Source organism: Anser brachyrhynchus (assembly GCF_964034855.1).
Source record: "Anser brachyrhynchus genome assembly, chromosome: 4".
Lineage (NCBI taxonomy): Eukaryota > Metazoa > Chordata > Aves > Anseriformes > Anatidae > Anser > Anser brachyrhynchus.
The window spans coordinates 3174711-4298559 of record NC_137698.1 but is presented as its reverse complement, the minus strand read 5'-3'; the positions used below and the strand labels follow the sequence as shown (position 1 = coordinate 4298559).

Here is a 1123849-nt window from a genome sequence, read left to right as displayed (position 1 = left end):
CACATGTTACGCAGTACAGGATTTCCCAAAGAGCTGCTCGTCTTACCTGCCAAGATGGCACAGAATCACCAGAAAACCAGAACATTTAACTGTTCTGGAAAAAAAAAAAAAAAAAAAAAAAAAGAAAAAAAAAAGGAAAAGCATTTCACTTTCAAATATCCAAATAGATTGCCTCCTGCCACTTTAAATTTAATATAAGCACATTAAAGTACAGCATACATGATGCAGTACATTAATATACTTAGCAGATGGATAACACTTACTCGTGATTTAATGCTTAGATATACTCATTTCACATCTACTGTACAAACACTCCATATATTTGAATCTTTAAGTCAGACTTATCTTCAGACTAGAGGCAATTGAGTCACATGAGCATAGGATTTAGTTTATTAGTTCCATAACCTTGCTGGTATTTTGGCAAACCTGATAAAAATAATAAAAATAATAATAACAAAAACCCCTTGCATCTGGATTTTAATATATTTCACAGGATTTCCTTTTTCAACATGATGAAAACAGTTCTGCTAGACCCACAAACTGACTGATTCAAGACAAAATTCAGACACTGTATATCATTTTTTACTAAAATTCACGAGCGTTTTTCATGTGAATGTATTACAAAACACTTCATAACAGATACACTGACTACCTTGCATTTTTCATAGCCTCAAATACTTGCTCTAAAACGCAGCCGACGCTTGGGACATTCTGGCAGGGCTTCCACTGAGCGGAGAGCCATAATCAGAAAGGGAACGAGGAGACCAGACTCGAGAAGCTCAGAATAAAACAAGGCTTCCTTGCCCTGACTCCAGGCCAATTCACGTCTCTTGGTTCCCTGCTCTGTTTATCTGTCTGTAAGCAAAGGCTGCTGGAATTGGAGGGTCTTTGTGGAGGACTGTGAGGATGAAGTTGGGACGAAGAGTTTCTGAGCCTGCAAAGCCCTGTATTAACACATAAGGTTACTCGTACGCCTAGCCGGACCCAAATCAATGGGATCAGTCACGAAAGCAATCCTGCACATGTGCTGGAGTGTTTGGAGGACACAGAAATGCTAAGATGAGGGTCAAGATGTAGGATCCAGCATAAAAAGCAAAGGATACAGCAGGGGATTTTTCTACATCTTGTTAATTCCCAATTTCTGTTTGTTTTTTTTTTTTTTTCTCCTATTATTTTATGTGAGGTCATTACTAAATTTCTGTATGCAGAAACAGTTACGTTTAAGGAGAAATTTTATTTCCTAGAGAGATGACTACAATAAAGAGTAGAGGGATCACAGTGGAAACCACCTCTGAAAAAAGGCATCAGTAGCTCTGAGGATATTTTTATGCCCCAGCACACAGGCAAAAAATACTAGAAATGTGAAGGTGAAGAGCACAGGACATTGGCAATTATAGCTTTGTGGCAATCATGATAATGCAGATAACTAACATCTCTATAAGTATTGTCAATGATTTACATCCTTAAAACAGGTTAGTTGTAGCAGGAATTCTTCCCTTGGCTCCCAGTGTCCTCCAAATGCTTTAAAACAGAAGAAGTCTGGTGTTGTTGGGTGTGGTTTTTTTTCAATTTTGAATAATAACTATCATTATTATTCCAAATAATACAAAATTACGATAAATAAGTACAAATGAAAATGAATAATACTAATTCCAGCTAGCTTATTGGAATAAAATAACTTCTTACAATCACTCCATATTCAGGAATGTGCTTTATTCTAAACTGTCCTCCTCAGCTCTGCTTGGGGCCATGTTCCTCTCTCTAACCAAATTACTATGGTGAAAACAAGTGGAAATCCTTGTCTTTTCCCAGCAGTGGTTCAGTCTCTCATTGTTAGGATATTTTGAACAGATCAAAGTTGGTTTCAACAGAAATCCAAATTTTAGTACTTGTTTGTTTGTTTGTTTGTTTTTCTCCACTAATCTCCGATTTGGCTACCTCTATCAATGTTGGTCCCCTCTTCACTGTTCAAATACAATTTCAAAATGCTATGTCATTAATAGTACAAGATTTAACCCACTTTCAAAGGACATGAGCATTTTTTTTGGAAAAAAAAAAAAGAAATTCTTTGGGGAGGAGAATGGGCAAGCATACTCGTGATGTCTGGACAAAAATTAAGTCATTATCATGAAAATGATGGCACTAGCATGTCACTGGGCACAGCCTCTGAGAGCCACAGCCCCACAGTACACTGGCAGTCAGAAGTGTCTGTAACCCAATCGGGAAATTTAGGACATTTTTCCTTTCCACGAGTAGAGAGACAAAGGAGGCCAGGAAGGAGATATTATCAGCTAAAGAATCCATAGATCTCCTGTAGATTTCACAAGTGTTTATGTGAATATGCAAAATAAAGTAGCCCGGCTGCTTGGGATTACAGGTCCCGGCCTTGTGTCTGCATCATCTCAACCCCGCCAGGCCTCCAGCTGCCAGACACCTCACTGGGTCTTTCAGGGGCACAAATTCTTCAAATTGCTGTCACTGACTTCTTGTAGCTGTCATATGCTTAATACTACTTCTATTATTTTTATGTCAAAGGCAAATCCAAGCTGTTTTGCCCTCCAGTTTGCTGTGCCAGTAAGAAAATTTAAGTCCTTGATGACAGTGCTGGCTGTGGAGGCCCAGCTTGGTGAGAACAGCCTTGAGGGAGCAAGGGGCCATGAGGTGACCTGTTAACTTGCCATCCCCAGTGTCAGTCATGCTCCTTGGCACCAGATCTTTTCTGTGGGGCTTCTATTGTCCATAGCCCTGCTTTTCTTCTCCCTAACCCAGAGCCCTCCACACGTTTGCTCCCCAGCAACTCGCCGTGTTGCATTATAGATGTCTGCTTAGGAGTTAATGTGAGCTTTCCCGTTCCTTTATCTTTCCAAGATTGCACTGTCAAAACCGGTCAGCTGAAAGGTACACGAGTTAAATGCCTGCTCTCATTCTCTCAGGGAGCAGAGAGAGATGCTGTCTTTATAGGAGAGCAGGAATACATCAGCAGCTGGTCATATAGGACCTACAGTAAACATCAGTGAGGGTGAGGGCTGATAAAGGGGAAAGCTGGGACAGAAGGGCAACCCCGTGATAATGCTGCAGAAAGCAGTAACGTTTGGAGGGAAGTAAGAGGAAGGGGAATTTGTTATGGACTACCTGGCAGGATGAAGCCAGCTTATCTGGGCTCAGCAGACGACAAGATCTGCCCTGTACCTGATGCTGGGGATGTCTCACAGCAAGAAAGTGTGCCAAGTACTTAAGGAAGAGTTTTCCAGCTGAGAGCTTTGTTTTGGGTTGGTTAAAGCCTCTAAAAACTTGTCCTTCTGGCTGTTTCTGGTTAAGGACAGCGAGGGTCTAAAATTACAGCAGTCCCTGTTGCAGGGACAGAAGCAGATCCCAACAGGCTTTGGGAGCGACATTCCCCTGGTGGGGCAGGAAAGGGAATGTTTTTTATCATTGCAGCTGAAGTATTTTCTGCTTGATGTGGAAGGCCAGGTGATGTGAGCAGAGACAAGGCGTGCAGAAAAGCTCTCTGGAGAGGGGTCTGCTCTGCTTGGGGTCTGCTCTCCTGGATGAAACAGAGGAAGAAAGGTTTGGGGAGAAGACTTCTTCATGGGTACTTACTCATATATCTGCTTTCTGACACACACATACCCCAAATCACTTTTCCAGTGGTGTTTGTTTGTTTGTTTTTGTGTCATCATATTTAGATAAACCCTCCTCCTAGAACAGCATGGTGCTTTGTGTATAATTCTTCATTACCACTGAGCATGGACTTGCATCCATTTAGGAAATCCCACGCTCTCCATTTTCTGTTCCATCTTACCCTAGAGGATAGTTTGGTCCTACTGAATTTTCCTGTATGTTTCCATCATCTGTGATTGCAAGTGTTTAAGACTTATTAAATGTAAAAGCTCTTTGATATCAGCTGGAGCACAGCTGAGGATTAAGCCTGCCCCTCAACGCTGGCTCTGCTGCTTGTGCGTGTAAATCCTGCACAGGAATCGCTCCCTTCCACAGAAATCGGCCATAGCCTGTGTGAAACACAGCAGATGCTTTGCAAGACAGGTTTGAAAGGAAGTGAAGATACCTTTTCCAATGAACTTCGTGATAAAATCCGGCATCAGTGCTGTTCCCCTCAGGAAGCCAGCAAAGAGGTATCCATAACTCACAAAACATGTCCTGTAGTCCTCAAGGGATGGGAGCAAGTGCCTGACAGCTTTCTGCTGCACAGGAGGGGATGGGACAGACCTACGATGTGCCCAGACACCACGCTGCACACTGGCATATGGGCAGGGAGTCTGCATCCAGGAGTCAAACTAAGGCTGACCCCCTAGGCTAACCTGAGAAACCCCTCAGCATCGCAGTCCTCGGTGCTATGACTGCAGGCAGTTGCACATCAATCTCCAGAACATGAGAAATATGTAAAAGTTACCAAGACCAAAGTAAACTGGTAGTATCGGTCATCAAACGGGTAATAAAATTTGGCTGTAAGGTGGGAATCTACTTTTTTCTGGCAGTGCTCTAATATTTTGCTGCCAAGGTTTCATCAGCTGTACTATATGTTTTAGTTATTTGAGTCTCCATTAACATGTCTGTTCTGGAACTAATTTTTAGGTGGTTTACCCACAGGAATACCCAGCCCATGTGCTTAAAATAAAATGGGGGAGATATATATATATATGTAGGGAGAGAGAGAGAGGGAATATAATCTTTTTTTTTGCAAGTGATAGCATGCCTGTATATGATTACAATGTGCAAAAAATACTCCAAAGCCTTTCCCTCGATCCGTGTTTATAGGAAAAGTCCCATATACTTCTAAAAGAGCAAAGAGTTCTGAAGCCAGCGCCATAAATCAGCTGTAAAACTCTATGCCCTACAAGCATGATGTAAAGCTTCCTGCACTGGCTCTTGTTTAGGTAGCCGTGCTGTGGGCTGCCAGGACTCGCGATAACCGCGCTCCTGCTCTGGCTTTAGGGGAGCTGCCTGTTGCCTTAGTGATTTCATCTGGAGGATGTTTTTTTTTTATTTATTTATTTTTAGATTCTGATTTGAAAAGATCTGTTGACAAAGCAGTGCCGATATGCCAGGGGCAGGCTCCTGTTAGGGCCACTCGCACCCTTGCAAATCAGGCAGCGCTGCAGGACCCAGCTTCCCGGGGGAGCCTGTCAGAGCACTGCTCCTTCCGGACTTGAGGCTAACATGTATTGGTTTTCTGCAGTCAGGAGACCCATCAGAAATAAGCACACTCTGGATTTACTTCCCACCTTTGCTGTCATTGCGGCAGAGTTTATCCCTTCTCCAGCTGCAGCCACCCTTTCTGCACCATCCAGCTCTGCAGGCTGCTCGAGCTCTCCTGCTGAGAGGCACTGGCCCCTCACGTCTTCCTAAATGCCTCCAGCAAGCTCTTAGCTCAGTACAAATATCTGTGGTGCTGTCTCTTGGGTTATTTTCCTTCTGGCTAAATAAAAAGGTGTGCAAAGATGTGCCTCTTCCTTGCAGCATTTATCACATGGCATGGCGAAAAGGGGAAGGAACATTCTTTATAGAAATGTGCTGCCAAAAGTGTGTGTGTCTTTGCAGTTATCTGCTGGCCAGAGTGAGCAGTAGCTGTTTGTTATGGGCTACATAATTAATGCAAGTCAAGGAGATCTACTAGAGGCAAGGAAGCTACCTGGATTTAGGGTATGGCCCTTACATCAATTATCTCTTTATTTCCTCTGTTTTATTGGACTTATTTTATTTTCCCAGTGGTTCATGCTGTGCATCTGCACTCCACATTTCTTTACAGCTTAGGCAGCTACTTTCAGCTACCTCTTGTGCTGCTCCAAATAGCAGGGTCCTATTTAAGCACATAAGGGTCTCTGTTCTTTCCCCACGAGCTGTGTATTTAAGTCCCATTAATATTAAATAAGATTTGAGGGAATACGTTCAGGGAGAATAAACCTCTTAAACACCTTCTTTTACCATACCTATTTTATTTCTTTGGCATTTCTCACCTCTTGAAGTTATTTTCTTATTTCCCTGTCTATACAAGCACAGATCGCATCTCACCCGACTAGCAAGACCCCTTGCCTTGCCTTGCCTTGCCTTGCCTTCCCTTTCCTCTGGTGAAGTCTCTCAAGCAAGCCAGGCATACAGTGTTTTCATTTGCACTTCCATTTAAGAGACACATTTTGGTTCCTCACTAAACCCATTCCCATTTAGAGACCAAAACTACTTTTCCTCTGGCTTGCCCTGAAAAGGAACACGCGCTTGCCTGAAACCATACGAAGATATAAAACTAGCGTAAAGGCTCATTTCCTTATTAGCCTTCTTTGAGCTATTTACAAATATTAACATTATTTTACGTTATCTTTCATCCTTACCTTTCCACAGCTAACCGACACGTGCCGTGGGACGTAGGGCTGAGCAGCCCTGCTGGGGTGGAGAGCTGACCGTAGGTCCTCTTGAAGAGGAAGCTCTTTGAAACGAATCCAGTCTCTGCCATAAGCGGTGCCACTGATTTGTGGCAACAATTACGGTGGGCAGAATTAGGAGTTAATACACAGCTTCATGTGCTGTTTTGTTCTTGGAATGACGGCCTGAGACAGAAAGCGACATTTCTGCACACAGCCAGCATAATGAACAGCGTTTCTGTACTCAGATGAACCGTTCAGCTTCAGTCTCTGATTCAATTGTTTTTCCATCATCCCAGAATGAACTGCTAAATGAGTTGAAAATCTGTTCTGAGCTAAAGATGTCTTTTCTGTGGTACTAATTGCTAACGAAGTGAAATGGAGTAGCAGGACAGAGGAGGATAGAAGGTCACTTGCATACAATTTAATTAAAAAAAAAATCTGGAGATATGTGATTTTGGGGATGTTGCAGTTTATCATGGATTAATTCTGCTTTAATCACCTGTAAATAGCTTCCAAAGATGCCTGTATAACTTCATACTTTACAGTTACCTGAGTAGTATGCTAGTCACAACTTTTGGCTTTGGGTGACAATTTCAAGGTGTCTCTAGCTTAGTCATTACTGCTGTTGCAATGCTTGTTAGTTAATTTCATCTATCTCGGGTGCCTGTGACATGAATCTGTAATTGTACGGGGCCAATTAACCTTTATTTCCCAGGCGAGCAGGTAGTTGACTGTGTAATGAAGGAGTGCTAAAAGAAAGCATCATCCGAGCTGGAAAAGTTACAGCAGGAGGGAGAGAGAGACCAAGGAGCCTATCATGCCGGGTACCTCTTAGGGGGTGTGCATAACGAAGGGGCTGTGTGAGCAATACACACCAACTCCAGTAATCGCCCATTTGCTTTTGGCTCTTTTTTCCTTTTTCCTCCTGCGAGCCGTGGTCTTGTGAGCACCACAAAGCAAGCCCTTTGGTTTGTGCTCACGTTCAGACCACCACAGCTGTTTGCTGGGGGGCTGCCCCTGGCTGGATGCTCGCAGCAGAGCCTCAGCTGCTCGCAGGCACAGCACTGCAACCCGTGGAAAACTGGCAACCAAAAGAGCTTCCAGACCCATCACCAGCGTGCAAACACGCTGGCCTGTCGCTGGCCTCCTGACATCAAAGATACCCCCAGCCATCATCCCCTTGGTGTTCCTCTTCAGGCTTTTTTTATGTCCTTATTTCCCTGTCATATTGTTGGTGTTTCCTTCGGATGTTGAGCAGGGCTGTGCTGCCAGCGGTTTGCAGATGTCTCTGAATGAGCTCTGATCCTCCTCTGCGAGGCAGATGCCGTGGATGCCGCTCCTGCTGTAGGTGCATGGGCCAGCCACAGGGAAGGAAGGCTCCTCTGAAACCTGGTGCCCAGAGCCAGGATTGCACAAGAACCTCTTTAATTTAAAAAGAGAAAAGAAAGAGGTAAGTTTGTGCCTTCCACATTTTGGAGGAGGTTTAAAATGCAAGTGCTAAAGGCTGAGACCACAAGCGAACGTGAAAATAAATTTGTCTTGTGTACTTTGAAGATTCATAGACAGTTCTGTGATATTTTTATGAAGACCTGCCTGATTCATGCTTTTTGAATTCTTCTTGTTGGTGGAACAGCTGATTTACCTTCCGATTCACTCTCACAGACATTAGTCCCTCAAACACATTTAGTAATACAGGCAGTACATAAGGAGGCAGAGGGTTTGGGTTATTCTGAAAATTACAGGGAGTCACATCCATCTGAGGAGAGGAGAGGAGAGGAGAGGAGAGGAGAGGAGAGGAGAGGAGAGGAGAGGAGAGGAGAGGAGAGGAGAGGAGAGGAGAGGAGAGGAGAGGAGAGGAGAGGAGAGGAGAGGAGAGGAGAGGAGAGGAGAGGAGAGGAGAGGAGAGGAGAGGAGAGGAGAGGAGAGGAGAGGAGAGGAGAGGAGAGGAGAGGAGAGGAGAGGAGAGGAGAGGAGAGGAGAGGAGAGGAGAGGAGAGGAGAGGAGAGGAGAGGAGAGGAGAGGAGAGGAGAGGAGAGGAGAGGAGAGGAGAGGAGAGGAGAGGAGAGGAGAGGAGAGGAGAGGAGAGGAGAGGAGAGGAGAGGAGACCCCCTCCTGCTCAGCAAGCCAAGGGCCCCTCACAAGAGCATTCCTTCTGCATGAGGGGAGCGCACTGGGCTGTTTCTTCTCTGCATCTGCACTCCCAAGGGAACAGTGCAGGGAGGAAACAAGATGACTCCTCCTCGCTTAATGGGCTGGAAGAGGGGATGATTATGCCGAGTATCCAGGAGAGCTGTTAGTCAGCACGCTATTAAATAAAATGGTGTAATTGTCGCAAGCGGCACGACGCGTTTCTGTGATGCCCACTGTGCTCCATAAGCAGATGGGGAGCTGCGCTAGCACGCGGTCCGTATGTAAGGTGGCACACGAAGCACTGCACGCACAGACAGCACGTGAGCAAACCGAGCTTTTCTGCATCACCAGGTCACCAACAGAGAGGCTGAAGGGAGAGGGGCACCTTTCGGCAATGCCCCTGCCTGCAGCAACAGCAAGAGGTGCTGAGCAGCTGCAGCTGCACCAGCCTGGGCATACATTACCGCTTTATATCAGGCCGTGAGCGTGCTTTGGAAGTAAATATCCTGATTATACCCCATTACCAGGCAGCTGGGGTGCACGTGGGCCAGGGGCCTTGCTGGTGGAACCAAACCAGATGATGCAGCTGGGGGTGAAGCCCCCAAAGCCTGTGCAGTGTTGGGGCAGGGGGAGCACCAGTGGCTCTGCCCTACGGCTGTGCTCTGCCTGTAGTATGTGTGTGTGTGTGTAACGTAGTGAAGCTATTACGTTATTTTTAGGCCCGGTTTTCACACGTGAGGTGTGAACATGGGCTTCGTTTTGATTTCAGAGGTGTGACTCTTCCTCCACAAGCTGTTCTAAATACATGCCTCAGTGTTTAATATGCCAAAATAAATGTTCTGCTACATTCTGATTCTGTTTCGGATTTGGCTTCTGAGTTTTAAGCCAGTGACATGCACAATGACAAATTTGATAGCAGTGTTCAACAGCATCAGATACATGATATTTCATGGCTATGTTGTTTTGGTCATCTTTCTTCTTCCACTTCATTAAGTTATTGGCTCACTCAGTGCTAAGAAAAATAAGGAAAGGGGAAAGTCTTAGAAAGAGAGAGTCATTTAAATCCCCAATATGAACCCAAACCCTTGGCCAAAAGCTTTATTAAGAAAAAGACTACTTTTCAGTTAGGTTTCAGAAAAAGCCTCATATTTTTTAGTGAGATTTCTGACCATGCCAATAAAGGTCTAGCAATCATTACTGACTTCGTTTACTTAAAACCTCAACTGCTCAGGTAGCCACCAAAATAGCTGAGCTCTTACGAGAACATCTTCTAGCATTGTTTAAGTTGAACCCAAACCCTAGTCTAGAGTTTCATACCACAACTAGTCTTAAGGCAAGTGAGAATCTGATCTGGAACCAAGCTCCACATCTGACCCAGCTCCAAATATGTCAGAATCCCAGAATACATTTTAAGTACCCCACATGACAGACTCCTGGAACATCGCAAAAAGTAGTGTGAGGAATATATCCAAATAGGGATGCTGTCACAAATTAAAGAGTTCCTGCGCCGCCGAGGCCTTCTGCCACGGCAGGGCCAGCCACTTGTCCGCCACACAGCCCAGCATGGCTCGCAACCTGCTCGCGTCCCCGTGCCCCACGGCCACGTGTGACCAGCAGGCAGCTGGGCGTTGAGATGAGAAGAAGAAGCCAAAAGTTCCAAATGCCACATCCAGATGGCCCGGGGGGCCCACGCCACCCACCGCTGATCCTCGGGCCAACTGCCCGGCACCGGCGAGATGGGGCCCGGGCACCCGCACGTCGCCCTCCTGTGCTCTCCGGCAGGTGATTTCCAAGCAACGAGGCCACTTCAGGCCCAAATCGTCCTCTCTGCTGCTGCATGGAGGCACCAGACACAGCTGCTGCTATCAGGAGGGAGAGAGAATGGGTCTGGGGGAGGGTGGGAGGAAGGCGGCTGTAAAGGAAGGGGGCTTGTACCAGCGCTCTCCCCACAGCCCCCTCGGTTCCTGCACATCAGCTGGTGGGCACTTGGAGATACTCTCTGAGGAAAATTCAGGGATCTGAATCCATTCATGTCACAGCAAATGAGATTACCGTGAAAGAGGAAAGATCCCAGATGCTTGCTCTCCTTGCAAAAGAGCAAATGCTCTTGCGTTATTTTCTAGACGAGGTAATTGTAGCACCTGCCTCTGCTGAGTTGTGTAACAATGTAGCTCACCCTTACAGTGACCTTCAAAGAAAAAAAAAATATAAAAAAAAAAAAGAAGAAGAAGAAGAGGAAATAGCTTGTATGCAGAAATACCTATAACATCTTGCAAGAAAAGACTCGGAAGAGAGATTGCCTGCTGGCTATACCGCATATGAGGGAAGTGGGGGGCTGGGATTTCATCCCGGATTCTCACACCATTCCTCTTTTACAACCAAAGAAGGTGGCTGGTTTCTGCTTTTTCTTAGCTGCTTTTCCTGTGGCTGGACTTGTAGCCTGAATAGGAAAGTGGTGCAGCTCTTCATCCCGCTCACTGCTACAAAGGCATCGTGAATACGCACCAGAGAGGCAAAAGGGACTGCCCAGGTGAGAGCCGGTGGCAGTGTGGCGAAAGGAGGCCTTGCTGTGCCTGCTGCCCCCTACCACACGCTTCTGCAGGAAGGCCTGTTTCTGGCCAGCAGTGCCAGCTGCCCCTCGAGCTCTGAAGAAACATTTCTGCAGCCCATGAAGGATGCGACATGAGGGGAAAGAGCGGTAACAGGCAGGACGTCCTCTCCTCCCTTCCACATCTATGTAATTTAGCCCCTTGCTTCCCATCTCACTGCCCTTAGCTGTAGTGCAGTCAGAAGAAGCCCCGTCTTTATTTGCTAATTGGCTTTCTCAGTCGCATCGCACACCTGTTCTTCAAAGGAGCTGCCTAAAACACGCACACACAGGTTGTCTGCGTCTTGGGTGCTCAATGGACAGGACCACCCTGCTCATGGGGCTCAGAAGGGAGCTCGGGAGAGCTGATCACTGTCTGAGAGCGCTCAACATCTCCTCAGCAAAGCCCCCAGGCTCACATTCAGTGTGGAGCTGGTGAGGGTGTCTGGGGGGCCTCACCTGGCGTGCTGGAGCGGCGGGGTGGCTGTGTGGCAGGCGTGCTGCTCACAAAAGAGGTGAAGCAGCCCATTCTTCCCGCTGCCACAGGCATTCCCGCAGAGGCAGAGGGCCTGGGGGCTGCCAGCTGCTCTGCCCTTTGCTGCTGGAAGAATGTGGCCAAATCTGAAAAGTTGTCACCAGGCTGGATCCGCGACACACCTGTCTCCCCTGTCAGTCTCCCATGGCAAAGTCTCTCGGGGACTTAAAAACTCAAGCCGTAAAAATGGGATTTAACTAGACTTATCCTAGAATGCAGTATGTAACATACATGCTCCATATGTCCCGTGACGGGAATGTCCTTCTAAACCATGATATGTAAACAAGGCAGCAGCTGTGGAATGGCATGAGCTGCCCCGCATTAATTCAGAGAAGAGTTAGACAAAACTTCAGAGGAACATTCCTTTTTATTAAATACCTTCATCCAGAGCAATGGGAAGAATGTGCGATGGGATCGGCGTCATCTCCTTTTTTATCAAGTGGCAGAGCAGTGGGAAACCCTTTAGAAGGATGAAAATGGCTCCTCCAGCAACGGGAATGGGAGAAAATATTTCCCTTTTTCATGTCGTTAACAGTCTTGCGTCTAGTCTGGGAAGACAGCAACTCGGTGAGCTCCCAGAGCTCACCTTTTGTAGGTCAGCAGTGTGGGAGCCCTGGAGGAATGTACTCTGGTAAATGTACGGGATCGGCTGGCTGCAGCTGAATCAGTTGTTGCCTCCCTGGAGATAAATGTTTGCCTGTCCTTTTTTTTCCTCTTTCTTAAAGTCTAAATAAGACATTGCCATAATGCAGAGAAATTTCCTGATACTTCTAGTAAACGCTTGTGTAACAAATGCAGTAACAAGCACTGCTCAAAGAATCACTTTTTCTATTAGTTAGCTGAACTGAGAGGAAAAGGATTGTAGTTTTGCATTTGTTCCTTTGGTGGGCTTTTTTTTTTCCCCACATGAACACAAATATATTAACCTCTGGTTAAAGTAAAGGCTTTATTTAACTATAAATCAATCATCTTTGCTGTTTTTTTCCCGTTTCCTTTATTAAACTTGGATAAATTGAAGCTAAGCATCTCCAAATTGCGGGTCAAGATGCTTGACCATTCTTTAAAAAAAAAAAAAATCCCTAAAGCATCCCAGTGGATGATTAATTTGACTTTAACCTGAAAATAATTAGTTCTACCAAGCTTTCGTTATTGGTTAATAAAATTTCTAGCACTATAAATTTCTTCTCTTCTAGATACTATATACTTACTGGCTTTTGTAACAGGCACTAAAATTTGTTATCCTCCTAGGCAAATGTTGACCAAGACAAGAGGTCAATATTAACCTGTCAAGTCAATAAATCTAACCACTCACATTCACAGAAGTTAACCTGCTTATACTTATTTCAAAACAAAACGAAACTGAAAGCCAAGATTATCAAACTTGAAAATGCTGAAGCTCAGAAATATATTTATTTATCACATCCTTCGCAAAACTAGCAGTGAGTGTTTGCTTGTGACATGGATGTTAAAAGTTAAGGTTGTCATAAATCTTATCTACTTAGAGCTGAGCAGAAACCAGGGATCATCATCACCCAGACAGTTTTCACTTGAGTATTTAAAAGAACATTTGACTTGCAATTTTAGTGCCCGTGTGAAGGCATACAGGGTCAAAAGTGAGAATTAAGCCCTCGCTCTCCAAATATGCCAGCTCCGCTAAATGCCCTGGCTAAACCCATTTGCACTGACACGCTGGTAACTCTGGGGGAAGAAAGAAAACTCTTGCGGAGGGCAGGAGAGATTTTATCAGAGCAGTTTCTTCAAAGCTCTGGGTAGGAAGCCAAAATCTGCATTTGTGAAGATTTTCAGTGAGGAAACAAGTACAATGTGTCCATCCTAAAGAGCTTTCCATGTGCAATGATGGAGCAAGCAAGGTTTCCCAGCAGTGGTTCCAACTTCCACTAAAATCTGCAATTTATGATGGCCTCATGATAAAAAGTTAATGTGCTGTCTGAGTTGCCAGAAATGGGCATTCACCTAATCAAGCTTTCAGAGAGGATTTTGAAAATAATTTCCCACTTACTGCATTAATAACCCTGTGTTTGAAAGAGTCCAGAAGCTGAGAGCGGAGGTAGAGCAGTATTCTTTCTCCTCTGCAAAGCACATCATTGAATAAAACATTTAAGGTCTCCGGACCCTTTATTTTAATGTCTAGAACTCAAGCAACATCCTTGCTGTGGATTATCTGTGAGCTGGAAGTGCAAATTACCATGCAAATGAGTACCCTTATTAACAGAATGGCAACAAAGTCTTTTCAAGGAAAGAGAGGGGTAGCAGGCAAGGAGAAAAGGTTCCCGTGGGTCAGCTATGGGGTTAGCAGAGGGAATTCACGACTTGGAGCTGAACCATCAACAATTTCTCTCCACTCTCACAATGGGGCATTGTTCAAGCATCTCGGTGATGTCCTCTGCTAATAATGGTGTATCCTCTTTGAGTAGTCTGCCCCAGAAACTGTATAGATTAGACATTGAGTCCCACACACTTTAGCAAAGGGGAAAAGAGAGAAAATGTAGAAAAGCTGGGCTTGCTCTTTCATTCCTTCACTGTTGAGGGCAAAGGAATAACACAAAGCATGCAAGAAAATATTCTTAATAAGGTGTCTAATCTGGTCGTGAAAAGGGGAGGGGAACTACAGCTGTAACACTACAAGATTGATCCTAGCTTTCAACATTGGGATCATGGTTTTATTCTCTGCCCTTTGTATTAATGCAGCTGAAGTGGAAAAGGTTTGTGGAGTGCCATTTATTTCAGGTGTCAGCTGTAATCATGGTCACCATCACTTGTACGGTGGCTATGGCCCCACGTATCGGGATAGGGGTCCCCCATTCAGCTAGAACCTGGTGAAGTAGGAAGGACGTCGATCCTATCCCAAAGAGCTTAGCACCCAACCAACAGACAGCAAGCCTGAGACATAAAAAAAAAAAACCAGTGAGGAGGAGGAGGTATTAAGAAGTTTATAGCATTTCTGGGTTACAATGGAGAGCTTTGTACCCAGCCCAAGGTGTCTGAACAATTTAGAGGTGTTGAGCTTATAGTAAAGTAAGTAATTAAATGATAAAATCTCTACTCAGCCACGGTTCGACAAGGTCCCTGCGCATGCCAATCTCTAAATACGTGGTAAGTCAGGGAGTTCAAGCTTAGGTTGCGTCGAGGCTTTGCTTTTCTCAGACAGCTCCAATCTAACTGCTACCAAGAGCTGCAGGGGAAGATAAAGCCAGTCGTGGAGGATGGAGGAGGATGGCCACAGAGAGCACCAGCAGCAGCTGGAAATACAGCAGTGGATGCAGGGTGAGGAGCCACCATCTCCAGCAGTCTAACGGAGTGCTGAGAGCTCAGAGACCTGCACGTGAGAGCAGGTGCAGCAGCCAGCACGTCCTCGGGACATCTCTTTGCCAAGTGGGCAAGATGTAACAAGTGACTCTCAAAGGCGAAAAGGAAAATACATCTGCAAGCATACTCAAAAATTCGGCACTTAGGAGAAGCAGCATTACGGGAGGTGCAAACTAAGCGGGTGGATAGGCTGTGGGCTTGTCTACGGGGGAGATTTAGTACCGACTGAGCTAAGGTGTGAATTTATACAGCCCTTGCTGCTCTGCACGGGCTTCCTGTGTGGATAGCCTTAATCTGCACTAAGAAGGGTTTTGCGAGCACAATGAAACATTTACTACAGAGTTAACGGCGAGCAGCTAACATGCTGCGAACTCCCAGCCCGGCTAACTCCTTCCTTCGTGCCTTGCCCTGCCGATCCTACAGACGTGCTTCCTCAGCACAGGGCAGCCGGGGAGAGTTCTTCCAAATGCCGGTGCTACCTCGCAGACAGGGGCCCCGGATTCAGAAACAGGTAAAATGATTTACTGCTTGAAAATGACCCCTAATCTCCTGACATCGAGTCCTGTTCTTAGGGAGTCTGACTGTGATAAACCATGGTTTTCTGGCTTTGTGAAAGGCCAGAAAAGCTGAGACTTTGGTCCAGTTATGGATCCGAATTTTGTAGCTGAGGCACTGCGGTAAATGATGATGCTAGTGAAAAACAGCGCTTGCTGGAATGCATTAAAAACAACACTTAAAAGAAAGAGGCTCTTAACAAACCCCAGTCACTTCTGCAAAATGTTTGCTTTAATCCTACTGACGTTGCTGAGCCCCTTAATCCTGGAATTGTCTCGCTTACTCGAGTCCACGCGGGCGGAGAAAAATCTGGTCCTATAGAAACAAACATATCCTTTTCATAAGTGATAGGTTAAGCACGCAAAGTCTGCCATTACCATAATGACAAGAGTGATGCTGCATGAAGAATACTAACGCACCCACGCTCATCCCATCACGGAGGGCATGTCACTTTTAGTACGGAAAGCTGCTGATGTGGATAACATAAAAAAGTTTCTCCACGTTTCCTGTTTTGCTGGAGAGTAGGTCACACTGTCACATCACACTGTTACATGATCTGGTAACGAAACACCGTAATGCACTTGCACATGGAAGCGGACTCAAGGATACGGAGAGTACATTAGCCCCAAATTGTCTGGCCTTGGACAGCCTAAATCTCAACCTTCTGGATGCTTTATTGTCTTGCATAAATGCAAGAAGTAGTATTCGGAACCAACAGCTAGCACCGGCCACAGGAAGGTAACATCATCCTCTGCGAAGGCGGACAAAAAAGCGCGCCACTGAGCACAGACAAAGCGGGTGCTTCTCAGAGGCACTCCACCTGCTCCTCACTCTACCTGATTTTACCTGTCATGGTTTACAAACAAACATCCTTCCACAAGCACTCCGCACAAGCGTTCAGCGCTGCTGCGTTACGCTGCAGTTATATAAAGAAGCTGCGGTGTGCCGGTTTGCAGGGGTGAAGCTGTTTTATAAGTGGATGCTCCAATAGAAAACATCTGTCCTTTATTTACGGGCATGCTTTAAGCCTTTAAAGCACTGATTCTCTGTTCCTTCCTCTCTCCTTTCTCATAGTGGCCTATCCTACGCTTTGCCAACAATTTACAGCATATTCTAGACGTTCTTCTCTAGTTTCCAGACCTGAAGTAAGCCACGATATTACTCAATACGTTGACATTTCTGATGCTTTGCATCTAAGGAAATGTCTGCTGATTTCTTTTCAGCTCAGACAAGATTAGTACGAAGCGAGCAAATTCCTCAGGACTCCAAGGTAGCCAGGTCACTCCGGCAGGGAATGGTTTGGTATTACCATATCCCATTTGCAATGCTATCGTTACATGGTTGAATTGCAGTTTTCATTATAAGCCTCATTTTCCGGGGTTTGTAGCTCATCCGTAACTGGCCATTAAGGTTGTCAGCCCTGCAACGAATATTATTCTAAGACCTTGTTAGAAAATTGGCTTAGCTTGCCTTTTTTTTTTTTTTCCTTTTAAGAGATGAAGTATAAAAATAGATTTTAGATGTGGGTTGTGAAAATCTCAATAGATCGCAATGCCCTCACCAAAATACCACGGGTGCTTTGACGCACACTTTCGGCAAGCAGAGCCGCACAGACTGAAACATGGTTCTTGAATTCAGGTTAATTGAATATCGTGCTGCATCTTGTGTGCCACGCTGCTCCATTCCTGGCCTTCCAGCTCCTATTAGAGACGCTCCCTATATTTAGCTTTCCCACACTAACCCCATTCGGTCTGCCTGTTGGACTCAGTCTCACAGTCTTTATTTGGTTTAGTTTTGCTCAATTTCAAAGGCAGAAACGAGCAGGGTTAAAAGCTCTCAGTACATCTCCAAGGAATGTAAAATAAATTCCATGCTCAGATGGTAGTTCAGAGCATTATCATTGTTTACAGTTGCGAGTTTCATCCTCCCTCTGCTACCAAACTATATTTGCTTGTACATCTATGTAATCTTTTGCTATGTGCATCTATGCCTCCACTGAGCAAAAGGGATAGGGAGCAGGAGGTACTTTTTGTTCATGTTACCAAGGTTGAGGGAAGAACAGTGCTCGTGCTCTTGTACAAGAAAGTCGTCAACTTCTAGGATCCCTAAAGCTTTGTGAAACCTGTATACAAGAAATGTGAGCCATATTTTTGGATGCCTTTCATCTTTCCTTAGGCTCTGGGGTCCTCACTTTTTCCCGCAGCTCTCAGACAATGTGTCTTCTGATGGATTTCTCTAAATGCTTGATTCGTTGCTGAATTTCTGTTGTGTGGAAGGGTCATCTCATTCCCTCCTGAGTTTGCCAGAGCTCCTCTGCAGCCACAGAAACTCTCCTTCAGATAGTGTGAATGTGGCAAGCTATCTACATGCTGTTGGAAAAGACTTGCATCCATTTCTTAAGTGAATTCCATGTCATGGTTTGACTGTTAGATTACAGACACTTCAGAGCTAGGACCTGCTTTTGATTTCTTTGCAAAATAGAGTGAACACTTGTAACAAAGTCAAGGAAATGGCAAAGATTTTGATACACTGATAGCCTTGGCAATTGCCGGTGGAAACCAAAAATTCAAAGGAATTCAAGTGGAATTCCCCTACAGCAGTACCATTCAAAAAAGGGGCAGGACAGCCAGCTGGGGCAGTCAGGATTTAGTTGCCACTGCTAAGTCTGACAGGGATCACACACCAGAGCCCTCAATTCCATCTACATTATTCACTCATGCTGTATTAACTCATTCCTATCATCTTTTACTGCTTTGGCTAATATATGTGGATATCATATTGCTTACTGCTTAGACGAGCTTGCTTCAGACCGCAATTGGAGGGAATTCAGAAAAAAGCAAGAAAATGAGTTTGTCACTAACTCTTCCTGCAATGGCATGTCCAGGACTCGGGCATAATTAGTCCAGGATGCCGTAGAGGGAAGTATTGCTGTCTCCCTGCTCCACATGCACAAGTAAATCACATTTCCTTAAGTAAACTCAAATACACAGTAGAAAACCGAAGCTTTCCCCCAAGTCTCCCTTTTGCTTGTTCAGTTTCTGAACTCTTAAGTTTTATTTCTTTTTGGAATGCCACTGCTAATGTAAAGGAAATTAAATATCAACATTTCTTTCAGCACTTTTTAATCATATGCTTTGTGGTTAGAACTTATGCTGTTAGTAAATGCATGTTAAACCTTGAGAAGACTGCATTGCAGCCCTGGGATTCCAAGAAGCTAAAAGAAAATAACCAGTCATTGTCCCATTATTACTTTACAGCTACCTAGAGTGTTCGGAAACAGAAAATTAATCCTGATTAATGCGTTCCTCTGGTTTACTCTCAATGCAAGAATGAACTAACAAATTGAAAACTAAAGTAATTTTGACAGGAATTAAAGTTATTCCATCCAAATTTATACCTAAAGATGGTCAAAGCCATCTGTTAGAAGTGGAGCAAAACACAATATCTCTAAACCCATCGCTTTCCTAGCTTCACAGAACAAAGGCAGACCTGCCCCAAGTGAGTCCAGCTTCCTGCAAATAAGAAATAGAAAATTCCTTCTAGCAGGTCTGCAACTTTGACACATTTTGCTCTTGTTTGAACTTAAAACTGTGTAGACAGTAACCCTCCTTTAAAAGAAAACTGTGGTCGTAAAGGAAATATGAATAGGGAAGCGTCAAAAAGAGCAGCAGCATATATCAGAAAATTAAGCAATATCCTACTAATAACTTGTCCTTTGGTCCGTCCCTGACCAGAGCTCTGAGCAGCTCTTCTTCCCTGGGTGCGTGTTAATCCAGGTCCTCAAACACCAGCTAACATTTCAACAAAGTGGGACACTGCCACAGACTTACCACGTCAGCAAAAACCCTTTAACACTGCTGTCTTGTTGATGTTCACACCCGAGTCACGTTGGAAGGAATGTTTTACAACGGGGCGTGCAGTCCTACAAAAATTACCATCTCTTTTAATTACCTACAAAAATTACAGAACAGCAAGGCTGGTGGGAACCTGCAATGTGCAGCACAACATCTGAACTGAAAGAAAGAGTGACAAAAAGGTTTTGCTAATTTAAGGTGTAAGTCAGTAGAAAAACAAAGATGCAAATAGTGAAGTAAACTTGGATTTGATAATTTCTGGATGCAAAAGACACCGGAACAGATTCTTAATGGGAGACCGGATAGAAGAAAGGTTAAAAAGCAACTAACAGGAGAAGTTGTACGGGGGTCTGGAAGGCTAATTTTTTTGAAGGTAATTTCTTCCAGGATTTTCTTGCTAAACTCACCTATTCTCACAGCACAAAGTTAACGCTTTTTTCACATGTATTACTGTAGAAAACATTTACTGCAAACAACACTGCTTTCCCACATATACCTAGTTATTAAGCAATTTGCACTCGAGGTGCAATATCTATCGATACTGAAACAAATTCCTCACATCTTACTAGTGATTTATTTATTTTTTTCTGGCTTTAAGGGGTTACGACAGCACTAGAGTATAGCGTATGAATATACACCATACCAGTGCTAAACTCCATTATCATGGGACTTATTACAGGTTGCTTTCCATACCTGCTTGTTCTCAGTAGTTATGATTTCAGTGTCAGGACCAAATGCCAGTAGTCTGACTGTCAACCTTTAAAGGAAAGGCTGCACAATCCCCCCAACACTTAGTCTTAATGCCTCTGCACAACACTCATCAAAAGGCAAGCAGCCCACTTCTTTTCTGAACTTTGTGGAAGGCAGTTTACTTTTGCATTTCAGGATATAAACCACTAAACCCAGCACCGTTGAACAAAACAGTAAAACTCTTCAGGGTCCCTGGGAAACTAATATCAGTGCATTCCCAACACTGACCCACAAGAAGAGTCCCAAAACAGAGGAGCCCAAGGCCAGCTGGTTAATTTTACCGAGGTTTGGTTCCTGGAAAACTACTGCATGTCACCTCCACAGCTGGGAACTGAGGCAGTGAACTGCAGCTGCCCCCTGAGAGACCTATGGGCTCTGGCAGTATACACATATTTCCCACGTGTCAGTCTGAGACCTCGGTGAGGTCTGGGCAAGCTTTGCTTCAAATCCTCACCCACACCAGAGAGCCCTATTTGAGTGCTCGGCTCTAAAGCTTCAGAAACATCTGCACTAAAAGCCACCCCGTAGGCTCGCTAGGTGAATTCTGTTCCTCTGCTTTCCATCAAAGAAGGGGAGCAACTCCCAACAGTAACACAGAAGCCTACATATCCTCTAAAAGCATATTTTTCTTTCCGCTGCAACCGAGATACACTGCCTTCCCAGCTCTCTGTGCAAGGCCAAAATATATGTTATCGATTTATTACAAGACCAAATTGAAATAGCTTTGCTTAGCAGAGCTTTGCTATTCTGCGGGATAAAGAATCCAAGAAGTATGGCTCGAAGGTGATAGAAGATAATTACTTTCCAGAAAAAAAAGTTATAAACAAGCCGTATGCTATCTGTAACACCTTATTTCCTCATTCACAGCTGAATCCTTCCTCGTGAGAAAACTTAGAGGGGACTTTGCTACCATATTTATGGTGAAACCACAGTAAATCCAACAGGATATTCCACTCAAGGGAGAGATCCAGGGGGGAATGGTATAAATTGCCAGCAAAAGCAGAACTATTTCAGGGTGGTCTACTTAAAACTAACTTCTCTGCTTGTTGATTATGTTGTTGACGGTTGGCCAGGAATTTTTTAAGAAGTACCTAAAGTTAGCTCAAAAGATCATGCTTAGGAACGCAAATAAATGGCCCAAATTGCATACATTCTGTGCTCCAACAGCTCAGCAACTGCTTCAGCTATGAAGGAAGCATGCTACTTATTCGTCTCCCAAAACATTTTGAAAATCTTGGCCTTTGATTTTCAACCCACTGCAATGCAGCCTCTGTGTAATCAACAGCTCTTAATTGATTCCGGCAAGAAAATAAGTAAAACTCTGCCTACGAGACTGTAAAAGGCATAAAAACAATCAGAGCAGTGAAGCTCGTTTCCCCAGAATGGCCAATCCAAGAGCAAGTTTCCAACATTCCCACTTTTTAGGTGTCTGCCAAGATCGGAGAGCCTGTTTCAACCCTCGGTACGAAAAGTCTAGCGTGGAGGATGTTAGCCTTGCTTCGCGGTGTCGTGTTGTTGAGGGACCTTGCCAGGAAGCAAGTGCATGGAATTAGATAGCGAAGGAGAGACCGAAGGATCTGAAACACAAGTGGTGGGATCACAGTGGGGTAGCACTGAAGTAGCTGGCAGAGAACCAGAGAGCTGTTTGCAGTAACAGAGGAGAAAATTACTACAAACCCTCATCCTCATTCCACAAGAGCAGTTGGTAGCTGTTCACTCTAGTGAACTATAGTTCAGACTATAAAAGGAGAATGAGAACCAGCCACCTTCAGCCAGAAGAAGAATGAATAAAATGCATTAAGTGTCCTGCATATGAAGAATCAGAAACCTATACAAATAAACTATTTCTGCGACAGGCACGGTGCCAGCAGCAACAGTCTGAGCTGCTAGTCTGCTCTGACAGCAATGAGAAATGGCAGCTACTCAGAAGGCATCACCTTAAAATAATAGCAGCAAAAAGCGCCCCAAATCTGCATATGGCACTCACTGTCTGGCTTTTTTCGGAACAGAAATACTTTGGCCATAGATAGATTAGTTTCTGGGTTTGGATTTTGAGCAATTGAAGGAATCAGGCAGTGATTTAAGAGGAGAGAGTGGATCACCCGAAGTCCATACACGGCTTGGCTGTGTTAGCGGAGCTTACAGCTCTTATCTCATCTCTCTTGATTTGAAAAAGACTAATCATCGACACAGCAGGGTGCATGCAGAAAACCAAAAGGTCCAATTCTGCAGTTCTGCTGTTTGTAAAAGCCTGCAGTAACTCACATGGGTGAGTGGTCAGTAGAAAACCCATATGAGACAAGGATCTGACCCCTGTCTGGAGAGTTTTATGGCTATTAAAGGGTCAGAGAAGCAGGACTACTATTAATTTTAACTGCATTTATAAGTCCAGATTCCTCCTTTTCCTGTGAGAATGTGTTCAGATGCACCAGCGTATTAAAAATAATGAAGAGAGCCCCTATAAATTCACACAAACTGAGCTGAACTTTGCAGTGGCGTGCAGTTAAAGTAAACAGTGGAGAATGGGAGAGCAGAATGACCGGAGCCTCCATTTAGCTGTTCTGATTCCTTTCTTCCTCTTACATTTATTTCATTCCTTCCTTCCTTCAGTCTATGTATTTTCCTTCTCCAAATTAATCACTAGGGAAAGATATACTTTTTAGAAAGGTTAAAGTAGTGCTGGCAGTCTCTGACAACACAAAACAAAAGTGTCCGAACGCAGCTCCAAGAAGTTCTCAACTGCTCCAGTGAGCACTGAAAACACCGGGATCTGCACATCAATGGGTTTTCCATTTCCCCAGTGCCAGCTTGAAATTAATTTCATACAAAATACTTCATATAATAGCAGACCTGTTTGCAAGAAGAGCAATGTTGGCATCGATCTCTATCTTTAGTCCCTTTCTCACTCTCCGTGACTGTAGATTGGTTGATCCAGATTCTTGTCCTGCTGAGTATGTCACCCATTTTGATGCTCCTAGGAGCACTGTTAATCCTCCTTCCGAAGGAGGGCATACATTTAAGATTAACTTTTGTAAGAACTCGCCGTGAAATGCTCACGAGCAGCCAAGGGACTTTTCAGGCTTGACACTTGCAGATCAGATATCCTATGATTTGCTTGGTGAGACTGTTCTGAATGTTGTCCTGTCATTTGTGGATCAAGTCGAAACATTTCATCATAACCTCTCACGTGCAAAGCTCCCGCCACTTCCTCCTTCAAATCCCTCCTTAAGTGCATTTCCTTTGAAAGGCTTCCAGTGTTCCCCTGCTCACCAATAACATCTGCACCCACTTTATGGTAAAGTAATAGCGGTGGCTTGTGCCTAAAGTAGACTTTGTGCTGCCTGTGGCAGGGCCCACTCCTCCACGTGTTCAAAAAGCACACACATACCTTAAGACCATCCCCTTCCTTCCCCCCAGAAGCCACCGGACACCGAAACAACCCAGGATCGGGTTCTGACGGCAGAAGAAAACAGACCCATATCCCAACCGGTTTCCGAGAGAAAGAAAAAAAAAAATACTTCTATTGCCCATAGGAATGTTTGGAAGCAGCGTGAGTACACTTCTCACACAGGGGACATTTGCAAGTCTTATGAACAGAAATAGCAAAAAAGAAACTATTTCTTACTAAGCTCCCCGTTCTACACACATACTTTTCCTGGTTGCTTAGGGCTCATCAGCACAGATTTTTCCCATCGAGAATAAGTTTTTCAGCTTACCCAAATAAGTGTAAACAGTTACTTTATCCTTTCGGTGCACTTTTATCTCCCTGTCTCCTCCCTGCACAGCACCATGGAATGAGCTGGCTTATTGGCAAGGCCGACCTGGCGTTGTACTGTAACACCTGATTGCCGCTGACCGATGGAAGAATATCAAATGTCTCAAGCTGCACACGTGTCCCCTTCACCACATCGATTTCCATCCTCCTTGGACCCTCAGCCCCCTGCTCCCCACACACGTGCCCGCCTTCCACACTGCTGATTCTGCCACGGGCCGGTGCCTTGTTTCCTATCGCTGCTGCCATGCCCACCTTCAGCAGCAGCTGCCGGTGGGATCTGGCTGCAAAAATGGCAGCAGCAGCAACGGAAGCAGTGGCTGAGGAATACTTTTTTTTTTTTTCTAAAACGGTACCTTAAAAAATATACACTTGCTTTAGGCTCACGCTATAGTATATGCATGGGGAGGGGGAAGCATAAACACACAAGGAGTTGAGTCTGACTGGGAACTGAGCTACTTATTTATACACTATTCTAGACTTAATTCTATGTATTTAGATAGCCAAAAAAAATGGCCTCTTTTTCTGCATGGCTGAAAACTGCATTTACTAAATATGGAAATAGGGTATCTAAAAATAAACATGCAAGTATGAAGATATTAGCCTTATTCTATAAAATGGGGGCGAGAGAACTGCAGAAACTTACATGTCCAAAATACCTCTAAAAAATATCCCTTCTCCCACCTGACCCTCAAGGAACCCAGAGCAAAACAAACCAAAAAAGCATTCACAAAAATTCCCAGAGTTGAATGAACATGTCAAGAAAGGCACAGAGAAAAAATTGCTGGTGGTAAGTGGGCTCCCTGTGGATGAATAGCCATTCACGTTGCCAAAGGGCAATAAAAATTCTACATTGTTTTAGTAATTTTCCCATTCTTCGTTTTATGGCCGAAATCATAATAAGAGAGCAAAAGACAATACTATCTAATGGCAAACGAACAATGCAAGCACTCATGGAATCCTGAGCCGCTGCAGCGGGTGATAAAGCTGCACAGCATCTGGAGTTTGCTACAGCGACAAGCAAATATAAACACATAAATGAAGTTTACAGTTAATCTTCATATTTTTGGAAGTCCTTCAACATGGCTCCAGCAAAAGCTTTTTCAACACCTTAGATTCAAACTGGAATCACCATTAAACCTATCAGGTTTCTGCCCAGCCACAGGAAAAAAAAAAAAATTGAATTCCCAGGAGTATTTCTAATTTCTCTGCTTAATTACATCCCTGAATTTTTATTTCATTTTATCCTGCAAGTTTTTTCAGTACATGTTTAAGTCATATAATTGCGCAGGCTAAACCCTTCCACACAGAGAAACACAGCTCTTTTTGTTACCCAAATCCCAGCAGTCAATATTCTAGATCAGAGAAGAAAATTCCTGGTTTAGTAATTTATATAAGACCAAAAGGCAATGCCTTTTCTTAAGTGCTAAAGTGGCCCTCCCAAATTACCGAAAACTGTGAGTTACTGTTTCACTCAACACAACAGTCTTGTACATATTTCTGTCTCAAATTTCCCCTGTAAATGCCTACAAAAAAAAATGCGCCGTGGCTCAGTGTGTGTTGAAGCATTTCTTCCTTCCTCTCGTCCTCTATTCGTGGTCCTATTCCACGTGCAGCAGCATCTCCTAGCGGTCTCACCGCCCCTGCTCAGCGGGAAATGCCACCAGCAAGGGGATCCCTGCTTTCTGTCGCTTCATTCATTACATCCCCATTTGTTTGTGCGGTAAAGAAGGCATCAGATGGGGTCGGGCGCTGGAAATAATGACACACGGCACTATTTACCTTTGGTGCACTGAGGGCTGGTGCCTGAGTTACAACAGGCTCTGGCACTGTGCGGGTCGTAATCCTGCTCGCCAGCTGCAGAGGAAGGCAGGGTGAGCTTTGCCAAGCGACCCTTTCCGAGGGTCCTTTGCGGGAAGAGTTCCTCCAAGTCTCAAATCAGATATCGGGTCTAAATTTGCACTAATTTATAGCAGGGTAATGCTACTAGCTTCCTGGCTTTTATCAGCAGGAATGGTAAATGTATCCACTTCCTTTGTACGCGGTTTATAATGAAGAACTTACTCAGCTGAGAAAAGTGCTCGTATGAAATTATAGAAGTACCGCGGAGAATTTCTGGACAGCCAGCAGTTTACAAAGAGTCGGGGGAGTACTTCAGCACTTTCTGCAGAAAGGTGAGAGAGATGCGGAGGATTTCAGCACGCTCAATGCAGCAGAGAGATTACAGGCGCTGCTAACACCGGCTCTAATCTTTAGCTAGCAGGCCGGAGCTAGGCTCATCAGTGTGAGCAGAACCACGCACGGTGTTTTCAACACTCCCAGAAGGGACATAATCCGCTGAGCTGCTGAATGCCCACTGAATTCCCTTTGGCCACTGCCAGCGCTGGGCACGGCACAAAAGGCGCGTGTTCAAGACACGATCGCTATTCAGGGCAGTATAAGCACCTGCTTAGTTCCTCTTGAAGTCAAGATTAAATGTCAGGCACATGCTTCAGCACTTCCCTGAGTCCAGGCAAGTCCATTACTTTGAAGGGAACTTGCCTCCCGAATTCATGCCTAACTCTGGTCATCAAAGCCATGCTTGCACTACCCCAGCCCGTGACTGAGCTTCAGTCTTGTTTTTTATTGAAGCCTGCTGAAGAACCTTAAAACACGCCAAGTATTTTACCTGCAGTGGTAAAAAAAAAAAAAAAAAAAAAAGGCAGCAAAATACCATCTACCTTGTGCAGGAGTCTGCTCTCATGTGGTTTCCTGCCTTCTGCCCAGATAAACCAGAGAAGTATTTCCTTTTTTTTTTTTTTAATTTCATATGCATTTTGATCTCTGCTCCACTATAATTTCTCTGGCAAGGGAAAACATCATGCAGCAGTAACCAAACCGGTATTATTTATTTATTGAGCGCTCCCTGTGTGATTGACATTTACAATACACTCAGGGAGACGCAGGCCCTGTCTCAGTGGTCTCGCAGCCTGGAAAAACAATACAGCTTAGAGTCATTGGCCAGATGATAAAAGCCAAACAAGTCAACCTCAAACAATTCACCACTTACATCTAAATGCTGCCTTTTTAGACAGATTAATATAGAAAGAAAAACAGCATGGGGGGGGGGGGGGAATGAAGATAGACTGCAAAGTAGAAAAGGCAAAGAAAATGCTATTTTCACTGCATCTGGAAAGGAAAAGTTCACTTGAAGAACTAGGGGGATCAAATCCTCAAAAGAACTGAATGATGATGCTCCTTAATAGGTAAAATTAAAAAAATGTATATGAAAATTAACTGCACACATCTTCGGTCTGAAGTGAGAATTAGAAATGTGTTGAGCTCATGTGATCTTGAAGTCCAGGACCAGCAGCACTCTCTGTATTCCCCTCTCCATCTCTCTCCCCACAGGACTCCTCTGTTAACCGGTATTGTATTCTCCCAGGTAGGAGAATCCCACCTAAATCTAAACTCATTCTCCTCTTTTTCCACCAAAGCAGCCCAAAGACACTGCAGCACACAGGGACCAGGATTGTCTCCGAGAGGATTATGAAGTAGGAAGAAGCTGCTGCAGAGATTGCAGAGCAATCAGTTTTCTCTGAACTATTGTGAAACCTAGCAAACTAGGCAAGAAAAAGCTCTTAAGTACTATTAGTAGCTAGCATCACTGGCAATGCTGCTTCGGTAAATATTAATTTGGATGTGGCACGTCATACTGGTTTGCCAATCATTCCATGCCAGCAATGGAGCTATATTGTACACTGCTTCGGACTTGCTATAAACTAATGGAAACATAAAAAATTCCAGCGTATTTTTTTAAATTCTGAAAATAAATTATTATTTTTTTTTAAATAAAAGTTTTTTTTTTCTTTATGATGTTATTCCCTGACATTTGTTGATAATCAGTGACTTCTTCTAATTAAAATCCACACAACCTACAGACACATAAAATGTGAGTCTTGGGGATGGATTCATGTCCAAAGTCAGCAGAATGCTTCTTGGTTATAGCTCCTGCAGATGTGAAATGTGAATGCCTGCCACTCTTTTGGGGGATCCATTTATTTATGTTCCCCCTGTACTTGGCCAGCTCTCTTCATGAATGTACTCCGGGAATAGTAAAATAAAATCTTTGAGCACAGGCTTCTTAGGTGCTCACAGGAAAAAGTTCCCTCCTATCTCTCCTTTCTCCACTTCGCATGAATGTAAGGTTTTGGTTCTGCGGCACAACCCTGGCATATAAAAAGCAAACAGGAACTACAGAAGTTGTCACTCCTACAGGAAGCAACAGCGTGAAATTTTGTACATGAAGGCTAAGTTTAACCCCAATTGCCCTGCTCAAGTCTAGCCTAGAGGTGGAAAGAAAACAGTGGAGCGCTGTCGCATGGTGGTGTTTGCTTCTTCCTTAACAGCTCCAGACTCTCAGGGGGGAATGAGCTCTCAGCTTCAGAGGCCTCGGATCACGTGGGGTTAATTTATCCCCTATAAATGCAATCTCCACTCTTACAAACAATCAAATTGTGGGAAAGGTGCCTGTCCAGTTGATTTTTTCTCCACATTTTGCCCTCAGAATCTACACTTAGACTTACGCATCCTCAGTCTAGAAGGTACTTAAACACACCATTAACTTTGGGCACATGTTTCTGAAGCAGAATACTGGTTTAAATACGAAAATAAGTACAAGAAAATGGTTGTTTTGATCTCCTGGCCAAAAAGAAAATAATAATTTTTGGGGGGACAACTAGGTATGAAAATGTAAAAGGCTTTTTGACATCTAGGAGAAAAAGAAGGGTGACGGGGCTGAAGCCAGTATGTATCATTCAGTTACATTTCAGGTGATACCCATACTTTCATCATCCTTCCTTTATTTTTACATTCTACAAGCGTCCAAAGTGCTAAAGATAATATTTCTGAAACTGAAAACATTCAATCAAACTCCCAAATGGTGTCAATAGAGAGCTGCCTTTTTTCAGGTAGAAAATAATTCGCCAGCAATTGTTCATCTACTTCTGTAAGTGCCCGTGAACTGGGATCTCACTCACAACTAAAGCAATTAAAGGTAGAGCTCCAAGGAGCTCCATACGTATAACTGAGGACTGAATTTAGCTGTGAGGAACAGTCAAGCATGTGAGCTTGCAGCTGTGTTCTTAACTTTTTTTTTTTAAATCTGTTTGCTTCAGGATAGATTGTGCTTGAACTTTAAGCACTATTAAAGCAAGCAAGAGTGGAAATAAAGAAACGCTGGTCCAGGTACAACCCTTGCAGGGGACGCAGCTCTAGCATCTCCTGAGGCAGAGGCAGTTCTGCAGATGATTTCAGCTGCAGCTTCTCTCAAGACATAAACCGGCTGCGCAGGCAGAGAGAAAAACCAGAGACTCCTCTCACTCTAGGCCAAGAAGTGGCAGTGTCTGCTTCTCCTAAGTCATAGCAAACATCTAAAGAAAAATAGTTCACCTCATAAATTGCGTTACAGATCATGCTACTTGTTCTTTCGTAAACAAAATGCTTCCCCTTTGTCCCTGCAGGTGTGATCTGCTCCTGCGCTATTTCCAGTGCAAAGTGAAACCACACCGTACAAGCTGCTCCTAAAAGATAAGATGGCAGAGAGCCATTTTCAATTCTTTTTAAAGCAAAAGCATCACACCAGAAGTAAATTGATCTTTACGTATGAAAAATTGCACTCTACGTCAGAAAAATGTTTAGACACAGGCGCTTTATTATTGAAATAATATCACTAAATTTTTGTGTTGCTGGGTATTAAATGTTGCAGTGTTTAGCAAAAGATGCGCTTAATAGAGGGGCTTACTCCCCTCCTTCCTGCTGAGGACAATTTGAAATTACAGTGCCACCACTTATTTCAACAAAAGTCAGTGGTGTAAAAATAAACAGTTAATTCCCAAACTACTAAATGAATAAATAGATTAGAAGGTAGCTGCTGGAAAGAAGCTACAGATGGGTGAAAAGACACAGTTAAAACAGCTAAAGTAAGACTGAGACTGGTAGGGCTGTCAGAATAACAATAAACACAGAAGGCTTTTTTTAGATGGGCAGTTTACATGTCTGAAAAGATTAATACAAACATGTCCTTCTGTGTTAATACTACTAGTTATTTTTTGCTTGGAGATGAAACTATTACTGTTTAATTTCTTTTTTTTCATGTATATAATGTTATATGACTCACCTTCTATTATTGCAATCTGTAAGCTTTCTATTAATTACCTTTATTTATCCTTCCACACAGTGAAAGGTACTCTCCATGCTCCTCCCTTGGTTGAAAGCAGTGCAGTACTACTCATTAAAATATCTGACCTTAAATAAGTAGTACTTGATGGAGGACTATAAATATACAACTGCAAAGGGAGAATGTGTTGCTTGCTATTATGCCTTTGAGTAAAGTCTTTTCTAAGCAGCATGGAGTTTCAGGTGCCTCCTCATTGTTAGTCCCACAGAAGAGGACAAGGCAGTAAGAGCAGAATCTAGCCCTGGTCAACCAGAGTCCGTAACATTTAACTGCCGTGACATACTTCCCAACTATTGCCAAAACATCTTGTGAGAGGAATTTTTCAATTAGTTTCGGAGGGCATCAGTCTCTTCAGATAAATATAGAGGCAATTTCAGCTTCTTATGTTGTTTCAAATGTACACAGAAAACCAGAGTTTCTAAAATGTTACTGCAACGTCGTTCAGGTTTATGGCATTAAGCTGCTAATCCACAGCATGGTACTTTTAAGTTTTAATTGTGCTTGAATGGTTTAATTATCTTCTATTTTAGTTTGGACGGTTTGATCTGCAGTTCACATGAGCCTATCTCACTGCTCTCATTCACATGAGAAACCCTTTGAAGCCAAGGGTGTTGCCATATGACTGAGCTCCTCGGGACCCACGGCGTACATACACAGCGGTGCCTGTGCAGTCATGTAATGCAGGGGAGGAACTTTGTCTTCTGGTTTGAGTCACTAGATTTCTTAGTGCCCATGCAAAGATACAAAGGGGACCGGTTAGTCAGACATCCAGACTAACAGAGAAACTATTTTTAGACATAGGTTCACCCGTTTGCACCACATTGCTCTTTTAGATGTAATGGCAAGGTTAGCTTTGGGGGCAAGCTGCACATCTGGAGCCACCGGAGGAGGAAGGGAGCTGCAATGGTTTAGATGAGTCATTGTTCCATCTTAATGGAAAACCTATAAAAAACTGCCAGAGAGTAACAGATCTTTCAGGGGTTTATTAGCTTTACAGGTCTTATAAAAATTACCAGAAAAATATAAAACTTTAATAGCTGAAAACTCTAAAGGTTTCATGAGCTTAAGCTCAGTCTGTTTGAATCAAGGCATAGCTACACTTCTACAGCTGGGATGTGGCAAGCACACTAGCTGCAAAAAATTCCCCAGATTCTCTTGCTTTTGTTCAGCTGTCCTCTAAGGTCACACAAAATCTTCTATCCAGAGTTTCTCTTTGTACAAAAATCTCATGAAAATATTTAGACCTCTGGTTATAGTTGACTTGCAGGCTCTTCCTTAGCCACAGCTTGCCTGGTGATTTCTAATTATTAATGCCGGAGACAGAAGTGTGCAGCTGATGAAACCACTCCAGAGTATTACAAGTATAGATAGAGATATGTATGTTCACCTACACTGCATACTCAAGGGGCTTACCAGGCATAATTGCCAATTGGGAGTATGTATTCAGAATCCTAGAATCAGAGAACGGTTGGGGTTGGAAGAGACTTTAAAGATCATCTGATTCCAACCCCCCTGCCATGGGCAGGGACACCTCCCACTGGACCAGGTTGCCAAAGCCCCATCCTGCCTGACCTTGAACACTTCCAGGGATGGGGCATCCACAGTTTCTCTGGGCAACATCTACAACTTCTCTGGACAGAAGTAAGAATGTAAGTCATGTTAAGTAAGAATATATGTCATATTTCCTGATTTGAAGAGGTATCACAGAAATTATAGACCAGCCTGTAAACACAAGAGACCCATCATTAGGTTACAAGGTGGAACTACTCTGACTTTTAGTCTTGTGACTTCTCGGACACAAACGCTATAATATATAGCTATATTCAGCAATTATCAAATCAGCTGTAGCAGTTTGCAGAGCTCATAGCCCTGGTCCAGAGGAGAGCTAAATCATCCTTTTATGTCACTTATAGCCACTCTAGGACGATGACAATCAGACTGTTGCTGATGCCAGGGTAGTCAATGGTGGCTGGAGCACTACCATCATGGTAATGGCAGTGACAGTTCCCTTTATCCTGTAGTTATATTCATAGGGACTAGTAAAGATGTTGTTTGTATAGAATGCACGTGTAAGGTTTTCCTGAGAGCTGGTGAAACTACAGTCAGGGAGATCCTGTTGCTTTCTAAGCCTTTTCTATTAGAGGCACAAATACCCCACGAAAAAGAAAAATAGTCTAAAATTAAGCACAGCTCAGTCTTGTGTACCCAAACTGAATATGTCAAGTGCTTGAGGAAGACAGACAGAAGCCCTGCTCATTGCTGAGATAAAAAAAATTCCTCTGATGTCCCTAGGTACCCTGAGAGGGGCAACGGCCAGGCAACCACACTCCTCCTTTGGCTGTAGACCATGCCCAACCACAAATCCAGGTGAAGGAAGATCTCTTCACAAAGAAGCACTGGAGATTAAAGAAACAGCTATGGATTACAAAACAGGATTCTTTTCCCCTGCATACCATCAGCCAAAGAGAGGGTGAGCAGCATTACTTGAATAATAAAGGAAATAAACCGCACGGAAAGGAAATCTGCACTTGTAAGAAAGCTGAGTTGTGTCACAACTGATTTCTCTTTCTCTATTAGGTTTTAGATCTTCCAAAGATTTTTACTTAAAATGGAACATGATTACCCTGGGGCCTCTTATACTAATTAGCCAGCTACAAATGAAGTATAACACATAACTCATCCAGTAGATCCAGGGATTTATCCTTCAGTCAGATGCAGAGGTCACCCAAACAGAGACACACTTTATAGTGACATTAAGATTTTTGATTTGTCTTTTGCATTCTGGAAAGAAATTGTAGTATGGTGACTACAGGCGACTTACCGAGATAGAACAACGGGAATGCAGCTTGGGACTTCTGACTGTGAAAACATGAAGATTTTTCACTTTGCACTGAAGTGGCCTACTTCCTGTAAGAAAAGCAGGAAAATAGTTAGAAATGTATTAGTGAACTAGGGTGACCCACAGCTATATATTGTTGATGGAGATAATAAAAGCACCTAATTTTGGCATTCTGCTTCTGAAGTATATGGTAAACTGTAAGAGACTTGGCTTAGTTTTGTTAAAGGTCAAAATTATTTCTAACACAGCTTTAAATGATTTTTGTTCCCAGATTTTCCCCATTGCAAAAATAACTTTTGCTCTCTAGGCTTGGACATTTAAAGCCCCCTTTATCAGATTACAGGTAATGAGATACACTGTCATGTTTTCCTTCCCCAAACCCAAGTGACAGAAGGACCTTTTTGTGTCATTTCAAGACTTCCTGCACCAAAGGTCAAGAGAAATCTGTTAGCAATTAAGCCTTACCACCTGGCTGAAGAAAACACAATCTTTTCTTAACTCTGACATAGAATTTCCTAACAAAAATAGAATTATTCCAAGTAATATGTAAAGTTGCTTATGTCTGCAGAATCAAGTCTTTAAACATAGTAGTTTACAGATTGGTGCATAATGACTGATATATTTCTACTCTTTTAAATGGAGGCTAAGAGTTGTATTCATACGCATATTTAGGGAACTTCAGAGTAATACAAAGGAAAATGAGCCATGTGCACCTTGGAATAAAATAATTGACTGGTAGGAGCTACACATTATTTTTTTTCTCGTTTTTGCACAAGTGGCCACATGCGTTATGGCCATTTTCTCATTCCTCAGAACCATAAAGAATCTCTTACTGCTCTGAGCTTGTTACCAAACTAAGTGTAAGTAACGGCCTAGTTGAGCCAGCTTATGTGTTATTCCTTTCATGATAGCATTAACTGCACACATTAATGCTAAGTTCTTGCTAACGCATTCAGATTCATTATAAATGAGGAAAATAAAATTAATGGATTTGAGTTTATGGTGGATTTCCATTAGGGGCTTGTGTTCTAGCTGCCAACACATCTGGATTTCCTAGGAGTGAATGGGTTTAACCACCATGTAATTATTGTTTGTGGAAAATAATTAATTAACCATGCAAAAGGTTTTGTAAAAGCATTTAAAACAATGGGAAAATTTGCAGTTGCTTTTAGCACAATGATATTTTAGCCCCGTGATATATTTCCCTTTCTGTTTGAGCAGACATTGAAATATTAAAATAGGTACTGCAGTAATTTTCTCAGATTGTGATACAGGATATATTCACTGTCTCATGGTATGATTAGGGAGTTAGAGAAACAAGTCTTTGGAAGGGGAAAACCTTTGTTAAAATACAGTTTCACATGTGCTGCATGCTGTGGCAAAGGACAGTAGTAGTATCATGAAGCATTCCCGCACCTTTTAAGATGGTACCGAGAATGAAAAAAAAAAATAGTTGTCCTTATTTCTGAATAATTTTGCTGTCGTATACTTCCCACAAATACGTTTTGGGGATGGAAGATGGGTTCTAAAGAACAAGCTCCAACAGTGGAATATGTCAATCCTATCGCAACGACACAGCCCTGGCAGGTGCTCCAACAGGTCACCTGCACCAAAGCTGGATGACAACAGGACCCTCACCATGTTTGTCTTACCTGTTCAGAGTCCTTTAGTTATGGCAACGTCACACCACTCCCATGTCACCTAATCCTTCAGTATCTTCAGGTAATGTTTTTTTCTTAATAGATCACCTGAGCTTTGCTGCATGTTGAGCCCATTATTTCTTGCCCTAGCTTATCAGGACATGGTAAAGAAACTGTTTATTTCGCTAGCTTAAAGAAATCGTTTGTTCAGAGATGGATTTACAGTCTCTCAGATGACTAATGGAGGCCTGCACAAGTATCTGGCACCTCTGCATAGTATCAGGGGGTGTGCAGGCCGAGACACTTTCAAATACAGTCAGTTTCTCCAATACTTAGAGATGCACTGCATGCTTTGAACGAGTAACTGTAACAGGGCTGGATCATATGCTTAGCATATGGGCAAAGCAATTAACCACGTATTTAATGACAGACACGCATAACTAGCAGGAAAAACAGCATGCAGACAGGGAAGGAACTGGTAAAGTGTTTGTAACAAGTAAAGATGACTCAATGTTGTTGGTCTTTATGAGGGCTGCTACGATCACCAGTATGTATTTTTGCCCTTTCAGCTTCATTACAGAATGAAGTACTTGAGCAACGCACCTAATAGTGCCTGAGAGAATGCCAGGTGACTGGTTGTAGAGGCAGGGACACAGTCAAAATGAGTATGGGCTGTAAGGAATGGTCCAGCAATTCGTGCCACTAAGGGCTTTGAAGGGTTAACATTGAGGCCTGGGTTTAGGTGATGAGAGAACAAAGGGATTTTTAGGGAAAAACTGCTGACTCTGCACGGACGTGCAGTAGCTTCTGACATCCGGCCAAGAGACCACCAGATAAGGAGGAAGAATATGAGCCTTCTGCCCGAGAGACCACCAGAGACTGATACGCGGGCGCCCCTGGGAGGACTTCAGATTTGGGAAACCAATTATAATAACCCTGCCTCTTCTAGAAGTAGCAATGAATATGTATTAGCCTAGGAGGATAAAAAAATCAGCCGTCTTGCATAACGGGTGTGCGTCTTGGTGGAGCAGAGACTCCTGGCGCACCCAGCGCTGTTTGCTTGCCTCTATTCATTTAATAAATTGTAAACTTTGATTGCAATCCTATTTGGGACTCAGTCATTTATAACATGGGCTGTGTGTGACTGCCTGTGGAAAGCGCTGAACTGGAAGGAGGTCCTTTGCCAGCTGAACGGGGGCAGCTCAACAACACTTTTGATTCTGTTTAGAGAATATAGAGCATAAGGTCTATATGAAGGGCGAAAAGCCTTGCCTCACTATTCCTCATCAAGGCCTTGATGAGGGAAAGCGAGATGAGGCTTTTCAGCTTTCTTGATGAGGAATAGTGTGGTGACATTTTTCAATCTTGTTGATGAGGAAGGACATCAAAGTCATGGAGTGTGTCCAGAGAAGGGCTACAAAGCTGGTGAAGGGCCTGGAAGACAAGTCCCGTGAGGAGCAGCTGAGGGAGCTGGGGTTGTTTAGCCTGGAGAAGAGGAGGCTCAGGGGAGACCTAATTGCTTTCTACAACTGCCTGAAAGGAAGGTGTGGGGAGCCGGGGGTCGGCCTCTTCTCACAGAAAACTAGTGATAGGACAAGAGGGAATGGCCTCAAGTTGTGCCAGTGGAGGTTTAGGTTGGAAATTAGGAGACATTTCTTCTCAGACAGAGCAGTCAGGCATTGGAACGGGTTGCCTGGTCAGGTGGTGGAGTCACTGTCCCCGAGAGCGTTCAAGGAAAGGTTGGCCGTGGCGCTTAGGGACACGGTTTAGTGGGTGACATTGGTGGCAGGGTGATGGTTGGACCAGATGATCTGAGAGGCCTTTCCCAACCCTAATGATCCTGTGATTCTACGATTCTCAGCCCTCATACAGAGACCACACTCCTTCCACAGAAAGAAACCCCTCGCCACAGCGCTCCCTGCCTCCCCGAGGCCTTTCCCCTGCCCGCAGCCCCCCCCCGCGGGCGGGGCCATGCCCCGTGGGGCCGCCCGCAGCCGGGGGAGGGCGGCGCCGGCAATGGGGCGCGGAGGCTCCGCCAGGGGACGCTGTGGGCGGCGGCGTTAACGGCCGGCAGCGGCGGGAGCGGCGCTCGGGCCCGGCCGCGAGCCCTGCCCGGCCGTGCCCGGTCCTAGCGGGGCCCTTGGGGCGACCCCCGGCCGCCGCGGGGGCGGAGCGCTGCGGGGAGCCATGTCCGCGCCCGCCGGGCTGCCGCCGCGGCCGCCCGCCGCCATGTACCCGGGCGGGCCCGCAGCTTCCCGGGAGGCCGCGGCGACCGAGGGCGGCGCTCCTCGCTGCCACAACGGTGAGGGGCCGCCGGCCTGCGGGGCTCGGGGCTCCCGGAGGGGGGGGGGTTCGTCTCTTCTGCGCCTCGGGTGTGGAAACGGGATGGGTTTGGGGGAGATTCTGGGGGGGGAGGGAGGAGAAGGCGGGTCGGGGCCTTGGTGCTGCGGGGTCAGGGTGCCCGTGCAGCGGGGGAGTGGGGCTGGGGGGAGCTGTGAATCGTGGCTGGCCGGAGAATATGAAATATTGCCAACTCCCGAAGCAGTGGCTCGCTTTTCGCGTTGCGAGGTATTAACTCCTTGCTTTTAAACCGCGGGGGCTGCGAAACCAGTTCTTTGTTAAGTTTTTAGAAAGCCTGCCTCTGCTCCATCCCCGCCTAACGATGGTCTGGCACCGACATCGGGCCTCCTCGTATCTCCCTCGGGATTTTGGCTCCGGTTGGTAAACCTTTTATCTCGCAGCCAGGCTCGCTGTGCACAGGCGGTGTTCTGCGCAGGCTGCTGTTGAGGGTGATGACCTACAAAATCTTCTCTCGTGGATATTGCTCGTGTCCAAAGGGTGGCTCGTTGGTGGGCTCCTACGTGCCTCCGAAGGAGGTTTTGCCCACAGGTAGTGCGGTGAATGAAGAGGGAGGTAAGCACGTAGTTTAGGGAGAAACTAATGCCTCGGATGCGCTCTTCAAACTTTAGTGTTATAAAGCTGAAATTTCTCTGAATTACCCACAAAATTCCAACTTATGTGGCTTTTAGTTAAAATACCACGCTGTCAGGACTCTGATACAACCTCCTCAATGAACTGGAGGTATGTTTCACAGAAATAAACAGAAACTGACATTGCGTATTCCCCTTGTACTTTTAACTGAATGAAACAGTAATTTTAAAGGGCCATCATTAGGATTTATTATTTTAATTAGTTGGTTTCATGTTGCTGTCAATATTCCATCTTTTAAACCTTCTAGTAAACTATTTGTTTACTGTGAATCAAACATATGCTTATTTTTTTTTAATTCTGAGAAGTTTTATAGCGTGTAGTAATTATCTTGCATTTTTATCATATAACTTGCTAACTGCCCAACTTACCTTTGCCTTCCGTGTTCATAAGATGCCTACAAATCATCAGATATATACCACAGTAGGCTAAGAAATCTGAATTTGTGATTTCGTGTGTTTTAGCAACGCTATTCCAAAGCTTTTAGATGAGTTTATCGGTCTTCTTCAAGGACTAATCTTGTGAAGTTGTAACACAGGATTTAATTATTATTTTTTTTTAACAACTGTAATAGAAGGGGGAATGGGGGGGAATAGCGACAGAAAAAGAGTATTGGAAACTTCTGTCATACAGAAACTGAATTTCACAAAGAAGATAGTCATTGCTTTTGAAATTTATTTTTACATCAGTATAAGGAAGGTTAAATGTAAGATACTTTAGTGAATACAACTATTTCTATATTGGCTGTAAAATAGACCATAGCATGTTGTTTCAGTTGTTTGCAGAGTGCTATACATGTTAGTTTCATAAAATCTAGATTTTTCAGATTAAACCTTTGAAGTTATGGGGATCTGATGAAAGAGAGGCTGTTTCTTACAGAAAGAAAGAAACTCATTGCATGTATAGTGATATTTACAAGGATGTTCAGCTTTGTGTTTAATAGGATTTACCCAGTCCAGTGACCACATTCATTTGAGACCTTTGGGGACTTTAGTGTTAGTGTAAGTTTAAAAAAAAAAAAAAAAGTTGTTTTTTTTTTTTCCTCTCCATGTATTTGGTTTGATTCCATTTTTAAATTCAGTAATTTAAAAAGAAAGGGGTCATTACCTGGTATTTTGTTCATCAGTCAGGGGCTTGTACTAGCAATTCTTCTGAATAAAGTTTTGCAGGTTCATGGAAATTTTATTGTAGCGGTTTTACAGGTAGCTTTATACATAACCAGAAAATGACTTGTTTCCGAATACCAGCATAATGAGATGTTGCTTGTTAAATTAGTACTAAAAAATGATGTATTTTTCCAGTGGCCACTGGAGACTTCAGTGTTAACAGTATAATGTGTTGAAATTTGTAACTCTGAGAGGTTAACTCTTTTGAATTTCCATGTTTCTAGAGAAGTTTTTTTGACTAGTGTTATCTACGAGTGTTTTGTGAGATTACAGTTAGTATCATCAGGATACTGATGATATATGATATATTTCAGGATCATCATTTCAATTATGAAGTCCTTTAGGACTGGTTTTCATCCCTCCCCACAAGTTTGATCTTCTGGATAGTTTCAGTTAAATTTGATACCGGGGGTAGAGGTATGAAATTCCTGAAAGCTTTGTGAAACTGGGAAGCTGACTGATGCCGTCACTGAGCTGCTGCGAGAGCTCAGCAGTGACTTGATTTTCTGGGTCCTTTGCTGGCAATTAAGGACGTGCAGAGTTTGACGAGATGTGGTCAAGCTGCCCCATGTCCGTCTGGTTAGAGAGAGACCAGGGAGCTGCGGTGAGTGTTCTCTGCAGTGGACACAGAGATGATAAAAGCTGTGGACACCTAACAGGTATTCTTGACTAGAAAGGGCGGTTTTATTGTAGGGATACGTACCTGGAGGGTGCGTGGCAGAAGGCTCAGCTATTCAGGTAAGAAAAGGCTTGGGCATGAGTACAAACACACGCGACACTAGAAAGCCAAACTTTGCTAATTTATATAGGTGTTCGTATAGCCATGGCACTTTTTTTTTCCCTCCTATAGTGGTTTTTTTTCCTTAAAAAGTGATACGGCTTTCAGGGTTCTCCTACTAATCCACATGTACTTACACATTATAAGGTATTAATTTGTCTGTGGAAGGAGAGTTTCCTTGCTTTCCACTATGGAGATGGCATTTTAGCGGTGCGCTTTCTGTGTGCAGATAAGTTTTTCAACTCCTCTTACATTTCTCCGGAAGAGAATTGTCAAGTGTTTTGAGAGGAAGGTATACTGCCTGAGACACCAGCACAGATCGTGCAGTTAACCAGATCTCAAAATGACACCAAAAACGTACCCACATTTCCAGTGCTAAAAACGGCCCAATTATCTAGTCATCATTAGCAGCTTCAGCTACTAATTGCACTGAAAAATTACTTTCTGTTCACGTTCTTCATGATCAAATGGACAAAAATCTCAGTTCAGATAATGGGAATGATCTTTCTTCTGTAGTTGTAAAAACTTGCTTTGAAAGGCCAGGATTTTGAAATCCAAAAGACTGCTTTTCAAATGTCAGCTGTGTCTTTCTTAATGAGTTCTTGATGGGATTCGTACTCTCTTGTGCAGTTCTAAACTCCTAATGGATGTCAGGAATAGGAATAAAAGCAACTTGGACATTCTGTAGTGTGGTAACTGGTATCTTGTACTGGTAATATAATCTCTCCTTATGGTATGTGTTTTTAAACCAGAGCTGGATACTGCAAGACTTTATGAGATGATTTGATGTGCAGCCTTTTATTTAAAGTGAGGTGCTCCTAAACCAGTTTCTAAATTATACTTGCTCAGTTAGTTTATTCAGCATACCATACCATAGTAGAACAAATGCGCAGACTCTTCAGCTAAAACAACTTTCCTTGCTGCCTTCGATGTTGTAGCTGCTTAAAGCGGTAAGCCGTGACAGACATATGTTATTTGTGTATTTTTCAGTTTGCCCTTTCAGACTTCCAAAAAGCAGGTTGAAAGTCTGCTAAAGGTCACGTAAGTGCAGGCTGTAGTTAGTTGTCGGTGAGTCACTAACTTGAAAATCATTCTCCCTTAAAGGAGAATAAGCTACAGAGCATTAGGAAGCAGCTCCCACTTTTTCAGAAAAGCAGTGAATCAGAAGCATAAAATTACGTATGGCTCCAAGTTGTTAGTACGTCTCTGTTTTTTTTTCTTGTCTGTATTTTCTTAAGCTCCTTATGCTTATTCCCTAAAGGCCTTTCTGTTTCTTGGCCCAGCGGTCCAAATCACTCTTGTTTGTTTGTTTGTTACCTTTCTCTTCTGCTCAGTGTTCTGGGTTTGTCACTTACGAAAAGTCATTTTTAATTTTATCAGAGAACAATTTTGGACAGTATGTTCCTTGCTTACAACATTCTGTTAACAAATCATTATTAAAGTTGCCTTGCAAGTTAATCATAGACCACCTGGATGTTACTTTGAGAACAGTGACTTTTCTGAATTTGATTCTTCAACAGAAGCACGTACAAGAGAAGTAATGCTTGTATTTTGTTATCATAGTAAATATAGGGGGGCAAATCGACAGTTCATTATTGCCACAGCTGCTGTTTAATGTGAGTGGCACGGTGTCGTGCTGTGTGTTTCTATTCACTGAGAGCTGGGAAATAACACGGGCACACAGCGGGATGTAAGCAGTAGGGTGTGGTGAGTTTAAAGGAAATGATCCAGGGAAATGCATGTACGGTTCACTAGAAAATAAAAACAGGGTGCAGGAAAAGAAATTGAGGGAGGCTTTAAGATTTACCATTGATCAATTAATAATAAAAATAATAATAATTTTAAAAAGGACATACTTCATGTTTGGTCTGTAACAAGCAAGTACTTGTTCTACCCTTGCAGGACCAGTATGTAATTAACCTCTAATGTTGCAGAGGCAGTTGCAGTGACAGCTGAGGTCAGTTTCTCTGATACAAACATCTCCACTACCTGATGTAAGTATCAGGCTGTAAACATAAGTGCCTTGTCAGGTACCTCGTGGTTTCATAAAAATGATGGTTTTTTTTGTAAAAGCATAAAATAACATAAAGGAAAATAAATGCTCTAAAGCACTTTATCTTGGTCACCATGTTGGGGAGCTGTCAAGACAATGTTGACATACCGATGTGTCTGCAGCTTTTCATTTTCAGTTCCTGTAGGGTGTATTGTTATGTTCAGACACTGAAATACCAGTTTGGTGCTTACCGTTGCTCACTACTTGCTTAAATATTTTCCTAAAACCTTAAAATATTCAAAATAGAGCTGTGATGCATAGGATCTTGGCATGGAAAGGATCCGTTTTTCTGGTACTTTCATGTGTTTGCAAATTACTTCAAACATGGTATTCCACATGCATTGTACTTGGTTTGTTCTTTTTGTTCTGTTGATGGACATTGACCCCAAAGATAGGGAGGGAAATCAAGAAGAAAGCAGTTGTTTGTTAGTTGCAGTAGGTACAGAGTTCGTTGGCACTACTAGCAGATGCACCTTTAATATATCGAGATGTTTTCTCTTCATTTCAGGTCCTGTGCAGAGTCCGATGCAGTTCCCTTCTGGCTATGGCTCGCATCCTCCAAACTACAGTGCGCCCTCAGGACACTATTCCCAAGTGCCCAATAAAGCTGTTTCTCCACACGTGGATGATCAGTATAGAGCTAGTTACCACTCCACCTACTATTCAGCACCAGCACAAAATGTCATGGCCCCTTCTGTGGGCACCAACGTGTTGAATACCCGGGAATCGCAGCAGTTCTACAGCAAACCTCCCCATGCAGCGGGGCCGGCTGAAGGACCTGTTCAAGGAGCAACACCACCTGCATCCTACTTGCATACGAGTGCTCAGCAGTCATATTCAGCGTTTGGTAATCATTACAGCACTTCTGTCAGCTCTTCAGTGGCATCTCAGGGATTTCCCCTTAATTCTGATCGTTACGCTATGCCCGTGGTTTCTAGTGCCATGTATCCTAACGTTTCCTATCCTCCTGCAGCTACTGGCAGCATGTACGGGCAGGCGTTTACTTCTCAGAGCCTACCTGCTGCCGGACAGTTCAAAGAGACAAATATGTTTTCTAGCCCGAGTACATCAGTACCTCATTCGCTTCAACAGCATGTTCCTGTGGGATATAATTCAGCGTTACCAACCGTTTCATCTGCTCAGCCCATTCAGGACAACCTCAGCAGGAATCTCACTGGATCAGTTGCTAAAGTAAACAACCAAATAAGTACAGGTACAGTATTAGTTGAAAGATAGTGAACTTCCAGATGTGCCTGGGAAACATCAGAAATCACAGTTTTGTTGTTTTGTACTTATTCAGTACGTAAAATTCTCTATCACAAGTTTGAATTCTCTTTATTGGTTTTTGAGGCATTTCTCATTTGGTTATCACAGTCTTGACAACAGCGGCTAATCATATCACTGACATGTTCCACTGAGCGATGCAGCGAAAGACCCTACTGGGCAGATGGTTTTAGGGTTTTGGTTTTTCTGGTTGGTTTGTGGTTGGGTTTTTTTGGTTGTGTGTTTTTGTTTGTTGTTTGTTTTTGCATTTTTAAGTTGGCTTGGAAGGGAAGTCTTTTGTGCTGTTTTGAAGGAAGGTGTAGATTCTTAGATATGTCTATTGAAAATGTAATTTTTTTTTCAATCTCTGTCTAGAGAGTTCTATTGTTAATTCAGGAGTTAAATTTGTTCTGTAACATTTACCTAAGTGAACATGCGTGTGCTCTTCTCTTCAGAAATTTCAGAAAAAGTGGAATCCTAAATGGGTTAGGGGGCAGTTAGTTGTGTGGTTGGTTTGTTTGTTTGTTTTAATAAGCATTTGAATGAGACAGCCATTTAGGTGTTTTTAGATGATTTTTGTAAGCAACAGCACAATGATTTTCACGTGGATGCAGCAGTAGAGAATGAGGTGGTGAGGACAAGCAGACTGAGTCCTTGCAGGTAGCTGCAGCTTCTGCTGCTTCGTGGGAAAACTGACAACAGCTTTGAAGGGTAAGAAAGGTGGAAGGGGTTAGAGATGTGGGAGGGCACGCACAGGGAAACATTTTGCTCTTCATCTGAATGAGGCTGTATTCTCCAAATAGTGCATGCAAGCAAATTCTGGTTGTCTTACTGTGCTGGTAATGTTCTGGTGGTGTGTAGTTCTCACTTGTAAGCTGTGCAAGACTAACAGTTTTCCTTTCTGATGAGACAGATGTTTGAGAATTGTAGAATGTTTCTTTTTTTTTTCATGCCAGTTATTTCAGATTATAGTTAAGCATTGGAATTGTTTTCAGAGTCCTTGTAGCCTAAGACCAAGGACTTATGAAAAACATGGTTTTGATGATGGTAAAGCTTTGACTGGGGAAACCAACAGAGCTTAAATCAAGTTCATACAGTACGTGTCAAGGTTGAACTCATTTTCAGTGTTAGTTGTTTTTTGTTATTGTTTTTTTTTTCCCGAAACTGTAATACAGAGTGGCATCCTTTAGCACAGTTTTAGAAGATGAAATAGTAGATTTGAACTCTGTCTCTATATGGTGTTGCAATTATATGATTTTCCTTAGTATTTCAAAAATGAAACAAAATACTGTTAAGAAAAGTAAAAGGGAGAGTTTTAAAAAGCTTCTGAAATTAATGGTATTTCAAGGCTGAGCATAGAAAAAATTATTTCACGGACTAAAGGTTTAAAAGTATGTCTGAAAAATAAACTCTGTTGGGTACAGAATGTATAGCTGGACTTTACAGAATGCAGGTATCCATCTAGGCTATTGCAGTAGTTGTATGGAAAAGATTTCTTGTTTGTTCAGAATCCTTCCAGAATAGATTTGCAGTAGTCGTATGAAAACCATCTATTGTTTGTTCAGACTGTAAATGCTTTATTTAGAAGTCTTTCATTTAAGTGCCTATTATTTTGCCTCCTTTTTGTTTGAAATCTTATTTTTTCGTATCTTTTATAGTAAGGAACAGCCGTATTGAAGGTGAGGCAACATAGCTGGCCAGACTCTGAAGAACAGTCACGGATGCCTTACTCCTGAGCCATTCAGTGCACTTCTTAAGGGAGTGATTGAGTAAACATGTGGCCTCGAGAAGAAGTAATAATTTCATGCTTAAATTTCCAAGAGCTGATGATAGAACTGATTGTGGTAGTAGTGTGTAATAGGTACATGCTTTGTAGTTATGAAAATAAACACTAATCCACGGTTTTTGTTACTCTTATTCAAACTCCTTTTGAGCTGGTAAAGCTCTGAGATAAGCATGCCCCCTACCTTTGAGTAAGGTACCTTACTCAAAGGTAGGGGGCATGCTTATTTAAAACCCAGTGAACTGGGTTGTGGAACTGATTTATCTGGAGCCTAACTTCTTTCTTTTCAGCCTGAACCAGTTTCCTGGTTCATGCTCAACACGCAACTGACTCTGGATTTGCTGACCGGGAGAGAGCAAATTGAGGTAGCAACCAGTAGGTGGACTGAAGGGAAAGTGGGGCTGTTTTGCTGGCAGCATTGGTTTGGCAGGCTGGAAATCTTGCTCAAAGAGCAGCCTTGGTGCAGTTTCATAGGAATTTAAAGCCTGGATTGACGTGGTCCCACTCTTATGCTAGTACTTGGCTGCTTTATATGTCACTGTAGGCATCTGATCAAGTTGAATTGCCACATACAATTGATTAGATACAGATTTAATTCCAACTGCACAATTAGGATTCATAGAATACCAGCCTGTCAGTATTTAATTTTACAGAATGACATCACTTACGAAGTCTGAGGCTAGGCAGACTGCCTTTGACAAAGCCTGACCATTTTTGTTGTGTGATTTTTTTTTTTCTTTTTAAGTGTAGAATTCAATATCTTTGGCTAAAATGCATTAATAATTCAATTGCTATAACACCAGGCTAGTAGAAGATGCCAAATGAATGTTTGGTCCTGACGTAGTTTGAGTCACTTTTTGGGGCACTGATATACTTTCTGAATTTCCCAATGCAGTTTTACAGTTCTCAGGTGGAGTACTTCCTATAGAATTTGAAGCATTAGCACCCTTCAAAAAAAAAGAAAAAAAAAAAAAGTAATCTTGAAAATGACTTGCCATTTCTTGTACATCTTTGGAAAGAGTATGAATATAACACACGAGGAATTTAAGGAAATTATGATGGTTTGTAAGAAGGAATGTTTCATCCTTCCTGCTGTTTGTTCTCCAGGAGGGAAATGATGGAAAACGATTGCAGTCTGTTCTGCGTGAAATTGTTTGAGTGTTGTTTGATATGTTGAAATTCCGAAGTATGCTTTCTAAAACTGTTCACGTAAAGCAATTTTTATTACCCTCTCCTACTCCTAGAATACTGAGAAGGCAGTTTGTTGTCATTGCTGCTGTGCTATGAAAGAAGACCCTTCACAGACCTTAAATTATAGATAAGTACATCTTGGAAGGACTCAGGATGCTACCGACTTACTGTACTTCTTCAATACTAGTTTTGTGCAGTTAGTGAACGCTGAGAGCTCTCTGAGAGGAAAATGGGACATGCTTTATAGAGAAGAATGTTGTGTTTTGAATAAAATAAATATTGAATAAAATCCCTGTGTTTACACGGGACTTGCCCAAGAAACTCAGGTTGGCATAACTTTCTGAAATGTGGTAATTTCTGTGTTTTACACTTGAGTTAAAAAGTTGTAAGTGTTGTACTTACAATCGGATTTTTAAATAAACCAATTAAAGAATAAGTGCACGGCCTTTGAAAGCCCCAAATTTGCTGATGCCTGTTAAAATCAAACCACTGAGCTGAGGGCACAGGAGAAGATCGTGTTGTATTTCTAAAACTTCGTCAGCCACTATCTGAGATCGTTAAAGTATTTTCCGTGGAGCTTGCTGAAATTTCAGCGGAAGAAAAGAAGAAATGTAAGAAGAATGTTTTTCTGGAAGCTGGCCTGTTTTGATGAATACCAGCCAGTAAGAATAATTTTATTTGCTTTAGGGAGTGCAAATTAAGTAGGAAACAAATATTTAAGATTTTCTTCTGACTGGTTTAAACTAGTTTCCTCTAACAAAAATGCCCTCATCTAGTTTTAAATTCTTTTTCAGCATAGCAGTATCGGTATGAATCTATATGGAAACAATGATGTCCTATGTAAATAACACATGCTGTATTACTTAGGCTTTTTGTTTTTCTAGGTCAGTAGCTTTCCTTATTGTTTTTTCCAGCTTTTTCAGCTGAAATTGGTGCATTCAGACTTTCTTGGTACTTTCCAGTCTGTGTGGATCCATGTATTTTGTCAGCAAGGATGCCCAAATTTTACTTGAGTCTCCCCCGACTCCTGAAGGGGGGGGGGAAGTGAGAGAGGACTCCTGAGGGTGCCTGGTATGGATTTCTCTGCTTTATGGATCTTGTCGACTGTGCTGTGGGCAGGCAGCTTGAGCTGGAGACGCTTCAATTTCACGATCTCATGAACGTACTTGTACTTCCCTTTATGTCAGATCAGGGTCTCAAGTCCTCACTGCCCCACATCTGTAGGAGTTTAAGGTATAATTCTGTAAATCTAGCAGCATAGGTGTGGTAGGAAAAAGGGGAAGGGGCTGCAGCCAAGGTGTAGAAAGTTGTGCAGATAGGATGCTGCTGAAAACCAAGCTGTGGGGAGCTGGTAAATGTCTTGGTAGAAATTACGTGCTATATTGGGGGGAAATAAATCAATATTGTGGATATAGCTATATTGGGGGGGAAATAAATCAAGATCATGCATATAGCAACTCAGGATGGTTCTCCTATCTCTTCTTAAACACAAAGATACTACTATGATTTACTTTGCTAGTTTAGGTTTCAAGTTGGAATGAAAACTTCTGGGGTAGTGCATAGGAAAAATGAGGATTTACCTCTGATTTACAGAGCTCTGTAGATCGTGTCCGTAACATACCTTTTACCTGTAGATCTTTATTGGTAGGTGGCCTTTGCAACCGAGTGGTTGGTTACAAAATCATTTGCTTTTTTTCAGTCCAGGAGATTGTTCATGGTTGAAAGGCACGAAGGAAAAGTCAGTGCACATTGAAGGAGGGAGGGAGTATTGGGGGAAATGTAGAAAATTCTGTCACAAAGCGTTTGTGTTTACTGCAGTCTGACAAAGGTCTTGGCTTTATGTGCTTCTCGTGACAGCGATTGTCGGGATGTTGCATGGGCTAATTGGGCTTGTCCTGGATGAGCTAACGGGAAACTTTAAACTGATGGTCAGCCCAGTTTTGTCTTGATCTAGAATCCTAAATTGCATCATCCTAAATTGATCAGCACTTGTGTAACAGGGTGCAATCTTGTTACCGGCTAGACCGAGAAAAAACAAAAAACTGATAGCATGTTTCCTTTAACCGTAGATTGTCTCATGAGATGAGTTACTAACAATGCATTTTTAGAGATAAAATTTGTTCAAGTTTCCATTATAATCCTTTGTATTTAGTTATGTATGGCTTCCCAAAGCTTTCTAGGGTTGCAAAATAATTTGTAATTTTGTAGGTTGGATTTCTGTAAGAAGAAAAAAATAAATATCTTTTTGGTCAAAGTTTAAAAACATTTTCTCACAGTAAGTCTGAAGGAACTGTGTCATTTATAGGATACTTTGGATAGATTATGCTTGAGAATAGAAATCTTGGACTTGGCAAGGAAGTATTTCATCTTCGGCTAATCCAGGTGTAAACAGGTTTTGGCTTTGGTTGTGACACCAGAGTTTATCATGCTCTGCAGCAGTACAGGTATCTAAAGCTGCAATTATCACTCTATCGCCTTGGTGTGGAAGATACCCAAACCCCATATGCAGCTCTTTCTGCTACAGAAGCCGGGTAGATGCACTAATGTGAAAGATCCTCCCTCGTCGTCTACTGGATCTTGCTTGAGGAAGCCGTGGAGCTCTCTAACAACATTTCTGCTCACAGGTGCTTCTATGGGGTATCCACAAGACATCGTGTATAGAAGCTTAAGTTACAGCAAGTACATTTCAGTAGAAAATGCTGTGTGTCTACTTGGAAGAAGTATGTATTTTAATTTAGATTTTGATAATACTCGCAGAAAAGCAGTAGGCATAGCTCCATGCTATATTTGAAAATTGCACTGCAATAAAGGGCCCATTAAGATGGTGAAAATTTTGCTGTCGATTTTGAAGGTAAGTTAGAAAAGCAGGAGAATCATCTTAAACCTCCCCTTTTTGCCCCTCTAAAGGAAGCCTCAACTTCCCCATGAAGTCCTTTCAAATGCCAGCTCCATTATTTAGGAGGAAGTCTGGGGCTGTATGCGCTGCTCAGCTGTGTGTGCGGAGGAAGCCGAGTTGCAATTACATGCGAATCCTCTAGTGATTTCGGTAACCTAAATTGGTACTCGGCAAATAAAAACATCTGAATCTCGTTGCTTAATTTCTGTGTGTTTGCTGAGTCAGGTTGGTCAAATTATTTTCTTTCTATTCTTGTTTTTAACAGTTTGGTCCGTCAGTAGTTTATAGAAAGGAGTAGTTTTTAAAAAGAATCATCGTATGATGATTTTTTCCAATTTATAAACAAGGAGAGACTCTCTTTAAAACTAACTTAATTGAAGTTATATTGTCCTTATCTGATAGGAATTTTGACTGGACTGTGTTAAATCTCTCAAAGCACTAATCTGACTTTTTTTTTAAGCAGATTATATCTAGTCCAGATGTTTAAAACACATCAGAAGTTCTGTGGCATACTCAGGGCTGATTGAAGCAGATTGCTTAGAATATGGGTCTCATAATTGAGTAACGAAATTGCAAAGCTTCTAGCCTGCAGGGGAGGCAGATTGCTGCTGTGCTACACAGCTGCCTCACAGGTTTCCTGCTGCTGAGAGGAGTATTGTCGGGGAGGGATCGTGCATGGGCTCTGTTCCTCTTACCTAGGAAGAGGAACCTGTGAAAGCATCGTGTTTTGGGGATGGAACAAAAATGGATTAATTCAGCTTCTGCTTGATTTTTTAATACTGCATTGTGTCTTCCTTTTTTGCTGTTGAACACTCTGTTAATTTTAGTGGAGTTCTTTAAATTGCAAACATTTAATGTTAAAAAAGATAACCTCCTCTTTCCTGTTTACTTGTATGATGACATCTCTCCGAAGTACTGTGTTCTTGTAGTTACTGTGAAATCAATATTAAATACAATTGCTTGCATTGTGTAATTGCCTGTGCAAATACAAACGGTGTTTGTGCTTTCTTCCCTTTTCAGGTGGCGTTGATTCTTTACAGCCTGTGCATTCCGCAAGCCAGAGCATTCAGTTTACCAAGCCTGGGGTTGGAACATCTGCTTCCCCTGCTGTGATCTCCTCAGCAAGGACATCTGCTTCGGGACTTTCTTCACAGCCACGATCGTCCCCCTCTGTCACACAGTCACCTGAGTCAGCTCTTCAGGAAGGTACTAAAAGGGAATGGGAGGATACAATACAGACTTCTGCCCTGTTCCACGTGCACATGTGAATGCTGGAAGCTTTATTGCTCTTTTATGTTTGTCTCACTAGAGTACTGCTCTTGTGTCTTTGTCAGGCTCCTGAGAGTTCTTGTTTTGTAGGTCTGTCGTTCTGTCTTTTTCTTTTTAGCTCTTCTGTTTGATTTCCTAGCTGTACTCTGTCTTCGGCTTGCCTGTGTCTCTTCCTTACAAAGCCTTTCTCTTAGCTCACTTGTTTTTCTAAAAAGTTTCTCACTATTTTGACTTCTTAGAAGAAGGTCCTAAAAGGATCTTTTGTAATCAGCTTGTTGCAAAATCAGACTTAAACTAGAAATAATGAAATTGTCGTCTTAATCCCTAGCTGCAAGCTCCTTTGGAAAGCTGCTGCAGGGTTTCTTGTTGGAGAACAGGGGGTTCTTACTGAGCTTCTTCCTATTCTCACCTTGGTGGCCTGTTGGCAAAGAATCAGTTGGGTCTTGGGCCTTTTGCCATGCTAATTTTACCCTGATGTTTTGACTTGCCTTTTAGACTGTTAAATGTTTCTGTGTCAAGTATTCCAAATCTATTTTATTGCAGTGATTTCATTTTGCTGTGTTTTCTCTTGGTAATTTCAGGATTTTAAATTCTTTTGGAGACATAACTTAGTGTGTAGGGCACAAACAGACAATGATTCTTGTCCAGAGCAAGGTGGTATAGCTGGCCTTCAAAATAATTCTCAAAATCATTTTTTGATAGTCACAGCATGCTTTTTACTCTTAACTTTCAAAGCCCCCTGACATAAATGTCCTAATTTCTCCTTTTCCTCCTTTTCTTCTTTTTTTCCGGTGGGGTAGGGACTGTAAAGAAATAATTTGCTTGTGAATTGATTCTATTTATCTTACAAAAATAATTATTCGTTGCTACCAAGACCTATCTGCAGTGTACCATTTCAAGGAAAACAGTTCAGTTTTTCTAATTGTGCTTGTTTCTTGCACAGTTTTATAGTTTGCTTAGGTACAGGATAGAATTTAGTTGTTCCGCAAATGTGTTTGCTCAAAAAAACTCTTGCTCAACTTCCAAAGAAACAGCAAAAATGTTTCAAATGACAAAATGGATTTCAGCTGTTTAATTGTGCTTGCCATAATGTGCAGTATGTATGAAGATGAATAAGCATGCTTTACAACCGACCCTATATACATATGTGTGTCAGGAGCATATAGCAAAGTCAATAAGAGTTTGAACCCATCTGGTTGTATTTACATTAAGCATTAGTAAATCCATATCTGTCATCACACATGTCTCTGTACTTAGGTGATATTTTTATAAAACATTAGAAAACTTTAAAGTTTTTGCAGTTGGATTCTTTTTAGGACTCTGAAATATATGATGTATTCTTGTAAAACTTTATCAACAATTAAGTGTGATAAATTCATTTGCTGAAATTAACACCCTGAAAAAATCGAACGCATCTGAATATTTCTCTGGGTTGTTAGAATTCCAAGTGTTTCTCAGGCAGTGGTGAAATAGACTGATTTTTTTTTTTAATTTTGTCTTTTTTTAGTCATGTTATGCAGTAGTGTTGTCTACGTGGAAGCATTCTGGAAAAACAATTTGAATTGTTGGTTTGTTTGTTTTAAGCCCCGGTGTGAACATTCTTATGCAGTATTAAAGTATTGTAATTATTTAGTTGGCTGAGTTCTAACAGAGGCAAAAAAAAAAAAAAAAAACACTTAAACTGTATTAAACCTGTTTCATTCATGTTTCTTATATAAATATCCATACTGAGTTATGCAGATAAACCTATCCACTTGAAAATGACATCGTAGAGATGAACTTCTGAGTGCGTGTCTCCTGTCGGACCTTACAGACTTCCTTAGGTTTTGTGATGATGAGAGGAGCTGTTGAGTAAATGAAAATAATGTAAAGCAAAGAGTTTAAGAGTGGGGAAGAGGAGGGTTCATGTTGTAAAAATTACTGTTGGGAATAGAATAGTAGGGTGTTTTTAATGTCATGGTATGTGCATTGGAAAATATGAGGGTTAATGAGTAGAGAGGCAGTTAAAGAGCTTTAGAATATAGTATATTTTTGCATGTAGTTATTTCATTTTTGGTGGGGCTTCTATTATGAAACGTAACCCATGTGAGTCTTTTGTGATGAGTGGTCGTTGCTTAAGATACCTAAATAGTTGGTTTATTTCATAGACAAACGAGTCCTTAACACAGTTTAGCCTTTTGCTTCCTCCCACAGATGTTTACAGGTGTCTGTAAAATAAGGTGGGATAAAGCATTAGTGTGCTGTTACTGTAATACAGGTGCACTAGTAACAGGGTTTACAGCTGTTACAGTTTACGTCTGTGGTTGCATTTTAAGCCAGATGTGTGAAGTAATCTCATTCAAAATAAATAATGGTCTCAAAGTAAGCTTTCACACTTTTAAGAGTGGAAGATTTTAACAAGTTTTGGCCACTGTAAAAGAATACTAAGCAGAACTGGGTTGCACAGCTGAGCGTGTGGTTGGATCGATATGGTGGCACTTGAATTGCTGTGTTCAGCCACCCATGGGTGTCCTTCGGTTGCTTTCTCCCACGTGCTATCCGCTGGGGCTGTCTTGGGGCTGTGGACCAGGATGGGAGGCTTCCCCATCTCAGCCTGACTTTTTAAACTAGTTTATTTTTTGGCCAGATCAGCTCCCAGAGTTGTTTGTTATTCTGGAAAGTTGTGCTAGCAGAATGCTACGGTATCCTACATGCAGAAATTGGGAGTGCTGCTGGCAACAAAAATAGAAATACACCCAAACTGCTTAGGCAGCTGAGAGTCAAACCAGTCCTGCCTCCAGACCTCATAATGGCATAGTTTGTCATTACTTAATTCTGTCACTTGCATATTTCTATCGCTTCTCTGTATTCTTTCTGACTTGTCTACTTCATGTCTATGACCAGTAACTGGAAAAGGGAGACTGTTAGCAATAGGATTTTCTTTGCTTGCTCGTTTGTTTTTCCAAAAAGCATTCCTCCAAAGGGGCGTAGCAGAATGACTGATTCACTCCTTTCCTTCTGTTGGCCCATGCTTGGCACGTTTGCATTGCTGTGCCCTTTCCAGGCACACCTACTTCCCTTCTTGCCCTACTGATGTGCTGTATGGCAGAGCTCTGTCTTTGCACTCATGCTGGGCTGAGCATCTTTCGCTTGGGCTCTACGTTTATGTTACACTGCTTTTCTTGTTATCCTGTTCTGCTCTGAATCTTCTTCCCATTACTTGCACATTAATGGTTTTAAGTTGATTTTTCTCCTTCACCATAACACAGAATTCTCCTAGGCCTGAGAAAAAACGTGTTCTCTTCAGCTGTGGTCTGGTTTGGGGTTGTTTTGTTTTTTTCCAATCCTCTGTATCGAGTGCATCCAGTGCCATCGTAAAAGATGAGAATAATGAAGCAGTCGAGTTAGTCCTGTGTGTTAACAGCACAGAGAAACTGAAGTATTGTGCCTTGGTTGCCTTCATCCTTGTGTCTTGTATTAAGGAGAAACTTGACCGGAGTCACGGGAGCGATATGCGCCAGATGAAGTGAAATACTAACAGCGTCTTCTTCCTCTAAACTCTGTATCAAAGTTACAGCTTCCCAAGAACGTTGTGATAGGGTTTTGTTCTATTTTCTTTTTACTTTATCTGTAAACAGATGCTCTTTGCCTTGACTATGTTGTTTTTCTTAAGTGAAATTGAAGCTGTCCTCTTGGGTTCATTCGTAACCTTTTTTAAAAAGACAGGAAAATAACAGCATTTGTAGGCCTTGTGTTAAACAAAACAAAGATTGGTATAGCAGATATAAGTTTTGGGTCAGGGGAGGATGAATTACCGCAGTGGTTTCAGATTGTTTAACGTAGCTACAACACTTCTGTAGTGCATTATAGTGTTAAAATAAAATTAGAAAAAAATACGTAACAGTGATGCTGACACAGTGTTTCTACAGGGGAAAAAAAATCCAAACTCCTCAATTTTGAAGCCTTAAGATATTTTCTTGCAATAATGGCCCACTGGATTGCTGGGAGAGAAAGTTGCATTTCTTCTTAGGATCTCTCTGCCTGACTGCAAACATGTATTAAAATCTTTTCTAACACTGCCCCACACCAAGAGAAGCTTGAGATTTCTTGGAAGTGTTTAGGCTGCATTAGTAATGTCACACATTAATTATAAGCCATTGCTGTGTGCTTTACTGTGTTTAAAAATGGTATGTGTATGTGCTGCTTTTGTGTGTTGTTTACGTATGTTTGAAGTACATACTGTGTTAAAATATATACATGGTTTGGAGGTGCCTGTGAGTTGTCACCAGTGGACAGTGTATTTAGGTGCTCAAATATGGTCTATGAGCATGAATTTAGGCACCATTTTAAAATAACACTTAAGTTTCCAGGTTTACCTGATTTAAATTTCACTGGATGTGTTGCTGGAGTGTACGTTTGTACTCTTAACACACTGCAGCAGCAGTTTGTTTCATTGACATCTGGCAGCGTTCAGAATTCCAAAGTGAGTGCCTGCTGCCTTAAAAGGGCAGGTGTGCCAAGCAAAAGTTGTATATCAGTGTTTTAATAATGCAACTTAAAGTTACCTGGGAAAGAACACATTTATATATGCATATCACTTTATGAAAGTATTCCAGTGACCAAACTGATACATACACATAGACTTTCTACGTATGTTTTTAATAATTTACACACACACACAACTTTCTGCTAACTTCTGTATGCTACTAACACTTAACTAGCCCACTAAAAACTGCTTCTGCTGTACATAGTTCACATATGAACTATGGGTCTAGTGCTGTAGATGGTCGAGAGTTGTAGATTTAACTATCTGCACGTTGGGATTTTCTCTGGAATGGCTGATTTCTCTCACTTTTAATGCAATGATTTGTGACTTTTGTTTTTCATCTTTCCTGTCTGTCTGACTCTTATGTTTGTGCTTTCCACTTCACAGGCATGCAGTATGGTGGATATGTTAATAATCAAGCTAGCTCTGCACCAGCTCCCTTGTCATCAAGTTCAGATGATGAGGAAGAGGATGAGGAGGATGAGGAAGCAGGTTGGCTTTAGCTTTACACCAGTATCTTGTTCTCTTCCTACTCAAGTTTTGTTCCATATTTGCATCCTCTGAAATTATTTTTCTTCCTTTAAGGCAGAAAGTTGCTCTGACTCATCACGAATCGAATTAACTAGAAATTTTCCAAATGTTAATAGTAGAGTAAGCAAAAAGGGGTTCAGCAGTGGCCATCAAATGTTTTGGTGTGTTTTTTTTGTCATATTAATATCAGATGTTTTATGTATCTCATTACATAATATTCACAACTTAAAAGACTCCCTGAGTTCTACCATTTCGATTTTCAGTGGGTTTTAAACTCTTAAGCAAAGATACCAAGCCATAGAAGTACAGACTGATAATTGTTTGTTTTACAAATTAATCAACTACATACCAATTTTATCATCATGTTAAACAGTGTTTACCTGGCTTCCCATTCTATATGTGGAGAAGTCTTATAATTAAGGTAGTAAATACTGAAAGGTGATAAGGGTGTTTATTTTAAGGCAGTGAAATCATTTGTGCTGCTTTTCTTCCTCCTCCTATGGCACATCTCTGCAATTCAGGAAGATAGGTTAAGTTTTATCCTGCTTGCTTTGTGGGGAAATTAAGTGCATTTGATGTTTTTAAGAAGCAGTTTGTCCTGCTTGATTGAAATGTCATGTTCTTGGCTGCAAGGATTCTGTCTGTATTTGTCAAAATTTCCTGGTTTTAAAAACTAGCTTAGTACCTCTTGCTACCTTAGTTTCTTGAGTCGTGTTGGAGTTTTTGTTTTTTTCTTCTGACTAATGCAAAACAAAGTTTGTTTTGGCAGTTTTGATGCGGCTGCTGTTTGGACCAGTTCTTCAGAATAAGTTAAAAGAACTGGGAGAGTTGTGGTTTTTTGGTCTTTTTCTTTTTTTTTCTTGCAGGGCTCCCTAGTGAGTGTCCTGCAGATAAATATCTTTGTCCAATCTCATCCCAAGGCTTTTGTCAAAGGAGATGTCCAATTTTTGTCAGCTGCAACCTTTTTCTCCTTACATTGTTCCTTAAACCTACCAGAGAGAGTTTTCATGCTTTCTGCCACCTGTATTTCTCAAGTTCTGTACTTCTGCTGAAGTCCTAGCCTTTGAGCTACCGTTGTAGTTAAATCTCTTATGCAAAAGAATGAAAGGGCACCCAGGCAGCCCATAAACTTCCTGGTTTATGCCCTATCACCAGGGGTGAATGTAAATCCTAACAGATTTCTAGCTCAGGATATGCAAGTGGTTTTATGAAAAACAGGTGTTGTACATCTGGTTGTCTCTGTTTACACAGCTTCTCAAAGCTGCTTTTTTTTTTTGGTAGTTACATCTTTGAGTATGTTGCAAAACAGTTTAACAAACTGTGTAAAAGTGTAAGTCGTATTGATGTAAATAATTACATAATCCTAAAAGTATTTTATAAGCATTGTTTCTGTCTAGTCAGTTTTCTATTTTTTTCCTTTATAAACCTTTTCTTTCCCCTTTTTCCTAATGTGTTCTCTTGCTTGGTGCTTACAGTACTAAAGTAAATTGACAGCTGTCGTAGTTTAATTTAAGCATAGGACAACTGTTTCATTTTGTGCAAGTTCCTGTGTTTTTTGTTGAAGAAGAATCGGTGAGATTTCAGATACGTGTGGCCAGCTTAGAGTCTGAGCCTAGTGTGCAGGAAACTGCACAACTCATTGTTTTTGTAGACAACCACATATTCACCAGGAGAAAACAGAATGGGGCATAATTCTTGTGGGCATCAGTGCCTTAAAAAAATTGAATGACCTTGAGAAGGAAAGGGCTTATGTGTAAGGTCTTCAGTAAGTATATAGGATGCTCAGTAAGAATTCATGTTCTTTCATTAAGCAGACCTTTTTATGTTTTGAAGTATCTGAAATATTGCTTTGAACACAACTCATCTGTATGTTTAAAATGAGGCTTTTTTTTGTTCATTTTTTTTAAGTAGAAATACGACTAAGCTGATTAATTATAGCATGCATTTGAAATATTTTCTACTTTTACATATTTGCCAGATTATGCTGGAACTCTTACCTGTTCCAGCAGGACTTGAAGTATATAATATTTCCTTTTTAGCAAGTCATTGTGTCATTAATATCTTGTTAGGGAAAAGAATAAACAAATTTTACATGGAGCTGTTTTAGAGATGGTTAAGATTTTATGAATACAACTTACTGTGGAGAAAACTGTCTGTAACCAGTGACATAATAGTTAAATCAGAAAGCTTGAACTAGTCTCAGCTGTTCCAAGCTGTGCATATATCCTTCTGGTATTTTTTGGAAATGCAGAAAAATTCTTCTGGTCAGATGAAAACAATTAGTTGGAAACTAAAATCTTGATCTTGTTGACCTAGTAAAAGTGTATTTTGGCTTTTCAGTATTAGGACTTTGCAAACCTAGAAAAGCCATGTTCTTATTCGTGGTAGAGCACAAAATAATGAATCCTGTTTCTTTCACTTTATAGAATAAATAAATAATAATAATAATAAATAAATATTGCACTTACATTAATTTATAACGCTCAAAACCAAAGGGAAAATTGAGGGTGTGGGGGATACAGGACTGGAAACTGATGTATAAGTTTAACAGTGTTATTTTATATATATGTGTATATATATATTATTTTTTTTAATGTAAAATCTATCGTTAATTTTTGGACCTGTTTTTCTATTTCTTACCTGAATGCTTTAAAGACAACATGCTCAAAAATATTCTGTACAGTCATAATGTTGCCTTGGTATTAATAATGTTTCCCAGATTTCAGCGATGTTATATTCGCACAGCTGCAGGAGCATCTTTACTTGGAAACATCAGTTGAGGGGGGATTGAATCTCAAGTGTTTGGCCACTGAAGTGTTTCCCTTGAAATAGTTTTGGCTTCACAAAGGGATGTGTGGTCACGGTTGATCCTTCTGAGTAGAGCAGTATCAGCATCTCTCCTCTGCATCTGTTCTGCTTGTCTTGCCACAAAAATTTTTTACTTTTTTTTTTTAAATTTTGACTTACTATTTCATTTCTGTTAAATTTCATGGCCTGTTTTTGTTAAGGAGCACATACATTTAATCTCCTTGACCCTTTTTCTTTGGAAATGTACATAAAATGGCACCAGTAGAAATATTTTAAAATATATTTTCATGTAATGTTTTACAGTCAGATATTCAGAATATGTGCATAGGGTGAACTACGAATTAAGCATTAGCAGTCCCTCCAGAACCAATCAGCATGTGCTTGTCCATCTCCTCTTTCTAATTTCGACTCCTTATTTTCATTACTTTAGCACAGGTACTTTTTACATAGTTACTTTTGGCTGTACCAGACTTGTTCGTTCTATTTCAGTAGAAATTAGCTTTACATCAAAAACAAAAGAAGCTCTGAATAACAACAGTAGAGAAAGGAAGAAAGAATTAAATGCATCCGTTTTGCCTGGAGTGGGAATGGTATGTGATTGTTCTGAAGACAATAGGAATCTTGTGTCGTGGAGGAAGTCATGACAGAGACTAGTTTAACAATGTCATATGTTACTTCATTTCACCTAGTCTAGAAACACATGATAATTTATTAGAAAAATATTTTTTGTTTCAAGGAACAACTTTTTTTCATTGTTTTTGCCCTCCTGTTTTTCCTTCTTTTGATGTTTGGTGTGTGTTTGCTTAATACCATGCTGATTATTTGTCTCTTTTTTTTTTTTTTACCCTCTCCTTTTTGCAGTGATAATTGCTTTCAAGTCATAGGGCTGAAGTGGTCTTCCCTTTTTCTTTTCTCACCAGAATCTTTCTTCAGTTTCTTATATAAGTTTTTTTGAAAATATCTTAGTCTTTCTTAAAAATTTTTCAAAAATTTGCTGTTTCTGAGTCACCTAACTTTATTTTTTTCCCTCCCTAGCAATTGATAGTTCTTCTACTACTAGCAGTGCCTCTCCTGTTCTGAACAATTATGATGCCCTGGAAGGAGGTGGCTATCCAGGTGAGCCGTTTGTTGTTGCATGTTGATTTCAAATTGTTTGCTTAAATTGACTTAAATGTTTGCTATGATTTTTTTCCTGATTTTGATGTTGATTACTATTAATTAACAAACAGTTTAGAGGAGTTGCCTTTCACCTATGTATGGAAGGGGGCAAATCATCAGAGAAAACCAAGCTTGCTTTTTAAAAATCTCACAGTTTTAACGCTAAAGTTGGACAAATAGTTTAATAAAACCTCCCTGTATCATAAGTCATACTTTCTGTTGTAATATTGAGGCTAGTGCCGAAAGTATGCTCTGTGTGAAAGCAGGTATCTTTCTCTAGGTTATGCTGTTTGCCTGATTGTGTTGGCATTAGTAGCCGATAATAGTTGACACACGCCACTGACGTTTTGAGAGACCAAAGATAACAGTTTGCAGAGATGCTTGGATCAGGTTATTTTCTTCTATTTTTTCTACATACAAAGAAAATGTGAAAAATATGGATGCTATGTCACTTATTTTTATCTCTAGAAATATCAGGAATGTCAGGTTTATATTATGTGATCTTACTACCAGACTAACTCAGTCTTGAAATCTCATATTGGGAATAGGTGGCAAAGATGCTGTTCCTTGTAGATATGTTAGTCAATATTCTAAATGATTGGATTAATTTTGGGGGTGTCTGCCTCTGACATTGCTCTGACCTGGGAAAATGTCACAGTAGTTTGCGTACGTGATGGGTTCCTATTTAAAGTGAAGTCTGTCAAAATCTTGATGCAGCTGTCCATATAGGGTCTAGCCCTTGCAGTTAAGGGCAGAAAAGGCATGGCTGCAGGATTATGAATTTTAATTTCTTAGCTAATAAATAAGCTTCTTGGTCCTGCTGAAGGTGTATTCTAAAAATAGCTTGTTCCTTTTGTTTTTCTTGAAGAGTAACAGGGTCAGCTTTTAGTGATCCCCGCCCCAACTGCTCAAGCCAAACCTAGTTTCTTAGAGGTTGGGTTCATGAGTGATCCACCCTTCACTTCCCTGCAGATTTTTACCAAGCCTGAATCCTTCTGAAACTTATCTCGTATTTGAAGGCATTAAATTCTTGAGTATCACAGAATCATCTAGGTTGGAAGAGAGCTCCAAGATCCATCTAGTCCAACCTCTGACCTAACACTAACAAGTCCTCCACTAAACCATATCACTAAGCTCTACATCTAAACATCTTTTAAAGACCTCCAGGGATGGTGCCTGAACCACTTCCCTGGGCAGCCTATTCCAGTGCTGACTATCAGCCAATACTTCCAGGTCCTTCTCTGCCAGGCAGCTTTCCAACCACTTATCTCCCAGCCTGTAGCGCTGCTTGGGGTTGTTGTGCCCCAGGTGTAGGAGTAGTTCTGTCTCTTTACAGCTGTTGGATTTTCTATGATTTGAGGACTATATGTTGCTTCAATTTAATCTTTAACAACAGTGAGACCAAACTGTGCTGCAGGGATATACTTGAGTTACTTCAAGAAAAGAACTCTCTCTACATTTAGAGAATAGTTCTTTCATGTCAACCTTATGTTTTAAAAGTATTCATAAGTAGCTAGAGAGACTGAGCATGAATAGTCTCTTCTGCAATTTATGTCAAGGGCAAATCTTGGAATATAATGTAGTTACAAGGATGGGGTTGGACTTTATATATATATATATATATAATATTTACTTTTTAGTTGCAATGCTTGTCTTTTTTGAAAGCTGTGGGTTTGTTTTGTTTTGGTAGAACAACATTTTGAAGTTTATCTTAATAAACACATAGGTCTATGGTTGTCTTCCCAAGTGTACCCTCCTTATCAGCATCAGCTCCAGTACTCTGACTTGCTAATGGCTTACAATTTTTTATATAGTCAATGAAGATTAAAAAAATCTTGATGGATAGTGCGAAAAATTATAAGTGGAAAAAGTGTTGCTTGTTAAGCATTCAGGAGTTTACATAGAAACTAAGAAATAGAAAGTATATTGAGTATCTGTGGGATTTTTTTTTTTTGTCCTTCCAGAGACACGTTCTGTGACCAGCAGCCCAGTTCCTGCTCCATCAGCCCCCCAAACATCAAAAACTTCCAAGCCCTTTGGTTATGGATATCCAGCACTGCAGCCTGGCTACCAAAATACAGCGCCACCTACTCCTGTGCAGCAGCCCAGTAATCCAGGCCACCATCCTGGGTTTCAGCATTATCCACAGGTTCATATTTTTATTCTGAAAGTTACTTGATGAAGTAATGAAAAGTCTTTCCAAGTCTTATTTTTACAGCTTCTGAACCATTAAATTCTGAGTATAATGCTTGTGTCATAGCGCTGGTGTTAACTTCTTATTAGAAGGCTTCTGAAGTAAGATTTTAAGTGTATCTCCAAATAATCAGGCTTTGTCGGTTCACTTTACTGGTTATTGATAGCAGCCACAATTTTAAGGTTTATTGTTTTAAAGGCCTATCCTTTATTGATAGGAAACTGTGAAGAAGTGTAATGAAGTCCCTTATCACCTAGCACACGTTTGCTCATAGCAGTACCCCTGGTATAGAAAACCAAACCTTCTGTTTTGTATATCCCATTCTTTCTGAAATAAGGCCCAGCAAGCAAATCCACCAAAACTACTGCTGTTCATGATCAGAATTCCTTATTGATCTGAGCGTAATACAATAAGGAAGTATGTAATAGTCAGAATTGAGGGCTTTCATTGTTAGAGAGGTAGTGTAAAATCTCACAAAGTATTTTTTTTTCCAGTTGAAAGAAGTAATTCTGTTCAACATAGCTTTGTCTACCTATTCTTGTCCTTTTTTTGTGTGATTTCAGGGGTAAATGGCACTAACTTGAGTACTGGCAGGTGTTAATTTGGAAAACTTACAGCTTAGTGATCTCTCTAAAGCTGTGTTAATCATCTTTATTATGATAGCACTGTTTGAATTCAAATACTATGTATAATGAATCTGAAATTGTTTTAAATTGAAAACTCAAAGCTTAACCTAGTTTTGAGCTCCTAAGCTTGCAACAGCTTTGTAATGTTCTTTCATAGAACCAGCAAGGCTTATGATGAAGTCCAAGACCTCTCTTTCATTGAGGAGACATAATGAGAAGGAGGCATCTTAATTGCAGATTCCAACCACGTAGCAGGTGGATGATAGTGAAGATGCAGCTAAGTTATTTTCCAGAGCACACTGTTAAAGGACAAAAAATTGCTAGGTGCAACAGGTGAAATTCCAGTTGGATATAAAAAGTGAAAATTCTTCAGAGTTTGCTTTTGGGAAGCATTAGAGTAAGTGGTGCTGTGAAATCTTCTGTCCTTGGGGACTTTGAAAATTTGCCTCGTCAAGGCTACGAGCAACCTGATCTAACTTTGAAGGTAGCCTTTCATGAGCACTGCTGGCTCATGTCAAGCTCTTCATCCACCAGAACCCCCAAGTCCTTCTCTGCAGAGCTGCTCTCAATGAATTCTTCTCCCAGTCTGTGCTCATGTCTGGGATTGCCCTAACCCAGATGCAACACCTTGCGTTTGGATTTGTTGAATCTCATGCAGTTCACGTGGGCCCACTTCTCAAGCTTGTCCAGATCCCTTTGGATGGCATCCCTTCCTTCTGTTCTGTCAACTGCACCACTCAGCTTGGTGTCATCTGCAAACTTGCTGAGGGTGCACTCAACCCCACTGTCTATGTCATAAGTTATATAAACATGATTGTATATTTATGATTTGCAATGCTCTTGCTTTTTTCCAGCAATATCCAGGTGTGAACCAGCTGTCCTCTTCCTTAGGAGGGTTAAGTCTACAGCATTCTCAGCAGCCAGAAGGCTTGAGACCAGTAAACCTTACACAAGACAGGAATATTTTGCCTGTATCTTCAGTTCCAGCTCCTGTGCCTAACTTGAATTCTGATCTTAGGAAATTAAACTGCAGTCCAGAGTAAGTATAGTATGTCTAGAACAGCATGTTACGTTTTTCAGTTGCTATTAATTATTTAAACCATCAAAAAATGTGTAAACAGGCCCCTAATTTGAAATCTTAAAGTTAATATAATCCTGTTCACTTGAAAATAAGTATCCTCTGCATCGTTATGCAAAACTTGAAGTTGTCCATGTCAGAACATATGCAGTGTGAGTATAGTTTACTTATTAAAAAATTAAGAAACCTGCTAAATCTCTGTCTTGTTTTATCCATCTAAAAAAAAATCTGCTAATAAACACTTTCATGTTATGCAGTACATTTCATGGAATATTTTTATAATATTGCATAGGATTTTGTTCCAGAAAACTATGATGATCATGCCTTAATATACTAAATCAACTGTGAGTATGTTCTATCACCATCATACTGCAATTACGTTGAATACTTTCACCTCTAATTATCATTAATCTGCTTTCCCAAGTCAAGTGCAGCTAGGTACAGTGAAAATTGCTCTCCCACAAAGATGTTAATTCTAATTAAAATATAAAAATCCACTGCCCTGGATTAACTCAGGTGACTGCCATATTGACAGTGCATGGTCCCACCAGAAAAAAGAAGGCACAGCTGGGTGTCTCAAAATCAGTCTTAGGCATGGAACACTTTGGACAGTACTATCGATGCCTTGGGCTTCTTTAGCGCGCTTTTTTTAGCTTGAGGTCAATCCTGCTCTTTACATACATGAACAAAAATAAAAGGCTGTGACTCTTCCAGTATTTGAGCTTCTTTTCTACCATATTCTTACATAAATTTTACTTTCTAAGAACTAGTAAATTTCGTATTCCTCCTTTAGTTCTTTACTTCATCAAAAAAAAAACTTCAGAATGAATAAAAACTGTCATTTTAAATTGAGCATTGTACCTAAAGCAGTTTTTTCCTTTGTTTTAAGTTTGTTTTTCTGTATTTGCATTGCTGAAATTGGGGGGATTTTTTTTGATTCTTCAGGAGGATTTTTAATCACTTTCCATTACTTTTATCTTTAAATCAGTTTCATTAAATCTGTGGTTTCTTAAATGTCAAAGTTCTTTAAAATCGGGTGTTAATATGATGTTTTTATCATCTTTTGAAAGTTTTCAACTAAGTGGTTTTAATTTCTTTTCAGTTCATTTCGATGTACGCTGACAAATATTCCACAGACACAGGCTTTGTTAAACAAAGCTAAGCTTCCATTGGGTTTGTTGCTACATCCCTTCAGAGACTTAACGGTAAAGTAGCTTACTTTTTTAATATATGTATATTTGATGCACGTGTATGTCCCATTTTGGTTTAGACAGAATAAAATGTAATGAAGTATAATTGCTAAATTTAGCAATTCAAAAAAAAAGTTTGCAAATGAAAAACGAGGCAAAAGAAAGCTTGCAATTGCTACCTCACTGAACTTTGTAAAGACTTTGGACATGCCTGCCCTTACTTTTTTTTTTCTTGGAATGACTAACCAAGATTTGCTTGCTACTAGTAGTTCTCTGAAGCTCTGAATTGAAGTTTTGATTGTTGGACTCAAAACTGTCATATACCTCTTAAAAAGGTGTTTACTTTGCTCTCTTGAAAAGAGGTGCTAATGGGACTATTACTGGCATGATAATTGCTGTCAGTAGAATCTGAACACAATATATGATTGAAGCCTTGTTCAGAACTCTTAAGCCACTCTTCTCCCTCTGGTTTGTTTATAATTATTTAAAAGGTGAATAACTATCTAGTGCAACCTTTTTTTCGTATCCTGTGTGTTCTTTGACATGTAAGGTTTGCTGTCTAGCATTGTTAGTCAAAGTCATCCTGTCTTTGATAATTTCTCTTACCATAGTAGGCATGTTATCATGCCTGTGTAATTTGATTTCATTAAAGATTTTATTGCATTGAGAACGAATGAGATTGGATTAAGATAATTTTAAATATTACTTACGATTTTAAAGGGAATTTTTAATAGGCATTGTTACTGCTACATGAAAATGGCCTAAAAAAAGATAGAATGAAAGATGATAGAGTATATAGGCTTTTGAAGCTTTTATGCACTGTACTGTACAATAATGTTCTTCGTAAAATGTATTACATGCCTTTTGTTACAGTTTTCCGTTGTTTCTTTTTAGCAATTACCAGTAATAACATCAAGCACGATAGTGAGATGCAGATCCTGCAGGACATATATCAACCCTTTTGTTTCTTTCATTGATCAAAGGAGGTGGAAATGCAATCTGTGCTACAGAGTTAATGATGGTAAGTTTTGTAGCAGAAGATGCTTGCATTAATATCTCTTTCAAGTATTTGCATCATATCCACCCATGGGGTACTCCAAGTGGATGCTAGTATAGTTCTTAATGTGTTTTTTAAATCTCTAGGTTTTAAGTCAGACATAGCGTGCATTTCCTGAAGGAAAAGCTCTTTTTGCAATTCTGTGGGAGACAGAGAGGATGTAATCAAATTACCCTGATTACTTCTGTAATAAAATGAACTTACTCCATCAACTGCTGTTGCAATATGCAAATGGTAGGATGATGACAGCTAATGTCTGCAACCTAAGCCAGATACTATCATAAACAATACAGATTGAAGCTTGTTGTGAAATACTCTTTGCATTTCTGTTTTAAATTTGGAGCTATATTACTACTGAAAATAAAGCTTTTTTTGTTTCTAGCTATTTACCTTTGATGTTATGTGGGATACTTGAAATGTTATATATCCTTAATCTGAATTATTTTTCTTTAATTAATTGCAATGTCTGCATTAGTTTAGATTCCATAATGGTTTTTGTTTGGTGGCAAACATAAATTTTGGAAACTTTTTTTGTAGTTCCTGAAGAATTTATGTATAATCCCCTGACACGATCTTACGGAGAGCCGCACAAACGTCCAGAGGTCCAAAATTCTACAGTGGAATTCATTGCTTCCTCTGACTACATGGTAAAAAAAAAAAAAATGTTTTCATGGCGATTTTCCACAAAATTGCACATTAATATAAATACATTTGAAATTAACATTGCGTATTACTCCAGTGGTACATATTAATTTTCCCATGAAGGTCCTCTAAGACCAAAGAAAAGTTCATATTTTGTTTTTTGGCAAATATGTATATTGAGAGATTTGTCAGTTAAAGGCAATTACAATGTATGTAGCTGTCCTGTGCAGTTTAACATTGTATAGTCTGTTTTGAGTCTGATGCAATCTAGCTTCTGGGTCTTTCCCACATTATGAAGAGGTTTTGAAAGACCGATAGTGAATAATGAAAGAATTAAATTAGGTTCAATTTTTTAATTAGTAATCTCACAAACATGATCCTAACTAGGAATCAACCTATGATTGCTGCGGCAGTATCCTTGTTAGAAGGATAAACAAGGCGTGGAAAGAGGTCCTGTTCATAAAGACACTATAACCACAGCAAAAATAAATTGTTCTCTTGAATTAGAATTGGAACAGGGTAGCCAAGATATTTCAAATGAATAAATACAGCTTGTTACGTGGCTGGAAAAAGGTTGTAGGTAGAATATTGCAACTCAGATTAATGGATAGCGTTGTCCACATTCAGAAAGAATAGTTTTGAAGAGCAAATTCTGTATCTGGCATAAAAAAAAAAACCACTTATGTTTGAGTTTACTGTTGGAAGGAAAGATTTAAATATCCGATTTCCACTCAGAAGCGTAACTTGTGCTTATTGCAAATAGGGTTTATTAACCACCGAGAATTGTGTTCAAATCTATTCACATGACTGTTAGTTGTTTAATTTCATTTTATTTCATGATGTGTAGTTTGTATTATTCGAAGTATTCCCTTTGCCCACGTCCCTTTCTAATAACTAAACACTTTTACTATTTCTTTTAATATGATTTTTGAATTATTTTATTTTATTTTTTTGTTTGTTTTTTACTTTGTAGCTTCGTCCTCCTCAGCCTGCGGTATATTTATTTGTTTTAGATGTCTCTCATAATGCAGTGGAGGCTGGATATTTGACAATACTCTGCAATTCATTGCTGGAAAACCTAGACAAGTAAGATTATAAATAACCTTTTCAAATTACCTAACAGGTGATTATGAACAATACTAACCTACAGTTTTGAAGAAAACTTGCATATAACGTTTAAATGAGCTGTCTCTAAAGGACAGATGTTCTGTTGCATGAGATCCTGAAATGAAACTTATGTATCTTAAAGCCAAGAACAATAATAAAAAAAAAATACAACAACCCAGCTGAGAGGCATCTTCCCTTTATGTGATTAAAGATGGATCTGCAAAGAATTTGCTTAAAGAATATTTATTTGCAAAGAATGTTTAGCTGTAACTTGTAACAACATGTTGATTCTACAAACATCTGAAGTGCTCTTTTATGTTTAAGAACAACAAAAATAATTGAATTACAGCAATTAAATTCGTCAGGTTTTGTGTGCTGAAGCAGCTGAGGTGCTGCATGCTGGAGTGCTGTGACCACTAGTGTGGACTACCTAGTTGAACTGTGTTGTCAGTTGGGTTTTTTAAATCACAGTTACCTAGATCAACCAGTGCCACTTTCTGTATGTTCCTCATTTTTGCACTGGAACAATATGTGTGGGATTTTTGTTGGTGCTTTTATGTGAGGATTGATAAACTTCACTATGGTCATGTCTTCTGAAAACTAATTTTTCATTCTGTAGAGGATGAAAAGAGGATGAAACTCTGAAAATTATTTTCTACAAAGTTGTCTTAGGAAATTTTTCTTTTTGATAACGACACCAGCATGTACATATAATTCTTCTCTTACATTTATTATATTTTTTGTTCAGAGTATTACTCGTATTTTGTTAACAGATTCTCAGAAGTATACTAATTTATTTTTTAGAAAAATTCATGAAATCTCATGCAAAGCCTACACAAAAATCAGTACATCCAATTAATTTATATCCAGATGGCAAGAACCAACTTTTGCCTCTTACTTTTGTTGAAAGTCAAGGTTTTCAGCACTTGATGAGTTATATTTGCAGACCCATTTAGTCTGCAAATTCTAGAAATTCCATTTAGTTTTTCTGACTGTGTTTTTAATGCTATATATAAAAATATGGTCCACAGGATAAATAATATTACATTGTAGAGACACTGGATTTTGGTTTAGAGAAATTTAGGGCTTAATGGTTTGTTTTGTTCTGTTTTAATGTTTCAGGCTGCCTGGAGACTCAAGAACAAGAATAGGGTTCATAACTTTTGACAGCACTGTTCATTTTTACAACTTGCAAGAAGGTTTATCTCAGCCTCAGATGCTGATTGTTTCAGATATTGATGGTAAGTAACTACATTTTTGAGAAGCTCCTTTTTTTTTTTTTTTTTTTTAACTCCAATGGAAAGATTGCCTCTTACATATTCTGGTATTAGGGTAATTTTATTAAAATGAGAGGGAATGTATTTTTCAAAAAGAGTCATATACTTTTTGCAGAATAGTTGGTATTTTAACAAGTGAAATTCAAATATTAATTTTTTCTTTGAACAAAGCAAGCTTTGCTGAGATTGCTTTTCACTCTAATATGTTATCAGAAAAGTAGACCTTATTTGGTGGCACTTGTATCTGTGGACAATGAGCTGTTTTGTTCTATTTTAATGTTATTTTTTATTTACTAAAGTGTTTTTTCCCTTTTCCCTACAGATATTTTCCTTCCTACACCAGATAGTTTACTTGTAAATCTCCATGAAAGCAAAGAGGTATGACTACTCAAAATAGATCACTACATTGAAGCAGTTAAATATTCAAAATAGATTTTTTTTAAAAAAACTTTTAATTCAAGACTATATGTTATGTGTAATTCCAGTGTTACTTTTTAATTATAAAAATATTACACTTTGTTCAACACAGTGTAGTTTTAAAAGTTCTAACTGTTTTTCCCAATTTGTTTAAACTGAGCTGAAATATTTGGTACAGATTGTTCATCATTTTGGTGGTGGCACTACAGCTTTTTAGAAATAGCAGAAAATCTTAAGATTGTAAATCTCATAAGCCGCTTTCAATCTATTTTGCAGCTGATAAAAGATCTACTGAATGCATTCCCAAATATGTTCACCAATACAAGAGAAACACACAGCGCGTTGGGCCCTGCTCTTCAGGCTGCATTTAAACTGATGTCTCCAACAGGAGGTCGGATATCTGTGTTTCAAACACAGTTACCATCCTTGGGTGCAGGGCTTTTGCATTCCAGAGAAGATCCCAATCAAAGGTCAAGCACAAAGGTATAAAAATTTCATTAATTATTCATCTCAGGAGCCTAGGGACTGGACGTTTCTGACTTACATCGTCTACAGACCAACTCTTGTTTTTTGTTTATAGCAATTCGCTAACTTTTAAATATTCGGTGTCTGTGCATGTATGATCAATAATTTATACATGCGTGTGTTTCTCGACAGCAAAACCTTTTTTTCTTGACAGCGAGAAGAAGCTGCAAGTATGTTTTGACTCAATTTATTATCAACCAAGGCTTTGAATATATATATATATATATATCATGTGTATATATATATATAAAACTACACCTAAAACACGATTTCTTATTATTTTTGGCATTGTAAATAAAGTATCTAGTAAATGTTAGAGTTACATGCATGTTTATTTGTATGAGAGTGTAAACTTCTTTGAAGTGAGTATTATACCTGCTTGTAAAGATGATCTAAAAGAATGTGCAACATAAAATAATTTCTGCGGGTATTTTGAAATGCCTATAAAATTTTACTTAAATGAAACTTACTTATGATACTTTGCTATTGAATGGTATATCTGTTGTTCCTTAAATTCTTATGGAAGCACAATCACTATTTTAATTCTTTTCCATGTAACTTTTTCACCAAAGGTGGTCCAACATCTTGGTCCAGCTACGGATTTTTATAAGAAGTTGGCATTGGACTGTTCAGGCCAACAGATTGCTGTGGATTTATTTCTCTTAAGTTCGCAGTATTCTGATCTAGCTTCTCTTGGTAAGGAGTGCCTAATATATGTATTTGTTCCTTCCAAAGTGTTGTCTGTCTTTGAAAAGCACAGGCTACCTCAGGAATTCTTTGATCTTGTAAGTCTTTATGCACTCTTGTAAATGCAGCTAATACTGCATAGGAATTGACTTAGAAGTTGATATCAGAAAAGAACAGGAGTATTGGATTGGTAGTATCAAAGACAATTTATTCTGAGATTTCAGTTTTAAACTAGAAAGTACTCTTCTGCTCAAAAATAGAAAACAGGTAGATGGCAGGAAACGAATAAAGTTTAATCATAGCAGGAGAACGCAGTACTCACCTTTCAGTATTAAACTAGGATTTGTCTCTGCACACACACTTAGTTTTATGTCTACGTCATCAAATATTCTTGCAAGCACTCCGTACTACCTTTGGCAGCTAAGACAGGTTATTGAAGTAAGTGTATATTGAGCTAACTGTGTATTGGAGTGACTTGTTAATGTCTTCAGTGGCCTGAGTCAAGGGCAGCTCTTGTCGTCTTACAGATGTGGTTCATATCAGGAAAAAGGTCAATATAGATGTGACTTGAAGAACATTTTACACAATCTTCATGTCCTGACCTCACGGTTTACCTTCTAACATGTTTTCTTCCTTCACAGCTTGCATGTCCAAATACTCTGCTGGGTGCATCTATTATTATCCGTCTTTTCATCATATCCATAATCCTGCTCAGGCTGAAAAGTTGCAAAAAGACCTTAAAAGATACCTTACGAGGAAGATTGGTTTTGAGGCAGTTATGCGCATAAGATGCACAAAAGGTATATTGTAAATACTCTTACATATGGGAAAACACATGTAAACATGTTAACTGTCATTTTGAATGTGCTTAGTCTTCAACAAGATTAAATTTCAATCTGTGTTTCTTTCACTGAAGAATCATATTTTTGTCACCTTTCCATCAGTATGTGCTGTTAGCTTTTGCTATTTGGATATTAGTTGTTTTTTTTGTTCCAGTTTTTAGTTAAGACTGCACCATCTCATTTCAACCACGTTGAAATGTGTAGTGTAAGAGCATCGTTCAGTTTGGAGCATTCAAAATTGGACATGAAATGTATGGGATCACTCTGAAAGGTGTGATGATTCCTATAATAACCGATTCTGCTTAATATTTGGCATAAATATTTTTTACTGTATTTTTAAAACATAAGGACTGTGGGCTTTAATTATTGAAGGAAGTTTTTCATGCTGTTACAACCTCATTGTCTGAATTATTTCATCTGCTTCTAGGTCTTTCTATACACACTTTTCATGGGAACTTTTTTGTACGATCAACTGATTTATTATCCCTTGCCAATGTCAATCCTGATGCTGGATTTGCAGTACAAATGTCCATTGAGGAAAGTCTCGCTGACACATCCTTGGTTTGTTTTCAAACAGCTCTTTTGTATACTTCCAGCAAAGGTAAAGGCATTCAAATGAATTGACCACTGTTTTTGTTTGGTTTGTTTTTAAGGTAATGTTTGTATAGCTCTTTGCACAGCCTTTTGTTGATCTTTATAACTTAGGGGAATCTTGTCAAAGTTAGGGAACCTACTTGGCAGTTAGTCACATAACATAAAACTTCATAAGCTCTATTTTGATGGAAAAATGGAATTTATCTCAATTTTACGTAATCTTGTTCAACAACTTTCCTTAAAAGGCATATCATTGTTATAAGCAGTAACATATTTGGCACTTAATTTATCCAAAATCACAGAGCCATGAAAGTGGTGGATGCTAGTGTACCGGGTGGGCATAAAGAATAGCAGCTACTTTCTATTGTGGAGGATGCCACAAATTTTAGAATGGCAAACTACATACTTCATCTGTGCAGTCAAAATGCTTGGTGTGGACATTATAAAGTAGTTCATGTTATGAACCTGTGTTGGTTATTCAGTTGAATACTTGAGAGCATTTCAGAATTTGAGACAGGAGTGAGAAATGGCATTACAGCAAACTCCTGACTGGTGTGTTTTTACCAAGAGTGCATCTTGGACGAGAGGAGATGCGCTGTAATGACTGAATTTGGATACCTCTTCCTACCAAGCAGTACTGTGTGATGATTTCTACTTATTTTTATTAGGTGAACGTCGAATTCGAGTGCACACACTTTGCTTGCCTGTAGTAAATTCGTTGGCTGATGTATATGCAGGAGCAGATGTACAAGCAGTTGTATGCCTCTTAGCAAACATGGGTGAGTTTCAAATGTCTTTTCAGGTGTTCTCTTTTAAAGTAGCAAATGAAGCCTGGCTATTCATTTTCCTGTTTTTTTTTTTTATGCTTTAAAAAAAAAAAAACAGGAATGGGGAGTACTTCTGACATCTCCACTTTCTGTGTTAGTTTTCCGTGCTTTCAACCTGCCATTGCTAGATTGAGGATCCTTGCTTATTCCCTACGCATGGGCCACAAGTGGATGTTTCATAGATTGATCTCTGCTTGTGAATGTTATGGCTCCGTGCAGGATTTTAGTGTATGCCATGTTGTATATTAGTAGTCAAATGAATTACAAAAAATGAACAGTACTTCTGTATCTTGTCTCAAATGTGCATTCAGTCCAGCAGGTGGCTTCCTCCAACCAAAAGATTTGCAGCTTTTTCTTAGCAGAGAAAGATGGAACTTAAGTTGCACAAACTGTTATGCTGTGGAAATGATGAGAGAACATTATTTTTGATTTTTTTGTCAGAAGAATTGTTGCAAATCATCTTGGATGTACAATAGCGAATAATTTAATCAATAGCTAACCTACTTGCATAATATTTAAAACATGATGTGTACATAGTCTCGTGTTCATACTACAGCTTAAATCAAGTATTAAAACTCCTATTTTTATTTTTTTAAGCATTGTAAAAGGAAGCTTCTGTATGGAAAATGGAACGAATGAGGTAAACTCTACTAACCTTTTTTATTCTTCTAATCCAACAGCGGTGGATCGCTCAGTTTCATCTAGTCTTGCAGATGCAAGAGATGCCTTAGTTAATGCTGTGGTAGACTCTTTGTCAGCGTATATGTCCACTGCCTCAAATCTGCAGCAGTCCATGCTGATAGCACCAAATTCCCTCAAGTTGTTTCCATTGTATGTTTTGGCTCTTCTCAAACAGGTATGTGTAAGCTAGTAGTAGTGACGTTTGATTCATTGTTTCATTGGAGGAATTGAGCAATGTCCTTTCCTATAATTATCAAAATAGAGTTTTCCTTTTTGAACTTACAGGACGGAAACAAAAAATGACCAAGCTTATTTTAACTGATTAGTGCCTGAACAGTTTTTTGTTTTTACATGAATTTTAAAATATAGTTTGTTACTTGATTTTACAGTGAAAATCATAATATATATTGTAGCAGCAATTCTTAGATTCTTTTGGCAACTAATTAAAGTTGCCCAAGGGGGTTGTTGTAAGTCTCTTATTAGTACTTCATTTTATTTTGTGAAGGAAAATCATACAGTTTTCAGTGCACGTGTTTGTATTTTCAGGTACTAAGAAGGAAAATTTAATTTCCATGGAAATGAAATGAAACATATTAAAGAAGCTAAAGTGAACAGTTTAAAGTTCACATAAAAGTAGTTACTGCTTTTTGATTTTTTTTTAATATATTTTGTGCTAACAAAAGTCATACTTAAATATAATGAGAGTTTACTGCAGGGTTTTATCTTCAATAAATCTCATAGCTTCAAGGTATTTAGTGCTTGACAGTTGAGTGTTCATTTTTTCTTATTATAAACAAAGATTTATATAAATTATGTAAGAAATATGATCATAATCATTTATTTTTATTTGGCTTTGTGATGATTTTAGTGTCTAATATACTGATTAGGACTTTTTAGCACTCACGTAAGTAAAGCAAGTAATAGTGGGGGAAAAAAAAAACAGCCCCATGTAGTATCAGGGGAATCTGGGTAAAAGATAGCTTAGAGTAAGAGCTGCTGAGAAAATAAGTAATTTTTAGAGGTTTTACCTTTATTAGCAATAATAAGAAACTAAAACTGGAAAAAGAGGATTTGCATACACAGCTTTGGTGGAGAGGTGAATTTGCACATTGATTGTAGGAATATTCTCCATTCAATCAGAAGATGGTGCTTTCTCCATTGTGTTGTTACCGAGAGAATAGTCTTATCGGTTGCTTCTGGGGGAGAGCTGAAAAATCCAATAGGATGGAGAGTTAAGAAATAAATCTTTATTCTATGAGAGCCTGGTTTCTGCTATAAGATACGGAAGTATATTTCCATTTTTTTCTTACCATTTTGTCTTCGCTAATATAAAATCAGATTCCATCTTACTCTCCACTTGAGTATCATTTTTGAACCCTGCTGGGCTCTCTTCTTCCTATGTCATTGTGTCAGTGAATTTCAAAGGCCAGTAACCACTCATAAAGCATGAAAATGTGAAATGCTGGTCCTACCACACAAACATTTTACACAGTGGGAGATTTTTTTTAATCTTTCTTCTTTTTCATCAGTAAGGAGGGAGAATGGATAAAGTTTTAAAAGGTATTCAACTTGTATGTAATAAGGAATTTTCTAACGTAGCGTATGTTTTTATAATAAACTGGGATTTTCTGATGTATCTAGGTAAGATGCATGTCTTTACAAAAGCTTTGTTATCTTTAATTGACAATCCCCCAAAATAGGAAATACACTGTTTAGGTGTGACATAAAATACAGGTTTCATGATTAACAATATTTTCTTACAGAAAGCCTTTAGAACAGGCACTAGTACACGCTTGGATGATCGTGTATATGCGATGTGCCAGATAAAGAGTCAGCCTCTCATTCACCTGATGAAAATGATACATCCCAACTTGTACAGAATAGACAAGCTAACTGACGAGGTAATGTACGAAGCCTGTTTTGTAATATTTTCTAGTTTTAATGGAGTGTCGCTGAATGTGCTGTAGTAATTTATTTAAAACTTGTTACTGTAATGTAAACTGGGCATTTTCCATAATTTATTACATATATATACACACATATATATATTTATATGCAAGTACAGTAGTATGTTATGAAGAGATCTGTGTTTTTTTTCACCTTCTTTCAGTGATCACGATAATTTCAATTATATAAAGAAAGCGGAGAAGATTGGATGCCTTAGATGGCTATCCAGTGTTTTTGTGTGTTAGAACTCTCAGTGGGAAATGGATAAAATTTGTTAGAGAATACTAGGTATTGTATATTGAAACCAGATAAAGTTGCATGAAATAACAGAGTTTCAGTGGTTCCTCTGACTGATGTGAATGAAGCAATTATACTTCTAGATTGTCATGATCAGAGTGAGGAAGTACTTTTTTACAAAACGAGTTTTTATTAGTAAGCCCTTCGTGAAGGGAGGCAGCCTATGAAATGGATGCATTTATTTCTAATAGTAAGAAGTAAGACTAGGTACAAGAAGTAAGACTTAATAGTTATTTAGTCTGTGTTATCCAAGAGGGGAGGCAGTCTTGTCACAGTCTGCTTTAATGTGAAATTATGCTGGGAATTTCTTTGGTGGTGTTTTGTTTTGTTTTGTTTTCTTCAGCATTGCTCTAACCAGATTGACCTGATCAATTTTAGTGCCGTGTAGCCATTCCCATAAATTAGTTTGAAGGTGTTTTTAAACAAATTGGTTGATCTAAGTGAACGTTTTAGATTTAACATGGCACTTTGTTATATGAGAATTCTCAAAACATTTGTAGAGATTACCAGTGTTTTTCTTCCTATTTTCTCACCCCTGCTTAAGACAAAAATACCGAATTACAATTTATTATTATTACGGTATTATTGACTGTTGTTTTCTTTACAGAGTACAATACATGTAAATGACAGAGTTGTTCCTCAGCCTCCTCTTCAGAAGTTATCTGCAGAGAAGTTGACAAGAGAAGGAGCTTTTCTTATGGATTGTGGTTCAGTAAGTGACCAGTTTTGCACATTTCTGTTTTTAAAAAATAAAAGATAAAATAATGCTTAATTGTTGAAAGCAGCCAACTCAACCTTAGCAGTATAATGAATCAGCATCATAAGTAACCTGGGAATACTTTGTGTTCCAGTAAAAGGCTTTCATATTTTTGATCTGTGGAAAATCTCTAATCGAGATTGCACATTAAGGTTTCAAAGGTTCATTTTTTCATGCTAGACAAATTGAAATATGCCAAGAGTTCATATCAAGTTGTTTTTTGTTTTTGTTTTTTCTGGAAATAATGGATTTCCATTTTGAAAATTTTCTTTTAATGGTTATTAAATTGCATGTACTATAGTCTGTTTATAACAAAGCACTTGTCATTGAGGGAGGAACTTTTTCAGTTACACACAAATGTAAGTAGTTTTATGGTATGTGGCTCGTGGCATAAGAGTTGCAAGAGTTGAGGGATTTGTAGAGAGTGAATAAAACCTGTAAATACAGTTTAAGTTAATCATAGGAATTACGCTAGAAACACTTAATGGGATATAACATTATGCTACTCTAATAATGCAATAAAATAGGCTGCTGTAATGGCACTGCAGAAGGAAAGTGCATTGAAGTTCAGGGGCTGAGTGTGAATGTCAAATTAGTTTCTGTCTTCAGATGTCCAAAATAATTATTTCAATGTGTTTTGGTAATTAGTGCTTTATTATAGCTTGTTGAGATTGGAAGTCAGTGTGAAGTAACTGACAGAGTTGTGTGACTTTATAAAAATCTAGTTTTTGTATTTTAGGAGGTAACATATATTAATTGTACCAATATAGACATGTCTTGCATCCTTTCAGTATTTGTTTTAACTGGATTTTGGACATTTAATCATCTTTTTTCCAAATGGTACCAATTATTACTAAGTCGGTGTACAAATAATGAATATAGAGATGTGAATTGCAACTGGAGCTCTCAGGTGATTAATTTGCATGACTGGTGTTTCCTGGTAATATTCCAATTTCATTAGTATTTGTCTCTTTCTCTAAAATGTATGCAAGGCCTTTACTAAAAATGATTCTGACATCTTACAGGCTTTTTATATTTGGATTGGAAAAAACTGTGATAACAACTTCATAAAAGATGTCCTTGGATACCCAAACTATGCGTCAGTACCACAGAAAATGGTAGGTGTTTTAATGATCTGTGCTGTATAATGCTTACATTTGGAAGCTATATTTAATCTATTTTTTTCTGAATTGTCAGTTTTTAATTATGTAACTGTGAATTAGTTGGTTTTTTTAATGGACACAATCTAACTTCTTGCCAGCTTTATAGAAAACATAAGTTGTCAGTTAGTTTTAAGGAAAGAATATAAATGTGTTCACTTAATGTCAAAAAAAAATGTTCCATAATATAATTGGTTTGGTTTTTTTTGTTTTGTTTTGAAACGCATTTGGGCCTACAAAAATATTGTGAAATTGTGTAGACCACTTCTTGATTCATTTCTTTCACAAACGTTAGTTGTTCAGATTGAAGGGGTTTTTGTTGATATGATTTTTTGAAATCTTACGTGAACGCAATGTGATATACCAGGTCTATGATATTAGAGGATAGGTCTGTATGTGAAGGGTAATATATAAAGGTCTGTATGTCAAGTAAAATTAGGTTTTGTTCAGCTTCCAGGCATGAGTCTGGACAAACAAAATGCTTTTAGCTATTAGAACATCGAAGACCCTTCAATGTGTGTTTTGGCATAGGAATTTTTATGTTGTAACCTGTGTCTATGATCTTCTATGGGAAACGAAGCAGCAATTCGAGAGGACTCCATCTTCTGTGGAGAGTGGTTCCAAGATATCAACAACTGGGGGATAAGGATGAACCCTGTTGAGATACTCTAGAAAAGTTCTGAATTGAATGGTTATATTCAGATAGTACCAAAAATGTGTTAGGCACTGTGGAAACGTAAGAAGATACAAAGGGAAAAAGCAAAAGAAAGCAGTACTTCTGAGAACAGGTCAGAAAGAGTGGTGAGCTTTAACACTGCTATAAAACTGGACTGCTTGTTCAAGGTTTTGTATTTTGCTTGTATTAGCAAGACAGAATTGTTCCCTCTGATCTACCAGTGGTATTATCAATAGTGTTTTCAGGAAAAACTTTAATAAACAAAGGATGGCTTTTTTTTTTGAGATGTTAATTAGCATTTATTGTAATGAAAAATTAGAGAAAAAAGTAATGTACGAAGTTGCCATCTTTGCTTTTAAATTATATTCCCCATTCATTTACTACAAAGGCAGTAGTGGATGTAACACAAAAAATCCTCCCTGTTATAGTTTTGTGCTAAATTATATTAACCCTGGAGTTGGTATATTTAGTTCAGTGAATGCCTCAAACAAGCGCTTTTGTGGTGGTGGATTTTTTTAAGCTCATTCTCCAACGAGATAATCCCTTATCTTTGCATTGAACTTTGCTTACAATTCAAATTTTGTTTCTCCATGTTTCATTCATCTTTTCAGTGATGCAAAAGACAGCATGTAGGAACTTGGTTGATAGCGAAAGAAGGCAGGAAAACTGTGAAAGCAGCATTGTAAAAAGATCACTGTTTACATGAGCTCACTTTGCAAAATCTTTTGCATGTAAAAGGCAGTTTAAGATAAAGGCGTACTACTTCCTATAAAACAGATATTACAGAATTGTATTTTAAGCTGAAGAAAAAATGTGTATATGTAGTACATGGTAATTTCATAATAGAAATGGTGGTTATTCTGTCATTGGGCCATGTCATGAATATGAGGATCTGTTCTTTAAAATAGTTCTGATAATAAAAGATAATTTATTTCAATTACCTTCAACCAGACACAACTCCCTGAGGTAGTTGCACTTTCTTCAGAAAGGACGCGGTCTTTCATAGCCTGGCTGAGGGACAATAGACCTTTAAGCCCAGTTCTTCAAGTAATAAAGTAAGTATTTCTGTTAGATACCGAGTGATTATTGGCAAGTCGTACTTACAGTTTCTAACTGACACTGAAAAGTGGGGGTGTCTAGCTCAGAAGAAACCAAATACTATCTCCTCTACGCTTGATAGAGTGTTGTTATCTAAAACCCCTTTGCAATGGAGATCTGTAAATTCTGTTGTCAAATGAGGAAAAAAGGAAGAAAAAACATTCAAATTCTGTATACACAGATGTAATTTTTTCTGGGTTTAATCTTTATCGGGATTAATATAACGCTTTCAGAATTCATTGCCATCAGCATAATTGTGTACATCTAAACACTAGATCATTTTTATGCTTCTGTTCTTGTGTTTCTACAAGATACTTTAAGCGCTATTTCACCTACCTTTCTCCCATGTTATGCTTGTTAAAAAGATGCTGCTGTTTGATAGTGATCAAAGACTCCAGGGGCTTTTTTTCTTAACTCTGGGTTATTTGTACTATACTATCTTGGGGCTGAATCTAGACTTCAAAACACGATAAGCAATTCATTAGAATTTATGTCTCTGCTTGAATTTACAGTGTATCTCTTGCTAAATGACTAAAATATGTTCCTCTATCTATTCTTTCAGAGATGAAAATCCTGCCAAGACAGAGTTTTTTCAGCATTTAATTGAAGATCGGACAGAAGCAGCTTTCTCTTATTATGAATTCTTACTTCATATTCAACAGCAGATTTGTAAATGAGCAAGGAGTAAACTAGAAGAAAAATCCTGACTCCAGATAGAAGCTTTGGCTGAGAGAAGTATATGGAAAGTTACAAAAGTGGATGTTTGTTCTTCACAATATACAGTAGTCGGCACTGGTTTGGAAACTTTACAGCTAAAGGAGGAGATGTATACATCTCCAGAAGAGTTTTGCAGATTTACTTCAGTCTAAAAGTGCTAGGAGTGATGAAGCTGTTTTCAGTAGTAAACTTTAAATTGGTTTATCCACGTTTCCAGTAGTGCAGCGGTATGGTGCTCTGTTTATTGCAAGCTGGTGATTCTATGTAGCTATGTGGGATGATATTTCTTAATGAAATGTACAATTAGGTAAAGCCTTTTTTTCTTACGTTTATTATGGTAGGCCTTCAAGATTCAAATTCTTAACAGAGATGTCAAAGGGCAGTGCTGTATGTTGGCTGTTTATATGAATTTCTTCTTAAAAGGAACGATTCATATTTAGTAAAGACTTCAGCGAATTCCCTTTGAAAGTTGTAGAATTTCACTAAAGTAAATGAATTGTAGAAATAAAATATATAATGTACATAAGTATTACATTTGTAAAGAAAATGTAAAAATGTAACTAAAAAAAAGACTTAGCTCAGTGTGCTGAATTGTTGAGTGCTCAATGATGAATTGTTTCAGTCCCAAGCTAGACAGTGAAGTTGACTATTAAAACATGCTTAAAAAAAATCCATGTAGAAGGAACACAGCTTCTTGTTCTGTTTAATTTTTAGGTGGATTTATTTATGATTGGCTTACTAATTAAAAATATTTTGCTTTATCATGTGTTTTGATATTTATGCAAATACTATCTTTCTGCAACTGAACTATATATTGAAGAGAACATGTTTACCACTTTATTTTGCAGACCTCTGGAAGGGAGGAAAAAACGTTGCACTCTCTGAAATGAGCTATCGATACAATACAATAGTTAAAGTTCCTAAAACCCTCCTTATATATTATCCTAAAGAAGACATATCTGCTAACCTTGTTTTACGTTTTGTAAACTGCTGTAGTCTTGGTCCAGGTTTTCTGTAACTTTTGTCTGCTGTTTAGAGTAAGCATGGGTAATCACTCAATCTAACTTGACGATATGATTTCTGCTGTGATCTAAAGGGGGAAAAAAAGGTGAGGAGGGGTGTAAAAATGAATTAGCTTGCAACAAGGGAAGTAAAGGCTTTAAAACACCAAATTTCAAAATGCAGTCACATAGTCACATTCTTACATCTTTCCAAAACCTTGTTCTTGCTAATGTTTTGGTAACTTAATTGTGAAGTTTCAGATGGATTTAGCTCATATTTTGAAACTTTGTTGTGAAATTGGGATGGTTTTGTTTCAGTTTTTTTTAGTGACACATTAGAAATAATTCACAAAGTATAGTCACTCATACATAGTACTTTTTGTTCGTTTGATGAAATATAACTAAAATGATTAAATACGAAAAAGTAAATAATAATTAGTATGATTACATTTTATTTTACAGTAGTCTTGAGAATGTTAACATGTTGCGTAACTGCCGTATCCCCTGAAAACGGAACTTGAATAGTTGAGAAAAAATGTTATAGCTATGGTTTGCAAATGCTTTAAAAAAGTTACCCTAGTTAAATTGTTCAAGCGATGTTACTCTTCATGTTAGCATCAACTCATTGTTTGGGGAAAATATAATTTATGTTTGTGTTGTCCTTAACTAAATGTTTTTAAGTTACCTAAAAGAAACTTACCTAGAAGAAATTACTTGAGAGTTTTTTTTCCATTTAGTAAATTATCATGTAATAAATGTCTGAGGTGATGTTGAATGTTGTCCCTAAATCAGACCACCAGGATTTCGGTATTGATATTCTTGTTCATAGATGGCTTCACAGTGGGTGAAAGCTACACACTGCTGAAGACTGGGGCATCTCAAAAATTATTTGTAATTGCAAAGATGAGAAGAGCATGTTACAATTTAAGTGCCCCATGACTTGTGAGCTTGGTATTGAATACCTAGGAACATCCTATTCCATGATTAATTGCAACGTGTTCTGTAAAACCATTATTTAAGGCTTTATTCTTCTATCATTTTTTGTATATAAAAATTATAACAAGTACAGCAAGAGCTATTTGTTCAGTAAAATCCTAACACAGCACAGAATCTAGGGTTTTTGTTGTTGTGAGTTTTTAAAATTAGTTAGTGGAGCACATACGCTTCCTGACTGATCGTTGTTTTCAAATTTAAGACGACAATCCCATAGAAGTATTTTGAATCAAAACATCTGTGGATTTAGCACTTTGATTGTAGTGTTTTGAACAACAAAGTATCTGTAGGTATGGGAGTAGCGTCTGAAAGATGGCTGTACTTACAGTGGCTTGGATCAAATCACTGTACTGAAGGTGCATGCCAAAAAATGAATCCCCATGAAGACACACTGTGAAACTTGAAAGACTTTTGCCCACTGGATAATATTTTGGTGAGGAGATAAGAGGTAAGCTTTTGTATCTTTTTCAAGTGTTGAACTGTCCCAAGAGGATCTCTTACTGTTTTAGGGATTCATTTTTTTTTTTCCCAAAAAGCTTTCAACTCTGTGTCATATGAATCACGCCTGTTTCATGAGAAGTTCAGAATTAGCTAGGGGAAAGATATACCAGCCCTGGCTAAGTAAGTCTTTTGGGGAATTGATTCAAATTCTCTATATTTTAAATACAGCTGGCATCCCTTTCCATTTCTTAGTTCTAAAAGCAGCATCGTTTACATCTTTTAACATCAAAGGAATATGTGAATTACTGATGGAGAAATTACAGTCCAGGAGGCTCTTAATAGTAAAGACATGTAATGTAGCTCCTGGAGAATTAGTAGTAAACATAATTTTGTATTAAACTTTCACACACATCAGAAATAAGCCTATTCGTTAATTTTGATGTAGAGCTTCATATCTCTGGAAAAAAAAGATGAGTGGGCGCAGTTGACTTCGGCTTTCTGTACATTTTGTCAGATACTGACAAGATGTTTTTCAGTCATTAGTGGTGGTGTTTGTTTTAACAAGCCAAAATCAACTGTTAGTCATCCTGACAGTCAAGAGCTCTTTAGTAATTTCAAATATGAAGTATTACTTTTTTGACCCCAAATACATTTCAAGAACTCTATTTAAAAAAAAAAAAAAAACTTTCCAAGATAGTGGGACAGACCTGGATTTTTTAGGGTGTACTTATAACCTCAGTCATTGATTTCAGTAGCTGGTGTTAACTCATGTATAAAGGACTTGCACGATCTTGAGTAAAATTTTTGACCATATTTTGTCTCGGTGCTGTCTTCTGATCTTGGACAGGATGTAATCCTGCAAAAGCTTGGTGGCCAGTTTCAGTGAGTGACTGAAACAAGGAGGAGGTTTGGAGGCCTGAGGCTCTCACTGGCAATCTTTGTCTTGCTCACATAGAAAATTCTCTTTACCAAATTCTTTATTCTGGAGGAGGAGAAGTGGCCTTTTTTTTTTTTTTTTAATTAATAGCATAGGTCATTGATTTGCGTTCCTGCTGCTCATCCAAGAAAGTTCTTTACAGATACGGGTAGAAGAAACTGGAAATGTACGGCATAGCGGCCAGAGACCTCCCCGTGGTGGTACTTGCATGGTGTGAGCAGTGCATGAGCCGAGAGCTGATTTCAAGTAAAATGAGTTTATGCTGAAGCCTATCCTGAATTTTTGAGGAGTGGCAGCAGCCAGCCTAGTTTAGAGAAGCCATCTTCTTCCTCATGCTCAATTTCTAACAGACTTACCTGTGGTTTCATTCCCTGTGCAAAAGCTGCGCTGTTGCACAAAAGATTGCCTAGTCCCTGAAAGAGGTCATGAGCGCAGGACCTTGTAGGTCTGTTCTCTCACGCTGGGAGCAAGCAGTGAAGGTACAGATACTGGGCATTAGCAGGCTCCAGTGTTTTAATAAATACCTCAAACAACACACCAGAACTCAAACAATTGTTTCAAGTCTCCCAGCTGATGCATGGTGTAGATTTTGTTCAAGAAAAAAAGAATTTATTGAATACCTCAAGTATATCAGTTTCTATGTCAAGAAATACTGGAGTGACTTTTTCTTTAAGTGCAGTTCTTCAGGTTTTAATGTGTTAGTTTTTTGATGTATTGTTTAAAAAAAAAAGTGGGGTCTACATATGGTATCATGTTTCAGGTTTTCATAAATGAGGTAGAATATAATCACTTTTGCAGAATTACAAAGGTTAAGTTCCAACTAAAAGCCTGCTGGACCCAGGTAATTCTGAGATTTAGTGTAACACTTTTTCTTCCTTTTTTTTTTTTTTGGTACATTGGTACTGGGAATTTTAAATGCAAGTGGAGAGAGAGACTGTGATGATTTATTGATGTATTTATCTGCCAGTTCCCTAGAATTAAAAACAGAGCAGCCTTGCTTGCCTTTAATTCGATTGACATTGTTGTAGTCAAATGCAGGAGTCTGGAAAGTTTGGCTGCTACTACTGCAAGTAACTGGAATTTGAGGTCTCTTGAGAGGAGAGACCTTGCAAATTACTGATGATTCATTTGCACAGCAAATTCCAAAGGCATCCTGTGGGGTTGAGTGTCGCAAGCGAATTCTCACATGGGTAGTGCTGCATACAAGAGATTGTTACAAGAGCAATGAAAATTCAAACAAACACGTTATCAATGATTCTTCAATTTTTACTCCAATCCTGAAGTCTGACCGATTACAGGTTATCTGCTTGCAGGGCCTTTGTCTTTCCTTTACAATTTTAATAACAACAACAACAACAAAAAGCATTAAATACTTCACCTATTTTTTTTTAATTTTCTTCTGAAGATCTTTAGCAGAAGTGATAACTTTTATTGGAGATGCCTAATTAGGAATAGCAATCATGCACAAGATTGAGTGGCTGCATGCTTCTGTAAGAGATAAACTGGAGAGGGGAGGTGGCAAAACTTCTGGAAACATTTCAAAACTTGTAAAAAAAAAAAAAAAAAAAAAGAAATGAGTTTTAGTATTGTTTCTCTTGTACCAATTTACCTTTCTGATTTCTGTTGTATATTTTCTAAAAGTACTGGGTATTTGATTTTCAACTGTCAAGAGAACACCACCCCAGAGCCATCAGCAAATACAGATTTCAAATTGTGTAATCATTAAAAGAAAAGCACCAGATCAAAAATTATATATATTTTTGACTGTTTCCGGTAGGAAAGAAGTTGATTTTTTTTTCTCTGTTGGGCAATAAAGTAGTGTAATATTTTTTTCTTGTGTTTTATCTTTTTGCCACATGTAGGAAGCCCCCCTTGTGAGACACTGAGGCTTTGAGAGTTTCTTGAGTGAAGTTTGCTGTCACAAAAATGCTCAAGCATTAGGAAGAGTTGGTGATGATTTACCATTTTAGTAATCTACTAGCCATTGAAAATGTCATTCTTATCAATTGTTTGAAAAAGATTTTTTTACAAAAAAAAAAAGATTTATTTTTGTGTTAGAAAATCACTGAGGGGTAAAATAACATCTAGGAATATACGGTCATTTGTTACTAACTTTTCTAGATACCGTGCTTTCAAAAAGTTTGACCTACTGTAAACCCTAGCTTTTATGAATACAAAATGGTACTAAAAACTGAAGCTGAAGCAAACAAAAAACTAAATGTGTCCGGACTGTCTATAGTTAAGGGTTCTTCTCTGCTCCTTGGCTCTTGTGCACCTGAATGTGCTGCCTTTGTTGTCCGGAGCAGAGCTTAGGAGAAGCCACGAGCAGGACCGTGCTCCCTGCTCTGTGTCGTCTGCTCTGTGTAGATTCCTGTGTTGTGAGCTGGGGGCACCTGGAGATGCCCGACTGCTCTGTGCCAGCCTGCCTTTGATGCACTGGTATCTTGTCCTCTTGTTAATTTGCTTTTCTTGGGCTTTCACTTTTTCGTGTTTAAATTTTTGATGGTGTTCCTCAGATCCATGAAGTGATTTACATAAAGATGGGATATCACTGCCCTTTCCCCTATTCTATTCTTTTTCATCCTCATGTGTTGTTCGGTGAACTTTGAACAGTGCTACCTCGGTCTTTTAATCAGTGTGTGTTATAAAAAAATAAGTTGTTATATGGCTTCTGGTAGAAGTTTAAAAACAAAAAGTGAACTATCTTCCCTCCTCAATGGTGGTTTCTTAGGTAGCAGGAACAATGTTTTGGCTTCTCCCTAAAGCAATACTTTTGGAGTTTAGGACTTGCTTTATTCAAAAAATAAAAAGTAAAACCTTGCAGAAAGTGTGTGTGTGTGGTGGGAAGGGACTAGGCCAGGCCTGCGGGACTCAGTGGAGCAAGAGTTAGGACTTCCATGAAGGATAATGTCAAAGGGAGGGATAACTCCTACCCCAAAAAGACCATTGCCAGTGTTAGTGCCTGCTGCATAAGGGGCTGAAATTTCAGCCACTGAAATTGTACCGAAATTGTTAATAAGAATTCATGCTTCCAGTTCAGCAGAAATTAATTTACAAGACAGAAAGCACGCACAAAAGCCCAAGGAACCACCGAGGCACAGTACAAGGCTTCAGTAGAGGGAGGGAAGAGCAATGACCAGATGAGACAAGCTCCTCACAGGCATGACTCAGGCCTCAGCGAAGTGCTCCCCTGCTGTTTGGACAGCCTGGCAACTCAGTAGTAAGAGCATAATTTATGATCCTCCCTCCGCCCAGTTGAAGCACTTCCTATTCCTGGAGTAAGAATTTCTCTCTGTAATAAAAGTCCAGGTCTCTTCCCCTGTGGCAGCATGCCTTCCGGCAGCCTGGTTTGGGAATCCTACCTGCGTGACACACCGCTCCCTAAAAAATACAGAGCTTTAGTCTGTCCTGGGTGAGCTGGGGAGGTGTCTCACCTTGCTCCTCTCCTAGAGCAGGAGGATTAGTAAGCTGACATGTTGCAACGAGCTGCTCTTCTGTGCTTTGAAGAGATCTTTGCTCTCTGTGCACTGGGAGGGAACATAATTCTCCCTGGTGGGGGGGGGAAGAAAAAAAAACAACTGTCTTTGCACCAAATAGCCATGGTCTTGTTACCATGCCCAGAAAGGAGCAAAAGGGTGTTATATGCTCCCCTCTTCACGAAAACATAGGAGTCCAGGTTTCATCCCTGTGACAATGTGGAAAATTCAGGCTATTCAGTAATGGCTCGGGGACAAGCACTAGGATTTGTTTTTTTGGGAGGTGCATCACCTAACTTTATTCCATTCCGCTATATTTACTTTCATCCTAAAAGCTGACCCCCACTTGAATAGCCTGCAGGTCCAGACCCTGTTTTAGTGGTTGTGCTAAAGCACCTTTGCCATTCACCCCATTTTATACCCATTTTATGGTATCTGTGACTAGTGATGTTTCACTTTTTTTTTATACGTATAATGTTTGTGTGTGAACAGAGAAATACAAGGATGATATTTACGTAGACCTATCCTTGTCAAGTGTTAATGATATGTGGTAGTTTAGAAGTATTGTGCAGATACCTTTATGAGGTATGAGAAAATCGAAGTTACAGCCAACAGATAATATTTAATGGAGGAAATTGAAAGATGCAAAACAGGCCTTGCTTGGAGAACAAAGCAGAAGTTACCTCACAAAGCAATCTGAAAGGTGAGAAATGTAAACAGAGGGTAGGTTTTTTGAAGAGGCAAAGTCATCGTTTTAAACGTGGTAGTGACACAAGCCCCAGCTGGTAAAGTGTTCTGTTGGCTCTCTTGGCCAATGGAAAAGACACACGGTTTATTTCCTAGTGCCCCGAAAAGGCTAACATTCACATTTCCCTTCCAGAGCTGGGGAAATGAACGAAGTGGGGGCTTATTTAGCCCCTGGAGCCATCAGGTGTCCAAGCAGTCATAGAGTTTTTCCACGCTCCACAGACAAACTCTTCAGGGCTGCAGCAGCCCAGTTTCTTCAAGACCCTTCTGTCAGCGCAGGGCAAAGCTGTGTGTTGTTGTATGCAGCGCTGGTGTGGAGGGACGCTACGAAGAGCAGAGAAAACAGGCAAATCCAACACTTCCCTGGGTTTCACCGCTTCGGTGGTTTGCACTGAACACGAACAGCTGCGTTTGTGGCGATAAGAGATGTGAGAGATGCTGATGTGGAACAAATAACTGCCAACAATTTCCTGTAAAATAGAGCTCTCTTGGAAATAATGAACTTCGGCAGGGCTCGCTTTTGCGTTTGGCCGCTCAGTGCTGTGACAGCCGAGCGCGTTTATCCCGCCGAAACACAGAGGGCAGCGACCCCCCTGCGCCTCAAAAACAGGCGCTGTGGGGACTGAACAGTACAGAACCCCACCTCCAGGAGGTGCGGGGGTTGGGGTACGAGCTCCCTCAGCCCTGTCCACCGTTTTCACGGCGAGGGGCAGCCGGCCCTACCCACAGGGAGCTACCCACCCTCCTCTTCCTCCCCGGCGGCGGGCGGGAAGGGGAAGGACGCCGAGCCCCACCGCCGCCCAGCCCCGGCGGCAACGCCCAGCGCTCGGGCTGGCCCACGGCGGCGCTGGAAGAAGAAGAAGAGGAGGAGGAGGAGGAAGAGGAGGAGGAGGAAGGCTGGGGCGATGCTGGGGCGGGCGGTGCGGAGCGGCTGGCTGCCGGGCGAGCGGCGTGGCCGGCTGCTGGCGGGGGGCTTCCCGCCCCTGCCCGCGCCTCAGGTGAGTGAGGCGGGTGGGCGGCGGGCACGGGCTGGGCTTCCCCCGCCTCTCGCCTGCCTCCCCCCGGCCCTGAGGGGCTCGGACGGGGGATTTGGGGCGCTGGGGGGGGCCCGGGGAGGGTCGAGCCGGTGGTGGCTGCTTGGTTGGAGCGGCGCTGCCCGGTCCTGGCGAGGCGTTGTTGTGGAAGTTGTCTGTGCGAAGGGCTCGGGGCTGTGGGTCCGCTGGGCTTGGACAGCCCCAGCAGGTTGGGGAGGGTGAGGAAAATAAAAGTTTGCTGCGACTTCGGAGCGTCCAGGAGGTGCGGAAGGCCCGTGTGGTTGCGTTCCCAGAGTGGTTTAACCCTTGGTTACTGTTTTTAGTAGCAGCCATCCTCAATGCGCTTGAAGACGTGGCTGCGATAATAATAAAAAATAAATGCAGCGCGACGCTGTCCCTGTTGTGTTCACGAGAAGGAAGCCCCAGGGCCCAGTGGCAGAAGGACATGCACTGGGCTGGCTTGTGCGAGCCCTGGGACCCGCCGAAGGGTCACATCGTGCTCCTGAGCGAGCTGCTGGCTTCTTGCTGAGAGCTCGAGCCACAAACCCTGCTCAGAAACCCGTCTGCGTGATCCCATAGTGTTAATTTGCCCCTGCTCCGCTAATCTGAATGGCTGCTCTCTGGTTTGGCACATGTGGGTTATGAGGACACTTAAGGAAGGAAATTAAAATAAATACTGGCGTAGCCTCCTTCATCTTCTACGGTTCAAACACAGAGTGCTAAAACATCTTCGCTCTCAGAGAGGGCATTTACACTGCCGTTCAGCACACTCTGGCATTACGTAGTCAGTTCATCACCTCTGACTTCGCCGGGGTACCGCTTTGCAGGCAAGCTTCATGCTTTTCGAAGGCTCCAAAATAAGGCTGAAAGCTCAAGAAGATGGACCAAAAAGGAGAGGAAGAGGAGGAGGAAAAGCTCTTGATTTGGCACTCCTGCCATTATAGGAAGGAGCAGAAAAACGAACAGCTCTGTGGCTTGCTGGGATGGAACATGACAGCGACGTGATCCAGGAATTAAATTCTTATGCTTTTCTAGGCTAGGGAGAGGGGTGTTGTAATGTCGAGGAAAACTCTTAAAAATTTGGAAAAAATGTTAAATAGGAGATCTTGTTCATTTCTAAAGTAGAAGTGTTGGGAATGTATTAATATAGAATGCTTTTTATATGTGCAGTCCAGAGTTCCAACTTTTCTACAGAGCCGTTAGCACGACAGATGATGAAGCATGTTTACTGATTTTGCCCCTTCCTGTTTTCATCTTTGGGTGCCTTTCAAATTTGTGAATACGTCTCGGCAGAACAGTTAAGGCAGTTAAAATATTTGTTAGTATAAAAATTAAATTAATGGCCTGTAGTTGTAATTTCAAGCTAATGGAAAAATGTTACTGTGCTTGTTTAGCTCTTTAGATGTTGATGTCGAGCAGAACGTCAGATCATGTACATCTTGTCCAGTGCAAACGCTGGTGTGACTATTTGATATTTTTCCCCATCTGCTTTTTCTTTCATTTTCTGGGGGGTTGTATTTGCTCGTGTGCGTTGCTAGTTCTTCTGTTTGTCGTAATCATTCAGTTGAAGAAGTGTTTTGCCTCCATCTCTGGAAGGAAAGGCTGGAGCTCTTGTGGTCAGCTCGGGAGAGCAGAGCTTGGTTGCTTGTTGCCTTCGCCCTCAGTGTGTGCCGGTGCTGTCTGTGGCCCCGTGATCCATAACAGGGATCATGCGCCATAATGGGGATCGGTTTGCCCAGATACCTGCTGGTGGCACCAGCTGGGGGTTTCCATTTGCAAAGCTGGAGGTGATGCTGCTCACAGGGTTAGCCGTCACGTGCTGCAGAGATGGGTGCGCAGCTGGTACCGTGCCGACAAGCAGGTGCGTAAGTACACGGCGTATTTGTGTGCTCTGGTTTTGACTAATAAATAAGCTGCCCTGGGGACAAACGAACCACTTTAGAGACCCAGATTTGCTGTAATTTTTCTGTAAAAGCAGGGGTTCCTGTCCTAAAGAGCGGGATCCTCCATTGTCATCTTCTCAGCTCAGCATTTAACCAAAATCCACACCTCCTTTGATTAGCTGCTCTGCTTTCAGAGCAATGTTTATGCAAATTCCACTTAATTTTATAAAGTTGAATTTTCAGTTGCGTGATTTGATTTGTGTACACGGCTCTTTTATCTTTCTGAGAAGTGTTCAGTATTTATACAGGCACGTAGTTTTTCCAGCTAAGTGCGGCGTGTTGTTGTGTTCTTTGGACAGACCTCGTTATTACTACCCATAATATTATTCCCAGAAGGATGCGATTCGTTTTGGTAGAATCCCAGATTTGTAATGCTGCAGTTATTTGGTATGTGGTGAAACCCAGGGGTTGCCAGCTATTTCGCTTCCTACTTGGCTTGCAGGTTTTAACTCCCGCTGTTCGTGCTGTGCTCAGAGAAACGTGGTGACTCCACGGCCCTCAGCAAGGAAAAGTTCCTCTCACCATGTCACGACGGAGAATGGATGTGTTAACCAGGATCGAGCTGAAAATTGCCATTTTTCCTTGTCTCTTCATGAACTGTTCGAGCCAGACAACGTTGCAGGGGCTGATTTATTTATTTATTTTCTCTTTTTAAGATGATCTAGTTAGATTCAGCACTGCAGAGAAACTAAAATTGTGTTGCTTTTTATGGCCATTCATATACATGAGGCTCACAGTTTAGTTCGTGCCGTGGGGGTCTGCAGCAGGCTGCCTACAGCGCCGGGGATGTTCTGCAGCTGTGGAGGATGCAGCCTGTGCTAGGCAGTTTCTCTTGGCTTAAAACCAGGTTCACTTGCAGTTGCACGGTCCCCTCTGGCAAAAACTGTTTCTGTGCTGTATGGAGATACTGCGTAATATGGTGACAGCATCTCCTGCAAAGGGCAAAGGGCAAGGCGTGTTTTGAGCAAGTATGCGTGAGGAGGAGGGAAGTGAAATGAGAAAAACTTCCATTTTCAAAGCATTAGTTATATTTAACGCGGTTAATTCAGAAAGCATTCCGCTTTTAGGTGTGAAGCTCTAAAATCATGCATCTGCAGTGTGGAGACACGGGGAAGGATTGTGTGTCAGCTGGCAAGATCAACTCGCAAATGCTTCTGTGAGAAATGTTGGGCATTTGCTTTCTTCCCGAGTTAGGATATCGTCTATGCTTGTTGCTGAGGAAAAATTTCTTCCTAGTGGCAAACTGCAGACAGTTGGAGAGCCATTGTTCTTGATTATCTGCAAAAAGCAGACCAGGGAGCTTTTTATTCTTGTTTTGTCAGTTCCCAGTGCCATCCGTATCCGTCAAAAATGTTTCTTTTAATGCTTTCAGCTGATAAGTTTGTTGACTGCCCCATTCTTCAGACTGGGTCTAATATTTTCCTGTTCTTCCTTTTAGTAACTTTTAGTTGTTCTTGTTTACCCCCAAATTACCGTCATACTTCTAGCATTAAACATTTCCAGTTTGTCCTTAGGTTTTAGGCAGCATTGGGAGTAACGCCCTAGATGTGTCCAGACAGCCACAGGATAATTTAAATGTGTCTTTCCTCTTTTCCCTGTGTTTTTCCTTTTACCCCTTCCCTTTTGCTCAGTTGGGATCTGTAAGATACTCTGCCAAGGCAGCCACGCCGGGACATCACAGGCAGCTACCAGAGTGGATTATCTTGACTGTGCTGTGCAGCTGAGTATTTCACTTAAATGTGGTTGAAGTCCCCGCTGTGTATTTGCAGCCTACGCAGGCCCTTTGGAAATTGAGGTGTAGTTGAAGCCAAGACTGGAAATAATTTGTGGCCGCTGGGCGTATCTTCCCCTGTCTTTCCTTCCCTTTCAACAACAAAAGTTGGCGTCGTGATCCAAACCTTGCTTTCTAATCAGAAGCCGTGTGCTTGTGCTGGAGGACATCTATGAGAACACACACCCCACTGAATTGTTTATGGAAGAAAGCTCACACGTGTGAACTGATAAATATGAGATATATGTATAGCAGGTATGTAGGGAGGTATGTATGTATCATGGAAATTCATCATCCTTTGTATGTGTATGCTCATGTATATACAGCTCTTCTGTGTAGCTTCTCTCTCCAGTGTAGAGTCTGCAGAAAGTGAGTGGGCTGTGAGATACTCGCAGGTGCCGGTGTAATTATCAAACGTCTGTAGGTGTAATTCCCAGCAAAGCACCCGTTTGCTTTGAGGTTTAGGGAATTTCTCATAACCGGCTTCACTCAGCGTTTGAAACTGGCATCGACCGTCTGACTCCCTGAAATTGGTGGGGGCTTTTTCCGACAGGGTAGGTGGCAGAAAAGCAACAAATTTGAATGTTTAGATCGAAGGAGCTCTCTTTGCATGGAATATTAGACCAGTTTTCTGCTTATTCTGAGTGTCAGTAGATATGCGTGTTTGACGTTTGTGTGACTATGGCTGTTCCTCGGAGAGAAAACAAAAAGCACCTTCTGCAAGGCTGAGGAATGGTCATACCACAAAATGGTACCTGTATCGGGCATGCTGTGGTTGTAAGGTAGAGGACAGAAAAGGGTGCTGCGACTTTTTCTGGAGTGGGTGCTGCCATAATCCCAGCAGTGCTGGAAGCTTGTGTGAATTCTTATCCCTTACGGGGTGAGGAACATCCGAGTCCAGTGCTGTTCCTTCTAGCGCTCTGAGCAAGGCTTTGCTATCAGGTTTTTCTGTACCTGGAAAAAAACCTGATACTAGACCTCTGGAGGATGTCTGAGAAAATTGCTCTGCAAATGTCTTGGGTGCTCTGAAGGTTTACCATAAATCATTGCTAAAGCACCGAGTACTTAAAGCTGTTTACAAAAGTTGTGTGTGTTTTAAGAGTATTAGTCTCTTGTAATAGTGCTTGTTTTGCTTTTGGTGCTTTTTTGTGGTTTTTTAATCTTGTTTTAAAGCTTAAAGGTCAAAAATCGAGAGCCTGTTCCAGAGCTTGTAATATCTTAATTTCTGAAAGGGTGGGAGAGGAAGGAAAGGGATTGATAGTTTTTTGTTTGGCTGTTTTGGTTTTGTTTTGTTTCTTTGTGTTGAGGACTTGACCTTCTGAATTATTTCTGAAGTTTATGGCATTGGAGTGGAAGCAAACGGTACACCTGTTCTCGACATCTAGTTAAGCACTCAAATCTTGATTCACCCCCGTGTCCCTTCCCCATGAAGGGAAATGAGATAAAGGGGAATTAATGGGACAGCCGGGCTTTGCTGGGCTCACTTTCTCCAGAATCTCTTTTTACCCTGGCAGCATGCTTGCACATCAGCAGCAAAGGTGAGCACCTTGAGGTGCTCGTCGGCAGGAAGGTTGTTGCAGCTGGGTGAGAAGACAGCAAGCTCTTTGAGTCTGGAGGAGGGTCGCTGTCACTTCTGGGCCTCGTTGGAATACGGCGTCGATTATGAGAGGTCTCTGTTAAGGGCATCTAGCACTAGCTGTTGCCCTGGGTTGCTTACTTCTCTTTTGCTCTTTTCCAGAAAGGTGAAAGGAGAGACAGGTTCTCCGTGTGCCTTGTCTTCTGCCAGGATGTTGGTAAAGAACTCGGTGGTGAGGTTTTCAAGGGGAAGAGGTGGCGTTTTGGTGAGATCAGTTCTGCCTTGCTTACAGTTGCTCACCGTGTCCCGGGCTGAAGCGACGAGCCCAGGGAACGATTAATTTGAGCTCTTTGTTCTGTGAACTTGCGCAGGGAGGCGAGGAAGAGGACGGTTTTCAGGCCTGCCAGTTACGTGCTCTGACCTTTTCCGTCCTCGGCTGACCCATGTGTCCTGGCTCATCCTGAAATTGCATCCAGTGCAGGTATTGCATGCTGTCCCCGATGCACTTTGTCTTTGCCAGACCAGCTCTTCCTTAATTCCTGCAGCGTGCCCTGTAAACGTACCGCCGGGCACCGCTTGTAACTGAGCCGCTTTACGAGGCCTTTGTAGTCCGATCGCTGTGAGGATAGATGGGAATACAGGGAATGCTTGACCCAAACTCCACGATCCCCAAGCGTTGGGAAAGTGTGGATTTAGGCTCTGGAAGGTCAGATCCATCACTAGCAAAGTAAATCCCTCACGTTAGAGTGGCAGTATTTGCTGTAACACTATAGCTGAAGGCAGCAATGGGAGTTAAAAGTGGACGTGGCTGGCTGCTTGCCTGCTGAAGATTAAACTTTTTTTGGTCCATAAACCAATTCTTTACCATGCTGGCTTGGGGAGGAGCAGTCTCATGCTCTGTGAGGACGTGGCAAATGTCAGCAGGCTGGGTAAACGTGGATAAACAGCTTTGGGCTTGTGTGGCGATGGCCGGAGGGCACAGCCTCTGCTGCTGCTGAGGAAACCTTTAGTCCTTCCCCAGACTGAAACCAGAAAAAGTTGTTCACTGTGAAAACAGGAAACTTAGGCTTTTAAGAGTGGTGTTTATCATGATGAGCACAGTCAGTGCATCTTCAAAAGGGCAGAAACATTGAGTACATTATGCGCAGGCAAGATCATAATTTACTCTTTTTTCCTTCAGAGAAACAATTTCGAAGCAATTATCTTCACATTTACTGTCTGGTCAGTTTAGATAAAAATGACTTCAGTCTTCACGTCCTAGTCAGATGGAGAGGGAATAAGTTGTCTGCGTAAATGAAACGTGTTGTTAGTTTGCAATGCAGGTAGCGATTTCATCCTCCCAGTATCTCCCTGTTGTCGCTTCAGAGTAGAGCGAGAGTCCATGAGGTTGATTTGGAGATCACAAAAGCGTCTGTAAACGTATTTGCCTGAGTGGGGGAGAAATCACATTACTCTTCTCCCTGGCAAATCAAATGTTATGTGTCATCAGGAAATCAGTTTGGTCAGACTGCTCTACTGCGGGTTGTTCTCCGTGGGGGGCACGCTCACCTACCTGTTCTGGGTGGCCTGCGGTGCCACAGTGTTCGCAGAACAATGTTGCCATGGTTTCTGCAAGGTTTTTTTTTTTTGTTTCTAAGACCTGCCTCATTCTCGGTACCTTCTCATGCAGCCTGTTACTTGATGTCCTTCCCTTGCTTCTTGAACCCGCAGAGCACCACCATATCCCGCGGTGTGAGCTGTGGAAGGCAGATTTTGTTTGCTTGGTTTTTTGCTTTTCGAGTAAAACATTTCCCTCGCCCGTATGTCAGGGCTTAAGTTACAGGTATGAAGGTGCCCAGCCCCTGAGGTGCTTTGCTCCACGTCTGGCCTCTCCCGTGGAGCGTGGCCGTGGCAGCTTTCCTGGCCCGCAGAGCAAACCTGGCACAAACCCGAGCTTGCGGCTGAAGGCTGCAGCTGCGGGGCAGAGGGAGAGTTGGTGGTGTTCTGCCGGTGCAGTGGGGTCAGTCGCCAGGCTGGGTGCTGAAGGTTTTCTTTGCCCAGAAGTGGGGCAGAGGTTTTGGCTTAGCCTGGTGCACGTGGTTGAATAGGCGTGTTTGTGAATGGACAAATTTTAAGTTAATTGCAATAAGCGAAGATGGATTAAACCGTCTGAAAAATTGTAGAAGATGACGAAGCCACTGTGTAACCACGGGGTAGCTCAGTTTCCTTTTCTGCAGATCCTGTTTCTGCCTTGCCCAGAAGAAGGAAAGAAGGTGAAGGTGAAGGGAGAGATTGCAAACAGTGAAAGGAAAACACGGTTACAAAAATAACAACCTGGTGGATGAAACACACCTGTAATACAAATGTAATGCCTGAATGTGTTAGTTTACTGCACCAGTAGTGCAATAAATGCTACGTGAGGAACTGAAGTTACGATCTGGCTGTCCTGAAGTGCTGTGCCCAAGGATAGTAATGCTGAATCAACTGGGCACTGCTGGTCAAGAGTCTTGACCGGTGGCTCAAGTAAATGCTTAACGCTGTTAACATCGATAAAATAGGTGAAACTCGAAGCAGTCATCTTTCTCCGCTACACTGTAAGAGCTGTGCATCTGGTTTGTATAACTGACGTGGTTGAGTAGGCTGACTGCCCGTGAAATGACAAGGTTATGAGTTTGTCTTAGCTTCCCAGTGGCTCAGCTTCAATTTATTGGCCCCTTTCTGCCCCTCTCCCTGCAGCTTTTCAGAACGTTAAAACTCCAGATAAAGGCAACAGGGCATCGTTCACCATCGTTCATTCGCCAGCTTCTTAAAAGACAGTATCGTTTTTTAAAGTTCACCCCAGGCTCGTCAACTGTTGGAGCTGAGGGAGATGACTTCACCAGCTCTGTCACTAATACTGGCCTTTCAGAGCACGACTCCCACTAATATTTTTAACTAAAAGCAGGAAGTCTGCTAAATCTGGGCTGGGAGGGGACTGAGGCGCAGCAGCTTGTGATCTTGAGCAATCTGTTTTCTTCTGCTGCCAGAACCAAGAGTAAGTGCATCTCATCTGCCTCGGCCACATGTTTGACAGGAGGAACTGAATCAAGCATCAGGGATCCTTCGTGAGGAACTTTTGTGCGAGGTAACCGAACCCCGGGATTAAACCCCACGTGGTACCTGTGTTAGGCGTGAGCTTTATTTTAGTTCACGCCTTCCTGCTTAGCCTTTTATGCTGCTGGTTGTATCCTGGATTCTTGTTTGTGCATTCTCCAAGGCTGTTTTTAAATGAATCCCAAGCTGTCCAGGCATCACGGTGCCCGTACTCGTGGCATACATTTTGGCAGCTTGCGCCTTGGTTTGGAGACGTTTTGGAAGCTGTAGTGTTCCCCCTTTAATATCCAAAGCGGAAGCCCTGCTAAAGGTGCAGCACAAGGAGTCTGTAAAGGTTCAGAACGGGTGGGCTCCTGGGGCTTTGCCCTCGGTTGAGCTGGGAGGTGACGCGCTGCAGAATGACTTAAAACTCCTGTGAGCTGAGAGAAGTGTGATAAAAATCTCGAGGAAAGATTCCTGCCAGGATGTACGCCCAGGCACTGGCACCACGGCAGTATCCTTTACCTGCAGTCAGTCTGACCGGTACGGTTTCTCAGCTGGCTGCTCTCAAGGAAAAGTAGTTTCTTATGAGACAGGTAATACTATTTATTTATTTTCCTCCTCCAAAGTTGGAGCTAGGCCCAGTTCAGTATGCAGACAGCTAAATTTCTGCAATGAGAGTTCCATCGCTTCTTTTCTCGTTGTAATCTGTTAGTTGTGAGAGTGCTCTCTGCTATTCCTTTTTATGGTCACTTTAAATGAGAACAACCTGTGTTCGAAGCCATAAAGTCTGACACGCTGCAGCGTATGAAAGCACAGTTCATATTTAGGTCTGCGTGCTTTAGTCAGCAGCCAAAGGTGTGCGCTCGGTGGCTGCAGTCTTGTTGGTGTAGTAAAACCAGGCGTGCTCCAAAGATCACAGTCCAGAGCTGTGCGCTTTCGGGCTTGGTCCTGCAGTGCCCTGTCACTGCGAGCACCCTGGAAATGGGACCGAGCTAAAGTAATGTAAAGGGACGTGAGGTAGCCCTGGCCCTGTGAGTGAATTGCAGCTGTTAAGCCACGTGTGCTCCTTGAATCCTAACCCCAAGCTCTTCGTTGTGGCAGTGAAAGTGTAAATTGAGAATATTCTGCTATAGTTCACACCCTGATGGGACTTTGATCTGGGCAAGCCCTCACAGCAGAGCCATTCCTCAGCATTTCCTAATGCAGCGTGCACATCAGCTTGCTTTCTTGCGTGGTGGTTGCCTTGCCTTCTGCAGTGGCCGTGCTATTTTTCTGCTTAACGGGGATGTAATGGCCTTTGGGGAGTCCCTGTTCCAGCCTGTGCTAAGTGTATTTGTGCTGGCATTCGAGTACAAATACAGCCTGGGGTCGTTGGGATGTAAGATCTTGTAACCATGCCCTCCACCACAAGCGTGGTTTGTCTTGCTTGGCATTAACTATCAGTAGTTAGTAGTTTTCTTTGTGTATAACAAAAGTTTTCTTTTAAGTTGGGACTATTCCTAACTGTAGTACAGCAGGTAACTGCACGAAGCAACATAATAAGGTAGATGCTATCAGAAGTTATTAACAGCCTGAACGAAAAGGTTCATGTTGATCATTCATATGCTGATCGTTTGGGATGCTGTGTAACACTTAGAATTCAAGCCCTTAGGTACTGCTCTTGGCTTTTATGGTTTTCCTAATAGTTTCTAGGGTTTGGAGGAAGCTCGGTATCAGTGAGCGAGCCTGCTGTGTAGTCCTGTGACTCGAGGAGCTGAGCGTTACGAAAAATACACGGGATTTTGTGGCAGCTGTCAGATGGGCAGGAAAAACTCAAGTTCGGGAAAATATGGTTGAACCCCAGCAGCACTTACTCAGAGGGAGGGAAATGTTGAACAAAAATGCTTATTCAAAGGTGAAGGTGAAAGAACAAAAGTGCTGGACCACTGTGTTTAGCCCAAACTCTCAGTATTTAGCGAGCAGTTTGTCTGCATGGGTCCTGGCTTGTAGCACTGTGCTCTGCTCCCTACAACATGTTCTCTGTGGTCTTTATATCCCCTCCTAAGTGCAGAGCTGTTCAGGCCATCCCTTTGAGTTTAAATTACTGTTTTGTAGCCTTGATGCCTCTGCTTAAATGTGAGTAGTTGGCAGGTTGCTTCAGAGACTCCGGCTGCAACAAGTAGATAGGGAAGAAGGCAGATTTTGAACTGAACTTCAATTGTGTGATTCTAAGTGGAAGTAAAACACAGATATGGGGAAAACAAGTACAGAGACTGATCGGCCTCTTGTGCTCTGCAGACCCGCAGAACAAGTGATAGAAGAGGTTTTTCAGTACGTTCATGAATCCATTTCAAATGCTCACTCGTGGAGCTGGCATGCTACAAAAGCAGATTGCAGCAAAATATGTTGGTGTCGAAGAGATTGTGACTGCTCTTTCCCTTGTGTTTTTCTTCCATGATGGCACATTGTAAACACAGTTATGTGTCTGTATTACTCACTTGTTGCTAATTAGATACTTTTTTCCTCATTTGCTAGACTGTTAGTAAGCCAGCCTTGAAAAATTCAGATGTTCTTCAGCACTCCAGGAAAACTCTCTCAAGTCAGAGGGGTGTTTGGTGTAAGCTACTGCAGCTTCCTCAAGGCTCTGTATTCTCAAGAAGATGCAGATTTTCTCACTTGAGAGATTTACAAGAATCCTTTTACTGTGTATTTGTGGGGAACTTTGCTCAACTTCAGCATCTGTCTTCATCACAGCAAAGCAGCAGACCATCTGAGAGCACAGGTGATGCCATTTTCTCCATGGCTTTTTCACGTGGCTTTTTGTCAGAGTATCGAGTTCATGAGGTAAAATTAATAATTCCCTTAACCACAGTCGGTTATAGGGCATGGAGAACATTTTCCTTCTTTCTAGCAATGCATGGTGCTCTCAGTGTCCATGTTCAGTCACTTGACAGCAAGCAGTCCTTGAGTATTTTGTGTGTGTTTTTATAATGTCACAATTTTTCAAAAACATTAGGTACTTATTTTCTACACAAAATACAGTGTAGCTGATGGGTCTGATTTGCGTTCTGGGACTGGAATTCTGTTTTTTACCTTGGTCAGATGTGTGGGCCTGAGTTAAAGATTGACTTGGCTGAATGCAGGAGGTGTTGTCTCAGAAGAGAATAAGTTTCAGCACCAAACTTTAGAGTTTTGTCAACTGCTTTTTTCTGGCACAAGATCAGAGTTTCTTCAAAACTGAAGGAAAGTCGGTTTCTTTTGGTGCCAATGAAGTAGATGAAGTACCTGTTTTGCCCAGGTTGCAATGGAAAACGGAGTCTCGAGCTTTGTTTTAAACTTTTTCCAGGTATGAGCTCTGTCATTTACTGATTTTACTCAGGATTTTTTGCTTCATGTTCTGGTTGCAACTGTAGAATGACAGTTATCAGAGCAAGAATAGTTAACTTTTTAAAAAACTTAATTTGATCTGATGTATGCTGTAGTAGCTAACTGGCTGCCATACGTAGGTACAGCCCCTGCCTATTGAGAAGTTGCCTGTTGCTATCTATATCAATAAGCCCTTCCTGCTGCTGACAATGCCTTAGCAGACCTAATGTGAAAACATTAAAAAAAAAAATCATTAAGATCTTAATTGCATTGAGGCAAGGCCTAATGAAATGCTGAGCCTGCAGGCCAGCGATCGCGTCTCTCCGGTGATGCTGTAAGTCCAGGTGAGCGGCTTGCCACGCGCGGTGCTGTCACGCTGCCGTTCCCTTTGCTGAGCAGAGGTAAGCACGCTGACTCGGTGGAAGCCAGGTGTGCTGTCCCTCAAACAACAGAGCTTCAGAGGATTCGGTGCAATCTGTTTTTCTGGGGAGATGCAACCGCTCTTGCTGCTGCAAGTGTGATTTTAAGAGACACGAGCCAGAAGGGAAGAGAAAATGAAGAGGGCGAAGTGACAACTTTAACTCCAGCCTCTCCCTCTTCCGAGTGCCCCGAGGGAGGAGAAGGGCAGGTGCTGTAATCCCTGCTGTGCGGTGCTCCGGGTACTGCCGGGACTCAGGACTCGGTTGGCATCCTCTGGGAGGTGCAAAAATCTGGGCTGCTCTGTGCTTACTGCCGGCCTTAGCCCATGGCCCCAGGGGCCTGGAGTTGGATGACTTTTTCCATGTCTGTCCTTTCCTGCCCTGGTCTATATCCGTCCGGGGAACAGCTGATCCGTAGCTGCAAAATGTCACCCCTCTGTCTCCTCCAAATAATTTTGAAGAATAAGAATTGTTCTCCCTCTCAGCTCGCAAAAAGAGCAAGTTTTTTTCCTGACGTGGGGAGCCGAAGCTCCTGAAGCAACACGAGTAGAACAAACGAACATCCAGGTGATTCCTTATCTGAACAGACAGGAGGAGCGACTGAAGTTCACGTTGGATTAAACACTGTTTTAGTCTTCTGGCAGGATCTGTTTGCATCCAGTCGGGAGAATACACCTGCGTTGTTGAATAAGATATGCCACCAGCTTCAGCCCTGTGGTGAAGATCAAAGCATGATGCCAAAGTATAGTTAAGGAGAATGAAGCTGAGAAATAGGTTGACATTATTCCGGTGGTTAATTATTTACCTGCGGCGGACTGCTCTTAGTCTCATTTTTCTTCACCCGTCAGCATCATAAGGTAATAAACCATGCAGAGATCACATTTCTCTGGGGAAATGGTTGCAAAGGGCCCTGCTTCTTCAGCAAGGACAATTAATGTCTGGTTCCTTTAAAAAAAAAAAAAAGAAAGAAAGAAAGAAAGCGGAATATATTGAATATTTGTTGAGAGTCTCCAGAAAACAAAGTTTCTGCTTGAGCTGTACAGTTGGTGAAGCACAGTGTGAGAGAGTTTGCTGCCTTGGAGCTCACTCCTGTGAACGTGAGGATGGGAGCTGGCTGTATTGGGGTGGCTGGTAAAGTGGACACGAGTGTAGTGGTTTAATGGGGTCGGATTTTGCTGCTTAAATTAAACAGCAAGTCCTCTTTAGCTTGCTGTTTGCAAAAGAGTTTTTAAGCCCACTCTCCCAATGGTGGTTTGTGTTAGTGTTACATCAGTGAGTGCAGAGACCAGGCAAGGGCTTCTCTCCTCTTCATTAACTGCTTTTGCAGGCATGGCCGTGGGTTTGCCAGCTTGTTTTGGTGTTGTCACAGCACTTTCACCCCTGAACAAAAGGTTTTAATAATGAGGACACCACGTGAATGTGCTGGGGTGCTGGGAAAGACCAGTGTCCTTTTGGGTTGTGTGTGGAGGAGGAATTGTTTCAGGGGACAAGGGAATAAGAGCACTCATACGGCAGTACCTGAAATAGTAAATTTGCTTTCAAGCTTCCTAGTACCATAAAGATAATGATGATTGAAGGGAACTCACAGGCAGTGTAAATGGTTAGAAGCTGCAGAGATTAATTTGTTAGGAATCATGTAAGGATTAAATAGACATAACTGGCCTAAGCAGTGAATACAGGGGTTCATAAATCTCACAAGCATGAGAGGTAGAAGCACAGAAAATAGAAAGGAGCTGCCTTTTGTGGTTTTGGTGCTGTGCATTCTTCTGGACATGTGATCTGCTACGCACACAGCAAATTGGACAGCACCACAAGCAAACACACACACACAAAAACAAGGTGCTTTGATCAAAACAGAATTGAATCAACACAATTATGCAGATTTATTTTTATATATATATATAATAGATTTAAAATGAAGACAGATGGACGGTTCAAAATGTAATGTTTATGTCAGTTGTTAGTATTTTTCTCTGTTGGGATGAAGCTTAGGTGCTGGAATAAGGAAGCACATGGTGCGTGCTGTTTCATAGATGCTGCAGACATGGCACACAGGTTTTGTTCTTTGCTCCACCACAAGCTTTGTGTGTTACCTTTGGTAAGTCATTCCAGCTGCGGTGCTGTTTGTTTTCTCCTAATTTGGATGAAGTAGGTAGTTGTACTTCCCTGCCTGCAGCGGTTGTCTGAGGATCAGAGACAGAGATGCTCAATTAGACTGAGAAGAGACTTCTAATCAAATTATCTCTAAGTGCTCTAAAGATTAAAAACATGTTTCCTGCCTCTAACCATTCATCTTTTACAAAAACATTTAAAAAAAAGGCTTTTGGCAGACTCGGTGCTTTGTGGTTGAGGCCCGACAGCCGTTGGGTGCGGGGATGAGCTGTCTGATAGCTGTGCCTGAGCACCCAGCAGCTGACGGTGAAACACCAGGAGGCACGAAGACACCGAGCGTTCGTCCTGTTTCCTCCTGAGGATGCAAACTGTGAGTGCAGATAAATGCCTCTAATAAAAATTCTGTCTCTCATTTGCGTTTTTCGAAGATTTTGAAGCGTCCAGGCTTGTCATCTGACTCCTGTTTCAGTGGAAGCCTGGCTGATTTTCCTTGCAAAGTAAGGAGGAGGAAGCAGATCGCTGCCTAACTACACGGGCTGTAAAAGCATGCAGCAGTGGAGGAGTTTGTACAGCGTAGCTGCCCGGCCGCAGTGTCTGCAGGCCGGTGGTTGAAACTTACTGGTTTTGTTTTCCAAGGGCACTGTCATGGGAACGGTTGTGTAGGTTAAATACACACCGCTGCTGTGGAAGTAGAAACCCAGCAGCTGAGGTCGGTTGTTTCCTGTCTGAGTTCTTACATACAAATTAACTTTTTAGATGGAGGAAGTTAGAGGAAACGGTGCCGTTTTACTCTTCTGCTTGGCTCGGTGTGGAAGCTCTTCCTTTCGCACTCTTGGGAGAAGAGGAAGGGGATGTGGAAACGGTCTTGCTGGGAGCCAGGTGAAGCTGTGTTATGAAAGAAAATGCAGACTGGAAAGAGGACAGCTTGGAGAAATATACGAAACATCTGTGAGCAGGACATCACCCTTCTGTGCAGGAAGGACAAGGATGTTGTCTTTGTCTGCCACTACGCAGTGTCCATCTCAAAAAAAGCTGCTGAATACTTTTCTTGTCCCATTGCAGTGGCTTTAATTTCCCTTTCTGTCCTGTTAATGCTTGTTCTGTGCTGTTCTTTGTAGAATAAAATGAAAACCAATGAAAGAAGCAAAAGGTAGAGTGTTTGGGGAGAAAGCTCAGGTTCTGAGGAATCAGATGTATCTTGGGAGAAAGGAACACACTGTCGGTGTTCCCTGTGGCTTGCAGGTTGTGGTTGGCTTTGCTGTGCTCGGGTGTTACTTAAGTTTCTGGATCTGTGCATGTCCCAGCCCTCTAAATCAGTGTCTGCAAATCTTCATTTGAGCCTTTTGGATATTTGGTCTGAGCCTTCTAGAAACTGGTATGTAGTCAGCTAGGTCAGAGACTCTCCTTTTAGGAAAAAGGCTGTTTTTTCCTTTCAGAGGACACTTGACTTCTACTTATTTTTTGCGTCTGTTTTTCTTTTCTGATCTGATTTAAGATATACAGGTTCCCGTAGGTGACTTCTTCAAGATTCAAGGAAATGCTTTCGAGCACCTAAGGCTGGCTGGGCAAGCTGCAGGAGTACTGGGGCTGTAGAGCGGCCCTCCCAACAGAGATTCCTCGAACCCTTTCTGTCCTTCTCCTGCTGGATCTGTCCCTCTCTGCTCCACGAAGCTCCTGCAGCAACGTTGTTTATCCTTGTTATGGAAGGTCTGCCCGCTCTGGGTTGCTCTCAGTAGTCAAATCTTGAGTCTGCAAACAAACAAAGCCGCCTTAATTGGGAGTTAATTTTTGTTTATGTCTCAGACACAGGAGAAATGCAGGCTGTACCTAATTGCTGTAATACTGAGATGGTAATAGTAAAGTACAGACGAGATCTTAGGGGTGATTAAAAGGCAAATTGGGAGTCAGGGAGGGGTGTCGCCACGGGCACAGTGGCAGTGGCGTTGGATGTGAGATTGAGGCACGTGGTAGTGTGGTGCTGGTCCCATCTGCCCTGCTGAGCTCCACTCCTGTAGGGTTAAACAGTAAGGAAAACACAAACGTGTGTGTAAAGGTGTGCAAAGTAACTATTAAAAATCATGTGGACGTTCTTAAGAGGAATCAGGTACTTCATGGTTTTGTCAATGTTTGCTCTTACAAATTAGGTAAATGAACCTGAATCCCTCCCAGATTCACGTGTCCAAATCAGAAGCGTGTGCGATTTGCGCTGTGCAATTAATGCCGTTGAATTTAGTGTTTTAATAATGATACTGGAACGAACATAGCACATCAACCACAACTTAAACAACATCAATACGTAACTGCGTCTGGCAAGAATAAATATCTGACATCTTTGATGCCAGCTGTACAGAACGTGAGGCAGAAGCCAAACAGATGAATTTGAGCTGGAAGATTAATAGTTTTGCAATGAATTTGCTGCTTAAGAAATTGCCTTTCAGCCAAAAGCACTAGGCCATCTTTCTGTCCGGGCACAGGCAGTGTGCTGGGCATTTGAAACCACAGGTTAGAGCCTGTCTTCTAGTGTCTGTTTATATGGAAGTAAAACTGTGGTGTTTATGTTATGATGTGAAGCAAGCCTTACTAGCCAGAGGTTTTTTTGTTTCCTAATCTCGTAGGCAGTGAGAAGGACTATCTGTTTTGCTCAGTGCAGAGAGACAGAACAGATGGCAAACAGAAATGTTTGTAATTCTGTGTTTCGATTATTTTCTCCTGTTGCCGCCTTGTTTGTTACTATTTGGCCGCTTTGGTCAGGTGGATTTGGGTGAGTGCTGGGGTACCTGATGGATCTCTCCTCTGTTCAGCATGCTGGTAGGAGTGTGACAGACATCTTTTAAAGGAAAAAAAAAATCTTTAGCCTGCTGAGGGTCTTTGGGAGCTTCACGAAGGAGGTCTCGATGTTTGTGTTCCTGTCTGGTATGAATAAATACCGAGTTGCCTTTGTCTCTTGATACTACAAGTCATCTCTTGATAATGCCTATTATTATTATTCTCACGTACCAAAACTCCCATGTAAAGCTACTGGAAATGCAGGAGGAAGGAGCAAGAAATACTAGCACAGTGGAGAAGGTGGCTGGTGAAGAAGTGTGGGGCTTCAGCATCTCTTTCTGACGGGTGAGGACTGGCAGCCCCTGGGGCCGCTGCTCGCCTCCCTGCCCGGGGAGCCGAGGCAGTGTGTGAGCTTTTCCCCTTGCTGTTTGGATGCTGTTCTGGGAGGTGAGCCTGGAAGGCAAGCAGTAAGGTTCTGCAAACAATGAACATGCTTGGTTGGCAGCAAAACAGAGATGGATCATGTTGAATAAACCCAAAATAATGTTACCATTCCTTACCAGAATAAAATCTCGAAGTGAATTGGGAGTTGGCTGAGCCCAGTCCACGTGGTTTTCAGGGTTTCATTTACCTGCCAGTTAATGTGAAACTCTGGCTGAAAAGGGTTCTTTGATTTGCTGCTTTAATCCTCTAGAGATAACGCTTAGTGTTCGACGTAGCCTGTCTTTCCATGGAAGAAAAAGTTGAGTCCCTTAAAGTCAGTAATAGTTTTACTTCTGACTCCACTTCGCCTGCATGTGAAACATGATGAACTGCGAAACAAAAGCGAGCTCTGTTTTAAAATGATGCTAAAGACTTTCTGCTGATTGCTGGGGAACCGCCTGCAGCTGTCGGCTTAGGATTTCAAAACAGAAAGGCAGGGAAGTCAGTTACTCACTGTTTGACAAAGGCTGGGTTCCGCCTGGTATGCAGTTTTGTAAGGAAACAGGTAATCATTCACGCCATAATGGAGGTATGAAATAGCAGGCTGGCTTGACCAAGAGGAGAAGAAAATAAGCAGTTTTCTCCTGATTGCAGGGAAGCCGTAAGCACCGATTATGTTTGTGCTGTTTGAAATCTTCTGCTATTATCTCTATTGCATTTCGTCTGTGATTTATATTCTTGGAGCCGATTCTCCTTGTAAAATTCACTTGAAAAATTGTCTTCCTCCTTTCTGTAGAAGGAGTCTGCAAAAGATAGTATAATCCGTTTAAAATCTTGACGTTTGACAAACCTGAGGTAGGAACCAATAAAGCCTAATGGAGCTACTGATACGCTGATTGGTAATAGCTACTAAATTGTACTTGTCGTATTCATAAATAAGATGTCAGTGAAGTGAGAATACAAAAGTAACTGAATTCAGTGCTGCCATGTGTTTCAGGGGGCTGTGAGGAGCTCTTGCCCGCTGGTGTGTCTTGCTGCGTTATGCAGCACGTCAGGCAGGATCGATCCCACTGGTCCACTCTATCCCACGTGTCTCTGGTGTGTTTTTTGGTCTGTACTGATGCTGTTTTGATTGTCTCGTTGTTTTTAATAACAGCCAGGATAGGAGGGGGGAAAAAAAACCACCAGCGCCTGAAGTTTTTTGTCTTCTCCTTTCCATACGATGCAGTTATCAAGGTAAAGTTCCAACAGGCGGCGATGCTCTGGTCTAAGTATGTCCAGTGCTAAACGGGGCAAGAATTCAGGGAGTTTCTTGTACAATAGCCAGCACTGACAAAACTTCTCCCTGGACTCTAGTGTTGTTTCAGTGGCAGAGGGGTGTGTGCGTGTGTGTTTTGGTGGTGTGCGTGTTTTTTGCACGTGAGACGTGGACACCGGATCGCGACCCGCTGGCATGCGATGCGGAGCACTGGGGAAGGAGCACACTCAGGCCTCCCCCAAACGAGTAAATTTTGGTGGAAACAGGGGTCCCTGCCTTTTGATGCTTTCTTTGGTTGCTCAGGAGGTAACTCAGCTGAAATAGTGTTGAGGCAGCTTAAATAAGGTTATGTGCTCGGTTGCATTGGGAAGCATGCAAACGATGCTAATGCGTTGCGATGCGTTGCATGCAATTCTTTCTAATAAAAAGCTGGGAAAATAAAAGCTCATAACAGAGCTCTTTGCCATCCTCATGTGTGTAATGCTCTGCTGTTTGGCTGATCGAATCAGGCATTTGATTATATTCAGTTTTTATTACTGCAAAGGCTCGAATTAAGCTTTCAGTGTGGTTGTTTACATGAACTTCAATTCACGTATATCCTAGATAGCACGTTTGGGTGCTAGCTCAACAGATTAATTTGTCTGCTTGTTGCCTGTTGAGCTTTCAACCTTCAATAAAAAGTAAGCTTTACTTGTGGCATTTCGAACGGGGGAGAATTAATTCAGATAACGTTAGTGGTGCTCTGTCACTCAGCCACAGCGAGAGGTACCCGTGGGTCTCATGTGAATTCACTGATGCGGTGTTTGCCGTAGGTGTTTATGCCCAGAGCTTTCATTGTCTGGCACCCCCCCTGTTCTCCTCAGCTAGCCGTTAGTGCATTGGGTACGTTATCTGCTTTATCCTTTTGGAAACGTAAATCTCAAACATCTTCGAAGAGTATTATTACCAAAAGGCTGAAGGTGGCTTATTGCTTCTCAGAGGAGACGACTGGTGGAGAAGAAGGGGAGGGAAAAAGAAAAAGAAGAAACAGGATTGTTGTCTTGCGTGTTTTCCATACACTTTCTTACATGCAAACATTTCTGCTCTCCTACGAAGCTGAATATACGTATCCAGTATAACAGTCATCCAGATTTGACATCTCCATTAATGACCTGTAGCACAAAACCAGAGTGGTTTTTCTAGAGAAAATTCTTAAAATATCTTACTCGTTAGAGTAACGTTGAGGATATTCTTTTTTTCTAGATAGGTACCTTCTGAGATTAAAGAAGGGGGTTTAGAAGTGGACATCAATCCAACTTGGAGGAGGACATAACACTTAGTCACACCGATATAAAAGCCTGATGCACAAACATATGCTTTTGTCTTCATTTCTCGTCCCATGCAGTAATGAAGCAAACACTTTAGGTGATGGATGTAGCCCAGATCCCTCCAAGTGTGCATATGGAAATCTCAAGGCCTGATTGCTGCAGCTAACTCTGCTAGGTGGAAATCCACGAGCTGTCTCCTTCAGCCTCCAGCAGTTCTCCTGATCTCCACAACAACCTCAGTGAGCTGCTGTTTTCTGAGAGAGGGCTTCTCCACCACGGCCGAGTGCCTTTTCAGTTGCTGGTTTGTGTTGCTGTAATGTCTGTGGGTGGCTGGAAAACCTTGTAAGCCTCAGCAGGAGCCGGACCTTTCCCTGTGGAGCTTGTTCCGTGAAGGGTGAGGAGCAACATGGGTCTTGGAGCAGTTGGCCTTTGGTGGCATGCAGCACGGGACCTGAGCCCACCCGTAGCTACCTGGTGTGCTGAGAAAGGGAAGGAGGTGGAGGCGATTTGTCACGAGCTGGGAAAATAACAAACAGCAAGGAAAGGGTCGTCATTAAAACGTGGCCCGTGGGGTGAAGGAGGAGGAACCTGTGAGTTCACATTAGGTCTGGTGCTTTTGGTAACCTGTTGCTGGTAGGTGTTTGGAAAAGAATTTAGAAATAAAGAAAAAAAAAAGGCACAAAAAGGGAAGTGCCTGGTGCACCGTGCAGTCTCTTGGGGGGATTTGCTCTCCCCTCAGCAGCACACGTGCCTGGGAAGCCGTGCGTCCCCTGCCTGCTGAACAGAGCCCCCTCCTCACGCCGAAGCCTTCACACCACCGCGGTGAGCCTCCAGCGGGAAGCGGGGGAAGAAATGCCTTGAAGTTCTTCTAAATACAAATTAATTGCTGTTTGAAGGATGCTGTGTAAACGCAGTAAGGTGGAGCAGCTCACGCTTGCTCCTCAGCAGCGTTGCTCCTCCCCGTTATTTGGTAGCACCGAACGGCAAGCTTGCTGCCAGCAGTAAGCAGATGTTAAGTGTCACTTTTGAGTAACCTCCTTGTAATCACATTTAATTTATAATTAACAGCTCTAACGTGCAAACGTTATGTGCGTCCTAGTAGGAGGGATGTAGACTGTTGGATCTTTGAGCACTTGTTAAATATTGATGACTGAGTGGCTAATGGCCGTGCAGTTAACTGATTTCCTGTCGTAGCAGAGGCTTGCTTAGAGCAGGCAGACATACAGCCTGATGATGTCTTGTTCCTTTACAAACCACAATGCCGCAGCAGAAGGAAAACCCAGATGGTCCATAACTCCAGGTGATAGTCCCAGCCTGAAGCAGGGCGTTAAGGAGTGGGGTTTTCCCCTCTCCTCCTGTCGGCGGAGTTTGTAAAGCTTTGAGCTGCCCCCAGTGAGCTGAGAAATTTCACCTGGAAAATATTCCACCACTTGGAAATTCAGAAATTTAGATATATCATAACTGCCTCATTTAGGGAGACTGAAATACGGTGAAGATGCTTTAGGTTCCTTCAGAGGAAGGAGTTTTTGCAGCTTCTGAGGTGACCTGTACTGTACATACTCCTTCAGATCAAAGCTGACAAAAAGGAGAAATGGGGTCCCTATCTTTTAGGGACGAGGTATAACTTTAAATTCAGCTTGTATACTTTTCCACTTTATAGTCATTAGCTTTGTTAGTCATTAGCATTAGCAAATGGTTTAGTTAGCGTATCTAAAATGAAGGTTGTCCTTGTGTGTTAGTGTTCTAAGGATGATTTTTTTTGCTCTTATCAAGAGAAAGTGGATGCAATGTGCCCAACGTGAGTTGTGGCTTGTTGCGTAGGACGGGCTGTAACCATCACAAGCTGACGCAGAGCACTCTGCTGGATTTATTTACCTTATTTTAGGGCTCGTTTTAGCGATGCTTCCACTCAAATGGGGACACCTCTGGAGGCAAAACTGGGCTTGAACTGCCAGCTTCAATTGGTGAGTTAGGCAGGTGAGAGGATTTACCGGAGATGGCTTAGAGGAAAGTTGCCTGCATAAAGCAGACTTTATTTGGTGTTGCACCAGGGAGCCTGCTGGCCGCAGCGGCCCAGTTCCTCCGTGGCAGCTTCGTGTAGGTGTATGGAGCTGGGTAAGAGATGCTGCCTTACCGTCGTTGCATTAGAGCATCTGGGGATAATCTGTTTGCGTTGGAAGAACGACATCTGACAGATGCCGATGCTTTGGTGGGCCTGGGGAGAAGGGCGGGAGCTTTTGGCTGCTGCTTTCCCTGCCTTTTGCACCAGCCCTTCAAGTAAATGTCCTGAGTGAATTCATAGAGGAAGAGGAAGCCGAGCAGCTCCTAATTGCCTGGAGTTCAAAGGCTCTGGGGTGAAAAGCGAGCAGCTAGCATGCAGATTTGCTTACCCCCCCGAGGGCACGGCGGGTGCATCCGAACACACCATGCAGGGCATACGGGGGCTTTGATCTTCTCTTACTGGGTTTAATTGTTTTTCTTAGGATAATAAGCTTTAGAAAAAGCCTATGGAGATCTCTACTGCAAATGTTTCTTTGTTCTCCTTGCCTGCTCTGCAGAAAGGCTACGAATGTGCAGGCTTCTCGTCCAGTCAAGACTTTGAAGGGTGGACAGGTGTCAGCAGCGTGGAAGCTGGCAGCATCAGCAAAGCCACAGCCTTTTGGTGTGTTTAGGTGAAAAGTCTTCTTCCATCACCATTCCAGAAGCTGAGACTTCCACAAGAAAGATGGAGAAGGAAGCAAAAGTGTCTTTTCTTGACATCTGGCAACACTTTGGCATGTCTCTTGGGGCACTGGCAAGGTTGGAAACCTCTGTCCACGAGTATTTGATAGTGGTAGGTCCTTAGACAGAAGTCCTCAAGTGCCAGGAGATGCTCATCAGGACCTTTGCTGAACTCTTGGGTAAGTGTGGCCTCAACAAGCACGGCTGCACTTCTTTCATCCCAGAAATGGAAGTGGATTTTCTGGGTGTCTCTGCTCTAGCAGCAACCTTTATTTGGCGGTCGCCCTTCTGGCAGGAATGTTTTTGAAGCTCATTCTCCCAGCAGAGCTCTTTTCTGAGAAGACAAACAGGTCATCTACTCAGATGAGTTTCATAGTTTGATGGTTCTTCTTTGCTTTGTTTTGGTCTAATGCTTATGTAGACCTCTGAGGAGTTGTCCTCCCAGGTAAAGTGGTGCTGTAGCTGGGGTGCTGGTGCTGAACCCAGCTTGTTGCTGCTGTTCGCTGAATAAAGGCTGGAAGCTCGTGACCCTACTGGTCACTGGTGTGCTTGTAGTGGCCCCTTGGATCTTGTTGCTTACAGGTTATTACCATTGTGGCTTTTGTCTCTCTTTTTTTTTTCTTTTTTTTTTTAAATATCTGTATTTTTTTTCCTGCTGCCAGGATCTAATAAATGGCAGCTTTACAGTTCCTGACAAAACTTGTTGAAGTTTCTTGTAAGTTATATTCTTAAGTTCTCTGGTTTCTGGCTGTGGATGTTCTTATAGTGGCTGCCTTAGACATTTTTTTGATGTTGCCCATCAGAAGCTATGGGAAGGAGAACGATTAGCCTTCTGCTTACTTGCCTTATTATGCCATTGTTTTCTCTGGTTAATTTTTAACAAGATTAAAAAGTATATTAAGCACTCCCTGCAAGTAGTTTGAGCATCCACAGTGCAGTAACAGAATACAAAGCTGGAATATAAACTAACCACTGAGTTCCTTTGGGGAATTACTCTACAGTTGTCTGTTATGAAGGATGTAAATCTTTGTACATGCATATTAATACCAACCACTGACAGAGAAGGGCTTTTGATTTGCTCTAATCTGTCAGTTCTTCCATCCCTGCCTATTTTTCTTCAACTAATCAAAAGAAAATTGTAGTTTCCCATTGGAAAGCTACCTATTTACAGCTGCCTGCCCTAAGTCTTTGGGCTCATCTAACTGCAGACCTTTAAAAAAAAATAGATGAAGGAACAGAGGTATGGGTGTTTGTTATAAAGACATCTTTTTATGGTCTGTTGTTTTTAAATAACTATATGGACAGGTCATTCCTGGAAACGTTGCTGCAGGCTGTGTGCTGCTTGGCTGCCTGCTGGGCTCAGCATGGCCGTGGCTGTATCCGCGGGATTTTAACAGGAGCACAAGTTTAACTGATGGGAAACGCTCTTCAAAAGGTAACTAAATAAAATTTAGCTGCTGACACGTAAGAAGCATGCAATGAATTATTTTTACGAATGGAAAGGTGAGCAATGGTTGCCGCTTGGGTTTATTGGCGTGTCAAGATTCCCCGTGGTTTGTGGTCAAACCCTGGGGAGGTCCAAGAGGTTACAAGACAGGAACACGCGAAGGGAACAGGTCGTGTCCACAGCGGGGAAGAGGTGAAGTCTGCTAGAGAGGTGGGGAACAGAGGTGTTGTCAAGCAGTGCCCGAAGGCATTGAGCTGTGAGGCATTGGAAGTCTGCACAGCGAAAGTAAAGAGCCTGGGAATACAGTGCTTAAACAACTCAGAAGTTCATCTTTTAGGTATATATAACACCCCCCTGCTTTTTATTGTTTGGGGATGGGTATGGTTAGTTGTATGCTAAATAGAAGAGTCCATTCTAAATGGAAGTGCTAAGGAGCAGCTCTCTGTTCTGAATTACTTCCTTTTTTTTTTTTTTGCCTGTGTGCTACAACCTGTCCGGTGCCTTCAATCCCAAAAGCCCTTTAAGAGAAAAACGAGAGTTGGCTAAAACTCCGGTAAACCTCTAAGTGTATAAATCTGACTCCACATCCTTCTGTTACTTCTCTTCTCTTATCTCGTTTCAGCTGAAATATAAACAAGCTTTTTCCTGGCTGGCAATTTGAAGAATTACTGTTTCTCCTAGAGATGAGTTGGAGCACTTTTTTGGAGGGAGATATGGAAACAGCTGTGTGCATTAAGATACTCTCTTTGTAGGATCTTTGTAGGAAGAGATGCAGCAAGCCCACTTTTCTTATCTCACGGGATCTATTATAAGCATATTTTTGAAAGCGAAGTCCCTCTTGGTACCCTTAAATATTGCAGCATTTCCCAGGCCAGGATTTCTGAAAGCATGGCAGCAGAGCAGAGATGCATTATGCAGGACAAATGACAAATCCTGTCTGTGCTGACAAATTAATCTTCGGACCTGGAGTGGTGTTGGAGAACAGATGGCACAGCTCTCGGATGTAGGCTTGCTTTCACTTTTGGTGAAGCGCAAATACATTTTCACGCTGTAATCCCTCCCTCTCAAAACCTCACCCCTTTAGGATCTGCAGACTTCCTTCTAGCTGTTGGATCCTGTCTCCCGTCCTGAAAGTGAAGCAGGTTGGGAAGAACAGCGGCTTTCGGGCAACCGGGCTCGATCGCAACTGGATAAAGATGCGAGATTTCTGGTGCCTTGGACTTGGGAAGGCTTTTAGATCTGCTTCCCAGTGTAGGAAGGGAAGAGAAAGAAGGTTTGATAAAATAGCGAGAGGAAATACTGGGTGGTTCTTTGTGTTCCTCCTAGTAATACGTTTTCCTTGTATAGTTGTCTCACTTCAAGGCCCGTCCTTAAGCTTGTTGGAAGTCATCTCCCTCTGAAAAGTGAGGGCCAGCTGCGTTGCCATTCCTTCTTCAAGATCACCGGGACATATTTACACTGAAATCACTGCTTTGCTGCAAGAGGCCTCTGGGTTACTTTTTCAAACTTGGATTTGCCCCGAGGAAGGGCTTAAAAATACTCTGGGGCTTTGGAATGAGCTGCAGGGTCGAGATGCACGTGTTGTAGTGCAGTCCCCATAGAGCCACGTGGATCATCTGGCAGGAGGTGTGGTAGGTCCCTGGTAAGGCAGGAAGTCTGAGTCAGGGGAAAATAAGGATATTTGTCATTGTTTTTATTTATTTATTTTTTAAATTTAGGAAGGAGAAGTACATCCTGAATACTCCCACGTGTCAGAAGTGTCATCCCAGGGTGAAATGCAGCCTAGCACAGCACGGTTAGCCCAGAATCTGTGCTGTCTCCTGCGGGGGGTTGTGTTTGGCCTGAAGCCTTCCAGAGGACGCAGCTGAATCTCAGCAACGTGCCTCGGAGCTGCCACTTGTGCTGAAGCCGTTGTTGCACGATGAGCTATGACCAGTAGAGAAGCAATGTAAGCAAGGGGGCAAATTACTGAAAAGTTGAAGAGAGGGAGGGAGAAGGTGTTTTTGCAGCTCAAACGAGCACTTGCAAAATGATGGTAGGTGGCTGCTAGGGCTCCTGATACCTTGTTTTCTTGCTTGTGTGATTGCTTATAAGCACAGCACAGAAATCTAACAGTCGATATCTCCAAAACAGGCCGTGGTGACTCATTTTAGAAAGGGAAATACATTCTGTGCAGTTATCGCAAACCCGGGCTGAATACAGATTCATTGTTTGGTAATCGCGGTTGTTCGAGATCTGCCAGCCCAGTGGACTGCGACAGCACCTGCTTTTTTCCTCCTTTCACTTGGTTTTTAACCTTTCTGGAATGTCTGGAGATAGCTTGATCTCGAATGGCAGATTGTTACTCCGTGATGAATTAATTGCTCAGTTCGTTTCTCTTAGAGTCAGGCTGGAGCCGACACCATTCAATACGCAGAGACCTTCTGGGTGTCTTTATTAGAGATGAAGAAAAAAATATATATGCAAGACAGTACAGAAGATAAAAGCAGCTATCTGTAGCATGTCTCTCCACTGAACAGTGGCTAACATGGCTTTTTTCCCCTCCTGATAAAACAAGGAGGCAGCATCTGGAGCGGTGCCTTCCCTGCGCTCCCCATCGAGTCCTACCTTGCCCCTTCTGGTGGCGCTTGGAGGCCCCAGGGCTCATCCTCAGGCATCGCAGCTGGTGATTTCCCCCAGGATTTTTACCTCCTCTCCTGCCCAGGGAAAAAGTGTAGCGCTGGGTTGCTGTTGGAAGGCTCGCTGCAAGATAGGTTTTAATTACTGTGTGTTTTAATGCAGCGTAATTAAAATAAAGGGTGGAAAGCTGACGCTTAGTGGAGCAGTGTGTTGTGTTAGTGTGCTTTTCTTTCTTACCATTGCCTTAGAGAGCAGGAAATGGGAACATGGGAGACCATAGCGTTGACAGTAGCAGGCTGTGGCACTAATTTTTCTGTAAAGGCTGCTTTGTGAGTTTGCCTTGAGGCACTGCCGAGCCCCCCTCATGCTACAAGAACAGGAATTGCCTGGCTGCAACGAGCAGCTTCGGGCAGCTGAGAGAGGACCTGAGCCTTCCGGGAGTAGTACCCCATTTTTGCTGTTGAAATAACAAAAGTGCCCTATCTTCTCAGGTTTATACAAGCAAAGAAAACAGATTTAAATACGTAGTTGTTGGTCGGCTGCGTTTTGATTCAGAGTTTTTCATAATCTTTTGGCAAGGCAAACCAAAATGGAATAAATCAAATGGTGTTCTCAGAAAGTCCACAGGTGATTTTTTTTTTTTTGTAGAATTCCTTATGCAAGGTAGCTTTTTCATGAGAAAAGTGCTCTTTTTGTTCTTGCTTTCCCTGCCTGCGTTGCAATTTTCCACAGAGCAGAAGTTATGGTTTGTATTTGCATATGCAGTGCTGAGAGAGATCGGAGGCTTTCATGCTCCCTCCTATAGTGAGGGTGATATTAGCTCCTTACATAAAACTGGTCACGCAGAAATTTGAGCTTAAGTTTGCAGCAGCAGTCACCCAGCCTCGTAAAAGATTGCTCACCGGATCAGTTAATTTCAGAAAATACGATGTAGGTAGGTTCGGTGGTTTGCCACTCTCAAAAGTGGTGGATTTTGGTGGTATGTTTGATTGAAATTACGCGTTTGTTAGTTTGTTTTCATAAAATAAAAGCAATATTGCTGTTCTCGTCTCTCCCCCACCCTGTTTCTGGCTGCTTGGCTCGGTCGTGCTGCTGCACTAGTGCCTGAAGCTGTGCTGTGACCCAGTCACCGAAGTGCCACTGCTGAGGTCGGAGAGGCGGCGTGCCTGCTCTGAGAGACAGGAGGTACCCTTGGGAACCTAAGCCCTTTGGAACCTAAGGAGACCCTTAGGAATGGAAATATTTCCTTAAACTCTGTACGTATTTTCCATTGTGCACCAGCTGGTGTTTCCACGCTGACTACATTGGGTTGCTCCAATCGGTTACCATGCCGTGTGTTAATTTCGTGGTGGCTTCTGCTGGCAGGGTCCTACCCTCAACCCGTGCCATTGTGCCGTGGCCGAGCACTGCTGCCAGGCGTCCTGTGTGAGGTGAGGACAAAAACCCCTGAACAAACCCCTGAATGCTGCTCACAAGCCCCTGGCCAGATTTCAGCACATGGCTGTGACTGCACTGTGGCTGCTTGTAGCCAGACATCCTGCCAGGTGCGTGCGTTTCTGTTGCAGAAAGGCTTAAAAACATCTCTCTTTAGCCTGTCTGTGGCTAGGTGAGCTCTCACATGTAAGAGAGTTAGCAAGATCGTTCTTACGGGATCTCAAGGCTGTGATGCAGCCATCTCGGGGCACGGCTGTTCCAGCTGTCAGCAGTGCTCGTGCAGGCGGTCGTGCCTTGGTCCTGCAGCGCAAAGCCCTCCCTTCAGCTGCGGTGATGGCTGCCTTCATTTCCTTGTCAGTGGCACAGCAGCTGCTGTTCCAAGCAGCGTGAAAAGGGCACGGCAATTCTGCTGTAGGGGACAAGCACATGATTTAATAACTTCGCTGAAACTGGAGATTTAAATCCGGAGGCCTAGGGAGAAGGTTAATTCAGCCCCTCGTGCTTCCCAGTTAATCCACCTAGTGCTTGCAGAGAAAGAGTTCATTACCGGGAGCTCAGTTCAATTCTACTGGTCCATGGCTTTTGCTTTTCTTCACAAATTCTTTGCTGGTGGTTTTAATGGATAGTCTTCTGCATACAAAGATGCTTTCAATGGATCATGAGTGGTAAATGTTAAAGTCTAGGGAATAATAGGATTAAATACCTTAACAGATCTCATTTTGATAAACTGAATTGAACATATTAAATTTTTTAATTTAATACATTTATATTAGTTACTAAATATATTAAAATATATATTCATTGTTGAATGCATTGTTTCCTCCATAAACAAAATAGATGCCCAAATTCACAGCAAAATCAATGAATTAACCTTCAGATACAGGCAGGCTGCGGTTCAGTGTCTGGGGAGGGCTGGACAACAGGCATCTAGACTGTGATGGCAAAGTTGCATGTCAAGAGTCTGTGTTGTAAAAACAAACCCAAACCTGTAAATAACCCTTAGAAGAAACAAGTAACACACGTTTACAGTTGTATGGAAGGCTACTGAGTATTACCACGGGCTGTTATAACCTGCGTGCTTCAGGGTCTTCTGCGTAAAACAGATCAAATTCTGAACGTCTTCTCCTTGCTGTTAGGCTGTAAGTTTCTAAATTTGTGTGTGTGTGTAATTGCCTCCCACAGACGGAGTCTGGTGGTAGGTAAGTATATGTGTGCTCTGTTGCAGGGAAACTCTTCTACTTGGGTGAGGAAATGACCAAATTACAGTGTGTATTGTAGCTTTTTGGCTTTCTTGGGCTGCTACCCCTTGTGTGTGTTTAATAATACTCGTGTCTAAGGTATTTTGCTATTTCATCTAGGTTTCTGACTGCCTTTGTTGCCTGAAGGTTGCATTACACAAATTTCTCAGTGTTGGACATCCCCGGAGTGGTTTAGTGTGGTTTAGTTTATTTATTCCTGAAAAGTGCTTGTTCCAGGTAGACACCCAGGGCAAAGTCAGTGTCTTTGAAACACACGATGCATGACAGATTCATTTATCACAGATAAATGTTGTGTTTATCCTAATGGGACATTCGTGTCCAAGCAGTCGAGCTTGTGATTCTTTAAAAGCAAATCACGTGAAGGCAACAAGCAGTTTCAGTGAAGAGACCTTCTTCACTTGTAGCTTGCCTTTCCTGCCTTCTCAAAGGGGTTTGGCCTGCAGATCCTGAAATGCTTTGGCCTTCAGACAAATGTGGTATATCATCCCTAAAGCTTCCCGGAGGAACGAGTGGTCCTGGTCATCTCTGCCCACTACTCCGGGGGTGTAGCGTAGAGGGGATGCTTCGTGTGTGCCTGCCAAGCTTTGGCAAGCTGCGTTGTCAGTGGCGTCTTTTAATGCCATGCATGTCAATGGCTAACTTCTGATAAATAGTATGTAATCATGAAGCAAAGGGGAGCGATCTTGGGCTGTAGTGGCTTTTATTTTATCCGATATAATTGAGTGCCATTCTGTTATTCGGCAGTAAGACTCCAGGTAAACGTCGTGCCCGCTTTTAGGACACGTTGCAGATGCCGGGGTGCTGCAGAACACCAGGTGGGCTGGGTGCTGCCTTTGCCGAGACCCCCCTTGCACCCTAACCTTTCTGAAACGTGCTCCCTGTGTTTGTGCTGCAGGTGCAGCTCTGGAGGCAAACCGGGACCTGGGCGCGCCGGGAAGGAGCCCGCTACAGCACGCTGGTGCCATCTGATGGTAAGGCTCCTGGTGGGGTCTTCGGACAGCTTCCCCGGGACAAGGGTGCTTGTCTCCATCTGCTAAGGAGAGAGATGCAAGCACGTATCTCACGAGGCTCGGTGGTGTGGCTTCTGCTCTGAGATGAAGTTAGTTGCTTGTCATACGTATGTTCCAGAAGACATCATAATGCGTGCATTAAGGAAATGTAGAATGTAATGCTTGGTTTTCTTTATTCATCCTGTACTTTAAAAACAACTTTTAAAGTTAAGCTGCAACTTACAATATTTTTTTTTCACTCCGTTTGTTGTTGTTCTCCCAGAAGTGACTATTAATTACAGGCATGGTCTTCCCGTGATAACTCTGACGTTGCCCACAAGAAGGGAACGCTGCCAGTTTGCTGTTAAACCAATGGTAGCGACAGTGGGGGCATTCCTGAAAGATGTACAGAGAGAAGATAAAGGAATTGTGAAAGCAGAAGTCTTTGCAACAGGTATCTTACATTCCTGTCTGTCTTCAGTTGATTTAAAAAGGAATTAATTCATTTTGTACTTCTCACTTGAAACGATTTCAGTCCTCTATCACGTTTAGCATCATTGCTTTTGGGATAGTTCCTGAATACTTCTGAGGTTTGCTGGTGTTTCAAATTCAGTATCTGAGTCTTTTTAGAAAGGCTGATTTAAAATGCAGAATTGGACATATTATAACTTCCCCAGTAGTTTCCTAGTTTCCTCTATTATTTTTTTTTTCTGGTAGCTTCTCTTTGTCCTGCTGTTTTTGAATAAATGAGTCTCTTCTGGTTTCCTTGGTATCTGTTTCTGTCCTTGTTCTCTGTGACTGTTCTGAAAGGCAACCAGTCTGGCTCCTAAATACGGTGTCTGCCAGTTGTTCCCTGTTCTCTGGAGCTGGAAGAATCTGTTTCCCCTAATGCAAATGTGAACTCCTATGTAAAATGTATTAGGAGCTAAGCAACCAGATAATGTGTGCAATGATAAAGGGCAGCTCTTTGAAACTCAGAGAGGTTTCATTAATCAGCTGGAGTACCGTATTTCGGGGCCCTTGGGTTGAAAAGAAAAGGCTATACTTACATGTTAGCATTGATATGATTTTTCTCCTTGTAGCATGTTGTTTATTCCATTGTCCCATTCATTCCGGTAATTTTCTTAAGCTCAGCGTTTTCATGTGTTTTGCTTCATTGGTCTACTCATTGCTGAAAGGTAACATCCAGTTAGTTAAACTGGCTTTCCACTTTATTTCTGAGACAACTTGGTTTGTATTTTGATGGCACTCTGCAGTTTTTGCACAGCAATTCTGAAAAGTTGGGTGACTCCTGCCCTAGGAGAGGACTTGATCTCAAACATACAGCTGAAGTGCAGCTCTCTTGGCTGAATCTGACACAACAGATGCCTGAATTTGGCTTCCCCTCATTTTCAGCGAATGCAAGTGGTTATTTCTGGGGAGGTGTGCAGCCCTTTAACTAAAAGCATTTGTTTCCTCACACCCAACTCCTCACCACCCTTCAAAAAAAGATGGTATATCCCTATTAAAAGATTTATTTTCCATCAGATAACACACAGAAGAAAGGATGGGGTCAGGGCAGGTTGTCCAAAGGTTCATAACTGTGTGCACTCTTAATGTGCCCTTTCTTCCTGGTTGATAGTTCAGGGAGCTGCAGGGACTGAAAATAGATCGATGCTTCTAGATTAGGAAGCCATGGATCTTGGAGAAGCTGTTTTGGTTGTCTTTGAAAGTTGACTTAGTAAAGCAGAAAAATATCACATAGAGCAATGTATTTGCATTCTCTAGATCAATGGAGGTGTGATCTGTGTGGATCCCAGCGCATGCGTGAGCTTCATGTATGCCAGAGCTTGTGCATGGTTTTGATTTTATGTTCTATCTGCTGGATAGCAAAGGTAGAAAATTCTCTTTAAAAAGATAATTTTCTGAGAGTGTCCTGTATTTTTCAGAAGGCACTGTGGCAAATCATCATTGTCAGCAGCTGGCCTTCCCCTTAACATGCAAGTTTTCACTGAAGATGATTCCTCAGGAGGTTGAGGCAGGGCTAACCAAGAACATGCAAACAGTCACCTCTCAGTACTGCTGTCTCTGCAGAAACATCCATGAAATAAGTGTCTGTGATTCAGTGATGAATCCCATCTTTCTGTGTTATGTCAGGAAAGCTCCACGTTAACTACTCATTCTGCTTCAGTGCGAACTTCAGTTGGTTGTGAAGCACAGTTCAGGCTGTTTTCACCTAGTTCGGGCTGTTTTCATCTGTTTAAACCCCCAGCTTTGGAGTAAAAACCCCGTCTGCTCTGATTAAAACTGTTTTGGTTCTCTACTCTGTATTTTCAAGTGACGGGTAATTGTAAAGGAGGAGATCAGCTTAGATGTTTAATTCATTAGGAAACTGATACTGTAAAGAGAAACTATTGGTCAAGTGTTCAGAGTTGAAACATTTATTACTAAAGAAAAATTATTAAGTTTTGATTTAATGCAGACACTTTTCTGTGTCATTTAGCCAGTAAATGAAGCCCAGCCTTAAATGAAAGCATTAGTGCTGTACTTGATGGCCCACTTTCGTTGTCGGCAGATCTGCAGAATTTCTGTAGACAAAAAATATCCTTTTGTCCACATTTGAACACCTGTGCTTAGGTGTAGGAATGCCCGTATGGAATTTTCTGAAACAAAACAAGCCCTCCTCCCCAAACTTTCCTGCTTTTCAGCTAATGAAAGGTTGGACAGGTTAATAAATGTGTGTTGTATCAGATCCAGAACAAAGAGCCTGTCTGGCATTTTTTTCCAAAGGATTTTTTTGCTTAAATGTCACTTTATAAATGTCACCTTAATTTACATGCAAATGAGGTTTCATGTTCTATTACACCGTTTAAAAGAAAAGGGGGGGGTGGGCAGAATAAGTGGATGGGCACATTAACATTTCAGATTTTGGACTGAAAGCAATAGCCTTCCGGGTTTGCTTTCTTACCCACGTCAGGTGGGTCGGGGAGCCAGATGGTGCAGTAGCTCGTGGAGTTCAGCAGCCTCCATCTCAGCAGCTGGGGCCAGGGCGCAGAGTTACAGTGAACAAATAATTGAAAAAACAAACAAAATACAAACAAAAAAAGTCAACCAGGACAAGTTTTTGCATGCAAAAATCTTCATCGTATTTTGTAGCCTGATCATAATTCATCTCAAGAATAAAGCCTCTGTTTCCTGCTACTGCGCACCCCTCTGCAGGGGCAGGGGAAGATGCCACACGCAGGAAATGAAGACCAGGTCAAACAGGAATTGGGGAGCAGCTGGGCTCTGGCTTTTGAGCCCCGCATGCCACGGTGATGTGTCCAAGGCTTCTTTAGCCACCCGACCCCCCGGTGGTGCTGGGTCGCTCTGGGACCTGCTGGGCTCAGGCCAGTGAGAGCTCCAGGGAGCCAGCGCTACGTTTTGCTGCTGCTGACTCCGGGAGGGCCTTTGCTGTCTCTTCAGCTCCTCGTGGGGTGCGACGTGTTCCCGTGCCTCTTAGCTGCGCTGAGCTGTGATAGGCACTGACATGAGCAGGTGAGAATAGCGGTAATGCACTAAAGAGAGGTGGTGGGTTTTGCTGCTTCAAACTTCAGGCCCCTTCAAACAGGGAAACAAAAAACTGGACAGAACAGATCCTTCAAATTTCAGCAGAGGTTTTGAATCCCCTCTGCCCTTTCTTGTTGAATGTCAGATAGGAAGGGATCCATTTCTCACATGGATGCAACTTGTTGTTCAAGACACCACAAGTCTACCAGTGTGTGAATTTTGCTAGGTCGGCTGCGCTGGGAGTGCCAGTATTAGTCATAATCATAACACAAGAGAATACAATATGCCTGCTCATATTAGGGACAATATCATTATATTTCTATCCATTTTTATATTCGCAGATCTGATTTTTACATTCAATGAGGCTTTTAAAAGTAAGCCCTGAGCCTCCTTTTCTAAAGGCTTGCTCAGATATGCATTATGAAATCTCTTATGAGAGACACTTTCTTCATTAATGACCGCTATATATGTTTTTTTTATTATTTATTATTATTATTTGTTGAGTGGGAGTTGCTTGGGGAAATAACTTTTTTTTTTTTTTTCAAAATTTCCTGCATGCTTCAGGTCCTTGGTTATGTGTGTGTTTGTGTTTTGAAGGTCTGCAGCCAGATACTGTCTCCTTTATCCAAACAATGCAAATAGAGATGCTAATACTGAAGAGCATGGTGAAATTAAATGTGAGAAATGTGTGTAATACAGAGGGACAGTCGCATTGGGGTAAAGCACTGAAGACCACCTAGTGAAACAGTAGTAAAAGTAGTAGTAAAACCTAGTGACACTGAGAGAACTGTAAAGTCCGAATGCTACTTGTAGAGAAGGCATTAGGCACACACTCAGTATTAATGTGTTCCTCCTTACTGTTTAGTATCAGTTACTGGGTAATAATGGCAAACATTAATGAAAATCAGGTAAGGTTTAAGATTATTTTCAATTGGAATACTTTATGGCTTAAATCTTTCATCCGCAGATGGTAGCAAGGTTTCTGATGCAACCTTGATGGAGGTCTTACTGAGGAATGACTTTAAGCTTCTTATCAACAGCACAGCATACAGTGTGTCACCTCCTGTAAAAGGTAAGAGCCATGCTTAATAACTCTGATTATCTCACTTCATCTAGTGAGAGTAGTGGGAAATCTCAGACAAGTGGAACCTCTCAGGAGAAAACAATTTCTCTGTGGTTTTGTACCATTGGATGATCCTACTTTTGGGGTTGAGGTGGGGAGAGAGAATGGAGAGGGGTAGATTCTTGAAATGTTTCATATGACAAACACTTTCTCTTCAGATAAGCTGAGTAGTGAGCATGCTACTGAAATGGAAGATATCAAATCCTTGATTCACAGACTGTTCGTGGCTCTGCATTTAGAAGATCACCAGATCAGGAAGGAGAGAGAATTGCTACAGAAACTGGACCACCTGAAAGAACAGCTGATGCCTCTTGAACAGGTTGGAAGAAGAGGGTGGGGGGTTGTTTATTTATTTTTTTAAAATACAAAAGCATTTCCTCTTATCAAGAGTAAGTCCTGTGATAGAAGAAGATCAGCATGAAAGGCTAGGGTGTGTCTGCTGTGTTTGTCACGCAAACAAAGTCAATTCAAATTCAATTCAAATAATTTTCAGTTCAGTTCTTTCTCCCTCCTGCTTTGTGTGTTCCCTGGGTAGAAACCACAACACCTGGACACATGGCTAGCATTGGGATTGAGCATCCACTTTGCTGGCTGAGTTCTGAGTTCATTACAGAAAAAACAATAGTGAGATAAAAATCATCTGTGGTTTAGGATAGGGTTTTCTGTGTCAACAAGGCATCAAGGCAGATTGTGTGGACTAATGGTTGCTGTAATCCAAGAGGAGAAAGTATAAATGTTGATCTGAGGCAAGTTAAGGTAACCAAACTTGAGCAGAGGAAGCCAGAAAGAGCCTGACAGGATGGGCAAAAACTTTTCCTTGGCTTCAGACCTGCTGCGTGGGGACAGCCTCAGCATCAACCAGAGCTGCCTTGAATGATAAGTGGAAATCCAGCAGATGTAAATCTCTAGTAGGGGAGGGGAGATTTGACAGCAGCATCTGTTGGTGCACAGCAGTCAAGAGGTCTGGTTGCCCTTGGATTTCAGTCCTTTTCTTACTTGACAGGTTAAGTCAGTGAAAGGAGAGTACTGAAGAAGAATCCAGCCCAGCAGGAGTAAATATGGTGCAACTGACAAGCAGCTCCTCAACTACTGTTTGTTTGAACAGGGTCCCGTATTTCTTCTCCCTAGATGAAAGCCAAAATCATGGACAGTGCAGATGCAAAGACCTCCAGGCTTCTGTGGGTTGGCTTAGCTCTGATGTCAACACAAGGTGGAGCATTGGCATGGCTCACGTGGTGGGTCTACTCGTGGGACATCATGGAGCCGGTCACGTACTTCATCACTTATGGGAGTGCCATGGCTTTCTATGCCTACTTTGTTCTTACTAAACAGGTGAGTCCTCCTCCTGGAAATGTCTATTGTATTGTAAAGAAGAGTATTGTAAAGAAGAACTGATTCTGAAAATCATAATGTTTTGGGCTCTGATGAACACATAATTTGGTATGAAGCCTTGCCATCAGATGAGGGCTTGTTTGGTTTCTGATGGGACTGATACAACACCTTACGTTATCTGAAGTCAAGCCAGGTACTGTTACATGTGCACTGCAGACCAGGTGCTGAGCAGAACTACTACTGCCTGTAGGACTTCATAACCTAGGGAATGAGAAGTGATGAATGAAATCTACCTTTTATTTTAGATCTTGGTAGACCATTTTCAATAGTAAATGGCACCTGGCTCATTGCTGTAAAGGGAGAGCAGCTAGTAATGCTGTGCCAGTTCATGAACAAAAAGCAAACAAACAAAAAAAACACAACAGATCTTAACTGAGCTGCACAATACAGGCAATCCTGTAAGACTTAGCTTCTTTTTCCTATTTTAGCTCTGTACTTTACTCCCAAAGTGGACATCTGGATGTCCGACTTTGTGATACAAAACTCTTTTGTTTTCTAAAGAGCTATGTGGAAGAGTAACCACTGCTTCCTTCTATAATACCAATGGATCCATAGACCTCATGAGATGTCAGTTTCCTTTAGTGAAAAGGGGGGATGTGTCTATTCTTATGAACAGCTGGCTCTGAATTTTACTCCTTCTCACTGATTTGTAAGAAGGGCTGAGGTATTCCTACTTTACGTATATAGATATACATAAATCTCTAAATACAGAGATTACTACTTGGCTTTTTAGAACAGCCGTTGGCACCTTTTCTTGAGATGGAAAGTCTTGGAGAAATAACTGTTGAACTTTCTCTGCCTCCTTGGAAAGTCATATCCATTTACTCAGGTGGCTTCAGTCATGAAGATCAAGCTATGTCATTATTATGATTGAGAATTCCTGTAGATGTGATAAAAATGATTTCTACCATGTGTCTGAAAGGCTCTTAGGATCACACCTCTACATGTAGCTTCTTAACAGCGCACGTATTGTGTGTGCATCTGTGCACACATCTGTTGAACTAGATAAACCTTCCTGAAACAGGCTGAATTTTTCTGACCTCTACTTGTTTTTCTTGCTAACCTCTTATCCGTGCCCCTCTTTCTTCACCAGGATTACCTTTACCCTGATGTTAAGGACAGGCAGTTCCTCCACTACTTCTACCGGAAATCAAAAGCCAAGCACTTCAATGTGGAACAGTACAACAAACTAAAAGAAGACGTAGCAGAGGTATTTAAATACAGTCCTTAAATAATGTAGTAGCCTCTGGGTTAAGACTTCTTCAGTAAACTCTCAGCTAACAGAAATTGACCTCAAGGTTTGTTACATTCAGAGCAGCGCGTTGCTTATCAACCAGTTTGAGCTGTTTAACCATCCAGTGTTTGCCATTGACATGTAGACTACTTTAGTACGTCGTCGGTAAGGGAGAGTGCATGAGTTAAATTTCAGACAGGTTAGTTTTTGAGCCCTGCACATCTGCTTTTTCCATACTTGACTATGTTGCATTCCCAGCAGTTCTAATAGAATAGCTGTGTTGCTTTCTGAGGCTTGCGGCGCTGATGAGGTAACACAATCTTCTCCCTTCCTTGGAAGGAGACATTCCTGCAGAGTTCAGCATTTGACAGCTTAATCCTACTCCTTAGGTAAAAGATTTCCATCCGGTCTCCTGTATTGTAGAAAAGGTGGGGTGTGTGCTTGGGAGAAACAATGTGGTCTTCATGGGGAAAAAAAAAAAAAGTAGCAGATCCTACTCCTCAATTCTTATTTTCCCATCCCATCTCTGACCCAGTGTTCAGCGTGTCATTAAAGAATATTGAAACTACCCCTAATTTTGGTTCAAGACCTGTGGTTAAGGGTATTGTTTCATGAGTCAAAGCTGGCATAAGGTTAGATAGTCTAATACTTTTTCAACAGACTGCGAGTATGGGTTTTGTAATTGTAATTTCAGGAAAATAATCCTTTGGGGAGGGTGGGGGAAAGGTGGTGTAACAGGGCATACACTGCTCTCTGGAGATGGGCTGAATGACCTGTCTGTAAATGTTCAGCGTCCTCCATGTGATTCGTCTGGTTTCTTGCACAAGACCAATGTCTTCTTTCTTGTGCTGCAGGCAGAAGAATCCCTGAGGCGTCTACGCCAACCTCTGCACCTGAGACTTCCGATCCAGGAAATTACTAACAAGGACTGACGTTGTTTTGGTATACATTAGAATTGTCCTTTCAAACCTGATGTGAACATTTAGTTACCCTATAGAAACTGGATATTTTTGACCACTATAGTTTTGAAAATTACAATAAATATCTATAAAAATGATTTGCTCAGTTGATGGCTTTGTTTTGTTTGCCGTTATTTTTATTTGCTCTATGTTTTCAGTCCCTTAAGGAAGTTGCTGAAGCAACGTTCTTCAGATATTTGTCAAATCGCTTCAGTAAAATGGAGGTATTCTGCTTCCTGGTAAAAATGACAGGGATGTTTTTTAGAACAAGGGCTGTCTTTTTAGGACTGTGACTATAGCACAGCGCTAGCGCTAGCTTAGTAAATAAGTAACTCTTGTATTAAGTATTACTGATTTGCTTTCTGTTTCCTTTTCACTAGCTCTGTTCTCTGATTTTGTTTGTTTAACACCACTGGTGGAGGTTAGACTTGCATCCAAAGTAAGCTGTTTGTTTTAGTCAATATTGCTGGAAAACTAACATACATCAGACTCATTTACTGTAAAATTATTTGTTTTATTGTTGCATTTTATTGACAGGACTTATCAAAACATTCACACATACATGATTTATACAAAGCTTCTAAATAGCCCTATTAAGCCTAAATATCTGTGACTCAGAACACAGTATGCGGAAGGACTTAAGTAAAGCAGAGCCAGTAAGTCAATTATTTTATACCCAGGAAAGTGGATTAAGCCACTTTGCTCAGCTTGAGTTCTCCATCATCCCCCCGAGTTAAGCACGTGTACCAATAACGTAAAAACTAATTAAAAAAATAATGATAATTTGCTTCCATTACATATGGAAGTACTTCTGTTACATATGGAATTGCAATTACTGATGCTGCAGTTGCAGCAACCTGCAACATCCTATGGTGACAAACGTGCTGTCAGTTTTGTATGCAAAAGGACAGTGTACAGCCGAGCTCTGGAGCCGAGGGGAGGCAGAGGCTGATCCAACACCACGGCCTGAAGTATAAAGGTGTGTACATGTTGTAATTTACAGAGCTGCTAGAGATATCCAGCAGAGTTATAAGCGACCCTGGACCCTATAAATGATTTGCTTTGAGATCTATACAAGATGAGCTTTCACCACCACGGAGTGTATTTGTACCCAAAGTACGTAAGCAAGCTATTCGTGGTCTCACTTCACTACTGCTCGCTCTACTCCTTGCAAAGCACCAGCAAGCTTTAACTGTAGCACAAATGTAAATGATTTGCAAGCAGAAGAAGCACTTTATTTGCATTAATACTAAATTGCACTCAAGGAATAAAGTTCCCTTTTAGTGTTGAGAGAAAATTAAAACAAAAAAAGTCTTAAAAAATCATCCTTGATAAATCAATAAAAATTGGAAGGCAGATATGACCGCACACAGATTTAAAAAGATGTCTTAGAAATGTATTCCCTGTAAACAGTGCTCTTTGAGCAAGAAAAGTTAACCTAATGCAGTATTTAAAAAGGTTTGGAAATAGTAAAAATGTGCCATAATTAGAAAGCAAGCAAGCAAAAATCTTACTTTCTTCTTTAAAAGCTATCTACAGTACTCATTTCAATGAAATCTGAGCACCTTTTACTAGTCTTGCACCAGCAGACTTTTCCCAATTTCCCTGAGAGGAACAGAGCTGTAATACTATCTTTAAAATCACTTTAAAAATTTAGAAACTATTGCCTATACCAACTATAAGATTTGAGCTCGGTGTTTTTGCAAATAATCGTATAGAATATTTGTCTCCTGATCTAAGATAGTGTTTTTCTCACTTCTACAGCCAGTATTAAAAACTGTCATTGCTAAATAATAACCTACTTAGATTTTGGATGAAAATACAATTTTTTAGTTAACATTGAGGCAAAACAAGGAATCTGTTTTTTTCCTATAGCATTTATGTCCTTGCACACATCCACTTTGCGATGCGATACTTTTCTGTTAACGACAGTGAGAAGTTCTGTGAACTCCAAGGAAGAGCCATGCTTCTTCAGCGCCTCACACAAATCTTGAATGTACCAGGAGCCATTTATGGTTTCACGGTGAGAAAAGTAACCTATTGTAGAACAGGAACATAAAATGATACTCAGTTTTAAGTACCCACTGCCACCCGATAAACATTCACGAATTACTCCTTGCTAGCCTCACCCATTAAGTATAATCATTGAGATTAATAACGGGTGTAAATCTTATCGTGTCAATTATGCAATTTTTCTAGAAACTGTAGACAGGAAATGTCCTTGAGATCACTTATAGTGCTTGGCCAAGTGGAGTATGGTTCAGGGACAGGTGGCTTATTGTACACAGGACTGTATCTGCAAGTTGCAAGAGAGCAGATGGGACCGAGGACAAAGATAATGTGGTGGACAGGGGAGGACAGCCATGTAGTACAGGGAAACTTAAAAGGCACCAGCGTACTACAGTCCTGGAGAAAAGGGAAACGCTCGCTGTCAGAAGACAGCTCAGCAACAAGATTATGACAAGAACGTCTCTGCTTGGCAAATTAACTGCAATTTTGATGGTTTGTTTTTACTTTTTCCTTAACATATGGGGCTCCTTCTCAGATAAGACGTCACTTATCAGACATGCAAAACAGATGACCTGGAACCGTACTCATTTTGACTGCAGAATGAGGAAGTGTCCAAACTTGTTATTGAAGTATCAGACACACACATGTAAAATAATAGAACTTTACCTTGTGCCACAGAATAGCACATGAGAAAGTCTGCACCAGCAGGCAGGGTGTAGACACCAGCTGCATCCACTTCAGTCTCGTTAACAATGGTTTCTTCTGTGCCGTCTACTGTATCCTGAACAATAACTGGATCGTCATGTTTATCACCTCGACATGCCTGTTAGAGAGAGAAGGATAAGTCTGCCCTCACTTCTGTGAAGCTCACCTTTGTTTCTACGATGCTTTTAAGCAGGGGGGACTCCTATTCAGTATGTTCCTCATTAACCGTGAATGTGGACCCATAATGACCCATTTCGATCTCTATCAATTAAAATCTCGGTGATGAAGTCCACTAAAAGCTCTGAGATGATCATGGAATCACTGAGATTGGACGTGGGACCTCTTGAGTTCATCTCACCCAAGCCTCTTAGCTCAAGCAGGATCAGCTAAAGCAAGTTGTCCAGGACAGGACTATACCCAGCTGGCTTCTGAGCATCTCCAAGGATGGAGGGAAACTCTACAACCTCTCTGGGTGACATCTTCCGCTGTTTGACCACCCCACATAGTTTAAAAAAAAAGTTCCTGTGTTGAGATGGGGCTCCATGCATTTTTTGTGCCCACTGCCTCTTGTTTTGTCACTGTGCACTGCTGAAAAGAGTCTGGCTTCCTTTTCTTCCTTCCCTCCCATCAGGTATTTACATACATTGATAAGATCCCCTTGAACCTTCTCTTCTTTAGGCTGAACAATCTCAGCCTCTCCTCGTATGAGAGATACCCTCCAGTTCCCGAATCATCCTCACAACCCTGTGCTAGACTTGCTCCTCTAAGTCCTTTTCTTTCACGTACTGTGGAGCCCAGAACTGGACACAGGACTCTGAATGCAGCCTCACAGGTGCTGGGTAGAGAGAAAGGATCACCTCACTTAACCTTCTGCCTGCACAAGCATTGAATAAATGCTCTGAAGCACAGCCATCATTATACACTCTCTAGTTGTTAGTTGCAGGATTATTTTTTTTGGTAAGAAGTCAGTAAATTAACCCGGTATTACCAGTGTTGCAGAAAAGCTACACAGGGAGAGTAAGAAGGTAAGAACACACTTAAAAGGTACAAAGCAGGTAACAGGCATTAGTTAAGAGATATCACATAAGAGGAACGTGAAAATTTTCTTTCCTTTACAGTGATGAAGTTCTGTCCTTGCTGTTTTCTCTGTGATTTCCGAAGGTAAATATTATACTGATTGTTCTTTTTGCTGTAAAAGAACTCAGTTTATGAACTGGACTAAGTGAATTTGCTTTTTGATGAGTATATTTTATAAATGTTTCCAAGTACTACTTGTAATATGAAATATACAAATATTTTCCATCTTTGGCACCAGATTATTTTTTTTAAAAAAGCTAAATGAGTCCTAATGAAAAAAATTATTATCCATGTGGTGATTTTCATAGCAGCCTTGTGCTTATGTCAGCTTTCATTTGAAAAAAGGTAATTCTTAGAATCACTCTATAAACAACTAAAGTACAATCTGGTTCTCATTTGAGTTTGCTAGTTGTAACCTGGATAAAGACGGGCTGAAGCCCCAAGTAACTTGGTTTGACCCCATAGCTGACTGCTGCCTACAGGAAGCTGGACCACAGACCTCCTGAGATCCCTTCCAACTTGCACTATCCCTTGAATGAAGGACTGAAACAGCAGATTATGTATGGGTTTTATTTGACTGCTTAACACCAGCAGTATTTCTGAGCCAATAAAGCCTTAAATTGATTCTTTAAATTCTACAGAGACGCTGAATATTGGTCATGGAATGAAAAAAAAATAAATAAAAAGGAAACTTTCTCTTATGGAAAGACTATTTCAGAAAAAAACGATTTCTCTATTACAAGAAGATGACACAGGTCAGTGTCAACACCAACGAATTCAGAAACCTTACCTGAATGATAAATATCTTCGGCTTTCCTACCAGACTCGGGCACTTGTCTCCCCTGAACATGTTTGTGATTGTCTCAATTTTGATTTGGCCATCATGTGCATAAACATGATCATTCTCACCGTGACTCAAGTATACACAAACAAAGCAGTCGGCATCGCTGTGGTCATCCAGAGAGGCTGAAATATCAAGTGGTGTTTAGATGACTAGAAAGTGATCTTCAGGTGTAAAAAACATGGCACATTTGTATCCTATTATTTAATCTCAGATCAATCATTTTTCAAACGAACCCTATTTTCAGATAGCGTAATACTGCAGAGATGTGAAGTTAAAATAATTAAACATGGCTGAAGAGTAATGCCACTAAAAGTAAAAAGAACATTATTAACTTCTAGCTGCAAGTTAACTACTTTCAGCTCCTAGCAACTTTGTTGGTTCTCCCAAAGAAGATTGCTTACATTACAATAAAAGTATCTTCAGTCTAACACTTAAGTCCCTTTAACGTTAAGCAATTCCACTGGTGCACAAGAAGTATTTTAAGCTAGATGAACATAGTAATTGGAAGAAAAATATATCTAGAAATTCTGCTACAAATAGACATAACCAATATATAGTATCCTACCTTCATGAACTTTCTGCAGCACATCTTCTGCTTTCAGGTCATCAAAATCTCTGACTTCAAATCCTAGGTCTGTCAAGCTGTTGTTAAAACACATAAGCATTAGTAAAAACCTTTTCTCAAATTACATGTCAGTTCCTACCAACTTAATTGCTTTCACTGTGAGAGAATGAGTATTCATGTTTATGCATTATTTATGAAAAAAAAACCAACAAAAGTGAACTTGATGTTGGTCTCAAACGGGTGTCCAGTGCAGGTGTAGTACATAAAGTTGCTTTGAAGACCCTCTCAAGTCACAGGACGTGCCAGCAGTTTCTGTGACTAAGAGGAATGTTCCTTGAAGCTTTTTTATGTCTTTCTTTACCAAGGTTGCACAGGTGCTTATGTCTGTGAAATATTTTCTTCTGTTCTTAAACATAAGATCTAGGTAACTGCTTATTTCTGAAGTTTATTTTTTTAAGCTTTGGTGGAGAAACCAAGTTTCTTACCTGCGTTTCAGATTGTTTCTGTCTGCAGAAGTCCCACGTCTTTCTGGCAGCATTAACTGCCAATAAAAGCGCTCATGATTGAAGATCAGTGCAACTCCTCTTCTTTGATGGTTCATTTTGTATTGCTCTGCAGGGTCATATGTTTGTCTGTTGCCAGGGATGGAAAATTTTCTTGATGAGTTGCTAGTTAAATTCCCTTCCCATATTCCTGCTGGCTGAGGCTTCTGAACTTGACTAGAAACTTTGAGAATCCAATTTCAGAAATGCAAAATGTGTAATATTATAGAAAAAAACTAAATCATTGAGTCTTTTTGAGAAGCTTGGGCACATTAAGCTGTTCAATAAAAACACGCATTGTGTAGGTTCAAGGCTCTATCAGGTAGTGTTGAATAGTTTATCTACCATGTATTTGCATTTACAGTTTTCAGGAGGCTGTCTCATTAGTAACACAGTGAGGCATATAAAAGACCTTCAGATTTGGCTCCAGTTCTCCACACTGTATTTTTAGCTAAATATTATTTTAGCATAGTTGAATGGCGCATATTTATTTATTTGGAATTTTAACTGTGTGAGGTTTGCTTCAAGTTCTAAATAAACCGAGTGCTGCATCATAAGCAATAGGCTATGTAGTGTATAGTGGCTGATGAGGTGGTATACGCACTGTTTGCAAGAGGAGAATGAGTTGGTATTATTTACCCTTCCAAAATGAAAGCTCAGATGGTACAACTGTTCATCTAAGTGTTTAACAATTAAGCAACAAAGCACTAAAGCTGAGAGACAGTGCTGGCACAAGCACAAATGATCAACCCAGCTTCTGAGTAGAAGAATTTTAAATATTAAGGCAACAAATAAAGAGTTTGGAGTAGCGTTCAGTGATTTTGTTGTTTTATGAGCACACATAACATAGAGGTCTGTGACAGCATGCTATGGACTGTACGCCTGGACCCAAAAGGTCCTTTCCAAGCTTTGGCATGGATGTATTTAGAGGGACAAAGCATACAATCTTGCTGCTTCTGTTGACAAGAGGCGGTGGCGCAGGGAACAGAAGCTAAAGGACTTCTGCCAATAGCCCTGGCAACAGATAAGGCCAGTGTTATAGGTGTACAGAATGACACTCCAGGTCATGCTGCCCTAGAAATGTCTGTAGGCAGAGCTTTAGTATTTGGCATGTTACTGTTTATTTCCTGCTGTGTTCAGTTTTGGTGCAATTTGTGGAGGAAGTTCAGAACACTTGCCTGCAGAAGTTACTTAAAGATCACAGTTTATTCCAAAATGCTTTTGTTTCACTGCAGAGTGACGGAAGTGTTTCATTAAGTATTTCTACCTCTCCACTTTATTATGAGCAGCTGGTTAATAAAACTTTTTGTAAGATCTGCAGCAGAATTCAAGAACAGTTCTACATCTCATGTAGTTAAAACTAAGAACATATTCTATAAATGGGTGGGGTTGAATGAATAATCCATTCACGCTTTTAATAGAAAGTAGGCAACTTTCAACTGACTTCAGTGGGTCATTTCTCTATCGTTGCCATCAGAACTTTACCTTTTGTTAAGAGCATCTACTTCAGTGATGTTCTGATTTCTGTCTGTTAGAGAGATTTGAAAAAAATCATTAAGAGAAACAATTTTAAACTGTGCATCCAGCCATAAAGTTTAGCTGTTAGCGTAAACCAAAAGCTCATTCACACATCAGCTGAGTAGGCATGCAGTTTAACAGCTTCATTAGCATTTGTACCCCAAAATTTTGGAGGCTGTTCTTAAAATTCTGACCCCAACAGTCTGAATTCTAGGTGGTCAAGATGTGAATATTTTATATCTAGCTAGCTATCTATATAGCTATGTATTCAGAGGTTATGATTGTATATAAGTAGCTACCTGGCTGTATTTAAACAGAGTCTCCTAAGCCCAATAGTTAGGATTTTACATAATCTAAAAATACCCCGTGTTTGTGTTTTTTTTTGTTTCAGTGGTGCTGCTGATACAGAACTGAGTGTTCTCTTTGAGGTTGGGACGCAGCATATCAGTCACAGAAGGCACTATAACCATACATATAGCTAACAACAGCTGAAAAGATGCAAGATTTGTACCTTTTCTTCTGCTAAGCTATACAGATATATGTATCTCCAGTAGAAGAATGCACATAAAGGTAACACTGTGGAAACAACAGGGAACATGCACATGTTGGGAGGCTGTAAAACTGAAGACCTGCAGATGTTTAGGCCAAAATATTTAATCCTTTTGCTTAAACATCTCAGTGGGCTACAAAATCACAGCTCCTCCTACTACCACTGGAGACTAACTACCCCATTATGACAGCTATATACTATCTTTTACCTGTGGTGGTTAATGTAGATCTGCTATCCAACTGAACATGGCCTGCAATTAGAACAGAAAAAAGACATGGTCACACACACACACACGCATATATTACAAACTATTTTGCATACACGATACTTGTTGTTTTTTTCCCTGTTTTTTTGCATCTGACTAAAGTCTTTTGCAAAATGAACTAACATATATATGCACTGATAGAGAAGAAAAGTTCATAAAGACGTTAGAAAAAACTTGCAGAAATGTAGAACTGACTTTAGAAGCCCCTGTGTCGAACTCCATAGCAAAGGAGACTGGGGGACAGCTCAAAGCCAGTCAGCATTACTATTTACTTTAAGCATTACTATTTACATGTAAATTTCCCATTTGTAAATATCGATCATGCTTGCAAGTGGTGGGTTTTATGAATATCACCAGTGACCCAATGCATAAAGAGCTATTTCAGTTTGCTTGAAACAACACATAGGTCAGATTAATGACAGAAATACAGAAAACAAGTATAGATAAAATGTAGCAACAGTACTTGTGCCAGTGGCTTTGTTTATAACATGAGCCAGAGAGCTGTATGTTTAAATTGACACCGTATTTTTGCTTGTGTACCTGAGATCTGTCTGATGCTTTTGCCTCAACTTAAAGAGAGGGGGGAGGGAACCCCTAAAAACCCTAACAGACCTTAAAAATGTTACAGTCAAACTTTTAGACAGAAATGCTGACATATAGACATAAAAAGACCACAGATTGCCTGGGCCAAAGGAAATTAGAGAAGGATGTTTTACTTGTTCTTTTAGTTCTGTTTAGTCGGTTAGCCTTGAGCTTTTTATTGCTGCTGTCACATTGCAGCTTCATTCAAGTAAACACTACTTTAAAAAAAAAAAAAAGGAAAAAAAAGTGGTTTATGGAAAGCTTTCTGCTTGTCTCACACAGGCTTCTTCTAAAAACCATCTGCTCTCAGTGGGACTACTCGTCTTAAATCTTGTGGACTGTTTCAAAGGAATCCAAAACCAGGTACGCACTGAATTTACCCTGGGATCTGACAGCATGTTTTCCTGGATACATTTTAATCTCATAATATTTCAAAGATACACTTGGGAAGTACTGGCAGCCACATGGCACAAAGACTCTACAGCACGCCTAACGGCATCTTGGGGAACCCAAAACATACTGAAAATAATGCTAACGAAGAAACAGTTTGTTTTACCAAGGTCAGCTTTGCCTCCTGCTATGAAAAGGAGAATGCCAAGGGTTGGAAATTTAAAACATCCAATGCAAGGTTTTACTATGTGCGGCGAAACGTTAGTGCCTTTGTTTAACGCCTAGAAAGCGTGGAGTATTCTCAAAGAAGGGGAAACCCAGAGGAGAACCGTGGGCCCTTCGTCCTGAGGGGTGCAACCCCCATCAGCTGCTGCCTGTCCTTTCTCACCTGCGCCGGCCCTTCAGGTATCCTGCTGTAACTCGCCTGGCTTCAGCCACAGGGCTCAGCACCCAAGCCCTAGCAGTCCGGGCAGGAGCCTTTCAATACAAGCCTCATCTCACCGAAACCGAAAGCTTCCCTCTGTAAGTCTTACTTTAATTTTTTACCCTTCCAGTAGCCCGTGTTTTGAACGAAGCGGTGCTTTGGTGACAGGACCCGAGCCGCCTCCCCCCGAAGACGCGAGCTGCAGCGGCTCACAAGCCCCTTCCCAGCAGTACCCCAGCCCGGCGTTTGCCGTCCCGTTTGCCCTCGGCCCGGGCCCCTCTCCCGGTCCCCCACGTCCCCGTCTCCGGGGGTCTGCCCGGGGCTCACCCCGGCCCCCCCCAGAAGCCGCTTTTGGGCCCCGGGGCGGGCGGTCGCCATTCCGCCTCCTACCTGCCGCCCGCCGCCGCTCGGCGCCCGACATGGCGGCCGGCCCGCTGGGTGCCTCCGAAGGACGCGGGGCGGGAGAAGGAAGGGGAAGCCTTCGGCCTGCCCCCGGCGCCCCGAAGGTGAACGGGAGGAATGGCTTCCTCGGGATGGAGCCTGTCGTCTGCTGAGGCGTCCCCCTCGGCGCTGGGGAGGCGCTCAGGACCGTGCGAGGGGTCCCCCTAAAGGCGCAGGCTGCTTCCTTCGCCTTGAGGCTTCAGGCGCCCGACATGCGTCTTCCTCGGGGCGCCCAGGCGTGAGGGGAGCCCCGGGGGGTCAGGCTGGAGGTGGGTTTGTAACCTCGGATTGTTTGTGCAGCACATCGCCCTTGGTCTTGGCTGAGAAGAGAGCCAAGGGGCCGACAGAGCGTGCCTGGGTGCCTTCACAAACGCCCGCCTTGTCAGCCCCTTCCTTATGGGCACCGATCACTGGGCGATGACAGAGCCGGGATGGTTTGGGGACAAAACCACCCTTCTGTAGCAGAGCTCAGGAGATTTGTAATGCTGTGGGTCTGAATTTCTGTGGCCCTTGGGTATGCTTAGCCTTCTGCAGATCAGTGCTGCTACAGGCACCAAAGGCGGTATGTGTAAGTGTGAACAAGCTCCTAGAGATCAATGCTGCTACAGGAGGTGGCTTTAAAGGGGGATTTGGGGTATTTTTACCTTGTCGGGCTTGTTTTACGCAGGTTTATTCCGTGAATAACATGGTTTAGACAAGGTGTCTCCCTTTTGGTGGAGCTACAGGTAATTTTAACTGTCTTTGCGTATTTTCCCCTTGTTTGGACCTGTCATCCTCAAGCTGCTGTAGTCAGCTAGATCAAGATAAAATTGTTTAAAATGGTTTTGTGTATACTTCAGTCAAAACAGGATGCTATTTTATAATAGCATCTTTCTTACGCTGTAAAACATTTAGTCTCTTAGCAAGCAGATTCATTTCTTTTTCAAACTGCAGCCCCCAGACCTCTCAGCTCCCACCAGAGCTGCCCCTAAGCCCCCAGCTGCAGTAATTCTGTATGAAGGAGCAAACGGAGAGCCTAAATTTTGGGCTCCGAAACAGCTCTGTTCAGCAGTTTGCATTCATGTCAGCCATATTCCTTAGTCCCGCAGTTAGCTTAGATCTCAAGAAGCCCATTTTAAGTAAACATTTTTTTTTTTTCACTTTGTTTTGCTAGTGGCTAAGAGCATACTCAGTCAGCCATTGCGTTCAGCTGAGTCACCAGTAATTTGAGCACACATAGGAAGACGGAGGTAATGTTTGACTCTGGTGTGCATTTCCAGCTTATTTTAATGTGTTTTTGTTATACCTGCACGTACATGTTTAGAAAGTCTTGGATTGTTGCAGTAGCTCCACCCAAAGTGGGTATTATTTATTTATTTATTTATTCAGAAAGCATTGTGGATGTATCAAAACTGCAGATTGAAGAAGGTTGTTTGATTTTGGACATGCTACTGCTGCTCAAGTCATCCAGACAAGCAAAACAGCCTGAGGGACATAATCGTATTAAAACCTGTAAAAAATAAAAAAATCAGTGAGACATTTAAAAATAGTGCTATTGCCTACATGAAAGCACACAGTAATGAGCCAAATGCCAAAACTGCAATATAATATCTATCTATATATATATATATATATAAAAGTTGTTAAATGACATTAGTAATCCTGAGGGTGATATCTAGGTTTCCCTTTGGCATTGTAGCCTGTAATATGTTTGATATAATTTGCAGGAAACTATAACCAAGGATTTCTGCTACAGGCAAAACTTAGGCAAAGGCTCCCTCAAATATAAATGCTTCCTTTGGTTTATTATCAGAACTATTAACATGTCATCTGTCATGTTACCTAGCCATGTAAAGGCTCTTTTTAGTATTATAAATAGTTTGAGGGAAACTATGAAACACTTTCATGATGTATTTGCAGGTTAATACAGAAGGGAACAAAGCCCAGCTCTTCCCAACAGTGAAAATTTTCTTCTATGTTCATTCATATAAGCACATAGTTGAAGTTCACTTTTACCTGACTTACCTAGTCGAACTGTGATATTATTCTGCACTCCCTGTGATAATGCATCATAGTTTTAATTTTAAGCAATGAGGGTAGTTCAGAGTCATTTCAATTCTATGACAAAATGAATTTCACCGAATTCAGAGGAACCACAAGTTCTTCAAACACAGTTCTATAAAACTTGGCAGTAGTATGTCTCTTGCAGCGTTACTTAGTAGTCACAAACACAAAAGTATGGCCAAAGAACTTCAGCAGGAACTTTATTCTGAGGCACTTATATTGCATCATGTACAGTAAGCTCTAGTGAAAAACAAAAACGACACAAACAACCGGTAAAGCAAAAACATATAAAAGCACTTCCAGAGAGAAATCACAATTCACAAGTCAGGTAAATTTTAGGCTTTCTACACAGTCTCTGCTCCCCGTTCACCGATGCAGTATCTTGATTTTCAGTCGTCTTCAGTGGATTTCTAAGGCAAAACAGAGCAGCAGGACAGGATCTAATGCAAAAGTTAACTGAGGTCTGACAACTGGAGATTAGCAACAAAAGATCAGGACGGAGGACAAATCCCAAATAATACAGATATCTGATGATTTCAGCTAGAGATGTCACAGAAGAAATCGATGACAGAAATAAAGGCTCAGATGTTTGTCAGCCTCACAGAGGTCATGGGAATACACGACAGAAATACAAGCTCAAATTTCTGCCAGTGTCACAGCAGGCATTTTAAATAAAAAGGTTTGTTGGACATGCTGACCCTATCCGTGGAACCTTCTTCTAGTTTTCAATCAGAACTGACTAAATGAAAGCAAATATGAACACAGTAACCAAGTGGTGCCACAAAACAAATATAAATCAACCTCTTCGAACAATATATCCTTTCTATGCATATAATACACAACACGTTTTATTTGAAAAATAAACACTTGAATCGTTTTTAGAATTATGTAACATTACAAATACATTCCAGCAGTTTCTCAAATCAGAAGTATATCCTTAGGTTGCAAACTGTTCATTTTAGCAGTCAAGCCTTAGAAGGATCAACTTATTTGATCTGAAAAGTGCTGCAAAAGTAAGTTTGATACAGAATCAGGTAGAAATACATAGTGCAGATATATACCCTTGCTTAGGGCTTTTTTTTGTTTTGTTTTAAAACAAACCCACAGGACAGAATACGTCGGAAAGAACTGAAGGCAGTTGTACCAAAAGCATGAAAGTATTGGCTATGCAAGATGCCATATTAACTCACACAAAACACTCTTTCCTGATAGATCTTATCAGAAGCATCAACTGCTCGGAAACCTAACATTTGACCTACATTAAAAATCACCTGAGAATTCAACTCTTCTGTGCCTCTGATTTCCTCACTGTGCATTTTTGTTTTAATTTAAAATAGCACTGGTGTTTTACAATAGCATACCCTCAGTGTATGTCCACCAAAGGAATCTAATTTCAGTTTCCACGCTTCTAGTGTAAAGGGAAAGATAACGAAGACTTGATACTTTTTTTTTTTTTTAAACATGAGGAAGAATATCACAGTAACTTTCAAACCAGTTATTCACATCAGCATTTAACATATTACTTCCTGGAAAGTGTAAAGCTTTAGCTAAAGTCTCGCTTCATTCCAGCTGAGTCTTTTACTTCATTCTGAACCGTAAGATGTCCGTATCTTTCAGAGATCTGTCTTATCCTCATACCGACACATACAGGCAGCTCTCTGGCTGTCCAGGTATGGCTTACATCCTAAATGTATAACTGCATCGAACAACAGCTGGACAGTTGATTCACAAGCTGCAAGCAAAGAGAAGTTAAGTGAGAAGTACTCTTTAGATGGACTATGAAACTACTAGACATGACTCTGGTAAACTGAGAAGGATTTTAAAAAGCAATCTGCTCTGGGCATAGCGAACAGACTGTCAAACCAACGACTGAACCAATACAGAATCATTAATGTTGTGAATGAAGATATTACTTACGCCAATGAAAACAAACAAGAAAGTTCATTGAATATCGTATGTTATCAGTGTTAGAAACATCACTTAGTTCTGGCAAGATAAAAGAACTGTTTTATCCCTCGCTTTTTGCATCCCGATTTATGCAAAGGTTGCTACCTTTAACAGCAACTCAACAGAATTGAGCAAATATTCATCAGTTTTGACACAAAGCACTAGCATGATGACTTCTCTGCAGTTGTGTGGATCTGAGAAGTTCAAACGGAGGCTTGTTCTAAAAACTGATTGTTCTCGGTGGGACTACTTACTGTAAAAGTGCCATTGTCCAAGTTAAGTGTGGTTATGTCATGCATTGATCAGATGCAGGCCAACAATCAGAAGGAATCCAATCATAGGATTATGGGCTGTTCAGGAAAAACCTAAAATGTATGCACTAAGGGACAGCATTAACTGCTTCCACTATAACAATGTATTATTCTAGTATCTTATTTCATAAAAGGAGACAATTCAGTATTGTCCTACTGTTTACTAGCAGTGACACGTAGTAGACATTTAGAACTCAGCCAGCAAAACAGTGAATATTGAGCTACACTACAGCAAATGCAACAATTACAGTTATACGTATGTTTTGATCAGGTTGTATTCCCGTCTAGGTACTCCTACAAGGGAATCATTATTTTTTCCCCATTTTAGCCCTGATCATTTTCCTATGCTGTGTCATTGCTCAGCTGTACGAGTGTCTGGGCTGCGTGACAGAGGGACCGAACAAGGCATCTTTCAGCAATAGCTTCAGCTTAAGAAAATGTGGCATTACTGTGCTGCACAAAGATTCTTTGCCAAACAAGCTCAGTTAAAGCTGGAAAAACAAAGGCATTTTTCAAGCTTACCCTGTACGCTCTCCGATATTCCAAGTGTTTTCTGCACATCTCTGCAAATTTTGGAGAGGCAGGACTGAAACTGCTCATCACAGTCATTTTTTTTATTGCCACAAGTATCGTAACATCTGTCGTGGTGATTGCAGCACTTTGTCATCGAAGGGATCCCGATGTCAAACTGTGAAGAAAATCCCCCCCACACCATTGGTGGTACAATTAAGATTGGAATCTTGAGATATTACATAAGGAAGATACAGTCTATGAATATGATAGAATACAAAAGTTAGAAATTAAGAACTAATGCAATCACTCCAGCTGTCATTCAGTTATCTCTGTAGTTTGCTGTTCACCGCTAGTAAGCTGTGCTGACTTGACCCCGGCCAGCAGCCAAACACTTACACAGCTGCCTGCTTAACCCCTGCCCCCTCACAGGACAGGGGAGAGAATAGGAAACGCAAAGGCAAGACAACACATAGTTCTCGATAAAAGTTTAATAGGTGACCAAAAGAGGGAAAAAAAAACCAAAGCAGACTGATGCCTAGCATGTTCCAGAGCAACAGCCACCTTGGAAGGTAACTCCTTCCCCTTGCTCCCTTCTTTTTCCACTACGCCACTTTTACTGCTAACCAGGATGCTACACGGTACGGCATATCCCTTTTCTGAGTCAGCTGTCCTGGCTGTGTCCCCTCCCAGCTTCCTGCCCAGCCCCAGCCTGCTTGCTGGGCAGAGTGGGGGAAAAAAGAGAAAGCTGTAACGCTGTGCAAGCATTGCTCAGCAACAGACAGAACCAGAGGTGTGTTACCTATCGACACTGTTTTAGCCCCAAATCCCAAACACAGCATGATGCAGGCTGCTATGAAGAAAGTTAGCTCCATCCCAGTCAGACCCAGTACATAAGACAACCCATATTTTCTTTAAAGGAAAATGGATTAGCGTTGGTAAGGTGGGAGCCAAAACCTCCACTCTCACAGGGCTACTGTTCAGTTGTTCGGTGCTTTTAAGACTGTGAGAACGAAACATTTTTGGTTAAAAGATTAGAAGTTAATCATCATCACTATTTTATCCCTATAATATTTATGATGCTGATGAAAATATTTACATTTTGTTCATTTATAATACTAGTATTTCCCATGTGTTGTTACCAAGCACGTGCTGGAGCTGATAAAGGCAGGGATTTAGTACATGGGTGATGTCTCATCCTTAGAATATGGAAGAAAACACCCGCATCGAGGAAATTCCATGTCTGAAAATCCACACGCACAAAGAAACCCCAAAATGGACTTACCTGAACCCCAAATAGAGGGGATCCACAGCCATTTGGTGGTGAAGGTTTATACCCGTAGCGAGGAAAGGGCTTTGATCCTGTAAAAGGCAATTTATAATACCTCAGATATATTTTTCCGCAGAATTTTAGTACCGTCAAAACTCACCGCAGCCATTTGCTGGGCTTGAGACGGCTGTATTTTTGGCATAAGCATGTATTCAAGCACCTGAATATCACCAAGTCTTTCCAAATTACGGCTTAGGAGCACTAAGCACTTTGTCAACAAGGGGGGATAAGACACCTGAGTAAGTATTCACTTTAGTTTCTATATTAAGAAAAAAGAAGTCTTGAGTCACTACAATCGATGCATGACTTGTGTGCAATACACAGGATTATATTTAAAAGGAATGGCTCTTCGAAGTACTAATGAACTTTAAAGCGCTCCATGCTTTGTACGCAGCCAGTATGCAGGCAATCCTAAGGGTTAAACGAAAAACACACGGAACGAAACGGATCCAACAACAACCCTCACCACCCGGGCGTTTACACCTCCGCAGCCCGCTGAAGCCCCGTCCCCCCGCCAGGGCGCAGACCTCGCGCCCCGACCCAATCCGGATCCGAATCCGGATCTGGGAAGCGACCCTTCACCTCCTTTCGCTACCTCGCGACAACAAGGCCAGGGCACGGCCGCGGCCCGGCGCTTCCAGGCACCGCCAAGGAGCCTGGCCCGGGCGGCCATTTCCCTCCTTCCCCGCGGCGGCCCCCTCACCGTCGCTGCACTTGTAGTGGCACAGCCCGTCCTCGCCGCCCAGCAGGTCGAGGGCGGCGTTGAGGTACACGTCGATCTTGTGCACCCCGTTGCGGATCGTCTTCAGCGTCAGCCGCCAGTCGGGGGTCCGCGGCGCCTCCTGGCTCGCACCCAGCCAGGCGCAGGCCAGCAGCGGCAGCAGCAGCGGCAGCAGCGGGGCGCCGGCCATGCCCGGGGCCGGCCGCTCGCCTCGAGCCCCCGCCGCCTGCCCGCCGCCATCGGCCCGCCGGGCGCCGCCCCGAGCCCGCCTCCGGGGAGGCGCCGCCAAGCCTGAGGCGGCGACCCCAAGGCTGAGGGGACGCCCCTAAACCTGAGGGGACGCCCCAAAACCTGAGGGGACGCCCCAAAACCTGAGGGGGCCGCTGGAGGAGTGGGGTGGCGGGGTAGGGGGTGGCCGTTCCTCAGTGCTGAGCGCTGGGGATGTGGGGTCTGTGGCTGCAGAATAGCGACCGAAATGAGCCCGCTTGCTAAACCTCCCAGTCCATACCCATGCCTGTCTATATATATTTAAATCCTACATGCTCCTTAGAGGGGGTGAAGTGGAGCCGTGTGGGAGCTGGCTTAGTTTTTGTAATGAAATCTTTGTTTTAAGGTGCATGGGATTGCCCCGAGCGTGCTGGCATCAGGATCTCAGGAGAAAAGTAACTGTGGTGAAAAACGGGAGATGGAGAGAAAACACTCCAGATAGACAGTCAGAGTGGGAAGATACACGGTAAATACGGTTTTTTCTTTGCACCCTCTGCATTTAGTATTAATCAGAGTTAACTGAAGAAATAGGTGGCAAAAGTTGACGTATGCTAAGTCAAACAAAAGAGGGAGCTCTTCCTACACCTGTCCTGAAAGCAGCCTTTCCCTATGATTACTACATAAAGACCCTGATTCAGCAAAGTATTTCCAAGGAAGAAATATGCTTAAATGCTTTCCTAAATAGGAAGCTTTGTTAGGGGCAGGTAAGAGTAGTAATCCATACCCTTAACTTCAGCTATTGGTGACTGACAGGGTCCTTACTTGATAAATTCGTGCTGATTTTTCTGCGAGACAGTGGAAGATAAAGAAAAGTCAGGGAAAACATAAAACTTCTGTCTGAAGCAGACAGTGTTGAATTATTAAAAAACATAGCCACCAGCAGCAAAAAATGCAACAAAACACACAAAAAGCACCTCCCTCCCCCTGTCAACAACTTGTGTGAACAAATGCTATTGATTGAATGGGATAATTCATTGAGAGAGATAAAGTAAAATAGATATTAAAACTCTTGTAAATTAGAATCCAGTGAAGTATGTTATAAAACTCTTGAGCGGTTTGACAGGACTGAGATGGTCCTGAAGTCATTTAACAGTTCTGTGTTGAAAGTACCAATCCAAAAACCGAATTCTGGCCCTTTTAAGAGCACAGTGCTAGTGTCTCTTCTGGTTGACTGCATAATTCTTTTTGTGGATAACCCTTGCTGAATGTCTCAGCTTCCGTGTCAGTTAATGCAGTGGCACAATTCCCCCTGACTGCATAGTACAGGATCTGGCCCTTGTAAGGATGTGGTTTGGTGTTTTTTTGTTTGTCTTTTTCTTTTTCACATTATTTTTTCATGCTTCTGTATATTGCTGTAGGAAGCTTGTGCTAATTTGAGAAACTTTTTTCTGGCTGAGAGTATTCATTTTAAGTTAAGGTCTGTAACTTGTTTGTGTAGAATTAAATCTATATGCGTAACGTACAGACTTTTTATGTATTTATATTGTTTTATAAATGTGTACACAAAAAAACCCTATATGATGTCAAGAGTTTGTCAGATGCTGGAAATACACATACACAGGCAACCTAAGACAGTAAAGACACTTTTTATTTAGTTTATGTTAAGTCTTGAAATTCCTCTGTTCTTTGTGACTAGCTGTGGTTAAATTAATACAAAAATTGCCCTAAGCTAGATGATCAGACACAGTGTACTAACTACATTAAAAATTGTCTGAGTTTTTAGTTGAAAGAATTACCACCAGAGTAATCTTTGAGTAAGAAACATCACGATCATATTCAATCCGTCAGTTAACAGGGGGTCTGAAGTCTAATTTCTCAGTAAGCCTACAGAATTGACTGCCAAGCAAAGCAGCATCCTGAGGGTTTCTAATGACCTAGACCTTGAGATGATGGAATTCTTTTCAAGTTCTGTGCTTGCTGTCCTTTCTGCGATGCTTGCATATTGCTGCTGCAGTCATTTCCCAAGCACTGCTTTCACTATGGTTGTCCATTTAAAATAAATAAATAAGCAACAACTGCAGCTGAAATACAACGTGAGGTATGGAGAGAGGAAAAAAATAATGACAAGAAGACAGACACTTCAAGTTCCCTGCAGTAAGCATGGTTTTATTAGAGAATTTTGCTGTGAAGTCATGTCACCATAAAATTCTTTTTCTACAGGCTTCTGCAAAATTGTGGTATTCACAGAGAATTAAGCATTTTCAAAATACATTATTTCAAGATTTGTACTCATAGTTGCTAAGGCACATGGCTGCTGATTGTAAAAAAGGACTAGTGTTCATTATCGCATGGATGATAACAAGGAAGTATTTCGTTTCCTGAGCTTCAGATATTATACCGTGAAATGAGACTCCTTGTCACGTGATGGCTAATCCAATCATAATAGCTGGCGACTTTTGTGTAGACACCAGGGTGACCAGCCTCCCCGCAGTTTTCACCCCAGCTCACAACACCCCAGACATACGCCACGTTTTCTGCATCAAAACAGACCAAGGGTCCTCCTGAATCCCCTTTGCAACTGTCTATGGAGCCATCATAAGTACCTGGAGCAAAAAAGGAAACAAAAACAAAAGTTCATATACAAGCGAGCACACAAAGGAACGCACAGGAGTTTTTTTAGGTCTGTGTCACTGCCTGACAGATGTTTGCCTAATGGTCACCAGTACTGGAGGTTCCTAACCTCTTTGGTCTATCACTTCCTATTTCTTTTCACGAAGGGCCCCTCTTTATAATTGTGACTGGCCCAAATGCTCATTTGCTTTGACATCAGTGATATGTTTCTTGGTTTACCCTGTGCAATAGAGAAGAATTCAGCCATATTGCATATTATATCATTAGAAGAAGCTCATAAAAAGTGGAGGAAAGTTAGAACAAAATGGCAAAAAAGATTTGTAGGCTGATTCCTATGGAAGTGAAGCTACCATGATGTGTGTATGCTGAGGTGTCTGCCGTTGGTGTCCTCTCCACCCAGTAGTTCATTGGCCAGTTTCATCTGAACTACACGGAGAGGTAGCAGCCTCAAAATTAATTGCTGTACAGGCCTTATGGAAAGAGGTGGGCAGGCCAAGGAGAAACGTGAATGATGGGATGGGAGGGAGCGCAACTGTCTTCAACTGAGTCCTTGCAGTTAGGACACTTATTGCGGACCTTCTGGAGCAGCAGACAGCAGCCCTGAGACACAGCGTGTAGGCTCAGTGCTCCTTACAAGCTTCAGAGGTCTCAAAGCTGCTTGTTTTGCACTTCAGCAAATTTAGTGCTCCTGAAGAAAAATGAATTAAGATTGAAGGGTGTGATACTGACAAAAACATTGCCAGCAAGCTAGAATACAATTTATGCTTTGTCCTGGAGACTCAGTTAAAGTGTATTAATTTTTAACATCCTTACTCCTCTTTTCTGCTTGGTTGTTTGACCTAGTAGTACGAGGGAACCCACACTCAGCATGACCCTGTGTTTTTAAAAATGTAACATCTTTCTCAAATCTCTACATTACCAAGAAAGAGCATTCTGAACGTTTGAGAATTGGAATGACTAATCCTATAAAGCTAGATTTTGTTGCCCTTACTCAGTTGAATTAATAACTTGTATAACTTGTATAACTAACTCCAGTGGATACCCGTCCCTAATTCCAAAGTTTGTATCCGCGTCAGCCTCATGCTTATAAAAACTAGATATAAAAGCCAAATCATTTGTGATTTTTTTTTCGTGGTAAGTAGTTTGTTTAAATATTGCCTTTACTTTCAGAGTTAAACAACAGTTGAAACTATCTGTCCTGTAAGTTGAATGCTCATTGTTCTTTTAGAAGTGTATTTGGCAATACCTTTTGTTACTTGAGAAGCAAAAATGTGTTCTCAAAATGCTTATTTTAGTACTAGGAGTGACAACCGGTTTCCTGGCCAGACTAATCTTGGTTTGAAAAGTTTATAGTATTTTTCCTGGGGTGCAGTTTGCTGGTAGCAAATGTCCAAGCAGATAAATGGTCATATCCTAGTCAACAGAACTACGAATGTCCTCCAAGAAAGGCACTTGCTTAAAGATGTTCCCGGATCAGGATAAAATAAAGGTTGGAGGAAGTTCAGTGGGCTGCAAAGTGCTTGTGTGTTTAGAAAACACAACTCCAACTGCATGCTGAAATTTGCCCACAAGGACCAAAACTTGGCATACTGTCATCATAACTGTTTATATATAGCTATGGAGCAGTGGTGCAGATAGGCTGCAATGGCTAGCGTTTTGCTAGTGGTGACACAGTGGCATTTGGTTTATCGTATTTTCCAAGTCTAAAAGATTTCCCAGCCAGTAACGTCAGACCTTGGAAACTGTGGGTTTGATAGTAAAGAAATTATAGTAAGAAAGTTCATGCTTGCCTGCACATGCCATTTTCTTAAAAAATCGTCCTGGATACAATTCAGAACAATTCGGAAATAAATTAACATTGCCCCACTTGAGCACATACTGTTTGGTATAACCTAGAAAAGAAAAGCATAATCTTTTCTAAGTTAAAAATGATAAATGCATGACACATTTAATATCATAAATTGAAAGTTACATATTTGCTTATCTATTGAATATAACCTTAACTATTATAGACGAGGTATGTTAAACTGCCACTAACACTCACCCCATACGTAATGCAGTACCTTGGCCATATGTATCAAAATAAAAGCAGCGTGGTTTAATTGCAGCATTAAATACAGTAGTTTCATTTTGTTGTATTTTTACCCTTTCCCTTTTCTTGTCCTCCTCAATTTTTTTCCATGTTTTCCATATCAAGGTCTCCATACACCGGGAAACCAGTATATTGTTTTCTACGAAATGGAGAAATGCCTCCAATCCTCCTTGTCACCTTTTTTCCCAGTTCTTCTTTTTGAGAAGAGGGGCCCAGACTTTGAAGATACAGGTGAACAATACATTACAAGGTTAAGGACGTTCTCTGTTTTGTTCTCTGTCCATTTGCTCATAATTCCCAGCTCTGTATTTGCTTTAAGGACTGCTACCGAGTTTGGACAGAAAAAGCCCCACAAACAGCACGCGGCAGCTCTGACACAGGGCTGCAATCATTCTGTGATATGAGACAAATCTTTGAAAGTGCGACTGCATTGGACCGCTCCGTCCCCGTGCAGCCCTCCTGGGGTTGAACTTGTACACGGCTAAGATGTGCTCGGATGTGCCAAGTTTTGTAACTGCTGGCTGAGGCTCGGGTCCGGGGACGGGGCAGTGGCTGTGGGCCATGGGTTCGATGCCATTACCAGCTCTCCACAGCTAAGGTAAATCTGAGATCCGTAATTTCAGCCACCTCTGGATGCCTAGGAGGTACTGAAACGCTCTCATCTCCTTTGAGAAGCGTGTAGGGGAACAGCACAGCAGTTTCCTTGCTACGTGCATGTCCTCCAAATGCTGCCATCTGACTCCTGCCACCCCGCTCCCACTCCCACGCTCTCTGCTCCGCTACCGACACCAATGCATGTGCTGCCAGGGGGTCATCCTGCTCAGGGAACTGAACGTTTCTTTTGGTCAGGGCAGTTCTCAAACAGAGGTGTTCTCCACAGCAATTTACTTAATAGTTGAGACAACAGAGGAAGCAGTGCAGAAAAGAGAACAAAGTGGCAGCCCGGTGCCAAAGCACGACCGATGTTCTCTGTGCTCAGCCTCCTGTGAGCATTTTCAAAATGAAAGCTGACCACACTTTGAAGCACGGTGATAAAAATAATACATTCTAGTAGTAAGCACTAAATCAAATACCTTTCTCAAGTCCCCATCCAGAAACCTTGCATTTATCACCAGTGTTGAACATATACTCTGACCAGGGAATGCAGGCAGGCGTGCTGTATTTCATGGAGCATTCTCCTTTCCCATGACCTTTCAGCTCCATCAGAGCAATGTCATTTTCATACGTTGCAGCATTATAATTCTCATGGATTATCAGTTGCTTTAGCCTGTAGGTGTCTGTCTCTCTGTCGTACCGTATTGTATCCAACAGTCCAATCCAGACACGGTACAGGTGAACTCGAGTTGCTCTGGAAAAGAAACGATGAAATAAAATATGTTTTGTAACCTAGCACAGGCACTGTGTGTTTCACTTAGCCATAAACTTTTGCATCTTATCAAAGTTTCTGTAGAATAAAAATTCATACTGCGTACATATAGCTTCTTTCTGGACTTGATGTCCAGGTTTTTCTAAAGTGTAGCAAACGCAAGGCTGATGACACTTACTGCTGAGTACTGCAGCTAACACAGGACAAAACCCCTAAAGGCCATCCTCTGTGTTTAGTGCTGTCTCGTTAAACTCATCAGTGCTTTTTCATCTTTCTACTCACAGCCAAAACTCTCTTTCTCTGAATCTCCCCTGTCAGTAATGTGAGTGAGTCGCTGTCTTCAGTTGTTTTATTCAATAGGCAAACAGGAATTAGCAAACAAGTAGCTGAGAAGGGCAATAATGTCCAAATTAATCTTTCTACTTTGCAAAGGAATCATTTCCCAGGTTGTTGTTTTTACCTGACACAGTGTGCAGCAGTCAGAACCCAACAGCCACCAATATAAACCCCTCCACAGTACACTGTTGCACCTTCAGTGCCAGTTTCTTTAATTGCCACTTGCCAAGGGAATTCACCCTATTCAAACAACAAAAACCCAAATAACGTGAAATTATAATTGTACTGTTTTTCATGCATAAAGGGAAAAACAATCCTTTGTATCACCTCATCTCCTTGACTAAAGCTGACTGTAAATTCAAAATCTGATGTTGAGAAATTGCCCATAAATTGGGCTCTACCCAATATATAGGGTATAATTAAATAGGATATAGTATAGGACATAAAGGGTGCATATTCTAAATTACAGCAGTTTTGCTCAATCTTCTGACTTTGTGCAATGCCTCCCTCCCCCCAGCTTTCTGTCATGAAATTCCTAGTCAGAGGAACAGATGTAGAATCTGATCTGGTACGATCAAGTATTACATTTGTCTGTATTCTGTTCTGTTAGAATTGTCATTTCTAGCTACATTTTTAAATATTCTGCTGGATCCTGTAATGCTCCTTTTTGCAACCTGGTGTTTTAGTTTATAAATTGTGCTCCTCTTCACATTCATTCAGTGCAGCGCCAGTACTGCTGCAAAACATGAAACCAGTGTTGTTGCTGATTTTGTTATTTCTGCATATTTTAACAGAAGAATGATAAAACCCATTTAATTTGATACTGAATGAATGCAGATGAGCACATATTTGTTAAGGTTTGCTTGTTGTTTTTACCTTGCTTGCAATTTCTCCACCTACGATTCTTTTCCGTCGAGTTAACGTGTGATTAACAACACCACAGTTTATTTGGGGAAGAAATGTCTTTGTCAGTTTTCTTTCTTTAACAAAAAGGAAAAATGTGTCTCAGAATTCAGGCATTCATTCTCTGTTTGGAGACAGGTTTATCTTTATCTTGAAATCACAAGTGCTGGGAGTATGCGAGTAGCTGAAGCAGCAAGAAAGCAAAGACCAAAAATTTCAGCATCTGTTTTTGCTTTGAAAATTGCTTATGTCTTAGCATCACATTATTTCTTTTTATTTTCCACTGTTGCTAGCGTTCAGAAAAAAAAAAAAAAAAAAAAAAGCAGTTCCCATAGATTTGCTTGGAGTTTACCTCTGTCAGCTGCCAAAACATGCAGATGTGGATCCTCGGCCAGGATAAATTATTATGGCATTCTTGAAATTAGTGGAAAGTGAGGCAAATGGTAAGCCCCTGAGTGTGTACTCCTAAATCATCAAGTCCACATATCTGAGTGTTCTGAATCTGGCCAGCTGGCTGGTAGCTAGAAAGCCACTAATAAGCAGGTATGGGGTGTTTTTGGGATGGTTAGTTACTTACCTGTATCCATACTGTAATATTCAACACGCTTTGCTTTGCCTGTGGTGGAATAATAAAATACTAAAAATTTTTGCAAATATTTAAAATTGCTCTGTTACTTAAATGTACGTTTGTGTGCCAAAATCATGGTACACTTTTAAAATGTGTAGGTGTGCACCATTTCACACGGACAAAAACATCGTTTAAGCATGGTGCCTACCGTTTCCTTTACTAGGCACTCTTTGGCTGCCACAGCCTACAAGTGACCTACATCCAGCAGATAGACACTTGTTTGTAACTATATGACATCTACTCTTATTTTCTTGCCTACAGAACTCTTCTGCAAAGGAACCCTGTGAAATGGCCTCCTTTCTTTTTTGATCTCTACAGCGATAGCCCATTCTCCTCCACCAGGAAACACCAGAAATTCCTCCTCCTGCCCCACCAACTTTTTGGAGCTTTCTGAAGCCCAAAGGAGCGTTAGATAAAAGGATTATTTTTTTTCTTTCTGATTTAGATGCTGCTTCTGTATTCTGTGTACCTCCTTTAATAGAGTAAAGGAGGTTACTCAACACGAGAATAAATTAAATGCTTCCCGAATCTGGTTTGTCAGCTTTTATTCAAACAAAATGCCCATTGAATTCAGTTCCTAAGTAGGGGCTGAGGATTGGGTCTGTTCTCATATTACTGACAACAGTGTTTACCTTTCGAGTTCAGTTTACCGATTACCATGTACCAAAAATGTTTACTTTTTGGCTTTAGACTTTGTCTCTTAGCAGAGCAAGGAAAAACATCTAAGTTCAAAACAAAATCTTTTCGATGGTGAGGAGAACAGCACAGAAGAATTATTATATTAACTGTTCATTACATGTGAGGAAGATATTCCTGCCAACTCTGTCTACATTTTCTTCAGAAATATGAGATATCAGTTTGATAGATGGCCAAATAAGCAAAAGACATAATCTGCTTTATATCTCCTAAAATGTCACCTGTTTTTTATTTCATTTAGTTTTCTGGCCATTCTTTTCTAGAAGGAAGGCAAGGAAAAGTACCTAACCTTCTCTTAGTCTCCTAGTATGTAGAGCATACCATAACATCAGAAAGACTAATTCTCGCACGCATTTCGATTTTGCTAACCTGTTAAATAAGTTAATAATATGCATTGTGTAGTCTCTAGGTGTAACTTAGCATAATGAAAGGAAAAGAAATAAAAATATGTCTCAAATGGAAACCTGAGCAGAAAGCTTGAGCTTCATCCTCTCCTGTGAGGCAGTCAACTTCTTTGTTACAGACATTCTTATTTGGAATACATATATTTGACCGACAGTGGAAACTGTTGTTTCTGCATTCTGTAATATAGGAGAATTCCAACTTAAAATGTGAACACAATATAATATCCATGTTATGGGGGACTTGGCTGTTCATAAATAGATCGTGAAAGCAGGCTCTGTAAGTGTAAAATGAAATGAATACTTGGCTCTCCTCATTTTACTATCTTGATGTTTGTTTTAAGACTTAAAAAAAAAAAAAAAGTCTCCCTACAAGTTCAGTACTGTAGTTTTAGACATGGGTATCACTCCTTACCAGTTTCACCCCCATGTGCCTACACTCAACCTCAGCCAAAGGACCTCCAGTTTTACCAGCATTATGGATCATCTCAGATGAGGAATTTATGATGCTTGGCTCAAATTTCCCTCCAAAATCAGAGTCCGAGTTAGGCTTTTGACTGAATGGTATACACGTAGCACTAGGAATTGAGTCCTATTTTGAAATTACTGGCTTTAGTAACTTACTTCTTCTAAAATTCTTCTTTTTCTAAAATCCATACAGCTGAAACAGAACTATTTTGGTCAAATGGAATTTGAATAAATGTCCTCTAAATATATGAAGCCACAGGTACTTATTATTATTTCCAAAATTCCTGTCGCTACGTTTTCATGATTACCAGATTAAATGTACTGACAATTATAAAAATACAAAATCAAGATTATTTAGGGGTAGTGATGGTATTTGTAACCCACATTACAGTTTGGCGCCTAAAACCCAACTTCTGAACGTATTCTCCTGCATTCAGATTATGCTAGATCTGCTTTTAATAAAAGGTGTTACAGCTGGAATTGCAGGTGCTGAAAGAATGACACGAACATGAAGGTGTTAATGAACACCTATGCAACGGGAACTGTTCACACACATTCTATGGATAATCTTGTATTAGTAAGAAATTTAAGAAAGATCTTACTTTGGATTAGAGGTAGCTCATTGGAAACAAACAAACAAACGTTTTTGATTAATTACTATTGATTTTGACTTATGAAAAATACATTTCATTCTATTTAACACAGCTCTTTTTTTTTTTTACTTCTTTTTTTTATTTCTTTTTTTTTTTTTTTTTGTATCAACAGCCCTGTAAATAATCTCATTGTATTTCCTCATCCTCAGAGGAAATCCAGATCCTCAGAGATCACCTGCCTGCTTCAGAAAATAATGTACTTTTTTTTTTTTATTATTTTCCTATACAGAAATTATGGTTTGGTTGCCTTAACGTAATGACTTTGCAAAAGATATTTTATTGTTACATCACTGTAAGTACTCTTTGGGTGTGGTTTTCTGCTGAAATGATTTTCAAATAGCTAAGAAAGGAAATTATTACCTTTACAGCACAGTTCATCGCTTAGGTCTCCACAGTCATTGATTCCGTCACAGGTTTTGGTCAAAGAAATGCACTTGGCATTTGCACAAGTAAACTCGTCAGCTGAACATTCTGTGCAGCAGGATGAAAACAAAGTTAGCGTGGAAATGCCTGTAGGTTCACAACTGCCCAAGGAAATACTCAGCTTACACATTTTATTCATTTAATAGTTTGGCCTATCAACAGTTGGCGTTGTGGGACCCAGTAATGTAAAGAGGAGTCTTTTTTTATCCTTTCCATTGCCTCCTGTTCAAACTTTCAGTGTGACCACTTATTTTCTACCTCCATCTTTCAGTAGCGTGGCAGAAGTGAACTTCATTTCTTGTAGACAGGGATTAAATAAGAGTTTCGAACCCCCTGTAAATGATTTATGTGATTAAGGTGATGCATGTTCCCCCTCTTGAAGGAACTCATCAAGTGTCTCTAAGCTGCTTCTGTGGCACAATTAAAAACTGAGACAAACCATAGCTCTCGGGCTGACTGATGCTTATCAATGCCAAAGAAGTCACACTACAGGGACAGGAAAGCTGTTAGAAGTCAGAACAAAGACTCGATTCCTGTTTGTATCAGTGAGAAACTGAGGAGCCCCAGATGTTCCTGGAAGGTACTAGCAGTTCAGATACAGTCGCACTTGTCTGGCTACATTGCGACTGGCGTCCTAATTGATCTCCCTGGTAGACCAAGCAAAGAGGAGGAGGTCATCACCTGTCTCCTGACGAGTTAACCTGTGAGAGGCAAGACTTGCAGGGTATAATATACCTCGGTGCCTTTGGAAAGATGAGGGAACAACCAGAACCGCGGGTGAAATATGTCCACTTTGGGGCACCATCTGCCAAATATTCTAGGAGCAACAGTGAATTATTTTCCAAGGTCATGAACTCAAGACTGCCTCAGTTATCTTAAATGTTGCAAAGGATTATTTAAAAAGAAAAAGGTTTCATTGCAGGTTTGCCGTGGCTGACAGTTCAACAAAATAGGTCCTAAATATATATACTTAAAATAACATGAAGAACCTTAAATAAATTTTTAACCCAAAACCTACTAACCTCGGAGAATTTTCTGGCACTGGAGTCTAACAAATCCATCACTACTATTCCTCAGTTTCCTCTTTATAAAACATTCGGCAAGACTTGTCTCTAGGCCCTTGCAAGTTATTCGGAAACAGTATGACGAATTTAAGGTGTATTCTGTGATGTTGAAGACAGTGTGGTAATATTCAGCACCTCTGTGAAGACAGAAATAATAACAAGTTCTGTAATTTCACAATGGATTAGCCACTGCTTTTATTGTTTAGAATTTATTTGATTTTCCCAATGGCTAAGGAAAAAAAGCAGACTTCCCTTGGAGTGGTGCAAGAGTAAGTACGAGATACTTTGGAAGAAAAGTTTTTTGCCTTAAGGCAAATTTTTGCCTTAACAGCTGGCTGTGACTGACCCTTATATAAGCATCACTACTTTCTCAAATCCATTGCAGTTACTGGGAGATAAATTCCCCAAACTTACGATTCAAAGCCAAGGTGCCTGCAGGCCACATTTGCTTCATTCATAGTCCACTTACTGCCACATACAAAAAGGTTCTCCATATTCACAGGCTTTACTTGAAGCAAACTTGAATTCTTATACTCCGAGATTTTAAATGTTTCTACAAAAAAAAAAAATCCAAAAAATCCCAAATAAAATTATATTATGTAGGTGTATTTAGTGGGAAGACCACACAGGAATAAATGAGACATAAAGTATCCAGCAGACACCCAAAGTTCATATGGGAAGAACAGTAGGTTGGGACTCAGGAGCTTGATTCTTGATTTTTCTGAGGACTGACTTTATGACTTTGAGCCTGTCACTTTTTCAAAATATACCAGTTTCAGGACAAATGAGGATAATGGTTCATGCCACGTAGGAGTATTGGAGCTCTGCTGAGGAAAGGTTGCGTCTTAGCCTAAGACTTTCATCAGAGAACTTTTGATAATCAACCAGCAACACTTCAAGTGAGATGGCCAGATCCTGTTTCTGTTACCTTTGGAGTAAAGCTTATGCTGCTTGCCGTGGAGCCAAGACCCACTGCTTCCCCCTGCCTCGACTTATTGCAGCTGTATGGGGAGCACAGGAGGAGCGCACGGAGTCTCTCCAAGGCTTTTCAGTGGAATATGCAAAGGCAAATTTTGCCTCCCCGAGGACAACGGGCTGAGCTGCTGCTTCTGTGGGGAAAGAGAGTTGGACGGCGCTGGAGCTGCCCCTCCTGCCAGCAGGAGAGGTGGGGCTGGAAGATGGGTAGGAACGGTGGCTGCTACTGCTGACATTTGCAGAGCCCTTTTTCTGTGTACTTAGGCAGAGGCTGAGCTGACAAAGTCAGGGACTGAAAAGCAGCTCGATGCAGCCTGCCAACGTACAAATCTGCTGGTTTGCAGGGGAACACCTTTCTGTTCTGATGAAATCTGCAGAGTGAAGACTGAGGTGACCGTGCCTTACCTTCTTCCCACGTACCCCAGCCCGACCTCAGCGGCAGGACTCTGTTCCTTGGACTCTTGCTCCCCAAAATATACCCTCCCTGCTCATGTGCTCAGCAGGCCCTCTCCCTCCATGCCTCCCACCATGCTCAGCACCCCCACTGGAAACCTTTGAGCTCTTTTTCCTTTGTCTATTTCTTCCCTTCCTACCTGATGATTTGAGCAAGCTACCAGCAGCAGCGTACCCTGGGCCTCTCAATCTCTTTATTTTTAAGAAAATCATCAGGTACTGTCAATTTTCAGGACTTGTCACTTTCCGTTTCATATTTCTACTAGTACAAGGAAATGAACAAGTTTTCTGAGCTGTAAAAAAGAGTAAAGCACCCACTTGGCCAAAAACGAATGACTGATACATTTTGGAAGAGGAGATACTACTACCTGTAAACATGCAGTTTCCCTTGTTCAGAAACTTAGCTTCAGGACGTTGGCACTCATAGCTCTTTAGGTGACAGTATGTGCTGAATTGCTTTCCGTTGGTGGAACAAACCGAAGTGCCATTCTTTGGGCACTGGTAGGGAAGCTTACAGAGGCATTTTCCATCCACACATCGTTCCCATGGGTGACAAAAAACTTTCGCACAGGACTTGTGCGTGTATTTGTTGCTTACGCATTCTTCTATGAGGTAAGTGTCCTGCTCAACTGGCTCAGCAGGCCCAACCTGTGAAAATGGTTCTTCTGCAGAATAATGTGTTGCGTTCTGCAAGGCACAAAGTAAATAAAAAAACAGTGAACAGGACTAGGAATTGCACCAACATTTCTGCAGATCCCCTACTGACCTCAACAAAGCGTTTGTTTGTAAACCTTTTCCTACCTTATGAGCAAAGAAATGCTAAATATTTATGGTGTTTATCTCCATGTCTTGGAGACCTCATCTTTCTCAGTTTTTCTTCCTTTTAAGATTGTTCCACTGGTGTGACCTTCACTTTTACTGGTCTCCCACACACTTTATTTTCTTTACTCTTCAAACATTGGCTGAAGCACCCAACAGATGATAAATATTTTAAGCCAGTGGTTTACAACGCTCCACAACAATGGGATTGTAAACAAGTTAAAACATAAGGGGACTTAAACATCAGAAAAATAAAATTTTAAAAAGTAGCAACTTGATTTTTTTTGAGACCTTTTCATTGGTCCAGTTGGCTTTGAGTTTAACTACCACTTATAAATATTTAGGAACTACTTAGAAGCGAATAAAGAAGTCTAAAATTAATTATTTGTTTCAAGGCAAGACTGCTGAAGCAATAAGTGTACGTATCTTCAAGAAATGTGAAAAATAAATGCTTCTCCTTATCAGTTCTCTTCCTCTATCTCGCAGAGCAGTGGATTTGTGGTGGGGTTGCTGGCTGTTACTGGACCGCAAGTATGGATCCTGATCCTCCATCTGACTGTCTAGGTGAGCCATTGCTGGCTGCGTGCTTTTGCTTACTAAGATCTATGAGTAGGAAGAATGTTGAAGCTTGAAAAATGTATGGATGGACTTTGCATAAACGCGGGAGAGAAAGCCAGTCGTCAAATGGGATTTATCAGCTTTCACTGTGTCCACCGAATCAATAGAGCCTAAGTTTAAAGTTCTCGTGAAGAAATCCTGGCCTGAGTAAAGTCAGCGGGGATGTTGCTGGGGCAGAAATTAATCCTCCCCCCACTGCCCACCCCCCTTTAATGACTGTATGATCTTAATAAATTCTTCCTGCTCTCCTCAGGTCAGTAGAATCCAACGCATTCTTCTTGGATTCACATGGCAAAGCGTGAGCCAGATCTGGCTTGGCACAACTCCCGTATCGCACTAGGCGTTTCTCCCAAGTCCTGAGTGAACAGCCATCAAAAAGCGTTGCTTTTTACCTGGGGGCTTCTCTGAAAGGCTCGGGGTTTGCTGAACACCGAGCCTGCCTGGACTTCATGACAGACTTCTGCTGGAAGAGGTTCCCCAGCACAACCTCAGGCCTTTCAACACGCGGCGTCGCCACGCTAGAAGTTAAGGCTGTGGTCTCATTTCTCAGAAAAGGGGGAGAGGGGAAATTGCTGCACCTTTGTGGGGTCAGCCATGCCTGCAAATTGGCTCCGGGATGGGATCACAATTAAAACCTTTTCCAGAAGCCTGTTCATGTAAACCCCTGGCAGAATCGATATGCGAAGTAGCAAGACTCAGATAGGCAAACCAGGCTGGAGAAAAACGTATGAAATACAACAACTGTGAAACTTTTTAGAAAAATCAGCTGGCTTTGTTTTCATAGTAACGACCTTCTAACTGCTTTACGAATATCATTTAATTAAGTTAATGATCCCCCAACGCAACAAATCCTTACCTCCGCTCCACAGACCCAAAGGAGGGACAAGCACGCCACGAAAACCGCCCTCATGGCCGAGCTTTCTCCTTGTCCGCAGCAGAGCCCTGCGGCCGGGGTCCCCCTGGTCGCCCCGTGGCAGATCTGTGTCTAATTTTTAACCACCAGCCCGATTTTTTTTTTTTTTTTAAAAGCGGGCGTGAAAACGGCGCAGGGGAAGCCTTAACCATTAACCCACGGACCTGCCCTGGCCACGCGGCTCAGTTTAACTCGTTTTAGCGTGGACGCGAGATAAGAAAACGCAACAAGCGGGAGATAAGAGGATGTAAACGCCAGGTGGGAGACGACGCCAGGACAACCCCCGGCAAAACCTCCCCCCTTTTGCGACACTGCCGCGCGGCCCTCGCTCTCCTTTGCGGCAGGCGGAGCGCTTGGCGGGCCGCCCTGACAACGCCGGCGCCCGCGTGTGCAGGGGTAGGCGCGCGTGGGGCCCGGCCGTTGCGGCCGTTAAAACCGTTAGGGCCCTTGGGGACCGGCCAAACCGCCTCCGAGCCGGGAGGGGAGACGGCCCTGAGGGAAGTCGGGCCCGGTGGAGGGGCTGAGGGTGTCCGCTGCCCCCCCCATGTCTGTCCCGCGTGTTTTTAGCCAGGGTAGAAGCAGCTAGCCATCGCACAGGGCCGCCGGTGACCTTCGTTCGCACCTCATCAACTCGTAAATGTCTTTTGCTTCTTAACCAGGTGGTTTTGTGCCTTCGCAGCTTAGGAGGAGGTAGACGATGAGTTTCCGTGGGAGAGGAGGTGGAGGAGGAAGAGGTGGCGGAGGAGGAGGAAGAGGAGGCGGCTTTAATCGTGGAGGAGGCGGTGGCGACAGAGGTGGCTTTAATCGTGGTGGACGAGGAGGCTTCGGACGGGGAGGCGGCCGAGGAGGCTTCAACAGAGGCGGATACGACCAGGGGCCTCCAGAAACGGTAGTTTGTAAGTTACACGAAGAGATTCTGTTTCTTTAACGTAAAAGGACTATTCAAGATCTTCAGCTTGTTTGTCGTTTATTTCAGTATTAGGAGAGTTCATGCATCCGTGTGAAGATGAACTCATCTGTAAGTGTAAAACAGAAGAAAACAGGGTGCCTTATTTCAACGCACCCGTGTACCTGGATAATAAGGAACAGATTGGCAAAGTGGATGAAATCTTTGGACAGCTACAAGATTTTGTATCCTTCAAAAATATGTGTGACGTGGTGTTTGCTTTTTAAGGGCTGATTGACCATTCAAAAGGTTTGATGTAGAACTTGAAAACAGTTCATTTTCCTGTCCCTCTCTAAATGGGGAGCAAACACACAGGTTTAAAACCTTCTCATAGTCTGAATGTATTAACTTACAGGTTTGCTTTCTGCATCAGGATTATTTGAGCTTCAGAAACTTGTTTTCCTCTTACAGTGTACCAAGAAATAAAAAGGGGGCTGGAGTGTATTTTGCAGCTCCTTGGTTCTCCAAAGAACCAAACCAAGAACCAAACTCCAAATCTTGAGTTTTATTGAGCAGAGTTGGCCAGCAGCAGCTCGCGATCTTTGGGAACTACACACAAATGCCCTTACACGCTGAAGAGTCACAGGATAAGTAGAGGGTTGCCTGTGGAGCTGCAGAGTGGCCACCACATCCCTGTAGGATAAGGATGAGCTTGTGCTTGTGTTGAGCAGCCCCTGCTGCCTCATCTCATCCCCCAGCCAGGCAGTCGTACGAGCCAGCACAGCAATAGCAAAGGCCCTGCAGCATCTCTGCTGTTCCAGATACACCCTGTGGTCACCCTGGAGCTATAGAGATAGTTACTGGCCAAGCAGATTTTTCTTTACAATTACTGGTGAAAAGAGTATATAAAAATGTATGTTCTTTTTTATGCCTTGATACATGGGAAGAAAAACAATTTACCACAAAATACAGCGTTTGTAACTATGAGGAAAAATTAGAAATGTTTTTTACGGATCTTTCAGTTGTAACTTTAATTTGTGGTGGTGATGTTTACCTTCATTTGTAAAAATGCTAATTTAGATATTGTCTGAAATGTCTGAATTCCTTTGTGTGATAATCAAAAGTGCGATTCTAATGTTTTATTCCTGGTGTGTTCCTTAACGAAACTCACAGTATTTTTCAGTGAAATTGTCTGAGAACATGAAAGCTTCTTCATTTAAAAAAATGCAAAAGGTTAGCCAATCTCAGTAGCACAATTCTTGTGTATGTTATCAGTTAGATATGTCATCAGTTAGATTATAATACTTTATTAAGAGTGTTTATTGACTTTTAAAGCTACGTGTACTTTGAAAATGTGTTCATTTACTCATCTTTCTCAATTTTGCAACTTTATGCTCTTTCCTCTCCTAAAAAACAAAAAAGGAAGAAAGATGTAATGAATGAAAGCCATTAAATACAAATATCACCCATATTTTAATGATTTCCTAACATTTTGTTATTATAACAATGGGTTAAGATCAGACTGTGAGTGTTTGAAAAGAAAGAGAGATGTTAAAGTGCCCTTTAACCTCAGTGTTCTCAAAGCCTAAAGTAACTCTCTTCCTGCAGTTTTACATTGATCCAGCAAAGCTGCTCCCGCTTCAGAGGTTTTTGCCAAGGCCTCCTGGAGAAAAAGGTGCTCCCCGAGGAGGTGGTAGAGGAGGACGTGGTGGTGGACGTGGAGGAGGAAGAGGCGGCGGCAGAGGTGAGATCCCAAAAATGAAAGCCGCAGAACATTTGCTTGTTTGTTGTTGGTAAAGTTACAGTTAAATAGTTGAATAAACAGTTGTGTTTATTAAAGAGAAACATTATGCATTTTTCTGTTTGATAGCTCAGTGGAGGAGACAGTGACATCCTTCCAAAGGCAGGAGCTTGTTTTTTGTAGCTAGCTAAGTAATTGCTTCAAAGTGCAGGGAAGAGAGTATACTGATATATAACGAAGAGAGAAAGCATGAGCACTAATTAACTTGCGGTAAAAGGCAGTGGATTATACCCACACAAACCAGCAAAAGCTGTATTTGTAATACACTCTAAAAATCTCGTTTGGACAAAATACTTGAAATGCAGTGTTTTGAGAGAAGAGGTGAAGATAGGGTAGATCTCATCCGTCCCTGCTTGTTGATCATGATCTGTAACGTACTACTCAGTTAAAGCTGGAATTAAGTATTTTTCTTACTAGATTTTTTTCTTTTTCCTCCCCACCCTGCCCCCTTTTGTGCAGGTGGGAGGCACAAATACTTCAAAGTTCGTTGTTCTATTGATTTCACATATCATAGTTGTGGTTAACTTTTTTTTTATGACAGCCAAAAATTATCTTGGAGTTTCATTAGCGTGTTTAGAATTTTAGACGCTGGATACTCAGCAACACCTAAAATGCTGCAGATGCTCCCTACAAGAGAAGGTACCAGGATGACACAGTTAACCATTTCTGGTTGTGTTTGGTTTTCTTTTCAGAAGCTGTAAATGAAGTAAGTTGTTACACTTCTTAGGAGCAGGTAAATTGTTTGTTATGTGTAATTTCTTTCCTTTGTTCAGGAGGAAGAGGTGGAGGAAGAGGAGGAGGAGGATTCAGAGGAGGTGGAGGAAGAGGAGGAGGATTCAGAGGAGGAAGAGGTGGTGGAGGAGGCTTTCGGGGTGAGTGTGCAGTTCTTATATTTCCATAATAAGAATAGCTCCCAATTTTGAAACTTTTAAATATTAAACATTTTTATCTCATATCGGTATTCGTAGTTTTATGCAAAAAGGTTGCTGTGCATCACAGTAGCTAGCTTAAACCAAAGCTTGGTATTCCGTGTTCTTTGATGCTTTGTAAAGACCATGCTAGTTTCTGCATGAAAAAGGACTATAAGTTGAAGAGTTAACAATGAAGAATTATTTTACCAATTCATATAGTTTTGTGTCTCATTTATTTGCTTTAAAAGCATTGAGGTTGTGAATTATTCAGTATATTTTTCTTCCTTAAAATAGGGAGAGGATATTAAGAACGGAACAACGATTATCTTCCTGCTGTCTTACCGTATCATCTACAGAGGTGAAGAGCAAGAAAAAAAATCCTAAAGGATCCCGAAAATTTCTTTTTATAAAGAACTTGAAGCTATGGAATGACCATTATTGTTAAGTTAATGACTATTTTTCAACACGGGAAGAACTGAAGCTTGCTTCGAATATGCTTCAACATTTTAAACTAAGCCAAGATTCAATGTTATTCTTAAACTGTTTGCTTCTGACAAATGACTTAGCCAATGCTTGACTTCGTGTTGGAGTCTGGAGTAAACAATCATTTGAAATGTGTTTTAGAAAAAGAAACAGCAGGTTCACTACTTGCACATTTGTCAGTATGAACCTGTTACCATGTGTGACTGATCCCTTGTTCTCATCCCCTTTTTACGTGGAGTCTTGGTTGCTCTAAAATGGACATGCCTTTTAAATAACCGTAGTGAACTATTTTTTACCAACTTAAAAACTTTGTTTACAGATTTTTTTTAATGCGTAATAACATATATGAAAGAAGGAAGATGGCAAAGAGTATTTTATGGGTTTTTATGTGTGGATCTCAATGAAAGCCAAAGGCATTAAGACCTGTTCTCAGAAGATACCGTCTAATGAACAAAACAAGGTTAATTCTATTCTTAAGTCACCTAATTGTATCAAATTACACCAATACTAAACTTGCTAAGGGTTTTTAACTGCCCTCACCTTCTTAGCCTGTTTCTCTTGGGGTTTTGATGTTCTGGTGCTCTGAGCTCGCGGAGGGCTGATATTAAATAGCCCTTCACAGGGCTCCTCTGCATGCAGTGCTTTCAGTTAAGCAGAGCTTTAAAAAGTCTTGGAAAAAGGCAGCATGAGCCTTCAGTACAGATTCGGTCTTTTTAATCAGACGCATTGTCGGGGGTGTTGAAAAGCTAGTAACTGTCTCTTCTTAGAGCATGGAGAAGCACCCTGTGTTTCTCCATCCTTAACTTTGGAAATGGAATATGAATAGGGAAGCAGAATCTTCCTCCCTGGATTTCATCTGGAGTGGGGAGTGTTGGCAGACCCTTATACCAAGCATTTTTGAAAAGACGTTTGTAGATTAATCTACATGGAAAATATGTTGAGCATGTGGAAGGGAGTACATTTTGAAATTGATCATACCGTTATACTTCCTAATAATGAACACAGTTGCAGGAAAATGAGTTCTAGTAGCCTTCTGCTTAACAGAAACAAAGCAAGGTAATCTGTCAGTGCCAGAACTGGACACTTACTGGTCATTTCAACAAACATGACTCCTAGTTTTGAATCATCTCTGAAACAAAACTTGAAACAAGCTAGGAAGAAAGCTTCAAGGATTCAGTTATGCAGTCTGAACGCATGCTATGTAGGATAACAGATAAAAATGCTTTTCGGTAAAAGCAAGAATATATTGAAACTTCTGCTAGATCTGCTTTCATAAGAAGAATTGAAGTCTACTATTCAACCACAGCACAATTGGGAAGTAATAGCAACAAAATAGTCGGTATCCCTTACTACAGACTTAAATTTAATTGGGTCAATTAAATACAGACTTCTAAAGGCATTTAGACTTCCGTTACTATGTGTTGCCAGGCCTAAGCAACTTAGGGCTCTGACTTGAGGCATGGTGGGATTAGAATTGCCCTTCATCCAGACAAAATCTTGTAGCTATTGTAAGCTCTCTCTGGGATACGACATTGCAACTAAACAATACTGATCTGCGTTGCAGCTGGAATTGTCAGAACTGTCACAGCTGTGATTGCATCCTCTGCTGTGCCATGTTCCTTCACTGAAGCTTCAGTGCCTAGTTGTGGGTAGTTGCCATAGCTCTTTCCTTATTTTTCTGGATTTGGAAGACTGGGGTAACGCAGTCCTCGCTCTTGTTCCCAAATCTGCGCTGTGTAGTGCCGTTCTCACTGCCTGCTCTCAGCCGACTGCTGCTGTCACCTTTCAGTTGCGTTGATGTGGCAGCTGGTGAAGTGCCGGTACTGCAGCGTAGGAGACGAAGCATATGCTTTGAATCTCACAGCAGGTGGAGCAGTGAGTCGTGCTCAAGTCTGAAGCCGTGTTGCAAGGCAAAAGAAGACTTTCATGTCAGAGAGTAAAGAACAATGTTAGCCATAGTAGTCCTAGAGGAAAGATCTGGCTCTGATTACAGGGAAGTGGATTACCTGCCTTACACCTGTAGGCAAAGTTGGATGGGATAAACACACATATCCAGAGAGAATTCGTAATCTTAAATCTTTGAGGAGGTTTTAGGACGTTCAAATGTTGATAGAATCATATTCTTAGCAACCGGGTGTGAAATGAGCTGCCGTATGAGGAAGCAGTGTCTGGATTCATATGTTGACTTCTGCTGTGTCTGCTGTGTGGTGGTACCTGTCTTTTTTACGAGGTGCTGGGTAAGAATGTATTTAGTTGTGGTAGGGCCCCTCCAATCTCAAGTCTGCCTTGCCACCTCTGTGCTATGGCACCTGATCCCACCTAACCTGAGCACTTGCTAGTTGTAATAGAAAAAAAAGAAATATTACTGTCTTAAAAAATGTCACTTCTTGTCTGCAATGTGATGCTGAATGAAATAAAATACAGGGTCCATGATTTTATATGCCACCTTTCCCCCTCTCCTGAGCCTTTTGTTCAAATCCTTTCTGTGGTTCTGCCGCTGTGCTCCTGATCCCAGTATGCAAAGTGTTTGGGTTTTATATTTGTGCAAATCACACTGCAGTCTGAAAGTGCGTGCGGGGAGGGGTGGCTTAATGGTGCTGAAGGCTTTCAATGACAGTTTGGTGCTCCTTAGCTTTCTCCTTGCCAGCAGCAGCCTCGGGGGCAAATGTTTGGGCCACCTGAAGAGCCTCCTGAGTGTCGCTTGCTCTGGCAGTGAGCTAGGAGTTGCAGAATTCCTCTGAAGCTCAGGAGCAGCTTCAGCGTGCCCCAAAAGCTTGGATTCCCTGCCCAGGACCCTTGCAGTAGCAGCGTCCCCTACCTGTGTCCTTGCCTGCTCGTCAGTGCCTGCACGTGCTCGCTGCTGGCTGAGGCAGCACATCTGATAACCGAGCCCTGTTTTCAGAACGTGGCTGCAAGTGAATGTGTTAGCCACCGCAGTATTTGACCCAGGCAGAAGGCTTAACTTTCAGCTGACTGGCAGCTGGTAAATCACTGGGATCAGATTGCTTAAGGTATCTTGAACCTGTTGTCTGTGCCACACTCAACTTCTGGTTTTATATATATATAATTTTAATGTGGGATCTAAATTTTTGCTAAACAGAATAACACACAAAGCGTACAGTAAAGCTTCCTAGCTATTAAGACTGAATGTCTCTAAAAGTCATATCTGGAGGGATGTTTCTGTCCTTGTCTTTTCTGTAGTTGCTGTGGGAGGATCGTTTAATAGAGCTCACAGATTTGTTATGTTACTTTGACAGAAATTTGACAAAGTGCAGAAGATAATTGGGATGTTTTATCCCAGGGCTGCAGCACCGGCTGTTGTGGAACGGAATGCACCGTTCTAGCACTCTAGCACTGACAAGAAGTCGTGGACATCTTCCTGAGGCAGTACTTGACAGTCACTTTTATAGTGGTGCAGAGCTACGTTCAGTAGTGCAAAGTATTGTCTTGGCAAGAAAAGGTGTACCGAAAAATGGATGGTTAATGTATCAAGCATGACAAGTAAAAAGGTTTTTGGAGTCCCTTACATTTTTCAGGGTGTATTGTTCAGCCAGCTAAAAGTCTTTTGCTTACAGACTCAAACTTTTCTAATCAGCAGTTTAAATCTAGGGACTTTGTGTGGGAAGTAAAGATATAATTTATTAAATTGTTTGCCTTCAGTTTTGAACCATTTAAATGTTTACAGAAGTAAGATTAAAGGGAAGCACTGCCTTATACAGCCCTCTAGTGTTGATACACTTAATAAATGTGAGGTGATTTCTTTTTAATGCAAACAGTAAGTTTCTCTACTCTTACTACCTGTGGATTGAAATATGCTTTTGAATACTTTATATGTAACTGAAATGTTTGCAACTTGCTAAGCCCCGTAATGAGTCTTGCATTGCCCCATATCTATGCAGGTATCTACAAACCGAAGAATCGACTCAAATAGAAATTGCATTTTGTTCCTACTGATCTGGGCCAAGTAGAACGGAAAAGCTCTGTCATTTGAGGTTATTAGTGTATTTTAATAGTGAATTTCTCTATATTTTGGCTTTGTTTTATAAACTGTTGTGTTCTAGAAAAAAAGTTACTTTTAGGTAATCTGTCTTTAATTTTGACTTTTTTCCTCTCAGTTCCTGTTACTTTAATATTAGCCAAATTTAAGCAGAGATGGAAACAGGATGGACTGCACATATTAGAAATTCTGATTTTAACCAACAGGTATGTATAAAATCTGCATGGTCTCATTAATTCTGCTACCCAAGTCTGGAATTCTGTCTGAATAAGAATAGAGATGCTTTGCTTTTTGAGGCGGTCAGCATTGCAAGCTCCAAGTTCTGTGGAAGTTTTGAGATTAGAGATGCTTTTGTAAACCTTGCCAAAGTTTCAGGGGAGGAAAGTGAAGGTATTAAATTTTCATTATGCTTTTATCTTTCATGGCAGGACAATGGGGCACTAGGGAAGTAGCTTTGTTGCTGAACAGATCATTTTCCCTTTCGAATCCACTCCCACCCTGATCCTGCCTAATTCTCTCCTGACAGGAAAAATAGTGTATTAATACGATTACCCTGGGAACTGAGAGTGGATGAAGGTAGTTCTGTGCCATAAACAACTTTGCTGGTAGAACTGTGACTTGTGATCCTCTGTAGCAATGACGACTAATTGTCATGACTGCATAAGTTTTAGATCAACATTTGCTTATACCTTTAGATTGAAATAGCCAAAAGACAGAGGATGTCTGCTTTGGAAAGCTGAGGAGCGGGAGGGAAAGCTTTAAGAGTGTTTCACAGGTTAGAGATGAGTAGCACTGGTTGTTTGTCCTTGTGACTTTTATCCCCACTATAAGAACAAAACTGTAAAGAGGGGAGCTGGTGGTAAACAGCTTTGATTGCTGAGACTGATGCTGCATTTAAGCTCTGGGCAAGGGTTTGTTGCAGCTAATATTTACACAGGGTTTTACACAAGGCCTTTAGCATCTCGCTGGTGTGCTGGTACCTCATCACCGAAGAGAAGAAAACCATCTCCCACTGCTGGAGCCTTTGGAAAATGTCTAATTATTTTCTGCTTAGGAAAATTTGCCCAAGCCTACCTGTGTTTGTCTGGGAGGGAAAGTGTGTTCAGGCTTGTAAGGCACGTTCAACACCTGTTTTCTGCAGACCGGGCTGCTTGAAAAATATAACAACTGAATTTTCTGAAAGTCACACTGCTTTAGAAAATACTGGACTGTTCTTGTGGGTGTTGTCAGTTTGGGTGTTTAAATCAAACTAAGAGTCTTGAGGAGAAAGTAGGTCTTTATGTATTTGAAGGGATGGACTTCAGAATAAACATACCACGCTTTTTAAAGAAATCAATATTTGTGCTTTTATGTTGTGTGCTCTCTGGTGACTGGAAGTACTTCCAAGCCAGGCTGATGACCAACTGACCCAAGTCAATTTTTACCGAGGTTTCTGAAGCATTGCACAAGAGGTTTGAAGCAAAAAGTTTGGGGGCATGTGACACTTAATCTCTTTAGCAGTGAGAATAAAGTTTAAGTATCCTGTTGGAAATGTACGCAGTTCTGTGCTGTTCTTTGTTTTAATTAACGAGCTTTTCTCCTGCATAGATTGGGAGCATAAACTTCTTTGCACTTTAGTCCAATTAAATCATTCTTGGAGGCTGTCAATGGTGGGGCAGCTCTCCCCCGCCTCTTTTTTTAATTGTTCAGTGAGTCTGTTGGATAATGAAAGAATTTGCCTGACAGGGCTTTGTAGCGTTTCTTCGTCTTGATGAATGATTGCAGAGGACAGACGGCAGTCTCTTTTGTCCAAAATGCATTGGAATGATTCATCCGGTTCCTCACAAAGTGACAATGAAGCTCATTCAGCCTTTACGCAGACTGAGCACAACATAGTTGCAGCTTACTTAATAACAGCAGGTATGGGCATTGGCAAATTGTTGCATAACTTTTTTTTTTTTTTTTAAATAGAACTAGATTTGAATGCTCATTCTGTATAGTAACAGCAATGGTATTTCATTTTTGTGTTACACGTCTGATAGCTTTTATCCATAGTTTTCTGACAATAATCGGGCTGAACGAAGTGTGCAGAAACATAAGTTTTCTGGTCTGTGTTTGAAGCCAGCGTTGTGCGTTGAAAAATACATTTTGTTGATATGTAATTATAGAAGAGAGTGAGAATTAACTTATGCCAGCTTGCAAAAGAGATAAAAATAGGACATAGCTGTCACATCTTGCATTTTTCTGTGATGTGCTTGAAGCTATCTTGAGATTTCTTTTGGGCCACATGTTCGTGGTCATATACGTGTAGTCTGAGCATGTGAGGGGTGTCTGTTGGGGGGATGTAAGGGGAAGGGTTGGAATGTGACGGGGAGGGAGGGAGCTAGTCATTAATCAGAGAAGAGCAGACTCCACCTGCAGCTGTATTTTTCATTGATGACATGTTGGAAAAAGCACACTGGAAGGCTTGACATTTTGCGTTGTCTATGACTGCAATGGCCTTTAGCTAAACTTGAATGATTATGGATTTATTTTTTTTTTTAAACATTCTTATTGTTATAGCTGCAGCTATGTTTTTCTGAAGCCTTGACTGCTGTAGCAAAGAAATATCATCCTGACCAAATGCTGAAACCTACTGTTTGAAAAGAGGCCTTCTATACTTTTATTACGTAAAATTACATTTATAAATACTTTAATCATAGACTGTATCGTACATTTTCTACATTTTAATTGCCTTTTGAATTACTCTAAAATATTAATGTACTTGGGGTTTATATGAAATAGTATTGATGATGGTCACGTCTTATTTAGCATATCTGTTTGAAGTGGGAAGTATCAAATCCCTGTTCTCATAAAGAGAATATTTTTGAATGCAAAGGCAATAGGTATTTTCAGATTTTTACAGAAATTGGTAGTTACACAGGTAACTAGACCTATTGAGAAGCTGTGGAGATGAACGATTGTGAAGTATTGGAAGACTCGATACACTCTGCAGTGCTACCATACTATTTGCAGGTAACTGGATCTGTTAGCTGCTGCAGATATGTATGATACTTGGTTATATTTTAATTAAGATTGATTACACTGTATGTAACAAGGTGGTCTTTTCAGATAGATTGACCATCTGGTGTTAAGGATAAAAGCTATTGCACTGTTAGCAGTGGGGTTAACAGTTATGGAAATTAAATGTCTTTAAAAAGTAAACAAAGACAAACCAAAAAAACACACCTTGGGTTTATTTCTTATTATAACTGGGGAATCTAAGAAGTCTTTTGGCTGTGACTTGAACTTTGCTTACTTTGTGAGGAGTGTTTTTGACAGTAAGGTCTACAGCATCTTTGAAAGTCTGATTGTTTGCTTTTCAAATGCCTTACCATGGCAAATCTCACATCTGGAAAATGTGTTAATAAGGAGATGTCTAAGAAAAAGGAATGAAGGACAGGTACAGTGTTCATCATTATGTTGCTTTTTAAAAGTCTTGAATACTTCTTTCTTTGACAAGTAATTTCTTTATTTTCTGAGAAAGGAGTCATTGCTAGGTATTTTAGTCTGCGATGGTCAGCATACTAATTTTAGGCATACTCAGCCTGCGGGAAGAAGCCTTATGGTTATCTTCCACCTCGTAATGGTGAACTGCTCTGGTATCATTTTTAAATGCTAACTGGAAAAGTAAATTCCATGTTATACATGGACCTAACCTAACCTACTTCGTTATTTTGATGCTACTACCCACGTGTCCTGCTGTGTTGTTGGGGCTTGTATTTGCATTCAGTCTACCTTTAGTTTTCGTTGCTTCACTGGGAAGAGGAACAATAAGAAAGTCTTCTGTCCCTGATCAAGTCATATATGAGTTTTTTATCTGCATATTGAAAAAAACACAAGATTTAATGGGAAAAATATGGGAATAGTTGTCTAGCCCTAAGATATTTCACAGGCCAAATGGCAGCATCTACATGCTTCTTCTGAATCCAGTGAGTTTGTCCTGGCTGACAATATCAGGTTACTAAAAGTCTTGGGCTCACTCTGCACTTTCTGCCCTCTAAGAAATGAGCTCTCGTTAACTGCTGCCTGGAGAAACAGAGAGCTGGCGGAGCTGGCATTGAAGGCGCTGCTTATTTCACATCTGGTCCCTAGCTTCCCGCTTTTGTTCATTTTAGGGGCTCATGGCATCACAGTGTTCCTGAAATGTGTGAAATACAATAGGTGATGGCATCTGTGTGGCTATGCACCTCCAACATCATCTGTAACGTTAGTTTTATATATGCAGGAGACTTCTACCTGAGAAAAGACATGCTTGGGGTTTTAAAAAAAGAGAATGGAAAAGAGCAATAGGTGAGAATTAATTATCATTTTTCCACTTTTAATTTTAAAATCAAATCAGCTGAATCTCTTAAATGAGCTTCTTTTAATGTAGGAGATAGGTATGGATTAATGAAATGTTGCAGTGGAACTCCTTTTTGTGAGTGTATTTGACTCTAGGAAAGTCTTCCTCGGTTTCGTGCACTGGGGGGTGTGCTGGTATTTATAAATCCATGGGGTATGTTCATTGACACCAGCAGAAGTTTTCAAAATTCAACCGTAGAGCTGAAGTGCTTGAAACTGATTTTTTCTTTTTTCTTTTTTTTTTTTTCTTGCTAACCCTCTTGATTTGATGTTAGTATTTGAACACAGCATGTTTGTAGCCTGACTACAAGCTGCTGCTAGAGACTTTTAACTGTTCTGCAGCATGGGCAGTGACAGGGGTGGAAGAACATTGTATAAAACTTAAAAACCTCAGTGCCCTTTCCACAGAGGTATGTCGGCAAAAGCTGAACACCGTGTTGATGCTTGGCGGAGCCAGTAGAGGAGCAGAAACCTCATCAGAGAGGGTGATGTATTGCCAGGAGCAGCGTGGGCAACAACTGACAGAAGATGGGTGTGCTCTTCAGAGTCCAGAGTTGGAGAGGACGTGAGGGTGTGAAAGTGTTACCCTGTGCCTGTCATGGGACCTGTGAGAGCAGTGCAGACCTTATTTCGCTTCTGAGGGCAAAGGTTGGGTTTCACTCTGCCGGGTAGCCTGCTGCTCTGATTTCACCGAGCCCAATTGTATGTACTTCTCTGTGTCTGCTAGGCTGTACAGCTGTGGGAATAAGGATGCAAAGGTAAAGTCCTGTGTAGAGCCAGATGCTGTTATTTTGTATTTTCTTGCACTACATCCAGGGAGACGGCTATTCCCTCAAGCTCCTTTCAGAATTACCCCCCCAGTTCTGTAATGCTGAAAAGTACAGTGTTTTGCTTCAGGGGTGAAATGTTTTAACAGAAAAAAAAAAAAAAGAAAATTTCTGAGGGGCATTTCCGTGGTTACTGTGGTGTTTGACTTTTACCAACGTAACATTCCATTCTGCACTTGCAATGTAAGGTGCTCAAGTTATACAAGTGTTTGTAAGTTTGGCATTTGGTTCAATGATATTGTGACTGCTGTATGAGACAAGGAAATCTATGAGCAACTTACAAATTCCTGTTACTATTTACTTTTTTTGTTTTGTTTTGTTTTAACGGCCATGTTTTCTTGAACATTCTGGAATTCTGCTTTTCTGATAATAAGGTTTATGAGGCTTTCTCTGGTGAGGTGCAAAATGGTATTTGTAACCTTATTAGCTCTTATTATTGTTATTAATGATGGGCTGGTAGAAGTCTACAGGATAGTCGTTTGCTCTGAATATTTCTGAGTCTAAAGAGAATGAAATCAGAACAAAAAACCACCCCATTTTGTGGGATTGCCATGTAAACTTATTTCAAGGGCCGAGCAGTAGGATTTGGCTAGAATAGGGAGGAAGAGACAGAGAAAAGAAGAATGTGGGGTTTTTAATATAGGTCACTAGGATCAGAAAAAGCTTGCTGATTGCACAGGGTCCTGATCAGCGTCCTGCACACCGTGGGTAGCATTACTAAGTCCCAAACAAATTCCAGAGTTGTTGGACGTGAAGACTGGAGGGTGTAGATGCTAGCTTTAGTACTGTATTTCTTTATTACTACTCTTTGTCTACTGGCAATTTCTTGTGTTGCCTAATAGTAGTCTTTGGGCACAGTCCAACTATGCTCAGTGCCACCTGTGTTGCATCTGTCTGAAGAATTTAATTGTAAAAGTACTTACATTGGGGTTTGGGGAATGCTTATTTTTAACTTCCTGGGGCATATGGAGCTTGGGTTCTGGAGTCCTAGTTCTGCAAAGAAAGCAGAGGCCAAACCTGTGTCAGAAAGGAAAGAAACAAGGTAACAAGACCAAGTCCTCCCAGAAAGGTTTGCAATTACGGGGATTAGTGAGGCAGGAGGATGTTCACAAACTGGCCTTGTTCCATGGTTGTGATGCAGCCCTAGAGCTTGGAGCTGCTCAGGTGAAGAAAACAGCTCCGATGCAGGCCCAGCTAGGCCGCTGTGGCAGGCCGCAAGGATCATCCACGTTGCTTGATGAGGCTTAGAAAATGCGTGGCTTGCGAGTTATCTAATAAGAAAAGCTTTTCTCTCTTTCAGGTATCTTTCTGCTTTGCAAAACTGTGCCTGACTGAATATAAAACTTGTTTAGGACTTAAATATTGCAATAGGCTGCGTTTTCTTTTGTAAGTGCGCTGCTGGCTTGTCTTCATCTTTTGTAAAGTTTCTCTTTCTGTTTCTACAGGAGTGATAAGCATTTTCAGTAACATTGTTGTGCTAGGGATCTTTGTTAAGTACAAAGAACTTCGGACAGCAACCAATGCAATTATTATCAACTTGGCTTTTACTGACATCGGCGTCAGTGGCATTGGCTACCCCATGTCAGCTGCCTCAGACCTTCATGGAAGCTGGAAATTTGGATATACTGGATGCCAGGTATTGTAATTCAGTCAGGGAGAAAGTTTTGAGCACTTAAACGCAAACTGAGAAATGAGTAATAGCTCTACTTGGTAACAGTTCTTTTAAGAGGTGGAGATGCAAAATTTGACTCTAGACCTGCAGCTAATGTTTTGTGAAGTCAACAATTTCTGCACGTAGGATCCGGTTTTAATTCCATTCCAAACTTGTAATTTCAAGTCTGAAAACTTTGACGTGTAACCTTACATTTATCAACCTTAGATATTTTAAAATAGCTTTAAAAAAATCTTAGGACATGAAGTCCTGAAATGAAAAAGATTGTAATTTGACTTACTTGACTGATTTGGTTGGTAAAAGACTTTGGATATGGCTGCTGTTTTGGTGGTGAGCATGACAGACCTTAATGGGTTTTGCTTAACAAACACATCTTCCTCAGGATGGAACTAAGGATTTCCCAGGTGTAGGCCTGAAAGGCTATTAAAGGGCTCCATTAAAGATCTGGCTTAGCTTTAATAGTTATCTATTTTTTAAAAGTTAAGACTAACTGACAAATTGTGCTTCTGTAGCAGAGAGGGAGTGCCATTTGCTCACCGTGTATCGTGATTTAAGTCTGCTTTTAAACAGGCTGTTGGGCTTAAGTGCTCAGAAAAATGAGCAGTAATATGAAGGTATATGCTGAAAATGTGATTTGAAAAAAATTAACAGCACTATATATTTTTGACCTGTATATAATAGGTATTTATAGCAATCTGACATCACCTGCCTGGGTATCCAATTATTTCAAGCTCAAAATTTGTGTCATTCTTTAACAAGAAGCCTTACTTTTAATATCCTTAGATCAAGACTCACATTGGGTTGCAGTTGATGTGAAATCTCACTTCCAAAGCTCTGGGAGTTCTTGAGGTCATATGAAGCACAACTCATGCCAACATAAACCAAATAAAACCTTGTTTAGGAATTCTGATGAGCAAATAGGCAGGTTGCTTATGAAACGTTTAGTTTTAAATGATCTACCTCTATGTTGCATTGAATTAGTTCATTCTGTACTCTTGTTTACAGAAGAGAACACTGTCTGAATATAATGTATCATAGTGCTTTAAATTCAGTTCACAAATTTATGTTTGTACCTTTGAAAGATTTCTCAGAAAGGATATGTTGCTTATTTATTATTTTTTTTAATTTCAGATCTATGCTGCCTTAAATATCTTTTTTGGGATGGCGAGTATTGGTTTGCTCACTGTTGTTGCAGTTGACCGTTACCTGACAATCTGCAGGCCTGATATAGGTACTGTATTTTTAGTCAAAAATCATTCACTCGCAGACTTCTATGAACTAAGACTCAAACTGTATTGTTTTATTGTGCATGACAACAGTTTGTGATTGTGTGTGTTCCTTTGCAGGAAGAAGAATGACTACCCGTACCTATGCCACCCTGATCCTTGCTGCTTGGATAAATGCCATCTTTTGGGCTTCCATGCCTACCGTAGGCTGGGCTGGCTATGCTCCAGATCCAACTGGAGCAACATGTACAGTAAATTGGAGGAAAAATGATGCGTAAGATTCCTTCTCACCCTTTCTTTTAAATTCCTTCGTATTGAGGGTTCAGACTGTTTAATTTACTACTGTATTTAAAAAAAAAAAAAACACAAAAACAAAAAAAAAACCAAACTTCTTGCTGAAGTATGAAGCCTAATTTATAAAAGTCATTTAAAAACAATGGAAATAATCTAGAGCAACTCCAGAAAATAAGTTAAAATAAGAAAATGAGCCATGCTCGAAAACTGCAAGACTTGTAGCTGCTAATAAAAAAAATAAGGCTAAAGAAATTTTTCCTAATTCTGTAAAAGCTTATTTTGAACTTCATAATGAAATCAAAATATCATATTCTTCAGTAACTTTTCATGGATGGATATTTGCAAGTTACTGTGTTTTGGTTTTCTGTCTTATCAGGTCCTTTGTTTCCTACACAATGAGTGTAATTGCTGTTAATTTTGTTGTACCCTTAACAGTCATGTTTTACTGTTATTACAATGTTTCCCGGACAATGAAAAAATACACCAGCAGTAACTGCCTGGAGAGCATCAACACGGATTGGTCTGACCAAGTAGATGTAACAAAGGTATGGTAAATGAGGGCATGTTTCATTTTAAGCATGTTTTTTTGCCCCAGAGTTCTGAGGGCAAAGGAACAGCACAGCATTTCTGTTTCCTTCATTCTCTCTTTTCCTTTTTTCTTACTAAATATTAACTGAAATTTAGCCTTGGCGAAAACTCCTGGTTTGACTTACAACACTGGATTCCTTTCTCTTGGTCTAATACTCTTTCCGGATAAATAGCTACTTTGAAGGCTGGGAGCCATGCGAATTTGCCCTGCTGCTGCCCTCTGTCATTGCATAAAAATGTACCTCAGGGATGTCCTAGGAGGATTCTCTAAGATAGTTTTACTCTTTTTGACTGCGCAGTCCTTAGGCTCTCTGCCAGGTTCACAGGTGTAACTGGTCAGAAATGGATTGGTCAACTCTGATTTACACTTATGGCCTACAAATGAAAGCAAATTTCTAAGCTCCCAAGCTGTGCAGTTCTTCTGATCCCTTGTTCTTTTCAGTCTGTTGAGCTTCTCTCTTTCTTAGGTAAAGAGTAGCAAATGTGAATTATGGCATAGAATTATACATCCTGCCTGGAAAGTTAACATTCTTTTAACATTTAAGAGTCCTTGAGAAATCTTTAAGTGCACTGGCTCCTTTGATTTTGTGTAAATATATGGTTTATGGTTGGACACGAGAAAAAAAAAGCCAGAAATTAGGAGTAGACTGAAAAGAATGTCCTTAAGTTTAAAAACTTAACATTCCTTGGAAAATGTTCTCATTGATAAATTCTGGAAAAAAAAAAATTGACAAGTAATAATTATGAACATCTCACATTTCTGAAGAAGTTTCAAAATGCATTAAACTGAGGATTCAATTATAGGTTTACACTGACATTGGTGAAGAAGATGCATTTTTCATGCTTTACCGTTGACCATGAGTTACATTTAAAAAAAAAAAAAGGGAAAAAGACCAAAGTTTTGGAGTTCAGCATTATCCTTCTTTGCAACTGGATTGCTTAATTTTTCACAATTTGGCATCTTTTAAGCTTTCTGTGCACCAAACTCTTCTAAATGAAAGTGTTCTTTGATGTGAAAATCACTATTCTTTTGTAATTATCTGTAGATATTGTGTTTGTGTTTAAACAGGAATCTTCTGTGGAGAGAGTCACAGCTTGCTTGTTGGTGATACTCTAGAACAGCTTGCACAAAGTAGTTGTTTATTTCTTGTTTCTCATTTTCTCCCTCACTGATGGACAGAATATGGGTGTAGGTAAACAAAGCTAGGGCATCCTGTGCATACAAAGAGCCCTGCTGTTTTGTTTGGTTTCCTGGTGATTTGTTTTGTCATCTTGATTAATTTGTGATTTCCATTCCAGTTTCAGTTACTGATTTATGTCCCTGACAAAAGCCAGAGAAGCCTGTCCTAGTTGATTCCACTCCTGTCCACTTGTGCTCTCCAGAATGAGCAAAATGTTGCATTCTGACTTCTTTTTCTTGATGCGTATCTCAGGTCTATTTTGAAGGGGAACCTGTCATTCTGGCAGAGCCTTTTATCTTCAGGAAACAGCTTGTGATGTTCTCTCTAGCAAGGTTAGAAAGTAAATTTCAGGTTGCCTACACCTGAACAGAAAACAGAGGAAGTAGCTGGAAAGTGGTTAAACAAGGATAATTTATGGAAAGTTGGTATCTTCGATGACTTAGATAATGTTGATTACCTGATCATTTTTAAATGTGGCATTTTATTTTCATAGATACCTACCCTCTGGTGGATATTGGGGTGCACCTCTTTCCAGATATATATGAGAATGAAAGCGGTGGTACAGTTACTGTAACATGCATTTTGGAGTAGAGGATTTGCTGGTATCATGCAGTGCATTTCCGCCTCTGAAGTGGCGGCTGTAATTCATGTGTGAAGTCTTCTGTGTCCCTTTAATTTTTTGATGGATGAATTTACATAATCATTAATGCTAACAATGAAGGAAAATTGTATGTAGCAAAACAACAGCATGGCAAAATAAAGCATAATGTGCACTTAAATCCCCAAAGTGAGATTTTATTATAATATGTCAAAATTTGTCAGATGTGCTTATTTACATGTCATTATTTGGTTCTGGGTAGCTCCATTTTCACACAGGTGCATATGCTTTTGGAGTTACGTTGTAAGATCTTAATATTCAGGTTATTTGTGTATTCCTCTTGTTTTACAGATGTCTGTTGTGATGATTGTAATGTTCTTGGTGGCATGGTCTCCCTATTCCATTGTGTGTTTATGGTCCTCCTTTGGGGACCCAAAGAAAATTTCTCCTGCAATGGCCATCATAGCTCCTCTGTTTGCAAAATCTTCCACATTCTACAATCCATGCATTTATGTCATTGCAAACAAAAAGTAAGTGATCCTAATTTAATAATGGTCTATTTCATGATTTTAGCATACCATGTAGCCATAGAAAGATCATCTGTAAAATACAACAAATTGATTGGTGAAGAGGTGAAAGGGTAAGCTGCTGTTGATTTACCAAAGGTGACCTTTTGTACGGGAAAGCCTAAAAAGAAATTGTTTGGATCAGCATCAGAAGATACTAAATTGATAAAGATTTTTGAGAACACATTATTGAAGATTTTGTATGGTCATTTTGACCACAAACCCTTGTGGTTTCACAGAGGGACTCATTGTGGAAGGTGGGTTCATCAGCAGTAGACTAGTTATTTTAAGGACTAAGGTCAAAAATTGTAACATCTCGGTGATGTACAACTTCTTAGGAGTTCCTTTCTTGGCTTGGGATGTGCCACATAGTGATTGATTAGGATGGATTGACACTTTCCATTAAAGTGAGTAAGTTAAGCCTATTCTGCTGTTTTGAGCAAGTATATCAAATGCTCTAACCAAGCCATTGCCTCCAAGTGGGAACTGGGTTTTGCAAGGAGGCGTCCTTCCTTTCTGTACTACCAGCCTACAAGCAGAGCTTGCGATCTCTTCCTAGGTTATCTGGTCTGATCCTGCTGAACCAAAGAAATTACATAATCTTTTTTCCTCATTTTGTAAGTTTTCCTTTGTTGTAGCTATACCCAGTCCTGGGATAAGCAAAAGCTGCTGTGACCCTTGTTGTGGAAGAAACACTTGACTGAGTTATCCCTGAACATGAAAAAGACTCAGATCCTTTTGAATTCCAAATACACAACCTTTTACTAAGCAAGTTTTACTAATATCAAAAACTGTTGTAATACTTAAGGCCATCTTATCCACTTTTTGTTTGTGCTTGTTTCTCCAGCTGATGACCTTTCCGATTTCCCTTTCTTGTCCTTTGCAGGTTTCGGAGGGCAATCCTGGCAATGGTGCGGTGTCAAACAAGACAAGAGATAACTATAAACAATGCCTTGCCCATGAGCATATCGCAAAGTGCACTGACATCGTAAAACTCATTTCATTTGTCTGCATAGATTATGTGGAATGGAGTCAAGTCTGGGTTATAATTAATCTTTTGGAACATCAGTTTGCCTCTTTCATCCATTGGTTTTCTGTTAATCAAATTTTAAAGTGGTTTTTAGATAGGTTAAAAATAATAATAATAAAAAAGAAAGACTTTAGTTTTCAACAATGAGGCTTATTGGCCTGATATTTCTGGCCCAAACAAAAAAGGTCAGTAAAGTGTTCAGTGTGACTCTTGCAGGGTTGGAAAAGGTGACATTGGGCAGAGAGAAACTGAAGCGGGAAGTGCTTAGGTTCAGTAGCATAGATTTTGCACCTCTAATTCCTCTTGTAAAGGACTTTCTCTCAGCTTCCCTTGAAAGTTTCCAGATCTGAATTGCTGTGGATTCTCCATACTTGTATTTATTTCTATACCAAGTATCTGTATTGACAAGCCTTGCGAAGTTTTGTTTCTGTGAACATGTTAAGTTTATCAGAATATCTAGCTAAACTCTATAGGACCTGATGTCAGCTTTCAGGATTTTGAAAGAGTTTAATGACATTTCATGTATTTTTGAAATTTTGTCTCAGAGAATCAAATGAATTTGTGGGAATAGAAAATGGAAAATGAAATTGTAGTGCTTGTGACTGCATAGCAAATCGTGAAAATGAGACAAAATGCATCCTTAAGCTTGACACTCAGATGGCACATAAAACTGAGTAAATCTGTACAGTGATTTTTAAAATTTCTAAGTCAATCTCATGATTATATAGGTCTGTTGTATATTTTTCAAAAAATAACTTGCACAGTGAGAGCAATGAATTTATTCAGGATGACTGTGTATAGAATTAGTTATGGATGGGTATTGCATGCATTCTTGATGATTCTCAGGTTTTGAGAATAAATATCTTCTCAATGGCCAATCCGAAGTCTGTGGTCCTTCAGACAAGTCTCAGCCACCGTGACTTTACGCAGCTAAAATTAATTTCCCAGGTTCTTGTTCTTCTAAGAGCTCTAGTGTCTGTCTGATGGAGTGCCTCGTTAACTGATACAGTCATTTTGGAAAGCTAAATATTCAATTAATTAATTTGCATCAAATATAGAAAAACAAAATCCAATTACATTATTTTTTTGAGGTCTCCAAAAGTGGTGGGAAAATGATACTTTAGAAAGTGTATTTTAAACCCGACCACATGAGATTTAACTTCACAGGACTTTTGAGTACAATTTGCACTAACAGGTGATTCATTTCCATCACTTTATTTTGATATTATTATGTATGCATACACCTTAAGTGTGGCTTTGAAGTGTGTAACCGTTATTTAAAATACATGCGTGTTATTGTTAAAACCCATCTCTACAAGATCTTTTGGAAGTTCTAGAATCTAAGCTTCCTTTTAATTTGTACTTTTTGGTATTAAAGTAAATGTCATGCGATATCCTCTTGCTGTACTAGCTTTCTTCCTGGAACCTTGTAACACCATATGGACAGTAGCTCCTTCAGAAGGAGCAAAGAAGTATTTTATGTACTAACCCTGCAACCACAACTGCATATTAAAATAGCCTTGAAACATGTCGCATATAATTTGAAACAGAGTGCCTTCTTCTGACATGGTAACGAACAAGCAGGTTTAACTGATCCCTTTCAGGATACATTTGAAGGTTAAGCAACTTCAGATCTCAGCTAATCTGATGTAATCTGCTGTTACTAAATGGATGTCTACATTCACATTTCTAGCACACTGCACATGAGTGCATAGGAATAAAGTTTTCAATTTTTATTTTTTTTTTGTGTCAGTTCTGCTGGGAGGAAGCGATGTATCTGTTTTTTTACTTACACCTCATAATGAGCTTTCTTGAAGAAGCGTGTGGTTTTTGTCCTTCGCAATGCACTTGCATTTACCATGGCAGAAGTGATGGCACTGGAACAAGGTATGCATTTTATTATTTGTTATACAGGGCAATTTATAAGCAAAAGGACTGAGGACACTGGAAATAATATTCTCTTGTACACTGCAAATTACAGTTTAGCATGGTTACTTAGAAATAATGGCATAATTTACTTTAGTGTTACATGGCTAGCAGTGTTCCTGAATAGGAGCAGATGGTCATTATGCTTTGTTTTAATGGCTTTGTTCTTAACAGCTAGCTACTCTAAATCTTCAGGTTTTGCACAAGGCAATTTTTTTTTGCTGCTCCTTGATTTTCCTTCTCCTGTAATGTCCTTTCTATTTCTACAAAACTGTTTGTCTACTGTAAAGTGATTCTGGTTTAAATAACTACAGTAGATTCTTCTTTTCTTAATTTGTAGGAAAATCATATAATTTTGGGTAATGAAGAATTAGGTTAATTTGATGATATTGATGTTGTCATGTCAATTTTGTGAGATACTGTTTCACCTATTTATTGTCACAACATATCTAGTATAAAGCTGCAGGAGGAGAAAGTAAAATGGAAGAAGAATATAGAGGAAAAGGTGGAGAAAAGAATTAAAGACAGGTTTCTTGACGGGACGAGAATCTTTAAACTAATTGTGTGCACACAACATACCTGAAAGGAAGGGAAGCATCCTGATTCTTGAAGATGCTGAGAAATCTCATTTCACTGAAATCATGGGAACAGAACATCCTTAGAACCTTCGAAAAGCAGGTTGTTTCTATTAAGACACCAGAAATATGGCTAGAAATCTCTCATTTAGAGAAATATGCAAACATTCTCAATTTTTGGTCTATTCTGAAAGGTAAAGGAAGATACATAAATACTTTGACTGTTCACCATGCAGAAAAATTAGTATCTAATAATCTTAATTTTAGTAAAATATGTCAAGTAGCTCTCACTTGAGGTACATACATGTATTATTCCTTATACAATTTCTTCTACTTCTCAGTTGCCAGTAAAATGATAGAAGATGTTGCTTACGCGCTTTAGAATAAAACAAATCTTGATTTCATATAGAAGTATCATTGCTATTTATATTCATTTTTCTCTTTAGAAAATCCATGTTTGTCACCTTAAATTTTAAATGCAGACTGTTCTTGATTAGTCACTTTTTATTCTGCTGCTAGTGTTGCAGAAATTAATAGCACTTGCATTTAAATCAGAAATAAGTTTTGTGATAAAGAAATGCAGAACTCTCTTTTTTATTTTTGTTGTACGATGCTAGGTCTGTGCTCTGCAATGACCCTGACATGTTTGAGATTCCCGTGAATGTTCCTGTGGACACTGTAAAACTTCGAATAGAAAAAACTGTCATACGAAGGATCCCGACTGAAGCCTTTTACTACCTAGTAGATCTCAAGTACCTGTGGGTAACTTACAACTGTGTAGCCAACATCGATATCAGCAGCTTCTACAACTTGAAACAGCTGCACGAGCTACGGCTAGATGGTAATCTGCTCTCGACTTTCCCCTGGGAATCTCTGGCAGAGATGCCGAATCTGCGGACTCTTGACTTACACAACAACAAAGTGACCAGCATCCCGGCCGATGCTGGCAGGTACCTGAGGAACCTCACCTATCTGGACATATCCAGCAACAGGCTAACCACCTTGCCATCAGACCTGATGGACATTTGGCCCCCCTTCTCAGAAGCTGTCCCCCCCAAGAGCACAGACGTTGTGCCGACCCAGAGGGTCGTTTTGGGTATGTTAAAGAGCCTGTCTTGTTCCTACCTAACGTGTACCTAAATGTTACGTAGCAAGGGGACCCATCTGGGATTCAGGAGGGTTTTAATCCAGGTCATCCTTCTGGTTTGCTCTGCAATTAGTTTATTTTCTGCTGGTGACAGAAAATTTTAAAACAAAGATAGTGTCCACTTGCTCACAAGCCAAATGAGTAGCTAGAGTCAATGCATGAAAGTCTGTCCTGAAATACAGTGCTGCAGAGAGAGGTGGTTTGAGAGGGGGCAGCTCTGCTCTTCCCATGACTCGTGTTGGCTTTGCATTGCTTGCTCTAAAGCTGGACTGATTGTCCTCAAGTTTTGCCAATTTACTTTGTGAATACAAGAGGAAAAACAGGACTCTAACGCATACAACTTCACAGTACTTTTTGTAGTATTTAAGGTGAGGGTTTAAGAATAGCTCGGCCAGACTGTCATGGTTCATAATTTTATTCCATCTCTAGTTTCTAGTAGACCACCATGTCAGTTCTTTTCTTTGTGACTTTGTGCTCTATTTCTGTTTTTGATTTCTATTTCTATTTTCTCACTTTCTGTTCATTTCATAGCCTTTCAGGTAACCCTTTTCTCTTCAGTTTCAGAGCATGGCTGGATCAGGTCCATCAGTAGCTTTCTTTTATGTCATGCGTAAGTGCATGTTTTGGCATTTTTGTAGTGTAGTGTAGCAGGCAGAAGGGGGGAAAACCAGCGCCACGTAATAGCTGGCTCCCCATAAACTAACTGCAGGAGTGCTGTACCCATGGGTGGAGATCTGCCCTGCCCTGTGCTGCCCAGTAGTCCCACCTGCTTGATATAAAGCCACTACTCAGCGTTCATCTGTTCAGCTGCTTTGTTTCACAGCAGAAACTGTAACGCGAAACTCTTTTTCAGATGAGATTGTACGTAATTAACTTAATAGAGGCCCGTGGGCTGAACAAGTTCCCCACATACACGGAACTGTAGATCTGCAGCATTGAAAGGATCTTGGTTTATGCAGGGTTTTAAAAAAAAAAAAGGCTGTAAGGCTGTAAGTCCAGCTTGGTGTCCCTGTCCTGTCCCCACACTGAAGGCTAGAGGAGGCAATAGCTTCGGAGCTGACTGTGCTAGATCTAATCCTCCTGATGATCTGTCTCCTCATGTGGGAGTCCCAGAGGTTATTCGGCTTCCTTTCCTTACGTAGCCCTTGCTGCTGCTGCTACTACTAAAAATATGTATATATATAAATAATAATAATAAAAAAATTATATATATATAAACAAACAAACAAACAAAAACAATAAACCACACACTCTCCTCCCCTTGCCTGCCTGCCCTCCCCCTCTGCCCACACATCTGCAGGCTGTTTGTGCACACACTTTGCCAGCTCCCTTTAGTCCTGGCAACCCCTCTGGTACAAGCACGGAGTTTTCCAGAGACTTAGGGTGCAACCTTTGGATCATTTTCATTTATGAACTGTAACTGGGCACAGCTCTGCAGAGAGGAATGCACGCTGGGTACAAACTGAGCCTCGCTTCTCCTTTTTTAATATTACACTCAGAGGGAGGCTCTGTGCAGTCATTATAGATTTGGATCTGAGACTATGGTTTGGTGGGTAGTACTTCCATTGTCCATGTGCTGAGTCAGTCTGCCTTAGGCGAGCTGTGGACAACTTGCTGAATTTTCACTTGTTGATGGTGTATAGCCTTCATATGCCTGCTTCTCAGTGCAGACGTACAGAGCTTGCTGTATAAGAAACTCTGTAGTGAATAAAAAAAAAAAGTTCCCCTCCTCTGGAGATTAGAAAGTGTAATGCTTTCAATGTTGCTGGTTATTTTGACAAGTTTACTTAGTCTCGACTAGGTGTAAATTTTATTTATATTAATAGATAATAGTTTGCAACGTTGTAGTTATGCCGCTCACACCCATTGCCAGAGGCTCATCCTTAGGTTGTTGTCGATGGACAGTTATAGAGGAGTCAGTTTTTTGGAATGTATGGTTGGAAAAAAAAAAGCAAGAAAGTTGCCCTAGGAGTCGAGGTGTCTGTAATGCTCGAGCCATAGGAGATGTTGTCTTAGAACAACTGGAGCAAGGTGTGACGTGGCTTCCTCTCCGACACCCCTCGTGTCTCCGCGAGGACTGCTGGAGGCTGAGGGAGGAGGGTCATACCCCACAGATGCTCTTTCTCTCCTCTGAAGCGGAGGTAAGGAGCACAGAAGCATGCAATTAGGAAGGATTTCAAAAGGGCCTCTGTCCTGCTGGGATGCAGATCCAGGTGAACTGAGCTCTTCCTAACCTTTGGCCAAGTCGGTGCTGTTCTCCAAGCCTGCGGGCAGACCACTCCAGAGCCTTCTCTGGTAACCTCATCCAGTGCTTATCTAGCACAACAGTGAGAAAGTTTCTCTTAATATCCAACCCCAATCTCCCTTACTGCAAACTAAGCTAATTACCTCTTGTCCTACATGAGATGGGCATGCAGAAAAACTAATTGCCTTCTCTTACAGTAACCTTTCAGTTATTTTCCTTTCCCATTTGCCTTTTCCTTTCTCAGCTAGTCGCACTGTTTCTATCAGCTGTTTCTTATAGACGACTATGAGATTTTCCATTTCCTACCATATTTACTGATTCCCTCTAGACTCTTTTTTAAAAGTTTCTCTGAAAAATGTGATGCCCACAATCGCACACAGTGCTCATTTTGGTGCTCAAGAGTGGTGCTCTGTGGGAGCATTCGGTCTGGCCCGTGCACCTACAAGGAATGGTAACTGCAGCCAGAGCACTGCTAGAAGCTGGAACCCAGAGCAAATAAATGCTGCTTTTGTCTAGTCAGGAAAACAACAGTCAGATTCTGCTTAGTGCAAGCAATTATGGCTTGAACTAGCTCCTCTCCTACTTCTGGCAAAACAAGATTGTCACTTGTATTTAATTAACAGCATCAACAACTGCAAAGCCCCCAAACTCATTTGCGCTTATGTATTTCCTAACACCAGGAGGCAATTTTATCTGTAATGTCTTGACTGAGCATCAAGAGTCGCATGTAAGAGAAAGTTTATGGTCCCCCGCGTGCGCTTTGAGGCCTCTTGGAGAAGCCATGGGCTGCTTTTGCCAGGTGACTGGCAAATTAGCACCTCCCTGTGCCAGTTCACAAACTCTGCACTTCAGGGTGGTTCGATCGTACCATGCTACGTGGTGCCCCTCAATGTGGACACCGTGCTATAAGGAAGGGGCTCAGGGAATGGTTCCTGGCCCCGTGGCTGAGTGGTTCTCTCTGGCTCTCATCCTTAGGGCCAGCTCTGGTTTTAAAGCTAGTTGGCTCTTCCGTGGTTTGTAGGAATTGCCCCTTGGTTTTCTGTGGGCCTGATGGGATGTTTCAGTGTCTCTAAAATGTAAGCGGGTGGCAGTAGTGTATTTTTCTCAACTCAGACTGGCTGAAGTAAAGCAAGAACGGCATTGCAAACCACAGAACAGTGCCCTTGTACTACGACACAGCACCTGTGTTACATGCCTGGCGGACTGGCAGGCGCACAGCGTAGTTTGAAGGTTCAAAGCCTGCTGGGCTTGCACTGGGAGAACAAGCAGGATGGAGGGAGCCATTCTTGATGCGGTCTCACCCATGCTCCCTTCAGGCAGCGGTCCCCAGAGCACACTTGGTTCCTGCTTTTGTCTTGGTTATCACCCTTTGGAACAGTTCAAAACAAAGCTGTGGAATGAGCTGACAATAAACAGTGGAAACGATCAAGGGACCCGGGTGTGAGTTCATCTGGCCCTCTCTTGGTTAGCACTGGAGCTATGACCTAATTCTTTGATCCAAATCACAGCTAAGTTTCAGCATTGGCTGCTGTACAGAGATTGATATTTCTGGCGTGAATGATGGTAGCAACATTTTCCATATGGAAAATTACATCCAGTGAGTCACTGAGAGGAATGGAGGGGTCCAGGATTTGACAGAGTGACAGATGAAATCTTGCCTCTGTTACGTGTAGAGGTGCCAAAAATTGGAAACTCAGCAGGTCCATCAGGATCCCACTGGTTATGCTGGGCTATGGGGTAGATGCCACTCTCCCCAAAATTACTCCCTAGCAATTACAGTGTGTCGGACACAGTGACAGAAGTGGGATTTACTGTTTAGAACCATCGATCAAAAATTCTGTAGCTTCAGCTAGAGGATAGCCTTGGGTAGGTTGGCCCAAGCTGTGGTGAATATTTCCATTGGCCAAAAACGTGGATATTTCATGTACTTCCATTTTGCAGCAACTGAAACACAGTATATAGTACGAGCTATGGTCTGAGACTGGTTACTTATTTACAAAGGAAATTTTGCTCATAGCTATTTCAAACGCTAAAGTCCATATTGACACAGCGTGGGGAAATCCTGCTTACTGAGAAGGCTGCAAAAATATGCATGCAGTCACACATACATATATACGTATTTGCCCCTGTACAAGCAAGCATACATATAAATCTGTGAGCATATTTAAAGTATGCTAAACCTAGATCAAAGGACGTTGTTTGTTTTTTTTTTTTAATAGAACAATTTATAATCCTTATTTGATGTTAACATACATTGTGTTGGTATATCGCAATGCATAAATATTTATCAACATTTGCTTTGCCTTGGTTAATATTTCTTACTCAGGTCAATAAGCTGCCTTAATATTTCTGCAAAAGAAGCCAGAATTTATAAATACTTGGTGTTCTAACAGATACATATGCTGTTGGGGACTTATATTTATTTTTATATTCTCTTCTTAGTATCCCCTCAGGAAAATAATTTCCTATTTCATTGCTTTATTAGAGCTCCGCATTTTTTTTCCAGTTTCTTCAACTTCTACCTTTTTGTAACCTTTTCTTTATTCTTTCATGTGTTCTTTCTCACTTCTACCACCTTGTAAACACAAGCTGTGAAATTGCAGAAGTTTACATTCCCATTTGTTTTCCCTTCAATAGCTAACTGAAGTGTAATCAAAATCAGTGTTTTATCCTTGCTTCCAAGTCAATTGTGGTTTCATCTTTTTATTTTGGGAATTTACACAATTCGATGACTTACAATGGCTGTGTATGTTTTACAGCAGATAATGTGTATACTGCCAGGTATTGGCAAGACTCAAATAAATAGAAGGAATGAGCCATGGAGGCAAGGAAGGAACTCCTGTGGCTGTATGTATTATACGTATTTATATATGTCCTGCTTCTTCAGCCAGTTCCACTGGGCAACATGATGGATGGGGAGATGAGACAACTAGCTGAGACAGCTCTTTCCTTTGCACTGAAACACAAAAGTAGTGTCTCTTCTAGGATGACAGCTTTCTTCGTCCACTGAAACCAGGCTTTCAGAATGATCTGAGATGATCAAACCTGTGTCCTAGACTAAATGCCCACCTATTCTAATGGCTTTGCTTTGCCATTCCTTCTATTTTGCCTGTTTCTGTTACTCTGTTCAGATTGCAGAAGCTTTGGTTCTCCTCTTAGACACTGGGAGAACATGAAAGCCATGTGTTTATAGCTTTGAAAGATCTTTCAGCACTGCATTACTATTAGAAGCAATAATAATAATAAAATCCTTTCCTGTAGCAAAGCATGCAGGGGACAGAAAGGTAGCAGAAATATTTTTAGTATCGTTCACTGTAAGGGAAAGCCTGCTGCCTTGCATGTGAGATGTGATCCCTACCAGTGCTGCAGATCAGTCCTGATTAATGCTGTGGACCCACAGTTTCCTGCCCTTCCATCCACTTGTAGCCCAGCAGCCCCGTGCTTCTGTCCTTTCCAGGCAGTACCGAGGATGTACAGGAGAGTTCCCATGCTTTTCCCCAGTATTTCTTACAGGGGACTCTCAGTTGAGTCCTTGTTTCTGGGGGACCTTGTCTCCCTTCTTATACCTTAAGGGGAATTTCATTTTCAAATGCACTTATGGTCTCTCCTTCTTAACACAGTGACGAAAACTGGCCCCTTATAAGCAAGTGAGAATGAAAAAAATGTTATCTCTAGCTCACAAACTAAAGCTCCCATAACTTAAAAGATGAGCACAAATAGTGACATGCTTATACTTGATTGGAAATAATTGATGTGCTTAGACATATGGAAGACATTCAGGTGATACCTCTTTTGCTTGTGAATGTTTGACATTCGCAGGAAATCAGTTGTATATTTTGGAGATTATTCTTTTGTTCTTTAAAGAAAAGTGGCTGCTGATACAGTTTCCTAGATTTCTCCTTCTCCTTTCCTGAAGGCAGTAGGTGGTGAATAGATGTAAAATCTCTTGTGTCTGGAAGGGGTGAAATTGGATTGTGACGTCAAAGTCACGGAATCCCTTCAGGTCAGGTCTTGTTTTAAAGAGCGGGGATTAATTGGGGTTTACCACTGTTTTAACCAATCACTTCCATGATGCTCAAAATAAACTAATCTCGGTCAGGTGATCGAAGGAACTGCTAGTTAATTATTCATGTACTCTTTCATCAGTAGGTTTCTTCCAAAACGAAAAGCAGAATTTTCCCATTAGCTGAATTGATAATTCCTAGAAATACTCTGAACAATAATGGCAAGTGTTTCAGTTTTTTCTTTCAATTTTAAATTAATTACTGTGACTTGTCTCTTGCACTAATCAGTAAATTCAGTAGCAAAAGACTCTTGCATACCATCCCTCGTTTTAGTCTGTAAGTTCTGCTTATTGTTAATGCTAGAATAAAATGAAAAAGTTATGCCCAAAAATAGAAATCAAATGAGAAAATATTTGAACTCCTGAGTGATACGCTAGGTGGTGTTCTACCTGGTAAAGTGGGTGTTGCTCTCTTGAGATCAACATAGCCAAGTAATGGACACCAGCTGCGGTTTTGGACATATTTCTCAGAAATAGCTGCCCTGTTTTGCCATGATAACTTCATCAAGAGGGGAAGCCTCCTGTTCAAAGATGTCGGAACCAAGAGGCAAATGTTATAGCCTATAACAGAAGAGAGGGATTGTTCTTGTATGCCATCATGAAAATGTTATAGCTGCCAACTTTTTCCAGGGTCCTTCCCATTTTCCTCTGTTCTCCTATTTTTTTGAATGTATTTCAGAGACTGTCCTAAACTAAAACCAGATTTCTAAGAATATTGGTGTGCTTCAGAGTCAGAAAAGAATGTTATTGGCCTAAATCTTTTTCTCCTTAGCCCATATCCTTTTTTTCAAAGCGCAAATATATTTGCGTAAGCTCTAAACCCTTAAATCGTCATGTTCTCTGCAAGCATGGAAGAAAGGGCTTGAGAAGATCAAACTGTAAGAGCCCAAAGGGGCATTAAGAGCAGAGGGAAGTGACAAGGTGCAACAGCCTGAGAAGCTCTTTCTTCAGAAGCTGCAGGCAGGTGAAAATGTATCATCGGTCTTAAGACATCTTTCAAAGTGCTTTTTTTCCTATGAAAATAGGGAAGTTAAGCAAAGGTAGTGCCATCTTATTACTATGCTCCTGTAAATTTATGTGAAGAAAAGGTTTAACTTAATAAACATCTATAATTTTTTTCACATCTGCAAAACGTACCCCACTAACTAACAAAAAAAAAAAAAAAAGAAAAATTGAAAAAGATTGACTCAGAACAGGCCCATGTCTCTGCTTGATTATACTTGGTGATAGTCATGTGTCATACTGTAATCACAATATTCAGATATTGCCTAAAAACAATATTTTTTTTCCACTCCCTTTCTTCCTTCAGGTTTGCAGGACAACCCATGGTTTTGTGACTGTCGCATTTCAAAGCTAATTGAATTTTCCAAAATTGTGGACACCTCAGTTGTCCTTCTTGATCCACTGGTTTCGTGTAGCGGACCTGAGAACCTGGCAGGGATCCTGTTCCAGAGAGCAGAGTTAGAGCAGTGTCTTAAGCCATCCGTGATGACATCGGCAACAAAAATCACCTCCCCGCTGGGAAGCAATGTTCTGCTGCGCTGTGATGCAACCGGGTACCCAACGCCACAGCTTACGTGGACTAGGTCAGACAATATACCAGTGAACTATACAGGTATAATAGCTTTTTTATAGGAATAGCCATTTTATAGGAAATGGGAGAGCCTGAAATTATTGGGTTGCTTGTGCTTTGAGATCATTATCCTAAGTGACAGTGGACCAGGTATTGCACCATATTGGCTATTCTTTGTCTAGGTCCGACAGACTGTTCTGATTCTGGTTGTGGTCTGTAATAAGAACAATTTGTGTGGGGAAGAAATGGATGAAGTGGGGGGGGAGAATAAGAGGAAATAGAGGTTGGGATAGCTGGGTACCAATTCGGAAGCTGGAAAGCAGAAAGGAACATTCATTACTGAAATCTTTTTGGTTCAAAATTTTCATGATAACAAAAAAGTTAGTGAGGCTGTAACTGAGCCACTTAAAACACAGCACTATAAATGTGGGATTTCCCATAAACATGTTTTCTACGTTATTTGAAAATATTTATTGCTTATTTGCAGTGCCTACCTGGAATGCTAATGAGGCTGTGATTGTCTAATACCGTTCTTGCTGTGATGTACTGTGATGGATATATATGCAGTAACAAACAGAAAAGTTTCTTGTTAGGTCAAAGTAGTTAGCAGTTATCTTAACTCTTAGTTCTGAAGAGGGTAGTAGTCCAAAGTATTGAATTATCTTATGACAGAGGTAACTTCCCAAAATTTTTTAAACAGCTAGTGTGCTCAGTGTTACTTGTATTTACTCAGTGAGACTTGTATTTCATAGTTAATTGGCTTTGTCATTTTGATTTCTCCTTACTTGTTTTTCTTTTATTTAATAAAACTGCTAACTCTCTTGTAATTCCTCCTGACATTCTATTCCATTCTGACCTAAACTGAGCACTTTTCTGCAAGAATATAATATGGCAAGGAGTTCCATAGTTAGTGTAAATTTGTTGATTTTTTTTTTTAATGTTTAATACGTAGGATTCCTTCTGGTAGAAATAATTCATAGGAAAAAAAAAAAACCAAGTCGAAAAATGTTTACTTTTTTCTTTATCTCCCTTTTTATAATGTTTTACTCTATTTTTCTACAGTAATTCAAGAAACACCTGGAGAGGGTGTCAGATGGTCCATAATAAGCTTGACAGGGATTTCATACAAGGATGCAGGGGAATACAGATGTAAGGCGAAGAACTTGGCAGGAATGTCAGAAGCTGCCGTTACCGTCACAGTGGTTGGTGTAGTTACCACAACTGTGTCGCCACAGAAGTATGGAAGGAAGCAGGAGGCAGAGAGACAGAATGCCACAGCGGGGGAATCCAAGAAGGGACCTGAGAGAACCACCACACCTCTTCGCACCATGTCAACCAGCACAGCACCGGTTACCACTGAAAGATCAACAAGTGCCAGGGTTACCGACAAGAAGCAATCCAGGCCCATGGTTGATGGAAAGAAAATTTCAAAGGCGGTGACAAATGGAAGCAAAAAGCAGTCTGGGGAGATGAGCAAGAAAGGTGAGGAGACAAAGCAGATCGAGGAGGCAAGTGAAAAAGGTGAAGAGACTTCACTGAAGGCAGCAGCTATGGCTGAGCAAAATGTTACTGTGAAGAACCTGAGGGTGATCAGTGAAACAGATGAAAGAGTGACCCTAACTTGGAAAACTGCCAATGCCTCAAGCAACTCCGCAGTGACTGTGTTGTATTCAAAGTATGGAGATAAAGACATGTTGCCTCTGAGCACGGATCCTAGTAAAAACAAAGTCACGATTGAAGGTTTGCAACCTAGTACTCAGTATATGGCATGTGTCTCACCCAAAGGAGTGCCACCTACAAAAGAGCAGTGCATTATTTTCACTACTGATAGGTTAAATGATGAAAGCACATCTCAGTTTCCTATTTTGATATTGGCCAGCAGTGCAGCATGCGTGGTTGTTTTACCTTTGATAATTTTCTTACTATACAAAGTTTTAAAACTCCGTGTGAAACCCAAAACTGCTAAGGAAGCTGACCTTGCAAAGGAGACCTATGTAAAGTTTGAAACACTCTCTCTCAAGCCTCGAGCAGTGAATGCAGGAGGAGAGCTCTGGGCACGAAGGTACACAGATGAATCAGAAAGACTTCTCCTCTGTTCTAGGTCAAGCATGGATTCTCAAATGACTTTCAAAAGTGAAGGCTCTAGATCTGAGTACCTCTGTTGAACGTGGGTGAGGATGGAGGAGATGAAATATGTAACGGGTAAAATTAGTCCAAAGTGATGATACTGCATCTGGAAGCAGGTTGGTGCCAGGTGGTGGTCAGAACATATCATCTGATATCACGAACTCTACTGGATGGGTAGAGAGGTGGGTAGGAGGGGGAACAGAAGGAAAATGTTGCCTAATGATTTTTCGTTTTTGTTTGTGACTTTGGATGTGGAGGAATGACATTCTTTGAAAGATGAATACAGCATGAAATGTTTACTTGGTTAAAGATATTCTATTTCATCGTTTCATTAAAATATTGTTCTGTTTTCTCTCATTTCGCTGTATGATGTGCTCATTTGAATCAAATGTTAATCATGACTTTCATAAAAACTATGCATTTTGAAATAATAGGAAAACAGCTCAAAATACTTTGATTGAGGTTGAAGCTTTGTTTAAAAATGTCATACAGCTCTGTGCAGTATATTGAATTGGAAGTGATTTGGGGCCAATCAAGACTGAAACTAGGTAGCCGCAGTTTATGAACTCTTGAGAGTTTTGATACATACATCATATCATCATTTTGGAGATGCTGTGGTGAAGGAGCTTCTTTAGTATTCTGAAGCTCAGGTAAGCTATCACTATGAGTGACTCTAGGAGAGATACTAGATATTAATTGTGTGAAATTACAGTAAATGATCTTGTTGCAAAATCCCAGCCTTAGAATTTAATTGTATGCAAATGGCTGTATAAAGCAATTTCAGAAATTTCTGTTGAGAAAATTTTGTGACATTGTGTAATACAAGGCAGACTGTTACATGGCTGTATGTTATGTAGATTTACACAGTATTATATACTACACTGTAGTATTATAGTGTACTTTGAGATAGAGTAGGATGACGTCTTGTCCTCAGGTCATGTTGAATGTGTAGCAAAGTTTAACAAGCATAATGAAAGTTAATTATGAGCATGCTTCCTAATCTGTAGAAAATCCAGTGTTAATATTGATGATGATAATGAATACAGAATTGCCTGTTACTGACAATAATGAACTGCCTATTCTGAGGCTGCTTTTTCAATGCCTGAAGTAAATAACAGGGCTTTGTTATTTTAGGTTTGAGTATTATGGTTAGAAGTATGTGTGAACCGGGAACGACAGTATTTCCTAAAGATGAAAACTGTACTCTTTTCTTGGATCTTTTTATACCTAGAAGAACTGTTTATTTTGCTTGGAAATTGGGCATTCCCTCTTTCCAGAAGGAGAAATATTGCTTCAAAGCTGAAAACCAAAGCTTAGTTAGTTAACTTCAAAATATCATTTGTTGGTATCATTGAATATCATTTGTTGGTATCATTGATGTAGGATTAAATTTTGCCTGTTGGAATATTGGAGAGCATGACTTTTAAGGCCTCCTTTCATGAGGGAAAACAATTTTCCATAAACCCATGGCAGAAAATAAACACACTCAAAAATCTCCATAACATCTACGTGTTTGTGCTCAGTAGTCAAGGATAATAGAATGAGTATCTGAGACCATGGGAGCTATGCAAAGGAAGCAGGTGTGGTATTTGAGAGTACAAAATTAATTTGTGTGTGCTTTTAGGATTAACCTAGATGTTTCATTCTGTGTTATTAGTAAGTGTGTTTAAAAAGTAATCTATCTTCTTTTTTTCTATTTTTTTTCCTGGATAATTTTGATTGCAGTGAAAACATTTTTAGTTTTCTGAGTGAAGTATTTTGACATTGGCACTTTTCTTGAAATTTGGGATTTTTTTTAAGGGAAAATAGATTCTTCTTGTGTCAAAAACATAGTTTAGTTTATCACAAACAGTTTTTCAGACGAATTTTAAACAGGAGATCTGATGTGTTAACCTGAAGTGTTACACTGTTTGCCTTCTATTCTCCATGTAGATAGTATAGTCAGTAGTTGCTGCTGAAGGTGTTCCCAATTAAAAACACTGTGTTTGTCATAAATAGGAGCGATTATATTTACTTTTCAAATTTCTGGAGAATATTTCATTTCAGGTTTCAAAACTCTGCAAGAAACTTGAATCTAATTCTGGAGTTCAAAAATGCCATCACCTGGTTTTTAGATGGTGTATCAATATATCAGACTGAGGCAGTGCAAAGCTCATTTGAGAGAGCTCATTTGCAAATGTGAAACCTGTTGGTTTGACTAATCCTTGTGGAATTAATATGTCCTAAAGTTAGGAGTGGATCTCCGTGACCACGTGTGCTAGCAGTATATCAAAGATGGAATATATCATAAAAGGCACGTTCTTTCAATAGAACACCATATACATTATTTTTTCCACAGTTCTTGAGACAATGGATTTATATAACCTGGACATGCTTCTGCACCTCATGTCAAAACAGCACTTCAGCTGGGGAATTTTGATAAAAATTGAGTACTTAATAAAGATATGCACCCTCCATCACCCACAATTGGTGTAACTGAAGAGCTGAAGAAATACTTCTGGTAACATGCAAATGTTTATATTATAAATTCTTAAGATTCATAGAACCATTATGAGATAGATTTTTGTTACCCATAATCAATTTGTGTAATGTCTTCTGAAATGCAATACTGAATGATTCATCATGATGAACAGTTGAGGATCATAATCTATGCTTGGCTGGTAGGAATCATTGGAGAGGCATTGACCAATGTTTATGTATCGCCTTTCATATATTTTTGCACTTTATTAGCTCAGTTCATTCTGTGTTTCACTAAAAAGGCTAGATCTCTTTTTTATATGTTACCCGCAACGGGTGTGTCAAAATTGGATGGTTAATGAAATAACTGAGCTGAATTCTGAATAGACCCCATTTTTACTGAAAACTTCAGTGGGTCTCAGCACTTAGAGTTGACCACAATCCTGTCTTCAAGGTACACTTACTAAGCCAAACTTTAGGTGCATCTCTTTTAGTCCTCGCATTTGCTTGCAGTCGACTCTGTATTTGTATTCCTTGCGCTATTGTAAGATTCTAATGCTTTTCTTGGGTGGGAGATTAGGAAAGAAAACTCTTTCATGTGTACTCTGAAAATGTAATAGCAAAACAGTTCAGACTTGGGCTGTTTATAATAGATTAAACAGAGGACATTTTAAACTCATTACCTTTTCAAAGCAGTAATTAAAAAGGTAGTTGTTTTGATGTGAAAATAAAGCAACGCTTTTATATATGACCGTGTACTTGCCTGACCCTTCCTTCTTCATTTATAGCTTTAGACTGTACGCTATGAGTGTAGCTGTTGAGGATAAGAGCAAGTCAGAGAAGAAACGAGAGAAAATACAAAAAGAAGACTGAGAAACCTGGAGGTGTAATACACTAAGGAATGCTGGTACCATGTATTACAAACTCTTTTGCTTGCAGTTCTGCTACGTACACAACAAGGGTGTGGGGGTATCTGCAGACAGGTAACGATAAAAATACGGTGAGGATTCTGCCTGCATATTATGAGTGGAGCTCCATATACACACACAATTTTGACAAGGTTGGGACAGCTATAAAATTGGAGTATGCAACAAGGGCACTGGGGAATTTAAAGAATTTACTTGAAGCTGGTATTAAAGCCTGTGTCCCAGTGAAAGTTGTGAGAGCTTTTTGAAGAGCATTGCCTATCAACTGAAAAGGGGAGAGTAATTTATGCTTTCCTGCCCCCCGTCCTCCCCCCCAACAAAGAGGGGTATGCATCAGTAGCAACTCTGGCTGGGGTACGAATCCTGGATGTAATGCACCACAATAGTCCGTTGTGATCTATGATTTTCTTTTAAAATCCATCCCATTTGTTTGACTTGTGGGTAGAAGGTAGACCAATTCGAATTTCCTTTATGGGCACAGAAGAAGTGTCAAAACAAACCCTTTTTAATTATCTAATTGGTTGTGGACTGCTGGCGTGGATACCTTCTCTCACAGAATTCATTGCGCTGTTTTAGATGTTCGAGGCAGCTGCAGAAGCTCCAGGCTAGCACTGTCACTTTCTTTTGCTGAAAAGTAAAGTTTTCAATAGAATAAATGTTTTCAATTTTCTCTTTAAATCACTGGAAAAAAAAAAAAACTTTGAATTTCAGAAAATCAGAATTTGTGTCAGAATGGAGGCATGATTAATGTCTCATTTTTATAGACTATTTTTTACACACCTCAAAGGCTCCCTTGCTAAACAGTGGCAAATCCAAGCTGAAATATTAGACTGAAACAGTGAATGGCAAGGAGAGAAGCCTCTCTAGAATGCTGGGTACTTTTCTTATCAATATTCAGTATGAGATTTTTTTCAATCGGTAATGCAGAAAGCAAATATGAACAAAAAGATATTGTCTTTCCCGAGACCTCAAAAAAAATATATATTTTTTTTAATGAAATAACATCCCAATCTTGTGTTTAGAAAAGAATGTGAAATTGTTCCAACTATTGCAGGAAGTTTAGTAGCACTTGTCAGGTATGTATGTTCAATATATTTGGTCTAATTTAAAGTCTGGTATTTTTGAAATACACTTGATTGACTTAAGAGTGTTATGGAAGGAGCTGACTGAACAAACAACTGTAACCTCTCATAACAGTGGAATACCAGTTTACCCACAATGTGGTAATTACCACATTTTGTAGAAGACACTCTGACAAGAAAGTATTTTATTATGGAAGTGATGAGTAATAAAAGATTTGGCACATCTTTTTAAGGAGGTGTGAAAGGAATTTGCTAGTGGCATAGGGTTTTTGTTTTTCTTTTAATGGAAAGGTGACTGGGAGGACTTAGTAAAATATTTCATGTCCAGAGAAGACTAAAATGGAATGTTTTCTTCTCTCTTAATACAGGAGAGAAGGACTTTATGCATGTGTGGATCGAGGGCAGGAATAGAGTATTCTAGTGTTACCTAACGCAGAGCTGAAGTAGTTTCTTCTGAGGCCTCTGGTACTGGCTGTTGGTACCTGGGACGTGCTACTGGACTAGATGGAAAGTAAGATCAATCCAAAATGACGGTTACTAGTAGATTCAGTGCAACTAGGCTGTAAATTCAATGGCTTGCTTATTCAGTAAACTAAACAAGTGCTTCATTGGTATATTTATAGTTTTTCCATTCCACTTAGACATGCAGTTGTAGAAATCCTGTAGAGTCCTCAAACAGCTGTTTCTCTAATCCTTCCATAGGTAAATTCATAAACAAATCTCAAAATCATGTTCTTGCTTAACTCTCTCACGTTTATTCTCCGTTCGTTTTGGTAAACAGGATCAAAACAATATGTGCAGTCTGCTTTGTAATATTTTCCAGTCTCTGAAACAATTATACCTTTGTTGAAGAAAAGGGAAATTAAGTCCAATACTCCTAAGTACATTTTTCTGTAAGAACCTGATTTAATTATTGACGCTCAAGTCTAATGCCTTGGGCTGATCGGATCAACTTCTGAGTCATGTGTCCTGAATTTTATGCTGCTAAAGTTTGGCCAAACATTTGAGCCTCCAAAAATAACCCATATCAATTATATTTTTTCTTTCATAGCCCAGTCTGTTGTGTTTAAGATTATCTGGAAATTTAAATCATGGAGGGAGAAAGAGGTCAATATGAGAGTATGGTAAATGACCAGCTAAAGGCATGGCAAATTAAATTCAGAATAATATCACTCTTTCCTGAAATTCTTTCAAATTTTATCCTTATTTGACCTTTTATAGAGTATTCCATGTTAGACTAATCCTGCAGCGTACTGCTAGCTTCAGATTACACATGAATGACATTGTGGGTGTTTTTGCAGAGCACGCTCTTAGGTCTTGAGAAACCTGTTCTGTTTTCTCACTGATTGATTTAGAAAAGGAAAATACTTTGGCATTTCCTGTTCTTTCACATTAAAGTGATGTGGTGGAGCGATTTCCTTCCTTCTGAAGCAGGAGGGTGAACGCCGGAATCGTAACACTTCTGCTTGTTCTGGAACTCAAACTTCATAGCTGAGAATCACTTGCACCTTGCAGTTGCAGCGCTTGCTGCCCTGTCTGCATTGCATCAATATGCACAAAACGCTCAATTCCTAGAGGTCTCTGCCAATCATTCTGAGTTCAGCCTAAAATATGAGCATTTTTTTTTTTTTAGTAGAAGATCATCCCGAATTATTTCTCAACGTTAGGAAATAATTTCCCTAGAGGGGTGCACATTTTTGTGCACAAAAGTGTTGCTTTTTTATTCCTTAGCTTGCTTGAACATTCTTTACTCTTTGACGGAGGAGCAGACATTCCCTTTGGATAGGGTAATCAGCAGCAGAAACAATGCAAGCCACGTTTTTCACAAGCCAGAAAAATAACGTTCTTTGTTTTGGTCAGGCACAATGACTGAATAGACATTGTCCAAAATCTACACGAACTATTTCTTTATAAGAGGGAATTCATGAGGAGAGGTTTGGAAGGAGAGCTAATAAAATTCTTTGTCTCTTGATAGAAAAAAGTGACATTTTCTTGTATATCCAACAATGACTTATTTCTACAGATTGCCTCAATATGAAATGTTTCAAAGAAAAGCTTGGCTTGTCACAAAATGGATAAAGTATCACATTAGTTTCAGTATCACATTAGTTAAGATTTGCATAGAAGTGAAGTGTATGGATCAAATGATATGAGAGAAGAAAAGTTGATTTTTAAAGCTTTCTGGCCTTCATAAGGAAATGAAAAGAATGGTCATGAAAATTTTTTCAAGGGTTGATCAGCCTTGTGGTGCCAAAAAAGCAAGCAAACCAACAAAAACAGAGTAATGGTTAAATGATTGCTTTTTTTTTTTTTTTTTATAAATGACTGGAAAGGCCCAGAATCAGTACATAAACCTTTGGAAAGGAGCTCAGCACAAGCAGAACACACAAACAACTTTTTTGGTGGCTGGGATATGAAACAAGAATTTATGATATAGTTACTTACATGCAAGTCTGCCCTGGAAGAGAGCATTAAATGGCAACCTGATCAAACAGATCCTAAAAAAAAGGATTCAGCTGTGCTGAAGGAGAATGCATGAGTAGCAAAGAAAAAATTCCGATAGGAAACACAGAAGTAAAATCAAGTAGAAAATAAAAACACCCTGCTGAAGAGCACTCAGTTCTCTGTGTGGAAATACTTAATACGTCAATCTTTTGGCTTATAAAATTGCAGGCAACAACTGCAAGGACGAATACTGAGAATGAGCCAGTTCCAATAAAAGGATCCTCCATGGAGCTGAGAAAAATTTAGTGTAGGGGACAGAAGACAGTTGTCTTATACAAGATCTGTGCAGTACATTTAATATTAAATCAGTAGGTGAGGTGACTGCTTTGTAACAAGACTTGTGGGAGGGAGAACCCTAGACTTGGGCTGAAGGAAAGAAGAAGGAAGTTGGCTACTTGAATCTGATGAAGCTACATAGCCAAAGAGCTGTGTGATTGACATCTGTGCCATCAAAGGAGCCTAGCAGAACTATGACAAATGAGATGGACCACACGTTAAGTTAGAACAGCTAGGACAGTATTCAATAGCAACTGCCAGCTAGACAGATAGCTGGAGTGAAAGTGGACAGCGCTGCCTGAATGATTTTCAGTCTTACTGAGACTGAAATTGTTTCAGCATTCTTACTGAAACAGAGTAGAGAAATAAACTATCAAGGTGATGTACTTCTATAAGACCTCTTATAGTCAAAGCATATCCTTTTGTATATTCTGATCCTTCGCAGTGATAGGAAGTTCTGGTCAGGGTGAATTCACAAAACTTTAACTTTAGGAACCCTGTTACAGTTTGGATAACTTGTGATTCATCAAAAGGGCAGGGGGACAGGCCTGGAGGAAGTTGAAGTCAAATACCACCACCTAAAAATATATCTGAAATGATGAGGTTTCTTCCTCTGATGAATATTTGGAGTAAATTCCACAAAAGGCCATGCTCTTTTTTAACTGTGTGATGCCGACCTTGTGTGGGCTGGGGATAAAACATAGGAAGGGGTTCTGAAAAGATGCTCTAAATAACTTATTGACCACATCCTGGGAACTGGCATTTGATGATATTTGTAAGCCCACAGCCATTTCAGCTGATGCCAGTAGTTTGTGGAGCAGTATTCCAGTTACAGTGAGATGAATCCCTTTGCACATTGTTTCAGGCAGCTTTCAGACACCAAAAATAAATACACACAAATAAGGAGAGTGCCTGCCGAGAAGTTGGGCCATGGGAGATTCAGAGGATGCTTCCACGTCTCGAAAATTTCAACATTGGGACAAGTAGATCACAAGCCGCTTGCTGCATTGATGGAATAGTAATAGTTAGACAAAATACTCCGTACTAATGCGTTTCAAACCTATCTCAAAAAATGACAATACCAGGAAAGTCTCCGAGTATCACTGACCATCCATTAAGGAGGCTGTAGATGACCAAGATTTTTCACGTGATAAGGGAGCCTGTGCAAATGCAACTGAATGTTCTCTTTTTACATTGCTGCAAAGATCTGATGTGTGTAAATAACCGCTGATATTCACAGACAAATAAAATCTATTCACATTTTTATGAGCTGGTCTAGGTACTTATCAGGAACCTGTGTTCTGCCTGGCGTTTGTACAAAAGCATGGAGCTCTTTGTTTGTCTTCAGTTCCACCATCCTCAGAGGTCAGCAGCTTGTGAGAAACACTCGGGGCGCTGCCACAAAGCTGCTACTCACAGAGTTTGACATGTCCATTGCCTAAGTAATGAGGCTGCAGAAAGGTAAAGCGACTGCCATTTACAGTGTACCATACCGCTTCCTCCTCCGCAATTGGCTGACTGCATTTTCTAGTTTTGTGGAAATTCTGCTTCTCAGTAACAGTGCTGTTCAAGGGGATCTCAGAAAAGCAATTGCTTGGGGTTCAGCATTCAAATCTGAAGAGTATTGCTTCAAGCCCTTACCACTTTGCCTGAGCACTGACAGCCAAGGACTTTGCTGCATCAAAAAGACTTGTTTTCGTTTTCTAAGCTAGTAAAAGTTGGCCACCTTGCTTCGAGGAATAGACCAGCTTGTTAGTTAGGAGAAGTCACCACCAATTTGGAGGTAAGATTTCATCTTAAAATAATCTATATTAACGTGTAAAGCTGAGATGTGGTAGTCTTCTCCTCTTTGTGCATTTGTCTGAATTTGACCATACACTTAATCTGATGGGTCCTGGTGAAATCACTATGATGTGAAATATTAATGTTACCATTTATCCCTCTCGGGTGCGGCTGTAACAAGTGCTCTTAACAGCCATGCAGCAGTACAGGCTTTTAATCTTAAACATTTATGATGCTTTCCTCTTTTGAATCTTTCTCCACTTAAGAGATCTTCATCTTCTGACAAAAGCATTAGTAATAGCAAATACCTAATTCACACAATACTATGACATGAAGAGTTTTTAATAACTGATCATTTCTCAAGGTGTAATTGCTTTGTTGTGTAGCTGTACAGTGTCTGTTAGTGGTAGCAGAAGACAAGGAACTTTGATATTGATTGCTAGTTAACGTGTGTTGCTGGGACCTCCCTTGGGTACAAGCTTGAGAAAAGAAATGTCCATTTCATACGCTCGCACAATGGCAATGTGTTTGGGACAGGTGTAAAATTACATAGCCTGAAAATCATATCCAGAGACTTAATCAAAAGTTTCTTTTATTTTACCTTTAATCTTGCTAATATTTTGTGAAATATGTATTAATATTTATGTCATTTCTGAGTATCAGGGTTGCGGTACGTTATACAGGTCTAAAAAAATACTTCAGTGGCTGATGGAGACCATACAGTTAAGATATTCTCTTACCCAAGACCCTGATCTCTTTTGGTTTCTGTGGGAGGAAAAAGGAAATGTGCTTATTTAGAGCTGTGTGGATGTTTTAGATGAGAAACTGCCCCTTCTGTAAAGTACGTTTAATCCAATGGGATTTTAATGCAGTCTAGGGGAGTTTGATATTGACTTCAGTTAGCTCAGGATCAGTTTCTCCTCATTGTCTGGAAGCAAAATGCTCTCACCCTGCGTATTTAATCCTGGAACGTGAAGATGAGCCTGTGATCCAAGAACATTTGAGGAGAGTCCCCGCCCTTGGTCCGCATGTTTTGCAGCACTGAGCAGCTAGGAACACTGAGAATTTATGCAGGAATCAGTCTCTCTGACTTCTATGCCAACATCCGTAAGGTAGGTCCTTCTATAAGTCTGTCTAGAGATATGTAGATGGTATTACAATTTTACTGCTTGGCACAGGTATTTTAGGTATTTAAGCTTCTTCATGTGATGCATTCTGCCTTGCCCATCAGCCCAGTTATAAATAAGGCAGCCAAACGCAAGGGCACAAATGGAGAGGTTTCTTTAGCGTTGGTAAACACATGCAAACTCTCAGAATAGAATTCCCATGCCCCTCTCTCCTTACTAGAGTCTTGTTTCTGGCACCTACGGCTAATTTTCAATACACTGCCCAAGAGGTACGTCAAACCCTCTCATACAGGCATTACTGAGAAGGATTTGGGTGGGTACTTCATTTTATAATTTTGTCCTAATGCCCAGTTGACCTTAACTGCAGTAGGATTTTAATATCAGGAGAGTGGCCCTAAAGCACTCTAGTTTTTAATAAAGATGCTGTAACAAATCGGGGTAGATCTTAAAAATGGTGATTTTGCATTAACTACTCTATTCATTATAATCGTGTTTTCAGTATGGTAACTCGTGAAATGATTTCAGAGAGTGAAGTGTTTTTTGGGGTAGTGTATAAGGCAATGAGTCTCAGAAACACTCCTTTATTACTTTCTGCAAGCCATTGTATTGCTACTGACGTGGTGTGCTAGCTCTAGTAAAATCACAGAGGGCTTCTCTGGTTTTATCTCTTAGCACTAGCAGGAATTTTATTATAATAAACCAACTTTGCACTTTGAGAAATAGAAGTTTCTACAACAGTGTGATGGTTTTCAGTAGAAATGAAGTATAAGCAGTTACCTGTCTCCTGTGAGGAGGAGTATTTTTTCGTACTTTTCTATATAGAAATAGACTTTTATTTGTGCTAAGAGTAACAAATAAGTGGTATTTAAAAGTTTTCAGTACTTTGCAACACCACTTGGGAAGATGATTATTTCTTTATTTCTGATGCAAATAACATACCAACCCAAATTATTATTATTTTTTCTTCTTTTTGATGGCCTAATTTGTTCTGTTTGTGATCTTAGCAGTAATAAACAATTATTTTACAATTTCAAATACTACCTTACATACCAGGATCTCAGGGTACTTTATAACCACTATTAAATTACAAATATCCCTCCTTCAAGCAAAAGAGAAGTATAGATCCTTTTTACTACAAAAGGGGATTAGTGAAGGGCAGAGATCATACTCAGTATGCCAAGAGCGCTCGGGAAGCCAGTGGCAGGGACGTTGATGGGATGAAGGAATCTTGCAATACCCTGCACACATGGTTACAGCAGGCACACAGTTTGTCTGTACATGCACAGACATTTTAATTTGCTAAGTCTAACTGTGCCTGATTTTACCATTGCTTTTCGTGGCTTGTTAGCTGACAGCCTAGCGTAAGTCAAAGGCTACCCCAGCCAATACATGCCGGCAACTATGAAGGAGGTAGCTGTATCTTTCAGCAGTCTGTTTGCTCACTCCTCAGCTAGGCAGACATTGCTCGTTGCCGTGCTGCTGAGTAGACGTTTTGTAAGAATGTATGTGATTGTTAGTGAACACTTTGCTTGCAGTCCTGTTTGCTGGTTCTGCAATCACTGGTACGCCGGTCTGTTGCAAAATTATTTTCCCCGGTCCTTAATGCTTAACCCAGTGTTCAATGGTCTCAGTCCCTAAGACCAACCCTCTCCTAGGTTGTGCCGTTTTTCTTCAAAAACACCATGGGAATAATGCTCTCTCTGGCTCCTACAGGTAATTTCAGGGGATTTCTGAGAAGCAGCAGAGTTTTGCAGGACACAGGAGGCTAAGCAATCAATGCTAAAATATTTTTTCCCCCTTTTCTGAAATAACTCTTTGCTCAAGTCTGAGCTGGAGCCTCTATGTTCACACTCCCACCAGCAAGACAGGATCTGCCCCTGGGGAATGGAGAACCACTATCTGAAACTTTAATATAATGTGGGCTATTGCTTGCGCTTAGTGCCCCTGCCTTTTTTTTCCCCCACTGCTCTTCTCTCTGCGTCTCTGTCTAGGTGGAGAATTGACAGCTGTGGCCTCAAGCAGGGTGTGTTTGGTAGCTGCAGGATTTGGATGCCAAGTTCTGGGATATCATTCGCTCGGCGGCATTTGGGTCAGCGATAGGCTCTGGCGCTGTGCTCCCTGCAGCTGCGAGGCTCGCTCTGAGGTGGTGTCGGGTCAGGCTGCCTCCTCCACGGCACAGCCGCTTGCAGATCGCTTGCCTCTTTCTCTACCAACTTCTTCCTCATATGGTATAAGAAATCCACGTGAGGGGCTCTTATGGCCACTGTGAGTAGGGTCTGACATAAATATATATATTTTTTCTTTTTGCATTAAATCTTCAGTGTGCCTTTTAAATTTTTCCACACGGTAAATGCCATCGTATCAAGAGCTAACATTCAGCAGGGTCTGGGCAAATTCTTGGGGAGATTCTGCTGCTCAAATATGTATTAATTAGGACATATTTGCTTCTGGAGATCTCCCGAGATGTTCCATGAACAGCAGGGAAATGAACGTTCCCAGCAGTTAGCAGTGCGTTTGATTACACCTGCTCTTGGACACCCACCAATTCAAGGACTATCCCCTCTGGCACCACCTGAATGGCCAAGCACAGGAAAATGTTAAATTTATATAAAGGGAACATCATTTGCAGCGTGCTCAGGAAGTTACCTCCTTCAGGCCAGCTATGCTTGAGGCCAAGAGCTTCCAAGTCTGGCAGCCACGGGGAGCATCCTGCAGTCTGCTCACAGGAGCTCAGTGCCAGGCAACGAGTGCACCTCTGGTAATTCCAGTCTCTTGACTTCATCGCAGGTGCTTTTGCTGTGGAAGGCTGGGTATAGCACTGCCTGTTTCTACCTCTGTTTGTTATCCATCTTGTTGGATCCTGCCTTTGTGTCAGCGGTGTGCAGATGCAATCTTATGCAGTTGTGTGTTTATTCAGGCACACCAAACTGAAGTGAAGGTGAAGTTGAGTTAATCTAACAAAGAAAGTGGATTAGATTGGTAAATTGCAGTGATTTTATTCCACATGGCCAGCGGGGCAGCTATAAAACAAATGCATAAAATGTTCCCTGGTGTATTTGCTCAAAAACCAGCAAGATCACAAGAGGAATGAACCAGCTGAAAAAGTCTGTAATGTGGATACGAAAGTTGACTGAAATAGTCATTTTAATTATTCATCTTGACAGCCAAGAACTCATGGGATAAAAAGAGGAGGCAAAAGTAGCAATATTTCTGATAGATAGGCTTTGGAATAAGAACCTACAGACTGATATGTATAATCCTGGTCTCTTACTGGTATCACTGGAAACCTTAAGTGCTCAGCAGCTCTGAAAATCAGCGCCAGATTTCAGTGAGTGCCTTTGTTTTGAGAGTTCTGCTGGAGTGCCTGCTCTAATGCATGCATGAAAAATCATTTTGCTGTGGGTGAACTCTCTCTGGGATGGAAAGTAGCTGTGAAGCAGAAAACATGGGGAGGATACATTTTTTTTGGCCCTGATAGTGAAGTAATGCCATACCTGTTACTAAGAGCTAAGATCTTTTAAGTGTTCTTACAAAAAGCTGCATAGACCTTATTCACGTTAACTAATGACTTACTTTATCTTCAGTTTTATCTCCACTTCAGAGAGCCAAATGACTCTTTCAACATGCTATTTTAACCACTCCTTTGTGTCTGCTAACATAGAGGCCTAATGTAGTCATCTAACATTGATAAATGTCATAAGTCAGTAATGTGCTGTGTGGCTTCCCCAGAATGTTTCGCTGTTGTTCTTACTGTCTGGATGCGAGAGAGAGCATATTTAACTTTCTTTCTGGATCCTTCTTTGGATGCCAGTGTGGTCTATCTGGTGAAATGAATATTCACAGCACAGCAACTGGTGAAAGGTGCCTGTCAAAATGTTAAATGTAAAAGGGCTTTAAAAAGATAGTATTGGTTATAGTAAACAGTAAAGTTTCAGTGAGTCTTTTTTTTTGTCTTTTCCTTAAGATCAGATTGTAGCTGGAAAATGTGTAACCCTAGCAGAAAAGATGTGGAATTCAAACTGCCAAAAAATCCAGTGGGTATTTGTTGTAATTTCTGCTGTGAAATAAATTGAGACAACTGGAAAGAGATTACCTACAATAGCACTTGGTTTTCGTAATGCTTTCATGGTTAAAACCCTGCTCTTCTATTAATTTTGCTAATAAATTAAATTAAAATGTTCTGCCAGCCAAATATCATCTCCAAATTGTTGAAGAGAACAATGAGTGACATGCCTGAGGCCAAAAAAAGAATGGCCGTCATACCTCGGGAGGAGATTTCAAGCATTCCTGGCTTTTAGAGATCACTAGAATATGCTGCTCTCTCCCACTGGGCCTCCCTCCTGCTCTGCTTGGCAGGCACTTTAATGTGTCTTAATGTCCCTTTTGTCAGAATTATGCACCATGTAGGCTCAACCTGCTGAAATGGTGTCAGCAGTACGGGATCGGGCACTGCCATGCCAGAGGAAGGAGGGTGGTCAGAGCGGGCAGTCCCCAAACTGACACTGAGGTCAGGCTTAGGTAAGTGCAAGGCACGGCTGACAAAAATGTGGGATTTTATTTTTATTTTTTTTTTCTGGGCCTGTCTGTTTTTTCTTTCCTGAAGGCTATCAGAAGTCCCCAATGTCATTAAAAGTAGCCTGTGTCCATCAGCTCCTGCAGTGGTGGCGAAACCCCTGCTGAAGAAGTCTGTGTCCGCAGGCACTGTGACCAGGGCTGGCGGATTCCCTGGGGCCATTGGGACGGATCTGGGGTCTGGTTTTGTGGGGATCTGAGTGTCCCTCTCTGTTCTGCCCTCTTGGTGTAAGGAATAGCCCCTACACATTTCCTACGCGATTTCAGTGAACTCTCGCATAGGATCGTTAACCTGTGTTGGCAGTAATTGGTATTGTGATGTCTATAAAATATAATTTTAACCAGATCAGAATATGCCTGAGGCCAGGATCAAACTTCTAGAGGCTGACAGGAAAAGAAGTTGAAGTGCTGACAAGCTAGCATAACGTCTAGTAAGCAAGAATAAAAGCCAATATATGATTCAAACAATGTGCTAATTAAGACAATATAGATAGTGAAAGCCCTGGGAAACTGAGGGAGGGCTCCGTTTCGTTCACAGCTTTGGAACAGCCAGAACATACCGTCCTTGAACTCGGGAACAGCAGCTTTTTGCCAAGGTAGGGGACAAGACCCTCTCCGGTAGGATCACTAGCTGGTCTTTACCAGCTTTGGCAAAGCAAACCCGCCAAAGCTGGATGAAATAGTGGAAAGTCCAAAAGAAAAGAAGAAAAGAGCATTTGCTTATTGTTAGTTCATCAGTTACCAAGTCAGCAGGCCAAATTAAACTAAGTCGCTTCTTTGCATTTGATGTACTGGGACAGATGATTATAAGATCATTTGGGCTGATTGTGTGGTGAGTACCACAAGAGAGACTACCCTGCTATTTTAGTCTAGTTTATTGTATGAATGCTAAGCTGAAATAAACTTCTGTGCTTAATGCCTGTAGGTGGGCACAATAGTTTGCTTTATTATAACATATTTGAAACGACTTCTTCATTGATGAGTGACTTCAGGTGTGAAGGAATCATTGTGTGTGCCATGCTAAACCACTTGGTGAGAAATGGTATGTTTGAAAAGTTTAGCTGTGGTACAGCCGGATGGATTTCATACTTTGGAGAGAAGTTTCTGATTTTATCTAAGGGGAGGTGGTCAGTTCTATCTACTTTCAAGCAAATTATGCACATCCTCAGGCCTGGATCATATCACACAGTGGGTCTGGGGGTTAGGTTTGGTCAGAGGCACATGTGGCTCGTGAAGGTTGAGAAACCAGCTTCCCCTCTTAAGAGTTTTTTCTGCCTGTTTTTAAACCATTCCTTTATTTCTAGGATGGTGAAGTCAATGACTTTATAAACCACTCTTCATCTGACTGCAGAGAAGGGATATCTTCTTCCAGAAAAGATCACTGTGGTATTGATGTGTCAGACAGTTCTCTCTTCACTGTTATTTAGAGAAAAAAGTGCAGTTCTGGGACATGCTTTTGACCATGTTTTGAGTAAAGGAAAAAAGAGGAAATGGATGGCGGGGGGCGGGAAGACTCTAGGAGATGTTTGGAAAGGACAATGCATGTAAATGAGAAACTAAGAGAACATTAGAGCTTCTGGAGTAACACAGAAATTGCTTCTGGGTTTTAATACGAAAGGGAGATCTTGTTGATTTTGTCTCTTTCAGGGAGTTTGCCTGGAAGAGGTCAGAGCTGTGCCGGGACTAGCAAACACTCTCCTGGTGGTTACTCACAAAGAAGTGAGACATTCCTTCTGAGCTGTCCAGGTTGCATGCTCCCAGCTTGAACACTGACGAAAATCATGTTGGGAGGAACCAATTTAGCAAAATAGACTCAAGTGGCATGTCCGTGGTTCCTGGGCAGGATCCTGTAATCCTAGATGGGATGGCACTGCTGCACTTTCCCGTTGGTTGCCCTTTTGTATTCCAGGGAACTATTTGGAGAAGCAAATACTGTTTGGCATGAGTCTGGCCCTGCATAATTTACATTACTATTATTGGATTTTATAGCACACAGAATAGAGACTCAGTTCTGAGCAGAGTATATGAAAACGTGGCTCCCATTTGTCAGTCCGGGTTTAATTAGTTGCGTTAGCTGCAGCAGTGAAGATCGAGCAAACAGAATGTGGCTACACACAGACCCAAACCATCAAGAAACAGTTGCTTTTAGTGGAGAGTGGTCCAGTTTATAAGCAGTTTTTGTGCTTCTTATTTTCTGTCAGTGTAAGTCTGGACTCTTATCGATTCAGACCAATATAGGGGAGGGAAATTCTCAGGGAGAGAGTCTGCACAGCTGCAGGTTACTGTCTGTACTGTCTGATGCTGCTGTTCCCAGCTGTCGTGTTAGCATTTATCCTAGTGCAATACTGTGGAAATAATTAATAATAATAATAATAATAATAATTAATAAAGCAAGAGAACCAAAATGCATTACAGTAGTTAGTGCAACAAAGCCCAGTGGAGTCAAATACTTAAACACCTGCTTAAATCTCAGCACATTCAAAATTGGGCAAATTACTTGCATTTGTGCCTGATTTGGGAGACTGATGCTCCTGGAATTTCTCTAGTGCATATACATCAGCAAAACAGGTGTAAAAATGCATTGCACCACAGCAGTAGCCTTCTACAACACTGATGTGCACATACAAATGACTGGGATGTGGGTGGGAGTTGCAGGCTCATAACAAGTTACCTTGGTCTCTGGCAGCAGGTATTTTCCTGGAACTGCAGAAAGGCCAAATTCAGACCTGAGAGAGGTGGCTGCAACTTCCTGTTGTCAGAAGTCAGATGTCAGAATCACAGACGCATACCCTAGATCTGAATTTGACCTTAAGACAATTCATATTTCCCATTACTGGAGAAACTGGAAGGATTTTCTTTTTCCGTTTTGCATAGAATGTTTTAAAGACAACATTTGTTTCTGGTGGTAAAACACAAGATGATATTAAAATCAATGCAACTAATCACGATTGAACAGGCAAGGTATAAATCAGGCTGCAGTCCATGAGAAATAAAACTTAGCTGTCACGCTGTAGGTACTTCTCAAGCATGAGGGGCTGCCTTTCTAAATAGACTGTATTTATTATGGGTGACTGGGTATCAGCATTCTGGCTCGGTTCCCTGTAGTAAGGAACTGACCACATTACTATTTGCAAACACAGGGTTCACTCAAGTGGTACTAAAAAGAGAAGAGGTGGGGCAAGTAGAGCTTTAAAAAGCAAAGAGGAGTCCGTCCGAGCTTGTACGTAAAAAGCAACTGCATTTTGGAGGACGGTACCTGGAGATCTCACTCCCTGTACTTCACTTAGAGCAGCGGTGAAGTTTTCTAAATTCTTTGCTTTTAAGATTTAAACAGCAGCTTTGCTTGTTGGGAGGAAAATGACAGCGATCCTTGCGAGTGTTGCTTTTAAGCTGTGTTAAATTTGTGGCAAGAGTGTCAGGCATTTCATACTTGGCTTCCAAAAAAAGAAAAAAAAAAAAAAAAAGAAACGAGAGAGAGAGAGAAAACGACGTGTGTGGGGAAGAAATCTCCCAGGAATTTCTTCAAGGTTGTAGTCAGACACAGTAAGGACTAAAGTGACAAGAAAAGCAAGGCAAAGATAAAACTTGGTATTGTGATAAGATGTCTGAGTGTAAAGCGGGAGATTGCAGAAACCTTTTGGGATTACACATGTTCATTTTGTCCTGGATATGACTGCGTACAAGCTAGTTCTTCTCTAGTAACAGTTTAAAAAAACCTCAAGATTATGTTTCTCTTCCTTGTTGCTTTTTTGCCAGTGGTTTTTAAAATTGGTTTTGTCAGCCTCTCAGCTCTGCAGCACTGGAACTGTCCTAATGGATACAGATTAAAGACTGAAAACTCTGCCTGTATAGGTAAGTAGCTGACCATTCACAGAATAAGAAAGCCGCATTTGTATTCTCTTAATTGAACTTCATAATTGTTAATGATTTTTTTTTTCTTTTTTAACCAGACTGTGTTGTACTGGCAGAATTGATAAAGCAACTTTTCAGTATCCCTTGCTTCTCATAATGAACAGAACTCATTTTGTTTAGTTTGTTATTCAGAAATCAGTCACTTGTGTGTCGGTTTAACTATCAGAAAGCAGGATAAAGATTTATATGATCATTAAGAGGTCTGAACGGAATGCTAGTCACTAAAATTCCTTTCCATAGCTTTAGTGTCTCTTTATTTTTGACACATCCACACATGTATTTGTGCTTTTATATGTGTATCATTTGTGCATGGGTGTATTTTTATATTTCTATATTTATTTATTTTAAGAAAGTATTTTTAAATATTTTTATATGTATTGGGATATACTTCGATGTGGGCTAGATAATTTTAAAAACTACTTGTTCTGTGTTCATACAGGTAGGTGTAGATGTGTGATAATGTATAATGAGTGTCTCATACAATACGTGAAACACAGATGTGTTTGATACAGCAGTGCTAAAGTCTGAGTGAGATGTATGATGCCATTATTAGTATAAAGATCCTCCAGTGACTCAGAACATGTGAAATGCAGATTCTTATTCTTTACCAAGTGTAAGACAAAGCATGACAGAACCCTTCTTTTCACCCTGCTACCCTGAAGGCCAATTTTCTGTATTTATTTATTTCTTTAGAAAGCCAGGGCCAGTGAAGTTGTGGGCTTTTGGAGCAGGAGATGAGGAAATTCCCTGGAAGCCCAGCAAACAGACCTAATACTTGGAGTTAATGCTTTTGCCTTAGTTGCTTGGGCTTCAGAGGCCCTGACTCAGTTCTTGACATGATTCCAGTGATTTAATAACAGGTGCCTTCTCTGTGTGCTCTGCCAAGAAATACCAGCTTGTAAGCAGAAAATAGAAGTATGCGTGTTAAATGCCCTCATATTGAGAGAGGAGGAGCTAGGCATTTTTTGTGTACAAACGACAGACTTGACCAAAGGTTTGTCAGAGAGCCAAACACACCTAGGGTACTTCGATGCTGATGCTTGAATACAAATGAGGAACACCCTCCTGAAACAAATCTCTATACTGCTGCCTCTTACTAATGCTTGTGTTGATATTATGGAGTAGTCTCAGAGTGCATGGACTGGGTTCCCTTTAGGCCAACATAAACCAGAAGGTGTACCCTAGGAGAGCATCTATTCTCATGGCTGTTGATAGCCATTTGGTCCACAGGCCCAGACTAGACCTGGTTCTCCATAACCCCACACTGAAATGTATGCAGTCTGTATGCCAGATCCTCAACAATTGTTGCACTTTACAGAGCCTTTCTATAGGTCCATGTTATTTGCTGATATGAACCTGGTTTCCATGAACTAATTAGGATGTATATTAGTTATGACTTCTACATTATTGGGTTGCCCAGTTGACACCTCCATTTCAGGACAATCCTCCTGAAATGAAGTATATTGGTTGGCTTTTTTTTGTAGGCCAAAATGAACTCTAAATATTGAAGTTCAAAGAGCTACGGGATTATTTTTATTTTTTAAGTTCAGTTGATTTACCTTGCAAATTAATGTGTATCACTCTTCCATTAATGGAGAAAACTTTTGTTGAAAATTAGATGTTTCAGTTGCTCTACTAGTCTTGGGGGGGATTCTAGGTAAAACACCAAAACTGAAGGACTGAAGGGACAGTAACTCAGCAAACTGTGTAAGAAGTAGTAATAGAAGTAGTCTTTTGAGTAAGAGCTGACATTGCTATGAGCTATTTTGTGTAACATATAATAAATGAAAAATGAGGTGTGCTAAGGTATCTTTTTATTAGAGATTTGCAAGGGATTAAGAAAAGGCAAAGGTTTGAAGTGAAATATCAGACTGAAGGATACTTTGATGGCTGGATTTCCCCTCTTCTCTGTGCTTGATGCTCAAGTTCCCTTCTGACCAGAAGATCGGATGTATGATATTCTAGTTCATTAATTACGTGAGATGGAGGGTGTGCAGTGGAAGCAAGTGGTAGGAAGCTGGGGGCAGGCTTTGAAGGTAATAGTGGGGATAAAAGTGGTGAGTGGGAGACATGACTCATACTACTGAACTGTGAACAATGACAGCAAGCTGAACTGTGGCTTGGCGACCGTTCTCAGTGAGCTGTAATAAGTATACCAATTGTAAAGTGTTCTGTGTCGTCCGTGACCGTGGTGGCATCCTGCCAGCCCTAAGGGCTACCCTCAGCTGAGAAGGTGCCTGCTCTCTGTTAGAGAGCTGTTACAGGCAACACTTGCTGTGAAGTGTTTTTCTAACTTTTCTAGATTCGTTTTTCCATACTACCACTACAGATGAAGGTCTAGGCTTTGCTCTTCTTACGTTGTTAAATATCTTGCTTCTTAATTAGTTCCTTTTATTTCTTGGGGTATTCAAAGATCAAAGGCCTTCTCATCCTGTGGAAGGATAGTGAAATCCAACCCTAAATGTTTCACATAATTTTATACAGTTATTTTAAGAGAGATTATTTGAATCCTGACTTGGTATGCCAAGAGAGGAAAGGCCTTGAGGGGGGGAGAGGGGCACGTAGCCCAGAACAGCACAGTTTATAAGAGACAAAGTATGGGAGAACAAATCATGAGGTCAAAATAAGGCTAGTCTGGTGCATGAGCATATCCATTTATCAAAAATTTATGATACTATTGGAAGCATTTCTGCAATTCTTGACATTGTCATCTTGATTTAATCATTTATTTTAAGCTGATGTAAAGACTGGGGACTCAGTTACCATTCAATGACTCATCTTCCTTAGACTCTAGTGAAAACAGGACCTTCTACCTCTAAAAGAAAAATAATCTTGGCCACACAGTTCTTCCTGCAAGGTAAAGATGCATACATAGTTGGTACTGGGACAGCTTCTGTTTCTAAAATGTTTGACCATCTAAGCATAAACGGTACACCAGGGGATGGGTCTTACGCCTGTTGGAAGTAGTTGATTGTCCCTTCCTGAAGTACTGCTTTAACAACACTGTGTTTTATAATGGTATAAATACCAATATATATATAAATATACTACATTCATGGTATACAGATGCTTTCCTTACTTGAAACAAAAATAAAAATCCCCAGATGGCAATGTTTATCTGAAGACACCCATAGAGCAGCCCCTCGCATTACTGATTTTAGATTAGACACTAGTGCCTGTTAGCCCTGGGCTACCCAAGGTAAATATATTTATTTTCTGAATACTGAAAGGCAATATATAAAAACGCTGTACCTTGGCTTCAGGGCTGACTTTAAGTATTCATTTTGTAAGCTTTCAAGGTGAAGAAAGATAGTTATTTAAAAATCAGAAAACAAAATTGTAAAAAACAAACACAACTCACACTAGTAAAGTTGTACCTAACCATAGATCCTTAAATTCTGCAGGTCTCTGCTAACTTCTGACATTATCTGATCAGCCCTTGTCACTTCTTCAGGGCTAGCATGCTACACGTTCCTACAAAGCTAAAGGCTGCAATTGAAGGTGACAACTGCAGCTATCTAGGTCTACTCTTTTAGTCAGATGCTTCTTTCTGTGTCTCAAGCTTTCCTCCTTTCTTTCTTGCTGTTCACGACTCTCCTGTCATAGAACACTGGTTTTATGGAATATTAAATTATTCCTATTTGTATTACGTCTTTAAATTCACCTTAGTTAGCTAAGTCCTGGTTTTAGTTTGCTCCATACAGCCTTCTGAAGACACACTGTTAAGACCTCTTATGTTGTACTCTGAAGAATATGAAATGTCAAAACCTTGCTGATTCACAGCTACCCTTTCCCTGCAAGTATTGCGTAAAGAGCAATAAGAGACAGTGAAATGAGGAGCTGTGTTGTCTACCCCTCTCATGACATAGCTTTAGGGATAATCCTTTTGAAACCCCACTGTAACCCTATTTTTCAGAAGAGATGCAGTCGAAGCATGTCTGCTTGCTTCTTTTCAGTAGTTGTCTTCCATCTAGCTCACTTCATATTCCATTGCCTTGGGGAAAAGAGGGCTGAAAATATTGTTACCAAATAACAGAAGGGAATTCTTCAACATGGGTCTGAGCCCAAAGGCCAATTCATGAGAAGATTCCCACTGAATTCTCTGGAAATTGGATCCAGCTGAATGTGGACGAATACTATCCTTAGCTGTAAGAAACTGCATCAAAATAGAAAGGGGGTAAATATGTCACAAGAAATGACAGAAATGGCATCATACTACACATGAAGTTTAATTGTGAAGTGGGCTGAGGAGTAGACTCCAGGGCCAGTGACTAAGACTCATCAATGTTTTTCTCATTGGAAATGAAAAAATGTCTTTTTCAGTGGAAAATAGCAGATATTAATCTTATGTTCTGTTTTGAGCAAAACCCTTCTACTTTCTAGTATCTAATTTGAAACCTGCTGGAGCTGGATGACAATATTTGCTGATGCCTTTCAAAAAGGGACAGATAACTGCATCATGAAATTCGTCTTTGAAAGGCAAGCCAATAACACTATGTTGAAAGTTGAACTACATGATCTGGGAAGTAGAGGCTCACTAGAACTACATTTTTTTTCAAATTTTTGCCTTGGATATGATTTAGAAATTACTTATTTATGCATACAATTTATTTATAAGGTAAAACAACAATAACAAAAAAGTGTATTTTTTTTCCCCATTCTAGTGGCCGAACTCTTGAGATCTGAGTTCAGAAAGGTAGAAAACTAACGATATCATAGGACTTTGGGATCTTTTTTCCATTTTTCTTCAAAATGTTTACAAATGGTTTCTGAATTTGAATTCAATTCTAAATTTGATTCTGCTTTATGCAGAATGGCCCTGAACTGGAAGAGTCCAGGAGCTAATAAACACCTTATTGCATTCACATTATATTTCTTACCACGGTATAGAAGCACTCCACAGCCTCTACCCTAGCAAAAACTGAGAGTGATTAGGTTGTACTTTGAACCTCATTTAAGAACTTGGGAGCAGAGATACTGAGCTGTGCTACTTCTATCTTATTGTGACCTGCTGGTAGCTGGAGCATTTGTAACCCAGCTGAAATTTCGTGTTCAACTTTGTTGAAAAGATTATGGTGGTGGCTGGGTATAGCAGATTGAATTCATTCCCAGTTCAACTCCACAGGAACCATGTTTGAGTGAAGTTGAGTGTGTGTATGTGCACGTGTATATTTTATGTACATAATCTATGTGTTCGGGGCTATAATGAAAGGTGGCCTCTGGATCCCTGTGGTTTCTCTGTGTCCCTGCCAGGCATACTAATGCTTCACCTTCTGCAATCAGAGCATTTCTCAGGACTCTCAACAAAGTGGCATATTTATATGCAAAGTTATTGAGGGCTGCCAACATCATGATGACATGATTCATCGTTTTTGCTGATTCTCAAGGCATTTTCTGCATAAAGAAGCCTTTGAGAGCTGAGCAGAACCTCATTCTTCCTTTCAGAACTGGCTGTCAGGGCACTGCAGACAGCTTTTGTGTTTCCTAAGCCGATTTCTTTCACAGGGTGAAGTTCCCACTGGGGGAAGTGGTTGCCAGGAGACATAAAACAGCCACAGCAGGATGCGACTGTGTGCTTCGCTTTGGCACAAAGAGTGCATGCAGGTGAAGGCATTGCTACTATTGCTACTTTCACCTGATGGATGGTTTTATGGTCAAATTCTCCTAAGGTTTTTTTTTTTTTTTTTTTTTTTTTTGGCCTTCACAAAATGTTAGTTTTGTAGACTCATATAGCTTAATGCTGGAAAAGACCTCCCTGTAAATCACAGGCCATTGCCCAGTTACCTTGGTGCATAGCTCAGTAACTTGTGCTTGGTTAAAGCACGTCTCCCCATTCTGGCTTTGCCTGGAGACCATCCACTGATGGTTTTCACAACTTCACAGTTTTTCTTGGTAGCTAGTCCCCTTAGTGAATCACATTTTGTGTTAAATGTGAATTGAATTTCTAAATTGATTTCCCTGGCTTCAGTGCTCAGCCATCGGTCCTTGTTAAGTCTTTCCTGCAAAAGATTAAACTGTCCTTTAGAAAAGCTGATGCTTTTGCTTTGTGAAGACCCTTGTACACTGTGATCAAGTCCTCTCCCAAATTTCTTTTTGATAAACTAAACAGAGATATTTGTGTCTCACTGAAAAGTTATTTTTCTTACCCTCAAACCATACTTTTTAACCTTATTGTATCCACTTTCTAATTTTTCAAGATTCTTTAACAAACTATATCTGAGAAATACAAGGAGCATTCCAATATTGTCTGACCACTGCCGTATACAGAAGTAAAATTGTTTCCCCACTGTCATTCATTTCTCCTGTGTGTATATGTATTTTGATTTGACTTTTCTTGTCCTGTAACTTGCTAAGCAGTCAGATATTTGTCTAGAATGAATGCAAATCCTCTTTAAAGTAAGCAGTCTTCCAGATACAATCTGCAGGTCAGGCCTATCTTTTTATTCTTATTTAATGTACTCTATTGTGACTGAATGATAGTTCTTTCATTAGTGCTTCACATTGCTTTTTCAAATGACTTCTGTCTTTAATAATCTTACGTCTACACAGTTGCCTTTAGCACCCCTAATTGTGATTTCCTCAAAGGAGTAACATCAGGTTTATTTAACAGGCCACTATTGTCATAAAAGTTATATTGACTGACGTGAATTATATTATAGCCTTCATCAGCTGAGTCTTGCCCTTGTTCATCCAGCTTAGCTAACCAGTTACTCCATTCAAAAACCAGTGCTTCAGGGTGAGATACAAGCCGTGTTCGTGTCCACAGACTCCTTCACATCTCTGTTAACACTGACAGCAGCTGTGACAATGAGCTGAGGTCACCAAAGCACTCCTGTATAGGCTATCAAAGAGCTCTTTGATTTTAATGACATCCAGGCAATGTCAGCCAGGAGTGGCTGATTTTAAACTGGCAACCTAGAACTCCGGGTTTCTGTAGCCCATTGGCAAACTTCTAAACCATCCAAACCTTTCTGGAGGGCATTTGGAGGAGTTACTCCTTTAATCCATGGAGAATGGCATGTGCAGCCCTAGTATGTGTGGGAAAATATGCTCCTGAAAGCTGATTTTGTGAAGAAGATTGGGGTTTAGAATTAAAGTGCTTTATGGAATTAAGTTGTTGGAAGTGTTTCTGTTTTACCTTCATACTCTGATCAACAAAAATCAGTTGCACGTGGTCTGATTACATCTTGTATGTTGCCACATTGTTATGTGCTTTTATTTATGTATTGTTAAATTATTATTGTTGTCTGCTATATGGAACATACATTGTGGAAAAACTCTGAAAACGCCACAGAAACATTCCCTAAACTGTACAGATACATTAAATGGTTGTAACACATCCACAATCTTTAACAACTTTGATATAAGTCTTCACCAGGAATAAAGACAAAAAATGTTCTAAGCTATACATAGAACAATACATATCAGTAGTTCTCATAACGGTCTGGTGTCCTCTAGTGATTTAATCAAATGTGTTTCTTGAAAAGAATTCATTTTGGTTCCTTTTTCGTGTATGTACAAATGCAGATTTATGCTAATGACAAAACCCAGAAGTAAAGCCACTGACATCGAATAGATCCTGGGCAGGGGAGAAGCTGCTCCTCAGAGCATCCTTCACAGTGGTTGTCCAAGAAATACACAAGGGTATGGTACTCCAGATGCCAAGAACCTCAGCAAGCTGCTATCAGATACATTTGATTTCGGTAGGATGTGAAGTTTCTTTGAGCCTTCCAGGCCAGCCATCTGTGGTGCTGAGTACTGCCAAAGGAGTCAACTTCTTTCTCCCTTAGTGTAAAATGTGCTCCTCAATGGTGACATTTTTTGGAAAATGAAGTCCTTCCTTATCATATTTATTGTCTCAAACTCTAATAAAACACCATAAATACATCAAATATCTTCTAATTTCCAAAGGTTTTAGCTTAATCTATCAGTTAAAAGTCAAATTTCTAATTAATTTGTTTGCTATTTGTTTGCTGCTGCCTTGGTTTGTTGGTTTGGGCTTACTGCTCTCAGAATGTAGTGGTATTTTTTTTTTTAATGTTTTGTATGTGTTTTTGAAACTTAAAAGAACTCAGAAATGAGCTCAAGGTGGAGCTCAGTCCTGTGGCAGTCTGTTTGCAGCTTTGCTGTTTTGCAAAATTTGGTAATTTATTTGTAAAAATGTTATTGTGGAAAGAGGGATAACAATAGAAGGAAGCAGCTGCAGGCAGCATTTGCATAGCAAATGATAATGCAAATAACATAAATTGTGTACGAGATAAGTCTGTTCCCTGTGTTTGGGCAATCAGAGACCATTTGTGTAGAGTGTCCAGACACAAGGGAGAATGGTAATTTCTAAAAAAATTACATATAATAACTGTGCATGTGAAAACAAGCAAGGCAAATGATCCTGAGACCAATGCATAAAGCAATACAGATATTCTCCTTTCCTCTTTTAATGATGAGAACTTACATTTTCTAACTAGCTTGTTATCAGCTTTCTATGCCAATGGTATTCTTTCTGTTTGCTTTGTACTGTTGTTGCTCATCAAGTTGTCCTGATTTGTTCAAAACCACATTTCAGATATTGATGAATGCCTTGAAGGTGGTTTGGGAGCCTGTGGCCAAACCTGTATCAATGTGCCAGGGTCCTATATCTGCTCCTGTTTGCCTGGCTACACCTTGGATATTGACAAACGGTCTTGCTATGCGAATGGTAAGGTCATTTTCTGTTTGGTGATTAAAACAGAGCTTTAGAGTCTTGGATTTATTTAGCAGTTGGCATTATATTTTGAAGTGAGCCATGCCTGTCTGGTCTCAACTCACAATGCTGACTTAGTTTCTGGACAGCAACTGGGGTGCTTTGGTTTGCTGATGGAAAAACTGCCTCTCCTGCTGTGCAGGTAGGTGGCAAGAGTGGAAGTGGATGCCACAGAAGAGTGATGGTGAAGAATGGAAAATATAGTGGTGGAAAGAAGAATGAACAAACAAAAACAAATAAAACCAAATGAAGACTTCTTATTCAGTAAAGCTACTCTCTCTCTGTTTTCCTCTCCTTACTACTTCCAGGAACAGAGGGCAATGCATAAGGTCTTGCTACTGTTGAGTCTTTTGGGCTGTTGGCATTGATGTCTGTCTAGTGTATTTAGGTTAGGGACAGTGCTGTGAAATGTTAGGCAGGAAGCCCTTACTTTAGGTTTGGTCCATAGGAAATAATCACAATAAACATGAGTGCTACTGTGAGGCCTTTCCTATTGTCCCAAAAGTTTAAATTGATTTTTGAACACATAAGCTGCATCCAAATTTTATAAGCTTTTAGCCCTTCTGAGGGGAAGACATCCATAGTTATGGTCTCTGAATAACCTTAATTCTGTTCTGCACTGATGCTACTCATAGAAAAAAAGATCTAGTTAGATTTTATTAATTGTTTTAACTTTATATTGCATCTAGAATATGAGGTGGGAGTGCTCTGAAGTTCACCTCTCCATTTTGGTTTCCTGAATGTCTGGTTTTGGTTCCTGTCTGGGATATGCTAAAACTCCTTTCTGGTCCAGGAGTTCAGGTTTTCTTTTTCTGTCTAGTGTTTACCTGGAACTCTCCCTAATGTGGAGATAGGATATGGCAGGACAGGTTTTTGACCCAAGAAGTAGGAGATATACTCCAGTCCCTCTGGGTGTAGCCTCTGGGACCATGTACAACAATCAGAAATATTCTTTGCAGCTCCCAAATTTTCACCAACAGAGTTACCTCAGTCAGCTCCTAGAATCACTCTTAGTGATAGCAAAGTATGACTTTTTTTTTTTCAGTCCTGCCTAAATAGGTTTAGTCCTTTAAATGGATTTTTTTGTTTAAAGAATATTTTCTAAACTCTTCACTTTTGAACTGAAGAGATACAAAAACAAACCTGTTAACTTACAACAATATTTCTGCTCAGCTATCTTTCAAAGCATAATCCCATTTTATACATTATTGGAAGTTTTCAACCTTTTTTTTTTTTTTTTTTAAGTTATTACTAACCTTTATAGCACCAGAAGTGATGGATCAGGAGCTACCGTGATGGATAAGGAACCCTATCCTTATGCTATGTATAAATTCTTCTGTTGGGGGTACACAAAGTGATATGTCCTCATGTTTTAAATACTGGAAGGTCTTTTATGCAGGTGTTGTTTATCTGATCATTAAACCCCTGATAAAATTAAGTCCCAGATCTGGCTCGCCCCTCTGCAGTCAGATTTGTTCAGTCCTCATTCACAGGTTCCTGGTGGGAAATTCAGAGAGCGGAAATGAAAAAAACACAGTATAAAAATGTTCTTGGTCAACTAACTGGCAAAAATGCTGGCAGTACAGCTGTCAAATTCCTGAGATAAATCAACCTTGCTACACTTCACCGTTCATTTACATAAAATAAGTCTTCATAGTTTAAATATTCTCACATGGGGTTTCTCTGAACAAATAGCAGCAGAAAAAGGGAGACACTAACATCCCAGAAGTAGCTGTTATAACTGGGTAATACCTTGAAAACTCCAAATGAACACCAGTGTATTAGTATAGAAGTCAGAAAGCTGACCACCGTCCTTGTGAATAGCAGTAAATTACATCCTGAGTGCTCGTCAGAACTTGTTGTTCACCACAGAAATCAAACTTGGTCCCTTTCCTCTGCTGTGAAGGGGGTTGCATCAAACAACCTTGCAACCATGGTGAAGGTATGGCACCTGGCTAAAATTTGTAGAAATGGTGTCAGCTGAGTTTAAAGCCTTATGTTTCATGTTAATAATGAAGGTACTTAGTTAAAAGGTTGCAAAACTGATTAATAAAATGAGTTTAGTTATCAAAAGCATATGTGCAAGGAAATTGATTTCAGTGCATCCTTGATGACAGCCATCCCTGGTAAGCAGAGAGTTACTTCTGCATTCCTGGAAAATCAATTCAACAAGTGATTAGATGGGTTTTAAAGCTGTCATTCTGTTGGATCTATATTAATAATTGTATTTCAAAGTTGCCTGACTAGAGCATTTTTTGTGTGCCATGATCTGTTGTTTCAGGCAACCAGGTTATAAATCCCCCCAATTACCAACATAATGGGACTTTCTTCTTTGAATGTGGTTTTAGTGGTAAATTGAAGACTGAGCTATGTGTTCTGAGATATAATATTAGAAAAGACTAAAATGTGGCTGGCTACCCAAAAACTCCTTTCCTCTGCTACACACCATATAGATAGATATCCATGATATTCAAATTACCTAAACAAAAAACATTCTGTTTTGGAAATGCAGTTAAGTTTTCCTGGATGATCTTAACCCTGTCCTGTGATGATACCCTAAAAAATAACAAATAAGACTTGATAAAATTGGTTTAGTGTAATCTGCAGCCCCACCAACCATTATAACCCACTAACTCCTTCCATAGTTACCACCTGGTTTTAAGGCCATGATAAGGCTGTTTGGCCCATCCTAGTTGCTCATCACTTCAACCTTAATTTGATTAATAGAGTTTGGGTCATAAATGGATTGAGTTTTTCATTTTAAAATATTTCATGTTAACTTACTGATATGCCTATACCTTTCAGTCAGTGTGAATACAATTTTTGTTTGTAATGAGTTGCTGCTGTTGAGCTGTAGGAGTTTCAAGTAAGGATCCTTTGCTTTCCTCCATCCCTCTATGTCACAAGAAACCTCCACATTTTGTAGCTTCTTCCTTTGCCCTACCTTGGGATCTTCAGTTTCCCTGTTTGGACAGTTAAAGTGAGACCCCAGCCCATCTCTTTGTGAAAAGTTCCTGCTACGGAGCAATAGTTGGAATTGGTCTTCGTCTTGGAGATGCATCCATGGCATAATTTTTCTAACATCTGCTGGCATGCATGTGATGGTTCTTCTGACCTCTGACTAGGCTGTAGGGTTTGGAATTAGTGGTAACAACTTTTTCTGCAGTCTCAGTTTCATTACTCATATTTTTTAACCTAAAAAATTCTCAGCAATAAACGTGAAGGGACCATTATGTTTACATCATATTGACACTCTGTGATGTGTTTGGAAAGTCATCATTAAATATGAGAGAAATGGTTAGATCCTGAACTTTTCCTAGTATAATACTGATGAGAACTTAATGTAATGTAGCAAAAGCACAACTTCTATCTATTAATAAGTTTCTCATTTATTTATTTTTCTCCACACCAGACCCTGTACCATTCCTACTTTTTAGCCATGGAAGTGCCATCTTTAGAATTGACACTGAAGGGACCAATCACGAAAGATTGGTGGCTGATGCTGGTCTGTCAACACTTATGGACTTTCATTATACAGAAGAGAAAGTGTATTGGGTAGACTCAGAAAGGCGACTTCTGCAAAGAATTCACCTGACTGGCGCAAAGCGAGAGGTAAAGTTATTAGTTCTCTGAAATTTTCTGAGTTCCTGGGCATAAAACCCTGTAAAAAAACCACCTGCTCTTTAGGTACAGTTCTGGAGTTCCTGTTCATTGGTTGTCACTTCGGACTAATTAAACAGGTTTTGGTGTTGTAATAGTTCTAGTCCTGAGTCTATGCTGTTTTACTCACATTCACAATACACGTAGTGTTTTCCATGGATCAAATGAAGGGGAGGATATTGAGACAAACTGAAGCTTTGAAGACAATAATACTTCTATCAATTTTAAATTAATTGTTATGGAAATTTGTCTTCCAGATTACTGTAACTCAAACTGGCACAAATGGTATGCGTGGAATGTGCTTGAAATCCTACTCTTTTTTTTCTCCAATCTTTTAATGGTTTCTATGGTTGCATAAATGCTTCTTTTAGCACTCCATCTTTTGTTCAGAAAAAAACTGTGCAGTTCATTGCCTCTGGCTGATTAAAAGGGAAGACAGGCTGTTGTTGCTGCACTTTAGTGCTGTGAGAGCCTTCTTTTGTTGGAGAGAATTTGCAAGTGTTGTTGTACCCATGTGGAGTCTTAACTGATATATTTTATGCTGATTTTTAAGAATCAGGGTCCAGCAAAAGTGTGTTAGGTTTTCCCCCATCTGTAACAGTGCAGGTCTGGGTACTTCCTAGTTTGTGAAATGTAGGAAGAAGTTATAGCTAAAAGATCAGTCCAGTGTATCGCTGATGGAGAACAGTTATCCATTTTTTAGGGAGTTACACAGCTCAGAAGGGGTATGTATAAGTGCAAAGACCAAATGAAAGTGATTAAAGAATAAGAAAGAGAAGTAACTACAGGTCTGAGAGAAAATGAAGCAGGCAGTGGAATGAGATGGGAAGCCTCAGTCTAGCACAGTAGTCCCTATACTGAAAGTCAAGCCTAAATTATTACATATGCTTCTTGCAAACTTGTTTTTTGCTTGTTTACAGAGACTGTGTTACATAGACAAAGGCATTTCAGGTTTTGCTATTGACTGGATAAATCAAGACATCCTCTGGGCCAACAGGCAGAAATCAACCATAGAAGCAACAGACATGAATGGGAAGAAACGCAGAGTTATTCTAAGAAATGTTGGTCGTCCCACAAAGATTACCATTGATGCAGAGCAAAGGTAATTTTAACTAGGTTAGTAATTTCATGAAAACGGTCTCAAAATATGTCAAGTAATAAGACTGTGGTTTCTAAGGATACTCTGTGCAGTGTGTTATCTGTATCCCAATACCTCCTTGACCGTTGACAAAATAGGCTAAAATATTGACAAGTATATGAGAGAACCAGAGAAATGTGTGAGAAAAGCCCATCAAAGTCTAATGCAGAATCTATACCTATTGGTCATCAGGGAGAACTTTGCTAGTGAGGACAGCTGAGGGAAAAGAAGCAGTGCTGGTCATTTCTCGATGAAAGTTTCAGGGTAACAGAAACTAGAACTGGAGCACCAAGGGCTATGATGCCTGCAAATGCTGGGAGTCCCTTGTGCTCCAAACGTGGCATACTTAGAATGTTAATTAGTATATTTTCAGGAAAAACAAACAAACAAACAAACAAAAGTTCCTATTTCCTCTGTTCCTCAGTAGCTCTGAATATTGATTCTGATTCTAGAGTTGCTGCTTTTTGTTATCAGTAATTTGACCTTCATAAAGATGCTTCTTTCAGCTTCAAGCCATTTGCAGTGAGAACCATGGCTAAATAAGAGTTTTGGCATCCTCAGAAGTTATTGATATGAATTTTCACAGTGGTCTCTCCATGCTAATTTCTCTTGACATGTAAATCTCTTCAAGTCTGTGAAAATAAAAGATAAGGAGACTTTGAGATGCTATGGTACAGCAAAATCACATTTTTGTTGCCACTTTTAACTTGCAGTAAGCTTGCTCTGCACTGTGGAAAAATATTTTAATATTAAGACTTGTGTGTATTTTCATATTGCATTTATACATAAAATAGTTTTCTGATGATAGTAATATTAGTAGTATTCCTTGGAGTCTTGTCATTTGGGTAGGCTTTAAAGACCTGAACATCAGCCTTTATATATATATACATATTGCTGATTTGCTTTTAATATAGTACTTACCAGTTTTGGAAATATTCACGGATCCTTAAGTCCACTGTCAAATGCCACAGAAAGACATGTTACAAATAGCATTATAAGAGTGTATTTGCTGAACTTATGCAGAAGTTTGTGGAGACTCAAGTGCGTATATTCACCTAGGTGTGATTCACCAAGCACTGAAGCTGTACTTATGTGCTTACTGAAAGACCAGTAAGCCAGTAATGAACTGTAAAGAAAGTAGGCTCCAAGGAGTCTAACATCATTTTTATGTCCTAGTGCATTTTGCTTGTATGCAAACTCTAAGGGCTCTATTTTTAATGTGAAGTGAATTTAAAAAATAAAAAACAGTAGGTTTATCCAGCAGATATAAACATGCATTAAATCTGATTACAACAGTGTCTTCCCTAAAATATGTGCAACTCTTAAGTAATGAAGGTCAATATGATATCCTAATAACAGTTTTTCTCAAAGAAAGGGTCTGGATAAGATTATTAGCAGTGATAAGATTATTTTGCTACTAATAATGCAACTATAGCTATAAGATTTATATATATATGTATAGAGAGAGAGAGAGAGAATGGTGTTTAGGAATGATGAAAAGTAAGGATTCAAAATAAAGGGAAAGAGAGGGCAAAGAAGATAAATGCTGGCAATTACTCAAGCTGTTCTCTAATCTTTTTTCTTCTGTCTTTCTGTTTGTTTATACCATTTTATGTCCACATGCTGCCTTGCAAAAGATGTGCACAGAGACTATAACCACCTTCGTTTCTTAGTTTCCTTATTAATAAAAAGTGAATCCTAGCATTTATCCAACCTTCCTGATCACTGAAATTTCTTAAATAGCAGGTGTTATAGAAATGTAACTAGATATTAATGAAGTGCTTAAAAATGGCAGTAGAAAATTGGACTGTTCTTGTGGCCATATGTTTTTGCCTATACATTAATAATATATGATAATTGTAGACCATGTAAAAGTGAGGAAAAGCCATGGGCAAGGACTGATTCTTCCTACTTGTTTAGTACAGTCCCTTACCGGTGAGATCTAATCCTGTTTTTGGCCTTATAACAATAGTTTACATAAATATAGAAAAGCTGACTTTATGGCACACTGTTTCATACATATAAATCTTTTAATTTTGTGAGGACAAGGCAAAATCATAAAGCTTCCTGGAGTTTTTTGTGCAAAAGTATAAGAGACTAAAGCAAATAATCTGAACTCAAACCTTAAAAAATAAAATATACAATAATGACGGGTAACTTGCCATGTTGGAAGGAAGAATTGTTGCTAACCTTAGTCACATCAGTAAATCTGGGTTCTGATCCATGAATAACCTGAGCTATAAGTAGCTTCAGTGCATAACTGATTTGGGTATTGGAGCTGCATTTTGACTGTCTTAATTCAATGACAGCATAGTCTGGCTGCTATAACCAGCAAGAAGGTAGAAATAAATGAAAACAATAATAGACATGGTATTTTTAAGTTAAGTACCACTGTGTGACATGTTGGACTAGAATTTCTGGAGATGGATTCCTCCCCAGAGGCAGAGGGCAATGCACAGCTGCCTCAAAGACGTGCCTTTTCCTAAGTTTGCAGGAGCCCCCTGCAGATCTGAGTGGTTATTCCAGTTTCCTTCACTGACTGCATGGCTGAACAAAGCAGAGAGAGAGACAACACCACTTCATGGTTAAGCTGGGCTGATTCCTGCTTGACCTACATGAGATAAATTTCAAATACCTCATTGCTTCCTGAACGGTGTCATAGAGTCCCTGATAGAAACTTGTTTATTAAAACAAGAAAACAACTGTAGCAAAAATGTAATGGTAACTGTACTTCCATTAAACAGACAATGCTTTGTTGTCAAAAATGTTTCCATTCTTAATAGAGTTATGTTAAGGGAGAGGTATATGGGGTTTTCCTGAAATAGGTCAATGTGTATTGAGAAAGCCTTTTGCTTTATGATTAGTTTTGGTTCTGGAAGCACTGTGGTAAGACTGAAAAATTCTGTATACAGGAGCAACTAAATAAGGAATGTGTAGCAGTGATATGATCTTGTAAACATATACATATATTTTTTCCAAAACACGCCTCTCTTGCCTGCAGGTTGTTATTTTGGTCATCTGACAGCACAGTTTCCAGTATATACCGAGCATCTCTCAATGGAAATGATGTGAGAAATATTTTAAGAACCACAGAAAAGATAAAGGCCATCTCACTAGACTTGGTTGACATAAGGCTCTACTGGATCCAGCATGACCATGGGAAGGAGATTTCCCATATTGGATCGTGTGACTATGATGGAGGAGCCGTTCATTTGCTTCAGAGTTCTGGCCGGTGAGTTTTTCTGAGTTTGTCAGAAATAAAACACTCATTTCCTGGGTATCCAAATAAAAGGAAGACTTTTATTTTATCATTTTATAACACCATGAGGAGTACAAAGTGTAGCAGAAATGACGTGTAACTGTAGATCTAAAACTACAGATTTGAAAATGGAAAAAAGACACTGTTGCAGGGATAATACTGCCACTGAGTACTCCATCTTCTAAGCTAGCAAACGATAACCACTTAATCCTCAGAAATCCTCTCTAAATGTTTATTAGTGGCCTTTTTCTGCAGATAGAGAAGCCAAAAGCAGAGAGATTAAATGATTTGTCCAATGTCACGGTAGGTCAGCTCAGGTGTCTGAGCTATGCTCAAGAGCTTGAGCTCCACCAGGTCGTTCCTATCCTTCCCTAAGCCTGTTGTCCTCCTCAGCTGTTGGTCAGGGAGGCTTGGAGAACACCCTGTGCTCAGGCTCTCCAGCAAACGTCAGCAGATGTGGTGAAAATGTCCTATACAACTTTTGTGTACCCCTCTGCTCCCCATTGCCTAGCTGAGCGCGCTCCTGATGGGAGGGATGCCCATCAAAAAGGGCACTGAAAACTGAGAGACAGGGAGACTTACCTGGCCTAAATCCTTCAACAAAGCAGGTGCCCATTTTAGTTGCTGGGTTCAACAGGCTGCAGGGTGATACCTAGGCTTTCCGTGTCAGTTGGGTCAGTCTGGAACAACAGTTCATGTAACTGGTGAGAAGTGCCCACCAGTTTGCAGGTGTTTCTTGCAAATCTGCAGATTCTGGACTCTGGGGCTGTCTCTGGCACTTCATCTGACTGTCATATATACCTATAAGATGACATAAGATATATATAGAGGAACACAAATAAAAGGTATTTACAGTGAATTGACTGAACTCAATGGTCAGAAAATGTATAGTGAGTAAATAGACAGGGATCAGGTAATGTGCCATCTCATGTTGTTTTCTCTCTGTTGCAGACATCCGTTGCTTGGTATGTCTCTCTTTGCTGACCACCTGTACTATTCAGAGTTGAAATCTGGTATGATATGGAGAGCCAACAAGTATACTGGAAAAGTTGTAGTCACAATTAGCCTGAAACCATCATTTTTTCCACCAGTGGAGATAAAAGTGGTGCATCCATTTCGACAGCCAGGTGCAAGAACAGATCTCCAGGATTTTGGTAAGTAAACTGTAATGATACAGCTATATTTGTGAGAGTAATAATGTAATACACTCTGATCTTTTACAGTAATATTTTATTTTCAGCAAAATGTGTGCTGAGCATGAACTACTCATGTCATTAATCTGAATATATGTGTAGACGAATGTGTTTTTCTCCTTGTCTTTTCTTTTTTCTTCATTTTTCCTCACAAATATATTGTTTATACTTTGCTAGTAAATGCGCAGAGAGTACAGCTTTTTTTTTTTGCCTTTTTTTTTTAAATTCTTTGTGTAGATTATCTTCATCAAATGTCTATTCTCTTCTGGAAGTTTTAATGCACTGCACATCTAAATACCTCCAATTGATTACTACGGCACTGAAGTTTTTTAAGAAGTATGTAGTGTGCCCTGCAAGTGATAGTGCGAAAGTGTCAGCTTCACTTTGAAAAGACTGGATTAAGAGTCATCCTGTTTGAGACAGACCTGAAGTTTCCGTAGTAACTATCAAATGAGAGCCTTAGGTGTCTTTAATTACTATCGGTTGCAGCCTACACTGTGAGGTGTCCATGTCACTGCATTTCACCGTGGGATCAGGAGGTGAAAGTAGTTGGCTATGGATCGCTTACCCTGCCTGAGTATTCCTGCTGAGGCAGTAGGAAGCGGGAGGTGCCCAGGGAAAATAATGTCTTGTTCTCTGTTCTCTGGAAAGCAGATGTAGAGTATTATTGATTTAATCGAACAGCCTTTGTCACCAGTTTTGCTTTGACGTGAAGAATTGAGCAAACAGAAGGCAGGCATCTGGGAGTGTCAAGCAATGATTGCAGAACTCCGAAGTGAAGAGTCTTGGGTTGCCAGAGGTAGAGGTGGTATAAAAACATTAGAAGAAAGCAGTGTGTGTTTGTATGAGCAAAAATGAAACTGTGTATGTCTTGCTTGAACAATTTTTAAATACCTACTGTATTCATCTTCACCTTTCTACTGTATTCGGCTTCATCTTTCTTCATGCCAGCTGACAGCTTTATATGATACTATGCTGTATCTCCTTCCTCAAGTTTGGTCTGAGTGGGAAAATCAAATCTTTAAGGGAACTTTCACTTTCAAATGCTTTGTTTGCAGTGCAAAGATCTGTTGACACGAAGAATAAAAAGTGCTCTTGGAAATCAAACTTATGTGTGTAAACGCAGGGAGCCTTCATTCAGAGACAATACCTATTCTGTGTTTCCTTGGAGGAAAACAGTCATCTTTTCAAACTAAAGCACTTTCTTCAACTTACACACTTGGTGCTCTCACACAGAGAAACTAGGAAAGGGTGCGCATGGTGACATGCCCACACAAGGCTTAGGGTGGTTGCAAAGAGATTTGGAAGGCCCTGCGTAGTCTCAGGAAACCCCCTTGGGTGTTGTCTGTCACCATATTTACAATTACAGGAAGATGGAGAGGGAGAAATAGTGACCAAGAAAGGTAGTTCATGACAGCAGTCTCCTGAACCTCAGGATCATGTTTCATATGTTCTCCATAAGAGAGATAAGTTCTCCATAAGAGTATGCATCGTGTTGCACTTTGACTACGGGCACTTAGCTTTTATTCCTCTCCCAGAAGATTAACTCCCCTCCTTCCTCCAGAACGTGCTGCTTTCCAGTGTTTCTCTTTCCACTGGAAAGAGGTGTTCCCCACTTTCCTTTAATAATTTAATTACTAGTGTTTTTAAATGCCTTGCATTATTTAGCCCTATATTTCTAACATGTCTTACAAAGTACGACAGTAATTGTTTTCAGCAATAGTTCTTTTTTATTCCAAATACCTTCTTGTAAAAATGTCTGGGAAGTGATGGAGTAGAAAGAAGCTTAACGGGCTGAATCCAGATGAACCTTTTGGACTTTGCATGTACATTGCTTGGCTTATCCAGTGCAAGAACTGGGATAAAAGAAGGACTAATGAGCCTGGAGTACAAATGAGATTTATAGCTGATCTTACAACAGAGAAACTCGAAGATAAAAGCATACCTTGACTAACTGGATGCTCTGTACAAGCTAAGAAAGTGTATGTTTCACTGTAGTGTCAGCTGTGAATTATCAGATCTTCTTTAAAACAGATAAAAAGTGAGTTCCTTCAGATAAAAAGGGAACTGACAAGAAGAGCTCAACTGACAGGACTTGATTTTTGACAGGAGTTTGGATTATTTACTTTACTACTTAAATTCCTTATGTTCCCTCTTCCTTTTCTCTCTCAAAAGGCTTTCCTGAATTGATCAGGACCAATAAATAGACAGAAGAGCATTAATTCTCCTACGGGTTTTCTATAACCCCATACAACTTTGGTATGGCAGTAGCTGGAAGATGGCCTCCAATTTACCTCAAGCCTCTTCAATAACTAACCCTAGATTTGAAGTCAGCACGTGTATTTATAAATGGCTGCTGGAATACTCTTCTCACTTTTATTAATGGCTCATAAGACACCTAAATTACCTTACAATCTAAAAGGCTGCCTCTAGATATTTTTTCTTAAGTCTTCTCTGACAGGTTAAAATTAAGAGGAAATGATATTCAGAACACTCAGGATAATTATATTATTTAATTTTTTTAACATAAGGAATTACCTTGTGTTTCTTTCCAGTGTGAGATACTGGTATCAGACTATCATTTGAAAACACCCATTTCCATTTAAAAAAGGTGATGGAGTGGGTGGTGGTGGAGAAAATACGTTTCATAGTGGCTGTTCTTCCAGAAAAGATCATCTTAAAGCTTTGATCAATAACTTAGTCACTATTCACTTCTAGTTTTGAGATGTGATAGTTTCTTTCTTCTTTTTCCCTTCCCCTTTCCTTCTTTTTTTTTTTTTTTCTTCTTTTTCTGACATATTGCTTTGGCAATATTGAGGTCTAAAATTATTGTGTTAAAGAATATCTTTCTGAGATTTCCTAGACTGCAAAATTGTTTGCTATGGTATTTCCATTGTAACATCCAGGTTTATTAGGTCTCATTAGACCAATAATGGTACAAGTAAGGAACAAGAAAACATACTGGTGATAAGCATGAGATGATCTTGTTGCTCATTCGTATTGTTTTGAAATTGCATGTACTTGCACTGCTACCTCTGTAATGAGTTCTGTATTGGAAAGTCAGACACCCCACCATGGTATATGCTTGATTTGACTACAACAGGGACAAAGATTAAGGGTCCAGTAACATAGATTCAAAACTGGTTCTACAAAAAGAGAAGTGAAGCTAAAACTACATAAAATTCAAGTCTCTGATAGCCTAACATGCTTAACGACATAGATAATATCCATCTAATCATCCATTCATTATTTTTCATTCAATCTTTTTAGAGAAAAGTCAATCGGCTTCATCTAAATAAGTCCAATGCTGATGCTTTCTGCCAAGCTGAAATTGTCTGAAAATTACATCTAGGAAATTATTTCACTCTTCTATAGATGTGGTCTGTCATTCCAACAAACGGCCAGCATTTTCTCCTCTGCGGCTAGCAGAAGACTAAACACTGAACTCATATATTATGCTGCTTTCCATCTCTTGGAATTTAGAGGGTAAAGTGGAAATAGTGCAAGAAATTTGTTTGCATACAAGTGTCTTCCCTGCCTGTATGAGCCTATGATTTCCTCTGCTACACAAACAACACAGGGCAAATACAGAGTTGTGGGTGGGTGGCTGCATACCCACGTGCAGTAACAACAGTTCATCTATTCTTAGCTTGGAAAAGGGGCAAGCAACCCCAGAAGAAGATTAGGAAGATTAAAACAAAAATAATAGTTTGTGATACAAAAATAAAGACTGTGAGTGTTGCATATCTATGAAAGCACCAGCTGTGAAAGACAGCCAAGCAGAGACACGTGGCTCTCCCAGTCCTTCCCATGGAAGGTGTACCTGTTTGCCTTATTCTATGAAGCAAGAAAAGCAGGAAGGCTTCTGAAAACCTATTGAGTGCTCTTTTCTGCTTCCTCTGAAGAAACTTTGTACATAACCTTTTAGGGCATCAAAAACATTTTGAGATTTAAATCTGACTACAAGATTTATAATGTGTGCATTTCTAATAGTCAGGAACCCAGGATCCATTTCAGTACAAAGATTCTCTAGGCTGTACTAATAATTTTAAAAAGAAAAATATGGTCATTGTCATCTGTCCAGGCTTTTTTATTGTTTGCTTGTTGTTTTTTTTTTTGTTGTTGTTTGCTTGTTTTTTTTTTTTTTAAGTAATGTAAGACCTAAGCACTGCTTTGTCCTAATTTCCAGACTATTTCTTTCTTCCCTCATTTTTTGTGTGTCCTGTCTCTTCTTTCTGAGTGATTTACAGAGCCTGATAGCACACAATATTGTTCATAACTGGCTGCATATGAAGCCTGCTACACAGGTTTTTCCCTTTCGTAGCCACTAGAGTTACTCACCCAAACCAAGCCATCCCCTGCTCCAAGGCTCTTTCCAGATCTGCCTGTGCTGATGTGGAGCTAGAAATGACCATTCATAAAAACCTACTCTTATTCCTACAAGTACTTTAATTTTATAGTGACTTTTTGGCCTGATTTTACCAATCAAGATTAATAGAGATTGTTTTCTAATAATAATAAGTTCCTCAGGTTGAGCAAATAGCTGTTGAGAAGGAGAGGACATGTCACTGCATCTTTGATCAAAGTAGTTCCTCCTTGAGCAGAAGATTGACGTGGTAAGAACTCCATTTTATTTACATTTACATTTACATTTACATTAAGTTTGTTCTTCCAGAAAGAGGAATCTGTGATATAACAAAAGAAAAGTGCAGAAGAAGAACTTGCAGGCCAGACTCGAGGACCCATCGGTGTAAATGTTCTAGTGGCTTTGTTTTAAGTCGAAATAAGCAGTATTGTGAAGGTAATATATGGATCTACTGTCAGCTTTATTCCATCAGACAAAAATTTTCTTCTGTTCTTTTACTTCATTTATTCTTATATTGAGCAATATGAAACACTGAGAGGTCTTAAAAATTCCAGTTGGTGTAAATTTTTAATGGGTGTAAATGTTTTAATCTGGATTGCTTTAATCAAAATTTAATATTATTATTATAGTTAAGTTACAACTTTTAGAAGCATCTTTTTTCACTACAGAACCAGATTTGAAAAGATGCAAAGACATGAAAATTATGAGTTTATAGCATTTAAAACAGCCATCCACCCATCCACTTCAGGATTTTTCTCAGGAAATTAGCCAGTATTGTTTTCCGAAAGGAAGCTTCTAATCCACTTCTGTGTTTTGAGAATTTTACTTAAGTCACGTTGGAGCCTTTTTTTAAAAATAATAATAATAAAAAAAAAATTACTGTCTGAATAAAGTGTCTAATGTGAATTTTTGGTGTGCACACAGGATTTAACTGGCACCAGATTCTCTATGGGATGGCATACTTTGCTTCTGGCTACCTATGCTGGACTCATACGTAGTGAATAGGTTACTTAGAAGGTTTTTGAAGCTTATTTGAATGAGGTCTGCAAACTTGATTTTTTTTTGGCATTTACTAGGACCAATATATTTTATAAAATGAATGGGCAAAACAGTCTGGAAGACTGCTAGTTTGCTTCATTAATCCAATTCCCTGATGCTGGTCGATGACCTTATTCTGACACAGCATGTTTCTTTTCTCAGATATCAATGAGTGTGGCTTCTGGAATCATGGCTGTACTTTGGGCTGTGTGAACATCCCCGGTTCCTATTACTGCACCTGCCCAAGAGGTTTTGTTCTGCTGCCTGATAGGAAAACATGTCACGGTAAGTAGCAGTGATGCAAAACCATCTCCAGTATGATATTGGAGATGGTTCTCATATAACACCAAAACCTCTGCCAGTTTTATGTGTTGCATTGCTCCCTTCCAATCCCTTATTATGTAAGTAGGATCAGCTTAAACCAAGTGAACCAAAGACAGATGGCAAGTTTAAGGAAGTGTAAGTCACCCATAAGTAATCAAGTATGAGCCTCTTGGGGAGCAAAAAGGAGTCAGGTTTAATGCATCTGTGTGTCTGGTTCTAGATGCCTGCATGCAGTCCTCATGTTGAATTACAGGCCTAGGTTTAATGGTGTTTGGGGAGTTGTTTGCCAGCTAGCACCCTCACCTCTGGGGATCTTGCACTCTGTCAAGGTTTGTCTGTACAGTAGCATGGCTTGTGCACTGGCTTTTCTTCAGCAGCAAAAGCGAGCAGCACAACTTATGCTGGTATAATATTGAAATACGATAAGTGGGGCAAAGAACACAGACTGTCATTTTCTTGATCATCGAGAGTCATTAGGGATAACTGGACAGTAGACCATTTGGAGATGCTGATAAAGGATGATAATTTGATTAGTCACATACAAGTAATGAAAAATCTGATTATGGTATGAATGCACTTGTAAGTAGGTATCTTATGGGCCTTAAACCCCAGCCTAGAGAGACCTCTCTGCTCAGATTCAGCTCTGTGGCACAGTACAGGTGCATAAGCAATTACATCATTTTAAATGCAGTCTCTGAATTTGGCTCACTGTCTAACCTGCATAATGATTTGCGTAGTCTCTGAATGAGCACCTTACAGCACCGTCTTTTTTCTTGTCAGGTCAGGGTTGATAACTTTGCTAATGTGCATGAAATCAATAAAATTAAATGCATAAGCAAGTTTACAGTGAGCAAGACACATCACATTGTTTATTCTGGGTGGCTGCTGTACTTTGGGAATGTATTTTTTTTTTCTTTTATCAATTAAAATGTGTATCGAAAATATACTTGAGAGAATTATCCATATAACATAAGTGGTTATAAACTAGGAGGCTGTCTAAACCTGGACAAATGTGGAAAAACAAAATGCAGAGAACACAGTTCGAAGGAAATAACAAAGATCTATGTTTGAGCAAGCTTCAAGGACCATGTTTTAGTCATAGTAAGAGTCAGAGGTGAAAAGTTTTGTTCCTTCATCAATTTTTGTCTGAAACCTCAAGCAGGCACTTCTCTTGCTCCGTTAAGGAGGATCCAGGAGCAGGATTTAGTGGCCTAAGCATGGGTATCCAGGGTGTGGGAGACAGCTGCACAAGGCAGCCAGATGTGACAAGGACCTACAGGAGACCTGCAGCCAGAGGCTGTCGGGTGGTGGGATATCCCTCTGTGTCCAAAACAACACGTAGACACTGTGCAACTTAGTCCTACTCTGGGCGACTAGATGAACCATATGCCTACATTTTGGGTGCCTCAAATTAGATAGAAAATAATGTCTTTCTAACACAGGCTAGGGATGCAGCATGGGCAGTATAACTCCATAACTACTGCAGCACAAGGCAGATATGTCACCATCAACATACCTTGAGAAAGAGAGAGATGCAAAGTGAGAAGTCCACGTGCTGACCAGACGTTTTGATGCTTAGTCTTCCAAGTCCTGTACGAAGCTTTTCATCCAAAGCCACAAGCTCTGGTCAGAAAGAAACAAACAGTCCATGAGATCAGTTTCTTCACCCCCTTCACTGTGTTTAAAGCATTAGAGCAACCAGGTCCAGAGTGCAGCTGCCTGGGAGAAGGCAACAGCTACAAACCGTTTAAGCTGGTGTATGCAGCTGATTCAAAAAAGGAGCCGTGGGAAACCTGTGTTAATTCCAGTCTGCCAGGGGGTGCTGCCATATGGTTCTGGAGGGGGCACAACGAGATGCAGCACTGCAGGGCAGAAGGTGAAATGAGGATATCCTGTAGAACTGCATAGAAGAGAAATAAAATAACAATAATAATAAATCTTAAAAAAATTGTTGGCACTACAACTATTATAATAGAAAGTAAAAGGAAACTCTTGCTAGGTGCTTGGATGGTTTTGCCCCTATAGCCTCAAAAATTACCACTAAGGAACATGGTTGTATTTCTGGAAGGTTCATCTCCTATTTTCATTGCTTTTAATTCAGTCACCTTGGGAGAAGTAGGGAAGTAGTTTTTCCTTATTGTCTTTCCATTTAGCACTTATTCTTTAAGTCTACCTTCCTCATGATTTTTGAAGCCTGATCCATTTTGGATGAAATGTAAAAAATAAAAGTTTTGTAAATTATTTCTATTTTGATAACACTCCTTCCTAAAAATTTGGAAAATTTAAAGCTGACCATTATAATGACTTCATGACCCAGCAACAATTTCAGATTTTTCCTTTGCTGTAATTAAGAGAGGGTGGACAAAAAAGGGAGGAAAAAAATACCATCAAAAAAACAAACAAACAAACAAAAAAACAGCAAAGAAACAAAAACCCAGAAGAAAAAAAAAAAAACAAAACAGAACTGTTGTTCTCTCTGCTATCACTTTCCTTTTCCTCCTTTTTTCTTTTTCTTTCTTTCTTTCTTTCTCTTTCTCTCTCTCTCTCTCTCTCTCTTTCTCTCTTTCTCTCTCTCTTTCTCTCTTTCTTGTATACATGAAAATGTTAAGAAATATTTTAAATTTTTTTTGGTGAGGAGTAGTAAAAATGTTTCCTCTCATTTATGATTTTTCCCCCTCTTTACATTGCTTCAGAGCTAATTTCCTGTATAAGTAATGACACTGAATGTAGCCATGGTTGCCTTCAGACATCTAAAGGGCCTGTTTGCTTTTGTCCTGAAGGATCTATACTCAAAGTGGATGGCAAAACATGCACGGGTAAGTATTTAACATTTTTCTAGCTGTAGTGATTGCCAAACTCTGTTTGTTCTTGACACTGAGAGCCAGAAGTAAATGGTGGCATTTTATACTCATTTTGCACAGCTGTAAATGATTGTACAAGATAGGAGGCAATGGAATGTCAGGCTCTTTAAGTGCTGAGATGTGCAATATTCATCTTCATTTTTAATAGATGTTTCTTAGCAACAACATCCAATATTTACAAGCCAAATTCTTTTGTAGTCAGCACAGACCAAGGCATCTCCCAGATGTTTGTTGCAGGAAAAATCTGCAATTTATATTTGAGAGGAATCATAGGACAGATGGTACAAAATTAGGGCTTGGGTATAAGCTGAAGACGACTTTATCAACATCACGAAACCCAGGATCTGACTCACTCTAACTTGCACCCATTTCATGTAATTACCCACAAATCGAATTTTTGCAGCCAGAGTATTTGGAGCTGCTCCACCTACTTAACTGTCATTCCACATTCCAGCAAGCTTTCCAAATTCAGGAAGCTGTAGATTTTCGGTTGTATTTCTTCAGTCTGTGGATCACGACAGCTCCATTAATGCCAGCCTTATGCCTTGACAAATCCTCTTCCCCTTTTACAACCCATACATGCTTTGGACTGCACTGTATATGTGGATTCAGTCAGTGTTGCTGTTTCACTGGGGACGCTCCACTGCGTAAGCTCAGGTTGGCACTGCACAGCCCCAGGAAGGAAGAATGATTTCATTTCGTATGAAATCTTGGCTTGTTGTATCAGAAAGCCATTGTATTTCATCAGTTCAACATCCTATCCTAATTAACTTCTGGGGAAGAATAGCATTGACTAGCTGCTGCTTTGCATGGAGTGTAGTCTCTGATAGAATTTTTGTTTTACTTTGGATGAGATTTCCATGGGACAAAGAGTTATCTGGGATAATCAACACATGGAAGCCCTGGTCATATATTCCACTCTCCCTGCATTCCCAACTTTTGTTATGAATTTTCTGTAAAGGCTCTGGAAGAAGCTGAAATTAATTTGCTTTCATGTCACTAGACTTCTGCTTTCAACATGAGGCCTTTCAGGAAATCTCTTGGTCACTGAGAGGCTTTACACTGTAGAAATCCTAACCAGAGTGAATCATTTTCTTGCTTATACTTATGATTTTGTTGTATTTTTTTCTTAGGATGGCAAAGTTAAAATTTTCAAATGCTCTGTTTAAGGTTGCACATCTCCAGATAATGGTGGCTGTAGTCAGATATGTTCTTCTTTAAGCCCGTCCTCCTGGGAGTGTGCTTGCTTTCCTGGATATAAGCTTCAGGGAGACAGAAAGCACTGCACTGCTATAGGTCAGTATCTTGATATGCCTATATGTTACTGCCATAAAAGCAAAAACATTTCAGAGGCTTTCAAAGTGGGTAGCGTAACCAGGATGCATTTTTGTACGAGTTCTAGGTTACTTTGTGAAACTTGGGAAGTATTTTTGTTTGGAAAAATAACCTGTTTTAGAAATGTGTTAGAACAAACACCATAAGTATACAACTCAATCCCCCTCACAAGAGATTCTGTCTGTTATCCAGCTTCTGCATTTCGCTTTGGGCCCCTGTACAGCAGTGGTGTATCTGCAGTAGTCAGGTGGTTGTGCATTCGGATAAGTGTGGGTGTAATTTCTGCCCAGTGACAAAAAGCTGGGGTTGAAGTGTCTACATCTGGAGAACAGGGCAGGGAATAGGCTGTTGAAGTACCTTCCCTACAAGGATATTTCTCTCCCATTGACCCCAGAAAAACCAAGTATTTAACATCCATGTCTGAATTCCAGATCCATCAGTTCCTTCTGAGATAAGGTCAGACCCCGGTGAGCACCAAGATATATGCAATTGCAGGGGAGAGAGGATGAAAGAGAAGCTTGTGATCAGCTTTAGCAATAGGAGAAAAACTTTATTTGTTGGGAGACAGCAATTTTCTTGTTTTTAATGCAAAAAGGCTTCTCATAGACAATAGATGAGTGTTCTTGCATTTATGGTGATGTTGTGAAATGCAAAGGGATGGCTGTCTTGATGCTAATTCCCTGAGCGTGCCATGCAGCGCAGACAGAGACTGCCTTTATCACAAATTTTGAGGATGATCTTGGGCAAGACGTTTGTCCTGAAAGCCTGTACACTTATTTATCTTTGTCAGAGGCAAGCAGGATATAAGGCAAGGGTATAGGGCATTTCTTCTTACTTCTGTTCCCCATTTTGTCTTCTACTGTTACCTGCTTACAATGCTAGCTTTTTGAGTCGAGGACACTTACGTTACATTTGTACCGGGTACAATTAATCCCAAGCTTGCCTTTAGCTTAGTTATAAGAACAGAAATAATGTTCTCTTGGGAAATAGTTTTAGACTGCCAAATTAACAAATTAAAGTGATGCATGAGGTTATCTCAGATCTGTGTGAGATTTAAATCTAGGATCCAAAGGTGATAAATCTAATACAATAATATAAAATACTACCAAATTCATTTTGTCCTTCTCTGTTATATGCTTAAGACATTTATCTGGCATTGGAGATGGGAAGATGGCTTAAAGTCTGAATTTTACTTTCAGGTTTTTAAATCTTTTTGTTTCTTTGTTACATAAATAACATCTTGGTTTGCGTGGTTATTTACAGTTTCACAGAGTCAAAGCTTCCATTGCTCACTTGGGGTTTGCCTCCGGTATTTACTATAGTTAAATGAGGATGAAATTAATTTGTTCTGAAAAAATGTTCATGATTATACAGAACAGAAAAAAACATGAAATAGGAAAGAAACAAACAAAAAAGTAGCACCCAGAATTTTCCTTCTTCAGTAATTAAGACATTGCCGATTATATTATTAAAGCAGCAAAAAGAACGTGGAGTAACAGACTGTATGCAGTAGCTGTCACTCCCACTCAGAGCATCCTGTGTAGCGATGCAGAACAGAGATGACTTTGAACCTGGTGAAACTAATGTATGTGCAAATTTTCACCAACAGGCCCCAGGCCGTTCCTGCTGTTTGCAAACGGCCAAGATATCCGCCGGATCAGTTTTGATGGAACGGATTACACAAGTTTACTTGACTGGCAGATGGGAGTAGTCTTAGCTCTGGATTCTGACCCAGTGGAAAATAAGGTAAGGTATTAAAAATGAGAGGATTTTGAAGTGTTGCAAGGACAAATGGATTGGGCTTTCATATGCCTTAACCTTTCTGCTGTCAGTGATCCAGATTACACGTGCTGCGTGTTGCTCTTTCGCCTGTGCAGGAGCACTGCTGGTACAGGATGCCAAACACTAGTTGAAGAGTTTCATCCTTTGCTTACTAATTTAATGTGCTTTGTACGTTGACATGGCTAATTCACAGGAAATTAGGATTTCTAAATTCCTGCATGACTTAAATTTTGTGTGATTGATTGTTTTCTGCCTTAGGATTTCAGTACTGTTTCCTGGAAATATACTGTTTGTTTTTCCACGGGGTAGCTGTAAAAACAGCAGTGCATTTTGTTCTGTGCAGCTCCTTGCCACAATCTCTGCTAAACCTAGAAGTAATCATAACAAGAATTAGATCCTTATGTCCCAACACTACTGAACAAAACTGCTGAACACTTGCTGGGTTTATTGTTCTTATGATATGTATTCCTCATATTACAAGATATTCCTGTTGGAAAGAGGAGTCTTCTCTGCAGAAAGAGCTCTTTGGATGTGTGGCCACCTCCCAGTGCCCTGCACTCTGCCTGCAGAGTTTGGAAGAACAGCTGAGCTAAACTTTGCTAAACCTTCTGTGGCAGATGATAGTCATTTTTTCCAATAGTGAGGTTCATTTACACTGTAAAAGTGATAAAAAACGGTACCGGATGGTAAAGTGAAAGGCAATGAGGAGCTCAGTTAAGCTGCTGGAAATGTCTCAAGGCCTGGGTGGACACAGCTAAGCAAACGGGAGCGTTACCAGATCCGCGTTACAGGAGGATCATTTCAGGCTCTGCTGGAACACGGCCACCTGCCTCTGAAACAGGGCCCTGCTGAGGAGCTCGCAGTTGTTCTGCACTGTACCGAACGTGAAAAAAAAACACTGCGGTGGCAGGGGAAGTGCACATTTGTTGCCCTGTGAGGTCTGCAGTGCGGAGGTGAGGGGATGCACACTGAGCCAGCAGGAATCCAGCAGTCCTGTCCTGGCAGTGCAGGGTCGAGGTGCAAGGTAAGCTTGCTCTGCAAAGCTCTGTTGCTCCCATGGTAGTTGAATTAGCTGGTTTAAGGCAAGAGACTTCTCTTCTACTTCCTTTGGCCTCATGTTTTCTCTTTGCTTGTTACTATTTGCAAAGAAAGCCTCAGCATGGTTTTGTATATGGTTCTGCTGTACAGTGTTTGGAACCCTCTGGATGTCAAATGCAGGACAAATTTACTTTTTCCTCATTGGAAAATGTGAAACTAGTTCCCCCCCAGTAGAAATCTTTTATTTTAACCCAAACCTGAGAAGCCTCTTCTGGAATTGTTGGAGCCTTACAGAATCAACACCTGGTAAGAAATGCAGATATACGCCGCCTGAAAGAGACAAAACAGAAGCACACTGTATGACTCCCTTTCCCCTTCCATCTCCCTAACACACATACAGTACTACTCCCTCCTCTGACTCCCCTTTTTCAAATGAGCAGGCAGTGAAATGATAACATGCTTCCTTTTGCCTGCTCCTGCTTTTGCTTTCTCAGTGGTTCTTCATGTGAGGTAGCTGCTCACTGCAACAAAACCATAGGATATTTAAGGGACTGTATGTAGGGCAGCCAGGATTTACAGCTAAGCACAAGCAGCCTGTAGAAGTCATCCTGGCTGAAGGATATATGCCCTTTATTTGTTCAGGGATCACAGGTTACCCATGCAGCTTTCCGTGAATAAGCTGTTCAGGGAACTTCCAAGATGAAAAAGTTCTTTCAGAAGAGGAAATATGAGACAAGGAAAATAAAGCAGAAAGTGCTTTGGGAACTAATCATACCTCATCTGTTATTTCTTCACAGATTTACTTTGCCCACACTGCCTTGAAGTGGATAGAACGAGCTAATCTGGATGGCTCAAATCGTGAAAAAGTTATTCATGAAGCTGTAGATATACCCGAAGGCCTTGCTGTTGACTGGATTAACCGTAAATTGTATTGGACAGACAGAGGGTACAAGCTCCACTGTGCATTTATGTCAAAGCATGCCATAAAATATTTGGAATAAATGACTGGTGATACAGGAATAGCTGAGATATCACTCTAAATTCAGTAATGCTTCACATTCTGACTGGATAACTGTAATCTCCAGTGTATACAGTTGGAAGGCTCTCTAAAACTAAAATGCTGGAAGTTCACTTTGTCTGCCATTGTATTTTTATCTTCATCTTTCCAAGGAGCAAGAGTTTAGACTCAGCTGCAAGGAATCTAAAGCATGTACTGCATATATACATATATGTATGTGCAGATGCATGTGAATGTATGTATACACTCAGACATACACACTGTGTGTCTGAGTGTGTGTATATATATATATATAGGTACATTTATATATATACTACAGTATTATGGCACTGAGTACATCTTGGGCAGAAGTCAACATTGTTTACAGCCAAACTCATGCCCCTTAAAGCTGAGGGAGAGTCTTTGTCAATTCTCTCTTACTGAAGGGGAATGACCACTGACAGACGGTATGACTTCATGTTTCAGTCGGTACCTAAACTTACATGTGGAGAGAGAGAAACAAAATTCACCTTTGATAAAAAGGCAGAGTCAGATAAGGACATGCAATGATGACTCCTTGAAGAGCAGCCATGATGCTTCAGTATAACCCATATTTTATCAGTTAACAAAACGTGATTTTAAAAGTCCCGAGCACCTTCCCTCTCCCTGTTAGAGATGCTGCTAGGCCACTTCCTTGCTGTTAGGTACAAACTTGCCTGCATGGTCATACTCCCGTATAAATGTGAAATGGGAAATTGTGCTGCTCATCTCCATAAGACAAGAGCCAAGGAGGGAGCCACGAATCTATATCTGCCGCTTCCTTTTCACTCACTGGGTTTGCCTGTTTATATTACACATATATTGAAAATGTGTGTGTGCATGTATATATATATGTAAATTTCTCCTTCCATCCTCATGTGGATTTTCTTGACATGGAAAGCTATAGGCTAGCTTTCAGGGTAGAGGCTGATATTTATTCAGCAAGGTGGCTTTTCTAGCAATGAGCATCTACAGTTTTCTGAAAAAAAAATTGGATTGGGGAACAGGCAACACAGGTTCTATATTTGACTGCTGTAGATTAGACTGAGTGATCATAAGGACCTTTGCTTCATTCCTCCCTGTAAAATAGATATGCTATGTAAATTGTCCGGAGATTTCTGAATGAAAAATGCTATTGAAAACAAAAATTCTTTACACATTTGATAATGCTATTTAGTTAGGAGCTGGTTTTCTTCTTGACTCCCTTTAAAGCTTAGATTAATCTATTAGTGATCATACTTCCAACTCATTATTTGCCCAAAAAAGGAGAACTTCAGGTCCTCGGTAGAATAGCAGGTATTTTATCATCATGCCCTGGACCAGATAATGAAGCTGTAACATGAATTACTTGTAGATAAAACAACTGGACACTCCACAGCAGCAGGATTACTTACTGTCTTTGCAAAATTATTTATTATAGTTTTGTGCTAAATTAAAGCAATGCAAAAACTTAGTACATTCTTCCTGAGAAGGTAATTAAAAAGATAGCAGGGAGGACCTAACAGTGCTCTGTGTGTTGCAGGAAGGCATGCATTGAAAAGAGCAATTTGAATGGAATGCAAAGAAAAATGATCATCTGGGAGGATATCTCCCAGCCCCGAGGGATTGCCATTCACCCATTTGTGAAGTAAGGAGTGATAAACATGGTTAATTGTGTAATACTTAGGGAGGTTTTTTCAAAATGGGCACACCAGCCTTGCCCTTTTGGCAGACAAAAAATGCATTAAGCCTCAGGTTCGGACAGTGGAGTAAAATGAACTGCAGTGCTTTATTGCTAGTTTTTTATTGTGGTCTGGGACATGTTGATTTCCCATATAGATTTAAAAAAATATCAGAAGCATTAAATATATTGTATACAGTTTAAGCTAAAGAAAAGCAAAATCTGCTGAAGTCACCCTGATTGAAAATCACTTTGAGTTTCCATATGTATCGGTGTGAAGAAGATACAGACATTTTTTTGGCCATGCTTCAGTTTCCTCCACAATCTATGGTTGTGGAGGTGTGCTGATTTAAATGCACCTTATACCTTCTTATCTAGTGCTGAGATAACCACAGAAATCCTGAATGTTCAGAACTGTTGATGAAATTCTTAATCAGTGGCAAAGTCCCACAACTTTCCATCTATATAACTGTAGTAAGATGGTTTTGAAGGGATTCAGAACTCTTCTGGTGAGGTTTGGTTTTTTTTTTTTTTGATGCACATGTTCTGGTGTTACTAAGTACTGATGAATGAAACCAAATTGAGAGGAGTGTTTTGTTAGCTATACTGTGGACATAAAAGATCTGAAGGAAATTTTCTGTAGAGGTGGAACATGGTAGAGATGTTTTGCATGAAATATTTAAGAATGGGTATGTTCGGGGAGATTATTTAAAGTGTCAGTAGAGGCAGAAAATTTGTACAGCTTGAAAGAAAGTCTACAAGTGGAAACAGAGAAGGAAACATCACTAAAACCTCCTTTATTAGAGCGTTAATGGCGAAAGGAGCAACAATGTCCAAAACAGTAAAGTTCATACTAAAGAGGAATCTGAGACAGATACAAGACTATCAAGAATACTGATCCCCGCATTGGCTACAGCAAAATTACTCATGTAAATAAACCTAAGCAAATCTGTGGGTGTCCCTGTAAACCTGACAAAGGCATCTAATGCCTTGGAAGGCTGGAGTCCAAAATTCAAAAGCAATTTGTGGTTTTGGCTATCTATGATTTGAGCTACTGTCTTGCACTGTTCCTTGAAAAACATTCAGTGGGATTCAGCATTCCTTGTGTAACAGTGAGGACTCTAGAGGGAGACCCTGAGAACTGGGATTTTACTAAAAGAAGAGGTGAGACTTGTTACTGGTTTATTTTTTAAAAACAAAATAACCTGAGGACTGTTGTTTGCTTTCCACAGGCGGTGGGTAACTTGGGTTGCGTTTGTGCGTTGCTGTCATTTAGCCAAACAGCTGGCTAACGCAAGTCCTATATGAGGACTTGTTAGAAAGTGTAAGTGGGAGTTGTTTTTCAAAGGCCTTGTGCCGATGAACATAGTGGGGATTCTGCATAATTTATGGCAAGTTTTAAAAGATCAGCAGCTAATATATTTGCTTGAAGCACATACCTTTTCTTCCAAGCCTCAGGCCTATATTGTGCTGATCTGATCTTCCTGCTTTGAAAGAACTCGGCGGAGTGGATGAGTGACTTCTTGTGTGTGTTTTGTTTTCTAAAGGAGATTATTCTGGACTGAAATGGGGGTCCATCCCCGGATTGACAGCTCTTCATTAGAAGGCAGCGATCGTCGAGTTATAGCCAGCACTGGGCTAGTGAGTCCCAGTGGAATAACTCTTGACTACTTAGCCAACAAGTTGTACTGGTGTGATGCTAAGCTGTCGGTGGTTGAGAGTGCAAATCTGGATGGTTCTGATCGTCGAATTCTTGCACAGAATGATGTAGGTGAGGCTTTGAGGTTGATAATTACCTACTGCTCTTGTCGGTATGCCTGTGTGTGTGCTAATATGACTCTGCACGTGAATTACCCATCACTGGCTGTGCTGTAGGTCCCTTGCAACCCTGTGCTAAGGTTAATGGCATCACTTTATTCTCCATTCTGTCACCCAGATGACTTTTGCATATTCATTTTAGCAAAAGAACACCTTTCTAACACTCTCTGCTTTTACAAATCAGCCACTTTGCATTATACAGAGATCTCCTCTGCCTTCACCAGAGAAGTAAAAAGAAGGAAAAAATTAAAAACGTGTTTCGCTTGTTCCATGCATGACTGCCTAGTTTAATTCAGGTTTTGCTGTGTTTATTAAGCCAGTGAGTTATATTGACGTAAGCTGGAAGAGAATTAATCTTGGCCGTTAAGGTTCTTGAGCAAAGAACCTGCATCTGCACAGTGCTGAACACTGGAACGATTCTAAATACACAATAGGCATTGAATGGAAAAGTGATTTATGCAATATGCTGGTAGTTGTTATTGCTGAGATTGCTATTGTTTGACACGTAATTGTGTTTTTTTGGAGCAAGAGAACAGAAGTATTAGCAATGAGGAACTGATGTTGTATCATGTCTAAAGTAAAACGTGTTTAAGGATCTCATACATGGTAAATTAACTTCTGGAGAGGTTAATTCCTTTTTGTGTTTGACATCTCTCTGGGGACCAGACTTGTTTTGTTGGTGTACATACAAAACATGGGCAGAATGAGGACTCTTGGCTCAATACCATGACTGGCATGGTAGAGACTTCACAGTTCCTGTTAAGCTGATGCTGTTCTAGGCTCTGCTCTGCGAAGGACTGTGTTCATCTCCCGAGCCAGATGCCCCCTCACTTGTTTGGAGGTGTGCAGGGTGAGATTTTGGAGGGAACAGTGTTCTGCAGTCCATAAGACATCGAGAGCCCTGAGCAGTGACTTGACACACTCCTCTTCCGCTGATGCACGTGTTCTGGTGTACACTCTGCCTTGCAGCTGACCTGTGAAGGAGGACGTGGAAGCCTGCTGAATGTTTCACTTTGTTTCTCCACAAGGAATAGGGCAGTGTCTTATGGGGAGAGAACAGAGAAGGAGAGCTAGGAGCGCTGGAGAACCACAGGGTATGGGAAAGGTGTAGGTTTTGGACAGTGATATATGGATGAGTGGAGGTGGGAGAAAAGGACATCGATGCCTGTATGGAAAGGAGTGAAAGAGAAGTGAAGACCAGCAGGGGAGTGAGACTTGATACCCTGAAGTTATGCTAAAGTTATTAGTGAGACCAGAATTCAGCTCCTGTTCTTGGACAGCTTTACCGTGGAAGAAGGGAAGGCAGCATCTCTTCATACACACACTGCTGTAGCACGAATCTTATTACACCAGCTCCCTCTAGTGCCCCTGTACTGAGAATTCATTCAGTATAACTGCATGTAAAATAAGTAAGATTAGTTCTGTTCTTGTCCTAACCCCATTTTTAGCTGTAAGTAAAACAGCTTGTAAGCACTCATCCAAGGCATTAAACAACACAACCATTCTTTTTCTTTATGTAATGGCTCAGGTTTGCACTGTTTTGGAAAGGCTTCTGCTTACATGTGACTATTAACTTTCCTCTTCCTGCTATACCATTAATGGCATTGCACTTCTATTTTTAATCCTTAATGTATTTATAAGTGGAGAGGTTAAGGAATTCCTGGTCAAAGCAGGGTGTTCTTTGTTGGTAGTGCAAGCTATAGATCCTCTGAATGTGAATGAATGTTTGGATGGAGACAATGTGTAGATCTTGGGCTAGTTGCTCAAATTTAATGAAATGAAGAGCTAAGAACCATGACCAGTAACCAAGCACAGTTCAGTGGAGGTGGTGAAATGCTAGCAGAATAAAAATATGCTCTTAAACTTAATACTTAAGAACATTTAAATAATGTCTTAGAACTTTTCTTATGTAGGATTGTGGTATTTTAGCTCATTTGTGGTGTATTTAAAATATATCAACACATATCATTTCTCCAAGGTTCTAATTTATCAAATTAATTTGTTTTGTTTATTAGCTCTGTTTTTTTTTTTTTTTCTTTTTCTAAAAACCAATACCTCTTAGGGTCTCACATTCATTACTGAGGTTAAATAACATCTAGTTGAGACCTACATCCAAATATAAAAGCACTAAGCATAAAATCACATCTAAAAGACATCTGTAGATTTCTAGCACAGATAACATTGGGTTACCAAGGAAAAGCTGCTGTACTCTGAACTTGGGGTCTAAACAGGTGTCTAGATTCCCTTAGTAATTAATGAAAAGAGAAAAGAAGCTTCCTGGATGACCTATTGCGTCCTATAATTTGTATCAGTTGCTGCTGTTAGCTAGCTGACAGTGGCTAACAAGTCACAGCCTACTGCTGCTAGTGGGCTGAAGTAAGGAAAATGAATTTCCCTCTTGAATTTTGCTCTGTGATGAATTGGCTAGTGAACGTGCATGTTTATGTGTACGTGTGGACCTCTGTCTTGCCCTTGCGTGTGCTCTTGGCACTTGCAGAGAAGACATAGTGGCATACTGGCTGCCTGAAAGCTGCCCGTGGAGACATGTGCCTCAGCAGCTCTGAGCTGGGCCACTTGTTGGCAGAAGAGGGAGGAGCTCCACTTCTGAAAGAACAGCCCCAATGCTACTTCAAGAAATTATGTCTGAAATAGAAGCATACTGTGGGCTTGGTTTGGTTGGAGGTCACTAGCAGTCTAGAGACTGGCCTGAGCCAGGCAGGTATTGCGGCCTCCTCTGCTAAGAGCATGAGTAACAAATGCCCGTGGTCCTTGATTCATGGATGCTTATTCCTCCCCGTGAGACTTCAAAGTAGAGAAGCCACTGTGATAGAAGTAGATACTTATTTTGTTTACATGGTTTCTTATGCGTGTTCTACAGATGTGGAAATGAAGAATCTTATTTCTTTGTAGGCCGCCCCTTTGATGTAGCAGTGTTTGAGGATCACCTTTGGTTTTCTGACTGGGCTAGGCCATCACTAATGAGAGTGGACAAGAAGACCGGCCAAAACAGGGTACGTCTTCGAGGCAGCATGCTGAGACCCTCATCAATGGTTGTAGTTCATCCTTTGGCGAAACCAGGTATACTGCAAAAATTAAGCAGTCATTCCCTTCCAGCCTCCTCTTGTTGTTAACTGATGTCAATAGAATAGATGTACTTTTGTCCTTGGGAAGACAATAATTTTCTAGAAAGCGGTTCTTTAAAGGCTTCACGTAGTTCTGCCAGCATTCATTGAAAGCATCACCTGGACATAAGTCCAGGAATACAAAAAGATTTTGTGTATTTATAATCACGCTCAAGAATATACGCTGACCAATTTCCACAGGCCTACCACAGCCTTGTAATTCCTACTTATCCTAGTTTACTAGCACGCCTCTCATGCATGGATAATAACAAATGACATAGAAAAAAAATTTTTGTAAGATACATTAATTTTGGCCAAATTATTTGATTTTCTGTTGGGAACAATCTCCCTGTAAGCAGAAAAAAAATCAAGTAATTCAATAGACCATGACAGAGAGAAGGTAATCATGGGCTCCCTATGTCCTTGTAATGTTCTTTCAGGGAATGCTAGGACTCTAAAAATTAAAGGAGAGACAATAAGGAAATTAAAAAAAGTGATACATTTATTAGATGAAGGGTATGCAAATCTGCTTTCCTGACAGAGGGTAGGTTATAACTTTTATACCTTACTATACACATCTATTTTTAATCAAAAAACAAATAAACTAGAAAACTTCAAGTTTTTGTCAGTCCTTATTGTTTTTCCAAATGCTCCGACTGTGCACAGTTAAGAGGAGTTGTTGACTGAAGAATCCACTTGTTAAGTTTCCTGTTTTTCTGTGCTAGGGACAAATCCTTGCCTTTATCAGAACGGAGGCTGTGATCAGATCTGTGAAAACAATTTTGGAGTTGCCCATTGCATGTGCCATCCAGGATTTGTGAAAACTCAAAATGGAAAAACCTGCCGTGCACTGGATGCTTCCAACACAACAGCAGGTACAATCCTCCACTTCCAGACAAAGATCCCTTTAAGGACACTGGCAGATAACACTGAAAAGTATTCACCTTGTTCTACAAAATGAATGAGAGCTTCTCTGAAGAATTAAAATATTATGTATTTTCCTTTATAGGCATTAGTTTCACACTGCTGCTTACCTTCTTTTTCTTTCCCACCCACTTCCCCCCCCCCCCCCCCTTTTTTTTTCACCATCCCAAGGAGGCTGAATTGTTCAAGCTCTGTGACATAATTTTCCCATGCATAGATAGTGCTTCCATATCTTTGATTAGGATGTCGTAATTAGAACAATGTCTGGCTTTTACAAGAAACTTAACAAGCTCCACTAGTAAAACAGAAAGCTAATTGACATGATATGGCTCAGGTGTATAGTCACTTGAGTTTGTTTGGATGTACATACTACAGGAAGAAGAGTAGAGCATTTGATGAAGTGATAAAGCTTGTGTGAGGGCGGAAAATGCTTCACTGTTCCTATTTAGATGTGTCGGAATGAACCACCCCTTCCAACTCTGTCTTTGTACTTCTGTGTTTTGAACCACAACCCTGGGCTCACAACTGGCAGCTCTGCCTCTGCTGTCCACCTCTTTCTCCTTCCTGTTGCCAACAGCCGATGGTTGTTGTCTGAACATGCCACTCCTTCCTGAGGGACTAATGCATCTAAGATGCTTTTTCATGAATGCTTTAATGTGTTCACAAGAAGCAAATAGAACAAATCTGTAAGAAGTACTGGGGTGTTGTTCTGGGGCAATACCATGTAGTCTGACTATTTCATTTTTCCCTTGACACTATCAGCAAGAGAGATGCCTGCAGGGCTGACATGAGTTGCCTTCCTTTTCCTTTGCATTTGAGAAAACCCACCCGTGGGCGTTTTCAGGAATAATTTGAAGCCAGAAACAGGCTAGTCTGGGAGGAAACTTTTTAATTTTAAAATGAAACCACTGTGATTAATGGAAAGTAGATCATAGAGTCCTTGAAAATCAAAATGTTTGTTCAGTAGATTTAAATAATCTGTGCCTTCTTTTTCTTGTCTTTTTCAGGAAGTATCTCTGTGCACAAGGAGGCAGGGCCAGTGCCAACACCAGAGACCCTGCTCCAGAACACACAAGGCAATGCAATTTTCAAGGATATTGACAGTGGGGAAAAGAAGAAAATCAACATTTTGTTGATGGCTGAAATCATGATATCAGGTAGAGTCTGATGATTTCCTTCCTTCAAAAAGAAATCATAGGTCTTAAAGGAAGAAAGGCTCAATGTCAAGACTGATGGCATTCATTTTAACACTCTTACAACAACTTTGGTCTATGCAATTGCGCCAGGTAGAACTGTGTTTGTTTGTTTGTTTGTTCCTGTGTTGCTTTGCTTTGTCAACAAAACTTGTTATTATTATCCAGGTCTAAAGATCAAACATTTCTATTCTATAAAAACATGTGAAAGTCTCTCCTTTACAAGTATACTAAATTCCTCTGAAAAAACAACAACAACAAAAAAATAAATCCTTTGAATTCTACATATGTTCAATGACACTAACTCATAAAATTGTACAATAGGTTTTGCATACAATATTCAGAAATCCCAATACTAAATGACACTTCAACTCTGTCTATCCAGACAAAGACAACAGCCCTGATGATTGTAGTGGTTTGTCATCATTAACCCTGGAGAGCTATGCTTCAAACTAAGACCCTATGCTCTGTTTTTCTTATTGATTTTTTTTTTTAATATAGTATCTTCTTTGATCTGTACAAATACATTTTTTTTCTTTGTGCTATAGATCAAGATGACTGCACTGCACTAGAATGCGATGTCAATGCATACTGTGTTTTGCTAGAAGACGGTGCTGTGTGCCAGTGTTTGAAAGGATTTACCAGGAAGGGCAAATCATGCTATGGTAATGAAAAACACAAATAAAACCTTCAGGAAAAATGTAAAAGTGGGAAGAGAAAGAAAATCTATCTTTTTTCACATTGGCAGCTCTGCTTCATGAGCCATCACAGAAAGGTCAACAGGATTGCATGTTTTGAAAGGGATGATGAGCAGAGCATGTGAGATGAAATGCCTGATTATCACATGGCTTATTTTCCCCTGAGTCATAAGCATTAATCTTATTAATATTAATGAGCAATAATGGGATAATAGAAATAAAAGCATAAAGTATTTATTTGTAAAAATTGTCTAATTATAAATGCTCAGTCCATAGACCTGATAGTTGATATATAATTTAGAAGTATGTACTAGGGAATCTTTTAAAAGTCAGTACTTCTGCTGTAATAATTATCTAAAAGAGCTGCATTTGTTTTTTTTACTAGCACTTGGAAGAGACTTTAACAATCAGACAGCCCTTTGCTTGGAGTGGTCTTTAAAATAACTTTTTGTTAACATAACATTTACATACGGTGTAAATGGAAACGTTTTGTTCTCTCATAATGACCAAGAAAGAAACGCATGAGAAACAGAACAATTTACCCTTCGGTGGCTAAGCATGAACACTCACAGGAGTCTATGTTGTCATGGAAAGGGGGTTAAAAAAGGAGGGTGGAATTGGTGTAAATTTTATTTTCTGTGAGCTGTGGTACTTTTTCTTTTTTTTTTAACTCCTGTTCTTTCTCAATATGAAGTTTGTCTCTGAGTAGGGCTTAAGATGAGAAGGATATAAGACTAATTTTGAATAGGATAGTTCCCTTCAAACAGGGGGTACTTCTAGGGTTTTTTGTTTGTTTTTGGTTTTAGTTCTAGTGTTTTTTGTTGTTGTTGGTTTTTTTTTAGAAACAAAATAACTTTTGTTTCTTTTTAGTGATTTGTCTGATGGTTTCATGTGTCCCTTCTCACAGATATTGATGAGTGTGCTGCGAATACGGACGGCTGCAATCAAAACGTGTCAGGCTGTATCAATACAGAAGGGGGCTACTTCTGCAAATGCCTGGAGGGCTACACAGGAGACGGGCTCCATTGCTACGGTATGGGAATGTGTGAGGGCCGTGCTGCCTCTGGGAGGCTGGGGCAGGAGGAATGAACAAGAAACACGTCTCATGATTTGGGCTAGATCTGCATCAAGCCGTGGAGCTGACTTGTGTCCATGATGATCTGTTCTGTCTCTTTTTGAAATATTGGTAAGGGCAGGGATCTTAACAGTGGCTCCCCCAGACAGCTGACATTTATCATTTCTTTCTTTTTGATCCTCTCCTTCCTGTCTGAAGTGTGGCAACCTCAGCAACTGATCAATATTCCAAGCCTCTGTTTGTCAGTGGATACTTTCTCTCCATGTTTGCCCTCTTTTTAGTAGCTATAGCAGGAGAGAGAGGATGAGTGAAGAGGAGGAGGGAAATGGACGTGAACCAGTAGAGTTTTATTGGAAATCGTTGCCATGAATATAAACGAAAGCAGGTATTGAGTGTGTCATAATACTCATCAAATAATTCCAGGTTGGTTTAATAGGCATGAGGTTCAGAGTGTTGACACTTACAGATTGAGTACATTTAGAGTCTTGTTAATAATTAGACCTGCTGATTCTCCCATCCAGCTCTAATGCCAGGTCTTCAGTTCATTCCCTATGTTTCTTATTTTTTAATCCATTTTAGCAGCAAATGTGAAGGAACAGCAATCTTTTTTTTTTTTCCTCCAATATTTGAGTAGCACAGTATGTTCAGAACTTTATGAGAGTCTTGACTTCTCTTTTGTCCTTTTCTTTTTTCTTTCTCCTTTATAGCCCAATTCAAAGCCTGTTAAATTTGACCCAATTCTTACATAGTCTTTACTGGACTTTGGTTCTTCGATGCAGATAAGAATGACTGAAAAATTAAGTCCGATATTATTATGGGCAAAATGTTGGAAGTGTCAAAGACAGGGGGGTTGAGGAAGTGTTCTGCCTCCAGAGGTCAGAGACAAGTCTTTGGGGATGTCTGGGAGTGCAGACAGAAGTGACAAACCTCCTGTTGCTGTCCCAACCACCTACAAGGCATGTCCCCAGGCAGCTGTGGGCTCTCACTGTGGTTTATAGATGATCAGCTAGAATGATTGCGGTACCTACCACTATTACGGAAAACCAATCCATTATCTTCTTTAACTCCAGGATATGGTCAGATATGTTTTAACAGCATTTTAGGAATGATGAGATTTGGCTGTGATGTAAACAAAACTGAAACTACTTTTGCATTTGGTGAGTTGAAATGTACTATAAGAAAAAAAAAACTGATGTGTGAGGGGTTTTGTACTTCAGTTTTAGATGCCTGCTTGCATGAACAGTGTCTAGAAATTTATTGGTACATCCAGCGATGGCACAGGATGAACTCATCTTGTGTTTCATCATTTTTTTTTGGAATATACTTCAAAAGTTTTGTTCCTCTGGTTTTACTTTTAAAAGTGCTTTGAATTTTCCATGCTGTTTTGAGCTGGATCCTATGCTATTCAGTTTGCTGTAGAAAGAGTCCCAGTAGTTTAGGCGAGAATTTCACAGAAATTGAGATGGCAGGTCTGTGCAGGAGCTGCCTCTGTGGGCTGTGCTCAAGAAGTTGCGGAGACGACATGAGAGTGTGCAGCAGGATGCAGGTGACAGGCATATATGAGCCTAACGCGGGCTCTGAGCAAAGTCTGGAAACTCTTCTTATGATATTATTAGACAAACCTCTTCATAGTAATTCAGGTGCTCACTTCATTTAAGTGTTGGCACAAACGGAACAAACCTGTAGGTTTCTAGACCTTTTCCTTCTGTCTAAAGCTTTCATCTAGGCTGGACCAGGTGGGTGGTGCAGGGGTGTACAGCTCCCCGCTCCCAAACCCTCCTGCTCTCTTAATGCAAGAATGCCAACTGACCATACTCTAGTACACATCCAGGGTGCAGGCTCGGACTAGAAAAGTCAGGAGAATGCACCTAGTAGAAGTGAATCTTCTCTTCAACTCTTCTGTACCCATTACATTTTATGGGGTGACTTCTCCTTGCCCTCTCCCTACAGACAGCTTCTGCAGCAATGCAGCATGCTCTGAGAGGCTTGGTAGGCTGTGATCACTTGGTGTAGAAAGCATGCTGGTTACTCTTCTGTTACAATTTCTACCAAATTTGCAGAGGGAAGGTCTACGGCATTTTTCCCCCCTGCCAGGAGGCTGCAATGCTGCTGCTGCTGCTGCCCTTTTAAGCGATGCTCTGAGGTGTTTCGTTCTTCTAACTGCAGACTGTTTGGGTGACAGATATTGATGAGTGCAAGATGGGGTCCCACACCTGTGGAGAGAACAGAACCTGCACAAATACAGAAGGAAATTTCACTTGCTCCTGTGCTAATGGTGCTTCTGGAACTACCATGGGTTGTGGTGAGTAAATGGAGTGAGCAATTAATATAAAGTGGATCTTAGCTAAGATCTGTGCTCTCAGCTGAACTGATATACTGGGAAATTAAAGAAAGACTGTGTAGTGACATACTGGGCAGCTTGTGAATGAATTCAACACTACTTTAGGAGGTTGTTTTCCAAGCAGCTGTTTTGAGGTGGGTTGATGAGACTGGATCTGAGCTTAGTTTGGAAATGTCTATGTTAAGTTTCAGTACTAATTTGTACAGCCTAAATGTAATGACACATCTATCTAACGGTCTTTGAAATCAAGAGCAGAAGTAAATGTTCCTTGAAGATGATGTTTTGGGGCTGATTTTGGGCTGTGTCGTTCTTCAAACTTGGACTGCACATAATTTAAGTCCCATTTCATTCTTCAGAATAAGTTAGTTCTCAGATCCAGTAGCTAATTTTTCAGAGGGTCTCTGAAATGCTTCAGAAAATCTGGTTGCTAATTCAATGAAGGGAGCAGCTGAAGCTTCAGTACTCATAATATCTGACCCTTGTTTCAGTGCCTCACTGTGACAGCAGTGTTCTCTGAAAATTTGGAGCTGTGACACATCATCTTCCTCCGTGTCAGCCCTCGTCATCAGGGTGAATTTTACTCCAGATCAAGTGACTGTTTGATGACAGAAGGACACCGTATTATTGTCACAGATATTTTTCTGCAGAAAAACAGAGGGAAATTATGGCTTTTTAAAGTAGAACATCTATCAGGATCCTCACCCTCCTTCTCAGTCATTTAAGCTTTCAGTAGTTTCAAGTGTCACTCAAGAAATGATGATTTTAAATGATGTATGACTTGGAAGTAATGCCTTGTAGATCCCTCAGCTGTAAATATGATCCCAGACATCTTTGTGTGTGTGCTAGCACACTGTTTTAGTTCTTTGCCTAGTAAGCTCTTTTAGCAGCCTGAAATTTTCCTTGCAGAATGCAGAACACCCGGGGTTCACTGATATCACTCAGTCCTTTCCAGTTTGGGCTCTTTGCCCTGACAGTTCTCCTGCAAATGAAATTTTAAAAAAACAAATGTCATTAAAGGTCACGCTGCAATAAAACTGGTGTGAGTCATAACACTGATCCCATAAATGTGTGGGAGCGATTAGGTTTGTTGCTGCTAAGCCACACTGCTAGAAATTCTTTGCCATGTAGATGCTAGGTTCTGGCCTGCAGATTCAGTGTAGCACTGAGGTAGGCAAAAAAGTGCTCCTGCTCTATAGAGGCATCTCTGCAATGCAGGTCATGTTGTGCAGAGATATCAGGGCTACCTGTAAAACTAGCTAGTTTGGATGTTTTTGTAGGTGACGGTGTGTGCAGTTCAGAGCAGGCTACACAGAAGCTTTTGAGGAATTGGGTCAGTGGAGTGCTCTGACTGCCAATGAAGCTGTTACCTGTACCTTTAAACAAGCTAGCTCAAAAATGTGATCTGCACTCATGCACAGATGCAGTCAACTGGCTGGCAGAAGAATAGAAACATCTGTGCAAAAATGTCTGTTTGCATGTGAAAACTTTTCAGGCCAGGACCCAGATGCATGAAGTGCAGTCACCCTTCGCCTGTGCATCTGACTCTGACACCTTGGGAATGGTAGAGATTTACTGTACCCTAAAATTGCTTATGTTGCGGAAATAATTCAATTATGAGCAAATAGACAGTCAATATAGTTTCATTTTCCAGAGGTGTACTCACACATCTAAATAGACTGAACACAGCTAACCTCTGTGTGTTTTTCACTGTGAATCTAGAATCAAGCATATTTACTATTTTGATCTAAAAACCTGCGTGCTGAATTTTCATAAGCAAAATAAGCAAATGGGTAAAAACAAAAACAAGTATTTGGTTGAAATTAGAAATTCTTACCTACTTTCCTATCTTGGAGTGCTGGACCTCTTTCATAAGATCACATTGCCAATGCAGCAAACAGTTTGAGATGTCCTTGTGAAATCCTGTGTTTCAGAATCTACTTTGTCCCCTACTGTTGTCAACAATGAATATTCTACCCACCCTGTGCAAGGCGATTCCATGGGATGCCCGCCTTCCTATGATTCATACTGCCTCCACGGCGGAGTGTGCAATTATGTTTCTGACCTACAAGACTATGCCTGCAAGTAAGTACAGAATTTTATATTGTCTGTGCTGATGAATGGTGTCCTTAGGGCACAGCTGAGTGCAGGCAATGAAGTACTTGTCCATAAATTTTCCGTTCATCACCCATGCTGGTAATTATCGTTAGACTTTGGTCTTTTCTGTAAGCGATCACTCCATTCACACCCAATGCAATTGATAGTAGGATTGGATTTGTTTCCTGAGCACTTGATTCTTTGCTTTGGAAATGGGAGGTAAATTGTTAAATTACTTAGTGCTCATGGCATTAGAGGTTCCTGCTCTCTCTCTCTCTCTCTCTCCTGTATGCATCATGCCAACTTGCACCTCCCTGTCGGCCTTGCTGCTCATTTACTGGTATCACCTGCTGAAGCACTCACTGGGGTGGAAGAGGACACCTCTGTCCTGCCTTTTCTGACTGGGAGCAGGAAGGTGAAATCTGGTGTCAGCATCTTCCCTTACAGTTTGAAGAGTCTTCCTCCCTGGCAGAAAGTGCAAAATACTGATGGTCCTCTTGAAAGCAGGGAGAACGGCAATGAGATCTGAAAAACATTTCCTTCCTTCTGAGGATGTTTTGTGAAGCCTAATTCCCTGATCCTTGAATGTAGTCACTGATAAAAGCAAAGAAAATCTTATGTTTCCGAAAATCAGCCTTCGGCTGGTCAGTGTCACAACCTAAAGCCATGGGGTAATCATTTCTTCAAAGCCATTTTTGCTGGAATTTAACTGATTACATCTCAATATTTGTTACACATTTCTTCAAAATCCAGCATAAGCACAGTGTTTACAGTGGGACAAATCCAGTGGCTGCCCCCTTCCCTGGGGTCTGACCGGGTATGTGAGGACCTGTGCAGGGGACTTTCTGTGGTAGGGAAACCTTCCTTTGCGGCTCTTGTGCGAGGAGAGTGAGCTTGGTGGGGAACAGAGAAGTCCTTCATCACAATTCCCCCAGATCCCCCTTGTTGTTCCAGGCCATTTCTGCAAGCATCATCAAATCCGAGGCTTATATTTAATTGTTATTATTGTTATTAGTTATTAATGTGAGTGGTTTTCCCTGCCCACAGACCTCTCTACCCACAGGAACAGGTGGAGAGTGTGTTTCTATGTGCATGCAAAGTAGATGCTTTGTGCTGTGGGCTTGCTAAGATCCACACAGCCATTGCAGGAGGTGGTATGACTTATGTTTATTTCTGGTATGTGTTGTGCTTTTTTAGAATAAATTGTAGAGTCATTAAAAGTTATTTTTTTCCTCGTTGAGTTCCTCATACTGAAACTGGAGAATCTACCACTGCAGAACTTTTAAATTAGAGTCTGTCCATGTTTTCTAAATTTTGTTAAGTGTTAGTCCATAATAAGAACCCAAATTTCCGCATTTTTCAGTACTGGAAGTGGAAGCTGTTAAATAAATTAAAGCCTAACCTTGCTTAGCAGTGATCTGCCAGAGAGATTTGTGTTGAACTATCTGATTCCTCACGGTGTGCACTAGATGGCAGCATTCATTCGTGATATATTAAAATAGCAGAAGGAAGTCATGGCAAAACTTTGTCAGAATTTTCACACATTGCCAAGTGTATTAATTAATTAATAGTTTTGTGGTTTTTTTTTTCACTTTATATTCATTTTGATACATGGGTTTCATGCCCTGAAATGATATTTCAATGTTGGAATTTTTACAGTGTTAAGTGAAGAAAAAAAAATAACTGAGAGAAGTAAACCATAATAAAACTAAATTTTGAAGATATTTCTAACCCATACAAGTTATAAAAACACCTTTGTTCCTCTTAGTAAGGATTCAGATTAAAATTTGGCTCCCTTAACCAAATCACTCTCAAAAAGTTGATAAATTGTATTTTGTCTCGTTCAAAGAAATGGGAACCTTGCTGCTGGAAAGGGTTAAATAGAAAATCTAAGGGAAACAGTCTGTGGATTTTTTCTTTTTTTTTTTTTAATGTTTTATCTACTGGTATCTGGGAAGTATAATCTCACTGTATAACTCTGGAGAGTTCTTCAATAGATTTACATTTAAAAAGCATTTAATAGTGAATTTTACAGGATTTGACAGACATTCCTTTAATGCCATTTTGTCTTTACCCCCAGCCAAATTCAACGAGATATTTCCGTGGGGGTTGCCAATGACAAATCAATACTCCAGGTGACCGAGTTGATGATTTGGGTTGTTTTCTCTGCTGCCAGTTACAAAGTGCCCGTGCTTCCTTTCGGCAGCTGTGTGACGGGCTACGTAGGGGAGCGGTGCCAGTTCAGCGACCTGGAGTGGTGGGAGCAGCAGCACGCCGAGAGGGTGAAGGTGCGGAACATCACCATCGCAGTGTGCGTAGCGGTGCTGGTCCTGCTGCTCCTGCTGGGGACCCTGGCCGCCTACTGCTCCAGGTACTGCTCCCAGACATGTGCTGGGAACGCGTGGCGGAGGGACCGAGGTGCTATCGCAGGTGGCTCATGGAGAAGAACATGTGCTGTTCCTCAGCCGGTGGAAATCGCCATCACATCCTTGCTCCTATCTTGCTTTTCTGTAATGGGGTCTGTGAATAATTCACAAGTGTTCTGGCTTGTCCCTTCCCTGCAGTACTCACATGGTTGTTAGAGTGACATGTGCCTGAGGAGAAGAATAGACCTGATTAGGTTTGAAGAGGAGCCATAATTTGTATTGATGAGAGAGTTAAAGAGCATGCTATTTACTTCTTCCTTAGCTTCCCTTAAGAGAGACAAATGTCTGAAACTGTTGTGGTAGGGCTTTGTTCTTCTCTGCTAGCTATTATCATCAGTTTTGTTTTACAACCCTTTCAGAGTAGAACTGTACCTGAATGTTTCCTTGCAAGGGAGAAAAGCAGAGCATTACCCTTCCAGTAGCACACTTCTACAGTGATGTCTGCAGCAGCGAATGTGAAAGCAGTTTTCCTGGTAGTAGAAAGTAAAATCAGGGATGTGAGTATAAGGCACATCTGTTGTAAGAGTACTCCCTGGCATTTTCCATGGCTGTAATGAATTGTGCAGGTTTGAGATTCTTCTCATGGCAAAAAGAATCCCCATAGTCACTATTTAAGAACCCAGCCTGATGTGAAATTAAATGTTGTTGATGTCCCTTGGACTGGAAAGTATTCAGCATTTAATAAGTTAGTCTTTTGGCCATGACCTTGGCAGACAACTGTTCTCAGAGGCTCTTGTTTAAATGTACATTTTTATTTAGCAAGTAACAAAGTAAACAAACAAAAAGCCAGAGAGCAGCCAAATTTACAGTTTCCCGCTGCATGCCTACCTGCCTTCCATACGCAGAGGTTTTGGTTGCGGTTTAGGCTAATTTTAACATTAGAATCTCCTAGGCATAAAACGTTAAGCTGAAAAAGAAGTTAGCTATGAAAGCTAATACTTTCCACTCTTATTTAATGGGTCCTAGCATATTTAGCCCATAAAAGTAGATAAGCTGTTACTTTTCTGGTTTTCTACTAGCTAATGGTAGAGCTCGAGAGTTAAAGCTAAGTGCAAGCTGGTTTGTTCTCATGACCTGGGATTCAGAAGCTAATCACTGGAATGATATATGTGGAATAGACAGATCATGAGACTCTTGTGTTTCCCATATTTGTCTTTTAAACTGCCATGGAAAATAGCCACAGTATGTCGGGTTTTAAGGTGTGAAGATATTCATTCTCTTCCCTTCCTCTCTCTTTTGTAATTTCTCCCTGATTTACTTTTCTTTCTTGCCAAATGCTTTTGATCAATATAACTATTTACCTCAACAACAAGTTTTCAATTACATGCTCGACTGCATTTGTACTGCAGCTATTACTCACCTAACTAGATCAAAATGAAACCGCTGATCTAAAATCCCTGTTTAGCCAGAGTCTGGAAACCAATATTTGGCTTGAAATCACTCTGCTGCTTTTTCCCCCCATGATCTACTGTATTTTGAAATGTACCAATCAAGTCTATAACAATCCTGTTCCTTCCCCTGCAAGATGCAGGCTCGTATCTCCTTCTAGTTGGAGGAAATGAAGTTGGTGAGCTACACCTACCTATTCGAAAGCTGCATGAACTGGAGGCCAAGGGTACCGGAGTGTTGTGTTTGTTCAGTGGCTGTGGCCTGCTGAAGGGCATTGTGTTAATCTTCACGTCAGGTTTACACAGTCTGAACGTACAATATGCCAGGTTTCCTTTCTTACTTGGGATGGAGGGAAGCAATTTCTCTTCCAACAAAAAAAACAACAACCCTGAACCACAGATTTAACACCCACAAATTGGCTGAGGTCATGCAAAAATTAGCAGTAGAGCTGGGATTAGGATTGGGAAATTCTTGGCCTGCTGCCCGCGGTTCAGTCAACCGGATTTCACCGCGGCCTCCTGCTTGTGCTCACGGAGACCCTCATGCCCGCCGTGTCAACCTGGCATCTGCTGCTCTGCGTGCTCTGAAGTAAGCCCCGGAATTAGAGGGATCCTCTCGGGCAGGGCATCCTGCTGAGGACAGTGCCTACGTGCTGCGTGGGGGATTTTAGCCATTGAGTAACGGGCTCGAGTTGGGTTCTGTCAGCGCTCTGAGCTGCAGTGCCGAGGGGCCATATCGAGGTGAGGGTTAAAACACAAACAGCAGCCATGCTGCAGTGCCAGGAAGGCCAAAACGGAGTAACTTACCTTGTTGTTCAGCATTCTGTGCTGTAGACTTATCCTCAGATCTGACACCTACCTGATTTTGTGTCATCAGTCCCAGTCTTATGCTCTGTTGAGAACCACGAGAGTTTTTCTTTCTGGTTGAAGGCATAGGGAGGAGTGTGTTATAGAGAATCTGGGGAGAAAATCCATGGTGCAGACAGGTAGGTCTTTCCTATTTCTAACAGAAGCCAAATCTCGTCTATGTTGGCTTTTCTTTAAGGGAATAACGTATGATAATTATGGAATGATATATATTCCCAGTTAGTGTATGACTGTGGCATAGGAATAAAAGGAAAACTCCTATTTTCTTAGATAGATGTCGATTGAATTTCATTTAAAATATATCAAGTAAAAGGAAGTTATAACTTGACACTTCTGGAATTTGAAGAGTGAAACATTACTTTTGTTATCTGATGTCTAGGAGAAGAACAATTGTGTGTGTGATGTCAGTAAAACTGTACTGATTTGAATCTCAAGAAGTGTAAATGAGCTCTTTTTCTTATGACTGTGTTTTCTGCGTAGGGGCCTAGATTGGATTTTAATACTGCCTTACAAGTGATCACTGTTTAACTTCAAAAATAACAGATTTTGAATTTATGGAACCAGCTACTTGGAGCTAACTATTCACAGCCTTTTTCCAATTCAAGATTGTACTCTGGCTTTATTTCCCCCTCGTTTGAGCTAATTGTGTTAGTCATGCTTTTTTTTTTTTTTTTTTTTTCCAGGAAATAACTTAGTTCCAAGCTTTTTGAGGACTTCAATTTATTTATTTCATAGTATTTTCTAAAGTTGTTGTCTTTCGTAAATGATGCAGCTGAATGCAGAAGTGATTTTATAATTGTAACTACCAAATGATGTACAAAAATACAGTCACATTTTTATTTCTGAGCTTCACCCACACTATTCATTGTATTGGCTAAAACTTAAATCTTTGTAAGAGGAATGTACTATAGTTTGAATAATATAAGAAAATAGAAGGGGGTATTTAAAATTAATTATTTTCTTTTCCTAATGAATGACCCTTTACAAATGGCACGTTAAAACAAGTATTCACTTCTTACTGACTTCTATTTCTGACAAGATGTTTGTTTTAACCACTGTGCTGTAATTAACACTAATACAGCCTTTCAGAAGAATGAAAGAAAAGAAAATGTATGTCCCCTCTGTAAATACCTACAGAATGAAGTGTGAAAAGAAGCAGCATCTGTTCCTCCTGAAGTGAAATAATTTGTTTCAGCTTTTGTTCTGTTGCAGAAGTCAAAACTTGTATAAGAAGAATCTCTGTGCAGAAGCGATAAGAGATGCCAGCAGCCACGCTGACAATGAGAACGTGACACTTACTTGCAACAAGTCTCAGGTAACTGTATTAATGTGGAGAGGGAAGTAGGAAGGATCAAAGAGCGTTAGGGATCCACTTGAGATTATCCATCAAATAATTCACATCTTAAATACATTAAACAAGTGCTAGAGTCATCAAGTGCTTTGCTGTGAACCCTAGTTCATCTTACCTCATTGTTATCCCTCCAAGTTCACAGCCGCCTGGATGTATTGCAGCCATTAGCTGGTGTTATTGTTAGCTTTGAACACAACAGTTGGGGAGCTGTGTTCTAAATTAAGGAAATGGCAATGTGATGACATGGCATATCACAGAGTTATTTTCACAGGGAAGTATGCCCTCTCTATAAAAGATTTCTTGGAAGCCAAGTACTGTGTGTGGTACCCGAGATGCTGAACTTTATTTTGGGGGTGGATGCAATTAAATGTCTTGGTATTAGAAGCTGCTGCCTTGCAAAGAGAACCTATCAGGATGTTATCAGGAAGTTTGGAAGGGAATTTAAAATACTAATTGTGCACTGGTGTAGGTAGAAGTGCCATCATGATCTGCTTGCTCTGGCCTGTTTCTATTGTCAGTTTTGAATGTGCATTAGAGATTTTGGCCCCATGAGATCTGATCAAGGGATTTGATTTTCACTGGCATTAAAATGTCATTATGCTGTTGGGTGACTGCAGTTGGAACCTGAAGTCAGCAAAAAGGACGTAATCAGCATCTGTGGCTATTTCTGTGCCCAGACTGAAGCTGCTCTGTCAGAATGGCACGACTTATCCTGAGATCGTCTGCACGCTCACATCATGCAGCACTGAATAAGCTGCTGTAATGCAGGTGTCACAGTACATGTCTAGGTAGCATCACATTAGATAAGCAGCATATGCTCTCCGAAATAGGCACAGTTATGTCAGTGGAAAGGACTGCTGGAAAAGTCTATACTTGCACAGGATTGGAGTTAAACTCCAGTGATGCACCTACCTTTTTACTGTGGTAACTGCACGCATGTTTTTCTAGCATGGGTATTACTGCAAGGATTTAAAGCCTTTCACAACCAACCATAGCTGGAAGGGTACAAAATCCGTGCAGAATAGTCAAAGTTGCAAAAGAATTTGGCTTTATACATTTACTTTAATGATAATGGATACTTTAGCTTTAAATCTAGATTTTATTCATCTATGCTTAAAGTTCAACTCTGCTCCAGATCTTTGTGTCCAGAAAGGGATGAATTTGCTCTGCTTGGGGGTGGCTGCTTGAGGGGTTGAATATCATGGAATATCCATAGTGCAAATTGAGCATTTTTAAATCAACCAGAAGAATGCCTCTCAGATGGTTTAGATTAAGTATCTGGCAGGATTTGTGAGTGGGTAGCTGCTGGAACACACTATTAGACATGTGCAGGGAGTACTGAATTGACTTCACCCCAGTTATAACATGAAATAGTTCCACTGATGGTCTGTCGCATGGTCTTGTGGACCTTTTATTACTAGCTGCTGACCTGGCCAGCACTTGTTCCTCCAAATAGTAAGCAGCAGATGTGCTGAATCTTAGCGACGCCATCATTTGTTCACAGCAGAGGCAAAAAACATGGTTTGCAAAATATCTGTGGCTGGCAAAATCAGAAGCATTTGTTGGGACTGAGAACAGCTTGTTGCCTGGGAGCAGTGCTCTAGGAGGCCTGCAGCTCATCACTTCTGTCCCCACCTGCTGTTGTCCCCACAGTTAATGCTAGTCATTAATGACATTTTTGCCGAATATAGGACTAATTAGACAGCTAAGCAATGGACTGAGTCAACAAAAACAAATCTTACCTACTCATCTATTACACACTCGGGTTGAATTTCACCACGCATTCTTCTACTGGGAGACATCAAATACATTAATAAAGTAATTCATTGCAAATGGCTTGTTGCAGACTGGAAGAGGAAATCACTGACCCTTTGCTAATTATTGCTTCTCACACAGTAATGGATTCCTGTGGTTTCGTGCATGTGATTTTCTCTGTGCTGATGCAGCCATGAGTGTTAAGTTCACTGGGGCTTCATTCATGCATGCACTCAAGTTAGAAACTGTAGAGCTGCCAAAAAGCAGCAGGAAGTTGTCTACTACTGTTCACTTTAAGTGGAGATTATTGGGGAGCTTTGTGATGGAAAAAAAAAAAAAAAGAAGAAGAAAAAATCATACTACACTGGGGCAGAAAACTATAGCTCCTCAACTCTTACGGTACTTGTGTAGGTCTTTGGGTGCTATTGATGTACCCAGCATTAGTAATTCTAATGCAGGATTTCATATGGGACTGGGTGGTATGTGTGAAGTAACTGTAAAGAGCTCATTAAATTCTTTCCTTTTGTAACCTGTAGTATGCTTGCCCATTTGTGTAGCTAGGGAGAAGAAGTGCAAAGACTTCTTGATAGTGCCCATCTAGGCTAATGTAGAGGATAATGAATTTTACCCTATCGCACACACCAAATGCCAGGTATCATGATACCAAAAGAATACCTACAGTTTGCCCAAAGGTCATTCACTTTTTCATTTATTTCTATTTTGCCAAGGGAAGCTACATTTGGGTGAGAGTATGCCTGGGTATTTTTCTCACATTTGTGTTAGAGATCTGTAAGCAAGGCTAGATTTGTCCCAGGAATACAGAAGCCTTGGTAAACTTTTGCACATGCCTGGATGCACATGCCTCAACCACTGGGAAGTGGCTGAGTCACCATCCCTGGAGGTCTTTAAAAGATGTTTAGGTTTAGAGCTTAGTGATATGGTTTAGTGGAGGACTTGTTAGTGTTAGGTCAGAGGCTGGACTAGGTGATCTTGGAGGTCTCTTCCAACCTAGATGATTCTGTGATTCTGTGGATTTTGAGGCTATTCTGAGACTCGTCACTCAGCAAGTGTTGAGCTTTGCACAGTCAAAGATATTTTGCAGAACTGTGTGTAGCTGGATCTCCTCTGGGGGTCTGCCACATGTAGGTTAGCAGCTGTAAGCATACAGATTTTATGCAAATGAACTGATACCTAAATATTCACGCCTGTTACATGTGTGGCGTGTTCATACCATTCCCCAGTTCTCCACCTACACCATGAATCTGCCAACAATCTTCTGTTGGAACATCTTACTTACGGACATTTTCTCTTCTTCCTTGTGTCTGCTCTTTAAATGCCCCCTTTTAACTATTCCTTAGCTGGGTTTCTCTGTTCACCTCTATCCTATTTCAGCACATTGCTTTCCTCTTTTCTTCTCTGCTCTTTTCAGCACAGTCCCTCAGAGGGTGCTGGCTTCAAGGCACGGTGTAGCTTGTTTTCCACTGTCACCACGGGACGATGGAATTGCACCCCTAAGGTGCTGCTTGGAGCTGGGAAAGGGAAGCTTGCTTCCTTCCCTGCGTCTGGCAGGGTTTCCTGCTGTCTGGTTACAGGCCTCTTTAATGCTTTAAAAGTGGCCCAGATACTGTGGAGAGGGTTGGTTTTCATGTACTTTTCTTCTTGCATCTGGAAAGGTTGATTTGCAATGCTAGAGTGTGGGTACTTCTTTACTAGGCTAGGACTGCACGCTTTCCAAAGAAAGACCAGGGCTGTCATCAACTGCAATGTTTAATTATCTGCAGGGGAAGGGTCATCCCAGAAGCCAGGATGACCTTTTTCCCCCTCCTGTGGTTGGAGTGTGTGGCCCTTCCAGTCTGCCTCTTGGGTTTCAGAAAACTGGTTCATTTTATATTAATTTGGGCTCTCTGTGTTTTGTGCATATTGTACGTATTTGCAGTTTGCGGTTGTCAAGGAGTGTAACAGTCCTCTGGAGACTAAAGCGGTTGATCTAATTGAGTGTGAGACAGCAGACCCTCATCCTGCCTGTCCTTCAGAATATGGTGAGTAGGATTTCCTTCCCTATTACATCTCTCCTCACCTTTGCACCAGCAGCAGTGGTGGCTAGTCCAGGAGACAGAGAAACCAAATGATACCACTGGCTTGTTTAGAGCACTGTGCACCGCAGAAACCATGTTTGCATTGCTGTGAAGAGACCATACAATCCTTCACTTTGCAGATTATTTGTGAGAAATTACAGTACAACAGTGCTTTCACAAGCATAAGGAGCCAGATGCTTCTCATGATAGTAATAATATCATGTTTTTGCGTTTTTGTAAAACTTCATAGTTTTTTTCTTTTTTTTTTCTTCTTTTTTTTTTTTTTTTTCCTTCATAGCAATGAGTTATGTGCATCATACTAATGGGAAAAGTGTGTCCCTGAGAAGATATACTTTGACAGTCCTTATGCATTTAGGCAGGAAAACTGTCAGGGTGTGAAGAGTCCAGACCTTTTGCCCTGTAGCAGCAACAGCAATTCTGTTTTTTTATTTTTTGTGTGTTAAACAAGCTGTTTGACTGCCTGGGGAGTGTTTGGTGCTTAAACAAAGATGAGATGAATGAAGGAGATATTCCTCCCACCGCTGATGCAAAGGCGGCAGGCAGCACAGGAACACACAACAGGCTTCCATGGCCCACAGGTTACCAGCTGGATCACTCTGAGTTTTAGCAAATCCTGCCTTGTATAGAGGCAACTGAATTTCGTAATGGCTCACGTGGTGAGAAGTGATGGGGAAAGACTGATATCCTTTAAGAGTTTGTCTTTAATGTATTTACTGCCTGTTCAGAGAAGTTACCAGACAGCCTGGTTTGCATTGGCCATTTAGAAATACCCAAAGACAAATGTTTGAGGATATTGAATGGGCAGGCATCTTGCAAGATTTTCATAATTGCCCATCCTGTCCTTAGATATACGTTGGGAAATCAGTTTATTCATCAGTAGAAAATGTGCCTCACGTTTACTTGGTTGAACTAATACTGTGAACATGTGTAGAACTGTATTGCCCAGTGAAAGAAGCCTGATGTTTCCCATTAGGAGACTCTGTTCTCATTTATAGGTTTATCAGATGCAGCTTTTGGAAGAGAAATTTCCCGTGACAGGCGTCTTTTTTTTTTTTCCCTAATTGAAAATTTTAGCAAAAGTGGTTCAGCTGCCTTAGAGAACAAGACTAGTAGATAATCTGATGTCTTTTCTAAGATGTCAGTGAATAATTCTAAGACCTTTGACTTTGGAGCAGGGAATTTAATTTCACCAGGCAGGTGGTCTTCCTGTCTTGGGCATGCCTTTTTCTTGTTCTTAGGTGTTAGAATAGAAAAACATGACATTTTCCTTGGACAAGTCACTTCTTAAAATCTGAAACAAGTTCTTGACTGTCTCTTTTTTTTTTTTTGACATAAGTTCTTTTTGTAATTTTCTGTGTTTGATGCCTTGCTTCCTTTCATAGCTTTCCTTCAAAGCTATCATTAACTTTCCTTTAGCCTAGTTGTTGTGAACCTTCCCAGATGGCTTTCAATAACGTATATCCATTTTGTTCAGCAGAAGAACAGCCTATAACATATGACAAAGCAGCAGAGACTTTGGCAGAAGAGGAGAAAGAACAAGGCTGCCGACAAGAGGTTCCTGGTGGTGAGAAATCGTTTCAGCCCTCGGGAGCAGAGAAGGGTCCCCCCCAGGCTCCTTGGGGAGCCCACCCCAAGCCCCTGCAGGGAAGGGAGCCCTGCCTGCCTGCCCCAGCCAGCCTGCTGATGCAGCCGGACTAGAAGAAGCTTGGGCTGAGCAGGAACAGGAGGAAGGATGAAGCCAGTGGAGAATGGGAACTTGCGAAACACTGAAGCAACCCTCATTTTTGTCTTCAAGCTGTGCGCTAGAAAAAGAAAAGAAAACAAAAACACCGAACAGAGCAGAAAAGTTCTTGCCACTCCTTGCCTACCATCTCTGCTTGGAAGAATTGCTGTGAGCAACGCATTAACCACCACTACTCTATAAGTATCACTTTAGGGGTCAACACTGCGAATTTCATTAACTGGCAGCTAAAAGGACACTGAGGGAAAACAGACCAGTGGGTGGTTTGTTAGAGGTAAACATTTTCTAAAGGAGTTTATTGCAAGTGATAGTCTTTACACATAGATGGAGTCCGAAAAACTGCCCAGAAAGTGGGTCATAAGGGACAACTGCAGAGAAACTGGAATGGAAGACGATGCAGGAAAACAAGTTCAAATGAATCTTTTTGTTAAAATACTGTTCATGGGCACTATAAGTCTCTCCCCAGCACTGCTGTCAGGCCACTGTAACATCTGGGACTTCAATGGGGCTGTTCTTGTAACCTAAGTTCTTCCGTAACTGAGCACCAGATGTGGGACTGTGTTTCTCGGATTTGGTGGGTTGGAGGATTGTTTGTAAGCTCATGGTATTAACGATGGTCCCATCTATAGCAATTTAGGTGATTCTTCCATTCAATTTTCCACTCTACACCATTTCTTTGGAGGATCACGTGATTGTTGCTGGACGGGGACAGCAGGCCTCAGTCTGCTTTCAGCCCTGCGAGGGAGCATGTGCTGGAGCTTTCTTTGCCTCACAGAACTGTGGCTGGCAGCAAAATCTGTCTCACTATGTAGGACTTAGTGTGGCAGAAGAAGTCCAGCCAGTTCCTGTTCCAAAAGAACATGAGAAGTGGGACAAACAAAAAAAAATGCCCCCTCAGTTTGGACTGACATCCATGTCACTGATTTGCGCTGCCTCAAAATCCATGGGATCGATTGGAAAACATCACCCATTTTTCTTGAAACTGACTTTCTAACAGCTACGGTTCCCTTCCAGTTATTTGTTAAGAAAAACTAACTTGCTTATAAAGCTCTGTCATATACAGAGTTGTAACTTAGTTGTTTATCATCTCAAGTGATTTTCACCACCGCTCTTGAACTTCTGAGGCTGGTTTCAGAGTGTTTTGGAAGATATCTGGAAATCAGCTATGTTACTGATAATGTTTTCTTTGTAGAGGATCTTCTCTGTTTGTGAAGTCTACTGCTATAACTATTGGACACCTTCTCTAAGCTCCACTACAGTGCCCACTACTAGCGCTCCTCATAATTCATTAGCTGGATAATAGTTGTTAACGTTATTCATTTGTGTGTTTGACATCCTGCTGTTTGTTTTTGGAGTTCCACCAGGAAGGTGTGATGTGTTGTAGGCTGGTTACCAGCTCTGTATGCCAGTGATGGAAAAGAGTATTAAAAGGCTCTTATCTCTTGTCCAAAATAGTTGCATGCTTGAGTAACTTTGTGGAGTTAAATCTTGTAATCATAGAATGATAGAATGGTTTGGGTAGGAAAGGACCTTAAAGGTCACCTAATTCCAACCCCCCTGCCGTGGGCAGAGGCACCTTCCACTAGACCATGTTGCTCAGAGACCCATCCAGCCTGGCCTTGACCGCTTCCAGGGATGAATTCTGATTTATGCTGGTGAAAGCAATAAAAACACTGAGCCTGAGGTGTCTGAATTACAGAAATTGTAAGGCCTTGATTTGTAGATAGCATAACAATTAAGGATAGTTGTTTATCCTTCTAAAATGATCTTTTTGTGGGTAGTTTTGAATTACTAAGTCAGTTCTGAATTCAGATTGAACTTCTAAAATAGGCATTTCCAAAGGGTGGTTGGAGTTAGCAGTAAGGAAGACACATGCTCTTGTGTGAATGGAGAATGTCCATGAAAAGTGAAGTGATTGAGGAGAGTTAACCTACTAGATTGTGCTCAGAGGAGGGCAACCACTGGGCTGGACCATTAGTATTTAGTAGACTGGATTTTGAGTTAAGCATAGTTTCATTTTGTTAACCTTGTTAAAAGCATCTAGGCTGGGTTCCCTGGTCTTCCACAGTCCATCAGGGATCTTGTGCATGTTGGTGGGAAGAGAGTCCAGCTATAAAGGCCCTGATTCAGTAAATCAGTTTATTTTCATGAGAGCTAGACAGTAAAATGATTTTTATCCCTGCACTTTCATTATCTCTGGTGAAATATGTTTCTGTGCTTAAAATCAAAGTGCCGTGTTGAATGACAGTCAACATTTAGTTGGATGTTTCCCTGATCACAGAAAATAAAGATTTGTAACTTTGAATCTTGTCTAAACAAAGATGTTTCAGACTCCTTACAAATTAGTTTTATATTCTGCCCCTTGTTTTGTTTACTTTGCTTTCTTTCACTCTAAGGATCAAATTTTAAATTCGATAGTGTTCTTTAGAGAATGAGATGTTCCCTATTTAGTGTTTCAGCACTAAACTCAAAATAATCTTTAATGTTAAAACCTTGAGATGATATTTCAACATAAATATAATATATTTGGTTTATTTGTATGTTTATAAAACTGTTGATTTATAAAAATAATAATAAAGAAAGATGCTTGGTGTCCCTCTTGTTTTAAAAGAAGTGTGTACAGAACTCCTCAGTTAAACCATGTCATTCTTGTCGATAGCTCCATTGGTTTCATCCAGCCACAGTGTCATGTGTTGGTACAGCACATGCAGGTATCATGGTTTTTTCCTTCACCACCTAAAGGATCTTTACAAATGAGGGTTATCTTCTGCAGCTCACAATTAGATCCCTGCTTGAATATGGTAAGTTTTTACTTATGACTTTAGTTATACTATTCCCATAGACCAGTAGAAGCCATATATTCATTTTTGTGTGCATTTAAATGTCTCTCTTATGAATGTTGCTACTTGTTTGTCTAGAAATATTACTGATGGTTTCACAATACGTTTTCAAACTGGCCTCCAAGGTGTAATTCTCAGGCTTTACATGGAAGTCAGATGGCATCAAATGGTAAAATGCTAGAGGTACCTTGTTTGGTTATACTTTTTGTTTGTTTGTTTGTAAGGTCATCTCAAAAACTTTTAAATTATTAGACTTTCTGGGTATGCAGCAAACTTAGTATTGACCTCAAATTCTGTTGGCGTACTCTGACTTTTAAAAATGAAATTAATGTGTGTCATAATAAGCTGCAAAAGAGGAATTTAGAAACAGTGTGAAAAACCTTGACAAGCCCAAAGTGAGAAAACTATTAGGCAATTCTGGAGGGCAGGGGAGAAAATGAGTTTGTTTAGTTTAGTAAATCCTGACTTTATTGAACCTGACATTTCAATTCTCCAAAGCCAGATTTTCATCATAAATGAATGAGGAATGATTCATGTTCATTCATAATGGGCAAAGGCAATGTGATGGTTCCCAGTCACAGGAATGTATGACGCATCCCATTTTAAGTCCTTCTTTGCAGTCACTTGCAACTTGCAGAATTTTATCTGTTCAGGCAAAATTTTTCCACCCTGGGAGTCTATTTCAGGATGGAAGTATTTCAGAAAAATTCTATGAAAAAAGTGCGTAAGAGTTCAGAATGGGATTAAGGAAAACCTCTGCCTTGCTAATATATTTTGTGGTTTTGTCTTATTGGGAGTAATTTTATCTCATGTTATTTCGGGGTGATGCCTACACTGTTCAGTTAGTCTTCAGGACACACTTGGTGTTATTGCTCTGCTGCCTGATAACTTGCCATCTTTATCTCTGTGCTTGTGAAAAGAAAAGAGGTTAGTGGCATTAGAAGCCTCCCCCAGAGCCCCAGGAATGCACCCCAAACACAATCTGGAAGGATGATAGCCTAAGTTGGCTCACGTTCCTCTGATCTTTTATTGAGACTGCTGTTTAATGCTAGTTTTGATGTGGACCAGGAACAGCCAACTTTGTGAATACCATTCATCATGGGATTAACTTTCAGGCACTCCTCAGTACCGAGGTGGACTAGATTCAGCCCGGTGAAAAGCCTTACTCCCTTCTGGCCAGCCTTAGGGGCCCTCAACATCCTGCAATTTCAAGGCTTTGGACCTTGACTTTTGAAGCAACGGTTGCAGTAATAATCTTAAAAGACGCAAAAACCCTTCTGTACTGGGACTCTGGCTGCTATCGCAATTTTCTCTTCAAGCCTAGACGTTACAACCAAAATGTCTTCTGCCTACTCTCTTTTAGGAGGGGATGGTTCTGACTCTTTCGTTCTACTAGATACAAGCAGGAGCTAAACCAAAGACTAGGAGGAATTTCTGTGCTTCATAGATCAGGACCCTGAAGTCCGGTAGCAGCTTTTCTACCAGGTAAGAAGTTGAAATAAGTCTGAGGTGAATCTTAAGAACACCTGAGTCCCAGATCCTTGTCTGTGCTTGCACCAACTGCCACATGCCACTGATACCTTTCCAGGCATCCAGCTTCGAATTACATGCCTTCCAGGAGCTTTGGTTTGTAGATGGTCTTGTCCATGTTACCGCTAATCTGGCTGTCAGTCTGGCCCTCACCATACGCCTGGTATGGGCTATAGGATCCTGTCTACCAGCCAGTTTTCAGTCCGTGTAGCTATATTGGCCTCACCCACGTGGCCTTTATCCAAACCAGTTTGTAATGGTTTTAAAAAGAGAGTCAAAGACACCATGCAAAGGAATTTCTCACTTTTATGTGAGCAGCTACTGGAAACAGAGCAGCTGGAGTCCTGGACTAGTCCCCTAGGTATTAATATGATGCAAACAATGAAAAGAATACTTAATAATTTATAAAAGAATTAGCTACTCGTGCCCATTTAGAGAAGAGAGTTATTTAAAAAAAAATCAGGTTAATAGCTTCGTAGTTTCATGACCTAGCAATTTTTGTGCAGCTCTGGGCTTTTTACTGATTAAAGCCAACAAGTTTTATGTGCTGTGTTCATCCTCCATAACTTTGTGCGCATTTTAATGGACATGATCTTTGTTAATATTGATTGCACAAAATAATATGTTTGAGAGTGCTGTAACAAAGGGAGAGAATGCACAGTTGATATTTCATTAGTCTATTAACAGTAGTTAGTCATTATGTAAGAGTACTGAAAGTGTGCTAGATATAAATTTATTGTTGTTGGTTTTTTTTCCACCACTCAGGAAAGAAATAGTGAATGAATTATTATTGCTCTGATCCTCTATAGATGTTTGCAGGTGGTAATCAGGGATGCTGCTTAGGAAGTGTAACCTAAAATAATCTTGTTGCAGTGCAACTCAATTAAAACTATTTAGACTAAGATTTTACAAAAATTTTACTGTTTGTTTCTTGTTTGCAAAAGGAATTTGGGCCCATTTCTGTGCAGCCTTTGTGCACTGTGTGCCTTTAAATATTAAAAGTTAAGAAGAAACGTATTTTAAATGGCTCTTGAAAGGTAACCGTTTAAGAAAGCAATCGATAAACTAAATACAGCCAGATGCTGAACATCTCACTGGAGACTGAAAACGCTAATAATTATGGGAGATTCAAGGATCCCTACAGTATTTGTATGAAATAATAATAGAGTTCAAACTTATTTCCGCTGACCTTAGTGTTGCTCATTAAAGGTTTTAGCAGAGACCTGGATACAGTCGCATTCGAGCGAGGTGTTTGGAATTAAAATACAGATAAAAGGAAAAAGGTTAATCCAGGTCAAGGGAACAGACCAAAACTGGGATTGCATAAGATTATAGTATCTTTCCTCATTTCTCCAATGGTCAACATCAGTTAGTTTTAAGTAACACTCTTCTCTGCAAAATCTCCTAAATGGGAGCCTAAACATAGTATTAACTGTCCATCCTTCGGCTTTGTCAGTATCCTTAATTGCTACACAATCATTTTTGACCTCTAAGAGAATTTTGCTTGCCTGAACCCAGAAATGTGCTAAACGCCACCTCCAGGGGACTCAGATATGTAACAAGGCAGCCCCTACTGCTTATTCTGTGCTTTAATCCTAATAGCTCTTTTCTCCTTTCTCAAACTTAATAATGTTCATCACTTGTAGGAAGTGAGTACATCAAAAAGCTATGAGCTTATTTTTGTAATAGTGAATGAACCATGACCCCAGAACTGAACACTACCAACTGCTGAGGAAGTTGGAACTGGATCTGATCTGCCTTGTGGCTGGATGTAATAATAAAACAAAACTAAGGTCTTCGTCCAGCCAGTGGCTCTCTACTCTTCTGTGTCCCATGTAACATTTCCTCAAATTGTAAATTCAGAGCTTTGTGGTTGAGGATGCTGCTGCATTAAAGAGCAGTAGAGAGTAATCAGGAGCACGTGGCTCTCTTCCTCACTTCACTGCTCATGGGAGGGCATCAGAAAAAACACTCAACAGGTCCTTGCACATTGCTACTTGGGGAAGGAAAAGAAAAAAAAAAGAGAGAGACCAAAAGAGAGACAGAGAAAGGAACATAAAAATTCTTACCTGTATCCTATTAGTTCTTACTGTGGCATGGTTTTTCATCTCTGGAAGAGATTCCCATAGAAGGGCTATTCTTATAAACAAATCTAACATTGAATTAGTGGATTTGGAATCAAGCCGATTGAGATTTACATTTCTCGTTGCTTCAGAACCAGATTAAGACCTAGCTCGAGCGGGCATTGCTTTAACATTGTTAATGTTGCCTCATTTTATATCTGAATCTATCCCCACTCTCACATTATTATACACACAGGGTGGCTACTGTGCATCCTAACTCACTCCATGTTTTATTTGAATGATATTAACTAATCTTGGTAAAAAACAGCCCTTTGTCTCGAGCCCATTCACTGTAGTTTCCAACTCAAACACTAAACCAGTGAAACTGTGCTAACCTTTTGTGCAGAGGTGAATTCACCTTCTGTTTATGTGTGTAATGCTAAGCAGACCCAGATCTAAGACTTTAGAAATGCTTTACAGAACAGAAGTACTGAAGCTCTACATCAGGAGGCTTCAACAAGCAAAACACAGGTATGTTTGCCTCAGTGTATATTTTAGGATAAGGAGAGCATTAGAAGCATTCAAATGTATCAGTGCAAGGTCTTCTGATCTGCAATAACACAAAGCACGCAGTGTGAAGTCTGGTTCAAGAGTCTGTTCAGTTACAGGTTTGAAGCAGACCTGTAGCGTGTGAGCTGGGTTATGCGAATATGTTGTATGCCACCCAGCTTGCTATGAGCAAAGGAGGCGAGGGTGGCTGGGTTCTTTAAACAGTTAGATCTAACAAATGACACATTTGGAAGTCTTAGGAAAGAATGTGTGCTAGAGTGCACTAATACTGGCAAACAACAGAGGAGAAACGGATACGGCCAAAAGTTGGCAGATCTTCCCTTGGAATGTACAGGGGGGAAAAAAAAAAAAGAAGCTAAGAATAAAAAGTCTAGGTGTTATTCTTTCCACATGTGTTTATAGAAAAGGGATAGATTTCATGTTTCACCTTTTTCCAGTTTAATGTGCTTTTTTTTCTTTCTTTTGGTTTGTTTTCTGCTACTTCTCTCACCATCCATTGTTCTATTACAGGTCATTCAGCCTTACATTTGATGGCTTTGTGACCTAGGCCTCTGCTTCCCATCTGCAAAATCAAAGGGTCATATTTAGTCCACTACTAAGCATTCACATTTATCCTGCATGCTACGCATAGATAACAAGCATCCACAGTCTGCTTCTTCAAAAACATGAAAGCTAAACAAATGCCTGGAAGGACAGGAAACATCTTAAATGAGAATGGCTGGCAGGTTTCGAATCTCCTCATCATAAAAATAAGAACGGAATAGGGAGTTTATTTATTCTGCAAATGCTCTAGAAGAGGGAAAGAAGAAACAATGGTTAAAGGCATCGGTTCATTATAACAGGACTTCCTGAAGACATATCTAAATCATCTCTCATATGACATAAAGTCTTGTAAGCTCTTCTTTATAGACCTCTCTTTCTATCATTTCCATATAGGAAACTACCACTGGCCAATGGGTACATCAGAGGAATATCACAAAGTTGAATCCGGAGTTCAGAGGAGCTAAGCTCTTTCCAAGGGTACAGTGTCTCACTCTTTCCTCAGCCTGTGGATGAACGTGTCCCTACTGGTACTCATAGCTGCGGCACACTTTTCTTTAAATGTAAAAGGTAAATATTATTTTGTGGATAAATGTTTTGCCAATTATTCTGTAAATAAAAATTGTTATAATTGGTCTTCTTGGCTGCTGGATAGAGAAGTGACGGTAAATCTGCAGCAGCATCTCTGTCTTGCCAGATGTATAAGCACTGCAAAAACTGAGAGGCCTGGTGCAGATCTTGGGGGTTTGGCCAAGCTTCAGAGAGTCATGTGTCTGTGCAGCATCTTAGCTGAAAGGAGCTCACTAAGGTTCCCTTAATTGCCACTGCAGCCCATGGTTGTGTAGAACTCTCCAACTGTTTTTAGGCTTTAAGCATTTGCATTCATTTAAAACTTTCTGTTCTTTCAGAAAGTTTTAAAACTTTCCTGTACTTTCAAACTCCATTTTTTTTAAATCAAATTTCTAGCTAAGGGCAAGCCTCAGCTCTGGGGGCAGAGCAAAAAAAGACCAGATCGAAATGAATGACTGAATGCTAGATTTACAGTAGAACACTTACAAAAACCCACAAAGGAAATCCATTTATTTACTAGCAAAGTTGATCAATTGAAAATTACTAAATGTGGTATTCAAAACTGCCTGTCCAACACGAATTGAAACCCCATTTTTATATGCATTACATTCACTTATTTTTTCTCCCTCTGGATTTTTGCTTCACTCATGAATGAAATTATTAAAAATAGATTTACACTAGAAAAATGATTTTGGTGCTCAATCCTGCCTGCATTCTACCAGAGAAGTCTCTACTGTGGTTTTAGAGAAAGGAAATGTAAAATAATTTAAATGGAATCTTAAAAAGTATTAACCTATTTTCAGGTAGAACTTGCATTTGAACATCAAGGTGCTTTACAAAACAAATGTGCTTTACAAAACTGACACCATTTTGTAGACTATTAGCAATGATGTGTTGTTTTGTTTCTTGTTCTGTATTATTACCAGTGCTCAAGCTGCTTCAGCAGGAAGCCTCAAAATGTGGGATTGCCTCCAGAGCATCACCTAACTCCAAACCTGTAGGCCTGTTGTGTACAGCCTTCAGCTGAGGGCAATGAGGTTTTTGTCTTTATGAGGACTGCAGAACCTGCTCACATGTGAGTTGCAGAATTAAGTGCAATGGGTTTAGGGAAGGATGGAGTTCCAGCTCGAACTGTGAATTTCCTGACTTCTGATCGAAACCAGATGCTTGGTACTGTTATAGCACAGAGTTTTATGGGTGAATACAGCAATATTTTATTTCATAAATGTGTGCTTTACAACAAATCTAATGGGAATTGTAAAGTAGTACCTGACAATATCAATGTTTAAATGTCCCAGCATAGCATATTAAAACAATAGCAATTCTTTGCTCATGACACAGCTGAGGCACAAATCCATATGCTGATACCCTCTGCAAAATGTGTCAGATGGAGGAGAGAAACACAGTCTCTCAGGACAATATTTCAAGGCCAAACGCAGTCTCCTATGGGATATCTTTACAGATCAATTTCTTAGGACTACGAAAAATGAATGTAAACATTCTTGCAAAAGTCTGTCCGCATTTATGGCTTTGCATTATGTATCACCTCTGTCCATTTAAGGCAGAAAGAAATGCCACAGCGTGTCATATGGACTGGATGCTGCCTCTGTGTGTCAATGGGATTTCAAAGAAAATGCTGTCCAGTTCTTTCCAAGAAACATTTCATGTCCTTCTCCAAGGGGAAAATCCCACATGAAGCACTTTTACCCCCTTCTCCCTTACCCCTTCCCCTTTTCTGCCCACCTCTCCTTTTGCTCCCTCTGCTTTCATTGATGTTTCCCCAAAGCTGGTAAGAACACAGGTGTAAGAAGGCAGGTTTCACGCCCGTAAGTGGGATGCCATGTAGGCAGCAAATTTAACACGCACAGTGTTTACTCATGTGGACTCTCTGGTGTCTTGTAGCAGAGCTGAGCACAGGCTACAACCTTCCGCATAAAGCAACACTGTTTTTGCTCCCTCACTCCTCTCCCTAGCTGCCTATTTTAAGGAGAAAAAAAAATAAAAATTAAGATCATCATATATTTGAGCTCTCCATCTCTGGCACAGCTACTCAAAACTGACCCAGAGGTACAAAAGCAAGAGATGGCGAGAGCTGACACAAACCATCCGACACCAATTTTCTTCAGAACAGGCCACCACTATGAAGTGTCTTCATTTCAGAGCTACAGCAGTCACAGTTCTGCAGGTTTTCACCTGTAAAGCTCAATTCCTAAACTGGGCGTTATGCTTTTGTCTCACTTCACAGCTGATATGGCTGAAGTGGAGAGTGCTGGAACGGGTTAGTGCCTACAACCTGCCTCCTGGTTTCTGTGCCAGAAGGTCCACCCTTCTACAGGGAGTGAAAACGAAGGCATTATGGGGATGAAAGTCTGCATCATCCTGGGCAAGGTCCATCACTGTAAGCTTTTAATCTATGGGGGAAAAAAAAAAAGTCCTACTACATTAGATCTATTTGGTGTTTGCGAAGACATATGGAGTGAGAATATTGGAAACCACATGCCCGCATTTATCTGAAGGTTGGGGATTACCTTCCTGACGGGTGAGAAAGAAGTTGTCTCAAATCTCATTCAAATGTTTCCTTTGTTTCGGTAATTCTTGGAAGAGAGACAAATTATAGCAAATAAATAATTTTGACATGAAAAACAGTCCAAAAGAGCCCGCAATGAAACCACAAATTCCCTTCAGCTAGGCATGGAGATTAAGTGTGGCTCTCTTGCAAATGATCCGCATGTTGAAATTCCAAAGGTTGGTCTTGCTCTCTTTTTCTCTTTTTAATTGGAAAAAAAAAATCTCTCCTCGAAGTGGGTTAAAGCAACCCTTTAAAATCATTTCAAACATACGCAGATGTCAGCTTGTTGAAGGTCTTGCTACGAAGTGTCAAGTCGCAGGTGGTAGTAAGAGCAGACCTCAAGGAGGGCATCCTCATGTGCTCGCAAACTCTCTGACTTTTACTATAACAGACATGGCCTAAGGGACTTCATGCACCGATGCAGTCCAGCAACTTTCTCTTCTGGTCCCAATTTCACCATGTAACTGCTCTTTGATGTTGGACGATGTGGTAAATGCCCTAGCTGTTACGGAGAATTATCCACACGTGGTAATAATGAAAATAAAATGTACAGTGTTGTTGCAGGATGCAGCACTAGCAACTAGCTAGAAAATAGCGTTTCATTTTTTGTTTACTTGACCTCCGCTGATGATGGCAGGCATGTCCTTGGTGGGGAAAAAATCGTATCACTGAAATAGCTATGACAATTACCAAACTAAATGATCATTTGCACCAGCTCATTAGTCCTGCAGAATGTTCTAATGTTAAGCATTAATATATTTCAGTGAGAATCAGCCGTCCACATATTTTTAATAGTATATACGCTGTAACATCACTGCTCTCAACACTAGAAGGTGACAACAGACTGAGAAAGATAGAAAGCTGCTGTTATTTCATCATCCTCTCCTTTCACAGTGAAGGTCCCATCCCTTTACATGGTACCTTTCGAATTGGAGAGCAGAATTTTGCCTCTTGTCTTGCTGTGGGTTTATTTAAAGCAGATGTAGACACAAAGGGCACTGGTGACGGGCTTTCTGATCACAACAGCAGCACGAGAGCAACTCTGTGTCATTACTTTACTTGTGTTTTCTAGTTCTTCATCATCGTCTCTTAGGATGTGCTGGGGAAAGTAAACCGAAACCAACCCTAAAGTTCCTGTGTAAGCAAAATAGGATGTTAGGTTAAACAGTCTACTAGGACTGACTGAAAGCTCTGCATTAGCGGGCATGCTGCTTGTCGAATGGGTTGGAAATGGTGCGAGGAGGAATCTGCAAAGCACATCGGTACTTCTGTGAGCTCTGTGCAGGCCTCGGGAGGGAGGGAGGGAGCCTCTCTCTTTTATTATCTGATGAACATCAGTCCCTTTGGTCAGACTGCTAGGCGCCTCCTGGAGCTTAACCTCAGATTAACATCTGCTTCATTTCAGTGTCTGTCTGATAGCGATATCAATAAACATCATCATCTTACAGTAAAAACTGATAATTAAATCTGTGCCTGCTGACTTGTTATCTGTTGTGCCCAGGGGAATAATTGCAGATAGAAAAGTTTTAATAGAAATATTTTATATTTCACTGAATAATGAGTATGAAGCTCTTGTAAGCATGATTAGGGATTAGCCACATATAATATGTGTCTATAGATCACTGAAGCGCAGAGGGAGACAGGCTGAGTGTCCTCATGTCGGTTTAGACCTTCTGTCAGTGGGTGCACCCTGTTGGATTGGGCAGATTTAGACCCTTTGCACCAGGATGGTACCGGCTGGCCTGGCCCCTGCCTCCCTGCTGCTCTGCAAGGTCTGCGGCTACTGCAAAGGAGAGGTTGGAGGGAAATCCCAGGTCAGTACGGAGTCACGTTGCGTGTGTGCCTGTAACTAAGAGCTCTTGCATGGTTTAGTAGGCAAATTCACCGTCAGGCTTTAGTTGGACAGAACCGCTTTTGAGCTACAAAAATACATTTTTTATGACTTCCCTCTAGACTGCCCAATGGTGTCTGGTAAACAGTCTTTTGAGCTGCTGGGATTGCACCTCCCGACAGTGATGAGGAGCAAGAAACCTCCTGAAGGAAAGCACTAGGCAAAAAATGCTTTGAGCGAGGCACTTTCTAGTATTACATGTGAGGCCCTGCTAGCAACCACACCTGCCTCAGCAAGGAGCCTTCGGCAGCTCACCTCAAGCTGGCAGAAATGGCAGTCCTGCCCTCCACATGGTAGTGGCTGAGCACTGTGCTGAAATCAAACGGTGTCGGCCACCATTCTTTGCTCTCACCTGCTTCTGCAGTCCATACAATGCTGAGCATAGAAGACCACAAGCCTTGGAAAGGTTTATGTAGGCATTTAATTTAGTGCACTGCCAGAAGTTTCTTGGATGGTGCTGCAGGCTTGAGTTGAGGGCTTTGGGTTGGTTTGTTGGGAAGACAGAAGGGGGAAAAGAGAGATAAAGAAAAAAATCATGTATTTAATTTTGCTTTTTAAGCAGCCAGACTACATTTGTGCTTTCAGAAAATGTCACTGTCAGAAAATATAAATGCAAAGGGTGAACCAGAACAAGAGTACAATGATGTAGCTCTGCCATAAGCTAGAGAAAATGAGGCTTCTTTTTTTAAATTTTATATTAAATTCTGTCCTGCTGGTTTGGGAGAAAGACACAGTAGGGATGTTAAACTGGTTTGCATAAGCACTGATTCTTAAATAAGTGTAAGAAAAGGTTAAAATGATTTGATCATGTGCATGTTCATCTTCTTCAGTCTACCTGTTCCAGAGGAGTTTGTGCAACTCAACTGATGTCATCAGTTTTGGAGAGGGCCTGAGGGAAATTATCAGTCCTTGTGCAACTTGGGCACCATGTCACTGAACCTGCTTGAGAGTTGGGACTCGCCTCTGGCATGGTGTGTGAGGGGCATTTGGGGTGCTGCTTCCAAGTAAAGTACCTCTGGGTTTGGGATCTACTCTGCAGCCCAGGTTGAGCTGGTGCTGTAACTCAAAATGTCCCTGAAATCTGTCAGGCTTTAATCTGAAGGCCTGAATTTAGTGCAGTCCGAGTTGTTTATGATTGAGGATATTTCAATGTCTTTGCTAGACATTCCTAAATGATTACGTTACAGTTAAAGTTTATTTAGGTTTAATTAGAAATCCTAAACACTACTTCCCCGCCCAATACCCCACAGTTCTGCACTACCACCGACTCTCATGAGATTAAAGCAGATGTGGGTGCAATGGGGCAGCGATCTAATGTGAGACACCCACAAAAGACAGATCTGAGGACTCATATTGAAGGAACCTTTAGAGATCTGAGACAAGTGCTTCCTACCTTAGCTAATCGCTATCATTAAAACACGTGAGTTTATTGTGGATTGATATATACCACATGAAAACCTGATTGGTGGTTAAAATCAAAGGTAATTGGGCATTTGATCTTAATGGGCTATCATTTCAGTTATTTAAATAATTTCTACCTTTAAAAAGAGAATTGTTTGTAGCTCTGAATGTATTCAACACAGAGAGTCATCCAGAGATCAATAACATGTACTGACATTTTGCATAATGCTTCAGAATGAGGCCCAGCCGGCAGTGAAATGGGGGTGTGAGGAGAGATAATAGGGCACATTAGTCAAAGTCTTCATTGACAGGACAAATCTCCTTTGCTGAGGTTTAGGCTAAAAGCTTTTGCTTCACTTTTCCCATGTGGATAGTCCCGGTGGTTCAGCCACTTGCATTAACCCATTTAGCTGCCCAAACAGGTCTGTTTGTTGAGAGAAGGGAGAAAACCTCACTCTTTCTCCTCTCCCCAGAGGAGAAGAGGGGACACTTGAGCTTTGTTTGGTTTAACCTGTTTATAATTGTATTTTGCATTAGGAAAAGAAACTTCATGTTTAGGGATAGGTAAGAGTGGCAAAGCTTTGGGGAGGCTGTGTGTGGTCTCAGAGGCCTGGATTTCAAGTCGTGCTTCGCTGATAATTCGGTGGTCTTCAGTGATGCACAGAACTGTTCGGAGGCAACCAGGGAGTCGTCCACCGCAGTGCTTGGAGCTTGTGTGGACACTCTGCTCTTTCAGCTCTTGGAGAAGAGCTTCCGCACCTGTAACTGGGAATAAAGATGTGGGGGGGATGCTGCACGAATCACAACCCCATCCCTCCCTACTTGCTGAGTCTGAGGCTCAAACAAGGCCTTGTCCTCCCTCTGGGGCCACGTTGTGTGGGCTTGTGATGCCGTGCCATGGCCTTCTCCCTGCTCCAGGGCCCGATCGGCCCTGTGAGGGTATTTAGCAGTTCCTGCAAGCTGCTGTCCAGGTTTGCCCAGCACACAAGGGCTGAAGGCAGCTGGCCAATGCAAGGTCGTGCCACCCATCTTCTCCTCACATGGGGTCCCGGCCATGCAGCAGGCAAAGAGCTGGCTGGTGCGATGGGGCAGGAGAAACCCTAGCAGCTTGGATTAATTGGGTAATTTGTGCATGTTGCTTTGAACATATAAAGAGCCATAAAATGCCAATTAATGTTATGAGGTGCCTAACAGACCTTTTTAATTTACTGTTGCTGTTTTCTTTCGTGTGCATTTGTAAAGAGCTTCTGGCAAAAGGGACTGTTATTGTTAACATTCAGAAAGGAAAATTTTGGGTTACATGTCCAGCACTGTCTTGGAAAAATTATATCTGATAACTTGCCTTATTAAAGTGAGACCAAATTAATGGAGCAGGGCTTACATTAATGGAGCAGAGCCAGCTCTCAGCCTTTGCTCTCTGAGCCCTTTCGAAATTTCTAGAAGTGTATAGATCCCCCAGAAACCTTTCTACTTCCCTAAGTGTATTTCAGTTACATTTCTTAAAGGAATGGTAGCTCAGTGTGCAATATTATTGGCCTATATTTTTATTTATAGAGAAAACGCTTCCATCCGAACCCTTAAGTGCTTTACTGATGTTAATGAATCCTGGCTGGAGAGAAACATTATTTGTATTTATGAATAGGGCACCTGAGGCAGAGAGAGAGAGTGAGCGGTTTTGTGGAGTTAATGCATTAGGTCTGTTGCGTATCCCCCAACAGGAGCCAGCAGGCTGCCGCGAGGAGGCCTCACCCGGCGCCGCCGACGCCTCTCCCTGGGCCTCACACAAGGCTGCAGCCTCTAGGCGGTGGGGCCCCACGGGCTCCCTGGCCAGCTCGTGTGGGTGAAGGGAAGGAGCTGCAGCCGGGCCCCGCATGCAGCACCTCGCCCACGCTTTTCCTCTCCCCCGTGGCAAGGTTTGGTTCTCCTGCCACGCCGGCCTCCGGCCTGCGTAGTGTGCTCGCCTTCGTGGCGGCATGGACAGCATTTGATTCCGCGAGGGGCAGCAGCACCCTCTTGGGTCGCATCAGCTTTAACCCTGGTCTCTCCCAGTACCCAGTGCTCTCACACCTAAAATACAGATGACAAGCTCTTTCAGTGATCTAGCTTCTCTGCAGATTTCCTGGTGCGTTTTCGTTGCTTTCTGGTTGGGCTGCAGCTTCCACAAACAGGCACGGTGGACAAAAAGTCACTCCTGATACCAGGAGTGGTGCCTAAACTGGGAGCCCCCTGAGGCCTCCTGCTTGACTTGGCCAAGTTTGCTGCCATCTCTCAGCGAGACAGGCACACATCCACACTGCTGGCAGCCTTTGGTTGCCAGAAAAAAGTGCAGAGGAGAGAGAGGAGCTGTGGCAGCCCCAGCCCAGGCCCTGTGTGGATCGACAGGGCTGAACCACTCTGGGCCCTATGAGAGCGTGTGTGCAGTCAGGCAGTTGTTCAGCGGCAACGTCCTGAAGACGAGTGTGCTCTCCAAGCCTTTTTTTTTTTTTTTTTTTTTCCTTTCTTCTTCTTCTTGAAGGGTATCTGAGGGAGCTGGGGCGTGTGTCTGATGTTGGAGACGTGTCAGGATCACGGCCAGTGAGTGACTGTTCAGCAAGGCAGCGGCACAGGTTCTCTTCCAACAGGGGCTTTCAGTGAGGTGGTGCATCAGAAGGCAATACATCTTTATATCACTGTTACTGAGGAAGTATCTATTTCTTTTCTAGGTCCTGTCTCTGGTTTCTGGATTACCACTGCAACTTTTGCATCTGAAGCTTAGCCTGAGTGCCAGAAAGACTGCTCAGAGGCAGCAGAAGGATCACTACAAAGGTGGAGACCTCTCAGGTGAGTTTACTGATGGCTTTATGCTACAAACTGTTTCCTCTCTTGTTTTCTTCTACATTTTCTGCAAGTGATAAACATGTCTGTTATTGACACCTGGCAAGTCAAAATGCACAAATTCAGGTTGCAAAACTAGGTGATGGACTTCTGTGAAGCTTCATAATAAGGTACTATTAAAAACCTCAGCCTGAAGTGCTGCCAGACAGTGTCATTAAACAAAGATCTGTGAACTAATTCATGTAACTTAAAAAGAGTGTTTCTCCTAAAGCTCATATTAAACTTTTTGGGAAGAACTATGAGAATTTGGCAATTTGATGCATCTTTGAGAATGCGCGTAGCAACAGCTTTGATATGCTTGGGAATTTGTGCTGATTTTTTTTTTTTTTTTATGAAAAAGAGGTATCTACAGCAATTTTTTTTAGTTTTGTTTTCGTACAAAATTCCCAGTGTGCCAGAAGGTACTGGAAAGGTGTGAAAACCAAGTAAGGATCTGCACAAGTTCTTCTTCATCTCCAGTAGTAAATACTCTCCCCAAACTATCAATTGTGAAAGAATTTCTTGAAATGTGCACAAGAGGAATAGGGAATAGAGCAATTGTTTGAATGTGACAGATATAAAGGTGAGGAGAGAAAGAGCTTATTTAATTTCCACACTGAAATATGTGACTTGAGAAAAGAAATGAGGATTTAGGGGGCTTAGTTTAGAAAGAAGTTATTTTTCTTACAATAAAATTTGATTATTCATATTCAAAAAAAAAAATAAAAAGTGTTTGCCGCAGTCATTTCTTAATCTTACAAACTAGTAGGAAATAATTTGGGTAACGTGAAAACAGATAATACAGACTATATAAACTGGGCTATCCACGAGCTATATGCACTCACCTTTGAAAACCTTGTCAAGAGATTTTGGAAGGTATCGACGGCATCTATAAACCACAAGAGGTGGTGTGGCAGTTGGGGCTGTGTGTGGCGCTGCCCTGAGTGGTGGCCAAAGGCTTTGGTGAGAAAGCAGGACCCTGCTGAGCCTCAGCCTGGATCATCTGCCCAAGGGCAGTCTGGAGCAAACTGCAGCTCTGATAAAGCTGTCTAACGCTCGCTGTTTAGTTCGCCTAGGCGTTCGGTGTCTCTTAAGACTTCAGCGTGTGTTTCTTGCAGAGAGACCAGGAGATTGGACTCTAAACTCTGTTGGAGAGATGCTAGGTGGTTTTCATTTTACATAGGTTAAATTAGGATATACCAGTTGTTCTTCAGACTTCTATTCAAAAGTAAGTACATTTAAAGGAAAAAAAATGTAGCATTTAAATAAAGGAGAGCAACGAGCATATGTCCAGGGGCAGTGGCACCTCAGATAAGTGCAAAGGCAAGTCTAGCAGAGTGCTAGCATGCTCTTCATGTGTTAGTTTTGCCCAATGCTTGATATTATCAGGAATCCAGGAGATGTTTAACCTGAGCCAGTAGAATAAAAGATATATTGGAATATAATGCTGATAGGTGTTCGGGATCTCGTATCCCCAAGTATATTGGGAAACAGTGACATCAATCAGCACATAACAGTAAACACAGATCTATTTGCCATGTTCCAATAGCATATATATTCAGTAATAACATATATGTCAGGACAGCTGGGTTAATCTTTTCACCTGGATTTATGAACCTGTTAACAAGCCTTCCTACTCTCTTTGAAGGAGGTTGGTAAAAACACCATAATTTAATCGTACAGATTTTGGCTTTAGCACTATCAATGAGAGGCTTTGTGGCTGGCTGAGGGTGTACAGCCGTGTCCTTGAAAGTGGGTATTGCAAAAATATGTATGCCATGAATTAAAAATTGAGTGAGTTCAGGCAGCTAGTTTGTCTGCTCTCTGGTAACAAACTCTATAAGTACAAATATTTGTTAAGAGTTAAAGTCAAACTCTGACACAAAAGTACTCAGCAAAACAGAAACATATATTTGCTACACAACTATTTTTGCTCTCCCAGCCAACGGCTGGAACCAGTCACAAGCATGATCCATCATAGCTGAGTAAGTCTCAGTCTGGAAGATAAGTATTTGTTTACAAACAGACTTGGTAGATAATTATACATGTACTTCTTGAAATAATTGGTAAATTAAACATTTGTGTGGATGTTTGCAGGATGGTGCTTACAACTACAGTTTAAAGAGCAAAATAATTCTTTCTGGAATGGTAGAACAAGAAATACGTTTGAGGAAATTGCAATTGGTCTCAGATATCCTGCAAATTAAAAGAGACTGGATGCATCCATCACTGGATGCATTACTCGTTGAGAATGAGTTGTTCCAGCTCCAGGTGTGGATGAAAGACTGAACTTAAACTGATGGAAAATTACACAGAGCCATAACTGTGAGGTTTAAAATTCAAGTAGGTGAAAGCTCAGAAAATGAAAAAAAAAGTTATTTCCACATGGCTGAATTGAGATAACAGCCCAGAATGAGTTCACTTTGACACAGCCTTGGTCTGAGCAGGTAATTGCTTGGAGGGAGTGAAAAAGCCAGATCTTCAGAGTGCACAGGAAGAAGGAGGAGACAAAAGGATAAAGTTAGCAGCACGGTTTCAGACTTGAGCAAACATTTTGGAGTTCAGGGAGCTGAGTTGTGGTGGAAGCTTTGGGCAAGGCCTCTTCTGCCTGATTTTTCATTAGTTTTCCATTTCCAGGAATTTAAAGACAGCAGTCAGGAAATGGGACGTTAGCTAACATCTATAACCAAAGCTTGTGAGTTTTTGTCGTTGTTTTGTTTTTGTCGAAGTTAGTGAGCTTTAAAAGTACACTTCGAAGAAGATTTTACTAACTTGTGTGTTTTCCACCTGGATCCTGAAATCAGACTGGCAGGGAGAGATGATATCTGCAGCAGTAAAGCAAGAAACAGTACCTGCTCTTGCCCATGTGGAACACACATCCCAGAAAATAAGTCGATTCAGGGCTCAGATTTTTATACTTATTTACAATGTCTTTTTCATAGGAAAGGGACATTATTAATCTTCATTGCTTTCCAGGAAAAAGGAAGTTTGCTGAGTGATGGTTCACTGCAAATAGTTTGAACAGCTGTACAGACTGCTCCTTCTCTTACCTTCCTTTAGGGTATGATTTCTTCCTTCATCTCTTTCTAAGTCTCCAACCCTATAATGTTCTTTGCTGAAACTGTGCCACCTCTTCTACACTGATCACTCTCTATTACAACTTGATGCCTCCCTGCCATTTTCACCTGCGCTAAAAACGTCAATTAAATTCCTTCCTCTGCTAATGAGTCCGTATGCAAAGCTATTTATAGGTGTAAGCCTTTCCTTGAGTACCTTTGCCTCACATTCTTTTCACTTAAACCCTTACAAAATGACAGAGCTCCTTCCTCCTCAAGCGTATGTTTCACCTACTTTTTATTCTCGCTTTCAAAAAGCTTGGATCCCTTCCTCTCCAGTTCGTCGCGTTGCTCACTGGGTGTGCTGTACTTTCTGTCTTTGTGAGATGACGTCACACTGCTCCAGCAAGCCGTATTTAGGAGAGATTTGTTGCAAACTAACCGTAGCCCCTGTGTTTATTTAAGTTGCTGTTGTGTTTGGTCTCCATCGAGTCAGAGCAAGTGGCTGCTTTACTGCTTCTCACTTACGTGCTTGTGTAAAACGTCGTTTTGAGTACGTGTTGTAAAACTGCACGGTGAAGGTAATCCGTTTGGTTAGTCCTGAAACAAGAGACTCGTCTCCCTGGCCATAAGGAAGGCTCTCACACAGGCTGTGTGAGTGACTGCTATGGTCAGGCTGGATGCTCAGTGCGTGGTTTTGTACCCTAGTTAAGTGCCTGACAGGAAAGCTCACACTGACACTACAGCGTAACTCGGTTTACTGTGAAGTCTGGTGGTAATGCCATCAATTTTTGTCCAGCCGGCACTCACGGGTCTTCCATTTCTTGCACGTTAGAAGCTACCCTGCTGCAGGCAGCCGCTTATTGATAAGAGCTGTATAAACTCGTGTCCTGATGCGGTACGGAGCACCTGGATCGGCGCCACCCCTGGGGGCAGCTTTGGCACGGGGTGTGGGTCCCCTGCATGGACAAGGGGCTATTGGGAACCTTTCCTTGGAGCCAGGATGCAGCTGGGGGAAGGCAACCCCTCCACCTACTTGTCCATTTTGGGGCAGGGGAGGGAGGGATGATGCTGTAGGTTTGTGAATCACTCACATGTCCGGCTGGTCCAGCAGAGGGTGCTTTGACACAGAGGAGCAGCGGCCTCACGCGTGCGGTTCCTGGCACCCAGGTGCAAGTGCTCCGGCATCAGAAAACAGCAGTCTGACCAGAATTCACTTACAGCAGTTAGTAAGTAAGCACGGTGATGGCTTTATTAGATCAAATTTGTGGTGCAGGAGGCTTTTGGCATTTCTCGTTTGTGTCTGGACGAGGCATCTCAAGGCAGCAGATGCAGAATTGTTATGTCTGGTAACAAAACGTTCCCCCTTTGCCTCTCCATCTTCCCAATCATAGGATGTTTCAGTAAGTGCTAAAAAATATGCTCACACTGAAGGATAGCGCCAGGGATACGATCTTGGAGGAATTATTAATCTAAAACCTCAAAAGGTTTTAGAATTGAATTTACAAGACACCTGGAACTGACCCTCTGTAACACAGAATAAGCTTTATTTATTACTTTGAAATGTCTGGTTTGATTTTTAAACTAGTGGTCTGCATATAGAAAATTAAAGCTCTATGAAATGAAATCAGGTCACTTGTGCAAACAGGGCCTTGGTGATGAAGAGAAGCTTATGACCATGCTTTTGACTGCTCAAACTCCACTCCTTGCAGCCAGTCCCATTGTGTAAGCATGTTGCCTTTCCAGGTTTCATTTATACGTCCCAAAAACACGTGTCAGACTTGTAAATGTTAAAGTGCGCACTCTAGAACAATTCCTCGCTCCTCCTCTGCTCAGCCTGCCTCTGGGCAGAGCCGTGGGCAAGCTCTCCCCTGGTCATGACCAGGCTTTAGAAAATAGCCAATTTTAAAAAAAAATAATAAAATAAATAAATAAAAGCCAAGCTGTTTTATTTCATGCAGAGGTAGATCTGAATCATGACCAAAAATATCTATTTTCAGATATTTCTAGCGTGATTGAAGGTTACGTACAGGCCATTTTAGAAGCAGAGTGGGAAATGATGGCTAATTTAAGATGGGTTCTGTGGCAGGGATACACTAGTTATTGAAATCCAGATAGGACTCCCACTGGCTTTGCATGCCCCTGTGCAATGTGTGTTTTAATCTCCTGCTGCTCGCAAACCATTCATTTTCTATGATTTTTATATACTGCTGCATATACAACTGTAAGTATTCTAGGCAGACTCAGCTTAACATCCTAATTGTGCTAATATTTTTGTACTTATTGTTGTTTGAGTTACTTGTTTTTCCTTGCTATACATGCTCTTTCATTTGAACTGGTTTGCAACCTGCATATTTCTTTGTTCTGCCTCCTCAGATATTGCCAAATAGCATTCAACAAGGGGTAACAGCAAAGCATGCCATTCATGCCCCTCTGCAGACACTTGCACTGGTCCTTGCTTGGGAGGGAAGGATCCAGGATTGCTCCCTCATTCAGAAGAAAAGAACTACTTAATCTTGCTAAAATTCCGTATATCATTTACATCATCGTTTTAAACATGCTGCAAAAAGAGAGGAATCACTTTCAGTGAAGCCACTGGGTCAGTCCCAGGACTCAGCATTAGCTCTGGGTAAGTCTCTTTTTCTGGGCAATTGCTCTCTTTCTTCTTCTTCTTTTTTTTTTTTTTTAATTTTAATTTTTATTTTTATTGATCACTTACAGTCACATTAATTCTTGTTCTTGTTTACCACATTTTATGTTAGCGTAGTCATTTATTTTCTCAGTGACCTTAACTCCTGAATCAATTTAACTAAGTCTTGCGACAGGAGTTTTGTCTTCCTGTGCTGTAACTCAAATTAAAAGAAAATAGATCATTCACAGACAGCACAGGTATTGCAGCAGCTTGTTTCATTTTTCTCTTTGGCAGAACTGAAAAACTTACAAATTCATTAGCCTGGAATAGACAAGTGATGTACAAAAGGATTGGCAAACAGCACAATTTCACAGAGTCAAGGTCCCATAGCACTTCTGCAAACTAATTTCTCCCAAGAGCTTCTCCTTCTCAAACACATTTACATTTGTTTTTGTTTTTATTTTATTACATAAATAAATAAATAAATAAAGAATCCCCACACACACCTCCTGGGAACCCTGCTGGCAATTTCCCACTGCTTCAGAAGGAGGAGGGAAGAAAACTCATGCTCGCTCGAGGGCCAGTTTTGGGCAAGGCCTCCGGTGCCTCCTTGCACAGCTCTCCCCCATTCACTCCAGTCTGCACGCATCTTTCTTGATCCCAGGGACCAGGATCCCTCAGGATTAGCCCCATTTCCTAAGGGCTGCTCTGCCCATCGGGGCTGCTGGCTTGCTGCGTAGTTTCTTCAAAGACAGAGTTTCACAAGGCGTTATTAACAGCAGTATGCAATGTTAATCTATGAAATATCAAGGAGTTTTGCTTGAATGTTAAAAACTTTTCAGAGGAAAAAGTGTCTCTGGGCATTTAATCCATAGGGGATGGGAAGAAACTGGCCTAGGAGTCTTTCTGCTCTCATGTACCTTTCTGAGTCTTCTCAGGGGGGTGCTGTCATCTTTCCCAATTTGCATTGGACGTGCGGTTCCCACTGACTAGCTGGCTGACCTGTGTTATTTATGCAGTATGAGCAAAAATTTTGTCAGCCGTGGCTTAGCAGCTGGCTCCAGCTGTAAGGGACTGGGTCTGTTGCTTTGATGCTGCTAGCAGGTTGTGCTGACTTGGTCATCTACAACTTTACGTGAGCACCTCCTGATCTCCTACAGACTCCTCCAAATCGTGTGTACAACACAGGGAACAACTGGCAGGAAATCACGCTACCAAGGCAGAGAAGCTCCCAAGGCTGGCTCACTGTTGTTTGCACTGTGTGGGTGTTGAGGACTAACCCACAAGCACGGGCGACGTTTGGGACCTGACGTGTTGGTTTGTGCATCAGGTGGAAGAACAACCCCTGGGTTGACCCACCTGCCATACGTCCGATCTCCTCCTGGTCGGCTTGCCGGGGACAACGGACGGGAGGAGTGAGAAGGGAGCGAGGATGTAAAGGTACAGCAGGCGGGAGCACGGATGCGCATTCAAGGTGCACAGTCTTAGTTAGGGCTTGCAGAGAGACCTAAACCTGACGTACCCATATACCACCCAAGGACGTTTCCATTCCGTTTGTTGGCTCTGAGCTGGTACAAGTGTATCTCCTGTGCACTTTCTAACAGGGAGAGGGAGAGGTGCTGGCAGGAGGCTGTAGGAGGGCTTCCCACGGCCAGGGCCCTGCTGTGAGGCCCAGCTGCTCAGGAGCACTCTCTGGCACTCCTGCCGGCCTGCTCCGCCTGCCAGAAGCAGCGCTGGGTGTGAGCAGACAGGACAGGAGCTGGGCTGAGGTGTCACAGCCGGCAGGCAGGGCTTTCCTAGGGACGTGGGAAGCGCTGCTGCGCTTGATTCATGTCAGGCTTGGTAAAGTAGGAGTTACTGATTGATCCGACAGACCTCCAGGCTAGCAGCTGAAGAGGAAGTGAGCAGAAGAGGCTTTCTTTCCTGCTACAGTCCTTCCCTTTTACACACCCAGTGCATCTACGGGAGCAGGAACTCCAGCTGTGGTCATCTACAGAGGAAAAGCTGATCCAGCAAGCCACTGAGGGAGCTGCTCCGTTGCAAACTCTCTCTGCCCCACAAAGTGATGATTTTACCTATCCATCAGGAAGCAGGCAATTAAAGAAAAGGTCGGAACAGAAAAGTGCTGGTGGAAGGCGTGGGGCAGGCGGTGCTCAGGCAGCGTTTGCTCAGCTCCCTGTCCCTGAATCTGTCATGTTTAGTGCCTGTAACATTGTCCTGCTGAGTGAGGATTTGACAAGGAAAATCGGTTTAGTTAACACTTTTTCCAGCAGAATTTCTTAGAAGGTCAGTTAGCAAACTCAGGAGTTTTCCTCTCACTCCTGCAAGAGGGCAATGGGGCAGCTCTCACTTCGAAGGCCCACATTGCTTTCAGCAGGCTGTCCGCTCTCAGGTGCGTGTCCTACAGAGCATCCAAACCGCTGCTGAGATTTCTTTGGTATTTCACCACGTTACACAGGACAGCCTCACTGGGCAGACCCCTCCTTGTTTGGCTCGGGTTTGGGTCACATTTCTGCAGCAGCACCATGCGCCTCACACATCTCCAGGGGTAGTTGGGAAGCATCACGTAGGTTTTTACTTACAATAGCGCGTACTTGAAGCACAGTGCTCTTCCCAGAAGCATCACGTAGGTTTTTACTTACAATAGCGCGTACTTGAAGCACAGTGCTCTTCCCACGGCCGCCTGCTCCACACTGCCCCGCAGGCAGCGTAAGGGAGGAGTGCAGCATTGCACCGTATGGCATCCATTGCTTTTCCATTTTAGCTTCCGTAGCAAGATAAAACCAGCATTCCTTCCCTCTCAAAATGCCTGCTGTCCTCCTCTTTAGGGCTACATACCTGGGTGATTAAAGAAAGCCACAGAGACATTCACTTTCTTCTAGTGATTGTACCTGTATCTCTCTTACGTCCTCATTTGCAGTCACTGCCTAGCTCCCACCTGATCTTAGCTCTTGTCTAGAGAGCAGGAATCTGGGGGTCTGGGAGGGTTTTCCCCTTATTAGCGTGTCTGAAAGGGTTGTCAAGCAGGTATTTTTCCTCTGGCAGCTCTGCAGCTTTTGGCAGCCAGGCACTCTCCCAGGTATTTTGTCCTCTTTCTCCCAGGCATTTTCTCTCCCATTTTGCCCATTCCCTTGTTGAGCACTCAACTCAGGGACTGCAGCGTACCACGCTGCCCTGTGGAAACACGCTTCAAATTACACCTCATCCATGCCCTCCACACTGCAGGTTCATTGCAACATGGTGCTCCTGCTGGAAACTTGCTTCTTCTTTTTTTTTTCCTCCTTCAAATTCTGTCCAGAAAACCTCAGTTAGGGTTATCTGATCGTGCCATTTGATCTCAGAATACAAGCTAAATGTCTCCAGTGAGCCCATGGGTCACATGTCCTGCATCAGCAAGGGTTGTTTATTTTGATTTCTGGGCTCAGAAAGGAAAACCAGTACTTATCACTGAGAATCTTGTGCAGGAAAAGGTCTCTTTCCCATGGCTTCTCCAAAAAAATATTTAGCATTTAATTTAGAGTTGTTTTTTTTTAAATTGTCTTTGTGTTTTAGAAGCTAGGCCTCGCAGAAACTGTTTAGGCATCTCAGCACCTCATCTCCTCCCAGACAGAAAGGAAGGAAGAAAAGGAACACAAGAGGAATCCTTTGCTTCCTCCCCACTGAGTATCTGCATGCTTCCTTCCATCAGTGCTCACCTTCCACGAACACTCCTTTGCATACTTGCAAGCTCCTGCAGATGCAAACATGCGCAATCCCTTTCCAGAGCCCGAGGAAGTGGTGTTTCCTCTCTTCTGCGACCGTGATGAGACAGAATATGAAATGACAGCAGGGCAGGCAAATTACAAATCCTTTGATACCTGCTTCAGAGGTTTGTGCCCTGCTTTTCTTGGTCTATTCTTGCAGAACGGCCTGGGCAAGATATTCTTTTCCCCTGCAGTAGCAGCCCCAGCCCTCCTGGCTCCTCCAAAATAACCACCTTGGGAGAGCGTGGCTGCAGCACTGACATTCTTGCCTTCCAAGTTGTGATAGCAAAACCTTAGGCAGGTTTGGAATGGTGGTTGTTTTCCATTCTTTTATAAACAAATATCCTTTATTAAAAATTGATTTCTTTAAATCCTGATGCCTGAGGAGTGGGAAAAGGAGTTAGCACAAGAACAAAGCAAAGCTTCCATTAAAGTTCAAGCCCAGAAAGCTGAAAACACAGTAACTTGGGGTCTCGATTTGGGATGAAAGCTCTGATCTTTTTTTCTTTTCCTTAAATGTCAGATTCCAGAAAGTTTTTAGGGAAAAAAAAATCTTTTTTGTGGTTTCCAGGTCTAGCAGGCAGAAGGAAGCTAAATAACCCCTCATGCAGTGAAGCTCCATGTCTGGAGAGAGGGAGCTTGTGTGGGGCAGCATCCACGGGTCAGCCAGGTGCAATCCAGACGTAGGCTCACAGGACACCGCAGAGCCCTCTCCCCCCTTCTAAACGTGCAGACAGCAGCATCCCAAGTGCCTTCACCTCTCACGTCCCCTTTTTGGGAGGATTGGCAGCAACCGAGAAAGGCAGGTCAGCAAAAAGCCCGAAGGTGGGCTGAGCATCCATGGCCATTTTGTGCTGCAGAGCAGAGGCTGGCAATGCCAGCACGGTCTCCCACCATCCAGGAGCGATTCTTCGAGGCATCTCTTGTGAGTGTCTGCTGGGTGACCTCCACATGGAGTGAGGACAGCCGCCTTCAAGTGAAACCTGAGCGAGGTAATGAGCAGCAGGAGCTTTGCTAGAAGAGGAATCGTGCTTGGAGGATGAGATCACACAAGCCCAGTAATTATGTACTACCCTCTAATTAGGACATCAAGATGTGCATTTTGTGGCTTTGAAAACAAGTTTAAGAAGTGCTAAAGTAGTAGTTACTCCAAAGTTTAGGATTCATAAAGTGGCCCTGCTGGTGAAATATATATATATATATGTGTATATATATATGGAACAGTTTGTCTCTCATTTAACCATTTACATGACCGATGAAGAGACCAGCTTTAGTTAAAATACCAAAACATTTTCATTTGGGTCTTTCTATGTACTGGCTTTAGAAGTTTTCCTTGTTGGTAATAACTGTAACAATATCTGACTCACGCTGCAACTGAGGAAGATGCTTAAAGAAAGAACTGATGAGTCACTCGTTAATGAATGCTACTCCTTAAAGTTTTATAATTTAACTTGACTTCATCATTTTAATTATTCCTCTCTCTACAGAGTTATAATCGTTGTAAGGTATACATTGCTTAACAGTGCAAACAGTCTGCATGAATTCAAGGAAGACTATTTGTACTACTCTTGTGCAATTTATGACTACTGCCACGGACGTGAATAGGTACAGGCGAGTGCGACTTGCAATAGCTCAGCCAAGCAGCAACGGGACTGGAAGTTTCACACTCGAAGCCCTTGTAAAGAGTTATGGAAGTCAGTGAATAATACCACTGTACAGTTTTGAACAAGTGAAGGCTTGTTCTGCATCTAAATGGAGAATGCCAACAAAAAGAGTAACAGATGATGAATTAAAGGGATAGCTAGCAGATATTTGAGCAGAACTTTGCAGGAAATGTTAAATAGATGAATGTTAAATGCATACTTCAAGCTCTGGAGGCCCATAAAACTACCACCACTGCCTTGCCCAGAAGGTGGCTGTCTTATGTAGGCAATTTCGGTAAAACCAAGAAAGTCTGAAAATTTCAATGTGTTTACTTCAGACAGATGGTGAGGACAGAGATAACTGGGTTTGGTTCTGATGTAAATGGGGCCATCGGTGTTGAGAGCTCATCAGTAACTGCACTTCAGCCCGGTGTTACCAGAAGGGGGAAAAAAAACCTAAAATCTATCTACAAACATACTGTGGCTAACAGCAGGATCACAACTGACCAGCTACAAGCACTAACACACATCTCACCACGAAGATGGGCTATTTATATCCCACGTCCAGAGTTTGGGAAATGAGCTGGTCTGATACATTGCAATGCTACACTCTCGGCTCTGTTGGCTTCTGCACGTGCTAAGTCTTTGCTAGTTATCCTGAGCACTTTCATTTCATTGATGTATTTGCAAAGGAAGGTCTACATAAGTGCAGTGCAGCTCTTAAAACTGCAGAGTCTGCCATCCTGTAGCATTAAGCTTATCAGTAGGGCTGAAGGGCAGTTTACTTAAAACAATGGTCTGGACTTTTTCTTTTCAACCGATGTTATTGTTTCACTCATTCAAAAAGTAAGTGACACCTGCGTAAAAGCAAGTTGTTCATGTCTGGTGAGCACCCATCATGCTGCAGGCTGTGGGTTTTTCACTGCTGAGTTATTTTCAGCACATTCACAGAGCAGTGGCAAGTGCATGCTGCATGCTGGCTTGTACAAGGCCTTTTGAAGGTAGCATCCTGAAAAAAGTCATGTTTTGTAAACTTACTTTATACTTTGGTTGCAATTTCACAGCTCTGCTTGCAACACAGATTCAAAGTCTGCAATAGATACTTGCAAGCAGTGAACAGTAACTCTAAATGCCCGTTATATGTTCCCTTAAAAGCCTTCTGACTTTAAGAGCAAACTCAGGTGCTACCTTTTAGGAAAATAACTCCAAAAACTTTTGGACACCAAATATTCACCTGGAAACTTTGTAATTAATATATTTTGGTGTTTCTGTGCATAAATGCACACATACTTTTGATAGGTTTTATTGATCTCTACAGAATCTGAACAGTAAAGTTAGCTAGTGCCAAACCTTGCGTGAGGCACTGCATGGGTTGGTTTTTCCAGGGTGTGACAGAGACTTTGGGTCGGATTTTTTTTTTTCTTTTTTCTTGTTGTTGTCATTGTTATTTTCTCTTCAAAGCTCTGTTACCCGTAACTTTCTGTATGCCAGGGATTGCTCTCTGATCTGGGCACTTGGAGCAGGGCAGGTGTTCCCAGCCTCTGTATGCAAATCCACACATCCCACCACAATTATGTGCTGACTGCAATGATCCTGGCACGCTGCCACCTCTCATTTTAGGTATTCTTCTTCTGCTTGAAGGAACAGGTTCTGCCTGATTTAAGTCAGACAAGCCCAAGATCAAGCAGAGAATATACCAGCTCGAAGGTGTCCACTTGGAGAGAGAGATACCGCAACGGGAGCAGACATTCTGGGAGTTTGTTCTGTGAGTACAGTCATAATTACAAACGTTTAGCTTGCACAGATTTCTGCCCTGCCCCACCAGATGTGTCACACACCTCCTGGATGGGTTTTCCTTATGCCTGCACGATGCTGGGACCAGCACATCTCCTGCACCTGCGCTCTCTGGCTCCAGCTTGCATCATTGCCAGATGCGGGGTAAATGAGGGGATGTTTACCTGGGCCTTCAGCGATGTTAAGTCCTTCCAGCCTAAGTCTCAGTGAGCAGGAGGAGCTGTGGGATCAAGTCAGACGCAGCACAGGGTTACGTTCATCCCCATAAGAGATAACAGGCCTGAAGTGCTTTTATCTCCCTAGACCTGGCCTTGATTGCAAAATAGAAAAAGTGATCCCAAGTAAACAGTTCTCCCCCCAAAATCTGTGACCTTATGCATCTTACAGACAGATGCTCTGAATGTTCATCAGCCAACATGTGCTGTTTATCTTATGTAGATAAAGCCACGTTGAAAGAAAAACTCAAGTGAGACAGCAGAAGAGGTGAACAGCAAAGCCTTTGTTAAGCTGTATTTAGCTATCTGTCTAAGGAGCACTTGGGAGAAAGGGTTTAAATGCCTTCAGCAGTTTCTGTGCCACCATCAGGGTGTAAATTGCATTGTACAGCAATTGTACAACAGCATTGTACATCTCCCCAGCCACCCCAAACACAGGGCTGAACCAAACCTAGGATTCCCGATACTTTTTGTAAAATCCCAGAGGAGAAAAATACCAACTTCTGCCCCCCACCCCGCAAATCCTTTATCTGGGACCTTCGAAGCGTTTTTAGCAGTAATAAATTACTCTATATGACATACTCCAAAATCAATATTTTCTATTAGTTTCCTTTATTTCCTTTACCCACTACCATTTTGAAGGCTAGATGAGTTAGATGTAAAATACAGAAGAATCCACGTGGCTTGTTTTTAACAGGTGCAGCTAAATCAGCTAAATTTCTGTATCATTTGACACTGGAGCTCATGCAGTAAAGCATTGGTGTTTCATCATCTTTTTTTTTTTTTTTTTTTTAGGGAAATGCAGTATCTCTGTGAATGGTGAATTATTATAACAGCGTGATCTGAACAGGCAACACCACGCTCTGCATCTTCACTCTTACCAGAGGCTCCAAATGGCTTTATCCAGGTAGGACACAGGGAACCCGAGTAAAATTTTCTTCATCATCTGCCCCTTGGCTTGGTGGAGGTGCAGGCAGTGCTGGGTGCCGTGGCTGAGGCTGTGTGGCAGGAAGGATTTAAGCAACGATTTCTTCATCTCGCAGCCCCACGTGTGCCCATCATGGGCTCCCCCCATGCTTTTGCCCTCCTGCCTCCACCTCCAGCTCGCAGTGCCTTTGCTCAGGAGCCTGCGGTGGGGATGGGAGCGTTTCGGCAGGGATCTGCTCTTCCCAGGCGCCGGGGAGAACATCCATGGGCAGCGGGAAGGGACCACGAGGGCCGGGAACGGCGATGGGTCTGGTAACATGCCTGGGTAAAAGTGATGCTCACACAGTAAGGGACACGTGAGGGCTCGGATTTTGTTTCTTACGGGAAATGCAGAGATTAGGATTTCCAAAGTGTAAGTGTAAATAAACAGGACATTCAAGCACTGACTGAGCTACGCTCAGATCATACAGAGTCACGCACACACACAAACACAAAGAAAAAGCAGATAATGCTTCTGCTTGGCACGTGAAAATATGAACTGGGCAGAGGTTTGCTGGGAAGCGACAGGCAGAGTAGCCACGTTGTAGTCCCATAGCCAGGGAACGGCTCCTCTTCCTCAACAGCTGGACTTGATGGCAGCATGGAGATCTGAGTGGGTGTTACGGATTAATAAAACACAGAGAGGTATTTTGTTTTGAACCAAAAGTTAAAATTTTATTTGGAATATCAATATACCAAAAAAAATAAAAATAAAAACTTCCTTTTATGTAGTGAAATAGCCATTTGAAAATGGTAAAATAAAGATATTTCTCATACTATTCTCTCCTAGCTATTGTACATGTATTTTTTTTTATTTTTTTTTTTTCTGAACAGAAATCTAGCTTGAGCTTTAAGGCTCCTTAAAGCCTAAAGCACGTAGTGGCTCTTTTGAGAAAGCAGATAAGTCAATCAAAGCTGTGTTTCTTCAGCAGACAGGCCTGTTTGAAGCTCTCCAGAGCCGGACAGATGTGAAACTTCTCAGGAAGCTGCTGTTTCAGGGGAATATTATTTTTTACCCATTGGGAAATACTCTCTAATCCCACTTCATGCAGCATTTTATCAAGCTTTATGATGCACTGGGGAGGCCCCTGGTCCCCCTTAGCTGTAGCGCTCTTGTGCAGAGCTGATCCTATTTGTGTTTAATTTAAGAAATCGTATTCTACTCTGTGGTGGTTGCTCTGCTAGAAAATAAAGCCTGCAACAAGGCACTGATCCTGCCCTTGCCCCTGTAAGCAAAAGGTTTCTGTGCCCGTGTATGGCTGCACTGACCACAGTGGAGCATTTGTGGTAGCAGGACAGGGAGTTGTCCTTTAGCTTGCTTTTAATAAAATAAATGGAATGGAAACTGTATTGAAGTAAAAGCGTGGAAACAGACCAACAATGAGTTGTAATTCTTCTCTTTTAGAGGACTCATGGATGTGAGGCTGGAAAATATGACTAAGGACTGACATCAGGGTCTGAGTGATGCCCCGAGTGATTCGTGTCACCATTAACCAAACTCAGGGGGATTTAGGTCTGGCATCGCCCCTGCCACTGGGCTGTGATGGGCCAAAGCAGAGCTCTCTGAAAGCACTGGGCATCTCACCAACAACCTCATTTCCAGGAGGTATTCGGCCAGGTCCTGAGCTAACGTGGTATGGTCTGCAATCTGCTGAGCTTTCTTCCTTGACCAAAGCCATTTTTGTAACTCAGAGCGTATCTGCGATTATGATTTATATATAAATGCTTCTGTTATTCGTTCTGAAGCACAGCACAGCGTGCAAATACTGGAGATACGATTGCACTAATGTGTTATATCTGGCACGTGCTTACAAGGCTACTGTTTCACGGTCACAGTAATTGGTGCCTTATACTGCCTGATACCCAAAAACCTGCTATTGATCCCCGAGGTGTCGTCATTCCCAACTAACCCATTCTCCCAAGCTTTTCTTTAAGGGAGAGAAAACCAATATGCGCTCAGGCCTCTGCTCCCCCGAACCAGCCACAGCTTTCGGGTCAGGAGCAAGGTCTCGTGCCGCAGGAGGGTCCCTCTGCCTCCAGCCTCCTCCCAGCACAGCCCTGCCTCCACTCAGCCCAGCCTCGCCGCAGGAGGAGCGGTCGGTGCGAGGGGCGAGCCTGGAAAAGCTTCCTCAAGGGTACCGAGCAGCTCTCCTCTGCGCTTTCCTGCAGCCTGCGCTCCCAAAGGAACGGACTTTATCCCTGCCACTCTGCTGGGCTTTTCTGAGTGATTCCTTCTGCACGCTCATGCTCTTATCTGGTGAGTAAAATGCTTTTATTCGTTTCCTGTGAAGTCTGGTGAGAGATGTCTTTGGGAAGCAGCCACTCGTGTTATCAGTGATCCCAGACACACATCACTTGTGACTCTGAGTCAAGGTTTGTCAGCATGAGGGCTTTCCTTCTCATCACGGGCACAGCTTGAGGAGGCTTCCGAATTACCCAACTTCGCGTTGTTTCCCTAACTAGTTGAAAATATTTTCCTTTAAATGTTCACTGCACAGAAGCAGTGCTCAGGAAGAACCAAATATTGCTCGTAACTGCCTAAGCACAAACCTGTACCAACTGCACTGTTTTTATTTCAGTGCACTGGATTAGTGTGTCAGAACACAAAACACAGACCCTGGCCCTGGCAGACTGACCTTATCATCGGTGTAACTTTCCTGACTTCAGCAGTGCACCCCTTAACAGCGTTTCCAGCATTTGTGCTCCTTGCCACTGGCCCCATAACGTTTAGTATGCCGTGTGAAGTTTGCATTTCCCAAGGTGTGTGTGAATGCAACACAACTGCAGCTTTTCTGAAAATCAATAGGAAAAAAAAAAGAAAAAAGAGTCCTGCCAGGGGACAGAAAAGTATGAAAGTGTGACCTCCCCCCCCCAAGGCTCAAGCCATGGGAAGTAAGGAGGACCCAATTAGCCGTGTTTAGGTTGGAACAGCTGGAATATTATGGAGGTGTCACTGCCTTAGGGTTGGCTGCCGTGCTGTTCAAGTACATGTGAGTGGGTTAGATGTGATGTCTAAATATCATGCATGCACTTTTTTAGGAAAAAAAAGGAAACCAGTATGTGTTGGCTTTGGTCTCCCTCAGCTTCCATAATGCCAGTTGCCACATCTGACTCCAGTGGAAAACACTGGAGGAAGAGCCCTATGGTATGGGACGGCAAGGGCACAGAGCTGTGGGTGCTGGGATGCCAGCTCCTGAGGCAAATGGCGGCGTGACACCCAATTTCTAGTGTGATGGGAGATGAACCCTGATTTGTCCCTTACGTGTCTGATCTTGCTGCCCCTTCCCTATATGTGTGCTCGCCTGCAGACTTGTCCTCCCCTTGGACTCCCACTGAATTCAGCACCGGCTTCCCCTGCACATCTGGAGCACATCTGTACTGCATCTGGAGGGGGCCTGGTGGGCCGGTCCCTGCACTGGAGCCGCTGCCCAGGCAGTAAAGAAGGGACAGGGCCCTTGGCATGGCTGGGGACACCTCCAAGCCCCCCAGGAGGCTCGCAGGGAGGCGGGCAGGTCAGGAACAAACAGTAGAGAGGCACCCATGAGGGCTTTTGGAGAATGGGCTAACGGAGGGTGAAATGCCTGCTCCACTGAAGTCAGTGTCGGCATCTCCAGCGTTTCCATCAGGTACGCACAGAATGCTTTTTGTCTGCTTGTTTTTTTTTGTTTGGTTGGTTTTTGTTTGTTTGTTTTGTTTGTTTGTTTGTTTCTTATGCAATTAAGGAAAAGGGTGTATGAAACATGGTGGGTTGTTTGCGCACTCATGAGCAACCCACCCTGTTTTCTGCCTGCTCAACTTTGGCTGCAGCTCTTTACCTAGCTACGAGTTGCTTCGTACTTGTAAAGTTTATTGTTTTTTTAAGCTGTTAACTGCAAGCCTCCAGTTACCAGGGGATGTGTGCAGCTCTGTGCATGGCACAATGGGGCCTCTACCAACACTTCCCATCTAAAGGTAGGTGACTCTAATTTTGCCTTTTCCCACTGTTACTCAGTCTTCATAACCCGCTTCTTAGCCAGGGCAAAATTAAGCGTGAGGAAAAAGGCTTATTCAGCATTATAATTATCTACTCCCAAGCTGTAAAACAAAATGGTTTACACATTTAATTGGCGTTGTCTAATATTTCCATGTATACAGTAGTCCTATTAATGAATATCATAGCTTCATTACGGAATATCACATTTTGCTATTTGTTGTGTACCATAAAAATAACGTCAGCACATCAATAACTTAAATAACACAAATGTAAACTTATTTTCTGCTTGTTGTAATTATGATTTCAGCCTATGGAGGCTTGTTGATTTGTAAGACCATTCACATAACATGGAATGTAACTTTATTTGTTTTTCTTTTGTATATAATGAGACACCAAAAGCCCTTGTCATCTCTTAACAAGATACTAAAGCAGCTCTGTTTCATGAATGACAGCACAATTAAAGCTAAAAATCATAATTAAAAAAAAAAAAACAAAACCCTTTGCACTGTACAATCTCAAATTAAAGCAAGGAAGATAATGACAATCTTTTGCATTAGCCAGGAAACGTGATTCTCTGCCACTGGGCTTTTTTTCTTGTTGACAATTCACAGAATGTGTATATGGGTGTAGTTATAGGTGTGTATATCCTACGCAGAACAGCAGTCCCTATTTTGTTGATCTAGTTCTTCTAATTGTTTAGTTAAGCTACCTAACTGATACAATTTAGAGTACTACATTAACACATTTAACATCAAGTTTACATACTTGCGTCTTTGAAATACTAGGAACTTTTACACATTTTATTTGGCTTCGTAAGGACTGGAATATCACAGATAATGCAATCTACTCGTCTTTGAGAGAATATGGCTGTTATCAACTAGCTCTCTAAGGTTCAGAGTGAAATACGTTTCTCCTTATTTCTGTAGCTGACTTCAGAGAAGAAAAGGGTCTTCTTAAGTGGTCAGTCTGATGTTACAGTACAGACTCTGCAGAGAGAGAGATACACGTTTAGTGAAGGACGATTCCCTCTGGACATTAGAGCTAAGCCGTTGCAGCAAAATCACTCCATTCAGACCGATTCCCTATACAAATCTCAAGAAAAACCTATTCCGAGCATCTTTTGTAGTAATATCTCCACATGACCAGAGGAGGGCTCTTGGCACATCTTTGCCCAGCCTGGCAGGTCGCCTTGCCTCTTCCCAGATCCACAAAAGCGCACGGCGAGCATCCGTCGTACTGCTGGCTCTGCTCTGAAATCAGCGGGTAGAGACGTCGCTCGCTGCTCGCCAGCTAGGCTGGCTTCTCATTTCCCCCATTCGATTCCGTGTCGCTGCGGGTTAATTTGAGATTAGCGGATAATTCTTAAAAATCATGGTCGGGGAGTCGCCTCCCCCTCCTTCCTGAACATTCATCTGCTATTAGCCCCTGGTAATTAAGCAAATATTGATTGATTTAACCCTCTATGACTTATCCTGCTGCAGAAATTCCTTGCCTTTAGCTGAAAAATGCACTTGGAAAATGCACTCGCTGAGATATGTATTGCAACAGTGCATCTTTTCACATCAAGCTCTTGTACGAGTACTGCTCCTTCCTGCCACCCAAGCGAGGTGACTGCCTTCCAGCTCTGCTCCCCTGGCACAGTACAGAGCGGAGAAATCAATCTCGTTTCGCTTCCGTTCACAACCACGATGATGTTCAACCACTTCTACACAGGTGTATGTGACATCCTTTTGGGTTTTGTTTTGGCTAAAGGTATTAACCTTTTATGGAAAAGATTTTAATTTTGCAATCCTACTGGTATCGTAGATAGATTTTTTTTGTCACCTCTCTGCTTTGTTTTGTTCAAGTTTAACACTGAAAAACTATTAGAAAGGATTTAGAAACTCGATTTTCATAATAAAAGTCTCTCTTCCATCCTGGGGAAGCTTACTTTATGTACTTTTCCCCCCTCAACATTACTCCTTTTCTCTTTTCTTCTTTTTCTTTCCTTTTTTTTTATTTTTATTTTTTCTATTTCTCCTTTTCTCCTTTCTTTTCGAGAGCAGACAGGTACAAGAAGGAAGAAGTCTTTCATCAGCAGTCCTTTGAGATAGAGTAGATTTCAGTGAGTCCTCACCATGGTAGGATCATAAACTTACTGGGTTAAACCAAGCTAACTTTCCCTAAGCTGCCATGTTTGATCTGCACCATACATATATGTGTATCCTTGTGCCATTTCTTTTCTTATAATTTTGTTTTTCTTGATGACCCTGAGCTATGGCTTCTGTCTCATTTCTACCACTAGTCAACCTTCCTTGCTTTTGTCGTTTTGCCGATATAGGCCTCAAAGAAAAAATGGCAGAAGAGCACAAAGTAGCTGAGGTACATGAGAGAGGACCAGATGATGTTCTGCACGTGGGAATGGCACTGGCCATGCTGCATCCAGGAGAAGACCAGGTAATTGATTACACAACCAACCAGCATCTGGGTGATCTGCGACAAGGTGATGAACATGGCAAACTTGCGTGAGACTCTGAAGCCAGCAGCCCGCAAGGCATAGTAAGAGTACATAACGGCGTGCACTCCATAGTTCATGGTCATAAACCAGCCACCGCCAGCCACCATGTCCTTGTAGGAATACCAAGAATAAAGTAACACAGTAATGTGATGGTACCAGTGTAAGAAGATGAGCTTCTGTTTCCTAAGAATAATGAATATTGTATCTCCTGTAACAAAAAAGAAAAAAAAAAAAAACAGAAGAAGAAAAAGGGAGGGGAGGAAATGAGAAACATATTGAACAGTTCCACAGTTTCTGAATTCTGCAAGGCTCTCTTCCCATTGCTCTTTCTGGAGTATACACTTCTGGAGCACGAAAAACCACCTCAGCTATTGACCTCAGAGCTTGTCTAATTTGACAGCCTACTCGGGTCTTATTTCTCTGTGATTTATGCCAAACCAGAGTATCCCCATTTTGTTGTGTGGACAACCCCTGTCTGAAGACTCCACAGGTCTTTTGCTGTAAACACAGTCTGTGAAAGCCTGAAGTGACGCAGGTGGATGTACGTGCATCACCTCAGGCTGTCAGACTGTCCATCACACACTGCGACTAGAAGAGCAAAACAGAGAGCAGAAAACCCAAGGAGGAAGCAGCAGTGTCCTGCCATTCAAGTGCCTACCTGCATACCAATCCTAATTAAATTTAACAGCGTCTTTTGAGTTACTATGCAAAAAGCTATTGCATATTCAACCTGTGTTATTGAAAGGTACGTAATTGCCAGAAAAAATGCTTTTAGAAAGTAATTTGTTCACGTTGAAATGCATATCCTTTTCTGCAAATTTGTGTTACTGTTGTAGAAAAGTAGATTTTATTCCAGATTCCTGCCTTTTTCTTTCTTCTGCTTCTTGTGATTGCACTCAGCATCCCAAATAGATACACTATATACGTATGCTATTTGTTTGTTGTACAGTGATTCCAAAAAGATCCCTAAGCTTTGAATCAGGGGCCTTATTTCTACATATATGTATCCCTGAAAATCCAAATTATGAATGACAGTGATGGTTGGAACTGAAACTGCACTGTCTGCACTAGGTCTGCAGTAAGCCATAATGCTTCTGTTTATCTCATTAGCTGCAAGATGTTGATTCACATTTTAATAAGTAATCACATGATCAATTTATTGTTGACGTGCAGTTCTAGCTGACATTTTCTAGTTTCAACCAAACTCGATTTCAGTGGTTTTGCAGTACTTTAAGCAGCAGGAAACCAAAGGGTTCTGACACAGCAAAACAACCGGTGTCTGTCCCCTCACTGTGTTTATGCTGATGAATTGCCGTGCTGTAATTTGCTGAATCAAATTCTCTGCTGAAAGGTAAAGACTTAGTTTTGCTGTACACCTGAACACGGTGAGTTCTGCAGCCCTTTGAGGTTTCGTAAGGGTGTCCTCTGAAAGGAAAGCTGGAGGGCTGCTAAATCACCCCTTCCTCCTTCCCATTAAAACAATCCTTTCTTACACTAATAAGCTGTGGGATAAGAACACCTGCAGACAGGGTATGAGGTTGGCTTTGGCAAGTCTATAGTAAGTATCATTCCAAATAAACTGCTGGAGAAACAGCAGTCTATAAAAATCCACATCACACTGGAATGGGGATTGGAAAAGCCAGAGATGTTGTGGGAAACTGGTTTCTATTTGGAGACAGCCACAGCTTTCAATGTTTAGGGAGGAAGCACGTTACTGTTCATAATTGTACGCCCACACGTATATTTAAGGATGAATGTTGCAGAACGGAGGTAGGATCTGACTCGAAGCCGCTTGCTGACACAGCTGCTCTAGCCCAGCCCTCACTTCAATATCCATGGGGTGAGTGGCTGCTGCTGCTGCTATTCAGATCTGTCTGTAATCACTGATGGCTTCAGAAGCAATCGGCCAGGCCCGGTAATGCTGAGGGAAATGCCAACTTATCCTTTGCTGTGGGATCAGGACATGTCCTCACAAAAGTTTCATGGAGAGCAAAAGGGATGTGATGTTTTCTCATCAATCGCATCATGACCATAACGTTGACCAGTCCCTCAGGGCTGAGCCTGGACCTACAGAGGTCATGGCTGAACTTGCAAAGCGTGAGAGCCCAGCTCAGAGCAATACTGGACTTGTGTCTCCTGCTACTGACAAACACAAAAACACAAAGCATATGAAGTGTGCTTGACTGGCAGGCTCAGGTATAAAAAGGGTGGTGGTGAATTCCTGGCAAACTGTTGTGGACTTGAAAAAAAGTCTCTGGAATTCAAACTACAACTTTAACTACGGTTTCTCGATGGAGACTTATTAGCTTTTCCTGGTTTTCATTCTTCCCACAGCTCTTACTCTGTAGGGAAGCCAAATACCCTTGAGCCATGGCCACTTGCAGATGAAGAAAATGTGCACCAGCCGGAGCTCTAAGGAGGACTGGGAAAGCCTTTTGCCACTTACAGGATGCCTTGCTGCTGTGAATCAATGGCTGATGTCCCGTTGCTGTTACAGATAGATAAAATCCATTGCTGGCAGGTGGGCTACGTGAATTAATTGACAGGTTGGTGACAAGGCAGACCCCAGTCCTTTAAATACACTGGAGCTTAGCGAACTTCACGTTTGAGGACGTGGACCTACATGTTTTTGTTACATGAAACCAGCATCATCGTAGGTATGCTGAAAAAGGCTAGGAGAAAACTCAGAAAGCTGAGCTGTAATTTCAGCTTTGAAGGTTTGTCTAAATGAGTCACACTGTGGAGACTTGGAGCAACCTAGATTATATATGTAAGTACCTGAGACTGCCCTGTATTGCTAGGGCAACCAGCTGAGGGGCTTTACACTTTGCCACATGAATTGAAAACGTGCAGTTTCAAAACAATGGGAAAGACCCAGCTATTTTCCAGGAGGACTGAAAGAGGCAGAGGAGAAAGAATAGCGTTGAGCCTGATGGCATCTAGAGAATGCTCTCTTCGTTCTGCTCTAAATAGGCGTGGAGAGAGAAAAAGGGAGAGAGGTTACTCACCTAGTTCGGGTGCTTTGCTTAGCACAAATGCATATGCCCAGAATTTGCTGACAGGTCCAATGTAAAAACTCTGGTCACACACTGACTGCTTCAGGCCTTTGGTCATCAAAATGTACAGCATGAAAGGAGCAGTTCGAACAGCACCAAGTATACTTGAAAAAAAAAAGAGAAAATGAAGAAAGTTGAGTAGATACTTGACATCTATATGCCATCACTTCGAGTCATTATGAGAAAAAAGAAGTCATAAATGTGCTAAAATAATAAGCTTAACAGCCTTGGAGTAACTCTGCCAGCTTCTAGGAAGTTATTCTGAACTCATACGTGCAAAGTGGATTGCAGTAATAAAGTATTTCCTGCTGAAAGTCTGGAACAGTAACATCAATGGTTTTTATTTCATTACTACAGGAACGAGCCTTCAGTTTTCAGCACAGTCGGAGACCCCTACTTCAGCTGCAAACAACGTGCAGAGTTTTGATGCTGGTGGCTGGAAGACTACAAGAAACAAGTTAATAATTAAGAGCTGTCATCAGCTGTCATCCAGGACCAACTCCCTCCTCTGATTTCCTGAGTTTTCTCCTGTCTCTCCTTGTGCATATTACATCCACAGGAACAGCGAAAAGCCCAGGTAGGATGCACAGACTGTGGTAGGGTGCTGTGGTCAGGGCTAGCGTTTTGGTGCATGTGCTGGCTTCATCTCTTAAGGGGTCATGGCTAACAGAGGAGCTGACTGGTTGAATGGTTGTAAACAGCACAGATTCACTCTCACCTCATCAAAGCCAGATGCAAGGTAACAGTGTTTTGTAAATAAGGAACATTATGAGATTTGCAGTGATACTAATTGGTGCAATTACAGAGGGGATAGGTTCAGATAACAAAAGACATCCAGCTGACGTAAGGAGCTTCTGTCTCAGCAGTGAGGTGCTTTGCAGAAGTAATTGCCTTGCTGTTCTACAGCAAGAACATGCTTGCCCATTATTTAACACTGTGGTTTGGTTGGCCTTCAAAAATCATGATGAATACTGGGTGAAACAAGAAACTTTCAGAAAAATGGAGCAAAGAAAGGCCCAAGCTCCTCTGGGGCTGAGTATATCTTTATGCCCATATCATACGTCCCTCTGCTTCTACTCAGCTCCATCTTATCTCCCCTCTAACTTCTCTGTGGCCCTGTCCTACTCACGAGTTCTCTGGTTCCTGCTCTGCCTCGGTGTCTTTTGTGAGTATCGCATGGCAGCAGGCCAACCAAGCCACCTGACACTGATGTGTGCTGACACGTGTGGACAATGCAAGCTATCAAATACGCAAAGTAGGTGAAAAAAGGAACACTTCATCTGAAGCTGCAGATTCTCTATCACTTGTCCTTGTCTTGTAAAGCCAGTATTCTTTAAAAAATGGTTTTTAAAATCATCAAGGCAGCCTCAGAGTCGTGGTCTATGGCAATTCTTACTCGGTCAGAGTGGATGGTTCAAGTACAGCTGCTGAGCATAAAAACTACTGATCATTATTTTATATATTGATCAAATATATATTGATCAAATATTTTATTTGCATAAAGTATTTAGATTTCCAAATCTGCATTATTAATATAACCAGTCTAGCCTGACTGTTGTTAGCAGAAGCAATGCCCTTTGCTTGCTCCTGTCCACTGCATGTACTCTGCAAGCGAGTGGAGCACCACGCTAGGAGGCTCTAAAGCCATGTTGTGCATGGGGACAAGTGTTATGTCCTGGCTCCTGCACCACGTTTTGTTGCATCAGGTCTGACTGCGCCATCAAGAAATTCAGACAACAGTCAACATTGCTCAGTTCTCCCAAGAAGCTACTATTATTAGCTGCTGTTTGTATGGTGGTATTTGCTTGTGGGTTCTCCTGCCAGCCAAGTCCTCCTCTGCTATGTGTAAATAAAAAAAAAAACATCCTGCTGTGGTACAGGTTTACTGAAGTTCAGGTAAGTCTGGGTTTCCCAATAGCGCTGCCCAAAGTTATGCATATATTATGCTTAGTTATGCTTAGGCAATACAGTAGTTGCAGTCTCTCACATACAGATTTTGGATTCATCCAGCCCTGCACAGAGAAGAGAAAGAGTGAAGTATTCTGAGCATCTACGCAGCCCGTAGTGCATCTTCTCCACGGCGGGGTTTTCCCTCCCAGAAATGCTGTCTGTGCATGCTTTTCTCACGTCTTTCTGGCATCAGTCCTCACTGTGCAGAGTGCCCAAGCTTGCTGTAGGAGTTTTGAAACTGGGTGCAACTTGTTCTGTGTCTTCTCTTTAGCATTTCACACATGTTGTGTTTTCCCAGGAGCTGCATTTCTCGTTCCCAAGAAGACAGGAGATCCTCACGGAGATGTGATCTGATCACTTCCTGAGGCAGTGAACTCCTCAACTTGGCCAGGGCAGGCTGCTGCTTGCTCTTGCATTTTGGGTGGTGGCAAAACTGGGTGGAGGAAGATTGGGCAGAATAGCTAAAGATACACAGCTGGTAACCTAGTTCTCCCATTAGCAAATACTTCAGTGCTGACATTAAAATGGGAAAAAAAATAGGAAATTTTAAATTAGTAAATCAAATAGCTGCAAGTAATGGGCCTTCGCTTGCACAGAAACTATACTGCTGTTCTAAAATACTATATATTTTTGAAGTTTTAAAGCCAAAGAGAATTCTGTGCCGTAAGCACATGCTCAGATAAGAGCACTGGTTCAAGCAACAGGCAGACATTGACTTAAGTGCAGGTGACTCAGTGTGGATGGCCGTGGACTTAATCTGGACTGATATGAGAGCAGAAGAGTATTCGCCTTGTGGGGCTGGCACAGTTTCACTCTGCTGTCCTTGGGACTGCAAGGATGTAACTCTTCCTGTCTTTCTGTTTAGCAACAACTGCAGAGCTCTCCTTGGAGTGTACACACACACACACACACACACACACACACATACACTTTGCTAATTGCAGCAGGAGTAATTTCATGGCACGGTGGCATCCTCTAGGTCCATGACTCCAGAAGAAGTGGCTCTGGCTACTTCTCTACATGGTGTGAGTCAATCTGGTCTGAAATTTTTATCAGTAAAGAACAAGTTAGGTTTTAGCATAATTCACAAGGGTGGCATACTGGAAGCAACTGATTCAACTACCTAAATACGTGCCACGGGAAAATAGCTGTTTATGTGGTGTGCTGCACACCAAAACACCGGCTTGCCGACAAGCACACGCCCCTGGAGAGAGAAAAAGATCGAACACAAGTCTGCAAATATGCCTTGGACACGCAGAGACATTGCTGCCTGGAATGCTTCTGCCACTTAACCTTGTTTGCTCTGTAAGGTAAGATCAACCAACAACTTTCTATCTTGCAAAGACATGATGTGCAGCAGAGTGATGACACGGCTTGCTCAGTAAATCACTTCTGCTTCATTTTGTCCTCGCCCTGCTCTGTGCTGTAGCCTTTGTGAGGTATTGAAATGAACTGCTTACCAAAGCAGTCTGTCTCGCACGAATCATCCGCAGGGATTTTAGAAATAAGGTAGCAGTGAATTACTGTACAATTACAGCCTTTTGCAACTAGAGAGACTGATCAGAAACAAACTGCACTGGCTAATGCAGCTTTCTCATCTATTCAGACTCAAAATGTCCTACATTCGCCTCCCTCCAGGCAGTGGCTGCTCTGGTAGACTAATGAACGCCCAACTGATATTTTACTGTCTATAATGTGATCAAAATATATCCGTGAGTAAGATAAAATCTAAAGTTTTTTCCTCGCAAACTCAGTTTCAAATGAGGGCCTCAAAACCCATCATACGTATGGGTTTAGGACAGCAGTTATGAAGGAGGGAAACAGAGGGTCAGGAGCTATCTGATGTTACAGAGGACGACAAAGTAGGCACTAGCAGCTGAAGGCTATCCACTACTCCAAGTCAGAAGGGAGTGAAGCACGTGTTTTTCAAAAGCCTAAGAGGGCGGCAGGTAGTTCAAGTCTTCTGTCCAAACCTGGCTGTCACTGTGGCAGGCTTGGCCATGCTCCTCCTCACGCAGGTACATTCCTGCACTTGGCTACTGGCACCCCTGCCCAGGATCAACACGGCAGCAATCAGCAGGGAATGTGACTGCAACTTTAAAAAAAAATATTCAAAGAAAGCTAAAGAAATGCAGTCTTCCATTTATCCCACAGCAATGGCATTATTGCGTTCTGTAATGTCCTACCCAGATTTCCTACTCATTTTGATATTCTGCTTTCACATCTAGAAACAAGCCCACGCCCGCATTTTTCAGCACATAGCCATGGACAAGTTCAAGTTCAGCACAGAATACATCATTTTCTGAAAGCACTTTAGTGCTGTGATAACCACACAGTGGAAGCCTTTTGCTCAGGTTTGTGTCTGAGAAAACCCAAACAAGCTGACCGAATGCTCTGTGCGAACCGGCCTTGTCTCTGCAGACTCAGGCAAAGCCTGGTGTCAAAAGTGGAATGTCGTCTTTTGTTTTCCAAAGTGTGCCCTCCTGTGCTGTAATCCACCATGTGGCACCAGCAGAGAGCAGCAGGGAGCCCACGGCAAGCAAGACCATGCCATGCTGCCCAAAATTAAGGAATTACAACACGGACTCCCAAGCAAGGCCCTCCTGGTCCCCACTGCTGCACATGGCCGTGCTGGCCCGGCACCCAGAGCTGCAAGGCCTTGCTGCGGGAAGGCCAAACTCCAAATTTGTGTCTGCCTGCTCCTGTGGTGCCTCACGGGGTCCCTGCAGGTGTCACCTCCATGTCCTACCCACACAGGGGGGTGGCTGAGAGCATGTGGCCCTTGTGACATCTGAAGTGAGGAGACCCAGGCCTAGCAGCGCAGGCCTTCCTCGCCGGCATCACCGGTGTTCCAGCCCTTCTTTGGCACTGTGTGACAGAACAAAAAAGGAGGCCACTTTTTTTTTCTTTCTTGTTTTAGCATGCAAAATATTTACGGAGGAAGCATTCTGTGTTAAAAAGAGATGTTCAAAGGTCAGCCCCGCTGAAGAATGCGGTGCTTTCTAACCCTTCTTTGTGATGAACCAAGCTGCGTTCAGCTTTCAGTCCTGTTCAGCAAGAGTACTTTGCTGGACGTATCGAGTTCCCCTTCTGCTGCTAAGGAGCTGGTCTCTTAACAAAATCAAATGGCCTTTCTGTGCCCCGCTGACTGAAAACCTGCCGTCCTTACACAACAGCAACACGCTGCGGTGCTGGTGGTGTGGAGGACGTGCATGGGGTGCACAGATTCCCCTCAGGTGGGCAGCCTGAAAACACACCTAGAGGAGTCAGTTACTGTACAAGACAACAAAAGATATTTTCTGTGCTCAGCTGAGCAACAGAAAACACATAAAATGTAAACAGATACAGGATAAAACAAACAGAGAAAGCACCTACCAGAGAAGCAACCTTCTGAACTAAGTTTCTTGAAATGAAACACAGCTGAAGCCACCTTCATTAGACGAATTCTTAACTCCCCAGCTGGACAGCTGCCCCTGAATCTGAACCAGACAAAAACCTCAGGACCCCCTGGTATTAACAAGCAGCATGTGCCCAGGTGGCTGCATCTCCAGGTAGAGGAAGGGCTCACATCTTTCAGCCCTGTTTGCTTCTTGTGCTCTTTGATTAGGTCCTAAAAATAAGTTTGTGAGAAAGCAATTTTGCAGCATCACCGGGATGCTTTTTTTAATAGTTGAGAGTATTTATAGAGCTTTCCTCTCCACTTGGTAAGGGTGAGATTCTTTCAAATCACTCACCTTCTGTAGTCTCATGAAACATGGTGCCAGCATACCAGGCGATCAATGATACCCACCAAGCAGATGACACAGCAGGAAAAGGGCTGGGTGACAGCTTTCTTAAAAACTAAAGGCTTATGTTGCCTGAGATTAAATTGTTTGCAGGAGATTTCCCATGAAAACCTGCTTTGGCCATGCAAAAAGGAACAGTAGCTTTGGATGACCCAGAAGACACTGAGGTGCCTCATGAGGATGAAAAATGTTGAAGGGGCCACTCGTCTTGCAAAACAGCAGAAGTTTTTTTCTAAGCCTGGCACAGAGTTATTTTTTTTATATTAGCTAGTTTTTATATATTGGCTTCAGGTGCTGCAGGAGCAGAGTGTTCTGGGAAATTGTTAGTCTTTGTGTCAAAGACCAGAAAACCCTCAAACAAAATTTTACTAGTTAAATCAGGAGGTTTATAGGGGCCTGCCCTCAATCTGTGAAAAAAAAAAAAAGAAAAAAAAAAGAAAAAAAATGAAATGTTTTTTCTTCATCTGGCTGCAGTGAGGGTAATTTATTGTTAAAGCTGAGCCAAAATAAAAGGGAATTTCTATGTTAAAGCAGTTACCTGGGTGGTGCGAAACAAGGAAAGGATATTACGGCTGGGACTGCACCTACTGGTTTTCACTGGTGACTGGGCGCCCATTTGAAGCCTATTGTTCCCAAATCCTTTGTGGGTAAACATGCCAGACAGTTTCAAGGCTGGGGGGAGAATTAAAAACATGACGATAACCTTTCAAGAGTCTGCCAGACAGAAATGGCACTCGTTCCCATGCAGGGAGGAGACCAGTGAGACCTGCTGAGAAATACCACCCTTCTGAAATACGGAAGCAAAGGCTGAGCAAGAAATACATTTCCTGACTAACTGCCCTTAAACTTCAGTGGATGACTGCAGGAATGTATTCTTGTATTTAAACAGGTGTAGATGCTATAAGGCTGCTTTAGGCCTATCTGTGATTGTAAAATCCTGGTATTTTTACAATAGAGTGAGCAACCATCCAGTAAGAAACCGATCAATAATTACAAATGAAACGTGGGCAATGACTGAGAGAGATCTTCTGGCTGCCGTTCAGTGGCCTGCGTGGAATTAATGGATCTTATCTGGATCTCAAGGAGCTAGTGAGAGTCATGGCTAAGTCAGCACAATAGGACATGTTCTCTAATCTCAGAGAAAAGCCTAGAAAAGGATCTGGCACCCAACATCCTAAATGGTCCACATGGCACAAGGACAGCATCTATGAAATCTTTGCAATTTATTTCAATACATTAATAACTGACTAGGAGAAACAACTTTGTATGTCTGCACCTGGTGATTAAAAATATTCTGCTAGGTTTGTTGAACTGAAGGTTACAGTTTTCAATTAAATGAATCAGCCTCTTGGTCAGTGAAGGATATACACAGCGATAATGTATTCTTCTAAATTATCAAAAAAGTTCGAAAAATAATAATACTGACTACATTATTTGGTCTCTCTTAACTCTAATGTAATGAATCATTTTACAAGCATTTAAAAGAGAAGACTTCTAAATAGTCAGTTACCTTGAAATCCTAGAGAGACACTTGTTCAAATTACAGCTGATGGACCTAGTCCAACTCTTATTTTTGGAAAAAATGGCAAACAAAATTAACATAATTAGGCTGTCCTTCAACACTTCTGAGCTGCTTTTGAGCAATGCCAAGGCTAGTGATGAAGAGAGACCTGACCCTGCAGAGACTGTTCTTGTCAAACACTTGCAAACCCTGTTTCACCTCCCAGAACTGTTCTACGTATCTTCTACAAGATCCTGTCTCGTCATCGAATCCGCTCGTAATGAAAAGTCATCTCCATTTTCTCCACAGCACAGACCTTCCTTGTTACTGTACCAAAATTTTGGTCTTGTCTGCTTCTCAACAGCCAAGTGATTTACCACCACCAGTTTGGACTATCCCAGAATTACTAATGCCTCAACAGTATCTAGACCAACAATTGCTTTACGTCAGATGTCCTCGTGTAAAGATCTGTCATGGACAAAGCTGTTCTTAACTAATTCAGGTTCAGATCTAACTTCCTCCAGGCTTCTTCTACCTGTGTTGGCATCTCCAAGGCTCTTAGCATTGTGAATATTTCACAGTCCTTAATGGTGTTTACTCTTGTAACAGCCTTGTAAGGTGGCTAAGCATTGACCCATTTTGAAGAGGTAAGGCTGACTGAAATTTAAATGTCCTGTAAAAAATTCTCTGCCTGAGCCACGATAAGAAATGATGTGCAACATCACAAGTTGTGGTTCAGTGCCTTGTCCATGAGGTCCATTTGATGAAAGCAGGAAGAGGTGTGACCTCACTTTGTATCAGTGAATACAGTATTATTAAATCAACATTAAACATTCCAGTTTTCAGAGAAAGTCTTCTGACCTGCTATAGATTTTTTTTTTCCAATTTTTAATGTTACTCTCTAAACCTTCAAGTCCCTTACTCTCTGTCTTATTTACCTCAGGCATACCTGTATCTTTAAAGATAAACAGTTTATAGAAAAAAAAGAAAAAAAAGATATACAGTTTCTAGACACACACTTCTTAATTTTGCATTTTCATCACCTGCACATCTGATATGTTACTTACTGCCCTGCCCAGAAGACCAGGTAAGAGCAATCAATACATGTCTGCAAAAGACTCAGTCATACTCCTGCTTTCCCTGTGTTTTCTCTTGGCATACTAGACAAATACAAGCGTGGATTTCATCTGATGCAGCTGGACACAAGCTGCAAAGAACATGAGCCTATGGAATGAGTTCTAAGAGCATCCCTACTTCTATCTCTCTGTCACTGTCTTGCCCCCCAAATTTATGTAAGACCAGGCCCCAGAAGCCTGCCCTGTGGTAGGAGAAAATATTTGGATTCTTTTCCCTTGTGGAATTTCTGCCATTGTTCTAATTATTGTGATTGTTTTGTATTAATGCTCCTTGCTGACTCCTTTACTTGCACCAGTGAACTCCAAAAGAAAATCAGGCATTTAAAACCACCCCCCTGCTGTGGATCCCAAGCCATGCCCAACTCTTTGTGACAGGGGCAGGTACAAAAAACACACTAGTGGGGTGGAAAAATCACTGCTGACATTCGTAAAAATTCATGTTTTCCTTTGCTAATGACCTCAGTTGATAAAACTACAAAAATGCAGATATTTAATCCCATACAACAGCAACTGATACTGTGGGACTCTCATTTCTAAATGCTTCTATCCAAGCCTAGGAAGAAGCCTGAAGACATAATTGAGCCAACCACAGGTGCAGCAACCTGCACGGATGAGAAACTCTCACTGTAAAAGGAAAATTTCTCTATTTTAAAGTCAGTCTTGGGATTTTGCAGAAGACTGCAATGCTTGGTTTTTGTACGTTTGGGATTTAGAACTATCATGACGTTACCATGCACCTAAGTTGAACTTGTTTCTGATCTATGTTGTTTGCATTTCACTGAAGAAAAATACACCAGCTATAATTTCGCCATATATTGTTTTAACTAAATTAACTTTGGGCACAGATATGAGAATGTTACCAACTCCTCCCTGGTGCTGATAAACCATGGTAACAATTTATGCACTTATTCTGTCTATAGCGGTTTTAGTGTAAAACTAAATTTTAGTGTAAAACTGCGCTATCAGAAAGGAGGTTTCTGCTGCCATACTTTACTACTTTGCAACTGTGTTTAGACGTCCTTGTGCTCGGTTACCACTATTCTGTTGTCCGCAGATAATTTTGAGCACAGTAACTCCCTTGTGCACCTGTGTTCTCCAAGGCCTAGCCTATTGACAAAATCATTTGGGACCATTAATTATTCTCTTGCAATTGGCAGGAACAAAAAAAAAAAAAAATGGAAAAACCACCTTGGTCCCATGATGTCCCTTTTTCCTATGACATCTGAACACCCTACAAAGCATGTTTTCAAAGATTATGAAACCTTCCTTTGAAGAACACTTGTGTTAGTCTAATACTTTAAGAAGAACATAGAACTCAGTTCCTTTAGTCCACGTATCTGAAAGGCTGTAAGGTACCTATAGTCCTCTCACGAAGTCCCACTGATGAAACCTTCCTTCTAAGGTCCTACTGTCCTGCTGCTCCTCTGCCTCTCCCATCTCCTGACTGGGATGGAGAACAGATGGGTTTCACAGCTTACCCACAGAGTCTCTCACCCGTCTTAAAGGTGATGGAGTCCCATTCAGGGTGGGGTCCATCCACAGTATTGTTAAAAAAAAAAATTAAGAAAAGGAGGCGATGAATAACATATGCTTGTCTCGGCGTGGCACTCACTTACCCTAAAACTTAGCGGTCAGCCGTACTGAAAGTGCATTATGATGGGGTGCTCTAGCTCTCGGTACCACGTGTGTGAGCAGAAGTTGTGCTGATCTTTGCAGTTTTTATCCCTGGTTTTGGCAGAAGAATTTTCTTTGCATAAGTTCACGCATACTTTGAGGTTTGGGCTCGGTCCTATCAAAATCCCAAAGCAAAATCTGAGAGACTTCCATCTCTGCCCCCCAACACTGAACTGAACACACAAACCTTGCATTTCAGACCCTTCTACTGTATCTGATCCAGATGTCTCTCCAGCAAGCTTTTCAATGCAAATCATTTTGAGTTTTCAGTGGGGACCAAAACCTGAAGCCATGCCAGCTCAGACTGATTTAAAAATTGTGCAAATATTTTACATGGCTCTAAGAAATAATATATCATCTGTGCAAGTTTATATACCCATAAGCATATGCATACAGGCCTGGGCGGTTATCACTTTCCCATGTGATAAATTACTGGGAGGGAATGGAGGAATTGGAGGTATGTTAAAGTGACAGCTCACTCCATGGTTTCAAGTGAGGGCAGATACTGTGCTCCTTGCATCAGTCTCTTTCTCTCCCCTGCAATAAATCCTTCTGTGTGGGGCCACTCCCTTCAACCGTTCCCACTCATCATCACATTTCCTAGTCACATCTCACCTGGTTCCTAAAACCATCTTTGTCCTTTTTATTGACAAAATTAGGAAGGAAAAAAAAAAAAAAGGCTAATTTCCTCCCCTCCCCAGGGACCTCACTAAGCATCCCAAACAGTGACATCTCTGCAGGGCTCCAGATCAATGGACACTGTCATCTGGAGATTTTAATCACGTTAACACCACAGCAGAGTAAAATCCATCTGATTCTCCCTTGCTAAAGTGCCAAGCTCAACAGCTCTGCCAATTGCTGCAACTACTACTCAGCAGGCTTATTTATGTGTGGATGAAAATCAATCTGCCACAGCTACTGTCTCCCAGTCCCTCCTCACCAAACCCAAATTCCCCCTCCAGGAAATGCAGTTTGATCCCCCGGACCTGCCTTCTTTATGACTGGGATTAGCTATATTCAGGCAACCCCAAGGAGCAGAGTACGAAAACAATGCAGCCACACTTTGTGAGCTGCTGGAAGGAAGCAGAGCAGAAAAACAAATGCCAGGACCAGACTCTTGCAAGTGGTCTTTACAGCAGCTGACACTAAAAAAATGGTGGAGAGTCTTACACAGAGCACTCGGCGGCTATGCAAGGCCCGTTGGGCTTTGCTAAAGAGATGAAGAAGCTGTGGTCAGGCTGAAGGGCAGTGGTACTCAATCATCACCCCAAAACCATGAGAGAACAGCAAAATTTGCTCACAGGGACACCAGTGAAACCACACACTGCTGAAAAGCATGTAACTGTTTTCTTGCAACGAATGAAAAATAATTTTTCAGCTCTACCCACACATCCCTGCATTTCACCTGACTTCCAAAGAGTTGGTTACAACCTAATCAACAGTAATTACCCACCATTCATTCTTGTGCTCCTCGATGCGCTGTTACCTGACGCTAGTCCCTGATCATCTGGCACGTAGGGGGTAGGAACTTGCAGGAACAATATTTCTTGATGAAACCTATCATTTCTCAAGCAATAACTCACTCTTCCATCGCTAAATAATAACTGGACTCTTGTTGGAGCTGAAGAGCCCCAGCATCCTGTGAAGGCTGTATACTTGGGCAGGTAATTTTCTGTCAAGAAACATTTCCTAGTTCTTAGATACTTATTTCAGCAAGTTTGGACTGTGGCTAAACTGCTAAAAAAAAAAAAAAAAATATCAATTTTCAGCTTAAGCCCTGTGTTTGGTGCAAAATCTCATAAGAATTAAGGAATCCATCTAAGGATTTCTAAAGCAGCCCATGAGGATTCATAGGCACAGTGTAACTCTTAAGCGATCCTTAATGAATGCTTCAGGGGCATTTGCACTTGCTCCTGTGTCGTTACCAAAATTATTGTCAGCATCAAACATTATCTCAAGAAAATTCTAGAATAACTGTAATATTACAGTGATTTAAATGATAATCTAAAAAAAGTGACGTATCTATTTCTGCAGGATAATTCAGAGATACTTACAGGATCAAATGTATCAAGATGGCAGAGTAACCATCATGTATAGCATTGAAATGTATGTATTCAGGAGTTTGAAATTATCCTGGGCAAATAAAGCCAAAATGTAATAAAGTAAAAGATTTAGCGGAGAATCAAGCCAACCAATGGAGCTAGCAATCACTAAAGCTGTAAAACAGGCAGATAACAAATCAAACTCAATCTAAGTTACAGATAAAGACTAGCATTTGACAGAATAAAGAAGGCTTAAAGAAGCTAAAAGTTGTAATATGGCTGTAATGAGCTGCTCAGCTCCATAAATTAAATGGCAGTCGCAGGCCCGGAGTCATTCGTCTTCCTTATTCGCTCCGTCCTCCCTGCAGCAGCGCTCCTGTGAGCGTCCAGAGAAGCTGAGATCTCCAAGTGCCCGCAGCTGCTGAACAGTAAATACATTTGCTTAGAGGAACAGCTGAATTTGTTGGGTGGTGGTGACTTTGGTAAACCGCGGGTTGACATCCGTGTGCGGCTCTGCCTGTGTTTGTTAACGCACCCAGCCACGGCTGAAGTGCTGGATTTGCTAGGCCGGGCGAGTTCCCACCTCTCAGCACTTCATTCCCGTTGTATCCAAGAGGCATAAGCTGTCGGGGACTCACTCAGAAGACATCACACGGAGATTTCTGTTCCCTGGTGATTTCTCCTCTTCCCCACCTGCAGCGGGGAGGACACAAGCCAGGCACCGAGGCTCCTTTCTCCCTCGTACAGTCCCTTCCTTAATTTAAAATTGAGAGGAGAAGTCCGCTTCCAGGGGGCCGTGCTTTGAGCAGGGCACTCCTGTGGTCTGGAGCAGGAAGATTTCACAGGAAAAATATCATTTAAGGTGACAAACAGACTGACAGATCTCTCGCCGATTGAGAGCGGACAGAATAGGGCCAAGCAAGTGCAGAAGCTGGTTTCCAAACAATGCACTGCATTTACTTTGCTGAGGCCTTCCGTTTTCCAGCAACAACGACGACAAAAATCTCCAGAAAAGCAAATAGACAAAAAATAAAGGAGAACTTTTTAAAGAAAGGCTGCCCAGCTTAGCACTGAAAAAAGAGATTTCCACAGGAATTGTTTAGCCAATGCTATCCATATCTCCTTTAAACTAGCATCAGCCAGGTCTCACAGGGAATCCCTGATTTACTTTTAATCATGCCTGATAAGGTAAAAACAGTAAAAACTTTTTATATTCAAAGTAACTTTGACAGGCACAACATAGGCCACAGCTGTAACAGCAGAGCGAACGAAAAGATGAGATTTCAGAAAAGGATGAGCGCATCTTTTTGTCACGTGGCATCAAGCACAATTCTGGGAATAAAGATATTTGTCATGGGATGCTCTTCTTACTTAGAATAAATAAGGTACATATTGGACATATGTCTTCTTGACAGTACTTTATTGCTCTTAGTCCATACGTTTTTATCACCCCTACGCTGTATTTTTAATGCCAGCCAGCATTTCTTTGCAATTTATAAATTCACCCTACATAGCACTGTTTGTATTTCCCTACTGGGATTACAGTTTAGCTTACAGAAAATATTTTTTTTCTTCTTAAACTGTTCTGTATCATCCAAGGGATTTTTGTTTCTCTCCAACCATTCTGAACTGCTGTTCACCCAGTTTTCAACTTTTGCTCCAAAATGGTAATTAAAAAGATGTATCCAATATCTGTTGCATAAAAAAATCAGGCAAGCTTGTAACGGTGAACATGGCCCAAATGAAATAAATTGTTAGGTATATATTAAGCACTTTATTAATTTGGGTTCTGAACCACGTCTTGTTGAAAATATGCATCAGCGCTTTGCAAATATAGGGAATACTTCATATGGCATTCTCTTGCTTTTAACTGTATGAGAGAGAAGATAATTCACCTCAAATGCCACTTATTAATCTTAATGCTATTTGGCAAATACTGCTCTTTCATTAGTTCGTTTTCTCTGTCAACGTACTTTCAGGACCCATGTAAAATTTCAGAATATTTTAAGATTTTGAGGGGTTGCTCAGCAACATACGAAATTAAGTTGTGTTTTAATCTCCATGGCGAGGCTCTGTGAATGGCGGACCTTGAGACTGGACATAAATTTGAATCACCGTTCATCAGTTTTCTTATGTATAAGGCATGATAACTAGAATGTATTTCAGAGTCACAAATCCAAGCAATTGGACTCCTGTTCATAAACTTATGTTCAGTCTTCTTTTTCTTTTTTTTTTCTTCTTTTTTTTTTTTTTCTTCTTTTTTTTCTTCTTTTGGGTTATGTTGTTGGGAGCTCTCTGCAGAACAAGTGCACACCGTTCCACAAAATGCTGCTGTGCTTGCAGAAACAAACCCATTACAGCAGTCTCATGAAAGAAAAGTGAGTCACCTTTTTCCAGTGAGACTTTCTGGTTTTCTCTTTCGAATACAAGAAATGTTGCTGCTGAGATATTTCACTTCTGAGGCTTTGTGGCAAGCAGCTAGTGGCCATTGATACCACTCCTACTACTTTGAGACAAAGTCTTTCCCAAGAAGAAAGATGCCTGCAAACCCTGTGCTGACGTGAATTGATTTTCACCGTGGCTACAAAGTACAGCTGAAGCTGGATTGGAATCTGCATGATCTCAGCTGATGATAACAATATTATGAGTGTGTGGTTTAGGCTTGACAGAGACAAATCACACCTGTCACGGCACCAGTCATGGTCAGGTTTAGCTTCTCCCTACATACAACAGCATCACGTTGGATGCTTTAGCTTCCTTCTCTCCTCTATCGACGTGATCACGTTCCTTAGGGAAAACAACATTTTGCTATGATTAGTTAGTGCCCTGACCCTGATTCTTCTGTTGGCAGCCCTTTAAGGATGGAGAGTGAGTGAAAACAGTGCCATGCTGCTGCCTTGTGTGAAGGAGCTCCCCTGAGTGAGCTCCTGGGTGGCAATGTTACCCATACACAGGCTCTAAGGCCCATTAAAGGAGCTACACAAATCCGGCTGAGATGCAATCAAAACATGAGTTAATGACTTTGTATCCTCCTGCGAGAGTCCTGGTTGCAGCTCTGCTGATTCCTGGAGATGCCAGCAGGACACTTTTGATATGCTCTAAGTAAGAAATTCTTTGGTGTCAATGAATGACCCTAACTTTATGTTCAAAGTGGCACGTACATAGAACTGGCAATTCAAATTCATTGTGGTTTTGCAGGTTTTTAACCGCTGGAAATATTCAGAAATACAGAACTGACAGTCACTTTGATGTGCAGATGGATCAGCAACAGTTTGCTTGAGGTCTTACCAATCTGAGAAAGGAACATTTGTGTCAGCTCCCTAACAAGGGGCTCCCATTGACATGGAACAGCACAGAGCTGCTCCAGCAGAACCTCAGTGCACAACAGGATGGGTGCAAACACTCAAAGTGTATGAAATGGAAAAACAAAAACAAAGCCACATCATGTCACACAACAAATCTTCAGTGCCTGAAACAGCTCAACAAACCTGCCAGCAGGAAAAAGAACAACCCCCCAAAATATCCCAAACTAATTTCTCAACAAACGACTTAAAAGATCGTGTTTTCACAGTGGTTTCAAAGGGAAAAGCAAGCTTTAGTGTTGCTGCCTTTACAGAGGTATTCATGGAGCAGCAGTAACCCTATCCCAGAGACAAAATGTTCGAAACTAGCTGATAGCTTCCAAAGGGAAATAAAGCTGCTTTTCTGTCTCACAAATCCTGCTGGCTGCCAGTGTTGACACAAAACTCACTCTGAATGCTCAGCAAGCTGGGTAGGGTGGTGTAGTTGTTTTGTTTGTGTACAGGCGTGGCAAGTTTCCTACCAGAGCTGCTACCACATTTAAATGATCTTGGCAAAAGCAAGGCGGGCAGGATTCATTGTGCAGGAGGGCCAGGTCATTGCCTGGCAGGCAATTTCCCTTTTTTTTTTTTTTTAAAGTCCAGAACACATTTTTCCAGCCTCTGCTAAATGTTACTATTTCTGATGATTTCTGAAGTAGGTAAAAAGGTAAAAGTGTTAGAAGAGAGATAAACAAGGACTCTGAAAAAAAGACTCACTCTGACCTTGAGATAGAACACTGAGGGCTCTCCAGGCAGGTTTTTCTTCCTCATTACAACCATTCATGGCAGACACAATACTTACAATTTCTGAAAGGTATTGTAAATGTCATAGAATTTCAAAAGCTAGCAGGGAAGACTTAAAACTGAGGAGTATTTTCCTGGATCTATAGTGAGTCTGAAGGTGGAACAATAGCATATAAATCTATCCAAATGGACCTTCAAAGGAAGCAGAAATGTCTTTCAGACTAAGTATATGTAAATGAAAGACCTAGTCATGTGAGGAGCCAGAAAAAAAAAGGGTTATTTGGAAAGTAACACCTAAGTTACATGGGAAGTTGATGGCATTCAAAGTCTAGTAGAGCTGGCTACCAGAGTCTGTAAGGCTGGGAGTGACTGCTGGCCCTAGCAAGGACAGCCATGGTGAAACGCCAGGAGATAGATGTTCCAATTAACACTTCTTATAGCAACTTTCCATGTCAGGTTTTAATGAAAATTTTCTTTGAATTCTCTCTGAAAATTTAACGGAAGTGCATTTCCTCTTTTTTTCCAGTTAAGATGTGAAGGGGTCTTGTGTTTGGGTTGGTTTTGTACGGGATTGCATGTTACTGCAGAAGCTAAGGAGGTTTCATGCTCTGCCTTGCTGTAAACACCATGCCCTCAGAAGAGCACAACTTTATAGGTGCAGCTGCACCATTCGTATAATCCACTGGTCCCCAAAAGCAAATCCAGCAGCTTAAATGCTCCATGTAGTCTGAATGTCTCACACTTAGGGTTCCTCCATCTCCTTTCCACCCCCGCCATCTCATTTTCTGATGTGCAGAAGGAAGGGTGAAAGCTCTGCAGTGCTCAGGGACATCCCTGGAGCAGTACGACTTGAGTTGATGTAGGGAGCAAATCCCACAGGGGTGAATCTCTCCCAGGCTGCACCCTCCTGGTAAGCGCTTCTCACCTTCAGACGCCGAGCTCAGTGCAGGTGCCTGTGCTGCCAGGAGAAGGTGGTTTCTGTGGTTGGTTCATGCTGGCAGCTTGCAGCTTCACAAAGATGATGTCCACGTTTTAGATCTTAGCCAGACTCCCTCAGCAGCTGCTGCAGGCCGTGCGATGGATATTTCGTTTGATTATGATGGGAAACTCCAGTTTGCAAGTAATGAACGTGTTGATTCAGTCTGAATGTTTTCAGTCCACCTACACAGCACTTTCACAATGTAGTGTACATTGCTGCTGTTTGTTGATGAGCGCATTGCTTTGACTTTGGTTGGTAACTAATTAGTGAAATTGCTTAAAGGCCCCACACCGTGCACGTCAGCCACAGAGCCACCCCAAAGTAGTGTGGTTTTAAAAATCATGCTAGTGACCCTCTGCAAAGGACAGTTCTGAAATCAGGCCTCCTGCCTGTAGATCGGGAATTAAACTACAACTGCTTTGCAAACGTCAGCTGCTTTCTAGTGGCTATGCTCAACAGGAAAGCGTAATTGGAATATATACTTTGGAATCCAGCTGGCTACAAACCACTCTGCAAAGTGATACACAAATGACATGCCACCTGGGAAGCAATTCAACACTTGCTGAAATTCAGCGAAAGATGGCAACTGTGTACAGGACACTAACAGCAAAACTATACTAGACACAAAGCCAGAAGCACAGCACCAAATGCCACTAAACAAAAATTATACATTTTTTCAGTATTAGAACTTGCTCTCAAAGTTATCCAGAATGCTCAAAGTTTTGTCAGCACTATTATATATATATATATATTTAGGAATCTATGAACTATTAAAATCAAGCCAACATAGTCTAGACTTCTACTGGTAGCATGTCCTAGCTGAATGAGACAAGTTAAAATACATTTTATTTCCCCTTGTTCGCGTTTTAGGAAGAGCCAGTGTGACAGAACAATTTTGGACATGAAAGGAAATAAATACAACAAGGCAAAGGAAACAAATTTCTCCATTCCTCATTTTGCTCTGTAGCAACTCTCAGCTCAAACTGTTCCCTTCCTGCAAAAACTCATTCAACATTCACAGCTGCTCAGTAAGCAAATCTGCATTATGCACCTGTGAACTAATATAGTCAGTAATTATTATAAAGGTATTAGAAAATGATCTGGGTATCAGTGTTTGATAATGGTTTCCAAATGGTTTCTATACTGTAGAGTGAACTACAACTTACACTCCCAACAGGCATTGAAATGAATGATAATCTTCAGGTCTTGTGTGTACTGTAAATTCTATCAATAGTTTGTGTGTTTGTAAAGGTTATTTTTAAAAGTATTTGTTCATTTGTTTGTTGATGTTCTGTTTTGTTAAAAATTAATATATTAAGCAGATAAAGTGGAATTTGGGTTGGTCGGTTTTATTCCTGACTTTAGGAACTAAGAAGAATCGAACCTGATGGTACAGGGGCAACACAGAACTAGAGAGATGTGCAGCGATAAAACACAGCCTTTTCCCTGTTGAGCCACCATTTTGCTATATTCATAAGCTCTTTGCTTCTGATGGAATACCCAGAAGCCAGATTTTGATCTCAGTCAGGGAGGTCTAGGCTTATCTCATTGTAATGGAGATCAGAGTCTTGACTAAATATTCCATAAATACACCCATATAAACCTAATACCAACTAGCACATGAGAACAAGACTAGCATCTTAATGTGTTTATTTCCATTTGTAGTTTGCGTGGTAAATTTACTGCAATGATATGTGCTTTTTCTCCTGTCCTCACTTTTTTTTTTCCCAAACTTTATTCTTCAACATCATTGATTTCTCTCCTCTCTAATGCTGTATGATCCAGCAAGCCAAGGAGGACCATTTCAATGGTGAGGAGTGGATCAGGACATAGCCCTGGACAGCAGAACTAAAAAAGGTCCATTTCTGGGTGAGCTCGTTGCCTTACTAGCACTACTGTTGCATCTGAAGAAACCAAAACTTTTTTCAGGGACTACTGTCAAAAGCCGTGGATGTGAAGAGACGCCTACCTGAAGACGGCAAGGCTCATGGACCAGAGCACTAGTGGTTTCCGCAGTTCAAATTTTGCTCGCTTGTTCATTAGGTGCCGACCACCAAATATAAAGGCAGCGTACAGTGCTGAAAATAGGAATGATTTCTTCCTGCAAAACAAAAACAAAAAAACACCTGTCAAGTGCTGCATTAGTACCAGACAGTCAGAAGATAACTGCTGCGTGCTCGTGCATTTCTGTGAAAGGAAACTATTGAGGACATTCCCGCAGCCCAGTAGAGACACCTGTTACTGCACCAACCTACACGCCTGCACGTAGGTCTAGGTATTACTGCAAGCAAAACTGTAGTTCTCCTGGAAAAGGAGAGCCAAATTTGGTTCCTCATCTGTCCCAGTTTGTGTAGACTGTTCTTCTGTGAAGATTATAGACACAGCATAGCCCGCGCGGGTCCTTTGTCCAGACACACCTCCACAAACACAACACGGTCAATACCTGCACCAACTGACTGTTTTTTTGTGGCTCATTCACTATTGTCATATCATATTTTGTGCTACCTGGCAACTTTCTTTTCCATTGTTTCCTCCAAGAAGACACTTAAAGACCTTGAGCATCGCAACCCAGTAAGAAAAGACCCACGAGAAGTGGAGCACCACCAGCGAGGGGTCAACAGCCCCATTGAGCTGCGACGATGCTGAGTGGAGTTGCCCTCTTGCAATGGTCAGTTCAAGAAATCCAGTGAATACGCTGAAAGATCAAGCAGGGCTCCGCAGAGGAACTTCAGTGATACTGGTAAAATTGCAAGCCTTATTTTTAAAACTGCCTGCTAGTAGCCCAGCTCAGCAATAATCAGCAAGCATTTGAACTCTGGTGCCGTAACTCATTGTAGATCTCATTGTAGATTAGAGGTCAAAAATAGATTCAGTCTGGGATTCCTTCCCACACATCACTATATTACACTGAGTAATACTTAATACACCATTAATGCACAGCTCTAAGGCAGGTGGCCTGCCCTGACTGGGTGGCTATATATTTAGGAACACATTTTTCTCTACAAAAGCTCTAACTATATACACAAATATCAGCAGACTATGGCTTTGCACCGGGAGGTGCTGGTTCTTTCTGCATCCCCAAAAGAAAGACACAAACACTCTCAAGAATTCATTAATCTGATAGCACAACTGCAGTTTGGTGCGGCTGGAGGCGAGTAAATGTTTGCTAACCAGGTTGGGTAGCGATGAACCGCTCCAAACTTGCTCATACTGAACTGCCCAGCTGCTAAGACAAAACTGAAGGGCTACGGGACAGGAGGAGACTCCCGGCGTTCAGTCAGTTGAATGAGGTCAACAGCTACACAGCTACAACAGCGACAGCTCATTTAACTAGAACAGATAAACTTGAGGTCACTTCTACCAGCTTTCTAACAAGTTCAGCGCCGTTTGCAGCGGTGGTAAAAGGCATCCCCCCAGCAAACAGCGCTGTGCTGGTGGTGCCAGCCGCGAGGTTTGGCTGCACGCGGGGAGTGGGCTTCACTGCAACATCTCATTACTACTATCTACAGTTACTACGTTACTACAGTTTAGAGAAACTAAACAGAGCAGAACACCAGCAAAAAAACTAAACCTTGAAACTTCAAAGAAAAAAAAAAAAATCCCCCAAAGTAACTCAGTGGCAGACTCGCATCCAGTAGCTTCAACGCTAGCACATTCATGTGTTTGTCGTCAACGCTGTGCTGCAGGGTAGACATAAAGACAAGGCTGCCAAATCCTCCACATTTTCCTGGCATTTCTGTTTCTCACAGTTGTCTCCCACCTTCCTACATTTTCAGACTTCGGGGACTAAGTACTATCTATACTGAATACAACTCCATGTTTTGCAGTTAAAGGTGCCAGCTTGTTCCCCCAAAAGGGAGGCAGGGGAATTTTCTAGAGAAGCTGTAGGATGCTCTGCTCGGTCTGGGGATCACTGCAAAAAGGGGAACGCAGATTTTGGAGCTACAGGCTGAAAATGTGAGGCACCCTTCTTGCACCCAGGGGCACACTGACGGAGGACTTGGGCTGCCCACACTGCACAGAGCCTCAGTCACGTCTTCCAAAAACCCCACAGCAGGGAGAGGCAGTATTGTCACCATCGGGGCCACAGGCCACCATGTCTGATTCTCCCTTTACGGTGAACACTGAAGAGAGGTTTTGTGTTTTATTGCATCCTGACGGACGGAGGTTTGTGCACTGATGTGCTTTTTAGAAGCTCAAATCCTTCATTAGAAGAGCAACGGAGACAGGAAAGAAGAAAAGGAAAAGAAACCTAATTGAGAAGAGGGAGGCAGAAGAAGATGATTTGTGAAATACTGTACGTATTAAAAATACCACAGCATTCAAAAATGACAGACCGAGGCCTTGCGGTGAGCCTTGTGCACAGCAGCACGAGCCATCCTGGCACCTCTGACACGAAGAGAGGTAGCCCTGAATATTGCCGTGCCTCTGACGAGGGGCTGCAGCCCAGCTGCACTGTTGTCATTTATTTATCCTGAAAATAGCAGCCTGAGTCATTATTGTAGCGTTCTCTGACGCTCATGAGTAAACTGACATAGGTATATACCATAAAATACAATATTTCCAAAGCATTTTCTTTAACGGTTAAGGAAAAACCTTGTAAGAACACTCAAAGGAGAACCTTTGCTGATCTTTTAACATAATGATCTGTAACATAACACAGGATTATCCCCATAACAGCATTCAGCAGGGGCACAGTAAAGTGAAGCAGCGTTATCCACCTCTATTTACCTTCTATAGGTTTTTAGAAACGTTTTTTATCAAGACATATATACCTTGCACCAGCAGAGCTCATTCTTAAATTCATTACCACTTCTGCATCATAGGCTGTTAAGGGAGCACAACAGGTAAAAAAAAAAAAAAAACCAACACTGCAGTTGCCAGAGCAGAGTGCTTCTGGCAAGGAAACAGGCAATTTCAGGCTTCTGATGTTTTTCTTTTGACATTCTTCATCAGCATTTCATTTGCGTTTGTAAAATAATAGATTTTACTAAAAAGGATAAGAAAAATGCAGGATGCTTTGTAAGGTGACAGATAGGATGCTTTTCTTACCCGTTTCTCACAGCTTTCAACAAAAAACAATTACAGCCAACCGTGTTTACTACTGAAACTCCAAACTTGAGAGCCTAATTGCAGTGCTTCAGCCGAAACCAGTGTAAATCACACAGCACATCCACGTCTGCAGTCCACCAGCAGCGCCTGGTAGCCTTGGCAAAGCTGCTTTCTCTCTGATGCTTGTTTAAATATCACACCTTCTGTACGTACAAAAAAAGGGTGTGAAAACGCTTCGCAGTCTCTCGGGGTGTCTACTTCAGAAACGCTGTCAAAGCAAACCTTTCTCTCCCTCTTCCTAAATTCAGCTCTGACAGCACAGCACAAAGAGATGCAACGTGTGGATGTGTCGGATCTGTATATGGAAACACAACCCGTGCTCCTGGGCTTGATTTGCACTTCTGCCCTCGCTTCCTATCGACCATGCCAGCCCTCGTAACGGAGCAAGTGGGAAACGTAGCAGAGGAAGACCGGTCCGATAGGCACACGCCAAGGTGGTCTGATTTACTCCCACAGCTAAACATCCTTTGACGTTTATATTTAGAGCAGCACGGACGACAGTCAGACACACGGGTAGGTGACTCACCGATGATGCTCTTTGACGTAACGGGCTATGAGAGTGAACAGGGACGCATCTCAGCACGATCAGCTGGCCCCCTGATCTCCAAAACCTGCCTCTCAAGGAGCACGCGGGCCTTCAGCCTCCTCGTGACGGGCCCTGCTGGGCTGTGCTCCCCCTGCGGCTGGGGCAGCTCCCCAGGCACCCCCTCTGCCAGCGGCAAAAGGAAGGGGAGTCGGGGAACGAAGCCTGGGCAGGGGCTGTTATTCTCCCACAGCTGCCTTCCCACTGGGGTCCTGTGCCCGTTGCCGTATCGGCATGGTCATGAGAGAAAATTATGCCTCAAATGGAAAGCACTTCAGAAAACAATCCCTCAAGCTGAGGGTTTTGACACCAGACAGTTTCAAAACTGTGGGTTTGGAAAAGTTTGCTATCACTGAAGGCAAAGCAGCTTCATCTCTGGCTCTGTCCCAGATTTCCTCCACTTCTACGCTGTGTTTTGAATGGGGACCACCTGGTGGAGATGGTGGGTGATGGTGGTCACCTGTGTGCTTTTACCTAGCACAGACATGGAGTAGAAACTACCCAGCAATGGAAATTAATGCAGAGACCTCTGGTTACCAGAGGTAATAGCAGCAGAGTGTCTCGTTGGGCCCACCGTGGGTTTCTCCAGGATTTGCTGGGGCTTTCAGGCAATTGCTGAAGCGGTGGCAGAGAGCAGGGACACTAATGCAGGTCACAGGCACTGCAGCTCTGATGAAAAGCTACAGTACTTTCACTCCTAATTTCGTCAACGTAATTTTAACTCTGGCCTCTACAGTAAAAACCTGGAGCTAGTAAACAAACTCAACTACAAGTGAACTCGGGGACTACTAACCTACATCTCTCCCAGTTAAAGCCACGCTGTACACAGGTCTCACCTGGAAGCAGTTAAGGATGATGCACGTGGAGGTATGTCATAGAGGCACGGCCTGAAAATAACAAGATTTCCATATCGCCTTACTCATTTGATCTTTTTATCTGATCAAATGAATCAATGGCTATGACATTTAATACATTTATACTTTAAGTAGTACATCAACGTAAGGCCTTCAGATGCAGGAAGACCCCTTAAGCAAGTCATGAGGGTTATTTGTATAGGCAACTGCTGCTTGAGTCACCGCTCTGGGGGCAGATATTTATTTATTTAACAGGATCCAACACAACACTAGAAATAACGCATCAGCAAGAATACTTTACTAACGCTACCTTTGCCCCTGCATCCACAGGAATGCCTGTGCACCGCAGTGGGGTCAGGTCTCGCTACCTTTGCAAGTGCAATAGTTGTGGAAATAGTAACTGTTGGATCTCAAAAGATACTGAAGTGGGGGAAAAAAAAAAAACGAAAAAGTAGTTCAAAATGAAACAGGAAAAATGAAGTGATTGCAAGCAAGCAGCGTGTTGTTTGTCTGTCTGTCCTAAAAGACATTCCAGCAAACGTTGCTCCCTTCCAGCCTTCTGCAACGCTACCTCAAAATGATGTTGCTACAGCTGCCAGTGGATTGCACAACACAAACAAACAAAAAACGTTTTGATTTTCCTGAGAGGGTTCCCAGCCAGAAGAGACGTGCAAGATTCTCCTCTGGAGCAGCGTGTAACTGTAGAAACAGGGCAGCCGTGAGTCCTGTACAAATAAGCCCTTATATCTCTGGCTCGATGACCACCTTTGGACAGGATCACTTCATAACTCTTTCAGTGCTGGCAAAATTTAAATTGTCCTCGAGGAAGCCAAACTGAGGGGATGCCTGAAAAGCACAGAAAAATAGAATATACACTCTCCAGCCTACTCCTCCCCATCTGAAGACCTAGACCCAGAGAGAGGGATCTGAGCAAGCCAGAGATGCCATTTTGTGGCCTAGGTCTGATGAAAAGGGGGTATTGGTACCGGTGACATCCCAGCAATGGAGCTGCAGAGTGAAGTGTCTTGCTTTCAAACCTTGTAAATACTTATTGACCCGTGGCGGGGGCGGGAGAGAATGGAGCTCACAAAAAAAGTACATTTTGGGCTGAGAAAGAAAAGAAGGAATATTTTCCATTATCCACCAGTGAAGAAAAATCAGGTCACCTGGAGAACATCAACCTGCTCTGAGCAGTCCTGCAGTACCTTTTGATGCATGATGTCAAGGACTGCTTGATGTATCTAAAATCTCAGGATATCTGACCTTCGTCTGCTGCTGAGAGATCAAGGACAAAGGACACCGATGGAGAAGGTGCAGACCTAACTCTTGACTGACAGGAAACTAGCAAAGACCAGAAAAAACGGTGCAATCTCGCCAAAATCTTTTCAGCCACCTCTCTAAAACACAGAACGCTTCCTAATAGTTTTTCCTCCTCTTTACCAACTGGGTAGCAGGTCGGGGAAAACGTAAGGGTGTTTCAGCAGTGCTCAAAACTTGCAACAGGGAGAAGTTCGGAGTAGCCACGAGGCAGGTTTACACGTCACTGCCTCCTTACGACACCACGGGCTGCCACTGGTGCCACCCATCCACCAGCAGGGAACGCGTTAGAGGGCTAAGTAATCATTACTGAGTGACATTTTCATGAACTGAACTCCACCGCTACTTATGTAAGAATTTCACGCTTTTTATTCCCAGTGGAGGCTTCTGTCCCCGGAGTAATACATTAACAAATTTCCTAGTACTTTCAGTCCATCACCATTCCCATGTCATTGGCCGTGACCTGTAGCTTCCTCGTTAAATCCAGAATCGGCCTACTTGAGATCAGTAAAATCAGTACCTTTAAAACAGGCCGTTGAAAAGATAAAGGAAGGGGGAAGCTGGTCTGAACCCAGATAAGCTTAGTTGAGAAGTAAATGTAAAACACCCTGACAAATACTGCCAACGGAAAACCAGAAGAAGTAATTTTCTCATTATGGTCACAGCTCTCAGGACCCAATTTAGATGAAATGCAAGTGTCAGGATGACGTTGTCGAAACCTGTGGTGGAAAGGGCGATGGGGCAGGGACACGGCAAACACCACGCGATCCCCAGCACCCCTTCCTCAGTTAATCCCGTAGCCAGGCTGTTTTCCGGGCTTTTACTGCAAACATCCTATTTGCAGTCCTGAGCCAGCCTGCAACGGTAGGCATAAAGCAGCAGGAGCGGCACAAGGCAGTACAAAGTACACGGTATTAATATGGCTTATCTATATCCTGTCAGCAATATGGTTATGACGGCTTGTTCTGGCTTTCCACCCCTGCCTAAAACTTCACGCTTGGCGCAGGCACCCCATTAGAGGTGACGGGACCCGCCAGCTCTGCCCAGCCAAAGAGCTTGCGTCTTCCCTTCTGCTTCCACCCTCAAGGCTGTTCCCTGCCCTTAGTCACCGCCTCACCTAATTAGACGGGATGCTAAACTGCTTAGCAGTATTTCACTTTCCATCGCGGCATAAAGAACCCAGGTTGCTAGAGGATTAGCAAGTGTAACGTTAAAGTGTTACGTACACACGAAGAGGCGCACGTCCTGGTCAGAGAAGGCCTGTTAAAACGGGATGTGCCCAAAGGAGAGAACGCGTGGATGTGAACCTGGGCTAGGATGGAAGTGGCTGCACACACGATACTCTAAGAAGGAAAACGGGCCTGGCCAGGATGGAGCAGTATTTGACATCCAGCTCCTCAAGGCACACGGACAAATGAACGAAAGGAAGGAAATAAAACTGTTTTTAAACAATTTAAACGTAACAGTCAGAATTTAATGACCATGGTCATTAAGGCGAAAAAAAACCACAACAGTTACTGTAAATGATACAAAAACCTGTTAGCATGTCAGTGATACCACTTCAGATTTTTTAAAGCAAAAAGTGGTCTCCCAAGAAGGTAGGGAAATTAAATAAATGATCCGACCTTTGTGTTTTCCCAAAGGTCACATAACCAAAATTTGTTTTACATCTCCAAACATATTCCTTTTGCAATCCCGTTTGCTAATCGGATAGTGCACCACCGATCCCCTCTGTAACTGTTGGGTTTTTCTCAAACTTCCCTCCGAGGCAGGTTTGCTAACTTATGGCTGGTCTTTAAAGAGGTTAAAAAAAAAAAAAAAAAGAAAAAAAGAAATCTGTTCTAGTAAAGAGCCAGGGTACTCCTAAATTAATGTTTATGTCCCAAAGAGGGTATAGCACAATGCCCTTTTGTTCTCGTCGTAGCCTTACCCTGTTCTTTCACATGGCTTTTACAAGAGCACCAGCAAACCGGTGCCTCTTGCCTCCAGAGGCCGGGCGCTCCGGTTCTGTGCACGTGTGCTCCGTACACATTAACAGCAGCGTGCTTTTCAAGTTTCTCTCCTTGGGAAAGGCAAATGCTATCTCTGAGGGTGGCAATGATCAATGCAACTGCACGCCTGCCACAAGCGCCCAGAGAAAAATGTGCAGCAACGTGTATGCAACAAGTTTTTCCACTTCCCTGACACCCTAGAGCAGTTTGCTAATGCTTACTGCTTTCCTTTCTATTTCTTTCCCTTCACCTGTAGCCTGCTTTGAGATTAACAGGTCTAAGAGCAGTATAAATGCAGAGCAGAGAGTTTCACAATTACTCTGTGTTTGCACCAAGATTTCACTACAGCATGTTTTCCGAAAGGCAGCCAGTCTCAAACGCAAACCGCCAAGGGGAAAGGTTTTATTCCCACTCTAAGAGCCCGTGACAGTGACTACCTTTCCTTCCCACCGCAGTTTTTATTTTGTCCATTTATTTTAATTTGCCTGGCTTCTGGATCAACAACGACTGACAAACATAGATGGGTGTCCCTGCGCCTCGCAGCTACCCCTGGAAATGCAAAAGCCGCTTCTCGCTAGCCGGCATCGCCGATGTGGCTGGCCATGCAGAGGGAGGTGTGGAGGAGAAAGGCCTCTTAGCACGAAATGTTCAGGTGGCTGAGCTTCTCCTCCACACTTCTGAAGGGTGCCGGGCGCACGCTGCGGCCTCCACTTCCAATCCCGCCCCACCCCGGTAGCTTTTGCCCTACATAAAACAAGGGTGTTACGTGGCCACCGGCCAGGCACTGGATGACTTTGACTCCAGTCACAGCCGTACCAGCTCTTACTACTTAAACCGGTGTTTCCTTCTCCTTTGGAGGTGTATTTAAACAGTGTGCCGGTATACGCCACGCTCCCCATAGCACTGTGACACGCTGCTAACTCCTCCACAGTGCTCTTGTTTGCTTGGATGGCAGGAAGGATAAGTCCCACTTTGTCTTCCCACTCGCTCCTGTTAAACACTACCTATAGTACTGATAGCAACCAAATAATACTGCTAATAATACGACCAGTAATGCACCAAGTGATCCTGTTAAATAATAAAGAAAATCGATTCACTAACCAAATAGGTAAGCATGCTACAGTCAGGCCCTAGGTAGTAGATTCAACCAGCTAGATTCAACCAACCAATGCTAACTTTACATTCAAAGGAAGACTGAAAACTTGTTTTTTTGTTTTTTTTGAGTAAAACTATATTCAAATGATTTGGCTAAATTTGGAGCTCACACGGTGGGCTTAAACCCTTCTGAGAAGGCTCAAGAATCGTTTCTGTCAGCCCTGCTAAAATCTGCAGGTGACAGGAGGTGTCAGTCAGTGAGAGCCAGGAGCTCCCAGGGACCAAGGAATTTCCACCTTAATAACATAAACAGCCAGCAATGATGGGCCTTATCTGAATTTCGTGACCGTAATTATCCAATGGAGAAAATATTCTCAGGCAGCTGCTTCTCTTTCCCACCATGGTATACAGAGACACTTTAAACCATTTTAGGGGTGGCATACGTCCTGCAGCCAAAATGAGAATGTCTAACTGAAAGGTGCCAGAATACAGGCTTGATGTCCCAAGAGATGCTGGCATAATTCATCCTTGCATGCTGGCCCATTCTGGGCAGCGTGAGCTCTCCTGGAAACTCCTCTGTCCAGGGCTCCCCAAACCCAAGGGGACTGCGTTGGAGACAGCCCTAGGAAACACACGCGCCGTGGCGTGGCTGTGAGTCAGGTCAGCCAGCTACAGAGCAAAGGCAGGGCCTTTTCTTCTCTCTAGTCAACGCCAGACTTGTTTAACTAGGCTCTCCTTGGCGAATTTGCTTTTACAATTAACAAATGAAAAGGAAACATGCTTCCCTGCATTAAAAAAAAATACCACAGCTGCCTTACACAAGTCATTTCCATTTCTAAGACTGGAAAAAGGCTTTGCTGCCTCTGCTTAAATGCGGTGTTATTTTTCAGCCTCGGTTAATTTGGGAGGGAGAGGGGGAACGAGCGAGTGTTTTACATGATTGAGGATTTTTGCATTCATATTAAATGATAAACTAACAAAGCAGCAGCGAGACAGTCTCCAGCACGCAGGCTGGGACAAAGCTATCACGACAAACACAACGGGTGGCTGATCTGAAGGACTACCCCGACCCTTACCATGCACGAACTGCATAGGCTTTAAATAAAGATAAATAAATAAATAAGGATCCCTCGATGCCTTAGGTAGGCTCTCGCAACACGTCCCTGCAACATGTCTATTAGCAAAGCCTGGCAGGTTGAGCTCGCTCCCGTGCAAGGGGAAGGTGAGGAAGGCGAGGAAAGCGTGCATTCTCTGGCACCAGCACAAACCCGCAGACGCCAGCCAGGGCTGCCTGTAGGCTGGAAGGCGATTCCCAGCCACAGGGACACCCGAGCTCCCGGAGACTCTGCTTTCTAAGTGCTGATGTGTTTGCCTGCATCAAAGATGGGTCTTGGGAAGCTTGTGAGAAAGGTTATGGACCAGCCGCGGGGCTGCGGGACCCTGCAGGTCACTTACCCAATGCTGCTGGTCCAGGGCCTGGGCCTGCAAGCGAGTCTCATGTCCAGGGTGACTGTGCTGAAAACGGTCTCTGGGAGAGCAGACCAGGAGAGGAAAGGCTCCCTGGTGCATGGGATGGTAGTGACGTTTCACCTCTCTCCTGTCACAGGCCCAAAGCACACAAACCCAGCAGCTTTACTTTGCAAATGCTTCTCCTTTGCCTTCTGGCAGTTCCTTCACTGCCGAGCGAGCTGTGCCAACGCAAACCCCCCACCAGGCTGCAGGGCTGGGACTTGCTGAGCAAGATCACAGCACCACAGAGCCACCGAGGCTGGAAAAGGCGCCTCCAGATCACCCAGTCCAACCATCAACCTGACCTACTGAGTCCCGTCACTAAACCGTGTCCCCTAGCACCACGTCCGCACATCCCTTAAACACCTCCAGGGACGGGGTACGCCATTTCCCTGGGCAGCCCGCTCCAGCGCGTGACCATCCTCTCCACGAAGAAATTCTTCCCGATATCCGCTCTAAACCTCTCCTGGTGCAACCTGAGACAATTTCCTCTCCTCCTATCACTTGTCACCTGAGAGAAGAGCCTGACACCAAACTCAGTTCGGCCTGCCACCAGCCAGGGGTCTGCAGAGATAAATACAGCCAAACACAAATGAAGTTAGAGCCACGTTCCTGTGGGTCCGACTCATAAAAGCAGCACGTTCTTCCTGTGGGGCTGTGCCTCCCTCTCCCCGCTGGTTCGTGTCCCTTGGTGGCACAGCGAAGCACCGGGGTTTGCCCAGGAGCAGCCTCCCCGCGCCGCCCCGAGCTAAGGGCGACTTTGCTCGGTGCTCCGCATCAGCTTAGTTGCACAAATGCAGTGTTGAAACGTCTCGCTTGGGAAACCTGCCTGAGCTGTGCCCGTGCCTGGATTCCTCGGCTTTTATTTTCTTTCACTGAAGCGCTTTGCTGCATCAGTGCACTGATTTGGCTGACAACACCGTGTTTCTGGTAACGAAATAATAAACTATTTGCTAGCTCGTTGCAAGCAAATATGTCATTTGTAATTAGAGCAGGTGTTTGGTTTTTGTCTCGGTTTGCATCAGCGGTTATGCACTGCCGCAGAACATGGCCAGAGCAAAGAGTTCAGGGTTCGGTCCTACACTGTGTGTGCAGAGCGGAGCGAGAAGGCAGCCTGGCTATTACGGACATTACAGACATCCATCTTTAACAGCCTGAGCTGGGCTGGAAGTCTTGGCGACCACAAGTTTTGACCACTCGATGCCGACAACTCTTCAGGCATCTCGCTTCCCAAGGGACCTCACAGAGGACAGCACTGCCCTGACGGCACATGGCAACCTCGGCCACCTCCACAGTGGCCATCAAGAGGAGCAGAGGGGAACAAGCGGTGTTGCTCTGTCACTCTGGGTCGGGTCAGCCCAGGTCAGCGCCGAGATGCTGAGGAGAAACCTGCACTGCCCGGACAGTGGGGCTGCCAAGCCGTCGTCCATTCCCATAAATTCACACACAGAAAAAGCACACTCCGTGCTTTTGCAGAGTCCTCCATCTGCGGCAGTAAATACATCAAGAAAAAATTGCAGTAGCATAGGTTGCTGCAACTTATTGGGTGGGGAAAGTGGGAACAACCCTTGCTCAGGGCATAAAGATCTATTTCTACAGCTGGGAAATACAGCTCGGCAGCTCCAAGCCAAACCTAAATGCTACAGGCAAAGCAGCTCTGCTGCCTATCAAATAACAAACAAATGCGTATCCTGTCTTCTTTATCTGCATAGGCCAAGTGGGAAATAACAGAGCGAGGAGGCCAAAGGCTGCCAAAATACATGGTGAAACTGCAGAGGAGCTGGGAGTTCACAGCCTTCTCCCATTGCCAGAGAAGTGCTTAGGTCTGGTCCAGCACTCAGAGGCATTAATGGAAAATTCCCTTCCAGTTCAGAGCATTTCAGGAAAGCTGCGTGTTAGCTGGTGGATGTTGCTTTTGTCCTTTGCCACACCTAACTCAGACAGCAAAACTCGATAGCTTTAACAATGTGACTTGATTTCCTGCTCCCCCAGGTCCCTCACCTAGTACCTCTCCTTGATTAAACAACCCTTCCTAAGGGATTAACTTGCAGTGATCTCTCTTTCTCTGTGACCTCTTCATGGGCAGACATCAGCTGAAAACGTCTGTTCCCCTTCCCTGAGGTTCCTTGAAATCTCTCTTTATATGTTCAATATTGTTCTTTGCTGATTTGGTTGGCAAGACTGCCCTTCCCTGTGTGGATGTGTTCACTGTATCTACTATCGCTTATTAAGCGAAAAAGAAACATTTGAAAAAGTTGTCCCTCATCTAAAAACTCCTTTTTGCAAGGGTCAGTTAAACAAAGGTGTCTCAAGACGGGAACTACGCATCTGACCACATTCCGGCTTTGGTAACCTGGAGTCAATGCAAGCCATTCACAAACTGTATTCTCGTGACAGTCAGTAGCAGGGAGGAAGAAGGGGTATGACCGCTGCTTGCCTTCCTGCTCGCTGGAAATCATGCTGCATCACTCCCACTGCCTGCACGCAGGTGGTGTCCGCAAGTCCTGCCTACAGCTCCAGATGAGCTGAGGAGACCCAAGGCTGCTAAGAAACGTTCCAAGTGAAGCAAGAGCAAGGTGCTCTCTACTAAGGAAAAACAAACAACAACAACAACAACAACAAATTGTCTCTTTCTATTCATTTTTGGCCTGTCCGATCCAGCTGAACCTGTTACAGTGCGTTTCACTGGCAGTGGTACAAGACCATATTTGCACCGGTGCCAGGTTGCCGGTGTTGTGAATATGCACTGAGCAACTCCTTCATTACAGTTAGTCTAGCACAGGTTTATCTTGCAACAAGACTCCGGAGGATGTCTGAAGACGCAGAGCTTACTAGGAGCAAAGGTGACTGAGCTTCACCTTTGGTTTCCAACAACAGCTCATTGGATATAGTACGCACGTTACATACGTACGTACCACCTCATTAACTTCACTGTAGGTCTCTTGAAGTATCTCAGTTGAGTTGCCCAGATGTACAATAAATACACGATGAGACTTTCAACATCTGCCTAGTCTTCTTAAACTTGGGAGACATAGTCTCCTGCAACACGTCTGTAACAAAAATGTGTTTGGCTAGAGCCTGTTGACAACACAAAAACAGCAGACAGCAAAGCCAAGGGGGAAATCTGCTTTTTCCCCTAACTTCTCACACCTGTGCAGAACTCTAAGCCAGCATCATAAGACACATGAAGACATTTAAATCCGGACAGATTTACAGTCATAACTAGCAGTTACTTCTACTGCATACTCATACGTACTGTACACTCATATAGAGTACTTTTCCTAACAACAGTGGGTTGTTTGCAAATGCAGCTGACTTCATGCCATAATTACTTTACAGACTGGTTCATCTACCTTAAATACCTGTGTAACCTTGTTACTGCTCACACTCTTTAATGTTTTTTTTTTTCCTATCTGCAGAAAGGACAGTGCATTTGGAGAGACAGGAGACAGTGATACAAACATAGAGCTGGCCACATTCCCATCTTTGCTTTTGAGTTTCTTCTGTGGGAGAATGCTGTCCAGTGGCAAGAATTAGCAGAAGCTGATTTATGGCTTCTTCCCCCTTCTCTCTGTCATCTTTTACTTGCTTACCCCAGGAAACAGATAAACATAACTGACTCGATCTGTAAAGCAAATAATTTCTCACAGGGTCTAGGATCATAAATACAGTGACCTCTGATGATCCTTAGCTAAGAACTGTTTCTTTGAGGTAAATTCAGCCAAACCTCGGCCTCTAAGTGCAAGGGAACAGCTTAATGGCTTGGAATTGTCTTCATACCGCTTTCACCCTCCACTTAGTCCTGGGCCTCACATGGAGCTGCTCTCCCAACTACCTGCACACACACACGGAGGGACAGGCCATCTCCCTGATCCCACTGAACACGTCTTGGACCATAACTGACCACGCAATGCAGATGACTTTGTTTTCCATTCTTACAGGCAGCAGGCACCTCCCTGCGTGTGCCTCCACCGCTGCCCGTGGGGTGCGTGCAGGTTCAGGAAGACACGGAAAAGGAAGAGGCCTCGCATTACATGATGACAGCAACAGTAAACAGCGGTCCTTGCGGTGGCACTGGGACCAGACCTGATCTGACGTGCTATCCTGGGTATGGGAGTAATGTGGTGGACACGTTCACATGCTCTCAGCAAGCCGGAGTCACTGCAGCGTTGGGTTGTGGGATTAGCACTCAGGAAACTTGAGCTGCTCCATCGTAAGCTTCCTGTGATCTTGAGCAAAGAAAATCTAACCATGTCTTCAGACATAATCAGGTGTCATAACCCCATGGAAGCAACTTGAATAAACACCTGTTGGGCTCTGGTCAGATCTCCGCAATAGATCAATGTCTCATTTCTACATATCTGGACTAGTTCTGGTGCTGGGTTGAGTTTGATTTTATCCAGGTCAATGACAACCCTGTCCCCCAGCCTTTTTTATCTTGCTGACTTTCCAGTGCCTGAGGTAGGAGATAAGGCACAAAGTATCACCCAAGACCCTCCTCCCCTACTCAAACACACTTCTGATTATTCATTTCACTAATTGATTGCATTAGGGAACTGCAGCATCAAGCACATCACATTTAGGACACATCTGCATTCTCCCTTTTAATACCTCTTCATGATTTGCAATGTATTTCTCTCATTTAGAGGCAGAATAACATTTCCTAATGCAGACTGAATTTATTCAGAAGCACAGAAGTCAGTTGCCTTTACTACTGACAGACGCACTTCAATGTAATTAGTTTCATGACTATTAATGAAATAACTCATTTGACCTTTTGCCACTGAAATGTTAATGAGTAAGACCAGAGAGAGGTTTTGTAATGGGATATAGATCCTATTGCCTCCACAGCTTGTTAGTTCAGATCTGGCCCATGTCCACAGTGACCAAAGGTCGTTATTACCTGAAGACTATTTGATAATCTGCGTGAGACGAGTTGGTAGCATTAAGCCCATGTTCAGCCAGGAACAGTCCTACAATTTGCTCTCAGCAGAAAAGCAAAACAGAGAAAGGTCACTGTAGCGTGCTACTTTTATATAGCTGTGGTCAGAAAAAATTCAGTCCTTACGACTGTTTACCCAGAACCTTTCACCAGCAATGAATTCAACGAAGGCAGAAGAGAAATAATCTGAACTGAAAAAGCTTGTGGATTTTTTGTGCAAGATACAATTAGCCTCTCTGACTCACTGCTGCAGACTGTTTCCTTTTAGCATGCTCCTAAAGAAAAACTGGAAAATAACTCATAGAGTCACAGAATGGTTTGGGTTGGAAGGGACCTTAAAGATTATTTAATTTGAACTCCCCTGCCATGGGCAGGGACACCTCCCACCAGACCAAGTTGCCCAAGGCCCCATCCGGCCTGGCCTTGAACACTTCCAGGGATGGGGCATCCACAGCTTCTCTGGGCAACCTCTTCCAGTGCCTCACCACCCTCATAGTCAAGAATTTCTTCCTGAGATCTAATCTAAATCCACGTTCTTTTAGTTTAAAGCCATTCGCCCTTATCCTGTCACTCCACTCCATGACAGAGTCCCTCCCCAGCTTTCCTGTAGGCCCCTGTAGGCACTGGAAGGCCGCTATAAGGTCTTCCTGGATAAACAGTAAAACTCATAAAAGATCACGCTTGACGTTTCTAAGTTTTAGCCAGTCACTCATTAGGTTCAAACAGTTAAGAGGCAAAATGTGTTATTCCTAAGCTCCTGGTATATTGTTCACTGTCACCAGTAAAGCAAACCAAAAGGTTACACGGGGTGTTCAATAGTGGCCAGCACATATTGCATCCACAGGCTTTCAAAAAATGATGCTTTTCTGTTCGGGTAGTGATACAAGCTACCCCATAAATAAGCACATCGCAAAAGGAACAAATTCACCCTGACGGCAGATGGGTGCAAGCCTTGCGAATGACCACTACCTCCTCACAGACTCGCAGCAAAATGATTTGCTCACGGACTTACAGAACTGGGACAGGTTCCATTTTCCTGGGGAGCTTTAGGTAGGGTACGCACAACGTAATAACACAAACAGAGCTTCTAGCACTATACCCAGGCTGGAAACCCTTCTCTTAGGACCCTACATGGTCTCAACCCAGGTTGTGTGTCTCACTAATAGTATGATACCTCCAGCACCATATTCCCTTGCATTGCCAGCTCACGGCTGCCTCTATATTGACTCAAAATGTGGCCACGTAATGAACCCTGAACAAGTCCCTGAAGCACTGATTTTCGGGCAGATGAGGAATATTGTCATTTTGCTAATTAGAACCCAAATGCAGCTCCCTAGCTTACCTTTCTCTTATCTTTCCCTTTCTGTCTGTAGGCTCCTAAGAATACACTTTTACTAGGACTGGATTATCTTCTAAAAGAGATCACTGGCGAGAGATCTCACAAATCCTCACCATTCATCTCGGCCATAGAAAATGAAATGAAAACTGCCGAATGTCACCTCAAGCCTGGACGGATTTGACACTATGACAGAAGCGCTCTTCCAAATGTAGTTATGGCCTACAGTCTTCGAATGCCTGTGTGTGCAGATGGAAGATGAATGAAATGCTTGTAAGGGGCTGGTATTCCATGAATTTTTTAAAATAATGATCAAGACTTAGGTTTCAGTTTTGCACTTTCTTTTTTTTCCCCAAAAAAGTCACGTTATATAAGACAGCTATTTTTTTTTTCTTTGAAGGAGAGTCACAGCTTAGATAAAAATCAGTCACTGATCTAACTGGGCACTGTCATTTATTTACAAATGCATACGTGTATGCCTGTGATTGGGGTTTCCTTAGCAATATACAATACCTCGAAGAGCCAAGAAGAATTTATTGAGCAGAATTATCTTAGGTTTCACAGGGGGCAGGGACTGTACATGCCTGCATTTTTCAGATGCCAACATCCCCGTAGCGAGCCTGGTTTTTAGAGTGGAGCTGCTCTACACCTTTTGCAACCAGATTCTTATAAAGCATATCTTTGTAGGAACCCACTGGGGAGGTATTATAACCACTAGTCACCTTCAAAACCTTGAGACAGCAGTAGGGTTAACGTCTCACTCCATGCACCTTTCAAAGGCAGACCTTCACATTACATCCAGCAGCCTTAACTCCATTTTTTTGTCCATTCAGAAGCAGTATTTTCCTTCCACTTCCAGCTTTCCTACAAATGGGTGAGCCTTACACGTAACGGCCAAAGAAACAACTCACTAATTCATTACGAAACCTCCACACCCCACACCAATGTGCACAACTGCACTTTTCCCCACGTTATCCTTGGATAACGCCCGTGCTCCTTGGATAAACTCCTGGTTGCGCTGAGCCTGGGACTGGCTGGCTCTGGGAAAGCCCTCGATACTACTAAAGGCTCAAACCAGAAACCCCACCACTAGGTACTGCATCGTGGTGGCAGGCTAGTCCTTATAGCCAGGAAGCCACGCTGCCAGCCAGTGTTGTGTTTTTTAAGCACAGCCGCATTCAAATGGTTTGTTTGTCAGCTTTAATACTTAATCCAAATAGCCTGCACACATATTGATATTACCAGCCAAGGGTATCAGAAGGATTACCTCGGCGGAGCAAAACTCTTATTTGTCTTAATTCAGAGACTCGACAGGAAAAAGCGCTGCTTCAATAGCACTGCTGGAATGCTATGCTTTGATTCTCCAGAAATGGGCCGTTTTATTCGGTATTTATAATTTCCTCAAAGAGCAAGCTATGGCACTATTTTCCTATTGACAGATTTTTTTTTTTCTGTTTGCGGTGATGATTCCTTTATTTTTAGTATTTGGGCTTCATCTAAAGTGGGATCTTCTGCACTTCACGGTGACGTTCCTGAAATAACTTTGAAGAAGAAATAATGAGCCTCCCGTTACTTTACAGGTTCTCTAATACAACGTAAGCAGCTTTACAAGGCTTAGCTAGTCTCTGCTGACCTAACTGCACATTTCACTCCTACAACAAACTAAAATAAACAGGCTGCTTCCAAAACAATCTGCTAATTAACACAGCGATTTTGGTTTTCCTTATTAAAAAAAAATAATCCTAGTCTTTCAAAAAGTCAAAGTCAGACTTATCAAATAACAGTGGATCAGATTATAAGAAACCTCTCATGTTGAGAGCGACAGCCTTCATCTTAAGCAGCATATCAACGTTGTGCTAAGGTTGTGCGTTGGCTGCTTTATTTTTAATATCCAATAATTCAGGGTGTTTTTTTTCTTCGCCTCCGATTTGTTTTGTGAAGAGCAGACACTGTGTTCAAATCCCCGCTGGCTGCTGTGCTTGACTGCTCGCCAATCAGCACGCCGGTGTTTATATAGGATGTGTCTGCTACTGCGTCCCCGCGTCCCCGCAGAGAGCATCAGGTCGCTGGCGGCTGGGTCTGAGCACCAGCAGAGCCTGCCCAAGCTGAGCCGGACCCTGGCAATGTCTCGCACACGAGAGGCAGCCTGCTGTCGCCTGCCTGCCATAAACTTGCCTGTGTTTGCTCCAGAAGAGGCCAACAACCGTCTTTTTATTAACGGACATATTTAGGAGAGATAAGCTCGTGGAATTTACTATCCGGACTATCGACGTCTACGGCACTGTGCAAAAGGGAAAGAGGCAAGGCTCTAATGCCTCCACGCTGTGTATATATTGATATTGGGAACTATTTGGAGGAAAGGGCATTTAATTGGAAACGAAAAAAACAATTTTCTCAACCTCCATTCATCACGCCCGTAACGGCAGGCAGCGTTCAGACATGATGCCCCCAGCCCAGCTCCTAAAGGAATCAGCAAAAATGCCTTTAAATTGGTACGATTAAACTTCTGAACTGGTGCCTTGTTGGAAAACAAAACAAAACGGAACAAAACAAAACAAAACAGGCAACACTTAATTCAGCTCAGCCTATCAGGCAGAAAACTGCATGTTGATGGAAACTGACTTCACAGTGGTTTAGTCATTTTCAAGGAGTTAGTTTAGCTGAAAATGTGGTTTGTGAAGCCCCGGTGGCAGCCCTGAGGAGCAGTATTTGACCAAAAGCATGCTGTTCTTTGGCTTTGCCCACTTTGCCACCCATAACCAAAGCACACGGCCACAGGATTTTTCAGTTTCTCCTTCTCAGAGCTTCACCTTCGGGCTGATTCATTCAGGCAAAGGTTGAAGTGAACGAGCCTGACAATCCAATGGGAACCGCAAGGCAATGGTACCTGCAAGCATCGCTTCACTCACAGCAAGTAATAAAACTGTGCAGGTATCAGACTAAACAAACACTTGAGCTGCTCCCATGAACTACGGCGAGTTAGAGGAAAGGAAGAGATGGGGATGGAATCCAGCAGCTGCTTACATGGCAATGAGCCTCATCTCCCTGCGTGCCACCATCAGCACCCATAACACACGAAATGAAAAGCTGTGCATGGCAGGTAGATTACTATATTTTTTTTAACCTAGTTTCATTCAAAAAAAAAATCCAGAAACACACTGTTAGAGGCTTCTAGGTAGGCGTTTGTAAGAGTACATGCTTTTTGTAAAGATTTGGCCCTCTTGAGAAGAGCTGACAGGAAATACTGCTGAAAAGGGCAAAATCTTCCAAGGCGCCCCATTTTTTTCCACTGCTCTCACTACGCACCATACCACACCTCTACTAAACTGGCTGGTGTGTGTTTATATTGGAATCATCAGGATTTTACTAGGACTGGGTTACTTCGGGTTCAAATTCAGACCAGCCTAAGGGCCAGCGGGGACCACAATCTAATTTGACTTTCTGAACATCGCAAGTCCTTAGATTTAATCCAGTAACTCCTACGCTGAGACCAAGAAGTTAGGCTTGGCTAAGGCATATCTTCCAGGCAGACATCTGCTCTTGAGAGGAAGAAATCCAGCAACAGGAATGCACCAATTCCCATAATAATTTGCTCCAATGCATAACCACACTCATCACTACTCACAATTGCTGCGCACAGTATTTTACTTCAGGCAGCAGCCCTTGCTCAGCATGCCTTTTCAAGGTAGAAGAGCTCTTACTGCTCAGTATTTTCTTTCCTTTCTGCTGCTGACGTGCTGATTTTGGATAAAATCACCAGATAAATGCTTAATTTTTTTTCCTCAGAGGGCATCCTCAGCAGTTCCTTTGCAGACTCTTTTACAACTTCTCCAATCTTCCCTTTCTGTGGAAGGAAAAACCTGCCTAAAATAATATCATCCCCCCAAGAAGCTGTTTGAAACCACAGGACCTCCAAGAACTCCTTTATGTGTAATCAGAGACCATAAATGCAAGCTGGACCTGCTCGTTTTCTCTACTGGGCACTTCACCTAAGATGAAAAACATAAAGAAAAGCTGGGATTTCTTCTTTATTGGCTATAAAAAACAAAGACCAAAGCACTCACCAGCTCGGTGACACATGACAAACTGCAAAGTGGGTGACTACCCAAAATATTTCACAGGAAGACGTTCTTAGCCCTTGGGAAGCAATATCAAAGAAGAAAAAAGATGGCAAAAATTAAAAGCACAGTATAAGGCCTTAAGTCCTGCCTCATCAGGAGGAAAAAGCAAGGCCCAGAACAGTTCAAGCACCCTGCAGCTCAGCACATGTTTACCACATCTTTTGTGTGTGCTTCTCAGGGTAAGACGAATCAAAGGAAATGCTGCGCAAACAACTTGCCATGCAACTTCAAGGTGAAATTTTAATTGCACAAAAATAAAGGCCTTTGGCTTTATCATTACAAAACCAATTTTACCTTCGTACTCTTGCATGTTTGGATTTCTCTTGATTGTGCAAGTGAATACATCACCTGATTGTGCAAGATCTGGCAAGGTGACATTTATTCAGCAAATATATGTAAGAGACTGAACTTCTAAAATGTTAGATGCATAAATGTAATCATTTGCTTTCCTGTAATTATTTCAGGCTGTAATTTAAATACCATCCCTCCAATACAACTATGTATAAAAGATGAGTTCTCCACTGAGCACATAGATTTGAAAGGCATCCTTTCAAATAGCTATGGATATATTAGCTATTCAGTCTCATATGTCAATTGGATGTTCATAAAATGCTATTTAATTAAAATTTATAGGGCAGGAGCACAGTGGCACTTCACATGGGAATGTCTAAGCCCTACCACTATATCTTCACACATGTACATCAGTAATATTGAGAAGAATCATCTTGCAGAAAAGTGCACGTAGCACCAGCCAAAAGAAAAAAAAAAAAAAGACATGGATAATTAAGTTAGAATATGGTAGTTTTTGTTCTTTCCCTTTCTGTGGCTTCCAGAGCACTCTTTGGCAGTATTTCCCCTACTGTGTTATACTGTGTTATTTCATTTTTTCTCCATTTAAACTGTCACTCAGAAGTTTGCATTTATGTATCCATCCATACATCACAGCTATGTATGTTGAATAATTGAGATTATTCATCCAGAAGATATTAAGAAAACCTACAGCTTTTATTTGCAGATGCACAGAGGGACTTCAAGAACCTTCACTTTGAATCAACACTACACACTTACGGAAAGAGAAGTTTTCTGGCTTGTGTATACGCAGTCACAAATTCTCCTCTCTGAGCTAACGCATTTCTGAGGCCAACTTAAAGTCCAATACAATTCTGAGATCTTCACCAGGGAAAATACTTATCGTTGGCATCTCAAGAAGAGTTTGATAGCATTTAACACTGCCTCTTCTCTCTCTACTCCTCAGTCAATAAAATGGACATACCAAGCAGTTGCCAGAAGAAAGCCAAGCAAGACTGATGCCCAGCTGCTGCTCTGCTTTGGTTACTGCTATTAATTATGCACAAATTCCTTCCACTTTCAAGGGTTTATGGATGTCTTGATGTCCTGGTTTCATTTCGCTGCCCCTTATTAAAGTTTCAAAGACTTGCCTGCCTCAGGTGGTCTTTTCTTCTCCTGATTTGGAGCTGTGCCGTTACCACTGCAGCGCCGCAGAGAACAGGAGCCCCGAGGCGAGCAGAGCAGCTCCTCCTGCAGAGCTCGCAGGATGACACATGGAGCTCTTCCTCTGCGCAACGCACACACCACATCCTGTGCCACCAAAGGGCTGCGGTGGGCAGCAGGGGATCCCCAACCACCCGCTGCAACCACCTACAGCCTGCACAAGCCCTAATCATGCAGATCCTGCTCTGGGGATGCCTGCAAGGAGGATGGTGCCAAGCCTGCGGTGTCCCACCTCCCTCCCGCGGCCGGCACCACCGGTGCAATCTCTCTGCAACTCCTCTTGCGTCACCACCTGAGACTGAATTCAGCCCTCAGTATTTTTAGATGGCAAACTGTGCCGAAACACCTTTCATTACGTGAGGCGGCTTGCCTGAATCAGTTCCAAGCAGGTGTGTGGGGGCACCACGCAAAGGTGATTAACACACCTCACACAACCAAGCCTGCAATTAAGGGGAAAATTCCCAAACGGCTCAACCCACAGTTTTGCACAGGAAATGCAATGGAAGTACAGCACCACATTTCTTCTCTAATTGTTTCCTGTTTACACGAAACCCAGCATTGAAGGGATCCAATCACAGCGAGCACCATGGTAGCTAAGCACTGCACTGGTTAATTATGTTTTGCGAAGAGTTCAGGCCATGCTTCAAAGGCTGTCCTCTCCTCTTCCAAATTCTCTCTGTCCTTGACTAGAAGGAAGAGGCTTCAATATGCACCCCTTCCTATACTGACCATTAGGCACACTTAGGTCAGCAGTCTTTATACTTGGGAAGACTTCTGAAGAGAGATCCAAAAAGACTAGACAGAAAACAGTAAATTTTTCCTGGCCTTGCCGAAAATAGCAGTCTCGAGTCCCTTGCAATAGGGCTAATTTTCTCAGCTTTTGAGATGTTGACCAGGTGGGTTTTGGTGATTGTTTCCCCCCCCGGACTCATCCTCCGGTCTTCCTGCTTGTTTCTCAGCTATTTAATCTGCCTAAACTACGCTGGATCGAACTAACTTCAGTAAAGAAATATGTAACCATTCTGACAACAATTAAAAACTGCAGAGCTAGCCAATCCATTCATTACGATCTTATAAAACAAGTACAAAATTTGACACTTGTGAAAATGGAAACTGCCTCTAAAAACATCACAAACCTGTGTTTTTTCTCTCCCTAGGCAGGCACTGAAGCGCTGGGAAGAACAGATTGATCTCTCTGCAGTTCTGCAGGCTTTGGGAAAGGATGATCGGAGTCCTCGTGACTTTACAGCTGGAGTTGTCCACCACTCTTGTACTGATAGATAGCAAAGAACAGCGTTATTGTAATTCTGTATTGGGCACTCCAGGCCCACTAATCTGGGCATGACAATTTGTTGTTGCTGAAGGATAGCTTGTGTAAATGCTGACATATGACTTTATCACCTGCTAAAAGGTTTCCGTTTAAATACAGAGCTAAGTCTGCCTCTACGCTCGATTCTTGTGCAAAGTCCTGTGCAAAGCATCCAGGTTCCCACGCACCATGTGCTGAAGCTGCCATGCTCTCAGGGACTTGGCTATCTGATTTCACCTTATTCTGTCTATAGGAAAGCCTTCGCCTTGGGAAAGACTATTGCACCTATATTTGCTCTGTTATGCCTCTTGTATGGTTAGCTTTCATGGTCACATCTGTGGCGAGCAAAAGGAGAAGCACCAAATAAAGGCAGAAAGTGCTGGTGTCTCCAGTAAAATGATTATTTTATAACCAAAGAGTAATTGTATTGTCTACTGGTAGTAGAGACAGTACAACTATGTACACAGAACAACCTAAAGACAACTGTGATCTTTGGAGAGCTTTTTCTGCAAGGTGAGAACATTTCACATCTCATTAAAACCTGAAATGGTCTTGTGCTTTTTGCTTCTGGAAGTCTGTACTTTATGCTTCATTTCCTACTTATTTGACTTAGAACCTGGTCCTGACTTTTAAATCTACCTGCAGAAAAGCATGAAAGTGAAAAGCTTAAAACTTTGCTAGTACAATACAGCCCACATTGCTACAATGGCAGAGCTTTAAGAAATGTTTTAGTTCTCCCAAATTAACCTCTTATCAGATCTTGTATGGTTACTCAAGCGACATCAAAAATGACTGTCGTAATGCATTGCTATAGAAGTTACAGAATTAAGTTACATAGAAAAGGGCAGAAAATGTAGTTGTTCTACCTTTCACTCGGAAAAAAATAACCCTGTCAGGTTTGAAACCACCTCTGAATTCAGTGAAATGAACTTTTATGAACTTTAAAATGCATGGTAAGCTGGGACGTGAGATGTAGCTCACTCTTTTGGTGAGGAGTCCAAATACGCAGTTATTTACCTGGCTTGGGTTAGAAATATGATTACCGTTTAAGTACGCTTAAATGCCCGCTGGGACGAGCTGTTTCACACGGCAGTTATGGAATGGTACAACTGGACACCTCTCTCCACAAAGCACTGGACACATTACAGAAATGTTTTTTGGTTTTGTTTACAAGCTCAACATCAAAAGCTGTATTAAGCTGAACAGATCATAACCCGATAAAGGCGATGAGCAAGCAATGAACATCATATGGATGCAAGAGTGGCAGCAGGTCCCGAGTACTTCAGATTCAGTCAGATGGGTTTCATCATACACAATTTAGCTGCTGAATTGAACCAGTGAAAACGCTGCAGCCCATCATGAACTAATAAACTGCCAGGAGGAATCTGGAGGCGTACTGAATTATGGTTGACTAGTAGAAAAAGCAAATTGTGTTAATACTTGCCGAACTGGTTTAGTGCAACTTCCACAAAAAGAAACTGTAAGGATTTGAAGGAAAATACCTCAGCTGGTGCTTCCACTGGGTGCAAAAGTATTTGTCGTGTTTGGGGAAGAGTCAGTGGAGAAATCTGTCAGATGCAAGTAACAGCAACATGACTGCAATACATCAGCACCTCTTTAGACTCAAGCAAAGATTTGAACAAAGACTGGAAGGTATTTACTCATAAATCAGTCAAATATGTAAACCCCAGGATTTGCACACATTACCTCCAGTTATTAGGCAATGAAAGCTAATCCAAGGAAGGTCAGCAGGCACTTAATGCCAACGTACTTTTAAGAAAACAAGACACAGAAAAGCCTGACAAAACATTTAGGAAAATCATAAGAGGATTACCTTTGTGAGAGAATCAAGCCTTGATATAGATTTGAATCTCTTGCCTTTTCAAGTTAGCATGCTCTTAGGGCTGTTCCTGGTACAGAAAAAAAACTTGTCCTATGCCAGTTGTGGAAGCTTTGGCTCAGCCAAGTGTGGCAGGGCTGGGTTTGCTAACTCAAACACGGTAGCAGAAGTGTAGCAGCCACACGTACACACATAGAAGGTTCTTCTGAACATGTTTCCAATACCAACCACTAAAGGTATCCCTCAAAAGAGATGAACAATCAAATGGAAAATGCTCTCTGAAAGCTTAGCTGCAGTGATACAGCAGTAATTCTCAATAACCTGGGAAATCATTACTAATTTTAACTTTGAAGTCGATACACTGACTCTATTTTTTTTAATTGAAGCAGATGTATATGTAATGTGCATTCAGTTTAAAAGCTGATTTAAAAGATCAAAATATCAGAATCCTGGAGTACCACCAAATCCGAGCTAGATTCATTCTTAATCACTGCAAATCGGGATGGAAACTGTCAACTACTAGTGGGCAGATTAAATTCCAGTGCAGTCCAGAAACTCTGGAACTTACAATTGAACTGCTGGAGTAGCAGGTTAATGCCAAAAGAAAAGATGTCCCAATAAACCAGAGAAAAGTAGAGGCCGGTAATTCCTCCGTCGTGCTGTAACCAGCGGGATGTTTCTCCCTGGGAACCCGAAGAGGGCTGGAATCACCCAGAGCTCGGTTTCATCTCAGTGAACGAGGCTGTACAGTCTTCTGGACAGCTTCTTAGGCTTCCTTGGCTGGCGTGCTGTTTTATGCCTCATTTGAACCAGCCCAAGTCTGTTTCCCTCTCTCTCCCCATCAGCCTTCGTATGCCCACTAAGTGTCTGTGCCGGGCAGACACGTCCAGGCACCCTTCCCAAAGTCAGCCAGCGATGCTGCTTACAGCTACAACGTCAGGAAGCCTTGTGCATACGGTTTTAAACTGTAGTCCAAATGCCGAGCTGTACCCTACGTTGGCTAACGACAGCAGAAAGAAATTCATCCAAGTAGCTGGGAAATACAAGTACTCTTTCAGAGAGCTGCCAAGTCTGAAGCTTTAGAAAGTATCAACATACCATGCAGGCCAGTAAGTAGTACTGGATTAAACATGAATGCTAAAGGTCTATTAAAGTCATTAAAATTAACTTAACAGCTTAGACTTAATAACATCTAAATGCATTAAGATGTCTCTACATGCTTGTAAAATAAAAAGCTGGAAAATCTGGCCTAAGATATAACTAATATATGGATGTTTCCCTGACTCTGCCCATAGCCCCAAGCATCTTCGAGAGGTACCAATCACTTCCACGTATCTTAAACCAAACGTCTGGGGTGGAGGAGAGATCCCCCTTCCTGGGACAGAGTGCCACAATGAAGACGAAGCTTACTGTTTAACTTAGGTGAGAGAAACGAAGAAATATTTTACTAGAGGAGATCTCTACAGAGTAGTGATAGCACCTGCTGATAAAGACGACGCACCTTTTTTAAAGCTCTCATACTACTGTCTGTTTTGGGGCTGGTTTCTCTTTGGTTGGGTAAAATGAATCCAAATTTATCATTTACTAATAGGTGGTGCCAGATGTTCTTTGCCAGTAAGTACGACAGAAACACAGAGGAAGCTGGGATAGAAAAGATGGACTAATCTGATGGAGAACTTGCAGCTCTGGTCATCATTTAGTCATCGCTGCACGGGTCCATGGTACCAGGCACTGCTTTTGAGAACCAGTAAGTAAAAGTAGAGGGAGTACAAGCACACACCCTCCTGATATTGCTTGCAAACATATTTGGCCCAATACTCATTCAGAATCAGCGACAAAAAGTAAATCCCAAACCGAGTAAAGCTGGTCTCAAGTCCTTAGTGTTGCCACCGAAATGCCTGGAGGGCTTTCAGCGCCTGGTTCAACAAGCCACCAGTCACTTCTGCTATGAGGAAACATTTAACAGGAGAAAACACCAGAGCAGCTGCGAGTTTAACGCCCTCCAGCACTTGCAAAAGTCCCAAGTGAAAAGCGCTAAGGTTTCCAAATCGTGAATTTCTGTTTGCAAATGCCAAATATCCCCGCTGCGACTAAACCTGCAATGCTGACACCTGCAATAAGCAGTACCGTAAATACAGTTTAACAGTACGTAAATACGGTGTAGGAAGAAGAACTGGTGCGCAGAGACCATTGCTTCAACACAGGGAGGGTTTCAAAGGAACCACTAGCGCTGGATTACGCTCGGTGACATTGGGGAGTGCTGGCTGTCCCCTCCTGGTGTGACACACAGCTGATGAGCAGGAAAGGGAAACGGGGGAAAAGCACACTTCATCTGCAGCAATGCTGCTGCAAGGTGACCCCGTGCGGTACAAGCTCTTGCGAACAGGCATGTAACACTCTGTGAGCCATGAGGGGAGAAGCTGTCTGCTAATTAGCTTGCTGGTAATTGGCCATGCAATGTCATTCCTTGAACGAGGATTGCTGGGAAAACACTGGACATCATCTGACCAAAAAAAAGATAAAAGAGAGTTATGGGATAGTAACTTAATGAGATGGGCTTCAAACTGGCCTTAAACAAGTTGGACTAAAAACCTACAGGTGGATGAGAAAAAACGGTGACCTGATCAGAAGAGATGGAGAAGACAAGATGGACACGACCATCTGTGATACCCATAGACAAGATTTAGGAGCCTGGGCTGTAAAGGGTAAAAAACCTGAAGGTGTAACTGTCCTTGCATGTTAACCTGGATCCTCATAGATTTTAGGGGTGTTGCTTATGACTGGTACTGACGGTATTTGGGCAGATATGCAGGAAATGAGCTGTGCCTTGAGAGGTACTGGAGCACTGCACATCAAGAGCAGACACCCTTTGAAGTGGCATCGTTCGATGGCTCCGTGTGGAAGATCAAAGCAGGAAAACACGCAGGGCTGCGAGGGCACAAGGCTCCAGGAGCCGGATGAAGCTCCTCTAGGAGCATCCTACCAGCCTTTGACTCCCTGCGCAGCGATGGCAGAAGCGGGACAGCAGGGCCCTGCCATCCCCACATCTCCATCGTGCTCCTCAGCCATGCCCTGGGACGGCTCCTGCACTGCTCAGTCTGGAATTGCTTTCAGATGGGGACAGCATCAGAGCAGGGGACAATTTCCCAGCCATCCCCCCGACGCAGGGGCTTCAGCCCCTTCATTTTGTCGCTGTTACTCGCTTGCGGGTGAGCGATATTAACATTCGTCTCCAAAGGCTCGTACCTCCCACCACAGTCAGACGCAAACACAAACACCCTGATCACACAGTGTCTGGGGCGCAGCCCTGGTAGCAGCGATAAAAATCAACACATCAGGGAACAAGAGGGAAAAAGGCAGCGCAAGCGTGAGTCAGCAGGCGAGCCTCTTCTGAAGGCACTGCAGACACTGTCGGTGCGTGCAGTCACAGCACCGTAGTGCCCCGATAATCCCAGCGACACGTCGCCCCTTCTGCTGTGTATCTTCCTGCTGCTTCGGGGAAGGCTTTGCTGCAGATTTCTTCCACCACCTCCCATGGTCTAGGAAAAAAAGAAATCTACGCCGCGTTCAGAGACGGGAAGGCGAGTGAGGAGATGGGGTAACGCAGAGGACGACGGCCGTGCCGCTGTGTCGCTCGTCACCACAAAGACTGACAGTTTTCAGAATTAGCCCCTTGGCTTTGCAAGCCATAAAACGCTCTGCTGAGCCTGTTTACAAAGGAGCCTGTGCTCTGGCTCATCCTCTGTGTGTCCCTGCAGAAGAAGTCACTCGGGCCCCCAGCCCGGCCCTCTCCCCTCCTCAGCACCATGCTCGCTGGCTGCAGCTGCCGAAGGCAGCGAGTGGGAAGAGATGGCGAGGGACAAGGCCAGGAAGTTTTGCAGAAGTCACTGGGTTTCAACTCACCGGCAAACTTATCGCCAGTTTTTCCAATCTAAATAGTGGTTTTCTGGCACTTTGACTCTAATTAACTCACATCTGTGTATTTTCTGATACCCTGAAGAGGATACTTGCTTTCGTAAACGATATTTATAAAGGCATGAACTATTTAATAACTGCTTAGCACATATCCATAAGCTTTGAAATGCCTCCTCTGAGCCAACACCCAGACTTTGACCTCTTTCCCCTTTCTGCTCTCAAAGGCTTTGCCTAGCCTGTGGCCGTGACTCCTGAGCATGGCCGGAGGCAACCTGGGTCCCTGTGCAATCACCAAGTGGTTCAACACGGAGAGGGGTTGGTTGACTCTGGAAGAGGAGCACTCGAGCACGGAGGATTGCACACAAGCCAGCTCTAGCCCGTGTCCCCAGGAAACAAGCCCTCAGCAGTTTAATCTTTGTGGACTTCCAGTGATCCTCCATGTATCTCCACCTACTCCATACCCATCGCTGTCCCTCCTCTTCATCCCTAGTCCTGCAGGAAGCCCGTGGGACTTCAAAGCTAATGCCAACACAACAACGTGAGCCCCCGCTGACTTGAATGAATCCCAAACGCCAATTCTAACAGTGAGGGTCCTTCCGAGCCTGCAGCTCTCTGAGGGGGTGCCTTCCCCCCTGCACGAATGAACCAGGCCGAGTGGGTCAGTCTGGGGAGCAGGCCGCAGGGCATCATCATGGCAGACTGCAAGAGCCAGCTAGAGAGGATGTTCTCCTCACTCACAGCTTAGAGCTTTTGTCCCAATGTGGGCACCCAGAGGCCACCCAGACTGTGTGCGTGCAACACTTTGGGTGCGTGAGCCACATGCGTGCTTCCATGCTACTAAGCACCAGAGGACATCTCCACACCGTGCTCTCTGTGGGGCTTCTTTTGTGAAGGCTGTAATGGCGGCTTCCAGGAAAGCCAGCCGGAGCAGTCGGATGGTTTACTGCCTCCATCAGTCCTTTTCGCTGCTCCACAGTAAGTCACAGCCCCAGGAGAGGCCGTGTCAGGTGGCCCGGGCCACCTGATTGCAGCCACGATTGCGTGGCATGATTAGTGGGGCAAGAGTAGAGCCCCAGGAAGCTCCTCCAGCACCAGCAAACACTGCCAAGGCAACCCACCTTGACACCAGTTCCTTGCGCAAGATGCGTGACAGGGAGGCTGTCACTGTTGCCTCACAGGCTGGCTGACATTCAAGGGGCAGAATTTGATCCAGCGGCCAAGGAAAACACACCAAAGTTTGTATGAAGTGCTTCGGCCTACTGTATGCGCCACGGGGGGTTCTCCAAAGTGCTGGAAATCAAAGCCTTGCTTTCCTTTAACGTCACATAGGACTTCGGAGCTAAGAAGAGACACCTCAGCTGAAAGTCGATGGAACTGGTCTACCTCGCCTGGTGAGACTTCCAAGTTGCAATGGCTTTGAGCAGCCCTCAAAGCAGCACCAGGAGTGGTGCCGAAACACCACTCCTATCATTAGAGATGTTACCTAGCTGTCTGTCATTAAGGCTTCTAACTCACCTAGGATGTGACTGCAGGATACAGTCTAGACCTTAGTAAAGGGCAAAAAGGATACTAAAATACGGTAACTCTCCACAGTAACACAATGAATACAACAAGTCTCGCGATTTTAACAGCGCAGGATCGACCTGAAATTCCACCAAGACTCATCCTTGAAAATGTAAGCAAGGCAAATGGGCTAAAGAAGTCTGAAGCCAAATTCACGTCCCCTCTAAACAGATGAACTAGTTTAATGGAACCGGACCTACTATTTGCCTGTAATAAATTCGGGTTGTGACTAATAAGGTCATCAAGACAAGGCCTGTCAAGCCAAAAGGCTGGAACATAATTGTAAAAGAAAAGTGTAGGTAAGATATTTGAAGTCTGTCGTGAGCCTCCCTCAATCGCATATGCCACTTAAACTGATGCAATTCAAAACTGCTCACCTTACTGACAAGAGTTCACCACGATAAAGCCAAGGACCACCCTCAGTAACGTGTGTACCCTGCATGTCCACCCCGGAGCCACCGGCATTTCACCAGGGAAGACGCTCCACGGCTTCGCAACGGCTGAAGTCATGCGGACTGCTAAGGCAAGAAAAGCTCTTGGAGAGCCTAAGATGGAAATCTGTGCTCCCAGCTACGCTGTCAATACACGAGAGATGCTAACAGATCCTGTTTTTCTTACCCTAGTCTGTTTTCTTTCTTGGTCAAGGGCACGCTACTGCAGATGGCACAGGGAAGAGCTCTGCTTGTTCACCGTGCAATAAAATGATGTTGGCTGTTATAATTACTATTTCTCCCTGGATTGCCCATTTTATCAGCCTGGTGTGCATTTTTACTAAATGTAGACACAAACTCTTTTCTCTTCAAGTCCTTCTAGCATCTTTTCCAATTATTCCACTTACAGTAATGAGTATTTAAACATATGTACATTGTCACGATAATTTTACATACCAGATGCTATATTACATTTATCCAACACACACAAGTTTAGGATCTCTCTCTCTCTTACATTGAAGCCAACAGAAGTTTTACTACAGACTTTATTCAGGACTTTTCCAGCTGGTTGCTGGAATGTGGTTTGTAAAAGAGAGCTGCCTTTCATAATGAAATATGAGGCAGGCTGAGCAAAGCCACAAACAAGCAGGCTTCTTCTTTTGGTATTGATCTATTCCAGAAGTCAAGGACCAAGCAACTCCATCAGAAGGTAGCAAACCTGGGCAATGCCTTGGACAATGGGCATCTCAGTTAGCGTCAGATACCTAGAAATATGGCAGCATAAAGGCAGTATGATTGGCATCAACTGCCAACACAAGCAAGATTAAAAAAAAATAATATATTTAACTCCACGGTATTTACAGAGCTCTGAAACAACAAATAATGATTTAACAAAACAAACTGATGGTTTGTGTACACAGAGCCATTGCAAAAGGGAATGTCACTCCCAGACAGTTCTGGCGTGAGTGGTACCAAAAATAGTATTTTTTTTTTATCATGCATGAGGTCAAAAAAGGGTATTTAAGCACAGAGGTGACCAAGAGACAAAAGGTTGAACCGGGTCAGTATCCTGCTTTAGATGGTGGACAACAGCTGTACCTCATGAAAAAATGTAACGGGGCAATGCTCTCACAAAATAACTGGCTCTTGAATAACTTGTTTCATCAGGGGTCCACAATCAACGTTGTGTACCCAAATCGGTGGTTCGCTTAACACGACCGTGTGATTTCAGCTTCTAACTAGGAAACGCGGTGAAATCACCAGCTGTCAATCCAAGGGGCAATGAAGAAACACAAAGCGAGGAATCCGAACCTAAGGTGTCCACAGATTTCTCAGCTAACAACAACGCCTCTCTTGGTTGTGACCTGCAAAGATGCGAAAAAAGAGGTGGATAGCCAGCCCCTGCAGGGAGAGCAAAAAGGAAGAAAATCCAAGGCTTTCAGCTGCCTGGGTATGTCATACGCTCAAAACCACAAAACTCCCATTAATGTTTACAGAAGTCCTGCATTCAGCAGATGCACGAGGGAACAGGAGACCTAGAGGGAAAATTCCCAATTAAAGCTAAAAGGAAAGCTACAGAAGAAAGAAGCCAGACTTTGTAAAGATTTGTTAATAAAACCGCTATCTGAATGGGACAGTGCAACAACTTTGGCATCCCGCTTTTGTTTATACCGAGGGGATTTTATTACCATCCTAAGTACCTCTTAACAGCTGTAAATGAAAAAGAAAAAAAGAAAAAGAAAAAAGAAAACCAGACATTTTTATTACCCAGAGGATCAGACTCCTCAGTAATACCATCCTGGTGTTTTTACTGACATGAATTTGGCCCATTGTTTCTTTCTCTTAAAATGTTAATTGGAAACCCCTAGGATTGTTCTTTCTAGGTGTATTTATTTGACCGAAGGCTCAATACATACAGGGCAAATATCCGTCCTTAATAATGCTCAGGACTGACTACAGATTTCATGTCCAGCGGTAACTGAGGCCACCAGATATCATAATCAACGCATTCAATTTGAGGAGCTCATGATCGTGGATGATAGTCAATTCATTTTTCACTCCATTTGCAGGTTTCATAGGCTGGAACTAATTACTAGCAAATTTTAAAAATTCTCTTTAAAAGTTACCATCAGAGGATGTTGAATAGTCTGAAGTTTTATAGGACTATCTGAAGGACGATTCCTTCCACAAATTTGCAATTAAGAGTGGTCTGTACTTTTGCAGTTTAATCCCACGGTAACAATAAACTGCCTTCCCTCCGGTATTAGCTCAGCTCTCCTTACTCCTTGGTTACCATGATCAAGGAGACAAACTTTGCCCCACAGCCCTGCCAGGAACGGAGCATTCTTCAGTGCTAGGACAAGTGTAAAGCTGCATAGTATTAGCGTAAAACAGTCATGGTTTCTAAATTCTTGTCATGTAATTACTCATATGGGTCTTACCACCTCAGGACCTCCTTGTAAGATGCTTAAAAAAAAAAAAAAGAATGAAAAAAAAAAATAATAATAATTTTGAACATCCCCAGAAAGGAATTGCTCCCCATTTTACAGCTGAGGAGCTGAGGCACAAAGAGCAAAGAGATGACAGAAGTGCCTGACTTCCACTGAAACCATGGGACTGAGGCGCTTTCCGAAGCACTGTTCCTGGGTAAGGGATGCCTGGCTTGTGCAAGATGACTACTGCTATGCTCAGTTTGAAGCCAGCTTCTCTGTGTCCTCAGAGATGCACTCAGCATGCCTCACTGCCCTGCATGCTGCTCTGTGCACAAACCACGGCATGTCCTCTGCAAAGCCCCAAGATCCCTGGCGTGAGGCAAACTGCTGACTTGTGTTATCTCCTCCTCCTCCCCACTCCAAACAGCAGCCCTCCCCACAGAAGGTCAAAGATTGCTTGGCACGTCCAAGATCTGCCCATCATTTCATCACTTCACGGCAGTCTGCTCTGCAACACCTTGGCCACCTCTGCGGCCAGATTGACGTCAGACTGCTTTTGGAGTCCTTTCACCGTGCTCCTGGTCCACAACTAAGCCTTATGGCAATCAAAAGGTAATATTGCTGCCCCCACAAGAGTCAACAAGGGCTGAAATTGAAGATTTGCAATGGGGCACACTACAAGAGGCACAGGGAAAGGCAGTGTCATGTGGCACTGCTGCTTGGGATCAGAAAGCAATGCGCGCTACCACTTTGGCCAAGCTCCCGAGTGGAGTGATACTTTCTTCCTTGAATTAGCCTGGGTGCGATCACCCGTGCTGCCACCCACCCTGCTGCTGGCTGGGATGCCACTAACCTGCCTGTCCCTGCACCGGCGTCCCGTGGCAAGCCCAGGGGATGCTATGCTGTGACACGAACGTACGGGAGTGGGGACAGCAGGACTTGCAGCACCAGCAGTGCCGGGAGGCTTCGGTCAGGGATGTGCGCTAGGCACTGCGTCGGTACAGAATAAACGCAAAATCTTTCTGCTCTGGCTCGAGACAAGACTCAATTGGGCTGACAAAACTGTTTGCAAGAAAAAAAAGCATTGGGTAGCAGTACATGGGTAATGTGGTTGCTCTAATAGCTCGCATGTTGATAGCCTGAGTCATTAAAGAGTTTATTTTACATTTCAGCCAATGCCAATTTACATTTTAAAATAATAATGTATTTTAACCTCTTCTAAAATCCATTAAAAAAGCATCTAAACTCTCTCTTGATTCAGCTTTCAAAATAGTGTTTTCTGTCATCTTGCCCTGTGGGCCCCCAGCGGACCCTGTGATACAAAATCACTCTCAAAGCTGCAGAAACTTCCATACGCACTCATAAAGTTTACCCCCGCAGCAAAAAGAGAAATCCCAGCTCTGCACCTCCTGCACATTAACAAAGCCTGAAGCAGAGGGGTCTCCGCGTTCACTGCCGGTCTGTCCCGCTTACCCGCACCCCTAGGGCAGCAGGGGAACCAGCCTGCTGGTGCTAACACACTCACAAAAAGAGAAGCACTACAGCTTCTTCCCTTACAAAACTTCCACCGCCCCTTTTTAATCTCTGTACTTATTGCGCAGAGTCAGCAGATCAAAGTCAGCTGAGAAGGGCTTGGGAGAGACACTTGAGCCAGGGGCAGAAAGTACGGACATAAAGCACGAACAGGTGCAAAGCATCCCTTTAGCCCCGGTACTCCTACAGGCTGCCGTGGAGAAGAGTCCAAAGGCAGAGCATCCATTTGTGAGTTCAGTAACTGGCCAGACCTCACGCTGCTGAGACCAGCCGGCACGTGACCAGGCTTTAGTTTTTAAGGAGCAACAGATGCCCTGGACATGAAGCTGACTGTGTTTTCAACACTTCAGTCTGGGAGGAGGCCAGTTATATGAGGTGCAGCAGCAAATGGAGCAATCAAGAGCCCTAGCCGTGCAATGAGTTACACACAGCAATCTCCTGCTTAACCCGAGCCCCAGACGTTAGAAGGCAATGTCTACCAGTACAGAGTTCATTGGAAGATCAGGATCTAACGAATTACTGTAGCCTGCCTGAGGTGCTTCTCTTACCAGCCTACAGTTAAACCTCGCTGTGCCAGCTAGGAAAGGCAAGTATGGAGCTGCCCCCAATTAAATTTTATTCACTGCTGTTAGAGACAACATTTTCTGAAGATTTCTAGGCTGCAAGGTAGTCTCTGTCTCATAAAAACTAACAGTAGAAAAGTACACACCAACCTAAACAACAGCAGCACATGACCAACGTGTGACTGGAAAAGGAAAGTCAGGAAAGGGATGCTGTTGCAATGTCTGGGAAGAGCCCAAAGGCATGCACATACAACATAAGAGCAGAACTGCCAACAGCAGGTCACCTGCATTCACGTGAACTGCTGTCTTCTCAAAGTGGAAGGACAATCGGGGCTAAGCAAGGCCTTTGTGCTCCCACTGCCTTTGCCTGGGGCACAGAAGGACCCTTGGAAGCTGACATCAGCTTGTGCCTTTGCCCATCCTTGTGAAGCTACGCCTTGGGAGAGTCTCGCACCAGTGTGCAGGGTGCCTCCTCCTCCAACTCTGCACAGACTTTGACAGCAAAGGCCAAAGGCTGGTTCTTTTTGTCTGTCTGGCCAAAGGTTGGTCGGTCCGTCTGTCTGTCTCCGCAAGCGTGCCTGTATCTGCAAGCCAACAGAAATATCCATAAAGGTGCAAACAGTCTCTTCCACAGGGAGAGATTCTCCACATTACATCAGGGCTAAGACATTTAGAGGAGATAGGGAGGACTCTGCTTCTCAGTCCCAGAAGATCAGAAGAAGATCAGCTTCTTCCTGCCGCTCCTTTGCCCACCCACAAAAAGCACCCTCACTCCCGGGACTCTTGACACCACTTGCTGTCTCTGCTGCCAAAACATGTGCCTAGTTGAGGATGCCAGTTGCATTTTCAAAAACGCCGAAGTAATTCAGCATCCTACATCTCTGCCTTAATGAAAGTGTTCCTAAATGTTCATATTCACTTTTGAAAATGATGACAATCTCCTAAATTACTTCATGCTGGCCATTCTTACAAGTTTGTTATTCCCACGAGCACACAGCGTTTCACACACAAAGTAGAAGAGATGTCTTCACTCCCAGAGGCTTAAAATTTCACGAAGCCACATGACGAGAGACATGCTCAAACTCTAGGGACAGGGTGAGCGAGTGAAGGGCCACCGCCTACATTTCAGTGGCAGACCGAATCCAGAAGACACCAACGTATTTATCTTGAGGATGACATTTTTGTGCTGCCATCCCTTCTGCTTTTTTTTTTTTTCTCTCCAAGCAAACACACAGAAAACACTGGATCATCTGAACTCTGAAATGACGTGTACCGCTACTCCCCACTGGCTCCGTCCTTGTGCTTTCAGGGCGGCAGAGTGCTGCGATACTGCAGTACATTGGCCTTTTGCTCAGGAAGGGATGGAGGAAACATGAAGAAGCAGGTATTCTCTAATTCCTGTGGCACCCATGCTGCTCTGTACTGCAAGGAGGACCCTTAGAAATCCTTCAGCCTGTCAGCTTTATAGCCAGTTTGCACGTAAGAACAGCAAAAAGCCCCTTTGGGCACTGCAATAAACGTAAAGGTGGGCTGCGTTCTCAAGATGACTGCACTTGCTCAAGTAAAACAGCTTCCATGGTCAGGAGCAGCTAATCATCTGCCCTTTGCGTCCTCGCTGTCACACACGAGAGAAGGACAGGGTGACTGCAGCATCCCTCTGTATCCTCCCCTGGCATTTAGAAAGCACTCAGGGAAAATAAAAAAAAAGTAATTTACATCAGTTTTTGGCTGCCACACACGTATGCCTGGAGAGAGAGACAGGCACAGCCTCTCATTCTTGATTTTTGCATGAGGCAAGAGTAGCTTAAGTGGATGAAAGAAGCTTGTTCTGCATTTAGGAAACAAACCTGTCCAGAACGACGGTGCCTACGTGAATTATTAAAAGGCAAGCACATCTTCAAATCCAAATTAGCTGACCCTCTGCTCTTCCACGTCTATTTTCAGCCTTGACTGGAAAGAGAATTACAACAACACATGAATTTCTCCCAGAATCAGAGGCACTCACTGACTCTTGCCAAACGAAAGTTTCAGACAACAAGAGGTTAAAAACAACTTACTGCACTAGGGTGTGGGGTTTTTTAAACACGCAAATATTTATACTAATCTAAGACTCACAGAGTTAATTTCACAGTCCTGTTTGAGTTGCCAGTGCTTTTAAAAAATAACAATAATAATAAAAAAAAACCAACTACTGGCTTTTCACAGTGCTTCACTCTTTCCCAAAGGTTCATTAACGAAAACAGGCACTTTTTGTAGCTCAGCCCCACGACATCCTTGGGGAACAGCCAAGCGGGGCTTTCATCCTGCTCCTGCTGCCACCTGAGAGCACGCTGCTGGCCGCCAAGGGTTAAAGGAAGAGGAGAGAAAAGGGAAAGGGAGCACCCGGCAACCGAGCGCTCGGGACAGCATCCCCGGGGCTCTGCCGCAGCCGGCAGAGCAGCAGCAGAGGAAAAGTTTCTGCGATTTTCGGCAAGCCCTCGCGTGACGTCACCTCGGACAGATAATCTCGGCGCAGTCAGCACAGGCCTCCTGCCTCCCCATTGGCGAGCCCCTCGTCAGCAGACATCTGAAGATAATTATTATTGGCCAGACAATTATAACAGGAACAACTGTCACCCGGTGCCCATACCCCGACCTGGCGCTCTGCGGCGCGACGCGGGGGGACCCCGGCGCTCACGGCTCCCGCCACCCGCTTTCTGTCGCCGCCGGCCGCTTTTTGCCACCTCACGGCCTGCAGCTGGGAGCTGGGACCGCGGCGCTGCCAGCCCGCTCGCTGTACGCCCGCCGGAGCCGTGAATTTCCTGCAAAAAATGATAATTTATTTGTTCCCAAGAAGCGAGGGGGCTGGAGCTGCATTCCCCCTCGTGCGGTAGTTCGATGAGAAAAATAAAACAAAAATCCATCTGCAGATGATTTGCTTCATCCCTCTTTGAAGAAGTTTGGGAGGAGGTGCTGGGAGAGTTTGATCTGAGAATTCGTTTTAAGCAATTATTTTAATAAACGCCTGACTTAATCCTGATCTTACTGAAATCACAACTCCCACAAGGCGAGCGCGATAAGATCAGCGAGGTGCTGTACCTTCCATTAAGAGCTATCTATCTGATGGCACTGCAGGCAGACGCAGGCAAACAGACTCCCCACAACGTGACGTGTAAGGAGCTCGATGGGAGTAAACGGACCCGTCGGATCTTTAGCCTCCTCAAAAGCGGTCACCACTCGCTTGGGGAAGAGAAGCGACCCGTGGTGCCTACCCTGAGAGAGCAGCAGGCGGCGGGGTCGCCCCTGCAGCCTCTGGCAACTCCTGCCTCCACACCGGGGACAGGCACATGTCAAGGTGAGCACTGAGGGAGGCACAAAACCCATCTGCTTCGAAGCACTGGGGCATGGGCTGTCCCTTTTCCCTCAGTGCCAGGACGGCGGCCTGCTGATTTAGGCCCAAGCCCTAAAGAGGTCCCTGCGCGATACACGCTGCAGGACGAGAGCCTCCATGAAGCGGAAGGAGGACACGCGATTCCAAGCAAGGAGGACCTCATTTACTGCTACGAGACCTCTCCGCCATCAGAGGGGCCACATTCATGCAGGCTTCAGAGAGAACATTTCCAGAGGAAGATGTCGGAGTGAGGAAACCAACCCTGGCACGAAGGCGCGCTGAGGAAAGCTCACGTACCAGCCATCGGTGGCATATCTGGTATGCAGGATGTTCATTTGCCCCATGGAGCCACGGAGATCGGAGCAGGCTGGATGGAGGCAAAGGAGGTTCAGCTTTGGCCGATGAGAAGCAGCCATTTCATTCCTTGCACCATAATCCACCCAGACCAACCCTGCTGGTACCTAGGGGCACGCTGCTAACCCCGGGCTTCGCGTTCAAGCTTTTCCAGCTCTTGGCTCACTCAGATATAATTAAAAGGGCTTGTGAGTATTTAAGCAGCCCAGAACCCAGAGGGTACATAAAGGGATTAATGTCCTGCCTAAATCTGGGCTATGTCTTCATACGTGATGTAGTCAGGCTCCGAAGATGCTCCTCAAAATTCAGAAGACACGTTCAACACCTAGGGCCACTTTGTCACCCCTACCGTGCTACAGACCTTTTTTTTTGGGGGCTTTGTAAGATATCAAGAAATTTTTCTACGACAGAAGCAAAATAACAAATGCCACACCTATAGAATTTGTTTACCTCCATGTTAGGGTGATGCATTGCTTTCTAATTTAAATGACTATTACAGTACAAAATCTTGCACAGTATTCTTTGAAGCTAGACCACCTAGTCCATCTTCCAGTCCAAAGAGCAAACAGCCGTGTTTATCCCTATAAATTACTACTTAGGAACCTCATCTTATGTTAATGATGCATACATTAAAGTTATGCCTACAAAGCCAAGAAGCCAAGGACTGCCATCGACGCCAGTGCAGGCAAACGTACAGTGTCATCCTGAAACAATGCAGAAAAGCCTTCTTGCAAGGCCCTTAGCCACTGCATGTTACCAGCTAGTTTTCCCCTATAATATCAGCTGCTGGAACAGGACCTGTTCCATTGAGCGAGTAAGTTTCCTTAAGATAAAAACGCACAACTTAACTTGAAACTCGGAAGAAGCTTCACCTGCATTTTCAGGAAAAGAGCGCTATTACAGAGACCTCAATGGGCACAGCACCACATCACTTGCAGAAACCTTCCTGGGCCACAGGCAGGTTGCTCTTCTTTACTTTCAGGTGAATGAAACATACTAATTCACCGGTTCCCTTACAGAAGGCAAAACTAGACTGCAAAGCATGTGTGCACAGACCGTCGTGCCTCTTTAGCTGTACAGCAGAAGCGCAAAGCTGATGGTCTCCTCCTCTGAACCCGGAAAGTGGGAGCCTCACGTTATTGGAGTCCCAGCTGGCTAACCTCTGCAGCAAATGAGACAGTGAGGGAGGCTTTAATAGCACTGCTTAGCATTTATATAGTGCTCGACGTCCTCCAGGCCCTCCGCAAACACTACCTAAGTCATCGAAGCGCCCCAGGAGGGCATTTCAGCATTATTACCCCCATGGTCTCTCCCAGCTGGGGAAACTGAGGCCCAGGAGAGGTTATGTAATTTTCTCAAGGTCACATAATGAGGTGCAGGAGAGCCCAAAGATAACATGGGAGTCCTGGTTCCTAGTCGTGTTCTTTAATCTAAACTGCATCTCTCCTGGGTTATTACCCAGCTAATACACAAGCTCAGATATCGCCCCCTCCATCCTCTTTTACCCGTTTGCCCTATTCTGACACCAGTTTTTTCTCCCGGAACACGGACAAACTGGGAAGCATCCAGCACTCCCAGCCCATGCACATCTACGTGCCCTCATTCCTCCCAAAACACCAGCGAGGCTGGGTACCCCTCGCCACCTACTGAGCTCACCCGCGGGCCAATGGAGCACTTTGGTGGCCGTTCCCTTTAGCCTACCCTCAAAAAATCCAAACCACCCTAGCAAAATAAGGGCAGGATGCCCTCAAGTCCCCGCCTGGGACCCTCCGGCACCGCCCGTGCCCACGGTGGGGTGCCAGGTCCCCAGCGCGGGGGGTGACAGCAGGACAGCGAGGCAGGGCTGTGTCCATCTGCAAGCGTCCGTCAGTCCGTCTGCCACCCCGGGGCTCCCCACGCAGGGAAAGTTAATGGGGGCTGGCTGCAAATGAAGTTTGAGGAGGGGCTGGGGGGAGATGGAGAGGAGGAGGAGAGGGGATGGAGAGGAGGAGGAGAGGGGATGGAGAGGAGGAGGAGAGGGGATGGAGAGGAGGAGGAGAGGGGATGGAGAGGAGGAGGAGGAGGTGGAGAAGGAGAGGGGATGAAGAGGAGGGGGAGAGGGGATGAAGAGGGGGATGAGGGGGGATGAAGAGGGGGATGAGGGGGGATGAAGAGGGGGATGAGGGGGGATGAAGAGGGGGATGAGGGGGGATGAAGAGGGGGATGAGGGGGGATGAAGAGGGGGATGAGGGGGGATGAAGAGGGGGATGAGGGGGGATGAAGAGGGGGATGAGGGGGGATGAAGAGGGGGATGAGGGGGGATGAAGAGGGGGATGAGGGGGGATGAAGAGGGGGATGAGGGGGGATGAAGAGGGGGATGAGGGGGGATGAAGAGGGGGATGAGGGTGAGGGTGAGGGTGACGATGAGGAGGCAGGGGGAGGCCGGCACACCGCCACCGCGTGCCCGGCAGGGTCGGGGCAGGTTAGCGGCGGCCGCGGGGCCGCGCACGGCGCCTCGGGGCCGCGCGGCGCGCCCGCTCGCCACTCACCAGTTCTCCTGCATCCACTGGATGGCCTCATGCTCGTTGAACTGCTTCTCGAATTCGTATTCCTGCAAAGTCAACACGGACATGTTCATTGGCCCGGTGGCTGCGCAGCCGCTCCCCGCGCCGAAATGCTGCCTCCTCCTGCCTCCTCCTCGGGAGCCGGGCCCCCGCCGGGGAGCCCCCGCCTCTGGCCTGGCCCGCCCCGCCTCAGCGGTACCCCGGCTTTGGCATGGCACGGCTCGGCTCGGCACGGCTCGGCTCGGCTCGGCACGGCTCCGCGCCTCTCCGCCCGGGCCCGCCGGTCTCCTCCTCTTCTGCAGCCGCCGCGCAGCGCCCGGGGGCGGCGCGGTCTTAGTGCCCGCCCGCCGCCACCACAGACACCGCCCGGGACGCCCGCCCCCCGCCGCCGGCACCCCCCCGAACCCCCGGCCCAAAGAGCCGGGGAGACGGCGAGACACCCCCTCACCCCCCCACCCAAACGGCGAGACACCCCCTCACCCCCCACCCCCCCCCCCCGAAATCAAGAAGCACGGGATGAGGTTAAGCAGCACACGCCCCCCCCCCGCCCCCCCCCCAACCCCCAAAATAATAATAAAGCTCCCCAAAATAAAATCCAGCCCCCTGCCCTTCTCGCGTCTCCGTTCATCATGCACCTGCTCTGCAAGGGAAGGGGTTGCCCCTGGGGTGGGCGACGTCCTGCGGGCCCCCAGCCCTGCTTTTGGATGCCGTCAGGTCAATGGGGCCTGTGGAGCGTGGACCCTCGCCTCGGGGAGACCCTAAGCGCAGAGCCATCTCCCACTCAGCTCCTCGTAGGGCACGCAATGTGTTTATGTGTCCTTAATTTTCCGCATAGGGCACACAACGTGTCCTTAATTTTGTCTTTCCTGCCGCATCTGCCACATGCTGGTGTCTCCAGCTGAGCTCCTCCAGCACCCTGGGCGTGTTTTACTGTAAGAGCTGGGCTAAAATAGCGGTCCCCACTGGGACCCCACTGGGCTTGCAGTCCGAAGGCAGAAGGATTGCAGCCTTTGTGCCCAGAAAGCCAGCCATAAATGCGCAGAGCCGGCACAGCCCAGCACACTCTTGAGTCTCGTAGACTTCACTTCTCATTGACATGGAGGTGCGTGACATCGCCCAAGCACTGAGACAAAAAATGAGTTGGAGCCCTCAAGTTGTGGGATATCAACAGCTAGCCGGTTTGATGTTCAAGATGTTTGCATCTTGACTACCATGCTTGTCAGTCATGTTTTTTGACATTTTTTTTTTCCCCTGACAATTAGAACTCTTCTTTCCTAATGTGGACTGTGTTTATCACATCATCTGACTTGGGTTTTATACAAAACACACAGCTCATACTGAAACACCAAGGCGGTGTTAAATTATTATTTATTACTACTGCACCCAGAGGCCCTCAACGAACCAAGGTCCAGCAGTCCTGTCCTCAAAGAGATTACTGTCTGTATAGACGCGACCAAGGGGGAATTCTTGTTTTCCAGACAGAGAAGGGAAGCTCAGAGAGCTGGAGGAGTTTTCAGGACAGCTTCACATCAGCTTTCCACAGCCACTGAACTGGCTGTTGGAGCAGGGTTTGGGTAAAGCTGCATTCGTTTGCACTCCTGCTCCAAACGACCTGCCCCTAAAGGACCACGTTGGTCTTCCAGATGTCCACCAGCAGGCAGCTTCGGTGGACAGGGAGGGAAGAAGGAGAGAGACATCTCCAGGGCAGCCACGGACAACATTTTGTGGATGTTTGGAAGCACAGGGTGAAGCGCTCCTACAGCTGCAATGCTCGGGCTCTGAGACATGGGACTGCTCCTTGCCATCATGGTGGAGGAGAAATGCCACCTCCAGCTGAACAGTGGGGTGGCAGTGCCCTCATCACAGTGTGTGCCTGTGCTTACTCCAAGGGCGGGCACCACGAAAGGCTGCAGGTGATATTACTCATGCGTCTGAATAATATTTTTAGTAGAGATATGTGGAGAAGTTCATTTGCGATACAACAAATGCTGGTGTACGTTAACGCTCTTTCGTCAAGAATCATGGAATCATGGAATCACAGAATGCTTTGGGTTGGAGGGGACCTTAAGGATCACCTAGTTGCAACCCCCTGCCTTGGGCAGGAGCACCTTACATCAGACCAGGCCTTCTGGGCTGCAAGCACACATTGTTGAGCTTCTTGTCAAGCAACACCCCCAAGTCTTTCCCAGAGCTGCTCTCAAACCATGCTCAGCCTGTACTTGTGCTTGGGATTGCTCCAGCCCAGATGCAGGACCTCGCCGTTGGCCTTGTTGAACCTCGTGAGGTTTGCACAGGCCCACCTCTCAAGCCTGCCCAGGTCCCTCTGGCTGGCATCCCTTCCCTCCAGCATGTTGACTTCACCATACAGCTTGGTGTCATCGGCCAACTTGTTGAGGCTACACTTGATCCCACTGCCCATGTCACCAACAAAGATGTTAAACAGCACCAGTCCCAAAACCGACCTCTGAGGAACACCACTCATCACCAGTCTCCACTTGGACATTGAGCCGTTAACCGCAAAAATTTGAGTGTAACCATCCAGCCGATTCCTTACCCACCAAGAGGTCCATCCATCAAAACCATATGCCTTCAATTTAGAGACAAGGATATTGTGCAGGACAGTGCACAATACCTGGACTTCGTGCAAGTCCAGGTAGCTGATGTCAGTTTCACTTCCCCTATCCACCAATGCTGTAACCCTGTTGTAGAAGGCCCCCAGATTTGTCAGGCCTGATCTGCCCTTTGTGAAGCCATGCTGGCTATCACCAATCACCTCTTTGTTTTCCATGTGCCTTAGCATAGTTTCCAGGAGGATCTGCTCCATCATCTTGTCTGCTCCATCATCTTGCCAGGCACAGAGGTGAGACTGACTGGCCTGTAGCTCCCCAGGTCTTCCTTTTTTTTCCCCTGTTTAAAAATAGGGGTTATGCTTCCCCCTCTTCCAGTCAGTGGGAACTTCACCAGACTGCCACAACTTCTTAAATATGATGGACAGTGTCTTAGCAACTTCACCTGCCAGTTCCCCCAGGACCCACGGATTCATCTCATCAGGTCCCATGGACTTGTGCACCTTCAGGTTCCTTAGATGGAGTGACTCTTAAACAAGCAAATCTGGACCCCAGCTTTGAGAGAATATTTGGGTATTATGTAAACTTATTCCTATGAGCAGCAAAATATGTTTCTTTTGTCTAAAAATAGAGTTGTTACAGCAAATCCATACCTTTCTTTTAGCAAGCTTAAACTCACATTTTATAATCAGGCAGGCAATCTTGATGAATAGATCCAAAGGATGTAATAAACCCTCCTGATTTCTTACAAAACCTTGTCCAATAATTCTTGAGTCAAGCCTATTTATTAGTTTTTTTGGTTTGTTTTGTTTTTGTTTGTTTGTTTGTTTTGTTTACTTTGTGAGACAGCAGCACTGCCACGCTTCTACTTTTTGCCCAAAATAAACCCCCATACAGGTCCTTTTAGTTGTTTACAAGGAAAATATATTTCCACATTTACAGCAGAAAGGCTTATTCTGAAAAAGTGATTAAACAGGACTGAATTTCTGGAGTTACCAGAAATTTGAATTTGAGAGAAAAAATATCAACATCCCCTTTTTGCAAGTCCAAAATATTTTGCTTTAGAAACTTGAGTGGCTTAATGGCTTATCCCATCTGATTATTACACGAGTATCTGTTGGGTTGAAGTTGATGGTTTGGGGTTTCTCCCCCAAGAAAACAGTTGTTCAGAACAGAAGTACCCTGTATGCAAAGTTCCCAGAGTGCATCGAAGGACTTCAGCAACCCCAAAGTGTAAGATTAGCCAGAAGCTTTGAGTAAGACCTTCTCCCTTGCCAAAGGTTTCCCAAAGTCCATGTAAGAGCTGGCAAGATGTAACAGAGCTAAGCTGAAGGCTGTAATGCGCCTGCAATTTCTGCCTGGAAGGAGCATCTCCAGGACACCAGCTGCTGTCCAGGCTTGGCAGAGGATCCGTGTGGTGTTTGGGGCTTGTTCGGGAGCGCTGACATTCAAGTCCCAGCAGTGCTGGAAAATCAGCTGCTGCCATTTCAGGAAACAGAGCCACAAAATGCCAAACTCCACTGAGATTCAGAAGAGTCTCAAAAGCACAGCAGGGATTTCTCCAGGTTTGCCATAGCTCACAGGACTTCTACTTAGGTCAAGCAATCTGCAGTGAGTCCTTCTTCCCTTGCTGTCCCAGTCCCGTATGGGCTACCTGAGAGATCCTCCTACCACATGGCTATCTGGAAGTTAACACTTCAGCTCACCAGCATTTACAAATATTCACGGATACTGGAAGAAGGTATAAAAACCTCCATGGCCTTGAGGAGTTTGTAAGCCCTGCTTCTAGTTGCTTATATCAGCTGTATTTGAAAAGAGTAAACAAAAATATATAGTCTATTTTAGGGAAATATAACTTTTACGTACCATTTTTTAAAGTAATTTAATTACTTCTCACATGAAAGCAGTACCTAGAAGTGAAACTTGTAAATACCTTGCATGAGAAGGGATGTGGAGAGAATATAAAGTTTCAAAATGAAACGTTCAAAAGACAGACAACACACAACCTTAGTCAGTCCTTCTGCACACATTCATGTACATACTTGTATTTTTTTTTCTATGGGTTCCTTGTCTCATTTAGTAAATGGCCAGTTATCAAGAATGACTTTTTATTCCCCTCATTCAGTGTGTCTCCTAAGGCTGTACAAAATGCGTAGCAGCTAAATGCTGCGTTTTATACCGGATAGACATTAATGCCATTTCCATTTTGCCCAAGACCCTTTGGTTGAATAATGCAAGTTGGTTGAATAATCCTGAATCATTCAGGATTTACAAAGAACTGTCTAATCAGGTTGGGCACCTTACCATCATCATTCCCATTACTAAGCAAATACTTTTTCCTCCCTGTCATAGTGTTAAATTATTACAGAAACCATTAGGCTTCTATTGCTGTAAGGAGCAATTTTGAACAGTTTGCCGTACCGATGTATAGCTAAGTCTGGACTAAACTCTTAGCAGCTGCTGGGAAATGAGGTGCTATATTGCTGACAAGTCAACATAAGGTATAGTAAGTGGCAATGAGAGATGGCATCGTGATTTAAGCATAGCATCAATTACTAAAACAAACAAAAACTTGAAGGAGGCCTGTGCGTTTAAAGCTTTTTTCCAGCTGCATCAATTAAAGGATTTAATTCCTTTCCACTTGAAAGCAAAACAACGTGCAAATAATGGAAGCCATGGAAAACTGGGGGTTCCTGCGTACCCCATAATCTAGAAAAAAAATCAGTGGTGCTCTTGGATGAAGGTAATGGCAGCTGGTGTCAAGAACGAAGAAGGGAGGCCTCCCTAGGACTACTAGCCGGTCCTGACCGGTCCTACGAAACAAAATGAAAGCTTTCATCAAGTGCCAGGGAATAAACAAAAGAATGGCCAAGGGCTGTTTATCGTCAGCCCAAGTCTCTCTGTCAAAGCAGGCCTGCAAATCGGGTTAGTGTTGTGCCACTGCATTACGCCTGGACTCAGCCACTGACAGCTGGAAAGTTGCTTGGATGGAGGCTGTGGTGAGGCTGAGCAAATCCCGTGAATAAACTGCTGCACTTGGGCAGCATCAGCTCGTAATAAATCATTAGTTAGCCCCAACCAGAATTAAAATGTCGTAAAGGAATTTAAAGCAGAATTATTGTGTCATCCTTCAGATCTATAAAATAACCCATGTCCCAACATACTCCTGTTCTGTTGTACTACAGTCGTCAAAGACAACAGCTTGATCACATACTTAAAAACCACCTGACTGCTCTGAAACCACCAAGCTCTAATCTCACCTGCAATATTTTTAATATTAATGCAGCTCGTGCCAGTTACAAGAGAAATGAAGACAGACGGGTAAACTGCAGCTTAAGGGCCAGGCAGCAACTCCAGGGTGCAGCTCTCTTGGGTGGCTCAGACAGAAATCTGCCCCTCCTGATGGCCACGGCAATGGCTTGGCTTGGCCAGATAGCATCTCTCTGTGGTTACAAGCAGGGCAATTATAGCAGCGTCTTCACACGGTTCACCTTCTCAGTCCCCACCCTCAGTATTTTCTTCAGTCACAAGCAGCAGAAGCATTTTTCAATTCGTGCTTAAGCTACGGGCCACGGTTCTGTGGCAAGAAGTGGAAAACCTTTTGTGGTTACAAAGCGTGCAAAGTCTTGTGCATAAACTGCAGTCCCATGGCAAGACCTCCCACATTACAGCCATTTCCATTTAAATCACAAAATTTGTATTTCCCATCTTTCCATACACTAGTAGCAGTTCTGAGGATGCCCCAGATGGTATTCATTCATAGGCAAAAGGCATGATTTATTTTTTTTTTGTCTACATTTTCTGGAAATATATCTGTAGTGTTTCATCTCTACAAGCCAGGGAGAGAACACCACCGAAAGCTTACTTTCCTCTCTGGACTCCTGGGTTTGATGCTACCAGTAGATTTTAGAGAAAATAAATTCCTCTTCCTTGCTAAGAGGTCAACAAAAATGATCTATTTTTTAAGGGAAGGAGGCGAGATAGAGCAGTGAAAGACAAAAAGGACGTGAGCACAGAAGCCTGTAGCTAGGTACCTGTGCTGGACCACCTAAGTCTGCATGCTGAGTCTACAGAAAAGGTTGGAAGAGGAATCAGGTTTTATAGTGTTTGGTGCTGGATGGCAATACACGTGTTTGCTTGACATTCCTACATATTACTTTTTAATTTTATTAGGTTAAAAATGGGGAGGGTGGTTGAAATAGTGGGTTCTGTGCAACCATGCTCTAAAGACTAATTCATTCTTACACAGCAGTACAATAAAGTCACAGAAGCAGAAGGGACTGCTTCAAGTGATCGGTGCTGTTATTGTATGTGTGTATTTATGGGTAGGCATGTGCATATTTTGGGTGACGAGTGAGGAGAGATACAAAGGCACCGACGAGTGTGTGTACCTCAGCCTTAACTTCCCATACTTTCTCACACTCTAAACTTCTTGAAAGCTTTTTTATTGCGTCTTGCACAATTTTCGAAAGAGATCAAAAAAGGCTGCCTGGTGCTTGGATGGAGAGGCTGCATATCAAAATGCAGGGCATCCTGAAAATCTTGTGGTTGGGTTTTTCTCTGCACGGTTTCAGTCTCTAGCACAGAGCTTGTCTGCCAACAGTGATTAGGAAGGTTTCATCGAGCAGGCTTGGACTCTTCACCTACTTCTGCTCTGTACAGGTTTATCTGCTTCCAGAGCCAGCATAACTGATATTGCTATCTCTCCTGAATAAATCAGCTCTCTACACTCCCTTCCATAAAAAAAAAAATAATAATACGCAACAGTGGTATTGCCAAACTGCTCACAGGCTCTATCCCAACTATCACAGCTTGTAGTACATAGAGAACTTGATTCTGCTATGGGTTTTTGTGCTGTATCTCGCAGTGGTCCCAGAAAGTCCTGCTGACCTCGACAGGGCCAGAATGCGTTGCAGTGCTTGCTGTCAGAGGCAACGGAGGCAGTAATGGCATCTGGAAATAGTGCTCAGCCCACTTGCTGTCCATTAAAAGATGAGAGCCATCACCTGGAATCCCTCAGCAGGAAAGCAATAACAGGATTAATTCCTGGTAATTACTACTTAACTGTTATGGTTAATATTACTATTACTTACTTGTTATTAAATCAAATACGTATGTGCTACACAAATCCCATGCAGAGACCATTACAACGAAGGACAGGACTCAGCCATCAGTTATGCTGCATAATCTCTCTGATGGGGCTGATGAGAGCATACAGGTATGCACAAAGGCTCACTGATTTGAAAGGGGGAAAAAGAAGGTCTCACACTTCTATATAACAATGTAATGTTTAACAGTACAAATATTGATTATATTCCATTTTAGTGATCCCCCCCCCCCCAAAAAAAAAGTAAAAAAAAAAAGAAAAAAAAGATGCCTAGGCTGCTGCTCCAAAACTGAAAGAGAAGTGATTGCTAAGCTTTTCTCTTGTTCTTCTGCTTCATCGGTTAGCCTAATCCTACAGTCAGTGATGAAGGGGGTACGAAAGCTGAGTATATCTTTATAGTCACCTCCTTTAAAATCTTTAGCTTTACATAGCAAAGTCACTTGCTCTGTGCCATCTGGAATCTGTGCAAAAATAGTCTATAAAAGAACTTTACTTTGCAATTTAGAGTTATGTGCTCTTTAGAGTACAGGAAAGAAAAGTCATGGAGAAAAGTAGTTGTATAGAAAAGTAGTTGCACAGAGAATCTCATTTCAAAGGTCTGCCTTTAATTTTTAAATATATCTTTGAACATCTTCTGAACCATACAGGTATTTTTTGGCCTCAGAAGTACTTTTTGTTGGCATTGGAAAAAAAGAAAAAAAAAAGAAAAAAAGAAGGTCTGTGTTAGCATTAGACATGAAGAAATAAGAGCAAATTAAGATGATAACTGCCAGAATTTTTGTGGGAAGTCATTGGGGTCAAGAGGAAGCGTTTGTACCCAGTTGCACATTCACTCTATTGTTACTATTACAGAGGCACAGGGAAGTCTGTGGGTGGGCGCTGCCACTTCTACTCCAGCGCGGTACTACCCGATCTCCCAGGCAGTTTTATCAGTGTAGATGGAGCTGTGCTGTGTCAGAGCTGTCATATCAGTCACTTTGGGCTTAAGGCACTTTCAGAGACATGGGTGCCTCATAGCACCCTTTGAGATGTCCTCCAGCATCCCACCCGGCCTCCTGCAGCTGTTCCTCTGAATCTTGCATTCTGCCAGCCCCAGGGGTGTGCTGGCTGCCCTAGCCCACCGACCTCTGGAAGCAGACCTCTACGTTTGGGTACGAGAGCAATGCCTGCCTACCAAAAGTGGTTCGCGTTCCACCAGAGGTGCCACAGGAATGACTCTTCTGGAGGCTGCCGGTCATGTGAAGGATGAATGCTACCTGGGGAGTGTTCCGAAATAACAGGTCATCCTGCTCTCTGCACCCCGATGGATTGCCACACCAGCAGGAGAAGACTGCCTGGGTGGAAGGGCTGAGCCAGCCTTGTTGCCACAGAAGGGGAGTTTCTGCTGCCTGCTCTCCTGTTGGTCACGCACCGGCCCTGCTCCCCCACCTCTGACACTCCCCTGGTCCCTCCATGAGCTGATTCAGCTCATTAAAGGGGATAAGTCACCTAAAAAAATTAAGTAAACAGCTTGTGAAGTGAATTGCATTGGCCTGGTGTTGCCCAAGGATAAGTCTGCAGTAGCATAAATTTACAGCAGAAACAACTTCCCACTAGTAAGAGCAGGGTGCTTGAAACAGATTAGCCCTGGGGCAACTATTCCAACTAGGAGGTAAGATTGGGTTTGCTTGGCTTGATTGACCTGCACTCAGTGTGAGAGAGGGCCCTGTTGCAAGTGATCCTGATTTGGAAAGCAGGGTTTTCAGAGTTCTAGTATTATGGATTAAGCCATAAATTGTCCTACGGGCATAAGGTGGGATGTGAATACAACTGTTTAAATACTATTGAATATGAAGAAAGGATGATAAAATGTGCAACTGCTGTTTTTATCTATTTATTTTTTTGTTGTTTTTGTTTCCTCAGCAAGCTAGTTTTTTTCCCCACCTATCTAGTTGTAGACAGTGGGAAAAAATCTTTCCAGGGATAAGAACTACCTTCCTACAGAAATGCATAGAAATATATCACTGTCTTTGACCCTGTACTCATTTTTCCAGTCATTTCCTTCTCCCCTTTCCAGGACAATACAAAAATGAGAGAAGAGTTTGCCAGCATGATCACAATTATCAGATTATCAGTCTGATAATCATCATGATTGTCAAAGGAAGGTTTGAACATGCAGAGGTCAGGCATGACCACTGATCACCAAGAGGAGCTGAGAAAGGAAGAGTCTTTCAATGTCTGCCCAGGGTTCTTCACTAGCTCCCTGAGGAAAGGATGGCGAATACACACATTTCTTATCTGAGCACCTCACCTGTTCAAACCACCACACAGAAAGGAAAATGACTTTATCACTTGCTTCACGAGCATGAATTTTGTACCTAGAAGACCATGGCCCAAGCTCCAAAGGTCAGAGTTCTTAATTACTGAAATCATCAGAATATTTGTTGGACTTCAGTCAGACTTCAGACAAGTACAAGTACAATATATGATTATTCCACAAAACTGAGAAATGAAGATTTGCATTCATTGACTCTAAATGGGTTGATGGTAAAGTTTCCAGGACACTTCTGGTATTTCTCTGCTTCAGTTTTTCTCTGAAAACCGAAACTACCAACAGATATATTGAGACTAATTTCATTATCGAGTTTTAAAAGTTTGGAAAGCCTCCAAAGGCAATTGTTATGTTTCCTTTTGGTATGGAGGTACAAAGCATAACTATAATGTTGCCGATCTGCTACATGCATTGTCCACAAAATTACGAAGTGTCATACACGTATTGTTAATAGTCTATATGCTTGTCTGTGATTGCGGTCATCAGTGAAGAAAGATCTAGATGCCAAGGCACTGCAGCAAGGTGTTAATTACTACCATGTTGCATAATGTCAGTGTTGTGCTTACCGTGATTATCTACTGAGACACACAGAGAAAACTCAAGGCTTTTAATCATGCTGCAGAGGCAGAGCCCTGCTGGGGGGGGCGACCATTAAAGTGAGCGTTGGGAGGCACTGCAGGAGGAATGGCTCCCTGAGTAAGGAGGGCATGTCTCCTGATCTGTGCCTGTACGAAGGTTGTGTGCCAGTGTCCCTGCACACACCGTTTCAAAAGGTGTCCCCTTCTGCTTGAGCCCCTCTGAGGTGCCACAGGGACTGATGGAGGAGAAAGGGGCAGAGCCCGTGTGCCCCTCTGGGAGCTGGGGGGGGGGGGGGTGGCCGAGCCACCGAGGTCAAAACTGATGTTTTTAATTTTTCTCAGTGAAAAACAGAAATCCCTGAGGTGGGTTGGGAACCAGGCAGCCCCAGCGGCTGAGCTGGGTGGCTGTGCCCCCTGCTGGAGCCCGCGGAGCTGAGGAGGGAGCAGAGGAAGGGCCGGGCACCAAAGCAGGCCTAGGCCCAGCCGTAGAAAATGGCGGGCCGGGAGCAGGGCGGTAGGCCAAGAGATGTCCTTCACGAAGCCAGTTTGCTCGTGAGAGACAGATTCAGGTTAAGGGCCGGAGTCACCAGGGTTGGCTTTTACTTTGGTGCAAGCGCTTCAGCTGTGTGGAGGATGGCGGAGATGGGCATTTTCCTCCAGCTGAGCCCCTCTGTTGTGATCCCCCGAAAGTCTTTTCCTCTGCTGACAGCAATGTTGGGAAGGGCTCTAAGGAAGGATTTCAAATTCACATCCAGTGCAAGCATGCCAAGTCACGTTTTCATTAGATAGTTTTGCAAAGACCTCCTAGGGACCAAAATGAATAATAAAACGTGTTACTGGCTTTCTCTCTCTGAGTTGCCTTTATTGACGCACATAATGTGCAACTGGGGATAGCTTCTGCTCCCACAAGAAGGGGTGTGGATCACCTTGAATTTATCTCAGAACAGTTTAGCATTTCCGAGAGGAGACTTCTCATTACAGAAAAGCTGCTCCATAGCAGTTAATACTCATGCACACTCACAATGTATAGGGTCCATGCACAGCGATGGGACAGATTTTGATCTGATTGCAGGCTGATACTGGAAAATCCTCCCATGTTAATAGCATTAATAGCATCCTAGCATAAGTGAAAGCTTCCAGACCAACTTTCTATGGGCAGTCTAAAGCGTCCCCTCTGGAGCCCTGAAGCTGGTGCTACACGTGTCTATGCTGTGGATGCTGCCTAGATAAACAGACTTGGAAGCTTATCAGTCCCACAGCTTACATAGGTCCCAGTTGATAAGATTCACTCAGAAAAATAGGAAACAGAAATATATTTTCCGTATTTGTTCTTCAGTTCTCAGACAGTGACAGTATTCTAGGATCCCTTCCCTTCCCGTTTCATTCCATTTCCTGATTTGTTGATCTGACACCTGTCAACTTTCAATTCACTCCAAACTAGCAAGCCTTGATATTGGAATAGGTAGGAAATGAAGATGACAAACAGAACTACACACTCTAGATTAAATTATTACTCCAAATTAAAAACAAACAACAACAACAAAACCAACACAACAAATACCAAACAGAGCAGAAAGAAATCACATCTTTCTACCCATCTGCACACACATGCCCCAGAACCTTTCAAACACGCTTGGCATTTTGTACTTCTGCACCACAAATTTTTGTGAGTACATTGGGCTAAATACATTCTTGGTGTAACTCCAGTGACGTTAATGCCTGGCTTTAACAAGGGCTGCATTAAACCTCAAAGGTTTAATGCACTTGCTGGGATCAGCGCTGCTCAGAGGAGATCTTCATCGTTCTCAGTTTCAGGCAAAGTGGTCCAATTGGCTGTGAGACTACTTGTGGCTTGTATCGCCCGGGTGGACCTTTGGAAATATCCTGTGAAACACTCTACCTAAGTGCATTTACAGTAAAGACCTGAATTTCCACAGAAGCCCCCAGGCTTTGTCGTCCAACCCTCACTCTTGTGTTGCGGTGGCCAGAAAGAAGATCTGGAATGAAATCAACCCCTTTGTGAAATCTATGGCAAAACTCCTCACCCGTGTCTTCTTCACAGAGGAACCTATGCTCAGGGTTTGAAAGCAAAGACCACCAGCAGCAGCAGCTACTAAAGATCCATGAAGAGAGGAGAGAAAGGAGACCAAAGGAAAAGTGGAATTATTCCTGGGAGACTGTTTAAACAACTATATTCATTCAGCTCTGTCAGCATTGATGTACAGAAATACTTAAGGGAAGAGATCAATTTCTTTTCTATACCTGTGTGATAAACAAACATGCATCTTACTTTATGATACACCTTATTAAAGGTAAACAACACTTATCTTTAATATAATGCATTTCCGAGGTATTTTGTTAAATACAGTGTAGTGTGCGATAAAATAATATTTTGTATATTGTAACCTGTTTATAACACTGAGATAAAGGAGTTCCAGAGATGAATTCAGTGATGTATTTACGTACATAAATCAGAATTTACCATAGACATGCCTTTCATTTTTGACAGCTGAAACTAACGACAGTTTTGCTACTGATTTTTAGAAGGCATTCACTTGCAATTTCAGCCTGGAAGGTCATCACCCTGTTTTTCTAGCAGGACAAACCCTCTCTACAAAAACCTGTGCAGTAGCTCAAGCTGCAGGGAAGACTGAATAAAAGTACACAATGATTACAGAAATGGAGGTTTCTGACTTTCATAGCATATCTTTAGCCTGTGTCCTCCTGCTGGCCATAATAATCACCACCTTGATCCAGCATCTGTTACTTCACTCTCCTCACGTTTCCAGAACCTGGCTGGCAAATGGTGACCTGAGTCAGATGTTAGGGAGCTGAAGCCGTCATCTGTTGGTTGATATCTCTTTTATTCAAATACTACGTAAACAGAAGCGGCATAAGGACCTTACCTGCAGAAGATACTTCAAGGTCAAATCCTGCTTTATAGATTATAAGCACACTTCTACTCCTTAGGTAGAGTATTTCAGTGATCTTCTGGTACCAAAGGCCCAGGTGATTTTGACTTGTCTAATTTGACCAAGGCCAGTACTAACATTTTTAAAAGCCATCTGTCTGTACCAAAATCAAGTCTTCAAACATGCAATTTGTCATTTTCATAACTTGTTTTCTTAAAAAGCAAAAATTATTTCAGATCAGAAATCTTCTTTTTTTTTTTTTCAGTAGTAAGGAATAAAAAATAAAAGGCATGCAAATTTATGGAATTATAGAAGTAGCATTAAAGGCAGGCAAAAATATGTGGGACCTATCTAGACTACATTATGAGCACACTTGTACCATAAACTTCAATTATTAAACAAAAAAAAAAGAGCAAGCCTGGATGAAATTTTGTTAGCAAATGCAGCTAAATGTAATAGAGCATTCAGTCCGAGACAGTCTGAGCCACATGCGTCCAGCTGAATTCAGTTATTAGGTTGGATCCCATGCTCCCGTCTGCCCCCATTAACATATTTTAGGGAAATCCAACATTTCATCTCAGCACCTTTGAAACATAAAGGTTTGCGTTTTCATTTTGAAAAGTGTTTTCTTTTTCTTTCTTTTTTTTTTCTTTTTTATAGAAAAAAAAAGAAAAAATAAGAAAGGAACAAAAGACTGTTGTAGATCAGCTACAAGCTCATTTCAATCTTTATTTCCTGATTTGCCCCTGAACTGAAAACTCAGTCACCCTGCCAGCCTTTTGACAGGGGAGGAAGCCCCCAGCTGTTCTCCTCTGGGCCACCCAGCCATTCCCTGGCTCTGCTCCCAGTGCCTGTCCTGGGCTCCCTGTGCCATTGCTGGCTCCCCTCTCCTGTCTTCCCTACCACCTGTGCGTGGCTCCGGTCCCTGCTACTACCTTGAAGCATTCAAGCTGCACTGCAGATATTAACATGGGAAGCACTGACCAGCTTTAGCTGTTGCTGGCCTTTCTGGCTCATCTGCTCCCATTTATGAAAATGAACCCTCTTACTCTTTCTCTCCACGTCAGAGTGCTGGGAATAGGTACTGGCAGAGCCAGCGCTGAGATATTTGCGCTGTCCTGTACGCACCTAATTAAACCTGTGTGCAGGCACAGCTGCAATTTGTGAGGTGTGCACTGGAGCACGCCAGCAATGATCCCAGCACCTTACGTGACTAGCTGAGCAATACAGCGCCCTCCCGTGCAGCTCTGCCACAGGCAGCTTCCTTGTCTCTGCCTGAAGAGCAGAAAGCCAAATTTCCACAGCAGGGTGTTGCTGGTGGAGGTGCCAGCTTGTGGGAGGAACCACCTTGTTCTCCACTGAACACAGGAGCTTAAGCAAGGAATAGCTTTAATGGGCACCCAAATTCCATTAAATGCGGATGGAAGCAAGTGCATTCCGTTTCATTCATAGCTGGACCCTGATGGAATTGGTCAGTATATCCTGAATTTCAGCACTTCAGACAAAACCCAGACTGGCTTTTGAATTTTGGAACAGAAAGCGTGTTTTTACTCGTTTTGTAAAAGTCTGTGCGTGTTATTCTTAACAGCCAGATTTCTTGCACTCTTGCAAATGAAATGGACTTCTTCCTTCCACTCCTATTGCACCCGCAGTTCCCGTTCAACGAGGCGGTGAGGTGTCCTCGAGAACTTCTGACTTCAGGACCGAAGGCCTCTCCTCTATCTCCAGAAAAGAAGTAGCGAAGGTAATGTGCGCCATCGTACTGGCCTCTAGTTCAGTTCAGTTTCCAATCACAAATGCTTGCTTGACGCTGCAACGAAGTCCAGTCACGGATGTCTGGGATCTGGGTGTTCATCTCATCATCAGAGCTGGGCTGCCAGCTCTTGCCGGTTTTTGGTAGTGCATGACAGGCAGTGATATGTTTTGGTCACCGTTGTTTGGGATTATATACCTTTAAACCAATGATCTATAATGGAAACATTTTCCCTGTTGCTTTCCTCTAAAATGACCTGGACATCCCAAGAAACTTCTCTGATGTGATCGAGGCTCATCAGCTTGTCGCTGTCACGAGCCCTCCCTTCTCCTGCGCTTTGCACTGTGCTCTGATCGTTGTGAGTGGCTTTGCAAGGGACAATCAGTGTGGTTATTTTTGTGCCTATTTTCTGTGCCTATTTTGTTCCCAATTTCATTAAGGCATCCTGGGAAAAGTTCTGATCCATTTTCAGTGTCTACTACCTTTGCATTCCTAGGTAACGTAGTTGCAGCAGTTGCAGCGACTCCTGTAGCTACCTGACTATGCAAGCAAGAAATCGGGTCTGTGCTCTTCGGCAAAGACAGCATTTTGCTTCTTCGTGAATTCAGCCTGCCTCGGGTCTAGCAGTGAACAACTGAATGGGAATAATTGGCAAAGGAGGATGTCAGCCAAGAAAGTGTGGAGGATGGCAGCACCATTAAGATTGTAAAAAGTCCGTGCTCTAATTTCAGCATCTCTGAATTTATTGTGACCCTCACTTAATGCCCGTGTTACACTTACCAAGCGAGCTAGCAGCATGCTTTGTGCCACTCCGGGAGCAAAGGTAGCTGCAGTCGCGCAGACACAATTTACGCACTGCCACATTTGCAAAAACCTCGCAGTGGTTCTGACAGAAGACAGGCGCTGGGGTTCCTTAACGAAGTGGCGGCTGAAGAATAATATTAATTTTTCCCTTTGGTACCCATCTTGTCTGCTTTAATTGGCTCGTTGGGAGCGCACTCGGAAAGGCGGCAGCAGAAGAGCAGCACGCCGTCTCCATCAGCGCGGCTCTCCGAGGCACGGCTGGGTGCTGGCAATCAGCAGGGACATCTCAAACTCAGGTGGCAGCGGGGACAAGGCTGAAGGCAACAGATAAGGAGAAGACAGTGGTGCCTGTGCTCATTTCCATTTCGGTGTGGTAGCGAGGGTCAGGGTAAAGGATTTTAAACCACTCTTCCCTACCTCTGCGGTGTGCTTACTGCCCCTAGAGCGACATCCTGCCAACAAAGCCTGACACGGGATACAGACGATCTGGACATGGCTACTGGCCATGAGCAGTCACCTGGCTTTACACATCATCCTGAGCAAGAACTTCCATCTCCTTTCCTGCCCTCTCTCTGCCCTTTTTTTTGGAGGGGGCTGTAGTTTTGTTTTGTTCTGTGTTTTCAGAGGTAGGGGCTATTTTTTCTTAGGTGCTCTTATATTACTAAGAAATAGTAATATAAGGTAATATAATGGGACTGCCATCCAGAGTTAAGATTTTATTATTGTTATTGATATTGTTATTATTGTTAATTATTATTGTCATCGTCATCATACAAAGCTGTCCTGGAAAAACACGACTGGCAATCACAAGCCTGAGTTCTCCTGCAATACAGTTACTTCCTCCAGAACTGGATTTGGCCTATTTCAAACGACACTGAAACAGGGAAATAACCTAATTTCTTGGTGTAAGAACATTCCAGTGGGAAAGTTTGCAGTCATTACCTTTAAAAAATTAGGCTTCGAATTTTTCTTTGACATTTTCTAATGAAAGTTCGTAATCAGTAATTGCAGCTGTTTTCTGGTAAGATTAAAACCAGTGGGGGGAGGGCAGAGCAGAAAAAATCCTTTTTTTTCACTACACAATGCTGAATTAACTGAACATGAAATGCTTTGCAAATGTGTGTCTGTGCCAGCGAAATTTAGGAAGGAGGAAAAAAAGATCTCTCAGGCAGGTTTGCTGCCTGCCCCACTTCCCAGTCACTTGGCAGCTCTCTTCTCTGGGGAAAAAAGATGCCAGGGAAACTAGTCTGCCTGGCATACACATCCCTGACAGGTGGGCAAAAATTCTGGGGACTTCCACGGCTGAAGGCTCGAGCAGAACCTGCTATGCAGCCTACGTTAGTCAAGGGTAAGGATATCTTCAGTGCTTTCCTCGAGAATTAGGGCAAAACCAAACTGCGAAATCTCCAAATCCTCAACGGCATAGGATTGCATTTCTCCGCATAGATTTCTGATTTTGGATGAATCCCTAATTACATTAGGAAGAGATTTATGAGTGATGGCCAGAAAGGCGATCAGAAATATTCTCCCATGGTAAAAGCTTGGCTTTCATTATGAAAGGCTTCCCTGCTTGTCAGCAAAGCCCTACATTCAGTATATTGTATTTAAAAACATACACTGCTTGTATAGTCTTGATTTTTCCACCATTAAAGGTTAATCAACCAGAGGAAAATAGAATTTCACCTCCATAACAATGGTAACAAGATGACGAAGTGATTTATTTTTCCTTGTTATTTTCTTTCAGTGGCAAAGCTGCTCGCGCTCCCTGGACAACAAACTACCAGGATTTATTAAACTAATACTAATAAAATCTAATAGTCACGGGGAAATTGCTGAGTGAGTAACAAGAACATGCAAATATTACTGTTAATGGAATATTCTAGCCGCTACAGAACTTGAGAAAAAAGAGGTGTGATTGCTTTTTACTGCCTCTGGGCACCCCCTAATTGCATACTGTAGTTACAAGCATGCTTCCTTAGCTATTGCAGAGCGTAGGTGTGTAACGAGAGTGAACTCTAATGGTAACTCAGTGCAACAAGTATGTCACATCTCTTTATTTCGAGGACACTGGTGTCTTGCAGATGTCCAGTTGGTGGCTGTGAGCTATCTGCTGCTGGTCTAGCACCAGTGTGGATGCATCCGGCTGCTTCAGCAGCTGCACGCAATTTAGAGGCAATACGGGGGCCTGCGTAGCTCTCATTTTTGCTGTGCTACAGCTCAATCTGTGAATAATAGAGCCCGTAACTGTGTGTGGCAGATTTGAAAACTGATGAAATTGTGACTGATGATGCGATAGAAGCTACTGCTACGGAAGGAGCAGCATTTCAACATTGCGGTCCCGTGACAAGTCTGTGGCCTTATCAGCACGTCAGGCAAAGCAGCTGTTGTAATCACAAGTGATGGCTTGAGGTGCCTGGGCTCCTGAGGTCTCCAAAATGACTCGAGATTCACAGGCTGGCCTTGTTTCCCCCTCTGGCAGAAAGGAGGAGCTCATGCCCTGATGCTTACCTTGGCCGTGGTGGGGAACATCAGTCATGCAGCCCCTTGAGTGATGAGGAAACCCTTGCCAGCCCCAGCCAGCAGGTATCAGGGTGGTACATCAGCGATGTTCAGAAAGGCAGGGAAGAGCCTGGGCTGTGCACGGAGCTGCTCGGGGGCACATCTGCACCAGACCAGCACGGGAAGGCTGGCTGCAACCTCTTACAAACACAACAGGAGAAATTCCTCCCATGCAAATACAATCAGACTTATATCACCTGTTCTTGTTCTTTTTCTTTCTTTCTTTTTTTTTTTTTAAATTTCTTTTTCATTCTATATATCATATATTTTTAAACTAGTAAACACTGCGAATAGTTAGAAGATATCTACTTCATTCATTTTCCTAACAAAGCACCTGCTGCACTTCCTCACATATATTAGACAGGCATTAGGTGGCAGTATGGACTGGAGACTTCAGCATGGGGCAACAGGCAAGATGTTCGTGCTCCTCGTTCCAGTTTTAACATGGAAGAATTCTCTAAACTTGCTTCTTCTGTCTGAAAATGGAGGTGTAAATAACGATCTACTGACATCCTGTGAGGATTAATTAGCTAATGTCTTGACAGAGCTCTGTGCTTGAAAAAATGTACTCCACGAGCAGAGAAATAGTCAAGTAGAGGCTTTTTCTTTGACATCAGTTTAATGTCACACATTTTGTCCTTGGTTCCTGCAGTGACACATTTGATCCATAACTCAGCTCATACATTCTCAACTATTCTATTTTTGGATTTCAGAGAGACTCAGACAGGAATTTATAGCTAAATCTAACCTCCCAAACAGCAATCTGACAGGACTGATCAGAGCTAAGTACACAGTAGTTAGTGAGGAGCTGGCAAAGTGCTTTCATAAAGTCATCACAAGTTAAAGATGGAAAAAGCCTAGTAGGTCATCCAATCCATCTCCCTGCATCTGAAAGATTTCCTTTGTTGCACATTTTACTGGTGCTTCATCAAGGCTGGTACAAATATCACTAGAAGTTTTCTAGAGGAATCCCCTGTCTGGCAGCCAAGCAACACCCAGGTCTCCAGATCACTTTTGGGCTCATTTTCCCCCAGTTTCAGCCCCAAACTTCTAGCAACATGTCTCAGACAAATCCTCATCGGTTTTCATACAATCACTTCAAAGGTCAGCTCAGATAAAGCCAGTGAAATACCAGAATACCCCAGCTAAATTCTGATCCAAATGTCTTTTGACCCACGTCTGGGTGAGAGTAGCCCTATGAGACTCATTTCAGTCTCTCCAAGTGTGCCGTGTATTGCTGCTATTTCAGCTCGCAGGGCTGATGACGTGCTAGAAGTATCTCTGTACCCAGGAAAGCAGAAGAGAAAAGCAGATGCTGTGCCTGGGAATGTGCAGCGGACCTCCTAGAGGTAGAGCCTAGCCCCTCAGCTTGTGTTTCTACACCTGAAATCCCGAGCTATTGCCAGTATTAAAACCTCTATATCACACCACAGGCTCGTGTCACTTGCTCTGTGCTCCCATCTTTGCACATTTCTTATCTTGCAGCCTAACCGCTCTGTAGAGTTCTCCCTTCCTTTGGATTATTTCCATCTTTCCCTCTGCCTCAATGAGGTAATTTACATATTTTCTCTGCAAGTCTCACAGTTATTCTATGCGCATGTTGTATCCTCTACAGCCTTTTTGTCTCTTCTTTTCTATTGCCTCCATGGCAGCTTCTTATACATCCAGATCATCTGCAGTTTCCCTTACTGTCTCATGACTGAGGACACCTGTGTAAAAAGATGTTTAACACAAATCCCTCCCTCATTTGTTTTCCTTTTAGGATTCGTTTCACCTTTGTGTATTTGTGAAAAACTTCACTTCTCTCAGACCTCTCTGGGTAGCAGGAAGTTACTCAGCTTCTCTGCTACTTCTGTTGCCCCAGTCCTTACCCATGTTATTTGCCCAACCAATCCTTTCCACCTCCTGTTTCATGTTGTTCTCAGACACCCGAACCTTCTTATATCCCACAAAGCAGGCAGCGTGCTGGAAAGGTGCCTATTTTCTATACACACGCGAGAAGCGTTCAACAATTTCCTCAACTTTCAAAGCAGGGGAAAGAACTGATTTTATGTAAGGCCCTGACCCAATGCCTGTATTTATCAGCGTGCGAATGATCATGCAATTTTAACTCACGTATTGTTTTGCTGGTAGTTTTCTGAGATGTGTAGCTCCTGAGGCCAGCAGGGATGACCGCTGGGCAGCACTCCCCCATCTTAATTCTCATTTAAGTGTGGCTATAAGAAAAACAAAACAACGACAAAAATAAAACTGTTTTACAAATTGCTGCCATAAACTTTAACTTCACTGTTAAATTCTGTCTTATTTCTACTCCCATTTTTCTGGCTTCAAGACTGCAGTACGGAACCATTACCAAAGCTTTCCTCCCCAGTAGGCTCTTATGAACTGCCCATAACTCACCCTTTAGCTTTCGTTTGATGAGATAGATACTAGCTCCTAGATTCAGGATTTTCTGCCCATAATAATTATTTTCCAGCTTTCTAATCGTCCTCATAGCTCTTCTCTGAACCTGTTTCAGCTTGCCAATATCCTTTTTGAATGGTGGGTGAGAGAAGCGGACGCAGTTTCCCACTAATGCTCTCTCCAGTGCCAGGCACACAGACAATATCCTCACGCCATCGCTGCTGGAGCTACCGGTGTTTGTACCTCCAAGGGCTGCATTACAGACTGCCCTGTCAAGGACAAGCTCAGATTACCCACTGTTGCTTCCAGTCCTTCACAGAGACACCACTGCCTGGGGAGCAGGAAGATTTCCTCCCCTCACGGTTTTTGTCTAAATTGCGCCCAGATTATATACGCGTGTAATAAACTTCAGCTCATGACTATATTGTTTAGCTTATTCTTACTTTATCCGGAGAACCACATTGCTCCTTACGACTTTTAAGCCCAACCCTGCTGCCATCCCAATCATATTGGTGGCGTTATATCCGTAATAATACATACCGTTATAGACATACCTCTATAGCCCACGTGCACGTGGCCATGAAGCAGACACCAGCCGACTACGCTGGAGACACAGACCCTTGCTCACAGCTACCTGCTCCATGGCCACGACTGAAGAGCTGTTAGCTATCTTATTTTTAACGTGTGCTAGGGGGATTTTTGTAGCATTCTTATCTTTTATTCACAACGTTGTGTAAGATGTAGTCAAATCCTTACCGGCTGTCTAAGCACAACATATCCTCAGCGATACCCCAGCTGATAGTCTCTCTAGCAATCTGTTTCAAATGTGAGAGCACCCACTGAAGCTGTTTAATAAATAGTAATAAGTAATAATTATAAATCCATTAATTCCCCCCTCCATTTGTTTTATTGAATCTCATTGAAAATATTTTACCCAGAATTAATGTCAGAATGAGACATAGCAGTTGAAAGCATCTGGGGCATACCATCTTCTGTTTGTAAGTATTGGCACGGCTCCAGAGATTCCTCCTTTGTCTAAAGAGCTATTTAAAATCCATCTTAGAAATACCCAGCTCTTCAACCAGCTCATTTAAAACTCCTGGGTCCTCAGAAAGCCGAGCAGTTTCTTTCTCTCACTTTAACAGAAATGTTTAACAAAGCTTTTCTCTGGAATGTCTCGGATCTGCCAGGGGACACAGTGGCACTAATGAACCTGTGGTACCGTACGTTTCAGGCAGGTGCCCTCAAGATTTCCCCAGCTGCCACCTGCCCCTGGAAGCAGCAGTATCCCCACTGCATCTGCACTCCTCTTTTGGGACTAATTCCCTCAGAACAAGCAAACTAGCATTTCACTTGTCTGCATACTGGCAAGTGCGGCTCACACAGGTGTCCTCCACAGGGACGGGACAGGCATCTTCCAAAATCCCCTTCGGTTTGGGCCTTTCACAATGCAGAGAGCCCCCATGCCTCCTTCCTGGGGAAGTGACCTGCAGTGTGAAAGGCAGAGACACCCGCTCCAAGGGGCTGCTCCTCTTGGGTGGTGAGACAGGACCTGGTTGTGGCCCTTGTCTCCAGGGGAGGTTCCTCTTTGGAGCATCCCAAATGGATTCCCACCAGCCTGGATTTTAAATGAGTGAAGGATTCCAGCCACACTACGTAAAACATCCATCTGCAGAGCTGGGTACAAGGCAAGTAGCCTGTTCCCTCTGCTGATGGCCTGGCCAGTGATTAAATAAATAAATAAATAAATAAATAAAAGACTCAGATCCCATTTCATGTATGACCTGGCCTCTGGCCTTATCCAGGGACTTCTGCGTCAAGACAACGTTCAGCAGGCAGGGGAAGGCGAGAAGAGGGTGAGAAGCTTGAAGTTGTTTTGCTTCTATGGGTGAGAATAAGTTATACAAAAATAATCCACCTAAAAAATCAGTAGAAAAATAATGCTAATCCTATTTAGACGTGGTAATTCTCACTATATGCTTTATTTATAGAGCCCTAATCCTGGAGCAGTAATAGTGCTACTCTTTACCCTCCCGTGAAGATAATGGGGTAGAAAGAGAGGTCTGTAGCATGCAAAAAAAAGGCATACTAAAGGAAGAAATTGATCATGTAATTAAAACAGATTTTTTTTTTTTCATGGAGCTTAAGCATGTTTTAAAACAGTCTTACAAAATGGAGATTTACAGGGGATGCCTTCACAAAATATACAGTGCACTAAAATGAAGAAAAAATTATCCAAACTAGGTCTATTTCAACTATCAGACACTGCACAAGCAGCCTTTGTCAATTGTAAAATCAGGCCGTTTCAGCTGAGATTTGTTAGCAGGAACAACTGCAGCTACTGCAAGCAGGAACAGGCTTCTGTGCACCTGTGTGAACACGAGCTGCAAAACCTCCTCATCTTCTCCTCAGTTCTTTCTGTGCTGGCTCCCAAGGACCACTGCATCCAGCAGTCCCCCTGTGTTTTCCACCCTGGGTCTCTGCCCATGATGCACTAATTGAAACTTGGCTGGGAGAGGGAAAAGAAACGAGGGAGAGCTGTGGCTAGGTCAGACACCGAAAGTGCAATTTCCTGGCTGGCCAAAGAACTGAATGAGGGATGTCCTCTTGTAACCAATATCTGAGAGACTGGCCCCGTCTTGGGACGACAATATTGGTTTTGTGCCAAAACGGGGCTCTAGGTTGAGCTGAAAAAGAGTACAAATACCTACAATGCTTTGACCTGCCCCCTAGCAAAATGCAACATTTAATTAAAGACCCTGTTCTAGGCTTTATTGACCCAGATCCTTATTGCACCCTATGAGGCAGCAATCAGTGATGGCCCAGAATTAAGCAGATCTGACCTCTGAATCCAGCTGATCCCGAAGTCCCTGTTAGGAACCCCACCTTTATTCATTTAATAGTCAAGATTTGGGTTTGAATTCTCAACCCACAGGAAATATTGTAGAAACACCTTGTCTCCTGAAGCACATGACAAACAACCCTTTCCTTTGCTGTGATGGTGGTTTTCTGGGTGTGGGATGCCCACATTTCCTACCCCATTTCTCTTCCAGGCTCTGCAGGGACCACTGGCTGCTCCCCCGTAGCCCTCTGCCCCCACTTTCTTTGGGGGGAAATATTCAATGGGGCCACATCCCACGACTGCCTTGCTAGAGCTTGACCTGTAGGCTTTGTGCTTGCAGAAAACACCGCTGCTCAAAGGTATAGGGTCTAATGCTTTAACCTAAACCTGCTGCTGGGAAGCTAAAACCGCTCCCTCGTGTGGATCAGTGAACTTCCCCCAGCCAGGAGAAGAGCTCTGCTTCAGCTGGTCCCCATGGCTTGGTGCTTTCATTCTCCTGAATCGGGAGCAGTTTCCACAGCTATCACAAATGCCGACTAATTCTGAACTAAGCGCTTAATGCTTTTGTTATTCATTTTCTAAAATGTATTAAGGGATTGGGTAAAGCAGTGTTTAATTCAGCAAACAGCGTTATCGCAGTCTGTAGAGGCTGGAACCGGAGGACTGAAAGGCACAGGAGCGTGTGCACGGCGCAGTAATCAGCAAGCATTGTTGTGATGTGGTGGTTTTACGTGCACGTGTGTGCTCAGAAGTGCTGCTACTCATCTGCACAGTGTGCAACGTGGCGTGTTTCTGGCAAAGGCAGGAAACCGGTGGTGATCTACTTCAATGAAAGGTATGGCCCATGCTTATAGGCTTACAGGAGCATTTCCCAAGTCTCTGTTGTAGGTGAAAGGAAAAATCCATTGGTATTTCGGTCTGGCTTTTCCCTGAACCTGGAAGAGGAGCTGAGGACTATTTCTGCCATCTAATTGAAGTCGACAAATGGACTGAATTTACTTGCGTGTTTCCAAGTCTGCCCTTTGCTGTGGTTCTCTGACGGTTTTAAGGTAGCTGCCAACCCGTTGGCACTGAGGAAGAAGACAGACAAGGATCGTTCCTGGGCGCGAGCACACAGACCGATGGCCCTGGGCTGCAGCAGAGTGAAGGTGAGGTGGGAGCAGAGAAGAAGCCGAGACTCTGCAGACCTGAGGGGATGGCACAGGAAGGGCCGGATTTAACACCGCCAGTGCCGGCTGTTGCACAGCTCGATGGTTAGCTCCTGACAAGACAGATGAGCTGGGTTTTTATCACTGCTCCACTCGGGCAGGCACCGCTGCCTCAGCAAGGAGTGCAGACACTCCTCAGGTAGAAACCCTTTAGCTTAGCTCCCGTTGCAGCGGTTTTATTGCTGCAGCGTCAATCCCAGCTTGATGCCACCGCTCCATAACTCGTCCAGCTTCTTCAGACACGCTCTGCAGCACATCGTGGCTGGGTCGTTATCTGCTCTGTGGCTAACGAAGCCCACCTGATCCAGCTGGGGACACCACTGCCCTGCAGAGCAGCGTGAACGGCGAGCGTCTCTGCCTAACAATTCACGTCCCTGTCCTGCCTCTGTACCATGAGAATACCAGGGACTGCTGCTTACCTTTGGAGTGCTCTGAGGATAATAACATAGACAATTTTCTACTCGTCAATTGTATTATGCTTTAGGAAGTCAGCTGGTGCGCAGGGAATCTGATTATACAGGACTGGAAGCAGTGTCTACCCACGAATTGGAAAGAAAACCCTTGACCTTATCTCCTTGCTTCCGTGAAGGCCATCTGGTGGTCACTTGTGCGTTGGTTATGCAAGTGGTGCTGCGTGCGTGCAGGGAGAGGCTGCCTGGGAGGGCACAGCACTGCAGCGCAGCTCCTTCAGCCCCTGCTCCGAGGCTTGCAAAAGGACAGAGCAGAAGCCTGCTCCCCACGCAGCGCTCGGGTGGACGCCAGCAGCATTCCCAGACTGGTGACATCTGCTCCGAGCCCCTGCATGCACGCACAGGAACTTCTGCTGGCCATTTCCCAAAATGATCCATTGTAGTGCTTTAAAAACCTGTCCTTAGCAGAGGCCAAAGTACTGCTTGCAGTCATGAGGGCTGCGAGCAGAACAGGAAGGGGCTGGGATTCACTCCTAGGCTGGCCTTGGCATACGTGGTGCTAGGTGAAGAGAGGGGGCTTTCCAAATGAAAAGGAGAAAATCCCTTTTTAAAATAAATAGAACTGCTGTAACCTGTCTGCTCGAATTCCAAACCATCCCACTATCCACGCATTTTTTTTCCTGTTACAAACAGCCATTCACATGCAGCACAACCATTTACAGATCGTGCTAAACTATCAGAGAAATTTTGAGACTCCCGAGTAACTTACAAAGAAATCAGGCTGCTGTTCAACTTTCAGTCTGGAAAAAAGAGACATCCTACACTAGGAGAATTTGGATCGGATGAGACAGGGGCTGGCTACTTTTGAACTACTGCATATTTCAGTGTAGAGCCACTTCAGAGTTGTAAGTAAGCGGGATGCCTAACTAAGAATTAATTCCTGAATTAGATTGCTCTCTCTCATATGACTGTATGGCAATCAACTTTTCTGCTCGTGGTCAGTGATCATCTCAGCATCAATCCCTACTGCAAGACCTCTTCTTTCCATTGCGCAGGCTGGGCTGAGGCACCTTGCTGGAAGTCTGCACGGCGGAACCAACATGAAAAATCATTTTGCTGGAAACAGGGCGGCTCATGGAAATGTCACTGTGTGGCTGCCTTTGGTTTTTGAGCACTGGTAAGACTCCAGCTGGTCCTTTCATCTGCTTGTTAATGGCAACTGGGGGCAGCTACCAACTAAAAGCCTGCCTGGTGTTTGCCTCTGGACACTTGGTATCACCAGCAGTCATATGCCCATGCCCATACAGACTGCATACTTCATTTTCAGCAAGAAGCCTCAAGCAGTCTAAGGGGATGAAGACCCCTGAGTTACAGTTTTACTCTACAGATGAGTAACAACTTTGCCTTGGCAGTAGCTCTATGGGAAAAACACGGTGCCAGTTACACAACATAACGCTGACATCTTCTGTCTGCGTAGGTAGGAGGGAGCACTGTCACCTGGGCAGAAGCTTGCATGTACAACAAGCTGAATTTCCCTTTGGAGCTGTCGAGGCACATAGGGAGAATAATACCCTGCATCTACCAAGGACTTGTCCTGCCTTTCCAGTGCAGCGAGGAAGCCGAGTCACGGAGCTCTGCCTGTGCCTCAAACATGTTGCAGGAGACTCCATTCTCTCCTTACCTGCTGTTGAGACCGTGTCATACAAGCACATTTCATTACTTATTTAGAAGTTTGTATGCCCAGCACTTTACTCCTCCACTTACGGCAACTTCTTCAACGAAAAGCTGAGTTCTGTTGTTGTTGGCCCAGTTCCACTCCCATCGCCAGAAAAAAGATGTAAAATGAACGTCGCAGGATAGACGCTCTGCTAAAACTTGTGCTCAGAAATAAGGGGTTTTTCACAGTCACAGCCCACAGCTGAATTTAACAAAGTCAGAACTGGTGCCAGAGCTGAATTAGCTGCTCCAGCAGGACGGTGCACATAACTGTGCCCAGGAGCGCTGGTGCTGATTATAGCCGGATGCTCCCAAATCAATGATGGCTGGCTCACGAAATTAGCGCTAACTACAGAGAGGCATTTTGGAGCTGATCCCAATACTTGCTTGTGTGTGTTTAAGACAGAACAGGGGAGCAACTGAAGAAAAAATATATGGAAAAGACCAAATAACGAAAGAGAAAATGCATTGCCGGAATTGTTACCCACTTTTCTCTTCCCACGTTGCACGGTGAAATTAATCCCAGTATACAGCTGGATACTGTATGAAGCCGAAGGATATTGTATTAGATCACTGTGTACTAGGTACAGGTAAATGCCATTTTATTCCAATGCCTTCTGCAATGTTTTAAGTGGAGTGAAATTAACTATTAGTTAAATATTTTTAGTTAAAATTAAATCAGTGATGCTTTGTTTCTTTTCCCAGAGTGAACGTGCTTTGCAAGATAAGAAGGTACCTTCTTTGCTTTAGGTCAGTTGGATATTTACATCTTGCTTCAAGTATACAAAGGCATTTTGCTGCCCTAACTCCTCCTCCCCTGTCCTGACAGAACCAGCCCCTAACTCTTACTATATAGTCCCAGTGGGAGAGGTAGGTCTCGCCAATGTGCATGGGGCTGTCAATTATGGAATAAAACAGTAATACTTTGGAAATTATTGTATCTCCTACTTCCATTACAGAACTTGGCTTCAGGACTTGTCTGACTCAGCAAGCTTTTTCCATTTAGAAATTGCCTATCAATCTTTTTCTTCTTGAAAATAACAACAAAAACCCTCCAGAAACGCTTATCATAACATTTTATCCAGGATTAGGAAAGAGGTGCATTTGCTCTTCCCAGGACATGAAGATGTTTGGCAAAGCAACTTTCAGGTCTCATTTCAATAAAAAAAATAAAAAGCTACAAAGTACAACAGAAGTTTGAACCAGTGTTTGATCAGCGTGAACGAAGGGAGCCTGCAAGGTCCATGTCCTCAAACCACTGCAAACCCCTCAGGTCCCCCCCCTCCATCTGACTGCTTGTTTCAAAAGCTTATCTGAGAAACAAACATTTCTGGAGTAGCAGAAATGAATGAGATTAAAAATAAAATCAAACTATTTTTGTGTTCAAAGCTCCTTGACCGACAGTCTGAGAGAGTCACTGGAAAAGCACAGACTTCCTCCCCCACTTCCCCATAAATATGCCTCAGCACTTGACAGGCTGTGTAAGTAAGGGGTAGATCAGTGACCTTGAATATCTCAGCCTTAAATCAGTGCCTAGCAGTACTACCAACCTTGCTTTATGTAATCAGATAACAATAGGTGGCAAACTCTATTTACTATCAGGCAACCAAGTGCGAGATGTATGAAGAGTTACATCTGCTCTGCTCTGTTTCCTTGGGCAGGTTTACAGGACGGGCTAAAGGCATGGGTGATTCCAACATCTACGCTATATCAAATCTACGGAGACCTATTAAAAAAAAAAAAAAAACCAACAATGAGAAAGTGTGGAAAAAATTTAGTGTTGTTTCTCCCTGTCTTGCTTGAATTTCTGCTAACAGAGACCTGCTGCCCTCCCTGGTGACCAACATTGGGCTTTAAGTTGTGGGGATTGCATTTCTTCCCAGCAGCATCTCATGACTACTAAGGGACGTACTCATGGCCCTTTCAGATGGCTGAATCTTCTTGAGGGATGGTTTTCTATTCGGAAATCCAGTTCTGACCAAAAGGGCACTGCTCTGCTGCTTGTACCGAGCAGTAGCAGCAGGCAGTGAAGACGTGGGGCAGTCACGGGCATGGTATGCAGGAGCAGAACAAAGCCTACAGATTTATGCGAGTGAGCCAAGAAGTCAGTGCTAAGGGTCCTGCAATCGTGCTGGATGTTTCGATACCATCTAAATTACTAACGTTCTTCTGTTGAACTTGCCCGACAGAAACACTGCCTTTCGGCTAATTTCGTGGAAGGAGGAGCATGGCATGTATGAGTTGCACTGCCTGCCTGCAGCTCTGCCCCCCAACAGGCAGAGAAAAGATGGAATGACCTAAAATAAACCGTTTCCTCCAGTAAAACAACTTAATCAAAAAGGGGCTAGCAATATGCTGTCTCTAGCCTTTTCTGCCTGTATTTATTTGGATTTTATTCTACATCCCGTCTATAAACCTTGCCAGAATATCTGGACTCCTTTTTTATTTGGCAGCAGATAAGGCAGAGAGGCCTTTAGATTAAATATAGCTTAGAGATAAGAGGTGATAATGCATCTAAACGAAAGTGCTATATATCTGAAGTTTGCTCACTTGCCCTGACTCCCTCCAAAGCTCCAGATGCCCGCAGTTAGCAGTATCACCCTTAGCCCTCCAGCAGTCCCACGGCACAGGACACCAGACGGACACGATAAGGGACAGCCACTGCCCCAAAGCAGACAGGACAGGGGGTGGGAGGGAGAAGGATCTCGCTGGCTCGAGAGGGGAGGAGGAGCTGTGCCTGCCCCCGCAGAGCCCACGGAAGACCCTGATAAGTGTTTTGATTATCTGCTTTCTGGCACTTGCCTGGAATCTTTGATGCTCGTGCTTGAGACGTAGCTGCAAGCCTGCTAAAAAAAGGAGCACTCTGACAGCACTGAAATTCAAGCCACGCATCGAACATTAACTTTTACTACTCCTTTGTAAATAAGGTTTGCAAAGATGTTGATAAAGAAGAAAGCTCTGACAACGTCAAAGCTGATCACGTACTGCAGTTTGTCTCCCAGCCGCTCTTTGAAAACTCTGAGAGTTTTGGGATCCAAAAATAATTTTTCAGCTCGTGAGACAACTAGGTGCTTCCTGGAATGACCTATTTTCACCGTAAGCTTCAAGAAAATAAAAAATAAAAATCTGCATTAGCCTGGTGAGACTTAAGAGAACCAGCGTTACAGTGAGTGGAAGGGCAGCCCCTCAGCCTGGCCTTGGCAAGGGATGAGCCACCAAAGCTGCTCTTTTTTCTGCCCTCTGTCTTTGAAGTGTGCTGCTGATGCCAACACCAGGCTGCTTTTCACAGCTTGAGCATGGGTTTTTTGAGCTGCTGAATCGGTCAAGGCCTCCTTCCCTCTGCCTCAGTCTTGCTGCTGCCAAACTCACTTTCCTCTCCTCACTCTTTTCACCTTTACTCTCTTCTCCTTAAGCTTTTTGCTCCTGTGTCACCTCTCTTTACCTTGCTTAGCCCTCTTGATAACGAAATGACTGTTTAGATAGCTGCAAATTGCAAGGATGCTCCAGAATATTATGTATCCTTATCGGAGGTGTTCATAATTTAATGTTGCGTATTGCAGTTAGCAATTCTTTCTTGGTTTTATTTAATTAAATTTGAATTCCCATTATCTGTGGAAAAAATACCTATTATTCTTACTCAGCTTGTGTTCCCAGACTAAAATATATACTTGGGCGCAGTGTTATTTCACCTGCAGAAATCCAAAATCTTTCTCTGTTAGTCCAGAAGAATCCACCCAGAGTGCAATTTAAGTTCCTTTTGCAAATAAGCACTACGTGATTATATTTTAAGAGAAGGGGAACTATTCTTTATGGACAAAAGCACAGTCAATATCTTTGGGGTACTTTAATGAGATCTAATCCCAGCTGAATAAATTAAGATTCAAGAGCGAGTAGAATGAATTATTATTATTTTTTAATTTTAAAAAGGCATGCTTTAAAAGTGAGAAACTTTAAGAAATTGGTTTAAGATGACCAAATGGTAAAATAGTCCTTCTCTACCTACTATCAAGTTAAAAGAAAACAAAACAACAGCAACAACAACCAAACCAAACACAAAATGAAAAATAAATCTCAGGCTTTCACATTCAGTGGTGCCAAAAAAAAAATTATAAAGAGCAAATCTCAAGTAAGTTGTAGGGAAGAGTCAACAACTGAATAAGGACAACAGCTGTGGCAGCAGTCAAAAATGCATCCCCATTTCTCATCACTCACAAAACAAACCTTAAGGTTTAATAGCTTCATTTATTCAGTTGTAACAGAGGACAGCGGCCCCTGTGGATTCAGCTGCAGGTTCAAAGCCACCAGGACGGTCTCCACTCTGAGAGGCCACGTCCTCAGTGAGCCCTTTTGGGACGTGGACAGGATGCAGTCCTGCAATGAGGCACCCTGAAGAAAGAAGCCGGAGGAGTGCTCCTTACCAGGAGAAGCAATTGCAGACAGGAGGTACAGGATGGGCAGCTCTTACCCTGAACAGCGACTTCTTGGGTTTGGCTAACTTGGATCCCACTTAGAGAGGTTTAGGGGGATTCCTGAGGTCATAGCTGATCCGAGCCTTGGTGGCAACCGAGAGAGAGAGGAGGTCACCAATATTGTACACAAGGACATGGCACGGGTTGCCCTGGCTACCTTGGTGGGGACATGTGTCTGCTTCTGACTGATCTCATTCAGCAAAACGCCACTCAGAGAATCTTTACCTCCTCAACAGTCCCAGGGAGATGAGTTAATTAAATATTTTGTTTCTGGTGTCCTCCCAGTATGTTGCACGAGGTGCCCCAAAGGAAATAAGTAGGTAAAGAGAGCCAAACCTCTCTGTGAAGGCAACGTCCAGGGAGGGAAGACAACACAGGATCGATGCTCCCAGGAGTTCCTTGAAGCTCTAAGTGAGCTGAAACTCGGTTGCTGTTAGGAGAGAGTGGCTTTCTTCTGTTAAGGGGCATTGCTCGAGCTCATCCCACTGCACCAAACGCTTGCGTTATTTTTCCAATAGGGAGTTGGATGTGAAAGAGCAGAAAGCTCAGCACCGTGCAGCCTCACCTCCTGTTTCAGGCAAATACAGAAAGAAGAATTTTGCTGCAGTTATTTCTAAAGGAAAATGGTCTGAAATTGGCTCCCATGTGGCACGGTTTGCTCTCAGCTTACTTTTCTTAGATATTGCTTTTTTTTTTTTTTTTTGCCTGCTTCAGATAAATGACGAGAGCCAGAGGAGTGATCGCGCTATGCCGATACTACAGAAAATGCAGAACTACTAATACTTAACACCTACAAGCAGCTTTCAGCTGCAACACACTTTGCAAATCCTGATGTTCTGGTTTGCATTGAGCCACACAGAGGCAGACCCCCAAAAATCTGAAGAGAGCTTCATGCAAAAAGGCACTACGGACAAATACACTCACTGTGTATTAGCCATTTCCAGCAACACAGCTATTCACAGCACAGGAAACACAAGTGGCTAAATGCAGTAGCTTGAAATCCTGCCCCAACCCTGCACCTACAAAATGCCTACGAGGTTGCTGTGGTGGTGACACCACCATTTACCTGCCTGGGAGGTTCTGTTCTAGCAAACAAGTAGTACTGCTGAAAAGAAAGAGATCTGCGTGCCAAGATACCACAGTGGAAGTGGCAATTAAGAGCACATAGCACGCTGCCCTCTTTATGATAAACACAATTATATGATCTCTTTATGCAGTGATATTTTTCACAGCCTGCTTTTGCATATATGCCATCTGAGAAACACAATAAATTATCTGGAGGTGCTCGCTCTTCCTGATAGATTGGACTGCCCGAGGCTACTCACATACTAGAGATTCAATGCTCAGAAAGCTTTAAATAAACTCAGCCCAAAGAAAGGAAAAGAAATCAAATGCACCACTAGAGGAATAGAAAAGGATTTATTTTTCAAGGCGGTACTCGATAGGAGTTGTGAATCAACTGCAGGTGTAAGTACAAAATGAAAACAGTGGCTTCCAAGCTCAAGGATGCTGCTAGATGGGAATTGCTAATGGTGTGCTGGATGCATGTTACATCTCACCTGCTTCTCTTGCTTTCACCAAGCGAAAGGGGACAACTCTTCCCAGTTCCCCTCAGTCTCACAACCCTCTGTTCCTTTTCATGCTAAAGACATGAAAGATAATTGAAAGGTAATGGAAAGAGAGACACAATTATGGCCTGCACTTAATTTCTTTCCCTCAGCTCTGTGCTGTTTGATGGCAGGGAAAACAAAGGGTGGAGGGTAGACTGATAATGACTATTAACGAAAGCTTCCTGCTTGACTTGTAAACTAGTGAAAGAATGAGAAGTCCCAAAAAGCTTGCAAGAGAACTCAGAGTGTGCTGGTCTAGTCTGCTGCTCCAATCGTAGTAAATCAAAACAAGTGTAGGTCTTCACAGGGAAAGGGAAAATATACGAGTAGTGCCTTCAGAATAGGCATTTGCAGTCAGGATATTTCAGACAGATCCTGCGGATTTATTTTTAACCCACTTCAATAAATTCACAGTCAACATCAGATTCTTCATCTGTATGAGTCTATTTGGAGATTTCAAGTTTATACTGAGCACTTGACCCGTTTTCAGGAAACTCAGTCTCGTTTTCTGTACAAACTCCAAAGCAGGATTCCTCAAACCTTTTGCTAGTGCGTCTCCTTTTGGGATGCCTTCCTTACTAAGTGTTTATACAAGCCAGGAGGAAAGCTACATTTAACTGCTGACAGGACATCAGTCACAGCAAGGTGGGCATTAAGCTCAATTGCAATCCTGACTGTAAATGTAAAGATCCTGGGCTGCTCCTCTTTGATCCCAGACCCTGGCATGGTTTTGTTCAGCAGGAGAGCAGTGGAGAGATTCTGTGACCTACGGAAAAGTGCTGGAAAAAACATCCCAGTCTTTGCAGAAGCCCGCACAAGAGAACCACTCCAGAACGCTAGCACTTAGAGGGAAGGCACTGCAGTGTTTAAAGGGTTTTATTGTACAATCCCCTCTGGGCTGCAGACTAGACCTACAGTTTAGATGTATTAGAGATGAGAAATTTTAAAGCAAGAAGCTAACATTTACAAATGGAAAAAACTGTCGTTGAACTACTCGTCAGCATGGAGGTGGTTTAACGAACTAGGGGAAGAGATTTCCAGCTTTACACAGGACATCTCTATAGTAGGGCTACGTTTGTTAAACTCGCATTCAATTTGTCACGGGCATAATCCCACTGACACAAGGCATGGGAATGCAGCCATATAGGTTGGGGATACCCAGTTACTACAACTTCAGTTAGATCCATTTCCTCACCCTGTGCCTAATCAAGGAAACACAGACACGCGGCTCTCAAAAAGGGAAAGAAATCAGAAAATGCTGAACGAAGAGTGAAGCACAATTTTGATGTTATAGCCAAAATTACAACTCTGAGCTTGCAGTCAGGTACTGCTGCACATTATGTCCACAGGTATTTCACTGGTCCCCCATATTTGACATAGCTGAGCATCAGATCCTAAACTGTGCCCAGGAGAAATCAGGGTCCAGAAATTAGCAGGTTTTGGCTTAAAATTCTCCGTAGCCCTCAGTGCAGTAGGTATTTCCAGATTCCTATAGGAATCCTGAAAACAACATCCATCACGGGATCTGACTGAAGAAAACGTATTTATTCCACACCATTAAACAAATCGACAAGGGAAGAGCAGCTGTGGGTTAAGCACATAGAGCAATGACGGGGTTTGAACACCTATCAACCATCTTCAGTTCATTTATGGAAGGGAGGAAGCGCTGCTTTGTAGGCCATCCTTGGGTGTCACACCAACACATAAATGCACGCTATTTATAGAATCCAAAGAAAAGATACCATATAAATACGTTATACAAGAGTGAAATCCAAGGATCGGTTTACTATCCTCCATTCCATTTACATATTTACCTTGGTTTCACGTGTTCCATCTATTGATTGAATCTACCTTTTATCTAGAGAGTTATTACATCAGATATATCATGCCATTCATTTACACCACATTTACGAACAAGATTTTCAACTAAAAATAAATGTTTTATGACAAAAACACTGACCATGTGAAGGTCACCTGAGGTTTATGGGTACTTAGCTGGGAGAAAAAAGACAGACGGGATTTTTCCAGCTTAGGTAACTGGAGAAAATCCATTCCCAAGCCAAACTGTAAAATTTACAATTGCATGTATGAACCAAACCATTTTTGTTAACTAGGTGCAATGATGTTGAGATCTGCTTTTATTTCTTTTTCAGTATTACAGAAAAGATATCTACAGACCAATAGCTAATGATTCCAAATTCAAGATAAAATCCCCACTCTGCCATCAAATTCTGATTTTGCCATTTTAATAGAGCCTCAGTAACTTAAATGACTTCAGCTGAACCTTAAATTGCCTTCACAGGTCTCTTTTAGTTTCTTTAATCATGTTTCAGTCATTTATATTATGAGAGCTGCTGAAGTATGTTCCATGTAAATTCAGACTTGGCCTTTTGTACAGATTCATAATTGGAGATGAACATTCAGGAGTGATATAAATAGCTATCACAACCTAATTGAGGACAGCCTCAGTGTAAAGAACTTAAAGATAAGAATGAGACTACACAGAGATCCTTAAACTTCTGATTTAAAAACTAATTAATACAATTTATTTTGAAAGAAAGAGGAGAGTGATAAGAAAGAAAAAGGTCTTCTGAAACAATTTCAAAGACTGCAGCTGAGAGAACTCTGTCATCCAGACAAAACAAATGGGGTTTTACAGTCAGGAGAGGAATTCAGTAAACATGAGGAGGGTGTCACTTGGCCAATTAGATCAGCCCAAACTGTAAAACTGCAAAGGTCATGCCAATTATAATGACAGTGCTAGGAGAATTAATTAAAAATTTGAGAATTGATTTCCTCAAAGAAGCAAAAAATGAAGAAAAGACAAGAAAGAAATTAACACCAGCAAAGACATACAAAATTTTAGGGAAGAGAAATAAAAGGGCACACATTAAACACGTTGCTAAAAATTAAGGAAAACCCAAAGAGTTCTGGAAATGCACATTAGCTTTGCAAGAGAGATTCATCACTTACTGCTTTGACATCAAAGCCTTATCTCTCCTGAAGATGATACACTTGAGAAGTTAATCTTAAGGCTAGATGAAAACCGAATTATTTTAACAGACAGAACACTTAGTGGATGAGAATTTAATTCCAGTTCCTTGCGAGCAAATTTCAGACTCTGAAAGGGAGAAGTTCCTCATATCCATTAAGGATTACACATTTGGTGGTTGCTGTTGATGTGGAAAGTGATAAGATGGAAAGTGTAATGGTGTAATGTTGCACAACAGGAGCATGAGACTGATAAATTTGCTCCAACTTTTTTTTTTTTAAAGAACATTATTTTTTAAATGAAAAACCAGGTCGGTTAATTCCCAATATTTTTAATGACTTTTAAAATAACGTTTACATCTCTAAGCTACTTGTACTTCTGAGGAAGAAGAAAAGATCGTTTTTTTCACATGTGCTACAGAGGTCACTAGTTCTACCTGCAGACATCAGTTAGGCACAGCTCATCAAGATAGTTGGGTGGATGAGCAACAACCAGTGGTTGAGCTCTGGAGATCCACATAACTGTTTGCCTTTTAGCAATCTGACAAGAAGGCTTCCAGATATCTGAATGAGATTTTTTTTGTGACAATTGAAGTGGTTTCAGAAAGAAGCCTAGCAGAAGCCAGGGCTTTTATTGCCAGCAGAGAATCCTGGCTAAGCCTTAAGAGGTGCCACTGAGAAAAGTTAAGCTTCACAATGAGGAGACGTAAGAGCAGGGCAGCCCCAAAATGGTTGTACCACATCCTTCTGTGTCAATGAAGAATACTCCATTTTCAGTGGACAGAAAGCATGATCAAAAATGGTTGCTAGTGGTTGTGAGATCACAGGCCACTGGAAGAAGAGCTCCAAGAGGAGGTTTGTAAGGAGTAAGAGGAGACCTTGACTACAGGTATAAAAGGAAATATTACTGTTATTTACTAGAGCTGTTTTTAGTTTTCATAGAATTTTCTAGGAGTTCCAGTTCAAAATAAATCATATTTTGTGTTGGTGAACAACTGCTTCTGATGGTGTCATACCTACACAGACAAGACAGATAACTCCAATACGAGACCAGTTGAGAGGTGAAGCAAAGAAATGAGCAGTATCATGAACATGGGGTAATTTCAGACTATTAATTACAGCAACTCAATTGATTCAGCACAATTGTAATAGGTCTAGAAGGGATACAGCTACCTGGAAAATAAGATTAAGTTTTTTACAGTTGCTTGATTTGCAAAATTTCTTTCAGAAAAAACAATAGACAAAACGTGTCTAGTCAGAGAGAAATGCAAGAGAACATCTCATCTTATTCATCTACACCTGACCTACATACTTCAAACATCTCTCTAAAATTAAGCAGCAAACATTACTACTTCAGAGCTTTTCTTCCAGAGAGAACGTTCCTGACAATCAGCAAACACATCCTACTGATATCATTGGGAGGTGGGCCTTTCTAACATGGTCTAAAGCTTACAAGGTACCCTTGCATTTTGCATTTGGACTAGATGATCTCTGAAGGTCCCTTCCAACTGAACTATTCTGTTCTTACGCTAGTGAGGCATGAGCTTGAGCTTCACTGAGAACTTGTGTGTCAAATGAAGATTAAAAAAAACAAACAAAAAAAAAAACAAAAAACACCCAGTTATCGTAGCAAAAAACAGCTAATCTTAAAGACAACTAGCAAGGGCACTGAGTTGTGACATTCCATAAATGCACCGGTCCAATATCCAGGTGTAAACTTACTGACTAAAGATGCAGAAATCTAAGATTTTGCATCATTTTTCAGTGAAAACATCAACAGTGGATTTTTTTTTTTCAGGGACAGAAGGTATTTTTAGACCTTTTTCTCCCTAAATAAACATTATAGAGGAAGAAGGAAAACTTAGGAGGGCTGGTGTAGAAGAGACCACTGCAGCCGCCTGAAAGGAGAGCACTGAGAAGTTCCATGTTAGCAGCCTCTAAGTATGCAAATGCTCTTCATTTGCTCCCAAATCCACAGCAGCTGGGCAAAACACATTGGGCTTACACTGATTTAGGAGGATGGACTAGATAACCTCTCAACCCTCATCCCTATTATTTTCTATGAATCAGCAGAAAGTGAAACTCCCTTCTTGTGCAAATCTCAGTTCTTGCAGCTCCAAACTCCCATTTTTCTTTTCAGGTGTCTGAATTACATAAACACAGGAATCTTATCATTAGACATAAACCAGACCCAACACTATTACAACACAGATCAGTTATCAGCAGATTCTTGTTCCTGCCCCTATTGAGTTCACTAGCAGAGAAGTGCAAACAAAAAATACATGATGCGAACCTCATCACACAAAAATAATAGTAATAATCACTCTGGTGAATATGTTCATTGGATTCGGTCATGTGTAATTTTGCCATTTTTTTTGTCATCAATGGAAGTCCATTTTGTTCATATATTATCCATGTGAGCCAGGAAGCTTTCCAGGAATCTAACAGTTACTGCAGACGCAAAGTCTCTAAAAGACCATTTACTTTGTGCCCAACTTCATCTTTATTCATCACACGGTACTCTATAATTACACACACTCAGAGATTTTAATAAACAGATTTTCACTGCCACAGCCATCTTCACCATATAAAAGATGTCTAGTCGAGCTGGCAAGCTTCCCTTTCCTTAGAGCCGCTTCTACTGTGCATTGAAAATGAGACTGTAGGACAGCAAAACCAGGTGAAAGACTGTGTTGAACACATTCTGAACATAAAGCTTTGCTCCATCCTCCCTGACATTGCAAGCTTTCCTTGGGCTGCACCATGTGCTCATTCATGAAAGTCACTTTGTGGTTATTTGTGGTGGTCCCAAATCAGCCTGAGCTGGTTTGTGGTGAAAGAAAACCTGTCAGTTCCTTGGGAAAGCAAGACAATGGCCCCATAAATTATAAGCTCTCCAAAGTAAGCCATATACATGTTTCTTGTTTCAGCCTTGTCAGACAAGCTGCAGAGATCTTTCATTCCCATTATTTGTAACTGCCTGGAAATCAGGATAAACTGTCCATATGGGAAATTTGACAAAGCTGTCAATAATGCCTGTTTCACTGTAGATCTATGCCAAAAAACCTTCTGCTCATACAAAATTAGACAATGATTTTACTTTTCCCTTTACTTTCCCTCCTAAGTATTTTAGGAACAAAGAAATGAGCCTACAATTATGCAGGAATGTAAGTCAAGGATGTATGCGTAAGGAAAGCATAGGCAGCGCTGCAGAACCAAACTAGGAATCAAAACACTGTATCCATTACTGAGCCTCTGGGCACACATTTGGTTGAAGCTACTTCTGGCAGCTTACACATTTTGCACACAACTGATAATTGAATTGCGTGCCCCTAGTTCTGGGGTTTAGGTGGATTTAGTTTGGTGTCTGTTTATCAACAATATATAGGAAACACTGGAATAATTTGTACTCCCATAGTACTGCTATAAATGCAGAGTAATGCAAATTTAAACCAGTTTACAAGTTTGCATCTGGGACATTGAATTCGTTTATTGCATAGCTGTGCAGTTTATTTTTGAAGTATAACCCAGACTCTGTTAAAGTCAATAGGCATTTTACCACCTGCCTCGGCGCAGCCCAGATTTTAGCCTTATGATGGGTGCTTGCACAGCAGTGGGAGAGAAAAAAGAGACCAACAGGATGTTTTGCATTTCATATTTTTGGCCAAATGGGACTTCTCACCAACACACAGCTAGAGTGAAGGATGGGAAAATACTCCTCTTGCAATTGCAGCTCTTTACCCAGAAGACTCCACAAAAGCTAAGCCACTTACAAATTTTGTCCAGAATTGGATATGACTTCCCCCTGGGCATGTCTTGCATCTACTTAGGACTGCTGAACATATATAGCTGTCCTAACCAGCCTATGGTACATGGAGGGGATTGCGATTTGTGTTAACAGTAGATCTGAGGATGTATTGCTTGGACTTCAGATTTGTGATGTCCTGCACGCATCCCTTACACTTAAATACAATCAGTTAAGGACAATAGAAAAGCCTGAAGCTGGCACCCACTTGGCACCGGTCATGATGCCACCAGCACGTCATTGGCTCTACCCTCAAAGGAAGCTGCATGTGTTACTTCTAAGAAAGTCCTGTAAAAACTCTGAAGCACAGAGCGCAGGCAAACCTCATCCCAAATGGGAAGTCCACGCAGCATGCTGGGCCCTAGGCACAGGTTGGCCTGATGCTGTGTCATCTCAGGGTTCCCAGCATCAGAAGAGACAAGATTTTACAACTTGCTGTCGTTGTTCATGCTGAAGCAGCACCTCTTAGTGCAAAACGATGTAGCAGCGTGACTTTTACATCCTCACTTTCTCCTCATACACTGCTAGGGGAACACCAGGGAAGCTAATTGGTGTTGCTCAGCAGAAGCAAGGGTAGGAGGATTTGACCCTAAACCCTGAAAGAAAATTGTTAAACAATTTTCCTACTTTGTCATGTTTCCACCTGCTTCTTTAAAAACTTTTATCCACCCAGTCAAAAATCCTACCCTGCATTTAAACAGTCAGAGGTACCAGTTTAGGCATGCTCAGGTTCGATAGCAGAGCTTTTCGTGGAGTCAGGTTGCAGGCTGCAGCTGGGAGAGCTATCCTCTTCTGAAATGTATCCCACTGAATTTAGCAGCGGTAGGGAAATGGAAACAGGGCCTGTGCTTATTTAGGAGCACAGACAGGATCCTCGGTGTTTAAGTTGTCACTTGCAATGTGGGGGAGCGATGGTTCGGAGCTCAAAAGAAGAAAGCAGTCAGAAAAATACGTCAGCAGATGCCAAATTGACAGCAGACATACATACACAGCATGCTTGTATCTTCCTTGACTGTAAATTTAGCGTCAGTGGTAAGGCACTTCAGTCTGGTGCGTTTCAAATGCTTCCCCTGTATTTGGATATACACACGGGATGCTCAGAAGAGCTTTAAAGCAGAATTTAAGACTTTTTAAAAAAGCATGTAGAGCGTATCTGTTACTGCCCAGTTTTTATTTATGCCTTTTGCAGGGCAGCGCTGTGGCACAAACTGTAAGGAAGCCCATTTTTGCTGAAAAAGAGCCTGAGCAGCAGTTCTTGCTTCTCAGCAAATAGTCCGATATCTACTCGTGGCTATAAAACCTGCCACAAACAGCAAACAGTTGGCCTTAGTTTATTGTCCTTCAATAGTCTGTATCTTGGAACAAACGGCTTTTCAAAGGCAGGAGTCTCAAGAAGATCTGGAGTCTTTAAAGCAGGCCTTTCCATTTTCTGTGTTAAACACAGCACTGCATTCCTGCCTTAAAAAAAAAACTTGTTAGCACAGCTGAGAAAAAACGCTTGGTAGAAAGGCATAAGCCATCAGCTCTAAAGATGGGATCAGCACAAAGCATATGGAACTGAATTAAGACAAGAAAGCTTCCAAAAACATTTAAGGGAGGCACTGATTTTCTGGTTTCACGCTTCTTTACAGGCCTATCATGAGCCTTTTCTTCCTCATTTATTTTGTTTGCATATCTTTCATTAATTTCCTCTTTCCATCATGTAGATGTCTGCTAAGCTCCACATTGTTTGAACACATTTTCCTCTTTCTCTCCACCTAATTTTTCTTCTTCCGTTTCCACTTTGTCCTTGCAACTTTAGATGTCATTAAGACTCCTTAAGAGTTTATTCCTCCAGGCTGGTCACACTCTAGAAAGGGAAAGCCGACAGCTCATTGTGCCCACAATCTTCTTGCCCTGGGAGAAGGTGGATTTCTCCTCCCGCCCTCCCCACGGATGCCGACAGCAGAGAGCCTTTATTCCCTTCTCCCCATTCTTGGGCCATTTTGTGTATTCTCCACCGCCTGATAAATCCTCCCTCGCTTGGTGCCAAGGGCAGAGACACTTCTGTTCGCAGATGGTCAGAGAAAAAAGCCAAGGCACAGTGGGATTAGAACTACCCCGCTCCTTACATGATTATTATGAGTTCCGAGTAATTGGTGCTGCAAGAAATCAGCCAGATGCCCCCATGCCTCGTGTTTTCCAAACAGGTTTCTGCTTGGGTGCTGAGCACAGCAACCCCATCTTCAAGCAGGAGCCTGGATTGTCAGGTTTCAGTGGAAAAAAGTACTTTAAAAATGTACCTTCTGCCTCCTGGACTGACAGATAACAGTAGGCTGGGTGCAGAAACAAGCAGACACCGCACGGCTTTGCTCTGTGTTACTGCGGGACAACAGGCAGCTCTGTTAGATTTCCTAATCTCTCAGCCTCTCGCCACACACAGACACACGCGAGAAGTACCTGTAGGCTATCATCACTCTGGGTGACAGAAAGCAAAAGCTTTTATGCAGGGAGCATCAAACGGGGCGTTGTGTGATGTGACATAGCACACATGCCTGGGAGAAGAGAGGTCAGAGAAGGAAGCATGTAGCAGCTGAGGCTTGTTTCAGCCGTGCTCGGGCAGCACCGCTGGGTGCAGCTGTACAGGGACTGCTCGTGAGCCCTGCAACAGGCTGGAGGGGTGAATTCCCGCAGCACCTCTCCCTGGGGGACAGGGCCTACGGGAGGAAGTGTTTTGTTATGGTGACACCAACTCTGCAGGTATGACATTCGCCCCCTTGCTCGCAGACATCACCGGTCACTGTAACACATACATATGTTCTCCCCCACCTTTCCAGCAACTTAATTTCCACGGCGATATCACCCTGAGGGCTTCCTCCTTCACAGGGGCGTACATCCCAGAAGTCTTAAAACTAAATCATTACGTTCCAGATTAGGACACCAAAGAGGTGGGGCTGAGGTGAAAGCAACCAGCTCAGAAGCCCTACACAGGGTCTCAAGACCCACTTTCCAGTTAGGAAAACTGGGCAAAGGAACAGGATTTAACATTGTGATAGAGAAGGGGTAGAAAAAGTTCAAAGTGAAAGAAATGCTCAGGAAACAGGCCAGCAAGCACAGGGTCTCGTTTTAAAGCTATTTCCAAGTGGATATACTGAGATACAGTGTATTTAATCATCACACAACTGGATGCACACTGAGCTTCTTCCAGGCTGTGCTAGCACCCTGATACTGGCTGGTTGCTTACTGTAAAAGTTCAGGGCTGTACCACTGGCTTTGCAGGTGGCACAAGGCACCTTCCAAAACATCTTCCCTGTCCCCAGAGCTGTGTCTAATTGCCCTCAGAGCACTGACAGTGCATTGATAACTCAAGACTGTCTGTCATCAGCTGCTTTCTACCCAGCACAAGGTAGGTCTTCCCTCACTTGAAAACATTTGGTGTGCCTGGAGAAAGTTAAACCAGAAGCATTAGTAATTCTGCAAATCATTAGTAATCCTGCAAATCTCAACACTTCACAGTCATCCTTGCTGTGCTCAGAGCATGAGGGTTTAGGCAGGACCAGCACAGGAATGGAGCCGTCAGCAAACTGAGTGAAGAATGCATTTTACATCATCTCCAAAATTGAGGACCATAAAACTGACGGGAGATGAAGACCCACAGTGCTAAAAATAGGGCATTCTCAAACGCTTTGAAGTTCAGATGTACATTTGAAAAGCCTAAAAAAACCCTAAGCTTGTGATTTCCTTCTTCATCTGTAATTCCTATTATTTATGGAATATTGTAATTTACTTTTCAAAATCTTGTTACCTTGCGAACACAGCTGAATCTGAAGTTACCCCACTGAGGCATTGCTAGCATACAAACACCTCCAAATCTCGGAGATTCCAGATGTAGCAATTCATCTTCGTCACCATGGTTCATTCAAAACCTGCCTGTATCCTCCTGAAAGCAGGGCCTTCCCCCTCCCTGCATGATAGATACCAACAATCATCATGAAGACAAAGACTGTTTTGAGGCCAAAAGTGGCCTGGGCCTCCTGAAATCTGCATTTATATTCTGCTCTACTACAGGTCATCTTTGTAACATTGGGCAAATCATTTGATCTTTCCTTGGCCCATTTTCCTTCTCTGAACAGAAGAGAAGGATATTTCCATACCTCACAGAAGAGTTATGAGCATAAATTAATTCATATTTATGAGGTACTGAAGGGATTCTGATGAGTACCATAAGAAGGCTGACATATATAAAACCCTCTGTGTTCTGGCTTTCCACTGATATAGCTGTTTTCCTCTGCTCCTTAAAGCAAGGACTTCTGTTCCCAGAGCAATATTTTTCACTTGTGACACTTCTTGATTTTACCTCAGAACAATAAGTACTTGTACACTGCAGTTGCAGCAATTATTTTTATGCATGATGTGCTATATATGAAACTTTGTGTCCTTTATAGCCAAACAGAACAGAAGAGTTTCTTTTAAGATTTATTTTTAAAGACTGTGAAAAAGCACCAGGCTTGCAGCTGACAAGGCTGAAGCATGGCACCTTTACACAGTAAAACAGAGGGAGGATGGGAAACAAAAGAGCACTGCTTATGATTGCCGTTCAGTCCTAGGGGGACTCACAGTGAGACAGCAGAACAAGAGCCAGGATGTGTAACCTACACCTCCTCACTCCATCTGCAAAACACAGGTTTGTAGGGGGTCACTGGCTATTTTTCAAGCTTCGGGTGAGAACCAACATATAAACAAACCAGGCTGAGGAAGCTGAGAAAGCCAATCTTCTGTTCTTGACCTTTGTACAGGTGAACTTGAACCACATCATTGGCACACAAGATAAGAAATCTTTGGCAGAATCCACCGTACAAAAGTATTTATCCCTTCTGGCAATTTGGGCAGTCATCTATTTGTCCTACCTGAAGATGGGGCTGCCCCCATGGGGAATAAGCAACCTTGGGAGCTGGAGAAGGCAGTGACACCAACACCTTAAATCATTAAGATTAAATCAGGTCACAGTCAAGATGGGTCAGCAGAGGGACTTGGGAAGCATTAGAAATGTGTTAAAGGTGTTGCAAAAAATTTATTCTCCTAACAAAAAAAGTTAACATCAGCTTTGCAAAGGATATCACATGTGCAAATTAAGTTTTTTGTCGCCTGAATGTACTTATTTGTCAATGCCTATTTATGGTGAGACCCAGGCATTATAGCAGTTTGAAGTAGTACTGCATAGCTAAGTTCACACAGGTAAATGAAAGTCTTCAAAAGATGCAGAAAGAAGTCTGACTGCTATGTAAATCAGCTTTAAAACAACTTGAGAAAAGAAAGCAATTCAAAGTCTTTTCCTACGCTTGAGCAGTATTAGGAATAATAGGAAGCTGTATGACACCGTTCAGACAAGAAGATTATCTGGTACTGACTCTGGTAGCAAGTAGGATGCAGTCAGAGCTCCGATTATCCTCGCCTCCGGATGTCATTGAGCCAGAAGAGAGAGCGCCAAGGAAGAGAAGCATTTTAAGCCATATACTGCCACTTGCAGGTCAAAGTCAGTCCATGTCAGGACAGAAGCACACATATGCCTGCACATGTAATGCAGAGTCTGTAACGGATTTGACAAGTGCACTCTGGAAGAATTTGACATCTCCAGAGAGCAAGTTTGGACAAAGCTAGCTTCACTGCCTGTGAGGAAGCGTTTAGCAGCAAGCACATCTCAGTAGCTGGGATTGTGTTTGGGTTACTGGCAGCTGAGAAGGACATCCAGATTTTCACAGCCCTGACAAGAACATAGAAATATCCACATGTGGAGAACACTCTTGAATAACCCAAAGCGATGACAGCACAGAGTTGGTTTCGGACTGCACTAGGGTAAGTTGTAGCCTTTGTGTAAACGCACGTGCGCCTTTCCCAGTCTTGGTCCCACTTTGTGGGATCTCTTGCACTTGGTGCACATCCACACTGCCATAACAGGGCTCACACTGCACCAAGCAGCTGCTTTTCTTAAGCAGCAGCTGTGAGGCTGCCTGTGCCATGGGCTTTGCCATGGAGAAGCAGAAGTTCAGGCTGTGGAAGGCTCCAGGTGCTGTGTGCATAGGAAGCAAGAGAGGACGAGCAGTCAGCGAGGGGAGAGAGGGCAGAAGACCTGCCATTCCCAGCCCACCACGATGCCTGGAGGCTCAGAAGCTGGCAGAAGGGCCAGGGTGACAGTAGTTCAGCATGTCCCACTTGGCGCAGTCCCCAGTGCTGAGGTCCAGCAGCGTCACCTTGGGCAGCACTTTAAAGCTACTGGCTGCATTTGAAGGAAGGATGGCTGGTGCTCCAGTGCTCTCCAGGCCTCAAGAAACAAAACCCAGCAACGTTCACCTCCAAGTCTTCATCGCAATGCCTATTTGAGGGGAATTCAAAGGCATCCTGCCATTTTAGAGGGAGGCAGGGAGAGGAGAAAACTAAATTTAATGCAGCAACATATGCAAGAGGTGGCCCCCACCTCACAGCAGGGGTGCATTCCTGCTGACATTTTAAATTAGTAATTCATCAGCAGGGCCTGAATTACCTTGTAAATATCGTATTACTGCATAGCCATATTAAGCCTGCATGATTTCATCACAATAACATCCCAGTCATAATTTTGGCTGCTGTAAAAAATAAAAGCAGTAAGAAGTGTGAGATTATGAAGGCATTAATTGCTTTCCTTCCAGGCAGCAGAGTGGCCATGCACTGCACTCCTGCAGCACACACTGACAATACGGGATTTGTTCTCGTGCTAGTATACTGCTGTACTCCCACGTGCTCCAACAAGTGGGAAAGTTTTTTCATCCTGTTGAAAAGGTGATTGAACCTGCTTGTCTTTGGGGTACATGGCCGGCTTATTGCAATAAAATGAACAAATAACTATGTCTGCTGTTTCCATTGAGTACTTTGAACAGCTGAGAAGCTAGGAAACTTAAATAACTGCCTTCATGAAATTAAGCAGCAGTGAGAAAGATGCTGTGGAATTAATTGACAAGGGTAACTGAACGTGCTCCATGATGTAAGATTTAATTGCTCCACTTTCAGAAGATTATATGCATTTCATTCATTGACAGAGGCATAATAATCATTGGACTTAAGCTCAAAGTCATTACTTGCTACTTTCAGATCATTTTGTTCTTGCATTTTCTGTAGTTAGGGATTTTGTCTCAAGCATCCTGAAGTAGTTCAAATTTGTTTACACTTGTATAGGCTGCTCCCCGACAAATTTTTGTAGAAGTTTGCTATTTTGTACCACAAGTTAGAATCCCACTGAACACTAACAAAAAGTGTTACATGCACATGCATACAACATTAACTTGAAAACTCAGAAGATTGCACATCTCCAGATTTATGTTCATTTATTATGACTGCAACATAGTATTTCTATTTCTAAATATTTTTATTTCTAAGTATTTTGACAATTTATTAGTACAAGTACAACAGCATCTCAAGCATGATAATAGTGTATTAGTAATCTAAGCTTGAGCTCTTTGTTTTCTACAATTAGCCCTTCTTGAAAAAATATGAACTTATCCGGAAAAAAATAAGTTACTTCAGAAAGGAGGAAAAGGATAATTGAACTTAGAAGCTTATATGTTTTTCAGTATAGACCTTACCTATACTTCGATGCCATTCAATTCTTCAAATGTGTCGTTCAAACAACTAATGGGAAAGGAAAGAACATCCACCTAAGGATGTTCAACCATATTTCCTAAAGAGAACTGCATGCAGCCTGGTTGTTTGTATCTCTGGTTAAGAGGGACAAAAACAATATACACACAGTTCTGCACACCACATGGCTCCATTAGCAAGCTTTCACTGCTCTCATACTGCAGACCATGCCTGGCTTGATGTTGTAGGCATCCAAACTGAGTCAGATTTCTACAACCAAAGGGTGAGGGAAAATTAGAACACAGTCAATTAAGCCAAACCTCGCTCTGTAACCTTAGCATAACTTCATTTCCCAGAGCACGGGTGAGCAATTTAATTCTCGAACATGGGTTTTCTGAAATTACTTTCTACTTTCCTCCTCTTAAAATTTAGCTTCATCCCATATCTACTGTTTTGGAGTCTAGACACTGGGTGGAATTAATATTGACCCTGAACATGAACCAAAAGAAAAACTAAGTAAAAGAAAGTCAAGGATTTTGACTCCTAAAATTTCTTCAATAGCATATCACTGTAGGATTGTAGTTCAGGATCATAAGAAAAGCCCTGAACACCTGAAATTCTTCTTCCGTGTCCTTAGACTGCTATAATATAAATCAAGCACAACCAAATCAGAAGGTTTACTTCAAAGGTTTCAGACAGCAGCAGCTACATGTTTTTGACAAACTTACTGTGTGCACCTATGTCTGTGCCCTGCCACATCTCATCTGTCCTCAGGTCACGCTCAGCCTCCCACCCGAAGACCAAAGACAATTGTCAACCTTTGCAGACAGCCTGCTGTGCAGAGCTCATCGTTACACTTCATCTCTAGCTTCATATGCCAATCAGAAAAGTTGTATATGTGGATACTCTACCTCAGTGGCCCTGTAGCCTGTGAGCCAGAGAATCTACAGAACGTGCTCAGCACAAAATCGTGTGGGGCAGATTTTAGAAAAGGCCTTCCCCAAAGCCCCAAGACACTGATGTAAAAGAAAAACACCTGAAACCCCAAAGATGTGTTCCCATTTGTTAAACAGATAAGTGAAATATGACATTTTTATAAAAAGGGGAGGAAACGCAGAGGAGACTTAACCACAGGGTTTCAGAGGACAAACCAAAACACTGAGTCCCCCTTAAAATTTCTTAAACTCAGATCAAGATCATAAAGGTTAGGTCAATCTAACTTAAACACACATCCAAATTACATAAACCTAAGGCCACTGGCAAATACAGACATAAACAGCACCTGTATTAAAAAAAAGAGTTCTGAAGGAAGAACTTTTGTTTTAGAACATCAATAAAATAGGCTCCTCACGTGAATATGCCCACAGATGAAAAGTATTAACCCCAGAGAAATGTTTCAGAGACAATTCCTATTATACACAATTCCATGGGCACAATTTAAAAGTAAATATATATATATACACACACACATATATAGTGGAGTAGTGTGCAAGTATCAAGAGTATTTAAAAGCCTGGTTACCCAAGACAGGAAGAAAGTTCTGCGATTCTCCATAGATTAAAAAAGATAAACATAATTAATTCCTGTGTAGAAAAGCTCTAATTATTCATTCAGGCTTTTAATGGCTTGAATAAAGCAACTGCATTTATTAAAGGGAAGAGCCACAGAAGGAACTTGAGAGTTTGGGGTCAAGAAGCAGCTTCATCCTTCTCTAATAGAAGAGCATTCTTCAGTTATTCAATTCTTGGACATTTTAAGTTTGTTGTTAGTTTGAAGACCAGTGTTAGGAATGTGGAAAAATACTTACAAGCATTGTTTTAAATTGTAGAGAGTGAAACTGAAATGATCAAACACCTCAGTCTACTGCAGACAGTGGTATAAAGTAAAACCCTAGATCTAAAGTATGTTTTTCCTCAGGCAGCTTAATGTCAAAGAAGCATTCGTACCCGACTTCTGTCACACTTCCCATATCAGTAGGACAAGACATTTTGATAACTATCTTTGACCTATCCAACTGGAATCATCATATAAATGTCTTAAGACAATCAGTAAAGCAAGAAGTCTGGGACTAAGCAGGGTCATCGGTTCAGGTGGATGCAGTGCTGGTTTTATTTCAGGTCTCACAGATATTGATGCAGTAGCAGCCCAGCTCCTGCTAACAGGAATGTCAAGTTCAGTTGTATGACAAGTAAACCTGTAGCTTTTCTAATTCAAGGGACAAGTCCAGAATTTCACACACACACACACACCTGGAAACGTCCAAAGACAAAGAACCTGATGTATCTTAAAGCATTTGTCTTTTCTATTGCAGCCCCATGGTAGCTGGAACCTGACCCCCTGATATTCAAACACTTTACACTTCTGCATTGTAAAAGAAAGCAGAGGAATTAGCATGAAGATTCCTAGAGTGCATCATTTTTCTGCACCTAGCAGAACAACGCTGAGTTGCAGCCAGAAGTCCCCTGTTTAGGCTGATAGGGAGCCAAGTCCTTTGGATTCCTGTTGCATTCACTTAACACAAACACAGGGCAAAGACGCTGAATTGCTCTGCACGCAACGAGCTGAGAGCTAGCACAGCCAGCTCCAAACCAGACATACCAAACCTAGCTGGACTCGTGCTTTACCATATTTGCCAGGTTTGAGGTTACGGTCCCTCAAAGCCAGCTTCGGAGCAGTGCTGGTTCATTCAGTAACTGGACCTGAGGGGCTTTGCACAGCCTGCTTGCAGGTTTGCACCCAGTTCCATCAGTCAGGGATTTAGTAGTTGCAATGGAGAGCTGAGCGCTCTGGTACCAAACCCTGTCAGGCACTCGGCACCTCCCCACTGGTACTGAGGCCCCAAATGTTCAGTCCTTTAAAGGCCAGGACAACGTTCCATTGATTTTGTTCCCCTAGTTCTGAATCCAATATTAGTGCTGTGCTTGTTAGTTGGCCAGCCAAATGAGGCAGTGACTATTATAAGTCAACAGCTCAGAAGCCTGGAGTTTAATACTTCATATAAATTCTGGCACCACTTTATTTCCTCGATAACATGTTCTCACAGTTGACTGAAATTCCAGGGGGGAAAGAAGTGTATCCATATAGTAATGGTAAATGGGAAATGCCAACTCTGCCTCTGATAAAGTTCCTTTAACCAGATGTATAATTTTGCTCATTAGCAAACTGACGAGGTATGTATTTTGTTACAGATGCAAATGTAACATTTGTATGGATCAGTAAATACTTTTCCACTGCAATGTAAATACACTCGACAGTTTGAATCTGCCAAGAATTGCAGTGATAATTATGTAAATGCCGTACAATACCACAGGAAAGCCGTTTCCTAAATATTCATGTGGGAATATTTATGTTATAATTACAGCAAGATACGTACAATTAGAAGCGTACTGACCATAAAATATCTGACAGTTCTGTTCTGCAAGAGCAGTAAGGAAAAACCTCAGTGCCTTCCTTCTTAATTGTGGCCACAAGAATTATTGCTGATCACTCTTATTAATCTGCCTCCAGGAAGCTGGCTGCATCCACAAGCGCTCCCATAGCTATATGTTGCCCTACAGACTGTCAGAAAATGTCAGTGTCACCACCACTGTACACCAGACTGGGTTACCTGAGGTCATGCTCGCTGTCAGTCTGAAGGAAAACATTATCTGTGACAACAGCATCTTGTGTTTTCTGGACCATTTTAGGAAAATTCTCATCTCTTTTGTGTGGCTGCAGATTAACGAGGCTTGCTGTCTTCGTGGGAGCCTGAAGACCAGTTCACAAGAGAAGGTGATGAACTCCACACACTGAGTGTTAGAAATAGTGCTTCTATTATTACAATAACAGACCTTTCAGATGCTCATTTAATACATGAGCATCAGGTGTAGATTAGTAGTGGACACAGCATTAACCACTTCTGCCTCTGCACTGTCAGGGAACCCAGTGTCAAACCAGCTTCAGCTAACAATTACAGGGGATACACAAGAACCCATCAGGCCCCTTGGCAGAACGAAGGATTCCTGGCATTTCAACAATAAAAAGCTTCTGGTCTACTCCCATTTTTTGTTTTGATGAAGTCCTATTTCCAGGTAGTAAAATATTCTGTCACATCAAGAAATCAGACCACCATATCTACTACCCTAAGTAGATACTACTGAGGTAGCAACAAACCCCCTTCTCAAATAACCTAACTGGGTCACCATTATTAGTGAGAATAGGAAGAATTACACATCCTGTCCCAGCCTGAAGGCTGAGAGCTCCTTAGAAATACACCAGCATTAACTGGCCTATGATTAATACTATACTCTCTGAAGTTTCCTGATTAAGGTCATATTAAAAAGGGCCTGCTTATAGAGTTTGTTGCAAGGATGGAGTGTTTTGATAACTACTCAAACCTTTGAATCTTAAAAACCTCATAAGACTAACAAAACCTGTTTTTAAGGGCCAGAGGTTAAGAGAGATAAGGAAAATTTATCACCAAGGTAAAGAATATTGTAATCATAGAAGGTGATGAAACAAGTAAAAAGAACGTGCTTAGAAAAACCCCATCACCTGAATTTAGAGAGACTTTAAAACGCTTTAAAGATGAAACAACTTGTTGTCCAGACCCTTTTCTGCTTCAGACCCATGATGAGAAGGCAAGGCAACTTGAGATCTTGCTTCTCAGTACCTCTTTCCACATACATGACAAGAAGAGAACTCCTTACCTTGCGCCTGAACTTACGACTAGTGACACAAGGAAGAGCTATTTTTGAACATGGTGCTAAAATTCTCCTTTTTAGGAGGAACATAAGTTTCAGACACAAAAGACTTCCCCAGCTGAAGCCGCTTGAATATTTGGTATACACACCTGTCAGGACAAAGGTTTCTTGACTCTCTCAAAGCCAATGTGATTGTTGTCATTGAATTTTTGGCCTTCTTGGGAAAAGAAATCAGTGACAAAGCACCAGTTGTTGGATTGTCAGTGCTTAGACGACCATCCTCTTTCCTAGCAAAGTTACAGCACTTCTTGTTTCAGTGGATCCACCAGGATTTCATTAGCTCTGGGATACCTGCTGAAGATGTGGAAACTGAGCAGCTGCTAATAACCCCTCTGAAGATACAGAGAACATTTTTCACTGAGGGCCCTGGAAACACAAACAAGAATGTTTACTTGTAATTTGTTCTCTGACCCTGTCATGCCACTATGATCAGGTTTCCAGCATTTTAGATCACTATCGACAATAAGAGGCCTTGTCCCTGTGCCAGGCCATCGCTGCATGGAAGTGACTGTGCACCATGAGTGGTGTGAATGACGCTTATGTGAGCTCTGCCTTAGGCTGGAAAAGTTTGTTATAAGGAAGGAAGTGGACTGACAAAAGAAACAGGACCATGCCTTGGAATACTTCCTGGACCTTTCCTATTAACTGAACTGGTCTTCAACAAGAAAAGTTGGTTAAAGGTTGTCATGATAGGGAAACAGTGAAAAAATCCAAGTAGTTATAATCTTTACTGCATTAATCTTGTTAATAATTATCTCCCATCCAATTGTTGCCAACAGCAAATTACAGAGCAGATTAAAAAGTCTAATTTTTCATCTAAGCCTACCATTCCCTCTATATTTCTTGGTGTCACAGCTGCAGAAGCTCTTCCTGAACTGTCTTTCATGTAAGACAGTATGGCTACCTTTCAGTTTTATAAGGCTAACCTGCATTAGCAATAATACTGACCTTTAATTCAAAAATATCTAAGAAGGAGCAGGACATACTCTAAATTAAACATTAAAAAAATGTAGTCTAGATTTAAAGGATGCAATCAAGTATGAGACAATTTAATATAGTTTTCCAGTAGATTCCAGTAGAAGTTTGTACTATATGAATATTACCTAACTTAGACAGTACAGAAAAGCTGACTTAACAGTAAGTATATATCTTTCTTTGCACCATGTAGGATGTCTTCCTGCATCCTCCAGATATCTCTAGCTACTGTGCTGTAAGAGGCCCAAAGTACATAAAAATAAGCATTAGAGCTTTAGCATGGTAACACCTGTACAAATTCAAGCCTCTGCCTCTGGAATACTTTCTTGCTACCCTTAAATTTGGATTCAAAGTTAATATCATGCCCCTCAGCTAGTAACAGCACAGGAGAGAAGGCAGCATTCAAGAGGAACGTACAACACAGACCAGGGCAATGGGGTGCTCAAATCTCTTGTACCCCTATGATCTAGAGCCCTCTCACTTTTACAGAGAAGCAGTACTACTAATCAGCAGCCATGAGCTTTTTTTTTGTAGTAGGGAGGACACAGTTTGTCTACCACTCTGGCATTCACCTCTACTCAGACAGCTTCCTCCCCTTTGGACAGCAATACCCTCCAGCTAGAAGTCTGCCCAAGCCCCACAAGCAAATGGTACCCAGCTCTCATCTGCCCCAACACAAATTTCTGGCTGTAGTACAAGAAACTGTATTATCCTATTCCTGTTATGTCCTCCTCCAGCCAAAGGAAAGCTGAAAACTGAACGGGAAGGGAAAATTTCCTGCCAGTCATCTTTGCAAGCTGGGACAATATGGCACTTTGGAAATGAGAACAGAAAGACACTGCGGTTTTATGATCAAAAACTCACACTTTAAAGAATATGTAAAAACAGGTATTGTAAATACCCAGATATCTACCCAGGGTACATCCTGTCTTAAAATCAAAGATCTGAACAATTAGGGTTATGTAAAGCTAATTTTGCCTTAGATATGGACCAGGAAGCACTGTTGCAATAGTTCTCCCAAGGGAGAATGTACAATTGCAATATCCCAGCACAATTGCGAGGCAGCTGAGCACAGATAACAGTTATGGAGACATTCCTGTCAAGTGTACAGCAGAGGGAGAACCTGGTAATAAGTTAGCAAAGCAGTTAAAAATAATTATTTTTATGTACATAAAAGATCTTGTTCACAACTGTAGAATACGTGGCATTTTCCTTGCTCAAACAAGCTTGCATATGCAATGCAGTAACTGCACTTACTTGCTATCAAAAGACAGTATAGAAAATGCATTATCAAGTGATAGCCTGCCAGATTAGGCTGATTACTGCTATTTAAGTAACCTGTCTACAACACAGCAAAACATCGCATTACTTATATTAACACCTAGAGGTGTCTGCCCAGTTTCTCAGTGTATGGTAGTCTGACAGATTTCCACATAAACATTAGACATTGTTGAAATCCTGAAAGGTTATGTTCTACAATTTGTCCAAGCTCAAAGGAGGTCTGCAACTGAGAAGCTTGTAACAGAGACATTTTGTGGGTTCACCTATCGCTTCAGGTTCAAGAATGGATAATGCTTTCCCTGTCTGATCTTCCCAGTCACTTGGACTTCTCATAAGTTCAACAGTAAATTGATTTAATTAAATGTTAAGGTGTGTAGGGTCAATAGTCTAAATCTGGAGGTCATGAAGATATTGACATTTATTGGCTATAGATAAAAGTGTTGTTTTAATATAGGTGTGCCAAGTACAGTGGTGCTATAACATTCTTCACCTCAATATCTGTGGAGACTAAGATAGCAGCCGTGAAATTTCTGTCAGCATAACACCTATTTAGAACGCAGTAACTTATAAACGTGTCTTCAGGCACCTTGGAGCAAACTTGGTGCACCAAGATGTGAGAGTTTTTCCTTCCAGAGAGGAAACTGACATTTCTATTGCTTTCAACAACCTGTAGGTGGATGGGGGTCCCATTGATTAAATAAGATCAGTTTCAGTGAAGAACCTGCACCTCTTCTTTTAAGAATCTAGTATATATGTTAGCTTTTATTCTCCTTGACAGTTCTGCACTTCAGCAGCAACTTCAGACTTACTGCTTGTGTCTTCTACAGCCTTGGTATCTCAAGTGACGTAACTGTGACACAATCTGACCGGTCTTTACTGCAGTCATGAGACAAAAATACTCGTGTACTGTTTTCTCAGCTGCCTTTTGGTCAGAAGTAATTAGCATTGGTAGATTTTATAGTATATAATGCATCTATCTATTTTGCAGTGCTGCTGTGCTTTAGAAGAATTACGTTACTCTCAAGGAAGATCATTAAATCATTAAAATCTTGCAATAAGATAAATATAAGTAAACACGTTCAAGGTCAGAACAAGATGTAGGAACAGGTAGAAGCTGAGCACTTCTGTCTACACTGTAAGAAAAGCACTTTGTCTCCAGGAATAGATGACAGGAATCCCACTTCCAGAATACCAAAACCTGTTCTCACCAATACAGCAGAATCCCACTGTTAAGACTTTCTGCTCAGAAGCCCTGAAACCAAGCCAAAGCATCAGCATTTCTCTTCCAATGCCTCTGCCCTTTCAGTAGGGAAAGTACAGATACTGAAACAAAAACATTGGTTGCGGATTGAGTGAAACCATGCTTGCTGGAAAGCTTTATTAGCTTTAGCTAATAAAAGTAATCCTGACAAGGAATAGTTAAAAGCTGGAAAGTGGTGAGAATGAGCACCAATAACTTTAACAGAAGAGGCTGCATAAGGATTTGGCTGCACCGATTGAGTATAACCCAAAACACTCCTTGGAACTTTGTAGTCAAGAACAGGAACAAGGGAAATTATAGTGACAGGAGTAATAAAACAAAGTGACAAACCTGAAGAATACAAGAAGTCAAGGAAGTACACTGTCCTTGGAAATAAAATATTGCACTTATTTCTAAGGGTGTGGTGGGGAAGAGCAATGCGAGCAATTAGGCTCCTTTGGAAGAGCTAGCCAACAATGTAACATTCAAACTCTTTTGATGGGTCAGCTTTCGCCTTGTGTTCACGCTCACTGTAAGCTCTAGTTATGTTTCTCCTTTGTGTCTGTTACATAGCATACAGATATCAAAGGCCAAGCTATTCCCAGCTGCCACGTGAGCAAGCAAGGTTGCAGAGTACGATGTCCTTCCCTTGCTGCTTCTACTCCAATGGCAGGAGAATGAGCCCCAGCACTGAATTCAAGGAAGAACTAGTCCCACATGTAAGGTGGAAACGAAGCACCCAGTTCACCTCTTAGGCAGGCAGCAGAGGTCAAAGAGCATACTTCGGAACATGAAAGCCACCTGGTTTCCATTTCCTTCTCCTGCAGCCCCTGCATTTGGAGGTCAGAAGTCCTGCCTCCTACAGAAGTACTCTCCTCTCTACAGCCTGTGCAGTCCCTGCTTCCTGCAGGTAACAGAGCTGAACCATAACCTCTCCAGGCCATGCTGCTAGTGCAGTGCAGGTCATATGGATGCCCCCATAAAGTGTTATACACGTGGAACTTCACACATACACAGTCCTACTGCACCCATTCACATTTTCTTCCCATGGCCCTGAAGTCTTAACACTTACAAAGCTTTTTCTCAGCCAGAACAGATGTCTTAAGTCACCATTCATCTGGTGCACCCGCAGAAGTTCTCTGGTGCCTGTCTTCCATGTACTTTCATACCCTTGCAACTTCCACAGTTCCCTGACAAGGCATACCCTGCAAGCAGCTATTCTTCCAGTCAGTCTAGCTACTTCTGCAGCCTACAGAAATTACACTGGGCATCCATGCAGTCTTTCAGCTCCACTAATAGCTCTAACTTCTCAGCCATTGGACCCAGCGCTTTCTACTTATTCTGCAATACTGAAGCAAAAAGCACACTAGATCTTCAGAGATCACAAGGCTACATATTAGGAATCCCAAATTCTTATTCCAGCTCTGACACATCTCTCATTGTACTACACGGGGGATAATCAAGAGAGTTCATTTGAAACAGGACTGTAGTAGGTAGATGACTACCCACCAGGTCACAGAGCTGGCGGGAGTGTCCCAATGCAAGCTCAGTACAGCACTGCATAGTCCAACCCACAACTAATTATCACCAGAGAGACTGCTAGACTCTTGGTTCACTGTGTCCTTATGGAGTTGAATCCTTTTGCAATGCTGTTTCACATACACTATAGCCATGCAGAAATTACTGTGATAACTATTTGAAAGTGTACAGCAGTTAGTCATTTGGACATCATGCATTTCACTAAGCTTGCTTTTTCTTATCTCCAGTGCCTTTCCCATCTGTAATTCGGAACTTGGCAGTTGCTACCCAGCTAAAGGTAAAATGAGTTTCTTACAGCAGTCTCTTGCTAAGCACTTTCCTATTCACTACTAAACAAGCAACTGCATTTTTTGCTTTCTTGTTCTGAAGTCGTTACTGCTGGTCATGGAAGTCAGCACTGTGGCAAAACTTCCCTTTCAATTTCTCAAACAGTTCCTCAGTCATTGTGTTGTGTTAGATCTCACTGTTAGAAACCCGGAGAATGTCCCCCATCCTCCAGCATAGACACACATCAGCCATTTCAAAGCTTTCCAAGACAGAAAAGTAATTTTTGCACCTGCAAGGCCCCAGGTGCACCAACGGGCCTTAATGGCATTGACCAGGCCTTTACTCCCTTCCAGCTCTTGTCACAGCCTGAGCCCAGCCATGGACCCTACCACTGTGGACTGGCTTCCCAGCTAGACCTTCACCCTGCCTTATCACCAAGGCTGCGCATGGTGACAGGGCTCTCACCTGACCCCTTACCACCCCAGGGCTTGCCTTGCTCAGGTTCTGTGGGGTGGCCAAGGCCCCTGCCCTGCCAGCTGCCTCATCTCCTTGCTCCCCATCCCTTAGAGAGCAGCTGGCCCCTGTGGTACCCTGGTGCTCCATCGGGAATCTCACTTGTAAGGAGGAAGACATTCCTCCAAGGGATGCTGAGGTTTAGGTGCTATTCCCAGGATGTCTGTGGCTTCACTTCCTTTTGAGCAAAGACAGCTTATCCCTTCACATCAAAAGCAGTCTACTCGAGAGTCCGAAACTGAAGCAAATTAAATAATTAAGGTTTGAGTAGTGCCAGTTCTGAAACAGGATAACTTTGGTGGCCAAAATTTTGCAAGCTTTCTACTGGAGATGGAGTAGGCCGGGAGGATCTCAATCTCAAATCAAAGATGCCTCCAGGCTGAAGAAATGTTTTCTACAAGCTTACCTGCAATCAAACTCCAAGGCTATGCTCTAATATGTAGTTTTATTGAACAATAAAACATTTTATTGTTTTTCTTCAGCTAACCTTACTTAACTTGGAGACGACGCTGGTTTGATTTTAAGTACCTCACATAAGAATGTCTTGTCTCAGCAGAAGCGTTCATGCAGTGAGCTGCAGGCCGCCAGCAGTGGGTGTGACATCTCATGAAGATGCCTCATGCTGTGGAAAGAAGCATTCATTTGAAAGGCACATCTTTGTACCAATTTTACAAGTGGCTCAAAGAATATTGATGCCCGTGTTTTGGTATTAATTGAACAGTTGTATACTTCACAACATAAGTTAGGCAATGAGCAAAATAGACAGAAGTTAAATACTAATCCAGGAACTTTCTGGGCATTGAAACTGATATCTTGTATCATTAGTCTTGTACCCAGACGTAGTAATAAGATAATTTTATGGAAGCATTGAGTTTGACTTTTAAGAGATTACAGTATTCAGATCTCCCAAGCCATGAACATTTCTAATAACCACCAACATCAGTAAAGTTATTTCTTCTCTTCATATTCTAGAAGCTTCAATGCAAAAAGCAAACACTGTACTAATCATCACTAGCATAACTTTAGAGAAAATAGTATGTCAAGTAACTTCACTATTTCTTGGAAGCAGTGCAAGCCAAGAGGTCTCATGTTGCTCTCAAAAATGCACATTGCCTTTGCTCACAGCAGTTTCCTTCTCCTTAGATTAAGCTCTCATTCACTATCATATCAGTTGGTCAACATGAACATGAATCTTGATTTGACACCCTCCCATCCCCATTAAAAATGTCATCTACTTACTTGCAAGACTTCTCATTTGCTAACCCAGAGTACCAGCATGTTTTGCCTGTCTGCAGCCCAGCATTTCATGGCAAGGCAAGCTAAGCTGTACTACCTTCTGTGTAGCCTAATACAAAAAGCCTGCAGGCTTTTCCTCCTTATTCTTCCCTAAAGATGATGATTTCTGTCATTTTCTGATATGCCACGCTGGAACTACCAGTAAAGATAGTATTTTCTACGGACACAGAAAAAGGCTTCCAAGCACTTCTGCAAAAATTGCTCCCTCCCATAGCTCTTAAAAGAGATAAGATTGCATGCTGGAAAATACCAAGACAGACACAATGAAGACCTTGACAAGAAGTACTACACAGGCATATTATTGACCAGGATTCAAAGGCAGTCATAGCATAGTGGAGCTGAGGAGAGTGACTTCAGATCAGGTAAGAAAGTAATTGAAGTGTACCTCCCACAGCTTCAGAAAGCTGACTGCAACAGCAATAGTGTCAGCAAAGTATGAACTGAGACCTCAGCCATTTTAGAAAGCACAGCACTTCTAGGATGGTACCAGAATTGATTTGGAAGATCTAAAAAGCTAAGCTGTTGGGTGCCTGTGTATTGTCTTGCAAACGAGTCCTGTGCATGTCAGCACCTTTACTTTAATGGAGTAGGTTCCTTTTTAATTCCAGAGAAATAACTAAGTTATCAGGCACAAGCAAGAGCACAGTTGAAGTTACATAGTAACGAAACGCTGGAGTCTGGCTTTAAGAACAGTTGTGGTGTAAAAAGAAATAGCACAGTTCACTTCACAAAAGGCCATTTCAGAATCAGGAGGACTGAGGACGCCTTCAGTATTAGAAATATTAAGCATTTAACTTCAGAACAGGATGACAGAAAAACATCCTGCTGTTTACAGCAGTACAGGGTTGTCATATATGCTCTAAGTGCCTGTCCTTTTAGCCTTCTGGTTTTGTTTAAGAAAAGCGATCAAAGGGTACGCACAAAGCACAGACAGTAACAGTCATGTAACAGGGTAATCTCCCAAATAAAATAGCATTGTTCAACTTAGTGTCTTGTCCCTACAATTTTGCAGTTATTTAATTCAAGTTAACTTGAAATCTTCCTCTGGTAACAAACATTCATACCAGTTATTTATACCTTCCCCACTTTCTGTATGTGGGGAATACACTAATACTATTTGTGTGATCTCATGACCATTACAGCCGCTCCCCAAGAAGGAATAAAGTCCATTAACACAGAACACAGCAGGACCATTTCTATATCACTTCAAAATGTACTGGTGAACACTGAGTAAACAAGCAGCCTCTAACTAGACGACGAACTGCAGTACTGAAGCCCAGGAATCCCTCTGAAAATGAACACCCACTTTCCAGCTAAGCCACAGCTGCTCTCAGAGCCAGCAGCTGCAGCTATCTACACTGAAAGTAGCGCAAATCTATCAGCATAAGGAAACCCGACTGTGCCTTGACACCTTTTGCATAATCAAGCGTACTGACTCAGGTTCCCTCACTGCCACCTTCTTACAGCTGCAAAAAAGTCATCTGTTTTGTACCGCTGGGCACTGGGGAGAACAGGACTGTTAAATCCGGATGCTCTGGGGCAGCTTACATGGGAGGGAGCACACCCCACAGCCACCACTCCAGCCTGAGTGGCTGGGCAGCAGGGAAGTGGATTATCTTCACAGAGAAGCTAGTGTGAAGGAAGGGAAACAATACTAAAGCAGGAGGAAATAATTTCGTTCTCCACACCTGTTCTTCATTGCTCCAAGTGAAGCATCTGTTCCTATTTATAAGCAGTGAAGTTGCCCCAGAGTAAGACAATGGAAGCTTGTCCTCATGAGAATAGCACACGTACCTTTCTGAGACAGACAGCACAGGGCAGCAGTGTGGGTTTCCACTTGCTGGAACAGGAAAGTAAATCATAATCTGTTACAAAAAATCCCTCAGCTCCACACTTCCCCTGCCTCCTCGTCACTTAGCTCAAGGCTTTTGAAACTCAATTCTCTGAAGTACAGAATTAATCACACAGCTTCGGGGAAGCAACACAAACACAGGCCTGGCCCTAGCTGCTCTTGTGCTGATAGGGGACGGACACAAGGGATCACGGGTGTAATGTTAGCATGAGGGAAGTGAATCTGAAGTGTTACACATCTGTCACTGAGTCACAGGGATGCCAAAAATAAACCAAGCAAAAACTACTGGGTTGCCTCATTAACTGTCCATTCAGGGAAGATTTTTTTGTTTGTTTGTTTTATAACATATCCACCCTTGACAGCAGCTGTGCAGAAATCTGTCATCAGGCTGCACTTTAGAAAGCAAGTTCCTTTTGCCACCACCTCCTTTGCCCACTCTCCCCCCAGCCTGCTTAATACAGAGCAGTTGAGGCAGTTTCCTCTGCTCCCTGCTCATTGCCTGGCTTCACACCCCCTGCTTTCTGGGTAAGGCCAGTAAATCCCATCAGATCAAGGGATTTGGAACTGTATTTAAGAGACCAGTTCATCATGTTTGCAGGGGGAAGGCAGCTTTAGTGATTTGCTGCCTAAAAGCACTTTCTTTCCCTTGTTACAGTGATTTCTGACACTCCCAAAGCTGACAGTGTGGTCTAGAAAACACCCAAGAAACTGATTTTTTAGAATTTTCCCCAGGGTAAAGGAATTGGCAGGTGGGGTCTTTATCAAGCCTGAAAGAAGAGCACAAAGACTTTGGGAAGTTGTATTTCGCACTGCAGAGATGCATTGGATGCAGCAGAAATGATGGGCTGTTTGAAAGGAACCAGCCAGCAGGCTGTTGGGGCTGCAACCCATCTGGCTGCTCAGAGGAGCTGCGATACAGGGCTGGACACAGGAGAATCACCCTGGTCCCCAAAACACCTGGAGGTCTGCCCCGGGTGAGGCTGCAGGGTTCTGGCATCAAGTAGATTAGGGCTGACTTCTGTTCCCTGGTGGGATGACAGAGCCAGGTATCAGGATCCTTCCTCTGAGCACTGCACTTGCAGTCATTAGTTATGAAGCACTAACAGGCCACAGAAAGAATTTGCCAAGACACTACTGCTGTTCACATGCATCACCTGAAGCAACGTAACAGCTTTCCCCTCCGCAGTGCTCTTTTGGTGTATTGCAGGAGACAAAGTCCTGACTCCTGCTGCACTGCAAGAAAGGGCTGGCACAACACAAGCACAGACACCCAGTCCAGCGCGGCCGTAGCAATAAGCCAAGTGATCAGGTGGAGCATAACCAGAACTCATCTCTTTACTAAAACAGGGCTGCATTTTTCCCTGCAAGTCAAGGTACGGTCAGGAACATAATACTTTTTGGTAGGGTTCCAGGAGCCTAGAGCTGTAGCATGTGCCACACAGAAGCTTTCAGGATAACCTTGGAAAGCAGGTAGTGAAGGTGCTTTTTTTTTTTTAAAAAAGTTCTGCACTGGTTTTCATCAAATATATATATATTTTCCCTGAAGACAGTTAAATTAGGTGCTTAAATTTGCAATCAAGCACTTCGAAAACTGGGCCACTTGTTTAAATGCTTCATGTGAATCTGGGAGTCTCAGCTGAACGCATGCCAAAATATTGCCACAGAACAATAGGGAACAGCTTGTGCAGCATGTTAAACTGCAGCGAGTCCGCCTGAAAGCAAGGCTGTGAACTCTGTGTTCTCTCCAGCACTAAGTGTGCAGTTACACATTATAGGAAAATACACCTTGGGAAAGCCAGCCCCCAACTTAGTAAAACAGAAGTATCTTCTGTTGCTCTCGAGAACATTGTTTTTACCTGTTATTTTTAAAATACCACTGTTAAAGTGTTCCATATAGCAATCTAGGTAAAGTAGCCTCAGAATATCAGCAATCCAGGATTATAGACAAGTAGACAAACAAGATGGAAGAAGGCACCATAGCTCCTGGAAAATATTTACTGACCCCCCAGCTGTAGTGAGCAGACTGAGATCAACTTGTGCCGAGATGCCCTTTCAGTCATCTTCATGCACAATTTTTATATAAACTTAAGTGATTTATCTGAGATTTTTTGTTGTTGTGAATCACTGTAGTAGTGTATCCTCCTCAAAAAATGACATTTCCATTCTAAAATGGAGACGGAGCTTTAAGATGCAAGATGGAATTAAATAGATCAAACCTTACATTATTACCCTAAGCATATGCTTCAGAAACAAATTTGTTTTCTTGGAGAAATAGAGTATGATCACTGTAGAATTATGCCAAACAGCTTGTCTTTTTTTTTTTTTAAACCTTGAGACCAATGCAGCAAATTTGAAGAATGTTGTTGATTGCACCATAAATGAGTGTTGGTAATTTAGCTGGAGATTGCTTTGTGTGAGAGTTTAATAAGTGCTCTTCTCAGATGAAGAGATAGATATATACAAAATAATGGATTTTTTTTTTAAAAAGCTTCACTTAAAGGCTTGTGGCTTTATGAGATGCCAGTCAACAGAATGAGCCTATTCTCATATTATATGAATTGTGTTGATTACAAGTAATCAAGACAAATAGCACATATCTACCTACCTGTACAGCTACACCAATATAGTCATCCTATCACTTCATTGCATTCTCCCTTTTCATTCATTAGTGCCCTACTTTTTTGGGGTCATATTTAACATCAGATGTACTTTCCGGGCAAGGACCAAGTCTCCATTCTAAAACCATTAGGTTGCTCTTGAACGCAAGTATATAAATAGAGAAAATTTCTGTGGGGAAGAAGCAAACATCCTGTATCTAAACCTTTCTTCCCTCAGACTTGGTAATTAACATAGACCTGAACTTTTGTTCTGCTTCTTGGCTCTCACAGAGAATGGAAATACTGACTCCAGAAATAGGCTGAAAACAGCAAACAGAAGTAGTACTACGAGTTCCTAAAAGACATTAGGACATAGATTGACAAGTTAACTTTTATACCAATAAACAAGAGTGGATATTTGTGTCTTCTATTGCCAGAATTTCTAGGAAAGGAAGTTACTTCTAAAAAAAAAGGAAAATTCCTGCCAGAATCTATCACTGAGGTTTGAGGGAAAGGAACAGAGTGAATTAAAGTGAGAAAGGAAAGCCTTGCAGGAAATACCTGGCTGTACAACAATATCTCGTCCTGTAACAATATGCACCAGTACTTGAACTCCTCCAGGGAAAGGAGAGGCATTAATCATGCAATTTTAGGTGAATTGTTACATGCAATCTAAACTCATTTTAATTTAGATTATCAGTGGAGAAGGACCTGGATGTTGGGATTAAAACCCTGAATTGGATCCAGATAGACCAATACACTATTTGATCATTTCCAAGTCTAAGCCTCCATATCCAGCACCCAATGGAGCCAAAAAGCATGCAACTCCTTAGCTAGTTTTATAAGATTAATTTTGTTTTGATAATCTGTAGGATAAGAAGTTCCTGGGTTTCACTGCTTTTGCTGGTTTTTATCAGTGCAGTCTTTATCAAGTGCTAAATTTTGCTGGTCTGTTCCTTTATGCTCTTGGCAAGCTGTACTGCTGCACACAAGCTCAAATATGTTGTATGCCTGAAGAATAAAGATGCCCTCATTCTTGTGTAGAAACTCACTACTTTGGTCGCTGCTGCTCATAATAAATCAATTTATATGTGAGGACTTAACTGTTGGCCCATAAAATTGTACTCGCAGATTATTCAGTCAATTAACAGATTATTCAGATTACCCCATGCTAGGGATGTAAAGGGGTGAAAAAGTGTGCTTCCTGACAGGGAAAAAAATGCACACTTCTTAGCTCATCTAAACTCAAGTAGAATATATTCCAAATCCCCTTGGAAAAACATAGTAGAACATTGTAGGATGCTGTTCACAATGCTACTTTGGGATAGTGGTAGGATTAACCACTAGAACTGGCTGTCCTAAGCAAAGCAAAAACCCTGTCAGGGTCCATTACTAAGTTAAAGATGTCCTTGCTGTATTTACCTCAGATTAAAAGATATTACTTTGCCACTCTTTTTCCTTCTAAGCAGTGTCTAGGCCTCCAGATGATGTTTTTATTGCTACAGGAAACTAGAGACTCCCAAACCTTTCTTAGTCTCAGAAGAGAAAAAATGATTTCATCATTACTACCAATTTTATCAGCAAAAGATTTTTCTAGTAGCACAGTCCTTAGTGCTACCCCCGAACCCCAAAACAACATAGCACGACTGTTTCCATCAGTTAGAAATCGAGGATACTTCTTGATTACCAGTGTGAATGCAAAGTTTCTGCAAAGTTTAAGTGGTTATCCAGAATTAAATGAGGGAGATGATCTGTTAGGTATCCCAGCTAAATGCAGAAAAAAACTCCAGAACTGTAGAGATTTAAGCCTTTCAGTGAAAAAGGCTTCTAACACACCTGCCCTCTATCTGTCCTTACAGCCACTGCAAAAAAAAAACTTTAATCTTTAACATCATGCTTTATGCTGGTTCCCCATCACATACCTCATCATTTTAGGATATTCTGATACCCCATCCATGTGACCTAAGGTGATGATCCCTATCTCCTGTTCTACTTAACCATTGCAGAAGCACGGAGATAAGGACTGACGAAAATTAAACTATTTATTGAGAGAAAGATTCTGCACAGGGCAAAACAGAGTAAACATGGCTGAAGTCCCAAAGACATAGCTTGTTCTATTTCCATTTCACAGGAAAATAAAATCATTTAAAGGGGAGGAAGGAAAGGAAGCCAGATCTGTAATTGATTACTTTCATCCTCCAATCTCCATTCAGTTTCAAATACATTAATATAGCTACAATCCTGTTTACAAAGGGGGAAAAGGATTATTTTTTTAAATATTATAGACAAATTAGAAAGTTTATGACACCGCAATTGCTTTGTTTTATCAGCTTCATCATCCTGGCCAAGAAAATGAAACCAAGGGCAAATGCAGATGTAACAGGTTTGCAAGTAATCTAAATATACACTGGTAAACTCCCGAGATATCTCCAACTAAATAAAGAAAGTTGGACAGTTGTTTCCTCTTACGTTAACTTGGTTTCACTCACAGGACTCCTTTTGTGCCAGAAATCGTATGAGCAAGTTTTCTGTGACTTGTCATGACTTCTGGTGCATCTTCAGCAAAGGAAGGCATGAATTTATCAGCAGAACAAATCAAAGATCTCCTCGGTCCACTGTTTTGCAGAAACATGTCAGAAACAGCACGTAACCCCTCGTTACAGATACCTCAAGTGAGATACAAGATTAACTTGAAAGGTTCTCTAATCCGAGAGAAACTTGTTACCTTTGAAAACTGTATGAGTCTCCTTGTTATTATATTCCAGATAGGCAAGTTATCTTAAGGTAAGCCTTCCATTATTTTTACATATGATATCTTATTACTCTTTTTGCAGATTTTCAAGCACTCTGCTGTTGACTGTTAGAGAATTGCTCCCCGTGCACACAGCTGTAAGAGAAAGAAGTGTTTTAATCTCCTCTAGTGATTAGAAGGATGATTGATCCTTCCACTCTGTCTCCAGTTAGTTTAATGCTTTCTTTTGTTTCCCCTATGCTTCCATTTTTGAGTAAAACAAGAGCCTATAATTTACTGTAAGTTAAAACACGCCATCAGCTGATAACACATTTTCCACAGTAACCTCCATCACCTGCTCAGTGAAGCTAGTATGTTACCTGGGTTTAGTACTATCACTGCATGCTGAGCAGACATCATTACAGGCCTGGCTAACACTTCCTTATTTATTTGGCCTCCAAGCTCTTGCTCTGCTTCTAGAAGAGGGGAGCAGCACAAATGAGCCTGCCCTGGAGGTCAACAGTTCCAGGCTGCAGACAGGCAAGGTGGGAAGAGGATGTTATACCTCTCCTCCATAAAAAATGCTTTTTTCCCTCATGCCCTGCTGTTAGCTACAGAAGCAGATCAATATAGCTGTGCACCGAGTGACACAGCAATGCTCAAGGGCAGAGGTGGCACCTCAGAGAACTGCAACTCTTGTGAAATAGATTAAAATGATTGCCCTGAATTGCAAGCGGAGAGAAAGTCTAAGGTGTCACCCTCATTCACAAAGAGAAAAGAACGCAAGTCTCTCAGTACAAGGATAATATGCCTCCACAAGCTCCTCAGGGAATTTCCCTCTGAACATTTCTGGTTTTCCTGTGGGCCTGGTGGTGTCACTGTACATCCTAGAGACTGCATTGTAAAAGCTGGTTGCTTTTCTCACTTTTACTTAGGAAGTTGTTAAATAGAATGTATAATGTAGCAAAGAGATGCTCTCTTGAGTGAGCTTGAAAGAAAACCTGTATAAGTTTAACTGTGTTTTGTTGATACAGCAGAAGTCAGCTCAGGCAGGTTTTTAAAGACAAGAAGGAAACTCCATATCGGAAGCTAACCTTTGAAGTGCATTGCCATAACCTGTAACTCCTTTAATGACCAGCGCTAACAAGAACCACAGTACCAAGGAGTAACAATAATAAAGCATAATAGGGTTGTTAAATACCAAAAAGATTCACCAGAATCCCCGGAACTATTATGGTTTTGGATTAGAGATTAATGACTTGCACGAAGGGATCCAAGCAAGGCAGTAGAAGATTAAACAATACTATAGAGCAAAACAAATGAATAGTCTCACTTACCTTGTTAACACAAGGAATGTAAGAGATGACATTCACATTTCAATACACAGAACCTGTATCCAGAAGATAGAAGTAGGAAAGAAAAATAATAATAAAAAAAAACTTGTAAGGGCAACTCATAGTTCCCCCTTGTGAAGAGGCTTTGAGATAAAGCCCTTCAGCCTCATCTCAAGGGATAAAACAGCCAACATCAGCATACTGGAGAAAGCCACCAAAACAGATGGTGGGACTGCAAGTGTTATATAGAGAGCTCGTCAGCCTGCAGCAGGAGATAACACAGTCCTCCTGAGCCCCCCCAGCCACCAATCTGGCACAGCTGAGGCTAGCTTTCAAAGATTTTACTGGGGGGAAACAGCAAGGATTGAAGAAAGTCCAACTGTCCCTCTCAAACCAGCTTGAAACATTTGTATTTCCACAAAGCGCAAATCCAGGCTGAGCTGGTTTATAGATTAAAAACTCATAGAACAGACTGTGAGCGGAACAAGGACCAGCATAAGCCAGACTTGAGAACCTTCTAGGGAATTCATGAAAGCTACAGGGTATTCAAAGCTGAAGACGAAGACGTAATCAGTCATTACAGACATAAGAAAATACAGCACGGGGGAATTATTTCTTGCACAATTCCTTTGTGACCTGGTGGAACACCACAATCAGTTTCGCATCTCTCAAATCCATGTCCTGAACATTTTTCTGGGGGTAGGGAGCCACTGGGGAGAAGTTTACAAGAGCAGCTCTGCCAGAAAGCAGTCACTACAGCAGATTGCTTCATGCCTTTTTTTTTTTACTTTTTTCCTGAAGTCACAGTTTTAATGAGGAGTGTCAGTTTAACGGAAAGAGAGCCAAATAGCTCCTGATGGAGGGGCAGAGGGGCTCCATTTATTACAGCATCCCATAATTTCATAGCAGGGGCAGCTGAGGAACAGGCAGGAAATTAGAGGTCCTTTGAATCTGTTGCCCTCATGTTGCCTTAATGTCCCTGGGCACAGGGAGCCAAGACATCCTTGGCATGGGCCCAGCAAGTATTTCATGTTATTCCAAGGATGGACTTGGCTCGGGGGAGTTTCTTTTGTTGTGATTTGCCATGGAGTTTGATTTTTATTATTATTTTTTAATATACTTTGTTTATTTCCATGTCTCTGACACTTTCCAGAGCAGCTCTTTGCACATTGTCAGCTTCAATTAAGGATTTCCTGGGACTGTGTCACTTCTCGCTAAAAGCCTGAAGCAGGCCTGCGCTAGTGCTGCTCTTGGCTGTCACTTGCGGAAACCTTATTCCGTTTTCTGAACTTAAAATTGGAAATGATCTTGGAAATTAAAGGCTGACCATTTGGGGGATAAAAATTAGGATGCATTTACATTCTTGGTAGTTGTCTGAAAAGACCTTTGGATGTTGTTCCTACGGTCACGTGCGTGTCCCCACCAGCAACGTCAAGACAGAGCAGGGTGACTTTATACCCACCTCTTTTATAGGTAGCCAAAGGGGCAGGGCTGAACTGGTGTGGTAACTCCAGTTCAGACTGAGAACTGAACCCTAACTTAAGGTGAAATCGCTTCAATTAAAAATCAACACCAAACGAATGATAGCAGCTATTAGCATTGTCCAGGTGACTGACAAGATTGTTGTAATCCTTTTCCAGTTTTCTAGAATGAAACTAAAACAATTTAAAGCCCTCCGAGCTTGGCCAGCACTTGCCAGCTTCAAAACAGTTGTGCTTGTGGTATGTGCAGAAGTACCTTGGGGTGAGCTTTCTTTCCATATTCATCATCTTAGACTAGTGGGAAGAGCAGAGAAAAAATATCTGTAGCTTTGTGATGAGGGATCATGGTAGTGGTCTGCACAACCTCCTCTCTGGGGAGGCAGGTCCTGTTCCCTGCCCCTTTCTGCACAGGGACAACCACGCAGCAAGTGCACTCGCACAGCCCTGGCGTGCTCTGCACTCATTTATTGCTTCTGTGGAATTGATAGCTCCAGCTCTGTTCCATCCCTGGATAAGTATATGAGGTTATTGCTCCCCGGCTGCCTTGGCAGCTAGGCAGCATCTTAGCACAGCCGCTTGCTGCTTCCTTCTCTGTCCCTGCCCCATTGGTGCCAGCTAGGAAATCAGCATATTTCTGATATGGGAGGAATAAGCCTGCTCTTAACTACCTCTATCAGAAACACAGATACCTATTTTTGGCTGTAGCTAGGCTTCAATTTCAGCGTTTATTAAGAGAATATCAATGCTGATAACTCATGTATAACTGCACTACTGCTCTTGACTAGCAAAAAGACACTAATAATCTCTGCTATTTGTTGAGCTAATACATTTGTCACTCCTCATTAGTTTGTAATGGATTTTACTGCTACTGTTGTTTTTAAGGCTTTGGATAAGACACACATATATTTTTGCTACTTAGGACCAGCTCATCCAGATATGTTTTCTAGCTCTTCCCTGAGGGTGGTAATTGTTAGCGGGGAAGAAATCTGTAAGTCTCTTCATAATTAGAATAAATAACCTGTTCTGCAACCTATAGACTTAACATTTAGCAGAAAACCTCTTGGCTATGGAGGAGGAAAATCGTATTGATGTAAAAAGCATGCTTGAAATCAAGACACATTTACTATCTCATCACTTATGGCCTGCTTTGGCTTAAGATGTCTTATTTAAAATCTATTCTCACTCTGTTTTCATGTCATCTTCAATCAGAACAAAAGAAAAGCAGAAATGGTTTTAAATGTTAAGACTATGATCTTCAATGCTGGCTCTGTTGCTGGAAGTTAAATTCTTACCCAATCCGTTAAAGGGCACTGGTTTCCCATGTCATATCTAGTTTTGATCACGAGAGGGAAATGGGAAACAATAAAACCAGACATAATATGAAACAGATTTTTAGCTTTCTGCTTGAATTTTTTTATTTTTTTCCTTTTCCTTTTTTTTTTTTTCACTTTTGAAAGTATCTGAGTAAGAGTTAACTTGATGCTCTGGAAAAAAAAAAAAAAAAAGACCTTTTCTTTTCTCAATTCCTGATGGAAAACTTTGCCCTTAAAAGAAGAAGCAATATAAATAGTAGTGTGCTATAAGAGTGCTGATGTGGATTGGGTGGCTGAAGTTCCTGGTGGTGGCTGGCGAATATTTCAAAGGGAGACTTACAAAGCTTGGGAGCAGATTCATTTCTAAAAAGACTGAATAGACTGGATGAAACCTATTCTGGAAAGGCTCCTTCCCTGAGACAGTGTGTCTCACTGGGAGCATGTGTTCACTAATTCTAAGTCTCGAATCTCCCTGTCCAGGTAAAACTTTATCTATCCTAAAAGAAAAAAAAAAAAAAGAGGCTCAGTAGTCAGAGAATTGTAACTGATGTGAAGAGCAAAGTTAATCTATCTCATTATAAACTAAAACAGGAGGCACGAAGCCAAACTGATGTGCCTGATTTAAAACCTACTGAAATGGGCTCTGTAAGTGGAGGAAAAGGGTTAAGAGAGCTGAAGACTGCGGTTTCTATTCTATTGTTTTCCTTTAGTTCTATGTCAAACAAGGTCAAGACTCAGTTTGGTGTTACATTTGCAACACCTTGCTTGCAAGCTTAGCAAGGCATTACTTATAATAAGGTTTTCCAGGCAGAACTGGGCTCTGTTCAATTAATTTGTTTCAATGAAGCGCCGCATTGCGATGACATGCAGTAAATGCTGAGTTAGATTTTTAGTACATAAATCATCCAACTGCGTATTTAGAAGTGTCCCTCCCAGCGAGGGTTCACGGGCAGCTCTGCAATTGCACTGACCAACAAGGCAGCCATATCCCAGGCTGCCTGTGCATGCACGGTCATGAGCAGTCTCCTGGAAAATTGGCCCTATGAGACAAAAAGAATTGGACATGTTTTAAAGTTTGAAGTCAGCGATGAAGATTTATCATTCCGCTGTACATTCTTCTGCCTGCAACTGCCTCGAATTACACAGCAGAGGTAAATGAGCCTAGAAAAGAGGGGAAACAGTTGAAAAGCCCTTGAAAGATGTATGTGATTTTGCTGGATTTTTGAGACTTTAGAGATGTCATTTCACAAACTATAGGGTGGAAGTTCAAGGAAATCCTTGCTAGTAAGAGGGAAAAAAAAACCTGCAACCTCAAAAACCCAAACAAGACACAGCAAGGTAAAAAAACGGAAGAGGCAGTGGCAAAGGTTGAGGTTTTGGAGCAGTTACACCTCTATCTGCAAACTCCTTCTGAAAGCTGCTGACAGAGCTTTGGCATCTGATCATCTCCTAACTGCTGATTAACATAGCACTGTTTTATATTTAACTCAGGCCGGAGCAGGAGGGGCTGGGGGTGGGGTTGTGCTGCTTATAAGGGGAGTGCAGTGGGAACAATGTTCCTCTGTGTCGGTTCCCTCGGTCTCCCTGCCCAGCTGCACTCCTTTTGATCATTCATGTTTCCTCTAAATGCATGTTATCTTTAATTAATTGAGTGCCTTGCGGAAAGCGAGGTGGGGGAGACAGAGAGAGAACAGCTATAGCTACACAATTAACGTACAAACCAAGTCTGCTGAGTTTACCGAAAGCAAGTGCTGAATTGACTAATAAGCTTTATATGGTTAATGTTTTGCTCTGAGAACAGACCCGGGAGCTGAGATGGAGGACATGGATCTCGAGGATAAGAAGCCCAAGAAGTACTGCATGAAGACAAAGCATGTGGCTGTTATCTGTGGCGTTGTGGCCATTGTAGGTCTTGCTGTGGGGCTTGGTGTGGGACTGACCAGACCTAAATCGCAGCAGTCTTCAGCGGAAACAGATAAGCCAAATCAGCCAGATCAGCCAACAACCTCTCCTCCCACAGCGGATGCAGGTTCCTGTCCTCCTAAAAATGATGATACTGGCGAGTGGAGACATTTCAGACTACCCACTTACGTGAAGCCTTTCCACTATGACCTGGAAGTGAAGCCTGAGATGGAGGCAGACATTTACACAGGGACAGTCAGTATTTATATCACTTTGGAAAAATCTACCACCCACCTGTGGCTCCATCTGCGAGAGACCAAGATTACAGAAAGGCCCACGCTCAAGAAATCCTCAGGACAGCAGATTGCTGTGACTGACTGCTTTGAGTACGCACCACAAGAGTACATAGTGATGAAGGCAGAAGCGGAGCTCCCTGTCACTGATGAGAATGACCCTTATATACTCACCCTGAAGTTTCAAGGCTGGCTGAATGGTTCCCTGGTTGGCTTTTATAGGACCACCTACACTGAGAACGGACAGACTAAGTAAAGGAAATTTTCTTTTATTTATTAAATGTTCTTCTCTATTCCTACTTGCTGAGACCTGCTCTATTCCTGTGTCAGCTTCTCAGTCTTGTCTCTCACCAACTTGCTGACATTTCTGGGCTGTTCTTTAATTTTGTCATTCCCCTAAGGAAGATGTTGTATTCAAAATCTTTTGGCTGTTGACAAGAGTGCGCTGGAGAGCTGGGGGCTTCTGTTATTATTTTGAAAATTTGAAAAGCTTTTCCAAACTCTACTGGTCCCAGGTTACCCTTGAGCTTTACAAAAGGCTCCCTCAGAGAGGTAGAGGGACTGAGGCCTGTTTTTTAGCTCCATAGTCCAATAAATAACATACAGCTCTCACAACGCACTCCCCAGAGTAATAGTTTTGGTGTGAAATGCTCTTGTGATACTTTTCCTGACATTGTGCCTCCTTGATGTTGCAAGCCTGAGGAATATCCAAACTCTGTCCCTTCTGTAGCTGGTTTAAATTATGAGTTAGGGAGATCCGAACTATGAAGGTTATCTTTGACTTGAAGTTTCTCTGCTCCAGCTCTTCTTTTTTAACATATCAGTAGTTATTGATATAAGCTTCTTGTGGTGCGTTTAACCCACTTCACTTCCCAGTTTTGCACCACTTCAAGGGGAAAGCCTGAAAAAGCCATTTCTCAGTGCTCAGGGGCAAAACTTCTCACTTAATGCATGGAAAGGGCACAATACCATCCATTTTACAGTATCTACATTTCTGAAGTGACTTAGGCCAGCCTTTAAAACTAGAAGATAAACTTGGCTAGACTCTTCTAGGGTCTTGTTTCAGGAACACAAAGCCAAACATTGGTCTGTTTTCATGGCACTTTTTTTGCCTTCCTGGGGCAACAGTGTCATGAGTGAGAGTTGCATCAGCTTCATTCAACCGCTGGCAGGCAGTGCCAGGAGTAGTAGCAGTGACAGGCACCAGCAGCAGAAAATTCAGGAAGCAGAGAAAAAAGCAAGCACTCATTTTTATGTGTAAACATGGTTATTGGGTCTGTGAAGAAGCCATGGAGGGAATAACTTGAACTCCTGCCAGCTCCTTCCCTCTTGTTCCTCCGTCTAGTACCACTCAGTATTGCTCCGACTTGGAAGGCGTTTTGGTTTCATACTTTGAGCATCTGACGACCCCATGGGAGTTTCAAAGTGTAACCCTTTTGCATCTTTATAAATTGGGGTGTGTTATTTCCATTTTAATGGAAATTTTAATGGTGAAGGAAACCTAGATATTGAATGAATTGCCCCTGGTCTGTCCCAACACCGGAACAGCAGAACCAGAGCACAGGTCTCCTGGGTCACAGAGCAGGAGAGGTGAGTGCTTATCCCTCAGATCCAGACAGTGTAGAAAGACAAGGACCAAGCATCTGCGGGCAGGAAGAAAGGAGAACTTCATATGCTGAAGAAAGTATGAAGTGAGCACAGTTCAAGAGAGTTCCTACTCCTTGGTTTGGATGCTAGGAGATACTGTATTGCAAGGCTTATCCTAGCTAGCAGTCTGCAAATGCTCAGTACCGAAGGGAACTTGAGTGTGTGAATTTGTTTCTTAGGCTTGAGAAGGGCTCTAATAAGTATGAGTGAATGGTGATTTCTGATAGGGTTAAGTTTGTGTAGATAGTCCATTGAGGTGCAAGAGATGATGTATGTGATAGTGATAAGTAAAGCTCTGAAACGTAAGCAACTACTAGCCAAATTTCAAGATGCTGCTACTTGGCATGAGGGTAGGTGGTAGAAGGGGTTAAGGAAAGGTGGTGAGGGAAAGGTTTTCATACTTATTAAAAGTGCATTTTTCCCCTGGCTTTCTAGTCAAAAACGATGCTGACTGAAATTAGCTTTTTGCTTTACCTTTGCCTGAGGCAGATTATCACCCTTGCAATATTTCAACCCAAATAGTTCATTCTTTGTTATACTGGAAGTAAATACAGATTGTATCAGGTAATAGCGAAAGTCAAGAAAGTCTACTAATAGCAGCAGATGCTAGACAGAAGAGGGCTGAGGTGAAAATGAGAGCCAATTTGTAATTAACCAACTCCCCCATCCTTTCTGGGCAGTATTAGAAGCAGTGGGACCTTTTGAGAAAATAAAGGACACTGAAAATTCAGTTTCCAGACCGAGCTTCTCCCCAGCTGTCTATCTGTGAGGGCAAAGGTTTGCCAAAGCATAGCTATAACGACTTTTGTTTACAAAGCGGGCAGAAGTCCAGGTTCTGCTGTTGCTTAGATCCGAATCTCCCACTACATTTTGTGGAAAACATGGAGACATGGGCGGAACATGCCTGCAAGTCCAGGAACCTTGGGAGGCTTAGGGAGAACACCTCATTTGTGAATCCTGTTCAGACGGATTGCACAATCCCCATTTTTTTAAGGTACTTTTAGACTTGCCCAGAAATGGATCTTGAGATACCTTGGGAACACAACTATTTAAATTGATGTGAACATGCAGGTAGGGAGCAGGAAAGTAGAAATTTTGAGAATGCAGATTTTAAACAGACCTGCCTAGATCCTCCTGAGAGTGCCTGAATCCAACGGTAAGCACTGGAGTCCTTTTGTAAGGCTATTCCAGTGTCTCTGTGCATTTCATTTCTTCATTGACGAAAGGGGAATAACAGTCCTCCCCTACTTTACATGATGCAGTGAGTAAAAATATATCACAACTGTGTTATTTTCAAATATTGAGGAAGGGAGCACAATAAGAGTCTCTGCCTGGTATTATTGATTCTTTTAACTCACTGGTTCCTGAAAAGGAATGTGCTAATACCTTCCTTTATTTTCACCTTGATATTACAGATAAAACAAACATGTCAAGACACCTGATTTTGATTTTGAATTACTATTTGTGACAATGTATGGTTTCCCTTTTATAGGAATTCTCTCCGTCCTCCATAGGAGAACAAAAGGCTTGTAAAAGATACTCAGTTGGGCACATCTCTAACAGATAAGAAGAGTTTCATTTAGGATTTTATTGATTAGATAAAGGCACGATTGTTGTTGTTACAAGGAAATAGCGCTCTTGCATCTCAAGAGCAGAATTTCTCAGAAGAAGCAATGGATATGAATTTAAGGAAACACTAGGTACAAAAAAAAAAAAAGCATTACTCAGCTCAAGGGGAGCACTTTTGCAGTAAAACCCTGTGTTTGGGGTGGGAAAAAAATGGAAATTAATCATAGTTCTAAATGCAGACCTGTTTTATTTTGGAAACAACAGCTGGATGCAGTCTCAGCCAGGTCTTCACTCCCTATTACTAGGATATTTACAGCTGTCACCTCAAGTTCATATTTAAAGGTCTGGACATCAACAGCAAGTAGAAGGGTGGAATCCATCAAGCAACGAAGAAAATCTTATCTAAAAACTACGTTACACAGTCTGGGAGGAAGTTACAACATCTCATGTTTCTAGTGCTACTTGCATGCCATAGCCTGGAGTACTGATCATCTACCCTATTGGAGAGGTAGTGCTGTGGTTTTGCACTGCTGCTGTCTGTCTGCCTCCACAAATAGATGAGGATAGATAATCAGCTTATAAATCAGAAGAGCTATCATAGTGTTATCCATCTTTAGGAACAAGATATAAATGTGTCAAAATATACAGCCAAATTTTTAAGCAATATATGTGAAGCATTGCCCTGGGGACTTGAAGTTAACTTCATTGTGAAATAGCTTTGAAATCCAACCAAAAGTAGAGAGTTACATCAAACAATTTACCGAGCAAATGAAACTCTATTGAGCCTGAAGTTATGTTAAGGTGAGGGTTCGTTATGCTTTCTGCTCATGAACTACAGAGTTACTATTCCAATGAACATGAATGGTGAGAACCCAGACATATTACCTCATCAGGCTTGTAAATGAACCTTGCTGCTACAAGTTCCTAATGACCAGTTTAGTATTTAACCATCACAAAGAAAAGCCAAGGGCAACAGAAACACTGAAAAATTGGTTGTCAAGTGAGCTTGTAGGATTGCTGCAGATCTGTAATTTACGATGTACACTTTTAATTACATTTTGGAAAGAAAAACTACCTTAATATAGTTGGAGCAGCTGTAGAACTGCTGTCAAAAAATGCTCAACATTCCAGATTAATTGAAGAAGCATCTGTGATCTCTTTCACCATTAATCACTGAAGAATATGTTCTGCCACTGAATGGTTCATTAATGGGGGAGCCCAATGTCACTGTGAGAAGCAAGCACACAATAGGAACTTTCACAACCTTCATCTTAATTTCTTCTGTGACCCCTTATTCTCTAGTTCTTCTGGTTGTTCTTGTTTAAGTGAGATGGCTTGCTAACCCCCCTTGAGAGAGCTAACATAGCATCAGTTTTGTGCTAGGATGTTTACCTGGACTTCCCATGTTTTCTCAAACACTTTCTTTATTGGAGTCAGAGGAGCGTAACAGCACCAGCAGAAAAGTGTATGTGGTCACTGCAGAGAAAGAAACACATAGGTAGGGTGAATTTTCAGGGGCACTCAGAGAATTCCAAGGTGTCTTCTTGGAGATGCTTAAGACTCCAATCCCAAGATGAACTCTAGATGGTAAACAACACATGGGATTACTTAAGTAAATAGCTCTATATCAGAACCTATATTTCCTTTTATAGATTATACCAACAGCAGTTTATTTTAGGCACAGAAATCAATGGGAATACTCATAAGGAAGGCAAGCAAAAGTTTACCATCCAGGATGGGTCATTTGTATCTTGTTACCTGGCTCCTAAAATATTTCTTGATAATTAATTGTCTTTAGTTTTTGCTCTGAACCCTAGAGGAAGCTGACGACAGAGTTTGAGGTACATATGCTCCACATGCCTCTATGATTTCTGCATTTCTGATGTCACCTACTTTTATGAATGGACGAGTACACAAAATATTTGTACTTGATTTTAGTTTGTAAAGTTGCTAAATACTTATGCTTAGAAAGTGCAGATAAGATTTGAAAGGTATGCGGTGAAGGTTTAGAACAACCTGCCAATCTGTTGTTTATTTAAGGAGCATTGCAGCTACTGACCACGAGCCAACAGATGCACGGAAATCATTTCCTTGCTTTGATGAACCCAACAAAAAGGCAACTTACAATGTATCTATCATCCATCAAAACACGTATGAAGCACTTGCCAACATGCCAGTACAGGTATGTATTTCCCAACTCTACTGCCTAAGAGGGATGGTTCTGTAAAGCCACTGGACACAAGGTCCTTGTGCATTCTCAGTCTCTACCACCCAGACGCTGTAAAGCTAATGGTTAATAAATATTCCATGAAATCTGACTGGTTGTTTGGTTAGGACTCCCAGTGACCAGTCAGTACACAAGATAGCAATGCAGAGCCAAATCCAAATCAGAAATGAAATGTGTCTTCTGTCTTCAGCTAGCTGACCCTCTCTTCAGATATGCTGTATGAGCATCCACTACTAACCATAAATAGGTAACAGCAGGCTCTTCAGTCAAACCGGGTGGACTCTGAGAAGAAATGCTCTGAAAGACAGCTGCTTCCCGGATCAGGAGTCTCATAATAATCACTAAAACTGCATTATGTTCCAGTGCAAGAGCCTGCTGATCACAACCTAACAGCAAAGGATCCTGCTAGCAAGAAATAGTCTAAGACTATAGTGTATATAACACAATCTAAAATCCCATCTGTCAGATCATGAGTGTGGACACTTTTCAGTCCACTATGGCTTTAATTTTCTAAATAATCTATTTCTGGACCTGCTAGGTCAAATTCCAAGTTTGGGATGAAATTCAATGGCACCAATTATCTACCTCTGGGCACTCTGGAAGAAGATTGAATGGCTTTCAGCTGAGAGTTTCTAATGAATAGTTTAACTGAATGTGTCATCCAATGTTTAATTTCTAATGACTACGTTCTGAAGTGGGAGATAAAGTGCCAAGTTTAAAAAAAAAAAAGCTTCCAGCCTCCAGGCTGTTGACATTTGCATCTTCCTGATCACTCCCCACCCAGAAAACAAACAAAGATCTGCTTTGCTGTGTACTGTTTTATTTAAAGAGTCCCCAAACTTTAACTATGCATCAGAAATGTGGCTGAGAGAACTATTATTGCTGTGATACAGCTGCCTCCCAGACCCTTTGCAAATTTAAAGCTCTGAACTATTGTTATTAAAAAAAATATGTTTATGATACCTAGAAGAGCAGCAGGTACTTTGATGAACAACACATGAAACAAGAGTGTTTGTGGTACCTTTACACATAGATCTCAGATAAGTGAGGGTATGGACGGTGGGGGGGGGGGTAAAACTAGCTGTTATCAAGATTTAGTGGGGTTTGAGATTTGCTTTACATCTCTAGGCGTGTATTTTGTCTCTAAAATGGACATAAAAAATAAGCTTTCGAAGAGCTAGCTACTGCTTGTTAATTAATTTGCTAAAACCCAAGTACAGGGAGGGATACAGATTATCCTGGGTTTGACTAACAGATGACAGGAGAACGTTTTTTCATCTGGTGTGGTCACAAGGTTGGTTGCTCTGTTCTTAGTAGTGGAGGATCTTTGGGGAATCATTTCAATGGATGGAAGTTAAAGTAGTTTGTAAATGTAACGCACGTTGTGTGTTACACATTCTGTAGTAGTTTTGGTGGTGGGAAGTTTTAGAGTCCATGTGGCAAAATCAGTTCAGCAAAACCAGGATCTTGTATATTTCATTTGCATTTTTCACTGGAGTGAATTTTTTTAAAGCCTTTTTTTTTTTTTCACTGAGATTCTGACTTTGTTGAAAGACCAAAAGATACCAAATTAGAGTCAAATAACAAAAAAGTAGATTGTGAATATATCTGTGAAAAGGATTTTTTAGCTCATGAATTCATATCACCAGTAACATGTATGCTTTATTTACATTGTACTTATAACAAATGAATCTCATGAAGTATTGTATCTCTAGAAGAAAGTTAGTGTCTTTTATATACGGCGTGCTTTTCTCCTATTTTAGTCATCCAGATAGAAGCACAAAAATTTATTAGACAGGTGACAGATAATGCATAGCAGAAACAAATTTTCAGAGTATAAATTTCATAGAAAAGGTTGTGGATTTGGTCATACAGTTCACTTGAGAAAACCAGGAATGGTTTTAAATTGATTTAAGAAAATAAAAACTATGATCACTAAGCCTTTTGTACGTTTAAACAGCCCACCAATTAGCAGTGCTAATTTGTGTCTGAGCAAGTTCAGGATAGATTTATTAATTTGGTCTTTACCCTAACTAACATCACTGCACCCCCTGACTCCTGCGTGATGCACATATTTAAGAGGACAGAATCCAGTCTCTTTGATCTGTCCAGTGATGTTATTTTATACAACTATTTCAAGAACAAAAAGTATTAAAGTACACTGGAAAACTATTGGCAAAATTCCCATGCACGTGAATGGTTTCAAATCCTTGATGCAAAATTAGAACCAGGTAAACTTATTTAGTGCAGAAAAACAAAGTTTCATTTTATGTATTTTGTCTGTTCTCATGCCATCAGCAGTGGGATGCCAGAAGGGGTGAATCTGGAGAGGTGATGTATCATTCCTGGCTAGTTTTAGCCTTCATGAGAACGTTATACCCGATTTTCCATGTGTTTGTAATTTCAAAATCAAATTAATTATTTTTCCATTTCTACAGCAAACTGTACAGGTGGAAGATGGCTGGAATCGGACAACTTTTGAGAAGTCAGTTCCCATGAGCACTTACTTGGTATGCTTTGCAGTGCACCAGTTCAAGTTTGTAGAGAGGCAGTCTGCTAGAGGAATACCCGTAAGTCCTGTTGCAGCATGAACATGGTTCAGATGACAGATGTACAGTGATTTGCATTTTTTTTAATGAATCAGCTCTTTTTATAATACAAACAAGAGTTTTCCCTTTCCCATAATGTATTTTAGGCAGCAGATCAGATTAGGTGTTCACTGTGCTCCCTCTGACCTTGTGTACATAGAGTATTCTGCAGTTTTTCCCTGTCTCCCATCTCAGTGAGATCCCAGCTGGCATCACCCATACAGGCACGTGGGTGAGGAAGGAGCACTGTTGCTCTAACCTCATCTTTGACTTAAAGCCCAGAGCCTGAGGGAATGTCCAAATCCAAGGGTACAAGAGATTCACAGGCCCTGGATACAAATACTTTACATTTTTGGGGGGGTTAAAAAGCATGAATCTGTATTACATTTGATGTCTTTCCTATTTACAGTCCTGGAGACATAGGACTACAATGCTATGTACAATTGCATGTTGGCTATAATATTCTTTATCTTGCAACAGTGGCTAAAGGTAATTTGCCACCGTACAAATACTTTACTAAACCATACAGAAGTGACAGGGCCTGGGTATTTGGCAGGTGCTCTGATGGATTATGTTTGAATCTGAATCCATAAAATCACAGTAGCTCCTTGGTTTAGATGCAACAGACACAACTGTTCCAATCCAGTTCTGGCTTGGATTCAATTAAAATCTCCTGACGGTGCAGCTGAACAGGCATAAGCAGGTAAGATATTCTACTGAATAGCCGAAAGCCTGAAGAGAATTTGTACCTCAGCCTAAGCTCCTCATTTAGCCTACAACTAGTCTGGGATGCTCAACCCACTCTTGATTATTTATTGGTTTACATTGCCTTTCATCCGAGAGAGAGGGTGATGCCACAACTGCGTGCCCTGGCTGCTTCCCCTTCCTTTCCCTACCTGAAAAAGCATGGCACATTCAGGCTGTCCGTCGGTGTGAAAAGCTGCCTTGTATAAAGTTCCGAAGTGCTGATCCTGCTCTTAGCAAAGACTTCCTGACAGAGCGCTGTGCCGAGGCCTCCCTCCTCAACGCCTTTGCTAGCATCGTGCTGTACGCTTGTCTTACTTCTTGACAAACAACTGAGGCTAAATTGCACTTAGCCAAGGAAATGGAGCCTGGCTTGACATAGTGATGCAATATTCTGAGATCCCCACTGTTTGGCTGAGTAATCTGCAAAACAGGAGAATGTTTTAGGCCACTCAGCCACGCATTTTTGTTAACAAGATGCTGTTTGGCTTGGCTGCTCCACTCATTGTCAAGAACAAGAGTGGTTCTTTGGCCTCAACAGGTATTCTCTAGAGTTTAGTTATTTAAAAAAACTGAATTTGTGCAGCTCTAGAATCATAGAATCATTTAGGTTGGAAAAGACCCTCAAGATCATCAAGTCCAACCATCAACCAGACCTACCAAGTCCCATCGCTAAGCCATGTCACTTAGTGCCATGTCCACATCTCCAGGGATGGGGAATCCACCAATTCCCTGGGCAGCCCATTTTAATGCTTGACCAACTTCTCTGTGAAGAAATTCTTCCTAATATCCAATCTAACCCCCCCTCCACTGCAACTGCAGACCATTTCCTCCCATCCTATCACTTGTTACCTGAGAAAAGAAACAAAAGAGAGCTTTATAGAACATAGTGTTGTAGAAAAAAAGAAAAGAAAAAAAATAATGAAGACCTGAATGTTGAAGAAGGCAGAAAACTTCATTTTCTAGATATAAAAATTAGCTTATTATCTGCTCATCCACACCACACTCCAGAATACGGCCATAAGGCCAATACTTGTTTATTTTTTGACTCAAGCAAAGTCATAAAGCACAAAATGTTATTGAGCAGTTGTAGCTTTTCTAAAGAGAAGGGAGTGTTCACTGAAACGTGATAATTAAAGTGTGTGCATGTACGTGTGTGTGTGTGTGTTCGTGTGTGTGTAGAAGTGGGGGTATTTGTGTCAGTATAAAGGTTGCCTGAAGAAACTCCTTCTAGTTGAGGCTTTGGTTATTATATATGTTACTAATGATATTCACTAAACAATGTCTGAGGACTTGCCTGCACTAGAAGACCTTTTTTTTTTTTTTTTTTTTTAGTGAAGTAAACCATAACTGCTCCCTTTCTTTTAGTATGGACATATTTTAGCGATATAAAGTAAATGTATAAGATTGTTTTAAATTAAGGGAGCCACATAAACATCACTAAAAACGATCTTTTTACCAGTAAAAGCAGGTCATCTTTAGAGTTTTTAATCAGATAGTAAGAAAGTCCTTCTCCTAACTAAACACCTCCATGCAAAAAACTTTGAAGTGTTGCCAAGCCATGAGATATTGAGTTGCTGATTGTTGAGAAAAACATTCTATAGTTTGCTATATAAATCGTTAGTAATAAATCATGCACCCAACAGAAATTATCCGTGTAATCCATATATTGCTTGCATAAACAACAGCAACAGCATGCAACTCACGTGATACGATCCACTATTTAAAAACTCTGCCATTAGCTCTGAAAATCATTACCCTGACAAAGACCTTGATGGAATCAACGGTGGAAAATGTGCCCACAGCTGGAAACAACACTCCTGAGCTGATTACCTGTCAGGTACCAAATGTCTGCTTTGGAAAATCGCAGAGGAGATTACACAAATGAAACTCAAAGTCGGTTCTAGTGCACGCTAAAGGTTTTGGAACCCATTAATATGGATCAGCTAGGGGACCAAAGATTGCTAAATTGGGTAAAGAGCTTACTGAAGTGGAAATTACGGATTGTAATTGCAAACTGACCCTGAGGGAAATCCCCTGGCTGGGATGGATTCCCAATTGAATTTCATAAGCTTTTTTTGGTTTTGCTTTTTTCATTCCATCTTTATTTCTGACCACTCTCCCATCCTCCTCCCTTGTTGGAGGAAGTGTAATTTCATGGTATTGAAATAAATGTGTTAGGCTCAAAAGAGGCTCCTAGAGTAGGCCAGCTCCTTTGCTAAGTTTGGACCCTAAATGCCTGGCTATGAGACGGGACTGAGGAGTAAACAAGCCATGCCAACAACGAGGCGCCAACAACGCAAAAAGATGGATCGGTTACCCCAAAGCCAGCAATTTCACTCCACATGAAGATCTCTCACTTTCCACGCTGGAAATATTGGGGGACAGGGAAGGGGACAGCCTACAGCTCCTGCAAGTGCAGCACTACAGTTCAGGTCTGGGGAAAGAGACCTGGAAATTTTGGGACAAAGAGATTGAGGAAAAGACCCCCCCAAAAGCTCCATGAGTTCTGAAGGAAAGCCTGGTCTTCCCAATGTGGAGATAACATCTGAAAAGGCTTTCTCAAGCTGTAGGCCTCTTCGTCATGATTATGAGTGCCATACAGACTCTAGTCTTCCTGGGCTTGAGCAGTAATAGCTCATACACCAAACCTTTGGGGTGGAAGGGTCAGCACTCAAGACAATGTTTTTTGCCTTCATCAAAAAATGCAAGCTCAGATACACAAGAAGAGCACAGAAATGGTCAGCCATCGTGCACAGGGATGCCAAACGTGCCTCCTGAAATTGATCTGTTGAGATCAGTCTAAATCAATGAGCTGCTCAGAACAAGCGGATTCCTTTCACTTGTGCTTGTGCAGCGTTTCCTTCTCGAGAAAACCGGACCTTGGGAGAAGGGTGGCTGGTAGGCACTCAGGCCTTGCTCCAAGCTTTGGTGTTGGGAGATGGCTACTGTGAGCTTCTGGGCATGGGTCTTGCCAGTTTGGAAGTTCAGGCATGGTGTAGGAAGCATGCACATATTATGTTGACTTGGTTTCTTCTATGCATGACGTTTGAAAAACCTTTTTGAATAAATAGGTCAGGGAACAGAAGTCATTGCTTAGGCCAATCTCTTAGAGAAAATCTGCAGTGTTATAGGTATGTATGCTGAATGACTTTTCAATGCTTGCCACCTCCTAGTTTCTCTTAACTGAAGATTGCTCTAATTGTCTCTCTCTATTTTACAGCTGAGAGTTTATGCCCAGCCACTGCAATTAGACACGGCAGAATATGCAGCAAATGTAACAAAAATTGTATTCGACTTCTTTGAAGAGTACTTTAATTTGAGCTATTCTCTTCCAAAACTAGGTGATTATTAGTTTTTCATTTTGTTAATTTACTGTCGTGGTTATGTTTCTCCTACAAGTTCCTGTATTTTGTTGGTAAACAGAGTATGAAAGTGTTTGGTTGTTACCTGCTGATATTACATCAGGATGCTTTAAAATTGTACCAATGTAGTTTGAGATGTTCTTAAGTGTCATGATGGAAGCATTGCTCTCAGCAACAGTTCCATTAGCAGTTCTCAAAAATGAACTGAAGAACTGCTCTTGGCATGGATATTTTAGAGAGTTTTGTGGAAAATCAGGGGAATCATTGGTGACATCAGCAAAGGAACATTATGAGCTAAAACAGAGCCAGATGAAGTTTGAGAAAAACAAGTACCACTTCCATGGGAACTTCTGGACAAAAGTCAGCAATGAGATAAGTGAAGATGCAAATTGCCAGAGAGTATGTCATACTATTTACTAAGCTTAGTGCAAAGTGGGTGTGTGACCATTTCTTAGAAAGATGAATGTGGTCCAGTGTATAATTTGTAGTTACTACTGCTGGGCTGAATAAAGACACAGAGCTTGGGTATAGGATTAAATTTTGCCCGTGGTTACAAAATAAGCTACATATATATATAAGCTATATATATAAATATATACATATATATATATATAAAAGAAAAGTAGTGCATTTGGGCATCCTTTAATTTGGGCTATCTGGTCTCTGGATCTGATTTGTGCAGCTTGAACTGGTAAAGTAGGGAATGTAATCAGAGTTGTGAAAATGTGTTGGAAATGCCCCCTCCTATGACCTAAAGAGGTAATGCAGTCATGTTGATAAACTTACAAGGATCAAGGAAAAAAAAACAACAACAACAAAACAACTACAAACAAATATATCTAACAGTCTAACCTGTATTACTTTAGCAACAGATTTCTACCTCCTTTCAAAACATCAGTTGAGTTTACTGGAAATATCTATTTGCGTGTCAACAGTACCTGAGTTTTAGGGAAACTAGATGTTGTCCTTTTGCGCACCGGTTCCAATTAATAACTGGGACTATATCTTAACTGTGCTTCATACCCAAGCTTTCATTTCCATAAATGCCTGATGATTTTGCCACATCAGGGGTCTGTCTGCACTGCAGGGTGGACTGGCAACCCCAGGTCAGCAGTATAAGAGGGCAGATGCTCTTGTAGCTTGTATATTGTTTTTCTGAGAATATCTATTTGTTGGATCACAATTCCTGACTTACTATGTTGTTCCCTCAGTATTAGAAGTCACCTAGATCAAACCTGATGAATCAAGTGTATTTCTGCAAAATATTTAGATATGTTTCACATTGAGTTATGGCTTCTGGCATTGTCATTCCCATTGTGATCCTCATTTTGACTCTCAGTGGAGCCCTGGCCAGACTACCAGCTCAGATTCTATAATCAAGTTGTTTAAATTAAAATGATTAATTCCTGTCTTCTGTTAGGGTGGGGTAAGGGTTGTTTGTTCTATTCAGTTTTAAATCCATCTGTACTTTTTCACTAACTCACACAGAAAGGCTGTGGTCTTTATTTGCAGAAGAAAATGCCAGTCCAATTTAGTCCACAGTTCTCATTTAAACCTGTATTGATTACTGACCATGAAGGAGTGACCCCCACAAATTGCCGGGAATAGAAGCAGATGTTGTTCACTGCATGGGGGATTTACTTCGGTTAACACGTCAATAAATATTTTTAATGCGACAGTGTGACAAACAATGACATGCCTCATTATGCTACAGATAGTTTCAGGTGGTTTACTGCCTAGAGCACATCCCCAGACAATACTATTAATTTTGGGAGCCAAAATTAAGTTCTGTGTGATATGCACGCTCCCAGGAGGTGGCACAGCATCGTCTCTCAGGACAGATCCTCAGATAGTGCAACCGGTTGTAGCTCTACTAATCCCAGCAGAGCTTGGGCACTTGCTATGAGCAGCTGTAGGCCAGTCCCCTGCTTCTTAAACACGTTATAGGCTGCAGTCCACAGCAGTAAGCCTGAACCACATACGGCAAGCAAAACCAGCCATGAATAAGCAGAAAAGAGGGTGATTTAAGTGGCTTAAGGGGTACAGTGGTAACCACATTCTCTTTCTTTCAATGTAGATAAAATAGCTATTCCAGATTTTGGGACAGGTGCTATGGAGAACTGGGGGCTGATCACATACAGAGAAACAAACCTACTTTATGATCCCAACGAGTCTGCCAGTTCCAACAAACAGCGAGTAGCAGCCGTGATAGCTCACGAGCTCGTTCACCAGGTATGTTTTAGGACACGACTCATTTTCAAAGTTCTTTAAATGTTTAGTATCAATTATTTAATCAGGAAAATACTCTTATTAATCACGACTCAGGATCTTCTACGTGTGCTCACACTTTGATTGCAAAATACCATGCTAAAACTGTTCCCTGTTAGAGCTCTAAAGTACCAGAACTACTGCCTTTGAATTTTTCTCAGGAAATTAGATGCTTGGGTCCAGACGGTGAGCCAGCTTATGAAAATCTGTCGAAAATGTCTTAAAGGAACTCATTTGCATGTGCAGATGTCTCTTTTGGGCAAGCAAATAAGGACAGCTATACACTGTGGAGGCTGTCTGAAAACATATCTGTACAAGCGCAAATCAGCAAATCAAGAGGAAGAAACTAAAAATATTTTCAGTGGCACATGAATCATTAGCAATTTCCCCAGTAATATGTAATTTGATAATAAAAGTGATGTTTTAACATCAGGCAAGGCCTGAGTTCCTATTTAAACCCCAGCATTAGGATAATTTTCATCTGGTAACAGGAAGAAATGTAAACAAATGAATGTACTATGTGGAGATGTGAGATACAGAGATATACATTTACCATTTGGCTAACACTACATCTTTCAATGTTGATAAATTACAGTGGTTTGGAAATATTGTGACCATGGACTGGTGGGATGACCTGTGGTTAAATGAAGGATTTGCCAGTTACTTTGAGTTCCTGGGAGTCAATGCTGCAGAACCAGATTGGAAAATGGTAATTACTTCTGTCTTGTGGAGGGTTGGTGGGGCTGGGGGGAGCATTTTGAAAGGGTGTAAAAATTAGACAGGAATGATGAGGATTTAAAATATATTTATATTTTTAAAATGTAGTGCAATGCAATCTAAAGAAAATGTTGGCTTAAGCTTTTCCACCTCCCTGCGTTGTGGTTTGAAACTAATCAAAGTAAACTTTGAAAAGTTTTTGTCTGCAGGGAAGAGTCATCCTTTTTAACAAGTGTGTGAAGTGTTTGGTTCTTGTTATTGCAAATAATACGTAGGTGGACTCTGGGCAGTGTTAGCAGTTTTTAAAAGGTTGTTCAAAGTCCAGCCCTAGAAGATGGAGAATGCCCTTAATTAGGTAGCTGGACCGTAGTCTCTCTTCACAGGGCCTGCCTTAGGATCATTACTCAACCTGGTGCGGGTTGGGAACCCCAGCCTGTCCCACAGGTTGGGCTGTTTGTCAAGGAGAAAATCAGCTCCCCCCTATCTGCTGCCAGCGTTTTAAATGTCATTTCCAGTGCTCCAGCTCAAGAGCATGTGTAATCTGCACAATGCAAAAATAGGTAGTGACAGGGGATGTCCTGTGGTACTATGCAGCAAGAACAACTCCATTCGCTTTGCGGAGTTGCAAAGAGGGCAGCCTTCAATATGCATTATGCTCTGAGGAATGATAGCAGCGTGTGAGTAAAGGGAAGTTTCTTGCTCTCTCCTTCCTCCCTTCCCAAACAGATGTGATGGCACTTAGCATTCATATTTCCCCCAGCTGTCCAGGACTAATGATTTTCTGGCTACTAAAAAATACATAACATATGCCCCTGGAAGGAAGCGGGGTAGGTGTTGCACAGGCTGAGCCCACTGACAAGCCGAGAGACATCTGGAGCAGGCAGCGCCTACCCTGCGCTTCCCCTGCCTCCCACAAATCGCTCTTCTCAATGCGTTATGTGAGACTTGGGATGAAATCATTCCTGGATCACTTCTTTTGCACTTGAAGTAGGAGATCTGTTGTGCTGCCTATGTAAGCAAAAATTTCATTACTGAGCCTAGAATTTAAAAGCTGTTAAATGCAGATACCATGTTCATTTAAGACCTTGCACCATTTCAGTATTTTCATCCTATCAAGCATTGGAAGAGGAAAACTAAATAGAAATTGTCTTTTTTTTTTTTTTTTCCCACCAACACTGATTAAGAAGTAAGGGGATTTTGACCAAAGGTTACTTCATATTTTAAAAAAAATAATAATCACCTGTAGGATGGAGAAGCCTGCTTCCTTCTTCCCTTCTTCCCTCCTTACTTTCCCCCGCTCCATTTTTGCAAGAGAAGCCCATAATGCTTTGAGATATTGTCACACTGCTGAAATTGGTAATACAGCCTCCTTTTGTGCCTACTGAGTGTTTTTTTTTTTTTTTTTGTGTGTGTGTGTGTGTGTGTGGTATCATACCCATGGGAAAATAGGACTTACAAAAGGTGATTTATCATAGTTAAGGAAAAAGTGTATCCCTCCCCTCTCAGAGGTAAAGCACGAATTTGCAAGTCTTCTTCAAAGGAGGTGAAATTTCATTCCATTTCCAACCGCCTCCCTCTAGAGAAGCTGCAGCTCAAGCTACTGATTTTGTGAAGTTAGGTGTACAGTCCTGCCTTTGTTTTTATTCTAACATCTTCTCCTTCTCAGCTTGACCAGGTTTTAATTGATGACGTGCTTCCTGTAATGAAAGATGACTCTTTGCTTTCTTCCCACCCAATTGTGGTCAATGTGTCATCTCCAGCTGAAATCACCTCTGTGTTTGACGGGATTTCCTACAGCAAGGTAGGACGTCCCCCTGCGGTGACTTGGGCTGCACAGAAAGTGGAGGCTTGGGAGAGGTGGCAGAAGTCAGGGGAGCTCGTAATCGTAGTTCCTAAGCCAGCGTGAGCTGTGTCTGCACAGAGCTTGCTTCTAGGACATTCCCTGCTGTTGTCTGTGATAATTCAGCCAAAATTGACGGTTAGAGGAGCGATGCAGCCAGAGCCCTGGTTGGCCACCATGTTCCAGGCAAACCTGCTCACGGAGGAGCAGGGAAATGGCAGTGTCAGCAGTGTCTGCTACGAGAGTTGTTGGGTTTAAAATTATCCTAAGCCAGATACTAAGCACACTCCTCTCCCATCACCTCATGTGTTGATGCAGCCCAATTCTGTCAAGCCACATAACCTGATGCAAGGGCAGATGGCCAGGTGTCCTCTCTCTCACTTCTCCATTGCACCTTTGGGGCACCGTAACTTCTATTTTTAGGAAGCCAGGCAGGAAATCAAGCAGTGAGAATAGGAAAGCAACTTTTTGTCTCACGTTGCTCACAGGATCTCCAGCCCCCTAGAAGCCTTAGCAAAGATGGGCAACACCAGCCTCTAGTGGCATTGCCCCTAAACTGGGAGATGTTAGCTTCACGTTTCGCTGCCAGTTGTGGAGCTCACATCTGACTTGGACTAAGTCTGTAGCCCAAGAGGTGTTAGAGGGCACCCCTGTTAGGTCTTTGACATGCATTATGATCATCCTGAGGCTGTCCCTCTCAGTGGTGGTGGGGACCTATGCCTCTAAGGGGTCTCTCTAGAGCCAGCTGGAACCAACTGGGAGAATCCCCCAGGTCTGCCTGCCCAGTGAGACTCCAGGATGCCTGTGCCATCCAACATCTTGGTCCTTACACCAGTCCTGGGGCTCTGTTCACTCTCTCGTCAATGAGCTATCTCCCATACCGTGTTGCATATGACCCTGATACACCGTGTTTGTGTTAGCAGCTTCTTGTATGGCTGACAGTGGCTCCTATCTGATGTTACAGCAACTTTCCACAGAACATGCAAAATCCACCATTATTAAATCCTGTTTGTTCCTTTCCTCTAAGTTCCCATTATCAGCTAAACAAGAAGTATGCATTTCATTGACTTTAGCTTTTGCTGTGCTTCAGCTAAAATCCGTAGCCATAAGTATTACTTTTATTAGCTAGTCTTGATCCATCCATTTCCATCAGTTTTCTGTTTTCAATTGTTAAATCCTCTGTCCAACAATACAATCAGTATTTATTGCATCATAAATGCCTCACAGTCAAATCATAAACCATGTGAAAACCTGCTTTGTGTAACACTGATGTTCTTAAATCAAGCTAACAAAAGTCAAGAAACATACAGAGCTAAATCAAATGTTCTGGACCAAAACGTATTTTAGTGGTGAGCTAAGCAAGTGGCACACTTTCGCATGGTCTGAAAACAAAATGGAGAAAAAAACCCCTAGCATTAACTCATCTCTTTGTGCCTAGATAATTGCTACATGAATTTTTATTTTTTATTTTTTTTAGCAAAACACTTGAGGACTCATGCATTGTTTGGGAATAGACTGCTTGGGATATAATTTGGCGTGGGATATAATTTGGCTTGAATGAGAAAGTCTTCGCATAGATTTAGCTCAAATTACTGTTGGTATTTATATATAAATGCGTGACAAAATTAACTTGTTTCTTTTTGGTTCTATTTTGGCTTCTCTTTAGCATTTTTCTTATAAAAACAATCTTCTCATGATAATATTCATCAATAAACAAACAAAGTATAATTTGGAATGCTCTCTGTTAGTTTTACCAGAGCAATTACAGGGCTTATACACTCCTAAAACCCTAATGAAATGCCGAAGGATCTGTGGAGCCCTTGCAGTGTATTCTGTAAGTGAACTTCTGACTGCTGCACGATCACAATAGCACTATGAACATACTAGGAAACGTTCCTACTAGGAATGTAGGAAAGCTGTACTAGAGTAGAGCTGGTGAATACACAATTAATATACATAATCCACACTTTAAAAGAAATTGCACTTCACCTTTCCAGTTTAACCATCTCCCTTAATTTGAAAGATTGTGTTAAAATAACAATGAGATTTTTTTGTCCTTGGAGTTCAAGCATTGATTACCTTTTTGGAAAACAGCTATTTAGCAGTTCTGATAGAAATTTGCTCTTAGGAGTTCTGCATTTTTGGAACTAGAGAAGGTTAAGCTTAAAAGCTGCACATTTCTACCACATACTGTCTTGTCATATACTTGGCACTTAATACATCTCGGTAATAAGTAAAGACATCACAATGAGATGAGGTCAGCTATTCAAATCAAGGTTGCTCTCTTGAACCTTCCCAAATATTTGAAAGAAAGGAAAGTTATGAAAACACCGGGGTTCCTATAACTAGTGATTTTGTTAGCATGAGTTTTTCTCAAAAGCACTCAGTCACTAACTTCAGAGGACGCACAGTGGTCAAAGAGACTGAAAACCAGTTGTATTAAGATGCAGGAATTAACTGTATACTGCAAAAAGGAAATCTCTGCTGCCCCTAAATGCTTGCAAAAGCGCACAGTTCTACTCTTATTTTTAATATAAATGAGAGGGGATGGACTATGAGAGGTGGTATCAGATAAGAAGTGGCTGAAAGATAAAGCTGAGGAACTGAGATATCACAATGCATAAATGTGGCCTTATGATCACTATTAATCATTAGCAGCTGTTTGATAACCACTAATGGATATCTGTTCTAAGTTCTACTCAATCATTTCTTGAACATATTTCATGGCAAACACATTAAATTACTGTATCAGAAAAGTCATCTGCTGACCAGCTTGACTCTGCAACAATAGTTTGGAAAGCAGTCTGAAGCTTATCTGTTCAGTTACTATCCTGCTACTCGTGCAGCCAAGTTTTTATTCTCAGACACACAAATGGAGGAGACAGGATTTACTAAGAACTCAGATAACATTCTTTTTTTCATGGGACAACTGGATTTTTAAACCATTCATAGCATTAGGCTTTCAGCTGCCCTTTGATTTAGTCGGGAAAATGAAAATATACTGATCTTAAGATCATATTTTGCATTTTGGAATTGGTTTGCATTGATTCTGTTTTTCCTCATTTTGTGCCTATACTGTTCTTTGTCCCACATGTTTGTTTGTTTCACTCTCCTGTATTCCCTTTGTTTCTTTCTTCTTTCAAGGTCGTAATTGTTTTATTTCCTCGACCCAAATAAGTCACTTCTCTGATCCCAATTCTACCCTGTTTCAGAGACAAAAGCTCTTACACTGGTCCTAAGCAAAGCTCATTCTGAATCTGGAGCTGGCATCCCCAACAGGTGGTGCCCCAGACTTGCAGCATTTTAGGAGTTCCCTACCTGCTGGGCACTCTGCAGAGCTCTCTTCCTTGCTCGGGCTGGATGGGGCTGGTTCCCCAGATGCCCTCTCTCCTGTTCTGTTGCGAGTGAAACAGGGAGCCCTGCTTGTACAAAGTGGCAGAGGAGTGGGACAGTTACCCCCAGCTGCAAGGCTCAGGGGTGGGCATCTGATCTCCACAAAAGACCAGCCCTCACATGCAGAATTAATCTCCAGGTCTGGGCAGGCAGGCATGCAGTGCCGGGAAGGGGTTAGAAAAACCACTTCTTTAGTCAGATGGATGGTTTCTGCTTTGGCGTTATAAAACATTCGTTCACACGTTGCTTTTTAGGTGAATGGGAATACAGCGTTAGAGCAGCGTGGAATGACCTTCTTCCCTTTCCCTTTGTCCTCAGGGTGCATCGATTCTCAGGATGCTTCAAGACTGGATTACGCCGGACCTCTTCCAGAAAGGGTGTCAGGTACGAGTGGCACCAAAACACACCAGAAAGGCAGCCCTTCCTCAGGTGGCAACAACAAAGCCGTTGTGCAAAAAGTCAATACCAGAGACTCTCTATCAGCAGCAGAAATATTTAACTCATTTCAGTACTGAGCGGACAATGCCAAGGGGACGCTCCACACTCCCACAGAACGGGAATGTGAACTGCAGGAAGATTTGACAGCCCATCAGTGAGGTCCTAAATTCATGACAGCCGATAGTAGAGAAATTTCCTCAACCCCGCTGTTTGCCCTGCTGTCAGCTAGGATCCCCTCACTCATCTGTAAAGCATGGCTTTGCAGTTTCATATGGCCATAGCCTCCCAGTCCACCCATGCCCAATATGCAGGGAGACTCTTCCTCTGAATTCCCCTGAAAAGTTACAGTGCAGGTTTATCAAATTTGCTCTTAGCTTCTCCCCTTCTAGAAAGCACTTTTTTGGCCGCTACAGGAAAGTTGTATTTTCCTTGTATTTTTTCCTTTCATATATTCAGTCAGGACAGTTCTACAGTATGGGAAAATGCAGCCACCTTGTCCACAAAAGTCAAATACTTCCTCTTTACTCGGAGCTTTCAAGAACACAAAAGCAGGTAGCTGTGGCTAACAGTGAGACAAACAGCACCATCTGCTGACTAAACCTCACCAGAATCCAGTTAACAGGGTAGGAAAGCACACTTAACGACAGGCAGGTAAGGCTAAGGAGAGGAACAGCGTTTAGGATGGGCAGACGCTTACCCAAATACTGTTATTCCTCGTAATGGACATTATAATCACAGCTTAGAGGTGGCCAGCCTGTCCTGCTACCACTCCGAGTCCACAGATCGTGAAACCTGAAATAGCTGCCTCCTCCGAACAGCCTCTTTCGTTAGACAGAAATTTGCAACAGAATAAATACACTGGTGTCCATTCAAATAAAACACGAAGAACTCTTCAAGTACAAATATATTTCATACTAGTGAGTCACACTGGAACTTGCTGGCTTGTAGCGTTACAGGATACATTGGAAGGCAAAGGAGCTTTATCAGACGAATATGGATCCATTTAACCTCCCACGGCAGCACAGGGCGGATGTGCTGGGGAGCTTTATGCACAGAGCCAGAAATATCTCTTCAGTGAGCAACTTTATCTTCCGTGATGACACTTTGGTCTTTGCTGGTTTTCTCTTTGAGGTGGACATATTTAAAACAATAGTTCATAAGAATTGAAGTTGTCTCCTGAGAAATTGATGTATTTATGTCTGTCTGTGTGTGTAAAAACCAATCATACCATATTATGAGTGATTTAAAACATTTCAGTACTTTCCCACCTACAACATTATCACTAGGAAATACTTTTTATTCAACGGAATGACCTTTTCAGTATTTCTCTGAGGAACTTCTCCATGTTTTCAGCATACGCAAAGCTACAAGGATTGCTTAAAGCAACTGGCTGTCTCCTGTACTTAAGAAATTAAGACAACAGATTTTTATTTATTTATTTATTTATTTTTAGAACAGCCTAATATATTTGTAGCATATCCTACAGGAACCCTGTGTGGTGAATGTTGCCAGTAAAGACAGAGAAATACACCAGTGTATCTGTAACTCAAAGTCCCTCCAGGTTCAACGCACTACCCCCACAGATATTCTGTACAACTGATCCTATTTGAATGTGTGTATTGTTTTCACAGGAGAAGAAAAAGAGCTGATAGTATTTTCACAGTCTTCTACCTCTCTCTAGGCATATTTGAAGAACCACCATTTCCAGAATGCCAAGACACAGCATTTTTGGGAAGCTCTGGAAACGGTATGTTTTGCGGCAATCAAACCCTCACTAATACAAGCTTCAGATCTCACCCTGCTGATTTCAATTTCCCAACCTTTTTGTATTCTGTAGCTCTTCTGTCAATGAGAGATCATAAGCTAGGCAGCATCCCAGTGTATTCCAACGCAACTCATTTCTAGCGAGTATATATTATTTCTTCAGTTTTGGCAGAAGAGTGTGAGGAGTGGAGTAAGAAAAAAGAAAGGAGGCCTTGTTAACAAATTGACTGCTTCTGTAGCATCTCCCCTCCAGTCCAAACTCATTTGATGGGTGAAAACACTCCACATTCACCACACACTTACACCCCATATTCTCCTTCATCTCTAACAAGAGTCGTCAGTTTGAAAGCTCTCAACAGTATCCATTACCAAGAAGTTTTGGTGCTTGTCTCCACCTCCAGCTTCTGAGTCCCATCTGGGTCATTCTCTGTGCCATCACTTTCTGCTCTTTCCATTTTTATTTTTTTTTTCATTTTTTTTTTGGTCTGGACTTTTCCTTTCCATCTATCTCAGTGGCAGCTTTCTCCAGCTCCTGTCTCTAGTGTAGAAGTTTGTGCTCCACAGTAGGGATCAAATTTGATATTAGCGTAGCTGCTAGTGATAATAATGTCTCCTCCTTCACACTCAAAATGCTGCAAGGTAACTGCTGGCTTTGAAGAAAAGGCTCTTTATATCCTTTCTGTCCTCTTCTGTTCCTTCCTCAGGAAAAAAATGAGAGACTAAGAGTGTGCAAGGGGCCTCAAAAGACACTCAGTATTTCTTGTCTGCGTTACTAGCTAGTCTCCTTTCCATGTACTTCTCATTTCCTCTGGCTGTGTTCAAGTTTCTAGATCATTCCTTCTTTCAGAGATTGTTTTGTTGTTGTTGTTGTTTTTCCTCTTTGGCCTGAGTTTGTTTTTTCACTGCAACCTTCTCCCACCATTCACAGGCCAGTAATAAACCTGTGAGCGAAGTCATGGACACATGGACTAGGCAGATGGGCTACCCTGTACTGGAGATGGGAAGTAATTCAGTATTCAGCCAGAAACGTTTTCTCTTGGATCCCAGTGCAGATGCTTCTTCTCCTCCCTCTGATCTTGGGTAAGAGCCTACTGTAAATGTCTGTCCAAACCAGGTAGAAATACTGTAGAGGTACGCACCCTCTCTTACTGATGTGAAAGTAGGCAGTTTAATACCCATTATTGGTAAGCTTACTCTCAGAGCTTGTTTTTAAAAGAAACTAACAGGATTTTTGATGCAAATATTTCAAATTTAGCACGACATCAGACCTTTTCTCAGGGCTTCATTCTCAAACACAGCAGAGTGAAACTGGACAGGGTCTCTCACAAGATCTCAGTCCCATGCATGGACAGCTCAGATGACTGCAAGACATCTGCTGAACAACTACAAATTACTGTCTGCCAGAACAAAGAAAAATGGCACAAAATTGTCTTTGCCCAGAAACCAGATACTATGATCCAGGTATCTTAGACCACGAAAGCTTATTCCTTTTCCTGTATTGCAGAGGATGTACAATATATCACAGTACAGGGTCTTCTCTACATCTCTTAAAAACATGAATTACTGTGAAATAGCTGGTCATGTATAAATGATATGAAACCTCATCAAGAGCTGTTTTTTTTTTTCCTCCTGTTTAGCTCGGGGTGGTATTGTTTAATTTTAACCATATATACAATAGTCATAAATAGCCTTCTCAGACTTAATGTGTCCAGACAACCAGCTGTAGATATACATCTACCCTCTTCAAGACAGCTGGGATACTGAACAGAAGCATATTTGTTAATTACCAGATGACCAGCTTAAGGGGAGATGAACCCTGCCTGTGGGGTGGTGGAACAGCATGGAAAAATGACTCTGCTACACCATAGCATTAACCAGCTGAGTTACTGTTCCAAGCTGCCATTGTGTATATTCTTAGCCAGCCTCAATTTTGAGGCAATGCAACTTTGCTAATGCTTCAGTGAAAAAGATTCAAATTACCCCATATTAGGAAAGTCTTGCTCATTCCTTGAACTAGCCCCGTACAACTAAACCAGTAAAAATTGCATGTATGAACAGGAAGCAAGTTAACCCAAATGCATTTCCCACTAGCTTTTACTAGTTATTTTAATACAAAGAGCAATAACAATGAGAAAGCAAAGAAACAACTGTGTTTCTGCTTTAAAAGAAAACACTTGAGCAATGGGAAGACCCATGGCATTGGCAGTTTTGGATAGGTATCAAAAGAGTCGGGATGAGATTATTAACCAAGCATTTGCGATGTTGTACTTCTCCCAACACAAGCAGAAAAGTTTGCTGGTTTTGAAGCACCACTAGCTGCAAACTCCAGCCCTGTGCCAGATGAAGACTGATGTTACAGACTATTCAAGCAAAAATTACCTCTTTGTGTTAAAAATCTCGACTTATTGCACTATGCTCTGAGATAGCAGACTCAGGAATCTGACTTTTGCCTGACTTCAAGACTTACAGTACCTTGTCATTTGTTATTTTTTGAGAAGAAATCCCAGCATGGTTCCTACCTTAACCCGTCAAGAACCTGAGCTGTGCACTGCGCCTGCCATTTCTAAAGCAATAGGGAAATTTGATTCTCAATGTGCAGTTTTTATAAATGACTTAGAAATGAAATGCAGTAATAATACATATCATTATGCTGATATTATCTATCCTGGGACAGACTTACTCCCTTGCCTAAAAGTCCATTGAAAGTCATTACCTCCTCCTTCAACCCTTGGAGATGAGAGTGAGAAAGGTTTTAAAGAGATCCTACCAGATCCAGATGAGGCTGGCCCACTTCACATCTGGATGCACTGTTTTGATTTAAGCAGTGAAGAGTCCAAGTCTTGTATATGCTTTATTCTCTGAACCCTGCAGGGATGGTATCATAAGCTGCCTGCTTGTTTCAAGTTTGTTTGGCTTGAAAGAGTCCTCTGCTGCATGCTGGCACTCAAAAGAAATAGTAGTTTGAAAGCTTGTGCTCTTACAATAGTGCTGCTGGGCAAATATGTGGCTGCAGCATAGCATGTCAGGAACACGTCCTCAATGTGCACAGGACATTAAGAGGACATAGCTATTGTATCAGATGCTCAGGAAAAGTATTTATGCATGTAATCTCAAGAACATGCAAAGAAAACTAAATAAAATTCCCACTACTAAATGCATTTCCAAGCCTTTTTTTTTTCTTTTTCTTTTTTTTTTCTTTTAAATGTCTTTTATGGGCTTTCTCCCGAGGAAACACAATACTGAGGCTTCTGGCCAAACAATAACCTTTCAAAATTCCACAGCAGTAAGCTCCATAAGAGTACTAGTAAAAACTCAAAGTGTATAAATCTGTTAAAATGTTTTTGTTTAGAAGATACAAAACAATAGCTGATGTTTCTTCCTGGAGGCAGCAGGAGATGCCATAACCCTCATTTTGGTATTTCCTAGAAGTTAATGACCATTCACTTAATCCAGGGCTGTAAAGAAGGCTCACGTTTTCCTGGAGCACTTGTCAGCAGGGCACTTCAGATGGAATAAATACCTCCTTGGGATGGACTGTAATGTTCTAACATGGAACAAAATAGCTTATTAATTTTAGCAGCCCTGTGTAGGTGGCAGTGCAGGTGTGCCCGTGGCTTGCTCTGCTCTCCTACTTCTCTGACTGTCCAGTCATACTCTTGGTCGGGCTGTGCTTACAGCCCAAATGTCTAAGCGTTGGGCTGTCCTCACTCAGCTTGGACACAGGGCATAGCCCAGGCTGAGAAGCCTGCACTTGGCCACTGGGGGTATTTGTGGAATCGAGGAGCAAGAGGTAAGGTCACGCTTGGCCCTCGGTGCTTTACAGTCAAGGAATTACGGTTGTCTCAGAGAAGGAGAAGAGGGTGGAAATGGCAAGAGGTCTTACTGGCTGTACGGCAGTGGTTGCTTAAGCTCTTTCAGTTTTCCCATCTGTAGAAAGGGTTTAATAACACTTAAACACTTGTTTCAAGTGAGCGTTATAAAGGTTATCTGGTGTCTGCAGAAAGCCCTAGCCATATTAACACTGACATGAACCATCCACATATAATCATCTTTTACTAAATTAATTGGTGTGTGCCCTGCTAGATTATTATCTGATATGACATAAAGATACTACTCAAAGCTGCGTGTTCCAGAGTTATGATAATTAGCTACACAACAGAGTACACCAGAAATTCATCCACACAATCTCTCTCTGATTACAGGTAATTACTCTCTCCAGCACTGTTACCAAGAGATGAAGAATGATGTATTCTGAACTGCCCTAGCAGTTCCATTGATTAAAAAAAAAAAAAAAAAAAAGAAAGAAAAAAAAAAAGAAAAAGAGAGAGAGAGAATCTGGCAGATCGTGCAGCTGCCATACGTTAGACACATAATCAAAAAAAAAAAAGCTGGGGGGGGTTACAAGGGGTATTTGGTATATTTATACATGCATAAATACACAGTTGGCTTCATAAAACACGGCGTACACATTAAGCCCATTAGAAGCATACACTGGAATTTTATTTTTAGCATTTGATTTCAAATGTCATTTGATTCTCTTTCTCTTTAAATAATTTCAGTTACAAATGGAATATACCAGTGAAATGGGGACTGGGGAATTCAACGAATTATACTTTGTACAACACATCAGATTCTGCAGGTAAACTTCCCCTACTCTTTTACTAGCAATGCACTGATAAAGCTTTTCAATGTCAATCTTCAGCCTAATCACAGAGGTCTCCATTTTAAATTTAAAAACTAGCCAGCCTCAAGTAATTACCACAATTCCCTATTCTAACACAAGTGCTGGTATCCATTAATGTCTATAATAACTCATTGTTCCTCACAGCCATTTATAATAACAATAATCATAAATATAATAATTATAATTGAGGTCTGGATCTTATTTTGATGTTCATTAAAACCAAATACTACTTTTGGAGCCAAGACATCTCCACTAAGTTCTATGTCATATCAGATGCACAAACTGATCACTGTTGGTTTGTTTTGCAGGAATTACAATAACATCATCTCCCGATTCTTTTGTGAACGTGAATCCAGACCACATCGGATTTTATCGTGTGAATTATGATAATCAAACCTGGACCGAGTTAAGCAGGCTTCTGCTCAACGGCCACGGAGTGAGTGTCGTAACATTAACTTGTCTGTTTGGTGTCTTACAGAAGTCTGTAGAGACAGTTTGTATCTGGAAATAATCTATACATTCTTGATCACCCTCTTCCTCTTTTCATACAGAATTTATCAGCTGCTGACCGTGCGGGGATTTTGGATGATGCCTTTTCTTTAGCAAGGTAAACTAATTCCCTGCAGAGACTTCAACACAGGTTTTTCACTTTCCATTGCCTCTTAGAATTAACTCAGGTGATTGAAAGAAAAATTCTGAATTTTTTACTTTTTTTTTTTTTTTTTTTACTTATATTGTCCTTTCAAAAGAACAAATACAAGTATGCATTGGTAACCTGCAGTACTAACATAGTCAAGAGAAATGCTCCCTCTCTGCTCAGTGGAAGAAAAAGGAGGAGTTCTTAGAAAGGGGTGCTTTTGCCATGTAGGAAGCAATGATGGAAGCGCTCCAGAAGAAGCCAGGTGTCCAGAAAATCAGAGGTATGCCTTCAAGGCACAGCGTGGACATTAGGAAGTTCCCACCTCAGCTACCTTGTTCAGAAACTTGCTTAGATACTTCTAGCTCTTGCTCCCAGCCATGCTGACGCAGATAAACTTTAGGTGAACTCTGTAATAGCCCGTAAGTCTGAAGCTCTTCAGCCTTTCAGCATGTCTCCAGAACCAGCCATTTCTGTTGTGGGACACGATTTAATACACTCGGTTGAGGGCTGCCCACTTGTGGGTGCACTGGGCTGCTGCACAACATGGGCAGCTTCTCATTACAGTGAGAGCTCCTGCAGTTAGGCATTGGCCAACAGTGGTCCTCAGTGATCTCTTTGTAAAATGCGTCCCACATTACATACCAGACTGTTTCCCCCGTCAAAATTTATTATTTCGGACCTTCTAAAGTGAGTAGCCTTCTAGTATCTTTAAAGAAGTGAGTTCTCCAAATTCATTAAAATAACAGAAGTTATGTTTTCTCCTTCCTCAGAGCTGGACTTGTGAGTTACTCTGTTCCTCTGGAGCTCACAAAATACTTAACAAATGAAGCAGACTATTTACCTTGGCATAGAGTTATATCATCTGTAACTTACATCGCAGATATGCTTGAAGACGATACAGATCTCTATCCCCTGTTTCAGGTGATGAAGCAAAAATACATTCCTGCATGGCACTACTGGATCTGACAGTTCAGTATCTGTAATGGCAATAATATTGAAGTTCAAGTGATTTTCAGTGTTGCTGAGCTATCAGGATTTACTTTTTGTTACTGTACTCAAAAAAGTGCTGAAAGCTGCTTAGTACCAATCTCTGAATTACCTGGATCAATTCAAGTCTATGTACTTGGAGGAAAGAAATTATGCCTAATTATTCGTATAATCCATCACCATAAGCCACAATACAGTCATTTGTTTCTGAAGGCTGCTCGGCATCCACTAAATAAGGATGTATTGGGCAACAAGATCTCTGACACTTGTCCTCAACGTGAAGAACGGCTACGTCTCAACTTGTCAGTCAGAAGGTTTGATAGTTGAGCTGAAGCTGAACAAGATTCAATGGTCACTAAAATAACTATGTCCTGAATTCAGGATTACCCCTGGAAAAAATGTTATGGCAGTGTGCCTTTGCTATACCTTGGTTTTCATTTTGGAGCATGGGCAAAGCTCGAGAGAAGCAGACTCTGCCGTTCTGACTGACTTCGCCCTTCAGTCCTACAAGCAAGAGTGTGTGAGCATGCTGTGGCGATCTGGAAAGATTGTGTGTGTGTGTTTGTATTACTTTTTGTTTAAGAGATGCTAGTTCTTGGAAAATAAATGAGAATAACCTATAAAGATAAATACGCTGTTCTTTAATGAAATCTATACAAATAACCAAACCCTGTTTCTACTTCAGGAATATTTTCGCCATCTGGTAAAACCCATTGTGAATAAACTGGGCTGGAGTGATTCTGGAGGCCATTTGGACAGGTTGAAAAATCTTTCTTTCTTTCTTTCTTTTATGATATTATTGGTGGTTTCAAAGAATGCTAAGCAGAAGGAATATTTCTCTCTCTCTTCCCTTCTCTTTCTTTTAAAGGCTTCTTCGTGCATCTGTTCTCGACTTTGCGTGCAGCATGAATGACCCAGAGTCTCTGAGCAGTGCTTCTCAACAATTTGAGCAATGGCTACAAGGAACAACGTGAGAGCTCATGATTTTTGTGGCTGGTGAATAACACTGCCTGTGACGTGGTCACAGATCTCAAGCAGGAAAGGGGGAAGAATATTAAAGTGCTTTTTTCTTTATGCTAGCATTGCTGTAAATCTCCGACTCCTGGTATATCGCTATGGGATGCAGAACTCCGGCAATGAGTCATCGTGGAATTACATGTTCAAGATGTACCAGGAAAGTTCATTAGCACAAGAAAAAGAAAAACTGCTGTATGGCCTGGCGTCAGTGAATAACATCAGCCTTTTGGACAGGTGATTTACATACACAAAGATTATTCTTTCCCTTGAGACGCAACTATTCACCGTTTGCTCATTCACCTCTCCTCTCTCCTGTGCTGTCATTTTGTCAGATTACAGCATGAGGAATGCAACACATTTTAAAGCACAGTTATCTAACACCCCCCTCCGAGATTGTGCCATAGTAGAAAAAAAGCCTTGCTCCTTTAGTGGAAAGATGTTGAACATGTAGTTGTTTCTGCATGTGATCAACAGCCTTCAGCTTTTCCAGCAGTGCCTTCATCCTGTGTAATTTTAGCTGCCTCATAGGCAGCAGGAGAAAAATATTCTTCTACATTTCTTCTATAATCAGGAAAGGGAAGCAAGACTTACAGAGCACTGTTCATCCCAGACCAGGAAAGGGACTCAAAATCAAAGGGTACCGATGCACTGATGGGGAACCTGATTGCTGTGCCAGGCTGGTGCAGCCGTCAGACTGGGCGAGCACCTCCCCTGGCTGTGACTCTGCATGGCCACACCAATTCCTTTAAGCTTATCGGATACCTTTGTGTGCAGTTGTACCACAGAGCAGAGCCGCAGGCAAACATCTTCACTGGGACCATACACCACTTTGCTGGAGCTCTGTCTAAATATCATAAAAAGGAGCAGTCTCTGCGTGAATGAGACCCAAGTTTAGACAAGATGAAACAAGGAAGTACAGGAGGTTCTGGAAGAGTAAATAGAAGAGTTGGAGTAATTAAAATAGTGGTAGGAGGCAGCTGTATTCATAAATTCTTGTGGCCACAAGAGCCATAACCTAAAGCCATTCAATAAGTAATCACTGACATGATGAAGGCATTAATTAATTATCTAGATCAACCTAAATTTGCAAAAAATAAAGAATCCCTCCTAAAGCAGGGAAAATTTGCCTCTTAATTTATTATTAAAATACCAAGGGAGGGAAAAAGAGCAAATGGTTTGATAAATTGTTCCTGGCACCTGCATATAGGAAAAAAAAGAGACAAAACATAATCCCAACACATGACAGCCAAAGGCTCTGCTGCTGAGAAGCCATGACCATGCTCCTCATTGCCCTGCACACTTGCATGCTGAGGGATCCCCCCTCTGTAGCCATCAAAACTGTATTCACAAATAAAAAAATAAAAAAATAAAAAAAATTTGGGCTATTTTCAAGTAACTTAGCGGCATGAACTCTACTTCTTTTCTAAACAGATGCTCAACTGTCCAGGTTACTTTCAACACTCTATGATCTCTTAATACAGTTTTCAACAGGTAGTTATGTTTTAGATTGGTGTACTTCACCATTAAAATGCTTTCGACAAAAATAATATTCCTGCTTGGAAATGACTGTAAATTGTGGTGGCAAATGCTTGAGAAACATAGGCATTAGCACTGCATTAATTCTCTTTGACATCAGTGAAGTCTGCATTGAAAGTATTAACTTATTGTTTGCTTTCCCTGGTAACAACCATGAAAGGCACTGATTCTTATGGGATTTCCTTTAGGTATCTGAAATATGTTTACGACACGAACTTCATCAAAAGCCAAGATGTGTTCACAGTCCTGAGATACATCTCCTATAACACCTATGGCAAAACAATGGCCTGGGACTGGATTCGGCTTAACTGGCAATACTTAGTTGACAGGTACGTTAATGACCTCATGGAGCAGTTTAGGTCTACAGGCCTTTCTCTGTTGTCACTGTACAGCCATAATCACTGTCCTCTTCTTTTCTCTGGAAAGGTAAAGTTTGTGAGTTTCCTTTCATTTCTGTAAAAGCAACCAGTTCTTATGCTCAGCTTCTTTTCATAATGAAAACCAAAAGCATAACCAACACAATTACAGCCACCTTCTGTGAAAAAGTACTTGGCTGCTAACTCAAAAACCATTCTTTCCCTAAATGACCATTACCGATAAATGGTGATGAAAAAGTATAGAAAGTTCCACTAAACATGTAGAAATCTCTTCTTTTTGCATGGAAATGCTCTGCAGTAGTCAGTCATGTCTCCACTCTGATGTAGAGTTTTCCTTCTCTTGATTTCATAATGAGAAGACAGTGTACAGAGCAGTAATTTTAGAATTAAAACCCTTCTGGTGGTAACAGCAAGCAGCAGGAGGTACAGACGAGCAGTGGAAGTAACAACAAACCTCTTAGTTTTGCTCCTCCCTGTTGGAGTGACTTCCCTCTCCTTCCTTCCCGTATCTAAATGCTGGATGAGGGCACAGAAACAGAACCCACCTGCTAGCCTAGAGCTGCGAACCAGGCAGTGTTTGTATTGCTAAGCAGTTCATTCCACAGCAGGAGATAGACCTGGGAGGACCAAAATGTCTTGAAACACCCGATTTCCAATGTGAGACAATAAACCATAAGTTAAAATAATAATAATCCCCCAGAAGAAATCATTCCATTACTAGACTTATTTGAGAACAGTATAGATATTCTCTAGGAGTACCATTTTTCACGTGTTTCCAAAAATGCTGAAATATGGGTGCATCTATTTTATTATAGGGCTGTTAGAAGTTTAAGCTTCAGATAATTACTTCTGTCTTTTATTTTGAACAGCTTTGCATCAAACATTATTATTATTATTATTATATTTTTTTCCCTAGATTCACCATAAATGACAGAAACCTTGGCCGAATAGTAACCATCAGCCAAACCTTTAACACTGAACTCCAGCTTTGGCAGGTATGGTGCCAGCACTTCTCTTGGTTCTAAGCCACCACATTTTAAAAGCTACTGGTCAGAAAACTGGACTTTTTATTCCCTAAGTATCTAGAGCAGTATGAATTATTGTAAAGCTTTACCAGTGCTACTAGCTTGAGCTTAAATATCGCTCTCACCCCCAACTGCACTTGATCTGGTCCCCATAAAATCCTACTTGCCAATGACGGCGTTATCTGCTTCATGCCAATTCTTTCTCTCTCTCTTTTCCAGATGGAAAATTTCTTTGAGAAATATCCTAATGCTGGGGCAGGAGAATCACCCAGGAGTCAGTCAATCGAGCAGGTGAAGACTAACATTCAGTGGCTGAAAGATAACAAGGAGGAGATACGAGCATGGCTAGAGTCATGGAAAGGCCCTTAAAGTCTTAGTTAAAAATACCAGGCCCTCATTCTGGGCGTGCAGATCCTCAGAGATATTTAGCAATGCGGATTTCTCACCTAGGTACTTTAGGGGACCAAGGTCTAATATTTTTTCTGCAACCACTCAGGAGACCACTGCCAGAGCAATGTTTGTGTAGCTGCTGATCCTGGATCCTGCCAGCGCTTGTGCACATGAATAGCTTTATATTTTGAGAGATTCATTTGCCTGAATAAACAGGACAAATATTTCAAGTTACTCAAGGCAGAAATGATGGCAGAATTGGGGTCCTTGCTTATCAAGCGGCTCTCAGGCCTTCCATATACCACTCTGAAAAACTACTTCGTGGTTGATACAGAAGTACACCTACTACACTCAGGGATTCCTTTCCATGTGCACCTTGTGGGAGCTTTGTTCTGGAGAAAAGGGAATTATGCAGTGATTTAAACTTTGCCTGAAAATCGCCCCCTATATTTATATTCATTTACAAAATCTACATTTGGGATTTAGCTTTGCATTCTTATCCTACAGAAAGGCCGGTTAAGCTTCCATCTCCATTGATTTTTGAAGTTTAACTACTGGTACACAAGGGATCAATATTATCAGCTACTTTTTCAATGTTATTAGTTGGGATTCGGTAGCTTGGGGAAGGGGTTGTCTAGTTATTTTTGTCTTATTTCTAAATCTTGTCAAAAGAACTTGTGGCAGCCTTTACTGCAAAGAAAGACAGATGGTACTTGCTGTCTCCTTTCTTAAGGAAAAATAAAATTTAGAAAATCTACCTGAAAGTCTCAGTCTCTTTCTAATAAAGTGGGAAAACTGCATGGCATATAGAAAAGCAGCCATTTCATAGCCCAGCTATGGGGTACATATAGCTTCAGTGACTTTTAAGGGGAAAACATCTACTCCCTCTTCCGAGGAATTAAAAAAATGGCAAAGTCAGGCAGAGGACTGCAAATCAGTAGACAGCAGAAGCACAGGCAGCAAAGAAACAACTCTCTGTTTCCAGTCCCTCTGCCACTGCGATGCTGGGGAAGGCACTGGGGCCACTCTGCCTGCCTCTGAGCTGCGTCTTGACACCGTGCAGGCAGCAGACGTGAGCATCGGCCCCATCCTCACCGCCTTCTCCCTGGTCTCCTGGGTGGAAAGGAGCAGCAGAAGGGAAGCAGCTGGAGCTGGTCCCTGTGCGAATGCCCCGGGAGCAGGGCCACAAAGCATCTCCCCGTAGGTAGATCTGGGAGAGGTGAGGCACAGCTGTCTGGGAACTGCAGTGAGATGGGATGACAGAAGCACGGAAAAGCACTTCTCTTCCCTTTAGCCTGCAATGCTATTCAAAGGAAAAGCTGGAGATGCTGAAGAGGTGTCTCTGATGTACAGAAATGCTGGGGTACAAGCTCTGCTTGCCTTTGGGCTTCTGTTCAGCACAGGGGGCTCCAGAGAAGCACATATAGTCACAGGTGGAAACAAACACTTTACCCTACTCCCCCAGGAGATTCAGGGCTGGTACAGTTTTGGGCCTCTCCCTAGATACCCAAATAGCTGCAACAAGCCCAGGCTGATCTGGTGACCAAGTCAGCCGTCCTGTCAAAGGAAAATGTCAGCAGCCATTTGCCTCCCACAAACAAAACATGACAGGATGCTGACTAACAGCGGTAACAACTGGCTATAGGCACCAGCTTCTCTTTAAGGCCAAGAGGCAGCAGAGGGCCAAGCAATTTCTGCCAGGTTTTCTTATTTTCAGATTGATACACAGAGGACAGCGAGAGTGAAGCAAAACCACCAGCAGATCAGGCCATGGGACCGGCCTTGTTCAGCTGCCTGCTCGGGAGGAGATGTATGGGTTCGCCTCCATCATTCTCCATTTTCAGGGAGTGAATTGGAAGCCCAGAAAACGAGTAACACCTCTCTTGGTGTCAAGGTCACAGACTGGTTTGGCCACCCCACGCTGTAATGCTGTCAGCACGCTGTAGTGCTGTGACTGGGCAGTAGTACCTACGGTCAGGGCACAGAATTTCGCTTGGGCTGCAGGTGCTGTTTGTTTTAGTGACAGGTATTTAACTCCTGCTGACCACCATGTGGAACGATGCAGAACTGACACAAAGATGCTCAAGGAGCTAGCTCAGCAGTCTTCCCTTTAAGAGAAGGCACTGAAATCTGGCAGAAAGAACTGATTCTTTAACTGTTCCTATGCTTCTGCCTCAATTTGCTGTAGGAAGAAATGTGTGAATGGGCTAAGATTAAGCAGTTAGTTTAAGAGATTTCTAACCTTTGTAATATGTAGGTGCTGCTACCGTGGAGTGGGCTCAAACTTGTCTACCTTGTTAGCTACAGTGGTAGGCTTTCATCAGGGAAAGCACAAGAAGGCACAAAGATTTGCTGCGGTGCTCGAAAGCTCTAACAAAATCAGCCTTCATCCCAAACCCACAGACACAGCACTATTCAAGACAAGGCACATATCGGTAGTACCGTGCACTGCTGTCGTGGAAAAAAACCAAAAAGGTCAATCAGAGAGAGACAACAGAAAAATACCACTAAGGCAAAGAGAGAGCAGGAAGCCAAGTACAAGCCTGAGCAAGAACTGGGTGCATGACCCTGCGTGCATGGAGGAGAGAAAGGGATTTAAAGTAGTGAACCAAGAAATTGCCTCCTGTCATTGCAGTCCTGCCCCACTCAGGAAGACAGGAGGACCACGTGCAGCTTTTGTGCCTGAGTGGTACTTGATCAGAGAGACATTTGGCCAGTGCTTGGGTACTTCTGATGTTACAGAAAGGTTTGTTGGATGTCTGCATTGATCTTAAGTAGGTGGGTGAACGTGGAAGTAAACCGAAAAGCCCCAGAAGAAGGCTGCTTTTATAGCACGATAAAGGTTCTGTCAATTTTAAATAATGTTCTCTAGATTATGCAGTGCTCTTGCTACCCTAAACAGTTCATGGAGAATGTACTGTATGGCATGTGCCTCTTTCAGACTGTTTGTCCTAGACGGATAACAAATCTGGTACATGCTAAATCTTTCGGTCAGGAACTAGTGCATTTACAAATGGTCTGTGATAAGCTTAAGAATGCCAATTTGAAACTGAATCCAAAGAAATGTGAACTGTTTTAAAAAGAGATAATTTTGCCTTGGTCATTCGATCAGCGAGGAAGGAATTTCCACTGATAAAGCCAAGTGAGGGAGTGCAGAACTGGCTGGCCCCTCAGACCCGCACAGCTTTGGAGGCTCTGCTGCTGCTGTTGTACCGGAGCAAAGGCTATTGCACGCAGAGAGGTAAAGAAACGCTTTGAGTAACCAAAGTGCAGTGTGGTGGACTTAAAGAGGGGCCATTTGTGACTGTTGCAGTGTTGCCTTACACCAGCCCTACAAATCTTTTTCATATCAGCCACAGCTGTGTGTCCTATAGAGCCTGAGCCTGTGTGCCCCGGGAGGCTGTAAATTTGATAGGTACATGAAAATGCTTTATCTTGATGATTCAGGTAAAGAAAGGACTGAAAACATCACATTATTGCACAGAAGAACACAAAAAATGAATAGCACCAATGCAAATGCCAAGGGGTTTACAACTCCCCAGCTGAGTCAGGTTCTAAAACAGCAGTTAAGATCACTACACAGTATGCATACATAAAACCCACCATACACCTACGGTATGTCTCTCTGTTGAAAGAGGACAGGATTAGGAAGTAGCCCTCCCGTCATCCTGCAATGACCAGTGCCATCTCCTAGCTACCATCATGTTGGGTAATGGCATCTTCCAGCAGTCTGGGGGGCTCACGGTGAAAAGTAGCTTGTAGAGGGCACGGGAGAGCCCAGCCAAGTGGGATCAGAAGCACGGGGCCTCATCCCATTGCTATCAGCAGCAATACTATGCTGTCAGGTTAAGACTTCATCTTGTGTTGTTATACATATCCAATTATGAAAGTTAGTCAAACAAGGCTGTGTTTGCTTTCCCTAGTGTTTAGGCAGTTGACCTGGAGGTATTCCAACTTCACACCCACATTTACAGCACCTAAATGTATGCCTGTATGTGGAAAACTGGTACTGGAGCATACAGCCAGATGAGACTAAGGTGTTCTCCAGCTCACAGGTACCGCAGTGACTCATACGGCTGCCCAGGTGTCTGAGCATTTCCAAGGTACATTCTGGAAAAAAAAAATAAAATCTATTTATCAAAGCACCTGAATTGTATTAGGTTCAGATAAATCTGAGAGGTTCTGGCTTCACAGAGTATATTCTAAAGAGCTGTGAGTGAAGAACAAATCCTGAGAAACACGACCATGGCACAGTATCTGAGAGACCTTGCTCTTAAGTAGCACTCACTAGCTGTTTCAGTAATCTCTCACATACGGAAATCCTTTCAATATCAACCCTCTGTTCTTCACACACTGATGTCCAGGGATTTCTGTCTGTTTGCTGGTGGTTTAATGACGCTGAAGCAATGTGTACAGGTGGTCTCAAGAAGCAGGCAGACAGGGAAAGGAAGAGATCCAGGCATGAGAGAGCACTGGAGTCTAACTCTACAAAAGGGAGGCTGGGGATACAAGATTCTTATTTTTAATAAGAATTAAACCTTAATTTTAAGTAGATGGTGGAGTCGTATGTGTGATATCCACTGTACAACCTTTGCTTTAGCTTAAATTATCAATGCTAACTTTTCTTTGGAGATGGATGAAATGGCCAGGTGACCTCTAAATATCCTTTCCAGCACTTCTGAATTTTTTTAAACAACTTGCAGTGAACAAGAGTCTAGTCACAGATATATTTTCTTCCAGGGAGTGCAAAGCCAGTTGCATATCATGAGGTCCTGCCACAGCAGCTTTCCCATTCTGCATTGTCTGCTGTCAAATTCATTCAAACAGCTTGGTGAAGAAGCCAGTCCAGCCAGGAACCGCATGCCACAGAGCTACAGATCTCATACCTGTAGCAGGTCTGCAACTTCAGGGTATTTTCATGTCTTTTGCAAAGAGGGAGCCTGAAACAAAACAACTGCAGGACACTCTCCAGAGGATAGTCACTGTAGCTATAGCCAGAGAAAAAGTTGCAGGACATTATGGCAAGAAGTTGTTAATGCCGCAGATCAAGTTCTTATGAGCCGAAATAGTTGCTGTGGCAGTCTAGGAGGCAGATTTTGCAGGTGTCTGGTGGGCAGCCAAAAACAGATTTGATTCATTTATTTTAGCAAATGCTCTCTTTCAGCAAACTGAAATTATGGCCCACCCAGGTTCGTTAAGCAAGTTCAGATGGAGAAAACACTGCGGACCTGAAGCTACAAAATCACTGATGAAAAGTCACCAGCTCCCTTTTTCTTAGGCTGGAGCACTTACAAAGAAAGCAAGCAGATCAAGGCTTGGTTCCATCTCCTCCACAGAAATGCAAGAGAATTCTTCCACGTGACAATATAACAGGCCTGGTCGTTCAAATTCCCACGTGGTACTTAAATAATAGTCAGGACTAAAAGCAAATGAGTAGCTTTCTAGTTTGGTCCTTCACATGAGTATCTGAAAACACAGGAATGCCAGACTGCTATATTTTATTATTACTTTAAGTACAGATGGATGTCCTCAACAGAGACTGCTAATAAGCTCAGACCTGCATTAACAGGCCCTAAGCAAATACAAACGCATAGGATCAGAGTTGTAGAGTACAGCGGTTTGAGCAACAGCCCGAAAGGGAAGGCATGCGGTTTGAAATTCTCTCCAGCAGAAACAATAATTCACCAAGTCTTCCACCTCCCGCACAAGGTCTCCGACCGCTGCACGTAAGGGGCGTTCCTCTGCTCTGGCGCTCTGGTAAAGGCAGCCCTTCTTGTACTTTACCACTTCAAGGACCCCAAACCAAAAGGCTGAGCCCTGTGGAAGGGCACAGTTCTGTGTCAGGCTAGGCAAGATTTCAGCTTTTCATTTCCCCTGCCCAAAACAAAGCTCCATTCAAGCCGCACAGGCTCACTCCTCTCCTCCCTAGTTCAGGAGAAAAACAAACAAACAAAAATGTGCTCCCCTAGCGAGTGCCCCAAAATAACACGACTGCTGGCTTCACACGCGGGCTGCCGAGCTTCCCGGCCAGACTGCAAGGGAGGAAAGACAAGCTCCAGGCAGGAAAGTGAACCAACACAAACTGGGAGGTGAACCAGAGCAAACTACACCCTCAGGTATCGCCCTAGCCACAAAACAGAAGCACACAATTGCGCAATTTGAGAAAGGCTGATGCAAGCAGGGGCAGGTTTTCATGAACACTGTCAGTCACTGCTTTATTACAAACACGGAACAGCCAGCAGAGCCAACAACATGCAATTTGCATTGGAACAACACAACCTAGGAGAAGGTCAGCCATGGCAAAGATCAGATTGCAGGAGAGGGAAATCAGTTAGGCAGCCAAACAGCATGTCGTAGTTGGCATCGGAGCAGCCTGGCCAGAAAAGTCAGGGCTAGGATGAAGGACGTTGTTCATGTGAGCACACTATGCTAACAAGCCAATGCGGCTTCCAGAGCAGAGCTGGTGCCTCCTGCTCCAATTGCTCCACACGCTGGACAGACTGCTACCCACGGCCACATCTGTGGAGGCATGATTAAAAGAGAAGAGAGCAAGGAGAGAAACGTTTGGTCATCTGTGCATTTTGAAAGGCTGGAGAACACAACATCAGTCCAAAACAATCTGCTTATTCTGATCTGATGGATGGGTGATTTCACTCGGGAAAAAAATAAAAACAAAACATTTCTGGAGTACCTTCCGGGCTGTCCAAGTGAACACGGAAACAATGTGCAGGACTTGGGACCAGAGAGGCATTTAAGTTGACAAAGTAGTTTGACAGACATGTCCTGGTGACACACGTCCTATCCTGGGTGTTGTTTGTTTAAACATGCCTATTTTTGACGTTAACAGCTCTGCACAAGTTATTGAAGAGTTCTTGAAATATTTTAAAAATTGTTTTAGAGGTAGTTCCTTACATAGGAGATGAATGCAACCTATCAAAGACAAATCAGATGGGGAAGATTAGGACAGAAAAGAGTAAGCATCAGAAAACATGTTAGAGAAATAACAGCATTAAGTTTTTGCTATGGGAAAGGTATTGCCCCCCCAAACATATATCAAAGTAAAACATAAACTTGTAGCAAAGTAAAAAGTAAATGTAGTAAAAAGTAAAGTAAAGGTAAAATATTAAAAGGTTTACTACTATAATTAGGAGCTATTGCTCAAATACATCTTAACAGGCAACTCGAAAATTATAATCTATTTTCTGTGTGCACCAGAAAAAATGAATATAGTGATCTGGGAAATGTGGTTTGTCTGTGCATTTTCTAATCTCACGGGGTTGTAATAGCTAGAATGAGTTTATGGTTAAAAGGATGGAAATAAATAGGATATTCATGCAGAAGCATCATGGAGATAGAAATGAACTTTTTTCCGCCTCGTAAAAGAAAAACAACAGCAACGACAACAAAAACCATACTCCTTTGTCGAAGACGAGAACATGCAGTGAAAAGATTTTCCTATTTTTATTTCTCCGCAGTGTATTAAGAGCATCCTCTAGTGACGGTTAGCAGTCATTGCATTTAATTATACCGGCTTTAACACAGCGTGCTTAACTGTTTGAAATACATCTTAAGAAAACAAAGTTGTCTTAAGGATCTTAGGAATAACACCAGTCAGGTATGCAGGCACGTCTAAGTAACACCACGTAAGACTACTTAACCGAGAATAAATGCCAATCATTAAGCTAAAATTTGTAATCATGCAAGTCAAACAAATAAACAACAAAAAATAAAACCCCTATAAGATAAGGTTCTATGTTGCTTTTGAAAATTTTGTTTAGCCATTCAAGTCCTTAGAAACTGTTGGAAATGCAAGTTATGTTTCAAAAAATGCTGGGCACTACTATAAAGGACCAGGAAGCCAAACACTCAGAACCTCAGACAGTTGTAAAGAACTGGCTTGCACGCCTGGGCTCAGCAAGCAAATTGAGCTTGAGAGTGATGGTTTTTACCTCAAGGAGTTGTTTGCAGCCAAAGAAAGTTTTTTAGCAAAATCAGGCACGTGTCATTTGCAGCGATCAGAAATGCACATAAACTCAGACCATTCTGTGCCAGGTATTTGTTAGCTCCTTCCACTTATACCACCTGATTCCTTAAGAAGATATTACATCTCCTTGCAAGCTTGACTTTCTTTACGAACATACACACGTGTGTGTTTCAGGGAGCTCTGGAAAAAAAAGCACCTGCCGATGATCTGACTGGATAACCCACTGTACTCAGGAAAACGTGGTGGGGCTGCAGCAGGAGCCGTGCTGCCTTCAGGAACAGCCTCTGGCGTGGCAGAGCCTGGGCTGAGGAGCCGCATCCTCCCCCAGAGGACATCTGTCCAGGACCACGCCACCCGGCTGACAGTAGCCTGCAACAAAGCGCTTTCAGTCTGAGCTCAGTATTTCCAAAACAGGTTTGTGTTTGTCTTTTTTAATCCATTGCTTTTAAGATTGATATGTTCTTTCATTCCTCGCTGAAAAGAAGTTAAGAAATATTTATTTAACAAACCTTACCACCTGCCTTTAAGTCATTATGTCATTTACAGAAGAACAGCTCAACCATCACTGTCCATGGCTGTTCTCCCACAAGTATGAGTCTGCTTTGACCTCTGAAGAGCCGTTCAGGTGAGCTGAGCTTTGCTGTCAGAAAAGGGACCCATGTTCACCACCACGTTTGCAGCCCTGGCAACTGTGAGACTTTTGTGCTGTCATAAAGGGGAGGGTGAAGAGCAAGAGAGAGGCTGGGAGACCAGGACCCACCGGGGGGAGAGCCCCCAGCCATCATTCACCCATTCCCAGCAGCGCCAGGCAGCTGGCAGGGCCTCGCCATGGTGCCTCGGGGCGCTGAAGGAGAAGGGCCCCTCACTCTGCTCAAGGAGGGATTTTGGAGATGAGTTGTGCTGAACAACTCATCCTAAAGGAGGGGTGTCGAGTTTGCCCTGACAGAAAAGCAAGCACGAAGCACGAGGCTGCCAACACTCTTAACGTGTCCGCCCTCTCATATCCCACAGGCCTACCTCTCCCACCAGGCGGCCTTTCCCCGATGTGGTCCTGGGAGGGCCGGCGGCCTTTTCCAAATCCTTGCTTTATTACAGTTGTGCTGCACAGAGTTCGATTTTTACTCTTTTAAAGAAAAAGCCCCTCCCTGGGAGCATGGCAGAATTTTGGCCTTTCCACTCATGGCAGCAGGCCTCACCTGGTGGCGCCATCTTGACAGGTGCCGAAAGGAGAGCTAACTCCGTTTCCTTTTAATGTCTTTTTGCTTCAGGGGTCTTTTGAGGACTCTGCAAAGTTAATATTTTTTACTTTGAAAGCCACTGGGTGTAGGGAGGTGTCCTGAAGAACTCAGCTCATATTTGGAGCCAGGTCTACTTTTAACTGGATTTTCTTTTTCTAAACAGCCCAGAGCTGAAAAAAGAGAAGGAGAGGGTGATGGCAGTGTTGTTTGTATGAAACTCGTCCACAGCAAAAACTTTAGCATTCGGCGAGCTCGTGTGGTTCTCCAAAGGTCTGCTGGTTAATTGGCCTGATCTTTTAGGGAAGGTTTTAACAGCGTAGGAGGCATAAGCCTTTGTAAATAATTTTATCTTAAATGCAGAAGGCCTTATTGAGCACTCCTTGCTCAGGGAAGGCTCCTCGTAAGCTTGTCTGGAGCAAGAACCAAGCCGGCGAGGGGCTGAGGTCTTGCTGGAGCAGCACGTAGAAACTCACCCAGGCCGCCCCCCACATCTGCCAGGCATCAGTACTACGGCGGTCTCACTAGAGGGAGCAATTTATTTTGAAATATTAGTCAATATTAGCTCAGTGCTTAGCTGGGCCACCAGTGGGTCAAAATTAAGAAGGCTTTTCTGAAGCAAATAGACGTTTTAAGATAAAATGACAAACAAGGGGAATGGAGAAATGAAAAGCCAGCTCTAGTTAACGGTCCTGGTTCCTGAAACAATGAGTTATGAATGAAAAAAGGTATTTATGCAACATACAGAGATGGTTTTTTTTTGTTTTGTTTTTCCTGCTGAAACATCTACAGTAGAGTTTTTGTCCCTGTTTCCAGTAGAGATCCCTGTTTTCAGGGATTGCAGGTCATTTTGGTTGGCACTTGCTGTGAAGTTTTGTGCCTTTACTTCAAAACATGCATAGAGATATTCTCTTTTTTATCATAGGCTGTAAAAGGAAATAAATTCCCAGATGCATCGAGATTTTTAGATGTATCGCTAGCAGTCAGGCTCTGTCAACATTTCCACCTTAAATCATTATTTAATGTTGAGTCATAAACACTTTTCTGTAAACATTTATTTAGTGCCTGACAAGGTCTCCCCTCTGAAGGGAGTGGGGGTGGTATTGCTCCAAAAAACAGGATTTTAAAATATTTTTAATGATGTCTTTAGCGGACATGTTCTAAATCTGTCACGATTCAATGCTTGCCTTATTCAAAGTCTATATCTGGGTAAGTTTGTTCTGGACTTGTATGGTGCCTAGCACAGTAAGGTTCTCAGAGACCCGAGGCACTGAGGCGTAAGCAAATAATGCAGATTTAATACTGACCGTGTTTATGCAGCCTGACCCCAAGTACCTCTTAGCTCCCGGGTCTTGCTGTCTGCCTTGGCTACGTCTTGCCTCTGTGTCAGGACAAAATGTGGGGATGTGGTCTCTCTGCATCTCCAGAATTAAAAACTTTGTGCATCTGGGGGAGTGCAGAAGCTGGCTCTTTGTTTCATGTGCTGAGCAAAGAGTCACTGAAGACAGAATTTCTGAATGTGTTTGCTTCAGTGGGTTTTGGACACAGCCTTTAAAAGCCATAAACCTGCCATTCAGTCAGCTGAAGAGGAGCCTTCTCTCTGTGGAGCAGCAGCCGTGTGATAAAATTTGAAGGGCTGGAGTTGAAAAGGTCCACATGTGAGTGGGCGCATTAACATAGCTACCCCCCTATGTTGTGTACAATACGACATTAGACCAAAGTTATCACTATTAGCAGAAAGTATCAGCATTGCAGTTATGTTTGGTGATGATGGAGGCTCTGTGCTTTACCCGAATAGGAATCAATGTTTATTCTTCAGATCTGCCTTATGCAGAGGACAGACTACAACCACAGCCTCGCTGCATTTCAGGAGGCCGTCCACAGGCTGGATGGAAGTATGTGCTCCACACTAGGCGCTAGCAGCATGCTGGTACAGAGAGCATGATGTTATACTTAAGGAAGCCGCACTTGCGATACAGCAGGATCCTGGATCTAAGTGCCATTTATCACAGCGTAAGGAGCTGAAACAGAGCCTGAGGAAGGGAAGAGGAAAAGAAGGGCCGTGCAATGTTTATCTCCATCACAGCCTAGAAAAATAGCCTTTCTTTTACAGTCACGGACATTTTGCTGTCAAGAGAATCGAATCTCCGTTTTCACTGGAAGCTGTTAAAAGAATAGCAAACACAAGGAAATGCAGAATTAGGGCTGCCCCCGAATGTGATTGAATAGTGCGAGAAAATAACTTTTTGTAGTCTTAATCTCTACTAATCCACCATTTTTTTTGAGTCCAGACTGAGATTTTCTGGTAATACTTCACACACACACACACACACAAAAAAAAAATGTCCTGCTTTTTTCTACTTGCCTTACTCTACAGGTGAATGGAGATTTAGTAGATGTGGTGTCAGGCAAGGAGGAAGTAAATCTGACAGACTAAGAGAACGTGACTAATAATCGGTTCATACAGAAAGCCTTTTTGTTAACACTGACGTAACTCCTTTGCTGAGTGAGCAGGGAAAAAATCTATTTGGTTCTTTCAGCAAGGTACTGCAGCACAAGCTTAGCTTTAACTACATGAATAATGCCACCAACTGAGTTCAGTGTTAGAAATTTAAAAATATTAGCAGCTTCAATTAATTGCTCAGGGATCTCCCACTGTTCTGAGAAAATTTCCAGAAAGAAAAATCTGAATACCAAGGGAAGTTTAAAAAGTTTAAATAAAGATGGGCACAAATTGCCTTCGTGTGTTACCCCCCTCTAGCTTTCCATCATTTCTGGTGACACCAATCACAGTATATATATTTCCATTTTCTTAGTTGCAGTGCCTTCATTGCACGTGGTCAAACAGTACTGATGTGACCAAATGGTTGGTAGTGCGTAGGAGAGCATGTCACATGTAAAAATGTCTTTAGCAGCATAGCTCAACTCAAGCAACAGCAACAGCTTGGACTCTGATTTGCTTGATTTCTATTAATGAAAATCCAGAGTGCCTAAAAAATCAAGTTCTATATGTAAAGTACAAGAATATTTAATATGTAATAAATCCATAACATTTTCTTGTCTATTTCATAAGCAACTTCTATTTGGACCAAGGTTTGTTTGGACTAGCGGCAATGTTTACAGGACAAAGTTAGCCCTGAACATAACAAATTTATGATTTTATTCATAATCTAATGTTTCTCATTAATGTGTGTTGCCATTTCAACAGAGACTGAGATTCTTAGCATGACAGACATTTTCGTAAAACTTCAGAAGGCTCTGTATTTCTGTTAGTTTAAAATGTGTGTTATTGCATGTAGAAACGGAAAAGTTACATCTAAAAAAAAATACAGCTTATTGTATTTTTTACAGTTCTGAACTTAAACACAAATTCTTGCCATCCCCACGCATGGTTGCGGGGAGAGAAGGGAGTTTTCACATTCACCAAACTACACCTAATTCACACAGCCAGAGTGCTCTACAAAACCAACAAAGGCATCAAGTAATCAATTCTTTAGAGGAAAGTGGGTTCATCTATTTCTGCTACAAGAAAAAGTTGTGCTTTGCAGAAAGCCCTTTGCCCTTTGCCATGCGAATTAGCAGTGCACCGCTGGTAATCTAAGTGGATTAAAGAAGGGTAAAGGCTCCTGGCCCATGAAAGCCGGCTCTACAGGTAGATTTTGTACAAGTGTAACTGTGTCGGTTGCGTGGGAGACTTCGGGGGGGAAGCACTGGGGGGTCTTTTAACTGCATCTACAGCTCCTGGTATCAATTCACTTACAGTGGCAGGAAGGTGCTTGCAATTCATTCCTTTTCCTGGCAAGGAATAATAATACCGGTATGGGGTCTTTATGCTGGTATAATGGCAGACACGACATGGGGGAGAGGGGGAAGGTTGTGCCGGTGTCCTTACGCCCGAGCGGTCGGAGCGAAGCAGCTTCTGTGTGGAGCGGGGGCCGAAATGGTGGGTTTCCCAAGAAAGACAAGAGAGGCAGCCTGCAGCTATAACGCACCCGGCTTAAGAGTTTTGCTGGTGAGCATATCTAGGAGCTTGGCATGCTGACTAGATAAATGTTTAAAAATAAGCCTAGTGCCCAAGCTGACGAGCTTGTGCCTTCTTGAATATATTTGTTTGAAAAAGAAAATGGGTTTATCTGGGAGTCTGCTTCATTTGACTCCGGCTCTCATCAGAGATGTAACGCTGACTTGCCTTTTTCCTTACTCACCTGAATATTTTTGGTATCTGGAACAAAGAAGATAAAGAGGGTTGTACTCTATTAATCACGCTTGTCTTTGTTCTCAAGCTACCTCTCTTCCTTCTATCCCTCCTCCAAGCACACCTCCCTTGCCAAGTCTTTAGCGAAAAAAAGTAATCGCTGCTATATTCTTCCAGGGACTCCAGCACTTACTGGTACAACATGTAATACTTGTGTCTGATTTGTTTTGTTGGTATCTGAATGGGAGCCAGTAAAAAAAAAAGAAAAAAGAAAGAAAGAAAAAAATCACATAAAAATTGAATTTTATAAATAACAGATGTGAGCTTTTTTATGAAAAATGTTTGGTTTTGAAAATGTTCAGAGTTTTTAAGAAAAAAAAAATCTAATTCTGTTTTCTTTTTTTTTTTTTCTTTTGTTCCTGACTCTATTTTCCTGAGGGTAGAGGGTGAATAAAACTTTCCTGGTGAAGAAAAGAAAGGAAAAGTATTGTCTTTGTTTTTAACTTGGTGAAATGAGCACAGAGAGGCTAAAGTCAAGAAGTTTCCACAAAACTGGGATAGCTTGGAGGTGACACCCCATTCTTGGGGTACTCACTGCTACGTGGTACAAATCCTGCTGATATTATTTACCAGCCACACATCTAGCAATTACTTCCATTGGATTCAACAGGGTTTCAAGAAAGGATTTTGCAGAAAAATGTGGTGTTCCCTTAGAGCCACCACTTCTGACAGCCTTCTGCTTCATTGCTTCAGGAGCTGGATAGCTGACTCCAAAAACCGGATTCCAAAAACTGGTAGCCTGTCCTGACGTGGGCTGGGGACGTGACTGGGACCCATACTTGTGCTGTGGAAGTCTAAACCACGCTCAGACCTGAGCACGTAGGGACAGTCCTGGGTACCAAAGGCCTCACACCAGTCGATACAGTCCCTGAGCAAAGACATGGCTTGAGGCTCCTCAGCTGTGCAGCAAGCCACTCGGCTGAGCTGCTTTCCCTGGCATGCTCTTTTCCATGCCAATGAGGATGTCCTCTAACTACAAGCAGTGCTCTCACCTGCCCTACCCACGCTGATTGCCCTCTGCTAGTGCTTACAAACTCCAGAGGGGATGCAAATCATTGCGGTTCCTCTTAATGCCATGGTGCCCTTGCCTGCGCTGTCTCCCATGGTCCCCAGCTGGGCATGGCCATCCATCTCAAGCTCTCTGTCCCGTCTGTGGAGAAAGCGCTCAACCCTCAATTTCAGCCTGGCCTGGGTATCTTAATTCTCTTGGCAAGAGCAGCATTACATGTCCCTTGACTGTGTCTCTCCAGATGCCCACTGAGATCTGCCTCCCTGCTGCACTCCCACGAGCACAAGAGTGGCGATCGCAGCAGCCGCTTGGCCACAAACCCTCCTCAAGATCTTCCAAGCCTGGGCTGGAGAGCTGGGGTTCAAAAGTGCAGCCTCGGGGGCTGCTTGAAGGATTACTGGCTAGTTCCAGAAAGTGAAACAAGCAGCAGCCCCCAGCTCGCCATCATCACGGGGAACCCTCTGGGACGTGCTGCAGCGTTTTGGCTCTGTAACGCATCGATGTGTGTTTCCTACAACAGCCGTAGCCTGATGAGAGCTGGCGGGGGCTACGGCACGTGTAACCTTCAGAGAATTGAGCTGCCCGGCTCTAACAAGGCTCTCCAAACCACGTCCAAACCAGAATATCACTGTTTTGGCTGATATTATTTAGGAAAGCAAAGGGCACGTTCCTGACACCACAGTAACCCTGTCAGCAAATTCACATCCCTGCTCCCGAGCACACGCAAGCTAGCGCTCTGCAGTGGGACGGAGGTGTTTTCCTCCCTTTAGAAAATGGGCCGAATGACAGATTCATTTCGTTACCCCTGGAAATAATGGCTGAGCCATTTCTGCTGAATCTTTAACCAAAAGATAAATAAATCACCAACCGTAAGATAGACACCCTTCAGGGATGTTTTTAGTAGGAAGGAAAGCATGGAAAAATGTTGAGTGCCTAAAATAGTCTTTTACGAAAGGAAACTCTACATTCTCGTGGATGCGATGTAGTGCAATGTTTCCCAGTAACCGCGTTTACTATTACAGGCATCTGTGCCACACCTTTTGCCAAAGCACTTCTTCAAGGAAAAGGAAAAATGTTTCACAAGTAGTGAGTTAAAAATAATCTTGCTCTTCTTAACCCGTTAGCAGTTAAGCATGCTTCAGGGTGGGATCTTCCCCCAGCTACTCAGATCCCTTTGCTCAGAGGACCATCTGCGTGCTGCCTTCCCCTCCCCTGCAGAGACAAATTAAGCTGTCCCTGTCCCGTTCTCGTCCTCCCCTTCTCTCAGCTATGGCGAGGGAGTTTTCCAGTCGAGAAACCAACTGAGCTGCAGGCGAAAATATCATTGGCTCCTCTGGTCCTTGGAGGCATCTGAGAGAAGACCCATGGACTGGGTGGACCAGCATCGCCCTTCCCTTCAAGGGGCTTTGGGGGAGCTGTGGCCAGCAGCCCGCCAGGAACATGGTTCCTGTGCAACTCTGACAGCTATGTCTCATCCACTGAATTATATGATCCCTTAGGATTTGCTGAGCTCCTCGGGGATTACGTGGATTCATTGAGAAAAAGCTTCTCCCCACATCTTCACAAGCAGATCTCTTTTTCCTGAATCCTGTCCTGAGGAGGTTCAAGGAATGGGGGCTCTGGTAGAAGAAGCATCGTTATGTGAACTAGAAATCATCACTGCCTTCTTCATTCATGGATGCATTGAGGCAGAAGGTTAAGTGACTTGCTCAGGGCTACAAAGCAACAACGTGGTAGAGCAGAAAAAGTAATCTGGCACCGTGACTCCTGTTTGTCCCTAGTTTCTATTCTCTCATTCTCTGATGCCTTCAAATCTGTGGTTAACATCACTATAACGCATTTAGAAATGAAGGGAAAATAAATATTTTTTCCTGTGGGTAATAAAGATGGGTTGATTTTGCCTAGTTGTAAAATTCAGTTATGTATAAACGATTCTTTATTTTATAATAGCTATTAGAGTGTTTGTTTGCAGGATTTTCTTGGGGTGGAAACTTCAGAAGAAGCATTGCTTTGAGCTAATCATTTAGCAAAGGACAAAGATGCCTTAGATTGCTGACTCGTCCTATAGTTAATGGTTGTCTCAGGCTTTTCTCTGTCAAATGTGGCAACTATGACATCAAATGTTATCTCTGTAAACACATGCCAACTTAAAATAGCACATGGGGGGTGGGGGGGGGAGCTCCTTATCCTATATTTTCGCCACGATTATGGTCACCAGCGTGTTCGTCTCACCATGTTAAAAAATAGACTTCGGGATAGCTACGCTTTCCAAAAGTTAATTTTTAAAAACAAATGACTAATCTAACAAACCCTTCCGCTTTCAAATTAGCCACCTTAGGGACTCCTACTAGGAGCATATAAAATATGGAATCCTCATTTCTGGGATGCCAGAGGTGATGCTGTGATATATCGTTTGCACAGCCTCACCGTGGGCACAAGGACAGCAGGAGCTATTAGAGCCTTTATTCCAAGGATCTTGTGGGACAGCAGACTGGCAGGTCAGAGAACCAGACAGCTTTGTTGATCTGCCACTGATCTGCCATGTGACCTTGAGCAAGTCTTTTCACTTTTCTCTAGCTCTGCTTCTCCTCCTACAATTTGCCTTATCTATTTAAATGGCAGCCTTTCCGAGCAGGGAATTTCTCACCTTGCCTTCGCTAGCAGTGCTCAGCTGCATGTGAAGCCGTCTTCCTTGGGGTTATTGCATTGCAAAACTAGCACATTGTGCTACCAATCAGAAGCATTAGTATAAAATTCTAATCGGTTATTTTTTCAGAGGGATCTCCATGGTGGTCAGAGGAGCAGTAAAGCCCCCTTCTCCAGTATTTCAGCCCTGATGCTCTCCCTATCCAGGAGCTGGAGCTGTGAGGCAGCATCACCGACGCTGCCGCTTTCCAGCGAGGTTTTTGTGGGCAGCACAGAGCAGGGCAGGCCATGCTGTGGCTGCTGAGCTGCACTCCTCCCAGGAGCAGGTCGAATCCGCTCCCATGCTGGGATTTATCAAGCAGGACGAGAGGTGCTCCTAATCCTGGCTGTGAGTGAAAGTGTGCCCGGGGAGCCGCCAAGACTTTCCTCTGACGCTGGCAATGGACCTCAGGCTCCTGCCCTCACCATCCCACACCGGGGCTGCGTGTGGCCCCAGGGCTCGGGGACCACCAGTGGCGACCAGCTCCAAGGAGGGACAGGCCAGCTTTGCCTCATGACACAGCCCTGCTGCCCACTGAGAGCAAGGCCACAGAGCGTGCTGCAGGCGTAGCCCTGCGCCTTCAGCCTGCACACCCATCCCGAGCAGCAGAGGAGTGGTGAAGTAGTGAAATACACCATGAATTAGAAGAGGTACAGGCTACAGAGATTTGCCCTGCACGCCCTCTGGGCAATGGTGCATGTCTCCAGGATCTATGCTCAAAAGCCTCAGACGTTCATTTAGTGGAGCATTTGTACGTATGGCACCTGTTCCTGGATGTTGGGAAAAGTACAAAGAGAAAACCAGACCGAGGTCAGGCTTTTCTTCATTCCTCACGGCACATTGTTGGTAGATGTCTCCATGCCAGCAAACCGTCTCCTCGGTCAGGGACTGCCACCGATGGACCAGTGCTGCAGGAAAACTCTGTATTCAGCCTAGATCGATGGTATTAAATGCAAGTTGGAACAAGGAGGCTTTTGGGGGCTGAACCATGATTTTTGGATGGAAGGTATGCTTTGGTCGAGGGGATAGTGTGCTGAAGCTAATGTTGACTTTGGCCAAGTGGCTTATTATCCTAACTAGGAGATGTTTGTAAATATGCCCAGAAATATCTAATACATTTTACTAGCCAGGCACAAGCTGTCAGCCTACGGCATATCTATAGCAGAGCAGTTTCCTCGGCATTTTTCCTCTAAATTAGACAAATTGCCAGACTATTTCAGGCAGCAGCACACTGCCCAGACCAGGATTTCTTAACCGAGTCCTGGGAGATATGTGCCCACCTACCTCACCAGCATGCTGCGGGGAGCTGAGGCTCACGTCCCAGCAGCATCCTTTTCCCAGCCAAGCACACGCCTCCTCCCTCCATCTGCAAGCTGGGAAGAGTCAGGGTAGGAAAGCTGGGGCTGTGCCTTCCTCTGGCGCGCGCACACAGCAAATCCCAGAGCTTTCTGCCTGTGATCCCCCTGAGTCAGCGAACAGCTGGGTTTCTATCCCAGTCGGGAGGCAGCTCTCGGAGGAACATCTGGCTCCGGTCTCTGTCTTGTCTGCTGCTCCTTCACACATCTACTTCCTTGCAAAGAGCTTACTGGGGGGAGCAGGAGGGGAAACCGGCTCCAGGTTCTCTGCGCTGCTTAAACAGGACCACCCCGCTGCACTGCAACAAACAACATTTTTCCTACGAAAATACAGCGCACAAATAAGGGAGATGAGGAGATGCGGTTGCATTTGTCTATTGCCATGCAGCTCCGGGATCTCTGGCACACAGGGGAAGGTTACGTGCAGGGATGGCGCGTGCGGCACAGGAGAGCCGCTCGCCTTCCCTCCGGTTTGAGCTCCCGCGGTGTAGAAGAGGGCTGCCTGCGTGGAGAGGGCAGGTTGAAAGCTCAGAGCGTGTTCTGGGGCTGTACGAAATGCTAAGCAGGGAAGCCAGCCCGGCCAGCCTCGCAGATGAAGCCCTTGCCTCGCGATTTGTCCCAGAAGAAGCTAGTGGAGATCTTTTCAGGGACTCATACTGCTCAGTGTGAGTAACAGCGGCCGAGTGTCCTCTCCAGCAATTTCCAAATGAGTGCAAACCAAATGAGAGAGGGGAAGAACAAAGGACGCTGCTGTGGGGCAATAGATTTGAGGGAAAAAATTGTGATTTTGTGGTCAGTCAAATATGGAATGTGCTGATGGTTCCTTAAGATTTTCTAATGGAAAAATCATAAGCTGCAAATAGTTAAATCAGAGTCTCTATTTCTCAGCAAACATCTTAAATTACACATAAAAATCTCTTAAACGCCTCAGCTTAAGGGAGGCCCTGGCTAGCTCGAGATCCTTCGCCTTTTGGGGATTTCACAGCAGACCACCCACTGGGAAAATGAGAAGTTGGCATCTCCACCACTGTGGCACTTTTTCTGGAGACGAGTCTCTGAAACGCTGCGCTCTTTTCCCCGGGGAGATGAAAAGAAAGTGTCTAACTTGGTCTATGTGATTTTGACAAAGTAGGGAGGCATAAATCACCCGCGACGTGGCTTTCTTTAAACTATTAGGTACTCTATTTACGCGCATTTGGACCAAATGTCCTGCTTCACCCTGCTACTTACATGTAATGTAATCAGCCCACACTTGTGCAAATAAGTCTAAAATTTCACGCAGAGACATGCTGTGTGCTGTAGATGCCTTGTCTCAGATAATGAGCGAGTTGTATTAATTATTATAAATCTGTCCCAGCCTATTAAAGTCTTTCCTTAATGATGCTGTAGTGAGGTGGCTGCTTCGTTCTGAGTCAGCTGCTCCTGCAGCTATGCTTACCTTTTTGATCGAAACCTTTTGTGGTGCTTAGTGCAGGTAGGTTATTTCAAGCTGACGGGCCAACAAATCACTTTGTCTGTAGAGCCTTTTATGAAGATTATGCTCTTACCTGTGTAAAAGCCTGGAGTTGAAAGTGCTAATCTTACGTATGCCAGTAAAAAAATATTAACTAAAACGAATGCCTGCATTATGCCCAGTAAGTACCCATTGCTAGGTAGAAATTACGGATGCAATGTCCATATAGCGAAATGCTCTTCCTCACCAAGTCAGCCGAGCATTTCACAACCACTCACACACTTTTATCTTCACACCATGTGGAAAACAATTGTTATTCCAGTTCAGGTGAGAGCAGGCAAAAGTGGTACACGATGGACTACATCTGAACCAGGCTTGCACACCATATGAATCACACAGTGCTTTCCGGGTGCCGGTCTGGAAGCAACCCATATCCATCACCTTAAACACACCTTTCTGGCTTCACCTCGTCCTGGTGCCTGAAGCAGGCACCAGCCTTGGCGTCTGGCGTTTGGCTGATTCAGCAGATGCACAGCCACTGGGACACCCAGTCTGCTGGGATGAGCTTTAGGAGTTGCTGCTGCGAAGGAGAGGCCAGCAGTCTGCATGTAGGAGGGTCCAGGAGATGTGGTGTGCCCACCTGACCCTCTCTTCATGCTGAGGATTTGAGATCACCCCACACTTGCAAGCATCAGGCCCAGCAGCTGGCAGATGTCCTCGCTGCATAAGGGACCCAAGCCTGGGGTTGCGCTGCTTGTCCTCAGAGGGAATTGGGGCAGAAGAATTCACTTTTGAGGAAAAGAGAGGTCCCTGAAAGATAGGTCAGTACACTTGCCACTCCTGCAGGAGTGTCTAAACACAGCCTAAAGCATGAAGCGCCCTTTGGGGTCCTGCAGCCTCCCCCAGCAGTGGTGAGGGAGCTGGGCTGCAGGAGAGCACGTTAAAGCCAGGGGCCACCCAGCCAGGACCCTGTAGCTAATGCCCTGAGGAGTTAAGTACTGTCAGAGTAGCGTTATGCGCAGAGGAGTTTCAGAAGCAGCCTTGAATTCCTCTCCAGGATATCAGTGACTGCTTTCCGTGATTTTATCCTTCCTGCCGGTTTGGCTACGGCCCGTGTTGGCAGCCTCAAGCCGGGCGTCTCCTGACGGGCAGAGCCAGGCTTTTCTTTGCCCTGCTGGAGACCGCGCCACACCAAGGACGGCCCCCTGGGCAGGTTCTTCACAGAGGGAAGGGCCCCACAAATCCCTCTAACACAAACTGTGGTGGGGCTGAACCTTGGGTTTTCATTTTAGGGCCTGCACTGGGCTCTGCAATTCTCCTCATAAAGGTCTTGCAATGGTCTGGATATTCGTGGTGGGCATTCTGCCCACATCTCCCCACACACTCCACTTTCATGTTTGTATAGTCTTAATTTTGCTGTGAAATTACTTGGGTGCCATACAGAGTAACAATAATCAAATGATGAGACTCGTCATCACCGTTACAGAGACTGCATTAGGGTCACCAACTTAGTTACCCCATTTTCCCTCCACAAGCTTATTTTGACCATATTTTTTGAAGAAATGTGAAGGCTGTCATTAAAAAATAATCAGTAAAACACGACGGATTGGGTGCTATCAATAAAGAATGAGATTCGTAATTATCTCTCCTGTAGCACAGCGTGCCGAGCTGATCTGGACAGCGTATAGGCCTTTCTTAATATGACCACGCACTGGCCTCTGCGGTGATGTATTCAGCAAAGGTGACAACCTCTGTGCCAGAAGCCTCAGAGGAACCAGAAACAAGACCTCTTTACCTCTTCCCAAGCTGCTTCACCCTTTCTTCTTGCTCCTCCTTTGCCTTTATTTGTCCCACCAGAAGAGAAAAGCGACAGGAGGGCGCTTCATAACACAGCCTGCTTGCAGCCCAGGCCAAGCTCAGCTCTTCCTCAGCCTGCAGCCATGCTCGGCCTGCTCCTGCCGAGCCCCGTCAGACCCACGAGCCCGTCGCGGCCCCTTCTCCCGAGCGAGCGGGGAGGAAGGCAGGGCGCTGAGCGTGGCGGGCCTGTAAGGCGGCCGTGTAAACACTGCTTGCCGGGGTCCCGGAGCCGTGTTATTTATGTCCCCAGAATTCCCAGCTCCACCGGAGGGGATTTGGGCCGTCTCCAATGGCAGTGTCTGGCCGTCGCAAGAATTAAGCCTCCTATTGTCACAGGGAGAGCTGTTAGAGCTGCGCTCCAGCTCCTGAAGCCTTTTTGTTACGAAGACAGAAAAATGCAACGTTCCCTGTGCCCTAGACAATTAAAAGGAAACACCCTGTAAGACGCTGAGAGCCTGCGACTGTCACTAAGTCAGCCATGAGGCTGCTTCTCAGGGTAATTAATATCCCTTTTTGCTGGAAAAAAAAAAAAAAAACAGAAAAAAAAAAAACACGACACCCACTGCTGCCAGCGGGAGCCATTTTGTCCACTCTCTGTCAGGGGCTGAAGCCTCACACGACAGCCCAGGTGCCCCTCTCTGTTTCCCTCGCTTTGGCCGCGAGGCCATGGCTGTCAATGCGTGGGGACGGCTGTCACCCCGACGGCATCACGCCACCGGGTTTTGGCAGGGACGTGACCAGCCGCCCCCGCACCGCTTGAGCCCCTGCCCTCGTGGCTCAGCCAGCAGTCACAAGCCCCCTCAGACAGGACGAAGGTGTCCCTCAACATCCTCATAAGCCGGGAGAGCAAAGCTTGGCCGAATGCTGGCGTTAACAAAACACGTGGCGCAGTTTTATCTCTGGAAAGCTATTTCCTATTTGTAACACTACTTGAAACTGCTTCCAAGGCTTCATTTGATGCTAGCCGTGTTCGTAGATTTTGTGTGTCTTGTTTTCATTTTCCAAATATGTTTATTAAAAAATGTTCTCAGGGTAACAGCCCTTGTGGTAGGAATTTCTGTTTTTGGGGGAAGAATACCAGAGTTGGAGGTTTTTGCCAGCAGGATGTGAAAGCTGAAGGAAATAACAATGACTGGGGCTAGAGATTTGTCACAGCGAGTTAAAATGCAAAAATTTACAGTCTGGCCATGAGACAGTCCAGGCTAAAGCCATGAATTTATAGGAAGCATTGCCAAAAGCTGGATATTATTATTTTAATCAAACTCTGTTTTACTTTGCACTAGGAAAAAAAAAAAAAAAAAAAAAGTGAATTGCCAGAGATTTGGGCTCTGCAGATAGAGGAGAAACAGCAGAAGAGCCACCTCTGTCTCCTTGGGTCTTCCCATCCCCACCAAGGGGTGGGAAGCATGTTTGGCCTTCCCCGGAGTCACGCCGGGAATCCGGCTGCCCCAGACCTCGGAGGGAGAGTCCCTGCTTGCCTGGGAACTCCTCTCCCACCCCGTGGTGCTGCCAGTTCAGACTCTGCGGACTTCAAAGGAGCACCACGGCGGCCGGGCCCCCTCTCACACCGACATGCCACCCAAGTTATCGCCTAGCTCTTCGGGCCCTGCATCCAGCAAGGCTGGTGTGGGATTTTGTGTCTGGCAAGACTGGGAACGGGTTTGGAACTAAAGCCGGGGTGCGGGACTTGCAGATCACTGCTCCTCTCCCCGTAATGCAGCCTCGGAAGTGCTCTGTGAGGGTTTGCATAAGGGAAAGGCTTCATGCTCCTTTATGCTTGCATTGTCCCGGTGATCTTAATTGGGGTGCGTGTGTTGGTTTTTATTTTATTTTATTTTTTTTTTTAATGGAATGAAAGAAAAGACTTGTGTTGGCTTTTATCTGTACAGTACAGGGTCTGGATCTGCTGGAAAATTACTTGCGAGACCTCTGGATCTCTATTTGCACAGAAGTAGCCACTTATATTTATTGCTTTACATATGGCCACAATCCAGCAAATCATTCAAGCATGCGAATAACTTTAAGCATGGAAGTAGTCCCCTGCGAGCCCGTGGGACTACCAGCGCACTAAATATACACATCAAGTGACGAGCCCGGCTCCACCCTCATGTTTCCCCGGGCGCTGCCACTGCTCCACACGCACACCCAGCAGGCCGGGGCCTTGCCCAGCGGCTCCCTCCCCGCTTGCCTAAACCTCGGTCACGGCCTTGGGCTGCTGGCGGCATCGATCGCTGCGTGCTCATCGATTTTGACTACCGAGGCTGTGCAACTCCAGATTAAAAAAAAAAAAGAAATAAATCTTTTTTCTCTTTCTTTCTTCTTTTTTCCTTTTTTTTTTTTTTATTTATTTTTTTCCTTTTTTTTTTCTTTTCATCCTTTTTTATCTTTTTTTTTCTTTTTATCTTTTTTTTTCTTTTTATCTTTTTTTTTCTTTTTATCTTTTTTTTTCTTTTTATCTTTTTTTTTCTTTTTATCTTTTTTTTTTTCTTTTTATCTTTTTTTTTTCTCTTTCTTTTTTTCCTTTTAACCCAGAGAAAAACACCTAACGAATTTGCACCGGGGAGCCCGACCGAGCCATATAGGGTCCTGCTGCTATATAGGGGCATCTCTTCGTGACCCACATGCACCCAATCGGGCCGAGGGGGGCGAGGGGGCAGCCCCGCGGGGCCGTGCCGTGCCGTGCCGTGCCGGACCGGGGGGCGGCTCTCCCCCTCCCCACGCCCCACCCGGGCCGTGCGGGGCCGGGGTTAAGACCGCAGGAGGGATTTGGGGGGAGGGTGGGAGCGGGGGGATGGGGGGGGGGGGCAAATACCCCGTCGCAAGGGCAGGACGCGAAGCGCATACCAAGATTTATAGGTGGACTTTACGGGACGTTTTACTGGAAGTCGGGAGACGACCCGTTCCTCCCCGCAGCGTGCGGGGCCGCTCCGGCCGGTAGATGTTCACCTCGGGCCGACTGGGAGCAGGGCTGAGAGAAGGGGAAAAACCTCGCCGAGAGCTCGTGGAAGCAGACAGGGAGGGTTTTAGGGGAGCCCGGTGCGTGTCCCAGTCGGGGTGCGCCCACCGAGCATCCCTCCGGACCCCGGGAGGAGAAGGGCGGGCGGGCTGCTGGGGGCTTTGCTTTGGGGCTTTTATTTTGTTCCTTTAATTTTTCCCCCTTCCCTGTCCCCGTCCCGGTGCCTTGGCCGCGGAGCATCCCCCGCGCTGCCCCCAAGGCTGTTCCCGGCCGAGCTCCCCGAACCCGACCTCGGAGACCTTCAGAAATAAAAGCGCTAAGAATAAAGGCTTTGCCTTTATTTGGGGAGGATCTTTATCTACTCCCCTCTATTTTCTTCCTCGAGGAGAAGACGCGGCCGTCCGGAGCAGTTAATTCCAATCCGGGCTCGCAGATAGAAAACGAACATTTCGCAGCCGATTAGCCCGGCGTTGGACGGAGCTAATCGGAGATGGAAATCCTTCGTGGGCCGTGGGTCGTGCTCACCGACCCGCTCGGCCGGGCGCGCAGATTTCAGACGTCCCCCCGCAAAACACGCGTCCCACGGCGGGCGTTGAGCAAGGCGAAGGTGGGCTTCGCTCCCAAGCTGGCCCCATCCCCACCCCTCGGGGGGCTGCTCGGACCCCAGCCCCGCAGCCGCGCATCCCGCGGGACGGGTCCCCGAGCCCTGCCCCGGGCTCCGGTGCGCGTCCTCCGTTCCTCCGTTTCCCCGGGGAGGTCGCTTCCCTCCAAAAATGCTGCTGCGCCAATAGCGAGAGGGGTAAAAACTCTTTTATTTCGTAGGCAGAAAAAAAAAAAAGCGCAGGTAGGGCAAGAGCGGGAGGGATTTGGGAAAACACAGGGGCGGCAGGAAAATAAGGCGGAGAGGGCAGAGGGGGAAGGAGGGAGGCAGCGGGCACCGGGGGAACGGCGGCGGGACAGGAGCGGGGCTGCTCCCTGCACACCGCCAGGGTTCAAAGTGCGCCGGGGAGGCGGCCGAAAACAAAAGAGAGCAGCGGGCTCGGCGCCCCGCAGCCCCGCAGCCCCCCGGCTTTGCGGCGGAGGCTGCGCGGGGGTTGCGCGCCGGGATGTGGATTGGGGGCAGACGGCGCAGCGGGCGGCCGGGAGCGGCCTTCCCGGAGGGGCGGGGGGGGGGTCTGGGGGTCTGGGGGGGTTGGGGGACGTTGTTTGAGCCCCCCGCCCCTCGCTTCCCGCAGCGGGCCTTGTGCAGAGTCCCCATTTCGTTGTGTTTTCCACCGCCCCCCCCCCCCCAACCTCCTCTGTACGGCCTCCATTGTTCCAGGTTCACACTGCCACCGCTGATAAGGAGGAAAGCCCCCGAAAAAAAAAAAAAAAAAAAAGGGCAAGCAAGAAAGAATGAAAAAAAAAAAAAAAAAACCACCGCACAACCCAAGATTTTGATTTACGACCTAATCAAAACATTATATCTTTGGTCAAGTGGCGCAGAAAAATGATGACCCTCAAGGCTTCAGCTAGGGGGAGAAAGAGAAATTCAGATTACACTCGGAGTGATTTATGTCCTCTCTGAGCGGTCACGTTGATTTTTCATCGTTTGAGCCATTACACAGTAGAGTGGAAAACTCTGATCCAATATATTTTTGGTCCGGAAACGGTACAGATTTTATTCCAAACGTGTGCGTGTGTGTATATATATATATTAGATATGTATATTCTTCCTCCGCGCACGCACGTCTTCTAAATATATATACAGGCATTTTATGGAGCGAGGGGAGGATTATAAATAGCCGATGGCACGGAGAAGAGCGGCGGGGAGAAGGCAGGGTGCCGACACCCCCGGCTCGGGGGGGGGCTGCAGGAGGGCACCCGCCTGTCTCCGGCCCCCGGTTTCGTCCCCGGCCCCGGCAGGAGGAAGAGGAGGAGGAAGAGGAGGAGGAGGAGGGGGACATTTTCGCAAGCCCCCGGCACTCACCCTGGCGAGGTGTTGAAACGGCGCAGGAAAACCGACGGGAGCGGCGTTCGCCGGGGAGGCGGCGAGGCAGGGAGAGGCGGCCTCGGAAGGGGGGGGGACACCCCAAATTTCCCCCCCGCCCCGAGCACGGGGGCTGCAGGCTCCACCGGCACCCCGACCCCGCAGCTCGCACACGGGAAAAGAGCACGGAGAGAGGCGGGGGGCCGGGGAAAAAAAAAAAAAAAAAAAAGTAGGAAATAATAAATAAATAAATAGAAGGGAAAAGGAGAAGAGAGGAGGCTGGGGACTCCGCTTTCGGGTTGGGGGGAGGTTTCTCTGCGGGCAGCCGCCGGGCCTGACCTCTCCCCCTTTTCCTCTCCCCTCTTTTTTCTCCCCTCTCCCCCTCTCTGCTCCTCTCCCAGTCCATCCTGGCCCCCCCCCGCGGCGGGCACCCCCCTCCCGCCGCCCCTTCCTCCGGGTCCCCCCGGCCTCGGGGGCGAAACCAGCTCCGCGGGGAGGGACGGGGGACAGGGGACGGGGGACGGGGAAGTCCCGCGGCCCGCACCCCGCTCCCCGCACCCCATCCGCCCCCGTGCACCCCGACGGCCCCCGGGAGGCCGCGGGGGCTTCGCTCCCGGCCGCCCCCCGCGCACCTCGCCCCGTGCTGTCGCTGCCGGTGTCGCTGCCGGTGTCGGTGTCGGTGTCGCTGCCGGTGGTGGTGGCGGTGGTGGTGTCCCTGCGGCCGCCCCCCGCCCCCGCCGGCCCCTCCTGGCCGCCCGGCTGCGAGCCGATGGGAGGGCCGAGCGGCAATTCATCTTGATTTGCCTTCATTGTCCGGAGCTGGCGAACTATAATCCTGTATAATTTCACGAACAAGCAGGTTTAGAATTAATGGGTCACTATTATTTAAAACAAAACACGCGAGAGCACGACCTTTCCCTTCAACTACACGCTGCAGCGCCGAGCCGCAGGAAACTCGGGGCTAACCTCTCACCCCCCGCGCTCGGCGGGGCTGCGGTTATTTGGGCTGCTCTTTGTTTCTCTTAATGTCTGCGAGGGGATTTGGAAGCAGAAATGTAATATTACATGAAGGATCTCCCCGCTTCGGGGAGAAGGTGATCGCAGGGGGCGGCCGAGGGGACAGATTATTTCGCACGGGAGCGGTTTGTTTGCAAACCGGCTTTGCTTTTTCTTTTCTTTCTTCCCCCCCCCTCCGCCCCCCCCCCCTTCCCCTCCTCCCTCTCCTTTAATGTAATAAAAGCTTCCTTCACAGAGGGAGAAATTTATGCTCGAGATACAGCAACTTCGGGGCTGGCAATCCTCGAGGCCGGCGATGTCAAATAATCCATTTTCTCGGGGCTGCGCAGGGGAGCAGTGGCAGCCCGGCCGCCCGGCGCACGCAGGAGGCAGCGCTTCTCGTATGCGACTTCAGCGTGAGTTTTATATATACATTTTTTTTTTTCCACGCGAAAAACGCTGGCATTTGTTCCTACAACCTAAAGCGGTGCCCCTAAATCAGTTTCGGGGAACGAGATCCCGTGGCAGCGACCGGTCGGTCCCTGCAGACGAGTCACCGCTGCGCCCCTCAGAAAGAAAAAATCCAGACAAAAGCGTATGCTGTATATTTTTACTCCCATGAAATAAAACACATTTGTCATGTTCGCTGAAAAGGAAAACAAGAATATTGTACGAAATGTTATACACAGGGCATGTTTTACATTGCAATATCAGAAACATCATTGCATCCACCAGAGGTACTATTCTAAAACTGATATTCACACAATGTTTTTTTTTTTGTTTGTTTGTTTTTTTTAATAATTATATGTTAGAAACATACAGTGCCGCATTTAGTATATACATTCCCTTGCTCGCAAGCGAAAAAATCCTAATCGCTTCTGTGTAACATGCTTTATTTTAAAGCCTAACCTTTTAAAAACACTGTTGTGATATTACTAACAACTGCTTTTATAAAATTAATTTGACATTTCGATATATATACATCCTTTCAGTCATTTTTATGTTAACAATGCTAAACTTAAAAAATAACAAGCTTATAGTAACATTAAAATGTCATATCATATCCAGTCAAACATTTGTCCATATATATATATATATATGTCCTTGTAACTGCTGAAATACTCTTAGCGAAAGATCTCAGAATCTGTAGGAGGTCCTTTGAAAACAAAGGAACTATCTTATTTCAGTGGTTTCCTTTTTTTTTAATTTTTTTTCTCCCCCCCCCCTCCTTTTTCCCTCTTTTTTTTTTTTTTTTCCTCTCTGTTTTCTCCTCCTTTCTCCCGCTCTCCAGTGCCCATCACTTTCTAGCGCGTTTCTCAGTCTCTGGGGGGTTTGGGGAGGGATTCCCATGCAGTGTTTCGTGCTGCTGCCTCTCACACGGGTCTGTCCACGGCGTACTGGCACGCACTCAGGTTGGAAGCGGGGTTCTGCACGCTGGCGTAGCCAAAACTGGAGTGCTGCTTGGCTTTAAGTCTCAGACTCGCCAAGCTCGAGTTACATGTGTCCCTATAAACGTACGGAGGTGTCGGAGGAGCATAAGGACAGGCTGGCGTCGGCACGGCAGAATTCAGGGAGGGGTTGCTCAAGTTGTTCAAGTTATTCAGGCTGTTGAGGCTGGAGCCGGGGACCCCGGTGACCGCCGAGGGTACCATGCTTGAAGACATACTCATGGAGGAGATGGAGTTTGGAGGGGAGAACATGCTCTGAGAAGACAGAGGGTTGACATTCATGGAGTTGAAGAAGGGAAAGCTTTTGGTGGAGAGGGAGGCGGAGGTCAGGCCCTTGGCCGCCCAGTTGTTGTAGGAGTAGCCGGGGTACATGTCGTCGTAGGGCTGCATCAGGCCGTTAAACTGGGGGCCGAAGCCGTTTTTGCACAGCTCGGCTTGCTGGTTCCTTTCTCTCTTTCTCCATTTGGCTCGGCGGTTCTTGAACCAAACCTTTGGAAACGGGGGGAGAGGGAAGGGAGATGCGAGACGCGGGTTAGTGGGGAACCGTCACCAACCAGCACAGCCCGGGCCGCGTCCCCGCGTCTCCGTGCCCTACAGACACGCAGGTGGCCGTGGGCTTCTCCTCCTCCTCCTCCTCCTCCTCTTCCTCCATGGAGCCCGGCATCGCCGCCCCGGCCCCGAGCATCCCCGCACCCGGGGCCGCCGGGCACGGCCGGGCCCCCCGCTCCGCGCCGCGTCCTTCTCTGCTCCTTAGCTTTTTGTTCGTTTCTCTCTCTCTCTTTTTTTTTTTTTCCTCCCTCCTTGGCTTATTCCAAACTGCAGTCGTCCAGGGGAAACACAAAAAGTGCAAAAGCGAGGGCAAAACGCCTGGAAAGCGGCGGAATTTTAAGGCAATGTTTCCTATTACGGGGAGGGAGAGGGAAGCCAGCAACTAATAAATCGTTGCTTCAGTTTGTTAAAGCTACAAGTTCCTCCTGAGCGAAAGCTTCCAGAGCCGAAAACCACTTCTAAACAAACTTGTTCGACTGCTCTTTGGCAAAAAGGGGGAAAAAAAGAAGGAAAAAAAAAAAAGGAAAAAAAAAAAGGAGAAGAAGAAAATCGCCTTTTAACAACGTGCTAAGGAAGATCTAAGGGACCCTCCCCGCAGACAATGGGGGAAACGTGCCCTTTCCCAATCCACATCTGGGTGTCTGATCCGTCGGGCAGCCGCCGGCAGCAGCCTCGCTGTGTGTATTGGAGCCCCCCCGGGTGTTTACACGAGCCCCCCCTGGCCGGGGGGGGGTTCCCCAGGCGGGCCGGGGCTGCCCGGAGCCGACAGCCCCCGGCGCCTGTCCTGCAGCCCTGCTCCAAGCGGAGAGAAGGATTGAGGTGGGATTTCCGAAAATCTGGGGGTTCGACCCTTTTAAAAAATATATATATATTATTTTAATGTATTTTTTTTTTCCTCTTCCCCGCAGCGTTTGCACGCGGGCAGGATCTGGCCTGGGGATCTGCGTAGCGCGGCGCTGGGTCCCATAAATCTCGGAGGGGGGAAAGGGCGGCGAGGCGCTCGTCGAATTGTGAAACCAACCGCGGGAGCAAACGCAAGGAAGGGCACGTCGGGAGCGCCTCCGAGTGAAGCGAAAGCCCTTGTGTATTTTACATCTTTTTCTCATTAGAGGCGGCGCAGGTTGCAGCCTGTTCCAAGTCGCTTTCTTGGCTAATGTTTTCATTAGGGTTTCGATCAAAAGGAGCAGGACGCGGCGCTCGGCGAGGGCGAAACGTTCAGCGAGCCGGAGTCCAGGGAGAGAGAGAAAGATCCCAGTCTGTCTCGCCTTGACAGAAACGTCCCGCTCCGCGCTGCTTTTGTGCAAAGGCTCTGAGGCTGGCGTACGACCCGAAATCGAAAGCAGCTGCAAACCTCCCGGCCCCCTCCCCTTCGCCCCCCCGACCCCCGCCGGCCGGAGCCGGGGACTCACCCTAACCCTGGCCTCGGTGAGGTTGGTCCAGACGGCGATCTCCTCCCGGGTGGACATGTCCGGGTAGCGATTCCGCTGGAAGGTGGCCTCCAGCTCCTGCAGCTGCTGGCTGGTGAAGTGAGTCCGCTGCCGCCGCTGCCTCTTCTTCTTGGAGGGGTCCTCGGGCCCCGCATCCTCGCTTTTGCTCTGCTGGCTCTTCTCTTTCTCTGCAAGGGCGAGGAGAAGGAGAAGGGGGGGGGGGTGTAGAAAAAAAAAGGACGGGACCAAAACCGAGTTCACCTCGGCCCCCGAAGCCTCGCCTCGAGAGAGGCTGGGTAATGATTAACCCGCGGGGACGGCCTCCGCCGGCGGGCCTCCGCCGCCGGCACCCATGGGTGGGCTCCCCGCCGGGCGCCAGCAGCCGCCGGGGCCGCCCCGTCGCTCGGTGCCTTGCTCGCCCCCCGGCCCCGGTGGCTCGCCCGCCTGAGCCCGCGGTGTTCGCCTGTCCGCGGCCGGATTGCTCGCCCCCGCGTCCGCACCGCTCGCCCGTCTGTGTCCAAATCACTCGCCCGTCTGTGTCCAAATCACTCGCCCCCGCATCCGCACTACTCGCCCGTCTGAATCCAAATTACTCGCCCCCAACACCCACATTACTCGCCCGTTTGTATTCGCACTACTCGCCCCCGCACCCACCCTACGAGCCCGTCCGAATCCAATTTATTCGCCTCTGCAGCCGCACTACTCGCCCGTCTGTATCCACACTACTCGTCCTCTACATGGACACTAGTCGCCCGTCTATATCCAAATTATTCGCCTCTTCATCCGCACTACTCACACGTCTTTATCCAAATTATTTGCCCTCTGTGTAGAAATTACTTGCCCGTTTGCATCCGCATTACTCGCTTTCTGTATCCAAATTACTCGCCCTCTGCATCCGCACTACTCGCCCATTTATATCCAAATCCCTCGTCCCTCTGTATGCACATTACTCGCCCATTTGTATCGAAATTACTCGCCCGCCTGTATCCACATTACGCCCGTCGGCATCCACGTTATTCTCCCATTTGTGTCCCAATTACTCGCCCGTCTGCATCCACACTTCTCGACGATTTGTATCCAGATTACTCGCCCGTCTGTATCCACAGTACTCGCCCTCTCCGTGGACGCCACTCGCCCGTCTGTACGCATACCGCTCTCCCCCTGCACCCAAACCACTTGCCCACCCTCTACGTGTCCCCGCCGCCACCCCACACGCCGGGGCTCGGAACCGGGGCTCTGCGAAGGGCTCCCGGGCAGGGGGGCGACGTCGCGGACCGCGGCCGCTCGCCCCCTCTTACCTGCGGCCTCGGGGCTGGAGGTGTCGGAGATGGTGTGCACCTCCAGCCGGTGCTTGGCGGACTCCAGGGAGGAGCGAGCCTGCCCCGGCGCCAGCGCCGTCGCCATGGCCAGCGCGGGCTGGTGGTGGTGGTGGCAGGACGACGAAGAGGAGGAGGAGGAGGAGGAGGAAGGTGAGGAGGAGCACAGCTTAGTCCCGGCTCCCAGGCGCTCCAGGCTTAACGGGTCCTTCATGCAGCTCATCGGCGACAGGACGCCGGATTGGGGGATGACAGGAGGAGGCGTGCGTGCGCCGGGGGGTGTCGGGGGGCAAGGGGGCACCCGTGGCCGCTCGGGGGGCTAGCGGCGGGGCGGCCGGGCGCGGCCGGGAGCCCCCGGTGGCGGGGACGGGGAGGAGTGGGGGGGGGGGGGGAGGGGGACACGGTGGCAAGCTATCGGGGGGCTCCGCTCCGTCGAGAGCCGTCAGGGCGCCCCCGCTGCTCCCCGGCCGGCGGCCCCCGTCCCGCCGCGGGGGCTCGGCGGCGCTCGGCGGGGCGCTCGGCGGGGACCCGCGCCGCGCCGCCCCCAGCCCCGCACCGCATCAGCTCAGCCGCTTCCCTCTTGGCCTGACATCTTAAACCGGCGGCGGCCTTCCCCGCTCGGCACGTCACCCGCGCCCGCCCCTCTCCGCCCCTCCGCGGGGCTCCGCGCCCGCCCCGCTCCGCGCCCCGCCCCGCGCCCCGCCTCGCCCGCGCCCCGCCGGGGGGAGCCGGAGCCCCCCCGGGCATCCCCGCGCCGAGCACCGAGCCCCTCGGGGGGCTGTCGGCCCCCGGAGCCCGGACCCCGTGTGCGCCCTGGCGGGGGATGCGGGGCGAGGAGGGAGAGGCGCTGGACGAGGTGGCCGGGAGGGGGGCGCGGGGGTGGGCGCCCCCGGGTGGGCAGCGCAGCCCCAGCCCCGTCCCCATCCCCATCCCTGTCCCCATCGCCATCCCTGCGCCCATTCCCATCCCCATCACCGCACCCGCACCCGCTGTTTTTCCCCTTTCCCCCCCCTCCGAGGTCCCCTCCCGGTCGCCGACGTCCCCGGGAGATCCGCATCCTCCCCTTCCCTTCTTACTTATCGCCGAATTAGCCGTATTACTTTCGCGGGGGCTGTTAGTAAAGAAGGTTAAATTAATTTACATTCTGCTCATTATCTGGTGTTTAAATGACGTGTTTTTATCCCTGAGATTTGGCAAAGAATCTCTTCCCTCAGACCCCACAGCGTTTCGACGGAGACAATGCTCTTACATTTGTAGTGGATTTTAATCTGATAAGACTCTAATTTGCTTAAGTCTTTTAAATAGGGGGTTTAAAATGATTCTAGCCGTTTTCTTATTGAATTTCCTCTAATTCCCCCAAGATCATAAAGTATATGTGTAAAGTAAATATTTCCTCCCTTTGCACCGGCAGCAAATGACCTATAACTAAGTCAATATGAATCCGGCTCCGCTCCGCACCAGTTGTTTACCAACCGGATCCCCGTTTCTCCTCAGCCTCCCGCTCCCGCCGTGCTCCTGCACCCAGAGACCCCCCCACCAGGCCCTTCCCTACCGTGTGGGGGCCGCGGGCGTCCCCCCGGGCAGGGGGGGAGGCAGGGATGGGGGACCCGGTGCCCCCCTCCCTTTCCTTTTTTTTTTTTGGGGGGGGTACTCACATGAAGGAGCGCAGCCCCCCGGCAGCTTTCGAACGAGCCCGATTTCTATTTTTTTCCCTTGTATTTATATAGCTTTACTTTGGGAAGAGTAACACGGGGCCCCGGCCTCCCCTTTGGGAGAAGGGTGAAACTCCTCCACCCCGGGCAGGAGGGGAGCCACCCGGCAGCGGTAGTTGTCATGGTGACCATAAATCACGGAAATCCAAAAATACCCACCTATAAGCTCACATGAAGCTTTTATTTCCCGAGTGAAATCACATTTTAAAAGCTGTCAGCCAACCGAAAAACAACCTAATTGTAGTCGCCCAAGCAATGTATTAGCGGTAAAGGTTTCAATTAAAACGTCAGAAGTCTTTTTTCTATTTTTTTTCAATTGTTTTTTTTTTTTTCTCTTGCTGGGCTCGGCTCACCTGCGTACCAACCGGGCCACGCTCGCTTCTATTCTATTCTATTCTATTCTATTCTATTCTATTCTATTCTATTCTATTCTATTCTATTCTATTCTATTCTATTCTATTCTATTCTATTCTATTCTATCCTATCCTATCCTATCCTATCCTATCCTATCCTATCCTATCCTATCCTATCCTATCCTATCCTATCCTATCCTATCCTATCCTATCCTACCCTACCCTACCCTACCCTACTTTATCCTACCCTACCCTACCCTACCCTACCCTACCCTACCCTACCCTACTTTCTCCTATTCTACCCTACCCTATCCTACTTTATCCTGTTTTTCCCGAGGGTTTTCCCGAGCTCCCGCCGCCGGTGCCAGCCCTGCCGCCGTGCCGGGGGATGGGGAGGGAGGTGGGGGGGGAGAGAGCCGCCCGCAGGTATTTATTTTCCCACTTTTCCTTTATCTACTTATGGGATCATTGTTTCGAGGCGTAATACTCTCCTAAATGGATAAATCGGTTCTTCTGTGGAGTCTCCAGCTAGTCCTGTTGTCTTTTACCTTTGGCTTGTTGTCTTTCGCCTAGCTCGGATTACCGGGTATTCTCCGAGATGAAGAGCCATTAATTACCCATTCAGTCAATATTAGGAAGACTACAGAGCTTTTTACATAGGATTAAGAAGACATCAGATTGTTCCATTAGTATATTCCTACTCACGAATAAGCTTTCGTTATACATTTAGTTTTCCCTGGAGTGAGGCTAACAACTGCTGCATATATTATCCTCAGACGCCGGCGGGGAGAGAGAGAAAAAAAATAATAATAATAAAAAAGAAATTACACGTCGGAAGCGCATCGAATAACTTCTATTTTGCATTTCTATTTTGGCCAAGCCGGGCGCCCACCGGCTCCCCGCTGCGCCAGGACACCGGGCACCTTCCCTCCGGAGGTCTGGCTGAATCAGCTCCGTTTTTTAAATTTTATCTAAATTTTTTTTTTTTTTTTTTTTTCAAGACGATGCTAAGTTAGTGCCTACTGAGCCCGAGGAACGATTTTGTTTTGTTAAAAGGGTTGAAACAATCAATTCGCGATGCCGGCTGGCGCTACAAGGCGGTATGTAATTTCAGCGCTTTATCTCGGGAGGCTGCTGCTTCAGCAGTCCCCGCGTTATCGATTTCAGGCAGGGATTCCTCCAGCAGAACTCGGGCACCTAACGAATTCGGCTTCCACCCGCACAACTCCGCGCACGCGGCCGTAATTTCAGCGTCCCCCCTTCCCCACCTAAAAGTTGGCGGGATAAACCCCCCCAGAAACCAGCCCGCCTGCCGGGTGCTTCCCGAAGCGTAACCGCGCGGGGCCGGGCACCCAGAAGCCGATTTTTGGCGACCCCCTCGCCGCAGGGTTATTTCCGTCCCGCCGCATTTCGGGTGCCCCCCATTCACGGACGGCCCCGGGGCCGCTTCTCCCGCAGCCTCGCCGCACCCCGGGGAGCTCCCACCCCGTTTCTCTCCCGCAGAAGCGCTGCTTTGCCCCAAATCTCCCATTTCCCCCGTTCTCAGCGATAGCGCCAGCGAGCGGCTCCCCGCCTTGTGCGCCTATTTTGCGCAATCACCTCCCCGCAGCGGCAATTTCCCAAAAGGTTCGCTGGCAGAAGAGGGACCCCCCCCCCCCAAATCCCTGCCCTCTTGCCCTGCCCCTATATCGGGCCGACAGACGGACGAGACTTTTTCCTTTTCCGACGTAAAGCCGAAGTCCTGGCACCGCGGAATCAACGGGCGCTCCGTAATTAAACGCAAAGCGAAGCAAAGAGGCGAAAAAAAAAAAAAATCCCGACCAAACAAAATAACCAACAAAACGCGGCCGAACCCTCTCGGAATCGGAGGAAAAAAATCGCGATTTTGGTTGTGCCCAGGCGGCTCCAGATCTGCACCCGCACATGGGGAGGTTTTAGGGGCCAGGCAGCCCGACGTTACTCCAGACTTCTCTCTTAATGAATGGCATTAAAGGTGTTTAGATAGAGATTTCCCCTCCAGCCCGACGGGTAGAAAAGCAGTCTGCCTGATACGGTAACGAGGCAGGAAATTTTACGTGTACGACAATAATCCGGCTTCATAATTGATGGTTAAGAAAATAACCATTTGTTTCTCGGCAGGGGAAGTAAAAGTTACCATGTCAGGGAGCATATGTGGCTATTACTTTTATAAATACTTAGCCGAATAAAGCTGGCGTGGAAGGGCTCATAAATTTATTATATCAGAAAGGTCCCCACTTTCCCATTAGATCGCGCTAAGGGCTTTGATTAAGACCACCTGTTCAGCGGGAGGAGAAGTCAGGGGAGGGTAAAAAGGCCTTTCTTATTTCCAAACCATATATAAAGCGATGTCACCCTTCCTTTCCACATTATTTAACACTTATTACGGGCGGAGGGAAGAACTGCCAGGGCCCGGTAAAGCCTATTTGCGCCCGATTTAATATCACGTATGTTTCCGGGATTAAAAATTATTAGCTCCTAATGCCTCCGCGTTTGGAATTACCCCGGATTTCGCTCGCTAACCTTCCTCTAGCCTCATTTCTTCTCCTTCCCGGGGCTTGCGGAGCGGCTCCCAAACCGCGCCCCAGGTCCTAGCGGGAGGGTGGGACCGGGATGGGACGTGGCTATTCCCCAAACGCCTGCCTGTTGTTCGAGCAACAGCGAGCTGTTTGGCCAAACAGGGTTAATGCAGTGTTCTTACGAGGAAGTGTTTAACCACGAGACCAGGCATACGTACATTATTAATTCAGTCTAGTTTCCCGTATTATTAATTCAGGTTAATATATTTTATTTAAACAAAATTACGTTTATCTTGGATTAAACAGTCTCTCGGAATACAGAGCGCTTGTTTTCTTCTTTGTAATGTGTTTGCATTGCTGTTTTGCTTTACCGCCCCTCGGGCTCGCCCACCCGGCTCCCCAAAAAGGGGCTCGGGAGGTGCCTGCACCAGGGGGGTGCCGACCTCCGGGGCTGGGGAGGGGGGGCCCGAAAGGAAGGGCCAAAACCCCCAAGCCGTCCGTGCGCGGGGGGGAGCGCTGACTGCGCTTTTTGGGGAGCTGCGGCCGCAGCCTCCCATCGCCCCCCTTGCGCGGAGCCGCGCACCTCGGCGCGCAGCGCGGTGCGGGCAGCAGAGGGCGCCGTGGTGCCGCGCAGGAGGGCGCGCAGCGCAGCGGAGCCTCCCGGCCCGCGGAGGGACGCGGAGGGGCCGCCGATCGACCACCGGGACCGGGGGGCGGCCGGCTGCACCCCTGGGGACAGGGGCGACACGGGGGCAGGCCGTCAAGCGGCGGCCGACGCGCGGCGACGAGCGGTGGAGCATCCCGGCCGCGCTGCGCGCCCCGCTGCGCACCGGCCGGGCCGGGGTCCGCGGTGACAATGGTGTGTCTTACCTAGCTGGACGCAGGCCGAGACAAGCTTACGGCAGTTGGACTCCATCACCCGGTATCTGCAAGAGACGAAGGGCGCTGGGTTGGTAAAACTGTGGTTTCCTCACTCTCCGTGAAGAAAAATGCATATACATAAGCAACGATAATAATAGCAATAGTAATGATAGCAATAGTAATGATAGCAATAGTAATGATAGCAATAATAGTAACAACGATAATAACAACAATAATAATTGTAACAACGAAAACTACAATAATTATAGTAGTAGCAGCAGTAATAAAGAAGCCCAGCTGCCCAGGAGATGCCTCGCAGCGCGACCTGCGCATCTCCCGAGCGGCCTCTCCCCGCTGGGAAGCAGCCTCGGCCTCCCTCCCTCCCTCCGCCCCTGTTTTTTTGGGGGAGGAGGAGGAGGGTCGCCAGCCCCCCAGCCCGGGGAGCCCTGGCCCTGGCGAGGGTACCGGCGGGGCTCTGCCCGGAGGGAGATGCGCGACCGCGGAGGCTCCGCGCCTGCCCCGGCCGGCGAGGCTGGGTAGTAAAATCACGGGATTAGCGCCTGATTGAGATGTCTGTTCGGGAGATATTACAAAATTCATTATCGCAGCTCCCTACTAACTCGATATGAAGTAACACAGATGGGATTTTATTAGCCCAGGCTTCAAGTGTTTACTTATGGTAATTTCGGGGGAAATTTGCATGGCACCATCATTTCGGCGAGCCTCCTTCTTCGCCTCCTTGCCGACGGGTGAAGCGGGCGCGCTGCTGCCCGGCCATGCGAGCGGCCCCGGGCTGCGCACGGGCGAGAGGGGGACGGGGAAAAATAATAAGCAACGAAAAAAAGGAAGAAAAGGGGCGGAAAACGGGGAGTCCCGAGAGCCCCGATATGACACAGCGTTTCTACCCGCGGCCTGGGAGCAGCTCGGCTCCCCAAGCAGCCGGGCCTAGCGCAGGAGCCGCGCCCGATTTATTTGGGACGGCGGCGAGAAAAGCGCCGCCCGCCCCTGCTCCGGGACGGCCCCGGCTCCCCGCCGCCCTACAAAACTCCCCGGTCCCCTCCGAGCCCTGCAAAGCTCCCCGGTCCCCCCCGCAGGGCACAGCCCTGCCCGGCCCCACTGCCACCGCCCGCTCCGGCCTCACCTCCAGGCCCCCTATATTTGATTTTTTTATTTTTTATTTTTTTAAATTTGGAAAGCGCAGCGCAGAGCGGGGCCGGGAGGAGCGAGAAACATTTTCCTATTGTCTCCTGCCCGGCGCCTCAATTAAAAGCGGCTCCGCTCGCCGCTTGCCTTTCCATTTCCATTTCTTCGTGCGCTCCCCGCTCACAATTCGATGTTTTGGCAGCCCCACACTCGCAGCCCCAGCGAGCGCACACACCGGGCGAGCTTTTCTTTCCCTTTCCTTTTCCTTTCCTATTCCTTTTCCTTTCCCATTCCTATTCCTTTTCCTTTCCCATTCCTATCCATTTTCCTTTCCCTTCCCGTTCCTATTCCTTTTCCTTTCCCATTCCTATTCCTTTTCCTTTCCCATTCCTATCCATTTTCCTTTCCTTTTTTCAGTTCCTTTCCCTTTCCCATTCCTTTTCCATTCCTTTCCCGTTCCCTTTCTTTTTCCATTCCTTTCCCATTTCTTTTCCTTTCCCTTTCCCATTCATTTTCCATTCCTTTCCCATTCCCGTTCCCCTTCCTTTCCCCCTTTCCCTTCTTGCTGGGCCGGCTCCGCTCAGGAACAACCTGCTCGCAGCCCCGCCACTATAAAAACGGCAGGACGCGAACAATAAAGTGGTGCCGCACGAGATTTCTTTCCTTTTTCCTTTTCTGCTTTTTTTTTCCCCCCCTCCTTTTTCGTACCTATCGCTATTCTTTCGAGGAAAACAAATCAATAAATACACAAACTAGCCGAGCACCCCCGGCAAATATCTCAGCGGCGCCCGAAATAACGAGGCCGGTGATTTCGGCGCAGGGCTTTGCCCGGGCGGTTCGGCTCCGTGCGGGCCCTCTCCGCTCCGCAGCCGGGCCCCGCCGCTCCCCGGGGGCGATACCGGGCCCAGGCCCCCCCCCCCGTGAGCCCTCCCGGGGCCGCCGTTTGGGGCTCCGCGCGGCGGGGCCGGCTCCCCGCTGCCCGCCCCACCGGAGGAGGCCGTGGCACGGCGGGGACCCGTCCCCGCGCCCTCCTCGCCGGGGTAAAGCGCCACGACGGAGCGGGGTAAAAAGCCAAAATTAGGCTCCAGCGGGCCGGCTGCTACCCCCCCGAGCCCGGGCAGCCTCCGGGGACGAGCAGCCGTCCCCTCTGCCCCCCCCCCCCCTTATCCCCCTTTAACTCACCGGGCCGGCCTCGCTCCGCTGCTGCCGCTGCTGCAGGGGGGGGGGGGCGGCGGGGCCGCGCCGGGCTCCTGCGCTGGGCTGCGGGGCCGCGGAGCCTCCGCCGCCTCCCTGCCTCTTCCCGGCCTCCCTCCCCGGCCTCCCCCCGGCCCCGGCCCCCGCCCCGCCCCCGGCCTGACGTCAGGGAGCCTCCCCCGAGGCCGCCAGCCTCCCCCGCGGCGAGGCCCGGCTGCGCGGCGCTGCGCGGGGCGCGCAGGGTGAAGGGGGCAGGAGCGGCAGGAGGAGGAGGAGGAGGAGGAGGAGGAGGAGGAGGAAGGCGAGGAGGCGGCGGAGCAGCGGCAGGAGCAGGGCTCGGTAGGCAGAAGAGACGCGAGGTGAGCGAGGACGGCCCCGGGGATCCCCGCGCCCCCCCCCCCCCCCTCGCCTGGGGGCACGAATCACTGCGGGCAAAGCCTCCCCGGCCGGCGCTGTCCTGGCTCCAGGTGTGCGAGGACGAGGTCTCGAGGTGCCCCACACCTCCCCCCTTTTCTTTTAATATTTCTTTTTCTATTTTATGTTATTTTTACCCCCCCCCCCCGGGTGTCGCCCGTACACGCTCGCTCAGCGCGGAGCCGCAATCCCGCCGCTGCTCCGCGCCTTTCGCAGACGCCAGCGAGAAAATAGCACGGCTGCTTCTCTGCCCCTCTTCCCCCCCAAAACGACACCGACTTTGCGCCGGGGAGCAAGCCGATTTCGTTTCCGTGCCGCTTTCGACGCCTCCCAACCTAACGAAGTCGGGGTTGTTCGCTGGGAGCCGAGCGAAGCGATCGCTTCTCCCGCAGCGCCTTCAGCGGGTTTTGTTTCCAGAGGGACCACCGAGGGAAAAAAAAAAAAAAAAAAGGAGAAATAAAGGATAAAAAAGGAAAAAAAAAAAAGGGGGGGGGGGAAAAGGAAAAAAAAAAAGAAAAAAGGGAAAAAAAAACGAAAAAAAAGGAAAAAAAGAAAAAAAAGGAAAAAAAAAGAAAAAAAAGGAAAAAAAAAGAAAAAAAAAGAAATCAGGAGCTTTCCCAGTTCAGAGGCTGCACCTGATCCGTTTGAGCCCCTCCCGGCCGGGGGTGGCTCGGAGCTGCCGCTGGGCAGGGGCAGGGGCAGGAGCGGGGCGGCTGCCCGAGGGGGCTCCGGGAGGCCGAGCCTCGCCGCCGGCTCCCTCCGGGAAGGGCAGAGGGATTTTACACGCCAGGAGGAGCGGAGGCTTTGGGCTCCCCTCGCCGGCCGCGCAAACGTGAAACGGGAGTTTTCAGTTGGGGGGGGGGGAAATAAATGAATTAAGCGTGTCCTTGGCTGCCCGCGTTTCTGTCCTTGGGGCGGCTCTGCCGAGCCAAATCCATTTTCCCGGCGCTTTCTGCAGAAGGCGAGGGAGCGGGCGGCATTGCCGGCTCCTGCCGGGCTGTTCCCGGGAACCGGCAACGACTTGCGCGGGTGCGCAGCCCCCTCGGAGGCTCCCCCTCGCTGCGCGCCCGCGGAGCCGAAGTGAGCAGCTGGTGGGAAATGCAAATGGCTCCCGGAGAAAACATCGGCCGGGGGGGGGGGGTGGGTGGATTTTCATCGCCTCCGAGAGCGTGTGGAAGGAGCTGGACATACGTTCCACGCTCCTAATCCTCCTTTTACATTTTTAGTCATACTCCTATTAAACAACTAATTAATGCCCGGAGTCAGCGGGGAATACATTAGCCATGCTGCCGTGGAAGAGGGGGTCCAGGGTGGCTGGAAACCGAGGAGCCGACTTAATACCAGGATTTCCATTTTCCTCCCCCCTTCTGTCGAAGCGATAAATGTGGTCGCAGTCGGCCGGCCGAGCGGAGGCCGCGGTGTCGGTATGTAGAGCCCGGCCCCCCCAGCCCCGACACCCCCGAGGGGCTGGCACCCACTCCGGCCTCCCTCCTTCCCCGGCCTCCCTCCGTCCTGCCCGGCCCGCCCGGTGGGCAGCCGCCGAGGGGTTTTGCCCGGCGACGGGGGAAAGGGAAGGGAATAAAATAAAGAAATTAAAAAAAAAAAAAAAAAAAGGGGGGGGGGAGAAACGGGCCACCCACCAAAAGCAGGCAGGCGCTGCCCGGCCGGGGCGCTGCGTTTCAGGCATCCCTCGGCATCTTCCAGCGGCCGAGGGAGCGGAGGACAAGGGAGTTATCCTGGGAAGTGCGTGCCGGGGCAGTTCCCCTCCAGTTACTTTCTTCATTCCCGGATCGTGGTCGCAGCCCTCGCAAGCAGTCCTTTCCCTCTGCCCCCCTCAGCCTCCCCTCCCACCCCTCCGAGCTCCTTATCTGACAGCAAAGGAGCATGTAAATACCTACAGCTCGCCGTGTTTAACACGCTCAGGCATTATAGATCTGTCGGGCTGCCCGAATATTTTCTCCCTGCCCAGATCTGGTTTTCCGACCCGCTCGTCCGGACGGCTGATCCCGACGCCCCGCTACGATAATTGTCAAAAAATTAAGCGTTTCGTGCGGACCCACCGATTTGCATATAAATTAAAAAGACCGTGCCTCGCGGATTTTATAATCGTTTCGAAATTAGCGCTTAACCACTTGAGCTAAAGGAACATGTAAACGTCCGTATTGAGTCCCTAATGAGTCTCCTAATTAAAAGGTCCCGGGTTTGGCTGTCGATCGTTAGCAGGCTGCTTAAACCGGGGCGCATCGGGAGCGAGGACGGGGTGCGAACCGGAGCGGGGCGATCCCCGTTAACACGCAGCACCCCAAGCTCCGCACCGCGAGTCCTGTGTTTGTTTGTCCTCGCTTCGATCCCTCACCCCTCTCCCGTTATTATATATATATATATATTAAATATATATATATATATTTTTTTTTCCCGAAGGAGAGGGAAGAAGAGGCAGCGCCGGCACCGCAGGGCTGCTCGGCGCCCCTGCTCTCCGGGGCCAGCCCGGTGCCGGTGTCCCCGGGTGGCAACCGCACGGCGACAGATCTGCGAGCAGAGAGCTTACCTCCGGCATGAGACCAGCAAGAAAAGGCAGCTCCTCGGCGAGAGGCAGTGCGAATGCGAGAGAAGTTCAGGGAAGAAGAAAAAAAAAATAGAAAAGAGCGGCGGTGCGAAAATCTGTAGCCTCGGGGGCTAGCCGGCAGCCCCTTTCATTTCAAGCGCTTATTGATTTGCTGTTGTCATCTTTCGCGACGCAGAAGGACACTTGAAAGAATTTCTGATGGGGCTCTGATCTGAGAAACGAGGTGACCTGACCGGGCTCTCACCAAATTCTTAATTACCGCATCAACTGCCTTAAAAATAAAAACGGAGCGGGGGGAGGGAAGAAGAAGGGGGGTGGTGTGTGTGCGGGGGGAGAATCTTTGACAGCAGCACAGTTTGCTCACCGAGAACTTTTTTTAACCGTTCAGAAACTCCTCTTGCCTCCCGCTGCCACCGCTGCCATCGCAGCCTTGCATCCGTCGCCCCCTTCCCCCGCAGCCCCGAGCCGGGCTCCCAAGGGTGCGGGGTCCCAGGGGTGCGGGGGGGGGGTGGGGGAGCACCCGTCCCCCCGGGCTGCAGGAGGCAAGGAGGCAGGTCGGATGCAGTGGGGTGAGGACTAAAAAGGGAGAGAGATCAGGACCCGGGGTGCGTGTCACACGCGAGCCTGCCACTTGTCTGCAGGGGGTATCACTGAAACTGGATGTACAGGGCTTGAGGAGGGGAGCCAAAAGGACGACTGGGATGAGGGAATCGACACGAAAAACCTGTTACCGACAGCACTAGAACGAGCATCGTGCTCAGTGTTGCTTGTACGCAGACATACAGTGCTGACAGATGTCAGCAGGGCTCTTCAGCAGGGCTGGAGACAAATACGCTGCCTTTGTCCCACATGGTGTGCACACACAGGCACATTCCTTCTTCTTCCTGCTCTGGCTGCTGTTTCTCCAGGACAATGCAAACCATCCTTTCTGGGCATCTTCCCCCTCCCTCCCTCCCTCTTTTTTTTTTTTTTTTTTTCCCTTCTCTGTTTCATATGTGTTTGCTTTTTGTTTCAGTGTAAAGAAGCTGTGGGATGGGATTAGCACCTACCTTGGCCTCTCTCATTCTGTCCACCCCACAGCAGCATCCAGACCCGGGCTGCGAATGCTCAGCAGGCTTTTGTTTAGTGTTTTGGCTACGCTCGTTATTTTTGTGGCGGCACTGTCCTTTCTCAGCAAATGCCAGTCCAACCAGTTCATGTCTCCCCTCAGAGCAGGGCTGGCAACTTCCCTGTTGTCAGCGTGTGCCACCCGTCGGTGTGTGTCTCCAGTGGCTCAGCTGCTGAGCTATGGCAACCAGAATTGTCTGGTTAGACCCAAGCCTTACACTCTCTGTTGAGCCTCAGCTCCTCAAAGTCTGGTTTGTACGGTGGCAACACTTATCAATAAGGATTAGGCGGCCTAGCACTAGTTTTCAAGCCTCATTGTATGGCTTCAGTCATTTGTGACAGGACTTTTCAGCCCATAGCTTGCTCATATCCCGTGTCCAGCACAGTATACTTAACATGTTTGTCTGCTCTCTAAATGTCTGACTCTGCAATACTGTCACTGGACTTCCTTGTCAATAGTGTCATGTTGTAGCCCAGGGAATGAATGAAACTACTCCTTGTTATTTTATAGGAGCTGGATCCAAATTTGGGGGATTTGGGAGCTTAGCAGAGAAACCCTAGAAGGGGTGCCACTTAGAGCTTTTTTGACATGGCTTTCTATGCTGCTTTGAAGATCTCTTCCAAAGCTTACAGAAACCTGGGATCTCTCTGTAGTTGCTAAATTCATTTTCGTCCATACTTGGTAAAATTAGACCTTCTGCTATGCGCTGCAGGTGTAGGCTGAAGGGGATGTCACATTTTTCAAAAGACAGGTATAGCGCAACAGTGCTGCTGCTGTTGGAGCGTCCCAGCTCACCGGCCTCTCTCTTGCTCTTGTCCGGAAAGCATGCAGATGTCACACCTTCTGTCTGCCACGGCGTGCAGGGACTCATTCCTCATGCTGTGAGTGCTCGCAGTATTTGTGCTCACCCTCTTCAGGGAGCCTCTGTCGTGCTTGTCACACAACCGCTTCTCCTGTACTTCGCTTTTTTTTTTTTGGTGCCATTCCATCCCTCAAGCTGTAAAATGTTCAGCCTAAAGTGTTCGTGTGTGGTACCTGGCTGCGGCCTGTAAATGTTTCTGAAGGAGAAGAGGGAAAATGATGATCCCAAATCATCCAAATATTATTTTGTTACAAAAGAGAGTATTTCTTCTTACTTTTATTTTGTTTGTTGGGTGTGAAGTAACTATGAAGAAGCATATTGAAGAAGATGAGGTATATATGTATCACGCCTCGCTCTCCTCTCATAGTTTTGTGTTCATCCAATGTGATGATCTGTGTCCAGTCTGTTTGTCGTCTTTGGTGTCTGCCGAACCGTATGTTGCTGTGGCCAAAAAGGTTGATGTGCACAGTAAGTATCCACCTGATTTCATGTTGTCCCTCACAGCAAATAATTTTCTCTTCTTTCTACTTTCCAACACCTTCAAGTTGCCACTAGTCCATGGTTTTTGTGTAAAACGACCTAGGGCTGAAGAATATGTCAGAAATCTTCCATCTCTCACCACAGATCTCTTCTCCCCACACACACAATTTCTCACTTAAAGAGTCAGACAAGCCCAAGCAAATAACATCAAAATAAAATTCTCAAAAATGAGTTGATTTGCTAAGAGAGTTAAGATTTATTTATTTTTTTTCCCCTTAGCAGAATTAGAAACTGTCCTTATAAAACACCCACCTCGAACTTAGCCTGGTCACTGAGATCACTGCAGTAGTGCTCCAACTGCAGCTCATGCCACACACTATAAAGTATTGAGGGTCTTCTCTGTCTGTGATCATGTTCCCTTCCCCTGCTTCACCTCCCACCAGCCACGGAGGGAGAAAGCTGACGTTTCAGGTTGCACACCCTTTTCTGCCAAAACACTCCCTGCGCTGGAAGGTGATCGGCGGTATGGCATGGATGCGGCCACCTGCACTGTCAAGATGGCACGTCCATGAGGGAAATGGCACCGGGCTTCCTTGAAAGCCATTTTGTGGCTGTGGTGGGGCAAGACAATGTGTGGGTCGCCCCCCAGACACAGACTCTTTGGGGTGTCCCTGCCTGGTGTGGATCACCACAGACCTTCAGGGCTGTCCCTGTCACAATATGGCCACAGTCTCTCAGGAGCATGTACTCCCCACCCACCACGGAGGCCCCAGAGTACGCCTCCCGCCCCATGGCTGCGATCTTTTCTTTGTAAAAATGTTTGGAAAGGGGTGCTGTGCGCATTTGAGAAATTCTGAAGTATCAGAGCAAAAGATTTTGAAGCACAATGGCCCGGTCCCACTGCCCGTCTGGAACGCGCCATGACAGGCCTGGGCCGGCTCATGGCCGCCTCACGGGCAGCTGCCCGGCAATTCTGCCGCCACCACGGTGCCACCGCCAGCACCTCGCTGCCACCGCCACCGCTGTGCCTCCTCACGGGGAAACGGGTGCAGGCGTGCTATCGCCGAACACTGTTTCCTGCTGGGTGTGAGAGAGAAGAGCAGCACCCAGCACTGGCCTGGCCTAGTGTCTCGGCCTTCCCCAAAGTGCCCCGAAAAGGTTAAAATATTAAGCGGTGATTGGGGAAATCGCTCGTGTAAGGGCAAATGCGGTGGCATCCAGAGGGTTGTTCTCTGTCTGGGAGCTCGGCCAAGCCCGCTTACTCACTGTAACGTAGCGTGTCAAAGAGCTGGCTCCTTATTAGACAGCGCTTTTAAAAAGTGTTTCGCTTGGAAACGTAGTGGTAAATTTTCTTCACCAGTTCAACACCGCTTCATTTTTTTTTCTTCCCCTTTTACTACTTTTATATGAAGCAGTTCTGGCATTCCCCCATCAGAGAAAATGTTAAATGCTTTTAGAAAAATATTTGTTCTGATGGAATTTATGATGTGATCTGTTATTCAAATTTATGGTTAGCTTAACATGGTAGGTTAGATAAAATGGCTCCTGATGACATAGTGGCAATCACATAAAGCCATACTTTTAGGCATGTTTGGACAGCTTATCAAAATGTGTTTGGAAACAGAATGTAGGTATAATAAAATGCAGGGTAAAGTTGGAAAGATATCCTGGTTAAAAAAAGAAAAAAACAACAAAAAAAAAAACACCAGCAAAATGCCCAAACCATAAACTGAAAGACAAGTTTATAGGTAGACTATAGGAGTGTCTTCGTTTCCCCCAGGCAGAAAGACATTGACTTGAAGAGGACAGATAAAGGGTTCTTAGTGCTCCTTTTTGGCAAGCATGGAGAAACACAAACCAACCGACAACAACAATAAAACCCCACGACCCAAACATTTGGTGTGTCCAAACCACTCGAGTAGACAAGGAAGGGGAAGAGGAGAACCCCTGAGCAGGTTTCTCTCCCTTCAGGAGCCTTGCCTCCCAGGACAGCGAGGTGCCCGCTGGTGCTGCCGGCATTACCCTGCCCTCCTGAGCACACGTGAGGTCCGTTACGGCGTGTAGCCCGCTCCTTTCCTGCTGCATTCGCTGGCGGTATCGGTGCAGCCTTGTGAGGACAGCCTGCCATGTAAAACACTTCTCCACTCAGCCAGGCCATCCCCGATCCGCCAACCGTAACTAACTATGCTCCGTGGATTATCGAGGAATGTGTGTTTATGGAGTCGCTCGCAGTAACTGCAGCCATCGATCTCACGACTGAACTCTTTCCACACGGGCGTATCTCACTTTTTCCGTCTGCTGTCTACTGGCCTTATTTTGCAGGCTTTTCCCGTCCTGGACTGGGTTTACTCATGCCACCATTTCTGGGGATAAGAGTCACGCTGCCTTCCTGTGCTTAGCGCTGCGCTCCTTAAATGACCATATTCCCCATGTACCCTTTGGGGAGAAAAGAAAGAGGCCTTTTAAATTTGGCAGACAAAAATTGCAGGGGTCATAAGGAGATCTTTCTGCAGCTGATTTCTCTGTCTCTGCCTGCTCCTGGGCAGCTATAGCTGATTCTGGTTATTGTTTCCCCTCCTGATTTCTGTGACCAAACATTTTCACACAGCCCATTTGACTTTAATTTATTTTCCTTTTTGCCTCAGAGCACTGGGAACACAGGGGCAATGAATACTTTGTGGCAACCACCTCGCCATGAAATGAAAGCCCAAATTAAAGCAGGGAGGCTCAGAAAACATTGCGTAGTAAGAACAGCCAGGAAGTTATTTCTGTCCTCTTGGATTTTAAAAGCTACTGAACATACCTGTGATTATAAGTGAGCTGTAGGTCAATAAAAATGTCTGTTAGTGCTTTCATTATAATCTCAGTTGTTGGGAGTTTACATAGCACAAACATTTGCTTTGTGGTAAAAGTACAGCATGTAAGCCTTTTGATCTACAAGCAGTGAAAAAAATAACTTTTTTTTTTTTGCTTTGTTTTCATTCCCCCCAAACACTCTTTACAAACGGAGTTACAGCAGGAGCAGTCTGATGTTTGAGCTATAAAACATGGCATGAATATAGATGACACTGGCCACTCCCACTTTGCTTGGTTTGGGGGAAAAATCCTTTTAAAAGGCACGATAAGATCTCTTCTGAGTACGCTCAGTAGCAGACTGCACTGTCTCTGCAAAGAGATGGGAAGCCTGAAATATAGGCTTCTCCTTATGTAAAGCCATGCGATGAGTAACAGGCAGAGGCACTGAGGCACTCCCTCTGCTGCTCTGAGACCTGCAAGAGGGCAGAGAGAGGCTCAAGATACGGTGAGTGTGAAGATTCTGCGATTCTTCAGTTCATACAGGGTGAGAGAGCAAAAAAAAAAAGTCTCAAGTTGCATTTCATTTTTTTTTTTTAATTTTATTCAATTTAATTTTTTTTCAGTTAAAAAGGCTTCTCTTCTCCCATGAAGAAGGAAGGCAGCCCACTTGTGGCTTCTCCAGGCCTTCCCAAAGAAATCAGCAATGAAATGCTGAACAGCTGGGCTCCTTCTTGGCACTTCATAGACAAGGGGGTGAAAGGAGAAAAGATTTCCAGATACTAAAGCAGGAACTGCAGCTGCTGCCATGGCAGAAGTTTTCCTGGGAACAAGCAGGTAGGCAGCTCAGTAGCGACTGGGCAGGATGAAAGAGTGGCAGTGAGCAGAGAAATGGGTGTGATACGCAGCAGCATCGCTGTCTGCCAAACTCTGGCTCTTCCCAGTACCCAAAAAGGCCCAGCAATGTCAGCTTACGTGCAGCGGAGGCAGTACCTGCCCAGTCTGTATCAAGTGTCAGGCTGTTTCTTTAGGAAACCTGTCTGTGCATTTTTCCTAATCTCCTGAAGCACAATGAAACACAAAGCGTTCCACTTCGGGACTGCTTGTCATGCCTGCTGAGCTATGGTACAAACAGTAAGTAATCCTGTATTTGCAGATGATACGAAGATATAAAAGGAAGGCGTATTTAGGTCATTTAAGCATTCCTAAAGTTTTTTGTGCTTGACTGAGAAGGATGAACTACAGAGTTGATTATGATCTTCCTGTCCCAGTGTCCTGCCAGAGGACTGGCTTTATGAGCCTCTTTCCTTGTCTCTCTGGTCTCTCTCTCCCACACCAGCTCTCCAGACTCTGGGTCTCACACATCTACTCCAGCTTCCCATTTGGGGAATGTTTACACATAGTTTCTATGAGGATTAGAATTTAGCCTGATGTATTTTCCTATGGAAAACTTACCCCCGTGCAGAACCAGACCTCCCCCCAAATGCTAGGTCTTATTTAAAAAATGTTGATATGCTGAAACTTCTCAAGATTTGACACATTTTTATTTATGTATAATTTTTCAGTATAGGAAAAATACTTTGCCCTTTGTCTTCTTCTGATAAACATCAGGCTTATCAAAGGTTGACTTTTTTTCCTCTTAGAATGCTCTTTTAGTACACAAACATGTTGTCTTCTTGCTTAAAACTTAGCATTTTTACAGGCAACCAAAAAGAATGGTCTAGCAACAGGTAGTTTAAGGGAACTGTAAGTAGTAGAGGAAAATACACCCATCAGTAATCAACAGCACCATTTCTGTAACTCCTAACACCTGCTGACCAAGTCAGGTGTTGGATCTTTAAATACCATCTCTGAGAGGACTATTTTTGTTGGGGGATGAGGATTTCTTCAGTTTGAGAAGTTCAGGGCTTAAACAGGCTGTGTTCTACCCTTAAAATATATATTTCAGTTGGTTTTTTTTAAGTGATTAGCATTCTCTGCTTTTGCCTTCTCTTTCGTATCCTAAAGGCTAGTGAGAGCATGCATAGGTAAGGGTGTATATATATTTACCTGGAAGATCTGATACTCCTGAGGGATTTGATGTTTGCTGGAAGTTTCTTCTTTTCCCCTTGAGGTAAAGTTTACTTCCTTGCACATCCTAATAACAGGCAGAACAAGGTTTTGAGTTTATAACCGGAAGAGAACTTTAAAATTAAGTAACTCTGTTGAAGAAGTTATGCTGTAGATATTATAAATTAATAGTGCTGATGTCTCGCCCTGCCTCCCTCTCAAAGTTGACATCTTTGTGTGGATGGCCAAGGTAGTTCATGTCTCCTAATAGCTGCATTGTGCAAACTAGGGGGGACTAGAACGTTTTTGCTGGTGTGATGCTGTGCCTTCTGGATAGCTAATGTGACAAAAGGGGAACTAGGATGCACTGCGTGTACATGGAGTAGGCTGGGTTAGCCTATTGCCAACAGGATTTTACCTATGGAAGACATAGTAGGTAAAACCTGTAGGCTGTTCTTAGCTAAGTCTATTTCTACTGTGCTTAAAAATACTGCTTCTCTGTAGTCTCAAGACCTTCCTTACCACTAGGTTTGGCAACTTCTGTGTATAACTGAGACACCAAGTTTACGCTTTTATGTTATTTCACTAGCTCTCTAGGTGGCATAAAGTTTTCAAGGGAAAGTGACACCAGGGGTTTTTAGAACGTTTTTATTTCTGCTCTTTAGTACAATGGCCCTCTGTTTTACCTGATATTTTCTGTTATTGTTGCAAGAAAGGAAGGAAAATATACTTTTTCGTATCTCCATTTTGCCTGTGTTATTAAGGCCTCTGATACTAAACTGAGTTCACTCAGACTGTAGCATTTCTCATCTAACAATGTTAATACTTTGAGTAGATGTAAATGAATTTGTAAGTGACTTGTACAGTATTCTTATAACAGCAAGTAACAGGAAACAACTCATCTGCTTTCTCTCTTCTTGTTATATCCTTGTCTTAAATATGTTGAGCTCCTTTCTGTTCTCTTTCTAAAGGTTAGACAGGCCTAGTTTTAGAAGTAATGTGATTTTTTTTTTTAAGCAAAATAAATCTGAATTTTTAGTGTATTAGGGAATTTTAAGCTTATGTTGTCAGGCTAGCATTTTAAAAAGATTTTTAGCAAAGCTTAGCACTTTAAATCATTGAGCTGTTATGTTTATTAGAATTGAATCTATTGTATAATACTCCTAAGTATTTTGCAAATATTTTCTTGAGATTAAAATGTCTGCATGTTCTTCTTGAATATAAGGAACCGATAAACTGCTAACTCAACCCACAGTTTGAAAATCATTTTGTTTGATGTGCAAGCTAAAATATCAATTGGGTATCTGGAGGCTGCTGCATCTTTGGTGGGTGTTTGTTAAAAGCACCTGTAGTATTAAAATGTACCCTTCAGTTCAGCATACAGCCTGACTTGATGGGAAGGAATTACATGTAGCAATAAGAATATGTCTAGAGTCAAAATTCCAATACAATCTGCAGCTGTGCTAAGTGGTTGTTGCTCCTACTAGTGTCAATAAAATAAAGATGTGGTGGGAGGGCACAACTAAAAATTTACTCTTCCTACTCAGATGACTGGGATAACAGTACTACTTTTACTTTGCAATTCTGGAAGCTAATGCTTTCTTCTATCTGTAAAATAGATTTTTATTTTTTTTTAATAGAAACTGAACTCTGTAATCAGAGAAGAATGTGACTTGGAGGCAAAAATGCAAGATCATAGAACACTGATCTCCTCCCACCCTACTTCCACACCCACTTTCCTTTTGCCCCAGTGTGTTTGACCAACATTAAGAAGATTTGATGGGGACTTCTAGGTTTCTGTTAATATTTATTAAGTGAGCGTACTCTTATCACTGTTGTTTGAAGTCCTGGATCTTTTCTGGTGCACCAAGACAGAGCTTCTTTGACTCATGTGCTGATAGAAGCTGTCAATTGTTGTGCAGAACCAGGACACACTTTCAGATCCCACAGCTGAAGGTTGCCATATACTTCCAGCATGTTCTTGTCTGCTTGAAAAAGTCCACAGCTGGTTAGTTGAATGATTGCTTCCAGAAAAAATGGAGCAACTTTCCTCCTTCATTCTGCAGATGCTGCTCACTCTAGTGAGCTAGCAGAGTGGGAGAATAGGATGATGAAATGCAAAGTGGAGAAAAATATTAATTGAAGACCCCCAAATGCCAGGTTTGGAGGCTTGTGTAAGTCATGATTCAAAATCAGAGGAGGATTCCCGTTTTCTTTTCTGAAGCAGAATTCCCTGCCATACTCACAACTTGATACCTATAAGAGAAGTGAAATGACCCCTCTCCCTATAGTATCTGAATAATTGATGTGATGCAGTTTTAAAGATAGTTTTCCTCATTCAGAGATCGTTCTTTGCTACTCGTGAAAGCCAAACATTTTGTACTGGCTCAAAGAAGATGCCTAAAATTCATAGTTGCCTTTGAAAGTCCTTGGCTTTTCAGGCAAATCTTATGAGTATCGAGAGATGTTGTGTTCTCACGGAGTATTCTCTTTCATTGTGCAAGCATGTGTTTTTAAAAATAATTATCAGCTAGAAGGAAATGGTAGTTAATGGCTTGGTTTCTTGGCCAGGACAAAGGTTTGTTTCCTTTTGTTATTAGCTCTGTGTCATCACAAAAAGTGGGCTAACTTTATTGTGAGTTTGTCTTTTTTTGTTTTCTTGACATATTGGGATGAATAGCTCAACATAACAAATTATTCTATGTGCTTTAGTTTCAAGTTTTTCATGTAGAATCCAAGTTCTAGCATCAGGATTCAATTAAATGATAGTTTGATTTGACTGAAAAATTAATGGTCCAGAACAGAAACCCTCTAGTATTTTTTTTGAAGTTCTTATTTTCAGTACTTCTGTTTTAAATAAAAATCTGGACTCAGCCCAGTAACATAAAGCTACATGTTCTCTCATCAGCTAAACATACATAATGATTAAATTTAACAGTGATTGTTTGCTTATTGCTCCTTTTGGCTGCATAGGTATCTTTTTGCATACATAAAACTAATTCCCTGGCTATAAGTGGCACTGCACTGAGTTGCTGTGAAAAGTTTGTTGCTACTGTCTGTTGCCCTTTTCAGGAAATAATGATTTGCCAAGTACAAATCATATTCTATAATTATATGTCATCTTCAATGACAGCTTGAACATTCAACTCCTGTTTACGCTCGAATCAGGCATATTGATTTTTCATTTTAATGATAAACAGATTGGCATGTAATGCATTTGATGATACATCTGCTTAAAACGTGTTAAGATCCCTGAAAGAAAAAAAAAAAGAGTTCCAATGTAGGCTATTGGAGGCATTCAGGCCGAACATAAAATGAGGATGCATGCTACTCTAGGTAATTCACATCAAAAGAGTGCAGTTCCTTTAATTTGGTATCCACACAGGCATATTTATAATTTGCTTTTCTGGTTTGCAGTCTGTCTTTTGGCCGTGAGAGTGTTCTTGCAGCCAAGAATACTAGGGGAATTAAGAGGGGAGGAAAAAATAAAAGCAAATTACTGGGGCTTTATTTGAAAAAATGGTTTTGATTTTGAATTTTGATTTGTTCTCATCAGAATTTACTGCAATTTAAAATGGACCTTGTCCAAACTGTGCAGTTTAACCTCTTGTTACCTGTGCATTTCCTTCTGGATGTTTTTTTGGCATTGTTTTATAGAGCTGTATGCATGCACCTTAACATTTCACAGCAGTGTGTACAATACTTAACTGTATTAAAAATCTCTCTACTGAATAGTTGCTCTTATAGTATCCCAGTAAGCATGCATCTTTATCTAATTTTCCCTATGGTAAGTGTTAAGTAAACATTATTTAAGATTTCTTTAGAGTATAAACAAATACTTTAAAACACATTTGATCTGAAAATCTCCTGTGGACTTGCATGTGAAACTGAGAACTTGGCTTTATTGTATACTGTCTGAATATTATATAAAATCCCACTATCCGCTTCTGGTTTGAGCATGTCCTGGGATGTAAGCTGTATGATTATCAGGTTTGGCAGCAGGTACAAAACAGAACTATGCACGTGTTCACAGGGTGTATTTACAAAGGCAAACAACTTGTTAGGGTTCTCAATGCTTTGGATAGAGCAGTTTTGACCAGAAAATAACTGGCACCCTTGGAGGGGAGAACACAAAGAAAACCCGCCTAAATTGTGATGGTAAACCTAGCTTTCATGGAGACAATAAATAAATATTTTAAATAAGGCCAGTACATGCTTTCTGTTCTGTAATTTGCAAAATACAGAATTGAAGACTAGAGAATCTTGAGATGTGTACTTCTCTGTGCTTCTTGTCACAGAGAACACCATGACATTCTTAGCCATCAGTAAGGCCAGCAGATATGCTCTGTGTTGAAGTATCATTGTCCTTGATGATTTTTAAGGCTGCTTCTTCCTTTGGACTTGCATGATTTGGCACCTAAAGACAAGTGGTTTGGAGCCCCCTACCACAGATGGATGTCCTCTTTACTTTGTTGTTGCTTTGAAACCATTTACACTTATTAAAAGTCATTTTGCTGCTCAAAGTGGGGTAAGCCCTCAATACCTGACTTTTTGTATTCCCTATCCTCTGTTTCCTGTCAGTCTCTTTAGTAGGCCCCTCATAGACTGACCTTGGTATATAGGACTCTTAAGTCTGTTCTTCAACACAACGGTGATGTGCTGATTTTTCTGAGGGATCCAAGGCACCAGATGTCCTCAGTTTGTTGCTAATGTAATTCTTTTTTGACCCTGCGCTCTTCTGTCTGCATTCTGCCAACCCTGTTCTTTCAGTTCTTCCTCAGTTTTCTTTGATCTCAATCCCTTGTATTTTCAGGATGCTGCTCTTATAAGTACATCTATATTTGATCACGCAGAAGGTACATCTCTGGGCAGGTTCTATGCTCTTTGAGCATGGCCCATCACAACGCTACCTCCGTCAGTGAGGATGAGAAGAGGTAAAAGCTCAATAGATTCAGTGTGTTCCTGAGCTTCATTCGACTGCTCCTGTGCAAAGCCTGGGAAGCACAGTATCCATGTTTGCCTAAAAAACCTGTAAATTGAGTATTGGTTAGTTGATGTCAGTAAGGAAGGTGTAGAGGATGTTCTAAGAAATGTAGAGATGTAGAGATCTACAGATAGTTTGCTTTTGCAATAGAAAGGTTCTTCCTTGAATAGAAAAATGTCTTACACTTTCAAAAAATCAACTGTTGAAGGGAAATATAAAGCAGCAAGGAGCTGCCTGTTAGACTTGTTTATATCCTTGCCCTAGCCAGCAGTTCAGCACAGCAACACATCCAGGGCATAAACCCTGGTTCTGTAGGTGAAACTCCTGTAGGAGTCATGTGGAGAAAAGCTATATAAAGACTATCGGCTTTCCAGGTGACTGTGCCCTGGAGTTAATTGTTAATGTTTGCTCGTGTTCTTGACTTTGTTTGGAATTTGGTAGGTCTGATTCGGGAAGGCTTTCACCAAGCCGCTTTTATTTTGCATGTGTGCCAGTGGGACCCCTTGTCACAGACTGTGCAAGGGGAAGCATTACGTGCGGCCCTACCTGAGAGACAATCCCCACTCATCTTCTGTTTCTTGGCTCTCCTGTCCGCACTTCTAAAACATAACTCTGTCCTCTTCTAATGAAAGATCAAGGTCACAATTCTTCTCTAACCCTCTGGGGAGGGTGCTGTTAGGCACTGTGGTGCAGGATGAGTGTGGAGCCCCATGTAGGTCCCTGCTCCAGACAAGGGCTGGATTGGATTGAATATTGTTACCTATCATACTGAATATTCTGTATTGCTGTATTTTCTAAATTTATTAGACCGAAAGACACTTGTGAAATCTTTGTGTTATCAGTTTGACATGTAATGGATGCAAACTCACTGTAGCTTCCAAAATACAGGAGCAGGAGCATGTTGTCTCTCCCAAGGAAATGTAACTTTCCCACCGGTCAGACAGCTGACTTGGGGAGGGGTAGAAAATAGACAAGCTTTTAGGCATGTAAGCCTTTCTTCATGCTTGACCAATGCACAACAGATCCTTTAGGCACACAGGTTTGCTACAGGATACTTTTATTCTGCAGTAGTATAGGCTTTTTCATGTAAATTAATGAATTCAAGCGTATAAAATATCAGATGGTATCTTAAACTTGTCATTAGTAAGACGTATGTCAAGTTATCTCACTAATGAGAAAATTAAGATGTGTTACTAGAGACCTAGCCACCGTGGCATTATTTATGTTAACTGATAGAGCATAAGAGTTTGAAATGTACTGGGGAGATGTGGAGGGAAAGGAGAACTTACACAGCTACCTACTGAAAGAAGCGGAGTTTGGGCTACTCATTAGGTTTTAAGTGGTTCTTAAGTATAAGAGAAACATTTTGATTTTTATCCTTAAAAATTAAAATAAAATCCAATTTTTTGTGGTTTGGTTTTAGGCAGTTCAGCAGCTGTTTTGACTTGGATTTGCATCCTGCCCTAAACAGCAGCATTTGGAATTGCCATTTGAAATAGCGGTTCTTATTTCTCCGGCTGTGAAAGCGTTCCAGTTCCTGGGAGCTCCTTAGTGGGTGGATGTCTGCCCACTGATACATAGCTCAACAAGGTAGAGATCTAGTGCCACGTGTGAATAGTAAAGAGTCCATATTTTTTATGAACATACCTTTGCTAGCCACAACTGAAGGGTAGGACAGGAGCCACCTGGCGATGTCCCCAGCACATCCCAGGGCACTGAAGCCTCCCAGCGGAGACAGGGGGGAGGAAGGCTGGCATCGTAACAGACTGCCTGGTGCAGAAGCATGTGGGCAGTCCTGGGGGAAGCTGTTGCCTAGAGGACAGCTCCAAAAACAATGGAAGGAGATAACTTGGCTGGAGTTGTTTAGCATGCAGCAGAGGTCAGGGTCTCCTTGGCAGACCCTTCCTCCTCTTCAGTAGAACCCACAAATGTAATAGAAGTGGGCTGCTGCCAGGAAAGGAAAAATGGATGTTTGCAAAGGGCATTCAAAACTGGCAAAACCTAAACAGCACCAACTAGTTGAGCTGAGCCCTCCCTCTGTCTCCTGCTGATTTTAATAGGATTGAGTTACTTGAGTAGTTCCTATAGTCAGATTACATGTGGGTATTTATAATTATTATCCCTGATATTTCTTTTTTTTTCCACCCCTCCCCACATTTGCTTGCACTTTTTCTCTAGTTATGTTGCAAACTCTGCACAGGAGTGGGGAAAACAGAGTTAGATGCTTCTTGGTTATGCTATGGAGCTAATGCCTGGCAGGTAGCTTGTCATTGTACTTAAAACACTCAATGAAAGCGCAGAAATGAGGGTGGCTGGGTTTGGGCACTCGGGTGCTCTTCAACTACAACTGCCCCTCTTCTCCCCTAGACTCACGGAGTGAGCAGCCCTAACCCCAGTCTCACTGGCAGTCCCTTAGGGTGCCATACTGTGGAGCGGGTACGCCGTTCCTCCCTTGTTTGTCTGAATTCGTAGCTGAGGCTGAATGCCCGGAAAGCAGAGCCGTGCCTACCGCCTTGGTGCTGGATCAGAGTGCCACTGGATGGTGGTACATTTGAAATCTGAGTCCAAACGTTGCTGCTTGTATCCTTTTCTACTTAAAGATGCCTGCCCGTGTGTCTGTTTGCTCCCGCTGCCTAATTCAGCAGCTGTGAGCTGCAGGCAGTAGCACACGTGCACTTGGCTAAAATAACCAGCCAGCCTGTCCCTTTGCTCTTGCCAGAGTCTCATGTTGATGAAGAGAGCTCTTAGGATCAGATTTGGCTTCTCAATTTACCTTATTCCTTTGCCCAAGGCCAGCAGGAAGGCCTTGTCAGGGTGGCCTGCCTTCTTATTTGTCTCCTTATTGGGTTTAAAAATAGTAATTCAGAGAACTTAGTACGGTGTCTAAATGGTTCTTATTTGAACCTTAAAATTATATTGTTGATTAGGAAAAATCTCTTTTGGGAAGAGGCTTTAGTTTTTCTCCTGAAAGTTCTCACTTTTATTTTTTTGAAATATGGTGCAGTATTATTTGAATTCACATGACCATTACTGTACAAAGCGAGGGTTTTTGTTCTTCAGTTGCCCAGTGCAGACTTCTAGGGCAGGTAGCTGGAAATGTAGCTTGTCTGCTGTGCTCTCGAAATCCATCCTATATATGTGAATGGTGCCAGTGTGAATTCTTTTGAATGCAAATAGCATCTTTTAAAGAGATGCTGGTCCTATTCCCAGACAAAAATAAACTCCTTCGTGTCTGTGGGCACATCTCAGAAGTATGTTCCAGGCTGAGCATTCATACACCAAGATTCACCCTGAATCTAATTTCTATGGTTGAGTTGTAAGCCCCTGGAAAAACTGGTTTTAAAATAGGGACGTTGAAAGACCCTCAAGTTTAGGACCAGGCACAGCTATAATTTTACAGGCATTAGGCATCTGAAATAACTTTGTCTAAAGATTATGCTGGGATTTGTCCCCCATTTTCTAGAAAATACTTAACATTGAACTGTATTTTATGCACACAAAAAGACTTATTTCATAAGATAAGGAGCTCAGAGATTTACATTCCAATATTCAACGATGCTATTACTAAGTGCTTTTTCACTCTCATAATAGAGTTGTCATAAACTATAACTCAAGTTAAATTTATGGAAAAAATCTATGTGGAATCTTGATTCTATGTATTTAGGTGGAAAGTGTCCCACAGGTAATTTAAAACAACAACAACAAACAAACACTGCTTCTGGTAGCTGAGGCTCTCATAACTTACCTTGCTTATTATTTAATCAATTACCTTAAATAGCATTTCTATCTACAAATACTGTATGTGTGTGAGGAAGATTCACTGGGGCTACATCTTGTACATTGGGAGGAAATAAATGGAGAGTCCTGCTCCCACAAAACAGGAAAATACTTGCAGCATGTTTGGGTGCAGTGGAAGAAATTCTCCTGACAAGCTGGAATGAAGGCAGGGTCCGTAAGGAGGTTGTGTTCCAGTGAAAGGATGTGTGTCCAATTCCTGCATCAGCCAGCTGTTGAGATGTGCACTCCCTTGACATAAGGAACAGCAAGACATCACTGTCAGAATGTCATGCTGGCTTTTAGGCATTGGTTTTATATTGTATGGATGTCTTCCAGTGACCAAAGTTCACCTGTATAGGGCAGTTTTTTTTAAAAGAAGTTTTACTCCCAACTTGTCTTCAAGGAGTGCTATGTCTGCAATTCCTAAGTAAAAATCTGTTTCCCTCAGTAATGGGAACAACATATTTGGCAGAGAAGATGGTGAAATGCTCTCTTCAAGTCTGTAAGTGATGGTGAATGGAGATCACATATTCTGACACAGGACCCTGAGCACGAGTTGAATATTGTGATTGACTCAGTTGAGTAGCATCTCACTGGACTGCATCCTCAGGGAGTGTAATTGGCAAGGATGATATGCCAAATATAGGGCCAAAGATTGCTGGCTGTCCTGGGGTGTTTGGAATTTATTTTCGGATGGATGTCTTTACTATGGACTTACTTACCAAGTGCCATTATGTGTACCTTACTTTTCTTTGAAAAGTTCAAGAGTGTGTGTGTTCATGTGGTGGAGGAGAGGTAATATGGGTGATCCTGTAAGGGTCTCAGTGCAAGTTAACCTTTCACTTTAATTCGCCTTATTTTCATCTAGTTGCTGCTCTGGAAGTAACTGCTAGTAGTTAGGGTGTTCTAGGTCGTTTTTTTTAAAAAAAAAAAAAACAAAACACAACAAACAATAATAATTAGTTGCTAAGATTAAGTTATTCAGATCATTGTGCTGTTGAATATTGGTCACAGATCTCCTGTTATTTGGACAGGCTGCTGTTATAGCAACGAAATATCCAAAGGAAAGCTCTCATTAGTCAAATATTTAAGTGAAGCGTGAGCTGAACCACACATGAATTCACCAGTGTAAAGTATTGTAGCGATAACATAATCCACTGAAGAGTCAGGCATTGCCATCATTCTTGTTGGTGATTAATCATTTACCAAATTAGGGAGCAAATGTAGATCACCGCTTCTACCAGCAAAACAAGTGTGCAGTGGCTGAAGGAGTTATCTACCTGTCTGTGGGAGGCAAGCTGAGGAGTAGGAGGAAGGGAGGAAATCAGTGATCCTTAATAGGTTGTGTAGCTGTTTCTTTACATTGGGTATAAACAAAACAGCATCTAAGGGCTCCCTCACTAGTCTGCCTTATCAATAAAAATGTTACAGGTCTTGTAAGACTTACTGGATCAAGTTGTTCATGCAGAAAACTAAACATCCTTACTTGAAGGCTAAGTGTTATACATGTTGTTTGCATTTTTTACATACACACTTAAAAAGTGTTTATCTTGTAAACCTTCCAACTCTTCCATAAATAATTACCATTTCAACCTAAAATCACTTGCTTGGGCCAGGTAAGAAAATGTCTTTTCTTTAAGCTCTTCCCTTCTTCTATCCCTTTTTGTCAAATGCCACTGACATCACATTCTCATCCTGATCAGAAAACTGCCTTTTATGAAGCCCTTGGGTAAAATCTTGGTGGTTGAGAAGATGTCCAAGTTCTCCTGGCAAAGGACAGTTTCAACCCATTCCCATGGAAAGTGGTTTAAGTAAACAAGGTTGAGATGGATATCTTGGTGTTCAAATCTGTAGAGTTTCTTATCCGTGATGACTTTCCCAGCCTAATAGGCTTTGGATGCAGATACCTCATGTGACTCTTTTGCTGGTTTCACAGATGCTTTTCTTTTCACACCTGCTTTTTTTTCCTCCTCGTGAGATTAGAATTATCTGGAGGAAACTCTAGATCAGGTGAAGCTGAAATCTGAAAAAGTGTGCAAAAAATTACGGGCTTGTAAACATGATAGTGGTGACATCAAGATGCAATTAGATATGTGTATTTTGAAGAACCTGTGTACAGATAGTCACTTCAGACAAATAGTCTGTTCAGAGAGGTATATAGATTTAAGTACAGGAAGTATGGAGCAAATCTTGGATAGTGTAGGTATGTAATTCATTTATCAACTTTATGGAAGCATGTTAATTAGTGAAAAAGTAAGCAGGAGGTGGTGGTAATGCTATACCTAACTAACTTTCCATAAAAAAAATATGCTGTAAATCCTATTTAGAAGGGGATCCAAAAGAAGATTTGGGTTGAATCGTGCAGACACTTCAGTTCACAGTCTGTTATTTATCTCCTGTAGTTTCAAATAATGAGTAATAGGGATGCTAGAGACCAGCTGTCTTGGAGGTGCTCAGGAGACTGCTTTATTCTAACTGCGAATTGTTTCATTTCCTGAATGATACAAACTGATGATTTCTTGTCACTTTTTTAGGCATGTCTAAATAAGTGCAGGAAATCATTCTGCAAACCATAATGTTATGATACATTTTCTATCAACAGCTGAAAACATTTCTGGGTAAGCACAAGTCTCTGAAGTCCTAGAGGTTTTGAGGAATGCCAGAATTGACACTAATCAAATTTACTACCGCAGATTTTTCAAGATACTGTATGTGGTTGAGGAAAATAATTTGGATTGAAGGGGAGCTAGATGGAAAGATTTGCAAAAACGAAGTTGAAGTAAGGCTGTGCATGCTTTTTCCAGTTGAAATAGGAATTTTGAGCTGAACTTGTATAACTGATGTTAAAAAAGTTACTAATGGGTTTTGTTTTATGACGATGGATGAGTAGCTAAGAATATCAGTCTAATTCAAATATGAATTTGTACCTCTAATGTTAACATGACCTAAAATCTTAATCTAATGTCTAAAGAAAATAAACCCTGGTATGTGTTTTACATCTTTGTTCAAGAATAGGTTGAAACTATATTTATGAGGTATTCCATGTAGAAGTTTTTTTCTTTTTTACAAACTAAGAAACCTCCAGTAAATACAAGGTGCATGAACAGATATTTACCTGTTTATTTACGTATTAATCCAAGGGAAATAAGTCATTTATGTCTTTTAATACATTTCTTTTCTCTTTAATGCACAGAGCATTCATTATTGTATTGTCACAAACTTTGTAAAATTAACATAGCTGTTGGTATGGAACTATATCTATCACATTTAAATGGGGGTAGGGGAAGTTCTCTGTAGATTGCTAATAATAAGTTTAACTTCAGTTGCATTGGAGGAGAATATGCATGCTGAAAGATGTATTTTATATTATTTGAATGTCTTTTATTGGCTTGAAGAATTATCTGCCACTTTGCGTCCCACAGGTACGTGGTTATTGCTATAGTATGCTTTGTTTAGAGGGCACAGTAGTCACTGTTGGCAAAAATGCAAGCCCTAATTTTTTTCTTGAATCCGGAGGTAGGAAAGAACAGAATTTTAAAAACATAAAGTGCTGATAGTTCCCTTAACATCAACTCTACTGAGCATCTTCCTGCTTGCAATTCAACTGCTATCAATTCCAAGTCTAGAAAGGCTTGCAGAGTCTGGCAAATGCCTGAAATAAAGCCAGCAAATCTCTGTGCAGCAGCAGGGATGCAGGAGCGATCTTTAAACCTCCTGCACCTGCCATATGTGTCCAGTGGCTGCAGATCTGGCTATGAAAAGCTCGCTGGATACCTGTGGGAGGGATAGGCACACTTGTGCTCCTGCTGCACATTATTACATCTGTGTCAACATATCATATCTGTTGCTAGATTTACATGGCGTTACTGACAAAACATACTCTGTTTGTACTGCTCATCAAAGGCCTCCTATTTTTTTTTTTGTGGATGGAGCCTTTTGCAAGACTGCAGGAAAGATGGGCCGACAGGTCTCCAGCTTAGTTACCTTGCAGTGCGAAGTAGCTGTAATATTGGCTTAACCCATGACTGGAAGACTCCTCTGTTGACAGAAGGTCACCAGAATGGCACTTCTGCTGCCTGATAAGGCTTCTGCCTTCCTGTTCAGTGTGATGAGCACCCCTTCCTGAGCAAAAGTGAGCAGGCTGCGATGTTTCAATGCGCCGGGAACTCCTGGCTGCCAGAACAGCTCTGAGTCCATTCGAAGCAAGGTGTGAGCTATTGTGCCTGGGGTCAGCCCAATGATAAAGGAAAGCAAATGTGAATACAATGGAAAACTCCTCCTGCTGCTTGAGCCTCCCTCCTGTGAGGAGGCACAAAAAGCATATACAGCTTAGATTTAGGGGCCAACTTCTCTACAGCAGGGCTCTTGCTATATAACTTGAGATATGATGGGGATGAGTGGGAATAAGGGTAAATGGAGGTGGGGAGAGTTCATATCCACTACCTCATACACCTAGTTCAGGCACATGTAGAATTGGCTGTTTTCTTTCATTTTGTATGTTATGTTTTGGTTCCTGATTGTAGGTACTCTTTGTATTGAGATAGGTAGGATAGACTATAAGCTGTAAAAAGGAATGTGTCGTCATAAGACAGAGAAGCCATCAGATCCCTAATGCAGAGACTTGGTAACAGTTACTGAGTGAAGAACCAGAGAGGCAAAGCTTCCCTGGGAGCCTCATCTGAGATCTCAATTTACACTGATTTGAACAACGATTCTTCTGGCCATCTTAAGCATTGTTGACCTGTCTTTGGCAATACTGCCACATTATCTTCAAATCTTGAGAGAAATTCCCTCCCTCCAGTGCTGTAACAGCAACTCCTTCAGCACCATCAGATGGGAGAATGCGGAGACATGGCTGGTGAAATGAGCCAAAGGGTTTTTGGTGATGGGGGAAAGAAGCACTAATACAAAGGAAACAAGTAATCCTCTAGTGTGTTGGTTTATTTGTCCCCTCCTTCATCAAAGAGAGTAATTCCAAAAGCTTCATGCATTTCATATATAGCTTGGGGCCTGGTTTAATTTCAAAGATAAAAGAAATTTGTCCTGGGTGTTCTGTGTTTGTTTTCTTTTTTTTTTCTTTTTTTTCTGTGAGCCCTAATGTGGGCAGCCAGAGGGCTGTGAACTTGGGAGACCAGTAGCTTATACCAGAGCAGGAATTTTGAGTGGCAAAAATCAGCAAGCTGTGGAGAGCTAAAATGAATATTATTAACCTGACTGAAGTCAGGGCTTTGTAAATGCGTGGAGACTGTCTGAGGATCTTGAACAGATGTTTCAGATGTTAAAACAGGATAGGCTTTGCCCATCCTGACAATCTGTCATTGTGCGTCTGTTCAATAGGCAAATAAGAGGGAATGCCAGCTTTTTTCATGTAAATCTCCAGGGATTTTCCTCTAGGGTTCTGAGCTCTGGCAAAAACCTGTCTGTGAGAATAAGAAGGAAAAAAAATACCCTGCAACATTTAAGCAAAATTCTGGTGTGCACATACAAGTGTATGTGCATCTCTGAATTCAGTTTCAGTGCTTACAATTAGGAAAATGAAACTACCCCCTTGAAAAATACCTTATGAAATTAGTTGTTATGAGCTGTGTAAAGAGCACAGGCTTTTGTACTGGGAATTGATGTCTATCCAGCATGCTTTACATGTATTTGTTGAAGGATACAATGCACTTGTATTATTGCACTGATTTCATCCTTGGATGATTTCCCCTTTGGCATACTAGTGACAGTCTTTCATTGGTTATTCATTTATATTATTGATTAACACCTACTGGACCAACTTATTAGTCCCTCTGAATCCATTTTAAGTATCAGGATTTTCTAATGGAGAAATATCTCTTACAGAATACTAACATCTCACTTGTAAAATGTTCACGGGCTTAATTTATTGAACCATGTATAACATAAAACAGCGCTCAACAAATAGACTTCCTTTTATTGTAAGCCTGCAATCTGATGGCTTTTGCCATATGGAAATGTTACCTGGAGCACAAGTGAAAGCTGTGTTCTCCTGAAAGACTCGTGGGACTTTCTGCCTATCGCTTAGGGGTGTTAGCCTTCCTCCAGGGAAATACTTTTTTCCCTTTTTTGGGGGGTCTTCCCGCAGAAGCGGGTATAGGCAGTCTTGCTTGTTGCATATGGGAAAGTGTGGGGATTGGCTCTGTTCTCCTCTTGGGGAGAAAAGAAGGAACTAGGAAAAACAAGACAGTGCCTTCACTTTCTCCTGGAACTAGCTAAATGGAGAATGGTATGAGTATGTGGCACAGTAAGGGAATTCTTCAGGAAAACTTGTGTCAAGGCATTGTAGCTTTGGGACGTGAATGTCCAAGCTGTATCCTCTGAGACCCCATACAGGCTGAAAAGTACCCTGGTTCAGCAGCATGCATTCCCGATTATACTTCTCAGGGAAATCTTTTTGCATCAATATATACATTTAAAAAGTTGTCAAAAACCTCGTGTGATTTTGCACATGCCAATATTGCTGATTAAAGGCTCAGATCCTGAATGATGGTGAAACTCTATAAGCCTACAAAGCTCAGAAAATATTCTTGTTCACTACATCTATTAGCTCACTTGGCCAGTATTTTCCAGTCACTGGCCATCTGGTTTGTTTTCCACGTTAGCTGCTGAAACTTGTTTCACTTACAGTTTTCTAACTTTGCTATGGCTGATAATTGGCACGCTATTGATGACTGATGGATGTTTGCTTACAAGGTGGCTGTGCAATGCCTGGAGCAGGACCAGGTATGTGCAGGGAGGAAAGCGAGGGATCAGAAAAATAAGGTATGAAAAGGGCCACTGTCCTGAACTTCAGCTAGTTCCCTCCAGAATCAACTAATACTGGAAACTGTCTTTTTCTGAGTTAAAATCCTTTACTGCTCTCAGATCTTTCTGACCTGAAGTACTTTAAAAGAAAAACAACAACAAAAAACCAACATAGTATATCTCTTTATTTGTTAAAAGTTAACTGTAACTAGAAATATAGTAATTAAAAAAAAGTTACTGTATTTTTATACTATTTCTCCAATAGTTCCTAGTGCTCCTCCCAGTAGACAACATAGTAATGGGACTTTTACCAGGGGAACAAAAAACTGGAGTGAGTTCACAGTAAGGCTATGATTTAAGATGCAAACAGATGTTGGCCAGTGACGTGGCTGCAGAAGATGAACAGGTGATGAATCAGGAGAGCTTTGCATAGTACAAAGGGTAAATGTCAGTGCAAGTTGTCCTGTTTCTTTTCTTTAAAGACACCTCATTTGGGATGTGCTCTTTTTACTGAATGAAATGTAACGACTTTTCTGACATGGTAACTACTTTGAAACTGGGTAAAGCATAGGCTGCAATTATAAACTAGACTTTACCGAAGCTGAGCATGCACTTCATGGCTTTATGTTGCTTTGAAGCCAGACACTTCATACTTAACACATTTCGTGAAATCAAAAATCAATATTTATGTAACTGCAAGCGTAACAGAAAAGTTGCATGAACTTGAACTTAAATTTTATTTTTTTTCAGTGCCATCTTCAGACAATGCAATGGAGTCACGTAGCTCAGTGAGATTTGCAAAACAGAATATTTATACCGTGATGTTTCCTAACCTTCCTGTTCAGCCTCTTCAAAAACACCATTTCTTGCTGCCTGTGGGGTCCAAATGTTGCTTAGAGAAATCTGAGGCCCTAGACACAGGGAGGAAAAGGGCTGGATTAATAAATGTCCATAGGCTGTGGAAAGAATTTGATGCTGACTAGCACTTTCTTCATGGGCCCCCTTCTGCAGTGAGAAACTGCATTTCACGGGGTATTTGCAGAAAGCTCCAACAGAGCTGCTCCACAGAGTGAGGCAGTCTGGAGCACGCAATATGAACAAGAAACGTTATGCCTGGTGTGGAGTGGAGGGGCTCCCTGGAGGTGGTGTCTGCTGCACCTTCTAGCAGCCTGTGGATTATTTCCTCGTGGAGAGCTTGGTGCACCCCACTCACCTCTCCCAAGTGCATGCTCAGGTTATTTTCTTCCTCTTCTCCCTTCAGCTGTTCCCCATTCAGTTCCTGCCATGGGCAGAGTGTACAAAAGAAATGGCAGGAAGGTTGCCTGGTGGATGCAGTGTGTTTTATACGTGGGTTTTGTACAAGACCCTAAGAAGCTAAAAGGCCTGTTTTCCCTGACCACAATGATTCATGCTCTCGGTAAGGGAGTATAAGCACAGGCTCTTAGTAAGCAAATTAATTTTTATGTGCAAGTGACTATATCGTTATTTGGATTTATTAACGTTTCAGAGCCTTGCCACAAGTTAACCTTACAGTTCCTTCTTGTTCACTTTCCTCCGCTAGAGGGAAAGAGCACTAGGAATGAACGTACAGTATGCTGAATTAAGTTTTCATTTGACTTTAATTATTTGCTCCATCTATTCTAAAGCATCTTGTGTCCCCATGTCTTGTGGGACATCCGTTCAGTGGATGGCAGGTTGATTGTGGGATGGATCTCTGCTGGTGAAAGAAGAACTGGCTCAGGACATCCCTTCATTACAAATGATTTGCCCTTGCATGGTCATTGTGCCATTTGTAGGTTCCTGGACGGATCTCTGAAGAGATCCAAGTTGCCAAATATATGTCCATGCATGCTTTTACCATTTTGTCCTTTAAAACCAGAGTCCCTTCAAAGGTCTGGTGTGGAGTCCAGCCTCGCAAGCAGGTGAATTGACACCAGGAAGGTGATGGTAACTTGCAGAGGCCAGGTAGCTGTGACTGCACAGGGCTGAAGCTGAGAGGCAGGACCGCTCACAGCCTGTTTACCTGTGGAAAAAGCAACTTGGGTCTGCGAATTTACTCTGTGATCCTACGGTGCGTCCTGCCAGATCTGTGTGCCACCAGATCTCTGCTAATGCTAATTAGGTTTGGATCAGCGCGAGCGCTCGGCTGTGCTGCTGGGAGCCAGGCGCAGCACATGGTGTGCTGCTGCTACCAGCCTGGTGCCAGCTGCGGGAGCGGGATGATACCTGATCCGGCACGAAGCGAAGGGTGGTGTAGACAGATGACACCTGATCTCGCCTCGTCTGCTGGGACAGCTACTCCTTGAACATTTTTAACGAATCTGAGATGACAAAGTGAGTTTTTACTGGCTGTGTCATGGCTTCAGTGTTCCTGATGCATTAGTAAGCATCTTAAAGCTGTATTATCCAGCCCACAAAACCATGCCTTTAAGCACCCTCTCTCAAACATCTGTATGTGCCGAGGGGGTGTTTAGAGAATATGGCTGATGGGAGATTAAAACAAACGTAAAAAGGCAAATTCTAGTCTGTTTGGAAACTTCTACTCCTTAGTTGACGGGTAGTTTTGTGCCAAATGCCTGGTCCTGTGAGTGCTGAGGAGTGCGTATAGTCTTGTTGGCTTCAGTGAGCACTTAAGTTATCAGGCTAACACTTGTTAGCTGTTGTTGTGATTTGGGTCCTAAGCCAAAGAAGAAGTTTTCCATGGTAGTGGGGTAAGCCTTATAGACACCAGTTATTTTAATTTAATTGGGATTCAGCTGGAGTCTAGCTGTAAGTAATATCCTCTTAAGGGTTATCCACAAATTCCTTTCAAAGTTGGATTGAGATCTAAAGCAGTAAGAGGGCATTTTTTTGATATATGTTACTGTTGGTATCCTTTTTTTGTCTGTCATCTAAAGGAGAGTTTGACTGCTATGTTTAATAAACAGCAGCCTGCGTGTGCGTCTGTCTGGGAGCAGATCCTGGGATTTTTTTTTTTAAGGTGCAGTTCTGTGTTAATAACACAGAAGTGTGGCCTGTCTTCTCGTAGCACTAAAAGTGAGATAATCCCTGTGTAAGAAATCAGTAAGTATGGTCTGCTTAATCTAGTCCCAGTGTGAAACTGTTGACATTTGTTCTTTTTTTCTATCATTATGTGACTGGGCCTGTTTTGTGCTGGATTAGGCACAAATCTCCTATGCAGCACATTTGGCATGTTACTAGTAGTTTAACTTCATTAATAATGTATGAAGGAAATGTAATCCATGACAAGGAAGGAAAGAAAAGTATTTTTACAGCTACCAAATCCTCTGGAATGGGTAATTATTCAAGATTTTATGTTTGATGTTATAGTTTACAATTGAGCTCCCTTCACAGAATTAGAAAAAAAAAAAGAAAGAAAAATACACACACACAAATATAGTGGCACTATACAAAAAACTGCTCTTTGACATTTGAGCTTGCATATACTGGTTTAGAAGGCATCAAGTAGGTCCACAGAAATGTAGATTGTAAAGAGAGAGTGCTTTATCTTAAATGTTATAGGCTATGCTGTATTCTTGCCTCAATGAAAACAAACTTAGTCAACATAGCAGGATTTTTGTGTTGTATGTGGGTAAAGAAAAAATGTAGGCACTGAATTACGTTGACTTTCATATAAGAAAGGATAAATTGTTTGTGCGCATCAGCTAAATAACATAGTTACTCGTTTACTGTTTGTTCTGAAATAATTTCTTACTCAAATTCAGTAGCATGCTTGGTCTTCCCTCTCACCTGCAAGTCAGTCCTAAACAGTCCCGATGTTTGTGGTGGCTGAAATGTTGCAACGTGGCCCCGGGAAGCTAAACCAGCCCCGAAGCAGTGGTCACTCGCAGCTACTTTTGTGCTCTGCACTCCTGTCACATTTGTGCTATCAGAGCAACAGCTGGGGAGACTTTTTCAACAAAGATGAGTGTCAGATAATCCTGATGAGATTCCACATCCAACATCTTTTGTAATTATGTCACATTCAGCTGTAATGGAATAATTCAAGCTGAAAGGACAAGCTTTGATCCTTTCTTAAACCTTTCCCTGTGGACTGGCTATCTAAAAGATTTAAAGATATTTCTGTTACAAGATCTAGTGTTTCCTCAGAGAAGTCATGTTTCTGAAACAACGAGATCTGTAAGAGCAATTTTATTTGCCAAACACATTTCTCAAAGCATTTTTCTTAAATAAAGATGTCAATAAGAGGATGCTCTTCCATAACCAATGAGGAAGTTAGAATTCATTTTAATATTCTTTAACTCAACTGGGTGTGCGGAAAATGGACTTTATTTGATAATGAATCACAGCGCCGTAATCTATAAATATTGGTGTATAGATGTACTTGCGCTGTAGCAAATACGAACTCCTTTTGGCAAAGATCATATGTACTGGGGATATCTCTTTAGTAAATTACATGTTTCTGAAGATCTATTCTTTACAGTTAATTAGTTTACACTAGGATTTTTGGAATAAGACACAGTGGCCAGTCTCTCATTGAATTTCAATACAATTTCAGTACCTTATGCCCCTAGGCTCTTTTGGAAAATTTAATTAACTTGGAAAGGTGTTTAGGCATGCAAAAAAAAAAGTGTATTTTAAGGATTTTTTCCTATTTCAGGGCAATATTTTATTTCTTAATGTTGCAAAAAAATAGCCAGTGCCATATTCCATTTCCAAATGGATTGATGTGGCTGTGTATGGAAACTAATGGAGAAGCTCTTTGCCTGGGATGCCTTTGGCCTCAGTTTGGAGGACAGAGTTTGGATCCCTAATCTTTCTGTGTGTCAGATTTATGCCAATGTAAATCCCTTGACTTCAGTGGATGTTTTTCATTCATTTCCTGGTCTCCACTGGAAAGGGAACTGTTTCTTAAGGTTTTCACACATGGACTACATTAAGGGGTCACATTCAGATGATACTCTTCTGGCATTTCCATCAGCCAGGGGTCAATAAAGTGCTATCTGTGTTAAGAATATGGGGTTGGGCATGTGTTTAGTCAGCTCCAAATTTCCCATCTGTCAGACATGAGAAATTCAGTGTCTGTTCGTGCATGCCTGTTCGCTTAGGGTCCGAGAATCAGTGTGGCAGGGGTCACTTCGAAGGGCTGTGCTGGCGCAGTCCTTTGGTATGCCTCCCAAATAACCCGGTGCGTGCCTTGTTCCTGCGTACCGGTGTTTAATGCTCACTGATCTTTATGGTCCCGAATTTGTGAGGCCTGTGATAGGTGACCTCTTCAGAGGTGTACAAACGGGAGAGACCTGCTTTCACACAGCATTATAGTCTCCTTTCTTTCCTCCAAGTTTCTGCTACAGATGCGGAAAGTTATTAATTTTGCCTTAGCTCGAGTTTTGTTAATAAATAAAATTAATAACCAAGGTCCTGGGAGAATGTTTTTCTCTCTTTCCCAGGATCTATTTCAGTTTATCTGCAAGCTAATAAATGGTAGTGACTAATGATTGGTATGAACAAACCTCAGGAGCATCAATTCAGAAAGCAACCTTGAGTTTGGACATTTATCCGAGTTAGCTGTGTCTCACGAGTGATCAATCTGGCCTGAAAGCTTGAAGGATTTCTTCCTCCATTTTACTGGTTGAGATGTACTGTTCTGCCTGTGGTTCAGGAGGGTAAAATTCTGCAGTGTAATACACCATGTTGGTCTGTGCCTCTGAGGATGGATGCTGAGAAGGCAAAAGTTTTTAACCGTTTTGTATCCATCATCACTGAATGGGTCAATTGCATGCTGCTACCCAGTGCAGTTAATATTTTATAATGCAGTTAACTGCATCTGCATTTAACAGTGATTTAAAATCACTGTGAAAAGGGGCAATGCTTATGTGTGAATAGGAAAGTAAGATTTGGATTTTTTTCATGTAATCTGGCCTTGTCTTTGACCATGAAGTGATTTATTCAATTCTTTGTAAGTATCTCTCAAATTTGTTGAGGGTGGTTTGAGACGCTGAAAAGGGGCAATGCTCACTTCTCACTTGAAATAGAGAAGATTGGCAAAAGGAGAGAAGCAAGGGACCTTGTGGACTAGTCAGACTGACTGTAGTCTCTTGCAAAATTTTGGAACAAATTAATGTGCAGTTTGGAAGTATCTAGGAAATAATGGATGAATAGCAGCCAGAAATATCTCAGGAACAAATCACGTTTAATGCAACCCCCTTCCATGGCGGGGCAATGTATCTGTGGATAGAGGCAAAGCAATAAATCCTCCTGTATCCTGGCTTCAGAAAGGCTTTTAAAAGTCTTGCACAACACTTTTGTAATGAATTCAAGACATGTGAGCTAGGTGAAGCTATTGTAAGGTAGGTACAAAATCAGTTGGGCAATGGTACCACAGAATAGTTACCAGTGATTTGTGGCCTCAGCGGGAAGCTGTATCAAACAGACTTTCTCAGGGGTCTGTTTGGAGCTTGCTTCTGTTTGAAGATTTCCTTGATGACTTGACTCTTTATTTTTAAAGTCTACAATGAACCGAAGATGGGAAGAGCTGCAATTTTGTTTGAGGGGGGGATTAGAATTCTAAGCGTCCTTGTAAATGAGGAATAATCTAAAAAGTATAGGATGAATTCAAGGGAGTCGAGTGCTTATTTGGTGGTAATTGCCTATACAAGTATGGATGAGAAGCAGCAGGGTAAGCAGAGGTTCTGCAGAGAAAGATCCAATGTTTAAAGTGAGTCACAAGAGAAACACGATACGACTGCATTGTGATATTGCCAAAACTTGAACATGGCTGTTACAGGGCGGACTTTAGATTTTTCTCTTGTCACTGTAAGACTTCATCTGGAATGCCATAGTTTCAAGCATTGCCTCTCAAGAAAGAATTAGACTAGTCGAAGGGAGACCAAAGGAAAGCACTGGGAGTCATTAGATGCTTAGGAAGATGATCCATGAGAAATGACTGAGTGGACTGGGTTCTTGAACCTGAGGAAGAGAGTAATAAGGGTGAAAAAATAATATTCAAACTTATTTTAAAAGCAAAATAATGGCCTTCCTGGTGAGTAGGGCTAGTAGCAATGGGCTTGAACACTAGGAGGATGGATATGGAGTACATTTTGTGTGACTTATTTTGATGGAAAAGATATGAAACTGGAATATCCTGTTGGGAGCCCATACAGTCTCTTTCCTTGGAGAACATAGAGAAGAGGTTAAGTAAGCATCTGTGAAGAATGATTAAAGCATGTTTGTTTCTGTGCTGGAAGTCAGAAGCTGCAGTCCATCCTCTATAATAAAAAGCTGTAGACATGTAATGTTGTCAGTAAAGCTGGAACTGGGGTGTTGGTTTTCAAGTGGCAAGGGCACCCATTTTTCAACCTATTCCGGAGTCCCCTTTGTGTATGACTGTTGAAAAGTCAGTTTGTCAGACAATGAAATAGAAGATAGGCTGCTTGGGTGGATTTTCAGGGATTTGGTCTTGTAACTTTTGAGTGCGGTGGTCAACGTAAAAGTTAGTCCTAGCTTTAGTAAAAGCTTTCATTAAAGCTCAGGTGCTGGTGTAACCACAAGGGAAATCCAGATTTGGACAGAACAGATAAAGTTTCACTGAAGACAGGAGACATAATTGCAGTTGGGCAAAATCAAAACAAACGTAACCTGTTTGGTGAATGCACAGAAGTGTCATTTTGGCAGTAAGCTGCTCATTGTATGTGTGGATGGTGGGGGGGAGCTGCCTGTGTATTTCCTGTGCTAAATCACTTTCTTTATAGGTAATGTACTGCCCAGTGGGAAACTAGCTCAAGTAATTTTACCTTTTATTAGAAAATAGTGTTTTAATAAAATCCAGCCCTTCTAAGGGGATAAGGGAAGACTGCTATGTGTTAGCTAACCATAGATTACTTCAGGTTAACAGGCAAAGCCCATAGGACACGTGATGTTGCAAAATGCTGGTGTAGGTGAGGAGATTACTCAGAGGCAAGAAAATCACCATACCTATTGGCAGGTTACAGGGTTATTGTAGCAGTAAGACTTAAAGGCTTCTGATCTCCTTACTATTTCTGCATCCTATTTACCTGCTGTTAATTTTAGAATAATAGGTTTATTGTAATTATAATGCTTACACTCAGTCTAAATGGGAAGCTTTTGGAAATATTTGTGATGGGCAATGGAATTACCAGAGTGAAGTCACAAGGCTGAGAAATACTCTGGTTGCTTAAAATTGTTATTTATAATGTAGCATTATATGTTTTTAGTGGAAGAATGTAAGATATTTGAAGTGCTTAATCCCCTTTGAACTAGGACAGAAATTAAATTCTCTCAAAGCTCAATCACAGATTTAATAACATTTTACCCAAAAATAGCTAATGCATATGTTCTGTTGCAAAATGATTAAGATGAGGGGTATGATGACCCAGTGATGCAAATGAATTTCCCATTGGTTCTCCTGTCCATCTAGCATGTGCTAATACTGTATACTAAAAGCTATCTGTTATTGCTGTGGTGCAAAGAAGAGAGAGAGCCGTGCCTTAGAAGCCACTATCTTTTGTGGAAGTATGAAAAGTTACTATATCATGTGATTTGGAGACTTTTTAATTTTTTTGTTGTTTTCTGAAAAAGTTTTAAAGCTTATGGTTAAAATGAGAACATAAGCAACTGTTTTGTCTTCAGATGGGTAACCAGAGTTATCTGCTTAGCAGAGATGGTTTTAGCTTTTTTCTTTTAAACGGAGCTAAAACTCTGGCTAGATTTTCAAAAGCTTTGAGTTGATCAGCTTCTTATTTTGCGCATTTGGCTTCAACACTTATGTTCATACCTGATCACTTGAATGAACAAGTCCTGCAACATGCCGTAGTGTGAGATATAGTGCTGCTTTGAGGGCAGCCTCTTTCCGTTAGATATCATGTTATTTTTACTCTTCAGTATGAAGACCAGGATTTTTTGCAAATGAAATGTCTTAGTTTTACTGTATTTAAATTACTACTATGTGATTTCAAGTCACTTGTAAAGGTCAGTGTGCTACCAGCACTTGACTGCGTTTGAAAGTAATGAAAACCAGTGATCTCTGAGTATTTAATGAGATGATCTGTTTGCATCATTAGATGCAATGAAATCTGCAATTATAAGAATACAAAGTTCTGTGAATCCTTTAAAAATGCTGTGATTCCAGACATCTACCCTGTGAGGAGTAAAGCCTTGTAACTAACAGTGGAAAAAACGATGTAAAAAATGTTTCGCAAAATGCGGGAACTAGCCCAAGCTATCTAAAATACATCTAGGGCGGACGTCAAACTGGCATACCATGTTAATGTTAACTTTGAATTTATTAGATAATTCATCTAGAAATTAACACCTATTGATACATTTTTAGTTGCCTAATGGTTCTCTTCTGATGCAAATCCTTTTGTGGCCTGTCTTATTAATAAATATTAAAATGTAAACCTATGCTTCTGAAATCTGAAAGCACAGAAATGGCAATCCTGTTTCTCATGAGCTTTGAACTACGGGTCCTAATCTCAAAGCAATGTAAACTTTTTTTTTGTTCCAGTTTCTCAGATTAGTAACTAGAATTAGTGGAATTTCACTGTCTTCTAACTTGGCTTGTGAGTAAATGCAGCTTCAGGCTCATGCACACTGAAGTGTTTTTCTTATGCATGTGCTGCTCATCACAGAAAGACATGTGACTTTATTTAAAAAAACAAAAAGTTAAAAGCCATGGGTATAACTAAGTATGGAGAAAGTTACCTTAATTGAGGTGTTCCATATTTATTCATTCTTTTCGACCTGAGGAAATAAATAGTCAATCTCCTTTTAGAAGAGAACACTATTTGTCCAAGGTGCACTGGTATTTCCTATCTCATCTGCGTCCAGGAAGAAGAGCAACTTATTTCTGTTTAAATCAGCTAAGAATTCGCAGTCATCTCAGAAGAGTCAAATTTACATCATTGCTGTAGCTGCTGCTAACTTATGTCAAGTCTTTATACACCATTGTGTGGTTCCTAAATAGGCTGTATTTGCAGTGAAGCTTAGCTAACCACTGTGTGACCTTCTGTTCCTACTTGTGTGTGCATAATAGAAGAAAGTTCCTCTGTTGCTCTTAAAGTCTACATTTGCATAATTTCACATTTCTCAGTGAGAGCTCTGTCAGCTTAGTAGGTAGGAAATCTCCCTTTTCACTTTGCTCAGTTGAAGTATTTCATGGGTATCAAAAATAATGGTGTTAGCTATCAATTTCTTTCTCATGGATCATCCTAGATAAAAAAAAACTAAATTACATTTTAGGTTTGTAAAGATGATGTTACATTAAACTTTTAGGTGAATACCATAGAATATGCACATAAAAGGTAGCCTTAGAGCAAGAATCAGCCTACTGACTGACAAAAGCTCTGATTTCGACTCCTACCCCTCCCCACCGCATAAACTACTTCTCCCCATGTGTTAGAAAGCTGAATCCTTTCTTCAAGAAATGGAACTAATCATATCCCTTCCAGCTCCACTGTATCTTCCTAAAGCCTATCCATCTTTAGTTTCTCCTGGCTCCTCTTCTTTGCTTCCCAGTGCTGAATACTTTCTGAAGTGTAGGAATTTCTTTCTAACTTGTCCAGACATTTCTTTTTTCCAAGGGTGCTTCAGACAGATGCATAAACGAATGTGTTGTGGGGAAGAATAAGCAAATATCCAGTGTCTCTGTGCATGTTTTCAGTTTTATATAGAGCTAAATATGCTACAGGCTTTCCCCAACAACACAACAGTTAGCCAGAAAGCATAGTTTAGCTGAGAGGTTCCTGTGGCTGAAATAAAAGTCAAGTAGTTTTCCATAGCCCTAGATTGTCCTCAACTTTGTGTTTATTTCGCTTAGCGGTGAAACTATAAATGTAATTTGTGTTAGTGTTTTTGTTAACATCAGAGTTAACAGCCACTGAAATGAAAGAAGTTAACATCACACAGTAATTTCTGAATTTCCATACGTGGGGAAGTGTGCCCATACTCTAGGCTCTGATTATAGGACAGAAGACATTGTGAAAGACTGGCATTCTTTTCTCTGTTTGCTGCTTCTTGGTTGAATTACTAAGCATCTTTACAAATGTGTTTTCTTGCGTGACTTCCCCTGTTCCACATGCACCAAAAGCAAGTGAGGCTTCATGTTGTTGATGCCGAGCTGTACAGTTTACGCAAGCGTGCATTTCTTCTGCTTGAAGAACAGTCATCTTATCATTCCTTCTACCACTACTTTTTCATGATTTAGCACATTCTAAGCAAAAAGGAGCTAGAAAGTTTTTCTTATGAGTTGCCTCATGTGGAAAGGTGTAAGACTTTACATCACTTTTTTTCTGGTGTAATTTCCTTTCAATCTCCACTAAATACAGTGGCAAGAATAAAATGCCATGGATACACCATTAGAAGCTGTTCTTTTAGATTTGGTTTGTAAAACCGGTTTATCACCACTGCTGTGCTAAGCACTGGTTATGATGGTTATGATGGTTATGGTGTGAATTTCACCTATCAAAGTGCTTGAGAACAGCTCCATCACTTACATTGTAGGTCTACCATGACTGGGGTATTTAGTGCTCAGCTTTTAAGAAAGCTAAATATCCTGGACCAACCCTAAGAAATTTTTTTTCTTCACCTGAGCATAAGTTTAAACCTCAATTCCAAGAATGATGTATTTGGCCTCTATAATATTTTTGCTAAATTATAATCTATTGTCATGTTTAAGTAATCCCTACACAGTTGTGCTGCTAGGTAGAGGAGGAAGTTGTTAGAGGTCATTGGACTATCATTTGTCACTTCTTTAATGTATTACTAGAAAGAGATTCCTTCTGGAGGAAGGAGTTAACAATAACAGTATTTCCCCTCTCCTCCCCAACCTTTTGCTAAAGGAGAACTTCAAGTATATTTTCTGTAACTTTAATATTAAAATATTCCTTGTTATCCCTTTCATTTGGTTCTGAGACACTTTCTGTATTGCCTGCTTTGTGAAGAAAATAAATTGTATTTAAAAAAAATAATAATTTGCTTGTTCCTTTACCTTCTTTCACCAAGCAGCAAAATCATACTGAAATGCTCACATTAATCTAAAGAAATAAACTGTGAACTCTGCCTTTTCCTAACTTGACTGTATAGTCCAGTGATGATGCTTGCTTTCACCGCAACCTAAAGAAATATTTCAAATAGGAAATCCTCAAAACAAAATAATAAAAAAAAAAAACCCTCCCATAGGGATCAGTGGGATAGACTGTGGTCTGGGTAGGTAATCTTGCATCTCTTTCTGAATCGGATATTAATTTTTGCTGTTAGTGAGCATATCCAGTCCTTCTTTTGTACATACACAAATGTTTATTTGGTGCTTTGTTCCAGTATTCCGTTTGGACAGCAGCATCAGATGGGCTGTTTAACTTTTTATCAAGCAGAAAAGCCCGTGTAGTAATTGCCATATTGGATTGTGCTTGTGGTCTGTCTAATGTACTTCCGTTTCTCTGATGACCATACCAGATGCTTGAGATGAGGATGGTAGACCCCATAGGAATTAGAGGCTTCTATGAAAATTTCATTCTAATCCCTTCTAATGAGAAATTGAGCTAAAACTGAAGCAGGAGGTTTTATCCTTTCCAGCAGTCTTCTTAGGTTAGTGACTATAACTCTAAATATTCTTATCTGTGTCTAGATTTGATCTGCCTTTGGATACTAGCGATTTTCTTTACTTATAGCAATGAATTTCAGAGCCTACTGCATGAAGTGTGATAAACTCAGTGTAAATTCTTTTTCTAATTTAATTGAATGTCCCCTTTCCTCCTGTTCAAGTCCTCAAGTGTATTACAAATGAGATGGCTTCACAGTTCAAAAAAAATAAAAACAATTAAATGCGGGGACCAATGGCATATCTCCACCTTTTGTGACTGAGGATTGTCTAACAACTTTGGCCACTGGTAATTTTGTGTGTACCAAACAATCAGTACCTCTCCCATGCCTATCTTGTAAAAAATCATACTTCTTGAGGTACTTGTTGGGCAGCCCAAATAATTGACTCAGGAAAAACTCACCACTGATTTGGTTGACTTCTGTAGATATTTTTGGTTTGATTGTGAGCCTGGGTTATTTTGGACTTGAACACTACGTTAAAGCTAAAAGATATTTTGCTACCGCTTTGGTTAAGGCATTGATAAATGCACTATATCTGGAGATATATCCAACTCCTTCAGTCTTATAAGAGATGCTCTTATTCCCAGCTGAAATCTGAGATGTAATATATCAGAAGGAAGATCTTCCAAACTTCAGGCTTGTGTGCTGCCTTTAACCCATCTTTCCTAGTAGGGGATAATCTGCTTTTGTGTCTAAGATACCCATTGGTGTCATATAAACCCCTAATAACTTGGGTGGTGTGGGTGGAACCTCCCCTGAGGACACCACAGTCTGAGTTCAGTTACATGTGTCTAAATGGGGGATTTCTCTGGTGTTCTCAATGCAATTTGGGTGGACGTAGGTATAGTTGGGCCTATAACTGTCTCATGGAGTGGCTGGCTGTGTAATGGTTAAGCAAGTATTTGGTGGGTTGGAGCTTGTTGGAGCCTGCCTCCTCCCCTGAGACTGGAAGCGTCCCTTTGTGATGGGGGAAGTCAGATAGCTGGAAAAATGTCTGTTTGCAAGAGCCATTTGGCTCAGATAGGTCCTTGACTGGCATCAGCATCGACAACGTGAGTATGCTGGTTGGGAATCTAATGAGCATAAGAGGGCAAGTTCAGAGATGGGAGGGAGTTTATTCAAGAGACTACAATTCTCTGCCAAATAGCTTGTCTCTAAAGAAATATCTATAAATTCCTTAATTAGAGTAATCATCTCTTGAGTTTATCCTAGAGCTCTACACAAAGAGAACTTGACCATGATTATTGAAAGGGTAAATGTTATTAGTCACCTACTACTTCCAGTTTCTGGATTACACTTTATTTTTTGTTAAATCAAGTCTGTCTCTGTACATAATTAAAAAGCACATTCTTTATCCACTAATTAAATGGAATACATTGCATTAAGTATTAAACTGTCCTGAATTTATTAATTTCAAGACCAGGGTATGTCTTGGTACCATAAAAATGCAGGCTTACTAGGACAAATCTCTCCAAAGACAGCACTGAAATGGCACTTACAGCACTCATGCACAAATTCATGGAACATTTGCAGCCTCTTATGAAAGCATCTGGTCAATTTCTGTCCCTACCCCATTGTATTTTCCCCACTTTAACATCCTTTCCTGTTGGTTTCGGTGTCATTGGTTAAATGTACTCTTCATCTGAATGACGATGTGTATGAAGCCTAAGTCACTGTTCCACGAGGTTCTCCATGGACGTGGGGTGGGGGAAAGGTGCTACAGGTCTTAATGGTTGCAATTAAAATCTCTGACAAATGACAACAGTAGATGCAGATGTAGACGTTGCACATCCATTGGCCTCAAGGATTATTTTTCTTTCATGACCATTGTGACAGAAGAGAGCTTTACAAATGGATTTGAAGGAGAAGATCATGGAACTTTGTGGATGGTTAAGAATAACTTTTATTTAATAAAACACTTCCTTGGTGCTAGCAGCATCAAGGAAAAATACATGTTTTCAGCTCTGAGTGTTTCTTTTTATTTTTTGTCTTCAAGCTGTATTATAGAAGCAAATCAAAAAAGAAAAACTAGGTTAAATTCCTTATACTCAGATCAGGTGTCAAAACTGTGGAAGAATTTTGAATTCTGAGCACCTAGTTTTATTGTGACTTTTCTGTTTGCTTGCTTCAGAAATGCATTTATATATAGTCATTTTTTTCTGCACTGGAATTTCCTTTGTGGTTGAATATTAACAAATGTGCTGGAAAACTTTTGGAGAACTGGTATAAGGCTAGTGTAAGTGTATAGTAAATATGGAGGAAAAAGAATACCAATGCTTTTTTTGTCTTTTCTTACATGAACAAGGAAGTGCAAAGATAATCCTAACACTTGACAGGATCTTAACAGCCCTAATGTTTTTCAGGAGACTTTCAATATTATAGAATATGGAAACATAAATACTAAAATACTACTTACTGGAGAATGTTTAAGCTATCCCAGAAATATGTGTATGTTCTGTCTAAACATGAGACCTGCCCTGCTTAAGTTTAAAGTTGGTTTAGAACCAGATTAGCTGAGACAAGCCATGTTTGCACATCCCATTCATAATTTGTCAGTAGCAAAACTTAATTGACTTAACCTGTGCTGAAACTACCTTTTTAAAGCCAGAACAGTGTCTTGGCACTAACTTTGGTGACAATTCAAGTCGTTATGGCATCTGAATAACCAGTGTTTCTGTGCAGATCTTATGAAGAGATGGATTGGTGTTTTTTTCGGTCACAGCGTATTTTTCCCAAGTTTTGGTTCTTGCCTATTATCTTTGAAACCTATGTGTTCATATAAGGCTTTAGTATTTGTAACATTTACAATTACAGAAGAAAAAAAAAACACACACAAACAATGGAAAAAAAAAAACCTCTACCAGAAGTGAAAATTCATTCTTGCTTAGTTGTCATTGAAAGACAAAACCTGATCTGCTTTTAAATGTTTTATTTTTATACCTCAAGAATCTTCTGCTTTACCTGAAGACTTCTTTTTACTGAAGCAGTGGTTCATTCTAAAACAATATTTTTTTTTCTCTGGATTCACATTGAACTTCTGGGGAAGTCTTAGGATCTAAAATATTTTTTCTGTTTATAAAATAACAGTCTCAAAACTGGGAGAAACATCTTTTCTTGGAAGGCTTTTCTACTATTTTGGGTTAATTCTAGTTCACTTTCTAGTGACAGTCTGGTTGTTTTTTTTTTTTCAATCTGATTGAGGATCTATCTATACAGATTAGAAAAGTCCCTTAGAGATGATGAAATCCTACATCTTCCTTTAAAGACTACATTAATCTGGGACTGTTGGGTTTCTAAGGGAAAATGGAGGACCACAACACTTAATGGAGCAAGCTCCCACCAAACTCATGCTGTTCTTCTCCCTCCTGTTTGTGCAGGTGAAGTGCAACTACTTTGTGACAGAGCTTGGAAACAAATGGAAGTAGGGCAAAAATAAAAACCACAAAAGCCTGGGAGGACAGAAAACCTCAAGCTGTGAAGTTGAAGCTGCAGGGTGAGGAGGCTGAAAGCATGCTTAACTTGCTCTTGCCTGAGTTTTCAAGCTGTCATACAGTTCTACTGGTGCCAGGGTCCAGGCATGGCTGACTTCAGCACAGAAGAGTGTGGAGGTCCCTGCTGCTGGCTTGCCTGGCACCCCTTCAATAAATATAGAGGGACTTGTGCAGATGCTATAAACCTGGGTGTTTTCCCCCCAACTTAACTCCATATGTAACACTGCAGAGATGCCTCTTCAGAACTGTCTCAGTGGGTTTTCCAGTGTAGTTCGCAGCCAGGTACACAGGGTAACTGGAGGTACTGGTAGGACAGGGATGCCTCCCAGTCAGGGTAAGGATTTACTGGATTATTTTTCGGAATCCTGTTTCAAGGTAGACTTGCTCATAAAGCAGATGTGCCATTTCTCTCCTCCAGGAAATCTCTAGCACTAGCAGCCTTTCTTACAAAAGAGCAAAATTCAGAGTAGTGGTGGACCTTGTGAGGCCAAAAACGTTTGAGCACCTCAGGCATCACCTCTCCGCTATGTTGTTTATGGTGCAAAATTTATACCTGTTCTACATCTACTGCGACCATGTGGCTCACTGCCTGCCTGAGCAGCCATCAGTGTACGGATTTCCTGTTTTCAATCAGGCATGGAGCATACTACACAAATTTTTAGAAATGCATCTTTAATTTTTTCAGTAAATCAGCTGCAATGCATGTGGAACGCCAAGAGCCATACCATGTAATTCTAGAAAACTGCAGGAGTCTCCAGACGTTTCAAAATGCCAACAGTCTCTGGCATTCTCAGCCTGGCTTGAGTCAGAAACAATAGATGAGCTGTGCTTGCAACTTGCCTGTTCCTTTTTTTTTTTTCTTGCTGGTGGGATACTGCAGATTTTAGTAGTAATGACTTTCATATGAAATAACATTTAAGTAATTATCAAAAATGATTTGCAGAAACTGTCTAAAGCTGTAAAGTTAAACCAACAAATGCATTTCGATAAAAAACACTTGCGTTGTATCAAAGGCACTGTCTTTTTCACAGCATACTTGCAGCTGATAATGCCTGAGTATACAGGGGGGAAAAAAATTCTGGGACAGCATAACATATGATGTGAAGACTGGAGGTTTTCTGCATGGGACTTCAGAGAGAATACTTAAACATTTTGATAGAGTTTCTGGGACACCTGGCATATCTCTTTTTTTTTTTTTTTCCTTCCACAGTTGTGAGAGAGAGGCATCACCCAAGAATTCATATTAATGCCAGAAAAACCCAAACCCACCTTTTACTTGCTCACAGTCCTTCACATCAAAGGAACCCATCATTTCTTCCATGCAAATGCTGTGGGGATTGCTTCACCCAGAACTGGAAAGCAGCCAGGCTGCATAGCATGATAGCTACTCCGCAGTTCACGGCAATGTTTTATACCACTAAGAACCAGGAGTGGATTGCTGGCTTTAAATCCGATACACATTTGCAGCAAACACTGAGAAAGCATTTAATTTCTGGTTTTCGACCATATCTTCTTTAATGTGCAGTTTCATGAGCCTTATGGTATGAACTTGAATCTCAACTTTTTTCAGGCTCAATAATATTACACAGTCCTACAAACTGCATAACTACCTGCAGAATTGTATTGAATGGTTAAGCTTGGAAGGGACCTCTGGAGGTCATCTGGTCCTACCACCCTGCTCAAACACACTCTGCCTTATAACAAGTGCAAAATGGCATCCTACCTTTGCAACCCCTGTTAAAGAGTCATCTCAGCTCATTTACTGGGCATTAGGTCAGCTCCTACTGAAGTTAAGGTTTTTGTTGCTTTCTGGGTTTCTCACAGCAACTCTAGAAGTCCTTAAAAACAGTTATTTTGCTATGCACGATGCCTCAGGTCACCACACTGAGGAAAATTCCTGAATTCTTCCAACCTGAAATTTCTCTCCATTGCAGTCCAGTCAATTTGCAGGCATTTAAAACCAGCTCTGTAACTTATTGTTAGCCTTCAAAATAACTTCTCTTAAAAATAAATTCTACTGATGAAACTATTCTGCAGCTGCATTTTCCAGCTGGCTTGAGGCAACTGAAATTTTAGCTTTCCAAATGAAAGAATCTCAGCTCCAAAGAGGTCCATGTCAGTTCAGGTCCCTTGTGCAAGCTGGTGTAGGCACACTAAGCTCTTCTCCATAGAAGTTCTTTCCAGTGATCGCTATTGAGCAAACCTCGGTTAATAAGCAGCCTTACCAATTATGTTTTATTCAAGAAAAAGTAGAGTAGAATGTAAGTTAACTTGTGTGGAATGAAAACGTATTCAGTCTCTTCTGTCTCTTTGCTAGCAAGAAGAAACCTCTCTTTCTGAGGGCGAAAGGGCATTTAATCACATACTTGTTTCCAGAACCTGGAGATTTAGCCCCACAGGACTGGCTTACTAAGGTACTTTCCCAGAGCTTTCTTCTCTTGTAAAGGCTGGTTTAGAAAGTTGATATTTCTAATTGCTTGAGAGCTATGAATTTTAAACTACGTGAAAGCATCCTCTTAAAAAACAAATAATACATCTGCCATCTACAGCTATACAGCAGATAAATATCTCCCCCAGCGAGGTGTAGATAACGTAAGAGTATTGTGCTCCAGGCAGACTGCTGACTGAGAACGGCTGACCACAAATACTGTTGGACTTCGCAGCCCGCTGGTGTCAGCTTGTATCTGTAGCTTGTAGGTTTAGAGAGCTGGACTGGATTCAGAGGACCAGTGGTTGTTATGGATTTGTATATTTTTAGCTGCCTATGTGTCATCCTAATTGATGGGCATAGATTGGCATTATATATTGAGCTTGATTCCTGGGGTATATTTGGCTTATTTAACAATGCTATCTTTAGAATGCCATCAGCAAACTAATCCTCATTAGGGGTATGAACGGCATATCTTGGTGTCATTTAACTAGATGAATTGGTACTGCTGGCCTAGGCTACTCTAGTGACTTTTAAGTTGGTATAATAGGCTTCTTCTTGGTTTTTTTTCCTCTTTTTTTTTTCTCCTGTCACTACTTTTATTCTGTTTATTTTCTACGTGCACATTTCTAAGCTCTCTCAATATGTGACTGGCCTAGTATGAAGTACCTATGGTCCAGCTGATGTGTTGGACTAGAAGCACTTCAAGGAAACACAATAAATTCTGCTGCTTGTCAAGGTTGTCGCTGCAATTTGCAAAACGTGGCATGAAGAGATCTGGCTAAAATAAGTCAGAGAAACATTTCATTTCTGTGGCAGTTAAATTCTTCAGTCATTAAGGTAAGCCTAAGAATGGGCTTTGTGATCCAGACGAAAGATACACTTGGGACCTTACAATGTTTCTGAGTTTGTTGAGCCGTAAATAAGTAGAATTTTAAGAAACAGTGTAAATATGAAATAATTTTTCCTGTGGTGTACCCTTCCTGCTTTCTCCACAAGTGTACCTTGAGTTTATACCATGGTCTTCTATTTGTTTACTAGTAAATTCCTAATAATTTCTTAATTTAGCTCATGCTATCGCTGTTCAGATGGTATTTTGGGGGGCTGTTCTGCAAGTGCTCCAGGGTCTTTCTGAATTATAATAATGAACATAAACCTTGTATAGAAGTAGGTATGCATAGGAATTTTGCTATTTATTGTGTTTAGACTGTTTACCAACATAATGTGCATAATATCTTGTAGGACTCCATGGTGAAAAGGTGATTACTTGCTGATTAATTGTTCCACCCTGATCTTCTGAAAAATAGTCATAGTCTGTAAAAGGACCTTCTCTCTAATTCTATAGTAGCATGGTTTCTTCAGAGCATTGTGTAATGGATGTCACCAAACAGAGCTATGAGTCAGTAGAGTTACAGGAACAACTTAACCACAGATGTGTGAGTAGGCAAATCTGTCACCAGGAAGTAGGTTCTTTTGGTTTCTGTTTGTCTGTGCCTCTTTAACTACATCCTTTGGTCTAAATCATTGCAATTCCCATTGGGGCTAATGGCAAACACCAGTGATATCAGGATTTTTTCCTGAGAACTAAGGAATACAAAGATACTCAGGTCACGACCGTGCTGAATATCCTGTCATACAAGAGAAGAAAGCAGGTGATAAGAAATATTATGGGTTCATAGTATTGTTGATCTCACTGAAGTGCTTTTCTTTCTTTGCACTGCAGAAAGGCAAACGAGAAACCAGTAAGTCTGAAAAATGTATAAAGATGTGGACAGAAAAGAAAACATGAATGTGTGGTGTATATATATATTTGTATTTAAACTAGAACATTTGGATTGCTTGCTTTAGTGACCAGATACAGAAGTTTTCACAGTGGAAGAAATTTGGTGATTCTGATTGGTACCGTAGTGTTAATGAAAATGTGACTGAGCAGCTTGTGTGGACAGTAGAAGATGTGGCTGATATAATCTAATGTATTTGTTGGTGCAAGCAAGAAAATGCTTGGGAAATTAATTTGAAAAAAAATGTGGAAAAAGGTGTTTAAGCATGTCATAGGATAATTTAAGCTGAAAGGGATCTCTAACAGTCAACTGGTCCAATCCCACTCTAAAGGAAGACCAGCTGTGGGCCCTCTTTGAAGGGTTTCTCCTAGTGGTGTGTACAGCAAGCTGTCTTAGCCTGCCACGAAGGGGGCTGAAAGTTTGAGGAGAAAACAATTCTAGTAATTCCAGAATAACCGTTAGAAATTAACCTGGTAAATTTAACAGTCAATCATTTGCATTAACACCTAATTTTATTTTAAACTGACAGCTAACACTTTTGTGCACTTTGAGATACGATAGAAGAATAATTAAGGTGGAGCTGTAATACTCTTTCATATCTTTTTGCTGTTTCAATGTAACCTACTTTTAACATTGTATTTTTAATTTTTTAAAATGAAATAGCGTTTAAACTGTTTAATGAGGCCAGAGCCGATGGAATGTTTTGAAAGGGAAGAATATGTTTTGGCAATTCTGCTTGATCTGTGTCAGAATATTTAGAGTCTGATCCAGGTTAGAATTGAAACCATATCCCCCTACTACCATGAAGTTATACATTTTTAAGGGCTGCTTCCAAGAGCAAAATACCTCTATCTGGTTTTGCTCTCTTTGTCCTTAGTGTTCAAACAAGCTGAGTAGCTTTTATGTGTGAAAAATAAGCTAGGTTCCCTCCAAGTACAAGTCAAAGATGATTACACTGATAATTTTGCTTGCTGTAATTTTTTGGGAGCATCCTAAAGGAAGGAAAGGGATGGGGAGGAGAGAAGTGACTGTGCTGTTAAAATGCCTGGCTTCAGTGACAGCAGCTCAAAATACTAATGATAGGCCATTAGATCTAATGTCACTTGAAGAAGTTAAATATATTTGACCTTTCTGATCATCAAATGAAGAAATAGAAATCCTAGCTCTGGAGAGGTGTGTTTACATAATAGATTTCTAGGGTTGAACATCAAAACAGGCAGTCTGAATGGCGATCTGGAGCAAATCACCTTGTCCTCGGAGATTTCTTTCCATTACAGAGGCTGTGTACTAGCTTTTGAAATAAGAAGCGGGACACTGCCATGTCTGTTGTTGTTGCCAAGTATTTACACTGACCTGTTTCCATCACTTACTCAGAACACATTTTCGGTCTGGCTGAGCATAGTGCAGATGTGGAACAGTTGGATGTTCTTAAACATGGTGTGGTTGTATTTTTTTTTTAAAGACACTGCTGTTAAGCTCATGCCGCCCCTGACACGGATGGTGGGGAATGGGATGTGTCAGTGGTTGAAAGTGAGAGTCTGTTGCAGCGTGAGGAGGAGTTGTGTCAACTGTGAATCCCAAAGCACTGGAGTAGCCCTTGAGTCCTGAACGTACTCTGTGAAGAGGGAGCTGAACAGAAGACTAGCTGAGGCAAGATACTCAACTGAAAAAATGGCTGTTCGCCTTTATACGAATTTACTATCAATTTAAGTTTTAGTTCTAGAGAGCAGATATTGTGTCCATTTAAAGCAAGGATGACTTCTGCTCCCAGCCAACCACTGCATATGTTGAAACAGAAATAGTTTTGGGGAGGGAATTAGAAAAAAGTTGTGTGGTGAAGCTGTTTTGGTGTCAGAAAAGGAGGCCTCTCTCTTGGTTGTCTGCAGCTTTGCCCCTTTAAAATGCACAAAATCATTGGAGATACATTTCCCTGGAAGTTATTAAATCACTGTAGGAGAGACATTGCCTTTCTGAAGCAATGAAGAGGTTTAAAAAGGTTAGAGTTGTTCTGAAAGGATTGCCTGTTAAAGCAGGATAGGCACTCTTTCTTTAAGCATGCCCGTGGAAGTGACCATTATTGTACGCACTCACTGAAGCAAAAGACTTGGCAAGAGTTAGTATTTGTGTTCGTCTTCCACTGAGCCTGAGACAACCTGGTGCAAGGTGCTGCAGCAGCTGTGGTATGAATTTACAGCTGGCGTATATATGGCAGAGCAGGGAAATATCATCTGCGTTATGCATATGAGACCCAAAAAATGGAGTGATGTTCCCAAGGTCACACAGGAAGTCTCTGGCAGAGACAGAAATTGAATGCAGGTTTCCCAAATCCTGATCCAGTGCCTTAAGAGATCTAAAAATCAGATATTCATACCAATCACATTGACTGAATTTTCCTAACCTAATAATGCTCCTTTCAAAAGTGCCGTAGGCTGTGTAACAGGAGGTTTCTTTCCTTTTGGGGTTGCACTGCATTAAAAGCTCTGATCTTGCAAGTCATGGTTCACTTTTAGTTTATGCAATACCATTAAGGTTGCTACCTTTATGTAGTGAAAGTCGTGGTCGTTTGGCTTCAGAATTCCAGATATTTATTCTGCAGACCTTCAACCTCCAATGCCTGAGAAAGTCCTACTGGGGCTGCAGACTGCTTTACAGCTGATGAATTCTAGATAGGAAAATAGATGCTAAGGTAGAGTTAGACAAGGAGAGTATTGTTATTTCCTAGTTCTTTATTTTTTAATATTTTCAGGGGGCTTTGTTAGCAAACCTATTGTGTCTTCCAGTGGCGATACCGATCATCTGAGCTCCCCTTTACCTGATTCCACAGCTTACTCCAAAACAGTCTCTTGAGTATGAAATTCTCTCCTTAATAAGTACCATCTTTCAAGCTGCTGATGATTGGCATTAGGCCACATGTGCCTCTCCTGGGCATGTTTCATTCTCTAGTATTTTGTTTTCATTGGGTTTTTCTGCTTTAACTTTTTCTCACTTTTAAGTTCTCCAATAATATAAGCTCTCCTGTGATCCTGCCAGCCTTTTTCTACTTAAAACCAAGCTCGATCACTGGGCAGATTTTCCCAAATGCTCAGGTTCTGATAAAATCCCCTTGTTTCTGAAGCACAACATAGTAAGGGTGATTTTTTTCAAGTCTTTCTTCCATGGTCATATTTTACATTTCATCCCTTTGAACCGTTTTCTGTAATACGTCGATTGCTTTAGGTGGGATGTTCAAAGAGGCCTGTCTAAGCATTGACTTCCCTCTGAGCAGATTTTTTATTTTTTAATCTTGCTTCTGTCCTTCATTTAGCTGGGAAAACTGCAGTTATTCTGCAGGAGATGGTGAATGCAGTTTAGTCTGTAGGTGCTCGAGGCTTCTAGTGCCCTCCTTTAATTTGTACCCACACGCCTAGTGAGGAATGATTATAATGACTAGAGAAATACTTATATGCATCTGTTTCAGTATAGTGAAGTAGGTTGCAATTAATTAGGAAGTTTCTGGTGTGGTAAAAATCATCATATAGGAGGAATGCAAACATATGATTTCCAAAGAGAAATTTAATTCCATATGGCTTGCGCCCTTTCCCAGCTAGGAGTTAATTGTAACTTTAAAGAAAACTTGATCATGCCTGTTTAAAAATAAAATAAGAATAAATAAAAATCAGCAAGAAAAACCCAAACCCCATGCATACCCACATTTTCAATACTGAGGAAATTTAAGTGATTTTAATTTAAAGTTTTCTTTCATTACTTTGCTCAAGTTGAGAGAGTGCTTTGATCAACCTTTGAGTTATATAATTTATTAGAGTAAAGGGAAGAGGATAACATTCAGATGTCTTCTGCGGTAAAGCACTGATGCTGAAAATGTTAAATGTTTGCAGACTGAGAGCATGCTTGGCTGGGAAGGCCAAAAAAGAATAAACAAAATGTGACATGTTTTATTTTGTTATTTATCCCCTAGTAAAAATACACAACAAAACTAAATATAAATCATATCTTATTCAAAACACTGGCATGAGTCTTCTGGAATGCACCTCTTTGTGGTGGTATCCTGCCACACCATATATGATGTCAAAACATATGCAGTTAGCTTTAAGGTTGTCAGTACAGCAATTTTGCTAAATCCTTCTAGCTTTTTAATATATACATTGTAAATCCTGTGAAGGACGCTTGTATATCCTTATTGACATATGTCATAGACTTTGGTGTTCTGCTGCAGTTCTGTAGATTAGGGGCTCTGGTTGTGCTTTCCATAGCTTGCTACTCGTTTTCCAAAGGTGTTTCATTCAATTCGCTTGGTTTTGCTTCTTTCAGCTGTGGCATAAATCTGAGCACCTAAATCCATATTTCCTTGGCTCCTGGTGCTGACAGTGTAATTAGGAGCAAGAGCATTCAGATTCTAATTCATCGTGGGGGCACAAATTAAACCAGCTGAAAACATCTTGTGTGAATGATGACAGGGTTAGGAGATGCAAGGAAAACACAAACAGTATGCAACACAGTGGCATGGGTCTTGGGATAACCCTTTCTGTGAGCTGCAAAACTAACTCATGAGGGATAGCTTTCCATTGAATGGTGTGACCTTTCCACTGAAGTCTAATGAATGAACTTAGGTGACAATAGCTGACCTTCTCCCAGGTGCTATGGAGCATCTGTCAGGGGAACAGAAATGATGCATCCCATGAAATACAATAGTAGAACTTGTCTATTTTAGAGAGAAAAATGACAGTGTGAAACTGGAAATGCTGAGGTCATTCAGCGAACAACATGTTTTACTATACAGTGCCTGGTATTCGGTGCTAACCCATGCAAAAATCAGCCTTGAAAGACGCAGGTAGAGTTGCGCTTGAGATTTTTATTCTGTATGGTTGTGATTGTTTCCTTGGTAGGGGAATGCATGTGTGACAGAATTGCTACCAAGAGTTACAGCTATTGTCTTTTGGGACTGGAGCTACTTGGATGGCAGGCATCTTAATCACCTGCGTGCCAGACCTTGTCCTGTAGCTTGGTGACTCCTTCAGCCCACTGAATAGTGCTTGTTCTCACCAGCTGGTGATCTAGCCCCCAAGATACAGATTAATTCTGGTCTTTACCAGGCTGCCTTGCAGACTGTGGGACCCATCTATTAGTAGGTCTTAAAAGTGGTTTAAACAGGGCAGTTCAGGTATACTTGATCACGATTCAGCATTGTGTTTAAGAAGACCTAGTGAAGTCTGGGTCTTATGCTTCTGTGTGCTGTAACTTCAAAAGCTGGAGCAATGTTAGGTTCCTAGAAACGTTCCAAATTTTTGTTTGAACTACATAGAAGCAGAGAGTAGGTGGAGGACAGTACAACTCTGCTAACATCATCATTATTACCGGAGAGAGATGGTGTGAAACATGTGGTAGCACCAATCATGTAATAGGGAGCTGTATACAAAAAGTGAAGTAATATTTGAGTGGACAGTGCAAAGTGGTAATATTTAATCTGCCAATAGTGAGAAAGGGGAACAAAAGGTTAGTAAATACGGCTTAGTTTCAGGCGTAAGTAGCACTGCTTTGAAGCTCAGTTTTGCGGTCTTACAGGACATGCAACCAGAGCTGCAGGCACAAAATGCACAGAATTAATAGTCAGGAGAGATTATGATATGACTGGGTTGAATGGCCTGTGTTGTGCTGAGAGAGAAAACTTTGTGTAGTATCACTCTCAATACAGAGGTATCAATCCCCATTCCTTATTTTTAGTCAAAACATAGCTTCCCAAAACAGTTGGGACTGTTTTGAACACAAAACATTAATTTGAAATGAAAAATTTTCCATTTCTTGTAGTTGCTACAATGGTTAATCAACTTCTCTGTGGAAAAAAAAAATGCATTTGCCGGTCTTTACTTGCAAGATACTACTTATAACTTTTGCTGTTCATTCAAAAACAAGTCCTCTAGGATCTAGTATATTTTATTTCAGTGAGGATACTAGTATATTCTGCTTTAGTAAACCAAACAGATTAAGCTTTTAAAGTCTACTGAGCGTTTTCTCCAGCCTTCAGAAGGTTTTTGAGGCTCCTCCCTGCACCATTTCAAATTTGCAACATATTTTAAAAATAGTCTGGATCCCAGATCTTTTTTCAGTACTCAGTCTTTAAACTTTTGGTTTAAGCCAGAAGAAACCTACCTTTTTTCCCATTCTTCCTCTCTAAATCGGTCAACCCTTTCTGAACTGGCAAAGTAGTTGTCCATTTTTCTCCTAATCAATTAAACCCGCTTAACTAATTATTTCTTTGGAACTGCTAATTTTCTGTTGCAATTTCTGTTTCTTTCCTTTCCGTTAGGTTATCTTACAGTTTCCTCATTTTCGAGGTTGGCCATTTTGAAGATCTGATTATGTAAACCTCAGTGATTTAGGGCTGTGCTTTGCCTAATTCTTCCTCCGCCCTTTTCTTTCTCCACGGATTGCTAATGCAATTTCCTTGCTTATGTGCCTTCCAAGCTCAGTGTTCAGCTAGTGTCCAACTGAGATGATCCATAAGAAGTGGAATTCTCCATTCATATAATCTTTTTCAACAGGATTATGATGTGAAGACCTGTTACCAAATCCTAAGCTTCACCAGCCGTGTTGTTCACACCATTGCAGGTGAGTGGTAAGGGTTTCTTTGTAAGGATTAGGGCTTGTTTTTTCCTCTTCAGCTGCTTCATAGTCCTTAAGTTTTCTTTATGGTGTCATTCCATAATGGAGTCTTTTCCAGGTGATGAGACAAAATGAAAGAATGACATTAGTAGACAGATGCAAGGTAAACAAAGACTTGACAGGATTATGACTTGTGTTTTGCAAAAAGTCAAAATTTTCTTCTGTCATCCCTGTTTTTTCTTTTTTTTCCCCCTCTCTCAATCACTTGTTAATAATTTGGTTTTTGTTCCAGTTTAGGATAGTCGACTGCCTCTTTTGGTAAGAACCAAGAAACAGTCTGTGGAATATTGTTTCATCAAGTTCTCCTTTTTTTTTTTTTATTGTTAAGCCAGAATTTGGCTTGAACCTTGTAGGATGTGATTTAGTAACTTTCTGAAATTAGTTGCCAGTTTTAGCTGTATATCCACATATCCACCTATATATATTTTGCTATTCTATTCCAGTTTAGTATTGCCCAGGTTTCTCTCTTATTTCCTGCAGAGTATAATTTCTTGATGTAATGATATAGTGCATGGTTATGTATTGGATAATTTTGAATTTGCCAGGTGCCAACAAATTTGTATAAACCTCTCGGTTTTGAATTTATATAAGGAAAAATAGCTGTTGTAACAATCTGCTGTGTACACCACTCTGTAACTTTTTTTCTGTGGTGCTTCTAGCTGCTTCTGGTATGAAACATACTCAAATGCTTCAAATTCCAACCCTGTGGAAGGTGCTTTCCCTACTGTATTCTCTTACTCAGCAGCTTTGTCTTTGTACCCTTTGATTTTACAAATAGGGGGATTTTAAGAAATATGGAATTTTTATAAATCTCTCTATTAAAAATTGAGTGGTTCTCTATGAGCAGGTAATTTGTAAATTCACTGCAAATTCAGAATATCAGATGTCTGCATGTGAGGGATACAACAGGCCAAATGAAACTTAGGTCAAACCAGAGTACATTTGGAAATTATATTTTCATTCCAATATTTTAAATCAAGGGGGGAAAAAGTCAAAATCAGTTAAGTTGGAAGAAAGCAGTTGTTTGATTTTTGGGGGTGAACACAACCCAACACTGGCTGAGTTACAAAGGGGAAAAGTAACCTTTTGATTTCTCAACCAAAGAGAGGAAAGTAATCCGTAGTGGGACAGCTGTGTTTTGGCACTTCATGTGGTCCGCGCTGCTACTGACATATTGAAGGATTTTGGAAATTATATAAATTTAACTTCAATTCAGTCTCTGGATGCCAGCACTAAGTATCTGTATGCACACACAAAAGAGAGGAAAAAAAAAAAAAAAAAGAAAAAAAAACACTCCCTCACCCCGTCTCTTTGCACGAGGTCAGGGGAAGTAAACCTGCCCCTTCCTACTTCTCTACTGAAATTCCATAAAGATCTGATTTGCAAAGGGGTCTCGTCACAGTCTCCTTTCTGTGTGCACAGCTTTACATGTGTAAACACCTGCAAATTCATTTTTCATGCTCTAGCCCTTAAGACTGTTATTTGTATGTGTATTTTAAAATTATTATCCACTAAGATTATCTCAGAGAAGAGAAGATGCGCCCAATGCACAGGCTTTGGGATGCATCCCTGTTTGACTTGGTTCTGTTCGTCTGGCTCTGAGTGTTGGGATGATGGTATGCCGCACAAGAGGTGATGCAGGTTATCAGCTGCCTAAATGTCTAAGAGTGGCAGAATCAGAGTTTTGAAGTAGCTGCTGCTTGTTGTTTTGTAGTACTTAAAACTACTCACCCGGATAACTCTTGGTAGCAGTCCTAACATAAGTGTCTAAAGAGAATGGAGCTAAATTTCCCAAGTAAATAGTCAGGGACCGTTTTGCAGAGCTGCCTTAGAGCACACAGGCCTGAAAGCAGGAATGTGCCAGCTCTGCCTTACTCCTGGGACAAGGGGACAGGTGGGGAGACCTGCGTGCTCCCACCGCGCCCATTGAAAATGCACGGCAGAGAAATGGCCTCTGGGCAGCATTTGGCTAATGGTGTGTTTGAATGTGCATTGCAAAGATGGGAACATGGATTCCTTTTCTTGATCATGTAGGGTAACTATTCAGATCTTTGGGGCTGGTTCCTCCACTGGCTGACCTGCATTTTATGCTGACGGTAAATTCACTTCAGAGGATTTTCATCCAGAGCCATGCTTGTCCAAGTAAAGAAGTTCATTTTTTTTTTAACCATATCCATAAAGTGATGCAGCTTTTGTCTAGCTGAGCTATAGAAATGGACCTGTTATTACAATTATTTATTCCTGTACAAGAAGGGAAATGCATAAGTTGTCTTCTTATCTGTTTCATTTGGGTATAAGTCTGTAAAATCACCGTCTAAACCAGTACAAAACCCGTGTGGTGTGTCACTTTCATTTCATGGGAGGGCATAAATGGGTGTTGGAGCAGGGTTGGGAGCACAGTCCTCTCCTTCCTGGAGCGCCACGACTATGGAGCTGCGTTCCTCCAGAGATGTGGATGCCTCCTCGCTCCTTGTGAGCTCCTACTTGGATGGATGCATGGTGATGGGGATGTGTGGTTGGCAAGGGGCAGTGCACAGGGAGGTACACTGGACCTTAACCATAACTGGGTGACTTGCCTTCTACCAGGCCCTTGTGACTGTGGGTTCCTCCTAAAAGATGGTGCCGCCTCTCTCCCACTTGGTCACCCAAAGTACCGGGTGCTCTATATGCCAGGCAGTTCCTGCTGACACACAGGTTTGTGCAGTGAGGAAGAAAGCAGTTAAGGCACTCAGCTGGAAACATGTAGGATTTGGGGCCAGGAGGAGGGAAGCCTGGAGAAGGAATCGGATCTGAGAGTTGCGCATTGAATGTGTGCAGCTTGACAGGTTGGAGGAAGGGGTCTGTTTTGGTTATACCCCTCTGTGTTTAAGACACCCTAGGTGTGTGCAGAAATGTTCATGGAAGTGCATTCCTTTGCAAGATGCCTGTGCAGCAGCTGGGCTTTGTCCCTGTACGTTGTCAGCCTGCAGAGCTTTGGAGTCTTTCTGGGTAAAAGTCCTATAGTGCAGTGGTATATTTCTTTGAGAGGAGAGAGGAATGGGGGAAAGTTGCACTGGGGCACGTGCACTTCTCAGCCTGCCCTGAGATGCTGGTGCATCCTGTCGGGTGGCAGACTGCGGCCTCCGTCCCCCCTCAGCACACACTTAGAGGCAATAGGACGGTGACCTCCTTCGTCTCATACGGGACCAGGATTTTCAGCCTGGCCGTGTCAATCCCTCATTTCAGGCAGCTTGTTGAAGGGACAGATAAGGTGGTGATGTATGGAGGAAAAGATGATGGCCCCTTTGTCCTCGGGACTGCTTCAGGATCTTCAGCGCATGGCTTGTTATGCTGTGTTGACTTGTTGGATCCTTAAAAACTTTCTGTAAGCACTAGTATAGTCAGATAAGGTTTCTCTTATTTTTCCCTAAGACTACACATCACTGAAGCAACAGAAGCTGGAGCGAATCGATGCGGGTGCATTCAGACAAACTGCCAGGGAGGGCTTGGCAGGAAGGGAAGGTAAACCTGAGTAGTTCTGAATGGTTTTGAACTTCTGAGTTGGGTTTCAAGGCTGCCCTACCTGTTGTTGGTCTGGGGCAGGAGCAGGGGTCCTGTGGGGACTGTGGCTCGTGGGGCTCAGCTGGGGAGAGGAGCACCAGGCATAGGGCGTACAGAGGGATAGCCCCTGTTAGAAAATAAAAGTAACTCCTTCCACGCATGCTTTGGCTAACTGGATAGGAACACTTGAGCTGCACATGCACACACAAACAATATGCTCTAGGGAAAGACCACAAGTATGCTAAAAATCATAATCTGATAAACTCAGATGCTTTCAAAATACAAATGTTCTGTCATTGCTTTTCATAACAAAAATGATCGCTTAAGACTTTACCACAGCTTAACTATTCACAATGTAAACATCAACAAAACTGATGATTTTTTCAACACTTAATGTGCCTTTTGCTGTGGAAATAAATGTTTTGGCACCCAATCCTTCCTTGTGATTTTGCTAATAGGAACCTACAGTGCAGAATTGCCATTTGGTTAGACAGCTGAAGAAAAGCAGATTAGATATGCAGATATGGAGACTCCTTTTCCAGACCATTTTCCATTTCTGAAACTTATTTTGTTATCATCATTTTAATCTTTCCAGTGCAATCAGAAATCTCTTTTCAAGCTTCTGAGCCCATCTTCTCTTGAAGAATAGAATAGTTTACAGGTTCTCCGTTTTTTCCCACTCGAGACCCAAACCAGCTGCAGGCTTTGCTTTGCCTCTCATCCTTCCCTTCCTCCTAGATTCAAATCCCGCAGTTTAGGATCTTGGCAAGAAAGTGCAGCAGCTTTTTATTTTTGCTGTGTGGGTTGCTGGGGGATGTGAGTAGAGGAGTAAATGGGACCAGGGCCTCCTCGCCTGCCTGCACTGCGTGTGCAACCAGAAGCAGCTGTTCTGGAGTACCCAGCTGGGTTAGTGGGGCTAATTTGGTACACGCCTGGCGAAGCACCTCTCACTCCGACTCTGTCCTAGTGCTGGCAAGGTTTATCAGATTTACTTTCCTAGCCAGTTCTGTCCAATGCAGGATGCCTCTCCTGAATGCTGTTTCTGGATGCATTTTGGTATTCAAGACGCGCTGATCTTAATAACTTGTGCTATTGTTCCCATATATGTATCGCTTTTCTGTGGCTTCAGGTTTCTACTGCTGTTCAGATCATATTAAACATGGTTTTTCCTTTTTAAATACTAACATCCAGGATTAATTTAATCCCACATTTTTTCCTGAATAACTTAAAGTTTTGGATGAATCACTCCCAAAAAAATAAGAACATGTCCAAACCTCAGCCTAAACGTCAGATCGAACCAGAATTCAGTAGGTTTGGATAAAAGCCTGTTCCTGGGCCCCCCTCAAAGTATACACTGAATCAATGTTGAATCTGTTTTAACAAGTCCGACAGCCTTGCTGCATTGCCTACCACCTTCAGATCTTCCGTGTTTGGGAGTTTCTTCTGTGTGCTCTGTATTTGAAGCATCTAAAACACAGACAAGCAAAAGGCCTGAGATTTAGACAGATTTAGTTAGACAATGGAAAAGGGATTATTACTGAAACCTGATGTTGCCTATTTGTAACTTGTTTTTCTTGTACGTGAGACTTCTCGGTACCTTTTGTAAGAAAGGGAAATATTTCCAAAGAATTCTGTACCTTACACTACAACTGTTCTAGCTGAAAGAGAGTTGAAAGCAGTCAGAGCTCCCTACCAAGAGAAACCTTTGTAGGGAAAACCTGGAAGGCACCAGGTACAGTCAGCATCTAGGAGTGACATGTATTTGGTTGCATTCACAACAGGGGGTGGGGGGAGACCCTCATGAATCTCTAAACCCAAAGTAGGCACCACATGACCAGTAATGTTTCCCAGTTTCTAGAGAATTCCTTGGATTTTCTGTTAACTTTAAACCCTGACAGCTCTTTTGTACGTGCATACAGGAAAGTAATTCTCAGTTGTTTCTTAACTGTCCTTTTACTGATGTGTTATCCTTTCCTTCAATGTGGAAAAAGTACCCTAGATCTCTAGAGAGATCAGAGGGACCATAAGCAGCTCTATGTTGCATATAAAACTGTACTATTGTAAGCAATATATATATGTTCAGCTATAAATCAGCAGAAAAGTGTACACTTGCATTACATTAAAGCAGAACAATCTGAAATGTCACCTAATAAGGATGAAAGGAGCACACTAGAACTCAGTGGAGTTGTTAAAGGTGGAAAAGAGAGAAGTAAGGATTGAAAAGACCTTTGCAATTTCAGTGAAAGGGGGAGTTGTTTTTACCAACTTGAGTTTTAATGTTGTAGTAAAAAAGGATTTAATTAAACCAGGGATAGGAATAGAAAGATGGTAAAAAAAAAAAATGTTAGAGGGGAGAAGAAGAAAAACTTGACAGTGTTCAGAAAGTATGAGTTGCACTTCATAATCCACCACCAAGAGTGGTGTTTTTGTTACCTTGTAAACATCAGATTTTTTTTTTTTCATCCAGTAATAATAGAAATTCCTGTACTTCCTTTTGTTGAAGTTGGAATGGGTTCATCATAGGACTGCTGTCTTTCTTCTCCTGGACTGTTTCTGTTCTCACTAGGAGTCTCTGTTTCTGCTGCTTTTCATGAATTTTGCAGTCTCTGTTCCAAAGACACTTATAACTTTTTCACCTCTCTTTTTGATGGGAATCCTGTATCTCTGCCTTTCATCTCTCCTGCGTCCCACTATGGAAGATGTGCTTTATTCCCTCTCCCCATTCCTTAAGATGGGCTGTTATCTATCGCTTACCCCATCCTGACAGACTGGTTGCAACCTTTACAAAAGTCAGAACCAGGGGTGAGATTCGTGTCCATCTCTTAGTTTACGGGGAGATGTGAGAAGCTCGTGGCTGTGCTGCTTTTCGAATTTCAATGCAGCAAGCTGACATAGCAAAATGGCAGGGCAAAGGAAGGGAGGTCTAACAGTGGCGAGTAACTTTTCTGCGGACCCAAGGCTTGAGCTTCTTGTTAAAGCTAGGGAAGGGTAAAGTTAAGGAAGACTGAGCCATGATCTTTGTGTGCAGTTCTCTGCAGCTTATTGTCTCCCTTTTGATTTGGTTCATGACAATTTTTATCAAACCCATGTTTATTTAGATATTTATGTCCCTGCGCATATGTTGTAATGAAATACAGTTTTAATCAGGAGGTTCGGTTTGGGTTGTTGAATGCAGTGTCCTTGCCCTTAACCAAAATAAAAACCAGACTCAGTGCACACATACAGCGCAGGGAGGAAAATGGATATAACCTTATGATAATATTTCATCTAATAGAGTTGAAGCTAGTGGTACTTGCTAGCGTTGGGCCGCAGGCCAAAATTCAGCCCCAGAGCACTTCCGGGGGTTGCACGGAGTTGTCATCTTGGCTACCCTCCCTGTTTTTTTCTCCTCCTCCCTCCTCCTCTTCCCTCTGCTCCAGTGTCTGAGCTAAGTAGTTTGGCAGACAAGAGAATTAACTCTTTTAAGGGTGGAGAAGGACGTGGAGGTACCTGCTCCAGCAAGTCTGGGGTCTTCCAGGCTGATTATTATTACTACTTCTATCATTTATTATTTTGAGGTTTAACATCGGGGAAAGTCTGGGGTCAAATCTGTGTAAATGGTGCCTGTTCTTTTAGAGGTGGGGGAAGAAAGTCATCTTTGGTAAGGGTAGCTCTGCAGCAGCGCAGAGGTGTGGGGACAAGAGCACCAGTCCCACCACCACCTCTCTTAGAGCATTTAGAGCCACTGATTTCAGCGGCACCAGGCCGTCAGCTCTGTTCCTGCGCAAGAAGCAAACTTGCATTTAGTGTTCTTAGTTTTGTAACACCATTCGCTACAGGACGTCAAATCCCTGTACCCTGAAACAGAAAGGGGGAACCTCGATAACAAGTCCTGGGACGTACCTTGGTGCAAGGCAAATGGACCAAACTACACCAAACTTTGCGGGTTTCCTGCAGTGCTCCTCTTTATTCTGGCATCTGAAGGCAGTGTCCAGGTACTGGGCTCTCCTCCTGATGATCGCTTCAGTGTAAACATGGTCTGCTTCTTTTTGTCTTATTCTGTGCCCTCAGTCCTTCCCCTTCCACTGTTTTGTATCTTGTCCTTTCTACCCACGTCATTATTCCACCATCTCTTTTCCTTCTTCTTCAAAACTATATTCGCCTCACCACGTTCAAGCTCATCCCTATTGTCGTTCAAATCTCACCTTACTCCTCTTCACCCTGTAAGCTTCTCATTGCTTGTGGAGTCTGTCACCCCAGTCTGTTCTCTTGCTTTTCTCTAGCCAGAAAGCTTTCTGCTCTCCTGGGTGTCTTCACCAGGCTCACTCTACCGGGCAAATGGGGATGGGATTTGTGTAGGGATTTCGAGGTGGTGGATCCCAGTCATGCCAGCTCGAGCTCCTGGCTCTGTGAGAAGTGCTGTACTGCCCATCACGTGGCGTGGCTCCTGCGCTCCTTGCCAGGGCACAGGGACTGTATCCTGAATGCGGAGAGCGGGAGATGCTGGCGACAGTCCCTGAGAGCTGCGGCCAGCAGTATGCACAGGGGGATTGCTTTTCAGTCATTCAGTATTTTCAGAATTTCTGGGCTGTGAACTCTGCTGGGAAGGAACTGCGTTTCCTCCTGCTGGCCCATCAGGACAGGGCCAAAGTTTCAGCTGGGGTTCTGCTGCAAAGCAGCACCTTCACCGAGAGAGGTTAAAACAGCTGGGCTCCCCAAAGCCTGAAAAAGCCCCAATTTTTCAACGGTGGATGTCATCTGTGTGCAGAGTAGTTCAAGAAATGAAATGGGTGAGACTGCTGCAAGCTCAGGGATGTGCTGTGCGTGCTTGGGGTTTGTGGGGAAGTGAAGTGGGGCACTGAAAGAGGAAAAAAGCAGGGAGGGAGGTGGCTGCGTGGCAGAACCTGCAGGGTGTCAGCACTGCACTGCTGCCCTGCGCTGTGAGGAGGCTTTGGCGAAGCGAGGGCTGGCTGCCTGGAGGTTCGGAGGTTTTGCGTTAATAAAAGTTATGGCCCTCCAGCCGCATCTCCATCCTTTCATTACAGAAAGGCGTGCTGTTATGCCAGTGGAATTGCTGCACACTCTGGACTTTAAACCCATAAATTGTTAATGCCAGACTGTTCTGATGAGCAGCTTTTTGATATCCTTTACATGTTAAAAAGTACTCAGGCCTGTTGACAAAGCAAAGAAATGGTGTCAAAAATAATTTTAAAACCTTTTGACCTGTAAGGTTTAAGAGAATTAGGCACAGATTCTTTGCTTTAAGCCTCTTGGTGACAAGAAATATGGTCCTATGCCAGCTGGTTTGATTGACAGTGACGTTTGTAGTTTCAGCTGCTAATACAGTATGCTCCTTGTATATTCCTAGTGTGCAAATATAGAAGACTATTTGTCACCTGGGTTGATGGATTATGCATAAGTGAGACAATGTGGTTAAGATTCTGAAGCATAAATGAAAAATCATAAACTTTACATAACTCATAAAGCAATGCTTAATACTCTTAATGAAGTATTCTTATTTTAATCAAGGCAAACTGTCAGACTTTCAAATAAGCAAAGATTATGCAGCCACCATGGTGGGTTTTTGATAGCTGCATGCTACTAACCTGCGGCATTGGATTTTTGACAACCATAATAAAACGTATTGGAAAATTGATTAGTTTTAAGAGACTCCTCACAGCCAGCTGCTTTTATTTGTAAATGTCATGTATTCAATCACTGTAGGCTCCAGCCCTTCAAGTGGAATTCTTGGCTGATTATGAACCTTTGCTTAGGTAGAAATGCTCTTGTTTCACATTCTTCAATTTGTTTTCAGCATTTTCATGTGGACTTGCATAAGTTTATTTTTCCTGAAAGCTCTCCCACCACAAATAGTTAGCTATTTACTCATTTTCCACTAAGCCATAATTACAACTTCTGTGCTCCATGAGACATGCTAAATTTGCAGTAATAGTCAGAGATAGCTTTGTAATTAATGTTTTCTATAAATTCCAGCATTTTGCAAGAAAAGAGCAAAACAAAGTTAAATTATTGATTTCTGGATACAGAAAAGAGAATTTATTATGAAAAGTGTATTATCGCATCCTGAAATATGCAGTAAAATTGGCATTTTCAGCATGCTGCTCTTATCTTTATTTGCTGATAGAGAGAATATCCAGATTTTTTTTTTTTTAGCTTTAAAGGAAAGGATATGGTTAGGTTCATATTACTCAGCCTGTAATAAGTGCAAAATACAAGGAAAAGGGGCCATAGCCCAATGCTGTAACATTTAACATATTTTGTTTAAGGAAAGCACTTTTCATATTAACGAATTAAAACCTAAATGATTAAAATGAATCAAAATAAATGAAAGTCTACATCTGTCTTTGTTTTAATCTAACTTTTAATAGCATAAAACTCTGACTGCTTTTCCAGATGAAGCTCTCCCGCTGACCTGTGTGTGTTCTGTATGAGCAAGAGGTGTAGGGCTCTGCCCTGGTCTGGTACGTTGTTTATGAAGCACTCCGAAGCAGTTTGCTTCATGAGGCCACATCCTGCTATTTTGCTGCGTGCTGAGTCCCAGCAGATGTCAGTGGCAATTTCATGCATATTTTGAGAGGAGGCCGTGGCACCTCAGTATTATTTTGCTTTGCACAGATACTGTAGCAGAGTGTTTGCTTTGAGATTATATTCTATATTTTTTTTATATTGTGATGAGCCGTGTGTGGCTAGCTTCTGTTTTTTAACAAAAGGAGGCTAGACTCAATAGTCACCAAAGTGGGATAGGATCACAGATATTGGCATGATTAAGAAGACTTTATTTGGTTTCAGCAGGGAGGGATTCAATTAGATGCATTTTATTATTTGTTCTGTTAGCTCATTGTATTTGCTTTGAAAGTGTAAAATCCTGCTTCTGGACCAAAACCTGCCCACAGCTGAAATGAGAAGTATTCTCAGATGATGTGTTTTAAAATGTTCGTTATCTTCAATGGATTACTTTAACTGGCTACAATAGCTTCTTTCATATGTTTGAGCCCCTGTTGAAGTCTTAAAATCTAGACTGGAGTGTCCAATTGCCGCATTATTTGCGTGTCAGTTTGTGTTTCTCACCTGTTCAGCGAAATGTTAGAAAGTCATTTGCAAACATGGGTTAGAAGACAAAGGTTACATTCACTGCATAGTTTATTGATACCATGCACCTATAGCTTGAGAATATACAGCATTTATTAAATGCTCTGACACAGAAAAAAATCTGCAGAATGTTGCTATAATAAGACTAGGCCATAAATAATAAATTTCTAAAAGAGAAGACTGATAGCCTGGGTTCCCTCTGGGGTGGATGCTACTTCTCAGTTTTAGTAGAGTTTCTTGCTGCTATGCCCCAAGGAGTTAGGTTTATGGCTAGGTGCTATGGACCAGACTATTTATGTTCTGTAGGTGAAGTTGCTTAAGTAAAAAGAGAAATAAATTGCACTGTTATAGTTTTGTAGAGGAGCAGCTGTCCTTAATTTTTTTTCTTACTCTACTCTTTGAACTTGATGAGAGCATTCACAGACTGAGGCTAAGAGATGATTTAAATAAGGTTCCTTGAATTATAGGCTGCTATAGGCCATTATATTTTACCCTTTCACTGTGTATACGTTGAACTCCATAACTTTTATTTTTAAACTAGAGCAGGCAACCTGAAAAGGTATCTAGTCTGTGTGGAGAGATGCCAGGAGATAACTGTGCCACTGGTTGATTACTAGTTCTACTGAAAAAAAATGTGACTTTGCTCTCTTTGGTTTGACTTCAGCACCCAGATGTGGATTTCCGCTATACTTCCCAGTGATTTGGTTAATTTTGGACCCTTAATGGACACCTTCAGAGTGGAAAAGGAAGGTTAGTGATCACTCATCCTGTTGTTTATTCTTGAGAAATCTGTGCTGTTGCCGTTCATTTTCCCCAGCACATGCAATATTTTTAACATCAGTCTTGCCAAACTTCCAAAGGCAAGTTCACCTCCCCACATGTGTAAAACAAGAACCCACTGGTTCATGTTTCTGCCGGGTGGCATTTAAGAGCATATGTCAAGTTGCCTGTCCATTATAGCTCCCTCCAGAAGCCTCAAAGACGATGAGAGCAGCAGCTGCACATCAGCACTTCTTCTCTATCATTGCTCCATTCCCCTTTTGTAGTTATCATCTGTTTTATTTTTTTTTTCCTAAGGAGTAACTTATTTGTGACAAAGAGAAAGATCTTAACATATTTCTTCTTTCTAAAAATAATAATAAATACTATTTTTGCACATCTGCTGGCAGAATGTAAAGATCGGTACCTTTAAAATGACATTAAAATGTTATACCTAGTGTGACTTTTTCAAGTCCAAAACCCAAAAGGAAGATACAAGGCTGCTTATGAGCAAGCAATATCTAAAAATAAAGTAGTAATCTGGAATTCTTCCTTTGCGTGGCAAATGAAGAGGAACATTAATAGTTGATGTCCATGTTTGTCATCCAGTTTACAGCTTTTCATTTTTTCAATTAGAATTAAATAAATGCCAACATATGGAAGCAGATGTGGAGTTAACCATTTAAGACTCTCCAAATCTTGCCAAATTCTGGGTAGACTCTGTAAGGAAGACTGCACTGCAAGTGTCTGTATTTTTTGGGGCTGAGAGTGCAGCTAATAGAGAGCCCAGGCAGGCAACTTGGCTGATAAGGGCAAACTGGTGTGTCAGGGCTTGATTTTTCTTGCGGTGGCGCTATTGATGTAATTCTAGCATCACGCTAACAGCGCAGTAACCGCTACTTAGAGTTACAGTATAGTCTGTTCATGCCAAAAGACTGAGGGATGCAGCTTTACCCCCACAGTTTTTGCTAATTGAGATATTTATGACATGGTTTAGACCATGTAGAGTCTTGAAATGGATTGGAAAATGGGAAACATTGATTTGACTTTTTTTTTCCAGCTCTGTGTTTTTTGGTGAATTGGAGAAAAGTCAGGCATATATCTGCTTGTTTTTGAAGCTGCATTTAATGAATCAGTCTCTGAAGCAAAGGGGGGAATGGATAGAAATAGCAAACCATTAATTTCTGTTTTTGTATTATTAGATAACACTTTAATTTGTGTCAAAAAATAGTGTACTACTGTACCAGAGTGCCAGTACCAGTCTGTCAAGCTGCTTTTTTCATCACTTGTACTCATAATGAAGTGGCTCTTCAGCTCTCAAAGGTTTAGTACAGCTAGTCCCAAATACCAGATTGTCCTGTGCAGAATTACTTCACTGTTGTAATAATATATTTTTAAGACAAGAAGGTTGTAGCTCTGTGAAAAGCGTGCTTATATCAACATGCAATTATCTCATTGTAGGGACAGCAGCCCTGATTTTTTGTGAGCCCCACTGGCACGTGTTGCAGGCAAAGGCTTTCCATCCAGGGGCCAATGGGAGAAAATCTGCTGCTGCCTGAACCAGCTCTGGGATTTGTGAGCGTGCATGCCTAGAGAGCAGCTCTCCCATGCAACTGCCCCCATGCAGAGCCCAAACGCTCTGCGTGGGCTGGGAGGCAGCACGTTATGCTATGCAAACCCTCATCATAAGCTGGCTGCAGATGGTAAAATGTGACACTACACCACAAAGAAAAATAAGTGCTGGCTACTTATTTCTCTTATTATGGTCAGTGCATGTACTTCCCTCACTTCCACATACAGTTTCTTATATAACTGCATTCTTAAAGGAAGCAGAAATAATAGAGTAAGCTTTAGGAAAGAAAAAAGTCGAATGTTCTTTTTCTGTGACAGAAAAAGTTAAATGCATAATATATTAGCTGTTGATCATCAATGATTGTAAACAGAGCTCTGTTCCCGCTTAGCATTTATTTGGGCCATCATTACAAAACCTGCATTAAAAAGTGTGTGTATATGTATACACACACACATATATATGCACACACATGTAATAAAAAAACAGAACCTTTCTTCCTGCTGTGTTTATAACCCTACTCTGTGTAGGATGACTGTGAGCACTGGACCACGTGGAGGACACGGTGTTTTTCAAAGGAAGATATTTCCTTGTCGTTAATAATTTTCCATGTAGAACATCCAGCTACTCTCAAGCTTCTAACAGTAAAGTATAAGAATACCTTACACCCGCCGACTAATTTTAGCTAACGCAAACCAAACATTTCCCTCTTCAACCAAATGACCTTGTGGCCGCCTGGGAGTGGTTACATGAAGCAGCTCGGAGGCTGCTGGGCTGTGTTGATGCTGGCAGGGGGCGATTTCACGGCTGGCATCACAAGGCAGGCAATGAGGCAGCTGAGGAGATCGCCCGGGCTGTGAACTTGAACCATCCTGGTGGGAGGGGAGGGAGCACAAGAAGGTGAGAGGTGGTTTGAAAGGAAGTTTTGGCTGTAAACCCGTCCCCAAGCCAGTTCAGCCTGCTTCTTTATTTTTATTGTCACAACGTTGAATTGGGGGATGACTATAAAAGATGCAAATTTCTGAGCAGGATGGGGAGGTGCGCCTCACAGCCTGGGAAATACCAGCAGGGCACACTGATGAGCTTTATGTTTAAAAATACTCACCTCTGTTCACTGCTGAATTAACTTAGCCACTTTCCAGTCTGAGGACGTGGGAGAACAGCACTAAATGAGCTGTTCCTGTCGCCAGCCCACCAGCTTTGTGGTCATTCCCCCCTGCTGTAGCAGTGTGGAGCAGCTCTCAGGGTGCCCTGGCCAGGGGAGCAAATACCTGGCAGCCTATTGCAGCTGGTTTGGACCTCTTTTGCAACCAGAGAGTGGGAGACGAAGGGCATGGTTTATCTCCGTGGCATTGCTTGACATAAACGTTATGTTCGTATGCTGCTTGATGATCAGTGAACGCTAGATTCATACTTCCTACCATTTGCGTTGCTGTAATCCTTTCAAAGTAGCAGTGCTCTCTCTTAAAAATTAAACTGTTAAGGTTGATAATGTTATAGCTGTCTTAATTGAATAGCACTAAAGTAAGGACAAGCTTCTGGATAATTCTTTGTTGCTAGGATTGAGATTTGTAGTTCTGGAGGATAGAAGGGAATTCCTTGAGCATTCATCAAGGAAGGGAATATTTTATGTTTCCCAGAGCTGGGCTAGCGTAATTGAAGGTATGACAAGTTTTGGAAGGCCAGGGCCAAGTTCCTTTGGCAGAACTATTGCAGGGAAATGTGCAAATATTAATTCTGTTACTGAAGGATGCCATTGCATTGGCTGGAAGAGGCATTAAATGTATTCCTCACTCTGTTAATGGATCCCCTTCCTGCTTTGTGGAAAGTTCAGATTATTAGGATCTCATTCTTCTGTTTGTGTGACGGACAGGGCTGCTAATGCTACCTATGCTTAAGGTTGCTTGACGCTTTCAGCCAGAAGGTCATGTTTTTAACTGTCTGTTAACTCTGCCAAAGCTTAAATAGTTTAGGCTGAGATTTTCCAGACAGGTATCTTTGTCTGGGAGAGCTGGTGGCAGGGGAGAATTTCAGCCAAACTTAAATCAGTCACTTCTCTGAACGAGCTGACAGAAAATGACATTGTTTTGTCCACGTTACAAAGGGAAAATGTCTTGTATCTTGCTTTGCTGGAAAAGAAAACCTTTAGAGTTTCTATGCTTTTCCATTTGAGAACTGGTGAGCAGCATTTGATCTTACTTGGGGGGGAGAAGAGAGGTGAAGTAGATAATAAAGTAATGAAAGACCGCAGCTTAGGAAAGAGATGAGCCTGTGTCTTATGAGACTAATTTAATTTGCACTGAAAGCCTAAACTATGGTCTTTTCATGCATCTTTGAATCCTTGACTTTGCAAATTTAATGATATTTTTTTGTTTAAAATGTAAGATTTTTGTTAATAAAGCGAACTAAGGAAAGCTCCAGCATCAATGGGTATAATTTTGACACCTATGTTTTCCACCTGCTCTGCTAAAATCTCCAGATGCCCTACTCTTCCACCAGAGTAAGTGGAGCAATGGAGCAGTGTGCACGGGCCTTGGCAGAACCAGAGCAGATACGCCTTGCAAGGGTAGCTCATGCTCGAAACCACAGGACTGCTGAGGCACAGACCTTTTAGGCTTTACCTCAAGCTCTGGCTGGGCTGGTGTCTTAGGCACATGTCCTTTTCCTCTTTTCCTTTCTATTTGGAACTACTACACTTTAACATTCTCAAGTTATCCTCTTTCCAAAAGAAGTTCAGAGTGAAAACCTCTTAGAAGGAAGTTTCAGGTGAGATGGGGGTCAGAAGGTAAGCGTATTCCTTCCTTACCCGTAGCACATGTATTTGACTAATCTTCACTTTTTTGTCTCTCATTTTCTTCATGCATATAAAGAAAAAAACTAGTAACAATTGAGCAAAATGATCGCTTTTGCAGCGTTTGAGTGTTGACGAGGTGAATCAGGTTAGCTGTATACATTAGAGGGTGTACGAGGGAAGGCAAAGGAGGGCCGCAGGAAAAAGCATCTGTGTTCCTAGAGAAAAGGATTGCTTATCCTAGTCGGGGGATTTCTCAGCTGAACTACAGCTTGTACCACTGTGGTGCTCTTTGCACTAGTGGAGAGCTAAGGGTAGCTACTCTGCCATGTCAAGAAATGCTATTTTGTCTTGTGTAATAACGAGAATTTCAAAATCTTTAGTCTCCAGTAACAGAGGCTTTAGGCCTGGTAAGGTGACACGAAAAGCACAGCAGGAATACAAGGCAGTGGTTTTCTCTTCTGACTATACTATTGGGACTCTTATAAAATCGGGTTGTTATCTTGAGTCTTATTTTCTGAATATTATTTTTGGAAGTATGATATGGTTGTTTCACTTTTTAAAGACTGTGATGGAGAATGCACAGCAGTCTGCAGGCTTATCAGTTTGATCTAGAGCTTTTGCCAAAGTGTATACTTCAAATATTCTTGATTTCTTCCCCATCTTTTTTCCTTTTCTCCGCCTCCCTGAGTGTCTGGGCTGTAGAGACTGGAAACTAAGGAAAATTACAAGAGGAATAAACTTATCCCATTAATTTTTTAAATACAGTTAAGTCGAACAGTTTTTGAGCAAATCACTCAACAATAGGTCACTGTTTTTATTGGAAGACATTTAGCTGGAAAATATATTGAGGTGAGGAAAAATGCTTTATTCCTTGTGTGTATATGTATATTTGAACCCTGATTCTGGCTGTCTTATTTGCTCTCCTTCTAAAAAGACGTGAAGTCTGCTTCAGAGCTTTTCAACTACTTCACCTAAGTTTTAGCTAAGTCCAGACTGTAAGCAGTGCGGGGCAAAGGCTGCATCGTTGCTGTTTGACTGTTTAACACCTTCAAAGAGATGGTAAAGCATGAACGAAACAATTGCTCAAATAAGAAAGTGTTAGTAGATATACACTGTGAGAAAGAGATAAACTTCTCGTTTAATTGTGGATATCAAAGGGTTCAAGAATCAATGCATATTTGAATTTCCTTTTCACGGTTCCTCTCTTAGTTGGGCATGGTTGGAGCAGGGACTTGACCAAATGACCTCCAGAGACACCTTCCAGCTTAATCTCTTCCATGATTCTTCAATTCTATCTGTTAAAAACACAAACTCACGCTTCAAACCTTTAGCTTAAGTACTCCTTATTTAGTAAAATGGTGTAGCTCAGTGTCTCTTCCTTTTGGGTTTGCAGTGACTTTAATTGATATTAATGTATCAACCACAGACATAAAAATATATGGGTAATGTAGTGGAAAGGTTTCTTTTCATTCCTGAGCTTTGAATTTGCTTCTAAATTTCATTGTCAGTGCTACAGAGGAGAGGATGTTTTGCTGTTCAGATTTTTTCTGCTCAGAGAGCTCCACAGAAAACTGGGGGAAGTTGTAGCTGTAGAGGTTGTAGGAGGGTCCTTAGGACTTTTCTTACAAGTAGGGGGGCAAAGCTGTTAAACTAAACCTGTCATTTTGTAGGCCAAGGTGACTTCACACCTGTCATCCAGGCCGAGTTAAGGACTGTGAATGATTGCTTGCTGCTCAGGTCAAATAGTTTTCTACCCAGAACTTGCTGGCTACGGCTGCAGCCCTAGTAGAATGGAAATCAAACCAAACAGAGGTATCAAGTTTTGGCTAATCTGTTTTCATCAGGATATTTGATACAAAGTGTTAAAATGAAGATTATTGATATTTTAAAGAAAAATAAATCAGATAAATTACATATTACTTATTACAAAGGTATTTGATGCATTATATATATGTAAAACGTATATTTGATGTGTGCGTGTTTGTATATATATATATGAAGTAGATATTCCATATTCTGGTATGACTAAAGCAGGAATGTAGAAATGTAGGAAGGTTTTTCCAGGCTCATACTTTGAGTTTGGCCATGACCTGGAAGGCCAGATTTTACAGGAAGAACAGTCTGGGGCCAGAGCATCTCAGTCTTACTCTTACCAGTTTTTAGCTCCAAACCTCTCTCTCCATCCCTGCAATACGCTATACTCTTTGTTAGTTAGTTTTATAGGAAGAGCCTTAGAAATAGCTGAAGATGTGAGATACCAAATGGATGTTACTGGTGGGTAACTGGGTTCAGTGAGACTCTGTGTGGATTCTCTGAGCATGAGAAGACTGTCATTGCTTGTCCTGATCTCACTCAAATGTTTTGCAATGAAGTATGTGGGTTTTGGCCTTCACTCAACAAAGCACTTACGTATTTGATTACCCTGATGTCAGCTAACATGCCTGAAATCTGTTGCACCACTATAATGTGTAAAATAAAGCACACCTTGTTGAGTCATGACAGGCTCTGTTCTCACCGAGGCAGTAATGCAGAGCTGAATTGATAGTTGATTTTTCCCCTCCTCTTGTTAAAATTGTTACTTGCTAGAAGAAGGGTTGATAAAAGATCATGTTCTTTATCTTGTATTTCCATCTGTCTGATAGCTGTTGTCATTTGGGAGCTGGTTTGGGGGCATTGTTTCTTGGCTTCTCTGTACCTGTCTGCTTCTATCTTTTGGTTTCAAGCCCTTTGGGGGCAAGACTGTCTTTTCAGTATGACTGTGCCTACAACTGCAACCTCCAGCCTTGATGTGGGCTCGTAGGTACAATTCTGCTCTTCTAGGAATGAGGCAGACCCCGTTCCATGCACAAGATATCTATTCAGGCTGCCTCTTCCTTCTTACCTCCATGTTTTGCATGTATGCAGCCTTCTGGGTCTCGATGGGAGTGCTGGGAAGAAGTGTGCCTGCCAAGGGGACCTGGGGAAGGATCCTGTCCTCTGGCCACAAAAGGGGTGAACTGCCTTTTGCTGCGGTTCAGCACTCTCAGAGAAGGGCACAGAAGGGTGCCCTCACATACGAACCTATCTCCAAACACCTATGTGAGCTGTTCACAGTCTACTGTTGCTGCAGACAGCATCTGGTAAGGAGTTTCTAAAACCTGGGGATTGTCTCTGCCAAAGCCTGCAACTTCTCCGTGCGCGTTTTGGTGCAAGAGCTAGCAACAGATTAAAACTTTTTAATTGTTATTTCTGCAATTGGATTGCAAGTTCATTTGTGGAACCAGTTGGTGTATGTCATGAAATCTGATTGATTGAACAGTTAATCCTTGAAAGCTTCCCTTTGAAATGTTGCCAAGGTCAATCAGGGATAGTGCGCATATATACGTGTCAGGGAAATTACCTATTTTGACACTTTTATCTACCCCCATGTAGCTGCAAACAAGCAGAATTTTCTGGTCTTCTCTTACATAACGTGAACTTCCCTCAGAGCACTGGTTTTAGTGATCCATGTTCAGCTCAGTGCTCGTGGAATACAGAAAAACATTTAATTTTAATGAGATGATCAGAAAATTATAATATTCCTTATAAAATAGTATTTTCATCGGTTCTGACCTGCTTGTGGAACAGGTACTTTTATGTGAAAGAGTACTATTGTGAAGAACTTGGGGAAGTCTGTTAATCCCACATTTTCTGCAAGGGGTGAATAGTGGCTTGAATGTAAGTTGTCATTTACGTAAATGGGCCACATCAGAAATGTTAGTAGTGCTACAAGATGTACCTTGTGAACCCTGTGCTAGTTAAGAAAGATGAGATATTTTGCTTCAGGGGAATAAAAATTGCATGTTGCTGAGGTACTGGAAGGTAAATAGAAATTTATACTTTTCCGATGTTCCTCATGTAGACAACAGAGAGCTTATATCATCTCAGTGTTTGGCCTGAGACACTGCTCTGGTGATTTTACTTTTTTTTTGGTCAATAATCAGTGGTCATTAATTAAATAATAATTAATTTGGTCAATAATAATTTTTTTGGTCAATAATTGTTTACCACCTCTACGTTTGTTTTATGTCAAACTTTGCAGGAAAACAGGTAATTCTTGGAAAAGCCTATTCAATGCTTACTTCCAATGCTGTTAGAAATTATTTAAAATTCCTTTACAGTGGTTCCAAGGCACCAGTGTCGTGTTATGCTTCTCTAAAACAGGATGAGTGACCTCCTGAGACCTTGTCACAGTATGCAAGTTTTCCTAGGTGACTCTGGCGAATAGATAACCTGTTGTGTCAGGTCCTCGGTAAGCTCTCATGTCTGAACAGAGCCAAGGTCTGTGTACCCTTCCTGGCTATGTGAAGAGATGATCCTTGTGCTGTGGATGGCATTCTGTGCTGCATTCCAGGAATGTGGCCGGTCTTGACAGCTGTCACATATCACAGATATCCACCGAGCTGTTCCTATGAAGCAGCAAGAAGCATACAATAAAATATCCATAACTCATTCACTTTAATGTGATCTAATAAAATGTGCCGTTTCATAAGGCGGAGGAAAAACTTCCCAACAAACAAACTAATCAGCACAGAACTGGGCAGGAAAATTAATGCTAAAAATGACTGAAACTGGTCAGAATGAAAATCCCTATTCTTCACTAAACTATATGGCTGAGATGTATCCCTCTCTGTCCCTCTCTGGAAATTGTTGTGTCTTGGTCTTATTGCCATTCTTCTACGGAAGATATAGTAAAATCAGCAGCTGGTCTTCTACTGTAATAATGCACTTGGAATCAAAATGTGCCAGAAAGATTGCAATGCAATACAGAGTGTTCTGACCAAATGTATTTTTGTAGGACCATTCTGCAGTGTTTTCTGTACTGATCTTGTTCTTCTGGTTTCAGAAATGGAGTTTTTCAAGCTATGACAAAACATAATTCTCAGCCTTTAGGTAACTAGGAAATTAGGGAAGAAAAAATCCCCAGCTCATTTTAATTACGTGGGAATTGCTGTACTCCCCCCTTTTTTATTTCTTTTCCTGTAGCAAGTATGGCATACTGCTCGGGGGAAATCGTCTTTGAATTACTTTTACCACAATCCAAAATCATGCACAATTTAGAGAAAGCAATAGCTGAACAGCAGTCCACATTGTAATGGCAAAGGAAAAGACATAAAATGCAGTCAAAGATATCAGTGAAGGCACCGCTGCCAACTGTGAAGAGCACCTGGCTAGGTATTAAAGGACACAAATACGATCCCCTTACTGAGCAGTATTTTATAGACTGGAGTTCACAGCCAAAGAAAACAGCTTTTGGAGCTTTTAGGTGTCCATAAACAGCTAGATAAACACTGGGAGCCAGAACAAGGGATAAACAAGGCAGCTGAGTATCAGCTTGCCACATTGCCTTTTGGAGCTCCCCAAATGTCCAACTGAACTTAGAGTATATTTACTCTTCAGGGTTGCCATTGCTTTCCATGATTCCTGGAGGTGGTGTCCCTAAGGTTGGAGAGAGGGTCAATGAAGCAATGTCATGATATAAACTCAAGCTGTGTCCTGTCATCTGCATAATTGCTGGGATTGCATCGTTGACCATATTTCATGCGAGTTGGCAGTGACTCCTAGCCTGTAGTCAGGTGGGGGTTTGGAAGAAGAGCTGTACCTATGGTCCCTGATCTCCCTCTTGTAGTGGCTGCCAGCATTCAAAGCATTGCAAACAGGTTTCATAAACAAATCTCATTAAATGTTTTTAGACAGAGGAAGGCACATAGCCGTAAATAGAAAATTGATAAGTGGGCAACCGTTAAAAATAGCTCATTAAGAAATGGCAAGTGGAGAAATAATACGAATATGATAGCATAAAGAATATTCTACACACATACTCGAAGCTGTTAGCGGTTGCCAAAAACTCTGATGAAGTGAATGAAGAGCAAATGGGTTGTATTTCAAACACATACCATTACACTGAGCAACAGTAACATTTTATTGCTTCAGTCACATTTTTTGACTGAAGTAATAAAATTTGTAAAATATAAAGAAAAACACAGGATTTATCTATCCCTCCAGTCCTGTTCCCTCCCCCCACCTTTCCTTATTTCAAATTCAAACCAGATCTCATGGTTAAAAGTATGACACTCAGGTTATGGAGATGTTTAAAAATTGCTTGACAGATTCAAAGAAACATGCAGTTCTGTACACAACCAGAGTAATAAGAAATATTTTTCCACATGAATTTTAGGATTATGGCTTATGCTTGGTGAAGCTAGAGAATAAACTAGTACGGAGCTGGTTTCAGCTGCAGGTCCCACAAAGATGTGAGAGCATCTTTGGTCTTGTCCACTAGAAGTAGCCAGGGGGATAAAGAGCAAGGCGCACACAGCTGGTCGCCTGTTAAAACTTTTTGGTCTGTATTTTGATTTTGGCTTGTATTTTACTCGGGTTATTACAAATGACTACATTAAATTACCTTATTCAAACTGAGCTCCTTTGCAGATATTGCTGTATGCCATTGCCTCGTAAAATGGAAACTACTTTTCTGGATGTAGTCATGTATTACCCATAAACAATTATGTAGTCTTCTGTTTGAAAATCCATGTGTTTTAAAATAGCAGAGAATCTGCAATGTATTCCAAAACTGTGGACAAGTCTCAGAGTATTAGGTTGTCTGTATGCTTGTATTTTCCTTCGTGGCTAAGCGTTATTCCATTGTTGATGAACGTTGAAATAACAACCGATCTCGTAGTGCATGTAATTATAACTTATGTGCATTTGATTTCTGTTGTCCGTGGACAAAACTTTTATACAGTCTTGCATGTGTTCATTAACCTTTCTCTGCTGCTGCTGTTTTGTCTGAAATCTTGGTGCAAAATAAATCACTGACACTGCCTAGTTTTCCCTAAAGTCTCCTTGCACTTGGATGGGGACAGAGTCCAACATGGAGTGTATGGTCTGGAGCTCCTACTAAGATGAAAATTGTACCTAACACACTCTCCTTCTCATTATTACTCTGAACTAAAAATAAACATAAAATACAACTAAGATCCTTTGTTCTGTAGGTTCTTCCTTCAGGTCTTTTCCCAGGGATGGTGACCAGGCCGCTGCATCGGTGCTTGCATGCACCATGTTCTCTGTTGGTTGGGATATGAAGCGCTCGGTCTTGTGGCAGGGGTGCATGCAGTTAACAACTGGGTGCTGCCTCTAGTTTAGGTGCCAGGGACATATGCTGTGACAGGAGGCTCCCAGAACGTATTAGTGAAGTCCTAAGTAGCCACAAATTTGTTTAAAATTAGCTTGTATTTACAGAGTGCCTTACAACCCTTGAGACTAGCTAACCTCTGTGGTTTACTGAGGTGTTGTCCTGATTTGGCTCTGAGATGCAAGAACTTGCTCAATCCCAACCTAAGAGGAAGCTTTTGTGTTGGGGCTGGGGTTGAGGCATCAGTGTCTTGTCCTTTCTCCTTGACTACAGCTTTGTAACTGAAGTGTTCAGCTATGTAATCTATATTGATACAGTGGTATAACAGAGAGGCTAGGCTAATGAAGGATCGATAGAGAGCATCATAACCATTGCAATAAGCATGAACAAATTTGATGTGAAATTACCTATATATACACCTCTCTTAATTTCCACTAAAAAGCTTTGGCAGCAGCACTAAACACATGAGCCAGATCCATGGAGGTTTTCACTTGCTGCTCTGTTGCTGACTCCCTGTTGTTCTCTGTTGAAACTCAGGAATTACTTTGTATTTTATTTGCATGCCGACATAATGTTAGGGTTTTTTGTTTGTTTGTTTGTTTTGTTTTACTCAGATCAGTGGTGATCTTGAAATGTGTATCTTAATGCGTGTAACTGTGTGTGCAGCCAAAAAAGAGTATGTGAAAACTCCTTGCAGATGCCCTGTGACTTCATTCACACTTCAGTGATTAATTGAAATGGGTAATTCTTTTAGAAAGGTAGTATATGTTTTCCTTGTTAATCTAAGTGCTAATCTGTGTTCCTTTGACAACTTAATAAGCAAAGGGGTTATGCTGTGGTTGTAAACCAGACAAACCATAAACAGACCACTACCTAATGAAATTCCACTTCTATTCATTTTGCTGTCTTTCAGACCAAACTAGCGCGCATCTCTTTCTTGCTTTGAAGTGTAGCATTTGTTGCACATCTGACAGTATTTCTCTCCAACTGGCAAGAGTGTTTCATAACTTCATTTCATTTTGAAGCTGCAAATATTTGGATTTATGAAGGAAATTTGAATTTGAGCAATTCAGAGTACAGTGTGGAAGATAAATTTTATTTTCCTTTTTTTTTTAAGTACTTTTTTTTTCTTCTATGCTAGTGCTTGTATTATGAAGGTTTTACAAAAGGGATTGCTACTACCTTGGCTTGTACAAGGTCCTTTCAAAGAAAGGAGTGATCCCTGCCTGTTTTTCAAAAGAATGAGTGTACTTACACTGCAAAAAAAAAATTAAAAAAATTGTTTTTTACATCCTGAGCTGCCTTAATAAGACACCTCAGCCCAGGGTATTCCCTGTTGTGTTTGCCACTCCATCCATGGCTACCTGATGCTAAACAGGTAGAACTCAAATTTTATTTATATATATATATATATATATATATACATACACACACACGTATATTTGCTTTTGAGATTCTGCTAGCACTGAGTGGAGCCCAGGGATCTAACTTATCAGCCTTGAGCTCACTGCAAGAGCTGTGAACCTGCAGCTAAAACTGAGGGGTCCCAACCTGAAGACGTCTCAGCCGTCTTTCCTGAGCATGCTATGTAATGCAAAATACTTGCATGGTGCAACTCTGTGCCCTGTGAATATGTTGGTTCTTCTTCCTTTGTGAACTAATTAATAATTAAAGGGAGATTTGCTCAAGCACTCTCTGAATTTACACGCTTACAGAGAGCCCGCCCCTACAAACGGTAGATCAGTAGGATTCAAGTCAGGCTCTTAAACTTTATCAAGGAGAAGCAAATTGTGACCAGCGAAGGATCAAACTGTCTTGATCTCAGATTTTCAATATGAGGTGGACTTTGAGTGAAGCCTGTGGCAACTATAAGAAGGCAACAGTCAGTAATTATAAAGAGATAAAGAGAATATCTCTTTATGTGTGAATATCACTCACAAAGAGAATATTAATTTATGGTGCTCACAGGAGAGGCATCTGCAGGGAGATGTATTTTTCAGCAGGGAAGGCTATTTGTAAACAATTTCAAAGATGCACTTCTGCATCAGCAATGCCTATCTTTCTGAGATTTTCTTTTTATTTTCCTTGTATTTTAAACAACCCATTTATTTTGTCCACCGTAAGGAAAATGCCTGCAACATCTATTTGCTGTGTGTCATTATGTGGCATCATTGTGCTGGGATAATTTGTCTTCCGTGACACTGAACGCTTCTCTCTGCCCTGCAAACACCTGGTGCTTTCATACTTCTTTGAAACACAAAAGTGCTGTTTTCAGCTGCATCTGCTCACATGAAGTTAACTTCTGCAAGTACCTCTTCCACTTTCTTGAATTGCATTTGTATTTCCAGGTATTTGGATTCTGGGGGACACTAAGCTTCTTCCAGGTGCTCCTGTTTTTAACCCCTTAATCCACAATTTGCTTTCTTTCATTGATAAATGCATATTTCTGTTGGCTTTGCAGAGTGATTTACATGGTCTGCTCTGGAGGGCCTGTGGGTGGAGGCTGGTCCTGGGCTGGTGTACACAAGCAGGGCTGTGAGCAGGAGGTTTGCCTCCTCGCTTGCCCAGCCTGGCGTGCCCCAGCTCTCCCACCTCTGCCATGGGGCTGGGAGCCCGGCTGCCTGTCGCAGGGTGCAGTGAGATGGTGATCTCCTGTGTGTCTCTGGGCTAAACCATTGTCATTGCCGGGTTGTGTTTTCCTTGGAGCAGCCCTGCTGCTTTTTCTGATGCTGGGGTCTCTTTGGCCAGTAATTGGTAGGGCTGGGGGTTACCTGCTCCTCAGCCAGGGCAGTTGTCTTGTTAGTGCTATGTCTGCATCAGTTAAATCAGGCTGCTCCTGAAATGCACTGCTAATAAAAGGAGGAGTGCAGCATTGAGGGTATGGAAAATGCGTGCTTATATAGTGATTATATTTCAGTCTACACATGCGTGCCTTTAGGATCAGGACCTGCAGCGCAACTCATGTAATTCATAAAGAATACTTTAGGATTCAGCTACGAGAAAAACATGTTCTGCTAGAATAAATGCTTGCCATGACAATTGTTGGCATAGCTAAGTAGTCCCCTGTTCATAATAGCAGTATCCTGTCCCTTTACAGCATCCAATTAAATAGAAGTAAAGCGATCCCTCTATTACCGCGTCGTAATCTGATGAACTGAATAGTAGAGTCATGTCTATTTTCAGAAGCTTTGTTGCTAAAAACAGATCATTGCGCTGTGGACTGCTTTAGCCTTTCCCAAAGTGACAGCATTTCGTTAGAAATAGCTTGCTGAGCCCTCCTCCCTGGCTCCCCATTGTAGTGCCCTGGTGTGAGAAAGCAGACAGCTGGGGGAGCCGGGTGTTTTGAAGGTTACAATCACAGCAGTTTCGTAAGCGCTTAATTTCAGTTCTCTCCTGGCTGCGCCGGGGACAGGTGCGGTCTGGTTCTGATTTCACTGGTCTTAATTTCTTATCTGACCTGGTAGTCAATCAAGGGCATGAGAGAGGAGCGAGAGAGAGCGGGAGAGGAACAGCCTGAGACAGGCGGACAGCGAGAGCGCGGCGCTGAGCATCTGCCTTTGGTCACCCAGGAGCCGGCAGAGCTGCCTGTCATTCAGCGAGGCTCTGTGTACCGACGCTGCCCTGTGCAAAATGGATTTCTGAGTGTTAACCATCGTGTTCTCCTCTTCCAAAGGGTCTTCTGTAGGATTTCATTTGCAGAGCACAGAGGGCAATATCTAGGGTAATTCCAGGGCTTAGTGGCTGTGATCTTTTGTCAACTCTACTTGTGAGTGAAATTAAACTTGGTATGAGCACCCACAATCTGAGCTTGTGCAACACAATTCCCGGCCAATGAGTGAAAAATCATAAACCTGACAAGTATTTATGATGGAAAAGAATGAGATGTCATATTATGACAGGAATATATTCATTAAACCTATCAATTTCACAGAAACCAAGAATTCCCTCTTCAGTAAAAGGCTTTGAGTAGGTTTATAAAGTCAGCTACTCTTTTATGAGATGCAACTCTTTCATGCTAAAGCACAGTATGTTTACATTCAGGTCAGTGTTTTCCAAGGGAAGAAGTTACAAAAACAGCTAAGTTAATGGGATGTTACAGTAGCCGCCCTGTTTTTGAGAGGATATTGGATAATATCTGTATCAGCTTATTGCAGCAGGGGACATACCTGTTAAATATGTATGAAAATGATCCGCCTGGCATGGTAAACCTGCTGCCCAGCTCGCTGCCTGGGAAGGAGTCCTGGCTTCTCTCTTCCAGAGGCCCTGCCTTTCAGGAATCAGTTTATCATGCTGTGGTCACAGCCTCGTGAGGTAAACTTTATAACCGGTGGGATTTGGACCAATATTTGACAAGATGGATGCAGGGCGAGAGGTGGCTTGGTGGTCTCTGTGACCTAACGCGCTAATGCGGACAGGCAGGTAAGATGCACCAAGGGGGGAAAAAAAGGATCGGAGTGGGAGCAAAGTTCACCCCTCTTTGTACCAGGTGAATGTCAGGAACCTCTGTCCAAGTATAACTGGGCTGGTGTTGCAGGCTGGGCTGGTGCCTGCTGCTGCCAGAGGGGAGCCCGCTCTGTTCCCAGCCCAGTGGGTGGTAAAGCTGCCTGGTGCAGGCGTCCAGTCCCTTGCATCTTCCCTGCTGGTGGCAGTATGCAGTGGAGGAAGCTTTGCTCTCCTTTCACTGCCCTGGCTCCACCTGCTCCTGAGAGTTCCGAAATGGGCTGTTTTGTTGTTATTGTCATTATTTTTCTTGTTAGAGAGCATTGAAAATGCCTTTTTATGAGTTAAATGATGCTTGTAATCCATGGGCTAAGGCAGTTTTCAGGGAGCCAATGCTCATTTTTGCCCCAGCATACTTGCAGATGCAATACAGATACCAGTTTTTAGGTATGCTGGTTCTTGTTTCTTAGATAACCGTAAACTATCCCACACGTAGTCTAGGAGTGTAAAGGATGAAAAAAGCATGGATATAGGGGCTGAGGAGAGATGGAGGCTTTTACTGCTTAAAACTACTACCATCTAGTTTCCTTCAGCAGACACCTACTGAGTGCCAGAGAAGCATGGATTGGTTTTGAAAGGTGTATGTACTTTGTGGCAACACTTCATGGATTTTCACATGCAATACCTGTAAAATATAACAAATAATCTGGACAAGGTTGCGTGTGTGGCATTTGTTTTAAGACTCCACATTCAGAAAGTCACTGTGTACCTCTAATATTTTAACAAAATACACATTTAAACCTATTTCGTCATTTGAGTGAAATAAAACCTGCCCAGTATAACTAAGAATGTTAACTCCTAGATGCATCTGCTTACAAACAACCTCAGCTTTATTTGAAGCATTAGTGCTAAATACCCTTTCAGTATAATTCATTCACCAGTATCATAAAGAAATGTGATGTCTCAAAAATGTAAAATTACAGATGATTGAGAAATTGTAGTTAAACCTGTGAAAATCTATTTTTTAAAGTGGAGTTAAAAATCTGTTGTGCTAATGTATCTTTTTTCACTTAAAAATAATTGAAACTTTTAGCTGTAGACCAAATGTAAAGCTCTCGAGACAGGAGAAGTTGCATTGTGAGAGAGCTGAGTCTAATAAGTGTTAATTCTCCCTGTATGACATTAGTTTTGGTTGCCCATGGGCCATATTTAGTTTGATCTATGGGAACATTCATGTTTCTTATCCAGTCGCACAAAAAGTATGACCGTGTGCTTCCAGAAGTAATCAGGATCTTGGTCCTCCATATGGTTACTCCTTGAAGTACAAATCTGTTGTCACCCTTACATCGTCCTTACAGGGTGGAGAGATCAAAATGCAAACCCCTATCTGTTCCCCAGTTCCTGAACTTTTTGAAGGCTGGCAGTAACGCAGCTTCATGTTCAATGAGGTGGTCGCTGGATAGCCCAGGTAGCAGTGACAAAGTCCATCACAGCTTACAAATGTAATTCGGTTCAAAGTCTTCAGCCAGGTGAGCTTGGAAAGAGAGACCAAGCATTAGCGATCAGGGAACAGAGGGAAATGTGTGATCCCTGCTCAAGGGACCCGCTCAGCTGGGGTCAAATTAACCTGTGAGGCCACGAGGGCACGTGTGGTGGAGGTGAGTGAGGATGGCAGGCATCCTTCTACTTCCCAGCAGGGAGAGCGCTCCTCCCAACAGCTTTCTGCTACCTACGGGGCATCCCTGCTCTTTCCTCTTGTGATACCTTGTGGAAGATGACACAAGGAAGCTATTTGTAAAAGCCACTACTAATGAGCAGAGGGCTGGTGAGTAAAGGGCCTACTTGCTGTCCATGCCAAGACCTTGAAACAAGCTGTTGGGGTGGACTTGTGCTGCAGTCGTTCTTCGGAAAAAGTCTAAAGCACTGCAGCAGCTCCTTCCACAGCCAGATGGCTTTAGAAGAACCCTAATTTAAATATATATATGTATCTTTAAAGCCTTTTCTAGAGGGCAAGCTCTGCCTACCTCCAGGGCTTGCCAAGAGCTGAAGGGTATTTCTCCATGTGCCAGACCCACTTTGGGAGACAGGTGCAACATCTCTGAGCCTGGGGAACGTGTAACCACCCAGTTGGTTATCACCAAAAGGTGGCAGCGTGTACATCTGCTTTTCCATATAGCCCATGCTGCTATACATAGTTAACACCAGATAGCTGAGATTTAGGTGCAGCGGGAGCGGGGCAGCAGCAATTGAGGCTAGACTGAATAACGACAGCATGTCCACGTTTGCTTTGTCTTGATGTTGTTCAACCCAAGCGAGGATAAACAGGCAGACAAACAGATTAATGCTACTGATGGGCTGCGAGAAGCTGCCCACATCTATATTTCATCTCCTTGTGATGGCCTCAGGCTCATCCCTAGGTCAGGGCACTTCCACGCCTGGGGACTCAAAGTCCGGGACTACGCGTGTGAGGCTGCCCAGAAACCAGGGTGCAGGTAGTGCTGTGCCATGAAATGCAAAGCAAAGCTCTGAAGTTAGGCCTGACATTAAATACAGCTCATGCGCACCCCGATGCAAGTAGATCTCCTCTCTTCCACAGCGAGCCTCCACAGAGAAAAAATAAATAAAAAATGCAGCCATAGATTTCTGTTTTAGCTTTGCCACAAACCATTCTCCATGTGGTAAAACGTCTGAGTGTCTTTAGCTTTTGCCTCATTTTTGGTTATCATATGAAATAAAAAAATATTTAGCCAGCTTGAGTGAATTCTTTTATCTCTCCTTAGAGGATAAACTTTTGTCAGAGTCTCTTAATGTTTTTCCTTTGGAGAAATATTTGGTAAGATTGCTCTGTTGCCCTTTTAATTTCCTTCTACCTTTTTCTGAACTGCTCTGTTGCCCCAAGGTAACACGTTAATTAAATTAGGATGAAAACTTTATGTTTCAGTGCAGAAAAAGAATTGGGCATGTTTGTTTGTTCTATGAAGGATTTTTTTTTTTTTAATCCTGCAAGACCCTTCTGAAGTGCAACATTGCAAGCAACGCTTCATACATGGGGGGCTGATTTTTTAGTTCTGTTAAAATTAATATCTTCAGCTGTAGAGGACGGAAGCTGGAGTTTGCCTCAAAGTCTCTCGTAGAGCAGTTTACCTGAAGAGAAGACCCAGTACTGGGGGGTTAAAGTGTACCTTCCTGCCTTGCTTGAAACATCAGGAACAATCCCTGTTAACTGTGTATCCACATACTCAGATTGGCCCTTAGGATTTTATGCATATACTCAATTATTTTCTGTTTCTGAATTTTTCTTTTTCCATGTGACTCGTAGCAGCCTTTTGCAGCTCTGTGCTGCTACCAAAAAGGCCCCACCAACACTTTACCGCCAAGAAAATTAGTCAAAGGTGGAGCTGCGTTTGAAAATAACAAGATGTGCTCATGTTTGATTGCTTTTGCCATGTGTTTACAGGATCAATGTAAAATTTTCCAAATGCTGAATATCACAAGTGGAATCCTGTTGACGAATATTATAGATTTTATCTCTGTGTCACAGTGGTACGAACATAAATAATTGACAAGAACACTGCTTGTTGAGAAGGGAGTTGTCATAGCTTTGGAGGTCCCCTGGGTTTCCTAGAGTGGTACAGAATCTGTCCCTGGAACAATGAAGTTCAATTATGGTTTTTGGGTAATGCTTCTGGTTTTGACTATTACATAATACAGGCTGGACTTTGGAGCAGCGCTGAGTGATGATTTTGCTCCTGCAAGTCAGGTATGAAATTGTAAGTATTGATCAAAAGAATTTCTGTACTTAAAACCAAACAAATTAATCCAAAATCAAAGGAACAAAACAAACAAACAAAAAAGGATGCACACACACCAAAAGAAAACCAAAACCCAAAAAACCAAAAACACTAGAACAGTTTGTAACTAAAAAGAGTCTCAAAAATATCTGTGTAATATAACACATTTGTAGACAGTATTTCCTGAGGGAAAGGGTTACTTTAGCTTAGAACTTAATGTATTCAGGTTTTGCTCATTTTAAATATCTATTCTAATTTTACTGCATGATTTAAACAACTGGCTTTACTATTTCATTGACTATTTTTATCAGAACATGCAAGGTTTGTGGCAAAACATAACAGCAAATGCGCAATGTGTAAAAACGCATTTTCTTGCTAAGTTTGTGATCTTTTTGGCTTGACTTTTGAAAAATCAGTTTTTGCATCACTATGGTACTGCAATAAATACTTGTACTTGGGAGTATATTGTCTGTTTGAAAGCAGATGCTGAAATGTAAATATCAGAACTTGTGGCAAAATTCAATAGAAATTTTTTTTTGATGGTTTTGAAATATTTTCTCCTGTGTTTCAGGATCTCGCCTATATTACAGTTCATCCAAGGTAATGTGCAATATTTATGTGCCTTGTAATTTTTACATATAAGTAGAAAGGAATCAAAATGATAATAGGAAACACACATTATGATATTAAGGGAGTGAAAAATTTAAGGCAAAATCTGGAAAAAAGTGTAGATTTTTTGTACTGACATTTCATTTTTAAACCATTATTTAAAGAACGATGGAAAAGAGGAATTCTTGTTGCAATTGTTCAATTTATTGGCTCAAGGTATCTGCAGGAATGTCAAAATTCCTGATGTTTCTTATTAATGACTTTGGAATTATATCCCTGACTCAGCTTCTTGCAAAGCTGTAGGAAACGTACCCAGAAATTTCCCTTTTCCTGGAAAAAATGAGCAACCTTAACTGCACCACGATGACAGAGGTTGCTGTACTTGAACATGCTAAGCTCTCCTGGCAAGGACAGAAGGCTACTTCACCTTTTCTTTTTTTTTTTTTTTTGGCAGCTCCCCCAGTTTCAGCTGTTTGTATTCAGCTGAAAGGTGGGAGAGATGCTCAGCTACTCCACTGTTATCCCCCTCACTCTGTCAGTCCCCTATTTAGTTTAAAATATCCTTAATAGCATATATCTGTTGCTCAGGTAGACAACCTCCAGATTTCATTCAGAACCTGTCCACAATGTGAAACCTTTAAGCCCCAAGCTTATTTTGCTCCATCAGGCTCTAAGCGATCTCTGCTTTCCACACAGAAGAAAATCCCATGAGATCAAGCGTGCGTGTGGGAAATCCCTGCTCCCTCCCAGGCTTTGAGCTGCTTCTCCTCTAACCCCATACCCAGTGATCACAGAAAGCATATACCCCTGCTTTTGGGGGGAGCATAGAGGAGCAACACCTACCCAGAGGCAGAAAATGCATATTTATGGAGTGTCTTCAGGAGTTCGTATGGGTCAGTCCACCACATCGATGTCTCTCTCCTCTGCTTGGTCTACTTGCTGTGCTACCTGCAGTACCCTCACAAAAATGAGGGTGGGGGGAAGCCAAGAGCTCTGCAGTGCCTGGAGGCTCATTCAGTACTTGCTGGGTTCCTGTGTGTCCGTATAGATCTATATGAGTGCTATAGGGAGTGTTATATGGTTGTGCATATTGACACATATTGTCTAAGCAGCAGAGGCATCACTGAGAGAGTTTTCAGTCCTGTCAGGTACCTGACACAGCCTGCATGGTACAGTCCCCTCAGATGCTGGGTACTTTCCAGGATTCATTTGGGTTGGTTTGTTGTAGGTCATAGTCTTTATTAATGTGGGTCCGATTAAGTTGACCTAATCTTCGTATATTTTACAAAACGCTATTCTAAGTATGTGGACATTTGGCTCTATTCAAGTATTCTGGTGAATCATGGGGTGTACTATGAAACTTTCTGGAAGAGCCCTGTTTGCCAGGAATGAGACACATCTTTTTAGAGGATGAAGAGAGCAACCAGGCAGTGCACCTGGAGTGCTGGAGTGGCAGATAAAGTTTGAGTGCTTTTACTTATGCAGCAAAAGCCCTTCAGGCACATCCTCTCTCTCTCTCTCTCTCTCTCTCTTTTTTTTTTTTTTTTTTTTTTTGGAATCATCACTTGGTTCTGAGTTAGTGAGTTTTGGAAAACCTGTCTCAAGTGCTCCGAAACGGTATTCAGTGCTCTGGAAAATGCCCAGAGCAATTAGGGAATATCTCAGGAGCAACAGGCTAACGCTCTCCAAAACATCACATTTTTAATTCTTTCCATGATTTTTAGTAGCTTCTACAATTTCGTTTTAGAGCCCTTAAGACAAAAATCTCTTCTTGCATAATGCGGCATCTGCTACATCACGATAGCAGACAGCAATCCGACCTGCGAGAAATACTTTCCATTTCTGCTATAAATATAGCTTTCCCCGTGTAAATCAATTTGCAGTTGCTCCAGTGAGTCTGTAAAAAGCCGCTCCTGCACCGAGTCCGAGGGCACCGCTGCAAGCATCCTGCCTGCAGAGGGTGGCTGAAAAGCCCACCTGTTGGGGCGAGCGCTGAAAAAAGCTGACGGATGTCAGCGTGACTGCTTCGTGCCGATGCCCTCACGTATGCACCCGCTCATAGCCCGTGCGCCGTCCTTTCCTGCCACGCAGCCGGCATCGGAGGGAGGTTGAGGCTTTTCTGCCCTATTAACTTTGGCATGTTTGCTTTGCTTTTATCTCCCAGTCTCCTCTCCCCAGTAGCAACTGCCTTGCCCTCAGTCCGGAGGATGGCCCCATGACTCCTTTGTTTAACTGCTGTTATAAGCTGCCGCACAAATTGCTTGGCGGAGGGTGATTTGTAGTGACAAGGCTTGAACCTTATCCCCGGAGATTCACCAGATACCTCTGCAATGCTCTGCGTCTCTCAGGACGGGGAATAGGAAGCCCAGCTCCCGCTTTGAGCCTGATCTTGCATCACCCCAGCTATTGCATAAGAGTTTAGCTGAGATGCAGTGGCATGTGCTCCTGCTCCTGGCCGCGTTAACGCGGCTCTGCTCGCTCACGGGAGGTGAGCTGAGCCGGTCCCTCCTTCCCGTTATTCCGGATCAGTGCACAGATGGTGATATGCACACATCCTTTAAAAATTACACTGGTAGATCAGGTCAACAAAAGAGATGCCCTTTTAAAGTCTTTTCAGATGAAATGAGTAATTTGCTTAGGAAGAATGTGTGGGATGAAAATTAGTCGTGCGTATGCCCTGAAGTGTCACAGTCTAACTCACATAATTTACAATTACTGAGAAAATGGCAGAGTAATAGGTTGGAAAAGTGTTTTAGCTGTATCTTCTTTTCTTTTAAAACTCCTTTGCTTTTAAATTTCAGGTTTTGCTTCTTTTTATTTCTCACATTTTTTCACTGATCCTGTGATGTGTTAATTTTCTGTTGTAGATTTGTTGCTGTTCCCAAGCTTGTCTGATTTCTACCTCACATTTCAACTTCTGATAAAGATTGCATCATCTGGTTTAATCCTTTAGTACTCTAAAATTTTCTTTGGGTGATCCATCTTGCATTGTCTTTTTAAATTGCACCTGAATCCTGTTTTCCCTGATAGAGCTACAACAACATACTTTTCTTTCCCATCATTTCATAAGGTCCAGTAGTTCTGTAGTTGCTGGCTCCTCATCCTCTCAAGCCTTCAAACAGTAACATAGATGTCCTCTCCCTCTTCATATTTCTGTTGCAGAAACACCAGCTTACTGAGCTGAAGAGTGTGAGCATGTGGACTTGCTTGGCAGACGTGGTTTCGTTTGGTCAACCAGCTGCAGAACCACCAAGCGTGGTTTCTGCTACTCTGAGGGTGGTTGTGGGGAGAAGCTGGTGGAAGGTCTACAGGTGGATTTGGGGTATTGAGATGCTCCCCGAGCCACTAAGTGCAACCTCCTGTCAACCCATGACTAAATCCTAGAGACTGGTTCAGCCTCTCCTGCCTGAGAGAGTAAGAGCACAAATGAAGGCAATCTCTCCTAGCCATTGTATAACCGCCTCTTTCTTTGCTGCTCTGTGTAAGCTGGAGCCAGGAACAAGTGGGTTCAGAAAGGGAAGGTTGAAGGTGTTGGTTGTTTTCCTACCTTGTGATCTTGAAGTATGAGCAGAGCTGTCTTGGTGTTGATATAGTGGAGGACACAAAGGGGCTGTCCATACTTTCTGTGTCTCCTTCACCCCATCCTTCAGGAAATGGGTTACTCCTTTGGCTTTCACTGATCCATGGAACAATTCACGGGTTCGTGAGTCAGTTGTTAAAGCTCGTGGCAGGCTTATGGTCTCAGGACTAAAAGTCTAAGAGAAATAAGAGGCTAATGCCTTTGAATTCAGAGGCTCCCTTACAGACTTTCACGCACAGTTTGTTATACTTAAAACAATCTATGTGAATACTAAGACTTATGCATGGACTTTGAGTCTAAAGTAATTCAATTTACTTTGAGAACATAGCTACATTTCCTGTACAGTACAATTATCCTTCATTCTGTCTCTCTCACACGTACAGTACTTTCAACACATGCAGCATAGCCTTAAAGTTGGAGCACTGGACTCCCCTGCAATACTTTGTCTTCACTAAGGAAATGGAGCATCCAGCTGAGTGGCCAAACTAATTCCTGTACATCCAGAGAATGAGAGTCTGGCCTTGGACATGACTTGTAATTTATTTGTACTCTTTGTCAACTTATCAGTTATTTGTATTACATGAGTGCTTAAAAGATCAAAAAAAAAAAAAAGAGAGAGAATTGCCTTAGAGTACTAAATACCATACACATAAAACTGAAACAGTTCCTACCTCATTCCTACCCACAATAATTTTATGGTGCAACTTCAGCTTCTGTTGAAAACTGGGAATACTGAGAAATCATTTGTAGGATGGATATATCATCACATTACATGCTGTGCACAGATTTCCTCTTGCACCAGGGACATTTAAGATGTTGCATTTACTGCATTTGTTACAATGCCTTTAAAACATCTTTACTGCAAAAGTTGGAAGAAGTTTTTCTTTATGTATTAAGTGTCACAAAATCACCAGCACAAAAGCACAGATGTTCTGTGGCTGACACACAGGGGCTTGGGAGTGCTTGTTTCTGCATCAAGATATTGTCTAAATAGATAAAATAGCTAAACATTTTTTTTTTTCTCTGCCAGAGATCTAAAGAGATGAATGACAGGTCTTATAATAATGGTAAATGTGCTTGGGGCAATGTAGAGGCCAAAGACCATGACCCTGCATTGGTAGAACACTGTTTTCTGGGAGAATCTTAAGAATTTTGAGTAGATTCAAACATGCATGGGAACATTCAGGATGGTTTCAGCTTTTTTCTTTTTTTATAAATATTTCAGAATGCCCCTGTGACACATCTAGTCCTGTGTGAAAAAATCTAAGGGAATGTATTTCAGAGTTGTGTCTCGAGTGTTTATAATGACTATTGTGAGGTTGCAAACACCCAAAAAAGCACTAGGATCTAATTGTGCTAGTTGCTTTATAGGCAACTAACAAAGAAGGAAAATCCTGCTCTGGGTCTATGAACGGATCTGCACATCACAGAGGGTGAAATAGGTGGAATAAAATGATGGACATGAAAAAGACTGGCAGCTGCCTTGCGGATTGAACTTTCCAGGTAGAACTTACGGGCACAGCAGGAAAAAGGCACTGAAACGTGTGTGTGATGAAGAAAGTGAATATAAATTAGGTGACATCGACACGTCCTTCTCTCTGAGGGTTTGCTGATATTTCAAAGGGACCTGCAGTTTTCTTGGAGGTTTGGAGGAGAACAGAATCAACATCAGTGGACTCTGAGCTGAGCCAGGTCTGCAACCGAGGTCTATTTAACACAAGCAAGCTGTCAGCAACTTGATCACATCATCAAAGCTGATATAAATATACCACGATGACTGAGTCGTTTGGCGTCTGAAAAGTATCACGAAAGGGGATTTACCAGTCACAGGGATAGAAGAGAGTACCCACAGCAGTTGGGCGGTTAACGGTTGGACGTGATGATCTGAGAGGTCTTTTCCAACCTAAATGATTCTGTGATTCTATGTCCTTCTGAATGGGGGCATAAAATTCATAACTGAAAAGGGGAATAGCCAAGAAAAATGGCATTCATATAGAAACAGAAGTGCACTCAAATGTATGCAACATAGGGAATAACACCTAGAACACATCAGAAAATTGTTTTTTATTATTATTATTATTTTATAATCAGGTTAATATTTTAGCTTAAGTATGAACTTCTAGAAACCTCTGCAATTCCTCTTTGAAGAACGACCACTGATTTTTTTTGCCCAGTTAAACTTTAATCAAGCTATTTAATTACCATCATTATAGAACAGTACTGATAACTCTACAGTACATTATTTATTTCCTCTGAGGACAAGTAAGTCTTTCTAGCAATGTGCAAGATTTTAAAATGCTTATCTTACCTATATATTCGTACATGTTGATACCCCATACTGTCTCACTGGTCACTGAAGTCAGTGGAAGTTCTTTCACTGATACCACTGGATATTGAGTGGAAGCTTAAAATACTATGGAAGGCCTGATCCTGTCATTGCAGTGCATTACAAAGTATACAGGAACGTAACATAATGTAGGCTAGTGCAGAATTGGGATGAGAGGTAACAATTTCCCAAATTCATGAGTAAAAATCAATAAATTAATGGAACATACTTTTTAAAACTGTGTTAAATTATTTCATTTTGAAAAAATATTTGGATAGTTTTGGAATGAAGTAAAAAAACATATGTTCTTTTGTCCCTTCAGATAAATTTTTGGTTTAAATTTATATATCTTGTTAAGTGCTTTATATTTTGAGGGAATGTAATCTTTTATCTGCTTGTAGTGATTAATATAGTACTTGAATATTTTCCTCTTCAGAGTGCCATGACGCTTACTGTCCCTCTGCATATTGTATTTCTGAGCACAGCAGGGTTGTAATGGAGGAGCACATTAAGGTAGTTTTAGGTCTGTCTTGTCTTAACCATGTCTGTAAGCAAGCCCTACAGCAGAGAAGGTCGGTCAACATGCCTGGTTATTATCTTCTTCAAAGACTTCAGCACTTGACTCTTTCCTTGTTTGTGAGGAGTAAAAAGCCACAAAAAAAAGCATCTTTTATCACAGGCAAAGCAGAGGGAAACTTTGTGTCTTCCTGTACTTTTATAATCTGCCTCGAACTCTACAAGCCCTTGATTGCTCCATCCTGTACTCGGGGAGCGGTGGGACCAGGGGGGTTGCTGGATTTGCTGTGTGATGGAGACATGGTCCCTCCGTGAGGCAGGGTGATGTCAGTCTCCAGGGGACAGGCGGCTCTGGCAGTCCTGTTGAGGAGTGGGGTGTCCACAATGATGAAGTGATGGTCTGCAGCACCTGAGGACAAGCCAGCTGGCTGCTGGGCGTGCTGGCAAGCATTGTGTCCGCTCCCTTCCACAACGATGCTCACAGGCTGTGAGCTAGGGTAGTTTCTTGCTGAAAGCTGGCTATTTTTTTTCCTGAATAAATTACGTACATCTTCTGAAGTTCTGCATAAGAATGTCTCTATTTATCTGCAGGCAGATTGACATAAACTGCATCTTGGGTAAGTTCAGCAGTTATTCACACTTGCTGGTGTCAAATTAATTTTTGTCTGTCCAGAGCAGAAAGAGAGAACATGAGGACTATTCGCAGGACTTGGCGATGGTGGCGATATGTGTCGTCAGTCGGCTCCATGGGTGCAATTGTTGAGTGGGTTTCTGGACCTCAAGCTGAGTGTTTAATCATCCCTGAAACTTTCTGCGTAAACAATGGCCTGGGATCATTTGCTTGATGCTAATATTTCTATTACATGTCATTACTCCGAGTATTGTCAGATTGGACCAGGCTCAGCCACGTTTGCTGTTGGAGTTTTTAGTGTTTGTTTAAAAAGGACTATTCTGGAGGCGCTCGAGCCTGTTATCATTTTCATCTGCACACATTACTTTCAATGACTGTAATGGGAAATACGGAGAGGGAACAGATTGCCTAAGAATGCTTGTCTTTAAAGAAATTAGTTTGATAAATGATCTGACTGAGACTGGTCAGAAAGACAGCAGAAGAGAGACTTATCTGGGAAGAGGTACTGCAGTGCCCATTCAGGTTTCCTTCACATGGGAAAAGGTGTAGACCTCTCTGTCTCTACAGCACTTCCTTTTCCTTTTTCTTTTTTCTTTTTTTTTTTTTTTCTTTCTGCCATTGATTTAAGTGTTTGGTGCCTTTGGAGCAATTGGTATTATCCTCTGCATTTAACGGGTGGGGAGACGGCGGCAGGAAGCTTCAGCAGTTCTCCAGATAGAGAAATGTTAGGGTCTTATCTGAGGAATTTCTGGTTCTTGTTCCATCCATTGACTGCTGCAGTATTCGTCACCGGGCTGCATGGGCATCCCAAGCTACATAGAGGTTCTGCAGATGCCGTAAATCTTGAGAGAATTCAACCCAAAAGGGCTCCAGCTACCGTGGCCATTTCCAAAGCCCATACTACGATGCAGATCTCACATCAGATGTCTCATGTCACTGTGAGCTGTTGTTTCCATAGGAAACTATTGAAAATTAGTGAGATTTTGCACAAATAAGTCTGGGTTATCTCCTCCAGCGAACTTAAAGGAATGCTGGGAATGAAGTCCTGTTTTCTGGTTTTTCCCCATTGGTTTCTCAAGAGGTCTTCAGATGCTCAGGAAAGACAAGTACTGTAAACAGTTCAGCATATAAATGACAACACATACTTTGGTTTCTAACATCAATAAATATTTGAACAGTTATTTTAGTTTACATTTTCATATTTTCAAGGTTTCTAGCAAAAAAAAAATGGTCTTTTAGTCTTTTTTTTTTTTCCTGTTTGTGAAAGAACAGCTGGTTAAGGGTAGATTGGTGCAGTTGTTTGGTGGAATGTTTTTCCATCAATGCATGCTGTTTAATGAAGAGTTATTTTCCAACAAAAAATATGTGCTCATTCTCTCATCCTCCTAGAATTTTTCGGGGAAAAACCATCAACCAGGCAAATATGTAACCATGGTTATTATAATGGAAAGCTCAGCTTTTTAATTTCATCATTTTGGTGCTATAACCTCAGATTTTAAAATGAAAATGGAGGGAAAAAAATGGATTTGATTTTATTGAAAGAGGCACTTAATCAGCATTTTTTTTTTTTGTCTGTTTTGTTTTTGAAATTTTCAGTTGCTGGAAACCAATTTTAGATGTGTTTTCTTTCCAGCCTGGGGCAAATCCCAAAGCATTCAGACTTCTTGTAAGGCATAAATCCTGATCATAAGCCAGTAAAGGACTCAGTTTTATCTTGAACACTTAAGTGTTTATTCAGGAAGATGCTCACACTACCCAAAATTATTGAGGAAATGTAACAGATCTGTGTGCTTGTCCTAACTCATGTGATTCTCTGGGAACCTCTTTGCTTCAACTTGTGTCAGTTACAGAAGTTTTGAAGTCACTTGTCATTTAACAACACTGGGCAACAAGAGGTGAAAAGAGATGTAGTTTCCTACAAATCTCAGGAGAATCTTTAGCTAGGTGAAAGGCTGAAAACTCACTTTTAAAGAGGTGGGTTTTTGATTCTTAACCTGGTTCTTGTTCTACCCACTCCTGTTTGATGTGGCACTGCCTTGAGAAGGGTTTCAAGCAGCTCCAGCAGCAAATGCAAATAGGGTGAAAGACTGAAAGATGCAATTTTTCAAGAAGGGTCCAAGAGGTCTTGGTGATACCCAGCTTCCTCAGCTTTCTCTTGAGTGCATCTCATATGCGTTGGTTCTTCCTCTTAGTTTTCACCTGCTCCAAGTTTAGCTCATGAATTTCATTACGGTCAGAGAAAACCTGAACAGTAATTGTGGGGTCATGGGAAGGTACAGAAATCTGTTCGTCAAAACCCTTTGGCATAATGCAGCCTGTACTGCCTCGTAAGTTTAGATGCAAAGACTTTGTCAGCCAAATGAGATGTGGACTTGTAACATATATTACAAGTTTTGTGTGTTTGCATCAAGAATGTATAAGTGAACGCAAATCTCTTTCTCAGAGTTATGGCTTAACCCAAGGCTCAATGTTCTGCCTCCATTTCTTGCTGAATCAACACACAGACATGGCATTTCCTCCTTAGATTTGCATTTGCAGACTGTAACACGATTTAAAACAGAAAACTATGTTGATATGACAAGTGTTTTTGCTTGCGCCTGTGACACCATAGATCAAGACCTGGGTTGTTTGTGAAAGAGGAAAAAGTGCTCACCCCCCAGAGATTCAGTACAGCCTTATTCCCAGTTTTTTTCCTCTTGTCCTCCCAGTGGTGCTCATTCTCCTGTGGGCCGCCTGACTGTGCGTTAAAGTAGTTTGGGTCTTACTGGCTTCTTGCTTGTTTTTTTCTTCATCCTCTTAGCAAGACTGCTCATTTTGTTGCTGCTAAGATTGTGAAATGCATGTCTAGATCCAAAATCACTTTACATCTGGAGTGTGTTCAGCACTTTTTTTCTAAATAACCTTATCTCCGGCCATTGACGTGATGCCTATTTATGGACACTGGTGTGTAAGGCTGGCTGCGTTCTGAGTCAGTGTGAGTTTTGCTATTGTCTCCAGTGGAAGTTAGGGTTATGCACTTGGACATAAGGAGTTTGATGGAGACTTTAATTAAGTTTGTGAAAGCCATTAGAGGATGATAACCTTTCATCCCTCCTGACCTCAGCTGGGTTTTGAACTGGCTACCTAAAGGTTAAAGATTCTGTATCCCCTTTGCAACGCTTTGATCCAGGAAACCCATTGTATTTTCAAATCCTTTAAATTTCCCCTTTTCTGGGTTCATTTTAAATGGTGGTGTGTGGTTCTTTTGCTTTAATTTCCTGCTCGTCATTCTTCCCCATGCATCCACACCAAGTGAGGTGACTTGTAGTTTCCCAGCTGGCTACCAGGCAGCTTTGCTGTAGTGCCCCCTGTGACGCTTCACCTTCTCTGAAGGTCTTCATACAGAGGTCTCAGATAATGCATTTTTGTATGTTGAGAAACATTTCAGCGAACCTCATACCTTGGGACTTTTCTTTTTTTTCTTCTTCTTTTTTTTTTTTCTGGAGTTTGAAATCTGGTAAAAACGTGTAGTCAGAAATTAGGAGAACTGGGGGCTACTCTGACTTGAGGAGCAGACAAGGAAATGTGAGCTAAGCATTTTTGCCGTTCTAAAAGTTTCCCTATGCTCTTGTGAATGAAAGGTTTTTGTTGTTGATACTTCGGCATTTCTCAGTCGTGCCATGCAGTCTATAACCTGATACCAAAGAGCCTACGTGCGTTTCCCACATCAGAGCTTTGGACTGAAGTTTGTCTGTGCTGAAGTAAGTGGCAAACTTCTCATTGCTTTTCAAAGAGCCAGGGAAGGAGGATTCTGATCCACGGAGACGACCTGCCCATTCTGCGATAAAAGGTTTCTTGTTAGATCACAAGAATCTAAAAAGAAAAGAACTCTGCTTTAAGTCCCAGCTGCAAATATTTTGGGGATCTGGCTTTTTTTTTTTCTTTTTTTTTTTTTTTCCACTTCTAATTCCAGAACAAGATGGAAAGCAGCAGTGAAATGTAGTCAGAGTCTTCAGGTTTCCAACCTGCCTCTAGTTTGGGATTATTTTTCAGCACTGGCTGACTTTGTTGTAGTACAAGAGCAAGTCATTACTGGGTCTGTATGATCTCTAACATTACAGTAGCCTGAACTCGAAACCCCAGAGGTTAACATCTCTGAAATCTCAAAAACTGGAATATACATTTGGATTCAAAACCAAATGCTGTGACTGTGTTAATTTCCAGTTTTAAATATACTGGCTGAGATGGCATTAGCCCATCCTGCCCTCTCCAGCACTCTCTTATTTCATTAGGAAAAAGACCCATTTGCTCTTGTTGACAAAATAATTTAAATGAATTAAATGTTGTAGCTTTTTTTCCCATCTTCTCTGCTCCAGCTGTACAAATGCACCCCCTTTTCCAGTTAGCATGTTGATTTATTGGAAATGAAATACTGTCTTTCTGGTATTCTGTCTTCACTACTACAAAATCCCATCTGAGCTCTTGTTAACGAACTGATCACACTTTTAATGTTTTTAAGCTTTGAATTTGAATCTTGGTGTCTGAGTAAATCCCAGAAACCAATGGACATGCTGGTAGTTCACTGAGACTCCATTTATTTCTCATTGATCTTTTTACATGCGCAATCACCATTACACTGGGAAATATATGGGAATGGAGTAACCATCAGTAAAACAATTTTATACCTATTTTATTTATGAATGATACCTATACTTTTTTACTCTCTTATCCCTTTAATCCCTTATGTAGATCTTTTTAACCTCTACTTGCCAATTAAGTTTCTAAAATCTTGGAGGCCATTGTTCATGTAAATGGTTTTTCATCAGGTTCAAGGTAGCTTTACTTTGGTGATTACAGCAGCCTGTAAGAGCTATGAATGGCAGCAGCCTTTGGTTTGTTTCCTAGCTATACATTTAACAGTGGAATAGCAATGATTCTTTAGTCTGGAAAATGAAAATTCTGGCAAATGACTTTTCTTTTAATTTATTTTTTTTTCTTTAAAAAAAATTAAAAGATAAACAATGGATATATATATATTTTAAATCTAAGGAAATGTTTGTTCTTTGAACACCTTTTTTTTTTTTAAAACCAACAACTTGAATCAACCATTTGCAATGGTAAGCTATTAAGTTAAATAGAAGATGTAGATATTACAGATGTTATTTATTCTTTAATGGGAAGCACTGAGTTGTTATTATTATTACTACTACTACTACTAATAATAATTTATTTTTACATTTTACTACCAAATCTAGTGTGGTTTTATATTGTCTACAGTACCTGACCCCTTCCACTTGCACAGGTAATAGACTCATTTTGTGCAATAGGAAGTTCTTTGCAGAAGTGTAGCCTCCTTAATCATACTTAAATCAGTTACCAAAGGCAGTGACATCTTCTTATGTTGCAGAAGAGACACAGTGGGACTGGATGGATTTCTTTGAAGAATCACAGTCCTTACCTCAGTTAGCCACAATCCAATTATGTGTTTTACTTTAACAAAACCAAATCGAGCTGATTTATGTAGCAGGATGCATCTTAGCCCATCTGCAAGTTCAGTAAGTTTTTCATGACACTGTACAGTGGCAGTAACTTTTACAAATGCTTTGTAAGTATGGATCTACATGGCGTTACTTTGTAATGGTGAAGGTACTTCTCACTGTTAATAATGATGAGAGAACTGACATGGGAAAAGTCTGCTTAAATTACTCACCCAAACTGCATTTAGGTCTCGTAGCCTTGTGACTGTCATTACTCAAAATAAAGCCTTTAAAACTGGTAGTACCTCCAAAAACATTTAATGTCAAAAGACTTTTTTTGCAGATTTGAAATTTGCCCATATTCTTTTTTTTGTGTGTGTTTTTTGTTTTGTTTTGTTTGTTTATTTGTTTTCTGTAGCTCTAATCTGTGAAGAACAAATTGAAAAAAAAAAAAAGGCAAAGGAATAGTCTTCAGCTTATACCTTAGAAATGCAGGCAAGGTCTTAACAATTTTGGCCATGAGGATGATTGTTTCAGAAGCTGTATAAGCAAGAAAAAATGGTTAGGAGAAATGAGAAATGTTTGCATCTTTTTGCTTAGCAGAGTAACTCCTTTGTGTTTGTTTTTGCCCCATCTCATTCTTGAAGCGTCTTGAGGCTGTAACTGGATATTTTCATCACCATCGGAGTTGCTCATGTTTCTTTAACTGAATTTTTCAACCCTGCTAGTTATTCAGTGGCTCTGCCTCAGACAAACTCTCTCAAGTTGGGATTTCTTGCTGTTTAAAGGTGCAATATAGAAAACTTCAAAAACCTAGAGATTTCTTTTGTTTGACAGACTCCGCAATATTGGAGAACAGTCCACAGAAAATCCCCTTTATATAATATCAGACATAATTCATGGAAGATTCAAGCCAATAAAGCTGCTGTAGCAGGAGAGACAGCTTCCCAGCTGCGCTCCATCCCCTTCTGCATCGAGCTGGGAGAACGCAGGTGATTAGTTTTGTGAACATAAACTTACACAGTTGATATCATTTTGGGACATAAGTCATGGCTGGTACACAACCCTTTTGTTTTGAGGCAAATAAAAATGAGACATTGGAAAAAAAAAATACAAGTCAGAGGATTTACACAACTCCTACGCCTTTGAAACTAATGCTTTGCAGGAAAGGATAGGGCTCAGCCCCATGAGAGCTTCAGCCCCTCCTGCATTTATGTCAAGTATCTGCTGATGTCTGGGGAGAGACGATTCATTCCTCTGTTTTCCCATATGCCTATCCCACCCCCAAAATGCAGGACCTCTCACGCATGTTGCTAACTAGGAACCTCAGATTTTAAGATCTTGTGATTTTAAGGGGAAATTATATTTTTTTGTCATGTTGCATGAAACAGAACTATTAGTAAGACAACAAATTAAAGGTAGGCATAAAAATTCTCCCCTGTAAAATTAGGGGATGGATCTGGCCCCTGTACAGCCAAACTCTTCAAAGTTTCTGACAAAATATTATATAAATCTTGCAAAGTATTGATAGGGAATAATCGTGTTAACAAAAACAAGCCAATAATATTTGAAGTGTAAATTTAAACAGGTGATGAAGCTATTTATCCTCTCCAAAGTACTTGCATGTGGGGTACTGCTTCCCTTTTGATTAATTTTGGGATAGAAAAAGCACAGCCTTTAGAAATCAGGTAAATGGGATCCCTCACTATAATAACCGAATGGCCAGAAAAGAAGGTGATAATGGTAGTGTACTTTGGGTTTGAGTCCTACCAAGTGGCTCTTGGGTCAAACTTTGGGTGTGCAGCCCGGTGTTTAAATATGAACTACTCGAAAGAAAGATACAGAAGTTTAAAATAACAGCATGCAGATTTCTTTATAGAATTTAAAGAATGAAAAACACTTGAAAAAATATCAGCAGGCAGGGGCAGGAAGAACAAACGGTAACCAAATTGGTTCCTGTGACAAACCATAACATTTACTTTAAAGCATCAGCGTGATAGTCAGTAAAAGTCAAGCTACTACTCTTTTAATAGATCCCAGGCCTTCTTAAACTCACTGGTCTGCAAGTATTACCCAGGTCAAGAGCAGGTCAAAAAGTGAAAACCCATGTGAAAGTAAACTTTAAATATCTGCTTTTGAAGAGCTATAGCAGACTGTCTCCTCTATAGTAAATATACTTCCTCTGTTTATATGGCATTATGCAGTATACTGTACTTAAACCCACGATATTTTCTGCACCATTTGCTCAGTTAGGAACGAAAAATCTCCCTCATTGCATTTTTATATAAGCCCGGTTTATTTTACTCTTAAGATTTTGGGGAATTCTGTTTTAATTCTCACTGGATTTGATTAGTTTTATTTTTTTTCCTTTTAATGAAGCATATTTATTGTAATTTTCTTTCCATTTATCATACCTCTTCTCTGAGTTAAAGACCTCTTTTTTGAGCTACATGTGTACAAGTGCATGTGTGCAAGTTGGATTTCTAGGGCTGCTGCCTGAAGATAATACAAGGCCAAGGCCCAGGGTGCTGACAGTAAAATCCTGGACTTGATTCCAGAATTACAGGCCATCATGCAGTGATACAGGATACATTTGTAAAATCCTTTTTTTTTTTTTTTTTAAAGATGATTTAAAATTGTCAATGTGTAGTATATTGGTATTTTGAGTTTCTGCTTTGAGTCTTCCTTGAGCTGAAAGTGTTGTGTCCCAACTCACTGAGGAGAGTCTGCCCGAATGAATTTGCTGTTTTGAATTTATTTGCCTAGTAGAATGGGTATTAATTTGGCCTGCAATACACTTGCTGCAGCTTTTGCTGGAGTGAAAGGTCATTCTCCAGAGCTGTTTTTCATTTTGTTTTATATGTGTTAATGTAATACCTTATGAATTACCCTGGCGTTTTGTTCTGACAGCTAAAAAGCATAATCATTTTTCCTTCCAGAAGGACTGAAAGAAAAGCAATCATTCCTATTTGGGAGATGATTTATTTAAGATCTTTTCCCTCATCTTTTGCTCCTACATATATATGTAGTGAGTGAGATCCTGGCTCTGTTTAAGCCAATGGCAAAGCTCCCATTGATTTCCATTGGGCCTGGCTATTACTAAGTGTTATTTTAGTTCCTAGGGCTACCCTTGCACATGAAATTTTTGCCAGTTCCATAAAACATCGCAGGTCTGAAATGAGCCGAGCTGTTGTTTTCTTGTTCCACAAGGGCCCATTTCTGCTGCTGTTATGTAGGCAGAAGGCCCGTTAAAGCCAGACTTTCAAGGATGAGGTCTAAGAGGAGGAAAAACAGCATCTACTCTGTCTTTTGTGCAGTTGTCTTTGAGTTTGGTAGAGATTTGTGGTAAGCATATGCCTGAGATCGGCGAAGAAAATGTGAAATTGTAAGGGATTGGGCTGCTCCAGCCTGCATTCGAGGTTCCTGCCTTCTCTACCTCCTGTGCCCCTGGTGTTTGGTAAAAACTGTGTGTTTCCTTGTTGGTGGGGGATGGATACTTACAGAAGTGGGTAGCGTGCCAGAAAATGTAGAGTTTTGACTTCCACTTGTTGCCATTTTTGAAAGCTGTGATGCTTCAGACACCACTCAGGTGTTTAGAAATAAGCATGTATGCAGACGTAAATTGAATTTCCAGAAACCAGGGAAGCTCAGACAGAAATATGGGCCAGGTAAAAAAGCTTTGCTCAGTGGGCAGAAGGCAGAGAACAAAAAGACAGACCAAGTGACAAGTGGCTGAATCAGGACTGTTGCACTGGGTGCTTCTAGTGGAAATCACACTCGTCTGTCATCAGTGCATTTTGGAGGAAAAACAAAACAAAACACACAGTCAGTTGTGTTTTTCCAAATGCATGAGAGGAGAGAGGAAGTTCCCATGGAGGTAGTGCACCCAAAACCTGACGAGGAGGAATTTCTTGGGAGACAAGTACAATTTGTATAATGGTTTTGCATCTTTTCACTATTCACCCTATCCCCTCTTTAGAGATTTGTTATTTATTTTTTCCCCAGTAAAACTAAATCTTATTTATCCTGTCTGTATTACTTTTATTTTTTTTTCATAATAGAGAATGAATTTGAAAAATATGAGTAAGAATCTGTGCCAATATGTAGCTGCTGCACATGGCCCTTCATGACGGGAAGGGCAGGTAAGGTGCCAGCTGGGATGCAGGAAATTGTTTCAGTTCTTTGCACCATCACAGACTTTTAAGTGATGAACCTAAGTGATGTAGGCACTGAAATGACTTACGAGAAAAGGACTGCAATGTCTCAAGTGGGACTGGGAGTTTGAGAAATTGAGTCAAGCGTCACACCTCTGCAGCCCCTGCCTGCTGAGATAACCCTCTGGCAACACGGATGGCGACCTTAAATTTCCCAAGCCTTTGCACCTATCTGAACAGGAACTTGCTTGTGAACAAGGTGAGCAGTGTGGGCTGTGCCTGGGTGGGATTAGGAAAATCTCCAGAGCTTCAGCCGAGCAGGGATGCTCAGTGCACTCAGTAGTCTCTGCCCAAACTGCAGGGGCAACCCCATCCCTCCCTCCCTGTGCATGGCGTCTCCTTGCACAGTGGCTGGCTGCTTGGAGCCCTTTTCTCCATTTGTGAAAATGTAGCAGTGATTCTTCTCAATCTCTCAGTAAAGTTATATAGAGAAATAAAGCAGAAATTATGGAAATTATACACTGGGGAGTTATTACAGCAGTCATACAGCATTTCAGTGGTGACCAACATCCAGGTGCCTCAGCCTACGGATAGCTGAGCACAGGAACCTTCCAAAGTTATCTGACTTAGGGGAATGCGTGAATGGATGGCAACACGAAAATCAGGACAGAAGGAATCATTCGTTGCTTCTGAAATCCAACCATTGTCAAGTCTCAATGTACACGTGTGTACACGTGCTCTACCACCCACACAACCTACATTTCACCGAGGCAAAGAGATGCTCTATATTGCTCTGTATCCCAACCACCAGCTGAACCAGATGCGCTGATAGCATCGCACGCTGTCAGTAGTGTTGTGTCTACAAGGATTTCTGCTGGCAGAGATCAGCTGGTCACAGGTCGTACTTCTTCAAGTGCTTTATGCCAGTCTCCCCCTCCATGGTTTATGTGTGCAGTAGGATATATATATATCAGTACTGATTTGGAAACAACATGAGTAGTACAGGAATGCATGCAGGTACTTACATGTTTTTTCTGTGCAATATCCTTGTAGAATGAGCTTTACATCATATCTTTTCATAATGTTGTCAATGACTGCAGCTGTCAAAATATAAACAGTTAAATTACATATTTTAAGATATCCCAGAATGGCTGTTGGACATTAGGTTTAATTTCTCTGAAACTTCCCTGTTGCTCCTGAAGCTCACAATTCAAATGTTCTCTTTATTTTTCTATTCTCCTTTTTACTTTGTCCTCCCTCTTTTTTTCCTATATGTTTTTCTTTCTTACTGGACTAACCCCAGTTTAAAATCAGGCACTGAAGAGTGAATTGTCTATCCTTTTGGCTATCACCCTACTTTGGTGATTACCTAGTTCATAGATGTTTTCAATTATTCTGCTGTTTGCTTTGCCTTATAATCTTGCACAGTCAGTATTTAGACAGTGATGCAATGTATGTACGGTCCCTTCAGGTATTTAACAATACCTCTTTACACTTTGCCAAGCTTCTTCCCCAAAATGTGCCTTGAACACCCTTGTAGTACAGAAGGCAGATTAACTGCAAGAAACTACAATAATAAATTAAAAAAATCTGTGCTTTCAGATTCACAGTTGGAAAAAAAAAAGGGGAGGGGGGGGGATCCAGAACTACTTTTTAGTTTATTAGTGTGTTTTACGTAGCCTGGCTAACAGTTTTTGTGTTGAAAATTGCAGTGTGGGCTGTTTATTTACATGGATCTAAACATGTGTATTTTTATAAGTTCTCTGCTGTCATAATGAATTACCAGGCATAAGCTGTCCTTTGTTGGTTTTGGTGAAAATCAAATGAAACCCAGCAGGAGCTCCCAGAGTGCATTGTCCAAGAGTGTAAAAATGCTGTGTTGATGACAGATCATACTGTTTTTATTAAAGCTAAGAACACTGGCTTTACTTTGCTTTTTGACCCTGGTGCTTTACTGTCAAGGTGATTTTATTTCTACAAATTTTCCTTCTGCAGGCCTCATCAACGATTCACCATAAAACATTAGACAAATTCCCATCATCTGTATGTGATTAGAGCAGGTTCTGTTGTGCTGCTCGCCACAACTAAAGCGATGTTTTTCAGCTTTGTCTGAAAGGGAATCAGTTTACCAGCCTTCATTCACAACACAATGTCTCCTTGTTTTAGTACCACTTCTCTTTCATTCTTTTTAAGCTGATAAGGACATAATTGAAGGAATTTTAATGCATTATTTGCTAAAGACTGCAACCAATTTTTCAATTCTACTGTCTAAAAACTGTTTCCTTAAAAAATTGTTTTCAAATGAATGCACTGACAGATGAACAGGATGCACATGTGACAATCTGCTGTAAGAAAACATAGGTTTATTGAAATGCTACTGAGAAAAATCTTCCTGAAATTTCCTATATTAAATACGTAATGAAAGGGTAAGTTTTTGTGTACCCACTTGCAGGTTTGTTTCCCTGTAAGAATTTCAAAACCTACTAATAATCAAATCACCTACTAAAACGCAACCCAACCAATATTTAATTATCCTGCTGAAAAGATTTTTCTATTTACCAGAACAACTACTTTAATATAATCTACTTGTATTAAAACAATATTTTTATTGTTTTCAAATAGAAATATTTTAAGAATGGAAAAAAAAGCTCTTCACTCCCCTCCCCTTTTGTTTTTGAGAAGTGTTTTTTAACAAGAAGTTTTTAGAAAATTTTCCCTGAAGTGAGGAGATATGAGGATAAGCCTTTTTTCCTTTCCCCCTTCCCTTCCCTTTCCTTTCCCTTCTTTTCCCTTCTTTTCTTTTTTCTTCCTTTCCCTTTCCCTTTCCCTTTCCCTTTCCCTTTCCCTTTCCCTTTCCCTTTCCCTTTCCCTTTCCCTTTCCCTTTCCCTTTCCCTTTCCCTTTCCCTTTCCCTTTCCCTTTCCCTTTCCCTTTCCCTTTCCCTTCCCTTCCTTTTTTCTTTTCTTTTTCTTTTTTCTTCTTTGCTTTTCCCCTCCCCTCCCCTCCCCTCCCCTCCCCTCCCCTCCCCCCCCCCCTCCCCCCCTTCTTCCTTCCTGCTTCCTCCTTTCTTTTCATTTTCTTTTCCTTTCTTCACACAATTTGTCCTTATATATGAAAGAAATGAACATGACGCAGATTTATATACAATTCTCACTGATGTCTGTCTTTCAGAATTAAACCATTCTTTTCTTAGAAGAGAGAGAAAGACTAGCACAGAGAAGCTTTCACTTAACTGGTCTTTCCTGAAATGCTGGGTTATTGGGTAAGAGATTTCGTTTCTGATCTGCAAAGAACCCCAAAAATTCGGACTCACAATTCTGGACAAGGCTTTTTTCTCATCACTCTTGTTGCCTTCAGATTTAAGCACTAAACCACCTCATAGCCAAAGCAGTGCACAGGTGCTTTTATGCATCTCCTCACATCCATACGTTCACCTCAGTTTGGCATTTAATACGAGCTTTGAGTTAATATAATTTTTCTGTTTCATTAGGTTACTATGGTCACATACTACTCCGGAGAGTACGTAACTGTACGGATTTCTCCAGAGAATCCTTTATTTTCTGTAACCAGTACTTTATACAATACTACACACTTCAGAGTTCCAGAGGAAGCTTTTCTCTCTGTATTGCTAATTGTGGTATGAGAGAAGACGCAAGTGATTCATTCCAGAAGACTTCAAGCTACCCTAGGGCACCTTTGATTTATGCACAGCCTTTTTTTTCAGATATGTGCCATTACTGATGACAGCTTTTCTCTGGCAGCCCCCTCTGACATATTTCTCCTCATTGCACAACCTGTTTTCACCATGATGAAGAAGGACAATTCTTAAAATCCAGGGCTGAAGCAGCTTTAAAAAGAACCTCTTCTTAAAGTTATTTTATTTGTAAACTTGAGCAAATATATGGTGAAAGCAGACTTGATAAAAACAGCAATACAACCTTACAGAGATTATTTGGCACTGAAATCCCCCCAAAATGCTTCATGGCAGACTTTGCAAAGCAGCCGTATGCAGTAAATTAATGTGTGGTATGATCTCATTTTTACAGTCCTAACTTGAGACCTGTTGGCTTCCCCTATCCTGGAAGACTCTCACTGGTAAACATAGTTAAATGGTCAATAACGTGGGGAAGATTTTTAGCAAATTTGCATTTTGGCAACTGAAATGAGAATGCCGACGTGCTGAGGTAAACATATAAGAAGAGATTGATCGCACAATAGCAGACTGAATCTTTGCCCGCACTAGGAAAAACTTTGCGTGTGTCAAAAATCAATGCAAGTTTCCAATGCCAAATAACTTGTGGAATTAGGCCGTTTTCCCCTGCGTTAGTCAGCCTGTGAGTTATGTCAACAGGAAAGCCAAGCATTTTACACATTTTAAATTGCTGGCAAAAACGCAGGTTATTCAGCAGGAAATATATTGAGACAAACCATGTACTCAAAAAAATATGCAGAAGCACTTTTTAGGCTGGAGAAACAATTTTTCTAGATTGTTTTGAGAAGTGCTAGGTCTTTTGTTGGCATGCTGTTTGTTCTGCAGAACTTTGAAGGCAGGCTGGAGTCTGGGACCCATGGATTCAACAGAGGTGCTTATCCTGTGAAGGGAACTTAGAAGTACAGGTTTGGGGAAGGGACAAGGTTGAAAACATTTCCCCTGCTCACAGGTGCCAAATACCTTTCAGGTCAGCATAGGCAGGATTATTTATTTATTTATTTTTGCCACACGCAGCCTCTGTTGCTCGGCCTCTTGATGGTTTTGATGATCTGCATTTGCAAAAAGGATTGACCAACACTGCAATGGGAAGTAAGCTAGCCCCAGGGAAGCTGAAGGTTATTTTTTTGTTAGCACTTCCATTTAGATACTCTTCCACTCTGGGGCAGCTGGGAAAGTGCGACGGACCTGTGGCCTGCAGGCAAGGATGACCGTGGCAGTGAGGCCAGTTTGGGGATTTTGTGGGCCCTTCATCTGGACATGCGGTTTCTTCAATCCGAGATCCCCCACACTGAACAGCATCCAGTGCCCACCTCCTTCTGCCCCTGGTCTGAGTTGTCTATGGTTTATAGCAAGGCAGTGAAGGAATTGTATTACCTGTTTCTAGGCATGGGTGGTTTCTAGGTATTGGTCTATTCTCCCATGTGCCTAGTGAGAGGATGAAGGGGGAATGGGCTAAAGTTGCGCCAGGGGAGGTTTAGGTTGGATATTAGGAAGAACTTCTTTACTGAAAGGGTTGTTAGGCATTGGAATGGGCTGCCCAGGGAGGTGGTTGAGTCACCATCCCTGGAGGTCTTTAAAGGACATTTAGATTTAGAGCTTAGTGATATGGTTTAGTGGAGGACTTGGTAGTGTTAGGTCAGAGGTTGGGCTAGGTGATCTTGGAGGTCTCTTCCAACCTGGATGATTCTGTGATTCTGTAAAAATATTTTATATTGTACTTCAGTAGGAAAGAATGGGCCTTCTGAAGAGCCCAATGTTGTAATTAAATCAACCACATAAAGAAGCAGTGATGTAATTGTGTGTAATTTGTCTGCCAGCAAGAGGTTGGTAACAAAAATTCATACTGTCCTACTTTTATTTTTGCTGCAGGATTTTCAAGACTTTTTTTTTAAAAAAAACACTGACTGCCTAATCTTATTATGGTGTGCATGTAAACACGTGAATACAGAAATATGGAATGTGCTCTGCAAAAATGTACATGCAGAATGTTCACCATGGAATAGTCATATAAATTTGAGATGAAACTGTTAAATAACAGGTGTGGGATGAGTGGTCACATGTGCCCACTGTGCTGTGCTCAGGGAACCCACCAGCCACTGCAGCAGTGCATGAGCTTTGTGCTGCAGAGCACAGGAGAATGGCTTGGTAGCTCTTATTCCTGTTCTCGTGCTCCCTGATGGTCAGAGAAAAATTAGTAAGAGATGTAGAGATTTATACCTACAAGCGGATATTTTCTAAGATATCTTTCACTGCTTCCAACTGTGAGGCTGAATGGGGTGCTGGGACCAACAGACATGGAACAACTTGCACAAGTGAGTCCATAGGACTCAAAATTTGCATTCAGAAAATACTAAATCCTTTGATTTCACATACCCAGTCCTACAGCTAGGGTTGCCAAATTGGTCTTCTGAAAAAGCACTTCATTTGGGTAATTTCATAATCCTATATCTCTGTGTTAACATAGATGCACTGCAGGAGGACTGCGCTGGATGTGCACGTGTACCCCCTGTAGTCACAGTTACCCCTTTCAGCACAGCATAACATGGTGTCAGAAATACCTGTGCCCATCTGTGACATAAGCATCTTCTAAAATTAGCTGAAAAATAATAACCCTTGTGGGTTAGAGGGTCTGAGGTTAACATATAAATAGTAATTGTACTTTTTTTTTTTTCATGTGTTTTTGTTTCCCAGTTTTGTCTTTGGAGGTCTTTAACAATCTACGTTTTGCAAATAAAATAAACAGTTGGTAAAATGAGGGGGCATTTTCTTTTATAAAAATCATTTTATAATCCTGAAAGCTGTAACAATGGGCAGAGTAGAAGGCATCTTATCATACTCGTTGACCTATGCAATATGGACTCTGTAAAGGCTATGTCTGTATATATCTAGGTGTATGTATATATGTATATGCATGAATTACCTCTTTCATCTCACCTAAAGAAAGAAAAGATGATTCTGACCAAAATGGGCTGGAAACTTTGGGATCCGTGGTGGGCTGAGCTTGGCTGGCTGCCAGATGCCCACCCAGCCGCTCTCATTCTGTCTCCTCAACAGGGCAGGGGCAGAAAATGAGGTGGAAAAGCTCGTGGATCAAAATAAAGACCGTGGATCAAAATAAAGACAGGGAGGTCACCAGTTAGCATCGTGGGCAAAACAGACTCAGCCTGGGGAAAATCGTTTTAATTTGTTGCCCATTAAAATAGAGTTGGGCAGTGAGAAACAAAGCTGAAGCAAGATCTTTCCCCCACCTCCCCTCTGGATGGGAGCCGCCCGTTCAGCTGCTGCAGCTAAGCAGCAAGCTTCCCCACGTGCATCGGCCTCAGCTAGAGGTGGTTGCAGAAACACCTGCTAGCCTGGCTTTGGTAAATCCAATGTGGTTTTGTGTAATCTCACTGCATGGCATTTGTAAACATCTTTGTTGTGGTGGAAAAAGTACAAAATATAGTCACCTTCTGCCATGGGCCCATTCACCCCAGTGGCTCAGGTCCTCTGATTTTGCTTGACTCGCCGTGAGCCATGCACAACGTGTACAGGGTCCAGCAAGTAATCTGTCTTCAGGACTTTACCACTCACATAATCACGGTGTCTCCTGGCCAGGTTCAGCAAAGCACATAAGTATATGTTTAATTTTAAGCACATGTTTAAGTCCTATTAGTATTAATGGGAGTAAAACGAGGGCTTATATTTAGGTATATGCTTAAAAATGATTTATTGAGGAGAGATAAAATTAAGCCCATGCTTAAGAGCTTTGCTCATTCAGACTGGAATATTTACATTTGCTCCAAACACATGTTCAAGTCATTAGGACTTGTGATATATACTTGTGATTTGCTACTTCTTGTTGTCTTGCAGTTGGCTCTGGAGAGACCAAAGTACACAAAAGTGATACTTTATGGCCGTGTTCTATTTAAAGATAGTCCATTAAAAAGAAAAAAAAAAAAAGGAAAAAAAGGAAAGAAAAAGAGTGGTTTCTTCTACCTCAACCTCGATAAAAGGGTTGTAGTTTCATTCCTCTGTCTCTTTAAATCTGGGCATTTGGGCCAGGTCTGCAGCTGTGCCATGGAGATCAGGGTGCTGAGCTCTTCCTCCAGGGACCGCTCTATTGCTAGTGCTGTCTTCGAGCTTGCAGGTACTGGTTTTAAGCTTTCGTAGCTTGATTTATTTATTTTTCCTGCTGTTGTTGCTGCAATTGGGTGCACAGAAATGCCAGTGAAAAGCCATACCCATGGATGCATGTGTGGGAAAGCTGCGGCACATGGTTGCCTAATGGGAAACAGCCCCGTTGGCTCTGCTGGGTTGCGGGGCACTTACCGGAGGAGGTAAATACGGGGGAAATTAAGGATAGGGTTTTATGCTTGCTTGTTGGGAGAGCTGGAGTTTCTTAACATGTTTTGACTAGTTGGAGAGAAGGGTTTATTGCAGTCTTCAGAGGGGTGTTGTGTTGGTGGTGTCTCGTATGACTTCTCTGCTGCTAGTTCACGATCTTATCAAAAACTTGAGCCGCTTTGTGTGTTTTCTCAGCAAAAGCCTAGCTCTTGGAGGCAAGTGACAAGAGCTGACTCACAGTTTTCATTGTGTAAAAAGGCATGTGCGAGAGCTTAGCTGTTTAGAAAAAAAAAAGTTTTAACATGTGACTTAATGAAACTTCTCAAAACTAGGCTTACAAAAGGTGCTGTAAAAGAGTTTTGCTCCTACCTTGTGCTTCCTTTAAAGGTTTCTTTCATGATCTGAGGTTTCTGCCCATGATTTACCCTGAATGTTTGGGGTTTGGCAGTACCCTTGCTGCATAGGACCGAAGACATTTGATATACTATTTGCTTCTGTTGATTCCGAGGAGTTTTAAATATATGTTTAATTTAATGGGGCAAAGCAGCGATTGGCTTTCTGGAAGGCTTCCATAGCAAACTGTGCCTCTGAATGTGCACATGTGCCCCCGAAACATACTTACAGAGCCCTGATCTGTGAGCATAATGTATGCGGGAGCACCAAGCTGCCAGAAGAGCAGGCATTCATGAGCATTACCATAAACTATATTTGCATATCAATCATTCATACTTGAAAGCAGGGGTTAGTAACCCTTTCCTTTTGAGCTGGCGTGTTCCACTGTGCGTTCTGCCCTTGTGGTTTTGAACTGGAGGAAAGCGTGCTTACTTGATCAACCACAAAACAGTAGTTCTCCTTTAATCGGGATATGTAACTCTGCTACAGCTAAACAAGTGAAAAAAATATTGAAATAAAGACCCCGTGCTGCCACATGAGGCTGTCTTTTATTAACAAGGAAAATGTGCTCTTCCAAGACATGAGCTAGTTAACATGTACGTGGGGCCACCTCATATCAGGTGTGTTGGTCCAGCAGGTGCCGAAGGTCTGAGCTAATTGCTTGGAGGCCTCAGCACCCTGCAGAGCTGATGAACGTGCACACATGTGCCTCCTTTTGTCTAACAAAGCAGCTTTGGCAAAGAGAGCATTGCTTTACTTGTACACCAGACTTATTTTGCTTGTGGTGTCTGTTTATAAGAGCTTTGCAAGGCTTTGCAGGCCTGTCAGAGTGACCTACCTTTGCTCAGGAAATACAAAGCTACTGAAACAGAGGATACCATAAACAAAGGTCATCATGTAGGGTTGAAGGTAGCATAAAGGCTTATGATCCAGGTGGATGCCATGTGCTCTAAACCCTGTTAAGCTCTGTGCCACCTTAGGCAAGCATCCTGACCTCTGCTTGCCTCGGTCACCGTGCAGTAAAGCAAGGCCTCTTTGAGGACCCGATGTTGTACCTTAGCTGAGCTTTCCTGGTACAAAAAACAAATTCTGAAGCTCTTCCGCAACACTTGCAGAACTAACTGAACAACGTTGAGGCTTAGCTTGTGCGTCTGTTATTTTGGAAGTTTTTCTCCTCCATGCAAGGCAAAAGAACAGGGTCACTGAATGAAAATCAGCAGGAAGAACCTCTCCGTGGGTACAAAAGAGGAAAGCTGGAGAAGGCCTGAGTTAGAGTGCTGGTCAACAACTTCCCAAATGTAGAGGATGAGTACCTCTCTTTAGTAATGAAAATCTCAGAATCAAAGAGAAGAATCCAACACAACCCCATAGTGAGCTGCTCTGATTTGATTTTTAGTGAGCAAGCCGCCTGGGTTATGCTCACATACCATTTTATTTTATTTATTTTATTTTTAAACTTAGCTTGTGGGCACGAATAGTTGCATAAACAGGAAGCCCTGTGTGTCTCTTGGAGGCAGGCCCCAGGAAGGGCATTTTTAAGTTTCTTGCAAGAGCCCAATAGCATCAGCTTAGAATTTCCTTTAAGACTTGGAGCTGAAATTGTTCGTGTGTGTGTTTCTAAAATAAAGAATGGGATTAAAGAAAAAAAAAATTAATCTGGTTTCACAAATGTCATCACCATCACAGCTTGAATGCGGTTAGCTAAGCATAGGCACAGATGTTATCATCTCTCAGTATGCTCTTGCCACTGGGAGCAATGAATTGTGTTGTAAGTCTAGGACCTTGTGACTTTATTTAAAAAAAAAAAATTAAAAAATTGCTTACCAAACAGTTCTGCAAATAGCCTTCAGTGCTGGGCACACCCCATCAAGAATGTTTGTTGCAGCTGTGAAATGTGCAGCAACTAGACTTAAATTTCTCAACTCGGCTTGACATCAGCAGCTTCTGTGTTGCTGGGATGTGTGTGGGGTGTCTTTCCCAATAAAACACTGCACCGCTCTGATCTTTCTTTTGGCTTCGGTGTATTTTAAAGTTTTGAAACACGCTCAGAATTAGGTTTTTCTGTCCTTCCTTTATCATGGAAGTACAGCTGAAAAGATTGGTCATTAGTAACCAAGTTCAGCAATGAGCACTGGAATTAGTATTGTCTGTAGTAATGTAACTAAAGTAATACAGCGCTTTAAGGGAAGACATGTAAAGGTGAAAAGGCTCTGTCCCAAAATTATAAATAAACAAAAACCTCTACAAAAATATGCCAACCCCCTGCAGCCACCCTTCCCAAGAAAAACTCAAGGCTCTTATAATCCAGCTCATAGGGAAGGGCTTGTTTAACTTTCATCTATTTAATTTCACAGCTTGCAGATTAGTTAAGCGTCTTAATTTGGCACCTGCGTTCTCATTTAAGGGCCATGAATGCCCTGCAGCTGGCCAGGCTAGCTCTGCAACTGTAGGACCACCAGGTCCGTGAATGGTACCTCAAAACCCGGTCCACCTCTTGAGGCACATTGCCTTTGGTGATGTTCCATGGCATTCATCACTGGACGGCCCTGAAGTGGTGGTGGTATGTAGGGCAGGTCTGTAAGGGCATGGAGCTAGGAATCATCATTTAAACTGACTTTGAAGTACGGAAGCAGGAGAAAAAAACCCACCTAGCTCTCCTGACCTACGCTGTTAAATGTTTTTGTCAAGAACAACTCAGTTATGCCGTGTAAAATCAACTGCCTGTCTCTTTAAATATATCACTACAGAAACACTTTCTATAGCTGTAGAATTATAGAGCTAAGGATATAATTTTTTACTACTGTATATGCCTGTGCCTATAGATATATGAATATACCTGGACGTAAATGTATGCTTTTGCTATCTTTATTGTTATACAGCATGAATATTTTCTGCCTGAAGATCCCTGTTATTTTTATTAATCCCTGATGATGAAGGAAAGTACATATTTTAAGCACCTTTTCTTTGTAAGACAGGAAATTGTATTTGCTTTTGTTCATTGCTAGCACCAATCTATTCCGACAGATCTGTGACACAGATAAGAAGCAGAAGTGTCTCGAGTACTGACTTCTACATTTATTTTCTCAAAGCAGAGGGCAAAGAAGCTAAACATTTAAAATGCATGGATTCCCCTGAAAGCTTTAAACCTATTAGGGCAGATGCACAGCAACTTTGCACACAGATTGCCCCCAAAGTAAGTCTTGATTTCAGGACTAAGCCAAACTGGCATGCAAGAGCTGTTGCTGTTGATCTTTTATACTAATTTTGGATTAATTGTGATCTTCAGCACTGCGTAAACATGCTAACCTAGTACTTCAGCTTCACCACAGCTAAACATTAATCCTTCTTAATGCTCTAAGTCAACTTTTAGTCCTTAGCAGAATTTACCTTAATCTCTGGCTAGGAAGCTAACTGATTTACAAAACATAATCCAAGAGCTCCAGAATCTTAAGGAAAATGTGCAGAGAAGCAATTCACCTATGCAGAATAATGTGTTTGTCTGGTATCCTTCCTAAGATGCTACTGGAATTGATTCATCAAAAATATTGAGACCTGTGGTATAAAGGCTTCTTGCTCTTGTTAAATGATGAAATGCATAGGTACATTCAGTCCCCCATGTTATTTTTCTTACCTTTCTGATCTCTTTTAGCTGCGTTTTTTATGGCTATAGAAAATGAACAAATATAGGCTTATTAATTTGGTGAAGCGTTTTAAGACATTTTTATAGTTGTAAATATGCAACCTTGATACTGATAACCAAGTCTGTGGTGCTGAAATATTTGAATGTTACTATTGGCCAGCAGTTTTGTTGTTCCCTCTGTTTCTTATCAAACCCAATACAATTTAAGACAGCCATAGCTGTTATTCCCTAGGACTGAGGTAACAAAGCCATGTGAGTGGCTGGGAAAGAGAACTGTTGAAGACAGAGGAAAGATGATACATCTTTACCTCAGTTTTGTGTAGTACTTCGGTGAAGCTCTAAAAATCGGTAACGCCCAAGAGTCCCTCGGCTGTATTTTGGAGGATGGTAGGTTTTATATTTTGCTTTGGTGCGTGGGAGAAGCCTTTGATAGCGGGGGAAGCCAGCTGATGGCGGGGAGTATCAGAGGAAACCATGGGATAAGGGGGGGATGTTCCCCAACAGAACTGGGAGAACTGCTGGGAATGGACCCGACAGCCATCACCCAAAACGTCAAGAATCGGGAAAATCAAGTATGTGGAGTTGCATGTGATGAATCTGGAAGAACTTGGCTTGGTTTTCATCAACCTCTTACACAGTCTTATGTGGGGGTTCAAAAGCTTGGCCAACTTGAAGTCCTGTCAACTTAATAAAGATCAGAGTTGCCTTCAGTACTCTTCGCGAGTCTCTGGCATGTGAGTATCTGGAAGCTGCTTGGTTCCCTTCCACAGTGCTCTCACCCTTTGGGTTCCTCTCTCTCTCCTCTTTTTTTATTCCTCTTGTATACTCATTACATTTAATCATCTGTGTCCCCACCCCTCCTACCCCCAGGATAATTTCCTATTTTTTACTCCTAGCTTGATTATTTTATCTACGTCACAAGTATGAGCTTTTGCTACGAAAAATGCAGGCTCTCTGCAGAGAAGGTGGGGAGAGAAGGCCTAGTGATGGCCAACACTTCACCCCCACCTAGCAAAACATTTCCAGAATAAGTGGGACATATTCATGCTTTGGGAAATATCTCCCTGAACCTGACAGAGAAAACTTTGCTGTGCATTATTTTGTTGGTCCTCCACAGCTTTAGTTCTTCATCAGATTTCGGTCCCCTGACTCACAGTAAAAGAAGCCAGATATCACTGAGACTCTCCCAAAATTTTCTGTTTCTATAGCAAGTTTCGGAGCAGTTTTTGAGGTATGGAGACCTGAGTAAGACTTGTGTCCAGGGTGACATGGATGAGGGGCTTCTGATTGTTCCTCAGCCTGGTGGAGGAGTGCGTTGAGGGGTTTAAGCAGCCTGAAGGTCGCTCTGCCATGTGCCAGCTCAGAGGTGTCCCCAAGGGGACAAGCCACCAGGCAAGGCCGCTCCTGCTCCACCTGCCCTGCCTGGGGGCTGTCAGAAGGTGTTGTCAGAGCGTCACCAGCTGTCAGGAGGGTGCCGGGCTGGCAGACCCCAGCAACAGGGCCTGTACCAGCAGCTGCTGCGCTCGTGCCAGTGAGCAGCGGGAAGGGTGCCGGCCTTCAGAGCTGCCCTTCGGGGTTCAGGTTACCGAACTGGGCTGGCAACGGCCCGCACCTATATTTAGGCCTGGAATCTGTACCAGTGCATTAGAAAGCTTGTGTACGTGCCATCCTCAGGTAACCTTGCTGGCCATTGCCCTGAGAAAGCCTCCTGAGTGCTTCTTAGGATCCAGCAGCTTCCCTCCCGCATGGTGGGGAGCCCGCACGGTGGTGGTTCACCTCCTCGTGCTCTGAAATGGCTCCTTCTGCACAAAGCTACCCAAAATGGGGGAGAAAAGTGCTCGTGTGGGGCCCTCCCACACCTCACCCTTTCCAGCTCTGAGTGAGAAACCAAGTGGCTCCCATGGCCCCTTGGCGTCCCCAGCCCATGTTTGGTCCAGAAGGTGGTGGCCACTGGCTCATAGGTCCCACAGGAGTGAGGGCATGGAAGGAAATGGCAAAGAGCTGCCATTTTCTGCCCTTGCATCCACAGAGGCGCCTCATGGGGATTGTGATTTGAGCAGATGCAAAACTTCAGACCGTTTTATTTGGATTGCTTTGTGATAGATTTTAGTGTTCTGATGTTTTACGGGTGTATCGCTTTCTGGTCTCCTTATTGATTGACTTTCCAGGAAGGCTAGGGAGCAGGATTTTCTGCAATGGGCTGATGTGAGTATTTGAAAAACATGCATGTTTTCTCCACTGCAGCATCTGAGGCTTTTTTTACAGTCACCTTTTTGCTTGGGTTTACCCAGTTCTCTTATTTCCTAAAACACTGGAAAGGAAAGTGCTGTAATATTAGGGAAATTGTTTCAAAGCTGAGCACAAATGGACTCTGATTCTTCTAACTATGTCCGGTTGTCTTAAAACAGTGTGAAATCCATGCTGATCATTCACAATCCTGTTTTTACCAATGCTCTAAGTTTTCAAACAAAGGAAACCAGATGGTTAAAGTCCATGCTTTGATAAGTCGCTTTCCTAATATTTTGGGCTCTTACCCAAAATATTATGACTTTGACATAAAATTGGCAGGAGAGTAATCCATTTCCAAAGTGGTGTCTTGAATTCATTCACTTTTTCAAAATGGATTTCTGCCTTACATTTGTCTGTTCATGCTCACAACGATTTTAAAATAGCAATAATAATCTGATTTTGTTACTTTGGTATTTTTTTTCACTTTTCATAAACAGTGCTGAACAGTTTACTGTTAAACTGAGCAAGTTTTTTTTTTTTATCTGCAGGACAGATATTTGTATGGGAGGTAACTGGTCTTAAAATGCATTGTTTTAGATAATGAAGCTGTAGATGATGGTTTTCAAAATGATATGATTTATGGATTATTTAGGGGATTTTTTTTTTCTTTGTGTTGTTAAACATGGAACTTCTTGCACTCCTGATGGAATTGCTTGGCATGGGTTGTACAGCACAGACTGCTGCATGCACTCATCCTAAACTATTGCGATAGATTTTGGAAAAACTATATTCAGTCTTTTGAAGGGAGGTGAGATGTCTTAAATTGCAGATGACCAGGGTCAGATGTTCAGATAGCCAAATCCTTTCCTTGCTGAATCTAGACTTGGAAGACTTTGAGTGAAGCCAGTTGGGGAGAAAATGATTCCCTATGGTCCTGGGAACATGAGATCCATGGGGAGAGGTGCAAGGTAGGCCTGGGAAACAGGTGCATTGAAAAAAAAAAAGGAGTCTGAGAGGAAACTTCATCCCTCTGTGTTTACAATTTCTGTCTGGAAAGTAATTTTGTCTTGTGAGTGGATTTAAGGAGAGTCTGGGAACCCAGGGTAGTCCGAAGCAACAGGGTTTTTTTGTTAACGACGGCCTGATTTATTCCTGGATATGTTATTTGTGTTTATATCTGACTGCTGAAATTCATTAATTGTATCACTTATTGCACTAATTTATGTTCTCCCAGGCCCAAGGAACCCACAGCATGTTAAATGCCCACATGGCTCCAATAATTGGGATGACTGAAGGGTTGTTTATTTTCCCCTCTTGGGTTTGTGTTGCAGTTGTCATGCTGTTTGCCAACGCTAACCAATTTCTGCACGCTGCTGCTCACACAGATGCAAAGTCCTTTGAAACTGGGGGGGGGGCAGAGGTGGCACTTAGGAGCTTACGGGCTCTGGTTTGAGAATTGGAGGCATCTTATGACTCCACAAACACTTTATTCTGAGGGAACAGAAAATCTCACTGCTGCAAAATAAGCCTTACGAGGCCAGCCTCACTCAGACTTCCTAGCAGGGATGCTGCTTGTCAATGAACTCGGTTTTCATTTGGTTCAGTTGGAGTTCCTCAGACTGAGAAGTGCCAAACGAGGGCCCACAGGCTTTACTTCTTCCACATTACATGGCCCTTGAGAGGAGGTGCAGAAATGGATCTGACTCCCGCCACCTCATAACCTTGGTAGCTGTAAATCCTGTCGTTATGTACTAGAAGCTTTATCAGAAAGAGTGTGGAGGCTCAGGTCCTTTTTATAGTTATTGAGGTGATATAATTAGCCATAATGATTTTTTTACTTTTATCTTTTTTTCCTTTTTGCTTTTAATTTTCCTTAGGACCACTGACCATCCTGCTGTACACTATGCTGTCTTTGGCATTTGTTAAGAAGACATTTTGGCCTTTCTGGTGTATTTTATTTTTAATAGCCACTTGCATGCAGTACAATGTAGAAAAAAAAGTCTATTCCCATGCCTTTGTTAAAATTTCTGTATGGTGTTTCTGTGGGACACTGAAAAGGCTTTAAAAAATCAGAGTGTAAGTGAATGCAGCGTAACATTCTGGTTATGCTTATGAATGGTTATTACCTGCATTATATTTTCTTCCTGAGTTTGTGCAGGTGAAAAATCTTGTCTCTGACTAAATGCAATTAATAATCAGAGCTTGAAGCATGCTTGTGACATAAATCTTGATCATAGTGTCACTTCAGAACTGGAAGTTGCCAAAAAAATAACCCCCTTACTTGTATCTAAATGCTGTACGATATGTAACCCACATGGAACAGTTGCTTAAGGGGAAGAAAGAAAAATATCTGTAACTCTTTGATAGGCAGCCATATTTGATGCTGCATAACCCACCTTGGCATGACCATGTTGATGTGCACATCAACATTTCTGAGGAACTTTCAGGGAAGATGTAAATGCCGATGTTGTGTGTCCACAAGTCTTAATGTCGTCTTCCAAAGTCCTTGTGTGTTGATAATGTATTGCTAAATGACACTTATTTAAAGGTATTTTGTCGTATTTGTAGTGCTGGTGGCTTTCAGATTCTGTTTTAAATTGCGAACTCTTATTTTTACCTCTTAAGAATATGTTTGACTTGAAGGGGATCATGAAAATGTCATGTATACAAATAGTGATCTTTCTCCTATGTAACAGATGCTCTAACACAATTGATGCAAAAAATGCAAAGGTATTTTACTCCTTAAGAAAAAGAAAACATCCATGAAAACAATGTAATGTTTGTATTTAAGGGTTATGTTGCCTTAGCCATGCAATCTTAGTCTTTGCTTCTGTGGTAGTACTTGTCTTCTCATCCCCCAAACCCTTTATGATGACATGTCAAGGTACAATGTAAAGCATTTGGTATTTTTTAACGTAAAAGGTAATAGCAAGGTCAGCCAACCTCTGAATGATTTCATTTGAAGGAAACTTCATTATGAAACTTTTCTAACTGCAGGTATTTGTGAAAATGTGTCATCCCATTCTTGGCGTGTTGCAGAGCATGAAGGCATGCTTCAGGGGTTGGGCTTCTTCAAGCAAGAGGCAAAACTGGAGAGATTAATATCGCTGAGATAACTGTGGCACCTGTGCTGATAGCTGAACAGCTCCCAGCAAGGCTTATTTGTAGGGGTGGTGATGCCGCAGACTTCCAGGAAGGCCAAGTAGAAAGAAACAAAACCTCCAAAATAATGCGTACGTGAGAGGAACAGGCTGTGTGCGTGGTGCTAGATCCCACCATCGCTAGGCGCAGCAGAGGGACCGCTTTTGTTCAAAAAGGTATTTGGTTTGTGCAGGTACCAAACGTACTTCTACTGGTGTTTAAGTAATTGGGAATACTATTTCAAATTTGCTTAAGTAAAAATAACTTGAATAAACTGTGTAGCATGTAGTTTGTAATGTTTAATTTTACATATACACAGTAATGGATAAAAATATATGTATGCACAAGCAATTTGCTATGATTATCTGACAAGCTGAGGCATGATACAACACTTAATAATGGCTAGTAAACCTTTAAATGATGTCAGTGTATTACAGAGCTCTTTTCATGATATTATCAGCAGTCATTAAAGTTATTTATTGCTGTCATCATGCATTTCTGTTACCCATAGCAACTTGGCAGAAAAGATATTGCTAGCACAGCCGATGATAGATTCAGTTTCAGGTTTGGGATATGACAATCCGAACATCTTAATGGTATTTTTATGCTTACTGGCAAACCGTGCTTCTTTGGTCATGCTGTATTTCCAATAATACCTAAATAATGCGTTTATGCATCTTCCACACTGTATGCAAACAGCATCTTCCCTTTCATAAAGAAAAACTCATCTGCGTGTCTTGGGGTGCTCTGAGGTGGGAAAGCAGGACTGTTCCTGTTTTGGGGATCTGGGATGCTGAGGCACGAGGTGGTGTTGGCGTGTCGAGCAGCCTGGGGAGAGGCAGCATCTCTGGAGAGCAGCGCTGGCTTGGCTGTGCTGCAGCACATGTGTGCCCGCTGTCCTGGCTGCAAGCCGTGTGCCTGCCTGTCCTTCACTCTCCTGTTCACTGAAAACTCACAGCATAAGGCAGCTAAGATGCTTTGTAGGCAGCACTATGTATTTGTCCAGAAAAATCTTTTGAGCAAAGGGAGAAAATGGAGATGTTTAGAACTGCTTTTTCCTCGAGTGTTTTGTTTGGGCTCCATGGCTAAACACAACGAATCTTGGTTTCTGTGCAGGGTTTAGCTGTTCTTCCACTATTGGACTTCATCTCAGGGCTTTTTTGAAACTTTGGTATTTAATATTAAATCCCTGATTATAAAGGCTTAAAACAAACAAACAAAAAAGAGGGAAATGCACACATGCACAATTTAATTTAGGGATTTCAAAAGGAGGTATTTATACCCTGCACATGTGTTGATGGATGCTTTTCTTTTTTTTTAATTTTAGTTCTCTCTCTGCTGAGATTAGTGTACAGCTTTTATAGTTTGTTATTTTTGGATGCGCTGCTGAGAGACACTGGTGTCTAAATTTATTCCCTCTGATAAACTTATTTTTCTTCCACGCTGAATACGAGGAGGGAACGGCTTTCTATTTAGCAGCCTTGTGTATGCATATGACCCAGTATAGTTGTGGGATTGACATATTTGCAGAATTTGGTTCCTGTGTCAGACGCGAGCTACGAAAAGCCCAAGCTCAAGTCTTCTATTTGGCATTTTCACCTGTAATTACGTATTGGAGGGGTTTAAACTTCTACGAGTTTCCCTCTTGTTGGGCTGATGCTGCAGGAGCGGGTGCAGGCGGGCCGTGCCTGAAGGCGGGCACCCTGGTGCATGGGCGCAGCCAGCACAGCAGAGCGTGGGTCCCCTCTGAATGCAGTTGCATGACCCCACCAAATCGTTTGGTTTGATTTGTACTGAACAAAAGTGTACTTTATGCTGGAACAACATGCTCATCTACTTAGAATAAATACAAATTATTCTGGCTTCTGAGTTTTGACATAGGTTTTTGAAGTTTTCTTAAAGTTATTATGATCAGATGAACTTAATTACAGAGTACTTTACATATACTCATCTGGTAAATGTCATACAACAGACAGTCAAAGGGAAGGTATGCAGGATTTTCGGACTCCCTCTCCTTCATGTTACGCTCTTTATGTTGCCACTGAGCTTTAGGCGTGCCTGTCTGAGCTGTTTCTTCTGCTGGAAAAAGAACAACTCCTCCACCTCCCTCATCCCCCCACCCCCAAAAAAATCCCCAAAGCAAAACTCTGATTGCTGCCTGTTCAGAGAGGAAATCTCGCCCGGTTTGCGAACAAACTGCCTGGAGAAATCCCTGCAGCGGTCAGACCCTCGCCTTTCCACTGCTTACTGCAGAGGTGTTGTGGGGGGGAAGATGCGGTGTGTGTTTTCCTGCCCCTCTTGGTACTGGGGGAAGAGAAAGGGGCCGGGCCAGGAGGTGTTTGAGAAAACAAATCCCATTGCAGAGAGCTCAGTGAGCGCCAGGTGAAAGTCTCCTCCACCTGGGCCACACCAGCAGTGCAGGGCTTCTTCCGAGGAAGCCGTTCAGTGCTACCCCACCTTCGTCTTTCCTCTTCTAACCATGCCACCGGCTCTCTAAACCTGGTGTTGCAGCTTCTCCAGGTCACGTAACCAGATTTTTCTGGGCTTTGCAAGAAATGCCATTTCAATGCGCTTTGCTGCTTCTGACCAGTGGAGAAGGGATCTTCCCAAGCAGCTTATGTAGATTGCGCTAGCGCGATTTCCAGTTGTACTGTATACATTAGCAGTGATAAGGGCATCGCCTAATCTCCAGGGTCATCTCTCCCTACTGTAGTAAAATAGTTTTAGCGTGCGTAAAGTAGCTTGAGTTGTTTCATACAAAGAGCGTCTGACAGTTGTGTAGGGGTGTGTAAATATGTAAAGACCTTAAATATTCATCTTCTTGAGGCATACACCTCTGCACACTAACTTGTTCATATTTCTCTTCCAAGTGCTGTTACACGAGGTAGTATAGCTTTTTCCTTTTGCAAATATCTGAGATAAATATTCTTGTTAACAGTGCAAAGTTTTAGTGTGCGTTTATGATGATATAATACATATTTTAATTGCCTCTGTATTTTTAGGTTTAGAGAAAAAAAAAAGTCTCATCTGGAGTACACTAAGCCGGTTTATTCCAGAGGAATATTCCAGCAAACAACTGCTAAATTGCAGCAGTTCATAGAAGTGTCAGCACTTGCAGAGTCAATTTGTTTTTCTTTAGAATGTTCTGCAACTGCGCCACTGCCGAATGCTTTCTCTTTGTGCTGCCTTTCATAGAAAAGTGTTTTCAGGTAGCAAGTATGTGATTTCCCTGGGCATGTTTGATCAGACCTTCCTTTTTTTTTTTTTTTTTTTTTTTGAAACTTTATTTTCAAGCATCCTGACTAAATTTTTGCCATCTAGTTAATAAGTAACAAGTGACTCTAATAACTCCGCTGTCATGCTTTTTATTTACAGTGTATGCAGAAATTAAGAGAGAGGAGGGGGAGACAAATCTGGAGTGAATTTCCATCACCCATAGTGGTTTTTGCTAAGAAAACAGTCTTTAAATGTAAACAACATCTGTATTTTTCATGTTGTCTTTCTAAATACTGGTTCTGTAAATAACTTGCCCCCACTGTAAGGCAACAGTTAGATGCCTTAATCTCTCAGTCATCCAGAGCTTTGTGCAGAATGCAGACTTCCAGCATATTTAAACATACATCTCCCAAACTTTTGATATCTTTTCCTCACGGCAGGATTTCAAAAGGTAGATGACTGTGAAATGCACTTTCATTCTGTGTTAGTGCTTTAACATTAGTCTGACTTTAATAGGCTGGGATGATTTCAGCTTATAAATCTTCAACTGGAGGATAAAGTTCAAGTAGATAAAATCAAACAGATGTTGGTGGGAGGATTTCTTCATGACCCATAAAAGTGCTATCATCAAAGCCTAGAATCATTTGTTTTGAATTATTACATTGTTATCAAAAGGACTGTAGCAGTCTGTTTGTTGAGAAATTGGATCTGTTTATCTGAAAACAGAACAAAGATGCCATGCTAAGACGTCCCTGGGAAAGTGTGGGTTAGCTGATGGCTGAAACGGTAGGGTAGCTGTGAGATGTTTTGATTGACAGCTGTCCAAATAACTGCCAGGCCTGGAAGCTTCTGCAAGTTGCTATATTATTGAAAATGGCATCCATTTAAATATTGAAGTGTTACTTGTTTAAAAAACAAATGTACTTTTCCTTTGTGTTGAGGAAATAAAAGATTTTTCAAAAGCATTTTTTCCCCCATTTTTGTTCTTTAACTTAGTGGAGATGCCAAGTTACCTTTCAGTAGTAATTTTAAGTCATGACCAAAAACTGTTTGAAGACTTTGTTGAAGTGAAACTTCATGCATTTACTTCAGCTCTGTGGTATCGTGCTACACAGAAACAAGTTGCACCTGCATAAGTGAAAAAGTGTTCTTTTTATTACTTACTGGAAAGCCTTTACTCTTTTACTCATAATTTATTTAGGAAAAAAAAAAAGGTATACAAGTGACATATATATGTGTTAGTGTGAATCTAAGCTCAGCACTCAGATTTAAGTGTATATCATGTAAAAGCATGAGAAAATCACCTTTAAAATCCTCCAGCTACCACAGGTGTTTATGTATCTGTGCATGCACACACAGCACGGCTTTGCAGCCAATGCAAGAGCCTTTCCTTTCCTTCAGAAAACCACTGACCATAAAACGAAATAGGCCAGGGAAGTGTTCTGCCTGTTTGAGAGCTCTGGGGGAGGACTTGAACCTTGCCCCAAAGCTCTCAAAAAGGATTGTGTCACCTGCACGGGACTATGAAGGTGTGCTTCTCTGTGCTGACTTGCTTTCCAGGGACACAGCCTCAGTGTGGAAAAACTTGATGTTGAGATAAGTTGCCCTAGAGGGGTGTTAAAGGTGAGCCCGACAGCAAGCACCGTGACCTGGATGGAGGAACCCTAAGTATGGGCTGGGGGCTGTGGAGCTATGCCTGTGCTTGTTTCTGCTGAGGGGAAGCCACGGGCTGCATGCCTTCATCATCTCTTGCCGGTGCTTTCAGGGTCTTCACGCTGTGCACTTGGCTGGTGCAAAGTGAGGTACCCCTTGGGCAGGGGTAGAACATGAGTAGGCATGGGGAAAAGTGTACAAAAATCCAACTTTTCCTAGGGGTCCACGTTCTTTGTTTCCAAGGATGGTCAAGGGAATGCTTCTCCGAAGTCAGCTGTCAACCAGGGGAATCTGACGTGGCACCACTTGGTCTTACTATAGTAAAATGCATTGGTTTCATTTCCTCTCAAATATCACTTCTCTTTATCCCTTTCAGTCATAATGGTGACTGTGTTAATGCTGCATCTGATAAAACCAATGGCGATGCATTTGCTGAGATGCTTGTGACCATGGCAGGTAGAGCAAAAATGCTCTCCTGAGTTAAAATCCCGTGTAGGAGGCTCAAGAAATACTGTACTGTAGCCTGTAAATGTCAACAAGATACTAGCCTGAGTTCATTGCAGATTATTTTAGAGTTTTCTTTTTTTTTTTTTTTCTTTTGGAATATCTGTTCTGCTGTGATCCTGAAGGCTTAATTCTAGATTTACAGCATCGTCTGCAGGCTTGCTGTGACAGAAATTTGCAGGCCTTGGCCCAATCCTGCAGCGGTTAGCAGGCTGCTGTGTCTGTGTAAAGTTTGCCAGACTTTAGAAACAGAATAAAAGAGTGCAATGGGACACTTGTGTACACTGTTGATTTGCTCTAAGTGTAGAAAGAAATAGTGAAATTTTAAAATATGAAGCTAAGGGGAGAACTATTTTCTCTGCTTTGAAGAAAAAAAAAAAAAAATGAAAGGCTTGCCTTGACCAGATGACACAGATATTTAAAATGCTCAGTCCTTATGGCCTGTTTAATTATTTTGATGAGTGCAAGCTATTTCTCTTTGATAGCCAGAGAATCCAGTGACAACAAAATCTGTGCTCAGAGTTGGTCTCTTCAAAAGCGGGTGTGTGAGGAGACGAGGCTGGGAGGACTTGCTGCTGCCTGGGGTGGGGAGATGATGTAGTGATGGGTGGAGAAGCATGCAGGGATCGGGGTGGGGAATGCAGGGCCCTGTAGCCAGCTGTCCTGTGGATTTGTTTGATGTAACCTTGAAAAGAGCTTGGAGGAGCATCTCTGGAGCTTTCTGGGTTCTGGAGCAGGACATGTAGCTTTTTCTTGCATGGGGGAACCAACAAGCAGTCTCATGGGCTACCGTGCCAATGGCAAACTTGCCTTAAGTACTTTAAGATCTATCACATTCTGGAAACACATAGTAGTGGAATATAAAATCAATTATTTCAAACTACTTTAATGCATTTTTTTCTCTGAGGCATTGAACTTGCTGATGGTGCATATGCTTTCGTGTTGAGTGAAGAGCTTTTCAGAGAAAAGCTAATGTATGAAGCAGAGATGAGCAGAAAATATTTATAACACCTAGTCTCATTGTGGTTCAAGATGCTTTCCTACTTGCATTGCCAAGTCTAGTAAATTACTACAGTTTAGAGAGACTATTCTTTCTTGGGGGGAGGAAGGTGTGGAACACGTAACTTTTGTTGGAAAGAAATCTTGAAAAAATATTTTCAACCAACGCAAAAACGCTGCATGTTGTGCAAATGGACCGGGGTCACTGTCACATTCATTCTGCCCCAAGAATGCTCAGCTTAGCCTCCAAGAACTTGGTCAGGTGAAATAGAGCTCTTCGGGTCTAACAGTAAGAAACTCACTGCAATATTGAATGGTCACATCAAACCAGGTATCCCATAAAAGATTTTGATTTTTTTTTTAATTTTTGTTTTATTTTTTATCATTTGGGAATGTAGAGACTTAATTTTACCTTTGTTTGCTTAGGAAATCAGTTGTTTTGGAGACTCACAGTTAGTGAAGAATGGTGGTTTCTTCACTTGCAATGTACTTGTGGTATAAGAGATCTGGAATGCAGTTCTGCCATGGGATTTATTTTTTTTTGTAAACTGAAGAGTTTCGTAAATCTAATCACCTACTCTTATTCCCTGAGGATCTGCCTCCTCAAGCTAAGAGGTGTTGTGCTTCAAATGCGATTAAAAAAAAAGGAAGAAACCTAGTGGCACTCTTTCCCAAACCCAGAAATAGCAACTGCAAAAAAAAAAAAATTGTTTATTTCACATCTTAGGATTTAGTATAAAATATCCTTGCTTTCCCAGACAGAGCGCAACTCTGTAATTGCTCACTGTGTGTGTGTGTTCACTTCCCCCATGTGGCTGTCAATATGTTCCTAGAGCTTTACAAAGCACTAAAGTTTTTTCGTTTATAAGTTGTCGTTCTGTTATACATGTATGATGTGTACCACCAACTGTACGGACTTCTTTCTGCGCTGTGGTGTTTTGCCACTTTCCCTAGTTTCACTGCTGTGAAGGATGGAGGGACAGCTGGAGAGACCACAAAAATTATACACAGCGTCTGTTTTGGCCATTCAAGTTTTCTACACATTGTGCTTGTTCAAAAGATCAGAGAGTGAAATCAAGGGAGCACATGCAGAAATGCAAAGCTCATAAAACTCCCCCAGCCCTCTAAGGCAGTGTGCCGTTCTTGCTTTCTGTTGAAAAGTGACTAACAATAGACGTCTTCTGTCTGGTGCATACATGGTATCAGTTGCTAACGGACAGCTGTGAGTAGCTCTAACTTGGAGTTAAATAATGAAAAGAGACACCCACCCTCAGTGAACATCAAACTGAGCAGCTTGCCCATTATGAGCTGCACTCCACACGTCTGGGTGTTATGATACAGGATTTTGGATTGCCGTATTGGTACCGTAGTCTCTCAGCGGGTTTCAAAGTTGAGTGAATTGTGAAGGCAAAAAGTTGATTAACGGTAAACTTTGGGTGCCAGAGGTGGCCAGGGTTCAGCTGCCACTTGTGACAAGCGTGATGAAATTTGAGAAAACTTACAGTTAGTTTCACACTAAGAAACTAAGCCTGTAAATGACCTTACAAGGGACAGAGTGGTCACAGGAATTTTTAGTTCCATTGTGAATCAGTCTCTTCTATGCCCCTCAATCTCTGGTCCTGAGAGGAGACTGATGGCTTTTCCATCCAAGTTTTTCGTATGTCCTGGGGCTGTAGGGGGTAGAGGGGCTACAAATGGGAGGGATAGCATGCATTGAATTCTCTTCTTGAGGAGTGTTTGCAAGGGTGAAGATGAACTGAGGGTCAGTTTTATCCCTTTTTCCCGAATATGAGGTGAACGTTAGTCAACTTTTGAGGATGTATAAAGTCAGAGATCAAGGAGCCTGGCTGTGGAAAGACAAGTCTCATCAAGAAATGGCAGGAACAGTTCAGAAGATTGTTCTTGTGCAGTTTTAGCAGACCTGCATGATAATCTTTAAATGAGGAATTAATTTGAGGAACTTCAGGGGTGGGAAAAAAAAAAAAGTAAAAAAAGATTCAAGATCTCAAAGGAGAAGGCTTTGTAAGGAGAAAGTGTATGTTAACTTTACTAAGTGCTAAGAAAGCATATGTTAACTTTACTAAGTGCTGTTAAAATGTGCAAAGTTAACGAACTGACTTGTATAAATGAAGAATGGAATGAGATCAGCCTCAGTGGAAAATTTTTCATGTGACTCCTAAAAAGCTTAGAAAGAAAATTATACCAAAAATAAAGGGGGAAGATGTACCAGGACATAAGAAATCAAGTTGCCCAGAGAGAAAGATTTTGCAGCCGTAAAGCATTAAGGCAATGTGGAAAAGCAAAAGTAAGTTGTTCTTTACCGCTTGAGCTATAACAGCAGAAAAAAAAAAAATCATAATCAAAAACTAACCTTGTTGGCAGGGAATCCCCAAGTAGGACTTTCTTAGCTTTATGTAAGAGAAGAAGATGGCAAGACAACAACTCAGATGACATGATACAGTGGCATGAACAAAATAATGCCTTGAAGATAAGTAAATGGCATCCAGAATGCTAAAGAAAGGTTTACATAGCTGGAGATTTTAGGTAATTACACAGAAAAGTCATTAAATCTGCAGCAACTGCTTTGTACAGTAGCCTCATAAATTAAATGAAACCATATTCAAAGTATACAATGCATTATAGCTTTGCTACTGAAACTTCTGAAAGAAAACAGAGATGTTTTTTTTGAAAGCCTGGGATGCTTCCAGATATCCTGCGCTTGGAAATAGAGAAAAATGATTCAGTCTATAAAGCATCTCTCATGGAAAGTAACTCCAAAATAACTGCGGCTGTGGAGGATACAACGAGACAGTGGCATTGCTTGAGTGGCAGTGCTACAAAGTTCTGTGCCTGTCCTCCTAGCCATGGGGAAGACATCTTACATTCGCGTAGGTCTGAGCAATTAAAATGAAGTGCTAGAGAGAGCCGCAACTAAATACCTATGCTTGACTAAATATTATCCAGCTTAGTTAAAAGAAAAAAAATCTCTGTACTCTGTGCCAAATGTTACTGGATAAAGAAAGTAGTTAGTAGATCGCGCTCTGGACACCGGCAGAGAGATGAATATTCTATGTGGGATGAAACCTTCAGCAAAAAGATCCTCTTGCCACCCACGAGGCCTGCAAATAGGAGACGTATGTAGCAGTGCCGAGGGCGATGACATCCTGATGTATAGGTACTGAGCCCGTACGATGGAAGCTGTGGCACATCATACTCACAGCCTCATCTGTCTGCTAGTAAAAGCCAGGGGAGTAAATCTAGAATTGAAGTAAAATGATGAAATTGTGACTGACGGCAGCTTCATGTGTGGAACAGTTCTGACCTCCTAAGAACTAAAATCTGACCTCCGAAAGGTAAAAGCAATACAGGAAAGCCTACTACTAAAGATATTAAATTGGTTCAGAGATTATTAGGGTTTATAAACTCGGAGAGAATTTTTTTTCTGATGGGTCTCAGATGTGTGTGAATTCCTGTGGCAACTGCTGGGCAGGGATGCGTGCTGGAAGTCAGTCCCTCAATACGACATGCTTCATCCTGAGGGCCAGAAGGCCGAGGACCACATACACTGTGCTTCCCAGTTCATCGTTCAGCTGACTCCCTTGGAAAATAGGAGGGTAACAAACACTTTTATAAGGTGTTTTTATCTTAATCCCTTGTCCAAATCTGACTATAAGAAATTACACCAGCAGTAGTAACAATTGCTCTGAAAGTTGCCTGCCCTTTGCAGTATGTGGAGGAGCTTTGCGCTTGATCTAGCAGCCTCACAGAGTGAGGGGACGGAGCGAGGGTCAGCCTTGATCTGTCTTGTTCCGTTATTGTGGACGCTCAGGTCTTGGTGAGTTATTGGAGCAGTGGTAAGCAGGAGTAAAACAGCTTCCAGGCACTGCTAGAGAAGGCAGCAACATTACAGTGGTTTTCTTGCCGCTGTCCCAGGCTGGGTTGGTGGGAGTGAAAAACCAAGGATATGGAACAAATGGCCCTGGTAGATCAAAAAAGCTATTCTTAGTTTAAAAAAATAAATACTGGAAGTGATGGCCTGTGGGCTGGAACACTGGATAAAGGGTTTGTTGGATCTTCTTTAAAAATAGTTCTCCAAACTGTTTGCATGCAACTATGCTTATCCATGAATTATGCCTACGAATTCTCATATTTGCTACTGGCAGTGCCCTGACAGGCTGTGATAGGGCTATCCTGCTTTAGTGGTTATTATTACTCCCCTGTCTTAAGGTTTTACTTTGTTTATTAATTATTGCTCTATTTATGAGCTCTTTATGCCTGATTTGCTCTATTTGGGCTTGCAGGCCCTTGTAGTGCTTGGCAGTGAGGCGCCCAGCTCTGAGGTGGCTCCTGTCCCCTGATGCCATGCTAGGCCTGAAGTAATGGCAGGCTGAGACAAGATGGCTGCCCTGCAGGCTACAATTAGGCTTTCAGGGTGGTGGAATGCTCCTCACTGCCTGTCTTGTTATGTTTCTGTGTCAAATGGGTCAAAGAAACACAATGGGGTTACTGCCCCCCCTTTTGGGGGGCGTTTGATTCTCTGGGCCACAGGGGTGGTGGTAGTGGCAGTGCAGCTGCCCAGCCAGGTCAGGCCGTGCAGGCCCTCTCCTTGGGCTTTTCCACCTCCACTTTTGTCACTGTCACCACTGTCAAAATTGGGTCCCCATAAGCTATCCACCACCCTTCAAACGTGGGATGTGTGATTACATTGTTTCTGTGGTAAATATTAAATCGCCAAGGTGGAGCAGCCCTCACATGAAGGGGATGGGCAGGGGTACTGCCGGCCCTTTCTCCAAAGAGCATACTTAGCCAAATATATATATTTATTACATATTCTTAGTGTTGTGCTGAAAAGCTGGATTGATTTTGGACTGCAGATCCAAGTCTGCATTTTTATCAAGTAAGGGGAAAAAGGTTTTCAGGAGGCTTGCGAGCACCTGGCTTGTCTTTTCTCCTCTGGCTCATGGCGAGGCTTGCTGTCTTTCTCTTGTTTCGTTTTAGTGCATTTTTTTGTTGTTATTTTTTTCTCCCTCCTCCTCCACACGTCATGAAATTTGCTGTAACTGCTTCATTAAGCTGCCGTGTGTCACGGTAGCAGCTCCGCGAGTTTAAATTGGCTATTTTTGTCTGCAAGCACGTGAAACTTGAGGACCAGAAGAACCAGCTCCACAGCTGTATTTCCATGTGCTGGATAGGGTCTGACATAAACAAAATGCTTTTCCTTTCGGGTGCTTGGCAGCTCTCGGCCAACCTGTCAGAGAAATGGTTATGACTGTTTCTCTGCTCTCAAACGAGGCTGCTGAAAACTTACAGCCTCTCTGGGAATTTCAGCTTCTTTCCACAAAACAGTAACAAAATCCGTTTTTATGTTATGTTTAATTGTAGACAATTTAGAGTGTTAAGAACTCTTCTGGCAGATTAAAAAGGCAGGGGAGTGGGTGGGGAATAACAACTGTACCCCTTCTTACTCAAACCTAATTTGCTCCTTTTGGCAATATTCACAACTTTTACGTAACCTGTGTGGCTGTTTTAAGAAGCCGCTCTCAGCAGATATTTGCCAAAAATTTTGGCCTTCAGTTTTTTTTTTTTTTCAGTTGCTTCCTTGGCTTAGTTTACTAAACAAACCATTTTTCCTAGATGATGTTAGTTTAGCATGAATTATTCATTTAAAAGTTTGATTTCTGCTATTTACTTTTTATTAGCTAATAACCTTTTTTCCTTTTTTTTTTTTTTACAATGCCTTTTAGTTGAATTGTAGCTGCATTGAATGTGACAGATATCTAAGGTAAAAAGCCCTAAGGTTAAAAAAAAATATATATATATATACATATAAATAAAATCAAATCATACTGGGGGAGGAATACATGCAACAACAGCATATCAGAAGTGGTTAAATGCACCAAAAATACACCAGTCCCGGTCATTTTTCTGCTCCCCTATTTTTTTCCTTTTTTTTTTTCAGTTATAAACATCACACTGTTAAACTTTTAAAATTTGTTTACTGTAAAGACTCTAAAATAAAAACAGGCATATTCACAAGGATATTCATGAACAGCAATGGATGTCACATGGCTCTTTTGTAGAATGTTTTCCTATGATAAGTTGATAATTTTGGATATTTATAGTTTTGAGGGTTTTTAATGACTACAAGCAGCTTTCACAACTATAGAACTGTTCGTCTAGACAGAAAGCAGAAATAGTACCATGTGTGAAGGGCAAACAGCAAATGTTTCTCAACAGGTGACAGACTAAAATGAGAGTGAAAAACGAAGAATAAATACATGTTAATTACAGCTGATTCCAAATAAATTCTTGCATGTTGTCACACTGAGGGAAAGAATGTCAGTGATATTCTTTATTGAATAAAATGCTCTCTGTGAATGTTTTTCCTGCCAATTCAATACAACCTACTTTTAATGAGTACTTTGGCATAAAATTTACTTTGTGCTACTGCTGAAGATAATAGCTCCCATTGAACTGAGTGTTTTGATACCAAGCTGGCAGTGGAAGTGGTAGCCTATTCTTTGAGTAATTGTTTTCCAGGGAAAATTGATCAATTCTGAAATTGATATGATTTGGCAACAGAGTAATACTGCTTTGAGTCTTATAATAAAAGTTATCTGCTGCAAGGATATACTCTGGGTGAGACTGGAGTGTCAAGGAGGCACTCAAGATAAAGGAGGAGTCAGGGTAATGGTAGATTTTGAACGAGGAGCTATACTTAAATTTAGGCTTTGCTGCTACTTTTTACTAATGGGCATAATTCTTTCCTGGCTTTCATCTGGGATTCCTTTTGTCAAACAATTATATGGAATTGTAAATGGCAACCAACCTATCTATCAGGTTCAAAAAAGGCTAGCAAGGCAAAAATAATTACATTAGTGATTCATCTTTAGAGATGTGTTTTCAGCTAAGGAAGTTATGGCATCAGCAGTTTGGAAGGAGGACTGTCAAATGCAGTTGTCATTAGTGCTTATGCTTAGGGTGTGAAACTGCTGTATTCTTGTTGTAAAACTGCAAATATGTGTGTTTACAGCTTTGGTATTCCTGCAGAGTCCCACCTCCTAGTGCAGCAGTGCCCAGCCAGTGTCTGGGGTTTTTGTGCACAAGGATGAAAATGCTTGATAATGGTTATTGAGTAGTAATTTAATAATGAGCTTGACTTGTTGTTATTTTTGCGCTCAGTTCTTATTATGAAGCATCGCTGACACTTTGCATTTCTTTCCAAATTAAGCACATGATCTGAACAAAAGCTTAAAATTTGAAGCAAAGTAGCAACTTACCAAGAAATATTTTAATAAAGTGTCCATCATACATGCAGATGAACTGGACAAACAAAATATTTTTACCTTTAAGATTTTGTTGCTTTAATTTGAATTAAAAAAGGACATCCAGCAACGAGAGTTGTGAGGCTTGCTCTAGCTGTTGCATTTCATTGTTGGTGCCTGTATTTATAGGAGTTCACATGCTTTTCCTTAACTGGACAAACTGACGTTCTTGCTTTTGAAAAATGCTTTCAGCAATGTTAAATTTTACTTTTTTTTTTTTAATTTTACTTTATCTGTTTACACAGATCATTGACTTAGTGAGATATTTTCTTCACTTCAGAATCCTGTTTAAATCCCAAATGATCATGTATATCAATTTTGATAATAGTCATTAGCCTCACGCTACTGTAGCATGCCAATTCTTATTAGCTTTCTGGAGACTGATTTCCTTGTCCTCAGGTGTGCTGGATGTATTTATAGCTGTGCCCAGTTTCTGGAAGTTCCCGTTTACTCTGGAGATATCATGAGTCCTGTGACTATCGCATACCCGTTGAGGGAGACAAGAGGCTGGGGCGAAGCTCCCGTGCCATCCAGAGCTGCATTCTCTTTGCTTTCCCTTAAAGGAGGGAGAAGTTGGGTGAGCACTTAACCGGAGTTAGAGGGAAAATGCTCATTCTCTTTGCACTGTCTTTATCACAGTTAAGGCAGTTGTTTTGAAGTCATCTAATATAAAGCAGTCTTTATAGAAGCTGTCTAATATAAATCAGGTAATGTCTTGTAAAAGAGCATGCCTTGCAATGTCAGTTGCTCAGAGCCTTCCAAGAGGACCTCAGCAGCTGCTGCCTGTTGCTGAGGTTAGGCGACAAATTATGCACCCTTCTGCTATTCTGTCCTGAACCAGTACTTTTAAGAGTCACACAGCTTTGCTTAAGTAGATTTTATTGATGCTGCGTAATCTTTAGGGACGTACAGTCAGAAAGAGAGCATCTCTCTTGTGCGTCTTAGAAACCTTGTGGCCACCCTGTTCAGGATTGGTAAGACTTGGAGGATCTGGCCTCACTCGTACAGATGTTATGCATGATACACTGCTGTAGGAGTTTTGAGAAGGGAAGCACTGAGGAAATAAGACTCTGAATCACTGTAAGAAGACTGGGAGCCTGGTGTTGGCAGTTACTTTTAATAAGAATGGCAGGCTCGTCTGCTGGGACAAGTCCTGCCCCAGGAAGCACTCCAGAGACGACACGACCCGCGTCCTGCAGGCTGGGCACCCTGCCCTCACCAGGCAAAAATAGATAGAGTGCGCACACTGAGCAATTCAGGTCTGCCTGCCAAAGTCCGTGCTCGCATCCCTAGCGTGGCATAGAAAACGTGGCACAGGCTGATGCACTACCACAGCTATTTCTTACAGAGATTTTTCATCCTGCCTTTGAGAATACATGAGGATAGCTGGAGTTAATCATTGATTAGTTGTGCGTAATCATCTCTCATTTATATTGATGGCACTCAGTAGCTCAGAAATAGGCTGCTGTAATTTAGTCCTGTTTGCCCTTGTACAACATAAACAAGTATACTAACACAATAACAGTTATTACAGTAACAGTTATTAAGTATACTTGTAAAGATGAATGAAAATCTAGGAGTTTCCCCTCAGGACTCTGGAATAATATCTGACATCTTTTAGCAAAGAAGTATTAATTAATTTTGGATCTAGTTATGCTTGCCTTTAAAGAATCCAATCTCAGAAATTCTCATATTTGTAGGAATTGACAGATTTGGGAAGGCAGTCATTATTTCTTGTACTTATTATTATATGATAATTATTTTTTGTACTATTTATATGCAGGAAAAACTGTTGTAGAACTCTTCCTCCCCTTTGTAGTAAAAAGTAATTATAGCAAGCAAAAACCTTATATTTTATTAATATAAAGGTATGTAATCTCTATTCGTTTAGTAGCTTGAACTCAGGAAAATTCAATAGCGATATTTCTGAAAGACGTTTAAAACATGCAGTGTCTTTCTCTGAGCTGTAGCAACTGACTAGTACCAAAGACAGCCTGAGGAGGGACTTGGTCGTGGCAATGAGCCAAAAAGTCATGAGTCTCGTGTAACAAAATCTCTTCCGACAGAGGGCTCAATTCTGAGAAGCAGCCAGCCTTAGGATATAATTGCTCAGTAATGACAGCGGGCCGTGACAGTGGGGATCCCTCAAAGGAGGCACTGTGGTCTACGGGGATGCTCCGGTCCCTTCTTCATTCTCCCAGGAGCATCTGTGTGTCCCTTGGGTACTCTGTGCCCCAAAACACAGCTGCATCACCATTTCTACTGAGCCAGGGCCTTATCTCAGTTGAGCTGGCAGTTTCCATCTACTTTTTCCTGCAATTCTTAGGTCCTCCAGCAGTTCTGACGTTCAGGTTGTCAGACCAGAGCTAGGGGTGTCTCTGTGTGTTTGGTTGCATGTTGACAACCCTGCAAGCCTACAGGGAGTTGAGCATCTTGGGAAAGATTTTGGTTTTGGAGACTGATGGAGAGGAACCTCCATTGCTCCCAACCTTGTGAACATCACAGCTGGTCCTCATCCACCAACACAAACGGCCATAGCTATTGTGGGAGAAGTTTGGCGTCTGAAGTCTCCAGCCACAGTCTGCTACTCTTTCCTCTAATACCTTCTTTTATTATGGTATCAGGTAGCTTCAAGGCTCAGCTCAGTATCGCAGGGTGAAAGAGCTGAACTTCTTGCTTATTTTTGAAAGGTCTTGGTTCCCTGTCAGTTTCTTCCCATCTCTCCCTGACGCCATGTGCTCTTTTTTTTGTTTGTTTTCCTTTTTGTTTAACCTCACACCTTGCTCAAGTGACTTGAAATCACCAACCTTGTAGAAAAAGAACCTGCCCAAAACTAGTCGTAGTGTTTTCTGCTTGACTGCTGAGTTGAACTGGTTCCTGGCTTCAGCGCCACGCTCACTGCAAAGAAGGGTGTGAAACCGAGGGTTTGGGAGAAAAGATGAAAACAAGGGGCAACATGTCAGTATCTCAGCTCAGCTGTGCATGAAACTGCAACACTGCAGCTCTTTCCCTCTTCTTGCACTGCTTCCTGCTACTTGGTCTAGCTGGTAAAGTGTGCCTGTATGTGTGTACGCAGATTAATTGTTTCAGCATTTATTTTCACTGAATAAAGGGGAAAGACAGCTGAAAGTTAGATATCTTGTTACTTCTATGCTGGTACTTCTTTCTATAATGATAAAGATGCAAAAAAAAAATCTGTTATTGTACATTCCCTCACAGTAAACAGCCATGCCACCAATTTTCATGGAGAAGTAAAATACCTCTGGCATGAAATAGGTTTGAATTAAATTATGGAACTGTTTGCATGAAATTTTATGGAAATCTGCCTTGAACTTTCTTTTGCACAAAATACAATGTGGCTGACTTAAGTAAACATTCGTTGAAATATTCTTTTCTCGAATTTTAGTAGTGTTTTTATTTTGTATGGTATAACATGTACATAATAATAATAATAATGCATTTATATGGAGGATAAATCATTAGTTGCCTGAAAAAGAAGGCTACAGATACTCTCAAAATAGTGTTTTTTTTTTTTTTTTTTTTTTTACTGTCTTCTCTGATCTCTCAAAATGTGAGAAAGACCAATCATATCTCTTGTGATGCAGAACTACATGCTGGAGATGTGGTGTGAAGAATCCGAAAAGCTGACCACCCGGTATGTTGAGTCCGTATAGCATACTGTACATTTACTCAGTAGCAGATTCGCTTGTAATAAGAAGAAAACAAAGCAAGTAAAGCTTTGGAGGCCTTGGGAATTCTATCAAACTGAATGGAAAATGCTCACTTGAAATAAGTGCCTATTTTTAACTGAATACTAAAATTTCAATGGGTGACTTTGACCTGCAGTGAATGAAGCAGAGTGTTTAAGGACTTCTATCCTTAAAGTGAGAAGTATAGCTCATGTGTCGTACACCAGATAAAGCAGAGAAATAAAAACTATTTATTTTTTTTTTCTGAAAATCAAAATGTGTCCAAAAAGGTCAAAATGCTGCAAAACAATTTTTCTGGAATTTCAGTGGTTCCATTAATGTCTAAAGAGTTATACCAAAGCACCTATGGCAGAACTGATGCATAAGCTTTCCCTAGAATTATGCGCATTGTGAGTATTGCCTGGTCCAGTAACGTGCAGGAAGAAATGCTTGGAGGTAGCAGCTACAGATGAGTCAAGTCAAAAACATAGAATAAGGAATGGTTTTGCAAGCTAAGGAGCAGTAATATGTTACTAGTGAGGCTGGAGGTCAAGGATAGGAAGATAGAACAAGATTTGTGGAGCCCACAGAGTGGGTGAGCCTTGTAGCAGTTGGAGGCTCAGAATTTTAATCTATTGGATGTGATTTCGAAGTTGTGAAGTCCATCGAAGCTTGGCAGTGGAACCTCAATTTCCTTTCCTACTCGCTTTTGATGACATTTACATTAAAAAAGACAAAGTACAACCCTTTAAAATCCTCAGCAAGAATTTTGAATAGAAATTCAAAGAACTTCCAAAATGTTTATTGAGCATAACTGGAGCATTAAAAAATAATTCAGACTCCTATACTGGTTCTGAAAATGGCACGCTTCACTTTACAATTCTATTTCTTGTAGAATGATTATAAAACAATTGTTCTGACTATAACATCATAAAAATTGGTCACGTACAAATTAGTTTATTAGGTGTGTTTGGGCCTCCAGTAGTCCAAATCAATGATAAAGAAAAGATGTGAAGCAAGTTAGCTCCTAAGGAGCTAGGTGCTATATGCTTATGGAAGGACTGAAATACTGTGTCTTGTTTAGGAAATCTAGTGAATTTATTGGCGAACGTGCCACCACACACATCTAATGACCTTATAAACATAGGGTTTCTTGTTTTGTTTTACAAAATGTTTGGCTATAATTACTCAGAAAAAATATACTTTTTTTTTTTCAGTTGCAGCTTTAAAAGACCCGTTTTTGTTATGAAAGCTAGTTGTAACTTAAGCTTTTGCAGTGTACAGAATAATGTAATTCATGTCAATAAAATTCTTGTGTTGTTCTCAAAGTCAACAGTTAATTTTCATGTGCCGATGCAGAGATATAGAGAAAATATACATCAAAGTTTATATATAAACACTCGTTCTGAGCACATAATAAATGTTTATTAAAAGATATGATTTGAGATATGCTCCTTATTTAAATCATATGGTATTTACTTTGTTCAATGCTTAAGACATTTTTGTGTCTATCTCCTAGAAATTACAAAGGAAGAAACTTAATGAGTTTGATTGTGAACGCAAGCTGTTGTTGTCTTTTTGCTCTTCCAAGATTGTATTTTGACTTTGAGAATAGTCTTTCCTATGACTGCAATTACTAATTGCTTGGCACCTCTGTGCTACTCTTCAATATTATTTAGCGTCTTTTAAAATTAGAAGCAGCTTTTTATTCATATATTTTATTTGTTGGGCTATTCTTTCTACCGCCGGCACGTCTTGGGCATTTATAATAAGTAGGTAAGTGAAGGTAAAAGAGAGGCTGATTTTGGCGTTAGAGGAGATTGCAATTAATATTTTCTTTTCGTTGATTAAGAAATGCTGTGTACTTGTAAATACGTTCAATTTTAATGCTTGCACAAATAACTGGCTTTTTATTCATTGAGGATTTGATTTAAAAATAATTTTATTAGAGAGAATTGCAGTTGCCATTTTTATTTTACGTGAATTGGTTAATTTATTCCATAAAAAAAAAAAAAATCTTACTAGAATATCACAAAGTAATTGGGGGGGAAAAAAAAAGAAAAAAACAAATCACGGTGACAAACGTCTCTGCATACCCCGGCAAAGTTGATTGCACTACTTATAAAAAAAAAAAATATATATATATATATAACTTTTTATTTACTTCATTTAAAAAAAAAAAAAACCAAATTCATTTTCACAGATTGCTTAAATGAAAGATTCCACTAAGAAAAACATGACAAAGAGCATGAAAGTGTTTTTATTAAGGTCAGACCTTTTCAAAATGGTCTGTTTTTACAGTATGTATGTCGGAGAAAAAATACTGGCATCGAAGTAGAGAACAAAGGCAAAAGAGCAACAATTCAAAGGATGTAGTTTTAATATGGTTAGTCTGTTGTTTCGGAACCCGCGTACTGATTCTGTCAATGCAGATGATTATTCCATACTTTTTCTTAGAAGCTAGAAAATTTTCTTCTTATTTTTCTTCTTCTTTTCTTCTTTTCTTCAATTTGGAAAAGAAGAGTTCATAAAAATGTTGTAAATAAAGTGGTATGTACATGATATGTAATAATGCTGAAAATATTTGACTAGAGACAGCCTTTCCCTGCAGTTGGAAGGGAGAATATGAAAAAGATAGACAAAGAACAAAGAAAAAAGGAGACTGGAGAAGGAGAGATTAAGGAAGAAAAAGAAAACAGTCAAGCTTATCAGTTTTCTTTTCATGATGAGTAATCTAAAAATGAATAAAATTCTAACTCAGAGAAGAAATATTTTCACCTCACTCTAGCTTAGAGATGAATACCCAACATTATTAGAAATTAATTCTGATATTATCTTTTGAAGGTCAAGTGAAATTGTGCTGCTTGGATATAAACTACAAGTCAGGCATGCTCTCTGTGCAATTAAAAGCAACATGCTCCTCTAAATAGAGCGAAAACTATTCAAGTTAGCTTGGAGGGAAGAATCCGTGCCTTTGTTTTATTACAACAGCATGCATTTCCAAATGTAACGGCATTAATCTCTAGCTTTATACGTCGCTTAGCTCTGCAAAGATACATTGTGTGACTTAAAGAAAAAAGATTAGAATACAGGAACGTGATTTTCAGGCTATTTGTAATTATGGTCAAAGTTTTAGGCTTTTTTTGTCCACGTTTAAAAAAAAAAAGGCAATGTAAAAACATGAATAAGCATGCAATATAAGAATATGTAATTGTTAAATGAGATTTTGTTGTGGCTGTAGATAAACAAAGATTCCAGCTTACATGTTTAAAACTATATTGCATTTCGTTTATCTAAAATGATCTATGATTCTACTAGGGTCTTCCTTGGTCTCCCTGCCAGTGCTGTTTGTAAGCTGTTTGTATTATGAAAAGTGCTTTTGCATGATTTTAAATCTTGGGGTCTTAAATTCACTTCCCAGACCTAATAAAGAGCATCCTGTTTTTTCCAAAGGTGCTGAACTCCTTTGACTCCCACTGAAAGGGATCAGTAATGCTCAGCACTTCTGCAAATACATGGAACTCTACACACTTTTATTTTATGCAGTTAAATACCGATTCAGAAGGCTCATGTTAAGCCTTTTCGTTTGAAAACATACCTTTTGACAGTCTCTTTAATTTATATATGGGGTGCTTTTATAACTTTACCAGGCCATTTATGGGACCAAGCTAAGCCAAATGGCCAACTAGTTATGGCTGGGGTAGTGGTAAGATGCTGATTCCTTTCAGTTTTGAGTGATAAAAATCTAAGCTGCTCTCTCACAATATCAGCTCCACCTTTGGTACATGTAGTCTCTGTAGCATTTCATCTATTTTTATTTCAAAATATTAAAATAAGGTCATTTAGTATTACACAGAAAAAGTGGTTGCATTATCACAGCAAATGTATAGAAAATGTTCAATTTTGTAGGAAACTTCATTGAAAAGAAATATGCAATTTGTTTTTGGGATTCCCAAAGATAAAAATAACACTGGATCAGAACCTGTGTGGCTAAAGGACACTGAAACTAGTTAGGTTCTTGTTGATATAACTGGGTTTCATAGGGAGCCATCAAATTAAATAAGTCGGAGCATGCAGAGTTATAGAATAACTGGAATTAACTACTGAGAAAGTTAAATGTCTTCCGTGCGCCTTCCTCCATCTTCCTCTCCCTCCCAGCCAAACGCAGACACATTTTTTTTGTCTGCTGGCTGCCTCTTCTCTCAGCAATAGCAGGGCAGGGGATCTGCGTACACGTGTCCCCTTGTCTTGCCTTTCCTTCTTGCAGCATCAACAGCGGGGCTGCGGCCAGGCTCTTTTTTGTGCTCTCGGCAAGTCCCCTGCATGGCAACTTTGCCTGTGCCCTTCAGCTCCAGCTGCCATAATGCAGGATTTAAAGAACATGGATAATCTTGTGCTGACCCTTCAGACCTGTGGGTTATTCCTGTGATTTGCGAGGTCTAGAAAAGGGCTGTACATCTTGTGAAGTCCAGAGTAGCATTTTGGTGTGATTTACATTGGTGCATAGGCTTTGAGCAGAGGCTGATTCCAACGTCAGTGCAAGAAATCTGACTCTGTCGTATAGCGAGCAATTTCTATAGCTCATGAGTCTCTCTCAGCTCAGTCTTAGTCTTCTGAAATGAGAATTTCAAGACCTAACGTTACTGTGATGTGATACATAATGGAATGTAGTTAAGGATATTTTTCTTGTTCATTCTGCACTAAAAAAAAGAACTTGAAGTTTATAGAAAGTGAAATAGATGAATGGAATAGTAGGACTGTTATTACAATTATTTTTTATGATTAATTTAAATAATATTTTAGAAATTCAGGGAATAGGTTTGCACCAGAAGAAACTGTTAAATTACTTGGCTGTACCTTAGTCTTTTAATTCTAGTTAGTATATTTTAATTCATTTTACAATTTGATTTATATTAACTTACATTGCAATTTAGTTGTCTTTTAGAATAAGCATTAAATTGTACTGTAACTTTTCTGATTGCTTATGTATTGAATTGATTTTTGACGCATGTTTCCCTGAAAAAGTCCAAAAGATTTTATGGAACAAAACAAGAATAAGGGGTGGGATGATTTTTATCTATTGTGTTGTTTATGGCTTCAGGGTTTTTCTTTCATCTGAGAGATGAGGCACCAATATAGCTAATCTGATTTCATGTTACTACGTATTAGTATTATCTTCTTTTTTCTTTTAGAGGCGTCTATGTTATTATGTGAATTGTCGGTCTCTCTTTCAAAGACTATCTCTAGTCTAAAGCCAGAGTCTAGCTAGTTGAAAAAGTATTTTGGAAAATGGCAAATTATATTTAAAAAAAAAAAAAAAAGACACCTAGGTTCCTCTTTGTGGAGGTAGGAATAGTAGCTATGTCAGCCATGGCTACGGCAGTAAGTGGCCCTTCGCAGCCTCCACGATCATCTGAAACCTTGTCTGGAAAACAAAGAAACAAAAAAACAACAACAACAACAAACATCCAATATTAAGGCCTAATGGGCAGTTATTTGGGGACAGGCTGAGGTGTCCTACTGATTTCAAGAATTTGTATGTTTGTGCATCCATCAGCCAATTTATGTGTCATGCTTTTTGAGAATTAATTGGTCCGTCCTCAGAAAGTTGAATGAAGTTTTGGTGTTTTATGAGTTGTGGCTCTAAACAGCATGCAGGGCAGTCTTGGTCAGGAAGATGTGGTCAGTACTATGAAGATACTTGTCCTCCTGTTTTCCCTTTTGTTTGTGTTGTGATTTTGATGATAAATAAATGATGATAAATAAACTGTGTTTTTTTGTGTGTTTTTTTTTTTTTTAACTTTGTTTTTGTTCAGGGATTGATGCTAGTAAAGGCTGAAGAGTTTAAAGATGGACCCAAAATGTTCAGTGTGGTTGCTGATCTCAGAGGAAGGAAGATGCATCTTGAAAGCAACCACCACGTCAGGACCATTTTATCTGGCAGAAATTCCCCCTATGTCAGTGTAAATAGTGGGAAGGGAAGTACAGGAAGAGAGGGAAGGGGGACTGTGTCTGAGAGAGGGCCCTCTCTTCCAGTTCCTGAGTGAGCAGCAGATGGGATGTACTGGAAATACTTAGATCATACCAATAAGTAAAGACTCACGCATGGTCTGAAGAAGCAATGTTTTTGTCTATACAGTAAAAGAAATCTGGTCTGAGTGTCACAGCTGCAATGGCAGTGACTCATAGTCTGCGAAGTGTGGGATCCTCCCTCTATGGAATGAAGTGGAATAAGCTGCTGTTCAGACACAATCTTCCTGAAGACCCACAACTGAGCTTTGAACAGAAATGTTTTGACCTGGCAACAAAAAAACAGCTGATTTGAGAAAAGAAGAAAGAAGCAGGATTAAAAAAAAAAAAAGTTTGATGTGAAAAGAAATATTTGAGGGGAGAAAATGCTTTAAGGAATTGAGATTCCTGTTTTAGTGATTTGATTTCCTCCCTCCCGTCCCACCCTATTAAAAACTAAAACAAAATAAGAAAACAAATCACTTTTATGTATCTTAATGAAGTTCTCCCTCAGGGTGTTGTTCATGGGAAACTTTCTTCTTCAGCTGCATACACAAACACTATGGAAAAGATAGTATATTCTGTTCTCAGCTAAAGGTGTCTCAAATAGACATTAGAGTTCAACATGTGCCGCACAGGTAGACGTTTTAAGATTTTAGCACTTGAGGGGAAAAAAGTAGTTTCAATTATGGTTTCTATTCTAACACCACCTCCAGCAGTGATGGTGTTATTTTGAAGGTCCTAGAATGCAAAGTTTATGGAGGGGAAGCATGCGGGTTTTTGACTGTTACAGTTAAGGAAAAATCTGCTGCTTCACATGCAAATCCTTCTTCACATGCAAATCACTTTTTGTTAGTGATTTCGGTCCTTGCTACTTTACAGTAGCTTATACTTTACAGCATAGCAGTTGGTTAATAATACCGATGTATCATTCGCAGCTGCTTGCCACTCAAGCAACTTAGCGTGGCAGCCAGAGGGAACTCCGGGCAGCACAGCTTGGAGCCTGGGATGTCACCAGTGCAGTGGTGGGCCCTGGGGCAGCTTCAGAGGACCAAGCTTCTCCTCCAAGCTTTCAGAACTGTCATATAGATGTTGTTATTTTAATGGTCTGAACTCTTAATGTATTGTAGCAGCTTCAGAGGGGGAAAAAAAAAAAAAGAGGATAGTGGTACTTGGTACTTTAAAGCAAACAAAGAACTACTCCACATCCTGGTGCTAAGGTACTTTGTGTGTGAAGAAGCTGAAGCGTATACCAAAATTGTCAGTGTTCAGTGTGTGAGATTAAACACATCAAAACATACCTTTTTAATAAAGAAAGCTTTTAGAAATTTTCTTTTTCGAGGCACAGTAGACCATATTAATTAAACCTCTTAACTTAAACCTGCAAGAGATGGTCTTCTAGTGTTCAGTACTTGGAAGAAAGACCAGGGCCGAGTGCCATATTTTTGTGTATGTGGTGTACTGCTGAGAATACTTCAGCACCTGTAAAAGGAATTATTCTTTAATAACCTCCTGTGTTACTGGACATGTTTCTGTTTTACTCGGTGGCAAATGAAGGAAAGAAATCTTTTGACAGATAAAGCACAAGTTATATGCATCTTTCCAAAGTATCATCCATAGCACCCATACCAGTTAAATGTAGTTTATACAAATAAAGTATATCTATAATCAAAAAAAAAAAAATGATGACACAATCATGAGACTGCATAAGCACCCAAATCCTCTTTCATATCTTAATTCTTTGAAGATTCAGAGCTTTTTTTAGGTCCTGTTTTAACATAGTAATTTTTGTTTAAATGCTGGTAACATGCATAGGATCTGTAAGCTACTTGAAAAAGAGAACGAATGTTGTGCTATTTAGCAGTCCAAGCTACCACAGAGGATAAAATAACTTGATGGAGAATATGAAATGCATCTACATGAAGTGCAAAAATGTCGTCAGGATTGTTCTGTTTAGATTTACACTGATGCACTTTTGATGAACTTCAAGCTCTGCTGCTGCTTATAGAGGAAAATCTCCTTAGGACTGGAGCAGTAATTTCCTTACTTATGACATGCCAATATCATTGTTGCTATACTTTTCTTTAAAGGCAGAATACTTATTTTGGAATTGGAAAAAGAAAATAAAAAAAAATTAGGGTGCATTAAGAGTATGTGTGTGTATGTGGATAGATGTTTTTAAAATATTTTGAAGTTCAGTTTTCAAAACCGAAAGACTGCACAAGTCTGAGTTTAAGGACTTTGAGTGGGCAGTAATGTTGACTTCAGGGTTTGAGTGTTGCGGGTATCTGGCACCTATCATTGTGGATGCAGTGCTGCTACTATGGACGTGTTTAAACCTTCTATATGCTCAGAAATGTAATGAAATGAAAAGTTGCAAAATTAGATACTATAAAACAACATAGAAGTACTTTTGTTTTCAGTTTATTAATACATATCTCAACCGAAATATTTAGTAAGGTGGATTGTGTCATGGGTGAGCGTTGCGCAGGCATCTTGTTTCAATTCTAGTCTGCACTTACTAGCTCTGCAGGCTTGCATTTGATCTCTGAGCCAAGATAAAACCCACAATGAGAACCAAACAGTGCAAATAAACAAAAATGTCTGCCTCGGTAAAGGGTGTAAAACAGAAGAGGTATTCCTCCGAGTCCAGCGGCGCGTATGACTGGACGATCCTAGATGGCGTCGTCAGATGGAGTTTGCCACTTGTGGGAGCGGAGGAGCCGTAGGTGCTGAGCCCCGGGGGAATTGGGGAGAGGCGCTGAGCCCAGTGATAGGGAGGGGTCTGGCTGCCCAGGGTGCTGCGCACGCAGCAAGGAGCCCTGTGGGCTCCTTGGGGAGTTACAGTGGTGGGAGCGGAAAAGCATAAAAGTCATGGGTTTTCATTACCCTCTTCTAAATACAGTTTGAATGTGGCTTGCCCATCCGAATCTTGGGTTTTCACATGATACTTCTGTAAAAGTTTTCTGTAGAAATGTTTCTGTTGATCAATAATCCCCAAGAAATTGGTCGCGCTTAGAAATTTTACGAGGGGCTTGGAAGGTAGTGTCCTTGGCAGGACGGCGTCGGTTGCAGGATTATTTTTTTTCAGCAACGTCAGGACAAGGTTGCTTATGCAATAGTTTGTACACTTTTTTTTTTGTTTGTTTGGTAGAGCTAGAACAAAGCTAGATCACTTGTTCGGGGTGATCTGTGCTTTCAGACTGGTTTCCGTCATCTGAGGAAACGCAAGAGACCAAGTTTTTCGTATGCTAGCTTTCTTCTACTCTGTCTGAACAGATGAGGAGAAACACTTCAGTACAGTCGTTTAAATATTCAGTAGTGAGTTTCACACTTACCCCTCTTGATTTCAAATGGGTTAGTCCCAGAAATGAGTACAGTTGTTATACGCTCAGGAGTAAGTGTTTTCAGGACGGTGCCTTAACACAGCACTTGTACAGGGCTTGCGCGGTATTAACAGCTTCGGGTCCTGAACCTGCAAACACTTATGTGTTTCGGTAACTTTATTCTTGAGAACAGACCAGTAGTACTCACATGAGCGCAGTTACGGGCACGAGTAAGTGCTCGCAAGATCACGGGGTTAGTTTTCAAAGGGACCGTAAATTCTATAGCCCATTGCAAAATTATATATACTGCAATGACCTGTGAAATTGCCACATATATATGTAGCTACATGAAGTAAACTACACATTTCTAGCGCCCAGTCCTGCAACTGTTTAAATGAACAAGTCACTTTACTCATGCAAGCAAACCCAAGAAAACGAACAAAACGTTATGGGATTGCTTATGTGGGTAAAGTTAGTGTTTCATTTATAAGTTTGCAGAGCTGTTGCTACAGATATTTGGCTGTTTAAACTTATGGTTTTGTTCCACGTATTGAATCACAAATGCAGTAACAGAGTTGTTACACCATACAAAAAATAAGCTAACGAGTTTGCAGACTGAATGAGTAACACAGACGTGATCAAAAATCTCCAAAGTTGCTGAAAATATTTCCAGTGACTGCAGTGAAAGGTGGATCAGACCCGTCTAGAAAAAATGGATGTCTTAATTTTGCTTTAGATTTTCAGAAATGTATGCAATTGAAATCTGTAAATGTTAAAAAACATGTCACTGGATCAAAAGTGACACAATGGCATTGTTATACCCCACCTCTTTTTGTTCCCTGTCTTTTGCTACATTTGGGTGAAATCCCCTCACATTTTATTTCTAAGTGGTCATATGCTGGGTAGTGTTGATCTTTTCATTAGATGTAATCAACATTTTATGTTTCAGAGATCTTAAAGATAAGCAAAAGCAAGAAAAGGCGATATTTCTCTCTATGTTCTTTAGTATGTAAGATGGATAACAAAGGTGGCAATAAAAGCAGGTGATCTTTTTTGAGTTACGAATGGAAAAAAAATAATTTTTTAAAACTGAGCAGTGTAGTTGATTTTAGTTATAGATAGCCTGATGTCATGAAAAGTCATCTTCATAGCTGGGTAGAGGTAATGACCAGGATTCTTAGTCCCCTTTAGAAGCAAAAAGGACAATTCCATAGGAGCATCCTAATTTTTATTTTTTCATCACCTTTTGAAAGATGTTCTGCTTAGTTTGTCGTTTATTTGTAGTCCACAAAGTGGACAACGTGGTGTCTGTGGATGCAAGTTAGGCTTTTGTTCACAGCGAAACCTGAACTTTTGAAATATCAGCGTCTGAGAAGTGAATCCTATTATTTAAGAAAATTGTGCTAAAGTAAATAAAAATGAATGTTTCAATGTCACAGAGGTTTTGGGGGGCTATCACTGGAGAGTAAGTTGGGGACTAGTATTATGCTTTGTAGTTGCTATGGAAACTTTTTAATACATGCAATTTGGGAACAAGAATTAGGAAGTAATTTTTGCATTTGTAATTCCATTTTCCTAGTAATAAGAGGGACAATTGTGGATTACCAGGTTGTTACCAAAGCTCTCCATAAGATCCTAAAGTTATTAATCCCCAGAAAAAGGGTGAGGAAAAATTATGCTAATAAACTCCTACAAAGAAATAGGAATAAATGGCTTTTTTTTTTTGTCATGTGTAGACGAATCAATTCAGAAAACAGTATTTTAATACATCATCAGGAAAATAAATGGCTGATCAAAAAGTGGGTCTTGTACAAACCCAAAATAAATCCAAGCTTTTTTTTTTTTTTTTAAAAAAAAAAGGGGGGGGGGGCGGGCAAAAACTGAGATAATTGACTAAAAAATTGGACACTAAATCTTATGTGAAACGTCTCTTTAAATTATCCAATACATCATCTTTATTCCTTTGAAATAATCTCAATATAAGATCCAGAAAACACATTTTAATATGAGGGAGATTATGTGCGCATTTAGAAGCTTGATCACAAGATTCCACTTTTTTTTGTTGGTGGATTTTAATGCAGTGAAATACTGACTAAAATTCAAAAATAGACCAAAACAATTTTGAGAACAAAATCACTTGGGCTGGCTAGTATTTTTTTGAAGACTAAAAGGTGAAATAAATTGCTAATAATAACAGCTTTTTTTTTTTCTTGCTAAGTGATTTTAAAAAGGGAGCATCCCGTATGTTTTCCAGAACAAAAGGCTTTATTTCCAACAGTGTTTAATTGATTCTTATATATGAAAGTCTTTAATGTGAATTCCTACAAATGAAATATGAATAAACAGGATTTGATTGAAAGGCTTGATCAGGTATTCTTTTTATTTTAATCTGAAAAAGTATTTCCAATAAGAATTTTTTTTATAAACTTGGTTTAGAGCTTATCTAATTTGATATAAATTTGTCTGATTTCTTCCTAGTAAAGTAGTTTGGGCATAAAATGCGTAAATACTTTTAGATTTTTTTTTCTCTTTGAAAAGAACAGTTTTCTTAAAAAAAAAATCAGATTATTATTTTTTTTTAATACAAGTGAAATCAAATATAAAGCATTGCCAAATGTAACTCATGTAGGTACTGAGCGCTGTCTTACATTGCTTGATTTTAATAAAATATTTTTGTTTCAAAATGGTTATTTCAGATGTTCTTTTGAAATCTTTTCTAATGCTAGTTTAAAGTTCATCTGGAGGCTTTCTGTTTGAGGAGGTGACTAATTCTTTACAAAATTTGTGTTCAAAGGTATAATAGCATAAATATTTGAATTTAAATATTGATTAGATCTCTTAATTTTGCTTTCCTGTTTGTGAACTTGTCAATTAATTTCCAGAGGGTTATGAAAAATAGGTTTTAGACAGAGATAATCCACTATAATCCCAAAACAGAAGTCAGAGGACAAAATGGTCACAGCAATAAATTATTCTTTTATACATTCTTGTTACCTTGATTCCTCCAAAATTTTCCAAATCCCCTGCTTAAGGTCACAGGAAATATGAACCTCACCAGAACCTTAAAATAAAGAGTTTAATAGTATGTAAAAGAAAAATGATGATTATTTTAAATAACTTTCATTGCTATAATTAAATAATGTTTATTCTTTGAATTTGCTAGTCGTAATGGTGGAATTTGTGACTATCCCCGTAACTTGGACGTTCTGAGTTTTTGTTGATTGCATGAAGCAGATAAAGCTTTAAAATATTCCAAAAAGTTCAAAGTTGGTTCTGGTCGTTTTACATCAATCTATACAGAAACACGTGCTCCTGTAGACAGATGGACATAGAGCAGCTTCTGTGAATGAATTTCTGTAGTTAGAGGTTTTTGAGGTGGGGGAGACTGAACTTCAGCATGTTTTGGTGATTTCCACCCCCACCGCCCCTCATCTTCTTCCATCAATTAATTCAGAGCTAAAAATAAGTGATCTTCACTTTACGGAGGATGGACATTTCTGTAGTCGTTTGTGATGTGTTTGTAAAAGAAATAATTCTGCAGAAATTGCCATCTGTTTAAAGAGTCACTGCTGTACACGCATCATGCTTTAATATTATATTCTAAGATGATCACGGAGATGCAAATGAGACCCATGGTATGGGTGGGAGATAAAAGAGTTAGGGAAAGGAAGTTGGTAGAGTAAATATAGGCAGTTACACAGTGGTCTTAAAGATGTGCATCAGTGATGGCGGTAGGACTCAGATTTAAAGGGATTGCAATATAATTAGTTGATAGTGTTTAATATATTTGGAAGAGTGAATGTCTCTTTTTAATTTTGTATCCAGTACACGTTGTCTGCAAAAATTGTCCTTTGAAGCAGAGGCATAAATGCCAAATTAGAACTCCTATTCTGTAGAATTATGGTGAGAAACAAGGGTTTAGTAGAGCTAGAATGCTTGCACTTAAGACACATAGCAATCACCCAGGTCACAAAGCTTGGAAGTGATGATCTGCAGCTATTTTAACTCTGGCTTTCTCTAAATGTACTTATTTAAATATTTAAATACTGTTAAAGCATGCCACCGGCTGACTGTGGCGGAGAGCATTACCTTATGAAGCATGTGAGTTGTGACAATTCTGGCTGCAAACAGGATTCAAAATCAACGTGTACTCAGCAGCACAGTAAATTTGAGGCAAGCTGACCTCTTTTCGCTGCTAATCCACGTGCTAAGAGTTACTACCGTTAACTTAGAGAAAAGTTTTAATGCAGACTGAAAATATTTGTTTTGGAAGAAACACGAAAAATCGAAGGACTTGCTTACCTATGTGATTAAATGCAAAAGTGAGACCGCACATACGATTTTGTTGTGCTGTGATAGAACTTATTTTACCAGCCACTTTCATAACCTTTAAACAGCCTTAAATAGTACATATGAAAAAACACATTCATAACAGATTCCCCACAGGGAATTTTCTTTGGTTTAAGAAAATTTTATTAAAGATTGGCATTGCAAATAACATTTTTCATAACTATATGTAGACCTGTTAAAATTTTTATTAAAACTGGAGTTCGGCCTGTTCTTTTTCATCATTCTATCAGATATTAAACTCCAGCAGCAGCTGTAGGAAATGGAGAAAGGGATTTTCAAAGGGATTTGAGTCTCCCTGTCTCTGTGCCTTTAGTGATCATATTATCATAACTATCACACATAACAAAGCTCTAAATCTGTAATTCAGATAAAGTAGTCAGGACTTTGAAATACAAAAATCCAAACACATGCTGTAACATTTTTTTTTTTTTTTTGCAATTCTAGTTCCTTTAATATGGATTTTGTAAACTTGGAGAGGTATCTAACAGATTTTGTATACTAACGTGCTAAATGACATTATTACTTAAACGTTTGATGGAGATTTAATTAAAGGTATGTTCCGTTATACCTACAGTGGTTCCACTAAGAGTATACCAGACACTGTTCAACCAAATGATGAGCAAACCACTAAAGGTTAATAAGAAATGATGTTAGAAGTTTTCTTTTTTTTTTTTTTTTTTTTTTTGACTGAATTATGTAAGCTAAACTGCTGTGGAGGCAATGCCCATCTTCTCAACAGTGTGCAAGGACACAGCTCAGCAAAATGCTGTGTCGAAATGGTAAGTGTGAACACAATTCTCTGATGAACTTAAAAAGCTGAAAATGCAATGTATTGGAAGTTAAAGAGGATAACTTTTGAAGTAAAAGCGATGTAGTACAAAAGAAAGGGTTTCTGGAGTATTTTAAGTACTTCTGTAAGCTTATTTACTTTGAGAAGATGTTTTTGGTGTGAAGTGCCTAGGGAAAACAGTAGTTGTATTGTGAAAAGTTAGGAAAACTCTAAATCTCAATATCAAACTGGCTTGTAAATGAGCAGTAGCATATATATTTATTGTAACACTGCCTTCTGCTGGTCACACCTCATTTATGATGTAAGTGAAAGTGCTGCGTAATAATGGGATGTTGCGCTTGAAAGTATTCTCAAATATTAGATATTTGGTGCTTGTGCTATTTCCATAAAAATATTTCCTACATGTATAAAATATGTATACATCAGGGATACACATATTGCATCTATGCTGTATGTTTACAGCTGTTAAACTGATATTTTTCTTGACCTCAGCTGAGAGACTTTCATGTATAGCATTCCGGAGAGTAATCAAATCTTTTCACTTTGTTGCTAAATTAATTCCTACTTTGGCTGTTTCTGTGGAGTTAGATTTTCTGCTTGTTTCTGTTTTTTTTCTGTCCGAGGGCTTTGTGTGTCAGAGAGCATATACCAAGCAAGACGTCTGCAGAGAAATTCCTGTTTAATAACAAATGTCTAAGTGTAACGGAGGCTAGAAGACTTTTAGATCTGTGTGTTTATGTATACATTTTAGAAAGTGTTTGCATAAACTGTGCTTTTTTGTTGGTGCTTTATTATTTGTCAGTTGGTCATTTAAAACACACACATATATTATGATAATTACTCCTTAGAGGGAAAAGGCAGGATTTGGAACATGGTTTGTATTTTACTTTCTAGAATATAAAGCACATCTTTTATTTAAAAAAATAAAAATAATAAAAATCTGTATTTCTTACTACTGTAAGAAGCTTTTTCTGTTTTCTTAAGTATAAATGGTAAAAAGTATAATGTGAATTTATCTGTCTGCATGTCTGTCAAAATGAAGGAAATATTTACCACTGTATGCTACCTTCATCATAATTCACTGAAGAGGTATGAAACGATACTATATTTCATTCAGATATAGAAACCTGAAATTAAAAAAAAAATCAAATATTTGGTAGGAGTTATCTTCAGTTGCAGAGAACATAATGGGTAAAACACACATTTACTCAGTGAAAACATTGGCATGCATGTCTGGCTGCCTCCAGTAAAATTAATGACTAGATTGTGCAGTGTGGGAAAATTTTTATTTTACTTTGGTTTTCCTCAAGAAGTGAAACCCTGCTTCAGTTGCCTGAGGCTACATTTTTAAGCACCTTTATTACAGCACAGCTAAGAATCCAGCTATCTGACAAAATGCGTTCTGTTTTATTACAGAGGATTACTTCAAAAAGCACAATTCTGTACATTCTAGGGATAATTTAAACACCAGCAATCCCTATTGTATGGCAAATAAAAAGTAATTATCCACAATGCATACTAGAATTGCATTTTAATGGACAAGGCACATCAGAAAATATGCAGATGGAGAAATTTCCTCTTTCAAGTTTCTTCCCTGAATTTGGGGCCTCGCCCGACAGCCCGGGGAGGGTTGTATCCTGACTCCGTGGGATCTCGGTCTGAGCGACAACTGCGGGTTGCAGCCTTGCCGTCCTCAGAGGATCACCGTGGTCCCATCTGACCCTTGTAGTCTAGGAACCTTAAGGTTTTAATAATCAAAGACTGACCTAACCCCATGTGGGCATGTTTTTAAATTCCAAATCTCATCTTAGATGTAACAGTAATTAAAAAGTCACTTGTAAAATGATAATAGAATCAGCCCAGTAAGAGCAGATATAACAACATCCGTAATAAAATGCTCAGTGCTGGTGCTAGGGCTGCACTGGGAAAGACTAGGTGCTGTTAAAAATGCAGAAGGACCCAGAAAAAAGTGCCAGTACGGTTTTAATTTTGCTGGTAGGGAAAAAAGGTTTAATGGTCGCAAAGCTGACCGAGAAGTGTATTAAGAAATTTGCTGTTACCTTTTTATGGATAGCGGTTGAACTGGACTGTTTTTCCAGATTTAGAAATCTTCAGGGAAATTCCCTATTCCATTATTTTTGTCTTGGTATTTTATTTACAAGCATCTGCGCATGTGATTTATTCGCTTACATACATGTAAGCTCACTTGTGTGTATACGTATGATACACATAAGAACAAAAATCCTGGAGTGGGTTTATGTTCAGGGTGGTCACAACAGAATACAAACATACTTAAATGTGAGCGTTAAAGTGTGTGTATCCAGAGAGATAATATGTGATAGTGGGCAGCATAATTCACTCTCATTTCTGAGTTAGAGAAGACTGCATAATTCATGAATGGCACAGCAAAGTCAAGCCAGGAGTGAGTCGCACATGGACATCCCTAATGAATGTGTATGCCACATACTGGCCTTCAGGTTATACTTAACTCTTAACTAAACTTAATAATAATTATATATATATATATTATATTAATAATAATAATTTTGTGGGCATTCCTTTCTCCTTCATTTTTAGTTGTCGAAACCATCTTCTGATACAATGGTTATAAAAGTTTCTGGCCTTGCCTAGAAGAAAGCGTGTGGGGATTCCTCACACCCACTCAAATCACTTTGTACTGTAAGGCAGCAGAGCGTATCTGACACTCTGCTTTTAGGTTTTCAAAAATATCTTTATGCACATCTGTGTTTTGATTTCACGTTTGTGTCTTTTGGCTCACGCTGCTCCTTTTTACCTGTATTTATACTTATGTATGGTCCTTTATTTCAACCTCTTCAGGTTTTTTTTGTTTGTTTGTTTGTTTGTTTTGTTTTTTGGTAGCTGCTGTATGTATTGTTCTAATTTTGCAACCTGTAATGGGCTTTTCAGAAGCTACATGAGTAGAAAAACAACAATTACTTATTCCTTATACATGTAGCAGTCTTCTGGAGAAATAGTGGAGTCCAAACTTTTAAACAAACTAAGTCTTATTAACTGTGTAATGAAATGTATTTCAAAGGTCTAGATACAGAAACAGATCAATGTATTTTTAAATTAAAAATACGTATATAATACTTCAAGTAACGACAGTAAAAGTGCAAGCAAATCAACACTGCCATTTTACATTTATAAGTATGTATCCATAAAATCAATTTTCTTTTATTTTCTTTCTTTTTATTTATTTATTTATTTATTTATTTATTTATTTTGTATACGGAATTCTGAATCTTGAAAGTAATTGTAAAATATTAAGTCATTTTTTTCACTTCCATTTTATTGAATTAACTTATTTACTAAATGAAATATTTTGTTGTGTATAACATACGGGTGTTAGAAAGTGGGTAAAATTCTTCAATTTGTAATATGGGTTGCAGATTATATATCAAAACATGCAGATTACAATGATTAAATATGTATAAAATCAGCATAATCCATTCATATGTTTGTAAGGGCCCAGAGTCCTCCAGAGAGAGTCACAAATCCACTTGATGTTCTTGAGTGCTGGATTTCTTTTTTTCCTCCCTGATTTTATCTGAAATGTGTGTAAAAATTCAAAAGTCAAAGGGATCCCTGTTGGTTACAGATAAGTAGTCTCAAACACATATTTATCTTACCTAAACTTGGTAGAGTCCTGTGCTTCCATGCATTTTTTTGTGCCTTTTTTTTTTTTTTATCCCCTTTTGAGAATCATCCATTTCTAGTTTAGCTGGCAGCACCTATCTTTAAGGCTTGAAGTAAACAGTTCATTTCAAAGTAAAACCCGTCTCTCCTAGGGAGATCCCTCCTTATGTGAATGGACAACGTGATAAGGGGATCCGTGTATTTTGGGAGATGTAGGTATGTCGTATTTTAAGTAAAACAGCTTATTTCATGTCTTTCCACAGATTTCTGAAGGTCTGGACAAAAATAGGTTAACATGAGCATACGGGGGAGACAATTAAGCAAATCACATAAAATTCTGTTTGAAATTATTGCTGTGTTTTTGTTACTCTCTTCTGTTACGATAATTTCAAAGGAATAATCCTAAAATATGAGTTACAAATTCTTAGGGGAAAAAAAGAAGTTGTCTGTCTGGGGGTTTATCACACGTGTGCTTGTGTGCAATAATATATATAATGTAGGGAGAACAATCCCACATTATGTCCAGGTGTAGTCTTGCCCCTTTTTACTCCGATATCATGCATTTGATTGTGGCATGCATTCTGCCCCTCTCTCATAGCCTCAGCAGGAGCCCAGTGAGCTGCAGAACAAATATCCTACTGCTTGATTACTGTATTCCATAAGAAATGTTTTCATTTTTTTAAATCTTATTAAAAGCATAAAACACTTCCAACATATTTCATCTTCACTGAGAAAAATCAAAGATTTTTTTTTCCTTAACTAAGTGGAACAGAAAAAAATTCATTTTTTCAAGATAGCCATTATTGTAAATCCTGTAAGCAATACTGTTGCGATCATTTTGGGGGCATCAGACAGGTATTTAACAGTTTGGTTCAGGTTGCCTAGGACAACAAAAATGCCGCTATGCTGCATCTCAAAGCTTCTGGGATGAAATGAGTTGTGACATACCAGTGAAGATTAAATTTGTAACAGACAGAACACCTTTGAAGTACTGGCTTATGATTTCACAGTGGCATTAGGAGTCTTACTGCAGTATTTAAGCAGTTAGAAAGAATGCTGGTTATTAGTGGTTGAATTTTGTAAAATAGGATTTTATTGTCTTTTAAATAGCCATGACAGCAGTTTGTATTATCCAAGCACAACATTTTTATTGCCATGTGTTACTGTTGGAGAAGTGCTTTTTCACACTCACGTGTATAAAACCAAGGCATTTAACCAGGTGAATACTTTTGTCTGTTGTTCCATATCACTGAATTTTAAATGCAGTCTTTTTCTCCCCCCCCCCTTTTTTTTTGAATTTTTTATTTTCCTCCTCCTCTTCCCTCTTTTTTTAAGTTAGTGACTTAGAGAGAGGGGAAAGAACAGAAACGCTCACTGTTTGTCTCAGATAACACTGGAAGATCAGATGTCCAAAACTGTTCTAGGCCTGCACATTTTTACATATGGTAAATTACTTTTAAAAAATAATAGCATAATTTCAGATGTCAAATATGCCTTTATCATACAGCTTTATGACATGACATTACCAGTACATAAAGCTACTATGCTTTATGTCTGAATGTGATCGCATCAAAATTTCCTGCCATATCATGTAACAGAAATAGAGACTTGTTCCTAAAAATAATGTCTAGAAATCTTGAAGTATTCATTAAACCATTTGGGAGGGAAACAGGCGTGAGCCCTGTTCTCTGCAGTAATCTCGTGAGGATCGCAGGACTCCAGATTACAATTTCCAGTGTTACTAATTTGTGAAAGTTGGTTTAAAATATTAATCTTCATAGTGGCGGGATCTTTTAATGACTCTCTAGACTTCAATGGGTTAATTTTCAATGAGGGTCAGGTTTTATATGTTTATATTTTCTTAGCCTTGGTCAGGAGAAGTGGCTTTGCTTCCCCTTGTGCTGTGCCAAAGTGATAGGGTTTCATTCGTTTGAAAACCTAGCACATCCCAAGAGGTTACCTTGGTGTAGATTTCTTTCTTTCTGTATTAAATTGCTCATTGTCGCAAAGTGACTAGTGCTGCTGGGCTTTGAAAAGGACTTCTAAGAGGTTAAAAAAAAAGCTTCTGTATAGAAGGATTTTTCAGCTCTGCAGACAGAATACAGTTTGCAGCTGTTTGACTTGCGACAGTGATATGGATCTGATTGTATACAGTATACTAGGAGCCATGGATGCAGCTGGAAGAGAGGTTATAAATTTTAAAAGCAATGCAGATTTTGGCCATTAATTGGCTGCTAATAAAAGTAAACTCAATGGGTTCTAACTGTGGGAGCCTGTAGCTCTGTATCTGATATCAGGAATTCATACACATTACACAGTTTTAGTGATTCAGACCACGACTAATTGAAATATGAGGCATACTGATCAAATTTAGCATTACCAGCATGCACTCTGGTTTGGGACTGTATGGCGACAAGGTAGCATTTATTACTTATTCTCCATAACACTGCCTGATTGAAATATCTAGCTATGTTGTCAGCAGAGGCCCAGCTGGGCTTTAGTACAGCTAATTAAGTCATTAAAAGAGAGGTCAAGCAATCTAACTCTTGCATACTAAACTACATAAAAGTCTTTATTATATTTTTTAATAAGCTAAGATTTGAATTTTTAAAGAAGTTTGTTTTAATAATAAATGCATTTGTGGGCTGCCTTATCTGGAGCTTGATTAAAATAGGCGTTTGTTAGCAACAAAGTGAAAACTTTTTGAGGCTTAGTGTAATAAAAATAAATATATATGAAAAAAAAACAATAACAAAAAACCCCTGTGCATTTTTTGTCAAGTCAGGATGGTAACAGAAACACATCTGTCTGTGTGCAAGCAGACAGAACTTGGCCTTCAGTGCGGAGGGTACCACAGTGCAACTGGTAGAGAAACTACGTGGGCTTCTTACTGGAATGCTTATTCATTTGTGCATTGTGGTGAAGAAATGCATCTAGAGGGAGAGGTTTTCTACATACTAAGCACACAGTAACGTTAGGTGGCTGTTGCTACCTATGTTATGAATTCTGATGGGAGAGAGACTTGGATGAAGTGAAAGAGCCACAATTTATTCTTGGACTCAAAGAGCAACACGCTATGGATTGCCTGAATGTGGAAGAGTAAAACAGAGAAAGGATGACTCAGTATTGCTTCTATTTTCCCTCTTTCCTTTCTTATTCTTATGGTGGTCAGTGTCAGAGGCATCATAGGACGGTCTTCTCAAGTCCTATGATGTGGAACAAATTCTTCATAGCTTGCGTTGAGAAACTCACATGTGTATCAGTAGAAAATGAAAGCATGGGAACCTCAACTGTAAAGATGATCAAAATATTTCAGAGTTGCAAATGGCAGCCTTGTTGACTCCCCATCATTTGGTGCAAGGGTCTGTAGGGCACTCAGATATTTCTTTTGTAAATTTGGGTTATGTTGGCTCAGAAATATGAAATTCTGGTTTCCCACATCTTTTCTTCTCTCTATTAAGTATCAGGGAATTTGGTATTTATCCAAGACAAATATCTGAGGTACAATACTGGGAACTGGGAAATGTTTTTTTGTTTTCTTTTTTTCTGACCAGAAATCTGAAGAGCGCTGAATTTATTAAAAGATTAATTTGGCAATTAACAAATAGTAACACTCTGCAAAATGAATTGAATGTCAGTTTGTAGATCATCTTTGTACAGCTACAAAAACCAAGTCTTTAAACCCCAAATCTCTGATGCGGTTTCTTTGAGGTCAGTCGTTACTGCTCTATGAAGTGGGAGAGAGGGACTCAGCAAGGTGTATGTTTCTAGCTGTGGCACTTAATAGTGTTGACAGGCTGCATGTTTCCATTCTTGTAGTGAAGAGATCTTACTCCTCTTTTGTTTCTTTTTTTGGCTCAGACTTTGAAATTTGTTTCTTAAATCTCTGAGTAAACCATGCAAGTCGTAGCATCTGGATTAGAAATGTGGTACTTTTAAATAAAAAGCATGCCAAAAATAGGGATTTGCTGTATAGGTAGAAGGAAGCAAAGAAATTGAAGGAAAGCTAATAGATGATCCCAGGGGCTAGCTGTTTAATATTTTTCCCTTATTAAAATTATGGAAATTATGAAAGTACCTTTTTGGTGTAAGGAGGGTTATGACAGAAAAAATTCTGTTAGCCATGTGTTAATGATTTGATACAAATCAGCTTGATCCACTTTTCTTTATGCAGCAATGGTTGATTTACTGATATATTTTGAGACAAGGCTAGTTTTATTACTGTTGTTATCTTGGCACTGAATGTGGTATATTGCATCTTACAGAACTTACCAGTAGGTGCAATGGTATGAGCAAACCAAGATGCACTGAAAGGAGTTATCTGAACATCAGAAGATGCAGTGTAGCAGTGTACTGACACGAGGGGTGTCTCCATGGTCTTACTTTGTGAGTTCAGACCTTCTTACATGACCATTGAAAGTTGCTTCTTACCTCCATTTATCTTCTGGAAGGATTTTAAAAATTTACAACTATTAAATCATTATGCTCCTTGCAGCTCAAAGTGTCTTCAAATATTGGATTTTTTTAATCCTTTTTGCATTACAATGCTGAGAGAGAAAGCTTCAGAATAACAAAAGGCATCTAGTTATTATTTTCTTGAATTTTGTAGGTTTTGCGAATGTTTGTTGTAATGGGACACCTCATAGTACTTTCAGATCTTTGCTCCTTTTTATTTCTCTGCTTCCTCAATGTTAAGATCCAAATGCGGAAATCCATCCCTATATATATAATTGTACATATTAAACATGAAGTTTGAAACTAATGTGTTTCATATCGGTGGCTTTTCTTCTTAAAATTGGTAATCGCTGGTGTAATCAGTCATTTAATTGTTTTGGGAGTCTTGAGAGAATTTGGAGGGAAAAAAAAAACAATTTAAGTGCTGATATAAATGATTTTTCAGACCAGTGAAGAGACAGAGATGGTAATAAGCAACCTCAATTTGAGACTATAATGAACATGGTGATGGTGTGGGTCTAACTCCTCACCAAAGGAGTCAGACCAAGAGGAGTCCTCTGTCCAGTAGCAGTAGGTTACAAGAAAGACCATAGTGCCTCAAAAATGAGAATATGTACCTATGGTCCATCTCTGGTGATAGCCCTATGCATGTATCGAGCAAAGAGCAAGAACAGAACTTGTATACAATAACACTTTGCTCTATCATCCTCTTGGTCTCTGATCATTTTAGGAGGTATCCAGAGCTTGTTATGGATTGTCTATTCAACACTCCCCAATGGATTTCCCTTTCACACATGATCCATATTCCCTGTTCTCTACCTGACAACTATTTACTATGAGTTGTCAGGAGATTCAAAGTCAAAGCAAAGAAACTTGTGAGTGTCTAGAAGTAAACTTAAGCATGAATGATGCCTACTTCTAGGTGCAACTAGTACACTGAATGCCAGCTAGAATACTATATATATATATATATATATATATATATTTCTGTGAAAACAGTATGGTACAGTTATGACAAGCAGTGTTACAAATATTCTTCTGCTATTCCTAATTAAATGGATATCATGAAATCTGCTCATTATCTGCTCTAATGAAAGAAGCTACCCTGTTTTTACAGTGAAAATTCAGAAGTGTTCTGGTAATCACTTGCTGTGTTGGCATTTCTTCTCAAAACTCATCCACCAAACCTGTTGAGATGTGTCCATGAGTAATATGTTTATGGCTGAGCGTCGTGGTAAGCTGTCTTAACTGTAATTAGTTCTTCATATTACAGGATCGTATTTCATTCTTCTATAAGTGCAGAAAAAAGCTGTACACGGGAGGAATTCCATATAATCATGAAACCAATGGCAACCCACATGTAAGCTTCAACAGGGTCAGGATTTCATCTCAAACAATAGTACAGTCATTTCCATTGTAAAGATGAATTCAACTGCATATTTATCCTTCCTATAAAATTTCTGTTTGATATCTGTACATATTTCCTCAATATGATTTTTTTTAAGTTATTATTTTTACCAGTAAGAAAGAACGATTGATTTTTAAAGTAGCACTGGGCTAGTAGAAATTTAGGCGAGGTGGGAATGTACTGAGGTGGTTGTACTAGGGGTGTGTCTGTGTTCATCCATCTGCGAGAGCAGGAAGAGCTCAAAGGTGGTACTGTGCTCCCAGTAGAGGAGGTGGAAATTCACATAATAGAGATATGAGTAGAGCAGAGTAATATCTCGTTGACACTAGACGACGTGCAGTGTTAAACTTGTGTATGACAACTAGTTGAGTATAGAGGAGTTCTATTTATCTCTTCCTTTTCCCTCTCAAAAAATGCTGTAAGAAATTCTATAGCAAAAGGTAGAGTAGGCTGACAGACTGAATCACTTCAGAACTGAGCTAATGACTATGTGCAGGAACTTTAAATTGCTTATTCATATGTATAATAGTTTTTAATCACATCATCACATCCTTATTTTCTAAACTACTACACAGCTCGAGCTTCTGTTTCCTCAGTAAGAATTGTGATAAGTGCTGAGTTTTTAAAATCTTAATGTCTCTTGTTCAGGATTGTAGATAGAGTTTTATATTTAGCCCTGCGTTTTGATTTTTCTTGGCCTAAGAACATATTATTTTTAATAATATATATGATATGTGATTCTTCTTGTTTCCCTTTGTCTTCCTATCCTGTCAGTTCCCATGTATTATTATCAGTGGAGATTAGCATTTCACCCCTGGAGATCTACAAACTCCAGGCACAGATCTCATGGTCTCTCAAGAGCATCAGTACAACTGTGATGAAAAAATGCAGCATTTTTAACAAGTTGTGCCGTTCTTCTCAAGAGACTAGTCAGACTGAGAAATGAAAGTGGCTGACATAGAGGCTGTTGATTTTTTATTTTTTTTTTATTTTTTTATTTTTTTTTCTGAAACACTCTTGTTCTTTTGTGCGGGTGAGGAGATATGGTTCTGGACTGAACATGCAACAACAACAACAACAAAAATGCTGCAGAAATTTTGCCAGTCATTTCTTTGCTTTTATCAGTTCACCCAGGACTGCTGGATATTTTCACCTCTTTTCTTCTTAGAGAACATCCCTTCTCAAATACAAGAGACAGCATTGTATAGAAGGAGAGGACTTGAGCTGAAGCTTAGAGGACCAAGGAAACAAGATTCATATGCTTTCTAGGAAAACCTGGCTCCACATTTTATCCATATCAGAATTTTCATTTTCCTCATCAGGATAAAGCTTTCTTCCAGTCTCAACAGACATTTGGATTCAGTGTTTTCTACACTGACAAACCACTCCATCATTACTTTAAACTCAGAGTTGTGAGAAATGGGGTCAAAAGGAATCTAGGGGAGGGGAATAAGAAAGATGCTAACCCCTATATCTCTTGTCCATTGATCGTCATTAGACAACCTAATGTGTTGCTCACACTTTCTTGGTATTTCTGATCACGATCAAATCAAATCAGACCGTCTTGTAAGGAAGCCTTTCCAAACCCATATCCAGTTCACCTAGTGGAGACTGAAGAAATCTAAATGAGCTGATGTTTGCCCCAGGCTATTGCATGCAACCTGAAGTGACCACCATTTATGTTGATGGCGCCCCTACCTCACGTTGTTCACCTCACAAGACACTCGTTCAGGTTAACTGCTGCTGCAGTGTCCTTTCAGTGTCACGTTATCCTCTTCATTTACCGTATTCTCCATTCTCCTTGATCCACGGTGGCTCTTCCTGTTCCTGCTGAGCGCCCCTTTTCCCTGCACACCTTGAACTTCACCAAGTTCTTGCTGGAGGAGGTTCTTTGCTCCTCAGTGAGTTTCTGTTGTATTTCCTGATTATTTCATTACAGTGCTGAAAAGTTTCCTTCCTGCTTATTATTTCCAGAATCGGTTTTTTTCTTACTATTCAGGACACAGCAACTAGATGTGAAATATGAAAAACTGTTACTATTATTTAACAATATTCATTTTTAAACACTAGGTTGGAATAAGCTCCTTTTGTATTTTGCACGTCTGTCACTTCTGGTAGCAGTATGTCTTTGATCTGTTGTTGTCTATCTTGTTGATAGATCTTCCATTCTTCTCTTGACTTCATACCCCTCAACAAGTCTTTGAGTAGATTTGAGAAATTAGGTAACCTGTTTTTTTTGTTTTTTTTTTTCCAATTAAAAAAAATCTTTAAATGTTTATTATCCAATCCAGTGCTGCTTGCTGGTCAACAGACTAGCTGTTAGTACAATGACTTGAGGAGTAAGGAAAGCGATAATGAGAGCTTGAAACAACAAATACCTAAATCTAAACGCCCGAGCCAGGCTTTTGTGTGGCAGTTGACCTGTGGCAGGTTGAAGTCCTACATACAACCTGTGCCAAATGCTGTGACGCCCTTTGCTCAGTCTCTGGAGAGTGTGGTTCAGTGAGAGTAAAACTATTCCTCCTCCCTCCCCTGCCCCTAAAATATTTTGAGTTCCTGTTTGATAAGGCCAGTGGAAAAGACTGTTAGGGTTTGGAGAGAAGTTATATTTCTGATGAAAGAATATTCTGCTTTGCATTACCTTTTGGCCATAACTTTCCTGGGCAGAACTGCCAGCCAAATTTATGCCCTTTGCCTTAAATTTGAAACCCATTAGCAACTGTGTCGCTGAGCACTGAAGATCAACGCAGGCAATTTCCTCCTCCCAGGGCTAGAGTACCTGGGTAAATGTTGTGAATTTTCAATCTTCTTCCCACCACCCTTTCTGAAACAGAAGCACAGGCTCTTTTCTCCCATCCCACTCTGTCCTTGCTTGAGCTTTTGCTTGCAACCATGGGACTTGTCCTGGCCAAGGTGCTTGAGGCACAGGCAACAGCCCTCTTCTGGGGGCTTCCCATGCCCCTGGAGCTTCAAGGGTTCCACCTGACCATTATCCATGGCAGAGGATTTGCGTGTCCGCCTTAATAACTTAAGTTGCTACTGCTCAATGAGAGGGTGAGAACCTTACCTTCCTGGGCTTCGTCCTCCTGGGAGAGCAGTCCAGGCCAGAGTTTTCTAAACACAGTTTTAAAATCGTTGAAAAGGAAAGTTTGGAGAGGCACTTAGGAGTAATGATGTGAAATATAACAGTAGAATTTAAAGAAGCCTTGAAGAGATTTTAATCTAGGTGTTACAAGTGCAAGTACTCAGACAGACCTGCCTTTCTGTAGCGTTCAATACACATAAAACGCTCCCATTTTGAAGGTACTTATTTCTCTATTAGAAGCACGGAGATAATGCTGGAAAAATATTATTACTGCTTCCTCCTGCCAGCAGTATACCATTCCAGAGAGTTTCATAAGGATGTTGTGATTAAGTTGATGATAAGGTACAGTGTAATTAAAAATCCTGTACTCCCCCAGAACAAGAGGTTCACTCCAGAAGCACTGTCTTTACACTGTTAAAAGGCATTCATTTTACAGTACATTTTTTGTTCTGTCAGACATTTGGCAATATTTTACATTACATTTTGGAAGTCAAACACCATGGTAGAGAGTCTAAATTCTTTGTCTGAAAGTCTTTTTGTTCTTAACCGTCAGAGAATATAAAAAAATCAGCTGTGGTATTTTCAGTCATCTCATATTTCAAATGCCTTTTTATTCAGTGCTTTTATGACCAGTTGCTTGACAACATATAGATATAGTTACTTCGTGTGAACAATGCCCCTGTGCAATTGGTGCTGGTATGTATTTTTCAGGGCATATGTCGATATACAGTAGTTCCCAGCCGAGGGAGTTTCTTAAAAGGGCTTTGCTGCAGCGCATTTTTATATGGTGAAGTGATGTTTTTGTTGAAACGCTTTCATGACATCCTCTCTAGGTTGCATCTATTTTAAGATAGATGTTTTATTAATCCAAAATATGCTAGGCCCTAGTAGTGCAGTATTTTAATGCTTAAAGCATCTTTTACAGGAAGTTGTTGTGATTCTTCAGTAAGAATGAAAGCAAATGAACAAAGGAAGCTATTCAAGAAATTAAAGAGGCTCTCTTGCTTAAAAGGCTATCTTGGAGAAAGGAGAAACACTAGAATAAAGAAGGAAAAAACAAAAAGGAAAAGTGTCAACCGAAATGTTGAAAATCTCAATAGTTTAATTTCAGATGGTAAAATAATGGTAACTTCCCGGACGAGATTTCTTAGAAAAGTTACTATATTCTATGGGATTTGGGGATCATCTTTTAGGAAAAAAAATAATATGTGTATATATATATATATATGTGAAATATATATATATATATATATATCTCCTTGCTGTGTGCCATATGATAGTGTGAGGTGGGGAGTCTATAGAAAGTATATGATTACACAGTAAATGCTACTTTTTGGGGACTAATTTCTACAAAATCCCACTTAATTTCTGTAGAACTCCATCAATTTTATGCTTACTGTATTCCTTTTTCATAAGAAATTTGAGATTATTGTTTTAACCTTTTCCCCCTGCAGAACGGACAGTAAGCAACAGCAAGTGCAGTAGCTTTTATTTTAATTTTGCATTGTCAGCTTTGCCTGTAATTTTTTTTTTTTTTACACTTTCAAAGCAGAGATTATCTGTGAAGATTTAAAAGTAGGAATAAATACACTAATCCGCAAAAGAAGTTTGAATGTGCTTCAGTTTTCAGTAGTGGACATTTATTGTTTTGGGCTATTAACAGAGAATGGCAGAGGTTGTGTTTCCTTTTTGTTTTTGTTTGTTTTGTTTTGTTTTGTTTCCATACAATGAACCAGCTCTGGAAAACCCCAAATGCAATTATTACAATAATTTGCTGTTCTTCAGGTCCTGGTTGAATTACTTGAAATTTAGGGAACTCTGTTGTGGAGAAGCATCTTTGCTTGAAAGATTCAGGTAAATTTTCACTATCGTAAACAGAGCAGGAAGGGTTTATGCATTTGCATATGTTTATGTATTTGCTCCCCTCTGGATTTGGGTTCACGGTCATTAGGGACCTGGGGATTCCTTCTGTGTTTCCTAGTACCAGAGAGCAAGCCTTTTGCATCCTGTCTGTTCCACGTAGGGAATAATCATGGGAGTGAATAAAAGATGTACAGTACAAAATTGGCAGGCTCAGTAAAATCTTGTAGCTTCCAGACAATGTAAGAATGTTAGTTCTGACACGATTGCAGGTGGAATAACCCCTCATATTTTTATTTTAGTGGATAATTTAAGGTCAGTTCCTAAGACTATTTGCATGGCAATAATCTCAGAAAAGGTGCTTTATTAAGGTAGTTGCACAGCCATTTTCAATGTTGATCCTAAGCTTTTTTTTTTTTTTTTTTTAATACATCAAACATAGTCTTGTGGGTCACCAAACAGTGGATTTGTACAAAGAAAAAAAATAGTTGACAGCAAACACAGAGAGCTGATATGTTTTCAAGGGGGACTAGCCCTCTGCACTTGTGAGCAATGATAGATGTGCGTGAAATATAATCCTGATTAAAAATGCATGTGTGAAACCCCTTCGAATGAAGTGCTGTGTCTGACAACATGTTCTGGGCTCCTTTATGTGAGAAGGCAAGGGTAAAGTAACAGCTCCTGTACTGTTCACTTTCTCTTCATCACTTGCTGAACTTGTTCTCCCAAAATTTTTAGCAGATGTAACGTTGAAGCATGTAACATATGCAGAAAGCAGCATTAGGAAGTCAAAGGGTTTTGCATTGGAACAACGACTGGGGATTTTGAAAATGTACCTAAACTGAACTAATGTGCAAATATGTCCAGCCTCTGACCTCAGGTGTGCTAGGTCTGAGATCAGGGGATAGTTGTGGTTGTTTGGCAGTTTCTATGACCTGGCAGGGTAATTAAAATCCCCACATGTGGGGAAAATACTTTTCTTTGCTAGCTGTCAACATCTGCATCAGAAACATTTATCAAAGCTGAAGCGGTGGGCTAGAAACTGGTCATGAATATTCATGTTTAGCAGTGGTTGAAGCTTCAGTCATGGGTGGTTTGACTCTGCATTATTGGGAAGCACATCATAAATGGAGGTGATACAAGAAAGGCAGTGGCCTGCCCTGTTTGTGTGGACTGCCTCTGTGACTTCGAACCCCTGGTTTTCCTTTTGGAGGGGCGTTGAATTGAAGTGCTGGGAGCTGTAAGCAAGGATTCATGAGTGCTGCAGTAAGATGCTTTAAGGGTTGGTGTGGGTAATGCTTGAACACTGCCTTTTGGTGGAGCCATGCTACATAGGCACCTTTTCTTGTAAGGTCAGCACCCGGAGCTGTGCCATGGCAAAGGGAACCCTAGGGAAGAGCTCTGATTTTCCGAGCTTTTTTCCTCCTCCACTTTTCCGTGCCTGCTGTTATTAAAAGCCAGGGATTAATAACCTGTGTGCTGCCCCGTGCCCATTTGGCTGTGCAGCCTGTGATGTCTGAGAATTGCTGCTTTGCCATTTCCACATGCCTTGGAGGCAGCCTCCCATCCAACTGCGTATGTGAGAGGGTTTATCCCTGTGCTCGGTCCAAACACCTGCAGCAGCCATTGAGGTGGAAAGAAGTCACCTGTGGGAATGTGGAAGAAAGAAAAGGGGTGTCAGCTCCTCTCGCAGTGGATGAGCTATTAAAGCAGCATTTGGGGCCATTTTTAAAGGTATCCAGATGCCTACAGGTGCTGATAGGCACCCAAAGGGATTTTCCAAAGCCCACACTTTTAAAGGTATTTAGGCATTAATCCAACACTGAAACGTATAATTCTCAATTTCAGAAGTGCCTAAGGGCCAGATTCTTGAAGATATTTAGGTATGGGGCTCCCCCTGAAATCAAACAAAAGTTACATCAAATCATCGTATTTCCCAGGACAGTATTCTTGAAGAAGTACCTCCTGGAATAGTAATGCATGAAAGGCCCAATTGATCTGAACTGGGAGGATATCTGTAAGTTACTGTGTACATCCCAGCTTTGCTCAGAAACCTTGTCTTAAAAGATTCATTCTCGGATAAGGATCTGCTAGCTCTTTAATGTAATTACTCCATACCAGTAATCTGGCACGATGACAACCATCTATTAAGTCTGCAACTCAACTCAAAATAACCCAATGTTCATTACGTGCGTTTGATATATAATTTTGGTGAATTATGGAGGTTACGAGTGAGCAATGGCTAAGAGCCAGGATGAAGATTGTGCAATACCTGCCTGAAATACGCCCTATCTTCCCCGCCCAGCCCATAATTTCCTCTGTCATGACAATGTTTTTCCCCACAACTGGAGGTTACAAACTCCACGCTGGTTTTAGATGTATAAACACATGTACAGTCAAGGCTTGAGAGACCCTCTAAACCTCTTCACATTGTATGCCATTCAAATATGAGTGCAGGCCTCAGAGAAAGCAGCACACAAGTTAAAAGCACAATTTCAGGCTTTTTACTTTCCTTTCCTCTATCATTTGAAAGATAACTATACGCAAGTATTTCCAATTTAGGCAAATATTCACAGAAGTAAATTTTCACGTGCACTTTAATCCATGTTTTTATATTTGCCTATAATACTTGACCCTTTACACGGGGCACTGGGAGGGTTGAGCAAAAAACCCACAGTGTCATTTTCCAACGGCAATACCAGGGAGGTGCAGTGAGCCCGAAGGGTGCCTTTCCTGCTGTCTCTCTTGCTCACCCACCTGCAGAAGGAGAAACCGAGCTGGGAGGTTAAGAAACTGAGGCACAAGAGTGCGATAAATCCTTTCCGTGGGTGCTGGTGGTGGAGGTGGGTGCCCCTCCTTCCCGTGTGCCCTGCCGCCCGCGCACGTGCCGCGGCAGCGAGGAACCAGGTCAGCGGCGTTCGGTGAGCTCCCAAATAAAAGCCTGGTCTGGCAGCTGCCGTTCGCACAAGGGATTACTTGCAGGATCAGTCCCAGAAAGAGAGCTGAGGAAATTCAGTGCAAATGTTATTGCTTTCTTGATCTGCATGAAGAACAAGTAGCTGTAAATATCAGGGAGGAAAGGTAGATCTTGCTTGCTTTTTTCCTGCTGTCTCCTGTCACTGCTGGAGGGAGCTAGTTTGCCATAACTTATACAATTACCAATAGTCTTTTTTAATTTGACGTTTTAAGAGCTGTGTTGGGTAGGGGATAATTAATAGCACTTACTTGCTTTGAAGTTGAGCTTTAAATTATATATAGCATAATTATGTCTAAAGCCTCTAACTTACTACTTACCCTAGTAGGTATTTCATCTGTGTCTTACTGTAACGCAGTTCCTTCTGTGCAGTAGCATTAATCCTTTACCTGGTCTACTTAAGCTCAGAAACATTGATTACATATTGTGATTTTCCTGCAATAACCTAATTAATTCTTGATGCCTTTCCCTTGTTTCAATTACTTTGAGTTTCAGCTCAATATTAAGAGAAATAAAATGGTGGATGAAATTTCATAACAAAATTTGTTGCGGGTAAAAACCAATGAATAAAAATTACTGTCTTCAAAACCCAAAAACACCAACCTTCTAAAACCTTTAAGACCCTGAACATTTTTTCTAATCCCTGGGTGCCTTTTAACAACTGAAACTATTTTTTATTTTTTATAAAATTGTCAATGGCTTTTCTTCAGATTTATTGGAGCTTCTGTTTAGCTTCAATAGTTGTCTTTTGTGTTCCAGCGATATATGCAGTAATACTTCAGCATGTGGTTGTATTTTTTTTTTCCTGTTATCCTGATAACAGGGAAAATAAAAATGTGGAAATGAAGACCCTGTGTGTATAACCCACATAGAAAATTGTACAGTTAAGACTTCATTTATTTATCACACACGCTCACACAATCTGCTTTCCAATAAATATGCAGACATTAAAGACAATGAAATCTTGCTTATCCTTAGTATTCTCCAAATTTTACTTTGCAATTAATTGTCTTATCAGGTTACATCTATATTAGTATATGTTTCCCCTCAGATTCTAAAAAGAGTAGAGTATCTAATTTATTTCCCATCTTGCAGTTGATATAAGCAGGGCTTTAATGCTGGTGATCTCTTTCTTAGTTACAAATACACACTCTGAGTGCTTTGAGATTTATGTAAGAACCTGGAAATCAGACATGGGGTTTTGCACTGCTGCTTCAGTTAAGATTAATTAGCAATTATTATTAATAAAATTCGCAGTGCGAATAAAGTGTTGTCTTTCTATTCTCTCTTGTAGTCTCTTTTATTTGGACTTCAATATTGACATCGCTGTGAATAGTGAGGGATGGTGTTGCTAGCACAGTCGCAAAAATGTGTATTATGGAAAGCCAGATGGTTGCTTGTAAATATTAAGAACGGGGTAAATTGAAGTCTTGCTTTAATTTTGTTTTAGGTGACTGTAGCAGCAGGGAGGAAAAATCAGCAACTGCAGAAAGCACAAACGTACTTTTAATATTTTTAATTTCTAATGAGCTTCAGCTTCTCCCCTGAATTCAAAATGAGGAAGCCTTTCACTGTGCTCTACATAATGCAACTTGAAAATAGTACTTATTGCAAAGATATTATGCTGTCTGATACGCGGTTTTAGTGCATAATTAAAATAAAAAAACCCTAATAGAAAATATCAGGCGATGCTGTGAGTGCTGCCATAAAGTTTCATTTTACTTCTGAAAGTCAGTTGGAAGGCACGGAGAAAAGTAAATGCATACACTGTTTTTATTGATACGAACAATATAACCTTAATGGTCCTATCAAACACATGATTTATCTTGCGAGTGCACAGTTGTTGAAAGTGGGTACATGCCAGTGGAAAATATTCAAGTTTGCTTTGTTTTTCTCCCCCTCTCCTCCTGTTTCACTCGCGTTACTAGTCTTTTTCGAAAGTATGCAGGCCTGAGAAGTTTCTGGGATCCACCTCCGTATTTTGAGGGGAAAAAAACAGCCTCACACTGGCCATGGATGCCCTCATGCAATGCCACAAGCCGGTGTTGGCAGCCAGCAGCCCCCAGGACGTGGCCGTGTGGGTGCCCACGGCTGGGGGCACAGCGGCTCTGGGAGCGCTGGCGGCTGCTGGGGAAGCCCAGGCTGGCTCTGGGCACTTGGTAGGTAAGGATTAGACTAATTACCCTTTGGTTCTGATTGACCTTTCCAATATGCGCTATACGTAGGGAGGTTGTATGCGCTAAATGGCTTGTAGTACTCATTGTTTATATAATAAATACATTTTCCAAGTAGATGTGTTTCTTCTTAACCCTACCCGGTGGCTACAGGGAATGGTAACATGCCGACTGGCCTATAGTCCTTAGTTAAATCATCAGTTTGTTAACTGCTGTTTGCAATCTAAACCCTCCCTCTGGAATGGACTTCTTTAACGCAAAATGAAATAAAATAAAGGTAAGTAAAAGTAAATAGATTTTCCTATTGAAAGTTATTACTTCAGGAATGAAGAAGATGGATATTGATCTGCACCATCCTTTGCCATTACAGTCAGGTTCGCATAGATAGCTCAGACACTTTATTCTAAGCAAACAGCCATTTTCTCTTCTGACTTGGATTCCAGTGAGAATTGAAAAAAAGTAAAAGGTTTGTAAAAACATTTTTCTGTCCTTCTTACAGGGACAATTTATGTTGAAGTAACAGTTTGTGAGATACTTGCACCTGTTATTGATTTATTTCTTCTTTGTCATGAACAATCTCCTGTTTTATAATACAGTTACCCTTGTATGCTGCCCTAAGGTAGTTATTCAGAAATAGTTTTACTACAGCAAAGTCCCAGAGGACTTCAAAAGATATAAAACATTCTGAATCAAGGAACAGAAGCTTGTCCATATGTTGATTTTTGCATCTTATATGGCCTATGTCAGTGGCAGTAATGTTTGATCCAACAACAATAAAGAGTACAGCATAGCAAGCAGTCTTCATAACCCCAAATGGTGCTGGGTGTTCGTGAGGCCCCTTGCCAGAGAAGTCTCAGAAAATGACCTTGGGAGTTCATGGAGTGGAAAACAATTAAAAGAAAAAAAATAACACAGATTCTAGGTGCTCTTATCTGTGATGCATATATTCCTTTTACAAAAAAATACATTGGATCTGCGACGTGAATGAATTGGAAGCAAATGTAGTGTGGAAATACATGTGTCTTTCTTTCACTTATTCATGTACATGTAGGCATGCGCACACATGCACAATTGCTTGCCTGCTTTAATATAATATTTCCATTATTCCTCTACAACTCACTGTTTTATAGTTGGAGATTAATGCGTGACCTCTGCCTTCCTGACTTCAGCTGATTACTACAGAGAAATTCTTCTGTTTTTACTTTTTATCACATCTTCTGACATTTTAGTGAATAATATTTGACAGCTACGAACATCTGCAAAAGTTATTGTTATCATAACTTGAGCTCAACAGAGCTACTGTCACTGATGCTTAGGAGAGATCGCATTGCAAAAAAGATGGGGAGTGCATTTACATTCTCTTTTTTTATTCTTGGTGGATTTACAGTAGGAACATTTTGTTAGCATGATTTTTCATCGGTGAAGACAGAAGTCTTTTATATTTAAAAATGATAGGTGTAACATTTACATTGTCTGGCCATAAGTTTGCAGTCTAACTGTTTTTCCTTTTTCTCACTTTTTTTTTTTCTGTAATTTTTTTCTGTTGCCTCACTCTTTTTAGTCTATTGGGCAAAGAGCTACTGGCAGGCTTAGAGCCACAAAGCAGTTTTAAATAGTGCAGGCTTGTGAGTTATTTGTGTTAAAATAATTCCGCTTTATTCTTCTGATTGCTTGTTCAGTATGCACCCAAGGAAACTGCTACATTACATTCTCCTTGAAGACAGTGATGGAGACAGCAAATGCAGTTAGTCATTTACGTGCATATTACAGTATAAATCACAAAGATTAAGGGCAGTCATTTTTGGGAGCACCACAATTTTGCAACCAAAAGCACTTAAATAATTACCTTTTTAAGCAACTTTTATTGACTATGCAGGAGGATAAAAAGTAATCTTACTTGTTTTAAATGGCATAAAGCACCCAAATGCCATTAACGGAGTGTTACATTTCTTATTTCGCTAAGATTGCTGAAGCTTACCAGCCAGAGATAAAAAATGTATGAATTCAGGAGCGGTGGCTAGCAATATCCCAAGCCATTGTCAGTGGACTCCTACTTTCCCCTGCCAAAATATGTGGAAGCATGCATGGATTGTGCTAGATTAGTACGGAGGGCTTGTTTCCGTGGCATTAGCCAGGTATCTTAGCAACAGGATCATACCAGATTCTCGCAGTGCTCTGTGGTGGTGCATGTAATATCCTGGACATAATCTGTCTTTTAATTTTCTTTGGATTGTAGTGATATTACAGATACATGTGTTCAGTTATAGATCTTTATTTAATAAGGAGAATGCTTTAGCTGAAGATTTGTACTATGTCAGAAGTGGGCAACTCACAATAATGTTACCGGAGGTTTAGCCCAGGTACAGCCTTGTCTCGCATTTCAGATTGACAGGAAAACTTACTCCCTTCATTAAGATGTGCCTCGTAGTTCATATCTTTATGCTGTGGAGACGGGGATGCTGCCAGAATTCATAATAATGAGAACGTTATTTAATGTCAGATAGAATGCAAATTGCTTGTACAATTGAAATGTCATCTAAAACATGCCACCGTATGCAACACCACTTTATTATAAGTCACTGAGAGCAATATCTTAAATTTGGAATTGCACTAATCCTTCATCTGCTTTTGTTTACCTTTCATCTATAATAGAGATGTCGAATCTCCTCCAAACTGCATTTGCATGTTTTAACTGCTTGCGCACACAGCTGAAGATGTGTGGGAGAAGCATGAAGAAGAACTTCCTTTTGATTTTCTTCATCTTTTGGTTGTTTGTTCAAAGCAAATTAATAGGAAAAGATAGCTTTTGAATACAAGACAAAATGCCGTGTCAACCCTTTTTAGAAAATAAGCTAAAGCTTATGCAAGAACGTTTTGTGATTTAAAGTATGAATTGTAATACAAACTTGATTGTATTGATTAGATTGTAATTGATTTTCTTGGTAATTCAGTCTCATACAGTAGTTTGTTTCATATAATTGAAACAATAACAATAACTTGACAGGATTAACTTGGTTCACAGTGGGATGACATTGAATGTATTTAAGATTTTTGGCATACTTTGCTTGGAAAAAGATATCTAGAACAATTACTTTTCAAATGAAATATATGCCAGTGTGGAAAATACGGTTAGTGTGCCAGAGCTGCACAACTCTATTTATAAACATCTACCCAAGAGGGAACCCTTTTCTCAGACAGGTCATTTTTGAAATATTTGAAGTAAAAGTTTGGTAGCATCTTCCCTCTCCCACCCTGCCCTGGCAGCCCTCCCTGTACTTCCATATACATGCTTCTTGAATAGCAGGAGAGAAGAAAGGGGGAAGATGGAGCCCCGCTTCCCCCCTAAAGCCTATCTGCTGGGCTGCCACTACTCATAGCCTCGTTGCCTGCGAGAGCAACAACTGCTTTGCTTTTTTTTTCACAACAGTACTTAGAGCCAGGGAGCCCCTTACCAAACACCCTAGGAATTGGATTTTAAACAAAGAAGAAAACAACAACAACAACAACAAAAAAACATCTGGCTGGCGTTCTCCAGAGAGGCTGAGGAGCCACGGAGCTGGCAGACATGGGGTAATGCCTTCGCGTGGCTTAAGAACCGGAGCCAGCTGCAGCCTATATTTCTGGTTGCACTGCGGTCAAGGAAGAAACAGAAAGTGCTGGGAGCAAGCGGTTGGACTCAAGAGCTGCAGATGTGCCAGGTGTGCTGAAAGTTTTAGCTTTTGACTTAGTCTAAGACTAAGGAAATGTTGCAAACGTTGTTTCAGATAAGTTCGCCGTGAAGAATAATAAAAGCTCTAAAGCTGAAAATCTGTTATTTTAGGAAGTTCTTCTTGCCAGAATTGTGCAATATTACTTAAAGGCAGACTTATTTTTCTGGGTGAAACATGAATAAGGCAGGGAATAATGTTTTCTCTGGCTGCAGGCTCATCTTCAAAGTCCAAACTTATCATGGCAAAGTCTATTCTGTCATATCCATGCAATCTGTTTCAGAGCCACATCTCGTTTTGAGGACATGCCTCTCAGTTAACATGGATTTTTATTTCACCAAACTAATTCCTTTTTAGAAACCATTTGGATTTCTCATTCAATGAGGGGTATGATGCCATGCTCATCTCTGGGGCATTTCCTGCTGCTTTTCCCTTCCGCAAGTCAGAGAATGGCTGAAACTACTAATAGATAACACCCAGCCTTTAGGTTGAGCTTGTTTGCGCTTGCTGTGTAATTTATTTGTCTGGCACATTTCCCACTGTGGGACTTCTGGCCCTCATTTTCCTAATAAGAAAAAAATGTGGCCACTTGTTTGAGTGGGAAACATGGTGTCCAAAGAAGCTATGCCTCAGATACAAAGAGCACTTTGATATTTCAACTGTGCAGTGGCATTTGTTACAGAGAGCAAACAAATTGTCTGCAGTTTTGCTTCAAGTGGAATAGAGAATATTCAAGTATCGCTGGTACTTAGTAAGGTTTGTCTGACATCTTAAATACGTGTGGGACCACTTCTCCTGGTGGGAAGTGCTCCATTACATATCCTACTGTCGAGAGATTTACAAATTACAGATACATGCCTTTCTTTTTGTGCTTCAAAGGTCTTGGAAGACAAATCCAGTGCTTAAAATGTTGGTAGAACAAAGATTTATCATCATCTAAAAGGAATGACAACATGAAGCCTAGAAAACATGACCTAATGGTCCAAAGAGGCATTCACAATGTATATCAGAAAGGCTGTATGCGATGCAAGGCTGGATGCCATAATCTGAGATACTCATTCTGCTTTAATGGAGCTACATAAGGCTATACCCTAGAGGTTTTGATCATTTCTTTTGTTATTATTTTTATTTATTTTATTAAATATATGTATAAGTTTTTTAATTTTCAGGCAGAGCTGATGCTCCATGCAAGAAAGCGTTGCTACCATTTTTTTTTTTTATTTGAATACTTATTCATGGACTTCTGACAATGCTGACAATACAGCAATATTTGTGAACCAGGGAAACTAGCTGGGTGAAAAAAGCTGTATTCATTCACAGAGCATCAAGTTTGTTTGTTTGCTCGTTTTACCTGTCTTAGGGCTTTTTCTGTTGCAATTCTTTTTCTTTGCTATTGTAAATCATTCCTAAAGCTATTCCAAGAGTATGAAAGACTCTGCTCTCCTGTGTTACAGGGGCATCACAACGGCAATGCCCTTTCACACGAGGCTTGTTACAAACATGAACTGACTCTTTATTTAAATCCTAATTGTATTTGTGGCCTAGAGCTGTCAGCTAGTGTTACTCTCCTATGCTAGACACTGAGCAAACACATAAGCTAATGATGGCCTCCTCTCTGAAGAGCTTTAAATCTTTAAAAGACAAGACCTCCCAGATAGATAAGACAAATAAATGGGCCAGGTAGCAAAACTGAATGCATGTGTGCCTTCTCTGCTTTTTATCTTCAATTTTGTGGACTTTTGTTTTGTTTTGTTTTAATTCTGTAAATAAGAAGGATGCTCAGGGCTGCCTGTCCTTGAGTAAATTCATACCCATATATTTGATAATGAATTAGTATCTTTGTTGGTTTCCTCAACCACTTTTCATAGCAGACTGACTGAACAATGAAAGTAAATGGATTTTTTTTTTTGTAGGAGGAGAGTGTTAATTTGCTGATTCTGATAACTTACTACCTCCTTTTGTTTAGTTGGAACCCTTGAAAAATATTGTTATTGCTCTTTCTTCATTGGTCTCTACCGTAAGCCTGAAATACTTTCCTCATGTTTTTAAGGCAACTTAACTTCTTTATCGAGTATAATTTCTTCCTTAAAAGATAGATTCACAGATGTTGTTGCACATTATTCTAGGCTGAGTTACTCTTGTATTTGATAACTCTCAGGGAGAGTTATCAGAGAAATGTTTGACAAATGAAAATGATTATATGTGCCTGCAGCACAGATGCTAATATCCTTTTCAGCTGGTACCTAGAGAGAACTCAACACCCTGGTCTGAGACACTTCAAGGGTGAAATGTGATAAGTTTAACAAAGCTGAGAGACACTATAAAATAATTTGGAATGTTAAGAGAAAAACAGTGTAGTTATTGAAAGTGTAAGAACAAAATTAACTTCCAAATATGTATTTCTGGAGCATTTTGTTGCCTGTTTCTTCAAAGTTATTTTTCAGAATTTTGTTAACCATTTCCCAAAGGTTTGGGATATCTGGGTAATACCAGAAAACAAAAAATAACTTTCTGAATGCAGTAAGATGGGGAGGGAAGCTCTTTCTTGGAATCAGAGTTAATGTCAGAATGATATGTTGAACTATATGCCTACTGTCACTAACCACGGTGCAGGAGAGGGGTGAGTAACTTTTAATTAGCAATGCTTTCTTCCCATGCCCCCCAACCTCCAGGAACCAGGAATCATTTAATCAACTTCAGGCTTACAGAACTTTTATTATTATTATTATTATTATTAATAGTAATAATAATAATAATTTCATAGAAATAGTGAATATCTTGGTTGGCACTCAGGTAACTGATTTCTGTAATTATGTTCTAAATGTCCATCAGTGAATCTGAAAATATCTGGTGAATTCTTACCGAGGAGAAATAATGTATACTTTAGTATAAGTACTAAAGTACTAACTATGTACTTTAGTATACCCTTAGTACAAAGAATTGTATATGCAGACTTAATTCATTTCTTTGATCTAATCCCTTCATGGAGCTGCTCATATTTTGATCATACAGCTTCATACAGCTGACCTTCATTTCGATCTTTGATCTGTAATTTAATATCACTGAAATACATTCTATTATTTTAGTTGAATTACCCAAAAGTCTGTTTAACAACGATGTGCTAATACATACTCGCCGGCATTAGCAATTCCAGGGGAAGACATGGATTCATTGTAGGCAATTTAGTTCTTGCATCCTGACAACACTTTGAGTAGGACAGAAGAAGGCAAGAGGAACTTAGATGGTGAAAAATTGGCTTTTAGGTGTAAATTGAGTCAAATGTTTAGATTTGATCCCCTGAGCTTCTTTAAGAGTGCAGAGAACAGAGTTAGTGAGAACCGAAGGACTAGGAAACTTCTGATCTCTCATTCTCCACCAAACTTGCCCCAAACCAAATTTGGAGTGAGAGAATAGAGGTACTGTGATTCTGCTTTGTGGCCCATATATTTTATCCAGTTTCACTTCAGATTTCATCTGATTTGTCTTTGTATGAAGGCTGTAGCTGTGGGCACGCATCTTTTTCATGCAGTGCATCATTATGTTTATTGGTTTTAAGGCTTTTGCGAGCTGATAATCATCCCTGCTAATTTCCATCACCTGTTACTGTACACACTGGACTATTATGAGAGGAGTTTTTTTTCTTTTTCTTTTTTTTTTTTTCCCTCACAAATCATTAAAGAATTTCTAAGTGGCAATTTGGCATTCTAATATTGGCTTATTTAAGTTATCAACACGTAAGTATCTCCAAACATGAGCTGTCACAAAATGTATGCAAAGATTCAGCTTACAGAAGCAGCTCTGCCCTTTCATGGGAAATGAACTGAAATGATCTGCACGAGCCATGGGGCCATGAAATAGAGTAGGTAACTCATTTTGCCAGATGTCTGATCTTCAACTGGTTCCATCTTACTAGGCCTAAAGAGGCTTAGCCCTCATATCTGAACTACATGGAAATAAAGGTTATTTCAACAAATATATTTGTTGGTTCAACAGTCTGTTAACTCAGATTGTTAAATAGCGGCTGTTCGGAAAAAGCTTTCTTATCTTGAAAGAAAAGACACTTTTACACATTGAGGCTTCTAGTAAAAGAAGTGAAGTCATTTGTGTGACACACTGAAGTCAGTGAATATCGTTAGAAAGTAATACTACCACCCGCATCTGTTGGACTTTGTAAATCAATGTTCATTTTTCCCAAATACTGTTCAACAAATACCAACCCCAGTAGAGATGACCCTTTTAATTCCTTAGTATAGGCTACAGTTCGGTTTGATTTATGGAAGACCAGTAGTCTATTTATAAAAGATGTATCTGCTAGATGCACTTTATGAGAAACTTGGCTTTTGGGACACATTAATTCTAAGTGCAGATGCAACTTTCATGTTTTATAATATAACCCTGACAGCTGTAATTTCAGATTAAAGATTTTTCATTCACATTCCCATCCTGATTGCTCTGCATGGTCCTTATATTACCTTATTGTCAATAGCAAGTGTTCATCCTATTGGGAGTCATTTAATAACCAGCTGCCATTTAAAGTGTAGACAGAACATTTGTCTCAGCCAGCTCATCTCAAGTGTAGCTTCTCTGCATGGGGAGCTGGGATGTCTTCAAGAAAAACAACAGCTGGACCTCACTATTGTTCCCTGCTTCTTCTTTTGTAGTGATGAGTTAACACAAGCATGGAAACTCTCTGTGATTTTTCCAAGTGGTGCTGGTTAATTTATTTACCTTTATCTGGGAACAAAGTACCCTCTTTATGACATTTTTTTTTTTGTCCTTTCTTATTCTGTATGGATCTACAGCGCTCGTTTATATTACTGTAAGTTGTTTGCTGAAAGTTAAGCAACAGCAAGATTATAGGTTTTGTGCCTCTCCACAGCACCTCTGCCTTTCTACAGGTCATTTTCTCCACTGTTTTGAGTGAGTCTGCAATGTATTTGAAAGCCAATTTTAGAATGGTAGTTTAGGACATCAGATTTTTTTTCAGAAGTGATTTTCCAACCAAAGTCATTGGAAAATAAGTATAACTGGTCTATATGAAAATTAATTCATGGCTGGTAACGATTTTTTTAGAACCTACCGTTTAAATTTCCTTAACTTGACAGCTGGGGATTATCCTTTGTGGCAGTGATCTGTAACAAAAAAGGGGGGAGGGAGGTTTCGGAAAAAAATTGACTCTTTCATGGCTAATTAAACTGGAATACAAATCAATCAACAGAAATAGCTGATGAATTTATTATGTCTGTGCAAGCTTACTGTATCCTAATGTGTTTGATGTTCACTAAAATTACAATTCCCATCATCTTATAGGGTAATCGTTTACCTTAAGCTTTACCTTTATCTATAATATTGATCTGAGACTCTCAGGCAAGTAATGGAAGTTTGGGTTTATGTAAGTGTGCAACGTATAAACACTAGAGCCATGACAACTTGGAAAACCTGGCCTGGTGATTAAACCCTTTATTTTTCCTTTCAGATCAAGTTCTCTAAGTCCCCCAGGCTTGTAAGCCTATGGGTTAGCTTAATTAAGTTAATGGAAGGGTGGATGAAGAGGTGTAACCACTGAGAAGCTCTTTCAATCCAGTTTCTATAAACATTTTGCCATGTAACATTTGTCCATTTATCATTGAATCACTGTGTCTTAAAAACACTTCTGCTGGTGTAACCACCGCCCCCACCCACCCACCCCCCCCAGGATTTTGAATGCATTATAAAAGTTACTTGGAAAAGAGTTCAGTGGCTGGGGGCTATCGATATAAATATATACCACAGTGTGGAAACATCTTGAAAATTAGTTTTGAAATCCGTGTGCTCCTGCTCAGTTATTTTCTGACATTTGAATGCTGTGGTCACGTAGTTGCTGACATACAATTTGTTGTTTGGTTAGCTATAATAACAGACCTTTTCTCCTCTCTTTTGGAAATGAGGCATTCTTTTGAGACGATGAGAGGGGCTTATCTGAAATGTTACAATCATGCCAGGCAGCTGATTCAGAGCTTTTAAGGGTTTCAGAAGAAAATGATGCATGTCCTGCATAGGAACTTCATTGAGGCATGTTATAAAGATTAGTAAGACAAATATGACGTGATGGATATTTTGCACAGAGTATCCTTCCTTCCTTCCTTCCTTCCTTCCTTCCTTCCTTCCTTCCTTCCTTCCTTCCTTCCTTCCTTCCTTCCTTCCTTCCTTCCTTCCTTCCTTCCTTCCTTCCTTCCTTCCTTCGACTACCAAAACATCCAGTTTTGGTTCCATTTCTCTAAATAATTGTTTCGCTTTGCCTTTTCCCATGTTGTTAGTCACTCTTGTGATGGCTTTAGTCGTCAACCTTCAACTACCATTTTACAGCTCACATCAGCCCCTCATGATAAGAAACTGAATTCTCCCAAGTTCAAGCTCAAGTTAATTTCTGCCAGGCTACCAAGACTTTCTCGTCGATTCAATCCTGGCTTCCAAAGGAAAGAGCAACATTCAGAGCAATGTCTGAGTCATGTGTTGCTTGAGCAAAGAATGAGATCAGCTACTTGCTGTGCACGTCTTTCGACTACAGATATGTATGAATAATAAATTATATTGTCTTTGTTAACAAAGGGTCAGAAGCGAATCCAGTCTCCAAACAGAGCAGAGTCAGTAGGCTTTATGCAAAGTGTCTGTAGAGGAAGGAGTCTTTCCCCCTTGGTGTCTTGGAGAGGAGCAGTCCCTCCGTTGTGTGAGTAAGCTGATAACAAAACACAGGGTGGATTCCAAACCTTCTTCTCACTAAACCTCACCCAACATCTTGCCCTTTTCTATAAGCTGTAGCATTCTCCAATATTCCTTCCTTTGTCTTTCAGTTCTGGAAACAGAACTTGCTGGTTCCAGCACATTTAGTACATGTTGTATCAAACTGTTGGTCAGCTGGAGAGCAATACTGAGCACCTGACTAAAACTGGGTAACGGCGAGTTAATGAAAGCTTGGACTCTACCCTGATAATCCCATGTAAAATACTATATATCATGCACTGTAAATTATATGTTTTTGAAAATGTAGGAATTTTGATTGAAGGCTAACATGAAATTCCAAATAGTAGTACTTTTTTAAATAAAAAACACAATTTTCTTAGTTTTTTTTTTGTTTGTTTGTTTTTGGTTTTTTGTTTTTTTTTTTTTTTTAAGAAGACAACAGCCAGGGCTCCCCTCCAAGCAAACCCCGAACTTCCAAATAGGCCTGCAACAGAAGGGCAAAAAGACTTCTCAGCATTTCCTGTGCAGCCCTCAGCTGGCAGTGCTCTAGTATTTACTGTAAACAAACTATACCATCCTCTGGAGGCTAATGGGGCTGTTGATTGGTGTTTGCTCATCACAGCAGGGTCTGGTGTGTGATATCTGGGGCTCCTGTGTATTGATGAGTGTGGGCTGCTGGTGGGAGGTATAGCCTGCCGGAGGATGGGGAAGGGGGGCGTGGGGGCTTGTTAGCTCTTTGTGGCTGGGTGGAATGAGAGACCTAGTTTATTTAGCATTCTTAGCAAGTCCTCCAGGACCCTTGCAAAGTCTACTAAAGTAGAATTCCCCCTATTCCCATGGATCTTTGTAGAAGTATCTAGCTGTTGAAAGACCAGACAAGATAGCTGCGTGCTTACTTAAAATAACCTTCATGCATCTGATCAAATGTCTATTCTCATCTGAAACAGCTTAGGATCTTCATAGAGGCTGATTAAGCAGGTAGCAATATAGAGTGTGTCCTTGTCAAACAGTTGTTTAAAATAGTTTGTTTATGTTCTCTCAAGCAATAATGCATAGACAGAAAGAAGATTTGCCCAATGTTAGAGACTTAAACCAGGTTTAGGTTCCTAAGAAGGCCATTTTTTTCAAAGGCACTATTCTTAATTAAATTACTATCGCACACTCATAATCAGCAAATTAGGAGTCTGATTACAGATATAACTCTCTAAATACAAGCAGCAAAGCAGAAGGGTTTGGCCATTAAATGAGGATAGGGGAAGGTGAGGAACAGTACTTTCCATTTTAATTTGCTTATAGTATTTTCATCTTAATTTGCTTTATGACTCTTTCTGACTTTTTCTAATTTAGTAGTCTGATGTAAAACTGATGGAAACACAGAGTGGGAGATTTCTATTTATTTATTTTCCTTATATAACTATTTAGAAACTGGTATCTAGATCAAGAAGTCAGATGAAACCATCCAAGGCAAGGTAGGTAGAGGCAAACTACACTTAGCGATAAATATTTTTTAGCAACTATTATCAACAATAGGAGCTTCAGTAGCAGGTGAATATTTGCAGTTACTCTCCCTCAAATTCTTTTCTGATTTTTATTTTAATAATGATAATAAGTTTTGGCCTTCTCTACGTAGTTTGTCACTGATTTTCATGCTACATGGCTGAGATCTCTGGCTTTATTGGTGTATAAGTTGGAGGAGGCAAACATTTCTTGTTTTCCTCAATTTTAGCCACTGTTTAGAAGCTGCACCAATGCAGACTGCTGCTGCTTATAGCTAGGCTGAGCTCATGGCTTTTGAGCCAACATTCTCCTTAAATGAAGAGAGTTCATTGCACAGTGAAAACTACTACAGTCTCAAGAAGAAGCCTTACAAAGTATCTTTTTCCCTGTTGAGGTGTTATGTTATTACAAGTTCATTTCCCTCATTCAGTTGTGTTACCTGAAGTTATATAGTCTAAATTGTTTTTAAATATAACGTGTATCTTAAACTATGAACTGATGCTTAGCAAGTAGCACTGAGTTGAGTGTCTGCAGGGGACAGTCTGTGTCTCTGTTTATGTCGAGAGATTTTGAAAGAACACAAGTCCTCTTGTTGTTTATGATCACTCCTAGGCATGTAAAAATGTTCAAGGGCACTGAAGGTCCATTAGAAAGTCACTGAAGGATTGCAAACTGCCGTGAAGATTATTTATGATAATCTAAAAATAAGATTCTAAAGATTCTAGCATTTCTAAAAATAAGACACAAGCCCCTTTGTTACTTTAAAAACGATAATAAAAATATTTAATGACGTTCAGCTCAATGTTAAGATAATATATAAAATCTTTTTGTTACAATAACAGTTAAATGCACCCTAACTGGTGTGATACAGTTTTAAATATGTTTGATCTTGGCAGTACTCTCTCTGTAACAGCCTTTCAGGGTGAAGTCGCCCATTATTCTTTGAGCTTGGCTACCTCTAAATCTGATGCAGTCTCTCCAAAAAGGAGGATGCAGTCTCTCCAAAAAGGAGAGCTTGTATTCCTTCTTCTCCTGTCTACCCTTTCATGGCCATGCAGGCCCCCCCCCAGGGGAACTTGAGCTGATTCAGCTCACTAAACTGGCGGAAAAGTAACCGCACCAAAAAACGTGTGTTTTAATGCAGGGGGTATTGACCTGAATTAGTTCAGCAGAGACATGCTCCTGCTGGCACATGGAAAGGGTCAGGCCAAATCTGGAGGAGGAACAGTAGTGGAAAGTAAGAATAGAAGGATCTTCCTATTCTGGTGTCTGCAAAGTATTATATTGTCTATAATGTGTAATTTCCTTCTTAGTTGAGCTGACAGGTGGTTTTATAGGGCTGCCCTGTGGACAAGAATATGCAGGTAGAGGGTGGACTAGCTTTCCTGCCAAAAGTATTCACAGAGGTGCAGTCTTGGTCTGGAATCTCCTTCAACTGCTTGCTTTGCTGACTTTCTGCATTTGATAACACCCTGACTATTCGACTTTGCTTGAGTTGAGTTGCTTTATTGGGAAAAAGAAAAAAATGCTTGGAAATTAAGTAAATTAGGTAATTTGATGAACATACGTTAACTGAAATATACAAAAGTGAAAATATCCTCTAGAATATGTTTACAGGTTTTGTTTGGATTTCAGGTTAACAGTAGTGCTGTAGTGCTTTTGCAGTACTGCAAAAAAGATGGACAGATTGTAATAAGGAAGCTATCTAATAGCTTTGCCGTAGCTGAATATGACCCATCCATAGGCTGAATTAAACAAATATGACCAAATTCTCAAATTTAATGATGAGTGTTTACTCCATATAGGAGTAAAATATAAGTAAGGGGGAATCATTCTACCACCTAATTTGTGCCTTTACATGCTGCTGAATATCAGACCTGCTCAACTGCTGGTGAGTACGATGTTTTACTCTCCACAGGCCAGCTTACCAAAAGCAACCATATGAGTCACCCACAGCACTTCCCTCTCTTCCAGTTGAGATAACCTTTTGCTTATTTAGTCTCATGTTATAGAATGCTTCAGCTGCCATTGTCTGGAGGTACATTAACTTTGCATATTTCCTAAGACTAGATCATTTTCTTTCTTTAAGCAAAGCAAAAAAAATAAAAAAATAAAAAAATCATGTAATGGGGGGAGAATTCTGAAAATATTTTCCTGTCAAATGTTTTGGGAAATTTTTTCAAAGGTTAAAACTAAATTCCACACATTCAGTAAAAATTGTTCAGTTTTTAGCCAGAGAATGTGATGGCAAACTGAGGCAAAATATTATGATGGTTACAAGGACTTTGATGACTGTCCAAACTCAGGTACAGCCCCTTCGTTCTCTGTATCAGTCCCAAACCTTAATGACTGGATGCTCCTTCCTTTGCTTTAGCGGGGCATTCAGAACTGCCTGAACTGCTTTACCAGGACACTTTTTGGCTTAACTGCCCTGTCAGTTACAATTAAAAGTGTTAATATGACAGTCAAAGGTCATAAATTTCTTGTGGCTAGTGTTCGCTGCTTGTCTCACACAATGGCAACCAGGAAATTGCCCTGTCAGTTACAATTAGAGGTGTTAATATGGTGGCTAAGGGTCAAAATGCTTCAGTAGAAGGAAGGAGTTGCAGAGGACATTTGGTTTACATTAAGTGACGGTTCGGGAAAACTTTGCTTAAATGGGATGGTCGCTTAATCGGGATATATTTCAATCTGACTAAGAGCCCTGATTAAGGGTTCTGCTGCATTGCTCTGGCAGTGCTAAGCACTGGAATTATGCTCTTTTGGGGGCTTTCTAAGGCTTACTCAAATGCCACACTGAAAAAAATGTTAATAGCTCCTATACTCTCTAGTGAAATATTTATAGATATTGTTATATTTATAGTTATGATGCAGAAAAAAACACTGAAAAATACCATTATCAATTATTAGTATTAATATATGAATTCTGAAACTTGTGCACACTGACTTTATGTGCACAAGCTACTGAATTCCTCCTTTGCCAATGGGATTTTAGAAAAGGCTCTGCTTGTCTAATATTGTTGTCATTTAGTGGTAAAACTCATATGGACTTCAGAAACAGCAGGCCAAACCTGAACTCTCCTAATATTATGGTTTTCTCCCTCTTTTAGAACAGTTTCTTCAAAAAGTGTTTTGCCTATCAATTTCACTGAGGCCAGCTCCAAACTTGCAAATTAAATCAAGTAACTCAATAAGAACATACATTCCTTTAAAATCCCTTAGATTTCAAAGACAAACTTGCTGGTATGGGTGGTGGTGGTCCTTTTAAATGTTTGAGGTTAGAAAACACTACTGTTGTTCTTATACTTCCATTTTGAGGTGATGACAGTGAATTCCTGTGTGTAAGTAAGGTAATTTTCCAGTATGTCCACAAAACTGCATGAGACGTCACGCAGTGAACCGATGCTGAGCTCTGTTTTTGCATGACTACAGACTAGGATTGGTGTAATGCTAGTTCTGATGTATCCACGCAGATGTGGCAAATATCCATGATCTCTTGGGTCTGGAATCTGTTTAATATTGCAAATGGAGTAATTATAATCCTGGGATATACGTGGCCTTCTTCTAAGATCTTCTTGTCTTTTGTTCCCTTTTACAAAAGAAAGTCAGGATATTAGACCAAGAGCATTAGTGAAATAAATGTTGGCGATAGAAATCTACAGGAAACACTGGTGATCACTGATATACTGAGCTCAATGTAAGACTGAATGAGAACAATAGATAAGAACTGGAATCCTGTGAAGCTGCTTGGCCAAAAATAAATCTAGTGTAAAGAATCACAACTTAAAGTCAGTGGGTCAAAAACAAACCTTAATTTTGGCCCTTCTTGATCAAGTTCATTGATCAACTAGAAAAATTCTTGCAGCCAGACCTCTGAAGGACAATCAAGACAACTAATGGAGGAGAACATTATCAGACATAATTTTTTAAATTATTTTTCTACCACTTGTACCCCAGCCCTTTTTTGGCCTTTAATACCACCAGTTTTATGGAAAGAAGCCTGGATTTCCTAGTTATCCCTGGCTGGAATAGTGTGGTAGAGCCTACCCTGTCTCTGGCAGAGCTTGACCCTTGCCATGTCAGCCTTTGATGCTTTTCCCCCAGAAGAGAAGAGGACTATTTTCTCCCTGATGCACCTCAGAGCCTACAGGGTCTAATAGGATACAGGATGCTCCAGTGTCAGCTGTAAGGTCAGACCATGAGAAATTCCCACCCTAGTTCAAGTCTAAGGAAGCCAAAAAACTTTTATTTATTTTATTTTATTTTATTTATTTTATTTATTTTATTTATTTTATTTATTTTATTTATTTTATTTATTTTATTTTATTTTATTTTATTTTATTTATTTTATTTTATTTTTAATCCTTATGGAGCCATTTCTATTTCAGATAAGCATTTTTATTATATTTATCACCATGGCATTCATCTCTAAAGGGAAGTGTAATTCTTTCCATTGGGTAGCTGGAGAAACTGAGGCTGTAGTTCTTCAAGCATGGTGGATAGGGCCTGTGAAAGAGCGATGAATAAGGCTTGGGCCTCAGCCCCCAGGAATCCAGTTGAATGTTTATACTATCTGTGCATGTTTCCAAGCTCCAAGTCAGTTTATGTTGACAATGATGATGCTGTATTTGTCCTATAAAGAGGATTTGACATGTCATGGCGGGGGGGAAGAAGGGTAGAAATCTTTCTTCCAATTAGGAATTTCAGGTTAGAAGGATTTGCTGGAGGTCTGGCAGTACCCATACACATACCCAAATTTTAGATCCTGTTATACCCTTTTTTTTTTTTTTACAACTCCGATTCGGAAAGAAAGTAGGAGTTTCTGTGCTGTGCTGGATTTCACAAACGTTTAAGAGCTTCAGTCTGTAGCTCATTTTGATCTCAACAGGGAAAATCAAGTCATTTTCAAATCATTCCTTACAGTACAAAGTTAATGTATACTAAGACCTGTGGTCAATGCTTTATAGTTCTTTTGTATAAAATACTTCTTCATTTAAAATATTTAAAAACTAATTTTCCATGTCTTTTTGTATGCTCATTTAGCATGTGGATCTTCTAGGAAGATCTATGAAAAAATAGACTGAATATGAAATGTTTTATTGCAGGTACCATATATTTGATATTTAAAACTTTTAAAAATTAAACTTTTGGTTATAACTAAATGTTCTTAAAGTAAGATAGGGAAACCTCTTTTAACTAATTTAATAACCTTAAATTCCAATGAATGTTATGAAATAAATGGCTATTAATCCTTCCTTATGAAATATTGATTTATAATTTCAAAGTTGTAAATTCAAAATAATTTATGAAAATTCCTATTTATCCAACAGTATAGTTATTAATTTATCTGAAAGCAAAAATAAATATGCTTCAAAATATCTCCCATGATGAAAAGCCAAGAAAGGAAAAAAGTTCCATCTCATCAAAATTAGTCAAAACAGTCATGTTAGAGATAGGAAAATTAAGGCTTTAAATTTCCCATAAAAGCATACTAGCAATAAGGTGTTTATTTCTTTATTTCTGGGTTGAGAAATTTGTATATTAGCTCTGTCAGTTTTAGAAAGTGCTTTAAAACTGACGTCTAAGTATATTTAGGTCTTTATTATTATTATTATTATTTCCTTTAACATGACCACCTGATAGATTTTATGCACTTATATGGTAAGGCAGAGATGAGACAGAATGGTTTTAATGATACCTGATCAGTTCTCCTGTCCTCCCCCACCCTGAGTACAAGGACAGGTGATCAGGACTGTGTACATGTGCATATACAGTCACATCTGTAAGGTAGATGCAGTTTGTATTTGTCTCTGCTTCCTATTCTGTGAAGAGGAGTTTTTTCCAATAGTACCAAGCTAACAACAGAACTTAACAAAATGCTTGCAGTCTTGTCATGCACTGACAAGGCACTTGCTACGGGCTGGGCAATACTTTTCTCATATTCTAGTCAGGGAGCTGAACAGAAGGGTTAATAGTCTGCAGTTGTTCAGGTGCTGAGAATTCACAACTCTCAGCAGCACTTGAGGTGTAATCATTACCTAAAATTCACAATTACCTGAAGTTCACAAGCAGTGCAAAAGATCCCAGAACTAAACCATTGCTACTGTGAGAACTGGTTCCCTTGTTTGAACCAAGGGCATTCTGTTTTGAGTGACCAGTTGCATTTCCCAACATCTGAAATGAGTTAGGAGAGGGTGGAAAAATGTAATACCTGGACGGCTGTCAGTAAACAAACACTGTCACTCAGAAGGTGTTTTCAGAAGTTTTTTTTTATTATTAAAAATAAACTTGCTGCTAATTGTTTAAGGCTTGCCTTTCTCCTGTAAGTAAACCGTGCTAATTAATTTAGGTGGTCACTAATTGCCTTATTGATTTTGTGCCTTCTTCCTGGGAAGCACTCCACTTAGCCAGACCTGATGGGAAACCACAGCATTCACAGCGAGTGGTGGGGACATGCAGCAAGGGGTGCTGTGGAAACAAGCTTAAGGTCACGATAGGAGGGGAGAGCTCTTGGCTTGTATTTCTTGCCATGCTGTAGCACTCTGTTCTCTAGAAAAAATAGTGTACTAGGGGTGTAGCTAACCAAAAGTAGAGCAATTGCTAACTCCTCTTTTTCTGGACTGAGCATGGCAGAAAGATGTTCTCTTTGGTTTAAAATGGTTTTTGTTAGAGCAGTATGAAGACACACAGACGCAGTGCAGAAACTGAGTTGCAGTATATTGTAGTGAGTAAAAAGAAAAGTATTTGAGAGATGCTACTTTGTGATTGAACCAAGGTCTGTTGGGCTAGTGTAGGTATTCGTCAAGGTATGCTTCATCTTCCTCTTGCAACTGCTATGGAGCCAAATGACAGCAGTAAGTTGTGTGTCCATGAAAAGTAGTGAAGAAATGGATGTTTCCTGTTAAGTGTGGCTTGAGCCTTTGTGAACGATATTCATGCAGTTGCGTGCTTATTTTAGGGTGGATTAGGTTGTCTTTACTAGGACAGCAACTGGTAAATCTAATTTTGACCATGGGGTACTTTACTCAGCACCCGGCCTGATGGCCGCAGATGGGTCCCACCTATCTCTAAGGGGAAAACGGATTCTAGCCCAGGAGCTGGCAGGGCTTATTGAGAGGGCTTTAAACTAGGTAAGAAGGGGGACGGGGCTGAAATAAGTGTAGTAGGTGTGCCAGGGGGAACAATGGCAAGGCCGGGGGAGAAGGCAATGGCCCAACAGAAGTGCATCTACACTAATGCACGCAGCATGGGCAACAAACAGGAGGAGCTGGAAGCCATCGTGCAGCAGGCAAGCTATGTCTTGGTTGCCATCACGGAAACGTGGTGGGACCACTGTCATGACTGGAGTTCTGCAATGTCTGGCTACAGGCTCTTCAGAACGGACAGGCAGCACAGAAGGGGTGATGGTGTGGCTCCCTATATTAGAGAGTGTTTTGATGTTGTGGAACTTGAGGCTGGGAAGGATAAGGTTGAGTCCCTATGGGTTAGGATCAGTGGGAAGGCCAACAAGGCAAGCATCCAGGTGGGGGTCTGTTATAGACTGCCAAACCAGGATGAGGAGACGGATGAGGAGTTCTACAGGCAGCTGGCAGAAGTTGTGAAATTGTCAGCGCTTGTCCTCGTGGGGGACTTCAACTTCCCAGACATATCCTGGAAGCACAACACAGCCCAGAGAAAGCAGTCTAGGAGGTTTCTGGAGAGCGTGGAAGATAGCTTCCTGACGCAGCTGGTTAGTGAGCCTACCAGGGGAGGTGCCCCACTAGACCTTCTGTTCACAAACAGAGAAGGACTGGTGGGAGATGTGGTGGTCGGGAGCTGTCTTGGGCAGAGTGACCACGAAATGGTAGAGTTCCCTATTCTTGGCGAAGTCAGGAGGGGGACCAGTAAAACCGCTGTCTTGGACTTCCGGAGGGCTGACTTTGAGCTGTTCGGGACACTGGTTGGCAGAGTCCCTTGGGAGGTGGTTCTGAAGGGCAGGGGAGTCCAGGAAGGCTGGGCACTCTTCAAGAAGGAGATCTTAATGGCTCAGGAGCGGTCTGTCCCCATGTGCCCAAAGACAAGCTGGCACGGAAGAAGACCGGCCTGGCTGAACAGAGAGTTGTGGCTCGAGCTTAGGAGAAAAAAGAGGGTTTATAATCTTTGGAAAAGAGGGGGGGCTACTCAGGAGGACTATAAGGATGTTGCAAGGCTGTGCAGGGACAAAATTAGAAAGGCCAAAGCTCATCTGGAGCTCAATCTGGCTACTGCTGTTAAAGATAACAAAAAATGTTTTTATAAATACATCAACACAAAAAGGAGGACTAAGGAGAATCTCCATCCTTTACTGGATGCGGGGGCAAACTTTGTTGCAAGAGATGAGGAAAAGGCTGAGGTGCTTAATGCCTTCTTTGCCTCAGTCTTTAGCAGCAAGACCAGTTGTTCTCTGGATACCCAGTACCCTGAGCTGGTGGAAGGGGATGGGGAGCAGGATGTGGCCCTCATAATCCACGAGGAAATGGTTGATGACCTGCTACAGCACTTGGATGTACGCAAGTCGATGGGGCCGGATGGGATCCACCCGAGGGTACTGAGAGAACTGGAGGAGGAGCTGGCCAAGCCGCTTTCCATCATTTTTCGGCAGTCCTGGCTATCAGGGGAGGTCCCAGTCGACTGGCGGCTAGCAAACGTGATGCCCATCTACAAGAAGGGCTGGAGGGTAGACCCGGGGAACTATAGGCCTGTTAGTTTGACCTCAGTGCCAGGGAAGCTCATGGAGCAGATTATCTTGAGTGTCATCACGCGGCACTTGCAGGGCAAGCAGGCGATCGGGCCCAGTCAGCATGGGTTTATGAAAGGCAGGTCCTGCTTGACGAACCTGATCTCCTTCTATGACAAAGTGACACGCTTAGTGGATGAGGGAAAGGCTGTGGATGTGGTCTACCTTGACTTAAGTAAGGCTTTTGACACCGTTTCCCACAGCATTCTCCTCAAGAAACTGGCTGCTCATGGCTTGGACTGGCATATGCTTCATCGGGTTAGAAACTGGCTGGATAGCCGGGCCCAAAGAGTTGTGGTGAATGGAGTCAAATCCAGTTGGAGGCCGGTCACTAGTGGAGTCCCCCAGGGCTCAGTACTGGGGCCAGTCCTCTTTAATATCTTTATTGGTGATCTGGATGAGGGGATCGAGTGCACCCTCAGTAAGTTTGCAGATGACACCAAGTTAGGTGCGTGTGTTGATCTGCTTGAGGGTATGAAGGCTCTGCAGGAGGATCTGGATAGGCTGGACCGATGGGCTGAGGCCAACTGTATGAAGTTCAACAAGGCCAAGTGCCGGGTCCTGCACCTGGGGCGCAACAACCCCAAGCAGAGCCACAGGCTGGGAGATGAGTGGTTGGAAATCTGCCTGGCAGAGAAGTACCTGGCAGTATTAGTTGATAGTCGGCTGAATATGAGCCAGCAGTGTGCTCAGGTGGCCAAGAAGGCCAACAGCATCCTGGCTTGTATAAGAAGCAGTGTGGCCAGCAGGTCTAGGGAGGTGATTGTCCCCCTGTACTCGGCTCTGGTGAGGCCGCACCTCGAGTACCGTGTTCAGTTTTGGGCCCCTTGCTACAAGAAGGACGTCGAGGTGCTCAAGAGAGTCCCGAGAAGGGCGACAAGGCTGGTGAGGGGTCTGGAGAACAAGTCTTACGAGGAGCGGCTGAGGGAGCTGGGCTTGTTCAGCCTGGAGAAGAGGAGGCTCAGGGGCGACCTTATCGCTCTCTACAGGTACCTTAAAGGAGGCTGTAGCGAGGTGGGGGTTGGTCTATTCTCCCATGTGCCTGGTGACAGGACAAGGAGGAATGGGCTAAAGTTGCGCCAGGGGAGGTTTAGGTTGGATATTAGGAAGAACTTCTTTACTGAAAGGGTTGTTAGGCATTGGAATAAGCTGCCCAGGGAAGTGGTTGAGTCACCATCCCTGGAGGTCTTTAAGAGACGTTAAGATGTTGAGCTTAGTGATATGGTTTAGTGAAGGACTTGTTAGTGTTAGGTCAGAGGTTGGACTAGGTGATCTTGGAGGTCTCTTCCAACCTAGACGATTCTGTTATTCTGTGATTCTGATTCCCTTAAGCTAAGGTATTCCCTCTAATTTGTTCATCTCTCCTCTAAAAGAACTTCCAGGCAGGGCACTGCAGCTCCTTCTCGGCAGTTGTTGCAAAGCCTACACTTCAATTATGATAAGGCTGAAATACTGCAAAGCTCTTGTTTTAACTTGGTTGAGATGTGGCTGAAATACTGCAAAGCTCTTGTTTTAACTTGGTTGGGATGTTTTCTTGGTGAATACAGCTCTTTTTTTTTTAGAGTTGCTGAGAATTTGCATAGTCTGTTGAGGCACATGAGGTGAAAACAGTCAAGATTGTTTAAATAAGTCATTTGGAACATTTTAAACAGAGTAGTTTCCCCGAATTGTCCTTCAGCCTGAGTATTTCCAGTTTTCTTGTAGATTCTGTGAATTCTAGGCATCTCAGCCTTTAAAGAAAACACTTTGCTTGCAGTGTCATTTTTGTGCTTTTTTTCTTCTCTTTAAAATGAATATCCAAGAAAACAGACAGCTTCAGCATTCAATCAGGGGCAGGACTGGTAGACTGTCATCCCCCTTGTCATGTCTTCCATGACATGACATGCTTGAACATTTTGGAGCTTTATTCAAGTTTCGGGTTTCTACTGAAGCCAGTGGTTTTGTTTGTGTGTGTGTTGATGAGATTGATTCAGACTAAAGAATAAAATGAGAAATATCTCAAATCAGGATACATGGCTATAGTATGCTGTATGAGCTACAATTCATATTCCTCGTACCTGTTAACACCACCATCTGGACTGCCTGTTAGTGCCTCTGTAATGTCCCACAGTGGTGACACCTCTTTCTTCCGTTATGAATAATGGTGGCTCACTGAAAAACAAAATGCAGAAGCATGGGAAAACAGTGAAACATTTTTAATCCTAACTATATATTTTTTAAAAGCATTTCTTATTCCTATATAAGCATTTGAACCAATTTCTCCCCAAATTAAAATTTTCATGGAAATACATTCTGACTTCTGACCAACTGTAGTCTGAGGAGTGGAAGATCTTTCCCAAATAACCCCTTTCTTCCTTTCTTCCTTTCTTCCTTTCTTCCTTTCTTCCTTTCTTCCTTTCTTCCTTTCTTCCTTTCTTCCTTTCTTCCTTTCTTCCTTTCTTCCTTTCTTCCTTTCTTCCTTTCTTCCTTTCTTCCTTTCTTCCTTTCTTCCTTTCTTCCTTTCTTCCTTTCTTCCTTTCTTCCTTTCTTCCTTTCTTCCTTTCTTCCTTTCTTCCTTTCTTCCTTTCTTCCTTTCTTCCTTTCTTCCTTTCTTCCTTTCTTCCTTTCTTCCTTTCTTCCTTTCTTCCTTTCTTCCTTTCTTCCTTTCTTCCTTTCTTCCTTTCTTCCTTTCTTCCTTTCTTCCTTTCTTCCTTTCTTCCTTTCTTCCTTTCTTCCTTTCTTCCTTTCTTCCTTTCTTCCTTTCTTCCTTTCTTCCTTTCTTCCTTTCTTCCTTTCTTCCTTTCTTCCTTTCTTCCTTTCTTCCTTTCTTCCTTCCTTCCTTCCTTCCTTCCTTCCTTCCTTCCTTCCTTCCTTCCTTCCTTCCTTCCTTTCTTCCTTTCTTCCTTTCTTCCTTTCTTCCTTTCTTCCTTTCTTCCTTTCTTCCTTTCTTCCTTTCTTCCTTTCTTCCTTTCTTCCTTTCTTCCTTTCTTCCTTTCTTCCTTTCTTCCTTTCTTCCTTTCTTCCTTTCTTCCTTTCTTCCTTTCTTCCTTTCTTCCTTTCTTCCTTTCTTCCTTTCTTCCTTTCTTCCTTTCTTCCTTTCTTCCTTTCTTCCTTTCTTCCTTTCTTCCTTTCTTCCTTTCTTCCTTTCTTCCTTTCTTCCTTTCTTCCTTTCTTCCTTTCTTCCTTTCTTCCTTTCTTCCTTAACCATCATAAGCTAGAAGTAGTTAGTAATTCAGGGTTAACAGAGCTAAGAGCTCCTTTTATTTTTTCTTTTCTGTTCTTTCAAAAAGAAAAAGCCAGAAAAGGAGGAGCAGAGTTCAGAGAATGAAGGAAGACAAAATCTTTGCAGAAGAAAGAAGAGGAAAACAACATGTTTACTTGGGTTTTATTTCTTTGGGGTATGAAAGATAACTTTTTTCACTGAGAGTGTGTGCCCATGTATGTTATCAGAAATAATTCTTGCAGATTGTCAAAGAGTATATTTTACAGCCAATCTCATCTTTCCCCCTTATCTTATACATCACTCGCTGCTGCATGGTAAGTTATTTTATTTAGGTCAAATTTTTAGAGAGTGCTCATGGTTTAGAGTTACATTCGCTATTGGTTCTGTCCCCATAGAGAATTTGTTAGTTGTGCTAGCTTTTGGGAAGAGTTGTTTTTGGGACACTACCTGTCTGACTGGTTACAGCACGTGGCCAGGATGATGCAGTAGAGGTAGCTACGCTATAGCATATTGGGCTGCTGTCACAGCAGTTGCCTGTCCACTTCTGAGCTGAAGGCTATTGCCTCCTCCACAGGAGCAGCAAAAGTAAATGCACTCCAGCTCTTCAGCTGCTGAGACTCACAGGCAGGTGGGTAAGTCTGGGGCACAGATGCATTGACTGAGCGATGAAGGTGGTTTAAGGAAATATGTTGGGCTGTGAGTTATACTAGCTGAAGTTCTTGCACAAGATTATTCCTGCTGCTGCTAAGCTTAGAGGTGGATGACAGCTGCCAGTGGTGGCATCTGAAATCACAGTATCTAAGTACTCCAGACCTGAGAGTCACCTCAGAGCCTGGGTGATCCATTGATGAAACCATTTTCACAGACACTAGCATGTAGCTAAGTGTAAACACTGGAATAATGAAAACTGGTATAACTTGCTTGTCCTGACTTCTCATTAGTACTCAAGATTTGAGAAGGGAAAAGTTGTATTTTTACTTTCAAAATTTGGAACAAAAACTGCAATCAAGACATAAATTGTGGCTGATAGCACTTAATATGAAGCGAAGTACATCTTCAGTAGGTGATGTCCCATGTACTTTTACTGTCAAATGACATGTGCTTATGTGAGTGGATCATAAAAATGTGTGTTTAAACTAACACATAAGCTCTCACTTCCTTTTCAGGACAAGAAGCTGTGTCTTACAGAAAATAATGAACTGGCATTTCCATCTTTCTCCCTTTGTGTAAAATCATGCATCTAGAGTCCAGGGCTACTCCACTCTTGGCCTCCCAGATGAGTCTGCCAACAAAGTTTTCATAGTTTTGCAATGCAGACAATTGTCTGTTGGGAATTAGATGGAGCTTGCCGATCTCATTTTGTCTAGATCACCACGAAATTGCTTGAAGGTTTTGAGTTTCTTCTGAATTAAAAGTGTGGTGTGGTGATTTTAATTGCCCCTCTGTGGAATAAAGTTTTGCATAGTTAAATGATGCTATTGCTGGTATTAACTGTCTTTGAGAGAACATTATTTTTCCTGGAAAGCCTTAACTTGAATATTTTTTTTCCCATAGAAAGGAAGTTTAGAAAATGAACGTATGAAATACTTAGCAACTGTGGCGTGTCTTTTCCCCTTGATGTGTGTCATTAATTCCCATTAAACTGAAAGAGGAGAGACTACACCACTGAATGTGCGTGTAACATTTTGATATGCTCCCAGTTGGTAAAAACAAGAGCGACACTAGCAGCTGCTAACAGTGTCAACAGTCTCGTAGGATGAAGTGTGGCGAGCCCCCAACTGTTTCCCATTCAAATGAGTTATGAGCTCTCACTGCTCAGAGACACCCTGATAAGAGACCATTTGAGTAGAGTGGTGAGACTTGGGGAATATCCACCTGGCAGCATGGGCCCATCCTTCAAATAACATAAAATGACCAAAAACATTTTGGTGGGGGGAGGGGAAGAGCTAAAATTAGGAGAGAGGATGTCAAAAGCTCACTGAGCAGAACCCAGTGAAGGCTGGCTGTGGAAGTAGCCCTTGGTTCAGGGAATAGGATGTGCTATGGATGAGGAATGCTCTAAAGGAAATGCAATGAGGCAACATGAGATGGCTTGGGGGCCCACCCACCTTCCAACATCAAAGTCTGACTGCAGAGAATGCTTGGTCATTTGCTGCTTAATGTTACATGCTCTATATTGATGCCAAAATTATTGGCCTGCCTTCTGAGTGCTACTTATAGTACTTCATTCAATTCGCTTGCTTTCCTAATCCACTTGTAATTGTCCCTTTTTCCACCCAAAGAAATGTCACATGGGGACAATAAAACAGGCTGCTCAGTCTTGATGAGCAAGAACCAATATTATCTGTGGGCTGCACTTGTTACTTCCCATTTGGAATACTGAGGGCTCCCATGATATTTTTTTTCCTGTCATGTAAATAATGTGTGAAGTATTTCATGTGTGAAGTATTTCATAGAAGCAATCAGTGTGAAAGGTGCCTGACAGATTTTGTAGTCCATTTCCTGGGATTATGGCAGAATTAACTCCATTATCCCTAAGCACTCCGTAACAGATGGGTGTTTAGCCCGGCCTGAAAAATCACCAAAAGCACATAATTCCTCAAAACTCTACCTTTGGATAGTTTGTTCTTACAATTGTCAAGTATTCCATCAGAATTTTCCATGCTGTTATGAAACTGTTACTGCTTTACTCTTCAGATACTTAGACCAGGGTCTCTTTTTAAATCCCTCACTTCTTCACCAAAACAAACTGCTTTATTTCCCTCTCTCTCTTCTAAAAATACAGGTCTTTGAATCTAGATCTCTGTTTGTAGCTTAATCAAAGATGGGATGGTACTGGGGATTGGGGTTTTCGATACATATGCCTCTATATTCAAAACTGGATGCTGATATGAATGCAGCTCGGCGACATGCTTTCCTTCCAGAAAAGAAGCACTCCTCTGATTTATCAACTGCAAGTCCCTAGATCTGTGTGAGAATTGGTATTAGTCAGTATCCCATTCTGTAAGTTTTTCATTTCATTAGACTTCCCAGTAAATATGGATCGCTGATATCTATCAACGTTGGTACTTTTCTCGTTTTGTTTTCTTGTTTTTGTTTGCAGCCGCTTCTTCATTTTATTATTTAATTTCTGATCCTTCCCTGCTGGCTTAACAATGACTATTAAGAATTCCTAGTGGTCAGATGTTTATCTGGTGATGTTTGCTTCGTCACGCTGTAAAACCTTGCTCTTGAGATTGATCCAACAGTGATGTCATACGGCCGTCATCCGTTGGTTTTCATCTGCTGGTGCTTCTTTCCCATGTCAGCCAGTGAGGAGAACTATGGAATAAAAACAGTTGAATTGCTGCTAATGTTTTGGCTTCAGCTAACAGGCTGAATAGTTGCCAACCAGTCTTTCCTGTTGCTGGGGAGGAAAAAAAATCATCTAGAGTAACTGAACAAAATAACAGCTTAGTTCTAGCTGAGCAAAACCCTAAGCCTTTCTCTCTCCCCTACAGAAAGGCAGTATGACAGAAAATCTGTAGGACATCCTATGCAATCCTGAATCGATGGTCTGTGGGATGTTTGAAAGAAGGATGCCAAATCTTACTAGCACAGGCTACCTCACACACCCATCCTGCGAGCATATGAACTACAGGGGATTTATGAATAAGAACATAATAGAGTCATCTCATCTTTCCTTCACAATCTGTTTGTGAGCTCTCCTTTAAGTAGGGCCTATGAAGTCTTCAAATCTATTTCATGAGGTCAGCAACATATGCAATAATTTCATAAGCTGACTTTAAAACATGAAATATAGCCTAGAGGCAGCGACCTTTAAATAATTATATTTCTTCTTTGTTCTTTTTCTATTTTGTTTGCACATCAGATGGTGGATTTGGCACACATTTTGCATTTGCTTAACAGCAGGAATGAATACATTTATATGATTGTAACTTTAACATACCCTTTCAGATTCTAAACTGCTTTGTCAGGTATGCTGAAAACAGGTCTGAATGGGTCTCTGTTAGAATGTGCAGCATTCATAAAAATCAAGAATGCAAAAAGCCCTGCAGATGTTTGTTGTTGCTGGGAGTTATTTGTGGACATACCTTCATTCACCATAGCCCAAGTTGTGCTCACTTCCATGCCTGTTCTTGGGTCTACAGAATGAGTTGCATCATAAGTATACAGTTTAGCCCTGTCTTGAAATGTGGAGTGGGTGTTTTATCTATTAAGCTACTCCATGATTGGCTGCTACCAGAGGAATTTGCAGGGTTTGCATTAGCATTTGCATTAGGGCTCTCTTACCAAGTCTCTCTGTGCAATATGAATACATTGAAAAACACAAGACAAGACCACAAATGGTTAAATAAAGACAAGAGTGGCAGCTCAAAAGAAAATCTTTTTCACATTTCATATTAAAGCTTATTTTTTTCAAAAGGAGCTGCAGAAATCATATTTGATTTATACCATGCCTGATTTTTGACATCCTGTGTTGAATAAAGCTTCACTTCTCATATAGCTCCATCCCAAAGTGGAAATCAGAACTTGTATGTGTGATGCTGTGCTGCTGTAAAAATAAGAAGAATGATATTCTTTCAATATTTTAAGTTCCAGCATATCTTCAGGGATACAACTAAGCTAGTAGTTGTATTTCTGTTTAGCCAATAAAAGTAAAAAAAGTTTGATTCCTCTTTTCAAAAGGAGAACTACGTTGATTGTATTCAATTATTTCAACATAACTCAGTTGCTGGAATTATACCAATTGATATCCAAATAGTTATCACTTTTTCTGGTAACTGTTCAGTGCTTGCAGCAAAATCTTAAACTTGTTCCTGCAGTTGCTAGGAATCAAAAAGATTTGTTGTTGTTGTTGTTGTTACATATTTAAACCAAAAGAGGACGTGATCAGCTAGTTGTCTCGTTGTGCTTTTGCCAAAGATTTAGATGGTATGTTCCCACAGTTCTAGGTATGTTGCTCCATTGGGCAAATACTCAAACGATGGGTCTTATTATTTTCAGGCTCTGATTAGCAACTGCTTTCAGGCTTTAACTTTTCCATTGTGTATTATCAGCTGGAGAGACCTATACATTCAGGTGTTTTCTTCTATGTTCTTAGAGTTTTCTGTCAAGTCACTTTGCCAGCATTTTCAATAAATTGAGCAGCAGAGAGCCTTTCACAACAGGGCCATGTGCTCCATTTTGCAAACACTACTTACTGTTTTCCTCTCTCCTTTTTTTTTTTTTTTAAACTATCACTTTTGAAGCGTAGATGCCACGGTTCTTTTAATATGAGTACCAATAATCCGTTTTCATGTTATATGTTTCTAACAGTCAAGTCCTAGCTCAGGAGAGCACTGAAACATTTGTCAAACTATAATCACACAGTTAAACCTCACTGACGTGGTACTTCATGAAATGCTTAATTTCAGCACATACCTAAGTGCTTCCCTCACTGGAGACAGGCAGACACATATGCTAAAATGATTTCCTTGGCTGAGGCAGAGCAGAACATCTTTAGGGAGATAATGAAACAAGTGGACTAGGCAATGCTCTTTAGCTGTTTTGACCTAACTTTTTATTTCCAAGGTATGTTTGATCAATAAAATATCAAGAAGCTACATACTTGGGGTTGTTGGTTGTTGTTTGGTTGTGTTTTGTTGTCATTTTGGTTTGGTTTTTACTTGCTAACATTTTTACATAACCAGAATGTGGGGCTCAGTAACAGATTCATTTACGTCCTTTAGTCTCTCTTTGTTACCATTTTATAGACTGGTTTGTATAATGACAATTGTCAGTACTATGCAAGTAATACTTAGTATGTATCCATACTAAATTCTTTAAAGAAATTGTTAGGAGCAGTTTAGAGTTCTTATTTCACATGTTTTGGAAGAAGACAGTTGCTCTAGTCTGTCTGATAAATTAACCCTCTGTAACCTACATTTCATGTTTACTTTCTGTAGGAGTAGTGACTTACCCAAAGGACACAAAAAGTCCACACTCCAAAGAGAAAGCACAATGTGCAATACCATTCAGCTTACAAGTTTGCTGAAAGGTGTACAAATGTGTGAAGATAAGGTTTTTACTTTTCTCAAAGCCTTTCGGAGGTATTGAAGAAACAGTTTAGGCGTGATACTGGATTAAAAACTAAAACCAAGATATTAGTGGACTATAAAAGAAGGAAAGAAGAATCTCCAGAATACCTTGTTGGTCTTATTCCAGGTGTCAGATGTAAACTCCTTTCTCTGTTTTTCTCCAAAGGCTTTCTAAAGACAACAGTATTGCTTATAGTTTCTCCAGCAGGTTTACAAGTCGGTTTTGTTGGACTCAGGCTTGTGTTCAACATGTTTAGGTGTGACCGCATGGAAAAAAGCAGAAAGAAAATGCCAAAACAGCCCCTCCAAAACTATAATACCTGTTTACGTTTTCTTCTATACTGAAAAGCAATTTGTTGAATCATGAACAAAATCCCTGAGGCCACATTTATGTCATAAGTTCTGTGTGTTATGCAGGATGAGGCTTTATGCTGTCCCAGTGACAGCTCAAATCTCAGCTAAATATGTTTGTACAACCACATCACCTTGAGCAGTGATTTTTGTTAGACTTAAGAAGCAAAGAAAGGTCAACTCCTTCAATGGACTAACCTGAGATAAAATGCAAGATTTGTAGGCAGGTATTCACGCGGACAGCAGTAATATTGGTCTCTGAAGTTGATTGTAAACTGGTGCTGAACAGTCAGAGAGGAAAAGTAAGATTAAGATGAAAAATATACTATGGTTATTAAGTCCATAAATGATTAGAATGTACCAGAGTACCTTTTTTTTTTTTTTTTCTCTGTGTGTGTGTTTTTTTCCCACATTACAAGTTATTTGGAAGAAATTATGTAAATATTCACTACCTTTTCATTTGCACAGATCTATTAATGATGATTCCATAGAAATCTGAATTGAGAATTACTTTATTATTCAACATTTATGTATGCAATTGGTTCTGATATTGCACCTGGAGCCAAAGACACAGACATTCATCTGCAATATCCAAAGATCCAATCTGGAGAATTTTGATTTTGGTTTGCTAGCACCCCTTGGAAATCTTTAGGAGGCAGGAATCTGTACAGTAAATGGGCGCTTGTTTATTTTTCCAGGTATGTGTCACTAACGCAGGGAGTTATCCCTGTTCATTTCATTGTGCTGGATACCAAGCTGTGAACCTTAAAAACAAATAATCATCTGGTTCATCTTGTCTAGTCTTTAAAGTCACATTTCATATTTGCTGTGTTTTAACCGAACGTTGACGTTGGGGAGGTGGAACTAAGGTAAGGTACAGATGTCTTAAATCAGACTGGTCTCCTCTCAGTAACTGGTACTTTTTCCAGAAAGGGTACTTACGGTCAAATGTAACTAAGTGGAAGCAGAATTTACTAGGACATGGTGGACTGCCAGGCATGGTTAGACTAACAGCTTCAATGATCATCCTCATGCTAGAAAAGCACCCTGATGGTGGGACGTCACAGGCAGACATTAATAACCCCCCATCATGCCCTTTGAGAGCATCTCCATTTCATGGATGGATACAGGGAGGCAGAAGGTGCCTGCTAATACAAATCTGTGATTTACTCTTCTTTGTTGGTTGAATTTGGTGGATTCTCATTTCCAGCTTCCTCCTAATTCCTGTGTATCGCTGTGCCTTTCCTGATATAGGTTTGGCTTTTTTTTTTTTTTTTTTCTTGAACAAAGTGTCCAAACCTATTCGTCACAGTCTGTAAGTAGCAAGGATGATAGCAGCTGTTGGGGAGGAGGAGGAATAAGAGGGGTCTTGACTCCAGCGCTCTCTTTCTCTCTTGTAATATTGTGATGGCTGAATACTGTCTGTCAGTTCCCAGCTACACACTATATTTCTATAACAGTATATACAATAGATGTGTATATAACTCATTATGAATAGTCATTTGTAACATGTGCTTTGTCAAACTTCACAGATAAAACAGACGTTTTGAGATAGTGTGACAGATATTCTGCATTTATTATACTGCCAATGAGGTAGGAGACAAATGAAAGTTGCACGTTCATCCTGAGGCTGAAATCACTGTGGATTTAGTGTAATGGATGTGATGCATTACTGCATATGATGAACAGGCCATCCGCCTGCATTATAAATGGCATTATTTAAACCAGCTAAATTGTTATCTAGAGCAATGTTTCTTAAAATGGGATTCCCTGGGGAAGGATCAGGCAAAACTACCAGAGCTCAGTTTAAAAAAAAAAAAAAAAAAAAAGGAAAAAGAAATGTTGGTCTCTGTTGCATTTAATCCTCACTGGGGCATCAGAAGGACTGGAGTCATCTATCATGTGTGGCCAGAAGGACCAGACTAGAAACAAGCCCCGGGTGCTTGTGAGGGAGTGATGCACCCAGGCTGGACCCTGAAGGCAGGTGTGGTGACTCCACAGATCTCCCCATGACTTTCAGAAGGGCAGCTCAGTCTGTTCTGGGCTGTTCACCGGCACGTCTGTACCTTGACCCCAGCCCTGCTGCTGCTGTTCAAAGGCTCCTGCTGTGCGCAGTTGGGGCCTCCAGCAGCTGCCTGTGCTGGGGTCTCCTGGGTCTGCCTCTAGAAAACTTGTGCCATCTTTGCATCCTCTGGATTCTCAGCTGCTGCACAGGTCAAAAAAGCCCCTGGCTGCTTTAAATTACGGCAGCCCATCCCAGGCTGCTTCTGGGGTTGCTGTATTGCCTACAGTCCTGATAGCATGCCTAATTCTGCCCCTTGGCACATTTCCTACACAGGTGCCTGCGAGAAGAGAGGAAGCAGCTTTGCTGTGTGATTTACAGTTGCAGCTCCCAAACAAACCCTTGCATTGGCAACGTATTAAGGGAGCTGGGCAGGGAACCAAGTCAATTGACAGCAATGAGTGGATCCAGCTGCATTTAATTTACTTTATGTTTCTCACTAGACAAAGGTGGCAGTGGCAAAGCATCTTTTTTTCCTCTATTACATGTGCAATGCATGCATCTGAAATGCATCACTCTTCCTGTTTCTTTTAGCTCCTGGAAAGGGTTCTTGCACACTTCTCTTCCAGGATTGTCCTCACGGAGGCTGACATACCATTTGTGCGCCTTTGGGGAAAAATGCTGTCTGGGACTAGGCTTGAGAAATGCACAACGAGCCATATGTGGCAGATTTCCAGCCTGTAATTGTATTAGATTATAAGGTAAAATGATTTTACAGTAGTTATGCAATAAACATATGTAATGTATATATAAAACTCATGTAATTCATCAGGCATTTAAAGCAGGGCAATTTAAAATTTAAAGTTGGCTCTCACCTTAACACAAAGGAAATAATATAAAGTCAAACAAAGAACTGAGCTCTTGCACAACATTTTGGATGTCAGCAAACTATTCCTAAGGAGTGTACCCATGTCATCATATCAAAGTGCCTTACTGTCAGCATGTTCTGCATATGACCATGAATAAGGGTTCCAGCTCAGGATACGAAAACTGGGCTTTCTAATGAAAGCAAAGGTCTCCATTAAATCTGAAACATCTTGTGAAATTAATTTGTTGCCATTCTGATATGCTGGATATTCTATGGGAAATGTTCATTTAGATTTCAGTTGTTCCATGGACTGTAGATGGTAAAAAATGACTGCAGTGTATTAACATAAATCATCAAAAAAGGCAGAAGCTGGATTTACTAACTTTTCTTGAAGCCCCTTGGAAAATGTGCTGATTTTTTGTTTTGGAGAACTTGTGCTGGTCTGGGTGAGTGATATCACATGTGGTGGTGAGAGCCATGTAATTAGCGTGTGTTTCTTCAGCATCTTTGACGACTCATCTGTCTCTTCCAGAACTGCCTTTCACAGTGTCTGAAGTTACCACTGATTTTTTTTTTCTTTCCTTATTTTTTTTTTCTTTTGAGCACTTGCAAACTTTTGTAGCATGCCTTTTTTTCCCCTCATGTAAAGAGCACATTATGTTGGATTATTGATTTTTCATTGGGGTGAATGTCATGTTGAAAGCTATTTTGAATGATTCCTAAGAAACAGAGTTTTCAGCACACCTTTTTCAGCGAACTTTCCTGTCTCCCAAGGATCCTTTTCATGTTAAAGATTGTTGTCATATTTCTTATCTTCCTGTTTCTATTGGGGTTTAATTGTTTTGTCTAATACATGATTATGTAAGTACTCGATTACTTGGATCTTGATGCGGGTTTTGATCCTGGAATAATAAGCTTTTGTGGATGTAGAATATTTTATAGTACCGTCTATAAAACACTGCATTTACTTATCATGGTGTACAGACATTTATTAATATTAATGAATGTGTAATTGAAATTAACAAGCTCCCTTGGAAAAGTAAACAATTCCTTTTGTGTTTTGGTTTTAAAATAGATCTTCATTTCTTAAAGCATGCTTTTAATATGAGATTCTGATGTCTTTCTTGCATGTAGATCTTGCCTCATTCCCCTAAAATTCAGCCTTCCAGCTCCTATGCAAGGAAAGGGATCTCAGGAAAATAATTTGTGGAGAAGGTGTTTTGTTTTACTTTTTATTTTTTCTCCCCTGGGTAGTTTTTGCAAATTGCCCCCTGAGAATAAAATTGCTGAATGTTTGGGTCTAGGTCTCAGGAAGGAAAAAAAGGACAGGAGGTTCTAAGTAAGAGGGAAAATTGGTACTAGTGAGAGAAAGAGAAGTTATAAATGTATCTCTGCATATCTTATTTGCAAACCTGCTGTGCAGTAATTTTTAGAAATATTTAACTCTCAGATTCTTACTGGATGGTGACAAATGGGGAGATACTAATATGGTGGTTTTAGTGTTTTGTCATCATTGGACATATAGCTCACGTATACCTCACTTATTTTTAGTGTCATAGAAGACCATTATGATCATCTATCCTGACCCATATTACACAAACTGGAGAACAGCCTTGAATATTTCTCGGGGTCTAGTGGGGTTTTATTTAGTTGTTTTTGTTGTTCATGGTTTTGTTTCCTTCCTCTGTTTAAGTTGTAGTGAGAGGACTCATCTCGGGTTAAAGGCGCTACATGATGATGAATGCCCTGCATCTTTGGTGGAATGCTCCAGCAGGTAATGCCCCTTGTTAAAATTGGTGTTTCCCATACTAGTTTCCCTCCACAAGACGTCACTTTGTCTTCCCTCCCCCACCAGCTACATTGCATAAGTAAGCGATCTCCCCATAAGTAAGACTGCCATTTTGAGGCCTAATGAAACCCTTAAATAAACGAGCCGAAGCCCTTGTGTGTGACATTACTGGTGCTATCATGAGACTGTTGTCCCACATCAAAGTCAAACATACACGTGAATTACCTCACACCCCAACCATCTCCCATGCAGGCTGTATCTATTTTTATTGCAATGTGTTGGCCTGGAGAGTTGGCATAATAGAGACATGTTTGTTTACCTGTTTGGGTCCTTTTTTTTCTTTTTTTTTCCATGTTTGTTTAATGTTTGTCATGTTTTTTGCATGTTTGTTTCACGTTTTGCATGTTTTCCACAAAACATAGTAATGAAAGGGATTATGTAAAAGTTGTCACAGATTGGTCAATAATCGCTTAATTCTAGTTGGAATTTTGTTTGACTAATACCTTGTATTTTAATCTAAAGCAGTAGATACTGGTTTGGGCTAGTTGTAATGGACAAATAAAAGGTGACTGAGAAAAGCATGTTATTATGAATTGAGCTAAGTAGACTAATCTTCACATGTGAAGCTTGGGAGCAGGTTTGTACCCTCAATGAGAATTTTTAGAGTCCCTACCTGAAGAACAGGATAAATCACTCTCTGAGGTGAGTGCAGGTGGTCAACAGCTATTTCCATTTCTGTTCTACTTGGACAAACCAGGTGTTTGCTTTGCCTACATTTTTTTTTGAGCTTTGGAGATGGATTTTTTTGTCTGCTTTCCTCCTGCCCCCTATTATGAGATAAAATTGATACTCAAACAATAAATTCCAAAAAAAAAATCTCTATTAAGGGTCACAGGAGATATTTAAATCTTAAAAATAGTCTTTTTTATTTTTTAAATACATAACATCATTGTTCACAGTCACTGATGATACCTAAACTTTTTTTCATCCCTCTTATTTTTTAAAACTTGCCCTGTGTGATACATGGCAAGGTAGCCTTGAGTCTGACTGGTAGGGAGGAGTTGGCAGCAAGTGAAGTTATACAAGAAGATGTTTTCTTGTCATATAATAGGTCTCTATGTAAAGTTAATATACCACTATGACTGCAGAATATTTGCCTTAGCTTACGGGGCTTAACAATTTTCTCTATAAGAGACATACAGATCTCTTACATTGTCACTTCCTCTCTCATGGTAGGCATACTCTAGGCCCAGAAACCACCCACTCTTGCAGATATTATCCCTTTTATTTCTTTACATTTTTTCTGAGGGTTGGATGCGATCATCTTCTCAGTAAGACCTTTCTGGCTAAAATTTAACCTGGAAGAGAGTGAAATCGCATTGGAAAATCTTGCAGGATTGGTCTGCAAGCTGTCTGGAGGGTAACACAAGATCAGAGAAAAGTATTTCCAAAAGTGTTGCTGATAATGCCCCACTGATAGAGAGATGCTTTGGATATGGTTTCTGGAGATGATGTCTCCAGCCTGAGCCAAGCAGGACTCAGTAATTTGGGAAATCAGATGTACATCAGAGCTCATTTTGCTTTTGAAGATGTGTGCTGGTCTCCTTTCAAAGCCAACCATCGGTGTCTCAGAAATAGGACTGAAGAGCTTTGGACACCCTAGAAAGTAGGGCCCTAATTTAGATGCTCAGCTGGTGGCTTAGTATCTTTGAAGATCCGATTCAACCTGTAGCTTGATTTCTTCCCTCAGAATGTAGATTTCATTTTCCCAAGCTAAAATCCAACTCAGTCCTGTTGTGGGGCAACCCAGACTCTCTGACCAGGCATACACACATGGTGGGCTTGCCCTTCTGCACCATTTACTAAATGGAAGATTGATCTACCTGCCTTAAGTGTGCAATTGGGCTTATCAAATCACCCTTCTTGAAAGTCCATGTGGCACTCGTATTCATCTTGTTTACTGGCCCTGATGCTTGTGATGTGACTAAACACTGGACAGAGCCAGCCTCTGACACACACCAGCCATCTGCTTGTTCCCTTTTGGAAAACAAGTGCAGAATCAAAGAGGTGCAAAATAGAGTTTTTTTTTTTTTAAATTATTGTTTTTTTAAAATAAATGTCAGTGAGAGAGCAAATAGACCTTTGTATGAGTACAGTGGACACAGAGACCTGTACATGCAGGTGAAAAGGCTGCTCTGAAGGAGAATATTGTCAAAATTGCACCTCCATCCTTGGTGATTTTCAGACTGACTACAATAAGTACTGTCTGTGAAGATGTAATAATTCTTTTCTTAACTTTCCTTAGAAGAGTGTGGAGCCTTCTTTTATCTATAAAATGATTGTTTGGAATTCCAAGGAAATCAGAATTAACATTGAAAAGCCATTAGGCACTTTCCTCTTATCCAAAACGTTTTTTAAAATTCTTTTTATTTGATTTAATAGAAAAGCTGGATGAACTGTTTAAAAAAAAAAAAAAGCCATACATTATTCTAGAACATCTGAACACTGCTTTCATTTGCTTGAAATGAATCTCTCCACTGTTTTCTTGTTCTGCCATTCTGGTCATCTGCCCTTCAAATTCATCCAGCCTGTCTACCCTACCATTAGAGTAAAACATAAAAGGAACAGGCTCCACCTACAGGGTCAACCCATTGTGCTTCTATTTCATTCAACTCTTTTTACTTTTATTTATTTATTTATTTATTTAACTTTTCCTCTCCTCCCTCATTTGCAGGTTTGAATGACTAGATTGTAATGAAGAATGCAGGAATGCTAGGTTTCTGTGCTCAGTTTGGCAGGTTGTGAATGACAAATGAAAGCAACTAGTGATTTGATTTTCTTGCCCATCTGCTTTATACATTAAAAATAAAAATCAAGAAACTTCAATTTTTATTACAGGAAAATAGGAAAACTATAATTGGTTTAAAGATTTTGCTGAGACCAAAATCGCCTTATTATATGTGACCCAGCTCTGCATGTTTTGTATTTCACAAATAGTGGATAGCAGAGCAGTGTACCTGTGCGTTTCTGATGCTTTTCAAAAACCTGCAAGGTGACTTACCTCAAAGGTTGTAGCAGTGACAACTTCATACTGCACAACTCAAAGCTTCAGTTCTTAAAGTGGTACATTTCATTTTCCTAATAAAATGCAAAGCCTTGTAAAAAAAAATAGGGGAATGAGAGCCTATTAATCAGAATTGCCAATGTGAAGGCTGTGATATAAGTTTTTTTTTTTAAAAAAAAAAAGCATAAACAATGGCTCCTCTGTAATAAGAAGCATTTCAACCCACTAAAAAATTGATCAGTAATTCAAACCAGAAATTGCCCTGAATGTTGAACATATATTGGAATATTTCATGGGCTGTTTTATCATTGCAACTTGTTGACATTGTTCTGTACTTGTAACTTCATATAATATAACCATTTGTTACATCAGCATCAGACATCTGCACAAGCATTCGTCATGCTGCTGTTGACTTTTTTCTTTTTTTTCACTTGTTGGCTGAAGGAAAGTTTGAGCTAACAGAACAATATTGTGGAATGTGAGGGCTATCGTTAGGGGGCAAAACTGGACTTCAAAGAGGAAGCACATATGGTTTTGACTTTTATAAAGATGGCAGGTGGACATGAAAAAAGGTTGATTTCAAATTTATTTTCATGATAGCTGCAACTTCTTAAAAGTCTGAGATGATTAATTTTCAATTTGGAATTCCTAATAACTGAAACAAGATCATGGTTTTACAACTTCCTGAGGTAAAGTCTGAGAGAGACTGGGTCATGTTGGTATAATAAACCTAAAGCAGAAAGGTTGGAAAGATCAGCATGAAATGTTTTGCAAAAGGCTTTTGGAAGATAAAATGAGTATAAGAAACAAAATGTTTCTGAAGTCAGCCTATTTTATAGCATATATTAAACTTCAGGGATGTTGGGTTAGATTTGAAAGGGAACCTTACATTTACAGACTTGCTGAGTGTCACTCATGTTACTAAGTGAAATAGCAGTTGAATAGCAGGTTTGAAACAAAATGAAACAAAAAAAAATCCCTCCAGCGAAGCTGTCTTCCCCTTAGCAATAGGTGTTTCTTTTTATATGAAGGAATAAATGACACTTAATTTTCATTTCTGGATTATCATATGTCATTTTAAATCTAGCATCTGAAATCTTCTTGGCTGGAAAGTCAGAGCTCTCTGCACCTGTGGGTGACTTGCTGATGATGTGAAAGAATAAGCAACTGTCAGTTCTAAATACAAGTTGAATTTATCCCTCATATAGTTGCTGTGTATGGTATTTTAATTGAAAAAGAATGTTATCCTGCTTGCCCATATATGTTAATGTAGTAAAGCCAGTAGCTTTGATCAGAAGTATTTCTGGTGTCAGTTCTGATCAGGGATAAGGAAGTTCAGTGCTTTTCGGAAATACGACAGAGCCCATACCAAAGACTCAAATGTAACCACGGTCTGTACAGGTTTGGTTTTGGTTCCCTTTATTGCTTTTGCTGCCACTCTGATGTGAAGCTTTCTTCCATCCTGGTTCCTCCTAATCCACTTCCCATTGCTTGCATCTATTTGGAAATTATGAGCTACACGGAATGTGTGTCTTGACTATGCCCAGCCCCAAAGGGCACATATTTCTACTAAATGTAAGTGTTATAAAAATAATGATGATACCTTATAGGGATGATTATTTATTTATATTTACAAAGCCAATATTGTATCAGGGTGGGATGTGTCACAATGATACCATTCTTCAAACCAAAAAAAAAAAAAAAATACAGCAAACTTTCTTGTGTCTTGTTATTTGTCCTCCATGAGTGTCAAGAATGGTTTAGTTTTGCCTAAATAAAAAAAGAATTGGATAGCTTTTATGAAAATGTTGGAAATATAGTGAAACTTTTCCAGGATTTGTCTGCAGATTGGGACTAGGATTTGCATTGTTCTTTCATAAACAGCACTGATTGCTGCTGCTTATAATCAAATGTTTTCTTACCTCTCTGAGAATAGTGCTGCATCATTTTCTGTAGCTGAAAGTATTATTTCTAGTACCTGAGACTTTAAGCTGCCACATTGTGTCTATCTTCAAGAAACAGTCTCCAGCAATGTTCTTTGAAGGCTTTCTTTTATTTCTTTTCATCCAAGGTTATGTGTTTTTTTAGAGACATGATATATTACTTTCTACTTACATGAAAGAAATGAGATGTTGGTGTATGCCAACGTAACTCCCGTGATTGAATTTTGTAATATCTGTGTTAGTAGAAATGGATCAGAGAATTCTTTATTTTTTCCTGTGGAAAATCTATGTGAAAGAAGGGTCAAGAGAAAATAATTTTTCCTACATAAAGTACAGACATTTCTATAAGCGCAACAAAAAACTAGCAATGTTCCCTCAATAAATGTGCTATTGATCGTGAACAGTTTTACTGTTCATGAAACTGAATGGTTTATTTTTTTGGACATATTGTGGACAAATCATCAAGAAAAGCAAACAATTCCACAGCTTCTTTTGTTTAGTAAAAACTCAGTCTTGACTCAGTTTTCCGCTGCAAGATGTCTGAATGAATAAATTTGAATTAGACACGTGGTATTGTTTGGCCAAACTTGCACACAGGTGTCTGTAAAAAAATTTATATGAAGCACCTTATCTTCATTAGAAATTCTTTTCTCTGTATGAAGCAAAAGAGATTGGTCTACAATGGAAACATTTCGAGATAGAAAGCAGAGTAGGGAATATGGCATGGAAACAAAAGCAGGAAAGGTGTTTTGATTAGCAGCTGCCTCAGTCAAAATATTAGCAAACCAGTAAAAAATATAATTTAAAATGTTCTATGGAAAAGGCAGACACAATATATGGGGATATACCTAGTCAAAAAAATAAATAAATAAGGAAAAAAAAGTGAGGGAGACTTTTCAGTGTGGTCTTCTACATTCTTTCCTTATCCTTGCATCCAGTATCTAATCTATTATAGTTGGATATGTGAAGAGCTAGGTACAAAGTCTCAAAGTATAATATTCTCTTCAAAATTTTGAAAACTGATAATCCACCTCTCTTTTAGTTTCCCCTGGATTTATTTATTTATTTATTTTAATGTTGACAATAATTCCTTTCTCTTCTCTTTGGATTTTCTGCAATTGGTCAACAACCAAAAGTCACCAGTTTAAACAAGTATCCTCCATCTGTGCAGTCAATTGTATCTACTTTGCATTATCCCTATCTCATTTTCAGAGTACTTGCCTAGTTTTCCTTTTTGTCTTCCTTTTAGTGAAGGAATTCTTCTGGATGATTTTATTGTAATTATCAGGAAAAGGATGAGGAGCATATCTACCTAATAATGTAGCAAGGCTGGTTAGAAGAAAAAAGTTATGAAAGCAAAACTTTGCAAAGTTGACTGTTTTTTGGTTTTGTTTTTGTTTTTTTCCAAAAAACAGCGTTCATACAAGATGGTTGAGGTGTTCCTTAAAGTAAAGATCTAGGAGCTGGATAAAAGTTAATCCCAGTTGCTAGATGCCTTAGATTCCTAGGATTTGGACTACTTTGAAATAGGTCTTAAATAATAAAATAAAATAATAAAATAAAATAAAATAAAAATAGTCTTAATCAGGATGTTTTCCAGGTAAAAACATTGGTCAATCCACCCACAAATTATGTATAGCATGTCTGCTTATTTGGATAAGACCACCCCCAGAGGGTCCCTTCCAACCTCAGCCATTCTGTGACGGGTTTGTAGTTTAACATTAGTGTTTTCAGTTGCAAAGATTTTGCACACAGTAGTTTAGAAAGTAGTACAACAATTGCACCAGGAGGTAGTTGAATTTCTCTTAGTTCTTGGATCATTTACAAGTCTTAGGGTCCCTTCTGCTCCCTTAAGATGTACCCTTTAAACACAAGGAGACGGTTTTTGGTATCCAGTAAAAGTAGCTGAGTGAACCGTTTAGAGAGGCCCTGATTTCAAGCACAAAAAAAATAATAAAATAAAATAAAAATTTAAGGCAGTACAGCTCTCGAGTGCCAAATGGCCTTTCATGATTATCTGTCAGTCAGTAAGCAATAGACTGTGTCTTTTTGGAAAGAAAAGAAGTTGGCCAACTTACACAATTCCTCCATCTTTTTTTTAAGTTAGTGTAGTAGGAAATGTTGCCTGGGGAAATCATTTCATGAGAAGTCACAGTAGTAAGGAAGAACAGTTTTTCAGGTGAGTTATGCTCAGCGAGCAGAAGGCGTATTGAACACCTGAGAAGCATGTCAATGTTTTTGATTACGAGGGCTTAGAATATCAGAGAAACATAGATGGTCGCAATATACATGTGTAGCTGGGAGCAGTAAGTTATGTGAAGTGCACAACTCTTTGCCTGTCATCAAGGTATGTTGTCAGTAACTTGCAGGTGATTACGTGTCAGTACTCACCAGTGCATGAGTTCTGCTCACATCTCATTGAGGTAACCATGTATACACACAGAAAATAGTTCCAAGTAAAGAAGGGTTTGCATATTTGTACACATGCGCAGGGAATTAATTATGTTATTCCTGCTATCATCTTTATTACTTTGCCCCAGCTACAGAAGTGCCCAGAACTGTGGTATTTTGTTGTCTGTTTTTTGGGACCCAGCTAATAATGTTCTGCTGTAGCTCCTGTTCTCCTCCTGACATGATGAAGAAATCACAGAAACCATAAACCAGTATGAAAGCCTGGTTTTACTATTTATTATTGCTAAGTGTAAGAGAAAGTCCCAGTGGTGTGATTGCTATTGTGGAGCGTTGGGGAAGTAAAGTTATTAAACGAAATCTGTGCTCCTTATTTGATCAATTTCTAAAATAATTCCTAAAATTAAGATGTAAATACACTTCTTTGTTTGTGATTTGACTTCCAGTGCCAGTTAAAGTATTCAATTGATGCATAACATTTTAAAGCCTTTTAGGAGCCAAATAAAATTATTACTTATAAATTATTAAAAGCCTCCAACAAATGAAAAAATACTTACTGAAAACTCCTTCATAAATAATGTTCAAACTAAATTAAATAGTAGTATAAGGAATGCATTAAAGTTTGCAAATGAGATATTAGCAGCGTGCTCCCTTAACCTTAAAGTTATGATAGCTGGAGCACTTGCTACCCCTTCAAAACCGTGTGGCTCCAAGTCCTGGCTCACTCTGGGAAAGAAACATGTGGTGCTGCTGAAGATTGGAAAAAGAGCTCAAGGTCAGGGGTCGACACAGTAAGGGAGTTTGCTCTTTAAGAGGTTATCTGTGGATCTGCAAAGCCAAAGTGTAATTGGGTTCTGTGATGTGATTTTAGTGTGTAATTGTATATGATCTAGGTATTTTCAAAGACAAGGTTGGAAGATTTTTCTAGCCTGCTTGTGATAGCAATTTTGGGGAGCCTGTGTAGCCTGTGATGGACAGTGCAGTTTCTTCAGAAATAGTCATCAGAAGTGATACAGATGGTGTCTGATTCATTTTAACTACAATTTTAGCAAGCTGGTAATACAGTTTGTTTTTCTCTTCTCTGTTATACCAATCCTGTGAATCAGCAGCTTCATGTATTTGTACGTTTTCTACAACTGGTAAACTCCCATTCACTTCTGATCTGATATTGCGTCAGACGAAATTTGGCATCTTTATTAAGACAGTACAAGTCACTGTAATTTATCTGCCTGGCTATGGCTTTTTCTGCAGTCTTTGAGTAAATAATTTTTCACTGGGTTATCAAGTTTCTGGTTCTCGATTATTCAAAATAGTGCGAAACAAACATTTCCTATTGTTTTAGTTGTTTAGGGTTTCCTTGATTAAGCTGTCACCGCTGTCAGTTATGTTCTTATAAGCCTGCTTGGATCTATTTCATGTTAAGAAAAAGCTCAGATAAATCCAGGAAAGCTTAATGTTTATCCAATGTGAAAATAATTACTCAAAAGTGTTATTCTTAATCCACATAATTAGAGTGAGGAAGGAAAGATCAGTGTCATTGTGAATTATGCCCTGGCAATTGACTCTTGGTCCTTGCAAGTTTCAGGTGAAGATGTGAATGGATAAAGGTTAGATTAACCATAATCCAAAGTAGCTGCAACCTTAATCTGTTATGATACAAAGATGATCACTTAAAAAGAGCTGGATTGTGGGATTGTTTCTGGTTGGATAAGATGCCGCTCGACTGGGACTAGTCTTAAAACATGCTTAGCACCATGTCACTGCAGCTGTAAGCACTTGTGCACGATTTCAGGCTGCTGCGGCTCAAGGGCAGGCTGCTGGGCTCTTGCTGCACGCTGTAATACTACACTGCCATGCAGTATCTGTGCTTTACATTAACATGCTTTGCCGTGTGCTTCATGGAAAATAGATGGTAACTGCTACATGGAGTGATTTGCTCGATGATTACTTCTCTGTGCTGCTAAACATATTTCGTTGTGTTCCCCCTCAGAAATGTTCAGCGTGTCTACAGACAGTTTTACTCTACAATTGTATGGGTACACAATGAAGAAAAAAAAGCCAATTGAAAATATAAAAGAGAATATTTATGTTCTCTGTTTTAGCTTATACCATTATTTTATATAGGTATTAGTTATAAAATATATATAATACATTATGTAATTATTTTTACCTATGTTTGCATGTATATATTTACATGTGTCTTACACTTAAGAATATATAAAAATAAATATCTGTATAAGCACAATGATTGCAGCTGAGGTTTTTGGTGAGGTGACAGAGTTTTCAGAAAACCATTGTAAGCAACAGAGACCAAATCAAAACAAATTCACCTAGAATGCAGGAAAAGCAGCATTAAAAAAAAAGCATATGCATGTATTTGCACGTACTACAAGCAGATACATGCAGGAGGTACTTGACACTTCAGGCTTTTCCCTGTTAATAGGTATGGACATTGTAGTGACAGCTCAGATGACAGTATGCATAGTAACTTCATAAATATAGACTCTTGAATGCCAATGGCTACTTATTAGGAATAACACTGCTGAAAGAGGAAGAGAAGAGGGTGAAAGACAGGTCATTTCTTGAAAAATTGTACAGGAAATGTTTGGTCTCAGCAGATAATTTAATTGTGTGGTCCATTCTGTATCGTTGTTTCAGGCCAAATGGAAAATAAGGTAAAGGCATTTTTTCCCTCCTATTCTTTTTTTTTTTTTTGTAATAAATTACATGCATTTATTCTGCAGAGATATATTTGTGCAGAATTACTTCATCCTCACTAGAAAACTGGAAACAGCCTTCCTTGATGCATAGCTAAGGTGAGGAAATAGTTAAGAAAGTAATTAATGGAATGCAAAAGCTAATAACAGAGAAGTGCGTTAATACACACTTGAGCTAGAATCTTCTCTGTGAATAATTAAAATTCTTTAAAGTTCATTTCTGTGTTTTTAATAAAGTATATCTCAATAAGACTCATTCCTGGTTTTTAAAGCTTTTTACGCTTAACTCAGTACCTTCTTTTTTAACTACTGTCAGAATTGCATTACTTACATTTGAAAGGGGCTTTAGGTAATGTTTACATTTGTTGATGTGTTAGAAGTAAATTCTGCAAGAGGAATAACATTAACAAATCTTGTTCCTAATGTAAGAAGTAATCATTTAGGGCATCACAGAGGTGTTACGTTATTTCTAATGCCACATTATATACTGTAGATTGGTGTGCTATGTTCTCCTGCGTTCTAGAGTCTCTGCCTTTAAAATAATGTTTTATGGAAATGTATAGCACTAATAAAAATTTCCAGACTTACGTAAGAGAAGATTTTAGGGCAGGGATTTAAGTCTTCAAGCCTCAGAATATGTCAGCCTGTAATTAATGTAGGTGAGGAAGAAACTCCCCTGCTTGATAGTTCATTATAAGGGCGTAGCACAGAGTTTCCCACACCTTTCATCAAAGGCTTTCTGTGATGAATACTGAAGGGACCACTGCTCTGATGTGAAGTAGTGACTCTTATATTCCATTACAGAAAACAAAAAGGATTCCTTAGAATAAGAAGACTACAAGAATAAAAGAGTGGAATTGCTCATGCACATCCTGAGTCTGAAAATATTAACATGGAAAGATAATAAAACAAAATGTCTTTTCACTCTTGAAACTGCAGAGGAGGCATCCTTTGGAGAGAAGTGGGGGTGCAGCTTTCCTTACAGAGAAGGAAGAGTTAGGATGAAAATGAAGCTACAGAGCTTGGAGTTGTATTCTCTTGGCCCCTTCTGCCTTTTACAGGGGTAGACTGGTAGACAGTTGACTGTCTCAGCCCTTGAATGTAAGATGACGTTAGCTAATATATGAGGAAATTAAACCACAGTGGTGCCCCCTGTAAAAGAGAAAACAGTGAGAGTAGTAAAAACTGTGAAAGCTTTAGAAAATCAAAAGGTCAATGAAATAAAGAAATAGTAGAGTATTAAGTGTTGTCAAAAAAGAAAAAATCTTATGAGACTATTTGTACTGTCAAAGACCACAGTCAACTTTATGCCACTATCAATAGCTTCGAGTTCTTTAAGTAGCATGTAATTGCTTATAAATAAATTTTTGTTTGTTTGTTTGTTTGGCTGGTCTCGTTTGTTTTTAGAAAAAGAGATACAGTAACTGTAACTCTGAAAAGAGAGGTAATGAAATAATTTAAACATCAAATTGCAAATAGTCACAGGACAGAGGGGATTTTACTCAAAGTGGAACTAAAGTAACTGGTAAAAATGTGACATTTATCACTTTAAAGTAGCTTCAGTGTTGAATGATGACCAAACCCTGTCAGTCTCTTTGAGTGGCAAAGTTCCCAGGAAGCTCAGGGAATAGGAAAAGAGTTTCTGATGAATCAGGCTAACTATTGCTATGGGGCGAACAGATTGCTTCCATGTTCAGCCTCTCTGAGGTCTGGAAGCCATACGTCAATGGAAAAAGCTTTGGCTGATTTCTCTAATTTTCCAGGATTAGTGGGTTCTTAAGCTAAAATTATGATCTTCTGTAACTTCCATTAGTGTACTTTAAAGGTAGCTCAAGAATAAAACAATTGTGGTAATGAGTTTAAATCTTACCTACTTGCTTGCTCAACACTCAACAACCAGCTATGTTAGTGTTTCAGATTTTTATGGAGTATTTTTAAATAATACATAAATAAATGCTAGAATTTCTCTTGTTCTCAGACAGCATAGTAATTTACTGACCATGGACAATTAAGAAAGATGTAGGTACCTAAGGACAACCATGAAACCAGTATAGATTAGTCACAGCTAATCTATTCTTGTAACCCAGCAAAGATTTTCAGTTTCGGAGAAAAAGGAATTTTATTTGTTTTTAAGACTAGTTCAGAGTGAATTGAACATTCACACAACTTGCATTGAACTTAACGCAAGTTTTCTTACTAGCATTAAACAACTGAAATATTGTAAACAAAATGATACTTCAAAGGGATTTCAAATGATTTTTATAAAGTAAGAGCTACTATTCATGCCCTTGAAAGCTCAAAAGTGTGTTGAGTCACAGAGCACAAGTAGAAGTATGGTACAATTTGTAGTGGATTTTCTCTTCCCGCTCTCTCTGCTCTAGTCAAGGCTGAGAGGTAGAAGTTCAAAAAGTGCATTTTTTTCTAGCAAAATAATATTTTTGTCAGTAAATGTTTTCTAGTATCTGGTTCTTCTTCCAAGAATAATCTTTAGGGTAGAAACTTAAGAATGACTGTTGAATGACACCAGAGGTCAGTCCATTTGTCCATTAGGCTATTTCTGATGAAGTCTGCTAGATTAGAGAAAGTGTATGAGGAAATGTCCAGTAGAAAATATTTTCCATCTTTAAATTACCTCAGTTTAGGGTTCTCTTTTTATAGGTTTTACTGTACTGTTGTGTTTCACTGACCTTAGTAGACCTCTTTTCCGTAAATTTGCCTAATTGCATATGTAGCAATGAGTTACTTTAATCAATGAATTTAATTATGAATTATCTGGGAGGAAAAAAATGGAATTCCCGGTAAAGTGCTTATTTTAAATTGGCTGCCTAACGATTTAATTTGATATTACCTAGTTCTTCTGTTGTGAGACATAGTGGAAACTTTAACTTGAGAACATATACAGGAAACAAATTCTCTCTCACCTGCCTCTTTTTCTAGGTTGAAGGGTCCCAGTCTAATTAATTTCTCTACCTACAGAAGGCTTGTGCATCTCTGTTCATCAGTGGTTATCCTGAGCAAAATTTGTGTCTTTCGAAGCTTTGTTGTATTCTTGTGGAGATCAAAACAGCATCGAGTATTCAAGTAATGGCTGCTACACCAATGACTTACACTGGCATAATATTATTTTTTTTATTTGTCCTCTTTTTTTGTACATAACAATTCTGAACGTTTCATTTGTTATTTTCCCTTTTCCTACACATTGAGATTCCTGTCCGCAGTGTTCACAAGTGCTTTCCTGAGAGCACTTTAGTGTCCATCATTATATAATTACCTTTTCTTTCTGTATTTTGCTCCATATTTATTAACATTAAAATTCATTTTTCTTCCCCCTTCCTCCCCCATTCACATCGTCATGAGATCTTTCTGCAATCAAATTAGATTTATTTTTGATTTTCCTGACTGAATTTTATGGTGTCAACCCTCTTTATTATCTGAAAATTTATTCCTTTTCAGTATCATTTATGAGGCAGTTGAACTGCAGATTTCCATGGGAATCTGGCTAGTCCCCTCCATTGTGAAAGATGGGTTTGTTTTCCTATTTCAAAAAAAAAATAAAAAAATTCAGTCACATGGCCTTACATCTTATTCTGCAAGAGATTACCTTAAATGTGTTGGCCAGGACCACACACACATACAAATGTATTTTAATTGCAGTATTTCCATCGAGTTTACCTTGCCCAGAGATTTCTATTTCTGCTCTGAGCACACAAACACATTTAATTAAAAAGGTTAGTCGACCTGCATTCAGCTTTGCATTTGCACTTTGTGCTCTTCTTGCTCAGACAGAGCTATACTGCCCCAGGTCTTTGTGCAGCTATGGCCGGCTTCTAAGCTGGGAGATCAGACCTTACATTTGGTTTGAGTTGAGGGCAGTAAGCCAGCTTGGCTGTCATTTTATTTGGCCACTGCTTCAGTGAGAATAATAAAATAAATTGGAATTTGGTTCCTCAGAATTGGAAATTCTTGTCTCTTTAAGGATATTGAGTAGGGATGGGTTTTTCCTGAAGCTTTCCATCATCAGTACTTCTTTTATTTGTTATTTAATAGTTTTGGTTAAGAAACTAGAAGTGATATTTATATAACTCTCTGTTTTGTCACTCCTATGTTACCTGCCCTCAACATCACAACAGCAATCAGTAAATTCTCATTACTCAAGTTTTTCAAGTGGTATGTCTATCAAAAAAGTAGTTATTCCAGCATTTTTTTTTATTTTTTTTAATACTTCCCGCATTAGCTCTGTGGAATCTGGAAATCCCTAGTCTAAACAAGAGGAGTAACAACATAAACATTGGTAGATAAGTACGTAAATATATTTTTTAAATGGCATGTAAGCATTTAAAAGTACTGGTACTTAAGACAAAATTTCTGTTCTAAATAGTAGTGGCACAGAAACTATTATATATATATATATTTATGTATATAAAATAGAAAATAGAAACTTAATCAAAAGAAATGCAAACAGCCATGTTCTGTACTTTTGATTGAAAACATTGCCTAGTTCTCCTTTTTGTTGTTGTTTCTGAATTACTTGTTTTGCATAACCTCAAAGTGCCTTCACATAGTGGGCTTTGTTTTTAAGCATAAGAGGACCATGAGTGAAGGGGAGCCAAGCAGACTTCTGTCCTGATAAATATACAAATAAAAAGAAATCACTATTTTGTACAATTTTTGTTGTTGTTGTAGAAAATTGCTAAGCGGATACATGCTTCTGGTTCTAAGAGAATTTCACTTAGAATAAATTTGCAGTGAAATCAGTAATTGTACCATTTAAAACAAAGGATTTGATTGCGTTCTTTACATCTGAGACTGTTTCCCACAAAATAGAAGTTCTCCCATATGTAGAGTGTTTTAAGGTATTATTGCTGTGATTTTTTTTTTATACTTGATCCCATTGTGACTGCAGACTTACAAACCAAATAGGACACTTATAGTCATGTATATAATATCAAGCTAATAATTTTCTGCTCAGTTGTATGTGAAATGTTTGAACTAATAAATGTTAGATGTTTGAACTAATAAATCGTATGATCTTGGCAGTGACCCCGTCAGGTGATTAATGTACATTTCAGGCTAGCAAAGTCAAATACAAAATTTTCTTTGGTTGGGACACCTGTCCCAGAACATGTACCCTACGGCATAGTGTTTCTGGAGCTCATCCTATGCGTTGTCATGCCCATAAAGAAAGCTCTTTCCCAAATTCCACAGGTCTCACGTATGGCAATAATAATCTAATATATAATACAGAGAGAGTAGAAAGAAAATCTGTTTCTGTTTTTGCATGCTCTTCAAATGCAAGCCTTTCAAATACTGCAAGATACAAAGGCTGTGCTCATTATGGTATTTCTAATGTACCTGCTATTTAGCTTTGGTATCTGGATGCTGTTTGCTCGAGCAAAGATGGAGTTCCTCTCATGAGAACGAGCTTTCTTGTAAGTTTTCTCATATTTCTTGGTTCTGATCAAAGGATTATTGCTGCAAGTGTAGTGTTTTGCATCCCTGATTCCCATCCTAATAATAAAAACACACACACACACAAATTAAGGATTGTAAACCAAATTAATCTTCTTGCTTCAACTTGGGGCATTCAGTGTAGCTTTAATCCTGAGCTTGAAGTGCCATTTCATGTCTTTTCTAATAGCATCTGAAATTATTTACACATGGTAAATTTATTAGGAATCTGCTTTTCAGGTAACCTCTTGGGTACGCTTTTTTCCAGCCCTAACATGAAAGGTTCTCAAACAATGGAGACTACTCTGCATTGAAGCAGGTCTGAGATATGATCCACTCTGTACACATGCTCTGCTATTTCTTTCAACACATTTCCTGTTATTTCAAAGACCTGAAATACTAATGATGTATTTCTATTTTGTTTCTATGGCTCGTTATAGTTATTGGTGGTTTTTTTTTTGTTTGTTTGTTTGTTTGTTTAAACTGTAAGTCTTGGTTCATTACAGGTTACTTATGCATAGACCTCATAATCTGTAAATCCTTCTGGGCTCTTTTATTGTGCAGTTTCCTCTGTGTGCAAGGGACAGGACTCAGAGAAGCAGATGGTGCCCTGAAATCCTGTTCCTAGATCCCTGTGATAAATAGTGTCAGTCCACAGATTATAAATTTGTATCACAAGTTAGTCAGCACAAAGATGATAATACATCACAATTTTTCTCTTTTCTGGAAACCTCGGGGATTTTCAGTATGTGTGTATGTAAATTATGGCAGTATTAGGCGCTAGAAGCAGCATTCTTGCTTCAGGTTCACGGGCTCTGGAACGGTTTGTACTGCATGGGTGAACTTGTGCAGGACCAAGTTCACTGGTAAAACAAAGCAGTGAAGTGTAACCTGGGAGAGATTTGTTTTACTGACCTGTTCACACCCAAGAATAAACTCTTACATTTATCATGGGTCCAGTTTACTGTCAAAATCTGGGATGTAAATTCAGAAGTTGTCTAGGTACACGGGAAACTGGAAGACAGAGATTTCTGGTCCACAATTTGATACAGGTTGAAATGCATCTTGTTTGCCTGAAATAGAGATTGTTTGGATTGTATTAATTAATAGCATTCCTTCTGATGTGGGACAGTTTCCAAAGATGAATAAACAACATGTATAGTGGGATATAATGAGAATACATATATATTTGAGTTCCAGGAGGATGTAGTGAAATTTAATTTAATTTTATGATATTTCATTTCTCAGATCTGTAGGGCTGCAGAGCCAGAAAGAAGGATCATGACTATGACTTACAGAGGACTCCAATTGAACTAAATGTGGCTGAAGTGCAATGGAGGAGTATGGCAAGACAAAAGTACAGTATATGATCCTTTCCTTTTCTAAAACTGGGCATGGTTTAAATGTGAATTTGTTCAAACAGAAATGAAGGAATTTAGGGGTCTCTTTATTTGTTTCTTTGAATGTTGATGCTTCATTCTCTCATGCAAGATGCCCCAGTCATAAAGCTAGCCTATATACACCCTGTATGCATGTCAGCATCTGAATTATGAGTCTATACTCTTTTGTAATCAATGGAAAGAAAATGGCATTTATAGGGTGCATTTTTTCTTTTAAGACATACCTAAAATTTGTCAAATGAGCCATCCTGTAGATCTGCCTATTTCATTCCCTTGAATATAAAGAGATGACCATCTCCAACCTGAAGGTCTGTGTTTCTACTACCTAAGGTGGGGGGATGAATCCTGTCTATTGGGACTAACAAGACCGCTGTTAGGAAGGTTTAGGGAGAAAGGAGTACAGCTGCAATGTCTCTTAACTACTGGCTGTGTTTATCTGCCTGCTCAGAAATTGCTCAGAACATAGGTGAAGTGTGATGCATTGTTAGTTTTTTCTGTTTTCCCTTTAGGGGAGAGAAAATGACTAGAGAAACAATGGAAGAGCTGTGTTTACAGAGTAGCACAAAGCTGAAAAGTAAGCTATCTAGTTTTGGCTAGCGTAGCTTTAGATTGTGGTGTTTTCTTTTTTCTTTTTTTTTCTTTTCATTTTTTTTATTGCAATTTGCTTGGCAAAAGTGATATGAATATGCTGGTTTTGGCAAGCCCCTCTTCTTTTCATGTCACACTATCTCATTCTCTGCCTTGCTCTAGCATCCCCCCCTTTCTTGCTTCCTTTGTTAATGTATAAACCACCTGCGCACCTCTTGACTGACTTTTCTCTAAGAGGCGACCACAGTGTTTGGTTAAGTCGCAGGAGACGTGGGGATTTGTGCAGTCCTCTCGCTTTCGCGCTGCGGAAGTGATGACAGAATGGTCCCTACAGTCGTGAGAGAAGCTGACACATCGCACCCAATTATGTGGCCTCCCTTGGCCCCTTGCTCCACTCTTCCCTGAAATATAAGCTTTCCATCTCACGCACGCTCTATTTTATTTTTTTAAAGAAATTTGTTATTTAAAAGAAAAGGAAAAATGGTGTGGGGGGGAAGGAGTTAGTGTATCAGTCTAAAGCAAGCTATTATAGAATAAGTCTTCAGGGACATTCAATATATCAGATTAAACATAATTTAACCACTTGGAAATTATTTTTAACACTCACACAGACACCAAGTTTAAACCGATGGTAATAAAGGATTCAAGCCCTGTCATTTGCTATGATACTGCCCACATCAGCTGTTTTGAGCTAGTGGAAGCTATTTATCAGTAATTATATAGTACAAATATATACACCAATATGTATCTGCTCAGGATCCCACACAACATTCAGTCCCCTGTAGAAAAAGCAGATTTTTTTTTTTTATGTTAGTGCCACGTATGCTATTGAATGTGGCCATGTTTATTTTTCTTTGCTCATCCCTAGAAGGATATATCCCTTAAAAGCGAAAGAGTGCATGAGTGTCAGGGCTTCCTTCCCCTTGTAACCCAGTAGATGATAAAACAGAGGAATAAAAGCAATGCTGACTTTCAGCCCTTTGAATATTCTTGTAAGAAGTACAGTAATTAGGGAAATTAAAAAAAAAAAAAGTTCCTGTGATAATGAGCTGCAATTGTCCTACAACTGGATTCCAAATGATAGAGGTGGAGCACTGATTTCAAATTTTATAAAATTGTCTGAGCAGAAGCTCTCTGCTCTGAACATACATGGAAAACTTTTTTGATTACAAAATCTACTGCAAATGGAGTTTTTCCTCTTATAGCAAGTACATAGGGTGCTCAGATGATTTTTCTTTTTTTTTTTTCTTCTGTTCCTTGTTGTTCTCCCTCCTTTAAGGTTTGACAACTATTCTAAGACACCAGGAATACAACATTCACAGCACGATCATTTAACTATAAAACTATAATTGTAAGACAAGTTATGCACATACATCTCTGCTGTGAATTTCATTGAGAACTGGAAAAGTTTCCTAGCAACAAAGACTTTTTCTGCTGTTCTTTCCATATCAAGACAGAGAATATCAAAATATACAGGATAGTGAGAGAAAACAAAAACTTATTTCATCCTTATTCATATTAATTAGTCCAATTTTCTGTGAACAAAGCTGTTGACTTCAGACACTTGTTAGTGCAGGACTACTTACTCTACAAGCAGACATTTATTACTTAGCATTGGGAGCTAAATATACATGGTAGATACCATATTATGTTTCAGTATTGTAAGTTGTTATTAATTGCTTTTTAACATAAGTTCTATTAAAACCCTTTAAATTTACATGGTTTGAATGACCAAAGGACCACACTAGAACGGCTGGGATTTTCAGAAGGCCAGAAATGTTTTCTGAGCACAGCTTAGTGTTCAGACAAGAACTGTAAAACACTCCCTGTTCAACCTGAACACTCTGGCCACCATCCTTTAGCCAGACAAGGTGGCAAATGTTTGTTTGTGACTTTGTGAACCTTAAATCCGGCTGTTCACTCACTGCGAATCTCAGTGGAGCCTCCGTGAAACTGGATACGATGATCAGTCCCCAAAATACAACGGCATTATTACTTGTAGCCTGATGACTAGAAGTTAAGTGTTGGCAGGATTCTCGGGGTCCCGCAGAGGGGATCTGCCCTGGGAAAACGAGCTGAAGACTCCAAGTGTCATGTCAGAACTAGAAGAGAAAAATAAAATTGTAACCGTAAGTCAGTTTTTGTGTTAGGGTGGGGTCAGACAGGGAGTAGGTGATTTCAGCAAGGAGTCATCATATTACAAGTACAGTTTTAAGAAATATGTCTTTGCCAAATGAATGATGAGGTAATGGTAATGTTAACTTGAATAGCCTGTGTCTGAAACACGCTTGATAGGGAGTGAAGGGGTCCACACATGTGCCTAAATGAAAGATGGCAGTAGAAACACCGTTTAGCTATGCAGTGGGCATGTGACTGTTGTGCAAGCGGAAGGTTATCTAACAATTTGAGTTGAAGCACGGTTGGAGGTATGGAGATTATGTGTTCAAGAATTAATATGTAAATCCCTGTTCCCTTTTTATGGGAATAGGTTACCTTTCCTGCGTGAAACCATATATTAGGAATGTACTACATATTCTGCTGAAACACAGTCTTAGTTTGTGGGCTTTTTTTAGAAGGCTCCTGTCTTTTAAACTGGCTGCCTTGAATCTAAAAATGTATTCCTTGGAAGGAGAGAAAAACATGGAATATATTTGGAAATAGCTAAATATAACTTCAAATAGTTTTCCAATTCATTAAAGTTTGCTTGACCCAAAATGTCAGGACCCACCAATGTGCAATGCAAGAGATGAATATCTCTTGTATCACCTTTCCACTGGTATAAGCCCCAACATCGAGCCTGTTAGAGCAGGAGGTGTCTGGAGTTAATCCTGTAACTGCAACTGCTTCTTGCAACTCAGCCCAGTGTATTTTGAGATTTAAATCCACAATTGAGGAGGAAGAAGGAAACACATTTGTGATGATTTTTTTCCACAGCAGCTGTTTGAATCTGTTAACATGCTTGTACCTTTAAAAGTAAATCCTGGGAGAAAGAGAAACTGAGAAGCATATTGTAGTTGAAGTGCTGAGAAGAGCACAATAAATGTAGTTAAATTCAGAGATTTCTTAGATAAATATAATACTGATAATTGAGAAAAGAGGGGAAACTGTGTAAACAGATTTGCACATGGGCTTTTGGTTCTCCTTGGGATAAAAGGTGCACCTGCTGCACCCAGGACAAATACATTTGTGTGCAAAAGAAATCAGGTAACCATCGGTACAAAGTTGTCTGCAAATAGTCCCCTCAAGTGAAATTAGCATTTTCATTTTGGAGAATGCACCTTTGATTAATCAGATGTGTTCACCAATTATGATTTAGGAAGCTGCCTGAAAATAAAGGTCTGTGTTTAAAGTCAACTTAACAATAATAATTTAAAAATCCCATATTAAACTTATTAGAAATGTTTATGAAGACCACACATAATTTTTGCTTGCATTTTTTATTGTTTTTAAAGTTAGCTGTGATTGGTGAGATATGTCTGAGTGGGATATACTGTCTGATCTTGCCCACCGGTGAGAAAAGATTATTTTCCTTTCTTAATCTTGAGTATTATGAAGAGTAAGTTTTTAAGAATGTGCCTACAAAATCGGAAGAGAAGATGCATAGATAGATTTAACATTAATTCTTTCCTGATTGTTGTTATTTTATAAGAAGTTTTTGTACATAAGGTTCTTATTGTCCATGTAGAAAAGGGGAGGTAGAATCAATTTCCTCTTTAACATATTGATAAACAACTCCAGATATGGTGGTAGGGGGAGGAAGAAACTACATTTACCTTTGTGTGACCTATATAGGAATGCTGGAAAAAATTAATTCCAGAATATTATGGCGACATTCCTTCAAGTTGTGGATATGATTTACATAGTAGGTCTTCTCGAGCCGACCAGCTTCTTTCATCTTGATACTGTAAATTGCTTTCATTTCCCTCCCCCCCATCTGTATGCTTGAGGTATTGTTGTGATAAATTATGGAGGTACAGAACTGAAAATGGTGTGTAGATTGTCTAAGAAATTGAGTGCAGTCAGCCTTCAAAGTGGTGGATGATGTGCTAAAACAGCTACCTTCCCCTGGTCAGGTCGCACATGTCGTCAATGAGCAGCTGCTTTTAACTTTGCCTTTTGCCCAGAGCACTGAGAGCAGCTGGATTTATTGAATTAATAACCGCTCCATTTGGGGTGTTTTGTTTTCCCATGACCGTGAAATCTGGCTATAATGTTAGCAAAGTGTAAGACAGGTCTCCTTCACCAAACAAGGTGGTGTCTTTTTTGTTATTATATAGTACTTAATCTGTGAGGCAGAAAATAATTGGAAAGCTGTTCCTGCAGGGGAACGAAATGTTTCTTGGTAAACACAGTTAAGGAAAAAGGAGCAAAGCACATAAGAATGAGGTAGGTGACATACACATACTGAGTTTGATTTTGAGGACACTTGTACCGATCTGTGAATTAATCTCTTTGGTTGCAGCGCTTAGCAGTGGTTCTCATTAAATCAGTAGTGCATTCTGAACAGTGTTATTAGTAGTGGTCGAATACGCAGTATTTGTGCATTGGACTTTTTTTTTTTTTTTTCTTCTCGAGACTCTGGATTTCTTGTGTCTGACTGAGAAACAGTGGCAGTGTGTGATGCAGATGGAGAAAGGTGATCCAGTGGCCTCTGGCTCCTCTGATCACACAGGTGCGAGGGAAGTGACCTACCACAGAGCTTCAGGGCAATCCCTGCTAATGGGCTTCGGTTTGGGGTTACTGTTGGTAGGGATCACTCATTTTCTAGAACAATACATGAGGTAACACCTCCAGGTTTTACCTATCATGGCACATATTAGAGTAATCATTCTTGTGTTTTGGTTAGTCTGCTGTGTTGAAAGTGTTGGAGTCACCTTATTAATGGAAAAAAAGATAAGGTAATACCTCTGGGAGGAGTTGTTCAGCTGTGCTCTTGGGTTAGCAAAAGAAAAGAGAGGGGAGGAGTTATTGGGAGCATACAGCTGAATTCAAAACCCCTTGTGTGCCCTAGTTGTTGCAACAGTGGGGCCTGATACCAAAGCCTGATCCTGAATCATCTTCAAAATGTAAAAAGGGAAAGTCCTGAAGGTCTTGCTGATGTGGCTTCCTACACACGCTCAGGAGAAATGGGACAGAATGCCAAGCTCCCATTTCTAGCAACGTCTGTACTCATCTGTCCCTCGTAACTTGTGTCCACTGATGAGGTGTGTGGCTGCTGTATCCTTGGTTGAGGTGATTTTCAGGTCATTTCAGCATCTGAAAGACTCTTTGGGAAAAGGTGGAGGAGATCTGACCCACTGGAGCTAGAGAGCCGCATCCCATTTTTAGAAGCTCACCAGTCCTTGCCACATGTATTCTCCCAAGGGCTGACATCTGTATATGTCAGCCTGCAGCTGCATTTTCTATTTCTTAAGAGACTCCCTTGATGAAATCTAAAGCTTTACCAAGATTGTGGCATCTCCTTCTAAAAAGGTGAAATTAGCTGGGCTTTACATTTTAGTGTACTTAATATATTTCTATATGTTCCTTATATAGGTTTTATGTTCTGAGTTTTGAAGTTCTGTAAATAAATCTAAAAATAATTATTTTGGTTCATATTATATGCATGTATTTGTCATTGTTATGAAAATTACTATCCTAGAAATTTAAAAATTTACAACTCTTGGGAGTAGAAAAGGTGTCATATTACCCAACTAATTCTTAAACTGCTGCAAAGGTAGGAGGAAAAACACTTTCCACAGACTCTGTTTCAAAAGCCTGGTTTCCATGCTTAGGTAGTTTCAGAAGTGAGTTCAAATTCCAAACGTGAAGAAAGGCAATTTGTTCGCAGAGCAGCTATGCAGTCTGCAATACATGTACCAAGAAACCTGAGAAGGCTAAAGATCAGAAAGCACAATAACTTGTCTCCTTGTTTTGTGTGTTCTTCTTTGTAAGCAAACAGTTCCCTCATCAGCTGCTGCTGCTGCTTACGGAAACAACCTCTTATTAAGGCTTGACAGTTTGGGGTCAGAGGAGTCCTATACCTCCTCATCCAGAACTTGTTTTTACTGTTTTTCTTCAGAACGTGGTACGTACTGAAAACATCCAAAGCATACCTAGGTGCGGTGCATTCTGCTGATCGGCACCTTCGGTCTGCGGTCAGGTGCTCAGGTAGTGACCTCCTGTGAAACATTTTCTGTCAGAGATGTGTATTTCAGAAGAATCTTAATTCTTTAGTGAGGTGCTGAACCACTCTGATGACTAGACAAGATCACATCTTATCATCTGTGATTGCCAGCTTCCTTTTCTGCATACTTGAAAACTTCAGTGATGGGTGACGTAAGGGTACTACAGCTGTCGCCTTTGCAGCTTGGATCCATCCCCAAGAGCAGCTCTGTCCTGCACACTGAATGGGGAGAGGGAGACCTGAGAAAACAAGGCATGTATGCGGTATTAAAAGCTGAACGATAAGGCAGTGCGGGATGTGGGGTGCAGGAATTGGGCTAAGGAAGGGATTTTGTATATTGGCATTTTCTAATTAAAGAACGATGAATTTTAGAGCTTTAGTAATTTACCTATAATGAAGCCTGTTGTGTAGAAGCATTTGAAAAAAGTGTCTCCTTGAAGTAACCAGTGCACTGGCTGTCAGGATATTTCTGTGGAAAGTGGAAGGCTGAGGTTCAGGTCCAAGTCTGAATTAGGCTCTTGAGTGGAGTCTCAGGGAGCTTAGACAAACATCTGAAGCACTGAGCTATTCTGGGATAAGTTTTCTCTTCTCCTTCCCTGCTCTCCCTCTGGCCTTTTTCTTCTTCCAAAATTTCCATTCAGGAGGTGAGAACATTTTCCTGAATAAAACATAATAGGAAAAATGTCATTTCTGCAGAAAAAAAATGACTGCCTTGATAAACTAGTGTTTCCTAATACGAAACATTTTGCTCCAAATTTCTTATTAGCACTCATCCATCCCTTCCTCTAACCCATTCTTTATGAAATCTTCATCAGCTTTCCTCTCTTCTCTCCACTTGCATGCCCACTGGATGTATTTTCACCACCCCCACGTTTCCCTCCTCATAGCTTTCCATCACATCGGCTTTCAGCTCGGGTGGCTTCTCCCCACCTGCATAGGAAGTGCTGGCCATGCCCTGCTCTTAGCTACTGGACCTGGCAGCTGCCCTGGAGAGGAGCAGACATGGGAGAGAAAACAAGAGAAATGCTTCCAAGTCACCCTTGTGCTGGATTTGCATCCATCCTGTCCTTTGTGGAGGTCGGGGTGAGTTCAGTAAGGTGAAATCTTCAGAGATTTCACTTAGTAAAAACTCTTAGAAGTGGAAGCTATTTTTACCGAGCCTGTACTGAGGTGTGATTTTTGTTATTTTTTTCCCCTCTCTATGTTTTACAATTTGGCCAACCGAAAGCATTTTCTGAAAAAGTAATAACAAGCAATCCCTGCTTTGAGTACAGAGCCATTCCTGTATTTCAAAGGCAAAAGGAAAGATCTTGAGATACTTTCCAGAGTAACTATGTCAGTGTGGAAAATGTTATCTTTGGGAGTTAATTTTGCAACACTATAAGCGACGTGAAAAGAGGGTCTTGTAACCAGAAGGATGTGGCAGCTTTGGGAACAGGCTGAACTACTTGTCCTGCCTGTAAGAACCTTTTGTCATTTATCATAAGTCTGTTGGGCAAAAGTTTCACACTGGAAGTCCAACAAAAAGAAATGTGAGATATACGTGAGATATTTATATTACTTTAAAAAAAAAAAAAGCATCTCGTGATAGATCAAAATCAGTAGTAATAATAAGCAGTAATAGGTACTCTTTGACAGATGCAGAAATTTATTCTGTTATACCCTAAAAACTTTGAAAACACTCCTGCAAGCTTGTTCTGCTTTACTTGCACAGAACAGTCTGCCCTGAAGAACAGGCTTTAAATCTAAATTCTCTCTCTCTCTCTCTGCTGCTAATATTTTTAGTCCCAGACTGCTCAGCTAGTTTTAGTTTCTTTGATCTTGGTCAAGATAGGCAATCCAGAAACAGGTGTCCATTAATGTAAGTAAAAATGCACAAAGTTAGCTTCAGAATTGACATTCTAAGGGAATCTTTACACTGCTTTTCATTTTACATGCTCAATTTGCTCTTCTGTGCCAGGCTGCAAACCCGTTTTAACAAAGCAAAATGTTAAATGGCAAAAACACTTGCCATTTCCCCTCTGCATCCAAGCTGATGTGCAGAGATACTGAAATCCTGCAAGGGCTGTGAGTCTCCCTGTATATTCATCTGGACTGGATGAAAACAGAAGTCTTGCAAGAAAAACTTTTCTCCTGACTTACTGAAACAGTACAAACAAGAAAAGGCAGTGGTGGTTTTGGTATGCCTCATACTATGAGGTTGTGAGTCAGATCCAGCCTTGGCTGATCCTGCCTTGACTGATGGACATCGCAAAATTCTTATTCATTTGGGACTGAAGCAAATTGTTTGCTTATTAGTTCCAATGTGACCTAAATCTGGACTTTAAGTCGAAGTACAATTGAGTCCTAAAATTGCTGTGGACTTTTAAACTCTGATAGAATTGATGGAGTATGAGGGAGCTCCACTCCTTCACTGGGGATGTTCTGTATCTTGCCAGTACTACCTTTCTTTGAATGAATTGCTAACCTGAGCAGAAGACAAGAAAGCGATTTAAGTCAAATTTGCTGACTCCATCTCTTCTGTAGCTTTAGCTTCAAATAACTTTTTAATAGTGTTTAAATTTTATTTATTTATTTGTTTTGTTTGTTTACTCAATTTTAGCTTGTTGTTTGGACTAGGTGTGATGCTTTACATAGTAATTGACGGCTGATTTCCAGGGCACCAAGTATATTATTTTTAACTATACCATCCTCACACAAATAAATCAAACTGACATCATTCAATAGTTATTTTGTGCAAGAGAATATGCATTCACCTGGTCTGCTGTTGCTCTCTCCTGTTTGATTTTTTGCAGGGGAAAAAAAAAAAAAAACAAAAAAAACCAACCACCTAAAATTGTTTTAATCTTTTATAGTTACATTAAAATGATATGGCTGTCCGGCAGATAAATTGACTCCTTTGTATCTGTTCTAAATTTATATATATAGCAAAGTTCTGCACGGTCATAAATGATTTATCTTTCGTATTTGGAGTAGAGTCATAATCATTCACTCTTTTTCAAGTCTAGTTTGGCAACTTTATCTCACTTGCAGTTTGCATTTCTGAAAGTGGAAATATATTCTGCAGCTTTTGATGTGTTGATTGGTAAGAAGGTAAAGACAGCTGCACACATGTCTCCAGAGACTTAGCTCGATGGCTAAATGAAGACCTCTAGTGCTTTCTTGTTAGCCAAGATAGATCTACATCCAGATGAACCACAATTAGTCAATAGTGAAGGCTATAGGTTCATGTGATCAGAAGCCACAAATCAGTTTTCCCTAGGACTTAGTTATTGGCAGATAGCGCCTTAGGCTATGCCTTGCTGCCGCTTGCCTGACTGTAATTTTTCCCCTAGTGAAGTTTTTAAAGTCACATACTGAGACTGGAACAGTGATCTCCTGACAGCAAGGCTGTCACTGGCCTGTCAGATATCAATTGCTTATCAAACAAATTGTCTGCTACTTTAATGTACCTGGCCCCTCGCTATTAACAAAGCTTAAAACACTGCTGTTTTTTGTCCTGCTATTTACTGTGTTGGTAGCTGTCTGCTTAACTAAATACCTCATTATTTTGAGGTGATGTGGGCCAAATCCTTCCTTTCCAAAACATGGATAGAAACAAACCAACATGATTTATAGCTGAGGTGACTGCACGTCATTGTGAATCTCTGAAACCATATCAGTAAGCTAGCAAGAACCCTTCATTTTCTGCTGGAATCACAACCCTCGTCCAAAAAGGTTTTGTTTCATAAGGTTTGGTTAACTTATTTATTTGGTTGGCCTTGCGTTATACACAACTTTGCTATGGCTAAAATTAGGGGCAAAATATGTTAGGAAATTTCATCTGAGGCTTTCAGAGAACTGGGAGGGTAGCAAGAAGTAAAGTCACACAGCACTCACAGGCCACAGATAAGTACGATTCCCCAATTTTATAGGTAGCTAAAATGAGTCTTGGAGAAGCTGCATTACTTCCTCACCCAGCGAATGAGTTGCAGACGGAGCCTAAGGGTTTTATTATCTGCCCCTATTTGTAGTTACCAGCCAGTCTGTCTCCTCTGAGGATGAGTTACATGCCAAAATGACATCCACCGTGGCTTCTGGGCAGTACTCTAGCTGAATCAAATCACACCTTTCTCATTGCCATTCTGCAAATAAAGGAAAAATTAAGGCCAGTAGAAGTAAAAGTAATTCTCCAATGAACTGAGCATATAAAACGTGCTCTAAAATTTCCAGCACCCTGCAGTGATGGTGATTAGTTAAAGAAACACCACAGCCTTGTTACTATCATAACTTTTAAAACCTTTTTACATTACACAAGGGTGGCCTAAGAAATTAATTAAAATGTTGGACAATAACATAATCAGGGATATCTATATTTGCAGTCTTTTCTCTGTGCTTGCATACATCTTTTATCTGTCAAGTACAGCAAATAGCTAATTAGCCCCTTTTTAAGTGCTTCACTGCTTATATTGGAGCTATAGTCGTGCCCTAGTGGGATGATTTCCAGGAAACCTGATACACGTTCTCGGCTGAAAGAGCATGTGCCTATTCGTAGGCTGTTAAAAACTGATAGAGATTAGAAAATGCTCTTCTAAAAAAATTCAGTTGTTTGTATTCTCAGAACACATCTGGTTTGTAGAAGTTTTAAAGGTGGAGCAAGCCAAAATCTGGAGTCCCTACAAGGTTCTTACTCAGCAAAATTCTTGCCAATGGCAATAAGACAGTTACTAAATATATGTTTCAGGATATCACCTAATATGTAAACAAAAAGGTAGGTTTAATATGATGGTAATGACTCATCGTGTTAAATTCGTGCAATCGATCGTGCAGTTTCTGCTTGGGCAAAACCCAAGTATATTTGGATCTGAGCTAACGTAATCTTTATCTTGACAAACTGCCATAAAAAAGATTAGCAAGTTAATGTGTTTACAGCACCGTGCATTAGTGTTAAAGTAATAAATCTGATAAATAATCAAATCATCTTAATTTACCATAATGATTAAGAAAATTGTGCTTACAGATTAAAGTGGTGCTGGGAGATTCCACCCCCTCTTCTTTCTGCATTAAAATCTTTATGACAGAAAGGCCTCATTGAGAGTTACTATAACATGTAATGTCACGTGCCATCTCTTGCTGACCACAAAAATAACTCAGGGCGCCACTCTGCTGCAATTAGCAGCTGTAAGATTATGATGTTTTGACACAGGTGAGGTGAAAACCTCCAAACATAGAGTGAAGATATGAGTTGCACGACTATTCTTGCACTGAAGTACCGCATATTATTTATATGCCAAAAACCTCATAAGAAAGGACTTTTCACAGACTCCTGAAGTAAGTTCTGCCACCAATTAATTTGCAATGCTTTGTGTGAAGGCAGAATTTGACCACCATTATCTAGAGTTTTCCACTATTCTTTGCCTTATGAGTAAATACGCTTGTTTCCACTGCTCTGCCTCATCAGGAGGAATCAATTATAGTATAAGATGATTAAATACCAACCCTCAGTTATGTCTTACTGTAAGGCTGTCTTTTATAATTATGAGGTAGACTCTATCCCTCTATTCACCAATAGTACCTTACTGCATGAGCGGAGTGGCTGAACATGCACTGGGCTACTTATGAAGTAGCATACTGTGTATTTGAGAATAATCATCAAACAGTTGTACGTCTTATAGGCCCTGGGAAAGGGTGTCTTACAGGTATCAAACAAGTATTTTCTAAGATATGTATTTGAGAGGCAATTAGCATATAAATTACACAGCTTTTAAATGTAATTTGGGAGCAGATCACTATGTTAGAAATGTATAAAAATGCATTAGAGAGTAGCCTCATTCTTCCTTTTTGTGCTTGTGTATTTTGCAAGACTATACATTCACCCAATATGCACTCCTATAATAACTCTCCTCTAACATTTAATTTACTTATTTGTTAAAAAAAAAAAAAAAAAAAAAGCTGGAATTTGCAGCTACAGCAAAGAGAACTTGAAAGAGAACTTAGGGTTAATATACCAATTAAGTTACTTCTATAGTAAAAGCCCTTATACGCATTTAGGGGCACTTCCATGACTTTCAAAAATGAATACATTTATTTTTTGCTTGTTTTATTCCACAGATTTCCACACAATGTTTACCACCAGCCACACAGTGTGGCAGCAGAAATGCCCATGTTGCAGACATGTCCGTCAGGTGGAAGGTCCCTGGGTAAGAAGTCTTTGTGGCTGATGGTGTACTGCTTTGAGGTTCAGGAGGCCTGCCTCTGGTCTGATCTTTGTGTGTGATTTTCTTGGATGGCAGAAAGGGTAAGAGCCATACGCCCATTAAATGCTGTAACGTGACTCCCATCTTCTGTCTGTGCTCACTCTCATCTGCGTACGTGAGCACATACATAACCGTACAAATATACCTACCCAGATGAAAGTCTGCATCGGCTTTGGTCCTATTGAATTTTCTGAAATGATTTTTTCAGCTTGATGGGTTTTAGCATTAAAGTGAATGAGTAAAGCAGCATACTTCAGCAGCATTGGTAGGAGGGAAGGGAGCAGGAGGGGTTTTTGAGAAAGGTAAAAGTGCACATAAAACTGGATAAAGTCACCTGCTGCTCCCCATCATGCAACCTAAGAAATGTACAGGAATTTACAATGTACAAATGTTCTGCTTTATAACTACTGAATTTCATGGTTGCATATTTGCCACTTGTGAATTTGTAACTGGATATTAGCAATTTCCAAATGGCTTGGGATGTTTGTGCACACGTAGTACTTGAAAAGTGTGGTAAACATATGTAGCAACCTGTTTATTCACTGCAGAGGGCACACAAGGAAAGAGAAATGTTAAGAACTGTCATGCAGTAAGCTTTCAAAGTGGCACGACCACATTAAATATGCAAGCATTAGCTGTTACGGTCCTCCAAACATTTCCATATGGATCTGATAGATGCAGTTATATTGTCCAAGTAAGAGGTGAAAGCCAAAGGGTTATGGACAAGAAGATGATTTAAATGTGAATAAGCCATTAGAAACTACTGGAAGTACAAGACCGGAATTTTATTTGATCCCTTTGTGTTACCACTTGCTAAATGGAATAAGATCCAGCCTGTGAGTGGTCCTGGGATTAGACACCAGCATGTGAGAGGTAAAACTGCAGAATTAAAATAACCCCTGGTTTTATTCATCTCTTCTGAAACATGTCAAGTGTCACTTTTGTTGATTACCATAAAAACAGGAGTCACTTTCTTCTAAAAATATAAAAAAGTTATCCTGGTACTAAGTATTAGGTAACCAGAATGTAAGATATCACAGCTACTGTGTTATGGAGTTATAAGCAGTGGTTGTGACACATTATTATTATTACTACAGCTACAACTACTACTTACTTGTTATTTGCTATAAACATGTTAGAAAACATTTTTATCTCTTGTGTTTCCTTAACAGCTAATACATCAGGGTTCATGTTTCTGCCTGGGCATCCTTGATCCCATTATACTGACCTATCCTATTCCTCCTGATTTAATATTATTATATCATGTATCCTATTATCATATAAATAGTCAGGAATAAAAAGGGAAAATTTAAAAGTATACAAAGTTTTAAACAACATTAGAAACAATTAAAATAACCAAAAAGAACATTTTTCTGAAACACATTTTTCTAAAACAAATACAAACTTTTTACTTAGAAATATTACCGGATTAAAAAAAAAAAAAATCATTAGAAAGACAATTAGTTTCAAAATGTTAAAAGAAAAATCCTATTAAAAATAAACTTAAAATAAATGCATACTTTATGATGTATTTGTGATGTATGGTAAAAGGCCATAATTATTTGCTGTCTGAGAAGTTTGCGAATAATGATTGAACCAATGGTTAGCAGAGGGAGGTGTTCATTTCCCCTTTCCTTTAATAATTCCATGCTCTTCCTTTCCGTATGTTTGGGTTCGGAAGTTTGTCCCTTTTCAGGAAGACCTTTTGTTTGCAACCTGCTGCCAAATCCATCTGTATGCATCATCTTTGGTAATATTGAGAGTTGTACCTTCCACAGTCTTTGGCACTGCATGATGAAGCTCTCTATTTATATTAAAATGAAGAAGTTCCTAGGGGAGACATAGAACAGAATGAAACAACAAACAGAGCTTTAGAGACTGAATGTGTGAAGTGACAGTGACAGCAAAATGGTAGCTTTTGTTACAGAGTGGCCCAAAGGGCTGCAGAAAGACTTATAGCATGAGCCACAGTGGCTTGAACTTGGCAGCTCTTACAGGCTTAAGTACTTGCCATGAGAAGATGTTTTACAATACAGAAGTTAATCAAATAATTTCTCAAGCTTGCACATCTAGATTTGGGATGTCATTGAAATAATACGTTGCATGAAGCTTTGCTATATATAAATTAAAGGAATTATTTTAACATTGAACCATATTTCTTCATTTAAATCAACACACAACTATACTGCTGTTTTTATGATTTACTTACTCTAGATAATAGGAGAGAAAAGACATAGACGTCACATTATACAGCAGCTAATGCCCTACTGTTTTCAGCTCAAGGGAAGGGAGAAAGTGAATTAAGCCGCTACTGAAATGTGCCCTGCAGGTCAATTTGAATCGAGCAAGAGTGCTATAAAGTGGTTTATTGTGGCGGGGAAAGCTGTTAAATTGCCTGGAGGACTGGCTCAACATCATCGTGATGAGGGAAGCTGCGAGGTTGCTGTGCCCGCTCTCCTAATGGTACAGGCAATCCACCTGGCCATCCAGAGGTATCAGGTGTGGGAGCAGTGAAAGGGCAGGAATTACTAAAGCTGAATTTTGAAGGAAAATATTTCGTCAAGGATTTTTATAGTGGAGAAATAATGTCAGAAGTGATTTCTTGAAGAGAAAAGTGTGAGAGAGAGAGAGTAGAAGGCATTGACAATTGATATTTTCTTTGGATGTTGAGTCCCTGGCTGGGCCAGAAGAGCAATACCGGTGAGGGGACATGGTGCTAGCAGAAGGGGAGAGTTAAGAGTTGAGCATCTGTGGAGGGAATGGGCTTTTACTTGTTTTTGTTGTCAGTGTGTAATTCACGTTTTATACAAAGGAAATATTTGTTATCCATCCTTCTCCAGGCCGTCAATTAGCTAGTTAAAACTTGCCCCTTAGTACCAGAGGGAGAGCCTGGGTTTCTTACTGGTTCCAGCCTGACATTCCCAAACCATAACAGCATATTTTCAAGAACTTATTTTCGGTTTCAACATCTGCTGCAAAAAGAGGGCAGCATCTATTGGAAATAAATAAAGTGGTAGTCAGATACTCTAATGAACAAACTTGTTTGGGAAAAAATTAATTGTTCCCTGTGGATACAGACCTGCAGATGCCGATACCACTGCGAGGGAGGAAAGATCACCTTTTACAAGGCAAAGACATGATTTATCCCATTCCTAGCCCACAGGAAGTCAAGCGCAGGGCATATCCTTCAAGTCTTTATTTTTTGAAAATCATTTCTATGGAAAAAAAAATGAAACAAAAGTTTAAAACATCTGAAAGCACTTTCTGCCTTTTAAATTGACCTTCCACTTTTTTTTTTCTTTTTCTTTTCCTTTTTTTTTTTTTATTGAAAATGTCTTTCTTGCAACTGTTGTTGCAGGGGACAGGAGTTATGAAAGTCCAATAGGAAGAGTTTTCCAGAAAGAAAAGCTCAGCCTCATTTTTTGGGACCCAGTTCAAGACTATCTACCTTAGGTCATGTTATCTGATACATTAACACCCCTACCACAGAAAATTTGCACTTAACAAGTATTTCTGTCAACACCCACTCAGGCATCCTCTACTGCTGAGCTCCTTCAGTATCTCTGGCACTTGCCATCACTCTGTGATTTTGCAGGAGTGTGACAAGCTGTGCTTTGTTGCTATTGCTCTGAAGAGCTATTGCTCTTTGTTGCCTCTGAATACTGGGAAGAAAGAAAAAAAGGAATGTGAGAGGGGAAGATCTGGCTATTAATTTCCAAATTACAGAGTATGTTGTGCTTTTTTTTTTCTTTTTCCTTTGCAGCCAGTAATAGGAGAGTTGTGAAGAGATTTGGGACTGCGTAAATAAACTCTGAGCAGAGGTAAGTCTGCAAATTATCCATGAATGGCAAAGTCTGAAGACAATCTACTTCTCCTCTAAAAAGGCTTTTTTCCACATTGGTTTTTGGCCATGGAATATATGCATCATTTTAAACACGTGTTTTATTTCATCATTATTTCCAAGCTGTTTTAGTAAACCAGTTTTCCTTCCTATCCTGTTCCCACTCCTCATCTAAAATTTGATCAGGTTTAGTATTAAAATTCCACCATTAACAGATCACACGTGAGGGAGACGAGGTATTTTTGATACATCAACCACTCAAGAGCATGGATTTGTCTCTGCTCCTGGGGATTTCTGTGAAGTCACCTGAGCTGCAATTCTGCTTTCAGTCTGTCTTTGAGGTGTCTGCTTTCAAACTACCTGAGACAACAGAGGTAAAAATTTAGATAAACATAGAACTGTTGGATTTTCTCTCCTGGCAAAGCACTGTGGAACAGGTACTCCTTTTATTTCTGTGTATTTACAATTATTTTTCCACAGAAGCAAACTTCTCTGAGCTACTTGGATGGCTTGGAACATGGCCTTGCAATCTTAACCTGCTTTGGCTCCAGTACAGCTTTAGTTTCTCTGGCACCCATTTCTGGGTTTTCCTGGCAGAATGAACACCTGTAACAATGAAACAGACAAATAAATAAAGTAGTTTGGTAATTGGCCAAACATAATTGGGCATTTCAGAAGAGATTAGGAAAGGTAGCAAATCCATGAGGCTACTGCCTGTTTAGTCAAACACAGGTAGAAATAAAAAGGAAAGATTCTTTTTTCTTTTTTTCATGTGTTAACTAGGTTTCTCAAGGATGGTTATGGAGCCTTAAAATGTGCAGCCATAAACAGCAGAATTTCACACAGATGCCCCCACCACTGCCATCTTGGATTAATTCTCCAGATTTCCCAGTCTGGCTAATTCAGCTAGCAAGAAAAAATACTGTGGGATTTGCCCTTTGTGACCTATAACTGTGAATCAGACCCCAGACCTCAGGCACCAGACTCCCCTAGCTCCAGAATATTTGTAATGAGAGAAAAAAAAAAAAAAAAAGTTAAAATTTCAACTAATCTGCTCTGTTTACTGATCACAGTGCCAGGTACAATTGTTTATATATTTTTGAGGTTTTAATCAATTAGTCTATAAAACTCAACTGGAAACACTGTATGCTTTGTCATGATTAAAATTCTTGAGACAGTATCATTAAGTGTAAATGACACCATGTAACAGTAATTACATGTTATTGTTTAGATCTTCTGCTAATGTAAATTAAAATAACTGTGTTTGAGGCCATGTTTCTCTAAGTCACTGTAAAGATTTCAAGTAAGAGAGATCAATTTTAATTAAGCGCATGTTTTAGAGATCATGTAAAAGTGGAGACAAAAAAAATATTTTTTTTTTTTTACTAGCAGTTTATTGAATATATTGTAGAAGATTAAGATTCTGTCTTTGTTGATTAGGCTTTTTATGATGTTACAGAATTTGGAATTAACAAAGATCAAGAAAAAGCTAATTTTTATCCGAGAAAAATTGCAAGAATAAAAATTGCAAGAATAAAGAATTCAAAGGTACACTTAAAAGAGACAGATAAAGCTATGTTTGTTCAATGATAACTGAAATAATTCATTAACTACACTTGATAATGTAAAATAGTTTATCTAAACTGTACTTGAGTTGACAGTAGAAATATTTAAATGACAAAACAATGGTTTCTTCCAGAGTGGGTCAACAGTTTAGTGTGACTGTGCGTTTTATAACGTACCAGCTTTTACCTGTTCTAGTTATCCCATCAAACAAATTGATTCTTCATTTCATAACCATAGCACAACTCCAAGAAAACGCTGAGGGAAAAAAAAATAAGATTCCCATCATGTAAAATGAATTTTCAAAGAAATAAAGAAAAAAACAAACAAACCAAAAAGACAAACTGAAAAAAAAAAAAATGGAGCCAGAAATTTTCCACCTGCAGTGTGCAGCAGGCTGAGCAGTTTCTTCATATCACTGCATGCTTCAGTGCCTTGTTGCCAATATGCCTGCAGAAGTGGATCATCCCAGCTTTCTCTCTCTGTGGGTTTATTAATGATCTTGGTCCTTCAGCCTAGGGTAAGTGAGCTTGGAAGCAGATGGAGTGGAGAACATTTTCTAGTACATGGGCACCAGCAGCAGAGCCTCCCCTGGCCTTTTCTTCCCTTCTTGCTTGAAATATCTCTTTGCACCCAATGGCCCACAAAGCTCAGCTCAGAAGCAGAGGCCCTGGGGCCCTGCATCTTGCTTTTGCTCTCAGGATCATGTCGATGGCCGGAGGTTTTTGTGAGCAGTAGTTATAAAGTATGGTCCATGCCTATGGACTTTTCATTGTCAGTCTTCTGTATTACATTACAAAATTTGGAATTACTGCGTATAAAGAGAAAGGAGATTTGTAAGATATCCAAGGTATACCAGGTTTAGTTCCTTCCTCTAGAAAAACAGTCGAAGAGCAATTTCAACACACTTTGATTCACCAGGTTTTTAAATGCTGCTGTAATCATTAAATATAATATAACTGGCCAGACTGACCAGCTTGGTCACTAAAGGTCACTAGGTTAAGGAAATGTTTTGTACCATGTTGTGAGGAAGGCTGTGTTTATTTTTGTGTAAGCAGATATGCTCCTGTTGCTGTTTTGATTTGAAATTTATCAAATGTTTTTCTCAGAAGACCTGAAACAGAGATAAGGAGATACTGTATGCGATGACAGGCCAAATTTGCCTCTTTGCTATAAATAATCACGGTAAGAAAATTAAGGTGCAAAACCATGCCTGCTGTAATTGTTGCATACTTATTAGAAGCTTTCCCTTTCCATATTCTCTGGGTATTTGTTGCCCATGATAATGTGAATACTTAAGGGGAAAGTGTAATTAGCGACTGTGTAGTTCATTCAGTAAACATTTCTGAGCTGTTTGATGTGACTGAACTGAGCGTCACATATAATTTTACACTTTTATCCTACCAGGCAACTGACAGGTCTCTAATCTCAGTCTCAGAGCTTTCACTCTGCTTGAACTTTGCTTCATAGAGGTCATTTTCCAACCACTTGGGAGCAGAAGCCACGTCCGTTAAATCCCACAGAGTCGATAGATGCGATAATAGCTTTAGGCACATTTTCTTAGAACCCAGGGGAAAAGACAATTTCAATAAATGTAAAGCTATACTATCTACAATCTGCAGAATATGTAAGCAAATCTTGTAGGAGCACATCTTTCTTTTACTTCCTGGTGAGAAACTCTTTAATGATAACGCATGTTTGTTTGTTTTCAGTATCAACATTTGATAAGGGCAAGAAAAGTCACGTGCAATGCTGTAAGAAAAGAATAAAGGAGGGAGAATGCATGAGGGGAAATGACCAGCAAAATATTCCCTCAGGTTTGGATAGTACAGATATTATTAAATAGTCTAATACATATTTCTACCCTCGGTGAAAGGCAGGTGGTAATAGGGTGTGCGTGCAGTGGTGTGTCCATCATATTCCATATCAGAAGGGAAGCATTAGATCAACATACAAACTATTGGTAGGAGAAACGCAGAGACCTAGCATGTCTAAATACATGCTGCTAGCATGCTAAATAGGCTTGTGTACATAATGCTTTGATATATTTTACATCGTATAGATCACAATTCATCAAAACAAGCTCGCAGGTTGTATCTGTCAAGATAATTAACAGACAATTCCTCTGTAGCAGATGTCTGAGATAAGTAGGAAAGACAGTCTCTTCCCTTGACATGGCATCAAAGGAGAAACAACTAATGTGAAAATAAGATGTGAGTTATTTCAGTTTGATCGTAGCTGCCTAACATAAAAATTAACCCCCCTCACACAATAAAACAAACAATCCCTGCTTGACTGTCAAACTCTCATACCGAGATTGAAAATAAACTTTCCAATTCTTTCAACATTTTTTTTGTATTCTTTGATTTTTTTTTTCCTTGATATATTTGTGGTGCAAAGGAATAAATCTTGAAAGTAAAGTATCCCCTCCAGCAAAATATTTTACTCCATTTGCCTTGGAGAATTCCACTGCAGGGGAGAGAAAGAGAGAAAAAAAAAACTTGAAGAGTAGCTGGAACAGCTTCAAATTCAATAGCCTGTGAGATTTTCCTTTAAATGATCTTTCTAAATACAACAGTTCAATAGGTCAGTGGTCAATATGAGTGTTATCTGCTAGCTAGAGCTATTAATTTCTGCAACACTGTTTCAGATGCCAAATGTTAACCTAATGTTTTATACACCAGCTTTCTCACACATATGCTTACATGAACATTATGCAAGCACTACGGAAGAAGTGGTGCCAGTGTTCCCGTATTAAAGCATAAAATAGCTGCCAAATCACAATATGGAATTTTTTTTTTTTTTTCGTTCTTTTTAGGTCCTTTGAGGAGTGGTCATCCTGAATGGAAGGATGATTCCAAAGGTGAGGTGAGGATTTGTACAGCTTTTTGACAAAAGTGAGAGAAACAGCACATCAAGTGATGCTTTAGAGTAATTCGACTCCATGCAAACTCATAGAAAGACTTGACAAGGAAAGACTTGACAAGTGTCCAGAAGTATCTGTATGGTAGCAAAAGTTTGAAAGCTTGAAATTATGGACTGGAAAGAGTTTTAGGCCCTGGAAGAATCACAGAATCACAGAATTGTAAGGGTTGGAAGGGACCTCGAAAGATCATCGGGTCCAACCCCCCTGCCAAAGCAGGTTCCTTAGGCCTACCCAGGTAGGCGTTCAGACGGGCCTTGAATATCTCCAGAGAAGGAGACTCCACAACCTCCCTGGGCAGCCTGTTCCAGTGCTCCGTCACCCTCACCGTGAAGAAGTTCTTTCGCGTGTTGGTGTGGAACTTCCTGTGCTCAATTTTGTGGTCATTACCCCTTGTCCTGTCCCCACAAACCACTGAAAAGAGGATGGCCAAATCCCTCTGTCTCCCACACCTCAGGTATTTATACACATTGATAAGATCCCCTCTCAGTCTTCTCATCTCCAGGCTGAACAGACCCAGGTCTCTCAGCCTTTCTTCATAGGGAAGATGCTCCAGGCCCCGTAACATCTTTGTGGCCCTCTGCTGGACTCTTTCCAGGAGCTCCCTGTCTTTTTTGTACTGGGGAGCCCAGAACTGGACACAGTACTCCAGGTGAGGCCTGACCAGGGCAGAGTAGAGGGGGAGGATCACCTCCCTTGACCTGCTGGCCACACTCCTTTTTATGTACGCCAGGATTCCTTTGGCCATCTTGGCCACCAGGGCACACTGCTGGCTCATGGTCAACCTGTCATTCACCAGGACCCCCAGGTCCTTCTCCTCAAAGCTCCTCTCCAGCAGGTCGTCCCCCAGCTTGTACTGATACATCCGGTTGTTCCTTCCCAGGTGCAGGACTCTACACTTGCTCTTATTAAACCTCATTTGGTTTCCTCCTGCCCATCTCTCCTGCTGGTCCAGGTCTCACTGAATGGCAGCACAGCCTTCTGGCATGTCAGCCACTCCTCCCAGCTTTGCGTCATCGGTGTACTTGCTGAGGGCAGACACTATTCCCTCATCAAGGTCATCGATGAAGATGTTGAACCAAGACCGGACCAAGCACCGACCCCTGGGGAACACCACTAGTCACAAGTCTCCAGCTGGACTCTGCGCTGCCGATCACCACCCTCTGAACTCGGCCAGTCAGCCATTTCTCAACCCACCTTACTGTTCACTCCTCTATCCCACACTTTCTCAGCTTTGCTAGCAGGATGTCATGGGAGACAGTATCGAAAGCCTTGCTAAAGTCAAGGTAGATGACATCCACTGCTCTCCCCCCCATCTACCCAGCTGGTGATGCCATCATAGAAGGCAATGAGGTTGGTCGAGCATGACTTCCCCTTGGTGAATCCATGCTGACTACTCCTCATAACGTTCCTTTTTTCAAGTTGCTTGGAGATGGCATCCAGAACAAGCTGTTTCAACACCTTTCCAGGGACAGAGGTGAGACTGACTGGCCTGTAGTTTCCCGGATCTTCCTTCTTGCCCTTCTTGAAGACTGGAGTGACGCTGGCTATCCTTCAGTCTTCAGGCACCTTTCCTGTTCTCCAGGACCTTTCAAAGATGATAGAGAGCGGTTCGGCGATCACCTCTGCCAACTCCCTTAGCACACATGGATGCATCTTGTTGGGGCCCATGGATTTGTGTGCGTTGAGCCCACTCAGACACTCCCAAACCACTCTCTCATCAAACGGGGGAGCCCTCCATTTCAAAGACCCTTTGTCCCCCCTCCAGGGTCGAGGAGTCCCGAGGGGGAGTCCTTGAAGCAAAGACTGAAGCAAAGAAAGCATTCAGTATCTCCGCCGTCTCAGCGTCTCCCGTTACCAGGACACCCGCCTTGTTCAGCAAGGAACCGACATTATCCCTACTCTTCCGTTTACTGTTTACATACTTTAAAAAAACCCTTCTTATTATCCTTTATCTCTTTTGCAAGCCTCATCTCTAGGTGGGCTTTAGCCTTCCTCGTCGCGTCCCTGCAGGCCCTGGCAACACTTCTATACTCCTCCCAAAAGGACAGGCCTTTTTTCCACATTACATAGACCTTCCTCTTCCTTTTGATCTTGTCGATGAGCTCCTTGCTCATCTACGCAGGTTTCCTACTCCCTTCCCCGATTTCCTACTCTTAGGGATGCACCGATCCTGAGCTTGAAAGAGAAGAGGGTGAATTAGGAGCCAAGTCTGGCTGTTGCAGCTGCTCCATCAAAGGTAGTGCTGGGAGGAGCTTTGCTCTGCTCTGGGCTCCCGGGGCTGGGCTAGGGACGATGCAGGACCTGTGGCATAAGATGGACCCCTGAGACCTGCTGATCAGAAAACACAGAGGTGAACCTGTGTTAACCTGTTGTGCCATGTGCCTGAAATTAATACCTCCTTAGGGAACAGAGGCTGGACATCTAGTTATGTGATATGATTTGGCTAGATAGTCTTATTTTATGTGTTTCGGTGGTGCTGCAAGAACACAGAGAAAAGTTCTGGGAGAAAACGACATTGCAGAAGAGCAGAGGGAAATCACCATCACAGAAGCCAGTTAAAGTGAGGAAAAGTGCTCCAAAGGCTTGCTCCTTGTGGTACTGATGTCAGTTATCCTGTTTTGAATCAGGGCTGCTGAGTCAATTTTTCTGTTTTAGTACTTGTGGTTGCAGTCAGTGCATATTTGCACCTCCCAGATCCCAGAAGACCTTATTCTTGTCTTTATTTCTGTCTTTTGAGTGACAACTTGATTTAAGCAAGCTAACACCTCTGCATCATTGCACCAGATCTGTTTTCTTCTTCTCAGGCTAAGATCTTGGGCAGTTTCCTCTTGCCGTTTCCTCTTAAATATTTTGTCATCAGCTCTGGTTCCAAAATCACAACAGTTTATGTTTTCTCTTGCCACTACCTCCTATTTCAGTTGCTACAGGCAAGACACACTCCCATCTATCAGTCAGGTTTACTCACTCCATCCAGCTTACCTCAAGGTCCTCTCACTCAAGCTGTGTCTTAACTCAGAGGGTAATATTCTTCTTGATGTTTTAAGCCGTGGTCTTTGCTTCACTCTCTCACCTCCCCAGATTTAATTCTCATCAGGATTCTCATCAACTGTCGGTTTGATGGCCATCTTTTCTTGCTGTGTGTGCCTCTGCCTTTTATACATACCTACCTTGACAGCACTATTGTAGAAATGTCTTCATCTTATATGCCAGGTTTTGATGTACTGTATGAATAGAGGAAGCCAATCTAAAGCTATTTTTTTAAGTCTGTTGTTTGCTTAAGCAATTCTTATGTACGGGAAACTTAGTATGGGTGATTGATTTATTAATATCACTTTGTTGATACATGCTTAGAATTTATTGTTCTCACAACATATCCCGTGTACGAATAATAAATATAACATAAATAATAATAGACTTACTATTTTTACAATCAGTTTATGTCCCCATGTGATTCTAATAAGAAGAGCCCAGGTTGGGAAAGAAGCCATGAAACTTTATTACGTCTGCACTCTAATCCTAATCCTCCAATGCAGAGCAAAATCCATCCATGCCAGAAAATGTCATACGGAAACCAGAGACCTTCATGCTTTTACTGCCGCTGTCCCAGATGGAGATATATATGCAAACACTGCTGAGCTCAGAATTATGGTCCATGACCAGAAGTAACTTTCATGGCGCCAGAGGACCATTTTCGCTACACAGGCAGGTTTAAAATGTTTATGCTTTGTTTGAATGTATGTCTGATGATAGCTTTCAAGCATTGCACTGCCATTCAGGGATTCCTGGGAAGCAAACCTCTCTTCTATTTTAGTCAAATTCTTTATAGCGGAAAAATATTGAAGAAGGATGTTTTGTTGGCCCATCATTTCTCCCAGGCACTTTTTACTTACTGGACCCATTTAAGTTACCTGGTAACTTGCTATTATGGATTGGTATGTAAAGATCTCTATATAACTTGGAGTTTGGGAGAAAAGCTTTCTTTATACAGGTTTACCATTCTTTAAAGAGTAAGTAATGCTAATTATTTATATCACATAAATTAATAGCCCTTTTGGACTTGTTGCACTGTGTTAGATAAGCAACTTTCTTGCACCAAAGTGTCTAAATAGCAATTTACATGGTAAATTATGTTAATGGTTTCAAGAGCTTGAAACTGTTTCCAAAATATGTTTAAACAAAATCCTTATTTATCATTAAGCCAAAAATAAAAACAAAGTGTTAGACACAATTAATGAGTTAATTGAATTGTTAAATTTTACTTTTTTCAGTTGATGAGCTCCTCAAAATGGCCACAGATACATTCTTCTGTCTCCAAGCCTGAAGTGACCACAGGTAAAATCATTTTCTCTCTAAAAAGCTAGCCAGTAAAGGAGTTGAAAAATGTGAAAATGGTTTCTATAGCATAAAAGTTGAGTGCAAATCTACAAATGGGATCAATCTGCCTAACTCCTGCTAACTTAATCCAGCACCTCAAGAATCAATGTTTCAAGTCAATCCTTCCAGATGAGGTGCTGATTGACTCTCAGGCACTTCCAGAGGTAGGAGTAAGGTTGCTTTTGAAAATGAAGGGCCAGTCTCCTCAAAGGAGTAACTTTATCTTATGTAAAATGCTAAAAAAGCACTTTTCTGTCATGGCAGAATGTAGAGGACTGGGTGTCTGTGGTTCAGGCAGAAGCTCAGCTTCATCACCTCCTCTGCCAAATCTTCCTGCCTTTTGTCATGCCAAACTGATGATGACTCTGTAAGAGAATTGTGTGAGTAAAGGGTAGAGTTAAGCAATATGGCTCTATTCTCTGTCCTGGCATTTCTGATTAATCTGACTCTCTAAAATGGAAATACTTCAAAATACTAGTTTTGGGACATTCAGTGTTGGGGATATTAATAAGGCTATTAACCTGGTAGGAAAGAAGTAGCAAAAAATGCCAGGAATGGAAAAGAAATCTGTCAGGTGCATTCTAAAATACCCATGTCAGTGATTGAACAAGCTTTGAACAAGATTGAACGCTTTTTCTTGATTCATTAAAGCTTTGCATTTCTGGCCATAAGCAGCTATATATTGCTGGTACACAGCCTTCTGGAACATATGTGATTATCCTGTAATTTTTCTTTTCTGCAGTTTGTGCAGATCTGTGGATATCGCTGTGCTGGACTGTGGATATCACCTGAGAAATACTTACATCTACGGTGAAGCCACAGTGGTCACAGAAATGTTGTGCTTCCCCTGTGTTACCTATCTGTTACCACCTTTTCAAGAAAGACTGCATTAAATGTCTTTCTTTAGAAGAGCTTTGTAAGGCCGGTAGTCATATTTTCTACTGGAGCTAAAACCAGATTTTTCTAAAGCATTTTGATTTCTGTCTAGGGTGGGGCAGCCTTGCAATGGAAAATGTATCATTAAAAATGTATTACATCTGGACAATAACCTTCAGGTATCTGTAAAGATCACAGGGATGCCAATATGATCTTGAGATATGAATTGGTGTGGTCTCTCTGGACAGGGTGATATACAGTATTTGTGTAGAGACTACACAAAATACTTGGGGTTTAGTATTTAACGCTAGCAGATTGTGCTAAATGTACTAGGAAGGTAATCTTTATGTTGGCAAATGCAGAACCATTTGGCACCATAACTCTCCTGAAGTGTGACATCCTGCCCTCCCAGCAGACCAAAAGAAGCTGAACAAAGAAGAGCAGGGAGTCAGGAAAGTTAGTTTTTCTGTGCTGCTTTCTCCTACCTACAAGAAATATTCATTTACAAAATGCATTGGCTAGCTGTTTGCTTCTCTTTCTCCACATGATTTAGGGAAAAAGATGCAGCCTATGCCTTCCCTTACCTGGATATTTCTTCTTGGTGTGGGCAAGGTATCCTGACGCTCAGTGTGGCTGAGAAAGCCTTTGAATGAGGTTCCACAGAGCAATTTCCTTCATTAGTTGTCTTGAAAGTAAAACAAAGGAAATCCATCCAGATCTTTAGCCGATCCTGCTCAAAGACAGCAAAGCCTTCAAAAACCCCTATGGCTGAAAAAATGCTGTGATGGCTGCCAAGTCAGGCACTAAGAAGTTAGTAAATATTAAAATGGAGTCTTCCTTAATATAGTTCTTTCATGCATGTAATTGGGATTTAACTTTCAACTGAATAAACACCAACTGAGAATGCAAAATGTTATTATTTTTGTTATCTCGTTATTGTAATATTTTTCTTAAGAACTTTTACTCATTCAGTGCATGGGATACGTTGTGCTCTGGAACACAGGAAAAAATGCATCATGGAGGATCTTGGCCAGAGGCCCCTTGGTTCACTTCAGGCAAAAGTTGTCCCAGTGATTTGAAGTCATCCATCTGATGTTACAATACTCACTCCAGAAAAGCCAAGGAGGAAAATAAGAATGTTTCTTCAGAGAAAGGTTTGAATGATTTTCAGTGATTGCTTAGTGTTTTATAATAGTTCTGTAACAGTTCCATATAATAGTCTTGTATGATGTGATCAAGTGCCTGAACTGAACCACCTGGCATCATTCTAGATATCTTAGATATCCCAAATGGAGATACCAAAGTGGGGCTGGTGCAGATGACCCTGAATGGAGGGAAGATCTGAATCCTTCTGCAACAACCTGATGGTTACTGTTCTTCTGCTTCACGAAGGGAGTAAGTGAATGGAAAAAGTTGGTATGATGAGCAGTTTGATTTTTGTTTTAAGGACAGCAGTCAATTATGTGATTGAGTTTTTGTGAGGAAAGTACTGACTTTGTCAAGCTTAATATGCCCAGGGATATTAAGTCAAACCCTTAAACATGGGCTTCTATTACTCACTGCAAACAAGACTGGCACAATGTCTTCATCTTCCTTTGTTTGCCCTCACAGTAATCCTGGCTGTGGTTTCAAGAGGTGGTTTCACTTTGCCCATCAAACAGTCCTCAGAGACTAGCGACAGTAATCATGGCAGAATACATTGGACTAAGTTTATGTACGGCTTGCCTCACTCTTGTTTTTGGTGATCCATGAATAATACAATTTCCTGTTTTCTCAGATTCTCTTTTTAAACAAGACAATTTATTTTAACATAGGCAACAAAAGAATGTAAAGTGTGGTGGGGTGTTGTTGTGTTCAAGTTATTATCTAATTCTCATATTGTTAGTTTAGTGGATGTAGGCTTCAACTAAATTTCAAATCTAGGTAAAAATATTTCTTGGATGTTAGGATTGGAATTGTAAAGTGATTTTATTAAGATAACAGCTTTCAGTCACAATTTCAAATTTCCAGACTACTCAAAATGTTGGGGAAAAAAAAAAAAAAAAAGATAAAATGCCAGGAGGAGGATTCTCCGTTTTTCTAGTAACAGAATTGAGTAAACAGTTGCATTTTTCTGTGTTCATACCTATGTTTTCACATAAATTCCTACACTAAGTTTCTGTTTTATAACAAGCAGTTTTTAAAGTGTTTGAAATAAAAATACCCAACACGTTTAAATGAGACACATACCCTTTCCAGTGGCTTCATTTTGCTTTGAGTCAGGTCTTAGATCAATTTCACTAGCATTGAGCAATGTTGGGAATAGCATATCCTCTGAGAACTGGAAAACATTGATTTATTTTACATGTCCAATTAGTTCCGTAAATTAAGCAACTGTATTCAGGTACGTACTACAGCACCGCTCTTTTCAAAGGTGAAGAACCTGTTTACAGCTTGTGAGAATAGGACCTTAATTCTAGGGGGCCTAGTTTAAAGTGGTTGAAGGCCACTGGAAAGGTTCCCATTGATATTGGCAGGTTCTGGGGCAAGTTTGTGGCATATATATATACACATATATATATATATATATAATATTAATATTATATATATATAACATTAAAATATATTTATATATATTTTTAAAATGATGAATCCTGTGGGGTTATGTTATTGTTTGTTTGCTTGCATGTCTAACTCCATGGAAACATTTTTGCTGGTTTTGTTAGTCTGTTTTCTTTAGATGGAGCTGTGGGTTGACTGTCTCATTAAGTGGCTGAACAGTGTCGACATCAAACAATTACGCCGTAACAAGAGGCAGTGTCAGAGTGTAGGAATGTGTTGCACCTTAAACATTTCCTTTCCTCTTTGGGGATAACTTGAGGGGTTTTGTCGGTGTAAGAACATGCATCCAGCTGCAGATCAAGCCAATCAGCCTCCTCCGTGCCAGGCCAAGCAGAAGCAATTAGCAGCGCGGCGCTCGCGCTGTGAACGCCGGGGCGTGCGCAGCCAGCGGCCCTGTCCCCGGCTGATTGCCCCGAGCCATGCTGCTGCTCGTGATGCAAATTGTGTCTGGTCCCCTGGTAAATGGGATCAGCCCTGCCTCGTTTGCCCACTTGCTGCTCATGGCCCCTCTACGCCGCGATAATGGTTTTGGTGGGCAATCAGGGAAGATGCCTTCTTGACTCATCTCTCATAATAGATTGTCCTCCTCAGGCAAAATTGAATAACCCCCGACATGGCCTGGAGGCAAGCAGTATGAATTCAATAAGTCTGCAGGGTCAATGTCCTGATATTTTTGGCAAGCAAGTAATTATTCTGCACTAACATTCAGTAATGGGAGTAGGAAACTGCTGGAGACACCTTCCTCCGTACCCAGAATAGCCACCTTAATAGGATATTGCTCTAATAAGTATTTCTGTCTCATTCCAATGCCCCCTGCCTTCAGGTTTGCTTTTCATGCACATTTCATGTATGTATTCTGCAGTGGCTTTTTACCAACAGCATCTGTGGGAAAGTTTAACAACTTCACTGTCTGTTGTTTAATATTTTCCACTTTTATGGGTTACAGTTGTGCTGTCTATTTGCTTTTACTGATTTGTGAAAGATTTATTATAAACCAAATACAGCTGTTCTGTCCTTTCATAAACTGAAACTATTTTGGCAAAACCTATTTTCCACTATGAAAATAAATTTTAAATTGCTTCCCTCACCCATCTTTCCAAGCATGAGCATCCAGTTGTTATTTAGTGGTACAGAATAGGTGCCAGGGTGGTTGTAGGCTCACTTAGGGGGAAGAAAATGCCTATGCTTCAAAAATAAACAGCAGAAATGATTTTTCTCTCTCCACCCCTCTTTTCCAGAGGATTTAATATTACGATCTGAAGATCTCAAAAGTTATGAATTGTAATACAAAAAACTCATCAGCAGATTTAAGCCATTTTTTGCACTCCGATTTTGCATTTATACTGAGGAGTTATACACATTTTGTTTCTATACTTAACCTTTAGCTTAAACTAATATTATTATCAGCTTTTTAATATACTTAAATATTTTCCTCATGGAGCTTAAAATAGCCCCCTGCTTACTCTGAAAGGGCACACATTTCATTGTATCTCTTTCCACTGTCAAAATTTGGACAAATGTAATACTCCCTCTCATTTTGAAAGAGAATATTAAGTTCTAAACTCTTCAACAGAATTTCTCTGCTGATTAAAATACCCTTTCCCCTTTCCTAATCTGGTGAAGCTATAATTTTGCATTTTTTTAAAGAAGCAGGAAAGAGAAATATAGAGATTCTTCATGAATACCGCTGCCTCAGTCTAAGTTGTTTGTTATTTTTCTCCTTTTTTTTCTCTCCTTTTTTTTTTTTTTTTTCCTAGAATTAAATGTGTTTTACTGCATGGAAACTATTGCTTTATTCATTGGAAAAAAGCTTTATCTCTTCTCTCTTGAGAACAGTGCACATGGAGTAATGAAGATCCTTGTATAACAGCAGAATAAGCACTTTCTAAGACTGATTGATGATTGATTAACGTAGGGCTGTCTCCCTGTAGCTGCTCATCACTGTGCTTTTTGATGAGCAGCATGCATTCCCAACATGAGAAAGTTGTTTTGATCTGTACTGGTCTTGTTTACTAGCTGGGACAAAACTTAGGTTGATATTGCTCGTTTTCAGCTGCCAGTGCTGATTTAGAGCTCAAGTATATAAAAAAAAATCCTGTGCTAATAATAGACCCAATTTTTCATGAAATACATGTGATTTCTGGTGCTGTTTACTGTCTTGCACCAATACTGATTGTTTTTCCTTCCTTCCATGCTTCTAAAATGCCATTTGTAATACAGCTTCGATATGATATAATTAACCATTGGAATGTTCTCCTCATTACTGCCTTGACAGCCCAGTGTAAGATACATCTCCACTTGTTCGTTTGCCAGCTGGGCTTCATAAAGCATTCTGCTTCAGCCTTTGGCTCATGGAGAGATGTTTTTTTCACTAGTACAATGTTACCTTTTCTAGTGTTCCAGCCAAAGCTCCCAAGATTCACAGTACTTGCACTAAAAACTTACAAATGTGCATATCTGGACCAGGAAAAGATTTCTCTCTGTGATTCTGTGACTGCAAAAGAGGAATGGTTTTCTACAGAGATCTGAACTATTGGTAAGTGCAACAGAAGAGGGATATAATTCATGGAGATAAAACCATGGGATTGTTCTGGACTAGTGGTGGTGGTGGGTCCTTTAGGTGCAGCTTCATGTGTGTATCTATGACCCCTCTGTAGTATGTAATGCAAAAGCCATCATTTTTAGGCAGAGCAACTCATTGATTTCAACTTCAGCTCCAAAAATGTAGTCATGCAGAGATCTAAAGAAAGAAATACACTTTCCTCAACAGAGAGGTCCTCTAAGTAAGACTGTCATCATTGTCTATGGCCAGAAAAAAAGATGATGCTTAAAATGTGAAAAGTTCTTTCTGAACCTTTTCAGTTTTACCTACCAAAGATATATTAAAGTTCCATCTATGGCTGGTGATTTCAATGAAATTATATCAATTTCTTCATGCTGTATGGAAATATTCCACTATTTGTATATAAATGCATACATGTGTACCTGTACGCGTACAGTTGTGTCAATCTGTTGTTATGTCTTTTCTTTTAAAGTGTATTATGCAGTAAGAGAAGGCTGAAAAAGGGTTGGCAGTTGTAAAACACATGAATACTGAACACAGAGCTTATAAACAGGCTCTGAATTTACTGTTCTGACCTTCTTATGTTTCTGTTTTGTGCTTTCCAAAGCCTGTTGAATTCTTATGTACACGTACCCCATTTTCCCCCAGGCTTTAGTTCTAAAACAGTTTAAATATGATAGATAAAAATTAGGACGTGATCCCGTTAATCCTTATTTACTGGGCATGCTTTTATTTGCCTAAATTTTCCCATTGATAAATGAATGTGTGCTTTGAAATACCTTTGTGGTATCGACCAAAGTATCTACTCATTAGCGGAAAAGATACGGGTCAGAGTCTTACACTTTATAAAAAGAAACTTAAGTTTAAGCACAACACACTGGATTATTTTTACATATATTTCACACAAGCAGTGCTGAATAAAAAGCTAAAGATCACACAGCCAGTGTATTTTTAGCGTTAGTGCATAGATGTTACTGACAGTAGCAAAATACTTTATTTGAATAGAGAATAAAGAAAGTAGACTTGTAAAAACTATATTTTATCATTTGTTGGCACAAACTTTCAAGCCTTCTTGTTCTCTCCCAGCTGTCTCTCCTTACTTCTGTTTTTATTTAGTCCCAAATTCCTGCTGTTTCTTAAATGTGTTTGTACATCAACTATTAATGTCCTTTGAATTGTTTGGGTTTGATTTTGTTTGTCATATTAACAGTACTGTGAAACATTCCAGTTTTAAATCTAAAGGCAATATGTTATTCCCAAAATCTGCTGTTGAGTCTGATTTTCTTTTTAATTTTCATCTTTTCCTCTTTTGTTTTTTTTTTTTTTCTTTTTTCTTTTCATAATAGCCAAGAATGCATAAAACTCAACGGAAGAACACTCCCCAGAGCTCCAAAATTCACACATTCAGAATGGAATACAAGTTCCACAGGACTTAAAGAGATATTAAGAGAAATCTCTTAACATCTGCTCCAAGAGGCAGGTACAAGAGACCCTGCAAACTCCAAGGTAAACACCAGAGACAAAGGTCCCAATAAAGCCGAGGTAGCTTGGTGCAAGACAGACATTCAAAGCCAGGTGCTCATCTGTCTCCAACCCTCTTGTGTGGGCGCAGAGGAGGGAAAGAGAGACATTTGCGTCACTCAACTTCCTTGCTTAAGGGGATGTTGGGCAGTATTGTAATATTATTTTCTGGCATAGACTTTTTCTCACAGATATATTTGGGTAGTTACACAGATGGTTATTTCCCACTGATGTCAGAGATGAAGAGGTGAAAAGCAATAAAAGTGAGCTAGTTCTGCACCAAGTCAGCATCCCCCATAGATAAGTGATTTCAGAAAGATGTTTTCCTTAAGCTTTGCAAGTGGAATTCATATTAAAAAAAATGAGTAAATATAAATATAAAAGCTGTTACTATAGCATATATTACAGTTGGCTATCCAAACTAAATTGGTAGGTGGGTTAAGCAGTGTTACGCATGACTGTGGGCCAAAGTCGTTGCTAGCGGACAACAATTTCCTGGCTTTGTATTATTATTTCTGTCTGACAAGCTCTGTGTCATCAGCATGTTTCTCACTCATTTCCTATGACTGTTTATTTTCTTCCTTGCTTTTAGCTCTTGCTTGTTTGTTTGGCTTGTGGTTTTGTTTTGTGACCTGGATTAGTGTAGAAAGAAAATATAAAATATCACCTTAAGACATGATTTTTATTTCACTTGGTTTTTTTGTTTCCTCCTATTCCCCCCCCACACACACACTTCCTTGCCATTTTTAGTACTTTTTATGCTGACAACTGCAATGAAGTGTGTTTAGTATTAAATGTCTAAGGCATCCTTAAGTTCTCTTATTGTCATTGTTGTTATTATTGTTTCTTTTTGTTATCATTGATTATTTTTACTAACATCATGAATCAGAGACTAGGCATGGGCCAGGATCCTGGCCTTGATTGCTTGCTCTACCAGTTGTGAACAAAAGACAAGACCCTGCAGTCAACCGTTTTCAATAGCCAAGTACCTGAAAAGAAAGAGCAGGTGGGTGCAGATGTAGCGGGGAGCACAGGGAAGAAGTAACAGTGCTCTGTGCAGTGGTAGAACACACCTCCAAGGAGAGTTTTAAAGATGGGTTGGAAGGAGGCTGAAGAAGTAATTTCACAGATATTTATGGACAGCTGTATGGGCAGCATGGCAGAAAGTATGAAGATAAGTATTTCTACATCTAACAGGAATCATAGGCTGTCTACTCTATGGCTGTCTGAGGTCCCTACTGCGGTATCCTGTGCTAACAGGTTTAAATCAAACACATAGTCATATCTATGGTGTTTTCAACTTACTTCTGAGATTGTAATATTTTATGGATAACAGCTGGGATTGTAAAATAGAGGTAAGTAATTTTAGTCTACCATAAGATATAGGAGCTGATCCTGACAAAGGTAGATAAAGTACTGTCGTCCTTATTTTCTCCCAGTGTTGGAGTAGAAAAAAATAATACCAAAACAAAATAATTAAATGCCACAGGGGGTTATTATTTTCATACTATTTGGCATTCTCTCCACACCTTTCCCTTTCCATTTCCTTTCTGTACACCCTCTCTGTTCCTCAGTGAACTTCTCTGTAACTGACTCATCAACATCTCAGTTCATCAAACAATTTTCACGGTCTATCCACATCCTAGTCTTGAACTGAGTCTAGAAATTTTACAGGATATAAGGATGAAAATGAAATGCTCTGAAGGTAATTTTGGAGCTCATTTTGGCTCCTAACAATCAGTTGCTAATCAGATGGGCATTTGGGAGTTTGGATTAGAGATGATTAGTGAAAGAAGGATATAACACTTGATGACTGAACTACAAAGAGACAACCTTCTTTCGCTGGCCACATACAATGCCACGCCTCTCTTGCCACTGTCTCCTCCTGGGCATATAGTAGGAGATAATCAACCAGGAGATGTGCAATCAAATGGGATAGCAGATTTCTTCCCTTTTTGCATTCAGTTTTCAGCTGAAACAAGTGAAGTGTAGGGTTTCAGTTACTAATCACTGTTCAGTCACAACAGGTCAAGCAAGTTATTTTGATTCCCGTACCAAATTTGTTTCTGTGTGAGAAGAAAAATAAAATACCCTTCCTGCAAAATTTATTCTTAAAAAGAATTAGCCAGATGCCTTTTTGAGCAAGAGTAGAGTACACATGAGCAATATCACAAATGTTGTAGATGGTCTTATTTTTACCACACTCAGTGGCACACAATAACTTTCTATTGACAGATTAGCTCGCTAATTTCTAAGAAAATATTTCAGTGGTGGCTTTTTTTTTTTTTTTAGACACTGTGGATTCTGTGAAAACTTCAAAAATAAAAACAGAGCAAAACTAATGGGAAAAAAAAAAAAAACACAAAACTGACATTACAGCCATATATCCAAGATATGAGTCCACCATGCAAATACATAGTAATTACAGAGTTAGCTTGTGGGAGAAGGGGAAGTTAGTATATACAACACTGTGATTGAAACATCTGTTACTAGTCTCTTAATTTTTATTTTTTTTTAATGTAATTGTGGTGTACATTGTCTGCATGATTTCTACTTCTGTCAGATTCTCAGGCTAAAATAGATATAATGTCTTTTGAGCCTCAGCGTGGAATGCAGATTCAGCAACACTGAAGCTGGAAGAGGAATAAATGGTATTTAATGGAATATTGGAATATTGGAAAATGGCTAATCTGGAACCAGCGTGGTGGGAGTGAGAACACACAGGGCTGAGCTCAGTTTACTGAGCTGAGTCTTTCACTGGTGCAGACTCTGCTTCTTGACTCTTAGTGACTTAATTATGTCAGGTCATTCTCTTTTAATTTCTGACCTAAGATGAGGATCAGTTGTAGTCCACCAATAAAAAATTCCTTAACTTCTTAGAAATCAAGAGTGAGAGGCCAGTATATCAAAAGCAGAGCTTAATTTTCACAGGTAGAGGAGAGTTGCAGTACTTGCTGAACTTGCCACTTCCCTGAACACTTCTGTTCCTCTTTATAGCAATAGTTCTGTTCCTCTTTACATTCAGTTGTCTCTCCTGAATTTAAATATTAAAATGTAATCTTCAGCTGACTAGGAAGGATGAGGGTTTTCTCTAGAATCTCCCTCACTGCACTGGTAGGGGTAGTTTCAGTAGTTCAAATCCATGGAAATGTCTGCCTGTCTGCCAGCTTTTGTAACCTGTACTCAGGTTAATTTTATAAAGACAAAACCCTGCTTGCTGAATGGGTCATCCAGGAATCCATCACAGAAACAGTCAAAACCTCCCTCCACCAAACTTTTATAGGAAATAAAGTGGGGTTGACTGTTCTTCCAGCATCCTTCTAAGTCAGACACTACAGACTTATTTGCTCCTTTGCTGTGAGGTACAGTTTGCTACTTCCAGCACGAGGCAGAGCCTCCAGTTCAGCTGTTCTGCCTTCCCCACTGCTGCCTGATCCCTTGCAAGAAAGTGCCTTTGCTGTCCTGGTTCGTATGTGTTATTCTGATGGCATAGGTCTCTCTTCTCCTGCTTTACATGCTAGTGTGGTTTTTACTATCTTGTTTATATGACAGCTTATTCATTGGTTTGATATTTTGCTGTATGCTTTATTTATGCAGTTGCCTGTTGGGGTCTGGAAAGGATTTCCCGTAATGGTAGATTGGCTGGTCAGACTGGATTTTTCAGATTCCTCCTAGCAATGGTACTAAATGTTAGTGATTAAGTATAACCTTATGTCAGATATCAATAACAGTAACCAAGGCTGGTTCAATAATATGTCTGGGGGACCCTTCCTAAAATAAATAAAACATATGGCTCAAGCCCATACCTAAAGCTCCCAGGCTTTAGGGACTTAAAATTTAAGCCCTGTAGTCACCTTTACAGGTATTTTTTCCCCACTCTCACTCTTGGGAATATGAAACCACAGGCACACAGCGTAACACAGATATTTATATTAAAAATGAAACGAAGCATACCTTGAATAGTACAGTGGTGGCAATACCAGCCTTTGATTCACAATTATTATTTGCCCCACTGACTGAGTCCTAGTCAGTATTTATTTTGTACCCACAGGACATTTGTGCTTTTCTAGTTCACCCACCCCTCCCCTCATGGTTGACTTAAATAAGCTTTGGGATGCCTGACCATGCTTTATGGGCTGTCCTGCAGCCCATGGGGAGATGCTGGGGATGCTGCTCCACCACCAGCCTGACTGGCAGCAGGGGGTCAGCGCTAGTCCCATCAGAAACAGCTCTCTCTTGTCCACATCAGCTCTGCTCAGGGCATTGGCCTGATTCACAGAGAAGGAGGAGATCAGTTGCCTGAAGCCATTTCTTGCCATGCCAGGGTGAGCAGCTTTCTACAGGGTATCTCTCTTCTAAAAATCACATACTCTTTCCTGACTGCAGATACCATACCATACTGTGCTTCCTCGGTGGTTATCAAGCACAGAAAGCATGCAAATATATGTATGCTCTGTTTAGCTTAAAAAGACGAGTGCTTTACATGCAACAAATGCCAGAATTAGTGTTCTCTTGTGTGTCTTTAGAAAAATAGTATCTTTAAATATATAACCATGCACTGTTGTTTTCTTTACAGGCTTCTCGTTTAATATGTAGGTTTGAATATGGCAGTGCTGAGTTGCCTATAAGATATTTACAGTGAATCATCTTTCTTTTAATGTATCTGGAGAACCTGAAAGCATTTGGTGTTTCTGTTGTTCAGAAATATAGCATAAAACTCAATTAAGGTAATTAAAAGGAGGTAGTATTTTTTTCAATGCTGATTGGGCTGTTTGATTTCTGTTGTGGTGAATTGTACAAGGAAAGACAGCTAATAGAACAGCCATTTAAAACATGCTCTGACTAATTAATATCATAATAATAAGCAGGATGACTGTAAAGGAATAATTAGAATAGTAAAACTGGCATTTATTTGTCACTGTGAACTACCTTATTTCTTCCTTTCAACCTCACAGACACATTGGCTGTATGTAGTCAGACTGTAAAGCATTGCCATGTACCACACTTTCACCCCTGAAGTGATGGTGTTGTACGTGCCATTTCTGACGGTAAACCATATGACTAATGCACTGTTAATTGCTGCTAATATCCTACCTGAAAGATTTCCTAATCCTATTTATTACTTTGCTGATAAGTAAATCTGTAGACAGAGGGTATTTTGTGTTATATCTACTTATTTTAAAATAAACTTTATGGTTTGTATAATGCCTAAATATACACATTCATACACATACAAATACCGTTCTTGAAAGTTGATCAACTGCGTTGGGTGTCTAAGCAGGTATTTTCAGTGAGATTATTTCCCTATTTGCATTATTTAGGGTAAAGCTTATAGTGAGTAAAAGAAAAAGAAGGAAATCCTATTGCCAAGTATCTAAAAATCATCTCGTTCACTTCTCTAATACAAACCTTACTAGTAATGAAAAATGAACATTTTCACAAAACAGAGCCGTGATTTCCAGAGTTTTCAGAAAGAACTAAAACAGGGTGCTGAAGCAAAGTTGATGCAGCTGAGTTATAATTATTTTTTATTAAAAATACAACCATACAAATCATTCTTAGACGCACCTTTGCAATAAGTTAGCCAAAAACACTTGAAGTAGATAAAGAAAAGATTATTTTGTTGTTGTTGTTGTTTTTCTATAGCAAAACATCATGATTTTTAAATGTTTCTGCCCTTTTATTGTTTTAATTCTCTGAGTTAACTTGCCGTGAGCCTCCAGACCTTTGCTGAAGAGCAGATGTACAAACTTATTTATATGTGTTGGCAGCATCACCATCATAAATTGCTGGAGCCATTGAAAAACAATAAACTGAACTTGCTTCAAGAGGAACTAGTGCCTCTCATCGGTATTAACTCTTTCAAGATGACAGGAGACCTCAAGAGGCCTGAGAGTTCTTAGTTGTATGAGTTTGTGACTAATAGGTGGTTTGATGGGACGAGTGCTCACCACCTAGGGAAATTGAAGCATCTTTGAGCTCGATACCCTTTGTGTCTCATTCTTCTGTAGGTTATTGTTGTGTGGCCTGCGGGGACCTCTTTTACAGTTTGCATCCACAGACATTATGCGATCAGCAAAATCCTTCTAGTTTTACTGTTGTTATTGATCTGCTGCTATTCTGCGCTGTGGCTAATTTGCTTGTTAGCAGTAATTTTAAAAGGTAATTACAGTTTTATAGTCTGCTCAACTCTCATGTATTTATTTCTTGCCTAATTAAAAGTTACAATCTTAGCAGTTACAATCTTAGCTTACTTTTTAGCAAATGAGGGACAGTTTGTTTTCTGATTTTTCATTTCACTCTTAATCTGCAGATTACTCTGAGGATAGACGGAGATAGCTGCAAAGTTAGCTAAGGCACTTGCGTTTAGAAACCCAAGTCATATAAGGTTGGAAATAATGTAATGACTTACCAGTGGTACAAAAGAAACTCTTGTGCATGCTAAACAGAGTAAGTAATAGCTTGCAAGAGATTTTGTACTAGCAGAGACCACAGGCTGAGGTCATCATTAGAGTTTGCCTATGTCTTGTAATTTTTTCTTGGCATCATATAAGCATGAGGTAAACAGGGAAGAAATATGATGGCCAAATTACATGTATTTTAAGTTGAATTAAACTCATTTAAATGTCTGATGTGAATCTGTCTAAAACTCTGGTCTTAAAACTGAGCTGGGATTCTCACTGAATTTGTCTTTTAATGGAGGTAAAGAGCTGTTTGATTTAAGTATGGCTAGAAATATACAGAAGTGAAACACATTTTGGAAAGGAGCTGAGAGGAGTTGCTGATGGATTTTGTACAGATTTAACCCTTCTCTGAGGCTCAGTGAACAACACTGTAAATGGGCAGCTGCTTATTTGGTCAGCAAGGTCAAAAGCAGGGTCCACTGCTTACAAGCAAAACGGGAAAGGCAAGATTAAAATGTTTTACTCATATCAGTCTGATTCATTCTGGGAGAGAGAGATTTGGCCTGTGATTTTTGTAATCATCTTTCAGGAGACTCCAAATTCTGGTGTCTACCCCCAACACCAGTGGGATCCAGAGCCCTCCAATTTCAAAAGTTATCTATTTTTATTATTAAAACTAACAAAAAAAAAATCAGTCTGAGTTGTACCAGAGATTAGGGGGCATTTATACAGCACTGTATTTTTCCAGTCCCTGCAGTTGATACCCTGCCCTCGAATGGCATCCTAGTCCATGCCTCTGCCAGGCTTGGAGAGGCACCACATCCACTGCAGGAGACTCTCAGCACAACACCTGCCCCCAATGGTTCCATACAATACATCCCATTTCTCTTCTTTTCTGCATTCACTCCAAGATCCTCGTGCCTTGCTCCTCAAAACACAGATCCCAGGAAAATCCCTTGACCACATGCATTGGGCATGCTTGAAGACTGCACGTTTCAAATGGAAAGCTTTGTGCTTGGTAACCTGCTGCAGGTGGCCTTGTATTTGTCCTAGACATTCCTGTTAAAAGTTCACCAAAGTGCTGTGTTTCTCCTAGATGCAAGTCTCCACAGATTTGCCATGGACTGGTAGATTTTACTTGCTGTGGAGCCTATTGCAAAACATTATACTGGATAGGGCTACAGATGGCTGAAGTCCATCGTGGAAACAAGTGATGATCCGAGTGACCTGCCTGAGCACTGTTTTATATGGCATTTGCAGTAACCACCATCAGATAACAAAGGAAATTGCTCCAGTCTATTGTAATACTAGCAAGACTTGAATAACCCACAGAAATGCCAGATTATTATTCCATGTATTTACAACTCTCTTAATATGACTGTAGATTGAGGATTCCTGTAAGAGAAGAGAAGAGCCTCCAAAAGTGCCATTTCTGCCTCTTCTGTTGGATGAGGCAGTGCTGAGTGTCTGTCTGATATTCTCTTGTGGAAAGCCAACAATCTGGCACAGCACCAGGGAATTCCAACCCACTGCTGTGACGTCTCCGGAACCACAGAGGAGCTCCAAGGCACGGGTGAGGTAAATATTGTTTCATGGAAGTAGGACAGCATGTCAGGAATAACCGTGAGCCCCTCTGAGAACAGTGGGAGCTAAATTAGTCTGAATTAATCCTTGAAGGCTAGATAACAACGTTACAATCTGCTGAGTGTGGGGGAATTTTTGCAGGGCCCCTGAAGCAGCATGGAAGGGAGATGGGGGGCTTAGGGGCTTAGAACCAGGGGCTTCTCTTCCCTGCTGGTACTGGAGATGTGGTGTCTACCACATCCCTGTTTTGGTTTATGTTTGCTTCCTGAAACGTTTCCTCTTGTAGCAGGTTTTCATTAGTAATTCATTCGAGGAGCCTAGGAGAAAGTGGAGACCTCTTTGACTAGTTGGACCCTGTCAGCCACTCAGGCAGATTTCCTAGCTTTATAATACGCATTTTTACAACCAAAGTAGTGAAAAAGTTTAAAAACAGATATCCACAACAAGCGAGTGAGCAAACAAGCCCAGGTTGCCATTTTTAATTACCTGCTGTATCTGTGTTTTCCATTTTCAGTCCTTATCGGTCACCTGGGGCTTTTTAGCCTATAATCAGAAACTGCCAGAAGTAACTGTCATGCAGGAGAGACTTCTGGATGCCCCCCCAGCCCCCCCATTTTTTGTTTTTTTTTTAATGAAGAGGAAAGAATAGTGTAGATCTGTCTTTCAATACTCTTTCTCCTCATATTTTTGCATGAAAAACTATAGAGTGTTGCCTTCCTTCTGCAGAATCACAGAATCGTCTAGGTTGGAAGAGACCTCCAAGATCACCCAGTCCAACCTCTTACCTAATACTGACAAGTCCTCCACTAAACCATATCACTAAGTTCAACATCTAAACGTCTCTTAAAGACCTCCAGGGATGGTGACTCAATCACCTCCCTGGGCAGCCCATTCCAATGCCTAACAACCCTTTCAGTAAAGAAGTTCTTCCTAATATCCAACCTAAACCTCCCCTGGCACAACTTTAGCCCATTCCCCCTCGTCCTGTCACCAGGCACGTGGGAGAACAGACCAACCCCCACCTCGCTACAGCCTCCTTTAAGGTACCTGTAGAGAGCGATGAGGTCGCCCCTGAGCCTCCTCTTCTCCAGGCTGAACAATCCCAGCTCCCTCAGCCGCTCCTCATAAGCCTTGTTCTCCAGACCCCTCACCAGCCTTGTCGCCCTTCTCGGGACTCTCTCAAGCACCTCGACGTCCTTCTTGTAGCGAGGGGCCCAAAACTGAACACAGTACTCGAGGTGCGGCCTCACCAGAGCCGAGTACGGGGGGACAATCACTTCCCTAAACCTGCTGGCCACACTGCTTCTTATACATTCCTCCAAAGGTATTCCCAGTTTCTTGATATTTGTTTCTTTACTATGTTTTACACCTGGTGGAGCCTGAATTCACAGGAAACCCAAAACATTTTAAATAAAGGATACCCAGGAAATTTAAAATACTAATTATGTTCAGTGAAGCTTCAGATATTTTGTTAAAGTGAAATCTTGAGGGTCCTCTGAGTTGGATCCTGTGAAGTTCACGAAAATTCTGAATTTTGTAAGAGTTCCATCTCCATATCAGTTTCCATCTTGGCACTCATCTGTCAAATTTGCTGATGGTTGAACGGTTTTGACTGCTGCTGTGAACTGCTTTTGCTGCACGTGTACAATCTGTGCAATCTGTACAATTGTCTATGACTCCTTTGAGGGATTACCTTTTCTGCTTCTGCTTTGGTAAGTGCGTGCCTTGGTAAGTAAGTGCTAATAGAACAATTAAACATTTTCATTAACAATTACATTAATTGAAAATAATTAAACAATCATGCAATACTAAGTTTTCATGGATTTTAGACTTGCATTTCCCATGATCTCAAATTTATAATCAGTTCATAAGGATTCAGCCACTCAGCTCTTGTTAAAGTCAATGAGTCAAAATATGTGTAACGTTTTGGAAGTCTTATCTCAAGTAGCTCTAGGATAAATGTCATGCATGGAAGCTACTCAGTTGTTTTCAAGACCAGGACAATCTTCATCTTTTAAACAATAGCAACAACAAACATATCTTTGCTTCATATCTGATTTAATGAGATGCAACATAGGTTGGTTTAATTGTGTAACTGACAGATAACTGACTCTTCAGCAAAACAGGGCACACTTTCCAGTAATAGATGTTAGAACAACCTTTGACTGTCTTTTGGCCTGACTCATCTCAAAGGACCTCTGGGCTCTAATGGTTAAGGTAAAGACTTCTGGGTGAAGCCCTTATAGAGGACATGGGTCTACTAAGGAAAGCTCTGTGGAGGGTGGAAACCAGAGGAGGATGGGAGAGATCCATAAGAAGCTGCCAGGAGTATAATCCAGCATCTGTAAATGTTCAAAGTCTAATCCTACCCCAGTGAAATCAATAGGATTTCGTCTGGATGAATAATAGCCAGTCCAATGATATTATGCTGATTAAGGGAATACTAGAAACAGAGTGAAAAAGATTGTTTGCAGCAGTGCATTAACACTGATGTTTTCAAATACAACAGCTATGGAAAGTTTCAGTAAAGCTAATAGTGTCTGGGTCTCATTAATTCTTGTTAGGATACACACACACATATCTTAGAGAAGGATTTAAGTTAAAAGAAAGTACATCATATCTAAAACGAACTTTCTCACACCTGTGTGTAAAGTTTGCATAAACTCTGCCCTGTAAAAATCACAGACTTTCTTGCCCTTATAACCATAATTTTTGTTTATTTATTTATTTACATTTGGGATGGTGTTTCTTAATTTTCAAATCCTTCAATGGGCTTTATCAAACCATGTGTTGAATCTTACTCATTGCCTCCGTGAAATTCAGAGGTAGATCGGAACAATTCCAATTTCCGAGGAAACTGGGTTTGATATTCTGGTTTTTGTGAAACCCTATGGAGATGAACTAAAGCCACAAATGTCAGCCCAGATCTAATTTCCCCAAAGTTCAAAGAGATTCAGAGCCACTGCCTAGAACCCGTCTGCTCAAAATTCAGGCTGGTCTTTTATTCATCTCACACCCCATAAATGTAAGTCACAGCGGCAATTTCAATGTACTTAAGTAATGTATAATTGGTTCCTAAAGCTGCCTGCCACTGAAAACAAGCATATTAAATTCAGACTTACAAAATTCCTTATGTCCAATCCCCATTTGTGTGTGGTGGTTTTTTTTGGTTGTTTTTTTTTTTTTCATTCCTCCCTTAGAAAGAGTGCTGATGTTGGTTTCCTTTCCAGCATAGCTAATAAAGAAAAAACATTTTTAAAAGTCCAGGTCATTAAGCTGTCAGGAAATCTATAAGAGGCATCTCTTCTTGTAGATCAGATTTAAGAAGAATTAAAACTGAAACCTTCATAATGACTTTTTAAGTCTCTGAGTTGTTTAAAAAAAGATGACAACGACAAGAAAAAAGAGTGCAGGAAAGAAGTCTTTTTAGGCACCGGTATGAAAATTGATATTTTTTGTGTCACTATGTAGAATACTGTAGCTATCAAAAAAATAGTAGAGGAGGATATTAAAACTACCAGGAAACCTTATCAGCACAAATGCTGTACATGTTTTGTAAAAGATGTATTAATCTCATCTCACAGGAGCTGTCACTGTTACAACTAACCCTGGAGCTGTAAAACAAGCTGTAAAATGGATTTGATTCCAGAATATTACAAGTTCTGTCATTATGGGGAAGATTAACAACATAGCCTGGTGGAGGTCTACTGCTCTTAGTGATGCAAGGATGTCTAAGACAAAAAACGGCTTCATAATTATAGCTGTCTTAGTGGAAATAAAAGGGCAAAAAGGGAGCACATTGAAATAATTATGGGTAGTACAGAAATGAATGTTTTGAGCCAGGTAGTAGTGAGATAATTTCTTGGGGACAGGTTACAAAAAGGGTTATGTCCAAAGTTAGAGGTTTTAATGTTGGAATAAAGTTATTATATATTTCTGTCCAGCTGAGCATAAAGCTAGAGTGTTGCATGATCTGTGAGATTTCTCTTCAGAGCTCTTAGCAGGATTATTGTTCAGGCTCCTGTATAAGTTCTGTTGGCATCTGTGCCTTTGAGAAGTAAACACCAAAGTACTCGTGTGTGAAGATGATGCTGGGAGTTGGGAAGAAATGTTATTTTCTGCCTTTTTTTTTTTTTTTTTCAGGCTGAAGCCTAGTTGAGTGTACATTGCATATATAATACTTCCTGATATCTGAATTGTTTTTTTTTCCTCAAATGTCAAATTCTTCTGTAGTAGTCACCGATATATGTAGGCCTACCATGGATATTTTTCAACAAAGTGGCAAAGTGAGTACCTAGCTATTATTACGTTTAAAATGACATAAATTGGGAATACAAGTCTGGCAGTTCAGGCAGCTGGCAAAGTGGAGTAGACACTGGATTGCCAGCCTTGAACCTGCACCCCCAAAACAGATGAGAATTTTTTCTTTGACTTTAGCAGTGGCAGCAACAAGGACATTGCTGTTCTGGTTATTGGTGTGCACTGTGATGTATCACAGAGACATTGTCTGGGGAATGGGAACTGCCCCCATTGAACAGTGCCAGTAACAGGCTTGAGGTACACCAAACCCACATTTCTGCTTCCAGTTACGCAACTGTGCAGCAGTTTTGAAGGGATTCATCTGGGGGCAGGGGCACCTCTTGAACAGGATAGTGCCCCAAGACAGCAGAACTTGTAAATGGGCTCGAACCACCCACTCAGGGATCAATCAGCAGGAAGTTTTCAGGTGCCAGCCTCCATTCAGCCACTAATGGAAAGCTCCAGAGCCAGGGAAGGGTTGTCAGAGTGAAATGGGTTTGGGAGGAGAGACTGTGAGAGGCTGGGTTGGTGGTGGTGTGGAAAAATGGGAGGGAAGAGGAACTGCCCAGAATAAAGAATGGGATCAAGAAGCAGAGGATGTCAGATCTGGGTTTTTCATATGTTTGCACTGGGGGAAAGAAGAAAGCCACAAACCAATAGAAAGTGTAGAAAATACATTTTTGTTATATATTGTGTGGTTTGAAATTACAAGCCAAAATTCAGTCTTCCGTCATCATTGCATTTCTTCAGCATTCATTGGATTGCTTCCAATACGTTGGAAGAGAGAGCAGAGAATCACGCAATGTAGAACTCCACTGTCAATTAAACAGTGCTACAGCTTAATGAAGTTTGTGGATATTTTACCAAAGATTCAGAGTTTCATTTCCTTTATACCAGAAAGGCAGACAGGACTAGGATTAAATACAGAGGGCTATATTACCTACGTTTAACCATACAAATGATATTCATGTGTCAGGCCTCTTCCTCTAATTGCAGTTTTGCTTGTCTTCAGAAATACAAGTGTCTTGATAAAAATGAAACTGATCCTTAAGAGATAGCATTTGCTCAAGAAGTAGGGAGTTCTTTTGCTTAGCTAGGATGAAAGTTAGACTGACTGTTTCCTGCCAGTCTGTCTTCCCAATCCTACATCGTTTCAGTGTTGTTGTTGTTGTTTTTTTTATTATTATTATTATTTTTGCCTGGCTTCCATGATAGCCTTTAAAAAGCAAGTGACTTAAAGCAGGAAGCCTATATTACTTTCAAGTGACTCCTTAGAGGACCACGTTTGATTTCCAGTTTTCTTTAGACTAGCTAACACTACAAATAGATGGGGAAACACAGGGAGTGTTCAGAACAAAACAGAACATTTGTGCTCTAAGAAAAAGTGATGGTACGCATAAAAATCTGCAGCTGGAGAGAAAAGCTGATTTTTCTCCTCCATGTTATTTTATCACAAAGTACCAAAGAGAAACAGAATATTGGGGTGAAGCTGTATCTCAAAAAAAGTGACTACTGGGAACAGTTAATGACATTTTTGCTGTCACTTATTCCTGCACTCCATTCAAGCTGTTGTCTATTAAAAGGGCTATGATCTCTAAGAGCTTGCAGTCCCTATATCTGAGTTCAGCTTCCCAATGTGCACTGGTGTTAGCAGGGATCACACAGCTTAAGAGCCAAGGTAACATTTTAGAAATGAAGGAATGTTGTATTGCTGCGAGTGTCACTTGCCAGTTCTCAACAGTAAGTTGTTATGTTTTTAATTGTCAGCTGTGACACCACTGCTGCTGGAGGTTCATCACAGAACTGGAATTAGGACCACAAATTTAGTAATATTTGTTGATCTGCCAGACCGAGTAACAGAAAGAAAATGTGACATCTGAATACCAAAAGAATGGGAATTAGTGAAAAACCTAGGAATTATTACAGCACAATATAAAATTGTATAAAATTACTGCAAATGTAAAGTTTCTATAGAGAAATAACTCCTGTAATCTCAAATTTGCAATTCTTTATGTTAATGTAAATAATTTTCATTAACGTGGACAAGAAGCCAATAGGTTGCCTTTTGTGGTTTGTTTTTGTTTTCTATGTTTGGGGGCGGGGGGGGGGAGAATATTTCTCTTTCAGACAAGAAATGTATGTGTCTGACATGACATGTGGAAGAAAGACAGGAGAAAAAAATGCACTGAAATTATAGTAACATAGGTCTTAATCAGACTACTAATTACTGCCAGATCCCTTCCTCATGTGGGAAGCTCCAACAAATATTAGTATGCACCCAGGGTTTTCAGATATAGTGAAAACACTGATGCTGACCTGCTGCAGTAATTTACACACAGTATATGTTGTAATGGACTTTGATTATGTATGCATCTAATTCCCTTCCTGTGATGGACTGCAATCTGATCTACATTCATAGTCCTTTTGTATTGCAGTGTGTGGCTGCTGAAGGTTAATTGATAGCAATTGACTAAGAAGGTATTTCACTATTGGAAACAGGTGGCACAACTTTGAACAAAAATGGTACATAAGAATCTGAAAACAGTGAAGCAAAGATAAGGTTTATATTTGAAGATATGTGATTTAGGGTGTATGCTCAGATGCAATTTGTTATCATAAGAAGGGACAAGGCATCTTCAGAATTCTAGGTGGCTTTTTTGTTTTGTTTTGTTATTGTGTTGTGGTTTGGTTTTTTTTTCAGACATTTTCAAGACGCAGGCTGTGTAAAGAGCAATGTAGCCTGAGAAAGAATTCCCACTAGAGGCCATGGAAATTCAGAAAAGTAGTGGGGACTACACGAAAAATTTGTGTTAAAAAATTGAAATGAAACCGAGGTATGCACAAATCACATTGATTAACTGTTCTGTTTCTTTTTACCCCTGCTACCCTGTCAGTATGCTGTCTATGCAAATTGTAGGATTATCAGACTGTGTCTCCATGATGAGTAGGCTGAGTCTGCCTCTTGGATTGCTCTAGACCAAGCCGATGTTGATGTTTGAAACAACCGTTGCTAAAATACAATGAACACATTAATTGTATCTGATTGCCCTGAACATCAGTGTCTTAACCCTCTGCTTAATGTTTTAAGCTGCAAGGTTTATTTTAGAATCAGGTGTGCAATTAGTTCTGAGTGTGTAATTAATGTAGAAAGTGATTTGCGTGTGTTAGCCAAATTGCTTCAAACCCTTAGTACTTTTATTCATTGGATCCGTTTTTGGTGTTGGATAATTATTTGGATATACTTCTCTTTTTGATCTCATGCCCTCAAACTCTTTAGATTTTTGTTTTCATGCTACCATGTATTTTTGACTCCGCTTAATACGTACGATTTAGAGATGACTTTAAATTAGTAAGCAATTACTCAGAATATTAGAAAAAATTGGCACAAGCTTCAGTATTCCATATATGTTTGAGTGATAAATTCATATTTTGTGACTATAAGCAACTTTGATTTTTAAATCTAATTAATAGTAATTTGAATAATTTAATATTTTATTCCTAATTACTGCAAAGTCAGGAGAACATGTTTCTATTCAAGGTAAAAGATAGAAATTAAGGAAGGGACACCAATCAAACGCTATTTTAACGTTTGTGAGTCTTTCATAACTGCTTCAGAGGACCTCACAGGACTGCTTCCTGAAAATATTCTCTGTAAAACATTTTAAAGCTTCATCTCTATGTGTAATATCCAAGGTCTAATTTTCATGGGAGAGTAATAAGCCACTTTTGAGCTGTGGTCCAAAAATGTACATTTGTTTTGGAAACAATATGGGCTTACATGTTGGAAAAGAAGTAGCTAAATCATTATAGATCAGTATCTATTCATAGGCAACGCAAACCAAATTGTCAGAGACTCCTCAGAGAGTGTTTTGGAGTGATGGTAGTTTAATATAAAATACACTTGCTGCCTCTCATTTAATCCCATCACTGGACAAGAATTTCCAAAGGCTGCAGTACCTTTGTTAACATCTCCATGGTCTTCCCCTGCCCAGATCAAAGATGCAGGAAAAGGTTCTTGTATTAAAGCTCCAACACAAAAGCAATCAAATCACAAATAGAGATACCTCAAATACATTACACACAGGCTAATTAAGCTGTGATCTGGAATTAACGTGCAGAGGACTGGAGAGCAACATGTGCTCTATAGTATCCACAAGTGCTATACAAGGGTATACTACTGTAGCACCATGTTAATCTTATTAATTCATGCCTTGTTTAACTAAGGGAAGGGCCTCCACTCTGGAACCAGATGCAGTTCCATCAAAATTCATGTGTGTATCTTGTGGTTTCTGGGAGTGTGAGTATCTTGTGGTTTTGGGGATGTTAAAACTTTCACAGTTCATATTTACATTTCTTTTAACAACACTGGCATCTGAGCAATTGAGGTTTAAGGTTTTATTAATGGCAAAATTAAAATATCCTGTGTCCTGGGGGACCAGGTTGTATGTAAGATCTAGAGTACTCAGAAGGAAAACACACAACAGACAACGTTACTGTAATGGTGTTACTGTTGTGCTGAGGGGTTTATGGTTAGGATCCAATCACGAGCAATGGTTAAGATCCACTGCAGTAGTGTTGACCCCACTGCATCCGTGCAGACCCTGCAAGCACAGAGCTTTGATCTGTTTGCATAAACACAGCTTCATCAATAAGAGCATATGATTTTTTTCCCCACATATTGGGATGTCAGGATGGAGAGAGTCCATGGAAAGTCCAAGAAAAGGATGACTGGCATGGTCTACCCAGTACTGCACTGCTCCCTCCAGATGCCACAGAAACGCTCCTGAAATAGAGCTGTGCCAGGGTCATGGCTCTGACTGAAACTGATTCCTCTTCAGTAAGTGGGTGGCAGCTCTGACATTTAGATAATTTGGTTTTAGATAGTTTGGCTTTATCTTATTCGTTCTAGAATACCTGACAATGTTTTGTACTGTAAATATTGCTTACATCATTTTTGTTCTCTAGATTTTGGGTTGCGAGAAGTATGTGCAATATTCAAAGAGTTTTCAAAATAGGAACTTGCAAATGAACTCTGAATGGCTCCTAAACACCATGGACCTCTGTAAGTAACTGAATACATAATTACTCTAACTAATAATTACTAAGCAATATTATACTGAAACCTCACAGCATCATAAATTGACATGTAAACTTTGGTAATGCTAACAGCTGCTTTATTAGAGTTATTGTGACCATCTATCAATGCTCAATGTCTTATCCCTTTTTGTGGATCATTTTTCCCTGGTCAATGCAGTTGAAAACCTCTGTCCTAGCATGCAGCAATGCAGTAAGTGTTTTGTATTAAAACAAAACAACAACAACAACAACAAAAAACACTGAACTATTTAATTTTTTTCCACTTTTTTCCATGCTTCCAGATTTCTTCAGGAGAATACTTTAAGGGCATTTTATTAATCTATTGATTAATTCTAACGCTAGAAAAAACAAACATGCTTTACTGAAAATTCCAACTTTTCTTGAAATGTAAAACAGTTAGAAGTTTTTGAATGACAAGCCTGTTATCTCAGGTTTTCAACTGCTGCTTATTTGAAAAAGCCTGGCATTTGAGAGAAAGACCTTACCCAATGCCCTGAGATTGTGCTGTGTGTTCAGCCTTATTTTGTCTTCAATCTGCTCTGATCACATCCAGCTCTGTTGCTTTTACTGCTCAAATGCCTCTGCGTAAATATTAAAGTTTCAGATATCCTCGCTTTACTTCTGAGGTCTCTGAACAAGTCTGGCCATTTGATATTTTTTAGATGTTCTAATCTTTGGTAATGTAAAGATTAAAGATGATACCATGTCCATTTTTTGGACTGTGCTACAACTTTCTTAACTTGTAACAGAACCAGCATTAAAAAAGAAAGTTCCCTGCTCTTAATATTGCTTAGAATCTCCCCAAGAGATCCATGATTGGCACTGCTTTGGTCCTGTTTCTTCAAGTTCTCCATTAGGATTTCATTTTTAGAATGTACCTGTGTGATTTCTAACTTGTAGCTGCAGGGGAGGTTGCTGACAGTGAGCACAATGCTAAGGAAGGCTTTGGGCAAATTCATCAAGGAAATTAATTACAGACCTATCTAGGTTGAATTTTGAGACCTGGAAATGGCGTTCATCCACACCTTATTAATAACTCTGCATGAGCCCTAATTTGCTTTGCCTTTGTCCTCTGTTCTTCTGGGGTAAATAAAATAAATGAGCATTGAAAGGTGAAAGCTAGTCTTCCCAAGACTCTGCTGACTTGGTGACGTAAAATGGGGTGTGTAAGTTGTGAATCAGGACTGCTGTATCTACAGTGTGGACTCCGTTGTAATGCCAAACGAGATCTCGGTGCCCTCATATCCCACTTCAGTTTGTTTGACAGCCTGAAGAATTGGTGGGTTCTGTTTGTTTGTTTGTTTGTTCTTGCTTTTTAGCACTGTACTTCTTCTGGTGAGGTAAATAACAGGGAGGCCTATGATAAATTTCACACATCTCCACTGTGATTGCTGAGGCCTATGGTCAATTCTCCATCTTAAGGTATTTATTGGCACTTATTCTTGGGTAAACCAAATTTCACTCTTAAGTACCATCATAACCTTTCCTCCAAAAAACAGCCTCACTTTTCACCCAGATTGTTTCTGGTCTATTGGAGCATCCAGCTCCTTGGAAGTCTGTTCAAAAACTTTCAGTATTTTTGTGTATTTTTTTAACTTATCTGTGCTTAAAGATACTGTGTTCCATTCTACCATCCTGTTTCTGCCCTGAATATTTCAAGTCTTTTTGTAAAGAGAGAAAGCGCAGGGGGTGTTGGTTTAGACAATTAAAACTCATAGCTTCATAAGACCAGTGGATTCTGAGGTATCCTTTTTTCCAAGGTATTTTCAGGGGGCTTACAGGGTAACATTGAGATAATGATGGTTGAAAAAATGTAATTGGCAAGAATTGCAGATATGCCTGACTCCTCTCATGTTATTAGGAGATTCTTTCTTTTTATCTCAACTCTCTCTCTCTATTTTTTTTTTTTTTTCCCCACCTATCTTCTCCCCTGAAATATCCTTATCCAATGAATGCCCAAACATGTAATTTTAGATTGTGGGCTTTTGGTATGTGAGCACGCACTGGTGGTAAGGTTTCTGTATAATGACTTGATAAACCTGTCAGGGTTTTACTAGCAATGCATAATAAATGTGGTTATTATTGAAAATACGCCTTTTCCAACAGTGGCTGTTGGATCTTTAGCAGGTTAGGAATCTTAATGCTTCTGTAATTCTCTTTCTCTCTTTTCTTCTCACCTTTTCTGTTCCTTATGATTGATTAAGGACTTCAACAGATTTTAGTATCATCTCTCTCAGCCTTTACATATGAAAAAGCTGCTGATTGTAGATGAGTAGTTTCTTGTAAATATAGATTTTATTATTTTAAAATAATTTCGTAATTTTTTTAACCTGCTCATTTAGTGAGCTTCCTAGAATATAGTTCATTAAGTAAAAACGCCTGTTAATTAACCTAGGCTGTTGTTATACTACATCACCCACTCCAAAGCATCAGCCCAAACCTATATGCCTCCCTTCAGTCTTTTTTGTTTGTTTGTGTGAGGAAACTCAACGCTATAGAACGCTTCTGGAAGCTGTTTGTGCATTCCTCCAAATGTCTCTAATGATGCGGCAGAGGGATCATGTGGAAAGCCACAACTGTTTACCCCAAAGACCTGAGATAACATAAGAGCAGGCGTTTTCTGAAAGCCTCTGCTACAGTAATCTTCTAAAGAGGATTATGCATTTTAAACAGCCAATTAGGTGTGATTAGGAAGAGAACCTCAAACCATTCCGATGACGGGAGAGAAGGAATGCAGGCAAACTGACAGCTGTTAAATGAATGGACAAAGTACCATAAATGGTCAGGACATTGCAAGCAAAGGGAGAAGAATGGGCACATAAAGGGAGAGAAAGGAATGAGTAGTTTAAGGTCACAGTTTTGAATCTGTAGCAGATCCCTTCTCACCCGGGTCCCACACCAGAGCATTAAACTCTTCTGCCTTCTCTGAAATTGAAGGGAAAATGCTGCATTTTAAGTGACATATGAGCAATCACAAAATACTAATTTAAAAAAATCTTTGAGTTTTCAACCATCTTTTTAATCTTTTCTTTCATTTACCATATGCAGTTTTAAGAAAGTTGTGAAACAGTATGCCAAGAAGCTCCCACTTCTTCTCCCCTTTATTCAGCAACTCCTATAAACACGGAGATACCCTCCTTTTTTATAGCTATTACTTACAATTTGAACATTCAAATGGGAACCTGTAAGTCCATTTATCAAGTACTGCCTAAAGTTTTCATGTAAAAGGCAAAGTTTCTGCTTTTTTCTGATTAATCTTTGAATAGAAAACACAGCTGAAATTATATTTCTGCGTAGCTTTAGATGATCTTTTCAGTATTTAACAAATTCTATAAGGAACAGTGTCATTTCATTTTCGCAATGAAATCTTTTTCTTGTTTGAGAAACAGCACATAGTGTTTGTGTTTGATTTTGTTTGGTTCTTTCTTATTTTATGCAAGCTAATCTGAGATTGGGGTAGGAACAGATTTCTGCCTATTGCTGTTTGCCTACTCTGCAAGCAGAAGACAATTTATATTTCAGTTTGTCTCTGAGACCTTGGCTGTTTCAACTACATGTGGTATCTCTGTCCTGTGGTGTCGCAACTAACCTTTATTTTCCATTACCCTTATGGACAGCAAAAGCAAAGCAAAACAAAAAACAACACATTTTTGATTTCAGGAATTTACACAGAAGTGCATGATCTTCTCCTGATAGTCCTGATACATAATCTCTTAGAATTAGGGTTTCCATTGGAAGCCTATGTTCAGAATTGCCTTTTTGGCAACTTGCTTTGATTTGTATTTTATTTTTAGGTAGTGTGTGCGTAGACATATTTGGTGAATTTACTACTCCTATTTACTAGTTGGATTTTTCTGTTCCTTACAGTGTGCCGTGCAAAGGCTATGTTTGAAAACTATGGTAACTGGAAGCAAACAAACACGCAAATAAAACCATGCAAATTTGGTTTGTGATTTTTTTTTTCCAGATGATTTTTCAGCAAATCGTGCTGAATTTACAGAGAAAAAAATATATTTAGTAATTGCTCAGGAGCAAGCTCATGTGTAATAAATAATGCCTTTAATCATTGAAATTTAATTTCCAGACCGTCATACCGTCACCTTTCCATTGAGAAAACTGTAAATTAAATCTGGGTCTCTACTGAAGTCATGGTTGACAGAGGTGATCCTCTGAAATCCATTCAAGATACTTTCCTCTTTTTCTGAGTGAATATAAGCTTGATTGCTAATGCAGACTCCAATGGCAAACATCCTTTTCTAAATAAATCCCACGTTGGATTTCTGCACCTCTCCTCTCTGGCTACATTTCAACTTCCACAATTTTATTACTAAAGTGGCACATGTATTGTAAACTGCTAGGATGAAAGTCTATTAGCTGAGGTTCTTCTGCACAGACTGTTGCATCCCAGAGAGTGAGCTAACATCGAATGTGGTAAATACTCTGTATTGCTTGTTTATTCTTGAGTTCTCTAAACAGTGAAGATACAAGTAGGATCATGGTTTTGCATCCTTTCCCTTTTGCACCTCGATGGAGTGGTTTTTGAATTTGTAAGGGCTCTGGCTGGGCTACAGATACCCAAACTTCTCAGTGTTATGTTAGTGTCCTCTCAGACACGGATGCAGGTCACTTTGTTCTGTTGGTTGAATGCATTCTGATTAATAATTTTTGTCATTGTGCCGTAGATTTGGCCAGAAAGAAATTCCCCCTCTCTTTTTTTTTTTTTCCTTTTTTTTTCTTTTTTTTTCTTTCTTTTTTTCTTCCAGCTTCTGGTCTCCGTTAACCTTGATGTAAATCAGGAGAAACTTCACAGAGGTAAACACAGTCATTCTGCTTTAGGTACCACTTGGGATCCAAATCTCACCCAGTCTGTAACTGTGGGTCGGCTAAGACACAATAGTGTAAGCAAAAGATGTGCAACTGAATCACCTTTGTATGTCTGTTGAATAGTCATGAACTGATTATCACTTTGTAGAAATTATTGAATATCAAATACTGTAAGACTAATTTCCTATTAATGTGACTGATCTTGTCAAGTATGAGAATTTCTGTTCTTCATAAAACTGGGTTAGTAGAAATTTGAACTTTGCCATTTGTCAATAATTTAATTTCTTGAGATTTTTCTCTGGGATTTTCTCTGTTTTATGTAGAACAAAAGTAATACATATTGCATATCAACTTACAGCATTTGTTTTCCACAGTGCAGTAAGGAAAGCCTTTATGATCTCTCACCCAACAAATATACAAGGAAAATGACTTGAAAAGGTGCATGCCAAAAAAAAAAAAAATTTAAATCAACAACAAAAACCAACAAAGCCACATAGTTCACAGACTTCTGCACTATGCAGCAGCTATTATTTGAGTTATCCATAAATAACAATTATAATCTTGACTGAAATATAACTGACTTCTGTTTCATTCCTGGCCAATAGATGAGCTCAAGATGTACACAAGTGTGGTGAACCCAAGGGATTTAGAGAGCATCATAAAAGCATTTTATTGTGCACTCCAATGTTGTCATCTGCAGCTAGCTAACAAATAAGAGAGGTTTTTAATATAATCCACCATGTCCCTGCCAGTGCTCCTTGCCTGTTACGTCATCTTGCTTTGGGCCAAACGTTTGTTTTCCCCAGATGGCCATTGCAAAGCTGCTGACAGCTCTTCTGACTGAGAAGCTGTGGCGCAGCAATCTTCCAATTCATTTAGCACTACTGACAAAGGAAAAGCTGTTGATATCCTGATGTGAAAGCACTCTATCAGGCATTACATAGTGTCTGTGTTCTCAGCGTGTTTGGGGCGTGATAAGTTATAGCACATGCTTTTTGACATTTTCCTGCCTTTCGCTGCAGTGTAGGATTCCTTGGAGTTGAAATTGAGGTGGCAGAAAAGATGCAAAACGCCAAGTGTGACATCATCAGCAACTGGTGGCGGTTGTGGAATCATAAATAATATTTTGTAGACTTGGATGAAAAATAAATCCCCTGAAAGATGTGCACTGTGGTTCCGCTTGCCTAAACTTTTGCCCTCTTACACGCCTGAGTTGTGTGGACTTTTGAAACTGATACCTGCCAGACCTATTAGCATCTAGGGAAGCTGTTCCTATTCTGAGAGCATAAAAAGTGCTGGCAATGGTCAATAACTGCTTTCCATCCTGTTCTATTTTATCCATTGAGTACGGATGGGTTAGGAAAACATCTAAGTACTCCAATTTTTGTCACAGCCTCACTCCCAAATTAGCGGGATGGGAAATTAGTGGGATGGGAAGAGGAAAATGCCTACGTGCTGCCCTGTGCAAGAGGGGCCTGGCTGACTGCAGGACACAGTGTGAGTTGCTCCACCTTGTCCTGCATGGCATGGTTACCCTCTCGCAAGGGTGCACCGCAGGCCTCACCTTGCTACTGGGGGCAGCTGAAGCAGTCTGCTCCATTTTATGAAAATCAGATGCAGCTGTCAGGCTCCTGGCAGCTTGTTAATGTAGCCTTTGCTGAGAGGGAGTTTGGATGCATCTAGTTTAGTGGTTTGCTGCCAATATTTATTTTATAACATAATTGTGTTTTTTCTTTAAAACAATCTACACGTTACATAATTTTCTCTAGGGTCCCACAATCAAGTCTTTAGAAAGGTGAAATAAGTGCAGATTTTTTCTTTCTCTAATTTGATCAGGTCCTTTAACGTACTGATGGTGATTATAATTAATTTAAGACAATTCCATTTGTCCTCTTTACTGGCTGATTGAGCAGAAAATATCCAGGGCCGTTCAGGTGCTCCACAAAGGGTCAAGGAGTCACTCTGGCACAAACAGTGAGTGGTCCTCCCTCTGGTAATCTGCCCACCGCAGTCATTAGGTAGTTTGAATTGTGGCCGTCAGCACCCGTAGCGGCTCTGAGTAAGCACAATTATTTCAACTGTGTTATTTCAAGTGGGATGAATCTCGCTGCCTGAGTTCAAATTGGGTTTAAAACATGAAACAAAAAAAAAAAAAAAAGTAAAAATCAAGTAACCCTTCCATTTCCTGATTCTCCAACTTCCCAAATACTCCTAGTTAAATACTCCAAATACTCCAGCTAAAGCTTCCACGGCTGAAAGTAAAAGATCCTTAAAGAAGATTTTATTTCAATTCAGAAACCATTGTGGTGGAGCTGGCATATTTTCTAGTTGTCAGGTAAAAGGGCTTGTAAACCTGTAGCATAGGCAGCAGGTCCAATTGTTCAATTGTTTCCTCATAAATTGTGTATTTCCCTTCACTCTTCAAAGAGTAGAGTATTTGCATTTCAGCTGTCTTTTTTTTTTTTTTTTTTTTTTAAGGAGAATGGATAGGATGATGGTGGGATTAAAAAAAAAATGCAATTTAATAAACAAGAGATGCTAAATGCTTAGACAACTATAGGCAACAGTAAGGCCATTACAGTAGCATCCAAAAGAAGATTTACAAAAAGTCATTGCCAATGCTGAAGTAGGAAATGTAACTCTGGAGCTCACTCTAGCTCCATACTTACTAAATATCTATTTCTTCTTCTCCTCATTTAATCTTGTAATTTGGATTTTGGGGTTGTCTAGTGTATGGTATTCATCACTCAAATTCACTTTAAAACTCAGGGCAGTTGTACTTAAAAGTATTTGTTTGTCAATATGTTCACATTTTTCTCTCTAACTGTCTCTTGTAGAGATCAGTAGGAGAATGATGGGATGCATTTGTCATCCCGATTATATAAAATTGGAACTTCAACAGAGTAACCCAAAGGAAGCCCACAGAATAGCTGTAGACAGGCAAAATGTGAAAAATTGTTTGAGTTCTGAAATTAAATGGTCCAACTGAAAAACAAACATGTCAATTTTCTTTTTTTTTTTCTTCACTTATTCCTTTCTGCTTCCAAACTTGATTTACAGAAATGTATGAGCAAACCACTTGCACAAACAAAACTGTTTCATGTAAGATGCATTGTATTTTTAGACTATGTTTCTAAAGAAATGAGTTTTTTCCTGAAATGCTTAAGCAAACCAGCAATTGGTACACACAGCATTTACAATAAGTGATGAGCTCTTTCTTCAAAACCATAAACAGATCCAGTAGAGACGCTGCTGGAAAAGATCTCAGCAGAAGTTTTTCATGAAACTGCAGAAATATTTTTATTTTTTTTTTAACTTATTCTAATGGAACTCCCAATTTAGAACAGTGACCCATGGACCCACTTGGTCCTTAATTCCTCTCACATGATGTACATTGCAATGTCTTAATGTTGCATCTTAACCAAAAAAGTGTGAGCTTGAGATGTGTTACCTTCCAAAATTCATACTAATATAAGACTGAGAATATTTCTATTCATAGTATACCTTATTAAAACTGGAATTGTTTTGGATGTGTAATCCTCTGGGAGCTAAAGTTTAGATTGTTTGTAACGTAAACCCTTTTATTTCACCTGGTAGCTAATATAAAAGGATCGCAGAGAACAGCTGAAATGTTATGCGAAGCATTTGGTTTCCAAGTTTGACACACACTACCTGAAATTCCCAACGTTACACGAACATCATCTTTTACTCGTAAGTTTTGAATTTTGAAAAGTCTGTTGTTCCTGGGTGGTCACTACAGAGATAGCTTCAAGCATACAAAATATAAAAAGTATGCATGAAATATGCCAGTATATTAAATTAACATCCTGCAAAAGCTCCCTTTTTAAAATCCAGATGCTTATATTGCTTTTGACAGACTCTAGGCGGTAAAGTTCTAACTTTAAAGAAGGGGCTTTCTGTTTCTGTTTTCAAGTTAAAAATAATGAAAGGAAAACATACTGAAATTCCCACATTATTAAATAAAACATTTAAGTGGCATGGGGCCAATCATTGTCACGCCATGAACAAATGCCTCACGGTAATATGTTCCATAACTGTTTGCTAAAAACTACCAATTTTAACACATTTGCACATGATTAGACACAATAAAAAGTTACTTATTGAAGCCAGTGTCACAGTAGTGCTACTCAGGCCCTGGGGAGGGAAACCTCCCTGCAAACCTGAATAAGAGAGGTGGTGTGAAATAGGTTCCATGCTGTGCAAACAGAGCATGAAGAGTCCCCAAGTGATCGGCTTTGTTCCTGTGGTCAGGAGTTCACAGCGCTGCCACTGTCTGCGTCACCAGTGCACCGGACCAGAAGGATGTGTGATGGGGAGGACTGGGCTACGCGACTGACAGGCTCGAGCAACAGCTATCCAAGAGCTGCTTTCAAAACATCCTTTTGAAAGACCCCTCTTTATCAAGGACTACCCCACTAAAGTGATGCATTTCAAAGTGGTTTGAGTTTCATGTTTTTCTTCTAAGATTTCTGTGTGCATTCTTGGTTTTTGTAATAACCATAGAATCATAGAACGCTTTGGGTTGGAAGGGAATTTGATTATCAGCTAGTCCCAAGCCCCTGCCATGTGCAGGGACACCTCCCACTAGATCAGGTTGCCCAAAGCCCCATCCAACCTGGTCTTGAACACCTCCAGGGATGGGGCACCCACAGCTTCTCTGGGCAACCTGTTCCAGTGCCTCACCACTCTCTGAGTCAAGAATTTCTTCCTTTGATAATCGAGGAAAGAGCTTTATAGGCTTATGTCTTTAGCAGCTCACACATTAGCATTTATTTTTCTCACTGAACCTGACCAACCACGAAGTGACCAACAAGAAACAGCTGTCTCTATTCTAATGGCAGAAGTTCAGCTATGCCACTTATGCTTTGCTGACCGAAGTAGTGGAATAGTGTTTTCATTATTTCAGACTAATTTATTCAAAGTGTAATTCTGCATAAATACCCATTTAGATGTCAAATATTTTTGTTGAAACAAACACCAAAATTTACACTAGGCAATTCCCTTGTATGCAACCCACAGACCATTTGTGGTTTTGTTTTTTTTTTTCTTTTTCAGGGCCTTTGGATTAAGAACCCATTGATGTGTTTCAGTTTTCCAGAAAGCATGGCACCTCACTTCGTCCGTGTTCATGTGAGGAGAGTTATCAAAGCAGGCCTGAATTAGTTAAAAGTAGTTGTAATCTCCACAAACATATGGGAGCCAGTAAGGAAAAAAAAAAAAAAAAAGATAAGTCTTCAGGGGAATATTTTGAGTATAAGTTAATGGCAACATTAGCAGAGATAATTTTTGCTTTGCAGCATTATCACATTTGGATTCACCAGGGAGTTTCTTCCTGCCTGGGATTTTACACATCTATCAGCTATTGTGAATCTGAGAAGCCAATGGGAACATTATATGACTGTAAGAGGCACCCTTGAGGGTTTTGGACCCATAAAGTAATTCATGCATTATAATCAGGGATAAACATTTCCTTCAAAAGAGAACCCCATGAATCCTCCCGTACCTCAGGGACTGAACCAAATTCATAAGATATCCAGGGTTATGATATATTTCATGGTGACCTTCTTACCTCCAGAAGGTGATTGGACTCTCCATCCCAGTTGCCTGCCACTTGCACTGCCTTTAATTTTTTCCCCCATCCCTATCTTATGGGTTACTAAGAGCAGTCAAAACACTGCAGAGGGAGCTGCTGGGGAGCAGAGGTGGGTGTGACATGCACAACCATGGCACGAACAAGCAGAAGGCGAGTTGCAGGGCATGCCACTTGTGCCAGCCAGCAAAATGAGTCAGCTGCTGTTTGCATGCTCCCCTCTCTCCACTGAATGTGCTGGTGGGATTCAGGACTGGCAGTTTCTCCAGCACTCCTATCTTTCATAGAATAAGGTGCTCCCATTAATAAATTTCTCCTGCCAACTCCCAGGAATAGATAGCAGAAGTGCTCTTACTGATATCTGTTAGCCTAGAGGGAAGTATGTGTTCAGCAGAGATGTTCTAGCCTGAGCACATACAACAAAAAATCCCCACCACCAACAAAATGTAAACAGAGCATTAACATTAAGAAAGATTAAATAAAACAGCCCTTCAGAGTGCTTCACAGTTTTCTATGCTGTGAAAAATACCTCCAGTCAAAAAGGAAATTAGCAGGCAATCTGAGCTCCATCTCCTAAACAATGTAGTAAGGGCAAGGCAGGTCTGGAGTCTTTACAGGACTTTTTGCATCTCCCATTTTACACCATCACTTTATTTGTGTGTAAGAAACAGAGTGTTTGGATTCATCTGTTCTTAGGTGACAGAGGGGCTGAGGAGTCAATGTTTGATGTGAGGCATATGAAGAGCAGGTGTTTGCTTTCATTTCACAGGAGCTAGCCTCGTACGACAAAACTTCACAGAAAACACTTGACTGCTGGTGCCTCCTGGGTGAAGGCAGCATAACCCATGCCAGGACTTCACCCTGGGTTTTCAAGGGTCGCTTTGTTTAAACCTAGCCAGGGAAAGGTTGGCCCAGGGGGCTTGAAGCTGAAGAGGAAAGGGATGGATGCTTTCCAAAACAGAGTGTGTGCAAACTCTTTCTCAGCATTAACTTTCCCCCTCCCGCTGTTTCTGTTTCAGTTGGCAGCAGGAAGAAGTGGAAGGAGGCGTAACAAACCCCACTCCTTCCCCCTCGTTCTCCAGCAGTGCACTTATTTCACAGAGACTCACTTCTCTATGAAAATCTGCTTCCCCCCTCGCCCACTATGACTCTCAAAAGGTCATACAGAGTGGGATAGCAGTGTTATCTTTATCCTATAGAAAGGGAATCTGAGGCAGTGGAACAAAAAAGACCCACGATCATCCTAAAAGCCTGCCAGCTTCCCTATTGTAACGGAGCCTCTTTTGGGGGGTAGTCCAAGCATGGCAGTGCGTGCTAAGGTGTGAATTTAGAGCTATATTTTCTGCAGGCTGTTATGAGACACGTACCTGGTTAAGTACCTACTTTACCGTGATTTCCCAAAGGATAGTATGGGACATTAAAAACCAGAAAGCTCTCCTACCGCAGAACGTAACTGTATATGACTTTAGTGGCTGAGGGGCGCTTTGAAGGAGTGAGTGTCGCCAAAAGGAATTAGCCAACAAAAGCGATCCCGTGTGTTTTCTGGTGGTGTCAGAAAGTGGAGAAAACTGTGTGTGAATATTTTATCCACAGCCCCACTCATCTACTTATCACTTCGGACAACTGAGTGGGCAACATATTGAAGGTGAAAGATGACATTATTAGATTGGAGCAGCTTACAAGGAACTGCTGTGTTTGTGTGAAACTTCTTTCAGCCCTCTGTTCCTTGAGGGGAAATTTCATTCCTGTTGAGGGGAACTCCTCCACAGGGCTCAGCAGTTGGCAGTCCTTTAAACCTCCAGCTGGGCCCTTACAGGTCTTTGGGAAACACTCTCCAGCATCTGGACTCTCTAAAGTTGTCCTGCTGGAAAGTGTTGTCAGGGGTGTCTGCACTCCTTGCTTGTGGACTCCCATGGAGGTACGGGGCCAGCTCAGCCTAGCTGTAAGGGAAAACAAAGTTTTTTATTCATCCAGACTAAAAATCAGGTTTGAAACAAAACTCCAGAAGCAAAACCAGAAATGAGTTATAGTCCTGGTAAGTTAACTAAATAGATACCGTTCTTGTGCTTAAGCATCTGCGGTGTGTATATATATATATATGCACACACCTAGCTATAGGCTGAATATTAGTAGTGAGAAACAGTAAATGCAGTGACAGTCACGCATCTTAAAGAGAAAGGGACACAGGTACCCTCCTGTTGTTGGCAGCCCTCTCAGAGCCCTCCTCACGTTCATTTCATCATGGTATATCAGCACTGGTTCCTAATTATCTTCAGGGACCTTATCTTCAGGGAGCTACTGCTACTGCCTGTGAAAGCCAAATGTGGAGGTGTCACGCGAGATGAGATGTTGGGGTTATAGCATTAAGGCCATTATGTGACAGGAATTACTGCAACATTGAAATGTTTGTTATATTAAGGACAGAACAGCCCTTAGGAAACCGTCTAAGGGATGACTAAGAGTGAGGCATGACCCAGTCATAACGTCCTAGATGCTTAGTAACACTTTAGTGCTGGCTGAAACTTAGAGCTGAGACCTAAAAGGATACAACCTACAAGCATTGTTGACAGTGAGAAAAAAAAAATACAGATTCTAGTGTTGTTAATGGCTTCCTAGTTAGAAAAATTGACATTGCTAATGATTCATGAAATTCCAGTTTCAGCCAACATGATCTTCTGTGTTAGCATCAAAATTGGGACTAAATGATGTGAAGTGCCTCTTAGCCATTAATACTGTTCAAGGAAATTGGAGGGGAGCAAAAATACAAGATGGGGTTATAATGGAGTAACATTAACACAAGCCTTAAGCTACGTTGTTCTTAAATAAAGCAGACACAGAATAGACTTTAAACCATTTTCAAATCTTGGCACTCTTGCCTCATTTTGGTGTTTACTAGCATAGGCGATGCATCCTCCCAGTACAAATCAGCAAGATCATCTATGTTCATTACCACATCCAAGAGCCAGGTTATTTGTAGTCTTGCATGGATTAGAAAAGGAGAAGCATCCTTCCCCTTTCATCCTGGGATCATCTGCAATGACTAGGTACTTTCAGTCAGTGTGAGACTTTATGGGAAGGAACCTGACAAAGTACTAGAGGCTTCCAAAAGATGAGAAGAGAGGCCTTCTTTTTCATTCCTTGGGCTTGCAGACTTTCTTTGGGTATAGCAGAAAGCACTCCTGGGGTAAGGTGTCCCCTTGTGCAGAGGTAACTTAATGCAAAATAGGGAATTACAGCAGACCCAGCAGGGATTGCAGCATCTGCTCTACTCTGACACTCTCATTTAGGCTACCCTTAAATCTTCAGGTGCTCTTATATGTTTGACATTTTATTTCACAGACAGAATTTCCTCAGTTAAGATTTTTTTTTTTAATTTTTCCTTTTTTATTTTTTTCTTTTAATTTTTAAGGAAAGCTAGAGAAATTGCATTTTGACCACTACTGAATTTGAAGAGACCCTGAACCAGATAAGAATGCCCAAACCAGATAAGAATGAGTGAGTGCTGATCATTTTCTCATAACCTTCTTCATAAAACTCTTTGGTCAAAACAGCTGAGGACTAAAATTATTTATATTCTTATTCAGTAAGATGTCAACTTGCCATGGAGAACAGACGAATCATGAACTAAGGAGAATCTCACAGCAGTGATTGTTGTTTAACTAAGAAGTCGTGTGATGTGAAAGGCAGTACTTAGGATTTGTGTGACTCATTTAGTTACTACATGAAAAATATAGAGAAACATAATTTCAAATCAATAGGAACAGTTGGAGTCAGAGGAAGGTTTCCTTTTAAAGAGCAATATTTGATATAGGTACTCAATATATATATTTTTATGAGATAAGTAGGCCTGGTGAAATGGCTGTGAGGCCTTGTCTGGGGCCTTGAATAATCTTCCCAGCTTGGAAAAAACATTTGTGTTGCAGTGAGAGAGTGGCTGCCCTGAGACTTGTTCCCCTGCAGCCTAAGAAGCACAGATGCCTTTTAACACCCCAGGCTTTGGCTCGGGAGTATTTCTGGTGCAGTAGGCTTGATGCACCTCTCTGCATTTAAGCTCTTTGGAACTTGAAGTGAAAATGTCAGTAGTATTTTGTAACCTCAGTGTAGATTTATTGAAGTCTGCATCATATCTTCTGCTGTCTGAAAAAATTTCAAATGGCAAAATGTGCGTTTAAAGACTATGCATTAATTTCTCAGTGAACTGTTATTTCTATAATGTACTACAATTTTTACTCCTTAACTCATTTTCTTGATCGCAGAGTAGGTCTTGTTGCTCAGTATAACCAAATTTATTTGAAACACTTGAAGAAATTCACTTTGATACTCTCCATCTTTCTCCAACAGCTCATTATAATTATAGATTATTATAGTCATACTTGAAGCTTATGTATTTCATCTTAAGTTTTTCCCAAATGCTGGAAGAAACATCATCTGGTATTAGGTAACTTAGCCTGATTCCAGTTGTCTTATTCATGCTGAGGAGCAATTTACTGTGGAAATAATTCCTGTTTTTATTAGGATTGTTTGTGAAGTTATAAATCTACAAAGCAGCATGTGGGGGGGAAACAAAACTGCACTTTGTCTGATTGATGTGCTTTGACATTTCCTCTTTGACACAGTCTGGCTGTACCCTGGGACCTCCAAGGGCCACCCTGTTCCAGATGTGCCCCTTGACCAGCCTCCAGCTCCCTGTTTGGACAAGGCTCTGACGGAAAGTGTGGCGTTTCCCTCCCCCCTTTCCATGGGAAGAAAACCAGGCGAATAGGCTGGAAGGAAGAGAGCCACGTCATGCTCCAGCTGAGCCCTCAGACCAGGTAACTGGAGTAACACTGTCACAAGAGGCTCGTCTGCTGCCCAGGGACAGCCTAAATGCTGCCTCTTTACTGAAGTCTGTGGATGTTTCCTAAAGTATGCTCTAAGGACAGCTTCTGTGTGAAAGCTATGCCAAAACCAGGTATTTGTTTTTAAAGGTCTCAGTTCCCGATGGCCATGTCTTAGGTTTCAGCAGCAGTGAGCTCTGAGAAGTCAGATGGGGAGCGCTCAAAACTTGTGAAGAAGTTACCTTGTTCTGAATACTCATGCAAAGGGGCATGTAAAACAGTGGTGGTTTTGGAAAGTATGGCTCTGTTTCGAGCAGAACAGTCAAGCTGTAACCAGACACTATCAATCATGCTCTACTTTTGCTGAAGACTAGTACTCCTAACCTTTCTGGTTGCTTCAGAAGTTTATATAAGAAGGAGCTTATTTTTCTCCTTTTCTGTTTTCTGCAATAATGTCAGCCTCCTCTCGGCTCTGCGTACACAAATCCTGTGATTACTTTGAGGGAGATTGTGGGAGGGAAGGGGAAGGAACTCGAGCAAGAAAATGCTTATGAGAATGATGTAGGAGCTTGATTTCCAAATGAACATCAAGATATACTAATCAGCTCTGAGGACAAGACTCCCACTGCCTCCAGCTTGCTTGTTAGCAAGGACTGTGTCTGCTTCTCCCTGAGCTGATAAAGTCTGGTTCTTGGTAGATCCAGAAGAAGCCCAAGAACTTCCTTGCTGTGAAGTTTTCCCACCTTCAAATCCTGGTTTGTTTTCTTTAGATCAGGAAGAAGTGAATAAAAAAAAAATAGAAATGAAAAATATAATCTCCTCTTCATTATGCCTTAACAAATCATTTTGAAATATCACTTATTTGGAGATGTTTCTGATGTAAAATAATTCATTTGAATCTTTCAGAATTTCTCTACCTTTGATTTTCCATTTTTCAAATTAGAAGAGTGCTAAGAGCACAACTGTAGTCTTTTTGAGGAAAAAAAAAAAACAACCAAAAAGCCATATGAAACTTTTTTCCCCCCTGCAAATAGAACATTCAAATTTCTCAATCACCTGTTCTGACCTGATATTGATTTCCTTCAGTATTTCTTCTTCCTCCTTAGGGAAATAAATCTGTTTCTGGTATCTATCAGCCATTCTTCCCTTTGATAAAAAGAATTCATATAATTCTTAAGTAATGCTAAATCTTCTGTCAACAAATTAGTCTTGTCATCAGCCATAAGGGGCCTCATGATCTTCTTGGTGACCTCTTGCTTCTAAAATACCTGGGAAAAAATCCATGCTTATTAACTCGTGTCTATTCTCGTAGTGTTTGTACTTTTATTTACAACTTTTTATGGTGTTGAGAAGCAAAATGACTAGATTTTTTTTTCTTAGAAGAAAACTGAGAACTTTAAAAAATATCCTGTTTATGAGTATGATGTCAGAGGTTTCAGAGAGAGAATGAATATGTGTGTAAGGTTAATTCAATATGTGCAGGTTAATTCAGTAAAATCAATAATTTAGTGGCTAGAGTGCTAGCTGGAGATCTGTGGGTTTTATGGGATCTGGGACCAAGTTTCTGCCTTTGTTCCATTCAAATAAATGGCAAAAGTCTCTAGATTATATAGTCAGCCTATTTTTTTTCTGGTCAAATAAATACGTATACAAAGATGATCACCACTACAGAGGGAAGTTGGGGCTAAAACCATCTGTACATATGACCCAATAGTTGGGTTATTGACTGTTCTTTCTACCGGCTTTGACCAATAATTTAATTCAGAATTGTTTTTACATGATAGTAAAGATTTTGACACTTTCCCCTTCCCTCAGGAAAAAAAAAAAATGTACCTTTTTTTCCTCTCTCCCCCTGCCCCAAGACATCACTGGAAATTTTGTTCAGTGAGTTTAGGATTTCAGTTTTATTGTTTAAGATCTCTCTACTCCAAGCTGCTTTGCATGGCTGGAGGCATAAACACAAAGAATAGGCTCCATGACTGGAGCAATAGGCTTTTCATTTATTACACTTAAAGGATGTGTCCTCATGTTAGCTCTAATTACATTTTTCCTTTTTTTTCTTTTCCCTATGATTTCATATATACTTAACTGCTATTCCATACACCTTTCAAACTCTGTCATGTTTAAAACATGATCGTGTTGTTTACATTATTTTCATCATTATTATTTTTAACATTGTTTGTCATTTTTCACCAATGCATTTTCCATGAAAAAGTACTCTTTTCTTGTAGCTAACATTTTACTGGAACAGTCATACTTAATGCTTTTGTAATCTCTGGACGCACTGTATTGGCCTGAAGCTGCTTAAACCCAGGCCTTATGCTGTTGTAAGAGTAATTCTGTCAGGTTTTCCAGATTGTCAGTGGTGTGGGTTTGCAGATTTACCTCTTTGTCTCCAGCCTGTGTCCAACTGATTCTTAAAAACTCTGTCAAAAATTGCTATCATTTCACAAATTATAAAAGAAAACACAGCTCTATACCATGTGCTCAAAGCTATTGCTTGATTTATTTCTTCCACTTAATATGCCCCAGATTATATCCAGTACTTGAATACTCCCATTTCTACTTAGGTTTCTGTCTCCTTTCAAACCCATATTACTTTATCGCTGCCTCCTGGTCAGTTCCGTACCATCTTACTTCCTTTAACTTGGGTTTTGAACCTTGATAATTGCAACCAACTGGCAAAGTCTCCTGGGGTTCCTGTCTCAGTAAATTTTACTTCCATTTAGTACCTGGACACATTCTCAGCCTTGCCCACTCCTTGGATAGTAGTGCTGTGCACAAGGGAGATTTGAAGGAGCAGGATAGGGAAGTAACTACTGCACTTTGCTGTCTCTTGGCCTGGGAGATATCATAATCATAATTAAACGCAAAGCAATTGCATTTTGTTATTCATATACAGTATCAAACACAGACCTGAAAGCTTAGTTTTGTTTTCTTTTGTTTTGTTTTGTTAGGAATTTCCTCTCTTCTGAAATCACTGCATTGGCAAGTTCAGTTTCCCCGAGTTTTGTCCCAAACAAATGATTGGCTTCTGTCGGTATTTGGAGAGCAAGTTGTCTCTTTTACAGTGTGTTCTCTGATAGGATTTCCTCTGCTGAAAATCAAAAAGGTTTTCATGCAGGGATATGAAAAACACTATTCAGTCCTACCTACAGAGAACTTGGCCACAATTTTCCAAAGTTAATTAAGACCTAATTTTAGATAGCTAATATGATTTAACATTAAAAGTCTCAACATTCAAAAACTGGTGAACAGGTTTTATTTTATTTTATTTTATTTTTTCTTATAAAGTGGTGATCTTATATTTTGATGTGAATTAGAACTATTGATGTTCAGCACTTCTGAAAAAGTATGGCTTACTTTACCTTACAAACCTCCACTATTTCTGCATCTTTTTTCCACCTGAAATCCACTCTCAGGCACAGAATCGTTGTCACTGATGTATAGACTACACTGAAACAGTCATCTGCCTATCTGTGTATTATACCTCTTCTTGTGCTTTTTTTAGCTCTAACTACAAGATTCAACCAGATATATTTTTTCTTCTCCTATAAATAACTAAACTGGAAAAACAGCAGCTAAAGAGTTGTGACTTAAATTTTAATAGTATCATCCATGTTGATTTAAAGTGTGTGATACATCCATCAAGTAACTGGCTTGTATGCAAGCATGAACAATTTCTTTAAATACTATTTCACAGTTGTGCTGCCTGAAAAAAATAAATATATATATACACATAATTCTTTAAATCCAGAATCTGTGAATTACAACATACGCTTTCAGACGTGTTCGAAAGTTTACATTAGCTGTAGCTAGTAAGTATAAAATACAAATCCTGTCTCGTTAACTTTGGCCATGCATGAAAACTTCTGTATTAAACACTTGTATTTTCCTGCCACGATTCCTGGTTGTGATGTCATAAGCATGAGTTGGACATAACAGGGAATTTAGACCTCAAATTTAAATTCTCTGAAGATAATTTTGTTCTATTTCTTCCTCTCTCCCTGCCTCCCTCCTTCTCTCTCTCTATTCGTTTGTTTGTTTGCTTGTTTTGTTTGTTTGTTTGTTTTATTTCCATTAGAATATTCCCCATGGTCCCTGGCAATTCAGGTACAAGTAAGAAGTGAAATCAGGTGCAAGAACCCTGCAATGAAGGTCTACAGCATCAAAGACCAAAAAGCAATACTTGCCAATGAAGGAAGAAAGCTGTTGACACCTAAAACAGAACACATCTCCTGTAGAGCCAGTGGTACCCACTTAGACTCTTGTCTTCCCCTTCCTTGCAAGATTCCTGAGCACAAGGACAAATCAAAATTGACAGCAGGCATAGTGAAGAATAATGTGTCTTCTCCAGTGCTGACCATTCTGATAACACCTGTCAGGATGAAAAACGTGAGGGATGTGACTGAAGGGGAGAGGCTGGAAATGTCTCATGTGGAAGACCAAGAGCCATGGCAGAGCCTCTCTCCCAAGAGCTCTTACCACCTACACTGTTCTCATGAAGAGAAGGTCCTCCAGCCATCTGCAGAGAAAAGAGCAAGCCGACACATGTGGAGGAGACTGCCACTCTGAGTACTACGCAAAGACTGTGCTCTCAAAGCTGGTCTTGCAGACATGCTAGTGAGAGGAAAGGCATTTCTAAACTTGCAGTGAGTGCATTTTGGCTGGTGGAAGCTTTCCCCAGTGCTATGGCTTTGGCCAAGAAGCTCAGAATTGCTCAAAGAGCAGCCAGTGTTGCAGACAGAAGAGAACTGTGGGCTTGTTTCTGAAGGACTTTCTGAAGGTGGCCGGTACAGATAAAGCAACTTCTGCTCAGACATAATTCATATGGAGGCATGCTGGAAGGGTACGTTTGATTCACGTGATGCAAAGCTGCACTATTGCCACCAGAAAGCTAATCTAGGTGTGGGTGTAGTGAAATGCGAGCCAGCAAAAGACAATTTCCCTAATGAAATCCTCTGGAAGGGAGATCTGACTCAACACAAAACAGTGCTTATATTCTGCTGTTCTAGTCTAGTCTAGAGGGTAATTACATTTTGTGGGGTTAACGTGTATCAAGGATCTCACCGAAGGTCCAATAACAGTGTTTACAGCTGTCAGCTGTATTGACTGAAAGCACTGATTGCCATCTCCAGCACTACCAAGCCACTCAGGGTCTCCACTCAAACCATTATGGACAACGAACATAATAGTCACAAGCTCTTGTGGGCTTCCTGTTGGAGAAGGGACATTTTTAGCTTCTTTTCAAACTAATTAGCCTTAGACCTGTGGCTTGGGTATGGGCCTCAGGAACTCCTTTGTTTGATGGTTTCTGCCTTGTCCACAACAGAGTTAAGCGCTATGAACATCCTTTCAGAGAAATAATATTTTGAAACCACATGAATGTTTACCCAGAGCAAGAGGAAGGGGTGCAAACATTGTAAAGGGAGTTTGTGACTCCTGCGCTGTTGCTTTCTGAAAAGCTGTTCTTGGATTTTGCTGTATTTGCCCAGCTCTGATTATGCTTTAATATTTCAGCATGGAGAAAATAACTCTCTAATGTAAGAATGCAGCACTCAAGTGCTCTTTTCTCAACATTTATATATATATGTGTGTAAAATAAATGAAACCCTAGTTTGTATTAAGGGAAAAGATATTCTTGGCAACCTAAATTGGGAAGTAACTGGGGGAAAATGGCTCTCTTTAAGAAAAGTAAGCAAAGTAGGTGCAAGCAGTGACTTTAAATTGGACATTAAACTAATCCAGGGCTATACTTTAATAAAGGCCAGTGCTGGGAATTCTTATGGATTTTCTAGCTCATTGCTGGGATGACAGAGAAATACAATAAATGTTCTATTACTTACACAAGCTGCTGGTTTTCAGAAAATTAGTCACCAGTGACCTTTTACCCTTTGTCTTGCTCTCTTTCTCAGTAAAAGTACCTGATCAGAATCAAATGCAGCCCTGGTCCATGATGGCATTCCTCCAGGCTGCATGGGGCTACGCACAATCACTGTGAGTAAGACTCTTAGCATAGCATCAGACTAGCTTATTTTTCTCATTGTGTAACTGTAATATTGGGGTTTGGGGGGGGGGGGGGGAGAGGAAGAAAAACACTTTTTCATCATTGGTTTTAACTGTAGAAGAAAACAGGCAAAATTCTAAATTTCTTACTAAGGAATGAAAGCCCAAGCTGTAAAACATAACCAATCAGACTGCTCAAAATTAACATCTGAGAACCGTGATATGGCTTGGTGAAATCCTGAGCCTCACAAAGCACAAAGCTTTTTATTTGGTTGATATTTTTTTTCTTTTCCTGAGTATCAAAATGTGATGATTATAGTCCCTGCAATGAGGCACAGACTTTTGGGGAGGGGGAGGGGACTATATTACTTGGTGTGTACCAGCCCTTTGGTAGAATTATATTGATTAGTTTTCCAGTTAGCAGTGAGACCTCCTTCTGACCCTATTTTCAGGGTCAGTAGATCATAATGCAGAAGCGCTAAGAGACCAGCATCCCTCCCCATATTGCTTTTTGAACAGTGTATGGACCAGAAAATCATGTTATATATAGAGATATAATGTGTATATATGTATAATGTATATATGTACAAAAAGAGTGGGACTGGACTCTGCTCTGCAAATGCAGGTATAAGTTACATGTCAATTATAATAACATTTTCCTATGGAAAGGAAATTCATCCAGCCTCTACTATAAAGCTTTAAAACTGACATTTGTCCTAAGTCTTGGTTTGTTGGTATTTTTTTTTTTGAAATAGAAAAGAAATACGTTGGGATTCAGCACAGTGAGGATAGGCATGCCTTTGTGAAAGAGAAACATGCATCTGTATTTGAAATTTAACTATTTTTCTGAGATCATTAGTTTGAGAACTGTCAGACAAGAACAAGGAAAACAGGGTTATGAGCTCGTCCCCATTCTAGGCACTCTGAGGATGTCCCATGAGCAATCTGTTGACTTCTGTCTTGTATTGTATGTCAACCATACATCCCTCTAATTAAACAAGAAATCATTTGTCAAAACTTGCTGCACTTTTCATATCCAACATTTTCCATGGCAGGTGTGTAACAGACAAAGAACAAGGACAACATGAAATACCTAAAGAATGCTTTTAGTTGCTATTTTTACTTGCTATTTGAAGCTTACATTTGAAATCCTTGGTCCTGTAAAAGGATAAGGACTGGAGTCAAGGACTCAAATATCCTCACCCTAACACCAGGACCCTCCAGAATGCTTTTGAACTCCGGTGCTCTCTGAGTGTGCTGTAACTGTAGGAGACAGCTCTAGTGGTCCAGTAAGAGCCAGGCTGCTCTTTTCGTATTAAGGAAAAGGAGCTTGACTTCTAGCAGCTGCTGCCCCTGGTTTTCTGCATCTCCTTAATTGAAATCCAGACCACAAGGAGCTAATTAATATATTCCATGCTACTCATGAAATCACCATCTGGGGAAATACATGACTGGAACGAACTCAGAGAAGGAAAAAAAAAAAAAAAAAAGAAGAGTGAGGCGATGTGTTACAGGCCAACAGATTGTCCCTCTCTTTTTCCCCAGAATGGGCTCAACAGGTCTTGCAGAGAGCATGCCAACATCACAGCATGCCCACTATTCCTTGTTTCTGCAAGTCTGGACAGTAGTATATAGAAAACCATTAGTGAATAGATACTGCTCTTACGTTGGCTTTCTAGTTGTGTTCAGATTTTAATGTTGGCTGATGGAGATGGCAAAGGCTGCATCCGTGCACCATCTCTCTTCTCCCTTACCTCATATTCACGCAGGTCTATGGTGTTGGCTACCTATAGAGATATGACTCCATATTTAGTTATCGTGTCAATATTGCACAGAATTTGAGCATCTTTCTTTGTTAAATATATGTATTTTAACTGTAAAATGTTTATAAACCCACACTTAAATGACAAAGATTATCTTCTCCACTTGTTTCTCTGCTGAAACAAAGGCACTTTCTTTTTCCTACTAGTATCTTTACATACCTGTTTTCTTCTGGAAAATTTTCCAGGATTCCTAAAGTTTCCGAGTAATGGCTAAACAATTGTCGTCGTGGCCTCCCTGCACCTGCGTGCTAATCAGATCAAATAACTTCCAGAGAGAGTCAGATTTGTAACAGAAGTGAGCTGACTCCAAAGGACTTGGGTGCCGTAGTGAGCAGCTGGTCCTTCTCCAAATATTCTGGAGCACAGGTATCACAGAGCAGGCTGTCATTACATCCAGCACGTGTGCCGTCAGTGTTGAAAACAGGCAAACAGCTGTTGGGTGGATAAGAGTGACCATATTCCCTGCAAACACACTGCTTCATTTCTTCACCAGTTGGTACTCAAGGGACCCTTTCCTGTTGTGATGGTCGATAGTCCTTAGTGTGTCACAGGGTGTGTTTATGTCACTAGTCGCTTGCAAAAACTACATGATTTTCTGATGGGTTTTGCTACTATATTTTTCTCTTTGAGGATCATGCATAAATATTAATGAAAATATTACCTAATTTACCTTTTTTTCTCCCTTTCTTCTAGCAGTAAGGAATTATTTTGAATGGCCTTGGCACATTATATCAATTTGATTACAAAATTTTGGATTACTGCCTCTTTTACCAAACATTTTTCTTCTTTTTTTTTTTTTTTTCCTTCCTGTCAAGAGCTTGTGAAGCATTCAGCTAGCTGGTCACTCAGTTGCTATCGAGTAGTGAGCACATTAGAGGAAGCTGCAGGGCCCTGGCACCCTTGGGCTGGGTGACACTTTCTGTTTCGTAGCTGTGTCAGCTGAGCTCTCTGCTCAGAAGGCACAGCTGGGTAGGTGCTTCTGGTTACTGCCTCAGAGTGTGTGAAATCAGGAATTCATGTGAGGCTCACCTAATAAAAAGACAAGGTACCAATCAGCCTAATAGGCAACTAAATAAGCAGAGTCATGTTCCTTACTCTGCTTCAGGTGAATTTTCTCACTTGACTTCAGTTCATCATCCTCTTATTGTGAGCCTTGCTGGAGGTTCAGTTGACTTTGCTAATCATTTATCTTAAAATCAACAGTGGCTTTACTTTTTCACCTTCAGCAAATACTCTTTTTTAGGGGCTATATTTATGTTAATAAGGCTGTAAAGAGGGAAAACTGAATTATGAAAATTGCAAACATTTTTGTTTTCTTTTAAGGGAAAACACATTTTGTTTACTTTTGCCACTCACCACCTCCAAAGAAAAGACTGAGAGGGTAATGCCCAGACTCCATATCTTACTTTGCTATAGCTGTTTTTCACACTGCTACAGGGCAGTTATGACAAATTTGAGAAACGGGAGCGTGACTAAGAAGAAGGTGACCATCAGTAACAGAGGTGTAAGCACCTGAAAATGGCCACTCCAGCCTCAATTACATTTCTGCTGCACGTCAGCTACTTAACACACCGTCCCACATCATCTCTTACCTGCAGATCAGGAGCCTAACAGCATCCTGCCACAGGTCTAAGACAAAAATTTAGCCTTGCTGACATATATTCTTCTGTCTCTTTGCTGCTAGAAGAGGGTAATCCCAAGTAGAAGTCTGGACATTTCAATGTCTCTTTGGAGAATCCCCTCCAGGTCCAACATTCATATTGGAAACTGAGGACTTTGGGCAAAAATTGACCTTTCTGATGAATTTTTATTCTGTGGAAATTTAAGATGAAAAGTATTCTTTGTTTCTGCAGTTTACCCTGCAACATTTTCTTGCTTTAATTCAATTATTGGAATTTAGTAATTGCGATCTGAAAAGGTGGGTATAGTTGCTTCTGTGTGAGTAAAGTCTTTTTATCATAAATTCCCAGTAACAACTTCTTTCCTCACCTTTCTCTGTTCTCTAACTGTAGATAATAGAGTGGCAATTACGGTTATTTAGGACCTAAGCCTGAAAACCCTTAATCATGTGGATATTCATTGCTCCCATGGTCTACCTTTTCCATTGATCGTGCTAGTTTATTTTTGGTAGGATCAAGTGAGCGATTATAAAACAAGTAAAAACCACAGAAAGGTGACAGAGTCAATTTAGAGTACAGAGTAGCACTTACATCCTGCTGCTCATGGATGCTACCCCACGTAAGAGACACTCAATCATAGTTGTTAAAAGGGGTTAGTCCTTTGGAGGAGCTGGTGGGGACGCCTGGGACCCCTCCTGGACTGCTTTGGCTGTGGGGTTTGGGGCTGTCTGCTGGCCCAGCCTTGTGCAAGGCGGATGAAACGAGGTGGCATGCTAGCGTGCAAACCAAACAGGATCAGGAATGGGTCCCAGCGAGAAAAAGTAAGGATTTGAACCTAAATCACAATCCAAACTTTCCCAACGGGAATGTTTAGATTCAGGGCCATCTCCTGAAATAAATAATGAATAAATAAGGTCCCGTATAGATTTCTAACCATGTCACTTTATTAACACTATAGATTTTTCAAACACGGAGGGGCTGTAAGAATTACATATACATTTCATTAGTAGGGAATTTATGGCTACAAGATTGCACTTAAGGTTTGTGCTAACGCTTTATGCACCCTTTTGACCCAGTCCCTTTACTATATTCTGCCCCAATATTATTTTTCATAAGTCAGGAAACGTTTTCCATATGTTTTGCAGCATTATCCAAAGGGAGTTTGCAGCTGTACTGTTCATACTTTATCATGTTCATACTGACTGAAGTGCAGACCCCTCCTAGTGACAGTACCCATCTGAAAGATCATAACAATGCATTTTTGGCACATTATTGTTCTCCTTTTGTGTCAAGCCTCCCCCACGGAACAAAATTGTTTCACAGTTTTTATTAAAATTTACTATAAATGAACAGCTGAAAAAATAAACAGAAAAGTCTGTGTGTATCTTATTTACTGTCATCACAGAAAGAATATCTGTGCTGGAACATTATAACATAGCCTAACAGCCAAAACTAACTTACAGAAATAAGCAGAGACATTAGAGAGGTTGAAGGCCACAGGAGTTCATTATTTTCAGTAAGCTTAAAAGGCAACAGAGGGGGTGGGGAAGAAGGAAGAGGAAAAAAAAAGCAAAAGGAAAGTTATGAAGGTACATGGGAGCCAGGGAACTGCGGGAGGGGAGGGCTGAAGTAGGAACTTCTGTGGCACAGGGCAAAAAAGAGATGAATGCACCAGTGCTGTAGTTGCCATGTCTTTCTACCAGCAAGTTAGTTTTCTTGTGGAAAAATACATTGGCCCAAGAAGCTCTAAATAAAATCAGGTCCATGAGTTATTTCAACTGATTGTAGCCCTCCACTGCTTGATCATAACATCTGAGCTCTGATATCCCCCATTATTCTGTAGAAGACATGAATTTGCTCCCGTAATTTTGGCTTTCAGGAACTGAGTTTAGACTGAAAATGCACTTTTTTTTTAGGAGAATTTTACAGCCATGCTGTGGGCCAAGCTGAGATGTGGTCTGAGAAGCTGGACCTCCAGTGACGGCTTCTTGTGCCTCGCTGTGCTTGTGCGTGCCTTCAGTGGGTCTGAATCTGATCTGCTCGATGCGCTTCAGTGGAAAGAGATTTCTAATAGTAACTGGAAGCAGATATAGCCAAGGAATCAGTTTTAGTAAATCCCACTGAACTCTGTCATGGCAGAGAGACAGTATAAATGTTCCCCATGAGTCTGCTAATGAAATGCCTGGCAAAGCCAAAAAGGGCAAAGAAAAAATAGAAATCACAGCTGCAATATCAGCTTGAATAATAGAGCTAGGAACGGGAGAGTAATAAAAGATGAGCAAGAGGTCAGAAATAACACAATATGAAGGCAAAAGGAAGGAGAGGAATGCTTTCCAAAAAGTGAGGCAGAGTAGAAAAGAAGTGTTCCAGGTCCTGTGAAATGCTGATGTGAAATGATTTCAAAGAGGAAAACTAAAAAATACTATGAAGGCAAAAATTAATTAATTATATGAATTTCACAAGCTGAAATGTTTCACCCTTCTCAGCCTCTTGTTGGGAATATTCACCGCAGAGTTTGTGCTAGAGGCCAGGTATTCAGTGCCAAGTCTCTAAAACGGGTCTGAAAATGGACATTTATTTGTTGTACCAAGTACTCTTTTGAATGTTCAACCACCTTCTTTTTTTTTTTTTTTTCCTTTTTCTCCTGTTTAGAATTTTGGCACACAACTTCTAATTTACTCAAGCCATAATCTACTTGCTAGGAAATAACTGGCTAAGTTCATTTTAGGGATCTTATTCATCACCTAATGTAAAGGCAAAAGAGCAGCATCGGGCACCCCTTTCCACTGCCGGCGTGATGTGGAAGTACAAACCTCGGGAAAGGCACAGGCTGGGGCAGTTTCCTCCCTGAGCTCCATCTGCATAAAGGCCAATTAATTAATACAGTTGTTATTCTGGGGATTCAGATTAATAAATAAACAAACAAACAAAACGTCCAGTAGGAAGTAGCCCAGAGCTGGAGAATGAACACAGGTACGTGATGCTCAGCTTCAGAGAAAAGAGAATTGTCCATCCCATATGATCAATATCCTCTGACTTCGTTGGATTTCTAGAAATCAGTGGATGTTTGTCCTTCCTATCTTCTGTGCTTCTAAGCACTAAATCAGACGTCAGCTGCTCAGAGACATTGCGTTGCTGCATAAAGACTCGTAGCATATTCCTGTAAAAGCATATTCCAGAACAAGTAAAATGAAAATGTTTTGTTGTTGTTGTTAAAAGTCTGCAGCCCCTGTGAAAATTATTTGCTTCAAAGACAACAGAGTAAATAAACTTCCTTCACAGTAAACTTCAAAAATAACAGTAAGATGTACGGTCAAGTGAAGGGAATAAGCCTTGTAAAAAATGTTTCTCAAGTAAGCTAACAGTTTGGATGTTTCTCATCTTCAGCTAATCATTTCCTCATTTTTAATCTGCAATTATAACACAGGTTTATTTGCTTGGGAGGGTCAAAAGCCTAGAACTTATTTAATGTTTTAAAGTATTATTTTAACCTTGCAATTTGATTTTATTAAGTTATTTTTGAAGCATTCACATTTTTATTAAGAGTACACTATTGAAGACCATCAAGGAAAAGAAAGAGAAAGCACTTTTAGAGGTAGAAAGCTTCCAGGCTTGAGGCTTAAAACAAAAAGCCTTACAAAATACTTTATAAGTATCTATATTGAAATATATGCCTTCTAATAGTATCTTAACATGATTCGCTATTCAAACAAATTGATTTGGTACAGCAATGTTCTAAACTAAATTCGTCTGCATGTACTTCCTCCCTGGTGTGAGCGGAATATATAGGCACGGCTCTGTCAGACATCCTCCACGTGCTGCAATTCTTGAATTAAAAAAAAAATATCCAAAATTCTGCCACGGTGCCATGTGAACAAGTAAATAAATATACATAAAAACATAGTCACCGCTATACCTGCCTTCTCAGACATGGACATGGCTTTGAGCTGCTCCCAATTTGGAGGTTCTTCTGGCTATGTGCTGGTGTTCAAGACCCTTTTGCTTTTCCCTCTTTAAATCGAGTGTTTTCACACTGCTGATGGGATTGGATGTACAGTCCTCCTGGCAGCCTGCCTGTTACCTGCCTGTACGTTTGTGCAAATTAAAAACCAGTCATGACATACTGGTTGATAATATTATCTCCTCAGCCTTGGGGAAACAGCTGGGGAAGGAAAACCGGTTAAAACAGAAATGTCTTGTTATTACGATAGCTATTTCTGGAAACAGTGGGGCAGGGGGGAGCTCCTGGTGTAGGTAAATGCCACATGATTCCAACAGAGATGAAGAAAAAAACTGTGAAATGACTGTTTCAGGTAACAGCAACTGCCATTAGTGTTACACTGTACATCCTTTTCCACAGGGAACGCACTGTTCTCTTGCACCTTGTTACCCGCGAATATTCTTTTAATGCCAGACAGCTACCAATGTATATTTCGGGGAAAGCCACTAATTATGTTGAGGAAGACAGAAAACTTGCTCTTTAGGTATTTTTGCATACTCTTTATTATGAGTCCTCTTATGTAATTAGTACAAATTGCCAAGTTTTTGCTCTATACAGCTAAGGTAAATTTTTGGTACATGGACTAAAACTCCTATGAAGCTATGTTTTTCTTACGTACTGTGCTTTCCAGCTGAATATTTCTATATTTGCTTTTTCCTTTTCCTTTTATTTTTTCTCTTTTTGTAATAGTAAGAACTGATGTAGAAAAGCTTCATTTCCTACTATATGAATAAATTGCAAAACTCATAGGAGCAAAGCCAGGCTACCACACATACCTGTGTCTGTTCTCTCTTACGTTACTACAGTATCCCGTGCTTTTCTCTGTCTCTCAGTATAAATGTTTGCACATATAAAAACATTAACATACCTATAAAACACTGACAACGTTGTATTCAACTTTGAACGCTATCAAAGTTTAAATCTCGGTAAAGTGCTTTAAAATCAAATCATCATGCCTTTCAAGGAGCTTTGCCAAGCCAGGTCTTGGCATTTTGTCTCCCCCATAATAACAACCACGTGGCTTTCAGTGGTCCGTGCCGCTGGGTGCCTGCAGGCGCAGTCCCACCACAATGCAGCAGCAAGATGCTCAAAAAGCACAAGTCACTGCCCAGATATTCTGCTTCTACACCTGAAAAAAAAAATATAATAATATTAATAAATAAGCCTTTAAAACGATGATTTTCAGAAAGCTTTCCTACCGTTTCTACTGTTTAAATGGGGTGGGGGGAAAAGTAGATATTCTTGTACAATAATATATTGTACGGGTAACTTGCAGACAGAGCTGTAGATTTTGTGGTAACCTCAAAGCAGGTTATCAGAGAGATGATGTACCACAGTTGGTGTTAGGTCCATACTGGTTTTTAAAGATCTGAGTAGATAGTCTTTAGACAATGATTAGGTGCAGAAACCTTGCTTTTGAATGTTTAGCATGTAATGAAAATGGGATAAAAATGGAAAGGTAAAATTGCCCAGAAGTCTTGATCCAAAAAGGAAACAAAAAATGTTTATTTAGTGGCTATGAGTCAACGCATGGTGTATGAACAAATATGTAAAATACCTATATTAGATAAGAGAAATCTGACAGGGTTCTGAGGCTTAGACTCTAAATAATAAGCTGAAAGCAAATAAATACAGTATCTGATCCAAGAAAAATATTTTTCATATCTTTGAAGTGAATTGTTTTAAAATTAAGAAACAAAAACCTAAGAACCTTCTGTTCTTAAGTTAGATAATTAAATACCCAATCAATGCCAATTATCAGAAAACTATTTGGTATTTTATTATCTTTGCTTGACTGATCTGTATTATGGAATGCCATGAAAATTGTGATTCCTTTTTTGATAGATGGAGACTGCTTTTAACATGTATTAAAGAATACTTTATATTTAATATAAACATATCTAAAAGCAGTCCGAGCAGTAAGAAAAAAATACAATTAGCTGTCTCAGTGAACAGAATACACCTGTAAGTGAATCAGAGGTGAAAACTTTAGGCAGAGCCTTGAAAGCTTAGATGAAGGTCACAGGTTACATGTCAGATGTTTCTGAAAGCAACTAAAGAAGACAGAGTTGTTTGTTTATTTGTTTTTCAATCTAGTGGATTTATTTTAAGAAGGGAAAAAGCTGGAATTCTTTATTTAATTAAAAGCCTAATATCATAGACTTCATGACCTCATTACTAGCGTGGAGGTCCTTTACACAGTGCCAGGGACAACATACAAAAACAACCATTTTATAGATGAGAATGAGACAGAAGAAAAGAAGCTTGTTATACGTATGAGAATTTGTCAGCCTTCTCTGATACTCTCTTTCAACTAGTTTCACCCAATCTCTGCCAGTGGAGAGTGAAGCTGGTATGGGAAGAGTGAGAGTAGGGGATGATGATAGCAGCTGGAGAGTAGCTTTGCTTTTTTTTGCTCGATGTGCAATAGGATCATCAGAGATAGTTTTTCAAGGTGCTGGGTTAACCAAACCTTGGAAAGTCCTTCTCTTTATCTGAGTCACATACAGTGTAATGTCACAAGTTTCCAATGACTTTTTCCTGTCTACTGGAAGAAAAGAAAAGGAAAAAAAAAAAAAAAAAAAAAGGAACTTCATCACTCTCATAATAATGACCATTCAATCATTATTATTTTTTTTGTTATTTTGTTTGTTTGTTTTTTTCCCTATCAATAACAAGATAAGACTTAGGAAGGATCATGACAGTAGTATTTATTCACAGTGAAATAAGCCCACTGTTTAATATCATTTAATATTTTTTCTTAGGTTTTCTTTCAAAGGCTTTAGCAAGAGAAATGTTTGCCCGGAAAAACTCCATGCCATGATCTCAATGCTGTCCTGAACACAGCCTCATATCTCAAACCAAGCAGCGTGCAAAGGTACTTACTTCATTGTGTCAAGTAAGTTCTGATTCTCTGTAGAGTTAGATATTTTCTGCTTAGGTAAGTTTAGTATTTGACACTAATAAAATGGAAAGTGATCTTCAGCTCTTGATACTGTTTAATGGAATCTACTTTACTGTTTATTGTGTCTGTAAAATGGAGTAAGTGCATGTGTCTTTGGCTTCATGAAAAAGGGCATGTGCTGTTGTAAAAAATTATGCTGGTGGACAGAACAGTAAATGCCTTATTTACTTACTCTTTAACGCTGGAGGATGGCTTGAGGAATGTAAGGGGTTTATGCCACAGGTCAGGATTCATGTATGTGGAGCTTTACTGTTTGCAGAATATTTCCGCTCAGCCAAAAAATGCATTATTCCCACCATAAGATGGAATAAGCCAGCAATAAGGTACTACTGCCTTTGTCTTGGCTTTGTTTCCTCAGCCACTAAGAATGGCAGTGAAAGACAAATGGCCTCTACTGGCATGGTCTGGATGAAAGAGAGCTGGGAGGGATCATTGGGAATAGGCAGGTCTGGCAAGGAAAATTTCCTCTGTTTTTTGTTCCTTTAGTCCTGGGGTCCCATCTCCCAGCACTGCCTAGCTGAAGATGGTCAGTCATTGCTCTTTCCCCAGCATCAGTGTTTAGATCCCATGGAATAAATCTGGACATATTATTGTACCCACCACCATTACAAAATACAGTTATCAGTATATACATTTTTGGAACATGTTACTAAGAAAAGTGAGGTGGAAAGAGCATAAACTATGTTTTTTAAAGCTGCATCTTCTAAGCCCAATGGAAAACGCTAATGTTTCACCTGAGCTCCTCAAGTGATTTTCACAGGTAGTTTAAGACCATGAATGAAGCCAGGAATTAACTGACAACATAAGCCTGTAAATTGCTAAACCAGGGTAGGAAAATGAGTGACATTGTTACGTCACCTTTTTGGCATGGGTGCCAAAATATAACGTGGTGGGTTTGCACACAGTACATTGTGTAATTATTTGGATGATTCTTTCTCTATGGGAGTTAAAGTACTTGTTTTCTATTTATGTAATTAAAGGATGAGCATGTTCGGAATACTGCGTGTTTTCTCATATTATGCAAAAAGAAAATGTTCCACAAAGGGACTGTAGCTCAGAGAATTCCTCATTGGTTAATTCAGTTCCTGTAAAGGAGGTGATTATTTGCTGTCCACCTATATCGGGAGCTGTAGTCATCCAGAAGAATGAAATGGTTTCCATGCAGTGTTATAGATTAAGATGTTTTACTGGGTATTACACGTTATAGAATAGATTTGCCTTTTTAACAAGCTCGTGATCCTTTAAGGATGTAAAACCTATACCAAAACCGCTAAAGCAAAATATACAACAGGAAGACCATTGGGATTATCTTCAGAATGTTTAAAATAAATGACTGGGCTTACAAATTGTTTATGACTATAACATCTAGAGCTCCGGTGAAGGATTGGTTGCACTAATTGATTTTTTTAATGTGATTATATTTTGTCACTAAGTGACCTTTGTTTGTCATTGATGGTGCAGTTCTTTGGTAATACCTCTGGAACTATTATTGTGTGGCTTTTGCTACTAAAAGCTACAAACATGCAACTTCTTGCAGGTAATTTTTATTTTTAACTACTGTTACAGTTTTCTTTCCACTAAAGTATACTGCTAGAGAAACCTCTGACACAAAGAAAAAAGAAATAGTGAAGACCACAGAAGCAAGCCCTTCAGCAGTTCTGAGGAAAATGCTCTTTATTTGCGTGCTCTTGCCTGTGAATCCCTGGTTGTTGTTTTTATTCAGATGTACTTTAAAAACATCTGTCTGTACTGGAAACACGTAGAAGAATTGCTAACTAGTTGCATGATAGCCTACTGGCTTAATGTCACACTGTTTATACAATGACTTCATTGAGAGGTATCTTTGTGTAAAGAACATGAAATTAGGCCCAAGGTAATCTTCAAACTTGGACCCAAAGCCACAAAAATAATTACTATTTTACAAATATAAGTATCTGTGCTAGCGTGCTGACCTCACATAACTTGTTGCTGTTGTGTTGGGAATTTTTTAGCATGAGAACATAGTACAGCAGCCTTAATTTCTAGCCATAGATGCATAATTTTTCATTAGAAAAAATATAAACCAAGTGTCTTTTTAACTAAATGCACTTAAGAAGCTAAAGTCCTGTTCATATTTCTTGCATTTCTTCCATCCTCTCCATTCCATATGTACAGCCAGCAATACTTAATGCTATATGAAATGAATAGCAATAAGAATTTGATGCATCCCACAAAATCAACGATGTTTATTAGTCTAAAAATCTGGACTGACACCTCGACTGGTGTTATGTTACTTTACGTAGTCAAAACATCTTAATGCAAAAGCAGGCATTACAGATTATTATACAGCAGCACAAGCAGTTTGCCCATGTTTTGCAAGAGACTTTTCTAACTCTTCAACGTATTTCAAGTGGTTTAAGGACTTCAGAGTGAAAAGAGGTGTGGCAACAAGGATTTCTTGTAGAAGTGGTATATTTTCATCTCTTTGAAAACGGACCTGAATTTTCAGGATAATAATATATTAATGTGCATTTCTACGGTACCCATAAATCATACTTAAGGCAGCAGGACCAGCTTTAGTGGCAAAGGGAATACTTTGTGTCCCATCAAAATATTACGAAAGCAGCAACACTGATGATGACAAAACCCCAAAAGGCAAGTGCTGAGAGCTAGCCTGAATAGCCTGGGAGACCCATGCTGGTGTTTGCCCAGCAGGTTCATGCACCAGGCCAGAGACTGCTCCAGGCTCCCACAGGTACCTCCAGCTCCAGGAGCTGTTCCAGGGCCAGCCTGAGCTTTCACCAACAGTCATAGCCCAAGCCTGAGTTTTATAAACATTTGGGGAGAAACCGTTCTGGTCCACCTTTTGCTTGTTCTGCTTAAAGGCAGATGAAGAGCTCCCTCCCACCTCCCATTCCTCCCTAGTTATGCTCGTGTTATGGCCCTCTTCCCACCTGTGGCTGGGGGAAGGAGGTTATTGCAGTTTTTCTGATGATGCCAGCCCCTTGAGCTGACAGATGGAAAAAGGCTGTAATCACTTCCATGGTGCTTCCAGAACGATCTAGGGGAAAATGCTGAAAAAGTTCCCAGTAGTCATGTCAAAGGAATCCTATTTCCACTCTACAGCAGAAATTAGGGGCCTTTATTTAAACAGATAAAAGGTTCAAAATAATGATGGGAATTTGGGAGGAAAGCCAGGACGAGTATTAGGACCACAAAACACAGCTTTTTCTGCTTTTGCCAATGTCCTGTAATGAAGAATTCGGTCCTGAATTTATTTTCAGGGGGATTAAAGATCAAAACTACAGGTGATGGACCGAGCAACTGTAAGTAAAAGGCGTGTCCAGCCCAGACAGTCTATCAGTGGCAGTCTGACGACTGACAGATGTGGGGAGCCCATCCAAAGGAGCGAGCACAACTGGCTGTGATGCCTGCCAGCATCCAAATGCTCTTGTTGAGAAATGCCTTTCAAAAGCTTGGTGTCTGTTCTGGGGCAGCGTAGAGAGTAATGAGCTGAATTGGTGTCTAAGGACGAGTCGTTTCTCATCACACATTTTAAAGTAATGTGTAATTGCTTTATTTTATTGTGGTTTGGTTATTGGTCACATCTGTCTGTATCCCTCAGGCTACAGAAAGACCCAGCACAATGACACGCACCGCCAGATTGCCAGAAGTACTGAGCAGCTCCTATCATATGGCATTTATTTATGGGTGGATATTTGAAATGCCACGCTATGCTAGGTGTCAAACTTTTTGAAACCTGTCTGGTCTACTCAGGAACCCAAATAAGACCTGAAAATCTGAACTCAGCTGTGATTATTGTGGCATCCTAAAAACTCTCACCACAGCATGCAGCAGACCTGCAATCCTGTTTGCCCATGCACTACACACCAACCTTCCCCTCCCAGCGCTTTATCAGGCTCAGTAATGCGACAACTAACATTTAATTTTCCTGTCAGCTAACATGGCTCTCTGGGGAGGGCAAATAGGCCAGTTGAACATTGCAAGGCATATGTGGCATCTTGGTCTTATTCCTTATAATATTCTGTTTGTCATTGTTTTGAGTTTCCTATTCTCTAGTGCAATTATAATACAACTTGATTAACCTAGCAGCTGTGCTTAGGATGATGACAGAAGAGAATCTATCCCAGCCTTCATGACAACTAATTCAAACTTTTAGAAAGTTGTGTGGATTTTCCACCATGAATGCACATAGAGAGCTCACTACAAAGCTTAACTGTAGATACACTTGACATCTACTTTGTCTGTAGAAGATAGGAAGATAGGCTCCTGTTGGATAGTTAGTGGACAATCACTTTAAAAATTTGTAACATTATAGTACAGAATTTTTTTTTCTCCTTCTCTATCTTCTTTCCTTCCTTTTCTTTCTCTCTTTCTCCAGTACATCTATGTGAATAAATGAGATCTTACATAAAAAGAAATCTAGGTTATAAAGATTGTTTAAAGATGATTACTATTGTTTCTGTAATAAATTAACAAGGTCCTAATCTTGTAGTCCTTGTGGAAACAAAACTCCACGGGTGTGCTAAGGGAAAGGCTGAACACTGGGCATGTCTTAATTTGACTTAATATTTGGCAGAGGCTCTACCTCTACTTGGGTATATTAATAATGCACATAGACTCTACTTGATTAATAAGGGATTGATAATCTCCATATGCAATACAGACAACAGCAATATGTATATAAACACATGGGCTACATAAGTGTTTGGTTTGTAAATGTGTACTAAAGCTTCAAAGAGCAGCTTAGTGTGATTTTAGACAAAACAAGCATGATGCATTGTGTTTAACTGTGTTAAATGCTTTTTTTCATGTTTACATAACGATATGCTGTGTTTATCTTACAAGCGCTGTAAAAATATTAGTTAGCAGTCATAAATATAGTCCTGATAAAACAATACTACTTTTCAGAACTGCTAATCTGTGTTAATGCCGCTTCGGTACGGGTCCTGCAACAGCTGTTAGAATTTTGTCCCCTGTAGGTCAGAGAGAGAAGATGGGAAAATCCTTAATAAAATGTTGTTAGAAGCTACAGGTGGGAAATAAAGAAGCTCTTGTGACCTGTAATCTTATTCCCTCATAAAGTCACGGAGTGCACAGCAGCTTCTGTGGCTGAAATTAGACAACACGCTAGCGGCTTTTCAATCTCAACTTTTGCAGTTCAGTTATATCATTTTCAGTGAAGAACAAATGAAGGGTACAGCAAGCACTGCCCCTGACCTTCCTTGCTGTTTTTAATAAGCACATTCAACAGCATGAGCTTCTCTGTCTTAAATGAATTACTATATATCCATGTACTGGAAAGAAAATACAGTAGTGTTTATCTTCTGTATACATTCTACTGTCAGATTTTAATTAACTCTCAGCCTCAGGTAAAGAAAATATGCTAATTTTAATAGTCTTATAATTACTGTGGGCCAGATTCCACCACCCAGCTGCTGCCTGGTGCCCAGTCGTGCACAGAGCCTCGCTAGCTTCAATGGGACTAACCAGGGAGGATGAGGCTACTGCCATCAGATTTTCCTTTCATAAGACAGCATTGCAGGAAGGAAAACATGGAAAGGCGCAATAGGCAGAAATCAAGAATGAATCAGTGAATGAATTATCTATTACCGAAACTAGATTTTGTTATGGAAACAAGTACACTGTTGTGTTTTAAATACTTTATGATCAGCCTCCTGTGGTTAGATTTTGTTTTTCTGTTCCAATGGTGGGTATATTACATGCATTTCCATGTAGACAATACATACTCTTTGGAGATTATGACTCTGCAGCCTTCACCTTTGCATCTTCTCATTCTTTCCCTCTGGTATCTCCTTTGCCTTTCATCAGACTACAGCACTGTGGAGTACAAAAATAAATATTTTTTCTTCTATTGCCTTTATTAAATACAAAAAACAAAAACCAGTGCTGTATACAGGGTAATACACAACTCTGTACACTTCTCTAGTAAATCTTAATCATTCAGCTTTAATAATTTATATATTTAAGCTACCTGAATGAAATGGAGCTAAGGATGGAGTGATTTTTTTATTATTATTTTTATCAAAAGTACAAAACAACTTGTTTAAAAATACTCAGCTAATACTGTATAGATTACAATCAAATATTTACAGCTTTAAAGTCACAATAATTTGTTTAAATATAATTATGTGCAATTACTTATTAGTAAAACGATAGAGGACTGCTGAAATATGATATAGAGTGGTATAATTAATTGGCTCCAGATGCAATGAGTTGTCATTTCTGAAAATTTAATGTCATCAGAGCTCTTTTTCCAATAGCACAAGGAGCACTATTGCTAATAGACTTCAGAGCTTGAAATAAATAAATCTTTGGAATCCTGTTGCATCTCTTGGGGTGTGACATTTGACAGTCTTTTATAGCACAGAACGAAACAAGTTTGTGAGCTGGAATTCAATTGTGGTGTATTGATTCCTTGCATCAGTCATTATTCCCTGCTGATTGACAGCTGAAAATTGGTTACGTTAAGTATTTCATATGTTATATTGGCTGACATTTGCTTGCCTGCTCCTGTGTCAATATTGTTGTAAAGATCTCCAGCTCTATGAGATAGCAATATACACTGACTGTGGCTTTTGTGTGATGTTCCAGTGTTTTTCCTGACATAATTTAAGACATATTAAAAACCAGCAGCATCTTCCCTCTTGAGAAGCTTAATGCCAATATTATTGTCTTCCAAGGGAAGATCATGTATGCTCATAATCGGGTGCTAATTTCCACCCATACGCTCATGTTTAGGCATTAGGCACTATAACTGTAAAATTGAGCCTGCTTGATTGATTCATGTCAAGCCTCATCTCGGCTCCTGCAGTGGAAGTCATCCAGCTGACCCTTTTTACACTAAAAGAAGAGATTTGTGTTTCTTTCTTTCACCTGGAACCATCAAATTGACTGAATAATCTGTAATACATTAGTGCTGACATTTGTTAGGCAAGAATTAAACAAGACACAGTAATCATTCCCCTGAATAAAAATTGTGTTTGATTTCCAGCAGAGTTCTATTAAAAGGATGGTACAGCCCATCTCCTCTGAAGTGGGAAATGGTGAATATTTTCTGTGTTAATGAACAAAATTAACACTTTAATGACAGATGGACAGTCCCTAGCCACTCCTGACAAAAGCTGCTGAGTTTTGGATGGAGATGTGGTTCCAGTGCCTGTCAGGAGGACTACAGCGAGCTCGCTGGAAATCCTTCACACTGAACGTTTACGGGTGCGGATAGTAAAATTTGACCATTTACCTGAATAGAGACAAGAGGGAGAATGACGCCTTAGAAATATGTATGTTTTATAGGTGAAAGTGTGGGAGCCAGGAACTGGTTTATTAAAATCTGCCTATTATCATAATTAACATGGTTTGCATGGCAGGGTTTTGGCATGTCCTTCCTTGAGGCTCCTGTTTTTATGGGCTTGCTAATTTATGAGGCTGTAAAGGAATAACTGTTACAGATATGTATGTCTGCTATTCTCAAGCTAGCCTTAATGTTCCTCTCTCCTTGCCCTGGCAAACCCCCGTGCCCCAGCTGGTGGCAGTTCGTGTCCCTGACCTCGCACGGTTGATTCTGATGGACACCATCATCTACCCATTCACTTTGCATCCCGAAAGTGGGCATGAGGGATCTTTTTCTACAGCTACAGCCAGCTAGCCCCAGGAAAAGCAGTTCCTGAAGTCAATAGGGCAAAAACCCTTATTTACTGTCAATCTTGATAAATATGATGCTGTAGAAGGGGGACATCAGAGGCATTGATTCCTGTCTCCTCCATGACGAAGTAAAGCATGAGGTCAGTGCTTTATATCAAAGTCACTATGGATGTATCAGCATACACCTAGTATGACCAGTCTTTGAGGTCCTGGTGTTTTGTCAATGTAAAACTGCATATTTTAACTGATGTATGCTGCTTGTCTGGCTGCACCGTGCTCTGTCCATCATGGCTAGGCTGCAGCAGAATTACTGTTGTACCATAAGTCTATCCTTTAAGGGACAACCCTGAAAGTAAGGTATGAAATGTACCATGTGGAGAAACACCTGTGTTGGTTACATAAGTGACCTGACCATCTTGCACCTCAGAGGTTCATTTAGAGACAGACTTTTCCCTTGTCCTGGTGTTGAGGCTGCAGTTTTTCCAGCTGGGTCCTTATGGCAAGCCAAAAATGAAATGGGCTATAGAAGAAGCACACTCTGGAAATGTTTTTATTTCCCTCAGTCAGCCTGCTAGGAGAGTAAGGGTGCAATACCCTTGTACTGACATGCTTCTAGGATGCCCACATCAGAAACAGCACCACTGGCTGGGTACAGAGCCATATTGGCAGTGCAGGTGTAGATGAATGACATGAAAGCAGGAAAAAACTCCGCGAAGAAAAAATCTAGAGCAGATCCCTCCTGCCCTGAGCAAAGTAAAATAAGGAATAGATTGGTTCAACCTGTTGGGATCCTCCCAGCTAGTACTGCAGTTGCATTTTCACTTTGAGCTGAGTAGCACCACTCTAACCCAAAATAACAAAAGCTGGTACGGATTGCAGTTCATTAAGAACACAAGGCTTATTAGCACCCAAAGCTTTTTATGAGCAGGTGATGTGGGACTGGTACGTGAAATCAGTCTGCCTGGTGGCACCTGCTGCTTGTTGTATTTAGGGCAGGTGCCCTGCCAAGGGGAGCATTTAGTAGATGTTTCTGGTGCTTTGGTGGTGACTGGACCTGGTACTCTTCTGGCAAATGTTCCTGAGAGAGGGTTTAAAGCAAAAGTCCATGTTACCAAAAAAAAAAAAAAAAAAACAAAAACAAAACAAAACTGCTAATAGAGAAGTTTTGTTAGAGTGAAATAATTGTGTTCCCAGTGGACATCTTGGGCTTTAGCTGGTGATGGATGGCGTGAAGTCTGCAGCGATATGCCTGACTCATCTAGGAGAGCTACAGCTGCTGGTGAGTGGCCTTGTGAGCTTGCTGGTAGAGCTGAGGGCTTTGTTCTGGTCTCCTTGTGCTTCATCTTGATCCTCTCTGGGGAGAGAGGGTGGCTCCTGGCTCAGCCACACCATCTCCTCTTGGCTTTTGCATTAGCAGATGCTGCCCCTTCCAGTTACGCTTCCCTGCAGCCTGCTGCAAACACCTCCTCTGCTCTGGGGCAGGTTTCTTTTGGCAAAATCCTCATGCCTAGCTCTTACTCTGGTACTGACTGGGACATCTGGGGGTTGGGGTGACCATGGGTGCTGTCTGTGGTTTGGGTTGCTCCATTTATAAATCTGCATCTTCCTGTGCTCAGTAGCAGCCCCATTGAACATCCCCTTGGCTGCTCAAAACGCAGAACAACTTTTTAGTGTCCTTCTTAAACATTATATATCCTGGAACCATGCATCACAACCAAGTGTTCTGAACATCTAAGTAACACCCAGATTCTACATTTGACTACTAGCTTCTGAGCATTTGGCTCTAGCTGTGGTACAGAAGTATTTGTTGAAATTATTTTCAAAACACAAAATTTTGAGCGTTACTTGCTCTCAGACTTGTAAATTCCCCATTTAAATTTCAATTATGGAACAAACAATCCCAGTCTTATTCCTTGTGCCACGCAACTCATTAAATGGTTTGAATATTTCATAGCCCAAAACTGTTCATGTTAATCTATGAATATATTGTTATAAATAACTAATAGGTGTATAATGAATCATGGCAATGATTTATGGAAGATTAATAGGTAGGAAAAAAGTATGTATTGTATTTTACAAGGGGAAATACTGAAGTGTTATCTCCTCTATCCAAGGCACACAAACATCACTAGTGCTCCACTCTCTGGTATGTGGTTTTTTATTTTTATTTTTTTTGTGCTACATTCAAGATGGCAATGAGAGGGTCTTGTGGGTAATTGTACCTTTAAAAATCTTAGATTGCTTCATGGCAGCCTGTGCATAATATCGCAGTGTTTTAGGATATAGATGTTGAATAAGGTCAATCTCTGCATGTTCTTAAGTGGCTAGTTATGAAGAAATAGAAGAGAAAACCTGCAAGAACTTAGTTTTATGGTGAAGCTGAAGATGTAAAATGATGAAATAGGGAGATATGAAGGATTTTGAAGCTGATGTTAAAATATATAATTAAACAGTAAAAGGTGTAGGGTTTTTGGTTTTTTTTTCTTGACTGGGATGAATGTTTTCTAAGGCTTGTAACAAAAGTTTGGCCTGACTAAAAGTGTCACAGGCTCCTAATCACAGCACTAGTCTGCTCTTTCTGTTGAAAGATCCAGAATCAACCTCCACCAAAACCAGGTGCTACAACACTACAGAAATCACATAGCTACAACTGAGTCATCAGGGAAATTAGCTGGGCATTGTGAGCCAGCTGGCAACCCAAGCTAATGCAAAACCAGCAGGTCACCTTCAAAGCAGGTGGGCAGCAAGCACAGCAGACAGAGCTGTGTGCACAGCAAACTCAGTGAAAACCCAGCACTCAGGAAAGAAATGGGTTGGGGGAAGGCAAAAGAATATAAAATTTAGGATTTATAGCAGTAAGAACACTCTCTTTCTGGGCTGGGACTATCACGCATGAACTAAAGGAACTTCTGATACCATTGATTTAAGTACAACTAGAAAAATGTGCATGGGCAGAATTGTTTATTGAAACTGAGAAATGCCAAGTGCATAATGGGAAATGGGATTTATTTACGTAAAACAATTCATGCTGAACAGAACTTTTTTTGCACAAGTCAGTGTTAACCTGAACTGTTTAACAATGTCTAACAGGTGTTACTGCTACCTGTTTTGAAAACGGATGGGTAAATTTTTATTGCTTAAGGGATTTGACTGGTCATGTTTTTTTGTGGAAAATGCCAGGAGTTTTAGAGCTTTGACTCTGTGGATGGGTTGAAGACATTGTTTCTTCTTGGACTCTATAGTTCCTCATTACTGAATGAATAAGATTTGGAGTGACTCAGAGCTCCTGCTGGGAGCGTGGCTCTGACAAGGGTGGCCAATTTCTGTCTTGGGGTTTTGCTGAATGTTAACAAAATGAGAAGTTCAGAAGTGTTCGAAAATATCAAAGGAGTAAACGATAGTTGGGGCAGTATGATAATCCTAAATAAATGAGTAGAGTAAGGCTGTTAGTAATTAATGTGCAGGGATACAGCTAAACAGTGTAAAAGGATTGGTCCTTGCAGTGGAGAAAGGTCTCTTGCTTGTTGCTGAGCTTTGAGTCTGATATCCTGATACAGCTTATCAGAAATAGCTGCTGCTTGCCAAGCCTCAGTTGTGATCCTGCATATCCATTATGATGAAGTCTAAAAGTAGGTCACAAAAAAGACCCTGACTGTGTAGCGTAGACTTAAATCTGTTCAAAAGTCAGGCACTAGCATAAACAGACTGAAAATACATGTATCGAAACATGGAGTCTTTTAGCATTTAATGCATTCTTCTAGTTCGGTGTAATGTATCATTTTGTACCTTTTCTTTCATGTTTCTTCACATCTTCTTTACCTGCAGATCAGTGTTGCATGATGTGGGAGTGATGGTAAACTTGCTGAGGAATCTGATGGGTATGTGAAGACCTTGAGATGAAATGAAACAAGTTTTTATTGGTTCCATGCAAATGATACTTTTAGTGAAGAAAAAGGATGCAATCATATACTGCAATCCTCTTCTGTGTAACTTCTTCCAAAGTCAGGAAAGGGAAAGCAGAACCTACTAAAATGACTTCCTAAGGAGGAAGCTGTGCTTATGGTGTAGCTTCAGGAGAGCTGAACTTCAGCACTGATAGAGGATGAAAGTATTTACAATAAGGTAATAATTTTGCCTCAAAAAGAGCTTCATCATCTTCATTTTGCTGCTATTGTGACTGCAAATCCAGGGGAAGCCATCAATGAAATTTAGGAATTGCTGAAAAAAATCAAAAAAGCAGAACAATAAGCATAATAAATTACATTTTTCATTTTGATCCCCCTGTGTTGTATCTTATACATTATGAAAACACTTTCTCGATAATTATATAATTATGGCTCTAAAATGAGAGAAATCATTATGCTCTGATAATTCTATTCTGATAATGCCTGCTGGGTGCTCATCACGCTATTGGTGCTGTGCAGGTTGGCCTTGAAAAATGTGCAGTGCCTCCTAGGTTTCTTGTGACAAATGGGAGTTGATACAAGAACAAGATAAATAGCGAAGAAAAATAGCAAGTGATGAACTCACCTCAGTAACATTTTCTGTAAGCATTTATGTGAGTGTTTTTGTTTGCAAGAAAGTCTGTGTGGAGTGGCGTATCCCTGGATGTATGCAAGGGTTCATGCCATAAACCTTTGCAAGACAATCTTGAGTTCCCTACTCCTGTTTATAAAAGGTTCAGTCAATCAATCCGGGAACAAAAGCAGTAGTGTGTGTCTTAAGTGAAGAGCTATCTGCCAAACAGCAGATAACAAACAGGGCAGCAGGTCTGCCTTATGAGAAAGCGTCAGTCTTTGGTTAAACTGGGTTGGGGTATCAGGGCATGGACTTCGGCAACGCAGAAAAGCAGATCCAGGGGTTGGGCAAGCAGAAGATTTCTGGCAGACTTGGGTTAGTAACATGCTAGTACAGAAAACTCTGGGCTACTCACTTTGACTTACCTTTTGCCTTCTGCTCGAGTGGTAAGGTGTTCTTTTTTTTTGTGTGTGGAGTCTTTTGTTGTAGTAAAAGGTCTGCTTTCTGCATTGTGATAAAACTATGCCTTCTGATATAGAGCTCAGCTGATTTGGAGAGAAGTCCTGGCTGCATAATCATAGAGATGCTTTGGTAATTGCTTGCTTCCTTGGCCCTTCTGAAGCCAGTGGCAGGACTTGCATGCTTTCACTTGCTGCATGATAACCCAGGGTACTACCATATGCTGGGGAGTAAAAAGATTTAGAAGAAGAGCAGGGGATGTAAGTTGCACAAATGTTTTCTGCTGATCTGGTAGAACAGATCCTGATATGGAACTACTCTTGGTTCCCACAGGTAGCAGCCAGTGCAGTCTGATGCATTCCTTTTGTGCCCAATATTAAAAATAGGAAAAAGACATTTAAAGAAGCAGTCTGTGGTGTAGCCCAGAGCTCGGGGCTGTCTGGGCAGCCTTTACAGGTTTACCTCAAGTGATGGGTTCTGCTTGAGGACCAAGAACCTGGGAGTTAACCAGTTAGTAACGGGTCACACTTAGTACTGTGATACTGCAGTCCTTGAATGGAGTTGGCCCCAAGCACGCAAAATTTGATAACCAAAGTTTATGAATGACGTAATTTACTTTTTGTTTTACTGAAGTAAAGATTTCTCAACCAATGTGTGAGTGGCTCAATATTTTAGATATGTGTAGATGGAGTTCCAGGTAATTACCAATAGGAGTACATCATACTGTAAGCCTAATGCTATCACTCGTGGCCAGCCAGATGAGAAAGACGATAGCTGTGAGTCCTACACTGAGATGCACCTCCTCATAGACAGGTGACTGCTACTACCCTATATGTGCTCTGGAAACTTTAACAAGGGCGTTCAGGCACAGAAATCCTGCATGTCCTGATTCCGAACTGGCTCTTAGAGACACATCTCACAGCTGATGTAAAGGTCAGCTCTGGGTGCCTGCTTCATAGTACTTGCTAAGCAACAGATTTGCCCAGTAAGGCTGCTGGCACAAATTTGATTAGATTAAAGCTGAAGGACTGCCATGGAACAAAGTCAGCTCTGTAACCACATTTGCACACATACCATTTCCTCGCTGTGTTCCCTCCACCAGCTGCAGCTCAGGATGTGCCAAATACTTCAAGTGCAGGAGTCTGAGTCCAGGCAGAAGCAGGGTGCTTGGGAGAAACTGTAGTGCAAGGCTGGGGGCAGAGTATGAGGAAAATTGTGATGGGAGGCAATGCGATGGATTTGCCTGTACCCCTCCTGCCTATCGTGTGGGCTGCTTACTCTTACAGGCATCTCTCTGTCAGCATGGAGCATTCTGGCCACCTAAGTACTTGTGGTTTTTGCATGTGGATTTGTTGATATTAGCTTGATGTGTGTGCTTACAACAGATGCAATATTCCAGAGAAATCTGTGGGTCGCGAGGGGGGGTATGGTTAAATGCAACTCTATGAGCAGTATGTGCAATGATGTATTTAGCCCAATCCAAGTTTGTTAGTTCTGCATTTTAGTGGCATCATTAGTATTTACTAACCAAACAAAACTGAATTCTGATAGTTGTTTTCTCACAGAAATATTACAAGCTTTCAGTAACTTAGCTCACACTTTAATTTCTGAAAGCCAGCATCACTTTTCTTCATGTTTTTGTCAAACAAGACAGAACCAATCCACCCCTAGTTAAAGAGCAAAATGATTTATTGTTACAGGCTACAAGTCCTACTTGTGCTAAAGTTTTATCTTGTCGTCAGGCTGAAAGACTATTCCAATTAATGCTGCTTACATTTGCCATGTAAGCTGCTGAGGGCGATGGGCCTGAATTTCCGTAGTTGCTATCCGATAGCCAGTGCCAGTCACTGAAAATTTAACAGGTCATTCAATGCTAGTCAACAAAAGACCCATGAAGCCTCATTTCACACCAATTACTACTTAGCATATGTACACAAACTGATTTAAAAAATTTCTCAGGGACTTCCCTACGCTATAATCTGGCCACATGTGTCCCTGCAGCCTGGGGACTGCTCTGAGGGCATCTTGTCCTACCAGGCCCGGTCTGCTGTGGAAACCAGTGCCCCCAGACCAGACCTGTCTTAGCGTGACTTAAACCACCCCTGTCCAAAGCAGGGTTGTCTTGGGTTGGAAACCCTTGGGCTGGCAAAGCCCGGGGGCAGTGGGGCTCCAGCCTTGAGTGCCACCAGGTCACAAGACTGCTCTGCTCCTTGTGCTGTTGTTTCCAAAAATATAATCCCGACCCCTGCTGTTTTTCTTCTTATTTTGGATGCTCTGATGCTTTGTTGGACTTCGTAATATTGTTTTTGACTATTTTTCATGACTGACTTGTGCTATGGATGTTTGCTTAGCACCTCAGGTATTCTCTTTGCAGGGGGAGAATGGAGGCTTATGATTTGTTGCTATTGATTTCAAATATAACTACTTAACCGCTGTCCCAATACTGAAGTTTTTAAATGTCCATCTAAATTGTTCTGCTATTCTCTAGTTTGTACATACAATTTGTAGGGAGAGAGGGTTTTCGTGGTGTTTTTTGTTTTTTAAAAAAAAAAAACAATAAACAGGAGACAAACAGCATTGAAAACGTGCTTTGGGGCTCTGTAGCATAACTTTTAAACAGATTTCTATAGAACTGGGACAACTGCAGGGTGCAAATAATACTTTGTTCTTACAAGGATGGAATTTGTGCCTTTTCTCTTTTTTTTTTTTTCCATTTCTAAATTGCCATGAGAGCAAACTTGCCTGCAGCGACTGGCTGGCTAAGCATCCCCCGTCCATCTCCTGCATGTCACCTGCTAAGGTGAGGAGTCTGAAAATGCCTGGACACATTATGTATGGGTGGCCTTTTGTTTATGACAGACAAAGGCAAAATCCTCTGGATTACTTGAAGATATCGTATAACACACAAGATGGAGTTACTATTATTCTTTTCTAAGACATATTGTGTTTCCCTTGGGCAGAGAAAAGAAAGTGCAGCCAATCCTGGGAGGGTAGCTCCTATTAAAGATTTATGCAAGCCTGAATTATTTGGCTTTAAACTTTTTTCTTTTTTTTTTAATAAGAGGGATGCTTTCTTTAGGCACAGCAGACTGAAGTAGATGGTATCACTGGTAATCCTTGGCTTAGGCACAGAGCTTCTAAATGGTTTGAATTAGGTAGAAGAGACTTTGATTTTTTTTTGCCTTTTTTTTGTTGTTTCTGCATTTAAGGTTTCACTGCAAAATTTCCCATTGAAGTAGCAATTTGGTGGGTTTTTGCCCTCTCTATGTAAATTGTCTTTTAGCCATATTCATTCAGCGAAACAGCTTTGAAGTTGTTGAACTGTGTAAATGTTATATTAACATTTTCTTTTGCAATTATAGACATTTACTTGCTCTTGTTGAAATAGCTCTTTCAAGGGGAAGGGAAGAAAGCAGGAAGTGAAAGTACACAAAGAAATGAAAAAGTAGCCGTGCGCTCAATTTAATTTTTGAAATAAATCACTTCAACTACTAATTTACCCTTCTCTAAGATGGTGGTTAAGGATAGACAAACAAAGAATACTGGAAGAAATAATTTCATTTTGTTCCTTTGTTACATTAGATCACTTAATTTTCACGTGTTTGGTTTGCATATGGAGATTTGTCCAATGAGTCCTCCTCTTTGAATTTGTTAACTGATCCTGGGGAAAGCTCCGGAAGGTTCGTGTCCATCAGTCTGCAATTCACAAATCACAAAAAGGCAAGCAATTGCCCGAAATAAAGATGACAAACAATGTGAATTAGCCATTAGGCCAGAGGGCTTCAAGCTCCTGTGGCTTGATTAAATTAAGTCTAGTGTGCTTATTTCAAAGTGGCAAATGATCCTTCATGAAAAAGCCCTATATAATCTAATATGAATTATAATCTTCTTATGAGTTCTTAAAACATCCAACATACTTAATAGAAGAATTTTTTTTTGCAACATTCCACTGGGTCATGCTATAATTTCTGTGTAATGTATGAATTTATATGGTTAACTTCTATAGAATGCAGGTTAATATCTTCTAAGGTACTTTTGTGGCATTGTATTTCATATTTTCCATACAATATTTGTATTGTTCAAATATGCTTTGATACGTCATTTTGTGTCTATAGTAGAGTTTCTAATGGAAAGAGTAAGCAGAATTTTAGTGTTCACACAATTTATGGGATGTGGCAGCTCTTTTTCCCCTACCAGTGGTTATCATTTCAACAGATTTTTTTCTTCTGCCAAGTCCATGCCAGGAGCATATTTGTGTTGTTACTGTTGCTCAGCAACTGTGATCTCTTCACTAGGTCTGACAGTTGCTTTCTCTCCAGGAGAGCGGAGATGCAAGAAGGACAGATGCATTGATCCTCAACGCGTTATCAGATCTTGTCACACACCCGCTTTGAAAAGCTGATAGCATCTAATAATCTTACTCAAGGCTCATTTTACACATCGTTGAGCTTTTACAGTTAAAGTTAGAAATATGCATTGTCTTGTTATGTCAAGGCAGGGAGATCAATAATTAGGCCACTTTATCTGAAAAAAAATAAACTATATGTTTCTAAGGAGACGGTCTATATAAAAGGGTATTTTGTCCCATTTAGAAACTCCAGACACATTGACGATGAGGACTGATGCAGACATCAATCTACATTTTTATTCTTTAGACCCTTGTGTGTCTCAGCATCTGATCAATGGTATAACCACAATATCAATTAGAAAACGAGTGATACTCGTGTATTTTAATCCAAGCTAACTGGTAACAGTTCTCACAATCTCCCAGTAAAAAATCTATTACAGGTGGAAAGATATTCCTTAAACTGTAGAAGGGATATCTGAAAGAGGAAAACACAAGGAGACATAATTATGTAAAATTAAAATTCTAACCCGTGAGCAAGCAGAACTTGCTAAGTGACTCAATTTTACTAATATGTTATTTCATAACCAATGATACACAAACCTGAAGAAGAATCTGGGTGACCAGTGACTAAGAAGGGTGTTCAGGGCTAGAAATTTCACAGAGCAAGGTGAGCTAATGATGTGTCTGTGGGTAGGACTTGCTCTGGAGGTGCTTCGTGATGCAAAGCCTGAGAACAGAGCCTCACAGGGAACACACCAGAGGCGCTGCCTCAAGACACGGTGACAGCAAAGGGGATTTGGGAACAAATCAGTAAAATGGGTATTACAAATCACTGGGAGTCAAGCTTTTACCTGGAGCTTAAAGGGACTTGGTATAAACTTGTTGAGCTGTGAACTCCAGCTATCAATACTTGCATGGGGTAATACCAGGCTGGGATGGGAAAGAAAGCAAATGAAGAGCTAGTCTAACCGTTGAAAGGTACAGAACGTACCCTGTGCACAGAGGTTTAGCTGATTTGCACTTCTTGATTTGAAAGATACAAATCAGATGTTCACAGAAGCCAGCACAATCATGGGAAGTGGGGAAAGCTGGATAAAGAGCAGTAGCTTTCCTGGTAATGCATGAACTGCAGTGTAGTGCTGATGAAATCACTAAGCAGTGAGTTTAAAACTGCCGTTGGAAGTGGGGTTATTACACGTACTGAAGTTATGAAATGGCATCATATCCTGATTTGCCAGAGCCATGGAAGGTAGGTTCACCTAATGGTTTTAAGTGTGACAGGGTGGCCGCAGCCCTCTAGAAGAGAAGAGGTTGTGTATCAATCTCCATCTTAGTCCGGGAGCTTGGTGGAATGCCAGTGTCTGCTGGGTCTACTGCAGCCAGATCCCATCTTGCTGTGAAGTACCTGGGCACCTTAAGTTATTTTACATATAATTAGTTGGAGATGAATTTTTGCAAACAGTCTGAAGCTCCCGTTGTGAAGTGTTGCATACAGGCTAATGTTATCCATGCAATACCAGTGACAAAAAGAAAAAGTATTTGACAATCAAACGCTAAGCAGATGTTAAGGAGGACAGGGCTTTTAAAGCATACTTGCAAATTATCAGTGCTATTTTGTGCACCTCTGTGAATCTGAAACTGCAGTCATCAGGAGATGACTCCTTCAGATGGGACTCCTGAGCTGGCATACAGCAGAGCTGGAGAAGCAGCAGGAGGCTGCTACAGTCTCTGTGTACAGGAGCCAAAAACGGTCTATAACTCCAGAAACACTTTTTCTAAGTGTTTTCTAAGTTTTTCTAAGATGGAGAAAAGCTTCATGTATGTCATGAAGTTTTTGAGGAGTTTTTTTCCTCAGTATTAAATTTAAGACCATTTCTTTTCTCTGAAAGCCAGAAATTCTTTGCATGCTTTTTTAGAGAAATGAAAATCTTAGCATATATTAAGGGAATTTGAATGTTGTGTGTTTATTAGTAGTAAAGCAAGCAAAAACCATGTGAACTAGTTTGTGATTCAGTATACTGGCAAATGGCCTGAAGTATTGTTCAGGCACTTCTAGGGAGAGGTTTCCCCTGTAATATTTGCTATTTCCACCTGTGCGCCGTTCCAAAAACATCTCATATTCCTATGCAGGGATATTTCCAAAGATGAACCCAGGACTCATGCCTAAACCCAGCTGCTTGTTGGGAAATGAATCAAGTCCGTTGTCTTTTTTTAATTCAATATCTGTCATAAATACCATATTAACCCTTAATTCCGGGAAGGCATGCAGCTGCTTGGGAAGCTAAGCTGCGGTAGCACCTCTGTTTGAAGAGGAATTTTCAAATATGACTAAAAAACAATGCTTTATTCTGTTCTGACTCCCCAATATTCTTAGCCACAGGGTGCTCTTCTCTAGGGTCTTAAGCGAGGTGGTTAGTATCTGCAGCATCTAGCTTGTTCTCTACATCCTGGGGCTGTTTAAAACCCTTATTTCAGTTTAGAGGAGAAAGTTTAAAGCATTCAGGGCTGTTTGTTCAAGGGAGACATCTTTCAGCGACCCAGTCAGCAAACTATTTCACTTCTCTCTTGTTTATGTTGTTTCCCTGTGTTGAGACAGGAGCAGCCCCATGCCGTCGGGTAAATGACAGGTCACACGTGTTCGTGTGTAGTAACTACAAACAAATCTAGAGTAATTTATATAGTGGTCTCACTTTATGACACCAAACCCCTAAATGTTCTGGGCTTCATTTGTTGTTCTGGGCATTTCTTAAGTGTTAAGAATAAGACAGACCCTTTCTTCAGGAGGACAAAGAAAGGATGGGCAGCCGGACAGAAGATGACACAGGTCAGTAAAAACAGAGCACTCTAGCAGGAAGCCTGGTTAAAGCTTTTTTGCTGTCATGAAGGCAAAGGGAAAGATTGGAAGAAAATCAGTAGCACAGATGCTTGCAGGGATTTCCCACTGAGTCTGTGGAAGATTAAATAAAGTATGGCCCAGAAGCCCAGCAAAATGGGCTGGGAAGCCAAACCAAAGCTGAGGGGCAGGGTGGGGATGGACTCTAATGGGAGTTCATGAGAAAAGCTGACTCCTCAGAGCCAGCTTGCATTGTGCTCATCTGGGCAGGAGATGGGTATATTTCAAATTAGCATGGAAGCTGATTGATGAGCAAGCTTCCTGTAGATGTTGCAAAAAATATATGTTAGTCATATAGTTTAATGTTAGTCACTGTATTTGTGCCTAAACCTCTCTGTGAGTTCCTAGAGTTCAGATGACAGCTCTGAACAGAAATAGCTATTAACTGCAAATGATTGTTTTCTGCTACTTTTTTAATCATTATTTTTATTAGGTTTATTATTCAGCCAGTCTCATCTCTTTAAGGTCAGCGTTAACTCATGCATGAGCTCACGCTGACCTGCCATTTTAACCCTGAGTTTGTGTCTCTGGAAGGGCAGCAGTGGCCTCTCCCCCATCTTACAGATGTACCATCCAGAATTTTGTTCTCAGTTTGGCCTAGAGCGATATTTGTGTTTTGTGAGCCAGTGGGTGCCTTGCAGGCTTTGTAAGGGGCTACTGCTGCTGCTTTGTGAGCACTGGTGTGGGAACTATTGAGTCCTTGCTTTGACATCGAGGGCAGACTGCTCAATCCCTCCTTTGAATCAGCTGTACCTTGCTCTGTAATGGCTTCAGACACAACACAGACTCAATAGTGCATGGAAACGAAATAGAACAAGTGCAATTATTTTCATATCACAATGACATTCTTGTCAAACATTCAAAGTTAGGCATTCTCCTATTCAGTTAATAAAGCATAACATGATTATCACCTATGTTCCACTTCTGGAGCGGTCGTATATGGTATATGCCGCCGGAAAGTTTTATGCAGTGTCACACAAAATGGATATCTAACTTGTACTGTAAAAACTGTGGTTTGAGATGAATCTGAAAATCCCACAGCGTTTTTTTAAGTGTTAAAATAGGTCTGATTTTGTTCATTTTTTCTAAGACAACTGGGTAATGATGCGGTAGTGTTCTCAAGGCAGCATTTGAACCAGATCTCTGATGTTCAGAAACATCCGTATAAAAGCAAAATTTTGTTGTCAAATCTGAAGAGGAAAACAAGGAAAAACTGCTGTGTAGGACATTTTTAATTCTATCTGCTTTTAATGCCTAATAGGGAATGACATTGTACTACTGAAATAGCTATGCTCATTCATGTTACCTTGTAGGGGGCAAGCTATGTGGAACACAACTGACTAGTTTCCTGTATCCCTTTCTGTCTTTAGCTGTGTCTCCTAAACATCATGCAAATCATATCGAAGAAGATTCAGTGTGCGCCATTTATGATTCATAATTACAGATTTCCATGTTTCAATGTTGCTCTCAATGGCCTTTAATGTGATCCTTTTCCTCCCCATTCTGAGCCACACTGTGGTATAATGATCATGCATTTTTTCCAGAAAACAAATCTTTCAGCAGCTGAGCCACCCTATTTGTTATGAATAATAGGCAAAAAGTTTATCCAGCTGTTTCAATTGCACATATGCAATGTTTTGGGTGGGGAGAGGGAGGGGTAAAACTACTGGAAATTAGTTGGTTTTGATTTTCCCCATCTGTAAATAACTAGCAATGAACAGTAAGTTTTTGATTAACTAGTGTGGGTCAGATCTCCTGGGCTAAAAACCATAGTAGCTTCTCAAGGTATACTGTGCTTGTTCTCCACCCATGTGCCTCCCCCTATGTCTCATCTCTGTGAAATTTTTGGTTGTGTTAGATATATCCTCATAGTAGCAAGGGGTTGTGCTTCTAGGAAAAAAAAAGTTAGTATTGGGCTTTGTCAGTTCATTCAGGTAAAGGGTATTTTTGCTGCAAGATGGGTGACAATATTTCCAGAATGGCTCATCAACCAAAACCTGAAGAAAATTTTAGTAAAAATAAATGTTACCAATAAACTTAACAAAAAATGGAGCTTTATTAAGCTAAATGAGCCAAATAAAGGCATAAGTGGTATTTATCTGATATTTTTCTTGCTGTTGTTATGAATCCCAAAAAGTTGTCACCATGATTAGGAACAGGGCACTAAAATTGTTGCAAGATATACCAGGTTCCTGTTACTGAGGAGCCATAAAGTAGGTGGATATGTCCTTCACAGCTCTTTCCCTTTCAATTGTGTTAAAACTGTGTTAACAAAAAACCTGTCTAAATATTTTTCAAATATATTTAGAAATGCATCGCAAACTTAAATTTCTGAATAATGACAAAGTGAAGCACAAGGAAAGAAGGAAAGCTAGCTTGTTCCCTTCTGATTCCTCAGAGATTTGCAATCACATTACTAATTAGCTGCAGATAATAGTCAGTGTATGAACACCCTCAACATGAATGCGCGTGAAGAAGGTACAACATTCTTGTGTGCAAAAATACAGACCATCTATCTACAAAGATGTGAATCTACATTTCAAATGTGAATGAATTCTTGAAAATTTTAATTTTGTAAATGTTCGTGTTAGCTAACTAGTTTTTGAGCAAACTTGCTCTTATGCTTCATATGTACATGAAAATACTTTCTCCAGTCTTTGGGCAGTCTTATTTAGGTTGGTTATGTACTTGGAAGCAGTTGCTGTTTCTTCTTATGCTCAACTATACCATGATTTCTTAATTATTTACAATAATAGCTATTTGGCCAATTCCAACTCCTGCAATTTCATCTGCTTGTATAGGGGGGAAAACTTGTCTTTGCTGTGATTCCCCTTTTCACTGTCAAACGCATAATAATACCAGAAACTAATGATGTCACTGAGATAACTTTTAAACATGGATTTAGGTTCCTACTAGTATTTGGACATCCGCACAAAACTGGTCTCAATTATTTTAATTCAAAACTCCTACCCTTGTAAATATCCCTGCCTTGACTGGTTACTTTCTGCAAGGAAGAAACACCTTGGAAATATTAACTTGAAATTTCAGTAGGGGGGAAATAAGCGCACAGAAAACTTTGGCCTTTACCTGCTGCCTTACATCACTGAGACTTCTTGTTCATATATTTCTGTGGTCCTGTGCTTAGAAAAATGTCCTTTTCTGGGCCAAAAGTTCAAGGGAAGAACATGATTTCTTAACTTTTTGTGCACTCCTCAGCCCAAGTTCAAAGGATCTATTTAGCCTTCACAGAAGGTCATAGCATGCATTCCAGAAGAAAATGTGCTTCTTGGACATCTTGGTAACATTTGATGCAATGTGTGGATGTTCTGCGCACTCGTGGTGAGCAAGTTTCTCCCTGAATACAACCATTGCACAGGGCAGTTCTACCACTACGTCCTCTATTGCTTAATTTTAAAAGCTGGAGCAGGCTCATTGACTTTAGCTGAAGTGGGTGAAACATTTGTAAAGCTGAAGACTAGCACCGTGGCTTGGAGGAGATGTTTCGCTGTGTTGTGAAGCGGGCAATGCTACCGCTATGCTGTCGCCAGCTAAAAGTGTGTGCATGGAGTGGGGGAAGGGACATGCTGAAAAAATTACAGTCGAACTTAAGTAGGTGTCAGGAGGTTTTGTTTGGGCATATACTAAAGCCATTGATTATGAAGAGATTTACTGTTCAAGGCTCTTTATTTACAATATAATTGAAGTCAACTATTGCAGTCCGAAAGCAAGGACTGTGATTTTTAGAGGTTTTTAATGGACTTCTGTGGAGTTGCAAGCATAAACTTTGAAATAACATTGGATAAGAAAGGCAATATCCTTTCCTTTCCACATATTTGTTGTGTTGCATTCTGCTCGTTGTTACCAGGAGGTATAAATCTGGTGTTAGCTCCATGATGTTCAAAGCGCTGATCCCACATATACACCAGTGCAACCAACAGCAGAAATGGGGCTAGACAACTTATTAAACTGTTTAGAGGTTGATTCTATCCTACCTGCTGCCTTTTTTCAAAGTTATCTTATTACTGGCTAGTTTCAGCAGAGCCTCACATGTCATTTTCAGTGAAATCTTTCCTTACTTTTTTCCTTTATAGTATATTCTCCCCCTGTAGGCTATACAAAAAGCAGCATTAAAGAAAACACCAGAAAAAATGTGCCAGGCTCTCCAGATTGATGCTAGGAAGGAAGAGGAAGATGGTGTTACTCTGGGCATGTATAACACATCTTTCTGATATTTAATGAAATACATGAATTCATACTGCTGATTTTTTTTTTCCTGTTTTGCTCTGCTTGCTTTTCTGGGAGGAGGGTGAGAAGATGAATTAAGCAGGAAAAGAGGCTCTTCCAAAACAGTATAGCTGAAAGGGAATGTGCTGATGAATCATAAGTGGTGAGTAACAGGCCTCAGTAAGATATAGCCTGGCTACGGAAGCAAGACTTATTTTTTGATAACACAAAAAATGCAATAGTAAATAAAATAAGTAAATAGTAAATAACAGTACTGATGAAAATTATACACTTGTTTTTAGGGGTCTTTCAGTAATCAAATATGATGCTAGTGGTATCTTGGAAGTTTTGTTTTTATCAGTTTGACTGGGTATTTTCATAGGTTCATGCATATTTTTAAGCAATTGAAGTCATATCAGTAAAATTTCTTGACTAGGTAGATTGCCATGAAAACATTTTTTCCTTCTTTTATGCATAAAATCTGTTAACAGTTAACCAGTTTTGGTTGATAGAAAAGGCCTGCATCTCATCTGCCTGACATGCCAGAATTGAGTAAAGCAGAAAGAAGTCTGTAAAATACAAAGCAGCTTCTGCAAATGGCTGGTATGCACGCAAAGGAACATTACCAGGTATGGCCACTACTGCCTTAAATACTTTCAATATTTTTCTAGCACGGCATTAGCAATTTGTGGTTTACCAATAAGATTTCCATGGGCAGGCTCTCAAGAAAGTGTCTGGGTTTATTTCTGAGGCTTTTGCCATTATCTCTTGTGCGTAATTATCTCAACCCATGGGCAGAAAGCATCTTTGACATCAGTTTATGTACAAATGCATGTTATTGGGCTCATCACATAAATAAGAACAGAAAGGAATAATGCTATAATGAAGCAGCCCCTTCTGTTGGTTTTCATATTTGGAAAAAAAAAAATCACTGATAATTACAGTATAAGGTACAGGTAACTGCTAGTTTTACTTCACTGCATTCCAGTTTAAGATAAGCAGCAAATGTTGAGCCAAGCACTGCAAATTTAAGCAGGTTTTAGCAGCAAATAAAAGTTGCTGATATGAAATTGGGTGTTTGTAGGTGTGCTTTCCACAGAAACAGCAGAGTTGAAGTTGCACTGCTAGGTACTTATTTGTAAACCTTTTGTTAAAGATGGCAATATTGTATGTAAAGTGCCCAGTGTGGTGTTACCTGTCTACAACTTATTTAGGTAGCTTCCATGATACGTTATACAATTAAAATCTACTGAGATTGCACCAAGGGGGATGGGGATGCAGAATTCTGTTCTTGGGAGCTGAACAACCCATTTTTGTTCATATTACAAGTATTTTTTTCCAAACAGGCAGTGGGTTTTCTTTGTAATGAATGGAAGAGTTTGATTTTGGACTTCGTAAAAGACTGCTACACAGAATTTAGTGGAAGAAGAAATACTGCAAACAGGCTGTATAGGTATAAAGAGTTATACACAAGGAAAAAAAGTTACATAATTATTTCCATTTGTGTGCAAATGAATGAAAACAAAGGCAGGAAGTGAGCTTACAAAATGTATTGTATTAGATGTATATAATATATTATTAATTAGCTGTTATAATAGTGTAGTAGAACCAGTGGGGGAGAAAAAAAGTTTGACCATATATGAGTTTGCCCTTCCTTATTCTTCTGATGGAAATGCTATTTTTTTCTCTTGAATAATAATGTATGCTTAATGTGTATTTGACACCTTTATTGACTGGTCACAGTGCACTTAAAGAAAATTTACAGCTGTTTGGCAGGTTGTTCAGTACATTACACAGGTTAGTTCACTGGTGATATTTAGAGCAGCAGCATGGGAAAGCTTGCTCTAATGCCACCTTCATGGTCTGTAAATGAAAACTTCATGCTGTTGATCATCTCTGTTGAATTAAACTTTTCTCCTTGAGCACGCGGCAAAGCAAAGAACCAACTGTACTAAAGCAAGAAAGCAGTATGTGGAGATTGCAGTGAATGCAGAATGACGAAGCTCTGTACTTACAAAGGTAGTATTTAAAAAGGTGAGAATTCAGTCAACGTAAAAGCTGAAGTCTTTCTGTCACGGTGTGCTGATAATGATCAACATGGTAATCATCTTAATATGAGAGATGATTTTAACATTGGCTGTTCAAAGCTAAAGTGAAGCTAGCTAACCATCCACTCTGCTGTGGTTCTGCATGGCCAGTAGATAGAGGATTACCACACTACATGGAATTTTGAAAGAAGAAACAGGTCCTTTTCACTCATGACCTAAGGAAATTAAAATAAAAGTTCTAAAAATACCACAGCTGCTTTTACCTTTTTAATAATTGATGAGATGAATCCTGGTATTTTATTTGGGGGAAAAAAAAAATCTAGACAAAAAAGCTTTTATTTGCAGAAGCATGAATACTGCCCCTACCCTCCCCAAAGGTCTGGGGCAAAAAGCTGTTGGTTGAACAAGATTATTTCTTTTTCGATCACAAGTAGTTTTACACGTTAGAGTTGCAATATGCTGCTACAGACTTGACTAATGAATCAAAACCTCAAAACATTCAGTTTGGTTGTTTTTACTTAGTCTTCATTTGTGTGAACTGGTACTGGGTTACAGGGAGTCTACCCAAAAAGAGCTCTTTTTTTTTTTAAAAAAAACGTTTTTCAAACAGCTCTTGTTTACTTACTTTGTGCAAAAAGCTCCTTTATTTTTCCAAATCATTTGAGCATTTTTTAAAAAAAAAAGTGGTTTTTTTTGAGAAACCCAGATATAGGAAAGGGAGAAGTACTGTTTGTAGTGGACAATGATAATAAATCAAGAAACAATTGGGCAGAAGTTCAAAAGAAGAGCTGTTAGAGAGACTCACGGGTAAGCTCCAGCAGCTTAGCTCTGGTTGTGCAGACTGGCCATAAACTCAGTTGTAACGCTCCAAGTCAGGCTTGCAGCTGCTTTGCATCACCAGAGCACTGCAAAGAGTTGCAGCAAGCTGGTTGCGGTGTACCTGTGAGTCTAGACTCTCTTGTGGTTATTCAGACAATGCTTTCACACATTGTAAGGGCAGTCTTAGCATGAATGTGCCTGAGAAATGAGCACAGCTGTCTCACCTTTTCACAAATCATGAAAGTTCCTGCTCATGAGAAACAGTGGGCAGTTGGGCACTGCATTTTTCCCCCCATCCTGCCATGGGGGCTTGTTCTATCTGTCTCTCCTGAATTAAAGGCTGGCATGTAAACATGTGCCAAACAGCAAGCGTTAGTTATGTTATAGGCAAATATCCAAGAGAGATCACAAGAAATAAGACCACCAAACTACCTTCTTGTATAGCTTTCATAAGGCTGAGCCTGCATGTTAGTGTCCTGTGTGCTAATACCAGGCTCTATTGCCAAGACTTTTGTTCTATCTTTGCTTTTAAGGACTTTTCTGAAACTTCTCTGAAGAGTGGTGCTGGCCTGCCACTCCAGACCGTCTTGTTTCCACCCCACAGATGTTTTTGCACCTGCTGGCCTGTTCTGAGCTGTGCTGGTAGAGGTGTAGATCTTGGAGATGATGCCTGCACAAGTTGTGTGAAAATGAGAGGAACAATTACAGGAACGAAACAATTAGTATGATATCCACTCTCCTCTTCAAAAGAAGCCATGGTAGCTGCTTACCCCTTGTGAGAAGCAGTTGCTATCTCAGGGATGGGTAGGGCCAGCCAGCCCCCACATACACGTTGCCTACACCCAACTGCAGCTTCTGGAAGGGAAGAGGCATTAGGGGACAAAGCTGAGCCTGAGGATCACTAAAATAGACATTGAGTGCAAATTACCTGGAACTATCATCTATATCTAAAATAACCTACTTTTTTCATATGGCGTTTTAATCTAAATTGACTTTCTTTGGCTGACAAATAAGATTTCCTCCTTCCTGCTCCCTAGTTGCTCCAGCATTTGGGTGGTTCTGTTCAGCCCCAACCACAGAGAAGCAGGCTCAGCACTGCTGTGCAAAATAGCAGGGTTTCCTGAAAGAGCTGGCAAGAGCACAGCACCTTGTTCCTTGCAAAGGAACTTCTATTAGCAATTACTTCTATTTATTAGCACTACACTAGATAAGTCATGCTTACAACAGCATAGCTGTAAGCAGTCTTGAGATGCACTGTTGTTTGCATGGCAACACTGTAGAGGCTGCCATTGGCATGTGCAAATCATGCAAAACCTCAGATGGTTTTGTCTTGGTGTTACTGTGTGCAGCATGCCAACCTGCGTGTCTTAACACCTAGCAGGAGGAAATACTGGTGTGTCCTTTTACTAAAACTTTCATTATGACCTTTAAAATCAGATTAGATGATTCACCAGCGTTCTGAATATGTACTTATCTTGAGAGCCATTTCTATTCAAATGCTTAGGCTTTCTGAACTGTGAAGCATCCTTATCTGTAGAATCTAATGTCAGCCCTGCAACTTACTAAGCAATGTTTTTTCCCTTTTTGCTTGTGTGTAGATCAGGAGCATTGAACAGATCCACGGCTTGTCAGTGGTACAGGCAGAGCAGAAACTCTGAAGGTGTTTGTGGATGCTTTTGAAAAGGGATGGTTTGGGGAAGGATGCCCAGGTTGCTTTATCCTGAAGTGGAGCTGAACCTGTGTCAAGGAGTGCTGTTGGATGTTGGTGTGGCGATCAAGCCCTGTGTCCTTGTGCAAATTTTCTGTGGGAAACCCCCGTGCTCTCTGGCTCTGTGGCTGTAACCGAGGTCGGCTCATGTGAACTTCTAAAGCTGCTGGTAAACAGCATTGTAACAATTGCATGCACAAAGCAGGGCACTGGGGCTGCAAGGCACGTCCTAGAAGCTGTGGAATCACGGAGGATCATTAATTTTTCCCATGGTGTTTGACTCAGCATGTGATCTTTTGGCCAGGAAAATGCTTGAAGCGGCGCAGTTAGTAACACTTCTCCAAGAGGCTGTCATAACTGTACTTTAGACACTGAGTCACAGATGTTTACTAAATCATCATCGCACACTCTGGTTTCTAAGAATTACACAGAGATGGGTTCAGTGAGGCTCACTTTTTGAATGGCCTCTTCTGATAGCAGACACCCCGTGTATAAATTCTACCCATACATTTTCCTGCAGTTCAAATTACAGTGCTTGATTAATTGATTTGACTGAAGAGAATGCACCAAGCAAAGTTCAAATGGAAAGAATAAGCAGCTGGACACATGTTCACTTTCACAGTCTTGTTAGTTAATTTTGGCTGATGATTTCATGCATGCTGCGGTACTGAAGTGCATTCACAGGGTGCTCTCACTGCATGTAGATAATGTTCCAGAGCTGCTGGAAGTGTGAAATAAACTGCATATAGGGCCAGATTTTCAGTCCTGTTGATATCTGTGGGAGAGTTGCTGTGCTTTCAGGGGGATAAGCGTTTGGCCCTTGATGTCCTCTTTGAAAGGTTTTTATTATCATTTTTTACTTGAAAAGGCATTCAGAAAATATCTAATGCATCAGAAACGTGCTAGTCCCATAGTGGTATTTAAAATCCTCTCCCCTGGCAAAATTTTGCGTTTAGTGCAACTCATTAGTGATTGAAAATAATCTGTCAGAAAAGGATTAGAAATTTTGATGAGTAATGACTATTCTTTCCTAACGTGTAAGAATGATACCTATGCCTGTAGGTGCAAGACAGCAGTGTGTGGAAAACGGCAGGTCTCTTCCCACTGTGCATTGCATGACACCTGTATGAAACAGTGTCACTGCTAATTACTGATCTCAAGTGAGGTGATAAGGTCTGAGGGAAATGTGTGTGTTTTTTTTAAATAAGCGTGGTAGGAAATGGAGAAGCAGCTGTCTCACTATGGGTCCTCTAATCATTCTCCAGAAGTATGAATCTACCATTCACCTGTGTGAAATGCATTTTTCCTTCCAGTTCTATCGTGTTTAGCTTTCGCTATCAGAGACTTTATTCCTTCCTAAGCTTTCCTTATGGAAGGACAAAGGACAATTCTGCTCCAAAGGCAGAAGTTGTTAGTCTTCAGAAATAAAATGTGTGAAAGATTTAGTAGACCGCACCTGCACTACATTAATGGCTTAGTTAGTTTATCTTGGTGTAATTTTAGGGAATAACATATTGTTGTATTCCCCGTGGTCTCGCTCTTCAGTTTGGTCTCTGATAATGCAAATGCAAGTTGGGTTTGTAGATCAGCAAAACAGATGATAAAAATGTTTTTTCTTTCTAAACAAATTGTACAAAGATACTGTAGAAGAATCCTTTTGTAGGGAACTGCACTGAAACTGATGTGATAGCTGCTTGGAAAGCATCGTCCTTCAGATGTTTATCACTATTTACTATACATTCATACTTTGTGATAGGAATGATCAATAGGAATGGGAAGCTTTTTATACTTCGCTTTTATGTACTATGCTTCATTTTCTTTGGTTGCAAAGGAGAAAAAATCTCCAGCTGCTCAAAAGGTAAAAACTTGAAAATAATAATAAAGTTGATATGCATTTAGAGGAATTAAAAATGGATAATCTTGGGAAAACCTACCATCTGCACTGTCACCACTGCAACTACAACTCAGCTGCACTGTTGTCTTCAAACAGCTCATCTCTGTTTTTTAGGGAGCCCCACAGTTATACAGAGTAGGCACAGGGTTGTCCTACCTAGGGTGACACTACTGTGCCTTTTCTATATGGTCAAGCGTCTCCAGGAGGTAGTCCCTTGCATTTAGCTAAGGCATGTATTTAGATGAAACAAGGTGCCTTCTCCCTGAACAAAAGAACAGATGTGAATGCGTCTAAATGGGATAAGAGACAAATCTTGTAGGAAGTATGTCTGTGTAGTTTATCTTACGTGTTTGTGGCTGGGCTGACGCAGCTGGAGATGGGGCTGCTGCCAAGCAGCAGAAGTTGCAGCAGCCCAACTGAACCTAGTCCATTTCCAAACAGGGAAGTGTAATGCATTAAAATAAAAGAATCAGGAATTCACATCTGATGTAGTGTTATGCTATTGTTCCTAAGTAGGGTTTCAAAAAACATAGACTTGTAGAACAGCCCAGCTTGGAAGGGACCTCAGAAGATCATCAGGTCCAACCTTCTGTGGAAAAAAGAAGCATGGAGATTATCATCTAGCACAAATAAAATGTAGAATTCTGGAAATCATTGAGAAATTTAAGACACCTGAGCATTTTCAGTGGAGCTGTGAAGTGTGTGCCAGGCGGAGATGGCTGGCTAACTGCTCCTCCTACAGGCCATGATGCTGTGGGAGGACTGGCAGCAACAAAAAGGTGCTGCCAACCTGGGCAGATTGATGCTAGGTATTTGACCTCCTTAGGTGTTAGAAAAGGGAACCCCAAACTCAGACATAGCATGCTTGTTAGTCTTTGTCATATTAAATAATATGCAACTCTATAGATTGAGGTGTGCTAAAGGCTTCATATGCTTAAAAAGAAGGATGACTGAAATATGTATATGTAGCTTGACAGTATATTTTCTTTTAGGAAAATCTGGGAATAAAAGCAACATTTGTGCACACTAAGCAGATGTTTATGATTACTACTTAGTTAACATCCCCCAGCTGGAGCTGGCCATGGATGGCTTTATGGAGAGAGCATTTGAGAATGTCACATGTTTATATAAATCAAGAATATGGCAGTCATGATACTGGGGCAAAAGTGTTATGTTGCCCATTTTAGGTAACTCTTTCAAATCGCATCATATGACAGTGAGGTAGGCTGTAGACATCAGCAGTGTATTTCCAGTTGCCTGTAATGATCTGATGCATATCAGTATGCATAAATTTGATTGATTCATTCATTCAAAAAAAAAAACTGATTCTAATCGTGAGAAGGGTGAATGAATCTGTCACCTGTTGGACTTCTTTCTGATGTAATTTTGATTTTTATTTAAAATATTTTTTTGGTGAAATTTTACTCTATTGAGAATATAAACGCGACCAATACTAACTTCAACTCCTAGATTAATGTCTATCAGTTTACTTCAGTGGATGTTTGTTGGGCTTTTCAGGTAGCTTTCGTTCTGTGCTTAGCTCTTCTGTTTTTAGATCAGTTCCTGACTTAACTTCCATATCTCGCAAACAAGAACAATGGTATTTCACCTGTCAGCAATGTGAACCATTACAATGAAAGCTATTGTAAACATGTGATATGTTGTTCAATTGACATATACAGAGAAAAGGACGTCACAGCTATACACACTTCTCCCATTTCATCTTCAATTCCTTGTTTCTTAGTGTCTTTGGATACAATTTGGAGGAGAGAATTCATCCACAAATCTAAAGACTATTTAAATTCCTTCATGACTGAATATGGCTGTAGTATTTGAAATTTATTTATTTATTAGGTGTCTTTTTTTCTAGTTTGTTTGTGTGAAAAGTGTTTTGGAAATATTCTGTTAATGTCCTCTTTGACTATAGCTTAAATAAAACACCAAACATTTTGAACATTTTCTTTTTAGAACTAGACTTAAAAAAGCAAAGACAAAAGGGAGGGGACAATGTTTTCCTTTATTAAGAGATGGACCTAATTATTTTTGATATTCTTTTAATTCCCTGAACTTCACGAACACACAATCACTTCATTGTGTGTTGTTTCACGAAGTTGGATGCAGAATCAAAGTGGAGGGGTTTTGAAGAGCCTTCTGGCAAAAACCAATGCAGCAGGCAGCTGTACGGTTTCCCAGAGCACTTTGTTGGCATTGTGACCTCAGGCATATGTGGGAGCAGGGCTGGTGGGAGCTGCTGGGACAACTCCATGGGCAGGCTGGGGAGAGGTTTGCAGGGACCCAGAGCCCAGCCCCAGCTGCACAGCACCTGATGCTGGTAAATCTTGATACAGCTCCTGCTCCCAGATTGTTCCTTGCTGCAACATGCTCTTTCCTCTACCCATCCATTTGTCAGGAGGGTCCTTTCCACTCGCAGATGTTCCACAGGAACCCTCTTAGTAAGAGACAACATCTGAGTTTGACACAAGAACAGGCATCCTCTCCTCATACATAAAAAGGCTGTAACTCTTCCTCTTCTGAAGGCGAGGTGTCTAAGCCCACAGTCAGGGCCATCTTTGGAGGATAAGCATGAAGCTAGTGCAAGGAGCAAAAGCTCTATAACAACTTGTCCAGCCATAGATAAGGGAAAAAAAATGAGTGTTTAAGAATTCTCAAAATCTGCTTGAAGTGTTTTAACTAGCTTGTAATCCAGTAACATTCACAAGCGATATGTTTAATATAAACGTGCCTTTTATTAAGGTACTAGAGCAATGTATAGTCTAGCACAAGTTAACTGGTACTTCTTCTGGGAAGGTAATATTGCACTTGTTTAGAGGATATTAATTTCCAGAATGGTGCTTTTTCTTTGTTGGTTGATTCAGCTAGCATAACCTAATACAGAAGAATATCTGTCTTTGAGCACCTGTGTGTGCAGACATAAGTGTGACATTGAAGGATGATGAAATTCCCTGAACAATTGCTACAATTAAGTAGCAGCATCAATTAGTAATTCCAATAAGGAGTCAATGCTTCCTTCTGTAGTGCAAGTGGCATACCTAAATGGTATCACTAAATCTAGTTATGGAGGAAAGTGATTTATTCTGTGATCTGCAGAAATGTGTAACTTAGTAATGATCTTATATATGAACTTAGGAAAAACTGATAGTTTTGAAGATTTTGTTTGTTTTTTAAAGTAAAGCAGCTATTTGAAATGATGTGAGAAGTTTTGTAAATGTGAGGTGGTAGGTCTGCGGTATTAACAAAACTTAGTGAATCACAAAGAAGTCCAGACTGGCTTCTGTAGCCTTTCAAAAGCTTTTGAAGAAAAGTGATACACGTATCCAACACCATTGTTTTTTTTCAGACCAAGTAATCAACAAATGCAAGTATAAAAATAAAAGTGGAGATCTAGCAATAGGATCTACTTAGGTGCTGAACCCTTTATTGTAGCTGCAAAAGTACACCACCAGGATCCAAGACCTATGTCTGTTGCTTGAGTCATCCTTGCCCCTTTGTTTTCTGATGCTAATGTGATAATCCCTAAAGTGATGGGACAAAACTTGATGAAGTTATCCTCATCAAAAGGAGGAGCTGTAGAATACCAGAGATCTGAGAAGATGTCTCAGTTCCTGCCAGGAATTTTGGGCTCCATAGTCTTCCAGCTTGCTTTGCTATTAGTCTGTTATATCATTTCTTTCCACATTTATAAGGTCTCTCCTTTTCAATTCTAAGATTTACACACTCTTCTGTCACCAAAAAAAAATAAAAATAAAATACTAAGATATTGTGAGTTTTACACATCTTTGTGCAGCCAAATACTAATTACCAGTCTGAGCAGCAAATCGCTAAATTTTCAGCCCCTTATGTGTACCCTGTATTCAGCCAACTTTGTTGTCCAACATGCAGAAAAAGAGGATTTGGATCAAAGGAAACACATCCTCATAGTAGGAGTAGTTTGGCTAAGAGATGTCAACTGTTTTTCCTTAAAGCACAAAGAAACTTTCCATTTGTATAGATGTACCTGTTCTGACACTACCAACCTGGGTACCTATTAGGACGCTGAGCAGTATGAGTCTACCTATCCATTTCTTAAATTCTTTTTTTAACATATATGGCTGAAAATAGCAGCTTATTTCCCTAAAGTTCAAAAGTTCATGCATTTGAAATTTAGTCAGCTAGTTAGTGTATAACAATAAATAAGGACAGAATGACCTTTTTGACAGTCAGGTATAGAGATCATTGTTCAGCCTGATTTCTACCAGCTGTTATTTGTTTTTCTGCTTAAAGAGCCTCATGTCTTCCCTCTGTCAAAATGCAAGAGAGTTTTGGCTATTGACTTCAGTGACAGCAGGACCAGACCTTCTGTTATTGATGCTGTCTTCAGGCTTTCAGAAAGAAAAATGTTGGAAATGCTCAGATTCTGTTGGAGATGTTTCCTTTTTGGAAAAGTTTATATCCCTATCATAAATATTAATCACAGTGCAGTGGTTGGTCTGTAATGTTCAACATATGGGATTGAAATGGCTGAAAGGAGTCTCCTGTTACCAGCTCTGAACCACTAATTGCTGTTCAAGCCAGTGTACTTGCTTTGTTTTATGCTAATTGCATTTTAACATGCCTGAACCAGAGGTGCTGTGGTGCATTTCCACTCAGCAGAAGAAATTTGCCATCATCACGCCTTAGCTCACCGGTACCCATGTCAGGCCTACTTTCTTCCCCACCTCTGCAGACCACCTGAAGCCCTTCTAGAGTACTCTCAAAGGGCCGCACTCCATGTGGGCAGGAAAACCCTTCATGCTCTGCATGGGGGATGTGCTGTGGGGTACGTGACTTCGGTTAAAAAAAAAATGTTTCCCTATCTAAAGGTAAGGCTGTTCCCCTGCTGTGACCCAACCAGAGGCTGAGGCAACTTCCCTCAAGGGCACCGGCTTCTCTCAGCAGCACTTGCTGGATTGGTTAAAATTTCCTTTCTCCTTGTTAAAAGGATTATATGATGACAGTTCAGAGTATGGGATACGGTATGGAAATGAACTTTTGGGGCTTTACACACTTTGGGGCTTTACGTAGTAGGAAAACTATTAGAGGCCTGACACCTGAAAATGCACTCAATTGTCTCCAGTCTGAGGAAAGCTCTCTGAGCTGGTATCACCACCCCAGGCAGTGCAGCAGCATGCCCCCAGAAAAAAATAATAAAAAACAACTTCAGAGCTTGGTACTGGCACTTGCCCTCAGCATACGGTCAGTTTGGTGAGAAAATCATTAGAGGAGACTCATGTTTTTAAAATACATTCCTGGACGTCTGCAAAGTGATGGATTAGAAGGATGCATGTTCTCATTTCTGAAGTCTGACAGCTACAGCAGCTGATTCATAGGCACTTTGCATATATCACTAATTGATTTTTACAGAGGGTTTCCATGCTCCTTCTCTGCAGTTTTTATCTCTATATGATGCACCAGAATAGCAGTAAGCAATTCAGATTGAAGCCCAGACCTTATCCCCTGTATCAGCAGATGTGGAAGCTATTTCCTTTCCTATGTTGTGTGGAACTCCTGAAAAATCTGAAATACTTGACTGTAGAAATCATCTCATATGAAGTCAGTAAACTCCCTGTGAAAGTTGTCCCAACATGTTTTAATTTGTACTCCAGTATGCTCAGCAATGTCTCCATTCTCGCAAAGGGCAGCCGTCCTATTCAGAGTCTGGCTGCATCAGATATCAAAAAAAGGCTAGCAAGCTTGTTTTTTTCATAGACTGTAGTATTCAGTCTACAAAGATTTTTTTCCTGACTTAAAATGTTAAACTATGAAATCATATTACCTTTGCTAAAAAAAAAAATGTTGTTCATGGATGTGTGTGTGTATCAGCAGAGTGCTTTAGCTAAAGCGGTAACAGTGTTTAGTGCCAACAGTTTTAAGAAGTGATTCATCAGATGAACAGGGACACTTCAACCAAATCATCTCACCAGACCCAAGAAACTAGTTTCTTTTGCTGGCTCCTGTACTCACAGTAAGGAAAGGAGTGTGTGAAAAGAGTACTAATGCTACTTTGGCCTTAGGCATACCATATGATTGAAGGTGGTTTAGATGCACAAAACTGTTATGTAAAACTAACGTGCTGGTTCTGTGAACTATTCGACAGATGTATATAAATTTCGATACTAGGCAAGTTATTTTCAGAGTGCTTCATATACTAGCTGTAGCACCACGGATATGGACGTGCAAGCTTCAGTGAGAAATAGGAACTGTTAATGTAATCCATGCCTTTGTTATATGCCAATGAATTTAAAAAAAAAAAAAAAACAGTTTACTAACATGCTGCACGTGTTTTTACACGTGAGCCAGGTTAGGCTTCTGGGACTCAAAGTCTGCAAACAATCTGTTCGGCGTCTTTTGTAGAGTTGAAGTGCTTGGTCACACAAAAACTTTTGTTTTTTTCCAGATATTCTAACATCCCATGATGTCTTTAGATATTTGTAGCTTCCATCACTGTGTGTGTGACATGCTTTCCCAAGAAAAATGGTAAAAGCTTCAGCCCTCAAGTCATTTAAATCAGGATAGGGGAGTTCAGTCAAAACAAACTTACACAGTGAAGTCGATGTTCAGTTTCGCCTAGTATCCTCCTGCTGGTAGGTCCTGTGACTCAGCGACAATGAACTATGCTGCCCTCAAATATAAGAAGCTCCATGGCTATTAAAATGTGCAGGCATAGCTTCCTTGGCTGGCATGGACATATAAGGTAGCCTTTTTTTTTTTTTTTTTTTACTATTTCCCTCAAACAGACATTTTCTGGGATTAAAAAAAAATAAATACAACGTACACATGCATGCTACTTTTAAAATTAGAAATAAGTGCCCTGATTAATTTCAAAGAAACAAGTCCATGCAGCTTCAGAAACTGTGTCTGGGTGCAATTAATGACTGCAAAGCAGTCTGTAATACCTCTGGGTATTACAACTTGAAGTACTTGACTGTAGATGCTATTATTGCCCTTGTGTGGTTGATGCCAGCACTTCAGTACCTGGTTTACATTTTTATTGCTACCCATAATTCCTGTTCCTGTTTCATCCCTGGAAACTAACATATTCTAATATTTAATTCCTATCAGTGCTTACTCCATGACAGAATGTGACATGATTAAAATCAATGAACGGAGTTCTGCCCTTGTGGGAATGGAAACTACTTTTGTCCCTCTCAAAGAGAAGATTTGAGTACAAAATACATGCTTCTTGTAGGTTAATCTACATATGTGCTAGCTGCTTCTGTGGGTAAAAAGCAAGCCTAAGAAAATTTCAATGGCAAGAACAGTTACATACACTTCAGAAGTACAAAAATTGACCGAAGTTATTCAGTTTTCTGTACTCCTTAATTGCACAAAACGCAGCGTACCTAACGTGAAAGTTGTGTTTGTGAAGGAACAAAAATGTCATAGGTCAATGGAGTTTGTAAATATCTTTCCCCTCTCAGAACCCAGAGCATGAATACAACTCTGGATGGAGTTTCAAGTCACTTTTCCATTCATTTAAAAGCAAGGAACTGCTAACAAATGGCATTCTGATTACCCTCATTGATGCTTGACAGAAGAGTTACAAGCAGAATGATTCATGTCTAGTACACGTCAAATAGCCTTCGTCAAAGCCTTTGGCATATTGATGGTTAGGGAACATACGCTAACAGAGTCCTTTATAACAAAGAAAAATGACCCAGTGATATATGTCCGTTTGCTGTCACCTTAAACTGCCAGGTATTTAATACTAACTGTGAGTATGAAAGAGAAAGCAATTTTCAATAATGGCTATTGTTAGCAGCGGTTCAAAGTAGTATTCAGCAAAATGCGTTGCAAAACTGATTTCATTGTTAAAATATAGAAAAATCTTATTTGTAGTAATTTCTTTTGAGTTCTGGGATGTTATTTGGAGAATCTTAATCTAGATAAGTTTTCCTCCTAAATTTTATAGAGAACAGGGATCACTTCACACCATGCTGGACTTAACCTTATCCATGTACAAGGAAGAAATTGTCTGGGTCAATGAATATGTATAGTGTCAGGAAAGGTATTGGAGGGATTACTTTCTCCTGAAAGTGATGTCCTGAGTCTCTATATTTCTTAAAGTACATTTTCTTGAAATAGGTCTTTCTCAAAGATTGGTAGCGAAATCATACTAAATGGCCACAGAGGGAAAACACATTACTCTTGATACAGGTTCTTTTGGTGTCGTGATTTTACTTGTAAATACAAAAAATCTTTGGTAGTTTTTCTAACACTTTGGAGATTATTTTGAGCTTTAGGGTCAGACATGGTACAGTATTTTCTAAGCTAAAGGTACTCCACTTTAAAATTTTGATGTTAATGTTAAATTTGTATTACAGTCCTTGATCAAACACCTCCATGGTAATGGAAGTACTGAATATGTTTCTTTGCTCTCCAGTGAAAATGTTTACTAATTCAGACATTCACCACACATTTGGGTGTGTTGGAAGGGATATGGGATGGTGGTTGTGCAAAGGGAAGAGCTTAAAGCCTGAAAATATTGATAAGAGCCAGCAAGCAGCTCCTCCAAGCACTTCTGCAGTTCCTGGGGTCTCACAGGTAAGCTCTCTGCTCTTCCAGCTCTTGGGAAGGTTTTGCCAAGCCTAAACCACTGCGGTGTCACAGGCCCTCTGGTAGCTCAGCACAAAGTAGGTGGACACTCAATGGGGCATAGCTGGTGCTGCAGAATGGTTTTACTTGCGGCTGGGGCAATGCTTACCCTCACCTCCATCAGTTTCTGACCCTGCTGACATCAATGAGAGTTTGCCATGGACTTCAACAGAACCACAGTTTCACCTCAGGTCTCCAGATGTGAAAGGTTAATGCATTAACCCACTGCAGCATTTAGCTCCCCAGGCTTGATACCTATTTCAATATACTTTAGTGCAAGTCTGTAAATATGACATTCAGAGGTGGTTCCCAAGAGAACCGGGCACATCAGAAATGGTGCTAGCCTGAATAATGCATATCGCAAGGATTTGAGACTGTCAAAAGGGAACTATGACTTACCCAGAGCTTGTGGTTTAAGGCAGTATTCTAGGAATTGTAAGTTGACAGAGCCTTTAGGAATTTCTATATGCATAAACATACTTGTATGAAGGTGATAGCTGGAGTCCCCGGTAGCTTATCTGGGCCCCATTGTGCCAGGCACTAAACAAATACAGAGTCTTTCTCACAGAACTTCTAATGTAAGTACATAAAATGTATGAAGCTTTGGATAATGAAATATTTTTTATTCTTATTTTATAAGATCCATAACTAGGATATGGAAAGGTTGCGATTTGCCCAGGAGCATATAAAATCTCTGTGGAAGAGCTATCATTTGAATCCATGTTATCAGTTTTCTTAATTTTGTAATGAAAGAAGTGGTTAATAAAGCATAATCAAAGCTATCCTTACTTAAAACTCTATACTGACAGCAGAAGGAAAAATAAACCTATGACAGTTCTTTCAATAGCATTTGATTATCCCTTAAAAGTACTGATACATTTGAAACTTGAAGCGTTACACTTGCTCTGTCTGCTTTTGTAACACTAATTTGTGCAGGAAAAAAAAATGATGCTCTTTACGGGGAACTAAGTGGAAGTTATAATAATCTCCATTTCATTGACTGATTATCCCATAAACACCATTGCTTTATAGGAGGACACACAGCACTATGTTAATGAAGCAGCAAAACGTAAAACCTTGTTTAGATGAGCATCCCTTGAATGCATCCAAGTTAAAGTGAAGCTCCTGCTTGAACTGTGAGCTGATTTCTCAGTGAATGCATTTCAGTAGTATGTGTTTATTTTGTGCCAAACTGCACCTTTTTTGTATGTTGGAGTCCTGTTTCCCTAATTTCCAAGGCACTGAAAAAAATGTTAATATTTCCACTACTTTCTGTAGCGTAATTTGTGGAAACAGGTGTTTGTTCAGTCTTACTGAAATTGCATAGCTACCATAAAGATGAAAAAGAGGCATTCCTGTGAGACTTTTATCCATTAGTGTTTCATTAAAATCAGCTGTTCTTAGAGGTTTTTTTGCAGCCATGAGCGTGGATTTTTTTAGACAATAGACTTTATTTAAAGCTTTTTCTGTCCCCCAAATCACTTCAGTCCCAACATTTCTTTTCCTTTCTGTGGGAAGAAAAAAACACAAATGAAATTTTTTTCAAACTTTTAAGAATAGGTAAAATCATGCAAAGCACCTGGGCCATCTTTAAAGTCTGAAACTGCTTTTTTATGTTTTCTGTTGAACTCTCTAGTCTGTAGGTCTCTGCCACAGAAACTACTGACAATTGTTTGGCTGCAAAAATGACTGACTAAACAAAACTAGTGAGAGCTGAGAGAGTGAACACATTTAACTCTAACGATTACAAAATCCAGAACAGTTAGTGAAAGCAAGTTTACAAGAGGTTCTAGTTTTGCTCATTTTTCCTTTAACTTCATTCCAGCAAAACTAAGGACTTGTAACTAAGAAGCAAAGAGAGGTATAGGCTGTGATGGAAGGCTGGAGAAAAAAAATGTTTCATGAAGAGCAGAACATCTTCTAAAAGAGGGCTTTAAAGATACCTACAATTCAGAATAGACACTGAGGTGTTTTATGAAGTTCAAAACCTATTAATATAACATACTGCGTCTTTATTAACACAGTTTTTTAGCCATGTTTAGTAGTTTATTTTAAATGCCTTCAATGCAGCTGTTTGTATGATGCTAATATGTAGGGAAAAACTTTGGTTGTCAGGTGCTAACTTTCATAAACTGCAGTAACATGAAATTAAGTTTACATTTTTTGTTTTAAGAGCCTTAAGGTAACAAATGTGTTTTAAAAAAAAAAAAAAGAACCCCCACACATACACTGAAATGTGCATTATTGTACTGTAAAGTTCAATTCACATACTAAAAGATCACTTTAATAGTTCCCTGTGAAAGTCTCTCATGCATCAAGCCTCCAACTTTCAGCTGCCACCCTGTTTGCTAGACAAAGACAGAAAAGGCACAGACATATATCAGGTGCAGTTCTGGCCTGAAAAATCAAGCCATTCTGCAAATTATGTTCTCTTGCTCCAGAAACTTGATCGCCACATAAATAGCTATATCTGACTTCTGTGAGAAAATCAATTCTTACTACCTTTTAATCCTGTTCACCCTGCAAAGCCAAGGCAGCTATTTGAAAGGGAGTTCAGTTTTTTTGTATCATCTGTGCAACAGTTTTCTCATTTCCATCTGTCTGTGCCAGCCATGGATGGCAATAACATTATAAGGGGTTAACGGTGGCCTTGTTTGGTTTTCGAAATACTGACTAGTAGCAGCAATAAAAAGGAAGGGCAAACATTCAGGGAAGTCTGCTGAGCTGATAGGGAAAGGGACATCTTCTACTGCATAGATGAGCGATTAAAACTGGAAATACACAGAGGCAATGCCCTGGAGTCCTGCATTATTTCTGTTAGAGGTGAGAACATAGGTCTGTTTTCTGTGAGTTGCTGAAGGTGAAAGAGAAAATCTCTGGTAGGGTTAAGATTAGTAACCCAATCTCAGGACATCTGCTGCGGTAACACTTGGGTTATCTTCCCTAAATAGTACTTGTGTACTGGAAGGGGAAACAATCTTTAGAGGGTGTCTTGACTTGGTTCTTGTGATGAGAGCTATGCCTTACCTAAACGTCTTACCAAATAATGTCAGCAACAGTTCTCTGAAATCCAGGAAAGTAATTGTGGTTATTTGTTTCTCTTGTTTTAAGGTCCAGATATGAGCTATGTTTGAAAGAGATCCTCAGGAGAGTTTAAATAAAAACGTATTAGTGAATTTGGATAGGAACTTGAACTGCTCTGAGGAGCTTGCCGAGATGTGTTGCAAAACTCAGGTATACAATTCAGACTGAAACATCTTTCTCAGAAACAGTGACTCACACGTCTGAAAACTTGACACTGGGCCAAAGTAGACAGAAGCTCTTTAGCTAGCTTACAGTTGCATGATGCATAATAGTCTTCTAACCTACTGTCTTGGAACTTGCAATCATGCATCTTGTTTTAGTGCAAAATCGATATCCGATGATTAGTAAATCCAGGAGATATCATCACAATTTGAAAATGAAGTTCACAGTGCATTTACTGCTTGGCTGCCAAAAATAAAATAGAAAAAATCAAGAGCACCATTCTCCTCTCTTAGATGAAAAGAAAATGGCTAGGGTTACTGTCTGGCTCTGTGCAGCATGTGGAGCACTGTAGTTTTACTGTGTGATAATTATTGCTTCAGAACCTGTTTTCAATTACCAGCAAGTCCCAAGTCTACTGTTGACTCTGTCCCAGACATATAGCGTGTAACATGAATTTGAGCTCTGCATAATGCAGAATGGAAGCTAAACCATGATCTCTGAAAAGACAGACAATTTCCCCAAACACTATTAGGCTTCTAACCTGTGAGAAAACTCTTATTCTAAGAACTTAAGTGTTGAGATTGCCTCCAATTTGAAGTCATTAGACTGTCTTATTAATTCTGCCTATGTGATGCAGATCACTATCATTTGTTTTTCTTAATTTTTGTGCATTAAATTATTGCCCAGAGGCTTGAGAGATGTAGAGAGTGCTTTGAGAAGGACAGAACATCAATGCCTACCAGTGAATGAAATATTTAACAGGAGCAAGAGTTCACTCCTGACCTTAAATGAGTAACTGAAATCTTCAAGGGATGTGTCTGTGGAAGCCAGCCTCCAAACAGTATAAGTGAAGGAGGAGCTGGCTGAGGAGAAAGGAAGGTAATAATGACTACAAGGAATAAGATCCAGAGAAATGGCTGAGGAAAAAGGCTTAAAAACAACAGGTGAAGAGATTGAGATTAATAGCAAATCTATTTTATATTTTCTAAATAACTGAAGTGCAGGTTGGGGGGCACAATTCAGTTATGATGGCTTCATGTCTTCTAATGCCTCAGCTGCACTACTGCAGGCAGCCCTGTCCAGTTGCTGTAACCCTGCTGTGACTGCAAGATCAGACGAATTTGTTAAAGCTAAACCACGTTGTCCACCTCTATTGCAAAATAAAGAGGTGGTATGTGGCTTGTTACACAGCTTCTGTTGCATCGTGGTAACTTGGACATATACGCCCTAGGGGACATATGGAGACAAATCATGGGAAAAAATGTGACAAGCAATTCAGGAAAGGCAAACTACTTCTGTGTGTTCTCCTTCCTTCTTGTCCAATGCTGCTGTTGATTTTGATATTACAAACTCTATTATAAATCTGAACCCTTCCTAGACCAACAGATCTTATTTTATGCTCTACTACAGTCCTTTCTGTTCGTGCAACCTCCATGTTTCTATTTTCATTAGCTCTGCCTCTGTAAGAGCTGTTCAGGGCTGGGGCAGGGGAAGGCATTTTGGCTGGGCCAATTTTATGCATTATTCAGTCCAGCATGTGTGCTGGCAATGACTGTTCAGTATATCTAACAGTGATATGGCTGGTATAGCTAACCAAAGTATTTCTACCTTCTCTTCTCAATAGCTTTGGATTTAAAGAGTTCTTAAGCTTTGACAAATTTTGGCAACAGCTATAAATCAGCTTCATTTAATACCTGGTATTTCCCTAAGGCATTTACTTTCAAAGGATCTTAGGCTCCTTTCTGTACTTCTGGTAGATTTCCAGCTTTTATGTCCTTGCAATAAAATGGAAATAACACAGTTGAGTGTATATAAATAGCCATATAATAATAATATATCAACGGAAACTTTGCTGAGAAAGGACCCTGTAAAAGGTAGTTGTAACAGCGCTCTCAGGGAAAATGTACCAGACAGAACAAACAAGTAGAGCAAGACCAAGAATATTCTTCATTTCAGATGTGAATGTTGGCAACTGGACCTGGTCTGCCTCTATATGAACCGACTAAAGCAGCTGAAAAATGATATATGTGCAGCCCACATACTGGGCTAAAACCTGTATGGCATACTGCAGATCATCCCAAAGTAGGTTAGAGGGAACATAGAGTGATTTTATGGCATGGGGAGACAGGGTGGGTGGCACAATAACACGAAAATTTTTTGTGTGTCCAGTAAGAATTCAAGGCTGGCTGTGGCAGATAATAATCACCAGGCATCACCGTGCTGGTGGATGGCAATCCAAAATCTCTGAGGCAGCAGGTTTGCTTTCGTAATTGGTGAGGAAAGTGCAAGTAAAACAAAAGAAGATTCAGCCCTCTCCCTTTTTAGGGATTAGAGGTGTTATTTCTGAATTAGTAGGGTATTAGACAATTGACTCTTTGGGAAACTTCTAAAATGAAAATGTATCCATAAAATTGCCTTTGGGGAACACTGCTATTGTTTAACCATAAATAAAGTGCATCAGCTTTTCTTTAACTGAAATGTAAAGAAAAGGCAACTATTAAGAGACATTTTTCCAGCACCTGGAAAAAAATTAAAAAAAAAAAATCCAACAGGTGGTTTCCATTTACGAAAGAAAAGTAGTAACCAAAATTGTTTGCTTAAAACCAAAATTAATATATCCTACTTAATCTATATCTCTGTATAGCTAATACCAGTGAGAATTCTGCAACATTGGAATAATAAAATATTTTTATAAACATGAAGTAAATGACCTGACTAATATTTTTTCCAAGCTAAACTGGAATTCATAATCACTGTAAAACTTACGAGCTGAATAAGATGACTGTTTCTTATGCATTGAATGTGATGACTGTTTCCATGCACCATATATATTTACCTTGTTTAAGATGAATTACATTCACTGTAGTTTAAGACAAAATACTTGTACGTATGCGGGTTACTTTCAAACGGTGTGTTCATTGTTGCGGCTCTGCTTTTCCGACACTTTTTACACCAAAGGAAGAAAGGAGACTTTAGCAGTTCCCGTACAAGTGCCTTTGAAGAACCAATAGCAACCTTCCAGCACTCTCCCTGCCCATAGCCACTTTAAAAGTAACTTCCACTTAAACTGAAAGTGAATTGTTTTTCAGGGTAATTTAGGGATAATTAATGTGCTGGTGAAATTACAGCAAAATACATCTTCAAAGGGCTTTTCTTACCATCCGTGTGATGTGTTCCTTCTGGCAATAGCTGTGGTAGGAAATCCTTAATTTCTTGCATTTCCTCCACGTGATGCAGATTTGAGCTGAGGGGCGCATCTGCAAAATAGCACCAGGCTTACCTGGCCAGGCCAGGGTGATTTGCATCCTCCTGGCTCTTGCAGGACCCGGTGCAGGGTCAGACCATGGTCCCTTATTCGCCTGCTGTTTTCGCTGGGACAAATAGTCTGACAGGGAGAAAAGACTATATACCACTCCCAGTCCTAGCATGTGTGTCAGCACTGGTGTGAAGTGACCCTCAGTACGCAGATGTACCTAGCCTTTTTATTCTGGGGCAGGTCAGAGAAGCAAATTTCTTCCAATTCAGTCTGTGTGTATCAGCCTGCTTTGCAGCAGTGGAAAGATTATAATGAGGAGGTGCTCTTGGGTGCATTAAGAACTGTCTACTTTCAAATAAGAAATGCGGGCAGAGGTAAAGAACTTGAAATATTATGCCTCCTCTACAAACATTTAGACTACAGCATCCTCCAGGAGGGGAACTGAACAAATCTTTTTAAAGTTAAAAGTGTGCACTTGAAAATTGCAACATTTGGCCTCCTGGGAAAATAAATGAGGTGATGTTAACTTTTTCTTTCAAATTCCATACGCGATTGAATCTGTAAGTTTAACTCTTGCGGCAGGGCACGCTTTTTGCCTGACTGGCAAGGCGTTAATGTCTGAGCGTAAAGGAGAAGATGATGTTACTTCCATTCTTCAGTCTGTAATTTACGCTCTGTATTTCCAGCTGCACCAAGCTTTGCACCTTTGTGGTAATGCCAGATAATAAAAGAAACAGTCTGTTTTTATTCGTGGTAGGTAGGAAGAGGTTTCCAAGAGTAGGTTGCTTTTTTTTTTCCCTCCTTCATGTATGATTTCTCGTGTCAGATTAGGAGAAATTCTGGACTTATTGTATGACTTCCCCTGTATTTTTTCAGGGAAGAGGTGACCAGCACGGTATTTTTGGTTCTTCCATGAAGCACAAAGTAACTGAGGTCTGACAGGGAAGGTATCTGAAGCGTGGTTTCTACATAAATCTTTGGGCTAAAAGATGATTGGCCAAGACTTGGAGTCTTATTGAATCTGAATGGAAGTTCATGCTTGAGGTTAACCTGTAGTCAAAATTAAGGATATCCATCCTGCTCTTTGGAACTCATCCTTTCCCTTTGGAAGCCTTCATTGCCATTGACCTGGAGCATCTCAGCTGTGCTAAATATGGAGCATATCAGTTATTCATTTTGTGAAATAAAACAGCGTGGAAGGACAAAAAAAAAAAAAGAAATTTGAAAATAGTCCTATGAATATTTAATAATAATGATTTATTGTCAAGGTTAAAAGCCAACTGATTTCATCATTTCCTGATGCAATGAGTTGAGGACTGTTACGCCACTATTTATGTAAGCAGCACCTACAGACTTCGTTGAATATCAAAAAAAAAAAAAAAAAAAAAAGCCTGATTCTAAGATATTGATTTAAAAGGAAAATCTGAAGGAAAAAGATATTCAGTAGGTATTTGCATTCTTTTGGTCTCATAAATCATAAACCAAAAGTATGACTAAAGCAGGTGCACTTCTCATTCACCAACCTGTAAGTGCGCGTGTTTTTATCCTGTTTCTCTTGGAAACTTGAAGTCGGGGATGTTTCTGTGGTTACATCTTTGGCTTTTCCTTTTGTTACTTTCACCATAAGACTGGGTCTCTTTTTTTTTTTTTTTGTAGAATTCTCTAAAACTGCAAGAGTCTCGTTCACAAAGTTATATGTATTATTCAAGCAACTCTGACAAATACTGTTATCTTTTCACGTTGGAAAGTGTTTATATAGGACCAAATATTCTGATTGTAGCTCCTTTAACCCCTTTCTTTAAGCAAAATTGAGAACCTCTAGATCTTTCAGAGGACATGTAATTCTAGTAGAAACTGGATAAAAAGAGGCCCTGATGTTGCAGATATGCATATTTTGTAAACAGAAGAGACACCATCTCTTCCCTCTCTGCCTCAAAGAAATGAGCAAAAACTGAAAACCTAAACTGGGAATAAGCTGCACTTAAGTAAATAAGATTTATGAATTTACTCAGCTACTGAAGTAAGATCTACTAGTGTGTCCTACTCTCACTTTAGCCTATATCTGATACATTAGAAGAAAGCAAAGGCTCAAATAAGGCACCTCTTCAATTCTATATTATATATGTATATAGGGCCCTAGTGAGGGGCCTCTTCTGTTTCCAACAATTCACATAAGCAGTTGTGTCCAGTTAAACTGGTGTCTGTAAGCTATAATTCAGTCCTGTGAACATTTATATTCCTTCCCATGATACAAGTAAGGGGTAATTGTACTGAAATAATCTTGTGCTAGTACAATTTCAATCAAGGTGATGTTGCGAATAATTAAATACACGATGAAAAAGATGTGAAAGCTGTTTGAACATTTAATAGAAAATGTGACTGATACTACTCCTATGCTGACAATGCCTGAGAATAAGGTCTTACACTGAACCTATAAGAGCTTAGATTTTATTCCCTGCTTTATGTGGTATCTTGTATCTTAAAAAAAAAAAAAAAAAGTTATTAAGCATGACTAATGGCACACGTTAGCTCAATTCAGGCTCATTGGCAATGGATTGTCTTAATTAAAAAAATTCTTGTGTGAAAGCTACATGTCTCATACTCTTATAATGCTTAAATTTTGTGTAAAAGATCTTATGCAAGGGCTAAGGCATCTTTATTTTTGGTTAAGAAATTAACAGAGTATAAATGCTATTCAAGTGATGCCGGTGTGGTCTGGTCTGTCCTGGTGTTGGTGCATTTAAAACGGTGTTGAAAAATTGGAGAGGGCAAAGAGGACACAAAAATGAATTAAGGACAAAGGGAGAAAATGTGCTGCAGTGAGGGAATTAAGGAGCTCTAGTTTATCAAAAGGAACACAGATGTTATTGAATTACAAGGTCTAAATGTCTTTATGGGGAGAAGAGGGCTGGATAGTAAAGGGCTTTTCAATCTAGTAGAGAAGCATGACAAGAAACAATGTCCTTCTAGTTAAAAATGAAGTACAAATGTTTGAGTGAGGATAATCAACTGGGGAAAAAACAACTCAGCAACTATAAGGGAGAGGATTCACCACCTATTTTTCTTCAAATTTAAGGTGAAATACATTTCTAGAATAAATCCTCTACTTGAGCATGAACTTTTGGTCTGGATGCAGGCACACTTAAGTTACTCTGCTTGTTTTTACCAAAAAAAAAAAAAAAATGGTGTTTCAAAGATCGTTTCCTCTTTTGTTTGTGATAAAGCTAATGACTATGGGACACCTTATTTTCATAGGTTTTTCAAGATACCCCTAAAACACTTTACCAATATCTCTTATAGGAGTGGGGGATTTGGACCACTTCACAATAATCTTAACTGTGGATAATTTTAGATGCTCTACAACCTGCTCAAGTAATCTGACATCTCTGTCTTCCTACAGCGGTTCCAGGTCCTTGAAATGTGTATTTTTTAGAGTTGGGATGCTCTGGTTAGCAGCCACTAGGTTTTTCTGTCTCATATTTCTTGGAGAAAGAGATTTCTTGGGTGAAAAAATGAACTTCAACTTACTGTTCTCCTTTCACTCCAGATCTTAAAAGAATATTTTTGTTGTTCTGAACTTGGCCTAAAGATAGCCCAGTCTCAAGGGCCTTTCATCCAATCTGCACAAAAGGCAAGCATAGGCTAGGTGTACAGCTGGCCTGCACTGCTATTGAAATCAAGCCTTTCAGCTGTCTCATGACAAACTCCTTGCCTCCTGAAGCTGCTTTTCCTTGCTCTTCACTGATTTCAACCTGGTATACAACCAGGAAAAATCTGAGTGCTTGTACCTGGTTGGTTTGGGGGGTTTGAGTGTTGTGTGTTTGTGTTTTTTTTTTCTCTCCAGTGCCATTCAAAAAAAAAAAAAAAAACAGACCAAAAGGAACACAGTGCCCTCTGTGAATAGCAGTTGTGATGTGCCCTCTCGGTGCATAAGCCAGTATAATGCATCAAAAATGCATCATGATCCTGGTTCTTCTAAAGCACTTGGATAAATGAACATATTTGGCTTCAGTGTCATGTGGAGGAGGGAGGTTGTAGTCTTTTATGTAATGTTGTTTCTTGTTCTTGTCATCAGTCCTCCTGCTTTAATGGGAAGAACTTCTTGGCAGAGTAGGTTTGCAGTCAAAGCTTCAGTGCAATGTGATGTTGGGACATTGCACTCGGCTTGTGTTATTCAGAAGACAGAGTGATACTTCCACAGGATTTCCAATTTATAAAATAGAGCTAATAACATGAGAGTAACTGCAGGATGGGCTCTGGTCAAGTAGTACTTCATCTCATTTTTACTTCCTTTCTCCCGTTTCCCCAGCTCTTTGAGACCTGCCAGCACAACACAATCCTCACATTGAAAACCATGACCACCATGAACGTACCCCTTACTTTGTCCTGGCATTTTGCTGGGGTAGAGGACAGGAGAGAGGGAACACATGCTGTCTCCGTAACTCCCTTGCCCGCCTTACTAGAGCAAGCAGCTAAGCAGAGCTAGGTATCCCGGCAGGAGATCAGGCAGGATCTAGATAAGAAATAGGAAATCGGTGACCAAGTAGGAGACGGGAGGGAAAGGCTGGGCTGCACCAGGCCATAAATTTAGTGCAGAACCGGTAACAGTGTTCATGTCAGTGATTATGACATCATTTGGGTTCGCGTAAGTTTAGAAGTTCAGTAAACCCATAGTAGTGGTATTAATATTGGACAAAAATCTCCAACCAGTGAAAGTTGGCAGAGACCCTCTTCTGAATTAGGACCTGCTCATATAGCTGGCTACAGAATTCCTGTATGGAATATACGCAACGTGAAGCATATGTGAGAATAGGGTTAGACTGAGAAACAGGTGTCATTATCCTACAAAACATAGGCTGGGTGGCTGTTAAATGTTTTGATAGTTTGTCAAACCAGAAGCCCCTGCTCACACAGTGCTGTGGATGATGGGGGGGAAAAAAGTTTTCTACAACTTTTGGCCAATTTCTTTCAAGTACAAGGGGTATTGACAGGGCCGTGTACACATTTGTTTTTACATTTTGTGAAAGTCTAGAGAACTTTTTTATGCATTCACTTTCTTGACTCAGAACAGTCAGTGGATAAAATTATAGCATGTTTTTCCTGTGAGGCTGTTAATACTCATAGTAAGTTGTTTGAGAAACTGTTTCTCTTTAAATTTATTTTAATTTGCAGTTATTCCATCTATATATTTATAAAAGGGACAAAACAGACGTTTCTTTAATACATTTCTCAGGTTTTTTTTTGTTTTGTTTTGTTTTTGAATCAAGTATTTCAGATAAAAAATTTACATAGAATTATTTACCTGCAAAAAAGACAGGTATTTTAAGTCTGTAGTATATGAGAACGCCATAGTATTTAACACGTCATCTGAAGGATTAAGATTGCTTTTTCTCACACAAGTTTCACGGGGGAAAAATAGTTCTGATCAATTTACATGCTGTAATGGAATGAGCAATAGCAATAAGGATAGAGAAAAGCACAAACCATTTTCCAATTATGTTTAAATGCTTAGTTATTCAGTACTTCTGCACGTTTACAAAAATAATAATGCTCTAGGAATTTATAGCCTTAAATAGCTAAACACTATTGATTAGTTTTACGGACAACTGCTATATATCATTAAACCAGTCAGAGGTTGTGGTTGCTTTAGAAAAATGCATAGAACCATACCTACTCGCACATCCAAGTGCCAGGTTTAATTCAATTTCTCATGTTTCTGACCTGCTAACCACTTCTGAAGGCATATTGCAATACAGCCTGCGTTGCAACGCAGCCGTGCGGTTGGGGCTTACCCTGGGGGCTGCTGCCAGCCGCGCTGGGCAGCGGTGGCTGCAGGCAGCAGGGGAGAGAGAGGGGCTGGGGATTACAATGCATCATCTGCTCGGGTCATCCAGCGCCTTGCGAGTTTAATCAGGCTTTCTTCATCCTCCATTACACTCATTAGGTCCTGTTAGGTTAGTGCTCAATGTTGATCTGTATCTTGGTCAAGACAATTGCTGCTGATTAACTATAATTACCAGTAATGGTCCCAACCTGCTTTCAAGCAGACTGTTGCTGTCATCTTGTCCAGGGCTCCACTCTGTGATGAGCAGCCCAAATCAGCTAACCGCTTGCTTGCTTGCTGTCTGAACCAGCAAGTTGCTTCTTGTGTGGGCTCATCCCCTCACCCTTGTACTTGCTGTCTATAAACATCCTGACCCTCCTTTTGAGGTATGTAAAAGGTAAAGGTAAAGAAAACAGGAATGAATGGTATGGGGAAGGGGGAAGAGCAGATGCAAAGAATTTAAAAATAAAATACAGAATAGCACAAATAATGAAGCAATACGAGGAATATGAGGCTCAATGCTAACAAAAGAATGTAATACTCTGTGCTTTGCAATCTGAAGTAATAAATTACAAACTAGGACCCGAGCTGAAAATACGTCCTGTGTGAAAAATCTTTGTCTGAGCCCATTTTCCTATGTATGTCAGATTATTTGGGGAATAGCTGTCCTTAAAATCAGACCCTTTATATTCAAGTATTGCTTCAAGAAATTTTAGCGTGTGGATGGTTTTCTGGTCAGCCTTATGAAAGCCTCTATATGCTTAGACTTTGCTACAACCATAAATAATCATGAGTCGAGTCAGAATTTATAGTTAATTGTGGTATGAATACTAAGGTCATGTAAATGTTTACATTCCCAATTCATAGTTACAAATAATGCCTGCTAAATTTCCTACTGACTTAAACTACAAATAATTTGGGGAATGAAACTGAACCCTAGTTATTTGTGTCTTTGTTCTGCAGGCATCAAAAGAATGATTATCTTGAAAAATAAACAAAACAAAAACCATTAACAGAGTTTGGACATAAGGGTAGACAGTAATGCTATCCTAAGCAGCTAGTAAACTTTCAAAGTCAGTGCACGTAGCCATGCTCACAGAACCCAGAATTTGAGTGCACACCCGATACTCTAGTCGGGGTGGGGTTTTTGTTCAAATGATCTTCAAATGAATAAGGCAAGAAATTTATGAGGAGGGAGGATACAGTGAAGTAATCCCAATATTTATATATTTACTCAGCATTTATCTTAAAAATACTCCTTGAGGATAAAAGGATGCCAGTTTGGTTAAAAAAATTAAATACTTGAATGATGTATCTGTTTGTCCAACAAGAAATTGCAATGGGAGGTGCTTCCATTCAAAGGACGGAATGAAGGGAAAATTAATATTTTCGTGTAATGAAAGTACATAGAAACTACATAGTATGTAATAAAACTACATAGTAGTTCATGTATCTGAGATCAGCTGTAGAAACAATTAGTGGTTCTAAACATGGTGTTTTCTAACTTTCAAATATTTGATTTTGCATTCTAAAGAATTATTTTCAAAGATATTCACTGTGCAGCATACTACGTTTAAAGAAAGGAAAAATAATTTCTGGTGCTTTGACAAGTCTAACTGCGGATAAAATCTAGCTGAAGTCCCTATGTCACCTAATTTTATTGATACCATCATACATCCAGATACGTGCCAATTTTAAAGATAATTGTGTTCCTACCATGAAAATGCCTCTGGTATGTTTTCTTTATGTGGCAAGACATAACGACAATCAATACTGGTTTACAGCTGCTTTTCGTCTCCACAAGAGATGCATATTTTTCAATACCACAAGATGCAAGAATTTTGTTTGGTATTTAAATAAACTGAGTGGGGGGAGAGGGAAGGAAGAAGAAGAAGAAAAAAAAATCACTAGCATGTGGTGATTGCAACAGATCTGATAAATTGTATTAGTACTCATTTTTATCTGCTCAGTCTTGGGATGAACTAGGTAGCTTTCTTTTATGTGGCTTTTCTTGAAACACATTCATCTCATTTTATATCATACTAAGGAACCTTCAGTGTGTAATACACACACATAGCATGTCCATATTTATATACTGTACTCACAGTCCTATAGACACATACACACTGCATAAACGTATGTGTTCAACTTCTGGGAGTATTTATGTTCCTAATGTATGTGTATTTTCAGAACGTATATGTTTATACACCTCACTATTTATGTATGACGTGTGTTATAGATAGAAGGAGCATGTGGTGTTTTATCTGAGTAGTTTAATATTTCTGTCAAGTGCTTTAATTCCTTGTTGAACTGAGTATTTGGCCTTTAGAATTAAGACAGTTTCTGAGCAAGAAATGATAAATAAAATTTTAGCATAAAACAATTTAATGGACATAATAGTAAATACATTTACATTGTGAACGTCAAAATATAGTTCATAGACTAGCCCATATATTTTTAATGTTGGCCGTAGCTCAATAGTTTTAAATAGGATTCTTTTATACATATGTGTGTATAAAATACATATATTTTTAAATCTCAAAAATCACTACCTTTTTGCAGTTTATGGAAGGAAATGGAAATTGCTGGCCAGGAAATCACATCCCAGAAAGATCACGTCCTTGTGACAATTTATCGTGGAAAAAGACATGTCTTCCAATTGAGATGTAAAGCTGTGGTCTTACAGCTTGTGGTCAATGAAGACGCTTGGGGTTTTTTTGCTATCTCTTGCAAGAACAGGGTTACTAGCCCCTGAAGTCTTGGTTACATTCCAGTTTTAATAACTACACTTTGCCTACGTAATTCCCACTGTAGCTTCAGGTGGATTGTGGAATTTTCTTCACTTCCTGCCATAAACTATTCTGTAGTGTTACTGTGCAGCAGCTGCTATACTGCACTGCTACTGTTCAGTGCTTCTCCCCAAACTTATGACCCTTTTTATTTAATCTTACATCATTTTTTGTTGAGTTTGCACCAGTATTTCAAATGACGCATATTACAGACCGTTACTACCTGGAAGCTATTATAAAAGCTTTACTTGCTGTTTTCAAGTTGCATCTTTTGTGTCTGCTTGAGAGTCTAAAAACCGAGTATCGAGGACTCAAAAAATATTAGAAGGAAATGGCACTGATTTTAGGGGCCTCACCTCCTCTGTGAGTCTCATCCATTAGTGATAAATGTGGATTAAACACCATTTAAGTGCATTTCAGATAGGCTGTACCCACTTATCGTCATTAGTACTCTTCTGCAGGGGAAGCTGAGGCAGAAGAGCAAAGGGAGGTTATGTTAACTGATTTTTTTCCTCTTGCCCACCGAAATAATATTTACTGGAATTTTGAACAAAAGATATTTAGTGTTTTCACTCTTCTGTTCCAGTTGTATGTGCCTTGTTCAGAGGATATATTTAATATTTACACTTTCTCCAATAATTTATTACATGATTGACCTGATTTTTTACTTCTTGCTGTCTGATTCAGTTAACCTTGGCTTATATTTGTTCTTGGTTTTATTTAATACCCAGAGTAGTATCTTTTTCTGTTTAGGACTGATTGACAGTGGAATACTCTGGCTAAGAGCTACAGAGTCAAACCACAGACTGAGACACTGTACAGACTGTACATCCTTGGAGTCTGCCAGCAGACTGTTTCTTGCAAAATATTACCAAGTCTAACTATGAATTCTGCAATAACACTTTCTTGGCTATTTGTAAAGACAATGTAGAGTGTAGTTACTATGTTTATGTTTCTTGCTAGAAAACCATAATCAGACAGATGCATGATAAATCTTTCTTGTGATTATTTCCCGGCAGTTGTTGTGCATGTAAGAAGTGCTTTCATTCATCAGCATACTTTGTGCTTTACATCCTTCGGGCCTCACTGTTCCCAACCTGATGAAGTAGGAAAGACAGGAAGTCACAGCGCCTTCCAGCGATGCTTTCCGTGCCGTGGCAGTGTCTGGGTGCTGGTCTCTGGGTGGTCACCTTAGCACGTTTCGTTCCGATAGAAATGCACCTGCAAATGACAGGGTTTGTGCAACCGTCTTGTGGATGGGCAAAAGGATGAAACTGAGCAGCTTCTGCTTGCAGCGGGTTGGGCAAGGGGAAGCATGTTCGGAGAGATGTCATGGGGTAATGGGGATGGATCAGGGCTCAGGCCAGGCGCCTGCCAGCCCCTGCTTACCCCTCTGGAAGGATGGGGGGAGGCAGCTGAGAGCGCCTTTCCTCCACAGCATTTCAGAAATTGCGAGGCTTGCCAGTTTGCTCACAGGATGGTTTTACGTACAGGTTATTTACCATGTTAACTTTACATCCTTTAAAGCACTGCTGAGGTGGAAAGCGCTATAAACCTGCGACCGTTGCTCTGCATCATCAAAAGTAGAAAATGGACTAAAATAAAATGCATACAAAAAGTGAACTTGAATGATGTGGTTAACAGCCACGTTTTTCCTTATTATATCAAAATAAATGCAATCAAGACTGATTTTTAGTTGTAAGTAATGTTGAAAAATGTATTACACCATCTCTTTGAACTCACTCCTAGTACAGTCGATAGGCTATGTTTAAATATTTATCTTCCTCCAGAATGGTAGACTTCATATAATTTGTCAATTTTACAGTAATTTTACGTCCTGTCTGATTTTCACTGTTTGAGGGGGAACTCTTGTTTTGCGTTTTGTTGTTTTGTGGGGTTTCTTTTTGAGCATGTGTGTACGCCCACGCATATTTGAGGGCATCGTTACAAGACCTATCGCCCTAAACGTCCAGCCTGGCCCTTGTGCCTCGGAAACGGAGGTAGATGAAGCTGAAAGGCAGTTTTTGGAAGCCCGGGCCGCGTGAGAGGAACCGGCGTTTGCCCAGCGGGGCGTCGGCCGCCTGCTCCCCTCCGGCGGCCCGGCCCTGCCCGCGCCCGGCGCCATTTTCCGACATTCCTCAAGCGGCTGCTGCCATCTAGTGCCCGACCCGGGGCTACGACCCCGCCGCCCCTCAGTGCGGGCCGTCGGCTCTGTGAAATTAACCTCTCCTTCCCGTGACTTGTGACGGGAAAACGGGGGTTTTACACGCCGCCTAGCCCGCGGGTGAAAGAGGGGCTGCCTCACGGGAAGTGTCTGTGCAGAGCTGTGTGGGCGAGAAGCGGTCTCTCGTCAGGGGGCTTCCCGAAAGGATTTGCTAAACGCCCCGTTTCGGAGCACTCAAAGAACTGTCCTCCACATAAACAGCAAAACCTCAACACTCAAACATTTTTATTTTGGAGAAGAGGGGAAGGGGATGCTACTGATGCGCTTTTGATTTTTAAATTTTTTTTTGTCGAATAGTATTCATTTGACACTTCTGTATTTTTAAGGATAAAAAGACATTTAGAAGACCTGGCATCGATAGACACATTTTGTAACTTGATTTTAAGGCAGGGAACTGGGATTTAGTTTTAGTTAGATTTAGAAGCTTTCCTGTAGTTTTCCTAATTCAGACCTTGAACCGCAATGCTCCTAGCAATGATAACCATAAACTTAATATAATTTGACCCAAAGGAGAAATGTTTTTCCATCAAAGCAAATGACATACAAGAAGGTAACTGTGAAAAGTAAGCAAATGCCCTACTAATTTAGTATAACTGGAATGTGGTTCTTGACTCAGTATGTCGTGCTATTTTTTTATGCACATGTGATCAACATCATAAAATTGATGAAGTTGTATGTTTGGCTTTGAGGTGCTCTGTCTCCGTCTTTTTCTTGCAATAACACTTGTCTAAGGGCCTCTGATCACCATGGACAGGCTTTAAAAAAAAAAAAAAAATCTTTTCTCAGATCCGTGCAGCAGCAGTCTTCTTTAATATCCTGCTCTCCTGGGTCTCTAACGAGAACAGAAGAGTTTTGCCCTTGATATTTAAAGCAAACCCCTGTTCTTCATATCAAAAAATACTGAAGCATGTTTTCTTCCTTTTATAAAATCAGATTTTGAACCAGGGAAATGGGTGACATTTTGATCGCTTTGTAGCATGACTTTCTGAGGGTTGATAAACAAGTTTCAAGAGGCTCTTTTTATGAGTTTCTCTTCAACTTTGAAATCTAATGTGGGATGTTCTGTTTTGTGAAGTTTCAGGAACAGTGCTCTAATCTCATCTTGATCTCTCTTCTCTCCTTTCCAGCACACATATTGGGAACAGATAGACAAGAAACCAGTGGAAGGTCAAAGAGGAAGATTTTAAAGAGAGAACAGGCATCACCTAGGGTAAGTGAGGGGTGATGCCGGGGGACGGATGAATTGAGTCAGCATGACACATGTCCACTTGGAAACCACAGCGAGATCTTCCCAGTGCACTGTATGAGCCTCTTAAAAGCAAAATCCAGACAGAGTCTGTCTCTCTATAAATCTTTTCCCCCTTTCCATTACTAGTTGGGTATTGTTGGCTCTAAGCCACCTGATTTTACTATGATTTATTAACTGCTATGCATTATATATGAGATTCAGGTTTACTGAAGAGTTACCCTTATGGTCAATGTTGCATACAAATCAGCTACTGTTAGAGAGGTTTATTGCATCTTTTTATGCGGCTAGGAGTTTTGTTAGGTCGTGTTAGAATTTGTGACTTGTAAAACAATACCTCAAAAAAAAACCCCTCATCTGTGTTTCACATGGTGCATGTACTACACGGAGTACATCATATAGCACTGTTTGGCTTACAATCATTCCTAAAAAAACCTGAGTACGTGGGCAGACTTCGGAGGGTAGTAGAGCGTTGTTTTTTTTTTTCCCACAAAGTTCCTAATAAATGTATTACAGTGCTAAGGAAATTGGTGTTTTGTACCAAAATAGAAATGTGTGAATGAATGAAATAAGGGATAAAATGTTCTGTTGTGTGGAAATATGACTTGAAAAACTAACTGTGGTTTAGACAATAATACAGTATGTTTGAGAGATGCTGCTGCTTAAAGAAGTTACACTGCTATGCATTCCTTACTGCTATTCTTTCTCATATTACTTGGTGGAAGTTCTGCAGCAGCGTTTGGCCTTTGGCCATACCCTAGTATATGATTATTCCAGTGATGACCAGTGCCTCTCTTCCAACACAGAGTATTTCTTTATGGCATCTTATCCTTTCATTTTCTGCATTCAGATTAGTTGTGCTCTAAAGATCAGTAAATAAACCTGGGAGGAGAGGAGGGAGTTGATTTTAAACTCAAAAAAAAAAAATTAAATAGTGAACGTGTTTCAATAGTTTGGGGATTTTTTGCAAAGGGCAGGGAGGGAGGGCAGGAAGAAGAAAGAGGGTTTTTTGTTGTTGGCTTTTTTTTAATAAAATAATACAGTAAGTTGCAGAGGCAGAAATGACCATAGGGATGTCAAAAGGATGTGGGGAGGATAAAAGGTAGAATACAGGGTTTCACCATGTCTGAAATGTTGCTGTTATATTTAAACCACAAGCATTGCAATCTGTTTCAGACTGACATGTGTTATGAAGTGTTTGTGAAGAAAGGAGTTATTGTTAGGTAAAAAGCATTATGTCCTAAACTTGAGTTAAGCAAATATTTCTGATTTTGATTCCTGGCCAAAGATACTCTCGAAAAACTACAGAAACATTTATAGACATTATCCTTTTGTGTAAGATTTCCCTATACTACATTCAATTATTTTTAATGTATTTAGTAATGAGATAACAGAGAGAATTAATTATTTGAATTAACTTTTTACCAAATTGTATCACAAATTTAAGCACCCTTCCTAGAAGGCACTTTGTGGAGAGCCATGTTATAAGCATATGAAAGACAGGAAAATGATTCTTGCTTCTCAGGATATGAATTTAGTATCATTTTATGTGTTCCAGATATGAATAGCTTGATAGCTTCAGGCAACATATAAGTGACTCTCCTATCACTCTTTACACACAGTTCTGCTGCTGCTTCTTTTAGTTTTCTTCTTTTTTCTTTTTTTTTTTTTTTTTCACAAAAGAATGAAACAATTTGTTGGAAGAGAAAACTTTGGGGTGGCTCCTCAATGGTGCCCCACTAAAGATATTTAACCTGACAGATCACACGGAAGATATTTCAGATTACCTCTTCATACTTCTTTTGAGTTATTTCAGACATTTTACAAATAATACATGCTTCTACATTCGAAATACATTTTAATGTAAATCACTAACACTGTCTTCAGAAGTATGATTTATTTTATAGACAGATAAAATTGAAGATAAAAAAAAGTGATGATTTCAGCTTGTCCTAATGCAGGGCTAATGTTGAAAGACATACAGCTTCTCTTCCATTGACAGTTGGAACCAGCCCAAAGTTCTCTATCGTTGGCAAAGCAGACACAGTGCTGCAGACAAAAACCTAATTAAACTTAGTACCTGTGGCAAGGATGTTTAGAAATTCACAGAGTTCAAGCAACCAGAGCAAAGCATTGGTTTTCAGCTTTCAGATCCATTTTTGATAACATGCTGTGTGGTAGAGTTTGTTGTCATTTGCTTGTTTGTGTTTTTTTTTTGTTTTTTTTTTGGGGGGGAACTGTCTTCTTATAGGAAGCCAAACATAGCTGTAGCAAATATTCCCATTGTAAGTCACCGTTTCTTTCCATGTGTTCTGTAAAATAATACTCTCTCATAATGAAAAAATGGTGAGGAAAAATAAGATAAATAAAAATGAAACATTTAGCAGATGACTAGAATGATATTATTAGCCACTGGAATGATATGGCTTGATGAAATCACAGCACTGAGGCAATGTTTTGACTGACTTATTCAGTTTCCTGTATGAGTGACACAGCAAAAATTTCATGGCTTCTTACATTGGCATTTCAAACACTCCTTGTCAAAGCTACTGAAAACATAGCATTCTCTTGTGCCCTTGCCGTTTGAGTATAAAAGGCAAAGCAATTTACTAGTTCATCTCTAATCTGCTTGCAATCCTCATCAACTCATTTGTATGTTTTTCTACTTTATGTGTGCCAAAGAGCAGAAAATGATCCCTACTGAAATACACCAAAAAGAATTTTTCAAGGACAGGTCTAACGTTACAAGAAATCTATTTCTTGAACACATTATACAGTTGTTAGTGTTACTGACTGAATGGGACAAAAATAGAATGAGTGGGTAAACATTGTGATATCCATATGTATCTGATTATACATATATTGAATATACTGTTTTCTGCTCAGAACATAATTGTGAAGTGTTCCAAGATAATCTGAAGACATGCTGCTTTTTTAAGGCAACAATATTGGCATCTGATATGGTGATCTTGTGCCATGTTGTCATGAGAGAGGTTACTATGTAGCAACAGTTCAATATCATCCTTTGGACTTTTCTGATAGACCACTTAACTATCTCAGCTTTTCCAGTGATCATCTCATTTATCTAGGATTATTGCAGTGAATTTACTGTTTGGTTTTCTTCCAGAACTGAAATGTCAAGTCCGGTGTCATGTATGCAGTAGCTTTGTGCTGTGAGAGCTCAACAGATCCACCAAAAGCTGCTAGTAGTTGATCTTTGGATAGAGCTAGAAATAAATAAATCCTCTTTAGCAGATCAATATTCATCCCATTTAATGCTTGATGTGAAACATGTGGATTTGAAGTAGTAATGCTGATGTACAGCTAATCGTTGAAATGGGCATTAGGGCTTTTATAGCATGGCAACATATTGTCAGACAGGAAGGAGGAAAGTGTTGAGTGCATCCTTAGGGGGGGAAAGAACTCTGTAACAATATGCAATTTAATGCACATTTGTAATCCACGCAGTGTCCTACATTGCAACGATTTGCTAGGTTACAGACTAATACTGTACATGCAGTGTTTATTCCAGGAGTTTACTTAGTAAGGCAGATGATTCCCCCTTTAGTGGGTCTTTGAGTCTAAATATAGTCATCCAGTCAGATTTCAAGAAATAATTTCCATTTTTAGTACTCTTGTTTCAACTAGTTCCTTATCTATCCAACTGTATGCAAGTACATGGAATGTGCATTTTCCATGGTACAGAATATATATTCATCTAGTAGTGACCATGCATATGCATTTTTGTAGACAGACCTACTTATTAAATTCCTGTGTAGAATTTGTATTGTACAGATTCAAGAGAAATAAAAGGACAACCTCCAGAGAATGGATAAAATATCAGGAAAAAGATTCTGGGGCAGTTTTCGTTTGAAAAAGATTTTATTTTTTTTAAGGATGCTATTTAATGATTTTTTTTCTTAGTCTACTGTATTAATAGACTATTTAAAGCCATTTTCTTTCTTAAAATGAATAAATCTTATCAAGTGAGTAATTATATTAGAGCATATAAAGATAATATTGAGTATTGACAAACATGGAAAATTGAAGGTTGAGTTTTATTCTGTGCCAAAACTGTGTTCTGATCTATATTGTCTTAATGTTACTATACATAGCTTTGTAATTTTTTGTCATTGCAAGCCCAAGCTTTCAAGTTCAGCTGTAGTTTCCAGATGTTGTGCTGGCTAGCATTTACCTTCCTTAAATAGTAATGGTGGACTGTTACTGTATGGAGAGGCAAGCAAAATGAGCCTCATTTGGTAGGAAGTATGCCTTTTTTTTTTTTGTCAGACAGTAGGACTTGCCCAAAATTGAGATGTCTCATTATCTTTAAAGGTAAAACAAACAAACAAACAAAAAAAAAAAAGGCAGTTGTCTAATACTCCTATTATCTCAGAGAGATTGATATTCTATCATGTTACACAATATTCAAAAATATGCATTATACATTTGTGCCGTACCCTTAGCTGTTTTGCTAAGGAGTACTTTAATCATAAAACTATAAGAAACTTCTAGAGAAATACCTACTGATGCAATGCTTACTGAACCTCTACACCTCTGAAGACAAGGTAAAGGGCAGTAGAGCTGTTAGCTTCCTTTATACGATCAAATCTCTACTCCTTTTAGTAAGTCTTTTCTGCGTGACATCAGTTTGTAGTGGGTCCAAGATTTTGCAAAAATAAGGATCTGGGAGACAGTGTGGAGGATTAAGTTTATCTACAAAACAGTAAATCACTGGAAAGGAAACAAAAAGCTACTTATATTTTATGCCATAGAAGGGAGATGATTTAGAGGACATAGGTAGTGATGGTGGCAAATATCTGGGTTGCTCTATCCTCTGTCAGTGATGGTTAACACTCTTCTAGTCTCTAATCTGGTTTCAGTGACCATGATAAAAAGTGATATGGGTAATAGGTGTTTCCCGTGTTGCTCGATTCTCCATCATAAGAGGGTGCTTTGAGGAAGTGCCCACAAAGTGATTTCACTTGATTGCTTCTACGTTGCTGGATTCTCCATCAGAAGAAGGTGCTTTGCAGAAGTGCCTACAAAGTGATTTCACTTGATTGCTTCTGTGTAAGGCCTAGTTGTCTAAACATGGTATATGACCTAGAGAGAAAATTGTCTACAGACCACTCCGAATATTTCGCGTGTGGCACTTGTCGTGTTTTAACTTCATGCTGCTGTAAGATAGAGGTACAGGTTCACACAGCCTTCCTTACACCATGTGTACAGATAACGAGTCAGTTGGAATTTGCAAGCAAGACGTTCTCCATTGTAAGAGATGGCTGGCATGGTCATAGGTATTTTGGTCTTTTCTTAATTGTGTTCTTACTAAATGTGGTACTCAAATGCGTTAGTCACTCCTTCTGTATTTAAATAGATATTTTGAAGAATCATAAATAATTTTGCATTAAATTATTGAAGACTTTAACTGAGAATTCAAAAATATGTTCTGGTTTATTGTATGAATTTCTAAATCAACTCTTGCTCATAAGGAAAACAATAAAAAACCCAGTTTTCTGCATTGTTTCAATGAAATTGTTTTAGCTCTGATGATACAAACCCTTCAATTTCTCCCCAACAATGAAAAGGGCTGGAATTTCCTACTATTAAAGGCTCATACCTGATCCTAGAAAAGACCCTTACACTGTATGATGAAGCCAAGGAATGACTAGGATTCTGTGCTGATTTTGTAAAAGATTCTTTGAAGTTCAACCTGCATAGCATTTTTTTTTTTAAATGGCTCTTTGCCGAATTTTTGTTTTGTTTTTCATTCTGCTTTCAGAACGTATAGGCGGGTTCAGGCAGGAAGTACAGCCTGGAAGGCTAGGCCAGATCCAGAGGGATTAGTCACAGAAAAAGGCTGCTGTGTGATCCTGTGTGACTTTCTTAGTAGTACGGCAGAAAAAGAAAATACATTCCTGCATGTGTCCAGATCTTTAAGCAAAGCAAATCCATCAGACAGATGGAAAATGAAGTCACCCTAATATGGCATTTAGGAACATTCTTGTCAACGTAAATGCTGATGGTGTTGTCTTTTGTCTTTTTCTTTTGGTTTTTAAATAGCAGGTGATTTTTATGAAACATAATCAATGTTTCTATAAATCATAGTTTCCAATGACAGCACAGCAGATTTTTTTTCCTGCTCTGGCTTTTGGAAAAGCTTTATGCCTAAAGGGGAAATGAATACTTCTTACTCAAGGTAGAAGTTCAAGGGCAAGCTTTCAACTACTTGAGGCTGTGTTGAAAAAGGAGAGAATATATTCCCTCCCTTCCCCCCCCCCTACTTTCACCCCCTACATTTTGCCTAATGGCCAGTGAATGAAATTTGTTGAAATTACAAAGAAACCTTTTAGGTTTTCTGTCCAGCTGCTTAAGTGAAGAAAGGAAAACCTGACTCTCTTTAACATTTTTTTAGCATTTAGTATCTGCTTATAATCAATACGGAGAACTCTTTGGAGATATCCTTAGATAATTCCTTATATGGACTAAAGATTTACAAAAATTCCAAATGTACTTTTTTTTTTTTAAATGTAAATGTTTCCCTACCAATTTATCTGAAACTTCAAGAATAAAAATAGCAAGGAGTGACAAAAAGTTTTAGAAGGCTGCTTTAGATTGTTATCTAAACACCTTTAAACAGAAATAATGAGAAAGCTTTAGTTATTTGAAGGGATGCTGTTGCTGATCTTAGGTGGTTTTCTTTTTTTTTTTTTTTTTCTCCTATTAATACAAAATAGAAGAGTTTATTTGGTGCATTATATCAGTGTGACATGTGGCTTCTTGATGCTGTTCACACTGCTTTCTGGTCTGAAATGAACACCCAAAGATGTTTCAAGATTAGTACTGATTGTAAAGGCTTACTTAAAATAATAATAATAATATTTCCAAAGGTGTTTCCTATTAAATCCTATAATAAAACAAGACAGTTTGAAACTTGCAGCTCATGTAGAATATCATCTAGTTGCCATTTTTGTTAAAGATCTTTTTTAAGCTCTTTTAGTCTAGACAATTTATTTTTTTCACAGTTCAGAGACGACATGTTATGTAAATACTTGTATATAGATGCCATATATTTGCCTCTATGTATCTCATATTCAGTGGTCTAATAATGAGGCCAACAGACTGAGTTGGCACAGAGGAGCAGAAAAGAGAACTTGGGATATGCTGGAAATGTGTTAAAAGCCTCTCTCCCCTCCTTCGCAGCTAAAGGCATCGGAGTTGCTTTTTTTTTCCCTTTAATAGTTCTGAAAACAAAAAGAACAGCAGAGGGAGCCCCTGCATGCCTTAAATCGTTGGTCTTAAAACAGAGCAAAACCTCGCACAGGGCGACAAATCTTTGCCGCCCTCTTTTGAGCCTTTCTCGTGGAGCAGCAGTTGCAGAGGGCATCTTCGGGTGTAGCTATCCCCAGCAGCCTCCCCCCCCCCCGGAACAGCAGACAGAAATTTTGGGGCGCACAGATGCTGTCGTTCTTCTGGGGTACCCAACAGCACAACCGCCCCCTGGGGCTTGGTGTAACCTGAAAAATGCTCTTGTGGATTACTAGGCTATTTGTTTAATTTGTCTTCTAATTAGATTTGAACATGTGGTATTATAAGTAAGCTTTCATCATATATGCATATATACGTGTGCGTAGTATGCTAAGAAAATATTTACCATATATATGCATAAAATATCAGTGCTTTGAATTCTGTTTTTTAGGCATTTGTCTTCTGGCAGCATCATTTGCAGAGTCATTGAATATTCTCCATGAATGTTGTGTTGCAATGTATTCACGAGCAGTTTAAACCCACGTATGATATTTTCGTCTCCTTTGGATGATTTTTGTAAGCATCTGATTGAACGCTGACAGACTACTAATGCAAGCCTGAGCAGCAAATCTGGAACCAAAATATTCCCGAGTTTCAGATGTGCTGGAATAGCCTTATTTTTTAAGGTCATTTCTAGTTCATAGAAAAATGCAGTGTGCTGTTCAAGTGACTATAATACACTTCGGTTGTAGCTGGTCAATTATGTTTACTGACAAAGGTGTTATATTTCAGAATGACTTATCAATCATCAAAGTTTCCCCTGAATGTTCCTATTTTTAGATAAAGTCTTTCAGGTTCATAGTAGGCCTTCTGGTCAGAGTTGGACCCTCAGATCTTCAAGTTATGTAGAGAGTTTCCCAATTCTCTGAAGAGAAGCAAAACCCAAATGTACCAGCAAATACCACTGGACAGTTTGGTCTCTATTCTTTCTTCCTCCCAAAATTTTTGAAATGACTTGACCTAATCTTGCTGTGGTTTAGGGAAAATTGTTCAAATATGAGAAACTTGCTAAGATGTGAAAACTACTGCTTCTCTTGATGAATATATAATGATAATGGAAAATTATATACAATCAGACTCCTTATTGCCTCCCTGTTAACCAAAGTGGGAAAAACACCAACGTCTCAGAGGCCATAAGAGTTAGGGTCAGAGTATGGTGTGATCCCTACGCTTGTACCTGTGTTTAGTGCCTGTTAGACAGAAACATAAGAGAATGCTTTGTGTGTACAGCTGAGCTTGTTCATAAAGAACATAGAGAACGTAGAACATTGCTCCTAGAGAACTGTCTGTGCAGAGCAACATCCAGACTCTGCCCTGCGGGAGGTGCATTCTTCCACCAAGCCCCACAAGCATTGCAACCTCTTTCCATTTAACAATTTTCATTGCTGTGTGAGCATGGGATTTGACAGGATCAGAGGTTACTACCACGCTGCCTTTACTGCTATTTCACTGTGGCCCATCTGAGTGAGCCAGTCCTGAAATCTGTATTTTATTTCTCTTTTGTGTTATTGTTGGTGGGAGATTTATTTCTGTCCTGTTCCTGCTGTCATTATTTTATATAGGCTCTTGTTAGTCTTTTGTGTTTCTCATCTCCAGCCTGAGGTCAGTCTAAGTCTGATGGCTCTAAATCCTCCTTGCTTCAAATGTAAGAGAGTTACTAGTCTTCAGTTTCACCTTTACACCTGTCCTGAAACTGTAATTACTTCAGACATATACTGTTATTACACTATATAACGTAACCGCTAATAATATAACCAACCTTGGGTGAAGACAGATCTGCTCACTGTCCATATTATTTTCTTCCAACATTACCTGTTTCATTTGGCATTCTTCTAGTTACTTCTAACTTTTTTTTTCTCTGATGGATTTAGCTGTAGGAATTTACTCTGAGGGTCCAAAACTGTCTGCTAGGCTTTACTTTGCCATCAGACACTTATCTGTTTTAGTTTCTAAACTTGTCTCTGTGGATTTGTGTAGGACATCTCATTTTGTTAGACTTTATATCTCGTCTCATTTCCACTTCTTATTGAATAATAAAAATTATCTAAGGGATATTATAAATTAGTGCTGGAATGATGCATTGAGAGCTGCTTGCCTAGGTGAAGCTGATGATCCACGTCAGACTAGTGTTTAATGCAAGGACCTGTACCTTGAGCAGGCTTTGGAATTAACCTATCTGAACATGTTGTGCTATGTAGGCACACCGCAGATCAAAAAGGCACAACTCAACTCCAACATGTAATGAAGCAGTCGTTCTCTGAGTATGCCTATACCACACAGTGCTGTGTCCTGTAAAGATCTAAATAAATAGATTTCTGTATTCTATATAATAGTATTTTCTCCTCTTCTAGTGCAGGACCCAGATGCAATAGAAAAATGTTAAATTTTCACCCTACCTAATTAACCATGCTTTCTTCCTTCATAGAATACATCATCAGCTGGGAGCTAACTCACACAAAGGTCTGGCACTGGTTTGCACAAGTGTAAGGTGATAAGGATTGGTGCATGTGCTTAGCTGGGATGTGAGTCCCAGGGAAGCCAGTGAAACTGTTCATGTGTTTAACTTTAAACATGTTTGAAAGATCAGATCCCTAGTGGCCAATTCTGTTCCTGATGAACAAGCTGAAATAAAAGCCAGCCTCTGTGGCAGATCTGCAGGGTGATTTATAAGAAAAAGAAATGTGTGTATTTTTCACTAAAGAAGGTAGGCTTTTTATACTTGGAGTGAATTAAAAACCCCGCCTATTGTGCAAATCAGATTTTTTTTTTAGTGGGATTAAATATTAAGTGAATTTACAAAAAAGCCAGACTTCTTAATAGACATATTAAATAAAATTTACAAGTGCTGAAAAACTTCTCACCCATCCAGTATAGTTCTTACAACTTTATCAATCAACTAACTTCTGTCAGTCTTCCAGGAGATTAGGACAAAAACCCAGGAATCCATCTAATATATTTTCATCTTTTGTAAGAGAAAAGCAAAACAGATTTGTTTCCAGAAGTGTATTTCTTATATTTAATTCCTTATTGTTTGGTAAATTTCTACTATGCTCCAAATGCACCTCATGGTGCAGAATGCCCATTGTTTCTTGTTGTCGTTTGTTTCTAACATCCGATTCAATTTCTGGGTGAATTTGGCACTTATCAGTAATTTACTTGTTCTGTGAACTGGCTTGTAAAATCCTTCTGGCTTATAAGATGTGTGTATGAAGTTCTGCAAACAGGTGTGTCTGTTCAAAAAAGGTGACTTACAAAACTTGTCTATTTCAGCAGCAATGGCATAGCTTTTCATGAGGCACAGACTTCAAAATGAGTTACACAGTTTTGCTAGAGAAGCACATGAACTTGTAAATGCCATCATCGTAATAAGTGAAACTTCTCATTTTTTGTATAATTTTCTAAAACTTGTCATTTATTTTTTGATGATAAATAAGTGGGATGCTAGATTTTCTATGACAATTGAAGTCATACTGGATAGGTTATGCTAACTCTCAATTAGAAAAAGTATTTACTATTTTTATTTCATCCTTCAACTATGAGAAATTGCTATACTCAAAATATGCGAAAATCTTAATGTTTTGGAGCTAATACATCTTTGCTGTTTGACAGATTGGTGAAACTCAATGCACAGTGTAATATGAAACATCTCTAACATTGAAATTAACATTTTTCTAATTTCCATGTAGAGAATGTCTTGATTATAGCTCAATAAATACAACTTATGGCATTCATTTCCTTAACTGGAAGCCTTATAGTTTGCACATCTGTTTCATCTGACCATAAGGAATAGTGTACAAAATAGCAACATCCTAGTTCAAGGGTAACATGGAAATTATTTGTTCCACCTACTGACCTGTTAGAAGCATCTGTGTATCCTTCCATGTCTTGTCCGCCTATCTTTACATTAATACGTTTATAAATTATGTATAAGGTATGTGTATTCACAGTTAACCCTCGAGGATAACTAAACAATCATTTGTGTTGATGTATCTGACATATGTGCACTGGGAATATGGAAAGTACTTTTACTCCGTGCTGCATGATGCAAGGTTTTTGAAATGTTGTAGCCAGGGAAAATATGACTTCACTTCATGCATCTTCCTCTCTGAAGAATAAGGGTGTTTTAGAACTGCACTGTGAAGTTCCGTGTTTCTCTCCAAATATGTTACACAGTAAAAATACCAAGCTCATAAGTAAAATAGTATAATTTTTCGTAATTTGTTGATCTTAAGCATTCAGCTAGCAGTTTGGCACTCACCATGCTTTTCTCTCATGTAATATCACTAGTAGTGCTACTACTAGTGATATTACATGAGAGTAGTGCTACTACTAGTAGTGCTGAACCATTGCTGAACAATGGTTCAGCAAGGCAAATGTCTGTCTTTGCTCGTGTATCCATGTGTTCATTTTTTCTGCTTCCACCCTAATGAGGCCCAGTTCTCTGCTGCAGTGGATGGTAGAGGAGATGCAGTCCAAATAAAAACATGACTGTGACAATACCCATCAGCTCTCTAATTTTCAGGAACAAATAAGCGACAAATCAGAAACTCTCGGAGCAGTACTGGTCATAGCATGGCACAAAAAATCCATGTAAGGCTGTTCTACCACACACCCACCCTTTCTCCTTCTCTCTTCCAATCCCAGAAACAAAAACACTTCCTTAGATTTAACTGTTTAATGTGTACTGGTAGTATAAAGACTCTTGCAGTGGAAAGCAAAGCTAAATACATCACAAAGAGCTGGTTTCATGAGGCTCAAAAGCAATGAGATTCTGAAAAGGTGTTTGTGTCTTAGCAGAGCATGTAAAAATGCTTGGGCATTCCTGAATAGAATCCCAAATATTATTCCAAATTACTGCCTCTTGGTTTGGGTATATTTCATATATAATATTTCCATACTAATTTTGAAATATTTCATATATAATATTTTAGTATATTTCATACTAATTTTTCCTGGGCACAAAAATCACATCTACATTTTACTAGTTTAGCTTTACTATTAGCTTTTTACTATGGAAAAACCTTCAGATTAATTAAAAGTTAATTAACCTTCAGATTAATTAAAAATTACTTAGTCTATTCAAAGATGCTTTGTAGAGTCATAGAAACCATAGAAACTAGACACAGTCAAAAAAATTCCTGGGTTTTGTATAACCTTAAAGATACTCTAAGTCATCTCCTAACTTATTGGTCACTTGCTGACACAAGCTCAGCTAAGTAACTACAAATTCCTATAAATTGATTTGATTCTAATTTTATGATTATTCCTTTGAATATTCCCTTGAATACTGGGGGGGTAGGGGGAACTAATGCCAGATTTTAAATCTCATCAGTGGTTTAATTTATCAACAGTTATTCTAATGGAAGTCTCATTTGTTCAGATTGATACCGATATAGGGTATTCTAAAAGACAATCTTTTCTCCTTTTGAATTTCACCGTTATGCCTTGTCCATATTTTACTTGTTTCTATATTTTTATTCTCTTTTTTTCTACCTTTCTTCCCCCCTATTTATCCTGGGTGTTCCACCATCAGCAGTAGTGCTTTTGTATATCGCTGCAACTCAGCAGACCTAGTCCTGGCACAGGTGCTGCCAAAGCATTCATTCAGTCTGATTAGACCCATAGGGCATCACAATCACTGCAAAATAGTTTCCCATGATGAGATGAGGCAAAATCACAGAAACTTTTTTATTTATTCCTTCTATGCATAGAACCGATTAGTTTTTTTGGTGCAGTTTGTTGAGCCAGAGCACAATTAACACTCCACAATCTGGTTTGCTTAGGAGTTTACTGTTTTATGGTACCATGTGCAGTACCTACCTACCATCAGCCTGCGTTCCTTCCCTGGACCAGCTCCTTAGGTAGAGTAACAAGCTGTCTATCAGCCAGAATCTACATTTGCTTTGACTTTTCCTAAAGGTATTCAGACAATTAAATAACCCTCTGTGAGATGAGCTTATTCCCTGTCAGGAACGTATCACTCCTTTCGAGTATGTTTTTTTCCCTCCATTGAAGACTGATTATGGCAATAATCTCTCAGAGTTAGATGAAATGCTCTCATTCAAATCCTTTAAGATTTTAAAGTTCCCAAACTACGTTGCAGGCTTGCAGTCTTATTTTACAAAAACAAAAATATGTGTTTAGGAGAAAGGAAAGGTTCCCCTCTACCTCCCAGGAAGTGAATAAAAAAACTAGAACAGAATAGTAACTTTATCCTACAGAGTTGGTGAGGTGCCTATCTAGTCCCACTTGCTTTGGGATTCATGCTGGTACTGCTGATGACAGCAGGCTGACTTGTCTTTCCTAGTATTCACACTGGGAAAAAAAATGGAGCATGTCTCATTTTGATGTAATGCATTGAAGCAGTCACGCAAAAACAATTTCTGTCCAGAAGATCAGTAAACAAACCAGGCCTGTGGTCAAGCTTTTTTAATTCTTTACACCAACGATTTTTTTGTTGTTATTTTAATGGTTATATTTCATGGGATTACCACCTCATTTTTATTCCCAGGAAGAGTGATGTTTATTGCTTCTCTCAGTCTCGGTGAAGAAAAATAATCCTGTTTTAAGTCAAATACTTGTTTATATGATCTAATAGAAAACACCAGACTGTATATCAAATTTAAGTTGAAAACACATGTATTAAATTGAGAGTAAGAATAAATTTGTCATGGCTATAAATGCTTATTGAGACATGTTTATATACATGTGTGTATATATATAATTTCTTTCTTGAGGGTTGGAAGAGAGGACAAGAAAAGAACATTGCTTTAGAGAACACTGCCAAAGAGATGCAGTATAACTGCTTAAGATTTAAAACGATCTATTTAAGAGTATGAAAAGAGAGACTAGGAACATATGAAGTTCCTAGATTCAATTTAATTGTTGAAGGTTTTAATTGATTTAGTTCAAGTAGTCCAAAATGCGTTTTGCAAAATTTCTCAAGCTATGGAAAATGTGGTAAGCCCAAAGTACTTAGGAAATAAAGATTGATTGATTTGAAGTGATTGAAACTGATTGAACTGATACAAGGAATTCCGAATGGGAGAAGGATCGCTACAGTGTTTCATACCCAGTGTTTAGCGAGCCATTTTTTACTTCACATTGTGGCTAAACTAGAACCTTTATATGGACATGAAAGTTCTGATTTCCACACACACTCTTCTGTGACGAACAATCTTAAAAATAAATCTCAAATGCTTTACACTTTAAAGTTTAAAGGTCAGATTAGACTAATCCTGAACCATCCTTTCCAGTCCTACATGAATTCCAGACCTGTCTTCTCATATTAGCAGTTTTCACGTGCATTGTGATTGTGTGCTAACTAGGCCATGTAATTTTGCCACCTTTAGAAAAGCTGGGGAATGCTGTACCTTTTTTCCCATTCTTTCAAAAATTCAGATGGCCTCTTTTTGATTTGCTATGCCTATAATGTCTTCTGTTCTTTTCAGAGCCCACCTGTCACTACGTAGCAGGTTAACCAAAGGCTTTAAAATCTCTTTTGTACAACATTTGCCCGAGCTGACAGAGAATGAGTGAATTGTGCCATGAGTGCCTGAGCTCCCCACAGGACAGAGCAGCAGCACCCTGGACTGACAGGTGGAGCTTTCTGCTGTGGGGCTGTTCTCCCAGGGAGCTCCTCAGCAGCATCTGAGCCTTAGAGGTGCACCTGTACTCACGGTTCCTCAGCCGTGAAAACAGACTGTTCTTCTGCAGTGCCAATAAAAAGGGTCCAAGGAACTATTTGAAAAGAGAAGGAGAGAATCTTTACAATAAGGGATGGGAGAAATCTCTGTGATTTTGCTCCAAGCACCTCAGTATCTTTGTTCACATTTATCCTTAGTATGCTGGAGAAGGCTTTAGCTGAGTTACAACTTACAAGGGTTGGACCTGCTTTAAAGAGCTTGCTGTTCCTCCCCCAGCCTAGTCTAGGATAGGACCAGAGTGGTTTTTTTTTTCTGTCACCTTCCAACTCTGGATACCTGAAACACATCTTGCTGATAGAACTGAACTACTGGAAATCTGCTGCAGAGGTATTTGATTTTCCCCACTTAAGTTAATCTTTACTGGTGTTTTAGAAGGGAATCATGGTACTTTTCAGGAACAGAAGGCCTGTGAGAGCAGAAGGCTAGAAGTAAAGGCATTTAAGCAGAGTAAAAGGGAAAAATAGCTGTGTCAAATGCAAGCGCAATTATTTGCCTTGGTCTCCTGGTATGGTGGCAGACCAACGTGATGACCCTGTCTTTCATAGTCTTATTGACTCTGTATACAGCATCGTGGCTAGGGGGTGATAGGCTGTTCTCAGTAACATTTATTTTCTGTATTCATGTTCCCTTGTTATTTTTGTTTAACAGGCATATGTATTGAGGACTCCAGGGAGCTAGTGATAATGAAGCTTTTAATAGTTGCATAAGGGTTCATCTTTGTTCTAATACATATTAAAAGTATCTTTTCCTCATCCTGTGAAATTTTCTGATTTGAAAATAGTTATTCTTTCAGGCCATCTTTTGCACTGTTCTATATTGCTTGGTTTCAGCAATCCCAGAAATGTTCCCAGTCTCCTCCCCCTCCTTTTTTTTTTTTGTTTATGTAATAAAGGTCCAGCCAGTGCATCTCATATACAAGCTATCTGTACACATCTTCAACTTACCGCAGAAATGCAACGTGATGTGTGGTGGGTTGAACTTGGCCAGTTGCCAAGCAGCCAGCCACTTTCTTGTTCTTCTGCCTCAACATGACAAGGGAAGAAAAGATGAAAAAACTCACGGATCGAGACGAAGGTGGGGACAGAATTTCCAATTGCCATCATGGGCAAAACAGGCGTGACTTGGGGAGAATTAATTTATTGCCAGTTAAAAATAGTGCAGAATGATGACAAAGACAAAACGCCAAGGCTCACACTGCCTCCTTCATTCCCACCTCCTCTAACTCTCTTCCTGACCCTGGGTAGCACAGGGGCATGGGGATTTCTTCTCTGCTGCTTCTTCCTCCTCACATTTTTCCCCTGATACAGTGTGAGTCCTCTCCATAGGTGGCTGCTCCTTCAGGAACTATCTGTCTGCTCTGGCTTGGGGCCCTCCAGTGGTTGCAGGGTGGATATCTGCTCTGGTGTGTTCCAGATAGGGATACCTGCTCCCATGGCCTGCTCCTTCTCCTCTTCCTTCACTGACTGTGGTGTTTGCAGGATTTTCTCACACAGTCTTTTTTCCTCACTCCTTACTCTGCAAGGTGTGCATTAGTCAGCTATTGGCTTCTACCTACTGCCACCCATGGTGGATTTTTTAGAGCAAAATCCGTCAGTCATGAGTGGACTTGTATATGTATTGTATGTATCATGAAAACAGATAATTATTTTTTCCTGGGTCATGTTTTGGTGATACTTGAAGAGAGTCTGGCAGCTATAAACAGAATCTTGATGTAAAAAACACTGAATTTATTCATCTTCCATCTTTTTAGGGAGAAATATGACTTTAGAAAAATAGCTATTTAGAAATATATCTGCATATTTAGTGCTTATCACAGGTCTATACAGACACAGTTAACCAAGAAGAATTAGAGAAATTTTAGAATAGTGTCGTCTTTACCACACATGCAAAGCACATGTTTGTTTGTTTGTTTTCTGCTATGGCTTTGTTAAAAAATACTGATGCTCTCTACTGAATAGGAAGAGAGCAGAGGGATTCATGTACAAACAGACCCGTCTCCAGCTTCGTGGTTTGTGCACGGTCAGCCTTTCCCCCTTGTTTCTTGCCGGAGTTCGGCTGAGATGCTAAGTGAGCACTTCACATTGAAGTAATCTTGAGTGCTGGGTGCACGTTCGGTAGTTATTAGTTCTGAAATGTGAATTAATAGTCCATTGTCCAAACACTGCGTACTGCTGTTGTAATATATCTCTTGTAAGGAAATGAAGGCATAGTTTTGAAATGTGAATTAATAGTCTTAAGTCCAAATACTGCATACTGCTGTTGTAATATATATCTTATAAGGAAATGAAGGCATGTAAAGTGATGTGCCCAAGGATGTAGACAGGGTCATGAAGGAAGTACAGGAGACTGATTCCTGACCCCTCATGTTAAAACACAAGTAGCAGACAATGAATTACAAACACATGAGCAACTGCACAATATCCTTTTAGGTTGATATTTAAAATAATAATGGAGAAGAAAAATTCCAGACATCTTTCCTGTCTGCTGATTTGATTCCCTCACTTCCTCCAGGTCCCAGTACTCTCTTTTTGTTGCATTTATTTCAGTACTTGCAATCTATTTCTCTAATCTGATCACCTTTCTTGATTAGCTTTCTCTATCTTGTCTCCACTAGATTCAGCACACCGCTTCCCCTTCTTTCACAGCTGTCTCACAATCTTCCTCCCTGATCCTAGTTGTGCTGGGATGTCGGTGATCCTTTGACATGTTTAAAATCTCTAAAACTGAGAACTAGATCAACAAGGGGTGGGGGGGAGAGGGGAGATGACAAAATATCAGGAACTTGAAGATATTACACCAATTCTTTACAACAAAACTGCTAGATTATTGGTTCCCCACCTATTTGCTCCTCGCTGTTCTGTTATTTTGAATTGAGATTGTTCCTTCATATTTGCTTCAGTTGTTAGGCTCCTGCCACATTTAACAGTGGTTCATAAATAATATATCCCTCATAAATAATTCTAATTACTTATAGTGAAGATGTAGTGAGTACATGCAGATAGGTCAGGAACAGTCTGCGCCCCTCTCCTTGTCTCTTCTGGTCATTTTGTAACCTGGCTCTTACCCGCAGTTAGAAGCAGGCAGAGGAAGCTCCACACAAAGCCAGATGTGCACAAAGAGGGCATCTTTCTCAAGCATGCGTATCAAGCATGCCCTTATTTAAGGGCAGTTGACCATTCGTACTTTCTGTCTGAGACTGTTATTTTTTATTAGTGCTCCTTCTATAAGTTTTGTAGGGAGCAAGCCTCTTTAAGGGAAAGAATTTGTACATAGAAGGGGAGGCTTCCGTTGTAATCGAAAATACAGCAAGAAATTTGAGCAAGGGAAGATCTTTTTGTATTTGAACCAGGAATGATCAGCATGACTCAGGGCTGAAGCTTCTTAAGAGGGAGTGCCTCTTACGCTGTGTCATTCCTTGTCTGTATAGTGTTTGGACCTGAAAAGAACTTTCGAAAAATATCTGTGAAACAAAAGGGAAACTGTCGGTCTGGCTATCATCCTTATTGTATTTATAGACAAAGTTATTGTTTATGAACTGTAGCATTAAATAAACTGGGTGGAAGTTGATAACAGATCAATAATAATTTTCTGAAGTTATAAATCTGGAAACCATTGATCACATTATGCTACTGATGCAAAAATCACTGTATGATTCCTATTAATGGTATCAGCATTGTAAAATTCAGCCAGCTCATTCATGTTTTACTCCTATATTGTCATTAGGGCCATTGCCCTCATTATCGAGAATGCTGTTACCTGAGCATATTGTTTCCTTATCAGTTGAATTGTACCAGTTACGGTATTTGTTGTAGTTATTTATAATTTTATTACTCTTCCATTATGTTGGAAATCAGAAGCATGTTGCTACCCAGGATGAGCTTCTGTATGAGTCATTTTGATACAAAGGCTACAAAGGTGCACGCACAACACAAAAGGTGTAGCAGGTGCAGTGCTGATTGTTATCTTCCTCAGCCATATCATAATTCTTCAAATAAGGGGGCTGTGGGAGGGAGGAGCAAACCACACCACAACAAACAATTTAATTAAAAATCAAGCTTTGAAAATTCTGAAGCAAGGGGTTTAATTATAATAGGTGGTGTTTATATTTCCAGAAAACCATAAAAGTTCACAACATGTTCAGGAAAAGACAGTTATAGAATTTAATTGATATTTTTAAAGAATTTAGAACCTGTATGTAGGCTTTCTTTTTGTTTATTTGGTTTGGTTTTTCCTCACCTAATAACTTGCTATAAAGAAATTTGCAGAATAATCTCTCTGGAGGTTAAGCGGGAATTGCTAATTGTTGGATTAGCTCATGAATTCATGAATTTGGTGATATATGAATACTGTAGCCTTGAAATATCAATAGGATGCTCTAATTTCTGTTTCCACTGTTAAACTCAAACCACAAGATAACTTCACTGGAAAGAAAATAAAAATGTTTGTGTAATTTCTGTTGTCATATTTTTAACACTTTTGACAGTAAATGAGGCATTTCTAAATTACTATATATATTGAGTTTGCAAATATATAGTTTTATTTTAGCTGCTGTCTGCATCTCTTGAGGTATTTTAAATAATTGTTATTCAGCAAGGTAAAAAACTGACAGTGTTTTTCCTCTTAAACTGAGACTTGTATTTCACAGTAATCTCTTTGTAATCTTTGAGTTGTGCCTATACATTTTGCTTTATCAATCTTCAGTAAAATATGGTATTCATAAAATTAGTACACTGCAAAGTACAAGCCTTGGAGAATGTCTTGCTTTTAAAGATCAGAGGGACGATTCTTGTTCTGCTCCTCAAAAGCAATTCGAACACAAAAGACACAAAGATTAATCATAGCGTTTCCGTTGTTAAACCTCACTTTTCAGATTATGCTAGTTTAGCACTAGAGTACTTAGCACTGGGTATTTCATATCCAAAAGTCATAGTAATTCATGTTTTAGGAAATAAACAGGAATTTAAAACAAAATCCTCCAGGATCTTCTGTTGTTTTGAAATCTAAGGGGCTCTGTAATCCTTTAAAGCTGTAAACACTAACAAAGAGACCATTGTCACTAAATCAAATTCATCTTTGCAGAGACAGCGTACTGCAGAGTTCCTCACAGATGATAAATGCTATTTAGCGAGCCAGCCTCACTGCTACAACTGCAGCGGCATAGTACGCCAACCAGTGATCAGTTTGGCTAATATCTTGAAATCGATTAAAAGTTTATGAAACAACCGTTGAGTTGGACACCTTCCAGTTCCCTGGTTGAGCAGTTTTTCTTTATAATTTCTGTAGACTGTTGCTTTGTTTAACATTTAAGGTTACATTAGGTCAATCCCTAATACAATCGTGTATTTGGCAAGAGTAGATGAGGATTAATTAGTTAATGTTTGCAGAAGGCCTTGAAATTGTTAAGTGCTCTGGGGCATAAATGAATGTACCTGCTTTTCTCTGGTCTTGGAATAGGTGGTACCAGCATCAACGCTATTCTTATGCCTGACAAATGTTAACTTTCCATGGATCTTACCATAGGTAAATTCTGAGTTTTAAAATCATTTGGCTGTGCTTTTAATCACTGATACATTACTCTTCTGAGGCTGTTTTTAAGCGGCCTCCAAAAATATTAAAATAACTAGTTGTTATATAGCAAGTTCCACATGTGAAATTCATAAAAGGGCTCGCAGAGGCACTGGAAATATTTTAGAGGTCCTGAAACAGAGCTGGGAATCTACTGGATGTGCTTATAACAGGGAATTTGATGTTTCGTAGAGAACATATAAGTCTTCAGTAGCATGAGATTATTTATTAAGCTGTTATTGTGCATTTTATGAGCTTTCTCACACTGATTCGCAGACATTACCTCTTCTCTGCAGTGGAGATTTCCTGCTCTTCCTTCCTCTGCACCAGGCTTCTTGTTAGATAACCAGCTGAAGTGCTGGTGAGCTAGGGAAAGATGATAGAATTGATGTCCAAGTGAGCCACAGAAAAGTTTTCAAAATATAATCCTCTCTGGAACTTTCTTGGTTGAAGTAGGCTTCAAGGGGAAAGACCATTGTGCCTAACCCTACTTCCTGGGGACATTTGTCCCCCCACACTTTTTTCCTTTTCCAAGATTTAGAATATACTTCAATATTTTCAGCAGTACTCCCATGTACAAGATTATAAGTCTTCACATCTAAACATTCCTTAAAAAGGCAAATGATGGATTGCACAGTGGAAATTTTCCCATCTTTCTTTGATGCTAGCTTCAACAATTCTACTGACTTATAATTCTTGGAGATGAGATGTGAGACTATTCAACTGTTGACAGCGACAGACAAATTTAGAGGCAGCACGATTCCTTCAAACAGACATTTCCCAGACAGACTGATAGCAATTCAACTTTCAAATGACACCCCTTCCTAAAATCTCTCTAACAACAAGAAAAAAAAATTTAATATCAGTGTCAGGTGTGAAGTAAAATATGATTCATCTTTAGGGTATGATTATTCCTAACTTAGAGGCTATGTTTTAACAAATAGGTTTTGGGGTGGGTTTTTTTGTTTGTTTGTTTTTTTGTTTTGTTTTGTTTTTCCAGCCCGTTAGCTTTGGCAAAAGGTATGGATGTCTCATCTGTCTCCCCTTTTTTCTTTCAATTTGTTGGCTACTACAGGTTTTCTTTCCTAACATCTCTTAGCATCTAATGTTCTTTGTTATTTTTTGCTTTCTTTAGAAGTAAATATCCCCTATTCTTGGTCTTTGGCACCATTAAAGTTTGCAGTTCAGGCTAGAAAAGGATGTAGCTTTTACTGACTTATGAGGTCAAGGTACTCTGACCTAGGTATCCCATTGTTGCTGCATGCAACAAATGTCCCGTCATTGGCTAAAGAACTGATTTGATGCTTCTTTCCCCTTTCCTTTCTCATTTTATTTTATTTTTGAGTAAAGAAATCTAGCAGTACTTTATTATACAAAACTGTTCATTCTCCCTCGCCCGTAATGCAAAATCTTTTTGACCCAAACTGTATTTCTCTGAACTTAGTGATGGAAATACTAGCATTTGCAATGACCAGACAAATGACAAATGTTCAATGGGGGAATCTTGTCCTGTAAATGTTAAACTAAAGCCTTTCTACAAAAGTATAGGCTTGGAAGCTCTACTGTTCCCTTTAACCTGAAAAACATAGCTTAACAAACCTGCTTAAAACATTGCACTAACCTAGAAAAGCCTAGCAGTACATAGCTAGACCTGATTCTCTGTTGTACTACGACTGACACCTTGTGTCTCTGAGAAACTGCAAGTGAATAGTTTCTTCCATCTTTACACAACTTCCTATTTAAAATAAACCAGAATACCTAGTCATAATATAAATTCTCTTTTCTCTCCCTTTCCCTCCCAGTCATGCTAAAAGTTCCACATAAATTTCCCCTATCTGTTGGGTTTACCTGGAGTATTTCATATATAGAAGCTTGACTTAAATTTGACAGATGTGTTCTACCTTTAAAAATTTTTTAGTTTTCTACAAATACTGGTATGTAGCAGTTTTGGAAAATTCTGTGAATTATTGAATGATCATATTTTTAAAACATTGTTTCTCCTTTTTAGATCTCTTTGACATATAATCCATTCTGCTCTTGAATGGTAGACCGAACAATAAGTTGATGTCAGTCATGAGCATTTGTCCTGCTTGATGACCTGTCCCTGGGTGTGTATGGAGGAGGGAGCTACAAAAAAATAGTAGTAGTAATTCCAGTTCACTTGTTAGTTTTCTCACTTCTATTGGCTCAATATCATTTTCTGTGAAGAGTTCAGAAACCAGTATAATTATTCACATACAGCTAATCCCTCTTCAAACCTGTGTAGCTTATATTCTTTTTTGTTCCAAAGTTTAAGGATATCAGTGCATGTTACTCTGTTGGTCACCTTTTTTCTGAATTAAGGCTTCTCTGAGTACAGGTGCCTTGTTGTGGTTACTGTCTTCAGCACTGAAGTTGTTTGCCTCTGCATAAACTTATTGCTATGCTTGTACTTTTGTTTCCCTTAGAATCTAAGCTGCAGTGTATTTATGCTAAGTCTGATGTTTGAGGTTCGATAACCTTTTCAAACTCCACTTGGAAGAAAATGTTGATCTCAAATTTTTCAGTTTGGGAAAGGAAGCACGTAACAAGGGGATCCTACTCTTACAATGCTACCACTTCTGTAGACTCTTTCCTGTAATAGCGTCATAGCCACAAGTCCATTTCTGCTTTTGTGAGATGTGAACCTGCACAAATATTTATTTGTTACCAGTTAAAGCAAACCTTTATTCAGCTATACATTGGCACTTATAAGAGAAGTTTGTTGATCAGAAAATCTCTAAAGGCATTTTTTCCTAATCTCTGTTTTTTTTCTGACAGTTAGGAGGATCAGTGTTTAGATTATTTCCAGAGATGGGACAGCCCTTTCTGCAATGACTGGAAAATGTCAAGGGGTCATCTGAGAGTGCATCCACTGTTTGAGCCTAGCAGGAATGTCTTGGGTTTTTGTTCTTTTTTTTTTCTTTTTTTTTTTTCCCCTCCTTCCACTGAACTCATCACAACTGGTGTAAAAGTAAGGTGTTACAGAGCAGCTAAGGATGTTTATGAACCTCAGCACTAGACAAACTCAGCTGTGGCACTTGAGTCACAAACTGAGATAGCCCCAAGGCCAATAGGAAGCTTGTACCAATTAAAAGCAGTTTACAAAAAAAAAAAAAAAGGCATGGATATGAAATTCTCTGCTTCTGTCTTTCTCTTGGTGGGGGAATCATATGTAGTTCTGCATGTGGACCTCTAAGGGAATCTTAATTTGCTTTGCTGTGGTAACCATGGCAGAGGCAATACATTTTAAAGCAAATTCAATCCTGATTGCCACAGCAAAATAACTCTTTAAACAGCCCTAGCTGTGTAAGGAAACATTACTGCACTGACTTACCTTGCTTGTAGCTTTACCCTCTTGTTTTCATTTAATGCTACTTCCGTTCTTCTAAGTGTACTCTTTAATCTGAAACGCACGAAGAAATGCTTTTAAAGGGTAAACAAACACAAAACCTTCCTGGACAAAAGCAACAAGAACTGGGTGATTTAGAGACAAGGGTTGACCAGTAATAGGACATGAGATTTGGAGAAACTTGTTCACAGGGCTTATGTAGCTCCACCAGTTTTTATTTCACAGCACCCCAGACTGGAATCTGATCGCAGAGCAGACAATCAGAGAGTGTATGGTGGTAGCAAGACTTGATGTGAGCTCTTGCTCCTGAACGTTTTGGGTTTCAGCTGTGAGTGAATGAACTTCAGCATATAAAAAGAGTAATGCCCGTGGATACTCAACTTTGCTGCCATCAACTATGTATGAGTTGTACCCTTTCCTTCTGATTTTGTATCTGATACAACAGCTGACTTCACTGATAAACTTCATTGATCATTGAAAAGGTCACAAGAATATAGAAGTGAAGCGAATTTGTGTAAAGACCTTCACAGTAGAGGATTTTTTTTATTTATTTTTCTGTATGGTGTTGCCTACAGACTTAGTGGTTTGTTTTGTTTTGTTTTCTGATTTCAGTCGGTTATTCTGCAATGAGGGAATGAAGTTAAGAAAGTATTATTCATCAGCTCTGGTCTGACTAGTGTGGTAAATAGAGAAAAAAATAAGGTCCATTACAAAGGCTGCAGTTATTTTCTTTCAAAGCAAAGAGAGAACAGAAGAAGGAAGACTGTGAACTACTGACCTATTTGCTGCCTACATGCTTCCTAGTCTAGGGGAACCAGCATGTTCTGTGTAGTCTCAAATCCTTGAAGCAGACAAGTATCTTCTAAGTCTTGTTTGGTAAGAAAGAGGAAGTTTCAAAAGTTGAGGAGTATGGTGTCACTCAGCTGCAGAAGCAGAAATGACATCTTGTGCCCAGCTTTGTGGTGTGCCCAGGAGGGTATGAAAGCCCTGAAAGAGTCAATTCCATATTTTAAGATATGTAATAGATCACTTCTTCATGATACCTTGTTTGAAAACTATGAAAAGGAGGAAAAAAATCTATTCGAGTTTACTCTTTGTACAGTCCTGCTGAAAGGTATGGGAATAAAGGTCATGTACAAAAATGCTCTCTCTAGAAAATTGTATTTTCCTCCCATTTTGGCTTTACCCTTTCTCTCTAGCCAGCAGTGATTTGTCTAAATGAAAAGCTAAGCAGGGGATTCCAGGAACTAAATTGCATGGCCCTGTTGGAAGTTATGATCAGAACTACTAGCTGTTAATAATGTGACTTGTATCTCAGTGGGATGCCCCAGGAAGTAGATTAGGATTGTTCTAAACATCATCTGGGATGAACAACAGGGAACTCACGCTAAAAGAGAGTGCTAGTGACTTAACATAAACTCCCATAAAGGGCTTCAGGCAAGAATTGCTCTTAGTAACTATCCCAATATTGAATTTGAGAGGCTCTAAATTCAGTTTGCAAGATTGCCAACACATGTTGAAGTTCTTCCCAGGACCTGGCACTGCTGTAGCTTCCCTCCAAAAAAATCAAACAGTAGTGGGCTGGAGAAAAGCTTTAAACCTGGATTTAATTTCTTGCAAATGAAAGAAATGTGTCTTTTTGAAAACTTTCTTCTTTTATACCAAAGGACAAAGAAGTAAAAGTCTCATTGTTTCCCTTTTAGCCTGGAGATGATCTTTTTTAGAATAAGGAAATGTGCTGTTCTTTGTTTAAAGAGCTTCTTAAAGAGGGAGAGAAAAAAAAAAATATATATATATATATGCAAAGGAGCTAATGCTTAGACAAACCACACAGATTGAACAGGAAATAAATAAACAATGTTACTACTTCGCTATGTTTGGTTTGGGTTCAAGAACTCCAAGGAAGCAGACCCAAATGAAGCATTTCCTTGTCCCAAGTGTTATTGCTTGCATATTTGGTGCATGCATCGTTGTGGCTTCTAGGCTCTAATGTCAATGTTGTGTTGTCAATAGAGAAGCAGCAGCACATACCATCTTCACTATGGATTTTTGGTGACAGCATAATACTTGCGGGTAGTGAAGCAGCAAGTGAATTATATAAGGTATATGCAAGCCAGTGAAAACTTTCCCTTAGATCATAATGCCATGTATTTTACATATTCCAGGTAGGTAACAGGAAAACTATCTTAGGAATGATCTAGAAAATCCTCATGTGACTATTCTGACTACCCTGTGTATCTTGCCATCTTAAGTAAGATGTCCTAATTATTCTGGCTCCAACAAGACAGGGATCAGGGAAAGTATGGAAAATTTTTCAAGGAAGTTTATATTGTTTCTTTGAAGTCCCCAGTCTCGAGACATCCAAATGTTAATGGCAGGTGCTCTCTGTGCAGTTAGGCAGCTCTCACATTCACAAAGTTTGGTAGCATTTAGGTTTGTGTAAATGGAAGCAATTACTGCAGGGCAATAATTAATTTTTCTCCGCAGCGAATTGCATAAAGGTTGGTTTAAATTTGATGACGGGCGTTTTAAGTAATCTCTGATCTCTTTGCTGATCACCCCCAGCCCTACCTGTCAGTGTGGAATGGCAAGCCATCCCCTTGACAGAAATCCTATGAAAGGACATCTGTGCTGTGTGACAATGTCATATGGAAGGATTACTGGTTTAATAGAGTTGAGTTTTGCTCTTGCTCAAGCAGATGCATCTGTCAGGGAAAAAAAAGAAAAGAAAAAAAAAAAAGGAACCATGTTTTATGGCAATAGTTTTCACTCTGAAATTTCTATGCAAATACAGCAATAAAAGAAAAAAAAACTCTAATTACTGATAAATACGTGGTTCATGTAGCTGTTGAAAAACAAACAGTAGCTACGCTTGGGGTATAACAAGTATGACATTAACCAAGTATGACATTGAGAAGTTGGTGCATCAGATGTAATCTTATTTGGCTGTAGCATAGACAGCTTCTAAGTACAGATTGAAAAACAGTATTTAAAATATCTCTTTCCAATATGGCATCTGTGTCCTTCCTCTTTTTTGTGTATATATGAATGTGTATATGCACAACAAATATTTTTAAATGAACTGAAGAAAAAAATAGTAAGCCTGCTTCTAAGGAATTGTGTGACTTCAGAATTTGTCTACGCTGAATATTTCACTTCAACAATTACAGTATCTGCACATCCACAGAGGAGAATGTGATGATTGTCTCATGTGTATGAAGGCCATGTGTGTGGTACAGCACTGGTTTGTAGCCAGGCCTTTTGCTTAACTGAACTTATCAAAGACCATAATATCTAGGAGCTGGATCTTTAGAAACATTCATATAAACACAGTGATAGTGGAAAACAGATGCCTCAGCATCTACTGCAGCTGAGAATTCTCTTTTTCTGTTTTTGGATGAAAAAGAAAGTTTCCATGGTTTTAAATATGTATTTTTTTCAGGGAACTATATCAAAGTTTGTCCCAATAATCTGTGGCTGTTATTTATATCTGCCAAGGAGAGCTATAAATTCAGCCTTGACATGGTTTCAATAGTGTGAACCTCCAGATCTGCTCTAATCCCAAGATTAGATACTGAAGTGCTGCTTCAATTGTGCAGTATTATCACGTACTATCACTTGGCCCTATTTCAAACTGTAGCTTTATTGACAATACTTTCAAAGCTGTTGCTAAGTTGTGAGCACTCTGCTTTATCTACTGGTGCTTTTACAACTCCAGCTAGGTATTTTTTCTCGCAGGAAGCACTATGCTAATAATAATCACTAGACAAAACGATGATGTGTGTTTGACCTTTTTTCATACAGGAGTCTTTGTTCTACTCAGAGACTTTTTTGCGTCCTTGGCAATTTAAACTTATTTTTCTTTACACCCTCTTGTTACTGTCACTTGTACCTGAACAACTCTTCAAAGCAGCCCTGAAAAGCTGTGTATTCAGATCATAGCTCTGGCTGCTCTAAGCTTAACCCATTTTGTTGGGTGGTTGCTCTTCCTTTCCCAAGCATCATGACTCATTACTACCTTCAGTCATGGGACTTTTCCAGACAGTGTGGATGAACAAGTCTATTTCATTTCCCATGAGGCGTGCAAGCGTTGCATGCAAAATACAGATGAATTAAATAGCAGATACATCCATTAACTTGGGTAGACCAGAAACCATGCTCAAGTTCTTTGTGCCTGCCTATCAAAAGTGAAAGGGATGAGCTGATAAATTCCTGTGCCAGCTGCAGAGAAGCAAACTGCAATTTATTGAATTGTTTGGAATAAAAAAGGCCGAGGCTAGATTTTGAGAACCAGCCTGAAAGTGACTCTGTATCCTAATGTCCAATATGAATGGCTTCCAAAAAGAAGCTTCTGACAGAGCTGTGAACATTTTGGAAAGGTCTGTTAGCTGTTTCACTGCCAATGCATTTGAACAGGTTACAGGGAAAACCAGTGCTACCTGCTGTAGGGGATATTACTGAGATGATCACTTCAGAATAGAAATGCGGCTGCATAACTGCTCCTTTGAAGGCTTGGTGGCAGTTTCGGTTTCATTCTCTGTTAATACACCTAAATGGGTAACTGAGAGGAGGCCAGCAGTCGCCTCTGCCTCTGTTTACCCTCCTGCTTTTTCTCCTTTCTTCTTTATCTGGTCTACAAGACTTCGGGGTGGGCACTGCTGCCCCTATGTTTCATTTATACAGTCTGTAACACAATTGCGACTGTGTTCTGCCACATACGTCAATAAAAAGCAGGAACATCTTGAACTATTGTTGCTGTTCTTATACCTCATCAGCAGGTTGGAAGTCTACCCTCAGACTTCATTCAAGGGCTGAAGTTTGCACAGATGTATGTTTTAACATCAACAACAGATTTCAACTGAAACAAAGAGTACTGATGCTGCATTTTCCTTTGCCAAATGCTTTAGCTTGGTGTCTCCCACAGCTTAGAAAAGTAAATACTGATTCAGAGAAACATATCACCTGCACTTCTCCCATGTTTTTAGACTAGGAGCCTTACAAGATACATGCTTAACCAGTATTATTATGCCTCTTCTCCAATTAGTGTAAATTTGCATCACATTATGGTTTGTTTGTTTGTTTGTTTTACATGGCTTTCATAGCAAATGGTTAGGAACTTTTAAAATCATGGTATGGTTTCAGTCTAGGTTAGCACTCATTGACATACATGGTATTGTTTTATGAGGCTCTGAGTAAGCAGTTTTCTCCATAAACAGAATGGCTGGAAGTATTTATTTTTAATGAAAGCTGAAACCCTCAATATCAACTGAGAAGCCTGCTATGTTCCCAAATCAGTCCTCTGTACTCTCCTACCTATTGGGAATACAGCCAATAAGCATAGCCTCATATGATACATACAGGATTGGCTGGTGTACTCAAGACAAAAGCACTCTTCTTTATCTTGATTTTCTTCACTTGTGAATAATTGAATTTCCCATATATCTTGGTGAATCTTTTTGTATTTTTCATTCTACAATCTTATTGCTATGCTACTGCACCACAAAAACAATTTAGAGCACTATCTTATAGAAGCTTTTCAAAGCAATTGATTCTATCCAGACAGAATCTGGTCTATATTTTCTATAAAGTTTATGATAAAACCAAGTAACACAAAAAAGGGTATGTAAAGTCAAGCTGCTTATCAGTGAAAAATATTCCTTTGCATTTTCTGTTTATATAGAGTAAATTCTGCGAACAGTTGTTTATAACTTTACACCCAAATAGATGTATAAAAGCCATAACCTAAAGTCTTAAGCAGCTTGGTTTTATACATACCAGAGTGCTGTTAAGCTCATGGGAAACATGGATCGTAGCCAATGGCAGAGCTTCACTTCACCATCTGATGGCTACAGAATACAGTTTTATTGCCTCACATACAGATTGGATTTAAAAAGTTTTGTGTGAAGGATGAGGATTCCAAGTACATCCTGAATTTGGTGAGGAGTATTTTTGACTTTCAGGTGTATGATCAGTGAGTTGGCCATTTAGGAAGTAAATATTGAGATTTGTATCTAAGGATACTGTGCCACGTAAAACAAGTCCTTTGACTTTTATGGTTGTTGGAAAGACAACCAAATAGTTGCATGAAGGATGCGGGGGTGCAAGGAACCTTGGGTTCACAGATTTCTCCCGAACATTGGCCAACAGTCACAAATAGTCCTGGCAATCTGCACCAGCCAAGAGAGGTCCAGGTGCAACCATTTCTGACTTAAACGCTCAGGACCAATCAGTGTTCAAGAAAAGCTTTTCTCTATGTTTTGCAGAATGCTTCTGCTACATTTTTGTGAGATGGGGCTGAAAAAGCTGAAACAAAAGGAATATTTCTACAGGCAGAGCAGATGGTTACTGTCCAGGAGATTCTTATTGTACTGAAGGAGATGATCTGTGTGCAATCATAATGGACTGTATGATGATGGGGGCAATTGTAGATGGTTGCAGTTACCTCAGAAGAGGTTGTAACTTTATCTTCACTTTCCTGTAGCACAACAAACATCTACAGACTAGGTCCTTTGTGATGCCACTACATTATACGGTGTGTAGTGTCCCCATGTATCTGGTATTATGGATGTCAAAATATTTCTGCAGAAAAATGAGACTAAAGCAGATATGTAAACTGAAATCTTTTTTTTTTCAACTCTTCTGTGTTGCTGTGTTACTATGATCACTTGTTGTGTTTGTTGCAAGAACTCACTGTGCACTCTCCATTTGTACATGTCAGTATTTAAAACATGGTGGGTGTAGAAAAGATGCATGGAGGAAGCAGAACAAATAGAGAATTCATGAGTAATTTTCTTAAATACTTAAGTTTGTTAAGTGTTCAAGAGAGGTGACATTACTAGTTCTGTAAAATAATAAAGCTTAAGGGTCTTGCAGCCAAAATTGCTGTTACTACATCAAATGAAAAATACTGAGCCACATGAAAAACAGAAACATTTGACTGTGGACTGGCATGATGGAAGGGATTGTCAAGGAGAAACTTTTTCCTACAGATGAAAAAGGCAGGAATGAAGTCAGACTCGCAATAGCATGTTTTTCTGAGAGACTTGGGGAAGTAGCCTGAAGTGGGGATTATGAACCAAAGCTGAGAGACAGATAAGAAAAGGATAAAAGAGTATGTGTGTGTGCATGGAGCACAGAGAATTGGAAGGACAACTGAACACCTATTTCCTACTTACAGTCCCTGGCAGGAACTTCCAAAACTGGTAGGAAGAAGCCTCATTTTAAGAAAAACCAACATGAAGCTTCTAGCAGAGAGAACTGTAAAAGTGTTACATCTAAAGACAGCAAGCAATTGCTGAAATAAATCTGACCTTAATCAGTTGGAGTCACAGAAAAATCCCATGAGTTTTTATTTTTGGATGTAGTGGGGAAGACTTAAAGTAGTGCCATACTGCTGAATTTCACAAAATAACGTAGGTATCAAAGGCACTGTCTTTAATAAGGACTTGATAAAGAAAAGCCTTTAGCTTAAAAGGAATATACTGAGAAGGGGATACGCTGGAATTTTCTAGTTATACCCTGAAATGATAGATTGTTTAAGGTAATGCAATGACAGAAACAAGGGATTCTGAGAGGAAAGGGAAGTAGCGAGCTCTGCTGTAATTCCCCTAAAGCTCCGACAAGTACATGAGCCGTGAAGGCTGTGCTTCCAACCTAGGCAGGATTGTGCTTAATTGGTGGAGTGGATCTGCAAGTTCTCTTCCAGCCAGCTCAGTGTCTCCTTAAAGAAAACAATCCAGTAAAATAAGGACCTGGTCCTGTGAACACCTCCAAAGAGAGCAGTCATACTTGTTTCCCTGACACAAAAATGAATATTGCACTCAGTAGTGTCGGTCTCAGAAAAAAAACCTCTCACCATCACACACGCGTTCAAGATGTCAGAAGCAGACTTTTTAAAGGCCACAGAGATGTTCCTTAGTTATAAATTATTAACAGTGTTAGACTGTTAAACAAAAGAGGAAAATAAAGAGTTACTTTGAAAATATTTCCAAACTTGTAACAACAGGTTTACAACACAATAGCCCTAAAGGAACGGATCTGTATGATTTAAAAAGTAATATTAGTTAAAGCAGTCATTAGATATGTCACAAGGCTAAGAATAGCTCTGTAATCATCATTCTGTCAGCATGTGAAGAGATAGGATTTCACAAGGTCACATAAGAACTTCAGTCAAAAAAAAAAAAAGCCTATGCAAGAAAAGTAACGCAGTAAGGTTCTGGGTATCTGGGGCACTTGTCGAGGTTTCTGCTTTCAGGAGGAAATTTCCGTTTTATTCCATTGTTATATTACATCATTAACACAGTAATACAAACCTAGAAGTTACTGTGAATCTCTGCCTTAATGGTTGTCTGTAGGAAGGATGCTTTGTTAGCTTGTGAAAGATGACCCCAGATGACGTCCTTGTAACACGCTTTTGCTCCGCATGCACTTCCCTCTCCTGCCAGATCTCCATCTGACCTGCTCTTGAGGACAGACCCTGACATGACACAGATGCGTCACTTCAACTTGCTGCTGTTACTCATATGCGTTGTGCATGTGCAAGTGTCCATATACGATGAGAGCACAGGAATCCTGGCTTCAGTGTGCCTAGTAAAATGAGTTTGGGGACAGACTGTTTGCTGTGTGCCAATTTTAGATTTATAAGCAACATGAAACTTCATATGGAACTGAAGTAAGGAACGGCCGATGTGAAGTTGTAGTTGGTTTTGACTCTTGCTCATGCCACCAGATAGGAGCATCTTTTGCCAAATCCTCTGGTAGCCACCTTCTTGCTTCTTCTCATCCTCTCTCAGTAAAGAAGACATTGGGGAGGAAAGGGATCAAAGCTGATTTACTTTGCCTTGTGTCATCCCTCAGCGAAAATGGCACTTTCTAGCTCACCTTCCTCTTTTACTCCTTCTTCCTGTTCAGGAAAATTGAGTTACTTTTTCTTGGGTGGGGTTGTTCGATTTTTCAGTAGATTCAATTCAACTCTGGATTTTTACTAACAAATTTTTACTATAAAAAGGAGTAAACTAAACCAACTTTGAATCTGGTGAAGGTGAACATATTTTTAAGTATGCTACAGCCACTTAGATGTTGGTTTCCCATAATTCCCCTAAAATTATTATTAACCTTTCCAGTTCTAAAATATGTAATCCTCATGTGAGTTTTAGTTCTGGAATCTTATTACAACATTTTACAGCAGTTTTTCATCCAAATATAATTATGTAATGATACCTCTTTTGTTTTATTTTTCAAAGTCTCTTTCAGAACTGCATGGCTTTTTAGGCTTTGGTCTATAATTCCGGTTCAGAAATTACAAATTGATTTAGAGACTCTAGTGTCCATCTGTGTATTTTTAAGTGTTGTACTAGCTGAAGTCTGAGTGCTGTAACGCGATAAGTAACCTACTTACCCTTTAACTTTATTACTTTAAAAAATGGCTAGCGCTCCAGTTTGTGGGATGTTGCATAACACAAGACTCCCATGTATGATTTATAACATTGACATCACAGACTGTGCTGGTTAATGTCAGCCCTGGTCTGCTGTTTTATATCAGCAACTATCAAGCTTATTCGTTATCAATAAATAAGAAATGCCAAATAGTTTCATTTAGTTTTCATGAAAAATGTCGTATTTTTTATTTTGAGCTATAGGTATTAATATAATTATCTGATTATATTAGGGAAGGAAGAAAAACAAAGGAAGTAACTTGTTTTTCATAGTGTTTATTCTCACTGGCAAGCCCTCTTTTGCCTTTCTGCCCCCACATGCCTTCTTTTGAGACTGAATTCATTCCACACAGATGTGAGTACTCACTGACGGTGGTATTTTTCAGTTTGTGAGGTTACCCTGTGTCCATCTGACCCTCTCTCTGCACAAGTTAAAGCAGTTATTGGAGCCTTCCAGTACTGGGGGGATAGTCCGTTCTTCCTCCAGCCATCTCAGAAAGCTCTTCCTGCAGTCTTCGCATCTGCAAACATGCCCTGCTGGGTCCTTTGGGGGCAAACAGGGAAAAGACTGTGCTGTGACCGTGTGCTGAGTAGTATCATGTATTCATCGTGTATTCAGCTTCAGTTCATGACCAACAGAGGTTCAAGATGTGCTGCACTTAGAATTCACTTAACCCAGCCCTAGGGGTGACCAGGGTGGCACCCTCGTGTCGGGTATCTGCACATGTGCTTGTAAGCACTTACCTGTGTTATGCGAGTTGAATGTCAGCATGGCTCGTTTCATAATATGATTTCTTTTGAATTACTGCAGTTTACTGCCAGAATTTGATGCAGTAGATCAATGACACAGTTTTTCATGGTACCATTGCAGTTATTCTTAACATTTGGCTAGGACTGTAGATTGGGCTATGGACAGATGCCCTCTTCAATATCCGGTTAAATCTGAACTTCATTTTATCTGTCTCCTCTCCCTCTCCTCTCCCTCTCCCTCTCCCTCTCCCTCTCCCTCTCCTCTCCCTCTCCTCTCCCTCTCCTCTCCCTCTCCTCTCCCTCTCCTCTCCCTCTCCTCTCCCTCTCCTCTCCCTCTCCTCTCCCTCTCCTCTCCCTCTCCTCTCCCTCTCCTCTCCCTCTCCTCTCCCTCTCCTCTCCCTCTCCTCTCCCTCTCCTCTCCCTCTCCTCTCCCTCTCCTCTCCCTCTCCTCTCCCTCTCCTCTCCCTCTCCTCTCCCTCTCCTCTCCCTCTCCTCTCCCTCTCCTCTCCCTTTTTTACTTGGAGTTCTCAGAGCAAGCCTCTCTCTGAGGATTGATCAAACAAAAACCTGCAGGTCCAACACAGATTATCCAGTTGTGAAACATAAGGAAACGAAAGGTATTATTATAGATGGGAGATGGTAGTAGAGCTTTGCAGTACAAGAAATCTTAGTGTCCAATTAATTGTTTTCTTGAATTCCTGCCACCCAGTTGGTAACTGCAGTTCTTCCCCTGAAATTCAGTGTGAAATTAAATGGGAAAAGGTAATAACTTTTTCTCAGTCTCCTTGAGTCAGTGAGATACATTATGAAACATAGGAATCAGAAGTCTGTCCTGAATCACACGATTTAAATCACTGAATATAAGCAAATTTCCGTCTATTTGAACTGTATTTTGATGATGTTTTTTATTTTTGAATTGTGTCATAATATTTTTTTATTTACATCCTAAATGTGAAAAAGTGAGATTCTTAGTTTCCAGGTGGTTTTTGTTTGTTTGTTTGTTTTGTTTTGTTTTGTTTTTGTTTTTAGCAAATTTCTCCTGTGGTTCAAATATGATTTCAGTCCTTCTCCAGAATGTAGTTTAAAATTTGATAACGAGAAATCAAAAGAACTTAAAACTTGGCAGGGGGGACAGGTACGGATGGGACGCATCAGGCAGGTAGACCCTGAGCTGTCTGCTCTGGCTGAAGCTGCTTTGGGCTGGGACATTGGACAGCAGACCTCCAGAAGTGCCTTCCAGCCTCAGTCATTCTCTGATTCAGTGTCCACAACAACACAGCGTGAAGGCAGGGTTTCTAAACCAGATGTTTCTCTTGTGGCTTTTGTCTTCTGTCTGTGAAACAGTCACTCAGAAACTAGGCTTAATGCTCTCAGCAGTATTAATCAAACAGCTTGGATGAAGATATGTGAGCGATTCCTAGAGGTATTAGTTACAGAACTGAATTATGCCCTAACGCTCTTTGATTATGAGTGTTCCTTGAGATTAGAAAACTTTTGGATCCTGTAAATAATCTACAGTCATCTGCTCACAAACAGGTAAATAGTTCTAGAATGAACCTGCCCTGTTATTCACAGGTATTTTCTTGTTCATTATTTAACCAACTTTAGCATGGGGGGTTTTCATAACATAACATTAGGACTAGATCACGAGAATGTGTTATGCATCCAGATGTATTTTTGCGAGTCCATAGGTCTAGTCATGTGGACTCAATTATTTGCAAAACTTTTGCAGAACGTAGCAATGATGACAAATATTCTCCAGGATTGGAGAACAGTTTTTTTCAGTTAATAAAGAGAAGATACATTGCTTAATAACAAAGATCTTGGAACTGTTAAAATTGAAAGGGGTTGAAGTCTATACTACAGAAAAGATATGAATTGAATTCAAATAGGAAATCAGCGTGTTTCTTTCCTGTCATCTTCCATGGTTTTACAGTTTCTCTACTTTCTCTACAGGAAGTTACTGTGTAGTTAGGTAAACTGCGCATGCATGAAGTACCAACTATGATATGTTTGCTTCCCCAGAGGCACACGTAATAAGATTAGTTTCAGGTAGCAGGATTTATCCCACTTTCAAAACAGAATAAACAGATCTGCAGAGCTGCTCACACAGGAAATGCATACATATCATTGACAACCCTGGAAATCCATGCTGAGTTCCTGGAGAATGAGTTCCCCATGGAGACAAATGTTTGTAGAATAGGCTCCTTGCAGCAGAAACCTATCTTTGTCTGTGAAATAGCGTGCCTACCAAAGTTTTGCATGCTATTAACTAATAACATTGTTTTCCTTTGACTCTACCTAAATTATGTTGCCATTTTTTGCCATGCATTCGCAGCTATTGTATTTCACATACACATCCACTGTAAAAGAATTTCATTCAGAAGCCTGTCACAGTACAAGATTATTGGAGTTGACTGTGAGATTAGAGCATTACCTACAAATGTGTGCTTTGCTGTCACTGGTAATAATATGCAATCATGGCTTAAAACGGGAAGCAAACACACGGAAATTATTCTGTAGATACAGACTAAAGCCAGTTACTCAAGTTGCTCTTCATTTATTTGTATAGAAAAGATTTGTTAAAGCTTCAGTTTTCGACAGTGAAGAAGGCAGATATATGTGTGTATATATATATAAGTACGTATTTAAAACATGTATATATTGAAATCCTATGAATCTCTATATATCATTCTTATATCTGTAAACCATACATCTGTATGACAATATAAAAATAAATCGCTTAACTATGAGAAAGGACAAAAAAAAAAATCAAATTTAAATCTAAATATGAGCTTCTTGTCCATTCTTTACTATGAGGGAGCAGTGCAAAACCTGCGTAAAAACTTCTCATTCAGTTTGATAGCACTTATACTAGTCTTGCAGGATAGGATTTCATTCAACTGGTGTTAGTCCTTTTATAGGACTCCATGTCGTTACCGTTGTCATTCACTGTTTCCACCCTCAAAGCACAGGGCATTTAGGCTGGTTGTGTCGTGTCGCAAGAAAGTATTGTCCTAGTTATAAATCTCCATCCCTCACCAGTCTGTTTTTGTGATGAGAGTGAATTTCTAGTTTACAGATTTCGCCGAACCTATTTGATTCATGGGAGGCTGTGACCTGGCAGTGCAATGTTTGACAAAGGCCATAATTCATTCAAAAGCCCACGTAGGTTTTATTTAGAAATGCTGGCTTTTGAGAGGAATTAAAGGGAGCAACCTTCCTAAATCATTTCTAAAGTACCCCATAATGTACTGCTTTTTTAACATCCAGAAAAATCTTGATTTGTGTTTACATGATTACTTGATTAGTTTGTCCAGAAATTATTCAGCTTCTATAAATTAAACACAACAGCTACCTCTGGCACAAATAAGAATTAATGCAGTTTTTCAGCCCAAATTGAAACTTGATATTTAGTTTGTATCAGTGAGTGGATTTTTTTATGTCTGTTCAAATTTAAATCAGAAACTAAAGGTAGTGTACAATCTATTGGCAGAAATGCACAAAAGCTATTGACTGAACATGTATCTGAGGTCCTCAGTTCATAAGGCACGAACAAATTTCATTATCTGGATACTTTGTGAAGCCAGCCAGACTTTCACAGTAAAATCAGCAAAAATGAAAAGTCTGCACAGTTACTGTTATCACTCACATACACGGTATTTTAACAGATATGTAAGTATGCAAAGTGGAGAAACTATGCACAGAAATACATTCATTCACTTTAAATTCATTGTGAAAAACAGTGTTACACTTAGCAATGGCAGACTGTACATCACCCCATTAAAAGCAATATAGCTTGTTTAGCTTAGATCATGTTTGCATTAAAAGAATTTGTGTTGCCAGAAAGGTGAGTAAAAATATGGTAAAATGAAATTAATTGGCAGGTGTGAATCGGTTGATCTTTTACATTTACAGACATTTCACAACAGACACAGTAGGATTTCACAGCAGCTCTTTTTCAAATACGAACAAAAGGCTATGTAGAGGGAGGATGGCCTTTTTATCTTCATGGTCAAAAGCTCATAGATTTATTTTTAGACATGATGTGTATGGAAAAAATGGCCTAAAATTTCCCTCAGGTGCCAGGTTGTGAGTGGTTCTAAGGCAGCAGGAGAATTTTGTTAAAGGAAATATTGTGGTGAATGCATGAAACACTTCACTAGAGTAAAGATGGGGGTGGAGGGGAAGTGAAGGGAGGAGAGAGAGAAATGTACAGCTAAATGTCTCTGTCTCCTAAACACTCACAGAAGTGCTGTTTGAAATTGAGCAGAAATGGGCAAGCCCCACATTCCTCCTGTGGTCATAGAGCTTCCCACTCTTCTAATGCACTCCAGTAGACTCGCGGAGTTCAGCTGCCACTGCAGAGCTCACATCTGGTACGGACAGCATGCTTTAATAATCCTAGAAATAACTTCGGAATACCTACTCATCTTAGAAGCAGTTTCCCCTTGAGACTGGGCCATATTCCCCTGCAACAAGGCCCTGCAGTTTTCGATCGATTTTCAGTGCACAAGTGTTATATCGGACATGTTGCAGCTACTGTGCATCCCCTGTGCACAGCCTTGTGTGGGAGGCTGGATACCAGAGCTGTAACCTGCAGGTTTCCAAACAGGACTGTCTCCAGGCTTCTGGAGGTGCTTGGCACCAAGTTTCTGCAGAAAACTAATTTGCGGTGAAGCCAGCCTCCACGGAACGTGCTCTATGATTTGCATGCCCATGTGCCCAATACTAATTTGGGGATGTATGTGCAGTAGGCCAAATTTATAATTCCCTTTGGTTCATTAAGATTCTTTTCACCTTCTAATCTCTCAAGTCAAAGAGGGTCTGATTCTACCCATTTATCACACTACACAAACACTGTAGCCTAGCCCAAAACCATGCTGGGAGGTGTTACTTCTAGGAGGGGAAGTAGACCTATGCTCTATTTAAGTGCTCCTGAGTTCTGTCACAAAAGGGGGCCTTGCAGGTCTGCCAGTCTAAATGACATGATTATTAACATTTTCATGTTTATTTTTCTAATTATATTCTAATTTATACATTTAAGCTGAAGCTGAAATGGTAAATAAAAATATTCAACCTATGCATAGCTGAGAACCAGTTACTACTTAATTATTGAATCTGTTTTCTTTTTGTTATTAATCACTACTCAAGTCAGAAAATATCTAATCCAGAATTAGATTTAGATTTTGCTGACCTCAAAGCAGGAGAGATTTTGAGGTATCGGTTTTGTATGAGTTTATTCTTGCCTATGATAAAAATGCAGATTGTGGTAGGCATCCAAAGTCAATGAATAACCAAGGTTTTCAGCATAAGAATAGTGGGTTGTGAAAGCTGAAATTATTGTCCCATATCCCTCCACAAATCTGTAATGAAATCAGTGGTGCTTCCTAAGTACAACTGAAGAAACAACTGATTCTTAGCTCACAAAATCAGAATTGTTGATGCAGGATGTCTTTTTTAAGAATTAATTTATGATTACTCGACAAGCCTAATTTTTCAAAAAGCTGCTAACTGGCTTATGGTGTGTATGATTAAAAAATAAAAAAAAAAATAAAAAAATAAAAGAGGTTTTGCAAGCCTATAAGGCTTGCCTACAAGGCAACATAGCAAGTGTTTAAAGGATTAGGCCCTGAACTAGGATAGTTCCACATTTAAGCAAGAATACATCTGGTAGACAGAAACAAAACCTGCATATATATTTACCCAGGAGGACGTGAACTGAGCTTAAGGCGTTGCTAGGCCAGTGATGAAGTGGAGAGCTTGGCCGCATGAAGGTTTGGCTTTCCTTTAAACTTGGAATAAGACAGTTCAGAATGGACTGCGGAATTGAGCTAATGAAAAGTATGCACTCGAACGTCCTGTGTGTCAAGAAGGAGTGCAAGATCCTTGCACTGGGGGAGGAAGGAATTTGGCTGGCCGACTTGCTGAGCAACGGGGCCATAGCAGCACCTGTGGGAAGCTTTGACTTGGTGTGCAAGAATGGCTGTGGTATGTACATCACAGCTCAGGACACATGGAAACAGCACACTGAAAGGATGGCTTGCACTTGTTTAGTGAAATTAGACCTGTCTCAAGCTGCCTGACAGTAATTTATAAGAAACACTGATCCTTCAGAACCTGTGGATTTGGATTTCCACTGGAATCTTGTCTGGTAAAGATTTAAACTTGATAAGGAGCCAGAGCACAGTCCTTAAACTTTCCTCTTTCTCCAAATCAGTGTAGCGACTTGGATTTGTTACCTATCAGGGTCATTTTTCTACTGGTAATGTGCAGTGATGTGAGAACTGCTCAGATTGATCATTGCCCATTGGATGGCCTTTGCTCAATGGAATTTTCCTCAAAATGGTATTAGAGAAAAACAGATAATGCTTCTCTAGAACCTCATTTTCTGTGTGTCTGTTATTAATAACAGTCGCCTATAGCTGAGAAACTTGGGTTTTTAAGAGTAAATGGCCTAGCAACAACTATTAGGAGAAAAGGTCGAATGGGACTGATAAGTTAATGTTTCTCATAGATAATTTTAGTGTTGTGTGTGCTTACATTTCTTATCACCTCCAAACACACACTCCTTAATATTTCTTGATACATTGGAGCTGCTCAATGAAAACATGAGCTTTGCTGCATGCAGGTTTTCCATTAAAGCTTCTGCTTTCAAGTTATTTTGATGAGAGGTTCGGGTTTGTTTGTTAACAGGGCTCCTACATTTCACCTGAAAGATTAAAAACTGATCTTTCCAGATCTTAAAAAGACTAAAATGCCCTAGCCTCCTGCAAACTAAACTGAATGACAAGAGAACTTAATTCCACAGAGTTGTATACCAAAAGAAAAAAAAATGACATTTTTTGTGTGCTTTCTGTCCATCGGTTCTGGTTGAGAAAATATGCCCCTACAAATCTTAGCCTTTTCTTTATCTATTGCTATTAAATCTATAAGGTATACCTTTAGAAATCGCTATATCCTCTAGAGGAGAACAAGGATCATCTGTTTGTTGCGCTGCATCAGATCTGAACTCTTAACTGGAGTCATATATGCCTATGTAACTTAATTAAAAATTTGCTACTAGACAAAAATTGTGCTAGAAATGGACTTGAAACAGATAACTTCTTCTGAACTCTTATATCTTTTATCGTAATTAAAAACTAAAACTCCATAATTTGTCGCAGTCTGTGGCATAAATCAGAACACAAAGTTGTATTTTTTAGACATTCAGCATTAAAAGTTATTATACTTTATAGTTTTTCATACTGAAAGCAAATTACAAAACTGTCTCCTTTATTTGTGGCAAACAGTGTTTCATTTCTGTCATTGCCAAGCTTTTGATTGGAGTGTCTTTGGAGAAGGGTACTACCTGAAATTCAATGGGATAAATGGTCTGGTCCAAAGTGCTTCATCGAATGATCTGTGTACTAAGAGTTGCAATATGTAATTCCAAGAGGAATTTTTTGATTCTTAGAAGCTACTATATTGAAAACATTGCAAGTAAAACTACCATCCTCCACAGCAGCATGTATATATTGTAGGCCAGTTTTTCTGGAAGTTAATACATAGTAAACTTATAGTTAAGTGTTCTTTGTAACTGAAAAAAGAAAAGGTTCATTCTGAACTGTCAAATTAATGTCCAGATGAAGTAAATAGAAATGAGGAATTTTATCTTTATGAGAAGATGTGATGGAATGGACAAAGAAAAATATTTACATAATAGGCAATATCCAGTTACCAAAGAGGTGGAAATGGAGGAGGTGGAGCAACAGGCAATTCTTAGATTGGAAACACAAGGATCTTCCCTGAACTAAACTCCTACCTGCTACTAGCTCAAAAGCTGAAATTCATGTCATCTCCACCCTTTTCTGTTTCCTCTGTGTTTCTGTGCTTCAGCTTCGTTATTCTTTTGTACCTTTGCTGATTTTCCTGAAGTTTTGTTCTGTGATAAGTCCAGTTTATGTTCCAATTCTGACTTTTAGGGCTTTCCCCACCTGCCATATTTTTGTGTTGTGGGGTTTGGTTTTTGTGTGTGTGGTTTTTGTTTTTCTTTTTGTTTTTCCATATATATGACTGCATAGGCTGATAAGCTTACACTGTTACACTGTAATTGTAGGAGAGGAAGCAGATCTTCAGTAATCTTGTGCTTTTCTTCCTCAATCTGATCTTGTGTCATCTGATGCAGCCCACATTTTTCCACGTGACATGCAGTATAGGAATGGGTACTTGGGATGTGTACAGTCAGGAAAGGAAAGGAGTCTAATCCAAAACGCCAACAGTAGACCACTTTCCTCGTTGAAGAGAAGCTGGATTCTCTTGATTTGAAAGATCTCTGCCACTTCAAAACAAATTTTTTTTTTGTTCACACTAAGTGGGTAAAAAATTAAATCTAGAAATTAAGACAATTGGAATAAAAAGATGAGAGTCAGCTGAAGTCTGTGAGTAAATATTAAATGCACTCATACCTTTTTGTAACTGGCATGCTACTGCAGGATACATAAACTTTTAGTACCAGTTTTGGGATAAATCTACCTATTTTAGTAAAAAAGATGTGTGCTTTATCTGCTAGATGCACAGATCTGAAATGTCTTCTGTTTATATTCTGAATTATTAATGTGAATATATCTAAATTAATCCCACATCCCTGCTCATGTAGAAGAGAAGGTCTCAGAGTTATGCTGCTGTATTTAAATATCTACTCTTCAATGAAGCGTTATTTTGATGACCTATACTGTTAAATGATTTCATCCCTTTTAGTATTATTATTATGTGCTGTGATGCTTTCTGTGCTGATATTTTGTAGCATTTGGGTATCCTTTTATGACAATTGTCTTTGCAGCTACCATTCTGCAGTTACAAAATCCATCTTGAAAGCTAATACGCATTTAAAATATAAACATACAATGCTAGATGAAAGGATTGTGAAACAGATAAACAGAGGCAGATGGTGCAGATTTAATTAATAAAAAACACAAACAGGAAAATAAATCTGCTGCAATGATTTAATGCCTAATTTAATTAAGAAAAAAATGTATTGGAGTTTAGTTATATCCAGGAAATTATGTACTACGTTGTTTCTATTTGGAGAGAAATGGTCTATATAAAATTTACAGCATTTTGTTGTATGAAGAATCTGATACATGCTTATTGAGTTCCAAGGAATTTTGCTTCTTACAAGGAACAAAATTGAGGGGAAAGGGAACTAGGCTCAGATCATTAGGTTAGATGCAGGGAGCTGGACTTTGAGGCTGGGCTCTCAAATACCCAGTTAATGCCTTTGCTCTCATGCAACTGACTGTCTAGGCGGGGAATCTTCTGTTCTGTTTTGACCAGAAGTGTAACATCCTGCTAAGAAACCCTCCCCACTGAAAATGTTTTTGAAACTTGAACCCAGACATATGGAGTGCAGGGTCGGTTTACCAAATTGATATGCTCCTTAAAGGGAAGGAGTAAGCAAAAGTGTTGTTTGTTCTTGTTTTAAGTCCTGATTAAATGCTAGTCTAACCCATTTTTTAGATATCCTTACAAATTGTTAGAACTAGTTAAAAGTGATTAGAAATAAGAGTAGGAAAAGCATCAAAGGGAAGAAAGGCATAGAGTTTGTGACTCTCGTTGCTGTGTATTTTGCTGCCTGATGCTGTTTTCGTTTGCATAAAAATTTGAAGACTGCACATGCGAGAAACAGCAATACAGTTATCTGGACTTTGATATTATTTTACCCAAACAGACTTGTTTGTTTGAATTTGAAACTTAAGCAGTTCTCTAAGCTGATAAATAAAAGTTTACATCTGGTTTATTCTGTGGAGTTAGCATTTTGCTGGCTCCAAGTACAACTTAACTGTAGTGTTGCAGTTTGTTTCTTCGTGAGATTTTTTTCCACTGCTTCTATATGCATAATGCCGTAAGAGATCAGTACTGGAACTGAATTATTTTTTGTTTTATAGAGTACTCAGCTGGCCAAAAAATGAAAAATGAGAGAGGGAACATTGTGGGGTCACACAGGAGATGGTCTGTGGAATTAAAACCACAATAAATCTGGATTGCCTTGGGTGGGGAGTTTTAGCCTGTTCATTCAGGGAAAGAATAGTGAAGATGTAACTACTTGACTGCAGTTCTGGGTTTTGGTTTCAAAATTATATCCTTGCTCATGGTGTTTTAGCTCTCTAGGAAAAGGGTTAACATTGATAATCCCCCTCCCCCCCCAAAAAAAGCAAGCATAAATATTTCTCTTTTCTTACTGCTAAATGAAGGAAAAATATACTTTTCCTCCCCAGTAAATTAAAATGATTTTATTTTAATAAAACTATTAAAATAATTTTAGGTCAAGCCAAGACTAATTTCCTTTTTGTTGCATTTTTTTTTAGTCAGAGAAGCAAAAACAAACAAAAAAAAATCAGCTATTGCTAGACTTTCCTGTATTTCAGACAGACTGCTAGAGACTGGTAGGAAAGAATTTGGTTTGCATGCTACTCTCCTGCACTAAACTCAACTGAAGTAGCACCCCTGGACACTCTCAAGGGCCTGGGAGTGACATGGGGACATCAGCCCCATCTGACCCAGGTCACAGGCAAGCTGCACTCACAGGATGCCCCTCAGACGGAGCAGAGTCAGAGGGGGCTGGGGGCTGAGGGGGGATGTCTCCAGTCACCCAACTGCTCACAGTTTTTCATGCACTGGTTATGTTGATCGAGAGCAGTCCCAGAGCGACGGGATCAGCCTTATCAATCTGCTTTATGCTTCCATTTGCTGCACAGACGGGGCTTGTAGCTGCTCTTCTTGAGTTTGCTGACATCTCGTCACCACTGTCAGCCTGTCTTCCTGGTGAAATCATGAGCCAGGGCAGATTCCTGGCTCTGGGGGTGTTTTTAGGAGGGCATATGTTCCCTGGCACTGCCTTCTTCAACTGGACATTCTCTGTTTGTTTATGAGAGAAGAGGGTGGGGTCTTCTCCCTGGCTTATGTTTACCTGTTAAGACTGTAATTTTGATAAGTAATTAATTCTGTAAAAACACCATTTAAAACCTTCGAGTCCTTTCATTAATTTCTCTAAGTAATTTTATTAGAATATATTTCTGGTCCAATCTATAACCTTCAGGGAACTAAATCTTTTTTGTTTGTTTGTTTTTGTTTGTTTGTTGTTGTTTTGTTTCGTAACTCCAACACAGAGCTAGTGTTGTAGAATAGGCCTAGTATCTCAAAATATTTCAAATGTTATGGGAATGCCCTTCCTCCACTAATGATCCATATGTGTTATCTGTTGATATTATATTGCTTTATACTGTTTTATATGTTGCCAGTTACTTTATTCAACCTATATTTAAATATGTATCTTTTTATCTCCTACATTTAAAAAATAATAGTCTTGAAGAAACTCCCCTTAATGGGTTTCTATTGGAATCCTAGTCCTCTATTATAGATACTTATTATTATCATCCATCCTGTTACAGAACAAATTAAGGTGAAAGAAACTTTGAGCTGAAAGAAACAGCATTAATTTATTTAAAACAGGACATATCCTTATGTACAGAAGAAAAATAAATTTCAGAAGTGGAACTAAAAATCTGAGTGTGAATTAGAAGGAACTAAAATAGATACTAAAGCTGGTGTTTTCTGTTTATTTACTGCATATCATATAGAATTGTACTTTATCATTTGTAAGTATAGGAGATGAGGAATACAGTGTGGTTATTTGGGCAGATATCTGGAAGAGACAATATACATATTGGAGTGAACTTCACTCACCACCTTTTACATACGGTAATGCTCATTTAGCAATCTTCAGAGCATAATCTCACAAGACTGTCACAATCCTCATCTGCAGTCTTCTTAAAATATTGTCTTGCTGTCAGGCTGTTTCAGGCTTTTAATAGGTGCATAAAATCTTACTGACTTGTAAATCTTCTAAAACGTTCACATGAATAATGCAGAAGTTAAAATTCACATGGGTGAGAAGTTTCACAGATAAGAGACCATCTACTAAGAAAGCATGTGGTTGCCCTGTGAGTGCCATTGGAGTTGTAAACATTATCGGGGAAAAGTGAGGTTTCCTGGGGCTGCAGTAAGTAAAGCCTGTTACATCTTCTGGTATTAATCATAATAAGTGTTTTATCTGCGGCTGTCATGTTTAGTTTCTGCATGCAATTTACCTCTCAGGCAAGCTGTTCACAGTATCGGCCAACCTTATCTCTGAACTTATGGTCTTCAAGTACCTAAATGTATTTCCACCAGAGTTCCCACAGTTAATGTGACAAAAGCCAACATAAGTGCTATTTTAAGACTGCACTGCATCCCCTTACAAAAAATAGTGTTGCCTGAATTCTGATCACTCCTATCAACCAAAGAAAAGCTTAACTGCATTTACTAGTCCTACACTCTACCGCAATTTTATTATAACCTATTTTCAGATAGACTTCCTGTACACACATAATTTATCTCGACTCCAAATGTCCTTCACATGTTATCTCCTATCCTCTAAAGTGTCTTTACTGCCAAAGGTCTTCCATGTACAAAGCACGCCATTATCTGTCTGGCTCCAATGGTATGTTTAGCTAGATGCAAAATGATGAAGGAAACACACGGTCCCTGCCCTAAAAAGTTTACCAGCTAAACAATCAAATTGCTTCAGGAGATTCTACAATAGCCCTCTGAGAGGAAGGCAGGAAAAAAAAAATGCCTTCAACAGTTTTGTGGGTTGCTGTACTTGCATGGTGATTCCAAAATGATACGGAGAAAGAGGTCAAAGATTAGACAGCTCTTAATATTCTATTTTGTATGACCCCATCTCACCGCAATACTCTCATGATCTGCTAATAATCCTTTATAATTAAGCTTCCAGCCTAATATTAAAATGTAATCCATGTGAACACCAATCAGAGCATACAGCAAGGAGTGAAGTGGTAACCACTTCAAGTTGTGCATGGCAAGCACTATGCAGTTTTAATTTAAAATCTTTAAAACATTTGGCCCTCGATGCAAAGACATATCAAGTTTCACTTCAAACAAATACTGCACAACACATCTAGTTCAGACCTGCTGCTGTGACACTGTTTGCCTCCACAATGCTTGCCAAAAGGAATGTGGAAATATTGCTACTGTGGAAATGGAGACTGTGCTTGATAGCTACCTTGACATTTAGACAGAGCTTGAGTGCCAAACAGGTTTTGTAGCAGCCCATAAAATATATGGCCTGGGTTCAGAGTTAGTAAACTTTGAATTTGGCCTTCTGAATTGGGTTTTTTGTGCAAATTATATGAATGTATCATAGTGATCACACCTACAGGAGCCAATTGTTTTCTCCTTGCACTGGTGTAACTCTAAGAACTTAGCTGAAATTACTGTTACAACAAAGGTGACATGATGCAATGTTTTAGCCCACATTTCTATCTGTTCTATTTCCATTTATTGTTGCAGATGCTCTCTTTTATAACCTTAAAACACGTCCATGTTAGTTAAGCCACTAGTGGCTTAGGCTGTTCTGCATATTAAAATGAATAGTTCATTTTCCTCCTCTTCTTTCCTCACACAAACCTACTCACCAGAAGTCTTTCCTGTAAGAATACTTGTATCCTGCACAATATACTTTTTGTTTTCAAAAATACAAAAGATTAACAGTTCAATAAACTAAGCCAGTGTAAGAGAAGCAACATTTTTTTCAGAGTTCAGGTAAATATTTGGATGGCAGTGAATTTAGTCCAATAGATTCTTAAGCTAACTGTTCCCATTTGACTGCAGATCAAGAAATAGGAAAAGAGCTGCAGCACTAAGCACCTAGAAGAGCTCAAGAGGAAGTGCAATGGGAATATTAGGTCATAGTAATCTTTTGATTGGCTTTTTTCAGAGAGAAAAGTTCAATTTTAGCTTTTGTGAGCTAAGGTAGAGTAAGCCAGCTGTGAACTATGGAACATACGGCTTTTCCATTTGAATAAAACAGGACTATACTGCAGCTTGAGATACTCTTGGTATTTCTCATTTCTTTAAAGAAGCTTCACAAACTAGCTAGGAATGTTTTCCACCGATGGCACATGCAAAATGGAATTCCGAGCATCTAATTAGTGCTCAGAGATCTAATTAGGAGCTGCCAGTGATGTTAATATCTAATATATATTGCTTTAATCAGCCATATCCACAGATCAAAATTAACACCAGTTTTCCAGTTCTGGAAAACTTTGTTCCAGAATTAGAGACTTGGGTTCCTACAGCTGCCAGGTAACCTCCATGAATGGCCGGGGCTAACTGAGGCAACAGGGTGAAGGGCATGGGAATGGATATTGCATTGAGCAGAAAGACGGTTTGCCAAGCATTGTCCACATGTCATCATAGAGTAGAATTGCTTTCTGATTTTGGAAGGAACAAGTTGTGACAAGAGAAGCTGCATGTCGTCAATGGTGAGGTTGCCAAAAGGGACGCAAAGGATGTTTCAGAATAGAAGGGCACAACAAGAGTGCTTGCAGCATCTGCTGTGGCTGGTTTCATTGTTTTAAAGCCAGTGTGACTTTTTGCAGAGTCTGATCACTTTGAATTCCAAGAGCAGATTACTGAAATTATGGTGACTACTGTCCTTCAGCACTATCCCTTTTTTAAGGTTTATCTTCTTTGGAACAAAAAGAGAAAAAGAGCCCATGGGAGGAAAAAGCAAGTAGATGACAGAACATGCAGTTACTTCTTTAGGCATGTTACTGTCCTGAAGATCACATTAAGATTTAATTTTGATTCCTGCTCCTTCCTTCACAGTATAATCCAAATGAAACTGAAGGAAATAGCAGGAAATTAAGCTAAAAACAGTTTTAGGAGAGGACTTGAATTTAAGTATGGGAGGTGGCCTGCCAATTATTTTTTAGGGCATTGCATGAAGATAGCATGGGAGATAGTATGTTCATCCTTTATGTTTATAGATAGCTAAAGTTGTTCTGTGTTTTAAATATTTATGCTATTTTTTCAAAGCAATAACATATACGTGATATAGTGTAATACCTGGAAAATCTTTGTTATTGTTTTATAAGTAAGTAGAATTAAGTTGCTTGGAAGATGGGAAGAGGCATATTTCCAAGAACAGGCGTATGTCTATGCCATTTTTTCATAGTAGCTCCATAAAGCAAAAATGAATGAGTTAGTTTACATTTTAGGTATACCTAAACATATTAATCTTAATAGAATTGAATAAATCCCTGTCATCTTTATTGTTCTTAAGATGTATCTCCTGATGCAGTTTACTTTCACTGTAGTCAGAGAAAACTTGATCTAAATAAACTTAAAGACCATGGCTAGTAAAATTAAGTCATTTTAGTATATGTAATGTTGGGGGTTATGAAAGGAATAATGTGTTCTTAAATTGTAAAAAACCTTTGACTAGGATGCTAACTTGCTCACTCTGCATGTATTTTGTAAATCACATTAATGGAAAAAGTTGCAAGCAGTTAGACAAGAGAAAAAGACCACTAACGCTTGGCACAGTAAGTTTATTTACCTGCTATTAAACCTGATCTTAAAAATATGTACCATTACCCCTTTTACCATAGTCAAGAAGGAAAAATCAATTGAAAAGTTCACAGTGGAGAAGGCAGACTTTGGGCTAAAAATGAGGTTAGTTGTGGATGGTCTGGGAGGTGATTTGTTTTGAGAATAGTTTCTCACATTTTTATGCTTATGGGCTAGATCACACTGCAGTGTGCTGGAGGGAGCAGGCCCTGTTGATTCTTAAAACCCAAGCAGATATGAAGTAACAATAGAAAAGGGAACAAGGAGAGTGTAGCCCTGGGTTTCCCACAGTGACTAGTAAATCTGCCTTGGCACAGTAACCGTGTAACCTGTATCTGTTCCTGCAGTATCTCTGAGGAGACAGAAGTGAAAGCATCAGAAGTTTGCCAGAATAAAGACTGGGTTATGAGTATACAGAGACCTAAATATTAGGCTTTATTTTGATAAGCCAAAATGACCACTATTACAGACCTTCTGTATAGTTTGCCTTCTAGATATAAGTCATGATTTTCATGGCTTTATATTTAAATTTGCCTGACAGAGCAATTAGAAGAAAAAAAGAAAGAAAAAAAAAAAGTTTAAGTCTAGATTTTTGTTACAAAAGCTAGAGGGGGAAATATTTCAGCTAAACCTTGAAAACTGTTGCTTCTTGTATTACCTTAGCGGCTAGTAACAGATGGGAAGGGAGGAGAGCTAGACATAAAACATAAGTGCTGCAAAGAGTGTGGGTGAATGGGAGCAGAAGGACCCATGGTTTTCTGCTCTAGGCTGGTCTTAAGGCAGCTGCAGGAGACACAGCACTGCCCTACCAGGGGCATGTGCTCCCCATAGGGCATGGGGGTGCACTAGGCCCATGCAGTATCCAAACCAGGGCTGTTCAGCACAGAGATGCCCCAGCTGGAGTCACAGTCTCTGGTGGAGCAAAGCGTTTGGGAAGCCCTCTTCCTCATATGTGGCCACCTCGCTTAATTTTGGGGGCCTTCATCATGAGCATCACTGGCTGATGCAGCCTGCTCAGTGATGCAGTCTGGTCTGCATAAAGTGCGTGGGGGGGGGGGCACAGGGCAGCCGAACTGCAACTTCTGCAGCTGTATGACAGGTGGAAATACTTCAGGCTTCAAATTAACTTTTCAGTAGGCATGTGTTCGTTTTCCTTTTTATTGAAATTATGAATTTTCTACAAAAGGTATTATCCACACAAATTTTTAATACAAACGATTGGGTCATTTCCTCTTTTTCCTCATTTCCAAAAACAAGAAAAAGATTGTAGGGGGTCAGATCCTTATCAGCTACCTCCTAGGTAGACAGCTTGAATTCAAAAGTGTTAATGTTATGCTTGACTCTGCAACCTTAACTTCCTTTTCTTATCAGCTTTTTTGCTGGTGCATGTGTATTTTTAAGTAGAGCCCTGCCAGGTTCAGACATTCATGCAAATATTTCATCTGTCAAGTACACTTAAAACTAAATTTCATTATGGATCTATATTTGATAAATTATATTAAAAATACACTGCAGATAGAATCTGTAAATTTTGATGTTGTGCTCTTGAAATATTCTAAACTGCTACTTAGTTCATGTTTCCCGAAGTCTGTTGCAGAATTTCTTTTCTGACTTTCAGTCTATCTGTAAGAAAACACAGTCCATCCCTGTTTTCTATGGCTTAAGATTTCCCTGTCAGCTCCTTGCAGAGCTCCGCTTCCAATCTGTCCTTAGGGAAACCACTGAAAGGTAGGGGGGTTGTTTATTTTTAAGCTTTTGAAACTTACCTTTCACTCAGTCCATGAACAAATGAAAATTAAATCAGTAGAAGGTCTTCCCTTGGCGTCTATAGATTTCAGAACAGATTCTAAGAGCTATTTCATTCCTAGAAAGTCTGTGCCCTTTTTTGGCCCTTCAAATGTCTTGACCAAAATGCAAATCCACATAACGGTGAAATTACTTTTAGTGCTTCTCTTCTCCCTGCCTTACTCCCCCTTTTGCCTAATATCAAAAGGTTAATGAACCAAGCCCACACTGTTTAGATTTTCTACCAAGTACAAAGAAATATGTTGTGAATAGCTGATAAGTGGCATGATCAATAATAGGGAAACATCTTCCAGCTGGTGTTATATAAAGGAAAAATTATCAACAAAGACCCTGGCATTGTCAACTTTGGTTTGTAATATATTGATAAGTTACAGATTAGTCATTGCATTTTAAACAATTGTAATGTTGACCACTGAACCGTGTATATTTGGATCATCAAACATCCTAAAACTCCATTTCTGAGCGTAATGGCAGACCTTTAAGTTGTGCCTAATGAACTTCTCCATAGCATAAACTTAGTAGCTTTCTAACAGACTTTTTTCAAACATTGTTTACCATTACGAACCTAGTTCAAAACAGTAAGTACAAAAGCAAAGAGGTGTTTCAGCTTAAAAGCTAACATTTCCTAGGTAACTGAGGTACAGTTATTTTTAAATAAATTTCCTTATTATGCCCGAAGGCTGGATGCTGTTTGGCAATCATAAATAAAGTTCTTGAGCAGCAGCTCTCTAAGCTCTTGTTTAACTCCTATGGTACCATATTTTGGTTAACAAACTTGCTACCTGATGTCCTCTAAAAATTCTGGTGCTATGTGCATTTAATTGAGCCTAGGCACATCTGCACAATATGGATCTATTAAAATATAGCATTTTGAGGAAGAATTAATCTCATATAGGGGAGAAAGAGAGAGAGGCTATGTTTGTAAGACTGGAATTTGTTATGGTACTGTGTGGAGTTTCTTCTTTTGCATTAGTATTTTACCTATAACTTATACAGATGAAAGGCTAAGCACAAGCGTGTGTTTTCATATGCACAACTCTTTGTTGTGTATTGATTTATTGTCCAGAAGTCGTGGCTTCAAGACTGACTAAAATCTTGGTCCTCTGAAAGTCAATGGGATTTTTCTCACGCACTTCCAGAGTAAGGATTTAAAAAAAAAAAAAAATGTTGGGTGTAGTCTGATCTTCCAAACCAAATGAACAATTTCACCTTTCCAACTTCAAATATGCAAAATAATGAATAAATTACATGAAAAATGCCCATATTGTAAAGAAAATGAAAAGAAGTTCTGATTCTGAGAAAAACTATCTGACGGAGAGATAAGATATATCTTTTAAATTTCTGCCTTCTCCCTAACAAAAGTTGTCAACTCCCCAAAGACAAACTCCTGTCTGAGACCTTAATGAACTTTTCTGTCAACAAAATAACTGTTGTTTTGAAATGAACCGCGAAAAAGGAGAGTGTAGGTAATTTTAAAAATAAATAAATAAAAATGTTTTAGTTATTTTTCGCTTCAGTTTATTTTAGAAGTGCCTAATATTTTACCAAATATTTCTTTCCTTATTGCTTCATTACGGGATTGTGGGGATCTAAAAATAACAGTGAGAGCAAATTTAAAATCTCATTAACGATTAACATTTCTTGAGTATATAAAAAATAGGAAAAATGTTAGAATGAGTAACACCTTTAGACAGTGTAGTTTTAAAGCTCTATCCCTTTATTTAAAAGCAGCAAGAGCATTTTAAACATCTCAGGAATCTGTAATATTTAAAAGATCTATCTATTAGCTGCCACAAGCACAACACTTCTAAGAATGAATAAAACCATTTAAACATTTCCCAGGACTCCTGAGACTGAGGTGTGTGCTTTGCATGTGTATGTAAAGCATAAATATGAATGTGTGTAAGTGCGTGGGATGGAAGAACAATTTTCCCTTCTTACTCTCGAGAGAATGCCTGAAATTTAATTGAGGTAAAATAAATGTTCTTATCAGAAGTCACAATAGACCTTCCCAGTTTTGTTTGTGGCAGAGTTCAGGAGCCCTCCCCATGTGGCTTGCTCTACCTTCCCCCACTTCAGATATTAACCTGGACATCATGCCTTCCAAACATTAAATGAGCTGTGCGATGTTTTATTACATTTCTCATGTGGCTAAGCTTAGTGTGGCTTTTAAGTGTTCCTCGGTACGCCGTGCTTACGCAAGTTATTTTCTGCTGTGGATTGTTGATGCTGCAGCAGCAGATAGAGTGATGTGCCTTGAATTCCAATGAGGAGAAGGTTTTGTTTTATTTTGGGTTTTGAGTTCAGAGTGAGTATTTTGAAAAGATTTGTAACTCAGATTTTTCTCTGTATTTCAGGCTTAAAGCATTAGAAATGAATTGTTTTAAGTGCTGCTAGGAAATAATTATATGTCTTTAGATAGTAGAGTTATTTTAAAATGTCATTATTTGTAAATTATGTTGCTTTACTAGAATCTCTTTTAGCTATTGACTTATTCTCTCTTTAGTCTGGATCTCCACAAAATGCAAACGAACAAAGAGAAACCCTAGAGCACTGAAAAGGTAAATTTTATGAAAGTAATTTTTTATAAAGGTGGATGAAAGTGATGGGTAGAGAGTTTGCCAGCAAGAACCTGAATTGTAACTAAATGAGACTTTCTTTCATTATACTAAATTATTTCTGACCTTGTCCTGACAATTAGGGAAAATTTATAAGCAAAGAGGTGGGCAATTGAAGTGATGTGTATATTTTCTCAGACTCCTTTAGGGGATTAAAACCTTTCAGTGTGTTCTATCCATCTGCTTATTTAGTGCTTGTATTATTGGAAGCAATCCGTTCCTCTTCCAGCAGTGATGCTTAGATCCCTAGTTCTTAAGGGTTGTGTATGAAACAGATTTTAAGGGATCCAGCCATGATTAGAACAGTTAGCCTGTTAACGTCCTATGTATTTACAGTGGATTATTTGAAGGGAAGCAGGGGTTAAGTCAGCAGGTCTCTTGGCTTCCCCAGGGGTTAACCTGGCAGCCTGTTTGGCACACACAGGAGGGCTGACAGGTAGCAGGATTTGTCTAAGCAGTGTGCATGAGAGCCAACAAGGAAAACTGAATGCTCTGGATTAGTTTTGGATTATGTTGTCAGAGTGAAGCCTGACGGACAAACTGCAGAGGAATAAAATGCAATCTGTTTGGGGAAAGAGACAGCGTGCATAGCTTTCATTTTTCAAGAAATGACAAGAAAAATCATTAATAATTTGTAAATCCATGTCCATTAACTTTTCTCTTTGTTATCCCAAGACAGTCTTTTTAACATGATTTTGCCACTGTTCTATATCTGTTCTTTCTTGTGACAGATGGCAAGATAAATATAAAATTGCAATAGTACAGTACAAACCAAAGGGAAAAATATCTAGAAATCATAGCACCTGGAATTGCTTACAGTGGAATATTTGAGGGGGGAGGGCTATTTTTTCTCTGTCTTTATTTTTTGTGGTAAAAGATAGAGTTGAGTATACTTTACGTACTTTTCCTATTCTATGGTTTCCTTTGTGTAATCAGTACTCATTTCAAAATTTTGGAAGCAGCGTTCCATTATTTTTCTATTAAAGCAATTGCATTATCTATTACTAACATGGTTGATTCCCTGTTTTTCTTCATCTGGTTATTTCATTATTTTACTACTCAAGTACTTAATGTTTTACAAGAGGGGAAAAACAGTTTCTTTGTTTGTTTGTTTTTAAAAAAAAAAAACGCCCCAGAAAGGATTGCACCATTTTTCATTGGAGTTGCGTTTGTCCTTGCAAATGTCACTTAGTTTTTTAGCAATTACTTGTTTAGCTATGGAAGAATAGTTCCTGTTCATGAACTTCATTCACATTTTATTTTCAAGAGGTTACATGGGGTGTTGAAGGGTGGGGTGCTACAGTATTTTATAATATGTGAGGAACGTGCTAAATATAAGCTGATAAATATACTGCACTTAAGGAGCAATTAAAGTCAGGGAAGACTGTAAAATATATTGTAGACTTGATCTTCATTAGTTTTATATGAGATTTGTAAAGTTTTCACAGTTAGTGGATTTTTATGAAAATACCAAAACCATTTTATAGCATCTTTAATATAAGAAAAATTATTAATCAGTTGCAGCTGTTTTTTGCTACTCCTGAAGTCTTAGCAGGATAAAACAGTTTATAAATACACTAGGACTCAAATTGTAATAACACAGCCAAGTAACTTGAAGGAAATATTTTATGTGATAGGTTTTTGTTCTTTGGTTGATTGTTGGTTGGTTGGTTGGTTTGTGTTTGGTTTTTTTTGTCTGTTTGTTTGTTTTTTGTGGTTTTTTTTTTCTGCTTATGAATTATCCAGAAACAGAATCAGCACATTTTGAGTTTGGAATAATATGGTAAACGTTGTCTATGAATTAGTGGTGGTCAGTTTATATCTGTATGCTGCTTGTTGTGGATATTCAGGATATCAAAAATGAGGTGAGTTGGGTTTGTTTTCAGTGAGCATATGAAATGAACATTAAGTTTCTGTTTCCTAATCAATGATAGATCTTAGTGTTTGCATTCTCGGTTTTCCATTTTTATTGTATTTTCCTAAAATGTATTCTAGCTGAAAGCAGCCTTGCTGGCTGTTTTGTTTACTCAGTTATTCTTGAAAAGTAAGTAGAAAAGTGATATGAGGAATTGCTGTAGTGAACTTTTACTTATTAGTGTAGAATTTGCATTTGGTTTTAGCTCGAGTTTAGCTAAAAGTACTGTTGCATTTTTCCTTGCTACACTGATCCAATCTAAATGTAAGACATGGAGGCATCTCTGTTGAGTTATAAAGTATTGTTTTATAGGCAGTTGCTACTTTTTTGATTACAGTGTTTTGTTTTTTTTTTTCATGCAAGTGAAAAGCTAATTTCCACTTGGATTCATAGTAGGGTATTTGTAGGAAAATTATTGATTTTCCTCTTGTCTGAGAGAAGGACACAAAAAAAAATTCTTTCAGAGGCTCCCATGCCATAGTCTTGTAATTCCCCATCCAATAAATTTAAAATACTGGAGAGGATGATGTAACACGATATTATTGTTTTAACATTAGATGCTATGTACGCGTGTGCATATGTACATCACCTTATTCATAAAGTGATCTCAGTGTGTTCATCTTCCATATAATCTGTTAGAAGTATTATTAGGCTAGTTGGGAATGTGAGTAAGCAAGTAGTAAAACCATCTTCTATAGAGTAAAATATTTATGCCCAAACCTATCCCAAGTCCCAACTGATTTGCTGCACCTCATATACACTACTGGCTGCCCTAGACCTTTAGAACTGCCTCCTTAATAAGAAACAACAGCATAGGGTAAAATTCAGGCTGGATCAATTTGGGCCATGTTGCATATCAAGATTTTAAAACACTAAATATTTTTTTAATATTAAGTAAGCATGTGCTTCATTGCTTGTGTGACTCAAGGTGGCTAGATTTAGTCCTGGAAGCACTGTTGGTAAATTTTATTCTCATTTTGTGCTGGATGGATAGTAGTATTGTAAAAAACATGTAATCTCCCAAGGCTTCTCTTTTCCATTGAAAATAGTAATAGTATCTCATAGAAGTTATAGAGATTGAAAATTATGCTTTGGGATCTTTTTTTCTGGATAAAAGTTCAGTGGGTTTAATTGTACATATAGTGGTCAGTGCTTGTAACTAATTAAGCTTTTCAAAAGTAGTCATGTTGTACTTCTATTTCTAAAATTTCAGTCCAGATGAAAATTTAAGTGACATTATAAATCTTTGATCTAGTTATGGTTACATATCAAGAAGTTTTCTACAAGTGTTTTTCAACTATATTAAAATGGCCAAACAGCTACTTTGAGACAGCAGTACGATTTTGTGTCACGTTACAGGTAAAACTATCTGATTGTGGAGGAGAGGGCTAGAGTAGCAAGGGATACATTTAAAAGGTAAACCTTTAAGTGGTTTGCTACAGATATACTTCGATTTTGCAGTCAATTGGTCCGCTATAAGGAGCATATATTTTCTTATATTTCTTTTGTCCTTTTCCTCTAAGATAGGTATTACAAGTCCAGACTTTTAAGTAACGTGTAGAGCAAATATTGTTTATATACAACAGAATTGTGATAATTCACTTGTTTATTCTATGAATCTGTTTCGGCGAACATTCACAATATCCACGTTCACAAGTTTCAATACGTGAACTAGTGAATAGGCTTTGCATGTTTTTCATCCCGCATATTTTAAAAATTGTTTATAAATACCTCCCTAATCTGTAGTCGTCAAGTGGTTATTTCATTTATTGCTGAACTGGAGAGAAGTCTCAGAAAATGTACCCAATACTTGGGGTCAAACATTAAAGAAAACTGCAGAAATATATGGGCATAGATGCAGTATAACTTATGTGAGGAATTTAATTAGCAGCTACTTACAGTAGCATAGAGCAGTATTGGTGACTGATGGTCAAGACTTCATTATCAATCTGTAGAGAAAAGCCAACAGTTCTATTAGCAAAGATTTCTGCAGTAACTTTTAAATTAATCAGTCTCTTAAACCATCCCAGGAAAGAATACTAGCTAAGTAATAGCCAGCAGGAGCTGTATGTTGCTATGGTCTGTCCTTCCTGAAGACAGGCTTGCATAACTTTTCAGAACTGATGGAAATCACATCACAGTTTGCTATGGCTGCAAACCATTATTCCATGGGAATAAAAACAAGAGAAATGCTCTTAATTCTGTTACTCAGCTTTTAAGCCCCTCCACTTTGGGCCAAGTTGTCTGACCAAACTTGGATTAGTCATTGATTTCTTGGTCTTGAATTTATGGGAAGTGACAGAGTACAATAAAAAACTTCAGATTACTCTTCTTTGGGACACTAGTAATGGTAACTTTAGGAAAATTTTAATATCCTGTTCCCTTTTCCATATAGGAAAAGTTAGGCAATAACACATAGAAATAATGGGGTAGTAAATTATCAAGGGGTATGCAGTATAAATGGAAATAAATCCATAAAACTCTTGCATGTGTCCTCCTGTTCTAGGGGAATAAAAGTCTACATGACTTATTTATATGAAAGCATTTGTTTGGTATGCACACTTAAAAAAAAAAAACTTTCAAGCTACTGAGAGAATAAAGAATACAACTTCAACTTCAGTATTAACACTGCGTTAACAAGTTGTGATGCAAAGAGCAAGCAAAAAAATTAAAAAAAAAGTTTTTCCTTTGTTGCTTCCCCGTATCCCTGTACACCATATTTTATTCTAGTGTATCATCCTTGATGCACATCCTGAGGTATAAATTGCATTTTTGGTTGCAAACTTCACCGTACTAGAAAGCCCTCTCCCAGAATTCAGTTCACACTGTCTGTCGCTTAGTCTTCTGCTGACTTCTGATATGTCCCTTTAGGTAATTCTTAGCCGTAAGAATTTATTTCAGAGCTAAAACTATAGTTCTACTCTGTTGCAGGCTGCACACAAAGGCTCTTTTCATCTACATGCATATAGTAAATAGGAAGGTCAAATATTTGGGTTTGTCTAGGAATGCAGGACCTGACTTTTTATATCAAGGACCGATTTCTGGATGCTGTTTTGTCCTGGATTTTAAATGAGAGCATTGACTTTCATCAGCTGGTTACAGTTACCCTAGTGCAGCAGGAGCTGATGCATTCCCAGGGCTTTGGTAGAAGCACATGAAAGAGCCTGCAAGAGCAGAACAGAGCTGTGCAATGTCACGTGAAGCAGCACAGGGTAGGTGTTCCCTCTCATGCTATCTCTGTAGTGGTGCATGGCCTAACACGAGAGATGAGATTTTAGTATGTAACGCCACAATCTTGCGCTCCATTTTATTTTTTATTCTGACCAACCTAAATGAAAGCCAGAGACCCTCTCTCAGTAGCTACCTCAGAAATTTGTAGTCTCAAAAATAGTGCTGAGAGCCATAATATAAGGGGAAGAGTATTTTGTGATAATGGCACAAGTTCTGAGTCCCATCCGTGGGAAGCATCACAGCCTTAATGGTGCTGAGAGCTGAAAAGGGCTTAGCTCATCTTTGAGACTCCAGTGCTTTGCAAGGTGGTAAGTGAGAGACAGCATATTTTATCTATGAAAAGAGCAGATATGAAATTGTTAAGAGACAAAAATAGCATGAGTTAAGAGAATCACTTCTTACAGACTTTGTCTTTCTCTTTCCTTCCTCAGTCTTCTCTCCCTGCCTTTTTTCTTTGGGATACAAAGCTTGAAATGCCACATGCAAACTCATTACAGGGAAAGAGATCTCCACTGTTCACAAACAGACCAGTGCCACCCAGTCCCTCTGAGCTGTGACTGACAGTGTTTTTCTGGTTTTGAATTTTCCTGCACCTGAGTCCTGTGTCTCCCAGACTACCTCAGAGACATTTTCCTCTTCATGATCCTCCTAATAATTCACTGAATTCCTAATGTGCTTCCTTCCAATTTCTACATCTAAATATAAACACACAGAATATATTCACTGTGTAGGCATTTACACCTTGTAAAGAGTGCAAGGATGATTCATCTTTACTTTCTCTCTTAGCTTTCTGGTGTTTCTCAGTACATGCAGACCAGTGAGACCCTGAGCGAGAGCCCAATGTTTTAATATTAGCTTTTTTATATATAAAAGAGCCTTCCTGGATTTACAGGTCATGCAAACTCTACTTAAGCAGTGACATGCAGTGCACACGTTTGCAGAGGGCTTGCAGGGTTAATTCTGTCATTACTGTGTTGACATGAGGCATGTTACAGCTTTCAGCTGAAAATGTTACTTGTAATCTTTTAATCCCAAATTAGGTCAACATTTTATCAAGTTAATCTAACATGAAGATTAATTAGGCTAGTTAACACGCGCGTAGAGGTTATTTGTTTTGAGTCTACATTTAATCAAGGAGTTAGTCTTTAATACAATAGACAGCTTCCCCCTGCCCCCTAACCCTGGCTACAGCTCATTCCATCATTTTGATATTGTGCACTGTTCAGGACATAAAATTAAGGAAAAAACAAACTGAATTGATTACTCAATCCACCCACAAGCTCAACTGAAACAAAAACAATCCCCTGTGTTACGAAAGAGGTGTATTTTCAAAAACAGTATAGGTTTGCTAAATTAGATCTATCATGGGCTTGGGGGGAAAAATGCCATTAATATTAAAATCCTTTGAAATCTGTTTAGAAATAATTCTGTAGTGTTTCAAGATAATTCTTCATCTAAGAATTATCAGCATTTGAAATGTGGAAGATACATGTTTTCTAAAGGAAGATGGATACCAGTATTAAAATTCTTTAGGATACACAAATCAGAATGGAAGAAGCAAACTTGAGAAAAATGTGCCAGGCAAAATGGAAATTTTATCAAGAGTTTTTTGTGCCTACATTTGAGTTTCTCCTGAAATAAGAGAATGTCTCAATAGCTAATGCTGTGCCTGCTAGAGCACTCACCTGAGACATGACAACTCTGGTTTGGATTACAGCTACTAGGCCTGTTTTGCAAAAGGTATTTGACTCAGTCTCCAAATTTCATGAAAATTTTAGTAGCCAGCAGACTGCTAGGAACTGTAAGTCAAAGGAACTTGGAAAACTTTCTTGGAATATTTGCCATTCTGGAAACTCTCCCAGCAGAGAGGAACCCACCTTCCAGTTTTGTGGGAATATTTTTGCAGCCAAAGAAAACTGTATCCTTGATAGTAGTGAAAGTAAGTAGTTTTATTTCCTAGATGAGAATGTCCTTTTAATAAGAAATTGTAGTTCTACTAGGACACTTGAAACTACCTTCTGCAATCATACTGTCTTTTTTTTTCTTTTGTTTACCCACGAAACTTGTTGCTCTTCTTTGTGTTTTCAAGAATAAGAACAATGGCCTAAGCAGAATGGAAAAACGGAACTTGGCTGTTTTCATTCTTTAACAATACCACATAGTATTTTTCGGAAAGAATATGGCATGAAGTGGTACTCTCAAATATCCAAAAGGAGGTGAGAGAAGACAGTTTGTATAGAGGGAGGTGGCATAAATCTGCTAACAGGGGTCATTAGACCGGACAAATGCCTTTTTCCCCTGAGTTTCCTAGATAAGGAGAACCTATCTAGTAGTTAAAAATTCCAAGAGTCATTCTGGATAGCATTACCGACCCCCCTGGGTGTTGCTGCAGAGTTCATGCCCTGTTTCATCAAATACCCGCTGACATTCACCAGGGGCCATGCTAATTATAGGGATTTAGCAGACAATGTCTAAGAACATTTCATCACAAAACAGCATGTCTTTGTCTAAAAGTATTGGTTTCTTGATGTGCTAAGTTAGCAAAAAACTGGAGGTAAAATGATTGTGCAGTTTGAAAGTGTATCTTTACAAGAACATTAATCAACATATTGAAATGTTAAGTTACAATCTCCCCTGCCTTTAGCACCAGCAATACTGTGCTGTCTTGCAATTACATGGAGGAGAATGGCTCAAGGTAGCTTAAAAATTCATGGATTATACATTAGTTCAATGTCTTGTAACCTGATTTTTTAATGAGCTACATGGTTGGTTCACTATAAAGTATTTTTCCTGTGCAAGAGTTAGACAACCTTTGTCTTTTACTTATCCCAGACCTATTCAGTTGCCTCTTTGCTGAAGTCGGAGGGGAGGGTGTATAATGATAAGGGACAAAAATCAGACTCCCATTTTGCTTCACTGCCAGTTGATTTGTTATCAAGAGAAAAGCTTATGATTAAGAAGTGAGGTCCTTTGGGTCTTTTGAATCAGGGGTTCTTTTTGTTGTTGTTGTTCTGTTGTGTTTGGTTTGGTTTTCCCACTTCTACAATGTGGCTTTCCTGGATAGCCCTGGGAAAACCATTCAGGTCTGAATGGAGAAGCAGACCTAAACAGGTAGCTTGCCAGAGTGCAATCCATCAGCTTTCCTTGCACAATACATGGAGGATGGGTACCTCAAAAAGCTGTAAAAATATCCAGCTTCTGAATGAGGAGCAGCCTACTCCACTCAACTCAAAAAGCTATAAAGAAGACTACACTTTTTAAAATATTAAATTTAATATTATATTGATATTTAATATTTATATTCAATTTAACTTCCATAGGTGCTTAGTCCCCGGGGGTCATGTTATCATTGTCATTTAAAGTCTTTCTTGGAGGTAGGTACACAGCTTATTTCCTTTTGGAAAGAAATAGAGAACAAACCATCTACCGTTTGTGATATCTTCAGTGTTTGGGACCTATTCTGGCCTCCTCTCAGGCGAGTGGCCCTAAGACTGCACTACAATCCACACTCATATTTGAACTCTGTTTTTGAAAGCGACTAATCCCAGTGGGAAAGATGCATTGAGCCACTTAGAGTAGCCTGTAACGTGGAGCTTCCTGTATTCTCCAGGGAAGTGATGGACAGGAGGGTCAAAGCAGTATCACTGATTCTGTCTGAGGATATACCAAATGCTGTGCCCTGAACAAAATATGTGCGTACACATGACTGCTAGGCATACCAAGGATATATTTTCTCCAGCAGGTCTGTAAGGAGATTTATAAAAGGAGTTCATTAACATAATTCATGGCATTCTAGGGATTATACCAAACTTAACCTCGTTTTCCATTTCCAGTATACTTCATGTAGTTTGTACATTGTGGAAAAACTTGAAATTAATATCATCTCTCACACACATTTTTTTGTTTGTTTGTTCATGTTTTTTTGTTTCATTTTGTTTTGTTTTTAACATGAATTTAATTCAATTTTATTCATCTATTTATGGTACTCATAATTACTGTTTTATTAATTATTTATGTATGGAGGTAACAACTGCCAGGCTGGACTCAGTTGCATAGGCACAATACAGAAATTACGAAATGATCATACCTGCCTTTTAATGGGAGCAATCACAAGTACATGGCTAACAAAAGTTCTAAAGTGGGCTTTTTGTTTTAAATTAACTTCTGAGAGAACATATGGACATTTAGGACTCTTGAAATTAATCAAGCTCCTTAGGAGAGCAACTTCTGTCTGGCAAAAATCTGCCACATATATTAATGATGGTGGAAATATTAATGAAACAAATAGGCACAAATGATGAAGCAGAAGGCTTTGAGTTGACAAATAGCAGGGGGGACAGCAACAAAAATGGCATAAAACATAGAAATCACCTATCATTGAACTTCAGGAATATTAGACACTACTAGTAGATACGTCGTGATCCTCAGGACGCTGTTGCTGGTTTTCCACTTTTCCTTTTCGTTTTATTACCCCTATTTAGACAGAGGGTCATCTCCTTTGCCTTTCTGGTTTTCATTTGTTTGTTTGTTTGTTTTTGGTTTTTGTTTGTTTGTTTTTGCATGAACAATTTTTTAAGAGGCACATGAGTCTCATCCTCTGTGTTGTAGAGTTTGTTTGCAGAGCTAAGATGTCACAGGCAACACCATTCTTGAGAAGACAACTGTGCACTGGGGTGCACAAAGTGTTTCAAGCTCTCTCAGCACTGCCCATATCCTAGTTGCATCTTCCCTAGGGGGTTTTAGTGCAAACAGTCCTTGTGTCCTTCTTGTTCCCCAAAGCAAAAGATGTTTGATTAGCTCTCACTCTTCTGCATTCACAGAGAGTATAAACAGCATTTATTTTCTTAGTGTTATTTTATGGTGGTTGTTGCATCTAAGTTTGTTATGTAACCATCATTTCTATAAGCATCTTCTGAATTTTTAGCCTTTTGATTGAATTGTTGGAAAGAAGATATTTTTTCCATGACAATTTAACTCTTCTGAATAGTTGTTTCTCTATGAAGTGAGTCTCCTCTTTAAGGTCTTCTTACAGTATCCTATTCTGGCAAGTTCTTTTTAATTTGGGGGGAAAGTTCTGCAGAGCATTTCTAGTGAGCTCACTGCAAGTTGTCAAATAAATGCATTAGCAAATATGTTCGTGTTTAATGGCTCCAGGAAGTGTTACTGACAATTCTAATCATATAAGTTTTTGCAGACACATTCAAACCCAGATTGTGCAAGGTCAGTTCATATAATCACACCAGGTTTCACTTTCCACAGAGAGGGTTTTTTTAAAAAACAACTAATGAGCTCATTTGGAGATTTAAGTTCTTATTACAAGTTAATGTGATTTTATTTATTTATTTTTTAATGCAAAGACCATCCATTGAAAATGCTAAGAACCTGAGGTGAGAAGGTGATTTTTAAATTACGGTGCTGAGAAATTACTTCATTAGTTAATAAATCAGCGTGCAGTCTGACGATGCAGAGGTTTATATTACTTTTATTTCCACCTAAATTATTTCACTATCATGCTCATCAGAGAGAAGAAACTTTGATCAATTTGTAAGTCATGATTGGCCTATATTCTTGGTGAGAAATTAACATTGCATATAAAATTTTATTCCTGGAGATGGCCCTAAGCAGACACATATCTTATCATGGTGGAAGTCCAAGGGTGACCATACTCCATCCAATATAAATAGCCTGAGGCACAACACTGTGTAAAGAGAATGTATATATTTTCATGAACAAGATTTTTCTAAAGCCTTCTGAAGTCAAAATGAGTCCAAAACAAGTGTCTAAAGAAATGAGGAGAGGGGGTAAAAATAAAATTAAAAAAAAAGATAATTTCAAGAGCCTTTATCATGTGGATATTTGTAAAGTACAGAACCTTGTCAAATGCTTACTATGCTACTGCACTCACCTATAGGACATACATTTATTTTTTCAAAACAAATTTAGTGCTTCAGTACACATTTGGTTAATGGGCATCTGTGACATGTAAGTGCTACAGGGACTCATTGTCTTCATCTCTTCCTGCTGTCCTTTAAATATTAGTTTATAGAGAAGTGCCATGATGCAATTAATTTGTCCTTCCAAGAATTCAGATTCATAAATCAGCCTCTTTCTCTCTCTCTCTCTCGATTTTCCTGCACACTTCATGGTGAAGTAAACATTTGCAACAGCCACAACTCAAAAGGTTGAGAGGTCTAATTTGGAAAGGGCTCCCCAAACAGGGTGCTTATCTTGAACATACAGATTCATCCAAACCTTTGCAAGTTTACCTTTTTCCATGTACTATTGTGTTCTTCCCAACTCACTCAGGCTGTACTCCTTATCCTCATACTATTTTTTAAGAGCCTTTTTGTTTGATATGAATGAAATAATTTTTTAAAACCCATTCCGATCTTTCTTCTGGATTCTCATTAAAAAGCTCAGATAAATACTTTTCCTGCCTCTCTGTGACTCCCAGTAGTTCTCCTTAGCCCTCTGTCTTACTGAAGTCCTTCCCCACATATCAGAGAGGCTGGCAATCTCCTCTCTGCAGGCTACTGTCTTCAGATCTTGTTAGTTCTTGGTAACCACAGGGAGACCCCAAGTGTTAGGATGTGGATGAAGTAGGCTACCAGAGAAGGTGACAGGTTGGAGACGTACACCTCATCAGTCAGATCACACTTTAAGATCAGGGCACGTATCAGGTCAGGTGATTCGCTAGGTCAGGATAGAGGTGAGGGCTGGAGGGAAATGAAGTCCATTAAGGCTTTTGTAAGGTAGAAGAATGAAATGAAAGTGTCAAAAGAAAAGGGGGGGAGGAGGACATGAATTTCAAAGTACAGAGGCAAAAGATCTCAACAGAAAGAAACCAAATTTCTCAGAACTTTTCCCCAAATCCTTGACTCCTTCAGTGATCTCTGCCTTCACTTTCAATCCCTTGTTTGTCAGAATCCTTCAGCGTTCTTCCACAGCTTCAGAGAAACTTGCATCCTGTCTTGAGTTTAATTCTCGTTCTGCAATAGTAGAAGATAGCGAGAGAGGAGGTTTTGCCATTACTACTTCTCTCCTACTTTATTTAGAAATGAAGTAATTTTTTAGGCCTTTTGTTCTTCCTGCCACTTCTACTACAAATACAAATAGAATTCTCTTCAGAGAAAGTAGCAAAAGAGAGAACCCAAATACTAGTGCATTCAATTTTTAGGTTCCAGACTTGTCAGGTTTTAGTTTCTGAATTCAGCAGTTGTTTTAAATTTGCTTTGATTTTTGATTATTTTATTATTTTTTTTTCCTTTAGGTCCTTTGGAGATTATATTGCCAGCATTTCTAGGTGAGGAGATTAGAGTCTCCCATCCCATGCAGCACCTTAGTCATTAGGATACATTATAAGGTAGCAGAGTAGGCTATGTGTATTCCAGTTTGTATTTGCTTGTTGGTCTGTTCCTTCATTACTGTGGAATAAGTAGTTGATGATAATAGAAGCAAGTATTTCTTGTGCTCTGCAGCTTAGAGAAGGCTGAGAAGTGACCTTGCTGCTGTCTATAACTTTCTCATGACAGGGAGCAGAATGGGAGGTATCGATCTCTTCTGTTTGATGACCGGTGATAGGACACAAGGGAATGACTTAAAGGTGCATCAGGGGAAGTTCAGATTTGATATTAGGAGAAAGTTCTTCACTGAGAGGGGTGAAAAGACTCCCCAGGTCATGGCCCCAAGCCTGTCAGTGTTCAAGAAGCATTTGGACAATGCTCTTAGATGCATCGTTTAACTCTTAGGTTGTCCTGTGTCGAGTCAGAAGTTGGACTTGATAATCCTTGTGGGTCCCCTGCCACTCAGTATGTTCTGTGATTCTATGACACTTCATCTAATGAAACTTTATGCTCCTCCAAATAACTGACTTTCCAAGATGTGTCATCATCCCCAGGCTGGAGTGATTTTCAGCCTTTGATACAAGAAATTCTATCTGTACTGGAAGGGGACTAAAACCTCTCTCTAATAAAGTATTGAATGCTTATTACATCATTGCCCTGGAGATATGGTCGCATGCCCCTATCATGAAGAAGGAAAACAATTCAGGCTCCCACATCTATACAAAATTCTTTACCAACAGCTCTACAGGAAAAACAGAAGTAAGCATTCTCCTATTAAAGCACAAAAGGAACTCAGCCCCATCTTTAAAAGACGCAATTCTAATGTGATCAGTCCTGACATTTTTGAATGTTTTGTAGATTCTAGATTTTAGATTTTTTTGTAGATTGTAGATTTTTGTAGAGCTTTGACACCCATTAAGAAAAGATTACGTTTCGCTGACTGCTTGCAAAGCAAAGAACATGAGCAACCCAAGAATGCCAAGCCATGCTGCCAGTTTATCTGTTTCCTGCATGACAGTACTCAGGGAACACAGGTTTAAGTCTTCAAAGAGGTCTTGAAGACTCCCCATGTAGAGAGTTCCCATTTATCCTGAATTCAGACGTTACATCCTTGAACACAGGCCTCTTCAAAAATCCTTTGCTTGCAGCCTCACACCTTTTTCACTATTTCTTTAATTACAGAAACAGAGAGATTGCAAAGGAGGATGGAGACCATTTGAAATCTAAATAACCTAGGAATTCAGACTCTTTGCTAAAAAGCAAAAAGCAAAAAATATAACAGGGAAAAAGTAAAAGGGAAAAATGCAACAAGGTCCTCTTTCCATTAGTTCTACCAAAAAAAAAAAAAAAAGTAATAATTAAAAAGAGAAGGTTATATATTTGTTGACAAAATTGTATATTACAGCCAAATTTTGTCAGAACCCTTTTTTTTTTTTTAATCACTGCTCAAAGTGAATAGAAAATTGTAGGACATAGAACTCCATAAAACCACATCCACATCCCTTTTATTTATGTGTAAACCTCTAAAACAAATATAAATGCAGTCATAGTTATTAAATTATTTCCTACAGGTATTAACATTCATATATATTGAATAAAGTGTGTATAAATCATGAGTGAACATCAGTCCCACAATCATGGTTTTAATGCAGGTCTTAAGTTTCTGAGGGTAGGGAATTTGTCGAAGGTTATTTCCATATCTGTCTATCTTCTGCATGGACGACACTAAAGGCAGTATGATATGTCCTCCTGAGCACCTAAGGAGAAAAAAGGAAAAAAAAAAACTTGCTTATAAATTTATAGTGTGAAACACCAGTTCTTAAAAAGCACTGTGTTTTATTTTAATTTTCCTTTAAAAAGAAATGAGCGATTCAGAGTTATTTCCCCAAAGGTATACCTATGAAGGAGGAAGCAAAGAAGGACAGAATTGGAAGAGGAAGGAGGGGAACAAATGTAGTGCAAGTTCAAAGTGAACTTGGAGCAAGCCATCAGGACTGACATTCAGGAATAAGAAATGTCTAATTAATGGTGTTGCAAGGGCTGGCTGAAAACTGGAATTTCCTTCCTCAGATAATGCTGAAGTTATGCATTGGGTGTTGGTTTTTTTTTTCTTGAGTTAAGATTAAAAAAAAGCAAAATATCTAACATTTTTGTACAAAATATCCAATAACATTTCAAAATTTTCCTTTTTCAGTCAGTCTGTCATTACAGTGTATTTTTGTGAGTCATTACAGTATTTGTCCTGCTCTCATCCAGGGGCTGGGCTCTCTTCAGGGAGATGCAGCTCATCTGATGCAGCAGGGTAGTTTATGAAGCTCAGAGATTGTGCTGCACACTGAACTGATACATCTGTCCAAGAAACCCCTTTCCTCATTCCTAGGTAAAAGTATTGGGTTTATGATTGGTAAAAACTTATGGACAGAACTTTCTACAACTAGTGTTCAGAACTGTGCATCCTTCTTGCAGAATTGTCCCTCTCTTTAGCATTTAAGCTTTAGAAATGAAATATGTAGTAAAATGTGCTGATCCATTACATGCAACTGTGAAAGAAAAACATACAACTCTGCTAGAGTCCTGTTAGTAACTATTAATAGTATCATGTAAGTTAGTGATAAAGTATAAACCTCTGATTTTGAAAGAAGGAATTTTTTTACCCATGTCAAAAAATTAGGTACCTTCCTAATTGATACAAAATCATTTTAAAACTCTTTTAAAGGTAATAAGAGTGGAAGTTGTTGTTATGTTTATTTGTGAGGCGTAGTACTACAATTCCTGCAACAGTGTTGGTTTTGGTTTTCTTTTGTTTTTTTCCCAGCTGGATGTTCCACTCAAATATCAAACTGATTATTTTTGACAAAAGAGCCTCTGAAACTCATTGAACTATTCTGCAATATTACTTACTATTTGGCTTCTTGGGGCTTTACACAGTTTCTACTCTGTACTCAGCTGGAAGAATTTCACTGGAAGATTTTACTACCAGTTTAATCTCTGCTTGTTTCCTTTTCCTTGTTCCCCTGTGATCCTATTTTCCACATCAGTTAATACACTATTATTATTATTATTATTATTGATATTAATTATTTTCTATTGCTCTGTAAGTAGAAAGTAAATATCTAAGCTTAATCCATTGGTTGAACTATGTTTTTGGCTTGTTTGTAGAACCAGATTGAAAAAAATGTATTTATATCCTAGAAGAACTGCAGGTAAAATAAAGTTGGGTGACTTAACATACTGTTTTGATAGTGGACAGTATTTGGTGAAGTGATCTAGGTGCAGGTGGGGCAGACTGCTATTTTGCAGCCTACCACATCATTGTGTAGTTCTTTTCTTCTCTACTGCTAGAAGGAACTGATGGGAATTGGAGAATGATAGATGATCGTCTTAACACAAGCCTTTGAAAGTTAGATAGTTTCGACCTATTAAAGAAAAGAATATTGTGACCATGTGTCTCATCTGCCCCATATTTGGCTACAAAATCATGTCACAGTACATGCACACCACACACACAGACAGCATTCATGTATCTGGGAGTTGTCAGTGGACATAAGATATTAACATTTTTCTTGCGCTAAAATGCCATATCAGAAGAGGCTGAGTACAGCTTAACAATAACATATTTGCTTGTTTATTCTTACTAAAATTGTGATGATTGTGAGAGAGATGTCCATATGTTTAGCTCTTTCAAAATGGAATTTGCTATCACCTGCATTTACTTTGCTAGAACTTTAGCCTGTAGCGCTATTGAAGCATGTTCATTTACAATAGTGAACAATAATTTATCAAAGTCTCATTCCAAAATAAATGAATAGTGAGATAAAATCCCAAAGGTCAGGGAACAAAGTGAAGCAGACCACCTGGTCCTGGGGCTGCAGGGGAGAAGTAGTCTCTCAGTCAGAGACAGTTAAGGTGGGAAAAGGATGTTCCTGGATCCATCATCAGTAGGGCATCATGTTTGTGAGGCTGCTGATGTAGACCCTGCTAGAACAGGAGTTCTGCAAACGTGATTAGGTGAACGTGGATAGATTTGTAAGATGCCGAGGAACCTGAACAGAACCCAAGTTTTGGACGGTTTCTGTGCAAATTCACAGCATCTGTTGGTGCAAATCCAAAGACCAAGTTTCATTCTATTCTGGTGCCCTTTTCATAAACAAAAAGAGATGGAACTGACAAGAGAAATCTGACTTGGAGGGGAAAAGGGTTTCTTCTGGCATCCATTTGTACATGCTGTACCAGAGCTGAGCAGATCCATCAGATGCATTCCACCTTTACAGCCCCTCTTCCCTGATTCCAAAACACTGAGGAAATTTTTCTAATCTCTGATGTAAACTAATGCAGATTAATTACAGTTCTGTCTTTTAGTTTTGCTTCTCATTCAGAAGGTTGTTTTGTGGCCAAACATTAGCTAAACACTCGTTCTTTCGATACGCCCCTTCCTTGGCCCTAATCTGAGCTGACTTCTAAGCAAAAAGCAGTCTTGCTAATGCTATGCCATTTAAGGGAGCCTTCTGCTGAGGCAAATCCTTAGCATCTTTATTCTCCATCCTAATTTATTGCAGCGATAGGAGCATGTGGCAAGGGATTAGAGCCTCTGATTTGGAAACAGTGCACTTGATCTGAAACTTCAGAGGGAACCCCACTGTAACATGCTCATTTCAGGAATCTCTTGTTCTCAGAAGTTATCTACATGCTGTTCATTGACCAGAGCACAATTCAAATATCAAGTCAATGTGTGGTTGAAGTGTTTGCCCTCTCGCAGGGCAGGTCGTGCTGGGGTGTGTGGCTGCCGGTTATTATCCGTAATCAAAATCAGATTTCAGTTGTGCAACTGCTAACAGGGAAATGACATTTCCTTACAAACTTTTCCAGCTTCACAGTTACCGCGTTAACATTGCAAAACAAAGGTGATCGGCCTGTCTGATCTTAGGAGCCACATACAGCTCAGCCACATGAAGATTCAGTATCTTAGTGGGTATGCTTCTAAGTGTGACAAATGGTGAGGGGTACCCCAGCCTCCCACCAGCCCATTTCACGCATGCCATGTCTGGGAGTTTGGCTGAGCCCCAGCCTGACTCAGTGATTTTAGTGTTTGCTGGCTCATTTCCTCCCACCAGTGATGAATTGTCTGTTGTAGTGCAGCTCTTTGCTGATTGAATGCACTCGTCTCAGCACAAATGTTACAACTGAATTGCTTGCAAGCCAGATGTGGCTTGAGGGCTGCAGGTTGACCACCCCTGTTCAATGAAAAAGGAGAATGTCTCCTGTCAGAAATGGAAGTGCCTTTCACTGACTGCAAAGGCAGAGATTCAGTTCTGCTGAGAATGCCCATGTAAAAACATATCTCAGTTTTTCAGTGAAAGAACTGTCAAAATGTGCCGTGAATAGAAATACTTGGGAAGCAATGCATTTGGAAATATTCATAATTTTTAAAAGACTCTGAAGTAGTTGTGTCAGTGAAGTCCTAATATTGCGTATGAAACATACTGACATGACATAATATTCAATATAGATATAAAATATTGTTTGTTTGTATAATGTTATGTACTTTGTAGTATACAAAAGTTATACTGTATAAATCTGATTACAAACAACTTAAATATGTTGCTCTAAAAACACATATTCTAACCAAGAAAGTACTACTAAAAAAAGTTAGCTGTCCATAATTTGCAGTAAATTTACAAGCTATAGTTACACACATATTGTTTACTTCAAATTATTTGGCTCCTGCATCCTAATGAGAAAAGTGAAAAAGACCTTTGTCTTTGAAATTTTAATGCAAATATGTGTCTTTCAAAAGGGAGGAGGAGGGCAAAGAAAGCAATTCTTGCACTATTTCTTCTTTCCCTTGGATTATTTCTTCGCAATTTCCTCTACTTTCTCTCTTTCATTTTCCCTTCAGTCACTGTTTTCTTCCCCTCCTCAAAGAAATTTTGTCGTGTGGCTAACTTATCTGTCAATAGCAGGTGTTGACTTTGATCAGCTTGCAGTTGCTCAAGAAAATGGAATATAATTTTGTTTCACAATTAAAAAGAGAGAATTACAATCTATATTTTGCTAACTGAAAACTTTCTAAAGGGGAAATTAGTCAACATAATTTATGAGAGAACTTATCTTTTTTTTTTTTTAAGTGGGAATCATCTGCTTTTCCATTGGAAATCTAACAGAGCTATAAGTGCTATGGGCTGCTAAAAATTGGGCCCATACAGCCCCAAGGCTCTAATGAGAGTCTCTTTTTAGAAGACGTGGATTTGGGGCAAAGATGTGAAGAGGTTTTTTTTTTTTCTTTTTTCTTTTTAATTCCTTTCAGAAAAAGATTTTTTTTTCAAGTAATTTTACATTTTTAGAATGTGTTGATTATAAGTAAGATTTCCTACACATATCTCTGATATACCAACTGAGCGTGGTTTTCATGAAGTTAATTTTTTTTCCAACTCTATATTTTGGTCCTCTGTCTCATATACATTTAATAATACTAGCAGTAATACATACTGGGAAGGTCAAAGGCAAAGGGGAGAAATGAAACTTGAAAGAAGGGTATTGGTAAAGCATTCCAATTTGATTAGGAAGATGAATAAATTCAACACCATGCAGATAAACTCTATATAAAGAGAACTCTATAAACTCTATATATAATATATAAACTCTATATCTCTCTATAAAGAGAAATATTGCTATAAGAAAAGTTCAAAATGGTGACAGATATAGTCAGCAAACACCAACTGGAAGATAAGATGGTGTCTGTGATACAGTGATAATAGAACACATATTGCATAATGCTCAGGGCTAAGTCTTAGCCAGATAATCCTTTATCTTCATATCCCTGTCTAGGTTTAGAGGAAGATCATTATAGATTGATAAGTGCAGATGCAAAGACATGAAAAAATCTCACATTATTACACATACGTTTAATACAAATGTACTCCTAACTGTATATTGAGTTCCAACAATCAAAAAAAAATGCACTTTCCAGTCACAAAATGAATATCTTAAAAACAGAAGGAAAAATGCAGTCATAAATGCAGCAGCCATTATTTCATTGTAGTTTATTCTTGGGAAGTATATGTTGAATGTAATGTATACAGTTATATGCATTATGTAATGTATACAGAAAGTATTGCTACACGCAGTTTTATTTATATGGATGAATACTACTTCCAAACAGAAAAATGAAATAAACTTTCTTCTTACTATATATAGGAATAAAGAAGTGGGCATAGCTCTCTTTAACTAACATCTGCAGCAATTTCTACACTGAGCTCAAAAGAGAAATAGGCTTAGTTTTATGTGGATCTTAGAGTCCTTAAAGACTTTAAAACTAAAAAAAAAAAAAAATCAGAGACAGAGTTTCTGAAGTACGAAGAAACTGCATTTGATTTGATTTAGACATCTATTAAACCAGCTATAGTCGTGTCTGTCTTGGGAATTGAATGTGAAATATTTTCATTTCTAATCTGGTGTTGGTAGAAATGTTTTATAATTTTGGCTAACAGACTATCAGATTAATACGCAACAAGATAGTAACAAGAATGGTTTTATTATTCTTTTTCTTTTACTGCCTGCTTATAAGTGTCTCTGTGCAGCTATTCTCACAATGTTACACATACTATCATCCTGTTTATGACAGTATAACTGGGTAACCAAAAATCTCTGCATGTTTACTAAAAGCTGTCTAATAATCAGGGTGAGGCCAAATTGCCAACTGTTGTGCTCACAGAGACCATGGTGTACAAAAGTGAAAGCATGTGAAATCCATCCATTAGATGAAATAATCAACATTGATCTGAAATGAAATGTCTTGGACAATATGCACATAAATTGCATATTTGGCAGCAGATCTTGTAAAGAGTACAAAATTTGTCTGACTGAAGATTCTTTGTTATTAGAACAGTAACCAGTATCTGGATAGGACAATGGATATTCAAGGGTGGTTACTTCTATATTTACCAGCCACCTCCCCCTGTCTGTGCGTACTCCCACAAAGACAATTTCCCAGACACAGTGTTTTTCCAGACTGATAGTCAAGCATTGAGTTATTTATCATATACAGAGCAGAGGTTCCCTTTCCAGCAGCTTCTGGTAACAGAGAAAATGTAGATATGTTCTCAATTAATAAGATACAGTGGAACTAACTAAAATGGTCTACCCTCATCTTTGGCTCTACAAAAGAGTGGAGGACTTGACACCATGACAGTTGATGGCCATTGCAAGCTGTAGCATGCGATCACTATTTTTCATGGAAATTTAGCAGAATTTAATTTTCGTTCTCTTATTCTCCCTTTCTTTTTCACCATACTTTCCTACTGTATATGCAGTATCCCATTTCAGAATAGCAGTGAGTGCCTTCAGACATTTCTCAGGGATTATCGCACTTCATGGGAAGTGTTGTATCCATGGTATCTAAAAACGCCTAAGAAATGCTTTGTCTGGAGTATGACAATGCTAAAATGGGGCTAGTTCTCCATTTCTCCTCCCACCTCCTGAAACAGGTAGATATTTTTTAAAAGACAAGATAATGGAGTTGTCCTTGTTCACAGTAAAGAATCAAAAAAGTGCATGCTACCTCACAAAATAATTGAATCTGATTTATGGGCTTGTTCAGTCTCCCTGAGTTCCTGTTGACTTTGATGGTGGGGTAAGATACTTCACAGTGTATGGTCAGCTTCCTTCAGTAACCAGCTGTAATAGATTATCTCATTGTTTGCTGGTTTGCTCTAAAGTGTATTTGATGTTAAGAGAAATACAAATCTCCATTTTTACCTGCTGCTGAGAAACCATGAAGAGGCCATTTAAAGACATTTAACCAACTTAGGTTTGGGTCACATCCATTTATCAGAAATCCAGTGTAGTGGAAAAGACTTCCCCTCCTGACTTTTTTTCATGAGATTTTTTGAAAGAGGCCTAAAACATCAGATAGCAGATAGTACTTCAGAGGTTAATTCTGTGTTAGTGAACCAGGCTGACTCCATAAGAGAAGAGATGTGGCCTGTTGCCGAGACAAGAATTTTCTGTGGGCAGTTCCCAGCATGAACAATCACCAGCCAGAATCCCTGCCTTTGCAGCTCTGCACCCCAACAGTTAGGCTGAGTTAACTGCTCCACTGGTCCCCTTCATTCATTTTGGCCATTTCTATAATGAGGACATGACATGCGCAAATCACAAAAAGGGATTGCTTGCCTGATGAGGATACCTCTTTTGCTACTATGCTCTCCTATTGGTAATTTTAGGGATGCTATATAAAATGCTGCTTAATGTGATGATTATAATCTCAGACTATAAATACAAGGTAACTAATTTTCTTATTTCATCCATATGCAAAATGATGGGCTTGTATGAATGTAAAAGAGAGCAGGATTTCACCCTATATCAGAAAGCTTCTTACTTTGTAAAACTGTCAGGAAAAGGTTTGTGTATTTTCTCTGTGTGACACTCAACACAGTGAAGCCCCATTTCCTTGAGGTGCTATGCTAATAGAAATATTAAATAGCAATAGAAATTGAAAGGCAAGACTTTTAAATAGTTGCATTACATGGTTCAAGAAAACTGTCTGAAAGCATTCAGTCACAGTAGCAAACAGCCTTGACCTTTGTAAACATAGCAGAAAAAAATAGCCTTTTTTTTTTGGTTATTCCCGGAGCTGTTGTAATTCTTTGGCCCTTTCTCACCTTAATTTCACCCCTCTCCCAGTATAAATCCAGTTTTCTTCCTCAGGCATCATGTTATCTTTGGCTTAAAAATTGCAATTCATACCATAGAATTTGTGTAGTTTATGCTATACACTCTTCTCTCAAACTTCACAGCTACATGCTGAAGACATAGTAAGACTAAAAATGTAGAAAAACATTCCTGCTTGACACAGACATGAAAATAAGAAGGTTTTTATTCTCCGTCGTGTTTTTCTGAAGTGACAGGCTTTTGTTATGGTTCCCTCTTTTGCGTTTCAAAACTATCCAGAAATTGTCAAGACTTTGGCACGATATTTTCCCTTTCCTGCCTAGGAAGAATGGTCAAAGGATGCAGCAACAGCTCTTATGTTCCATAATAATGCTTTTGCTAGAGTGACCTTTAATCATTTCCATCCCTGTAGAGGCCTGGTTTAGTATTTATGTCATGAAAATAATTTCCCATCCGTTTGAGTAGAAGGCAAGGGTGAATTTTGCCCTCGTAAAGCAAGGCATTTGCTATAGAGTTGTCTCAGTGCACACAAAAGGCTGGAACATGTAGCAGATAAACACAGATACAAAGAAAGGGATAAACAAAAGAGAGCAGTGCAGAAAAGGGCAAGGGGACCAGAGAGAGCTTCTCTGTTGAGCTATTTAGTGCCTCATAGTTAGAGGTACCCTCATCTTCTGAACAAGTAGGCTGAAAAATAGCCCACTGTCACCAACTCTACGTGGGAAAAGAACAAAAATTTATGTTTTTATATGTTCTATTTTTCCACACTGCTAGACTTTGAGACACCATTAACTGGAAGGTGCAAAGTCAGCATAAGCTTTCCTACCTTCTCCAGCAAATCCCACTCTTCAGATGTCCATCTGTATCCTTCGGAGCTCCCTCAGAGGAACTTCTTATTTATGGGATCACCAGAAGGACACGGCCTAGGAAACTGTATAGTTCATATTTTGATGAAAACCCTGAAACTTTAAAACAGGAAGTCAGCTGAACAGACGGTGACTCTTGGAAGGAGGTTTCAGTTTACGGTTACTTTTCGTACTTTTCACTACTAGATCATCTCCACTGCCTGAAGGCATGGTGGATCATAGAGAGTGGTCATTTGTCAGCACGGTTCCCAGGGAGACCTCTAGAGTCACATCAAGGCACAGAGCTCCAGCTGCCGAAGTGTCTCCCTGGCTCACTTGCTCATGTCAGGCAACAAGGAGAGTGTCAATCCCTCTGTTATTCTGCAAAGCCCTCAGTACTGAGATGTTTGTCTTAGTATTCATGGGTAAAGGGATTGGAGTCTTCTTACTTCATGGAGTATCAGGGATCTCCTTTAACATCATTGATAAACAACCACCTTTGTATAACACGTGTATTTTTTGGTATATTCTTTCATGGTTTAATTGGTTCTGCTGACTGCTGTGCAAAGCTATACCATACTGTACATGGGAACACTTTCAGGAGCAGGGTCACTCAGCTGGTCCCATACGGAGACAAGAGAATGTTTTGCTGGAGAGGAGAAGCCACCGTGCAAGGTCAATGCCATTCCAGACAGGCATCTGAATGCTTCCTTCGGGGAGCTGGTAAGCCACCTAGAGGATTGTGAGCACACAGGCAGCCGGGCGGTTTTCTTCGCAACCCTTGTATCTTAGCTTCAGGAAAGGCTGAAGTGTTCCTGGCATAGGCTATTAATGAATAAAAAGCATGTGAAGTTCAGTGATCAGTCTGCTGCATAATGTCCCAGGGCAGAGATGAGTAAAGGAGCACTTTAGAAAAGAAAAGGGAAATAAAAAGAAAAAAAGAAAAGAAAAAGAAAAAAAACAACAACAAAAATTAAGCCAAGTGGGGTCTGTACTTTGTTCTTATATTTTTACTGGCAAAAATGCTGCTATAGACTTCTGCAAAGCTTTATAGTTCTCAATTTACCATGGCTCTTGGATCAAGATATCAAAATGTAGTTATAAAAAAAATCCAGAGTTGCAGAATATGGAAATTATTATGGCATATACTAGACAATCCCAAGATTTGTTTTAAAAATTTGGAGTCTAATAGACTCTTCTACTTTCTTATTGTTTATACTCTGTAATTAAGTCTCTGTGAAAGATACAGGACGTGACTTTACAGTTTATCTATCTTAATTCTTATTCTGCGATTTCAGGATCACTTGATCACTACAGCTATTAGTAAGCTCATGTTTTTGTGTAATCATACATTCCAATTTTTGCCATACTGATTTCCCTGTTCTGAAAGTATTTTTTAGAGGAGAAGAAAGAGGACTGCTGAAAATCAATAACTTTGTTTTAGAACAGTCAAGAAGTATGTATTTATCTTTTTTTTTTTCATTACGTGAAAAGTAGTGGGGGGGGAGGGGGGAAAGAAGGAAGAAATCTTTGGGCCTTAAGGAATATATAAAAGAGTGGTGGAGTTCTTAACTTTAAGTGATGACCATGATATGAATACTGAATTAAGCATATACAGCAGAAGTCAGAGTTATATGTTACTGATTGAGAAAAGTCAAATGGTAAAGAACAGCCCAGCTTCATGTTTGTACTCTGTTAAAGCTCAGGAATTTTTTCATATTATTCTTTCATACATATGTATATTTGATATAATTTTCTTTTCTTTTTTTTTTGTTTTTGTTTCACACACTATAAATGTTTTTAAAGACCTGAAATAGAAAATTAGACAAAATGAAAAAATATATGCATTGAATATAATCCAAGCTGAGAGCTAAATAACCGTATACCATTCACAACACGAAGAGCTCCATTTCAGCCAGTGGAAATACGCTGGTGTGAGATCAGTTCTTGATCTGTCAAGATCAGTCACCTAAACAGTATGTAAAAACCATACATTTGCAAGGAAAGACAATCCTTTAATTGCTGGTGGAGGCTGGTGACATCTGAAAGTGGATAGGCCAAACTGTCATAGGTCCGAGATCAGAGCCAGTTCAGAGCATCTGGTAAAGATCACAGAGTGTTAAACTCACATCTGCCTGTGACGCAGAGCCTTGTCAGTGAACTGCAGTCCTGTGTACCGATACGCACAAACAATTGCTGATTTTAAGACCATGCATTAAGTAGCTACTTTGCAAACTCCATTCTCTGTCTTCAGCTTTCGTGCAGTATCAAGTGGTCCAGGGGACAAATGGTTATTCTGAAGCTCTTTCATTTAAACTGTATAAGCAGAAAAAATTTACTTGGACTTTCTCTTTTACACTTTTCTCTACATGTATGAGCATGTATTATTCAGCTGCATACAAAGCTCGTCGGCTTCGTATGTCTGTAAATATAAGGGCTGTGTTGAACAACTAATTGTACGTTGTTGTAATAAAAGTTCTCAAAGTGTTCCAGTTAACTGCAAGTATTTGGAGCTACTGGAAAGACTGACAAACAAAATTAAGAAGCCACGCAGAACACCTTTGTAGTTTTTAAGAAAAAATGAATTTCATAGAGCAATATATGGATATTGATAGAAAATCATTTCTGATTTTAATGATTTGAAGGAGAGTTTCATATGCATGGAGTGGATTAGGAAATATTTAGTTTATTAATATAACCTGCATTGTTTATGTGAACCTGTTTGGCAAATATTTTGCCTGGGTTTAGAATTTGTTTTTATGATGCTTATGCTCTAATTAACAGAACCCCACAATTCCCAGACATTGCAATCTAGTACCTTTTTCATATTTGTCCTCCTGCAAGTTTAATATACAACCTCCTTTGAGACTACATGGTAAACTGATGCCCCAAAGTTGTGCACCAACATTTACACCTTTATTATGTAACAGCTGTTCAAAATGCCACATTGCAATGTTCTCCTTCGCAAGCTAACAAGCGCAATATAAGCTCACAAACAATGTGTGCAAGAAAATAACCTCACTAATAAGCCTTCATCGGAGCTTCTGCTGCAGGTCTTCTCTGAATGTGTGCTAATTCTAGGGTAAGGTTTCAGCAATGAAATCCCAAAAGAGAGGACTCCAGGCTTTCTGAGTTTTTGCACAGGCAGCTGCACTGCACTTCTCCCTGTGACCGGATGGGTGCACAGGGACAGGCACTGCCTGCACAGCCTCTGTCCTGCCTTCGACTTTGGGGCACCCTCTTGGTGGCACGAACTTAGGAGATGAGTGTGAGAGAATCTAGTATTGCTTTCAGCTCAGACTGACGATGCTTACGAGACAACGGCTAAGGCATGCCAAAACTTGCAAATCATGACATTTGCTTAGTTATCCGGACAAAATGAAATGCAACAGTGGAATGTGGTTAAGTCCAGTGCACAGCTCTGCCTCCCATACTGTGAAAGGATGGGGTAGCACTGGGCAGGCATGGGATGAGAGTGCATAGTCTGATTAACTTCTGTTATAGTGTCAACTCTCCTAAATTCAGCCAGTTTAAGAAGCTGCCTTGAACTAAAAATCAGGAAGACTGTCTGCTGCTTACTGCCACTGCTGCCCACCCTCATCTGCTGATGCCTTGCTCAGATCCAGCCACTTTCTGCTCACACCTGCAGATCACGCGTGCCACAGGGGCTCAGGCAAGGTGGAAAGAAAGCGGTCAAGGACAAGAACTTGTGCTTGGTATAAAAGTGTCAGACAAAGTCCTGAGAAGCAGCAGAGAGGGGTTTTGGAAAGCTGAGAGAATGGCAAGCTAAAGAGAGAGCTTTCTCCCTAAGCAGGCCATATCCAAGAAGCTATTTGTGGCCTTCATTTTTAGAAAATAAAATCTGCTTGGAATTGAATTTTCATTGAAGCTGCTTACTGAAAAGCTGAAAGGCCCCATCTAATCCTTTTGTTGCTTTATCAGGTTGTTCTGGGAAAACAATTGCTTAATATGTTATACGGAGATCAGTTCTGACAGTATTATGTTAATGCAAGTCTCAGAGCAGATAGCAGCAGAGACAAAAATGTTGCTTAGGAAAAGTTACATCATAACAGAGTCCTACATAGTAAGTTTTGTAGTTAGATTTATATGCTGAGAAATCAAGTAATCACTGATGTTTCATGCAAGTGTCTCCAAAGCTTGGATTTAACTGGATCATATCAAGCGAGGGAGAAGAAACAGAAACAGCTTTCTAAAGTTGGAAAAAAACAGGACAGGAGAGCAGTACGGTACAGGAAGAAATGATGTGTGATGCACATGGCATCTGATTTCAATATGATGACTTTTTCCGCCCTCTTTGAAAATGTATCTGGAGTATGCCATTTGTTTTAATGTCCATGGATTGCTTGATTATTAAATTAAACATGACTTCTCTGTTCCTATCAACTTAGGAAAGATCTGCTGCTTTTGTAAAGTTACAGATGGATTTTTCAAGTAGATCTACAAACCATTAATTCAAATAATTCTTATTATCTTCAAAAGTTATTCCAACAAGTCTGGCACCTTGCAGTAGCTTTGTACCTTTGCGGTAATTTAAGAGAAGAGTTTGAAGATTGTTGTTTCTTTTTCTCGCTTTGAGATACGGTCTTTCTATTCTTACCCCTATTTGTTTCTCCCCTGGTATTTTGGCTGCCAGTTTTAGTTCTTTGGACAGCACTGTGGTCTTTGAAGTCAGAAGAAGAATGAATCTTTCCACATGATCAATAGGCATTTGGCCACCAAGTCTCCACAATGCTATTTTTAAAAATAATTACGAAAGTTTCCTGAGAGAGAAGAGAATAAATTCTTGAATGGCTAGGCATTCATCAGATGAGGCTGAGATAAGCAGATAAAATAGGGAGGCTGGATCAAACCGCTACAGCATTAAATTTTTATGCTTTTAATTTTTTTTCTCGAGGAGGATGAGTTAACGCTTGGCCCGTTTGTAATATATGCTTGAGGGTTTCTTTTCTTTTAACATATTCTTCTTTTTCTCCGTTGTTAATAACAAGTAGCGAAATGCCAACGTCTCCCCTTAAATTGCAGCCCTTTTAAGACATGCATTCCAGTTGGGACTGGCATGCAGAACTTAAACAGGATAATGTCATAGCTGTGACAGCCAAGGATCCATGGGGCTCAGCTTGCCAGCCTCAGTCAAACGCTAAGAGTCAAGAAGTTTTAGGGGACTAAGAGAAAAATGCAAATGTGGGAGGTGAAGAGAGGAAGCATGAATAAAATGAAGATAGGGCTCATTTAAGAAAAATCTCAAACTTATGAGATTTGAAGTATAGACAGAGCTGGCATTGGAGGCCTGGCTGATGGACAGGCTAGAGAGAAAGAAAAATCTGGTAGCATTGTTGCACTGACTGAACATGGAAACCAGTAAATAGAGAATGAGTCTGCCACAATTCATAGCTTTTTCCTACTCTGAGTGCATGTGGTGCTACACTAAAAATGCAGATTAAATAGGACTGCAGCGTATCCTTTCAGGGAAGGCTACAAATGGACAAATTTACTAGAGAAATGTAATAATGCAGCTATGACTGCTTAAAAGCCAACAAGAATGTATATTGTATGCACCTAATAATATGTGTTTCTCTTTTTATGAAGACCTTTTATTTGGGAGGAAAAAATAAAAGGTATAATTTATATGTTTGTTAGATTTCTCCCATTTTAAGTAACACTTTTTTTTCATTCATTTAATGCAGGCTAGAGATAGCACATCCTCATGCTCTCACAAATGCATAAAGAAGTTTTCAGTGTATCTATTTAGTAGAAGTAAGGGGTCTAGTCATGAATTACAAACAAGTTGAGAGTATAGTAAGGATGATCAAAATATATAGATATTTCTAATGATAAGAAAGCACCATGGGGCACGTGAGATAAAGGAATATTATACAAACTGATATGATAAATTACCCAACAATGCAGATTGTATCTTAATTGGGTCTCCCTGCCTGCAGTCAGAGGTCTCTGCTTAGCCCCTGTAAACCAATGAGGCATTGCAACTAAACTGAGATTCTCCCCTAAACGTATGGAGTTAGGTGATCAGCGTTTTCATGAATTGCAAACATCAAGTGGTTCAAATTTTGGTTTTAAAAAGTGAAGGTGTGTTCCTCCCTAGAAATCAGCCTCATTAAATCAGTCTTTTGTAAATCTGGTTCTTCCAAGTTCTGCATGAACACCAGGAGTATGCAAGAATAGGATTTTTCAGCGTATTAAATCATCATATACAGAGTTCAGAAATTGAAAGCAAGGGTAGCTTAATTGTTTTCAGGCTGTAAAAGCTGTCAGATGTGATTTGAATTTGTGGGAAGTTTTCAATTCAATAGTTTTGCTCCATGTCAATTTAATTTATTTTACATGGTCTGTGCATGTTATTCTGTTAAGTGAACTCCCCGTGTATTTTGATTTTGTACAATGCAATTGCATTGGGGTATTCTGTTTTTAACTCTTTATGTTAAAACAACTTCAGTGATCAATGTGAAGAGTTATGCGTGCTCCCACACAAAACCCAGCCAAAGAAACAGAGAAAAGTATTAAAAAAAAAAAGGCAAAGAATTTCCAGTCCCTCACAATATTTTTCTTGAGCTCATATTGTTACTCCTGTATGAGAAATGTTCATCTAGAGGGAGGTCCTTAAGGCAAATGCTGCCATCTAGAGAGAAACAGAAAGAAAGTACACAATGTACTTAGTGTTACTTTTATTTCCAGAGAGCCCCAGGAGGATCTGGACAGGAGACCCCAAGATGGACTGCAGTGTCAGAGATGGGAGACATTGGGATGCCTTTCCAGCAGCTGTTGGCTAGAAGTAGTCAGGTAATTCACACAGACATTAAGCAAAAAAAAAATGGAAAGCTCTGATGAAGTGGTTTGAGTAGGTACAAAAAATAATGAATGACTCTTCTTAGGCATTTAAAATTATTTCAGGATTGAAGACTTTTTTCCTTACCATTTCAATTTTTTTTCTGAGAAAAGCTTTTATTCTAAATGTATTTTGTTTGAAGGAAGAGATGCAAAAGAAGCTTGCGTTATTTGCTGTCTGTTGTTCATCTACCTCTTTTTTTCATGTCACAAAGCCTCTCTGTTTACTCTTCAGCTGGTTTTTAGAATTAGGATTGCAAAATTCAAATAGAATGACAAACACACAAAGAAACCACTGAAAATACCTGAAAGACAAGAAAGAAAAGTGGGGATTTACCTTGTCTCAGCATATTATGTGTGCAGCTATATAAACAACCCAGTGTGTTCAAAGACTGAGCTATGCATGTTAAGCCTGAATAGCAAAAATGAATTCTTGTAGGTACTTTCAAAACTCTGCCAGCAGTAGCATTTCTCTGGGCATAATGAAGATGACTCATTACAAACTAGTGAGTGAGAAGAGCCTGCAAATAATTCTACACATGCTCAACCTTGTTATACCCATTTATTTCTCTGAAATTATTTGTACGGAGTTAACCATGAGTGATTCAGTGTTCCAGTTTGAAATGTTCAAAGAATAAGCCTCGTAAAAATAAGGTGGGTGTAACACATCACAAGTGTGCTTTTCTTTTTTTTTTTTTAGACAAGTATGTTTCAATGTCAATGAGTAAAACTACGTAATGACTTAGAAAGTTCACTCTGGTATATTCTTAATGGCCACTTTTCTTTAGTATGGTATGCAGTTAATGGCAAACTCAACTACCTTGGTAAAGATGTAGGCAGGCAGCATGTGAGAAACAATATAAGGCAACCTCCGTGTCTCTCCTCTGGAGTACCCAAAAAATGTTTGAAGTCTTAGAGTTTAGGCGAGTTTAGATGCTTCTCCCTAAGTTGTGTCCTGCAAATGGAAAGGGAGCATGGGAGGAGAACCATAATTTTTTCCAAGCGTGTATTTGCCGAGAAGTGTGCTTACACTGTAAATGAATTTGGATTTTCATCTGAAAACTGTCAAGGGGCTGGAGGCCTTTTGAAGAAGTACTAGTAATCATTCCAGAATTTTACGTATATTTATAACATATATAATGGTAGCAGGTTATCTGTGACTTAGGAATTGCTGAGATTGAGGGACAGACGTTTCTCCTTATTTTCCATGTGAAATAAAAATATAGAGATCTTCGGAGCTCTGTAATGAATTCAAAGTAAATCATTCCTCAAACTGTTTTTAAATATTATTTGATAAGTGAGACATTGTCCTGGCGGTTATAATGCATATTGGCATCAGTAATATTTTCCACCTGGAAACATTTTTGTCCCTCATATTTCATATCCAAACCCTTTTGTGCAGTATGATTATAATGTAAATTGCTCAAGGATAACCTATACACAACGCAATGGAGTCAGAGGAAGGCTAGTTCTGCCATCCACCATAAAATATTCTGAAATCACAGAACAGATTCTTCTTTTCTCCACACCTCTTCCCAGACTTTTGATGCTGACATTTGTATCCAAAAGCCTGGACAGATGAAACTTCGTTCCTTTGTTCTTTCAGTTCTGATGTTAGCTGGTTTTTAAGCACATGACATGGTAACTAATGCAGCAGAAAAGCAATGCTTACCAGCCATTTTTATTTCATGGATGAGGAAACCTCAAGTTTGAAGTTGCAAAGCAAGAAGCTCAATCTATCCCTTTAACTACACAACAAATGGAATATGATTTTTAATATATTTTCTCTCTGGCTGCCATAGAAGATTAGAGAAATGAAATATAGATTTCATAGTGAGGCAAGGGCATGTTTTGAAGTGGCAGTTCCATATGTTACAAAAAAAGGAAAAAAAAAAAAAGGGAAAAAAAAATCACAGATGCCTGAAAACGATGGGAAGCTTGTGATTTTCCACAAACACATGAAAACTTCCCAAAGGCAAATTCCCTGCTTTCATCAAAATACCCACGAGTCTCTTCTATTCCCTAGCATATGGTACTGTCTATAAAACACTTCAGCCTTCCAGAATGCCAGTGATGCAATTCTACATTCCTAGATTGGGATATTTTTTGCTCTTGTTTAGGATTATTTATTTACTTTGCAAGACCCTTCTCACAGTTCTGTTCAGAATGATCGGTTGTTTATTATGACTAGAGAGAGCGGTATCTTAGAAAAAACAGATATGAACAAAATAGTTAAGATAGATTAAGAATGGGTTTGCAGTAAGCCAACCCTCAAATTATTTATGAGATTTTGAAAATGCAGATGGGATCTTTCATCCTCCTCTTCATTTTTTGTTCTTTGTGTATGGACTTTCTGTTTTTTCCAAGGATTGCTGAACATAGTCATGGGATTGTATGGACAAGGGTCATAAAATATTCCAGTGTAACTTCATGTTGAAATTACTAACGTAGCAAGATTCAGAATTGTAATTTTAGTTCATAACAAATCCAGCACCTGTAGTAAGATTGCCAAACCATGGATTTAATTGGGAGTTTGTGAGTTCTCACATAACTGCTAAATCTGTCCAGAAAATGTGCGTTCTCTTTGGGTTTGGTTTGGTTTGGTTGTTTGCTTGCTTGCTTGTTTGTTGTTTTTTGTTTGTTTGTTTGTTTAACTCTTGGCTTGTAGCATGTAATTATAATGGTTAGAATTAGGTATATTACTGTACAATGAAAATTTCCAGTTTCCCACTAGTAGTGTTTTTATTAGTGTGTAGGATAAGGAGCAAACTGAAGGGAGGGAAGGAGCTGGATACGGAAATAGCTTTGGGTCCGTGAGGCCAGTCCTAGTCACACACACAATTGCTCAAGGGAAGCTACAATTCAGAGCAGGCTTGAGAGACAAGAAAGAAGCAGGGTCTGTTTTTAATATGTCTGCATCTATATTATGCTGAAAAGTCTATGAAGCTATAAACTGAACAATATACACTACAAATTCATTTTCTCTTTAATGCAAATATAAGGAGACTAAAGTTGCATAGATTTTTAATGCCTAAAATTCATCCAGTTCCAGGATGAAAATCTGGTATCACAAGAAGTCAGTGGAAAACTTGCCCGCCCCAGATCTAGTAAGCTAATAGCTTCATTATCCAGTGATCTTTCATCTTACCATGTTTTCAAACTTATTTTAAAACAGCTTTCCAAACAAGGAAGCTTCACCTGGAATCTAGTTCATGTTAAAACCCGCCCACATGAAATGTCTTATTTCTGAATGTCTCTGCACTGTTTATAGAGTGAAGATGGTCCTGGATTCAGAACAAACTCAGGACTAATTTTCATATAATTGAAAAAAAAAAAAAAAGAATTTCTCCATAAACTAGGTGCTTGAAATTAAATTAATAGCACCTTCTGTTTTAGATACCCACAGGATGGAATAAAAAAAATAAATCATAATTTATTTTCTGCTATATTTGCTGGGCATATCTTTGGTGACTTTTATGTGACCTTTTGCTGGAAACAACTGGAACATATGCAATGCCTATAAACAGGTATAGGCATGCACAAATGCACATATAAATTAGAAAAGGTACAACTGCCAAATGCGTCTAATATAGCTGGCATGAACAGCATTAAGTTTTTTCTCTTCTACCTGTTCCAGAACATCCTGCTGAATTTAATGGTAAGCTCTTCCCAGTTCTTCCTTTCTCTTCCCTTCTTTTCCACATTTAGTGAGAAAGAGATTGTTTAAAGTCAAAGAATGACAGAAATTTATTCCAGAGAATACACTGCATTTTGTTTGATATTTTTCTATTTAAGTTACTGTCAACGGTGAAAAATAGGTACTCTGTTATATTTATTTTGTAGAAATTATACATTAAACAAATTGAATGACAATATGTTCAGTTTATTCCTACAAGTGTCTGTTTAGATCTAGTAAATGTGATTGCTTCTTAGTAGTCCTAAGTTCTGGTCCTGTAAAGGGGTTTTATTTCCATTCACTAATATATTACAGAATATACAATATTCTTCCTTTTTTTTCCATTGAATAAAACATGCTAGCCCAGGTCACATAAATTTGATCTGTTCATAAACATAAAACATTTTAAAACAGATGAAAGAAATTAGAAGATTCTTTTAGCAGTGGTTTGTAAAAGGGCATTTTACAGGAATATATTTGAAGTGGACACATCGTGTTCTACAGTGCCTTTCTTTGTAAAGACATTTCAAAATACAACTCCATGCAAGGTCAGTGTTACAAAAGAGCGATATGGTGCCACAAGAGCGGTGGTAGTTTGTAATTGCTTTTTCTTACATTATATAATTGGACAGTAATGTAGATTTAAAGATATGAGTGAAACTGCAGTGAGAACTGAATTATGAGAGTGGACAGGATCTGGAATCTGTTGAAGACTGGAGATAAAGTCACTTAATTTTGGAACAAGCAGTACCAAATCTGAACTAGCTGGAATGTTGATTTTATTTTGTCTAAAAGATGGCATCCCCAGGATATAAATTCGTAACACTATTCCTAAGTGCTTGGTTCAATACTGACATATAGGGAAATCTTCCAAGAAATCAAGGCCAAGAACATCTATCTTATTAGACATAAGCATTCCTTATTTAATAACCATTTCCAGTGACACAGTTTGGGCCTAGTTTTACAGCTGTTTTGTTCTTCTTTGTATATTGATCCTTTCTGTCTCACTAGACATCAGATACTGATTATCACCGAGTGACCTACCACAAAGATTTGTGATAGGAGTTCTCCACCTACCTCTAGCAAATGTGACAAGAGGAATGAATTGTTGACAGGTTTCAAAAGACTCCTCAACATTTCTTTTTGGATTTAAAAAAAAAAAAAAAAAGTTTATTAAGTAAAATTCAAAAGAATATTCTACTTTCTGCAAACAAATTAGTTTGTCCTGTGTGTTGAACTATGCCCCCAGTCACTCCTAAACCATTGTTGTTGCCTGATTTGATTGTCCAGTGACCTGTGCTTGGCTTCTGTTTGTGCTGTCTGTGCTTAATGTTTGGTTTCCATCTATCATGATACTACCTTTCTCCTGAATGATAAACTCTGCATTCAACTAATAGAAAGAGCTATAAAAATTAACCTAGTTAACTTTTATTAGCTTGTTTTGGTCCACTACAAACAGGGTGCGACAAGACGCACCCCTGACCCGAGCACCTTCATCATCAACTTCTGCCATGTGACATGTCTGGCATATTCCAGATAGGTGGAGCTGATCTCTAAATGTCATTTCAAAAACACATGGATTAGGCAGTCTCTTGCTCATAGTAAAACATGATGCAGAAGAGTCTGAGCTATATTTCCATCGCGTCCCGAGCAGACCACGTAGTAGAGCTGTGAAAGCTAGTATAGCTTCCTGTATAGCACGGAAGGACTTTTGCAAAACTGAACAATTTATTTCTGTTTGGACTTGCTGTCCATTCCGTCCTGGAAGACAAAATGTTCCTCTCACACACTGGGACTCATCTGGCCAAAGTCAGATACCTGCATCTAAACTGGTCGCTTCTGGGAACTGTTCAGAGGAAAGTAGTGAGTGCAGGCCAGCTCAGTCTGAAATACTTGTTGAAATATATCAGATGAATAATGCATAAAAATGGTCTACAATTCTTTGTTGTGGGGAGGAAGTAAGTATTCTACTCGGACTCCAGTCTCCAGTGTGGATATCTCAAGTTAGGTGAGCTGGATCCCACCCATTAAACCTTTGTTAGGCCTATTAATGTGGTAGCATTCCTCAAGATGTATGTCCACAGTGAAAATACTTCTAGAGTCTACTGGCATTTTTTTCCTTTAATCAAGCTGTCTTTTTCAGAACGTATTACATATTAATTCCATTCCAAATCTAGTCACCATATTTTAAAATATGTAAATTAGAAGTGCTTTCAGCTTTCTTAAATACAGGCACAAAATTTAAAATAAATAATTAAATTGCAAGAACCTGAAAGCACATCTAAAGTTGCAGAGCAGGACTGGTATGCGAAGAACAGACTGTGATCTGTGGATCATTAAACTACCTACACATACCTTAACCTAATCTCTGGGCAGTAAAACCTAATCTCAGGGTCTGTCTTATAATGGCCACTGTTTCTCATGCTTCAGAATAAGAAGAAATGATTTCCCTTCTACTTATAGGTTAAATCCTTGCTACTGATGCTCTCTGATGAAGACTGAATTAATGGGATCACTAGAGACACAAAACCTATTTTGCCAAAATGCAGACAAACTGTCAGCCCCTTCATTCTTGCTCCTTGTTTGAGGCAGCACTCCAACTGCTGAAAAACTGCTGAGAAAACCGCTGAATAATGTGATAAATTGAAAAGAGTGGGTTTTTCAGCTTTCAGAAATTCTAGAAGATTGATTTTTAAATTATTTCAAAATAAATTTGAAAACTACTGTAACTACCATTTCCATCCAGGTGAATGGATATTAGATAATTTTAATTTAATGATTTAATCGACTGCAGGTTTCTTAGACATTTTGCCAGTCTGTTCTGCAGTGAACTTATGTGTTATTATGCAGGCATACATTGCTCAGCATATATGGAGCTAGCATGTCCAAGGCTATCTTAACCTGTCTCAGAAATAACTAGTAGTTTATTTTTCCCTCTCTTAAACAGGCAAACATACATAATTCTTAGGATTTTATCAATTGGAGGCTTCAGTTACAAAATGAGCGTATGCATCTACAAAATTGGTTTGCTGTTTTCTAAGGCTTTGTCTCGACGTCTTAACATTAATGCATAGAAGAACTCACTTTTCACACTGAAAAAGCCTATTTTCCCATTCTCCTTCCCTCCCCCAGCATTGCCAAATGTGTCTGTAGCTTGATGGCATCTTTCCAGAGAGCGATGAACAGGTCAGATCAGCAACCAACTTTTTATCCATTGACATACAGACTGACTGATGGAAACTTCTAACAGCCTTAAGACTTTAAGCCGCAGTACAAGAGTTTACATCAGACCCTTCACAGAAGGGGAAAGCCGTTTAATCCCAGAAACTGTTAAAACTTCCCACAAGACAAAATAAACTACTGTGGTATAGGGTTTGTGTATTCTATTTATTATTTCTAAACAATTCAGTATGAAAGATAATAAACTTAGATCTCTGTGATTTTTCTATTTAATTTGGCATTGGTACTTGAGTGATCTGCCTCAGATGGCAAGACTTTTATTCTCTGCCACTCAGCTTTCCCTGTGAGTGCCTTCAATTGTCAGGTAGTGTTGGGAATCTTGCTCCCTCGTTTCATTGCAAAAGAATGACGTTTTGAAAGTTGAGTAATTTTGTGTTGCAAGCTGGATTTCCAGCTATCACTTAGTTTTAAGGTAAAATTGTAACTTTTCTTGTATTATTACTTAACTACAAATATCAGTATGAGATTTCAAATCCCTTAATATTCAGTGGAATAATTTTACAGTGCAATCTATGAAATCTAAGAAACCTAAGCATGAACCAACTTCAGCAGCATCTATCGCCTGTTTTTAGTAACAGATGCAAAAGCTGTCTTGCATTCTGCTTGCCAACCAGCAACCAGAGCCATGTTACTGCCAGCCTGCAGCTGGTATCTCCTAACAATGATTCTCCTCCAGATGCAAGAAGGGTTTTCAATACTTTTTGTATAGTTTGTACCCATAGAGGTTAGATGAGGGTGTGACCATTTCCTGCAAAGTACAGCTATTAACACAGGACTGTAACTTTTGCTAAAAATTACATTAGAAGGTGGTGGCGTGCTGTTAGGGAGATCATCAATAAATTCAGATTGCTCAGATATTTTTAAAGCCAACCAATATGTATGAACCAATGAAACTTCTAATATCTTCATTAAAAGCTTTAATTTCTCATTATTCGCATGATTATCCACATATTCTAAAATGACAAAGCACCAAAACCCTCTTGCAAACCCTCTGTACACCATTTGCATTACTTCACAACTTAATATGATTTATGTGTGTCATCATTTGAGATCATAGCAGGCATACATCATCATTTAAAGATGAATTTAACAGAACTGTCCAATTCCTGACATCTTAATTCTCACTCTAAAGAAATAAAAATATGTCTTAGATAAAGAATTTGCTGTCCATTTTTAAAGCTTTTTGTTTGTTCATTTTCACTCAGCCTAGGCCTCATTTACCACAGGATTTGTGCGGGATCCTTCTGGAGTGCCTCAGAGTTGTTAAGTGACAATCTAAAAGCCGATTTAGGATTAGCTAGCTTAACCAGGTGAACTGAGGGTTTCACTTTGATTGGGTAGAAAAGCCGTAGCTGTGCTTGGAAGTCCATATTGTGATACTGAAGGGCTTTATCAACATCCTGAGAGGAGTGCATTCAGAATAGGTGATGATGCGAATCTCACTAATCAGTGAAGGATTATCTGAGGCTCAAAGCTATACTACTTCTAATTCCTTCTTCATGACGCTGTTCATGCACTGCAAAATGATCTAGTGCAACACCAGAAGTATAAATATTAGATGAGACTCTTCAGTATCTTAATTAGCACTTTCGAAGGGAGCAGTTCTTGAATAGCCAGGGTTAATCAGATGTTTAAAAAAAAGCCCAAACCCAGAAACATAGCAGAAATCTGTGATGATTTCAAATGTACAGTGACTGACACCATGTCATACAGAGCACATACCACTTTACTAATTTTAAAAACAGTTCCAGCATCAACTTGGATGCAAAGTTATCGACAGGATTCAGTATTTGTAGTATTTCTAGTCCTAGTCCTCCTCCACCCCATCACTGTGTTGAAGAAGGCAATCCTGCATAACTCTGTCCTCTTATTGAAATTTGTGAAATTCACCATTGTAGGACAGCTCTTGTGTGGACTAGGAGTATACTCATAACCTGCAGAGTCATTTAAAATGGTTTTCCCTATACACATGTTTTTAAGCAGAAAAAAGAAAAAAAAAAGGAGAAAACTCATGAAACACTGAACGTACAATTTTTTTGTTGCTTTTGTGGTTTTTGGTTGTTTGTTTATTCTCCCAGTGCATTTAACAGAGTAACAAGCTATGAAACGTGGAACTAACAACAAAACAAAATTATCCTTTCCTATCAAAAATCCTATGCTTGCCATTATAGTAAATAACAGTTTTTCTGAATTGGAAAACTCATATATCTATTTTTATGGAGTCAATATTGGTGAAGCAAGAGCTTCACTACACACATTGTCAAAATGACAGAACAAGATATCTTTAATTCTTAACATCCAGTTAGGTCTAGTATCTACAAGACCACCAACAGAGTAAGGGATTGTTTCCCAGCTCTTCTTGTAGTGTTTTATATTCTTCAGTATCCCTGGCTTCTTACCATACTTGTTTTAGTCTTCTAGCTTGCAAGAAAAGTATTTACAAGTAATTGGCAGCTCTTAAAATTACACCCTCTCCTCCTGCCCTGTAATTTTAAGCAATATATAGAGAAAAGATGGGCCATGAATAAAAACTCAGATTTGAGGAAGTCTAACCACCAAAGAAGTACAAATACAGGATTTGACTTTGCAGAATAGGATTATTCATGGAATATCTCCCTGTAATAAAATTTTTAAATGGATAGCTCAAGTTTTTTCATGTTACAACATTTTAGTTTAATTCACTTATGTAAATGAAGTTCAAAAAAAAAAAAAACTCTTTTATTTTACCAGAAGTGTCATTACTCATTATCAGAAACATCCATTTAAAGTTCAGAAACAATAAAAATGGAAAACATCTGTCATTAAGGGGGGTTAATTTATTCTTAAATTGTATTGCTGTATGTAAGATTGTGTTCCAATGGGTATACTTCTGCTTAACATTTGAAGTACAACATGTAAAGCCCACTTTCAAGTGGGCTTGCAATATTTCTATGAAAAGCAATAAAATAAACATCTTAGAAACCAGACATTTTAAACACAAGTAATGTATTTCATTTTAATACTGTTTTTAAAACCAGATAGCGAGGTTTTATCTCCTGCTTTCTATGATACCAAGAAAACATACATCCAGGTAGACTTCACATATTGTGTCAGAGGGCTTCCATTTCTATCACTCCTTAATGATGAATGAGGTGGTTTTTCTAAACAAATAAGCACTTCAGAGAGTTACCCTTGACAGGGCTGTTAATCCTGGGAGTCCGCCTTATCGTTGCAGAATTCAAGGGCTGAAGTTGTACAGTATCCCTGTACTGCCTGTCTCTTACGCTGCCGCTCTGGCTGAAGTTGGGACGTAGCTATTTCACATCTTGCATGTAAGGCCATGCTCAGAGCTTCTGTTCTGGTGTGCTTGCAGATAGAGGGGCTTATCATCTTAGTAGGCACTGGCCCTCTTATATCTGGCGGAGTTTCTCATTCAGATGGATGTGTTATAATCAGGCTGCTTTCAGTGGTGTCTTGTTTCCCTTGCAGTCTTTCTTCAGTGAATGCAATGAATTTTGGACTATAATGCAAAGCTTTCCTTGAGTGTTACAGAACATCAAGGCAAGTGAGATCACATTCTTCTGTCACAAATGTATTAAAGATATGGTCCATAAGCACAATAGGGCTTCAAAAATGGCAATTTTGAAAAAATGCAGAAAATCCGTCTTACAAATTTGCATACCTGGAAGCAGCTATTGTGCTTAATATCACCATTAAAACTATAACACATTTCAGAAGAAACAGCTTATAGTGTTATTCTAGTGATTAATTGTGGAATCTGGACCCATTTTCACATGATTGAAAGCCATTATCAAGTAGCCTTTCAAATTTCTTTCATCCTTTTCCTCTATCACCTCTTAAATCCCTTCCACACCACCTGCCACAGAAATTTGGAACACCACCAGGATCATTTGAAAATAACAAGTGAATATTTTTTCATCCCCATCATGTTTCTTATCCCTTAGAAGGCTGAGAACAGGCATGTGACATCAGCTGCTGTTTGAAAATCAAAGTATAATGTGTTTTCAGTTTATAAAATATTCAAAAGCACAGGCTAAAAGGCTAACTTTAAGGAATTGGTTACACTGCTAGATAGCAAGAGCTGTTTGTCCCTTTTATCTATGTTACTTCTCCCCCTTTCCTTCCCCCCGCCCCCCTCGTTTTCTCCCTTACATTTTCTTTGCATTCAGTCCTTAAGAAAAAAATAAATTTTGATGCCTTGGGCCTTGGAAAGTTAGGAAGGAAAAAGATAATGCCAAAAAATAAATAAGGACGATGGGGCAAACAGAGGGTCTCTTTTGATGTGACATCAGTAGTTTCATTGACTAGTTTCATTGCTTGTCCATCCAAAAGATCCCTAATGCAAAGTATTAGCTTTGCAAAAGCTTTTCTGAACACTAGGAATGAAAGCAGGCATTTATACTGTACTAACTTTCATTCCAGGTTCTCAGAGCTCTGCATAAATAAGAATTGTCAGAGGTACCATGTGAGAGAGATGTTTTAGCACCCACTTTACTGATAGGATACTGTGAGGTGCAAACGGTTAAGAAGCCCAAGGATACAGGACAGCATTCCAGGAATACTGAACAGAAAATGAATGTTTGGGTCTGATCTTCAGCAGCTGTTTTCTTTAGGGGCAGGGAAAGCCCTGCACACAGAGCTGATAGAAAATACGCATGCCATCACTCTCGGGAGCCTGCAATGGAAAAGGCAAATCCGTAAATGTAAAAGGTGAAATCCTCGCTGAAGTGATGAGGAACTCCTGACTCAATCAGAGCTGAGTTTTTCTTTACATGCTTATTTCTGTTTAGTGTGTCAGAGTGAAAACGCAGACTTAGGCTGTAGTTTATTTCCATGGTTTTGATAGTGCTAAAGCCAGTATGAAAAGTTTTCTGTCCTGCTTTACTCTAGCTTCATAATCCTGCATAACAATTTGTTCCCTCCTTGGCTGTACTGAGGTAGCTGTATGGAGACACAGGTTATAAACCAGGTCACTGAACTGATCCTAAGGATTTTTTTAGGTGAGATGAGAGGAGACAGAAGATTTAGTTAGGAGTGTTTTGGCTTTTCTAAACCTAGATAATTTTACTGATCTGGATTATAGCAGATGCATCAGACAGTTACAGAAAGTACTAGAAGTAGGGGATAAACTGAAGTGGACTGGTGTTGCTGCCTGGGAAAATATGTTAAACGTGCCTTGAGAATCAAAAGCATTTGGTTGTTTCAATACTGCGAGTTCACAGTGAGCCTGTATCTGTACGGGTCCTATGACAATGGAAGTTTGATGCTGGTTCAGGTCTGGAAACTTCCCTTATAAAACTTTATTTTAAATAAATAAATAAATAAACTAATCTGAATGGAGTAATGGTAGAAAGGTGTCAGCTTTCAGAATTTGCTGTATACTGCTTTGATGAAAAAAAAAAAAAGCAGGCTTTTGAGAGAGCCTTTCTCTATAAATGCACATGCAGTGGGGGCTGTGTTACTTCTTTCTGATCTTGAAGAAAGGTGACCTGCAGTTTTGAGTGTACTATGCTAAACCTGGTTTTCTGTATCATATCTCAGTTGGCTTTATAGCCCTTTATCTTTTAGCTAAGCAAACACTTGAATATTTGCCATATCCCTGACATGATGTTTCTAAAACCTATAAATCAAAAGAAAAACTGCAAATTAGACTCAAAGTAGTTTTTGCTATTGAGGATGCTATTTGCTTTCAATAGATATGTACCAATACAGAGGCAAATACACCTCTGTTAATTACTCTTATTTTGTCTTCATGTATCTATTGATTAGGACATTTATCTAAAGAATAAACAACAGCATCTTGGACAGTGTTATCAAATGTGATGTAATCATGGCATACAGAGATTTAGTCATATGTTTTCCTAACTTTGTTATCTGGCAAACCACATCATTTTCTGTTTAAGTCTAGCCTTAGCTTTGCAGTATTTAACATTCTTTATTTTATAATAGCTTAGATGTGACTTATTTTGATGTGTTTAGCTTTTTTATGTAATTGATTGGGACAGATGATGTTACTTAACTGTCATCTAGTCATTTAAAACCTGTGGGAAAGCATTATATTGACTGAATTTTATTATAGGATGAGTATATAAAATTGATTTAGAGTGATATGAGGTTCATGTTCTCCATGCAACACTTTTTACTATAAATGCTCATTCATACTGGCTTGAATTTTTTCTATCAACCAGGCAGAGAATGCCTTTTTTTTTTCTTTTGTATTTTACAAAGCCAAAGGTTCGGCCTGCAGTTAGAGTAGGCAAAATGCTACACCATCGCGTATCTGGTCTTTGGAAACCCCAGGGTCTGCTCTAGCTCCTACTGAAGTCACTGGGAGTTTTGCCACAGATTTCAATAGGACTGGGAGGAGAGCCTATGTTTATCGTTAACTGAGATATACTGAAGCTCTGTTCACAGTGAATTAGAAGGACAGGTCTGAATTGTTTCAGAGGTTTATTATGTGCAGGCTGCAATTCCAGAGAACCTCTGTTTACAGGAGGAAAAAAATTCTGCATTCCTTGTACAGTCAGAATTTCCACTGAAGTCAATGAAATCTCTGCCCTGAGTAAGAATAAACACTTTTGACCAAAGAAAATGATTTAATGAAAAACAAGCACATTAGTGAAGTGCCTGTTGGCTGTGTTCCTGTATTTTCTGTCATTTGGATCTGAAGAATTATCAGGGTAATGGTAGTAAGCTTCGGTTGTTGTGTTTCTTACTGATGGTCACTTTACAGTGACTGCATTGCCTTTCTTATGGAGAGTGTTTAAGCAAAAAGAAAGAGCAGGAGAAGCTATTTAACTGGATTGTCAGGCAAATCCTGGTTGATTCAAAAGATGCTGTCCTGCCCTCACTTCCTTTCTTGTTGCTTTCTGTTGAGAACCAGATCCATCCTGTACCTGCAAATTTATCTATGCCAAGGATCCAAGTTTCTGAACAGCGTGGACTTTGGGGAATTTTTTCCCTTTGAACATCCCAGTCAGACATAGCCTGGTCCTAAACACTTTTCAGGTATGAATATGCTGAACTTGGTGTCTGAACAATTCTATCATCATGAATTTACTTCTTAATGCTCTTTCAAGATGATTATTTTGTGATAGGCATGCCAAGTCCTACAATACTTGGCCAGCAAAAATTTCCAATCACAATTTGAGGGTTTGTGACTAACCTTCTGTTGAAACAGAAAATAAAAATAGATGTTTTAAATGAAGCAGATTAGAATTAGAAATTAATTTGTCTTCCCTACTAACCCTAAATCGTCAGAGGAAGTATAGCATCCTAATTTGCTCCATAACTATGTGATAGTATTTTGAGTACCTTCTTTGTCAGGGTCTTAGCAGCACTGATCCCTCTGTGTCTTTCTCCTGCGATGGGAGCCAGTCACATTCTGTAGCAAAAGTAATACAGTAGGGAAGTCCACAGGAGGTGAGGAGTGGGATGGAATTATTCCCATGTGTTTTAGACTGTTTATCAAGCTTACTGGTCTGATGTACAGGAGAAATGATGTTCCTAAGATACATGTAAACCCTGTCTTTGAAGGCAAAAGCAAGTGCTTAGAATTTGTGGAGAAGCACCGTTTAAAAAAATAAAAAATAAAATTACAAAACTGAAAAAGTAATTTCAAATTGGAGGTGATATACTGCACATTGAGAGCAAGAGATGCTAAGAAAACAAAAGACTTAATTTGAAATACATTAATTTTTCCACAGTCTGTATTATTCTCTGTCAAATGTACTGGGAACACAAATCTGCATCTGCATTGATTGGATGAATTTCAAAGACCTTTTACCTGCTCTCTGTTTGTGTTGCCTCATATCTTTATGACATGGAATGAACTGCTTGGCGCCACGTTGCTGTTATCCATTAACCATTCCTGTTTTCCTAATCATCTTAGACTCCATCTTTCTCTGTCCTATCTGTTATTGTCTTCTGCAAAGAGATGTGATGTTCCTGTAGCCTGTTCTGGTTTGCATGACATGATTTGTGTTTCTGCCTACAAGGGTTTCTCTACTGAACCCTGTACATTATCTTCCCCCAGCGCCCCCCTCCTCTGTAACCAGGAGAAGAGGGTCATACATCTGTAAAATGACAGCACTTATGAAAAATGGGAGTTTGGTACACATGGCTCTCATCAGACACAGACTCATCTTCCATGCCACAGACACTACTTGTTTCCTTGCAATGCAGACTGGAGCTGGAAACACAGGAAACACCTAATAAATTGCTTGACCTATCAAATTAACAAGTCATTAAGAAACTATTTTGGTAATCAATGAGCAAAGCAGAATTGTTTGCTTTCTGGCAGAGCAAGAAGAATGCATGGAGATGGGGCCATTTTTTTTCTTCATCACTGTTCTATAAACAGCGTTTAACTGGATTGTTTGTTGCAATACATGGAAAAATGTGAGAAATCTATTTTTAGAATTAGAACTCTTAAAACTAGAGGTGTGCATTGGCTTAAGTTTGTGGCAGAAGTACAGCAATCAAAGAAACTTGGGTATATGATGCTTCAATTATGGCATTACTGTCTCTGGTGAAGGTGTTAATAGTGCTGATTATAATAAGTGCATAACAGAAATAAAATTTTCTGGTTTTAAGATGAGTACAAGTTGAAGTCTGTGTAGTCCCTAATCATTCAGCCTAGCACAAAAAAATACAAAGAAGCATAAAATTTTGCAGTTCTCATCTAAAGCACCTAATTAAAATCAAAATAAGTAATTATCAATAAATCAAGAAGCAGCCATTTTCTTCTGTCTGATGTGGCCTGAGATGCAGAAATATGCTGGCTCTTACTTCTGTTTAGAAAAGGCACATGCCTGGGGCTGCTGAAAAGTCTTGGTGATGTCTGTGAAAGCAACTGCCAAGGATAGTTGGAGCACATGCTCCCCTGTTGGCCTAAGGCAGAGAGGAGCTGCGAAGTGAGACCAGGGCATAAAAATATGAGACAGAGTGGAAACTTGCGATTGTTGCAGTGATATCTGTAACTGCCAAGGATGTTACGCTCATTTGAGCTTGTATTGACAGCAAGGAGCCAAAGCAGGTGTCATTTATGTTGTAAGCTTAATAGTAGACACCTACTTGAGTACCCTGTCAAATTGTGGGCTCAGTAATAATTAAATTATTTGGAAATTTAAACAAGGCCAGCAATCTTGCTGTTACAGTGACATCCTCTTGCCTTTCTTGGACATTTCTGTGGAGCTGAACTTCCTATTAATAATTAATAACTTCCCATAATAGTGGACCTTTAGTAAGTTTTCATCAAATCTGTAGAGCCCCTAAGACATTGTGCATCATTCCAGCTGATCATTTACTTCAAGCACTTTTTTTTTTCTTTATTAAATAGAAAGTCACAAAGTTGAAATGATGGTATGGAAGCAAATAGAGCTCTGTAGAGTACAAAGGTATTAACTAGGAATGTCATTTTCCCTCCACTGCCCTTCTGACAATGATAGGATGGAAAGGTTGCTGTTGAGGAGTAAATGGGATAATGCAGGAATCCTGAAAAAAATATAAATTCACATTGTTACAAAAATTTGCAACATGCAAATTTTCTTCTTATTTACTGAAAAAGGGATCGCTTTGAAAATGTTTGTTTGTTTTATCTAAACTCAGTTCTATGTTTGTAGTCTCAGTTCAGCAATGTATTTAAGCATAAAGATTTCAGTAACCTTTCCCAAGTTTTAAAACTCTGTATGTGCATAAGTACTCTCCTAATGCCAAAAACAGATGATAGGTTCATGTCCCTCTGTCTTTGTGTAAACTGTGGTCAGACACAAGAAATTATACCTCATGTGATTATTATAATAATTGAAAGTGGGAAGAATTATGATCGTGAAACTTTGCACTGAATTCCAGCTGGGATACGAAGATGGGTTACGCTGATGCTTGTTTACAAATGTCTAAACCTCGAAGTGCACCAGAGTCAGTGACTCATGGCCTCATCCCACACGTGCTGAATGAGCATTGCCTTTGTGAGTTGCTCATTAATGCAAATTCAGGATTAGAGCGCTTGTTATTTGCCAGTACTTCATCATTTTCGCTAGTTTAACAGTGTCAGAATTTAAAGCAAAATGCTTGAAAGAAAATACAACACACAGTTGTTCCTCAGAACAAAATGCCTTGCATATTAGAAATTAGCCATGTTACTTATTGCAACAGTGTATGCTTGGATTTACTCTGGGAGAACTTAAATATTATATTGTTGCAGAACATACAAAGACACATTACAATTTCAGAGTATTAAGCAATGTATCACTTTTTAAGAGGAAAAATACTGAAAAAAAATAAAGTAAAATAAAACTATTTGCCAACTGTAGCATTTAATCAGCATTTTGTCAGAACAGTTTGTGCAAGTAAGCACTGAGTTATGGTAATTCAGTTTCTATTCTCCAGAATATTCCAACCACAAATTGTGTATGATACTCATTACTGTAACATTTGTTTGAAGCAGGATACCTTCATGTAAGATGAATGAATACATTTAAAAAATACGTGCATCACAAAAATGCTAAAAGTTGTTTGCCTCCATTCTCAAATTCTGACTGAAAGACACTACAAATTCTGTGGTATCAGAGCAGGTGCTATCAGATAACCAAGATTTGACTTCTAGTCTTTTGTGTAATAAAATCACATTTACTCTTTTTTTAAATCTACAGAATGATTGAGAAATAATTAGTGTTTTCCTTAAAAGAGCAGAATCAAAAACAACTCCTACATTTGCATTCCAAATCCTTCCTTAGTTTAGAAATATTCCTCCAAGGTTCTGTTTATAACAGTAGTAGTAGTTCACTTATTCATAATTCTACTTTTCAGAAAGATAAATGGCTCTAGATGAACATTTTCCAGTTTCCTCAAGAAAACCTCACTCATATCCAGACATTGTTCTCAACAGCAAAAGTCCAGGTTAACCATATAAACAGCTGATAGGAGAGCAATGAAAATGTTATTTGAACTTAATTTTACTTAATAGTAACAGTAATAATAGCCAGTTCTTTTGCTTTTTGCGTTATGCCATCGTTTCGCTAACTTTAATGCTGCCTGGTATGTTACTGTTTAGTTCATGGGAGTTTATGTATTTCTGAAGACAACCACTGGTTTAACAGATGTTTGTTTTAAAAGAGTTCCTTAGCAGTATAAATTATAGTAGACTAAATTGCTCATTTAAGGGCATGACAAAGTGACTTTCAGAGCATGCTCTGGTATGCGAAGCAAGCAGGGTAAGTGCAAAAAGCAGTTCTTGGGTCTCTATGAAAAAAAAGTCCTCTTCCTATGTTTTAGAAAGGGACTCTGTCATACAAAAGTTATGCCTCCTGCTAAAGTAGTTGAACCAGCTGCGTCCCATGTGCTGAAAACACTCTTGTCTCTTATTTCTCCTGTTCAATTATTGTGTCTATAAATTGCAGTGGGCCACCTGTGCAATGCACTCATCCAGAATAGCCCCAGAGGAAGCATTAACATATCAAGGCTCATAAAGCACAAATCCTTAAATGTAAAAACTGACACTTTCATCCTACTCCAGCCTACATCTATATAGACATTAAAACAGAAAGGACTAAAGAATATTTTACTATGCAATTTGAGGGCCCTGTTCTCCTCTCACTGAGGTCACCAGCAGAACTCTCGATTTTTGTTTGGGAATGGGATCAAACTATAAAAAGCATGAATTCTGGTTACATGTTTTAGAAACTTATTCTGACTTCTGCCATCTATCAAGTTTGATGATCCTATAAAATTTTGAAGAAAAAAAAAAAGAGGAAGACTTCTGTTCTTGACATTAACCATATTTTTTGTTATTCTCAGTCTAAAAGAATTAAATCAGATCTCTCTGGGAAAAAGGGGTCTCTGGGTTTGGACTAGCCAGAGGAAGAACATCTTCAAATTAACAAAACAAGGGCATGCTGCTTCCAGCTCTAACACTGCCCCTTTATAATAGGTTTAAGAACAAGTATTCTTGTCTTGACACATCAAGGACCAACCAGCAAATATAGAGACTGTTTTTTTTTCCCTGGTAGAGCCAGGGGCCAGAGTGTAAAGCTGGCAGTTTTCCAGTTACTGCCATCTGCAGCATAGGTAACTTTTACCTGGAAGAGTTCAAGATGAGACCTACTAATTTCAATAATCTTGAACAATGTTCTTAAGAAAAGAATCTCTCTAGATAAGCAGTCGTTATTCATAAATATCTAAAAATCTCTCTCTCTTTTCTTTCCTCTCTTTAATTGTATGTGATCTCCAGTGCATACATGGTATCACTGATCAGTAAATAACAGTAATAGTTGTATTATGGGGACTGCATTTCTCTTGTTTAGGCATAGGTTGGTAAGGCATCCTTCTGCTCCACTCCATTCCCATCTCTGGATATATGTATGCTTTCCTCAAGGCCGGTGTATGGTTATGCATTCTTAAGCACCTCTTATGGAAGTATGATATGATATGCAAGTGTTGTGTTTTGAGGGAAATGAGCTTGGAAATAGATGCTGCAGCTCATGGCTATGTTTATGGAAAGAAGAAAATCAGGGCAGGCATCTCAGAAAGTCAGCAATTGGGTGATGCAGAACTTCAGAAATAAAAGAAGACGCTAATAAAAAAATAGGGTTTTTTTGTAGCTGATCATAAGGACTTCATACCTAAGAACACAGTCCTCTCTTAATTTCCGGTTAGGATTCAATCTAAACCAGTTGCACAGCTCTGACCTCAGAACTGTTGTTCTTTCCAAATTAAATCTGTCACTGGCAATGTATTCAGGTTTCTGTATTTTGCACAGTCGTATGTTGGAGTGGCAGACTGTTTGCTTCAACACTTCACTGTTTGATTCTCTATTCTTTCGTGGTGTTTTTTTTTTATATTCCCTAACTCCAACTCTAAGGTAGTTCCTAATGCATCCACACATTACAGACCTTTTCCTCTCTGCAGTGTAATTAGACCTCTGACCTTCTATGCCCCAAAGTTAAAGAAGTGCCAAATTGCTTCATTATGTTTATATATTGGTCCAATGAGATTTGAATTTTCTCTGGCTATCCATATCTTCCTTTTTATTTCCTGTTTACTAGCATCATATAACTTTTTGTGATATCTAGTGCTCTTGGAAGAGGATATATTTTTCGTCAGAGAATTTTATTTACACAATGGTTTTCTCTTCTCTCCATAAAATTATCTTCAATATTAACCAGTGTGAATTAGTCAGTATCATAAAACCTAAGGAAAGGAGAAAGAGAGTAAAAAGTCCAGTAGTCTTAAGATTCCATGGTCTTGAATCTAAATCCAACATGCATGTGCTCCATATTACTTACATGACTAACCTCTGTCCTCAGTGCATTACCAAACCCTTATTTTTCAAGGGTACCCTTGCAAAAGCTTCCACAGGAAAACTTTCCTAATTACATATAGAAAACTATCCACAAGTAAATACATTTTTGCTGAAGAAGAGAAAGTCAGTAAAAGTCTTCAGGGAGAACAGCCTTCATTCAGTAAAGGATGCAAAGCACATTTTTTCAACTTTAATACATATTGTTACATCTGCTAAATCAAGTTCTACATGAGCATTTATTGTGGCTGCGAAGCATGTGTACCATGATGAGGATCTTTATCATCAACTCTGATTTCAGAAAAAAAAAAAAAAGAAAAAACTTCTCCACCTCATAATATATTCTTGTGCTTGCTTCATGTTCATGGTGTAAAAAGGTGGCCTCAAATATTGACAGTAGCAAGAGTTCTGTCATTCATTCAGTGAATTGAATCCCTGAGCTACTGTTCCTCTAGCCTCTGAGAAGAAATGCGTCTAAGACATGGCCCAGATCCATTTCTCTGTGGTCATTCTAGGTTCTTCTCTTGGTATTCACCTTTCCATAAATTTCTAACAGAGTCTTGTAGCAGGCTCTGGTCACTTTTTTCACTGCTTAATCCCATGTTTCACCTAGTTAAGAAGAGCATATACAATCAGAAGAATTGGTCATCTTTTTGCAAAATATACTGCAGTTCAAATGCTACTTTTGGGGCACAAACTGTGCAATATCCTGTGACCCTTACCAGAATGCAAGGTCAGACTAAAATGATGATAATGGTCCCTTCTGGGCTTAAAATCCATTACACTATTTCCATTATTTGTAGCTGCATGAGAACAGCAGTGTGTGAACAGACACAGCAGTACACTAACAACAACCTGTTAGCTCAGGCGTCTTGAACCAGTGGTAGTTCAGCCTTGATTTGCCTTGGAGGTCAACCTGCAGGCATTGTTCTCAATGGAGAGCTTTTTAGCACAGGGGTTTTCCAACTGCTACACACTGATTCTTTACTACCTTCTTTTAAAATTCACCCCGTTTTTCGTAACTCTAAGAGGAACCACTGGCCTTGCCGTTTTAGGAGTGCTACAGGTAGGGTTTGAAATTGTATTGTATTGGTAATACAAAGTAATCGATAAAAATGTGTACCCATCTCTTTGAGGCTTTTCTGTGTTGAGTCTGTAGTTGTCAATTTGTAATATAGTAAAAATATAGTTTGAATTTCTGAAGTTCTCTGAAATTAGGTTTGGAAGAGAAGTCTTGCCTTTAGTTGGCTAGAAAAAGTATAACTTGTCTACAAATATCTTGATCGTGTTTGCAAAATTTATTGCTGAGCTGAGAATAATTTCTTGCCTTTCACTTTGAGCAGTTACCACATATCATTTGCAAAACATTTGTACTTATCATGATCGAACTTGTGAATGTCTGATTATTCTAAACTTAGCATTGTTTTTTATGGAGATTTAGAACTCAAAACAGACTGAAAATTGATCTACATGCTAAACATATTGCATGGAAATTGGTGTGGAACTTGTAACAGTAAGATTACAGTCCAGTTCCATGAGATCCTCTCTAGACAGCTGCAGAGGGAAAGAAAAGGTTTAACACATGGCAGAAAGATGTGCGGTATGAATAAGTGTATTTTTAAGGGGAAAGGTGTAAAAAGTATTTGTCTCTGTTTTATAGCAATAATATCCCAGAGAAACTAAGCCATATTCTCATTTCTGGTATTTGTTCTGTTCATGAAATCTGCCTTTTTTTTTTTTTTGGGGGGGGGGGGGGGCATTTCTGGGAATAAATAATACCAGAGGGTGGGTGGACAATGTCAAAGTGACCTTCTTGATGATTGTATCTTAACTGCAACTGCTTTTAAGCAAGCAGTTGTACCACTTCTCTGAATATCTTCTCTTCCCATAATTTGGCAATGGTATAATGGGAAGTACCAAACTTTACATGTAGAATTTTTCAGATCTGAATTTGCATTTTTTGTTGGTAACTACTAAAGAAGTATTTACGTGAATGAAAGCAGCTTCCTCCCTGTTTCACTAACCTACTACAATGGAGAAAACAGACAATATGCTGTCAGCTCAGTGGCTCAACCTGCCATACTGTTTTACAGCTTAGTGTCTCCAAGTCAGTCACTTTTGTCCCAGTATTGCAAGTCATAACTGCGCTGCATGTTTTTATTGTCAGCTGCATGTTTCCCTCATCCCAGGAAAGGAAAGTGCTATGAGCATTCATTCTTCCGCGGTCAACCACTGACAGAGAGCAGTGAAGCCACATGGCAAGCCTAAAATATTCAGGCAGCTAGTTCCTGCTCACTGTACCACAATCTGCTGTGTGGATTGTACACAACTTTTTCATCTGCAGGTGCCTTTTGCCAGAAAGTCCCAAAAGCTGTGTAAAGAGTAATAATAAATGGAGGGCAGAGTTTAATGAAAGAAATGATGACCAGTTGTAGAGGGCAATGCCAACCAGAGGTAATTTGGTCAGTGTAGAGCCCACCTAATGTGCTTGCTGGCCCTTTGTCAGCATCCTATGAGGTACCTGTTTAAGCCATGCATGTGCTGCTCACAGCCTTTTCTCTGCAACTGCAACAGCAGGTGTTTGGAAGAATAGCAAAAAGACACACACAGAATAACACAATACAAAACAAACAAAACGAAAAAAAAAAAAGGAGCGTTACTGGAAACAGCACTTTATTTTTTTATTGATGATCTGGATGAGGGCGTCCAGTGCACCCTCAGTAAGTTTGCAGATGACACCAAGCTAAGTGCGTGTGTCGATCTGCTCGAGGGCAGGAAGGCTCTGCAGGAGGATCTGGATAGGCTGGAGCGATGGGCTGAGGCCAACTGTATGAAGTTCAACAAGGCCAAGTGCCGGGTCCTGCACCTGGGCTGCAACAACCCCAAGCAGAGCTACAGGCTGGGAGATGAGTGGCTGGAAAGCTGCCTGGCCGAGAAGGACCTGGGAGTATTGGTGGATAGTCGGCTGAATATGAGCCAGCAGTGTGCCCAGGTGGCCAAGAAGGCCAACGGCATCCTGGCCTGTATAAGAAGCAGTGTGGCCAGCAGGTCGAGGGAAGTGATTGTGCCCCTGTACTCGGCTCTGGTGAGGCCGCACCTCGAGTACTGTGTTCAGTTTTGGGCCCCTCGCTACAGGAAGGACATGGACGTGCTCGAGCGAGTCCAGAGAAGGGCGACCAAGCTTGTGAGGGGTCTGGTGAACAAGTCTTACGAGGAGCGGCTGAGGGAGCTGGGCTTGTTCAGCCTGGAGAAGAGGAGGCTCAGGGGCGACCTCATCGCTCTCTACAGTTACCTGAAAGGAGGCTGTAGAGAGGTGGGGGTTGGTCTATTCTCCCACGTGCCTGGTGACAGGACGAGGGGGAATGGGCTAAAGTTGCGACAGGGGAGTTTTAGGTTGGATGTTAGGAAGTACTTCTTTACCGAAAGGGTTATTAAGCATTGGAACGGGCTGCCCAGGGAGGTGGTGGAGTCACCATCCCTGGAGGTCTTTAAAAGACGTTTAGATGTAGAGCTTAGGGATATGGTTTAGTGGAGTACTTAGTGTTAGGTCGGAGGTTGGACTCGATGATCTTGAGGTCTCTTCCAACCTAGAGAAATCTGTGAATCTGTGAATTTATGGGCAATACTGTTAACAACACACTATATGGGTGTCAAAAACATGTACAAGCTACCTGTAGCTTGTATGTTAAATCAGCAAGGGTAATGACAAAAACCTTACAAAATTAAAATTCAAAGTGTCATTCAGAATTTGCTTATAGAAAAAACTTTTCCAAAAATTGTAAAATAACACTGCTATAAGACAGTGTAAGAAAAGACTGGGCCTCAGGTTTTCACTATGAAGGCATCTATGGTTTCTCCCTTTTGAGCAAGAGGCACTAGCTGATGTTCTGAGAGGATCGTATGGCTGAACATAATACCTTGGAATCACTGGGTCCTTAGTAAGATTGTTGACGCTCTGCACTGGGGAATTTGTATGCAAATATCATTATCATTTTCTCCAGTAACAATGTATTTGCTATGTTATGTTGCGCTTGTATTACCAAAAAAAAAAAAAAAAAGTTAATGTCATTGGTGATCAGAGTCTGGTCCTGGTGAATATTTAAGCTACAAATTTGGCCTCAAGAATTCGTCAAACTGATATTCATCAATCTTTGAAGGAATCTGGGTCAGATACAAACAGAGATAAGGGCAACTCCAAGCACTCAACATATCCCATGATATATTCCATGCACTCTGTTCACGTATTTCAAGTGTTGGGCATTTGAAACCTGGATACAGTTCTAAAATTTATAAGACTTCAGTCTGACTTCAAAAGATCTTGAGTGAAGTATTTTGAGAGTTGTGGGGTTACTCTGACATAAAAGTAAAATGAAGCAATCTCAACCTAATCCTGTCAAAAATCATGCAAAAGAGCACTGCAAATATAATCTTTTCTACTTCAGTGAAATTATAATATGAATGTAAACTCAAACCAGAATGAAGGCAAGAAATTTTTGTATCGGTACGACTCAAAATTCAGTTGCAAAAGACTTACAGCCAAGCCAAATAAACAAACAAACAAGTAGAAGCACTGAACTCTGAGTAGTTTGTGAGGTGCACACTGAGATTCTGTAGTTATCTACACAGTAACAAAGAGTTATCTTAAATTAATATCATGACCAAAGTTCAGGTTCATATGTTCAGTGCTCACGAGTCTTTTGGGTCATCTAGAGGTTGGGCTATGGCTTGGCCACACTTAACGCATTTCAGAGTTTTTCCATTGTTTTCAGTAGATTTTTCTGTATGTATGTTTGCTGTATGTATATCCACCTATTATAACAGGTTTATAATTCTGGTCTTCCTTAGAAGTGAGAGATAATTTTCTTTGTTATATATTATACACAGTACATGTGGTTTATTTGTCCAGTAATTATGACCACTTTCTAGTGTGTTTCAGCTGGCATTGAACTGGTCAGTCTCCCTGTCCCGAGATACAGCCATGGGCTAGTAAGATTGTCCTTAGGAAGATTTAAGAAAATAGCTCCATTTCTTCATTAGTCACTATAAACACTGAGCTGTCCCTCTGTGACCTCTAGCTGCTCTTAGTTACACATGTGAATGGAGATGAAGTTTGAGACAGAAATCCTCTTTTGTAGCACAGCGCACCTGCCATTTCCATCAAGCAGCAGCAGCTCTGCAGAAAGCAGTAAATCTGTCAGAGAGATTGAGTAGTGGATGGCACCAGTGGGTTTACATCCAGCTATTTTGAGTCAAGCAGCAAAGTGATTTTTTTCCCCTCTGAATTGACATAATGCTATGCTAAGAAAACAAATTCCTTTAGTATTTCTCGTTCAGTCCAGCCTGCAGCAGACTTCACATTCTAATTGCTTCCATTTGCTATTCCCTGTTGTTAAAAAGTTTAGATTTTTACAAACAGGTTTCTTGTTTCCCAGCACACTGCCCAAGAAGTAGATGCCTATTTGACTTTATTTTCAAATACCTTCTGGTTACTGAAGACAGGCATAGAAACCAGTGAGTTTAAATGAAGTTCATGTAGTAGACATATAAAGTATCAGTGTTTCAGAGAATCTAAAGAGCTTCAAGCCATGGACCAGGCAGGTCCATATTCAATGAGGATTCTCAGAAACACAAGCCTTATGTGTCTTCCATTAGACTCCAGTGGACTCTATTCACGCATCTAAAGGCTGTGTAGCTGTGGCACCAGGCTTGAAATTTGCAATATCTAATTTTAAGAAACAGAAGCAAAACAGAAAAAAAATGAGAAAAACACGTCTGAATGGTAATAAGTGATAATCACAAGATACAGAATTTACTATAGCATCAAGCCAGATACTGAAGATCTAAGCTACTTAAGGATACCAACGTGCTTTCATGAAAATTGTGTGGTAAAAAGGCAAGCCTTAATAGGGTCACTTCATATAATTATTATACGCTAAATAAGCTTTTCAAAATATTTATTTTTAAAAAAAAAGCAAAAATATCAGCTTAATTTAGTGACTTTTCTAGTGTAATTCTTCACCCAGAGACACCACATCTCTGCTCTCTTATGCAACTACAAAAATTATTTGCTTTTATTTAAAAATGTTAAAAGGTAAACCTTGATAAATACAGAGATAAATATGGCTTCCATGTTAGCATTAAAAATAGCCTAACTTGTATTTGCACAAAGAATCATAAACATTTCTCATTTACACAGGCATAAATGTGATTTATACTCATTACTGAAAGCCTTTACATTGCAAGAATAGTAAAGATGTTGGCTAGATGGACCTTCTATTTGGATGAAAGGATAACATAATATTTGCATGTACATTGCAAGAATAGTAAAGGTGTTGGCTAGATGGACCTTCTACTTGGATGAAAGGATAACATAATATTTGCATCTTCATCTGTTCTTAGCTAATCTAAACTTCAGATAACACTTGCTGTGTGGTTGTCTTAATTAAATGAGCACCTGAAAACTAGGCACAGATTTCATCCCTTTTGATCAGAAGGGGTCCCAACAGTGACTGCACAGTCACTAGGAATTCTTCAGAGGTGAAGAAAAAAACACAGATTGTTAATTTTTTCTTATAAATGTGAGTTTGAGTTATGGTAGAAACTAAATAATATAGCAGGTCTGTTAGGTCTGGTCTGTTTGAGCATATATAGTGCTTTAAGAAAAGAAAGCTCCCTGCTAAGGAAAGTGAAACAGAAAGAGCAAAGGACCAGTTTAAAAAAAAAAATAATAATAATTACTCTTTGTGTTTTAGCTTATTTTCTATTCACTCTTTCTAATGTCTCTTTGTACTACATTCAGAGTGCTCTGATGGAGACTCCCTACCTAAGGTCAGATTGAGGTGGTTTACAATCATTTTTCAAACCTGTTCTGGCTTTTGGAGTGAGAAAACAATCTATTTCTAGAAACAGCTAAAACTGTTTAGGAGAAGATTTTATTTTGTTCATAACCTCTAGTATGATAGCAATCCAGAAATATCTATGTTTTACATACTAACAGTATCTCATTCTTCAGTATAGAAAATATCGACAAGTCTGTATTTCATGGATTTACACTGACTTCTACATAGGAACAGAAAATATTTGGACTTTTTTAATTTGTACTCTTGTGTTTTATACAGGAAGAAAAAACATGTTAGGGGTGTTGAAACCAGTGTTAACTGTAAATACAAGAAACTCTTCCAGTCTTACTACAAAGGCTGTGTGCAAGAAAAATAAGTAAAACCTGTAGGAACTGGATTGTTTCTGCTTTTAGCACCAAGGTAGGATCTCCAAAAGCATTTCCAGTTCCAATTCTTCAGAATTTAGTTTTGACTGAGAACAGGGTTTGATACTGCTTAATGCCACAGTTTTTAAGAATTAAGTTTTTGTACATGCATTATTAGCATGCTGAACTGTAGCCGAATGCAGTGCTACATCCTAAAGTTCTTTCTGTGATCTCATTGAAAAGATCTCAGTCCACTTTTGTGAAAAGCAGTGAAAAGTCCCTAGCAAGCTTCGAAGACAGACTATTCATGACCCCTACAGAAAGTCAGGTAGGATCTGCCTGTTTCAGATGGGCCATCTTCCTCCTGATCCTCAGCAGGACTGAAAAAAAAAATCAGGAATATTAGCAAGCCTGTTTCCAAAGACAGGAAATATAAAATTGGGAGGTTTAAAAGGCCTGAGTGTCACAGCTCTTTGTTATAGTGTGAAGAAATAAGAGGCAAAGTTCTGTTCTTGAGTGGATATTCAGTCTTGAGGAAGAAGTTATTCCCAAGAGGGCAGGAAGGTAGAAAGCTTTCTTTCAGGTAAGAGATAAAAAGAATGTACTATGTAAGTATTGTCTAGTACAGCTTCTCTACACACCCCAAATCTGGGGATAGACATTCCACGTGATGATTTGTATTCAAAACTGAAAGGATACAGCTAGTTTTGGACACCCCATCCATATATGCAAACTGAAAAAAAGTGGAAGTTCATACATAGGGTAGTAGGCTGAGTCCGCTACTAATAAGAACCAATAACAAAGAGATAATAAACTTTGAAACTCTTATGAAACCTACTATTCTGTTATTCTGTGATCATGCTAATAATTGTATGCACATTTCATCCAGGAAGCTGAATCTTAATCAAATAATAATGTGTATCCTCTTTGAAATGCCTCTTCATTTTGCTTTGAAGTGCCAGACTGCAACCAGAAGAGTACTTCTGCGTTTCTTACTTGACCTGCTCCCATCTGCTACCATCCAAAACTGACTTTCTCTGCCTTGCTTTTTTCATCTCCTCCCTTCCTTCCTACTCTCCCCAAGTATATTTTTAAGATGAATATATGAGCAAACTTTTGTCCACCTGGTAGGGCAAAGACATGTCTGTTGCATCAAGCTTCCGGGTAAACAGTGCTGCCTCATGGATAACATATTTGAAAAGTAGGGAGAAAGATAATCTCCCTTTTATTGGCTTCATTCATATTGAAATGTACAATCAGAGTCAAAGTCTTAATCTTCACCTCACTTTCACAGCTGCTCAGCTAACCTTAGTGTGTATCCCAGCCCTCTGTGAGAAAGCAAGGCCCCTCTGATTGGATTAAAGGGCAAAGAAAGGGAATGTCATGTTACCCCTTTAGGCAGCCCAGGCTCTCAGAAGGAAGCTCAAATAACAAAAGGCGAGGAATCTGACCCAGCAAAAGCATGGCAGGCTCCAGCAGACTTCAGCCGGCTGCACCAGCTACGATGAGGTCACTTTTGACACTCTCTATGAGGTGACTTCTCAATTTGTACTAAATCCTCTTTTTTTCTGAACAGAAGGCAGGAGGAGGTCTCTCCATGTATTCCTACTGAAACAAACCAATCAGTCTCCCAAAAGGATAAGACAGAGCTTTGAAGCTCCCCTTGTAAGGCCTCCCATTCACAATTATCAGCTCCTAAAATGCTAAAGAAAAATATTAACTGCAGTTCACAACACCTATTTATCCAACAAAGTGTACAGAGAAACCTTTTCTCTTTTCCTAGTGCCTAAGCCTAGCAGTGCAGCTAAGGACAAGCTTCGGTGGCTTCCCCATCACATTTATTTAGTGCCTTACATCAGAAGTTGCTAATAATTAGCTTGTTGGGATCTAAGAGTATGCTCATTCCCAGCCAAAAAAAAAGGCTGGAAATTTGCCATTGTTCTTGATGAAGACATGAAAAGGGGAAAGACTCTGTAGTAACAAGGCCCAATCAAAAATAATTTCTTTAAAAATAATTTTTGTAATTCCCCAAGGTCAGTGGAGTAAACCCCCACACTTGAACACCCAACTCCAGTACTGATTCAGAAGTTCTTAGGGAGGAGTGTCTTGGTCAAACTCATGGAAATGTCATATGAACAGCTGTGAACCAAAAGCTGAGCTGAGCTGCAGTTGCTTGTAGCAGTAGAGTGCCTTTTTTACAAAGATCATTTTCTGAACTAAAATAAAATGGAAACTGAGCAAAAAGAATGCCTGAAACCTCACAAAACACGTAACTAACAGTCATGTTAGAGATAGGCCACACCTCTGCCTCCATTTTAGGTGGGGCTTGGGCCTACCTCAGCCCTCAGCTTGACTAGGATATGGCAGATTTCAGTAATTAACAAATGTTAAACCTTGTCCCCAGAACTAATCCTTGCCTCAAACACATACAAACACTTGATACGGCAGGTCTATCATTACAAACACAGATCTGGCAGACAGAGATGCTTCTCTGAATTAATTGTGTTCAGGCCAGGTCTGGACAGACTCCAGTGGATAAATCCATTTCAACTAGCCATTTGTAAACCTATGCTTTGTTAAGGCAATCTTCAAGGGAGGCAGAATCCCTTCTATTCCAGGTCACCTTGATTTCTGCTGTAGGTCAAATCTACGTAGTACCGTAATTACAAGTGTCCCGAGAATCCCTATGGGTTTGGCACCCAAAGCAGGATCAGGGTCGCATTGCTGTAGATTTGTGCTGTCCCCCAGGTACTTTATTTTTTTGGCAGTTGTAGCTTTGAGACTCCAGGGCTTGCAGATGTGGTTTAAAACTACCCTTACCCTCCACTTTCTAATCTTGGGTGAAATGTTGATTAGCTGGACCGAGGGATTAAATATCAAAGTCTGCTTTTTACATTCAGCAGACTTTATAAGAAACCTTATTCAGTGGTACTAGGAAAAAGTGCAATCTCTCCTCCTCCATGCCTGCCCTTCATGACTGTCAGTAGACAAAATACCTAAAATCAGCAGCACTGCTTCCAGGAGGCAGCTGCTGTGGCAGCAGAAATGGAGATGTAGTTAGTGACATGTCGATTGGCTCCCTGCTGCTCTTTTTGACAAAGGAGACAAAGAGCCAGTGTTTATTTTCAAATACCATTTTTGCTGAGGTTCTAGAAAGATGGATGAACTGAAACCGACTTTGATTTGGAGCTAATGGCCCAAATCAATCACTATAAGAGGCCACTGCCTTACCTCAGGTAGAGCCATGAGCTGATGGTGTTTGGGCAACATACAAGCTGACAGCCTTATATTTGCTGATGTGTTTACCTCAGCCATAAACAAACTTTTAACAGATTGCCCTATTGATAGCTGGATTCTCAGTTTACTTTTATTAATAGTATATGTGTGAATAACTGGGAAAATATTTCCAACCTAAATAATTTTGATGGAACATAAAGAAACGGGGATCATATATTCTGTACAGCAGAGGAAAAAAATGCTTTCAGTCAAGCACATAAATTTGTACCTGCTGCCTTGTGCTAAGCTATAATATTGGCTTTCATGCAGAAATGAATAATAGCTTTATTCACCCTCTCTAGATTGCCCTAACATGCTACAACTTGATTAAGGGCATGAATTCAGGGCATGAATCTTCCTGATATAGTGAGATTATTGAAATTATCCCAAAAGAGCATGTTTGCTGCTCTGCATGCAAAGATCTTCCATTGTCTCCTTAAGAATACACAAGGCAGGTCAAGAGAAGCTTAATTAATATGGAATTAGCACAAGTCAATTTTTTTTTTTTTATTTTGTCTTTCCCTTTGTGGCCTTACAGCAGCTGGCAGTTAAAGGAGATCATGCTCATATAAGTGTATTGATCAAACATTATTAGTTAAAGCCTATTTGTATGCTGTCCTTAGGGTAGCAGAACAAGAATTCTATATAGCACGTAGTGCTAGGCAGAAAAGACCAACAGGTTTCTGCATTTTGGTAAGTCTGATTTAGGGCTAATAAGTAGCTGAGCTTTTCAACAGAGACAAGGCAGCAAAACAAGGCCATGGATTAACTCTGTAGCTACATGCTCTACATTGCAATCAAACAGCTCCCCCTTCCAAACCAGCATGTCTATGGAGGTTCCTTTAATATCCTTCAGTCATCTGTCAGGTTCCAGTACTTAGATTGCCGAAATAATTGGGTTCCTTTAATGTCATTTGTTCTCATATTTATTGGACAAAGATGACCAAAAACGGGCTATTCATCGAATTGATTGAGCACTGCACGCTTTGAATATCATATTACCATTATGTCTGAGCTCTCAGGAGCCAAACTCAGTATTTGCCAAGAATTTATTTCTAATTATTTATCCATGTTGCATGACAGCACAGGGATTCAGAGAAGATCATTCTGTCATCTTAACTATCCATTTCACTTCGTAGTTGTACCAGAATCATACTGAGGCAACTGAATTAATCCTCAGGTATTTAATGATGCTGTGCCATGCACAAATCCCATTGACTTAGTGGTTCCCCGTAGAAGGTACTGCACAGCAGAAGGAATCTTTGTTGGAATATGCCTTCTCAGCAGTCCATCGCCATGGTGGTGAAAATATAGCACATCCAAGAGCCTTGCAGACAATGGATTCAGGTTAATCAAATCTCTGATCAACTGCTGCAGTTGATTCATGCTTGTGGAACATTTCCACTGAATTTGCAACAAATGCCAGAAGCATCTTCTTACATGGCACTGATTACCCTGCATACAACTAGATATTTCTCAGGACTTGTATGGTTCCTCACTAGCTTTGTCCTTAGATTTGGAAATGTACTTCTTTTAGTTAGCTTTATGGAAAATATCTCCTCCAGGTCATCAGCTCTTTGCAGTGGGTTCATTCTCATCATCAGAATCACAACAAACCATGATGTGAGTCATTGTGGGAAAAACAACAGATCTTTTTGGAGTGTAAGTGTAACAGCTATCACGTGTCTTTCACCAGCTGAGAAAATTAACCTGGACAGGTTAAGAAGTCCTCGTAATTCACATGAACACATATGCAAACACATGCCCATATTTCATCTCCCTCTCTCTCAGTTCAGTTCTTTACATCAGTGGGATTAACATTATGAGTAATAACTGAATTAATTTGACAGTAAACCCAAACTTAACAATGAACTTCACATCTAAATCAGTTTCACATCTCTATTAGTATGTGAAATGGTGAAATATATGAATATGTGAAATATGGTAGCCAAAAACTGCCACTAGCAAAACCCCTCCATCTTAAAAATTAAAATCCCTCCCCACTCTCATATCCCCATATAGATTATTTCTCTTTTCATCATTGCTGGGTAGCTCTTGTTTAGTAAATTGGAAATCTGATCACTGTACATTAGAACATTTACCTTGACCTATTGTTATGCAAAAAGAGAAAGAAGCAGTGTATAAAGAAGCTGAAAGAATTAAATCTCAGTGAAGAAGTGGAGCTAGGTTAAAATACTAACTAACAATAATCTATCTTTGATGTAAATTATGACAGCTTCAACTTCCAGATGTTTAAGGCTGAATTCTGCAAGTCCTGTAGTGCTTTACTAACACACTTTTCAAAATATTTTTTTGATAAATTCCTTGTAAATATTTTATACTATAATGATCACTCACTGCAGACCGATGTCAGTCATTTCCAAATGGTGTAGTAATACATCAACTTTTCACACACTTTGATTGTTATTAAAGGTTTTGTTGCTGTTTATGATGTTGTGGGAGATAGTTTATTTCTTTTCTTAGCTCTTTTCACAGTTGTTCAGAAATATTTTTTTTATTAATTTTCAAAGCAATTGATTTCATAATCAGAACCAAATTGCTTATTCAAAAAATCTTTAAACAAAAGATCTGCAATACCTTGAGTGAAACAGGGTAGAGTAAGTCTGAAGCTGGAACATACTAATCTAATTGGTTTTGGTCATCATTGGGATGCTGCTTTATATCATGAAATGCTCTCATTCATTTTCAGGAAACATGGCTTATTTTTATGTTAATGTTTTTCTTTTCTCCAAAGAGGTTCTATGAATTATCCCAAATAAATTAATGTGCTGACCTTCAGTCCCTAGAAACCAGACGCTGGATTACAGCTGTGCACGCCTTGAGAAGCTTAAATTTTACCGTTTGGTTAAGACGTAAGCTGCAAAATTTAGAGATGCCTGAACTTGACCTTCTAAGGAAATAGCAAAATTAGCACAAGATTTTTCCAGGACTATTTATACATCTCCTGAAATACAGAATAAAGCTGATCATTGCCTTTGAAGAGTATTCACAGACAAGGCAGAACCCTGGGTGTAGGAGAATAAAATCCTGCAGTTATTCTTTAGGTTTAATGAAAGTAAAGCTCATATGGGTTTTCCTATACGTACTCAATCCAGCAGTGTTTTTACAAAGACACTAGTAGCGACTGAAAGTCACATCTTAGCTTTTAATACCTGTGCTAAGCTAGTGCTTTTTGAACAAAGTAGGTTATCCTGCCTCTGCTAGACACCTTGTCCTCATCAATACTTGGCCATACATTCTGTGGTTAGTAAGACCTTTAGCTGGTCAATGTTTAGAAAAGAAGTTAAACACCTGAAGAGGAGGACTGTAGCTTGTTGTGACTCAGCTGATATAGACATGACAATTCCCCTCGCATTCACACAAGCTCCTCAGATCCAAGACATGAATGCAAAGGGAAATGTTGTTCCTTTCTCTCTAGAGAAGAAAGTATCATGTAGGTAAGCATCCTGTGGAGATTAAGGAAGGATTAAGGAGTAAAGTGGATTTTAGTCTTTTTATTTTAATAGTGATAAACTACTATACTTCCAGGAAAACAGGATGGGGAGAGCGGGGAGGAAGAATAGTTATGTCTGACAGTTAAGTCTCCTGGGAATATGGTTGAGCTAGTGTGGCTAATGCCAGCAGATAAGGGGTTAGATCAGACTGAAGATAAAACTTGACTGCTTATGAGCAAAAAATACGAACATTTTTTGCAGCAGAACTAGGTGTGATTGCAATTTCTCTTGGCAATTTTTTTAAAAGCTTCCATAATACAGTTCACGCTTGTGACATTATTGTGATCTTCGCTGACACTAAAAATTCTGAACTGCACAGGATTTTAATCCTGCAAGCCAGTTGAAATGTCAGCGGTCAAAGCCTGTTTGCGTTACTTGAATCCCTGCACAGTAAGAGGTGAATATGGTGAACTATAGTGTGTTGATAAATTAATCATTTCCAATAAAATAAAAATTAGAACATACCTGTTCAAAGGCTGTTCTCTTGGCATTATCAACTTGTCTGAAACCAGGAAGCGTCAAAAGCATTGCAGGAAAACCTGTTCCTAAGACATTTGATTTATAGACTCAGAGAGGTTGTGTTGTGTTGAGATAATAATTTCATTTTCTGGAAGGTGATCAAAACAAAACTTTCAAACGTTCTGAGTTTCACCCAGTGCTGGAGGGTTGAGTGGTTGCCATTTCTACCATATGCACTATATCAGAGTTATTCATCAGCTGTCTTGTTTGATATATAGAGTTCATATGATACAGGGAGTTTTAGTCTCCTGTAAAGTCCACATTCATTCGTTTCATTTTACAGTACTAAATGTTCCTCAAGCATTAGAGGTAATTGGAAAGAAAAAAAAAATGAAAATTAAAAGAAGTTCTGCTTAGCAAATTCACTGAAAAATCCAAACTCCATTATCAGAATTTGGTTGCCAGTGTGTAGCATACAACAGTGGTAACTGTGGGATTATTAAATAAAACATTTCTAGTAAATAAAACTTTAGTACCTTTTCATATTGTTAGTTCAATAGTAACTCAGTGTGTACTGTTTGTCACAGCTTATTCTGGTAGGCATACAGCAGAAATGCTATGATTATCAGGCAGATCATGCTGACTGAAGAATTATAATGCTTCACCAAGAGAACTAAACCAAGATACGGAGGTGGGCGTGAGAGTCTCACACCCAGCTCCATGGCCAGCTTCTTAGTAATGCGTGCTTCTTCACTAAGGATTTTCACCTTTTCAATAGCTTGCCTAAAACTGTGATGGATTCTTTATGTGAAATCTTTTTTTGTGACTTGTGTATATTGTCAAACAGATCTGATGGGCTCCTTGAGCTGAAGTTAGAGAAATTGTGCTGTGTAGGTAACTGCGGGACAATGCCGTGCCTCTTGGTCTGAAGCTCTGTGAAGCTATGTTGTTACATTACCACACTATTTGCTGACCGGAGACCTCAGTCTAAGCGAACAACTGCAAAGCTTACCATCACATCAGGTAGACATGATGATAGTATCAAGGAAAGCTGTAGGGCCAAAAGACTAACTGGCAGCAGGACAGAGAAGTTTGTTGTGTGTTTTTTTTTTAAGTAATCTGTGTGGTACATTGGCCGCGTGTATGGTAGGCTTCTCAGAATAAATAGAGGCCCAGGACTTTTACTTTGCTGTCTTTTCAGTGCAGCGTATAACTAGTCTTGGTCAAAATGGTGCTTCAATAAATCAAAGTTAAGACAAAAACTGAGCTGTAGGCATCGCTATATGTGATTTTGAACAGTAGCATAGCTTTGGGATTCATTTGGAATCTAATTTATTTGCTTACTTGTTTGCTTTTAGAGGGGTGAGTATTACAAGGATTTGTTGGCTTTGTACTGCTCAGGCACCTCAAAGAATAAAACTCAAGGCATTGTCTCATTTTCTGTCAACTTCTTGTGGGGAAAAACTTCTAGCTGTCACAAATCACTAGAGCCTGCTCTTGTGCAACCACTATCTCTTAGCCTGCTTGGCACAGCAAGCAGCAGTGCCAAGGCAGGGCAACAGCACAGTGCTGCATTCACCAGCCCTTGCCTTCTCAACTATATATCAAGGATGGGCAAAGCAGTGGAGGGGAGGATGGGGCAAGAGAGGCTGGAAGAAGGACTTGCAGGACTTCAAGTATGAAGCCATGATGCTGCCTTTGTGTGTGTGTGTATTAGAATTCAAACCCAAGTATTTCATATTTGTACAGTCATTCATTTGGTTTTTGGATCAGTAAAATATTTAAATCATACAAACCCTTCCTTAAGCTTCTTTATTTTATGAATCCATTGTAAATAACCTTTGAAATGCATTCGGGTGATGGAAAACATTTGTTTGTTTGGAAAAGGTAATTTTACCAAGCTCAGAAGGGAACAGGTGGTCCTTTCTAGCAAATCCTTTGAAATGCTGTGAGAAATTGTGGTCTAGATAGCTGGAGTGACCTCTCGTGGTTTTCCCAGGAACTAAGGCAATTCATCTCCTCACTTCACTTCTGTTTAGCACGTGCAGATCAAGGATGCTGGTGCTTACTAAAACACGGATCGAGGAGCATGGCTCCATCAGGGGAGTGCAGGACAGGTGCATGATGAACTGTAACACGCAGTACCCTCAAGTTAACAGATATTAACTTGAAAATGTTATTTCAGCCCTTGAATATCACTCATCTGTTCTTGGCTGCAGCGAGAAAGAAATATTTTCCAGCTATGGCAAGTTGGCTTACTACTAGCAGATCTCATCCCTGTTTTTTAACATTGGCTAACAAAAGTACAGACCTTTTAAAAGAAGGAGTTGACATCTTCCGTAACCACTCAAAATGGGAGCAATCAACCTTTCCTGAAGAATCAGCAGTGGCATAAGTAGCTGAAATATCTATAGCATGTGCCTCTGTTACATTTCACTGCCATCTTGCTTGTATTTCACCATTCTTGTGTATCAGATTCCAGCTGATTTTAGTTAACAGTGGGAAATTTCTATCATACTTCCAGACTGGGAAGGCTTGCACATATTTTCATTGCAGTATCTTCTTCTCATTACCCAATAGTTTGTTTGCTTTTGTTGTGTGTGGATTTTGGTTTTTTGTTTCTTTGGTTTTGGTTTTTGTTTGTTTGTTTTGAGGGGGAGGAGCCTTAGGAGGGTTACTTAACTTGGCATAAAAGCATATTTATAAGCATTAAAAATGATTTATAAAAAAAAAAAAAAACTAGAATTCCACTTGTTAACCCCAAATATTTCAGATCAGATGTCACCCATCACTTCAGATTGCCTTATGTCGTGTATTGACCAGGGCATTAGGTGCCTGGGAGGCTATTTATGATTTATAGAAATCACTTCTCTAGAGGGACATCTATTGCACTAGGATTCTCCTCTCCCTTCTTCATCTTGTGCATACATTTCTCAAATTTGAAAAAAAATAATCAAGTTGTGTAGTTTATAAACTGTTTTGCTTTGTTACTTGTTGTATATCCATATATATCCTTACTGAGTAGAGGAATCCGAACCAAACTACAAGAGTACACCATGCATTTCCTACCCAAGTGATGACTACAGTGTTCATACTCCAAGTCCAGATTCAAGTTTCACACTTCACTCATGCGTTTCTATATCCATAGACATCACTGAATAGAAAAATCACCCTCCCATCCACAGTTTGTGTTGAACATTTGAGATCTGGATCATGATATTAATCAGACAGTTTGGGCCTGTTTCTAGGATGGATAGCTCCTCTTAGGTGACAGAGGAGAAGACAAAATTGCTAGAGCAGCAACAGATTACCTCTGCCTCTCAGTGGTAGGAGATAAGGGAAAAATGAACAGTAGTCTCTAGAGGCACAAAAAATTGTATATTGAATGGCTGTTGGATTCATTCTCACTGCCATCTGTTCTTTCAATCTTCCATATGAGTATCACATACTGAAACAGCATCCGTGCAGTTATCAGTTCTTTTAAAATTTTGTATTTCCTTATCTTTTTTTATATGTCTTTATATGTCTTTAGTGCTGTCAGACTGATTTTCACATATTTCTTCTTCGAGTTTCTTTTACATACAATTCTTTACGTGATTTTTTTCAGTGTCTCAGCTTTCTCTTAGTTCAGCATCAGGACAGTGAAAATTGATCGATATATTGTTTAATAATGAAAAACATCAGAACATTTCATTTCATTATTTATAACTATGCGATCTGTCAGCTATTTTCCAGACTTCAATCACATGCAGTATATACCAGAAAAGATCACTTATTTTTTCTTCACTTCCTTCTCCTACAAAATGTAGGAAAGTGTCCTACATTCTCCTGATATTAATGTGGTAGATTTTGAGGTATGAGTCCAGACCTGTCAGACATCTTACAGCAGAGAACAGGATGTGCTCTTCGGTACAACACAGACTGTCTGAACTCACTGCCAAAGCCCATCTGAATTTTTGCATAAGAACTTAAGTTAGCGGAATATGTTATTTTAAGTGAGTAAGTTTCAAGGGCTGTCTTAAAAACTCTCATCTCTTCAGCCAAATCCAGCTCTCTCTCAAAAAAAAGGGGGGGGAGGTAACCTGCCTGCAATTCTAACTGCAATTCTAAAGGCAGAAGTTCCTTGACTGACTTACCTCCAAGGGCTTCATTGCTTTCGAATAAGGGGTACAGAACAGGACAATCCTCTCCTTGAGGTCTGTGGAGTTTCACATAGTGTAACCGACAGTTTCATATGATAGCCCTTTTCTAGAGCTCTATGTTGGGTCACATGATAGGACTTGGAAGTCTTAGAATGCGTCAGAGGAACAATAAGAATATCTTTTATTCAGTATTATCAACATTTCTAGGAAGATGGGAGTTTTAGCCTGCAGTGCTCTCCTGCAAGTTGATATCACAAGTAAATGATTCAGGTGTCCGTTATTATTTGAGGTCTAGAATAAGGGTAGTAGTAACAATTAAGATTCAATGCATTCTAGCTATTAACATCCACTACAGATTACAGGTGAAGACATACGTATGCATATGTCCATGAGATGTCTCTTTATGCTTGGTTTCTGTAGGTGTTTGTCGTTATTATTCTTATAAGTATAAATACTTATAACATTTGTCTACCTGGCAAAATATTCTCATTTCCATGCTTATTTAAATGGACTGGATTGGCTGCATCTGTGGTGCTTATTTTTTACAGTGAATAGAAGCCTGGAAGAATTTGTTAACTGGAAGTGCAATCCAAATGTTTAGCATATAGATGAGAGAAGACATTTTAGGGTAATTGCTTTGCTAATACGAGTCTTTCATTTCGTGTTACCACTCTATTTTGACTTCCCTCCTATTTCTTCCATTTTCTTTAATACTGGATGGGATTTTATGGCAGAAAATGCACCAAGCTGAACACCATCACAGATTTCTATTACAGATAGTGGAAAAGGATGGAAAGTTAGAAGGCAGTTGATGGCAACTTTATTGGATTTTCTTCAGGGAAAAGACATAGAAGAGAACATGTTTTTGTAAGTATCTATCACATTACATGGGAGAGACAAATATGCACCAGATTGCAACAGAAGCTGGAAACATAAACAGAAAAGACTTGCTTACCAGTATGAGATTTATGCTGTTGCAGCAAAGTTAGCTATACCTTCAGCAATAAAGAAATGCAAAAATCCAGTGTGAAAGTAGTGAGTCTGGATAGGAAAAAAAAAAATCAATATTCTGCTTAAGTAAAATAATTTCAAATTCAATATTTTTCCTTTAGGCAATGCTTCACTGTCATTGCTGTCTAAGCCAGGCCTAATTACTGAGTTTTGCAGGGATCACACCATGTACATACATGCAGCTAAATTATTAATGCAAATGAAATCTTAGTGTTTAAAGTACCAGTATAACAACTTAATTAGCTTTAATTATTTCAAGGCATACCTTTGTGTATATAGAAAGAATGTGTAGCACTAACATAAGAATTTCCATGCAAGAAGTCCTTTTCCATTTCTCGCATTGTCAAACTTCCAAGGCTTGTTTTCTCCCCCAGCAGGTATTGCACTTCTGGTTCTGAACTAAAGTCTCTAAGTTTTTTCTCAATATGAAATAGACAGTAGCAATGTCTAGTGATCAAAACAGCAGGAAGGAATCTAATAAACCTGATTTTTTCCACGCTTTTAAGTTTCCTGAATGAGTCCGCAGTTACTTTGCCTCAGTTTCTCCAGCTATGAAATATTGCTCTCTTGTGCAAAGTGACTTAAGATCTCCTGATTTAAAAACAAACAGAAAACTTCAGTCTAATGTTGCTTTTCTTAAAAAAAAAAAAAAAAAAGACTGAGAGAATATTTTTTAGTGGTCACAAAAAAATGTTTGCAACCGGAGATTTTTTTGGAACAGCTCTAGTGTCTTAATGTGAAAACTGAAAATAAGTCAGAAATGAGGTTCCACTACAGTAGTTGGTGTTCCAGTGAAATATATTAAAGGTCATGAAGATTTTGTGTACCCTGCACCAATGCAACATGTTTTAAGTATAAATAAATAAATAAAAATAAAAATTTGAAAGTTACTTCCCACTACTCTTTGTTATCAGTTATGAACACTAAAATTTCAGTGCTTATAAAATGAATGAATCTTCAGAGATCTTTGGAGTCAATAGGAATGTACCCATCCCATTTGGTGGGCTTTGAACAAACTAATCTACAAGCATCTTCTGCAACAGAAGGCACTGTAGTGCTCTCTCTTCAGAGCTAACCAGTAGAAGTTTTAATACGTTTCCAATCTTCACATACAGACCAGTGTCGTCTTTCTAAGCTTCACCTATCTTTTTTGCTTCAAAAACCTATGAAATGAGTGACTCTACAGAAGAATATAAGGTGAAAAGTTAAGAAATGCTAGAGCTAGGGCGGTCCATAAAACATTACCTCCAATGTACATTTCGGCACTCCCTCTTTTCTCCTGTTTACTTTCCATCTTTCACCAGAGCTCTGTCTCTGCAAATCCAATGTTGCAAAATGAGAACTGTGGGTTATCTAGCAAACTAAATGAGAAACTGGGGAATCTGGAGTCCAAATCAAAGCTGGCTACAATTACTGGGCGCAAATCTAGAATGTCTGTGTAGGAACCCATGGACTTCAAACTTGTATTAGCTACTATACACGGTAGCATATTTTAGGTCAGGGGTAGGTGGAGTTATATTCTGAATGGAAGGAGAGAAAACTGCAGTGCAGTGGGGTAGGTATTTCTCTGTCGCATAAAGCTGACTGCTATGCCTATAGATGTCTAGCATCTTATTAAAGTGTGTCCCTACCTCCTTCCCTCCTCCCCACAGTAACTGGAAAGATGTCATCTCAGATTCCATTACGCAGTCTTTGAATTTGAGGAGAAAACTTTCTTGACTTCTGTTCTTCAAAGCCAGAAATATTTCTAATTTAAAATAAAGTCAACCATAGAAAATGAGGCATTCTGGAAACAGCTTTGCTCCCATCGGAATTAATGCCAATAATCCATGTACTAAAAAGTACGTCTAGTAAAATTCACAGCTGCTTGAAAAACTGAATAAGATCAGACATTATTGTCCCATTTTTTCCTCAGTGATGTTCATTTCCTTTCTTTTCCAAAGACACAAAAAGTCATAAGCAGTTCGATGGACAGACACTTGCTTGAAGTCAAAATTACTTAACTAGATTAAGTGATAATCTTTTAAGTGTACTGCCAAACATACCACGGTAAGATTTGAAATGGCTCTAGAGTGCAAAAAGCCAATGAGATGTGGTAACAGCACACCTCAAAACATTTCTAAGTCAGTCTAAGACATTAAGACATAAAAATGTTACTTTCATCTTATTGAAGTGTGCATGAAATCTCAAAAGGTTTAAAGTTTTCTTTTTATTAGATGTTTCCTCTTTTATTTCAGCTGAAGGCTTTTAATACTAGTTGTGGGGGTTTTTTTTGTTTGTTTTTTTTTTAATCTGAATGAAGAATTTACCACTTTCTCAAAGCAAACTCTAAGAGGGGAAAAAAAGCCATCTCTAATCTATAAGAATTTAAGTAAAACTCTTTGGACTTGCATCTTTCATGAATTTCCTATATGGAAGATTTGCATTTCATGTGATGAGTTTCTATTAGCTCTGGGAATTGATAGCTTCTCATAGGCAGGGAACTCAGCCAAAGATTAAAAGTCTTCCTAGAAGTGCTGATATCACTTTGAAAACAAAACTTCTCTCTTTCTATGGACATCACTATTTTGTCTGCCTTTATTAACATCCCAACAGGGACTAACTGTAGCACAGGTTCAACATATCAGTCAAAGTGAATCAGAAAAATCTCATGAACATCACTGATATCTAGATGTCAGGGCTGTTCTTAATACTTCAGTATATTAACTTGAATTATAATGTCAGTCATAATGCAAAGTAGTCAAATTCAGGGATGAGAGCCATCCGTAGAATTGTCTTTCACTCAGCTCCCTAAGTCAGTCAGACTCGGCATTGAGGACACCTGCTGAGACACAATGTCTGTTTTGTCTAGAAGGCTCTAGATGTCTGTACTTTTTAGGGTGACAGATCGAAGGAAAAATTGAGCTATATCAACCTTGAATTCCCTAGACTCACCCCTGAATTTATTCATAAGGGCATGCTTTAAGAAATGCTAGACAATTTAGAAAGGGCTAAAAGAGGCAGGCTTTTGGGAATCCTTTATTGCCTTGTGGGAGCAGAAAGAAGTATTTCATCTCTCTTCTAATTGCCTTTAAGGGAAGGTATAATCTACTTTCCCCTTTTTTGAACACCTAAAAACATGACTTACAGACAATATCAGTGATATCTTATATCATTTGTTGGTTTACCTAATGTTCTGAGGAATGAAAGTTGAACTCTGGCAAGTATTACAGCCATGGTTTCAGTTCCTGCCTCATTTTCCTTCCAGGAAAGGCAGATGAGCTGTGGCACCTCCGCACCAAGTCTAATGCCCCAGCCAAAAGCCATTTTCATTAACAGTCTGAGCTAAAAGACCAGAGTGAGCTGACCAGTCACCCTTCTGCTGCCTGTGCTATTGAAATACAGTAGATTGTTTAGGATGTTTATTTCTTAAATTGTCTCATAAAAATTCAGCAGAATTTCCCCATTAATGTCCTAACAGTTTGCTGTTTGCATTGAACATGCCACTTCCTTTTCCCTTCCATTGTTTACCTCTGTCTTCTTTTCTTTATCATATTGAATGACCTCAGAGTCTTAGTGGTCAGATGACAGTGATGTCCACGGTGAAGAAAGGATAAAATCATCCCTTTTATTACCTATTTATTACCTAGTTTATTACCCAAGACATTATCTGAATATTTCTGCTAATGTTCCAGGAATGTTGTGCTTATTGCTGCTGTAAATCAGAAAAATAAATAAAATAAAAAATAAAAGGGAGATACAAAGTGTACCTTGAGATATTTTACACTTTATAGTTCTCCAAACAAACAACAAGAAAATAGTTTCTACAGACTCCAGATTCAGGGCACTTTCTCACTCTCTGTAACGAAGTGTGTTTGTCTTCAAAATTGATAGTTCATTATCACAAGGTACAAGCTATAACATGGCCAACCTTGAGCATAAAATATTCTGTCAGCAACCTATAGACTTAATTTTATTTACTAAATTAACAACATAAAACCTAACGCATAGCTTCCTACTGAAGTCAGAAAGAGTACGAGAGAAACACAGCATGACTGTTCATATAGGCATAGCTCTCATTTCGCTCTAACTTACATAGCAGGAGCATGCATCCCGTTTGCTGTAAATTTTGTCTTTATAGCATTCAGCTGGTTACATGAGCTCTGTCAAGACTCCTGACTGTTCAAAAAAAAAAAAAAAGGAAGCACTTGAATTTTCCCATTTCAAGTTATGAACGCTATCAAATATTCTACATGTTGTCATACCAACTCTAGTGGGACAACCAAGTGTCTGAAGGAACAACCTGATTACTGCATTCAGTAGCTCATCTTGCTGAAGTCTCTGAATAATTCCATGTTGATAAGCATTTCTGTGGTATGATGAAAACAGGCAATAAAGCCTAGTGCTTAGAGCACAGAACAAGCAAGAAAGCTTTTAGAGAAAGAACATTTTAAAAAAAAAACAGTTTTGTTTACTAGGAAATGTGAGCTCTAGTCCTTGCCTCATCACTGGCTGCCTATGAATCCTTAGGGCAAGGCTTAAGCACAGTTGTGATATAATACTTTATTTTTATGTGTTTGATTGCAAAAGCCAAATCCAGAAGCCTGGATTATGCCACCAGACATGGATAGTGCCCCAAGCAGGGCTTGGAGACTCTGAGACACTGAGCAGGGAGCGTCTCTCCCTAGAGAGGTGGGAGGGTTGGGTCTCTCCACAATAGGACTGAATCTCCTCAGACAGTGGTAAGAGATGATCCTAGCTTGTCTGCAATCTGGAGAAAGGATCTGCTTATTAAACCTGTTTTTGTTAAGAAATAGTAATGGTACATTCCTCTGGAATGCCTTTTACAAAAAGGCCTACTGTCTCAGTTCTTTCCAAAATTACAGGTTAAAAATGAGTAATCTGTGCCAATTAACCAGCAGCTCACTAAGAGTTTGATCCTATTTACTTAACTTTCACTTGACACCTACTCTAGGTGTCAAAATCCTATTCTGAATTAGGCCTTTAGCTTTTATAAATACTCCCATCTGTGAAATGTGAAAAAAACTTCCCAGGTGAAAGAGTTCTGAGACTCTGTTAGGGTTTGCAAATCATTGCATCATGCTCTGCCTGGGTGTGAATGCCCCAGGATTTGGGGATGGTTCCATTTGGGGAGGGAAATCCACATTCCAGTCCCAGAGAAATGAGTGATAAGATCCCATGGATTTAATTGTGCTGGTATTTGTCCAGAACCAGAAAGTACGTTATTAATTTACTTTTGTTGTTGATAAAGTTTAAGCCATGTTCATAAGTTTCGGAAGCAACCTTTCTGAATATAGACCGGATCTTCCAGTGTCTGTTATCTGAATCAGTAAAACCCTGACTTGGGAAGGGAGCTGTGTGCTGACTGCATGCCATTTGGAAGCCTTCATTTTGAGGGAACTGTCACATTATTCTGGCCTGAAAGTGTTGTCAGGTTAAAATAACTGAAAAATACCACTCCTTTAAACAGGCCAACCAATGCCCCTTCTTATCTAGGAATGTGTTATGGTTATGTCTAATAAGCCAATTAAATAAGCACAGGATAAATTTAGTTTGTCAGTTTAATAGAGTTATGGCTCTTTGCGTGTTTAAGTAATTGTAGATGTATGTAGATATAGCTGAAGGGGGAAATCTATTTCAGACAGCATGTGCAAAAAAAAGTGTATCTATATGTAAGTAGAAACATACAGTAAAACACAGCAGTGAACACTCAGGAAAGATGCAAGTTTACAGATACATGAATGAAGTATGAATGAATTAAAGAAATTCTTAAGGTAGTTTGAACTGGCGTGGGAGGTGTTGTCTTGAACAGTTATATGTCCCTTAAAGTGGAAAGCATGAGATGAATAGTTTTCTTTTATCAGAGACAGAGAAAAAACGGATTCTGCTTTAACTCGTTCCTTTCTTTAGTTTAATAGTGTCCTTTCAAAATGTAATCTACCTAATGTACATCATCAGAAAAGGGGAATACTTTATGGTTGCCTGGTTTATTTGATTTGGAAGGGATTCAAACAGCCTGTGAACTGCACGCATCCTGTAAGTTTGTTGCACAGACACTACCAAGCACAGATGAACTTTGTGAGCTTTGTTTTCTGCATTATGTGCAGAGACCACACTCATTTGACCCTGAAGTCCCACAGTATTTATTTATGTAATGGCAAAATATGGCTTTGAGGTCAACTAACAGAGTTCTTGCTACCCCAGAAAATGTGCAGTCTAGGCTGAGTATGACATCACATTCCTCAGTCTCACTGCTGACTAATTGTGCAAAACATTTTGGGTGAGGAAAGCTCTCATTCTGGAATGACCCCACTTTGGGGTTCACTAGCATGCAAGTGGTTACATTTTAGTGGTGTGAAACATGATGGAAAGCTACAGTCAATAACATCAGCATTAATTGATAACAGGTTTTAGTTCTGCAGCTGTCTGAAGAGCACTTAGAGTGTTTATTAAATGATGTAGAGAAAGGATGGAGCACATACTTGAGCAACAGCATTGCTGAACATGTACTTCAGAGACCTGAGCTTTTAATGCTCAAACACTTGCCCAAGTTTTAACATGAAAATGGTCCCTTAAAAAGATGCTGAGTTTGTTTATGCTTGCCTAGAATTAAATGTATGCTGTGAATATTTATGACTGGTATTTAACTGCTATCTCATAAGAATTTTTGAAATAAGATTCTTCTTCTGAAGTTCTACTTCTAAAGTTACTTTAACTCTTCATTAAGTTAGTAAATTTCCTAAGCCAGGTGTAATCGCAAAGCACAGTACAGTCCCAAAAGGCAGTACAGGCAACAGGGGAAAGGCAGTATAAAAATGAATTCTGTTACACTGCCTGAAGTGCTCTGCACCTCTTCCAGGGCACTTAGACCGTCACACAGGTTCTGCGTAAGAGTTACAACTATCGGATCAGTGGGAGAAGTTATACTGTGAGATGAACACAATCATAACTGGTCATGTACAGGCTTGTTCGATACCTCCATTTGGAATAATGGTAGCTGACCAGTTAGTACAGTCTGAGGCTTATGCACAGCATTAGTAATCATCATAAAATAAAGGAAGCTTAAAAACCTGGCACTCGATTTACAGACACTTTGTGAGAAGAAAGAAGCGATCTGTCATATAAAAAGCTTGCAATGTGCTTGTTACAAAAGCTGTGTGATAATTGCAACATTTTGTACCTGAACTGTATATATCCAGATAGCATTAAGAGTTCAGTGATGAGTGACCAGCATAATTACATGGAGCTGAACTAATTTGCAATATATTTTATTCATTTTATTTCTTTTCTTCTGTCTTGATACAACAAGCCAAGGTTGTATGTGTTGCATCTTTCACCATCATAACTGAATTGCTAATGTCACAGTTGAAAAATAATAAATCAACTAAAAGAAAAAAAAAAAAGTATGAACCTCTAAGATTTGCATTTTCAACTTTTTTCTCCTGAAGCCCGGAAGCAGTAGCTTACTTTTTTAAAGTGAGAGCTCAGATTCTCTCACATTGAGATATGTCTCTAAAAAAAAAGGCAAATGTTGCAAGAGAAACTTGAGGAAGTTGTCAATGCTATCTACACCTGATGCCGTTTCTTACAAGTATCTATTTCTGACGTGACCATGGCACTGTTTAATCATAAGCAATTTGGTCTGCGGTGTCTAGGAAAAGGCCTGATAAAGCGTATAGTTACTGCTATGAGAAAGCATCCTGAAGTCTGCACCAAATCCTGGTCACAGAATCTTATTTATACTCTGTTTCTACTGGAGATTACATGGAAAATATAAAATTAAGCCCTGTTGAAGCCTGAGGTACAATAATCTTTCTGTTAATCTAGACAGATAGGAGCACTTGCAGTTTTACCTTGTAGATGAACAGGTCCAAGAAAAAACTTCTTTGCACTACAAGGAAGTACAATCTTTCACCTACCATATCTGGGTTACCGCTGGTGAGAAAATATTTGCAGGAACAGGGAAGTTCCTCGGGGAATTGGAGAAAATATTTTCAAGCCTGCTTTTCACGATTATTAAAGTAATAGATTCAGTCTTCACGGAGTAAAATTATTAATATCAACTTATTAATAACCACATTCCTTTCAGGTAGTGAGAAAACATAAGCGTTACTGCAATAGCTGTCATTCACCCTGCCTACTAATTCGCCTAATTAGTGGTTAGGAGCTCACATTGCCCTTCAATCGGTTTCCAATGGCTCTTCAGACAAATGTCAGTTACTCATACACAGACCTGCCCATGGACCAGAGCGTGACTTGGCTGCTAGGGACAGGGGCCGAAGACTAATGCTGTTTGATTTGCCACCATCAGAAACTGAGCTTTCATTTGCCACCCACTAATTCTGGGCTTTTCTGTCAGGAGCCACCACACAATTTTTTGGCCACTGATGCAACCGAGCATCTTACTAGCTCTTCTTTTCCCCAGCTAGGTGGTCGAGCGTGTGCTTCCCCTCAGGGGAAATGTACCTGTTAAGGCAATATTTCTCTTGGCTCCAGTTCTAAGCCATAGGCAGAGGGATTAGATTCAGCTTTTAATTGTGCTTGGCTTTTGCTTTTGCAAATGACAATCATTCCATAGCACCTTTTGCGATATGAAAATGAATATTGGATTAAGGCAGATTTTTTATTCCTGACCGACTGTTCTAGTCAGAAAGACACCTTGTTGAAGCCAGTTGGTGTACTTATCAGACAGTGCAGGTTTTGGCAGCCGTGTAGGGTAGGCAAATATTGAGTAATTTCAAGGCAAACCAGGCTTCATCTTCTGGAGAAGAACAGTAAGGCTTGTTTTGTGTTTTCGTAGACAACACAAAGAATTATTTAGCATTGTTCATTTATTTATCAGCTTCAAATCTTTAAAGTTTTGACAGATTAATAACTTCCTTCAGGAGTTTTAAATAAACATGATGTATTAACAAACAGACTAAGAGCCTACTTAAATTGTACAAACATATAAAGCAGGCTGCCTTGTCTAATGAAAACGTGATAAGAAAAATATCTTAAAAAAAAAAAAAAGATTGTGTCTCAATTTCCGAGAAAGTAATTTATCTTTATATATCCACTGGAATAACAGATGAATGGAACCAGTCACAGTTTAAATAAACCCCAATTATGCCTAGCCTGATAATTCGATTTTATCGACACTGTATATATTTACTTATAGCTTCAATTATTTAATATTATAAATACGTTGTGTTTTGACAAACTGGGTTTGGGTTTGTCCTTTTTTAATTTCAGCATAACTTCTGTTGATGAATATAACAGAGAGGAAATATTCCATGCAGAGGGGTTTAGAAATATAGCTTCGGCAAACCTTATTAGTACTGCAGCTTTGCTAGTGTCTCAGCGTCAGAGGTTGTGTATTTATGTAAGTTTAATTGGTTTTAAAGAGCAAGCTGAATTCATCTAGCCATAGTCACTTAGCACAATTCATATCTGAAACTGGAGTGGATTTTGGCCCGGCTGATCCAATTCTCTGCAGAAAAAAAAAAAATGTTTATACCAAGAGTATACTGTGGTGATAGAGCTGATGATTTTCAGCTCTGCCTGATTTTCCGGAGGCAGGAATATGGTTGATAGACCCATGGCCACACCGTTTCCCTGCTGACAGGGTAATGGGGTGAGCAAAATGTCACCATTAAAATACAGCTGTAAATCTTCCAAACTTGTGCTCTGCGTGTAGGCTACTGCCAACGAGTGGCTTAGCATTACTAAGGAGAAAATGAGCGGTGAAATCTTGTTCACACTTTCAAATTACAACCTCTTTACCTCTGGGGCTTCAGAGTGCAGGAGGGGAAGCCACAGCTCCTGCGGCAGCGTGGGGGGCCAGCAGAACTGGGTCAGCAGAGCTCATCTCTGTGTTTCGCAGGGAGCCCCTGCTTGTTCCCTCTCCCAGTGGGGCACTGCAGGAAGCCTGGCTCTGGGCACTCACATTCCCGTATATTCAGAAGGCTTTCAGGCCTTCAGTGTGTGTAGTTTGGGTTTTATTGAGAGTATTCTCTTTACTTTGCACCAACCGTTATAATATGAAATGAGGGCAAGGATTTATAAACATCCTGTAAGGAAAATGTCTAACAGGTTTAAGAGGGGAATTTCATAAGAGCAAAATCAGAAGGCGCAAACCAGAGAGATGTAATTGCCAACAAAGCCAGTGCTAAAAACAAATGCCAGCACGTATAGAGGGACCGGCTTGTAAATGCAGAAAGGTGCAGATGATTCAAGAGGATTTCAGTGATCAGACAGCAGAATGAAATGCCTTTTCATTTGTCAAAACTGTTCAGAGTTTTTATTAAATAAGTATTTCTGTGTTTCATGAGCAGAAGAAATACAAGAAAAGTGAGGGGTAGTACTTGTAAGTAATAGGCGTTGCAACACGGTCCCACCAAAACAAAACGCTTTATGTAAAGTTACACGTTCCTGACATTGAACTGCCCTTGAAAACTGGATTAATTTTTTTTTCTGTGAATTTTTTAATATAAAAGTTTCTTCTCTTTCATAAAGTTATTAAGTTGCTGAAAAATCCCTGTTCAGAAAGCACATTTTGTAGTTTGGAAAAAAATGTGATAGGAATAGTGGAGCAACACACCTTCAAAATAGATTTTTGGGTAAACAATAAAACCCCATGCAATTCATTTTATACTGGATTCATAATCCTGCTGATTATGCAGTCACACTGTGTTTACAACAACATAATGAAAGTGAGATATAAGAAGTCAGCATTTTATTCTTTAAAACTATTGCTTTAAAACTCCAGAAGGTGCAGAGATCAGACACGTGGGGTTTGGGATAAGGGCCTAAATAGAATGAAATTTACTTACCAGTACTGATTTGAATAGTATTTGTCTTAAGTTTAATGGCTGTATTTTTAATACAGGGTCAAACCACTCTGCTTCTGTTTTTATTCAGACTGTTTCACAGCAACATTTTATTTCTTTTGGAAAAGCAAATAGGAAATTATAGTCACAGTAAGTTGTTTTTGTGAAGGTTTTTCTATTTCTTAAATCCTCCTTGCAGTGGAAAGCTTTCAACAGCAAAACATACCTGTTATCATTCAATGCACTCCTAAAAACATGCTATTAATTTGATTTTATAAGTTTTGTTTTGGAGCTGACGGTATCACTTTCTGGGGAAATTAGTTCAGATATAGGAATATGAGGCTGGTTGACACACTGGACCAAAAGTTCTGCAGGGGAAGAAAACGCAGGCATACCCAGCTAATGCAAAAATTAACACATCAGCAAGGAGATTAGAGGAATGAGAAATTTCAGAGATGTGAGAAAACACAATTAGACCAAAGGGGTTTTTAGCAGTGTGCTTCCTTTTCAGAGCCTCTGTGACTTGTTCTGTCTGATGCTGTTTCTATTAGATTTATCATTTAAAGTTCTCTCCAAATGGAATTTCATGAAATCCCAGAAGACGAGGAGATTGGTAAACCTGCTCTAACTGCTCTAACAATATCATGAAACAGAGCTTGAATTACCAATACACCCGGGAATTCTAATGCAATTATGAGTGTTTACTTACACCATGTGTTTCTCACTGAGCCTTGGCTGTATCAGGATAAACCAAAGGGAGCTAATGTTTTATAGATGGTAAGACTCTGTTTGTTTTCAGTAGGGCTAAGTCTCCCAAAGCACTCAGACACACTAATTAAAGTAAACTGCAGAGGCCCATAATAAAATATATGTGTTTGGAGACTGTGAGATGAACTCCACTGGCTTATTAAAAGTCAAAAGAAAAATATACATTATTTATGACTTCAAAGGGACACATTGTGAGCTCCGGTTTATTTAAAGGATTAACTAAGCATTGGTTATTGGTGACCATCTGAACAGCTTTCCTTTCACAGTTCATTAGTTATGTCATATATGTGGGAAGTCATAATTTGGGTTTAGATCAAATATTATTAATCAAATAAATTATGGAGGGTACACCAACATTATTAAATGTAATCTTTAGGAAAATAACAGCTCACAAATCCACTTTTCTCCAGTTGCTCAATTACATTTCAATACATAAACAAAAATCCAACAGATGTGTGGCAAGTTTTGCAGAACTGCCTATCTCTGGAGGTTTGGGTTTTTTTTAATCAATAAATACAGCGCACTCAAAATACCAAGTGGAATTGAAGAAGAAGCCCTTGGTAGCCATCAAGGGCTTAGGGATGTACCAGAAGTACAAATTAAACTAGCATGAGAACTTTTGTAATTACCCTAAAAATTTTGGTTTTATAAAATTTTCCCGATACATGGGAATGAGGAAAATGGAGGGTTCCAGAGAAAAGGGCACCAGAAGACAGGATTTTCCTTCTCCTCTTTGCCAGTAGCACACCCTGTGCCTCATTGTTCTAATGATTTTACTTATCCAGCTTCTACTTATGAATGAAAAGCTGTTAATATAAAATATTTGACCAGACCAAGGCAAGCTGAAGGACACCCACACGCGATACTGGTTTTAAGGCATTCACCAACATTAATGAGCCTGAGGAGAGAGATATTTTAATTATGTTCTCCTGTCTCTCCATCCTTTAATACAACTCCGGTTTAAAAGGAGGTTAAAGGAAAAGATCCAGAATGCTAGTAATAAAGTTTATATCAAATATTTCCATGTGTTTGGTATGGGCAGTTAGATATGTAGAGCCTCCCAATATTTTAATTTGATTCTCTCTAGAACAATGTTGAAATTTCATTTCCTAAAGTAGCTGTTTAAATAATGTAAGCTCACTTAAGTCAGGGTTAGGGAAACACTTATTCTCATGCTAAGTATTTAATTCACAGGAATTTTTTTATGGCTGTTTATATTTTCACTGACACGACTTAGGAGAGCAAATGAAAGCTGCAATCCCTTTTGTTTCAAATATTATAGGGTGAGATAGTTTCTTAAATATTACATTGTCATCTTTGTATGAGCTAAACAAATATGCCAGCATCGGTACTGCCTCAAGCTTTTGATTTTGTTTTTAAAATTTAAACCTTGGAGGGAAGGAGAATAGTTGCAATGTGCTCTACTGCCCAAATCAGCATCTTTCTGCTATCTCATACCTGTGAACACTGTGAAATCTTAAAATTAGCTATCCTTCTTAGTTTTAACTCAGTGAATCAGCAAGCAGGCTGTGTTTCTGCAAACAACACATCTTTTAAATTAACAATAAAATATTCAGCAGTGAAGGTCTGTTTGTTGTTGCTTTCAGTTTAGTCCTTTTCCCAAGTTACCTAGAGGCAGTAGAAGTCACTTAATTGAGAAATAAATTCTGAAATAGCAAAGCTTTGCCAAATGCGTACAAAACTAATACCCTGCTGAGCAACCAGAATTCACAAATTTTGAAATAGATATGTAAATATAATATATAAATATATATGTTTATATACATGCATATATAGCAATATGAATATATTTATAAAAATATAAAAATAGTTCTTTCCAGGAGATTTTAAGCAAATCTTTAGACTTATGTCTTGTAACAGCAGAGTTTTGCTTTAAAAATTGACCTCCATCTCAAAAAAGAAAAGGAAAAAAAAAAAAAGAGGAGAAAATTCTTTGAAAGGTTTGAAGCTGAAATACTTATTAAAAAAATGTATATTTCAGATGAGTGTTACTGTTTGGTTCTTTTTTAGTAAACAGTTTGGGAATAAATTGGGGTTTAACCTAAGCTGATAATTTGTCTCAGCCAATAAACCCAAATCAGCATTTTTTGTATAATTCTGTCATTCACATTTTCTTCAGCATAAAACAAGATTTTGAAGGTTGGACAAAGACACTCTTCAGAACACATGCAAGTTCTTCATCTTCTGCTATGGACTAATGTACAATCAGAACTAGGGTGCTCTTCCCCCTTCATAGCGATGATAATATAAAATGATGAGACAACCAGCCCTAGCAATTTTATAAAGTAATTCATTTACACCCAAGCAGTATCTCACAGGAGATTCAGCTATTTGAACCTCAGAATGAAAAATTTTCCTGCTAATTAGCTTCTAAAATTCAGTTCAGAGCAACCTTGTGGGTGTATAGATATATATATAGATATATATATATATATATATATGAATTAAAGCTATTGACTTGCTAGAATAAGCAGAATAAAGGAGAACTGATTCTGGTATGCAACATTTTGTCACTTAATAGTGCATAATTTATGAAGACACATTGTAAAATTATGAACAATTAATCTTGTAACAGTCATTGAACTTAGAAACAGTGCATTGCAGAAGGTGGCCTTCAATAGATTAATGATTGCTGCTGCCCTTTTCTATCTCTGTAGCCTGATTTGTCGGAGGAAGGGTTGTCTTTGAAGTGAGTTTTAATTTACTACCTATGAGTCCTTTAATGGATGTCTCCACAGTAGATACGCTTACATGGAAAATATTACATGGAATAGGTTTTTACCTAACAGATAGAAAGAATGTATTGTATATACCCTTATCCTAAAACTGATAACTGCGGTGTTATGAAGTTTGTATTCTGACTTCCTTAATAGTATGCAGAGACAAAAGATCAAGGTCAATAGCTAATACAAGTTTCTTAAACTGTTGTTAATTGATAATTAAACTGCAATAGAATTAATCCAAGTAGGCAGATGTCCTCATATATTTGTCTTTATGCTTCACCTAGCACCAAACAATATAAGCAGAGTGAATTCCAATGGCAGTAAATTATACACTGTAGTTTTTCTAATGTTGAATTGTGTATTTTAAAACTACTCTTTTACTTCACTTCTATTTGGAGTATAGTAGATAGGTAAAAGTTCTTGAGGTTATTAAAGGAAGTTTGTATTGACTAATGAATTTAGGTATTGGTTTAAGAACAGAGTGTATGTGACTCCCTCTCTGTGAAACAAGAACTACAAAAATACTTTTTTAATTGCTGAATGACTAACTAATGCAATGTTTATTTATTATATTTAAGCAGCTGTAGAATGCTCAGACACAGGGAAAAAAATGGTACTCTTGGATCCAGATACAGGGTGTATGCTAAGGATTTGATGAAATAAAATTATTTTCTCCATCCATTGAAGACAAAGGGAAACATTAGTTTTAGTTAGGAGAATTTTTATTCCACCCCGCCCAAAAATTTAAAAAAAAAGAAAAAAAAAAGCTCTTCTGCTTGTAATTAAGGTATTACAGGTGATAATTAGTAATGATGATTGCTGCTTATGTATGCTATATATAAGCTGGTGGAACAACATTTGAGCTAATGTTAAAAAATTTACCATGATCACAAGAACTGTCAAGGAAAAAGTACTTCTGAGATACCCCATTAAAATGAAGATCAAGGCTTCTTCCCAAACTACTATTTGCTCCAGATTATTTTATCTGTCAGCCCAATTAGAGAACCCAGCAGGAGGCTGATTGCAAAGCAGAAAACCTGGCTCCAGAAAAACACATGAGCAAGTAGGCAGCAGAAAAGAGTAAAGCTTATTTGCTTTCCAAATCCAGGAGTATCTGGAAGCATAAAACTATACTCTCACAACAGAGCAAACCTTTTGCTGAATCAGTAGCTGAAGCTAGTTATCTAAACAGAATCTGTCAGAACAGCCCTGCCACGAGAACTGAAGATTAGCAGAGGTGAGCAACTTTGCCCTTTTCTTTGAGAGCTGGCTTGATGTGAGAGTACAATTTAGGGAGAGTGAGATTTGGGCAAGAAAAGGTTCTGAATTCATACACCCAGATATGTCATAGGAAAAGCTGCTGTCTGTTTTCTGAGTTGCCATTTCTTGTTTGCAATTATATGTTTACGTGCAGACATCTTATTTGTTTCTTCAGAATACGTTTCTTTCCCTTCTGAAAAGATGTTCTGTGCAACACCTTTACCAAGGGTCTTTTGTGTGCTTGGAAATAGGAAAAGAAACAGACTGACAAAAAGGTTACTATTTTATTTTTAAGGGCCAGAGCTAAAAGCACTCCTTCACTTTTGAGCCCAGCTAAAGAATATTCAGTTGATACATAAATAGAGATATTCGTTTTTCTTAGACTGAGTAAAAATATGCATGGATTCTTATCGCTGCTGAAGATGGGGCTGCAAAAGCAGGAGTACCTTCTGGCAATTAATGGTAATTTTTGTTAGAGCAATGCACAGAGTTTTGTATTCCCAAAATCCAAATTCAGACTTTTTGTGGCTTCTAGTAAAACAGTGATGTTTAGGACTAAGACTTAAAAGAAAAAAAGAAAAGAAAAAAAAAAAAAGGAGTTCAACATTGACAGGAGAGCCTGTCAGTCCTGAAAAGTGTCATCTCGTGTACCTTATAGTACTACCTTATGTAGTTTCTACCAAAGCAACATAAAGAAATATTACTGAGGGTCTCCTGTTATCTGATTCTGGATTACTACTGAGACAATCCAACGCTGCTTAGGGCAAAAATAACGCTATGCCAGTCTGTATGTGCTGGGCCTCTGTTCTGCAAATCCTGTACATTGTTAAGTCCCGCTAATGGGGACATTGTGCACCCTGTTCAATGAATAGTCTGCTTAGCCAGTCAAAGACTGACATGGCAGACACTTTTATTTATTTCTATATGAGAATGCTTTCTTTTTCTTGGATAATTCCTGAGATTAAATAGATGCTGAGCTCTCCAGCTTGCAGATTCACAACAAAGTTTTTTAGTTATGCCCTCTGACTTTCCTATTACTAAGAATGCATATGATTTTACTCATCTTATATGTGTTATTTTTACTAACTGTTTGAGAGAGGAATTGCTAACTATGTTAGATTTGTTTTGTTCATAATTAATGATTAACCACATCTTTCTTGAAGTATTACAGAGCTTTTTGAGCATTGTTTGTTTGATGATTATTACTTAGAGGAGATATGTTGCCAGCTGAGCTGAAACATTCTGGCATACTGCTTAAGTATTGCTATTTCTGTATTGCATCCATATACAGCTTCTCTCACAATAAGGTCAATGGCAATGCCAAACAGAAGGAGTGAGAGATTGCATCCTGATTAACTCCTAATTTAGCATTCCAGGATCGTTTTGTTCCAATAGAACAGGGTGAATAATTCATCATGAACAATTGACCACTATTTGCCTGTTTTTCTAAATGGTTCGTGAGCAGATCTTCTTTTTTTATTTTTAAACAAAACAATTTCTTTAATCGCAGTAGCTCCACACCTCTTCTCCATATTTCTTTTCCTCTAAATCAGAGATCCCCAACTTAACTGTTGCCCTTCCCCCTCAGAAATAATTTTATTTACTCCATTCCCTTTCTAGATGCACACGCAAGGTACGCTTTGCCCTTCTAATTCACAGGCAGTAGTAACCAAATGAAAATAGTTCTTGAGGGGCTCTAAATGGTGTATCATGCTGTGCCAAATGCAGTGCCTGGTCCAACAAGGACAACTGTCCAAGTTGCCCTTTGCCAAGACAGATATTCCTATCCATGGAAGATCTCAAAATGACCCAGGAGTACCTGTCACAGATATGTTCATCAACATTACCTTGCTTTTCAGTGACATGATTCTCTAACCTAGTTTTGAGTCATACTGCATACTTTTTTTTCCCCTCTGTACTGTTATAATGAAGCCAGGTTACAGTGATGTATCTGTATGTGTGCCACACAGTTATTGGCACCTGTTATGCCCACTAGGTTGCTACAGCTCCCCAGGGAAGTGGGGTCACAGCACTGAGCCTGCTAGGGTTCAAAAAGCATTAGGAAAATGCTCTCAGACATAGAGTTTGTTTTTTTGGGTGATCCTGTGTGGAGCCAGGAGTTGGACTCCGACAAGGTGATCCTTGTGGGTCCTTTCTGACTCAGAATATTCTGTTCTGTTTTATGCTGCATTGAGAAAGCTCTGCTACAGATAATCTACAAGTTCATTTAGTGTGTTAGACACTAACACACACACAAACAAAAAAAAAGATAAGATTAGCCACTATCTTTCTTGCTTAAATGATCAAAATTTTAGGTCAAAACCTAGAAGTTTGGGAGAATCCTGTCACTACTAGAAGTTCTTTTTTTTCTAGATCAATTAAAGAAATGAATTTTAGCATATATAAGCTGCAGTAGAAATTTAGCTCTTTTAGTTTTCATTCCTGTCAATGTGAAACCATTTCTACCTTCAAAAATTTCCTTGTATTGAATAAATTCCTATGAATGTTTATACTGTATGACTTTATACCAGGAAAAGTGAAAATATATTAGCAGAAAAATAGTAGTTTGAGAGGAAAAGAACTTGAACAGAATTAAAAATCATGGGGGTGAGAAATGAGGTTTTCTCTAGTAGAGAATGCTTTCCCACTCAGTCCTGAGCATATGTTTCGTTTCTGTCTTCAGCAAAATTCAGTGTTACGTTGCTCTTTCTTGATCTAGGAGACCTAGATGTAATTTACTCTTGACATAATTCAAGCAGTTTCTAGTGTTTTAGTGGATCACTACAGAAGCACAACCTGTTTTCTCTGAATGTTGTATCTCTAAGATATTCCTGTCTTGCCAGTCAGCCCAGGGACTGAGCAATTCTGAGTGGAAGCATGTGGTCATTTCTTTGATTGACAAAGTGTAATCCTAGATATTTAGAAAAACTAAACAAATAATACATATTTCTCTACATCTGTCAAATGTTTTGGGTGAAGCTACATTGTTTGAGAACACAGGAGAAAAAGATTATGTAACTCATGGTATAACAGAGAGATGACTTTGAACCTACACAATAGGGACTTACAGGCCTCATGGCAAGTTTAGAACTACTTTGCTAACAAACCCCACCAGCGGAAGTTCCTACTATGCTGTGTGGAGATGTAATAGTTTAGGTTCTTGCCCCAGACTTCCTAAATCACATCCTCTGGAAAAAGTGGCCATCTTGAAACAAAAAGGACAATCAGGAATTGAGTGAAGGAAGACGGTCAATTTGTGATGAAGGAGGCAAGGACAAAGTTTGGGCCTTATTGTGGTCCACTCTTTATGGTGGACATTCATTACACACACGTGGCATTAGGACCATGAATTCACATATGCACATGCTTTTAGGACAAGGGGGAATGGTCTTAATCTAAATCTATCCTCTTTTAATTTAGACATTAAGAAAAATTCTTCACTGTAAGGGTAGTGAGGCACTGGAACAGGTTGCCCAGAGAAGCTGTGGATGCCTCATCCTTGAAGGTGTTCAAGGACGTGTTGGATGGGGTCTTGGCCAACCTGATCTAGTGGGTGGTGTCCCTGCCTATGGCAGGGAGGTTGGAAGTAGATGATCTTTAAGGTCCCTTCCAACCTAAGCCATTCTATGACATGTACGTTTCATGTGACAGAATATCTAGCAGATTTGTTTGATCAAAGGCTTTTGCTTTGAACTTGTAGATCAAATAAGAAAAGATTTCTGAAAATGTGAAGTAGATCGAAGGACATCCGTGTAAATTTTTCCTCTCTCATTCAAAACCTATAAAGTTTGTGAATGCTGCCTGATTCCACCTAAGTTCAGCTCCAGTGTTGCATCATCTGGGGAACTGAAGGAAAACCCTAACTCAAAGCACCCACCAGCATCACAAGCATTCAAATCTGGATTCGGGCCTTGTGACAAGCCCTCTCTAAACAAAACCTTCTAGTAAAGCCATTTTGCTTACTTTTCAGAGTGGTTCACACTCTTCTAGTACCAACCACCTCAGCCTAAGAATGAAGTATGCTAAGGTTTTTTGTTTTTGTTTTTCAGAGTTTCAATTAGCCCATTGAGAACGCCAACTGATGTTTCAGAACGACACATGCACAAAGCACTACTATTACATAGCAGCCTTGTGGCTTTCTTGTGTTTTGTAGTCCTTGAAGTATGTCATAAAGATGAGTAATTCATGCTACCTCCTTAACAGTGGAGACAGCAGAAATGGGTTAAGTGATTTGATCAAGTTTGTCCAGAGTGCCAGGGACAGGCACTGTCTTGCTGAACTTGCTGTTCTGTGCCAGTACCCATGAGCGTGTTGCCTAGCTTGACATACAGCAAGTTTGTTCACATTTTCTGACATGCGGATAGTCAGAAGCAGCATTCAGGTACAAACAGTGAAACAACTGTAATTTATGTTCAGAGACAACCTTCCTTTTCATTTCACAATTTTCCACAAAATAGGCTGATGTTTAAAATGTCATTGAGTTTCTCTGGAAATGTGGAAAACAAGGACGTAGCCTTATTTTCTCTTTTCTGCCCCTAAAACATATTGTTTCCACAACCTCTATTAGGCCATTTCTGAGGTAATACATATAATTCGGTGACAAATCCACTTCAGCCTTCATAATGCCCTTTGTTTTTACTTCAAAACATTCTCTGACTCTTACGGATTTGTACTATTTAACACCCAGATAAAGGTAAGCTGTCTTTTTTAATAACGATGGATTACATTTTCTCGTTACATGCTCTGATTCAATTGGATTTTTCAGTGTGAGCAAATCTATTCCAGAGAAAACAGTAATGCCAGTGTGAGAATAATTGTAGTTATTAGAAAGGTAAACAAGAGGAAACAAAAACTAGCATAAACGGAAATTAGCTGATTAAATTACTACTATAAAGGCCCACTTTTTCTTCCCTTTAGCAGAAGTATCCTACATTTTCCTTTTCTTTGCAAGTATATTATTAGAAACAATAGAGACAAACTTCTTGTTGAGATCTTTTGTACTAGACTGGGGCACTGCCAAAATTCTCCCCCAGAGATGACTGCCAGTGCAGAGGAGATCTTTAGCCGCTGTCCATGCCTTTCAGAATAGTACCCCAAGGGAGATGAAGTTATGATGGGATAGCCCAAAGTCCCCTCTGAAGCTGACAAGCCAAGCATCTTTAAGGGGATATTGAAGTGGGTGTATTTCTACGTGTAGAAAAACTGCAAAAGCTCCAGTGACTTTCTGACCCTCCCAGAGCTTCAAAAAATGTTTGATGACTGGTCTGTTGTCCACCTAGCTATAGCTAGCTTTGAACTCCTTACAGTGCAGGGCAGCAATGCATCAAAGTGTCAAATATGCATTAACATGCACATAACTATGCATGTGAGAACATCACTCCCCATTTAGGAAAGCTTTTGACCATATAGCTAAGTCCTGCTGAAGAAAACAGGAGTTAAGCATGCACCTAAGTTTGTGAGTTGCTTAAATGCTTTGTCTGAACAGGGGTCTTAGACATTTGTTGTTTCTTCATATGGCCAAGAAAGGCCAGCCCGGTAAAATGTGTACTTCAAATGGCTTCTGCACTGAAATACATCCAAGAAGATTTACACACAGATATATATTTTGTGATGTTCCTTTGGGCAGAATACCACGCAGCCTGCACACCTATCCTGGTGAACAGATGATCTCCAGGGGAGAAGAGCTAGTAAAGATCTGGGTATTTGTTTAGCCACCCTGTCTCAGCCATATGGAATGATATAACCCTGTTTTTGTAGGATTACTTTGCTAAAATAATATGAATATCACGGTTTTTTTCTCCTCCAAAACGTATTACAATATAATGTTGCCCTGAGAGAGAAAAGGGGAAGATGTGCAGCTCCTCCTGTTTCATTTCCTGCTTTCACGGATTGTTGTGTTACTAAAATATTTTTATTACAGAAGAACTTGAAGCAATATACAATGTTTGTCAGAGGATTATTTATAGTCCCTTTAAGCTGAATTTCTGTAATGAAATCCATTTACAGACATTCCACAGTGCCCTATGGTTACTTGCTTATGCAAATGAAATGTGACCCTTGAAATAAGCCTCTTGCCCTTGCTGTCACCCTCCTTGGCTTCAAAGGTCTACAGACAATCACTTCTTAAGTGAATGGGATTTTTTTTATTTGGTTTTGAGTGGGGAGGGGGGGAAAGAAAATGGGAAAAAAAAAAAAACCCTTTCCATTGCATGGTATTCTTGCAGAGGGTGATAGTGACTGACTGGTTGTACATGTACGTGAGATAATGCTCATTTGTTGTAGATGCTAACATACAAATCCTTTGCTCATGAATATACTTAAATTATACTCTTTAAAAGGGAGTTTTTGCATAGAGATTTTAGAAACGTCCAAGTGATTTAAGTGGCTCGGTTTAAGTTCATTTCTTCTTCAGTTGTGCTTTGGATTCCTAGTTTAGATATCTGGTTTCTGGGCTCACAGGCGTGCAGTTTCAACCTGGCATACCTGCAGAGCTGGTTCTGCACTGGCCGATGAAAGAAAAGGATGTAAAATTCTGTCCAGTGAGAATGGTCTTTTTGTATGGCTGTGCTTCCAGTAATGTATACTGGTACCAATGATTGAGTAAAGGAATACAGAAGATAGAGAAAAGAGATGATGACCCAAGTATTTCAAAGAGGTATAGAGGATAACTTTCAACAAAAATGAGTTACTCTATATTGTGCATGGTTATAGTAGTCTGTCAGAAAACCAAGAAAATGAACTATGCCACAATAATAAGGGCGACATTTCTTATTATTCCCTATGTGACATCTGCTCTCCAACGTCTTAGAAGTATTAAGATCATGGCTATTTTGTTCATCTGTTTACACAGGCAGAGCGTAGGTACAACAATTTTTGTTCCATTTAGGAGTCACTATAATGTGAGCTGTGAGACTACAGCTGAGCGCAGTCAGTAAAAACAAAGTTACAGTTGATTGCATGTCCCAAGTCACCTCTTTACTGGTGTTTCAGGTGGTTCTGCAATCACTGACGTTATGTTAAAATTGAGCATGCAACATCATGGCACTGACAGCACTAGTTTTATGAGACTTTTTGAAAACATTCCTGATACTTCATCACCTCTTAAATTAAGAGAAATGGTCATAAAAATAATAAAACATTCTGGCTACAGAGAGTTATGTATGGGTAGAAAGATGAAGGTAGATGTACCTTGAGGTGGTTAGCTATGAAGACTTCAACAAAAGCCAGTGGCAAAACCACTTCTTTCTCATTTTGATGTATGACATCTGTAAATAAGAGAAGCTGACTTCAAATGAAACAGAACATCCATAATGACGTTATCTCAGCAGTAGTACCTGCCAGGAGCACAGTGGATTTCCTTATCTTGTAGTTTCTTTCACAATTTCATTGTAAGTGGAGGTTGTCTACCTGGAGTTACAGTCCACTTATAGCAATTATGAACTTCTCATTTACTTCAACGTTATCAGAATACCGATGCTGAATCTTATTATTTATGGCTGATTCCAGCTGTTTTTTTATTACAAAACATTTGTATCTTAAGGGCATTTTGGAGATAAGTAGACAGTCATGACCCCACTTTACCCTAGGGCCTTTTGGGTAAAGTGGTGCTCCCAAAAGAAATGAGGCAATTGCTAAGTTTCTCTGAATAGAGGACTGTAACCCTGCATATATTTTATGACTTGTGCAAGAACATTTGGGAGAAGTTCCGTGACTCTATATACTGGGTGCTTTTTGTCTCCTCCTGGGCTCCCTCTGGTCAGCATGAGAAATCCAGTGCCATTCCTCTGGGAGGGCGAACTCTGTGGTACAGAGAAAACAGTGGGTGGCTACCTAAACAGCATGGATCAGTTTTCCAGTCCCACATCTGCACTTTTGGAAAGAGCTTTTAACAAAGAGGAAAAATGTGCAGCTCTGTTAAGGTAGCATTGCCTGCTTGAAATTTCTTATTATAAGGCCTGTTTTCACACGTTTCTTTTATTTCAAAACCTTTGAGTGGAAGTGTCTGCCCCAACCAGAACACTGCTGGGTTTTTTGTTGGTTTGAGTTTTGTTTTTGTTGTTTTTTGGTTGGTTGGTTGTTTTTTTTGGATAATGTGGGTGCCAGTCCAATAGCTGTGTGTCTGGGACACCAGGGCCTGTGCCTGCAGGGTGTGCATCAGATGGAGTAAGGCTCATGCAGGAGAATTTATCACTACAGTCTGGCATCCCTGTGTTCTCAGTTACTCTCACTTTTGCAACATTGTGATCAAAAAACTGAATCACAAAAATTACACGGTTTCTGCTGAGGTGTGGGCAAAATTGAAACCGAGGAATGGAGATTTTAACCATACACTGATGAAACCAAACCAAGGTCTGTTTGGGAAGGGCTGAGAAGCTGGAACAAGAGAGTTTGAGAAGGGGCCTGGAAACTGGTGGGAACCAGATAGGGAACCAGCAGCTGTGGAGGAAAAGATGAACATGGACTCAGGACAGGGAAAGGTGAAGGAGAGTATGAGCGATTGAGATAAAAAACAAAGACAAGGAACTACTGGAAGACAGTGAGAGGAAATGAAAAGAAATAAAGGTGGCTTTGAATGAACCTTTGGTTCATTAGTTATAGGTACAAAAAGTAACATGCAGGAGCTGAAGCATAGACTGGCGAGAAGGGTAAGCAATGTTAGCCTAAGTAATATGGAGAATTGCTTCTTTGGGTAAATGAACTTTATTTTTGCATCTTCGACAGAATTCTCCTGAGGCAATGCAACAGGAGAGTCATTTTAAAAGCATTTTTACTCCTTTTTTCATTCACTTTCTTCAAATCCAACAGAAGACCTCAATATCTGATTTGTGACAATAGTGAATGTGCACAAGTGCATCTGAAGTCCAAGCCAGGCAGGACTATAAAAGAGGGAAAAGAGCTGAAGTATGCTTCAAAATTAAGAGTCAGTGCCTCTCAGTCTGGATAACTGGATAAGCATATGAATGAATATTGTTATCCCCATAAAGTGGGGAAACCCTTTGTCTGCCCTTGCAATGACAAGTAAATGTTTTTGACGCAGCTGGATCTTGTATGGGTAGTACTATGAGAAAATGAATCATTCAGGATACATAGCAGGTCAAGAACAACATTTGTTTAAAAAAAAAAAATGCCTAGAGCTCTTCACTGAACAGTGACACTAAGACTTTGCTGCAAAGCAGGTATCATCTATCTGTTCTACCCTGGAACACGGGGTAAGTTAATACTCTGTGCCATGTTGTGTGGCTAAAGGAGGGTTAAAGTAAAGTTGTGCAAATTTGCCACAGCTATGGAAGTTTTTGTGTTAATACAGTGCCTCAACTTCCTTGGCATATAAAATTTGTGTAAATACTTCCTGGTCAGTTAGTTGGCACAGTAGTCCTGCAGAGTCAGTATGCATGAAAACATCCTGAGGAGCTCAACCATCTTCTCCCTGTGATTTCAACAGGGGTTAGATTTAGTGGTTACCTGTGTCAATATATGCATGATCACCTACTCTTTATTGTTTTTCATTTTAGTATGATTCCAGTGTTAGGCATTGTTTCTTTCCATTAAAACTAAGATATCTCACTGATTGTAAAATTCTTTCTCTACGTTGCTTGCTGAAATATCACATCTCTTTCACCTAAATTTTGTCATCGAGGATTGCTTGCGTGAAATGAAGTGTAACAAAATGATCCTCCAGAGTACAGGTACTTCCATTTAAGCAATAGTACAAATGATAAGTGTTCACTCTCCTGGATGTTCATCAGTTGTAAGTGAAGGGTGGAGATGTAAGCTCTTAATTCAGGTTAATATCCTGGTGTTCCCACTTGAGTCAGCTAGGTGCAATAAAAATTAGAGTACAAATGCTGTGCATACTTCAGCTGGCAGCCACCTGCTTTACTACAGAAGAGCAGGCTAATCCCTATGCCTGATGAAAGTCCTCCACTACTTTCCCACAGTTCCTTTTGTGTGCCGCAGAAGCCAAGAAGTCCTCCCACAATTCTCTGAAAAAGATTGTAGAGATCCTCCATATAATGCTGAATCTGGAGTCTACACTGCAAAACCTATAGTTGCCCATAGGGGTGCTTCAAGCCCAGAGGGAGGCAGTACATACACACAGCTTTGTACAGCCATCTCCAAGCTGGTGAAACTGCTGCCCAAAATCTAGATATAATCACCCGACCTAACCTTGCAATGAAAATTAAGCATTTTTTTCACGTCCATCTTCTTCAAGCATTATAAGTTTACTACTTATAATCAAAGAATGTCTATAAATGTTTTTAAATGTTGTAAACCATGTCTTTTCGGCATATTTTTGGCCATCATCAAATATAACACCTATCACAGAATGACATGGCAGAAAGATCTGAAATTCCTTTTTAGAAAAAGTTACTCTTTTAATAGGTGGGTTTAGAAGAGGAGAAAGAAAGCAAAAGTAGAATTTTGATTGACAGAGCTCTGAGAGGCACTCCAAATCATTTTTCTTCTTGTTTTCAGCACTCATATGTTTTAACCATTGACGAGAGATATAGTGTAAAACCAGCTGTGCTTATTTCAGTCCTGAAAATTTTGGTTACATCTAAATTCTTTGTACTGAAACCTACTCATCTTTCAAGTATGTTATCCTTTTCTTTTTTTCCTTTTTTCTTCAAAAGTAAATGAATTCAGTCTAGCAAAATACTGCTTGTATGGATCAGTGAGTTTTGTCACCTGCCTATGGACTACTGGGTCTTTGTTACAAAGGATCCAAAGGATCCATTTATGCAAGCAGACTGTTTGCAACTACTTGTCAGGATGCAGCTGCAATGTGAAAAGTATTGTTTTGTCTATAAAAAATAGTGAATATGCCATATAGTCTTAAAAGCCTAGTGTGTTTGCATGGGAACTCCACTGAAGTCCTTACATTGCTCCTTATGACTTCATAAGGGAGTAATGTATTTTCAGGAGGTCTGTTCCCAGAGCTTGCCAGGGTCTGACATTTTAATCATGAAAAGCAATTCGTCTTATTTTCAATATTAACTTAAGGATGACTTAATCAAATTTCCAAAAATGTACCTAATGGTGCTTAATGACATGACCTGAAAAAAAAGAAAAAAGAAAAAGAAGATATATCTGATGAAATGTAACTAAACCATGAAAATCATTGTATTGTTAGTTCAATGACAGCAGAATAATTCTAATTTGGAGATTTAAGATTGACCTTTCAGAGAGGCAAGGTTTTTCAGTGAAAGTACAGCTTAGATGTTTAGTATCTCACCTTTTAAAATGTTTTATCCACATTCCAAGTTACATTTTACCTTAGAGACTGTCATGTGAATTAGCTACAACTATCAGGAAATAAGGAGTTTTATTCCTATGCTATAGTTGCAAGGCAAATGAACTAATTTTTCAAGTTCCTGCTCCCCTATTTTCTTGATGTCACTTTTTTTTTTAAATAATTTGTTCCAGTGTTCTTTATGTGATACTTTCCAAATTCTCCTGAGTGGAAAGTATGGCTAGGATATTAAATGTTATATGCATAATCTATACATCATTGTACTAATGTATCCCATAAGTGCTTTTGATTAGGGAAAAAAATTACCTGGCTTCCACATACTGCCTTATGAAAAGCTAATGAAATGATATATGCAATAGATTTTATATAGTGATCTGTACAGTGTGCTGACTGCACTAGTATGGTATTAGGACAATGATCTCTTCCACAGAGTAAAGCTGAGAACTAGTCAAAAAAAAAAGGCTCTTGTTTACTGATAAGATTAAAAGAAAAGTGGGTAATTTTACATGTACACCAAGAAACTAAGTATCACTTACTTTGTTGGCTCCCAGCATGAAGATATGTCATGCTATATAGGCTATACAAGGATATTACCAGATCTGGGGCAAGACTCTTCCTGACTGCAAAACATCAAGGGTGCCTGGTTACTAAGAGAACTACACCAGTTTATGGTTGTCAGCACCCGATGTTCTTGTGGATCTTGCAGACTTCATGCTGCTCAGTTCATTTCAGCAGCTATACTTCCCAAAGAGTTCTGTTCTAGGTATGAAAAAGACCATGCTGGTAGGAGGGTTTTTTGAGCAGATAATACTCTGATTTTGTCGTTTGTGGTGTTTGGTTATGTACTCTATTAAAAAGGATATCATTTGCCTACTGGGCAATTTCGAACTTAGTTGCACATTTCCTGGGTACCTCTGCTGTTGTAAAACATTTAATTCACAGTTACTTTTGTTGTATATGAAGTTGTCCATGATATGAAGTTATGCTATTTACTCCTATTATATGATATCAGTGAGAGAGATAGCAAAGGAGAGATGAGAGAGAATAACATCAGGACAAAATAGGCTATCGGACCATAGAAGTTAATCACATCTCTAAATTGAAAATAAAGGATTCTTCAAACGTTGAGCTACTTCCCTGTAATGCTCAGATTCATGTTGCTCAACCTGACATGTCTGTGATATGACAAGCTGCATAAAAGAGGCAGTGCCAAGCACCTTGCTGTTGGGCTCAACTCTGTGAGAGGGCATGCTGATTTCCCCCTTGAAAAACCTACTGCATTGCCTCAGTTTCCCCTGGGACTCCCTTCCAAATGGTGGTGTCACAGTCACACCCTAGCGCACCTACTTTATCACCCACCCTGGCATGTAAACAGCTCTTCACTATTTTCTCATAGTCACCAGAGGATCACAAAACCTGCCCTGAACTTGTGCTTTCTCCATTAGAGGAGAGGACGTCATCCTCTTTCTCTGTAGTACCTAGCTGATCAAAGAAACCCTTGGCACTTTCTGGCATTACAAAGTCCACTATCAGTGACTGCCTGGCACATGCTATTAAGCAGATATCTAGTTCTGAGCTGTATAGCTCAGGCCATCTTAAAAGTGAAAAATATTAATAACAAAAGGTGTAGTGGAAAAAGGAGTTTCCAGAATTCAGGTAGCTCTGTAATAAGTGGAATACCTGTGCTTCAGATGTCTTTGTATTTTCCAAAGACTTATAGAGGGTTCCTTGAGTAAGATTGTATAAAAATATGGGTATTTAAATGTAATCTTCAGATTACGGGATAGATACATGTAAAAAATATGTTAAGCATTGGTCTTTTAGATATTCCTTTCTAAAGGACTATTGACAGTTACTTTTAGTCACTTGTCATCAGCTTCATATTTGTCTGTGACTCTTATGATGATAAAATATCAGTAAGAGGCTAGTCAGCACTGCGTAGCTGGTAATCAAGAAGGAAAGCTTATCTATCGTAATTGTCCTATTTGACATTCAATCGCTCCCTGTGCATTTTTGGTCAGTGTAATATTTATGCAGTTTCTAGCTTCATAGGTGATTTGCAGGAAGCTGTAGACCTTAATTTAATGTTTCGAAATAAAAAATGAGTCAAGCAAAATGGGCAGGTGGTTGTCTGACATGATAAAGATATTGAGACCGCTCAGAATTGCAGATGGAATAATGATGTGAAATTATATTAATTGTAATTTCTCAGCTAATTAGTCATTAATTGTTCCTTGCTAAAATAGGGAGGCATAATTATGCTTTACAGTACGTCACAAAGAACTAACACCGAAGACACTGTAAGAATAGCTTTCTCAAATTGTACCAAAGCACAACAAATATCTGTACTTTGGCAACTTTCAAGGGTTAAAATATCATAGCAGATTATATATACATTTATACCAAAGGCCAGAGGGGTACTAGTCCCATTTCATAATCACTATGGCGTTTTATGAAACTTCTGCCTCCTTATGGGTCCGTGACCTCCCTCAGTCAGGGAGGCCAAAATGAAAAAAGGTCAAAATGGATGTCAGCCCAAGCAATTATGAAAGTGAGTACTTGGACATGACCCTGAGATTAGAAATGGTGACCTGTCGCAGTAACAGGGGAAAACCTGCCATGCTGCCTTTTTGTCAAATACAAACTACCATGGCAGTCCTAAAACATCCTGTCATTTATTTGCATTTTAATCTCTTTCACCTTTAATATTGGGCTTTCCTTCTCATCTGCTCTCCTCTGCCATAAGCAGATGGCTCAGATGGCAGAAAATAGGCATAGAGTTTAGAATATCCACATCTGCAAAGAGAGATCTTGGGAAAATGGATCAAAAACACATTTGTCTGGATATAAGGAGCAAAAATAACATAGAATAAAATTGTGGACTGATTCTGGATACTGTAGGCAATATTCTAATGTTCCTTTAAGGTTAATGAGAGCTTCATTTCAGTTAAAAAAAACATGCTCAATAGCTATGTAAATAGGAATGGAAGAACCACCTCAACAGAACAGATTTAGAAGTGAAACTTTCCCTGATTTTTTTTGATTGTTTTTATTTTTATTTTTTTATATATTTAAGGTTTAATCATAGTAACAGAGCATAAATTCGTACTATTTTTGTTTATTCACTGAAGAGGTGTTTTTTCAGGTTTTGGTTTTTAACATGTCTGATCTTTGGAATTAATTCTTTTCAGAGTGAAGCATTGCCTCTGCAGTACATCTTTCATCTCACAGTTGACCATCTGTGGAAAGGATACGGTAGGAGAGCTATAGTTCATTTTGGCTGATAAAGCATGATGGATATGATAGCAGAACGCATGGATGGGGCATTGCACTGGGCCATGATTCAAAGATCTAGCAGGGACATTGCCAGTCCTTACAAAAGAACAGGATTTCCACATGCCATTCTTACTTATATGGCCATAGAAAGGCTCATAGGCTCAAAGGTCATCAACCTGGCCCCCAAAATTCTGATATGAAAAGAAGCAATGATTTCATGTTATAGAGTTGTCCTTCTTTTGCCAGGAAAAATGCTCTAATTTATTTGTTATACAGCAAGTTAAAATATTTAGGTATTGCTTCTCTTCCCACACAACCTGGAACATTATTATAACCTTTTTAATATGTTTTGTGGTTGCTGGACCTCAGAAGTTTCTTCTTTGCCTCAAGGCTATTTTTTGTGGCAATCTTTCTTTCCTCCCTCAAGAGTAAAAAACTCTCTTTTGTCATCTGTACATGCTTTCTGTGAACAGTCAATATTCACTATTCAGAATGGCAGACATTTCATTGTTACTTTTTTTTTAATGTTCCGGGAGTCATGATGATAATGCTCACATTGTGTTGCTAAGTCTGATTTCCTAACAACTACCTTATCATCAAAGCTATGACTGAGTAAGATTAGGTCTGCCCCCGTCCTTTGCTTTGACAAGTTTGTGGTTATTCTGAAAGGTGTGGCTTGATTACAGAAATACTATTTGCTAAAAAAAAAATGTCTGGAGATCAGATATCTGGGAGTGGTATTCCTGCTGAATTTAAACTTTGCCCTCCCACATCTGAACCACAGATGTATGTGACTACCTGTGGTCAGCACCATTTTTTTGTCTCACTCTTGGAAAGCTACCTACTGTAACAGAAATCAAGCCTGAAAATATGTGATAGATCTAAGGAAAGGTTAGAGTAAAACCTTAAGGGAAAAGTTATACTAGTTTAAAAATTACTTTATTGTTGACATTCTTCCATTTTACTGTGTGATCCTCTAACGTACGTTGTGGTGAAGCTTAGAATGACTTTTGAAAGTAAAGGGGCTTTTAGCTGTGACACTTGGCAGGGAGTCAGGCTCTGTTACTGTCTATATATCTGCTGCTTGTGAGGCTTCATGTATGAAAGCACACTACTAGATGAATAATAGGACAAATCTTGCTACTGTCAGTAAAGGAAAGAAAGGCTGTTACTTAAAAATATAAAAATATAAAAGTATAATTCCTGAATTCTGTCCTCAGTCTTTTCTTTAGTCACAGCCTTTTCCCAGGGTCTTTAAAATTTTGTCCAATGTCATCCAATTAACGACAATATTAAAGATGATATATAGACAGCTCCCTGCACCTGTATCAAAATAGCTGTTCAGTGGCGCACACACTTCACAAACATGGAGTTACCTCATGTTTGTAGCTGCTGCACTCTTGACTGCATCTGCCTTCCTTCCGCTTGTCACTGAAATGTTGGCTAGGAAACAAACATCTGTCTGATCCCGGTTTGACACAGACTGTTCTCGCAGTTGCTATCATGTCAAATCACAGAAATAAGTATTTACATCAGTACAGTGCAAACAACATTTGAACCTCCACTTGACAGCATGGATATTATTCAAGGAATGTAGTTGAGATTCGGAGCATACATGTTACAGGCTTTTCTCTTTCCAGGATGAAGATGATGTAAGGCTTGGGAATATGTAGAGTACCTCAAAACAAGCAAACAATGGAACTAATAACCTTATATACATGAGGTCTTAAATGCCATATACAATGGATCATAACCACCAACTTTTTACAAGCACCCTGCCTTTTTAGTTTTAGTCTTTATGAAACCATGCAAACTCCAGTAAAGTAAAAAGTAATTATACTGTGGAGAAAAATGGCTGTGTACTTTTCATATGCAAGACATGTAATGATAACTCGATTCCTTTATTTGCCAATGCAGATAAGTTATAATTTTAAAGAGCACTGCCAGCACAATAACAATATGTTGTAAGGCAGTTCATCAAAGCAGCTTAGCTAAAACATTATAATTAGGTTTTGATAGCTGATGGTCAAGACCAAATCCACAGTGAAAAAACACCTTCATTCCTGTATTATTGTTTTTTTAAGGCTCATTGTCATCTGCATAACAAAAAGGATGACAAGTTTGTGTGTTCTTCTAAAGATGTGATTACTGGAGTTTTCTGGCGTGACGCAACCATAGAGCAAGTACCAACCTCTCAGTGTGAAAGTGAATGCAAATTTCTGCATCTTTCTTTGTTGCTTTCTATTCAGTGCCATGCAACTCTGTGCTCGTGCCCCTGTGGCTTTTGTTGGTTTGGAGTTTTTGTTGTTGTATATTGTTTTGTTTTTTTTAAATAAGGTAGCTCTCCCTGCATCTGAGCACAGACAAACACAAAAGGGTATTAGAGATACCAAGAAGGGAGCTAGACGCTGGACATATTTTCTTTGAGCAGACACGTACCTGGGAGCAGGTAGAAGCTGGGATGAGTTATCTGAACTAAAATGTTTTGTCTTTGGTGAGAGAATTTTTTTCTGAAAGGTAAAAGAAAAACAGAGATGTGTCTATGGCCCTATCTGGACTGCATCTTGCAGCTGATGTCACTCTATTTGAATTTAGCTAATTTTCTCTATTATAGCCTTCCTCCCTCTGACCTGTAGCGATGCATGGATATATATTTTAATACATTCAAAGCTGAAACAACTCTACCTAAACGTGATTAGAACAAGTTTTGGATGGACACATGGAAACAACTGCAGCAGTTGCTGAAGAGCATGCAAGGAGGGATAGCTTTTTTGGGGTGTACACGGCTTTTACACTGAAACATCTGCCCTCAGAAGCCTTTACAAATGCATGTCAAAAGTATACCTAAGTTTTCCAGGAGTAGAAAATAGGAAGGATGGCTAATTGCTTGGGTATTGCCTTGTGACTCAGGTTTCCTGTAGTCAGTTCTCAGCTCTACTACAGGCAACACCACAAAAAGGGATTGGCGAAATGGATGCAGGAATCTTGCAATTTTAAGGAAAACCTTTGGTCAAGAGAAACCTAGCCTTTCTTCCTCAGAAATCACCCAGCTTTTCAGCCTTTCATTACTAATTGCTAATATTACTTGCATTTTTTTCTGTGAATACTCTTCTTCTACCTTATAAAGGCTCTTCAAAAATATTTAAATTATCTTAAAGTTCTTTGCTGGCATCAAAGCACTTGCTGAAATCTTTTATACATGCATTTATTTAATCCAACTATTCATAACATGACAACAAGAACTAATGAATGCATATGAGAACGTGACCTGTAACTCTTCTGCCAGACAAAAAATTAATTGTACAAATTTTTAAAGTTTTCAATTGTAAATAAATGTATAATGCCTAACACTATTTCTTCTATATGTTTAAGCTTTGAAAGACATGACTTTTTTTTTTCCGGGTACACTGAGAAAAATTAATCATGATGAGGTTTCAGCATTTGATATGGGAGAGATGTTGTCCATCAGACTGAGTGAGTTGTTGAGAGTACTTGTCTAATGGAATTCTGATTCAAGAAATCTCATTAAGTGAAGTATTTTCTGAATAATTAGCAACAAACAGATGTCTCTATCTGTCTGGCTTGCTTTCTTTCCTATCTAGAATATCAATACTTGTTTATGAATAAGGTTAAGTAAAAGCTATAAACTGAAAACTGATCACGGTAACATAAATACTTTTTTTTTTTTCTTCACATTACTGATAAATAAATACTGCATAGCCTGTTTTCCAGCAAGTAAAAAGGTCCACAGAGGTGTAACAGCAGTTATTCTTCTACATTCAGTGCAAGGAAGGAGGCAAGCTTGGAACTACATTTTTCTTCAGATGAAACCCAACTATAGCAATGATAGTTGCCTTATGCTTAGTGAATTTGAGCAATAAATTAAAATCAGCATAATTGGTTGTGTAATTCAACCCCTATTTTGTCTTAGGTCTTTCCTAATAATACAACTGAATCATCTCAGATGTTGGGTCTTGAACTATTTTTCCAAAGATATTTTTGTTAAAACTTCTATGCATGAATTGCAACATAAAGATCAGAAGGAGGAGCCCCACAGAATATGGTATCAATTACAAAAAATCCAGATGAAATTTTCAGTTTATCTATTGGCTTTAGTGCATTCTAATGCATGTAATGAACCTACTGCAGCTACCTATTGCTTGCTTAAAAAATAAAAAGCAAGACAGAGAAAAGCAGTGGCCATATATGTTGCAAATGGCCAGTATATGTTGTAAGACTGGATACAGGTTTATCAGAAATGTTGGATGAAATCACATCTTTTTATTTAGTAATTCATTCAGCTAACAATAATCTTTGCCCCTGGTGATGCTGTTGACCTTGACCCTATTAGAAGGCTCACCTTTGGCTCATAACACACAGTTCAGCCTGCAGTCAGTTACGTCCAAGCAAGCCGTCAGTGGCTGAGTGTTCCACAAACAGTTTATGATAATGTTTATCTGATAAATATTCACAAAGTTAGAGAAGGGAAATTACTGGCAGTCAAGATAAACAGTTGATCAGAGATTCTGAGTACAATAGCATTTGTTTTCTCCTTATAATTACCAGAAAGTCTTACAGTTCTGTGGAACATATAGTGAAGGAAATCTTGGAGACATTTTCAGTTACCCAGATTTCTGGTATGCCTATATCATTTATTCCTTATTCCTTTTCCCTTTTCTCTCCCATCACCTATAACTGCCCAAGAACAATAGTTAGCCAGATCTCAAGACAAGAGTGACTGAAGCAGCTTTGCTAGAATTCCACTGCACAGGAAAAAAAAAATATGATGGAAACAAATCTAAGGACTATGTTGAAATATGAAAACTTTAATTTAAATAAATAAATAAGGAAGGAAAGGGAGGGAAGAAAACAAATGCCACAGTAGAGTGCTGATGTTATCTTAACAATAAATCCAAATAATCACTAATTCACTCATTAACTTGAATGAATCAGAGCAATCTGAGTGGTGAGAAGACGAGTAAAAATCCACAGGACGTATTAAAACATGCAGAGAAATGATCTCATTGCCTCCACCCAAAGGTAAAGTTAAGTCTTGTAAACTTCCTTGAGAACACTGAGCATGACAGGGAACAAGATGAAATGAAACCTTTCCTTTCAGGCATGGATCTTGCTGCTGTGTTCTGTATTTTTATTGTCTTTAAGACTGGATTCCCACAGTGTGCGTTGCATGGCTTGTCTCTGTGCACAAACATGAGACACCACAGAAAACAGGGAGACTGCTGCTCAGCGCTGCTATAGTACACGGTATTAGTGCTGTGCTTTGAATGTTGTCTGTCTTCTTTCAGGACGCCCTAAGCAGTTGTGTTTTATCCAGCAGTCATTCCTGTCACTGTACTACAGTGTCACTATTGCTGCAATACATCTTGGTACTGACAAATTAAATGGAAGTACGGAACTGTTGCCAGTACTTTTATGAAAGAAAATGGCCCAGAAAGTGGAAGGGTACAATGCGAAACCTTAAAGAAGCTTAGTTTATGTGGTGTCACATGGATCCGTATTCAGATTTTTATTTGTGAATGCTGGCAGTCCTTTGACCAAATGAACCCTCTTATATTCCCTGGCTCTTCTAAAGGTCAGTAACAACCGCTGGGCTTTCTTGTTTCAGTGTACAAAAGACAGGGCCATACTCCAAAATAAAAGGTATTTGTATGCACGTTTCATGCTAGGTACCCAAAAGAGTAAAGTACACCCTGGGTATTGCTTCTGTGTTTGTTTTTGTTTTGAGACTTGATGAAGCTTCAGGATTTAAGTCTGGTAATTAGACAAGGTGTCAATGGTATTTCGAATTATTTACGTGGTGCTCTTTAAAAAGTTAGGTAAAAAATTAGCCAACAGCTTGCTCATATTCAGATATGTGGGTAAGATTAATTATTTTGATGACAGAACTGGAGCTTGATTAAAATGTCTTAATTAAACTGGTGCAACTGAAAGAAAAAGGCAATGTGGGATTGTGTGTGTACCTATATGCTTGTGAGAGAATAGTACGGTTTATTACAAAGCCAAAAGTTTTTCTAGCAGTGCAACAAAAAATAGTAATTGTACATCAGTTAGGTAGATAATCTGGGTAGATAATTCATTTAAAAGAAGTAATGGATTGAGTACCTTCAGGCAGTGCTTACATTGCATGTTTTGTCAGAAGGAAGGTGAGAGAACCAGATGGAAAGCTAGTGTTATAATTGTAGCTTTCCGTGATGCAAACACTGTCTCTCTTCTTTGTGGGACATGGGTGAAACTTTTTTCAGGTTTCCAGGAAGGTGTGCGCTCTTGCAGATACTCTAAACCGTAGGAGAGACTGTATATATGCATATATATATGCTGAATATGCATAGATATGTGGTTATGCATGTGTTCAGAGAGCTCTTCTGATCACGCAGGTCCTGATTCTTCCAGTATTTATGCACTGCTTAATTTCAGCATGTGAATAATTCTTGCACGCTGAAGGATAATGAAAGTCCACCAAAAAAGTGCATAGTTGTGCACCAGCGTTCCTGCTGGGGGAGGAAACAAATCCCCCACAGGCATACTACTTTCTGGCTACGTTGAACTAAGTTTGAAAATCTCCCTCAGGGGGATGAACTTGCATTTGCAGGAGGCAAGAAAAGATTGACATCTGTAGCTGCACATAACAGCTTTTCTGGCATGATTAATGGAAAATGGTCAGCTATAAACCTGATGTGATAAAATCTAATTAATGTGACCATGCATACATACCATACACATGTACAAAATGTGGGGGGGGGAAAAAAACTCAGTTTGGAGGCTCTGAACAATATTAGAAATTATACTTAAATTGGTAAAAAAATACAGACCGCTATCAATTAACATGCACATAATGTTTTATTGGCTTTGTTCCTTCTGGAATGAAACACTTTTAAGTACTTGTGCAAAAATTACATTTATGGTATTTCATACCATAATAAATTTATTCATAAAGTATGGATTATAGTGTTTAGGAAACTGGCAGATCTGTGTACCCATGATAAAAGTATCTACAGTACTTTTTTCTGTTAAGTTTGTGTTGTAAACAGATATTTCCTTTCCTACAGAAGTTTGTAAACAGCTCCATCTTCAGGCATCATTCCCTTGTGCTAAAAAAGAAAAAGGCAACAACAGTATCTGCCACAAGCTTTCGAAGACATGTTAGCATTTTACCACGTATAGCAATTTTTATCACTTAAACCAATGTAATGGTCTTGTTTAACCACTTGCCACATATATTAAGTTGAAGGAAAATCACTGGTATCGGACCACAGCATCTAACAAATGAATTCTGGCATGGATCAGTGGCAGAGTAGATGTATGACAAGATTACATTTCCGTATATCTAGGTTAGACTGAAACTGCATTGCAACCACTAGAATGTCTTTCTGTCAGCAGACAGACCCCAAAGTGTTCAAGTTGAATCAATTTTTAAAACGTATGTGTGGCTAAACAAAAATGAATGAAGTGGGAAGGGCAGCACTGAGAAAACCTTAGCATGTAGGAGATGAAATATCTAAAATCTTGGAGAGGGTGCATCTCCCAGAATCAGGCCTGCAGAATGGCCTTTTGAATGCCATTCAGTGTGAGAATGAAAGATGTAATTTTATATACTGACAGCAGTGTAAATGAGGTGCTCCTGGGATACTGAGGAGAGTAATTCTGTTGTCCAATGGTGATTTTCTTTCCAGTGGCAGTGCCTGAGTAAACCAGTAAAATGGATCTGGGAATAGACTTTTTTTTCCCTCCCCTGCAGTATGTTTGAAATAATTGATTTTATTTTATTTTTAATTTAAAAACACTTTGGAATATAGTTTGTCTCTAGAAAGGATCTCTGTTTACATAATAGGATGTTTGATAGTAGATAATATGGTCATTTGTAGAATCATAAACGTAGTATATTGATCTGCCAAATATCAATATATTTGGCATTTTTAAATAGTCTTTTGTCTACAGAATTATTTTCTATTAATCCTGCTGATTAGATCACTGTTATTCTGAAGTACTGTATCTATATTTGCATACTGATCAAGTGCATGTATGTGATGTGCCTATTCATACAGATATAAGTGAAAGGTTTTTTGTAGTAGTTGTCATTCTTTCCACCAATTAGACAAAAAAAATAGACAAAACCTTTTTAATAAATTTACCACTAGTCCCTTTAGAACATGTAACTAGGTATCATTTTCTTACTCGGTTAAAAGTTTGGGCTTTTGTTTGTTTGCTTTTTTGTTGTTTGATTTTTTTTTGTGTGTGTGTGTGTGTGTGTGGTCTTTATTTTTTGTTTTTAAGTTAAAAATGTTAGGCCTAAACACATCAGTAAATTGTTAATAACGTATTACAATGAATATGTGAAGAATTCATCCAACAACTTATTTGACAAGTTGATATAACCCTACTAAAATATACATTTTAAATTTACATTCATTGGGTATATTTGACTAACTTTGACCAAATTTCAGAGCAACATAATTTTGACCAGACCTTTTTTACTTAAAGCAAATTTTTGGTGTCTTTTTCCTATCCATTTGAAAATCAGCTAAGAACTTCAGTGTACTTGATGCTTTTCTGAATCGAAGTTGTAATTCCACTGGGTCTACCTAAAGTGTTTTTTGTTTTTGTTCTTGCTTTTTAAGCCCTTCATCTCCCTGTGCGCAAAGATGTATTTACAGCGAAGAAGATAGTAGAGGTAGCAAAGACATAATTACCTGTGGGTTTGTAAGTGGCAGATTTGTCTTAGGCCTTTGTTCTGAGTAATAGAGAGAGAATACATGTGAGCATAGATTTATTCATAGCTGTACATTTATTCAGTTGAACACTGAATAATATGCAGCTGTCATTGGGAAGAGGGAGGGAAAGGGGAAGAGCAGACCTTTAAAAGTGTATCCAACTGATCCACTTGGTCTCCCACTATATGACAAGGCATGTTGTTTTTTAAGTATTATTTTGATACAGTGCTATAAAGAAGCTGTATGCAAAACCATTATATGGAATCATTAATTTAACACAGAACTTCTACGTAAAAGAGCAAACTGAGTTGACAATATACCATTATTGCTAGACAAATACTTCAGAGAAATAAGTGCATGTTGCTTGTTGACATTTTTAACTGTTGTGTAAAAGCCCAAATCTGCTTTAGGATCCAGTCCTTTACCTCTAGATTCAAGTGGGAGCTTGACCAATGTCTTCAGTAAGTGAGAACACAAAAGATACATGCATTGCTTCTCTAAAAACATTAATGAACAAAGAAACATTTTACGTCATTTCATAAAGGCTCTAATTTCACCATCTCTGTACATACATAGCCAGTCCCACCAAATGAGTGGGACTATTGCTAATCTGAAAATAGAAACGCGTTTGTATAGTTTACTGAACAATTACGCTGTACTTCCCACACATACCACACCCCAAAATACTGTATCTGCTTTTTCTGCCAAAAATCAAGGAATTTAAGTGCTTATAGGAAAGTACTACAGAAAGGAAAGGATATGTGCACCCAACAATCTGTATGCAAATTTAATACGTGCCTAGAGATGTTATTTTAAACCCTAGTGTAGAAAAATCCTGGCTCCACTGAAGCCTGTAAATTTCCATTGACTTGAATGGAGCCTGGATTTCCTCCATATCATTATCTTTCTTTATATAGCAATGTTAACCATAGTTGTTGAATTTTAGAGGATGAAAGTACTTCTGTAACTACACTGTTCGGAAAAATCTTTCTCTATTTCTTTCTCTACAGTAGAGCCTATAGAACCCTTACCGAAAGTAATGGCAGAATTATTTTAGCTTTTATCAAAACACATATTGGATACTTTAGTTAAGTTACCTCAAAAAGAAAAGAGAATTCATTTTAGTCATTAAAAAGGATACCAGTAGTATGAGTTTCTGAGTGTACATCTGACTCTACCACTGAATTGTTTTTTGGGGAGTATCCCCTAGCCTCTCCTTGACTCATCTGCTTTAGTTGGGTGGACAAATAAAAACCATTGTGGTGGAGCTGCTAAGCTGGTTAGTTAATTTTTTGTAGAGTGTTCCAAATATAGCATTGCCAATATGTGTTGTAATATTATTGTCAAAAGATGGGATAGGTTTCCCAGCAAACCAGCTGTCACATACCAGAGATATTTCTGCAGTGCTACACAAATCTGTGGCCTCATGATAATTTAGGAAGCTATGCTCATCAGCAGAAGCAACAATACAATTAACTGTGGCTGACAAAACTTTTCAAACATGAAATACTCAAGAGTTTTTCCTTTTAAAACAACAACAACAAAAAATCTGAGTTAGTTATCTAAATCATGTATGGTTTCTATAACTTTTATATTAATGCATCACTGAAATTATGCTTCTAATCACAGGTTTCTGGTTGATAAAAGCTGTGGGGTTTCTGAGTAAAATAATTCTAAAATCGTCTGAATGTTCTTCCATGTATGTGAATTTAAAAAATAACTATTTTCTGAGCCCTACACAAGAGAATCTAAAAAGAAAATCACTAAAGTAGCTTTTGGCTATCTCGATTCAGTAGCTGCTAATCCTAAATCAGACTTCTCTCGGTAACTACAGAAAGATTTTGACCCAGCTCAGTGTAAAGCTTGGATTTATTTGAAAATCTTTAATTTGGAATAATCTGACTGAAGAAATTGTTTAGATCAAAGGGGTTGAGTTGAACACAGCTCTGCTTCAGATTATTGGTTAGAAGGACTCAGACTCAGGAGGATATGTATTTGATTCTATAATTTCCCAGGTAATAGGAATAATAAATACCTGTTATGCGTACCAGAGGAGTTTACATGAATGGGACTCCTAGAATTTGCAAGCAATGTCAACTCAGTAGTGGCCTTTTTTAATCTATGTCCTAATTATTCTTTTGTAGCCTGCTGTTTTGCTTGCATACTCTCACTTTTCTTCTCATTAAGAAACTCAGAAGTGGAAACTACCTCGGACATTCTCTTCATAGGCTTGCATAGCTGACAGGATTCCTTTATAAATCATCTCCTTGTGTAAGCTTTCATTTGGGTTCCTTGAAAGGGGTTTTCCAGCATCTCTGATGACGCATGTGGTGTGTTGCCAAGCAATAATGGAAATGAACCCATCAACTCACAGTTCCCTTCCCGGGATAATCTGCAGCCCCATCTGCGTGCTTGCAGCAAACTTCTGCTATTGCAACATCTGCCCAATGGTTATTATACGATCCATTTAATATATTCTAGAGGAGCCATAACCACCACTGTGCCTAGCCGGGATACCAATAAGGCCTCAGCAGACATGCCAGAACAGCCTCTCCAGGGGATTTAATTGGAGCCAGATTCACCATAGTCAGTTAAGTACACATTCCTTTGGTACATGTGTGGCTAATCTACTTTTAATTGAGCTCTACTGTTTTCTTATATTTAGTAAACAAACGTGCATAGGTACAAAAGCTGCTGCTTGTTGACAACACAAACAGAATGCAGCCTGCTGCAGCTTTGGACAGGCACCCTTGGCAGTAGATGTGGTACAGTGTATTTATTGTGCAGACATATTTCTTTGTGCTTTTCGGCTTTTTTAAAAAACATTTCCTGGATTCTTGTCCCAGCAGCCTATTCTGGGTGATTTTCACAGCTGAGAGCCAGTGTGAAAACGCAAGGTCTTGCTCTATGCAAAGACATTTGTGTGCCAGCATTATTAGAGGGTATGAACTGGGTTTTGGTTTTTGCTCTTCCTTTTTTTCCTAAATACTAAGCCTCTTGGGCTGGGCTAAAAAGGCATGGTTCTGTCACTGTGATAACTCTTTTATTGCCTTACTAGGAACAGTGACACGTCATTCATTTTTCACCTGCCTTTAGGAGAACAAGCATGCTGTACTCACTTTCCCACGTTTTATTCAGTATTCACCACATGATACTTAAGGAAACCTCGATGTCTCGTGTCTCTGTTTGGTGTATTAAATAACAGCTTGTTGCCAAAAGAACATGACAGTTCCAAAACAGGTTCAGTCATCTACTTCCCCGTACTGAAGATGGTTTTAATTTGTTTTGTATTACCTGTGAGGTGCTCTGGGAAGAAATGGGCACACCAGGACCAGTACCTTGTTCCTGTTGTTGAAAGATGCCTTTTGCCTGAATCCATCAAATCTTTCATAGAAGCAGAAGGAAACTGCCCAGAAGCCACTCTCCTTCCTACCAAACCCGACCCTGTCCCCACTGTGTCATTGAAGAGAGGACAGGGCAAATTGTCAGCTAAAGCAGCAGTCTCCTCGCTTCTTCCCTGGAGAGCAGTGTAAGAAGTTTCTACTGGCTGGATAATTTTTGCCAGTAGACGTTTCTAGATGGCAACTTTTCTCCTAGCAGATGGTTTTGTCTCTGCGTGAGTCTTGTTGTGCTTAACCCCCAGTATGAGCGTCCCTGGCTGTGGGCTCCAGCTGCAAGAGGAGCTGCAGCCCCCAGCCCATCCACTCCACAGTAGGGGATGCTGCATCCCTTCATCAGGATGCTGTCCTTCATCTTAGCAAAGTCTCAAAGTGACATCTAGTGGAATACCTCGTCTCTGTGGGGAAATTTAATTAAAACGGAGTCCCTTTATACCAGCACAAATATTGTGAAGGAAAACAACTCAACTCCTTTGACATTTTTACAAATAGGTTCAGTAGAAACTGCTGTGTTTACTTTAACTGACATTTGTTTTTTCAGTCAATTATCCCTCAGTCTTTTTTTCTTCCATAATTTATTACATGCAGCTCAGCCATAATAATAAATACAAAGTTGTTTCCCTTTTCTGTTGTTGTCTTGCAGACTGTGCTACGAACAAATGAAATAAAAATGAGTCCCCCTAATCTCCCTTGCTTTCCCATCTCTGTGGTAGCCTCTATTTATTATGGACCTTAGCAGTCTCATATGGAGCAGAGTTTAATCCCAAATTTGACCAGAAGATTAGTCTGCACCTCTGGTATATTTTTCTCATGCTCAGATTCCCACTCCAAATTGCACTGAAGACACTGGAGCGTTTTGTTGACTTCTGTGGTCTTTGGAGCAAGACCTATAACCACGAGACTTAAACACAGCTTTTAACCAGATGACATCTTTCTGACTTAATTGCTCTATCTGAACTAAATGACAAAACGCTCCACCTTGATGCAGTTTTCTGCATGCTCTCACTTCTAAGTTCATTCAAGAATTTCAGGAAATCTTTAAAACTCTCCAAAGAAAATCTACCCCAAATCCCATTTTATAAGGACCCTCAGGAGGGCCTTTATAATGGGGGGTAGAATCACAGGCTGGAATTCTGTGAGTGTTTCCATTGAGTTCAATGCTTGGGCTGCTGCCAAAGCTGCAACAACAAATTATTATTTTTTTTTTATCTCTTCAATCATAAGCTTCTGGAATACGAGAGAAACATGGCCTTTTTTTTTCCCCTTGCTGTTTAAGAATGAAAATAATATGTTTGTAAGGGCAGAGTATATTCCTCACAACTGCATGCAGCAGCTGTGCTTTCAGTGATTGAAGCAAAAGCAGTGAAACAACAGAGCGTACTATGTACTTGTTTAATCCATCAGGTAATGTCATGCTGATACTTTTCTTGGTGAACAAAAATAGTCTGATCTTTAATTAAATCTTTCATCAAAGCAAACCAAATATTTTACAGCCAAAAATCTTCAGCTGGACAGTTTGAAAATATTTCCATTTCCCAAACAGTTGTTTTTCACAAAATCCTACCAGTTGAAAGCTATTTTTCTTCCTTTATTCTTCATAAAGAGCAAAAGGAGTGCCTCAAGAGCTACATAAAGTTTTATATTCCATCTGGGAAGCTCATCAGCTATCCCCAGAAATGAAGCTATTTAAAGTAACAGTAAATAGAGATGTGAACATTTGGAATTTGGAAAGCTGATTCCACTGGAAAAGAGTTATTTTTCAAAGTCCTTTTCAATATGGCTTTTGCCAATAATACATTGAATCTGTTACATATCCGATGATTCTGTAAAAATCCTTTGTGTTCAGTTTTCCCAGTAATCAGACAAACAAAAGGACAGAGTGGACATTCCCAAAAGGGAGGAGGAAGGAAAACAGATAGGAAATCAATATAAAAACCAGCAGTATTTTATAAGGAAATAACAGTGTTAATTTTCAATTCCTTGTGTTTGAGTGTTTACATATATCTAGCTCAGAAATGGTTCTTTGCTATAAAATGCTTTACACAGAAATATTAAGAAAATCACGTAGGAAGGGGTGTTTTCCTTCATGGGCTTCACATAAAGTTTGGAGAACTGTTACATTCACAGATCTGTTAACTTGGATATACTTTAAAATGTCCTTTGGATGGCAGTTGTCATTTGGGCAATAGATATACTTTGGTTTCTGCAAGAAGTTCCACAGCTGTTGATGGAACAGGCTTGGTATGCTTTTAGAGGAGCTGAGAGCAGGCCCAAGACGGAAAATCAAAATGAAAATTGAAACTGCATCATGGATTTATTATCTGTCTTAACAATCTGTTTTCCCTGGTTTGATACAAAAGCTATGTTTTGTACTGGTTATGGATGAAGAGCTTAACTCCTCTTATTCTTGACTCGCTCTGGTGGGACTTCAAAGAAATCCTTTCATCTATAATAGGGTGAAAACAGCAAAAGACTACTTGAGATGTATATTTAATATGCGACACAGAATGCATGCAGTTACAGCTCTGCTAATGTGAATTCCAAAACCAAATTTTCAACTTTTTAAGATGCGGAGGTAGGCAAATAGTGTGAGTGAAACCGAATGCACTGGTGAAACCTGGAGCAGATAATTCTGCTGAAAGAAGGAGAGAAGCAGCCTAAAGCTAAGGTGGTCATCTAGGGCAGTGCACTGAAATAGAGCAGTCTGAGGTAAGAGGAAGAGGCACATAGTCTGCATTACCATGGTGTTGGTGGTTTGGGTTTGTTTGTTTGTTTGTTTTTAGAAATTCTCTAGTAAGTGTCTCTTTTTTTTTTGTTTAATTTTTTCAACTTTAATTTGGAAAAAGTGGACCAGTTTTTTAAAGGTTGATTTCACTGGAAATTAAGCATTTGAACGCTTCTGAAAATCTGACCCAGAAAGATCACCTCCAGTGACATTGCAAGCACACCAAAATAGCAGAGCTATCCCATTGCAGCTTTTGTGAGAAGATGAGTTCAAACTTTGAGATTGAATTGCTAATTCTTTATGAAAACGTGTAAAATGATCTGACCGTTTTTATGAAACTGTTTGATAAGGATGATTCTATTAGTTTTAAGTTTAAGGTAATTTGGTTGCATACGTTCATTGAGATAAGATTTTAAAATTTTCATGCCACATCTCAGATTACCTACCGAAATGGCGGGATGAATGATCATTGCTTCAAATAGGGTCATTTGTCCTAAAATAAAAGGTCAGATCCTGCCAGTGCAGCCCAAGCTAGACAATAATGCCAACCCTCTGAGTATGATTTGGGCCCTGGTATCAAAAAATGACTTGCACAAGAGAAAGCTGTGCCTGTGATTTTCAGTAAGAATTTTCTTCAGAGGAGTTAGATGAGCACGTGATGCAGGTATCAGTGCCTATAATTTGTAATTTCCTGTGAACCAATTTACTTTTGACCATCAGCAGTATTTCTTTGGTTTTCATTATGTATGTTATTAGCACATAGCTAGATCTCTGTGTAACCATATCCAGATTCCTAATGCAAAATATTGTCTGGAATCACGTAAGTAATCTGGAGACTGGGGTATAGTGAAGGTAGGGGGCAATGTGTCAACTTGCGTACATACTGAGAGTATTTGTTACCCATGCAACTGCCACAACTGAGCATATATTGTGTTGCTTTTCTTGGCAGATGTGTGTGAAAACCTGCCTCTAGGTGGAGTTTCAGTAAATTAAAGCTTTGGTTGAATTTATTTAGGCCTTTCATCTTTCTCTTTTTTGACTCAGTACCCTGTCTTAACTAAAAATTTAACTGAATTGTAACTTAATAGAAATAACACAGATCTGTACAGTCTGTGAAATGCGATGTATCACAACAAGTTGCCATGCTTTTCACATCCTGCTCTAGTCACAACTGATGCTCATCATGTACCGTAATAATTTTGGTGAGGGCTGTCAGATATTCCGACGTGGTTCTGTGCACTTAAAGCTATATTATACAGCCACTTAACTGTGGGTAGTAACATATCTCCTAGAACTGCACGTATGGCCATAAAAGCAGACTCCCTCGTGACCATGAAAACAGTGTGGTGCGAGCATGGGAATTCCTAAAACCGGAATAAAGCTGATTCCGATGATCTGAGGCCCTCTGATCTCACTGTCTATTTTACCATGAAGAACTAGGATAGGCTCTTACTGTTGTGAGACACACCATGTCCTTTTAGGGTGCTATCCTGTCTCCTTTTCACTCTGTTCTCCCATGCATTTCGGTCGAGGTTATTTCTACAAGTGCCTCCTTGCAGATCAGACCGTACCTCGTCCTCACGGTGGTGTAAAGCTGATGCTCGTGACGGGGGGAGAAGGAGCGGAAGAGGGGAGCGATTATTCTCCCCATACTTCCTCCTTCTCTTCCACCCCCCAGAAGCGCAGGAAGTTCATCCTCAAACCATATGGTACCTACAGATACGCTGCGAGTCTTGGGGGAGCGCCAGAGCCCAGCAGTACCCTCCGGGTTTGCTGGGGGGCCCTTCGCCTCGCCTCCTCTCCCCATCTTGCCGTGGCACAGTTTCCTTCACAGGTTTCCTTATCACACTTCTGCCAGCGCGTCTCCTTCCTGGCCTGCAACACCTGTGCTGCATTACAGTGCAGAACACAATACCCGCACTGAGACAGGCAAATTGTATTTCATTCGTCAGCCACGCTCAGCTCCAGAAACGCCACTGGAATTAATCCACTCTGCAGCCTTTGATAGTCTGTTACTGAGAGGCTGCGTGGAGGTACTGGGGGCACTTCAGGAAGGTCACCTCAAGGACTTTTTATCTGGATTTGAGTGCACCAAGTTGCGTTTGAACCGAGCACCAGTAATTGCTTCATTATTGTCATGTGCTGCTCCTCTCTGAGCTATCCATTGGCACCGATGTAATCAGAGTCACTTGACACACAATTGGCAGACACACAATGGTTTGTCTGCTTTGGCATTTGTGATCCACTTTGTTAGTCGGACCTGCCTCTAATTTAAAATATATGATTTCCTTCAAAGTGGCATAGCTTCGAAAAGAGCATGTGATGCACTAATAAATTATTCAGTCTTCTGAACAGGCTACATGAAAAGCACATTTTTTTTCCATCTGCATCTGGCTAGGCATTTGCAACTGTTTCTCTTGGATCTGCACTGCAGCACACTTATCCATGATTTTGTGACCTCCAGAAAGGATTAATGCAATATGTTGTGCATGGGGCTGCTAGCGAAGGTCACTTGGAAACGTAGGCTAGCGCGACATGTGGCTGCCCACCCTCTTGGTGCTGGTAGCTGCAGAGAGTCTGTTATTCTGTGTCTCCAAACTGTAGTGAGCTCAGACAGCAAATAGCAGGCAGAGGGTCCGGCTTCCTTCTAGCCTTGATCCAGTCAAGTGCTACAGTGCTCAGTGCTGCTGGGTTTGCTGGTGTTATTTCTCGCTAGACCAGCAATAAGAGAATAGTCTAAACCCAAGATGTTCTTGGAGGAGGGGCATCAGGATGGTGTTAGCCTAAGGGAACTGAAACCTATTGGCAGCTCAAGACACTTTCATACTTTGCCTTTTACCTGGGAAATGGGGTTGTGCAGTCTGATCTGAGATAGGAAGTCTTATGGTGGATACTTTCCTTTTTTTAAAGGATATTATTAAATTATTGTTTTCATTGTGCACCAGCTTCCAACATTCACAGGTATATTTCATCAATCAAACAAGTAGCATTTGCACATGAAATGAGTACTGGAGTAGTTTGCAACAACCCGCAGAAAGCCAAGATGGTCTCTGTACCTTTAAGCATACTGAGTTTCATAGGTGAGTATACTCTGCTGTTAGGCACTAGCTAAAGAGTGGTGGTACAGAGTGAAAGTAGAGCTATACAGAACACTTGATTTTTGTGACAAAAACTGCTCAGTGTGCTAGAAACATAACTATGGACACATTCAGCTACAGTCTATCAGGTTTTGAATGCCCTGGGCCTTAATTCTGATGAAAGACTCTTGCATACCACCAAAAAGAGAAATAATCAGTACTGCCTAGGGTCTGGCATCAGTCAGGCTCAGAATTGTTTCTCTGCCAAGGTAAATACGTCTTTCATATCTTGGGATAGGCTGGATGTCTAAGGTATTGGTATTGGAAGAAAATAAAAATTGGGCATGTTTAGACTAGGACAAGAAGTCTGAGTCCTTCATGACAAGGAAAAGGTGAATATTCTTGCTACCTCTGACAAATCTGAGAAGTCAGAATTCTCAGTAAATATATGCACAAAAATAAAAATGGAAAAAAAAAAAAAAAGCCAGGTTATGTCCTCCTGTTAAGTTAATGTGAGATCTGGTAGAAGAAACAGTGCAGTCAAGATCATACATTTATCCCCCAGCTGAGACAACTGGTTCCCATACCATGCCTCCCTCCTTCCCAGCACTGTACCGCCAAGTGTCTTCCTGCTTCTGCCCCCCATCCACAGTAAGAGGGGCTTTGCCAGTCCCTCCCTTACCAGCATCCCAATTTCAAAGAAACTATCTAAAAAGGCATAATTCTCCAGCTGCAGCTAGCACAATTGTCTTTCCCTCTTATGAGCCCTGCCTGTATATAGACTGTTATGCAGGGAGAAAATAGCTTGAGCCACTTGGATATGTTATTCCAGACTCTTCTGCTACTCCTCTTGGCTTGCATCCATCCCTGCCCAAAACAGGCCATATCAACTAAAAGCCCCTCACTTACGCTAGTAGCATGTATTTGTGGTAGAGATAACAACCTCTGCCACAAATCTTTTAGTCTGGTGAAGAGGAGACTCGGGGGAGACCTTATTGCTCTCTACATCTACCTGAAAGGAACTTGTGGAGAGCTGAGGGTCGGCCTCTTCTCACAGATAACCAGTAACAGGACTAGAGGGAATGGCCTCAAGTTGCACCAGGGGAGGCTTAGGTTGGAAATGAGGAGACATTTCTTGTCAGAAAGAGCAGTCAGGCATTGGAACAGGTTACCCAGGGAGGTGGTGGTGTCACCGTCCCTGGGGGTGTTCAAGGAAAGGTTGGACGTGGTGCTTAGGGACACGGTTTAGTGGGTGACGTTGGTGGTAGGGGGGTGGTTGGACCAGGTGATCTTGGAGGTCTTTTCCAACCCTAATGATTCTGTGATTCTAATCTAGTGAGACTTGGGAGTGAAGAAAACTTGTGAAATCAAGACTGAAAAAAAGGGTCTTATCAGTCAGAAACAGTTACTGCCCCAGTAATTTGGAACACAACTTTTATTAATTTGATGTCCTCTTCTAAGCAATGAAGCTTGCGTTGTCCATATTGCGTAACTCAGCCCTTGACTGCATGTCAGCAGATAGCCAGAGGATGATATTTCACAGCTCTCCAGTAGCTAGGCTGACCTTCTGCAAGGCTCTTAACCTTGAGCTAATAAGTATTGTCCTTCAAGGGGTAAAACATTTAACTGCAGCTGTTTACTATTTACACAAAGGGACTGGCATGTGAGCTTTCCCATCATGCAGTTTTGCCCATGTGAACCTTGTTCAAAAAAAACAGAAAAAAAGTTCAGATTTTATTACATTTGCAACTTGCAGAGGGCAGACTGTCCTCAGCTGTCGCTCACAAGCTCTTTCTTGAGCTTTGCTCATTGTCAGAGACAATATTAATTATTTCAGTCATTTGCTTTTCCATTTATTGTTCAACACCAAACCATGAAAAATGGACACTGACGTAATGATTGATCACGAAGCTGGGGGTTGAAAGTGAAGGCTAGAACTGTTGGGCTGTATATGAAAAGGGCTTGGGTTTTTTCCTTTTTTTTAGATGATAATATATTGTTTGTGAATGGGTTATTTATTAGAGCCATGTGTAGCCTAAAAGGTTTGTAAAGATGATTACTAAAGCATATCCATATGTGGAATGTGTGTGCATATTTGTAAGCTTGGCAATTTGTCCAGATTTTTTTTTTAAGGTTTGTAGAAAAAGGGTCTCTGAAATTGTGTAGGGTTATTCTTTTTCTTAATACTAGGCAATATATTTTCAAAGCTATTGTGCTTTGCATAGCTTATGCTTTAGTTCTGACATCAGATGCATATGTACTGTTGTACGCTTCGAAAATGATGAATAATCCAAATGTTTGATAGCCTAACATCAATCTTAGCAGAAAACTGCTTCTTTGCCAACATATCATATTCTCCAAATACTGTATTAGATCAGATGCAGATCTCTTAATGCATCTGTGTTGGAAGGTAACAAAAACTGGGCATGACTAAACTACTGTTGGAGGTCTGAGCTCTTTATGGCAATGAAAGTTATCAACTTTTTGTTAAATTTCAGAATCCTGGTGTGACAGCTTTTTCTTAAAAGATAGGTTTGGCCAGGTCACACTCTCCTGTGAGTTTTGGAAATAGAAACAGCGGTGGCTCAGACAACAAACAAATACTCTTGTTTCCTTCTCTTATCTAGTGGGTCTAAATCCAGAGCGTTTGCACTACGGTAGGCAGAGAAATTAGCACTGGTGGTGCTGAGAATAGGATTTATTCTGTCATACGTTCCAAGACACTACAAATGTTAATGGGAATGGGTTCTGTTGGGGCTGATGGCATTAAATCAGGCTTTTACAAGATCTAAGCATTGTACAAAGAGGAATTCCCTGCAGTGCACCTCAGAGGCAGGCTGGTATCTATTAGTCTCATTTTAAAGGAAATGAGGAAAGCAACACAGACAGGTGCTCCCTAGCAAGTCAGCACAAACATAAAAGGAAATCCATGAACTGATACTGTGGAGCGGAAGCGGGTTGTAACTCAACATTGGCAGTAGTCAAGCAGTGGAGAGAAATTCAAGTACTGGTGTATTCAGCTAAATTCAGGCCCAGGGCTTGGTTACTACTCCTCAGACTGGAGATGTGCTATTATCTGCAATAATCTCCCCTCGCGGCTGTTCAGAGCTGTGCAAATGCACTAGACTTCTGTCTTTGAGGCGTCCATAACAGCACTATGCTGTCACTTTGCGAATCACCCCATATAGTCCATCTGTTGAACTTTTTGGTGAACATTTTCCAGTGCATGCAAAAATGTCAAACAAAAAAAAAAAAAAACCAGGTAAGAGCTACTTGGCAAAACAGCCTCAGATCTTTTCCATGGGGTTCAGAGTTTATATTTCAGGAAATAGGGATGTGATTAAAATGAAGTGCATAGTTAAGTCTTGTCTTATCAAGGCATAACTATTTATTTGAAATATTCATATAAATGAAGACAAGGATCATTTAATTTCATTTTTAAGTTGCCAGAATGCCTCATTGGTTTGGACTAGAATTAAAAAAGATCAGAAAGTTTTACCACAAGCATGCCAAATATATGAAATACTATTATTTTACAGAACTCCCAGGAAGACAGGTTTGCTAGAGAAAAATATCCAGTAAACAGATTAATCCAAAATTCAATGAAAAACTTAAAAGGGATTTGGGATGTCAAACACTAGACGCTATGATTTGCCTCTCATGTTAAAAATAGCACCTCTTTCACATCTTCTTAGGATCAGGCTTATTTCAAACAATTCTAGTTTATAAAGACTGTTCTATGGAAAAATATTTAATATATTAATTTTCCTTTAGGCAGACACTTCAGCTGCAATAATAAACTGTACCTGAATTTTATGAATTAATTAAATTTCCGTCAAAGCTATGGTTTATGCCAATATAGAGTTTCATGTTATTGCCCAATGTGGAAAGAATATTTAGAAACAGGGAAACATTTAATTCCTTAAATATGCAATAAATGTCATTGAAAAAGGTATACGATATCTTGTCAGTGATGACGTTATTTACCTTTAGGTAGCTGTTATCTTGAGAAGTGATTTAGATATTTTTAATGACTAACATCAGTGAATGGGTATGTGGGGTAATTATACATTTCCATAGCTGGAAGTTATGAAAGCATATAGCTAGGTTCTGATTCTTCAGCTTGGTTGTAACTAGTCTCCAATTTTGTACCAAGAGTTTTATGGAGGATTGTTGGGGGTTTTGTTTGTTTTCTTTTTTTTTTTTTCAGTAATTGCGGGTGTGACTGATTCAAGTTTAAAAGTCTTCAGAGCTGGCTTTTTTTTTTTTCATTTTAGTCAAAGATTGGCAATGGTTACAGAGGGTTTAAACCATTACTGAGTGCTTAAAAAATTGTCTCCAGATATCTGTATGATTACGTTTTCTAGCCTGATATTTAACTCGGCCTCTAAGCCGTATTAGTGGCCCTGTGATTCTGTGTGTTCACAGTAAGGAAAGTAATCCTTACAAATTCATCAAATGTGTAGGTCTTATTTTTAATCCTTGATTCATCCCATTGTTTGGTATCTTTCAATATGGAAAATTTACCATTCTTTTATTTCTCTTAGATTATTCTTTCATTCATCACCATTTGCGTTTATAACTTTTTGCTTTGTGACCATCTAGGACTTCATTAAATTCTTAAAAGGAATTTGGGCTCTTTCCTCCTAATTATTTCATCTTGTCCGTTGTACACTATGGCATGGATACGCATGAGACGTTGCTAGCTACTTCACTGTAATACTGGATCAGCTGCTCCTCCTCCTGGGCATTTGTACCTTCTGTCTGAACTTTTATTACTCCCTGTTAAATTACAGCAATCCTATTAATGCCTAATAAATGTCTTTTTTTTTCCTGGACTTGTCACTATATGTTAGTCCTCTCTCCTGGCTACTAGTGATATAGTTCCCAATCTTTGCCAATTATCTCACATGCAGGCCTGGTTTTACTTCAGTTAGATGGAGCACCAAAAGTTCTCCTACATTATATCATGATACCTTCCTGTCTTTTACACCACATATTGCGTGCCCATTTATCCTCTTGGCTAGATGGCCTTGTATGCTGGAAGAGAAGCATAACGAAGAGGGTTACCTTAGAAATGTTTCCACAAATTCTGTCACTCGTGCACCTGGATTTACCATGGTTTTCAGTATGAACTATAATCATTATATCCATTTCCCCATTACATACCATTCCTCCAACACACGTGTATGTTTTATTTTATTTGCTTTATTGACAGTTAAAGGGTCTTGGCATTTGAAAAAGTAAGCGTTGGCATTCTCAGTCCAGCGATCATCAAATACAGATAAATATTCCCCTGCAGATATATAGGGAGAGTTATGTTCCTCGCTACCTGAGCTGATAGGTTTGCAAATAGAAATTTAATATAATTTAAGGTTTTTAAAGCAAGAATGAGCAATTTCTTCCCTTTTCCCTTTCAAATTGTATGTGAGAATGTCTGTTCCATTACAGGTAGCTTTTACATAGGAAAGAACACCAGGTGTTTTTCAGGTAGAAATGATATATCATTTGATTGTATCTCTATTAGGGAATGGTATCAGATAAGAAATAGCGTTGGGCGGTGTCATAATCTAAGAGTGCCTACAAAAATATATTTGGCGTTTCTCAGAAGAATGTGGCATAATTAGAATGTCACTTTGCAGTATCTACTGTATTACTGGCAGTAACTAAGTCTGAGGACAAACCACTGCAGAAGTTAAAAATCTTGCAGTGTTTTATTTCTGGTTACTGCATTGCGGTTATTTTCTCTGGTTGTTTTTGCAATGGTCTTTGTAGTTAGTGTAGGCCTTACTCGGCTTAGTATTAATGGCTAAATGTTAGGGCGACTGAAGAGCTGGTGATAAGAGACAATAAGAGAGAGGAAAGGAAGAATCATCCTAAGCCTGTAGAGGTGTATAGTCAAAAACAAGAAGAGGAGAAATGAATGAAATATTTGATAATACCTGAAAAGAAACGTTTAGATGGAAACAGAAAAGGGTAGGAAGGTTTTCCCCTCCACAAAGCATTTCCATGAGACCGCACAAAGGGTGTGCTTTCTCTCTCTACTGATTGACTCTTGTGGTTTAAACCCAGTAGCCAGACAAGTACCACACAGCCACTTGCTCACTTTCCCTCAGAGGATGGGGGAGAGAATTAGAATGGCAAAAGTGCAAGAACTCGTGGGTTGAGATAAGGAGAGTTTATTACGTAAAGCAACAACTGAGTGTGAACCCATATGTGGGTTGCACCGCACTGCTAGACACCAGTGTGGGCAACACATCATGAGGGATTTGATTGCTGGAAAGGCTTAGTGTTTTGGCTGCATATATGCACAGACCAACTGAACTGAAAAACTATTGTTTACAGAATAAATGGCTAATAAATTCCTGATATTACTGATGAAAAACAAATCTAAAGTTGTTAACCTTTCCAAAGGTGTTTTTGAAGCAGGGTGATAACAGAGCTTTATATTGTATCAGGGGAGAACAGCAACGTCATCATCTGTCTCAAACAGATAATATCCTTTTCACAAAATCATAGAATAACTTAGTTTGCAGGGACCCCTAGAGTCACCTTATCTGATCCACTGTTCAAAGCAAAGCAGAGTAGCTCAGGTTACTCAGGACGTTGTCCAGTATTTTCTTCCAGTTGAGGTTTCTTTTCAAAGCTGTTCTATGACTGGTCTGCTGCTTATATATCTGTTTTGCTCTTGGATAGCTCCATTCATGTCAGTCAAGTTATATCTCTTCCACGTTGCTTTGAGAAGAAAATCATTTTGAATAATTTTGAATAATTTGCTGTAACATTGCACGGTATTCTGAAAGAACCCATGACTAGATGAAACTCACGTCAGGAAACTTTTAATTGTCTTTATGACTCCAGCTGAATGTATTCCAAGCAACAGTTATTTCCCAAGCCCATCTGAGGGTGTCTGCAGCTTTGACTGCCTTAAGTAAGCCAAATTCTTGTCTGTGCTAGATGTGTCTTGTAATCGTGTCAAAGAAAATAAAGGTACAAGCACCACCTGTCAATCAGGAAGAAGAGACAAAAGAGGGGAACAGCTTCGGCTGTGGATGATCTGCGCTTGCCTCCATGCCATCCCTAGTTTAGTTTAGACCTGTACCCAAGCTGCATGATGGTCATATATCTCTCAAGATAAATGATGATCTATTCTAATAGACTGAATCTCTGAAGTCAGTTCTTAATGCCAAAAACATTACCAGTGTTCAAAGTAACATATGGCTACAGTGAATGTGTCATCAGCCTTCCTGAGAACCAAAATATTATTGACCCTCCTATTTTCTTTCACATATTCTAGCGCTAGTCCAAACATCTCCTCAACTTCCATAGCAATAATTATCAAATCCTAGATGGAGTGAGAGTGTATCAGGCCCAAGCACAGTTCATGTGCTCTGTACAAATGCTTCAGGGAAAACTGGAGAACACCTGCATAACTGTTTTATTACTGAACAGGGCTCTTTGTCTACCTGTCAACCACCCTGCTGGGAATCTCTCATTTTGACACAATAAAGAGAGAACCAGTTTTACAAATGAATGTTCAGATGCTGAAAAAAGCAAGCCCCAACTCATACACTCTGCATGTCACCTTTCTATTTAATGAGGTGTAATTTAGATGCCACTTCAGTGGGGGTTTCACCCCTTGCTTTTTGACTTGCAGTTAAGCACATCAGTGGGTTGAGGTGTACACACCCTGCAGCTGTGGCAGTCTTCCCTGCTAATAGCATAAAAGGGATTATCCACAAACACGTTGTGAAATGATTTCTGCTCTTGGTTGGTTGGTTTTCCTTTTAAAATTCTCACTTGATTCACTTGGCTTGCTCACCTGGTTTAACACTGCACTGAAGGCATAAAGCTAGCTCCTCTGGGAAGCATGGTAATGTAGCTCCCACCACTGCAGCACTGTCCCATGTTACGTTTGCCCAAGCTCGGTCCTTTCATTCTCGGGAAGTCGGACAACAAAACTGCCTGTCTTTTCTTCAAAGATCGATGATCCCTGCGCATGTGCAGGTGTCTGCCGGGTTGCTTCATTCAAGTCTGTAGGAGCTATGGTCTCCTCCAGTAAAATTATCTCAGTCTTTCTGTCTGTGGTGCCTTTTATGCCCAGGGCTGGACTACATGTATATGTGCAATCCCTGCAACTGTAACTGTCAAAGAGAGCTGTTGGATGCGGGCCCAGCTCAGGAGAATTCGGCTCTTCAGTAATTTCTGAGTGCAGCACATATGAAGGTTTTACTGCAGCCAGAGACAAGGTTGTGGCCACTATACATAGAGGTGAATGATGCAAGAAGTCCTAGTCTGAGGCGTTGAACAGTGCTTCTGTACTATGGCAGTCCCCAGGATCTTTGAAATCAGGCAGCATTCCTCCCTTAAAGCATCATTTCTCAATCGGCACAATGAGTGGAGGAACAGAGGCTAAGCAAAATGCGGAGAACAAAGAAATACTGCTAGGCACCAGGCCGGTGTCTGTGCTGCTGAATGAAACAGGTCAAGAAAGAGGAGACAGCAACAGCAGCAGCTAGAGTCAGTAGTAGGAGTTCAGACAGAAAAGAGGATGAGGAGAGGGTGACGGGGAAGGGGCGCTGGCAGGTACTGTGCCAGGAGAGGACCAAAAGGTCAGCATGGCCAGTGTGGAGAAGCTCCAGCCATCCCGGAGACAGAGTTTTAGTGGGATAAGGGAGGAAGTCCCAGCAGTTTGAGAGCAACAGGCTCTTGGTGACAGAAGCACTTTTCCTGAGAGATTAGTTCATCAGTTAGGTAGCTTTCCTGCAGCTTTTGTACAGACAGATGAAGAACTAGCCCATGGTAAATCAACTGCTGACAGCAACTTTGCCCTTTCTTAGATGTTTGCAGACGTACCTGTGCTTCTACAGTGAAGGGATCTTTGACAGCATTTCAGTGAAGCCAGTGACTACACAATTCACATACTTTCAAAGTCTGAGACCTTTTTTTGTCTTCAAATATAGCTTTAATTCAGTTTTATTCCTGTTGTAAACTTTATTCCTTGTCCTTCCACTGGCGTGCTGGTTGGTATTTGGAAATCTTTTTTATCTACATACCTGAGTTTCCACATCTGTAAAATAAGGGTAAAGTAACTTGTTGAAGGTTGCTCTATCAACCAATATGTGGGAGCTCTGAGTTTAGAAGGGAAAGAAATATACTTATATAACTTTTTAAAACTCAAAAACATCTTCTAATGCAATTCCTTTCCATTTGAAATGCATTTTAAATAGTGCTGCACAGAATTCATTAGATGTGACTTGTCTCTTATCTACCTTGTTTTAGTTTTTACTTTATTTGACTGCAGAACAATTTGAATAAAATCCAGAGAATCCCAACCATTTGGTTCATCTGTCTCTGATACTGAACAGCCACATTGCATGGGTTTTCCCTCGCCAACTAGGAGATGTGACTCTTTCTGAAAAACAAGGTTTGCTTATCTGACACTAAAATCTCTGGCTCTAATGCCCAAAATTGAGAAGCACACTGAAAGTCTGAGGAGCATATGTTCCAAATCAGCTGTCATTAAGAGACCAACCAAGTGCATGGAATAACTTAGACATTTTTCACACATTTCAAACTCATAGACAATTTTTCTTATATTTAAGATTTTCCTTTGTACTCGTGTTCAAATGGAAACCTCTCCAAAAGCCATGTACAGTGGTACACAATGAGGAAATAGCACAGGGAGTGATTGGCTGCAGAAAAATGGAAGATGTATTGTGTAATCATATGCCGGGAGAAGGAGCAGGCAACATGACTTAGTTTCCATTTCAAATAAATAGACAGTGGAGCAATCAGGAAACTGCCAAAGTAAATGAATTCAGCATGGTTGGAACAACAGCACATTGCAGCCTCAGAGAAGGTTTCTGTCACAAGTTACAGCATCAATGGTGAAAGACACGGGTCTTCTGTTTTATTTTTCACTTCCTGAACCACACTCTGCTCTCTGTTATTCTAACTGACATCTGGAGGAGTGCCAGTGAGTTCACTGAAATTAGTCTGGTTTTATATTATTCTGACACAGATCAGATTCCTGTCCACTGTCCTTGAACCCCTGAGATATGCAAAATGTGTGATGGACTCTTTCTCATGGGGATTTATAAACTGATTTAACTGTTCCTGACAGTTTCTTTACCACATTATGAGCTTTAGGGGAAAAGGAAAAAATCTTTTTACTACGAAAAAGTGACAGAAAAAAAGAAAAATTAGTTACTCTCCATGGAAATCATAAGAGTTCCCAAGGCCATATCAGAACACATTATTTAAATTCTTTTAGCTTTCATCAGCAATGCAGAACTTCTCTTCCAGCATGTCCAAATCTGCATTTGATCTTGTGATTTAAGTTACGTTAAATTAGAGGTTATCATATTCCTTTACTCTGAAATCTGTCACAGGGCTGCTTGTAAAAGGCTTTGATTTTGCATAAGCTGAATATAAACATTACAACATGCACACCCTTGACTCACAGCAAATGCTGTATCTTGACAAAATTCAATGGTGATGCGTTATGTGTGTAAGCAAGGATTTACTGACGTACCAGGTCATGCATAGCTTGTGCCAGAAGGACAGCGCTCTCAAACACCACCGTGATCTAATACCTGACGTGCCTTATGTGAAAGCAGGGCACTCCTTCACTAGCTGAAGGTCATACATTATAATAATTCTTGGCATTCGCAATCCTGAAGGTGTTTTACTCCATCTAATTAAACTTTGTGGATATGTAGGCTTTTATGCACAGGGAAAGTAAAGTAGAGATTTCCCTGAAGGCATAGAAAGAAGAAGTCATAGGCATAGAATCGTAATTCTAGTTCAGCTCCTGGGCACCAGTCCTCGTTCACATTGCTGGCCATACTTTCTAATATTAAGGGAAGAAGGGAAATTTCATCAAAAAAAAAAAAAAAAGGCAGAATGAGCAATAGATCTATGATTCATAGTAAGATATAGCACAATATTTTGAACAACAAAGAGTTTTTTCAAAATTATTGGTAGAAAAAAAAAAAAGTGTAACACCCACTGGCATTTGAATTTACAGAATTATTACATCCACTAAGTCATCCCTTATTTCTCTTACTAATTCACATTGTCTTTCCCAGAGGAAAATCACAGACGTGCCAGCAGCTTTAGAGAATATTCACCCTGATATATATGAGAATGCATAATACGTTTATCTTATGTAGTCTTTGTATGTCAATGTATTTATTAAGTTAAAACCCATAACGTTAGTGTTTAGCTTCCACTAACCATGAAGGTAGAAAGGAAACCCAATTCTGACTGCTTCCATTTGTATATTGTAAGAGTTTTTATTCTTTCTGCAAGTTTTATTAATAAATGTATACTTCATGATGAAACATCCAATACTTCAGAAATCACATGGAAGTATCCTCACTGGCAGTTGTGGGAAACTCTCTTTGGCTGGGAGTATCTGTCGTTCTTTGCACCTTGTGCTGTGAGAGGTGTTCACAAAAGCTGGTTCCCTTGACTCTCTCCATGCTCATTTAGGTTGCCTGTTACTAGTCTTTGGAGCAGCTGAGGTCATGGCCATGTATGAACAGGACACAACTGAAGGGACACATCTCCTCAGAAAATTCCCTGACATCTGCACTGTTAAAGAAAAAAGTATATCTTCAGACACACACTGGAAGGGTTCTGCAAGCTCAGACTCAGACTCTACCTGGCTGAGTCGCTCTGCTGATGCTCAGCAAGGCCCACATGCAGTAGTAGGAGCGATGCCCAAGGACAAGTGTTCTCTGTGTTTGGGATGCAACCTTGCAGTGTTTATTCAAGCAAAATCCCACGGAGCTTGGCTTGAGTGAGAAGGTAGGTGAAGGCCTGCGTATCTTATTAATCAATAAAGAGAGGGGCTGTAACCTGCAGGGTACCTGCAGTTGGTTGGCTGTAGTTTGCAGTGTATAAAGTCCCCTTTCCTGTTATTATGTAGGGCAACGTGGTTAACTAGAAATGTTTAAATAATCATTTATATTTTAGTGTGCCTCCTCTGCTTTTAAAAACAAACATACGCACAACTGTTCTGAAGAAGGAGTTTTCTCCATTTCACTGTATACTACCTTAGAGGAGGTCTTAGCACTTCATAAATATTATCAACTTTTCAAACTATGCTTTGCACTCTTAAAACACTGCACAAGCATTGTCTAGTGACATATGAAAAATATGCAGAGATCAATGTTCAGTAAAGTGGCTTTTTACGCTATTCACATGGCTTTTTACCCCTATTCAGTGACTATAATTTCCGTTCTTCTTGAGATAAGGAACAGGGAAAGCAGTGTGCCACCATCTCTGTGGTATTCTGTGGCTACCATCTTGATTTTTTATGTCAAACTGGAGAAGTCAGGAAGGTCATTGTTAATAAAAGCAACCATTATGGACAAAATGAATCATATCAAAGAATTCCTTTTTCAAGAAAACAGAACGTTCTCTCACTGTCTTGTATTTCCTCTCGTGTTTTAAAACCGTGCAATACATGGGAATAACTTTTCTTAATAGGCTATATTTGCTTTTGATAAATGGAACACAGTGAAAACGATAGTATGGAAAGTTGAGAATTTTTTTTTTCTCAAAGCACTAGCTAGAAAAGATTTCATGTAAGAGTGTGGAAGACATTTGCAGGAGTTGAATAAACAGACTCAGTTATTTATACTGAAAAATTCCAAAGATTAGGCTTCTGCTTTTTAATGTCTAAGTCCTAAAAGGTATATGATATATGTGTTCGGTTTGTTCTTTTCACATTTCCCTTTAAGTGCAGAGACTATTGATAGCCATTTAGAAGGCACCTAGGACTTGAGTGCCATGTGTTTTAGCAAAGCTAATGAGACAGAGATTTTAGATATAAGGAGCAGTGTTTAGAATGACCTCATGAAATTGCTGGTTTCTATACATTGCCAGGAATCATCCTGGGACAAGGAGGGAGCAGGGCTGTGATATCACGGGGAAGCTTTAGGAGTCTGCTCACCAGAGCGCACACACTGTGCTGCTTCCCTGAATTTTTGCCAGGTGTGGTCTACTGCAGATATGGGGAGGGGGATACACCCCTGGTCAGCAGCCATATTCCTATGGGGATTGCAAAGCTGACCAGTTCTTAAGTTAAATTTGTAGCAAGAGCCAGAAAAGTCTCTTTCCTAGCCCAGCTAAGGGCCTCTGTCTGGCAGTAGTGGGCCTTACGGAAACAGCGTTATATCCCAGCCTACTTCAAAAGCAGAACTTGCACAGTTACGCTCTCTATATTTACCCCTCACGGGCACGAATGTTGTTATGCAATATTCTTACACCCTGAGCACAGTAACGCTGTGGGACAGCCTGCAGAGTAACGACTTGGTACATATTAGCCTGGCGGAAGCTTTATAGGAGTGAGCTGTAGCCAATGCCTCCGCCAACATCAGTGGGAGTTAGGCTGGCAGCTGAGTCAGCGCTAATCTAGTATCTGGAAGCTGACCACTCCAGAACGCAAACTTACTGCCAAGGAGCTCTGTCGTTGACTGGCACTTCAGCCAGCCATACAGGCATGGAGTAGCCGTCATGCCAGGGATGACATCTGACCTTTGGAGAGAGTAGGGATTGCGTGTACACAGAGGTGACAACGAGTTGCTTTTTCCATCCTGTCACATGGGATGGTCAGAACCGTATTTATCCTTCTCTGACAGTGGATTCACACATTTTTTAATCCAGTTTACACCTGCATTGAGTCATCCTTGCTGACGAGCAAGCCAGAATGCTGTAAAATTATTCAGTACTCCAGAGAAATGTTTAAAATGTAAACCACCAGGTATAATGAGGACTTTTCCAGCACTCATCTTGTCTCTCAGCCTTTTTCCTTACTTTCTGTGAAGCAGTCTGCTTTTGCATGGCCCTCCAGGCTCTTTGGAAGAGACCTTTTGGAAAGGGTTGCATTTAACACATGAGTTTCTGGAGATGAGTGCAGAGCATTAGACCTACTGCTGCGATTTGATTGCAGTATTCATGGTGGCTGAGGATGCCTGAAGTGCTTCAAGATGTAGTCGTCTTCTGCGTTATTATCTGAATTGGACTACCAAAGTCATGGCGTTGAGGGTGTGATTCAGTGAGGCTTGCCAGAGCCTCTCTCAGCTCTGCAAGGGCAGAGGGATTGATGGGAGTTGGTGGATCTCAGTGCTTTTCAGGATCAGACCTATGCCCCTCTAGGAATGACTGTTGCCCAGTTAGTAATACAACTTTCCCCAGATTAGAATATTTTTGTGCCTTTTTTCTTTTTCTTTTTCTTTTTTTTTTTTTTTTTTAATCTAAATTACAATGAAAGCCTTGACCTGGGGCAATTGTATGGCATAAGAAGTTGGCAAGAACTGGTGGTCTAGGGCACAAGCTTGGACTATTAACCTCTGACTCCCACTAGTCCCCAAGAAATGCCTGGTGATCAGTGTTGCTTAATTAATTTGTACTGATCTGACAGGAAGATGTGGATCTGTTTTCTCCTAATTGTGTTACTTTATAAATATGTCCTTTAAAAACCTTGCTCATGTTATTCTTTAGACTTTTGACCTCTCATTCATCTTCCTTCTGCCATACAACAGATGGACTTGAATCTAGCATGAATGATGTCAAGTCTTCATCTAGCAGTAGCTCTCACCAATATTCCTCCTAGCTGCGCTGTCTTGCAAATACCCTATTTCAATCGAAATGAGAAAAATGCCTTTATCCTCTTTTCTCTGTGAAATGCAATATATTTGGAAGATAAGCCTAGACCTTCATGTTAATCATAAATCAATTATGTTTATCCTTAACCTAGAAAGCATGAAAATTCCTTCTTTCCTTATTTCAAAATCCAGGAGGATATTCACAGTAATTATACCACTTTTTATATGAATCATAAGCTCATCTTGTAATCATTAGAGCTACAACTGAGTAGTTGTCTATCTTAGAATATTTGAAATGTCTGTTTCAACTGCAGTACAGGTGTGGGAATTTATTTATTTTTAATAGCTGAAGTAAATCCTTTTGTTAGCCAGATTTCCCCTTTTTATTCCTCATGCAGCCCTTTGAGTTTAGTCAGATTTTACACCTCAGAATTCTGCATGAAGAAGTGAGAAGGGAACTAGGAGGTTAAGCCTGTAAAGCACTGTCTACGCCCAGTACTGTTGGCCATTGATCTGGCAAAAGCGCCCTGCAATATTGTTCCTTACCCCCTGAGTCTGTAAATAGATTCTGTCAGTCAAGCTGTCCCCGTTGTTTGTTATTACTATCACTTGCATCATCCTTTGTGTTTATCAGATGGAGACCTTCTCTGAGCTAGAGGATGTACAAGCATAGTGTAAAGGACCATCCCTGCCCTGAGAACTGACCATCCCTATAGACTAGTCTGACAAAAAGTGGGATGAAAGAAATATCCTTAATCCTGCTATACACATAAGCAGCTGAGATACAGAGGGAAAAAAAAAAAAAAGAAAGGAAAGGAAAGGAAAAAAACACTGTCTTGGTCTCTTGGATTTTGGTGGGTTGGTTTTTCGGTTGGTTGGTTGGGTTGGTTATTGTATTTGCAGTGCTGATCCCACCTGGAACACAGTGGTTTCAGTTTACAGGAAAATTGGAAAAAATGGCTTAATGTACAACCTGTGGCTTGCACCTTCTATTCTATTTCCATCCATGTCTAAAAAGTGGCTAGGTTCATCATTGGCTCTTAAATCCTATAAAGCATCTTGCCCCATGCAATACTGAGGTTCTGGGGCTGGCTCACATACTGACTAGCAGTGCCAGAAAAATAAATTCACTGCCTCTTGCTTCTCCGTTTAGTTGGCAAGATATCAAATAAAAACGCTTCTTTTTGTGAGTGATCACTTTTAATTGTCAATGTCTAGAATTCAAGCACCAGAAATAGCCCATTATTCTGTGTGTAGTATGAAATAGGTGTCAGGGACTCATTTCTCCTGTTCGTCTCGGACTCTGTGGAATGTAAGCATGATCTTATGGTCAGGCCCTGCTGCCCTTTCCACATTAAGTACAAAACTGTCAGGGTGAGTGGAAACAGGTGTATGCAGAGAAAGAAAGATAGATATATCTGTAAGAGTTTGATTTGGATTGCTGCAGCCATGGGTGAAATTGAATCTGGCTGAAAAGTGCAAGCAAAAATTTTCAGGCTCATTTCTGCACCATCCTTCCTAGTGACACAGGCACCAGCAAGCATGCTAGTAAAAGGGCACTTCAAAAAACTTCCCCACATGGCAATGCCCATTTCAATTGTACATTAACACTTCCTTATGATTATCTGAAATATTTTGGCTTTTGTTATCTCCAGCTTTACAGCTCTGTCCTCAGTCTACATTTTCTCATTTCTGCATTGCTCTCTTAATGGTCAGAAAGCATTTTCTGAAGATCAGGAAGCCCATTTTATACTAGCAAAGGGAAAAGTGGGAATAGCAAATAGTTTGTTGTATTCAGTGGTACAATAAATGCTAAAACATGCCCTTTGATTAAATGGCATCCTAAAAAATGGCAATGACAAATCAGAATAAATATTCCAAGTAGTACTCCTGTGAAGTATTGAAGAAACTAATTCTGCCCCAAAGATTTCATTTCTTATTTAGCTTTTTAACAATACGTAAAATGTACAAGCTCAGTCCACTTTTTGTGCTTTTCTACGTGGAAATCAAAACTTTCTAATGAGTAGGCTAAAAGACTTTAATGTAGTCTTTGTCTTTCCTTCGCTTCCCAAAAATATGCGCCTGAACTCAATCCCAGTCAGTTTGTGTGTAACTTCCAGTGCTGGAGGACAGGCTCCTGAAGTATCCCATCATTTCCCAGGCACTGTGAGATACACAGGGAGATAGCTGCTCTGCCTGGCTCAGACTCACTAAATATTAAGCACAGCTCTGAGATCACGTACTCTTCTACAGGCTGAGGCTATTACTGCATCATGCATAAAAGCAGCTGCTATGGTACAGGATATATAGTGTGATGAAGAACTGAATTATGACAGAGGGGTTTAAATTGCCAGTTAAATAGTCTTTTCTCATCATTTTGATGGGGAAAGGGGGACATCTGGTGGGGGGTCTTTGTAAAAACCTAACGAGGCAGTTTCCTACTTGAAGTGGTAAGATACAAATCCCTGTGGAAGTGGCGTGTTCTGAGTAGCTGTTAGATTCTGCTTTATTTCTAACCAAGGGTGTTGATTAACGAAGTTGTATCAAAATCACACAGCAGAATGTCTTGCAGTAAAGACAGAAGCAGAATGTCATGCTGTAAAGTCCTAACTTCCCTTTTATCAAGTTCACAAGGAAGTAAGCCTGGCTGAATGCCCACTACCTTCTTGTAAAGAGATTTTCGCAAAAGGTCTGGGAGCAAAGGGATGAGAGGAAGACTGACTGAGAAAAAGTACTTAATACATTTTGCTGGGGGATAGAAAATAATCATTAGAAATCCACAAGTATTTCATGAGTACATAAGAAAGCAAGATGTTGTGGCATTCACTAAGCCTTGAGTAGACATCTTCTAAAGGATTATAACCTGTTTCATCAAGCCTTGGAAATGGAAGGAGGCAGGAGGCAAAACACACAGTAGTACTGAAGCACGACGCTTCAAAATAAATTGCAGCAAATTAAAAGACGAAAACATGAGAATGTGCTTCATCCTGGGTACAATGCCCAGTATACCTTGGCTCACTGTGTAAATAATATGTAATAGTTGAAGTTATTGATGAAGAGGAGAGCTACAAGTCTTTGTTGTTTCCATCTTTCTCTGATAATTTCCTACCAACAATCAGCCTGGAATATGCAGCTTTGTTCATTTTGCTGGCATTTTCATAATTCCTGTCCCCTTTTGTGAATGATCCCCTTCGGAAAGCATCCTAAGAGGAGGCAGCTCGAGAATCCCAGCAGTCACAGTATGAGATCTTCAGTCTTGCTGTGGGAGTAGCAAAGCCATTTTCTGCATAAACATTGCTGCGTGGAGCTTTGAGGAGAAGACAGCCAGCACAATGTGAGACCTTGCTCCTTCTGCCCTCTCTGTCAGACTTTATTGCATTGCAGCTGAGCTCTCCCACCCACTGCAAACTTCTGCCAAGTGTCTGCTCCTCTCCTTCTGTGCTCTGTGCCCTCTTCTGTAGCAGTGTGCAGGCACCCTCTCTGTTCCCATACATTGCAGCACTCCTGAGATCACCGCTGGAAAGGGCTGTGGAGGAGGTGAGCACCGTACCAGCAACCACCGAGCCTGCAAGTGATGATGGGGTCCTTCGTGCCCCACGGCTGCACAGTGCTGCTCCCATCACAAACCCCCAGCAGCTCCAGAGAAGTGCGCAACAGGGAAAGCCTCACATTCCCCTCTGAGCAGAGAAGTTCAGATTAGCTAAGAAGATAAAAAGTCCTGGATGATTTATTTTTTTTTAATTTTTAACTAATTCACAAGGAGGAGACAATTCAATATTCTTTTTGTATTTTCTCAGTCTCACTAGTTCTTGGTCACCCTTTCTTGGCCACAAGGAGAGAGCTGGATGTTGGTAGGTTCTCAAAGACAGATCTGCTGACCAGTTGTCTAAGAAAAAGCAAGCCATTTGAAAAGCAGTCTGTGGAAAACACAGTTAAACACCAGAAGACAGCCATTAAGCCCATTAATGGAAAGAATAATGTTTTCATCGCAAGGTAATGAAAAGTGGCTTGCATTGATTCACAGCACAGCAAGCATCCTGAACGTGTCTGACAGCAGAACCAGCTACATCAAGCAAGTGGCTGACTAAATTGACGTTGTGTAGATACTTGAAAGGGAATCACACAAAAGCATAACCTACAGTGTCAAAGATATGAAAATACTTGCTTTAATCAGTAAAGTATAAAAATGTTATTTTCACGTGACTGCATGCGTAGCCACCGTTGCTGTTGTAAATCACAAGCATTCAGAATGACGGTGTGCCTTTCCAGCAGAAGGACTCTTATTTGTACTTTGCAATGACCACATCAGACAGTTGTGAGAAATGATCTCAAAATTATTTTTAAGTCTGAGAGAAAGGAGGAAAAGCAGGAAGGAAAGGAAGAGCCCCTGCTGAAAGGAATTAAAAGATAACTGTAAAGTGTACAAAGGAGAGGTGCATTTTGCCTGCTTAACCTGAAGATTTCTTCCAAATATTTGAAGACTGTCCAGAATTCCCACTGCTTTCACCTAGTTTGTAGCTATTCAGAAGCTCCGAAAATTAAACCCAACATGCAACATGTGGCACATGCTTGCAATTACATTTTAGTACGGAAAAATCTTAGGCAGAGCACTTAACTAATCGTGTGATCGAGCTTCATCAGTTTCTTCACTGGCACTTTGTGAAAATGCATTTGGGTATTTTCAAATCAGGGCTGCAGTGTTGAAGCCCAGAGTACCAGAAACATTTGAGAATATGGGCCTAGATCACTCAACCCCTCATTCCTGTGAAAATCTGTGGCAAATCGACCCTTAAGTTTCTTGTCACCAAAGCGTGCACAAGAGATCTGTTGCAAGCTGGGAATTAAGGTGACTGCATTTAAGGTGACTTAATTCTTTTTCCCCTGCTATACCGCACACCATATTTCACTTCTTTGTCTAAATCTCTTTACATTCCATATCCCATGGCAACATAATACTGTTTTAGCCCATCACTGTTAAAAACTTAGGTTTTTTTAGAAAAATATTTTTCTCAATTCTCGCTGAAACATCGTCTCTGAGCACATTCCAGATTTATCTGCAGTCTTTAAAGTGCAGTAAAGGACTATCAGTACAGATAATTTATGCTTGCATTTGCATTCAAGTTATCATTAGCATAAGGTCTTAAATCAGATTATGATTAGCTTGCATTTGCAAAACTAAAGCAGAACTTTCTAAGATAAACTGTATCTTGCTACTATCCAAAAAGTTATTTCCATATAAAGTATGTTTATTAAATGTGCTGAACTGTTATATAGTTCCTTTAAATTTATGAAAAGACTAAGAAACCGCTTGGCAAGAATTCTTGAAATGACAATATATTTCATAAATGCCTTTCATACTATATAAAGAACAGCATGCAAAAAGAACAACTAAAAAAGTTCAGCATGTTAACTTATGCTCTGAGTATAACATAAGCCAAACTGACCTCATTTTATATGAGGCCACTTTACATTCAAATATACCCATAAGCTTTATTTTATCTGTTGTATTTTCATTATTTTTCACCAAATCTGAAATGAGCTGCCTGATAGAGGGGAGTTTAAAAATGGAACAAGGTTCAGAACTGACTCCTCTGATGGATACGTAATTTATTTTAAAAGATATGCTTCTAAGCTAGCACAAAGAAGTGATGCTAATGTTGCTGTTCTATCTGGAATTAACATTTTAATTGTCTGAGCATCTACTGCAAGCAGAGTTTCAATTCTCTCTTTAAAAAGTGAGTGATCTCACAGTTTGTTAATTTTGGCAATCTCTCTGGTTAGCTTAGTTTTGCAACGCACACTACATACAATTGGCAAGTTAAGCCATTAGGAAAATTATTAGAGCCAAGTGCCCTTTTGCTGTCAAACAACAAAGAACAAGATTTCTTGCAGTAAATTTTCAATTCCCATTGGCTCCTGCAAGGTCTTATATCAGTGATGCAGTCATATTTAAAGGCAGGCTCTCACAGCCATTGGCAGACCTTGGAGCAGCTCTGTGAACCACCATTACTCAACACAGTTATTGCACTGGTGACTCTTCAGAGGAATACTAGCTATTCGACTAACATTTCTGCTTAGAGTTGTGCCCAAACCAAAACTTGCTTACCCATTCTCTTCTCAGAAGAAGATTCATCCATTTTTAATTGGGGTTTCCTGTCGAATCTTGTATAAACCAATCCAAACTCCTTTGAATTATAGGAATAGAATCCATGCCAGATTTGATTTTGCATAGTCTAGGGTTGCTTGCAAACATCACACACAACTAGACTTTCTATGGCAGGCAGGGTTCCCAGCATAAGTATCTTGTCTCATAAGTCTCTGACAACATCTTGCATGACCTGTGTACTACATGTGTGCGCAGCTGAAGATGTGTACACAGCTGAAGATATGTAATACATGCATACATACTTTTCATCATGAACTCTAAATGGAAGTGTTTTAAAAGCGTTCCATCTTCCTGCAAGATTAACACTTTTTTGTTTGGCTCCAGAGAGGTATAAGATACTCAGTGGGGGAAGTTCACAAAAGGAAGCGTTCATTTGAATTGAAAACACGGACAGGAAAATACATGACATTTATAGCACAACAGTTTATTTCTAAGGGATTAGCTGATGAGATTTTAGGAATAAATACAATGTACATTAGGTTTAGAAAAGGCTTTTCCCTAGATTACCATAAGAACATTATGCCATTGATTTCTGACACTGGATTTGTAAACTTAAAATTTAGTGCTGAATCAGTAAGTACAGCTTTCATGGAAGTTAAAAATCAGCTCATGCAGTAATTGTTTCAGCTGTAACTCTTTGACACTGGCAGGCACAGAACAATCTAAGTGGGTGTGCAAGTGTGATTTCCAGCTACAAGTCAATTGGACTGAAATTATTAATTTCAATATAATTCAATTGAATTTATGAAGCTACACTAGAAGAAAAATCTTTTCTGGTCTAATATTCAACTGGGTCTTTCTTTTTATTTTTTAACCAAAGATAATTGCAAGATAAATATTCTGGTTGCATCTGTAAATGCTCATGATAACTTGACACCTCCACTGTATTTTTCTCTCCTCGTTTATATGATAGAAATATTTATAAGCAGGAGGAGAACTCAAAAGAACTTTGAGATCATCCTATGGTCATTGTTTTGACAAGAAATAGGATTGACACATAAGATTGTTTGTGAGATTGCTGACACAGCCCTTTGTGAAAAACATCACTGAAACTAGTTCAGAATTCATTCTGGAATATTTTTTGCAAACGAGTGTGCTTAACTTTGTGGCAGAAACTCTCCACGCTTTATCTTTTCTTTTTTTTTTTTCATTTTAATGAAATAACAGTTATTTGGGCATTTTTTCCAGAGGTAGCAATAGCAATTAAGTACTTTAACTAACTCTAACAGCTTTGGAGATGCAGGAGTGGTATGCTGATAGGCTCCTGCTTGGACATGCTGGTGGAAAGACGATGCTGAAAGCAGCACAGAATTCTCTTCCTGCATATAAAGTCTAATACGCATCTTACTGTCCAGTTTGTTGAGTTTACCTGAATGTTTGAAGACTATCTAGGAAAATATACCATTCAAAATCTTTTAATTATAGTCACTTGTTCAATTAAACAAAAGCCTGATGTTTCCTGCTACTGTAAAGTTTTCATTATTATTAAGATAAAGTTGACCTTTGGTAAACCGGAAACCAATCTTTATTCATTCTTTGACATTTTTATGTTTATTCCATTTTTTCTATTACTTCTTCTGTTCCTTTTGCCATTGGAGAAGTATATATGTGCATATGTGTATATGTATATATATGTGCACATTTACATGTTTTATAAATGCATTATATATGTTTGTACTTATGTACAAATCTATCTATCTATATACGTAACTGAGCAAAAGAAAACAATCACCAGTAGCTAAAATTGACTTCTCTGGGTCGGCTGTACTGAGGGACTCAGTACCACGTGCAGACTGTACATAGGGAATGAGAACCCTGAAGCACGGGGGAATTAACAGACTCCTTGGGGGCAACCCAGGCAAACCAGGCCATGTTCTCACTCAAGCCAGCTCCCATGGTAGCAGCAGGGAACATGCTGATGTGCCTGGGCCTGCCTCTGATCATCTCCAATGCTCTGAATCATTCGGTCTTACCGCTATATCATTATGAAACATTTATATTACAGTCTTGCACAGGAGCATGAGTCAAGATAAGGCACAACTGTGCAAGGCTCTACAGTGAACTCAGTAATGGCATACTGACTGCCTAGGAAAGCTCACGTCAATTTAGAGGGCCCTCAGCAGTCATTTCTATAGCAGAAATTCCTCATCCTCCAAGGACCAAATGCCCCGTTAAGCTCTGGGACATGCGGTAAGACATGGTAATAACATTTTGCCCTGAAGAGTTTGTGTGTTAAACATTCCTGTAAAGAAAATACACCTTGTTCAATTCTCAGAGGAACTCCTTTTCCACATAACTTCCAGATCTGTCTAGCTTTCATCTAGAGATGTTGCTTCAAGGGGTCAAGTGTTTCATGCTGTATGCTGGAGTTGCATTGCTAACTCATAAATAAGTACTATCAAACAGTGATATAAGTGACAAGAGCTACAACAGCGATGAATAGTACTTAGAATCATAGAATATCCTGAGTTAGAAGGGGTGACCCACAAGGATTGTCAAGTCCAACTCCTGACTCCATGCAGGAGTCAGACTGCATGTCTGACAGTGCTGTCCAAACACTTCTTGAACTCCGGCAGGCTTGGTGCCATGCCCGCTGCCCTGGGCAGCCTGTCCCAGTGCCCGACCACCTCTGGGTGCAGAACCTTTCCCTAACCCCCAGCCTGACCCTCCCCTGTCCCAGCTCCATGCCGTTCCCTCAGGTACTGTCGCTGTCCCCAGAGAGCAGAGCTCAGCACCTGCCCCTCCGCTCCCCTCGTGAGGGGGCTGCAGGCCGCCATGAGGCCTCCCCTCGGCCTGCTCCGCTCTGGGCTGAACAAACCAACGGACCTCAGCTGCTCCTCTCACATCTTCCCCTCTAGACCCTTCACCATCTTTGTAGCCTTCCTTTGGACACATTCTAGTAGTTTTACACCTTTCTTGCACTGTGGCACCTAAATTTGTGGCCGATACAAGCTGATAAGTATGGGGAGAATGGCGACACATTGCTTGGCAGCTCAGACGTGGAGGGACACACTGTTTTCCAGATGGAAACCACAATGCTGGGTCCCATTTCTGGCCCTCTCACCTGCCTCCCAGGAGAACTAGGGCATCTCCCACTCATCGTGGTGCAAGCATGAAGTGCTTTTTCTCACATCCATGGGTCTGTAATGGTATAAGGCCACTTGAAGGTAAAGAGGAATCAGGCTTTAACTGTCCCTGTAGCTCAGTTCCCCCTCTTTTAAAATATTGTGAAGGTATATTTATTTAGTATTGTTTTAAAGTTCAGATGTCTTAGTGACAGAGGCCTTTTACACAAATATTTGGAAGCTATTCTTATGCGATCATTTAAAACTTATCTCCCCTGGAGTACTCCGGGGGTCTAGACAGATTTATTCCCTCCACATATGCTTTCTTTCTTTCTCTCTCTCTCTGTTCATCCCCCTGCCGATGTCCTGTAAAACATATTAACTTCTTTGTCCTGGAAGGTATTTACTTTTAACTTATTCAAGAGATGGTCCTGAAACTCCATAGCTACATGAATTAAACATTATCTAGTCTTTGGTGCTGCAAATATGGCTATGTTATCTTGACTATAAAAGGGGTTACAAAAAAGATTTTTTCTTCCTTTTCCATGACTTATTAGGCAATATTCTGTATGAAATACCTCCATCTGCTTACTTGTGTATTTTGTCAGTGGTTGTAAATATCCTGAATGGGTACAACCCAATCGAATAAATATATGTAGCTGATTCCTGTCTACTGAATGAGATCTAAGACAACCATAATCAACTGTTCTAGAGCAAGAGTTTAAGCACCCGACTCTTAAATTTTTCTTCCAATATAATTTTAAAAGGGGAGGAAGTGTCTTTAATTTCTACCTTATGCTGCCTTGGAGTTGCAATTATTGTGCCACTTTGGATTTAATCTTTATATGATTTTTTTTTTGTCTTCATGTATCTAGTTCATAAATTCCCAGATATTTTTTTCCCACTTTGGTTAACTTTACCTCCTTTTGAAACGGCAGACCTCAGTACCATGGAAGTAAAAAGTACCCTGATACAGAGGAGACTGAAAGATTGATGAAGCACAGGAACTAATAAATTATACGGAGCAAGCATATCCTGCATTTATTTTACATAATTCCTTAAATTTCTTGTGATGTAATGATTTTTATTCCCCATAAAGAGGGCTTTTGGCAAGAACTTGCCCCATGAATACATCCTACCATTAAGCCTAAACCCACTTTTTTTTTTTCCGACAGTAACTTGTCAAAAAAAAAAACCAAAAACTATAACTGGGAGGTCTGCTGGAGGACACCACCACTGGCTGATCTGAGTACTTCTTTATTGGGTTCATCCTCATTCAGGTAACATATATGCTGTCTCAGAAACCAGATCCTGTAGGGTTGTATTATTTAAGTTATTTGACTCGGATGAATACTTTGGAGCACTGAACTAAGTAATTTGGTATCTTTCAAGCACAAAGCATCTGATTCTGACAAATCTGGTAACCAATGTAAATGAAGCTGTAGTAGAATAAAACTAGGGAAAGATCAAAAGTGGATATCAACATTTATTGTTTTCAAACATGGAGTAATCTGTAATAAACTAAGACAATTCAGTGTCATTAGCTGGTACTGATAAGTGGTACAAATGATAAGCAAACAGCAGGAGAAACTAAGGCCGACTGGGCTTGTTATTTTCAGTTGCAATTTTTGTAATTATGGTTGCATAAATAGTGCCTCTGATTTCAGGAGAACTATTCAAGTTCTTTTGCTAATTGTGTGTGCAGGGGCTTAGCTTTGTTTTTGGTTAAAGCAGCTTCACAAAAACGTCACAAATATCACCTCTGACGGAACAATGCATTTAAAGGCAGGCACAAAGACCACAACTGCAGAGCTCCAAACAGGAGGTTTACATTGAATTATGGGTGGAAATGTTTTTGGGCCCTTCCAGAAGCACCATCTGTTTCTATGGCTGGTCATTGTTTGGATTATTTATGACCATAATTTTAGATTTATCTGGTTAACCTTTGGATAGCCTCCTAAAATAACTATTGACTCTTTGAGTTTTCAAGGTAATATATTAAGATGCAAGGGTTTCATGTTATTATTTTATGGAAAGAACCTCAAGCCTTTTTTTTTTTTTTTTTTGTAATATATCAATACCTACAAAAAACAGGAAATAGTTGTACTATCATATGGCAAAAGGAACTGCAGTATCACATATTTGTTGTTCACATTATGAACTATGCTAATTGAAATTTATTCGTGAGAAAAAGCAAAAAGCACACTATAGCATATTTTTTGAGAACTCCCCTCTGCCCCCAGTACTTACCACAATATCTATCTTCATGTTACATTTCAACAGGGAAAGTGGAATAGATAGGATGAAATGCCTCCAAAAATAATAGAAAAGAAAAAGGAAATGGGTCCTGAGAATTCATGACTTGCATCAGACTTAAAATGTATGAAAGGAGATGGAAAAAAGTCTTTTCCATATTAGCCAGTATGATCTCATTCTGCACTATTAGAGGTGCTGGGAGTCTTTCCATTTTCCTTGAGGGATCAGGTCCCACAATTCAAAAATACTGCACTAAAATAAAAATGAACAGAAGTCTGATTGGTTTTGCAAACATTCATCAAGGATGGTTCCAATTTAGGTCAAAATGTGCTAGTAGAAATGAGTATCTGTGGGAAAGGTTTTGCAAGTCTGAGGTAGTTTTAGTTGAATTATAACAATGCTCTTCATGCTTGCTAGGCTGTGCATACCAATATATAGACTTCAGAATTAAAGAGTTTGGGCTTGCATGAATTTGTTTGCATTTGAAGGGCATATCCAGTCATCCAGTCAAATGAGAGCACTTATAGAATTGGTTCTTCAAAAAGAGTGACCCCACATTCTATTCATGTGGCATTTGGCTCCTATCTGTGTAACTGGCGGAAACAAACCCCGAGATTCAAACACCTTACTATTTCACTTTGGACTTTATGGCTTACGTCCAGTCTCAGTTTAAAATTTATTTTACAATACTCTGAAACCACACAGCACTCTGCAAAATGCACATTGATAAGGATGTTGGCAACTGTGCAAAATTAAAAAAAAAAATGTTCTGCAAAGGAAAGCTGGTCTTTTCTTAGCAAAAGAAGTACAAACTGAAGAAAACTTTTTAATCTTCTTAATAATGTACTATATTCCTATTCCCACCAGATAAAATATTTTTAAATCACAGAAATCTAAAAAAAGACACTGCATTCCCACATCAATAAAAAATAAATCCAAGGGAGATGCCGCAGTATAATGCTAAAATAAACAATAGCCCCATGTATTTTAGAAGGAACTACGCATACCTGGTAGAGCAGAAAAAACATTAGATGAGGATCTCAAAAGAAACATGAATTCAGGTCTCCTGGGTAATAGAATTTATCCCTAAGCTTCAAGACTTTTGCAACATCTTTATTAAGATATCTGTGCATAAAATAGTCTGTTACATAAACAGTCTATACAAAGAAGCCTATTCAAAGTGTATATTTATCCTTTACCTTTTTATGTAAATTAATTAAAATACTTGAAAAGTTTTCAGTTTCTCTGATACTAATTTTGACAGTGTCAGCACAGGCTGTCAAGAGCAGTAACAGGGAATGGTTTAAAAAAAAAAAAAAGAGCTAGACAAAATACATGGAGCCTTATCTGTCATATTCTTTTTCGATTACCTAGATTTCTCAATGATTATGGCATCCATTCAAGTTCTGCTGTGGATCTGCTGGTAAAATAACATCAAAATCATAGCTGCATGTGTAACATCTTTTTAGTAAATGCACGTTTGAAATTGTTTTAGGCTAGGGAGGCGGTGCTGCAGAAAGATCTGTTATTTTCATTTGCATGAAAAAGATCCAAAATGCTGCATACCTGGCCTTTTTTGGTATTTACCCAAATTTGCCTTGGCATAACCTTTTTAGCAAGCAATGAGTCCAATCAACCACATTATCACACAAGCATGCAGAAGTCAAACACAGTACAGGAAGTCAATCAGGCTGATCTACTCTATTACAGCTGAAAGCTTCCCAAAATGCATTGTGTATTGTATTCTATTAAATCATCCTGTAGACTTATAATTTTCTTTTTTGTGCTTCTCATCTCGTCAAACTGATTTGTCATATTAAACCCCAATCAAAATTTCCATTTTCATCTGAAACACCAGCCAGAATGAAAGTAAGAGACTCTGAGATTTTATGTTGCAGTTGGTCCTTTTTACTCTCAAACAATCCACTATCATGTGAGGCTGTTTCACAATGTTGATGTATTTTTTATTATTATTTTAAGGAGCAAAGGTCAATCAGCTGCAAAGACAGTACTGTGTCTTTGATTCCAGAAGAGGCCACTGATAGTAACACATACAGACTGTTATTTTACATTCAGCATAACTCCATGTGATTGAAAATTCCCGTTAGCTGCTGTGAAATGAGTGTAACATCAGTCCTGAACCTGGGAAAAAAAGATGGTGACAATCTGCATTTTGGGAATTTATAATCAGCCTTATCACAAGTCGTAGAAAACACCAATGAAATCTGCATAGATTTATGAAGAGGAAATCATGTTTAACCAACATGATAGCCTTTTACAATGAAGTGAGCAGCTTGGTGGACAAGGAGAGCAGTGGATGTTGTTTACCTCTATATGGCTCTTCACACCGTCTCCCATAGCATCCTATCAGACAAGCTGACAAAGTACAGGTTAAATAAATGGACAGCGAGGTGGATTGAGAGCTGGCTGAACAGCTGGGACCAGAAGCATGTGAAGAGTGACCCAAAGTCCAGTTGGTGCAAGTCACTAAGGGTGTACCCCAGGGCTCCACACTGGGCCCAGTAATGCGCCCTTACAGCAAGAAAGGCCAACAGTTTCCTGGGCTGCATCAGGAGCAGCGCTGCCAGCAGGCCAAGGGAGGTGATCCTTCCTCTCTGCTCAGCACTGGTGAGATGTGCCCAGAGTGCCAGGCCCAGTTCTGGGCTCCCCAGGACAGTAAAGACACGGATTTACTGGAAGGAGTCCTGCAAAGGGCCATAAGGATGATTAAGGGACTGGAGCTTCTCTCGTATGAGAAGAGCTGGGACTGTTCAGCCTGGAGAAGGACCAGGGGAATCTTACCAATGTGTATAAATACCTGGTGGGAGGGAATAAAGAAGGAGCCAGGCTCTTCTCAGTAGCGCTCCCTTGAACCTTACTAATCACAAACAGATACGGTGAGGGAAAAGATGGGGTCCTCATGTACCCATGTCCTTGTGGTAAATTGGCCTTAAATATTGCACTTTTAACCCACTGTAGAATTTTGTGAGAAGTATTGTTGTTTGAAGTGTGTTGTTGATTTGATAAAAAAGCATGAAATATTTTACAAAATTTCTTACGGAGCAGGTATGTTATGAAGCTTGCTACAAAATGAATACAAAACTACCAGTTATTTTTACATGACTTAATCTTATGCTACCGCCTAGTGGCTAAGATCTAAATAAGATTGTACAACTTCACTACGCTTTATAGATACAGAAATATAGTAGTTACGTATGCTATAGTATTATTGGCATTCATTTTTAGAAATCGTATTATGTATATGTCCACACAGTTGCCCAATATAGCGAAGACCAGAGAAATTTCAATGATGAAGGACACTAATATTCACATTGAGCTCTACTAGTGATTGAGTGCAGTCTTTAATGTTATCAGGATCTACATTGTAACACGGTTATAGTTTGAGATAGAATTATTTCAAAAATTAAGTGTAGAGAAGGACTTCAGCCATCATGTTTGAGATATCTATAGATAGATATCTCAATATATATAGATAGATATATCTATATATAGATAGATAGATATAGATAGATAGGGCTGATAGATAGGGCTTTAAACTAGAGTTGAAGGGGGAAGGGGATAAAACCAGGCACGCTGGTGATGAGCTAAGGGATGGTGCGCTAGAATCAGAGGGACTGTGTGCTAGTGAGGCCCTTCGGTCAGCTACACAAGGTGCTGTGTGTAGGGAGGCGCATTTGAAGTGCTTCTACACAAACGTACGCAGTATGAGGAATAAAATGGATGAGCTAGAAGTCTTGGCCCAGCCCCACAGCTACGACATCATCGGCATAAGCGAAGCCTGGTGGGATGAGTCCTGTGGCTGGTGTGTTGCAATAGATGGTTACAGGCTCTTCAGGAGGGACAGGCGGGGTGGCGATGTATGCGAAGCGTGGGCTGGACTGTGTGGAACTTCAAGCTGGTGACGGCAAAGTTGAGAGCCTCTGGGTAAGGATTAAGGGACAAACAAATAAAGGAGATGTCGTTGTGGGAGTCTATTACAGACCACCTGGCCAGGACGACAACGCCGATGAATTATTCTTTGCAGAACTAAAAGATGCCTCGAGATCAAATCCCCTTGTCCTAAAGGGGGTTTTCAACTTGCCAGACATCAACTGGGATCACCACAGGGCTGACACGAGCAAGTCCAGGAGGTTCATAAAGCACCTAGATGATAATTTCTTGATGCAGGTGCTAAGAGAGCCAACTAGGAAAGGTGACCTCCTAGATCTGTTGCTGGAGAACAGAGGGTCTTGTGGGAGACATGGCAATTGGGGGCCGTCTCGGTCATAGTGACCATGAAGTGGTTGAGTTTAGAATTTATGGTGACAGAAGGAAAACTGTCACCAAAACTTCAGCCGTGGATATGGGGAAAGCAGACTTCAGGCTGCTCAGGGAACTAGTCAGCAAGGTCCCCTGGGAAACTACTTTTGAAGGCATTGGCGTCCATCAGTGCTGGTCAGTCTTTAAGCACTGCCTCCTAAAAGCACAAGATCAGGCGATTCCAAAATATCGGAAGTCAGGCAGGCGGGGCAGAAGGCCGGCCTGGCTGACCGGGGAACTTCCACTGGAGCTTAGGCGAAAAAAGAAAGTGTACGGCTGCTGGAAGGAGGGTCGGGCGACGAGGAAGGAATACAGGGATGCTGTTCGTGTTTGTAGGGAGAAAATTCGTGTGGCCAAAGCCCAACTAGAGTTGAAGCTGGCCATGTCTGTGAGAGACAATAAAAAAGGTTTTTTTAGATATGTGAACAGAAAAAGGAGAACCAAAGAAAACATAGGTCCGCTACTAGATGGGGAGGGTCTCCTCACAGACAATGACATAGGCAAAGCAGAGACGTTTAACGCCTTCTTCGCCTCTGTCTTCAACATTGATGATGGGCTTTGGGACCCAGGGTACCCTGAGCTGGAGGACCATGACGGTGGGAATGACAAACTCCCTACCGACCCTGAACGTGTGCGGGATTTGCTGCTCCACCTGGATCCATACAAGTCCATGGGTCCGGATGGGATCCATCCCAGGGTGGTTAAAGAGCTGGTTGACGTCATCACGGGACCTCTCTCAATTATTTTTCAACGATCTTGGGAATCTGGAGAGGTCTCAGTAGACTGGAAGCTGGCAAATGTTGTGCCAATTTTCAAGAAGGGTAAGAAAGAAGACCCTAGAAATTACAGGCCTGTCAGTCTCACGTCAGTGCCTGGTAAAATTATGGAGAGGATGATCCTCGAAGTTATTGAGGCGCACCTGGGGGACAATGCAGTCATTGGTCCCAGCCAACATGGGGTCATGAGGGGTAGGTCCTGCCTAACAAATTTGATTTCTTTTTATGATAAGATCACCCATCTAGTCGATCAAGGGAAACCAGCTGATGTGATCTTTTTGGACTTCAGCAAAGCTTTTGACACAGTTTCCCGTAGGATCCTACTGGACAAAATGTCCAGCATACAGCTAAACAAAACCATCATGCGATGGGTGAGCAATTGGCTGACGGGCAGGGCTCAAAGGGTTGTGGTAAATGGGGCCACATCTGGCTGGCGGATGGTCACTAGTGGGGTCCCTCAAGGCTCCATTTTAGGGCCAGTCCTCTTCAATGTCTTTATAAATGATTTGGATGTAGGACTAGAAGGTGTTTTGAGCAAATTTGCCGACAACACCAAACTTGGAGTTGTGGACTCGGATGAGGGTGGAAAGGCCTTGCGGAGAGATCTGGACAGATTGGAGAGCGGGGCGATCACCAACCACATGAAGTTTAACAAAAGCAAGTGCCAGGTCCTGCACCTGGGACGGGGCATCCCTGGCTATACGTACAGACTGGGCCACGAGACTCTGGAGGGCAGCCCTGCAGAGAGGGATCTGGGGATTGTGGTTGACAGCAAGTTGAACATGAGCCAGCAGTGTGCCCTGGCGGCCAGGAGGGCCAACCGTATCCTGGGGTGCATCAAGCACGGCGTCGCTAGTCGGTTGAGGGAAGTGATTGTCCTGCTCTACTCTGCGCTGGTGCGGCCTCACCTCAAGTACTGTGTGCAGTTCTGGGCACCACAGTACAAAAAGGATGTAAAACTGTTGGAGAGTGTCCAGAGGAGGGCGACGAAGATGGTGAAGGGCCTAGAGGGGAAGACATATGAGGAGCGGCTGAGGGCACTTGGCCTGTTCAGCCTGGAGAAGAGGAGGCTGAGGGGAGACCTCATCGCGGTCTACAACTTTCTGAGGGGGAGTGGAGAGGCAGGGGACCTATTCTCCGTTATCACCAGTGACAGGACCCACACGAATGGTGTCAAGCTGAGGCACGGGAAGTTTAGGCTGGATATCAGGAAGAGGTTCTTCACCGAGAGGGTGGTCGCACACTGGAACAGGCGCCCCAGTGAAGTTGTCACTGCACCAAGCCTGTCTGAATTTAAGAAGCGATTGGACTGTGCACTTAGTCACAGGGTCTAAACTTTTGGGCAGACCTGTGCGGTGCCAGGAGTTGACTTGATGATCCTTATGGGTCCCTTCCCAGTCGGGATATTCTATGATTCTATGACTCTATGAGTTCTCATTGTTAGAAAGAAACATCTCTGGGGTAGATTGTGTTATAAATGTCCAGTGAGGAGTTTCGTGCATCTTCCTCCAGAGCTTTTGAGGTTCAAGCGTTCATAGGGATGGTGATTAATAGATTTAACTTGTTCAGTGTAACAGATCCAAATACACTAAGCCCTCAGACATCTATATCCCATTCACTGCTGCAGTTCCTGTACCTGCCTAAGTTCACAAAATGAAACCGATGTGTATATTGAGCTTGAACAAGTGTAAATCATTCAGGAGTTCCAGGTTCCCCAGTTTCCTCCAAGCCCCATTCTAGCAGCAATATATGACTTAGCAAAAAATCAGGCTCTTACAGAAGCTTAGAGGAAAACACCAGAAGTAAAAAACAGTTCTGTAGCTACAGTGATAACAGCCAGTAGGAGGAAAGACTTCCTCTTCAGGAAGATGAGTTTCCAGCCACTCACACTATATGCCCTTTCAAGAATGCCAATTCTTGGCATTTTGCATGCCTGCCACAGAAGCAGCTCCTACTGCAGCTGTCAACATTCTTCACGACTGCAGGAGTTATGGTAGAAAAAGTAGATGTGTGCCTTGACTACTTCTAATATATATATATATATATAAAATTTATTTAGGTGTTCTTCCTAGGAGCTTCTGTACCTCAGGTATTGCTGGAAGGAAGGAGGTATTTTAGTATGTGAAATTAGTTGTGGAACAACAAAAAAATTAATTTTGTCCACCAGGTGGCACTTTGTCATCGGGCCTCTGTTTGAAAGCACCTGGAAAAGTTTACATATGATTATATGAGGTGTAAACTCTTATTGAGCAAGGATTAGTGTGTTTCCGGAAATGCAGTCTACTCAGGTTTCTTCTAGGGAAGTGATTTTGATCTTAATGAAGGGAATGGGATTTTTTTTTCATTGACTTAAAATAACAACAGCTTGGCCTCAATTAGGTGAAACCTTTAGGGAAATAAAATCTATTTGCAGTGTGTAGGACAGACTACATTTTCCCTCTATCTGGTTTGTTAGAAGATGTGAGTGCCAGTGACTTATATCTAATGCAGCAGAAAAAGGGAAATGTAAGAATGGTGCAAACTCAGAATTTTGGACAATGGGCAAGCCAGACAGGTGATAAAATTCATTCTGGAAGAGCTTCCTGCACTTATGGAAAACATGCTAGTAGAGAGCTCATAAACTGTTATTTTGATGCAGTTTTAGTCCAGCACACATGTTGTCTGATGTTCCTTTTCCAATATAACAGGTAGAAGTCAGGCTGCAGACATTAGTATAAGTGTAAAAACATCAGTAGACTGTAAATGAGATAAAAATATATATGGGTGGGGGCAGCACAGTTTGAGCTTGGAAACAGCCATCTTAACAGTCATCTGTGCACAAACTGGAGTTTAGTGTTGTTTGAAACACTTGATTCTGCCCAGTTTGCACGATTATTTGTGAGTATGTTCAGGTAAAGGTAGCAATGTAAGGTCCAGGTGATGTACAAAACACTGATGGCAGCTGGAACCCAGTAGAACAGATCCACCTCGTTTGGCAGCAGTGAGCCCACACCAGTATCCCCAGTCAGTACACTCCTGGAAATACAAGTGCAGGTCTTACTGGTAGAGACTTTCGATCCTTTCCTCTCCCTTGCAGCAGCTCTCTGACAGTAATGGCTTTCCCAGAAACCAGACGCTGAGATCACAGAGAAGCTCTGCCAAGCCCTTTGCGCTCGGACAGATCTCTGACACTGTCCCAGCTGGTGGTTAGGGAACAACACGCTGATGACATGGAATTGGAGAAGAGGTTTAATTTCCAGTCCAGCCAGTCCACATTTTGGCCTTATTCTTCTGTTCATTTGCATCAAGGGTAATTTAGAACCGTCTGGTGCTGTCCTGCTCTGCTTGCTTTTCCAGGCTTCTCAGAGGCTGCTGAAAGCACCTCTGTATACATTACTTCTCATTAAAAAGAGGGAAAGTTTCTGTCTCCTTCATGCATGTACAATTCTTGAATGTTTCCTGAACCCTGGCAAGTGTTGTTCTGCTGAAAAAGCAGGTTTTCATATCAATCACTTGTAAGTGAGCTGGAAAAAGGCTGTAGGTGAGCAAGTGAATAATGATTGTAAGAACAAACACAAGAAAATGCTATCTATGGTATCTAGTTCTCTTTCTTAGAAACAATAAAAGGCTTAATCTTGCACAAAGCTGGCATAAAAGTCCCATTTACTCTGACCAATTTCTTGCTGTTAATGAGAAGTGTTTCCAAGGCATTTGCCTAAATTAGCTTTTCTATAAGGAAGCACAGTCGTGCTAATTTACACTGCACAGCAGGAATTTGCCTGACCCTGCGCTGTCATTGGGAGCAGATGCTGATCTGGAGATCATAGGTGCAATCAGTGTCCAGTTGTAGAAATAAGCAACTTAAGTGATAAGTGATTCCCAGAAACAGAGCAGCATACTCAAATCACACTGATGCTGTTTCTGATCTCAAGCACTTTGCTAGTGGTCTCATGATGAGTTTTAGCCAAGTTGTTAAAAACACACACTGAAATGAAAACTGATACCCAGGTCCTGGCTACAGCGAGGCTGCTTCCTTTAAAATTTCCTCTGTCCCCTATACCTTAGGTCCTCGAGATGTAGTTGTATTGTTCTGTCTGGCCACAACGAAAGTGCTCAAGGGTCCCTGCACGGCTCTCCACTGTACACATCAGAGGAACATCTCCTGATGGAAAATGTGGCTGCAGAGGAACAATTTCTAACAGTCTCTTTGCTGTCATCTCCAGTCCCGTCCTGCTAGTTCCACCCTATTTCTTCTCTGCCCTCAACCCAGAATTATTACTGTAATTAGTTATTAAAGGAATTACAGGAGAAAATTTCTTATCTTTACCAAATTCACTCCAAAATATACTACAGGAGTGGTATTCTAAAACTGAGACTAAGACTATTTCATCATCGTTGCCATGGTGACCAAAACTAGGACAGTAACTTTTTTTTTTTTAATTATTTTAGCTTCCTCTCTCCTTGTGCTTCTCATATGCCAAAGAACTTGGTCTCTGGACAGGAGTCTGACTAACTGCAGAGCACCGAATCTCTAAGCCATGAAAAAGAAAAGAAATTAAATGTTTGAGAGTTTTATGATTGTTTCCCCAAGGAGGAAAAAAAAAATAGGCAGGGATGAGAAAGTGCTCTTACTGAGAAAGGAGGGAGAGGTGACAAAAGGGAGTAAGGATGAGGTTAAGACAGACATTCAGAAACAGCATTTTAAGGTGACGAGAAGCAGGTGGTCTTCTTAATGTTTAGGGACTCCTCCTAATGCCACCTGCTGCCAGACTCTTGACCCAGGATCACAAAGGAACACCACTACTACGAAGTCACAGACCAATTTCCCTGATATATGGTTCCAGATACGTTATATTCCTTTCCAGACTCCAGCTCAAAGCAAGGAGATAGGTGAACACTTGGACACTTACAGCTGAACCCTTACAGCTGAACCCTTACAGCTCCCTTCAGTCCTGGAGCTGTAAATGACAACGTCTTTTTTCACATTCTTCATCCCAAGGCAAGAACTAAAAACAAAGTTGAAGCCTACATGCGTTTCTTACAAGACTATAGGTGCATTTGTAAACTCAATGAAAACCGTAGTAAAAGCTCCTAGTAAAAGCTTTTTAGCATGCAACCTCATAATTTTATATTGTAGTCTGCAGAGTGCCTCTCTGTATAAAGTTAGTTATGAAATTTTTCAGCTAATAGCAAGGGGAAAAGACAATCAGACAGGAAGAACACTGAATTCTAATTGAAAAACTAAGGATCGTATAACTTGATAAATTCAAAATGAAGAAAAGAAACTGCAATGAAATCGATTTGGGCAACTAACTTGAATTTAAATGGGGTTTACTTTAATTTCACAGCATTTCCCTTTCCAAATGTAAAGATCAAAAGCTTTATTAGGTATGGTATATTTAGAAACATTTCAGTATAACCATTTCTTAAAATTTCTGACTTTTTCTCCTTTTGAAAATACTTTAAAAAATAAAAGATTTTTTGCTTTACAGTCAGGTTCTGCTGCTTTAGAACAACCCAATTTCTCATTATTTTGCTTGGTCATGCCTTCATTCATATGGCAGTGATGAAACTGACTGGGGATGACTGGGGATGTGCAGGTAATACAGCACTTTTCAAGTAATGACCTTCAGTGTAAAAGACACTGCAATTTCACATCAGGCTTGTCACATCTACAGCTTCCAGCACCAGTTCTCCTCTGTAACAATCATGCATCAAACATTTCCTTCAAGCCTCAAAATACAGTGCTGGTGCCGACTACTCCTCCGAACCAGGAAGGTCATCATAGAGTTTAAACAGAATGCTGGATTAAAACTCAGGGCATGGGTTTGTCAGCTTGCCTCCTTCTTGACTAGGTGCCTGAACTTAATGAGTTTTCATCTCTTAAAATGACTGCCCTGAGTTAGTCTAAATCACATGGCTGTTTCAGCATCTGGTGGGTCAGCAAGGCTGGTCTGACAGGCTGGTCTCCATGAGAGAGGCCTGCAGCAAGCTGTCCTGCAAGGAATGTTTCAGGATAGCTGCCCAGAGGGGAAAACGAAATCTTAAAAACGTGTGAATTAGCTTTACTCCAGTACTATTATATTCTGTTATTTTCTAGCATTAAAAGCTATGCAGTTTTAGTCATTAAAAAGGGATGAATGAGGACATCAAAAAGAAAATGAAACTTAGTTGTTAGAAAAGCTATTCAATAACTTCTTTTTCCACTGATTTTCCCTTTGGAATTATTAATTTTCTTTCATCTTGCTCTCCTCTTTTTTTTTCTTTTTTTCTTTTTTTTTCTTTTTTTCTTTTTTTTTTCTTTTTTCTTTTTTTTTTAAAATAAGCAAAACAGTCATGCAGTGCTGGAGCAGACATACAGTTCTTTGGTAGCAATAAATGTGCACCATTCTGTTTGAATGTCTCCCCTGAATATGAAGTCCAAAAAAAAAAATTGAGAAGGCAAAAAATCCTGGGGTATTTTACAAGCCAGAAGGGCTCGGTTAATTTTTTCATGAACTACACCAGCTATTGATAATTAGAAGATAAGTTATCTGGGTATGGTAATTTTTTCATTGCATATAAAGCTGAATATGAAGCTGAATCATGATCTCTGAGTTGCTCTTAAATACTTAATAGCCGTTTCTCTATTGTAAGTCCATGGTAAACTTTTATACTAGCTCCTCCACCAATGTGGAAGGAAAAACAAAGTAAAAAAAAAGTAAGCATTTCAAAGCAGAATTCATGCAGTATTCTCAGTGTCGGAATAGATAATATTTAAGCCAGTTTGCTCAGGAGATGAGGAACAGAAGGCTTGACAGCCATGAAAAACTCAATTATTTGGGATTTCTTTGTTGTTATTTTGTTGTTGTTGTTTCTTTTTCCTTTATATTTCTCCTTTCCCACTTACTGTGTTTGTCTTTTGTTGCCTTGAGGAGAAACTGTAGTGGCAATAGTAACTTCTTTGCATTTCTTTAATTAAATTCTGGAAAGCACCAGATGCTTACATTTGCAACCTCCCTTACCCATACTAAAGTACAAAGGAGTTAATCATACAGTGGGCTTTGGTTTACTCTGAACCCAGGCTGGGGCAGCGTTAATTCAGTCATGCCATTTAGTTAAAGTATAGCCTCCCATCACAACAGGTCTCTGCAGCTTTGTTCTGCATTGTCTTTTCATTCCAGTAGAGAAATCTGAATTTTTGGTTCTCTCTGTAGTTTGAATTATTAAAGGCTTGATCTGTAATCATTTCTTCTTGCCCTTGAGTTAAGTGTTATAACTTGAGCCTTAGGAAGTGTCTGGTTCAGTCATATTGAAATACAGCTAGGGCTTAGAAACAGCAGGAGAATTTCAAAGGCTGATGGTTCGTACTACTTTTAACCAGATTCAAAGTTTATTTAGGTGCCCCAAAACCAGACTCAGAGGTTACTTAGGTGCCCAAATATATGAATAGGCATTCCCAGGAATTTTAACAAACATCTCTGGCTATTTTTTAAAATCCTGGTGTGAGATTATTTGCATCCTGTGATGTCTAAACATTCTTTGACCATGTCTTCCCAGGGGTACTGCAACATTTTGCCAGACAAATGTTAGGCAGCTATTTTGGCATACACCCCACAAACAGCCACTGAATTCGCAATCCGTACCTTTCATAACAGAAATCTTATTCCAGTAGTCAGTGGTGTAACTGGGATGCAGATCACTCCCCAGGTCCATTCTCAGGCTGACCACAGGAGCTTCTTATCAATTCACCTTTCTGCACCCTCGGGATTCCCCTGGGAAGGAAACGCCAGCACCCAAGGCAGGAGGGACCCCACAGCGCTGCGGCCTGTCCCCTGTGGGGGACTTGGATATGCACTACACAAGCCACCCCAGTCAGGTGAACGTATCCTGCTCAACCTTCCTATCTCACAAGATAACTATCAGGCATTCACAGGGATTTGTTCATGGATGAGCTGCAGACCCAGAACTTTATTTAAATGAATGACTGAACAAATAATTAAAAAAAAAAAAAAAAACACATTGGGGGAAAACTTGTTATGCTTGGGGACAATTAGCAAAGAAGAGAGGTAGAATTCATCAGATAATTTTCCATTATGAATTATTCACATAATTCTACTGGAAACTTTAAATTAGTGTAAGATAAAGATCCTAATTTATTGCTCCCTTCCCTGAAGCATAAGAGTATGTGAGAGCTTCAAATAACTAGGCTTTGTTAAAAAAAAAGATTTATTTTCTTTTTATTTTAAAGCACATCACATAGGCCTTTTTAAGTCTTTTACAACTCACTTGGATGAACTTTATCTGATTTTTAGTTATGTTAAATTAGTTACAGAAAATGAAGTTGGGGCCATGTAAACTGAAGTCATCACCAAGCATAGCCCTGACTCATCAGGCATAGCTCGAGTCTTATGCACACAGAGCTTTCTCACAGGCTGCTATTGTCAGAAAATAAAATACCATCTACTGCAGGCAAAGGAAAAAAAAAAAAAAAAAAAAGGCCCAGCCAAGTAAAAACAGAACACAAATTGTGTGTTTTTCGGTCAGCCTTTCTCCGGGTGTCTGTTGATCTGCCCGCTCTGGGGTGCCTGGAAGCCTCCTTGGTTAGTCATCAGGCCATTCCTCTTCATTTTATCTTGTCTACCTAGTGCTTATATAAATTAATTGCTATTTCTTTAAGAATATCTGGTTGCCACAGTTCCTTCTGCTTGCTTAGATACTACGAATTTTCATTAGGCATTAACAATCTTCCCCAGTTTTAACAAAAAGACCTTTCCTGCCACTACAAGCCTAGCATCGCCTTGTTCTTTCTGTTGCTGTTTTACAGACTCAAAAACACTTAAAACCATAATTAATTTGCACACATGAGATTTAACACATGCACACACATGGTACAGTACCCTAATATTCTGGCCTGTCCTTGCTTGCACTCCAAAAAACACACAAGGTGCAACATTGAGGAGAGCGTGGGTCTTCATTTTAGCCTAACAAATTTTACATTACAAGCCCATAGGAAGTGCCCATAGCCTAAACATGCCTGCCCTCCAAATAATAATCACGTTTCATGTAAACACAAAGAGATTCCCCGTGGAGGAGGGGAAGCGTAATTAAAGGCTGGGGACGAGGTCACAGATCCGTGCTATGAAGTGCTCAGCACCAGAGCTTCCCTCTCCCCTCTTTCATGCCAAATGTCTCGAGCCATTTGTTTCTGTGCCCGTGACTCAAAGCACCAGCCTGGTTTAGTTTCAACAGCACTGTTCATGGGACTAGGCCAGGAACGATCACAAGCCCTGTATAACACTCAGCCCATATATTTCCACCCAGAGAAGTGTCTGCTCCACAGCAGGAAGAGGTGTGGAAGGGTGGCGGGCCACCAGGGTGGACAAGGAAGGGAGCGGCAGGGAGGGACTCGTGAAAGTGGGGTGGCATACAAATGGGTTTGTGCTGTAAACATGAAGCATCGCATTAGCAACCCGTCAGGCTTATTTCAACTTACAGATGAATTGAGAGAATAATTTTATTGCTGTTGAACACAGCAAAAAGGGCTGCAAAAAGAAAAGGGTTGTGTGACAAGGGAGAACTGCTGGAAGCACAAGAGCTTTGTGAGTGGCAGCAAGTACAAAATTGGATTCGTGCTTCAAGTGCCCTGTGGTATATACATGAATAAATACGCTGCTATAAATTTGGACGGCCTATACATTTTCAAAGCACTGTTTGGCCTGCTTTGAGCTTTAGTAGAGTAGTGAATGCTTAGAGAAGGTTCATGGCAGGAAAAAAATCAAGTCCCTCTTTTCAAATGGTAACCAAGAAGAAAGGTTCTAAATTGAGAAAGAGCAACATGACTGAAGTAAGCAAAATTAAGGTCATTTAGTTATGGTTACCCAGTTACTCAGTAACCCTGTGGGTACGCAAAATGGAGCCTTGATTTTGCTTAGATCAGTAGGGTTAGTGGAGGTAAGTATGGTTCATGCAAGCACACTGGGCAGAAAATCAGGCTCATCATCAAGGATGCTAAATGAACCTAAGTTAACAGAATTAAATAAAAAAGGGAAAATTTAGATTTGATACCAAGAGAGGAGACATTTGTTAGATTTTTTTTTTATACTGTGAAATAATATTCAAGGGAAATGGCAGAATTCACTTGGGACATAAAAAAAAAATTAGACTGCTGAATGCATTTGCAAAGATACCGCAGAAAACCACCCTCCAGCACCTGGGAATGCTCCAGGTGACCTTTTGTAATAGATCTTCTCCATTACTGCTTTGTTTTTCCCTTTCTGAGCCCCCATATATGAGCCCATATGTGTTTTGCTTTGGCCCTCAGATGAGATTGCATGATATATATCAACTATCGGAGAATAGGGATTGCTAATGGGGGCTGATCTTCAATGTCATTTTGTCATTACACGCGGAAGAAAAAGGAACCAAATTAATTGTTTCATTTCATTTTTATTCAGTATACTCTAATACATTTTCATGTTTTGAATTACAATTTCTCCCAGTTCACTTAGTAGCCAGTATTGGAAGAGGCATTTCTTGTATTTCTTAATTTGCTTGAAGGATCTAGGGAAATTACAGATTTTAACAGCTTTACTTCAAAAATCCATGTAAGAGCTACAATGACCACCATAAGCTGCACGGTCATACTGGACAAATTGTCTGAGAGTTTAGAGAATTTACTTATATTAACATCTGGAATATAAAGTAGATAAAACCCATCAGAGAGTTTGAAATGTTTCATTCATCAGTAAATCCATTATGCTGTACTAAACCACATTGACCCCTTCGCAGTTATGACAAAAGTTTCCATTACCAGAGGTTTAAAGAACCTCTGTTTTTTCCAAGCCTTTTAGTATTTAGATGAACTCTGGAGTATGGAAAGATTCAGGATTAAACTGTGCACTCAGCTATCTGAGTGAATCTCACACTGAAGTCAGTTTGATCTGTTAGATGCATATAAAGAGAAAAAATAGTCTTTTTCTTTCAGGAGTCCTTAACCACATACTTATTAGGGGAAGCTAGCTGAGTTGTTGCTGGAAAGAAATGTCAGGTTGCAGGCAGGTAAGAGCTCAGCATATCCCCCAGTCCTTTCCGAGGCCCCTTCCTGGGGTTATTTTCTGTTAAAAATAACCCCAAAGGCCCAGCTGGGTCTGGAGCAGATGCAGGCACACACGAGTTGTGTAGCTGTTGAATGAGCTAGCGCATGAGGCCCAGTTTGAGGCTGGCTTTAGGTGTTCGTGCTAGCTTTATGCCAGCTGAGACAGATGACACACAGTACGTGCTCTGCCATAAGATCTGTGCCAAATTTTGACCTGTTTGAAGCAGCAAGGTATCTCACGTCTGTATTACACAGCTGTGGCCTTTCAATCTGGTATTAAGAGGCCTAAAACTGGTTCTCAGTGGCCTTTGATCCCTCCACTGAAATACTGCCCTCGCTCCCAGCGCAGTGCCTGGGCTCAGGCAGCCCCAAATCCCCTGTCACTGGAACCCAGCAGAAAACTCTCCTGAGGTATCACTGCAGTGGCTGCTGCTCTTGCCCAAGCACCTACTGTTGGATACAGTTAGAGAGCACACACCAGGCTAGAGGGAGTTTTAGTCTGATTTGCTCCAGCTGTTCCCACATTTTGTGGTGCAGAGCGGTGTTTCCTACAGGCTGCTGTGACCGGCCTGTCCCAGCTCTCAGCAAAGCCACAGCATTGTCTTCCTCCTACAGCAAGCACCCATTTTTCCAGAAACCCCATTAATTACAGACTCTGTCATGAGGTTCTGACTCGCCTTACTGACCCCAAATGACAAAGACTCATTCAAGAGGATCTCTCTTTTTCCCTTAAGAGATACGTTGTCTGTTTGACATGCAGAGTAAGGCATTCTTTTCCGGAATCTACCCTTTATAAGAGCCAGAGAACATAACGTGCTCGTGGCATTGCCTTTTCTAAGACTACTTACTATGAAGGGGAACAGGTTTATTTGAGGTTATTAAAGTTGCGCAGGCCGTAACAGTGTCTGCATCCAAAGAAATCCCCATGAGGGCTTCAAAGGCCCTGTTCTTCCCTGGGCACTGGAGCCTCTGCCCCCAGAGGTGCATGGGGAGCACCCACGTGCTGAGCATCGCAAAGAGGCCACTAAAGGCCAATAGTCGTGGTCAGGAACAGCGTGGCTTTTGTGAAATACAGTTAGCTTTGCTTCGCTGCAGAAGTTACGGGAGACTTTTCTTCTGCTGAGGTCAACATGAAGCCAGGAGAGCTTTGGAGGGATGAGGAGGGAACCATAGCACGAAGCCAGCCAGCAGTTAGAGCACTCGTGGCACACTGCTCGCCGGACCCTGCGAGGCAGCAGGGATCGGAGGCTGTGCAGCAAAGAACAGCTGTGGCTTCAGCTTCTTCTAAACGCACACTTCACCATGCACAAACCTGCAAAGGTTTGTGGTGGCCAGAGGCCACCAGCCCAACCCAGGGCACTGGCAATTGGCTCGCTGTGCGTACAGGCCCACGTCTGTAAAAAACACGCTTGGCGGTGGCCTGAAGGTGTGACTACACCACAACAGGCTGAGCGGTTCTCTGTGGTGGTTTTGGGTTGACCACAGCTGCCGCTGTTCGTTGCCCAATAGCAACGGCAGGAAAAGCAAAAAGCAGGTGGGATTCTTCACAAGCAGCAGCAGGCTCCACACCCCAGGGCCGGAAAGCCACACAACATTCGGATGAACGCCCGATTTCCACAGAATCACAGGTCGCGTTAGCACCTCAGCTAACTGCCTGCCTGTGGAAACCCAGCGGGGCCGGGCTGGGGGGCGGGAATCCCGCTTGTCTCAGGCGGGACGGGGCCAGGACCGGGGCTGGGACTGGGGCAGGGACCGGGATTAGGTCGGGGTTGGGACCGCGGCCACACAACTCCTTCCCGTGGGGAGCCCAGGCCCGGCCCCGGCCCCGCCCCGCGGCGAGGAGGAGCCGGGAGCGGGCGGCTCCGCTCGGCGCTGCGGGAGGAAGCGCCTTTCTCCTCCTCCTCCTCCTCCTCCTCCTCCTCCTGCTGCTGCTGCTGTTCGGCCACCGCCGCCCCGAGGAGCCATGGGCTCGGCGGCCGAGCTGCTGCCGCCGCCCGGGGAGTGCGAGCGGGAGGCGGCGGAGCCCGCCCGGCACCGGCGGTGCCCAGCGGAGCAGGTCGGTGGTGGCGGGGCGGGGGCTGCGGGGGGCTGCGGGGGGCTGCGGGGGGCTAGGACTGACACCCACACCCCGACACCCACCCCCCGGCAGACGGCCACCCCCCGACACACCCACCCTGCACCGGAGCCACCGCTGGGCTCGCTCTGGGGGGGGCCCGTCCCCGTGCCTGGAGCCCCTGCTGCCCCCTAGAGCAGGGCTCTGCCCCTGGCTCGAAATCACTGTTCTTAACGCACCTTTATTGACGTTTGTGTTTTCTTTTTTAACTTATATTTTTAATAACTTAATTGTAACGAGCTGCTCTAACCCCCTTGGGAATAGCCAAGGAAGAGAAATGCGTTATCGCAGGTAATTACACCGGAGCAAGCAGAGCTGCTGGAGTACGTCCTGAACTAACTTTCAGACAGATTTCTTTAATTTGATAGTTACTTCTGTTGAAAGTCTGTATAGGCTAGCCCTGTCTGCATTGAACCAGAAATGAGCCTTTCCACGGCTAGAAATAGCTTAGCGTTTGAAAGCGTCTAGCGGCACTGACGGCCAGAAGCACGCCACTTCTGATGGACACAACAAGAGGTTTTTCTCGGTGGCCATTCACGTAAGCCTGTGCGCCTTTCTGGTCCCTTCCCCTGGCAAAGGTGGGCAGAGCAGGAGGGCACCTGGACATGGGGTTGGGCAGGGCATGCTGAGAGGTGTAGCAGTGCCAGCCCTTGAGCGGGATGCTGTGGGGGGTGAGTCGGAAACGCTGACCGGCTCTGGTGCTGTCTCCTGTCACCAGAGCCACCGTCAGGTTGGTCTCGGCTGTCACTGCTCCAGGCCTTGGCCCCTCATGAAGCAGGGGAGTCTCCAGGTACATTGGTGCGGCTGCAGGAGCAGTGTAGCAGGAGGCCATTCAGGCTGGAGAACCGCTTGCCCTGCTGCTAAAAGCGTTTTGAAATGAACTTGGCGAAGGCACCGCTCGAGCGGCCAACCTTCCCGTAAGTTGAGGCATCGCGTTTGGATAGCCAGGCAGAGATTTTAAATAGGCTGTGAGAAAAAGGGAGGAAATGCTTTCCATTTACTGGAAATGTGCCGCTGTTGTTAGTGTGTGTGATGGTGGGTTTTTTCTGCATACTGGGGTGCCAGCACTGGGACAAATAATAAACTTGATTTAGAAATTAGGAATATCAATTGCCTTCACTTAAAAATATATGATGAACTATATGAAAACATATATAACCATGGAAATATACTATATAATAGTAAAAGTAATCATAACTTGTAAATATGAGTGTTTTGTTTTTATATCTATATGGGGAAGGAGAATCTGGAGCTAGCAGTAGCAAGATCTGTTGCAAACCTGGGCTTCAAGAAAAGCAGAAAAAGCAGAAAGGCCAAGGTTCTCTTGAAGTAAAGAAATAGACGAGAGCAAATCTTTTGGCCTTTTACGAGGGGTTTTTTTAAGTGGTGACCTGGGGCTGGTACCCTGGGGGTTATTTTATTTTTTCCCCATTTCCTCCCAAATGAACTCACTTTGTGTAAGACCCTACCTACTGGTATAATTCTAAAATAATACCTTCCTGATTAGCAGGACATAAATAATACTATATACACTTTTTTTTTTTTTTTTAATGAGAATAGCCTCTAGGAAATCTATTTATGAAATGCCAAACCCTCTGGCTTTAATATTGTATTGAAGCTTATTACAGTAAGGACAGCAAGAACGTGCCTAATGAAGTTAGTGAGAGGTACATTTTTAAAAGACTAAAAGGGTGTGTTACTAAATGTCGTACCTGGCCTATGAAATTCATTACTGCAATAGGCTGTAGAGTTACCTGCTTCAGCAATTAGATTAAAAGCTGAACCAGATGATAATGTGATTAATATTCTTCGTAGGTTTGCATGCAAAGATGAGAATGATTAAACTTTGAAGCGCTGCGGAACCAGGGTTGTTTTCTTCCACCGTTCTTTTATTACGCTGCTGGTGTGACAATACTGTAAATGTTATCGGGGTAAGCCACGAAATGGGAGTAGAAAGGTGAAATACACGGTGGTGTGCGATAACAAAAGGTGAGGCAAAAGTCCCACGTTACGGTAGGACGTGAGGTAGCGTTAGCAGCAGTCACAGTGCCTGAAGTGTTTATAGGGGCTTGGAAGCCAACCTGTGTTGGCTTTCAGTGCAGGTAAATTCTCGGGCTTTAAAAGCAGGGTGAATCAGGGTGGCTGACTTGCTATGACTCTGTGAACTGTCAGCTGTAACTGATGCTGGTAAAGGCAGGGCTCAGGAGACTTCCAGGGGCAAGCATGAAATCTTTGCTCAGCTCACACCAGACCAGTTTTGTTTTCAGAAGTCGTCTGTCATCAAACTGTTTTGCAGGAGAAAGAAATTCCATAAATATATATATATATACTTTTTTTTTTTCTCATAGATAAACCTGTACTGAGAATGTTCTGTCTAGGCTGTAATGGGTTTACCCTCTTATAATCTGTTTAAGTTGAGGGCAATGGCAAAATTCCAGGTTTGCTTCACTGAAGCTAAGATTTCCACCTTGAGCTGGTTGAAGATAAACAGAATCCCAAGTGTTGTCAGACAGCTAAGCAAAACCATCCTCCGAGATGGTATCTAAATGTGGAGCTAATATGCGATGTGTGTATTCACACGTAGGTAAATTAGCTTACGGTCACCCTTTTATTAACCTGTGTTTCTGACTTTTTGGGTTGCTTTATTATTTTGAACAGCATTTTATCTCTGTAAATGGAGTATTTTACCGTTTAATAGATGGATTCAGCTTTAGAAGAACTATTATAAAAAAAAAAATTGGTGTTGCCCATCGAGAATTATGTTGAATATGTATGGATATTTTAGCTGAAGGTTTTCAAGTCCTGAACTTTTTGCGTAAGTTTCCAGTGTACTGTATCACTAGTATTTCTCCAGGATGGAGAGAATCAGCTGAGACAAAATTAGAGGGTGCTTTCAACAGCATCATGGTCTCTCTCATAGAAACGTTTCATTGTCCTGTAGCACACTGACTGCACCACAGATCTATACTATATTGCCTGGAACTACTTAGTTTCAGTCACAAGTCAGCACGTGGCAACTGTGGTGCCAAAGGCTAGAAATTTACTTCTAATTTATTCTGCACCAAGATGAAAAAGCTGAAAATTGAAGGCTTTTCCTGCTTGCCCTTGTTGGGATTTGTTTCCAAACTGAAAATAGCAATACCTGGCAGGAAGGGCTTATTCAAAAATTTGTTCTGGATCTCCTAGAGACTTTAACTCCGTTGCAGAGGTTCATAACTACACAGTAATAGCTTTCTAAAAATCATTATTGGGTTTTCTGAGCGTTGGTAGTGTTTTAAGAGAAAACAAGCCTTCAGATGTACTTGTAGCACCTGCACTAGGTAGCATAGCATGCTCTGCTTTAATAATATGAAGATCCTACTTTGTTAAAAACAAAAGTGTTCTGGAGAAAGAAGCAAACTGAAACGTCTCCTCCCTAGGAGGAAATACTAACCGTTGCTGCATTTCACAAGCCAGAGGATTAATACCAGGCTGGCCGTACAGCTGACTGCAACCTTCTGCTGGCTCAAGCAGACCGCTTTGAGCGGGGAAACCTTGATAAAACAAAATCCTGTGGACATTGTTGCTAGGTGCAAGGCGAAGATGGTTGGAAATGACTTTTGGTCCGGTCCCTGAGAGAAATCAGGGCATGGCTGGGATGGGGTCACGGGGACCCCACAGCAGGAGGAGTGCCTTCTGCAGCCGAGGGAAGGGCACGGGCGGGCGGCAGCGTCCCATGCCGGGGGAGGCACCCTCTCCTCTGACCTCCCGTACACGTGTTCGGGTGCACCACTCTCACGTTTGCTGCCGAAATAGTGGGGGAGCTAATACGTCGCTCTTGCTTCTCTTATGTTGTTGCTTGTTTCTATAGAAACATCTTGTTTCTACTTCGTAAATGGTGTCTAGGTTCTTGCTGTGAAACAAACATTAACCTAGTCTTCATTCTGCAAGTTTTCATTGAAACTCCCTGTTACAGGATGGTACTGTTATTGATAGCTGTTGTAAAGTAGCTCTAGTATTAAGATTTCCTCTGTGTTTGTTGCATTCCCCCCTCCCTCCACCCTAGGAACAAATCGAACTTAGTTTTTCCACTGCCTTGTTTTTCATTTGGAAGTGATTTATGACCTTTTTTTCCCCCCTCATTTTCTAATCTATTAATATTTTAATATTTACATATCAGATTAAAGTTAACCTGGAGAAATGAGCCTGGGTTGATGTTCTCCAGACAGTTTAAATGAAGTGTGTTTTCTTAATAGTCTGCTGGCTGAGTGTCAAGATGTTTTTACCACTTAGCTACAAGGTCACACGCTAAACATTAGTTACGTGCGAGTGAATATCACACAGGGATGCAGTTTGCTTCCCACTACAATGGAAGAGGAAGGAAGGAAAAAAAGAAACTTTCCAGTAAAGTTATTTGCCATTCTTGGGCAAATTTCACTTTTAAAAAGCCTGTCCGTGGCAATACACTGGGCAGTCAGCTGCCTGAATATAAGGAAAATCGGGTATTTCATTCCTCCTCGACTTACGCGGCTGGCAACCGTCAGACATCAGCAGCTGTGTGCCACGGTTGCACTGCACAGAAGCTGGTCTCTTATTTTGGAGAGAAAGGGAGCTTGTGGTTTCTTCTGGCATAGCCTCTGTCATCTGCTTGCTTGCTTCTCATATGTTTGAGTAAGATTGAGCTCAAAGTATTTTCAGTTTTAGTTTGCGATCTCTGAAAGGAGATGACTTTGTGAAGATGCCTTTTCCGTGCTTTAGTGTCTAAATTTCAAAACTACAGGAGTATTTTTCAGGAGGTACGCATGTTGCCAAAGCCATGTCTTAGTGGCTTTTTTGACATTGAAGTACGTGCGGGCTTCAGCTGTCAGACACACCACCTGTTCCCTGCGGTAAAAATAGACACGAGTGGAGGAAAATAGATCGTGAGAACTTAAATACTGCAGAAGAAACTCTTTGTGTTTAAAAAAAGTGCAGGTGTATATATGATAGCGAATTTCTTGATTACAAATTTTTAATGTTTCATTTAGATGTTGTTAAACACATTTGTTACTAAATTCCAAAGGGGGTTCTTTCCTATCTAACATGGAAATAATTGTCTTAAACATGCCATCTCTTTTATAACAGTAAATGTGACCGGTTTTGATCTGAGGTGTGTTAGAAATGGTTTGGAGACAGTGCTGCTTTTGTGTTTGAGGTGAACTCAATGGACACCTTTTTCCTACTTCCCTCTCTTTTTCTTCTTCCCCACCAGCCCAACAGCATTTTTCCAAACTGTACAAGCTATTTCACAACCATTTACATCCACAGCACCTGGAGGGCAATTATGTGCCCGGTCCATTAGGCTTCTTTCCCTTCCATTGTAGGAGCTCACATTTGTGTAATGCGCTTTTGGGCAGCTGATGCAAACAACGAGGAGCTGATAGAGTTGAACTCGGCCTGGTGGTGTTGCTTAGTCGAGTGCAGGTGGGAATTTTTCAAGGTGTCCGAGCCACAGAAGGCTCTTAGGACTTCTTTAGTTCATTAATCATGAGAAATAGGAAGAAGGATGTTATTTGGTTTGTTTTGAATGTTGTACCTTCAGAGTAGTTGAATTTAAAAAAACAAAACAAAACTGATTCTTCAGGTGGAATAGATTCCTTACGTTCATCCACTCCATCCTGCTACAGGACAGAGGCTGCTCAGCTTCGTCTATTTATTTGACTCAGGTCAGTTATTCGGGATTTTTTTTACATATGTGCGCGCCCCACACAAAACAATCCAGGTATGTTGGGCAGGTGCATGTCCCCTCCAGACCTGTTCCTGACCTGCATCCTCCGAGGGCTCAGGAAGCAGTGAAATACAGTCTGCAAGTCATCAGTGGTAGGCGCTGAGTGCTCCCAGCAGTTTGAGGAAAAAAGACCTTGAACTGAGCATGTTACACGTAAGAGGTGCCTTAAAGGATTGTGAAAAGTTCAGTGCTAAATTTATCCTTCTCTCCTAGTGAATGCAGGTGAAGCCTTTCGAAGGTGGTTTCTTTGGGGAGGGTTATGTTCTTACAGGACCTCGTGTTCCTCTGCATGAGGTCAGCTCAGGAAAGGCGCTGATGCCAGACTGATAGCGAACGGCCCCTGCTCGTCTTCTGGAAAACGCAGACGTCCCGTGGGCTTTCCTGAACTTCGGTAGCTTGGATTTGAGTGAACGTAGTGGAAGCCTGCCGTACGCTAAGGTAGTGGTCAGCATACGTATAATTTTGTGGGTTATGTTGATGACAAACGTGACTGGTAAAGCCACCGCCAGATGTTCACTGGATTCAGTAGGCTGAGCTGACTTAACCTTTTCAGCTGCTTTAAAGCTAGGCCAGAAAAACGTCCTGTTACATGGGAGGGTTTGTCAGCAGTGCTCGAGGGAATGGGGAGCACACGCTGCGCTGGGGGCTGGCAGAGCTCGTGCTCAGCATCTGCTCTGCGGGCTCTTCAGAGGCTTTTATTCTGAAAAAAATGAAAAGGTCCTTTTCTGGCATCCTGCCTCAGGGAGGGGTTCATCAGGTTCTCCTCAGAGCATCTAAAGCCCCGAGCCATTTGGCTTTAGCATCTGGGTAAAATTTGGTTACAGCATTCCTGTAGTAAGGTTTGTCAGGTTTGGATCTCCAAGTCCTGCCTTTTTGCCAGTAAATCGCGAGAGGCAGTCAACAACAGCTTTACAGCTGAAAATACCTCATTTTGAGCACGGAGGTTTACTTTATAACACCAAAAATCTGAAGCGACAACAGAAAGCGGATCGTTGCAGATAGTGCCGCGGGCTCGTGACCAGCACTTCCCCTTTCGTTCCACGTGAGAACTCTGTGTTTAATTGTAAATAACTTCAAGTCAAAGTAGAACCCAAGCACTAAATATTTGAAAAGGAGAAAACAGAATTATCACAGTATTCATTTGAAGGCGTTTAAGGAATATAAAATGGAAAGGAAACTGAGGCAGTGAAGCCATATGCAGCGGCTGTACCGTTGTATAAAGAAATACACTAACGGAATTAGCTTAAGGGCGTTGATGGTCCCATTAAGCCTAAAATAGCATCACTTAGGTTTAAAATTTATTTAAATTACAGTAAACAGTAATTCATTACAGCAATTGGATAAGAAACATTAGGTTAGGAAACAAATTCAATCGGCATTTCTAATAGTTTGCTTTTAGCTCCATTCAAGCAGTAGAGTGCCATTCTGTTTTATCCTTCAGGAATAATCCTTTGTATTTAGTGAGGAGGGGAGAGACGTTGGGAAGACAGTGCTGCTGTTCTCTGTCAGCAGGTATTTTGGGTGTGCATCCATTTGTATCTCTGGTTGCGCTTCTGTTCCCACAGCCCCTCCGAAATTCTTCATTGCTCCTGTATTTCAAACGGTGAGGAAAGGCAAGCGGATCACTGACGATGAGGTAGATCTCTTACCTTACCTCCTGCAGTTTGGCAAATAAAGTCTGGTGGTGCCCCCACTTGTTAGCTACCAGGGGAAGAGCTGCTGTAAAGCCTTGAATGCTTGCTTTCTCTGTAGCTGTTGCAGGTAAAGAAATTCCCTCTGCTCCCTCTTTATAAGCAAAAAAATCCTTAAAAAATGAAGTTAGGAAACCAAGTCTGGGTTGTTGGTTTTTAAAACAGCGACATTGAAACAGAAACTTTTTTTGCTTTTTAATGGGAAAGCTTTGTGTTGTTTTGTTGGAGAGGGATCTGCTCAGTACATCTCTCTTCCTACGTTTTTCTTTTGTGGCAATGTCTTTCTAGCCGCAGGCTGATTCAGCAAGACTGAGTCCAGCGGGAGTTGAGACAACAGGGAGCTGTGTACCTACTGAAGGCAGGCGCCATCTACAAATGTTTGGAAAAGTACTTTAGGAAAAAAGGAGACATTTGGTTCTGAGGATGTGGTCAGAGATACGGGCACACCTGTATAACTGTACGCGGTTTTACTGTCTTACTGAAAACTAATGAGAGAAGAACTAGCTGCAGTGTTAAAAGCTTTTCTGATGCTTTTTCTTGTAGCAATTTGGAGTATTGTGACATTACTGATGCTTGCCCGGATGGTCTTCTTTTAGTTCCACCTCTGAAGAAACCTACGTGTCTAGTACGTAAAATGAATATGCAGTAATGAAGAAAAATATGCCATCTGTGTTTTACAGTGGATCATCTGTTTTCAGTTGCACTTGTTTTTTTGCTGAGTTGCCTGAAGCAAGACATACTCAGCATGGATCAGCTGTAGTAGGCTTTGAAATTTTGCAAATTCCCATGATCCTTCTGAAAGTTTTTGTAAGCTATGTAAAATATTTGGAAAAATGGCTTGACACTTGTTTTGTACCTCAGCACGTCCTTTTCAGTCTCCTTGCCTAGAAACATGCTTCGTGTAATTGCTCTAGGGGTTCACGAATCCACCCTGGTTTGAGAAGGAAAGGTTGTCCAGGTGAAGCGGAGCTGGAGCTCCCCCCACTCGCTCTGGGCGAGGCTTCTAGCACGGTAGGAGTGCTGTCACTAATCCAGAGCCACAGAAGGGATTTGCTTATTAATTTGTTTTTCCTCTCCTGGTTGCAGTGGCTGCTAGCTTGACGCCTAAGCTGCTTCTCGGGCACATGTAGTGGTTTCTCTGCGTGCATGAGATGTTTCTCTCAGGTGTGGTCTCTGTACCGCTTGACGAGAGCTGTTCTCTGCTCTCCTTTGCCGTCCCAGAGGATGGATGTTTCCTTCCCAACACATCCATTCTCTTTTCCCTAGTTGTTGCCATCAATTCACCACTTAGGCTAATAGTACGGCGTTTCTGCTCTGTCTCCCTGAGCTCTTTGAGGAGAGGAATGAGAGCTGCTATGAAAATGCCTCATTCCTAGGGCAGCAAGCACCCTGCCACTCAGAGCCTGCTCCTGCAAGCCTGGGCTTACTTACCAAAGAGGCTCTACCTTTCCTGGAGAGACTGATGTTGAAACGCTGGAATTAAAGAGAAATTAATAGCTGCTTGAATTATTAGCACTATTAAAGGCAAAATGCTGAAAAATGGAGGTTTCATATCCACTGAGGTGGGGAAAAAATGACCTGTGCTTGAGAAGCAGGCTGAAAAGAGGAAAGGTGGGTGGCTGTCCGTGTGTAATGTCAAGCGCTGCGATTCTCCAAGGTTAGACTCTTCTGTAGAAACGCACAGAAATTGCATACGACACTCCTTGCTGTTCAGGCTTCCTGCACCCCTCCCTTTCTGGGATTCAGTGCCAAAGCTTAAACCAAAATCTTTATGAATATGCAAATAAAAAACTACCCAGGCGCACACAGCTGAGGGACTGCAGGGTTTTGTTTTGGTTTGTTTGTTTGTTTGTTTGTTTGTTTCCCAGTAGCATTTGTGGTGGTTTGCCCAACCTTCAATTGGTCAGAGGGTTACACATTATGGCCTGAAGTTTGGCTTAGAAAAAAAAGGCACTGGTTTGTTTGCTGCGGGAATGGGAATTCACTTTATGTCTTGCTGTCTAACAGAGAGCCCGGTGCTGCTGTGGGGTAGGGTTTCTGTTTCTTACCAAGACTGTGCCGTGTAACCAGGGACGCAGAGTGTCTTTCATCCTTGGAGATGTAATTGAAGATGCACATGTGCTTTGAATCCAGGAGTGGACTAATTGCACGTAGGGTTTACAGGCAATTTGTTGGACTTATTGATCAGCTGACTGAAATATTGATGAGTAGCTGCTATTTGTGTTTTCATTGCTGCCTAATGGAAGGATTAACAAACTCATGTTCATCATCTTGAAAGTGTGCTCACCCCGTCATACCCAAACACAGGGCGGTAAGGTTTTGTGCAAAGCATCTCTGGACGTTGGGGAATTACAGAGGGGATTTCAAGCTCTCTAATCTAGTTACAATACACATGTTGAAACAGTGCCTTTGACGTATGGTTTTTGCTGTGAACCGTGCTATCTTCATCTAAAGATGTTCTGCCGTGCTGTGAATTTGCCCCATCATTTTTCATTTTGGGAATGCTGCAGAGCTTTCTCTCTCTCTGCTGTGTTTCCTGGTACCACCACTTCGGTCTGTCTTCCCACGCCCGCCTTGCACTCTTTTCTCTGCCCTGTTTTACGTGTCCCGAGTTCAGACCAGGCAGTCTCATCCTTCACGCTGTACCCAAGTCACAAGCTGCAAAGCCTTTTCAGCTTCTCGATCTAAGAAGTAAATTATAGTGTGTATATCCTATGTTTATGCATTAAAATATAAACTGCTGAGCCTTGCTCACATGAATCATCGTAATACGAACTGATTGTGCAATACATTCCTTAATTTTGTCTTCTATCCGCAGGTCCAACAAGAACAAAGAAACCACACCGCAGAACCCATAGTAGATGATTATAAAAAGATGGGGACTCTCTTCGGCGAACTAAACAAAAGCCTTATCAGAATAGGCTTCACAAGGATGTATTTTGGAGAACGGATAGTAGAACCCGTAATTATTATGTTCTTCTGGGTCATGCTCTGGTTCGTTGGCTTACAGGCTCTTGGACTAGTTGCTGTTCTGTGCCTTGTCATTATTTATGTACAACAATAAGGTTTTGCAGATGCCTGTTGGATTATGTATTTAAACACTGTCACTATCTCGGTGGATTTGTATGTTTAAGTAAATGGGTGGCACATCAAAAGTTGCAAAGCTTTGAATTGTATTTTGCTGAACTTCTGAGGTTTGGGATGAGGGGAACTAAAATTATCAATTCAAAGCAAAGTCAGTAGTTCTACTACAGCTTTGAAGGGCAAAAAGTGAGCCGTTCTTCATCTAATGGTGTCCAGAGTAATGTACCCTTTTCTACGCCCTTGGGGCCTTAGTCCCAGGACTGGCCTTTTATCCCCCACCCTGCAGTGCTCTTGTTTTGCATAGCGAAAACTTCCTGTCTGGTTTGAAGAGGGCAGTGGACGTGAGCGTCCTGCTTCATTGCCGGGAGGGCTGTGTGCTGTTTGTTCTCTGAATCTGCATAATTTGCTAGTTTGTTGCTGAAAAAGTAGATACACACGAGGGAGGCTTGCTAAGAAACCTCCAATGACAAACGCTCAGAAGATGGACACAGCTTCCTGACATGAAAGCACCTCTGCTTCAGTACAGTTTATACCAAGTTTTCCTCCAGGAAGCAAGCTATGCCAGAAAAATGCTTTTATACTAATGCTGGTGACTTCACGCGAGACTTCAGCTGTTGTTTAGGGCTAGGGAATAATCATAATCCCATTTAGCCAAATGGTCTAATGCAGCTCTGCCTTGGTTTTGGAAATGTGCTCAGCTCCTGCTGCTTTTTTTTTTTTTTAATCTTGCTCTTCCCCTCACACCTCCTTCTGAAGACAAGTATTTGGCTAATTCATGGACTTTGCAGGTAGTTATAACTGCAGTGTTGGGAATTTGCCATTCCAGACAGCGATGCTAGAATATTGTCTGCTTCCTCTGGGGTCCTGCGCGACGTGTCTGAACAACTAGCCAGGGAATCAACAGGCGCTGTTAACGCTTCCCTCATCTGCTGCACTGTGCTCCCAACACGAGAGAGAAGATTTGTGTGCATAAAGAAATCAGGCTTGTTTCCTCATGCAGGACAAGAATGTAGTTGAAATCAAGTGGTCGTTTTATTTAGCAGTCTTAATTGATTTATTTCCAAAATAGTCAATAAAATGCGTATCTGTAAAATGCGTATCTGTAGGTGGGTGTCATGGGCAACGCAAATATGAGAATAGGATATATATATATATTGAATATATATATATATATTCAAAAGTAGGTGCAAAATTCTCCCTGGCTCCCTAGGAGCCACGCCAAGGATGTATTGGGTATTTCAGAGTGAGTTGAATGTGCTCATTTAAAGGAAAATAGTAAAATGAGACAGAATCATTACTAAATAGGCTACAAGTTTAACATCTGTTGTACATTGCTTCTAGTTGTTGTACATTGCTTTTTGACTTAATTACAAAGTTGACTTCATCTATGGCAGAATGAAATTATACATTATTTAGTGATATAATATCAGCTGTGAAATTTACAGAAAACTACTTAAGCTTTTGCAGTGTTTTGTTTTGATTTTTTTTCCCCCCTAAACGTTTTTATATTAGCAGTGATCAACAACAGATAGTTTTTAGTTCAAAATGCTAAGTCTTTTCCAAAGACTTTTGAAGTTAAGGGTAGCTCCCTTATGGTCCCAGCCCTGCAACTGGATTCACAAGGCAGATTTTATGCCAGTATGGATCGTGTTGGTTGCTGGGCTCAACTTCCAGGGCCTTTGGCCCCAGTCCTTACAGACTTTCCTGTTGGTGTACTGACTGCTATTTAGTGCTCTGAACTTTACAGCACTTGGCTCCTTTGAAGTCTTTACGTGCCTGAATGCCACCTGTAGAAATGTCTCAGCTGGGCTACTGAGTAGCTGTGTTGCGAGGAGTCGTGTCTCCTGTCTGGATCTGATGACCTTGACTGTGGATCGGGAGGCTCTGGTGAACTGGTGTGACTGCATGGCTGTGGGAAGAGGCCTGGGGCTTGCTTGGATGGCACCTGGTTAAACAGTCACGCTGATGGCAGGGAAGTGTTTGGCAGCAGAAGGTGCTCCTAGATGCAGGGGGTTGTTATTTGCAGCTGCAAGTCCAAAAGCAAACAGCAAGTCAGCAAGTACACACTGAACTCAGCGGCAGGAAGCTCTGTACTCAAGTGCCTATGGGTAAACTCTGGTTTTTGTTTCAAATCCTTTAGAAAGCAGAACATCTGTTTATACCTTTGCATATTTGTATAGCTACAACAGTGGTTTTATGTGTATTCTTCTCCTGTATAAGGGCTATTCTACAAAAGCATCTTGTCATTTAAAATAAAATCCTTCCTTTCTTCCCATAGTCAAATTACTGTTCAGAGAAGCTCATCCAATTCCTTTTGTCTTGTGGGAAAGCGTCAATGTGATACCCTCGTTGCAGTAGCACTTGTGTGAAGACGCTATATTGTGACACGGCACGTAGTATTTTCTTGAAGCGGTGACTTTGCTCTGTACGTAAGGAATGGGGAGCAATGAACCAAGGGTGTGAGTGTCGAGCTGAGGAAATTGTTTATATGCATGTAACCTTCTATTACGTTCATCACTGTGGCTGGTTTGCTCATGGAGTCATTTCAGTTATTCTTTTCATGTTCATGTCTCTATACCTGTGCTGTACGGAAAGGTAGCTTTTGGACTAAAGTTGTGTACAGTGAATACTTGACATTGTTTCTCTTGTGGGTGATAATGTTGTCTTTCATAGAAGTTTTTAAACTTTTTAAAACCCAAAAGAATAGTTCTCTTAATGGAGTTAGATTGACTGAAAATGAAGAAAACAAGCCTTGCATGGAAGATACCCCTCACCTTCCATTGTCTGCCTTTTTGGTTTCATACATTCCATTGTATATAAGAACTTGCATAGTCTTTTTTTACTATTATTATTTTTAAAGCTATTGCTATGCTATCTCCCTGCCAGGGAAAGAGACATAAGGAATAAAGGGGACTGAGATACAGTCAGACGCAATGCAGTGAAGTGGTGCTTATATGGATTATAAGAAATCTGATTGTAAACCTGTGCCAAAAGTGAGGAGGAAATGGGTGAACAGTGCTTGCATTGTGTTCTTCCTTCCATCCAAATGTAGCTGAAGGCAGTGTGAGCACCAGGCATTCCAAGAATGTCCCTAGCTAAAAAGCAGAAGGTTCATTTAAAAAAAAAAAAGTCACTTTTGTCTGTTTATATTGGTATATATGATTATCGGAACTGAAAGTACCTGGATGCACCTGGGCGTAGGGACTGTATGAAGGAATTTTGTCCCCTAAATCTGCATTAAACAACAAATGATATAATTTCTGTTGGTCAGTGTAACATATGAAAAGCTTTTTATATAACCTCTGTTTTTTAAAGGATGGACTCTTTGGTACTGTTTCACACCTGCCAAATGCATAAATGTCTGAACTACTGTGTACAGAGAAGAAACTGCACGAAGGAGAATCTTGGAGGACCCTGTTTGCACTGAAAAATCATCCCATTGAAACTGTCATCTAAAAAGCAAAACTCAAGTTTCTTAAAAGCTCTGTACTAAATGAATCCTATGGAAAGCACTTTGTTATTCTTTGTAATAAAAAGTCTTGTCAACAATGAGAACCGAATTCTTTGTGATTCTTTGTTCAAGGCTGACTCCTTTCCAATCTCATGGTAGGCCCAGATGAAGCAGGGCAGCATTCAAATACATGCTGAAATAGTTCACTTGCAGCTGCTGGAGAAAGAGCTGCAGGACAAGAGCTGAATAAACTATCGTGTCTCTATGGGTGAGTGTACAGCAAGTTATGCTGGAAAGCAAAAATAGAACTAGATGTTAACAAATAACGGCAACGTTGTGGTGCAAAGTAGTTCTTATTTCCTGGCATATCTCTTAATTTTGCACCCAGTGCAGCCCTTGGAGGAACCAAATGTGGTCAGCGGTGTAAAAAGTAGTGACAATTGCTGTGCCACAAGAAAGTTTGGGAGTTTTCAATTATTTTTTAAATACTTAAACAACAACATATGGTCCAAAAGAAATCCGCTTTTAACTTCATTCTTTTTTTCTTCTTTTTCTGCAGCTCAGAAGGATGCTTGTTCTGCCAAGTCCGACAGGCACTTAACTGTGTTTGTGTTGCTCAAGATGCACAGCGAGTTAAGTACTAGAGGTTTTCTAAAAGTAGCAAAGTTTAATTTTAGTCCTTCAAACTCATATTAGCGGTCATGCATAATGTAAGTTAGACTCGTTGCTGGAATAAAATCAGGCCTTCAGCTTTTTTATTTCCAAAGAATTATCTTGGCCAGCCCTATTATTGGGCGTACGCAACTTCACCAACCTGGCTTTGACTGGCTGCCGAATGTGCTGTCTGTCTACGTGCTGTAGAAGTGGCAGAGAGGGGATTTCAGTATTCTGTTTGATTCTTTTCATCCTGAGCTTTAGGCTGGGCCTTGGGAGCTTATTTCTGAGCCTCTCCACCCTGCCAGAACTGGCACTTTCATCCCCTTTCTACTTTTCTTATTTCACTCTGTAGTAGGGTTATTCACAAGAACAGCCCCTCTGTGTGCCAAGGGTTTGGGCTTTTTTCCATTACTCAGTCTCCTTCAAAGTTACCTAGACAGTAATTTTATTTTCAGTTGGATATTTTGTTTGTTTTACCAGGCACCTGCTTAACAGGAAATTGAAGAAAGGATTTTAAAAATATGCATGCCTCAGGTAATCTTTTTTTCTTTTTTTCTTTTTCCGAGCTGTGCTTATCTGTCATTTTAGACAATGGTTTCCAAACTCTGGCTTGCTGTTGCCAGAGGTTCAAAGGAGTGTTGCAAATTCACAGGGCAAAGAGCTGTTGGCACATCGACTCGTGGAATTTGAGAACAGACGGGTCAAGCAGCATGTAGGGATGTTTCAAGCTGGCACAGGCAGGGAGAATGCAAACTTCCCTTAACACCTGCCAGCAGCTCAGTTTCTTCTTTCTTCAGATAGTGCTCCCAATTGCATACACAATTATCAATATTCCGTCTGCACTTGCTGTGAAGAAACTGAGCTTTCATCGGCTCTGCTTTACACAAAGAACCAAAAGGGGAATTGGACTTAGAACAGTGTTCTCACTTGTGTGTAAGCTTGCAGTGGTTCAAAATTTCAGTCATGTACCATCCAGGTAATGTTCTTATGTTACATGTAGTTTGATGATTTTCCCTAGCCTATATATTTTTTCCCAGAATTATGGAAGTGAAGCAGCTGAGCTCGTCAGCTTTTTCCCCAAAGAAAACTCCCCTTCCACCCTCACATGGCATGGGGGTGTGACTGGGTAATGCCCATCTGATGACAGGAGCTGCTTTTGATGCAGCCTCAGAGGAATCGGCTCCTTCCCAGGGTAGGGAAGTTTACCACAGTGCCAGGAGAAAACATCGTAGCAGGCCCCAAGCATCACTGAAGCAGCAGGAGTTAAGCGGCAAAGAAGGAGAAAGACTGCTGCACCACAGTCCAAAGGATTTGAAAAGATGATACTTGAGACAGAGCCGTTATGGAGTATGGTGTCTCGCTTTTATGGCCATTAGATGTAAATTAATTAAGCCAAATTGTTTCTTGGCTTGTCCTGCCATCACCTTACGCCTGGAGCGAACATTGCTTGCAGCAAATGTTTCTGCTTCTGGAACCTGCCTGGGTCTGCCCAGGCCTATTTTAGATGCACCATTCACTGCTGATTGCATTTTAAAGCCTTGCAGGGGGAAAGGGCTCATCTTCTTGTCCTCATTTGGATGAGGGTTTAATATATGTGAGGAAGGAGCCAAATTAGTCACTGGCAAACTGTTGAGGGCTTCCTCACAGAGGAAAACGCTGCCACTGAAGTGTGGACGATGGAGGTACAAGAGAAGTGGGTTTGCATGCTGTCCAGAACAGATGGTGGAAAGCAACCATTTCTCTGTCTTAATTCATGAACAAATTACCTATTTTCTAATGTAATGATATTCTCAAGCTAGCAGTACATCCCAGGTACAATAAGTCTGTAGCAAGGAGATGAATTATTAGGTACAGAAAACCTTTTAGCAACCAAGATCCCATTCTGTAAAGTGACAGAGGTTAAGAAGTCTCCTTGACTTGAATGAGACTTGAGTTTTTCAGCACTTTGCCTTGTAAATTACTTATTTCAAAAATTTTAGCTGTTTATCCTTTAAATCATTTTTTCATTCCTGTTCTTTCTCAAAGCTGTTTTGAAAGCTGCTTTTCCCTCGGTAGCTGTTACCAGTGGGGTGACGCTTGCCGGTGCGTGCAGGACGGCAGTCACAGGCAGAGGCTGGCAGGTCCTTAATGCAACCTGGCCAGTGTCACAAAGCCTGGCAGCAGGTCTGCAGCGTTCCCCTTGCTGTCACTTTCTGCACTGATGCACCTCGTTAGGTGCTCCGCAAGAGCTGACTCCAGCTGACAGAGAATTTCCTCAGGCACTGCAGCTCCCTGAGCTCAGACTTGCTGCTGCTAAAGATGCTCAGCCTCTCTCCAGACAGCTGAGCACTGGATAACTGTCCTTTGCTTCTCGTTAGAGTGGAAATGTATTCCAGCAGTCAGCGCTCGTGTCCTCACCCTAACAAGATTAGGAAAAGCATGAGGATGCAGTTTTCCTGAGAGAACAAATATTTCTAGGCCTTTAAGCTTATTTCCTTAAGTCTCTCTGTGAATCTTGCTGTTGCAGAGAGGAAAAAAGATAAAAATGGTCTTGAGTCTACTGCCCATTTGTGACGCTTAGTCAGATAAGAGAACCCAATGCATGCAAATATTTGATTTTATTATTTTTTTTTTACATTTTGTTTCATAGTTTCTTCATTCCATCTGTGATAAGAGAGATAAGAAACTATTTGGCTAAGGTCTGTAAGCAAGGGAGCTAACTTGGCTTTTCTCAGTTAACAAGTTCTTATCCCAAGGTCTTCAGCAGGTAAATTGCAGGTAACAACTTCATTTTTTAGCTTTCCTTCAGAATCTCTATTTTTGTTTTGCTGTTGTTGTTCTAATGCATTGGGATGCAATCTTGGGACCTAGCTTTCTGTTATAAAATGCTTTGGGGAGTCTGCTCCTTGCTGTGTGGATGCCTCAGTGGAGACAGGACTTCTAGACAATTTAGTTTTGACCCTGCACCTGGCATGGGTTGCATCATTGCTGACACCTGCCTGTCTCTCCAGCTGGGCTTTATCAGCTCGGGGGATTTTTCATTTGTTACACTTTAAAAAATATATATAATTCAATGCTTTTTTTTAATCCTCCACTTAAATTTCAAGATTGGTAACACAGATCTTTTCTGATGCTACCCATCTCCCATCTTTTCTGAAAGCTTCCCTATTTTTTCCCCTTCAAATCCCAGTGCAATACAGATTGTAGAGGGGAAAAAAAGCATAGCAATTACCAGATATCCCAGAGAGAAGGCAGTCACTACCCCTACAGTGGCAGCACAGACTTTCTCCTTTCTTAGTGCTTCCGATATCTCCTGGGGAAACTCAAAACCCATTTAACTCGGGATCCTCTCTGCTTGGCTTCTTCTTCCAAGCAGCATGTGAGAGGACGAGGAAATGGCCTTGAGTTGCGCCCGGGGAGGTATAGGCTGGGTATTAGGAAAAAAAAATAACTCTGTCATGGGATCTGATATGTAGCAAAGATTTTTTGAAGTGTCTGTAAAACATTGATCATTTGGTAGGGAAATCTTTCATTTCTTCTACTTCCAGCACTGTTAATGATTTATTTGGTGTATGCATTTTTTTCGTATATGTATTCAATGAACATTAGAATTAATTTTTATCTCCTGAATAATGTTGAGTATGACGTTTTCTACCTCAACATTTTTGTGGTATGTTTTTATTCAAATCAGCGTTCATTCTAATCCCGTTGCCACTCCTGGTGAAAGCTCTTCAGGTGCTGCTGCTGGCAGGGGATGGAGGGCAGCAGTCCTGCCCAGGTCCTTGTGTTGCCTCCGTGTCAGCCTGGGATCCAAGGTGCATTTCAAGATGTGCACCCTGGCTTTTCTGTCCTCTGGGGAGAAAAAAAAACAAAGAAAAAAAAAAAACAGCATGCCTGCTTCGTGAGAGCTGCTTTGAAGGCTGGTGTGTTTTGTGACAGAGGTCACCCATGTCTCCAGTGACCTTAAGAAGGTGTCACACGCTGCCTCTCTTCTGTCTCAGTGCCAGTGACGGGGCAAGGATAATTTTGGCTCTATACAGGAGTGTCAAGCCTTTGCCTAGGTTTCTGACTGGTGGTTTAGGAGGAATCCTTTGCCAAGTGCATAGTTACATGCAGTGCAACAGAACAGACCTTGAACCTAAATAAATTGCAGGTAGGCTTCTGCCTTCCTCCTTTCAGGCGTTTTATAAGGAATATGTAGAACAGTTTCTCTCTCACATGAAGAAATAGCATTTTACTATTATTGTATAAAAGGAAAACACAATGAGCCCTTAAATAACACTTCTTGTTCCACCTCCCGTGACCTCCTGGGGTTTCCATATGTCTTACAGTTGCCTGAAGAGCTGTGCTACTGCCTGCTTCACAGTGGTGGCTGTGTCTCAGCAGCTAGCGCACGATGCCAGCTGAATGTGCGTGGGTGTCTTTTGTGTGTTTCTGAATCAAAGGAGTTTCAATGCTGAAAAGCATCTTCTCTTGAGGAGGAGAAATGGAGCTTACTGTATCAGAGGTGTAGGCAGGCACAGATCCTATGGCATTATTACTGTAAAAAGCACTGAAGCACTCCAATAAAAAACTCAGCAGTTAATAGTGCCATACGCTGTGATTATTATCTTTGTTCATGTCTTCCTGCTCCAATGATTTTATTAACAGCAAGAATTTGCAAAACCATTCTAGCATTGCAGTTCACAGATGTGTAATATCTGTTACCTTCCTGTCTGGACAATGAGCTGTCGCAAGTGAAAAAAAAAATTTACTGGACCTTGGATTTGTTGCTTTTAGGATAATCCTCTTCCTATGCTGCTAGTAATAATATACAGATGAACGGCAACTACTGTACGGTTTAGAAGATTGGCAGTGTAAAACCCAGTTTGAAGTGACTTTATAAAGGCTTTTTTTTAAAAGATACTGCATGCACTACCTTAGTTTTTGTAGGATCTCATTTCTTGAAACACAGCTCCTTCATCTTAGGGACCTGGAAAGAAAGTCCTCCTTCCCTGCCCTGCCCAGCTGTAAGCACGGTGCTGTGCACTCCTTTCCTTACCACCGGCACATGGAACTGTTCTTGGGAAGCATCTTGCAAATACAAAACAAAAGCTCAGGTGAAGATGCAAATTAATTGTTGAATGTCTGTAAGGACCACAGAATAAGATGCACAGCAATGAAAGGCAGTGATATCAGAAAGCCAGCAGCAACTCATACGAGCGTGCTGTTTGTCAGCTCAGAACAAAACCAGCTGTAGATGATGTAAAATAGGACCGGGAATGGTGACTGAATTCTGGATGGCCTGTAGAGCCAGCCAATGCATAACTCAATTTGGCTTTTATTTAGTTTGTGTATACAAGCTGTGCTGTGTACAGTCCCTCAGATGATCTCCAGCTCTTCTCAGCAGTGTACAGCTTGGATATGCGTGAGCAAACCTGTGAATTTGTCCTGTTACCTTGAGAAGTCTTCTATAGTGCCTCTCGGCATCAGGCCAGCCACTATTTTCTCCGCAGAATGCAGAACTTCAGAGCATTCTCAGATACTTTAGGACTCTTAACATACTAAAGCACGTTCCAGCTTGGCCTCAGAAAAGCCATCTCTGTTTGTCTCAGAGGGGCTCCCTGCTTGTTTGTGGTAAGTGCAGAGCAGGAAACAAGCTCTGCAGTAGCATTAGCTTGTGCTGGATGCTGAGTGCCATAAAAGGCATTTAAATTATGTATGTGCCTCCTGGCTGGCCTTTGAGTTTATCTTCAGCAAGCTCAGCTTATTTGAGCCCGATGCTATCATAATGGGGCTTTGATACTTTCATACGTGTCTTCTCCTTTAACAAGATAGAAATAGCTTTAAACATTTTCCTGTATTTGGCTTTTCCAGGAAGCTTAGCACATTTGTATCTATTGCTTGCATTTCCTATTTTGCCTTTTTAACAGTGAAATTGTTGAAATGATTGCCTGAAGCCCAGACTCCCTGGAGTTAGCAGAAAGTTGCTGTGCTTTTCTAAAATTGCTTACTTGAGACTTCCCATGCATGTGCTCTGTGCTTTATTTCCAAAACAGAAAACTTTCTCTTAATCATGAGAATTTATTTCTTACAGGCATATATTTTTGATAACTGATTTTACAGCCAGGAGAAATGTGGCAGATCTGACCTACCTGTAAATCAGTGAAGTATGGACACAGTTGGGAAAACAAGGTAATAACTCAGACTGAGACAAGGGAAACAAAGAAAAGCTGTCAGAGTGGAAGTTTTATAGGCGAATTCCTCATAGTGAGGTTGGTGCACCTATCTTGTTTATATTTGCAGTAGCGATGGTAGCACGAGAATTAGGCATATAATAAACTTACAGAAGCAATAGTGTCAGAAGGTTACACAAGAACACCGTGGCTAAGGTCTGAAGTTTTTTTAAAAAGGGGAGGGAGGTAATTTCGTAGTGTGATGTGGAAGAGCATTTGGTTAAGAAGGCACTCTAAAAGCTCCTCTGTTGAAAGTGACAAAGGAGGGGTAGCAGGAGCTTTGCCTGAACACAGGGTGAGGAAGAGCCAAGAATAAGATACAGCTGTCAGAAAATGTATTCCTGGATATTTTGGTCAGTACGTTTTTACTAGAGTCATGTAACAACTCATAACATCACACTGATTTTTTTTAATATAAAATTAATAACCAACTCAATCTGGTACAGAAGAGGCTTCATGGAAATGAAGCTTTTATGGAAGCTGGCTTATCAAGGTAGAATGAAGTCATAGGGCAAAGCACCAGGGTAAATAGGTTAAAACTGTCTGATAGTAGCATTAACCTGGATATTAGTAACAGTTTTTAGACACTGATTTGAGTAAGATTCCGATGCAGTAGAATCAATGACAACGAGCACTGTAAATAGCTTTAGGATAAAGCTTGATCGTTTCCAGAACAGATGCTATGGGATGATTACCTGCAAGACGGGGAGCAGGTCTCACCCGGCTCCCTGGCACAGCCACAATGAAAAGCTGAGCTGAGTTTAGCACCTGCCCTTCCAGAGACGTCAGCACATGGTGGGCACATTAAGTGGTCTTCAAAGATCCTGTTTTCACTTGTTTCCTCTGTTCTGGTTGTCAACACTTTGCAGCGCTGTGTGTCACGCAAAGAGCTTATCTAACCTCATCTTTGCTCTGACTGGCTTGTTTTACTAAAGAATACATTTTCAAGGTAACACAGTTTATAATTTGCTTAATACTGATCTCTGTTTCCTTTCTGCTCCTCTGTTTTCTTAGTACAAAGATATTTACCTACTAGCTTGGAGGCAGGGAAAGAAAGGGTGATATTATTTCCTATTGAACTACCAAACTGATATGATCTGTGTTTGCATCGTTAGATTGGAAGAAAGAAAGGAGTTAAACAATTAGGCTCTTAAGTCAAGTTATTGCTAAATTCTGCTTGCTTGCTTCTGCCTTGCTCAATAAACTGTAAATCGTAGTAACGTGCCCCCAGCATCCTAGCTTGGACATTCAATTACTTGTGGCCATAAAAGCTGATAATCTCCTGGTCAATGATGCAAGCAACACTTCCCACTTCAGTTAACCGAAATTGCTCAACAATTACAGCACCTTCCTCCCCTTTCACACGCAACCCAGCAGCCCACAGACGTCTGGGCAGAAGCAGCCTTTCACAAGAGCCATGGTACGAGGGAAACCTTTCCGGCGCTTGTTAACAATTCCAATCTAATCCCACTCACCAGGAAAACCACAACTGTTACCGCCTCGGGGCTTCTGCAATTGGACCAAGTAACTCAAATGCAGTTCCTCGTCAGTAAAAGTGTAATCTGCAAAGCAACTGTTGCAGGTGGCGTTAGCTGATGTACTTCATCGCCTAGTGAGCAAAGAAATGCAGGATTAGGAAAATGTGGAGTCTGAATTCAGCTTTAAAAGGAAGGATAGCCCAAAGACTAGAGGTAAAGCCTTTTTTACTTTTGGGTAGTGCATCAAATAACACTAATTAATTCCTCCTTACCTTTGCTGAAAGAGGAAGGCTTGACTCTACCTCCCCTTTTGTAAAGGTGGAAGGAAGAGGGGCAGAAGTAAGATGGATCATTTAAGGAAATCTCAGAGTTAAATGGGATGGCATTCTGAGACCAGTGAGTTTATACTGCTTCAACCTGCATGTAAAAGCTTTCCATCTCTGTGACATGCCTTTCAGAGCACAGGGTCCTCCAGAAAACAGGCAATCGCAGTGCAGGATGGTACTCCGAGCTTGTTGGTAGGCAAGGGTAAAACATTCGTGTATGCTCTCTTTAAAAACACATATGTACCTTGTTTGTGGCTGAAGAGAACACACAGAAAAGATGTAACTTAAGAAACTCTCTTCCAAATAACTTGTTAGACATGATACTGTGTCAACGTGGGCAATGTTACTGCAAGGTCATTAGTTATCTTCCACATGGCACTGAGTCCACCATCCCTGAGCCCTGATCATGAAAGCAGCATGTATTATTTACTTTCCCTTAGTACCTACAAACCTCTATGCATTTGGTGCTGTAAAAGCCAGTTGTAAGAAGTCGTATCTGTTTCTAAAGGCTGATGGCTGAGGAAATGAAAAAAGACAAAGGGTTGAAAAAAATATTTTTCTTGTGGAGATGTGGAAGGGCAATTGGTGGGAGCTGAGACTTGTCTGAGATCTCAGAGAAGTCTACGGGAGAGCTAGGAATGGAGCATGGTTCTCCGAGTCCGAATTTACTCCTTCAGCTCAAAGGTCTGTGAACCCTCAGCATGCTAGTTTCCCACTCTTGCATTTTTGCTGGAGAGCCACACTTCAGGAACTCATTTCAGAATCTGTGAAAATGTAGGTAACCAGCCTGAACTCAGCCCAGTAACAAATTATAGGTCCTAGTTCCAGTAAGAAGAATAAACGTTTCTACTGGCATGAAATGATACTGAAGAATTTTAGTGCACTAATGGAAAATTGGTTATCCTGTGCATGAGAGCCTCATTCAGAGATACAGCTCTTGCTCAGGAAACAGGCTGGGATTTCAGGATCTGTTATTGGGCAAAGTTATAAACACTCCAAGTATCAGCAAGTGAGATTTGACTGAAATAACTGAAGAAATGGCACCTAAGGGTGATGTGGTAGAAAGTACGAAGAAACCTGCCAGTTGACTGACAAACCTAGTCATCTTTTCGACCTGATGAAATACAGCAGGGGTTCATTGGCCACAGCTTGGTGCTTCGTTAAAAACTCATCACAACACAACAGTGGCAGCAGCACTGTGAGCTGTTCTGTGTCATCTTCTCAGGGGAGCGCAGGGGCTGTGATGGAAATGGCCCAGATAGTGTCCCGGGAGCTGGGGGTCCTCACCTCGCTTCACCGTCTGATCATGTAAACACGAAACTGGTCATGTAAACACTCCTCTTTGTGAATCTAACATACCTGCTGTCACCACTGCCTCCATGTGAATGGTATGAGCGAGGCAGCCTACTGAGTATGGCTGGAAGGACTTCTTTTTGTCTTCAAAATGAATCAGATATGAAAAAATCAAACACATTCCCAAATTTGCATTTTTATGGCTGTTTTGAAATGAGACACACAATCTTGCTTTGACTGTGTAGGTCGGTACGTATGTACCAATAACACTTTTTTACTCTGAAAAATGTCACCTTTCTAACAGAATACTTATTTTCTTAGTGTTACCTATTTACTGACTGGAAAAGGTGTTATAAAAAGTAATTCTTGCTCCATTGGAAAACCTGTAGCTCCTGAAAAGCTACTGATAAAAATCCTAGGCATAACTAACACTATGTTTGCCCTAGCCCCACTTCTACAAGGGTGTGTTTTCCCTGAGATACACCAGACCCTTTTCCACAGAGACTTTGTTGCTAGGTGATCCGCCCCGAGATAAATCAGTGCTGCTGGGCGGGAGGCACTGTATTGTTTAAAGCCACAGCATTTCGGTGATGGAGCACTTGTGTCAGTCACCCACTGCCATTAGTGCCTAACCGCCCGTCGTTATAATTCTGCAGGTGAAGGACAAAGAGATAAAGCAAAGAGCCCCACGACCGCTTCAGTCTGACACAGATACACACAAGGATTCCCCTCCACACCTCCTAAAACGCAAAAAGGATTCCCAGAGGTGCATGGGTGTCCCTGCATGATCACCTCTCAGTAAGTTCTCCAGCTAATCTAACCTCAGTGCTGCAAGTCTGCAGTCTACTTATATAAAAATATTTGAAGAACAATCCTTTTTCCATTCTGGATCCTGGGTGTTGCTCGCTTTCTGTGGAAGGGCTAGAAAGGTGCACAGTGCAAGACGTCGTCAGCAGAAGCCTCGTGTTGCCTCCTCTCGTAGGATCTGCCTTAAGCAACATGCGCTAGACTGAGAAGGAAACCAAACCAGTTCGTGCCAGTGGCTGCGGCAGAAGTTCTGGGCTGACACCAAGCCCACCAGAAACCCTGAAGTAACCACTGTAAGCCAGAGGAGAAAACTTCAAAATATATATATCTATATTTATGCCACTTCATCACATCTTTTAGGAAGAGTGCCGTGCCTGTCCCTAGGTACCTCATAACAGGAGACTGAAGCTAACTGTGCAGAGTTAACAGAGCTGCAATTTGAAGTAAGGACTGTGGATGGAGGCATACAATTTAAAACACGCTATATCCAAATGCGTATATGTTCTATTACCACCACAAGGGTGTTTTTAAGAAAACGTAGCAAAGAGCAGACAACCTGTCTCACCTGTCATACTGTTCTTTCTCTTTCACTATTCAAGTGTGTAGGAGCCCCTCTACTGGACCAGGATCCTACTGCACTATCCAGGCGTAACCAAAAGGCAGGCCTGACCTCAGATGTAGCTGTTTTGCTTTGTTTGCCCCCTAACAATGCTTTAAAATGTCATGTAGGAGACTACAAAATTGCCACTGCATTAAACTGCTGTGCCCCAGTCCAACAGAGGCTGCTTTGGCTTCTCCTCTGTGCACCTCCAAAGAGGCTGTTTTATGAGCTAGCGCAGCCCCTGAAAGAACAGAGACCTTTGCACTGCTTGCTTGCTCTTTAAAGATGTGATGTGCTTAGTGTGGATGTAATTTCGAAAGCTTGAGTGCTATAACACTTCAGCTGTAAGCACCGAGGTGGAACTGGAGTAGTTGCCAGTGTGTTGTGTGACCTGAAGTTCTGCAAAGGAGTTGTCATCAATAGCGTTAGTAGGAAAAGCACCCTGGGATCATTGCCTCACACTTAAAAGGAAATGGCAGGTTCAGAAAGGCATCAGTTATACTCAAAGGATGTTTTCTTGCTCTTAATTAGGGAGGTGATGAATTGTAAGTGACACTACACTTCCCACTTTTACCTTGGGGAATTAGCAGAATGAATAACTATTCTGGGGTCTAATATGTGAAGCCTGAAAACTCGTATTGTCAAAGATGTAATATTTAGCATTCTTCTACATTCATTTCTTCCCAGACCGTCTGTTATAAGAGCATCATTCCAGTGTCAAACCAGTCGCTTCCCCTAGAGATCTCATTTTACATGCCAGGGTAAATTTAAGATGCTAGTGTCCCCAGTACACCGAGCCGATCGTTGTGTGTTTTGTAAGTTCTGGCTCTGTTCTTTGCTTTTGAACTCACAAATATAATAAACTATCGCCTTTGTTATTCTCAGAACAGTTTAAATACGGGGCAATCCCATTCCACTGAGGATGCTCTCCACCCTTGAAACTTATTTTCTTTAAAACCTTTAATGCCAGTTCCTAACTGCATCCAAGTAAGAGCTGGAGAAGTGTTCCTATTTTAATCAAGGACACTGTGTCGGGGTCTTTCAAGTTCACCCTGTAACCAAAAGAGTTTCAATACACCTTCCCACAGATAAAACCAAAGTGAAGAACAGAATAAAATTAGAGTTCATATTTAGAGCACAGGAAAGCAAACTGGTTTGACAGAAGCAGATTGCAGGTAAGTGGGGACAGTGCTTGCTCCTATCTCTCCCTGGTCCGCTCAGTTACTGCCCCTTCTTGCTAAAGCACACGTGGCTGGGTTTTGTGCTGGTTCTCTGAAAGGTTTCGGATTAATGAGCAGCTGGAGATGACAACAATTTAACACAGATTTATGACAGCTAGAATGGTTCGACTGGCTGCGCTCTCATATTTCTGATCGGCTCCCAAAATTGTGGCTGTATTTGAATGTCCTGAGGAAATTCCAAAGACCTTAACGCTGGTGGGTTGGCCTTTTATACCCTTTACAAAAATTAAACATAGAAGATACAGTGGTAAAGAACTATTTGTAATAAGGGATACAATTGCAACAGTAAATAAAGCCTGATGCAGAAGTGCAAGAGGAATTTGATTTGAAATGGGTATTTCTAAAAATAGGGTCAAATCCTGCTAAAATTCCTTCCTAAAAATGAACAGGCTTACTTCACTTTGGTACCTGAAATGCTGATTGAATGTGACCTCTTTTTTCTTTCTTCCTGGTCCCTAAAACTTTCTCTGTTTTTCATTTGCCTTCCAGAACAGTTGCCAAGGTATCGGGAAGACAGGAATAGCCACAAAACAAATTGTGAGTTCATGGTTTAGGTGATGGCTGACTCCTTCCCAACAAAGCCAGCCTAAGAGAGTGCCCGAGATGTACTGGAAATCTACTTGGCTGTTG

General features: G+C 40.9%; 14 protein-coding genes and 6 long non-coding RNA genes across 74 annotated transcripts; 12 read left to right on the top strand and 8 right to left on the bottom strand.

Moving 5' to 3' along the window:
- The first annotated feature begins 36630 nt into the window (after positions 1-36630).
- Positions 36631-80818, top strand: SEC24B (SEC24 homolog B, COPII coat complex component). Of its 3 annotated transcripts, none has more exons than XM_080592120.1 (24): positions 36631-36885; positions 42077-42781; positions 49722-49907; positions 54883-54987; positions 58870-58950; positions 60957-61141; positions 62667-62851; positions 63993-64095; positions 64975-65101; positions 65675-65784; positions 66753-66865; positions 68009-68127; positions 68486-68541; positions 68857-69063; positions 69678-69801; positions 70434-70592; positions 71062-71235; positions 71897-72007; positions 72736-72911; positions 74500-74637; positions 75588-75692; positions 76763-76855; positions 78525-78628; positions 79234-80818. In XM_080592120.1, the coding sequence occupies exons 1-24, from the start codon at positions 36771-36773 to the stop codon at positions 79346-79348; spliced, it is 3696 nt and encodes a 1231-aa protein (XP_080448246.1). In that variant the 5' UTR covers positions 36631-36770; the 3' UTR covers positions 79349-80818. The 3 variants fall into 3 exon arrangements, with proteins under 3 accessions (XP_080448246.1, XP_080448247.1, XP_080448248.1); XM_080592122.1 differs by lacking the exon at positions 36631-36885 and adding an exon at positions 41485-41509; XM_080592121.1 differs by lacking the exon at positions 54883-54987 and having other exon boundaries at positions 36632-36885.
- On the bottom strand, positions 79990-87831 carry LOC308195174. Its single transcript, XR_013951311.1, has 2 exons — positions 87725-87831; positions 79990-87388 (listed from the first exon to the last, which is right to left on the bottom strand). It is a non-coding gene; the product is annotated as an uncharacterized lncRNA (long non-coding RNA).
- Positions 87617-126794, top strand: MCUB (mitochondrial calcium uniporter dominant negative subunit beta). Of its 4 annotated transcripts, none has more exons than XM_080592148.1 (8): positions 87617-87981; positions 118367-118442; positions 118744-118914; positions 122956-123060; positions 123270-123430; positions 124240-124443; positions 125597-125713; positions 126592-126794. In XM_080592148.1, the coding sequence occupies exons 1-8, from the start codon at positions 87889-87891 to the stop codon at positions 126667-126669; spliced, it is 1005 nt and encodes a 334-aa protein (XP_080448274.1). In that variant the 5' UTR covers positions 87617-87888; the 3' UTR covers positions 126670-126794. The 4 variants fall into 4 exon arrangements, with proteins under 4 accessions (XP_080448274.1, XP_080448273.1, XP_080448272.1 ...); XM_080592147.1 differs by lacking the exon at positions 87617-87981 and adding an exon at positions 102584-102607; XM_080592146.1 differs by lacking the exon at positions 87617-87981 and adding an exon at positions 102979-103116.
- LOC308195169 lies at positions 108392-118360 on the top strand. Its single transcript, XR_013951301.1, has 3 exons — positions 108392-114107; positions 114542-115712; positions 115880-118360. It is a non-coding gene; the product is annotated as an uncharacterized lncRNA (long non-coding RNA).
- A 395-nt stretch (positions 126795-127189) lies between the features above and the next one.
- Positions 127190-136851, bottom strand: CASP6 (caspase 6). 2 transcript variants are annotated; one of them, XM_080592150.1, is made up of 8 exons: positions 136559-136851; positions 134716-134757; positions 133925-133967; positions 132383-132623; positions 131898-131974; positions 131279-131454; positions 129373-129529; positions 127190-128733 (listed from the first exon to the last, which is right to left on the bottom strand). In XM_080592150.1, exons 3-8 carry the CDS (start codon positions 133938-133940, stop codon positions 128495-128497), a joined length of 906 nt encoding a protein of 301 aa, XP_080448276.1. In that variant the 5' UTR covers positions 133941-133967; positions 134716-134757; positions 136559-136851; the 3' UTR covers positions 127190-128494. The 2 variants fall into 2 exon arrangements, with proteins under 2 accessions (XP_080448276.1, XP_080448275.1); XM_080592149.1 differs by having other exon boundaries at positions 132383-132529; positions 136559-136848.
- Positions 134764-152785, top strand: LOC308195168. Of its 4 annotated transcripts, XR_013951298.1 has the most exons (5): positions 134764-136266; positions 144085-144204; positions 148507-148632; positions 151300-151449; positions 151896-152785. It is a non-coding gene; the product is annotated as an uncharacterized lncRNA (long non-coding RNA). The 4 variants fall into 4 exon arrangements; XR_013951299.1 differs by lacking the exon at positions 151300-151449 and having other exon boundaries at positions 148507-148651; XR_013951300.1 differs by lacking the exon at positions 151896-152785 and having other exon boundaries at positions 151300-151577.
- Positions 138826-143759, bottom strand: PLA2G12A (phospholipase A2 group XIIA). Its single transcript, XM_080592153.1, has 4 exons — positions 143454-143759; positions 142706-142782; positions 141433-141598; positions 138826-140384 (listed from the first exon to the last, which is right to left on the bottom strand). The coding sequence occupies exons 1-4, from the start codon at positions 143659-143661 to the stop codon at positions 140266-140268; spliced, it is 570 nt and encodes a 189-aa protein (XP_080448279.1). The 5' UTR covers positions 143662-143759; the 3' UTR covers positions 138826-140265.
- CFI (complement factor I) lies at positions 145818-159322 on the bottom strand. The gene is made up of 12 exons (XM_080592129.1): positions 159061-159322; positions 157136-157454; positions 155754-155892; positions 155298-155476; positions 154213-154323; positions 152795-152911; positions 151584-151622; positions 150980-151083; positions 150228-150343; positions 149475-149749; positions 148100-148201; positions 145818-146281 (listed from the first exon to the last, which is right to left on the bottom strand). The coding sequence occupies exons 1-12, from the start codon at positions 159112-159114 to the stop codon at positions 146064-146066; spliced, it is 1773 nt and encodes a 590-aa protein (XP_080448255.1). The 5' UTR covers positions 159115-159322; the 3' UTR covers positions 145818-146063.
- Positions 159323-159383: 61 nt separating this feature from the next.
- GAR1 (GAR1 ribonucleoprotein) lies at positions 159384-163505 on the top strand. 2 transcript variants are annotated; one of them, XM_080592152.1, is made up of 7 exons: positions 159384-159513; positions 159777-160013; positions 160094-160248; positions 161177-161236; positions 161612-161747; positions 162578-162676; positions 163010-163505. In XM_080592152.1, exons 2-7 carry the CDS (start codon positions 159815-159817, stop codon positions 163021-163023), a joined length of 663 nt encoding a protein of 220 aa, XP_080448278.1. In that variant the 5' UTR covers positions 159384-159513; positions 159777-159814; the 3' UTR covers positions 163024-163505. The 2 variants fall into 2 exon arrangements, with proteins under 2 accessions (XP_080448278.1, XP_080448277.1); XM_080592151.1 differs by lacking the exon at positions 159384-159513 and adding an exon at positions 159516-159689.
- A 16013-nt stretch (positions 163506-179518) lies between these two features.
- LRIT3 (leucine rich repeat, Ig-like and transmembrane domains 3) lies at positions 179519-196896 on the top strand. 5 transcript variants are annotated; one of them, XM_080592124.1, is made up of 5 exons: positions 179519-179724; positions 181293-181426; positions 182658-183136; positions 190805-191110; positions 192131-196896. In XM_080592124.1, the coding sequence occupies exons 1-5, from the start codon at positions 179683-179685 to the stop codon at positions 193231-193233; spliced, it is 2064 nt and encodes a 687-aa protein (XP_080448250.1). In that variant the 5' UTR covers positions 179519-179682; the 3' UTR covers positions 193234-196896. The 5 variants fall into 5 exon arrangements, with proteins under 5 accessions (XP_080448250.1, XP_080448251.1, XP_080448249.1 ...); XM_080592125.1 differs by having other exon boundaries at positions 179519-181426; XM_080592123.1 differs by lacking the exon at positions 179519-179724 and having other exon boundaries at positions 181312-182234; positions 182624-183136.
- A 14142-nt stretch (positions 196897-211038) lies between these two features.
- Positions 211039-272763, top strand: EGF (epidermal growth factor). Of its 3 annotated transcripts, none has more exons than XM_080592117.1 (25): positions 211039-211774; positions 220398-220529; positions 223987-224186; positions 225155-225336; positions 228374-228604; positions 229583-229785; positions 234500-234625; positions 235391-235513; positions 238246-238368; positions 239584-239709; positions 241358-241494; positions 243366-243514; positions 245127-245231; positions 246812-247035; positions 249993-250160; positions 250930-251079; positions 252136-252285; positions 252870-252986; positions 253927-254052; positions 256277-256396; positions 258367-258517; positions 260736-260900; positions 264423-264525; positions 268253-268355; positions 269887-272763. In XM_080592117.1, the coding sequence occupies exons 1-25, from the start codon at positions 211648-211650 to the stop codon at positions 270108-270110; spliced, it is 3765 nt and encodes a 1254-aa protein (XP_080448243.1). In that variant the 5' UTR covers positions 211039-211647; the 3' UTR covers positions 270111-272763. The 3 variants fall into 3 exon arrangements, with proteins under 3 accessions (XP_080448243.1, XP_080448245.1, XP_080448244.1); XM_080592118.1 differs by having other exon boundaries at positions 211040-211774; positions 269890-272763; XM_080592119.1 differs by lacking the exon at positions 239584-239709 and having other exon boundaries at positions 269890-272763.
- A 14093-nt stretch (positions 272764-286856) lies between these two features.
- LOC308193795 lies at positions 286857-295564 on the top strand. 2 transcript variants are annotated; one of them, XR_013949947.1, is made up of 3 exons: positions 286857-286947; positions 292413-295238; positions 295299-295564. It is a non-coding gene; the product is annotated as an uncharacterized lncRNA (long non-coding RNA). The 2 variants fall into 2 exon arrangements; XR_013949948.1 differs by lacking the exon at positions 286857-286947 and adding an exon at positions 290393-291265.
- A 1935-nt stretch (positions 295565-297499) lies between these two features.
- On the top strand, positions 297500-306409 carry LOC308193796. The gene is made up of 2 exons (XR_013949949.1): positions 297500-299819; positions 300859-306409. It is a non-coding gene; the product is annotated as an uncharacterized lncRNA (long non-coding RNA).
- Positions 301678-372241, bottom strand: ELOVL6 (ELOVL fatty acid elongase 6). Of its 4 annotated transcripts, XM_080588834.1 has the most exons (5): positions 371918-372241; positions 353216-353352; positions 329677-329808; positions 310508-310659; positions 301678-307707 (listed from the first exon to the last, which is right to left on the bottom strand). In XM_080588834.1, the coding sequence occupies exons 3-5, from the start codon at positions 329745-329747 to the stop codon at positions 307283-307285; spliced, it is 648 nt and encodes a 215-aa protein (XP_080444960.1). In that variant the 5' UTR covers positions 329748-329808; positions 353216-353352; positions 371918-372241; the 3' UTR covers positions 301678-307282. The 4 variants fall into 4 exon arrangements, with proteins under 4 accessions (XP_080444960.1, XP_080444958.1, XP_080444959.1 ...); XM_080588832.1 differs by lacking the exon at positions 353216-353352 and having other exon boundaries at positions 371918-372240; XM_080588833.1 differs by lacking the exons at positions 353216-353352; positions 371918-372241 and adding an exon at positions 340115-340173.
- Positions 372242-389335: 17094 nt separating this feature from the next.
- LOC308194840 (uncharacterized protein) lies at positions 389336-440156 on the bottom strand. Of its 13 annotated transcripts, none has more exons than XR_013950917.1 (4): positions 439935-440154; positions 438592-438753; positions 430650-430743; positions 411016-413435 (listed from the first exon to the last, which is right to left on the bottom strand). XR_013950917.1 is itself a non-coding variant. In XM_080591331.1 (3 exons), the coding sequence occupies exons 1-3, from the start codon at positions 439964-439966 to the stop codon at positions 392726-392728; spliced, it is 318 nt and encodes a 105-aa protein (XP_080447457.1). In that variant the 5' UTR covers positions 439967-440026; the 3' UTR covers positions 389336-392725. The 13 variants fall into 13 exon arrangements, 1 of the variants encoding a protein (XP_080447457.1); XR_013950918.1 differs by lacking the exon at positions 430650-430743 and adding an exon at positions 414260-414338 and having other exon boundaries at positions 411016-413431; XR_013950919.1 differs by lacking the exon at positions 430650-430743 and adding an exon at positions 414260-414338 and having other exon boundaries at positions 439935-440153.
- A 188-nt stretch (positions 440157-440344) lies between these two features.
- ENPEP (glutamyl aminopeptidase) lies at positions 440345-478891 on the top strand. Of its 3 annotated transcripts, none has more exons than XM_080591306.1 (21): positions 440345-440473; positions 444527-445172; positions 450177-450318; positions 452802-452933; positions 456919-457039; positions 459138-459292; positions 459924-460037; positions 461712-461846; positions 465597-465662; positions 467398-467463; positions 468409-468560; positions 472040-472119; positions 472473-472600; positions 472716-472771; positions 473575-473725; positions 474477-474550; positions 474660-474761; positions 474872-475042; positions 476533-476673; positions 477638-477716; positions 477966-478891. In XM_080591306.1, exons 2-21 carry the CDS (start codon positions 444541-444543, stop codon positions 478113-478115), a joined length of 2847 nt encoding a protein of 948 aa, XP_080447432.1. In that variant the 5' UTR covers positions 440345-440473; positions 444527-444540; the 3' UTR covers positions 478116-478891. The 3 variants fall into 3 exon arrangements, with proteins under 3 accessions (XP_080447432.1, XP_080447430.1, XP_080447431.1); XM_080591304.1 differs by lacking the exon at positions 440345-440473 and adding an exon at positions 441497-441674; XM_080591305.1 differs by lacking the exon at positions 440345-440473 and adding an exon at positions 442381-443876.
- Positions 478892-506487: 27596 nt separating this feature from the next.
- On the bottom strand, positions 506488-521514 carry PITX2 (paired like homeodomain 2). Of its 3 annotated transcripts, none has more exons than XM_080591309.1 (4): positions 521394-521514; positions 516104-516159; positions 509298-509503; positions 506488-507828 (listed from the first exon to the last, which is right to left on the bottom strand). In XM_080591309.1, the coding sequence occupies exons 2-4, from the start codon at positions 516147-516149 to the stop codon at positions 507265-507267; spliced, it is 816 nt and encodes a 271-aa protein (XP_080447435.1). In that variant the 5' UTR covers positions 516150-516159; positions 521394-521514; the 3' UTR covers positions 506488-507264. The 3 variants fall into 3 exon arrangements, with proteins under 3 accessions (XP_080447435.1, XP_080447434.1, XP_080447433.1); XM_080591308.1 differs by lacking the exon at positions 521394-521514 and adding an exon at positions 518420-518557; XM_080591307.1 differs by lacking the exons at positions 516104-516159; positions 521394-521514 and adding an exon at positions 510614-511197.
- On the top strand, positions 519984-1082635 carry LOC308194837 (uncharacterized protein). Of its 17 annotated transcripts, XR_013950912.1 has the most exons (7): positions 519984-521172; positions 521267-527162; positions 527281-527491; positions 571042-571108; positions 582456-582541; positions 589819-590033; positions 591054-593898. XR_013950912.1 is itself a non-coding variant. In XM_080591320.1 (6 exons), exons 2-6 carry the CDS (start codon positions 834259-834261, stop codon positions 1041511-1041513), a joined length of 378 nt encoding a protein of 125 aa, XP_080447446.1. In that variant the 5' UTR covers positions 830554-831687; positions 834234-834258; the 3' UTR covers positions 1041514-1043079. The 17 variants fall into 17 exon arrangements, 8 of the variants coding, with proteins under 8 accessions (XP_080447446.1, XP_080447445.1, XP_080447447.1 ...); XR_013950909.1 differs by lacking the exons at positions 589819-590033; positions 591054-593898 and adding an exon at positions 636867-637634; XR_013950910.1 differs by lacking the exons at positions 589819-590033; positions 591054-593898 and adding an exon at positions 606070-607278.
- Positions 1082636-1096355: 13720 nt separating this feature from the next.
- Positions 1096356-1110726, top strand: FAM241A (family with sequence similarity 241 member A). Of its 3 annotated transcripts, XM_080591330.1 has the most exons (4): positions 1097221-1102834; positions 1103962-1104032; positions 1104631-1104712; positions 1106906-1110726. In XM_080591330.1, exons 2-4 carry the CDS (start codon positions 1104028-1104030, stop codon positions 1107149-1107151), a joined length of 333 nt encoding a protein of 110 aa, XP_080447456.1. In that variant the 5' UTR covers positions 1097221-1102834; positions 1103962-1104027; the 3' UTR covers positions 1107152-1110726. The 3 variants fall into 3 exon arrangements, with proteins under 3 accessions (XP_080447454.1, XP_080447456.1, XP_080447455.1); XM_080591329.1 differs by lacking the exon at positions 1097221-1102834 and having other exon boundaries at positions 1102841-1104032; XM_080591328.1 differs by lacking the exons at positions 1097221-1102834; positions 1103962-1104032; positions 1104631-1104712 and adding an exon at positions 1096356-1096593.
- Positions 1110727-1113955: 3229 nt separating this feature from the next.
- Positions 1113956-1121218, bottom strand: LOC308194841. The gene is made up of 2 exons (XR_013950928.1): positions 1116177-1121218; positions 1113956-1115110 (listed from the first exon to the last, which is right to left on the bottom strand). It is a non-coding gene; the product is annotated as an uncharacterized lncRNA (long non-coding RNA).
- Between the last annotated feature and the right edge of the window lie 2631 nt (positions 1121219-1123849).

Excerpts from the sequence above, each read along its gene's own strand:
- SEC24B (XM_080592120.1), top strand. The coding sequence starts at position 36,771 with ATGTCCGCGCCCGCCGGGCTGCCGCCGCGGCCGCCCGCCGCCATGTAC. Across the intron at positions 49,908-54,882 it reads TGAGTCAGCTCTTCAGGAAG|GCATGCAGTATGGTGGATAT; the intron begins GTACTAAAAGGG and ends TCCACTTCACAG. Across the intron at positions 68,128-68,485 it reads GATTGTTTCAGATATTGATG|ATATTTTCCTTCCTACACCA; the intron begins GTAAGTAACTAC and ends TTTTCCCTACAG.
- MCUB (XM_080592145.1), top strand. The coding sequence starts at position 102,994 with ATGGAGGAAGTTAGAGGAAACGGTGCCGTTTTACTCTTCTGCTTGGCT. Across the intron at positions 103,186-118,366 it reads GAGAAATATACGAAACATCT|GTGCAGCTCTGGAGGCAAAC; the intron begins GTGAGCAGGACA and ends TTTGTGCTGCAG. Across the intron at positions 123,061-123,269 it reads TGTGTCACCTCCTGTAAAAG|ATAAGCTGAGTAGTGAGCAT; the intron begins GTAAGAGCCATG and ends CTTTCTCTTCAG.
- CASP6 (XM_080592149.1), bottom strand. The coding sequence starts at position 136,589 with ATGTCGGGCGCCGAGCGGCGGCGGGCGGCAG. Across the intron at positions 131,975-132,382 it reads AGAAACAATCTGAAACGCAG|CTTGACAGACCTAGGATTTG; the intron begins GTAAGAAACTTG and ends TTTTAACAACAG. Across the intron at positions 128,734-129,372 it reads GTGCTATTCTGTGGCACAAG|GTTACTTTTCTCACCGTGAA; the intron begins GTAAAGTTCTAT and ends GTTCTACAATAG.
- PLA2G12A (XM_080592153.1), bottom strand. The coding sequence starts at position 143,661 with ATGGCCGGCGCCCCGCTGCTGCCGCTGCTGCTGCCGCTGCTGGCCTGC. Across the intron at positions 141,599-142,705 it reads CCCCTCTATTTGGGGTTCAG|TTTGACATCGGGATCCCTTC; the intron begins GTAAGTCCATTT and ends TTTTCTTCACAG. Across the intron at positions 140,385-141,432 it reads AATATCGGAGAGCGTACAGG|CTTGTGAATCAACTGTCCAG; the intron begins GTAAGCTTGAAA and ends CTTTGCTTGCAG.
- CFI (XM_080592129.1), bottom strand. The coding sequence starts at position 159,114 with ATGAGGGCGGTTTTCGTGGCGTGCTTGTCCCTCCTTTGGGTCTGTGGA. Across the intron at positions 152,912-154,212 it reads CGATGAACTGTGCTGTAAAG|AATGCAGAAACAACAGTTTC; the intron begins GTAATAATTTCC and ends CCTATATTACAG. Across the intron at positions 150,344-150,979 it reads GTGGAGAAATTGCAAGCAAG|GGTGAATTCCCTTGGCAAGT; the intron begins GTAAAAACAACA and ends TTGTTTGAATAG.
- GAR1 (XM_080592152.1), top strand. The coding sequence starts at position 159,815 with ATGAGTTTCCGTGGGAGAGGAGGTGGAGGAGGAAGAGGTGGCGGAGGA. Across the intron at positions 160,249-161,176 it reads TTGGACAGCTACAAGATTTT|TATTTTTCAGTGAAATTGTC; the intron begins GTATCCTTCAAA and ends CGAAACTCACAG. Across the intron at positions 161,237-161,611 it reads CATTTAAAAAAATGCAAAAG|TTTTACATTGATCCAGCAAA; the intron begins GTTAGCCAATCT and ends CTCTTCCTGCAG.
- LRIT3 (XM_080592123.1), top strand. The coding sequence starts at position 182,078 with ATGCTGAGAAATCTCATTTCACTGAAATCATGGGAACAGAACATCCTT. Across the intron at positions 182,235-182,623 it reads TTTTTGGTCTATTCTGAAAG|AACTCTCTTTTTTATTTTTG; the intron begins GTAAAGGAAGAT and ends AAAGAAATGCAG. Across the intron at positions 183,137-190,804 it reads GACCCAGAGGGTCGTTTTGG|GTTTGCAGGACAACCCATGG; the intron begins GTATGTTAAAGA and ends TTCTTCCTTCAG.
- EGF (XM_080592117.1), top strand. The coding sequence starts at position 211,648 with ATGTTTCTCTTCCTTGTTGCTTTTTTGCCAGTGGTTTTTAAAATTGGT. Across the intron at positions 225,337-228,373 it reads ACCATTGATGCAGAGCAAAG|GTTGTTATTTTGGTCATCTG; the intron begins GTAATTTTAACT and ends TCTTGCCTGCAG. Across the intron at positions 234,626-235,390 it reads AAATAAGCAGTATTGTGAAG|ATATCAATGAGTGTGGCTTC; the intron begins GTAATATATGGA and ends TTCTTTTCTCAG.
- ELOVL6 (XM_080588832.1), bottom strand. The coding sequence starts at position 372,006 with ATGAACATGTCCGTGTTGACTTTGCAGGAATACGAATTCGAGAAGCAG. Across the intron at positions 329,809-371,917 it reads CAGTGGATGCAGGAGAACTG|GAAGAAATCATTCCTATTTT; the intron begins GTGAGTGGCGAG and ends TTTGTTTTGCAG. Across the intron at positions 307,708-310,507 it reads AAGCAAAGCACCCGAACTAG|GAGATACAATATTCATTATT; the intron begins GTGAGTAACCTC and ends TTTTTGTTACAG.
- LOC308194840 (XM_080591331.1), bottom strand. The coding sequence starts at position 439,966 with ATGTCATCTCTTACATTCCTTGTGTTAACAAG. Across the intron at positions 393,196-439,934 it reads ACATTCCTTGTGTTAACAAG|GGCAGTCTGTAATGCAGCCC; the intron begins GTAAGTGAGACT and ends TGTCCTTGACAG.
- ENPEP (XM_080591304.1), top strand. The coding sequence starts at position 441,512 with ATGATAGCAGCTATTAGCATTGTCCAGGTGACTGACAAGATTGTTGTA. Across the intron at positions 474,551-474,659 it reads TCTGGAGGCCATTTGGACAG|GCTTCTTCGTGCATCTGTTC; the intron begins GTTGAAAAATCT and ends TTTCTTTTAAAG. Across the intron at positions 474,762-474,871 it reads CAATGGCTACAAGGAACAAC|CATTGCTGTAAATCTCCGAC; the intron begins GTGAGAGCTCAT and ends TCTTTATGCTAG.
- PITX2 (XM_080591307.1), bottom strand. The coding sequence starts at position 510,854 with ATGAGCTGCATGAAGGACCCGTTAAGCCTGGAGCGCCTGGGAGCCGGG. Across the intron at positions 509,504-510,613 it reads CTCCAGCCCCGAGGCCGCAG|AGAAAGAGAAGAGCCAGCAG; the intron begins GTAAGAGGGGGC and ends TCGCCCTTGCAG. Across the intron at positions 507,829-509,297 it reads TCACCGAGGCCAGGGTTAGG|GTTTGGTTCAAGAACCGCCG; the intron begins GTGAGTCCCCGG and ends CCGTTTCCAAAG.
- LOC308194837 (XM_080591319.1), top strand. The coding sequence starts at position 831,654 with ATGCCTGACTCATCTAGGAGAGCTACAGCTGCTG. Across the intron at positions 880,500-964,265 it reads GAGAACAGGCATCACCTAGG|AGAGCCCCAGGAGGATCTGG; the intron begins GTAAGTGAGGGG and ends TTTTATTTCCAG. Across the intron at positions 964,371-1,034,263 it reads TGTTGGCTAGAAGTAGTCAG|AGTGAAGCATTGCCTCTGCA; the intron begins GTAATTCACACA and ends AATTCTTTTCAG.
- FAM241A (XM_080591328.1), top strand. The coding sequence starts at position 1,096,501 with ATGGGCTCGGCGGCCGAGCTGCTGCCGCCGCCCGGGGAGTGCGAGCGG. Across the intron at positions 1,096,594-1,106,905 it reads GGCGGTGCCCAGCGGAGCAG|GTCCAACAAGAACAAAGAAA; the intron begins GTCGGTGGTGGC and ends TTCTATCCGCAG.